Here is an 835000-nt window from a genome sequence, read left to right as displayed (position 1 = left end):
AAATTATTTTTAATGTTTTTACATTACTATTATTATTTCTATTACACTAAAAAGTAATTTTACAAAAGAAAAAAGAATGTATAAACATGTATGAACATATCTCATATATTATATAATTATATATGTTTATGAATTTATATATATTTATGTTTACATATGTTTATACATATTTATACATATTCATGCATGAAAAATTTTTTTACTAAGCGATCCAAAGTTTTAAACAATTAACATTACATATTAGCATTGAAGAATGTATATACGTTTGAACAATATAAATTTAAATATTGGCAGTGCACATCATCATTTTTTATAACTTAACATCAAAGATGAAAATTATAAGAATAAATTAACATAAATCTGTATTAATTTATATTTTAACAAATTGCAAATTACATTTTATTTGGTTGCAAAAAATGCGAGAAAATAGTCAATCTAACGCTTAATACTATCACTGTGTTATCGTATGAATTATTGTTAAACTCATAAGAAAATTATTCATGAATATATTAATATTTAATACTTATTGAACTCTTAAGATACAATTTCTACAATAATAGCTGAACATATATAGTGAAAAAAAGCGAAGAAAGAGACAACGATAAAAAACATACATAAAAAAAACGTATATAAAAAACTATTTTTGAGATTCGATAAATTAAAATCTGCGCAAAATAAGATTATTAAAAATAATTATCACGATAACATTGTGTTTGTAAAAGTGATCACTTTAATCATGATATCATATGTTTCAATAATGTCTTTATCAATATATTATTGCTTTTTTTCAGGTCACGATTTCGCGTACATCACGTGATCATAATTGGCGCTATCGTAGCTGCACTAATAATCGCCATAATCATCGGCCTAAGTGCGTACGCGCGTAACAATACGTCCGATTCACAAGATGAGTTTTTGGTGCCGCCCGATCCAGAAAGCTTCCAACTACCTTCGTGGAGTAAGTTAAGAACTTTCAAACGCGGTGCCGTTTGCGCGGACGGAGCACCATGCGCTGTTATCGGCAAGTATGTACACCAAAGATGTGAATTGTTTATTCACAAGAATAATCAATAATCAAAAATACTCGATAAATACGCTTAATTTCCCTTTTCAGATCAATTCTAGAACGGAACGGATCGGCAGTGGATGCTGCGCTAGCAGCACTAATATGCAACGGGCTCGTGAACATGCAGAGTCTGGGTCTCGGTGGTGGATTTTTGATGACTATTTATCAAAGATCCACACGTCAGACCTTCGTTCTCAATGCAAGGGACCGCGCACCTTTGGCGGCGAATTTTACGATGTACACTGGCAAACCCGCAAATGCATCTAGATTCGGTAAATTTTGACAAATTTTTCGATAAACAACCAATCGTCTTCTCATATGAAAAAAATATTTAATACTACCGGATTTTAATTGACAGGTGCACTGGCAGTCGCCGTACCCGGTGAGCTGGCTGGTTACTGGGAAGCTCATCAACAATTCGGTAAATTACCATGGGCGGATTTATTTAAACCGAGCATCGACCTCTGTGAAAAGGGTTATGTTTTAACATTAGTACAATATGACGGACTTTTATATAATAAGAAGAGCATTTACAATGATCCAACTTTGAGGTATAAACTTACTAAATGTGTAGACAAACCATGCATAATGAATGCTGAAATATTTATGGTGGTATATACGAAATATCCTCTTTAATTTTTTAGAGAACTGTTTGTCGATCCTGCAACTAACGAGTTTCGTAAACCAGGCTCTGTAATTAAACCCCACACACTTTGCGAAACGCTACGGACTGTTGCTAAGAAAAACGCAACCGAATTTTATAACGGTACGATTGGACAACTTCTCGTCGACGATTTACAAGAACAAGGAGGAATAATAACGATGAAAGATCTTAATGAGTACAGGTAACTATATTCAGAAAAGTTTCTTTTTTCTCTAAGTACAGATAATTATACGCTGCATCACAAAGAGAGCTCTTGAATATATGTTCTTCTTACTTTTACCCAGAGTTTCATGGAATCAACCGATACAATCAAATTTTTCGAACGGGTTGGAACTCTTGACTACAGGGTTGCCTGGTAGCGGAGCTCTTCTTTCGTTTATTCTCAACGTCTTCGATGATTACGGCTTCACGCCAGCCAGCATAGCTGACTTTAACGGAACAATCCTCACATATCATAGAATGATAGAGACTTTCAAGTATGCGTTCGCGTTAAGGACGAAGCTGGGTGACGGAACTTTCATCGATATGACCGAGGTAAACATATCGAAAAGGGATCATTCGATCTCTTTTTCTTTTGAATCTTATTGAGTTTGTTATCAATTAATAATTGCACTATTTTAATTCTTTTAAAGATAGTCAAAAACCTGACATCGAAGAACTTCGCGCACTCGATACGAGAGAAAATAGACGATACAAGAACGTGGCAGGATCCACAACATTATGGCTCTCCTGCCTATGCTAATGTCGAAGACCATGGTACCGCGCACGTATCCGTGCTGACGCAGAATGGTGATGCGGTATCGGTTACCAGTACAATCAATTTTTAGTAAGTCTCCACCTAGGCTGGATATTTACAATCGATTCTTACATTTGAGACTATCTTAAGATATCATAAGTCAACCAGAAGGTCGTCTTAGCATTTAAAAAAAATTACTTAAAACAGTCTTAAAATAAGAATGAACGATAAATACCGTTTATAAAATCGCATTGTTTACGGATCGTAAAAATATCCTTTATATGCCTTCTTTTAATCGATTTTGTAGCTTCGGAAGCGGAATAGTCAGCAGAAGAACCGGTATTTTATTAAATAACGCCATGGACGACTTCAGCATTCCGTCGCAGTTCAATTACTTCGGTGTGCCGCCAAGCCCCAACAATTATATCGCGCCCAAAAAACAGCCATTGTCCTCAATGGTACCATCCGTTCTGGTCGATCGGAACGGTGACATCAAAATGGTCATGGGTGCTGCTGGTGGTACGAAAATTACAACGGCAGTATCCCAAGTCAGTAACACCTTAAATATTTAACAACTTGCGCAATTCGGATTTCTATGTAATCCAATTTGAATCTCTATTTAGCGTCATCAGGATCAACAAATCAATAGATGATGTTCACGAATAAAACCTGTATGCTTTTAGGTGACAGCGAAAATACTTTGGATGGGACGGACGGTCAAGGAGGCGGTGGATTCAGCGAGGATACATCACCAGCTATTTCCGCCCAAGGTGTCTTACGAGTATGGGATCCCTAAACAAGTGGTCGATGGTCTGAAACGTTTAGGACACGTCACGGAACGCTACAAACTTCGCGGCAGCGTAGCTTGTGTCGTACTGTATGAAAATTCCACAATTTTCGCGAACGCTGATTATCGCAAAGGTGGCGATGTGTATGGAATCAATTGATTCGCATGCGTGAGTCACCTTCCGGTGATCCAGCCATCATTTTGTAGCACAAACCTTCTGCGAAAGATAATAGACTTTGTTCAAACAATGCCGGATAAAATCTCATGATTATAACACGGATGTATGCGATCAATCTTGTTATTGTTATTGGCGAGATGTTCGTGTTTGAAAGATCGATGTGTCAGTATTATTGTTCAATATAAAACTTTTACACTTTCTCGCTCATTGGTCGCATCTTGTTCTTACATCGCTCTTCCTCCTTCAATAATATCTACATTATTGCGAATTTATCTTTCCTTTAATTTTCGTAATATTGATGAACACAAACCAACACATAAAGGCAATGTGTAACATAAAGGACACGAAAATCAAGGAATTTTTGTTCACAGTTGATATACATGTTTGTACGATTTGAATTCTCAGCACAGTTGTATGACGCTCCATGGACGTGATGCTTATTGAAAATCTCTAGCCTTACTGCGCTATTTATAGGCGTAAAGCCTTGATGTCGATATCACTGCGATTTGTTTTTTGTTTTTAAATTACTTTGGATATGTACCAAATATTTCACTTAGACCCATTTTCACAATATATATATTTCACCGTATTTGTTTAAAGATTAAAAAAAATTGAAGATTATCAACAGATTCATTAATGAAATTCATTCATGAATTTCTCAGTTACCTTTAATCTTTAGGTAATCATATATTGTGAAATCGGGCCTTAAATGTTATCTACATATCTCAATCTCTGTGAAATTCTCTAATAATTGTTCTATAATATTTTTTTAAAATAATCTTGTTAATCAATAAAATCAAATTTTAATAATTGACGTAAAGTGATACATTATTTTGATGACAGCACTTTTTTAGGGGGAAATTATTTTTCATATTCTTAGTATGTCACTGCATGTTTCTCTTTTTTTAATCTTCTTGCTTCAGAGTTTTTTACAACGTCAAGACGACGCTTGGGAAGTGTAAATATAAGGCATTGCATTAGCAATTCCCCTTCTACAGTTCGACAAAACCTGTTTCGTCTGAAGCCGTCCGGGAGGATTCTCTCGATTAGTTAAGAACAGATCGGGAGGGGTTGATTTAATGCCAGCCATCAGGATCAATCGATTAACAGTACTACGTATCCAATTTCCTTTCGTCTGGTCGTCGTCAAATTCGTTCTTCAAATTCGATCGACGGTTTCCTTCACACAGCACTTTTATAAACGCCAAAAATGAGAAGAAGAAAGAAGAAGTTGCATGACCGAACTTTGTCTGCTGACTTAGCGGAGATAACACATTCTATAAGCTATAATTAAATGTCGCCTCACGTCGGCGAAAGGAGTGCACGAAAATACGAGCACGTATTTCGTGCTTATGGTCGAGATAATTCATCGTTCGTATCACAATGTTCGGCCTTGAAAATAAAATGCGCCGTGAAAGAAGGAAGGAACTAATGTTTTAAGTATAAACAATTATAAGCAAACGCGGTATTTAATTATGACATCAACGCGGTGTTATAATATACAGAATCACATGTTATAACATCAAATAAAAAACTAAATAAAAAATTTGAATATAAAACATCTATTTGTAGCATCAATTAACATCGGTGATTTGCTTAAATAAATATTATGTGTATTTCGTCACTGAAGTAAAATATAGATTTTGCAAACATATCAGATTTTCCTGTAAATGATAAGTATTGAATATGATATCATAAAGAATTATATTGTTTATCAATTTTACTACCTTTACGACATTATTCAATGTAGTGCCAACTTATTTAAACACAAGTCGTCAGTGTGATGTCAAAGTGGTTCCAAAATGATTACTATGGCCGGTATTCATACTCGATTATTACATTTAAGATCATCTTAAGTGCAGTCTTAAGACATCATGAATCAAGCAGAAAACCGCATTAGCATCTTAAGATATTACTCAAGATAGTCTTAAAATATGAATATAGACTATGAATATCGGTCTAAAAGTCATTTTTCAGTCACCTCATTTTGATGTTATCAATTTTTTATTATTCTGTTTATATAATGTCAAGGAAAATTTAGATTATTGCTAAATAAAATTCTTATATAAAACAAAGCTATATGGAAAGCTCATGACGAACAAGGCGTGTGATTAAAAAATACAGAATAATTTAATCGAGAGATTTCGTCGGCGAGAGACGCATCTTTTATGCTTCAATAACTTCGACTTGTGTACATTGACATCGTATGACGTAGAAACAAGCTCGATTGATTGCGCGTGTGTTAATACGTGATATCAGTTTTTTTCAACGGCACCGCGCGGTGATATTTATATTCGCTTGGTGAATGTAATAACAAAATATTTCTCAAGTTGTTTATGTCCTCATTACGAGCGTCTCGCCACACCTCCGCAAGGCGGATTGTAAGTAGTCACATCTAGTTTGCAAACGATTAGAATGTGACCTAACACGCGTTTTTCCTATCGATATATAAACATTGATTCTTAAGTATAGCTAACTCGTTTACTTTTATTCTATTCTTTCCTATTCTTTTTATTTTTACAAATGTTTTCAATTTGATACAGGGAGCAATATCATAACTGCGCGATTTCTCAATGTTTTCTCGAAACATTTGACAAGATAAGAAATATATCGTTTTGTATAAAAGAGTTACCTTCAGAAATCTGCACATGGCTAAAAGCAGCACTGTTACATGGCATCAGAGCGCTGGCATCAGAAATACACGCTCTATAGAACTCGCAGAAGGCAATGCACTTGGACGTCGGGTGAGCTTACGTGTTGGAATTTTCTAGGTCGTCTGGAACATATAGATTAGCCACGTAAGTAATAACTATTGAAAGCAACGGGAGTGAAGACCTCGTGTATGAAAAGAACTATCATCGTGAGAGATCTTTCACAATAATTAAATTATACACTGCTTATTTTCAAATACCCAATTACGTTTCTGACGACAACAATGTGTTATTCAACAACTTCTCAAAAATTAATTTATCTACAGGTTTTCGATTTGTATTGTTCGTATAGATAATGTCTATATAGAAGTTATCTGCATTTATCTGTTTATATTTTATATTGATACGCCAGTATAATGAAATATGAAATAATTGATTGAGGATTCAACAAAAGTATCTCCGAGTATCTTAATTGATTATTTTATAATCGCATACAGCGAAATTATATTTTTAAAATATGTATCTCTAATTATACAATATTAATAATTCTGCATTATCCAGATAGCAAAGTGCCTTGTTGTTAGTATGTTACTCGCAAATATATATGTTGCTATCAAAATTATAGCAACTGAATTCATATTTGTTGGCAAGTTAATGCCTTTACGATATGACAATTTTATGCAGTAATTTGGCAACAATTTGCTGACAACTTCAAAATCTTCTTCATCAAAATTGTTGCTCAATCGCGTGCTGTTGCTGTCTATTACTATAACAATCTGTAGGATCACATATTGCCGACAACGCGAAATCTGATGCTGCTCCATTAACTGCTGACAATACATTGTTGTTTGTGTATTGCTAAGATGTCAATATATTCAAAATCGTTGAAGAAAAATATATGGCAAATTGCTAGCATAAAATAAGCAATCATAGATTCGCACTATTTTGCTGACACTCTTGATTGTCTGGGACAATATTCTACAATATAAATATTCTGACCAAATTGCTTAAAATTACACAAATATATGTATACAATACTTTTAAATATATAATTCATTGTCCTTTATCTTTTTTTCATTGAACAATAAAACATTAATGATTTCAAATTAATAAAATGATTAATAGGATATTACAATTGATAAACTAATCAACAATTAAGTTAAAGCTTAGTTGAAATCGCTCTAAAGTTTCTGAAAAATTATGTAAATACTTAATGCTAGTAGATCCATATAAGCTTCAATAACACAGAATCAGCACACATCTGCACAACAATACGGCACGTACCTTTACAATGTTGCCAGGTGGTTCTATCTGCCCAATTATTTTCGTCCTTGAAAACATAACGCTACGCTTGGAGAAATATCTGAGATGCATCATAAACTATTATCTGTAATGTTTTGACGAGCGTTCTATACATAATATTTGTCATAACGTTGCACACCATTGTGCAATTTTGTTCGCCTCTTAATTAGTTTGTTTCCCTTTTCGCAACTGATACAAATAATCGAAATCCACAGGAGTTACATAATTTTGCGAAAAAGCCAGAAATGGAGCTCCTCGATAAGTTATCGATGCCACAAGATCTACGCCGCAAAAGGTTACCGTCTCGACGTATATATACGTAGATATTACGCAGTTGTATAAACAAGTATAAAAGAAGACATTTCCTTTTGTCTTTTTTCCTATGCGAAATTAACAAAGGAAAACATGATACATTAGATTCGCGTTGAATTGTCGTCTGGTCACGTCTGGTTGAGAGAGCATTGCATCGCCATTGGCCGGCAAAGAAACCGGGCCTTATTGCGCCGGCACGGCTTCAGCTACGAACGAAGCACGCATGAGCGGCCCGCGGAACCGGGTCACCGTATATAAACCCAGGTCGGCGAACGCCGCGCGACCAGTAGCGAATCGATCTCCCCGGTCGAGTCATTTCGAGTCGAGCGATACTCTGCATATTCACGTCGCGCCCGCGACTTTCTTTCCGCAACCGTCCCCGAGTACATCGAATCTCGTGAACTATGTCCGAGGCATACGTCGACGAGTACGAACACTTCAACTACGACTACGACAAGCATATCTTCACCTCGCACGGCGGTAAACAGAGGAGCAAACGCGAGGCTGTCGCGCACACGAATCACTTCGACCCGAGCGGCCATTCCAGAAAGATTCTCACCAAGATGATGAACACCGAGCACAACAAACGGCAGACGACGAGCAAGAGCAAGGCGTAAAAGGTTAGATCACCGAGTCGATTTTACTTCAATGCTCGTGCTCGATCGATCGTCGTCGACACGATCCGATGTAATATTTTCTCAATCGCTTTTGTTCTCTCGCGAAAGTGACGTCATTTACCTTCATTTCCTTTATTTCGCAGCAAGATTCGAGTATATTCGTTCACGTCAGTTCATCACTCCGTGAAGACTGCCTAATCATTAAACTGAGTATTTTCCATTTGACGACACTAGACTTTACGTTTTATCGGCTATTATCGAAATACAAAGAGATTGACAGAAAGGCGACATTATGAAGTCAACTGAATGTCATCGTCAATTACCTTGAATATTTTAAATGCGTAGTATCTTAATCGTATTCATGTATGGCAGCATTAAGAATACAAAAATTACAAATGATTTATAATTTTTTTCCGATTAATTTCGCTAAATTAAAATCTGTAAACTTTCTAGACACGATTCTTAATCATTTTTTCCAGTTTTTATATTTTATTATATATATTGTATGTTTGGAGAGATGGATAACAATGAAAAAATCAGAAGCGGTCACGCACATCTTTGATTTTTCGATGGCTCAGTTTCCAAATAGCTTTGCTAGAAACTGAGATATCGAATCAGATATCTCAAACATTTCCATTGCGAATTATCACGAAATGTAAGCGCACCGCCGTATTGCGTCTTATTTCGCTATCGGCGCCGACTATCTTTGTGCGCGATGACTCACACAACGTCACAGTCCACACGCGCATGTTTATTTATCTTTCTCCTGATTGCGTAACGCGTAGTATATGTATTCCCATTTCGCGATATTCCGTGGCAATATTCTTTGAAAATGTCCAAACGACGCTATTGTCTCCTCATTCTTATCGATTCAATTTTTGTTTCAGATTACGGACGTTCCTATTCTCGCGGCCGGCGTCTTCAAGGATCTCATCTCACAGGATTTTCCCACCTAAGGCGACCGGAATAAAAAAATATATATCCTTTTGTTTTTACTATCGAGAATGCATTTAGTCGTAGATTCTTACTCAACGTAAGATTGGCACGATAGTTCGTACCTCATCGTCGTCTTTTATTGTCAAAAACATGCGGCAATCACGTTATTTGTGAGAGTACAAAATAACGTATCTCGCACTTCGCCGCTTTGCGTGAATCTGGAATTCGCATGACATTCTTTTTTTTTTCTTTTTTTCTTGACTAGGATAATATGGTGATACTATATTAATTTTTGCGTGTGCTATTATAATAAATTCGTCGATAAGCTACAATCGATTGAATTTCTGCTGTACGATTATGAAAAATAAAATTTATGTTCTAATAACAATAAGTGAATTGAAATCGTTAATTGAAGTCTCTTGTTATAAACAATTGTGATGCAATACCTTTTGTTATATATGCGTTTTATTTGCATACATTACAATAATCGTTGTTAAAAGGAACAGAGAAAAACTTTGCTATCGGCTCCTTATATCTCTAGCGATACGTATGTATTACGATATATTCCAAAAAAACATATGTATAAAGAAAGCTAAATAATCGAATTAATTCGAAAATGCACGATGTTCTATTAATACCAGATTACTCGAATATTGTGATCGATGATGTATATTATTATTATTGATTTAGAATTGCCGTGATATATTCTTCAATTAGTTCTTCGCACGAGAAAATAATTATCTAGTATTGACATATAAATATTATGATACGATTACATCAAAAGAACTGTGAAATAAAGATAATTTCTAATTAATGAGCGTATACTTTTGCAAATGCGTACTCAGATACCTATATTTTGTCTTTATCTCTCATCCTTTTACTTTATTGGTTTGGTTTGATCCTATTCGTAGTCTATATGTATATACAGTGAGTGCAAAAAATATTCGTACAAGGAAATTTTTTATAAAAATAGTCTTATTTGTAGAATAAACATTAATTAGCATTTTTACAATAAATACATTCTGTTCTAACATAAACAAACGAGCTTCGCATGTATTCCTGATTTTAGAAATTAAATTTCTTGTCTGTACGAATAATTTTTCAAATGATATATTTTCTATAATTAATATATGTACATCTTTCTGGTATATATAATTTTAAGAAACACAGTCTATTTTATTCTTTATAAATAAATTGTTAATTATCCAGCAAGAAATGATCATCAATTAAACATCGAATTGACGTCAAATTGGTATTAAAATCGTATCAATATCGATTCGACATCAATTCGATAATGACTCATTTCTCGCTGAACAATACAATATTATTTATTAAAAATAAAGTTTTTTAAAAAATATTTTTTCTGTATGAATACTTTTTGCACTCATTGTATATTTATTTCTGTGTCATTTTGATACACATGATATTTGACTGAATTCAAACAATTTCGTTTTTGTAATCATTTACATGATAATGTCTTTTTTATAATCCATCCGTAAATCAGATTTATTAACGCCATATATAAATATATATAAGATTATAACGGCGAAAGCATAACAAAAAGAATAACAACATCGGCAGGTAGTTCCGAAATCCGAATTACTTTTTTTGCTGTATATATCGAGCGCAAAAAAGAGTGAACAAAACAGCTTCGAATAAATGATATATCATTTATATTATATATATTATACAAAAAATACAATACTACATAATGTACAAATATAATTTATCGAAAGAATATTAAATAACACGATATTAAATTTTACGAAGGGAGAAGAGAAATATGAGACGCATAAACATAACATGAAATGTAAAGAATTTATAATTATTATTAGAAATGATGAACTTATCTATACTGCATTGCGCATGATGAATCTTATAAATTTATTATTTATAATGTGTTATGTTATAAATTATATATTGTATACAGATAAACGTATAGCATAATACGGAGATAAATATATATGAGGATATATTTATCTCCGTTATGTTATATGTATATTTGCATAATTTTTAATTTATAACATGTAACACATTATAAAATATAAATCATAAATTCATACAAATAGATATATAAAAAGCAGTGTAAACGTAAAGAAGATATTATGCATTTCTGCAGGAATATAATTTTAAATGCAACAGCAAAAATACATAATAAATTTCAATACATTATTTTATTACATTACATTATTTTATTACATTATTTTATTATGTTATTATCAATATCTTTTCTTATTTCAAACGCGCGCGCGTTGAGTGTTATCGACTCAAAGTCGGCAAGTCAAGTCGCTACTATGACTTAGCGAATTAACCTGCACCTTAATATACACAGTATATATACAAATGCAATAATAAATATATGTATGTGTGTGTGGGAGGGGATACATATATACGTATGTCTTCGTTATTGCAAAAAAGACGACGTAGGAAATCGGAAGTTTTCAATTTTTTCTATAATATTTTTTTTTAATAGTCAATTGTAAGAGATATGTTCCTTGTTAAAATATTGCGCATTATTTAATATAAATAACAATAATATATGTATAGATAATGGAGATAGGCTATTCCGTCATTTTCAACTTTAAAATAATACGAAAATTTAAATAGCAAACAATGTATCTTTACAGTGACGTGCTTATAATTACATTATATAATCATGATTGCTTCTTGAGAGCACAAATACAATCTTTAAATTATGTCATCATGCTGTTCAAAAACAAATATTATCGCAAAAAATGGTCGAAAAAGCCCTGCTCTACTTTATATCCAAACTTTTAAACGCTGTACAGTAGGATATCTGATTGATTTAGGTGGCCAAAATTATTTTTGTAATGAATCTAAATATGTCGTTTTACTAATTCATTGTATTTTAAGTTGTAAAAAATACTTTTTTTATATGAAAAAATATAGTTCTTACAATTTTTAACTATTTAATTATAAGTTTAAGCTTAAAATGTAAATATAATAATATCAATTGCAATCATTATCTTGACATACATTGACTCTAAAATTAAATTCAAATAATTGAAACTAGAAATAAACATATGAAGGCTCAAGAAATTCATATTTATTACTAAATACTTTAATAAACTTATATTGGTTATATGACGGAAAACCGCACGATTCCGCGGCTGGTTTTTATGAAATTGCAAAGTAGAAATCTTCATTTTTTTAATCAAATAAAAAAAAATTATTGAGAAATACAGAGAGGTACTATTAATATCATCGAGTTTATTAAAATTGACTTAAGAAAATAACAAAAAATTTGTTCAAAACGCTTTTGCTTAAAGTTGAAATAGTTGAAACAATTTTGATGAATATAATTAAAATATATTTAACCTTTTTATCACAATTCGTAGTTACTCATTTGAAACTATATCCTGAATAAAAAATATTCACTCTTGAAAGGATGCTATGAACGCCGAGGAAAAATACGTCTAATTATTAAAAGGATAGGTTTCGACTGTTGGACTGATCGCTAATTGTTTACGCGTGACGATAAACATTAAGGTGCTTTTACATAACTCGCAAATCGCAAAACATAGTTCGCAGACGCAGAATGAAAATTTGCGTTTATTTTTTTCATTTTATGCAGTGCAGTTTTATTGCTTTTCATCTGTGTGCGTCTTGTGTGTGGTGATTGTTATTCTGCTTCAGCATTTGCGAATTACGATTTGGCCCTCGAAGCTCAAATTGAGCAGGTCTGATGTAGAGGCACCTTTAGATAATCAATTGTTTTCTGACTCTTCAGCTTTCTTAAGTAATATTTATTTTCAACTTGGAGTGAATTTAAAAAAAAATGGATCTTTGCCTAAATCGGCCGCCTAAATCGGACAAGTACTTCACTGTGCATTGCTTTAATTGTGGTGGAATGAGAGTAAAACGCCAGCGAAGATACGCTCCATGAAATTGTATTTTCTTAAAGGAAAAAAATCTCATTTTTGGAGTGAATCTCATCCCAAAAATGAAATCAAGAGTATAAATTTTTGACTCTTTCAATAGTGGTAATGTTTTAACTCTCTTGAAGTGAGATGTCACTCCAAGAAATTTAAACAATAAGCTTATGATAATTGAATATAGTATATATTAATGAGGCATACATCGAATATTATTTTTAAATAACTAAACACACACACACACACACACACATATACACTCACATTACATACATATATAGCATATGTTTTAATGCAACAAAGAAATTCAAGACTAAACGAGTCAACACGGCAGGAGTTACGCAGATTATTAAATTAGAATAATTAATTTTATTCCATTTGATGTATGCCTTCTTTATTCAGAAATTTTGAACGTTTCAATTCTCTTTGAAGCTCTCATCAGTAAATCAATCGTACATTCTTAATCGAAATTTAACAATCAAAATTAAATCACTCATAGATTGCAAAATTGAAATAGATTCTAAATTGTCTAAACATGGTCTGAATAATTCGATGTATCGAGCGTGACTAATGAATAATTTTAAATTGTCAAAGGTCGAGCGATTATAGTTCCATTCGACCTTATATAATTTTAAATTATTCGTTAGATGCGCTTGATACATCGAGTTATACAGATGTTTAGACAGTTTACTTTCAACATATTCACTAAAATTAAGTTGTGCATCGAATTTTAACATCATTCAAAGCTTTATAACAAAGCTTTATGATTCCGTTGAGGTAAGTTGCTCGTTGTGCTTTCAGATAATTTTTAAATTGATAATTAATATTTTAAATCAGAATTCACTTAAATTTTAGCAATTTGCGAGTGACTTAATTTTGACTGATACTTAATTTCGATTAAGAATGTACGATTGTTTTTCTGAGAACTCTAAAGAGAGTTGAAACATTCAAAATTTCTCTTAATAAAAAAAACATACATCAAACGGAATAACGTTAATAATTTGTGCAATCCCTTCCGCGCTAACTCTTATTATGTAGCCTTGAATTTATTTGTTTTTTAAAGATTGAGAATCCTTACAATTTATATTATTTCTTATATATATTTTATTATTAAATTCCATCTTATGAAAAGAATTTCGCAGACATTCATTGATTTTTGGCCGCTAACTTTGATTTCTGTTTTTAAAAATAAATTCAAATCGTTTTAAATATATTCTCTGTCCAACATATATATATATATATATATATATATATATATATATATATATATATATTATTCAATGTTATTGCCTTTTAGTTTTCTAATATGTAAGATGTTCTAGAGATCTTCCATGACAACTATAATAACAGACATCTAAGATTAATTTCAGATAAAAATTACAGATAAAAATATCAAAATCAATAAATAAATTTAAATCGTTATCAATATTTTCTTAGCTCAATATTCGAAATTAATAATTCTGCACACTGATCACTTAATAATTATTAATTGTTATGGCAAATTTAGAATAATTTTATACATGAAAGTCTTGTTTTCTAAAAGAGACAGTATATGAGATAAAACTGTATATATAGTAACAAATCATATAAGATTTATATATCTTATGTCGCTTAATAATAAAATTAATAATTACGTACGTAATGAAAAGTTATATACATTGCACTCGAGTAAAATTTCGTTTTTTATTCGAAATATATCAGAACTATTTTAATATTAAATCCTTAAACATACATTTTCATTTAAAAAAAAATTTTTATTCTATTCTTATACGTTAAATTCTACTCATTCGGTAAATCAAAATTTAAATATTCAATCTCTTAAATAATAAATTATTTCTGTAATTGAATTTTTAAATTATAGCTATTAAATAGTCCGGTTAAAATAAGCAAATAATGCAACGTTGCAATGAGATAATATTACACACAAATATCATTATGTACATATTATCAGACTTGAGATAAATGTGTTCTGCTTTAAGGAACGTTATAGATAATACATGTGTATCAGCGTATAAGGTTATAGATATACATGCGTAAAAATATTTGAAGATATAACAAACAACAAGTTTCTGAAAAATTCAGTTGACAACGGACTAACCAAAGAGAAACTGGAAACCATGAAGCTACTGATCGCTGTACTTTGCTTCGGCTTCGCCGTTCACGCAAATGCAAGTGTGTCTGGTCCAAAGGTCAAAACACCTTTGGGAGGACTGAAAGGCTACTACAAAGTCTCACAAAATGGTAGAAAATACGAGGCATACGAAGGAATCCCTTATGCATTACCACCTATTGGAAAACTACGATTTAAGGTACAAATTAGTGATTAATATTAGGTCGGGGAAAAAGTTTCTTCGTATTTAAAAAAAATTTGCAAAAAGTTTTTCATTTGTTGCAAAATTTTCGTTACAATTATATTATTCGTTAGAGCAAAGTTTTAGCTTTAAGAATCTATTTTTTAAATTGCGGTGTGATAATTTTTATCGGAGTTACGAGCAATCAAAGTTAGAATGCTCCTTTACTTAATTCGCGAATAACTCAGTAACAAAAAATCATAGGAACATTTTTAAAAAATGATTTTGTAGGAAAAGCTTCGAGCTTTCACGATAGGTAGTCGAAAATTTTTGTAAATTTTTTTTTGGACACGTGAGAGATCCTCAAAGTGAAAAGAAAAATTTTCATCTTTTTCAGCTCGCAGTTTTTTTGATGTAAAAATTATCAAATTCACAGAAACTGAAAAAATATAGTAATCTTTCGAAAGTAGAGATTTCAAGCTTTAAAACTCTCTTTTTAAATTGAAATTTCATTTATTTTTGACGAAGATATTGTATATACAATTTTGAATTAAAAAATACGAAGAAACTTTTTCAACATATATATTATAATTAATATCTTTAAAGCTACATTTCTTAAAACAACAATTCTTACGAAAGAAAACGGAAATAAATTTTTACAATAAATATCGATAACACTGTTCGACAAAATTTTGCCTTTTTTCAACGAAAGATGCCGATCACATCAAGTTTTCAAGATAAATCGAGTAATATGAATCAAAAATTTAAAATATAGAAATTCAAAATAATATGGATTCAAAATGGATTAAAATGTGAAAAGCGATATTCGGTCCGACGTATTAGATCCGTCATTTTGAATTTCTATATATTTTAAGTTTTTCAAATTCAGTATCAGTGATCTCTAGAAAATCTAAGATACTTTTGATACAAATCTATCTACTTTCCAGGTCCAATTCGCTAATTTCGATCCACTATTTTACATTTCAGAAAACGTTCATAACTCGAAAAAAAATCGCAGTACAAAATAAAAATTCGTTTTAAAGGTTTTTTTTTTAAATTTGTTCCTTAGAATGGCCCTAATGAAATTGAAAAATAAAATTTCGTTTGAAGAATAAAATTCTCGTTTCCACAAAAAATTAAATATAGCAAAAAAATACTGTTTTTTGCTCATTACTCGATTTTGTTAAAAAATCTGACGTGTTGGGCTTTCGCTGGCGAATTTGGATTTAGCGACTTTAAATCTATTAATGCCTGTTTCCATCAATGTAGATTAACTTTAATCTCGGTTCAACTCTTCATCTTTTTCTAAAGATTAGAAAATTGAATCAAGATTAAAGTTAATCTACAATACGTTGATGGATATGGGCACAAGAAATGCTGGCCTTATTCGCCGCAATTTTTTTATTGGACTGTGTTTAATTAATATAATTAATTTTTAACACAGAAATAAAATTTTCATAAAACTTTCTAGCATAAAAATATTAGCAAAAAATGTTTTAGTTAAAAGTTTTAATTACTCCATTTTCCCTATACAGCCTCCTCGACCAATACCGGCATGGATTGGTGAATTATCGGCTACAAAATTCGGTTCCGCGTGTATTCAATACGATCATAAACCAGAACATCCTCCGGAGAAGGTTGTGGGTGCCGAAGATTGTTTGTATTTAAACGTTTACGTGCCAGTACGGGAAAAAGAAGGAAGTAAACTTCCATTGCCAGTATTATTTTGGATCCATGGCGGAGCGTTCCAATTTGGTAGCGGCATGTTATATAGTGCCAAATATCTAATGGACTCCGATGTTATACTTGTCACTATTAATTATCGGTTGGGACCAATGGGTATGTGATACATTTGCTACTTATAAGATAAATATTTATAAAGAGTTAGCAGCTTGTTATTCAACATGATATTTATTTCCAAACAAAGTTTATCTAATATAAAATATTTTAATACAGACTTAAATAAGACTTCATTTAATTGAAAATTTTAAAATTGGGCAAGCTTGTTTTCGTCTCACTTTATCTCTGCTCTTGATTTCTTAAAAATAATATTAAAAGAATATTAGGTTTCCTGAGCACGGAAGACGAAGTAGTTCCTGGTAACATGGGTTTGAAGGATCAAAGTATGGCACTTCGTTGGGTCTCACAAAACATTGAATGGTTCGGTGGCGATCCGAACAAAATCACTTTGGTCGGATTGAGTGCTGGTGGTGCAAGCGTCCATTATCATTACTTATCGCAAATGAGCGCTGGACTCTTCCAAGGTATTTTATAAGATAATGTAAACATTAATACAAAGATTAAATTGTTTCGTCTACGTTAAATTGCTACGTCGTAATTTTATATAATCTAGGTGGTATATCATTCAGCGGTACAGCATTTGATTGTTGGACGCAAACTGAGAACTCTAAAGAGAAGGCCAAGAAATTGAGCGCTTTAATGGGATGTCCTACAACTAGCTCCAGAGATATGATACGTTGCTTGAGACATCGTCCATCTCGTGCGATGGTTCAGGCTACGAGTGAATTTATGGTGAGACTCATTTCTTTCTTTTATTGTTTTGAAACAAGAATACAATCCTCGGATATAAAAAGAAGAAATCTGATTGATTCTATGATTTTAGTCGTTCTTCTACAATCCCTTTAGTCCTTATGGTCCGGTAGTTGAGAAATTTGGTGACGAAGCACCCTTTATCGACAGAACACCCGTTGAAATCATTAACAGTGGAGATGTCCAGGATATACCCTGGGTGACGGGAGTAACGAGCGAGGAAGGTCTCTATCCCGTAGCTGGTAAGATAACGTGCAGAAGAATAAGAAAACTCTTCTACCTAAACGATACGTAGTTATTTATAAATATTAATTTATCGTAGAGTTTATCTCTGATGATGAAAGTCTGAAACAGTTGAACGACAATTGGGATATTCTTGGACCGAATTTTCTTGATTTTAACTACACCATTCCTAAAGAGAAACATGTCGAGATTGCTCGTCTCATTAAGGAACATTATTTTGGTACAAAATCGATAGACCGGCAAAGTGTGAAAGAACTAATACAAATGGCGAGTGATCGCTTTTTCGTAGTCGATGGCGAAAAGGCTGCGCGAATGCAAGCCAAAGTAAATCAGAATCCAGTTTGGTTTCATTATTTTAACTACAGAGGAGAACAAAGTTTAAGCGATGATTTTAGCGGTACCACTGTGAATTATGGTACGTTTATAAAATATCAATACTCAATATAGACATATATATATATATATGTGTGTGTGTGTGTGTGTGTGTGTATATATATAAATATATACATACACACTAAGAGTAAATAGTTTAATTAACTTACTATTTATTTATCATCTTTTAGGAGTTTCCCACGGCGATGATTCATTCTACGTACTAGATACTAACTGGCTTAATCCGACAACAACACAAAGAGATCGTGATATGCAGAAACACTTAATCGACTTTTGGGTATTGTTCGCTACAGAAGGGTAAGCACAAATATGTATTAGCACAAGTATATATACATATATATATTACATATAATATTGAAACTCACACAATGCAAAAATACTAATTCTCCGAATTTTTTCAGAATTCCGAAAGTAGGCAATGTGGAATGGTTAAAATTAGATCCTTCAAAACAAGAACTTCACTATTTGCATATAGCAGGTCCTGATAAAATTAACATGGACAGCAATGCTAATCTTGGAGAAAAAGAATTTTGGAATTCGATTGATTTCAATGAAAATGTATTAAAGCACACAGCTGGAATCAATAAAGATGAGCTTTAAGAAATATTGTAAGAACATTATAAAAGACAAATGTCTTGTCTAAAGTGAATTGCATTTGTTTTAATTTAACATTAATCGGATTTATATAGAAATTTACGTTAAGTTCTTATATAAATTTAGATTGAGAAATATATTTTCCAGATCCATTCTTGGAATGCCAACGTTTTGTGAACCTTGCAGTTCACTTCATCAGGGCAAGAATGAATCTAGACATGGAGGAAACCCGCGAAATGCATAATCTTTATATAGAAAGCACACATGGAAGTCTCAAGAATATTATAGTTCATTTCTTTAAGTTAGCAACAAAGAAAAATATATTTTTAAACTCGTGGAACAACTTATATATAATTTTTTGTATAAATAATAAAAAAGGCTAAAATTTCTTATACCTTACTCTGTTTAATTTGTTTACCTCTTATTGATATGGTAGATTATTGAAATATCTTCTTCTTTGTGAGAAAATTAATATTTAATACTGATGATTAGTTTAATTCCGCTATCCGCTTATTACCTTCTTCTTGCCTTATGTATGCGGATGCGCGCATGTGTATGATATGTATTTCTAATGTATATGTGCGCATTCTCTTTTATTTAACTATATTATCTTTTTATTGCTAGTAATGACTATTAGCGCATCACATTTGCACGTATACTATTCTTTCTCTCATTTTCTTTTCACTTTCTTATAGCTATGAAACTACAGATTTCAGATTTTATACAACAGTAATATAAAGATTATTATTTTTTCATATTATTAGGTGTTGGAATTAATTCGTAGCGTTTTACAAGTGATGGGAAGTACTTTCATTAATGTATTTTTTAATGCTCATGTGAAATAAATAACATTCTTTCATTAAAAAACGCTACGAATTAATTCCAACACCTAATACTATTATTCTTATGATCTTTAATCCGCAAGATCTTTATAGGACTATTAAGCAGAAAATTTTTAAAACTTAATTGTTCTGCAGTCAACTTGCCTGTGTTTATGCTTCTTTTATTTGAGTTAGCTTATTTTTCTTACTATTTTTTCCATTGTTACATCATCAACACACATATCGTGACTTAAACATTATAATTATACATGGCTCGTTTAATATTGTATTTCTCAGGATCAGTATATTCTGTTCTCGGTATACTGAAGCTCTTTTAAATTCTTTTCGATGGAGATAGATACTGCTATATTATATCGTCAAAAGATTTCAAATTCTTAATCATCGAAGAATTCTCTATATATAGTTTTAACAAAATATTCAAAATATTTTAGGATTATTTTTTGAGCAGTTTTTATTGTTAATTTCTTCAACATACAGTCAGATATTCCTTAGTGACTTAGGCTGTTTTATACCTCTTCAAAGTAATCTGTTTCTATTATATTTAGAGGTACATAATCTTTCTCTTAGCGACAATAAATTTTGTTTCTATGTTTTAGATCTGACTTTATAAAATATATGTTTCACATATTTGCTCTGAAGATTACGCGAATTATCAATTTGTCTATTAAAATGTTATATTACTCTAGAAGTAGTTTGCGCAAATTTTTTGTTTCAATATTACTCCACTTTGAATTCTAGCTCTGATACATTAAGTACTTTTTCTTATTTTTTTTCTGCTGTTTTAAGTAATTGAGCTCATTGTTTAATATAACATTTCGTGTCTACCATTTGTTAGAATTGCTTATAATTAGTTTCGTTTAATTGGTTTCATTATTGAAGTTCGTAGCAATGTGAATGTAAAAAAAAATACTATTAGTTCTTCTTGAAAACAATTGCAATATTTTTATTGCAATGCCATCTTAAATAAAATAAGAAATTTGCATTGATACAAATTGATTAGAATAAAATTATACAATTTAATACTTTTTATACTTATATACGCAAGTTTTATGAGCAACTTACTGAGTGTAATCTTATCGAGTAGTCTCGCGCCTACATGTACAATATAATTAACATGTATAAATAAAATTATATATAATGATAAATACATTAAACGTAGCACGCACATCAATTAAGTAGTCATGTTTGTATCTCTAATAAAAAAATATAAACGACTTAAACCAAGAATTATATTAATAGTAATAAAAGTAATAAAAATAATATTTTTACATTAGTAAACATTTGTAAGAAGGTAAGTAATAAAAATTTTTACATTATTAAATATTTGTTAGAAGAAAAATAATAAAAATATTTTGACATTATTAAACATTTGTTAAAAGGGTTCAAATTGCAGATTCAAGTTAATCCTTCATCTTTACTAGCTTTAAAAAATTCAAATTATTATTACATATATTTCTGCTCAGTATTTATATTATAAATTTGCTCAAGTAGTCTTCCACTATATGTATAAAATATATCTAGAAAATAGATGAAAAATAGATGAACTGTAACACAGATAAACTGTACATGTATACAGGGTTGGCCATATTCGACGGAAAGATGTTTTTTTTTCAATCATGGGAAACGTCGTTACTCGATCTAACATCTCTGTCAAAAGTTATAGTGTTTGCCAGATCTTTCCGTCGAATATGGACAACCCTGTATATGTATGCGATAATGGACTGATATAGGATATCTTATCTCGTTCGTAAACAAAATAAAAGTTGCAAGTGTATGAAGTTACATATGCAATATTTTTAGACGTGAAACTTCACTTCTCGTTCATATTTATTTCAAGATGAATTGTTAATTCATTTTTATCTTAAAAGAAATTTCTTTTGTATTTCTACGTATTTTGTACGAGTGAATAAAATTCATAAATAAAACGTCCATCTTCTTAGACATAAATTATTTAATATTTTTGTCACTTTTTAAAAACACAATAATTATTGATTAATCTAACTAAAATAAATATGTAACATAATATGAGATAATTACATGCACAAGTATATGTTATAGAGTTATTAAATGTATTAAATGTTATTAAGTTTGATAAATGTCTTCTAATGATTATTTAATTTATGCATATGCGTATATGCAGATACCAAATGCGTATATGCGTCTTTATTCAAGGATATAAGAAGCAACTGGTATTAAAGAATGCCAGTTCGCGGTAATCTTAACAAGGTGCAACAGGCTATATGAGAACTATTATGTTGTTGAAGTTACTACTGATTCTACTTGCCTTTGACTGCATTATTTATGCGAATACAGATGAGTCTACTCCAAGAGTTAGAACACCTTTGGGAGGACTGAAAGGTTACTACAAAACCTCGCAAGATGGGAGAAAATACGAAGCTTATGAAGGAATTCCTTACGCTTTGCCACCTGTTGGGAAATTACGATTTAAAGTACATAATCGAATTAATCATAAATATCTTTAAAGTTACACTAAGAAAAATTTCTGATTGAATTGAAAATAAACGAATCAGAAAATTTTGATTATATTAATCAAAATTCTAGTTATTTCAACTACAATTATAATAGATTCGATTAGAAAATTTTGATTTATTTATTTTCAATTCAATCCAGAATTCCAATTAATGTAACCAAACTCTTCTTTTAGTATACATTTTTCGAAATGATATGTACTTCTAATATGATAAGATGAAAATGAATTCTTGCAATTGACAATAATTTATTACAAATACCTTGTTAATTACTTTCCTTTGTTTAGAAACTAAATTTCCATAAAAATTTTCTCACTTAAAAATATTGACAAAAAATGTTTTAAGTTAAGAATTTCTTCTTATTTTTCTTGCGCAGCCCCCTCGGCCAATACCAGCATGGATTGGTGAACTATCAGCTACAAAATTAAGTGCTGTATGTATTCAATATGATCAAGTACCAGAACATCCTCCGGAGAAAGTTGTAGGTGCCGAAGATTGTTTGTATTTAAATGTTTACGTGCCGGTACGAGAAAAAGAAGGAAATAAAATCCCAATACCGGTAATATTTTGGATCCATGGCGGAGCATTCCAATGTGGTAGCGGTATATTGTATGGACCCAAATATCTAATGGATCATGATGTTATGCTTGTCACTATTAACTATCGATTGGGACCTATGGGTATTTAATATCAACATTACGTACTGATATTAAAATTATTAGCATATTAGTAAAAATAATATTTATTACTTTTAAAATGTTAAAGTTTATTTGTTCAATTTGGCCAATTTTAAAACAAATGTGCAAACTTATATATTATTGTGCGTTTCCTAATTTAATTCTAAATTGAAAATCATTTTTTTTTAATATTAGGTTTTCTCAGTACAGAAGATGAAATAGTTCCTGGTAACATGGGTCTAAAAGACCAAAATATGGCACTTCGTTGGGTATCACAAAATATCGAATGGTTTGGTGGCGACCCTAAAAAAGTGACATTGGTCGGTTTGAATGCAGGTGGTGCAAGCGTACATTATCATTACTTATCGCAAATGAGCGCTGGACTCTTCCAAAGTAACTTTATAAGATAATGTAAAAATTAATATAAAGATAAAAAATCGTTTTATCTATATTATATTAAACTGCTACGTCATAATTTTATATAATCTAGATGGTATATCGTTCAGCGGTACAGCATTTGATTGTTGGACGCAAACTGAGAACTCTAAAGAGAAGGCCAAGAAATTGAGCGCTTTAATGGGATGTCCTACAATTAGCTCCAGAGATATGATACGTTGCTTGAGATATCGTCCAGCTCATGCAATTGTACAAACTACAAGTGAATTTATGGTAAAATTCTTCTTTCTTTTATTGCCTTGATAAAAAAAACAAATGCAATCCTCGGATAAAGAAAAGAAAGTTATGATCAATCTTATGATTTTAGCCATTCTTTTCTAATCCCTTCACTCCTTTCGGGCCGGTAGCTGAGAAATTTAGCGGTGAAGCACTTTTCATTGATAGAACGCCCATTGAGATTATCAATAACGGAGACATCCAAGATATACCTTGGGTTACAGGAGTAACGAGTGAAGAAGGCCTTTATCCTGTGGCTGGTAAAATAATGCGCATAATAACACATAGATATTTACGATAAATATATAACTTATTGCAGAGTTTATTGCTGATGATCAAAATCTGAAGCAGTTGAATGATAATTGGGATATTCTTGGGCCAGATTATCTTGATTTTAATTATACTATCCCGAGGGAGAAGCATATCGAGATTACTCGGCTTGTTAAGAAACATTATTTTGGTACAAAACCAATCAATCGACAAAGTACGAAAGAACTGATACAAATGTCAGGTGATCGCTTCTTCATCGTAGATAGCGAGAAAGCTGCACGAATGCAGGCCAAAGTAAATAAGAATCCAGTTTGGTATCATTACTTTACTTACAGAGGTGCGCAAAGCTTAAGCAATGCTTACAGCGTGAATTATGGTAAGCCTATGAAATATTAATGTTCAAGAAAATTTACAATAGAGATACACATACTTCTATTTAAAAAAATGTTTAATTAAAAAAAAATTATTTATTCGTTTTATCAGGCGTCTCACATGGCGACGACGTAGTCTATGTGTTAAATACTTCCTGGGTAGATCCACTTACAACACAAAAAGATCGCGATATGCAAAAGCATTTAATCGACTTTTGGATATTGTTTGCCACAGACGGGTAAGAAAGAAATACTTATACATATTGCATATGGTATTGAACATAAATTCATACAATACTAATTCTTCCAATGTTTGTCAGAATTCCAAAGATAGCTAATGTGGAATGGCCCAGATTAGATCCTTCAAAAAAAGAACTCCATTATTTGCATATAGCTGGTCCTGATAAGATTAACATGGACAGCAATTCTAACTTTGGAGAAAAAGAATTTTGGAATTCGATTAATTTTAAGGAAAATATATTGAAGCACTCAAGAATCGATAAAGATGAATTTTAAATAACAATGAAATAAAAAATAAACGTATTTTCTAAATTAAAGCTTTGTTCAAAGATAATGTTTAGTTTTATACATACATAAATTTATTTTATACTACTATAATTTATATTAAGTTTCTCTTTATTTCAAACATTATAGAAATAATTATCAATTAATTTCTTGTGCAAATAAAAAATGTAATGCCTAAAACTTATTGCATAGCTTATAAATTCGCATTACCAAGAATATCAAATCTTAATCCCTATTTTAATGTGATAATCAGTAGAATTAATGTTTAATGTTCCCATTTTCTGAATTATGTATAATAAAATATTTATTAAACTATTATACATAACAAATTATTTTAAAATTATAAAATATGAGTATATGTATATTTATATTTAGATACAGAGAATGAGAAGGAATTTATTATTAATGGAATTATTAATAATAAATTCTTTTTCATATTTTTTCATATTTTCTTAATGAAGCATTTCTAATAAATATTAGAAATTTTTCATTAGAAAAAATTAATCAAATACAATTCACGCTGACTGAAATAAGTGTATTATCCATGTAGTGTTTTATTAAAATATTATAAAATTAAAGAAGATACAAGTGTATTTTAACATTAAATCTAACAAACTCTTGTATTTTATTATATAAAATAATATTGAATAGTGAATTATAAATAAATCTTCTCAATAAAACAGCGTATGCTATAATAATTTCTAAAAATGCTTAAAATAAAGGAAGATAAAAGAGAATAGAGATAATCGATATATAATCAATAAAACTATAAATATAGCGTTATGTATAAGTAAAATATGCCATTTAAAAAAAAAATTAAAATATTCACAGTCTTTTATGTGGAATCAGTTGTACTATTTCTATAAGTATGGGTAATTCAAATCTGCTAAAATTTTTGTTTTAAAATTTAATTCTTTGTGATGCTTTGAGATATCGAAAATTTTACGAAATCAAGATTTTGTGAAATCAAGATCAAGATCGATAGTTTAGAATCAGAACTTATATTAATAAATAGCATACTTATTTAAAAGTTTCATAAATATTATAATATAAGTTCTAAAATATTGCATCTAATTTTTATTTACTAAAGATATGACAATATGTAACAGTAGAGTTAGTTTCTTTAATTAGTAACCAAAATATGCATACTAAATCCGATATTCACAGTCAGTTTTTATTTCAAGATTTAGGTAATGTCTTAAAATGCAACTCTGTGATTGGTTTATTACATCTTAAGACTGTACCTAAGTAGTCTTAAATACAAGAATCGATTATGAATATTGATCTTGAGTACTAATGTGTCAACTTATATTTGACGAAATCTGTTTCTTGTCTTAAGATACCAGTCAGGATAAATTCTATATCTTGTACCGTAACAGTTTTCGGTGCTTTAGCAAGAAACTTTTTTGCGTTTGGCAAATCTTCTTTACGAGATAAAATCATCGCTCTTTCGGGCCATTTAGTCGGTGGACGTAATAGAGTTTTTCCTCCACAAGACGATACTATATCTATAAGAATACAAATACGAATATTTGTATACTAGAATATTAAAATATAAATATTTTATATAAATTGATATAAAAATATTTCTATATTACCTTTTAATTCTTTTATAGGCGGTGGCCCGACGTTCGGCGTCAATACAACGATATAACCATCTAGCATTTTTTTCTCCCTAGCTTTATCAAGACTCTCCCTCAATTTGAAATCATATCTGGTTTCGGCTTCGGGATCTTTTAATATATGCTTTTCCCAATCTATAAACTCTTTCTTAGTTTTACTTTCTGTTAACCAATCGATCGCCACTATGGGTACACTTTTTGCCAACGCGCATAAAAATTTGTATGTTCGACGAACTTTGTCAGTAACTAAAACGGTGCACTGTGCCGGATCTTCCACTTTACTTCCACCTGTAAAATAAAAATTGTCAACAAATAATAAAATAGCTGTTAATACTATTGCGAAGAAATCCATTCATTTAAATATAATTTATTTAAATTTATACTCACCTAATGTTTTAACAATCTCACTATAATTTTCCATTACACCCGTTATACCCGTAAATAAAACTTTATGTTTCATTGCGGATGATATGGAATTATTTAGAATCGACATACTCCTGCGCGTTCTAGAAGGCGTCAAAATAAGAGATGTAGTTTCCGTGCTTGTATTTAGACTTGAAGCGCTCTCGTCAGTTAATCTACGAGTATTTTGATTCGACTCCATCTTCTTTCTTGCTGTTCTCGATCGTGAAGATCTAGAAGTGTCACTTTCAGTACCGCTTTGGCTACTTTCACCAGTTATGTTTTCTGTGGAAGTATCAATAAGTGAACTTGTAAAATTTTTAATACGAGAAGGTTTCTTAAATATTTCTTCCTTTCTTTTTATTGAGACTTGTGACAGCGAAGAGATGGAACTTTTAGCAGATCTTTTACGTGTTTTTGGTACAACATTGTCAAGTTGCGTATTATCAGAGTCTTCTATCTCAGATGATAAACTACTCTCAGTTAAAACAGAATCTGTTTCAGTATCTGAATTTTGTTGTTTCTTGCTTCTAGTTCTCAATTCTCTTTTAAATATTTTTGTCTTACTACCTTCTCTGATTGATAAATTCTTATTCCGTGTATTACTCGGAGCTTTTGCCATAATGCTTTCAATTTCTTGCGATCCATCATCTGAGAGGTTCTTAAGGCTCTTTAAGGGACTAAGTATAATTTTCGGAACTTTGCTGAGTTGTTGATTCGTCTGTATTTCTGTTTTTTTGGTTGGCTTATTTTTCTTACTATTTTCACTTGCAGTTACATCATTGACATGGGTCATGACTTGATTATCATAAATTGTCTGCTTGATTCGTTTAACATTGGATCTCTCAGGATAAACATTTCCATCTGTTCTCATATTTAAAGAGATCTCTTGAGTTTCTTCCAACGTAATTTTAGATATTGCTTTATTATCTTCGGAAGACTTTATATTTTCAGAGATACTTTCATGTGATCTTATTTTAGCAACATGTTCAAGGATATTCGGGGATTGCCTATCGATTGTTTTCACGGCATTTCTGCGACTGCGTATAGAAACTGGACATTCCTCAGCGACAGTTTTACGTTTTTTCGAGGTAGTTTGTTCTATCACATCTTTGTTTTTTTCTACCACATTTAGAGGTGTCTTTCTTTTACCGATAATAGATTTTGTTTCTGACTCTGTGGATCTGGTTGTTTCATAGTTGGTTGCTTCTATACTTTTTAAAGTTTCTTTTTGAAGATCATGTGGACTCTTGTCATTTTGTTTACTGGACTGTCGTGTTATTCTTGTACTGATCCACGAATTTTTCGATTCGTCATCCGTATTCTGCTTTGGATCTTCTGACATATTTGGTGAAACGCGTGAACTTTCCTTGTTTCTTTTCTTCTGACGTTTCGGATAATTATGTTTATTACTTAATATTCTATCTGCAATTTGTTGGAATCGTTTATACGTGGATTCGCTGGAATCATCAGATTCATCAGAAATGTCCACTAGACCTGCTATTTTGTCAGTCATTAGATTGTCATGAACAAGATTTGACTGACTATCAATGGATGACTTATTGTGTTTGCCAGAGTTTTCAATATCCTGTTTACGTAATGATTTTCCTTTCAAGGATGTACTTTCTTTTCTTTTACTTCTTGCGGTATTTCGTTTAGATTTTGTGCTACACACAGTTGACGTCGACGATGCAGAAGGACTCGCTGGATTTGAAAGTGTTCCTGATATTCTAACAGCTGGTAAGCGTGTTAGAATGTCATCGTCACTCTCATACGATGTATCCAATATTTGCGCACGTTGTCCATCATTTTCTGATGGGCAAGGTATGCAAATTGATGTTTTCTCTTCTGCAGCATCGACTTTCAATTTGGTTTGATCACTTTCTAAGACTTGTTTCCTCGTTTTCGACGCGGGTTCATCATCATATTTCATCAATTTTGAACTTCGAAGACTTCTTTTGTTATTCTTTCTTGAGATGATTTTATTTTTGTCATTATCGTTTAATGTTTTCGTTATTGAATCAGATTTGTGTTTTGTCTTGGCGATTCTTTTTTTTCTCTTGTTAGATTCTACATTATCATCCATGGCTTTTTCATTACTTGCTTTAGATGTCCGGGAAAAATCAGTGTCTTGATCAGGAGTTATATCCTTCACAGAGTCTGGGAACTCTTGTGTATCTTTTAAAATATTTCGCTTTCGTTTTGTAGTAATAGTAGAAAAATAAATATCTGAATTTTGAGATTCAGTCTCTGCCTTATTTACATTATTTGTATTTACTTCACTATCCAGTAAATTATGTGAACGTTGATCACGGGATGCATGCTGTTTCTTTTCTATTTGTTTTTGTGGCACGTTACATGTATCTCCGTCATCATCGTTGGCTTTATTAATAGAGTCATCACTTTGAGATGATTCCAAAATCTTTTCCAAATATTGCGTCGACATATGCGGTGACTCGTGAATGCTATTCATATCGTTATTTACATCATCAAACATTTCATTGAGTTTTTCTTCGAGAGTGTCATTTAAATTTACTTGAGAGGAGCCTTTTTCACGAGTGGAAATTCCCTTTCCTTTATTTTCAATTTCACCGATTACTTGTGTAGGCGCTAGCTCATAATCTATATCTTCACAATCAAGATTTTCTGTTGTGCGATAATCAACTGATTCTGTATTAATAATTCGCTTGTTTGCATTACTTCGATTATTTTTCGGGGTCAAGTCTATTGAATTACTCGGAGAAGTTTCACGTGATAAAATGACTTGAGTAGGCGCTACATCATCAATATCTGGCACAGATGTACTTCTTTGATTATCATTGTTGTTTATAATTTGTGTTGGCATATCACTAAATTTAGCTTCATTAATTTTATTAGAGTTTTGTGATTGATCAATTGACGAATTCGATGTATTATTAGTTACAGGATTGTTCAATTGCGTTTGTACATCAAACAAATCTTCAGATTCGATGCTCGTGCCAGGGTCATTTCTATCATTTATAACTTCATCAGATGGTTTATTTAAAGTTCTTAATTTACGCTCCTTTTCAGCAAGTTCTGCAATGTTTTCTTGGATGTCTGTTTCCGAAACATCGTTAGTTTGTTCTGAGCGAGGCTTTCCACACTTCTTTTTGGAATCTTTGGACATTATTACTGCATCTTTCTCATCAGTTTCAGAATCATCCGACATTAAAGCTTCAAATTTGTGACTAACGCATTGAGTAGGAGCTTCGAAAATATCTTCATCGTTTTCTTCATCATTTATCATGTTTTGCACATGTTCGACGTTACTATTCTTTTTCAATGACACTTTTGCAAGTGATTTCGGAGTAGACGCATTAGATGCTTGCACTTCTTGCTCATCAATACCCTCGCTAAAGATCTCTAATAAACCTGATGACTCAAGCAAATAAGCACTCTGGTTTAACGATGAAGGAAGTTTACCTTCAACTCTTGGTGAAGATAAATTCAAATACTTATGATTTCTGGATCTGGATCTCGGTGACTTTATAATATCCTCGTGATTTATCCCGTCCTTAGTAGTACTTGCTATATCGTTTCTATCTTTTTCCTTATTTGCTCGATCATTACTAATCTCATTTGCCATACCATCTGTTTCGAATTGAGTTTCCATATCGGATATGTTTTTATTCTGCTCGCCTCTTGCAATGCTATTTTCAAGTTGAGTTTCCAAATCAGATATATTTTTCGCAATATAGTTATCATCAAACTTTTGTGTCTCTAAATCGTGAATACTGCGCCCGATTTTAGCTAAATTTTTCTCTTGACTGTTACCCTTATCGATTTCATGCTCAGAATTCTGAGCATCGCTGCTATCTTCATCAATGTTGTCAGTATCAGCTTGTGTTTCCATAGTATGAATATCCGTCGTAAACTTCTTCGCCGTTACATTTCGAATACTAATATTATCCTTTTCCATTTCATTAATATTGTCTAGACAATTCTGAATTTCTATATCGTGGATATCTGTTACAGATTTACCAGCTGTTTTATCGCAAATATTTAGTTTTGGCAGCTGCTTGCCATTTTTAGCATTCGTTTTAACATGCTTGGATATATCAATAAGATCACCTTGTGTTTCCATATCATAAATGGAATTTAATGTCGTTTTACATCCTTCATCAAACTTTTGCGTCTCTGCTTCATATATACTAACTTGATTCTCGCTAACAATAATATCAGACGTGTGCAATGCAATACTTAGCGAGTCATTGCTCTCATTTTTGGAAGTATTCTTTTTATTAATACTTGGAGATGGACTTTGTTGCGGAACTCGCGGTCGTCGAAAGACATTGCGAGTCTCATCATCTTTCTGAGTTCCAAAAATAATAGATCCATCGTTGTCCACACTGGATGAATTATTCTGCAAATGAATATATTCCTAATTTTAGTTCAATTAACACCAATATTATACAATCAATAGGAAATAAATATTATAGTAATAAATGCTAATAATGCTAATAAATGCTAATTAATAATAAATATACAGGGTTGGCCATATTCGACGGAAAGATGTTTTTTTTTTCAATCATGGGAAAGAGATGTTAGATCGAGTAACGACGTTTCCCATGATTGAAAAAAAAAACATCTTTTCGTCGAATATGGCCAATCCTGTACATGCCCGTAACAAATTATATATTATATATGCTAATCGCGAGTAAAGCACTTACGAGTGATGAATCTGGCGTATTAGGAATTATTATATTCGCAGTTTTCTGTCGCGATGGTGCAGGTGTTTCTGGTATTACTTCGTCATTAGCTGGACAGTTTATATGATAAGTTGCACGTACTCCTCCGAATTCAATAACACTTCCATCCTTAAGTTCATACGAACGATTGGGTCGTAGTATTAACTATAAAAATAAGAAAAAATTCTATTAATTCAGTTTAAAAAAATATCACAATGTTTCTGTCGCGTCATTTTAAATAAATCATTAAGATATTTATATGTGTATACGCATGTGTCACATATGTAGTTTATTAAAAATAATTCTTTCTCTATCAATTAGTTATATGTCTACATATGCAATGTGAGATTATATGACATAGCTCGCATATTAAAATGATGAAATAATTCAAAGTTTCATCGATATAGTTATTAACAATTAAGATATATAGTGATTACATTATTAAGCTTTGTTTTGTTGAGAGATTTTAGATCACAAATCCAGGTTGATCCTCGACCGCTAGCTTCAATTTCTGCATGTAGTTTTGACACAGTCTGAAAAAATATTACAAACTTTTGTTAGTATTTGGTATCAAAAATGCTTGTTCATTACTATTTTACTATGTACAAAAAAAATAAAAAAAAGGTGATTCAATCTATCATAATCAAAACCAATAGAGGTTTATAATATCAAGGATATAATAATATCAAGGAAAAAACTGAACATTTTATTCAAATTATATTCAAGCTTTATTTGGATATAATATTATACATCAATTTGTAGCAAGTTCTTATAAAATTGAAGGAATATTTTTCAAGTTATAAAAAAAACTAATTTATAAAAATTATCCTCAACTAATTTCTTATAAAAATAATAAAAAATATGCTGAAACTTACCTCATTTCGAATAACAATGTTGCAGATATCAAGTCTACCAATTTTTGTAATTCCTGTTTTAATCTGGTAGTCAGTGGAATTAATGCTTAACGTTCCAACCTAAATTTTTTAATAAAATATATAACTTTTATTAAATCGTTATGCATTAAGTATTATTTATAAAATAAAATATTAGAAAATATCAAATATTAAGACATAAAAAAGATTTAAGATTTAAGATAACGAATATAATATTATAAATTCATTATAATAAAATACAATCAAGTATAATCTCTCTCTCTCTTTCTCCCCTCCCCCCTTTCTCCTGTCTTTCTCTCTCTTCAACTTTACATTTTACTATTAAAAAACATATTTGACTATACTTAACCTGTACTGATTCTTCCTCCGTTAATGCATGTGAGTCAGTAAATAAATTATCTTCATCCTCATAAACTTGCGTAGCTGAGAAATCCATTGTTATTAACAATAAAAATTAATTTTTCAAGTAATTAATGTTTAATCACATCGGCAAGACTTCTCCGTATAAACCTTCACCAATTCACTTTCACCATTTAAATAATTACACAAACAATGTATAAGCAAGCAAATATTCCATAAATATTCACTTTATAATAATAACACTTAACAAAAAAATAATACAAAATGTTACACAAATTTCACATATTTCTAAATATTCGACGCAATTGACAAACTGCGACCAATTGCGACTGCGGCTTTACTGCCTAGACAATTGCGGCTTTTGCCGCCAAAGCGTTAATAATAACAAGATAAGAGAGAAACTTATGCCCAGTTCAGATTAAAAGCGTCAGCAGCGGAGCAGCCAATCAATGAGGTGATATTCACAATGGCGTAAAAAATATCGCCTTGCTGATTGGTTGCTGATTTCCGCTGCTTGTTGCTTACTGTGTCCAATTTGAACCTGAACTAGAGGCTTATTCTTTTTGGCACTTTTTGGCTGAATTTTGCATTAGTTCATCTTTTTTCTTTTCTCTTCAGGAAGAAAAGACCTTCCATCAAGTAGTGAAAGCAGCTACCAATCTGCGAGGCGATACAGGCATTGGCGTAAAAAATATTTTTTAGTGCAAAAAGTGCAAGCAACGCGAACAGACCTGAAATGTCATGTTTATGACATGTGTCATGTGTTATGTGTGTCAAAACAGTAGCAGTGTCAACTTACATCTGACAAAATCAATGTTACCAACGTTAATTTGGCTATATTTTTAAATATAGATATTGTAAATGAGATATTGTAAATTTTTTAATTTTTAAATATAGATATTGTAAATGATATTTTTTAATGTAATATTAATTTTTTTTATAAAAAAAAAGGATAACTACAATTTATAAATTAAAAATATATTAGAGAAAATTAATTGAATCTAGTATGTATTAAATTAATATGGTGCTTGAAATACAGTATGTATAGTTATTTTACGAATAAAATAGTATTCTAAATAAAATGAGATAAAATATTGGCTTTTGTTATATCTACAAAATTATAAACAAAGATTTTCATAATTTCTTCCTTTTTTTCTATCTCTCTTCTCTCTCTCTCTCTCTCTCTCTCTCTCTCTCCCCCTCTCCCCCTCTCTCTCTCTTTCTCTCTCTCTCTCTCTCGTATTTTTTTTTGCACATGTTGTGTTATTATTCATTCATACACTCATACAGTTATGTACACATTTAGTTTATTAACAAACTGTGTTCGAACTGTAAATTATTTATGTCAATGCGATATTATTCATTCTCGTAACGACGTAAAATAGTTCGCAATTAAAATGCGCTTTGAAAAATCATTTAAAATGATTTAAAATATTTTCCCGCAGAAGCTTTTGAGGTTAAAACGTGAAGAATGTTATTAAAAAGATCGAGCACTCGTTCATGGCTGATTTCAGGATAATTTCGGATTACTTGAACTATCGTTAATTGATCTAAAGAGTTGATTTCAAGCTTCATCACGAATCAATTATAAATCATTAACTCTTTATGATTACTGAAATGATGAATATTGAAAGTGAATATTGAAAGAATGCTGATTGAATGACCTATATTATAAAAGGATAAGGTGCTCATGTTATCATTTATAAATATTTTCACGAAATCTTAATATCTGCTATAACTTTGGCTAAGTATGAAGCATAGTTCTCAGGCAGAATTAATAGTATGAAGCTGCACACATGTTTGCTATACATCTCCTTGTTACTTTTGCTCTGCATTTCTCATGGGTCAAGCAATAATCACTTTAACTTAAACAGCTCTGAAGAACATGACAATAGTGATTGTAATACAAAATTTTCACTGCATGAAACATCTGTCTCTTCAAACTCCTGTCATGATGCTCATGATGAAGAAGTTCAAGTTACCTTCTCTTCTAGTATAGTCGAAAATGAGTATATAATCAAATTTAATGGTTATTATAAAGCACATGCACGAGAGAATTATATAAGAGCCGTGTTAAATTCGTCTAATATTAAGAACTGGAAAATCATACCGCATAACAATGCAGTATCCATATATCCTAGTGATTTTGATATTGTATGTTTACAAGAAACAGATAAATACAAAGGACTCAGAGCTTTAAATAATCATCCACTTATAAAGACTGTGTCATCGCAGAGACTTATACATAGAACTTTAAAATTTATCAATACAACATCAAATGATTCTGATGTCTTAGAATATGGAAACTTCGAAAGAAGAATCAATGTAAGTTTGCAAATTTTGAAATGTATAAAAATAAGATAACTATGTGCGTCTAAATTTTTTATATTAAATCATATATCTAATGTTGTTAAGGAAAAACTTAATTTCAGAATGTTCAGTCTGGACAATCGACAAATCGACATACATCTCGAAAGTTATTAAGAGCTATACCGAAGCAAATTACTTATATGCTCGAAGCTGATGTATTATGGAAAATGGGCATTACTGGAAAAGATATAAAAGTAGCGATATTTGACACTGGACTTGCTGCTAGTCATCCACATTTCAAAAATATCAAAGAAAGAATAAATTGGACGAATGAGAACACTAGGGAGGATGGCCTAGGCCACGGGACATTTGTAGCTGGTGTTATTGCGTCATCCTCAAAAGACTGTTTTGGTTTTGCTCCAGACGCAGATCTTTATATTTTCCGTGTTTTTACAAACGATCAGGTACCTCTGTCCTTCATGCTTCTTTCCTATTTGTAATTTTACACTTAAATTTGACTTAAAAGAATTTGTATCTGAAACATAATAGGTGTCTTATACCTCGTGGTTCTTGGATGCATTCAATCATGCTATACTTCGCAAGATAACAGTGTTAAATCTGAGCATTGGTAGTCCAGATTTTATGGATCAACCATTTGTCGATAAAGTATGGGAGGTTACAGCTAATGGTATTATTATGGTATCGGCAATTGGCAATGACGGACCTTTATATGGGTATATAAAATAATTTTGTTAGAATTTATTTAAAATTTCATATATATATATATATATATATATATATATATATATATAAAATCAAAATCTGAAATCGCTTCTCTATCTTCAAAGTAATCAGTTTCATCAAGATTTAGATTTCAGTTATTTTGTATTTAAGTTTGAGTTATGTTTTTTCGATTTCTTATGTATTTAGAAAAACTATGAGTATGATTAATTTGTATATCACATTTTATTTGCACAGCACTTTAAGTAATCCTGCCGATCAAATGGATGTAATTGGTGTAGGAGGTATCAATTGGGATGATCAAATAGCAAGGTTTTCTTCGCGCGGTATGACTACTTGGGAATTGCCTTATGGATATGGTAGAATCAAACCTGACCTAGTCACATATGGATCAGGAGTAAGAGTATCTGCTTTACAGAGCGGATGTAGAAGTCTTTCTGGTACCTCTGTTGCTAGTCCTGTTGTTGCTGGTGCAGTTGCGTTATTAGCTAGTGCATTTATAGAAATAAATGGATCTAAAACTAATAAAGAAAAGGTAATTACGATTTTTTATACTTATGCATCAATACAAATATCATTGAATATTGTGCAGAGAGTGAATATTGTAAAAAACTAATTTCTATTGCATTTTGTGTTTATATATAATAAATAATAATAAATATTTTTAAGGTAACACCGGCAAGTATGAAACAAGCGTTAATAAATTCAGCCCGTCGCTTACCTGGAATTAGTATGTTTGAACAAGGTGCAGGAAAATTAGATCTTTTGCGGGCATTTCATTTTTTACAGTCATATATTCCTATCGTTACACTTCATCCAAGGTAAGTTTTTCTTTATAAATAATGAGAAAACATTACTATACGATAATGTAATTTTTTTTGTTTTTTATTTGCTATTGATATTTGTTTAATTAATTAATTCTGTTGATTCACTAATTATAAATATTATTTATACACATATAATGCTATAATAATCGCGTATATTAAATGATAAAATAATCAGATAAAATAAATAGGCAATATCGATAAAGTTTTGATTACACAATGCAATAATCAGTTTTTTGCTTTTGTTAACTAGCTACATAGATTTGACGGAATGTCAGTATATGTGGCCGTACTGTACTCAAGCTATATATCATACTGGTATGCCAACAATAGTCAATGTAACTATAATAAATGGTTTGGGTGTGGCTGGAAATATAGTAAATCTTACCTGGCATCCATATACTGGTACCGGCAATGGTGAACATATTGATGTGGCGATAACATATAGTGATGTCTTGTGGCCATGGTCTGGCTGGTTAGCAGTCGCTATAACAGTCCCTTTAACGTCTCACGACTGGCAGGGCATTGCTCAAGGTTTAAATATTAATTTCATTTTTATGGTAAATTGATATTTATTAATAGCAGATTGCATTTCTATACAGGTTATATTTCACTCACGGTTGAGAGCGATGGCGCAGGTAAATCACGGCAATCAACTGTAATGCTCCCATTGCAGGCAAAAATTATACCTACACCTCCTAGACAGTGAGTAAAATTAATATTTTTGAACGTGATGTACCGAAAAATATATTCGCAAGGATATTTAATAAATTATCTATATCTCTTATTATCTCTTCAGTAAACGTATCTTGTGGGATCAGTACCATAATTTGCGATATCCACCCGGATATTTCCCTAGAGATGATTTACGCGTAAAAAACAACCCTCTCGACTGGAACGGAGATCATATACATACTAATTTTAAAGACATGTATCAACATTTACGTAATACCGGATATTATCTTGAAGTGCTTGGTCATCCATTTACTTGTTTTGATGCGAGAAATTATGGAACTCTGCTTATTGTAGATACAGAGGAGGAATTTTTTCCTGAAGAAGTATACATTTGTGTTTTATAAGATTATGTACTTTCTATGTGCTCATTTATATGCTGACGTGAAATGGTTTCAATTGCAGGTGACAAAATTAAAACGAGATGTGGAAGAGAATGGTCTATCAGTAATTGTATTTGCAGACTGGTACAATGTAGCAGTCATGCGAGAAATTAAGTTTTACGATCAGAATACTCATCGATGGTGGATACCTGAAACCGGAGGTGCCAATATTCCAGCGATAAACGATCTACTTTATCCTAATTGGGGTGTGGCATTTAGCGACGAAGTACGAAACGGTCAATTCACCCTTGGCCAGCACGCACCAGTCATATTTGCGTCTGGCACTACATTAACCAGGTAAAATATTTTGTACGTAGAAAAACTAGTTTAGATTATATACAGCACATTTTTTTATATTTATTCAGATTTCCAAAGGATGGAATCGTTTTGTATGCAGATTTATATGATCAGGGTCAAGAACTTCTGGAAAAAAAATCAGGAATATCTACACTTGTACCAATACTCGGACTTTTACAAGTGACGAATGAGAATGATGTTGAAGTGGCATTTAATGTTAAATTTCATAATGAAATACAAGCAGATCAAAATGGTGAAAAAAATGTCAAAGATCAGACGAGTACGTCCGGTAGACTCGTTGTTTATGGAGATTCAAATTGTATTGATGACAGTCATTTACAAAAATGTATGTATTACAAAAAAAATATTAATAACAAAATATTGTAAATACTGATAAATATTTTACCTTAGAAATCATTAAAAATTTTCTATTTCTTGAAACACTCTGAATTGTACAATTTCATTGGATATTATTTATTGAAATAATATTATTATTCATATTTAGCCTGTTTTTGGATGCTCGACGCTATTTTAGAATATACAACAACAGGGTACGTACCTACTGTTTTTATGGATGAAAATCAGAAAAAGCACAAGACTGTTAAAACGACCAGTAATATAGAGATTGGAGAATTACCATATCGAATGAAGGAAAATCATTTTAGTCGTCATAGTAAAGTATTAATAACTAACGAACCAGCAGGTAGTTTTAGATCTCTTCCGTTATGTACCACTCCTATCTATGCCGTTCCTGTACCAGTCAATGAATCTGTGCCAATGTAAGTAATTTCACATGCATATATAAATATTATTTCAATTCCAGATACATTTTATAAATTTGTTCAATTTTTTTCTTGTTCCTATATCTGAAAAGTAAATGCTAGAAGAAAATATTTTTAAATTGTATTCCACTTACTTTATAATTGTAGCTGAAAGAATAAAAAATTAGAGGCTACAACTAAAAATAGATCGCTCTTATTTAATCTTTAGACAGCTGGAATTTTTTTTAAATAGTGATTCTTTTTTCTCAAAAATTTTGCTAAATGACATACACATAGCGCAAAATTTCGAGATTTGTACAGAGCCACAAAAGTGGCTTTTCCGACCGAGAACATATGATCAAATATAAAAAAATGTTTATTTTTTTAAAAATAGTGTATTTTGAGGGTGTGTTTTTGGAATCGCTGATTTCAATTCTAAGCATAGATTTATAAAATTTCGAGTCTTAAACGCAATATTAACAATGAATATAAACGTATAGACTCAGAACTTTCCTTTAGCATTACCCAGAGCTAACGACGTGGACGTAGAAAGTTTGTAGCTCCTTTTTGATTGTTTTTTTGGTTTTTGAATTTTTTATTTTTTTTTTACTTTTTTCTTATTTTATAATTTTTATTTTTTAATACATACACACATATATGTTTAATACATTTAATAAAAGTAGTAGTATTTTACAATAAGATTGGAATCAAGATCGTTTATGTTAAATAACATTACTTTAAATACGAAACGCTACTACGGTCTGAGTGTTGAGATGTTAAACTAATATATATATATTCATATAAATGAATTAATTTCAGAAATGATAATTATGTGCCGATATAGTTGTCGGACTTTCAACGCAATCAATCTGAAATATTAATAATCCCCTCAAATTTCCCAAATTAATCTTAAAAAACTGTAATAAATTTATTGCGAAAAATATTTTTTAAGATTAATTTGAGAAATTTGGGGGTATACCAAAAACCACTTTTGTAGCTCGAGTTTGAATTAAAATATTACTACTTTAAGTACGAAAAGTCACTTTTGTAGCTCGAGTTTGAATTAAAATACTACTACTTTAAATACGAAGCGCTACTAGTATAGTATTTTAATTCAAACTCGAGCTACAAAAGTGGCTTTCCCAGCAGTCTAAAGGTTCAAGTATTCAAGCAGATTATACTATACTTATTCTATCATTACTAATTATTTCTAGATTTTTGCGAATATCTTGAATATTTTTTTTTTAATTTTTTTCACAGAGAACTTTACAGATCTCAGAAGATGGTTTCTGTAGGAAATACTATGAGCGCAGCAAATTCAGTAATGCAAGATACGGACACTTTTTGGCTTAAGCGACGAGTTGGTGGTGCTGGTATCTCTACATTGCAACATCTCGACACTGATATTACGGCTTATGACGCGAAAGAAATTCAAGAAGAATATGTGATTGTACACCAATGGAGTTACGTAATAGTGATAGTTATTATAGTGACAGTTGTCGTGTATTTGTGCAGTTATTTGGGATTGAACAGATATTCGCGCAGGAAACGTGCTATACTGAGAATATTTGGAGCTATTCGAGCATTAGTTGTGCGTAGGATACCTATACAAATGTAATTTGATAACTTTGCAAGAATTATGTATTGTATTTGAAACACACATAGTCAATATAATTTTTTTAAATAATTGGAATATATATTTCAAGAATATAATTCCAAGAAATTTGTATACAAATTAGACTATGTGCCTTTAAAACATACAACGTGAATTTGTAGATTATGTAAATTATTTTGATATAAAAAAATTACACATAATTACAAAAAACGTTATTTATTGGCTTTCTTAAACTAATGAGATAACAAATAATATTAAATTGTACTTCGCTTATTATATATATTTTAAAGCTTTAATCCCCTCCCCCCCCCTCTTCTAATCAGTATTCGCTCTGCAACTTTCTTAACTGATAGTTATGTATTTCATATTAATGTATCTATTTAACGTTAGCATAATAGAACAGTTTTTTTTTCATTTTAAAGAACAAAACATTTGAAGAATAACATTATGTAAATGAAAATATGTAAAGTCATGAAAAATATTTGTTATAAAAAATTTTTCAAAACGTAATTGAGAAAATGTCCGGATTCATTGAATTCGCAAATACTGATTCGAACTAAATCACAAAATTATAATGTAAATCGTTTTTTACATTTTCTTTCTAAGAACATATTAACTGCTTTATATATACATTAATTATAAAATGGATTATAAGTAACCCAGTGCGCTCTGTCTTGTTTTGTTGCAGATTTATGAGTAGTAAAAATGCTTTTGAAAACTTCCGACGCTTTGGGATCTTTCGCAACGCTGTAATCACTTTTAGCTTTTTTATAAGCAGGATCATCGGCCTCCTTATGATTATTGTTCAATTTAGGAATTGTTTTATCCTCCTTTTTCATCTTTTTCTTCGACACTTCATCCGTCTTCTTTTCTTCTGTTGAGACATCATCCTCTAATTTCTTCTTCTTTGACTTCTTTTGACTAGTTTTTCTAAGCACCGCTCGCTTCATCATGAGGTCCACGTCGTCTCCTTCTGCGTTTAATATGACTATGTCCGTCTCTTCAAATGGTTGCTGACATTTGTGACACGACTGTGAAATTTAATTAACAATGTAAATAATAGAAAGGACATGTAAGAATCGGTTATATAAAGATCGCACAAATAATAAGTTAAAAAAGTTAAGATATAACATTCGACTATAATTAAATTAAATTGTGCAATTTAATATTTTCTTGTCGTAAAACTTTCAGTATTTATTATTTATTTTCGTTATATAATTGAATATTTTTACTTACTGTACTCTTTACTTCTTTGAGGGCACGTTCACTCATTACACAGCCGCATGACCATAAGAAACAGAATTTATATTTTCCATTCATTTCCAAACCAATGACTGGACAAATAAATGGACTTTTGCCTCCATCGTTGTAACGGTCTCCTTTCTCAGCTTTATCACCATCAAATGCTGGATTTGGTGTTAAATTGAGATTCCTTACATCCTTCAAGTTCTTAATATGTACTGCAGATTCTGGAAGGGTATTTCGATCCAAAAGACCTTCCAATACAGCTTCTTTACTGTACAGGCGACCTAAGCCACAACTCACGATCGGTGATTGCAGTGGTAATTGCCGTATTGTACAGTGCTTCCATTTAAAAGCTAATTCTGCTTCTTTGTCTTTCTGTTAATAGATATATACACATACATTTAGATATGTAACATGAATAATAATATATAGAAAATAAATAATTAGACATTTCCTTTTAAAGTAACTTACATTGAAAATAATTTAAAGAGATTATGAAGAGAATAAAATCAGCTCGAGATTGCAGAATAAAAGAATAAAAAACCGAGAGTAATATTGTATGAGGTTTTTTTTTATTGAACAAGAACTTTTCTTGTCGTTTCGATAAATATTAAATACATTAAAAAAAACAAACCTATTGAAAGCAATGATTCTTAAACCTGTTCTATAATATGCTTTTTGTTTCCTGTTTCTTGTCTTTTGTTATTTTTTACATCTCATCTTTTTGCTTCTTATCCGGTTTTTTTTGTTTTATATCGCCCGAGATAAAAATTAACAACTTCGAAAGAAACAAGAAATACGTAGCAAAAAATACAATTGTTGATAAAACGGTTGCAAAGGAAGAAAAAGGCAAAAGGTAAAAACAAGAAACAGAAAACAAAGAGCACATTATAGAATAGGTTTGTTCGTGTCCCATGTTCCGATATGCTCCTACCATAGATCCTTTTAGAAAGATTTCTCTCTGATCCTATTCACTCCAACGCGCGCGCGCGCGCGCGCGCGTTGGAGTGAATAGAAGCTATGATAGGAGTATATTGAAACATGTTGAGCAAGCGACGCGAACGAATCTTTAATATTCAAGATTCTGACAGAAATTTCAATAGAAAAAAATCGAACTTCTCTAAGCGAGATTATTATTAGACTTTCCAAATTACCTGTTCCGGTTTCCTTTTCACCCTTACAAGCTCGTCTCTGCGAGGAATAGTGCCACCATCGCAACCCATGACGACGCTTCACAAATATTTCAATATATTATGTAAATACTTTCCTCTTCCTCTCTCGATTCCAACGAAAGACAAGAATGGATAAGAATAGGATGAATGGAATACTCTAAAACACAACAGAGTATTACGAAGCGACGCGATCGTAAGAACAGATCGTAAAGAAATGGCGGCGTACTAACGCGTCATCGTCATCACACGCAACGACAGTGCTGCCAATCGCTCTCTTAAAATCACTTTCTTGTATGCCGTCAGCTGACGGCACGGCGTTGCGGGTTGCGGGGCCGCGGCGGCTTTAGTTGTCGGGCGGGTCGCAGGGCAGCAGCACGCAATCTGTCATCACGTGAGCGGTCACAATGGTCTCTGATGGTCCTGTCGTCGGCGAACAGCGTCGTCCAGCCTGCGAGATCCTCTGAAGTCTCCTCGGTGGAAAGCCGACCTGGCGACCGACCGTGCAACATCAACGACGATAACGACGAGGAGGAGGCTTAACTATCTCCCGCTGGTACGTGGCTGGTGGTTACATTCATCTCGACGAGACGCACGCGCGGACACGCGCCTGCCGATCTCGTTCCCGAGGCGAAATGTCACGGATTAATCGACGTCATCGAAAACGATCCGCAAAGATTCTCGGCGCGCGATTCCCCGCGTATAATTCTCGATTCCGATTCGCGTCGTACATTCATGCTTTTCCGCGCCCGCCGCCAACGCATCGCGCGTTATCGATCCCTTTGAGAGAACGGCTCGAGGTCCGCCGACGCCATTGGATTGGTGACGATGGCTGTTTTTCTTTCTCTCCCGTCACGGGATTCATTCGTGTGTTTCTCCAAAGATCTCGTTTAGAAATCTCGTCCAAGGACACGCCGTTCTTTGACACCACTACCCGTCGCGGATAGTTTCCTTTTTTTTTTCTGTCTCTCTGTCTCTCTTTCGTTCTTAATTCTCTCGATATTGATCGGCTGTACCGCGGACCGTTCGTACGTACAGTCACGTGGAAAAGACGCCTAATTACATAACAAGCGGACGCTCCTGCCACACCCCCTTCCGTGCGGCTATCCGCAAATTCCCGCGAATTTAATTCAGACGAAAGACTTCCATCCGACGATCGCTCGGGTCGTCTATGGGTCGTCTTTCCTCGGCTCTCTACCTCGACCACTATCTGCTGTGCAAATGCAAGCGACGCAGATGTGCATCCGATTCGATGCATGACAGGATGGCAGCAGGTGGTTGTCTGGAATAAATCAACCCTTTACATTTATCGAAATTGTAAAATGATTAGTTATATTTATTGCACGCAACACTTAAAAGTGATATAAAAAGGCGATTTTTGAGAGTAAAATTATTTTTTATAATATTTAATATATCATACTTTAATGTATACTTAGCTTTGTTCTTTATTTTTCTTAATTTATTTTTTTTCTTTTCCTCAGGAAAAAAAGAGAAAAGATGACTCGTGCAAAAAGTTTAATTAAAAGGAACAGGTCTCTTATCTAATTTTTCATGAAAAACAAGCAATTAAGTAATTACATGTAAACACTTAAAAAAAATTTTTTTGTAATTTGTTTATATTTGGAAACAAGGTCATTTAAGAATTTTAAATTAACTGATGTCACAATGTTACTATTTCAGGTTTATTAGAACTTCAGTAGCAAAACACACTCATTCATGATGACGGAATATTGGCTGATTTCCGCGCCGGGAGACAAAACCTGTCAGCAGACATGGGAAACTATGAACAATTTAACATCCAAACAGCACTCTCTATCAGTGAACTACAAATTTCACATCCCGGATCTGAAGGTTGGAACGTTGGATCAATTGGTTGGTTTGTCGGACGACCTAGGCAAACTTGATGGATACGTGGAGCAAGTAACGCGCAAAGTGGCGACGTATTTGGGTGAGGTTCTGGAGGACCAGAGGGACAAGCTACACGAGAATCTGATGGCCAACAATAGTAAGTAGTAGAAATACCTCGTTATCTTTTGGGCCTTTATATTCTTTCGACAATATTTTCCATATGATGGAGGATCAATTTATTTATCCAGGGGTCCAAACCGTTATCTGCATTTATATTCTTCTATTCCATTAATTATATATTTATCTTGATTATTAAACAATATTCAATCTAATTAATAATGTATGAAAGACTATCAATTCCATTTGTGAGTAAATATTATGAAATATTACACATTCATTATTTTAATAGTTTAAACTTATATTTTCTCTATCTCGATAGAGAATAGAAAACAGTATATACGCTATATTAAAAAATACGAATTTATAGAATATTGCAATCCGCACTGTCCAATACTGTTTGGATAAGTGTGCATTGCGTATGTCATCTGTGATTTGATCAAATGGAACATAGAAGCAATTTTACGGATTATTATTGTTATAAAGTATTTTGGACCCTTGCCAACAGGTATCGATCGATTGTCTATGCATCATTTTCTTATAACGCTCAAACTTAGAATACAGTCTGTTGATAATTAACGCACCAATGAATACCATACACGACACGAAACATGCACACTACTTCGAGTTACCTTTTTTATCAATGATCTTTGATATATATCAGTTATAATTACTCCAGATTTTACTTGATTTTTTGGAGATAATAATAAGTTTATATTTAGAGAAGTATAATCCCTATTTTTCCCCATAATGCCCCATGTAATTTGATAGAATGAAATAACAATTTTGTCTGTGTGCATAGTCAGTACGTACAAAAAATGATATGTTGCATAATGTTAGAACATTTTGCATGTTTTAATAGTTTAACTAGGTGAATACAGACAAAATTTTCCTGTAGTATATATATGTATTAACATATATATACATATATGATGCATATCATAAATTGAAAATAATTGTTTTAAATCTTTTTTATATTATCTATTTATATATAATATAAAATAATTACATAATTAAAGTAAAATGATCTGCAATATATTTTTTAAAATAATGAATACTAATATATATTTTAATGTACTTATATATTTAATTATAAGCTACTTATGTATGTGATATGCTTCATATATTAGTACATAGTTGATATATTCGTAGAATGCTTATTTATGTGTTTGGTTGTTTTCGTTTATTATCTATGACAATCTTATTTCTAAATTTGTGATGTTGCTTGGCTTACCTTTTATTTAACTTTGACCACATTAACCCTGTTTCCCCACCCTTTTTATTATTTTATTAATAAATGCCCGTATATATGCACTACGCAAAGTTTGTATTAAGGTATAAAGGAAAAAAAGATGCGTCTCGAGACACGAATAATATATAAGATCACACATAAAAGACAAACGAAATAAAATATGGACAGATCTGTGGAATTACTAGACCACCACGCGTGTCAAATAAAATTTTCCGCAGGACGCAAGAAGTTGCTTGGGTTACTGTGGTCACCAAGCTCTAATTAGCCACTACAAGATTTCATTTTCCTTGGTTCTGTCATCAGTCCTTCTTTCATATTACTATCTGTTTGCGATGCACCATATAATATATAATTTCAAGTCTCGATGACTTCTTTACTTTCCAGTATATACATTTTATGAATATTATCGATTATATTTTCTCGAATATTCCTTTTGTTGCTTAGTTTTTCTACTTCGTCTTTTCTACTTTATTTTCGCATTATATTGGAGTATTTAACGTTTAATAAGGTGATTAATACGAGAAATCATATTTTATATTTTATGTATATTAAACCAGAAATTTATGTATTTTTAATTCTTTTCTGAACACGTTTAAATTAATATATAGAAATTATGATTGTTCATACAAAGGAGAAAGCTTTCGATCGTATACATGATGTAATTTACACATGAATTTGTAATTAAATTTTAAATATTATAGAAGAGTATTCAAAGTGATGCATTAAATTGTTTTGTAATGTTATTATTGAACATTGTATCATTATGATCACTTTAGAAAAGACTGCTACTTTTATTTTTATATATTAGGTGTTGGAATTAATTCGTAGCGTTTTACAAGTGATGGGAAGTACTTTCATTAATGTATTTTTTAATGCTCATGTGAAATAAATAACATTCTTTCATTAAAAACGCTACGAATTAATTCCAACACCTAATATATTTTAGTATCAATCGAATTTGACGAGTTGATATTAAATTACCAACTGAAGTCAACAGTTTAAATCTGAATTTCGTCACTCGAATTGATTAAAGTAAGATGATCGGCGCTAAATACTCCACACTTTCTTCTCTTGAGTTATTTTTCATTCAGTTTCGTCAGCATTGTCGTTAGGCATTTGCGTAGGAGACAATAATAGTTGAGCAAGACAATAAAAAAGATCGCGTGGAGATTGGGACTGGGCTGTAATGGATAGGTCAAACATCAATGGATGGGGAGAGCTCGAGCCCCGAAGGGGGTCCGGACACCCCGCCAAACACTCCTGTTACACCATCACACAAGACTACGATGGAGCATCACAGGCAGTGGAGGGAATTGGACAAGTCCGAACCAGAGCCGGCCGCCTGTTTAGGTCAGCATCATCACCAACATCATCATCACCATCATCACCATAGCTCCCATAAACATCACCATGATGGTCATTTCTCCGCGTTTGAAAAGAAGCTATCGTACGATCTTCAGAGCATCTGTGATGTCAAAACTCAGACCAACAGCTATACCTCGTCGATATATTCATGCTACCATGCCCATTGGTGCATTGCTTCTGTACCCTCGACGCCACGTTCTAGTCCCACTCCCGCGAGTCCGACCCTCTCTTCCCTCTCATCGAACTGTAGCAGCGAAGGAGAGCTTGGGTGGCAGCAGCCGTTACGTCCGCGGACCATCACCGAGAAAGATCGATCTACCCGCAAATCGGTTGGAGGTGATGATGACGACGACGACGACGATGACGATGCGGACCAAAACAACGACCAAGACCAAGACCATAGTGGCAATTTGCCGAATCCAGGTACCCATCCTGCCACTGGCCAGCCGATACGAGATCCTTTTCCTTTTTGTCCTTCTCCTTCTTGATACATAGCTGCAAAGCTTTGTTCATCCTGTGCACCACGTGTCTCGATCTAGCGACTGAATCATTATCATGTTTTCTTGAGAAGTAAATGCAGAAAAATTGAAAAAATGGAGAGAGATTGTCAGATTAGAGATATCTATTATAATTTACAGGATGGTAAAAATACATTTGAAAAAGTCTGGAAATAAAATAGACAGAGAAAACAAACTATTTATTTTAGTCAAATTCTATCATATAGTAAATACAATGCAAGTGCATTTGTAGTCTAGTTATAATATTTCTTTAAATGTCAACTTTGCGTTTTACATATTTCTATATACATATTGTTCTATATACATATTGTAAAATTTTTATGAAAATATCTTTCTAATTTGCTCATTTTAATAAGAAGGAATTATGCAAGCGCACTTGTAGTCTAGTTATTTCTTTAAATGTCAACTTTGCGTTTTATATATTGGGTCATCTAAAAAGTATCCGCGGTACTTTGTCACTAGATATATGACCATCAACACACATCTAGTGACAAAAAACCGCGGATACTTTTTAGATGACTCAATATCTCTATATACATACATATTGCAAAATTTTTATGAAAATATCTTTCTAATTTGCTCATTTTAATAAGGAGGAACTATTTATTGCTGATTTATTTTAATATTATTATAAAATTACTATCTTAATTGCGTAATATATTTTGATTATATAAATAAAAATAATTAATATATAAAAAAAACGTTATAATCTTTTAATAGCAAGGAAGCGGCAAAAATATATGACAATCTCTCTTTTGATAAATATATTTAAAATGAAAGCAATACATCTTTTTTGAGGTTATAATAAAAGACATTTTCTAATTGAATTTATTTAATGAATAATTAATAAACCGGAAGCTATTAAAAGGAAAATTCATCATTCCGTAGCACATCCTAATTATGATGTGTGAGTGTGCATATCTTTTTTTCACAATTGATTTTCTTCAAGAAATTCTGCTGATATATCTTTGGTTTTTGGCTCGTTTGTCTTCACTCTTCCTTCCTCTATATTGGTTATGTATAATTATATTACAATTTTACATAACCGTTATATTAACGTATAAAAGCTCGATATCCCATTTTTGGTGGATCGATTTGTATATTGTATATATCTAATTATCCATCAGATAATTTAGCTTTTTCTCCTAATTTTGCTCTTTTTTATTTTTCTACAGCTTTCGTATATCGCTTTTGTTGTCATAAATTATAGCAACTTTTATTAATAATATATATAAAATAAAATATATATTTATATACATATGCTATCATTTATGCTTGATTTCGTTTAAGCGTATATACATATATATATATATATATATATATATATATATATATATATATATAGGATACAACTGAAATAAATCTAGGAAAGTAAACGACACAAAAAGGAGAAATGATGAGAGAAATATTACTTGACACTTAAATATATCCAGAAATCTTACACATTTTTATTCTACTCCAATCATTTCATCCTAAATTATATTTTTGTTCTCTCCCCCCCCCCCCTCTCTCTCTTTCTAATATCAATCTTTAATTCCCACTTCAATAATTATAATTTTAGTAAAAGAATCACATTGTAAGCACAGACGATAATACATATACAAAACAATGGTAGATAGCACAGATCACAGCACTAGCACAACAATAGCATTAGTAGGAACTAACAAATATTTATCGATCGGTACATGAATTTATAGCTAATATTACTTTGCATGATTATTGAAATAAAACTTAATAAGAAACAAATGCGCTTTATAGTTTTCGTATATAATTTTTATGCTCTTACATAGTATAAGAACTACAGGAACCATATCATATATACTATATATCTATTTAATTTAAGACAATGTACTATTACGTATATTATCATTTTATACATTTAATCAATTATCACAAATCGCTTCTTTTATTTCGGCTATTTCGTTTATTTTATTATATTGCATTACATTGCACATTAATTTGCGATGGCTAATCATATATGTTAGTAATAAAAGTCTACATATATACCTGTGAGGAAATGTGCAGAGAAAGGTATATTAATTTATACTGTTAAAATATTTTCGAAATTTTCAAAAAATTTCATGACTTAGATATTATTATATTTAATATATGCTTTTTTTTCTCAAACGTATATGAACATCTTTTTTTAATGCAAATGTATATACGCATTATATATACTATAATTTATTTAAATTGATTGAATATGTATGAACAAAAACGTAACTTTATTCAAGAATATATAAGAAAATAATGCAGATAATTACGAAAAAGAATAAATTATATAATTAATCATATTTTCTATAAAATTAATATACATAAATGCATACATGTGCATGTGTAATGAGGATTTATCTTGTCTGATTAAATCAACGCACAAATTTTTGTGTACATAATTACAATGTAGTTAATAAGATAAATAAGTGATAAATGCAAAAGAAAATACGATTTTTCAAGATCTGCATGTACAAATATATACAAATATAAAAGTTATTGATTGCAGAGATTATTAATTAAAAATTTTATTATTATATAGCTACAATTTATCTTTATTATATATTTCTTCATTATAAATATCGTACATAAAGATAAAATTTTGTGTAAATAATATCAAATAATTATATCTTTGTAAAAAAATTTCTTATATATAAATAAATATAAAGTTTGTTCATGGATTTGGTTATTGTGAATTGCATGATGTACTCTGTGTATGTCCTGCTTCTTTCTTGTAATGCTAATGATGAATAAGCAGCATTGTAAAATCAAGAAATTGCTTGTGTGAAAATCATTTTTCCTTTTTTTCATTATTTTGAATATTCTTTTAATATTATTTTAAATAATGTTTGAATTTATTTATAACAACAAAATACATGTCAAGCATTTGTATATGTTAATAATATATGCAGAGCTTAAGAAATACATCAATATTGAATTTCTTAAAAATTTTACATTTACTATTCCTGTAGAGCTTACACTTGGTATTGATTATGCGCTGAAGAATGTAGAAATATTTTCTAAAGCTCTGACTATGAAATTGCTTATCAAGATTTATTGTCTCAAAACAATTGGATTAATATTTAAAATTCACTAGGTGATCTGCCATCATATATAACTCGATTCCAGTGGGACATGGCTAAATACCCCATCAAACAATCTTTGAGGAACATTGCGGATATTATCAGTAAACAAGTGGGACAGATTGATGCTGATTTAAAAACTAAATCCACGATATATAACAATTTGAAAGGCAGCTTACAAAATTTAGAAAAGAAACAGACGTAAGTTTGATACATTATGATTTGAATGCAATCGACAATTATATAAATGTCATTTTTTATGTAATTTTTTATCTGCATCAGGGGGAGTTTATTAACACGAAATTTAGCAGACTTAGTAAAAAAAGAACACTTTATTCTGGACAGCGAATATTTAACTACTTTGCTTGTCATTGTACCGAAGTGAGTAAATACATTTAGTTTTCTTTTGACACCTATACTAAAGTTGTTATAAAGTTATCATATATTGGATCATTGAATTAAATAAACTGGCATCTATGTGTATCTCATGTTTTTAGATCCAACTTTCAGGAATGGTACAGTTGTTATGAAAAATTGACAGATATGATTGTACCACGCAGTACACAACTCATTACTCAGGATTCTGAATACGGATTATTCACGGTCACTTTATTTAAAAAAGTAATGGATGAGTTTAAACTGCACGCTCGTGAAAAGAAGTTTATTGTGCGAGATTTTACATATAATGAAGAGGAATTAGCAGCAGGTTTGTTTTAATATTTGTTTTAATATTGAAATCTTTTATAATTTGCATGGGATTGCAGTAATACTTTAGAAATCAACACAAATTTGATATATTAAATCTTTAAAAGCTAAGCTATGTATAAAGAATAAAATTTATTATAACAATTACATCTTATTATAGGAAAGAATGAAATTACAAAGTTGGTAACCGATAAAAAGAAGCAATTTGGACCACTTGTCCGTTGGTTGAAAGTGAATTTTAGTGAATGTTTTTGTGCTTGGATTCATGTTAAAGCTTTGCGTGTATTCGTTGAATCCGTTCTTAGGTACTGTACATATTAATATATTTTATCGAAAAAAAAAAACAAAAAATACGGTGTTATATTAATGTCATATATTGTAATATGTATGATTTATAGATATGGCTTACCTGTCAATTTCCAAGCAATATTATTGCATCCGCATAAGAAATGCGCGAGGAGATTACGTGACGCTTTGAATCAGCTTTATGCTCATTTAGATTCATCTGCTACCGCTTCAACAGCGCACAATCAAGATGTAAGTAAAGATGTAATTACTATACTATTAGGTGTTGGAATTAATTCGTAGCGTTTTTAATGAAAGAATGTTATTTCACATGAGCATTAAAAAATACATTAATGAAAGTACTTCCCATCACTTGTAAAACGCTACGAATTAATTCCAACACCTAATATATTATTAAAAGTAGATTAATATTTAATTATAATTTTGAAACTTTATTCCTCATCATTTTTGTAAATAAATATTACTCTTTTGAATCAATTTTTTAAAATATTTATTATATACGAGAAATATATACAAGCTCAAAGAATATATGTTTCTTCATGCAGAAAATATTTATATTTATATGATATTTTAATTTGAATAGAATGTGGATATACCAGGACTAGGTTTTGGCCAAAATGATTACTTCCCTTATGTCTATTACAAAATCAACGTGGATATGGTTGATAGTAAGGTCTAATTTGCGTTTTTCTCCTGAACATCATACTTCCTTTTATTTATCCAGATGATATAATTCTATTACATCAGGAATCTAGTGGCAGGTGCGTACAAGTTTCTCACTTGTATTAATATGTAAAAAGAATACTGCATTTCCAGAAAACTTCTTTCGATTTTTCCGTAGCTGTTACGTTTAATAATTACGAATCGCGTAATTTGCTACAATTGGAGAAAATTGTCACATAGCCTTTTTCAGAAATAGTTATTTTTTTAAATTGATGAAATTAGAATGATGTATAAACTGTAATATTGCTCGGAACTGTGCATAAGAGTTTGTGCATTCCTTTATACATATTGTCCCCAAGAGCCCCAAGTATTAAACATAAATCAATTGAAGTTATAGATGATAATAAGGATTCTCAGGCAAATACCATCAATTGTATGCTTTCGACTTGTATGTCTTCTTGATATACTTGGAAACAGCACAACATGTTTTACACGCGTTTTATCGCGACATAAAAATGTATAGCGTTTCTAAGTAGAATTGCCACAATGCAATCTTATTATCCATTAATCTGTTATATATAAAAGTAAAGAGCTGATCTTTTCATTAATGTGTAAAAGATCAAGACTTATGAAGAAAATATATAGACACACATCTTGTTATATTATGTAAAAAGCATTCACACCAAGTGTGTCATGTGAATATTTAACAAATTGTTAATCACAGTTTAGAAAAAATGGATATCTTATTGTTGAATATTAAGAGAAGTTTCATGTCGTGTATTCTTATAGTATATTTTATTGCTTCAAACAAATTTATAAACTACAAAAATACGTTTCATCGCGCGCAATATTTGCAGATTATATTATGTATTGTCTGTAATTGTCATATTATCATGAAAGTATATATAGGAATTTTAATATATCGCATGAACCATTCAATTAAAATACATATATTATATATATACATATTATGATCATCGTTCAGCCTAAATATTTTAACAGATTGAAGGTTTTTTATCCTAACAACAAATTTATCGAAAAAATGACTAATAAAAACATTTTTTCAAATCTCTAATTTGAGTTGCAAGAAAATAATCGTTTTTTTTTAATATTATCGAATATAAATTTATTATCAACTGTAATTCAAAATGCAAGCTATATTTTTTAAATCAATTGTTCCATTTGTAAATTAAATTTAGTTGTTTTTGAGTTAGCACCGTAACAAACTGCACAAAATAAGTCTTCTTTGTGAATACATTGGGTTAGGGAAAGTCCCTTTACAAGTTGGTAAAAAAAATCTTTCTCCATCAATATCTTCGTTAAATGAAATTTAAAAAAAGAATTTCAAAGCTTTAAATCTCTACTTTCGAATGATTATTATATTTTTTTAATTTATGTGAATTTTGTAATTTTTATATATAGAAAACGAATTGAAAAAAATGAAAAATTTTCTTTTCATTTTGTAGGTCTGTAGCGTGCCCAAAAAATTTGAGCAAATTTTTGAGTGAAAGCTTGAAGCTTTTCTTTAAAAAATCGTTTTTAAAAAATGTTTCTACGATTTTTTTGTTCCTGAGTTACTCGCGGATTAAATAAAAAGGAACATTCTGACTTTATTGCTTGTAATTCCGTTAAAAATCATCGTATCACAATTAAAAATACAGATTTTTAAAACTGAATCGTTCCTCTATCAAGCGGTCTAATTTAAAAAAAATAGAATATATGGATTGCTAAAAATTTTTACCAACTTGTAAAGCCTTTTTCCTAACTCAATATTATGTTATTATTATAGACATATATCATAAAGATATATTTTCTGAAGAATAATTTCATGTTGTTAAAACAAGCTTAGTTTCTCACATTGATCATAATGTAAATTGCTTGTACATAAGAAAAATCCGTGTATAAAGTCGAAGGTTTCATATTATATATTGAGTTGCAAGATTTTTGTAAAATGCAGACCAATGTACAATGTTTTAATTAAGCATAAATCACACTAGCGGAAATCGATGACAATACTGATTAAATGTTGTCTGCTCCATAAGTCTACATAAAGAAGCCTGACATATAATGAAAAAGGAGAACTGATATATGTACATTGGCAGTTCAATTATGTAGATACATTTAAAGAAATGATAATACAGTCAATTGACTTTTACGAATTGTATAGGTAAATGTAATTGTGTAGATAATAAATATTAAGTTTACTTGTCAAGCATCTTTTGTTTATACGCTCGTTACTAAATCTCCAACTATATAATACCAATCTAATCCTTTTATCACTCCTTTAATTTTTTGCTTTAATTTTTTGATCATGTACGCATACGTTTGTAATTAGATTAAACGGAATTGCAACTCTACGCTTAAATGCTTATACTATCTAATTATGATGCAACAAAATACATGTCCTAATAAAACGTTTTATAGGATGTGAAAGGTAAAGTACATAGAATTACAACAGTATATATATATATATATATGTATGTATATATATATATATATATATATATATATATATATATACATATATAAAAACATAATTTCATGTAATGTTTTTATAAAGACTTATTAGTGATTATAAAAGTTATCGTAAAATAAATTGGTTTTTTGTATAATAGTCCTATCATACAATATAAAGATTTGTACCTATGTAGAATATATAAGAATTTTATAAAGGCTTTTATTAAAATCTTGTATATATTTAATCTTAGATTAGATACTATATAGTTATAATTATATGTATAGATATGATTGCTTCGTTCCACTTTGCAAACAGAAACTTTATTTCTTTACAGTCACATTGCTGCTCTCAATTAAGTTCTGAAAATTATTTCTCTTATCATTGTTCGCTAATATGTATTTAGAAAAAGTATCTCCATATTATTTGTATGCATAAATGATTCCTAATAACGAATATTACCTTCAATTTAAAAATATCCTGCTCCCAATTTCCACAGCCAATAAGTTTCACTGCCTCTAGTAACACATTTATTATTTTATGAACATTTTGTTTGAACACGACTAATACGTCAGCTGCATGAACATTATCTTCGCATTCTTTCCAGCAATCGTAATCAGTCGCCATAGCTATAGCTGCGTATAAAAGACCTGCTTCTTTCGCTAGGATTACCTAATTCGGACCAAAATATAAACATTATAAGATATATATATATATACATATATATATCTTATTTGTATAAGTTTATCGCAGTATTTAAACCTCTGGGCATATAGTCATGTTGACTAAATGTCCACCCCAAAGACGCAGAGCGTTACTTTCTGCTTTAGATGAAAAGCGCGGTCCTTCAATAGTTATTACTGTTCCACCCTTCCTTATGTTATATCCCAATTTTTTTGCTGCTTGCAATAAGATTTCCGATGTTCGCGGATCAAATGCAGGCTCCATCGGCATATGGCATACTCCTATAATTTTAAATGAAGGCAACATATTTTAAAAATTATGCTTATAGAAAAAGAGATATATGATATATTTACCGTTATACTTGATAGACGTTCCATCATAGAATGTACCCTTCCTGGAAATAGTTCTATCTATGAAGCTATCAGGCACGACTAATTGTCCCCTACCAATAGACTCTGTTAACGATCCACATGCAGTAGATGCCAATATATGGGTACAGTCAGCAAGTCGCAATGCTTCTATGTTAGCACGGTAATTAACTCCAGTAGGACTGAACACATGTCCTGCACCATGTCTATATTGAATCAAGACAAGAAAATATTTTTAATGAACAAAACATAAATCAAACATTGTTAAATAAACAGAAACATTTATTTTTGTAGTTAAAGGCAAAATATTAAAGTACAAGCCTAAATTGTAGGCTTTAGAAATAGTTATAAGAGTTAAGAAATTTATAAAGAATTCTACCTGGCTAATAGCACTATATCTACCCCATCAATGCATCCATGATAGAGATCACTGGACGGATATCCGAAATCATTCTTTGCATTCTCGCGATTTGTGATACTGCTGCAATTGAATGTTTTACTTAAGCTATCACCCAGACCCGAGCCACATATTATTCCCACCTAAAAAATATAAAAAATATCAATAATAATTCTATATACATTTAGATTAGAATTACACTTTTATTATATTTTTACTAGAATTACACTTTAATATACATTTTCATGTACTTGTATATTAATTACTATATATATTATATTATATATCAAATTTAGAAATATATAACGTGTAATACAGGTTATAGGAATCAACGCTGGTTATCAATTAGTACTACATGTTATATATTTCTAAATTTGTTCAATTAAAGGAGTCTAAGATAAACTTATTAGTTTAGTGTTATTTTGTAATATATATATCATTTATGCAAAAAATGTTCTTGCCATAATACGTCAATTTTAACAACATAATGTAATATATCACAGATATCTGTTTCGAGTGATTTTCAAAATTAACTGCTTATAATATTTTCGAGGTTAGTCGATACAAATAATTAAAAATGTATGACATGCGAATTAAGAATTCAGAAATTCTCCTTCAAGTGATGTCAACGTATTTCTATAAAGTATGTGATTAAAATTAAAATTCTCTTACCTTCATTTTATTTGTCATAATGTAAGATATTCGATTTATTATCTTGAACTTGCAGTCACTTGAGTATAAAGAGAATAATGAATATGACCGCGTGACCGTTAAAGATAATTATCGTGATAATGTGCTACTTATAACCTCTCTTTCCTGTAAAAATACACCGTTTGTATGTAAAAATACACCGCGATGATAAATTATCTCTAATAAGAATTATGTAATTGTAGTATACCATTTATACATATTAAATTATCTTCTTGATATATGTTTCTGATGGTTCATATTTCTCAATTGTAAAGGAAAATAAACGGAAAAAAACTTCATCTATGACAGTAGAAAAAAATAATTATAATACGATAAATGTTTACTTTTTAATTTTTTCCTTTTTTTACGTGAGATAAAAATTTATCTTACACAAATAAACTTTTATCTCTTTTGGAATATATTTTTATACCTGCCTATAACATATACCTATAACAATATTTATTGTGTCGGCTGATCGAATATTTCGTCACCTTCTTTCTCATATTTTCCTTTTGTTATTTCGCTTTTCCATTTCCTACCATATTCCATATCATATTAATTTACATTTTATGAATTTATAATATATATTGATATATATCTAAATTCTATTCCATACAATATTTCAGAAGTATTTCAAGAGTATTTCATTGAAACATTTCTTCATAAAATATTTTTATAATATAAATATTTTTTTTCCAGGAAGTCAGAGTTTTTAAATATATTTTTTTTCTTACAAATATTTATACAATATTTTAAAAATATTTTATTGAAATATTTCAAAAAATGGTCATTCACATGAGTATTTTATGCTATTTAAACTAGAATCAAATTCGGAATTTGCCAAATGAATCGACCGTTCTCACACGGAGCCACGTGTTACTCCATGTGCCCGTTAAGCGCTTAAGTTCGCTTGTAAGTAGCGCCATCTGGTCGGCGTGAACTCACCTACGTGAACTACGTTGTCGTTGATTGAACCCGTCAGTGAATCAGCTGATCGCCTCGCATTACGTGGAAGAGAATCAGCTGTGCGCAACATGGACATGGACGAGCTGGCGAGCGAAGATCTCGAAATACCGCCCGCTAAATACGAATGTGAGTATCAACGTGGGTTTTTTCTTAACATTATCGTTTCTTTCGCTCTTTTCTCAAACGAAAATATTTCATTTGTCGCCATGTACTTTGACGCGTCTTCGCACGCGACAAATTCTAACCTCGTAATCGCGACTGATGCAAAGCTTCCGTAATATGACGCAAATACCTCGCAGCCACAGTTTTAAAAATAATCACGAAAAAAATTCATGTTTTCTGTTACAGATTTGGATCACACCGCGGATGTACAGTAAGTATTGCATTCAGTTGTAGCGGTTGACCGATTAATTTTGAAGGTTACTTCGCCGGCTAACCTAAAAAAGCGCGCGCGCAATTATGTGGAAATCGATAGACGTTTAAAAGCTTATTTGTGATGGAGATTGATTCGGCAATGTGTAAATTACCGATTATATTTTCAGATTGCATGCATGGGGCGATACCATGGACGAGGCTTTCGAGCAATGCGCGATGGCCATGTTCGGCTACATGACGGATCTCGAGCGCGTGCAGGTCACACAGGTGCATCACATCGAGGCCGAAGGTGACGACATGGAGAGTTTACTCTTCCATTTTCTTGACGAGCTGCTCTTCATGTTTAGTGCTGAGCCGTATATAGTCGCCAAGGTATAATTTCTTTGTTGCAACATTTCTTTGTCAACATAGATACTCTCTCTCTCTTGCTAGATAATTTACCGTTACAGCAATAACAGTACTATCCAACTTTTGATAATACGTTTAGGTATAGGTTTACATATAATGTCACAGAAATATAATTGTATGATTCGTATATGAATTTTGTATTCTATATGAAATATTTAAGACTCTCTTTACTATTACTTACGTATTAAAAATAATTCCTTAATATTTTATTCTTTGTTTGGATTTATAAGTAATATTACTATGTATTAATTAATTCATACAATTATGACATGTTTTATTTGCACGAATTTGAAATTATCATCGAATAGTCCTTTCGGTTGGACCGCGAAGGTCGTGAAACTTACCGCGTCCACATCCAAAGCCAAAGGTGAAAATCTCTCCGCACGTCTGTCACCAGAAAGTCAAGATTACCGAATTCGACCGAGAAGGATTTAAAATCAAGGCAACCGCGTACGGCGAGGAGTTCACAATTGGCAAACACACGCAAGGTGCAGAGGTAAAGGCCATCACATATTCAGCAATGCAGATCAACGATCGCCCGCGGGTGGAGCGGCCCGAAATCTTCGTGATCGTCGATATATGATATTACCCTCGTCCGTCGATCGCACTGCACACATACCTCAACGATATTTTGCTGCACAATTTTCTGGTAATGCTCTAACAACAGCGAAAAAGTAGTGGGGAAATGGGGGGGGGATTACTTAGCTTGAACGGGTGGTGCATGGAAAAAGTAGGGGAAAGTAGCCGAAGGGCAAGAAAGGAAACCGTATACCTCCCATACGGTCTACATAGGAGCGATCCTTTTGTACTTGCCCCGTAGGGTTCAAATAAATACGTTACGAAGAATGCACCGAACTCCCCTTCTTCTTGGCTCGACTTGATTCAGGCGTGTACTAAGTTAGTCCCGAACTCTCGGCAAAACGCAATAAAAAGAGCCAAGAGATTAGCCGTTTGTTATCAAGAAATGCGTGCGAGTTTTTATCGTTATCGATGTTACATGTATTTTTTTTTTACTTATTTAACATTGTTATTTACAAAATGTAATCAATACGATAGAGTCCCTCTATTCCAGTTGCCTTTAAATTATGGTTCTCTTTTAGCTTTCTCACTACACATTTCTCTCGCAATGATCATGCGGGAAAGCGAGAAAAATGTACAAGATACCATTGGTATCATGTAAATTGATTACACACACAATAATCTGCATCATTAAAGTAAAGCCCATTTTTACCAATTTAAACTAACATTTTAACACGTTTTATAATATTAATGTTTATAATATATATATTTGTCGATTAATGTTTATCGCACGTACACTGTACGTACAATTGTATGTTTCAGCTATCAGCGGTAAAATGAAAAAAATTGATTAATTTTAAATGTAGGTCACAGCTTTCTATTGATATTTATAAAAAGGTATAGTATCGTGTTAACGCTATTTCTTTGATATTACACACGTTTCAAATTTATGTATAATCATCCAATAGTTATATAGAATTATATTCTATTTTATATGCATATGAGAGTGTGTATTGTGACATAAACTAATTGAAAAAAATTGAACCGAGCTATTCTCATCTTTTGAGAAAATAATGTCTAAAAAATATAATATCCATTATTTGTACGAAACTGCAGTTTTCCAATGAAAAGTATCCTGTAGCATCTATTTGACGCGATTGCATTGTATTGTATTGTATTGTACATATACTTGATACGAGACGGCGATCGAGGAATCTGAATTGTGATAAGAGGGACCGTCGGTGATGAAATTGAAATAAAAAAAAGTGCGACTTTTTGCCAATGATAATTTTGTTCCTGTCGTCCATCGATTTTCTCGTAGAGTTTTCGACATTCTCGGGTCGGGAGAGGGCCCTGCTCGCCTTCCGTCCCGCTACATCCCTGCAGCTGAATGCCCCTCCATTCGCGAAGGAAGGGACGATCGTACGGCGGAGTTTCGGGTAAGACAGGCAAGAAACGAGGGGCATCAGTTGCCCGGCAGGATCGTCGAGTCGAAGGCAGTCGAAGGCGCGTGTGTATACGTAAGCGCTTGCACGATCGTTGTCAAATTAATACGTCACTAAATTGCATAATTCGCGAGTGCTGCCTGCGTAACGTCGTGTCCATAACGCGTTGCCCCTCCGTCCCCCCTGGATCCTCTGCCGTGAGGAAGCCCGGATTAAAGGGACCCGGTATCCGTCGGCGTTTACAGAGAGAGAAAGGGACGGGAAAAAGGGAGGAGGGGGGGAGGAGAGGGAGAGAAAGAAGGAAAACGAGAAGACATTCACTTTGTTCTGTTCGCCAACACCCCCGAGCATGGCGGACCGGTATGGTAATAGTGCGCTCCGGAAACGCGGGAATGCTTGCGAGAGTGCTGAAAGTGGATAACCGGTGCCGCGACGTCGTTATCGAAGACGAGGAGACGAGCGGTTGCGAGGATATTCCGCAGTAAATAGCCGTTCTCGTCACTCGACTCAGGCGATCCTTCGACCGTGGTGGAGCAGCCGGAGTAAAAGTTTTGGCGGGTAAACCAGGTGAAGGCGCGCAACGATCGCCGACGCTCATCGTCGGCCGAGACGGGTTTTCCTAGCTGAGGATTCTCGAGAATCTCGAGGAAACGCGATGACGCGATGACGCGATGACGCGCGTGAAACGGCATGGGACGCGTTCATAATCGCGATAATAGCCAGTCGACATTATCGAGTGGTTATCGCGCGCGTCGCATTCGTTAGAGGGTATTTTATTAGTAGGCTCGCTCGCTGGGATCCGCGTGTTGTGCAAATGTCGTGATATCATCTGAAAGAGGCTCGGTCATATCGGGTGAACGCGACTGAACGCGACACGAAGCCTAACGAAGCTGGTGGCGACCAGCGACGACGGTTTTGGCGCGCGTATTTCAGCTGTCGCGTGCGACCGGCAGATGGCCGGTACGCCGGCTCACGGACGACACCGACACGCCGACACGCCGCCGTGCGACACGCACACGAAGAGATCGACCATTGCCGTTACCGCTACGGCGAGGGTGCCGCCGCGCCGTTCGCTCGGAAGCGCGCGCACTTATGAAAGGCGGCGAGGAACGACGCGTTGTCATCGCGTGAAACGCGAACGATCAACGAACGCGTCCCGAATCTTCTCGCTCCGCAAAAGTGCCTTCCGCCCGTCCGAGCCTGCCCGAATTCAATCGTCAATCGTCACGAGTGTCGTGCTGCTGAGGACGTTTGAGTTTCTTCGAGAGAGCTAGCTGCCCTAATTCCGGTAAGTCTACGCCTCGCGTCAGGTCGCTTTAAAGTGTCACCTGTCGAACGTCGATTGAGACAGCGAGCGAACGAGCGAGAGAAAGAGAGAGAGAGAGAGAGGGAGGGAGAGATTTCCATTGGTTACGAAACTCATCGTTTTTTACGACGTAATCTTCCGTGGACGCTTCACGCGCGAGAGATGCAACGAGAGTGCACCAACATCACGATATTATCCGGCACCAACGTAGCGCGACTCGTTCACGCATACACATTCGGAAGCGTCATCCTCTTCCCTTTCTCTCTGTCTCTCTCGCGCTCGTTGACTCGTACGCACGTTTAACGGCCTGCGACGCATGCGTGCCGCGCTTTTCCGCGGTCGGGTCGTATCACATCGCATCGCACACACACCGCATACACGCGCCGTCGGCGGCGGCGGCGGCGGCGGCGGCGGTGCCGCGCGACAGCCGACACGAGGCGAGGCGACGCGACGCGACGCGACGCGACGGTGCCGACGTGTGGTCTCGCATACACCAGCAGCATATACACCGACACCGACACACAGCTGTGAGCTGGTGGCGCGGAGGGTACAGCCAGTACACCACCTCGCGACTCGCGAGGCGAGAGAGAGACTCTCCCTCCCTCCCTCTCGTAGCATTCGCGAATACGCACGGACACGCGGCTGGTTCTCTCTCTCTCTCGTTCCCTCTCTTGGCATCTCGCGAGCACCGGCGCACGCGGCACACTCTGTCCGCTTCTCGTTACCCGAATCGGCCAGTCGTGCCAGCGCGCCACGGTGCCCGCAGTCCGGGATCCCCGTCCATACATTTGGTCGAAGCAGTCGAAGGAAGGAGCGAAGTAACGAACCGACCGATCGTCCGGATCTTCTTGTTTGGCGTGCCGGCCTCGTACGTACATACGTACACGCGCGACGCAACGAGACACGTATAAAGAGGGAAAAGAGAAAGAGAGATAGAAGGTTCGTTTCTCCTTGCTCGCTTCGCCGGCCTCCTAGTCGGCCTGAGTCGAGTCGAGCCGAGCCGAGCATGCCGAGGCGGGGCTCGCTCTAAGGTTCGAGCCACGCTGTATTCCAGACAGTGAAAAACACCCGTGACGTTCTCGATCCAGCGTATTGTTCTGGAACGACGAGCGTCCCTTCCGTCGCGTCGTGCGAGAAATCGCCTGGTTCGTCTTTGCCTGGCTACCTGCTGCCTACTTGGACCCGCCTGTGCGTAGCGTAATCGTGGCGGTGTGGTGGCGGCAGATCGAATCGCGCAGAAAATGGACACCGTTCTCTAGCAGCAGCAGCAGAAGCAGCAGCAACACGAACACGCTCGTAGAAACGAGCGACCTCGAAAGAAAAAGAGCGACGTATGCCAGGGCCGAGTAAGAGAGAGAAATCGCGCAAAGTACGGCGAGAGTATGTAAAGCCGCAACGATTACAGCCACGTCGAGGGAACGGAGGGAAAGGGTGAGAACGGGCGATAATCCGAGATATACATCTCGAGGCGGTACAGGCCGACGAGGAAGGGCTCGCTCCGTCTCCGTCTCCGTCTCCGTCTGTCGTCGTCGTCGTCGTCGTCGTTCTCCTCCTCCTCGAGGAGGCCCCGCACGTTCGTTCCGTCCGGCGGACGATTTTGCCGTTAGCCACGGTGTTCCTCTGTGCCATATCCCTCTCGAAACTCGAGTGCCGGGATCACCGGGATCACCGGGATCGAAAGAGACCACCCGGACTGGGGGATGCCCGGCTCCAACCGTCCTGCGACGGCTGCGACACGCGCCACACGCGCCACACGCGCCGCGAGCCGTGTGCTGGCCTGCTGCTGAATCTTCTCCCGGAAGAGAGCGCGGGTCTCCGTCTCAAAATACTGTGCGGCGCGGCGCAGCGCAGCGCACACATTCGCGAGCAGCCAAGTAAGTAGCAAAAAACCGGGAGCGAGCCGTGAGAGGAGGAGGGACGGAAACGCTACGCTGGCGAGAGCCGAGAGAGAGAGAGAGAGAGAGAGAGAGAGAGAGAGAGAGAGAGAGAGAGAGAGAGAGAGAGAGATAGCGGACGGACCTCCGCATTACCTCTTCGCGCCGATCGCGCCGACTTTTGCTACTTCCGTCTCTCTTTCTCGCCCGAGATCGCGACGCGTGTCGTCATCAGCGACGGTGGCTGTTGACGACGACTTCCTAATGAGAAACGCAGTTTTTACGCGCCAACAGGTCAGCACCCGGGTCGATTATACGTTTGCCCTTCCTCGATTCGCCTACCGCCCTCGCCGCGCCGGTAGAATGCCGCGAGTTTCGCGATTCGGCCAGGATGCGTCGAGAGAGCATCTTCGGGGAAATGTCTCCAGAGCAGCGGCTGATCGCTCCCTTACATGACGTGCCGGGTAATGTACCTTACTAGGGACACACCGGTGGTGTCGTCTCGGCTCTTTAAACGAGTTCGCCGCGACACGACGGTCTTACGTATCGCAAGTAACTCATGTATACGTGTGCTCGTGTCCGCGTGTGCGAACACGCGTATCTCTCACCGGTGACGCGTCGAACCGGCTTGTATGTGCGTGCGTGCGTGCGTGCGTATCGTGCGTACGTAAAGGAGTGGGCGAGCGCGTCGATGTGCACGAGGCCGTGACTTCGATTCTCATTATTTACCAGCGACACGGCACGAGATCGAGTCCCTCGAGATTCCGCGAACGCAGAATTCTCAATTGACGTAAGGGTGGCGCGAAGAGGAAAACGAACAATCGGTCGCGTGAATGAAGGTAGCTCGGAGGCTCCTAACATTTGCTTGCATTCTGCACTCGGGTTTTTCCTTCCTCATTTTTTACTTTTTCTCGACGCCTAAATATGTTTCTCGAACGGCGAAAAGACGAAACGGACAGACCTCAATTCTCAAAAACGTGCAGCGAAAATGATCATCGAGGCGCACGATATTTGACAATTCCACCAATAGAAAGGCATCGCTTCCCTCCGCTCGTGCGCCATTGGTCGTTATCGCACGATAGCACTTTTCCTGGGGTCTCGCTCTTTCGAGAAGGAATCGAGAATTCTCTGACAATCGACGACGCGAGAACGCCGGCGGCAACGTGTGGCCTTCGATCGATGTTAACAGCTGATTGCGCGCTATGTCGGGCTAGAACTGTGGCACCACACTCGCCAGGTTTTGATAAGAGAAGCCAGAGACTCGAAATAAAAAGAACGTATCTGGAGTGCTATCGCTCTATTTCAACATTCAAAAGCTTACTGCTGTACTGTTTACTTAATTGGTCAGTTAATTCTAAGACTGCATACATTTTTGTAGACGTGGATTATTTTGCGTTTTTCAGACTCCCATATATCTATAACACATAATTTAATAATAAAAAAAAAACAAATGTATCTATGTTTCTCAACACTTCTTTTTTCAAGATAAAATAATTGCAAATAATTATAAAATCAAAATTTATGCTTGTCAACCGTAAACTTAAAGTCGCTAAATCGTCAAGTACAAACATTGAAACAAAAAATTCCCAAGAAGCTGGCGGCTTCCAATTTTCATTGGATATCACGAGTCCCCGTGTGTGCAGCCCTAGGATTAAAGAAAAAGGAGATTAAGGACAGCTTTAATTGATTAGAAAGAATTTGTTGTTAACATGTAGAACAAAATTAGATCAGGAGCAGCGGAATATAATTGAAAATTGTGCTGTAAGCAATTCTGCCGGTTGAATCAATCATTGATTAAATTAATCGAGATCTGGTCGAAGTCATCCTAAAGGGAGATAGCTAGGCTGGTGTTGTAGAGCTCGCGACCTAAGACCTTTACGAGCGGAAGAACGAAATGAAGGGGCAGGGAAACGGAGAGGGAGAGAGAGATAGATAGATAGATAGAGAGGGCCGGTCTCGTCACATCTGGCCGCCTGAAGCCTCGTGCACACGAGACACATTGCGCATTCGTTTGCATTTTCGTACAAGCCACAGCGCACGTCTCGTGGACGCCCGCCGCCGCCACCGTCGTGGTAGTGGATGGCGGCGGCGTTTCCTGTCTTCGATGCACTGGAGACCCGGCGTTAGTGCCCACATCGTCCTCGGTTGCGAACATACGGAGCAAAGTCGTGAAATTACTCTGCCGGCGCCTATTAGTAACCTCCGAGCTTTTAACCTCCTCGTATTTAATCTTCGAGTAAGTAATCGTGTAGACTTTGTCGTGTTCTTTGTTAAACGTGAACACGTTTCCGAGATCGATGTTGGTGCAACGCATTGTCGATTCTACCAACTTTCGTCAACGTAACTCTACGCCGAGGTTGACTTGACGGGCCATCCCCGTGAGCGACCAATCAATGGACAGGAAAGCAAAAATTTCAACCTTCGCGTCGAGATAAAAATGTATGGACAAATAGTTCGATGATATTGTTGCGTGATTAAAAAAACAATCGTTTTTTTAATCGATACATCACTTTTACATCGAATGCAGCTGCCGATGTGCTGTGCGATGCTTTGTACTTTGGTTTCGAGATAACCGCTGGCCAATCAATGACTCCGCGTCGTACATTGCTCCCAACCTTCCAAGCACAAATCGTGACGCTATTGGTCTCGAGAAATCCTAGTAGCTCTTGCTAGTAATTGATTGTGTATCCGGCAGAAGACTCGAACTGGAGTTGCTCCAACTTTTATCGACGCTAACATCGATTCTAAATTTTTTCTCTCAATTTATCTGTTTGCTAACGAAATTGAATCAACATCCTTATATAAAGTTGTTGAATGATTTTTAAAAAAAGTTTTATATAGTTCAACATTTTTTATCAAAGTTATCTAGTATTTATATAAAATTATATAAATAATAAAATAGAACATCACATCGAAAGCTTAATCGATCTATCCGAAGAGAAACAGATTAAACAATTAATTTGTATTGATTTATTTACTCCAAAACATTATCAAAATTTTCTGTAATCGCTTTGAATAAATCACAAGCACAGGATGAAGGGATATTTTCGAGAGACGCGAGCACTATCTCTTTAAATCACACCCGGAACGATCAGCTTGTCTCGGAATGCTTGTTCTTTTTTTCTAAAATTCCCCGGGCCGAGCTCACCATGGGTCCGTTCGGAGTGTTCAGACGCATACCAAGCGTTTGCTACATGGAGCCCTTAAGTTAGCTTATTCGATTTAAATCATCTTGCAATATAATACTCTCAACTTGCTTCTTTTATATACATTTCATTACTTTTAGATATCTCCATATCTTTTCTTTGATAATATTTTGATTAAATGTAACAATTAAATAATAAAATATAAAATATGCAAATAAAAATAATAATTTACACTTTCTTCTCGAATTCGATATAAGAATAAGAAATATTTTCTTAGAAATTAATTTTTTATTTCTTCCGCAGAATAACTAACAGGAGCAAAGAATTATTTATGTAATGTATTGAGTCTCATATTTATTACATTTTCCAAATTCATCGAGTTCAGTTCTCTTGATTATATAACAATTATTGATGAAGAAGAATATAAGCAGCACAATTATGCTTATTGTGCTTAATGAATATCGCGCAGTCGAGTTTGCTGGAAATGTGGCTTGAGAATCGCTGTTGTTAGAAAGAGAAGCAAACATACTTATTTGTATTCAGTAAAGAGTCGTACACGTGACTACGATATATTTGTTCGGTGCAGATTCAGTGCAGATAAACGAATCTAAAGTCTATGCCAAATTATATGTTGTGATTGTTGTGACCAAGTGAAGAAACTGGTATTAATCTTAATATTAAAATCACACGTATCTTTATCATGTTCCAACTTGCGTAGACGAACATTGCATTTTGCAAGATGTACCGATGCGACATTTACGTGATGTTTATACTGACGCAAACGTACTTACGCGAGAAATGACTTTCGAGAATGTAATCTTCTTATTTATAGCTTCTGATGGATATAAACGGCGTCACGTGTGGTCGGCTTCAGTTGACATACGACAAACTAATCTGTAAGCACGGAAAAAGTACTATTTCGCATCAACATTTCTACTTCAATCTTCCAAGTTATCTGTATCTGGATCGGTTGGCGAATTCGATTGGATTCACTCAGTTTGCATTGGTGCACATTAAAGCTGTCGTCCACAAATTGACGCAAAAATGTGTATTCAATTTAATATAAATTAAACCACATTTTATTGTGCTATTAATTAAAATCGGTATTTTATAACTCGAAATATTTGCATTTGACTTTTATCCAGATTAAATTAGTATACGATGACTTTAATATACACTAGTGCGTCCAATCGAATTCGCTATATCTCTACCATCGTAAAGTAAATGCGCGCGAATCTTTCTTATTTTTAGACAGGCAAAAAATAATTGCATAGCTGGCAGGAATTGAAGACATCGAATCTTATTATCGACGATTATACGACTTTGGACTTATCAATAAAATACTTGAATAATGATGAGACAATTCTTTTGTGTCTTTTAAAAGATAACGACGAGCGATCAGCTGATATTCTGAACACTGAGAAATAATCCGGGATCAGAGATTGTATTCTCGAAAATATCGCATACAAGAATGTACTATAATATACGTGTTTTATAGATTTCCTAGTATTTTCACTTGCGATATTTTTCGAGAATAAAACCTTGGAATCGATAATTCCGACAAGTTTTTCGACGCTATAAACAGATAAAAACACGTGTGATTTTATTATACATTTATCTCACATTTAAATATCCAAATAAGATAAGACTTTTCTTCTCTTCTTTTCTTTCTACTGATATGCTCAGTTTCATTTCTATTCAATTTCTCCTTTCGCTCTCGAAATTTGATACATACGTGTAAGTCGGATTTCTTCAAGTTCAATTTCATTTATTAGTTCCTCCAGTTCTATTTTATTGAATCCTCTCCTCGCTTTTCAAGTTCCATGTACATTTAACGGAGTTATTTCGTTCTTTGTCGCGTTTCTCTTCGGAACGCGAGCGAGAATCGAATTTTCTTCAACACCATCGTTCCTTGCTCCTCGCAGCCACTTTCATTGGACTCGAGTCTCGTGTGCGTCCGACCTAAAGCCGCGCAATCCGATCGCGCCTTCCGTCAAAGACAGAGAGAGAAAGAGAGAGATGCTAATATCGCACACGTAGCATTGCCTGACTGCGGTGCTCGCGTCGCCCTTATTATTTCCGTTATGTGGTGTATCGCGCGCGCGCGCGCGTGTGTATATACAACGCACGACTTTTACACGCGCGGTGTGCGGACAGGTCACCCATCCATCGTCGACGCGGCGTGTCTTTTTTTTTTGTCCCCTCTTCTCATGCGAGAACTGAAAAACCTTGGGATTTAAAAATGACACTCACCGCCGCAATCGCACGTGTAACGCGCCGAGTCACACGCGCGCGCGGCGAGCAGCAGCGGTTAACGGCCGAAAATGCAGAGCGTGCTTAGAAATAGGTCCGTGCGCCGCCGTCATTTCCTCGATCCTTTCCTCGTGTGCCGAATGGCCGGTCGTGTTCGCGTACCGGTGTAACGACACGACCGCGGGGCCGCGAGTTTCGTTGCTTCGATCGCGCGAATCGTGCGGCAGGAAACTTGTCGCGTACCGGGATTAGCTTACTGTGATCTCGTCGAAATGCCCAATCGCGTCAATCTGTTGCATCTCGCGTCGTTGAGGGTATATTACATCGGTATATCGTTTCCTGCTTGTTATATGTATCTTTTGAATTTTATTTTTTTAGTTTTATAGATGTTTGGAAGATTGATATTATGGCGTTTCAGACAGCATGATTATTTATTAGGAAGTAAATAATTAGCGCGTGGCTTCGTACAGTTTAACAGTTGTATAGTTTTATGTATGTATAATTATTTCAGACACAATCACGTTACCAGGATGCCTCGGGTAAGGAGACAAGTGATCCTGGAGGATCCAGCCAGGCCAGTTACTCCAGACATGGTGGAAACAAAGTTGTGTAAGTCACTTGCAGGAAAAATATTACAAATCTTATATTATTTTGTCACTGTTAAGCTCACTCGAATAAAATCTTTCTACAGTAAAGTCTGAGTTTCTGGATGATGGTTCTTTGGACGAAATTCAACCTCCAAAAGTGGCAGAAGAAACACCAAGCCCTCATTTACAGGATCACCAATACGGACAAACGCCTTGTTACCAAATAACGAGAAAACCCACACAACCACCACCAAGAGCTGAGGTAAAATGATTGATGAGTGATGATGATAAATTGATACTGAGGTAAAATTTCTATAGTATCTCAGATTTTTTTATAGTAATTTGACATATTAAAATATTTATGTTGATTTACGCAAAGGTATTTAATTGGCACTTGTCTAATCAAGTTACAATTTCCTTTTCTTTTTGGCAGATATCAGTTCAAGCGGTAAAAAGAAGACTGAATTTGGAGGTAGGGACAACTGGTCCCAGCCAATCTGCCTTCAAAACACCCAGAGGTAAACGTAGAAGATCTGGCTCGAATTCTTTAGCTGGTCATACACCCACCAAAAGTAAATGTCTCTTCTGCTTTATAATCTTTCTCTTATTTTTTTGCATGTTATTCAAGAAAGGAATCGTTTATTTCATTGCAGGTAAAACTGTAGAAAGGACACGGTATGACACATCTTTGAGTTTGCTCACAAAAAAATTTATTCACTTAGTTGAAAGCAGTCAGGATGGTGTGGTGGACTTAAATGTAGCGTCAGAAAAGCTGGAGGTACAAAAACGTCGTATATACGATATTACTAATGTTTTAGAGGGCATTGGTATTTTAGAGAAGAAAAGTAAAAACAATATCCAGTGGAAGTAAGTTATCTGCTAAGATACATGTACATCTCTCTTACACTTTACCATCCATATCTATATATATAACGGAGATTATATTCGAAACTAATTGCTTGTTACAGAGGCGGTCAGTTACCGAACAATCGGAACGATATCGCTAATCTCAGATGGGAGGTCGCGGATTTGGAAGCTAAGGAAAACACTTTGGATCGATTGATTCACGGTGCTGATAAAAATCTTCGCGAGCTCTGCGCGGATAGACAATACGCTTATGTGACGTATCATGATTTACGTTCAGTCTCAATGTACAAAGACCAAGTTATTATGGCTGTGAAAGCCCCGCCGGAAGCTACCCTCCATGTCCCACAACCAATCAATAACTTTGGTCAACAAAAGGTAAAATATCCATAAAGTTTGATATTTTATATGTATCATTTGCATTTCAATTGCTCTCCAACGTCTAGAGAAAAATATTTTATATTTGATAAAAAAAAAATATATATATATATTTATTATGTGTTTTATATTTCACTTGTATTAATGTTTTTAGCTTCAAATGCACATGAGATCGGAACACGGCGAGATAGATGTGTTTCTGTGTCCTGAAGATTCCACAGTCAAAACATCTTATCCTGGGTATGCGACAACGCAATCTGTGCCTCAATCAAAAGAATCCGATATACCTTGTTTGCCTCCTGAATTGTTGGCTAATCGAGAAAGCGACATGCGAATCGAGCCAGTACCTTCCGATGAGAGTTTCATAAATACTCGTCTGTGTACCCCCGTAACTACAGTTACCAGTATAACAAGCATGAAGGATGCATTCTTATGCGAATCCGATGATTATGGACCAATGGGCGGTGGCAAATTCCAACTCCAAACAGAGGACCAAATCAGCTCAGGTAAGATTAGAGAGAAATAATGCTTGTTTAGTTTGCTTTCTTTCTTTCTTGAAAAAGCTTCTTTCACATTTTATATTAATGCTCGATTTATAAATAATAAAAATTCTGAAATTGTGAAGGAAAATAAGTAGGGAAAAATATTTATTTTTTGAGCTATTTTCAATAAATTATTAATATCCTTTGTTTATCTTTACCTATAATCTTGTAGAACAATTTATATTTAGTATTTATTTTATTTACACGAGGAAATTATTTGTCTCATTCTTAATTTTATAAATTAAGTTTTTTCTATCATTTATAATTATATATTTTAAAAATCCGGAATATTATCATATCGTGTAACATTATTGATAATATTATTAAATTATAAATTGAAATGCATATTTAAATACGTTATATCAGTTTAAATATATCATTAAGAAATTTAAATACGTAATAAAACAAATAAAAATGAAATTACAGAAATAAAAAATTAAAAAAATTTTTCATATAATTCTATTATTGAATATATCAATATATTTTGTCGCAAAATCTAATGTGTTATTTTGTAAATATGTAATATTTTATTTCTTTTTATTTCAAATATATACATTTCTAATATTAAATATCAGTTCGACAGAAATATCAATATTTATGCAACGCTCATAGAATTCACAACTGATATTCTATTTTCTTACGTAATTATATTGAATTATGGTGTCATAAATTGAGCGAGAAATTCTCTTTGCACTATGCGTTAAAATAAATTACTTTTTTAATATGTTCTTTGCATTTTTGATTGATAGAATATGTTAAAGATTTCTCGATTTCTCGATTAATAAATAGCTTTTTATCATATATATTGTTTTCACAAGAAATTTGAGATATAAATTATACATGCGTTTATTAATGCAGAATAACAGAGAAAGAAGTTTCCAATACTTTATTTCAATATAATATAATACGAGAAAAAAAGATCTTTATTTCTCGCTTTTCGTATTTATAATTCAATATTTCTGTTGATATTTTAATATACATTGCTGTATATTGTTGCGTATCTGTACGTTTCTTTTTCATTTAATTCTTACTTGTAAACTGTATTTTATTTCTGCAAAGTTTCTAACGCTTCATTTAGTTTAATGCTTTATGCCTTGTACATACATAATTGTATCTTTTTTTTAAATAAAATATTTTTAATCTTTTTTTTGTCTCTATCTTACTAAATTCCGACTTAAGCGTTCTTTTCATAGCGAAAGTTTTTGCAAAATAGATATTAGTGTATGAAATAATTGTCTTGCAAAATTTTATATTACATCCTCATTTGAAAAGAACGTTTTAATTATATATTTTGAAAAGAACGTGTTGCATGTATTACAATTTAATAATCACTTGTGGACACAAATATTATTCAAAAGAAAGGTAGAGGTTGAATATTTACATATAACTTAATAGCATATTACCTTTCTTTTGAATATTTCACTGCCTTTTCACCAATGGATGATGACCGTACCCTGATGGAGCTCTGGCTGTGACTTGTGTGTTGAAATTATCAAAATCACATCACAGGCAGAGTTCTAGTTAGGTAACGGTTTCAAACAGCAAAGCTCGTGTCGTGCAAAGGTACGTTCATCTATACTAACTACATTGGCTTCTATTATGTTTTATACGATGTTGTTACGTTAATATTATCACATGATACATGGATGCAAGATACACTTTTCATACAAAAAATTTTTTCATTATAACTATCTCTGAAAATTCTTCAAAGGAAACATATATGTAATTTGGAAATCAATATGATCGACTCGAATTTTGCAGCACTACTTTATTTTGATTCCACAAATACCAATTTTCTTAGATAATTAAACGATCTATTAGAAACATTGTTGAAACTAACAATATGCAGTAATTGTACTCTTTAACCGCTTTGTAACTGATTGCGAACTTTTTAAATTAAATAAAGTATTTATATGGTGCATTACAAGAAAACTATATATATAAACTATATATATAAATAAATTATATATTCTACATTACTGACATATAATTCTTAATTTAATTAATAATATAATTAGGAACTCGTCTTTTTCTGATACGTGATTCATTTAAAAATTATACAAGAATGTCATATTTAAATATTGAATCTTTGTGTGTGTGTGTGTGTGTATGTGTGTGTGTGTGTATATTAAAAGCTTTCAGAATTATTCTCTTAAATAATTATTTGCAAACGATCTAATGTAAATAATGCTGGATTTGATATAGCAAGTTCGTCATTCCTCTTACTTTTGTTGCAGATCTGAGTATTCTCGATTTTGGAGAACAACTACTGACTTTGGAACCACCTCTCTCCGAAAACGACTACTCGTTCTCGTTAGGCACCGAGGAAGGTCTTTCGGATCTTTTCGATTTTAAATTCTAGGAATATCATCGCTTATTGCACGGGCGTTCGTGTCTTTTTGGGTTGTTACTCAAACAAATGGAACTGTTTCGTCAGTTTTACAATGCGCCTTCGCGTTACATAGTGATGATAGTTGGCAGTTTCGTTCCGCGCGTCGATCTTCGCGAAAAATTGCAAACATACAGACATTTTTATTTATTTATTGTTTCTTCAAGCACACCATTTTATATCTGGAATTTACTTTCCGTACTTTTTTTGTACTTAAAAGTACAAGAAGGCTTAAAAGAATAGCAACAAAATAGTCGAGGCATGCATAGGCAATTTCATAAATTGTATCCTGTTGAAATCAAAGATATATCACATGGAATTATATTTTTCGGTAACAGGATTTTTTACACCGTCTGTTATTGTATGCTCCACATAAAAACTATAAAGGAATGTTATTGATCTGTCGGCACTAAAATATTTTAATATTTTACGTCTTTTTTGTACTCATGTTTCATTCTGAAATATTTCGTGGTTATACTATTTTAATTTCTTATTGCGGACCATAAACTCTCAGTGTGAAAGAGCCGAACCGCCGAGGCACAGGATAAACATATCACAATATTGTTAATGTGTGCTTCCGGCTTGAAATGGTCTGCGTTGATCACGTTTGCGGAATGGATTGCAAAAATATTAGACAAAGAGACAGAAGAGAAATGAAAAAGAGGAAGAGTGTGTGTAAACGTATGTATGTATGTGCGCGCGCGCGCGTGTTTTGTGCGTGTGCGTGCGTGCGTGCGTGCGTGCGTGCGTGCGTGCGTGCGTGCGTGTGTGTGTGTGTGTGCGTGCGTGCGCGCGCGCGTGCGTATATGACAGAGAAAGGAAGAAGAAAAAAATTGAAAAGCGAAGGCGCTTTTTCGTGCAATCTGTAATAATATTGTAAATTGTGCTAAGAGATAGGAGAGAGAATGTATTTGGGAATTCAGAGAGAGGACAGACTGTACTCGTGTCGGACAACGATCTAATTACTTTTCGTAGTTGTCCAATTGTAAAATGAATAAGGCGGTTAAAATCATCGAATTCTTTCTGATATAAAGTCTTGTTTAATGAAGAAAGGAAGAGGGAGAAAGACGAGATTGCGAGGATTACTTCGTGCGCGCGAAAAATGACTGTGTGCATATTATTGAGACTCGGATGATTTTTTTTTTAATTATATGCGACCTAGAGTCCGTCGTCCTTTCTTCGGACGTTATGTTTTTTTTTAACGGTTACATGTTGCCTTGTTAATAAATCGTTCGACAATATAATAGTCTGATTTCGCGTGCTTTTGTAACTCCAACCGATCGAATGGCAAATCAAGATAAATAAATGTTTTCCGTTTTGAATATATTATTTTATTTCTCGTTATTCAGTGGAAGGGAAAATTAAACGATGAATAGTAATCGTTTTATAACAATAATTATATTATTAACCGATTATAGGAGTCATACGCTTTGATCAACTTTTTATTGAATTTCACGAAGATGAACGTAAATAAAGTCAAAACGTACACATGTACAGTGGTGAAAAAATGAATGAAAGATCTTAGACTATATTTAAATGCGTATTTAATTCCAATTCGCAACGATCATATTGTCTAAGATCCTAAGATTTAAGACGTAGTACTGTTCTGAACTTGATGACGGGATTTTTTTTTTTTAAAGATAGTTTCTTGCCGGTGAACACTTTAATACTGTCGAGTAACGCGGTGCTGGAATTGTTTTATTGAGCGAGATTCGTGTAGAGATACCTCTTCTTGTTCCTCGAGATCTCAAGGATACACTGAAAAAAATTGTCTGGAAGTCCCTCAAGGATGTACCCTAACGTACAACTTAGTGTACGTCCAAAGCCATAGTGCCTACAAAATAATCATACCCTTCTGCAATTGTAAATACTTTACAAAACAATTATACAAGTGTAAGCTCGCATCATAAATGTGTGTATGTATGTGTACATTATATACACCTCACATATATGCACATACACACGCACACAGACACACACACAAACACATACACACACACAACACACGTATATGTATATACATATATGTGTATGTGTGTACGAAATATAACAAATAAATAGACGCTGCGAACATTTCGTTATATGTAATTATCATAAAAATACGGATTAGTTACTTTTAATGTTATTAATATTATTAATTATTAAACAAAATGTTAGTTTATAATTTCATTCATTATATACGTACGTATATATACACATATATACATGTACATGTATGTGTACATGTAGTGTGTATTTTACACTTATAGCGAAGGGATGTTGTGCAGGATAACGAAATTGCCTGTTGCATTAAAAACATATTAAACACAATTTGAAAAATATTAATTATATATTAATTAATTATATATTAATTAATTATATATTAATTATATATTAATTTACGAATAATTAATTTATTTTACATTTCTTTATGATCTGTTCGATGATTCCTCTAGACTCTATTTTTTTTTCAATTCAGGATATATACACACGAAGGAAGAGATTTAACATTTTTTGAAATCATTTTTCAAAATATCTCAAAGTCGATATATTATATTATATTGTTACAGAATGAAAATAATCATAAATGAACATGAAGAGAAGATTCCTTGATATGACTTTTTTAATCAACGTCGCAATTGTATTACTTTGCACAATATTCGTCGCGCTCCTACTCGCGATAACCGGGAGGAATTGTATTAATCCTGTTTTCATTTTCCATTTACACTAGCCGAGCGCTTTTTTTATATGGCTACGAGAAGATGAGAGGATGAATTTGAAAAGAGTATATATGTGTTGTTTTCAAAATGTGTGCGTGTGTGAGAAAGAGAGAGAGAGAGAGAGAGAGAGAGAAATGCATGAGTGAAAGAAAGATTATTAGTTCGCCATCGTGAGTAGTGTAGATTTTGCGACAACGTTTACGTATACGCGCTTCTTTCGATCGGTATATTTGAGAGACTGTCTGAAATGGATGGCAAACACGATTAAACACTGATTGATCATCGTAAAGAGAAGAAACAAATTGGGAAGCTAAAAAAGAAAACAAAAGAAGAATCGAATGATGCATCATTATGACGAATGAACATTTTGTCACGTTTTAATGAGTCTGGCCCGTTAAAAGAACACCGCAGAGAAGAAAGTTGCAAAATATAATCTTATGTAACATCGTACAGAAACGTGCATTATTATCCCATTCGCACAATTCCTGTTGGCTAATTTAATCCACGTGGATATAATATTGTGTCCAACTTTTGTACCCGATTTCATCTCCGTCACAAATCTTCCATCTAGCCAGGTATTCTTTCTCCAAATATCTCTTAACCTTCTCATCTTTGAAAGTGAAAGGAATAACAATACGGTCAAATGGATTTTTCCATCATCCCTGCCTTGGCCAGTTGTCTGCCTCCTCGTTACTTAGTTCAAAGACTCATAGGATGATAATACTATCTTCCTTTAGTTTATTTAGCGTTTGCCAAACTAGAAAAGATTTAATAATTCAAAGTATGTTATATGTAGGATTAAAAATGTAGAATTGAAATTTTAAATATTTTTATAATTGTTTGTAGAATTAGTTCGTCTTTATTCTTGAGTTTCACCTTCGACGAAATCTTATTTTTAAAGCTGAAATGTCAATTTATTACATCTATAATTCGTACTGGTACAGCTAAATAATTTCCAACTTCAATTTATTTTGATTTTGGACCACGAAGCTTCTATTATTGATTTATTATTGATTATTCATATTGTACAAGTCTTTCGAAACTTACAATAAATGGAGCTGTCGATAGCTCCGGTTCGCTAGTAGGGGAGGAAGGGTCGGCGCATTAAAAAATACAAATACAAATTTGTAAAAAAAGGAAGGAAACGGGAAGGGAAGATCGAATAGACTTACTGTAGAATGGAAAGTAATAAAAATAATTCCCGTCCGTGAAATATTAGAGTAATCGTTAAAATAACGTTGACATTCAGTACGTTGAAACGAAGCTCTCTTTAATCATAATCGTTCTCCTAAAAGACGAGTATTATTGTACAAAGTACTAGTATTAAGTATGCGTAGTACGCAAATTACGTTATTAATTTGCATACTACGCACGCAATTTGGGGTAGGTACAATGTTAAATGTGTCATTATTTTGCGTACAGTGACAAACTTGATATACTATACGTTGTATGGTTGTGCCGTGTTGTAATCATGACAATTTATATAGAAATTACATACAATTATATTAACGCGTTATTAGCTTTAGAAAGATGTATGTGAAGGTGTGTGCAAAGAGGAATTATATCTACAAAATTTTTCAATCGGCCATAAAATTATCCATTGACTCGTTTCTGTGCCTCAACTTCGGGATGTTCACAGATATCTTTACATATCATCAATTAATATTTCAGATAAAAATTATTAAATTAGAAAAGGAAATTTAGGAGAAATAGTTTCTTGGGAGAGAGACAATTCTTTTGAGAATATTATTTTGCCTAATATTGCTATATTCAAAATCATTATTATCTGCTTATTAATAAAGAGAAAACTGGAAAATACTTTAAAATTATCAAAATTATTATATTTTAAGTTAGACAATTGTTTATTGTAATATTTGAATTTATGGAATATATATCTTTATGACAGAAATAAAGAAATGCTTTAAATATATATTGAAATAGAAGTTATGAAATATTTAAAAACTCGCGATTAAAACAAGGTTTTTTAATTCAAGTAATGTAGTTCGATAATATAAGAGAAATTTTTAGAAAAAGAAAAATTAGAAATGACAATAATAACAAGATATTTAAGATGCTGAGAATAAAAAAAATTATAAAAAGAGAGAAAGATGTTAAATTATCTATTACACGAGTATAATTCTCTAGAAATGCTTACACTTATTGAAAAGATCGAAATGATTATTATGCAGATTTTAGATTCCTTTTTTACATGATTTTTAATGAATGAAATCGATTTAAAAATAAATGATATTGCTCTTGGAATATATCAGTCAAAATTGTTTATAAATAAAGAGTATCTATGTAATATGTATCCTTGAAAATGAATAACGTTTATCCGAAACATTCGTTTTAATTGATGATAAATAAATATTACTTTAATCAGCGATGAAGATGAATGTTATATGTTACCTTCGCTTAACGTAGCACGCTTTTAGCTATTTTATCTAAAGGATTAATTAGAATTACAATATTATATACATAAAAGAGATGCGCGTTGCGTTGGCACAGCAAAGATGTGTGCCCGGACTGCCATCCAGCGCTCATCAGGAATTTTTTTACGATTAATTAATAATTACTTGATTTATGATACGATTAAATATGAATGACATATTTAAGTTTTTTTGAACTTGTTTTCGTTGTGCTCTTTCAACAGCTGCATGCCAATTAAGAAAAATATGTGTCTATTTCAAAGAACATTTAGTAATTGTACATTAAAATTTTTTTCACGCTAATTCTATTCCGTCTGAATTTCTTTCGTGTACAAAAACAGCATAAAAATGTATTTGAAGTATTCAATAAAGTTCTATAATTTTAATGAATAAAAGCCTTTCTTTTCGCCGAAATAGGATTAACTTAAAACAAAATTAAAAATTAAGCTTGCGAATTTTTTGTACGGATATCACACATATATGTGTACAAATAAATCAATTTTACTTTCTAAAAATGTCTTTGTATATTTAAACAGTGCAAGTTGTATATTTGATTAATTAAATAATACACGTTTTTTTCGTGTATTGTTCCACGTGACAATTCTCGATTTATTAAAGGGAACATTTTGACACGGTGTTTAGACATGATGTAAAATAAATGATTTAAGTTTTAATCGGTTTTATCTTTATTCCAAGTATGAATAAAAAGACATTAATTAATTATCTACATGTATTATCGGCTTTCCTCGCAGCACCGCCCACTGTCAGGTCAGTATTTATTAAACGGTTGGCAGTCCCGGCTTCAATGGAATGTTGCGATTATATTATCTAATTAATGCGAGCGATATAGTCTATGGCTATCGCGTCACGTAATTATACTGTTGTCGTTCGTGCCTCATATCGTTACATTCGTCGCATTATATTCACGCGTTCCTTTCTCTCCTATCGCAATATACGAAATAATTATCTAAAATTATAAAGCCGCCCGATTTTATATTGTATTTACTAATAACAATGTTGCTCTCTCGCATTTGCGCAAGCTAAATGTATATTGCATCTTTATTTTAATTCTTTAAACTAGCTGATTAAAATTCTGTACATTGATTCTCTCAACTTGGTTTCCGCTGGTCCTAATTATATGTTGCTTTCGGAAACATATTTTTCTTGACAGTTATATCAAACGATTGCTGTGATATTTTATCAATTTCTGCTGTTGACGCTAATAGAGAATTCAAATTCTTTCAATTATAATTTTGTTAAAAAAAAATATTCGTATACATTGAAACGTTTATATTTTTTTATAAATCATTTCAAATCTATACTTATATATATATATATATATATATATATATATTTCCAAATATACTATATATATATATATTTCCAAATATACTATATATATATATATATATATATATATATATATATATTTCCAAAAATTGGACATAAAATTTTTATAGTCCTGTTGTGTGTATAGAAAATTATAACTATCTTGTAATAAAATTAAATAGAAGATAGATGAAAAAGATATAAAGTCGACAATTAAAATACAATTTCATCACAGGCTACCACTTCACGTTTCTCTATGCTGGTGTGTGTGTGTGTGTGTGTGTGTGTGTGTGTGTGTGTGTGTGTGTGTTAAAGGAAAAAAATCTCCTTTACTTTTATTTTTAATACTTTCGCAACCGATAATTTTTTCTAAAATTGGAAGCCGAATGTATAGGTATGTGTTTTCAAAAAAATTAATCGAACACTTTTAGCATTTAATATTTTTAATTAAATGTTTAGATAACACAGAAGAATAAAATTAAGAATTAACTAAACATTTTTTGACATAAAATATAATTTAATTTTTTGTATGATATTTTAAAAATTACCTTTTCATTTAATTTTAAGATTAAAATTAACTACGTTTAAGTTCATTAAAAAAAAAGTATACATTTAAAGTTAAAATACAAAAAAACATATTACTATGTTAACGCTAACTAGTTATAAATTTTGAAAAGTCGTAGTAAGTCAGCGGTTGCAAATGTATCAATATGACATGATTAATACATTCATTATATCACGTTGGATTTTGAAAATTTACAAAATATACTATATCTGCGTCGCCTACTTAAATTGCTTCAAAATAATAAATGCTCCATTATATAATTTCAGATCACGCATGTTACTTAAGTGATATAACTTTTTATTCAATAATAATGAGGTAATTTGTTCCAGTAAAATAAAATTTATGGTTTATCACGTAAATTATTGTTTGCCACATATAACGCTGATAGTAAATGTATTAAACAGTTGTCTGAATACAATATTTTTCTGTGTAATTTATCGATGTGTTCAATTCCACTATAAATTCCAAATGAATGACTTGATGTTAATATGAATCTAGCAGTTTCTCACGATTTATATTATAAAATGGCTGACGCAAGTACGAGAAGCTTATAAATGCTTCTAGTCTATTCATAATTAGAAATTCATCTTCTTTCGTACTTATGACACAGGGCTAGCTTTAAAAGCACGATAAAGTCAGTTTTAAACAGAGCGTTATTTTTATGTACATTGTTCGTATATGCAAATGGTATTCTAACATTACATTTGTATACATATGTAAATTTATACGCTTCCCCAGTCCCTTTCAATTTAGAAATATTAATGTATAACAATTCTTTTCTACTGTCATATATCTCGTGTTAAGGTACCTAGTTCGGATGTTTCTATTACACAAACATCGTTATATTTTATAAAAGGCTTGCCAGCCAGGATCGATCGAACGGGGGCATGGCAAAAATTTATTTAAGGAAAGACAGACTTTTACAAAGTCAGCGCATAAATCTAATTAGCTGCCTCTTTTTATTTAACACATTCGTTCTCGATGTAGCAGACTATAATACGAGTAGTCTATGCGAATTAAAAACGAATATGTGTTGCGTAAATGCACATGTATATATGTGCACATATATGTATATGCATACATGATATTAAAAAATTAGACCGACAAACTTTAGCAAAGTATGAATGATTTTAAGTGAAATATTTTTTTGTCAATATTTTTTGTCGAAAAAACATATTATTAATAATGTTTATTCCTTAATGTCTCTTATGTTTCCTCAAAAAATTTACCGGTTTAAAATTTTAACATCTTATATACATGTATGTACACATATATATATATGTACGTACGTACGTATGTACGTATGTATGTATATGTATATGTGCAGCAATGAAAATGCAATATGTATAATATCAATGTATCACTGCTGCCCGCGTGACGAGTAGCATAACGAATGAATCTTCTTGTTTAAAATGATCTCAACGATAAAAAACAGTTCTATATGTATTTACACGACTTCTCCTCTTGCTTACACAGCACGCAGTTACCATCATATATGCGGCTATCTACATCGAGCCCTATGGTCGAACGCGAAAGCACTTGAACAACGTTTCATTATACCCTGATCTTTTAACGTCCAACATTCAATGACAATCGATGAAAATCGGTAAGGTGTCTACTGTACTGTTCGCTCGAGGCGTGTTAGAATTTACGCGGCAGTGTTGGTTAACGAGCGATGAGAAAATAGCGCATGAAACGGCAGAAAGTACCTTTCGAACACGTACGAAATTGTATTTGCGTTGTTCTGATTATGGTATGTTAAACTTAACTTTAACGTTTGTTAAATAAGAGTTTTTCAAATTGATACATTCCTTGATACAGATATAAATTATTATAAAAAAAAATGAATTCATTAAAAATGAATTATTTATAAGCGTATAGATGGATCAAGACTGCGCTGATTGCGCGAACATGATTAAATCTCATCACAGAATAATTTCACACATGTTGAAAGTGCATTTTCTGCCGTTTTAATAATCTAAAAACTTCTCAAGACGCTCATCATTAGAGGCACTCTGTCCGCGATTGAGCTGTCAAGTAAATGCGCTCGTGTAATCGTATCGCAGTCGTTATTATAATGCTAGCAGAATCAGTTTACGCCATTATCTATAATTTTGCACACCGGTTCCTTTCGCCAGAGTTTCTTCGAGGATCGCGTCATCATGCTAATAGCAGAGGTATAAAACATTTAAATAACTACGAATTAAACATACAAATATAACACGTCTAAATTTAAATTAATTAAAATTAATTATATATACGACAAGATCAGTACTATGACTTTTCTCAAACAATACTTGGACAATTCATAAACGTCTTCTTCTTCTTCTTCTTTTTCTTACATTAGGCCTTTGGCCTGTTGTAATATCTCTCTCATATGTTTGTGATGCGCACGTTGATTATTTAAATTGCCATAAACATATGGGACCTACAGTTTTAATGCCGGTTCCGAACGGAATTTTTACGAGCGGAAAACCGGTATTTTTCGAGAAGTGTTTTTCTAGGCAAGGACACTCTCGGGAGGTTGCCGGCTTTTTCTGAGAGCAGACACGTAAATATTTTCTACCGGGTTTCTACCGGGATTGAATCCGGGATTTCTGGCATAAATCAGTACGTTGTCATGCCATGCTCACGCTCTACTTATACACATCGTATGCAATTAATATTACATTAACAAAAATATAAAATTTAAATTAATTTTTTAAATGGATTAAAAAATAGAATAAAAATAATAAATTTAAAATTTATAGATACTTAATATGACATTTCGTTAAGTTTTCAAATAGCGAAAATAGCTGAGAAAAACTTTGCAAGTCTCTTGCTTGAATTTACTATAGATATATCACCTAGCAAATTACTGATACAATCGTAAATATATATATATATGTACCTATATAATTATGTATGTTTCATTCTTTTACCAATTTTTTTTTGCCGCAACTTTATGTAACTTTATGTAAATTTTTGCACTATCATAGGATTTTTAACTAATGTATATTCCTCGAAGAAACTATATACTGTTGCCGTTATATATGCCCGTGAGAGCTAAGTTATTGATAAACATACTCTCGTTCGTATTCCCCGCCATTACCAGTACTCACAGCACGGCAATAAGTGCACAACGATATTCAAATTAGTCTTACTTAGATCTCTCTCTTTCTCTTTCTTTTTCTCGTCCCTTCTATACTTCGTTCCATTCTATTGAATATCTTAAACAAAACGCATAAATGAGGCACTTGCCCGAATCTATACCGGCCATATTAACACTCCGTTCCTGTTATAGATCAAGATCTGCCAACAATTAATACACGGAAGGCACGCCTCGTCTTTCGCGCGAATGCTTAAATGTCTCTACAGAGTGTTTTTCGTTTTATCTTGCATCAGTCTAAGCACCTAACAGGCCACTGCTACGAACACAGTCCTCATATGGTATCACATTACATTACTACAATTCAATCTTCGTCGTCGTTGTTGTCGGCATATGCTTTCCCTTACATTTGACTTTTTCTATTATTATCGAGACAAAAAAAAAAAGAAAAAGACTTCAAATTGAATCCTATACAGAATGATTCCACGGTAATTGCGAGCGTGGAATCGCGCGACGGACGATACTTGGCAAAGCTTGAAAATACTATAAAAAAGTAGATCCTGGGCTTATCACGAGACTATTCGCCGTCGACACTTACGTGTCGCTACGTGATCACGATAGTATTTTCCGACGTAACTTTCAGCCACGTGTTCATTATGAAGCTACGGGAAAAGGGGAAGAGGGGTTTCGCTGCACGTAGTACCATATCCATAATAATTCCCGGCTCTTCTTCGTAATGTTGCAGAAGATACATACAGTTTCTCACTTTCAGCACTGCTAAATCTCAAGTGCACAAATCTCATGCTAGATGTTATACTCATAATTAAATCATAAACAGAGTCGCTTCGTCCGCTGATACGAAAGTACTGTCACTCTCGCGGCGCTTCGTGAGTAAGTCCTCGTCGAAAACACACCGAGTTCGTATCGTCGCGTTTACGATAGTTCCTGTCCCTAAGCAGGAAATTGTCGTCCTCCCTGCTGTATTGGGCCATGGATTGAGATCGTGGTGGCGGACTATGCGCGGCCATGTACGTGACCATGTTGTTGAAGTTTGGCAGGAATTGCGGATTAAAGAGCGATAGGATTTTCTCGTTAAGTTCACGGGGACTTCGGGTGGGCACCATATAATGATCCCTCGCGTTGCTCGTCACACCGTGCCGATCAAATAGATCATTTTCGATGGTAGGATGTCGCCCACAGAGATCGTCAAAACTATTTGCACTGTCGCTGCCGCCGGATTCTTCGCACGTCGGCGCGTTCATCAATGTCGTCTCAACGCACTCAGACTCGGACTGATGGTACTGACTACATCTCTGGGTCGCTGCTGATCGTTGCTGCGTATCGTAACCATCGAAGTATTCGAGTGTGCAGACTTCATCATTCCCGATACTCTCGTAATGATCCTCATAGCGATCCTCGTCCGGCTTATGGGTGTTGTTAGTATGATCCGTGGCGATACCGGTGGTGAGGCTTGTGGGCGTCGTTCCGTCGTCGTCCTCGTCGTCGTCGCCGTCCTCGTCGTTGCGCTCATCCGATTCCGCGAGGTCGGAGGAAGAGGAGGTGGAAGATGCGCCAGAACCCGTGGGGTCCTGTGGCAAGCCTCAAACGGCTCTGTGTCGCCTTCTGTATCATATATACGTTTTCTTCACCTTTTGTACTGGCTTGTTTTCCGCGGACGAATTCGCGTTCTTGCCATTTGGATTCTTGGGCGGCACATTCAGCACGAGATTGATGGACTTGTTGTTGAATCCAGGCGACTCCGAGCTCTCTGTTAGTCGATTGAGTTGTTGTCGTTGCTCGGAGGGTTCTGGGTATGAAGACCCGCGTAATCTCTGAGAGAACCAGAAACCAAAGGCGAAACCAGCCACCAGAGAACAGAAACAGGTCCCTATTAGTGCACCCGTTAATGTTTGGGCCGAATATACTACCGGTGTTACGGTCACGCCTGTAATCAGAATGCAGCAAATTGAAGAACACTAAATATTAGGATTGTCTTTTGCGAAAACTGCTCGCGCGTTTTGTCTCTAGTGTTCGGAATGGAAGGGAAAAATTAAAACGAATAAAAAAAATGAACAATAGTACAAACAATAAAAACATAATTGATCTTTGTTCACCCATAAAACATCACCCATATAATGTGACAGAATGTTTCGTTAGAAGCATTTTTGATAATATAATCAAGAAAGATGTTTTATATCAAAAAGATCATGATCCTACATATTTAAATGCTGAATAAAATTTCTTTATACAATTGCTTCGTTTTCAAGAAAATCGATATGAAAAATCGGAAAATATACCTATATAATAGTTAATATAAGTAAGTGGTGTTATTAAAAAATTTCAATTAAACAGTTTTTAACTACATTGCAACATAAATGGTTCAACGTGTTTTTCATAGTTGCTATATAAAATTAATTGCATTTAAAACAATAAAACAATCAAATAGAAAATAATTACGACTGTCGAATAACGCTTTTGTAAAACCATATTTTTATATTAAAACCATATTTTTATTTTAGTAAATAGAGAAAAAGAGAGAAGAACAGAGAATCATAATTAAAACAAATTAATCGATAACGTAAAAATTATGTAATCTTAAAATAGAAAAGGTAATGTTTTATTTTTTCAAACCTTGTTTTTTTTCTTTAAAAAAAAAACAAAGCTACACATAAAGGAAAAGAAAAATGATTGATATTTCTTTCCTCAGTTATACTATCAATAACGGATCATTCTGTTAGCATACCGATAAGACATTAGTTAAAAATACAAACATAAAAATAAACAAAGTACCATGAGAGGAGAATCAGTTAAAGTGGGATCGTATATTATGAGAGGGATTTTCGAACACTGTAGATAACTGAACTATATTAGTGTGATGTGATGATGTTGGTTACCTTGAGGCTCATTAGCCCTTGGCTGTGTACGACCATACTGATTTTCTCGATCCAATTCGATGATGATTTCATTCTCCCCATCGGGTTCTTCGCGTCCAATTTCGCGCGCCACCGCTGGTTGGACGGACTTCGTTACCTCTGGAGTAACATTTACCAATATGATGATAGACGACAGATGATTACGTATAAAATGATTTCACATAGTTATTACAGCGTACATTAGATACCATGTATACCTTTATACATTTATAGATTTAGATTTGGAGATTACATTTATGATAAAGAAACTTTATAGATGGTTACGCAAACGGCGATTATTAATTTCTATTCTACCCGTTCATTTTGCTACTATTACTACTAGGGTGCAGTCCACTTGACATTATAAATGTCAATGTTTGAAACTTTTGATTGATCAATTGGAAGAAAGAATTTTACTAACTGACCAAAAAATGTTTCGAAGCATTTGTAGCATCAAGTGGACCGTAGCCCTAGACATGACATTTATACATTCGTACACCATGACTGTGAAGTGAAATATTTAAAATTTATTTTTTTCTGGATTAATTTAATTGTTGCTTTTTAACTTTTCATGTGAAATATTTGCAATTTCTAAACTTCAATTTCAAATACAATTTCAAACAGTTCGAAGTCATGATGTACATTAACCATCATTAATATCTGATGCGCCCGACCTGGAAACGCTGCGAAAATATACATAACACCTAGCGTACGCATGAATAGATATGTATACCATGAAATAGCTGACCATGAGCTGTGTAGCCGTGCGAGCAGTATTCTTAGCATAGTTGAACATGCGAAAAATATTACTTAATTGTTTCAGATCTGACACATGTATAGCGTCCATATACTTTTGAAATTTTTTTTCAAATTTTATATAGGTATTTTGGATATTATTATAAACATTTATACTTTCTTTATTCCTTTATGATAAACATTATCTTCCAATAAAATTCTTTTTCAATCCTTTTTTTCGATTTTTTAAATAAAATTACATCAATTAAGTAAAATCAAAACAAGAAAAAGTCAGATTTGAAGCAGTTTGATGTTTGCTAAGACAGTTAGATAGTTATAAAAAGTTGCCCCAAAACATTTATTGTCCATGTATTCTTTAGCAGTGTATTAGACGAAAAAGCGTGCCCACAAAAAAATAATCACATATCTTGATTGTTATTAGGTTACACATATTAGGTTTTAGATGAGTTGTCTCTTTTCTATTTTTTATGTTTTAAAATAGCTATACGTATATTCAAGCTTAAAGAAAGAGGAAGTGTGAACAAAGTGGAGGAAGCGTAATTAAAATAAATACACTTAGTAGAAGAGTTTTTAAGAAAGTTTTGTTTCAAAAAGATTGCCTATTTTTTTCAATTTTCTATTTAAGTTTTTAATTTCCTATTTTATAATTTTCCGATCTTCCTTTCGCAGAATGAGTATTGCATGCTGAGGGACAAAATTAATTGTTCGCGTTGAAAGTACAAGATTAAATAGACTACGATATATCAAAAGTTGCATAAAAAACCTTTCGAAAAAAATCTCGAAACTTTGTAAAATCCGTACGTTAAATTCGTACATAACGTATAAAAAGCACAATCTTATTACTTGTTCGATACCAATTATCAAAAATAAATTCGAGTAAATTGCGTGCTCTCGAAATATTCAAACAAAAGTAGATACATCTGAATTTCAAGTTCGAAAAATTTATATTATTCGAACCAATTTGTATAACTTTGCATTCGTCATAGCAAAAGAAAGTTAAAATAAAAAATAAAATGGAAAAGAGAATCAAGTCATAAAATTATTAAACAAGCGATCAGAGATAGCGGTGTACCACAATATATCATACATATATTCACACATTTCCGGGAATAATCCCGATTACAATTACAACATAGTCTACATATCAAAGACAGTACCTGGCTCGTGCCCGCAGCTTCTGTGTCTACCGGTCGGGATATCTTGAAACAGTGTCTTGTCGGCATCGTTGTCGTGGAGTTTCGTTAGTACCGCCACGCAGAGATTCGCAGTCGCATCCCAGGCGCAATGAGGATCTTGTAAGGCGACACAAGATCTGCAAGTAGCCGCAGCAGGTGAGTCACAATGATGTAAGGGAACTGCGCGGATCTCAGAGTCCGCAAACACCACTAGTTTACTTGCTTCGCCAGCTAAATGAACTACCAAAAGATCTTTGACCGCTTGACCTGCAATAAAGAATTACATATCACGATATAAAATAATGTGAAACATGTTATGTGTTTCAAAATCGCACAAAATATGTTTTAATTTTAGTTTTTTTTTGTTTGTGTAAAAAATAAATAAATAAATAAAGTGTTAATAAATAAAAGTATATGAAAATAAATTTTTAAAAAGTTATAGATACCTTCGATTATTATTTATTTTCTAAAAAATTTCAATCTATTTATTAACGCCAAATATCCAATCAATAAAGAGATAATAGATTCGATCACACAAATAAGAAAGTTATTTAAAGAATATGAAAAAGCGTGACATTTCCAAATATCACTTCATTAAAATGTTATTATTAAATACTTCGCGTACTATATATATATATATATATATATATCATGAAAACGGATACTGTGTTATTTACCGTGATGATATGATTTATCTCTTTAAATTTTTACTGGAAATAACGCAACATATACACGTAAGAAATATGGTATGCGCAAAGCTTCTTAGAAACTTTTTAAAGAAGCATCGAATTTCTTATTCAATCTCAAGTCGTCTTTTCGTTTGACTATGTTCTACATTCTCATCATATGAAAAGATTGTACCGAAACCGAACGCGCTGGAAATTCAAACAAATTTAGATAGTTTGCGTTGCAATTGATCTATTCAAATTGGCAACGTCAAAATTTTTCTCTCCGTTTGCATTTTTCATCCTAAGGATTTAAATACTAAATATCTTGAAAAGCTCGTAAAATTATGCAGTAACGCACTTTGCATTAATGCGAATTCGATCGCATTGTATGATTAATTCCTGTTTACTTTTCACAATATTGTATACTTACTTACTCAATCGTGTACAATATTTTATGTAACTTCAGTATAAATATAATTATGCAACATAAAAATATGATATTCATAGATAAATATATATAATAGATTAACCAAAAGTAAAAAAAATTGTTTTAACTTGCAAAATAATACAATTACAAAATTTACACAGTAAATTTACTTACCAAATTTTAACACTTGGACGTCACTGACAATAACTTGACCAACATTGTCGTATGATTCTGGTGCACGTGTGTTAAGTGCTTTCAAAACGCGGCCATCATCTGTATGCAACAAATAAATCTCGTTAATCTCCCAGAAATATAAATTATCATTATTACAAATATTACATATATATATATATATCATTTATAATAATTATATTATTATTATTAATAATAATATAATAGATTGACCATTATTATAAATATAATAATGATATACAATTGCGAATTAATATAATAATTAATATATTACAATATTTATATTATTATAAATAATTAAATAATTATACCTGTTCCAATATAGAGTATATCGTAAGCTTTACCATCCAAAGCCTTTACTTGAGGATCTACCGCAACTTTGGTAAATCTATAACTATAAATGTTAAAATTCCATGTGTTAATGTTTTTTTATACAAAGCTATTAATACTATTAAAAATATGTAATTGCAACAACAGCTTTAAAAATAACTTTCGATTGAAAATTTAATAAAGTTCAAAGTAAAATTTATGTTAAAAGAATTCTCTCTATTTTTTTGCACATGTGTAATATGTATAACAATGCATGTATATCTTTGTATACATTTGATATTAAAAAATATACGTTAAAAATTGAGAAGCTATAATAAATGATTAATTTAATATTTTTAAGAAATATCTATTTAAAATTGACAAAAAGATTCGTAGTTTAAATATGTTGCACCAAAACGTGTTTAGGTATAAAGATATTATATACATAAGACAATGAGAATATATTACAATATATTAAAACTATATTAATAAAAATATGTCAAAAATATTAATCAATCAAGTTACTTACTTAAAACTGGTTTTAGTTATCACAGGTAATGAAAAGTAAGATTGCACAGCGTCATCCATGAGGGGGTGTGCCTTGACGAAATTAACAGTAATGTCCGGAAGTGTTCTGGAATCGTTAACGCAGGCACCGGGTCTGGGTTCAGGTACCTTTTCCTGAAGTACTCGCAGCCAGTTGCTGTTTATAGTCTCTTGCTCTTTGAAAGCACCCTGGAAGACCTCGAGAATGTTGTCCATAGAGAATGCACAAATAGCTGAGCCGCCAATGGAGTTCACTGGGGTCGTGAAAACTCCATACACCAAACGCGCAGACTTCCCCGCGTATCGACCATCCGTAACATCGCTCGTTGACTCTAAATATGACAAATTATTCGAAATTATTTCGAAATCATTTTCGTCTTATAGATGGTAAGTGCAGACGCCGTTCTGAACATTTTTCTATGGAAATATTTCATTACTTGCATAGAATGATAAGAAAAAAAATGGATCGTATAAAAAATATATAAAATATGCATTATAACAAAATAATTCACAAAATTTAGTCAAAAAGTAAGAATTATTTTTTTAGACAAACCATTTTTTAATCATCTAATTAAAATTAACGATATTATCTGCAATTTACTGGATTTAAATTCACGATTCAAAAAATTGTTCAAGTATGTATTTAACATCGACGATTTTACATCGATATTTAATTTCGTGTTACTCAGTTTAATTTTTGCGTTCTACGTCGTACTTAAATCAAATATCTCCTTTTGAAAATTACCGAATTAATTAAATAATTAAAAGATTTAAATTTTAATGTTTTCAATTTCAATAACAATTTTGTCTGTTATCAATTTCTTTCACATTTTTGACACTTCATGCTTTGATATTAATAAACATGTCTCATCATTAGTCTTAGTTCCGCGATTATTATACAAAGTTCGAACAATCAGAGAAGCAGCCAGTGATTTCGCGGCACCTCTCAGACATCTGGAGACGCGCCAACTTCGCGAATCCAACATAGGGATTTCAATTCGATATGCGGCGACAATATTCTACGAGAATAGAGTGCTTCTCTCGTTCGTTCTCCATTCCTACTGGTTTCTAAACGCGATAGTGCACCGCTATTGTACTTCACACTCGAGATTAGTCCATTTCGCTGTACGATAGATAGCTAGAGTGACTTATCCGATTTCATTGTACGTGTAGGAATGGACGAGAAATAAAGAAATCGATAAATGTGACAAAAAATATCATATAAATATAAAAAAACATTTAAAAATATTAAATATACGAATGTTCTTATTATAATGCTGTTAAAAACAAATATTTATATTTTTATTATTGTAAAAGAATATGATTCCCTGTGCTTTAATAATAATAATGAATCTCTCTAATATTTACATTTGCAAAGAATGTTATAATTTCTTTTCTTATATAAAAATTTTGCGTAATTAAATGTTAGAATGCAACTATTACTTTAACACAATATTATTCTTATTACATTAATAGGATATGTGTATAATGTGTAATATTTGTAGAAATGTGTAATATTTGTAAGCAACATTCTTTGCTTTTTCCCATTCACGCAAATACAAATATTAGAAATATTATAATATGTATGTCAACTATAAGCAAGAAAGCATATAATTGTATTGCATCTTTAAGTTTGGATAAGCTTACAAATATCTGAAATACATAGTGGTTTCGTATTTGACAAAATTAAAAAAAAGTGGAATTTCGAGATACATCGAGATAATAAAATATATTTTAAAAAAATATAAATATTTTAAATAAAAGTTTTTCAGAAAAGAAATGTGATAAATTTTTATATAACATGTTTTTATAAGATAAGTCATCAATATTTTTATAAATAGGGAAAATGATAATATTTTTTAATGTAATTTTATTCTCTCTCTCCCAGCCATTTTGCATGTAAAAGCAACATTATTTTGCATATTAAGGGATAAAGTCATAAAAAAAAATCAATAGTTTGTGAGATATTTCATATTTTATTCTGAGATATTTCGATATAAAAATATGAAATATTTTTTAAAATATTCATTTTTTTATGACTATTTTAATATTACTATGCGCAAGATAATAACAAATATATATATCAATTTATCTAAAAAGTATATATAATTACATTTTAAAAAGTATACAATTTGCAACATGTGATATAGTATATTGTAAATTAGACTACGTATTAAATAAATTGCATAAAATATTAACTTTTATAGAATGGAAAGCCATTAATAGTGGCGCTAAAACAGTATTATATTTTGAGGCAAAGAATATAATAAATTATTATAAATTAATATAATAAAATCTTATTAAGAAAAAAAAACGGTAAAATTTAAAAAATTGATCCTGCCATCCTCTAAAGGCTGAATCCAACTACACTCTTTCTACGGATCTCTTTAAAAGAGCAACTTTTAAACTCTTTAAAATTGCATTTTCTTTCTTACAGTATTTCGTAGAACGGGAAAGTATATCGGGCGGAAATCGCAGAAAACTGAAAAAGTAGAGGAACAGTATATGCACTAAGTGGGAACTAACGCGGTGCAGAATCGAAGAGGCTCTTTTACGAGGACCTTTTAGAAGCGTGCGAGAGCCCTCGTTTGAAACTACTCGAGCGTAGTCACGATCGAAGCCGCGAAAGGACCGCGCATATGCATACTCACGTATTTCGTTGAAATAGAAGGGGTACTCTCCTGGTACCGAACAGTTGAGCCTCGCTTTCAGGAAACTCGTCCATCTGTCGCTAAATGCGTGTGGCCCGCCTTTATCGTGCTGACAGACTCTTCCAACTCGTGAGTAGACTGACTATATAACGTGAATCAAACTTGTGAGGCGATCAATCAATATTTTACATTTTTCTATATTTCTGTATTTTTATAAACGGATGTGTTATTTTCTAGATATTATATAAGAGATCTTTTTTATTCAAAACATCCAACGCAAGAATTACAGTACGGAATTTGTTTAATCTTGACGAGTTAAAAATAAAAAGACGTGTGTGTACGGGACACAATTCAAATCGTTTCCTTTATAAATCTCTAAATTTTAATAATTTTTTTCAAAAAACAATCAAAAATAAATTCAAAATAATTAACAAAATTTATTCAGGATTAAGAAATATCGAATAAAAAATCCTCACCTTTCCGCAATTCATGTATTCTACGGCTGTTTCACGATAGAAGAAGAATACATAATCTTGATATGCGAATGTGCTGACAAAGTTTGGACCTAAAATAATGAAATTGCATCGAGTTCCATTATTGAATTTATTCTATAGAATGTGATATTTTACAATATAATTTTTTCACCTTGATATTTAATGATTAACAAAAATAAAATTATTTTGTTTGTTAGCGATAAGATCAGGCTAAATATTACAGGTAATAACTTATTTCTTATGAATTTACATAATTTATATGATAATGTATACATTTACATAATTTATAATATAATTTCTTATAATTATATATTATAATTTGTATTATAAATTCATATTTCAATAAATTTATCCGATATTTACATAAAGTGATGCTTTAAAATCAAATTGTTGGTTTGGTAATTTGAATCGTTACTGTGTGATAGAAATTTCTTCTCGTCTTATTTAAAGATGATATCATAATTATCTTTAATTATATCATTAATTATAATTAATCTTGAAATTAATCTTCTCGTATTATTGCACTCGTGTCTATTAAAATATCAGATAATGAAAGAAGCAAATCTAAAAAATTATGTAATTATCATAGAAATGAAATTATTTTATCTCTGTTTTGATATAAGTTGTAGATCTACTTTCCTATCTCATAAATTTATTTAGCAAATTCTACAGAAGCTGTATAAAAAATCTGTGTAAATAAATACGCGCATATTGAAATTAATTAAATGCTAGATATTTTTCGAATTATAGAATCGAATATTGTATTATAGATATATATATAATATTGTTTGCGCAAATCGAATAAACTTATAAATAAAATTGCGAGAAATCGTGGACACCACATCAACGCCACATGAATTTCTCATCGTAATGTCTAGGAGCTTACCATTCAACTGATTGAGATCCGAGCGTTCGGTGCGAATTTTGTCTCTGTGAATCAGCGGCTCTCCGCCAGAGAAGTCAGCCACCGTCGCTGCGTATAACTGTCCCTCTGAAACATGCATAAACGTTTCCGTCAGTCAGTCGCACCTTCCACATTTGCAAGCTAAACGAGCACCATCAGGTCGATGGTTGTACAGCGACTCTCAGGGTTAATTCATCCTCCTACTAACGCGTCTCTCGGAAATTGCCCGTTGAATTTACGTCGGTGGTACTATCCGTAAGATTCATATGTGTGCACGCACTGGCATGACACTCTATGGCATGACCGAACTTTCGCTTCCCGCTATCAAAATCCTCGAAGGACCAACGCGCGACGGAAGGCCTTGGTGTCCCTAAACGATGCCATATCTTGAATCAACGCAGGTGATTATACGAACTCATTCCGCCAGTCACTCCCACATTCATGACTTTTCTATATTAATTTCGACACAAATGCTCTATGTTAGTTATACGTGAATTATTAAAAAAAATAAGTTAACAATTTACAAATTTCGTGCCAATAAATTGTCTAATTTTAATTAATACAACATCGATTTGTTCTGTTCTTCAATATACTCTTTCTTTCGTAATTCTTCAATAGAAAATAGCAATGTAAGACCTGGTAGTTTCAGAGCTTAAAGAGTTGAGCCTTAGAATTGTATTGTAAGACTTGAATTGACAAAGGTGAACAGTATTTTGAAATGGAGAATTAAATGAAGAATTATTTTCTTTCTTTTCGTAATAAGTTTTTGATGAAAACATTTCATGATTTATGTATATATATATAATATTCTTACTCTATTATTGTATGTAAAATATATTCATGATGGTCATCTCTAAATTGTTCCATTAATTTCGCACATAAATATTAATTTTTTAATTAGATAAATGACAAAGACACGAAAATAGAATGAATAAATTAGAAAGTTGAAGATAATTAATGAAAAATGTTCAACGAAAAACAACAATGCACTTAATAAAAATGGATCCAAAAAGGTATATAATATAATATAATAATTATAAGGAATGATTAAAATACGTCATGCGACATAAATTCAATAGAAATAACTATCTCGCATGAGCGTAACATGTAAGATTAAAGTAATGTATGAAAGATTGGCGTGTGTAAGTCACATTAAAAATCATATATTCCACATACACTTTCCACAAATGTGTAGATTACTTCAATAATTGCTATAATATAATAAAATGAAGAGGTAAAAATAGTTACTATTAATACGTTAATAGCTAATATTAATAGTACATGGTATTTACGAAGATTAAGTATAATGTATTGTAACATATTTTATTTTGTGAGTTCAGTTTGTAATTAGTCAATTTTTATGCTATTTAGAAATAAAAAGAAAGAAAAAAAATCAGGAAAGGAAGTTACGTGATTAACAATATAACGATTGTGGCGAAAAAATTTGATACATTTAAGTGTAATTACTCTTTCTTTCATTTGATTACATAAATGAAGAAAGAACCTGTCATTATCTACGTTTATTTATTTTATTTGTATATAATTAGTTTATATTGCACTGAGTACTTTCTTGGTATTTGCTTCTTCATTGAAATTTGACTATCATAACATTCACAACTCAAAGAGAAAATAATAGGTGTGGTATCGTGCGAACAAAGTAGGTTCCGTAAGGGAATTTAAACACAAAAGGTTGGTATAGAGGGAAGAAGGTAGATGATGTTAAAACGAGAGAAGAATATACATACATTTTAGGACATATATAATCCCCAAAGAGTACAAGAGAAACCTTAGTTCTATTAATATTACATTAATACAAAAGACGGTTTCGTCTTAAAATATTTGTCAAATAAAGGTGAAAGAGAAATTGCGTAATTTTAATATAATTTTTTAGCATTTGAAAACTTTATTCTGATTTTAATAATGTTTTTTCATCTATAATACAAAATAGTTTCAATTTCTTTTTAAAAATTAGGTAAACACAACTAATTTTTTATATTATTCTAGTATTTTAAGACAAAAAATAATGATCTATAAATTAAAAAGTTCGTAAAAATAGAAGGGGAATCAGGAAATTATTAATAATCTGATAAATATATTATTCGTATGATTTGTTCATCATAATTGAAATCTGAGATGATAATTTTCAGAAGCATTATATGTGTATATTATTAGGTGTTGGAATTAATTCGTAGCGTTTTTAAATGAAAGAATGTTATTTATTTCACATGAGCATTAAAAAATACATTAATGAAAGTACTTCCCATCACTTGTAAAACGCTACGAATTAATTCCAACACCTAATATAATTCATGTTAGATGAGTAATATTTTCCTGTTAAAATAATTGAATCATAATTGCTCAAATTTAACAGAAAGTGCAAATATAAAATAGAATGGGTTTAAAATACCGTTAAAATTATATTTTATCAAAGATATATATGTATGTTTTCATTAGCACTGTAGACACAGAATCAGCCAAAATAAATGCAATACATACAATGAAAATAATAAATATATTGAACTATAAATTGTAAAAAATAAAATTAATATGTAATATGTAATTACTATTTATATAAATCATCCTATTTAATAAATTAGAATAATTTACTAACAATAAGTAAATTCACAAATATTGCATTCGAATTATTGGATTACAATACAAATTATTTACTACAGTTAATGTTAAAATAAGTATGACATCTTGTATGAAAAAATAATTGTGTAAAAAATAATTGTGAAAATATAAATGAAAATGTTGGTAGATGGTAAAATTTAAAATAATAATTAATAAGAATTATTTAGTATTACTTTTCACATTACATCTCTAAATTGCCTTATGCAAAAAAAGAGTGAGGATGCATCATATATGTAAACATAAGTAAAGAATTAATTTTTACACATACTTGTATCCTCATATTAGCATAAACGAGAAGATCAAGAACTCTAGAACTGACATTCGCATGCAATTTTGAAGTGGTGTTGTAAAACCAATTCCGTGTTGAGGAGCTTATTTTCTACGGATATGGAACGGCTTGGAATAACTTTGCATAGTTTTCAAACACATTTCTTTCCCTCTAAAGTATGGATTTAACTCTCTCTTATTCTCGCTGTCATTCTCAAAATCATAAATTTCTTCTTGCTGTTCTATGGAAGGAACTTTGAGACACGATGTTTACGGTCCCGCCAAACTTAGGCAGCTCAGCCTCGAGAGTATATCTTGTAAAACAACAAGAACAGTAAAAGCAATAGATTTAATGCAAAAAATGTTTCGTATTGAATATCAGTAAAATTTTAACAAGAAATCGAAGAAAACTTTCTACAATTTGATGACACTAGATCGAAGCGATATTTATGTTTACGCAACAATAAATCTGCTCGATTTCTGCCGTCAATCTCTCTGTCATAATATTGTATGTACTCGGTAGATCTATTCGATTTCTATCACCGATATGCTTTCATGTTGTGTCTGCAGGTTTGCCAGCAACATAATGCGGATACAATTCATGTCAATCTGTTGTAATATACTGGTACCAAACTACTAACATATTGTTATCTAGATATTATCTAGGTATACCATAGATAATAAGAAAATAAATATAAATATATAGAAATTAATCTGCTAATCCAAACTATATGCATTTGCTAATATCCAATAATATATAATTATTTAATTATAGTATCTTCACTAATATCTTATATTTTAATAATGCCTAACGAGTTCGATTGTACGCATTAGTGCACACTAGTGCTATATTAAAACAGTTGTGCACTGATTTAATGCAAGAGTAAAAGCCTCTAAAAGGAAAGCCTCTAAAAGAAAAGCCCCTAATATGAAATAGCGGCGTTTCTGCTAAACTAATGAACGCTATCTATTGTTTCCATCATGAATTTGTTGCTCTTGGATTGAAAATTATTTAGTAGAAAAATTTATTATTAGATCATGCCTGTAGATCATTGTAAAACAAGATTTTAGAATTTGGATGTCTTCAAGTTTCATTGAAATGAGCATTTAAATCTTGTTTATTATTTAATAAATAAATATTTGGCAATAAATTCTTCATGTAGTAATAGAGTAAGGTCATACCAATAGAAAAATACGGGATATGTTGAATTGTTTAATTACAGAAGTTAAATTTGACGATTGTAAATCATTCAGCCTAGACGATTGTAAAACATGAGGCATGAAAATCATAATATGAGATATCCAGGGTATTCCTAATATGAAATAACCCATGCTCTTATGTTATAGTGAAAATCGTTGCTAAAGTATAAATGTTATTGTACAATAATAAAAAAGACAACCGGAATGAACGTGCGATGCTTGATTTACTATCTTGACAACTATCTGAAAACGAGTTCTGGATATAATCTATCGTATGCTCATTTTTCGCGCACGCTGGCTGTGTTTGTATTTTAGAAACATTAAATAAAATTTTTTAATTGCATTACTGATATACCTTGCGTTTTACTATCGATTTCTCGGGGCATCTTATATTAGGAGCACAATTTTTTGATTTTGCGATTTGTTCACTTTTTACATTTCTTTAATTAAAAAAAAAAAAAAATGGAATTTGAATTAAATTTTATGTAACGTTATCTTAAAGCTTATTAAATTCCCTTAAAAAATGATCTATTATTTTTTTCAATTCTGCCTATAGCCATCTAGCATTTACCCAAATGAACTCGGTATCTCATAATAATAGGAGCCTCTCCTCTATAAAGTAATTAAGTTTCTATCTTGAAACTTTTATTTCCAAACACACAATATGCACGTGTATGGAAATAAATTGTTCAATTTTGTTAGAGAATTTTTATTCAAAGAAAAGCTCGTCATCTAGAAAATAATCTTGTACGCGAACAATTTTTCTCAGCGTCGGGCGCAATCGGTCGCAAAACCCCGGAAAAATCCATGGATTTTGATCGCTATATGCGTTTGCCCAGAGTACATAATACGCCGGTATACACAACGGGTATCCACAGTGCAACTGCATTTCCTTTCCGTGTTCTCGTAAAGGAGATCCTCGAAGGATTCGCCACCGCGGCTCCTCGCGGGGCTCCCATATTTCACGTTCAAAAAGCACGATGGGATTTGAGGCCGGCCAACGTATGCGCGCGATAAGTGTATATAGCGGCCGGATAGTCATATATAACGGGGGCGAGGCAGACGTTAGACTTAGGGGGATGAACGTGCCCGTTGCAGGCTACAAATCTACGGTGAGCCTGTGGCAACGCCGAAGCTCGCGAATATCGTGTGCCACGCGCGTAATACCTGCGGGAAAGAGACTTGGCTACGTACGCGCGAGCAACCCCGTCCTCAGCATCCCTCCGCTCCGCTCCGCTCCGCTCGCATCTCAGCGACACGTAACGCGCTGAGATCTGGGGCTGCCTGCGTACGCGCTGTACTTAGGAGTGATTTAATGCACCGTTGCGTCGCCGACGCATTACGCTGGCTGCTGTCGTCTCTGCGAAAACTTAACGAAAGTTTCGGCAGATAGCTACGGGTCGCTGTTGAAAGCGGAATTCAGAATAAAGCCGCTAACAAAGCATAATACATTGTAACATGGGAATAAAAAGGATTTCGAACACTAAGCGGTTTTGAGTAACGATATCTTTTGTGAATTTTCATTGAAGAATTGCCATTTTTCGAATAAAAGTTATGCTATATAAGGTTATTCAGGAAAAAATTATTATGCATCGTACTGAAGAGAAGAAAGTCTAAGTAAACATTGGTCGGAAGTTCAACCGTTTCTGAGATATAAACAGTTTTCTATGGTATCATAACTGACTATTGGCTTCTACGTGTCGTATGCGACGTGAAGATTTATCTCAGTGTTTATAAATCGCGTTTTCTGAATGTTCTGATTCAATTTACATATACACTTTATGGTGAAAAATATAACGGGATGAGAAAAATGAATTAAATATATTAAATCGAAATAATATTATCTGTAATTATATGTATAATAATATAAATTGTATGAATGAACGTATACTGATTGTGGCTACTATGTGGAAACATTCACTCTGATCTGACTCTACAAAAATAAATGTTGAGGGTTTCGCTGTGTGCAGGAATAAAGCTCCTGAAAGGATTTTGTAAGATGACGAAATTCCTCAACGTGCAAGGAAGAACGGTATCTCGCTCGAAGTGGAAGCAATATAAGCACGTACAGTGTCAGTACAAAGAGGCTATTGGTAAAGCTAAGAGACGAAATTTTCAGAGAAGATCTTCGAAATGGCAAGACTCTGTCAGATCACCTCAAAATCAACGAATACGGTGATAGAACGCATTCTGTATTTCCCGCGAGAGAATATATATATCTTCTAAGAGGAAAGCCATGAATCATCTTACGAATCGTATTTTAGATCCTAAAAGAAATAAACCAAATTCGTGAAAATTGTCGAAAAATACAGAAAAAAGTGTTCGCATGTTTAAATTAAAGTAATGCACATAAATTATTTTAACGCACAAAAAACATTTTTAAAAAATATCTGTAATGTTGATTATTTTTCTAGTACAAAAATATATCAATCAATTGCGGAATAAGTTTATCAAACTAGCGAGAATGTATGAGAAATTAAAAAGTTTCATAATATTATAAAAATTAATGTATATATTTAAAAAAAAGATAAAGAAGCACCTGTTCTAAAATGTTTTTCTGTTCACAAAATTCCAAACAATGAATTTTCAACTTGTTTAAACTTTAATCTATTGAAAACGTTCCACAATTCATCTACATGTTGTAGATAATGAAAAGAAAACAAGCTATACACTTCTGTTTTCGCAAACTATTCCACTTCTTAAATTCAACGAGGTGGCCGTTTACATTTTTAAAAATTTCAATATAAAAATCTGGAAGCCTTTGTACACACTTACCAAAATAAAATAATACAAGATATACGAATATTTATAATTAACACAATTTATAATTAACAAAAATTTATATTATTGTTTTACTTATGTATGTACCTTATTATAATACGAATAAGATCTAAAATAATATAATAGATATTAAATAAATTATATAGTATGTGTGCGTACACATTTACGCTTTAATTATTTATATCGCTCCATTATATTTTACTTCCGTTATATTGTCCTTCCCTCTATTTGTACCTCATTAATACACAACATGTAATTAAATATGGAAAGCGATCCATATTTAGGAATAAAAAAATACAAATTTAAATGTTACAAAATAATTGTGTAATTAATAATTAAATACAGCTAATAAAGCAGGAATCGGCTGATAATTAATGTAGTAATTGCAACTCTTTGTATCTTATATTGCAATCGTATTTTTAAGAACAAAGTCACTATATAACAAAGTTGCTGGGAGTATATAGAAAGATATAAAAATATGAGAAAAATTAAAGAGAAAGAGTATGAACTTTTGATAAACTTTTAATAAACTTATATATAACAAAAATGTGACAATCGATTTTTTTATTTTATAATTATACTAAATTGCAAGATCATATTAGTGATATAAAAATATCGTCAAATATTTGATTACGTTAATGCTTTTTAACAGATAAGATTTGAGATAAAAAAAAAGATTTTTTTATCAACGGAAGATACTTCTTGTAGTCAAAAATAAAAAATGACATGAATATATTATTTTTCTTAATATTGTATTTTATTAATAATATTATCTTTTATTAATTTTTTTTTTATTTTACAATACTATTTTTCAATATTTTTCACTATATTATTTATCTTAAAGAACGATTTTTATTTAGAACTTTTAAATAAATACATAAAAGGAGATATGAAAAATTGATCCGCATATTTTCAATTTCTTTTTTGTAATTTCAATTATTTTATTAAAAATTAAATGTATCAAAGATAATATCTTTTACAATTTAAATGTGCCCAATAGACATGCCATTTACACATAGAAATTTCAAACATGTTTGTAAAACGACTTCATTGAAGCAAGGTATCGTTTGCTTTGCCAGAGTATTGATTTACCGTTGCACTTTGGCGAACATACGACGCGCGCACGTGCCTCGTAATCAGCAAATTATAACGTTCAACGTATGAAACTGCACGTTATACATCATACAAGTAAAAAGTTTCTCGAGCAAATAGATAGAATATATTTTTATCAAATTACATATCAAACTTATTTTCTCACAGCATTAATATCACAATATTAATGTTGTTATTTACAATCTACGTTATTGTTATTTGTAAAGTTGAATGTATTTTTCTATCATCGTATTAGCATAATTGTACATTGTACATAACTAAATACCTATTCTTAACAGAAAAATTAATTGACACGTAATAAATAACGTGTATGTTATATTTATATGTTTATACAATATAAATGATATATAACAAAAATAATAAAATACTGTGATGTACGCGATATAATAAAATAATGAAATAATAAAATAATAAAATATATGTGACGTAGCGTAAAACATTTCTCGCTACTGTTTTGTTATCTAACATTGTCTAGGATAATAAAATTGAAATTAATTTTGCAGGTTTTGAAGGTGCAATAGTAGTTGTAGTAGAATTCGCACTAATCTGACAGATATAAAACATCTCTGAATAATTCCAGAATCATTAATTCATTTCTTTAATGATTCTTTAACACGTGTGAAGTCCATTCATCTTTAACCCTTAACTGGGGCAGTGAGAACATACTGCGTAACTAGAGCACACGGTTTTCATGAACCGATCTCCCTTCTCATGCTAAAGATAGCAAATATATTAAAAGTAAGTTCACTGCAGAATAAAGAATTTCTGAAGAAACTCTTTAAGAGAAACAAATATTTCAAACAAGCAAACGGCTAAATCCATTGAATAAAAAACACAGTTATAGTGCTTTAGCTTCAAGATTCTCTTTGAAAAAGAGGGATTGTGCGGATTCATATCACTGGTTAAAGAATAATTATTTGAAAAATAAAATAACTTTTTCTTCAGAGAATTTTCAAAGAAGAACTCAGTTAAAAAAAAATTACTCTCTTCAGTACAAAATAAGACTGAATTATAATAATGATAGAGAAAACACGTAAAGAAATAATAAACTCTGTAAATTAGATATGGAAACTAAATATGAAAAAAACCTGTATGATAATCGTGCTCTTTTTTATCCCGCAGGGGGATGAAAAAGGGAATAATTTTTACGAATCATCTGTCATAATTGTTTACGCAAATTTAACAAATTTGCTGCGCGGGACGCAATCCTGCGTGTATCTCAATTCTGTGCGGAATACACAAGGACTCGTGATATTCGCGTTGAGCTTCTCGTTCTCACAAGCTACTTCACTCGTTGTAGAGCGGTCGAATCTCTCAAGTGGCACTTACTGTCGTCAAAGCCACGTGTCGCCCGTCAAATCTGGTATGTAGTGCACAGCATATGTTTCACAATGTAATAAAAATGTCCTCGATAAATATTTTCCACAGGCGGAAACGATTTTCGGAGCTGCATAGAGTGGCATGGACTTCACGTAAAAATATTTCGATAACACTGCTATCACAATGATCGCGCCGACGTTTTCGTCTGCGAGAAAATCTATTCTTTGGGATATTACTTAAATTCATCCAAGAATAAAATAAATATTTTGAAAAAGTATAAATTTCTGTATATCAAAGCTTCGAAACTTCATTTTCCGGAGTTCGTTCAATATTTAAAGAAAATAGAATTCTATTCAAATTAAGATTTGAAAAAATATTGATTTTATGTATGATATATTTCTCATCAATTCGATTGATCTCGTCATACAAGTGTTAAGTACATTATTCGTATTGCTATAAAAGAAGAAACTTACCGGCAAAAACCGCTGTGCTATTGTGCCGCGGATCGTAAGGACAGAGTCCTAAACCATCCATGTCGCTCTGTTTCACGTACGCTCCATCCTGAAATACAAACAAGAAGTATTGAATTATAACATTTTTGCATATCATATACAATACCTAAAAATGTACAATTTTTAACAACTTTTTAAACCAATTTTTTTCATGTAAAAAGTACAATTCAAACGTAATTTGAGGTCGTCAAGATAAATGAATCACTGTAGACATGAAGAGTATCACAATTGCAAAAAAAAAAAAAATGAAATTTAATGTCAGTCACGCTATTTCCCGGAAACATGAGACGCGAGGAACAGCTCGAAACTTCCTATCAGGAAATTGATTTTTCTTACGCAACATAGCTTCCTATGGAAATATTCATTCGCATTTATTCGTCTGTAAATGTGCTCTATGTGCGTCTAATGTGTATATAAGTAGGCAGTGGTACAGTATCAATATGTTAATAATGTAATAACTAATTCCAATCATAATTATTGCGCGCGTATTTTTTTAACTTATACATTAACAGATAATCGAAATATTACAATATAATTTATCTCGCTGTATCAGTCAGACTTTTGACCGTTCGGTGAAATGACAATCGACATGATAATAAAATAATTATATCCAATCAATTATGCGTGACCTATATGTTTTATCGAACAATGGCCATGCAATGATTACGATTGATTGACAATTTTAATACTTTTTTCCCTCCTACTGGTATTTCTTAATTGTTGTACGTGTGAGCTTAATTGTTGCGTAATGAAAAATTTAATTTCGATCAAATATGAGCTCGCAACAGTCAATTTATAAATGTACTTGTTAATTTCAATACTTGTTTAAAGAAACGAATATTTAATAATAAAATTAACAATATAACAAACTAATCAGATTTGTTATAGAATAACACAATCACCCCTTAATTACTCACAGGACCAGGATTGACACTCTCTTCATTTATTGTTGCCGCAGGTGTAATACGTTGTTTAATATTATTTTCATACATGTTCGATATTGATTTTAGTGTATATGACGAACTCTTCGTTCACAGAGTGAAAATATCGATATCGTGATTTACCGCGAATATAATAATATTTCTCTCTTTGATTGATGTATCAATTTATGTTTACCATATTCGTCGTACGCAATATATTTTGGATATCATCTTTCTGCTATGACAAATGTCGAAGCATTACAATGATGCGTCGTCCTTATTCAATCCTGCAAATCCTAGTTACGTAACGATTCGGGAACTACGATTGTTTCCGATCTAGAGATAGAGTAATAGTGATGGAGTAATAGAATTATTAACGTCGCCGTATCGATACAAAAAAGCCCGAAATCTCGTATTCGTCGTTCGTACTTGTCTCGCCGTACTGGCACCGTGATTGAGTTTGCTCGCGACCTACAGGTTTTACGAACGGTTCGTATCTAGAGCGAAATTTGTGGTACGATAAACTGACTCAATAGAAGATTGGAAAGCGAGTAGGACATGCCAGGGATCTACGCGTTGGTTGTTTGGCTTCTTTTATTTTGTCCGCTGTCTAATTTTTTCTTTTATAGAGCATGGAACAGAAATAAAACGTCGCATGTGTTTAATCGTTGGAAAAGTCTAAAATCAATCTTTTCAGAAATAATTCTCAAAAACAATTTTTTTGATTAACACATACATTTTGATAATTTTAAATTTATGAAAAAATTTATTGTTATAATTTTAAGTTTGTCTGATAAAAAACATTTATCTGATAAAAAAAGTCACGATATACTTTATGTACGACTACTATATGTAAATTGTTATTATATGATAAAACAATTTCAAAATGGATTTAAAACTAAAAGACAATCAATAGATTTAACACTGAAAGACCAAGAAAATTTATAAGCATATAATTTATTTAATCTCGTTTTTAAATAGTAATCAATTTCTTATTTAATAATTTTTTGTAGATATAATAAATTCTGCTAAATTAATAAAAATCAATAACAGATTCTAACAAATAATTTTATATCTTAAATAATGATATTGCATTATTACTTAAATAAAGCATTGTTCGTGATCGATTAAAACCGTTGAAGATAAATCAAGAAAGAGAAGAGCTAGTTATATAAATTTGTAGAAAAATTATTTGGAAGATTATGTATGTTACTTATCTTGGAAGTAACTTTCTATTCTCCCCATGAAATTAGAACAGAAATATTTCTAATATATCGTATTTGCTAAACTACATCAGAATCGTTTTTCGTAAAAAGATATACAATATTAGATTGAAAATTCTGCAATTGTCCGATAAAGGATAAGTTCTGTACACGTTTCGCGGTATGAATGCCTGTCATTGAACTGTAATGACATCGTTTCGAGTCGTTGTTCATTGTACTGTATTCGCCGTATTCGCAAACGTGTACAGACATTGAAAAAAAAAAAAAATATCGGTAAATCCGCTTGGTGCAGCGTAAGACAATTAAAAAAGTTGCAAGCGAGACCACTGCGGCCGGCCGCAGTAATATACCGAATACGCGAACAGTGTCGCAACTCGTGCATGCATGCAACAATGCATGTAAAGAAATTGAAACGTGGCAGGGCTATTCGACACAAACGGCTATTCGATGCACTACAGCCCGCAGTTGGGTATTTCGAGACGCTGGTTGAGTCTCACGTACTTTCTAGGATCCTTTAGATTTCTTTCGTTCGTTTCTTCTCGAATCTTTTCTTCTTTCTAGTCTCCTTCTTTTTCTTTCTGTTCTCCTTGCCTGCCACGTATCCTCGTTTCATCTATTCTCATCTACTAGCAAGCGGTATCGTAACAAGGCCAAGAGAGAGATAAACAGAGGCGCGCAATAACGACTATTTTCAATCCATATACTTTTTCTAGTTTATTTAATATCATTTAAAATTAATTTCCGCAATAGATTAGTTTTTCTAAAACTTCATCAATATATACAATAAAAAATTAATGTAGACGATATTGGTATTTATTCATATACCATTAAAACTTGACAATTTATTTATCGAATGTCATCTTCTCTATCAGACAAATAATTATTTGCAAACAGATAAAAATAGCAACAAACTAAGTTCCTGCATCATAGTCTTGCGTATATATATATATATATTAATTATTTTTTTAGATTGAAAAATTTTCCAATTTATTTTTAATTATTTATAGAATAAAATTTATATTCGCGCGTATATACATATATATATTTTTTTTTTATTAAAAATAATCTTTCACACAAATTTGTCAAAATCTTTTACGCTCTTAATATAATACCTCATAAATGTATAACAATATATTTGTTTTCGGTGTTTTAATACCAAAGTTTACCGCGAAATAATTCAAGGCATTGCTGTAAATTTTGCGAGAAAACAATTGCGAGGCGCCACAGGAGACAATAACGAAGACGTAGGCGTGTTCACACTTAAAATATATGATAACAGCCTGATTTGTAGCATGTAAGAAAGTTTCATTATAAGTTATTTCGTACCATCCTTCTTCGAATATGCGACAATCACTAATACACAGTATAACCCTAATATAAATACAGAATATAAAAACGGACATTCAATTAAAAGTCCCATTTTTATAGTTGAAAAAAAATTGTGCTTTTTGCAAAGCGATAGATTCATTTACCATCAATTTAAATTCAATTTTAAAATCTTATTACAGAATGCAGAATTAAATATTAGTAAATTGTTTTATTGTTATTAACTTACAATTTATTATAATAATATATCGATATTATCTGATATCTATATTAAATTACAGTGCAGCTGTTAGTACAGACAAATACTATCAAAGGTAGGAATACTGAATGTGACAGGATTATTCTGCACATATGAACATGCACATAACGCGCTCTAATCTCATTCGATGGAGCTATAACCGCCTATAAGTAGATGTAATTACAGCGTTCAATGAAATTTAATTATAACTTAATCTCTTAAAAATTGATGTTACATGAATCATCATTTTGTTTGTAGCACTTTTAATTAGTTGCAATAATAAAATGAATATAAATTAATTCCTAAAGACTCCTTAATGATACAAAATGGTTGGATATAACAGGGCAACCGGAGTCAAGCACGGTAATTCTTGTGTAAACCAATATGGTTAACAAAACAACTTTAATAATAATTAATCCACTTACATATATCGGTTCACTTTTGAGCCATCCTCAGAGACAATATGATGTTGTAATTACAAAAATCCTTTGTTACATTAAGATTAAATTTTTAAAGACTCAGTTTTGGTTTTGATGTCCGTCTGGACTATAATTAATATTAGAATTTTTTCCTCTTCTTTTCTTTTTTTCTTTGCGATTTAAGTGTATTAAAAGTTATTCATTAATTTCAACACATAATTGACACTGATTCGCTGTATGGTCAAAAATTTTTGACTAAACCAATAAAATTTAAGTTTGCGATATGGATTTTTATTTTAGTAAGCTACCTTCTATTATTTTACAATAAATTGTTTTTGCTCCCCCCCCCCCCAACAAATTTAGCTTTTAATAATTTTAATACATTTTAGATTTTTATTAGAGCTCGTTTTATATATTATAATTTTCGTTAATAAATGAAGATGGCTCACTGAAATGAATCAGAGTGTAAAAAAATTTTTTGTAATTACAACATCATATTGTCTCTGAGGATGGCTCAAAAGTGAGCCGAAACATGTAAGCGAATTAATTATTATTAAAGTTGTTTTGTTAACCGTATTGGTTTGCACAAGAATTACCGTGCTTGATTCATATTGCCCTGTTATATCCAATCATTTTGAATGAAATGAATAATCTATTATCTTTCCCTTTGTATGATATCTTCATAGTTACATGTATATTTGATATAATCTAAAAAAAAAATTTACAATAATTAAATATCTATTCTTTTAATTTTTGTAAAAAGTGCTAACTTTTTAATTATATCCCGTTTCACGAGCTAAAATCAAACAAATTAAATGTGCTTCTTATCGTAATATGCAAGAAAGATGTACATTTTCGCGGTGTGCGTATATAATCTGACGATATAATCATACTCATTAATTACTTGCTGGTTTACACGATGAGATTTTCCGTTGTAAATTTCGTGAGATATTGCTGTAATTGCGAAACACCGCGGGGAACGACCGCGAGTTTCATCTTCGCACATTCGGCCTGTCGCGATATAATTTGCACAAAGTTCGAAAACTTTCGAGTGTAAACTGCACGGTCCTCGCCTCCCACCGACATTGTTTCGCAACGATCACGACACAATGCCATGCGCTCCTGCGTGACAATGTACCGTTCACCGTCCCATCGCTCGGATTATCGCAATCGTAGTGGAAGTTATGTGCTGCACGTTTAATACATCGATATAGGTGTAAATAGGCGAACCAGTAAGCAAACAGAGAGATAACTGGGTTTATGCATGTGTTATCTTTATTTTGGTTTATCCTTTACATATTTATTCGTTCATTTATGTAATCGCTGATACATATCTTAATATACACATAAATAAAAAAAAAGTTTATTTTATTTCATTTTATTTGCGAGAAAATTATGTTTAAAAATCAGAAAATTAGTGCTGTTTGCCTCCTTTAAAATTGAATAATAATTTTTAATTTGTAATTTGCAATTTATTTACAGACATGTGCATACTGCAGTTCAATGAAAACAAATTTATCTGTTTTAGATAAAAAAATTTTGCTTTATAAAAAAAAAAATAAAAGGTTACCCATAGAAATTTAGTTTTATTAAAGAGAATTAAATATATAATTATAAAAATTTTGTTTTCACATATTTTTACATCAATCTTTCTTTCTCTTTTTTTAATATAAAGGTGTATGTTTATATTATATATGGATACATAATTATATTAGGTGTTGGAATTAATTCGTAGCGTTTTACAAGTGATGGGAAGTACTTTCATTAATGTATTTTTTAATGCTCATGTGAAATAAATAACATTCTTTCATTAAAAAACGCTACGAATTAATTCCAACACCTAATACAATACAATTATGTGAGTGGAAATTATTGAAGAACAAATGGTATTTTATAAATAAAAATAGGAAATGTCTTGACATAAAAAATATTTTGTAAATAAGAGATACTTATATAAATACTTCTGTATTTGTAAAATATTTTTATACTAAAAATTTTCTGTTTCTGTTTCTGTTCACAGAATTTATTCTTCAATGATTTATTTTCATTGCAGTCTCGATTAAAATTTACTCGTGTTGTACGTGCATAAATGGTTCAATCGCGATATTAAAATACATCCCGTAGATGTTTATAAAGGTCGTTCTTAATTGAACAATTTATAAGTCAATGAGATCAGCGAAGGATGAGTCGATGTGCCGTTGAGACAGACAGCAAACAACTGCATCTCGTATCTGCTAGATACGAAACTTGCTTTTGTACAAGTAGTGAATTCCGACGTGAAATGAGAATTGCGGAGTACTGCCTGAGATAATTTTGCGCTTCACCTCCGTACGTGTATACACTTGCGGCATAATTCGCATCAAGTGAGAAAATTCGAATATATCGTATATCGCGATTCGCGTCTGCTTCCGACATCGTTCTCACGACGATCAGAGTAACGACATTTCGAAATAACATTTGTTCCCAATTAATAATGACAGCTTACGATTAATAATGGTTGGCTTTCGAAAATGCATCATAATGATAAACGAGAGTAAAAAATCATTTCATATTAATTTTAATAAATATACACACATACACATAATAAGAGATTTTTTATTAAATTCTTGATCACTATGTTGAAAGTATATTTGTCAGGAGATATATATTCTCAATATCTTAATTATTAGATATAGAAAGATATAACCTATATAAACAATATATTTTTGATCGTTTATTTCAGTATGCCTGTATTAATATGAAAAGTATAACTTTTATATACATATACAATAATGTTATTTAAATCTTGTAAAAATTTCACACCAATTAACGACGTCATGCATTAATTCTTGAAGAGGGATCTTTTCATTTCATTTAAGTTTTTATATTTAATCTTAACAAAGTTTGTCGTTTATCTCGACACTGACATTACAATAAAATTGTAAATATTTTTTTTATGTTGAGTTATAATTCGATTAATAATTATGATATTATTTTTAAAGAAAGAAGAGGATAGTCTCTATAATTCGTAGTGACAAGAGAAAAGCTGATTTTACAGCACGATCTCCAACAGCGTTCCAGCATTGTTTTGAGGATGATCAAAGTGACAATGTTACCATATATAAAGCGTTACTGTCAGATTGCAACTTGTTAATAATGGTGAATCAAGTACCGTCGTATTGAGACGTCGCAGTCACGCGACGCCAAATTATACGCCGAGAAAGAACGATGACAATGCAGCGTGATTTAAACGGTACAGTGGAAACGTATTCACATTGTTTGGCTCCTGCTGTGATCTAGTAAGCATTATTAATCTGCTTGTATCCACAATAATGTTTCACGCTGCATTGAGGTAACAAAAATTAACTATGCTACGCTTCATGCGAATATTTTACTTAAAGCTTATTTAAAACAATTTTAATTCTTTAATGCGTTGTGTTTTCTTCATATTTTATTATTATTATTAACTTCAAAAATACTTTTTTCTACATAATGATAAATATATAATGAAAAATTGAACCAAACGAGCTAAAAAATACTATAAGGTAAGATGGTACAATTTTAAATATGATACAATTTCGAATGAAATAAAATTTGAATTCAATTTTTGAGTTTTAGTTTTCATTGTGTGGAAAGTTCTGAAAATCTACCAAACAAGAAAAAATCGAACTTGAATTCGAAAACTGGATTTAAATTTTATTTCGTTCAGAATTGTACCATATTCAAAATTTTATTACTTTATTTTAATAAAATAAATGTAAACAATTCTTGCCGATATTTATTTAAAAATATTGCGGCAATTAATTGTGATCATAATAATATGTATCAGATATTTAGATTCTAAATATATCAGAATAGCAATAGTGTGCATTTTGTAAAAATATTGCTAGCAAATAAGAGTTTAACAATGATAGATTAATATAAAATATCTGTCATATTTGCTAAATAAAGTTGAAATAAAATTGCAGTTTCGGAGCAATTTCTATTAAACAAAGAGTAGTTAGTATTGGCTTTAGTAACGCTTTTCTATTTAAAAAAAAGTTTTTCAATTTCTCTTTTAAAAAGTTATATTGATAACTTTATATAAAACAAAAACTTTATAAAACCGCAAATTTTTTGCTATTCCATTTGTCAATAATATGAAAGAACACGCTATATCTATATTCGTTAAAAAATATTTCATAAAAAGATCTTTTTAAACGTGTGCTAATCGAAATTTAATTAAAAAAAAGCTTATGCTGCATTTGCTGTTTTATTGTCTCCTGGATAATTCAAAAGCTTCAACAAACAAAGCACATCTGTAAGAGAGTCGCGGAGTGAGAATGTGAATTTTCCTAGAGCTTCGTACAGTAAGCCGAATTTCATAAATCCTTCATATAACGATAATGCCTTCGCGAAATTAATATTTTATACGCTTTTATAATGTTTACATATGGAATTTGATTACAAATTTCCTGCAATGTTAGTTATCTACAAATTCTGTTGGCTATAATTTCAAACAGATTTTCCTTTGATAATAAATTTGAAAAATCTCGATAAAGCCCTTATATTATAAGTAATTAAATATTTACGTTTCGAAGATATAATAAAGTACAAAATCTTACTTATTTAACAAAATTTTTGAAGTTATTCCTATAAATAAACAATTTTTAATTTACATGCACTTCACATGTTAATATACGAGTTCAATTGTTTTATCCGCATCTGAAAGAATTTTCTCTCTCTCTCTCTCTCTCTCTAAAACGCTCTAAAGAAGAGAACTCAGATTGAAAGAGACTTGAGGAACACAAGAAAAATAAATTCGTGAAAAAGGAAAGAGAATCAGCAGAAATGTGCAAGAAAATGGAAGAGAATCCTGGATAGTGTCGTGAGACGAGAAAAAGAAGAGAGAAAGAGAGCAAAAGACTAAGATATCTACACCGGGAAGCAGAAAAGGAAGTATTATTGGAAGAGTTGAAACATCAGTAAAAGTATCCAAGAGAAATAAATAATTCAATAGATTAAGAAAAAAACTATTTACACCTAGACATAATATAAAGAATGCCCTCTCACTATAAAGTGTACTTTACATAAATTACAAATTCTTTTGTAAATTCTCGATAAAGAGACTCGATACTTCTTGAGTAGAAAAAAAACACCGAGGAAGATTATTTTTCAAAAATAGGCTGATTTATTGCACATAATCTTCAGTATTGGAATATCGAATACGTCATACATCGGTATAACACATGCGGGCTCTAAAAAAATGAGAATTATTAGCACCAAGAAAAAAATTGCTTCCAGATGCCGTAGGTCTTAGGTGTCTTGATTCTTTAGAGAAGTAAGAAAAAGGAAAAGCTTGAACGATAACGAGCGGAGCACAACCATCAGCCGATCGCGGCTCTTTTCGTCCAGTACAGGAGAGAACCACCACTGAAATGGCTGACTAAAAGCTAAAAGCCGGACAGACGAAAGCGAGAAAAGAGAACGGGAGGAATCGCGAATGTATTTCTCGTGGGAGGTAAGAGACAGATAGGTGGATGGGCCACGATAGAATGAGTCGAACATTGCGGGAATCCGAAGAGAGGAAGTGGAGAAGCCAAAGAAAGAGAGAGAGAGAGAAAGAGAGAGGAGAGTAGACAGGAGAGGGAATAGACGATGGTGAGGAAGTTTTTCCGACATGAGATTTACGCCAAAGGTCCGCGAGCACCACAAATACGTAACGTATATATGCCATGACCGTTCTACACACCGGGACTGTTTTCGTTTGAACGAGAACCAGATTTTCTTCTCTCCGTCCACCATCCGCGCCTCGCTCGCGTCTAGCAATTTCTTCTCATAGGAGAGACGAAATGCAGGCGTGGCCGGAGAATAAATCGCTAAATCTCGTCCGGCTATTTTCTACTACCATCGTGTTGTTGTTGCTGGCGCTTCTTCTTAGTTCATGGAACAAGCGCAGACTTTACGTCGACCCTTGGTATCATCTTTCGATGTGATATTCAAAATTTGAACGAATCTAAAAGTAGAAGCTCGAGTGGCAAGATATAAGGGATCATCTTTCACGCGAATATCATCTAGCTAGGATATAGAACCAAGAGACTCAAGATTTTCAAAATTGAGGCTTATTCAAGTATCTGGAGCATAAATCCATTCGTGTGAAAGTAATCTTACATTTTAAATAAATAATGATTAAATAAAAGAATATAATGTGCGTTAATAACGAATTAACTAAGGAAAATTATAAAATTGTTCAAATATAACCGTAATTTTATACATACTTTTAGATTAGAGTTCAATATTTTTGGTCGATAAAACGCCATAATATTCTCGAACAACTTGCATACGAAGGATATTATGCAGAATAAGTTATCCTACCAAGTAGTTTTGAATACATAAAGTTTAAAATGTAACGTTCCATGTTATCTAGTAAGCTATATACGCAACTAACTTTTCAAAATATTATGGATTATCCTATTTTTGCATATATAGATAAAAATTTTAATATATAGGTAATATTCAGTTACATAAATAAACAGATATCTCGATATCAACAGTATTATAACAGCATTAAAAATATTTGCACACTAAAAAATTAACTATTATTGTTTTTTGATAATATTTTATTCATATTTAAAAAACCTAGTATTCTCTTTCTCTCCCCCTCTCTCTTGCAACTTATTTTATATTAATATTAATACTTTATTTTCACTGAAAATAAGTGAAACATAAAATTTTCAAAAATTAGAAAATATTAAATAACTTCAAATTAAAATAATTATAATATAATAATTTTTTCAAAAGTTCCAATTTTGCAGTTATGATATTTTTATTAAAATTATCAATAATCGTGTTTCGTGTCCCTTATCAAATTTTATGTATAATAGACTTTAAATTTTATATTTTATGTGATAAAATCTTTATGCGATTAAAGAAGCATGTTTATAATGATTATTTTAAGCTATAACGAGAACGCTAATGTTCGAGAATATATTTTCTAAAACAAGCTTGGCTTAATGAGATTAGAATAAAAGTGGCTTTGCATCCAGTTTTAAACAGCATTGCTTAAAAAGTATATTTTAAATAAAATTTAATTTCTCATCGAGGTGAATCTAATTTTTCAAAATGAGAAACGTTTATTGTTTTTATATATTTTTAATAAATAGGTTATATGCTCAATTTCTATGTTTTGCTTGAAGGCACACGGAGAAAAACAGCGATGAATCTGAGAATTATCTTAATGATCGAACTTCTCTAAGATTTCTCAAATGAACTCGAGAGAAAGTACATCACACATGTAAACTTAGGCATTTCTCTTTCTTAGATAAATGTTAATGATAAGTTACTGTAACTCGGAACTCTTGTAACGGGTATTATCGATCGTTCATCGCGAATTTTCATGCGCGATATCTTAATGCGATTTTCTTCACTCCCCTTGAAAAGTTACACGTACGTTTACTTCTGCTGATACGGAGTAATTCAATCAAGAGATATTTCGAGATGTCATTTCCAACGACGACTTCATTACTATAATTAAAGAAGGATTTTGATATTTTCTACATACATAAAGATATATATATATATATATACATATATATATATATATATATATCTTTATATATGTAAAAAAATTCTCTCTCTCCCTCTCTTTCCTTTCCCCTATTTTTTCTAATTAATTTCATAAATTTTAATAGGAGGTGTAATATAAACATTACAATCCAATAAATGTAGTAAAATTTTCCTATTTTTTCTAATTAATTTGATAAATTTTAATAGGAGGTGCATAAACATTACAATCCAATAAATGTAGTAAAATTATATATGTATTATATATTATAAAATTATATATTAATGCTATAATACAATTCAATTTTTTTGATTGTGTGAAAGTATAAAAAAGACATGTTTCTGTCATAATAGCTCTTATAACAGGTACAATCATTCAATTTTCAGTCGCGCAAAAATCCTATCAGAATTAATAAAAAAGTTACTGCACCGCGAAGCGAGAAATCGAATATCGGCGATCGACCAGCCGTGATCGGATATTATTCCGAATCGTGAGATATCGGCACATGAGAACGATCGGCGAGTAATCTCGGCGCGAATTACACGCATCTGCAGCGGTCGTCGTGCATCGTGAGGTCCAGCGAATGCGACAAGACACAAATGCCAATATATCTGCGGCGGACAGTACATCACAATGGTGGTCAGAGAGCGTGCGGGCCGCTTCCGTTCTCCTTCCGATATCGTTATTTCACGATCAACATGGATTGACGAATACGCACGACGTGTCGATGAATTTTAATCGCGCGCATATCGCACAATGACGTTAACATAAGACTCGTTGGTCGTGAAATTGTTGTTATATTGAAACAGTGAATATATGGTGGGCTCAAACAATAAATCCTAGAAATCCGATAGTAATTATAGCATAGATTATTCCTAATGAGTCAAAGGTTTCTTTTTTTCCTCTTTCATTTATAATAATATGGGAAATTAATCCAAATCCGGGGAGAATTAGAATATGAACTTCTGGGTGATCAAAGAATCAAAATAAGTGTTGGTATAAAATAAGATGATTATATATTACGAATATCTTAACATACAATACACATTCTGTAGACATTTTTCATGTATACATCTAGTTGAAACATATTTTTCTATTTCTCAAAAGCGTAACTTTATTAACGAAGTTAGAAAATTTGAAAATAAAATGCAGAACAGTTGTGATATAATAATGTAAAGCATTCATTTATTAAAAAAAAAATTTATTTTTGAAACATTTAAGACTTAAACATTTTTTGCTTTTAAATAAATTAATTCAAAGTTTCCATCGTTTATTTGAAGTAATTATTATCTCTTAAGATATCTATCACAGTAAGTGTAAAACCTTTTTTAATCTTTTAAAAATAAGACAATTATAATTCTTATATTTATTTTATGTTTGTATTTCTTTTCACTGTTACACATTATTCACTGCTACATACAGTTATATTTTTCTATTTTCAAATTTTTTACTTTAGTATGATTTATATCCTTAAAATATTTGTTTATTTCATTACTTTGTAAGCTAACTAACAATCCCTTTGAGAATTGTTAGTTTACAACACTCAAATTGTTATGAAACGCTTCGGCAGATGATGCAAGTAAAATATTTGAGAGAAATTTGTTTAGACATTGTTATTTTACGTTCTGTATTTGACCAACAATTTTGACGAATTGCCCACTTCACACAGCAAATCGAAAACCAACACATCGAATGACTCTTTTTTTTTAAATTTGAAGTATCACTTATCACCTACATATGTATATATATATATATATATATATATATATATATATAGAGAGAGAGAGAGAGAGAGAGAGAGAGAGTTGTGCAATAAAATCTAGAATCGTAATATCAGCTATATGGTTCGATGGTTCAAAGCGGATTATGGCAATCATTGATTTTGGCTAAACCAACAATATCATATACACTTTTTTAATTGTTGAGTACTCAGTCAAAAATGCATGAAATAATTGGAATATAAGTACTCAAAATTTTCATTTTTATTTATTTGAAAATATCACGTGTAATTTTATTTCGTTCTTTTATGTTTTAAAATATACATATATAAGAAAAATCTTTACATCGTAATATATATACGATAGTCATAAAAGGAAGAATTCTTCCACATATAAGGAAGTAAAGTGGTATGGTTTAATAAGTAATAAATCTATTCCTTCCGCAATAAAAACTAAATCTCTCAACTGAAGGATTCTATAAATGTCCTTTTAACTATAGTTTCTATGACCAACTCCAAGACAATTTTTCTCTGCTGGAAATGTGAAGGAGATTATTTATTGCACTTCCATTTTCTTACATATCTTGAAATTAAAATTCTATTCAAGTGAAATCCATTTAAAATTAAAGAAAAATATCAATTTGTCATTCATTTCCTTCGAAAGCATTTTTAGTTAATATCAAACATTTTCTTTGGATAATTTACGTTTAGTATTAAATAAATTACTGTAAATTATATACTTTGTTGCAATTATTGTTACTATAGTACAGTATGTATAAAGATATCATATATCCGTATTTTCATACATAGTCGTCTCACTACTCAAACACGTGTAACGAAAAATGGGGTGGAGTTTTTGCTGTTTTTAGTGATATCCGATAGCACTTAGTAATTGGCTTCTTGCCGAGGTGATTATATAAAAAAGGGAAAAAGGAAAAAGAAACCGTGACGATCTTGAGTGTGTATGTGCGTGCGCGATCACGTATAGTGCCGGTAACCAATAAGATTGAAGAAATCGAAAGATCAACCGGTACATTAACAAAAGGTACTTTCGTGATAAAGTATTTAGCATGGGTTTGTAGGTTGCGGACGCGATAGAGCGTTTAGCCACTGGGTTGCAGCTTAGGTGCAACGCGGCGATGTGCACGAGCATGTTTACGGTGGGTGTCGGTGAGGGAGGAACGGAAGGGCGAACACCCTTCCGCGATTCCCCGCACTCGGACCACGGGGGTGCCTTGGGTTGAGTTAGGTACGTACCGTGATAGCTAGTTCACCCTGGCTACGCTCCAAAACATCGTGCTGCACGCCCCGTATCTCTGGCGTCTCCTACGAGCGGCTTGGCGCGCGGAGAGACGCGTTATTGCCTCGTGCGGCACTTATACCCCCCAGCTCTGTGTAACTCCTACTCTATCCGGCGTTACATCCGCCCTGTCCTTCCTGCAGAAATTTACCTACGCGAGGAATCGATCGTCATCGCCCGTATCAGCCGCGATACGATAAGCGAAATACCTACGGAAGGTTGTGGCTGATGAATGAAAGACGAGAAGAGAGTACAGTCGAACGTCAAGAAGTAGATCTGAACGACCTAAATCACGCGAGATACGATAGTAAGTTTTCAGCATGTATTTCGTTCGAAGCTGTCTTGTACTCCTTTTAGCTGAGAAGAAAATTATCTATTATAGTGCAGGATAATAATTCACATATATATTCTCCTCTTATAATTAAAGCGAAAATATATGTATAACGCTAATGGCATTGTTTGTCAAATGTGATTATAGCTATTTAATAATTTAGACTCATGATCCTCGTTTAATAGAAATTCCGCAGAAATTACTCTCCAGACACATGCCGTATACTGACGTTTATCTCCGGCCATGCAATCCTTATTACAATATGTTTTGAAGTTATATCGTATCTCCAGCATTTATAGATAAATGAAAATATAAACAACAACAAACAAGCAATATTAATTAATACAATTTTTCTTTCTCATTGCCAATGGATTGTCATTCAATTTTACGCATATCTGATATCATTTTATCCATATTTGGAGTATATATTTATTTATATACTGCAATAAATTTGTTTTAAATACTGCAAAAGAGATAGCAATGAAAACTTGAAAAAATTAAACTTTTTCGACACAGTCAGAGTGTACTAAATTTATACTTTTCAATTGTAAATGATGAAGATTAAATTGAGACTGGACTTATCGATAATTTTTTACACATAAATAAGTCAAAGCAAAAAGTGAGATAAAAGTGAACAAAACATCGTTAAATGATAAAGCGTTGCTGTGCAGCTGACCTGAAATAAACTTTAATAAATCTTTAATTTGAGAGATGACTGTAAATAACATTAAATTAGAAAGTTGTAATAAACCGTGATCTTTTCTTTTTAAAAAGTTTTGTAAAAGAAAAATTTATTACAGAAGTTCGTCAAGAAACCTATATCTAAGGGCAAGTTTTAAACAAACTGTGTAATCTAAATATTTGTTCAAAATAACGAAGTCGTGATTTCGATCAAACCGATGTAAAAAAATTAAATTGTAAAAATGTAATAATTTATATGAGACGGTCTTTCCACAAATTTATTTTAACTTTTATATGCAGAATATGCAATATTTTTGCTTTTGTAAATTATCACAGAAAATATAATAGGAAATATTTATCATCTATCGCGCGGTGATAATAATTTCTTTCATTAAATTTCATTTGGTCTGAACATAGAATCATTTGCAAATAATCGAATGACTCTAATAGTCGACATAATCAGTAAACATACTCAAATTGGTAAATAAAATTTATTCAACGATTCATAGAAGAGTAATTGCCATGGCATGCAGTTTATGTAATAACACGCGATATCGCTTCGCTTTAACACGCTATTACATAAGTCCTTTACACCTTCAAATATTACAAATTTAAATTTTTAGATATGCATATAAATCTTGATATTCGCGAAATTAATTTATTTATTAGGTGTATCTATAATCGCTTATATATTGCATCACGCGTAATATTGTTCTTCGATATATCTTTATTGCAAAGTAAATCTAATCGTAAATAAATAGAGAAAAGATAAACGTTGCAATTTTTTCCATTATATTTGCTATAGATGAATATTGATAATACTGTATATTTAGTGATACATGATTTGTTTATTTTAGACTGCGTGTATGTATATATATATATATATATATATACTTCGGGAATTTTCGTATTGGAACCATATCATATGATAGATTAAAAATCGTTCGCGAAGTATCAGTTATGTCACTGTTAAAGGACTGTCGAACTGTATATACTGCTACAAACCAGTTCGTTTCGTACGATGCGAAATTTTGTTTCCATCGTTGGTCAATTGATCACGTATGCGCGACCAAATCAAACGCATTGTAACTAGGACGCCACGTGCATCGGCCGAGACCGCACGAATAAATTGTAATTATACAGGCCGCATTGCTACGCATCGAATTCGCCGCAATGAAAAACAGTCATATTTGTTCCCAACTTAATAAATATTGATCGCGCGTACTTCCATACCGCTGCAGTTTCACGCCATTCATTCTTTCTTTTTTTTTTTATTTTCAGAAAGTACAATCGCAGCGGTTGTATATTAACGAAGAAAATGTTACGGGAACGAGTATTTTCTCATCATTGAATTCTCAAAGCAATACGTCGCGTCGGCCGGATTCATCGATAGTTATAATTAAACACATCCGACAATCTTATAAAATAATCGTGACTTATTCACACAAATAAATTGCAATTATCCGATTGTAGGTCATCGTCCGATAATCTGGTAGCAAGTCACAAAATAGTTTATCGTAGAACTAACAAGTATATTTAAATTTTGTAAAAATTTTACAAAGATAAATGACATGCATTTCATCATACAATACAAGAACAAAATATTTTATAATATAAATGACATAAAAAATATATTTTTACACAATATTCTATAAATGTAATTTGTGTGAAACAAACAATCGTTTTGAAAAGAATTCGTATTCAATGTATCGCTCAAAATCAAACAATAGATTTTTGGAATCTATTACATACTTGCTGATAATTGCCCATGCTCGACTGAACGTATTGTGTCTGCATGTACTGCATATACCGCAATTGTATGCATTTGCATTTTATTAACTTGACTCGCAACTCAGTGCGTTTCATTCAACGTATGAAGTTCAATATCTGATAACAGAAAGTTTTTGTATATTAAGTTTCCTCTTTCGATATACGCTAAATGAAATGCCATTGTACGCAAGTTCTCTAATTCTATTTAACTAATTTTATTTTCGGCTACAAAATCAGTTTGATGTTATCTTTCGATAGATTTATGAAAGTCATTTACACATGAATCACAAACAGATGCAAATTCATATACATACTACTCTCGGCGGGTCAATATTTGTAAAAGCCTATCTGCCACAATCCGATCGATGGTATACATAAATAACAATATATACTGAACGGATTCGCGCATCGATCGTGGATTCGCGATCGCGATTACGCGCAATTAACGCGTGACAATGAGAAATGTACGTTATACGCGTTTCCAAATTAGTAGATATCGATCGTTCCTTCAACGAACACCTCGATGAATAACGCACATGTGACTACGCAAGCGACTAGTTCATAAATATTTAATATTTGGATTGATACTACGACCAATTCGATGGATCGATAGTATACATAATTAAGTGAGTACGCAGCTACTCGACAAAATTGTATCGATGAAATCGCGCGAATAAATCACGGTTTATCCGCTTACGGCACCTCCTGGTATTATTATCACATTTTGCAAAAATTGAATATTTTTATATTAATTAGTTAGCCGCATTTATTTACGTATTTGGAGCAGACAAACACACAGCTTAGCACATGTAATAATTGATTGGATGTGAAATAATCGAGAATAATTCGTATAGAGTATCAACAAGTTCTGAGACTAATTAAAGGTTTATACCAATTTTCATTTTGATATAAAGATTAATTTTTTTTTAATATTAGACAATAAAAGAATGTCATTAGAAAACAATTAAATTATTCATTTTATATAATTTATAATGATTTTTGATAATTTCAATGTTCAATTATGTTTTTAATGTAATAAATTTAAAAAATACAATATAATCTTAATCAAAAAGATAATTGTAGAATTAAAATTTGTTTAGAACATAATTTCTTTCTAAATATCGCAAAATTTATAAAGATTTAAATTCTGTTTTTTTTTTAAATCTTTCGGAATCAGATATTGAGATCTAAACTGTCACTTATAGAATTTAGTGAACAGAAAGCGTTTTAAAAATTTGATATTCTGCTGCGTTTTAACTTTTTAATGTTGAGCAGTTAATATTTTAGACTGACGGTTTCGCAACAATGCTCTGCGGAGCCCCGAGGCGCTGTAGGATTCCCTTGTGGGCTTAAATAGTACAAAACAGAAAAAACATTATTTTTGAAACACGTAACGACAGTCACTATTTAGAGTAAATTAAATGTAAAACTAAATAAGAGAACCGTAATATACCGTTGAAATAAACCATACAAAAAAAATGTTTGTGAAAAAAGACCTCGTAAACAAAATAATTAAAAAATTAATAGATAGATTCTACAAGCTTTTTTTAATTAGAAAATAATATTTTAAAGTGAAAATTTCTTTATAACACATTTTATTTCGATTTATGCGCTTGATAATTCACTCGATTGGTTTCCTTTTTGTTTTCAAAGTAATATTAATATTTAGTAAATCCAATTAAATTTAAATATTCAAACACTGTATTAACAATGCGCGTAGATTCTCATAGCACGATTAGTGACGAGCTATCTGTCACAATGTTTAGAAAATCGACCGGATTTGATCAACAACAGAGATTATGTTGCATTGAAATGCGCGCACACGCACGAACTAATAACATCATTTCATGTCCTTTATGCACAACTATAAATTATTGAATAAATGAGATTTGTCATAAATAAAATTGAAAGATTTTAGACTGCTATAATAGCTAATTGAGGACAACACGACACGCAACGATCAATTATTACAAAATAATATAAAATAAATTTTGAAATATGCGAAAAAATTACATATGCATAAAAATGAATAATATAATAATAAACAACTGAATAATTCAGAGACGTGACGATACGTAAAAGAGAATAATTATATAAAATAAAAAAAAAGGATCATTATTGTTATCATCGCCATCATTTTCCATTCTATCAGCATTAAAAATTTAAAAGCAATCTAATCAATATTGACGTAAATTCTGATGTAATCCTTTCTTAATATAAGAAATGTTAAACATATTACTAGATATATTTCGGACATCATGATCAAATCAGACTCGAGATATTTCTCAAGACCGAAGGGATCTCCTTCGAGGCGGAAGCAGCCTCGGCAAGACGGTGAATTCAGCCGAAATTCCATTGGGAACTGGCGGCCGATCTTCCTGTGTATGCGACGAAACCTATTCTCGCAAGGAAGGAAGACAAAAGAAGGAAGAGGCACAATGAGCCGATTAATTATTCCAATTAACCACCACTGTCCTCAACGAATCTTTATTTAACCGTTAATTCATTCACAAGGCGCTTTCTTACACGTGTACATATACACGAGGCACAATGCCGTAATGTAAAGCGGTACATGTTCCTGGGAACCCGCGTGCCATACGTACAATGATAGATGTTCCTAGGTAGAACCCGCGGGAGGCGAAAATAACTGTCCGCAGGCGAATGAACTGGTCGGAAGACGCCTGCTGGATTATTCATTAAATGCAAATTTTAACTTGTCTTACTCAAGATAATGTCACAAAATTATAGAAGCTCACTCAGAAATTTGTGGTAGAGAAAAATCTAATAAAGTTTTAATTAATAATACTTCGTATGTACGTCCCTTCAGGGAACGTAACTAGTAGAATTTAAAAGAATGTTTTCTGTTGTTGTTGCAAATAACGTTGTACACTGACCATCATTTCGTGATGTGTTAATGAAAAAAAATTGTGATTACTTCGTCGTGGATATGTGCAATTGTATCTTTAATCAATGAAAAATGTCGCTCGCACATGATGAAATTCATGTCTAGCTAATAAAATACAATAAAGTTAATAAAAGCTTTTTATAATTTATTATATTTCATTACTAAGATTTCCTATGGTAATAAAGTATAATACTAAATTACAAAAAGGCTTCATTAAATATTGTAGTTTTATTAGTCAGAAATATATTTTATTTGAGTTATATTTTATATTAAATTTTGTGCAATATATATATATATATATATATATATATATATATATATATCTGTGTTTGCCGCATATTAAACTTTATTTTTATTGCATATGAATTTTAATCGAATCAACATGACAGGTAATGTAAAAATTATTTATAACATTTTTTTTTTAATATTTGACCGCAACTAGAGACATCATATTTTGCAACAAAATTATGCAATCGTTTTTAATTTCAAAATATTTGAATGTTTTCAAACTTGCAAAACTAAAAATTGAATTTTTAAAGTTACTAAGATTATATTTACCTAAAGAAAATTTAATATAATTTAATATTATTTAACTTCAAAGCAGTTGTATCTATAAATATAAAAAGAGTATCTGACATAACTTACTAAAATCTTCTGAGATTTTCAAACCACGTAATCTAACTGAAAATTTTCGAATACTCTTGTGCATCTCTAATATAATTTTAGATGAGCTTGCCGTGACTTTGATTCAACTACTTCACGTGTCTCGATGCCGAAAATTAATAAACGGCGGTTTGCGTGAATACACTCCTTTGTTCATCCATGGAACTTTGTATAATCTAGTCATATATCCGGTGAAAAAGCTTCATGGAGTGCCTACGTGCGCCTGACGAGACGTTCGTGCGGTTCAATGGAGCTTACAGACACGCACATATCTTCAGTATAAACGACGTATGCAACGTATATGGAACATGTACAAGACGTATGTAGGACGTACACAACTTACGCGCACAAGCGTAATTTGCACAAATGGATGCCTTTTGTGCGCATGACTGTAAATATGCGAAATTACTCAGGCAATTGTCCGGCGGATTGCACCTTTCGCAACAATTTCGATGGTAGTTGTATAATACCAAAGACCAGATTGTTTCGCGAATTCGTAACATTATTTCGCACTATGCTCTAAATTTAGGTAATCGTCATCTAACAGAAATTAATGATTGCGAACACAAATTAATTCTTAATGCGTTTCCTTTAAATTCAAACACACACACATGCCATGTGTATATATATATATATATATAGAGTTATTTTTATGTCTTAATATAAAAAATGTTCAATTAAATATTTTAAAAATACGAAATCTACAATATAAAATTATTAACTTATCAAAATATTTTCAAATTCTAAACAAACGCTATATGAAATGCAAAGTATATGTGTTCTCTGTTTACGACTATTTTTAAACTTTATATTCTACATATATAAATAATATATTTACACATATGCAATACATTTTTTAAAAATAAATATGATATAAATTATATAAAATATAAAATTGGTAAATAATCATCAAAGGAGATCTTGTATTAATATACATACAGCAAATAATAAATTTCAAATATTACACTGAAAGTAAAATTATTATTAAAATATTGAATTAATAATAAATGACACAAAGTCACGAATATTAATGTTAACAATACATAGAATAATATTTGCATTTATATATTTATTTTTATAAAAAATAAATATACCATATTTCACGTATGTATGTCCCTACATATAAAGAGACATATTATGAATTAAAAATTCAGTATATTATAATTAGAAATAAATATTTAAATCTCGAATTGGGGCGTCATATCATTATTATTATTAACTTGGAGGTGTTAACGAGATTACATAAATCTTATTTTTTGTTTCATTTGTAAAACATGTTTGCATCTAATCTAAATATCTTTTGAGATATTAAAATTTATATGTGTATGAACATGTGAATCATGCGTTAAACTCTCATTTATGCAATATCCATCATTGAACAAAGCATCAAAATAAGCTGTCAATACGTTATAAGACGTCAGCTTGCGTATTAAAACAATTACCTAGTTATTTCCTCCATATCGAGAGATCATCTTTTTAAGCAAAAATATGCGATGCAGTTTTTAATTGTAACATTTATCCGCATACTTCGAAGTTGCAATATGATTTGTTCAGCCGCCACTACACGGGGTGTGTTTTGTTGCCGCATTCTATGCATGTAACGTTGTTTGCTGTCATATACGTTACACGAACTACCTTGACTCTTTCATTGTTCGTTTTCTGTGACAAATCCTTAATTCATGTTATTTTCAACGCGCGTTTTGTATGTAATATTAATGTGAATTATTCGTGGACATTCATCTGCATTTAATACATATTTCTCTTTTTCCTAATTTTAAATCTACAGCTAATGATAGAAACAGCAATAAATAATATTATCGATATCCATGCCCAAAGTATGTTTTTGTACCGATTTTTAGAACGTGCCGAGAAATACTTATGATTTATCAGCATATGAAATTTTTTTCAAATTGATACAACCAATTATTTCGAAATTAAATATTATAAGATAAATGAATATCCTAAAATAATAATAGTAGACTATTGCAATAAAGAGAAATAAAATTAAAAATAATCTTTTCAGTTTTTAATTTAGCAGAATAAGCCCATTGATAAAGCAAGGTAATCACGTAATATAATAATATATCTATTAACAAAGCTAATATTTTATATTTTCTATCGTACAATATTACTTCTTTTTACATTTCGTAAAATGTCTGTACTGTTTTCAATGACTATAGTTTATAAGTTTCATGAACAATTCTATTATCTTCATTTAGAGAGATAATATTTATTACATTCATAAAATCTCTCTTTCTCTTTCTCTTTTTTAGATATAATTTCTACTTACAAAAACTACAATATTTGTAAAAATTAGTATTTTATTAAATTACTTATAATTTCTTTTTCTAATAATTTCATCGTTAAAATATTAATTAAAGATACTAAATATAAATTTAATATTCCTTAACTATAAAGATTAATGAATAAATATATAAAATATCTATGTCATATATATATATATATACGGAGGACTGTACATTACATATTCTTTGGTTAAGATGGTATCAATTTTTAGTTATTGTTAGTAAAATTTTTTTAAATTGCAAACGATTGAAAAGAGAAGGCTTTTTGAAAAGTAAACTTCAAAGATGCAAATAACATCTTATTTCCTTCATTAATTTCAAATGAACTATGTACATTGGCTTCTTATTTAAGGATGATGTTACGAAAATATTTGATAATAAAAATTATTAGTTTGCATAAAGTAATAATCTCGATGTTTTTATTAAAAGAGATCAATCCCAAATTAATCAAAGAATCCATAAATAAAAGGTGATTCTTTAAGTGTCAGATATTTGATATATATAGGTCACAACTTTATACTTTCAAAAGACGTTATCATTGCAACATTAGAGTATTATACAGCAGCAGTACACAACATGTATTCTACTGGTTAGCGAGTGGTGTGGAATGCGGAATGAAAATGTTGAATGCTGTGAGCGATTGAGTATCTTACTCGCGTATATGTGGTTCTCATTTTCACAAAACGAAAAACGGGAGGAAGGACGGATATATCAGAGCGGCTTACTGTCACTCGTCATGCGGCATGTACTTCATTCAAATAACTGACATACGTCAAGCTGTTGGTCGCTTTTACAGAAACGTCGGCGGACTCTGCCGAATAAACAGCGAAATTATAAAAAAAGGACCATGTCTAGTCCAATACTATGATGTTAAGCGATTATCGATGGCGCAATATTCCGTGATATCTGTCATGCATTATGCATTACTCATAATTTATAGACATGAATTATACCTAAACAATCCCATCTTTTAGTTGTAGATCCCCTGAAGTATAAAATAAATTTCAAATTGTCTTAGTAAAAATTTCATAAATCAATTCTGCTTTCTTCAATTTTGTCTCAATAAAAGTTTAATAAATTATATAATTTTTAATATAAATCATAGAATATTCTAAAATCATATTAAATGTTTTTTAATTTTTAATTTTTTGATCAATTTAAAACTAATTTTTTCTGATAAAAATCAACATCATTATAAATTTTTTTAACTTTCAAATAATATATTCCTGTAACTAATTCTTAAATTAAAAATTTATTTATTTATAAATCATTTACAATTTAACAAAAATCTGGAATACGGTTCAGTTTCTGAGAAAATCTTCATTTTCAATCAATTACAATTTAAAAGCTGTTATTTCTTTTTGCAACGTTTTTTTCTTTTTTTAAAGAAGTATCAATTCCAAATTGATCGAAGAGAGATTCTACAAATAAAAGATGGCATACGATAGGTCTGGGACACCTCATATAAGCTATCAACTATGATTTCTATTGAAGTTCCCACGAACGCTGCTCGCCTCGTCATCGAGTAATAACGCGTCATAGAAAGAATTCGGCATGGCTCATTATATTCGCTGACTATCAATAAATATGACATAACCTGATTTGCGACGAAACACGAGTCACGGACAAATTCAATACACGATGTTCACGACATTAAGACGCATCTTGACCTTCAGACTACACATTACGGAAACTTGACCTCTTGGAAAGAATCAAAAATATTGTGCTACTATTGATATATCATGTCTAGGTAACAGTTTCCCAAGTTACATGTTTGTAATCTTTTAAAAATTTAATTGTTTTGTGAGACGTAAAAAAAATTTATACGATACTTAATTTTGATGCCAATGAAAGCAATCAAATTTTTCATGTGCTAATTCAATTTCTATTTACGATAATTACATTTTATAAATAAAATTATTTCCAAATTCTAATGCGTAATATTCTTAGATCAAAGTATATTTTTTCCACTTTTATCGCTTATATACACGTGTTCTTTGATTTTTATACATCGTGACAATTACAATATAAAAGATTTTATCGTTTTAATTTTGATAACATATGCAAATACTAGCTTTTTCTTTGAAGAATATTGTAATATTCATGCTCATGATCAACATAGTGCTTTGGTACAGATCAAAGGATTTAAATGCAATCGAAATAAATGTAACGCTATAGGCGCTCGCGTTTCATTCCCTTTTAGCGAACGAAAGCTGCGTGTCACAAGTCTAAAGATTCACATTAAAGACTGAATAAATCAGCGACACGGGTCTCGTCCCGATTACGCGAGATAACTCGTTTGTTCTTCGTTCGTTTCACTTTTTAGCGGATTAGTAGTTATTAAAAGAGCACGGATCGTGTCGCACGAACCAGCGGACTCCCGGCTTTTACTCGTTATACTAATTACTTCGCCGGAGCGAGTTACAGCAGTCGCTTTGAATTATCTCATCGCACGATAAAGGGTAATAGTCGAGAGACGAAAAAGAGAATGTGCCTTGGCTAAAGCTGCTTGCGACGGTAATGGGATCGATATTTTTAACGACTACGCGAATGAACATTGATTTATCGTTATCGAATATAGGTAGCAGTTAAAGTTTCGTCGGATAAAATACGAAAGATTCATCAAGATAGCCTTGTATACGTATCAACGATAAAATAAAATCGTTACGAAAAAACAGACTATCAATATAACTTTCTTTTCATAAAAAAATAACTATAAACACTATAGGCGTTGCTGCACGATTTGCTTCATAAAGTATATTTCTCATTTTTAAATATATTTGAGGTTTGATCTTTTTCATTGAAACAAGAAACGATATGATAACTGTTGCAAATATCATAAATCACACATAACGAACGACGATATATTTACAAAGCATTTAGATCGATGAAGTTAGGATGATTTGCGATTTATATCTCGAGTATGTGTCTGTTTACGATTACTGGTGAACGATCGTAGCTTGAATCACCTGTCATTTGCCATCTCCAATTAATTATGCTCGCTTATACGCAGAATAATTGACGTTATGTCACATGATTAAGATGAGACTTTTCCGCTGTCAATATATTTGACAATATATTTATAAGAAAATATTATATTATTTGAAAAAGATAGGAAATGTTCATTATTATTATTTTTCGTATATATAATGTATACGAATAGTTCGATACAAGCATGATTGATTATGGCTGCTGTATATGGAGCCTTGAAATTGACATGCGACAAGTCGGTTACAGATATACAACGGCGGAACATAAACGTACGCTGTGATAGAATACAGACAATCTTACGCTGACAAATCGTAAAGAAATATAGAGTTTAACTTATATGTGCTCATAAATATATCTTCAGATGAAGAATAGTTAAAAAAAGATTACAATATATTGTAATAAATCAAGATTCGTTATAAGTAACAAATACTTCGACAATTTGTTGGCCATTTTAAATTTTATTAATAATAAATTATTAATAATAAATGTATAAGAAACTCCAGATTAAGTAATCTATGAGAAAATATAAACTCTATTTCGAAATTGTTACTCAATATTTTAAAATAATACAAAAAGGAAACGTTTAAATTTACTAAAAATTAAAAAAAAAATCAACAAGACAAATATTCGCTAGCAAAATTTAGTACGACTACTGGAATCGTAAATACCTTTTTTTTTTATCGAACATGCGGAACATCGAGAAATATCAAAATCAAAATGTTTGGAACATATATACCGACAACAACTGACATATGGGAAGTGATGTTACTACGTCTGAATAAACTGTGACGAAAATACGAGACGAGATTTGTTAGCTCGATTCCACGAGATAGTAAAATAGACGAACTGAATACCGTAGGAAACAGGTATTATATGTATGTACCTTCCCCAACTTGTATGTTCGGAAAAGAGAATGCGATTAACTCAAATTTAATTAAATAGAAGAGGAAATATGGTTTTGTGCTCTCACGATGTTTCACGAGCAAAATGAGCGGAGACGTTAAAACCATGAATAATAAGACGGTAGAACATTAGCAATCTACTATATTATATTGTCTAATACAAGCAAAAAGGGAAAGATATACTTAAATTATTTATTTCAATGGTTCCCTCGAGATTCCTATCTCACAAACACAAATTGCAATTATATTAATAGAGAATTTTCGATTGGAAAACATCCATTTTCCATTTATCTGTATAATATGTAAGCGTATATGTTATGTGTAAAACTATGTAAAACAACGGAAAGTTTTACCACATACAATTTCCATTTTTTAAAAATATATTTTTTTTAAACAGTTTAAAAATAAACTTGGAAATAACATATAGGTACACTTTATGATATATCATTCATATATATTTCAAGCAGGGCAAACACTTCAGTATTACATGAAAGTTGGAATGAATATGGGATTTAAATTTTCATCTTCAATTTCAAAATTTATGGAATTTCCTAAATATTTTTATACTATAGACTATATGTATAACTATATATCTCATATACAATTTTTTTGAAAATCTATCATTTTTTTTTATTAAAAAAAGAGGAATCTTCATTGCCAAATGTGCAAAAATCTTCGCATCATATATGATTATAAACATTGCATATGATTGTAAAAATACTCAATTAAAGATTATTTTCAGTTTCGAAACTAATTCGGACATTCAAAATAAGCGGTGCGTTTGACACATAGTACAAGAAATTCCTTTTTAAAGATTATTTAATATTATTTTAAATTATATCTATCTGAAATAATTCTAGAAACATTTCAATCATTACATTTTCTACTATTACACATTACTTATATCACAAAAAAATACTAAGAGAAGAAAAATGAAAAGATCGAAAAGTACAGCTCTCTAACTAGCTCATGGAAGGTAGTTATATTTTCGCACTTGAAGTAAAACTTTTGAAATGTTTGGATCGATGCACTAAAGTATCACATGTATGTTTATATGGGAAGTGTAGGCGTGAATGTTTCCTTGGCCGAATATCAAAAATTGTGTAAAATTATGTTAGAAAATATGGCAAGAACATGAGAAACTTCAAATTTGCATTAAATGCATTCATATACGTAATAGGACAAAGTTTAAATAAAAGAGCACGTCGTCACTCCAGAAATAATATTGAAAGCGTGAAATAACGACCGACATATATTTGGATCGTTTCATATCGGTTCTATATGTTCGTCATGAATACTTCGAGATCAATACAATTCCTTTAGACGTTCTTAATTGAAAATTCATTTCAATTCATTTTCGCGTCAATTTTATCTATTGTTGAAATATTCCATTTTTAGTATCATTTTATGATCAATATAGCATTTATAATTGGGAATATTATTTTATTTAAATAACTTATTTTTGTTACTATCTCATTGTCAAAATTGTGTTATTAATTTGCCATTGTTTTCAGATATACTTTATGTAAAAATATTTAATACGTTCAAAATTGAAAATTATGATTTTCTTATTAAAATTTAATAATTTTCATATTTAAATAAACATTCTTTAAAAAAATAATATTGTAGTTCGCAAGAGATCTCTTGATTAACTTGAATTTCATTGCAAATGTTAATCTTTTTACAGAGAACTTATTTGTATTTCTCGAAAACAATTTTCGATATTTTTTTCAAAATATCTAATAAAATAAAGAAACGCTTTAAATTAAATTTCCTTATATTACAGTTACATAGCTTTTGACGATAAAATTAGAAAAAAACTTCAGTTCCAAAACGTACTATTTAAGAAGTATGTTTAAATGTAGGCATTTCAGTTCTTTTAAGTATTGGAAAAATTATTATATCAAATGAAATATCGGCCAAAATTCACCACGACTACAACAGCGAATAGTTTGAAAGCTTCGCAACGGAAATGCTCGAGCATCGAATTTCAGTTCAGAAAAATGGAAAACCATTAAGTCCAAATGGTTATTCGATAAGATTTATTATTATGGGTATCAATCGAAATTGTATGGCATCAAAATCTCATGATACGATATTTATTTTTTCGGCAACGTCCATTATTGGATTACATTAATTTTCACATTGCACGCGTTTTCATGATGTAATATGCATTTACGCATGAATTGTTTACGGAAAATTCTAAGGAATATTTACGGTTAGTATAAAATTATTAAGCAAATTCGGTCGGAAGGAATCCGATAAATGCCAAGTCAGCATGAATCTGCGATACTCTGTGCTTATTCGCTTAGAAATTCAGGTTGAACGCGGTCCTCGTACAATTTGATTCCAATCAATATTCTCTGCACAAACTGTCTATTAAGTCTTACAGTATCCAGGATCGTTAGAGAATACAGCTCGGGTAAAACGGTATATTTTTAATTTATAATCTATCTAATTTCATCAAGATATTGTAGCGTTAAAATGGACCATACATTCTCTCTCTCTCTCTCTCTCTCTCTCTCTCTCTCTCTCTCTCTCTTTATACATTGTAACAATCCTTAAAACATTAAGTTATATATTAAACTAATGTATTTACTTCGTAAAGCATGCTATTTGTTCCATTTTAATGTCTCGCGAGATCATCACTTTCGAAGTATACCGCACTTGAAAAAAAGTATATTAATTTCGCTTAAGGAAAGCTTTACAATTAGTAGTGTTGTATTTTTTGAAAAGTTACTATTTGTAGAAAGAAGAACCAGAAAACTTTAGAAAATACAAAAAAAAAGCAAAAGTGGTTGGTTGAAATTTAAATTTGTGGGACGTGAAATTGGATACGTGATAACGTGAGTTTTCAACATGAATACACTTCACAAAAAAAGTTACTTTGTTTCCAACGTATATTTCCACCTGCATTTCAAGCTTTTGACAGATACGTATAAACTACGCGTATTTGTTCCAATGTCGATTCCCGCGCAAGATCTTTTTTTTATCTGTTGCGTTTGATTTCCTCTGAAACATGATAGGTCTTGTCGTAAATTTATTGATTAAAAGAAAAATATTATACTGCAAGAATTATGTATTCAATAATGCAAAAAAAGTATTTTTATATCATACTTTAATGATTTCTTAATAAATTAAAAATTAATATATAAGAAATATTTTTATTAAATTCATCGCTTATCATAATTTTTAAAACTACTAGATATTTTCTTGGCTTTGAGCTTTTTAAAACTTAGTCAAAATTCATAAAATAAAACAAATTAAACATTTAGAAATAACATTTAGAAAAAACTATTTCTGTTTAATTTTTTAATATCTTCAATATTTTTCTCAAGCATATTTGAGCATTTTATTAAATTTTTGTCAATTAAAAAATCAATAGCAAGTATCGAAAGCTTTGTCACAAAAACGATGTTCTAGTTGAGCAGAAATTTTTCGTGCATTTATTTAGAGATTTATTATTTTGAGATTTTTGTTGCTGTAATAGTTTGCAGTAAGTTTGCTAAATTTCCTAGTATTGCAAGTAATTTAATGTATCTATAACGTATTTATACGTGTACATAAAACACAGCTACGACATAAGAACAAATATGAAGTTCAGCGGAGCGATTCCATTCGCGAGTATCGAGCGAAAATATCTCGTTGGACACTTTCGTTGGGTGAGCTTATCTACGGGGCATCGCCGGCATAAAAATACATGCGATGTCGCGGTTCTTGATGATGAGGAAGCAGCTTATCGTGGCGTACGTGCGCAACGGCGAGAACGAAGCGGGTATAACATGTGATAGTGCAGTACTTGCCCGATTTTTCGCGCGAATGTACATCACCGAGTACTTGCATCAACGACACCGTGGAGAGCGCGGGAAAAGGAGGAGATACGGAAGATGAAAAAGGACTACGGTGTAAGGAAATGTAGGATGTAAGTGGCGCATCAACGTGCGGATAATTTAGCAAGCGCATGTTAAATTTCAGAACAGGGTACTGTCGTTGCACAAGTGCATCAAAGCAGCTCAAGTGAAATAGGTCATGTACGAAGTCATATACGAAGACAGAAAAAAAGATCATTAGATTTAACAACTAATATTATTAAAAAATAGCTGAAACATTCTGTAAAAGAGGCAATAATCAAATTTTGTAATTTTTTAAAATATTTAAATATAAATAGAAACAAAAAATATACGAAATTTGCTAATTTAATTTCATTTTTTCCACTCATTTTATAGAACATTTGAAATATATGTATTTTATCAATGACTTTCATTTGCTAAATTCGAAAAAAAGATCATCACTATTCGTAAATCAAGGTAAAATTAAATAAAAAATAAAAAAGATATATGCAAATTTGAATTAATCTACGAAGCTTTCGGTGAATTTGCAGAAACGTAGAGAGCAATGATTAAAAAGATAAAGAATTAATGTAGAACATGAAATGAACAAAAAGTAAGATTAAATATTAAAATCGTTTGTAAACAACTAAATAATTCATTATTGAGTACATTCAATTATTTATTACAAACTAGTAATAAATTCGTATGTTTTTATACACACACACACAAAGCTGCAAATAAAACATATTAATTAAACAGTTAAATAATGTCATTTGTGACTACAATATTACAATTAGCTACAAGATAATTTGTAATTATCATAGAAGGCGAAAAAAAGAGATTATAAAATAGATTTCTTTTTTAATTCTAATTGTGAGATGAATATAATTATGGAGTAAACTTTGAAGAAAGATCATTATTTATTGCAGCTTTCTAATTGAGTACATTATAATTGATTCTATTCAATTTCAAAATTAATAGTGTATGTAAAGATCATATAAAATCAAATAAAGATAAAATTATTTGCTTCAGGAACTTTGTCTTTAATTATTAATTCATAATTAATAATAAAAAATTATTACTATCCACTAATAAATCGAATAGACTTTCGGTTCAAAACTTAAGAGAGAATGAGAACTATCAAATAAGTGTATCTTAGTGTTTCCTATTTGGGAATCAACTTGTATAATCATTCAATTTCTTTGCACACAATTTATATACGATACAAAAAAAATTTTACGTCAACGGCAGTACAGAATTAAGCTGGAATAACGAAGCGTTTATCTAAAAATATCGATTCGTCACACAGTATAAAATATATCCAATGTGTAGGAAGATAAAAATATTCTACCAAGTTAAATACAATAGTCTGTGTTTTCCACTGTTTGAACATTATTAAGTTTAGATATATTTGAAATTCAAATTTAAAGAAAGAAGATATTAATAGAAAAATACATTTATATGAAAAAACTTTGAGCATAAATAATAAAAATAATTATTTCTCTCGATGTAAGAAAAATAGAGTTTTTACCTTTTTAAATTAATAACGTGGAATTTAATACCCTTATTTGCCTTTAAAAGAAAAACTTACATTAACTTCCCTTTTACATATAAAATCAAACAATATTAAATAGTAAATATTATTTTAAACTTTCATATCTTTTTAAAAAATTCAGAACCATGTACCGTGTCTTTATTTTTGCAAGCAACTATATAAATTATTTTGTCCTCGTATATTGATGAAATTTTACATTGCGTGCCATGCGCATATTTCAAAGAGTATCGAAGGGAAAAGAATTTAGACAGAGTAATATGAAAAAAGTATACGTAAAAAATACAAAAAAAGAAAGATAAAGAGAGACGGAAAGAGACTAAACTGCCGTGTCTCGTCCGGAATGGCGTGGGACGAATGAATTCCGGTGGAACACAAAGACAAGCGGTAGCAAGAGCATAGCGCGGGAAACGAAAGAAATTCTAAAGGACTGCCACGGAAATAGATGCTTTGGGAATAGAGTATTAAAGGCGTACCGAGAGAGCGCTTTAGTACGGGAGGACGAGAGGAGGAGGTGTGACCATGAAGGTTGAAAACGAGGCGGAAGGAAGAAGATGGACCAAAAGAGACGACTCTTACATTCGGATGCCATATCAGACCGCGTGACTCGAATAGAAGTCACGGGTCAAATTTTCTCAACTGGACGTGAGAATTAGGCGGAAAACGACAATTGAGATCCGTTCTACTCACTACTCTATCACGAGACCTTCAGATTTCGTCAAGAGACATCAGTACGGTTATTTTTAGAACAGATTGAAAGCTTAAAAAGAATTTCGTATGACGTTCAAATTGGATGCTTACGACGTTACGTGAGACAATCAGTTACTTTTACATATTTTTTTTTAACAAATTCAATCAATAGATAATACACTTTATATATTTAGAAGAAAACTTATCTAACACGTTATATATCCAATATTATAACAAAAACTATGTAAAACTGTATTGAAATATTGTTCAAAATGTTATAAAAGTTTTATAATAATATTTATTCATTCACATAGTGGAATATTTTTCATTATCTTTATTCTTGCTGTTATATTTTATTGAATAAAATTTTCCTTATTCAGTTGCTTATGATTTCATAATGAAAAAGAATTACGGAGATATATTTTTTATATCATCAAATTTCTTTTTTAAATGTTCTTAAAATTAATGCTATGGTGAATTTTATCGAGGAATCTCGACGAACTTTGAATTCATTTTTCATTACGTCACGATTTTGCTGTATAGTCTCATTGTCGTTCCATAATAGAATGCCATGAAATGAGGCGGCTAGAATTGGAAATTTATTCGATTACTGTGAGATATTAGCTTTGTTCGAATTCAGGTCGAAATCGTGGAACGTATATATCCGTTGTGAGTAAAAATTGAGCTATCCATCGACTCCACAAAGTGCGTCGATTGGATATGCTTCGTGGCATAAAAGATTCATGTTACTGCGGATAGGTACACAAACTTGCTTTATAAAGATTAAAAAGAAAACCGTTACAATATTGTGCGCGAGAAGTTTGTTGCACCAGCAAATTTTTCATTAACACAACAATCTTTTCCTTAGGGATATACAAACAATAGATTATCTCGCTGTAATTGCCAATTTATTATGATTGCCCTACAAACTTTTGCTATTTCATTCAAATCTTCTTTAAAAATTTATTTATTTTTATTTTCGTCATCTTTCACACATTATTCTTCTTCTCCCGTCACTTTTTTCCATCGATTGTAACATGATTTATTTGATATATATCGATATTTGAATATTAAAATTATAATCCAAATGTGTTTCATTTAATCGAGTCGACATTTACCTATACAATCAATTTATTTACAATTCACTTCGTATTGTTTCATTTTGTTATCTCGCCGAATGAAAAATATATTTGCAATTAATCCATTATTTCTCCAAGTTTTACTGTTATTCTCACTTATACATTGCAATAAATTGTTTCATCGACATTTATAAAACGTTTTTCATTTCTGAGATTTAATTTATATAATTTTAATTGATATTTATTAATTTTAATTGATATAATTAAATACAGATTAACATCGTAAATTGTAAACACTAAGAAAAAATTATTTTTCCATTGTTGTTACAATATTAACTCGACTGTGTTGATTAGAGCGAGTAGTGAGATAATGGTTACCATAAAAAAATCAATTCTTGGTTAGTACCGCAAAAAAATAATGTTACGGTCGTAAAATAATGTTATTCTTATGTAGAGTTTGTAAAGAATCAGAGCGCGCTTTGTTCTTGGCTTAATTAGTAGTTCATAATTTTTACTCCTCATAGTATTAAATATCTTCCAGAAGTATTACAAGAATGTTAAAGACGTCATGATATTTCCAAATCATATCGTATATTTTAGTATAATTCTGTTTGCGTGTAACTTTAAAACACACACTCTGTTTCAAATATTCCATTATTAAGTTGTTTTATACAACTTAATAATGGAATATTTTTTATACAAATAAATAATTATTTATTATCTCCGCAATGCCTGTAAATACACGGTTTAAATCTTCCGAATATTTACAAAAGAAATTTTTTACAGCTATTTATTAATAAATTTTTAACGTAACAGATTGTCTCTTGTATTCTCTATTTAATGTTACACAAAGAGTTCTCGATTAATTGTACTAATGAATAATTAGAAAAATGTCAAAAGAGTAAAAAATAATTTCGACAGCGTAACAAATTTTTCGTTATTATTTATTTAGCATTATATTACCATTTGTTAGAAATCAATAACCACGTATTTTCACAAATAATACGTTCGTACAAAACAGTCTGTTACTCGTTGAAAAAAGAAGAATATAAAAATATGCGTCAAAGATGTAAAATATCTTTAGAAAATTTTATTTATGAGGAAAATAGATTTCAAAATTAATATCAGTTGCATAAAATTATCACGCTACTAAAATTATAAATTTGTTTTTACTAATTTGTCTCTATCAAAATATGAATGATCATACTGTATTTAAAAGATTAAAATAATTTTGATATTTTATGTAACTTACTGAGCAATTCAAATAATTTTTTCATTATTCCTAAATGTCAAAATGTTCTTGTTTATATTATCGTAATGCTCTATTGGATGATTTATATACGTCAAGATAACTAAAATAAAAACTTAAAGTTGATAAAAATTTATCAACTTTAAACATACTGTAACTTAATCGGTAAAAATGAAGTAGATTGAATCTCAGTATTTGAACACCAATCTTCGTAATCGCATATCATAATCTCAAATCTTCCATCTGTAATCTGTTGCACGTTTAATAAACTACGAGTGATAAAATTGCATATTTGAAGTTTTTGTGAAATATTTTTTACTCTAAAATAACGCGTATTTTATTCTATGCGAATAAATAGCAATTATTGATCAATAAATATAAAAGCCTATGGTAGTTTATATTTCAAAAATTATTTTTACTAGATGTGAATCTTCAATAAATTGTAAAAAAATGGCCAAGTGAAAAACGCATCTGTATATGTCGCGTAGAGAATAGCAATAGCGACGAAAAAGTAGAACAGTAAAATCCTCCATCTGCAAAGCGAGTTTTGTTGCGAGTATCACGCTATTTTTTCCACGTATCTTGCATCGTATTGATCGTTGCAATTGTAAACAGCGCGATCTTGCATCGTCACGTTCAATCAAATCGTGCGTTGAAATTTATTTTTGGCGAAATTTTCGGTTTCTTCTTTTTTTTTTCTCCTCTCTCAAAAGTTCTCGTGACGTAAATCTTGCGTGTTTACTGAAAACTTCCGGCGAAAAGCAGACCTACTTTGCGTATGATTTATTCGCCATCGTGCACATGGTTGCAGCGGATGAGTTTTTAATGGCGCATAATACGGAAGTAAAAATTGCTGGCTTTCGTGGACGGGAATTAGACCTCGCGTGAGAGAAGTGAGAAGACGGCGCATCAGTTTTCCATCACGAATCGAGGGGTATTATGTTGGAAAATAAATTCCCTTTCGCTCAGGAAGTAGAATGATAAGGTATCGTGATATCCTAAGGAGACGCTAGTTACTTCCACGAAGACTCGTCGATACGTCTTCCTGAGAACTTTAGAAGTTCCACTGGTTGATTACCCCGGAAGATCTCGGTAACATTCGAATCTCATACTACGTATGTCACTGCCATGTACACGATAGACTCGCTTTCGATACTAATCTTCGTATCCGTTACTCACATTTAACATGGATGTAAACATCTAATCCTAATTATCTGTTTCCTTGTAAGAAATTCGCACATTATTTTGATTTAAATAACCACAATTATCAAAAGTGTATATAAATAGATCATCAAAGAAGAAATAGTGATATTCAAACAAAGCAGCATTTTATAATTATTTTTTATGTTTTAATCATATTTGTACGTTATACATAGCGATTTCATTTTTTAAAACTCAATATTAATAACGATCTTTACACATTTTTATATGTATGAATACAACGTTTATTCATGAATATTTTCATATTAGAATATTTATATCTTTTTGTATTTACGGTCTTGTAACAGCAGTGAAACAGCAGTGCTTTATCTCAGCATGTATAGAGTATGTATATATTTTGAGTCTTCGAAGTTTTAATAATTAGTACTTGACAATTGAAATACTTTTATATATTCGTTTATAATAGATAGATGCCATATAATTTGTCTGCTTTTCATTTATTTTACGTCATAATTCGCTCGCATAAAGCAAAAATTCAACCATAAATGAATGCATCCGAACAAAGATATATCCTCGTCGTCTTGATGCCAGTTACCGAGTTTCTCTGCACCTGCAGCAATCCCGTCATCTGTTTGAGATCGGAAGAAAGGAAGAGAAAGAGAGCAGGAGAGAAAGGGAAAGGAGAAAAGGAGGAAAAAGATATACGAGCAGATAAATCACGCCCTCGTGCCACTTTTTCTTTTTTTTTTTCTTCCTTTTGCAATATCCACCGCCCACCTTGGTCGTCGTTCCACCATGACGATGCGTTTCCACGACGTGCCATTATTAAGACGCAGGGCGCCGCGACGCGACGTCTTGCTGCGTTCGCTCTACATATATAAGCACCGCTTTCAAGAGCGCCGCATCAAAAACTTATTCGATCGGTAATTTTAATTATATCCAGCGAAAAGCACTCACCCGCCAAACTCGCTAATTATTTCCTTTTTTCGATTTCTCGTTTATACGCCATGAATTAACTACGACCACTAACTGCCACGGGAAATCTTTGCCTTCCAAGTTGAATGAATCCGAACGAAACAAATCAAACTTCACAATCAAAATTGTGATTTAAAAAACATTCTTACAATACTTTCAGAGAGAAAGAAATAATTTTATAAATCGCTTTTAACGCTTTTACTCGCGTATTTTGTGCGATGAAAATTGTTCAACAAGTTGTTGTTTCAACCAATATTAGAAATGTCTGACGCGTTCTTCAGAAGTTTGAGTATCTTCAATAAAAAAATAGTTAAGGAAAGAACACTGATAGTACGATATCAAGCCGATCATTCATGTTTACATAGAGAAATAAATCCAAGAAAAAACAAGTGGAAACATGATACAAACTATCTAAATGATTCTAATAATTATTATTACTACTACGCACTTACATTACATCATTACGTAATTAATGACAATTACGGATATGATACTAAATGGGCGAAAATGATTATCGGAATAAAGTATAATGAAAAGTCTATGTATAACTTCAAATTTATCTAAGACAAAAAATAATTACTATTATTAATTTCAATATTCTAAAAATAAATTACGAGAGAGAGAGAGAGAGAGAGATATTGTTTAGGACAAATTTTGTTGTCTAAAAGAAAAAATGTTAATGCACAGAAAAATTGTAAAACATCTTTGAAAAAAAAAAACATTTTTTATTTTAGAATAGTTAGCGCATTTTCCAGATTTGAATATTATTGCAGATTGTTACGGAATATTAACACAAATTGTATTTTGGTGAAAAGCAATTTCAAGCCATTAATGAATCAAAGACGCGCGAGATAAAATGGGTAACATTAGAATAAAAAGAAATTCTAGAGAGACTTTATAAATTACTGCCAGAGCGAATAATTGAGGTACTTGAGAACAAGGGAAAAAATTATTAAAGAATAGAGTTTCCGCATTTTCTCTTTTATACTTTTGATAATTTTTCTACTGTATTATTTCTGTCCTTTCAATGTATAAATTCCTTTTATTTAAATGTATACACTTCAACTGTGCAAAGTGTAATGTATGTACATATATATGCGCTTTCCTTTTTTGCCTCAAATTTTACATCTCACTTGTCTGTCATATTTAAAAAAATATATTTATTTAAGAAACTAGAAGCTGATATGTTATCTTTTTATGAAAGAATTATTAATTTTTGAAATATATTTTTGTTCACTTACACACAGTAGCTATTCTGTTCTTCTTTTCTTCTTTTGTATTATATCATAACTTTGCGAAGTAATCCTTATTACTTAACTGTACACAATGTCTACCAAATTTAACTGATCGACAAAATAAAGTATCATGAAACGTAACTATTAGTTATTGCCACGTTACGATATTTTGCAACTCGATATAAAGGTTCCTAGTCTGGCACGTATGCACAACGAAAGCGTTATGTAATTTGAAAGCCATGCGCCGGAATTGCATGAAACTTTCAGGAAATGTTAGCAATACCGTTACGGATATAACGATGCCATTGCGGTAACCCTGGGGCGTCTCATTCCCGTATATATTCTACAAACACGAAGGGTTAAATGTGGTTTACCAATTGCGCGGTTAAATTCCTGGATACGTTTTCGAATCTCTCTGAGAAAATTACCTGTCGAAGTCAATCGTTCGTTCTTCTACACATTAACAGATTCGTTCGCAATATCGCTTGATTTTATACGATACGTTATACGCTTCATATTTTTCTCGATTCACTTGACAGGCGAAAGAGTGTCGACGTCGAAAAGTATACAAGGGTCATTAATTGCATGTCAATATTTCATTTTAAATCTAGAGCATAAAATAAATTTTTTATATCGTATTGTACCATATAGATTATTTTATTCTTTAATTTGTGACAAACAATAGAAAATGTTCGAAGCGTTTCGCTATCGATAAAAAGTAAATATTCTATGTGATACAAAAATTATTCGATTATTTTTTATTATTAATAGTATAATAAAAAAAGATTATGAATGTGCGTATGTGTGTGTATGTGTGCGCGTGAAATAGTATAAATCTTTTCTTAAAGCGACATTTTCAAATGACAAGTTCGAAAATTGACATATCTCTTATATTTTAATTGAAATATCTCATTTATATTTACATGCTTTCTAAATACATTGTACTATACAATCTATTCATTCATTTCTTTTCACTATCCATAAAAATGTGAACAAAAACACAATATTTTATTAAAAAAAAATATAATCTTCATACTTTAGAAAAAGTTTATTTAACTTTATACCTTTAACAACTTCAATAACTTTCTATTTTTCCAATAGAATCTTTTTTACTCGTACTTTGATAAATCATCTACTGCAATGCACTTGATTCTGATTAATGATGTACAAAATTTATGTAATCAAAAGTTATTCAAAACGGCTATACTATTAACCATTACCCAATTTAAAAATTATTTTCTTTAAAATCAAAACTTGCATAAGAAATCATTACAATATATACAAAGCATAGAGAGAATTATATTTTCGTCTTGACACCTCTCTCAATTTATTCATTAAAGTTTCGACAATTAAGAGTCAACCTGTGTGTTTTGAAACTTATGAGCTTACCTTGATGGTGAATTGTCTGCAGAGCGGTTTGTAGGCGTTTGTACCGCAAACGAGAAAGCGATCAGGGCCTTGCCTGCCGAACACTCGCACATAGTTCTGGCACTCGTCGTCGCTGCGGCCCTTCAAGTAACAAAGCTCGCGATGTGCCACAGTGCTGGACCATTGCAATCTCTGAAACAGGTAAGATCGAGCAAACATTACTACCTCGGGTCCTGGCTGACTTTGCGTCACGTATACCGCAAAGTACGCAAGTTTGTATAACAAAAGCCGATTAGAGGTCAGCCCAAGATTAATACTCTTGCATGAAAATTGAGTCTTAACGGATCTCAATCCCCTTGCTTTCAATAAGAGAGAAGGAGACACCGATTCGGAGAATATCACCACTATCTCATGCTTTCGCGCGAGGCAGAGACTCGTTTTAATAATTCCCCCGTATCGCATTAATTTTGCGAGTTACGCGCTTCGTTCGGCAGATTTAGAGCCGGATCTGCGAAAAATGTAAAGTCGTCTTAACGTTAAAGTCGACTTTAAGGTATAATTTATATCGCGTGAGCTGTACGTGTTAGAGAATTAAATGTAATGCGACGTTAAATCTTTTTGAATTCTCGCAATCTCGGTGGAATAAATGAGTAGCGTCGCGAATGGTTGAGTTTTAATCCGATGACAACATTCTCGTGATAATAACGATATACTTGGGAGGCTCTTTGTCATCGATTACTATTCCGACTAAGAGAATAATATATTGTATTATTGATCCTTGCATTGATACAGAGATGAATAATAAATCCGTCTAAAACGGTAAGGCAGTTATATTTCTGAGATTCAATCTGTATCATTTCAATCATATATTTTCATTTTATATACGAATACATTCTTAGATAGAATAAATGAAATTTATAAACACTTTGTACAATAAACTATGATTATATTCGAAAAGATAAAGAGCTTGAGATAATCGGATTTTTGGATTTTAGTTGAATTGTAAAACAAATGTTAGTAGATATAAAATTTTGTATGTGCTCTCTCAGATAAAATTCAAATTTTAAAGAAAATAAATACACAAATTCTTGAGATTAATTTAACGATTACATATGTTTCTAAACAGTAATATATCTATACAGTATGACCTCGATATATATACTTTTCTCACATTTTATATTAATTTAATTTATTCTTATGATTTTTGAAATTTTCTTTATTAGTAAATAATTTTCGAATATATTTACATATTATACTTGTTTATTAGTAAAACATTTTTAAATATATTTAGATATTGCTTTATTAAAAAGAACATTTTTAGAGCAGTCGTCTTTCTATATTAACTTAATTAGTAACTCTTGCAGAAAATTTAGGAAAAGATTATACCATGATATTATCTAATTTGGTTTTAATTTTTGGTCTGCAATTCTTGCTTGTTTGTTCATATTATCCATCAAGAAAAATAATTTATTAACTTTTTCATATATTAATTCTAGCAACTCTGTGTCAAATATCTTATTATTAGTATATTGATTTATTTTCAATGGTTTCTATCGTTGAATAGACCAGAGACTCTAGGCTTAGATATAAGCTTATTCATTTTAATCAGTAGTTGATCCATCTTATCATGTAATTCAATAATTTTCTTAGATATTAATTTTTGTAGCTTTTTTTTTGTATGTCAGGTATCTTAGTACACTTGGTTGTTTTTAATGATTTCTGTCGTTGAATAGATGGATCAGAAACTCTAGTAGACATAAGCTTATCTTCTTCTTCAGATCCATAACATTTGATGAGGGTTGTTTACCATCAACCTTATCTTTAATCAGTTGATGCATCTTGACATGTAATTCAACAACTTTCTCATGTAATACTTTTTATAGCTCTTCTTGTGTGTTAGGTATCTCAGTATGCTCAGTTTTCATCGTTTCTGTCGTTGAGAAAATAAACCAGGAATTCTGGTAGGTCTATTTTCTTCTTCAGACCTGTAAGAAACATCTGATGAAAGTTGTCCACTATCAGTCATCATGTCTTTAATCAATTGATTTATAATACAATAGGAACCTGTGATTTATATAGATGAATTACTTCCTGATAATGTTATGATATATTATAATTAAATATATACGTAGGGACTGAAAATATTGCTACACACCAGAATATAAACGATAACACAACTCCCAAAATGCTGATTTAATTATTGTAGAATAATTAATAACTAGTAAAATAAATTTATTACATCGATCTGAATAAATATATGGAATACTTTTAAAACAATTATGTTTTATTGTTGCGTTTCTTAATTAATATTATATGTATAATATATTTCTGTGCGATTTAGTTACGTCGAGCTATGAGTATCGGTTTCAGATACGTTATGCAGATTTTTCTGTTTCTAACAAAATGATACACTATTTACGGCTATGAGATATTTCTAACGAATCTTTAAGTTGTTACCAGGGCAACCATCAAATATAGATAGCTAGTGCACGGGCTATTCAATTACAAAAGTAATGGAACATTTATGTAACTGAATTAAGCCTGGAACACCAACTATCAGTAACGCTTCATTATATACGTTAGAAAAAAATATATTTATTTGATAAATAATTAATTTCAAGTACTACATACATATACAATCGATTTTAAAGAAAAATTCATTGACATCGGATGAGACAAATTGATTTAAAATTTAATTATTGTATTACTATCATAATGTGTATTACTGTGTAACTTTTTGCACGTAAAAAATTAGACTGAAAAAAATTAATATGCATTAATACACAGCAAAAAATATACTTAATCAACTTACTTAAAATTAAATAAAAATTATATATAAGGATATCATTGTAATAAAACATAAACTTTCTTTGTCTCTTACAAACGCATAGAATGTTGACCAATAAAAACAAATAATTTTGATTTAACCAACTAAACAATCACTAATACAAATAATTATTAATTTTCTGTATAAAAAATATTTAATTAACGTGTAAATTATTTTCGCGCAACCATTATGTGAAGAGCGCAGATTATTTAACAGAAAAGAAAAATGTGACAGTAGATATGATTCGGGAAAGAATAGAAAATAGAGCACTGAATTATTTAAAGGAAAGAATCAATGGGAAAAGCTAGGTTATACACAATTCTAATTATATATTATATATTATTCAGTTTAAAAAATCAAATGTTGCTTATCGTGACTCTCGGTCTCCTTGTTTAAACTGACCGTTTCATGGTCTCAAGCCAACGTTGAGAGACACGGAGTGTACGCGAAACAACAAGAAGGTGAGGATTGGCGAGAAGGTAAAATAGGTAGGGAAGGTAGGTTACGACAGGAGCTACAGCTGCATACTGCCGAGCAGAAATCCTTGAACAAGCTATATTCAGCTCCTTCGCCAGCGCTACGTTATATCTTTACGACGTCTCATGGTCGACCGGGAAATTCCAGTTTCCTCGATAATTTCGGCTGGTCACGCCTCAACGAAACGTGCACGTTTAAGCCGCGTATTCTCACAAAGAATTTCCTCCCGTCGATGCTTCTTTTTTAGAAAGTGAACTTCCCGCTGACCTATCTTTACTTTATCTCTCGATTGATAAGTTATATTAACGGAAATGCATTTTTCACATAGCCGGAATATCTAAGAGGCATATTGCCGATGATGTTCGAAGGATTTTTAATGTTCATGAGATTACTTTGAAAACATTCTAGTTTTTTTTAAATATTTCATTTCAAATATCTTTCCAATTATCATTCCAATTATCGATGATTTAATTTTATCATATTGTATATATGATTTTTTTTATGCCAATGGATTGTGATAGATTTTATCGAATATAACGAATTAGATAGTAATTCGAAGCGATAGCTCGATCAGGAAATTGGGTAACGAGGGTACATTTAGCACGATAGAGAAATCGAATTATGATCCGGGGAGGCAAATTATCTTCGAACGCTTGCCGTTATTCAAATGGATAAAATCCTAAATCTAATTTCGCTTAATCAATAAAATTCCTAAAATAACGAAATACGTAAATAAAATAAGATAAATTATTATTTTCTTTTTTTATCATTTCTATATACATAATAGTTCTAAAAGATCAAAAATAACAATATGAAATATGTACATTAAAGATAAACCAAAATATCTGTTTCTGTAAATAAGAAATTGTAAAAAAGTACAATAAAAGGTATAATTCTTCATAAAAAATAGAACAAAAAATATTTTTATGTAAAATCATATTTAAAAAAATAATTTTGAAACATTAATAATATATTGATGGTTTTTTAAGCTTGAATATCTAAATGTTAACAAAATTATTTGTTATACATCAAATTTCAATAGCAATAATCAAAATGTAAACAAAGAAATATAAAACAATTCACAATAGAAAATAGTTGTTTTATGAAATTATTTTTGTTTCATATTTTTACTTTAAATCTTTAAAGGCTTTTGCTTTGAATTTTGTTCTAAAACAGAATTGAATTCAATTTTATTTTTACGACGTTTTAGACTATAATCAACTGAAAAAATGTTTGGAATTGTGTGGAAGGAATGCAATTTTTTGAATAGAAATGTTTCAGTAAACATACGTTTGAAATGATTCAAAAAATTGTTGCTAAAAAACGTTATACATATCGAGCTACTGTCGTGTGATTACACTTTATGTCATAATCTCTTTTTGCAAATATCGAAAATCCATCAATTAACTTTTCTCGAACCATCGTACCAATATCAAGATAAATTGAGTGTCCAATACTGCCGTTGCTTTTTAAAGAATCGACTAATTCGCAACATAAATTAATCGCCATCCGCTATGCGATTCTTAATTAATTTCTAGATCCTAATGATTTCTTGCCGCAGCACCCGGTAACGCGGCAAAGGAACCAATTAAGAAGCCGAACGGTATTTCGGGTACGGATGTGATTTAGGGAACAGCCGCGTGATGTATTCCGCTTTTTGTCCTAATTAGAATACGTCTCTGCGAATCATCCGGCCGTCGCCGTCGACGTCAGTTTTAGGACTACGGTGCGAGCGGAAGCAGAAACAGCACGGCGAGTTACAACCGACTGAAAACTTTCAACCGCAAAATCGCCCTGCATATTCATCGAGTAATATGATTTCGCCCGTTTCGAGCCTGCCAGTGGTGGCCGATTTTACGCTTTAACCCGCGAATAAATTCGACTTCGGGACATCATACCGGTACGGCGCGGCGGCGCAATGCGGTGCCGTGAGAACTTCCCATATAATTTTTTCTTCTCTTTGTTCATGGACTTGATTCGGATATTCCGAACTGGATCCTGTCAGTGTAACTTTCAGACGAGGAGATGGCGAAGAAGTTGCGGGAAAAGGGAAGAGATCTAACGGGGAAGTCTGCTTATCCGGGAATAAACGGAAAGGAGAGATTCGCGAGTCTCCTTTATATTCGTTTTTCTACAGAATTAAGTAAGCCGCTTTTTGCAATCAATCAAAGTTTCTTTTCAAGCCGAGAAGTTTTAATTAAAACGTATGATGTTAGACAAATTAAAGTGTCTGACATATACATTTTATAATAGTCCCGCTAATCCTGCATCGGAATTTTATTAACTATTTTTGACCGAAACATATATGAATCTGTCGTCTGATTTATTTTGCTCGCGGATTGATATCTTGGAGTAATGCGCAAGATGTGACAAGTATTAACCTGTATCAAGTTATTCAAGATTATTTCAAGTCGATATGTGGTATTAACTAAACCGTCCCTTTTTAGATTCTATATAATTAAACAATGAAATCAATTTATAATCAAATAAGAAATATAATTTCAAGTAAAAGCTACTGGAAACATATATTTTATACAAACTGTAGTATATTCTGTTATTTCAGATAGATATTAATATATGAGAGATAATTAATATTAAAGAGATTTCATATTAAAGATTATTGAATGTAAATTTAAAATTATAGCTTAAAACTCGTTTGTTAATATGTCAATAGGTCTAGAAGTATATATAGACTTTTTTTTGTTGTTTTTCGAACGAAATCCTAGAATATATTACCAGCGTCCTTGTAGATTGTGTGAAAAACATTTATAGTCAGGTAATCCGAAAGTTTTTAGCGAAGCACAATTTAAACATCCTTTTAAGCCGAAATACCAAGAAATGAGATAGGGGGTAATTCAAGGGTATTGTGCCAAGGAAGTATGGCCAAGTGTCGTGAAACATTTGTACTTCCACAGTAAGTAGAATATACGTGTTTCCAACTGCAATCTGTTTTATACGGTCAAAGCTGCGAATAAATTTGACTATATAGACATCAGTCGTAGGCATTTCGTAAAAACTTTTTTGCGGCACGCCAACAAGTTGCTTTGCCTCCTCAACTTTGATAAAAGAAATGACACTTCGATAACTATCAAATGCAGTCATACAAGAGCAAAATGTACATATTTGTTAGTATAAAATTTTATGTATATCTCAGCAAAAAATTAATATTTTTAAATTCATTTTTTAAATACAATAGTGTTTAAAATGTAAACTTTTGGTTCGCAGCAAATTAAATTGTCAAAATAAATTTATTAACAGCATAATTGCACGCTAAAAATACGCTACATTTTCCGATCCCATCGAGCCTGGCGTCCCTTCTTAAATCATATTTAACTGTCATTGTCGATCGATTTAATACTGTTATTATAATCTGAGACAAACGCAGGCAAATGTGTTGAATAATGAATAACAAGAAACGAATAATAAATTATATAGCACGTGACGTCCGATAATACATCATTCCATGCGCCGCGTCGCGTCGGAGTAACTTACATTTGTTCCGTTTGAATTACATTACAAAGTTTGGAATTTATAGACACCGCTAATGCTCGCGAGTCCTCACCACTGACCGCCCTTTTCCGACATATTGCGCTTTATTTATAACTTCGCTGGCCATCATTAGTATGTATAAATTTACATGTAATAAAATTCAAGTAACAATTTCTAGTTTAATTATCACACATTATACATTTATGTCTTTTTACTACACACATATATCAAATATCTAGGTACATGACGAAAGAATTTTAAATAATGATATATAATTGATCAAGAAAATATTCTAAAAATTCAATATACAATTTTATAAAAGTAACACGAAAAGTCATAAAATCATTGCATATCTCTAAAACTAAACAAACGTAGTTGATTTTTAATTAAAATCTCTAGAATGACATTCAGAAAATTTAATAATTAATTTGTTAATTTATTAATAGAAAATACGTCGTTTTTAGAATAAAAGTATAATAAAATGATTTAAACTTTAAAGTAATAATTTTCATATTTCATAAAAAATTTTCAATTTCTTCCTTTCTCAAATAATAAATTATCAGTTATTAAATAATTCCTAATATTAACCTGAAACTTTTAAAAAGTAAAAACAATAAACAGCTTAATTAAAATCCTCCTGTGTCAAATTTGTTTCTAATTCAGTTCTTTGTCGTGACCTCTTGATGATGATCACGCGCAAATGGTAATTTCAATAACGGATTTTTAAACGTTGTCCATTAACCCGCACACCATTACTACCTCCGTTGCTATTGTGCCCAGAATGAAGTCAGACAAGTGTAATTTCGCAGACTGGGATGCCGAGCTGCGTCAGCCGACTCTCTTTTCAATTTTCCGCCGTGCCGGCGGCGGAGACGGTTTTGCTTTAACCCGCGGATTAACCGGCGAGCGGTTGTCGTTTGCCGTACAGTAGCGAGTATATATTGCACGAGTTGGTATTTAATCTAATAACGCGGTTGAAACAGAGCACTCTTGGTCTTTTCTTACTGTGTGCCGCACCTTCGAGATATTCTTGTTCTGCAAGACAAAGAATCGCGCTGCACTTTTCTATTTTTGTACCCGACTAGAAATGCAGTCTCTCATAGTATTACATTTCCATTTTATAATAAATTTTTGTCAGTATATATTGTATGTATCATACATTGTCAATTCTTTTGTAAAATTTTATTCGGAAAATATATCTATTAAAAATATTTAATCAAAAAATATACTATTGTAAGATAGTTAAATAGTTACTGTTTCTAAATATATGTAATTAAAAACCCCGATATACACACGTATAAGTAAAGACAATATTATTCATAATAAAGTTTCATTATAAAACCAGCTTTGAAAATCGCTTTTATTACAATTAAATAATGCAGAAAATTTATTAAAACATCTATATCGCTTTCTATTTTTTATTACTTTCATTAAAGTCCAATATTAGACGCAGTTTTATGAGCACTTTATATTATAAATCTTTTGTATTATAGGTAATTACTACTTGCCAATTATTTGCCTTTTGTTTTACAATATTATTATTAATATACGTACATAAAGCCTGAACAGTATTCGCTTACAAAAACTACAATATAATCGTAAGCACACAATTAATATCTCTTTTTATCTCTTCATATTTAACTTTTTTAAAATTATCATCGTCACTTGTCATTTAAATAACGTATAAGTTTTTTGCATTTTTCGAATATTCTTCTAAGGATGTTTTAATAATAGTTGTAAAATAATTTATAGACACTGGTTACCATACGGCAGTTTCTATGTTAATTTTATTATTATTTACATTATTAGTCGTCAAGAAAATTCTTTGTCAATTTAAAAATTCATGACACTTTTTTTCTATTTCATATACAGAACTTTTTTATGTAAAATGATTGGAAATGTTCTTTGAATCATAGAGAGAGCTTCCATAGACAATTTTCAATTTTTAGAAGGTTTTTCTTTGTGAAAATGTCAAAGGGAGTCCAGCTTCTATCAAATGTGTTATTCTATACAACGACTCATTCGCGCAACGACGATGGTGTTCCTTGACAATTGATTTTCTTCTGAAGGAGGACCAAAAAACAATTCACTTTTTTCAATGTTCCAGACTAGCGAAAGACGTCAGCTGGTGGGTGACACCTTTCACCCGATGGTTAAATTTGCTATGGTCATCACGCGTCTTGCCATGAAAGTTTTTCCAGTGTTCGACAAGTTTCCGCCCTATAGTTTCGATTAAACTTTCCTAATTCTAACGTAAGACTAGACTCCTACAGGAGCAAACTTGGGCACACGAAAATAACGATATGAAACGTTTGAACTTGTTGAAACTGATTGTACACATCGTCGTTCAACATATAAAAGAGAGACAAAAGTTTGATCTTTATGATATTACCACAATGCGTAAAGTTTAGCTACTGATAAATCATAATCACAGCATTTTTTCGTTTTTAGATTAAAAGACAGATAAATTTAATAATATTGAAAAAAATAAATTTAAATCGAACAATATATTTTAACATTAAATTTTATAATTAGTATAAAATTCTATTATTATGTCAAATAATATTTTTATTATATTAGATATGTAAATTATATTTTATTAATAATTCAATTTCAGAGAGAGAGAGTAGACATATAGATATCTAAACATATAATTGGAATAAGTATTCATGTTACAGATTTTTTTATAAATTGTTTACAAACTTAGAATAATTTCAGAACGTAATTGTAATAATAACATTACAGTTGTATTTAAAATGTGATGTGAGTATTGTACCAGAAATTTATTATTTTTTGCGATAACTTACAGCTACATTTTTATCATCATCATGTTATAGAATGTGTTACAACTTGAATAAAAAATTTCAATATTTAATAAAATGCAAAATATTCTTGGCTCTAGTGATCGTAAAAAAATTTTGATCCTTTATTTGATTATTTTTGAAGTATTAATGAATTGCGTGGCGGCGTTGTAATAGCTCCTACATGTATTATATAAACAGAACGAGAATTATATCGAGCAGTAACAGTAACAATATTTATAGTTGGAAATAAAGTTGTAATTTATGTTATAATGCGAACGAAATGTTTTTCAATATTAGTGAATACAAAGAAAATACATAAAATTCGAATAGTAACGCGGACAATTAATATTGAAATATTGCATAGAAAGATCTTTTTTGCATAAATATTAGATATTCATTATTTTAGATGTTGTTATGTAATATATTTGCCCTAAATAAATTTTAAATATAAAATGGAATTTTTTATAGAATATAGAATCAACAAAAATTAACTTTTTTGTTCTTAATATTAAAGTAAAACCAATAGGTATTAAAAAAATCACAAAATAAATTTAATTTCAGATTTATATTATAATATTTATTATGTTTAAACAGAGTTATTAGTTAGACTTGAATGAATTAATACAATTAATGAAGATTTAATTTATATAATATAAGAGTATATAATCTTCCTCTCGATTTAATTTACAATCAGTATTAATTTCATTAATTTAAGATTTTCTCTCGTCCCTTCTCTCTCTCTCTCTCTCTCTCTCTCTCTTCCCCCCCCTCTCCCCCTCTCTCTGTACTATATTATGCTTTTACAAAATTCTGGTACCATTCCTGAATACAATACAAAATACAACAAGCACACATTATGGCTCAGTGTAATACGCTAAACCGTATACGGCAGAAACAGCATGAGCCAGAATATGCACATATGCAATTGAGTGTGCAAGCGAACAACAGAATGTGGATACAATCCACCAGTATAGGAAAAGAGACTCCCTTTTTCTAATTTAATCTCTACTCGCGAGTAGCCGATAAAACAGACCGATTTTTCAATTTCACGAAAGGAATCGAATTCGTGACTGCTACGCGAAGTAGAGCTGCGCTACATTTTCCGAGCAAACGTGCGTTTTTCTTCTAGAAATCCATAATTGGATTGGCTAGGTTATCGAAGAATACGCGCACCAATGTTATTACTAAAAGTCAGAGAAATTAACAATTATTGTTATTTATTTTTTATTTAAAAAAACATTAAATTCACAAACATTGTAACAAAACAGTTTCTAGTAAATCCTTTCTATGATGGTTTGATATATAATTTATTACTAAAATTTTTTTATAAGAAATAAAACATTAATTTTATTATTAATTTTATTATATATTAATTAATAATACTTATTAGAAATATTTATACAACTTTTAAAACTATCGATGTAAAATAATAATAATTGAGTTACCATGACATTCCGTTTAGTAAATTTAAATATGGTTTCCATTTAAATATTTCCTGAATGAATTTTTGTTTAGCATACATGGCAGTTTTGCAAAATAATAAAAAATATAATTCAAAAATTTTACAAACAAATAATATTATAGACAATATTTTCTGTCTGGTTTATTATATGCACAATAAACTTTTGTGAATTGTGTATCGATAGGCAGAGAGCTGTGAGAGAATTCATTATTTTATCATGTATTATTAAATATAAAAAAAAATTTCACTTGTGTATATTTGTTGTAACAAATTTACAAGAGTACTCAATTATTAATAAAATATTTTAAAGTTTTATAATTCTAAAAAAAATTTCACTATTTTTTTTGGCGTATAAATGTCAGAAAAAACAGATATTTTATTATGTCTTATATGCGTCATTTCTTTAATATTATCGAAGTGATATCTTACTTTTTATGAAAGATTAAACTTTTTAATGCCCAAGGTATACGCCAGAGGCAACCCTTTAGTAGTGAGACTCCGACAAGATTAACTGAAAGACATTTCCCTTCATAAGTACCTAAAAACCTTACAGGAAGATACAGAGGCAGAGTATGTCTGTACTCATATTTTTGAAAAAGAAAAAATAAAAAGAGCGAGAGACAAAGCACATATGTGCCAAGTGCGACGTTGGCTTACGTGCAGTACCATGTTTTTCGTAATACATTACAAAGATATTTTTTAAAAATATCTCACGCATGTGTGTTATATATAAATAATAGTTATTACAGTCTTATCGATTTCATATTTGAAAAGAAATCTATTCTTGTTTTTATTTAAGTAAAACTGGAGTAATTGCATATACAATATCCGTTTTCTGTTTCCCTTACATTTATATTAATTTTATATTAATTTTGGAAAAAATAGAGTGCAGCAAATTAACAATTTATTTTCCTTAAAATATAAAAATCTAACAGTAAACAAGTTGAAATAGACGCTATTTTAAGTTTGAGGAATGATCCGAAGAAGTTTAAACGGTGCTATAAAATTAATGACAGATAAAATTATGTTATATCATTTACATTAATCGAATTAACGAAATTCTCTCGAACAAGAATTTCGAATAAACATGGCACGGCATAAATAGCGTCCAGAAAAGTGTTTTAGATGTTTTAAACCGTTCTTATTTCGAAGCAAGCGGTGCGGTGTTTGGAGTGCGACACTTGAGACTCGTTATTTCACATTGCGTTGCGCCATCATCGCGCGCGCGAGCTGACATGAGATGCTTGAGAGTACGCGAGAGAGTACACTCTTACGCTCGTATTCGTGCTCGCTTGATATCTCCCTAACGAACGTTTAAACTACATACACACATATATACACATGTACGAACATACACGTATACTATTCCGGCATATCTTGCATCCGGAAAATGAGCGTAGCTGGTTGCATCGACTGACTGACTTACTGACATACACATGTAGACACGTGCAATTAGATGCACATCGACATATTGGTGCTTTTTTTAGTCTTCGGATTAATCGACTGTTGGAATGCTCTGAAAGTATCGGATGTCGTTTTCATCACAGATTTTCTAGTGTATTTGTTTTCAATAAGAATATTAATGCATCTATCTTGTCAAATAACTGACAACTGAAAAATAAAAAAAATTTTGTCAAATCAAGTCGATGGAAAATAAAATTGTATCCTTCAATTTCAAGATGATAAATAGGAAAGTATAGTTTTTACATAAATATATTATATATAATATTAAAAATTGAAAAAGAAAAGACAATGTCATGGACAATAATGTTTTTAGATATTTCTACAAAAAAAATTATCTCCAAGTTGATTGAGAAAGAAATATCAGTTTTGAAACACTGTGTAGCGTGCAGAGCAAAGTTAATACTCTTACGACGTGTGCATAGTCGAGTAATCCGGCCTTTATGAATGACGCAGGTGTCGTCTTGCGGCGCTGCACAATGTGCGATCATAAAGGGAGTACTCTTCTGCCTGATGGATCTTTCGAAATTTCAGTATCTTGAAAACGAGTACCTCGAGGGCTCTCGCGCTCTGGTACATCGCGTGTTTCTTTATTGTCGACGTTGATTTTCAAGCTCTATTCAACAGTCGGATTGGGGTTACAATGGGCCAAATCTCTTAGGAGAGCGATATTGTGTTGAGAATTTGCTGGCATACATTTTCCTCTCTAATTTTCTATTTTACATTACATCGTTAGTTTCATTTCACATTGTAGTGTTTAGAATGCGAATATCATTTGTACTCAATGACGAAACTCTGCATTAATGTGTTTTGCTACAATTCTTTGGATATTAATAACAAAAATGAGACTAATATGATTCTGCGCGCTTCTAGTTCGATCTCTACAAATTACAAATGATATATTTGATATAAACATAGATAAATAATTCCAAACTAAAAATCTAAATTTTATAAAGGAGAATAAGAAAATACGATGTATCGTTTTCTATAAGCAATACACAGCAAATAAAAAAGGTAATAAAATTGGCTACTATTTTATCGTAATGATTAAAAAAGACCAATTTAAAGACAAGATATTAAAACTCCAAAGATATGTGGACGACTATATTTTTAAATAATGTCGGTACGATCGTACAAATTCCTTTTCCAGGACGTTCCAACGTGAGATATACCGCAGCCGTCCCGTCGTCTCGACTTGAAAAAGGTGCATGTGCGTATTATCCCCATACCGCGGTTTTCCCTTAACAGTAGACATAGTGGCGCCTTTACCAGCCATTATTTTCTACGTAGCTAGGAAAAGGTAGGAGCTTTTGCAGTGCTCACAATAGAGTTAACACGCGGCGGAAAGGTCCCTCAAATAACACTTTGAAAACAACCTTTCTATCGTATCTGTGCTTTCAGCGAACAGCGGCTGCGTATTTGTGCGCGTCATTGGGTAATATTTGTACACGACGAACGTTCGTTGACACTACATCCCCGAAACTTTTCTCACTTATACGTATACACGTAAAGAATAGAATATTTGTTTGGCCAAATATTTCATGGATATACATATACACAGGCATTCATGTACAGTAATTTGATCTTGCAAAAAATATACAATTATAATATTTAATGCAAAATATCGAAATTTTATAAAATATGACATTTATGCGTTTATTAACTCTTATTTCAAGTGAATGACACAACCGATACAGACTAAAATATAGTAACAAAAATATCAAGAATATGAGAAAAAAATACGTTTATACGAAACTTTGTTTATAAAGACATCAAAAGTATGTAACAAAAATGCGAGCTTAAAATAAAGAAACAATGGTACAAATTTTTCAATTTGGAAACTGGATGTATTTTCTAAAGTACGAATAAAAAAGTTATAAAAATATTTGGTTCTGTATCTATTTATGACTTTCTTTTTATACAAAAATTATTAATAATTATTGTAATTTATGTTATGAAATAATTTAATAATCAGTGTAGAATTTGATTTATTTTATATAAAAATTATATTGAAACGATTTTTTTCATTGTATGTGTGTACAATCATCGACCAAAAATATATCGAGGGCGTATAAATAATAGCAACTTCAAATTGCAAATTTAAATATAATATAAATCGTTCATATACAATATAAATAATTTCGCTATAAATAACAGTATTGCGCAATCGTTTATTTATCTTTTTTAATATATAATAAAATTTATATTATTATGTTTTTATGAACATTTTTCTTCTTTTCTAAAAGAGAAAATATTCTGAAAGAGAAAAAATTTCAAGATTAACGGTTTCGAAAATTAATTTGACAATAATGAAATTCCGTTATATATCTATGTAGCAGGAATATATTAACATAGGTCACGTACATACACTCTAATTCGACCCTAACAAGATCTCGCCTATTGAGGCCAACATTCCAAAAATTCCTCAAAGTCCAACTAAAGAATTCGATGCCGCTACAAGGCAAAATTAAATTTTAAGCACCCCAACAACCCGATACCGATAGCACAACGGATCCGTTGATTCGCGCAACATATACGTTACATATACGAGGTCTGCATAACAAAAGACGATCCAACGTTACGAAAGAAGACACTTTAGCGCAACTTTCGAGCGTCACCATGTAACGGAGGTGTCCCTTCTTTCTCTCTTGCTCTCTTCTTCTTTTCCACCTATCTCTCTCTCTGTCTCTCTCATGTTAATATCTGTTTGAGCACGCCACGCCTCGTCCTACCGGTGCATCACACCCCCGAAGAGAAGGGATTGCTCCGCACGTACCTATTATCTACCCTTTCTCTTCTCATGAGTAGACACAGAGGCGCCTTTACCGGGACACAATTTTGTGTATAGGAGGAAAAGGCTGCTGCTGACTAATGGCGCGCACTAATTGTGCCGCCTGCAGCACACGAAGGTGCAGGAAAGCCCATAGTTACAAGCCGCTATGAAGTAATACGAAGCAGACAAGAGATGCACGTGCATATAAGAGTACGTGTATGTGCCATACTATTGTGTACATGGGGAAAAGGGTAAGAGAGGGAGAATTGTTGAAGGCAGCCCGATGAAGGGGCGGGGGAGGATGACAGAGGAAGTTCCTAGCTGCTAGAAAGCCCCGAGTGCACTTATACACGGAAAAGAAAAGACCGAAGGGAAGGGATATTGCCGGCAGCCGCGATAAATAGATTAAACTTGCCCCCGGACTCCCTCTTTTGATAGTGCGTTAAGCGGAAATATATGGATGGCACGCGACCGGTACCGGTACCATGACAATAAGTCGACACCGGTACAATGCCGACAATGCAATTCATCGTGCCAGACTTTTTAACATTATATCATAAAGGTCGGTCTAACCGTAATTCAATTTTCACGTAATTTAATTAGCTATAGTCTAAGGTGCATGCAATCCCAATCAATTAAATATGCAATGATAAAATAAAATCTTTCTTATGATCACAAAACAATAATTATTATGTTCTGAAATCATTGATATTGTTGTAATGTAATTTGTCTTTTCTTGAAATATTGTGAAAAGAATTTTCTTTTTGCTCGATTGTACATGTGATATATTTGATACAATGAAATTAATATATAAACTAGATCTTAAACTAGACGTGCCTTTATATGCATATATTAATAACGTTTACTACATCGTATTATTCAGACTGCTAACACTAAAATAACTTCGAAATCTCAGGTCTGATTGATGACAAGCGACCTTCGTTTCGTGCTATCTCTATGATAATGATAGCATGCGAATGAATCATGATGAATAACTTATTTCCGGGAACATTCGAATAGATAGTAATTTTTAATGCAACAGCAAATATGGTGAGCTTTGACAGCAATTAAAATAAATTAATATGTTGAGTAGAGATAATGGCAAATTACGATAACCATTACAGGCAATTATGAGTTTCAATTTAATTGTTAAAAGACGATGCTCTACATAGTCTACATTTCAATGCCAAATATTTATGTTCAAACATTAAGAGAAATACATAATTTATACAATCCGTTAATGCATATTTATTTGATAATCTGATGATAATATATGAACTTCTGTATTGTATGAACACAGCTAATATGAATACACAGCTAAATATATAACGTATGTGACGCTAATAAATGTAATGTATATTTTACATTATTGTATAAACGTATTTTCAACTATTTGCAAAACATAATTCATTTAATTTTTTACGGACGATAACCTATAATTAGCGATCGGTTGCAAACAACTGTAAAGTAATTATTATCAATTATATCTGAAAATAAAATATTACTATAATAATGTATTAAAAATAATGTGTATAGATTAATTTGTGAGCGTATACTTATATTAAAAATATTTTGAATTACGTAATTTATATGTGAAAAATGTGTGTATTTTCAAAATATTTATATAATTATTTCGGAATTTATGATATTATTATATTTGTTATTTCTCGATACTTCTCTACAAATGGTTTCCGAATATATTGTTGTAATATTTTGTCTTATATTGACAATGTCAAATTTATCAAAATTAATTTTTATTCAATTAGGTTTTATGCTACAATAACGTTAGTATTGATTAAATTAATAGATGTATCGAACTATTGTATTATTGGATTAAAAATATACATTGGTATTACTATTTATAGAAGCAGTCTATTAAGTCTAATTAAATAATAAATAATTGGCAAAATATCACATTTTTAAAAACTTTGTCAACAGTACAATTTTAAATTTTATTAAAATGTGTTTGTGTAATATTTCGATTTAACAAAAATATGCAATATTAAACTTGTTGATAAATATACGAAGAGATAAAATTGAAATAGTTTTAATTTCACAATTGCTGTCAGGTGACAGAAAAAATATTTATTAAATAAATCTCATTTTAAACATAAAATAAAATAACTTTTAACACGAAAGTCCATTCCGATACCATTCATTATACTATCATATAACTTGTTTTCATAAAAGAATTGTTTTTGGCTATAATTTGTATATAAAAAAATTATTTGATATAAATTTGATTTTATATAATTGCTATTTATCTATTCCAAGATTTATATATATATATATATATAAGGAATTTAGAACTATTATCATTTTAATATTTTCTGTGTATAAGAGATTTAAATTCATAGTAATTTTTAAAATAAATATTTAGAGAGAGAGAGAGAGAGAGAGAGAGAGAGAGAGAGAGAGAGAGAGAGAAGAGAGCTTGAATTTCAAATATGTAATATACAATAAAATATTAGTCGCTCTTCAGTAAGAATATTCATATTATGTTATGTATCATTTTTTTGGAATAAATTCTGTTCCATCATAATATTAATATTTGTCGAAATATCCATTGTCATACCATGAAAATTTAAAAAAATTATTGACTCTGTATCATGTATAAAGGGATAATGCAAAAATTGTAATATGTTATAATATTATACGTTTCAATATTTCTTTCGTTCCTACTTATTCACAAAATAATTTCGGCATAATTTGAAGTAAAAAGTTCTTAATTTTGAAATTCTTGATTCTCGGAAAAATTTGAACTATCTATTTTATTTATTGTCATATAAATACATTTTTATTTGCTTGGCGATATCATATTTTTAATATTCTACGTAAAAACGTTCACTGATGTGAATCCTTTCACATATCTTTAGATTATTCTGTATTGCTGCCTCCGGCAATCCTACGGCGATGCGACGATCCTTTGCCAGCGATTTCGTCGAGGGTAACTCCTGCCTTTCTCGCGAATCGATCTTTTTGGTCAGAATAGAGTCCCAATGAGGCGTAGGAATGAAAGGATGTCATGGAAGAAAGGAAGTCAAGAAAAGAGTGAATAATATGAAAGAGAGACAAAAACTTTAATGTAGCGTATCGAAAAGAAAAAAAGGAAAGGAAGAAAGACAAGAACGATCGTATTATCTCCCTACGAGAGAGAAATCGATATATTCAAGATGTATTCAAGAACAGCGATAAAAAAAAAGCAAGGAAACGGATAGTAAGTAGAGCTGAATTAAGATGGAGGCAGAAGAGAAAAAGGGCGGACCAAACGACTTCGATTGTGAGAAATAAGCTCGTAGAAAGAAAGAGAACACATATACGCACAAAGAAGTACGGCGAAGACAGACATTTCTTCTTGCTTCTCGCTTTGGAAGGAAAGACCGAGGTCGTAACATTATCGCGACGGTATTAACTCGAATCGAGCTTCTGTTAGGTCGAACCGCAATCAGCTGCAACGAGCAGAGTCGACGAGATCCCGGGGGAGAAAGCGGAAAAGGGCACAGTGAAACGTAAGACATCGGCCGGGGCGTCGCCCGACCCGGTAAAATGGAAGTGATCGCGTATGAGAGTTTCCTCCAAGTCGAATTCGAGCAAATGATCCTATCTCCATAGTTGGCCGGAATATCGAGGGGTCCGGTTTCTTGATGTTTTCATCCGCGCGCGAGAAAACCAACAGTTCTGCTCGTTTCGTTACGCCAAATTGTATTTCAACGTAATGCGGCGTTTGCGGAGTACTTGGGGTGGACGGCTCTGGCTAAGATATTACGCTTTTTCCAGAACGTTAAACTTTCCCGATCAGTTTCTCAGTAAACCGAAACCTTTCGGAACCAGATCAAATTTTCTCGCACGACCTTCCAATACAGTTATACTGTTTCGAATCGCTGGGCTAATATAACCGCACATATTTTCGATAATTAAAAATAAAAAGTATAAAAGATAAAAAATTAATTTATTATATTTGAACAATTTTTATAATTTTTGGCTAAATTTAAAGATTTTTTTTTTTATATTAAGCTCGATAGAATTTTATTAGTTTCTTATATAAAATATTAATATTATCATATAGCAAAATTGAGCATTTAGCAAAGTTTGTTAAATGTCTCACAAAAAGATACGAATTAATACTATTTAGCAATATTAACTTAATATAAATTCAGGAAATGTAGATCAGACTGAATTGAATAAAGTTTCTCGAACTTTACATAGAAAAGGGATTTGATAGTAGCAGAATTTTCGTTGACGCAGCAGATTTTTCTTGTAGATATGCAGACACAAGAACGTGCTTCAGACAGGAAGAGACGGAGAGGATTGTAAGGGACCGAGTGAATTGTAGTCATTCTCGTAATTTGTTCAAAATCAAATAAAATATTTTTAAAATATTCATGTATGAGTAAATATGTTTATTGGCGCTGAAAAATATATGTAATTACGTTGCCTTTAAATACATAAGATGCTCAGAATAGATACGCGTAATTATTTCTTCTTGTTAGTCGTAAATAAAAATTCACATTTCACTTTGATACAGATAACAATTTAACTTATTGTATTATATTTGTAAATACGTTTTCTGTAACTGCTATTAATTAATTATTTTCACTATTTCGACTAAACATTTAATAAAAATTTAATAAAAATTTTTACTATCTTAATTTTAATTTGTCTCTCTCTTTCTCTTCCTTGTCAATGATATTTAATGAATTTTATTTAGTATTGAATTTTTATTATTACATAAAGTCGAAGAACCAAAAGATTAAGCTTTAAGACTAAACTAAAGGTTTATCAGTGTCAAATTGAAAATATATGATTCAGATACATACTAAATAAATATATTCTGTTAATAAAAAATTCAAGAATAATTCTATTAAGATAATTTCTGAGTGGTACAAAATCTTTACAAAATAGGAAGGATTAGAATGAATATATTGCCAATTCTATTCCAATCAGGAAAGTGTTATCAAGGTGTTATAAAGTTTTGCAGGACTTCAATTTCAATTCTCCAAACTTTAAAATTAAAATCAAGGTTTCCATCTCGTTCCTGATAATTCAAGAAGATTTTGACTCCCACGATTCGACATCAGATTCTCAACTTTTTTATTTTTCTCAATTACTTGTACTTTCCAAGAATAAATGCGAAGAAAATATATGGTTCGCTCACTTTTGCACCACCTACCGGGTGATTTAACTCCGCTACGAGTTGCAAGAAGCTGCGAACGAAATTAACGGTCGATCATTTGGATTTTTCCGCGTAAATTATGTTCTAGAACGTATACGCGAAACTCCCGCAAATCGCTCTTGGATTATGAAAATGGAAATTTCGCGAGCGATTTATCTCAGACCGGAAGCCGGCGAGCCGATGCTTGTATATGTTACGACCTGGTGTCGGCCACAGTGTTTCCTGAAAGTTCGATTTGTACGAAACGCGTCCAACTTTGGCCCGTTTCTTGTTGAATTTTTTTTGATTCGGCTATGGGAATCGCGCAATTTATAATCTGTGGAAACTTCGCCGAAAGTCGGTCGCGATCTGAGAAGTGCTTGCGCAAGTTTATATCCTAAGGGGCATTTTTTATGATATTCCACTCGGAATTTAATGCGGTACTTTCTCTTAAATACCGCGTATTTCAATAAACATCGAAATTGTCGACATATACATAATAAAGTTCATATATCAATATACGTTCGTAATTATGTTATTAATATTTGCTAAAATTAATCAAGGTAGTATAAACTAATTATAGTATATATAAATAATTTATTTTTATATGCCTGTTTTAAAAGAAAACTGTAACAGTCAGACCAAGATTGTGAATATTATTAGCCCATCAACTCACTAGCAGTGCTGTGTATAAAGTTTTTTTATATTCATACTAAAAAAAAAAACGTAAATAATATTTATTAAAATAATTTGCAAGAAATCACTTAGCTGAATACATTCTTAAAAGTTTAACAGCGTCTACATATATGCGTCTGCATATTAACAGCGTTAAAAAAAAGATTCTCGAGATGGAATCTACGTCATTTTACGGCGAAATATTCTTTGAAAATCAGCTCGCGCGAAAAATATCATCCCGCAATATTTTTTGAGCTGCAGTTCCTCTGATGAAAAGAAGAGAAACGCGTTAGCGTATTCCCGTCGGAAGGAATTAAAGTTAGCATAAAAGTGAGTCATACGCATTTTAACGTGCCGTACGACAAATTTTTTCATTTCTTTGGTTTCCCTAACAATCTATCAAGGGACAATTTTTAGTTAAAAAATGTAATTTATATATACATATGTATAATACTGTGTTCATAATTTCTTAAAGAGAGAGAGAGAGAGAGAGAGAGAGAGAGAGAGAGAGAAAGATTGCAAGAATTATATAAGACATTATCAATAATATTATTCCTTAAAAATACTATGGAAATATTTATGTATAAAACAATTAAAAAAACATTTTAAAAAATAAGAATTGTTGCTACAAGTTCTTTCATCTATTAAGTGTAAATTAATGATCGTTAATTTCTTGAAAAATTTGAAAAATTTTAAAAACATTCTGAGTTAAAAACTTTCATAAATCTCTTAAGATTCAAAATCATTAATTTCTGTCTCTAATAACGTATGAAATATTCGTTACATCATCTAGTAAGTTGAGTGAATATATCAAATAATTTTAATCGTCCAACTAAAAATTAGTCAAAGGTACTTAAGCGGTCTACAACGGAAATTATTCTATTGAATAGAGTATGAATTTGAAAAAAAAAATTCATCGTCTTCTCGAAGCTGCAGTAAATCTCTCTCTCTCTCTCTCTCTCTCTCTCTCTCTCTCTCTCTTGCCAATCCTTCTCCTTCTTGCTTTTTCTCCCGTAATTTCTAACAAAGATAATTCTACATTTCAACGATGTTTCCAACTATTGTTAAATCTACTTTTCTCTTTCAATTCTTTTTCTCTCGCTTCTTATTCTACAAAAAAAAGTATCAGGTTCGAATTTCTCTGTAATTATCACATGTGGAACATGTGCCTGATTTTTTATATAGAAATCTGCTACACTGAATCTAACTAGTCTAGCGATAACTGTAACCTATTGTTAGAAACAGAATTACTTCCTTGTTATACCATTGTTTAACAATCACATAATACATATATATTGGTAGAAATTATTAAAAATATTTAAAAAAATAAATTCTATTTTGTGACTTATTTGCAAATAATTGGTTTCAGCGCTTTAATTAAGATTTTCTTTAACACTTCCACTTTTTGAATTTAACTTATATTAATTCTTTATTTGACATTACAATATAGAAATAAATTTATATAAGTGCGACAATGCTTTCTTCTCTTCGAAATAATATATATACACATATATATATGTATATACAATAGGAAATTGCGATCGAAATGTGTACGGCGGTAATAATTTATTTCCCAATTAAATCGTGAAATCAATATTTCTATTAAACACTTTGAATTTCAATCACATTTTCACCCAATATGTTGGGTGATTGTTTTAAGCTTTAATATGTAATTTATAGAGTATGTAGACTTTTGTGACTGACTATATAATTATGCAATCGCCAAACACGTAGAATAATGAGACAAAACATATTACATTGACATATTTTCGTTTTTGTATAAAATTCCCTGTAATTCGTATTATTTTTCTAGTCGTATTTATAGAATGCTTTTATTCATTATAAAAACTATTATCGTTACAGTTTTTATAAAAAGTGAATGTGTGCAATTAACAATTTGAATTTTTAAATCGATATCATAAAATAATTCTTATTGCGAAAAATATTACCTCGGCCGGGAGAAATTATGTTTTAGATTTAGATAAAAAAAAATTTTATTACATACAAAAATGAATAAATGTAACATCATAATAGAATCATTTAAATATAAAGATCCTTTTAGTTGGAAGTCATTTAAGTCAATTACGAGAGAGAGAGAGAGAAAGAATTTTTGAAATTTTTAAAGAAATAAAAGTGTAATAAAAGTAGCTTTAGATTTTTACAGTCGGAACATGTTGCTATTATAAACAAACAAGCAATGCATTATATTTTATTCGAAAAGTATATCTCATTGTCAGAAAGAAGTCACACTAGTTGAGTGAAATATCTCCCGCGGGATTTATACAAACTCGGAATTCACTTCACTATAGCCATTGCTGTCTAGGATGTATATGGTTGCATGAAGAACGAAGAAAGGCGTGGCGGAATTATGCCTCGTGCAAGATGATATGCTTCAAATCGAAATACGCACTAGCACCGACATTCAACATTGTTCTTTACTATGAATCGTCAAACAATAGCTGTTTGTGTGTGTGCGTGTTACAAAACCTTGAAATGCGCTCGTGATATACATGTCGATAAAGCTCCCCTCTTCATTGACAGAATACGTATAATATCATTAGTTGCATTTTTAACAATATTAACGTTCGTGACATGATACATGTTTATTAAATATTTAATACCTCGCGGTATTAGAGTAATATATCACTATACTTTATAAGAAGGTCTATTATTATATTTCCGACTTACAGAGCTATATATTTATTATCATAAAATATAGCTTTTTCTAAAAGGAATGTTAAGAGACAATTTGATTTTTAAATTGTAAGTTTGAAAACGTAAAAGATCTTTTTAATAATTATTTTCAAAAACATTTGCAGATAAAATTTTCTTTTGTTCGTTTCGATTATATAGACTTTGTTTTAATATATTTTAAATTCAAGCATTAATTTAAAGGATATCCAGTGATAGAAATTAAAAACTATGCGTATTTTAAATTATGTATAACTATGTTATGTGTGAAAAGTTTGCCATTAAACAATTTGTCCTGTCCCGTAGGAAGTCAACTGTTAAATCTTTCAAGTGCAAGCTCAAACTTTGAGTGTCTTACGGATTACAAAACTAATTTAGTCGTTGTGCTAATAAAAGTGTTCTAGAAGTGCAAGATGAACCTCGCACTTTTAAAAACTTAAATGATTTTATGAAACGGGAAATGTTCCGACTTACAGTTTGTTACCAACGTGACGGTAACTCATCGTCACGAAACTTGTAACTTTTAAATTTTATGAAACAGCCATTAGCTGTAGTAAGCGCCACAGGTGGAACGGATCATTTTAATTCCGTTAAAATTCTCCCATTGCTGGACCGAACGACACTCAATGTAAAAATTGTAATTCCACCTATTGCTCAAACATTTTTCATTAGATTAGTACAAAAGACTCGTCGTTGTTCTATTAAGTTTTGTCTTGGATAAAGTTACTGATTTGAGTTATTTAAGAAGTGGATTGGAAAACTTCTTACTAAATGGAAAAAGTGTATTGAAGGCAATGGCTCTCTCTTTTGATTAAGAAAGATTACTTCGAAACTGTGTGATTCCGTTTTCAACTCTATTCGACAAATACGATAAACCTTTTGCATCAAGCAAATATTTCCGCATGATACGTTTCAAAGTTTCTTATTCTGTTTTTTTTTTTCATTCAGGAAACTGCTCTGACAATGAGTTTTATTTACTTTTGTAGTTTGTATGCTCACTCGTTGCTATTAGTTGGGAAAAAGGAGTTTGGGTGGCCCTCTCAGAAATTTACTGTTACTCCCTAATGTGTTCGCTCTTTTATATGATCTTTCGTGTGACCCCCTCTTAGAAATATGACGTGGCCCCCTGGAAAGTTATATGACCCATGTGGAGAATTAAAGACTATTGGAATTTTTTATGTATGCCTAAATTTGTTTCTGTGTCATTAGAAGAAAACAGATTAAAGATGCAATACTTCGTAGCATTTTCAACTTAAAAGATATAATTATTATGTTTATTAATATGATAATGCCTTTACTGTATTTTTTAAATTTGACATTTTATATTCAAGATAAAGAAATAGGGATATTTATCGGTATATTTATCTATTATTTATTATAGTTTTTTTCTGGAAACTCTGGAAAGAATTTGTTTTATCATTTAATTTATTTAAAACACCGCAACCTATTATTAGAAGTTAATATTTTTTTATTATTAAATTAAAAAATATTGATTAATTTTGAATTAATTAACAGTTTCTAATTGTCAATAAATAAAACGTTCATCTCTTTTGAAATAATTCATATCCTCTTCTACATATACTATTTTGCTTTTTGTATATATTTAAATATTTGATTTTTAGTAACCCATTTTGTACATTTATGAAAAAAAATATATTATTCAACTAGTATAAAAACTACTTTTCAGTGATAATGTCTCCACTATATTTCTCGAAAGTCAATATTTTATAGTGAATTACCGTTTCACCGACCGCATGGAGAGCTATCTAACTTTTTACCTTGAAGCAACCGTACCAACCGTAAAATTTATAGATACGTAAAGAGAACGAGAAAGAAGCCATGCAACGAAGACGAATTTCTTGCACCGCCTATTTCTAAGTAGTTATAGTGTATATGCGCGCCGCGAATTTAATGAGCGACAATACGAATAACGTAGGCAAATTGCGATGGTTACCTAACGAACAAAAAGCCGTCCAATTAATAGTCACAGCGCTGCTACTAACCGACGTGATAGTTACTTTGATTAATTTGAATAACGTCGATATCACTGGGGAAGAACAATTAGCGCGGTTCGGGTACAACTCCGACGATGGCTGACAACTTCTTAATTGTGCACCACGTGGAAATTGCTTTATGTAAACGTCACTTAACATTCCTCTCATCGATGTATGAAGCATCTCGGACTGAGTTTTCTTTCGATTGCGAATCGTGTTTGAAAGTCAATTTTATTTTACAAAGATATCGAGGCACGACTAACTTTCAAGGTAAACGATTGAAAACAGAGAACTTCTCGCAAACTATATTTTCTGAATTATTAATATACAATAAAGCTTCGTTCTTCAGGCGATTTCAAACAGTTTTTACTTCAATCGAATTTAATTTAAAATTAATAAAACATTTAATATTAAAGATTAAAAAGTTATAAATAAGACGCATGAAATTTTTGTGATAAAGAAAAATTGATCTAATATTGATAAAAAGAAAAACCTACAGTCTATAGGAAGTATGGTTAATCTGAAACCTATATAAAACTATTATCCGCAGAAAATCGCAAAAGTTAGAAAGTTTTCAACTTTCAGAACTTTATTTTGAAATGTTAATACATTTTATTTCATTCGTTTCAAATATCATAGTGCCTGATGTAACAGGATAATCCTCTAAGTAAATATAATGAGATTTTATTATATGTTAATATAATATCTAACAGTTTTATATATATATCCTTTTCAAATATACATAACAACGCTATAAATCCACCAATGAAGTTTTAAAAAAATATTTCGTGAATACTTTGATATATCTCAAAAACATTGTAATTATCTTTTACGAGATAATTAAGCAAACATAATAGTTAAAATTAATTTTCTAAAAACATACTTTTGTAGCTTTTCGTGTTGTTTACCAAAATAATACAAATACTTATGCTCGAATATGTTTATTTCTAAAATAGTTTTATATCTATTTCAAAATTAATTAAGAAAAATTTTAAAACGTTCATATCAATTTTAATAAAACGAAGGAAAGAGAGAAAGAGATGTACAGCAATTCCAATAGTGAACTAAATAAAATCTTTTTTATCATAAAATAAATTAAAAGGTATCACTCTAATTACTTTGCATTTACACGCTTCTAATAATAAAAGTATTTCGTTATAAAAAAGATTTTGGAATTAACATTAGTCAGTTATTACACAATTTGAGAGTTATGAAAAAGGTAAAAGAAGAAAAACGGAGAATAGGAAAGTTAATGCATTAACAATCGACATTTTATTTCTCAAATAGAATCTTATTACAAATAAAAAGATTTCAGCAATAAACAATTCTCTTTTAGAATTTGAAAAATAATTACCATTATATACGTATTATATACATACGTAAGATCAGTAATATTAATTATTATTCGGTATCAATTTTCAAAAGCCTCGGAAAATGCAAAATCGATTACGGTCTAACTTCTAAAATTGTTTGTGTCGTGATTACTGTTCTTAATGGGTTAACGGTGTATTCCGCGCGGATGCAAGCGGATCCAGTCACTTCTTACGGTATCCGGGCGCATTTTTTTATCAACGACCATCAAGAGTCCTCGGCAGACGGTACGCTGGTACGAGGGACCAAGTCGAACAGCGAGACCAACAGTTCGACATCGCAATTCGAGCGGGACGATTTGTCGCAGGCTGAAATGCGCACGGATGCTTCGAGCGAGCGAACAATCAGTCCGCTACGCATCTGTCTGTCTCCATTTTCTTCCTACTACCTCTCCGTTCGTCCGTCTCGCCACCCGTAGTGGGATGCGCACGTAGGATATGCCCGTGTGCGGGCATAAAGTACACACGGTCGAGAAGCATGTAGAAGGTAGAGCGGCAAGTTTTTACGCGACCATCCCCGAGTGAATGACCGGTCAGAGCCGCCTCTCACTCTCGGCACTTCGGATCTGCTCTGCGCCGCTGCCTCTCTCATTCTAGTCGATTACGAGAGAAGCGGCGTGAGATACATAAAGAGACAGAAACAGTGGAAGACAGAGAGGAGAATATATGTATATAGAGAGGGGAAGAGATAAAGATAGAAAGAGACTGAGAGTTGGTCGACTTTGCAACGTGGCGCGAGTTGCATTAGGCTGCACATACCAAAAACAGTTTGCGCTAATGGCAGAAACGTTTAACCCTCAGAATATTTGGCATTATAATGATGAATTCGTGAAAGTTGGAAAATGAAGGAAACGTTATCTCGAGAAATCCGAGAAAAGAAAGAAGTGCAGGAAAAATAGTTTCGGATTTGATGTCTGTCCGCAATTTTTCAGGAGAAAAAAAAATATTTTGAAACGTAAAACACACAAATAATACCTTTCAAATTACAATTTCAAACATCTGTCTCATTCATCCTAAGATAATTATTAAATGATCTTAGAAACTATTCGTAATGTATACTCTTGACAGATTTACAGATTTATTTAATACATCTTTAAAAAGATTAAAAAATTATCTATTATCATTGCATTATATATTTTATCAAAATATCATCACAATTATTCAAAAAACTAAAATATTTCATTCGAATCGTTTGTAACAATCATTTTTTACAATTCATGCGGACAAATTTAAAAATTATTAATACGAGTGATTGTTACAAGAGTATAGGAAATCTATATTTTGTGACTGAAAGATATTACAATTACAACTTCTCTCGTAAAATTATATATCAGTGTACAATAGCGTCGTCACTAGGTGTCAACAGGATATTTTCTATATTCAGATGCCGAGTACCCCGTTATTCAAGTTCATACTCGGGTAACCGAAGTCACGAGCTCGATTTAATCGATTTTCGATATATTTGATATCGTCACGCTCCGTGGTTCCTGAGGTCATTTTACGTTGATATGTTACATTGTTGGCATGGTAAGCTCATATAAATAATCAACGCGTACCTAAATTGATTTACTGTGCGTAACAGCGAGAATGACCACGCGGTGCTCGGATATTTCCTCGGATATACAAATAATCGGATATCTAAACAATACATAGTGTATATAACATTACATAAGCTGTATATACACGATTTATTTTGTGTGCGTTTTAAAGTGTGCGTAATGAAAAGTTATTGCCACGCTATGTTTAAAAAAATTAATTGTTTAATTTCATTCGATTCTGTCCGACCTCACACACATATCACATTACGTATAACATATATATTAATATTATCACAACAAACATTTCGTTATCAGAAAGAAATATATATGTTTTAATTATTTTTCATATTTTTAAATGATTCTTCAGCGCACGAAAACATCACATTTTATATTTGCATAGAATTATTATAGAATTATTAATAAAAGATCGTGAATATTTAATTTAATATACGTACAAGAATAATCGTTTAGTCTGTTAAATGTCTTTTTAATATCTTTTCAATAAATTCCATATTTTTTCAAGCATTAATTAATATTACTAATAAAAATATTAATAATGGTCGTAACTGATTAACTAAAAATAACTTAAAAATAAAAAAATTATTTTTAATATCTAATTATGCATTTAAATGAATATTAGTATTAGAGATATTCGATATTAGGAATTCACATTTTGTACTATTAAAGTGTCATGAATGTACTACGCAAATGAGAAATTTTTGACATTTTTTTATACTCTCGGTAAAACTGCATGTGCGATTATGCGAGAAAAAACTCGACGGTATCCATTTCGACGTGCCTGAAAAAGATCGTGCAAATAGCGAGAATTTCCAAAACATTTATTGTTTTGTCGCGGACTTTTTTTTAACGTGACGCATAAATACAAGAATCGCGCGGAAGATTCATTTTTGTGGAGAAATAAAATGTCAGCGGAAACATTATTGCCGCTTTCACAGAAATATGCTAAATAACACAGCTCGGGTGTTATTACACGTACTGTTCTCACTTCTCCATTGTTTATTCCATAAGATTATTTTCATACGGTATCTTCATTATATTCTCTTGGTTTTATAATACATTATTTTATTTTTATTTTCATACCATGCAATAATGCAAAGACAGTTATTTAAGAGTTTTTAATCCTGAGAAAATATAATATAATCATTGCTAAATTTTTTGTATCACGGTATACATTTGGGCCTTTTCTGAAATACAAAATTAAAATAAACAGTGAAATTTTAAATATGCAACTTTCGCAAAATATTGCAAAATACTTTCGTTCTAAACGTTAGAATATTTTTCATGGTTGTCAATATATTGGTATGACTTTATTGAAACAAAATAGATAGATATTTGAAAAATCTAAGTATCGCGTCGAAATATATAAAAAATATATATATTTTCAATAAACCGTCGTCAGGTTTTCACAACAAAAAAACATATATACGATAAATATATATTTTAAATTAAAAAACTGACATTATATATATTATAATAGTAATAAAGAAAATTAGAGTAAATTCAAAAATAAATAAATTAAAAAAAAAAATTAAATTAAATTAAAAAATAAATTAAATTAAAATTAAATAAATTTTTTAAATACTTTCTAAGTTACAATACTTGTATAGCTATAGAACAATAGATCATACATCTATTACTATTTTTTAAAAGTTAAAAAATAAAATATATAGATTGCAAAGTAAATGTAGAAAATGATATATGTATGTATATATATATATATATATCTGTCAAATGCTGTTATCACTATAAAATATTACTTTCAATTAAACTTTCAATTAATAAGTAACAAAAAAGCTTTCAGTACGATAAATACTGGATCTTTTCCGACTTTTAGCTATAAAATAATATTTAAAATATTTTTTATTCAAAATGCAGCTATTAAATCGTTAAAAATAAGTATACTGTACTGCTACATGTTTTTAATTATCTACATATTATTAAAAAAAAAAAAAAATCTCTAGATGTAAGTACATTTTTATGACATTTTTCCTTAGATATGTTATTCCAATTTTTACTAGTATTGGTGTTCACGTTCACAGCTGAACGATTCAATAGATATTGGGTTATTCCAATTCACAATTGCAGCCATTGCAATTTCGCTTCAAATCGTTCGCACTAATACATCGAAATTTTCATCTACAATAATAATTCTAGCAAAGAATACGAAAAATGTACGCAGTTCCCCGCGCCCCGCGTTATCGGTTCATCTCAATTCTTTCAATTTTCTCCCTTTTCATTTGAGTATCGATCCTGTATGCTTTTAAATGTAGTTATCCTTATAAAAAAACATTTTACTTGTGTTCCTTATTGTAAAATTTAACGCGCATACGTAACATATTCCGGATTATGGAACAAATAAAAATCAGCATATCATCGAACGTATCGCGAATAAGACATCGTATTGATTCGAGGAGTGAAGCTGCGCCGGAGTGTTAGCTACCGGACATAAATTATGCACTATCAGTGGAGCCGATAAGTATTAGTTTAGTTTGAAATTTGTTAGCTGAGTCGAGCATTCGAGGGTAACGGCTTTCACAGTCACGAGCGGGGAAAAAAAGTACGGCGAAGTTAGATGAATCATGAATAAATTTACGCGTCGAACCTTTATTCCGAAATGATCCAAGTTTCTTTATAGTATATACTTCCGTCGCTACGCGGTAATACCAGAACTTATATCGCGGCAGAACATAAATTACTGGTACACGTAAATTAAGTGTGCCAGTGTCCTTTTGACTAAAATTTACATTCGCCATATTAAATATTGTCACAGAAACAAATTGCTTGTCGCGGAATCTATCCGTTGGCAAGGTATCTCCTGCTCTGCCACTTTTGCAATATGAGAAAATAACTCTTATTTTTGCGTGTGCATTCGATACTTTTACGCTTATTACGATTATTAAGTGTCATTCGTATCAAATTCGGTACAAATTAATTCATCACTTCAATTTATCGTTTGTTTGCATAATTATCAGACTATTTGATTATTAACGTTTAGGATAATAACCTTTCCAACAGTAATTAGTAAAAACAAAGATTAGCAGAAATTAATGACGAATAATCATTGTGTTCATTTTCTCGTTTCGATCGAGCACCAATGTGTCGTAACAAGATATATTGTATTTCGAATGGAATCGCGTGTATTATCAACAGAATAGGTACATAAATTCTGTACTAAAAGTCGTATCTTTGGCACAAGTCTCTTTGAAAGAGATCGAATCTTCTATTATCTCGTGTTATCGTAGACAGAAATAACACTCGTTCGTTCGAGCTGGCGCAGCCAGCACTCAAGCGACTGAACTTACGACGCCAGTCGGGAGCGGCTGCAGACTCAATTAGCCTCGCGGAAAACTTTCATGGAGGGATTACGATGTCAACAACGTCTTTCTTGCGCGAATGACGTTCCGCGCGTCGGGCAAAATTGTTGTTTATCGAAATGGCAGTCTTCCAAGCGCGGCATGCCGTCACGCTTTTGAAATCACGTCAAATACTTGACTATTTAACTCCAGTTTACTGTATTCTCTGCCATGAGTATTTATCTTCATTTCAATTTTCATTATTCGACCTCTAAAAGCAAACTATTTCTCGAACGTACAGTTTCGAAGAGTTTTATTTTGAAATATTTAAAAAATTTGCAAAAAATCCACGATAAATTCGTAATTTACATAAAGAGGTAGGTGGTTTAGTGGTGACCCTAAATAAAAGAACACTGATAGATGTTGATAAGAAAAGTTAAATGAACAAAAGATCAGACGATTTAATAAGAGTTTGCAATCAACATATCTGTAATGTACATTTATCTGAAACGTGAAACCCAATACATCGAATGGATCCTGTTTTGTATAAAAAAAAAGTGATTACAGTTTCGATGACCGCGATATTATATACGCGATTGTATCAAACAACATATCGCTATGTATATAATATTTTAGCTTTGCACTATTTATTTATCTTTTTTTTTATAGAATCCTGAATATTCATCAAAAGCGTATGTGCAAAAATGTAGACGTTAATTTAAATAGCACACCGTTTCAATAAACATTTCAATAACAAATGGTAAGATTCTGTGACAACTTTTGCAGAAATTATAATTACTTTCAAATAGCAAACGATGATTAAAATCGTAATTTAATTAGTAATTACGATTCTGATAAAGCGCTCAACCATAATGGAGAGCACACATTTCATCCAGATTCCTTTCTTCATATTGACGCAGTTGTAACTATAATTTAATATTCTCTAATTGATTTTTAATTATGCACGACTGATTAACATATTGTGCACGCAGACAATACTGACATGAGGATATATCGTATATTCCGCGTATATCTTGTTATTATGCAAATTTCTCTCATAACAATTTAATGTTGAATTTTACGTTCCCTTTTCAATTTACAATAAATTGGTTTGTCGATGTAATGCTCGATATATCATTATCTTTTATTCAAATTTTTTACGCTTACTATAACCGTAAACGAAGCTGTCAGCATTTCTATACTGAAAATATGCGCAAATGAATGCGAATGGAAAGAGTAGATTCAGCGGTATCGTTCACATTTTCGCAGGGATATCTCACATAAATCACAATACAATTTGTCTGATTTCATTTATCGATATTACGTTATCGAGAAATTGACAATTAATCTATTCTCGTTTCTATAAACAGATTATGTATTTTTTAAAATACATAATTTTATTTTTAAAGAGAATTTATTTTGAAAAGAAAAATTTGTCGTTTTCTCTTTTTTTTCTTTCATTTATAAATAATTTATTATCACGTCAACTATACAGGAGTTATCAGATAAATTCTGGTTCAAAGAAGAAGTAATTTCTCACAAAAAAAAAAAACAAATACGAAATATGGAATAAGTTTTTGTAATTGGCTTATTATCGATATATATATATATTCGATAAAAGTGTACATTTATTTATATATTTATAAGAATAAACCATCAGTTTGAAAGTGATCAAAGTCTCAGAAATAGCAGCCCAACAAATCTTCCATTTACTCGTTATGAGAATCAAATCGTTTATATCTCCCGAAAAAAAGATTATTCGAAAAAACGATGAGATTTGACCGGAAACACTTTTTTTCGTCCAAAAGTAGCTAAACTAGCATCGATCCGATGTCATGATATCGATCAAGTTTCACACAGCTTCTTTTCCGCTACTTTCCATTACCTCTAAATCCTTCAAATCGAAATCGATCGCGACGGTCGGCCGCGATACGGCGCAAGCTTTAAGGACAAGCTGGAGCATGGTGACTTTTACGATTCTATTCTAGGCGTGGGTGTTATTGGCCGAAGGGCTGTCTCAGATCGATCTCCTCTCGCTCTCCTACGTTACGCCGCGCCGTCTCGCAAAGCCGCTACCAAGATTCTCCATCATTCGCACTAACCCCCTTCTATACTTTTCTGCGGTTTCTCCTGAGTACCTATTCCTATGTAGTTTTGCGAGTTACCAAGATATCGCTTTGTGACTTTTGACCTACTGTCTTGAGAAATACTCTATATACATATGTATATAAATAGTATCCGTCGAACTATAATAATAGGTAGACATGATAATCGCGAAAGAGATTTCCGAAATATAATAACACGACGGAAAAAGAATGAAGGAAACGTGATGCTGTTAATACGAGATGTAATCTTTCTGTCAGACTTTCAATTTAAATCATTCTTTTTGTCGTGCTTTAGATATTGGAAACGGTTATATTAGCGTTGTACTCACCTGGTCGGCGATCTCCGTTAGGTCGTGCAGACTTATGTTGTAAATGGCGTTCCTGCAAAACGAAACGAGAGCGTTAAATCCTACCCATAAATCGTCCCTGTAATCTCTGTGCTTCGTGCGTCTCCGTGTCGACAACTCGGATTGAAACGTGAGTAAGCATCGGCAATTATGAGTAAAACAGCAAAAATGACGCACAAAGAACGCGATATATTTAAAAGATAAATTGTGGACGTTCATTCAACGAATATAAAAACCGTTTTCAGGTGACTTCTAAATCTTGCATGTGCAGAAGAAATAGAAGTGCGAAACATAAATCAGGCGGAAAAACTGCAAAGACAAAATTGGAACCGTGAAAAGACCCATGCTATGTATCTCGGATGTAATTGATTTTACGAGTTCGGAACGTTGCGCTGACTGTTGGTGGAGAGTACGAGCGGAAAAAAATTAAATTATTTTTTGATTCATATCAAATTTCCATTAGCCAATGTATTTGTATCAGATCCCACAAAGAGATACGCTATTGATCTCCACCACTTTAATAGCGTGACTGGACCAAATTGATAAAATAATGTTAGGTAATATAAGTGTTTTTGTATGTATACACGCACAACTATAATGCACAATAATGGCAAAACGATAATCGCCTCTCTTTAAAATACGAAATAAATTTTTGAACGTGAACTATCTTTCTCTTTGTACTCTCTATCGATCGAATCGCTTGCGGATAACAAGATGTCTCAAATCCATTTTCCCTCTACAAGTTCTTTGATCAATTTGGAACAGGCATTTCTTAATAAAAAAGTTAAAAGATTGACAATAGCCAAGTTACAATAAGCAACCGAAAATAAAAATCTTTTTGAAAATTAAATGTCACGGATTAAAAAAAACGTAATAAAATCGTTCTGCATTTAATTTAATTTTAAATAATCTTTAATAGAATTTTACTTTCAAACTTACTCAACAAAATGAATAGTGTTAAAAATAAATAATTTTTTTAAGTATTATTTTATTAAATCATTACTAAATTGAAACTGGAGAGTTAAGAAATTCATAGTTCAAGAGTGGTCTGATACATGCGGTATGCTGCAAGCTGCCTTTGGCCTTTGAATACAAATGAATAGTGCGCGTCGCCGCATAAACCGCATCTCTGTTTGCTACTAATATGCGTGATGCTGCGTCACCCGCTGCTGATGCGTAATCGAATGAATGACTCGACCCGTCGGCCACTTGGGGCTCGTGGCACCAATGAGCAGAGTCTAGCCGATGACTATCTCATTTATGTAAGCCCCCACGAGTAGCACGTGGGGACGACACGACGAAGAATCGAATTATGTAACAATTACCTGGCACCAATCAGGATAGAGGTTGTCGCACGTTCCAAGAGTTTGAAGTGCTCCACATGGCTTTCATTTCCTAGAAACCGCTGGCCAATCACCTCACCTGTAACAAAAAAAAAAAGACGTTTCGATTAGCTTCAGAATTATGATTCTTCCAACAAAGAAGAAAAAAATGATATTCTTATAATTTCAAAATTATAATAATCGTGTAATCTATGGTTGCACGAAAAGAATGATTTCGCTGAAGTATCTAAAAAGTTTAGCTGAATACCGATTTGAAAATAAATTTTGTTGAATTATGAAAATAATTAATTATGTAGGACACTCAAACTAATTGTTAGAATATCAACATTTTTTGCAGCGTTGCTTGTCATGCTTGAATTTCCTACATAATTATTTTTGATCGTCCAATAAAATTATTTTCAGGTTTCTATTTTTCAGATATCTACTTAAATTTTTAAATACTTCAGCAAAATCGTTCTCTCTCCGTATGATAAGCATTAGAGAAAATGTGATTAACTACATAAAATATTTCCTGAAAAACGTTTAAAAATTGTTTTTTATTGATTTCTCTTTATAATGTAACAAAAATATACACTAAATGAAAAAAAAAATATATATATATACCTAATAAATAAGAAAATTAAATCTAAATAGTAAATAACATTCTTAGTATAAGTATGGATTTCGTATAAATTATTTGCAGAAAATGTTTTCCGTGAATCAATCAATCATGCATCTGAATCATAATACGCGTCGGATTTCGCGCATCATGCTACAATCTTCCTATTACATTCTCACGTCCGCGAATGAACCATTCGCGTATACATTATTCGCACGTGCACAACTTTACATGCACATATTAATCGATAATGTACAGATTGTTCTAAAACTTTAACCATATTCCGTTCGTAGATCTGTAAATTAATTTTAAGGTACGTGATTATTTTTCTCTTTAACTCGATCATCATTGTCGCAAATTTTTAAAATTTTCAGCATCAGATATTCATTGTACAACTCATCTCAAAATTATAAATCTAATTCCATTTAAAATTAAATAAAGTTAAAGAGCTTCACTGTTTGCTTCTTTAAGGTTTATTTTCAGAAAAGCTTGATTCTCGACTGCTTAAGCTAAAAAGCTACTCTGGCGTCTTTTTTTAATCCCTTTGCTCGGGTCGAGTCTAAACTAATCAAATGATCCGGTAGAGTAGATAAAAGATAGCTGAATAAGTCAGGGACACTCCGTGGAATCCACGACGGTATCCGCAGCGGGACCGCGATATAACGACGACGCATCGACTGCATCTCATCGAAGAACTTGTTACGATAAGCGAAGGGGGTTAGAGAGGGACGTAACAAGTATGCAAAGAAGATATCCAGGAAGTACGTGTAAAAGACTGAAAGGTAGAGCGTCTCTTAGCCTTTAGTTGACGATAAAGCGCCGCGCCTACTTTGTGGCAACAGCAGCGGCGGCGGCGGCGGCGGCTCTTCACTCGATTCTCCACCCCCATCTCTCCATCCCTCTTTCTCTCTCTTTCTCATTGCAAACTACCATCTGACACTCCACATCGTTTCACAACCCTTTCTTTCCTATCTACCTATCTACGACCATCGTATCCGAACCCTTTCACACGCAGTCGACAGAGCGTTTCTTCTTCTATATATATATATATATATATTCCGCGTTATGTTTTTTCACTTACGTATGCGACCACATTATGGCATGTACTGGGAATAGGGAAGAAATATAAGAAAGAGAAAAGTAGGAGCGAAAAATTCTCTGATCTTTTCTCTGTACCAATACAACTTCGAGGATTCTTGAAGAAAATTCTTTATGAAATCTCTCTGTTTTTTATTTTGAAATATTACTTTTATGCATTTGTTTCTCCGTGTAGTGCAATTATAACTGTCGTCTCATTAAGAGCAAAATAAAAACAGTTAAAAAAATTATTAAAAAGAGTTACTTTCTTACAAAGATGATTATGCAAATCAAATTTAATTTTTGAAGGAAAATAAGAAAAATTGAATAGCATAATAGAAATTTATAATATATAATAATAAGCAATATACATATTCATATATATTTTCATATATATTCATAATTTATTATTTTTTGTGGTTTTGTTTTTTAATTAATTCATGACGATATCTTTGTGCAAAATGCATCCAATAAACGTTAAAAATAAGCGTAATAAAATTTCGATATGCATGAAATGCGAAATGTAACGGTATATATTCATGAATGAGACGAAAGAGGTGAAGTTCAAATAGCATTCGGAATCGCTATAGCAAAGGCTTAAAGTCCGTATCATCGACTACGTGAGATCGCGCGGATGAGTTTTCCGATACGTTAATCGGGTCGGATAGCATTCTCGTTCGACACTGATCTGCTCTCTATATTCGTAAGAGCGGAAGCAGACTGTCGTCGAGATCTATAAGAGCTCAAGAATAATCCTACTTGCAATGCATATGACCGTCACCGGTAGAAGAAGTAGCTATTTTTTCTGCATAGCCTGACGCAATGCATTTCACTTTACAATAGTAATTTAAAAAAATCACGAACCGTAAGCAAAGAAATTCTTCGAATTCCAATCGGCTTTTTGCGATCGATGGCTTAGGAGAATTTTTATTTTCAGATCAAATTTATTGTTTGTCCTCGAGGGAAAAAAATTTATATGTACAGAAAAATATGATCTTTTAATAAAAATTCGCTTCACTTGTTTTAAATATACGATATTTGAATATATCACGACATATGTTCATCAAAAATTATTTTGTTCGATAAAGCTTCTATATAAATTATATAGGTGTATTATACTGACAGAAAGGATTGGCTGCAGCAAATTAGATGGTAAAATATAGCATAACATTTTTAATTGGCTGCAGCAGTCAATTTTTGATTGCATTAGCCTATCCGCAGTGTCAGTATAGGATTTCGATAGGCTAACACAACCAAAAATTATCGAGAAATGTCATGAATATCATCACAGTAACAAAATAGAAACGTTTTCTCTATATACTTGTATATTTGCCGAGCTTTAAAGCATTCGCGTTACTTTTTGCGTTTTTAGCGGTCAATTTGTATTAATTCCAATAGGACGCATTTTATAAATCAATTTTCCACAGAGATGCAGTACATCTGAAACGTTTATACACCCATATATGGAACAGCGAGCGGATTTATGTGATTGAATTTCAAAGCTATCAGTCAACCAATAATTTCTTTATCATTCATTGGATTCCATCGATTTTCAATTTCTTTTATCGAAAAGATAATTTTTGTGCAATTTGTGTTACGTACATGTACACATGTTAGTTAAAATTTGTAATTAGTGCTACATAATTAATAAAATTTAATAAAAATAATTTCTATATAAAAAATTAATATAATTGTTTTTTCATTACAAATTTGACATCTATGTCTTATAGAATTTTATACTTCTTAAAACATTTATGGTTTACTTTAGATTCTCTAATAAGAATTTCTCACGCGTAATAGTCTGTTAGGAATAGATAAAAATACATATAAACTTATTGGAAATGCGTTAACCTTTTTATCTTTGCAAAGAAAATTTAGAAAATATCTAACTATCAGGAAATATTTTCATCATAAATTAAATTCTAATAATGACTAGAAACGAATCGAGTAATTATTTGCGCATACATAACATCTTATAAGCGAAATAAAGCGAGCAGAATCAATTCTGAAATTATTAATTAAAAAATAAAGAAAAATAAAGGAAAGATAAAGGAAGAGAAAAAAAGGAAAAATAAAGAAAATTTAAATTCTAATTATTTTTATAATTTATAAGATAATTACTTATTTTATATATTTTTTATGATATTAATAAAATCATTGCATGAACAATTTTGATTTTATAAGAAAATATGTATAATGTTATTTTACAATATACTCGAGATTCACTAAAATCACTAAACAATCATTGCGATGTTTGTCGTTAACCGCTTACTTATGCTGGCATTTGTGATTAATATAGTCATCTGAGTTGTTCAGTTCTAAGATTGCTTCCATAAATACAATTCCTTAACGATAAGACAATGTAATTCTACCCATCATTCAACCCCGATTATTATCAAATAAAATTCAAGAAAACCTTATAAACTTATTTGCAAGGCGAATATACTTTCCTTTACGTTAGTATACGTTACCTTAATTTCGACAGCGTTGTTCTTTACAATCTCGTGATGCATATGGATATAGTTCCTAGATACGATTGCACTTTACCTACTACATACATATGCATAGATGTACATATATTGTAATCATGGTTTATAACGGAGGGTGAGTTCGGCACGCGCCAGCTCTTACGATGTAATTTCTTATTCCCGAGCATCGTCACCGCCTCTCATCAGCACGCGACTGATACAGATAAGGATCGATCTTTGCCTCAAAAATATACAAAATGTCTTAGGATTACCAAAAGCACTTTCAACTACTCATAAATTACACACAGATTTTTAAATTATATATATATTGCTCTTATTAATCTGTAAAGCGATAGTGAAAATTATCCTATACTGCTACATCACAGAATATAATTATAATAAATCGTAAAAATGGATAATATGTAACAATCAATAATATGTTGAAAGTTTTTTCAAAACTTGGATTCATGTACAGTACAAATTTAGAATCAATGCTCATTAAATATGTTGAAAATAGCCAATATCTCTTTTCCAACAATTTCAATAGGTTCTCCAATAATTATTAAAAAATTGTAGAGATTTATCGATGTCTTTAAATATAATTGGTATAAAATATGAAATAGACTACGGTCAGTAGTTCTGTAACACCCTGTGTATCGTGTACAGATAACATGAAGACCCGATGGTGGCATGGATAAACGAAATTGACTCCTCGACGAGTCGAGTCGTTTTCGAAACGTATATTGATATCGGCTCGTGGCTTACGAATCCCGGCCCGCATTGACTCGAATCAATTTCCTTGGCTAGTCGATGCTTATCGACAACCCTGCTTCCTCTATCAATGTTTGGTCGGTGATCGATCGAGCTACGTTCCGATTTCGTTTAATTTTCATCACGTGACAGTGGATCTCCATTGCTGAAAGCAGTACATGCGATCGCAAGACTTCGATTTACGGTTCACTGTCGAGCAATTTTAGATCGGTAATTAAAATCAGTGATCGGCAATCGATCGTTAAACAAAGCTACCTTTAGAAGTCACCTCTGTGCAATGTTCTTCATATCTTTTCAAGAAAAGGTAATATTGTTATTGCATTTGCAATTTAGGTCAATATAAAAAATCCGAGAATTGTGATACAATCGAAAAGATAACTTTTTTTCAAAACAAGTATTAAGAATTGGAATTGACATATTTTTTTTTAAATAAAAAGAATTTTTAAAATTAATATTTCAATATCGTCTCGTATAAGTCACATAATTGACTACTAATGATACACATCACTAATAAGACAAATCTGACAATGTACGATTCAAAATTCAGGAATTTTTTAATTATACAATATATACTCAAACTTAGAAAAAGATATAAGTTTTCCAATTGTCAATTGTCTGATAAAAATAAAACTTGATTTTGTAGTTAAAGATCGAGACATGCGTGCAAATGGGAACACAAATGCGATAGGACAGTCGTGAGTCGATTCCAATTGTTGGACACGAGGTCGATCTGTTTCGAACACAATTCTACGACGTGCATCGTTACTTCTAACATTGTACGAAAAGTTTCGTTGGATCACAGTTACTTTGGTTACTTTGTACATCCATGTTTTCTCGTTCTCCCTCTCCTTTTCTTTTTCTTCTCAAGCTATACTTCCTTTTCTTTTTCTTTTCAAGCTATACTTCCTTTTCTTTTTCTTCTCAAGCTATACTTTCCTGAAGATGTTTTAAATTTGGAAAAATAATAAACAATAATTTATATTTTACTATACAGTACGTCCAAAATTATTTTATCTCTCACAATAAATCTTCGAATATACTGAATATACTAAACGTGCATGCTAAAGAAATTTCATGTGTTTAATAGAAAATCATCAATAGAATTTTCGACGCAATAAAATAAAATAATAAAATAATAAAATAATAACGAAAAGACAAAAAGCAAAATCAGGAATCAAGCTTAATGTAATTTATATTCAAGTCGAATGCATACAAATTGTGTGCGTACGCGTGTATACAATTCGACATGTCTCATACGTAGGTAACGGGCCTTTATTTGCGCTGTAATTTTACTTTAATAATATAGCTCCACATAATTTCGCCGTGTTATTTCACTTAAGCCACTAAATACAAAATATATACCTACTCCCACGGACATTTGCATTTATATTGGCTTATTATACGCGCGGCCGGCATTACTCAGCCAACCACCACCTGCACCATTGCCACCTCTATCGTACGGTTATTCTACTTGGCACATTTTTACGCAATCGATACCTTCTTAACGGCAAAGAGCTTAACGCTGATCGAATAATGGATGTAATTTATTTCGTGTGATCTAAAGCAGTTACCATGAGAACGAATTCTTTGCTGTTTTTCTAGTATATAGTTATAATTCGATGCTGAATTGCATCGATATGAAATAAGAAACTTTAGATGTCACACGCGAAGCTAAAATATTCTGACACCACATAAAGGATTGACCACAGAGTAACTAAAATATTCTACTTTTCACTTAGTTTTTAATAAATTAAGCATTTATATATTATAGTTGTTAGTAAGAAAGTTTAATAAGGAAAAACACAATGCAATTAAAAATAAGGAAAACTTATTTAACTTGTAAACTAATATTTTAATTTGAAAGTTTAACTCTTCCAAGACTTCTCTCTTATATAAATAAAATTATATAATAAAATTTATGAAATGTGTTGCGTCTCTCTCTCTTTCCTTCTCTCGAATATTAAAAATATTTTATAATTTAGAAACATGTTTGTTTTTTATTCTAATAATGTGCATCTTTATTAATAACTACATTTCCGATTTTTTATATGCATATAGGTTTATGTACATGTTTAACATTTCAGATTTATTGTCATACTTTTTTTCTCTTTACAGATTCTGTAATTAATTTAAAGTTTTCTTATAAAAATATGAGAAAATATAATAATAAGCTTTAAGTTATGAATAATTAAAAATGAGACTTCCACGACAATAAGTGAGAACTAAACATAAAATCATTTTTTTTTTTTCAAAAAGATCTTGAAGAAATTTAGATTTCCAAGATTATAAATATATTTAATGTCAAAAGTCGAAAATCTCAATAAACGATAACCTCTCTCGACATTTTTGCTGAAGAAAGATCGATTCAAAACTGTTTAAAGTATCCATAGGTGAAAGGTAATCTGTTAACTCTAGGTCACTTTATGTATAGACGTAAATGTCATTCTTAGCACAAGAAAACGTAAAAAAAAAAAAAATGAAAATGAAAATGAAAATGAAAATAAATATTTTCAGCTTATAATTGTTTAGAGAAAACTAAAATTTTCTTAAGTTCTGAGAGATTTTTTTAATTCCAATGTCTTTTTCTTTATATTACTATATTTTCTTCATAATTCCAAATCGAAGAAGAAGATTGCAAGATTGCATTCATTTGATGCAACTTAGCTTCAGAATCATTGTTATGTATGCACGTGTAATAATCATTACTGTATACAAAATAATATTAAATAAAATATAATAATATAAAATATATACGTATATATAAATCATTACTCTATATATATATATATGTTAAAACTTTTTAATTTTTATCATCCTTCTATCAATCTACTATACATGCTTTATAGTTTTCAAACGTTCGTATCAAGTCTGGTTCAACGGAAATCTCAGCCAAACTCGAGCTACCCTTCGACTGTAGCTCGATTGTCGGCGACGCGCGACGGTCGGACGTGCAGTGCCTATCTACCGATCTATCACTGTGGTAATTAAGTCAAACAAAGGCAAGCGTGACGATCGATTCGACCGTGCAGCCAGCGACAAAATGTCACGTCGCCGTTCTCTCTCGCTTCGTGCGCACGTCGGATAAAACAACCTCGCTCGATATTACTGAGGTTAAATATCGCGAGACGGTCGCGCCATGGCAAGAAGAGCATCGGCGCCTATCTTAGCTCCTACTACCGCTAATACTCTTAAGATAAATTTTACATCAGCAGCCCGACCAACGCTATGCGCCGAAGACTTTAATCTTCTGTCTGAGTTTCTATCTTTACGTAAATATTATGCAAGTAGATAAGCACCTCTCTAAGAGAAACGATAGAAGAAATGAACTTTCCACATAAAACAAACATAGCGAAGTGTGCATCATCGAAATTCTAGATGATTCAAATTTCGAAATGATATCACAATGGAGAAACTTGTATTCCTAAGATAAGGAAAATTTATTAGGCACTAATTTTAAAATCCAATCTATTTTTAAACGCTTATATATAGTTTTCCAAATTAATCTTTGCATGACCCAATCGTTATTGTTTTCGCATCATTAAACGTCCGACATTATTTCAGCCGTCCTCCTATAGAAGAGCACAATTAGAACTGGCAAATGAGTATAGACAGTTATGGAATCGGTCAAAAGCATACTCAAGATGGAAAAGCAGTAGCATTGTATATTTTCGATGAGTGTAAAAAGAAGGGATCATTTATTTACTGTACACTCTTCGAACAATAAGGTACATTCTTATTTTGTCTATCATACGTTGCAAACTACTCAAAACTAGCAATAAAAAAAGATCGTTTAACGATTTAACTCGTGAAGAGTAGTACTACATTTGAACATTTTGGAAAAACAAATAAAGAAATTTCTCATTCTGTAATAAAATTTCATTGTAAATTGTTTTTAGCTGCATTTAAAAACGCGACCAATCAAAAACTCCGGTTAAAAGCAATCACTTCCTCATAAATCGCACGTACAATTATGTCAGCATTCACTGATTAGATGTCCACTCAATCACATCGCAATTGGACATGCTTTGAACCGCAATGTAAAAACCATCGAAGAAAATAATTGCCAGTGTCGTTATTGCTTAACTTTTCATAAACTTTCACGTTGTTATAGCAGCTTTAAAATTATCTTGTACAATATATCGATAAATTTTAATTTAAAATATTTAAAATTATCGATATACAAGATAATTTTAAATGCTATAACAACGTAAAAGTCGCAATATTATCGTCAGATTTCGTGAAATTCTGTACATGGAATTATAAAAATATGAATACAATCTCTCTAATCGGTGTATCTTATAGTATACAATAGTAATTGAATGTTGAGATCTGAAGCGAACACACTGTGTATCTTTCCCCAAGAAGATATCTTCTGAATTATTAAAGAATAAGCGTTCGCATTATCCATTATATCGGAAAAATATCGGAGCTTCGCAGCGACTCAATACATTCATCGACGTTATTGTATTACATAGTAACGCCTATATTCAGCAGATTTATGGAGAAGATTCGAGTAAATAAACATGATAAACATGATAGTGATATCTTGATGACTTAAAATTCAATATGTGGATATGCATGAAACAAAATTAAGTATCTAATATTTATTAATTCGTGTAGCTTATTTAAACGCAATAATTCCAATAACGCAGTTATATTCTCTAAAAAATATTTAAGTAGTTATAAAAGTAAAATTTAATGTATGTTTTCCTAGTTAATAAAAAAAAAAATTGTTAACGTATTGAATACAATCGGATATAAAATAACGCTTGAGAATGAAATCTTTTTTTCCCTATCGATAGTAAAAGAAAATTAGCGTAATATTATAGTAATGCTCTAAATATATTATAGTTATTATAAGATTATTATACACGTAATATTCTGAATATAAAAAATACAAAAACGAAAGAATAATACATCGTCTACATGAAATACTGATTAACTCGGGACCGGCTTCTGTAGCTTTCGGAAGTGCGTTATATAACTTGACATCCGGCAGTAATATATCCAGAGATAACGAAATTCTGGTTAGAATATATAAACATTCTTCACGGAAACAAAAAGAAGAAAGAAATACTTTTAGGCAAAGAATAGATAATTAGCTTTTATATCATCATAAGCAGACACTATAGAAATGTTGGTGAATAGAATATATCGCACTAATACAGTAAATACGAAAGATTAGTGTTTATTACAATTTCCCTCGCGATTAACTCACGAGACGAATCTCGCACGTACGATTTATGTTAAATATTATTTGTCTAACGGAAATATAATTTGTCAGTCGCGAAACGTGATGAATCGCAAAAGAGCTTTAAAGAATTTCATTTTCTCACTGTTGTAAAATTCAACGGCTCACGAAATACATGGAAATTGAATTGAAATTACATAACGAGGGTGATATCGGAATATGTAGCACATTCGTGAGATGAAAAGTGAATAAGAGTAATTGGGAAATCTGTTATAAATTTGGTCTTAATCTCTGGGAAAGAGCATGTATCCATTAAAGAGGGTTGACGGTGCAGTGGTATGTTTCTCCGTCGGAAGTGGAGTTTCATATTTCATCTTAAGCGTCTCTCACTAAGCACGACTGTCTCCTCGGACAATCTTTCATAGCCGCCGCGTAAACGAGACTGATTTTCTCCATGACTAGATTTACTATGCATTTAACGCGCAATGCTAGAAGACTTTGTAAAGCGGATATTTTTTTTTTTTATAACTGCGTAGACTGTTACGTAACTATATTCGTATTCAATAAAATTATAAAAATTTTAATAAAAAAATAACAGAATGACAGTTGATATGCAATGATATTCAGATTTTTCACATTTTTTTTCATTTTTTTTTTTCAAGTAATCATGATGCGTGTTTACATTGAAAAATGGTTTATCTTCATGGGTATACATATTTAAAAAAAAGATTGCATTGACGTAATTAATTTTGCATGCATGGATTCAATAAATCGCTCGTTATTTATGAATCACAATTGTAAATAATAAATATAATAAATTTTAGTTAAAATATTTTTCCAATAACTTTTGTTATTTCTTCGAAAAGAGAAATTGAAATTTATCTTTTCTATATCTGATATATTAATTCTGATTAACACAATTTCATTTCATAATATTCAAGAATCAAAAAAGAATTACAATTATTAATGGTATAATAGAAATTACATGGATTGTCCATTACGCAACATGTTTTAAATCTTCGTTTAATTTAAATATTATTTAGGATAATATTCTCATAATGCAAAGAAATAAAAAAACAATGCACATTTTTAAATTTAATGAACTAATATATTACATTTAAATACATTTTTTATCGCGTAAATTTTTAAAACAATCTAAATATCAATTCAAATGTCAAAATGCATGTGATTTTATGTGCTTATAAAATACGCGAATAATTTCGCAGTATAATTTTGCAACTCAAATATATCTACCTATTATTCAGAGATAATGTATGTATTGATATTAACAATAAAAGGAAGAAAGAGAAGACAGTTCTCCTAAAAATAAACGAATAGACTCTATTATACAATCTCGTTTTTTTTCCCTTTCTCTCTCGCTATTCCTATTTCGTACACATGGTCTTGTTTCCAATAAAGGGACGATATATTTACTGCAACGCAATACGATTGATGTTAAATATTGACAAGAAATTGTCGATTTTTGGCACCAACATCAATCACGTTTCACGTAAAACATTTATTCAGTCACCTAGATCAATGCTTGAAATAATCAAATTGCGGTTGAAAATTCAGTAGATTAAGGAAATTAAAAAAACAAAAGAAGTAACTTTAACGATCTTCGGAAAAGAGGAACATGGCGCCGGCTTGGTTCGGGAGATATAGTTGAAGAATTTCTTCGAAAAATCGGTTCAGCAATCGATGTCGTCGATTTCTCGCGTATATCGGAGGTAAATAAACCACGCGAGTACGGAACGCCTCGATTCAACATGAAATATCGAGACTTATCTTTCATCAGCAGTGAACCATAGAAATGAGAAAGCACTGCTCTCGCCGCGGGAAACCGCTTAAAATCGCTCGAGGCGGAGGTAAAGAGAGAACGGGAGGGTACAAAAACGTACCCCGCAAGGAATTGCGAGATGGTGGTTAAAGGATTGCCGCGCACCGACAACTTCGACAAAATGTGTGGTACGCTTCCTCCCTCCCTTCCTCCCCCCCCCCCTCACTGCTCTATGACAAAAACGCGAGAAGATATGTACATTGCTCGTGCATGAATGGTCGAACTTATCAAAATGCTATTAAGAATTTTTATATGTATCTAGCTTCTGACTACGAAAAAGTAAATGTTTTTAAAAAGTGAAGAAATCATAATCTTCGCATATATTATATAATAGTAAACTCGCAAGAAGCGACATTCGAAGAATTACAACAATGAAAAAGTATCCATTATTTACGAATTTATAAAATTAACAATACGCGTAGCTATTCTTTATTACTCTATGTAATATTAAATGACGTTTAAAGAATCACAATTTATATAAAAAAAAACTTTTCACTTCGTTTGAATCGATACGTGATGTGTGTCATTATAATAATAGATTAATTCAAAAAAAGAAGTTCATAAATCGTAAGAGGTCCTTTTATATTGAGTTTGTACGTTTTGGATGTTACGTTTTCATAAATAAAAAATGGACCCTTCCAAAACTAAAGATTTTAAATTGTAAGAGATACTTTGAAGTCGTTGTCTCTCAGACCTTTTTTCACAGGATGTGAACGTATTTTTTTACGTATTTATCAATACAAGGTTATAAAGTCATAACGTTCTTTGTGACAATCTTTTTGCGAAATATGTTATCAAGCATGGAGGCGACTTTGACGCAATATTATTATGATTATGCGTAATAACGATGTAAAAATGTGTTTTGCATCCGCGACTGAGCGTCTCTTCAGTCGTAATAATCTTCTCGGAGGCTACACATGTATTCTCTTCTGCGTTATTTTTACGTTCGCGTGACGTTTTGTGAATTATATACCTGCGACTTGTTAAATTCGTGTTAATGCTGAATAAACTCGACGTCATAAAATGTATGCTCTCGTACACTCGCGAACCTAAGTAAATTCAGCCTTGTTTATACCCGCTTTAGGAAATTTTATGAAATTATGCGCTGCTAGTCCGACTGGCACGCACGCGGAGCATATTTTCCGCATCGCGTTCGAATGCTCCGCGACGAGACGTAATAATTCCGTATAAATGTACATAATCCCTCGCCCTCGTATATAGTTCTCTAGCGAGGCTATTTTCTCCATTAGAAAAGTATAACGAATCCATTATCTCGAGTACACTCGTAATACAAGGTAAAGCGATGGATGAACAAAGTACGATAAACGATGATTGTTCGCGGAGACTCAACGTCTCGAAATTAATTGAAGAAGCTGTGGTTAAACGAATATTAAATCATTCCAGATTCCGTAGATGAGAAAAAAACCGATTCACACTGTCGTATACAGAATCTTTCTAGTGACGTCTGTATACGTAGCATTGAAATACGAAGTTTCCTTTGTATAGGTTCTCGGTTTTCGATGCGCGCTGCGGATCCAACTTTTATCAACAAGAAGCACGAAATAGAAAGGAAAAAAAAAATGCAGACAGCGGATAAACCTGAGAAGAACAGTAGCTGTTCCGCGATACGCGGAGGAGGCTTCTTGCGATCGTAACGAAAACGACAACGTTCTCTGTTATCGCGTTTAAATGGGTTACGCTCATTGGAAGCCGAAATCGGGAGTCCTGGCCCTAAACCCTGGCGCAGCCTCCGTTTTCTCTTATCGGCATTCGCCTGCTTTGTCGCGAGCTTTTGTCCGCCGGAAGCATTGTGCGCGGCCGGTGACGTGCCGTATTCAACTACGTATTACAAAAACCACCCCCAATCCGGTGTGCGCGCGACTCACGTTTGTTTTATTTCTCTTTCAATTTTACCGATCTGTAAACCAAACTTTGCCCGTATAAGTTGGCGGAGAAGAAAAACCAGGTAGCGAGAATATCGTATGTACATATGTAACATGTGTGCGTGCGTGCGTGTGTGTATGTATGAGAAAGTATGCAAACGTGCCGATATGCTTCTCTCTTTCGTTGGCATATCGTGTTGCGCTACGAGATTTGCATCGTTGAAAATACGCAAACGACAGCACGCGTGTGCTAGAAACTGGTTTCTAATTAACACGTGGAGAACGAGACAAATTGGTTTTACGTCGAGTCTGCATCTGGATTTTCGGAGATCCAACACTTGTAAATTTGTTTCTTTTTTTTCGCAGTACTCACACATATTCACGTTCAAACAAGGCTCAAATAACGATTACATGCAAGTACGATTGGAAAATAATTTTTATTACACAATATATGCAACACATTTAATTACATTCGTACGTGTTATAATTATAGTAAATTATTAATATTTTCGATAGTACTTCAGTTATCGAAATAAATCTATCATTTTTATTTTTTAGAGATTTCGCAACATTCTCAAAAATCTCTCATGTAACGACTCATATATCTCTCCCTTTACTTTTTCCCTTTCTTGTTATTATTTTGTTGTGTCTCTCATGTATATGTCAACAAGCAGAAGTTTAGCTTTCGGTGAGGCCAATAAACATGATGGATATCAGCAATTCATCGAAGAATAAAAATAATGTGTTTCAGCCTCGGTAGTTCTCTTAATAGCCCATATGCCGCTAGATTGTTATTTATACTGCGGAAAACTAACCTGCGGCTATGCGGCATTCCACTGTATAAACGACCAACTGAATTCTGTCCAACATAAATGACGCGTTGAGTTAATATCTGCAAGTATACGAGTACGCACCTCCACACCGTATTCACATTATTTATGCATATTTCCATAGTGCTGTGCATGTATGCATGTACGATGTATACGATGCAACTGTTATTCCGCGGTAATAATCGCTCCCATCTAAATGTGCGCAGTATGCCCGCTTTCCATGAAATTAAAAATCGAAACGCTATGCGGTAGCTGGCTGAATGCAAAAAAGGATCAGAGTGATTTCTCCCGAAAGACAGGTCGTAGAAATTCATTTCACTCTCGATCGTATCGTCCCCGATTGGTCGATGTATGCATGACTAATTTCCTCCTCTTCGATATAGCGCGGACAATCGCGATTCTCGAGTGCAAAACGTAAAACAAGAAGTAACTCGATGGAATTCGTGCCCGTCCCGTTGCGGCAAGTTGTTTAATTTAAAGCGAGCTCGTGTCGCCCGAGAGCGGGATTAACATTCCGATCTGTAGTCGCTTTTGTACACTATAACACTTTATACTGACGTGTCAATTATATGGCAAAATTGCGGTTTACAATTTTGATCGACAAGACAAAATTGACCTGCTTTGAAAGTTGATATATTTCAAAGTATTAACGAGACGTATTTTTCCGAGGAAGGCAGTTTAATGAATATTAACTTCAATGCGTTTTGCTTGATAAAATTTTAATTCATTAAATTTCATAAGTGCATTTTATGTATCGATTGCGTTAATCGTTTATATACTTCAATTTTAAATTACTTTATTAGAATAAGCAATAATTTCAAAAATTTAATATTGATCAATCAACTGTACGTTTAAACTTAAAAATATAATGTTAAAAATTTTAACAATTAATTTGTTAAGGGAGAAAGAAAGAATGATACATGTGTAAACGAGAGAGAAATTATTAATTTTTTTTTATATAAACACATACCTACTTCAGCAAGCAATTATTTTTCTCCCTCGAAACAAATTTTTCTACATAAAAAAATATTATTTTATTTAACGTAATACACGTGTACATGTAACGTATTTTATGATATTTCCGATAATTAATTCTCTTTTCCGACAGTCAATTTCATAAGTTGTAACTGTATTGCGTGATACTACAATATTTATATCTTGTCGCTCGTAGAAACAATTGCAACCATTTGAATTAATTTATGCAATCGCAGAATTCAACGCGACAATTCTTTATGAACGTGAACATATGCTCGTACAAAATGAAAGTTCTTTTTTCATTAGGTTATTCATGCACTCTGGTTAGCGTGAATGAAAATGTGCATGACGCTAAAGCTGGCGGAATATTCATGTTCTAATGCCCTAGAGATTTCCATTTCTATTATTACGCCCTTAAGTTCACTTCGATCCGCTATTTGTCGACTCTTTATAAGCGAGGATGAAGCATGAATTGCGGCAACAAGCTTCGCGTATTTGCATCTCATTAGCGTGTGCGGAGAAATTTCCGTGCGGCTTCGTGATATAGCGGAAAGAAAGAAAACTACGACGGTAAACTACGCCGGCGAAATTACTCATGTCGTCCATCGCCATCAGCAGTAGGCCGTGTAACTTTAAAGTCGAGGGCAAGTTTGCGACCAACTCGGCATATTATGCGATACATATATAGACACATACCACGGAAACGATCAAATAGTTCTTCGTTTAACATCGACTATAATCATAGGATATTTCCACGCTTGACGGAACAACATTTACGTGATTCATTGAGCCTGGAGGGGTAATATATCGACGAGTGGCCACTGGTATGCTGATGGAGTCCGTGGCATCGTCATCGATTGCGGTTACACTCGACGAACACGTTCAGGTATAACGACCTGGTGTACGTTGTGTACGTTGTCCTCGTATTTCATCAGCATTAAAGAGCCAGCGTCTTTGTTGACCCATATTCTTACCACACACATTTACCACGAAACAAAACCCCTTCATTTCTTCAAGTTTCATTTCTTCCCGATCGCTCATTAGGAAAGTAATACTCAGTTAAAACTATTATAAATAAGGAATATCTGGTTTCTTTCAAGATTCATTTGTTTAATACAATAAGAATGAGAAATTCTTGATAGAAATTACAAGTCACGATAAAGTTTCGTCAGCTGTTAAGAACACATTTTTTAGATCATTATTCATCTTCAGCTCCGCTCTTCTAAAATCGATAATGGTGGACTTACAAATAATCCTCGACAGGAAATTTTATCATAATTTATACTCGTTAATATAAAAAATTTTATTCATAATGAAAAACTATGGGTTTTTACACAGATTTTATTAATTTCCAATCTACTACGAGTAAATTTTTAGATTAACAGAAATGTAACAAAAATTTCGTTGTTTTTCTTGGAATTTTATTTATTCAATTCTTCCCTTTGTATATATAATTTATTGATATGTAAATATATTTTAAATTTTATCAAAATGATTAAATACGAGAAATTCCTGCATTCAGTCAAAGCGGATCTTAGTGCTTAAATATTTCTGTGAATTGTGTGAATTTATATTATACATATCTGATTCTACAAACTGAGAAAGCGCCGAAATCGTTTAAGGTCTTGAAACGTAATCACGATGACGCAGAACCAGGGTAGTAACATCGCTTATTAAATTGACAAGCAATTTAATCATTTTTGATATTAATAAGTATTTTTTTTTTCGAGAAAAATTTGTACTTTTCAAGAAAGATTTTAAAAAATTCAACAACAGGGAACATGTTTTAGAAATGCACGCTACGTGGATATGCAAAGAAAGAAAGTCACGTGTACTAGGGTTAGTAGCGTAAAATAAAAGGCATCGTTTTCCTCTCTGTAACGTGCACATGGACACATATCTCGTGCACATTTCTTGGCACGAGAAGTACTGCAATAAAATCCTTCGGGGCCCATCGTCCGGCGGAGGACAGTTTCAACGACGACGGATCCCTGAGCGCGCCGAACGAACGAAAGAACGCGGGAAATCGATGGAAGTGAACGAAAAACGTGACGAGAAAAGACGAGACGGCAGGCAAAGCGATCGTGAATGGCCCGCAGGGATATCGTGAGCGCGCGAGTCGATGCGAAATTGCGAAGCGACGCGACGGAAGGGCAGGTAGGACGGTAGGTAGGTAGGTAGGGACATATACGACGATGAGGAGAGCGTGGCGTGGCGAAAGGGTGGTGATGATGGTGGTGATGGTGGTGATGGTGAATCGAAGAAGACGAAGAGGGAAGTTCGGTGAATCATCGGGTCACGCGACTATAAGGCGAACCCCCTTCCTCCCCTTCCCACCCCTTCCCATCCCTTCGCGCCCACGCGCACCGGTACCAACCGGTGCCACTCTCCCTTAACCTAACCTACCCTAACCCAATGCAAAGACGGAAACCTCGAGCAACTCTTCTTTTCCTCTTCCTCTTCCTCTTCTTCTCCCGGACTACTCCGTGTTCCTTTGCTTCTATCTTTACTTCTCACTCTCTGTCTTTATCGCTTCACGTTTTTGGTTCATTCCTTTTCGTGTCTCGCTCTCATTTTTTCTCTTTTTTTTCCCCCCTCGAGTCCGTTATCCGTCTCTTATTACTCTTCCTTTTCTTCCCCATTATATCACCGTCAGTCTCCACGTAGCGTTCCGCTCGTATCCCTACGATATATACTACTAGTCGGCGCGGCGCGGCGACGGCAGTCCGGTAGGCGGCATAATCGATCTTGCGTGGCGATATATACTGGTCGTTCTTTGTGCTCCACGATATGCTCATCCGCGCACAGAACGAGCTCGCGAGAAACGTGACACGTGATCGTATATAATGGCCGGAAACTGGTGATGGGCACGACTAATTACTTTCACGTTCGGCTTTCTCTGTCTCTCTCTCTCTCTCTCTCTCTATTTCTCGCTTTCAGCCTGTCGGCTACGTAACCGCGATTGCGCGCTAATTTCTATCGTCTCTGAGGCAATAAGGAGAAGTGGTGCAAGATAAGACTACAGATTTGAGTGAAATTTACGGTCAGACCAGTTCCAGAGATAACGTCGTAGACGTCTCTAATTCTCAAATTATAAATAATTAAAAAGACTTGGAATGAATATAATGTAGATATTTGGTGTACTACATATAAAAATCTGTTACAATCACTCATTCTTCCTCTACTTTCATTTTAAATGACGCAAATTCTCTGATAAATTTCGAATTAAAGTTTCTTGCAAAAATATCGCGGCACCAGCATTCCGAATTGAAAACTGCTGAAAAAGAGAAACTCTCTCCGTGAATTACACTTTATTTTTTAATTAATTTTAACTGAAGTTCACTTTAATATGATTTCAAGTTAAGGCTTAGTTGCTGAGGGATATAATGTTAAAAATTTCAAAGTTGCGATGAATAATTATCTCTCTCGACTGTCACCAAGAAAAATTAATTATAAATTGTTCAGAATATTTCTGGTGAACATCACGTTTAAAAATACAAGTCGAAAAATTAATTGAAATATTCAAAAGACGTTTTTACATATCACGACACCTTTCAGATGTCTTTATATTCTTTTGACATTTGTGGCATCTACTACGTTGCACGAAGGTATTCGTGCGATATAAAATTAGTGTCATAATGGAATAAATGACTATAACAATACATCCAACTTTTGCAGACAAAGCTGACACAGTGACAAATAGACAAAACATTCGCGCCGTTTTCTCTTTTATTTCTTAACTTACGTCATGTTAAGCATCTGACATTCCCTTCCTTTTCTGTTTTTATTTCCATTAAGATGTAAATTGTAAATAACAAAGAGGAGGATAAAATAGTTTTTCCTCTTCTTTAAATTTAACACACATTTCATAATATATTAAGTATGGGATAATGATACGTAAGATTAATCCTTAAAGAAATATATAGACTATTGTTTCATATCATTTTCATTTATTAAGAAATTGGAAAAGATATTTCCGTCTTCTTTTATTTAACTTTGCTATAGAATGTTTAATTTGTTTTGTTATAGTTTTCGAACAATCTTCTTTTGATCTGTTTCATAATATTATCGATACTTGTTACGTACTTATGGTTCGTAATAATAAGTTTCTCAACGTAATAATCGTTGACATATTCGAGGAATTTTGTCATAAAATTGTTTTCGATACGAAATTGGAAACTTATGCAAATGCGAGACTAAATAATATGACGAAACAGCAGATGATGTATCATCGAGATTTACACATCTGTGTGTCTCCTTGGTTCCCAGCTATCGCTTCACATGACGCGCTAACTATGATTTATAACCACCGAGTTATGTACAGAAACTGTTTCGCCCAGACATCCAGTTTGGACCGTATTAAGAACCTTATGCACTATAAATCAGTATTTCGGAATAGCAGGTTTTGATTAACATTCAATCAAGTAGAGTGCTTCAATATACCGAGTTCGCGTTGCAAAGCGTAGAAAATTTGACTTATTATAGTATTTAGGTAAAAACTATTCGAGAGAAAGTATCGCACATAAAAGTAGTACGACATAAAAGATAGTCTCGCGTATTCTAACATTTCTCAATGTGTCGAATTTGTTATAAAAGAAATTTATAACAAATAGAATATGCAGATATAACATCAAGAGCTGCAATATATTTTGAAACGGACTTGTCGAAAACATTACTAATTATTACGAAGAAAGAATACGTCAAATGAAATGTTGTATGTTATTATCATTCGGAATTGCATCGTGTATGCCATTAAAATTATTTTTGCTATTAATATTTTCCCGCGTGTGTACGCTTTGTCGCGATATTTATATCTTTTTTAATATAAATTATAAATTTCGCGCGCGCATATGCGTGAATATAATATGCGTGTGTAAATTATATAAACAACAAATATAATATTTTCTGCTTTGAAATTTTAATATACACAAAAGTAGGAAATACTATCAAATTGTCAATAAATAATTTCTGAAAACGGTAAACAATAATTATTATTCGACGTAATATAATTATACGTGTGTTCTAATATCAAAATAATTTTGATGTGTAAAATTTAAAGATTATCTACGAAAAAAAAACACGATGAAAAATATAAACAGCTGCATGAAAATAAATAAATCTGTCGCAGTACCTCGAGAGAAAGAATTATAAATCAAACGCCTAATATGAAAACGAAAAAAAAAAAAAAGAATGCAAGAAATGAATCTTACGGGAAGTATCATATAGATAATACGTAAATAATACGTATTATCTACGTAGATTACAAGAATAATTGACATAGTTCACATACCGACAGCATAACGTGAAACTATTGTTGTTTGAACGCAGTTGCCCAATGTCGGTGTTGGTTCTTTGTATATCCATGAGAACTCATCACAACTTCTTTATACGATGAATATACTACTTGGAATCGCTTATATCAAATTGCAAGTGCGTACAGCAACGAAAAAGAGAAGGCAGGATGGAGTGCACATGCGTATTATATGCGTACGTATGGAGAGAGAAAAAAATATGCGGATAGACTTCCTCGGTACGGGGAGAGAAGAACAAAAGGTTGAGGGAGGCGGGGTTGTTCAGAATAAATAAAAAAAAAAAAAAAAGAAAAGTCGAGAGACGGAAGGAGACGGGGAAGCGGCTCGTGCGGCTTCTGCAACGTCGGCAGCATCGCGTTGTCACGAATCGTGTTGTTCTCCATGTATATACGTACACGTTGCATCCAGCACCCGATGCTGCGTGCACGTGTAAACACGTACACGTCGTCGCGGCCACAGTGGTGCATCGTGCGGAATGCAAAGTAAGACACTCGGTGATCGCGCGCAACGTGAGCTGCAGCCTACCTGTAAAGGAAGGTACTGTAAAGGAAAGTTGCGGGCGCCCGCTTCATCTACGTGATTTTTCGCACCGCCGCGATGTTCTAAAATTCACAGACGAAAAAGAAAAGATGTTTGGTACGCCGAGCGCTTCCGACAATTTATTATTTTTGCACGAAAAGATTTCGTTAAATCTACGGAATTTACCTAATAAAACTATGGAAGCTAAAAACAAAGGGAAAAAAAAAAGAAGAAGTGAGGTTGGTACGTTCAACGCGGTGGAGATTATTTATTATTTTTGTACACTTAGATCTCTCCGATTTCTCTGGAAATAAATTTTTCCTTTTCGAAGAAATCAAATCAGTAACTTCATTTAAAATAGAATTTAATAGAAAAATGGCAAACTCCTTTTCCATTAACCTAATAAAATTTACGGAAGACCAGAAAAGAAGATGTCGGCGCATGTTGAGCACTGCGCCGACAGTTCGCTATTCCTGCACGCAAGGATTTCGTTAATAACGTACTACGTCTTCGTAGAAGAGAAATTTTAAAGGAATACATCACTTTGAAATAGCAAGAATGAAAGTAATTTTTTACATAAAATACATAGCGCAGTGTAGATAAGTAATAACTGGAACATTTTCCTATTTGAATAAGCACTTATATGTTTTAAAACATAAAAAAAATATGTATATGCGTAAACTTCATAAACATCTTAATTGTTTATACAATTACGAAAATTACACGATTATTTTAAATAATTGAAGTTACATTGTTAAAAGTGATTACATAAATTAAATATCATAAAACCTAATAGAAACCTAATAAACAGTTTCTTCATCATGAATAATACATTTTTTTATGCGTACTAAAATTTAATAAAATGATAGAATTATTCATTTGTTTTATATTTAAACAACATTGTCATGTTAAATAAAAAAAAAATTATTTTGTTTATCTTCCAATTTTATTCAAAATAATATACTGCCTTAATGCTACCTAATGTTTCAAAAATTGAACATTGCTAACAAATTTGTATATAGAGCGGACATAAAATTCCTATTTAATTCCTATCGTAAAATTCCATTATCAAATAACACTATGGCATGCAATGTGTTAATATTCGCCCTTTTACGCAACCAATTCAGACGAGTAAATATAGAGTTCTCGATTCTCTGCAAAAAGCCAAATAGATATACATTTTTGTATAATATGTAATTGTAAATATTAACTTTGCAGAAACTCTCTTTCGTCTAATATTTACAAAACGATATAAATGATTAAAAAATCAGTAACATTGTGTAAATCTTTGTACAGAATATTTAAGTATGTATGAAACGAATTTGATAATTGATATAAAAGCTTATTTAGATGAAAGATTATTTAGTTTTAGAAATAGTATTTTATAAATGTATCTTTTATCAATATTTTCAATTTTTTTGAAACTTATTTTCCAAAATATGAAATATCTTTTATTTAATTCTTAGCTTCAGATAATGTTATACGCGATTTTCATACGAGAGAAATAAAACTTGGAATCAGATGACACATTTTACACGAAATATGATATGAATACGAATCTCTGTATCGTTCCAGTAAAGTAATATCGGATGTGTATCACGTACAAAGTCTTCAACCTAGTTGCGAAAACGCATGATAAGATTTGTTAAAGATAAAATGACTAAAATGCGCTCATTTCACAAATGACCCATCTGTCACTTGTTAGATGTAACACTTTCAAATGATCTACTTATGTCATTCTGAGCTGATTGAGGGTTATTTAGCAAAATTGTGGATGACAATCAGTAAATACGACGATACTTTCGTAGGATAAATCGATTGATGTAAAGAAAACGCATTGATGCAACATTAAAAAAATAAAATTGCACAATGCTATTTTATCGTACCAAGAAGAAAGTTATTTATCGAGTCATTTGTTGATTTTACTCGTTATTTTACATGACAGCATTGAAGTAAAGATGAATAACAAACGCTTTTAAATATTCTTTTTCTTGATCTCTCAGCAAATGTGACATTAAACTGAAAATTTTTAATAATCATTTTTCAAAAAGATAAAGAATGATATATCTTATATAGGGGAAAAGAAACAAGGAATTTATACAAAATTTAGATCAAAGTAACGTGTTTCAACCTGAAATTTTCGATTGATTAGAAAATCGGCGTACAGATGTAATAAATGTTCGCACTAATAGCTCATAATTAGATTGAAGTTTTAATCGGTTCGTGTAATCGGGAAAAATTGTATGATTTCACCGCATATAAAGCACATGTATCGCACGGGTATCGATCGTTAAAGCACGAGTAACGCTAATTGCATTATTTTCCAACAAGAAATAAGCGCATTGATAAGAATCAAATGATTCCGAGCGACCTGGAAAGACCGAATCGTATCGCGACGCGGCTAGGCTTCCGCCATGACGGACCGCGATAAATTACAAGCAATCAAGAAATAAGATTCTCCTAATGCAATTTTTTTCGACGCAAGTTATTTGCAAGTACTCTATCCGTGTCTGTCTGACTACGACGAACCGGGCAGAGTCCCAATAATTACGCTCAGCATTCTGCTATTTTTCATTCTTGTCTCTCTCTATCTCTCTTTCTTCATCTTGCTGATTGCCGTGTGGCCTTCGCGCATTTTCCCTGTTCACGTGCACTCGCGTCAGCGTTAATAGAAGAATGCAATGATCGAACTAACGAGAGGGAAATGAACGTTTCCGCGAGAGAGGAACGAAGAAAAATAGATATCTGGCGCGAGAAAATTGCGACAGGTATTACATATAGCAACGAAGAAGAGAATACGAAATGACGTATTGGTAAGAATTGAGCGCATTTTTCCAAAGTGACAAATGCACCTGATTATCGTCCCGGTACGGTGAGCATCGATCGCTCGCGAGATCTACGCGATACCCTGTCATAGTCGAAGCGTGCCATCCAGGTGACGGATTGATCACTATTCGACCTGCCGTAATCGTGAGCATTCGAGCGAATATCCGAAGACTACCTGACAGCTGACGTTTCCCAATGTCTTACTATTCTACTCTTCTGTGTGTGTGTGTGTACATAATGTACATAATGCATATAATGCATATGTAATTCAAACAAATGTAATACAATACTCCGTTGAACATAATCCTATGTATTTACCGCTATCTCGTTACAACGTTCGGCAAAAACACGTTGGAACAACTCCAATGAAGTAATATTAACAAAAATCCATACAATCGCAAAAAACATGCAATATGCATTATGTCTAATAGGTCGTTTTTTATTTAAATCTTCTTCATTAATCTTCTTCATTTGAAATTGATTTTTTCTTAATACACACAAATCTTTTTATTAGCAATTCTATAATAATGTTACAGATTCATCTGCTCAAGTTTTATATATAATATTGTATATATAAAAAATTTTGTAATGACATCTATGAAAGTGGCGATGATACACTTCGACTTTCGAGCTATCAAACTTTCATATAATCTTCAATTATTATTCATGCTTTAATTCAATTTGGCTCTAATAATTCATATCTAGTAAATTTTTTATTTAATACAATTACATTCAATACGATATAATTTTTCATCAAAGAAAAAAGGTGAATGTTAAACATATAGTAATATATTTTATCATACTGTTTATTTCAAAGATATCATGTATGTATGGTAATTTGTTTATCATGGCATTAAGTGTAATATATGAATATGCAAAGAATATGAAGATGCCGAAAGCTTCCAGAGAAATATTGAAATATATGTCTAAAAAACTTACTTACAAATTTGAATTATAATTTAAAATAGAGAATTTGTGCATAACCTTTTTTCTCTTTGTCAATGCATATGTGTTGCACCATTTTTAATAAAAAAAATGTCAAAAGCAAAATATTTGTTCACCGAGCAAGATACAAATATTCATTTCCAAATCAATTAAGTTCCAAACATTAAGTTCAAGCTAAATCTACTGCAAGTATATAACCACCAACTGTATATTTAAAAAATAATCATTCGAACGCTTGTTAAATGTGCAGCGTCGTAAATTTACCGCATAATCTTACGTTATAACCTCCAGCAAAACCTAGCCTTTCCATCGTAGTAAGCTCGGCATTAGTCGCCGTCGGAATGAGTCAACAACCCTGATAGCAGCTAAAAAGATCGTGCCAAGTACGAGTGCAAAACAACATTTACTTCTACCGAAATATAACCGCGAAAAATCGTATTCATTCAAATATGCAATAAATCTATCTGGAGAAGCATTTTTAATGCTATCTTTATCCTCAATAACAAAAAAGTAATTAACAGTTGCTTATATTTATATTATATATTACAAATATATTTATATTTAAATATATTTCCACAGATCCACAAAATGTAAGATCCACATAATAAAAAGAATGTCATAAATATCACAAACTTTCTTTTAATAATTTTTCATATTCTAACGTTCACTGAATCCGAATGAATTCATTTACAGAAAGTGACAAATAGCAAGGCTAATATATCAGGATCAAATTAAGGATATATATGGACGCGCATTAGAATTTCGTAGTCACGGAAATGAGGTCCCTGTCGTGAAATCCAAGAGATATACGATCCAAATATGATAATGGTCACGCTCGCGAAGTGTCGATCGTAGGTCCATTTATCACGTCGACATACAGCCGCGGGGATAAAACGTCTTTACGGATCAAGGTGACTTCTGTACGAAATGCACGCGATAACTCCTACCGACTTCATAATGAAAGGCTCGCCTTAACCTTGGATAGATCATGGTTAAACGAACACATGTTAAAGGTAAGTCATTGTAAGTTTGCACACCCAAGTATAAAAGACAAGCACAAACTTGACGTATATAAAGAATGAAAGGAAGAGAATATGTGTGAAGATTAAAATAGTTTCCACAACCAAATGTACTGTCCTAATATTTTAATATTTGCTGATTTAAAGATTTAAGAAAAGATATCACATTTATTTTCTTCAACATATTTTCCATATATCTTTATACGCAATCATTTCTCAAAGTTTATAAATAATTATATCGCGTAAAAGTTTTCTTGCATGAAATTAACTACTGAAGTTACAGTAACACTTATCGCATTCTTTCATATTGTTTTAATCTTTCAGTAAAGAAATTAGAGTAAAGAAATCGCTCGAAACAGCGAGTCAACTTTTCGTGGTAACTGTTTAAGGTTCTCCGCTGCACGATATAACCTTGCTTTGCATTATACACACACATTCATAAACAAGAAGAACGAAACGAAGAAAGGAAATGCTAAAAAACCGCTGACATGTTATAATTCAGGGTGTGGAGCGGTGCGATCGATCGTTATAAACTGTTAATTCGCGTGTTGCTGTACACGTCATACAGTTTACCTATGCATGCTATTTGCCCCATGTGTCATACATCACCCCTTGGTAAAACCCTTGCGCTAGCAAGAATGAACAATTTTCGGTGACCTTGGAGATCTACTTCAGCGATCCACGAATTTATCTTATCGCGAATGTTGCAAGAACCTATTTGCGTATTCAACGTTACGATAAATACATATATGCGCTTTTTGACAAATGTAGCCGTTTAATTGGCTGTCTATCGGCAATAGATGTAATTCCCCAAATGCATTTAGGTACCCAACCGTAAATGAACGGGCTAACCAGAGTAATATGTTATGACCACAGCGTTCGAGCGACTATGCAAGCATTTCAAGCGTGGATTTCATGCGTGTATCAATGAAACACAACATCAGTATCACAATGCAATGACTAATGCAGCGCTTAATGTGTTAATCGACTAACAGCACATTATTATTACTACAATGTTTAGGCATAGAATGCTTCTAAGATGTTTAATCGAATTATATTGATGAAAAATATGATACGCAAACGTATAGATTTATAAATTTTTTTGTCACTAAATAATCGTTTAAAACTGCTTATTCTATTGCTATTCAGTTCTAAATAAATAAGCGTTATTACATATATTTTACTATTAGAGCAATACAGCAAATGTTTATACGCTTGACATCTTGTTTGGATATTCGAGATATTCCACTTTTAATGTTTGTAATTCAAAAACAGCGCGGATCTATGTACATTTGTGTTATATTTTTTCATCAATGCGATTAGTAGAGTACACTAGTAATTTATTTGTTGAAATATTTTACAGATAAATAAGTATTCAGAATTAATCTTTTTAAAGCATTCCTGTACCATCCTTTCTAGAAGGATATAAATCTCATATTTATCACAAAAAATCGTATAAGCGTTAAGGAAAGATCGGAGAATTTGATTTTCTGTGTAAAAATATTTAACGGTAAGTTCACAAAATTGTAGAAGTTTCTGCAGAAATGGGGAAACCCTATTTTATAATATCTTCTGCGATTGCTTGTCGTAGTTATCCTTAAAACCTATACTGGTTACATGATACTTGCGCACGAATAATATAACGTGATCCGTTTAATACCAAAGTCAGTTGGTTTAGAGCTTAAGATAGCGAAATCCACTGAAATAACATATCCTGTTAAAATGATACGTATAGAATATCTTGAAATTGCCAACGCTATAGAAACTTTTAAACCAATTTAGAGTTTGAAATCTCCCAGTCTAATTTTTTTTTCGATTTTTATTCAAACTTGCAATATGTTCGCTATATAAAATAGTATTATATTTTAATATATAATTAAAATGTATACACATATATTTAATATATTCATTAAAACATGTATTATTACTGTTAAACACATGTATGTAACACATGTATGTATAAAATATGCATACTAATTAAACATAAAATTATTTATAACAACAAAAAAAATAGAAACAGTGTAGTAGTATTCGCGTATATAATTCTTTTTAATTCGACAAGCTTAAAAGTTTTGCTCAACATCTGATTATTTTGTTGGAACACTTCTATATCTCTGTGTGTGTGTGTGTGTTTGTGTGTGTGTGTGTGTGGAGATTATAAATATCAAGAGATAAAACAAAAGATTTTTATAAGAGAGATTCTTACGAGTAATAATAAATAAAAAAATTTTCATTCTAAAGACATTTTTAATAAATAAATATCTCATCAGATATTTCATAAATAGTTTTCTAGATAGTTCTATCTTTAAAATTGTATATCATTTCATCAGATATATCGTATTATGGAACTTACGCGACTCGCGCAATCTCCGACAAAATTTACGTTATACGTATATCGATCAATAACCACACTTACACACACAAACTATCACTGCGATTAGCGAGATTAGTTTAGGTCGATGCGGCGTACACAGGCGTAATTAGAATGAACATTTCTATTTGCAGATATATTACAACTGATTATTAAATGAATATGGAAGACATATAAAAATATACCTGTTCATATTATAATGCATAAATAAATGAATAATATTCATAACTGAATTATTCAAAACATGACATCCGCTTGAATATTATATATTTTTATCATTTATTCGAATATTATATACAACAATTATGTGTATCTCAATAAAATTCTATATTAAATATTTATTGTAAATCATCTGATAAAATCAAGTCCAAGTTTAATAAAGTTAAATAAAACTTTCATTATAATTCGCACTTAAATCGCTATGAATTTTTATATCTTTTTTTTTATAGGAGGTACCGATAAGTACATGAATTAAAGTTTCATTAAAGATTGGATTTCAATACATTATCCCGATATAACATTTTATTAATAGCGTGATTCATTTTTTTTTAAGGAAAAAAGTATTAACGATAATGAGTGATACCAAATGAGCTTGAATATGCAAAATACATTATCCACATTTAATTTCAAGGGGAATAAAATTAAATTTCTTGAAATTACCTAACACACCTGCGAACAAAAGTTGGCAGTATGCATAATACGCGTCACTGATGAACTGTTTAATATTTATGTTTTCACATTTTTTACAAATATAATATACCAAGTAAGTAAAAAAGAATAATCAAATACTAATTACCCACGACCACTTTAGAATACACAATGCGTTAACTACATTAAGTCTACATTAAATGCATCAGTCACGTAAAATTAAGAAACGAAATTAATTAATCTTCGCTAATCTAGTGCATCTGTGAATGAAAATTTCATATACGGAGATAATATGAGAAGCATTTCTCTGGTAAACTGTCATCTTCCTTTAATGTTCCCGCATCATAAGTAGGACAAATTCCGGAAAAAACTTAGTAGAGACGCAATCTAAAAGAAAATGTCGCCACCACAACGACAAAACATCCATGACTCCTAACTCGGCGGAGGCGAAACTCATACAACCTATAAGCTTTCCCTCGGCAAAAGCCACTCATCTGGCGGCGCCAGGGTGACTCGGTCCGCTTGAAGTGGTCGAGGGAACGAAACGTTGGTGGACACGTTGCGGCGAGAAGGTTGGCCTGAATTATGAAAATAATATATGCGGGCCGAGTCAGGTGGAAATTAAAATGCCACAGTCGCCAGATTAAGAGTAACACATAGCGTGGGAGCCGAGAGAGCGCGTAAGAGAAAGAAATAAGGGAGGGCAGGAGGAAGGGGGATTCGTTTCCCCCTTTAAGCTTAGCACAGACGAGGTATGAGCTAAAAGTAACGTTGGAATCGAATGCATTTTAAGCGATGTTATTTTCTACGCTGCGTTGTATTTAGTTTCTTTTCTTTTCTTTTTTTAATCGTTACATTTAATTCTTTTATTTGCATTATAAAAAAAAATCTGGCTATTCCAATATATAAAATGTATAGAAGAGTACAGTGTAAAAATAAAGTAAGTCCATATTCGTATCTGAGAGAAGTTATATCTGTATTTTTTCGACTTATGAAAAAATGTGATTTACCTAGCTAAAAAAAAAGAAAAAAAAAAAAGAAAAAAAAAAGAAATCCGAACTTTCTGAAATATGCATTCAATTACGATTCGTTTCTATTTTTTGTCCGCTTTTGATCTTAGTCGAACTTTAAACTCGAAAATTTGAAAAGTCGTTACCGTCCTACTTCCAAAGATATCTCGTTTCTTGAAGTATCATTAAACATAATTCGCAAAACACCCATATTTACTGTCTATCAATTACTGCAGTTCTACATGCTCTATCTATAGCAACGTACTCAACATCTGTAATTAACTCAGAAGCTATAGTTTTAATTAGATTTGAAAATGATGAGATATTTACATTAACATCGTGTCATGAGCAAATAGCAATTACCGCGATATGACGCACAGAGGATATGTATAAAAAGTTTTGCGAATAATCCGCGTATATATAGTACGTATAATCGCAATAAACCTCTCCTTAGACTCTCCGAGGAAACTTGTTCGAACGTAAACCGCTCCAGATTCGGAGCAGTCCCCGCACTAGTCCGCGTAGATAGGAGCACGTCGGAGTTGGCTGCCCAGGCAGCCGAGGGCGTCGTAAGGAAACGGCCACAAATAAGGGACGGCGGATAAGGACAGACAAGCGAGCGGTGCGGCGCGGCGCGGCGCGGCGCGGCGCGGCGCGGAGCGGCGCGGAGCAGGCCGGGACGGAGAGAGGCGACGAGAGGCGACGAGAGAGAGTGGATCTCGCACGCGAACTCGCGTGATCCGCATTGACGCCACGCTCTCGCTCTCAGAGAGAGAGAGAGAGAGAGAGAGAGAGAGAGAGAGAGAGAGAGAGAGTGCACGCACACAGACCTGTGATCTACCTCTCGCCGCACCGTCTCTGCCGTCTCGCGGCGCGCACAACACAACTATACGCCGACTACGCCGACTACGCGGCGCACTCCGGAGAGCCAGACGTGCCATACGAGAAATCCCCTCACGTGTAATATAGTAATAACGCGTGGCGAAGCTTTATCGCGCCCGCTCCCCCCTCCCCCTCCCCCATCCTCCATGCCGGCTCCTCTATTTATTATTCACCGCGTGTCCACGCACACACGCACGCACGCGCTCGTGCGCTGCATAGCTCGCCTACTTGCTCACTCGCGCACGGTGGTAATGTGAGCGAGGGTCGTCTCCTCTGCCTTCTTCTCCTGGGATGGAAGGTCGGCCATGGAGGAGCGTCCCGAGTCCCGAGGCAATGGCCCTACGGAGCGATTTTCTGCCGACTCTTGCGGTAGCTCCGACGATCGTTTGCGCGCGCGCGCGCGCGCGCGTGTAAGTAGAGAGTGTAAGCAGAGAGCAGCAGAGAGCACTCGGCGTCTCAAAGCCGAGCAGAATCCAAAAGTTGGATCGTTTTAAAGGGATTTAAAAGTTACGCGCTCGGGCTCTTTTATTTGTATAAGGCAAGTTTAATGTTTCGAATCGCCAAGAAACGCTCCACTAACGCGCTCGCGTACTTGCAAATATCGCGTATGTATATTATACGCTCTTCCCCGACGGAACTTCGCACGTCGATTCGACTAGAGAGTTTGGATACTTTCTCTGCTGTACATATTCTTACATAAGTTGTACCCATATTCTTACTTAAGTATTACGCAAGCGTCGTTTATACGATGGTAATAGTTTATATATATATATATATATATATATATATATATATATATATATATAGAGGACTTGGGCGCGGTATTCGACATTGTACATGTATACTTTAAGAGAACTGAGAGATGATGAGCAATAATTTGGCAAGCAATAATCATCACACACTTAATTATGACTAATAAAAAATATGTCAATTTCGATTTGTTCGAAAACATGTAAATAATTTTCACGTACCTATTTATGTGGCGTATTCGAAACGTGTAGACACTCACCGAAATTGTACAAATTACGATGCAGAATCGATTACGGAACGACCTCGCGACAGCCACCGATAATTGATTCATCCTGGCAATCGTCCGTCACTTTAGGCGGTATTCCCAATAAAAATTTACGTTTGTTAGCACTCTTAATGGGCAAAATTCGCGATTAATTGCGAAGCGATCGCGCCATATTGCGCTACTGCGTGTTCCAAATTGAAGTTGTCCGTATTTCTATCGAAACTGTCATGGCGCGGGCGATCAGCTGCAACGTCAGAGCATTTCACGATATCAAGATATTTCAAAGTACAAACTAGAATTTGTGATAAGAATTGGATGCTTTCTACATGCTTTTTGATTCATTAACCATGACTAACGATATTTTATATATAAATTCATATATTGTAATATAGGATTATTTAAATAATATATATATATGCACCAATATGAAATTTGAATATATCCGATCTATTTGCGTCTCTTAATTTATATATTATATATATATATATATATTCAAAACTTTATAAAGTATAAGTATTACCCAAACAAAGCATCACGTTAATCATTGTTAGCGTGTTAAAAAGCATGCGAGAAGTATTCAACTCTCATCGCGGATTCCATATAATAATCGCTTATATAAACGTAAGTCATCTATATACAGTATAATAGTACATATAGCAATCAACTATATGAACCAAACTCTTTATTAAATTTGCTAAACTGGCTTCGGAAATTGACCAACAATTCCGTTCTCCACAGCTTCTTGACCGCTTCTGCAGTTACGAATTCGACTATTGCTCTCTAGGAGTTGATCAGCAATGAGAACTACCTACCGCAATTTGTGGGTGCTAACGGCAGGCAAAATCCGCCTGCTGGACTCGAGAAGTTGATCGACTACGAGACAGTCTCACCATCACTGACCAATGGCAGAATTCATCTGCTCGCTTCCGGAGTATGATCGGTGGCACGATCCATATTCCGCCTCCTTTGGGGTCAGCCAGAGGCAAAATCTATGCTTCGCCAGTCTCTAGAGGCTGACCGGTAACGACCTCTGATATCCTCAGGTCGATATAGCGATTCTCTGTGATCTGTGCCTGACATCGCTGTTGAGCGGCATCGAGTCCACCGAGTCTCGACTTCGACCGGTGAGGAAGTACAACGTAGAAAAGGTTCTATTCACAATCTGAATGGACTCATTCCTAAATGCGATTTGATTTGCAAAAAAAAACCCCAATAATCTTCGCTGATTATTATTTCGCATTAAATAAATACTCATTTCTTTTTAAAATTGTACAAAATAGAACGAGACACTTTAATAATAATTTAGCGAAAATCTTTCTGTCAACTATCGATAAATGATGTGTGATAAATTATTACTGTATTCTATTAATATTGCTGTTAACTGTTGTGTTATTCGTATTTATAATTTACATTTATTAACATATATTTATCTATCATTATTTTCTCATATAATAATATTAATCGCAAACTATGTGAAACACTATGGTTATTATTACACACATTGTAGTATTATTAATAAATAATATTATTAATTAATAAAGAGAGATGGATAATATATGAATATTAAATAATAATTAATGGTATTATTAATCAAAGATTATTAGGCAAAACTGATTTTAAGCACATTTAGGAAAACCTATTATCGATTTTAGCTTCAACATCTGAGTTTCTAACTGATTAGAATGCGAAATTGTTACAGAGTTTAAACACTCGAACACAGAACTGCGTTGTATATTAACAATAAGTTGACTAGATTATGCATGCATCGATTTTTCGAATGTAATTATATTGAAGACTTATGAATCACGCAAATAATAGTTCACTTAGTAACGCCTTAAATATAATAGATCTTAAAGGTCAATGGAATTCAAAGATTGAAAATACGTTGAAGGTTATGATATATCGCTTTCATGAATGGCATTTACTTTATCTATTTCGATTCACCGTCTGATAATTCCACGAGTTCAGAATTACGACTTGATATAATTAGAAGTGGGAATTTTATCGCAGTAATTTACCATCATTTACGCTGAGAATATTCCGCGTTTTACGTCAACAATTTATCCTTATTTATGTTAGATCCGGATGTAAATACAGGTTATTCCGGGTTATTCTGCTTCGCGGTATTCACCGTATTAATTCATTAGACCATATAACCATAATATAAAGAATTTTAATTAAACTACGATTGCTTTACATTCTCTAAGGTCTTAAGCTAATACCAGAGTCATTAAATATATAATTCTTGTTGATCTTGTACTTGATAAATTACGTTCCTTTTCTAAGACGTTCACTCTGACACATAAAATCTGACACATAAAATGTATTTAAGAAGAAAAACTAAAACGCGGTATTTGTTTTTCTATTTTGCTAAAGAATGTAAAAAAAATTTCTACTCTATTCTTTATTATTTCTGATAAATATGTCTCAAGTTGTCTTATGAATAAATCTAAATTTAACATTCGGAGAAAAGATCTCCGATAAAATAGACAGGAAGGTTTCAAATACGATATCTAGATTCGCATTCCAGTAGAAAACAATAACAAGTTATAAATATTTAAATTTAATTTGTCATTTATTCACATTTTGTCGTAGATTTTATTTTATTTTATTTAAAAATAGAAATCTTTCGCCTTTATTTTAAAAGAATTAACACATACAAGAATAATGTGTCGTTTCTTTATTTTCGGTCTTAATAATATCTATAAATAATTAATATTTGAGAGATAAATATAATATTATAAATTTATGACTTTAGAAATTGGATTCCAAATTGTTTCGTTCCCTGCTTGCGTAGTCACGTAACAAATAGTAGGAGAGTAAGAAGTGGCAAACTATAGAGAGACATGAGTGCCGGATATAACATAAATAAAGATAAACTATACAGAAGTTCTATATGTTTTAGAGTAAATAACTATTTTATCTATTCAATATAATCTTCATATATTTAATCAAATATTAATTTGTAATGTTAAAATATAAAAAACAATGTAGAAATTTAAAGTTTAATAATCAATTTTAAAACAAAATGAATTTTAGCGTACGAAAAATAAAATGACATTGCATAATATATGTATGTATATATTATATATTAAATTAAAAACATGTGCAAAAAATATTAAACTTTCTAATGCAGACAGTTAAAATACATGTCAAGTTTGAAACTGTTGTAAAAATAACTCTTTCTAAAATTAATGGATAAACTTTTCCCATATATTAAAATATAACACATTAAAATATATGCGTTAGATTTGTATATGAACAGAGTTTAAAAATTGTAATTAATATGTACTGAAATTAATCATAGTTTGCGAAACCTATTAAACATCAAGCAGTAATAGAGACGAGAAACATCAATAGCGATCTACAAATACGAATTTGTAATTGTATTTTCGATCATGAATCGAAAATAACTTATTATTATTATCAGTCATAAACACACCGATTTTGTAAATGTCATTCGAAATTATGGATTGAATTTTACATTTAGTACGTGAAAAGTGTACATACGATGTTCACACGCGCATATTTGTGCGACTACAAATCAAGGCTTTGATCGCAGTTGTAACAGGAACTGTAATTTCGCTTTCGTATCGGTGATTTGTCTTCGCCTTACATCAGCAATAATGGCTGTGTGTTAGGACTTGTGCCATTTCAGGCGTTTCCAGGCGCGGTATCTGGATGAATTTGTGTGTATTACATATGCACACGCATTGTATGCGAGTATTTGCGAGCGATTTGTGATTTGTGCAAGTTGTCATAGATACTTTGAAGAAATCAGGCAATAAGAAAAGTCGTACATATAAATTAAATATTTATTAAACAATATTTTATCCTATTAAACATATTGTTTTAGTAAATTAATTTTTTTTCACAAAACATTAATACATATATTTAAACAATAAAAGCTTCGTTATATATTATACATGTTAAACAAATGTTAACTCTTATATTTGAAGAATATTTTCATTAAAGCCTATAAATTTTAGCAAATTTAGATATTTGTAAATTTGTAAAGAAATATATAATAACAAAATACATTCACAGTCATAATTGTAGATAAATATTTTGAAAGTTAGTAATACATTCACAGTCATAATTGCAGTTAAATTTTTTAAAAGTTAGTAATTTATCAATATGAAATTGAAATAAATTAAATATTTTATAATTTCGCATTTTTAGTATATATTTTATCATTTGTACAACGTGTAACTTATTATGCATTCTGTAAATATTATATTTTCTCACCTATTATATATAACTTTACTTATTACTATTCAAGTTACTAGTTAAGTTGTATCTCTAGTGTACAGAATCTAACAATATATCCGTCTAATATATCATTACCAACATCCATCTTTTCTGAGAACAAGCATAAATGTTATTATTCGCCATTATTTACCTAGATGCACTTTCCTGACATCGTGGCATGCAGGTATATTAATTACAAACCATCCTGTCCACCGCAAGTCTAAGTTGTAGGTCCTCTAATGTTCATCTAAATATGGCTCCACTTTCGGAGAGACACACGGCATCGATGAATAAGAGAGAAACAGCAGTGTAGATTGAATGTAACAATATTCAATACGCGGTCATTGCGCAAATTCATAGGGAAACCGATATAACATTGACGCAAAGTATAACAGCACGCATACACGTGCGCACACGACAAGCACGTCGAATGAAACGTCTCCATGGTGAAACACGAAGGAAGAGAGCTTGGCAGACGGCCAGACGCGAGAAAACCGAGCACGCGCTGGTCTCCATACCTCAACGAGGTGGGCGTATGCTAAAATTGAAAGAAAAGGAGCGCCAGAGCGATTCGCGTCAGTCTGATTGGAGTCTGTTCTGGGACGCGTTTCTGGCTCGCATTCGAAATTCGCGTAATCGCTCCGTCCGTCTCCCGGCGTACGTGCGGAGGGAGGAATCGTGACATTCCTGTCATGGCGCCGGAATAACGACGTCTGTCTCTGTTATCCTCCACGAATATTTTCCCCGAGCACCGTTGAGGATCGTTTATTTTAGGAATCCGCGCAATAATAACCGTAATGTACTCCGTACTTGCGTATTTGATCCCCGACTCTCTAAGTAAGGGATGTCCCAAAGTTGACGGATGTTTCTATTCTAGTTTCTATTCTATGCATTAGTGAATTTATTTATTATGAAATCTCATCTTTTATTAAGCTTTATTTGCTCATTCTCTATTTGTAAAAATCTAATATTAACTTCATTGAAAATAAAAAAACATTCACAAAAGTAGCACGTCACTTTTCATAATTTACTATATATATTTTAATATATTTGTAATCGATTGGTTAACAAAAATTAAAAATAATATCGTAAAAATACATTTTTTTTAAAGAACAATTAATTTCAGATCTACTAAGAAATATATAATAAAAATATATCAGACGTATAGAAATATAATTCTATGTTTGAATATCCCACATTTTAGCCGGATTTCCTGACATGTATTATTCGATGCCTGCAACTGAGATCGACGAGTTTTCCATTCCTTCCTAGCCAATGCTCGATACTAATTTCCTATGGGATTAAAAGATTCCCTTCTTTATTGTAAGAACAATAACGTAAAAATCTTAAATAAAAATTTCAAATTGTTCGATATATGGGGCTATCCATCGAAAATAGAGAGATATGTATAAAATGTTAATGTAATTAAAAATTTCCGATAAAAAAATCCTGCAATTCCTATATAGGAATAATCACATGTGTATACATGCGTGTACGTCGAAATTCAATACTGTCATTGCGAATAGGCTAACCAAAATTTAGTTGGTGCAATCAATTAAAAATGCTATGCCATATTTAGTTCATTTTTTTTTTCAGTGTACATATGTGATTGTTCCTACATAGGAATTGCAGAATTTTTTTATCGGAAATTTGTAATTACATTAACATTTTACACATACTCTCTATTTTCTATGGATAGCCCCATGTCGCACAACTTGAAATTTTTATTTTGCTGCAGCCAATTAAAAGTGCTATTTTACCATCTAATTTGCTGCAGCAGCCAATCTTTTCTTTCAGTGTGTGATTTTGAATTTTATCATCATTATTTCGTGCATCAAAATTTTAAATTGCTTGAATGTCGGACAGATCCAAATCTAACAATTTAAGAAATCATAAGAAAGCGGCTGCACGTGAAAACGATAGAAAACATGAATAAATAGAACAGAACAGCGTGTGGAAAATTCAGAATGACCTAGTTTCTAATCTAGTCAATAACAGCAAATTTAACTTCGTTACCGGAAGTAAACCGCTTGAGTCGTAGTTTTCATTTTAAAAATCCGCCGATAATTACAACTTTTGTTAATTAATATTGTTGATTTCATATGTATACACATACATACAGATTTTCTCTCCACATTTTATTTAATGTCGTCTCATTCTCGTGTGAGTCGTACGGATCGTACTCGCGTAATAATTTCTAGAACAAACTCTACTTCTTCAGCTGTATACTTAGCTCACTGTGTCGTGAGTTTAATAGAAACTGTAAATATACGGGTTACATTACTTTTTATCACAACGAATATCACTACATAATGCACATGGTAAGCGTGTATTATATGATTAAGAACGGTTTCAACGGGCGAGCTAGCACTTATTATAAAGGTTGTTAACTAAAGCCATTATTACTCAAGCATGCGAACGCGCACGTGGGCTGGTAAATTTGTTGATAAAATCCAAATCATTCGACTAACAGTGTAATTGACATTTGGTACGTTCGAGCGCGCGTATCCTTAAAATCCGAAAACGCGAGAACAAAAAGAAATAATTTTCAGATAGCGGTGGTTATTTAAGTAGCGAAATAATGAGATATCGAAAACCGATATTCAATTATCGCCCGCTTAAAACTGATAAGCCCAGCTCTCATGATTTCCGAATACAGACAAGAGTGCACATTTTCTTCCGTCAATGCTCTCTGAGTAAAAACACACTATTCTAATACAATTATAGTTTAACCAGATCAAATTATAATGAGATTATTCCGAGAATTTTAAAACTTGGTACGGTCACTTTTTATTTCCTTTTTTTTTTCGACATAAAGTAAAAGTGAGATTTAAATTCCTTAAATACTCGACTCCCCCTAACCCCTAACTCGTAAAAAATGTCACTCCAATACAATTTGCCGCTTATATTTCCATAATTATTCATTTTATCAGAAATTTTATAAAATCATCTCTAGTAGTAATGAAAAATAAACTTCATCCTATTAAATTATAGAGAAATTAAGAATAGGCAAAAAATATATTTTATTTTTATATAAAAAATTTAATGGAATTGTCATTTTGATACTGATTATGAATTTGATATAAAAGCAGTTTGACTATACTTGACATATTTTGTCTCAAGTTGAAAAAGGAATGCGGACAAGTTTCAAAATTTCCAAGAACGTTTCAATTATTTTCTATTATTTATTAAATTATTTGTCTTAAAATGTAATATTACATTTTGAGATATAAGTTTGATGTTTGGTGTTAAAACAACATACTTGTCAAAATTGTAGAATACAAACGTGAAGTTTTAATGCTTTCATCTATATTCGTACTTTTACTTGAAAAGGAAATATGGACGTACGTACTGTACAAATGTAATAGTAAAAAAAGATATAAGCGACAAATATTAAACGTCATACAAAAGTATAAAAAATTTTTGTAAATTTCAGAAATGGATCTGACAAATTGTAATATAAACACATGTGCAAAATACAATTTATTGAAAAAATGCACATATAAATATATTGTTAAATCGATGTATGTCTATACCATTTATATTTTTTCTGAATTATACAAAAAATACATTGATATAAATGGTATACAGGATATATCAATTTCTCGGATTTCTTTTCATTCTCGGATTGGTCAGCTAACATAAAATTTATTTTCTCTATTGTTAGAGAAAATTTTACTCAGTGCTATCTTTTCTATCTTTTCTAATTTTTTGAAATTTAGTTAATAAAATTCTCTTAAATTTACAAACTTTTATGATTTATGAAACGTTCATATTATCATTTTTCCAAAAAAAATTTAACAGATTTGCAAATAAATTTGCAAATAAATCAAAGAAGATCAAAGAAATGGTAAATTAAGATAAAACCCGATGTAATTAAAAATAGGATATTCCTTTCGTTTCTATTTTATTCACCTTTATCGCTACATATCTGTCATTTAATTACTATTTTTTTATGCAAAAGTATAGATAAAATGTCACGTACAGGTAAAAAAGAAACGATGCCATCATTTTACTTCACGTTACACATCGGTAATAAACGCTAGTTGACAGCGGTACATCCCATAGCGTCGCGGCGGTAAAATATCAAGTCGTCGTATTTCGTTTCAGTTTGTCAGTCGGTGAAAAGTTAAATCCGGAGAGACAGAAACATCGCGGCCATGTATCCGTCGGGCGCAATATCTCGGATAATACAAATATCTTACTTAAAGGAATGAAATCAGCGACCCGATCATAGAAGATCGGATTCTATCGGAACATCGTTGCTGCTTTGCATTTGAATCCAGTTAAGAGTCGCATAGTCCGGTCGTTCGCCCAAGTGGTACCTGCGGATACCGGCGAATCTCGTAAGGATGTATTTTGCTGACGAAGGTAGGTCCTGCGCGCCCTCACAATATTTGTTTTTATCGAATGAAATGCTTATCGTACCTTTGCGTGCCTCAAAAGCAATGTATAACCGCCTACTCGCATACATAAAGACGAAGAACTGCATGTTCCCCCACGTTCCGCCTTCGCAGCCACCCTTGTCGCCGTCTATCGCGATGCTGAAAAAAAAATACCTTTTTCGTCGCCCCCACGCACGACAGATTGCTTTATACTAAATTTCATCAATCGCCTCTCTTAAAGGACTTTATTCGCTTGGGCAGGAGCAATAATATTTACGCCACGCAAAAACAGTTACACGTCATATGACGCTATGTAGGAACTTATAATCAAATAATATTCGAACAATTGCGAAATGATCAGTGATAATTTCATGGAACTGTACTGTAATATGATCAACCGAAATATACACGGAAAGAATGATTTTGCTGAAATATTTAAAAATTTATCTAGATATAGATTATAATTTTGTTGTAGGAATCATGTATGATGAGCAATATATACAAAAAGTTTTGATATTCTAGTAATTAGTTTAAGTATCCTAGTGTACATAATTATTTTGAGTCTAACAAAGTTATTTTCACATTTGTATCTAATTAAATTCTAAATATTTTAGCAAAACGGTACTTTATGCGAATTATACACTAGTTTATTACGAGATATAGAATGTGACTATCGGATTTTAGTTTTTTTTAAATATACAAATTTCTAATATCAATATATTGTGTATGTTCACACATTAATCTGCAGTAAAGTCCGATATTCTATAACATAATAAAGCAGAAATAAAAAAAGGATAAGACTTTTACTATGATAATGTTTTATTTTAGATAAAAGTTGCGAAAAGTGCTTCCAAAATAATTCTCCTCCTTCTTAATAACTTTTAAATAATATTTTGTTACAAACATAAAACTTAGTTATGAATAGTGAGCTATAATTAATTTATAGCTCGTAACATGCTCGACCGGGTAATAGCCGTTTTCACGTAGACTTTCTCGCAACAAATCCTTTTATCGTGCCATATTTCACTTCATAGTTTAATTGTAAAAGTACTTTATTAAAGATTGTTCAGCGTAAACAATAAATATTAAATGTTACTTTTGAGTGACAAGGAAAAATTATTCCTTTACAATAAGTTATAAAAATTATCATTAATATTTGTAATAAAATATCTTCAATCTTTTAATTAAAAAATTGAATAAAATTTTAATTCAATATTTAAAAAAACTTTAACTTTAGCATGTTCCTTTTATAAAATGTTATAAAATCGATGTACGACGCGAGAAATGTGAAAAATCGAAAAGATAAAAAGAAGCGCGCCCTATAGAAGGTTAATAGATGAGAAAACGCAGTAAACAAAGTTCGTTGCTGCTATTTGAATTCGATAGTTATCCGACAACAAATAGCATGTCGGGTTTCTTTCCTCTCGTAGTATGGTTGTTTTATTTCTACGGAACAGCAGGTGCCGAGAGAAAGCGCACTTTTTTTGCCTAAGTTGCTAAACCAAAACTGAACTAACTACTAACTTTTCCGCCGTCAAGCAGTTGCAAGGAATTAACGTCGCCCCCTCCAAACTGCGCTCGATAACAATGAGGAAAGAGAACAGGATGAGAAAAAAACAATGGAAACTAAAAAATCACGTAGCCTAGTTAAGAAACGCCCATTCAGTACAAAAGCTCGACAAGAATCCACACGAGCAGCCGCTTTATTTTCCTTCCATTACTTTGAAGTTTTAGAATCCCTTCAACATCTATGCACCTAATTTATTATGTGAAAAACAAAAATTTTTTTTAAAATAATTAAAGTTTTCACGTTTAAACACAACAAAAACAAAATAAACTCATAAATAGTTTGCCTTTCGCTCCTTTTTCTTTTTATTATTTGCATAAGAACTTTCTACATTCTCACGCGATATATTAAATTTCTACGAAATTCTATCATTTTTACTTTTATTTTCATAATAGAACCGTTGAATAACTTTTACTGGTTAACTAGAAAGTTAACTAGTTTCGTCTTGCAACAAATGTAATCGCATTTAATATTAGATTTACCTTGTATTTACAATTAGTGCTTTGTACTTTAAGGAAGTTCTTAAGGAGCTTAAACCCGACATTTAAAAACATTCGTTTCGTATTATTGAAAATGTTTAATTTTACTTGTATAAACTTTATAATTATGTATATCATTAACAGTATTATCATAAGAAAATTATTATTAGGTGTTGGAATTAATTCGTAGCGTTTTTAATGAAAGAATGTTATTTATTTCACATGAGCATTAAAAAATACATTAATGAAAGTACTTCCCATCACTTGTAAAACGCTACGAATTAATTCCAACACCTAATAAAAAATCTATTTATTAAGAATTAGAATTAGTTATTACTTCAACTAATTTTTAAATGTTAAAATTAACTAGTTAGATATTAACGATAGAGCTATTTTCTAAGTCATTCTCTTATAATTTCATACAATTATCAAAAGATCATATATTACTTTGATATAAAGAATTATATTTATTTCGCACATACAAATATTATTTACTGTGTATGTAACATAACTCAAAACAAATAGTTGATATATTCATTGGTACACATCTGTATGTTATTTAAAAACGATATCGCGTATTGATATTTATTTTTGTTTGTATACTACCCAGGATTCGGAAAAGTAACTGAACGATTGTAGAAAGCAATGTGGCTACAAATTTTTCTGTTACTCGAGCCGATTAGTCTGAAGGAACCAACGGCGGCCTTTCCGATGGAAGCCGCGAAGGAAACGTGCGGAAAAAGAGGAGAAGGAAATGGATAGGAAACGGACGGTTCGCGGCAACCACCAAGGAATTTTATTCTGGCCGCGTTTAACATCAGCCTCCCGACATTTCGGTCGAAACCGTGACTGGGAGTTTAATAGCAGCCCCCATTGTAACGCCTTAACCCCTTGCTGCTCATATACAGTTATACAGCGCGAGCTAAAACGCGGTAATGCCTATAAATTTAGACGGCTTTATCGTGCAAAAGGCGAAAATCCGCAGGATCACCCGGTGTATATTTGTGTCTGGCGGCTGAATACGCCTCGGTCGGTTTATTGCGTCCGCGGTGATACTAGTGTACAGTTTAACTCAACTAACGGTGTTATCATACTAAAAAATAATAAAATCAGCAAAAAAAAAGGTACAACCGCAAATATTTTTATATAAGTTATCGACCAAAACTTTAGAAACATATATAAAAAATTATGATGATAAATGATTTTAAAAAAATAATCATTTATTAGGAAAATATCTGTTAAAAATCATAATAATTATCGATTGTTAAATAGGGTACATTCAACAATTAAGAATTATTATGCCTTTATTGGATATTCTTCTTAATTATATATTCTTAAGGATGGATTATTTTTAATACCTTATTAAACGCTCGTATGTAATAAATTACATGCGTAATACATTATTCTACAAGACAGAATATATATTCAATTTTATTATATGCATAAACAATCCTATACAGTAAATCCTAGAATGGATCGTGTGTATCCTAAGGAACTTAGCTGTATCCGCTTATATGATAATCCATGATTAACAGTGAGTGCGCATGCAATTTATCTTTAGTTACAGTAATTCTTCCAGTACTTATCATCAACGTCACTTCTGTTATTCGTATTTAAATTTATATTTATATAGACAACAATTACAATTTTAATTGTTAAAAACAATACTTATTAAAATTCATGAATGAATAACATTTAAATCGATACAATAACGTAACCATTTTAAAGGAACGAGATATAACAGTCAAGGAACAGAAAGAGAAAATTGTGTGAAGATTAAAAAGAAATAGTCAAGAGAAATGCGATAATGCGCACCCGTCTGTTTGTTGGATGACATTCTACCTTATAAATGGCTACGTGCAATCGCCTTGCAAATTCCAATACTTTGTCTCCGCCACAAGTGCCAGCTACGTAAGTAACAAGTTGTTTCAAGCGTGTCGACACTTTTGCACTTCGTTGTAAACTTTGCTCAGAAAAGTAACAAGAAGATCTCTGAAAGTGATGCATAGCTTCCAGACGGCAGCAATAATAATTATTGATGACATAATGAAAGTTTCATGAATTGTAAACGAGGCAAGTAGCGCATCTCGACTATCTATTGTATATACTCGCGGCTCCGGTAAGTCATGGCTCAGATAAGATACAACAGGCCAAATCTCGGCTTGCTCGACGTTCTTTCTCAAATTGTTCGCACATATAACGACAAGCCATACAATCGAGTCGATCACGAGCTACCAGTATTGTCTATTCAAAAGTTCCTTTACAGACTCAGCAGAGCGTTGACTGCCATTACTGACCGAGTTAACCGAAGCTGGGGAACTCTTCGGGTTTATTGCATCGCGACGCGGGAAGTGCCGTCTCGGATAGTTTTGGTTCAGAAGTTCGACAATTTGCGAAATCACTTTTTGTTTCGAAATTGATGTTCGGCACCAGACTCATGAATTCTCTACAAAGGTAGCGCATAATTAAATTTCTCCCGAATGTATACCGAGTCCCGCAAGTTTCCCGCAACTCTTTTTTATCCGCGGTTTCTTTGATCAAGTCGAAGTAGATTTTTCTTTAAAGGAAATAATTCTCACAAGTTAAATTGCTGCTGCAAATATCCATATTTCATCCTTTATTTAATTTGAAAAAAGAGTGAACTACGTTTCGGTCAAATTTTATAAAGTTATGGAATAGAGCTGTATCACGAGTCAATAGATAGAAAGAATTTTAAGTAATTTTGAACATACTTTATATTAAATTCAAACAAAACGAACTTGAGACAATGCGCGTATGAACGCGTATAAAATTCAATTATTTATGTTCATTTTGAAAATTTTAACAAAAGATTCTAACATTTAAATCTTAATAAATTATACCTTATAATTGCATAAAAAATTATTTGGTTTTTATAGTTTTTATTCTAATTTCCGTAACAAGAATACCTATTTCAATATTATTTATGATTTTAGCCATACGCATCAATAATATCCCAAAAATGCTCCTTTATTTTTATTATTATCGATAATTACATTTATTTATGTCACCAACAAATGATTAATTTTAAGGATTCTCTATTGTAACTAGATATATAAAAATGTATTCGAATACAGAATTCTAACTAAAGGACACGATTCTGCGGCGTTCCGCTTTATTATAGCGGAACAATTTAATAATCTTGTATCTCGAGCTGTCTTCAGTGACCTCAAATAGCTTCAGATGCACACTTTTTCTATGTTTAACGATACATCGACAGTCCAAAAATAAGCAGAGACACAATCAATTATATTATATTTACAGTTCACGATAAATAAATAATATTAATACATTCATTATAATACAAACTCAGAATCTATTATTTATGTTAACTTTCAAACATTCTTGATTTTCTCATTTTATATATATATGTGTGTGTATGTGTGTGCGTGTGTGAGTGCGCACAATTGTAAGCTCGCGCGAAAATTTATTTATTCGATAGATATTCATTCAAACATTATACCGTGAAATTGGACTAATTTAATCTCTCGTATAAAGAAAATGGAAAAGGAAAAAAGGAAATATATGCAGCCCTGCATCTAATTCGTAAAAAACGATAGTGAGGCTGACAGGGTTCGTTTGGCAACCTGGAGCGAAACGAATGACCGCACGGAGTGGAACGATGTTACGGAAGGACCTCTTTCAAGAAGAAAAGAAAGAAGCGGAAAAACCAGACTATAAAAGAAAAGACGATGTCCCGAAGATGAGGAGAGAGGGGAAGTGCGGAATGAAACGATCTAATGAAAAGTCACCTGACTCGTATCGTACGATACGATCGTCTATCTCTAACCTGACTATACTAGATGCGGTACAATGCAACACGCGGACTTTACATTTATTATTTTACTGGTAAAAACGATAGTACATCTAATAGTCAACTTTCAGTGAAGATTTATCCAGTAATCACGCGAATATATGCGTATATTAGCAACTAAATCGTTAAATAATTTACAATTAGTTTTTTGACTGAGCGCGAAATATGTTCCGCTATTTCGCACATTATACACAATGCTGCGACATTTTTATTTCATTTTTAGAACAAAGGTTTGGCTCAGTCTAGAAATTGTCTGCTTGTTTGCAGAACAGTGCTTTTTAACGTAGAAACATTCTCTGCATCTATTTTAGGTATAACGCAGCAGAAAATAAAAATGCAAAAGTTGAAAAATACAAATGTAGTGGATGTTGCGATGCATACATATGTAAACATGTATCTTTTCAGATATGTATATATGTATATATTGTTTCCTGAGATTCGTACATAACTTCACAGCTGCGAGTGTCCAGTGGTTGTGAAAAGTGGACACTAGAATAGTACGCAGTAATTTTTAGTTTCAATTATTCCTCTCCATCAGGAAAATTCAGAAGCTCCCGTTCATTCCTGTTGAAACTGGAGTATTGTAATACTTTTTACATAATTTATAATTGTATAAAAACACGTGTACGAACTATTCCATTTTCATTAAAAAATACTATTAATGGCAGATGTTTGCACAAGTTAAAAATGCTTTTCTTTAATAAAAGTTATAAATTAAATTTTTTGTAAAAATTGCAATTTTTCAAATTTTCATGAAATTATCTTGTTAATTATCTAACGTGTAAATATTTTATTAAAGTAAAATTTACTTGAGACAAAAAGAAAAGTCTGTTTTGTGCTTTCGTGGCCTTGTTAAAAAAAAGTGATGCTTCATTTTCTTTTAATAAGAAAAAATCAATTTCAAATTTCCTAAAAGTTTTATCATTAATAGTCTAAAAAAAAAGTAAACCGAATATATATGTGTAAAATTGTTATCATTAATACTTAGATTAGTGCTTAATAATTAAATGCTTATTGTTAGTTACATATAATAATTAAATGAAATAAACTCTTTAGTCAATGTCAACCCATATACACGTGTATGAGAAAACTAAACGTTGAAATTTTACAAATAGATATGCAATTGTTTCACATGGCGATTGTTCAGTGCATTCATTCGCGTACGTATGGGTGTGTACACGTCATACAGTTGGATTGTAGGTGCTTCTCTTTGCAAAGATCGCTGATCCAACAAAGTCCAATAGAAATCACTCACGAGGAAAGGGTAACGGCGAAAAGGGGGTCGGTGCAAGTGGTTCCGGTCGAAATTGGCGGTTCGACTCGGCCGATCTTGCCAAAGCCCCATTTAATAATCCCGACAGAGAGAACGAACGAGGGAAAGGAGAGAAGGTAGGAGGCAGGTCGGAATATATGGAAACACGGGTAAAGTTCAGTTAGCTCACTTTATCCGTTACCAAAGGTACGGAGACTGTAGATCAATAACGCAGTTTGGGGAGATTCGCTGACGACCGTTTCCTGCCGCAACTTATGAAGACACGAGGAGAGGCGATGCCATCGCAAGGACGAATCGAGGTCGGAAATCATACCAGCACCAGACGTTGTCGGTCCCGATAAGATGGACGATGTCCGGGAGAAGAATTTCATCGATAACACATTGTTTTCGGAACTACGAACGGATGGACAGACGAAGCAAATATATTGTTCACCAAAGCGATTCTCTCCAACTGTCATTTCGAGAGAACACGAAAAATTGTTCAAAATTATAGGATTTCTAGGAAATTCCTTTTTTACTTATTAATACCTACGTGCATTTGCATAGATTATATTATATTGTATATGAATACATCTTTTTGAAACATAGTTAAACAAGTGGCACTTCTACTTCAAATTATATGGAATTATATGGAAATTTATTCCGTCATTAGATTTTCAAATGTATTTTTACATGTTAAATTGTTAACATAAAAATTACACGAGTTTCAAATATTTTAAGTAAAATATGGAAAAATATGTTGCATATTTTTTAATTTTATTTAAGTTTAAAATAATAATTATTAAATAAATTTATGTTGTCAATAGATCTGTCTGTTGATAATTCAATTGATAATTCATTAATCGCTTATTCAAATTATATAATAAAATCATCTATTTTACATACACACGTATATATGTGCAGAATATATATTATCGTGTGGTATAGAACGATAGATTTATATTACAATAGAACTATGCAACACCATAGAAAGCAGCTGAAAATTATGGCTAGATATCTGTGTAAAGATTATGAAAGCCGTTAATAAATTTGAATCCAAAAACGCGAGAATAAAGAAATATACGTACATGCGTGCTTTTTTTATAAATGTTTTCCCAATACATTTTTCATTGAAAATCCCACTGTTAAGTCAGACGGTGAAAGAGATGACTAACAACCTCATGAATCATGATATCATTCCAAGTCATTATTGAAGAAGTATTAATAACATTAGAAGGCTATATATCTTCTAAAATTTAAAATTCAAACCATTATATAATTATTTATATAATTATTTAATATTTGAACATGTCAAAGTTTAGACAAAAATTATTATTCATTGCAGAAAAGTTATATATGTATACTATTTATAAAAAGAAAAATTTTCATGTAAAAAATAAATCGTAGATTATTATGAATCATTGATTCTGTTGAACAGCAAACTGCGAAAGAATACAAGATTCATTTACTCCAACATATTAAAATCGATCTTGCATTTGCTTCAAGAGCTTAACTTTGGTATAATTACCAAAGTCTTCGAGGCTGCATACGAGAATAGGATTCGCATTTACCTTCAGCAATCCTACGTTGCTTCACAGGTTCAATGAACGCTGGATCAAATACTAAAGTCACGAAGTCGAAATCTGTTCATTACGCTTTCTCTGCTACCAACTGTGCTCTGTTTCTCTCTGACTATTTAAAGAGCAATGAGGGCGAATGTATGTCGCAGGATGAAGCTAAATGATTACTGCACATTAGCGATTATACATCGGAGGAGTGAAAGAGGGAGAGAGGGAGAGAGGGAGAGAGAGAGAGAGAGAGATTCATGTGGGATGACGTTAAGTATGTAACACTCCGAGATCCCGAGATATGCTGCGCGATAGATGCCATGCATTCTTCTGTTCCCTCTTGTTCACCATCGCCGCACCAATACCAACCGGTGATTATTCTCGCCAGGGAGCACGTATGCACGGCGCTGCCCGTGTAGGGCAACGACGCGCGATGTAGAGAATACCGGAGAAAATGAGATGAACGGAGGACCATGAGGACAGAATGAAATAGTGGCTGAGAGAGTCGAGAGCGGAATGAGCGTACGCTCGCGATGGCCGGCAGCGGAGGGAAAGCACGGAATGTGTGTGTGTGTGTGTGTGTGTGTGAGTGTGTAAGAAGGATATTCAGACCTTTAATACACGAGGTCCAGGGCGAGTCAGGTGTTGGTTACGAGGTCCTAAAATCTCGAATCCGCTCGACATCCGAAAACTAATGAAGCATTCAACGTAAGAGCGGACCAAGTCACGTAATTTGTAAAGTTCCTCTTTCTATTCCTCCATTTCATGTTTAGAACGTATTTTAGGAATTATGAACCATTCATGTGATAGAACCTCTGTCAACAAAAATTATGTGATTACATACAGAATTGAGGCGTTCAAAATATGTATATTTTAATTTATAAACAAGATAAAGAAGAAAAATCCTTGTGATATAAAAATATATAAATCAAGATACATACATTAAAAATGTGAATACGTGTAAGTTCGTGCTTACGTAAAAAAAGAAATCCCTTTTGTTTCCTAAACATTAATTAAATTACATATACAACGTATCTTACGATTTAATCTTACGATTTAATTACGATCGTAATTTTATCCAATAAATTCGATCACTACTTACGACGACTAAAAAATTTTTATTGGAAAAGTTATCAGTAATTTCAGAATCGTAAAAGATTGAAAGAGATTAATTGAGACCTGAGCCTTTCAGCGAAAAGTGCAGATGAAAAAAAATCATATTAATTAAATGTAAAATCATTTATACACGACGAGAAATTATTGTATCAATTTGCAAAGCTTCTTTTCAAAAGAGGGAAACGAAAGATGGAGAGGAAGGGGGTATGCTATCGTAGAGAAGAGTCAGATAGTGAGAAAATAAAGAGAGGAGAGTGGTGTCGAGTTGCGAGCGCGGGTGTGTCGTGTGTGGTAGAGTGCAAGGAGCGCGCTGACTCGGACTAATAGGCTAACAGGCTAATGTCGGCTCGTTTTGCCCTCTGATCTTCGCTCGAGCGCTCGCAATTATCGGAGTCAACTGGTACGAGTTGACCCACCGGTGGCTTTTTACGGCCGTAGCATCCCATTCATGAAATCGTGAGCCGCGTCTACCGTCGGAATGCACGCTGGAACGCTGGAACGCGCGCAGAGCGACGCTACATTTTCTACGCTCCCGCTTCTCACGCGTCCTGCTGCGAATTTTCCGAGACGATATACGTGGCAGAAACCTCCCCAATGGTTTCGTGCATTCCACGATTCCCCAGCCGTGATATTAAACTGAGGGACAATGAGCCTACGTGCTTCCTATAAAGATTCCTAATTTTACGCGCTCAGGTAACCGCTGCTCCCAAAGTTCATTTTCGACTTTCCAAATTTTGGGCCAATAAGTCGTAACAAGTAAATATATAACTATTTTTAGTTATTTTTATCTTATAGATAAGTTTTGAATGATTGAATAAAATATTATATTTTTTTTATGTGTAAGATATTAAAGTCAAACTTACGCTAAGCATACAAGAAAAAAGATGCTAATTCTAATATGGAACAAGTAAGATATTTTGAATTGCAAAATGAAACCAATTTAATGTTGTAGAAAGCATTTATAAAATAAATATTCACGGGAGAATTAATATTTATTAATAATGCATAGCAGCTGGCTTCAATCAAAAATTAACTAATTGTAAATAAAATATTTATACGTTATACATAAAAGAGATACATCGTAAAAATCCTCTACACGACTTTAATTTGATTGATTCGTTAATTGCTTAATTAATTCGAGTTCTACTTTATAGTTATACGTGTATCAAAGGGTGCGTATTACATTAGACAATAAAGAAGTGTAATTATCCCGTAGTTAAGTTTCTATCGATTAAAAAGTCGGCGCAATCAAATACGAGCGGCCTTCACCTTTGTCTTCCTAAGTTAAACTTTAGTCGTGTTCAGCCAATTAACTTAGATGTAAGCTACGTATAATAGTAGAAAGCTTACACCATATAACGTAGTTGTGCAAAAGACTGGAAGGAGCGAACCTTGTGTTGCCCAAACTTCTAGTTACATTCAGAATCACAAGACGGGAAACGTTTCTGTATTCAAATAGCGTCTTACGGTTTATCCATGGAAAAGTTATCGCGCGAGGTATACGCGCGGGGCTTGAAAAGAGTTTATCGAAAGTCGAAGCAATTTAGAAGGCCGATACACAGGTCGCAACCGATACAGATAAATCTTATTCCTCTGGTCGCCTGCCCTTCCCGTCGAACTTTCTCCCGAGTGATTAATTTAACCGTGTATCGGATTAAACTTTCGCTGCGAACCGTTTTATTATCGTTTCGCGGAAAGACCTAAATAGATAAAATCGAGATTACATTGTCCGTATATCCGCATTTTCTGATAAATGCAATAATTCGCATTACAACCTGTGTATTACCCTCCAATTTGTGTGATATGGATATACTGATAGAAATGTTTTGCAATACAGACAGCTAATATTCAGGATTAGTATAATCGACACGAAATTTAATGATTGAATCGTTTTTACGTAAGTAATATGACAAATTAAAATAGAGGCCACAAAAAACACTTAAAACAGTTGTACACTAATAATAAGAGGAGAAATGAATTTTTCCTTTAAAAATGATCATTGAAAAATAATCGACTTCTCTTATGTATGCAAATTTGATAACGTTCGAAAATTAATTCGGTATTACGAATTTCGTGCCGATATCTGTTTAATATCAGCGAATGAAGCACTGATCCTTTTTAATCTGTTCTTGTCACATATTGTTTCGATATAATTTGCTCTTACGTAATTTTCCGCAAATAAAATGTAAAAACACGCAGAGCAAAAAGTCGATTCTCAAATTTAGTTCAAATCATCAAATTTGCATTCACAAGAGTAACCTATATTTTCAAAGAGAAAAATTAATGAGTTGCTTTTCTTCCCTAGGTATGTTATGTTTAAAATTGTGCGTATTCTAAACTCTTTCCTTATATTCATAGAACAATTTGACATACTTTCGCCATAGAATTTTGAGACACTCTATATATAACGTAAGCAAATGTATGATAATCTGCCCCTAGAGAAAGTTTGCCTTCTTTCCAAACTGCTATCCATCCTGTTTACCTGTTTCACGAACAAATTGCTGCGCTTAGATTAATCTTTATCGGAGCGGAGACTTTATCGGGGTTGAGTGGATTCACCAACACTCAATGCTTAAACAACAATTCTCTGAAACTTGAATATTCGCGAATACATCCCATTATGTTGATATTGATTTCTAATTACGTGGCTTCATCGCCTCATTTCTACCGTTTGCTAACTCTAGAATGAACCTGCAAATTAAACATTGAGCACTGAAAATCGTAATAAAACCAACAAAGATTCTTGTTTCAATACAGACGCAGCACGCGAAATGTAGATAATAATATACGTACAATAAGCAATTATAAAAGATACAGAGAACGTTTTCCTTTCTTCTAAAGCGTTATTCTTTCTGCTCATGCTATTTCACAAACTGCTATCTGATAATTCTTTACCGGAATAGATACGATAAATATAGATTTATAATAGATTTTTAAGAAGAAAATTTTTTTACATTGTCATTATAAATTTCTTTCCAAATAAGAAGTAATATCCTAAAATTTAAATATTCACACGAATATCCTGCAACGTTGACATTAATTTTCTTCTTTAACGATCTTCAAAATCTTTGTCACTTGTTACCCCCTGGATTCCGTCGCAAATTAAACATAGACAATTGCAACGACAAATAGCGTAGTACTTCTCCCAAGAGATTCTCGCTTTAATCTCTGCTGTTTAGAATCTCGTTACTTTGTTCCCTGCTCACGTTGCGTCCAACCGACCAACCAATTTAAGCAAGCCGATTATCCTTCAGCACATGTACAATCTCTTTCGTATAAAGGAGCGCGATCTCATTCGCGGCACTGTTATGGTTGCGTAATGACGGCATGAATTTTCTTCGACAACATTGCGGTTTTCACCGCTTACAATCTCGATGCTTTCAATTCCAGTAAGCACACTGTTATTCCAAGATACATTCTCTTTTATAAACGATGGCAAACGTAAAGAAAAAGATAAATTCTGTTACAAGAGATATTAAGAAAATTGCGTTCCAATAAGAAAGAACGCAAGAGATTGAGGATGCCATTGGCGATGTTTTAATCAGTTTTGGAAATAGTTCTCTATGTGGAGAATACAAGAATAATCAAATCATCATTTTAATCGTCATTTCGCTGAAAATGCTATTAAACGGTCTGTGATACGAGAGAAGAGAATAATTCAATCAGCTATTATGGGATTATTTAATTTTGTCGTTTACAGAACTTTAACGAAAGTGCAATCGAAAGGGCAATCGAAGATGCGTCTGGATGAATGGATGGAACAAAACACTCGAGGGCTTTACGAGGTTGTTATCAACCCATAAGCACGCGAATATACCTTTTAGCTCGTTCACTTTGTGTTGTTTTCCCTCTACATTTACTCGGCGTACTAAAAAGCACTGGAATAACAATACTCGCCCGGCCGAACGTAATGTAATTTTTCTTTTTACAGTGCAGTACAGTTCCGCTTTGCATTGCACGCTTCATGTTAATTAGAGAATTGTGACTGCAAAGCACGATTTGCTGCTTGTCGCTTGAATTATGTTTTATATACACTCTGCGCTGCGATAAATATGTAAAGAACGCTTACGCTGCCTCTCTCGCTTGTGTATCGACGATGTAGATACACAAACCTATCAAACTAGGTAGAAACATAAAGTTATGATTATCAACAATATGGTGAAGAGCACTCTAATTCGTTGCATCTTATAAACTTAAACGCGCTGCGCTAATATTTGCCAGTCGTACGATGCAAAATAAATTAGATCTAGAAGAGGTTTAATTTTTCATGACAACTACAGCCAATTGAACTCGTAAAAATTATACATGTAATTTGATTTGATCAACGTAATGTAATTTTTTTTTTCTCTCAAACATGTCATAAAATTAACGTTTTAATTTCACTTTTTCATTTTTCATTTGGTCACAATAAACGAATTACGATGAAAGACGCCAACATCTAATATTTACGTCCTTTTTCATTTAAAAGAATCACCGCTCGTTGCGCTCTTATCATACGCTCGTAAATTTCTGAGAAAAGATCGGTCTCGTCGGCAAATCGCTATCCTCCCTGCGCTCCAATTTTGTAAGATGGTCGTCGCGTCGGGAATGAAAAGACCTTGTCAAGAGAAGAAGCCAAGTGGTTACCAACAAGACGACAAAGCACTCGAGTATTCTGTGAGGCTGATACCAGCCTGCAACTATGCAGATGCGTGTCAACCAATCTTTTTAACGTTACATCTTTTGGATACTTAAAAATGTTCTATTACTCTCCTGAATACAATTCGCAACTTATCTTGAACTTTGACAAATTACGATATAAGAGATATAAAAAAAAACCCCCTTTTTCTTCAAAATAGATTTTTTATTTTATATAGACTTGGCGACGAAATTTCGTTAGCGTAAGATCAACAATCTTTTGAACCAAATATAATTACAATTTCAAATAAACTTTGTTGAAATAAAATTAAATCTATTTAGCTTAAAATCCTTCAATTTTAATGCTATTATTATTGAACAAATCGTAGAGATCATAATATTCATAATGTCTAAGTTCGAATCTAATAAAGATAGTCTTTCTCAGAGCTTATCCAAATTAATCAAATTAATTAATTCTACATTTATCATCTGAAAACTTATAGTTGATGTCAAAATCACATTAAATTGTTCCACTCATATACTACTTAATCTTTCATGTATGTTACATTATCTCAATCACTGTTATTACAAGATAATAAATCCAAAGTTTATTCCAAAGTTTATATCTATTTGTCCATGTTTTACTTTATCAAAATATGTATAATGCGAAAGTTGAAGTTCAACACAAGTTTAACTTCGATAATAAATGGCTCTACTGCTATCTTATATTAAAATATAAATCGATGAGATAGAAACCACGCGAGACAAAATTTTTATTCTTTCATCATATTGTAGCTAAGAAAGTTTTGAATAAATTTAACTTCTACGATAAATAGTTGATTCCTTCTGTTGTTTCTTCTTATCTGTGCTTCTAGCACACACTTAAAAAAAAAAGATATAATGCTTTACTTCTGAGATTCTTTGTACAACAAAGAATTCTCCAGGTAATACATTCGATAACGTTTTTCGAAATTTGATAACATTAAATAATTCTATCGATGTGATCCCCGTGCAATTTTTCTCATATGTCGCATGGGAAAAATTTGCGTATAAAAATGGTTACGACAGTCGTTTTACGGACAGCGAGGGAAAACTTACGTTTGCTTGTTGTATCACAAAAGGCTGAATTCTGAAATGGTATAAGTAGCGAATATCTTTGTTTATTACCATCATCCGTCACGGGAAATGAATTCAGTACGGACGTTTTACATCCTAATTCGTTAGTCGCGTCGCGTAGGCGATGCGTACGTAACAAAGACGTAAATTCACGCATATTCGCCAATGTGAAGAACGTCTTGCCGAGAGAAGAGATCTATCTCCGAGAGCGCGTTCAACCGTAGATCGAACTGCGCAGAAACGACAACGTAAGGTCGTCGTAAGGAAGAAGAAGTCGCAGGGGAAGCGCACGATGAGAGAGCTAAGGAGAAGCGCCGTCGCTATAAGGAACGATAGAGGGAAGAAGGATGCGATAGGGCGCGATAGGGCGCGATAGGGAGAGAACGGCGGATAGAAAGGACGCGGGGCGGGGAAAGGGGCGGAAGGTGCTGGGGGAGTAGGTTCGGCGTTGAATTATGCTGCGTATGCAAAGTGCCAGCTATCTCGGGGCGATAAGGGAGACACGCGAGTCGCGCATATCTTGGTGGAAATAAGCAACGACACTTTGCGAGCGCTGCGACGCGGCTCAAGAAAGGAGGAACGTAGGTAACGGTCTCGCGCGTCCGCGAACAGGGCCGCTCCGGATATTTGCATAATATTTATGCAACCTCGTCGCGCCGCGCCACGCCGGTCGGGCGGTAGCCGGCAGGGCGCCGCTGCCATGCCAGCCTGCTTCTGTTTCCCGCAAGTTCGCAAGCTGCAAGAAAAGAAAAAGAAAGAAAAAGCGAAGAGGGAGAAAGGGGGAGATCTTTCGCGCGCGGTATCCGGCAATCCACTTCACGCTCGCGAATCCACTTCGCACTTCGGAGCGGAACTTTGCGGTACACCGCGAGCGTGAGATACATCAGCTCTGGAATCACGACTTTGTATTTGCGATCGATACCCGAGATAAGCGACATATATAGCAGGGTGGAACGAGGAAGGGTGGAGGAACAGGAGGAGACAAATGAGCGAGTTGGCAACGCGTTGCGACGCGGCCGGGGGCTGGTCTAACTCTCTGGTCGGTGACTCCGAGATTGCGAATTCGAGCTTTGGCATCGAATTCAATTTTGCTGCGTACAACCGCGGGCTGCACATTAACCAAGTAATATTCTATAGATTAGCATGACCGCAACGGGAGTAATTACTTGAACAGTTGGCAATGATTCCCTTTGGCTTTTCAGAGGAATTAAGGCGCATAGACCGGCAATGTGCGACTGATGAAGATTACTGCCGTCTACTTGTCTCCGTCAAGTTTTCCATGTACGATGAGTAAAAAAAGTAATTGTATAGTCTATCTTTTTTTAAGATTTTGTACAAAATCTTAAAAAATATCATAATGTGCATTGTTCTTTGATATACGAATGAAATGTATTCTGATATATAAAAACAGTATCATTAGTATCATTAGTAGGAACAATACTGCAATAATATTTTATTGCGTACAAGATTATTTAGAAAATGTATGTAAATCGAAATGTGTGCGTATAAATCTTTTTTTAATCATCATATAACATGTACAAAAATATTCTAAAATAAGTCACTAGCCTTTCATTAATCTTTCACTTCTTTTCAAAATCATCTATCTGAGGTGATTTCATCTCCGATAGATGTATATTCGTGTTTGCCAATTTTCGATGGCGTGTTTGAAAATTCGCTGATACATATAGAAAAAAGAGATTTCTTTTTACACGTTTTACATTTATCAGCAACGCTGTTTTATTTTGACCTCGAACTATCTCTGTGCAAACCTTTAATAAAATCAACAATTGTTCATACGTGAAATATTTGATTAACACCAGAACTTCGCCGATAGTATCCCGCCAGAACTACGGGAGGTGTCAATTTGATAATTTCCTATCCTTGTTTTCGACCAATAAAAAGTTATTTTGATATTATTTTTATCGTTAAAATTATTTTTGTATTATATTAACACATTTTTTTTTCGTCATTCTATACTGCACATCTAATACAAAAAAAATTGGTAAAATAGCAAATTAGTAAAATAGCACCTGCAGTTCTAGTGTAAAAAAAGTAACGATTAATATATATATATTGTGACTTATATCAACACGAATGTTAAATAAAAAACATGTCGTATGTGAGAATTTAAGTCTAGCGATATTCCTATAAAAACACTCTAATAAAAATAATACGGAAGAGTTAAAAGTATTCATTTCGCACGGAAAATTTAATCATCCTTAAACTAATGCAACAAGCAACGTAATGTAACTAGTAAACTTCTGGGAAATTGTATAAGTTAAGAAAGTGTATCAAATTAATTAGAGAGAAAGAGCTAACACGATTAATTAAATTCTGATCTTTTATCTTCAAATCTCTTAATTGCCATATCTATAAATGAGCAGAATAAGTAAGAAACAGATATATTTTATTATTATACAAATATATAGATATTAGAGAATAGCTTTTAAAAGTTATGAAATATTATTGAAAGTAAGAATTTCAAATTTAAATTAAAACAAAAGAGAGAGAGAGAGAGAGAGAGAGAGAGAGAGAGAGAGACAGTCGAGGGAAGGTAGAAAAAAAAGAAGAGGACCATATTGCCACCCATTGTCCATTATATCTCTGAGAGCATAATATGATATATTAGATTTCGGAAAGTTTACTCATTAACGCGATGCGTCAGAAAACATTGTATTTTATGAAGCAGTGGAAGAGGTACAGTTGATGGAAACGTAACTATGGGATTTGTACTGCAAAATATCAAGCAATGCGGCAGAAATACTATGTGCGTTCGAACGTTTCGTGTTTCTCGCGAGATAATTAAAACCATCTCACGTATACGTATCATTCGTGGTGGTAAATTATACCGAGAATAGATCGATCTTAATTACCACGACAACTAGCTATTTTTGCACTAGATCATTACTACCGCATCGTCTTATGGCGCACGCCATAGGAAAAGAAAATGATTTGATTCACAAATTAGAGGATATTTTTAGATTTCATTAATTATGGCAGTTTTCTATTATTAAAAAAAAAATACAATATATTTATATATAAAGCAAAAAATGCAAAACTTGTAATTAGATGCTAACCCGATACAGAGAATATGAATATATGCTGTGTCAAAGCATGAGAAGATTTAGATTTTTTAAATAATAATGTCAAACACGAGAAACCGTCTTTATGTGCCGTGACAAAGATGGTGTTAATTTAAAACTACTATAAAGATATACTACTATTCGCAGAAAATATCCAAGGTTATCAAAGTTACATCTTCTGCGTGTGTGTCACGCTACATGAAACATAGGAGAAAACTGCTAAGTGCCTAAAATGACGTCATCTACATGCCCGTCCCAATGTACTCCTCCTCTGATGAATGAATACACGAATACATGCCAAGCAAAACTTCCTGGTCTTCCTAGCCTTGTCGCTGGTATTAACGGAGGCTATGTCGGATCCTTGAGCAATTTAATGCCTATCCACGACACAGAAGAATTTCGTGATGAAGGCGAATATTATTAAAGTGACTCGACACGATGAGACAAAAGCGGAAATGCCTAGAAATTTAGAAATTTAACATGTATCAGATGGCACGATTCTGTCCTGACAAGTGGAACGAAACTAACGCAATAAATAAAATTGCTTTTATTAATAAATATTAATTTGTACGTATTATTATTGTTTTCAGATACGTATGATCATGTAAAATGAGATAATAACAGTCTGATGATGACATCAATTCATTTTCACGCACAGTCCGGTTTATAATCAACTTATCGAACGTAAGCTTTTGAAATTTTATCTATCAAATTATTTTACCGTTTGTGTAAAACGTTATAGTAAAAATATACATTATACGTAATAAATAAATATTCTTTTTTTATATTGTACAAGTAAGGAAATGTAGTTAGAATAGCGCTTTAAAAAAAGTAAAGTACATTTCTTTCCTCTAATGGCAAACTTATGGTATTAGCCAAAAAAAAAAAAAAAAAAAAAAAAAAAATGATCGACATTGAAACCAAACGAGAATCTACGAATGGTGATACATATTGTATTGATTTTGTGAAAAAAGAAAATAAATTCATAGAAATTAATATTTATTTAACACGTTAAAGGATTAGTGTGAACGAGGCTTTACAGCTCGGGTCGCTGCGCATCGCACCACGGTGGTACAGGAGGAATATATGTATACCTTCGGAGCTGCGGACAAGTTGCAGCAGCAAGTGCAACCTGCTGCGTCGGGCTAGATGATTTACAACGACGACCGACCGGTGGCCACGACCGGAAGAGAAGCGCGGACCGCGAGAGCAATGCACCTCCCTGGCTCGAACCGCGTTGCGTCGCGCTACGCCGCGATGCGCCACCTTGTAGTTGTACCGCTCGCATTCGCTCGCATTCGCTCGCGTAAGTGCGATACGTACAATAGGAGGAAACGCCGCGCCGAGGAGCAAATTAGACGTACGTGAGGAAGCTCCCGCGCCCACGGTTAATTAATACGAGACGCTTCGAGCTGCTCCGCCGTTCTTTCGCTCACCAACACCGCGTCTCCAACGCCGTTGGGAAGAGAGAAAGAAAAAAAAAATATATATATATATTCTCTCTTTTTCTTTTATATATATATTTGCACGTGTTTGAAACTTGACTGTCGGCTAATTTGCGTTTCTTCCTTATCATAAATACAATATACAATTAGATTTTTGTCGAGAAGAATGTAGCCTTATTTAATTGCAATTTAACTCACAACTTATAACCGTGTAATTTATATCTTGCAGCTTTCTGAGTCAAATTATTCAAATTCGTTCGTTTACGCGCACATAAAAAGTAAAATTATTATTGCACGTATATAAATGTATATATAATTTGATAGCAATCATTTTTACTATTCATAGGCATTCTACATGATTACGATCAATTTATGTTATACATTTATGTCGAATATTAATTGGAAGAGATTCAGTTATCTAAAGTTCTTCAATTTTTTTAATAATAATATATATTTCCTGTAAATTAAAGCTTAAAATCCTTTAGCTGTAGCATATTTTTATTTACATTCTCTTTTATTATATGTATGCAGTAACACTGTATCAATATTTATGAACAAAAATATTACGTATTAAAATTTGTAATCCTTGTCATTGTGTTTTGTTTAATTACATGATAAAAGCAACAAAAATAAAATGCTAATAAATATTTATTATAACTTATTAATTCAATATTTTTTTTATTTTTTCAAACATAAGCTATAAAAAAATTCTACTAAAATAAAATTCTAATACAATTTATTATTTATGTAACGTAAGAGATGAAAATGTAAATTTTCTTAATTATCAAATTTCACGCGATTAGTATAAAAAAATCAAAGCCAGCGAATTCTTCCGTTGTAAGACATGGATGATGGATTTATTTACTCTGGAAAAAGGCTTGCAAGAAAAATGAATTTTCTTGTGCAAGAGGTCATATCTTCGAGAAAGTAACATTCTGGACGGAAGCGTTTACCGACATTTACATAAGATTAATGATGTTCGGCGTTATGTACAAAATATTAAAATATAGAGTACTGAAGTGATAGAGTTCTTGTCGCAAAATTAAATCAATACAACGCACATCTAGCACACTCGTTCAATTTGTCTTACAGTTTTATACTATACCATTATAATAACATTATAATAATTTTATGTTTACTTAAACATATTTCAATATTTAAACGTACATTAAAAACAGATAAAAAATTTAAAAGATTATATAAATATATATGCAATATGACTGTATATAACCAGCGTGAGCACCACAGGCATATGAGAGAAGTCACGAGCAATAGAACTGAGGATGAGGATTTATAAATTTAATAAGTTTAGTAAAAATTAATATTATACGTTATAATTATACTATCTTTTTATCAGGGTTGATAAAAATCATGTTTTAAACGTGTTTTAAACAGTTTAAAACATGCTTAATCGAAGTTTTTAATATGTTTTAAATATGTATTTTTTATAGTACTATTTAAAGTATATTTGAAACATTAAAAACATATTTAAGAAGAAACACAATATGTTTTATTCTTAAAAAAAAAACATTAGTCTTTCCCAACCCTGCTTTTTATCCTAACCACATTGGAATATTATTTAATTAATGTGAGAAAAACATATTTTCGTACGTTAACAACAGATGCAGCCATACGTGTAGCTATATTGGTTTATAGATATCAATTTTATGGCTTTGTGATAGCAAATTGATACTACTTCCGCGCAGTTACGTTCCAAATGAATATAATATCAATATCGGCAATTATATAGTCATCAAGTGCGTAGATTATGGCTAGCTTAAGGGGTTAACGGAAATTGCTTGGCTCTTTTTACGTGGACTGATTTTATCTCATCGTCTCACAGCACGACCGGATAAACCGGATTGAGCCTTCGATATCGACGCGTCCGGCGCGATACAATTCAACGCCGAGTCGAACCGAGTCAAGTCGCATCGTATCGTAGCGGTTGAAATCGGTTTAGCGTTGTAGACGGGAAAACAAGCGTCCTCGATTCGACGGATTCTTCTTCCGCCGCTATAGCAATTTCCGGCTTATCGTCGTTCGCCTACCATCAGCAAAACGAGCGAACACTCAGCGAGTTACACGGAGTGTCTCGTAAATCGTGTCATAAATGACGGACAGATGATTGCTTGTAATAAAAAAGCGAACAGAATGTAACTTATTGTTCGATTGAAATAAAAACAAATACTTTCTCTTAATCGATCGTGTAGTTTTTAAGAAAAAAATTTAGATATGAAAGTAAGAGTAAGTATGTATACTAGTAAAATCGTATAATATTAGAATTTCTTTATATGTAGATCTGTTTTAATATACCGATATCGATCATTAATTTGTATGTTCTTTTATAAATTAACAAAATGTAAAAAAGTAAATAACTGATATAATAATGCTGACATCGAAAGAACTTGCGACAGCATTTCACAGCGAATTATTATAAATAAGAATTATGTGTGATTAATTACTACATATGTCATATATGTATATTATATTATAATAAAAAAAATCCGCGGAATGTCTTCTTATATAAAGCAATTTCCTGCGAGAATTACATAATCAGAAAAGTTTGTTCCGTCGTATTATTTATTTTTCTACAAAAAGTTATCCCCTCGCAGATGCGTGTCAGTTGTACCACGACTTACCAGACATTTCGTAGATGTGTACGGTTACGTATATGCGACTAGTATTCGTATGGAGATAAAAGACAGACCGTACATTCGTCGTACCGTGTTACGCTGCGCACCGTGACAAATGTAACGCAAATTGTGGTACATTAGTGTAAATGAATGCGGACGAGTCGGTGGTATGCAAAGTGAGCTGCCTACCCGAACTATATGTATATATATATATACATATATATATGTATATACATAAATGGGTAGGTATACATATGTATGTATGTGTGCTCTTACTTTATATTTTGTGTACGTATTGTATTATATATCTAAAATATAAAGACATAAATCAAGCATACATACATATATACGTACGTGTGTGTATGTGTGTGTGCTTAGTACATATGTCTATGTATTCGCGATCTCGCGCGGTAATATAAAATTGAATTCGGTGGATACGTATCCCTAGAACTCACGATGAGAGATAGGAAGAGAACGAAGATGGGAAACGCGAAAGAAAAAAAAAAGGACTCGAGCGGAAAACGTTTTTCCTCCGCCTTGACGCCGCGAGTGGCCGTTTCGCGGCGAAGCGATTTATCAAAAATTGTTTCTAGACCGAGCGTTTCATTTCCGGGATAGGTCACGCGTGAAAGTTTACCGAGTTCGCGATGGCGGGCGATCCGTTGATTCGCATTAAAAGTTGAGTCCGCTACTTCATCCTCCTTACTTTTCTCATTTTTTCGTTCCCTCGTAAAATTTATTCCAGACGATACCGGTGATTCGCGGCGATTGTTGCGTCGCAACACCGATTTGTTAGCTTCGTCGTTCGATTTTTTCCGTGTCATTTGTCTTCATCGCAACAACGGCAATCGCCGTTAACATTTCCATAACGGTTGTCCCCTCACGCGAGAATAGTCTTTTTGATTAAGCGCGATATTTCCCGGTTCTTTCACGCCATATGAAATGATCTCCCTCATTAAATTCTGCACAATATCCCCGCTGGTACTTCATTTCGATTATTACGCTATTATCACGAAAAAAGCCCTCGCCCCTTCGCGGTATCCTCTTATATTCCGTTTCCTCCGGTTCTCTTACCATGAGATTACATTCCCAAGCGTATTTAACTTTGTCCCGCCTCAGACCTCTTTCCATTTTGTCCGCGACGGAAAACACGACAGAGAAAACACGCGGAGGCAAACTCTCGAGAGTTTCGTTCATTTGTTCATTTCGTCGACATTCGTATGTATTCTGGCGATCTGTTATGTATAATACATCGTTTCAAGTTATTGATGTTATTTCGTTAAAAAAAAAAAAAAATACTTTTTACATCAAAGTAAGAAAGATTAATTTTATATTTGGAAAAAAAATTTGTCTTCCTTTCTCATTCCTCCTCTTTATTTATTATGTTATTAATATATAACAATTTTCCGTTTTGAGGATAGTACGAGTCCTAAGATAATAGCCAATGTGCCATTTGAATAAATGGCGATTAAATAAATGGCGATTGATAATTAGATGTCCCTTTGCCTTTTTATGCTTTTGTATATTTAATAAATTAATTATGCAATAAATACATACATATATTCTTTAGAATAACCGTATACATATGAATATTATACATCAAATATGACAAAAAACACCATCACTTCGATCAAAGTTAAATGTTTCAAACAACACGATATAAATTCTTTATTAAATAAATTTATTTCAGATATGATTGAAACTTAATATTATTTGAAATCATCGGCGTTCTCTGTCATATTTAATTATGTAATGCTAATTATTTATATTCCATTCAATACATGGATAAAATGATAGATCTTTTAAAGATTCTATCTTTTATCTCTCATATTTTCAGAATCAGGTACCTATTCACCTTTCCATTTCAGCCATTTGTAAATTTGCACACGATAGACGTATAGATTCTAGCGATGCGACGTATAGAAAAAGCGATCGTTCACGAAACGAGCTTTATCCCTCGGGATATTCAGATAAGCAATACTTTGCATGATTCCGGTAAGAGCGATCTATAATCCGGGGTGAAAGGCGGCCTCCCGTCTAGGAAGAACAGTGAAGTGATCGAAATTAAACCAGTCACGTGGAAAAAGGCGCCGTCTCCAAGGCTCAAAAGGCGAAGAAGAGGAGAAAAACGTCGACACGTCGAGCATAGGACAATCGATACTCGGCCGCGTTTCGACGTCAGCGACGTCGCGGTGCTCGAATCCACGACTTTCTTCCCTACAGCCTTCTTCTTCTCTCCTTTCTCTCCTCGTTCCCTTTTCACCTTCGCTACCTAGCCTCCTTCTCTTCTCTTATTATTCCATTTCATTCCACTCCACGTCGTAGCTGCTCTCGTAATGTCGGGGGCTCCTTCTCACGTGCCTTACGTACGTACGTACGTACACTGCGTAAGTAAGAAGTTTCCACGTGTATAAACCAACGATCTTATAAATACGACGATCGTAAAGTCGGTGCCGACGAAAGTGACGCGGAACGGCGGAACGGCGGAACGACGGAACGCCTCCGTCGACGTCGGCTCATAAACTTTCAGCGCTCGCAATCGCACGCCAGCGAAATATGAGAATACCGACGGCCTGGTTATATACCTCTCCAAAATGCTTCGGCAGAGAAAAATATATATGTCTTTTTTAAATACATACTATAAGTACATATTTAACATATATATATACACACTTAAATCGGAGTAATATCACGAAAAGCATTTGTTGATATTAAATTTAATTGCATATCGTTTAGCTCTTAAAATCTAAATTTATAGTATAGAATATATATTTGCAAAATGAATCCAGTGACGCTAGAATGCAAATAACAAAATCGTAATAATTGTAAAGGAGGAAAATAGAAGCAGTTTTTCTTCAAACTCGCGTGCATTACCATTCACGGCCCTGTATTGTATTACTAATGATTTCGACTTCTCAAATATCCCACGATAAAAGCGTTATACATATACTGGACTTCATGTTGCTGGATGCTAAAAGCTAAAAGCAAGCTTTACAAAAAAGATTAAGGAGTAGCAAAAAATAATGTGTGTGCACGATACAATCCACACACTAACTCTCTTTGTTCAAGCACAATATTTCACTTCTGCACATACGTATTTTAACATGATTCTGTATGAGTTTCGCGTATAGTTGTACTAAAAATATTTACATTAACGAGACATAATCTTTTTGTAAAATTATGCAACGATTATACCCTCCACGAACATATATTAACAAATCAGAATACTATCCTTTCAATGTATGCAATGTAGTTACATCACAAGCAATCAAAACTTGAACTATACCTCAGAGAACTTATATCAATTCTTGACTGCTAAGATATTACTGTTACAAAGTTATTGTAGAACGCATTACCTCAACTCTAGCATAAACGTGTTAAGACGTGTTAAACGGCTTTCTGTCTTATGAAGATTAGTGTAAAATTAACAGAAATAAAGATGTAGTTAAAAAAGCACTATTATTTAGCAAAATTATAACAAATAAAATGTTTTTTTTTTTTTCTAAAAAAAACTCATTTCCATTTAAGAGACAAGTGGAAAAATATTCTCCACAATAACGCTCTTTTCCATCCTTTTTACTTTCTATTTCTCTGGTAAAAAGAGAAATAAAAATTTATGAATGTATACAAACATTACAAATATTAAAAAAAAAAAATATTGCATAAAAAAATACCTATAAATACCCAAAATGTCTGTTTTAAAGATAGTTTGAGAGAAAGCTGGTTCGCGGCTACTAGACAATATACTATACACCTGCAATATAAATAAAACACATACCCATGCATACGCAAACACATGTAGTGGCATTAGTAGCCTGATGTTTAAAGATGCGGGTGTTTCCTTCCCCCGCGAGTTTTAAAAAGGGACTCTCTCACGGGGCGCCGGCACGTTACTCGGCTGTAGTCTCGTAATTGCCATCCCACGTCGGGCGAAAAACGGGAAGTAGTATGCACGAGTAATATGGAGAACTGCTTTGCGGAAGAAGAGAGAGAGAGAGAGAGAGAGAAGCAACCTCTTGCCCTAGGAAGTAGCGGCAAAGGTGTTACCCGCTGCTGGCTCGTCATGGTGCACGATTACGCTCGTTGTCGTTCCTCGCATAGCGGAGTCAGCGGAGACCCGACTACGCCCGACACTCCCGACGCACACAGCCAGATGTAAGTAAGCTCATTAGAAACGCAACCCGCATTTGCCATTTTCCACGAGCAACGTTATCCCGAAATATTTTCGTGCGCTCTTATACGCTACCTCAACCACCTGATTTCTGCAGTTCACAAACGGTATCACAAAAAGATGTGACGCAGCCTATACCGTATTATTTTTTCATCGTCAATTTTTCAAGATTATTGAAAAAAATATTCGTACAGTACAATATCGATTAATTAAAATAATTTTAAAATATTTATACATTTCTAAACCTTCATGAAGATAATTAATAAATAATGGACAGTAAGATTATACTCAAATGCTACTTTATACAGAATTACGTCCAAAAAAGTACAAGAAGCTTATCTAAAATATAACATCTCATTTTATACTGGATTAAAAACCTGAGTGCGCAAACGAACCGAGCTCTATATATGTATATATGTGCGTGTGTGCGTGTGTGTGTGTGTGTGTGTGTGTGTGTGTGTGTATGTGGCAGTCCTTATCGAAAAAAGTGTCGCTTCTTTGCACGGGATTGTGTGGACATATATCTAGCTGGAATATGAGCCGAATACAAGCGGACTGTCTGCTTTTCACTTTGAATTCTCATCCCCTTCTTTAACCTAGTAATTTTAATATTGCACGTAGCGTTGATTCCGCGCCGAAAATGCAAACGAGTTGTCCCGCAAAATGCGAATTGCCATCACAAACTGAAAATCTTGCCGCAAGAAGTAAGCATGTCATTATTGCGGGAGAAACGAGAAATATGTAAAAAAAAAAAAAAACCGAGAGTTGTAAAAAATTCTAGTCATTGCAAAATTTATTTCCTGCACGGCGCACTTTAACAATTGTAAATAAAATAAAATTAAAGTTTAAAAAACCCAATATAAGTTAAAGTAAACAAAGATTGCAAGATTTTATTTCCAAATTCCTAAAGTAAATTTTTACACACCACACACACACACACACACACACATACAAATGTTAAAATATTTTCGCATTTGCAAAACAAACACGTAACATTTATAGAAAATTACTGCGATAGCAGATCAATAAACATGCCGTGCAATTGTAAGCAAGGCGAGATCAGGTAACGATATTTTCATTTAAATTTGGATTATAATACATTCATATATTTAGCTGTAATTTTAACTGCAAATGGAATATATTTTTTATGCAATATTAAAAAAAATCTATGATTTATTATTTTCTCTCTTTTATCAAATCTACCTCAATCTCCGCTTTAAATTATTATATAAAAAATATTGTGCGCCACAAAATATCGTTCTTTTGTAACAAAAAAAATACCAAAAATATCACAAACAGTAACGTAATCCGAATCCCAAGTGTACACGTAGTAACGGAAATAGTTATTGAAATGCAAATATTTGCTGAAATGTATTTTTCAATGTATAAGTTTCATACTTGCTTTGTACCACATGTAGCTAATATTCGCGTTAGATATTAGATACATAATATTTAAACGCTGCAGCACTTTTCCAGCTTTAAAGCAAATAGAATAGTTTTGAAAAAATATGAAATTATATTTTTGAAAAATACTAAAGAGAAAGAATAAAAGATAGAAAGAATGTAAAATATATTAATAGAGTTCAAAAAATTATATTTTTATTTACGTATACAATATACATATATGTATTGTATACATATATATGCTTATGTAAATCTTAATTGGTGTTGTATTTTTATCAAAGAGAAACTTTTAATCCTTTGCGGCACAGCGTCTCACACCTTTTTAACCTTAGTTTAGTTTTTCAGTTTCGAACATATTACTACAATGACAAGAACTTTATCAGTGTTTACAACATCAATTATTATAAAAAAAATCGTGGAAACATTCCTATTGCACATCCAATGTGGCGGATAAAAAAATTAATAATTTCTTGATTTTAATGAAATTTGTTACTCGGGGTCGCTGATTACGAATCTGATCTCATATTTTTAAAATTCAAGATGGCGGACAAAAAATTAAAAAATTAGTTCTGGAGCTGTAAAATGGGATCAAGTAGGCTTATTGCAAATTTAAAATCAAAATTAAAAAATTGAAATTAAAATTAAAATTAAAATTACTCGATTACCCCATTTTACAGTCCAAAACTAAATTTTTAATTGTCTGATATTAATTACTGAGCTCTGGTATTAATTACTGAGCTCTACGGGTAGTATTCTAAAATCTGCAAGTTTTGAAATGGTCTCATCGCTCAACGCTGTATTTCGACACGAATTGCGAAAATCATAAATTACACTGAAAAGCGTTCTGTCCTAGAAAGCCTAATATCCACTTATCACCGCTCATCATTACGTTCGTTGTCATATCCGGTACCAATGATGCGCCGCGCCGGTGGCTCTATGAGAGCACGCACAAATGCGTGCCGAATGCTCTCGGTTTAGAAATACATATCTATAGATATATGTATGTTTTTTTCCCTCGTTAAACTGACCGTATATATATATATGTATTCTGTTCAAGCTGTTAAAAATTCTATAACGTTTAGCATACGTATATAGACAAGCTTTCGTATATATTTAGCCGTCAGTGTTCCAATTTTCGGCTGCCGCTATCTATCGTTCGCAAGCCACCTATCCCTTTGTCATCGACTCTTTTATTAAATTTGAAGCCGTCCGACATGTTAACATTTATTTATGGGCTAACGGATGCCGATAAACATGAAAATTAATGATCGCGCGATGACAAGCTTTTGATACTGGGAAAATTTTTGCATAATCATTTAACGCACCGTTCAATTCATTTCGTGATAAATGAAAAAGATAATAATCACGTCGCGATTTCAAACTTTTATTGTGTCGTTAATATATGTTGGCAATTTCGAAAGCTATTAACAGCATATTTTATACATTAGGCCAATAATAACTCATGTCTTGGTCGAAATAAAATTTTCCTTTTTATTTGCGTTATAAAAATCCTTGTTACACTCCGTTCGAAGTTGCATTGTTATCGCGACGAAAAATAGGGAATATTTTTCTAATTAATTTGTTTACCGAGCGCACCGTTTTACCTACATGCTCCATTATTAGTTTAATATTTCGCAAAATAATAAAGCCAGAGATTTTTATTCGTCGGAGAGAATTAAATAATACGGATATATAAAATGTACGAGCGTTATACTGTCGTAACGGGGCGGGCGTTCGCGCAACATCAGCGTGCGGCAGCGTGCGGCAGCGAGCCATAACTCATGAAACGGCTATCGCTCGGTTTCCAGGGAACCGTAGATCACCGGCATCGAGTTAAAATTCAACGACGCGACGCGGAGGGATGTGAAATTTTCGCGCGCGACAATTTTACACCGGCGAAAAATGAACGAAACGGATTCGTCCATCGCATCGTCCCGTTCGACAGTACGATACCCATGACCAAGACAACATGCATGACTCGTGTGCGCGACAATAAATCAGTTATTTCCCTCGTCTTCTCCATCATTCCACCGCATCACTGCACCGCGACGAACGCGACGGCGTTCTTTTCACCGCGCTGAGAAACGAACCTAATATCACACGAAGGCGTTCATATAATCTGGAAAATTCATACGTGGGTATCGCTCGTTATCGACGTACATTTCGAAAGAGCCCTTCTATCTATCCAAAGCCAGCTTTACACAGGCACATATGTACACACGTGCCTGGGCTATGTGTACATACGTACATACGTGCATACGTACATACATACATACATATACCGCCGCCGCGCCGGTGTACTGCGTTTGTCTCGTTTATCTCTTTTATTTCATATTGGTATATCTCGGGAAAGCGATGTCCCGCAGCTATATCGCCGTTCGCAAGTACCAGGGCGTGCAGCATCTGCAATTTTCTATACGACGACGACGTACACACCTGCACATTTTTCTCCGCGGCAATGTTGCGTGCGCGCGTGCGCAGTTTATACTCCCTCGGCTTCGTCTCTTTTCGATATCGGATGTTTATGTGACAGCGAGGCGAATTAAACGTTCAAGCGTCGCTGCACATTCTCACGTGGTATTCATTTCTTTGTTTCAATATCAGATACTGGCAGGATTTGCTAAATTGAAAAAAGTAAGCGGCTCCAATTATGTTTCTAAATGTAGTTTCTTTTTTAAGTGCGTTTCCTGCATGTATCCTTTACGAGACACTCGCGTAAAATTCCTGCCAAATGTGCTGACATATTTATCATATTTGCAAATTTCTTAATCAACTTAAAGTTCAATCTTCTTTTAGATTAAAAGATAAAACAAATTGTCGATGTATTAATTTCCTATTTTGGTGCAAGTCAATATATTTAGATGTCTTCTAGTATATCAATCTGTACGTTACAAACGTGTTCGATTCAAATTTAAATAAATAATTTATTGTCAATTTCCATTCCTGAAGTTGAAATAGATTCGATATCAAAAATTTATTCTTTAACGTTAGGAGAGCTCTTTTTTGTCCTTTTAATCCTTTACAATTTCGGTACAGCTGATCGACAATACCATTAATAAAAATCGATTTCAAATTGTCTTAGACAATTAATAAATCCGTAGATAAAAAGTTTCTTCACCTTAGGTCTGAAACATAGCTTGTGTAATTGTCACTTATCTCCTCATTTGTAAATTCTATCACGGAGGCGAAATTGTACGTGGGAGGAAAGGGAACAAAACAGAGTAATTACCGACGTTACCCCCATCTCGTTTTCAGGACACACGGGATTAACTGCGGATATATACCATACACGCAAATATTCCGAGAATTCGCGGCTATCTGCGCCATTTCCCTCTCTCCGTATCATTCGAATGAAATGTCCATGCGATATCGGTCAGGTTGTGGATTTATCGCCGCTTAAATGCTTATCGATAGTTAGCTTTTGTTTTGCACGCTTGAAAACTTGCTATTCTCGCGATGCTAACGACAATCTGACACAACGAATTAACGAATTGACGCCTGTCAACGATGTATGTAGGTAACTAAACTTACGATATCTCGTTTATCCGATTTATTTGAGATATCTGTACACATACATATATATATATATATATAGATCGATCTTCGTGCGTCTTTACTCATAACTTTACTCATACAACCGCAACGATTCGAACGTTATGTATCCGTTTGCTTTTCTTGCGACAGCTTCGTAAACGAACGACAGATTACGCACCTGCAACCATATATACCTATATATCTGATAGCCGAAGTTGTATGACTTTGATAAACATGTTATAACGGCAGCCAAGTGTACATATCGCGTTTTCGCTGTAGTCCTATTTCGATCTTTCGTTCGATCGAATTCTTCTAAAATTAGATTTTTTTTTCAAAAGGTAATCTTTCAACAAACTAAAATGTTAATATAAAAATTTGTTTTCATCAGGTCATAAATAGCACACGTTTTAAAAAAAATTTAGATTTCAGATTAAATCTTTGGAAGTTATATTGCATAACAATACTATTCAGAACACAAAAGTTTGGTAAATATTTTATATGCAAGATAGATACACAAAAAATGAAAACCAGTTTTATAGTCTGTTAGATTTTCGTATATGTATATATTATATATATATAATGTATTACATGCACACGTATGTAACTAGCAGTTAAAATGTCGTACTCTTTTTTTTTTAATCCATTCTCTAAATTATATTTCTTCAGACCGAAGACCTTTCAATTATATAAGCAATAATTTTAATGTTATACAGTTTCCTTAAAATTACCAGACACGTACAATGTAAAATTTATAATACCGACGGAATACCGGTCGGTGGTATTTTCCATAAGAAAATGACGGAAACGTATTCATAAAAAAATACGTTGCCTAACGTAGAATAAAAACTATCGAATCGTTAATTTCACCTTCGCTTGTGCCACACGAGAGTGTGCTTCCTCATGTATGCGGGTACTTTCTCCGCTCAATTTATACTCTCGATGTATATCCCTCACCTTATATCACTATGCGAGCAATTTCCTAACGCTATCGACCACCGAACTGCGAATGTCAGACTTGGTACTAAATATATCCAGTTGTTATTAATTACGGTCTTCACAAAATCCGTAACCAGGCCACCTGGTTTATCGCATTACAGAATCGCCTCTAATAGCAAACGCAATGTAATCTGATAATAAAATACAACGTTAAGTAAATTAACAAATAATTCATCCATAAAAATCCGCTCACTGAATACTTTCACATGATTGTAAGAATTAAATAAAAATCTAATTTAGTTGATAATTCGCAATGGAATTCCAAACAAAAGTTTACATAATTTAACGTGTCGATTAAGATGGAAAAATTTTTTTCATGAGAATTACATTTGTACAGATGAAATGTTTTTTGTATTCGTGCATTTCCGAAATTTCTGTCGTTAAGATTCAAGTCTAAATAACATTAAGACAATTGTTCTTAACATTGTTCTTAAAGTATACGAAGTATTAAAAGCATTATTAGGCAAATCGTATTCTCCTTGTTTCAAATAAGTTTCTAAATTATTAAAAGATATTTTTTTTTTAATAAGCGAAAATATGAAACTCAATTATAATCTGGAAAGCAAGAATGATACTTATTACTGAACACTTTCGACTTCTCTTCCAATACGCTAATCGAGCGGACATTACACAGGCGTTCCGTACAGTGCAGCGTATGCGGATCAGAAATCGACACGACCTGGGAGACCCTACGATACGATGCGGTGCAGTGCGATGCGGTGAGGTGCGGTGCGGGGCACTGATCGGTTGGATGAACGTCGGTCGCGAGGACGAAAGGGGCGTCGTCCTCGCGAGACGATCAATCACCTCGAAAGCATTCTTCTCTTCCTTCTTTTACTACACACCTCTCGCTCCGTTGAAATCGCTCGTCAGCCGCAGGACTATTGGCTGAACGAACGAGAATCCACTCGACAACCTCATGCTGGTAGCATAGCGACGGTTATCCGCTACTAGAAGAGAAAATATCCTTAACCGTATAGCTATTGATCATTATAGTTTACTCATTGTGTGCTTGAATCTACGAGAATCTAATTAGCAGGGCGCTATTATCTGCTTTTGTGTTATTTTCTTGAAATAACATAAAAGCGAGAGATTGATTTTTCTACAATTTTTCTAGATTTGTAAATCCAATATTATATTTCGTAATTTGATTTTATATTAGCTTTTTGGACTGAACGACATTTATAATCTTATATCGTGCGAGCATGTTGAACTACTTGGTTTTAAAATAATTAGGACAAGTTCAAAAATATAATATTTTAGGAAAAGTTCACATTCCGATTTATATCTCATTAATATTTGGAATGTAGATATAAAACTTATTACATTAAAAATTAAAAGCACATTTTCAAAACAGGAATTTATAATATCTTTTAATTTTATACGAATTAAGAATGAAAAACAATAATTTCTGTATTATGTATATTATTTCTAAAAGTATGTAAATTATTATCATAACCTCACAGGAATGAGGATTCTTCAAATAGCTAATAAACCGTACAATTTATGGTCTTCACAATCCTGTTAAAAAAAGGTACTGGAATGCTTTAACGAAGATTTCTCATCGTTCACAATTTTCCGGAAACAAGCGATATAAATGTCGCTATTGACAATAAAGTGTGACAACTTTTACTAATAGTTTCGGGGATCAACCAACGTTGGGCAACGTATTTTGGAACTTATTGTACTTCGTTTTATCTTCGTTTCGAAGATTTTCTTTGATAAGTACGCTTTGATAAGTACAAACTTCTTCTTTAGAAATATTTAATGGAATGCTATTATTTGTCGTATCTTTCTCAGTCTCAACATTCCCCTCGTGGTATTTAAATCTCTAAATTGAGTTCATGTTAAAGTTAGGTCATTTGAAACGAAGTCAAAGGCAAGACTTCTTAGCTGTCTAGAGTTTGAAAGCGTATTCCACCAAACAGTTTAATTTGCACGTGACGTTTATTAATTAAATTAAACTTTAAAATAAGTATCTTTAAAATTTAACGATATCCGTTCGATTGTCAACTGATAATTGAAAATTCGAATATACATATACATATATCGATGTATATATCGAAAAGAGAACTTTCCAAGAAAATTAACATCGTATATATGGACATAACTTTTATGAAACCAGTTGTTGAAACAAATTTTATCATGCTGCAACTTTTTCAAAAAATATTACAAATGTCATTCTAATATTTTTCTCTAAGATTAATCACTGAATTACAATTCCCATTGAATATCTATTTTAAAATAGTATTTTCTAATCTCTTCCATCGTTGTATAGACAATGATAATATTTATCGACATAGAACATTATTGAAATCATTCGAAAGCTCGCAAGAGAGATAATCTGTTCAAATACATGCGATAAGATAAATTTTAAATAGTAAAAGAATTGTAAAAAGTTTTTATTATTATAGAAGATTTATATTATATTGTCAACATCTCGCGATAAATGAAAAATTTTTTTATCGTATTGTGTAAAATTTATATCGTGATTTATGCATGTCAAAAAGCTTTTATTCCGAGAAAGATTATATATATATGTATATATATATATGTAATAATTGTATAATAACAAACAAATAAAAAATTTTAACTTTACTTTTAAATTTAAAATTAATTTTAATATTAATTTAATTTTACACTATAAAATTTAGCATGTTTTATAAAAACGTTTTGTGCCTTCCTTTACTGTAATATCAAAAATTGAAAGCAATAATTTTTTGCAAACAATAACATATTTAAAATAATATATTTTACATTTATCTTATATTTATAATGCTATTAAAATAAAATCCGTTGTAATACTATTTAATATAAAAAATAAAGTTGTCGATTTTTCACATTTTAATTTATAGCTTTAATTTGCCTTTTATTTTCGGTTTATATAAAAGATTATCTCAATGTTCTTGCTCAAGAAAAGTTAACTTTCAATTAGTGAGACAAATTGTCCACAAAGAGTTGCCAATTTGTTTCCAAATATATTGCATATACAATAATTGTTACATTTTGTTTATTATCGTTGTAATACTTGTGCTAGCAGTTAAAACACGTGTTGTTTGCGATATTAAAAACTTTAAAAACGCAACAAAGAAAGTACGAAAAAAAGAGAGGAGAAGAGTGAGGAGAAAATCTCTAATTTCCATCCTTTATATTTATCTCAACTAGTTATTGTTCGTCATTCGAGCGCGACGCAAAATTTGTACACAGAGCTTTCGAGGCAAAGAGAAATATTTTCTTTGTGACGGTCAGCGAACGTGCCGCTTCGCTGATATTTGTCGAATACATATACGGTTGAGTTCGCATACATATCAAAACGCGAGAATAGAATAGTTCGCGTTTGATCTCGCAGAGAGTTCTCATTTATTTCCGACGTAAGGGTATTTGCGTGAATGTAAATCTCCTACCGTCCAGATATACCTTTAGCGTACGCTACTAAATGGGATACCTACCTCTAATGCAGAATTAAGTTACTCCCTAGTTACAGATGCAGTTTCCTCATATCGCTTCCGGACCTAAATCAACTTCATAATTACATATAAAATAATCTGGTGTCAACCTATATAATTTTCGATTTCATCAAAATTTAAAATTGTCAGAATCAAAACGTACATAAGAATCGAATCTTTCTTCCACAGATGTAATATGAAATATATAATATATCAAAATCATTAAATGCACGTCTTTAATTACAGCTTCCTGAATCAACTTTTGAGATAATTTTTTTCCTCAACAAAAGCAAGAAATAGAAAACAATGGAAAAGTCATTTATCGTACTTTTTAAATTTATAATAACGTATATCTTTAAAAAAATTGTCAAAAATGAAAACTCTGCTAAAATGAAGATTACATGAAGCAATTTAAAGAATATGATAATGTTATTAATTTTCTTTTCTTGAAGCTTGAATTATTATAAGCCTTTATTTATTATTTTCAATTGTTGATTATTTTGTAGATGTTATTAAGAACATTTTCGTTAACAACAATATAAATTCGAAATCAACAGAAAAATTTCAAAATGTAGTCTTATATCAGTTTGTTTCCAAATAACACAAATAAACTATTTAAAATCTAATATTCACTAATCTAGTATTCACTTTTTTGTTTACTTTTTTTGTTTACACTTTGATTGAATTAGCGTAATCTGTTTGAAATAAGCTCTGAAGAATTCCTTTCCGATAGTCAACACAAAATTCTATACAAATATATCTTTTGGCTGCTAATAGCTCCATTAGAATACTATAGTATACAAAAGTTATTTCGATTTCATTTTGAATTTATATAGATTAGAAAAAGATTACTTTTTAAATCTGAAAAAGAGCTCTCAGTTTGGTGTGACATAAAAGTGAAATGTTTTAGGACTCTCAGGAATATTTTTAGAACGTAAACAGGAACAGAAATTTATTTCATAAGTCAGGAATAAGAAAAGAATCCTTTTTGAACTTTCTGTGCTATCTGGGTTGCTATTCAGTCGCTATCAATCGGTATCAATTGCTTATTTCAACTTTGAAAAACATCATGAAAAAATCTTGGAGAAAACACTACACTATTTTATAATCTGTTGGCTAAACTTAAAAATTTTATAAATGAAAAAATTTTGCACTTTATTGCAGATAAAGCGAATGCACGACAAAATAGCAGGACTTATTTACAAGCTCCTTTTTATCAAACAAATCCAGCATGTATAAAATATTCTTCTCCATTACGCTAAAAAATATTTTAAAATAAAATAAACTTGTTCTAACTAATCAAAAGTAAAAAAAAATACAATAGTAAAAGTTTTAATATTATTATAAAAAATTTCGTTAAATTAATCAATAAACTCTTGAATTAAACAAGCAATTATAAGTTTGTAATAAATCATTTTGCAAAATATAATTTACATATAATATTACAAGTTATATGTGCAATTATTATATCAACTTTTTTATCCTTTATGTATATACGTATAATGTTTAGCATTCAAATTGAAATGAAATTATTAAATGAATATGAACTACAGATTTAACTGCGATGATTTCATAAAATATTTAGACTTACAATCAGTAGATTACTAATTCGATGATGTTTCATGCTTAAAAACAAGCTTGAATAAACTATTTATTTTTATCATAAAGATTATCTTCTTTATTTTTCTTTATTTATCTCTCTATTTATATTATAAAAACAATAAATAAAGAAAAAAGAGATGACGCCTTAAAAAAATGTTTTCTTAAGATTATTTTTGTTACGGTATTGCATGAATTTCTAAGTACATACACTTCCAAATGTGTTTTTAAAATACGACTGGATTAGTAAGGCAACAGTTAACGGAATATGTTGTTAGCAGATATGACGTTAGAATAGTATGTAACATGTTTTAGCAACTCATTGGCATCTTTCATTGAAATAGTGATGACGTACTAAGATCAATATGAACGTAGCAGCAGCGATAATATTGTACATTACGGATTGAAAATGGAAACGTTTGAAATCTGAAAATTTGGAAATTTTCTTATCACGAAAGATAAGATTAACCGTATAAAAAAATTTTTCAAAAATACAAATAAATATTAAATAATGATAAATACACAAATATAATAGACTATTATACCGAAACTTAATGAAAAACGTTACATATATTTTTTATAATGATAAATTAAATATATATGTATATAAGAGAGAAAGAAATATGTTTATAGAGTGAATTAATAACAATTAATATTATTGCATTTAAAAAGAAACAATGTTTAAATGTAACGCAATTCAATTTAATAAAAATTCCAGAACTCATTACGCTCGCAAAATGAATTCGACGTGATAATAAAAAAAAAAAAATCGGCGACGATGGACAATAAAAATTTACATTTCCGTTGCTAATTTGACCAAGCGATTTAGCTCAATTCAGCAGAAATAAATTTTACTGTGCGCTACCACACTTTGAGGAATAAAATTGCATTAACCGTCGGTAGCGAATCGCCAACGGCATGCCCGACGAGGATACGTTATACCCGAGCTATCGTTTACGGTACATTTACGCTACTTAGCGAACTTCCAATTCGAAGTCGAAGCCCGAATCCTATATCCTACATCCTATATCCACATCGAACGCCAGAAGAATAATTCAAGCTTCGACGATCGAGGTGCAGAGAGGCGAAGGGATGGCTCTTCTTAGTGCACGCAAACTTAACGCACACAGTGTGCAGTGCACAGAACACACATCGGACTCGAATGCAGACACTGCCGTTGTTGACGCGGTCTCGGAGCTTAACAAAGTTCTTCCGAGTCCTAACGAGCTTACTCTTGGCGAGAACCAGTCGAGTATATGGCTTCCGTCTCTCCTTCCGTAGCAAATGGTTAACCTACATACCCTGCCTCGAGATTACTTACATTCCAATCGAACGTAGTTAGACGCGACTTGCCATACTCGAAGACACCCTCACGCATGCCCTATCATGGATTTATAACAGGCTTAATATACATTTCAATGTCTTTTACATGTAGTAATGACATCTTAATATCCCGCTGATGTAAAATATATTCAGATTTAGGCATTTCCATTGCGAATCAAATACGATATTAAGCACTAATACCAAGCTAACTGCCAGTATATTACATATTTGTTTCTTTTAATATTTTAATTGAATAAACGATCTCGATAATATCCGAGATCGTCCGACCGCAGTTTGTACGGCTCTAAAAATAATTCTTAGGTCAGGATATTCCTGACATTTGTGACGCGAAGGGTACACTACGGGAAAGCGCTCAATTTCATCTCGAACGAGTCTGGCTGACTAACTACGTATGTATGTATGTAACCCCCGTTCCTCGCTGCCCTACCGTAATTGAATACTCAATAGGATTTACCAAAGCGGACCGCGCGGCGCCGTGCCGCGGCGTGGCGCGGCGTGGGCGAGCCGATCGACAGGACACACGCCAATATTTGATCCGCGTCAAAAGCTTCGAGGCGGATCCACCACCGACACGGCGAATTTCCAACGGTCGTTAACCCCCGCGCTGATCGCGCTGTCTCGCCGCCGCAGCGGCGTGTGATCCTCTCCCTCTCTACCTTCCGCTCGGGTAAACTTCCGAAAAGCCGTCATCCCCGATTTGACGGAAATTATCGATTGTATCTTTGTTTACGATAAAAAGTGACGCGTGCGACCTATGGCTATGAAAACCTATGGCGACAATCTCTGTACATGTATGAAGCTTTTTTTCGACGAATAAATTTTTAAGTGACAGATTTGATTTCGTCCAAAAATGAGCATAGTTAAAAAAAAAAAAAAGTTGTTTCTTCTAAATTTTAAAATTAAGTTTTTCATCTTGGTAAAACGTAAGAATATATCATATACGTTCAGAAATATTTTGTACGTCTCACCTGCACGTCTCGCCGAAACGTGCCGAAACCTGCATTTAGGCACGTTCTTCCTTTGCTCGTCCTTCGCTCATCCAAGTCCAACGCTACCCCCCCGCGTGTGTCTGTGTTTAGCCTAACCATTCTACTCGTTTTGGAGAACGTTCGTCGCGCCACACAACCAAATCCACAGGTGCGGTTGCTTTAGGGTGCTCACATCGTGCGGAAGTGCCTTTGAATGAATAGAGCGACCGTCGACAGCGCGTGAATGCACCGTAGGAGACACGTATGAAAGTCACCGACTATCCGGTACAGAATGCGACCTCTCGGAGGGACAGAATAACCCGGGTCGTCGCGATCCAGAAGACGAGACAAACCATTTCCCGTCGCCGCGCTACCGTTCTCACGATTCTTCCACCTTCCTCTTACGAATTCCTTATACGAATGAGAATTAAGCCGTGGTTTAACCAGCACGTTGAAGATTGCCCAAGAGATAAACGGCTGGATAGCCGAGTGGATAGGGCTCTTATCTGTGTTATCCTTCTTTAAGTTCACTCTAACCAATTTTTTTTTTTCGCTCACTCGAGAAAGACTCGGAAGAAGACGCCTACTTCGAATAAATTTCAAAACTTTCTACGTGACTTTCTCGCGAATTTGGATTAAAACTATTTTAATATAATATGCACTTGCAGATAATTTTGTGTAGAATATAAAAGATAATTGGATTTCTTTCCATATTGTTTTAAATGTATCTTTTTAAAAAATAAAAATTATGTAAAAATGAGAAAAGTTCCGAGATTAGCTCGAAATTTGCGGACGTACCCGACTTAAAATCAATTGTTCCGCAACAGAAAGTTGAAATTAATTGTCACATTGATTTCTTAATATTTATTATTAATGTTAATACATGATAAAATCTCTATTAAATAAAAATATTGTTAAAATCTGCTTGAAATGAGAGAAGAAAAGAATGATAAAGTTCATTTTTATTTTTATTAAAAGAAAAATGATTCGACATTGATAAGACGAGAAGAGGCTGACAAATTTTTACCTACAGCATAACGATGGAATCATTATGTTGCTTTTTTAGCGGAAAGGAAAGTGATCGCCTGCCATAGGTAATGGTGCGCGATAAATTCGCGGTTGGTTAGCCCGTAAAGTGTGACTATATCGACGCTTCGATTGATTAATTAGATTAATTTTAATTGAACGCCTATGTATATTCTGAAAGGCTGGCTACCGTCAATTTAGTAACTCGATAAATCTATAAAATAGCGTGGCGAAAGTGTGGCTACATTTTATTAAATTCCGTCTCGCAAAAGGTCGCCGTGTGGCATCACGTCGAGCCAAATTTAGTAATGGATCATTATTGAGTTTTGCAGCAAAGATATGGATATTCAAATTTAAGTAATTGCTTTTGCCGGCGCGTCTACCATACTTATTATCATTTCGTGATAATAAAAAAACGTTAACGTATAAATGTAAGTACTTGAGACACTTCTATCATTTCCCCTACATTAGCAACAAAAGTTTTCTACAAATTTATTTCTATATGAATTAAAAGTAATGAAATGATAAATATGTTTTCTCATTCGGTATAATTTTTTAATCAGAAATGCTATAATTTAAGCAAACATTCTTAATCTTTCTAAAATTGGAGCAATAAATTAGTTAAATAGCACTTAATTCTAAGTTTCCAATTCAATTTGCTGTGACAAAGATAATAAATTAACGAGATTACCTTGTGGTAAATATTGAAACTAACGATAAGTAACTGCAGAAATATATTATCTAATTGTCAAGATCGATATTTTTCTATTATAAGATATAGAAAATTCAAGTGCTTTAAATGCGTACGTAAAAATATTTTATATTCCCATCAATTTTATATTCCATCCTCTGAAACTTGTATTTAACAAAAATTCCTCTTCCTTTCAAAAAAATGAAAATTAAAGAATGGAATACATAAATCTACATATTTCTGAGAAATGTAAAAAAGCAAAAAGAGAGAACTTACAACGAACCATTTAACGATAGATGGAATCTGAATGGAAATGGAAATATAAATTGGTTGTTTGCACTTGACTAAAACAATATAATAGACGAATATTCTTGTTTAAATATTACTCACGATGTTTGAGGTGCAGTCTAGGAATGGGATCCTGTGGCCAAGCCACATTTTGCGCGGCAAAGCTGATCAGAGCCAAAATCCGCAGCGACGCGCTCATCCTGGAAACAAATGGCCCTGCAGGATGTCCGACAAATCAACGGTAACTTTCAAGCCTCATCATCGCTGCCACTGATCGTCATTCCTGCAATCATATAAGAGCGACTGTAATTCTGCTGTACATATATCACAAAGTTTCTAAAGTTCACACTAGTTAGAGTAGTAAAGTCATGTTGTTACATAGTTTATATGCATTATTTTATAATGCAAAATATTTCAACGTTTCTTAATCTATTGAAAACCACGATTGTGATGTAAAGATTTTAAGACAACTATTTTTATTTTCTATAAATTTTACATTATTAAATACAATATTAAACTCATAATAATTAACGATCCGATATTTGGAAAAATTGAATGCTAAACAATTTAAAGAAAAATTCAATTTAAATTTTCTTTCAGAAATATACCATTGGTTGTTGCTTGCAATTTTTTTGAAAATTAAAATATTTTAATAACTTAATTTTGCTTTCTTGGTTTTCAAAGTCGAAAGTTGTGTTCTTCTTTACATCACAATTATTGTCTATTGACATTGTCGCGCAAACGCTCTAGAATCAAAGAGAATATATCATTGAGAAAATTGGTTTCGGTCGCATATGCACGATATTCCGCATATATACTCCAAATTGAACGCATGTATTCTTTATGGCACGAAGAAAGCAGAACATAAGAAACGAGTTTAATGCCCGCTTTTTAAGCAGAACTTATATATGCATATCTTCTTGTAGAAGAAAACTACTTGGAATAAATAAGGGAAAGTACGAGCAAGGATAAAAGGCTAACGAAGAAACGGGAGACGACCACCGACTGCAACGACTACGATGAAGAAGACGACGATGTTATGCATTATGCAGAGAGGTCGCTAGCTCGAGTTTCTATTTGTCCTGGGGCTGTATACTGCCGTCTACTATCTTGATACTATGTTCAAGATTAAACGTAGTATCGAATATGTATATTTGCATTTATATAATATAAGTACATAACAGTGAATAACAGTTTATAATAATTAATGAAATGATAAATATATATTTTGTTAGTCAGTACAAGTTTTATAACAAGAGACGCTTTAAGCTCTAAGCTCTCTCGTCTCTCGACGGTTTTGGTGCTAAAAAAATTATAAATGTATATGTACATGTAAGGTGTTCATAAAAATGCAATCAAGCAATATGTGTCTAATGCTTTCTCAATCTATTCAGTCAATAATAAATCTGTTTAAGAAAAATTGATTTCAACATACTTTTTATAATTAGATCAACAATATATAAAAACGTCAATTTTCATTTATTTACTATTAGCAAGAGAATAATATCAAATTACATTAAATTTAAAATTGATGAAAAATCGATAGAACAGCTAAATATGAATTAGCTATACAATTATATATGGATTTATACACAGCCTTACATAAACCTTACTTTTTCCGTCGAATAATACATATCGCTAAAGCAACGTTTTATTATTTTTATCAATTAATAATGATTCGAATTTTCTGAACAGCTTGTACATCCTTCAGCCTTTATCCAAAGCGTAAATATCCAAAGCGAAATTATCATTCTATACTGCGCGCGCGGCGCTCATTTTTCTCCGACAAGTTTAGCAAAGTAAATGGAAACAAGATTCTAATATCCAACCACCGTGCCAGTTAAACCTCAATTTGCTCGCACGGATTTGTAAGTGGTGGTAACGTCAATCGAAATCGACATAACAACAATTACATTGTGTTGTTAAAGTATTAATTAATCTCGGCTGTGTAATCAGTTGCATTCCAATGCGGCAATGAGCCGCATTGTTACTCGACATCTGGTAGACGATCATAAATTCATGATTATTTCGCAGCGACAGCTGCGCGCCCGCGCGATCTAATAAAATCAGATCGTGAATCATGTTCGAGCGGAAACGAAAGAAGAATGTTTCGCTGCGGATCCGCCGTGTTTGCCATGATGTTTGCGAGAGCAAGAACACGCGCCTCGCTAGGCGTGGCTCGCCCTACTTTCGAGAGATACGAGGGACGAGTTGCAGATCGAGAGTCACTTCCCTTGCAGCGTCTCTCGTCGCAACGGTAACGGTCGCTTTCCGATTCCACGAGTGGCACCGAGTGTGCCGTGCACCGAAAATGAGAGACTTTCTCTCTTACATTAGACGACACTCCATCGCGCGTTTACAAACAACGGGAAAGCTCGCCACTCAATCGTCGGATGCTCTCTCGATGCGGGAAAAGACATCTAATTTTCAACGTCCCATATACGAGGATCGTGGAAACACAGAAAGACGACCACGTGATTACAACTCTAATTTCGGAACGAGAGATTATCATATCAGTCGTGGCGCAGAGACAGCGCTCTCAGAATACGAATTTGCTTAATTTGTGGGTTATATAAATATTTCAGGTGATAGATGAAATAACGATAGAAGTACGATATGCTTCTCGTTTCGAAAAACTAAAAGAAAAAAACAATGACATTTAAGTTTTTCTTGTTAACGTGACATTTTTAGAAATATTTTTATATCATTGAAATTTTAGTTTTATGTATGCAGACTGTGATAGTGATTGAAATAGAACCGAGAATAATTAAGTGTCACAGTCAAAGACTTATTTATTATTATATGCAAATAAAGTATCTATAGATGTTCTTTTCTCTCTCAATATTATTTTTATAGGAGAACCAAAATTTGTAAGTACATCTATAGTTAGTGCATCTATTTGTATATAAACATGCTTTCAACAATAAAAATGTTAATTTAATATTCAATTATTCGACACATATACATATTTGTATACATATACGTATATTGTTAATTAAACATATCTATAATTAACTCAATAATATATATATATATGTACCTATATATATTAATATAAATAAATATAAATATTGCATACGTATAATATATTTAGGAATTTGTGTCATTATTGAGGAAATGTAACTGCTTATATTTCCTAAAATATATAAATTATTTTAAATTATTTAACTATTATCATTTTATACTTATATCTTTGAGTGCAATATAATTTCAAGTAACTCTCGGATACATGATAAACATATCGAACTTCAGTAAGTAGACAATTAGCGTAAACAGTCTCGAGGTATTACAAACATCAGAATATAACTACCAGTTCAGTTAAACGTTTATAGATTAATTTCGCAATTCTCGATTTATAATAATTTCACATTCTGAGCTCAATCGTATGAGCTCAATCAATTCTATTTATTTTTCTATCAATTATCCGAAATGATACACAAAATAGAAGCAAAAGTGGAGTTGGAGAATCTTTTAAATATTCATCATGACATATCGTGAATACATCATAAACGGGAAAATGTCAAATTAGTTCGATTTTTAGAACAAAACAAAAATAAATAAATAAACTAAAAGCACCGTTAAAGATTTACGGTAACACTTGAAAAAACTAAACAAAAAACACGCCTTGAAAACGAGTGAGGGATGCAAAACGAAGAGGAACGACAAGGAAAAGCAAGCAGGCACAGGGCGTAACCTCTCGTGAGTAAAACTTTGACCAACACGCTGCGGGAAAGGGAGAATGTGAGCTCTGCAACTGCTGCTGCTGCTGCTGCTGCTGCTGCTGCTGCTGCTGCTGCTATTGCTGCTCTGCTGCTACAGCGGGAGCACGGTCTAATTATCCATGCGCTTTGTGCGTGTACACTGGCTCCAACAAGAGCAACGGCAATGGCACAAATGGCGGTACGAGCGTGATTGCTCGGACCATGTAGATAGTTCTAGCGCGATTGCTCTCCGTTCAACGAGCCGGTTATCAAAGTAAAAACAGCGTGTTCGCTAAGCCACTCGCCTTCGTCTTGTGTGTACTATACGCGATTTCCAACTAAAATCCTAACTGAAAATTCGAATACGTTTATCCGTCGGTTTATTTATTTGTTTATTGGTGCAACAAAAGCACCAGTACGTACACTCGTCATCGACTATTCCCTTCAACAGAATACTCGAAACCATCGTACTCAAACAACGACATTTCTCATCGAAAATTGAAATAGCTTTTAATTTCATTTCAATTTGTGAAAGTAATATTTACAACAGAAAACATCCGTATAATCGTAATATAAAATTTCTATTTTTAAACATTTCATGTTAATGTTAAATTTATATTTAGCTTATATCATAGAAATTTACTTAACGATTTTGAAAAATCGTTTTACATACAAAATTTGTATTATTTATTACCTATATATATAAAATCATTTAAGATGGTAAAAAAAAATAGAGTATCATATAATATATAATACTTGAAAAAAATACTCAAAAAATGATTAAAAATATATAACTTTAAATTCAGATAAAATAAATTGCAAAAAAATGATTTATTATGATACTCATTTAATTTAGATTAACATTTTTCTAAAAAAAAAAAAACTATTATATAATTTATAAATTAATAATAAATTAATAAATATCGTTTATAAATTAACAAAACTATCGAAAATTTAACAGTGTTTGAATTATTTTCAATTAAGGAAAAATCAAGAGAAAAATAGATTCTGAATTATTTCTAGATAATTAAATCGTATTCTTTAATTAATTTTAGATATATTTTGCGAAATATTTAAAATATTAAATGCATTAAATGCATTAAAAATTACTTTGTTTTTAATAAAAAGAAAAATTTTATGCTGCTCTCTCTCTCTCTCTCTCTCTCTCTCTAAAAATCTTTATTTTTACTCGGATATTTTCTTTTCCATCTCATTTTTGGCATATCTTTATCTTCTTATCTGTTTTTATCTCATAATCCCGATCTATGTCGCTACCTAGTCTAGTCCTCTCAATTTTTTACTTCATGTGAATTTTCACGTTCAAAGAAATTGCTACTTCTGATTTGGATGAGTCTCGGAAAAGTGAAAAAGTTTCTTTTCATTTCCGTATTCCACCTTAAAAAGGCAGAGAAACATTAAAGTTACTAACAGATAAGGAAAATGACCAAAACATATGATGTCGAATGCAGATAATAATCTATATAAAATTAATTCTCATATGATTAAAATTTAAAGATTCAGTTAAATTCTGTTAAATTCTATTGGTATTCCAATAAATGCAAAAACAGTTGTTAAATTGTTTCAACGTAACAATAGAATATGATTTTTTTAAATATCCAAGAAATAGATTCTTTTATAAATGTGTGTGCAAACAAATAAATAAAACACATATATTATAGTTATAAAAAATGTGACAACTATTTCAAGTCTTTCAAAAATTGTATAATCTAAAATATAATATATATCTTCAATTTTTCATCTATATTTTTTCTTCACTATTTTATTGTATCTTTTTTCCTTTCATTTTTTTAAAGAAAATAATCCCACAGATATTTTATTAAAATTTAAGCCGAAAATTTAAAATTTTAAAAATTTAACATATAAAAACAGAAGTGTATAAAATAGATATTAAAATGATAATATATTTTAAATAATTTCAGATAAAAAAATCTATTAACAATAAGCGATATCATTTAGAGAACCTTCTCTATCACAAGAAAAACAAGTTTTTTGCAGAGGTGTTTTAACGGTGGCTTTGTTGGCTAAATTCCAAGCAACTGTGAGAAGTTATTTAACTTCTAATATCTTCCTCCCTCTTTTATGGAAATTTGCTACTTTAATTTATAGATAACATCACTTGAAACGTAAAAATGTTGTTAATGTATACGGATAATTAATTCAGTTCACATTATTAATAATATTTATTCAGTTATTGAACGCCAAAAATTTGAAGCCTGCTAAGTAATTATTACCGCTAAAATTTTCGCTAAAAAGAGAGGATAGCTTCGAAATTTATCGAAGAATACACAACTCTGTTAATAAGTACAGTATACTCATACTTTACGAACTTATCCTGATTAAACTTCAAGTTAAATTTCAACGGAAGTAAAGCCGATTCGAAATTAATTGAAAGCTATAGTTTTATAATCTGTTTACAGTAATAAATCTCAGTAAAAAACACTAAGTAATATTCACTATAACGTAATAATTATCCCATATTATAATATAACAATTATTCTATTCATTCATTTTTCCTTTAAATGAAATTATGGAAGAACACATTGTTGTTATCAATGCTTACTTTTACAGACAGATTCTTGCGTATTTATAAATCTTATTTCGTATTCCAATCTCTCTATTCCGTAGATGCTGACTGCAGCCTCTACAACTGTCAAAGTCGACGATAGAAACCGATATCCTTAGTCATTGTGCATTTTGTATGCTTGGATGTGCACAAGTTCGAACTCGGTATCGATCCAGCCCGTTTGCTTCGTGACTACGGTAAGGAAGCCACAGTTAACTTATCACTTATCCTTTTAAATTACATTCTCATTCCACTTACAAGTTCTCCGTTTCTATCATAGCGTTCGATCATGCAATGATAACGAATCGTAGAAATCAAGTTCTATAGATTAGACACTTTTATCTTCTATCTATATTTACTAAAATGGAGTAAAGATATTACAGTTATTATTTTCCTGCTTAAAGTTAACACGTTAACATCTATAAGGGAGAATGGAAAATGCTAAATGCGCGCGTGTATTAAATACACATAATTGAACTGTATATTATAATTATATATGCTTACATGTCTAAATTATATATTTACCATGAGATAACAATGACATTTACAAGCAAATATTTTAAATTTTGTAGCACAGACGAAAGATTCTTTATACAAAAAGTAAGATAAACTTCCGTTTCATTCTTTTACGTTAAAATCAACACGTTTCATTTAAAAATATTCACTTTCTTTTTGATTACATAATTCATTTTTTGTTTTTAGCTAAGGAATAACATTTGTAATGCTGCTTGATTTAGCTTTGCTTGATCATTCCCATCCAAACCCCTTTCGAACGTACAGATTGTAAAACGAAGGAAAAACGGTAGAAAACGACAAGAAAAGAGAGAGAGAAAAGAGTAGTGTAGGAGGAGATAAGTCTAGCAGTTGAAAGACGCCAAAAAGGAGTAAAAGGTATCCGCGACAGAACGGATGAATGAGACTACCAGTGGTCTTTGAGCTAGCAGGTAGGCAATGATTAATAAGTAACGTCGATCTCGTTCAAAGTGCGGCACGCCAGAGAAGCTCAGGGCGGCACCCTACGGTTTCTCGCAGTAACAACCGCGTGCAAATAGAATATTTTGCGAAATAAATGAGTCGTGATTATTCTGAGAAAACGGCAAATCTAAGACAGCGAACGGAGTTCTCGTAAATAATATTACGTATCTTAATTAAGGTACTAGGAAATATGCATCTGTAAAAAAATCAGTTTATGTATTAATGAGTTGTTTGTTTTCAATTTAAAAGAAGATAAATGTTTAGCAAAAAGTTTTTTATCTACTTAGAGTGACGTAATATTGACTTCGCCATGTCAGTTATTTTATCCGCAAAAAGAAGCAAATAAAAAATATACATCTCGCTCGAAATGCAGAAACAAGAATCTAAAATTAATCGCTAATTTAGTATCTTGAGATAAAATTATTTTAAAAATATATCATTCTTTTAAATAAGCAATTAATTCAATGTTTTAAATTTTATGTATAAGTATTTACTAATCGAAAAATATTTAAATACCAGGAATTTCGAGCAATTATGTTTTTTTTTTCATTTTGATCTACGTGATATTATAATGTTTAATAAATGCTAATTTTCATCGGTGATAAAATAATTTTTCGACACCTTGGAACAATTAAATAATAGCTAATCGACATAACGTTAATCTCTCCCATTATGATTATAACGTTTATGCTAAACAGATTGAACAATTAAATCAAGATTAGAATAATTGACTAGTATCTATAATAAATAGTATTAAATTTAATACCACGTGGGTTTTTCTCGATAAATAACGTAAACAATTAACTCAGTAGAAAAAATTCTATTAATACGATAGAGAAAGGAAAACAAATTTACTATCTATTGTATGTTAACGTAAAGAAATTTGGGTTAGATTCTAAACTCGACGCATTTTGGTCGTTCGCATGAAATGTTGAGTTCTTCGTTTCATTGCAATATTGTTTACGCTTCACAGATATTTGATTTCTCCATTTCAAATATCTTCTGGACTTTGAAATCCAGGTTCATGGCAATCCTGAGTAACATAAAGTTTATCGTACGTTCAACTTCTTGCAGAAACGCCACATTTGATATAAAGTTTCTAAACTAGAACTGACAAACTGCAAAGAATATCTGGAAATCGGTGATTTAATACTCGAAAAAGTTTAAGTGCATTCTCAGATTTACGTATTACAAATAATTTTTGTAGTTGAAGAAACCTGTATCGATTGACACGATTGGTTTTCACGCGACCTTACAACAACAGGTTTAGATAGTAGGTGTTGCGTCGAGGTGTGCTTCGAAATCGTAGGATTAGAGAGTCACAGGGGCGTCGTAATGCCACGTTAGCAGGAGCAAGTGCAATGGCAACTTGGTCCAGTGGTGAAGTCAGGAATGCCAGTTGAAGGAGGAGTGGTTCGTGAGCGTGGCGGGCGATTTAAAGCAACTCACCGTGCCAGAGCCAACTCCACTCAAGTGAATGAATATTCAGAAGCGTGCGAGAACTGTGGGGAACGTGGTCTTGGTGCCTCGGGTGACCTCTCGTGGAAACGGCCAGGTGAAATGGTCCAAATCACGGGGAATATTCAGATTTCGCCCTTGCCACTACGCGAATTACTCCTATTACGTATACGTGTGTGATCACGACCGCGGCCGTGATCACACGCGCGAACAAGTTATGTCAGTAGGAAAATCGCGGAGTTTGCTAGATAAGTATTCGCGAGAGTGCGGATTTATCCGCTTGGAGAAAGCGGTTGTTATCCTTACGCATGCATATGTAAAAAGTTATAATAATTAATAATTTCAGCTCTCCTACGTATTCCATTCATTGTCTTCTATTCACTAGACTTCCTATTCATTAAATTTTAGAAACACCATTCGTTATTGAATTATTAAGAAAACGTAAATGTAGACGATTACAAAAGTACCCCCGACATGTAACACAAGTTGAGAAGAAAGTCTTGAGAAGAAAGCCTTGAAAAAATAACGTTTCTCTGCATTAACACACACACTTTTTGCTTTGAAAATCTTTTCTCGATCAATGCTTTTAAGAATATTAGTTTACGTTTAAATGCATCACTTTCATTTATATAACAATCGATATATTTATATCTACTTTCGTTTATATACATAATTTATAATGCACCAATCTCAGAGAATAATCGCACGATTATGTATGTTATATTAAAGTTTGGAAACTGTAACTATAATTATAATAACAGAGATCAGGTTTACTTATTCTAACAAGAGGAGAGAAGATAGCGTGCTATACTTTTCAGATGAAATCGTAAACCGAGCGGAATCGCTTCTAGATACCTTCTTTTATAATAGTAAATATTGCGAACCACTCTTCGCGATAATTTTGCCCAGCTCCAAATATATATATATATGTATGTATGTATGTACGTACGTATGTATGTATGTATAATACATATTACGCAGCTGCAGGCGGATATTCCCTCGGCACCTGCAAGCGACATTTCCGACGATCTCGCCGCGAGAATCGGAGTCGTTACCGCCGCTCAAATAATCCTCCGTGTGCGTCCGTGGGCGTTTTACAGCCCTCGTCGTTTTCGCTCATCGTTAGGGCGCAATAGAGGCGCCAAGCATAGCTGCAGGTTACAACGGACGTTGCAACTCGAACCGTAAGAGCTCAGATTGCAAAGCTACGGTTAGTTAGAACGGAGCGGAATACGATGGAACGCCTGTCTATATTTGCAAAACAGTTCTCTCCGTCTTACATTGTGTGCTAGGCTCAATCTCTTCCTTCCTCTGTGTAGAAAAGCGTTCGAGCTTATACGGTGCATGGACTTTATAGAGATTCGCGTATACGATACTCTCCATTGAATCTCCTAGCTCGATAAAGCATTGCAATATCATTAACAATGGTAACAACAGCGTATTATTATCATCACATAGTCTACACATTATTATCGAGTAATTTGCAAACTTTCAAACAATTCAAAGTAAGATGGCGTATATAAGAGCCCACGATGATGGTACGGTAAAATTTACTTCTAATTGTGTTATATTTGCACAAATATTTTATCACCATCAGCTAATAAAATTATTCCAAATATTATTTATACCAGTAAGAAGAGAAAGAGAGAAGAAGAGAGTGACGCCATTAAAACCAGATGATATTGCGCATGCAATAAAAATGAGTAGACACGCAGATGGAGCGCGGAAAAAAACCAGAGGTACCAAAATTTTGTCCAGGGCGAACTGTACACCAGGGAAATAGCCAGATATAATGGGCGAATGATAATTTAGTGCGCGCGACTGAATGAATGAGAATGGTGACGGAAAAAATGTTCTCTCTTTTTGAAATTGAGAGACGTGCAAATTTCAGTTAACCATCCGACAAAAGTCATCGAATCGTCTCTCATCCGTAAAACGCGCTTCCGATATCAATGACGTACAAACGCGCCTCATATCGCGAGTAATTCGCGAAAGTGAGTGCTGGTGAGCGCTTCGTGAGATAGACGTAACGCTCTTGATTTTTCGCCCCGCGGGATTAGCTCGATTCATCGGCACGGAAGCACCGCACAAGAATACCGCGCGTTCACGAAGAGCCACACGAGAGCGTCGGAGAGAACGAACTCTATATGGCAGAGGTCCATTTGCGGACCGCCGGTAATTTCCTCGGGGAAGAATCCCGGCTGTATACCGAACGGGAGCGTCGTTCGCTCGCGCGATTTCACCGTATTTCAGAGTTGGCCACGCAATGCCGACTCACGCGTATAATCGGCGCGATTAATAAAGTCCGCTTGGTTAACTGTAAAATAGCACGAATCGCGCAAAGAAGAAAAGAAATAGTCGTCGTGAATAAAGACAAAGTGGAAAACGAGAAAGACCGCGTGTTCATAGCAATACCATTTACAGAGTGGCACTGGCACTGTGCACGCGTTCTGATGGTGACCGCGATGGTACACCGTTAGCAAACTCCCTCAGCTAACAAACAAGCCGCGCGTACGAATGTACAAGATATCCTGATATCTTATACGAAAGGACGAGAGTTCTTTCAACTTGAATCTTCGAATCACGAAAAGTATCAAATTATTTGAAAATTATTTCTGATCCATATAAGAAATATCTGATCCTTGAGAATTTTAAATCTTCTAAATATTTTCAAGTAATAATCATCATGTTACTTGAAATTGTATTCCTATCAAATTTCAGTTAATGTTTTTGAACATCCTATATGTATGACTACACACTTGATCTCGTAAGCTTTTAAAAAATAAACAAAAAAAAGATTTCTCGAGTAGCCCCTGCGTACGATGTAATATACGCTCGCAGATATCAGATTTCATTTTGCCGTTGCTATTACTGCAGCTCGTACGTGAGGTCCATATTTTTTCGTTCACCTGACCGCAATTAACATTAGCATAGAAATTGGTGTGCGTAGCTGTCAGTAGAACATGCTCGTAAATTTGACAAATTCTTGATGACAACTTTCGATATGTGAAATTATTTAACCCTATCTTAATTGATTAAAAAGTCTTTCATTTATTCTTTCATTTTAGAATCATCTACTAGAATTAAAATAAGAAGACAAATAAATGATCAATTAAATACTAATATAACGAATTAATAATGTCACATTTATATGTCACATTTTTAAATCAATATTATTGCATAAATTATTATAAGATTTTTCAATATATGCTCTTTGATATTTGATGTACAATAATTTAAATGTTAAATTCTGCTTGCTCCAACATGTTTATGAATATATTATGTTTTTAATAATGTTAAAAAGATTTATAACCATCGATATCTCTCGATTCACCTATCCATTCACGTCACATCAGTGTGACATCAACACAAATTTGGAAATTCTGATATATACATGGTGCCAATATATTTCGCAAAAATCTAATGTACTTTTAGCGTTACTTGCAGAAATCTAACATTATAGAGTAATAGTCATATGTGAGAACGATATACATATATTGAGAATCCATAATCGCAAGAGACGTAATGTAACTACAGAATCGATTAAAATATGTTATTAAACGTTCGAAATCTAATAGATATAATTTTAATGCTTATTTTAAGATTTAAAAATTGAAATAAATTCTTGCGCGCGCACACACACACACACACACACACATACACACGCATTGAAAAATAATGACTTTGTTTCAACAAACTTCGTTTTTGTAACGTACGTGCTAGATACATGAATTTTAAATAAACGACAATGTGTATAAAATCTCTTTTATATTTCATAAAAATTATTTTCATATACATTAAACACGTATCAATTACAAAATTGCTAAAATTTATTTTTAAAAATTGATTTAATTTTCTTTTAAATTATAATTTTTAATATTCGGTTTAATCGATTTTAAAAATTAAAACGAGTATATGTATAAAAGAAATGATGTCTCTCTCTTAAATTATTGAATCTAACAACATACTTCGATCAGATTCGTTCCGGATACTGGAAGCATGTTCCTTGTTAGTCAATTCGCCGAGTAGTGCCTATACCAATGGCGTCGATCGAACGATAATACGATTGAACCACTATAGAAGCACATCGGTGAAGCACTCGAATTTCTGCGTTTCCACGAAAGCACGAGATGCAGTTCTATCCCGGTATATTTCTTCTCGCCATGGAAGAAAGCTATCGAGATCGCGCGGTGCTGGCGTCCCTTCATCGTCTTGCGACCTCAGTCTCTCTTTACACTCTTCCCTCGAGCCATCGTCACGGCCTCGCGCTCTCCGTACATTACGGCATTACGCTACAGAATTCATCTTATTGCGTCGAGATACATCTGATGGCGACAGATCGATATATCTCGTTCTCGGTGAGAACTCGCAATCCAATAAAGGAATGGCGAGAAAATTGCAATCGGCATTGCCATGAAATAAATGGATAGAGAAGTGGTTACATACGGAGATAAAGGAGAGAGGAAGAGAACGTACCATCAACATTACATACGTATCTCAAATGCTGCCAGAGAAATTTACAAAATCGTATATATTAGCGTCAACCGCAAAAACATACAATTTTTAAAAACCTTCCTAGAAACTCAAACGTCTTAATTCTTTACAGCTAGTAAAATGTCTACTTAATGGGTTAAAATTTATTACTAAAGATTTGTTAAATTATTATTATTTTACTAAAACAATTTTCACTCGGAAAATCATGTACCGTTTTTATTTTCTTTTTACATCGCATCGTAATGTTGTTCAACATGATGCAGTTATAAAAAACTAATTTATTTAAAGTATACATTCGATCAGTCGCCTATGAAAATCTGTCTTTCAATGTATGTACGAAAAAAATAACTTTCATCTTTCTTCCTTGAATAAGTAAAAAGAATAATTCAGCTTTTGATTTTCAAAGTTTTTCTCGTTTTGTAAAAAAACTATTTTTCCAAGAATTTTCACTAACAATAAAAAAATCTAGCAATTTTTTTACATATCCGCTCAACTCATAAAAAATTATGAGTCATTAAAATTCAATACAACTTTTTGTTGCGAAAAATTTAAAAATATTAAAAAAGAAATTTAATAGAAACCATACTAGATTAATTCATAAACCATTTTTAAGAATAAACGACGGTAATATGTATAATAAATGATGAATGACTTTTAATGAGTCATTTGTCTAAGTATAATAATATCGTAGATATTCAACCTACAATGACCATGGCACAATAAACTATTATAGAAATTATGGAACTTTGATTAAGATGCATGCAAATTTACTATGGCGCGTTTATCCCTATCATACAAAAGCGCTGATATACGTTCATTGAGCGAGACTTCATTTCTTGAGCCTCCCTGCATCAATGGTATTTATGTGCGATAATTAAGCGCGTATGCTATGCTTATACTTGCGCCTTGTTTTATTCATACCGTAATGAAGCTTAAGAACACAACAGACTCTACTTAACAGACTCTCGGTAATGCGATCAAGTAGAGTGGAAAAAGACATGAATGAGTTTATGATACTTTTCACGAAATCTCTGATGATAGGTATAACGTATTGCAGATTGAAATAATTTTTTTGATATTATATTTCAATATTATGCGTAAATTATTTCGTAATAATCGCTTTATCTTATTTAGTTAATGCAATTCGTAGAAAAATTTTATTGTATGCTTTTTCTGCATAGTATTTCTAACAATTCTGATGAACATTTACATTTTGTCTCTTACAAATTACGTGGTGTTTCTCTTGTTTTAATGTAATTTTATATTAATTTTACTACTTTTTATACAATTAAAATTTTACATTGCTGCAAACATTTACGAGTATTAAAAACAACATATATTTACACATAAATAGATTAAAAAATTATATTTTTAAAATTAAATTTTGCATCAATTACCAGTTTAAGTGGGATTATGACTCTATCTTAACATTTCTTATACATTCTTTTATATTTATTGTATAAAGCATGATCTAAAAAGTCAAAATCATTATTCTTAGAACGATACAAAGTGATATGTCGTAAATTTTTTCCGCGATAAAATAAAGATATCATACAACGATCACTCCATTTTCTTGGACATTAATATACAATTTCCTAAAATGGTGTCCCAGTATTAGTTTTTTAGCTGTACTTCATGAGTCCATTACAGAGTTACATAAGTTGTATTGTACATGTCGCGTAATGCAGTCGTACAGTGTATGACTATTTACAGAGTAAATATTACTATACAGCTAATTATAATGTATGATTTCATATAAATTACATAGCTAAATGGCAGAACAACTTTGTATGTTAACAAAACATTGGTTCGATAAAAACGCTTCACGAAAGAATCATTTTTTGAATGACAATAATTAATTTAAATGTTAACATGAATGTCCTATGTATGATCGATATTAATTCTAATAGAATTAATAGAAAATTAAATATTATTTTTAATTTAAAAATACCATTTTAATTTAAATTTGTTTTTAACAATATCTGGAGAAAAGTTATACTCTCTCAATATAAGAAAACTACAAAAAACGGAAGGATTATTCCTTCTTAATTTCTTCGAAAAGAAGACATTTTTAAATATGTAACAAATAAAAATTGTATGCTAACAAAACCCAATATGTACTTCTTTCTCTCTTTCTCAATAACCTAAAACCATAGAAACATGTGAACCATAGAAAAACAAAAAAAAAATATATATATATATATATATATATATACATATATTATTTCAGATCTATCCCTTTATCAGAAAACCATTGCTACAAGAGATAACTTCTATATCCACACACATTCGTATGAAACGGGGTTTGATCATTCGATACATTGTCAGAGAACATTGTCGTATCATTGTCCAATACAGACGTGAGATGTCTAGTTCGAAGTGCCTTACACTCACGATCACTATCAATCGATCGGTAATGCATAGCATCGCGCGCGACGGAAGCACAAGCGAAGACGACATTGAGGTACATGGTACACGCTCGTCGTCATCATCGTCGGCGTCGTCCTTGTCGTCGTCAACGTCGCTGTCGTCAACGTCGTTATCGTCAACGTCGCGTTGCAATGCGCTACACGTTGAGCCCCCGTAGCTACGGGGCAATCGAATTTTCATCGCCGCGAAGGTGAACTCTGAATATTCATACGGTCGAATTCCCGGTACCTTGCACACGTCTCTCTCTCTCTCTCTCTCTCTCTCTCTCCCCTCTTCCCTGCCCTTGATACGATCGGGATTCGTGGTGCGTCATCCTGTACGTAGGTTACATGCCTGCAGGATAATCGCCGACTCGCGCCACCGCCGGTTCCTTCCCATCCAACTGAATTTAAACTGATGCACGCTCGAGGGTGTATGATCGTTCGGGTTGCAACGAGACAAATCGAATATTTGGAGAGAAGGAAAAAAATCACATTTCCAAACGACAGATTGTCTCGAACCAGAGATAACTTTCATCGTGAACGGTCGATTGCACGAGACGATATTAACTACACTATACTGAAGAAAACCACAAATCGATCTTGCTTTTGATTACTGCAAATATGCACAGATAGAGACTATCGTTTCTATTTCAAAATCGAATTGCAATATTTTAAATGACTCTTTAAATTTAATAAAATAATAGGTACATCATATAAAAATACATTACCAAATATACTAACAAATAATGTGAAAAATATGGACAAAGAAATATATCCTCAAAAATTTGAGTTAAAGGAAAGAAAGCCAAAACGATAAATGAGGAATTAATACAAATGTCAAAATGTTGAAAAGAATATAATACATATTAAAAAATTTCATTTCAACATTCGTTGAAAATTTATACTAAAATAATATGATTGATAAAATTTTTATTTTAATTCTATTAAAATAAGCCTTTATCTATTTGTTATATTTTACTCTATTATTAATAGCTAGTATATCGAATATCATAACACAATCGATCGTGTATTGTAATTGAAATCTATTAACCAGACGTGTACTAAATATTGGACGATAATTCATCATGTATTGTTAAATAGCGGCGATGATAGTGTTCTCCAGTAATTCCGTATTAAGTAATTTATCTGCGAAGACTTAGTACTTTGACTATAAGCACAATTTGATAGTATAAAATTAATAATTATATATATACGTGATGCAAATTTATCAAAATATTCAAAATTTTTTTTTAGTATTAATAAACGAAGCAAACAATAGGTTACCTATAAATATTGCAAGCTTTTTATATCATTTTTCTCCCATCATTAGCGATAAACACAATTAATAATAGACTAGAGGTTAAGATTAATCAGATGACTCACTTATTAATATCAATGACATACTTATTAATATCGATAGATATTAATAGTCAACATTAAACATATGCTACAAAGAATTACAAATACTAATTTATATGTATTGATATTATATATATATATAATCGCATATACTAATAAATTTGAAATATTTGTAATATTCTCCAATAATGGTTAATATAAAAATATTGATTTTGCAAACAATTATAAAATTTATGTATTATATTAATATCATTATGTATTAATATCAACAATTAAAATCATTAGTAGATGCGGCTAATATGTGGAGCTACACATATAATAAGAGACGATCTGATCGCACATCTGACCTTAAAGGGTTCTGTTGAAGGTAAGAGTGAGAGGACTCGCACACATATACACATTCACAAAGGAGCACACGCGCGCAACAATCAGCCGCTTCGTAATGCATGGCGCTTCATATATGCGGTCGTACTTGTAGCACGATATACACGCAGCCGTTAAATCGAGGGAATGAGAAAAAAAAACGAATGCTAGGAGAGGGGAAAGAGAAAGAGAGCAGAAAAGAACAAGAGAGCGAAAGCGAGATTGAGGGAGAGGAAGGGGAAAGGAAGGGAGAGGAGAGGGAGAAAAAGAGAGATGGAGGAAGGGGGAATAGAACGAATACAAGCGGATGGAGGGTTTATTTTAGGGCGAGTCGAATGTGCAAGGAATAGAGGGTAGCTCTAACAGCTGGTATGAATACAGGGTATGCTTTGTAAAAAGCAGAATATCAGTAGTAAATCTATTACGATTGCGATTTGAAATTCAATTATTATTTTTTTAGTAGTAATTTCTCAATAACTTAATTTTGTAATTAAACTTTAATTTTGTAATTAAAAGTCTCGAATTAAATCAGCTTTTTAAAATAATAATTTATGCAAAATTAATTTAAAAAGAAAGAAAGTTGTTTACTGAAATTTCCATTTATTCATATAATGTTACTTATTACCCACAATCTAAATTTTTGCTGCAACATAATTTTATCTCAAAATTGTTTAAAATATATCTTTGGTATCAAATCTCATTATACGAAATTCTATAATATGAAGGATATTAGATCCAAAATTTTCTTCTATATATAGTTTTCTTCTCTTTGAATGTTCGCTCAAATAAATATTTAATTTTATCTCATGTCATTATTTTTAATTTTACTGAAATCACATGTCGCAAATGTGAATACATTTACATAAATACATAATATCATTCTGATTCTTTCATCTAGATATTGTTATCGATAACAGCCCAGACATTTCAATCTGTAGAAAGATAAAGAATTGACGTACACATTGGACGCTTGCCAAAATCGAAGTCAATATCGTTGACCTAACAATCACTAAAGCGATCGACTAGAACACGATGACAAAATCATAGATGTTTTTACCTATATCTATATGAATGTATTCCAAACAAGTGCAACATATCTAAATTTTTCATGTCACTCATAAGTAAGTGGAAATGCCTATGTTTATCTAAAAACAATCGATAACTGATATAAATAAAATCAAAGCTAATTATAATTTAACAATAATTCATACTATTAACTATTGCAATATGCATATGTAATTTGATTTAATTAAATACAATAATAAATTAAATATAATAAATACATAAATATATTTAATACAATATATGTATGTGTGTACTATATACGAGTATAAGTATATCGTATTGTATATAATACGTATAGTATAATATATTAATTGTAATTATAATACTTTTTCAAAGAGAAATTTTATTATAGGAAATAAGAAATAAATATTAAAATAAAAAATCTAAATGTAATACACTTTATAAACATAGTTTCATATGACGAGAATAAAAGCATTCTTGATTCCAAGTATACAAAATGGTTTGTTACAAAATTGCACAAAATTGCATGTTGGATAGTCTGAGAAATAATTAATGAAGATAATTTATCTTTATAAGAAGCATTTAACGTACTATCTTTCCTTGAGTGCACAGTTTAATTTAACCTTCAGTTTTCTAATCTAATTTTATATACACTTTCTAAATGGAATTCATGTCAGTTCTAGTTCTATCAAAGTTAATTTTAAACAAAGTAACACCTGTAATATTTTAATGCAAAACTTTACTTATAATCACTTAAAGTATAAATTACAGAGACAAAAAGAAGTATTCTAGCACGTAGTTAAAAAATTATACAATTTATCGAAAATGTTTGTGGATTATTAAACCTTTTAATGAAGAGAAAGCCAGAGATTAAAGTTTAAAAATTTAAACACTTGGAACAAAATTTAAATATTTAGAACAAAGATTGGTCCATCTATTTTTTTACGAATTTATATCGATGTTCATTTCCAGAAATAAAAATATGATCAATCATATATATAATAGTATGAGACTTAAATGGAGTACGTGAGAGACATTCGGTTAAAGGCACCATGATATATGGTAGACTTTCATCATTTTGTCTAGAACTTAGTAGAACTGTGTACTTCACACCGGCACGTTTATATCAGGTTGTAAACTGGTTGTAACGAGTGCAGCTTATTTGCGTTAGTATTGCACCGCATCGACTATGAGCTTAAGAACCACCGGACCGCGATATCGGAATTTAGTCAATCAAGGTAGTTCATTTTAGAAAATTTATCATTTACATCGTTTACCTGATAATAATTTGAAGTAAAGTAGAGCATATGTAAACGTATGAATTGAACACTAAAGGTCATAATACAGACTCTTGCATAAAGCATAATGCGTAGTGCATAAAGGAATCAATCAATCGAAATTCTTTTCCATGGAATGGGAGGAAAGGAAAGATTCTGATTAGTTGATTCGCTTAAGCATTATGCGTTGTGCAAAAGTCTGTGCTGTAATGCGGTCATAACGGTTCTACATCGATGTAAAATAATGAATTTAATCTTCTTTTCCGTGATTAAAATGCAAATTTTTATTTTTCGAATTTAATTTAATTTTACAAAGCAATATATTTTGTGATTTTACACTTTTTTAAATTATCTTTTTCGATATTTCCAAAATCGTTCTTATTTTTAAATAAAACTTATTTTTAAATAAATAATTATTATTTACGCCTTCCACCAATCATTAAAACAAATTTACTAGACATAGCTTATTAATGAGAAAAATTGTTATTTATATTTGTTTAAATTTATTTTTCCAATATATAATTTCTATGTCATGTTACTTTGTTTTGATTTTTCAAAATAAATTATTTCGACTACAAAATCTAATATTAAAAAATTATTTTTTACTGTAAACTTTTTTAACGCGAGTTTCCATCCAGTGTGACGATCTAGGTTTGATTATAGATACTATTTAATCATATATATATGTATATCTCTCTAAAAATTAGCAGAAAAAAAATCAATTCCCTTAAAATTATTATTCTATTTATAGACGAGAGAAAACAAAAAAAGAGAAAATCAAAGAGGGGAAAAATTTAATTAATCAAGAGTAACGCTAATTAAAAGGGCGCAACCTATCTTTAATGCATAACTTAATAACTGCTTCTACAAAGATTCTAAAAGGAATCTTTTATAATCCCTATTTTAGCATGTAAAACGATATTTTAATTATTTCTCATTCATCTTATTATTTTGCGCATAAAAGTATTAAAATAAGACGATAAAAAATAAATTTTTTACAAAATATTTATAATTGATCTTATTTCTCAATTGTACTTATCACTTCCGTAAAATGTATGATAAAACGTGTATTTTATCTCTCTTTAAAATTAGACATTCTTCCGATATTTATGTTATCTATGTTATCAATGTACATCAATACAATCTTCAATATGTTTCGAGCTGTTATCAGTATAATCTAATCCAGCCGAACCTCTGACTATTACCGAGCATACAACACACTGCTGCGTTGCATTGGATCATTTACCGCGGATACACACTGTAGTCACGTCGGTGCGCGAAGAGCATATCTCTCGAAGCGGCGACCCGCGGCTAAAAGACCGGAAACGACCGTATAGCGACCGCAAGTACGTCTAACGGTTCTCTCCCTCTCCGTCTCGTCTTCTTTCATCCGCGAGTTCACGCTTGCAATTCTCCATTGCCTCTCGCTCTCTCTCGAGCGCGTTGCGCGAGCGTAACCGCTTCATCTCCACGCTTCGTCTAATCCGCCTGTTGTCCCACGGATGTTTTTCATCTTACGACAATCGCAATCGCGAAGCAAACTCGCCAAGTTACTTCGAGAAGAGTGCGCACTGAAGAAAAGCCCTTATTAAAATTAAATTTTTAACTTTTATTTTTAGCACCAGCGAAGGACAAGTACATTTGAAGACAGTCTTTTAAATTCGAAGTTAATAAAGCGAAGTGGTACAGCTTAAAAGAAGGATGCGATGAAAAGATGAATTTTCCATGAGATATAGGCTTTAAAGAATGTAGTAACTTAATAATATGTACAGAAAGAACATCTCTCTACCTCAAAGTTAGCAAGCCAACTTTTACCGATTCTTTGATGAACAAAAATCGATCTTTTCTTACAAGACTAATACTTAAAGACTAATACTTAAATACTTTTTAAATTATAAGTGGTTGAAAAAGTGAAAGTTTTCTCTCCTTCTTGAGAATTAAGTTTTAAAAGAACAAGGAAATATCTACACTAAACTTTAATAATGCACAGATTTTAAGGTAAAAACAAATTCTAAAAAATAAACTAAAAATTTGACTTACAAAATGTTTCACTTTGAAAAACACGTAACCATTAACAATTTTTCTCAATAATTTCGCGAAAACAAAATTTATAAAAGTAAAAAATATACATAATATCCAACACAACTATAGTTTTATACAAAATAAAAATCTAAATTTTTTTTAGAAAAATTAATTAAGATTAGATAAAATTATTCGTCTGTAAAAATAACTTTCTCATCTTAAGAAAATTTCGTGATAAATTTTCCAAGTCCTGGAAAAAATAACATTACAAAAGACAAGATAAAAATGAGAAATATGTTTAGAATGTGTTTAGAATATGTTTAGAATATGTGAGAAACATGTGCAGAATTATTTAGATTTATCTACAATGAAAGTCACAGAGACAATACACAATATTGTTCATTTTTATTTTACATTTATTTTTTTTATGATTCATGAAAGCTTCGAGAGAGAGAGAGAGAGAGAGAGAGAGAGATGCATGTTGTAAATATCACTGAATAATATTATAACGATGCACCATCAACTTAAATGATAAACGATTCATCAAATAGTGCCGACATTAGCGAAAATTCATATCATGCCACAGAAACTGATATATGTAAGTATATCGCAAGCTCAGACGCAACTCTCTGACGTAAACATGTTAAAGTAGGTGTCCGGGTAATAACCAGCATACACGTAACTTCGTCGTGGCGTTTAGGGAAACTTCCCTGAGATCAGCGCACTATACGTTCATATAGACAATCTTGTCTAAACAGACGGACGTAAATTATCGGTTTATACAGATTATATCCAAGCGCTGCAAAGTCATACATAATGTTGAAAGTGCAAAATATAATTTCATTCCGAAAAAGATACCGTCTTTCACATGTCTTTAGCTTTTCAGGAATGTACTTGTTAAATTTTTTTCAATAATCAATCTTCAATAATATAGAAGAAAAATAATCTAAATGTCAAGCATAAGTTAAAATATAATATTTAATTAAAATGTTAATATATTCTTGTAAACTGTACGAAATGTAATAACATAAATATTACATTCATGATCGGTAGAATACATAGAAAATCTTATTATAAGTCAAATTAAATTATCGCAATTAAGAAATTCAAAATATATAACAAAAATTTATACAAAATAATTCAAAGAATTAAATTAATTATGCATACATTTATTTGCATATTTCTATTTTCCTAAAAACAAACTGCATATACTATATGATAGTTTGGGGAAACATATTCCCACGAACTTATCATCTGTCGAGCTCTCTGAGACTCTCGATATGCTATCGATCCTTCTCGTCAATAGCTATTAATTTTTTTTCTCACTGAAGTGAATGGGTATACGATTTCTGAATGAAAAATGAGTCCTTTCATTTATATTAAGATATTATTTAGTCTTACTTTGACTTCCGAAAACATTTCTCAATGCCATTTTTAAAATTGAATTACTATCGTCTATCAATTCTTTAATAATATTAAATGTTTTAAGAACAATAAAACGTCATGGGAATTTGTCTTTTAAAAATAGAGATCTATAGAGAATAGTAATATTTCTCGATTAAAATTATTTTTAATCTTAACTCATTAAGGTCGATTTTTCGATAAAAAAAATAGGTCAACTGTGGGAAAATAGGCCAAATTTGGATCAAAATCGACTACCCCCCTCCCCCTCCCCCTGCCTAAACGATCAACTCCAGGATGAACATTTTTGGCAAATAGATTCTTTAAGGGCATAGTAACTTGCTATTAAAAGGATTTTAAATTTGGAGAAAAAAAATTTGAAAAAATCTTATTAATCCTTAATGAGTTAATATTATTCTTATAATATTTGATTCGACCATTTCACTAAGATTACATGGACTGAAAATGAAAAAAATCTATCAATAATAACAAAATCATTAAAATAACATTCCCTTTTACTTACACCTTAGCATATACATATATTTTAATAACTTTTAATATTTATACAGGAACAAATTTCAATAATAAATACATATTTCAATAATAAAAAAAGTTATTCAATATACGTGTAATGTTTGAAATATTCCTGTCAAATATTGATGTCAAATATCTCGTGTAGTCAAATATCGTAGAAGCAGATTAATATTATCTAGAATATCTGAAAATAATAAAAAGAGAAAAAAAGGGTCACAATATCTCGATATTGTGCATTACGCACATGGATACATGTCGATGGAGGAGAAACACGGGGCAAAAGAGCATCGTGACTGCCCCACGTTACACAATGCAGGTTCGGCTGGACGAGAGACAGTGGAAAGCATCGACGCGGTCCTGAGCATAGTCGATTTCAAGGCTAACCATTCGCTCGTGTACAGTCCGCAACATAAATGCTACATAACTAGTTTTTACCATCGGCAGTTTGCCACGTTACATTAAGGAACACGACATTCGTGTTCAAGTATCACGATCAGCTCTCTACTCGTCCGTCGACGTAGACGAGATGTCCAGAAAACGTAGAACCATAAACAGAAAAACTAGACCTATCACGTATCGTATATATAAAGCGGAGTTAACACGGAGAAGAATAAATTTCGCCGAGTTTAAATTTCACGAGGCTTTAATTGCACGATAAAGAACCTTACGTCAAATCGTGTGTCATCACGTCACGTTGTTTCTGCACAAAGTGCATAACGTGCTTACGAAAAATGCACATCGCGCAGTTATTTCCCGTCCTTTCAGCACGCAGCAAGGTGTCGAAATGAGCATGTCGTTTATGAGCAGCGGCTTGAAAGATTAGCGAATTTTCCGTGCCAGCGGATACAAAGGAAGGGATTTGCACCACCCCCGCACTCATCCCCGTAGGCTACTTCCTCGTCCTGAGCGGCCACCCCCATGAGTACGCGCCTATATGTATAAACACGTACACATGCACATGCACGCGTAGAGGAGGCGCTACATAAACATTCTCGTCCCTGCTTTCGTCGTGCAATCTATGCGCGCCTGCATTCTACGCGATAAAAGCGCGTCTTCCCTCCGCAGAAGCGCAGTGACGCGTTTCGCACCTGTTGGAATGCGAGAGAGCTGCCGGCTGTGCGCAAGGTGGTTGGAGGAAAAGTTTAACGTTCGACGGAGCCTCCGTGCATAGCTGGTAGCGCCTGGTTAAACCCGTTGTTTTGTACTTAGGTATAGATATTCTATATTCTCACACCGATTCGCGGTATGGCTATAAGCAGTATAAGCGCGCGCAGATTGCACTTGCTGGAGTATCAAGCGCGATGACACCCATACTTGTACAATTTTTCCCCTATTATAGTTGTGACAATATCTCATAGTTATATAGCAATTATATTTCTATACAATTTGCAAATAGAGTTTAAACGTTTCTTATTTTTCTTATTATTGAATTATATTCTACATTTTTTTAAAATTTCCTTCTTTTAACACACAGCATGGAAATTATTGCATTCAATTATTTATTTATTTTTTTACTTTTCAATAAACAAGAGTCAGACAACAAAGTTCCAATTCCGAGACCTCCATCCAAAAGACCTCACGTATGTTGTTAAACATGTATAATTAAATGTAAATCGCAATTTCAAATTGATGATAATCATACATAACTCCTATACGATCTCCTCTACATATATGTGTATAAACCCTTCTCTATATGTAATTTACGAATCCCGTTCGCGTATCCCGGAAGTGTATCTCCATACATCAGTGCCTAGGAATATACGTACACATAACCGAAAATACGAGAGCGGAATAACTCAGTGAAGGAATCACGGCTTGCGTAAGGATTTTATGCAAGTCCCATTCACGTCGTGTGCGATGTCGTGAAACTTCATGGAACGAATGCAGTAGCCAATTACGCGTAATAAAGCAACGTGAAAGTCGACGACTTTTCTGCGCACGTTTAAATCCTTCTTGGTATCCATAGTATATTATAATGGAATTAAACCATGAGACAAGCTAGACGAAATTTCAGTTTTTCCAAAAGCCGGCTACTCAACATTTTATTCCCATTTATTTTCCCATTTATTCTTCATTACATGTATTCTTATTAATGAAATACCTTGGGTGCATTTTACATTTTACATTTATAAAAATTATGTCAAGTATTCCAATGTAATATTATGATAAAAGATTTTTTTAACTAACGTTGAAATAATTTTTAACAATATACATATATGGAACAACGGTTCTGTTAAAGCAAAACTTACTTGAAATTTACTGAAAAATTTTTAAAGTAATTTTATTATTCATTTCTCCTGAAGCTGAATTTACCAAAAATATTTTCTTATTTTTAATTGTTCGAGAACTATCTCGACGTTATCACTAAATCGATTAAATGATCAAAAAATTATCAATGAAAAAATAGTGTGCTCTACATATGATATTTCATCAAATGGACATTTCTATTATACAAATGTGTTTATAAATAGTTACATAGGAATATTTTTAAAACACACGGAGAAATTTAATAATCTATTTTAATGAACAACAATTAAAATTAATCACTGCTAAGAGTCACTGAAAGCATAAATATGCATGACACGATATGTACCATCTCTTATCACATTCTCACATAGTTGTCATGAAAAAGCATGATGCTTTTTCGCAGTATAAAATATGTGTGCTTCATTTTACAATCCTTTAATATTTAGTATTTGTTTTCAATATTTATCAATTATTTCAAATCAGTCTTTGTAATAGTAAACAAATCGTCATGTAATATTTATTGTTAAAAGCGTGATTAATAGAAACGCTGTACATGTATAAATTTCTATATAGATAAATAATTACGAGATATTGTAATATAACGCTTATGTGCACCAAATTATAATAAGGAATATGTATAATATCTTTCTCTTTTTCTTATAATTATCAGACATTTTTAATAAATCTAATAATTCTTTGAAAAATTTAAAATCAACGAAATTTTTCCCAAAGCGAAAATGTTAAAAAAGATCGTCGTTTGCCTAAGTTTTAAGCATTAAGTTTTCAAGAGGTACAATTAACTACTCAAATTACAGATATATTCAACTAAAGTCCGTTTGAAATTCACATACGTTTATTTATCCGTACTTTGAAAACTTAGCAATCGAAAAATCTCTTCAAATAAAATCTGCTTATGATTCATCTTTACGTACTCATATTTTTGAAGCTGAATATTTAAAAACCCTTTTTAACTAATTGAGATTTAAAACGCATCAGTCTTTCAACATTAAAAAAATTAACTTCAAATCGAAAAAAATTCACAGATAAAAGGCAGCACGGTAAATATTTAAAGGACGTGCCATATATCGAATGTGTTTTTATCATTACACGTGGATTGCATTCCTAGCGCGCATAAGTCGCAAAACGAGCCCTGGACTATACCTGTGCAAATGTAAGCGCACCACGTACCTCGTTATAGCTTTCAAGCACGCGGTATGCGGTTCACCGCGTACGTCATAATTTCATACTCGCCTATATACATCTATATATCATGCAATTACGTACGAGCAACCTGTATGCTGCCGATAATCACTCAGTCAGTCACGGGTTTGTAATAAATTCATGCTTAAATTATTATTTCATATTTTCGTACGCTCGTTGCGTGATAAGAAAAAGCACCGAAATATACAGAATGTTATGCGACTTAATATAAGAGCACAGACACCAGATCAGACACTAAATTATCTGGAGTAATGAAAATCTGGAATTAAAATTAACGCTAAATACGAACAATAAAAAAAAATTGTCTTAAAAAGAGAAATTTGAGCTCTTCAAAGATTTCAGACCATATTTACAAGATTACCGTTGCAACTCGCAAAGTCTACAAGAAGTCTTTTCAAGTGTGATTTCCTAGCCAATATAGAAGCGATTATCTCTCAGCAAAAATACTGAGACAAGATATTATTTACCGAGTTTTCTATAATTTTAAGCATTTTTTTAAGTATTTTTATAATTGACTTGTTATTTAAAATTCAAATTAAAGTCAGCTTATGCGCTAGACTTCAGCGCTAGAATTACAGTTCGTAAATTATCACAGATTTCTTGTTCAAAAAACTCATCCAATAGCAAATGTAAAAAAAAAAAAACAAACCGATCTCCCAAAGAATTTGCGAAGAAAAAAATACAAGACGGGCTTAGAGAATAAATGAATTTACTCTTTGTATTACACCGGGATTTCTCGTCCGGAGTGTACCTGGCCCACGCCGGTTTCTTACTCCTTGAGAGGTAATAATCTCCCCTGTCCTCCCCTTCTTCTACCTTCACACTCGTTCGTTCTGGCAACCGACGACAGAGCCAGTAATGGTTGTACTTATTCGTTCGTAAGATCATTCGAAGGTAAGTCGCAAAAGAAAAAAAAAGTGATACTGTGCTATAATGGAAATTCTAATCAAATACGAGCACGACTCAAACAATAGCATTGCGTTACTGCATCGTCTTTCGAATCAATCGATCGCTGTCTTATATTCCTTTCTGTCTATTAACCCCTTTATTAACTTTGACTTTACTTTATTATTTCCAAGATACTAAAGTAGATAGTAAAAATGTATCAAACAAATACATACTATTCAAGATAACAAAAACTTTCAACATTTTCAAGAATTTCCAGTAATTCCAAATAATTTAAACAATTGAGAATCGTTCAAAAAACTTTAAATAAATTTTTGTTCATTGCTAGAGCCAAAAAAATTACGTGATTCATAAATATTCACGTTATTAACGTGAATCATAAATATTGAATATAAACATGAAGACAGGCAGTGGTGCAGTAAAAAATTCTTAATGTTCGCTTTTGAATATTAGATATAGATATTATATGATGGAAAAATTAGAACATGCAATTTCAGAATAATTCAACGAGATATAGAAAATGCATTTCTTATAAAAAGAAAGAATTAAAAACAAATACACTTGAGAAAATATCGATATCAATTCCCGTGCATTAGATAAGTATAATTAATTCTCCTGACCACAATCGTGATAACAGATTCGAAAGAAGGAAATATAGATCATAACGGAAATAGTAATTAGATACATATCAACAAAGATAGTGCTGTGCGAAGTGTCAAGTGAAAGAAAGAAATCGACATCTTGTTCGGGTATCGACACCGGAATTTCAAGCACGAGATTCCATTTTTGAAAGTGGAAATATGACGTAAGCAGTAACCTCATTGATGAAAATGAAATCGGCAAAACGATAAAACAGATGACCACGTATCAAAGACGCAGACTAAAAATAAAAGTAATTGCTCTAGCCTATAATAATTGATGTCAATCACACTTATTTAAATGGCATGACATTTATGTTTAAATAAATGACTATCCAATCGGTTTTGTTAAAACGATCACTTAAATCGAAAGATATTTCATATTCATTTATGTAAATTTGAGCAGGTTAAAAAAATCAAACATGTCGAAATATTTATTTTCTTCTCTCTTTTTTTAAGTGTATATCAAATAGAGAAAGTAGAATTTCAAAAATATATCTCGTATTATACACCACATTTCGCATGCTGTAACGAAAATACGAGCTGCAGCATAATATAATATTATTAAAATATATTATACCAATTACTATCAATTTTTATAAAATTAAATACTGAAATACCGTTACATTTCAGTTTTACAATAAAATGTTTTAAAGAGAAATATATTTTCCTATAATACATATACTACAATTTTATTTACAATTTAAGCCCAAAAACATATAGTGTTTTGCTCAAAATATTCATGTAAACTTAAATATATATTTATCATTAAATAAATATCAAATTATATATTTATTTAATATTATTTAAATACTGCTATTATTATAAATATTATTAATATTATTTAAATACTATGCACATTTTCGTTTCTTTTTTCAATATTTAAACAACTTAGCTCTTTTAGCAAAAGTATCATATAATGGTAAATAAATGGCAAGTTTTCCGTTTGTCAATCATTCAATAATGCCAAGGAAATCAAGAAACGAATCATGAAACGTGGCGCTTGGTTGGCACCAATGTGTTCCTATTCACCATTCTATAAATACCTGATTGGCTCCGTTCCGAGTCGTCTGCTTTTCTTCTTTCTTCCATCAACGATGTGTTGATCGAAAAAAACAAAATAAAACTTTACTGTTTTGTTTAAGTTAACAGGGTTGGCATTATTTTACCCATTCCAAAAAAATCCAAGGGTTTTTCTGGATTTTACCCACTTAAAAAAAACCCGAAATTTATGGGTTTTATTGAGATTTTATATAAAAAAAATAAATTTTTTAATCAGTAATATAAAAGGAATGTATATAAATATTGAATGGATATAGGTATATTAAATTAACTAGACTGATATAATGTTAATATATTATATCAATTTTAATATATACAGGGTGTACAAAAAGTCGGATCCCTTAAATATCTCGAAAAGTACACATTTTCAAGAAAAATGTTTCAGAAAAAAATTTAAAAGTAGGGTTTAAAAATATCAACTAATCACATTCGTCTGACCTTAGCGACGTCACCCAATATCAAACGGATATGATCATAGATTTTTTTAAATCCTACAACTTTTTGTCTGAAATATTTTTCTCAAAAATGCTTATTTTTCAAAATATTTAAGGAGTCTGGGACTTTTTATACACCCTATATATAGCCGTTTTACTTTTTAATAGCATAAAAGAAATTTAGTCTAATGTAAAATTCTTGAAAAATAACTATCTCAAAAAAATTACGATTTTTAATAATGAATTAAAATTATGTCGTAATATAATAATATTTCCATGAATTAAAATTATGTCAAGGCATAATAGAAATTCCGAATTTTTATTATGTCGGGACATAAATTTAATTAATTATTAAAAATCGTAATTTTTTTGAGATAGTTATTTTTCAAGAATTTTACATTAGACTAAATTTCTTTTACTTATTAAAAAATAAAATGACTGCCATAGTTTTCTGCTGTTAAAAAATAAAACGGCTTTATTCGATACTGATAATATTAAAAACATAAATTTTATGCAACGACTTAAAATTATTTCGCGACATAATTTCACGAATTAAAATTATGTCGGGACATAATAGAAATTTGTAATTATTATTACGTCATAACATAATAAAAATTCGGAATTTCTATTATGCCTTGACATAATTTTAATTCATGGAAATATTATGTCACGACATAATTGTAATTCATTATTAAAAATCGTAATTTTTTTAAGACACTCTTGTCTTTGTCATTGATTAGAAGTTTTTTTTTCATTATTTATAATATTAAAAAAAATTCTGTTTATAGATTTTTTTTTAAACAATCTTCAACTGACAAAATTTTTCAAATTTTTGAAAAAATGTGCATAGTATCCTATATTCACAACCTTGACAATCATTTATTTAATGTTTGCACAATTTATGTAATATTTTTATTTTCTAGATTAGTATTTTTTATTTTCTATTAGTATTAAAATGTTAACATTTCTTATTTTCTATTTGTTGAGTTTTCATTATAAAGAAGTATTTTTTTTTATATTTGAAAAATTTATCACTATAACATTTTTACAATTTATTTATAATTAATTATTTATTTGAATATGTAATTAAATAATGATAAATACAACGTAAACTAAATATTACATGAAAAAAATATCAAATAATCAATTTTATTTTAAAAAATTATTTTATTTTAAAAAATCCCTAAAAAACCTCCAAAAAAAACCTCCAATAAAACCCAATAAAACTCAGTGGGTTGAGTTTTCTTAAAAAAGCCCGGGTTTTTTTTTCCAACCCTGTTTAAGTAGTTCATAATTCGAAAGGGGAAAAATTTCGACGATGCAAAGTTTGTATTTTTCATTAATGACCATACACGAACCGCTTTCTCTTTCATGAACGCCGTAATCCGCTATAATTACACGAATCTCACACGCTGGAGTTACAATCAGCTGTATTATCAGCGATATTCGCGTTGACTCATTAACTAAACATTTTAATTTTGAGAATTAAAACGCTGCAAAGAAATTCATTCTGTTTGTGCTATTTTCAATTAAAATTGAAAACTAATTAAACTTAGTCCCAAAGTCATTTCATTAATAGGAATAACCATCATTAATTTCAATATATTTTGCTAATTAAAATAAAGCTTCGTAATTTAAAAACTTTAAATTAATAATTTTAAAACAAATCGGAAAATGATAAATCTTTTGTACTAAATTACTGTTTAAAAAAATTCCAGGATATTGTCTATTAATATCATAAAATTATTATTATATTATTATTATATATCTTTTGTACAAAGATATAATTGTATTTTCTGATCAAGTAAATAATACATATTAGGCGCTAAAAGCATTAAGTCAAGCAAAATCCGAAATTAAGTGAATTGGGAAATAGCGTGATCGCATTTGAACTTTAAACACGTACGGAATTAAAATATTAATGTTGCGAAATTACATTATCCACCTTCATAGGCAATGTTATAATAAATATTGTATTATCTTTTCTCTGAATATTTGTCGTGAATATATAATGGCACAGGAAGCAACAATAATAATGTGAATTATCCATACAATAATTTGTTTATATCTCACAAATAACACAATAATTAACAATTTTGAAATATTTAAAAGTTTTATTTTAGTTTATCACGCTATGTAATTATGTATTATATTTTCATATGAATTCTCATAAGTTAATTTAGACTTATGCAACTTACTTTCAATAGTTACTCACTATTAATAGCGATACAGCATATAATAATAAAATAAATATTAATTCTATAAAATTTACAATATCTTGTACTCAAAGAATATTCTTTATTAATAATTATAAAGATATTAGAATCTAAAATGCAATTAAAGCTTTTTACAAATATGCAATAATGCAATATGATTAGCAAATTATTAATTTGTAGTTTTTAAATATGTCAAATAAGATGCATAAACAGCAAATTAAATATTTCGTTAAATCTCTCGAAAAATACGTTAATGAAAGAAATTAAATAACGCGTGTTTTTCCTTTATTTGCTAGATTTTGTATATAATCGCGTGAATTCGTTTACTTATGGAGTGACGCAATGTTACTCGGACTATTTGCAAGGCAATGTACCTAGCATTCTGCCAACACTACGCTCCAACCTGCAGTTTACTGGTGCAAATGTTAGAGACAAGACAATCCCGACCTATTTTCTTGACATTCTAGATTTTCTTTACGGTGCAACAGTACGGTCGTTTCTTAACATTTAAACATAAAATCGATACCTGAACTGTATTCGCGTGAACCAGTGTCAATATTCCTCTTCACAAAAATACTATTCCATCCTATTTAAAATAAACATTTTCTAATTTTTAGTACCTACATTCATTTAAATATTTTTTCAATATTTATATTACAATTTAGTATTTTTAACGTTAATATAATTGTAAAAAATGAGACTTATTATGTATATCTACATATGACATAGAAAATTATTATTGAAAGTATTATAGAGAAAGCTTTTAGAAGGTAGAAATATTAATAATCGATATAAAGTAAAATAAATAAATAAATATCAATTGAAATTTCGAGTAATATTGACAACAAATACTATATTGACAATAAAGTAAAACATAATCGCACGAAAAATTATAAATTATTGAGTGATAAGCATATCATGTTTGTATTAATGAAGATTATTAACAAGTCGAATGAGATACACAACACTACATTTTGAATAATATACTTAGCCGGAAATCGTAGGAAGAACGATAATTGGTAGAGCGCAGAAAATAATATCGCGAGCTTAACGTCCGTTCTTGCGAAAAAGATTGAGAAAAAGAAGATGAAAGAGAAAAGAGAGAATTTATGTGTTGAGAAAATACATAAACCTAAATTCCATGTGACTATCACAAGTATTTTAGATGCTCTGCTTCATTCGACAGAGAAACTGCAAAAAATACTTTCGGATGGAGTGCACATTTCCATAAACGCAATCAAGCATATCATTTTTATTTTCTCTCTTTCACAAAAATAAATAGACGTTTATTGACAGTCACACATTTTTGTGCATTTGACAGTTCACTTTTAATATATTAAATTTCAAATAAAAAATTATTAATATTTCTAGTTACACATAGTGATTTTATTCTTATTTATAATAGCATTCTTTAAAAATTATAATAAATTAACAACTAATCATAAACATAAGTTAGCTAAATTATAAATTACTTATAATACACTTGCGTCATATTATAAAATTTATTGTAATTGTTTGGAATAATTTCCATTTAATTAATAATTCGAGTTTATTAAGTTTTTGATTATTTAATATATACAATTTTCAAACAAATGAAACACTATACAAATAATTATAAACAAATCTAAGTAACATAACTCGATAAATTGAAGATATGTAAAATTTGCAAAATTACATTTCAAATTTATTTATTATATACTTTTAAAAGGTATGACTGCAAACGAAAAGAATAGAAAATGAATTTTTTTATTTCAAGTCTAACAAAGATTGTTTCTTAAAAATATTGTACTTTTTAAATAATTTTAATTGTAAACTAAATTATTATGATATCCATTACAAACAAAATATTAACACTTAATTTGATGAAAGCTTAATTTGTTAAAAGTAGGATGCCAAGTTCAACAAGTTTCACACAACAGTCTATCGTATAACAAATTTCTTTGACAAAGTCCTTGAAATTATATTGCGAGCTTAGAGTATTCCCTCTTGTCCCATCGACTTGCTTTTGCGCTTTGAAATATCAAGAAGATGCTCATTTACATTATTTGTCCCCTTTCTATAATTGAAAACAAATTTTCATTTGTATTGATTTTATTTTAATCAATTCAATTTTTAATTCAATTGATTCAATCTTCAATAATATCCAATTCTTTCTGATATTTAAACATAGATAAAGATTTTAATATAACATGTAATTTTAAAATAAATACATAATCTTAATTACTCGTTAAATTATTCATAAAACTGGGTATTTCAAACACTACTACTCGTATTGATTAATTCATATATGATTGGTATACATCGTTATAGCGAGCGGGCTTTTTGCGATATATGTATCTGCATTATGATTATCTTATTTACAGATAAAAATATAAATGTCATATTTTTGTCACAATCTTGTATACAGATACATAATTTTATACAGATAAAAATATGAATGCAATATTATAATATTTCTGGAACTAATTGTATAATTATGAAAGAAATAAAATTCAGAGAAATAAGATTAAAAATTAATAAATCTCTCTAAACACTTTTCAGACTAGCCATTACTAAAAAAAATAGCTGACTAAATTTTCTCACACGCCATAAGAAAAGAAATAAACTACTGACTACAAATTTCCAACATCTTTGCTTATTCACAAACATAAATGTATCAAAAATTAACTCGAAGTCGAGCACACTAAGAGTTTAAACGTTCACAGCTTTAGACATGGTAAGTGCATCACTACTATTTAAGCATCTCCAAGAAACGTGTATTACAGATAAACGTCTTCCTGTGATGTTTTGCACTGGGTTGTAAAGTTATTACAAATTCAACGGAATATCATGAAATGCTTGGGCACGATTCTTCGTACCATAGGCAGCTTATTTCCACATTAGTTGAAAGTCGGTAATTTGTTATTTATTTGATTAAACATCAAACGTAATCTGAATACATGATGAATACATGAAGAATAATTCGGCTTTGAAAGAAACAATGAAAACTTATTATAGATAGTACTCCGGTCTGCGCAGAATCGATTCTTATATCCATCATTGGTCTTTATCCGAACTTTGAAAGCAGATACCGCCTAATTAGCTATTGTTGTAACTGGCACTAATGAGATATTTCATAGTTTATGTATTAAAAATCAAGCTCATCCTATCTTGAAATTTTTACATCAATTATCTCCTCTACGATAATAAAATAAAGAAAATTTTCCATCGTTTGTGATAATACTCTACTAACAAAATAACGCTACACTATATACCAAAACTCGATCCTCCAATATCCGTCCCAAGATAATAAATATAACGAATAAATATCTGTGTAGAGCAAACAGCACTATTGGATATTTCAAAATATATATTAAATAAAAATAATAAAGTACCGATTTTCTGAGATATCTTTTATCGTTTATTTTAATGTAATTGCTGCACCAACATTTTAAAATTTGACCACTTTTATTTTAATCTACAATAATATTAAATAAAATCTCACAATCGATCCTAGAAAAAAATTAAAAATATACTTTATCTTTGAATAATTGAAGAGCTTCCTGCAAAAAAGTTGCAATCATAATTTTGATAAAAAGTGTTTTAATAGAAAAACGCTACTTGTGCATTGATTACATCATGTTTTTTTATTTCCTGTAAAATTAAAAAAATATTGGATATAATGTTTTTTCTCAAAGAGCCCTTCAATTATATAATCTATTACACATGCGTATACAGGTATGCACACGGAAGTACAATTAATTTGGTATGTTAAGTTAAAATTATTATCTTTTACATTTTTCTAGAATAATATCGAACTAAATGTACAAAAAGAGCAGTATTTTTTTATATCTATAAAATATTTTGGAACAATTTCCGTAAAGATTTAATAATAAACATAAATGCAACAGTGAATTTTTCCTGCACTGATGGTTTTTTTCTTTTTGTTATAATAAACTTAATCATGTTTTATCAAAATTATTCTTCAATAGTTATCATAATATCACTCCAAGAAATAGAAAAAAATAAGTAGATGTTTATTAAAAAATGTTTGTGTTTTTGGAAAAAGATTTTCCGAGAATTATCTGATTTTTCAGACCTTTGATCAAATTTCTACGTAAATTAAAATAATTTTAATGACAACTTTAAAGTAAATTTAATTAGGTAAACTTTTTATTTCTTTCTTTTTGTATGCTCGTACAGTAAAAGAGAAAAAGTAAAATTAGTCGTTTTAAATGTCAACTTTGAAAAAAATTTTTAATAAGATAAATATGTTAATTTTTATATAGCATAAAATATTCAATCTTTTATTTATAAAAGAAACAATAAAAATATAAAATCTGTCATAAATACCTATAATATTAAAAAGAGTTGTTTAAAAATTAAGGAAATATTATTTCAAATAAAACGAAATTTGTCTAAAATGAAATTCTACAAAATATTTAAAAATGTAAAAATGTTAACAAATTCTAAGGCGTCTTTAAAGCGTCTTGTCTTCGTACTCATAATATAAAAGTAAAGTTTTCAAAAAAGCGATTTCGACAAAAACATTATGACCAAATTACCTGAGTTTTTCGGACGAAGGACAGTTACCTGCAAACTTTCAGTTTTTCTAAGTAGATAGTCTCGATGGGAATGCAACGGTCGATCGTAGGACCTAATGTGCAGGACGGAAATTTAGAAAGTCATAGCGAGTCGTGTGCATATGGCCGACTGGCTACTCAACACGATTCTATACGCTCGAAACCGGTTCCAAGCTTTTCGCCGGAGGGGCCCCGTGACTCGAACGTAACGACGCATGTTCGAGAACGATAAGCTGGTGGTCACGGCGTGGCTGCTCTCTCGTGGCACGCTCGTGACGCGACGCAAGAAAACTTCATAAACCATTTCGAACAAGCGCATTCGCCCCACAGTATTCGTTAACTAAACGTCTTCATTCATTACATTCCTACGTATCGCGTCTACGTATGGCGTCGAAATATTTATCACAATTATCGACATCTCGATGATAATAAATATTTCGATATTTAATCGTATACAAGGTGTCTTGAAATAGACATAGGATTGTGCGGCAAGACTTCTTCAGAAATTTCAAGTCGAATTTTCACAAATATCGAACAATTATTCGTTTTCTTTATCTACGCATTCTCAAGACTTTATAAAGTGAGAAAAAGAAAAAAAGAAAACAAATTTGTTATTCAAAAGTTCTCTTTCTTTTACTGAAATTTAGTTTTTTAATTTTAATAAAATTTCTAATAATCTTATTGCATAATTTAATACACTTTGCTAAAAAAATAACAGAGAATTCAACGAAGAACGTAACCCGAAAATATTCGCACAGATGTGACAGTTATAAAAATAGTTTTTATCGATTACATGTGTATTAATAAAGAAAAGTTCACAAAGCTATATTGTTTACTTTTTAAAGCTTCGTTTTCACGATACATATTTAATTCATTAAATACTTATTTATCGATATCTTTTCTTGTTCAACGATAAACTAATCAAAAATTTACTATAGATTTTTATAATAGTTGTTATATTAAATTGTTATGTTAAGATTGATTCCCTTATTTAAAAAAATTTATCGCTCAGTTAACTGCAATTTTTATTTTTAACAATAAATGTCAAATTATTTCATTTTTCTTCACTTTTTGCGAAAAATATTGTTTTGAAAGAACTGCAACTTCTCGTACGAATTATGTACCAAATCATGCAATTTCATAATCTTTACTTTCTATGCGTTCTCCGAGTTCAAAAAGATAGAGACTTATTCACCTACGTGTTAAAATCACCATTACTCCGGATTTTGAATCGATGCGGAAACTTCGCTCTAAACGTCAACTTCTTTCAACCTGACTCGACTTTTATCGTATATACTGGCGTCGCTCGCAAAAGCCTACAACGTCACCCACGTTGAACTTTTGTTTGACAAATTGCTCTTGTCGGAACAACGATTGCAATCGATGGGCGCGACGGTGAAAAAAAGAAGAGAAGGAAAACGAAAAATGACACTCAAAATAAAAAAAAAGCGGGAATATGTGGACGCGATATCGGATGTCGTTGTTGCGTGTATTTATTTATGACAAAGGAAACTAGGGACAACGAGGGTAAACGTTGCCGCATCGAGTGACACAGCATCGCGCACGTTGCTTTCAACGTTACCAGAATTCCTAATTGAGAGAGACAACAAGCCCCACGTTCAGATCCTTAGAACAATTTCCACCAAATTTCGATTACCTTAATCGGCGATTAATTCAAAAGATAAAATTGCATACAGCAAGATTTTTAGCTACATCATCCGCCGTCCATGATATTCAATTTTCTTTCAAGTGTGTCAAATAAAAGAATTAATAATTCCATGTTAAAATTGTACAGTCACGAAATTAATAGTGCGCCAGTATATCGATTTCTTCAAACTGTTTTCCAAGTGTTTAAAATTGTGATTCCACGCTCTCATTACGGTTACTGGTAATTTCACATTTAGTTTAAATGTAAATATAAATTATCAGTGCCATAATGAATGTGCAAAACTATAATTTTTATCACCTGGAAAATAGTTTTAAAAAATCATCGATATAATGTGCGATTAATTAGTGACTATAACATACACGTATTTATAAAAAACATAATTTAACGAATGTATCCTTACAAATAATAGCTTTGAAGTTACAGTCACGATGCTAGATGCATTTTCATGTAACGCATGAAATATAATTCAGGAATTTGTGAGAAGAAAGAAAATAGAGATAAATATATATATTTTTTTTTTCAAGAAGGGAGTATAGATAAAAAGTGTAACTGAGAAAAACAGACTTGTGAGTACTTATTGATTCAAGTTCTATGCTGTCAAGAATTATATGAAAGTAATAAGTTATATGTATACATTTAAATTCGAAACAGAAAGAGATATGCGATATACTTGAAAAATTCTATAAGATTTAGCGTATAATTAAAAAAAATAAATTTATATAATGTATTCTTGTTTCTTTTATGAAATAATTTTGTAATAAAATAATTTTTTGAGAAAGAAAAAAATTAACTTTATATACCTACATACAGCGTTATATGCCATATATCACAATATGTCATGTTGTCACGAATGTTGATCCTACAGATTTTTTGTTCCATAACTCGCTCGAAACTATCTTAAATGATAGATTCTCTGACAAATTCATAGTCAAGCTTTAACAAAAATACCAAGGGAACTCATACACACATATTATTTATTGCAACTTTCTGTTAATATTTATTTTTTGTTTATAACTCGAAAAATATCGCTACCTCAATATCTTTATGTAATAAAAAGTCGAATCCACAGAGAATCTACAGAAAAGTACATATTGTACGCTAATGGTAATTACTTGTTTCAAGTGTATTTAAAAAATTCATATATTCGCAAATCTACCATAAATTTATTAAATTTATTCAATCAGTAAGTTTAATATTTCAATCAAGATTATTAAAACAAATTCAATTTGCTTATAATATGATTGTTTCTTTGATCGATTTTATAATATTCTTCAACAGAAAATAAATTCTTGTTTTAAATACATATTAGTGAGTTCTTCTAAAATTTATAATAAATATATTTTATAATTATTATCAAGAAAATATTCTTTGTTAAGGATAATATTATTTAAAACAATAAATTGAATAATTACTTTTCTTAACAGTAGAATAATTTTTCTGTGTATGTGGCATTAAAATGTAAACATTTAGAGGATTATTTTGAATCTAAAGTATTTAATAAAATAATAATTGCTAGCGTAAAAAATAATTGAATGTCAACGTAATGCTGAGACATAAAGGCAAATTTAACGACACCAATTTGAAAAGGATCCTAATAAACAACAGTAATGTCATCTCCCCTTGTAAACAAGTTTTACAACATAAGTATAGCTCGAAACGAAAGGTCACATTGAAATATGAAAGTCAGAACAAAATTATAACGAGAGAAGAGAATGTAAGTTGCGCGCCAAGACTTGTTTAAAAACTGGGTAATTCTAAACTTGTCGCGTCGCGCCTGTACTTTCCACCCTGTGTCGCTGTTTCCCGCCTGTCGCCTACAAAATCGCGTACAATGTCCGTTTCATTACACAATCTTTGCAAACAACCGCTCTTTTTGAAATAGATTGTTTTCGATACACTTTTCGCGTCAAACGGAAGCAAAATTTTCATCCTTTCGTCTCATTTGACCGTCAATGTTGTCAAATTTTAAATATGGCGGAAGTCATTCGTTAAACGCACAAAATACAGAGAGCAAATATAAATAAATAAGCACCGTTTGTATTCCATTTAAAGCTGAGTCGGGTGGTAAATCGTGCGGTATCGCGGCAGGATCGAGTATTCCTATTGAATAATGAAGAACAAACTTACCGAGAAGACAGAGCCAATCGGATGGTCGACGAATGCGCGTCGAGTTACACCGAGTGTCCTCACCAGTCCTCACCACTGAGCGAGTAATCGGAGTAATCGTCCGCCACAAAAGTTTCCGAAGAAACGCTCTTTCCGGCCGCGACAGGGTCCAAGTTTTCGAGTGGTGCGGCGAAGGAGTTCGTCGAGAGAAAGAGAAAGAGAAAGAGAGAGAGCGAGAGAGAGAAAGAGAAAGAGAAAGAGAGTGATTGTAAACTGGAATGCGAGGGACCGTCGAACGAGAGGGAAGAAACCGATGCTTGGCACAATAAAGTGTAACACTAGAACACCACTCCGCCTTTACCGAACGCGTCACTGCGTCACTTTCGATAACGTCCGGTAACTGCCAGTAACTGCCGCGCGTCACTTGCTGCGTTTCACAACAATCCGGCGCGGCGCCGTTTTAATGATGACGCGAAATAAAAGTAAGAGAAAAGAAAAGAGAAACCGTGAGCCACGCGGACGCGTCGCACACGCAGAGTCTTCGACCGCGGTGTGAAAAAACACGTACGGGACGGAACGTAACACGAATCACACGCCGCTCCAGTCGCAACTGCCCGCTGCCGCCAACGACCGAACTCACCGAACTCTACCACTCTGCCTCACCAATCCCCCCCCCCCTCCCTCCACTTGCCACTACGTCACCGCTCGCCGCGCCGCGCCGCGCCGGCAAACCTGCGCACTACGTCTGCGCCTGCGCCATCATCCTCCCTCCTTTCCTCCTGCCACGTTGCGTCGCGTCGTGTATCACCGCTACGCGGGATTCAAATTCACCTTGTTTATTATCGTGACCATTCTCACTATTCTTTACCAAGGACGATTTTGAAAAATCAACGTTTGAATAATTTCCGCACTTTCAGAAATAATAATTTTTCGTACTCTAACGATTTTTGTTCGTATTATTTCACGTCTACAACAATTGTATTATATGTTATTATACTGTGTTATTTAACGTTACCGTGCGATCGTTATTGTGATCATTTCTACTTTTTAGATTAATATTATATCTCTTGTGTAAAAGATAGAATATTCTAAATTTTTGTTTCTTTAATATTATGTTTTTAATTTATACTTTTGATTTCTCATCCACTTTCTTTATTTTCATAGCAATCTACTATTCGCTTGATAAATACGTTGGTACTTTTAATATTAAGTACATATTCGGGTAAAGAAAGAAAAGTAAAGATTCTGAGTGTAAAAAGTGCAAACAGACGTAATATCTCCAAAATATCAATGATAATCGATATAATTTTTTCTTTTATAGCTAATATAAAATACGTAACAAAGTTTGATTAACTTAATTGGTGATTAATTCGATTAAAGCGAGTATATAGCAAAATTTCCAACTGTATTATTCTTAATCTAATAATCTTACCTTTTGCGTGTCAAAATGTAAAAGCAAGGAAAAAATCTAATTAAAAAAAAAACGGAAATTAATTTAAAATGTAAATTTTCTCTTGAAATTTCACATATAACGGGACATTAAAGAGATGCCGTTAATCGAGTAACGAGACAATAATGTAATTAATTAACATTGACCGATCATTTATAGTACCGAGAAGTAATTGGTCACGCTCGTACGTTATCGTGTAATTCAAACAATTTGACCGAATATAAATCAAACATTTAATATCGCCGCGCCCTGATAGCAGCGTGTATATCGTAATCCTTGATATCGCATTAAAAACGCGACAACAGTCGTATTACGCGACCGTGTGTCTACAAATGCGCGTGTTAAGTATCGCAACATGCGTACATTATACGAGAGCGAGTTTCCCGTTAATTTGTAATTTGAGACAAATATGGCCCGACACGTCATTTGCGTATCGGTGAAGCACTGCGTCTGCTCCGGATCGTTGATCTGCCATAAAAGAGACCCTCATGAGCGGTTACTTTAATCGCAGCGGTTACTTTAATCAATTTAAGGACCGATTCTACCAACGTCAGTTAACGTGTCTATCCATATATTTATCTCTGTTATTATATCATTATATATGTTATATTACAGTCGCGATACTACCAGATGTAAAAAAAATTTTTTAATGAACTTTAAATGCTGACGAAAATTAACCGATTGATATAATAAACTACAAAAGCAACAAAAAAAAAAGCTTTTATCGCGTATGAGATGCGACACGTATGGAACTTTTTTCCCAGATTTTTTGTGCGAGCGAAACTTTTTTTATCCTCGAAATTTACAGTGATAATTCCGCTTCCGCGACGGAAGTGCGTTACGAGACAAAGCGATGACGCGTGTAACATGTACACGTATAATGTTAAACGATATAACGTGGTTATATCGTGCGTGCATGTTCTCTTTCGCCACGAGTTATTTCAGACCGTAATAGATGCCTATGTACGCGCGCGCGAGCGTGTATTTGTATGTGAACATACGCTGCTATATGTAAAAAGTATATGCAGGGGACCGAGTCTAGACAATGAACAGCAGCATGTGGCAAAGAGCAAGACTCTGGTTGCAGACTAAGTATATACTACTTGTATGGCTACGGGCGTCATGATAATGGCCAAATTTCGCTCCTTATAATCCTGTTTTTTTATTAATTCTATCATATATCGCGATCTTGCCGCGTCTTATTACGTCGATATTTCATAAAAAAAAAAAAAAAAATGCGATACTACAATTTTTATAAAGTTTTAACATTACATTCCTTATTCTTTTTCTCATAATCTCTGAAAAAAATCTTTTTTATTTTAGAACCTCTAATGCGAAGAATGTCTCAAAGAGAAGTTGAAAAAGTGAGAAAATATCGTCTGATTATTCGTTTTAAATCTGAATCTATTAGGTACTTTCCATTTAATGACACAAGTCGACACAAACGTCGTTTCTCTTTGTATTTTATAAATAACAAAGACACTATTCTTGCGTCGATTTGTGTCACCAAATAGAAAGTCACCCATTATGGACTGTAATATATAATACATTACCGCGTCAGAGTCTCGCGATTAGTGACCTTTCTTTTCATTTTTTTTTATTATCTGAGATTTTATAAATTTTTGAATTTTCAAACCACGCTTCGATTTTCGTTTATTTACTCACATAATCTATAATGATTATGCATCGTTTATCGTCATTAAAATTCAGCGCGTACATTATTATATCCGCTTGCATTATTATTTATCCGAGAAAAAGCTTACGATAAAATAAATATAAAATATTTCTGAAGCGTCGTTACTCTGTCTCGTTATTTGCGTCAACCGATCCACCTGTCTCATGTTTGTTTCTACGTTTTGTTTTTTGTTTCTCCGAACAGCTGATCTCGCAGATATATTAAGTATACGTATACGTTAGCTTGTGTCCAATTCTCATATTTCATATAATTTACAAAGATCCATCCACTTCCAATCGTTCATAACATTAAAGCTGAAAGCGTTGATCCCTCGACAATTTTGGTGACAATTTTGTTGACAAATCAACTTGAAAATGTTTGATCCTGAATTGAAAGAAAGTGCAATTAATTTGGGATGCATGCGATAACGAAAAAGATGGCCTCTTCCTTGAAGCGATCAAGTTTATTCCTTGGAGATACAGCATAGCCACTCGAGCGCGAGCTGCCGTGTAACCTGTTTTCATTTTTATCGTCGGCATCAGGTTTCAGCGCAGGTGAGTCGCGAAGGTGCCGGTCGGAGTGGTGAACCAGCCTATATACACGGCACAATGTTTTCTTCTTCGTTGCAGAAATGTATTGACCTTCGAAAGTAATATAAAGTAGCGCATTGGTGACAGTCTACGCGCAGACATGCATTATATTGAAAAAAAAAAGAAAGAACGATAGAAACAAATCGGGACGATATGTTTAAATCTGCAACGTTCGGACATTCTACGTAAGCAATGCAATTTACTCGAATCGTATTACGGTTTTGATTGTTACAAAATTATCTTAACGATATATATTCGCTAAAGAAAATTGTAACAAAATATCTTTCGTGATTCGAATTTTGCCACATCGCGGTGATTGTGTAAATAACCTTGTTTAATTAATATACATGAATATACTTCATATTTGAATATTGCTCTAAATTATTTCTCAATTACCATAATATACATTTAATTTGCAAAATTTCTACCGTAGACATAATCATCCCCCTAGGTCATTATCATTGGTTAAATAAAACACGTTGGATTGATAATATGTGCTTAAACATGTAATTTACATCATAATTATACATTGTGTTAACGTTTTCCACAGGATTAGTAAAGTACTGCGCGATGATAGTACGCCCAAGTCAAGTGCGATGGAAGTATAAAACTCTAAAATGACCCTTTTTATTCGGGTAATATTTATATCTAGCGGTGTTTCTACGCTTTCTACGCGTTCTTATACAAAGAAACAAATGTCATTATTTTTTTATTTCCCTAATTATGTTCTAATGCGCTAAATAAACGATTCCGATGTTTGTTCGAGAACAAGCTTTCCTGCTCTTTCTTTCATTTCCTCTCAAACGTACGCGTTTATAATAAAGCTTCTCGCATTCATCTATATATAGATTTGCTCTTTCACAATGCCTCTCCCTTACTTTTACCTTCAACAATCACAGCTATAATCTTCGCTATCAAAACGTATTTTTGTCCTTAAACGGATTCTCCCCTTTGTAAGTACATTAGACACGACCGAAGAGAACATCGAATACGTAATGTTGCTTTATTTTCTTTATTACTTAGTTTATACGCTATTATGTACAGTTACGAATATCAACGCATCGTGAATCCGCGATACTCGCTTGAAGCATCGAGAGTACCAGGTTCTTTCTGGATGGACGACGCGATCATGAAAGACGATAGTACTGTTCAAAACCGGTCGATCATTTGCGAGCGCGTGGAGGAGAGGGACAGCGAAGAAACGCGAGCAAAAGTAAGAGAGAAAGGGAGAGAGGAAAAGAAGAGAGAGGGAAAGATATAGTTTATCCTAAAACTTAAGAGAAAAAAAACAGGAGGAGAGAATTCAAGTATCTCGAAATCGATGCGTATTATACAAATCTCTCCGATGAACAACAACGATCCTTATTGCAAGTTTTATCTCTTAGCCCTCTAAATCAATCACTGAAACAGAGATCGCGAATAAAAATAGCGATCAACAGCGACAGTTATATAAAAATCGGTTGGGAGTAAAAAAAAAATAAAAACTGATGCACAATGGCGCTTAATAACGAGGTATGGAGTACACTTTGAATAATATAAATTGAGACATGATAACAGGAACTAGGGTACACAAGACCGGCTCTAAGTTTTTTGCCGCTTCACAAACAATTTTCTACTATTTTTATCTGCCTTCATTTCCTTCATTTATACTTTTCCTAATAATATTTCTGTAGACTTTTATCGATAACTATACATTGCACTAATGGCTGCAGATTTTGGTAAAGGTTTACCAAAACACATAATCGAAATACTGCATTGAAAGTTTGTCGCCTCTGACTACAGAATGTTGAATAATTGGAAAAAAAATGAATATATTATGTTTGATAAAAAATCTAGAACAATGTTTTTAGTACAAAGATTGCCGTGCAAAGATTGCCGTTTTATTATTTCTCTATATTCGATGTTTTCGATAGTTAATCGCTTTTTAAAATTTTCTTAAATCAAAGACCACTTCAAAATAAATCATTATTTTAACCATTTATTTTATATTCGACATTATTTATTTTCATTCCTGCAATTTAATTCGGAAAAAGTCTACAACAAAGTACGATGACTTATAACTCGAAAAAATTAACATTTTTATATTTTCATTAAATCAGAAATCAATATCTAAATTTCACAAGAAACACGTTCACTTTTTACATCTACTTTTCAAATTTTGATTATTGCAAGTGTATCTTATGGACTTGCTTTACTAATTTCTACAGCCGGCCCTGTTAATGTATATGTATATGTTCCGTGCAAAACGAGATTTGGACAATACAAATAGAATGGTGATCTTAAAGCATTGACTTATTGGCACCTTGTACATCATTATGTTATCACATATTAAATTATCACATGTGATAATATAATTGTCGGTCCGCCATACAATAGATTTAATAGAGTTTTCATATTAAATAAATTGGATTCAGAATTCGACGACTATATTTAACGTTAATATATGCGATATAAGGGTATTGTCGCTCGTGAAAATGAAATCTGGAGACATTCAAGTAAGAATTTGATGAATATATAATGAAAATAAGTCTGTGTAAAGTATTATACATGATATACCTATATTAATTTCTATTAATTTCGAGGAATGCTTCGAGTGATATTTATGAGATTTTATGTATGTAAGTAGGCTACACAACATTTTATTGTAATAAACTGATAATAAATAGTGCCATTATTTTTTCGACAATAGAGAGAAAATATTCTGCTCAACTTACATAAATGACAATCCTAACACGCATGTTAAGAGGATGTATACAATATCCGCTTTTGATGCATTATTTTTTTAATAATAGATTTTTTAGCCAATTTCCTTAGCAAATATGTTGAAATATTAAACTATTTTCAAATTAATAAACGATTACAGATCGATATTTTATTTTAAATTCTCAATACCAAGAAATGTTCAAAAATATCATTTAGATCTCTAAATATAAAAGTATTAACATTATAATTTATAATTAAAAGTAAAATATCAATAACAAAGTCTTATGTTTAAAATATATAGTATTCTTAAAAAATTATTGCTTCACATTTTTCGATTTAATAAATGTGCTTAATAAGTTGATATAGGCCCATTGTAACAAAAATGTAATAAGAGTTGTGATATTTATGAATTTAAGAATTAATAAAGACTTAATTTGAATCTTACTTGCTAAGATTCTAAAATTTTTCTTAGTATCACAGCGTACATGTTTTGTTCTGTTTTATAATGTGCATTATTTGACGTATGAATTTCTTATTTCTTACGTATTTTGTAGCTCATAATTAATTTTCTATGAGAATAAAATTCTCCAATTCTTTTTTAATTTTCCAATAGGTGAAAAAGAATAAACTCTAAAGCCAAAAAAATGATCTTTACTGAAATGTCTTTCGATAAATTTGTAACGCTTAATACTTATCATTCAATATTAATAAAATCACTAATCTCTCTTGCTTGAATGTCCCCATCATCAGATCTATTACAGATATCTAAATCACCGTGTAAATTGAACAAAGCTTTGTTGTAAAAAAAGGATGCCGTGTGAAGCATAGCAAAATCTTGCTTTTACGTAACTAGGTTGCATTATTTTCTTTTCTTCGTATGTCTGTCGCGTTTTGTTATTTTTTCGCTTGTAACGTTTCCAACAAGTTACGAGGACATTGTGGCACAAGTAGCCTGAACGGTAAAAACCGACTTACACTTACGATGTATCACTTCCTATCTTAGTAAGTAAAATCGATCGTCTTAAAACTTTTTTCATTTCGCGAACATTGACATGGCAATATTCGATAAACAATTTTGACAGGTAAAAAGTATCAACAATTTATAGAATGCTTTAAAAAGTAGCAAAATTGCTTTACGCAAAAGAGTGCATCTCACGATTATCTACGCAATTGGCATTCCACGCAAACGCCTCATACTGTCGCATACATCGATAAAGAAAAAATCGTTTAGTGTATTGTATTTACATTACCGAGATATAAAAATACTAATGAGAAACGTATCTTTATAGACGAGGTCCTCATGCATTTTCTCACTTTCTTAGAAATTAATTAATTCATAGTCAAGTTTGGCAGTAATATTGTCCCTAGCTATTTGCATTCTTATTGTTGACAAATTTTTTATCCTATTCAGCTTCCGACAAACACATTCTTGCGGGACGCACTGCGTGCTCATTATTATAGTTTCTTGTTTCAGTTTGCTAATTCCAAACTGTGCAATGACCATTGCATGCTAAAATCTTTATTAACTTGGAAGATCTCCAATTCTTCTCTTTCAGGTCTTTATCGTGAGTACAAGAACAAATGCCCTCATTACTGTTACAACTATCATCACCATTGGCATCGGGAATACCAATCATTCGCAAAAGTATGCAATTTGAATTTTCTCGCTGAACCAGATTTGCTTGAATCAAAAAAAAAAAAAAAATTTCGGCCGTGAATTTAAATAGTGTGTGTGTATTTTACGAGATCGTACGCTTTTCGCGAATGAGAGGCAGTTTCTTCTTACGATACATGTGCTTTTTACAGCTAAGAGATTAAAAATTTTAATGGAATAAAAAAGTCAATAAGATATTAATTTTTTAATAAATTGAGAAAAAGTAGATGTTCAGCGAGATATCTCTTCACAACATGCTATCAACGTTCGTCACACTTCCCGAGGCAAAGAAATGTTTCGACAACCACACACGGGAACCATTGGATATCCTAATTTTAAGGAGGATAATAAAAATAATAATACTCGACACATTTGTCGCAACAACGTTCTGTATCCTATTTTGCAAAAACAGCTCTTAATATCCACGCAAACACGTGTGCATTTGAGTGTGTATATATATGTAGATAAGAATATTCAATATGCACAAGTATGTATACTCTCGCGATTCTAGAAATATAATAAATTTTATAAAGGTATGTCGCGTATATATTCGCCTCTGTGTACAGTTTCTCACTAGCGCGATTACAGCCCGAACTGGTTTATCGCGGGCGTACGGAACTGCGTGATTGTTTTACGTAAAATACGTATATATACGTGGAAGAAAGAATGGCGTGAAACACGTGATGTGTTGTCGAGAGTTCCACGTTTCATTAACACTTTGTCTCCAAAGTCGCTCTCCTAACTTTGTCAGAACATTCGACATCCGGTTTCTCTTTGACTTCTGAATAACTACTACCAGAGCCTTCGGCCGATGATGTATGCGACGTATGCGGTCCGACTTCTTCTAAGGACAATATCTCTGTACCAGTAGGCGAGTAGCTCACGGTAGTCGCTTCACTTGTTGGGGACGTTACGCAGCTGTCTCCTACACTCCTACTACGCAGAGTATACCGAGGCTTTTGGAACTGTTGTATATTTAAAGACAAACTGGCCTGTATCGACGTTTTTTCCGAATTCTTCGAAGGGTTGTTCTCGGTTTGTTTCTCAGTTTGTACATCGACATGAGACGGACTTCTGGAGCGTGGAACGTGAAGCGGACTCTCTGGATCTGCTGCTAAATCAGACGACAAAATTTTTGAGCTTGCAGCTAATCTACTTGCGCAAGGAGAATACTTGGGCAAATTTATCGTGATTTTGTCAGCGCCTACTGATAGAGATGATCGGCCAAATTTTTTCAATGGACTGCAAGCAGATTTTTTCTTTTTTAACTGCTTTGCGTCATTACAGGAATCTAAGCTTTCAACAGAATCGTTCTTCTTCTCCTGTTCTTTGCATTTATCAAGATTTCTCTTTATTTTACTCGTACATGTACAATTCCAAGGAAACTTCTTCGTGAGTTCTGTAGTTTTTGTGTGTGTTGTATCGGGCCTTTTGAACTTTGTAATATTATCTACAATTGAGATTTTATTATAATAACGTTGCCTACTGTCTTTATTACTGTTAACCGAGTCCATCGCCGACTCTGTACAATTGTACTTAAATCGAGATCCAGGAGACTTTTTTTCTGTAGGCTGAGTAAGAGTACCTCTGCAATCAGTAATATCCTTTTTAATGTCACCAGAAACATTAGAAAATGATGCAACCGATTTCTCTCCAATCGCACATTGTCGACAATCCTCCACAAGGATATCAATTAAAGTCGTGTGAGTTCTTCGACTATCTGTCTTTTTCTGATTTTGACCAAATGAATTCTTTAAGCTTCTATGAACAATATTTTTTTGAGCAAAGGGATTTTTCAAATTTTTTGGTAGATAGGTATGTTTCTTGGCGACCTTTCCAGTATGGTTCAATTGAAAATTGTGACAATCAGTCACTTTTTCAGTGGTGGTGCTTTTACTCTGGTCTTTGTCTTTTGTGCACGTAGAAGAATCTTTCTGTTTAGAATTCTTATTCTCCGATCTCACACTAGATTTTTTCGAATTACCTTCGACATTTGGATACTCGTCTTTGGAACGCGTTTTCTTGAATGAATCTGAATAATAAGTTTCCTGATTTACAGTCTGCTGCTGATCGCAAAAGAAGAATACATCATCTACAGAGGCGAAAGATGATTCTTCATCACAGGGAAGGACAGGTGTCTTCTCCCCTGTGGGAGGCGACTGCTAGACAAGCTTCTCCGTTGGTGAGCTTGTCGAAATGGAACTGATGGTATTAGAATTGTTGGAAACGGTACGTCCTTGACTGTTCGCATGCATATGGCCCCCTCCCTGTCCTCCCTGACTCTGGGAGAGGCTGAGTCGCCGTCAGTTTATCAATTCCACGCTTACAAATTGTTTCAGTCGTTCGAGGTATTGATTGTATAACTCTACATCATTGTGCCCAGCACCCTGAAAAATACCCAAGATTATTATTATATATATCATATTATATATATATCATATTTATAATGGAATATACATTGGATATTTAATCCATCACAGTGCTTATATTATATTTTATATTTAAAAATTTTCATACGTAGCAGTCTTTAATTTAAGTATAAAAAAAATACAAACAAAACGCGTAAATAATAACGCGACATAATAATATGAGTAAAAAAAGGTCAAGAAAGTATTAAATTTAATGATATAATGATATAATATTAATTATTTTATAATACCTCAACCCATAATGGTTCCACTGCTCGTGGACATCTTTCGTAAATAGCCAGACCATGGCTAAAGTTTATAACTTCGTCTTCGGTACCGTGAATGACCAGTACAGGAGACGTTACTTTCGGCACTTTATCTATGCTGTAAAGAAATATAGAAAAATTACATTTATCACAATGTCAATATACAAAGTAATTTTTATATTAAACCTCGTTAAGTTCTATTTTTTTTTCTATCAATCTTATATATTTTTGAAAATTTGTTTATATATTTTTATTTATTATTTTATTTTATTTGATATTTTATTATTTTCTTTTTCTGAAATTTATTTACAAGCATATTAAAATTATTTTAGATAAAAAATTAAAATTTATGATCGCTATGTTAGCCGGGTATAGAATCTTCTTTTTCTACAAACAAATCATATCTAAAATAATTGGCATGAAAGCATAAATTTTTAATAATTTTTATACATGTAAAATATGTCTATATAATTACATAAATCAATATATTGAGAAACAAAAAATATTATAAAAAATATTGGCTTGAAATTTAATCAAAAAATTAATTTTAAAAATAAAATTTTTTTATTCAGAATTATATTGCTTGAAAAATTTCAATCCTATGTCTTTTTAGTCAAAAACTTTTATATATATATATATATATATATATAAAATTGTTTCATTTGAAGAGTTATTTATTATACTGTCGACATAAATTTGATAAATACAATTAAATTCGTACTATTTATTTCCTACATTTTTCTGCAACTTATTATATCTCTGCACTTTAACTATTTCAATTTAGAATGGCTTTGCGTAAGAAGTTATTTTCATTTTACGCATACATTATTATCTAATAAGAATATATACAAATAGAAAATAATAGGAAAGCAAACTAATAAGAGAAATGGCAAAGTATATGAAGATAGAATAAATAATGTCGAATGACTAGTATGACATTCAAATATATATAATCAGAATTTTTTATTTTCCATTCAGCACAAGTATTTTTTGAAATGTTGCAACGCAATGCAGTATTTTTATGCCTCACTCTATACTAATAGCTAAATGTCACATGTATTTTGTAAACACAACAGTGAGTGAAGAAGAAAGTATTATTCACAATTGTTCAAGGTATTAAAATTTTGATAAATAAAAAATAAAAACTGGACTGAAATTTATAAAAGGCTGAAAACACGATTTATAATTATCTTCCATAAATTCAAATATTTTAGTACTGCAACAAGTTAAAATAAGAATGGAAATGTGTTGAAAACAAAGGCTTGTTGGCCTTGCGTACCTAATTATGATGTGAAACATGTGAATAGCTTGTTGTGGAATAATAAATGTATTATACTTGGTGAATTCATAAAACATTTGCAAATTAGTGTTAAAAATATTGAAATTAGTAAAATACACTAAAGTAAATGCTCGTTAGATATCACAATGGCAGATTACCAAGATCATTTTGAAAAAACTTTTAATAACAAAATATCAAGATTGCAATAGACACATTACTAGATATCATAAAAAAAATCAGTACGAAACTGATTAGAGAGAGACGCATTATGACAAGAATGCAAGTTGTAAATGTAGGTTTCATTTACATAAATATAAATCCATGTGACACAAATGTACATTTGTCTACTGCACACTTGTATAGCTTCTCAACATGATAATAATTTTATTCTAAAAAAAAAAAAAATATTTTTGTATTAAACTATTATTGATTTTCTACTAATCACTGTGAATTTCTAATACACACTTATTAACTGTTTTAATCTGTAGGTTACAATATGGAAAACAATTTCTAGATATATTAAAAGATAAGAAATAATTTTTGATTTAAAAAAGGATAAGAAATATATGTTGATTTGGAACTTGCGTGCTTCCTGTGATGAAAACGTGTTTTGGCCAAGGAGGACATTTCCTGCTTACCTGGTGAAAGCATCAAAGAACCAAGTTCTTTTGGTTTTCGGGAAAGCAACCCGCATCCCGGACATGAGCGGTGAGTGCAGCACTACCGCGCCGACCTCGTATCTCGCAGCAAGATCGACTGTGGGAACAGTGCCGATACTTTGTCCGTAGAGTATTATGTTCTCCGGACTGATGCCGTAACGTGTACGTAGGGCATGCCACGCGGCGTCGATATCCGCGTAGAGGTTTTTCTCGGACGGCTTGCCACCCGATACCCCGTAGCCCGAGTAATCGTAGCTGAATATATTGCAGTTTATGCGCGAGCCGAGCCCAAGGTAGAAACTCGACATCTGGCCGAGATCGACAGCATTCCCGTGCGAAAAGAGAATGGTGAAACGCGCGGTCGCCGAGCAACGTACGAATAGGCATGCTATGCGGTTGCCGCGCGACGTCCTCGCATAGAAACCTTCCACCGACTCCTTCTCGCGTTCGGTATACTGCCACTCTGCGCGTTCCGACAGAGAAATGGAGAACTTGGAGCCCTCGTCCTCGACAAACGTGTACGTGGGCTCGGGCGGCAGGAAGGCTAATTTGTCTGCGATTCTGGACGGGCAGGGCGGACAACAGAACAGGCAACACAGTTCACTCAGACTTAACCCGTTCATCGTGTAGTGCAAAGCGCACCGGATGAACCACACACTAAACGCGGCGGCCGCGCCGTCTCTCTTCTCTTTTGTCACCCCCTGTTATCTCCCTCTGGCGAAGCTTCGGCATGGAGCTCCCCAGCGATCCGCTCTCCAGCGTCCTGGACTCAATCAAATTGAATCAAATCGGAATCGCTAGATCCGGCGGAGAGGCACGTCGTCGTCGAAGCGCGAGATCGAAACGGAAATCTCGATTTCTCATCACCCTAATGAATCACTCGCGGCGTCATTTGTTATCGGTAACGTAACGAGAATCGCTCATGAATGCTCACAATGATTCAGCCATGACGGCTCGTGGCGAAACAGACGGACCATTTTTCTCCCACCTCCTTGCCTCGTTCTTTCTTTCGCCTCTTCTTTTTTTGCCAACACCGTGTCCCCACTCACTTCACGTTGCGTACTTTCATTGTGCAAGGTGAGACAAAGCGCGAGACAGAGACGAGGGCCGCAATCCACTTTGCTCGCGTCACATTCCTATTCGACAACTCGAACTGCTCGGACTGCCCCGACTACTCGAAGTGGCTCGGCTCGGAGTTCGGACTTTCGGAGTCGGAGTCGGAGCAGCTCGGTACTCGGTACCACCGAAACCGAAGCTTCACCGATCACCGATACTTCTCTTCTCTTGGCGCTTGTCGCCGTTGTCGTTGTCGTTGTCGTTGTCGTTGACGTAGTCGGGTGTCAGACGATGACAGTCGATCAACTCCGATCAACTCCGACCAGCCCCGACGTGCCCTTTCTTTTTTAATCGCGTTTACATTCAACTACACTCGTCAACTCGCTCATGTTGTATCGAGATTCATCTGGGATTATATTCTCGAAAAATATATCGCTATATTCACGAAAATATACGAAAATATTACATAATATACGTCACATATACTATATTATAGCAAAGAGAAAGGGTGCTTTCCAAATGACACAGCATATCATTCTATCTTCTTTCTTATCATTCAGAGAACAAAGATAGAATGATATATATGTTACCTGGTATCACCAAATGGAAAGCGCCCGATATTTTTCAAGAATAAGGCATTTGTGTGCATCAAACTTTTTTCTTTTTTATATAGCCATCGATTAACCGACCAATCACGGGACGAGACACAGCAACGTGTCCATGATGTTAGAAATCAGCCCTCGAAAATCTCGAATGAAGAAAGAATTGACCAATCGCGGTTTATTTATGTTTCCGAATTATTCAAATTTCATTTGTTAATTCTTTCTCTGGCCAAAATTTTGAACTCTAACATCGTGGAATACAGTCTTAAGACGCCATAAAACTAGAGAACTATATTAGCATTTTAAAATATTATATAAACGAAATAAGAATAAACTGTACGGCTTTTTCCAAAGCTGTGTTCTCACGAGTAACGTTAACTTTTTATTGTTTGCTATTGCTAAATATTTTAGAATTATAAAACACATGTCAATTAAAAGTTAATCTACAATGCGCTCTTTACTTTTTATTTCTTAATTTTTAATATTTTTTACCATTTGTTTTTTTGCCTCTTATTCTTTTTCTGTTTCCGTTTTCTCTATCATTCAAGATAAAAGTTGACAAACTTTCGAAAGACACAAGAAACATTTATGATAAGATAACCTGTACAGCACAGATCATTTCAGCAATATTGATACAATACATTTGCAAATATTGCAGCAATGTTGTGATTCATTATGCATTGTAGCAGAAAGAAACCTGAGAGAGATCGTACCGGCCTTTTTTCTGTTACTGAAATCACACGTACACTACATCCATTTTCAGTTCGGGAATTACGTGACTACATACATTTTCTGACACCATATCGATAAAATCATATCGTCGAAAGTAGACGTGGTTCGTTTCTGTACTAAATTCTCAGGATATAAGCCGTGCCGATTATCCATAGGAAGGATAGTTTAATGGGTTCTTGAACGAAAAAATTTTAATTTTTGTTGAATTTTAACAAACGGAATTGAAAATTCAAACAAGTTAATTTAGTGAATTTTGTCTTATATAATATAATATTGGATCATCTAAAAAGTATCCGCGGTACTTTGTCACTAGATATATAACCATCAACACACATCTTAGACCCAATATTTATTTTATAATATCTTATAAAATTACGAAGTTTTGTTTCTTTATGCAAATTTTTATTCATAAAATATAATGTTTCGTATTATATTTGGCATTCTTCGCGATAAGATTTCAAAAAGTAATGCAAAGAAGAGTGGCACGCAATACGGCTACCTGCCTATACGAGCCTCGATAAGGGAATGACTGCGCAGTAACTACGTGTAAACGTGACGCGTCGCCTCGTGCCATCTTGTACCATTCTTCCCCTCTCCCCAAGGTCGCGCGCCAACCTTCTATTGAAATATTAACGCATATTACGAAGTAAGTAAAATAATATATTCTTAAATTCTTTACATTTTTAATGCTTTCGGATTATATTAATAGGCTTTGTTGCACATGGTTTTTGCTTTACTTCTTAGATTCATTACGCACATTCACAGCTCATGAATATCTCAGTTTGTGTTACAACAAGTGATTATTAGTTTGTAATAACTCAGAAAAAAATATATATATATTATCAGGTCATTTAAAAAGTATTCGCGGTTTTTTGTTCAATTTTTGAATGAAAAAAACCACGGATACTTTTTAAATGACCCAATATACATATACATGTATACATGGACATATTTTGTATATATATATATATATAATTTTATAATATAATTATATAATATTTTTCCTGGGAACTTTATGTTATACAAAATCCGCGCAGTGTACGCAGTATTATTAATAAAAGATTGACGCCTTGCTGTCTTTGTTTTTTTTTTTAATTATTGAATTCATTCACATCTTATTCTAAAAATAAAAGAGTTATTTAGTATTCATTATTTTAAATAATTACACTTCTGATTTATTTCTTTTAATATTTTAAATCAGTTTCCGGAAACTGATATTTTATATTTTTTATTTTAAACAAGATGTATCATTTTTTTTTATCGATTCCAGCGATTTTATATTTTAAATAAGTTTCTGGAACTTATTTTATACTTTTTATTTTAACTAATTCGTAACAGTTATTTTACGGAGCCATTATGAACATTATACGTAAGTTTAAAGAATTTCTGAAACACAGAATAATTTGCAGTAATAATAGTGTTTTAATTAATTTATTAACTAAAAAATTAAGTAATCATTAACAGATGTTTAGTACTTTTAGTCAAAGCTGAAATTGTTTTACAAATTTGGATATATCTTTATATAAAGAAATACATAGAATATTTGATCAACTTTTATTTAAGTGTAAATCATTAAAAAGAATAATAAATATTGAGACATGTTGAAATATCAAAAACCCCCACACGAATAATTATTAATTACGTTTAAAAGAACCACGCAAATAATATAAGATTGAACAAGTGCCAGAGATGGCACAAAGCAAAGTACGAAATGTACGACGGTATCCGTTTGTCAAAATCATGTAAAATACGAATAATTGAATAAACCATGAATATTTTTTTCATACGTGACAGTTGGATATCCGAATGGCAAACAGCGGAAGGGGAAGGGGAGCGTCAAACGTGCCGCGCGGCAAGGTGGTTGACCACGTCATCACTTCGGCATTCGCTTGGCGACATTGGAGGGAGACGACAATGATATGAGTCGCTCCGAAAATTAAAGTCACGAAAATTAAAAGATATCAATAAACGCGAATTGATCAATATTCATAATTTGCAACTGGTACTTGTCCTCTTTAATGGTTATGAATAATAGCACGTTGAAGGCTTTGTATAACTCTCAATTTTCGGATCGAAAGCGTACAATGCATGAATTTAAATTTATTGAATTATCGAATGGTACAATTAAAATAATAAATATTTTATTCTTTTAAAATACATATTTTAAATAAAATTGTTTTAAATATGACCAACCTGACTAAAAAGACTTATTTAAAATAAAAGATATAAAATAAGACTTTATATTACATGAAATAAAATAAAATCCAATTAATATTTCATCACTATTTCATCACGAATTAATGAAATAATTTCTCAATAATTTATCAATTTTTCTCAAAACTTAGCTGCAGTTTAGATTTGGTCGGTGGCGGGTGTCATTTAATTATATCGTAATATATATACATTGAAAAACATATATTTGACATTTATTTTATAATTTAAAATATTTCGTATCAACTAATACGCTGATAAAAGGCAAAAGGTAAAAAGTGCTTTTTAACTTATAATGTCCTTTTTTTGACAAAATTGCTCACATGAAGTGTTTCTGACATTCCATTATATCTCAATTTTTATTATATCTCACTCTCTGATAATTTACAATTAAATAAAGATTAATTAAATAAAGATTCAAAAGTAACAAGAAGCCATAAGGCATTAATCTTTCTTTTATTAAAAATGTATGTACACTGCACGGATTTTATGTAATATAAAGTTATTACAAACTAACAATTACTAATTGTAACACAATTGAAACGTAAGATATTCATGTGTTGTGTATGTGCGTAATGAATCTAAGAAACAGAGCAAAAATCGTGTGCAACAAAACCTATTAATTGGAGAATATTAAAAATCTAAAGCATTTAAGAATATATTATTTTACTTACTTCGTATATGCGTTAATATTTTGATAGAAGATTGGCGCGCGACCTTGGGGAGGGGAGGAGAATGGCACGGGATGGCACGGGGTGGCACGGGGTGGCACGGGGTGGCACGGGGTGACGCGTCATGTTTACGCGTAGTTACCGCGCAGTCATTCCCTTACCGAAGCCCGTACAGACTAACCGCGTGTCGCGTGCCGCTCTTCTTCACGTTTCTTTTTGAAATGTAATCGCGATAAATCGTGCTAAATAATATGAAATATTGTATTTTACTGAACATTAAAAGCATACAATTATATTACTAGCTCGCACGACTAATTAATCATAAAAGAATTGAGACGACAATCATATATCACGTAACAAATATTGGGTTGGCAAGGAAGTAATTGCGTGTTTTTTAGCTCAAAATTGTATACAATATCTTCGTCAATAATGAATAAAATTTAAATTTAAAAAAAGAGTTTTAAAACTTGAAATCTCTACTTTTAAAAGCTACTACATTTTTTAAATTTATATGAGTTTGGTAATTTTTACATACCAAAAACTACGAACTGAAAAAGACGGATAATTTTCTTCTCACTTTGTGGGTTTGTAACCCTTTTCACTTTGTGCCCAAAACAAATTTGAGAAAATTTTCGACTACCTATCGTGAAAGCTTGATACTTTCCCTACAAAATCATTTTTTTGAAATATTCCTACAATTTTTGATTACTGAGTTATCGCGGATTAAATAAAAGAATCATTTTGACTTTAATTACTCATAAATCCGTTAAAAATTGTTGTATCGCAATTTAAAAAAGAGATTCTTAAAGCTGAAACGTTACTCTACTTTACTCTTACTCTCAAAATATATTTATATTGGTTGGTAAGAAAGTAATTGCGGTTTTTACTGATAGATGTCTTTTAAAAAAACACAATTACTTTTGCAATCCTATATTTCATTTATTTAGAATCAAAACGCGATAGAAAAATATAATTTATTACTATTTCGCGATAATTACGGACGACAATTTTTGTTTAATGTAACATTTTTGTTTCGCTTGAGTATAACTCGATTATTCTTCGAACAGTATCACGCGAGTCAAAAAAAGCTACGTTAATATAAATACTCTCATGCAAATAATGTTGATCGAAATAGCAACCTATCATGGGTATTGTAAACGTGGAGTGCCGCAGTGTCGCGCGAAAGATTTTTATAAATGAATAGTCCGCGCGCGTTTATAGTGTATTACACGAGTGTTTTACGAGGGTGTCCTGTGCGAGAGGATGTCAACCCGATTCTGAGAGGAGGAGGAGGTCTGGAAGAGACATCGGGCACCGGCGGAGCAACCTTGCGGTAAATATTTTTTGCTCTTGTAAAATCAATATCTTTCTTCTATTTATTCTTGAGTCGTTTTACAATGATTTAAAAATCATAATTAGAAAAAGGATTATTTTAAAATTATTTTGAAATTTCATATACGAATTATTAAGATCTGTTTTCAAAAATGTATAATTATTTTATAAATGTCTAACTCAATGATAAATTAAAAAATTCGATGCTTATAAAAATTATATATTTTGAAAATTATATGATTATTTTAAGAGAACTTTGCGTTTTTTAAAAATATTGTTTGTATTCTTTCTGGTTTGTTATAATTTGAATTTTATATTTTTTTGTTACAGAATCATCGTAGCGACGTTGCAGATGTAACTCCGCTGTTGCGCGTCGGGTTGGTGAGTGACGAATTAATGTTTTTATTGAGGTAACGGATGTGTGGTAATTTTATTAATATATTATATATCTATAAATGCATATGTGCATTAATTTAATAAAAATATACGTAAATATATGTAAAGCATTCCATACATTCGTTGTCTTAAAATGGATAAGTTAGAACAGATTAGGATAAACTTAATCCTAGATGCCTTCTTATTATTGAATATATTGTGCATGTACTGTTAAATTTATAGTCACGTTACACCCAGTTTGAATTATTTCTATATGTCGCCATTGTTTTTACATAATATCTCGTTAATTTAACTACAATAGAGTAAAACTATTTAACTTAGGAAGATTATTTAATTTAGCTCAAATTTTGTTTACTAGTTGCAAATTTATACGTTAATGTGAACGCTTTGATACGAAATAACTTAAGCTCGGTATGATAATTCAAATTTAGAAATATAATAAAAAATAGGTTGTTTCGATGGTCGTGTTTTATACAATATTAAAGTAATTCGGAAAAAACTATTTTACATATAATTATATAAAATTATATACAATTTTATAAATTACAAAAATACAATTATATAAAATTATGTATAATTTTATATAATTATATATAAAATATTTTTTCTCGGGAATATATGCATCTTGAGCCATTTAGAAATAAAAATAAAAAAGAATAAAATATTCGTTTTTAAATATATGAAATACATAAAATTAAAAAATATAAAGTTTATATAAAATAATAATTAGAATTAATGAAATCATCTATATGAATATCATAATGAAAAAGCGTTTGTTACAGTGTAACAAACAAATATTGTTTTATTAATTTTCTTATCTTTCCTATTCCCAAATATTTATTCAGGATTAAGTTTTATATAAGTTGGTGCAGAAAAGCAATATCTACATATACATCCTATATATATAATGTGTACTTCAAAATGTGTTTTTTAAAAAATTTCTTCTATTGTTTTACAACTTATTTGTTATTGTATATATGTTATTGATGAAATAACAACGAAAATTTTTATGTAACGCATATAATTTATTGATCTCGCTTTTTTATAAAAGACATTTTATGGTTATTAATTATTATTGTTTATTTCAATGCACTGACTTTAGCCTGATCTTTTATAATTTATCCATATGTAGTAACTGGATTTTATACCAGTTGAAGTAGTAACATGATGTAAGATCCAAAATATACATTTTATCAAGAAATAGAAGAATTTTATCTCATAATTATTTTAAAATCGCCTTCAGAATTTTGTATAACTTAAAATACTTAATATTAAAATAATAAATTGTACAAAAATGATTCTGATAATTTACAAAATATAAAGAGATATATTTTTGATGCAAGGAAAAATTATTCCTTTTGGAGCTTACATCATTCATCTGAATTTCTCATCTTCGCATGCAATGAGATGAGATTTAACAACGAATTGTCCGAATCGTTAAAAATACGTGGGCCTTGAATTTTATCGGATATGATAATCGATTTAGTCATTTTCAGTTCATTTTTAAATTAAAGTTTTGTTCTTCATATTGTAATATTTATATTAAGAAATTTAATCTATAAGTTTTATAATATTCGAAACCAATATTTGAAATCAAAACATTGATGACTTAAAACTTTTTTTTATTTAGATTTATTTTTAGTCCTAATATTTATATTTTTTATATAAACGCGAATAAAAAATAAACGCGACATTTATTTGTAATATTAATAGAATTATTATTATTATTATTGATAATTATTCATATTAATACCTATAAGTCAATTTTATTAATATTATGGCCTCTTCGCGACGCGTTCGTGTTTCGCGCATCGTACAAAAACGTAAAATCTATTATTGCCAATGATGTTAATCGGCAGTAAAAAGGAGTATTTCTTTTTATTGATTTCTGGCAAATGAAGCCAGAATGTTGGCCAGGAGCAACGAAAGGTGAGTTCAATCTGGCCAGAAGAAAGAAGAGTATCTAAGAGTATACGAAGTAGGTTGATGTGTATCAATTTAAGTTTTTAAAAGGAACACACTAAGAAAAAAAATTTATTTAACGAACTAAACACATTTAGTTGTTTGCAGATTTGATTATTTTATTAAATTTTATTTAATCGAATTTAAACATAGTCTACTTAATGAACTGTTCAATATTAAGCAGACTATATGGTATATGGTTAAATTCAATTAAATAAAATTTGTTAAATTAATCAAATTTGCAAACAACTACAAGTGTGTTAGTTAATTGAACAAATTTTTTTTTCAGTGTAAAAAGATAAACTTAATATTCGGGAGGGTAACTTGCTCGCAAATTGCGATTTTATATTTTTTTGAAATGTGCTTATATATTTAAAATACAAAAATAATCAATAAACAACAGAGCTAATGAGAGTCAGTGCGGATAATCAAGCGCAAGTTTTGTTGATTTTTTTAATCTGCAAAACTTGCGTTTGATTATGCGTGTTGTTAAATGTATTAATGACTTTTCATCGCGATATTGTTAAATTTTATGCCAATAAAACTGCCAATAAAACAGTCACAAAGAGAGAAAGCTGCAATAATAAGCAAAAAATAAAAACACAGGAAACAAAAAGTATTCATTGTAGACAAGTTATAGTTTATATTCTAAAAATATAGGTGTTTAAATGGAGTAATTATTCTGCAAGAGAACAACATTATATTATAGAAATTTTAATAATTAGAAAAACTGGTAGATCACTAATTAGCCTAAAGAGTGGGCTTTGAAATAAATTTGTACAATTTATTGTTCAGTACAATAATATAAGCCAAAAATTTATTTTAATTAGTACGCAATACAGAGAGCATAATTAATAACTTAGCATTATTTCATTTTACTTCTCTTACGGCATACATATTGTATATGTATTACGTTATACATATACATATGTTACATATTTATCATCTCAGAAGATAACAGACAGTACAATTAGTTTATTGACACTAATCAAAAATTTATAAATATAATTAGACTTTAGATTTGTATTTATCTATGAACAAATATTTACACAAACAAAATTTACATACAGTTTCTTCATTCACATTTAAATATTAATATCAAAAGTAAAAAATAACGTTACATACATCCAAATGTTTGTTGATAAAACGCAAAAAATGAAGATTAATACAAAAATTATATTATTATAATTGCAACTAAATCCTAGCTTTATTCCAAATCAATAATAGCTACACAATATGCATTGACATTTCCTACTGATCATTTATCGATGATAAATATAAGATTTACATAATATGCTATGTAGTTATTATAAATAAGATTTTATTATATAAAATAAAAATATTTTCTCTTCATTCTGACATACATAGGCTGCGTTCAATAAAAAAAACAGCTTTGCAACTGTTGTAAAATTCTTGAATATGATTGATTTATACATTTAAATCCAATGAGGAAACTAAGGGCAAAACTAATCATATTAAAGAATTTTATAACAGTTGAAAAACTGCTTTTTTTCCTGAACGCAACCTTTATCTTATAAAAAAAAAGCATTATAAAAAAAACGCACCTTATATTCATTATTTCAACCTTGTAAATCACTCATAATATCAAGATTTATATATACCTAATAATACACCATTAGTTACAACATCTGAAAGACTGCTAGTTGAATCAGCTGGGATATATGGATCACAATGAAAAGTCAAGACTGGATGATGTCCCAAAGTATTTGGATGATTATGCACTGAATTGTCTGCAGCTTTATGTATTCTTGAAAAGTTAAAAAATGACAAAATTAATTGCTATTAAACTTTACTATATTACAATATTTATAAAAATTTCAATAAAATATTTTCAAACATTAAATTTTACTCTGTTAATATATATTTAATAATATTAATATATATTTAATGTATATTTAATAACTATTATTCTGATAAATATAAAATAACTTAAATAAAATTAAATTATTTTGTTATAAACTCTCTATAAATAAAAAACATAATATATTCATTTTTCTTCTCTATAAATTTAATCCACTTGAATAAATACCTATGATGGAACGTAGCTTCTTGGCTTTCTATACCCAGAAAATTGAGAACTTGTTGTTTTGTTGCTAATAGACTTAGCATTTTTTGTATATATAATTCCAAAGCAGCTCGTCGTTGTTCCAATATTTTCGGTTGCGAGTTTCTTACTCTCTTTGGTGGAAATGGTGCAATATCTGAATTATCCTTCTTCAACTGAGAAAGAATTTTAAAAAGGCTTAAATTCTCTTATACAATACATTGTTATTCAATAAACACAAGATGTATTAAAAACATATTTTATAAAAATATTGTAATAAAAGAAATATTAATACAGGAAAAAAGGAAAAAAAGGATAATTATAAAATTTATTGTTTAGCTACAACACTTATAAAATCAATAAAATTAGGAATAATTACTCAGTAAATCCCCTCCCCTTCCCCCCTACACTACAAATTAATATGGAATTAGGTTTATTCAACACGTTTTTGCACAAAATGAATCTGGCAAAAAAATGTCGCTCTCCTTCGCAAATCAAGATATTGATTATTAAAGTCGACAGATATTCAGGTTAGGAAATTTGTCATATCGATGACATAAATTTTATAAACATAAATTCGCTTTAAAAAAAAAACAAATTTTCTGCCTCAAAAACAAATTCGTTTCTAAATAATTGTTTTTACAGTAGAAAATTTGTTTTTAAAGTAAAGAATTGGTTTTTAAAACAGAGAATTTGTGTAATTAAAGCAGAAAAATTATTTTCAGTCTCATTTACATGTTTTTATGCCTCGAACAGATTTCCTAACCTGAATAGTCGTCAACTTTAACAATTAATATCTTGATTTGCAGGACAGAGCGACACTTATTTTTTGCTAAATTCATTCATTTTGTGCACAAATTTTGTCCAATATATCTAACTTTATTGATTTTTGAGATGTTACAGCTAAATTGTAATTACTAAAAAAGTAGATCATGAATTTTTTTACATCAATTATTAATAATTAACATCTCTGCAATGTACCTTGCGATGTAACGCACTAAATTCGCTGTATCTTCTCTCGATGAAATGTCGAGTGCCAGTCTTTGACTCCAAAACTTCGATACAGTAAACATAATAAGATTTGCCATGTGACACGTCAGCTAAACGGTAACCGTTAATAAAAGCTTCGTACATTGCATCGCTAATAATTTCCGGAAATAATAATATTTTATATAAAATGTTTGTATGTACAACCAGAGAGATCTCTGGTACAACAAATTTACATAAGGTTAGAAATTGAATCTAGTGATCTCTAGTTTGAGAGAAACCTGAGATGATACTATGATAGAGACCATGCCGGCCTTTTTCTTGTTACCATCGAAATTGCCCATACACTATCGCCAGTATATCCATTTTCGATTTGGGAACTACGTACTACATCCATTTTTGATTCTGTTGATAATACAGAGAATTTAGTAACAGCTAAAAAGCCGGCAGCAGGTACCACTTATCTTTCGTTTCTCTCGAAGGAATCAAAACGAATCAAAGGATCAAAACGATGATTGAAACGTATATTATTCAAGTTATTAAACTTGAATAAATTTATATTCACCCATACACAAATTTACCCAGTGTCAGCTCTTATAGGCATTTCTTAAATTTGATACAAAAGAATTAAATTACAAAATATTTTTATATTAAATAATAATAATTTAACAAATAAAATACTTGACATGTTATATCATAACAGTTCCTCAAATTTGTGGATATTTTTTTGCCACAGATCTCTTTTTTTACTAACATTTTAAAAATCCATATCGTTTATCAAGCAATGATTTTTGCGAACAAAATCAATAATTATTTCATCAATCACATTCAGTGATTCCATAATATATTGGGTCATCTAAGAAGTATCCGCGGTTTTTTGTCACTAGATGTGTGTTGATGGTCATATATCTAGTGACAAAGTACCGCAGATACTTTTTAGATGACCCAATATATTCATATATCCATACACAAATGTGTTCGAAGGTTATGTTTCATCTAATCGTAATCGGAAAAGATGGGAAAAGATTGACCATCTTCTATTCCGACTATCTTCGATAGCCGACTTGCGATAATTTTATTCGACAACCGCCAATCCAATGCGCATGTGTACGACACCCAACTCCGATATACGACTGATTGTAGACCAAGCTTTACGCGTGAAGTTGGCTATTTGACAAAAGCCGATCGCGCGGGAAACAACGCCGCTTGCCTATTTCGAATGCGTTTACATCTCATTTGCGAAATATGGTGGATAGGAGATGAGACAGCGGAACGGATCGGCTCTCAAACGAGTGGCATTGCGATAAATATGGTAATTAAAACCTATGTAAAACTTATATCTAATCATTTTTCGATATTTATACTAATGCGTAACTATTGAGTATTTTCCATTTGACAACGCAAGTCGACACAGTCGTTCTATCCTTCTTGAGGTTCAGAGAGTGACAAAGATAGAACGACACTCATGTCGACTTGTGTCATCAAATGGAAAGCATCCAGATTTCGGTATTCATCGCCGTGAATAATTAACAATAAGATTTTCCTATCAATGTACAGTATAAAAATAATGATCATCATAAAAGACGAACAGACTATGTTGTAATATATGCTCACCTGCTTTCATGATAATTATTATTTCCATATCTCGAGCATCAGATATATCTGATGTTCGAAATATGAAAGATTCATGCGATGCCAAGAATGACAAGCGTAGCAACGTCGCGTCATTCGCGCCGCTCTTGGCTTGACGCATGAAATTAACCACGCAAAAACGAGAATCTTTTGCCACCTTAATTACACTTCCTTTATAGATTGTGATAGACATGAGATGGACATAAGACGGACCGATCCTGAGACGAGTGACATCGTGATCAAATGGTAATTGGAACTTATATTGTACCTGTATCTACCCTGATAAAAATAAAAATCAAAACGTAAGTTGAATGTAATGAGAGAGTAACAAAAGCATAAACGAAACTTTTAGGAAGCGAAAATTGAAACATCAAAATGTAAAAGAATGCTTCTTTTATATTTTATTGTTCCAATTTTCGTTTTCTAGAATTTTCGTTTACGCTTCTGTTACTCTTCCATTACATCCGATTTACGCTCCGATTTTTATTTTCAGGGCGTCGTTTATTATGCACTTATGTCCATTTTCACCAATGTAGATTAACTTTAATCTCGGTTCAACTTGCTCTTCGTCTTTTTCTAGTTCTAAAGATTAGAAAAAGACGAAGAATAAGTTGAACAGAGATTAAAGTTAATCTATTTTGATGGAAATAGGTATTAATTCGTGCAATTATAGATTCAATATTTACTAAATATTGAATCGGAGAGAGAGATCACGCGAGAGATGAAATCACTTTGACACATTAATTGCATTTATATTTATTTGCAGAATGCGACAAATACACGATCGGTTTCGAATGAAAAGTGTCGATGACTTATTGAATTAGTAAGCAAAATTTATATTAATTTTATATCTAATTCTTAATATTTAACAATCGTGTAATCTAGATTCGGCATTAATAATTCAGCGAATAATTTGAACATGTATTGTACAGCTGAAGCGCTATCATGTCGCTTTTGACACGTAAAGTTGAACACCTAAAAACTTTCGCTATCTAAGTTAGGTGCATTCAAATGTTCAAATTTCATTTGTAAAATATCGCGAGTATCGACAAATTTCCTCCATTCTTATTTTTCTGTTGTCGCAATACAAACGATGTATCACATGTAATTAATATCGAGATTACACAAAGTACGATATGGTCACATAATATTCAGTAATTATTTGCGACTATACTTAATTTTAACAAATGATTTCTTTCAATTTAATAGATGTTGTCTACACATTGCAAGGCAAACAAAGAAAAGAGAAGAAAAGTAGAGAAGCAGGCTTGACAACTCTGTGCAGGAAGAGGAGAAGGTTTAGGAAAATTATTATCGGACGTTGATGGAGCAACTTTACGGTGAGCAAGTTTACTTTTGCAATAAAAATTAGTCCTATCTTATCAGGTTGTTTTATTTCGATGATTAAAAATAATAATTAAAGAAAAAGAATCTAAAATATTATGAAAGTTTATTTTTATGGAGACAATTTTGAAAATATAAATAAAAAATTATTGAAAAATTTAATGTACATGTATAGAAGTTATTTTTTTATTTATTGATTATTTTGAATGCTATTTTAATGGATTTTATGTTTGTATTATATTACAACAGAATCATCGTAACTACGCTAACTACTACGGTAACTACTGATAACTCCACTGCTATGCATCGGTCGGTGAGTGACAAAAACTTTATTAATGAGGTGATGAATCTGTGAAAAATGTAGTAAACAACTATCGTATCGACATTATTATATTAGAAATGAATATAACGTTTCATGGATCCGTTATCTTAAAATGGATGAGCTGCAAAAAATTATACATATTTAATCTTGAATTTTTCTATCGCTATTTGTCAACTTGATGTGTATTGTATTTGAAGTAATGTATTTGTATTCATACAAATATACATATAAAGAAAGAAAACGAAATAGAATTTAATGCTAATTCACTTAGTTAATATTAAATTAAATACAATTAAAAGGAACAAAATAAGAATTTGAATACTTGATATTTTTAATTTTATTGAATTATTAATTGTTTTACATATTCGAAATGATTCAATTTTTTAATTTCAAAGAATATTGAATTAAAGTTTCTTTCTTCACGAACAATACAAATAAGAAAAAATATTTACACTTTGAGTTGAATTTGAACAAAAATAAGTTTCATGAATGTAAGAAAAAATAAATTATTGAAATAATTAGTTTTTAAATTATAATTGATAAAATAAATAATGAAGAAATAAGAAAAAAATAAAGTTTTATATAAAATATTGCGAATTTTAAAAGTTTTCACAGATTTCTTTTAAAAAAAATTAATATAGGATATTGAATATATGTGACATAAAAATAGAGAACTATATTGTGATATATATAGTAAATATTATATAGTAAATCTATATAGCTATATAGCAAAACTTAAATGAGTTAGGCATATATTTTCTTTAATTTCATCCCAAATATTTATCCAAGATTAAATATGCTATAAATTGGTGCAAAAAAATATGTACATTTAAAAATATTTTTTGAATGTGTATAAATAAAAAAATTGTCCTATACAAGAAAAAAAACAATATTGTATAACGATTGATTAAACTTAACTTTTATACATATAATTTATACATATAATGCGATATAACATAACTATAAAATAAATAATTCTTGAACACTTACAGCATCAATTTTAACATAATTTATAGCCTATTCATTTGGCTAATAATTTATAGCTTATTCATTTAATTGACAAAATAAATTTATAACAAATAAAACAAAATAATTGATATAAGATCCTGTAAGTTATTTGTCGCGGAATGTTTTAAATTATATTAACATTTCCATAAAAATTTTTCTATAAAAAACTTAGTTAACTTATATTTAATACATATTACAACTAGATACAATAACGATATAAAAGCAACTAATAAGATAAAGAGATAAGTCACAATGTAGAATTTTTTTACGTCGTTATATTTAATTGAATATACAAGGTGTTTGGAAAATAATGATAAGTCTTTCGCATAGAAGCAGGATGGACTAAACTGAGAAGAAAAGTCTATCTTTTTGCAATTCTCGCAATAATTAATACGATATTAATTGCTAAAAATTGCCGAAAATTGATCTTCGATAATTTTTTACTCAAATACTTCCAACAAAAAAAAAGCTGTAAAGTATAAAAATTGTTTATTTTCTTTTCATACAGCTCTAAGAATTTTTTCAGAATTTTTTAATATTATATTTTCTCATGTTGGTAAAAATAAGAAAATGCAGTACTGAAAAGTTGATAAAAATTCTGAAAAGAATTCTTAAATGATAAATAAATTCTTTATGATAAGAAAATAAACAATTTTTGTCTCTTGCAATTTTTCTGTAAAGTTGATAGTAAAAAATTATAAAATTTGAGTAAAAAATTATTGAAGACTAATTTTCAACAATTTTTAGCAATTAATATTTTATTAACTATCAATAATACTTATTAGCTAAAAATCGTAAAATGGTAGAAGTAGTTTTTTTCTTTAGTCCATTCTGCCTCTATGCGAAAGATTTATTATTACTTTCCAAACCATCCTGTATACAAAGATAATAAGATAAAAACGTTTAGGCCAAAATTGGATCATCTTCATTTATCACAGATGACATAGTGAATTATTCTTATTTGACAATGTTAAACAAGATTCACTGTGTTACACTGTATCATCTGTGTCTCTTATTGGAGACCATTTAAAATAATTGGAATAGTCACGGCACTGCATTAAAACTATTATTGGTTAAATATTGACATGATAAGATAACCATTAATGGCCCAACATTGTTTTTCACGTTTGGCCAGTATAGTTATCTATTATCGGGCTGAAGTTATCATAGTATTTCCATTAGTGAGTCAGTCATGATTACCATTATCGCGCTAATATAAGTCATCTGGTAATCAATCTTGGACCAGTATCGGATCAATAGTAAAATCCTATATGGGAATGTACAAATTTGTTTATTTGCTTAATTTTCTTTATATTTTCCTATATTTTTTCGTATATGTACGAACAGTACAAGATTGAAAAGATTCCATTTAAATGTTAATCGCGTAATTGAATCTCTAATTTTCGAATTTATCGCTCGATTAGATTTGATATCCCACTAAATTAATAAAAAATCAGTTTCTTTAATAAATCGCGTATCGCGTCGCGGATTAAATTAAAGATTTTTTTTTTTAAGTTAGAATATACGAATAGGTAGAAAAATGAATAGGACAAAATATAAACAAGTAAGAATATAGATTGAAATACGGATAGATCGATAGGATTAGGTAAGAATTCAGTCAGGTAGAGACATAATAATTTAGTAAAATTAGAAAGATTGTATTACAGACAAAATAATAAAGTTCACAGGCAAAAAAACAGGCCACTAAATTTTAGCACAAATTTATAATTTTTTCGAATAGTGATAACTCAATGAAAAATCACATCAAGATGAACCAAAGCTCAAATTAAAATTTGAACATTCTTCTTGATAACCATGGGGATCACATTTGATTTACACAAAATATAATACAAAATAATGGCCGTTGAAGGCGAACATTCAAAGAGAGAGGAAATTTTTTTTTTAAATGTTATACGCTTAGGGAAATTGATTGCATGGTACAAAATGAGTCTTTAAGTTCATTCCAAACAAATCCATATTTTGAACATTTTTCTACAATTTTTTTTACTAATTGTAAGTTATATCGTTTTAAAGAAAGTGTTACAAAATAAATAACTTTTTCTCATAAATTCAGTATAACTCAAAAACAAATTATGTAGGAAACTTTATTAGAAAGGAAATTAAATTATGAAATTCTAATTTTAGCTTTTCAATTTCGTGTAAATGCGTGCGTGTATATATGCATGCGTGTGTATATATATATGCATGCGATTGTTGATATTTATCGTACAGACGCGATAACTCTTTCCAGATCTGTGTCGCCGATAATTGGTGCAAATAATTCCTCAGCCAATTCTCGAGAGCAACATCCGGTGAGAATAGGTAGGACAAATAGAATCTTCGCCAGTTTATTCTCTCGATCGTCTTGCTGTTGGAGATGTTGTATTAGAGTTTTCACAGCGTAATTTCTCGCTTGTGACATTATGTGGACACCGTTTGTAGTATTATTGGCGATTTCTGCAATTTAAATCACACTTTCAATGTAATCGCATTTTTATCAGTGAGAAAGCATATTTTATTTGTATACTATCGAAAAGTTATATGACTTTCTTGCATATACATATATAATATATGTACTGTTTAACTTTTATTTACCTGGACGACACAACGCAAACGTGTCTAAAACACACAATTCGACATCGTCAAGTTGTAATTTTTCGATTGCAGCGCGTGTTGCAATTATGCAGGCTAAAACACTATCGTTACTCGTTGCACTTTGTCCTCGTATGTTCATTAAATCAACCGGCCACGTAGCTGCGCGTAAAACAAAAAGAGCAGACCATCCCCGACGAAGAATCTTGTTTTGGTCTTCTACATTCAGTATCGAAAAATCTCGATGACGACGTGCATTCCGAATAGCTGCCAGAAATATTTGCGCGGATATTTCGTACTGTATAGCCGTGCCTGCGTGCAATATAAAATCCAATTAATTTCTCGTAAGAAATATATATCACAACATTATTTGCATTACTCCACAAATCTGAATTTTCTTTGAAACTGTGGAAATGGATTTAAAAAAAAATTAGACTTATATTTTATTAGAAATATAGCACGCGCGCGCACACACATACACACACATACACAGAGGTTAGATACTTGATAAATTCTGTCTAAAGTCGGGTAATTTAAATATTCTATAAGGAAATAAAATTACCGGGTGATATAATCCTCCTCGGCTGTACATAGCGCGTCGTGACAGGAAAGAAAATATTCTCTCTAGTTTCAGATTCGTGTAACGTCTTCATCATTAGAGTATTATTCAGTGTGGGATTCTTGAAAGGCAAATATATCTCGGAATTATTAAAACGTGCACAAAAAGATGTTGAAGGATCAACTCTAGGCTTCCAGGTGCTGTTAGAATTATGTGGATTTGAGAGCGAATTGTTTCGAGCACGTGGCCCTCTTTCTTCCTGCACCGCTGTGAAAATATATGCTTTAAAAATTTAACAGTATCTTATAAAGAAAAGTCAAGAAAGCTTCTACTTCTTATTTATCATTAATTTTTATAATTGGTTTTGAGAAGAATAAAATAATTTTTTCTTGAAGATGACCAATTACTCCAACAATAATTAAATATTTGTTAAATATTCATATATCATAAAATTTAAATAAGCTTTGCTTAAATTAGCTTGTAAATATTGTATCTTTTTTGAAAATTGAAAAATTTTGTGAAGTTTCTATACTTCTTATTGTGTTACATTTTTATTTTACATTTACGTTTTTGTTATAATCAATGTGAAACGATGTGTGGTAATTGAAGAATTCCAGTAGGCTTTGGTTCTTCGATCACAGGATAAGGTTTGTGTATTTAAGAGCTGACGACCGGAGTTGACACTCAATATCATTTCTCGTGACACATTATGGCAATGGCTACTACTAAATTATTTACTGGATTATCCATGAAAGATAGTTATCGCAATTTGTTACATATATCTATCCTTATAACAGATTTAATCTTTCTTAGTTTCTTCTCAAATTTTTAGATCTTTGATTTATTTAACACTATATTTGTCACTATTATTGCATTAAAAAAATATATATATAAGACAAACATCAAATTAACATAAATTGTCCACATTACGGTTCTGCTGTCAATTAACTTTTCTGAATATCGTTAAGGATGAAGGCACGTGTCTAGCACACGCCATTATTTGCATCTCGTTGAGTTTGTTAGCACCTTGCTATGTTTACTTGTTGGCGATGATTTTATATTCGCCCTTACGATATAAGATTTTATAAAAAATACATATCGATTCAATTTAATACAACATTATTCGGAATGAGAATAAATGATTCAATTTAAAATTAAATTTATTTGATTATACAAAAAAGTTACAATTATAATTTTTAGAAGAAAGTTTATTATAAATTAAATTATGCACAAACAACATTGCAAACAATTGATAATGTATCTTGATCTTTATGCAAACGTAAAATACATCAACAATGAGCAATTGTTTTATGTTAATTTGCTAATTATTGCAAAAAGGTTATATCTTATCAATGACTTTGATTTTTATATAATTAAAGTTATTTTAATATTTATGTACTTTCTAGGAAAAATTTTTTTAAATATTGAGTTACTTAGATAATGAATCAAGTTTTCGTTTTAAAATTAACAGTAATTATTGCGAAAAAGTTAAACCTTATCAATGACTTTGATTTTTACGTATAATTAAAGTCGTTATAATCACGTACAATCTTGGAATTACGTAAAACTTAATGTAATCGGAAATAAAAATTCAATCTCAAAAAAACTAAAAGAGTCCGCCACGTAAAGTGTGCGTGACTCAGGATTATATTGACTTTAATTGTATGTAAAAATCAAAGTCATTGATTAGGTTTAATCTTTTCGCAATAATTACTGTTAATTTTAAAACGAAAATTTGATTCATTATCCAAATATCTAAAAGAAATTTCTTTGTAAATATATTTAATATATTTTACCTACCCGTTGTATTCATGCCAACGGAGAAACATTTCTTTAGACGGCAATGTGGACACCAATTCCGTCTAGCTTTGTCAATGGTGCAGGATCCATTACTATCTAAAGAATTATAAGTCCGATTATTGATATGATATTTAAGCAGCATATTATTCCTAGCATTATTTTTTTGATATTGAGTGATCTGGCACGTTCTTATATTTTACTACTTTTGTGTAAACGTTTAAATGTGTACGAACTTGTACAAGTGAACAGAGCACCGCGACGCACAGATCTCTTAAAGAAACACGAGCAACCATCACAGCAATAAACACCGTAATGTTTCCCGTATGATCGATCACCACACACTTTACAGGACACTGGTGTAGGTAGAGTTCTTCCTATTGCGAGAAATGTTAATATCGTTTGTCAGTTAAGAATTTTATTAAGATTACTTTTGAAAATTACAATTAATTACAATTAATTTTATTACGAGAAAATTATTTGTACTTTTTAAGACAGTTCATATTACGCACAATCATACCATTGAAATATGTGTTATTTGCGATTGAATAAATTAAAATAGATATTTACCCATTTTTTTTTTATTTTAATGCAATACGTTCAGGTTCACACAAATCGGGCAAGTTTTTGTAATTCGAATATGAATCGTGCGATAATATCCGAGTAATGATCAAGGTGATCGTGTCCGACCGAGCCCGCGAATGAAAGCAAACTCTGTCAGGACGTGGAACTCACCCCTGTTTGAGGGAGACTTAACTCATTGGTGGTGGAAATGGACGGACGTAAGTTGGATTTGTCCGACATGTCACTTCAAATGTCAAAACGCGAAAGCATAATATTTGCGATAGACTGATCGAGAGTGACATCATTGTTCGATCGTAAAATTATTCCAGAATAGAGAAACCACATTTAACTCTTTTCAATCAATTATTCAATAATTTAAATTTAAGAATTTTTTTGTAGAAGTAAAATTGCAATCTTTTTATTAGAAAAGATTTTATTTTCTTGGTTTACAATATTGTTTGATGGTTGGAATATACATGAAAATATGCTAAATGAAACTTTTTACAGTTTAATTTCTTATCCCCCCCCCCTCTCGCGTATATTTATTATAAAAATTATTTTGAATTTTACTCAACAGAAAAGTTTTAACTTCTTTTATTTATCAGCAATACAATTAAAAAGATAGAATTAAACAATACTATAGGAAAGCATCTGATTTTACAAATATCATGTTTATTGTTATCATATAAGATACTTTATATCAACATCAATTACGTATTATATAATAATTTATTTGTCCATATAAAAAAATGTAGGTACATATATAAAGGATATGTACCTATATGTATATATACCTTCAAATTATCCTATAATGCTACATATTATTGCGGGAATTTTAATACTAAAAAAAGTGCGACGTGATTGATTTATCTTTTGTTCAACATTAAGTTTTTATTATTTTATACTATATTATTTTAAATAGGATCTCTCTTTAGCTCGGAAAAAGAAACGCAACTTCTCTGTTGTGTTTAAGTGTTTAAGTGAGTAAATTATTTATTGCGCATTGCAAAAGTAGTGTTACAGAGGAACTATACACAAAAATTCATTTTTCATTAACGTTAGCTAAATATATTCGTCAAGAAACCGTGACAATAGTTTCGAGTCAATAAATTATAAGAATGTTTCAGACTTTTCCTAGTTATTTTTCGAAGTGAATCATTATTATATTCGTGCAGGGATTACAGCTAAATCTGATAATATTGTATTCGTGCCTCGAGAAATTAACTTCATCCTCTGTAATTAAAATTTTGCATTTTTTTTTATTTTGTTTATTTCTTACAATTAATTTTATGCTTATTATGTTTGTCAATAGAATATTTCATGTAAAATTCAACACATATTTCAAGCAATCACGGAGAATTATAAGTAAATGTTCTAATCCAGTATAGTAGTAAAGCAATGAAGAGTCGTCGAGGCCGAAAAAGTTTATCTATTTCTAATATTGCAATAGTTTATTATGGAGATTATTTACAATTAAGTACTCTGGTTGCGCAGGCATTTGCTGTGTAACAAAAAATCGTGAGATATAATTGGCATAAATATTATTTTAACACTTACAATAAATAACGAAAAGATATCTTTCTCTTTTATATTCGGGAAGTGACTTTTATATTCGAAATATTACTATTTGATTAGAAAATTGAAAAGTAATATGATGCTTCATTGCTCTTTGAATGCAAAAATCATATTTCTATTTGTTGCACACTAGCCTTGCCAAATCATCATTTTTATTAAGTATCTTTGCGCTTTTGTCAAACCAGGAAGCACTTTTGCACTAATTGTATTATAATTCAGCTATTTACATGTATCGGATATTCAAACGCAAAAAATGCGTAGTTAAATATGGAAATGTGCTGCTTTTCATATTAATATTTTATACTTTTGTTCCATTTTCTCGTAATTCCAATTATTACTGTTAAATTAGCAAAGTAATTTTCAATACGCGTCGTCTTTCATAACTTTTTTATAATCCCTGTCATTGACTAGAGATCCAATTTCCCTCCTATTTATTAACGACACGTTTAAAATCAAAATTTTTAAGATATAATATATGTAATGATATTTTTCTCTTCTCAGATAATTTTATTACACATTAAAATGTTCATGCATAAATTTTTGTATAAAGTAATCACTTTCTTGAAAACTTACGTATTTTCTTGAAAAATAATATTCTTTTCTTGGATTCATAATATTTTAATTTTTATCACCATTTTTCTTTGAATTTCAAAACAATTTGCACGTCACTGACTAGTCCCATGTTGCAGAAGAATTCTTCTTCCACTTGTCAAAGAAGTGTCTTAATTTCGTTATTCTCTCTTGTTTTTTTCCCAGATAATCGGATTAAAATTCAATCACAATCTTCAATTCTAATATATCTCCTTCATTATTAGAAACTTACGATCTTTAAGTTTCTCGACAAATTCTTGACTAATCCATACTGCGGAAAAAATTTTCATTTTTCAACGCGTCTGAATCTATTTTCGAGACAATTCTAATGAATAAATGTCAATTACTAAACAATTACGAAGACGCGAGTAATTTTGCCGCTGTAGTGACATGATGTTGATGATGATAGGGTGCTTCCTGGGTGCCATAATAACTCTGTTGCTGATGTTCGCTAGTGACAGTTAATTGATGAGGATGTTGATAATAAGATGAGTACGGTTGACCAACGACGCCATCACAACTCCGCGGTTCCGTTTTCACAGCAGGTACATTTCCAGTCGCCAAGAGAGAGGTATGTCCGAGGTAAACAGGTCTATCAGTCGATGTTGATGAGCCCGATGACTTTGGCACCTCGATCTGATGTTGTTGTTGTTGTTGCTGCTGCTGTTGTTGATTGTTCTTCAAGTCTGTAGAAAAATATTTGTGACATTAAAAATAGATCGATGTATGTATATTATAAATAATAAAGTAATCAGAAAAACTTAAATATTTTATAAAATGCAAGGAAAATGATATTTTTATTGATATGTAATAAGTGTATTGATATGTACTAAATTTAAAACTAAAAAATATATTTTTTAAATTGTGAGTAATGAATTATAAAAAATTAATTATTACTAATTATCATGTTTTTAGTTTATGCATTAAAACAGAAGTTTATTTTGGAGTTTATATTTTTATACTTTATACATACATTTCTCTACCAAACTACCACGCAAGAGAAAAAAATATTTAACATTTATCAACCTGTAGAAGGTGAGGATGTAGTCGAGGCAGTGGTTTCATGATCCCCCTGAGATGATCTAGCATTCTGTTCTGGAGTCTTCTTCGGTTTTCTTTTCCTTGTTTGTATACCATCCTTTCGCATGGCTAGCGGCCTATTGACTCCGTGTAATTTGAAGTATAATCCACAAGCGTTGCACACTGGCTCACCCTCATTGTTACGCCTCCACAAGGTGGTGGTGCGAGTGCCGCAGTTTGTGCAGCACAGCCCGAGTCGCCTCGTTGCGGTCTGAAATTCCGACATCTGTCCCATTTGTAACACACGTCAAGACGACTCAAGTACAAATGCAATTATGTGAATAAACAGGGTATTCTTAGAAGAATCGAACAGATCTCTCTTTTAAAAGATGTTCCATTAATGATAAGAATATGACGCAACTTTATATATAAAAATATCTCTATACTTGAACAATGTACTCTATAAACTAGTAACATTTTTATGCTAAAAATTATTGTTAAAGATCAGAGATTCTTTTCGCGGGTATAGCATACGAAAGACATGACTCTTCACAAAATGAGTACTCATACGTAGACAATCTTTTGTGGATGAACTTACCAGGCGTTTTGAGGGCTTGATGAGCGGTCTATTCATGCCGTTCATCTTATGATAAAGTCCGCATGCATTGCAAAGATAATGACCGGTGCCATCTCTCCGCCAGAGCGGCGTCGATATCGCGCCGCAATTTACGCATTCGCGACCCTCGCCAAATTGGAAATCCATTGCGGTATCTGTAATCAGTTTCGTATTTGGTTGATTAATTAACGTACAGTTAATTAATTTAATGTTTATTGTAACTTATACAACAGAGGACAAAACTGATCAGTTAAAATTTGGAAAAATCTCATAAAGAGATTCCAACAATACACATTTGATTGAAAACAATTTTAAAGCACTAATAATAAGTCGCGAAAAATAAGATATTTTTATTTTATTTTGACGATATTAATCGCAACCTTTTGCCGAGTTTCTCTTTTATTTTTAATGCTAATTCTACTCGTTTTCGCGTGAAAATCCGAAATTGGTTTTATCCGCGCCCCTCGAACTGATGAGATAAGCCCGTTCTTTACATTTTATCGAAACGTCTCGAGGACGCCCGTAGCTGGATTTACAGTTAAACGTTAAAAGGCAAAGCATAGCAGAGAATGCGCGACGGACTGTTCCCGATTCTCCAGAGGAAGCATCCGCCCGCGCTGGCTCTCTGAACCGATTCTCCGTCGCTACGCTGTAAAACACTTGACCGCGGGATCGACCCGGCTCACTTCAAAGGCACCGCTATCACTTATCCATCGCACATGGCCCGCCGCGTGCATGGCGGTAAATAGCATCCGCGAAGGAAAGTAGCTTCTTTCTCTTCGTCTCAGCATAGCATTTTTCTTTCGAGCGGTGCTGTCACGAAATTAGCGTTAATCACCAAGTTAAATATTTCTTTTCACGCGCGTTAATACGATTTTATTGTCGGATATTGATAAAAGATTCATACAGGCTATGATATGTCTGCCAATAACATCCAGCTAGAAAATCTTATAAAGTTAAACGAGAGACAATTTTGTCAAGCGCTATTATTGCGCATGATTTTTGTTTTCACTTAGAAAGTTTTGACTGGAAAGCTCTTGTTTCTCGGCCATCGAGATGACATGAAAATAAAAGGTTTACCTCCGAAATGAGGGTTTAAGTCACACTAAACCGTATACGCTTGAAAATTCCACGAGTACTCCCTCACGAACTCCATTCGTGATATCGTCTGTGGTTTCGATAAACTAATCGGCACCATAGGAAATTGCATGCCTACATATCTTATCGCCGCGGCATGCGGGTAGTTCCCATAACTTTTGTTTGTTTATCATTGCGACTTCACGCGTGATGCACGCCAACGAAAAGCGATATAAGCACCTCCATTTTCACGCGCCGTCGCGAGCAAATTTTAAGTATAGCAGGGAAAGATAATGAAATTCAGCTACATTAGTGATATTTTTACGTCAGAGCGAGTAAAGATAGCGCAACACTTATAACATTATTTAATACAATCATACTGATATAGTAAGTTATCAATATTTATCTACTTAGTATCTCTTAATCGAAGAAAATAATTTCTTAATATTGATTCAATATTGATTATATTTCTTAAGATGACCGATAAGCTTTCTAATAGCTTTTCTCATTCGATTTTAGAAATCGAAATCAGTATTGATATTATTTAATTCCATCATAATTTATTTATTTAACGTGCACGTAAGTTATAATTATTATCATGATATCTACTGAAAAGCTAACGTCAAAAAACTTTTACTTTTGCTGCATCGTGTGCAAATTAAATTTGTTTACGGAGACCAGAGATTAGTAGATTCACAGCAGACCCATAGCAGACATGTGGAGAAGCACATTTATAATGAGAAAAAAATCGCATGTACATGTACGAACCATAAGGTGATGCACGTTGAAAACCGGTGCCGTCGTAAGCGCGCCACGAGGACATCATCGCGACGTTCTGCGCATAGAACGGTGCAGCCGCGGCTGCTGCGAGAGTCGAGTGAGGATGCGCCGCGTGCGGATGTCCCGCATGCGGATGACCGGGTCCAGGATGCGGTCCCATCGCCGCCGCCGCGGTACCGCTCGTATGTCCGGCGAGCGCGTGATGCGCCGCATACGTCTCCACCCCATGCTGCCAGGATGCCGTCTTTTCCCTTCAAAGGATCAAGGATGTTTTTTTGACAAGGATGTTTAATAATTTAACTAACTCACGTGTCAGTGATTTCAAGCATACGCGCGATTGACGCACGTATGATTTTCAAATATACCACCGTACCATGCGGGCGAGGGTGAAGTAGGGAAGGAATGATATTGCGCCGCCGTGGCTGCAGATGGAATCGCTGGTCTAGACGATGGAACGTAGACAGGCGCCTGGAGTTGCTGCCCGTGTTGCTGCTGTTGCTGCTGGGACTGCTGCTGGTAATCGGAACTTGCGCCGTACCCGCCACTTCCGCCCCCGTGGAACATCCTCCTCGAGAGCTACCACCGTGGCATCTGTCAAAAATTGAGATATCGAAAGTTATTAACTCTCCATCTTCTATCTCAAGAACATTTTAATTTGCATTCCTTTGAAATACATGAATATTGTTTTAGTAGTCAATTTTTAATAGTCACAATTAATTGCGGTTCGCGTATTTCAATAATCCGTAAATTATAATTATAATTAATCATCTTTATAATAAGACAGCTATGATGCGAAAATCCCTTTAATTTTAAAAAGGTAAAGGTAAAGGTCTCTTTAGTGTTATTGTTGATGCCGACAATATAAAATATAAGTGCAAAAGCACAAAATACGGCGGCACAATATACTTTGCTAAAGGATAGCCGCCGGCAATCTCATTTTGCTACCATGGAAAGATATATCGTTACGCTGGTAATATGGCAATAATACATCCTGCAGCAGATAATGTTAATGATCCCTTTAGAGCCGATAACCGGCCATGCATATTGAGATCCCGCCAAGCGTCATGTAAGACGACGAGCTAATGCGACATAGGCCGCCCATGAGACCAAGGTTGATCATGAATAAATGCCAAATCCTCTCATGGTCGCCGTCGGGCCTTTCTTCTGTCTGCCTATGTAAAGGAACGATTTTGTGGTCGTGGATCAGGAAACTATAAGTTTCGACTTACTTGAGCGAGTAGTGTCTTTTAAACTTTGAATAAATTTTATGACAGGCAATAAGAACATTGACCGAAAGGATATTTAATTTTATTCAGTTTTATCATGTGCTATAAAATATTTTTTAGCTCTGTTTATGTTATTAATATAAATATACGATTTTAACCGTAATATTTGTTGAATTTAATTGAATGTAAATATATGTATAGAGAGATATCTTATTATCACTACGAGACGATATAAGTTAATTCCATTTTTTCTAATTTCTCATATTATTGCGGCATGCGGGTAGTTCTCAACTTTTATTTGTCATTATCTTTGTTTGTCATGTTGCATAATCGAGATGATCGAACGAATATAATGACAAATACTTGTAATAATTGATAATTATGAATTGAAAGTAATTTCCGCGTGCATGTTGCGCAATTTTATAATATTATGCAATGTAGATTTCGCAACGATATTTACTGATACTGATGCTATTGCGGCACGTCAAGAATTTATTTCACAGTATTGTTAAGAACGAAAATAGTAGGTACGTAGTCCGATACATTGATATCTCTTGCACACCGCATTCATTTTGGTATGTGAATCCTGTAACCGCCCACACGTTTCATTGTTAGGATACGCATCTCCTTAAGAATATGTGCAGCCTCACCATATCTATGCAACCCATTTGAGTGTGATGCATAGAATATGATGCGTTTTGCATTGCAAAATTTAGAAAAAATGGATATTATCAGCTAAAGGTATGAATTGTATGATATATCTATGAATATTGACTTCTCTTGTTTTGGCAAAAACGAACGCTTATTTATTATGTCCACTTCATTTCATTTTACATATTTATTCTTCAATATTTTTGTTTATTTATTATTATTATTATTTTCTTTTAATTAAAATTATATATATGAATTGTTAATACCTCAAAGGAAATAATATTAATCAATAATAATAATATTCAATGAAAATTAAGGATATATAATTTGATATATAATTTTTGCAACATTTGGTTGAATACAAATATTGATAATTCGAATGAACAAAAGTATTGGCAAAATTTAAGCATTCCTAAACACAAGATAAGCCAGGCAATAGGGTAATAGGTATTGAATTCTCGCAAGTCTTGCCACCCACAGTCATTCCATTGTCTCGGATATGCATTTTCCAAGCGATCGTAATACCGCCATGGTTGGCATATATTCTACGAGTCGGCCCTCCTCGACGGATTCAGGTATCAGCCTCCGAAAGGTGGACAGATAAAATATAGCTTGTACGAAAAAAGAGAGATATACTTGAAATATATTCGCGCAAAAGAAAGGATAAATTTTTTATTTGTACAATAAAAAGAATTATATTCGCGTATCTACTATCTAAAACTTTCAGAGTGAATCTCATTCTAAAAAGTGAAATCTCACTCTTAAACATCAATTTTTACTCTTTAAAGTGAAATTCCATTCCAAAAAATTTAGAGAGAGTATATCTCTTATCCGATTTATTATTGCGATAAAGTGCGAAATACGCTGCAACAATTTAATCATTGAAATTCAAAATGTAAGCAATAAGGGAATATTTGTTCATAGAATATATTTAATAGTTATTTAACAATATGTTGAATATTTCATGGAAAAAAATCGCACAGCGACAACGACCTTGGTGATTATTTTTGCGTAGACGCGGCGTGGCAGTTGCGTGATGAGGTGGTTGCGTATGTACACAAGGTCGCCGTCATTTGCTATCATTCGCACAGCGATACTTGAGCAGGCAGGCTGCGACGAGAATTACTCTGCGTTACGAAACATATTCTATGAACAATTAATGATTAACACAGTTAACTAGCTTTCTTTAATTCATAAGTATAAGACGTCTACTTGTAAACAGATATTTTATTGTATTTATACAAAGTATCAAAGATTTTGAACGCATCATAAATTTTTCCTATTATTTTCCCAGTTTAAAATCGCCGGGCAACGCACGAATTGTGCGAGTGATACAAAATGTGAATAATAATTTAGATTGAATAATTCATGAAGATTCGCCGTGTACTCTCTAAATCTTTTAAAGTGAAATCTCACGTCAAAAGACTTGAAAATTGAGTCAATCTTTGAAAAAGAGTGAAAATATTTAGAAAAAGAATGGGACATTTTCACTCCTTCGAATATATTATAAAGTGTTGCGTGCGATCATATTAACAATCCTTTCTCAGGAGTGCCATACAAAGTGTCGCGCGATCATAATTAATCGTTTATTATGAAAGTGCAAGGAATTGTGAGAAAAAGAAGAGACAATGGAAAGACAATGGAGCAATAACGAGTGAATAATTTACTTGCATCATTTATCCGTTTATTTTTGGACGTTTATTTAAATGATTTAAATAAGAATTAGAATTGAAGAAAATGAATATATGATTTATGACATTTTACAAGAGATTGTTCGTCAAATCCGTTTAGCGCGCAAAGTTAAACGCGTCGAGAGTAGGGAGTTCATGAGGATACGACGAGAGGAGTCGGAGGAGAGAAAACGGAGAGAAAGAAATGCGCAGGTCTCAAAGAGGGGATTTCGCCGCATGTACCTTGGCGGGGATCAAATGATAGTCTACGCGTCGGAGAAAGAGAGGTGCTGTTCAACGAATAAAGACATTGCGAGAGAAAGAGAGAGGCATGGAGACGCGCAGACGCGTCTCCACCTTCATCGCTTGGCTCCGACCGTTGAATCGGAGATACCGATAGCGGCCATCGCGGTCACAAATATACCCCGTGTAGGCGGGACCAAACTTTTCGTCGCATGTGTATGGTTGTATAAGCGAACTCGTGTGCCGATGAAATGCGCAAGTGAACATATGTACGATCGCGTTGTACGATCTGCCGTACAGCGAAGTGAGTTCCGATCAATCGGGTCAGACTAAATTTTGGTTGTTGTAAATGAAAATCTATCTCTTGTAATATAAAAAGAAAGGCAAATGTTATACAATTTTTATGAATTTGTTTGGGCTAAAAATTATTTATTTACACTTAATTTGTTTGTTTTCTTATATATTAATATTACACGCAGAAGATGAAATTCGATTAAGATTTTTAAAAAAAGGTTAACTTCTTTTTAAGTTGTAGTTTCGAATTATAATTCTTTTCGAATCAAATTAATGTGTTTATAATTTGAATTAATTTCTAATATGAGATTTAATGAGATTTAATGTGAAAATAAAATATTCTTTCTTTTTTAAAGCAGAAATAATTTTAGACTAACGGAATTAAGATTGTAATGAATTATGAAGATAATTTTTCACAGAAAAGAGTAGATGTTATACATTATATTTGATCAGCACTAATATCGAGAAACAATTCATTAAATTATACTATCCTTGACGTCGGAGAGAGATAAAATCAATCGGAATATTATATAGTGGCAATTCAATTTTTTACATAAATTATAGAATTGTAGTATATTAATTTGTACTTATGATAAGAGAAACATGTAAGAAATCTATAAGTAAAATTGATCTGTATATATTAATACTTACAACTGCTTACAATTATGTTGATAACATCGCATTGGCTTGATATAACTCTATTATTTTTTTAAATTATAGTTTTGTATAAAGTTTTTAAAAACCAAATCTTCATAGCTCAATACAAATAAAAAAAATCTTACAATTTAAAACAAAATCGATCTTTTAATATTTACTCTTTTGTAGTGTACTTTTTAAATTATTATAATTTAAAATTAAGTGACGTTTAGAGAATTATAATTTATTAATTCATAATTATCGGAAAAAGTCATTATTCTTTCTTTCATAATTGATTTATTAAATTATGTGTAAATGTCACAGATCATTCTTTTGACGAGTATAAATGTATCTTATCAACTTGTATCAGTAACTGTCAAAAGCACAGATACATTATAAAATGATACATAAACCATAATCTTTCATCAGCGCTCGAACGGATCTGACTGTACAATCTGCTATTTTAGCTATTTGAATTTTTTCTAGCCACTGTATATGTATATTACATGCAATATTGACTTTTAATTGGTATTAATGATGTTACATTGCTTGACGAAGCATAACAAGTGGCAACACAGCTTATCTCAATTTGCGATAGAAAAACACGTATATCACGCAGGAACTATAACGACAGTAATAAAATTAGCATACTACTTATCTACATCAGAGGCATTTTGATACCACTTGACAATATGTTGGGGAAAAGTGTACAATCTTACAAATGTGCCAAAATTAATTTATTCTTGTATTTCAACGATAACAGATAAAACATAAACGAATTCCATTATCGACAAATTGAAAATATTGAAACTATTTGTGCTCATTATTGCAATAATTTACTGCACGCTATTATATAATAGTATTGATAAAACATTCCTTATATATCGACCTATAAACATTGCCTACACGTTACACAATACATTTAAAGAGTTCAGGGTACGTATTGTGAAATTATTCGGAATATGGTTTTCGATCGCGCGAAATATTCAATTATTTCCTAGATTTCTATTGTATTTTCTAGAAATAACGGAATAAATTTGTTCCACGATAGGTATCCTAGAGCATGTATTATGGAATTGTTTAGAATGGATTCCGATCGCAATTATTTTATTTTCTTTACACTCTAAATTTCTTGCAGTGAACTCTCACTCCAAGAAAGTGAAAATACAATCACACCCTTCATTTTTTGAAAAGAGTGACAATTTTCATTCCTTTTAGAGTGAATTTTTACTTCAAAGGAATGAAATTTCACTTAAAAAAAAAAAAAAAAAAATCAAATTTCTCTTCGTTGAAGTAAAAATTGACTCTAAAAGGAATGAAAACTGTCACTCTTTTTTAAGAAGTGAAATATTCTCATTTTTTTTCAAGGGTGGTTGTATTTTCACTCTCTTGGAGTAAAATTTTACTGCAAGAAATTTAGAGTGTAGGAAACAATAGAAATCTAAGGATTAATTGAACAATTTTATATATTTTTATTTTATGAAACTATTCTGAATAGAATCCATTCTGAATAGTTTCATAATACGTTCTTTGATATTTTATTGGAAACATTACATAAATAATATGATTCGCGGATCGATATCTAATGAATTTTTTTTTTAATCACTGTCGCAATTCTCATCTATAATGATATAAAAACTAAGGTTTTCAAGATATCGATCTTCCGTTGGACATTTTATTATTCACTAAATTACGCAGCATGATCGGTGTGAAAAGCCACAGGCATATGTGAAATCACGCGATGAAAATTAATTTATTTTGCGCATTGCATGATCCTTCTTTGAACGCTTTCATCCGTGTTGTGATGTTAATATGTTAATATGTTAAAAAATATATCCGAGTCAATCAAAATAATAGTGAAATAAATGTGCATAAAGTAAAATAAAGAGCTTACAATTTAATTTATTTATTTTTAGCTTACTAATTTATTTTCTATAGAAGGAAGTGACATTCTTTCTGGATAGAAAGGACAAAAAATTTCTTGAGAGTTTTATCCATTAAAAATTCTTAAGGTAATCGAACAAGTGTTTAAAAGTTATGCATTCAACGTACAACACTATTTACAGCGCTATTATTGCAGTAAAAATAGACAGGCTCTCTCTTTCTCTCTTTTTTCTCTCTTTCTCTCGCAGCTGTATTTAAGAATATATTTAAATTTCTCGCAGATGAAGATGCGATTGCGCGAATTTGTTATGTACACATGCGACGGTCCGCAGTATGTACGCACGCACACGCACATTTATTATGTCGATATAATAGCTTCGTAATTATATCGGTTGCGAATATTACGGCACTCCCGTATTATTGCTATGATTAACATGATTATGATTTATGATGTTAGATTAGCATTAATGAGTAATAATCCTGTTCACGACTTATAAATTAAACGTCATTTTAATTTATAAAGTGGTTACAAGTTACCAAATGCGAATGCTTTGCCAATGTTATTTTCCCACGATAAAATTCAGTGTACTATTCATTAATGTAAACTGCACATTTATATGGTGATACGATTACATTTATATGACATTTATTGCTGATTATTGTCTTAACTCATCTGTCTCTTTTTAGTAATACTATTCATTAGAAACACATAAGTGAAATCGAAGAGATTTAGAGTATCTATTTACATATTTTGCGAAAAATTGTTCATAGCGCGAACAGATGGCGCAAATGCAAATAAAATAATTTACATGAATTCTAAGAATTCTCAGTATCATAATAATCTTGTAATAAATTATCAAAAATACCCTTTCGATATTAAGTTATTAAATAGACACTGAAGTAAACATTGAAAATTAAGTAAATGCAACTTATTTACATAAAATTTGATGATATATATATATATGCTAAAATAATGATAGGACATTAATTTTTCTATTTGATATACGTGTATCATTCGGATGAAGGATCAAAGTTGTTTCTGTATATGTTTATTTGTTGAATGGACATTTTTCATATAACCGGTACTCACGATCATCGTGATGCAAAAAAGCACTCGTGTAATTAAGCTACAAACTCCCCGGCGCGATCGCGGCACTCTACGGGAGCGATCTCTCTCTAGCGAAGCGGAAAATATTGGATTCATGGTATAAGAACTCTAATGGGAACCGGTTGAGAAAATAATCGCGTTTCGATGTTAGGCGGCGGCGGCGGCGGCGCCACATCAACGCGGCGCCGTACTTTTCATGGACCTCAACGGATCACACGGAATTTAGATGAGAGCCTGGCGAGTTGCGACGAATTAGAAGGGTCCGACGCCACCATGTCGATAGCCCAGGTATATATCGGTAATGGACACTGATTAAAGGGATCAAATAGAACGAGAGAGACGTGAAAGGCTTCCAGTTCTTTTACGGTGTGTAGAAGTCGGGTGTTTAATATTCTCTCATATAAAAAGTATGAATATAAAAATATTTGGCATTGCTAGATGATAACACACCATATTATCATAAGAAATTAATAAGTTTCTCAAACACATCGACATAATTCTTTTAGCCAGACAAATAAAGGATCTTCTACATAGAAATCGTAGATAGTAGGGTCTTAAGTCGTAGGAAACTGACCAATTCTAATCGAGTATATTCTAATCTCCTATTTGATTGTGATTGGTTGGTTTCCTACGACTTAAGACTCCACGATCGTCTATGACTTCTATGTAGAGGACCCTTAACTCTTGTACATTAAACTGTAGGTATGTGTGTATTAGATCTTAATAACACTGTTCGACAAAAAGTCATTTTCTTTTTTCTCTGAAGTGCCATACTACGTACCTCGAAGAAGTTTTTGTGCTGAATATGATGCTGTTAGTAGAATTTAGAGTAAATTGAGATGAGATGGATCAAAAATGGCGTTTGTAACTATTTTCAATATTTTTTATGGCAAGACAAAACTTTGTTTCTAAATAAAATCTACGTTCTAAACATACAATTTAAGAGCGTTCAAATGAATTTTTATTCATAATCGATTTATTTTCATTAAGTTATATAATTTGAATTTTAGACTTTTTGTATATAATTATGCAGTTTGACAAAAAAAATTAGTACGGAATAAAGCCTTTAACGATAAAAAAATTACTTTATTTTCGCTTCGAACTGCTATATACCTCAAAGTGCTATATATTCCAAAGATTTTTTCACGCTAAACACGATGCAGATATAGGAATTTCCAGTAGCATATTAGGATTTTTAGTATTGAAATGGAAATGAATTGGAATGATTGAAATTGAAATGGGCTAAACATTCATACAATTTACTGTTGCACTTCAATTTATTAAAAATCTTGATGTACAAATTTGGACGATGGCATCGTGTTCAACGGAAATAAATCTTTGGAGTATGTATGGTGTTTCCATGGTGTTTTAAAAAAAGATTTGTTTGTTAAACTGTGTAATTATACAGAAAGATATTCTAACATAATAATCATTAAATAGCCATAACTTAATAAAAATAAGTCATACAGCCATGAATTAAAATTCATTTGAAAGCTCCCGAATTATATACTTTTAGATACCATAAACTTTATTTAGAAATAAGTTTTTTGTTTTGTTGTAAAATAATTTTGAAAACAATTGAACATTTTTGGTCTATTATGTTCCAATTTACTCAAAATTCTAACATGCTACGCAAATTCTGCCAACGACATTGTGTTCAGCGTGAAAAATCTCTGGAATATACTATATGACACGTTGGAGAGAATTCGAGCGTAATTAATTTAAAAATGTAAATGGCCAAAAATATTTATACACGTGATAAGCAGCTTGCATATCAATGCAATATTATATTTATGCATTCTCGAGGGCGTGTATGCATCATAGGGTGAAGCGTCGGCGGCGCTATTTGTGTATGCTGGCCAGACGTCGCGAGCGTGCGATCGAAGAACTTTAATCCGGCGGCATTCGTGGAAGACGAGTCTCTGACGATTACAACGAAGTACTTTGGTGCATCGGGACTGTTCTCATCCCGAGGACCGGCTGGTGCCGAGGCGCCACGGCGCCGACCGCGTAGAAGGGTTTTCTTGTAGATCCTACACAGTTGCATGCGCACACACTCGCGCGTATCACGCACGTATCACGCACGTCGCACGATGAGATCGTTCTCTTTTTTTTTTCTCAATTCCATGGTGAGGTGACACAGAGGCCCGGTGATGTCTCGAGACTCTCGTCGTGTTTGAGGGACCTTATCTTGCCTCCATGACATTATCGTGGATTATTTGTTACCTTGTGTTATAGGCGTAAATGAATATCTTTAACAATTGCGCACGCAACTCAATTCACGCTCTATTTGTTCGATATATTCTAATTCGGTTCTATATTTCATCTTAATTTTGTCTGAATTTTTATAGCAATTACATAGAGAAATAATTTCATGTAGAAAATAAGAAATATTTTTGTCAATAGTTTTTTTATTTTATAAAAAGTGAGTTGATTCAACTCACTCATTAAGAAAGATTTAAAGCACCGCAATTATTTGTCAACAATATAATATGAGTTTTATTTTTCTACAGATATACGTGATGTACAAAGATGTGAAAATCGCGTGATACGGTTCCATAAGTTTGATGTTCAATAAATAAGTGCTCCTTTGAAGAGATTTCAGTCACGATCTATCGATCGTGCCAGCAAATCGTGCCTGAGATGTCAGGCACGATCGAATAAACATGTCGAAGTTTTTTAAAAGTTTTAATTTTAGTACAAATGTCATATTCTCTAGCAAGAAATATTAAATATAAAAACACTTCACATATATACATATAATATACAAAATACATAAAAAAAGTTTATTTTTTTTACCAAATTTAGAAATATTAATGTCCTTAATTAAGTCTGTTTTTCATAGCTGAATTCATTGTACTTAAAATTACTTGTTTTACATAGAAATCTTTTTTATTATCTATATAAAATTTAACAATAATCAACCTAACAATAATTATATTGTTAATTAAACATTATGTTTCAATGATTCTATTTAACTCGAATCGAACAAAAACAAGTGAAATTTAATTTAATTTGGCTTACAAAAAAATCTTAATTTTTGTAACACATTTCTCAATTATACATAAGAACCTTCAAGTTTTGATTAAAAAATCACAGTCAAGGTAATCTTGTTATTTTTTTCTTTCTCTTAGCATTTCGAAAAAAAGAAGTCCACGATTGTAGAAAGAGTTAGACGATTGAGCAAATAAATTAATTCAGTAGATTATCTTTCAAGCAATTTTTCTGTGGCCAAAAATGAACACGTAGCTAGATGACCAATATTGATATTTTTCGGAAAATATATTAGCCATATTACAATTGATTGAAGTAAATGTATTGCTAAAAATCAGGAAGAATTAAGTTGAAATAAAGTTAACTTAATAATATTTGTGATCCGTAAAAGTTTTTTTTTTTTTTTTTTTTGAAAAAATTTTGTATATATTTTAGAATATATTTTAAGAAGAATATATGTACATTTATAGTGGACTGAAGAAAATTGCAAAACATGAATATTCGAAAATCTTCTGTAAATAAAAAAATTTTACTTTTATAAGATTAGGTATTTATGAAATACACCAAGACGGAAATGTATAAGAAAAGAGATATCGATCTTATCCTATTCAATTAACACAATTCCTGAGAAATTATGTGTGAGACGGTGAAAAATATGCGCATCCGATGCGCTTCAGGACGTTTCGGATCTGCCTTTCGGTAACCTGAGACCGTAGATGCAAACACCAGATAAGATCTTCCGAGGGATTATGGTCCAGTTTCGGCACGCGCCTCTTCTTCTCAAGATCTTATGAGAAATTCGCAACGGTGCAGGTGCTTGCAAAGGCGCGAATATATATATGTATTAAAATAACAGTTTTATTTATATATATATATACATATATATGTATACATACACAAAAAGTATTCATACAGAGAAAATATTTTTTTAAAAATTTATTTTTAGAAATTAAATATTATCCAGCGAGAAATGAGTTATCGAATTGATATCTAATTGATATCAATACGATGATTTCAATACCAATTTGACGTCGATTCAACGTTTAATTGATGATTTCTTGCTGGACAATTAACAATTTATTCATAAAGTATAAAATAGACTGTATATTTCTTAAAATTTTATATACCAAAAAGATGTGTGTTAATTATAGAAAATATATTATATCATCTGACAAATAAGCGAAAATTAAAGTTCCATTATTTGTGGATGCTCAAAAAGTATTTGTACAGTCGAGAAATTTAGTTTATATAATATCAGAAATACATGCGAAGCTCATTTGTATGTGTTAGAATATATTCATTGTATAAAATTGCTAATTAATGTTTATTTTCTACAAATAAAATTTTTTTTATAACATTTTAGTATTCGTACAAAGAAATTTTTTATAAAAAAAGTTTTATTTGTAGAAAATAAACATTAATTAGCAATTTTATACAATGAATACATTCTAACATATACAAATGAGCTTCGCATATATTTCTATGTGTACACACACATATTGCCTATATTCAGAACGCATTTTATTTTATTTATTATTTTTGATAAAAGCGGACTTTGATTTATGAAATTCCATAGTATATGAAACTTAATCTACTTAAGCATTAACATCGTAATAAGCGCATTGAATATGAGCCTTGTAGTACTATATGCATATCTATTTTTTTAAATCTTGCTCTTCTCTGGATATTATATTTTATCATGACAAATGTTTGTCATAGCAATGTTTACATATAGCAATATTTATCTCAATATATATTCAATTGATATACGATTATTTATTTTCTTCCTTCTTATAAAATTCAGAGGAAATTTCATGTTTATGAACAAATATTTCTCGATTGTACAAGCGCTCCTACCACTGGTGGTCTTAAATTTACACCGTGAATGATCTGCTGCGCTTATTAACTTTACATAGTCAAGCGAGTGCGTATAATTAGCTATAAAGTACGTCATATAACTCGCCGTGCGTACGCATTGGACCATGACAACGATCGGCGCACTTATGGTCTAATGTCAATGTTCATTCGACTTAAATGCCTCTGCAAGCTGCTTTCTCCGTCGTTAGTATAAATCTCCTCGTGAAATAAATTTATTTGCGCTTACGTGCGCTACAACGAACACGGACACGTCTTTCTGTAGGTGTAGAAAGGGGGAAAACGACAAAAGAGAGAAAAAGAGAAATAGAGAGAGGAAGAAGAACGAGAATAAAGGAGGACGGGCTTCTCGTAACCTGTGCAGCAAGAATTTCTGCTACTTCGATCCTCTCTACTACCACGTAGAAATATCTGATGTTTCCGCGTGCACGTGTATGTGCATGTGCATCTATTACGCTTCATAGCATATTCGATTCGATTGCACGAATTAATCGACGTGATGAAAGTATGTTAATGTTTAAAGTGTAAAATGTACGTATTCCTAAGTCAAAGAAATCGAAGGCAGACGATAATTGAGACTCGATGTAAATTTCAACATGTCGTAAGCATGGCTCATATCGAGTAATAGAAAATCATTTGTAGATGTTGCTCTTTTATTACTCATGTAAACTCACTAAATGACTTAAATGTCAAAAATAAAAATTTTTATTACTGCGAATCCTTTTTCCAAGATGTCTTTTTTCATCTTTTCTGTAACTTATTTTTTTCCTTTAAACAATTAAAAAGTCGTTCGAACTAGTTGCGAACACTGGCGAATCGTTTCTGATTTACTGCTGCGTATATTTCGCTGAAAATAACAATCTCTTTTATCGCTATTTTTATTATCCGTTGCGCGGAGACACTGGTTGAGAATCTAGCAGTAAATCTGAAATAACGCGCTTGGAAGACGTATGTGCATGTTGTGTAGACGCTCTTTGGGAAAACCATATTTACAGCCAGGGTGGCCGCAAACAAAATATCGCAAAGAAGATAATTCTTGTCACTTCTTCGGTATATAGTTTAACCTCGACGAACTTATTCGGAACACTGACTTTTTCCGACTTGTATAGATCAGTTTTATTTTGCAAAAAATATATAAACAATGCATAATTTATATTGCATAATTTATATTTATATATTTATATATATTTATATTTATATTTATATTTTAATTACAGCAATTAAGTATCAAATTGTTATTCGAATTGAAAAAAATTAAATTCTTTTAGAATAATATTACTCTATATTATCAGTGATTTTTGATTAATTTTGCATTGCGAAAAGATTAATCTACATAAAAATATCTACAAAAACGCTTCAAAGAAAAATATTTCGCCTTTCGCGCGCTGGCGATGTTAAGGAGCAATAAAATCGGAATCACCTTTGGCATCTTAGCGACGGCAACCCGGAGGTAAGACGTAGATACAAAGATTGGCGCCAGGACTTAGGTCGTGTTTCGTTAAGTAATTTGTCGGTCCCGACATTACACGGAACGGACCATCTACCTAGGGAACGACATTTTCGTTCTTCGCTGAGAAGAGCGGCGATGCGAGTGGGACGCGATTTGAGTCATTCGACCGTTATAAATTTCACGTTTCATTAATAAAATCCTGAAACAATGTTTAACTTTCTTTTTCGTGAATCAGAATTAACGAGAATCTCGGAAAAAGGAATAAAGCAGCCAAGAGGAAATGTCGAACATTGTTGCTGATTTTTAACTTTGAACATTCACTGAATAGATATGAAAACGACTAATTAATTAGTAAAAAAAAAAAATAAATCTTTGTAAAACATTTATTATTTAACAGGTTGCATTATAACAGATTGCATCGACTTTGTAGCATTATTGTTACACTATTATAGAAGTAGCGCATATTACTTTATATGTTCACAAAGAAAGTGCAGTCGCATTCCCAGGTATGTACTTCTATCCGATGCCGCATGCCTGGCACGTTATTACCCAATTATTATTCAATGATACGACAATCCGCGGCTATTGCGGGTGCATTACAGGTTTCGTAGAACCAGCTAACCGACGTAAAATTTCGCGCATGGTTGGTACATAAGCCAGAGAACCAAGGAGCAAATGGTCAAGCGAATAAATAGGTAGAAGCTTATTATGAGAAGCTCCGATATCTCTCTCTCTCCCCCCCTCTCTCTCTCTCTCTCTCTCTCGGCCCTTTTCTCCTTACTCGTGCCGTTGTTAGTTACGCGCACCGACTTTTCGCGCGTCCGGAATAAACGAGATCTCAATCGCACAGAATAACGACGCAAAGTTGTAAGCACGGAAACCGGATGAGCTGCGACGAGTAACATATGCATACGTGCGTGCACGCGTACAATGGAAATCGAGCGTCTCGTATGTCCCTTCTCCTTCTCGCTTCGTATCTGTCTAGATTGCTATTGTCTATCTCTTTTCTTAGAGCAACACGTTTTCACGATTCGAATCGCGTTTGGGGTTGCTTAATGATATTCTGTAGATGCATTTCTGCAAAAATGTAAGACACTCGACTTATAATATATTTTATATATTATATATACATGTATAAAATATTTCGTATTTCACTTAGCAACTCTTAATGTTTTAGATAATTTTAAAATGTTTTAAAATATTAGAATATTTAAGAATATTAATATAATTTTAGAATATAATTTTAGAATATTTCGAATATGATTCCCGACGGACAGAAACTGTTGGAATGATCAAATTTTTGACAAATTCAGCATTCACGTAACCTTCTTATGTGAAAATAAGAAGAAAGCCTTCGTTCGAACATTCGTTGACCCGGTTTACCTACCTTATGCCTACTTTATGCCTATTTTATATAAAACATGTACAATTCGCTAACGTTCTCCGAGCGGGTGAGACCCGATTGCAAAAAAAAAGGAAAAGAAAAATGCGAAGAGAGTAGATCGAAAAAAAGAAAACTCCGAGAGGACTTGCTTGGACCGTTCCGGATGCAGGGATACATGGGATTGCGGTCGCCTTTCGTCTTTTCACTGCCACAACTTGATCGCAAATTGAATTTTAATGATCGAGCTTCACGGACAAAAGCCGCTTCACGGACAACGCCCATTAGAAATATAAGTTCACTGTACACTTATCTTCGATAAACAAGATGTTGAGACTAATTACGCGTACTATGTATGATTCTTCTCTTCGCAGATTTTTCGCAATCGAAATTGGCTAATTTAGCAGTCAATCACTTTGAATAGAGCTAGAAATTATTCACAGCAAAGAGCGGAGAAGAAAATATGAAAAAATCATTTGAATCAGAAGAATTAATTAATATCGAACAAAAATCGATCGGAAGGAAGAAAGAATAAGCGAATGGATACCAAATTGTTCATCCGGAAATGATTGTATCTAATTAGGATATATCACTCTCTGTGTTTGTATAATGCGAAATGTCGATGACTCTTAATAAATCGGAACCACCGGCGATTACATGGCATACCTATTAATACATTTAACTAGATCATGAATTATACACCGTTGCGCGTTGCCCAGTCCCTTTTGCATACTGGGCGCGCGAACACGTTCGACGACTTCGTTATCGTAATTTCGAGAGTTTTCCCACGTGATTACTGATATATTTATATGACATATTTATCACGTCGCATGATCCCGCTTTTCGTATTAATCGTTGAAACTCGTAGAACGTTACACGGAAATTGATTCCGCGCGTGAGGACAAACACGACAAACACGACGAAAATGCTAATGTATCCTATTACAGATGGATAAAGACCTCGATGGATCGAGCAAAGTTAAACTGTAACATTATTATGATAAATAATTATAATAATATTGTATTTATAATGGAGATGTTTGTAAGAAATTTGTCGAAAATGTCGAAATTTCGTATTATTCCAGGCGAGTTGTAGGCATTTGAATAAGACGATGCTCGCTCGGATGTATGCGGATACATTACGTCGCGTATATATGTTGCAAAATCCGAAGAAGTAAAATCAAACGCCCGCAGCAAAGAGACATAGGCATGCGCATGTGGGTACTTTGATATAGCACGAGCGCAGTTCTCTAATGCTGCTTAAATATTTATGAATTACACCGTGAATTACGTCGCCTTACAAATTGTCATTTTTACGCGAATCAAGAGCCCGAACCAGGAAGCGCGACCTCTCTCACTCTTTACGTGGTACCCCTTGCTATTCACTCGAATGCTGTGGGGAAGATTTATGCATCCACCCGACATTCACAGCAGCGCAGGTGCGGTACTCGCGAATATAACATAGGTAGTTGCGCGTTGTAAAGACGTACGTGGCTCGTCTCGCGACGAGCGTTAATAGAAATCTAATAACTCTTCGAAACCGCTTTCCGAGATTTCCGTGCCGGGTAACTCACTAAACGGGTAAATCACTAAAAAGGCTGAGCGAATTAAAACGAGATACCACCGATATACATATGGCATACATGTAGTAATTCAGGCACGCCCCGCGGAATCGATTCGACTTGTCGATCCATGCTGCTCGTAGTTTCATTCGCATTCGCGTAAAAATATCGTAACGGGCATGATTTCAGGTCGTCGCCATCATCGTCATCCTTGCCGTTTTCGTTTCTCTCGATTAGTAGGCGTTGGGCTCTTCGCTCGCGATTGAGACGACTGCTTGCCTGACTCCGCTCTGCCTGCTTGCATGTGTCGTTGTCGTCGAGATATGCACGACAGTTGTCCTTTTATTCGGATTATCGTATGCTCTCGCGCTGCGCGAATCGTGGGCGGATGATTCGAGCGTTACAGCTGACGTTCAGGATGTTGAACTCCAAACGTTTCTAAATAAAAATCGAGGGAGTGAAAAAAAAATACAATTGTTGTATAAAATGTATCTTTTTTAAAGCTTCTGAAAAGGATTAAAAATAAATTGTTTTACATCTTTAGTTTCATTTTGAATTCATCGTGAAAAAGATGCTGTTCTTTGATTTTGTAAAAATGACTGAATGGTCATCAGAACGACCGATAAATCAATGTGGCTCGAAGCAATTTTCTGTCGGAGATAGGTATTCCATCGCGATGGGGAACGACTCTCGTTGAAACTTCCGGTTTTAGCGTGGAACATGACTTTCCAATAAGGTCGATGGCGCGGCAGACGGCTGTTACTGGCATCTGCAGTCAGTATATACCTTCGAGACGCCGATTCGAGGCGATACACAGCCTGCCAGGTAAGAGCAGAGTCAGGCTCGTGACGCATCATGCGCGCTTATCTACACGCAATATCTGAACGTCCATCCATGCGGCACCATCCGACACCGACGGGACGAGAATTCGTCGTAGGGCCGATCTCGAAGCCGATTAGATAGCCGGAGAACGCGCGACCGGAAGTGCACTAACACTTTGGTCAAATGGCCGATGTCGATTGACGGTCTCGTAACATCGGATTATTGAAGATTGTTACAATTGGCTGTATTATTTCATAAAGATATATAATGATATATAAAAATCTTAGTAAGATATAAATAAATTGAATATTGAGCTTTTTCAAAAATATTTAAAAAATCGTAAATATTAAAAAAATTTATCTACTCTTGAATAAAAAAGCTTGCTAAAATGAGTAATAGAGTAATAGAGTAATTACAATATATCATTTTATATATCATTTTAGCGATGTAAACGTTCCGTTTGATCTCTCAAAAAAGTCGGGTTCCATTGTCGGTGAATAACAGAGGACCAACCTATCATTAATTCCCCCATCGACGATGCATGCCCTCGAAATAATAGGGAGTATTCGGTTATGGCGTCTATTTCAGACGCCATTGCAGCAATCATTGTAAGGTCCCATAGAAAACACAATTCCCAGCTATTTATGAAATTACCTATTTTAATAAAATTTTTTTATTTTACCTATTAATTAAAATATTTTACTTAATACGTTTATTGAAAATATGTCTAGTCTCGTATCAACTAAAATATAAAATAGATATAAACTTGGAATTATATGACTTAAGATGAGGATTCAATAATTCTCTCTCTCTCTCTCTCTCTCTCACCTATAGATTTAAAAAGTAAAATTTTATTATTCATTTTTGCTACGGAGATTATATTATATTATGATTATACGAATGAATTAAAGATTTTGTAATTTACGATTAGATCTAATATCTTAATATTTTAATTTAATATCTTTATTAAATTAAAATCTGATTTGATTTACTAACAAGAACACATGTTAATCATTATTCTTAAATTATTACTATCGTTATTATTAAATTATATAATAATAATAATATTTAATAATAATATAATAATAATAATATTTTTTTTCCTTAAAAATACTGCATACAAGGACTCTCTCCGGAATTTACATAAATGGGTGCAAAGATTATATAGAATACGTAGAGATGATATAAAATGTCAGTAATTGTGACTTTACTCACATGAATCATTCACGCGTCGTGACGCGATGCAAACTTTAATAAACATAACTAATCAGAGTGGCTGTCTTTCGACGCCGCCATGCGAAACACACCTGTGTATTTTACCGGACGTGTACAAGTATGCGTGCCGCTACCATACGCACTATCGCGATAGCCTGGATTTATTATATGTGGGTTAATATAGCTGACTTGATTGAATGCATCGAGCGAGCGATTCCGTTCAAAAACTTGCACAACATTACATATTAATGCCCAATTATGACAACATCTGACAATATGAAAAGAATGATTTGGTGTACATAAATTGCGATGTGAATGAATATAAAAATAATATTAGTTAATTAATTAATCACAATACTTTTGTTCTTATACATTAAAATTGATTGCTACATTTAAATAGTTACTGTTAAATTCATAGGCAGGTCGTGTCTTTATACCTTTTAACTGTCTCGATCAGTACAAGCTGATCCACTTCGAATCTTCCATTCACAATTTGCCGCTTGACGCAGCGTGTACGATTTGCATGAACTAAAAGCGCCGAAAAAATTGACGATAAAAAACGATATTAAACAGTTTGATGAAATATTATTGCATTTCAAGTTATATCGATCGTATATCTGTTGTGGCTACGGCCCATCGAGAAACAGGGCGAAGCGAGGCTCACGTATGCACACACATCAGGGAACCAAAAACACATGGGAATGAGGGCAAGAACGAGGGTCTCGATCCTCGTAAAAATTCACTTAACTCCATCGAATTATCAGGTCGACATCTCATTCATTAAGCTCCATTTGCACCGAGGGACGACAGTCCTCTCACGTCCCTGTGGCCAGTAAATGCCCTACGTTTTTAATGCACGGATGATATGATTGATGTGTTTGTGAAATATTACAAAAAAAAAAGTTATAAATTGCCCATCGATAAGAGTATCGCAGTATAAAAAGTATATTTGGATCTTTGAGCTTGAGAAATTAAATAAAAGTAAATTTATGTAAGAACAGAGATCCAAAATAAATCAGCATATTAATAAACATATTCTCCAAGAGACATTGTAAAAACTCGAGCGTTTCGAAATAGCAGTAAAGTGAATACGTGACGAGGAATAATGCACAACGCATAGAGTACGTCGTGCAAAGCGTTTTCACGGGCGATAACACGCTCGGTACTTTGCAAGTGAGTAGGACTGAAACGAGGCGCGACACTACGATACACTATATTATTCTCTTAATCCTTGTAGTATCTTAATTATTTAATTTATTAAAGCGCGACGTAATCTCAGCGAACTGGTATTATAATCCTGTGAAACTTTCGCAGTAATATAGTCACGCCTGAATGCGAGCGAGCGAGTCGCTTGTCCAGCGAGGTAGTGCTCGGTTGCGAGAAGTTAATTAGAAAACAAACAGAAAATTAACACGAACCCGGCAGCGGGCGAATCTCTCCGGATGGCCGTTACTCGCGATTTATCGTAACCCGTCGTGGATCTGGTCTCGATGGTGACCGGTTTGCGTACATCGGGGAATTGGTCGCTCGACTTGATCAACGATCGAAAATCGCCGATCCCGAAAGAATCCGTTTCTCTCATGCGATCGATCCACAGGAAAGCCCCAAGAGTGTAAGGAATCCTCAGAGTTTAAAGACAATCACTTTATCCACGGAAATTCAATCCTTATGTGATGATACGGAATACGAGAATATAGAAAAAGTTCTGTTGTTACACTGATATTTGTTACTATATCTTTAAAAAGAGATATGGAGATTATTTTATATTATATATATAAAATTAAGAATTATAATTGGAATAAGTAGAAATCGTTGAAAAGATTATTCTCTTTCCTTTCATGACGTACAACTTAAAAAATTTCATGCTAGATATCTCTGAATGAAACTACTGTGAATGAAACTACCTGCAGTTTCAAATTCTAAGAATTCTACGTTTTATTAGATCCCACTCTACAGATCCGCTCCTGGAAAGCCTGCGTCTCTTCCGCGATGAGGGACAAACCAGTTTCGTCATCGACGATGACGACGAAGGAGAGGAAACTGGCAGAAGAAAACGATCGCGGAAAAGCACGAAGGAATCATGAAATATCGTTCGATCGTGCGGATGTTTAACCCGTTAACGTGGTAGAAGGCGTTAATCGATCGTGCTTTCTTGAGGTTTTTTTCCCGCTCGTCGAGCAGTTTTCTGGAGCAATTTGCGTTAACTGCACGCGCGAGACTCTGCGCAGTTATGTTACTGCACAGGTTTTCAAAAAGATTCGATACTTACGATCCGGCCGCGGACTGCGAAAATCTTCGTCGACCGTTAATCTTGATTTATGATAAGCGCGACCGCGATCTGGTCCACGACCGATCGCGCTGCTATAATTGGATTGTACATTGCAGGATGCGAGACCGATACTACCGGCGCGAGCCGCCGACCGTTTTCCTCCTTTTTGGCTAGACGGAGAAAACGTTTGCAAGCGTTCGGAATAGCAACTACCTGATTTGAAAAAGTAAAAACAGATTTATGATATTACTATTCCAGTTTGAATATTACCATGTTACATTTTTCATCTTTCCTATGGCTTTTTTAACGAGACATATTTGAACGATTGAATTTTCACGATAGTACGTTGAATATTTAACAATGTATTACGCCTCAAAATGTATGTCGAAACATTTGTTAAGTATTTAACGTTTTGTTAAGTATTTAGGTAGCGAATACACCTATCTGCACGACTATGGCTTTTTTAACGAAACATATTTGAACGATTGAATTTTGACGATAGTACATTGAATATTTAACAATGTATTACGCCTCAAAATGTATGTCGAAACATTTGTTAAGTATTTAACGTTTTGTTAAGTATTTAGGCAGCGAATACACCTATCTGCACGACTTTAACAAGCGTGTTTAAAGTGCTGCGTTGTACTTTAGTTGCAGATCATTAATATACTATAATTATGGATTTGCTATCACAAACAGAATTGCTACACAGATAAGAAATTGATAAATGACCGTTATATTAAACAAAATTAATTGTCTAGGACTACATATAGCAATTAATGTGTCGTATTACACTCGTATGTATTGATATGTCTATTCGATCATTTACCATTGTTCGTGTATCGATTGAAGTAAACGATTCCAGATTTACGATATATAGAAGGCATTCAACATTCTTATCTGCATACCGTACGTCTGCATATCATATTAACATCATTAGCATATCATATAACATTATCGTATTTCTTACTATTCTGTAAATACATATTAAGAAATGTGATGCCGCTTCTGTAAAAACCCAGAAACCGTTTTCAGAGGGATTTTCTTTTTCCCTTCCTTTCCACTGATATCCAATGAATATATGAAATCGAGTCCACCCACTGCTGTTTTCTTTTCTTCTTTTTCCATATTACAATTCCGCGATTCGTTATCGTCATTAATAGATTACAAGCTCCGTTCGTGAGTAGAACGAGTAAATCTTAATTAAGTGTCAACCCCGCTGTTTGCGACAAACAGAGAAAATTAAGCGATCGAGTCCGTTAGTCAATGCATAATGCATACATACGCGTATGATTCGAGGGAAAGAGAAGTAGAGACCGGTCGAGACCGTACCGATCCGCCAGCGGATCGATTTGGGAATGATTCGGAAGGCGCCAAGAGTGCCAAGAGTTGACTTTCGCCAACGTTCATTTTGACAACCGATCGACGATATTAAAGCAACACAGATGTATATAGGCGCGTTGCATCCTGTAACGTAGTATCGAATATTTAACCGAATAATCAGATCGTGAAGCGCGCATACGCGCGCATCTCGTACAGTGCCGGAACCGGTCCCGAACCGGTGCGTGTGCCGGGAAAGTAATCCTCCTGCTTAATTAGGACGAACGATTTTTGCCCAGGGCCTTCTCCGAGAGATTTTCGCGATATACAAATTTTCTTTAAAGAACAACAAGCGAAAGATACTCTAACTAAAATTTCTGAACCGAAATATGAATGTGTAGACTTAAAAAGAGTCATTACATATTATATTAAAATATACTTATACTAATATTTTTTTACAATATATCGTTCCTATTTTTATAGTACTTTTTGCGTAAGTGGTTATAACGAATTTACACGTTACTAGCTGTATATACCGGTACCAGCTAGTAGTAGTCGTACCAGTTAGTAGCTAGGTCGCCGCCGAGGCTTACTCGATACGAAGCCTGCGAAAATGTTTAACGATATTAAGCAAGCGCAAAAGTAATCGCGTCTTCTGTTCTAAGTAACGGCAAAGATTTCGCCGTTTTTCACCGTGGCGTTACTCGTTATTCGCGGTATTTACTTTGCCGAGACGTATTTATAACGCACGCTCGCGATAAGTAGTTTTTCCTTTTTTTTTTCCTACCATTTCCCAACGACGATCTAAACCGGTCAAGCACCAGATCGGCAGCGACCGCGGCATAAATCGCGGATATGGCGAGTAAGAAGATCCGCGGACGGCGCGCGACGATACTTTTCCCTTTATCATCCAATTAACGATAAGGCTCCATTACGTTTATTCGCCCCGGCGGACGATTATTATTGCGTCCCGACCAGGACGTTACGATTATTGTGCCTGGTAGATACGACCGTGATTTTATCGGCCAGTTCGTACGATATCCGCGCAAGCTAATCTGCAAAGTAGTTAAACCGTCCGATTCGCGACTTTGATAAGACCGCCTTGCACCCTCCCCTCTCTCTCTCTTTTTCTCTTTTTTAATTATTGCGCGATAACTTCATCTTGATCGGCGGACACGCGTTGCGCTCGTAAGAACGGAGCATAAGCTACTTGTTTAAACGAGAGATGTAAGGTTAGCTACGGAGAAAAACGCAAAAGATAGCCGATTGGAATACACGAGATACATGAGAAAAATAGAGTTTAGTTATTTTCGTTAATAATGAGTAGAGAGATTCATGTGTTGGAGGAGATTGAGCACGGCGCGGCTGTGCATTCGCTACTAACATATCCTGCTGCGCGTGCATCTCGATGCATTTTCCTTGGCTGACACGCGCGCACGATTAACACACTATATTTGCTACGCGGCAGAAATAATTGCGGTCGCTTCAAGCGATCGTTCGTAATAAGCGGTTGGTCGACTTACATCCCGATGGAGATTAATTACATCACGGTGAACAACAGTTGATGTATTGAAACAAATTGACATATAATCATGACCTTGTGACAATTTTCATAATTATAGCGATTATATGGAAAATGCACCTCTTCGAGTTTAACGCAGCGCATTTAATGGCACGTTATTTTCAATCGATTCAAAAGTTTCTTCGCTTTCATTCATATCAAGAAACGATTAGATATCTTTACATGAGTAATAACACCTTACACGAGTAATAACTTTCATGAAGAAGAGTTTTCTCTCTCTCTCTCTCTCTCTCTCTCTCTCTCTCCCCTATAAGCCGTCGCATTTTTTTTATTCACTCGTACGTACTTAATAGTCAATAAATAGTTTCGTTCATTGGCTTGCACAAAAATAAATTTTCTCATAACAACTTGCAACTTCTTGCAACTGACGATTGCCGCAGTGCTTTATTCCATCGTGTATTCCCGGGATATTGAGCTACTGGAGGAAGCTCTAGTAGACCGCATGCAGAGAGTCTGCGTCTCGCTTGAATGCATTCGATTGCAGTCAATGCAGTCAATGCAGTCGCTGCAACAGCGGTGGTGGTGGCGGCGGCGGCGGCGGCGGCAGTGGCTGCTGCGAGACACCTCTCGACCGTATAACGTTGCATCGCGCGCATTGGATAGCGTGTCGATTTTTAACGAATCAAACCGCGCGCACGTTCGTCTCGTTGCAAACGATTTTACCGTTAATCGGCTTATGCAATCGGCGCGATATATCGAAGCCGAACACGCGAATGCGCGTGCCGCGCCTCGAAAATTTCCAAAGCTGCGAATTGTTTGGAAATCACACAAACCAATAAACGCGTACTCGTAAATCATGATACATTACCAATTACAAAATCTATACAAGTGATAAATTTTTAGTTGAGGTAATACACGGAATGTGTGAAAATTATATCAGCGGCAAGAAAAAGATAAGCGTAACGCGACTACATCTTCTGGATCGTGAAATAATTAAATTAAATGTTAAAGCGAAGTATTTTAAATATTAAACACATTGACGCATATAAATTTTACGCAATCCAAAGGAAATGTACGCTCTCTTTCTCTCTCTTTCTCTCTCTTTCTCTGGCATCTGGATTACGCGTGCGGAATCGGATAAGAGCGGATCGTTGCGTCGGAAAGATACATAAAACGAAAAAAATTGCAAATTTCGAATTTCGATACATTCGCCACAGCGGAGCTTTCCGATTGCATGCTCGTTGCGCGACATTCCCGCCGACGGAGATGCATTAAAACGAGATGGGAATTCAAGAGTTTTATTGAGATTTAATGGAGTTATCGGATATGGAGTTCTCTTCTGTCCCTCTTGCCTTCTCTCTTTCTCTCTTTCTATTCACGGTGTTGAGACGAGACTGCTCATGCGTGCGAATTTATGGCTCACGCTGATGACTTACCCTTGGTCGCTGTGAGAATCCGCCTGAGGGTGAGCCAGACACGATCGTAACTATCGGCCGATCGTGAGCCGATCACGCAGGTAATATTGTATGCGGCGATACAATTTAACTTTTCGATGCGCGATCGCATGGGCGCCGCTGCCTATATGAAGTTCACGCAATGAGAATCTTGCATTTTGCTTTGTCCCTGAGCATTGAAAATATTATTTATTACAAGCATTGACAAGTTTCTCATTATAAATTAAGCATGAATCACTTTTTCTGCAAATTAATTATTACTTGAACACATAGCTAATCAAAATTTACTTTTTTAAATAAGAATTTATTCTATATTTTTGTTTTAATAACTTCGGTTTTTATTTGACAAGAAATATAGAAGGATTCGTAAGGCTTTTAAAAGAAATTTTCATGACGCTTGTGTAGCTTTTCAAGGAAAATCCTGAATCGACTAATTAACGTGAAATTATGCCTGCGGGCACAAAACTATCGCTGGTATCCGTCGACACGAAAATAAGTCGTAATTAGTCAACGTCACGCGTGATCGATCGCGAATTAATGCAAGTCGATGGAGACACGTAAAATATTTTCCAGGTGTAACTCTTGTCTTTATTATGCACGAAGGATCATATAATTATTCCATCATTTCGTTTTCTTTAGCGATCAATAATCTTAGACATCTATGAAATATCGAATAATTTTTTTGTAGTGGTTTTGATACTAAAGACAAATAAGCGCGATAACTTAAAAAATAAAAAACGATGCCTAGTATAATACAGATGTAGATACGAATTAATGGACAGAAATGTATAGTACACGCATCTTGACCAACTGTCAATATCGTTGTAATATTTATACGATAAATACGAAGCGATATTAAATGCAAATTCATACGGAAGGAGTCGAGACTTCCTCGACAGTCAACTCGACAATGTTGGATCGAACGTCGACGTATCGCCGATATAATGAATGTTGGCATTATGAGGCGAGTACGCATTGCGCTCATCTGCGTGCTCGTGATATCGTCGGAATGCGGGCTGATACATACTCTATCGTATCGTAAATTCTATTGGAGAGCTGCCGTAGAATTCAGAACACCGTCGGCAGCCCTTTACCATCGCGTTCTTCGCAATGCGTGATTCTTCGAAAGCGGCAGCTTCCTAATTATACGAACAATCTAGTATATAAATATATTTTAATCTTCCCGATATATTTTAATCCGGGATCTGTCATCGGGTAGACGTGCAACGAATAAAATATTTTTTTAAATATTTAAAATTGAATTTTTAAAGGAAAAATTTATTCTACATTTTTTCAAGACATTTTTTATTCCAAATCATCTCTTTTTCGGTTGTACTGTAAATTATGCTCCACTTTACACGTAAAAGTATCATTTACTTTAATTACAGAGTCAATCGCGAGCAACGAGAGACATCTCTGCGAATTATCGGGAGAAACCGCGGCTCGCGCAATTAGCGACTCGCAATAATTTAAGCGGCTTCAATTAATGCATCTGTGCACCGACGAGGAGCGCGCACCGCTGAGTTTTGCAGATAGGCGAGCGAAGCAAAGTTTCTTTAACGTGTTCTTCCCAGGCCAGTAATTAACACCATGATACCTAGTTGGTTGTACTGTTCGTCAATTCGTTAAAGTGGTTATATTTTTATTTCTTTGTGATTTTCTTCGTGAAATTTTTCCGACTTACAAAACGGATAAACCGATCGTATCGACAAATGTTTCTAAAGGAGACTAAAACACGAACGATTCAAATATAGAGTGGAAAAGCCTACTTTTCTAAACAAGAGTACGCATATTCAGTATGCTGTGCAGTATGCGTGCAGTATGCGTGCAGTTGTTGCAACCTGGGAATAGATGAAGGAACGGTCGCGAAAAGAGCGCGACGGTGCTTAATCTCATCGAAATAACGATAATAGCCAACGCGTACGTTACATATCTTATCCCCCTCGATGTGGAAACAGTTATATCCTCGCGGGATGAACGACGGCTCCTGCGGATTTATGGAAGTGGACGGTGTGGCGGCGCGAAGTAAAATGCAAGCACGGCTGCATATATACATATGCATATATACATATATATATGTACGTACGTGCATATATTTGCTCATCGTACGCTGCCTGGCTCACCTTCCTTCTCAGTGAGAAGGAGGTGTTTGCATTGGCCTAGTGCCGAGGCGCGTTCGCAAGGCGAAATTAATTACCCCGTCCTCCGACGTAACGGGTCTTCGGCCGATCCTGAGAGAGAAAGAAAAAGGTTGAGAGAGAGAGAGAGAGAGGCCCGGTCGCACTGCATCCGATACGATTTTATCAGATTTTATTGCGGATTTACAGTTGCCGGAAAACAGCGGGGCTGCGCTTGCCTTCGAACGAGTCGGGATTAGCCGCGGTAATCGGCCATAAATCTGACGTATGACACCCAGTGCTGGTCCCGGGTGTCGATCCACATGTGGAATCGCGATCGAATTGCGAGTCGAGATCGAGTTGTTTGAAAGAAAACCTCGTAAACTCACATCTCGCTCGTTCTCCGCCCATTTGCGAGCTGTCTTCCGATCGTCTCGTATAAACGCCCATATAAATCATTCAGAATGAGCATTTTGTAGATAATACAATGTGATGAGATTTAAAAGAATTTGCACAGGAATCTGGTCAATAATTAATTTTCAATCAATTAATTATTTTAATAATACTTAAATTTCTAAAAAAAAATGAGATCTTGGGTATCTCAGAAGAATTTCTAATACTACTAAATAAATCTAGATTTATAATTAATAGGTAATTAATTAATGACTTTAATAAAACTTTATCGAAAGATGTAAATCTAGATGATCGATGTTAAAATGTCAAAGTGAGGACATTGATAACTCGATAACATCATATCACATCGTTAACATTCTTAGCAGTATATCATCGTCTGCAATTATACGGAGCGAGATACTTTTTAATTCGCTCTATGCAATATACGTAACTGTAGCAACGTATCATTCGCATCTGTATCAAATTATTTACATGAGTACACGTAGTGATGCAGGAGCAGCTCTTCGGAGAGGATTCCGCGTGTATAAAAGTGGTGCGTATTAACTCGGCCTTTTCCACCTTGATCTTGACAATTCGTGCGACTAATTGGCAATACTTCGATCGTTCTCGCTCGCATTTAATCTCGGCAAGTAGCATCTCTCAAGTGCGAGCTCTCGCAGTCTCACATAATTATGCATGCTTGCATGCTGCGGTAATAAAGGCGAGATTGGGAGGGATTCATCGATTTCGATCAGACTGTCTCCTGAAAGATATCCAATTCACTAAACTATTTTTTTTGTTATACATTTAGTGATATATTCTACCCCACATACACACACACACACACACACACACACACACACACACACACACGCGCGCGCGCGCGCGCGCGCATGCTTTGCTGGATGTTTGGCAAAGACCAGCTCCAATACGAAATAAATTCTCTCACTCACACATTCGTTCTTTCTTTCACTAAATCTCATATTCGGAAAGCGTGCATGCATACACGCACACACGTGGGCATCTTGACTTCCAGCGAGCTGGCCGACCGTCGAAGGTGTTGTTATAATTTACGATTATGCCGACTACACAGCGTGCGAAGAAATAGCGGCTAACCGAACAACTCGCGCCACACGGACAAATGACCCGCGGACACCGAAGAAACACCAGACGTTTGTCCGCCCTGCTAACGACATCGTCCTCGAGGTCGATGGAAGGCGGAGGCGTGTTAAAAGGTCCGATCCTCTCGGTTAAAGTGATAATTAATTTCACGAGTTAATGGCGATGTGTATATCGTCCTTCGGGACGTTCGCTTTTTAATGGATTTTACTTGAATTTGAAGAAATCAGCAACTTGGTAGAGACTGTCCTGATGGGAACATAAAATTTTAATAGATTTCCTCGTGATCGAAAGTGATGAGCAGTGTCGAGGTCAATGTTATTGCTCGATACGTTTATTTCAGAGATCATTTAATAGTAGGAAATTGAAATCCTGACTTGTTCCTTTTAAATGTTGCGTCTTTGTAGGATCTATAAAATGATATAATTAATAACTTGTTGAGACGAATATACATATATGGTCTCATTTAATACTCACATAAACTCATTACTCTTCCAAATTTTATTCGTCTACTTAAAATAAATGGCACGTATATTACATTGCAAATGACACTAGTAATGGTCATTACTGATGATACTCGCAGTCCAATATATGATGATAGACTGACATATAACATAAATGAAAATAAGTAGAAGTCATTACAAGACCTCGAAAAACAGGTATTCGACAGATCTTTTGAACATGTAGATTCATGCTAAGATTAAAATATCAAATTAGACTTTAGGAATCGAATATAAACGTAACGAACTATGTGTATAATATAATAGACGTTAGAGAGCTTCTAAAAATGACACGCCTATTATGTTTAAAGAAAAAAAAACAAGGCGAAGAAGACTAAAATATTTTCTTATGCTGCTAGTGGACAGTTGGCACGACATACGTCGACAGTTATAACGTGAAGGGCCGTTTGCGGGATCGTTTAGATGAGTCTCCTTAAATAACGATCATAGGTCTGTAACTAACGTAGATGTGAGAAAACGAGATACGGGAAAGAGACAAATATAAGTATATCTTGAAAATTTTTCACTTCAAGTAAATGTTTGTAATTACGAAAAAACCGAATGCATACGATCGTATATTTATGTTCCAGCGCAGAGATGTGCGATTAGTACACATTATGATATGTATCCCAGATAAATATTAAAGCACTACACAGCTACTTAGCTGTAGAACGAGTGACAGGAAATCATAACGTGGATTCTACTTTATAGATGGAAACCAGTCTATTGTAGAGTTTTAAAGCTACGATATTATAATTAGCAGAGTAAAAAAAGGAGATAGGAAGTTCTTATCATAACTATAAGGAAGAAAAAAAAATACTTTTAATTATCGAGAATTATTTATATTCAGTTTATACATACCCACGTCATTCATTTACATTTCACATTCAGTTTGCGATATTAAGTAATAATTCGTGGCATAAACCATTTATATATATAATAAGGTTTTATCGATGTTAAACATAATGGAATCAACACTGTATCCTGATAGGTCAATAAAAATTGATAACTTCTAATTAATGTGATATTTCAATTCGTGCGCAAAATTGACTCGTTAGAGAGTATTTAAAAGCAAAATTGGCGGCGGCCAAGTGAAGCGGATATTTTGGCGACTTGAAATATCAAGTCTCAATAGCTTGGCAGATGAGCACTGCTCCGTTCTGCTCGTAACTCTCGTCGTTACGAGCGTACACACGCGTGTAACTACAACTCACGTGTCTCGCAAGTTACGTATAATCACTTACAAAGAGAAACAAGCTTGTCCTTAGGCATACCGGGTGTCACCGGCGTCCGGCGAGCGCGCGGCATCGGAGAAGATGGGTGCGGCCAAGCTTTGAGCGTTTAGAGAACGTCTGCCGGTCATTGCCCAGCGAAGGCGCGTTAAATTAATGCCGCTGCGGCTCCGAGCTCGTTTTAATTTATCCGGGCAAGGCGCGAAAAACGGAGAAAAAGAAATGAGGTAAGAGGGCGAAAACTTCTCTCGATCGTCGATGTCGGAAACGGTTTTCTTCGGAAACCAGCCGCTCTCGCGAGCCAATTTTTCTTTCTACGTTTTCGTGCTTATATCCGTTTGTAATATTTTGACTGTTCAAACTTGTCTTCAAATACATATCTCTTCTCGGTTAATTCAAAAAACATCTTTTTCAAATCTTTCATTTCTGGTTCTGGGAAATTAGCATAAATATGTCATACTTGAGTAAAAATAAAAATTTGTTTTTTTGTCTAAATTAAAAAAATTGTGGTTTTTTTTTTAAGGTAATCGATAATTTATTTTTCTGGAATCAAAGTGTACAAATTTACGAACGATTCGAAAATTTGTATAAATAATGACACTAGACCTTATACTATTCCACGAGTTTTTTCGACGTTCATTGACATGATCCACTCGGCCGATTCGATTCTGAGCCTCTCACGAATTTTATGTCGCTAATACGGTACGTACAGGGCGAAACCAGTTTGTCGGCGCTTTCGAGCGCCTCCAAGGCGGCGACGTCGGATGTTGAGGACAGCGGACAAGATCCCGGAAAGCGTCCCTCGGACCGGATCAAAGGGAACTGCCGGATGAAGACGAAGAGGGTGCGCAGCGGCGCGAGCGAGAGGGCGAGAGACGATCGCGTGAAAAAGGAGAAGAGAGGATTAACGGACAGCTCCCTGAAAATTACATCGTCTGCTAATGAGACGTCGTAGCCCGATTGGGTCCGACTCGAAAGTCGAAGGAGTGAGACCGACTGATCGGAGAAACTGAGAAGGCTCGACGACGCGACTTCGCTTCGAATAGTATGAACGAAGGCTCGTCCACTTCGTCTTGAGTGCAGGTGTGCGCTTAATCCTTTCGTCGACAGTCTGCAGTTCGATCTTTTCATTATTTTTACTCTATTTGTTAAATAGCAAGCGCGAGCTAAATTGCCATGGTACCGGTTTTTAATGCGCCAACACGCCTGTGAATTTACTTCAATTATTATTGTTTCTTCGAAGGTATTATTTCATTAGGAAAAAACGTTTGGTCGTTTTATACATTTGCTTCATTATTACGGAATCGTTACTTTATTAACACTTTTACTACTTTTACTACTTTATTTTAATGACAACCGTAACAGCTGTGCATTTTAAAATACTTTCAAACTTTTTCGATTGATTAACTATTTTTGATTGATAAACTTTATTGTTTATGGACTTAAATTAAAATAGCGCGAATTTTATTCGTGACAAATTAAGATTATCTCTTATGTAAGCATGTGTGATGTGATCTTAAATGCGCGAGATGATCGTTATTGATCTTATCGATCATGCCGGTCAGACAGCGTATCATTATTGCAGAAAATCACTGTAATTTCTTATCGATTCATCAAATCATTAATGGTCATTTCATGATCTCCGGTAAATAAAAATGCAATGTTCAGTAAAGCATCGTGTTGAAAGCGAACGCGAATTAATCTCATTTTAATTCACATATAATTCCCATATATCTACATTCGTTTTTCATATAAAAAATGTAAAATACGAATGTCAATACGGCGTAAAAAAAGAAAACTGTAAAAATCAATGCAAGATTTTATTTATCTCGATTTCTTCATTATATTTAATTAAAAAATTATGTTTATAAAATAATAAATATGGCACGTTGCACGAAATGGACATAAAAAAAAAAAATAAAAAAAAATTGGACATAGAATACATATTTGCGGGATTTATGCTTTATAAGATGATATAGAAAATATCAATATTTACAACTCATAAGCGCATAAAAATCGACTGTAGCTAAAAGTTTGCAAAGTTTCGCAAAGATATTCGCTGTCTCTTTCTTCATCAGCCGAACTAACAATTCGATTATCCTCAATTTATTCGATACTTCCCTATGTCGCTACGTGATCGTTAGAATTGGCGTTTAAATCCTTTCGCGCGTAACACGATGCGAACGCATAGTACTTGAATTCCTATCTTGTGTGCGTATCTTCACACTGGTTCGCAATTTTATTTGCCATTCTCGAGTTTCGGGAGCAAGCAATCGCAGATCGAGGAGATCGGGACGTCGACGATACTCACGAACCTGATCTTGTGATAACTTCTTCCGCTACCGGATTGCTTCTTGCGTGAGCGAGAAGAAATGCAACTCGTGACCCCTTCTTCGTAGCCTCAAGAAAACCGGACAATATAATCCAGATTGTATTTAGAGCGACCGTGGGCGAAGCGATGTGTATATGCACGTGTGTATGTGCACGTTCTATGCGTATATGGATATAATGCAGTTCCGATCTCTAGGAAGTTAACACCTCTTTTTTAAGATTTAATATAATTGATAAAACTCTGATCGCGCGCGCCTTCTTCTCCAAAGAATTCTAGCGTTTTTGATGCGAAAAGAGTTATGGCGATTAAAGAGAAATACGAAGTGTTTCACATTTTCGTTATGCTTGGTTTCATTGTAACAATAATTTTACATTAATTATTTATTATCACTTAGCACATTGAAAACAATTGTTGAAACTCTCGAAATATCCTGAGTTCTACTTTCGACTTTACAATAAAGACATACTTATGTAGGTATATCAACGTGCGCCAATGTTATTATGAATCGCATCAAGCCGCGTATCGAGAACTGGTCTTGGGTTCATTGTTCCACTTTTGGCTTTCAGATTGCAGATATTTTTGATATTTTATTTCATAGCTCGTTTAATACTAAATTTTACGCAATTGAAAAGAAATGAAGAAATGAAATAATCGAGATATGGACGTGCATATCTACTATGTGATAAAATTAACAGAGAATGATAATAATAATCTGAGACATCAAATATTGTATAACCCGCGTAATCACCGGATATACCATCATATATGGATATAAATTTCATTTTACTTTCGATCAAAATAAAATGAAATAAATGAAAATTTTTTCTCTATTGCTAAAAAATTCAAGTAATTTTTTTTCTACTATTTTAATATGCAAATGATGCTCATTATCGCAATAATGTACTGATAAACAAAATTACCGCGATAATCGCGATATGATAGTCATATATATTGTATATTATCACCTACGGACAAACATCTTGTTTTGATATTTTACAATTGAGATATTTTACGTCTAATTTGTTGTTCGTAAGTTCCTCAATAGAGGTTAGTTACACAAGTCTCACACTAATTTGTGCATTGAAATCTAAATTAATTTTAATATTGAATCGCCCATGATGTTATTTTGCACGTATAACATTTATTATGAATATAATATTAACTAACGAGATCATGATTTTATATTTAATTTATTAATAGTTGAACTTTTTTTTTCGATAATCGATTTTTATTTAATCGTGTTCCGTGTGTGCTCTCAATATTCTACACGAGAGTGAAAAGGCGAGCACTTTCACCGAAAAATCTCCAAAATTCGCGCCTCTCTTATATAATGACATCGAATCGAGTCAACACGCCTACCTAAATTCGAAGGAACGGAGGCGACGTGGTATCCCGCGTTCATAACGGTTTTATATATTCTCCTCTCGGTCATCCTGGTACGCTCGAAATCCGCATTTGAAGATTAAGAACGAGCAGTACGCTTTGAGATCCTTTACCCGATACCCTCATGGATGTCACTTAAATTTTGATTTTTTTCGCAATAGCCACGCGAATGCGCCGACGGTGAATTTCGGTCTGCGCTTATTTCCTACGTAGCGTGCCGAATCTTTCGGAATGCAGTTCGACATGTGACAGAAAGCGGATTTGATCCTACAGGATTGGATCTTGCGTACGAAGACTGAGTCAAAGAACGACTCTTGGACATTGTGGGCGGTAAGTATTATTTACGGGTACTTGGAGAGAAAGAGATGGCTGTTTAATTTTTTTCACACTAATCAAATTCATAATTGATGTAATTGTCAATAACATTACGTAGTTTTTATAAGATGTAGAAACTAATTAATAAGTCATTTGAATGTAAGTTACCATTGATTTTTCCCACATTTTTTTCAGGTACGAGTTATTTTTTAAGGTATTTTCTACCGTCGTTATTATTTCGAGATTTCCGAAAGGATTCGAAAGATAGCTCCATCTTTTTCCGAGACATGCTTAAATTCGGTACGCGTATCCATAGGTATATAAAGTTGCATAGCGTGTCGTAATGCAACACGTTGGTTTTACGAACGCGCTGCCAACGGGCACTTCTGCCATGCTAAAGCGATCCGGTGTAGCGACGCATGAAGGCAATGGCGCTTATTTAAGGCTCGCAGCACGTGGGTAAGGGAGCATTGAAAGTACTCGCTGTCGAGTATCTAAGTGGTTTATGGATTTGCGGCGACGCCAAGTGCCTCGCTATCGAGGATAAATGCGAGAGTGTGGATGGTATGATTATCCTAAAGGTTACGTGATTGCGCGATCGTCGCCGTTATAGTTGTTTCTTTTCTACTGGATGATAGTGAATAATTCGTAATTTTATTAAATGTTGACTCTATTAGAAAAACCAATTTTGTATTTTATATTTTACATTGAAAGAAAAACATTTTACGTTGAGTTGTCAATACACTGTTCTGTTTAATATAATGCATCGCGTTTGTTCGAAAGAAAAATTTGACTAAATATTTTATGTCATAATATTATTGATATATCAAATGAAAAATATTTGGATAATGCAATGCGCATACAGTTGTAAGGAAGGAAAGAGAAAAGAAAAATTGAAAAGGTTCTCGACGATTGGATCACGACATCAGGGTCTTCAAGCTAGGTTTTCTGTTGGGAATGAGATGAGATGCCGGGCGACAACTAATTAGGCCTAAAAAGCCAACGATCCCTCTCATAGTTGTGCCGTCTTGTATCCACCTACACACAATCGTGTACCTACACATCACTGTGCGTTCATGTGTATAGATGAATAATCGAATGTACGCATCCTCGAAGATGTGTAAAGATGCCACTTTAGATTCGGTGCAAGTGTGGTTCCCTTCTTTCAGTGAAAAAAAAGACTAGCACTTATATTGAAGCGCTTTACTTCAAAGCGATTTATGAAAAGTGAGAGATGTTTGATAACAACTGCATTCGACCTCACGATAGTAACGTTGAATATTTGATAATTAAAATTAAGAGATGGGCCGATGATTGAAGTGTATTTTTATCTTAATAGATTGTTTTTAGAGTATTTAAAAATTAACAATTTAAAAGCACTCTTTACGGGGGTTGTTCATGATGCCGTATGAGCTTTTAGTTACCTAGAATAAAAGTGAAATACAGGCAGAAGGTGGCCGGTCTCATCGTCGGAAAGATTAGGGACGACTGTTCCAGGCGGATGTGAAGTAATCGCCAAAGAGCACCCGGTAGAGCGATAACCTATCGTAAAGTAGCTGATAATAGTATATTCTGGTCTTGCGCAGCAAACTCGACCAAGTAATTTTTAAATGACGCCATTTGCAAGCTAAATCACAACGTATAATTTCCGCTGATCATGTTATTCGCATGTTAACGATGTCAATAGTTAAGTTACTCTATAAATTAACAAATTTGCTACACATTAGTGAAGATAAATTAACTTTTAAATTTTATCGCGCGTTTTATTATTGAATGACACTTTTACAAAAAAAAAAAACAAAGTTTTATTAATAATTGGAACAAAGGTTATTACCTTGATATTATCGACGAAAAAAATATGTTATTCACATATACGGTTTTGGCATATTGCCATTTTATCAATACTATATGACTAATAATATTTTGTTGATAAAATACACTGTATTAACAAAAGTTAAAATAAAATATCTTATGCATATTTATACATATATTATATAACTACAGCATTTGTACCAATTCTAAAACGTCAATATTAGCCTTATTTCTGATAAATGTTAATAAACATTTAATTATTTATTATCGTTCGACTCGAATGAAACGGTGTAAAGTGAAGAAAGGGTGAAAAGTGGAGTTCCACCCGCATGTCACAACACTTGTCGAGCGTTGGCAAGGCGTACGAGCGTGGCTTTGCGATAAAAGACAAGTCCGATACCGAAAGCGAGTGGTGTACTGACGTATCACGATGTAGCGACAGGCATTGTTCCATGAGAAGCCTACGCGGTCCTGCTTTACGAGCGACTGATAGTTGTATGTCCACGTGGGCACCTTCTTGTCCCGGAAAAGTTTATCAGACATTTTAAGTTTTACAGTTTTTTTCTTCTTAAACAAAGAAAGTACATTTGTCAATATTATGGAAAATATTATGGAAGTCGTATATATATTCAATGTCTAAAACTTAGATTAGATATATCTGAGTATATATATATATACATGTATATTAGAGATAAAATATATTATAATGGTGTTAAAATAGCATTAAACTCTATCAAAACTAATGTGTTTATCTAGAAATATAATGATGAATTTTGTTACAGTAAAGTGCACTGTAAAGTGCAATGAATGATCTCATTGTTATTCGAGTCTTCTTTTGAAACACAGCGCGTTATACACACAAACAGAATGATGTTAAGAATTCAATGATAACTTCATGAATACGTATCGCGGCACATCGAAATATGCCGGCACCGCCATTCTTCCACTATGAGTTTTTATCTAAACAGCTATTTCCCGCACTGCGATATTGCTTATGCGTGTGTTAACCGGCTACAATAGCTGACTAATTATCTATCTCAAAATGTGCGTAATTTTAATGGAGCTTATATTAGCTTGTCGACCGAGAGAGTGAAAATAGATTTTGCGTCCTTATTCAACAAAAAGTTATGTATTAATACTTCTTTATAAGCACAAATACCTTCAAAATTCACATGTTAATATTAAGAGAGCTGTAGTATTATTAATTATATCGAAAAAAATTCTAAAAATTATGTGTAATAGATATTTATTTGAAAAACGTACACATATATATATATAAGAAGAATTTTCTCGGTTTATATTTAAACTATGATATTGCCATTTAAATGATTGAAAATTTGTAAAGAAGAAAAAAATTTTACAAAGATTCAGCAATTGACTTCAAAGAGAATGATTGCCGTGTGAAATAAATTTTAATATAATGTCGGAGGTTAATAGTAGATAAAAAAAAAAGAAATAAAAACTATTCATTCAGGTAACGGAACATCCAGACAGCGCAATGGCGGTCCTGGAGAATATCTCGTGCAACAGATGCTGGATTATTGACGATGTCTGGCACGGCATCTTGATACATAAATCGATATATTTATAACCGCTAGAATTTCATCAGCTATGTATGTAGATCTGTTTAAATGTAAGATTCATAAAATGTGTTTATTTATAAATTATATTATGTTCATATTCATATATTATTAATTGAAAGTTAACCATATGGTTGCGAAAATTAAATTATTTACACAAGTTTCAGTTAAATTAGATAATATTTATTATTTAAAATCATAAAAAAGTAAAACTTATAATGACGAATATTTATAATATTAAATTAATGAAACAACATATTGTAATATTTGCAATCAAATCAATTTTTAATGTAAATATGTGAGGAATATTTTTTTAAATAACAATTTATTAGATTCTACTATTTTATATCATGTACATTTTAATTGTATTTCGAATTTTATGTTCTATGCAGCAAGCTAAGAATTGAAATACAGAAGAATCGTGCTCAGACAAAGGCACTGTTTCCAATTTTGTTTCAGATAACAAAAGGGGATTAGATAACAAACTATGACGGTTATAGCTCGTGACTGTCGTTTACATTAGATGTGGTTGTAATGTCATGCTATGTAGTAAAATGTTTCATATTATTTTCGATTGTAATAATCGTTAACTGATAATACGATAGGTTCGTGAAGTAATTCGCGATTTATCGACAGCAATCGTGCTCTTCCGAAAAATGTAACGAACTATTTCTAGAACTTATCTAGAACATGTGATGAAACTGCGATTATTGCAACGATAAATTTTTAACATCGTTTTTTTTTACAAGCACATATACTTACAGTTCAGCGTTAAAATTTTGATACGTTTTGAACATTATTTAACTCGATATAATTATTTTTTTAAAAAGTTTGAACTTTTTATTTTTTTTTCTGGATGCATGATGCAACTAAACTTGACAAATACATCATAGTTTTAATGCAAAGTTTATGATAATTTATGTACTAATTTATGTAATATTTTATTTATATCTCAATAATATTATATTTTAAGAGCGTACTTAAGCTTTACTCTTAAAAAAAATAAATAAATAAATTTGCTTAAATTTGCGTTGTATGGAAAAATATCTACAGCAAGATTTACTAATTTTTTTGAGTTTATATTGTATATTTTACTAATCAGGGGATAAATAAAAAAAAACCACTAATCTTAGAAAATTATTTGCATCTATATATCAATTAAATATTAGCCTTTCTTTTTGGCACTTCTCTCCTCCTCGGAATAATTAACAGTAATGAGTCAAATTAATTGATATCGGTCGGCAGCTAACATTGAATAGCTCTTACAGTTACAAGAGCTGTTCGATACTGCCGATACACTGTTAATTATCATCGTCTTTTTATCAGCGAAGTTTTATCACGTGACTCATAACATTCGTCATGTATAATAACAATTTTCAACTGGATAATAAAAATCACGACACTGATTATGACCGATATTCCAGTTCCTTTGAGCCTAGAGAAATCTAGAAGCTGATAGTAGTATTTTTTTATTGAAATATCGGTCCTATTGTATATGAATATCCAAAGACACACTCATTAACGTTACAAAAATTATCAGTGTTGTATAATAATATAATAATAATAATACCGATTAAAATAGAAATACATATACATTTAATTAAATTATGTGATTGATTTATATAAATTAGCTTTTTATTGAAAACATTAAAAAAGTGAAATTTGAAATAGCTGACAACGATACGATTATGAATGATATCTAAAAAAAACAGAAAAAATAAAGAAAATTCAAATGTTTATAATTTCCCCTTTTTGATCGATATCAATTTCACAATTAGTGTCATATATTCAATAGCGATCTGAGTATTGTGCTGGATACGAAAATTTATAAACGCGCAAACAAAGATTGTGCGTTTCTATATATTAGCTATCCTCACCGTTATCATCTCTAATTAATGTTAATATACGGAAATGGTTGATAAGAAGCCGCATATCTATATAATAAATATACTATCATCGCGATGCAATGTACATCCTGATAAGCACAACGCTTCGCGCAATGGTCATTCTTATCAGGTTACTCTCTCAAATAGCAGCAGTCGCAATAAAGTCCATTCGTTAAAATCACTATTTTTGTTTTGAATTGTTCTAATTATTTCTACTCAGATGTGTAATCAAACTTATGCTTGTAATGTCGACTCGATGACATTTAAAACTTCGACCTACGCGTGAAAACACAGGCTCTATTAAATCACGGAGTTAATTTTATAGAATGATCAATTGGCTTGCTTGTACAAAAATAATTATATTAATAATTATATTAATTAATATAATTTAAGAATATAATATATATATATATATATATATGTGTATAAAATAATATATATATTGTCATAATATAATATAATATATGTAATTATATATATATATGTGTGTGTGTGTGTGTGTGTGTGTGTGTGTGTGTGTGTGTGTGTGTGTGTGTGTGTGTGTGTGCGCGATATATATATATATATATATATATATGAATGTGAATTGCTATTTTTAAATAACGCGTAGCAATAATAACGTGATAATATTTTGTTTTAACATGTAAACATTTTGCTTTAATTTCAGCATTAGCAAAACAGAAATTTCTAACAAAATATTAAAATTTGCGTAATAAAAAATGTTTCATTTGTACAATGGATAGAATTATCATACTCACATGTTATCAGTTAACGAGTGACCTCATCCTGTCGAAATTTCATATGGTCAAAAAGCCTTCGTAGCAGAAACATATAATTCTCTCTATATAGTTTTCTTTTCAACACTCTGTGTCTAATTAATAATTACGCATGGCAACGTTCTATATTTCACTCTTTTTTTTCCTTGTGTCAGTTAAATAATTAGTCGTCTTTTGTAGAGAAAGGTATTTGTCAACGATATTAATTATTAAAATCTTTCATAAAATTATAATCACTTTATCTCATATTGCTCGAAAATTTATTCACGATTTCCGTCGGAACAAGCACTTGCGAAATACTTTACCAGACTATCAATTGGTTTGATTAATAACGATTTTCCACTAATTACTAAGCACTAACTGCTTGCAACTTGTCTCTGGATCGATGACAAAAAGGCGCAAAATTTCAAAGAAATCGTCACTGTTGCGATGACATGCACATATATTGTCTGTACAATCACATATATTGTCTTCTATCTATCGAATTTCGAGATCATTATAAGTTGCAAAAAAATTTTTTCTTGGATTCTCTTTCGCATAATGGAGTTTTTGCTCCACACAGCGCATGAAAACTCCGTCGAATCTTTACCTAAAAATTCGTCTTCGATATTCAAAACCAATTCGAGAATTTATATGAATTTAATTTTTTTTTTTGTAAGTATGATAGTTCTCTTGAAAATAATCAGAATATTTATTTTCACAAATCACTTTTTAAAACAAAATTCAAATCGAAGAATTTTTATAAAATATATGGAATTGCTTTCATTTCTATCTTCAAAGTAAGTAGTAATTTAGAGTTCTGTTGAAACATCAGTTACACAAATAGTTACACTGTATTTTACTGATAATTATTTTGCAACAATTAGTATACTATTTTAGTATACTACATTTTAGATATTGTATCTCTTTTGTAATCTCCAAACTATTTTCATATTGTTTTATTCAAGCATCTTGTCAATTCTAAAGAATATCCGTTACCGTCTATCAACATACTCATCACAAAATTAGCTTCGAAACTACACTTTCCTCACAGTATCAAGGCATATTGTCACTTTTATTCATCCCTAATTCCTCGACAATATATATAATTGCAATTTCAGAATAAAGTTTAATAACTCCAAGATCGATCTGATTCAATTCAAATTAGATCGGTCTGTCATCTAGTTGGTTTTCTTTGATCTTCACCGCAAACGACCCACGATATTTATCGCATTTGCACTCGCGTTGTTGTTTGTATATATAAAGTTGTTTATATATATATATATATAAAGTAACACAGGACTGCCTCCAATACGTGGTGCAGCCGGTGACTGCGTCTCTGAAACTGTCCTGGACAGTCACCTCTCCCGTTGGTGACGCAGGATGAGGAGAAGCCGCGGTGCGGGAGGTAACAGCTACGCCGTCGAGTGGAATCTCTCGGTTTCTACCAGGAAGGGATGGGAGCGTGGAAAGTGAGGGGTGAGGAACATGAAGACAAGCATAGCCGGGGAGGGACTGTTGGATCGTTAGTGGCCGGACTAGGCGGTTCTTCTGATCCGATCGCTGTGACTTTCAGAGGCGGAGCGAATAACGCCCACATGAGGAAACCGCGACCCGGGTGTTTCAGGAGGCGGCAACTACACATCTACATCCACCTGGATCGATTTTCATAAAATTTTTTTCACCCATCCTTTCTTTCTTTCTTTTCGCCTCTGTCTGCATTTTCTTCTCGATCTTTGGCGTTCTTTGTTTCTCTCTTTCTTTCTCTTTCTCTTTCGTCGACGATCGGCGTTAGCGTCTCCTTTCCACCTTGTCGCGCCTATAATGTCCGACCAGATCAGACGTGGATAAGAAGGCACGCCGGATCGTTCCTCACGGATATCTTTGGATATCCGCACCGCCTTGAGTCTGACTTATGGACTACCTCGGTACACCGTCTGAGATTTCTTGGCTCGCTCGCTCCTTGAGCTTTTTCTACGCGAATTATTTCATACTGTGTATGCTCCGCTCAGCCATGATCCGATATAATTCTTATTATTAACGGAATATATTTTATTCTCGATTATAGATTCAATTTGTGATCTCAGATAGATTAGATTTTTATAAAATAAATTAGGCTTGAAATACGTACATACATAGATATATTTCTATCCATGTTCTAAAATTATTTAATAATGTAAATTTTTTAATCCTAATTTTTCTTTTTCCAAATATATTTAAGTATTTCATTTCTGCGTGTATAGACTTCTTCAAAATTTCTTCTTCAATTTGCCATAACAGAATAAGATAGGATTTTAAATTTATTTTAAAGAATTATTTTAACGAAGATATGCTCATTAAGTTTTGAATGTTGAACATATTTTGTAAATATTTCTTTGTAAACAATAAGATAGGAAACAAGACCGTTTATATTAAATAACATTACAATCCGAAGCGCCACTACGGTCTAAGTATTAAGATGTTGAACTAACATATATATTATTCAAACGAATGAATTAATTTCAGAAATAATAATTACGTGTCGATATGGTTGTCGACATTAACGCAATTAATCTGAAATGTAATAATCCCCCCAAAATTCCAATCAATAAGTTTATTACAGTTTTTTAAGATTAATTTGGGGAATTTTGGGGGGATTATTACATTTCAGATTAATTGCGTTAATGTCGACAACCATATCGATACGTAATTATTATTTCTGAAATTAATTCATTCGTTTGAATAATATATATATTAGTTCAACATCTTAATACTTAGACCGTAGTAGCGCTTCGGATTGTAATGTTATTTCTTTGTAAATATTTCTTCGTAAATATTTCTTTAGTATCACAAATAATTAAAAATTCTTATAAATTATTAAGTTAGTAACAATGCAGTAAAAGATTTATATTTAAAAAACGTATGCTTTACGCGTTATTGGAAATTATAATCGCGATATTACAATTTTTTTATTTAAATATGTAAATCTGTATAAATATAACATAATAATTACATTATAAATCTTTGAAATTTTATTATTTTAATTAATGGTTAACTTTTGGTCAGCTGTCGTCAATATCGATATAATATATCAAATAATATTGATAATCTGACTTGGAGGAGAAATCAAAGATTACTGATTAATCAGTCTCGTCATTACTCAGAGATCTCGGTGAGAAATACGATCGTTGCTTTACTTGGTTAATTGGAACTGCAAGGTTAATTGCTGTTCGATTAGGCCGTGATTACTCGCATTTATCGCCGTTACTTATAATAAATCAGCCTCTTGGTTGCAGATAATTGTGTATGCGGACTTTATGGACGCAATCCTTGGTAACTTTGCTTAACTACTAACATGCAACTAGCATTTTTTGTTCCGTATCTTAGCTGCGAATGCAATTATTTATGAATTTCTTTGAATTAATACGAATTAAAAAAAATTAACGAATATAGAACGCATCCCTGAAAAAATTCTACAATAGAAATAAGATAATAACATAACTTGTCAAAAAATTAATTCTATTTTTATCGAAAATACGTACATAAAAATTTCTTAAAAATATTCGGCAAACATACAATTTAGTTAAGAAATTATAAAATGTAAAATAGATTTTACTATATATATAAGGAAATTCTTTTATATGTTAAATAAATTGTATGTGTTAAACACGATTAATTTGCTAAATATTAAACACAGACGATTACGGACATCTCAACATGATGTACTGCTTATTAAGAATATATTATGTATTTTTTACATTATGAAATTACAAATTGCAATCATAACTTTTAATATGCAATTCGTAAACTGAAAGCGTGCTCAGAGATATAGACATTATCCATTTTATAACTCAGAGAATTGATTTGTAATAAAAATTAGCATTCCTACATGTATGTAATATTTATATAATATTCTTTTATCATGCATTATAAAATTATTGCATCATTGCTACGTAAATTTAGACAATTAACCATGATTTTAGATAGTAAAAGATTTCTGTTGATAACAATTAATTTTTTTTGCTAATTACTTTTAATTCAGCTTGATACTAATCCGTTAAATACATTTTAACATCTCGCTCGAGTTTCTAATAAAAAAAGCGTCAAAACTGATAATGTATAATAGTATTATGTACCTACTTTGATGTAAACGTGTACAATTTCCATATGAAAACAGATTAAATTACTGAAAGATTATATCTTGTCATACATCAACTGTACAATTTGAAATTCAAGAAGCGCAATTGCACATCATTATCGTAGATGAGCTCTATCAAGATATGCGCATGTCATACAAAACAATGCATTCAAGACTTGAAAAGACTACTCTTGTCTGCACTATTACCTCTCGCATTAATCAACCATGTGACGGTAAATTCTTTGTGTAATTATAATAATCACCGCGCATAAAGTATAAGAGCTGTAGATTTCAATAATTATTATTCATCATCAATTATAAAAACGTACTGCATACGAATCTAATTATCAATTTTGCTCATTTTTTGAAAGCAGTAATGGAATATCGATAAAATACGAGATAATCGATCTTTTCGTAGTTATCAGATTTTCAATAATTTTTTGTAATTTTTAAAAATAAAGTTAATGTACATTCATTTAGCTTTAATTTTCGTCATAAGCTGTTCATTGCAGAGAACATTGTGAATTCGGTTCTACATACCCCATGCTACATACCCCATAAAATAGCAAATCACATAATTATGACGACAGTTTAATGGAAATGCTCGATAAATAACGTGCTCGCTGCCCTTTGTCCTAATGGAACTGACGACATGAGAGTGATTGCTCTACACATACGTTATTTGGAAAAGGTAACATAAAACTAGAGTATGCGTCATCTCTCTCAGTAGGGGGCTGCTGGGAAAGAAACTGAAATAGCGTGCCAGGTATAAAAACCTCTATTGTAAGTTGATACTTATCATAATACCAGTAGCTCGTATCCACAAAGGAAACTGACTTTTTCCATATCTTTTTTCTCCCCATTTTGAAAAGGATTTTCTACTTTGAGATTAGATAGCTTATATCTAAAAAAATAATGTAACTTACAAAATTCAAACACAAATATCCTTTTTAAATATTTAGGAATTAGTTACATTTGTGATATGATTTCGAGATTTTACAAATTAAATTGCACTAATTTTTTTTCCTCTTCTAATAATTTGAATTTTTGATAGATTTTTAATACATTACTAACAAAATAAACAAACATATATATAGCTTTAAATTCTTAAAATAATAATATATAAAAGAATGAGATATCTATGAAATAAGATATAAATTACGATTTAATCAATAAATTATAAAAGAAAAGTCCGAACGAGCCAACATCAGGTAATTGTGTGTACAAAGTACACATATATTAATAAAATCAAGTTTGAGACAGGTTTGAACTCTAAATTTGAATTCACTTCAGTACAGTGCTGACAAGTTAACAAAAAATATAATAATTTTGCTTTACAATAAAATTGTCAAAATGAATAAATATGGACCGTTGTTGGATCAGAAAGCATCGTAAGAAAATAACAAAAAATCATATAAAAGATAGTAAAAAATGCGCGTATATAACAGTTAGAAAGAACTTTAAATTTTTAAGTACACGAACAAATATTTATACCTGTGTGAAAATATCTCTTTAAAAGTGAAAGTAATGGTTCCTTTTTTTTCGATATATGGATGATATGAATGATGGATGATTCAAGAATTCCAAAAATAATATTCCATAGCAGAATTCATTTTTGTTACTGCAGACACTATCTGTAATGGAGCTGTTTTGTACTGGCGTCCAAGAGTTTATATTTTATCTCGACACGATCTCGGCTACCAATTACGAGACACCAATACGATCGTCTTCCCATAATCCCGTAGATCTTAGTCACATCACTTTAGAGATTAAAATACCAACGATACACTAAAGTACTAGATAATACTTAAGTAGAATAGCATTGGCGATTCGTTCGAGGTTAAAGCTCATGTCTAGAAATGCATTTTCGGTCAGACGAGGAATGCGAATGGAATCAATGTAAGAGAATGCGTCGCCTTTGTCAAGGTTCAGTCTGAGTCGTAGATTGAATTAACGAACGGCACTCTAATCATGAATTTCTTTTTCGTGTGAAAATTATGTCAAATCTTTAAAGACGAATTTAGCAATTTTTATTTAAGTATAAGCCATAATTCTTACATGTACAAATTCTAATTCATATACAGTTTCTTAATATTTTAAGAAATTTAATATTTCGTACTGCTAACACTTAAATTAAACTGACGCTAGTAAGTAAATTACTATTCTAAAATTAAATTTATTTAATTCTTGACTCAATAACATCTCACACGATTTACTTTTTATTATGAATTTATTACACAGGATAAATTTTTTAGTGAAAGTGAAATATTATAATTTTATTTGCTTCTTTTATTTTCCTGCGATATTATATTTGCTTTTTTGTTTTATTTTACATTAATGTTTTATTGATAAAACTTGAACACAGCTAATATCTCGATATTTTGTCAAGGAATTCGGGAAATTTTACGCAATCAGTTACGCGATGATGGTTCTTTCATGATAACGAAGCTACATCTAATGGAGTTGTTTCCTAAGTCGTCTTCCAGATTTTTATATTATCTGAACACGATCTTGGCTACCAATTGTCGCGTCGATACGATCTATACAAAACCCTTTGAGCAGTAACGCACCCACAATCTCGTGATTCTGTTCAAACGAAACTGCTACGAAATGTTATCGATTCTTTTTATTTGCCAAGTAGTTTCACAATATACATTTTATTTTCTTTCTTAGCTAATTCAAAGTATGTTGTAAAACACATGTTTACTTAATTAACCAATAATGAAATTGTCTGTACCAATAATTTATAATATATACACGGAGAGAATTTTGTCTTAGAGTTTATTCTGAAAATATGGTAGTTTTGGGACATCATATTTCGAAGAATTTTATGCAAATTTCTCATATTCATTAATAAAATTACAATAAAATATAAAATAAGTTTGATTAACTTTTACTGAAGTAAATGGTAAAAACTTTAAATTATTGTATTATACCACAACATATTTTCAAGGTGAATTTTAAAAGATAATTCTTTGCTTCTCTGTACTAAAATTTAAAATATGAATGAGAAAAGGATGAAAAAGAATGCAGCCTTATAGTAATTTGCATCAACAGAATATGAATATTTTCTTCGATACTAAAGAATTTATAGTAAAAATTGGAGCATGTGGCAAATATAATATGTAACAGTGAGATTTATTTTTCGTATTTTATTGATAACATGCAATTCCAGAATCGTGATATTAACCGAAGTGCGTATGCGCCGTTTATAATCGCTGGTATGTAAGAGTTTTAATAAATTGACCATACATAATCTTTTTCCACGACAATCAAAATACCTAACGCTCAGTTAAAGGATTCTCTCGTACTCTTTAAATGCTGTCAACACTCGATATTACATCTTAGGCGCAATTATTGGGTAATTCACGAATGTATGCCTTCGCGATTTATTCACTCGTAAACCTTTTATTGGGTTGTGAATTCAATGTTCAACTACTGAAATATTTATATCATATTTTCTCATTCAATCGACATACAGTAACAATCACGTACTCCAACATTTTACTTGATTGATGTCATCAATTCTAAATGTTGCCAAGTGAATCGGTAACATTAAATGTAGTATTTTCCTTTCGATTTTATAAGCACTCCCCCCCCCCATGTTATGGATTTCTTTTTTTTTTTAAATTAATGGATATATTGTGCTTTTTAGATACAAAATGTTTCTATAAATCCTTATTGTTAAAACAATGTTTTAATATTTATGTTTACGCAAAAAGCATTATTCCTTTTCTTTATTCATTTTATATTATATTTTAAAATTGCACAGCAAAATATTCTCGTCATATATTTTGGAAGATTTTCTTTCAACATAAGTGCTCTTTAGAGAGTGGTAGTTATAGTGGGTGCGCAATTTAAAATAGCGATACAGAATTTTTCGTAACATTTTTTTGTAGCTAAATATTAACTCTTGTCATTCAGGTAAAAAATAAAATGTATGTCCTCTCGACAAGTTAGTGTCTTTCCTCACAATAAGCCGACGATGTCTTCCCATGTCCTCCGAAGATCCCTGTCTCGTAACGCGCACTATAAAATTCATAAAATATCACTAATTTATGTCCCGGGCGGAATGTGCAGGAGCGTCCAGACGCTGGTTCCATCATGGCGGTACCATAAACGGGGCGATCAGGTATGTACTGAGACGCAGTCAGGGTGTTCTTTCGTGGAGAACGTTCGTTTCGATTTCTTTCTCGTTGTGAATGCGTGAAAGGGACAAAGAAAGAGAAAGAGAGAGAGAGAGAGAGAGAGAGAGAGAGAGAGAGAGAGAGAACCAGCAGAACGGGGAGGGCAAGAGGGTGTGAGTGCACTTTCCATGCACTCACACCCCTTTGACCATTCGTCGTCCATTAGCGACCTCGACTTGGAATGCAATTCCCGGCAGGAGGTGAGAGGGAGGCTAAATGGCTGGAAGAGAAAGAGAATAAAGTGCCGGGAGTTGAAACTGAAGGCTTTGGAAAGAAGGAATAAGGAAAGACTGAGTATCTGAAACGAAAAGAAAAGAGGAAAAGAAAGGTTGATAGAGAAAATTAAGGGAAAGGAACGTTGCTAAATGTACAAAGAAAGGAAGAACTGTATGAAGAAAAAGAGAGAGAAAGATGGTTCATTTCATATTGTAATTTAAAATTATGAGGATTAGCAAGCACATAGATAAATCTAACAATAAGTCTCTAGTTTTGAAAATTTAAACTTATATGAGATATCTTGTTTAAAAATTTAGTATTTTACTAGTTACTATCACTTCACTTACTTAAAAATGAAAGCATTCGCGTAACAGCGAATTACAAAATTAAATATATAAAAAAATTATAAATGATAGAAACAGAGAAGACGAAGGTCGGAAAGAAAGAGATAGCGTAGCAAAAGGATTATTAGGAGGGGAGAGAGGTGAGCGAGATGGAAGTAGATTCAGAAGAAGGCTGTCACCAGTCTTCTCTTGCGTCGAAGGGGTCCCGCCGCGGAACAAAAATTATCTTCCCTGACAAGAGCGGGCAACTGCTTCCAGGAAAAGGCGATCCTTGTGTTGGTCATCCCGTAGCACGCATTAGCGCCGTCGTCCAGCCAGTTTTGTTTTTCCGAGTTTTATTCTTGTTCGTTTGCCGTCTTTTTCTCTTTCCCTCTCTCTCTTTCTCTCTTTCTTTCCTTCACGTTTCTTTTTCCCATCTCTCGTTCGCCACGGGCCACCGGATTGTCGGCGCCAATTAAGACTCGTTCTTTAACTCCTTCGACGCGTCGCGTTGTCTCAAACTAACAGCATTGTAGCGATACTCACGGTAGCTCCCAAAAGAATTTTACTTGCAGTGGAATTTTTTTGCTGTATTTTCGAAATTAGGTAAAACATCGAAGAAAAATAGCATTAAAAAAGACACAATCAAAGGACTTTTTATTAATGACCTATTTAAAATGTTGACTTATTTAAAAGGTTTGCCTAAAAATATGCAAATTTTTATAAAAGAGAAAGATCCGTTCTATAAATTGCCATTTTTAATTGTATATGTTTTATCAATTCCTGGATTTTTTGCTACCAGCACAGTATCTTTGTTTTATTTATAAATCGTACAGTATTAAGCTTCATCCATTAAACCGATTGCATTTTTATTGCTGGTTGATCACTTTTGTTATAAAACACACGTCTGTCGACGTTAATTAGGATCAATCGATTAGTCGAAAGCGTTGTAATGCTTGCATTATCTTATGGGGATGTTGGGATAAAATATGACCGGTGCAGCTCACCATTAAGTAACAGAAGAGATAGGTGTGGCGCCGATCAGAAAATTGAAGGGTGCAGCTTGACCAGGGATGGTCGCCCTTCTTTGCACCCACTACTTCCATCGCTTTCGTTTCATTGTTGCTCCGAATTATTAAAAATTTCATCAATAATATAACAGTATTACTAATCATCATGCATGACACATATCCACGATAATTCAATTTTTATCATTACGTATAAATAAATAATAAATAAATAAAGCGAGAGAGAAAGACAGAATATTAAATTAAATATTTTGGATTAGAAAAATATATAATAATATTTAAAATATTAGAGGTAGTTATGTGTGTGTTACAATGTTTATTTTTAAAAATCAAAATATCGACAAGATATATCTATAATAAAATTATATATGTTATATTTATTATAGATATTATTATTATAGAAAAAATTTTATAACTATTTTCAATATCATCATTCAAGTTATATGATGGATACCGAATATAGTGAGAATTTTTGTATGAGAAAAAATAATTGTCCAATATTACGTTTTTCAAACAATAAAACCTCACCGTAAATATATTTTATTGTTTTCCATTTTCAAAAAGATTATTTATTGGCTATAACACATAGTTTATTTTTTTTAATTTATAGATTGTACGCCTTTGATGTTAGGCCTTTCACCTGTGCAAACCGGCTGCATAATGACATATCAACTCACATGCATTAAGCATTAACGTAATTTACATATTGACATCCGTACGTTACATATAGTGAATGTCCTTCTCTTGTACACAATAAATCTTACGTCCTGCGCATGTTATGCTTGTACGATACAATATAAATATCAATGCCGATTTTTATGAGTTATACTCGTAAAAATTTATGTTTAATCTATTCGCAATAAATTTAATTTATGTACAAATTAATTTTTTTACTTAATTACTAAATTCTTTTACTAAATTCTCGGAGTAATAGAAGATTAAAAATTCCGCATAGAAGTTGGAAACATTGGAAAAAAATTAGTCTCCACTTCAAAAATCTGAAATACTTAATAACAATCCAAAACTTGTCGATTAATATTAATTAGCATTATAATATTGCCACTCTTTTTTTCTAATTATCTAATTGCGAAAGTGCATATTCAATATCAAGTTTAGTATTTTCTTTATACCAAAGAACACATTTCTTCACTGCATAGCTTCTGTCAATCGATTGAGATACAGCAAATTAAAAACGCTTTTGCGGCAGCTGCACTTTCGTACCGCTTTACATCGCTTAGAGAGTCTCGCGATTCTTGCGAATCCATTCTGTAATTGGTAGAGATCTTCCATCCAATCTAATCGCCAGCAGTATTCGTCGGCGTTCGTCTTCTCGCTTCCTGGAAACCGGGCTGCGCGCGCGTTGTGTTGGCGAACGCGACTGCATGCAAGGGGAACGTGGGTGCAGAATCGACCGTAGGTCCTGGTAATAGCCTTGTGGGCGAACGAGTCACTGAAAGTTGAAAAAGAAAAAACTTGGTGGACGACGCGGTTTCAGAGTGACGGAAAGAGGCGAAAAGATAGGAAAATAAAGTGCGGAATAAAGCAACATATAAAAAGAAGATGATTCTCGACGAAGTTCATCGGGATGCACATCGATGGGCAGCTAGATCGCGAAACGCAGACGAGAGTCCTGCTAATGTTAGCAAGAATATTACAGAAGGATAAGATTTCAAAAATTCTTAGAGAAACTTTAAAAATATTAATGTCGAGAACGTTTGAAAATTGACATCAACTTTTGTATCAAATATTATATATTATGATATTCTAATATTTATATTTGAATATTTATATTTGCAAGTTGTTAGTTAATTCTGTTCTTCCTTTGATACTTAAAGGTCAGAAAAAATCTTTAACATCTGACAAAATTAATTTTTTTAAATGTCTTTTTTATCGTCATGTTTTAAATTCATAATTTCTCTCTCTCTCTTTTCCTCTGTTTTTAAGGATATTTTTCTCGAGATGTTCCTATTTCTTGCAACATCTTGGAATCTGCATCACTACAACTGTGTATGCTTGTGTCTTTGTCGTCACTCTGTTATCGCGGGTGTGCGTATTACTATCAACCACATTCGGATGAGAGTGGTCTTATCATTGCACCAGAGTATCGCCCGTTGGAAGTTAATGAATGCATCATCAAGTTTATCGAGAAATGTGCATACAGAGCGATAGTAGCGGTTTAATTTACAAAAAGTGCAGTGCAAGCGACTCTTACAAACGATAAACATGCAGCAGATCACATTTTGGCGGGCACGGTGCGATTAAATGTTCTCGAACGATCGAATGGTGCAAGCTTGATTATTAAAAACCATTTTTCGTGCAACAAGCATCTCTCGAAACTGTACCTTGCAATAAAAGATAGTAAAATAATTAAGCGTATCTAATGATAATGATTGCAATTTATATTTAGTCAGCAATAATATATTTTAGCGATATGATGTATAAGTTTACAATTCGTTATAGTCGAATGTTGTCAGTGGATGAATGGTGCTAAAAACGATATGATAGTCAGGCTAATTTATTATTATGGGAGGAAATATGAATCAATTAACTTTGTGGAAGTGTTTGTGAGTATTACATATTTCGTATAAAAAAATATAAGAGCTTTGATACATTTATAATTATCGTCTAGTATAACGTTACTGTCTCTATAATTACTGTGTCTCGATAAAATATCTGTTTCGTAATGTATATGACTGTATTTATCATTCATGATAATTGTACATGAAGTTCAATGTAATTTACATAATATTGTATATTAAACAGCCAACATTAATATTTAATAAATGTTTAAAAATATTTAAAACATTGGAATATTATGAAATCCTCTCATCTCTGTACCGACAAGCAGAATATTTCGTTACAACCATTCTATATTGCGTATTCAATTATGAATACGTTATGCTATCCTTGAACATCCCTAAAGTCAACTTGAGTATAGATCATATTAGTGGCAGCCATTCGCGACATTGCCGCGGAGTTCGCCGACGGAATGGCGGCTTGTACAGCCGACTTATGCCTGTATAAACGCTTCGTTCTCATAATAATTTTACAAAAATACGCTGTATAAAATTTTAATGACAATTAGAAATGCATATTGTTATTATAATTGCCTGTTAAACTTTATAGAATTATTTTAGAGTAAAAAAAAAATTTTTATAATTTTGATAATTTACTTTGTTTCATATTGCTTTTTGTCCGTTTCTTGATGAAATTAAATTTATCAAATTTTAATTGTTTTTAAAAGTTTTGATGCTCTATTAAAAATTTTTTTTAAGTAATCCTACCTATAGAATTTCTAAATAAATCAATGGATATCTTATACTCTTTGTATAAATTCCGTTATTTATTGTAATTTTATTTGAGAACTGATTTTTCTCTCTATATACATATATTTCTCTAAATATATTCTATCTTTTTAATGAGGATTTTCATTAAAAAGGAAGTGTAATATCAATGTTTGCGCTATTACATATAGTTATTTTATATTTAAAATTTTGAACGAAAAACATCAAAGAATTGTTGTAACAATCGAAGCATTTACGGAAAATGATTTAAAAAATATTTTCGAGAAAGCTACATTGATATTAACTTCTTGCTTAAATAATCGATTAAAACCGAACTTACAATGGATTATTTGTTAGTTTAATAGGTCGAAAGAAATTTTTAGCATCAATAGCTGTGTAGTTCGAAAGAAGACATAAAAATAGCCTAATGTATCAACGACGAATACCAAAAAAGATATTTGTTTATTCATAGAATCATAAAAATCGACACTTGCAATCATAATGTAGCAAATCGTATTTATTTTTTTAAAATGAAGAAAAAAGAAGAAAGTACTTTTTCTTTAAGAAGAAAATCACTTTTCGACATAGAGCTGCGTGTTTGACCATGCACAGTTCAACAATCGCGCTGATAACATGATAATTATAGAAAAGTTCGTATTGAATAAATTAAAACAATAATAGTACGATAAAAAGCATAAAATGACGAGTCTCCTGAACTTATCGTTACTTATTATTAGACTGTTACTTAATTCGAAATTACCGTAAGGAAAGTTTTCTTAGTCACAGATATAATACGTTTGTAATAAGAATTTATAATGATTTATATAATGATAATAACATTATAAAAGAATAATAAAATGTAATAGAAAACATCATTTAAAAATATAATAATTAATTGATTATGATTTTAGGACATGAATAATAAATTCAAGAAAAAACAAAATGATCTTTATTATTTATAATAATATTATAATATTTAAACAATATTAAAGAAGTTTCCAATTAAATATTGTAATTACACGTAAATTGCCATTTCTGCATTCCTGCTCTCTCATTTTAGATCGTGTGTGTCGCATTCACATATACAAATATCTATATGTGTAGACTAACAGCGTGTTTTGGACTAAACTACAATCAAACATCGTAGATTACTATCCAGGTACAAGATGCTCTCTCAACATCAAAATGTTGGCGCCATTCTTATACACGCGAATCTGCATACATACATACAAATTACATTCTTCCACACGTAAAGATTTTATATGCACGTCCTCTTTAGGAAATCGCAATAGATGATAGTTTTAAGAAAGGTACAAAATGAAAGGGAGGAGGGACATGTTTATCAATTGTAAAAACAAAGTCAAAAATTAATTGTTGATTTACTTGCCTCTACTATTTTTTAAGAAAATTGTCCATTACAGAGTACAAAACTGCTATACAATTAAAACAATATCATTGATCTTCTTGGCAATAGCTCTTTCAATTCACTTATATTTTATTTCTTTTTCTTATCTTCTTTTTGATAAAATAATTTATTTAAGGATTATATCATATCTTTAAAAATATACTGACTACTTTTAATTGAATGGATTCCATTATATAAATATACGTTTTCCGTTTTGCACTTTGCTGCGCGTGACTTGGCGCAAGAAATGAGCGTATCTCTTGACTGACGATATTAGGATAGAATCAAAAAGATAGATCAAAAATATTATTATTTTGCAATATTCTCGGTCGATGCATACGCAATATATATATATATAATGCATTTGTTATTGAAAGAATTATTGAGAAATCATATTTTTCACCTGTAGCATAGAAACATCCTGTGAATAAATATCTAATATATTTCCAGATGAATGATTGACGTGCTTGCTTTACATTATATAGATATGTATATTCCTGTATTTATCCGTAAATAATATTAACATTTTAAAATGTTACATTTACCCATGGCTTGTTCTATTTCAAATGTATGAAGTTAACAGTTTATCACACTATAAACAAAATATGCAATTTTACTCTTTTATTTATTTCATCTTACGAAGCACATGAATGTTTTCTTTAATTTTCATTTTCCTATATTTTACGCTTTGATACTAAATTTTGTCAACATTTTCCTAGATTTCAAGATCTCTGTTCATATGGAATTTAATAAGTCTATCTTATGATGATGATTTCACATTACTATTATTTGTAATGTTTGATTGCCCAATAGAAATTTTTGGAAATCTATTCAAATAATGAATAAGTAAGGAAGAAATTTTTGGGATTAGATGTTCGAAGTACAGGAGGTATTAACTTAGTTCGTTGACTGTTGTCATCGCAAAGTGTCTGAGAATGCAATTCACAATCAATATCGTACTACCAGCATCGAGATATTTTAGCTTCGATCGGCAGTATCTCATCGGTACATTAAGTCCGTCATGATTCACATTTCATCGTGCATTTCTTGAAAGGTCTTATCCGCATCGACATTGTAGGTATGCAATGATTTACCGTTTAGCAATAGTACCATTAAATTATTGCCGTTACGAAATGACACTATTATAAATGAATAAATAAAATAAGAAAACTAATAAAAGTTTATTTCACAAAATTGAAACATTAATTTCTATAGTTGTATCGTATTCCGTTTAAACTGTCAAATCTTTTTAAATCTTAATAAAAAAGATGGAATATATTCTCTTATCTTTGATGTCCTAAAAAAAAACTCATTGTATTTAAAGAAATACTGATTTTAAATTAGATGAAATATGCATTTTTATTAATAATCAAGAGAACATTTCGAGATATCTAATATTTAAATTATCATCCAACGCAATTTGAATTCTAACAATATGTAACTTCTTAACAATATCCAAGTGTTAAACTTTGAATAGATTGAAGACTTCGATAATTATAACAAAAAGCGATTAATGTAATTTCATATTCAAGAAACGTATAATCTACGATCACATGATGATAAATATATATTGAACTGAAACAATTACGTCTTATAAGTTACATCCTGTATTTCCGAAAAATAACCATTTCTACCGTCCTATCGATTATTATCAGTGATTTTTGTAATTCAATCGTCATCATACTTTATCGATTCATCCTTGACGATATTCTCATCCTTGAGATATTCTTGTTTCATTGTATACCTTGATGAGCGTTTATTTCTAATAAATATGTTTTCGCCCACCAAGCGAATGTCTGCCGCCGCATCTATCTAATCTTGCTCTTTACTACGTTGATAAAGATTTTTCCTATTCAGCCGGTAGTATTTTCATGGAATTTTTAACATCGCAAAAGCCACTGCAGTTATATCTCTCTAATGAAACCTATATAAAAATCGTGTTAGATTGATTATTTTCTTTGAACGGTTTTTATTAAAATATTAGAAATCTTATTTTCAAAATTACTTCATCACCCACTTAATCTCATCTTCGTATAAATCACGAGTGAATAAAATAAAATTCACTTGTACTCCAATCAGTATCGAATCCATCCTAGACTACGAGGAATATCTTTTTCTCGCTCGCGAATCGCCGTCGACAATAAATCGTCATCTCCCACCCGATTCACTTCACTGAATTTCGTGGAACCTCATGGCGCACAACGAAATACTAAAAACGATAAATTACAATCTAAAAATGCTTGCTGAGGGAACCGGTGGTGCAGGAGGGAGACAACAGAGAGAACCCTTCTTCCCAAAGAAGGACAGAACGAAAGAAGCTCGATCGAACGGCAGAGAGGTGCTTTCGATGAATCGACAACGGGGAAGGGATTCTCGAGGGCGGCGCCACGTTTGCGCCACGGTATAAAGAGCCACGGAGGGGAATAAAAAGGTGGAAAAAAGGAGCTCGGTGAGAGTGGCTAACATGGAATAGCCCTTAGCCGGTACGATAGCCGCTCTTTAGGCTGATGGACTTTTGCCCCCCTTTTCCCCCCTTTTCCCTTTTATCCCCTCATGACGCCACTCTCGTTCTCTTCGCCTGTCACCTCTTGCCTGTGGTCCAGCTTTCTACCTTCATCGCATTCTCTCTCTTTCTCTGTATTTCCTTCCTCCGCTTGTATCTGCTCTCTTTCCTATTTGCATTTCGCGATCTTTGCTGTGCCTTTGTGTATAAATATACATATATGTGTATATACATATATATGTGTTATAAATATACATTACAAGAATATTGGGTTTTGTTTAATATAATCCGCGTTATCAAATTCTATGCGTATACATACTAAATATAAAATACGTACTAAATATTTTTCAGTAATTACATTACTTAAAAAAATTTAGTAAATCTATCTATAACATATTTATTATAAATAAATAGTACTAATAAATAGTAAAATCATAATTTCTTATTATAATTAAAGAATGAGGAATATAAAATTTTTTTATTGGTAATCAATACATGTTACTTGAAATAAATGGATTATCTTGGTATTTGATAGAAAAAAAGAGATACACCAGAGTATAGTTTGATAAACGACAATGATTCTACGCATTTTATTACTCATACTTATTTATTATATAAATAATTTGCTCAACATTAATTAATTTAATTAGTTTTTCTTGATATGTTATAAATTACGCATCACTGAATAGATGATTACTCATAATTAAATAAGCGTTATCTTTGCGAGAACTCTTCGACAAATGCTAAGACATGATGAATTACTATATAAACAGTAAGATATTCGTGAGAATTGTATATATATTGTTTTCATTTTATCATGCCATATAATTACGAGCAACATACATTATTGCATTTTTAAATCAGTGATGTTAATAGTGTTTGTTATAAAAAAAGAGATAATAAAAATTCATTGGAAAATTAAGAATTTACTGTTATCTCTACATTTGTAATTTATGAATCAAGTATGATATTTTATTTACTTATAATTTTGTGTAACTTGTAATTTTGTGATGCAATAAGATGTATAATTATATTTATGTATAATGTAAATACTGTTCTACAAAGGAATCTGGATCTCGTCCTAAGGGATATTAAACTTTTATCATTCTTTAAAAAACAATTAACAAAATATATCTAGTACGTGTATTTACGTTATATATTACTCTTTGGAGAGAAAATTAAAATATACATCTATACATGCACATATATCTAGATATACATATTTCTTTGGATTATGTGGCATAAAACGTATATGTACAAAATTAGGCAGACATCATATCATACATTAAATATAAATCGCAGATAAGTATATTAATTATTTGAGGTACTTTATATGTCACACTGCCTAAAAATTTATATTAGAATTGTCTTGTATGTCACATTATCTGATATTAAAATTATAGAAAAAACGTATTTGTCAAAAATCAAAAGGAGATTTTTATTGTGTATTAGAAAATAGAAAACTAATTTAAAAAATTAAAAGTGAATTTTACGCTAAATTTTAAAACAATTTAAAACATTTTAAAACTATTTATTTTTATTTTTGTATGTATAAACACACATAATCTTCTTTTCTTTATTTTCTCCGGTTTTTCTGGTAGGGAGCGCATCAGTTCAGGCATTGCGACATAGTCTACAATGTCGGTAACGCAGCTTCAAAGAAGAAATCGTAACAAAAAGCGTTACCGATATTGTATCGATTCTAAGAAACATTCGATTATTTTGCAAAAATCGACACGACAAAAAGCGCAAAAAGATAAACGAACAGGTTATAAATGCATCGGTTACAATGTGCTTTTGCATTCCCAAAAGTCGAAATAGATAATTAGGAATTAATACTAATGATAAATATAAATAAGCGATAGGAACACAGTTTAAAAAATCATTTTCTAATTCAAAAAATTCGCAATAATTACTCAAGTAATACAATTATGTTTAATAAACATTAAAAATTATATATAAACTGAAAAATAAATGTTAAAAAGATAAGTTTTTTAAACTATTTAATAAACGTTATAAAAATGTTTAATAAGATGTTTGGAACGTCTATTAAATATTTTTTTATTAGTTTAAAATATCGTTTTTTATATGAGATATTTCAATGGCTTAATAATTAACGTTAATAATGCCTATATATATTATATGTATACATATATATATATGGTATATTATAAACATATATGATATACATAATAATTATATATATATTTAACGTTTTTATAACAAATATTTCAATTAAACATTTTTTAAACGTAAATTGTTTAATTACTTGAGTACTGATATCGGAGTGACTCCTTTGATTCGTATTAATGTGGTGTATTTAGCACGTATTAAACTTCAGCGTTTTATGTATTAATTAAATTAATGAAGATCAGATGTTTCTCTCTCTCTTCAATACTAAATTTCTGAGTAAATACATTTTTAATGTACATTGTTAGAAATGTTTGTGAATTTACAGTATCCTTATAATAAAAATGTGCAACGTATTAGGTAGTAAAAAGAAATCCATTATTTTTCCAATAGATGGCTTTAGTAATCTGTATCTCGCGTTGCAAGATTACTAATAAATTTACAAACTATAACATTTTGTTGTAATATCACAATATTAATAGAAATTTGTTGTGAATTTACAAAACTGGCGTGCTGTACATGCATATTAGAGATTTGCATATACTTTACCACAAAATGTTATTGTTATTTCTCAATATAACTGTTTAAATTTACAGTACATTTTTGTTGGATACAAATTTCTAACACTTGGATAGAAATTTCTTATAGTGTACACGCTATTTTTTTTTTGTACAGAATAATTCTATCTGTTTGTAATTAATACAATCACTTTTTCAATGATAATCAACATATTTCGATGTCAAAACCAATAATAAAGTCAATGCATGTTCACTACAGCTACGGTCGGCAAGTACAGAATTTCTACAAACTCTACGGAACAAAAATGATATTCACGATTTCTCCGTATGGGCAGCCGTAGTTGACGTTATAACCGACGCGATGTCGCTGGTGGATTGACTAGTGATTGGTTCTAGTGGTGGCACGCTAAAATAAAAAGAGAATAGTATTAAAGTGTAATAAATAATTATTACATAATAAGATTTCTAACTTTTTTAATTTAAAATGATTCTACTATTTATTTATTTGAATATATTTAAAAAATTAAATTTTAACAATAAAATATGTAATATTATAATCTAGCAATAATATTTTTAATTTGTATCATTTTATATTATTTTTATATTATTTTTACATCTTAATTTTTATAAAAATTTATATTGTGTAAAAAGTATCTCAAAACTTGCAATTATTTTCATTCCTGAGTTTTTCGCTGAATTTTGAGTTCGTAATTTTTTTAAACAAAACTAAAGTTATAAATGCCTGTACTGAGATACTACATAAATAAATTAACTTTATTTTTCTTTTTTGTTCAAAGTTTCTTCGACTTAATTTTAATTTTTTTTTTTAATAATTGATTTATTAATAGAATTACCGATAACATGCTGCATAATAATGTCGAAATATGTGCAAATCTTCTGCATTATAAATAAAGTGATTCGTGACTTACGTAAGAGTAGTTTGGCGATTCAACACGGCGGCGGTAGGTATTGCGAGAGGCGAGTGTGCATGTCCTAATTGTGTTCCAGTTGGTGTACCTACAGGAAGACAATGTTCTTCGACCCCTCCACCACCCCCACCCCCGCTTGCGTATATATTCAACTGCAACGAGTCCACTGCAATATCAATAAAAAGATCAATATCGATCACAATTACTTTGCTCATCATATTTCACGTGCTCGTCATGTTTTTACATTACTCTTAACTTCTTTTAACAAAAACGATACCTATATGTGTATAAATTGTATTTCAAGAAGATGTATGCATTATTCATGATATTACTCTATGATATGTCTAAATTTGCGTATTTCTAATAATACATTTGTTTACATATCTTCATTTATTTTCATTAATTATAGATACGCATTGATACTTAAATTATAAAGATTTAACGATCAGCTGATAGCTTTTTATCACGAATGAATATTCGAGATCTCAAATATTCATCGAATAATCCATACGATTATTAATCGACTTTAATCTTTATTTTGCCGTTTACTTAAAAAGTGCTCCAAGGTTGTAACGTGATTTTGAAGAAAGATAACTGTATATAATTCGAATAAAATTTTTTGAATTTTCTTTACTTTCATCTATTTTTTATATCTTCAGCTTTGCAAAGAAGAATTTTGACTATATGCGACAACGATGCCCGATTCGTTAAGTCAAAAGAAACACAATAGTTTAATTGTAAATGAAAAATATTGAAATCTCGGATGCGCAATTGCAAATTTTTTAGTCGATCGCAAGTTTTCTAGAATTTTACATGTGCATTAGTTATTTCGATCAATTTGTTAATTTTATCATGATCTCACAGAAAGTGAGAAAATATCGACGTATCGAAGCTAACGTCCTATACCTCTCTCCCGTATATCTCACGTGCGTGTTTTGAGTTAATCTCCCATCGACGAGTATATGTTAGTCGCTATCGGAATACATCCCGAGCTTTGACCAATCCGAGGCACTATCAGTTGTTGTGTGCTCTCATCGGAGCTTCCCCGACCCCTCTTCATGTACTTACACATGTACATTGTATGCAATCGTGTGTTTAGTCGGCCATCATGATTGTCGATGGACGTGGACGGGAATTATTGACTGATCGTTCCATGAAGAATATTTGTACGCGGAAAAACCGATTAGTTATTATTTACACGGCGATAGCAGTGGTAAAAATAATTTTTAGCTCCAAATTTAAACTGCACTTGATAATATATGTTTTAAATAATAATTCTAATAATAAAATGATTTATAAAATGATATATTTTTAGCGATTATATAACTGCTTAAGTAATAAGATATTAAAAATAATTTTTATAATAGTTTTGTTATTATATCATAATTGTTTTAAAATTATTCGCTGATTTTAAATTCTCATTAACATCTAATTATTAATACTCTTGTAAAGATTATTAGCATCAAAAATTATTAAATTGGTTATCAATTTAATAAGTGTGATGTTATTACTCTGGTTCTGTGTTCATGCGTTTCGAGACCGAAAAAGATTTCGGCGCGGTTCGCAGAATCAAATATGTATATATAAATTCACACAGAAATATAATATTTAAGCACCAAGATCCGCTTTGACCGAATATAGGAATTTCTCTTATTTAATTATATAATAGTTTTGCATACAAATATATATTCCTGAAAGAGGAAATCTTATTCACTCCTATCTGTAGGTACACCTAATCAATTGCCTAACTAATGTTCGTGAAAAATGAGAATACAAGATATTATTGTCTATTGAAAAATTTTGACGGAGAGAAAAATGTGAAGATGATATCACGTACAATTGTTAAAATGTAAACTAATAGAAGATATTAGTAAAAAATAAACTATATATAATGGACTTGCTCACCGAAGACTCACCAAGTAGACTGGACTTGATATCGGTCTTGTGGAGACCACTAGGACCGGGTAAATTTCCAGTGATGTTCGAGTGGTTCTTCGGTTTCCTCTTCCGAGTCTGTATTCCTTCCTTTTTCATACTTAAAGGCCTATTTACCTGTTTGTTATAATCAATCTGATTATATTTCTATGTGAAAAGTTCCTAAAAATTATTTATTTTTAATATTCTCCAACTGGTTAAAGCATAAAATCGCTCAATTGACTTTTATATTATAACTAATAAAAATGAAAAAGGCTAGAGAGGACAGTCATTGTTTCGATTAAGGTACGAACGGTACAGTCACGCATTGATCTCTGTTTTAATTAAATTTGTTGTTACGATCGTTTGCACAGATTCGCGCGATAATCTGTGCTCCTCTTCAACATCGAGACGGGGTCGTCTCATGTGTGTAAAAACAATCAAGTTGTCGTTATCGCCGTTAGCAATCATAAAAAAGCTGATAACAACGCGCTGACCAGTTCGCAGTAAGATTAATGTTAATTAAAAAAATTTCTCTACTGCTTTCTTGATGTTTTTATATCGCGCAAGAATGGAAACATTATTGTAGTAATTCTCAGAACATTACTCGGAAACACCATCGATAAGAAAAAGAAATTTTACTCTTTGTATTACTTTTAACTACATTTTTAATAATGATTAAGAATTAAATAATTAAAAAGTTCATAGTGAGTTTTTTTGCTACATGATTGTTACTCATATCTTTTAATTACGCTGTTATTATTTGATTTTACAATATTTGTAAATAAAAATAAATAGAATTGATTGAAAATTTTCCATTCAAACGAGGTACGAATGAAAAGCATTTAATGTACATAATTTTGTTATATGATTTCGAAACTTACGTTATGTAACTTATAATAAAGGCCACACGCATTGCAGACTGGCTCACCATTATTGTTTCGTCTCCAAAGAGTTGTGTTGCTTGTCCTACAATTTGCACATTGTACCCCTGCTCTTCGTACATTAGTCTGTAACATAAAAAAACATTTCATATCAACACATAAACACATATCAATGACAAAGTAATGTAGTGCACATAAATAAATTTATTATGTGTAAGATATTAAATTACAGAAGTTAAGTTATATATTTCGCGAATAATGTACTATTTTCTGTTTCTTCTTTTTCTCTCTCTCTCTCTTTCTCTTTTGCTTATATTTGATAATTTAAAAAAATTAAAATATATTTTGTTAGCTTAAAAAGGACTCGCGAGAGAATTCGTCGCTCTCGATGACGACATAAAATGTTGCGTTGCCGTCAAGAAACAGGGAGTATTTGAAGAATCGAGACAACGAAATGGGAGTGCTCAGAGCAAGAAAAATAGAGCAAACAACCGCCGACAAGTCCCGTAGTGATTATTTGCTCGAGATAACGTTCCTCTTCCCTCTGTCTTTAGCAGCGGTAGAAGGAAACGGTGAAGAGAGGCAGAGGGCGCGAGAATGTTACTTAATATCGAAGCTACATACGCTTCATGGGTGAGAAATTTATCAGGGTAAATATCAGTGGCCTCATTTTAGCAGTGGTCAAACGGATTTCGGCAATTAAATATTTGAATGTGAGAGCAGCAAACAGTATTTAATCTTCCTTTCACCCTTTTCAATATGTACAATATTGTTCAGTAGATTCAAAATGTTGTATGTTAAAAATGATTAGAAAAGAGGAAGAGAAAAATAAAGATTCAGTTATGGATAATTCGAGAGTCGTTTTTAAAAAAATAGCATTTAAATTCCAATTTTAATTACACGCACATTTATAACTTCATGAATATTTCTTAATTTTTTTATATTTTTGTAATATGGTTTATAATAGTTTCTAATAGTTTCTAGTATAAATTGTAATATAAATTATACTTCAATTAATAATTTGAATAATATAATGTACAAATTGCATTCTTCATTTAGTTTAATTATTCGGACTCTCGAAATCTATATAAAAATTAATATTTGAAAAATTAGATTACAATATACTACAGTTAGATTACAGTAATCACATGATTCGCACAGTGTTTACCGGTGCAACCGATTGCTTCGGTTTGGTGCATCGCATAGGTGGTCTATTGACGCCATTCATCTTATTGTAGAGCCCACAAGCATTGCAAAGATAGTGACCAGTGCCATCTCTTCTCCATAATGGTGTCATGCTGGCCGCGCAATTAACACATTCTTTGGGTTCAGTTGTTATGACTCCATCGAATCCCTCCTCAGCACTGGAAAGCGGAAGGGTAGTCCATCCAGGAGATGGTCCATTTCCGCTCGCGGAAACGCTGTATCCACCGCTACAGTTGGGATAGAGCTGCACGTTAGCAGTATCGTTAACGGAAATCGTAGCGATGCCTGGATAACTCTGGACATACTCCAAGGGGGGAGTACTGCCACCTGACCAATAAGGATCACCTGAGGAAGGTTTCACATATTGATATGACGTCGGTCCTGTGCTGTATAGAGTCACTTGGGAATTTGGTGAACCGGGCTGTTCGTAGTGTAAGGGAACCGCTCGGGTGGCGGTCAAGGATGATGCCAACGTGGGATCGCTCTTCATGTATGCGCTGCTAGATGATTCTACCTATTAAATGCGAAATAAATTTTCTCGGTTTCAAAATTAAGAAATTTAGCCAATAAAAATTTTTATAAATTTTTAAGTAAAAGGATGATTAAAATACAAATAAATAAATAAAAAAAGTAACAATATTTAAAGTAAAATAATTGAAACGATATATAAAATATATTATTCAAATAACTGACCGCGTTTTCTCACCTCGGTAACTCTCGAGCCAAGTTGCGCTGCTGGTGGATATGCCAAGATCACAGGTTCTGGCTTGGTGTAACTATACGTTGGCGTCTGTTGAAAAGTTTCGCCAACAGATAAATACTGTGTGTATTGAACGGGTTGTGTGGGTGGAATAGTGACTGTTTCCAGCGTGGTGTACGTATTAGAAGCTTTGATGGTTTCCGCAGCAGCCACAGCTTCGGCGTCATACTTGACAACGCCGTCGGCATAACTCGTTGCTACGAGCTGTTGCTGACTGGCACGTATACCATCGATTGGCGGTGAATATGGTGCGGGTGATCCAAGATGGACTGTAGATCCTGATTGCGTAACGATCGAGGCGTCGCCGTAATCTTCCGTCGTGGTCAGAACTGGCGATGTTTGATACCTTCCTCCGTTTGGTCCAGAGACTTGATGATTTTCGGGAGGACTGAATCTTTGGTGGCCTGCCTGCTGAGTTCGTCGATGGTCCGGTACTTGTACGGTGATCACATGATTCTCTCTTCGGACTTCGTCGGAGTAAGCATATATTCGATCTACTTCCAATCTTTCTGGCGCAGGCGTTTCGTATCTTCACGCGAAGAAGTAATAGAATAGAATTTTATTCATTTCAGCATATTTACAAGCCAAGAAGAGGACTTGATTTACAATTTTTCCTTAACTTATTTATTTATTCATACTTTTCGTTTGCCTCTCGTTTGTTTATTCTTTTCCTATAACTCTATTTATCCTACATTACTTAACTACTCTTTTGAAATCTTATCCTCACAGCCTTATTACACAATCTTTGTTTATTTTCTATCTTAATTTACTAATCTTAACTCGGCATATACTCATCTACATTACTTCCCTTTTATTTTGCTTAAGCCTAAACTTCTAATATCATTCTTTTCCTCAACATTTCTTTCTGATATCGCTATTCTTTAACTTTTATCTTTCCTCTTCTTTCTTCTTTTTTTCTCTCTAATTTTTTCTCCTTTCTAATTTTTAAAATTTTCTTAACACTTTTCCTTTTGTTTTGCCTACATCTACTCTCCATAATTTCCTTAATATCCCCTCTTTATCTACTCCTAACTTCTCAAATCTTCCGCTCATCTTTTTATATTCTTTCACATAATGCTCTATATTATCTACGTCTGTGTCACAAAAAACACACCTTTCCTCTTCCTCTCTTGACCAATATTTTCTAAATTTCATTAACAAAGAAGTAATATTTATCTATAGGTATTTTCTCGATCAGCTTTAAGTTTGTCACTCTTTCTATTATTCTTACCTGGGCGGTTCTTTAACCGTAAGTGTGATGGTAGCATCGGAGGCCTCAGAAACTTCAACTTGAACTTCTTGTCCGCTAGTAGCATAAACGACACGTTGCTGATCCGTCGGTCGTTGCTGGTTCTCAGTATGGGAAATCTGCACGTAATGCTGCGTTTGTTGCTGTTCCTCTTGGAAATTACGCTGTTGAACTTGTTCATGTTGCTCATTTCTATGTTGAAGTCCCTGATGAAGACTCCCACTAATCGAATTCGAATCTGGAGATTCCGGATCAACTTCGGCAATTCCCTCAGTTATATGACCAGCGGTTGTAATCGTTCTCACATGTCTTCTAGTCGTTATTACGCTTTGAGGACTTCTAGTTGTCTGATCTTCATTTCCAGAAACTTGTGAATTATCGTCCGCACGATGATTATCCCATTCCATCTTGATTTCTTGCTTTACCAATGTCTCTTTCATCACGTCCTGAATAAAACGCAAGTTCCACTTTAGGAACAACATATAATTGAATATTTAATTCCATGACAAACATCTTAATCGCGTCAGCGATTTCATCGACATTTCCGATGAGATGTCTTTATTTTTCATTTTATTAAATCTCTCTCTCTCTTTCTCTCTCTTTCTCTTTCTCTCTCTTCGTGGGAGAAATATTATAATTCTATTATTATTCTTTGTACTAGGAATAATTAAAAAATATCTTATCTTTAATAGACATATTACGTTATTTATTACGGATATAATTTATCGAAAAGATAAATGCAAAAATCTTTTTCCTAACTTTTTCTGAATAGCATAATATAAATGTTAATGTCAGACAACGACACGTGCGAAAACTCGCGCGCAAAGACATCAGAATAATGTTATCGTCGTGATAACAAAACGGTACAAGTAAAGTCATATGTCGGATTTTTAACCGGATAACAGATGAGATCGATGTCTAGGTCGACAATCCCGCAGAAACTTTTACTCTCATCGATAACTTTCGTTCTAGAGAAAATATACCGTTGTAGATGATTTGCTATTAATTAATTATTAAAGGAACCGCTGACATTTAATATGTTCTTTATTTTTTGATTTTGTAAAATCAAATTTATTTTTTTAAGAGAAAAAAAATTTTAGATAATGGATATATATGATAAAATTACAAAATATTATAACAAAAATCGATTTTTTTCCTTCCATGAAAAAATCAAAGAGATTCTGAAAGTAGATATTAAGAAAGCATACCCGTGTCTCGGTACTGACTTACTTCGATATTGTCGCGATCTAAACAAAGCGACGTAAACAAGGGGCAATCATACTCCATTTCCTGTTCTTGAACAGTCGCGACCGCGGATTTAGTTGATGAAATTTCAAATTGTTTAAAACGAGATTGAAAGTGAAGAAAATATTAAAATAAACAATAATGTGCAGTATCCAAATCGAAATAATTATTGTTATGTGTGTGGTTTATTTGCACCTCCAAGCCATATGCGAAATATGACAAAAAATATTGTGGCAGCATTTGAAGCCCATTTTCATGTGATGTATATATCGAATTTGTGGTACGTGTCAGAAATGGTGTGCGGTTATTGTTATCGTTGTTTGCTCGGATGGGAAAATGAATCCTATAAAAATAAATTTGTTGCACCGACAATTTGGCTATGATGTACCGAACATGTACCGAACACGAATTATGCTATTTTTGCACAATAAAATTGAATCTGGTTTCCGATACAGTATTCGTACAGTACTCGAAAAAAGTAGAATCGCGCTTATGTAACTTATGTGGAACGCTTATGTAGAATAATTCCGTAGTTCCGGCATGAGAATTTTCGACTGTGTCTACAGAAGACATACCGGAGGAAAAACAATCAAAATTATCTACTTCTACTTCAAGTGACATATTTTCTGAGTTCGAATCCGAATTTGTTGCAATAGTGAATTGGGCTATAAAGTGCCGCATTTTGTACAAGTAAATTTTAGTGATATTGTTCGTGAATTTATCAAAAAGTGCAGCAGAAATAATTGCATTGCGTTTGAAGCAATGGAATTTAGTTGCTGATGAAAATAACGAGACTTCGTAAACGCGACATCACAATTAAATTCGACAAATATTTCTATTTACACGAAGAAAAGAACTTGGCCTGTTATAATGATGTTGATGCATTGTTTAGAGGGAGAGAGAGAAAATTAACATTGATGATTTAATATTGATTATATCTCTAAATAAGTTTCTAAATCAAGTAATAATCTGTTCGTCAAAAGTTAATCAATCAACAGGATGAAGACTAACGGTCCTGCGAACCCTATTAGTCATTCTTTCAGGGGATTCCTCGAGGCACGCGACACGAAATTGTTTCAGCTCGCAGGTAAGAATACATGGGTCAACAAGTTTAGTGAAGAGAGGTGGAGGAGAGGGAAAGGACCGGGGACACACCTCGTCCGTCTCGGGAAAAAATGCGAGAGGTACTGTTTGTCCTGCGTCATACTTCCGTTCAGCAATGTCAAGTTTCGACTTCCGGCGAGAGCACGCGATGGCTCTCTTTCTTTGGCAAAGACCTCCGCAACTTCCGCTATATCTCATCGACGATGATCTCGTAATCTGTACTTCGATCGTTGATTCTGTCGCGAACGTTAAATCGAATCGTAATGCGACGATGATGGTGATGGTAGCAGTGAATTGAATAAAAAAAGTTTATTATAACAAATTTAAGTAAAATAATCGGAAAAATTATTTATCATGCGATGACAATTTCATTTCTATCATGATTGAAATTAATAAGCGTTTCTCTTCAATCTTGAATAAAACATTGAATGTTGAAGAAAATACAGTGGCATGTGGAATCGTATCATTATTTTAAAGATTAAAGATGTCGAAAATATCTAATGATTTATTAAGAGATGTATAGTTTTCGTAATTAATCGATAAAAAATTATTTTAGATTTCAATCTCAGTAAACGGAGTCTCTCGTAAATTTATTTTATAATGAATAAACTTTTAAATAACGTTTTGAATAACTCCCAGCATTGTTAATATAATATATTTATTAACGTCAATTTTAATGATGCAAATATATCGCGCGTAGTTTTATTTAAAAAACCTTAAAATATCTTTAATTAAGACATTGAATCATTCAGTATACTCTATATTTTTCTATGTCTCTTCCGGATTTCATTTGCGCAAAATAATCGGTCCTTGGTACCTCATTCGCTGTATGTCGCATTTGATCTTTACGTCGGATTTTTTATGTTGTCGCAGTCTGCAATCCCGACGCACCAAATATACACTCTGGTCCCTGAGACTGATACACTTGAATAGATAGCACTAAACAGAGAGTATATGCACTCGGAAATATTTGCGGGATCGGTGATGAGAATGTTTGGAAAAAAGAGAGAGACGCTTCGCCGGCGGGAAGCGCCTTGCAACTGACGATGGAAAGAGAGATGATTCGCCTTGGTGTCCCACAAAGAGATGGAAGGAAAGAGGTGGAATTGTAGCTACGTCGGTAAGTTTCTACTTGACTTCAGACGAGGCAATGCATTCTTCTTGCGGTGCTTTCGTTAACGAGCAGTGAGCAGAGAACAGTAACAAAGTATGTGTATGTATGTATGAGAAAGAAAGAGAGGAAAGCTATATGGAGAACATGCAGCAACAATTTAGATGGACACCAACACCACTGAGAGCGACCGATTGGGCGGACCCTCGCGTCTCATTGGTCAGTCGATTGCGAGATTCTCTACGGCTATTCTCACATGCTGTTATTGCCGCAAGAATCGATCATGCTTCTCGTCTTTCGAGCAATACGATGCAAAAATCTGGTATAAGATTTTCTACATTTTATTTACACCTGCAATTCAGTTCAGTTTTGTCTTTTCTTTTCTGCCGACATTACACTTATCTATCTTTAAATGTGACAAAGATATATCTAAAAATGAACGAATTTATTCTTTCAATAATGAAATTAAAAATCTTCCCATTAATAATAGTTTACCATAAAATACCATAAACTTAAAACGTGGTTTTCCCAGAATAATATTTTTGATATTTTTGATATTTTCTATTTTTATAGTTCGGTAAACATTTTTTACGCAACCGTTCGTTAGTTATATAAATACCATTAAATACGATAGTAAAATCCAACGAGACTGTTCATAATTCTGTCCAGCCGGATTGGACGAATTATACATAGTATGGTCTGAGGAAAAAAAGGTCGCAGAGGGAGTTCGTTTGTTTGCTTAGTGATAAATGCGATGAAACGACGACAAGAGATAGCGAGGGACGACGAGGGAAACATGTCCACGAGATCTTGTCGTCATCGTCGGCCATCGTTGCTAATGCCTTGCATCGCCATTTTGTAGCGGCAATAGCTTAATCGTAGGGGGATGATGATTCATCCGTATACACTGGCTAGTTGGAAAAGGGATTGTTGGCAGATTTGTAATATTATCTCATTTTAATACAACAGAAAATAGGAATGGAAAATATTTATTTCGGAATTATAAAATTTACCGTTTAATAATACAGATGACGTTCATAATGTCTCTAATTTTTAATAAGTATATTCCAATGATATTCACGTATACCTACATCAATTAGGTACGTAAATTGTCCGAAATCCAATAAATTATTCTTTTAATTATTTTTTAAGCAATTTGTGAAATTGCCTAACAAAAGTGAAACTTGTCATCTGTGATAAGTTTCTAATGTTGGACATTAAATTTTTTTGTAACTAATTTTAAAGTGACAATTTTTACAGGATATATACGATAAATCAATATTTTAAAATAATCAGAAATAAAAAGAAGCACATATGGATATTTCTGGACATTTTTATTGTAAAAAACAAAAAAGTTTTCTACAAAAAATTATCAAACTTCCACATAAGCTTTTAGTGGCTTTTCCAGATCGTTGGATCAAGCGAAACCCCATCCCCTAATCATCCCTCATCTCATTCTTTTGCATTTTTTCTTCTCTAGAAGTATAAAAGGATACTCTACTAAGATATTGAACATAAATATTTTACACAACTGAATTGTGCAACCACCATTGATACTACAACGAATAATATACTTCAGTGCAACGTAAAGTGGAATATTTTTCCGATATTTTGTGTATCACTAAAGGTGCTTATGTGAAAGTTTGATAATTTTTCGTAAAAGAATTTTTTAGATCTTCTTTACAATAAAAGTATTCAGAAATATGTATCTATATTCATTTTTATTTTTCGTTATTTCAAATACCGAGATATTATTCATCGTATACACCTTATAATAAGGTATACAAACAGAAAAACAATTTTCAGGTCTTTTTTTATTATATAATGCTGTATAAAAGATAGATAATAGATCAAAATTACATTATAATAATTGTTTAGATGACTAGTTATTACAATGATAATATTGACATGACTTGTATAAAATAAATGCGAAAGTATCTGAAAGCGAACTGAATAACGATTAAAGAAATAGATAATTTTGGGCATAATGGTAATACGTCAGTTATTATTCAATCACAGAAAAATAAATAATTGCAATTATATCATAGGAAAAGCATACGGAAGAGTCATCTTAAGATAATGACTATTGCTTGCGTCATCGTGCACCTGATTCATTTCTGTAAATGGAATGTCATCGGCAATGGAAACCGTAACAATTTTTGATAATTAAAAAGGTTAGTCTATCATATATAATTAAATATTTCAAATAATATATTCCCTAAATCAATTAATAATGCAAGTTTGACAAGAGGCAATTGAGATAAAGGGACACATTTGCTATAAATTTATCAATTTGCACGATCGATACGAGCGAGAGGATTGATTTAAAACAAACAATTTAAAAAGAAAACAAATATATATTTTCGAGCCGAACCTTTGAACGCATGAAATTGTCCGGAATGGCGTACGTGACGCTGGATATTTCTACCTGCGATCGTAACGATACCAACCTAAGTGTGTTCGCTCGATAGAAATCAAGAGCACATTCACACGCACACACAGGTTTCCTCTTGACACAATATTTCGCTGATAAGAGCTATTATGAGCCACGACAAAAGAAAAAGAGATTATACGCAATTGCAACACACTAAAAGTTTGGTAGGACAAGTCATAGCTCTGTTTTAAAATAATTTTTTCGTTAAATTAATACATTGATGAGATATTTCTCATATAGAATAAGAAAATGACACAATAGGAAAGAAATTTCGAAACTTATGCTATTTATTATATAATTATATAACACAAAAATATATGAATAAGTAAATATAAAGTTAAGAATTTCATATTGATGCAGTAATTATGTTTGTCTATATTTATAATCATTATTTGAATATAAATTTAAAATAATGAAATTTGATTTTATGACTTTATTAAAAATTATTAAATATAGCAGTATTATGATATAACACAATAGAAGGAATTTTATAATAAAGTTCTAATAAATAAATGGATAAATTTACATTTCTTTCTCTATTAAAGAAGATTAATGATATTTATTTTCTCCCTCCCTTTTTTTCGTATTTTTTAATTCTTGTGTAGTCTCTTTTCTGTTTGTATGACACATTTATTAATTTAGTAAAGTTATTACTAGTAAAAGTTACCGTCTCCCATAAAATATCGATTACAAAAATAGATATAATAAGTTTCCAACGGAATCATAAAAATCAATTCCTTTTTTTTTCTAAGACCTTTTTTTTCTAAGACCTTTTCTAAGACCTCCTGTTTCGACAAAGTAACAATTTCATAGAAACTTGAAAGTGTATCGCATGTAGATTAGTTTACATAGTACAATTACGTTAAACTACCTGCATACAGAGCTTTAATGGACGAAGTTTGGTGATTGTTCAATTTTATAATCATGTTATGTCGCAGAGTAAGCAAACAGTACTCGACAAACAAGACGTAACTGCGACGCATGATGTATAATGCACGAAAGATTTTTCAGCGACGCACAATCAAATTCTGACAAACGTTAATATGAGTAAAACTGTTTCTTTAAAAGAAATAAAAAACTGTGTTACAAAACACTTAAGCTATTGAGTAAGCGTTGAGTTCAAATACCTAAGACATTCTTCAAGTATAAGATAACGATTCGGTATTGTACATAAATCATTTTTTGTACATAACATATTTCTAACATTTTATTTCTTGTACAGTGTTTTGTATTTGACAGCATTAAATAAATATAGATTAAAAATAACTATTTCTTTGTGTAAAAACTTTTTTGCATATCACGCATTTCGTGCATTCTCTTTAATTGATTTTTGTTAAGGCACAGCCTAATTATTTTATAAAAAAAAGTTCGTGGCTATATGTATATATATATAATAATAATTATGATAAATCTTTGTTCATAATAGTTATGGATAAGACGAACAAGACATAGAAGAATTAGAAGGTAAGAGATTGAAGATGCAAGATTACCTGAACGAAGATACTAGGACCGATACACAAAGCGTCACGTTGTACATCGGCGATGGGGAGGCGCTTGTGGTACCGCCACGCTGTCAAAATAAACGGCACTATCGCGATTTATCTCGTTTCCCATGATAATAAGAGATAAAACTGCATCCTTACATTAGCTAGTATATCAGCTAAAATGATAATTTCAGTCGTCGGATTCGCCAGGAGCGCGTAGGGCCGCTCCTACTCTCTTGAGTCGCGCCGATCTATGGATTTCCCCGAATAAATCTCTTCGGGGATTCACAAAAATGAGCTAGTAAGCTTATTTTAACCCGAAGTGCATTGTGTGAGATCGGTTATCACAAATAAGTATAACTCAAAAAAAATACAGCGGAAAATATCGTTTGATTTCGTGTTTATCTTATGACTACCTAAAAGAAATTCTGAAGTGTTATCTAACGAAAGTGTGAGCAATTCTTGAAATAAATTGTTCGCAGATTTTCATCTGAGAAAGCTATTTGATGTGTATGAGGGGAAAATTTACAGATTTACGATCAAAGTGAGTAATTCATGAAGCACACAAATGTGAATGGGTATTTAGTCTCATAAAAAAGAACGCGGAAAATTGTCAGCAATTCTGCAAGTGATGACATAAATGAAATATGTGCGCGTTGAGAATTGTTGCATTATGCTTGGAAATTAATACGTCACGAATTTTCGTATTTTTCCAAGGCAAACACGATGGAAATAAAAATCGAGCAAGCAAAGAGGATTTACGTCACTAAACGGGGCGCGAATACGTCGAGGCCATTTTCTTTATCAGCCATGTAGGAGTCCCTTATCATCATACACGAAAAAAAATACAGGTGTGTGTAGATGCGTGATTGACGTACGTGTGTGTAAATCCGTATCACTGGGAATCTACGCGAAAATGATGTCTTATTTACGCCTGTTGACATCATGCAGTTCAAAGTATACTGATATATATGGTGTCGTAAAATTATCGAATGTTCTTTTCAGTATAACTTTTCTGATCTATATAGAGGTTTTTTGTATTAATGAAGATATCGATATTCTTACTGCTTTCCAATTTTAATTGTTGCATATTGCTATAATTAAATTTAAATTAAAATTTTATTAAAATTGAAAAAATAGATTCTTTTCAATTAAGTGTTTAAAGAATTATACGATTTTAGCTTGAAATGATAGTTTAGCATTGTACTGTTCTTTTACAATAACAGATTAAAGAAATTTCTCAAGACGCAACACAACAGATAATGATAGCGCTAAGTTCTTAGATCTTATTGAATACTAAGAAGTCAATAAAACTTTATTGCAATTTGTCATCGTTTTGTAATCAAGTATAGTGCACGCTCGTGCACTAAAATGGCGAACATAGAAGTCCTTTATGGTATGTGTTTAAATGACTCGACGGTGATGTCTCACGTCCACAAGGCGTGCAAAGATGAAGAAGGTTTTACAGCGCAATTACTGAAATTTACAACGAGACAGAACTGTCTCAATTTTAACGTCGACGGGATTAACATCGCGCTACAACCGCGTTGTGCAAATACAAGTTTCATGTTCATTGTTTTCGTTGCAAATATAGTGCGCCCGTTTGTCGTAATATATCCGAAAAATAGATTCTAGAGAACGAAGATATTTACAATACTTACAATGACTTCAACAACATTTCAACAAATAAAATAGTTTGAAAAAATATTTTTAAAATGTCGGAATTATTATTATTATCTAAAAATCATCTATCCTCAAACAGAAAAAATGAGATACGTAATAACGATACGATTATAGTGATGTTTGCATTTCTGCAATGTATAATGACGAGATCGAAATTTTTTATTTCAATATTTGTATATCCAACATTCGACCTGTACGAATGGAACATCACAAGACCTTGAAAAAATGATTTATATCGCATTCGGAACCAAAACTCGTGACACTTTTTCCAAACTATCTTTGATGATAACGAATTTTTACAAGAGATTTCATTAGTAAAATCCATTATAATATTATATAATATATACTGTTAGAAATGTAACCACGAGTTTCCTTTACATGTAAATGAAGCTCATGGTTATGAACGAAATTAAAAGTAATGAATAATTTAACTGAAAATTAAGTTACAGTAGTTACTTAAATGTAATAAACATATAAATTAAATTTTATAAATTTTCAAATACATTATAAATATATTTATGAAAAATACATTAAATTTCATGTACATGTACACAAATATATATTATATACTTTTCAGTTATAAATACATTAAATTTAATGTAATATCATAAAATTAAGGTCAAATTGTGTAACTTAAAAAAGTATATTAAATTTCATGAAATTTTTAACAATGCTTTGTATATTATGTGTTCATTCTTATTATAAATAATTCAAATTTACACAATATTATATTAAGTCTAGATGAAAATACGTGAAATATTTCTCAAATTAATTTCAAGTGAATTTCTTAAAGCTTTTTGATAAAGTTTTAATTTCGTGCTTAGTGATTCCTTATTCAATAGTACGAATTAGGAAAACGCTAGAAAATTACAGAGAGAATTTTATCAAATAAATATTTTACGCGTAAGTACTTCACATTTGCCAAAAGATAAGAGAAGAGACAGATCGTAAGATAGTGTTGAACTTTTAAAGTTTAAAGTATTTTCTTCTGGTTACCGTTTTTGACTGATCAAAAAATGTTTAACTGTTCAAATAAGCAAGAAAGTGAAGAATCCTGATTGTCACTATTTTCTTATATATTTCACGTGATGCGTGAATGATGCGGTATTTTTTAAAGATAAACTTTGTTTTACTTCCGAATAAATCGATACAATAATCGAGGGAAGACGTCGCCGCCGACGGTGACGGCGTGATGAAAGTCAACCGCAATGCGAGGACCAATAATTAACGTACACGACAAACAGTATTATCGTTATTGCCTGATATTATTCCCATTATCTTATATGTACGGCGGCTATGTGCTTAATGATTAATAAAATATTATCTGCGCTCAGAGTATATCTCTTTCTTCCTGGCGACAAATAGTTTCGTGCCAGACACCGCGAGAAGCACCGATGCCGATGTCGCGCAATCTGTGATCTACAGGTGAATATAAACCTAAAGTCTATCGTATTCGAAAATAGAACATATCGCGAACGTAATTCGAAAAAAAGACATGCGCAAAATAAAAAGACTATTCTATGGATATGTGTGAAGCTGACTTTAGTGGCTTTCGAGACATGTTATGGTTGATGTAAATTTGAAAAATTCTCCTAAATATTTGCAGCCCGAAATTTAAGGGAAATAAAGTTAGAAGTCAATGAATATATACCGAGCATGTGATATCGTGAGTGGTAATTGGAAAAAAAAATTAGACAATATCTGAAACAGTAGGTGCGACAAAAATATAATATAAATATAGAAACATAAGTGCAAAATGGAAATATGAGAAATTAAATGAATAATATGTGGAATTTCATAAAGAAAGTGCACATCTTGAACATGCACATCTTTAGCTTAGTAAGAAGGTCCGACCATCGAAATCTTCCGTCGTGAGTACGTACCGTCGGAATAACAACATTATCGATTAATATTTATATCGACGATATTTTTGCAACCGAGCAATTTAGACACCGTCCCATTTGGGATGTGCCTCGCTCATCGTAAACCAGACACAGGTGAATTAATTAAACATTAAAATAATTAATATGCTGTAAGTGAGAATGCTCAAAGATCTGCAAATATTCCCGATCGCACTTGTATATGTTGAATATATTATGTGTAACTTAATGAGCTCATATGCAATTTCAACGATTCGTGATGGTAATATTGTTCGCACCGGGCGCACATGCGATGCGTTGTTGAATGGTAAAACAGATGAATCGACATAACACCAAGGTGAACCACCGAGACTTTGAGGAAGAGAAAAATGAGAGAAAATCTGCGAGAGAGAGAGAGGGGGGGAGGGAGAGGGAGGGAGAGAGAGAGAGAGAGTGAGAGAAAGAGGAAAAAAAAGAAAGACGGATGAATCGAATCGGTAAGGACTGTGTCTAGATTTCGACGACGAGATCGATGAGGAGGAGGAAGCGGGCCGCGTACAAAACACAAGTGTCGGAACGGGCCGAACATAAAACACAAGTGTTCCTTTCGTGTACGGCGTTACTGGCGTTACGGATGTTCGCTTTCGTTTGGCTCCTTCTCGCATGTGTTTCTTTCTCTCTCTTTTAATAAGTGATAAAATCGCGTTAGACGATCCGCTGCTCCTGATTTAATAGCCTGAATCCCCATAAGTGTTTCTACGTATATATATATATTTTGCTTGCATGTATCAAAAATGAAATTATAAAGTACGAACCTTGAACTTTATTAGGCTTTAATGTCTTTTTTAAATATATTTCAATAACATTTGTTGCAGTCATTTTTATATTGAAACTGTTAAATTGTGTTGAATTATGATGGTAATGTATATCTATGTATAATTCTATGATATTAAATTTATATTAATATTAATTAAAAAACTTTTTTACATCATAAAGTTAATGATCGCTTAAAATATTAAACCCTTTCATTTATTACAGATACACGTGAGAGAAGACTGTCGCTAAAAAAATATTAACTATTTCATTTATCTAATGATTAATTTTAATCATTAATATGTCGTAATTTGAATTATTCCCAAATCATCTATTAATTATATAAATAAAAATTTATTTAACATTGAGGTCATGATTTGTTTACTAACTCGCTGTAAACCCGGCATTGCATTGCCGGTTTCTGACAACGGACGAAATCGATATACGGCCGAAAGGTCGCGAACGGAACGATAAGGGGTTTTAACTTACAAATCAAACGGAAGAGAAAGATGAGGCAGAAGAACGTCGAAGAAGAGAGCGGCTACGTGGAGAACTTTCCTCTTGGACTCTACTCTGTACTCGACGCTCCACGACGTGCTCCGACGTTCTTGGAGCTCGCTCCTCGTCGTTACTGCGTCTACGAGTGAGTTTGTGAGCGAGACACGCATGCGGCGCGCGCTTGACACAGGTGCGCTTCCACGAGGAGAGCGAGGAGGCCTGCTACTCTTCGCCGTCGTGCTCGTCGTCGAGTTGGAACTGCCGCCTGGTAGCGCGAGATCAAAGCTTCGATTTTATCCGAGAGCCGTCAAATATTAACTGATGACGATTAGAAAGCGACTGCTGCCGTCGCGCCGTGTCGTAGTGTGTCGGAATCCTTTCTGCGGACGCCATATTGGTACCGGTGCGGTACCGGTGCGGTGCTCGTCGCCTCTTTCGCTCTTCTACTGTGGTGGTAAGTTGCGAAAATAAAATAAAGATGGCAAATAATTTTTTTTTTTAACAATCGAGATAAATAGTCGATTAAAACAACGAAAATTTTAAAAATTGTATTTATGTAATTATCTATTTACGAATTGAGTAGAACACCTCTAATTTCTTAAGAGCAATATATTGTATTTTAAAGAAGTCCAAATCCGTATCATGTAAACAAAATAAGTTTTATTAGAAAAATTATAACTTAATTGTGTATTTTTTATAACTAAATCTGAACGTTATTATAGAATTCGAAGTCACAGTCGATTTATAATATATTACTTTTTATACTTCATATGTGCTATTTCGCATGTTTTTCGTATCAATGATATGTCTCATTTATTATTCTTCTCTTTATATTTGTTTTTTTTACATTTCGCGCAGATTATAGCTCGACCTAATTATCTTTTTATGTCCATATAATTCATCAAAGCAATTACACGATTGCCTCAATATAGATATGTCAATAAAAGTCGCTTTAGAAAGATTTAGTGTGAAATCTCTCTCAATGAATTTTTTATGAAAATTGTATAACGAGAAATAATTAAGTAAAGGAAAATGCTAATATTTGAATTAAAACATAGAACAATCTCCTAGAACAGAAAGTTTAAATATTTATCATGTTATGAAAAATCTTCGGCTTATTCATAATTTATTACTTTTATCCCAGGTTATATTTTCGTGGAGCTCCTTGACGAGGGATCGGTTTACCTTACCGTGTACACACACACAGGCATATACCTATCACAGTTATCATTTTGTTAGAAGGAGGGGAATGAAGCTTGAAGTCGGAGGGTTATAGTCATGGTTACAGAGCACACACTAGGGTACCACTGATAAGAGAATCAGGTGAGACATCGTTTTAATAAGGCAACGATCCAACGAGCATTATTGTCCCAGAAGCAACAGCGTAATGGAGATTCATGATGCATATAAGAGATATGTTGTATGATTGTTTTTAAGTTAACACAATTACAAATTATTTAATCAACAAAACCCTCCGGTAAAAATAAGTAATATATATTGAGATTTAAAGTTCATTTTTCATTAAATATTAAATTTATATTTAATGTTTAACGAAATAAATTATGTAATATTAATTTATATAATTTAAATAATGTAGAATTTATTTCATTTTTATTCGCAATGCTAATAAAAAAATGATATGTATTTTTTAATTACAACAACGTGAATGTTGTAACAAAATACTATAGTAAAACCAGTAAAAATCCGTATCTTTATTTATATAGATACGGATCATTGCGATTTTTATTGTATTTTGAATTAGTTAAGGATGGCTCAATAATAGAACAGAAACGTGCAGTTGTCAAATTCCGTGACTTGACATTCATGTCATTGTAATTAAAATATATCATTTTTCATTAGCATTGCGTATTCCATGTTGAGGTCCACTGCCCTTTTTTTTAAATTAAAAATGAAACGAATAAACAACTTTATAATTTTAAACAATATCTAATTATTCTCTCTAAAACTTTGGTGAATTCTAATGTCGACTACGCCATTGCAAACAAGAGAGGGTATATGTAGCGACAAAGATTAGCCGAGACATTGCATTATCGTCGAAAATACACAAGGATGAACTTTCTTTCGGCCGTTCACTGACTCCTCGTCTATCATCAACTGTATGTTTTTGTGAATATTATGGAGGACCTATATTAAACGTATATTTGTATGTGTAATTTAAATAATCTATTTCGATAATTCTAAAAAAAACATCATCTTTTAAATAACGCAATGAATGCATTATTTATGAAAAAAATGTAAATTGTACGCTTCATGTACATGTTACATGATTACATACCTAAAAACAGTAATGCGCATTGGATCAATCTTTTGCAATTTATTATAGAATGCACATAGAATATTATACTTTTCTTGTTATAATTTACGTTATAATTTTTAATTGTATTATGTTATAATTTTTCTGATAATTTAAGTCAGAGCCTTTCAACTCGCGCACAAAACGAATTTTTGTCGCACGGTGCACGAGTTGAAAAGCTCTTATTTAAGTTTTTAAAAATAATTAACTTACCTTCAGATTTAAGATAAGACACATAATTATATAAATTATAAATTAAAAAAATAAATGTTCGTTTAAAATATCCCATTTTATTTAGAAATAATCTAATATCTCAATACACAATATTCTAAAAGTATATTATGCGAAACATATTGACGTAAATACTTGCTAAAACTCGTTATTATAAAAAGACAAAAATATGTCATAATTATTGAATATATTTATTCGCATAACCGTCAGATATGTTTACTCATATAATATACACCATTGTTGCTATATATTTATTATTTAATTGTATTATATTACATTATTGTTATCATTTTTATCGCTCTCGCGATAAAACGATATATTTTATGTTATACCTATTAAGAATATTATATATCCGTTCGATTAAAATATCCTTGCTTTTATGTAGTTTTATGCTGGAATAAGAACACTTACATATAATCTTATATATAATTTTACATATAAGAAAATTCCCATATACATATATATACAAATACAACAATATCATTCGTAATTTGGTCTTACTGTCTTAATTGAAATAGGATTTGTTAATAAAATCTTCTTTGGTAAAAAAAAAGAGAAAAAATTAATAAAAATAACATAAAATAAAGAAAAAAATTATTTTTTTACAAAGAAAAAAAATCTGTTTTCCTTTAGGAACTACTCTTTCTAAAGGAAAAGCTTCGATTTTCCGAAAAATTCTAAAATTCTAAAACATTCTAAAACTCTTATTTACAATAGCACTGCTTTCATATTTTCACACATTTTTAAAAGATGTATAACTTTTAATTTTGCGTATCACAATGCGTGCAGGAAAGTAAGATCAGCGAGATTGTGTGTCTCGCTGGTTAAAAAAATAAAAAGTGGGAATCGAACCCAGGTCTTTTGCTTGACAGGCACTTAATTACTTAGCTACGATTTTTTATTTATTGCCTGCCTTAACAATCCGACATCTTTCCAGACTGTGTTTAGGATGATATCGACACAACCGTAGATCTCTCGAGGTGACCATTGTCCAGCATAATTTTAGATCCGGCTGGACTAGTCGACGGACTGCCTAGAGTGACGATATGTGGCGAAGTGAGTTGATGATGATCAGGTGATTGGCCAGCTGAGACCATTCCAGGTGAGCGCGTTGCGCAAGGTGGAGATGGACATTCGATCTTTGGTGAATGGGTCTCTAGCAATTGGTGTTGTTGTTGCTGTTGCTGTGAAGTGATCAGATCGTAATACACAGGCTGATAGGGCACTAGCCTACCCGAAGACTGAGAACTACCGTAAAGATTACTTGAATATGTCATTTGCGATACGCCGGTATGAGCCATCCTCAAATCATTGTAGGTATCTACATTAACAACAAAATAATTTTTTTATAAGATTATGATATGAGTACATGTACAGTTTCATGTACAAAATTAATGTGATAAAATAAGCGAGCATATTTTATCTGGATAAGTGTTTCGCAAAAACTTTGTAAAAGAGAATTCAAGGCAGAAAAAATCTGATTAGTAAAAAATAAAAAACTGTACAACTTCTAAGTTTTTTAATAATCGAATGTTAATTAATATTACTTAATTAATAGAAATGTATGTATATACCTGGTTCAAGCTTGACGCTATTATTATTATTATTATTATTGTTTGTGCATTGCGCGACATTGCCAGAAAGAGGCGTATCGCTGCTTTTCATTCCACCCTTAGGCTTCCGTTTGCGCGTTTGAATGCTGTCTTTCTTCATAGTCGACGGCCTGTTGACGCCATGCAACTTGAAGTAAAGACCGCAGGCATTGCACACCGGTTCACCCTGTGCGTTACGACGCCATAGAGACGTCATCGTAGTTTCACAGTTGCTGCAAGAGAGACCAACGCGTCTCGTGGCAGACTAAAAAGATATAAAATTGTTATTTATACGTTATTACCTTCAGCAAAAAAGAACAAAAAATGAATAGGAATTTCGTAGCCGAGAGTCTGTTAAAGTCGTGTAATGATGGATTGTATTGCTCTTAAGAGATATACGATTATATTACAGGATTGTGAATACGAAACGTAAGAATCAATTTAATATTATGAATGATGATGAAAATATACACAAAATATGAAAAAGGTTTGTGATATAAATTTCGGAGGAAGCTAATATATCATATAAGGGTATTATCGGAAAAAATGTTTTAATATTTGAATCTTTAAGAAAAAAAACTTATGATTGTATATGTCGGATCAATCGCTTTCCCCATTGAGTCATTAAATTACGTTTTGATGCGAACTCGGGAAAGGATCAGGTTAAATTACCGTAATTATAGAAAGTTTTCTGTGCAAGGTACCGTAGAGATCGCGGAGCAGAAAAGTAAGCCACCCTCGGTCACGGAGATCACGTGAGCCTGGAAAAACTCAACAGACACAAAGAATCATTCCGTGTGATCGGAAATTGAAAGATAAAACGTACTTTACAACAGGCTGCACGTGATTTCGGGAAGGAGAGTGCTCGTACAATGGGTATAGTGGCACCTACGACTCAAATTGTTTTCTACTAGATATGCGCCACCGATGACGAAAACAGTCAAGGATGACTGTCTTCATCTCGATAATCAATAGACATTTAGTATTATGATGAATGAATTCAAAGAAAGCGTGATGTTAACGCGTAAAAATATGGGAATAAAAAAATTAAAAGGGAAAGTAGTCGGGACAGGGAGAAAATTGTCGATCCTTGACCAAAAGCAGTTTTCTAGCACTAAACTTTAATATATTTAATTTAATCGCAATATTATATTAATTTATATCATATTTATTACTGATTTTTTTGTCAAATCTTCATTTATTTATATCTACACAGTTTTTACGATACTTGATTAAAATAACATCACTTTTAAAAGTGTTAATAGTACAAACTCTACTGCTCCTCAGCCGCAATAACGAATCGACGATAATGATGATGAATTGAAGAAATATACGGTAAGAGTAATGATGAACTATGGAACAAGGAGTCCTAATGATAAGAATGGATAAAGAAAGAGAGACATCAAGACAAAATTGTTACAATTGTTACAATTGTTATTATTAGAACAAAAGAAAGGAAAAAAACAGACAGAGAGAGAGAGATAGAGAGAGAGAGAGAGAGAGAGAGAGAGAGAGAGAGAAAGAGACAGAGAGAGAGAGACAGAGAGAATGTTGACTTGGGAGGATGACACCTACCAAACGACGGCTCGATTTCTCCTCGAGGGCGCGACGGGTGCCACTATACCCACAGAAGTCTTTGTAGAAATTGCCCTGGTCCGCCACTGAAACAGACATGAGGCCATACGTTAGGGGTGCTTTTTTCCTGCGTGTATTAAATATACACGATGATACATCGAGTAAGAGGCGAGTTTGGCATCGCAAGGTGCCAGGAGAATTCATTTTGTCACGGTCAGAGATGCGATTACTGAACATCTCTCGGACTTACAAAAGGGCAGAACATCACGGGCGAATTTCCACATAGGCTCCTGGACAGTAACGAGAATGAGCGAGAAAGTATTCTATTGTTTATCTCTCTCTGTCTCTTTCTCTCTTATATCCCTTTCGAATGTACAGTTGCGTGCAGTATAATTCGTGAAATCAACGGTTTGCAAAATCAACCGTTTGTATCAGATTCGTCCAGTTCATGTTTTTTAATGTTTAAAAAAAAAACACTCTAATCCTTTTCTACAAATTTTATAAATAATAGCAATGAAAGTTAAACGACAAAACATAAAATACAGAGTCCCGACGTAGTAGCACTACACAGAGTCTTCAATTTTCTGAATATCGCAAATGACTTTGCCAAACCGTTTCATTCCCGAATCATGATGATGATCAACATCGCGATGGAGTTGTCGTGAAGCCTTCCTTACCAAGCGACGTGGTTGTTTAACTAATGGACGATTCATTCCGTTCATCTTATGGTAGAGACCGCATGCGTTGCAGAGGTAATGCCCGGTACCATCTCTACGCCATAAGGGTGTGGAAATCGCGCCGCAATTCACGCACTCACGGCCCTCCGTAAAGTACTCTGCTTCGATGTTGTGCACTGTGTTTCATTCACACTGAATTTCTTAGAAAGATTAGACAGGTGCATCGCACGCAATAAATATGCACACATATATAACAGCATTTATGTCAACGTTCTACTTTTCTAAAATAATTAAATAATATAATTTAATCACCTGAAGTGAAAGATATTGGCTGTGAATGTGCTATTTGTGATTTTAAAAGCATAATGTATCGTCGACTGTTAATAATATCAATTCATTTAGAAAGATTAGATTAACGCAAATGTCAACATCTACATTTTTATTTTCATACTTGTATGCAGTAAATAATAACGGTTATAATATCACCAAGTAGCTAAAACAATTATGCAATTGCAGTTAAGTACTTCATACCTGGTTACTCCATCTTACGTATCCTAACTACATAATTACTGAACTCATAAATAGATATATTTTGTGTGTGTGTGTGTGTGTGTGTGTGTGTGTGTGTGTATGTGTGTGTGTAATATTAATAAAAAAAAATTAATAATTTAATGGAACATATTATAGCATTAATTTGATTAAAAATAAGTATAATCAACTAAATAAAAAATTTGCCTTTACAAATAAAAATAAGAAATGTTCGAAAAAATGTATTATAAGCCTTCTCTTTGATTACATCTTTCTTTATTGAAAAAAAATTTATTTACTTTCCAAACTTTTACTACTTCCATTTCCTGTACAACAAATTTTTTTTCCCTTAAAAAAAGCAAAATGCGATATAGAATAAAATATAAAGATGCATTCTTTTCTTTTCCCTTTCGTTACATAAATCTTCTTTTTTATCAGAAAAATAAATTGCATAACATTCATGCGTGCTTCCGGTATAAAATGATACGAATTAACGATGCATTCGCGCGACCAGGTAAAAGGCACAGAACTATACATGTGTCTTTGACGGGAGCAACCATATCTACAGTGGCCTCTTTTTACGTGACCACTCGGAAACAATTGTTTCGTTAGTTCGCAACATTCCCCCACTTCCATTACGTGACTATGAATATGCATAGTTTCTCAGACCGAGCGCAACGTAGAACATAAACATATTCTAGCATACGTGAAATGTTCATTACAAAAATTTATCTACTTTTATTTTTTCCTCGACAAACAGAAAAGTGAGAATAAATTAATAAGACAATTATTTGTTATAATAAAAATAAGAATAATAATTATTATTATATTAAGAAAAAGAGATACAAGAATTTAAATTAATTTCTGTAATTTTGTAACATCTACAAAAGAATTTTCGTAAATAAAAATACATAATTACTCTCTGACAGTTTGGTATTTAAAGTTAATAAGCTATTAAGATCTTAACTTTTTAAAATTATATTACGAAAAATACTACAAAGAAAGAAATATCTTGCGACATTTATGTTTTAAAATAAATTATACTTTTATTGTATGTAATTGTTAAATATATAGTGAATTTATAAATAATATTCTTGAGGCTTCCACGGGTGCTTTCTATATAAAGATTATGCGTTTCGTGGATTTCCTCCGTATCCAGATTCATTCTTGAAATGCCAAATAAATCTTACAATGTTAATAACTATGCATAATTTCATAAGTTGTAACAGAGTATTAAGAGTGAATATGAAAATCTCGGGCAATGAAATGAAGAGCACATACGAAAAGGAGAAGGAAGGATGCAGGAAACGCAAAAGCGTCGAGGGAAGGATGGAAACGGACATGGCGTTATCAGAATTTCCGGCGTTTACTGATAATAACGCGAACCAACCTAATAGCCACGTGCGTATGTGCTACGTTAAAAAGCTCATTGCTTGTACGTATAGAATTGTGCTTATATAACAAAATTATTAATTAAAATTACTAAGCAAAAATTATATTATCCATTTAATCAAAGATTAAGATAAAATTTTCTTGAATTGGCGCTAGAAATTATTATACTTAGATCACATCATTGCTAAATGGCACTCAAAACGCTAATCCAGGTAAAATCGCGCGCTTATCCTTTCTAGGGACTAAGCGAACGCGTCACTTGACGACGGAGAAAAATAAGAGAATTCGTCTCGAGTTACTCAGTGAAAAAAAAAGAGAAGAAAAGCAAAACGGAGAAGGAGAGAACGAAGAAAGGTCGGCGTACGCGAGCAGCACATCCGGCAGAAATGCGACTGGGAAGCAATCGGATATTGTATGTAGGTAAGCAAGAAGCTGCTGATGCCATCCGAGTCCTACGAACTCTCTCAAAGCACATCACATATGTATATGGATGGGTCGAGTTGCGTTCTCGCGCCTTCGTGACGCCACCTTGACCCACAAATAGTGGACTATTAATCGTCAGTTTATTACTGTTTATTACTGCGAGAAATTACAAGCCAAAAGGAAATAGTAGGCGATGATGCCATTTTCTATGCAACGGCACTATATTATAATTATAATTTCATTGTATGTATAAATATCATTTAGAATGTCAGTGAAAATTATTTTTACGCACATATTTTATACTATTTTATACATTTAAGGAAAAAAATGAATGTTTCTTTCCTTCGTGTTTTTCTGGATCAAAATATAAATCAAAATTAAGATCGAGATATCTTATTGCTCGAATCGTTTCATGGTGTCCATAACGCGATACGTAGTTTTCGAAGTAGAGAAGCGTCCGTAACTAGATATGAAAGGACGCAGGGGGAAGAGTCAGGGAATTAAAATGCAGATATTGAGTTACCGAACTGACGACGAGGACGAAGAGGTCAGAGGACACGAGAATCTTCTAAGGGCGAAATCAGACTGGGAAGCAATCGGATATTATGTAAGCAAGAAGTAGCTGATGTAGCTAGGTATCCTGTATAGAGGCCTCACTACGTTAGAGGTACGTACAAGGGTTTACGTTGCACTTTCGCATCCGAACGACGCCGTTGCATTCCGACCTTCGTGACACTTTATCCTCGAGTATACATCGCGAAAAAGAAAACTGTAAATCGCGACGATATTAAACAAAAAAAAAAAAGAATAGAAAAAATAACGAAGGTAGTAAATGTATAGGAAAAAGTAATAAAAGTAACACTAACATAACGCACGTTTTTTTTATATCGCAGATTAAATAATAAATCAAATTATGGCACGTTATTTCTTGTAGTATTCCAGCGAACTTAATTTCACAGTTAGACGCTTATACCTCGGCGCGATAATAACTATGTTATCGTCGCATTAACATTCTTGTTCACCTGTGCTTTTGTTTCCTTTGACTGCTCTAATCTGCCCTCGGCTTTGCAATACTTATCATTTCATAGAGAAAGCTCAACAATTATATGGCGTGCAGCATATAATATTTGCATGACCATTCGTGTCAGATGTGCAAGTATTACGCGCATTACAATTAGCATTATTTGTGACTCCGACTTTTCTATCTTTTTCAATCAATTATTATAAAATGTGTTTAAAAGCTAAAGATTAAAAATTAATTTTCTATCGCTAATTTTCTAAATTAGTATTCAGTCATCAATGTTTATACGTATAATTTCGTTTTAAGTAGAAATTAGTGGTAAATAAGATCTGCATCAATTTTGAATAAAATAGCCAAAATATATAAAAAAAGTGAGTTGTGGGCGTATGATCTAGTACTGATCTAGAAGAAAGTTTTTGGATCAACCGGATTAATTTAGGGATGGCCACGTGCGCGATCCTTCAGGATGATGCACGGCTCTTACGGTACTCTTGCATCGATATACATATACGATGTATACGAAAGTATATACCGAGAGAAATAGAGTTCTCCTATAGGTAGGAGGAGATAGATGTCTGGCACGGTTAAACTTAAATCACAGCCAGCATGATGAACTCGCGGATGAAACACTCGAGGTCGCGGTATGTTAAAAGGAGCGTCTCGTTGCCGGTCTGCTAGAACGAAGTCCGGATGGTGTGGCATGTGTAACCGCAAGCTTTAGCCCCTGAAGAACCACTTAAACTCTCTAAAACTTTCCCTCTCCGGCTGATACATCCTTCAGAAATGCATTCTTTCCCTTTCTATTTTTTTCTCTTGATAATATCTCAATTATTTTAATTTTTATTACACATATCTAATTATAATATGGCTAAAAAATAATAATATAGGGTAATCTAAAAGTCGAAATACAAAATAGCGTTTCGAGCGTCTTAAGCAGAAAAAAAGCAGAAGGAAAAAGGTTTGAAAAAACGATTATATATAACGATTATTTATATAAAATATGCCATTAAAAACGCGAAATATTCGGTTAATTTTTTTACACGATATTTAATATAAGCGGTATGAGAACTTTTCAAAATGCTCGAAATATTTCTTCGCAATTTTTAAATTTATTAAAAGAAAAAAATCCAATTAAAATTATAATGGAAAACGCTCCAAAAATTAATGCAGATATTTGTAGTGGAAAAAATATTTAATGGAGACCGTCTTAAGATTCGACAAGATATTTTTTCAACTTCAATTCATTGCTTTCTCAGCATGACGAACTTTTATGTCAGACGGATAAAGAAGTCCGGTCGACCTCCGTGAACCTTGAGGAGGCACATTTATCTTGGTGTCATTATTAGTATCTAAAATAAATGATCGAGACGCGTTGGTTTAACGTTCAATGTACTTGTTATCAATGGAGTGAGTCTTTATTGCCGAAAATGTGGACAGAAGAAAGAGAGCAAGTTGGGGGCGCAGGAGGTGAAGCGCATCGCAAGTAACGAGTTGCGTGCCATATCAACTTCGGTCGTGAACTTGAACTTGCATAAGAATTAAAATTAATTGCAGACGACACCGAGGAGGTATTTAAAAAAAGTTTTATGTCTTAATCCACTTATCGAGCTTATCCTCTACGTGACATGCCTCACGAACGTGATATTACATTGCCATAAATCTTCGATCGACTTAAGAACATTGTGATTTTAATTTACATCAGATATATCCTTCTCTCCGGTTGTACTATTTAGTGGATATCTTATGATGTCGTATTTTCGAAAATAGCTGTATACTGATAAACTTCTCGAACTTGCTTTCAATTGTAATTCAACTGATGTTTACGATTTCGCATAATCTCAAAGTATATCGGTTAAACGAAAAACTACAAAATTCCGCTGAAAGATTACAACATTTAATTATCCCGAAAAAAACTTATATGATTTAGGATTATGTAGACTTTCATTCCTAAGTCGAATATGATATGAGTTAGACCGCGTTTTATTACTGGCTAGTATTCGATTAGATACCTGTATGTGTGTTAACACCTGAAAATTATCGTAAATTGACGCGCATCTGTTAGATACAGCCCTATCGTTTCCTCTATATCGCGCGATACAACTAGATTAGACCTAAGCATTCATGTAACCTAGGTCATGGTCATATCAATGCCTTCTTCGATAGTCGTGGCGAAAACAGGTGTCGCCTACCTACCGTGTATGATGACATAAAGATACATTAGGACGACTCTTTCACGGCTATGAAGCCCGAAATCGTAGACGATAAAGAATTCGAAATGGCGACGGGAATCGGCTTCTAGGAAGCGAAAGAATGCTTCACGGTAATTACTGCGGTGAATCATCGCTTTCGAGAAAATAGCAGGTACATTCTTCTAAAATGTCCCAAATAAATATTTCCAAAAAAATACCTAAGTTTTTAGGATGAAAGATCGAAATAAAGTTTTTGTATTTTTTTTTTTTTTTTAATTAAGATGAATTAATATAAACGAATTGCAAAATTATTGCAAAATAAGAATTATATATTTATGTAAAATAATAAATAATTATTTCCTCTCTTTAATGAAAATGTGTTGGATCCTGTATAATGCATAACTTAAATTAGCGAGATCGTAAAGAGTATTATAAAATGCGTATGACCGATTGTGTGTTGGAAAAGAGTTCATTGGTATTTATTAGTTAATCTGCTCCCGACAGGCCAATAAAACATAACAAAACCGCGAATTCATATCGCGGATTCTCGTTTACAAAGTCGACATGTCAGTGGTCAGCAGGCAGTGACCCATACGAAAGATAAATTTTTTAGTCTCTCCCGATAACGATGGAAATTCATAAGATACGCACCATCTATCCTATCGATCATCCAATATTCATTTAACAGCACTCGTAAATAGTTATGCTGGCTAAAAAAGTCGCACAAGAAATATTGCTCCCTGGGATGCTGTCGAGTAAGGGGATCCTGAAACACGATCTTTGAGTGGTTTTGCTGGAACAGCCCTAATTTAGTACCGTGAACGAATTAGTCACAACTATGCGATTATCCGTGTCACCCAAGCCGATCTCGCCTCCATACCGAATTTTCCACGTCTAAGCGAAGCATCGAATCCTTTTCTCAGTTATTTATGACCACTGTAATGCGATCAGTGCGACAGCTTAAATTACTGCCAATTCATCATTCGCGGAGAAGCAATACTTCGCTGTCCGGAATCGTACAAATTATTTAAAAAATCCTATAGAATGGATTTTGGTTAAAGAACAACATCTTTATATCGTCCGAGAAATCTACAACCGACGGTTGTAGAAAATAATTCCTCAATTGCGAGTGAGAAAATAATAATATAAAAATAGAATTTTCCTTTTCCCTCTTATCTTTTTAATCGATCGTGTAATTTTTGGAAAGAGCGAATTTGACATGTTACATCAAGTATGGAATTCGAGATGAGTCCGAAGGAGCATGTATGTCTACACGCAACACGCCCACCGATCACGATTGACGATATCCATGTCGCTGCACGTCGATGCAACGCGGGATGCCACCTCGTGTCGTTTAGCGCCGGCGCTCATTTATTCCTGTACAATCGCAGATGCGCGCGACGAAAAATCGTCGTATCAAAGGACACCGCCCACTTCAGAAACGTACGATAGGCGCGCCGACGCATGCGACCAGAGGAGTCTCTGGTTCCTCAAGGACCTCCTCGAATGAGGGTTGCTTACAGATCAGTCACTTCCAACTGCCTGTATCCATGTTACCCTGCACTTTGCGGTTTCATATTTCGAACTGCTATATGAGTTTAGAAATTAGTGGAAAAAAATGTCGAATTGGACATTGGAAAAATAAAGAAGAAGAATTTTAATTAATGAAGCTCCACTCCCCACAAAGTACCCATCGTGTTATTCAAAATCAGAGAATACATGCTATTTATGTTCAGAAACGCACATAAATAAACTTTGTAAGCAATGATCGATAAATATTAGTAAACACGCACATTTTCAAAAGTGTATCAACTCTATGAATAATATTAAATTGCCAACAAAATGTCTTCGATCTAAAAAAAAATTTTAATTTTTCTAAAGCTTTATAAACACTAAATTAATATCTTACACGATAGAAAATAAAGATTCCAATTGAACATTATCAAAGTGTTGAAGCTGCACGTGAATAAATCTCAAAATACTGAAGTCGTGATAATTAATAAATTACGAAGAATGTTTTTCATTAAATTCTACAGATCAAATAAAATGGCCAACACACGTTCATGTTATCGCAACGATATTCGTCGATTTTTGCCGGATTTTATTGACGGAGACACGAATCCTGCGATTTGACAATCTAAATCGTGAGAATATACGGCGATCACTACTAATATCGATGCGACGAATTTCAGAAGCTGACCAATTATAAAAGAATTTATTATCATCAGATATATTTAATAAGAATTTTTCATGTTTTCTTTCAGTAACAGCATTAAAATGAAAAGAATGAAATTATCAACTTGTATGTATACGATGACATTTTTTAAATGCGTAGTATGTTGCATAGTATGTTTCTTATTAACTCTTTTAATGACTGATCTTGATAATCAATTATAATTATCTCTTTAATTATAATATATTTGCAAGAAAGTCAATTTTTTACTTTTAAAATTATAATAAATAGAGTAGTTTTTTTTCATAAACATGCATTTTTATTGAGAAGAAAGAGCCTTAATAATTTTCATTTATTTCTGTTTCTAAGGATTAAGCATTAAAGAATTTATTTTTATAATTTAACTCTAATTTTTAATTATACTGAATTCCACTCAATAATAGAAATAACACTATTCTACATCGTTTGATTAATGAAAAAAATACTTACTTGCAGTTAAACTTGCGGCAGCACTGATTTGCGTCGGTGCTGTTGCTGGATTAACAGTCTGCCGTCTCGACGGTGTGCCATATTGCGTCGTTAAAGCGTCGGTCGTAGGTGATGCATACGTCCAAGAAGCTTCTACGGCGGAGACAGCGGCGTTCCCAGTGGTATTCTGTTGAGAGGACGAATACGGTGGACTGTAACCACGGAAATTCGACCGAGTGCCGAAAGGTGTTTGCGAAAACGCCGGTAGAGATTGATGTGACACCGTGCTCGAAGATTTGCTACCGTAATCTTCAGGCATGGACAGCCCGCTCAGACCTGTAACTGTCAACGAAAATATATTATGAAAAAGAAACTTCAGAATTTACGAACTTCATCCTTTTAGGAATTCACAGTTTTTGCGCAGATTAAAACATCATGTTTAAGAAACATTCTAAAAGCTTCTTGATTCACGACATTATTCATTAACATTATTATTCACGAACGTTATAAACGTCATCCATCTTATACGTGCGCGTCAGAAACTTATCTAGACGAACCGACGCGACGTAAGCATTACCTGATGATTAATTATTTTTATGGCCGATACCTACCCTGAGCATTCCAAAGTTGAGACGACGGTGTCATTTCAGTGGGGCTGCTCGTCATGTAAGGAAGGGTATAGGTTCCTCCGGTTCCAGCCACAGTACCCATCGCACCCACGCCACTCATCGGTCGATATAACGAAGAACTATAACAGCAAAACTTACATATATATATATATATATATATTGGAACGTAGAAAATGATGCTCCATATTATTTGATTAGTCTAATAAAATATCATTTCTCTAGCAACGTTAATAGAGTAATATAAATCGTTTATTCAGAGAGAGAGAGAGAGAGAGAGAGAGAGTTTGTTTAAGAAAACAAAAACATATATGAACTGACTTGATATATTTGTAGCATCATCATTTCGCTTGAAAAAGCTTATCATAAAATCTTGTAACTGTTCATGCCCGATACATCTTATATATACGATATTAGAGTAGTGACAAAATTAATAATAATTGAAATTGTGACAAAATTGCATCTTTCTCTTCGGCATTGCTGCTTCTTTCGCACCGTGATGTTTATGTTAAATTCAGGTAATGATATTTAAAGATAATTGAGTTGTTTTCGCAATTTAAGAGTGAAACTGAATATATACATATAATTATTAACTCTTTCGCTGCAGGAAATTTCTGTGCAAAGGCGCACTGCAGGTGGTAGACACTCGGCAGTGACCGACGCTGTAGATGGCCACACATCTTGCCAGCATATATTTTTCAGAAAACATAGTAGTTGAAACACTGAATTGTTTTACTTTACTATTTCAACGAAGAAAATATTTTGATCGATTCTTATTTTTTATACAAGTTAATATAAACATTAAACATAAAAACGTTGACAAAATAAATGTTGAAAGCTTAGAATGAAATATATCTATCCATAGAAAGCAACGTTCAGTCCAATGTCATAGGCATATAAAATCACCGAACTCAATTAGGTGTCCGTTAGACGCTAATAGTAATGAAAAGGTTATAAATAAAAACAGCGTGAATCGCGATTCGTGTGCTTCGTATTTCACTCATAGATCACGTTTCGCGAATAACGCGAATACGCCCCTACCCATGGGATATGTAGATCACGAGTGGCGGAGTGTATCTCGTGAATCGATCGTTCGGATCAATCGTTCGACCCTAGAGAATTACTCTTATTTTTATTACAGATCACATATACTTGACTCTAGATCGCGTACACTTATAAATCAATCACAAACTTATAATCTATTGACATTTTTTAAACTTCGTGCTAACATTGAAAAGAGACGAATTCTAAACAGAAAAGTATAAAGATAAAAAATAAATAATTAACACGAAGAATATTTAATTACTATACGGTTGTAATAAGAAAAAAGGCATAAAGAATTCCCCACTTATGCAACTAATTCATGTAAACATATCGTTGTAACCGATAACAGGACTATCGTATTATTATCACGCATAACATTATACATACATTGGAAAAATTCACTGTTCCGTGTCGGAAAGACCGGAAAGTAACCGTCGCGGGAGAGCGGAAACCGTGGTTTGAGTCATATAATGCGGGCGCAGGCGCGTGCCCGAACCAAAGAACGGAAGAAAACACCCCTTCGGCCTCCCTTCGTGTCTCCTACTTGTACGGATGACCCTCATCATATGAAAGTCCGGAACGACATGGCTACTCCATTACCATTGCCATTACCATTACGAGTTGTTTATACCTGGTTTCGGCTCGACGGCCACTTGAGGAGCGCAGCAGGATTCTACCTGAACTTGAACCTGAATAGAATAACATAACGAGTCTCTAGACATTTGGCATGACGAGCGAATTATGTGTCTCCACTTAAGCATTTTTTACAGTAACACCTACTTCGGCGAGGAATGCTCTTCGAGATAATAAATCTTCTGGATGTCATTTTTCGAGAGATTTTTTAAAAATTCCGATTGTTACGGTAGCCAAGGATAACAACCGTGTACGAATAGAAATCGGTAATATTTATTTGTGATTCCACGAAAATTATAACAATTACCTATATTTATACATTGAGAAACGTTTTTCATTTACATTTCCCACGAAAATAATTAGAAAAATTATTTTTTATCCGTTTTTTTTTTTTTGCCTTTTGATTATGTAGCATGCAATTACATATTTTGAAATACGATTATTCATAATCGTTATTGATTTTAATATAAATTAATCTATTTGGAAAAAAAAAAAAAAAACAAAAATGAAGGTAGACTCCTTCTTTTGTCTAACGATAAATCTTTTTCTGGCAGAGAGTCTTTTATTTATACGTACAATAATGCGCAAAAAGCCGTCGGTGCGCTTTGTCGTGCATGCCACGCGCGCATCGCGCACGTGCATTTTATCTCCGAGCGTATTAACGTGTCCCAAACAAGGTAAAGAAGCGACCGGCGTAAAACAAACTAAAGCATCGCTGTACGCTCGCAGTGATGTCAATACGGATGCGGCCTTGAGCAGTCGCGCGGTGGCCCGGGCACGTTTCTGCGTACCGGTACGTGTCCGGAGATACCTTTGCGATCGCTCTCGCGATGTCGACGATTACCGCCGAGATACTTCTCACGTGGTAGCCTCCAAACTCACCGCCGCGCCGATCGACGAAGAAAGATAGGAACACCGATAAGCGCGTGCAATTTCCTCAAAAATTAAACGTAAAGCGAGATTTGCGATATGTGTCATTTGTGATATGTTAAATGTTAGAATCGAGATACAGAGGGCAAAGATATATAATGAAATTATTCGAAATATTTGAAATATGACATATATTGATAAAATTTAATAATATAAATCGAATGTATTTCATACGTATATATAATATATCATGTGACGCACACATAGCTTAAATTGTAAAAAGAAAATTTTAGAGAAATACAAACTTTATTTAAATATTGGCATGTAATATACATCTAGCAATGTTCTTGTGTGAACAGAATTTATTAATTAATTTAATTCTTCATGTTAATTTTCTATTATAACTTGGTATTCTGTATTGTACACGGATACTTATAACATGCATGTTATTCGCACGTGAATGCTAGACGAAAACCGCGACTCGCATGCAAAAACGCATATTCAGCATATTACTCTTGATTGCCAGAAGAGTTGTGACGAATATAAAATTTGCAGGCTAACAGTGAACTCGACACCCAATGTGGCCCGACCTTTCAGGAAATTTGCTTAGACGATTTATATTTACATAATGTTAAGGTAGGTTATGATACGAAACGATATTGATATCGACGACGATGAAAATGAAAATATTTTTAACGATACAAAAGAAGACAGACATACATTTCTGAATAAATTGCAAAATGAAGGAAGGAGGGTAAAAAATAATTTGTAAATAGAATTTAAATTTTTTTTTTCAATCAGCACACAACAAATTTTCTTCTAGTAACATTCCATAAAAAAGTAATTTCCGTAAAAAAAGTAATAAAATTTTCAAGTCGATTGTATCGAAGAAAAAAAATTCTTATGTCGAAAAATAAAATTTATCCTTATTTGCATTTCCGATCGCAAGTAGGAGTTGGACTCGCGATAAACTCTCTCTCGCGTGCATTTTACATCGGTAATGTAAATACCGGTGGATGAGAGTCGTCTAACGGTTTCGATTGTCTTAGGATATGTCGTACGTCTGACACGAGCTCGGCGGGCACGAGGATGCGTCTTAAGTGCATCGGTTAAGTGCGATGGAACGTCCGATGCAATACGAGTGCATCAGGAGTGAGACCGTTCTCCAGTGAAACTGGTTGCTCGTATCCTGGATGGTTGGCTGTGTCCATCACCAGGTGCAATCGGGCACTTTGTAAACCACTAATACGAGAGGAAATGGTATTAAATGGGCACGCGCTGCGTGCAATTGCACACCCGGTGCAACGATGCGCACGATCCGTCTCGCTAATGCGTTTCGCAATGTAAACGACCGATGGTGGCGAGCTGGAAGGCGACCTTCCTTCGACAAACCATGAAAGGTTGCAGAAAAATAGCGAAAAAATACACAATGCGTCCCAAGTTCTACATTCAAATATTGATTAAGTCCTAAATAAATAAAATTACAATTCTGAACTCTCTGAAAAATATAACGTATAGTTTATAAAAGATTAGAAAAAAAAAAAATTAAAATATTTATTATAGTAACGAAATTTTGAAATTTTTCATATATTCTAATTATTCAGAGCACCAATTAATGTAATATTAAAAATAAATATTCTAAACACATTGAAAGAGATAAACAAAGAATACAATAAATTTATATTTGTTCATCCTATGAACAAATGAAGAGAGTGTTTCCTGTGGCCTATAGTTTGCTCTTGACAAACACGAATGTTCAATGACGTAACATCATTCCTAAGAGGAATCGAGGGCGATTTTATGGTCAGTGCGTGGATGTATGTGTACGCGCATGTTCTATGCGTAACGGTTGCACGAGAAGCTCAATAGCAGATCTCGGGTTTCTTCTAAGAATCCCCGTCGTACTTTTAATTATTACCGCCGCGCACCGCACCGCCTGTAGTAATCTCGAACTCTTCCTCCTACAACTCTTCCTTCAAGTATAATAACCGATAATTATTTAGATAATCCATAAAAAAATGTTAATGAAATCGGTTCAGATAAGAAGTTCTAATATTAACGACAAATAACAAATGCGAATTATGACATAATTTGATAACATGTTTTATACTTATGCGGATGTATAGAAATTATTCAACATTAAAGTGGATGATAATATGAGTATTTTCATGAATTAATTTCAGTGTTTTTTTCATTGTTTTTCATTCAACGTTCGATGGGGAATTCCAGATTAACTTGTCGGAATTACAATGCGTGTATGCGTGACAAGTTTATTTAATAAACAAAAGATAATCGACATAATACGCATACTATTTGCCACCGGAGAAAGACGAGGGTTCCGCACGGTTGGTGAGGAGTGCGAATTTTGCGAAATCCAATATAGCGAGTTTAATGTCAACGGGGTTATAGCCCTGCTGCCGTAGGACTATCTGAATCCACCGAGCTGATAAGACGCTTCTCACGATGGCTCGCGGAAGAAGGCGGGGTAAACGTAAAGATGAGAATGATAAGCTTACTGATCAAGTACATATTTATATATGCGTTACTCAAAGATAAAAAATGCATTTATATTTACGTTGAATGGATATCAATGCAGAAGTCGATAGCAAACTCTAGAATTTTTTCGATACTATGAAATTAGATTTCAAAATAACTGAATACATGATTAAAGAATATTCTTACATCACGGCTGAATAGTATGAATACAACATTTTTTCATACTTTTCCATAATTTTGAAAAGCATCACAATCTTAAAATTTCTTACGCTCGAATGATATTATGTCTAATTCTTAAAACTTAATTTTGGAAATCACTAAAGTCTCAATATCAAAATTGTAAATTAATTCTCTTATTTTTCTTTTCTATCTGCGCAATAATAGATTTCTAGGAAATTATGATTATAGGAAATATTAGAATTTTAATATAACGAAAAGGTCTGTGCTATTTCAAGAATCATGTAACACGGTAGATATCTTGTATGACGAAAGATAAGAAGGGCACCATTTCTTATTTGCTTAGCCGCATTGAGATTGTTTAAGATATCATCGCTGATCTTTTTATACGGTCAGGGTTGACAGAGCGCAAGATCAAATCGTGTTAGTATACGAGTATAATGTTTACAGATGCGATACAAACGCGAATAGAGAACTGCATTTTTGAAAAGTACGCGCGCGCAAGATCAATGTAAAAGACACATATTAAATATATTGTACATTAAGATAAAAGTTATTTTTCTTTAAACGGCACATCTCTATCTGGTTGCGATTTAAATATATTATCAAATAAATTAATAATTGTGAAGTACAATAAAAGTACAATAAGTAAAAGGCTGAATATATATATTAATATAAATATCGGTAAATCAAGAGAATCACATTTCAGATTAAGATTTAGATATTCAAGTGCCAATTAAATGTTAATTAATATCGATATTATAAAAAACTACAATATTTCGTTCACGCTGCATTTATTTGGTTGCTATTGTCGCTACTTACTTTATTTTTATTTGGCAAGATAAAGCCTGAGTTTTTAAAGAAAATACATTTAATCGATGGATCCAAAAAAGAAGAATATACATATAATTAAAGTGGTTAATTACGTATCAATACATTCATGATTATAAACAAAATAAATAACATTGCAATAAAAAAATATAATTCAATAATTAAAAATTATTAAAACGGCTTTTTCAATTAATAACTTTTATTATAATAATAATCAAACTTAAGTGATTGAATAGCAGCGTTATAAATTCAACTATGAACTATCCAATATAATATTCCTTTATTCAAATTATGCCAATAGTCTGAATCTTAATTTCAAAACTGAAATTCGTTAATTTTGAGAAAGAGAGAGAGAGAGAGAGAGAGAGAGAGAGAGAGAGAGAGAACTGGTAGATAAAAAAATGTTACATCGTATATCTCTACGTATAGATATATACGTGTATATATCTCTAAATGTAATATCATGTTATAACAATATTAAAGATTAATTAGATTAACTATAAGTAAACAAAAAATATATTTAACAAGAGGTTAAAAAATATATATATTGCTAATGAATTTAATAAATTAATTTTGTCATAACGTTATCGATTTATCAGAAGAACTACAAAAGTTTTATATTGACTTTTGCATTGGTTCTACGCAAGTATGATGAATACATATATATATAATTGTAATTATTCATTATTTGCAATTATTTTCTTAATACATAGCAATATATTTGTATTATTATCGATTCTTTCACATTTATAATTCACATAATTTCTATACAATCTTTAAATTCTGCGTAATATATACAATTTTTATCAAAATATAATTAATTGCACATTATGATAAAAAATAAACAGCATACACCAAGCATCATTCCAGAAAATATAAAAATATCAATCATGAAACGAATCAACAAATGACCAAAGCACACCATTCATAAAATAAATTTTTCGTTAGAAAAAGACTCACTGCATCTTAGCGGGCGTAAACTGGGTGATAAGCTTCGATATCTTCTCCTCTTCCTCCTCTTATGTTCGTTTTCGTTTTGTCATACAACGTAAAGAAGGCAAAGAAAAAAAAAACAGAGAAAAAAGAAAAGAGAGCCAGAGAGCGTCCCGTATCTGTCACCGGGCAGACAAGAACTGAGCGGAATATAATCTAACAGAGTGCACGAAACGTCGAGCCGAATGGAGTTGGAGGACCTCGAAGGTGGTCAGGATTTCCCCTTCTGCAAGAATCCCTTCCCCACTCGAAGAGACCCTCCTGCGATGACGGACAATTATCCCCACTTGTTATTTTCTACATATTTTCCCCTCCTCCAGATATCACCGGCGCGATCACATTTCGCAGTGCACCCCAACTTTGCCTTCTCTGACTGAGTCTGTCACGAGAGATCCCCACCATCGTTATCGACCACTTAAGACGCCCCACTGTTTCACGTTCTCCGCCGATTACGCCTCGTGGAGAATACTTACTTTCGTCCTGTCTCAAGAGACTGCCGTCATAGACTAAAAACGCAACATTTTTTTTTTATCCAACAGTTCTCTCTCTCTCTCTCTCTCGCTCTCTCTCTCTCTCTCTCTCTCTCAAAATTTCAGTATTGAAATACTAAGATCCGGACTATTTGCATAATTTCGATTTGAATAACGTATTATGTACTGAAATATTACATGGACAATTCATAGAAGTTTTTTTTTGTTCATTTTTTAAAAATTATTAAAAATTAGTTATTATCACCCAAAATGAATCACTATAGCTATCTGTTTTTCTTGAGTTGACATAAATTTATAAAACATAAGCACTCTATTCGTATTTTTGTTTTCTCATATTTGATAATAATTGCTACTCACTCACTATTGGTACTATTCCACAGGTACTCATTACTTAAATTGTCGTTAAATTTGTCGTTTTTAAGTTTCAGATAGATGTGAAACTAAAAGAAAATATAACTTTTGACGACTACAAATACTTGTTGCACATTTCAGGAATAGGTTTTGCTTTGCATTTGTAAATTTTCATCTATTTTTTCATCATCTGAATGAATATGTTTATCTTTTTGCTTTCTCAAGAACATCTAAATAATAATGCATTGCTATCTTATATATTAGGCTGTCCAAAGATAAACCAAAATAAGAATATAAATGTTATTTTTTTAATTTAATAAGTAGCCTTAACTACTTTGAAAATTTTATAAAAAGTTTGATTATTATTTTAACACTTCAAAGATTATTTTTGTCACTTTTTTCGTCGAAAAATCGTTACTATTTCCTCTTTTTTGCCAATACCTGAATAATAATGCGCTGGGTATTTAGAGTTTTATAATAAATATTACGATTAGACGAAGATAATTATTTTGAATGACAAATTAGTGCTTGTCAGGATACTACGTGTAAAGCGAAATCTACTACGTGTCACTTCCGCCGGCAAACTCGCATCGAAAGACTACCGCTCGTGGCGGAGAAAAACAAATGTTGAAATCGTCTTTAGGTGTAGACAGCTGCATATTGCACGTGCCTCGTGATACTTTCGAATCAGAACAATATACATACATAAATATATATATAATATATATATAATTATTTTAAATAGAAAAATTGTAGTAGTTATAAAATTGCGTAAAATATTTAATATTTATTGAAACTTTTAATTTTATATTATAGTTTGTTTTACAAAACTATTAATTATACATTCTAAAAAAATTAAGTTTTATGATATCACAATTCAAAAATTTAAAAAAAATATATATGAATGATGTTATAATAAAGAGAATTCATAACAGAAAATTAAACGATACGAGTTTGTTCTCAAAACGAAGAGTTTTGTTCTGTGTCATTTCGCAGTGTATGTGGATATATTTATGAACTGTCAGCTTTACAAATTTTGCATCATCATCAATGATTACGATTTACATGTTTATATAATAGATTTTTTAATTACTTAAATTATACGTATAAAATATTATTATATAATTGAAGTGTGAGAAAGAGGAAAAGATAAAAAGAGAAAATTTTAATTATTTTCTCACTATATCCGTCATTATGTTATTTTTTAATGTTTTATTATATTAACTAATGAACTCGTTATCATAATGTAATTAATTCTCTATTTTTTAAGATTGCTGCGTGCAGTATCATATAAGATATATTATAAGATATTTTAGACAATAATAATTATGACAGTCAAGAGACTAGTATTATCTGCTATCACTTCTTTTGATGATCTATTAACGACAAATAATTTTTATGTGCAGAATATAATTGAAACAAATTTACGTAACTATCAGATGATTGCATAACAGAACAATTTTTTTGCATTGGCGCAATCTCTCGCGTCATCCAAAAAAAAGCAACAAAAGAAAAACGGATCACGATCTGCACTCGAACTTTTGCTATCAAATTTAAAAGGTCGCGATCCGTGCACGTGTACAGTGCGTGAATTAAGAAATACGAATTATTTTTTTTTCTCTTTTTCTCACCCTCCTCTCTCTCTCTCTCTCTCTCTCTCTCTCTCTCCCTTTCTCTCTATAGTTATTCTCGATTACATTCGACATAAACGATAAAAGTAAGCGTGATTATCCGATTGCTCTTTTTTCATAGAATTGCGAAGTGACAATCAATGGGAATCTATCAGTAAGTTGCATTCATCAGTCAATAAAATCTTATCGGATGCAGATCCGGGATAAGACCAGTTACATTGACGGATAAAATCATGGATAAAATAAAATGGCAGTATTATAACTGATGTATCGAAGAAAATTATTAATCGTGTTCATTGCAATTAATTAATAACATCTTCCTCAAAAATAATTTGTTCTTTTCTTTTTTTTGAATTTTTATTGAATCGCGAATTTTTATTTGCCAAAGGTGCGATACTTCCTTTATACATTCCCATTTATTGTCACGTAATAAAGATAAATCCAACAGTTATTGTGCGCACAAATGCGCGCATCAAATCAAATGAATCAACATAGAATCATGGATATGACGCATGATGCCTTTGATGCGAGTTTTGCAATGCGAGCAATCTGTCTCGTTCCCTTTCCCAGAATCAGAGGGTAGCAAACAATACGATCCAATGCGTGGATCATTTCGATCGGTGAATGAACCCTTATCGTCAGCAAGTATCGAATATGAAGAGAAAAGCGCTAAGAGCAAAAGTCGCGCGAAATCCGAGTAAAATTATCCCTCATTCGTTATTTAATTCAATTACCATTAATCTCACGGCATTATTATTATTTAAATGCCGGCATCTTATAGTTTTATCTTTGTATTAATTATTATCATAAAAAAAAAAGAGAAAAATATTAAAATATAGACTAATTGCTGAAACTGAAACAACTGGTAGACGATCAAAGACTGAGAAAAATTGATATTATCGAGAGAGAAAGAGAATCATGATGAAGAGAGACGACTTTAGGATCTTTAGTACCTAAATTCATAGGCTCGTGCCCGAGATAAATCAACAAACATAGCAATGAGGGTGGGGACAATCTTCGCTTTCATACGGTTGTTAGCATAGGGTCAGGCAGTCTTCCGACGGTTGCGCTTTGTTTCGGGCTGTATATTAAGTATCGCCTACGCATACAAACCTGCGTGAAGCGGAATAGCTCTTAAAGCTTGCGAGTAAATATTTTTGCGCACAGGAAAGGACCGTACGTTTGCATGGATGCAACAGTCTGGGCATACGTCTTGGATAATCTTTTGATCGTACCGCACTTTCGATAAAAATTATGTTTTAACATAAATATTTTTATATCGTTGACAAACCGAACAACACACCGAACATTATAAGCTAACTGGTTCAATTTATTAATCCTCAACTGACCCTTATTCCCTTATCAAAATAAATCACAGTTTTTAAACATCCGGTATGAAGCCAATATTATTTTTGTTTTCCTGACTGTGAATCAAATATTATAATTTTAATTTTATTCTTCTTTCGTATCGTATCAAAGCATGTATCGTATTACATTTTATATTTCACAGACGGTAACTGAATGAATTCTCGGTAAACGATGAACTTTGAGTGAACAATTTTCTATGCGACATAACCGCAGATCTCGGAAAAAAAAAAAAATATAATAATGTAATTTAACATTACATCGCGATTGATTTTTTAAACTGATCTTCTAACAATAAAGCGCCAATAGCACATCTCTATAACGCCGCTTTGAAAGACACGTCGAAAATATTTCGCGTTCAGCACTAGTTTATTCACTGATTTATTTTATTCTCAGCACTAAAACAATTTCGCCCTTAAAAACAAGAATTTTATCTAAAGACGAGGGAAGAAATATAGCTTCGGCAATAACGGGAACTAGATCCTCAATACATTCTCAAGTGAATTCCGTTCACATCAAACACATTTGTCCGTGTGGTGCGACGATAATGATAACGATAACGATTACTAACCTGGAGAGCGGACCACTGGGCGAATGCGGCGCGGAGGGACCTTGATCGTGTTGGTCCTGATGGTGATGAGGAGTACCAGCGGCGTGATGCGTGTAGATCGAGTCAATATACAGCTGATCGGATACACGCTCGGCTTCCTGCAATCCGTGATTGGTTTGCACCGACGGTGGTGGTTGCATAGCCGTAAGATGCGTAAAAGATTGCAATGGTCTGCCCTGATCAGTGGGACTGTAACCAGTCTCCTGGGCTTGGCGATGTGGCGATGAGAGACCCTGATCATCGTGCGGACTATGGCTGGAGGTCGGAGAGCCACCGACGGTCCTCACTGATGGAGAAGCACCGCCAGTCGGGGGAGCTCCTCCGCCACCGCGAATTTGATGTTGCAAATAAGGTTCCTCGGACAACACATCCTCCAGGTGATGCGACGTATGATGATGATGATGATGATGATGATTGCTGCCATTACTAGATGTAGTATTTGACGAAGAGAGATTCGAGAAGAGTACACCTAAATAATCATTCCGTGCACCTCTCATGGCCGCGGTGATGCTGCTCACCCCTCGATCCACATCCTCGTCAGTTTCTTGATGATGTTGCTGCGGATCTTCTAGATGACGGTGAGCGACGGCTGATAGAGAGGTATGCTGATGCACCTCGGATAAATGATGATGATGCGACTGCTGTTGTTGATGGTGATGATGGTCCGTTGTGGTTGGTGAGAGTGTCTCGGTTCCGTAACGATGCATCGTGGAGTGAGGCATGTGACTGCCGGCGCGGCGTCCCTCCGGCGCAATGGAGGCCTCTGTCGGGTGCCGGTTATCCCCTCCCTCAGGAACCGGGACCTCTCTCGCCCCAAGCTGAACATACTGTTGCGTCTGTTGGTGATGGTGTTGCGACGGCTGCTGCTGCTGCTGCTGCTGCTGCTGCTGCTGCTGCTGCTGCTGCTGCTGCTGCTGCTGCTGTTGACGATGATGATGGTGTGCGTCGTGCTGTTGTTGATGATGTGATTGGTGGGGCGACTGAGAAACCTGTTGCTGCGGCTGCTGCTCCTCCCCCATATCACCGCCCCCGAAACTTTAGGGGTTAAAAACAAATAGGAAAGACTTTTTTTTATCAACTAACAGGCAAATATAAAATTCAATAATTTTGATTAATAGTTTTCATCTATCGATACATTTTAATGTATGTGGTAATATTTCTTGTAGAGGTTCGATTAATGGTAATTTAATTGTTAAATAATAATGTTATTCTTATAATTTTGAAAATACCTTTCTATTACATTTTTCATATCGTTTCAATATCGTTAGGAATCGTAATAATAAAAATATCATTCCAGAATAAATCTAGAAAAATATAAAGGAAAGAAAAGTAAACTTCACACAAACTGTAAACAGTTCTATCCGTTTCGAAACGTAATATATAAAGGAATACAAAACTCGGTAATTAAATGACATCGTTTTTTAAACTAACATTTTATACAAAACATTCGTGATCAGGATATTTGCCCTAAGTCACTCACCTTTCATGAATTATGTGCGTAGGATGATAGTCGAGCTCGTGAAGGGTATAAGCAGTATTTGGATCCTCATTGGCATGATCGTCGGTAGCAGCGGCGACGGCGGCGACCGCAATAGCGACTGCTTCGGCACCGGTTGGCTCAACCATGGCGCCATTTTCCATTTCCGGCTGTCCCGCCTCCAGCACGCCCACACCGCTGTCCTCCTCTTCAGTCTCCTCAGTCGCCACAAATGCCAGCTGTTGCTGATGTTGCTGCTGCTGGTGTTGCTCCTGCTGCTGGCCGACTTCGTGTCCGATGACGTCCTCGCTCTTTATCGCCGTCGCCGCCACTGCTTTGTCCCCCTCCTCCTGCTTAACAATTGCCTCCCTAGTGGACTGCGACGTTGGTTCCGTGGCCCCGACATATCCGATCAAGACTATATAACCGTCAAACGAATTATTGGATATCTCATCTGATAGATTACCAATGTATTTATATCTGAAAAATCCCAGCTAAGCGCATTCTAAGTCTGTACTTTTCAAAAAAGTCCTAAAATAACATTAATTAAGTTTTCACCTTAGAGGGTTAGAGTTGAAGAGGATCAGAATACAAGAACTGATCAACCACAATCGAGCATTTCTCTCTCATTCGGTTAAAAGGAAAATATTCGATTGTGACTAGTCCATTCCCACACTCCGACCCAATTCTAACGCTCGGTAGAAAAACTCAGTCATTGAAATTATCAACAATGAAGATTTTGGTACTATTTTTTATCTTAAATTTATATAAATTACATAGATAAATTATCACGAATACAGGATATTAATATTTCACATTTAATTGTCACAACTTTTGCAGGCATTTTATTAAGGATATCTCAAAATTTTACGAAGATTATATCGTTGCTATTTTATTAAAAAAACGTATTTATTAAAAAAATATATATATTACATATAAATTGATTATTTTACAGTAATAAGCAAGTATGATAACAAGTTGTATAATCATTTTATATAAAATTCCGTAGATTCCCAAATACATTTACGTATACATATAGTATTAGGTGTTGGAATTAATTCGTAGCGTTTTTTAATGAAAGAAAAGAAAGTTATTTATTTCACATGAGCATTAAAAAATACATTAATGAAAGTACTTCCCATCACTTGTAAAACGCTACGAATTAATTCCAACACCTAATATATAAACACATATTTCTTCATGTGTAAAAGACAAACGATAAACAGTATGTTGTTTAAAAAAAAAATGTATTTGTTGGCATCGCATTATCTAGCATTACGAAATCTTCTCCAAAAGAAATATATTCCTGTTCTCTTTTATTTCTCAGCGCATAATTATGATCCTATATGTCTAATTTATTATCACGGCTCTTTTTTGTGGAAAAAATAATATTAAGTGATGAAAAAAGAGAAAGATAATATATTTTTCTCAATATTTTTCTTAAAAAATCTATTTCTATCTATTAAATTAATCGAAAACTTTGTTGAATTAAAATTAAAGTCCCGGTTATATATGATACTTAGTAAATTTGTAAAATATTAATTATAAATTTATGTAACACGTAAAACAAAAAATTCTTAATTTAACTGACCAGCTGAAATGAATTGATTATTTCGGTTGCATGTCCGTTCTACTTTATAACGTTAATAACCGTGATCGCATAACCATGCAATAAAAAGCGCAGGAGTGTTGAAATCGATTGAGATTCGACAGAGGCGTAGGGTACATCACACCACGTGATGACACCGAGAAACTGTTGCTAGCCGGTGCGTTACAAAAATAACCACGTGCTCTTATCTACGCGTCGTTAGTAGTGGCACACGCACTCACGCACGGATGGACACTGCGGCAAGTAAAAAGAAGCGAGAATGAGAGAGTGATAGAGGAAGAAAGAGAAACGAAGCTAATAAGAGTAAAGAAACGAGGAGAATGATTTCCCGAGCTGTTCTTTCTCTCTCTCTCTCTCTCTCTCTTGGGACGATAAAAATATTATTTTTTATCGACGAGGGGTTCGCATATCATGTTAGGACCAACCATCATATACCAACCAGAATCTAGCAATTCTAATCTTGAATATTTATTTAGTTAAATCTTATAATGTGTCAATTCTCGAAAGTTCTTTATATGCAACAAATAATTGAAACGAAACGCGGTGTACTGCGTGTACGTTCTTGCGCTCTTAATAGACCATCGTCTGACCTCGAACGATGTAATATGGGTCGATCGTGACGATTTGATGCGTAACTCGATTGTCCACGCGGCCGCTGAGTAATCGGTCGTATGAACGTGCGACGCACGAGGGAAAACCTCAGGAATGTCACGTGCGTCCCGTAAAATCAATCTAACTCGTGAAACATTGTTCATCCGACAAAGTTCAAATATCATTACGCATCTATGACTGTGTATTCATATTTCTATATTAAAAAAGAAAGAGCGAGAAAGTTTTGTTTAAAACTGTAGCCCAAACTACATTATCACGAATCAACAAGTATTTTGGCGCAATATGGAAATTCTTATAACTTTGTCTGAGGCTTTTATCTGAGGCTTGTTACTTTTTCATCCGAAAAATAATTAAAATTAAAAATAATTAGTAAATCGCAACATGTAAAGTTATCGTAATTTTATTCATCTGTATTCACTTTTTCTGACATAGTTTTCATATTACGTGAAGTATGTATTAATAATTTATATATTATTTATATATTAATTAGTTTAAATATTAACATGTAAAATCTGAAGAATTTTATATACATATATACGCGTTATCTTTATATGAATCCGAGTGATAAAGTATCTTTCGCTCGAGGAACGCATGGATTCGATTTAGTGATCTTATTGAAGCTACCGTAATAACCTGCATCATCCCTGAAGGCGGTATATCGACCGTTTAACATTGAATCGACCTTATTGACATTACCTAATCGAATTGGAAAGGTCAGGCTCATTGGATTATCGCTGCCGTTCGGCGAATCCTATTAAAAAACATATTTTTGCACAAAAGGTCCAAGTACAGTTTGCTTTGACCAACCTCTGAAATAATGTAAATAAAATGTACGTACAAGGTAGTCTGACGCGTTGCCGATAATACTGCCTGGCAAAGATTACTCTTTTAACATCAATCAAAAAACAACATGCGATTATAAGAATTGTATTTAATTAATTTTACATTTTTAAATAAATTGTAAATTCAATTTCACATTATTTCCTCATTTAGTAAATTTATGTATTCTACATATAATTACTTTAAAGAGACAAAATATTTTTTCTAAGAAAAAAAAACAAATTATTCCTTTAAGAAGTAATTCAAAATTTTATTTTATTCAAATAATTTTATTTCATTCATACCAATTAATAATTAATTAATAGTTATTTATTTATAGTAATAGTTATTTTCATTATTTTTTTTAATAAATAAGAATTTTATTTAACAAGAATGCAAAATAAAATATATGCTGTAATGACGCAACAAAATAACTACGCAAGTATAAGAATTTTGTAAGAACTTTGAATAAAAAACTTTAAAAAATTATCGGAAAGGAATTAATCGCCTCTGTCGTATTATCTACAATGAGAAGATGCAGAACTGCAACCCCGATTAATCATTCAATGAAAAAAATATACATATGTATGGACATTATATGGTTGCAGCGAAGATCTTTTTTCGTTACAATACAAATGATCGACACGAACGACAAAAAATTGCGCGCAATCAATATCTTTATAAGTAAGTAATATTATTCGAATATCATTCTCTTTTATATCAAATTAATACGTTACTTTTAGTTTCATAATTAATACATTTTGTTCTCTTTTTCTTTTTATAAGTTCCTCAACTTTCAGATATCATAAAAATAGAAACATTCCGTAGATTACTCTTTATAATTAATATTTTATAAGATCCATTTATTTTTAATATTAATTATTGCTCTATCTCACTTTTTTACGTTTATTTCGAATAAATCTGTATTTTTCGAATTATTGATTGCGAAAACGCAAAGTGCGCGCAAGTGCGTAGCTTTTGAAATTATTAATAGCATGAGAATAGATAATAGAGCGTTTATTATCCTTCGAGATATACACGAGAATTAATGATACCGCTTTCCTGAACGGTAGCGAGTTTCAGAATCATTGGATGAGCGGAAGAGGTTTTGTACATCGAGGCCAGAGGTTGCTCTTATCTTTCAGACCCCCACAAAAACAGTCTCTGTTATCCGCAATATGAACGAACATGGTACGTATATATATATCGATGCGATTTACGACGAGATTTTCAAAGATTGAATAGCCTCTTTATCTCTATCTTTCGAGCCCTGATCTTTCTCTTTTTATTTCCCTTCTTCTTCATTTTCTATTTGACAAAACTCGTAATTTATAATACGATAAATTTAAATAAATGATTTATTCAAATAAGAATTATAATGGAAATATGTGGCGTGGGTACACATTTTAACTTACTATTAAAGAAAAAAAAAAGAAAGAACAAGATAAAAATTTAAGAGCAGTATATATTATATAAATAGAGAAATCATTTTTATATATTTTATAATTTTGATTTTTTTTACCCACATTAAAATTTCACAAGACAAAATTAAGATGTTTCTACAAGGCGTTGGAAGAACAGGGACTGCATTGTGAATAGGTAAGATGAGGTCAGGCAAAGTGGTCGTTGAATAGGCTAGATGGGTGCGTTCTACCTATTTCCGATAAGAAAAAAAAGGCCAGGTGTTTTTGCGTATATCGTTCATGAGGGTGACATATTCTCGGCACATCGTTCGTAAAATTACAATTTATAATCTGCAATCGACATATTTGCACGCAAAGAATGCAAAAAATGATTCACAGTGATTGAGTCACCTGCGTTTATTCGAAAAGGCACGTATAAAAAAAATAATAAAGAGAAATGTATCATCGCATGACGATTATTATATATTAAATAATATGTATTAAATAATAATCTTTTTATAAAATTTTTTATAAAAAATCCATATCTTAAAGTGGAGCTAAAGCATTCTGTATAATATTATCTTTAATAACAATATTATTGTGTTTTAAATTTATTTTTAAAAATAATGTTTTATCTCTCTTTTACTTGAATGATTTTATTCGCAATGAATCAAAGATGAATCGTCATATTTGAAACTGCTTACTTTGCTGTATTCGCCAAGTAAGTGTCGTCACAGTGTCTACCGCTGAAGCTGCACTAACGATTGCACGGAAAGAATGGTTTTGTCGAAGTATCTACAAATATTGGCTAAATACAGATTTAAAAATAATTTTGTTGGACCATCAAAATAATTACGTAGATTTCAAAAATAGTGAATAATGCTGCAAAAAAATTTTGACAAACATTTTTAGCAACCAGATTGAGTATTCTATATAATTATTTTGATGACTTAACAAAGATTTATATATAGCTTAAATTTCAACAAAATCATCTTTTTCGAGTGTGAGAAGTGTGCTAATGCAGATTAGGCTATAACTATGCGACTCTTAAAGATAGAAAGTCCGCAATCGCGGTGTGTACTCCGCTCATCGTACTACGCACGCTTATGATAACTGCTGGCAGTAGAAATAGAAGATAATGTAATCGCTGTATAATCATACGTAACTCATTCATCCCGTAGCCCAAGATAGACTTAATCTGCTTAATGTTACGTTTACTCGTATCATTAGCAATTTTGTGTTAATTTTTGGCTCTCATAGAATATCTATATCAAGTATACAATTTTAAATGATTTAAAAGTAAAGAAACGATAAATCTAATTTATTAAATTTTTTATGACAGCTAATTGATTGTAAAAAATTTGTTATATCATCAAAAGCATTATACTTTAAATGGTACAAGAATTTTAAAGCTTTATTAATATTTACATTATAAATTTTCATAGTCTTTCCCTTTTTGCCTAATTTTCTAAAAAAAGTTTTTACTTGAATATATATTTTCGGAAAAGACACACACATATTTTTTTTATCATTTATGTGAGAGATTTCCTATATAGAAATAGGAACGGACGGACTCTTATAAACTTAGGATAATCTGTATGCCAGCATAAATAAATACGCAAACATTTTATTTCCGTTGATGTTTTTTGTTGATTTTTGAGAGCCAGATATATATATATATATATATATATATATATATAGAGAGAGAGAGAGAGAGAGAGAGAGAGAATAAAATAGAAAATATCATACATGTATATAATGTACTTTCTATTTTACTTTCTTAGTGTGCATATTAGCAATGTAAAATAAAATATTTCCTCTATATAACATTTTTTGTAAATAAAAAAATTACAATTAAAATAAGAAATTTATAAGAGAAAGTACAGTGAATTGAATAAAATTTTTTATTAATTTATCCATTTTGGAAGAAAACATCGTGCATAATTTAATTTTTACATTAGATAGAAAGTATACATGTCAATTACATAATTTTAATAAAGGAGGATTGATGTTTATGTAAAGGTCGTATAAACATGATGATTGGTCAATGCAAAACCACAAATAGATCGTGATAAATCATTCACGTTTTGTGATCACAACGACACCTCGGTATCTTAACGCGGAGCAGTACAAAACTACTACCTCAACCCGATAAAACGTGATAAGGCCGATAAGGTGATACGAGACGGCACGCGACCACGATACGTGTTTCACACTTGCACGTGCAGACAGTGCGAAAGAAAAGAAGAAACTACTTAAGACATTTTAGCATTACCGCGCCGATTATTGTCATTATATTTACATTTTTATCGAATGTACAATACGATAATATCCTCTATCATAATAGGTATAAAGAGGTCAAAATTATCATTCAAATAAACTATGATTTTACGATAAACTCTTTACGTAAAACATTATTCTGTATATAATCAAATTTAAAAATACAAAACTTCAATCAATATTAATATATCAAATAGAATTGATAGCAATCTAACCACCACTGTACGATAAGCAATAATTCATTCAAAACTTTTCTGATACTTACGAAGGTTGAACAGTTCTTATTTTTAAACAATTCCTATCTTTCTCTCCTGAGTTTAGAAATATGCATTCGATTAATTATTAATATACGATATACCACAGACAATTAAATCATCCCATCTATAATATGAAAAATATTCTCAAATTATGTTCGTCTCGATGTTTAATTTCCATAATATTTTCGTGACATCTTGCGACATTGATATACAAATGGAAAGAAAATGGGACTAACCCAATTAGCAACTGCCAGACGAACAATAAGCTTTATCATGCAGTGTCTGCGCACAAAGAAGACGATGGTCGATGACGTGGAAAATAAGACAAGAGAGACGACATCACGCCAATGGAAATTTCGCTGCAGTTTCGAAGATTGCACAGTACGACAAAAAGGAAGACAAACAATTGCACTCTATTCTCCACCATACTAACTTAAAGGCCTTTGAACTTTCTCTCTCTCTCTCTCTCTCTCTCTCTCTCTCTCTCTCTCTCTCTCTAAATGTATATATATATATATTTTCTTCTTTGATTAATTACTATGGATTTAAATAAAAAAAAATATAACTAAACAAAAAACATTAAATTGGGTTTTTTAAATTTTTAAAACATCTTCATGATGAGAAGTTAATGAGTTCTTCAGTTGATCAATAATTTGATTTCAATATAATATTATCAAACGTTTGAGGAATAAAAGAACAAATATATTTAAAAGAAAATTAATCTGTCCTGAAAATAATCGTATAAACGTTTCTAAGAAAACAAATAAAACGCAAATTGTCAAATCGTATATTAATTATACTTTTCATAGAGAATCGAATTTCGGTTAGTTTGCCAAATTCATTAATAATTCGAAATACTCGTTAAAACGTGAAACACAAAATTTTGCTAATAAACCTGCTGAATATACAAGTGTCAGCTGTTAACTACCTGACACAGGCATCAGATTCACACTAACAAGCTTGAACGCACTTGCTACGCAGAAATAATGCGGTATGCATTAATATTATCTCGAAATTTTAACAATATGTTAATTTTAAGATCATTATTACTAAAACTTGACATTAAAGTACTATATTAAAAAATATATTTGCATACGTATTATGCTTATATTTTACGTTATCAATAAATTGATGATTTATTATATAATTATATTAATAATTTTTATATTTTTAATAAAAATTGAATCGTGAATTGCTAATAATCTTATTTCGATATAGATTAGAAAGTTTGATTAGCGTCGAAGAAGATCTAAATGAAATTCCTACTTTCGAAATACTAAATCATGTATCGTTTCGAAATTATTGGGTAATAAAACGAAGGAAAGGTTATATATCAACTGGGGAACATCAGCAAACTACGACAGACGCAACATGTTCGTTTCGTTTTCTGTTCCCCGAAATCCACTCGTACTTTTTCTGATGTCAAAAGGATTAACCGTTCTCACATGAAAAAGTTGCTTGACAGTCGTAGTTCAATCTTATATGCACTTTAAACTATAATTTGTATTGATTATTTTTCGGAGTTTGCACATTATCTTAATCTTACGCGATTTATTTATTCCACGTAACGGTAGAAGATAGTAATTATAAATTATTATTCTATCATAATATCTGTACAAATGTTAATTTTTTAAATAATACTTAGAATGTATTTTGTATTATACTTTGAATTTTTCGCGCATTTAAAGATACGTTTCGTCAGTTGTTCTAATTTTTTTGCTCTTTCTATTAAAATTTTGATTGTTATATTAATTTACAAGATTTACAGATATCAACCGGATCATAAAAACTTTCCTTCTTCTTGCGCTATTCTTTCATCATATTACAATAATAAAGTACGCGTGTAATTGATATCGGAAGTACCGCGTGCAAAATACAGTGTGATTATTTTATTCTAATAATGAGTACGCATGATCGTATTTAATTACATTTTCATAAATATGGTACAAGTGCAATTAAGAAATCAGAAGCGATAAAAATGATGAAAAAGAAAATGTCTGGAAAGCAGCAGTGAAGCAATCATATTGTAGAATGAATAAATTACTATTTTTATCTTATCTATTTAAACAATTAATCGTTTATAATTATTGCATGGGAACAAAATTTCAAATCTGTTATCTTGAAATGGATGGGCTAATACAGATTACCATAAATATCTTATTAATAAACCACACGTCAATAATCATATTTATTCTTATAATAAGTAAATCAGTTTTATTCTAAAATGTTTCTCACACCATCTTAATTTAATGGCATTAAGTTTTATGAAAACAATCGCTCTATTTTTCACAATCAACTGAATATTTCCTCGATTAATTTTCTGATTAAAATGATGTTTATTAAACTATCTGTAATTATTAAACTATTTGTATTTCATGAATATAAAACATTATTCCGATTGAGTGAGTACGATCTCAACTAATACGTTTTTGTGACACGAGATTCACGTAACATATCGGATCTTAGTATATCGATCAGCAGATACTCGTTCACAGTCAAAATTAACAGTTTACGACCGATAAATCGTTTCGTTTCAGTTTAAGGAAAGCTTGCGAGGGAGACGAAGAAAAAGAGAGATACATATACGTAACAGTTGCAAGAGCGGGAGTGAGAGCGGGTCGGGAAAGGGTCACTAACCCCTATTTATCTCGAAGACTCTACTCTCTTTTATCTTTGCCTTTATTATAAACAACTTCGAGTCTGTTGATTTATAGACTACTTCTCGCTCTATTTAGTCTAATAAGTACCAATAACGAATGGCTGAAATTTATTTGCGAGTTCCCGCATATTGCTACAAAGAAGCTGTTTGGTTTCTTGAAGCAAATCTTTTTAATTTCTTTATACCATAGATATATCATATTTTCAGGAAGGATTTAATAGCGTACAGTTTTTTCTAAAAAATATATCTAGATAGCTATCCTGTTTCTTTCGATAAAAAATTAAGCTCATTGTCAATCTAAAATTAAGTGTTGCCTGCGCTACTTACACATGCATATATATATGCATTCAAAGTATATTCGTTCCAATTTTATAATTTATCTGTAAAATAACAAATAGGTTAACAAATAGGTTAACAAATTAATAACATCGTAAGCTTGAAGCAAACGTAAATATTTGCACAAAAGTAAAGTTTTTGCGTTGCACTGTTCTGTATTTAAAAGATTGAGTATGTAATTGTTACGTACTCAATTTATATAAAAAAAAAATAATGTTTATCTCGACATATCTCAAAATGACTTGTTTTGAGCGTTTTTAATGTGACTAGGTCTGAGTGAACCTGATTCATGTTTCTAACAGACATGGTCTTAAAGAACTATGCGAGTCCTCTACTCGTGAGTCCTCTTGTATGTACAATCCGATGCAGGACATTTCGACGAAGGAAGGTAAGTAAATATTAGAGAGCGGCGTGCGGAAAAGACGTAGAGCGGTTAAGTTATTAGCGATGTCTTAAAGAAAGAAACAATGTCGACCAGGTGAGAGAGAAGGTGCCATAAATGAAGCCGGAAACGGAGTGTCGACCGAGACGAGCCAGAATATTTACCATTTCCTCATAGGCTGGACATTTTTTACTTAATTGTCCTCGCGCGCCGTCATGCCTACGCTATTTGTTTTCCCTTGGCTTGTGAATGAACATAAAAATTTTATAAAATGAAATCTGTACTGAATCTCAATATTTTTGCTTAATAAAAAAAAAAAGATATTGGATATACATAAAAATAAAGTATAAACATAAAGTATGTTAAATAAAAAAATATATATCGATATACAGAAACGTTGATTAAAATTAAACCTCGTGCAAATTGTCCTGAACTTTGACACATTTCTGAGTTTCCAAAATTTTTTTCGCAATAATAAAGCCTTTTTTATAATTATAAATTTTTATGTCTATAATAGCCCGTATTTCATAAATATAAAAATGCATTTGAATCTTTTATGTGGACACACACTCGTTGTAGCATTTTGGGGATTTGTCGACAGGTTTCTTTCTGTCGTCTTCTCGTGATAAGTTTCAGCCGTCACGAGCCGCGAAACAACGAAACACAGACAGCGTGGCGTAATGCGAGAAGGGCACGATCACGCATAACGGGGCGTTTAAGTATCCATGGCTCCTTTACACCGGCACCTTTTGGCCTCTTTTTTCTCTCTAGAATTGCCGCACACAATTTATATATATATATATATATATATATAGGGGCGCCATTTCGTAAATGATCTTTCGAGAAAAATTATTATCGACGAACTATACTCCAGCGTATAAATACGCTTTGCGATGTTCGATGCACCAAGAAATTCACTGATGTAAATTTCTGAAATTTTTAATACGTGTAAATGTTTGATTTAACTTTTACAAAAATTGCTCCTAACGATAACGAGGCGCATTTTAATGTTAATTGTTTGCAGCTTATTACCACTTATGATATCGTCACGTTAAATTGTAATTATTATTAAAAATGCCTTTTAATGTCGTATAAATCTAAAGATAAATGTCAAAGTTGTTATCTAGCAAGGATTTATGTTCTTTAGACTTCTCGATTAAGATTCCTTCGAAGAACTCATCTAAGTGTTTTTGAATTGATGAATAATGTGAAAAGAATCTCGAACCTTAAAGTATTCTTTCCACAGTATGCAATATTTCCGTAACGCCTGTAAGAATCTGACGCACTTAGAGGTACTCGAGTTTTTGGTCGCTAGTGGTTTATCTGTCATGTTCGATGAGGGTGACGAAAACTTAACAGCTTGCTTAGGAGTATATTAGATTTCTAATAGTGTACCAACCAATTCCGCGTTATCGCAACTTTTAGAAACACGCGATGAATATCTCGAGTACTTGCCGCTTCTAGATTTTTATAGACTGTGAAACATGCCATATAAACATTTTCATGCTATTCATCATGTTTCTCTTTGATCGTGTTTATGTCTTTTTGCATTTAGTATTCTAATAAATTCTAATAAGTTTTATTTAAATGACATTAAAGGAAAAAAAAAACAAAAATATCAAATTAAAATCAAAGAAAATAAATGTATGTTGTACATACATCGAAGTTAGAGTTATGAAAAAAATCACGACAAATATTGTCCCGGAATGTTTATTCCGCTTATTGAAATGATCGAGCTTGATTGTTGCCTTGAAATATGATACGCCGTGCCGCAGTTACTAATTTCTAACTCTCAACAGAGGTGACACGAAAAGTCATTGAACCCGATCTCATGAATTTACTACGAATATAAGAATTATCGAGCTTGAGAAAGGTCAATTTATTGATATTTTGTAAGTCGTGTGTAACTCCATTTACGAAATGGTTATGTTACATGAGTGAAAGAAGGAACGAAGAGCGAGATGGTGATAAAGATGGAAGGATCGGTTTCGGAGTAAAAAAAAAGCAGTAAATCAGTCATAGAAGGTCGTAGGTCGCGAGCGGTGCTCTACTATATTCATAACCACTGCCTAATGGAGTATTAGATCCGAGGGACTTTCAAAATCCCAAAATCCGAAGATTACAACTGGAAACCCTTATTAGCTCAGTCTGATATTATTTTATGCCACTTTACGATTTCGTGAGCGTCTTTGGGTATCAACCATTGCTAAGGAAATACTTAATGGTTTCTATTATAAAAAATGTATTGTGTTTTAAAGATAATTATATTTATATACTATGATATTTGTACATGTATGTTTGTATAAATATATTAGGTGTTGGAATTAATTCGTAGCGTTTTACAAGTGATGGGAAGTACTTTCATTAATGTATTTTTTAATGCTCATGTGAAATAAATAACATTCTTTCATTAAAAAACGCTACGAATTAATTCCAACACCTAATATTATATATATGTACACAAAAAAAAATATATATATACACACAATATATAAACACAATACATTTTTTATAATAGAAACCATTAAGTATTTCCTTAGCAATGGTTGATACCCAAAGACTCTCACGAAATATATATATATATATATATATATAGAGAGAGAGAGAGAGAGAGAGAGAGAGAGAGAGAGAGAGAGAGAGAGAAAGAGAGTTTCTTTTCAATAATAAAATTTCTTAATTTTTTATCTTAATTTTGTTTAATGTTAAAGTTTTCAAAAATAATGTAACAAATAATGTAAAAATAAAGTGTTTCAAAACGTAAATGCTGAAATGAATGAATAAAATGTAGATTAATTTAACATGTTATAAGTGTTAATTTTATTAGAAAAATATGCTTCCATGCTTCGTTTACAAATTGTGAAAAAAAAATATAATATCGTTTACAAATGATATTATATTATTTTGTATTTATTTTCTTACAATATTTGTTTTAACATATTTATATTATCTTATGTCAAATTAATCTAATTTGAATGTACTTGGAACATGCAATTTATATTAAATTCCATATTTTTTTCAAGAATGTATGTTTTTTGACACGATATGACGAAGATGGAGATCCTATCCACACAAAAACACAAATATATACCGAAAATTCCAAACCATTTTGAGACTCAGCTAGAGAAACATTTTTTGTAACATCTGATATTTTTGTTCATAGTAAAAGAAGATTAACGCACCTTTTAAAGATAATTTTTTAAAAATTCTGTAAGAGGATTATACAAATATTTTCCTTATTTTAAATGTACTCCAACTCGCTACAAAGACAATGTGAAAAAAAAAGATTCATATTAAATACATAATTATATTTAAATAATTATAATATATGATTAACTATTGTTTATAATAAAAAAAACCTATTAATAATTAATTCAGTTTTAAAGCGCTAGATACTTTAACAAATAAAAATTCTCTTGTCTCTTCAATTTTACTCAAAATGATGTCAAAGTATTAGGTCGTGTGCGAATTATAGGACAAAAGAACATAGTAGATAGAGGGACAATAAATCAGTACAGAGGCAAAGGGGAGCAAGAGAAGGAGACGCATAGAGAGGAAATATTTGCGTTGCAAGCAGTCGGGCAGGTTTACGGTACTTGCTGGCTTGCCAGCAGCTCTGACGTCACATCCTGCGTGGGCGGACATCCGGTTTCACTGCCGGACTCCTGCCCCAAAGCGATAACAAAATCTACTTTAAAAAAAAAAGAAGAGAGAATAAGAGAAATGAAAGGGGAGGGAAGAAAAAAAAATATCACATTGTCGTGATCCATTTTCCAATGATACCTTAAAGTCAGTACTAACCATTACTTAAAAAAAATACCAAAATAATTAAAATTTACAGGACGTAAATAGGAATACAGTCAGTCGAGTAAGAGCGTGGTCGAGTTAATTTATAAAAAACTGTTGCATCGTTTTCATGTTATTAGTCTTGAGATAGGTTCGAATAGTTTCGTACGATATATCTAAACCTTTCTGCTTCAATTTTGTTTGTCCTTAATGCAGTCCTTGTTAAGCCAGGATTCCGTGTTAAAACAGATCACTATTTTTTTATCGTCTTTTTTTGTCCACTTTGCATATCGAGCCACGTTCCGGTAAATCATCGACATTTTTTGTCACATTATATCGCACCCACTTCTGTACGAATGATTTCGACTTTTTCATATATTTAGCAGCCGCTAATTGTGACATTTTTGGGCCTTTCGAGTGAGTGCAGAGGATCACAACGTGTATTTGGTACTCATGGCGCTTAATGTGATTCTTTTAAGAAAGTTCAATGATAACTGAATCTTCCTTGATAGTGTATCAAGGATAAAGATGCCTTCTATGGATTCAGGGCGATAGATAGATTTAGGGCGATATCTTTTATTAGCTTTGAGTAAGACCGTCCACTTTCTTACTTGACTTACTGTATATATTGAGTTGGGAAAAAAGTTTCTTCGCTTTTTTTTAAATTTAAAATTGTATATACAATATCTTCGTCAAAAATGCACGAAATTTAAATTAAAAAAAAAAAAAGTTTTAAAGCTTGAAATCTCTACTTTCGAAAGATTATTATATTTTTTGAGTTCCTGTGAGTTTAATAATTTTTACATTTTAAAAACAACTAGCTGAAAAAGATGAAAAATTTTCTTTTCATTTTGGAGGTTTCTCACGTACTCAAAAAAAATTTACGAAAATTTTCGTCTACTTATCGTAAAAGCTTGAAGCTTTCTCTACAAAATCATTTTTTAAAAATGTTCCTAAGATTTTTTTTTCTTGAGTTATTCTCGAGTTAAGTAAAGGAGCATTCTGACTTTGATTGCTCATAATTCCGATAAAAATCATCATACCACAATTTAAAAAACAGATTCTTAAATTCGCGACAAATGAAAAACTTTTGCAAAACATTTTTTTTAAATACGAAGAAACTTTTTCCCTGAACTTATATATATTTAAAATTATATATATATATATATATATATATATATATATATATATATAGAAGTTTGTATGTTATAATGTGACATGATTTAATAATAATAGTAGAGTCTTCTTCGTGGGAAGTTCGCGAAGACACTCCCACGATCGCAACCGGAAATGGCGCATTTATTTATCAAACATGTCCGTACTTTGCGCGTTACGCATTTCTGGTCAAACGAGTCTAACCGCCTTGCTGGGCCGTACTGGGCATTACTTACTCATTGCTTTTCATGCAGGAAAAAGCACGAAAACAACAATTAGGGTCTGTGTTATCATCGGGATAACGTCGTCCCCATTGCTCTGGACGTGCCTTCCGCGTCAAAATGTTCGATAAACCCCGCGACGCGACGGATGGATTCCACTGGCAGATAATCCCACATTTTATGGCCGCGTATTTATTGCAAATCCATTTGTATGATTCAGCTCATTTTTTGTCATTAAAAAACTGGAATGGCAATGGTATCTCAATTTTCAAATTCAATTATTTGTAAAAAAACATAAGGAAAATGTAAAGAAAAATCGGTTTGATGTTTATTACTAAAGTCATTATTTTAAAATTAATGTTGTAAATTGAATTAAAGCTCGACTATCTCGAAGCACCATTGATTGTATGACATCAGATTAATTGTTATGTATATACAGCTTTATTTTTCAGTTTTCTCTTTAAAATATAATAATTTTATTATTCTGAAAACCTGTAAAATATATGATAAACTCAGATATGTCACAGTTTTTTTAGAAATAATTTCTAAAATAATGCATGATGTTTGAAAACCGAAAAATCTATTATTATTTCAGGAATTATTTTACATTTCTATGTGACACATATCAGACGCCTGTCTCAGTTTGCCTCATATTTTATAGGTTTTAGGATTAGACGAAATTATTATATTTTTAAAAATAAACTAAACAATAATAAAGCGTAGCTTTATTGTGTGGTTGTATGATATCAGATTAATTGCACGTAGTAATTAAACTGATATCATACAACTTCACAACATGGTAAGCTTCAAGATAAGCGAAATCTTAAAGCTAGAAATATGTTAGGTATTTCTAGTAAGTATATATTAATTATTACATACATGCCTGTTGTCAAGCTTAAAAAACCTTTCGTATTCAGAATAAAAGAAGAAGTGATTAGATCTGTATATATTTTAACCTGTATCTTGGTAGAGATTGCAAATCTCTCACTAAAAGGCATATAAGAATTAGTTAGAATGTAAGGAATGTAAGGAATAAAAGGATCAGACAAGGATTTTAGGAAGAAATGATTTTTCTGGAAAATCGATTGTTCCGCATTTGTAACACATATATTACGAAGACCTAAATCGCGGCGACTCATCGGTCGGTCATCTTTCTCTCTCTCTCTCTCTCTCACTTTTCTCTCATTCTTTTTTGCTCTTTCAAGAAAGGACGATGACAAATATTTGTCCCGTTATTATATAATGGAGGTACTTTGTTGCGCAGGATTAAGATTTTATGAGGCCTCTCCACAAGAAAGGGAATGTGAGTCTATTGGTCGTAAAACACAAATGGAAATCTCAGCGAGAGACTTATAAAATCTGCATTATTCGCAACTGTATATTATAACTACAAATGCTTTTATTTCTCTTAATTTTTTTAATGAAGAATACGAAATTATATGTGTGGTGTGTGTGTGTGTGTAATATATAAAAAACACAACATATAAAAAAATATTAGCATAATATTATGATCGATAATTTTGTATCGACACAGAATATGAATCAATAAATTATATTAATTCAGTCTAGTAATTTATAGCTTCACTACAATGATATATCTGAAATGCTCTCGAATCACGCTTTATTTATGCTAATATATATTTATGTTTATATATATATATATATATATATATATATATATATATATAAACGTTTAATTTAACGATATCTATATATATTAAAGATAATCTATATATATAGACCATTAATCGTTAAATTAAACATATATTTCATTATAAAAAAACATGTAATATATCAAACTAATTTTTTCTAAAGATGTAATATCGGGTCTATACTTGAAAAACTGCACATATCACGTGGCGTTGTTCGTATCATGAGTCATAGATGGCATTAGTTCGCAGAACAGCAATGCATCATGTATGTACGACATGCATGATGACGTTGCATTCGCGCGATATATATGCGCGAGTGCGATGCCGCACGGGACCGCACTGAGAAGTATATTGCATAAATGCAGTTGCACGCCACAGTGGCGAGTGCGGAGTGACCAACGGTAGTTAATCATCTGAAAGACTTGTAAGGAATTATTTTTTTCAGAGATATAATTTTCGGAGACATCAAGCAGCATTGAGATTTTTTTAATTTATTTGTGATTACAGTCTGCTGACGAAATTTATGGCATTTAAACATTTGCAAAATTTTACATAATCTTATAATAAGATAGAAAATAATACGTGGTATTAATTATACATATAGTACATTAATTACGCTCGTTCCATCGCACATCAAACATTTAATACGCCGTATATTTTTTTATTTGCGGTATTAATTCAATGATTATTGAAATATTTGCATCATTTATAAATCAATATGTAAAGTCAGATATATTATCGCTATTAATATTATAAACTAACTCGAAAATACAATTGTCGTTGATTATGTCAAAAAATTTTTCCTAGTTAACGTGCTAACGTGCTTCTAGCGCAACGAATTGAAAATCGTAATGTTGACGTAAAGGTAGAAGAGCATGAAGACCGGGCGCTTATTTTCCTGTTGGAACGATCCGTATTTCTCGCATTAATTATTGCTCCAAGTCGATCGCCTTTACTCCGGTATTACACGCGGAACAATTGCGAGTCACGACATTTCCTTATGGAACCCATAAAATATTGCACGGCAGTTTGTTATAATACCTCGTATGCTTTCCTGCGTCCTTCTCCTTCGATTTACCGTCACCTTCATTCTCCCTGCATATCAGCGATTCTCATTTCATCTCTTTGACTGGCTTTAATCATGTTAAATTAGAAAAATTTATAGTATTCTTTCTCTTCAAATAAATTAGCATAAATTTCTCTCTTCAATTAATGTAACTGTAATCAATTATGTTATATAAGATACACACATAAAAAAAAAACATTGCTTTTATCTACAAAGTATATATACACAACATTACTCTGTAAAATTAAAACTTGCTTTTTAACGATCAAGCAGATTTCTGAATAGTAATCAATGTTACTTAAAAACACAAGTTCTGAAAATGTGTTTGTGTAATCTCACAAATTTGTCGCCATTTATTACGAAACGCATCAATAATAGAGACGTTTCCAATGACTGATTAATGATTCCGAACAACAGCTCGATTTACATTGAAACGATTGTTGACAGGCAATTGTTTTGACAGGCTGTCTGGCACATGCCAGATAACCATATGCCGAACATTGGGGGCGTTTTCGGGCGTTTTGAATCCTGAGGGACGTGATACAAAGAATTCTATCCTAATAATAAATATATATAATAATAAATATATATTATATGTATACATAGCCAAGAATATTCTGAAGGAATCATCGTTATAAAGTATCTCTCTTTTGGGATCAAGATATGTATGTTTCAGTCGAAAAAAAGGATTGTTTTAATTATCATTTAGTAAAAACATAAATATTTTTAAAAGATATACTTTAAGACTTTAAAAGATGTGTTTTTATGTATGGTTCATCTGTTATATAAATACCTAAATATTCAAATGTATATTATACTGTAAATATTTACAACAAAAAAATGTTTTTCTATCAGGAAAAAAATATAATTACATATAATATACAAATTATATTAATATTTTATATACGAATATTATTCATATTAATGTATTAAAAATAAAACATTTTACTTTCTTTAATAATTAAATTTTCAAGGAACCTACTAAATGTGTAAAAACTAAAAATTAAGTTGTTTTTAAATTATCATAGCACAAACTTTCTATATTTCGCAAAAACGACGGCAACCTATGAAATCCTTCTGGCGGGGCGATGCAATCCACATACTCATTAGCATGAACTGCGAGCAACGTTCATAAAGTGGGCCGGCTCGACGACGAGGTATGTTTTACGCACGATAAAACCCGCATAGGGCGCATTCGCATTCTCTGGTGCGACGCTACGCGATGCGGCATTTCCGCTTCGGTACGTATGGGAAAGTAACCGTCTTTTCACCTCTTATCACCGTCGCGACCCCACGGAGGGCGGACGACGCGACGCGGGCTGCTCAGCTGTCTACCCCTCGAAGAAAGCCACGTTTGAAGAGGATTCAGTCGTACAACCCCCACAATCCAGGTGCAGGAATAAACCGTCGAGCCATCGGGGCAATCATCTTTTAACGATAGATAAGATAAATATGTATATAAGTTTATTTCCAAAAATCTTTAGCGATTTCTTCCCGAAGATCTCCTCGTTCCTTAAGAATCTTTTTCCGAATATCGTTTCTAACATTAAATACAAAATATAAAATATTGTTATATTATATATTGGGTCATTTAAAAAGTATCCGCGATTTTTTCATTCAAAAATTGAACAAAAAGCCGTAGATACTTTTAAAATGACCTAATATATAAGTCGATAATTAAACACGTATAGTACGATTGAAAGATATATATCTATTAATCTCCGGGGGGGAGGGGGGGGGGAATCATATAGTTTAGTTTATTCCAACATATGAATTTGCTTTAATGATGAAGAATTTAAATTATAAATTCTGTAGACGCATAATCTCGATTCTTTACGAATTCTTACGTAGTGCGGCAAACGTTATCGTTATATTGACCCGATTAGAATGTTTTATAAAGTCATTATTGCCAAGAGCGAAGCAAGGGAGAAAAAGAATCATATCATTGATATCATGGAACGTGAGAGAGTACGAGCCTTCATCGCGCCAAGATGGAGAGAAGGGGTGTTAACAATGCAGAAGTTTATCTCCGCGTCCTTGGCTAATCTCTGCCGCAAGAGATTACCCTATCAACAACGTGAGTTATACTACGCTCCGTACTACTCGACACGCGCGATTATCATTCTAACGTAAGGACCATATCACTGCTAAAATGAATAAGAAAGTTCAACATCCTTACGATGCCCAATACGATCTCGTTATCTCTGATTCTTTAGCATCTTCATAGACTCGCACTTTTGTGTAATTCATAAGTTGTATGTAAAAATACATGGCTTTCATATATAATGAATTAACGATACATGTATGGTTTTTTTAATAATAACTTTTATTTCTATCAAATTAAATTTTGACAATTAATTTTTACAGGAGAGAGTCCATTTTTTTTTAATCTTGCAACTTTTTCTTCTGTAAGATGTGTTCGTTAGAATTCATTATTTCATTTGCCTCAAAATATGGTACTGTTTCAGTGCCACTACAATCGTTTCTCTGCCCTGTAAAGGTGAATTTGAAATACGTTTCCGAAATCATTAAGAGAATTTCAATTTAATTTCAAATTGATTCTATTTAAACACACAAAACTTTTTACATATGTAAATTTACACAAAAATACTGCAGATTATAAAATTATTAACTCATGACAATCTGAATGTTTTTTCAGTAAGAAAAGGAATAATGACGTAATCTCAATTGAAATGTCAGGCAACGTCGAGAGAATGTATGGATATGACAAGCTCATCTAATTCTTTACATGCAACATACTCTTTTTTTTCCGTTCTCTCTTTTTACTTTTTATATGTGCATGTTTATGCCTATAGAGACGCATAAACATAAATGTCTGCATGCATTTGTAGGAATCATAAATGCGTGGCGATGCGTTACATCGAGGCCGCACTGCGAAGCGCTATCGCGCGCAACGACCGCCAGGCGATACCTTATCTGAACTAGTTGCAAGCCAACAGTGACTCTCAACAAACTTATTAGTAACTTCTCTTTTTCTTTCTACGAATTGCACAAGTCCTTTTGCGAGTTGTACGACGACATAAAACGATGATATACAACTTTTGTAAAAATTTTCAAAATTTTAGCTTTAACAAGTTATTTTTAAATTTAGAATTTGTTAGGAAGAGGGTATTCGAGCTTTATCAATAAAGTACCACACGATATTTTATATTTCAAAAAATTCCGAGAAAGAAATATGATAGTACTTTTAAGAACGCAGTATTGATATATATAATACTTCTTTCTATATATATATGGTATGTATATTTAATACATAGATTTAAATACATGAATCTGTTCATCGGGTACAAGTCATATGAGAAAAGTATGATTAGTCACGATGTCGGAATGTCTAAATTAGAAATGATCAACTATGAAACTTCCGGAAAAGGGTAGAGAGATTGATTGCAAGAAGTGACGTTTACTCATGGATACACACGCGATCCATAGATAAACAGAGCGTATGGATCAGTATGGAGAATCGTGTCGGGTGTCGGAACCCGTTCAGATTCTTATCTGAATAATAATAATCCACATGCGTCTCATTAGGCTCGCTGTCGTCTTATGCCTTTTAAAATCGATTAGTAGTGAAACTTTTCATTCGACGAACTAATGTGTCATTTTGATTGCGGTAAAATTATAGAGAATCCCTAAAAACTCTCCCAGTTTTTTGCATAGAAATTATTCAACAAGTTGAATACAATTCCTTATTCAGGAAAATCACATATAGTGATTTTTATTTATTATTATCTTGATAATTAAACCAAGTAAAAAAATTAAATATTTGTAGAAATATCTGTGTGCAAAAGTATGAATTTCTCCGAGATACGAGTTTCCCTGATATAAGAATGTTTCTTACATGTGATATATCAGACAGCTGACATGAGCAAAAATCAGATGGTTGACAAAATTTAAAGCCTTAACTCATTTGCATTTATAAACGTGATATATATACAACGTCGACAATCTATATGCAGAAAATGCACTATCTATCTTTGTAAAAATAACAATTATAGCCATCCAACATTCTGACTTTATTTTTCAATTCGTACACCGCGTGATATGTGGAAAATCACAATATATAATGCTACACACTCCTAATATACTGCTCATTGAGATAAAAGAAATATGAATGCTATATTTCCTTCTCCCCTAGTCAAAATAAATGTTAAATTAAACGAAGGCCATCATCATCACGTGGACGTCGCCAAAAGTAAATTTAGGATTATTTCTTACGGCTGAAAGACTCCTGCTTCTGGAAAACTAATATCACAGAAGGATTTTTTTGCACATGAATGAAGAATATATACATCAATATTTGAGAATGTTTTTTTCGGGAGAATTTCCAATAATTAGGATTACATCGGAAGGAAATATACGCACGTTCCGCTATTGACAGCTCCAGGATACACCCTGCGCGAAATCGTGCACGTCGATCGGGTGTTCATAATACCCCTAACTCAAGTCAGGTTTCGTCAGGCACCGGTATATCGTGAGATAAGTCCTATCGCTCGCGGCTGGTACACCGGGGCCCGATAGATAGCCACCCACCATTTCGCGCGGCACGCCACCAAGATAAAACCCAGTGCACAAGCCAGATATCGTCGACGTTTAGTCGTTCTCTGTGTGTGCATTATCACGCACTCGGCATTTCGTGAAATCAGTCACCGCGAGAGTTGCAGACGATACAGTACGCCGTACACATTAGATCGCCTAATAAAAGTGTTTTCTTCTTCTTCTTCTTCTCTCCTACTCTATGGTTTACCTGGAGAATTCGGAGAATTCGGAAACCCGTCGCGGAAGTCTGCCTTTTCGAGGAGGCTGACTTCCGGTCGAAAATGAAGACGCGATCTCGAAGAGGAAGAAAACGCATAGGAAGAGACGCATAGTGGCATGATGTATACAATGCTCGAGCGTGCTCGAGCGATTGCGAAAGCAAGAAACGTGTCTCTGAATTGTGTCACCGGTTTGCTTCCCGGTGAAATTGCCATGTTTGTGAAACCGCGATTTGCACGTGTGGATTATTGTTAAGATGGTGCAAAAAGTTTCTCTCTCCTTCTCTCTTTCTATCTAATAAATCTCAATCAAAATGATATATAATTTTTTAATGAATTCTAATTTTCCAACTGGAACATCCAATTCTTCGATATCCGATAAAGATACGTTTTCGTTATTAATATAGTTAATATTATCGCTATCAGTTAGATATAAAGAAAAAAAAATACAGTATTGCAGCGGAAATGAATCGGCGGAAATCATGCCGCGTTGAAGGAAGTGGTTCGCTAAGCTAAACATATCTGCCGGACGAAATATTTTCGCTAAAGATCAAATAGACATGATTTCTTTCCTGCGCTATCATCTGTGTTACGAAATAGCTAGCTTATCATCATTCGTAATGATAATTAAAGCAATATTATTTTGCCGTTGCATGAGAAATAAATAACATGCGTAAATAAGATATTCACTGCCATGAGCGCGATGAAAAATATTTAAATTAAATTAATTAAAAATTATTTTTCAATTTTGAAATTGGAAGAAATAAAATAATCACGTTCTATTAATTAATGACATTTTGGTCACGTGAAAACGGTGTTAATTATCATTTTCATTGCTACTTAATTTGGAACCAGATTAATACCCAATTTTTTCACTTCCAGATAAATTGCGGACCTTAGAGGAGATTCCTCCAGGAGATTCTCTCCATTGAGAGATATCTCTTGGGTAAAGTTATCTAGAAATGAAGAAATTGGGCATTATAGATTTCATTGTTTACATTGTTTATTCGCATGTGATTTCGTTGATTTGTCGCGTTAAATGTTTACTAAATATTCTACTGTTAAACATTCGATTATGGGTGTGTAAGTGTTGAATGTATCTGTATAATAACTTTGAGAAGACGTTAGATTAGATATACATTTCGCATTTAGAGTCATAATTTTTAATATGAATTATTTTGTATATTGAATCCTAAATAGGATTTACATGAGAAATGTCATAGGACAAAGAAACAATTAAATTTTTAGTGAATTTAGAATGTAGTATCAAATGCTATTTTGAAATAATCATACGATATTAGTATTCCATGTTACTTTCCGGTGACACCCGGTATACTGACTTATGCATAGCCCACCTCACGGTCGTTGTATCGTTAAATGCGACGGCCTAAGACGTTTTGTACTTGCACGAACTCTGCACGCAGAGCCGTTTCAGGAAACTTGAAAACAATGCCTACTGCAGGCCCTAAATGACGTAACAGCGACTACTTGCGGTACGAAACAACTTCGTCGCGACACACAAGCCTTTCGATACTCTCTTTCTCTCTCTCTCTCTCTCTCTCTCTCTCTCTCTCTCTCTCTCTCTCTGTTTGTCTCTCTCCACTAATAAAATTCCTATACATTTTCAACTTTTTTTAATTATGGCATATTGAATAAGAAACCAAATTTCTCGAGTTACATCATTATATGCACACCTTTTAGCACTCAGCATAGATCTTTTATCAGATACCGCTAAGATCTAGAAATAAAAAATAAAGTTACATAATTTTTATTTTTCACAAACATTTTATTATTTTAAAAGTGATTTTATTATTTTAAAAGTGATTTTATTATAATAATATTGCGCTTTGGTTAAAATGTGTGTGTGTGTGTGTGTATGTGTGTGTGTGTGTATGCGAGAGTGAACATGTACCGTATAATTTAAACAATTTTCACAATTTTTGAAACATTATTTCCTTTACATCTCATTCGCTTTTTTACTGATTTCAAAATTTTTTCATTTCTTTTTACCTTCTCTATAGTTTTCTAGAGACCCTTTACGGTATCGATGTATAGCGATGCACCGGTTAAAGAACCCTGCTGTGTAAAAAATATTTTCAACTTAGCTACGAACTATATCGACTATTCTATTAACCTATATTTTGATTATTAATTTCTAGGTAAAATTGAAAAGCTTATTTATCTTAAATCTATATTTACAATAAATGAAAATTATAAGTGAACCTAATTGTTAAGCTTTTCATAACTTAAACTTTCATATTTATGAATAATTATGAAACGGTTCAGAAATGATAGAAATGAATTCTTCAATTCTTAATATAATCGAGAAAATTATAAAATCGAACATTCTATTATAAAAATGGAACAATCTATATTATTTTTATACTATTTAGGAAATGAAAATCATTATTAAAATATATAAAATAGAGCATTATTAAAATACAAAATAAAAAAATAAACGTGCATGAATTATTCCTAATTCGCTATTCATTGTCGATGGTTTAACTATATTAGCTGTCTTTACATAACGAGCAACATTGAATTTCCATATGGTAAATCGATTCCTTGAACTAAATGACACGACTGGCAATTCTGAAAAAGCTGTCAAAATATCAATTAATTTTTTACAAAATGTCAAAATTCCTTCTATATTCCTTTCTGTAAAATTGTTATTTTATCGAATGAGTGATAGTTCCATTTTTTTTGAACTTTAAAATATGCAAGTTTATTATACATATACAAAGGAATTATAAAATAAATAGAAATTTTTAATTAAACTTTATACTTGACAATGTCAATAATTCAGAGTTTAAAATTCGGTTTAAAATTCATTCCTTTAAAGCTACTGTCTAGACAGGGCAATTAAGAAATACATACTTCCACAAAAAAATCTCGATAATCTTCCGAAACTAATGCAAAGATTAGCTTTCCTTTAATGCTTTCTTTGAAAAGAACTTCTAACAGTTTTATTGTGTCTGAAAGTGGCTTCTTATTGTGACTAGGTTTATGAGAAAATTTTTTCTTTTCAAAAAAGTAGACATTTAGTCTTGGGTGAAGAGTGCAGCATTTATCTTTTTGTCTCCATTATGACGGGACAACAGCTACCTATTATTGTCGTTTTTCCCGATACAAGTGCAACAGTGTGTCATAGAAAGATGGCAAAACAAGCATAATTCACGCGATAAGGGACGAGTTTAAAAATAAGGTCGGAAGAGAGACATGACATAGTAACTACGGATAAAAGCATTTTGGTGAGGAGGTACGCATGACAATATTTATAATTTTTTTTTAAAGCTACTTACAAAATGACATTAATGCCATTTAAAATATAGTATAATTTAAAAATTAATATATATCATGAACCAATTGCAAATTTTTAACGATACTACACAACGATATTGAAGAAAATTAAATATAAAATAAATATAAATATAAAGTAAATATAAGATAAATGTTAAATCTTATAAAAATAAGGACTGATTTAAACACAATATGTTTATTGAACGTTAATTATCATCATCTCGAACAATTTCATAAAATTAGATTTATAAAAATTCGACTTGGTTAAACATTAATATATTGTAATTATAAATTGTAATATACATAATTTGTAATATATTTGCAACAAAATCATATATAAACAACTTGTGAAATGCTTGCCAATGGAGATGGAAACGATCAACATAAAAGTTGTAAAGGCAGGAAAATTTAAACGAAGGCGGAGCTAAATAGTAGGAAGAACTTTATTCCTCGTAACGAGCCATTCACCTTCCACCATAGCGGCCATTTTGGAGCATCCGTAGTATACAATTCTTCTTTTCATAAACTTATTTTTCTGTCATCTAATTTATCAATCGATCTGCTAGATCTTGCTTTGATGATTATAACAATACTAATTTCAATAACACAAATGATTTTACTCGCAATCATATAGGAGAGTTTTATAAACATAACAATATACTGTATAATTAAATTAATATTTACAACTGTAATTTAATTTAATGTAAATGTTAATTAACAAAAGTTTTATTAGTTTTACTGTTGTAATTATTACTCAAATCCTATATATTATGTATTTTAAGATTCATGGACAAAATTGAATTCAAATAATGTCAAAACTGTCAAGATGCTATCGATTAGATTAAATTGTTATTGTTATAGAGCAGTACCAACAATTATAACGTGAAAATAAGGATCTTTTAATACGTAGAGACAGAAAAAGCATGAAATTCGAATAAATGACATGGTTGTTGTTGTGTACTATGACCATGACGTAAGATTGCAGTCTTGGTTGTATAAAACCGATAACGTAGATGGACTTGGAACCATCATAGTTTGTAGAGCATTTATGGAAAGCATAAATTATACATTGAAATCTTTACAGTTAAAAAATTATGTTAGATTATTTCATAAAAAAAAACTTCTCAATTTTCCTTATTAATATCTCTGTCTCTTATAAATATTATGAAAAATATGTTAACGCATATCATTTATACGACAATTATGAGAAATATGTTACATTGTCCACTCTATATGATATAAAATACATTACATATGATGCAAAATTGTAAGTGTTACTAGACCGGAGGAGGCGATAAAAATGATAAAGACCAATAACACAAGCGCATATTTCAACTGGGTTAATGATGTTGTTTAACTAAAGAGAAATTTTATTGTTAATAAAAAATTATCACAGCACAAGAAGATTATAGTTACTTATGTTAAAAATAATGATGTATTTATTAATAACCAAATCAGTTGTTCAGTTTATCTGAAGATTAAAAATCCGCTTATGTCTACTCTTCTATCACATTTTTATTGGGTAAATAATTCTTGATATAACGAGCCTTCCACCGTATCGACCATAATTACTATTTGTAGTGGCTAATTTTTTATAGAATTTGATTAAGTGCAGAAAATTGTGAATGTTTATAGTATGTGGTTATTAATAAATAAACATCATAAATAATTTCTTTAATACACCGAAAACATTTCGATTTTATATCGAAGATTCCAAGATACATTACATTTATAAATTTTAATAATGATATTCTGCGTTGTCGCGATTCTTTAATTTAATAAAGATTTTTAAAAAATATTTTTTTCAAATTTAACCTATAAATTAATATTTTACCCAAATTTAATCCTATATTTTATCAAATGTACAAACGGATCTGCATCGCGAGAGTTGAGATCAACAGGACAAATGTTGTGCGACACGAAGATCATAAATTCACTCAGGATTGAGATATGAATAGTTGCTGAGACGAAGAATGCACTATCGCTTATCAAGCAATGTTAATTATAATTCGTGCAATCGACACAAAGGTTATAACTTCAATATACAGCTTGAATCATATAACTCGATCAGCCCATTATTCCCTTTACCCTTTGACCCAATGAAACAATTTAATTTTTATCACTTCAGATAATATCCAGAACATTTTACAATTAATTTTCTAGTATATTTTTAATCAATTATTTTATTTTCGAAATTTAGCGTTTGGTTGCAATTTTCTTGAATAGAAATGATCAGAAAAATTAAATTATACAGTTTACTTTGTATGTGCGCCAATGTATTCGACGAACGAAGGCGATGTAGCAGAGGATGACGGCAACGACTACTATTGATACGATGGCGATGATTTAATGTACATCGGTTTACGTGAACCATGACTTTTGTGCGGCATCGTGACCTCGCCACGTTGAACCCGACGCAGGCACAAGTACCCGACTGTACAGCAAATCCAGGCCTTCAACGAACTTATTGGTAGACAACAAGAACGATCGCGTCTTTGAATTTTTCTAATATCTATTCATAAATAATTTTTGGAAAAAAACCCACCTCTCTTCAAATTCAAACTTAAACTTGGATCATTTGAACAATAAATAGTGGAATGAGGAGTTATGTAATAATATAATTGGTCTTTGAAAAATTACTAGCCATTTAAAGTTTATGAGTTTCTAATTAGAGAGCAATTTTTGCGCTTACTCGTCTTTTGCTATGAAATGACCGTACATTTCCTTTTTTACTTAACCAATAGAAAACTTAACGCGATGTAAATTTTGTCCGCATAACGTAAACATGAATATCAAATTATTATTAAATCGAATATATCATAAACAAATGGCTATATAATTTATAGTATAAAAATTAAAATTTATTACAAAAAATAATGGAAATTTACAAGAAATGTTTTTTTATAAAACCTTTATCTCATGAAAACTAAAAACATCTCGCATGGACGACTTGACATTTTGCACTTTCGTCGTATTTACGTAAAACTAGTTATGAAATAAACGTACGAAATCGTCTGACTCGACACGATAAGATCTATCGAACTTTACCTTCTTTATATAAAATATATTTCGTTATCTTGGCATGTTTGAATGTTTTCAGGGTCGTTGCGTGGCGCAAAATCGACCTATATGAAAAATTGTTTTAATAATTATTGAATTTTTAACAAAAATATAAATTCTAAGTAAACTAATATAAAAGTGCAAGTTACGAAACAAAATAGGAAGTTTATTGACGAAGAAAGGATCGTCAACGTTCCTGTAGTTTTGTCAGCTCGATAGGGACCAAACAAACGGGTGTCATAGTTTATCTTATTACATTGTGGTATTAAAAGCAAACGGTCCATTTGTATAGACGCATATATGATTCATATAGGATCCCGATACAGCAACGCAATCAAAGTGTAATAATATTTCGTTCATTGATATTTGAATTGTTTCCAATACGTGTACATATGCTTGGATTCTAGAATTCCGTACGATGTTCTACATAAGAATTATTGCGACTCGATATCACGTACATAATAATTCTACAAGAGCTAATTTTGAAAAATTTTAAATTTGCTTTCTCATATACATATTTCGATATGTATAAAAGTGATTACAGAAATAGTTTCTTCATACTCATGTTATTTTTATATGTATATCAATCATATGAAAAATCAATAGTTTGTTTATTCTTCTACCATTTTTACGTATCTATTTCTTTAAATCAAAAAGTATGATAATCGATAGGTACATCATAAATAAGAAATAAATTTTTTTGAATCAAAAAAGCAATCGAAGGTGGCGTTTCGTCTCTAAATGACACGCGCTGGAGTGACTCAGGAGACATGTGACGCAGCGAGCAAGTGTTTAAATAGAAATAATGGCGACCCTGACGATCGAACCGATAAAATTCAACTGTTCGAGGGAATAGTCAAAGTGACCGTTACAGGTGCTAGCGATGCGTTTGTATTAGCAGAATAGGATAATAGAACGACTCCTAATGGTATCGTCAGCGAAATACTACCTGCCAGAAAAATGACGATACAACTTTCTATTTTTTTTGTAAGCAAGCTATGACAATAAATCAAGTGATGTTTTTAAAGCACTTTATATATATATATATATATATATATATATATATATATATAATGTAAAACTTCAGTTATTATGCATTTCATAGGAGTTATTCATAGGAGGCCGTTACGTTAATTTTTACGGTCTACATAATGTAGACCGTATTTTTTATATGTAATAATTACGTACAAATATTTATGGAAAAGTACTGATATATATAACGGCCTCCTATGAATAACTCCTATGAAACGCATAATAACTGAAGTTTTGCATCTTTTAAAGTTATAATCAGTAGCATCAAGATACTCAAAAGCTGTGGCTTGTTATCTTTATTAATAATTATTATGCGGTATTGATATATAATTGATATATAATTGATTGCCGTAGTGTAATATCTACGTAATATAATTATCTACCACAAACCGCAAATAAATGCAGTTGATCATAAACGGTCATTACGTTCGCACAGGTGATGACGAGAAAACCTCAACAACTATTATCGTAAATTAAATTAGTAGAAGATATGATTAGATTAATAATTATCATAAATAATAATAAATTCTGTATCAAACTAAGTTTACGAATACAATTTTATAATTGCATTATTTGTCAAAAAATATATAATATCTTCAAAAGTCCAGTTTCTCAAGACCGATTTAAGAACGGACTTACTTCTTTTTAACTCAATTCATAATTGTAGCGAAGTTAAACTAGTTAATATATATTTTGTATTTATTGTAATAAAATGAATTTGTTGATGAATAAATATAAAAGAATCAATTACGGCGATTTCTCTCAAGAATATTATTCAAAAATAGTTGAAGAGAAATTTATGAGAGATGCAACTTGTTGTTTTTATATTTTTGCAAGTATGAAGCAATTAAATAACGCGCTTCTTAATCCTAGATTACTATCTCGAATTAAGTGAAATCTTTATATTACTCTCAAATAATACTTATGATACTTGAATCAGTAGCCACGCATACGTAATTCAGAATATAAAATTCTCAAGAAACGTGACTTGTGCAAATGTTAATATTGTGCTCAAATTAAGGTATATGACTGTTAAAATTAAGCGCTTTTGTTTAGTGCCAAACTTTTTATTTCCCCAAGATAACAACCTATAAGATCCAAAAAAACATTCATTACATATGCGCAATTATACATTTGTAATTAGTTCCAAAATAACAATCGCGGAATTACATGTTACAATTGTTGTCATTCATTACTTATAGCATAACGTCGAAAGATGTCGGAAGGAAATTCGCGACGGATGCGACGAAGCTGAATGCAACTGATGGCTGTATCAGCCAGCAGTATGCATATACCGGTGGGCGTTATCGCAAAACCAGGGGCAGCGTTATCACTCTGATATCCAACATATATACATCCTTCACGACCGGCCCCTGGCCTCCAGTGACTCGCGGACCACCGGCTCAGTTGAGCGCTTTAGTGACACTGTGTACATGCTCTCTTTTCTTCATCTCGGAGCACGTTCGGAGATGCTTGCCTGCGAATCACAAGCTGATCGATCGATCGATCACGCGCCGTCAAGCGTCGCCAAACAGCTCAAGATTGATTTAAAAAGAGAGAGAGAGAGAGAGAGAAAGAAAGAGAGAGAATCCTTTTTTCTCAACTACCCTCCCTGAGCACGCGAGATCGCGAAAGGTGAAAGTGGTACTCACCGTATTCGCGGTGCCGGTACTTGGCCACAGGTTTGCCATCGTCGTCGCTCCTCCTCTTCATCTCGTAATTATTATCTCGTTTTTCTTGAGATCACTTGGTGCTTATCCTTCGTTGAGTTCCCGCTTCTTGTCCGTCTGACAGCTGCTTGTCAATCTGGAATTGGCACTATAAGCTAGAGACTTTGGCACTTTATTCTCGACTGCGAGGATGACTGCGACTACGACATTCTCACCTACGGAGGATTCACGCGTTCTTTATCCTTTCGTTGTCGCGCACGGAAGATGTAGAGAAGAGCGACTGAGAGATGCTGTGTGTACACCGCGATCGGCGACTAGACGAAAATTAAGATCCGGACTTTTGCTGGCTGTACGAGAACTCGCGCCACTGCTCTATGATCGGGAGCGAGGCTCATGTATATTATGTACATAGAGCAAACGAAGCAAGAGGAGGAAAAGAGATGGAATGAAAGGTAGAGGAACAGAGCTAGAGAAAAGGCGGTAAAACAAAAGGGGAAAAGAAACAGAAGGAGAATAAACGAGAGAGACGGAAAATGAACGAGCAATTGCGGTCTTAGCGGATGGCCGAAGCGATCCGAGTTTGCTAGCGAGCTGCCCGAGCTAAGTGAACGAAGGCGAGACGAAGATACCGCGAGAACGAATGCACAGAGACAAGGAAAGATGAAGAGGGGAGTGAATAAGTCGAAGAGTAGGACGAGACGAAAACGAGAGCAAGAAGGAGAGGAAAAGAGAGCGAGAGAGAGAAGGAATAGGGTAAAATAGAACAGAGAGAAAGAGAGAGAGAGAGAGAGAGAGAATGACCAATTCGAACTGTGATCGCAAGCGGAGTGGTGATTCGAGAGGGGAGAGTCGGTCTCGGTGCCTACTGCTTCATGCGGTGGTAGGAGCAGCGCGAATCATGCTGGGGAAAAGTATGGGAGTAGTAAAATCGCCACGCGGCGTGGCACGGTGTGGTTATTATCGCGCGAGTTCTATACCCATCTACGCGCGACGTTTTCTTATCAGTGCGAGAGGAGGGCTGGCTAGTGACCACCTCCTACCCCTTCCTTCTTCTTTTCAGACGCGAGGCATTGAGGCCGACTTTTGTGCATTACTTCGCGCTACATACATACATACATGTATACATGTATACATTCGTTAGAATTTTTTTATATATATACACATACGGGAATGTTATTTTAATTTATTGTGTTCTTATACATTATCCATGCGTTTACTATACTTTTTGGATTAACTGTCGCAATCAATCCAAGTATTGTTGTAATCACACTATTTGCTGAATTTTCTTATTTTATTATTAAAGCAAATTTTGAAGCATAAGTTTTAAATCCGAGTAGATAGAAAAAAATATATTGTATAAAAAGATATTTCTATGAAATAAAACTTTAATTACAGTTTAACTACATTAAATTTTATTAAATCTTACTTCAACATTTTTTGAAGATATGTATTAGCTTCTGTGTACATACTATATTATTAGTATAATTTTTTTATATAAATCTTTATCTTATTCTAGCTCTCTGAAAACATTTTGCCTCCAAGAATTTTCTAAATAATAAAACAAAATTAAAAGAATATTATATACATAGCAAAGGTCTATAGTACATAAAGAAAGGGAAGAGTGTTTACAGGATCGGCAAAGCTAAAGCGTAAGCAAACGGCTTGGCGACTGTTTCGAGAGTGCCAGGTTACAGATACTCGGCTGTCAAGGACAAGCCTGTCCATTCATTCGTCCGTTCTTATGATCGATCATTCGTTCATTCATTTATTCGCCAATTGATTATTACTAGCCTACATGTTATTTTTTTATATACACAAGTATTAATTTTATCAAGACATTTTAGATATTTTACTTCGAACTAACAACAAATTTGCTATTAAATGCAGTAAGCGCGTATCTAAAACCTCTAAATCAAATGGTGACTGTAATAAATGTCAAAATTCATTCCTGACTATATGCAAGTATAATATGATAATCCCCCAAGACTTTTACTCAGCATATCTGATAGTACTATATGCTATATTACTAAACGATACAACGTTAGTTATCGTGTTTTACATTACTCGTATTTTCTTATTCGATTAGAAGCGTCAAATCAATGTTCTAATTGCTATAGATAGTATAACATTCATATCATAACGAATAATTGATTACGTAATAAAATGTGATAAATGTTCACTCACCAGAGTCGTTGTATACTAAATACGCTCACAGTTATATACTGGAAAAAATAATAAATAATTATATATTTAAATAATTAATAAATAATTTTCACTTACAAATAAATAATTTTTAACTCACCAACTAATTGCAGTATGCTTCGCTCGTTGCAGAATCCGTTTTAACATCTCTATCATTCGTAACAGTTCTATCGAGAACATAATGAATTACCGTGATTATATGTATAACTCTGGTAAAAAATGATTGGTTCTAACGACACATACAGACATGTGTGTACTTGCACAGCATCTTTCGAGGGAATTATATGACATTGCGTGGATAAAATATCTATACGATGTCTATATATATCGCAACGTTCCTTAGATGCGGTGTTTTGTTTATTATATATAATAAAATATTAAGTATTTTAATTAACTCAATTAATCTGTGGGAAATTTATTGTACAAATAATATTATCATATATAAAATCTGTATTTATATTGCGCTGCATTAGTATATACAATCGCATTTTTACCGACGTGATACACCATAACAAGGTATGGTCGCACGGAGTTCACTTGACGAAACTGTCTCTCATTCGACAATCGTATTGTCACACATCGTATTATTGCGTTATATCGTATTCACTGACAAATATTCCATCAGTCGCTGTAGGTACTCGCGATAATAATGATCTCTTTTAACAACATTACATTTAATGAAAAGTTCTTATATAATTCTCTTGAAAGATAATAAAAAGAACATAAGCATTATTTTCGCGTCGCTATGTGTTAAAATCTGTACTTACAACTGTATTAATTCCAAACCAATATTAGAATCAACGTCGACGAAATCGTAGCGATGGTGGACACTTGAGCAATTGATACATTCGGGAGATCATTCATATTATTTTAATCAACACTTCCGTCACGAACTCATGCTGATTGTGCACTTTTAATGGATAAAATTTGCGAAGCGATAATCTCACATCATGTGTTTCGAATCGCTACTTTCAAATGAGAATTATATGCTCTCTTTCTCTTAATAAATTATGATAATTAATTAATGATGCTTCATTTGACCAGTTTTTATAAATATTTAAGCAAATACGTAAAAATAGGAAATTAAATGTAAAAAAAGAGACAGAATTTTTTTCTCACTTAAACTTCAAATTGGCACATCTATTCTATTTATTCTATCTAAATAATTGTAACGACATTATTAGAGAAATGTATCAAAAAATTTATCGAATAGAATATTATATATAATATAACAAATGATTCGTATAATTATAGTAATCAGTATATCTTAGCAAATACTAATTAACAATGATATACTATTAGTCATAATTTTCCATACAATATGTATAGTAACAACTAATATATGTTATATAATTGTTATATTACAAGTTATTGAGTTATATTATCGAACAGAAAATTATAACTAACAGTTTTGTTATTGCTAGTATTTGCTGAAATTAATCAATATATTATATTATTAATGCAATAAAAATTAGTAACAATATTTCCAATTTCTTCACATTGATCATTGCAGAGATAAACTTTTTGTCCTAATCTTATCATAAATAATATGAATAGTTCAAAATATTTACTTTTAAAGTAGTATTTTTAAAGTGAATACAACACTAAAAGAATCTTGATTTATTTGCTAAATGATCATATATTTCACATGCATACTATATAAACACAGTTCATCATAAGCTTTTAGTGATTTTTGCACTAATTGCTTATTGTTTTCTTCAGGAAATGAACTCGCAACTGCATGCTCTAACTTCAAGACTCAATCCATTCGACCAAAGAAGCACATAATGTACCTGTATATAAATATCTTTTTTTATACTCTAAAGAATAAACGATCAGAGATGTTTTCACAAATGCTGATCTTGTTCAACAATACACAATTTTATTCTGTCGTATCTTACAATAAAAATGTATACAAACAGATTAAAGAGTAAGAAACTGTGAATCTCTCCGCACGTGCGAATGCATCAAATCGGGGATTGTATATTGTATTTCTATTTATCTTTTTCTTATCTACACAAACAAATTTTACATCATCATCGAAATAACTAACAAAAATGTGCGTTGTAATAAGTTTTGCCAACAATTTTTATGAATATTACACATGTTTACAATTTACAGCGTTGCATCTATATGTAAATCAAGTCAATACAAATATTACTCTCTAATCATTATTTTAATTGTGGCACATAACATATCGTCTTTTTTTCATATATGCATATTTACAATAATTTTTTTCAACAATAGTTAATGGAGTAAAAGTTTAAATATATGAACACGAAAGTTCACGAACCATTTGTTATTTCGTAAATTTTCAACGTGAGACCTATATCAATTAATGGGTACATTCAGCAATAAAATAAATCTTTTTAAATGGTTTGTATGATAAATGCATTGCATTTATAACTAAGAAAATTATTACTCAAATAAATGCTATTACATACGATTTATGATAAAACCATATATATTTTATATATTTATCATAAATAGAAAATCAAAAAAACTGATCATATGTTCAGAAAATGACACCAGAAAAATGACCCTTTTTTTTAAAGATTTCACTACTTTGTAAATATATTTCTACATCTTTGATTATGCGATTTATGTTTATAAAAATGTTAGTAATTTAATGAAATTAATAAAATAAAAATTAATAAATAAAAATTGAATTATTTTTTAAAGTTTCAATTACACAAATAAACTTTTTTTTAACGTTTTACAATTTAATTCAAAATTAAATTGTATTAATAACAAATTAACACCTTTGTTTTTAGCAATTGTTCAAAATGAATATAAAAAATACGAATTTTGTCATGCTAAGTACGATATTACAACATTTCATTTGCAAAAATATATTTAAATTTTATGATGGAAAAAGTATCTAACAAAAGTTATGTAATCTTACGAATATCTTAATGTTTTATAGACAGATTATTAGATAGAAATAAAAAAAAAACAGACGGTATATTAAAACGAGAAATCCAGTCTGGAATCTGTATAGATCATTTAATCAAATTAACACGATCGTTGATAACAAAAATTGTATTTTTAACGAAACGATATGTTCTGATAACCATTAAAATCAGAAAGGAGTCGATATGATATTGTAGATTCTAAGATTACACGACTGTTCGACTGCACGTAAAGCGTGTAACATATAATCCCCCGATTTCCTTTGGATCCGCATTTTGAAAATTGCATAGCCGCATATCGTTCTTAACCAATGATTAGGCCACAACCTAATCTAAATTGCTGCTTGCTGTGATTGATCATACCACTGAGCGCGAATGAGAATGGCAACGGTTGTAATCTCTTTTCTAAGACTGCTCCTACTGTCCAAGTCGTATCTACGCTACCTATAATATACCAAAAATTAAATAAAGATTATAAAATTAGATAAAATTATAACATTTTTGAGATAATTGTGAATACATACCTTTAAACACTAAATCTGCTTTAGGTAAATCGACTTGATAAGCAATTGTTGCTGTCGATTCTTGCATTCGTGCATTAATTTCTAACTCCACGCCTACTTGTAATTGTTGACTAGCTCTTTGATGGAAACAAAGGTGACAAGCAGATGGACCTTGGAAAATAATTATTTAAAAATTAAAAAGTCATATAAGAGTATCAGAATAATTTATACTACTATTATTACTTACTAATGCTACCGCTGAATGTAGAGTCACCATTCGTATATCTCCCTGCAGCAGATAGTAATGCAATTTGTCCACCTGGCAAGCCAGGTCCACGTTGGTATGCAAGCTCACCGCCTAATGCAAGCGATGGTGTTAAACTTTGAAGATAATGTAAAACAAGAACACCTAAAAATATGTTCATAATATTAACACAGATTACATATATATATTTTATAACACAGATGTTTTCCATATTATCATCTTACCAGAACCATTAAGAACGTCTGGATTGCCTAGTGTTAAAGAACAAGTATATGCATCCCCTCGATAATCAGCTGTCATTTGTACAGCAGTAAATTTATTTCTTTGCACTTGCGCTGCCAATTTTCCTTTGAGTCTTGAACCAAATTGATGAAGAATGTTGGCATTAAGATTTCCACTTGGGTCAATATCACCCAATAATATAGGATATGCTTCTGTAGGTGAAATTTGTTTTGTGCCAACATAAGTTGCACCAAATCTGAATAAAAGGATCCAGGTTTATGTTATATAGTACACATATAAATAAATATATATATGTTTATGTTATATTGTATTATAGAGCATATCGATATTAACAAAGCAGATATTTTCGTCCATGCTGGACATTTACCTGTAACCAGATTGTATTACAGAACTCATGTTAATAGTATGTGAAATATGGAAATGGTTACTCAATCCCTTATTGACTACTAATTTTGCTCCTTCAAAATTTATAGGAAATATATCTGGAAATATAAAATATAAATTTTTTTGTCCTACGTAACACAAGTACACAGAAAGCATAAATTTTAATTTAGAATATTGGAAAATATTTATCAGAAAGTATAATATAAATTATAAGAAAAAATATAATGAGTTTATTAAGGAAAATGTGAAAAATCATATATTAATTATTGGTCGCCAAGGAAATAATCTATTAGAAAGTTTTCTGTGATAAACTGGAAAAACACGAGAAGCAATCCGAAGAGAAAGCAGGGAGTACTCGAGAATCGTGACATGTAAGCCTTTGACAAGATACCTTTACACTTTTTGTGCAAATCCTCGATGGTACCCGGGTTCTCAATCTGACTGGACGCTTCGGTAGGCGCGTAAATATCCGTTGACGGATCCGGTTTCCCTAAATTCGGCACTAGTTCGGGACCCGGTGGCGGAGGTGGCGGTGGAGGAGGTGCGGAGGCAGCCATCGCGTTTCCCATTATTACAGTCTTGTTAATACAAGATTATTGAATCTGTCGCGTGAAGATTGCTTTTAATGCCTTTCGTCGAATCGTTCGACCGGATAAGTCGTGCTGAATGTTTCAATGTGTATTTACACGAGAAAACCAGGCCGGATCACTCTTTACGGGTTATACGGTACGGCGTGTTTCGTCGCCATTTGTAAAAGATAACCACAAAATTTCTATGATGAACGTGCTCGGCTCGGCGCGAGTGTAACGCAGGGATACCAATGCACGAAAAGAATTTTCACGGAATTACAGGTCTGTTCAAGTCATTTCTCGCCCAGCAAATGAACATGATTGGTTCTGTTATTTACAGATCCAACCAATCATATTCAATCGCTCAGTGAGTAAGCTAGCAACTTTGTTCGGTTTAAACGCGTACAATTATAGGTCTGTTCGCGTTGCATGAAATCTTCAAATATTTTTTCACTTAAAATAAGATAGACATATATTGTATTTTTCTTAAAAAGAGAGAACGCGAAAATACTGAGTGCAAAAAGTGCAAGCAACGCAAACAGATCTTTATATCAACTTTATGCTTTCTAGGAAACACTATGGTTCAGCAGAAAAAGCAGCTTTGCAATTATTGTAAAATTCTGTAATATGATTGATCTCTTTCCTTTAGTTTTTCAGTGGTTTCAGATTTAAATGTATAAACCATTTCTGTGGCTAAACTAGTGTACACTTTTTGTAACTTCAAGTAAGATAGATGTATATGTTTGATAATTCGTCGAAAGCGAGAAAGAAAGTTCTAGTGCAGTCCAGTGCAAGAACAGAAAACAGTTAACAGACCATATGTTGCAGCTATATATGTCGTTATTAAAGATAAGGTTATTAAACTGATCATTACATTCCATCGAGTGTATGGAGTGGGGGGACAGTACGCAACAGTAGAATTATCGTGATTCGCGGGGATTCGAAAAACAAATAACTTGGCCTACAGCCTATATAGCTAGTGTGTAAAGTGCGTTATCGAACGAAGTTCATCCGTCGTCTCGCGAATGAAAAGTAATATTTTGTGAGGAAGGAACAGACGTATGTGAAGAAAGAGAGACGCTAATCTTTTGGCTGTCATTATTCTGGAATGTAAGTATATGCTATATATACTTGATTTTACACACATCTCATATATATATATATATATATATATATATATATATATATATATATAAAACGCATATTACGACGCACTGAATATGGCGTTTTGTTTCATTATCAGATACGCGTTTAGATTCATATCATACTTTTATGTACTTTTATCAAAATGAAATCACGCTCGATTTCTTGAATGATAAGCATGCACACATGCATGCTGCTATGCTTGCTTTGATGCATGTAGTCTGATAAATAATTATGAAATTAGCAATTATTTCTTTTGATTAATGCATGCAAGGAAATAAGCTATGAAGTAATCCATAATAAATATAAAAATTATATGCAGCATGCAACGCTCAATGTATGAACGAATTCTAGCATACATCAAGGCAGGCATGATTGTATGCATGCTCATATCATTCAAGAAATCGAGCATCGTGTGAGTCCATCTTTACTTTCATGAAACATCAATAGAATAGTATATTAGGATTGATAAAATATACACAAAGAATTGCCAACAATTGAAGCAGCATTTGGGCATGTACATGTTTTAAAAAAATTTGATAAGTGTTGCACATTGCTAAATTATATTGCAGTGTAATACTTTTCTGAAATTTTAGATAAAAAACATATGGATTGCTGTTTTACCAATCAATATGAGAACTCTCAAATTAGAGAGACATTCCCAAATGTCTCTAGTCCAGAAATGTTTGATAGTGATACCGAAAGTGATACATATAAGAAAAACGTTGAGGCATTAACCGACGACAATAGTACATTGTCAGTGATTCCTCCTCAAGAACCTACTCAGGCTGAATTGATTGCAAAATCAGATAGTTATATGCTGGTTAGAATTAATAAGTTTTTGAGTGGTGTCCCACCTCCGCCAAGACATACGACATGCCAAAGCGATTGTTCTGATTTTCTACGACACATTTATGAAAATCGTCGATTGTTTTATATTGGATGCCCATTATCCAATGGAAATTCAGAAACTACGGAAAGCACAAAGCCCCAGCAGCAGAGACCCATAGAAACTAACAATAAGAATATTTCAATTTCGTATCAATGTGCAAAAGGTACTCCGAGGAATTTGACTAATGCTTTTGATGCTTGTGATTTGTCAGCTGATAGTGCCGAAGATACAAAATTAGGCATAAACAATAGTGATTGCGATAATTTTAATGTACAATATAATGTTCCTAAGGAGATAAACAATTCAGTTAATACGATTAAAGAAACAGTTACAGTTCTACCAGGTGTAGACAAAAAGTCAGATTTATCTCAGGAACATTCTCCTCTTCTTTATCATACGATTGGTGAAGAAGAGGCTAAAGCTTTAACGTGGCCTCAGGCTTATTCTCACAAGTTCCATGGCATATAGTAAGTTCAATTTATTACAGCTTTTAATTTCTAACCATAAAGTATAATTCTTTTAATGCTTTTTTTTTTTAAATTTCAGTTATAACAGAAGCAGAACTGTAGAGGAGTTTGAGAATTTAACAGTTAAATTGTGTGAAAGATACATAGGAGCTGAGACACAATCTACTTGTAACGTATGGTTTTCCAAACAACCACCGGGAAGTGCGAGGAAGCGAAGTTTATTGATGAAACACAGAAATGGTCAAAGTCCAGAGAAGAGATTGACGCATTTAACCAAAAGGCGTAGAACTTTCTGTAGCGCTAACTTGAAAGGATTGGGACTAATCACTGATAAAAGGCAGTTAATGATACCAATTAAGTATGTATCTCATTAAAAAAATATGATAATTAATAGAGTATAATTATATATATGTATTTTTTTATAATAGGAAACTTACACATAAAAAAGGAAAAAGTCCTAGAAGTAAAAGTCTACGTGGTAAAAGTCCAAGAGGTAAGAGTCCTCGAGGTAAAAGTCCAAGAAGTTCAGCAAAGAAGAAAGTAGTTCGGAGACTAATGCTAGATGAGTCAAGTCCATGTAAATCAAAATTAGAAACTTCGAAACGTGCATTATTTCAAAGTCCCCCATCAGATCATGCTGGACCTAGCAAATTAGTAGGTACAAATAATACGGATACTCAAAAAATTAAACGCGTTTTATTTTCAACACCAAAAAAGAACGAATCTGAAGATGCGAAACAAACCTCTTCAAAAGAAGAAAGTAGAAAAAGAAAATGTGAGGAAGAATTGCAAGGGCCACGATTGAAATGGGCGAAAAGCTTATCATTTGATTGCATGCACGAAATAAGAAATACGTCAAAGGTTACGTGGGATAGACATTCGTCGAGCAGTATTCTTTCGAAAAATGAAACGTCTGTCAATCAAGGAAAGAACGAACTAAGCGATACTCATAGAAAGGTTTGTATCGTTAATTTTTTTTTATGCTCTATATATATTTGTTTTATTATGCTCTATATCTATATATATATATAAAATATATATTTGATAGATATAATTTTCTTGTTTATTTCTAGAAATTACTTTGGGCAGTTGCGGAAGCCCTACGAAGCAAAGGCATTGGCATGAGTCATCCGAAATTCAAACAATACGCTGCAAATTTGGCACGCACAATCAAAAAATTTATGCCCGATCTTGAAAATAGAAATATTCCACGAAAACCTGGAAGTACAAGCGATCGTATGTTAAAACTAGCCAAACATCACGTACTGTTTCTTATCGATACTAGGCCAATAAATTGACAGTACTCATTAGTACAATTAGTAAAATTCAGGAAGTTGTGAATGAAAGATTTAATCTTTCGCAAACACAGGACATTATTAAAATGACCAAATATATGGGTGCTTATACCTTTAGCCGACGTGTGTTTACACTATGATTTTTATATAACTTAATAATATAAGATAAAATGTGTTACGGTAATGAGGTAAGATTTAAAAATTGGGATGTGTATATTGTTACACCCGCATACAGGGTATTGAACATTTTTTATCGCATAAATAAAAATGTGTTTTTAATATATAAGCACAGTTTTATTAGCTTTAAAATAGTTATATTTCACAACTTATAAATAATTAATAAAAGGCGTTTTTCTGAAGTAAAACGCAATTTGCAATAACTTTACGAGTTAATGCAGTATACATACATCAATCGTATCTAACATATATTTGTATTTAAGACAGTGAAGGACAAGTAAAAAAATAAAGACTAATCGCGCCATAATCGCGATACCTCGTTTTCATTCCGAGTTTCCGTGACCGACCCTGGCGATAACTTCATCTAAGATTTTTGCAAGTTCTTTATTTTCCTTAGATTTTTGCTCCACAAGTTCGGCGAGCGAATTGCTTTTAAGTTCTGCTTTCCTTATCATTGCATGCAATTTGACTGTTTCCGCTTCATTCTGTTTTCGTATTCCATCCAATTCTAGATTAGCCCTAAAATATAATAATATGATATTAAAATATATCACGATATCTCTTATTTCGAGAAATATTGTATGACATATTATATATATGTCTATATTAATAGTGTACTTTTCTAGTTGAGCCATTGCATGTTCCTTGAGTTGATCGTATCGCGTTTCCAATGTTTTTATGGTTTCTACATTCTCCTGGATACTTTCTTTTAGTACAGTTTCATTATTTTTATACACTGATACAACTCCTTTAAGTCTTTCATACTTTTGATGTACATCGTTGAATGCTGCTTCCGTATTAGTTAGATGATGGTTTGCTGCTTGCAATTCTTCTTGCAATTTTATCTTGTCTTGTTCGAAGCTTGTACGATCTCTTTCTCGTTCTGTGAGTAATCTGCTAATCGATTTTTCGTATTCTTCCACAACAACCCTAAATCAATTGTTCTCATATTTTATTTAATTTAAATTAATTTATTTTGAGTAAATTATTTATTTAATCTAAATGGATTTGTTTTGAATAAATTACTTACGTCATTTGGGTTTTGGTTTTTATTTCTTGTGACATTTGTGCCTGTAGTTTATTAATTTTTTCCTGAAAGATTGCTTTCTGTCTTTCCAATTCTACTTCGTGTTCCTTTTTCTGTTTCTCCAATTCTTCTTCCAATTGTAATACCGTCGTTCTTACAAGTTCAAGTTCTTTACTCATATCTATATGATCAATAAGTGGTGCGTCTGATTTAGGCTCTTCTACTGGTTGCTCCTGAATAAATTTTGCTTTTAATACTTGTCTCATGATCAAAATTTAATATAAAGTAGGTACTTTATATGGTAATTAAAGATGCAGATAGTAGTTTTACACTTACATTTTTTTCTTGAACTTCCTCTGACTTTTGGACTGTTGCATTAGGAAGAGGACTATAAAAAAGCAGCCTGTCTATAGCTGCTATGGCAGGATTACGTTTTGGTGTACCAACATCAGGAAGTGGCGATTCATTTTTGTCATTTTTCTCTTCGTTTATTGTGGCATTTCCTTGAGGCAACATGCTGATATTTGATACCAATGGGTCAAACTTAACATACAAAGATTCGGTTCTAAGGCGATTTGTATGGGTAGGATTATTACTTCGTGCTAACAAAAAATCAAATGTCGAGGGATCTTGGAAAACTGAAAAAACAATAGTATTCATATATGTAATTAATAAATCTCAATAATAAAATTACGAAAAAGAGTTTTCAATAACTTACATTCAGGTGTTGCACTGACAAATTGATCTGTCTCTTCCGTAAATTCAAGTGAAGGATTAAGTAGCTCATTAGTAACTTTTTCCACTGTAGATTTTAATTCTTCAAAATGTCCATTGATCAATGACAATGTAGTACTTTGTCTTTGAGGTTTAAATTCCTCGTATTGTTCTTCATCTGGTGCAAAGTTGATATCTATCTCTTGTAAAGTAAGTGTACGATCGAGAATTTCAATAGATGTGTCTTTTTTACTATCACTCGTCGTAGGTGCACTTTCCACGATACATTTTTCCTTTTCTATAATTACAGTTTCTGATGAATTATTTTGTTTTTCTATAATATGGGTCTCATTACATATGGCAATTTCTTCTTCAGATAATTTCTGTACTCCATTCAAAACTACGCTATTTTCTACCTCTAAATCTTTTTTATCGACACTTGTCTGTAAGTTTTCTTCAACTTCTGATGTTTTTGGTTCTATAATACTGATATTATTTGGTAATAGTATGTTATCTTCCTTATCTGATACAATATCTAATTCAGACAACTCTTGCTCCTTGATAATTTCGTTCGTTTCAGTTTGAGTAATAGAATTATTTACAATTACTTGCGATGATACACACAATTTTTGATCAAAATTGTCGGAAGGTGACAATACAGTTGACGTATCCTGTTTAAACTCTGATAAAGTTTGTATACTCGTTTCTTTCGTTTTACTACTGTCAGTATGTTCTAATGGTGAAGATATATTGGATATACTAGATAACGAAAGATCCGCATATTGCGCTAACGGGGATATGGACGGAACAGAAATTTCGGTAGGACACGACTGTGGATCTTCTAAGGATAGTGTTTCGGCGTTGCAATCGTTTTTTACTGTCTGTTCTTCATTAAGCGCGATCACATCGAAAGTTGTATTATTGGATGAAATAATAGTTGTTATATCCAACTGATTATCATTCACATTACTTGTTGGCAGTGAATCCTTTATAAGATTACTCACAATGTTGCACGTTTCAATCTCAGTTACTGTAGCACTTTCCTGTAACGGAATATGCTTATCAATCGATTCTTCTACTTGTAGTACGTATTCTTCCGCAGGAGGATATGAAGTCACAAATTGTGAATCTTGAACGGGAAGTGTGTTATTAGATGATCCCAAAATATGCGTTTGATTCAAAGGCGTTGTCTTGCATAATTGAGAACTTGTCTCAATCGCCGTTTCATTATCGGCGTTGTCTAAGAAATCTTCGTTAAGGGAACAATCTCTTGTGGGAAACGGTACCTCGTCTACGGCCGATGTAAACGTCTGATCTTGACTGAGATCCTGACTGTCGTGTTCACTTCCTAAATGGATGTCTGCACACGCGAGGATCAAATCCTCTACACCGGGTATGTTGGAGTTCACATATGATGTGTCCGCTACGTTATCAGGAGTTTCGGGTGTCGAATCGGTACATATGCCGCTACTGCTTTTGATACTGAGAGTACTGCTGAGACTATGGAAACTGCTGGCCGACGAAAGACTCTCCGGAGCCAAGAGATTTTCCGTGACCGATCCTACATCAGCAAACTCGCGAGCAAAATGAACCTTGACCTCATGCTCTGCTGTCTTTGGGAGAGTCAAGGGAGTATCGTTGCCGCTCTGAAAATAAAAAAAATGCGTTAAGATATTTTACGAGAATACCATATCTCTTTCTTTTCTTTCAGATTTAAATGAAGCGTCAACACATAATGGGCGATTTATGAGAATTCTTTAATGTATAACAGAAATGTTTCATGTCCGTCGGATATCTTTTAGTGAAAAAACTTTCCTCGCGATTTTTACTTGTCATAAAGATTTATGAACAATCACGTCAATCTATGCCAAGGAAAGTTTGACAGAAAACGCCTTCGAAAGCGTATACAACGCAATATACCATCAGCGTGGGCGAAGGAGACGTTCTTGGGCTTGTGGCACGATGCAAAAGTTTATGGATATACTCCATATTACGCCAATCGCAACCAATCTGTAATCTGCGAAATATCAACGCTTACTGACTAAGTCAGACTTCGCTAAGTCAGCTGACAATCCGAGATCTGACGATTTTCGTAAAAGAAATTGCGTAATCGCTTCACGCCTCGCTCAGGCTAATTATAAGACATTGAGAGAGAAAGGCTTTAGTAGTGCCAGTTCCGCTCGCTTTTGCAAGACGACAACTACGGAAATATAATCTGTCTCAATAACACTACAGTTTGCTCTATACCGAGCAAAGAGAAGCTGAAAGTCGTGGATATTTGTTAACTTACAGCAAAATGTGCATCGATATAGCGATATCGATTTAAGGCGTGCGGCAGTTCAATACGGAAGAACATGGAGTTACCACAAAAAAAATTAGAAGACTACAAGAATGTCTTCCCAAAAAAATCGTAATAGTGAAGTGAAGAAATGTAATAGATGCATAGATTCGCTAGAAAGAACATTCACTCAATTACTATTCCGCATTAGCTATATATTCATAATTAAATTTAATATTATATATACTACTGTGAAAATAGGTAGGAAGGATATTGTTCATTTTTTTGTATTTTATAATGAGAAAAACAACGAACATTCTAACTCTCTCTGATTGAGAAATAATACTTTCAAACACGCGATTGTATTTCACGCGATAACTAACCAACTCATTGTCAGTTTCTGCACGTATTATAAAATGATGAGACGTTAAAGAAAATAATAATTAAATGTTTTATTAAACGCATGACAAAATTACCTTTAAAAGAAGATTTCCCATGACTTTTCGAAGAATCTTCACTTTTAATTGTCATTAACGTATAACATGATCCCATATTTATACGCGGGTTCAAAGAACCCTATAATAAAACGATTTCACTTCCCCTTCTATGTTTTTACCCTTAACATGATTTTATCCTCTGCCAAACAAATATTATGCCGTGCACGAATAATTTTGAAATTAATACAAATAATCTTTGTTATTCTGAATTTTTTTCTATGCTTTCGACACAATGCACAGTATTCGATCTGTTTTTACGATTCTATTTCTTAACTGAATATCAATATTTTTTATGATCTTTCTTTCTTGTTCAGGCTCATGACTCATTATAAAACATAGCACAACTAATCATTATCCTTGAAAAAAAAAAATATTTACTAACATCATTTATTTTCAGAAAATAGAAAACGGGGATTGCATCAATAGACAGAACGTAAAAACAACATGAATCTAATTTTCTGGAAAAGAAATAAAAAACATCAAGTATATAAAGTAAAAAAATGAAAATTTAATTTATTACGAGATACGAGTGTTTTGCGATCCTTATTCGGAGATCCTTGTTCGGCGTGTTCTTGACATCATCGAGATTGCAACGCAACCGTCGGAATGACTCATTCTCACTTGACCGCGCTGACAGAGACTTCATCACTATCTCAGGGTGTGTCTCTCTCTCATCCCTCTGAGATAAGCAACCCTCTCTTCTTAATGTGTATTTAAACGCGGCACTTGACACTTTAATGCGAGCGATGATGTTTCTAAATTTAGGTAAAACGCACAGAGCATACATAAGAAGAAATTGCACGAGGAGGAACACGTATTTGTTATCATATTTACATTGCGTTATTAATACTGAGTTGAACATTGACCCTTGGAAAAAGAAACAAACAATTTGAAAAACATCAATTAACAGAGAAATATTATCAAATGATTGTACCGATGATAAAAAAATAATTACATATGTAAAAAAATCATGGAGAGGTAAATTTATGTAATATCTGTCTAAAGTCAATTAATAGAAGAGAGTGCTCCATTAAAAGAGCGATCATTAAAAAAGAAATTAAGAAAAAGAGAGCAAGTGATAAAAGAAATAAATAAACAAATGTCAATCGAGTTTCTTTTCTAATCGATCGAAGTACACGACACCTATCGTTGTGACATATTTTTGAGGTCGTGCATTGGAGTATATACGATGCGAAGATATTCTTATCTTCTTATATTGAACGTTCGTTCCAAGGAAAAAGAAAAAAGGAAGATGTTCCGCGCGAAAGAGGACCCAAAATTAGGGCCTGGTGGCGGGAGATGAACAGCAGATATCTTTAGTCGAAATTCTAATATTAGCCCAGCGCGTTCCTAGTCGATACTCCAGACGTCCACTGCCACCACTACTAGTACCTATCGCTACTACTACCACCAACACTACTGCCACCGTAATCGTCAGATTGACACACTCGGCAGCACGACGCATTGTACATTGTACGTGCATGTGCACGCGCGAGGTGAGACGAGACGAGACGAGACGAGACGAGGCGAGGCGAGAAGTCGTCCTCAAGAGGAAGAGACTGAGGGAAAGAATAAGACAACAGGGAATCGCCTTACCTTTTACAAACTAAATAAGAAATCCTCGGCGTCAGGGAGAGTGCTTCACACAACGTTGTCGCACGTCAACCGGACCTTCGGCAAAAGCTGTACCGCGGATAACATCGCCTCCACCATGCCACGATGATGCGTACTAACACTAGCTGCACCGAGCCATACCGTCCAGCCGCGCACACGCCGTACGGACATTATGCCGCAAAGATCACCAACTATGGAAGTGGTGGGAACAGGATTCTCGACCATCGAGCCGCGTAAGAGTCGCACAATCGGTGGACGGTGTGGCGCTATCTGGAGCGATGGGAATACACTTGGTAACGGAGCGTCGCGAGATAAGAGAGATAAGTATAGCTAGAGAGCCAGCCATAAGCCATTCCACTCCATTCCACTCCAGGCGAAACTTCCAAGAGGAAGGACATCAGTACGAGGAGCAGCGGTGAGACGATTCGTCATTCGATGAAAATGAAAATATCTTTTACATCGCCAATCAATATCTGTAATATAGTCGCAATGTTAACGCATGTGCGAATAGATAAATAATTACAATATTCATGTTCATCCATACAATCGTTATTCATATAATAAATCGTCACTCGTGACGTAGAATTAAAGATACGGGGTAACGAGATAAAGTATTGCTCTGCGCCGTAAATAATTCCATTTATATCACATGATGTAGAAAAATATGAAAATCTATCAAATGAAAATATTTGTACAGAGGAAATGGAGAAATTTAATAATATTCTAAAAAGAAATGAATGGAATATTTTTGATGAAGAAATTATTGAATATTCATATTCAAGCCTGTTTATACAAGATTTCATCCACAACTCCTAATTCTCAATTAATCGATTCTTAATCAATTTTGATTTCAAAATATAATATTTCAATTATCTTTTTGTAGCGGATGTATTGGAAGATTCAGCGTTAAAACTCGAATCGAAACGAACAAATCCGCGTTCTTCATGTGTGTCAAAGAAATGCTCCCGCGTGGCGGGAAGCAAAACTTATTTTTGTTTCAAGGTACTTCTGGAGATACGAAGTTTATTTATAGAAATACATTCTCTCCGGTCTGACTGTCAGCCGCGTAAATGGAGAAGGAAGCGCGAAGAAGGATTTACAAAGAGAACATGCGAACGATAAGAGCGGGCGGTGCAAGATCGGTCGTCGTCGTTTCCTGAAAGCGTACTATTAATCTCACGCAAACGAACGTGAGAAAAGTATCATCTCGTGAAAGTGCATATATTCCCATCACGCTTTTCTCATCGTCGGAATAATTTTTTCTTCTTAAGCATAGGAAAAAAAAAACAAAGAAAAACAGTGCAAAAATGATAAAATATTCGATAACAGTACCTTTCGTCGAGAAGGATGAATTGGCGAAGAATTGTGGAGAGTCGCGGTTATTTCTTTCAGTACGATTCTTGTGCCTTCGCGAACAGATCCTCTTGGGCTCGACATTCTCAGGCTCTTTCTCTTCAATGCAACGAATATTTATCTTGATTTCCTGGTGCGAAATATCGTAGATAATGCCACTTTTATTTTAATCAAAAATATATTTGAACAAACACACAAGAATATTTAAACGTTTTCTTCTACATGTATATTGTGTGTGTGTTCCTATTACAGTAAATAGACGAAGACAATATAGGGAATATATTGTACATATATTTTTATTAAATTTACTTAAAAAAATGTAATCTATTTTTTTATGAAAAAACCTGATTCTTTTGAAGTTTTGAAAAAAAATCATTATTTGCGATGTCGACCAATCTCCGATTAACTTTATCAATTATTTTTACATTATTTCTTTAAGAATAATATACGAATAAATCTATTAATCTTAAATTAATTAGTAGAATTATATTTAACATGTCGGAAAAAGTTAAGAACAAATTGTATAGAGATTTTGTCATAAGCGATTCTACCGATCGATTTGTGTCCATTTCTAATTTCTATCAATTTTAATAGTAAATTGAACCGAGGTTAAAGTTAATCTACATTGGTGAAAATGAACATTAACGGAAATCATCACCCTATGATTTCGAGAATACGATGAGACGACAATGTCTTACAAGCCGGGTCTACAATGAGTCGGTAGTCTTACAAGTTGGCTGCTGGCCAATTTTCTACCAATTCACCGATTTCGATCAATCCACCGACCATCCATCTTTCAGACTCGCTTCCGATTCACTGACTCAGTGTAGATCCAGGCTTGGAATTTCGTTAACAGAATTAAAAATCTTCTCCGTTCCTCTACCCTTTCGAAAAATCAGTTCATCGGAAAAGATCACATGCAAAAAAGAATGAAGATTTGACTTACAGAAAATTGAAACACTCGAGATCGGCAAAGCTCTTGTACTTTCACTCTCTAGACTTGCTTGGAGAACAAAGAAAGTTCTCTTTACACGCAGAAGCGTGTTTACACTGATACTTCTGTCACTTGAGATGTCACCGGCACAAGCGATAGCAAGCGATAGTGACGAATGTGGCAATTGCAATACCGGTAATCCGACAAACACCTCGACCACGTAAATTCCTAATGTATGCATTCAACTTTCACATCAACCGTCAACATCAACCAGTTCCGTCCAGTTACAAGTCTGCACAAGTCTGCGACGCGAGCAAGCTGAAGCAAGCGAGCGAATTCGTTGCGCGTTTCACGATCCTTTGACTAACGGCTGTAAGCAAGCCGTTTGATAAACTTGAATGTGAATACACTGACGAATCAGAGTGCACCGTTGCGTTTAACTAGCCGACACACCGCGGCGCCACTTGTAACAGTTTCGAGTTTCCGTCGCAATCGGTAAGGTAGTACTATCGAACGTGATCGAATCGATCCGCGATACTAATCGATCATCGTTCAAGTTGAATTTGAAATCAAAAACCTGCGGATCCGTTCCCGCCAATCGCATCTGTTGCGCCGCGCACCCGTATCAATCAATAGCGCTATCATGTTCGTTTTCACTTGTCTATAGATTAATTTTAATCTCAATTTAACTCACTTTTTACCTTTTTTCGATTCTAAAAGTTAGAAATAAAGAATAAAGAGTGAATTGAACCGAGATTAAAATTAATTACTAAAAATGGACATTAGTCGTGCTTAACTGAATTCTCTCTTTGACTCGTTGGCATCTAAATTTATTATTTAAATCGAGGAATATACAAAAAGGATGATCATTCGAAGATTGTTTTATCTGCTGTGAATCTGTGATCGTTTGCGAAACGCTGTACTTGTAGTATTTTCTCATACAATTATATCGCCACGATGAATTCATTTTGTTATTAAATGACTGAAATCATTTGAATGGAACAAATTTTTTTACAATAATGTAAGTTTGCAAAATATTTATTGTCAAACTCATCATACAAATATGTATAAACTGCCACGTTATTACATGCCAGGCAGTGCAAATTCACCACAAAATTTTAATGCTTACTCATTAAAGGTTATTAGTCTTTTTTTTTATTTTAATTAATCGTCATATACTTAATCCATGCACTCATCCCTCACCATTCATTCTCAATTTAAGGATATAAAGATATTGTTTTTAATAGACTTTCATAATATATTGTACATAATAAAAAACGCATTCATTCGGCCAGGTAACGCACCGCCGTAATACATTGTATTACAATAAAGCGAGTTATATAAAAGAATACTATTCACAATGCTCTCTTTCGAAAAACAGGTAAACATTATTTAAGGACACTTGTTGTAGGCAGTTAGTATTTTTCTTCTTACATTCATAAAGTTTATAAAATAGCAAAGACAAAAAGAGTCTAATCTATTAATGTAAGACTAAAATTTTATTGTATTGAGCACAATCACAGAAAGTAGTCCACATATGGCTGCTATTTAAAATGAATTGGTAAATGTACTTTGAGAGGCATTTATAAACAATGCGAGCCATAAAGCACGCTTTTTCAAGTGTCTATAATAAAATAAGTGATGTTGAATTAATTGTGTTATTTTATATATGATCATTTGAAAAATGTTTGATATCTTGTACAGAGTTTTATTGCTATTTCGAAAGTGCAATCGTTCAGTACCAAAGATGCGATTAGGAAGCATCGTATTATTTACAATAACGTGTCAATAATATTATCAGCATTTCCCCAAATCTGCACGTACTTTTTTCAAAATAACTCATGTTTCTATCTGAATTATCGTACTGTAATTCGCAACTATATAGTAAATATGTATAACACTTTACCATATATAATGTATATGCGAAGAGATTGTAAATATTTAGTTATGTATAAGGATGTAATTGTGGTGTAGGGCATGTTGATAACGGAGAACTTTTTTGATTACTAGACGGCGGAGTTAAAAGACCACTCTCATTTGGGCTTTGTCTACCAGGTTCAACATTTGTATCCGAATCGTTCACATAACCACTCGGGATTTCTCCAGCTAATCGTTGCTGCGCCTTTTCTAACATATTCAAATCGACCACATGAGTCTGTATGCGATGTGATTCGTCTACAACAATATTAGGTACAGTGGCCTTTAGTCCGGATCCAGAGTGTGATTCTACAAGCGTAATCGTAGATCTTAAAAGAGACTGGGAGTCCTCTTCCGCGACGGTAGTAGCAAATGCTGTAAGCCATTTGACACAAGGAGCAAGCTGTTCCCATGACAATCGGGATACTCTCAATGCGCATTCTCTTCCTTGAGTATGATAAATTGCTGCTGCAGCTATGTGACTATATGGAAACTTTAAACAACCTTCGTCCAAAGTCGCCAGATCTAATAATTGAGCTGCTTGAGAATATTGCAATCCACCATACTGTGGATATATGAAAGTGTTTGGTTTAGTTGAGTCGCCTGATTCAATCTGCATGTAAATATTGAGCCATCCTGGAGCAGTTATCGGGGACAGATTCCATCCAAGTCCTTTCAAGATCATTAACTCTTTTCCCAAAATTTCTTCTTCTGTGCAGGCTCCATCGGTGACATATGCAAATTCCGCGATTTTAGGTGGATATATTTCTTCAACCTGCAAAATTATTTTTCATTTTTTAATTTTTAATTTACCTTGTGTTACATTGATATTTTGAGATTGCAAAAATAAAAACATAATAAAATTTTATTTTACTCCTTTTTCTCAACTATCATATATATGTACATAAATTGTAAATAAAACAAAAGTAACAAAATTTACGAACCTTAGAAGCAATAAAAAGACAAGTTATTCCTATAAGTTGCAACTGGTTTTTAGGTACGTCGTGATGAATAGACAAATATCTGTCTATGTAGTCCATAGCGAGATAATAAGTCTCTCTATGTAATTTATACACCTCACAGACTTCAATCAACCAATCTAATAAAATGGCTCTCATTCGTGGCTGTAATGTTGGGTGCCTCTGGAACATTTCTGGATCCCTTTGAATTAGAGTTTTCTGGTCCCCAAGGCACATGAGAGACCATACTTGGGAGCCATCGGCCCATGGTAGAGACGGAAGTGGACTAGGTCTAATGGATGTGCTATTGGAGGCTGAAGGCGTTAAGAAACAAGTTGCACTTCTTAATTCAGACCATGTTGCAGGCTCTTGCTGTTCTTTTAACGGAGATGTCTGATGTTGGGGAGTACATGCAGCATCTACTGATGGCGTGGTATTGCAAGATTCCGTGTACGAGACATGAGACAGCGTAGGTACTTTACTAGGTGGGTATATGTTTTCTGAATCTTCTGAGAGTTCTGTCGTACGTCTCTTGCGTTTCAAAGATTGGGCTTTGCCTCCTTGCAAATAAGTTTGTGCCTTCTTTTCCTGCAAACTAAATATAGAGGAAAGATTCAGTTCTCTCTATGCAACGTTCTTCCATATCATCTACCTCTATCAATTCAATTTATATAAAATAGACGGTGTAAATAAATCTTTCAAGATATTATTATTTTTTGTGATATACAAAAAGGTTGAACAGTTATCAAATAATTTATGGAGCTAATATAGTGTTAATTTGCAAATTTAAAATGCAAATAACGCTATCTAAACGACTAAAAGATAACAAATTATTACATCGCTGAGGGAAAGTTGCTAAAATCTCAGGAAAGAAAGTAACTAAGGAAAAAGGTTATAGGCGTGAAGTTTAAGTATGGATAGAAAAAATACATTTTTGATCGAGCAATGGATAGGCATTGAATCGATTTCATTGTAAACTAAATGATTTGGAGACCACAAAAGAGAGATATAGCTGAATTTTAACATGAAATGGAATATCGATCACTCACCTGCTCTGTGGCATTTTGCCGCCGGATTGCCAACGCGTAAGGAAAATATTTGGAGCCGGAAAAAATTTTTTCCAAGTGTACACGATAACGGAGACTCTTGGAACGAGCGTGCGATGAATTTTTTCAATCCAGGCGCAACAATTTCCTTAGGAAAATGACGAAAAGTGGAGGAGCGCGCGAAGTCTATACGCACCCGATCGCCATAATGCACGTTCTCTTGGCCGTCTTTGATTCACCGTATCGACTTACGATTTTCGTTCGGAGTCGATTTCGGTAGTCGGAAAATTCATTAATCTCGCCTCTGAACTATTTTGCAGCGTGTGCAAGTCGCGAATCGATGATATTCCGAGAAAAATAGAGGACGTGGATCTGGAAGCGCGGGAGAGCAGCGCGCGAAACGACGACCAACCGGACCAACCCCTGTACGCCCCGTAACGCCCTCTATATGCGCCACATAACCTCAAAGGGGCAAATTTTGGAAATATTGGTAGTAAATTTCACGCACGATACCGTCAGAATACCTCGACTCCTGAATCTTTATCCCTTTCGCGCGTCAGTTTTGATTTATCTGTCGACCGAAAGGCGACTCCACGATGAACGTTCTTCCGCAAGGTATACCTGCGTTCAGCCAGCTCGCTTGGGCTAAATCAGGCCAAATGTCGCTTAGTGCTTAGTACAGCGATCGACGTCAATGACGCAGGCTCCTAGGGACGGACGCAAGTCCAGAGAGTTTCGTGAACCATAAACGAAGTCCTGTATACGCAGTAAGCGAAGGCCCGTCACAGCTACGCGTCGCGCACGCGTCTCCTCGGCTGGTTGTTGCCGCTCTCGTCACGCGGATATCACCCTGATTTGCACTGACTTCGCCGTCGGAACGGAGCAAATGTGAACACCCTCGCGTGTAGATTAACTTATTACGGTTGTTCGCTCGCGGCAGATGACGGAAGACGCGAACGCGAACGCGTTTCTGCCGTGACGCGGAACGGAGTGAACTGCCGCCTGCAAATTGGCGTTTCGCGGGAACGCCGACGGCCGAAGCGATGGGCGCCACGCCGCGCTGCTATCCTCGTCACCGATTGGTCGAGGCGCGCGGCACAGCTGGCGCTCAGCTGATCCGCCGTACGCACACCTATTCGCGTACAAGTCAGTGCAAGTGTGCAGTGGTGTGCGGAGCAACACACGACGATTGCATCGCAGTCACCGCGGGAAATGTGCGCGCGTAAATCGCCATACATAAATCGGCGCGGTCGGCGCGGCGCGACGCGGGCTTTTCCTACTTCCGTAGGCCGTAGGCAGATCAAACGAGAAACTTGTGTCTTGCCACGTATCCAACGCGCCATTAGTGCCATTACCTGCTTGCGCGATATTCCATTATTACTGCGAGAATATCGAGAATATCAAGGTGGTTTTTCTCTCTTTTTCCGTACACATTAATCGAATTATCACGCGCCTACGACATTGATAATATATACCTCACGTGTTATACGATCAACAATATAGAAAAGATTGAAGATATTTTTCTTTTTAAATAGATGCGCAATAATTAAATGTCTATAAAATAGTGAGATATTTCAAAAGCAGTCAAAATTAAATACACAGAATACAAAATGAATAGTAACATTGAGTATCAATATTATAATTTTCCACTCAGTAATATAAATGTAATAATATGAAATAACACGTGTACGTACAATGTTATAATATTAATGGTAAGATTACGTGTCGGATTGTGTTTCGCAGAATTATATACTTTGATTCCAATATGTGTATATTGTATCGTCGTATCATGATTTCAAGATTCAACTTTTTATTTTAATAAATATATATTAATTACTAATAAGAGAAACACAATACTCTGTGTGTGTGTGTGTGTGTGTGTGTGTGTATTCAGAAGTTACTTGTCTTTCGTAGATTGACACAGATGTATAAATTGAAAGAAATATTTGTAAGGAGAAATACGTCGTGTTATAAACAAAGTCATAATTTATTCGCGAAAGTAACGCTTTCTCTTTATCGTTTATTATAATTTGTCAAGATGCGAATTTATTATCTATTATTCCTTAACGTATCTTAAATTATTTATTAATCCTTAAGACAAGATACTTTTGAATTTAGCGCGCTATGATATCTGCTGTTTTACCTACAGGTGCTTTAGATTTTCAAAAAGCGATCGCAATACGGCGCACTTGTGATTGAGTCGTCTCGCGAGAAATCTAGTCGTCTAGATTTCAAGTTGTTTAAGTTGCTCCAAGTTGCTCCGATAATGCACTTGGAACGTACACACGCAAGTCTTATATTAGTGTGCGTATAATCTACACGCATCTATATATGTATTACACGGAGAATAGCGGAGACACCGATGATGAGAGGAGCGGAACATGATAGAATTGACGTGACTTTTCGCAATTTTACTTTTAGGAGAATATCTTCTTCTTTTTATTCTTATATTGAACAAGCAATAACACGTCAGACGCAATATACGCGCGATGGTTAATTAAAATTAATTTAACATTTAATTTAAAGCAGTAAAGATACACGTCATGTTATTGTCTTTGAGATTGCATAGCATTTTCTCATAATCTTTATATTTCCTAATAATAAGTAAATAATAAAAAAAAATATTTTTTACACTAGACACTTTTTCTATAATGGTTCGCCTATGAAAATCGCGTATGAAAAGTTTTACCGCTATTTGATAACGAAAGAAATTCTTGACGCGATGCGATTGAATTCATGCGTTGTGTAAAAAAAAAGTAAAAAAAAATATAACGCAGCTAGCAAATATTGAGTTTACGACAAAGGGAAACTGGACAATCAACTGACAAAGAAGAAAATCTGGGGAATCGAATGGATGGAGCTCGGGTGACGCGAGGCGTCCATGCGAGTTGCACGGCCCTGGTTTTCTGGAAATCGTCAGCGGTCCGGAGTCCGGGGCCATTAAACGCGTTATATGAGTGTCTTGCAATTTGATCCTGCGGCGCTCACTGCTCAGCTCAGTTCGGTCAGGTTCGTCAGGTTCGGTGGACGGTGCAGTGCCCCGATCAGATTGGAGAGTAATTTACGCGAATTCCTGGGCATCCGGGTCTCTGACGTCTCTGTCCTGTCCGACGGTCCAGATCTCCTGGGTTCCTTCCCACGCCCGATGCCACCGTTGTCTCTCCGCTCCCGTTGTCGCGCAGCATCCGACACACACTCGTCTGACTCGTCGAGCCGACGGTCGACGGTCGACAGTCGACGGTCGACGGTCAGGAAGACGGTGTTCACAGTGTGCGCGCACACAGCATTGTCTTGCCGATTCTTTGGTAAGTAAATCAGAGTAAATGAGACGTATTGCGTCAACGTGTGGTCGTGATCATCATTGCGATCGTTAATTCATGAATATCGTGATCGACGGCACGAACGCTGACCTAATCCCGATCGTAAGTGCGATGAGTGCGATGAATGCAAATGTCAACGAGTGGATGGTGTCGGTGAATTCGTAAAAGAACAAAATCTTGTTTCCGTTAATCACGAATTTGTATATAGCTTGATTACATGAACACATGCTCTATTTACTGAAATCTTGAAATAATTTCTACATTCTTGTGCATATAACATTAAGTATTATAATATTCTATGAAATATCAAAAATTCTAAAAGCACTTTACTATGTTTATTATTGTGATTTGGAGATTAGAAATAACACTAAAGAGATGCTATATTTTTGCAGAGTAAATAAATGCAAGTTTTTGAGTAATGCAGGGCATGATGCCAGTTAAGACAAAATCACGTGTTACTGAAAATATGGGGGTCACAGGTGGACTGGTAGATGCTCGTGCCAAACAAGTTTTAAGAGAAGCTGTAGATGCAGTTGTTAATAGCTTTGCAAAACATAGTCAAGGTTATGGCAGAGGTATATTATAAAGAAATTTCTTTCTTATTATTAACTTAATTTTATAATTGTTTGACTACTTTTAATTTTGTATACTTTTGTATACATATAATATATATATATATTTTTTATGTATATACAGTAAATGTCGTAGAAGCATTGCAAGAATTTTGGCAGATGAAACAAGCTAGAGGAACAGAATTGAGAAATGGTGCATTAGTTATTTATGAATCTGTTCCTGGTGCCAATCCACCTTACGTTTGTTATGTAACACTTCCTGGAGGATCGTGTTTCGGGAGTTTTCAAAACTGTCCCACAAAGGCGGAAGCACGTAGATCGGCTGCAAAAATTGCATTGATGAATTCTGTATTCAATGAACATCCATCGCGAAAGATTACTGATGATTTTATTGAAAAAGCTGTCGCAGAGGCAAGAGCTAGTTTTGCCAAACCTTCAGCAACATCCAACGGAGTTGGTAGCCAAGCACAAGTAAATAAAATATTATTGATTACATTAAATTAAGTTATTTATTACATTAAATTAGGAACAATTAAATGCATATGCTTTCAGGGAAGCGGAGATGAGAAAGAAGATCCAAATACAGGTATAGGTGCGTTCCGTTTTATGTTGGAATGCAATCGTGGAAGAACAATGTTGGAATTCCAAGAGTTAATGACAGTCTTTCAATTGCTTCATTGGAATGGCTCTTTAAAAGCCATGAGAGAGAGGCAGTGCAGCAGGCAGGAAGTAGTCGCGCATTATAGTCATCGGGCATTAGACGACGATATGCGTAGCCAAATGGCATTAGACTGGGTTGCTAGAGAACACGAAAGTGGTGGTGGGATCGTGGCAATGGAATTGGCTTTAGCTGAGCGTGAACTTGAAACTGCGCGATTAGCGGGACGAGAACTTAGATTTCCAAAAGAGAAGAAAGATATACTAATGCTCGCACATGCGCAGGTTTGTCCGCAGTGAATTCTAACGTGAATGTCATTAAAATAAATAATGTACAAGACTGGTCTTTTGCAAGGAATAAGTTTTAAAAAAAAAAAGACAAAAAATTATTTTTTTTTAGATTATTTTATAAAGACCGTTTTACTTAATTCTTTTTAGGGCTTAACTTTATGGCAATGAAAACAACTTCCGTCCTTTTTATAAAGCGTATCTTTTCATAGAGCTTTTTTTTTATAAAGCATTTCTGGTGATAATAGATCTTAAATGGGATATTTTGATTATATAGAAATACTAAGTATATATAAATATCATTATTAAGCATCATAAAGATATACTGTGTGCACACAATATAGAATACTCGCATTTTTATATATTACATTTTACTTGTATGTGTATATATTTTGGGACGCAAGGCTTGTCTTCCATTATCTATATTTCGTAAGATTTCTGCTTAATCATCAGAGTACAATTCAAGATCGACAGATATAATTTCACAATGTATTTGGAATTGAAAAAGGGTATGAAATGTGTGTGTGCACGCGCGCGTGTGATATTCACAATAATAACTATAAACTATAAATTAACAGCATTTTTAAGATAAAATTTTAAGATAACGATCATACAAATATATATATATATATATATATATATATATATATAATGATGTAATTCATATTTATAATTTATAAGAACGCTGGGAATATAAATTTTATAAACAACTTACATTATGAGATATAAACAAAAACAAACTATTAGTATACCATGATATCCATTGGGTGAAAAGGTTTTTTACCGAATATTTTGCAAATTGGACACTTGCTTTTATATCGATATATCACGCTTGTTTGAAGATATACTCTGAAGAAATATATCATTTTAATACTCATTCATATTGCTGTTATAAATTAGTATGTTTTATATATGCCAATTTGAAAATGAATATATCATTTTCAGTTGAATAGGATACAATTTATAATTGTTTTATAAATAGTTTATTATTATTAAATATATAATGATACATCTTTTTAATGAATTTATTACAACATACCAATAAAATCGAACCCATGTATCCTTCCTATTCAGTAGTACTAAGGTTTTTTCAATACATTATCCATTTTCTCCGTTGCTGTCTCTGTAGTTTCTTCTTGCATGGGATGAGCCAATACTTTATCTATAATTCCAAACTCTTTAGCTTGTGTTGGACTCATAAAATTATCTCTCTCCATACTCTTTGCTGCAATATGATTTTTATAAAAGAAATTTTATAAAGCCTAGATGTGATATGACAGGCATACCTATTTCTTCTAAATTTTGTCCAGTATGTTTCACATATAATTCATTGATCTGTTGTTTCAATTTCAGGATTTCTGTAGCTTGTATCTGAATATCTGTAGCTTGTCCTTGTACACCTCCTGATGGTTGATGTATCATGATTCTAGCATTTGGTAAAGAATGACGCATACCTTTGGTTCCAGCTGCTAAAAGTAGACTTGCCATAGAACATGCTTGACCCACACACCATGTAGAAATAGGTGGAAGAACATATTGCATAGTGTCATATATTCCAAGTCCTGCTGTTACACTCCCACCAGGTGAATTAATATATAAGTGAATCGGATTTTTACTGCTTTCCGACTGAAGAAAAAGAAGTTGAGCAATTACTGCAGAAGCTACAACATCTGTGACCTATAAAGATGATGGACTTCATTTCTTTATAAAATTATAAATTAATGTGTAAATAATAATAATAATAAAGTTGTGCATCGTACTGGACCCATAAGACAAATAATTCTTTCTTTCAGGAGACGCGAATAAATGTCATATGCACGTTCACCACGTCCACTTTGTTCCACTACAATTGGAACAAAGTTTAAATATCTACTGCTTACTTTGTTTCCATAAGCCTGTTAAAGAAAGAAAAAAAAGAAAGCTGATTTAATTTGTCAATTTTCATAAAAAGATTATTTCAAAAGAATCATTTTTTGCATTGGATATATTTTTATATTTATAAAATACTCACCGTAATCTGTAGTAACCTGTGTATTTTTTGCAACATTATGACAGAATGGTAGCACAATAATTATTTAGAAAGGAATGTTTCCCAATAAGAGAATTCACGTAATGAGATATAAGGGTAATTACAATATCTCTGTGTAAAGACAAATGACTTATTACGCTATAAGAAATATAAAAACTGCATATCAAATACAACCTATATTCCAAACATACACTAATAGAGGTACTCAATAAATTCTAAGAGATATTCGTTAAGAGATCGTTAGGAGATCGTACAAAAGTGTAAGAGAAAAAACTCTTTCATGCCTACTAATTTGCTTCTTGTTATCAGATATAAATTACTATTTGTTTCGTACAGGTTATGTATTTTACATTTCTTAAAATGCTCTCCTTCTCTCTTAATCGTATCAGAAAAAAACCTGAGAAGTGAGAAGGATTATTCAAGCTAAATTGAGAACATATTGCACCACCAGCGCACTCTTCAGATGCCTCTTATCACTGTGTAACAGTTGGCATGAACCAATTGGAGAGCCAGTAACCTTTTGGTGACACCACAGAGTAAAAAGAAGGAGATCTAACTCAAGCGGTCGGTCCTAAAAAAAATGGGCTCAAAACACGGTGTCGCTGTATGTTCCATGATGAAAATCGTAAATAAGGATCGGTTTCACCAATCGATCAAGCTTAATCGTGATTAAAGGCTTAAACACAAAAGGCACCAGCAATAGGCACAGGCAACAGAGAATAACGAATCGTCCAATCAGAGCTCTGATGTATAAGTTTGATATTATATCTCAAAGCTCTGATTGGACAGCTCGTTATTCCCTGTTTCCCGTGCCTGTTGCTTGTTGTGTTTAAGCCTTAACTGTCAACTGCAATTGGTCGATTTTATTGGATGTGTGTGATGGTCATATATCTAGTGACAAAGTACCGCGGATACTTTTTAGATGACCCAATATTAAACAGCAAACGCGATTGGTCAATCAACGGCCGATTAAGCTAATTGGCGTTGGTGAAACTGGCCTTAAGTGAATACCAGTGAATACGTTTTGTAGTTAACATTCACTTCTTCAGATGGCAGTAGTGCGCGGGGCATTTTACAGTTACAAGAAAAAGGCCTTCATGTCCTCTCTTAGGTTCCTCTCTGTTCAGTACATCTATGTACATCTATACATACATATTGCATCATTCCTTATCTCATTCTCTGATACCATAATTTTTATGTTGGAACACTTAAAAATTTCTAATAAAGATGATTCGTAATTGTGATACACTATCTTTTACAAATAACTACAGGTTTCTGTTAATTTTTTCTTCTTTTAATATTTTCTTTTTAATGTATTAATTTTCTTTTTAAAAAGTAGCATAATTACACTATATACAGAATCAGGATTAAAAAATTTTGTGTTATCATTTTTTATTATTTTCTTTTTCTTCAAGTATCAATTTTTTTTTCTTTTTCAGAAATAGATATATTTCATATAGGGGAAGGTGGAATAAGAAACATAGAAACATACGTCTAAAGTTAAAAACAGTGACAAAAGTTACATGTCCTATTCCACTTCAAGTATATAATTCTAGAGTGAAATTGTTTCAGTCTAGATGTAAAATACGGAAGGGAAATCGTACTACGGCAAAAATTTCAAAATATTCTATTTTAGAAAGCAAAAATACACAGCAGGATATGTGTCATAAAATTCTAAGTACAGATATTGGGCTTACAGGATATTATAGAAACGTTAATTTAGATAGTGTTATTCCTGCTTTGTCACCAATAATAACATTGTTCAAGAACCGACATAATAAATACAATTATTTTGATAAATTGAAATGTATAATAGATAAAGACAGGAAACAGTATCCATCCTTAAAATTCAAGCATCAAATTCATGTTCATTCATTACAATCTTTCTTTGGTTTGATAGTATACGAAAATGTTCCTCTTGAATTATTTGGCACCTTAAAAAATCAAAAGGTCGTAAAGAAGACAATATCTCATCTCTTAAAGACAGTTCCAAATAAAATATTAATAACGAGTGCTTTCAAAAGAACTGTACGAAAAACAATTGCCACTGGGGCATCGCTAGTTTTGGAACTATTATTCAGGAAGTTGGATGTATGTTTGAAAGTTTAAAAAATTTATAGAAAATTTTGATCTTGTTAAGACTATTGTCATTTTTTTTATCAATTTCATAAAATTTTCCAATATTTTCTACATTATTTTCTTTTCTAGATTTCCAAAATTAATTGGTTACATTCAGTTGATGATGCAACAATACAATGGATAATTATACTGAAGCTATTACATTGGTTTTTTGCACAATATGTCATAAAGATTTTACATAAATATGTGGTCTTGATAGCAATTAGAAAGCAATGGGTTTACATCACAAAAGATGATTGGTGCAATATGCAAAATGATTATATAAAAGAAAAAGAGAAATCTGGTAGTCTTGTGCCATATATGACATCAAATAAGAAACGAATTACTGGAACATATAAATTTATTCCAAGTTCTTCTGGTTTGAGACCATTATATATGACAAAGTACATAAAAATCTGTTTAACATTCCTTCAATGTTGTTCCCTCATGCTATAAATAAATTTAAATATTAATAAAGTATTTTGTATGTGTATGTTGTGTGTGTATGTATGTGTATGTGTATACATATATATTGGGTCATCTAAAAAGTATCCGCGTTTTTTTGTCACTAGATGTGTTGATGGTCATATATCTAGTGACAAAGTACCGCGGAAGTACCTTTTTAGATGATCCTATATATATATATATATATATATATATATATATATTTGCAATTTTAGGCATGATACTAAAGTAAAGTATGATGAAATTGACGTTATTTTAAGATTTCTTCAACAATTATATATCACGTACTTTAGTGAAAATGGGATCCCAACTGTAGCAGGATGCAAACATGCAATTCGTAATTTTTTAACACCAAGATCTGAGAATCATTTATATTTTGTTCAATGTGACATTAGAGATGCATTTGGTTCGATATTACAAGGTATAATTTATTGTTTATCACATTTAATATATTTGTTATCAAGTATTTTATTAATCTGTTTTAGAAAAATTATATGATATTATTCATATGTATTGTCGAGAATTAGAGGGGTATATTGCTGTACAACTTTGTACTCTAAACAAACCTAAGAAAAAGCGAAATAAGATATACAAATATACAGTGCAGATTATATCTAATCATCTGAAAAAATTAATATCCAAACATATAGATCCAAGCATAGAAAAACCCAAATTAGTTAAAAAAATATGGGTCACTTCTAAGCTGTATGAATTAATATTTCAACAAAAGGTAAAACAAATATACATGAAAGTTGCAATTAATATTAAATAATATTTTTATCGTAGATCAAATTAAATGGTCAAATACGTTCGATAAAAGCTGGTGTACCACAAGGTTTATCAGTATCTTCGATTTTATCTGATATATATTATCAACACATGATTAAAGAAATATTCTCTGAATATACGAACAATGGTCTTTTAGTTAAATATGTTGATGATATGTTATATTTTACTGAAAATGAACATCATGCAGCAAAGTAATTTCAGTAATCTTGTTTATATTATTGACATGTATGCGCGCGTGCATGTACGCATGCACAAAATAAATTGTAAAATCTTATATATCAATTTTTATAGGTTTCTGGAAATAATTAGGAATGGCATACCTGAGTATGGTGTAAAATTCAATCCAGATAAAACACGAACAAACGTAGGAATGCCTTATGCATCCGTAGAAATAAAATTTTTAGGGTGGAAAGTACCAATGTTTAATGTCGGATCCCATAAAATGTTATAATTGTGTGTTGTCAGTATTTATTCTAAACTTTCCTTAGTTAAAACATATTGCAATCGTTTATATTTTACATGTTATTACACTTTAAGTTTAAGTACGCAATATCAGCTTACGAACAGTTAATTTTTCGTTAATTTTTTGTTAATTTTTCGCTGATCGCAACATTGTAAAATATGACACTGACGTACGTACAATCTTGAAAGAGAATAAATAAATATTAAAAATAAAAATTGCGTTGCTCAATTACTCATTTATAAATTATCATTATAATGATTCTTTCCTGATTTGATTTTTTTTTCTATGAATCATGTGCGCCTCGTGTATTATACGTATAATTAATTAGAACTTTCGTGTAAAATTATTTTAAAATCACCTAAAAGACCATTTTAAACCTTTAGTTTTATATATATAATATATATATATATATATATATATATATATATATATATGTTATGTGTGAGTATTTGTATATATGTATATATATATATTATATATACATATATATATATATATATATATATAAAATCGAAGGTTTAAAACAGTTTTTAGATGATTTTAAGATAATATTCTTATATATTATATGTATATATGTAATTAGAATATGTCTTACCGTAGAGAAAGTATCCATGGATATGACAAACATTTTTCCTGCCGTTAATACACAAGGTTCTCGTGTCTTCATTAGCATAAAAATTAAAATTTTCCTTGTTCGAGCCGAAGTTTGATACCATGCTATATTCATTCTGCAAACAAAATACTATATTTTGTATTATTTTTAGAACATATTGAAAGTTAATTTTTGATTAATAGAATTTTTGTTTTTTTTATTTAGTTTGAAAATAAGTACAAATGGATTTTGATCATTTTATTAAATAAGTTTTATCAAGGATTTCACCAAATTTATTATAAAATTTTTTATATTGCTTTATAAGTTTGCTTTTATAATATATATATATATATATATATATATATATATATATATATTATTAATATGTTAGATGTGTGTTCTATAAAAGTACATTTAAGATTTTCTAAAATACAAAACTGAATTTATACATACAAACTAGTATGAATATATGTGCTATGGTCGATTAGACGTTGCGCTTGAAAACTCTCGAAAAATAGATGCACCAACAATGCGCATGAAAATGTTATTTGCCTTAAAAACTCTTCTGGTTTGTCCATATTTGAAACTGCCTGAGAAGATTTAACGTTGTAATTATAAAAGAACAAGTAATATTTTGATTTTAAATCTTTTTATAATTAACATTATTAAATTAGTTATTAATACTTTTATTTTTTAATAACATTAAAATGAATCTTGAAGTAATGATCAAGCAGTTAATTTTATATATTAATAATTCATTAATATGTAAATTATAATTCATTACTTATATTAATTCATGCAATAACATTATTATAAGACGAATGATTAAGTTGACGTACCGTAACACCTGTCATACTTATAATAAGCATATTGAAACCTGCTACTACAAGGAACATTTGGCTAAATACTGCTTCAATGAGACTGGCAAATCTTTATGCGAATTAAAACATATTTTAATTAAATCATATTCATATATGTGTATTTATATACGTTATATAATTATATGAGTACAATAAATATACAATTTGCTTGAGTATATATAATATATACATTAATGTATAGTAATTGTATATAAATTCAATATAAATAATAATTTATTATATAAAAATAAATAACTGTATGTATAGATATATATGTGATAATAAAATAAATTACATAATATCTATTGTAATAATAATATATATTCTCTATATCACAGCACCTTAAAGCTCTTTTGTGTGCATGAATGCTGCTTACAATATTTTCATACGGCTTATCCTCTTTTATAGATGGATTAAAATTTATTTCTAGATTATCCTCTTTTACTATATTTTCCAGTTGTTGCCTGATGCAATTGATATACAAGTTTTTAAACTATTTCCCAGATAGCAAAGCGTGTCTCAGCAAAATCGCACAAATCTGTGATTGCTTATGATGCTGGCAACTTGCCGTAGATTTGTCTTCAATGAATTCGAATATACCGACATTATAACAACATGCAGACAACAATGTGTATAAGTATTGCCAACAGTTTTTTATTTAATAGCAAGATACCTGTGTCAATGTTATCTTGCGTTGTCGGCAATATGACAGCATTGTACGATGCTGCATATTGTTATGGCAACATGATGGCAATAGTATGAATTTTGATGATGATTTTTGATTTTAAAGTTGTCAACAAATTGCTACCCAATGTTATCATATCGTGAAGGCATCAAGTTGCTAACAAATGAGGATTTAGTTGCTGCAATTCTAGTAGCAACACATACTTAGCAAGCAACATGCCAGACACATTGCTATCTGGGTTATTAATATAAACTCTCAACTGATTAAATATGTTTTAAAAATCATGTGAACAAAATGAGTATGTTATAAGATTATCTTACCCAATAATCATAAATAGTCCGCAAACATGCTGTACTACTATTACATACATTGTATCTGCTGCAATGGCTATGCTTACACAAATGACAGCGGTAGTGTATCCGTGAATTAAGATTGGTAAGTAGTATTTTTCCATATCGATAAAATAATACTCAACTTGATGTAATAATAATCGAGTTGTATCATTTGAAGAAGAATCCAGTAATAACGATTGCAATGGTATTGACATAAATAACATCAATGCAGAATAAAAAGCACCTAAAGATTCAAGTATTCTTAATCTTTTTCATCAGCCTTTATTCTTAATTTCTGTTACAAAATAAAAGTCATTGATTTAAATTCTTACTATAAAACTTAAAATATATTTTACTGTAATAAAAAAATAACATATGATGCGTATAATACATATTACTGTTACTGTAATATAATCATTATAAAAAAATAATTTTTTAGAAGGAATTTAAAAAATCTTTCATAGGATTTTTTTCTTTATAGCACGCATCATGTTATGCTTACTCGCGTATATGATCGTAAATGTTCGTCCATTTTGTGCGTAATTATTAAGAATCTTGATTTGTGAAGATGTTATTAATAGTTGCCAATCGTATTGTATTTGGTCAAAAAGTGCTCTTATCTGTAATTAAATTTTATCTTAAAGAAGATTAAGAAGATTTTAAATTAAGATTATAATAGTAATAGGCTCAATAAATTTAAAAAACAGAAAGACAAAGGACTACGAATCTAATTTAAGTTACTTGTACAATTAGATAATTATTATACAATAATTTAGCAATTAGAAATTACAAGTTTTAGCTATAATAAAAATTTTTAATTTAAAAAACAGAAAGACAATGAGCTACGAGCCTAAAACAATCATTATAAAATAAAAATTTTTAAACCGTTAATAAATAAAACAGGTCATCTAGTTAAAATATAAACTTTAATTTGCTGGTAACAATAAAACAAAACAAACGTTTCGATCTCTGTTGGATTATCAATGTAAAACAAAAACAGTGGAAATATTACATACGTTTATTTTATTTTGTTTGTTAGCAGCAAATTAAAGTTTATATTTTAACTAAATGACATGTTTTATTTATTAGCGGTTTAAAAATTTTTATTTTATAACGATTGTTTTAGGCTCGTAGCTCATTGTCTTTCTGTTTTTTAAATAAAAAATTTTTATTATAGCTAAAACTTGTAATTTCTAATTGCTAAATTATTGTATAATAATTATCTAATTGTACAAGTAACTTAAATTAGCTCTTTCTCGTATATTTCATAAATTTTAAAAAGAGTCAAATGCCCCTGCAAGCATGTATGTCGAAAATATTTTAGAACTTAAATATATATCGCAACGTGTTTACATACCTCTGTTGCTTTTAATACGCAAGTGATTAATTTTACTCCACATCCTACATCGACTACCAATGGTGAAAGAGAATCGATGAACAAATCGATGTTATCAATAGAGAATAAACCACATATCTATGCTTGAACCGTGAAATTATAAATACGAAGCATATACATAGCATTTAAATATTGTATATTAAATTATATACAATATATAATATATGAAATATAATGGAATATAGAATAAATATAGTCATATTCAATAAATAATTTTTCCCAGACAACGTTACAAAATGCGGACATAAAATGTTTTGAAGATGTTGACACATCATATTTACAAGACGTCTTTCGAGATGTTTTATGTCCGTATTTTGGACATAATGTTGGCTGGGTTTATTTCTATAAAGAAGATTGATAAAATTCTCTTTATTACTCTTAACAAATAGTCGTTGAGTTTACGATACAATCATATAATTGTATATCGTAAATTTAACCGTGTTGCATTGTCATACCTTGGCGATAAATTGCGTGCCAGCTAAAGACACTATAATGATAATAATAGCATTGCTACTTCTGTTCGTTTGATATGGCCATTGTCCAACACACGACAGGAGGATTTTATTGATCCTGTAATTCCGTCCTTCGAAGAACTGCATTTCACGCTTATCAATAGAATTGTAGAAGAAGAATATGTTCAGAGAGAACTGCAGGGAGCTTTCATCATTTCATCTTTTCACATGCACCAATTGCCTTTAATAATTCTCTCTGTGAGCGTTCGTCCAGCACCATCGTAAAATTATTTTAATTGCTCGCTTATAGTCGCCGTTTAATCGTCAAGACTATCGACAACTACACAAGCTTCATGTCTCTTCAGTCTAAGCTTTTACTTTGAAATACTTCCCATCGTTTCACGTGACCTCAACATTTCTACGAGTATAACAGATCGAATATCATATCTTTTAATTACAAGATATGGCATTCGATTTTATTATCCTTAAATACATTTTCGTCTGTAACAATTTTTTTCTTTCACTTAATACAATGAAAATTCCGTATTTCTTTATGTTCTCGAAATTGCTTCTTTAAACTTTTTGAAATGTTTTAATTTATTCTAAGTAAAGAATTGAAAAATTTAAGATGATTTATAACATGCTCTCTCTCTCTCTCTCTCTCTCTCTCTCTCTCTCTCTCTCTCTCTCTGTATGTAGGTGTTTATATTAAATATATTAGAAAGAAATATCAAGACAGAAAATATCTTTATACAAAAGATAGTAAATTTTATATAATGTTCTTATAATATAAAAATATTATGAAAATTTTATTACATATATTCTTAGTCTGTTTACAATTAAATTATAATTTTTTGTTCTTAAAGTTAAAGGAGACATATGTTTGATATTTAGCGAAAGAAGAGAAGTTTCAGTTCAATAATAAAGAGATAGCACAAACTTAATTATTATACTCCAACTGTATAAACAAGATTAAAACGTTATGATTAATTGTATTAAATTTGCATTAACTCATGTCAACACGCGAAAATTATCACGTTCAAGATATAATCCATTCGAATCAGATGGAAGAATCATGATCGAAAAAACTATCATAATTCTTCCACCACCATGATTCGAATTATGCAGTTTAAAAATGATGGAAACGGAATAGGATATTCTCTTGTTCATCTCATTCATCTGTTAGCTGTTATGTATCTAAGGTCTTTCTAGACACGCGCACTTTTGCAAATGTCCCGTACATTTTAAATGTCACACCATTAATTTATATAATATTTATATTTTTATTATTTTTTATTTCACGTGACAGGGACGAAAAAGAAGCGTTTCGTCGTTATTATGCGAATTCCGCGACTTATACCTTGAACGTGACACGTATCATGCGAAGAAGTTTCGCGCGTTATGATGTAAGTATAGCGCAAGTTTAATACAATTAACCATGATGATGTTTTAATCTCGTTTATACAAAAATATTATATATTTTATATCTCATACATATAATATATATAATATATTGAATTGAATATGCAGAAGCACTTTGATACTTCTACTGAAGACGATTTTTCATCGGATCTTGATCTACCAAATCCAAAGTAATATTTGCTTTTAATCATGATCCATTTATATCTTATAAAAACTGTATCATTATTGATTTTGTATCTTCCAAGAGTAACACAATCTTATCGAAAATTGAGACTTGCTTGTCAATTATCAAAAAACGAAAAAAACGATCAATCAAATCTCAAATTATCATCAACATCATTACATCAAGATCCAGTTAATAGTCGATTTACCGAAACAAAATTATGTAAGTGATGTAAGTGTTAATAAAATCTAAATATACAAGTTTTAAATATTTCATAAAAGAGGACAAAAAAAAGATAAAATGATATTTAATAAAAATGTTTTGTATAAAACAATTTTGACAAAATTATTCAAACTTGTTATTATATATTTTTTACATTCATATTATTTTGTGGAGATAAATTTTAGTTACTGGAGAAGTCGACCACGCACAACATAGTATCTCAAATATTGAATCTTCTGCATCATATGTCTGTTTAAAAAGATATGAGGTAAAGATATGAGGCATAATACGAAGTAATTATAAATTATAGAATACTGTGGATTAATCTTTTTTATATCAAAAGTATGTTGATATTACATTGTCATTTGTAATTGTCAGTTAAAATCTAATTTTAATCATCTAGGATGTAATATATTTTTAATGCATTTAAATTTATAAAAATCCAACGTTTAGCGTCTTATAAAGAAATTCTGAGTTAGTATAAATTTATTCTCTGATATTAATAAAGATGTGAATTTAAAGATACATTATTATTTTTGGTGGACGAATATTTTGCGTAGCCACAAGGGGTAACTGTCAAAGAAAAGCATTCGAGTGATGGTGAAAAATTTGAACGGGAAAATAAATTTAACGAAAAAATTTGGTAATGTGAAAAGTTAAACCAATTATATATTTTTATTCATAGTTGCTTAATGTTTTAAGGCACAAGTTTTAATATTATATTTATGACCTATCTTGTTGATAACAGGAAGCAAAGCAGTACACCACGGATTGTAAGGGCTATTCGACAGAACAGCAAGAAACGTAAGTTCTCAATCAGAAATGATAATGGAATCGACATCGAATCGACATCGATTCGATGTCGAAAGCATTAAATCGATGTCGATCGACGTCGATTCGATGTCGATTCCATTATTATTTCTGACTGGGTAATTAGCTAGATTTCTTTAGAGATCAATTTAGAAAGGGAGAGGGAGAGGGGAGAGAGAGAGAGAGAGAGAGAAAGAGATGAAATTTGTAAATCTATCTAGAAGTAAATTGATTGATAAATCATTATATCCTATGTACAGGCAACAGTAAAAGCAGCGTTATTGTGCTTTATCATGGTAGATTTAATGTTCCTCCATCATCTTCTTCAAATGCTTTAGTGCAATTTCCGAAATCCAATCAAATAGTAAAAACTTCGCACGTTGCATCGAAATCGGAAATTATAAATTCTCCGTCACCTAATAAGTAAGTATAAATGAATAATATCAACATACAGTGGAAAAGATTTTTTTTTTTTTTAATTTTGATTAAAAAACAGACGAAAATATTTAATTATAATGTAAGTTAATTTTATTCGAAAAATATGTTGAAAAAGGGCAAAAATCATAGAGACTCCGGAAACTCTGTCTCCGAGATATTCACTACGTCGACGAAAAAATACTTCCAAAAGATATCATATATCAAGGCAACAGCCTTTTTTGAATGTAAACATTTATCACGCAAATCGAGTAGAGCGATTTGTATCTCCGCTACAAAATAAGTGGACAACATTTAAAAGGCAGATAAAAATAAATTCCAAGTACAAGGATTTGGAGTGCACAGCCAAGCTTTCCCAAGATCCTGCCAGGCTGCAATCAAAAACACTTACTTGTGATATCAACGAACACTCAATAAATCAAAGATCACGTAAATGTATTACACGAGAAAAAACTCAGAAAAAGGAATACTCGCTCATTGAAGTCGGCACTTCGAAACCTATGGACTGTCATTTAGAGTAAATAATTTGGAAAGTAGATAAATAACAGAATCAGATAGTGAAAATAATATATAATACGACTTTGTAGGAAAGCAGAGAATACAAAAGGTAGAAAGCAATCAGCATCTTGTTCAAATCTAGGCTTGCCGATGAAGCAGATAGAAATTTATCCCAAAAAAACGAGCATTAAATCAACATTCATCGTGAATGAAGGGAACGAAACGAATAGTCGTAATCGTGTGTTTCCGTTCCAAGCTACACCCAGTGGTAACCTCAAAATTATTCCGAATCAGGTAAGAAAGATTTCGTTTTAACAAATGTTATAATGAAACCGCTTCAGAAATATCGGTCTCGAAACAGACATAGCATAGTCGTTCTAGGTTGTATTCGAGTCAAAGAAGTTCAGCGTTTTAGCTGCTGATCCGCGACGCACTAAAATCGACGTCAAGGCTGAGCTTAATCGATCGGGTAACAACATTGGCACATCCGTTTTCGACTCTCCGAATCAAACAAAATATATCGATCTCCCGCTTGGTATCACGCCGTCGACAATTGATCAGTTACAGGTGAAAAAACTTAAACTCTTCATTTACTAGTTGTATTGTTTCAACATCATCTAAAACAGAACTGGGATTTAGCTGCACATTTCGACCGATTTCAGTTTGTGGTTCCTAACTCCCCTTATTGCCTCACTTCATCAATCCGCGTGCAGGAGTCTAAATGCTGATCCCTAAATGCCTGATTGGCATTTAGGCTGCGCGCGGGTTGGTGGCAGAAATTGAAGTGAGGCAGTGAGGGGCAGGAACCAAGCTGAAAATCGGCCGAAATGTGTAAATCCTAGCTCTGATTTAAAATATTACTTGGTACAGGCACAGAAAAAATTACCGTATATCGAAGGAAATTATAGATCACGGACGCAATCAAGTACAAAGTTTTATTCATCAGAAATGGAACAAAACCATTCAGTACAATCAACATCTCATCAACTTCCTCCAATGAATGAAATACCACTCGCTTCGTTAGTTTTCTTAAATTTGACAATTGCAAAAATTATTAAATTAAGAACACATTCATACTCATACAGCACAGATCAATTTAGCAATATTACAGTAACATAAAGTAACACAGCAAGTGGGTATATATATATATATATATATATATATATATATATATATATATATATATATATGGGCTGTGTATGGATATAACAATTTTAAAAATTAAGGTTTTTTTTTATTCTAACACTAACTAACTATTTTCCTTCTTGGAAAACAGATTGGGATTTACAAATGAACAACCAATTGATTGGAATAATATAATTCTTCCAGAAAAGAGTGATTTGTATCAAGAATTAGCTATACGCATCACGAACTATAAGTAAGAAAAAAAAGAGGGAGAGAATTTTAAATAAAATTCTTAAATGAAGTTCTCTTTCTATCACATTGCAAATGTTGAATGTTTCAAATAAATAACTTTAATTTGATAAATTTCATTTAATAGAGATCAATTTAAATTGTATATGGTTTATTAGCACAGTTTAAAAATTTAAATTGTATTAAAATAAATATTTTTTTATTTGTTCCATCAAGGAATGCTGACTGTGTTATTCGAATTGATCACGATGAATTTCACTGCCATCTCCTTGTTCTGCAAAGTTACAGCACATTTTTCGATGAAAAAAATTGCAAGAATATTGATTTATCTGGCGTAAGATCTAAATTGCATTTAATATAGATAGACCTCACATAAAAAACATTTTTTTTTAATTGGCTTAAATTTTGGAAAATTTTTATATCAAAGCATTTTTATATAAATATCTTCATATTAAAATAAAAGGTAATAAAATTAGCTTAAAATTCTAAAAATATAATTTGTTATATGTACAAAATGTAGAGTAGTGTGACTTCCAAGGCCTTTTCTATTATTTATGATTGGATGATAAGTCCAATCAACGAAAGTTGTCAGCTTTTACGAAGAGATAATATATTAGAAATTTTCATGGCTGCACAGTATCTGGGTATAAAAGGTACGAATTTATCTCGTATTTTAAATTTTTAATGTAAAATAGAATACATTTTTGTTCTTTAAATAAAAAGAAATTTAACTAAAAAACGTTGCGTAATGTAAAAAATATAATAAAACGGATTTCTCATTAAAAACATATATATTGTATTTCATAAAGAATTAGAAGAGCAATGTTGGGCATTCATTGACAATGATGAGCTCTTCTCCGAGGATACTGCTTTCTTACTATATTTAGATGCAAAGAAAATCGGAAATACTGCAGTAATGGAACTGATGGTGCCGAGAATTATGAAATTTTTCTTGATGCTTGTTAGCACAAAAGATTTTTTAGAATTGTCAGTGGACGAATTATGCTTACTATTGAAATCTAATTATATTTGCGTTAATAGGTATAATCGATGTTTATAGTATAATCGTCATCAAATATATTTTAAATATTTGATGACTTTTTGCCAAATATATTTTATATATAAGAAAATTTTATAAGAGACATATATATATACAATCCAATTGTTTTTAAAATGTTGAATTTTTAAATTTTATTTCTTAATGAGAAAATGATTTATTAAAAAAAGTTACATAATAGATGATATAAATTTTATAATAATAAATAATATATCAAACATCTTTTTTCGTCTTGTAGCGAAATGGAAGTTTTAATGTCTGCCGTAAGATGGTTAATGTATGATTGGAATGAAAGAAAGCGGTATATGCTAGAAGTACTTAAATGTGTTAGATTTGGACTTATAGCTCCATGGCAATTAGTAGATGTCAAAAGAAATCCTGAAAATCCTGAATTTATAGAATTGATGTCTTATCCTGAAGTACAAAAAATGGTGGATGATGGTCTCGCGTATGAATTATATTTTTAATTTCAAAAGTTTTAATTATCAATTCATGTATAAAATGTGAAATTAATATACAATTAAACTATATATAATTAATATGGAAATTTACAGGTTTGTTATTATAAAATATTGGTATGGTAATCAAACTGAAGATTACTATCACTGGATTGATTTACTTGGACTTAGCGAACCAACTAATCGTAACTGGGCAGGAGAAGACAAAGTAATTTATTAATTAGACAAGTATCATATTTCGTTTAATATGTATATCATCTACACTATTCTTTGATAGTTGTTTTTTACAAATTATATTTAAAATAGCTAACAATATAAAACAATTTATTATTTGTGTTAATGTATTTCTTGCTTCAGAACTATGTTACGTATCGCGAATTTCTGTTATATCTTGAAGAGTATCAAAAAACAAACATCTCGGAACTAAAAACAAGAAAGATTCAGACAAAACCTATCCCTCCTAATTCTCCTCCTAAAGATAGCTCACTATTATCTCTAGAGAGAATACGTGCAGATTGCAATAAAAATCGTTGCATAGATTCACATCTTTTAGGTATAAATTATTACAAATGTATTAATAATAATGTTACATATAAAATAAATAACTAATGATATTACTATAAAGTTTGTAACTGATAACAGCAAATATCTACAATTTTGCAATTGTAGATATTTTTTTATATTTTTATAAAAAAATTCTTAGGACACAAGTCCTTTTTCTCTTAAACATTTAATAATTTAAAAATTTATATAAATTTATAATACTATTTGATACTTTCATCGAGATATATTTATTCTATGCTTATTTTTAGAACAATATAACACAATGCAAACTCAAGAACCAAAAAAATATGTATCAAAAATTACAACTTCATCGGGCATGGTAATACCACCTGAAATTCTAACTAATTGTCTCAGCAATATGGGTAAAAATAATATGAGAGCGGTGAGAAAGAGCTTTAAAATATGACTATTTACTGACTAATTAAAAGTAATAAAATTGATGACTATTTAATTTTAAATTATAAATCTAAAAAATTCTACCATAAATAAAGACATTTGTTAATACATATAAATCAATGTTTATAATTACTGGTTATATAATTTTGCAAATCAATTCTTATATGAAAAGAATATTTAATAGATATTTTTACTTAAAGAAATAATAAGAATGTCAATATACTTACAGTAATTTATAATTAAGTATCTTTATATATATTGGAGTAATACTGTATCATTTTTATAGAACAAAACGCAGTACGATGGAAATAAAAATAATAAACCTATCATTCGTGATATGAAATATTGCGAGGCAAGTGAATTATCCAGAAAATCTTTGGATTTTTTAAAGAATACAAAATCTATGTATGAACATCATCAGCATGAGATTCCGACGGTATAAATGTTTCTCTGGATCTTGTAAAAATATAAGAAATATAAAGAAATTTAAGGAATAATGAAACAAAAACATAAAAAGTAAAAGAGAAAAAAATTAGAATTTTATCTTTCATTAAAAAATTTTGGTAATGATATATGCGAAATATATACAATATACAATATGAAATATATACAATATACAATGATGACACAGTTTCAGAATATTTTAAAATGTTTCTTATAAGAAACATTTTAAAATATTCTGCAGTATTGCAGCAACGAACCTATGTAATAAGCTAACGTAGTTACTTTTCATCATTTTGATGTCAAAATGACAAATAACATTTGTTCGCTATTGAGTTGTAACGTTATTGCAATGTCCAAAAATGTTTCTTGCTTACTAAGGTACAGGTGCATTGAACGTGATACATTAAGTATTTGAGGAGTAATTCAAAGACTTGTGCTTTATTTTTATTCTTGAGTCTTTCATTACGTTCAGTATTTTACATATTGTACTTTACTGTTATTGCGTGCGACAAAAGTGGAGTGACTAATATGCATGTAATATTTGTTTAATGTAATATATAGAGGAATATATAGATGGAAAAATGCAATAGAAGATATAATAAGTAATAAAGTGCTATAATTGTAATTACATACAAAATGACTTTTTGCAAAATGACTTTATTTTGCAACAGTATATATATATATATGTATGTTTAAATTACATGTAAAATGTTTATAGGTAATTGATAAACCAAGGTACGAAGATCGACAAGAAAAAAATTACAATCGCAAGCATTGGGAACAAAATGTTATATTTCCCATAAAAAAACAGAATAAAATAATGAAAAAATCAAGATGTATGGAAGATCATGTCGATTCAGCTAAATCTGAAGAAGAAGCAGCTACTATGATACAAGCTACGTATAGAGGATATAAAGTTAGAAGAAAATTTGACGAAGTTAGTAAATATTTTAATTAATTATCACGATTTGTATATTGAAGTATAGAAGGAAAAAATTTCTTTAGATATTCTTATTGTTAGATAATAATTTCTTTCATAAATATAAATAAAAGTAATAATAATAAATTATATTAATTATTCTAGATTTAAAATAATTATATATATATATATATATACATATATATATATATATAAAGATGGTAATATTTGATTAAATTATGTCATTAAAGTTTGTATGAATTGCAAAAACAAATATATCAACTTGCATTAATTTTTAAGAGATATTTGTGTTTTTATATTCTTTTTATTCTTTCTTTTTTTAAATTTCATTGAAGAAATATTTTATTATATTATACATAAAAGTTTGAAATAATTATTATAATAATAGTTAATAATATATTTTGTAATATTATAGATTAAGAAATCGTCTTTGGAAGAAAAACAAAATGCTCAAAAAGTGGCTGAGCTGTTGTCTATGTCGACGAGTCAATGTGGATGGTCACTTAAAAAATCATTACATCCAGTTAACGTATCCAACAATATTACAAATCATACAAAAAATACACTACATTATATGTGAAGAAAATGCAATTTAGTTGCAATTTAGATGAAATGTAATAAATGTTTAGTAATAAATATATATACAGAAATAATTGTCTCTCTCTTCCTCTCTCTCTGTAAAAAGATAGTGTGTGTATGATGTGTATGTATATATATATATACACATATATGATAAACCATTAATGATGAACAATACCTTACAAAATATAACAAGTACATTTGATAACACCCTAACAAACGAGAATGGATTAAAATGGATTGCAATTTTTTTCTATCCGCATGCACATTTTATATAAATAGCGAATACTTTTTTTGGATTTAATTGGATTCAATTGGATGCAATTGGATTGAAAAACTGCATTTCCTATTCAAAATTTTGAATTAAGCAGTATTCACAATGTAAGAAAAAGCTAATTTATTATTTTTAGATTGAAAGGCATAGAGATATGCAATTCCTATAAATGAATAAAAATGCATTCAGGGTTAAAAAGCATTTTAACATTCATAAATCCATATTTCTGAAAATCTGAATTCATTTCAATTCATTTCAATCCATTTTCGTTTGCTTGGACATCGTCAACAAAAGTCAATATTCATAGCTTGATCTTGCAGAAGAACGTTTTAAATATGATATTGAAATGCTGTATGGGCGTATGGCCATTTAATTTATTGTTGTACGGAATCTTAAGATGGTATATACTTGTATATATAACCAGAATTGTGATTTCGAATACAACATTGGACCGAACGGACTATAAATATCGAATAATGATATATATATATATATATAAATGTTTAAAATACTTTTGAAATGATTAATTATAAAAGCTAGTAACATTTTAGAAGATCGGAACGGAATAAGTTTGGATGTCGCGCGGAATCTTGCGTACGATACATCATGCAGCGCGAGATATTACGCCAATAAAGACAGAGCGCTAAAGTCAACTCAATTTGTCCTTACACAGTGAATAATTGAAGCTTCTACGAACAAAGCGGTCAAGAATGTGTAAAGAGATACAAATTCATATTTTAACGATACAAGAAATATTATGATTCTAGATCGTTCCATTTATTGCGTAACTTCTGTGTATCGAATTTTCCAAGTTCCGAGAACAATCTGGAATAACAACGTTATAAAATAACGTGTCAGCAGCAATTCGGCACAGTTTAATACCGACCATCACGTAAATTACGTGTAAATTTGCGCGTTTTGACTGTTAAATAACATTTTACGAAGTAGACAATTTAATTCTTCTTCCATTATGGATAGACCAATAGTGACTGTGAAACAAGGAAAACTGCAAGGAATTTTTGAAGAAAATGTTCTTGGTTCTCGTTATCTCTCTTTCAAAGGCATACCCTTCGCTGCTCCTCCCATACATGAATTGAGATTTAAGGTAAACTTATTTATCGAATTTAAATAATTTCTAATTTATTTTTATTTATTGTATCCTCTGGTGAAAAAATTTCGCTGAAATTATTCTACGTTTTGAAACATTTCAGCGAAATTGTTGAAAATTGCTGAAATTTCATTGAAAGTGAATTTTTCAGCTAACATACTGAAAAATCGTTAAAATTGAACTGAAATTTGAAATTTCTCTAAAATTTTTGCTGAAATTTTGCTCAAAAGTGTTCCAAAACGTGGAATAATTTCAGCGAAATTTTTTCACCAGGGTTCCGTTAAAAAATATTTAATTATATATATATATTCTAATGCATTTTACAATTATTCTGCTTGCTAACAAAATAATAAGTTAATTGATTTTATAATTATCTTGTAATTATTGCGATATAAACTGTCATCATTTGATATCAATAGTATTTTACTATTAATTCAAAATTAGGATCCCCAGCCTCCTGCTCGTTGGGAAGGTATTCGAGATGCTTCTAAAAATGCTGGCGATATTTGTGCACAGTTGAATGAATCAACTGGAGAGGTCATTGGCAACGAAGATTGTCTTTATCTTAATATTTACATACCGGACGATATTTATCAGAAAATTGCAAATCCAGTTATGGTTTATATTCATGGTGGGGGTTATCTTTGGGGTTCTGGTAATGATACTAACGTACGACCTGATTATCTTCTAGCAAAAGGTGTCATTTTAGTGGCCATAAGCTATAGACTTGGTGCTTTTGGTAAGATTTGTAAGAGATTTCCAAGAGAACCTATCTCTTGAAATATAAAAATTTTTTATCATATATCTATAAAAGATACAGAGCAGAGTATGCACGTCTAACGAGATACACATCGAAATATTTTATTTTGTAAGGTTTTTTGAATGTTGGTCATGAATTAGCAAGCGGAAATCAAGGTATGAAAGATCAAATTGCCGCATTAAAATGGATCAAAGAAAATATCGAGGTTTTTGGCGGTGATTCAAATAATGTTACTGTTTTTGGTGTCAGTGCAGGTAGTACTTCTACGCATTTCTTAACGTTATCACCGTTATCTAAAGGTATAATAATATATATATTTCGTTAAAAAATGAAATATTTCGCACATATCAACACATTTCACGCATACACGCATGCATACCTCTCTAGGTCTCTTCCACAAAGCTATTCTTCAGAGTGGTGTAGTTACATGTGATTGGGCAATGATAAAAAACGAACCACAAGCCAATTCTTTTAAACTTGCATCTAAACTTGGTAACAATTCTAAAAATCCTAAAACGGTTGTTGAGTTTCTCAAAACAAAATCCTTTGCTGAAATCGTCCAAGCGCAATATACGGTTCTCACTCCAGAGGTGAGAATTATATTTTTTATATATTTCTTTTTTATTTTGTGTCCAAGAATTAAATTATTCTAATGCATCGATAAAATGTAAAAATTTATTAATTTTAAATGTGATAAATATTCAGATCAGGGAACCCTCCCCCCCCATGATCTTGACTTTGATATATATTGTTAAGATCAAGGTTATTGGGAGGGAGAGGGGATCCCCTGATCTGGAGATTTACACAAATGTTACGGACAACACTGTTATTGTTAACTATTATTAATTCAAGACGAATGTTTCGCAGAAAGCGCGCACTCTTTTTATTCCATTTGGACCTACAATCGATGATAAAGCAAAAACACCTTTTCTTCCATGTCCCATCTCTCAGTTACTTGACGAAGGCAATAATGTACCAATTATGATTGGTTCTACTTCTGATGAATATATCTTTTTCCTTAGAAGTAATAAAATTAACATATTAATAAATTTATTTATACTAAATATCTTATGTCATGTAATATATATTATATAAGATATATTATAGATATTTTATATATATATATATATAATTTTCAATAGCTTTGCATTCTTTTAAATTCATAGATCGTTATCTGTTAATAGATACCAGCGAAGAAACTTTGAAGACAATGTATACGGATCTACCACTATACATAAAAAATTTTACAAACTCGCAAAACTCCCTAAAAATAACGCAATTAACTAAACGAGTTAAAGAAAAATATTTTAATAATAAATCTGAATTCACTGTAGAGAGTATCCCATCTATTATACGATTTCTAAGTGATCTGCATTTTAATATTCCTATTGAAGATTTCGTGGATATGCGAAGGAAAAGGAAGCAAGCACCGACTTATATGTACAAATTTTCCTACATCGGCGATCAGATGACTCTAACGAAACTTTTGGGAAATAAATTGACTGGTATATGAGTTACTAAATTTATAAAACTCTTGATTGAAAGCTACTTTTGTCTACTTACTTTATAATTTTAATATAATTTTTCAGGAGTTTCTCATACTGACGATATGTCATATCTTTTTTATCAACCTCCTTGTAAAGCTAATGATCCCGCTCCGCCGGCAGTAAATACAAGAGATCGAAAAATATTAGAAATTCTTACAACAATGTGGACCAATTTTGCAAAGAAAGGGTAACTATCATAAGTTTTGTAACATATATACGGATATTGTTAGAAAAGATGATAATAATAAAGTAAGATAAAAATATTTTTTTGTTTTTAGACATCCTACACCTGTCTTAGATCAGTATGTAACTACTAGTTGGATACCAGCAACAGCAAATGTTTTTAACTATTTGGATATCGATGATGATCTTCAACTATTAACCATCACTAATTATGATAATACATTGGCCAAAGAGGTGGAGTTATAAAAATTTTGCAAACATAGTATACTAACCAGTGCGAAATTTCCCAAGTTATAAGTCTTTAAAATATACGTATAACATAAAAAAAATTTAATAAATTGTTCAACTAACTGAACACATTTAGTTTATTTGCAGATTTGATTAAGTCAACAAATTGTATTTTATTGAATTTATATATGTTCCGTAATTTGCTTAACATTGAAGTTGAACAGTTTATTAAGCAGATTACGGTTGAATTCAATCAAATAAAATTTGTTGAATTAATCAAATCTGCAAACATTAAATGTGTTTAGTTAAAACAAAACATTTTTTTTCAGTTTACATTTTAATATTTGAGCACACATAGCACAATATGTATACATAAGCGCGCGAGATTTTATATATATAATATAAATATCAAATTTATATAAATACCAAATATAGATATTATTATGTATACAATATATATATATATATATACATATATTTTTTTTTGGTATATTATATATAATTTAGTATATTTATATAAATAAAAAAACATTTGTATGTACATATTAATATAATCTGTGTAAATGTAGATATCTTTTATTTATCTACATAACTTATAGTATTAATACAGATGTTGCTTGTCTCATTATTACAATACAATTGCGGGAATATGTTCGTACAACTATATAATCACAAATTCAAAGTATACTTATGTATTTTGTCAACAAATAAAATGCTAAATATAATATCAATTATTCACGCTTATTCAATTATGAACATATATAGTTTTTAAAATTGTTTTTGTTAATATACGTATATAATAATGCATACTGCGAATATTTATAAAACTGAAAAATAACAAAAAATATATTTCAATATTGCAAAGGTATTTCTTTTAACTTGTGGATGCAATTATAATTAGCGTTTAAATAAAAAAACATTAAAACGTAGATTATTTTTTAATACAAAAATTTAGTATTAAATTAACTTTTTCGTAAACGTGATCAATAAAAATTACATAAATTATTTGGATAAATTCCATACAAATAATTACTCATTTTAATAACTGTATACTTTTTCTATCAAATCAGTATGATTTAGATTAATATCGTTGATAAAACAATTTAAATTTATTTTTTAATTAGAAATGATAAGCAAGAATTTTTACTTGAACTGTATTTAATGAATTATATATCACGCCTTTATATGTATCTAGAGTACAATCTTTCTACATATGTATAATTTCTTGCAAACAATATATTTCTGTGGCGGACCGATACAATAGCTAGACGCTATCTCACAAAAACAATAGCACTTAGCGCATTATAATTAATTCATTCGCATTAGACTTGACATCTTTTTTACTAGAAGCTCCTTCGTGCTTCGAACTCCTCTGGACCTATACATATATTTTACTTAAAAGTGATATGACGTTCTACTTAATTCACAATTTATATATTATATCCAATATGTATTATAAAAGTTGACTTTAGTTGTTCCAGAATGCAAAAGCTTTTTGTATTCTTTCTTTGTGTGGCTTTTCTGTAATTATAGTAGCAGGATACGAGCGCTGCGCTATCGAAATTTGTGAATTATTTGAATTTGATCTTTCACTTTCTTTTTCGAATATTCTGGCCGTACGATTTACATTTCCGGTTGAAAAAAATTTGTTGCAATTGTATCTGCTTAATATCCTTGCGTCCGTATTCTTGTCAATAACTGCAAAATTGTAAGATTTTAATAATACCATCTTATTTTTTGTCCATGATAAATAATTGTAAGTATTATAAGCAAAATTAATTACATACACACACCTTTCCGCACAGGATTAGTTTCACACGAAGCTTTAATCATGTCACTCTTTGTAGCTACCTTGTCATTGTCCGTAATAATTTCCATGTCGCAAGGAAGGGTTTTCTTGCCTTGTACTAAACTTGCTAAGATTCCTACTGTTGAACTTGATCGATTTTCTTCTTCTTTCAATGTCCGTTTACTTTCTCGGTTGTAAATCTCAAGATCTAGTTCTTCTTTGATAGTGGACACTATTCCAAGTTCATCTACTTGTAATGAAGAACTTACCAGGCTTGAACTGCAATCACTTATTCCAGAATCGCGTGAATCGCCTCGAAACACTCTACGCAATGACTGCGATTTTAAAGTCATCTGTTGTTCTATCTCATTATCAGAAAGTTTATCGATTAATTCTTTATCACTTTCCTTATTTTCTCTTGCTATCGAAATTTCTAGATGCTCCGTGATATTTTGTGAAATATCCTCTACCTTTGGTATTAATTCGGTATCTAATTCTTGAATCTCTTTTTCAGTATTCATCTGTTTTGAAAAATCACTCAAACTACTCTCTTCCTCCATCGATGTTTTTTGTATTGCCATATTTACTTCCGTCACACACGTGAAATGCAATTTTGTTAATGATTCCTCTTCGGCAGAGTTTTCTCCCATGCTTGTTTCAATACGTTCCGTATCTTTACTATTGATAGCAGTATGGATTGATTTAATTTCGTCAGAGTATTGCATTTCGGTGCTATCAAATCGTTGTTCAATTGTAGATGACTCTGCCGTTATTGCGGGACTACGTCTACTATGCGCCGAAAGAATTGCCATTCTTCCTAATGCGCGAATGGCATTTCCTGTTTTCTGTTAAAATAAACAGCACACATGCACACTGAAGACTTAAACACATGCTAAGATTATTTAAAAAAACAAAGTCTAAACTAGAAAAAATAAAATGATTAGATTAATTAAGAAAATTTAGCAATTAATAATATATCATAATTAAATAGCAGTTCAGTTTTTTATTGATTTTTTATTTTAACATTTTTAATAGCATGAAACGTTTTGCTGTCCCAAGCATTTTTTTTTGTTCAAAAGTAATATTCATCTATTTCAAAATTTTGTCATGCATTCCTTTTTACTTTCAAAACAATTATAATATAATTTTTAACAAAGTCTTGATACATACCTGCCACTTTCTCCGTATGATAAATTTTTTTAGTTTTTCTGTCGGCAAGACTATTCTGCTCATAGCCATAGTATGTTGTGCCATCCATGGATGTTTTAAGCACTGCGTGGCTGACATTCGTAATCTGTGCCAAGAAATACACAATAAAAAAGATTTAAGTTTATATGTGATTAGATTGTAAATAGTTTTCTAAAATAAGAAAGATATAAAAACTTACTCTTTTCGTTTAATAAGTAAACCGCTGATAAAATTCTTAGCGTCATTTGAAATGGCATCGAAAGCATCGTCGTCTAAATCATAATCCGCTCGTGTTATGTTAGCGAAAGTCTCGGCATCATTGTCTCCCATGAAAGGCGACAAGCCAGTTAATCTATGCATCATAATCACTCACAATAAATTTATATATTAGTTAAAAATAATTACTTGAAAATGTAATTAGTATACGTACAGAACATAACAAATAACACCGACACTCCACATATCTGATTCAGTACCGATGGGTTCGTAACTTATAATTTCCGGTGGAATAAATTCCGGTGTGCCAAAAAGTACTCTGATTGGTGTATCAGACTTTAAAGTCTGAGCCAATCCAAAATCAATTAATTTAATTTGATGAGAAGTTCGCGTACGGCACATTATATTTTCCGGCTGTATAAAACGAACAGAAGCATACGTACATTTTATTAGTTAGTTATTAACTATAATAATAAACTATTATCCATCACAAGAAATGTACTTTCAAATCTAGATGAACGATTTTATTTTGATGCATATACTCGACTCCCTGACAAATCTGTCTCATAAAAAGAATGCTGTCCTTTTCGGTTAAAGTAAAGTCGTCGGCTACTACTCTTTCGAACAATTCTCCACCTGAAATACTAAAAAAGATTTTTAATATTATAGTATTATTAAAAGTTAATATAATAATTAATCTAAAGAACATTATTAGATGTATTTACTATTCTGTGATCAGCACTGTTTCACGAGATTTTTCGTAAGCAGCAGCTAGTAGCAGAAGCTTAGGATGCCTTAATGCGTTCATAATTTTAATTTCTTCGCGGACTTGTTCGCGGTCTTTCGCTTTGATCGTTTTGACAAATTTGGCAGCAAAATTCATGCCAGTCGGTCGTTCGATGACTTTTCTAACTACACCATATCGGCCTTTTCCTAGTTCTTCGAGAACGTCGTATTTTTCGCCAAAAAATTTGCCCTCTTCCGGTACTACCAAACGAGCTTCAAAGCTTGGTTCAAATTCGTCTTGTAAAAAGTAAGACGATCATTTTATAACAATTATAATTAAATTTTTAATTCACATTTTTTTAAAGAGGATAATGTTTTAAATACTTTCTTAAAAAACAGATAAAATAAAATATTGGAGTACCTTCTTCCTCTTGAAACATTGTTTCTTCTTGTTTTGGAATTCTAACAGGATCAGACTCCATGCCAGGATCACTGAGTCCGTGAATATTTTCAGCTCGGATACGGAAATAGTAACTCTCACCCGGTATCACGGAATTCCTTCCAGTTGTTGCTACTGTGTGACTCAGCGAATGACTAGACTCGGTGATTACTGTCCACGTGCTTTCACCAACGCGTTTTACTTCCACAGTATATCCGATCACGGGGCGACCTCCGTCGTACGGTGGTAATCGCCAAACGATTGTGGTCTCACCAGCGTTGAAGTTTACACTCGGTTTATCCGTGAGTGGCTCGGGTGGACCTGAGTAGAAATTAAAATTTTCCTTTAACGAAAATGATACGTTTAAACACTATTTTCATTCATGTGAATTGCACCGAAAGTCACTTTTATAATTGTTTTATGGCACGCGCTATTATCTTATCGGCAATTCGTGCGATTAATTTAAATTTTATCGTAATAATGTTGCAGATATCAAACACAGAGTCGAAATGATCCCGCGTGTTTTAAAAGAATTTGAACGTCATTACATTAAGTTATTACATTAAGATACGCTGCGACACGTACATTCTTTCTCGTGATCATACGTCTTTTGATGCTTAGGCAGTTGTACGATAGTTCAAGAAAAGGGAAAAAGAGGTGGAATGATGCTAGTAGAGGAAGCGCTGAAAAGAGGAATTATTATTGCGCGGTATGTCACGTGAGATTGTCGTCTGCCTTGTACGCAAGAAAAGAAACTGGATTGTGCAACACGCATTTACGCACATGGAACAATGGATGACGTTTCGTTTATGAGCATGTGGAACAGTCCAATCGTAAAAAAAACGTTTCTATTGAGTATCGTTGATCCTCTCTGTGTTGATGCTCTCTCCGTATGTGTAATTAAACTTAATTAAGTCAAGGTCGAGTTGTATAACGTCGAGTCATAGTCTATTAGCTATTAGTACCATGAATTTTTGTGTATGAGAGTGTTTCGTGAAAGCAAACGATATAAACGGATAGTTTACCTTCCACAGCTAAGCTAAAGAATCTTCGATCTTTGCCTAATGAATTTTCCACTGAGACTTCGTATTTTCCAACGTGATCGTATGTTACATCGTCCAGTATCAAGTAAGATATACCGTTCCTGCTGACTATTTCAATTTTTTCGCTTCGTTGCAATTCTCGATTCTTAAATTAAAATAAAAATATTTTATGTATGTTATGTATTAATATATGTCAGAGAGCTAGGCACTAATTATTTGAGAATTAATATAACATAAATAAAGTTGATTCACGCCAACTGTTGTATGACGAGAAGCAAATGACACGATTGCTCTACGTATTTCGATTGGCTTTCCCAAAGTTTAAACATCTGCCACATTCTGGTGGAAATTTTTATGTGGAGATATTGTAAGAAATATTATTTAGATATAATTCCCGAGGCAAATGATAAGCAAACGACCATTCTGAATGATTAATTTCTGTGTAAAGATAGTTCCCAGATAACATGCATGTTGCATAAGATATCTAAAAGATATCTTTTAGACATAAGACATCTAAAACTTTTTATGCAACATAAATGTTATCTGGGTTCATGTTTATCTGCGCTGTGATATAACTCAAATTTAAATTAGACGTCATAGTATTATTATATTATATCGATGTAATTTATATTATACGTTAATCATGAAAGAAGTATAGAAATTCTCTCTCACTGAGAATAATAATTTTTTTTAAATTTATTTGTAAAATGTATTTGTTAAATTAAAATGGATATTTCTCTCTTGACACTAGTCGATAAAATTTGTATTAGAAGCAAAAGAAATGAACCTACCACTTGAAGCCACTTGACTGTCGGTTCGGGATATCCTTGATAAGTTACTTCGAGTAGTACTCTGCTTCCTCTAAATACGCTAGTGTCAGTTGGTTCTTTAATTATTGTAGCTTTTATCAATTCTCGAAGACGCGATTCCACAGATTCTTTTTTTGGTATGGAGTCAATATTCTGATGAAAAACTTGTTCCGTTTTCTTTGGCAATAAATTTATGAAAGTATCAGTTATATCTTCTTTGTTTAATGAAGATGATAATCTTTGATCTTTGGAAAATCCTAAATTATTGTCTAAATTTTCCTTTATAATTCTTTGTATCGACAAATCTTCCGCAAATCGTGATTTTTTGACATTTGACGTATTATTAGAAATGCGTTTTCTTATTGACAAAGACGAAATATGTTTGGTATACGATGCAGTACATCGAGGAAACGAAGATGATTTAATACGCGTTAGCGATTTTTCATAATGTCGCCGATATTTTAATGACGATAGTTTTGCAATTTTTTCCGTCATGCTTATAAGATTAGTGTTTGTTGATGATAGTTTGGTTTGTGCATGAGATTGAATATTTTTAGATTTCGTCACAGAGTCATTGAAATTGCATAACAGATTTTGTAATTGTAGCTTGGCAATGCAACTGATGGACGGACCCTTCCCGTTCAAGGAAGCTATACATCGAACTTCGCCTGTATCACGTAATGATATGTCACGTATTCTTAAGATGCTGACATTACCATCTTTTTCAATCTTTAAATACAGAAATGATTACAATTAACAACAATTACAGCTTAAAAAATTAAAATCTACATTTTATTAATAATAAAATGTGTGCATATATATGTGTGTGTATGTGTGTGTGTGTCTGTGTGTATTTTTACGTACTTTACATTTTGCATTTTCTCGAGCATCTTTTCCATTAATTGTCCAAACAATTTCTATAGGTTTTCTACACTGCGTTCTGACACAGAAACAAGCGGTAGTGCCTTTAGCAGCAACAACTGGTAACGGAGTTTTTGTAAATTGGAGCGCTGGCTTGAAAACATCTTTGTAATCTGTTTTAAAACGTTAGAAGATGTAAAGCGATAGTATTAAATAAAAGGACAATCTAATAACAATATTAAAATTAAAATAATTTAAGAATAAATCAGACCTTGAACAGCAAAAAGACTACTGCACGACGCAATACCAAAATCGTTTCGTACAATACAGGTATATTCACCGGCATCCGCTGGACGAACCTCAGCTATTCTGAGAGCAACACCTCCATCTTCATATATAATATATTTATAATAATCACTATCAGGTAATTCGCGACCATCCTTGGACCAAGTAATCATGAAAGGAGGTGTACCTGAAACAATATGGAGAGAGATTATATTTTAAAAGATTTACTTTGTTTAAAAAAATTTACTTAACTTAGCTAAACATAAATTTAAAGAATAATTTAAGTACCTGTGATCCCAGCTTGAAATTCGTGACAATAATTCTCCATGACAATTGATTCTTTGGGCAATGATTGCAAAAATTGCGGTGCATTTTTATCCGCGATAGACAAATCGTAAGAACTTAATACAGTTACCTGTGAATAATCATATATTTTAAATTAAAAGAAGATTTAAAGAAATGATGACAAATTGTTATGACAACTTGTATTGGATTTTCACCTGACAACTATTTCTCGTTGATCCAAGAATATTGGTTGCTACACAGGTGTATTCACCCGCATCACTAGCTTTTATTTTTGATATTTCAATTCTGGCAGTTGTGCCATCAAAATATCTTTTTACTCTGGAAGATCGTTCTAACGGTCGTCCATTTCTAGACATAAATTATATTTTAATAATGTTTTATTGTAGATTTCTCAGTCAATAAAATTTCTTTATTTTTACCTGTACCACGTTGATATTACGTTCGGCGTTCCTCTTATGCGACATTCTAATTGTAAACGACTGTTTATTCTACTGGTAGTCGGAAGAAGACTTCGATCGAACGTAGGATATGTTCTAGGTGAGGCACTTCTAGTTCTGATAGTTCGACTTATTGATTCGTATCGATCTATTTATAATTAATTTTATAGAATGAGAATATTTGTAAGATAGAAAGAGAAAGTACCTCTCGTTATTTACACATAAGGTGTCTCATTTGAATTTTGGACGCAACTTTTATCTCCCCAAATATTTATTATTCCAAAAAATGTTTCAAGAATTATCAAAGTTACTTTGTTTCGAGAAGGACATCTTTCAATGATTACAGATCCTCTATCTGAAAGATGTTCTTTCAGTGATTCAGATATTTTTGCTTGAAACATTTCTTGGAATAACAAATAATTTGGGAAATAATTGGATTCAAAGTTTCAAATAGGACACGTTGAATACGTACTTATTACTTCAAGACGAGCACTGGCCTCAATTCGACCAAAATCGTTTTCTGCTGTTACTCTGTAGAGAGCGGCATCTTCTCGCATTACATCGATGATTTCAAGTATCTTAATATCGTCTCGTTCTTTGATGGAGATTCTCGTGCTCGGTGTTACAATGGTACCATTTTTGTCCCATCTTATCCAGGGTGCAGGATGACCGACTATGGCACATTGGAAACGCACAGTTTCGCCTTCTTGAACTAGACGATTATGCGGCACTGCATAAAATTTCGGTGGGGAAACCTTCGGCTTCTTTGATATGTCGCTTCGCGGCAGAACTTGCGGCGATCTAAATTCACGTCCGTCTAAAAATAATCTTTATTATTTTTGACATTATCGTTATTTAATTATTTTATTTCTTTTTCTTAAACTTTATCCTCTTTTTTACAAAATTAAGTCTTTTATTTTATTTTAGACTTACGTGGAACTGCTGGTGACAAGCTTCTGACGGGTGTCGATCGCGGTGTTGATCTCGGAGTCGATCCTGCTGACAGCAGACCCATTGGCCTCATCAGTCTCTGGCTCAGTATATTTTCTTTTCCCTCGGGAACTACGGTATACATTAATTTAAATCCTTATAACTTCAGAAAATTTTTACATTAAGGTCTTCCACAGGTACATACATATTATTAAGAATATATATTTCATGTAATTATGATAAATTCGACGTTTAATTATCAGTCACGTTGTTTCGTAATCTTTGAAAATATAACCGAAAATATAACAATTAACAAATAGGAATTAGTAATTTAAAGAGATATTCACAACTTGCACCACGATCTTTATTTGTGTGAATCTTTATATATATATATATCTTTCAACAGTCATATGTAAATTACCATCTACAACTAAACAGGCCGATGTATATGCTTTTCCAAGATCGTTGTAAGCCACACACGTGTATTCTCCTTCATCTTCAGGATAGACATGTTGGATATTTAATCGTGCTGTTTCACCATCGAATTCAGTAGCAAAATCGCCAACCATAGTTATAATCTGATAAAAAGTATTTTAAATGTTATGTTAATTTAATAGCTATGTATATGCGACATTACTAAGCATTTCAATCTCTTATTACTTTGCCTCCACGTTCCCAACGAATCAAAGGTGGTTCTGGTGTGGCGTAAACCTTACACTCCAAGGAGACAGCGTCGCCGTCGCAACACCGAAGATCTCGCAATTCTCTCTTTATAATCGGCAGAGTCAATACCTTTCTATAGAATTTAATGTTTTATTAATGGAACGAAGTAAATAGAAACGTCATTAAGCTGTCGTAATAGCTTACCCGTGAAGAGATTTCTGCGTTTGTTCCTCTTTGCCTTGTCCTGGAATCGAAAATGAAATAAATTTATATAATGTAAAGCAAATTTTGTTTATGTTTCGAAATTTACCTTTGGCATAGATTTGCAAGGAAATTATAGCTTTAGCTTCCCCATGGCAGTTGCGAGCTATTACGGAATATGTTCCAGTAAAGTCGAGCTTAGCGTAAGGTATTTCCAACCGATATTGTGGCCCTGCACCTACCAGCCGGAAATGAGGTGCGTCCTTATAGTAATTAGGCTAAAACAGAATTCATATGATAAAAAAATATGATAAAAAAATTAGAACCTGAGCATTTAAGATTATAAATACTGCAAGCAAATCTAATTGAATCGAATCATGTTCATTCATTTCGTATCATGTTTACTGTTTCTTATCAATGTTTGTTCCGTTCTTCTTTATTTCATACACGTGAATTTCATTGTTGACCGTAACATACTCGGCCACAAGTGCGATTTTAAATTGTTGAGGCATAAAGAAGTGATTAAAAAAATCTTTAATTAAATAATGTGAAAACAATTTGGATATTAATATATTTGGATGTTTGCAATGATAATATCATTTAATTTGACAGCATTTAATTTATGATACCATAATAAAAAGCAAGGATACATCAATTTGAATGACAAGTTGATTTAACGTGTCCTCAATCGTGATCACTTGTGCGTAATTGTATTATGCTCATGTCAGATAACTTTAATTTACAATCTCCAATGTATAGTATGACGCAGGTTTGGATCGTTTGGATATCTTCTAGTGAATGTATTCAGATCGCTTCTGTGTTGTATTGACAGACTAGTTTTTACGCAAGACGGGGTTAAAACTCAACGTGTGATGTTGAAGACAATGAAGACAATAAAAAGAGAGAAAGAGAGAGAGAGAGAGAGAGAGAGAGAGAGAGAGAGAGAGAGAAATATGTCTTCGTCATGGTTCTAGTCCATATAGGGAGCGAAAGTTGAACAGATGTTCTGGTTAAATATACTATACATATGAGTACCAACGTATATTCTTGTTCCTCGTTATATATTTTCATTTTAATGATTTAATATATTTCAACAATGTTTAGATACATGAGAGAGCTACGATCTTTAATTTTTGAATTCTAGTCATATTTTACACCTATCACATTTATTTATCTGCGCTAAAATTTATGAGGAGGATATTTTCCGATTACAAAAAATAGATGTTATAAATTCTTCTCTAGTCTAAAAGACTCTTGAACTTTCTCATATAGTATATATTATACATAATATTATATATATATTTACCATAGAATTATTTATATATATATAATTGCATACAATAAAACGAAATATAGAATAAAATTAAACTTTTAATTTCAAATTAAATTATATTTATAATAAATTTTAAGAGTTAAACAACTATGTTTAAAATCGTACATTATTTATTGAATGTACATTATATTTGTAATTATATCTGGTAATTTACAATTTGCGTATCCGTAAATAAAAAACAAATTAGCTTGATTTAGAGTTTAGGATTTTGATTTTTTCTTTTAGCTCTAATTATAAATAATTACATATATAATTCGCAAAGTTTTATGCAAGAGTGGAGACTATTTCTAGGGTAATTTTTGATGTTGAGTCTGAATTTGTTATTAAAATATTTTCTTTAAGTTCAATTTTCGAGATATGAGAAAATATTTTTCTTCTTAATGTTACATAATAAAGTTTTATTGAAATTGAAAAATAACTTAAAAGTGTTTAATGTTTAATTTTTGTTTTTTTATGGCTTTGGATTGATTTCACGTATTAAAATTTATCAATGATCGCTTAGCAACACGTTCAATTTTAGCCGTTCCAACATTCCTGATGGAAATATTTACTTTGCTCATCACTTATTGCATCCAAATTATTTGAAGAGGAATTCTCTAAATTCTGGAATCTCACTCTAAAGAATGAAAATTTTGAGCCAGTTTTGAAAAAACGTGGCTTAATTTTTAATTTTTAAGAGTGCGATTTTTCACTTTTTAAAATATTAGATTTACTCTAAAACTTTTAGAGAGAATACTATATTTTAAGAATTGACATGCTGTATCTTAAAAGACGTGCTATATCTTAAAATTAACATGATATATTTAAAAAAAATTTAACTTAATGAAATTTTTCTGACAGATTTGAACTTAACGCCCTATGTTAAAAAAATGGTTTAGTTTTCTTTTACTAAAAAATTATTAAAAATTTGTAAATTAGTGTTATTTAAATTAATAATTTGATGTCATACTTACACTATTGTATTTCACATTGAATTAAATCTAATTTTGTTGGTGAATATAATATATAGAATAATTAAATAAAAATTTGTCTGTTGATTGCTAAAAATTGTGAATTTGATAAAAACAGATTAAGAGTATGTGTTTCATAAATTAAATCGAAATATTCACGTTTTGCACAGAACGATGGTTTCATGTCATACTTATAGCGATCAAAAATTGAAGCGGTTATTCGTTTGCTAAAGTTACACGATGACTAAAGTTTGGTGCTTGTATTACAGTACCGATTCATCGGCGAAAGAAGGCCGAGTTGGTCTTGACGACAAGTGGGGATACTATTCTGTGCGTATTTTACGGATATGCACGTTTTCTTTTTGGTCAGTGCACGTTTTGTTTCCTATCTTGGATTCATATATTATTATAATAATATATGTATAATAAATCTCCTTCTAAATGCGATATATGTATATTAAGTCTTATTCCTTCGTCTGTATTAAAAAATGTAATATGACGTAATGTGTTACCATATAAGAAACTATTCAATGTCAATGCCATCGACGTATATAATGTCTTGCCTGCTTATGGCTGCAATACGTTCTCTGTTACGTTCTGATATGTAGTCATTTTTTCGTAGCTACCTTGACCCATAAAACAAGTCACATACAGATCAAGTCAGCATTAGACAGATCATTTCACCATTGTTTATTTTTTTATAATTGTCTATAATTTTTAATTAAAATATTAAGATTGAGTTAATTTTTAATTAACCTAAATACATATTGAAAGTTTCTTATAAGATCAGTTTTCTCCATTTTTTAAATTTTATGCTCCTTTAGTTGATACATCACATTGGTATTTGAAAAGAAGCAAAGTCTCGTAAATGAAATAAGTTGGAAAACTAGGAAAATATTTGTAATAGTTTACCTTAAGAAAGTCACGCAGCCATATTACTTCCGGTTTAGGATCTCCGACCACTTCACAAAGAATGATAACCATATCTCCCTCGATTGCTTCAGTTGATAAAGGTTTGGTGACAAAAAGAGGTTCCTTTGAATACCTTGAAAAGTAGAACAATTTCATTTATAACTTTATGTTGGTAAGATAAGTTATAATGATTGAACGCCAAAATAAATCATAATGATTGAACTTACGGTATATCTGGACTCGTAATATTAGCTTCGTTAATGAACGATTGATCCTCGATCGCGGCCATGACAGCTACCCTGGTGGATGTCTCTGCTTGACCGACTACATTTGTTGCGGTACAACTATAAACTCCTGCGTCTCGCGTAGTAACATTAGCCAAAGAAAATTGGACGGTACCGTCGTGGCTTAATGTCATTACCGCTCTTCTATTGGGTCGTAAGCGAATACCATCGCGATGCCTACGCGAAAAATGCAATCATAAAATGAAAAAAAAGTATTTATTCTGAACCATGTTATCATAAATGTAAGTATCGTTAATTGTAATTATCGCTCACCAAACGACACCAACACACGGATAAGCTTCAAGTTGCGCCGACATTCGTAATTCCCCGCCTGATTGAATCGTATAAGCTACGTTGAGATCACGAAGAAATTCCGGTGCGATGTAGGCCCGAATTCCTTTGTCCACCACGAGAGTACATCGACAAGAAACTGAGCCGTTTAGATTCCTCGCTGTCACCATATAACATCCAGAATCCTCAAGAGCAGACTGAATTATTTCCAGAGTATGAAAATTTGAGTCATCATTCCAAAAGATGTGGCGGTCTAAAGAAAGGAACATTCAACGAAACATCAATATAGGAAATTTCATGTTAGACAATGAATTAATTACCATCTTGAGAGATTTCCGTTCCATCTTTATACCAAACAATTTCTGGAACGGGATGTCCGATAACTTGACAAGTAAGCCTTACCGGATAAGTTGTTTGCACTCGCCTGTCCCGTATTCTCATGGTGAATTGCGGCGGTCTATCTTCCGATTCGATGCTCAAACTTTTAATAGAATTATATTATATTACTACCAGTTTTGTTGTATTAAGATAATACCTTGTTTTACCTCGTTTTAAGTTTAGCATCAGCCTCAATAATTCTTGGATCGGTAACAACGAGAATTCTAGCGAACGATGACACTTTACCGATTCTATTGTTCGCCTCGCAAACGTATCTTCCAGAATCATCCTCTTTAACATTTGAAATTGCTAAAGAATATTTAGAACCATCATAACATATCGCAAATCTGGTATCATTGTACGGATTAATTTCTGTTGTTTCGCGATACCATCGTACTTCCATTTTGGAATCACCGCGAATCTAAGGAATATTGAAATTATCATATAAAATAAGATATGTACAATGTATATGTATGTAAGGGACATTAGTTAAAAATATAGTAAAATATTATACTTTTATAGGTACATAAAAGTATAATATTTTACTATATTTTTACAATATTTTATTATATTTTACTATATTTTACATAAACTTGCCTCACATTCCAATTTTACCGATGTTCCTTCGAGAGTTTTTAATTGACCCGGTAAAATTTTTGTGAATTCTGGAAGATCGGTACTTTCGATAACCAACACTGAATTCTTCATCGTAACTGGTTCGCCCCATCCGTAACGATTTCGCGGTGTTACGCGAAATTTGTATTCTCCACCTGATCGCAAATTGAATGCGTCGAATGCGTTGATTGGCGTAATTCCCAACTGACAAGATTAAATTACATTTGATTTATGAAAAAAACAAATTAAAAAATATATATTGCTAAATTAAAAATATTATTTTCTTTTTGTGTCTCACCTCTGCCCATCGTGCACCTCCGTCACCTCCTAACAGCCAAGCTTCGACTTTATAAGCGACCACCGGTGCAGGTCCTCTTCTTTCTGCTTTACCCCAACTCAATGAGAGCCAGCTTTTTCCACCATCAATAACAACTGGTTCACTACTGATCGGACCGGGCACGTCTGAAAATTATAAAATATATAAATATAGAATTATTTATATACTTAATTGATATTGTTAAACTTATAAAAACTTTTTTATAAAAATTTGTATATTATAGGAATAACTTTCATGTATTGGCTAACCTCGATGTCCATACAAATATTTCAAAAAGTCAGTGATTAAACAATTCTTGGTCCATGAACGTCTTAAGCGCGAAATAGTGATATCTTCATTTTCGACATTAATAGTCATTCCATGATTATGTGACATTATTTTTATTTTATTTTTATTGTATTTATTTTAGCGATATATACATATTTTTTAATGCTTGTAAATCAAACGCGATATTAAAGAAAGAAATTTTAATATTATAAAGAAAATGAAAGAAACATATTTAACATATTATTATCATGCTATAAAAATATTAGAAGAGTAATAAATTTTAAAGAGTGATAAATTTTGCGGCAATTTAGTATTTATTAAAAGATATTGGTGAAACAAATAAATAATTTTTCACTTTGCGATATACTTTTTCTCAGCACAATATATCGTGATAAAATTAAAAATTTTGTAAAGTAGAGTGTATGAAGTGATACGCATTCGGACGATGACTGAATTTTGAATTTGTAGAATTCATGAAATGCTGATGGAAGATGAGTAAGAAGGTAAACTAAAATAACCCGTCTCAAAATGTTCCTCGAATGAAGGAAACTTGAATATTCTCTTGTCGTGTTTATTTTATGTTACAACTACAAGACTTGGAGAATGTGCTAATTCTGAATTCATTTAAGACTATCGGCTCACTTATTCTAAAGATTACAGATTTACGTATATTTAAGAAAATCTTTGATCAGCATATTAATTCGATGAATAGTCAAATGAAATATTGATATCAGTTTGCGTGATTGTTTAATTCAGGCGTCAACTGGCGTTTAGCCATTAAAATTTAAGCCAAGCATACGATGTTGCAGTTGGTGTAGATTGTCATTCTAATTTTAATATATTCTACAATATCGTGACATCTTAGTTGAAATTTATTACTATATCTATTTTATTCATGCAAGTAATATACACTACAAAATCTCACTATTTTTCTCGCATTTTCTTTTAGCTAATATTACACACACCCACCCAACCCCCCCCCCTCACACACACAGACATAACATAAAAAACCACTTACTTCTTACGTAAGACATGTCATTGTTGTATTCTTCTGTGTCACGCTCAGTAACAGAATTCCAATCTGATAATGGAGTCAATGATCTAGCACGTTGCTTTATCTATTTGAATAAGGTATTAATTATATGTGTTCCTTTTTAGAGTTCAATTAAATTTATAAAGATTCTCACCTTGATCGAGAAGAAACTTCTGTCACAGCCATATCTATTTTTAATTAAAATGCAATAGGTACCTTCATCAGAAGGTACGACTCTTTTTAATGTTAATCTGACGTAATCATCAATACTTTCCTTATACGATCTCGGTCCATCCGTAATGTCTGTTAATCCCTTCATCCATATTACTAAAATAGTGAAAAAAAAGGTAGGCGAAGAATAAAAAAAGAAAAGAACTAAAGAAAAATATAAACTTTAATTCTAATTGATATTCGCGGATCTAGTGGACCTCTGGATATTGTCTTCAATTACGTTGTGAAAAATTGTTTATTTTTCGTAATCTGTTACATAATTTAAATTACATAATGTTATTTCTCGAATTTTGATCTTCAATGAAAAAAAAAAATCGTTCAGTTATGTTAAGCAAAGATACATTGATTTAAAGTACACTGGAGCCATGAATACCAATCAAGGAAATTCTGAAGCAAATTTCTGATAAATACGATTAATTTGAGAGAATATGAGAAATTAAGAGAGAGTTGTTTTATCGAAGTCTTACTTCGAGGCTTTGGAATACCGCTAACTCGGAAGGATATACTAATGTCTTCGCCAACGATTACATCGATCGATTTCTTGGAAGGTCTCGAGACAAATATCGCAGGTTTTCCCCCGTGCTCTCCAGCGCTCGATGATATTACATCCACTGTCGCGCTTGTATCCATTTGTCCATAAGCGTTAATTGCTCTACAAACGTATGTATCCTTTTCTGGCTCTGTCGCGTCAGGCGCAATTAAGGTATAAAGTCCACGTTCTACAAAAGTTCTTGCTTTTGGTATTGTAATTGGCTCCTTTCGATCGCCGCGTAACCACTTCACTTCCGGAGATGGTATACCTACAATAGATTAAGAAGAACTTCATAATTCGATATAATTATTCTTTTGATGTTTTATTTACCTTTGAGTTCTACTTCACGACCGATAGATCCGTCAGTAAGCATACTATAATCCTTTGGTAAGTTGGAGAATCGTGATCTTCGTACGAATTTCGATCTAATTTCGTCGCTTAACCGTGAATTGTTTATGGATCGCCAATCTAAAATTGTGTTATTATGTAATATTTAAAGGCATTGATAATAACTAATAACATATAATTTCAATCACCTTCAATATTAACAGTATGGGATATTTCTTCAGTATGTAACTCGTTTGTTGCGCGACACGTATATTGTCCATTATCAGTGACATCAGGATCTGTTATTTCCAATCGATAGACATCATCATCGAGATAGCTCTGTTTGTAACGTTCACCTTGAAGAATCATTCCGTCTTTTAGCCAGGAAATCATAGGAACCGGATGTGCTCGTACACAACATTCCAGGATCAGTTTACGATCAGAATATCGATAAGTATCTATAAGAAAAAGTGCTTTAAAAAACTGGTATAAATTAATACATGTAATAAAACGTGTATACTTGTGCATATATACCTTTAATTGATTTTACAAAAGTTGGAGGTGAATGTATAGGTTTGTGATCGGAGTAAACTTTCAAAATAGATTCGGTAGTCGAAGTGCCATTTATATTTTCAGCTACGCATGTGTATATTCCAGCATCTTCAGGAAGCGCATCTTGTAATTCTAAATAAGCCATACCATTTTCGAATCGCATTTTATAACGATTGTCAAATGCATTTAGCTTTTGATCATCTTTAGTCCAATAGATGCATGGTTCTGGATTACCAAGAACGGTGCAAGTCAGCCTTATCCTCATACCAACTTCTACGATTCTGTTCGTCAATCTTGTACAAAACGATGGTTTCTTTGGTTTAGCCCACTGAAGAATCTGTAATGTTAAATTTTAAGTTTTAAATTTTAAGATTTTTCTTTATTTCAATTGTTAAAAGCGGTAATTTAATATTAAATAACTACCTCATTTTCACGAAGATCAGTGAAGCTAGATGGTTCAGACATACAAGTATTGAAATTGATACGTGAGATAGCATTCGCTTTTGTACGTCGGAGAGATTGCATGCGCGTACTAGGTACAATAGTGGCATCGCTATCCTCAGTTGAATAATCTTCGTATTTCAGCAGATTGATCGATCTCACGCGAATCATGCGATTTTCTCTTTTTCTGCGCCTTCTATACAAAGATCTCGTATCGAAATAATATTTATCCATGGAAGGACTATGTAATTTATAATCCCAATAATTGTCGAATCTTTTCCCCAGTGATGTTAAAGAATCTCTCCAACTGTATGATTTGGAAGCGCTCGAAAGCGTTGGCATATCAGAATTAAACCGAAAAATATGTTGTCGAGAATAATCAACATTGAAAAACATTGACGTCGATTTGTCTGGCTTGTATGTGTCTTCCAACATATTCCTAAGAAAACGATCAGATTCATTTTCGCGTTTTCTAGACCATTCATTTTCTCTTATTTGCTCTTTTTTTCTCTGTCTATTTCTAAATCTCTCTTCTTCTTGTCTTTTTCGTAATCTTTGTTCTTCTTCCCAAAATAATCTAGCAGTCTCATCTCTCCTAATTTCTTTTTCCATTCGGTGTAACCTTTTATTAATATCTCTCTCCTGATAATCATTTTCTTCTTTCTGTACTCTACGTTCACCACTTTTATTAACGCGTTCTTCTCTCATATGTAACCAATTTTCATTGCTTTGCGGTTTTCTCTGTTCCCATTCCTCTTCCTTTTTCAATCTTTCCTCTTTAATATCCAATATGCTCTTTTCTTGTTGTTTTCGAAGTATTTTCTCATTGTTTTGTTCTTTTTTATTTTCCATTTGTAAACACAAATTTTTATCTTTTCTTAATTCTTGGATGTCATCGTTTTTTACTTTTTCTTTCTGATTTTGTTTTATTTGTATTATTTGATTGTGTCCTTGATCTTCAATTATTTCTTTATATTTTCTTTCAAATTTGTTTATATCATTTTCTTTCTTTATATCATTTGTATATTTATGTTGTGTTTGCTGTATTATTTCTTCTGTCTCAACAATTTCATCTTCCTTTTTTTCTATTGATTTCTCTATTATCCTTTTTATTTCTTTACTTTCTATTTTATCTGTTTCCTGCGTGGCTAGATTCCTATCCTTTTCTACATTTTTCTTAGTATTTACTTGTTCATCTTGTGCTATTTTCATTTCTTCAAGCTTGGTTGTCTCTTTTTGTTTTTCATCCTCTTTCTTCGATATTTTTATTTCATCCTTTTTCCCTTCTGCTTCTTGTTTTATTATCTCTCCTTTTTTACTAGCATCATCTTTTTTCTCTTTTAGTTTTTCAGCCTTTTCACTTTTTATTTCTTTACTGTCTTCTTCCTTTACTTTTACTATCATCTCCTCGTTCAACTCTTTTTCTTCTTTTTTTATTTCTTCCACTTGTTCCTTTTGTTTTGATTTTTTAATCTTTTTTTCTTTCTTTCCTAACTCTTCAATCTGTAGATCTTCTTTTTTTTCGGTTTTTTCTTCTATCATTATTTCTGTTATCTCTTTTTTCTTCTGTTCTTGCTCTTTTAATTTTTCTTTTTTCTTTTCGAACTCTTCAATCTTTTGATTTTTTGTTTTATCGTTTTCTTCTTCTTTTGTCTTTTCCACTATCTCTTCTTTCTTCTGTTCTTCTTGTTTTGCTACTTCTTTTATTTTTTCCGTTATATTTTGATGTTCTGATTGTTCATGTTTTTCTACTTTTATTTTCTCTTGTGTAGATTCTTTTTTTGCGCTGATTTTTTCTTTTTCTTTTTTTATTTCTTCAACTTTTTCGTTTTTAATCTTTTCGTCTTCTTCCTCCTTTACTTTTTCTTTTGTTTCCTGTTGTTTATGTTTAATTTTTTTCTTTTCTTTTTCTTCCTTTTGTTCTTTTTCTTTTTTTACATTAACGTTTTCTTCTTTTTTTTGAACATCGTCATTTTGATTTTGTGCAGTACCTTTTACATCTGTAAGATCTTCCTGCTCCTTTTTTAATTCTTCTTCTTTGAGAATTTTTTGCTCTATATTTTTCTTTATTTCTTTGATTTCTGTTTCGTTGTCACACTCGTTCTTTTCTTTTTGTTTTATTTCAACTTCTTCAATTTTTACAGATTCCTGTTTCTTTTGTTGCGCTTTATCAATTTCTTTTCCTTTTTCTTGATTTTTTTCTTCTTCTCCTTTAACTTTATCTTTTTCCGCATGTTCGATCGGTTTTAATTTTTCAATATTTTTTGTATTTTTCTGTTGTTCCCTTTTTTCAATTTTGCTTGCATCTTCCTTTTCTTTCGATTCTTGCTCTATTTTCCTTTCTATATTTTCAGATTCTTTTGTTATTTTATTTTCCGCTTTTTCTTTAATGCTGTGATCTGCTTCAGTTTTCGTATATTCATCTACTTTTTTCGTCTCTTGTATAGTTTCTTGCTTCTTTCGTTCGTTTTCTACTTCCTCTTTTTCTATCTTTTCTTTGTTTCTTTGTTCACTTTTTCTTTCTCTCATTTCTTCAGCATTTATAAATTTTTCACATTCCTCAATTTCGTTTTTCACATTTTTGACTGTACTCATTTCTTCTTGCTGATTTTTAATTTCTTTCATTTTTTCAGTTTCTTTATGCCTTTTAAAGTCGTCAGTTTCTTCTACTTTTTCACATTCTTGCTTTAACTTTTTATCTTTTATACTCTTTTCACTTTGCTCTGTTTCCTCGTTTAATTCAATTTTCTTGCTTTCCTGTCCTTCATTTATTTTTTGTATTTTTTGAATTAAGTTCTCTTCCTCTTGTTTCTCATTTTTATTTTCTATTTGATTAACTTTTTCTTCATGTGTTAACTTCGTTAATTTTTCATCATCTATTTCTTTCTTCTGTTCTATTTTTTCTGGTTTCTTCGTATCTTCTTTATCTTTCGTATCATTGGTTACTACAGAGTCTATATCTTTTATCAACTTAATTTCTTCTATTTCTTCTTTCATTGTTTCTTTTTTAATTTTATTGTCTTTTTCGACAGCTGTTTCAATTTCAGATGTTTTATTTTTTTCCTTTATAGATTTCTTTTGAAGAGCTATTTTGTATTTATCTATTAATGAAATCGTTTCTTGCAAAGACTGATCAGATATAATATTTATCGCAGTTAGCAGTTTAAAAATTGGTTTCTCAAGAATCATTAATCCATCTAGTATTGTTTCTTCACACCATAACGTTTTTGTTGCTTCTATTGATTCTTGTAATTCGAGTAGACATGGTATCAAACTTTTCGAAAGACCACCAAAGTTTGTATGTTGCGATTCCACCAACGGTTTATCAGCTGACTGTTCTCGCATTACAGCTATAGATTTTTCTAATCTCTGAAGAGCATTAATCATTGAATTAGAAGCATTTGGTTTTTCTTGTATCTGTATAATACATTGTTTAATATTCTCTAAAGATTTTGTCAACATTCCAAGTGCTTCGTATTCAATATAAATTTCAACGATTGACACCTGTTGTTGTTTTAATTTATTTTCGATGGATTCAATTGAGTTGTTAATATCTGAAATATTATTTATTATTTTCATTGATAATTCTAAAAGCTTTTTATTTTGTTGCATAGATACAATTGTTTCGAGCACGTTTAACATTAGTTCTAATGGTCTTTCTAAATAATTTAAACATACGCTTGACAATGTTTTTATAGTCTCAATAGAGCATTTTAATTCGGTTAATGGTGTAATCAGAGTGGCGGATATCGTAGTATCAATTTCTATTGTATCTGATTGTTTGGACACTGCTTTATCAACAATTTCTTCCTTAAGAAATAAAATGCATTTCTCAAAATTGGAAAGAGACTCGATAAAAGCATCAATACTATCTCTGTCTTCAACAGTACCTAAATTAAATTTATTTTTTAGTATCACTAAGTTCTCTTGTACATTAATAAGTGGTATTTCCATCGTCTTGAGAGTTTCAATTTTGATAGAATCACCTTCTATACGTGATATTGCGAATTTAATACTTTTCATTAATTTTATTAATTTTTCAATAATTGACCAGTCTGGTATTAAAGTTCTTGTTTGCTCTTTCAGAATTATAGTTTCAGGTTCTATTATGCTGCATTGTCGAATATCAGCAATTGATCTTTCTATTTCATGCAGAGGAGTTGCTAAACATTCCGTAATCCAGTTGTTTGCATCTTCTGACATCAATTCAATATCCGGCGATATCACTCGTGTTTCTAAAACAGATATAGCACGTTGAAGATCAAATAGAGGTTCAACTAGTGCATTTAATATGACATCATTCTTCGGTTGATTCGTTGATGTTTCAACTAGTATATTATCCTCTATTACAGCAATAGAATGACGCAATTCTTCAAGTGGTTCTATTAAAGGACGAAGAATAAATTCATTTTTATCATCGATGGCAAATGAATGTTCATTAGCACGTTCAATAGTCATTTGTTCTTCAATAATTATTGCAGCTGCATGTTTTAATTCCGATAGAGGTTGTATTATTGTTTCCATCAATGAAATATTTTCTTTTTCCGACAAAGAACACGTTGTATCATATGGCTGGACTGTTTTCTGTTCTTCAACAATCAACGCTAGGCATTCTCGTAATTCAATTAATGGTTTTGCTAATGTTTTCAACGTAGAGGTTTCATCTTCGGTCATCGATGTTACAATTTCAACTGGGGATTCGATCGTTCCTTGATCGATCACTATTGGACGCGTAATTCTTGAAGAAGATTCATCGATTACATCTGCCCATGTACTTAAAGACGAAACATCTTCAGAAATAGTGTCTGCCGCAGGTTCTATAATAATCTGCTGATAATTACACATTGCTATACGTTCCGTCAGATTATGAAGAGTTTCAGCAAAAGTGTTCAATGCCGAAATATTTTGTTGTTGTTCAAGTTCATTTAAAAAATCTGGTGCAACTGCGGTTACTTGCTGAATGGATGCGATAGAAGCTTTCAAATCCACTAAAGGCTGCGCGATTGATTTCAGTAAAGATTCAGTTTCTACTTTCGATGTAATTTGACTTCCTGCTTCTAATACCACGTGTTCTTGTACAATAGCAATAGACTTTTGTACTTCCTCAAGAATAGGTTGTAGAGCAAGTTTTTCTAGATTTACAAAAGATGATTCAGTTATTAGAGGGTGTGTATCGTGTTCAATAATATGCTCCTTTTGCACCGTTGCGACAAAAGATTTTTCAAGTTGTTGCAAGGGACTAACAAGACTGCTTAACACAGTAATTGGTTTCCTTATTTCTGTAACATTAAAAATCTCAGATTCTTGCATTTTAGTTTCTTCAATAGTTAGAATCTGTTCCTGTAATAACCGCAAAGGTGCAATAATATTTTCAATAAGATGTGTATCTATTTTATTGGTCTGTTTTAATTCTATATTCGTTGTAAAAGCTTTGATAATTCTCGGCCGTTTAATAATAACGGAACAACATTTTTTGAATTCTTCAATAGATTTCTCGAATGCTTGCAACGCGGATGCATTCTCGATTTCTACAATCTGTTGACCAGCGTTTTCTATTGCACTCAATTGTTGCAGAACTACCATCGACGTTCTTAAATTGCTAAGTGATCCAACAAAGTTTTTCAATGTTACTAAATCATCTGTATTCATATCCACAAGTACATCTTGAATTGTTGTCAATTGATCTAGAATTATTGTCACGGATTTATTCAAGTTATCCAATATCGGTTTGATTGACAATTGTTGCAAAGCAAGAACAGTTTCTTCATAAGATGCAGTTAAGAATGATTGCTGTAATTCTTGCAATGGTTGTACCATACATTCTAAAGTAACAGCTTTCGTTGATTCTTTTGTTTCCAATGTTTGGGATACTTGATCTTCGAGTTTTAGTATTGCACTTTGCAGCTCTGCAATTGGAATAGTCATCATTTTCAGTAGAGAAGTTTCAGTAATTGCTTGCTTTTCAATATCTTGTTTAGTTATAGCCATCAGTTGACTCGCTATTTCTTCTATTGAGTTTGCAAACGATAATATAATTGATACTTTCTCAGTTTCAGTACTTTTTTCAGTATGATCAACAATTTCTTCGACTGTTGTTAACGGTAATTTCAGATTTTCTAAAGCTTCAGTCAATGTTTTTAACATAGGAACATCATTCAAGATTGGTTGCTCCTGAACTAAAATAATCGAGTTTCTCAGTTCTTCTAGCACAAGTTTTAAATTTGCACTTGCCAATAAATTTTGACTTTCATCAAGTTCTTCCTCCTTCATGACTGCAGTTTCCTGCGTATGTATAATTAATAATTGTTTCAATTTTTCTAAAGAATCTACCACTGTACGTAACTGAGCGATCTCTTTTTTCTGTTCTGGCACTTCTAATAATCCAGCTTTATAAATATTATGGTTTTCAATTTGAGAAAGTGTTTCTTGTAAAATATGAATTGAATCAATAGTCTTATGTAAAACTTTTGGATCCAACTCTTTTTGTTTAATAATTTTTAACGGTGGCACAGATTCCATTTTCATTTGACTAATAATAGATATAAATCTTTCTCCATATTGAACTACCGATTTAACAAGATTTTGCAAAATCGTGATCTGTTCAATATTTGATAATTTTGCTTCTTCCTGGATAAATTGAATAATTGTTGAATCAGATTGAATGCAAGCAATCGACATTCTCAAGTCTTTTAATGGTTCCATGATAGCTTGTACTAAAAATGACTTAGACGTTTCACTCGAATTGGTTTCAGCTACAGCATTAAGTTCCATTTGTTCTTGAACTGTAGCAATTGATATTTGTAATTCTTCCAAAACTTTTACAGATAATTTCAGTAATGTCACTGTATTTTTTTTAATACCTTCGGTAACTTTAGATGACAATGCAAGTTGTAAATTTAGTAACTGTTCCGTTAAATCCGAAAACTTAATTGTTTTCTTATTGGAAGATTCTAAAATTCCAATTTCTCCAATTTCATTAAATGATTTACACAATGTTTGAAGAGAAGAGATAATCGCTTTTAAAGTTTCATCTTTTATTTGTTCTTCCTGAATTATACTGTTATCAGATACTTGAGTTAATTCTAACTTTTGTTGATCAATCGTTGCAAAGTTGTGTTCTTCAATTTTTTCTAAAGGTCCTGCTATTGATTTTATCATCTTTATATTTTCAGGAAGTAATTCTTCGATTTGACTGGACTCTAAAGATGTTAATGCTTGCTGCGGCGTCTCTACCTTGTTTGCTACTAGGTCTGCACCTTGTTTTATTGAATCATCTATTTCTTCAGTAAGTATTTTATTTGCTTTTGCTTCGACGAGTTTTAAATTATCAATGGCTTTTAACTCGATCATGTCCGTAGAAGGCAAATCAGACTCTAAAAGTAAAGTCTTATCACATTTTACCTGTTCCTGAGATTCCATTATAGCTTCTATGAGTTCTTCAAGGGGTTGCGCAGTTGTTTCTTCAATAGCTTTTGCTTCTTCCTTTATTTTCGATATTTCCATTTCTCTTTCGTCAGCAATATTAACACATTTTGATATTTGTATTTCATTTAGAGATTTAATGGTATCATTAATACATGATATTAAGGTTTTCGGAATTGCAGATAGTTCTTCATCTTTATCAATATATTTGTCTTTATCGATTGTTTGATATATAGATGCTAATACATTTTCAAGAGCATCTAAAGATTTAGAGATAAGTGGTAAAGACGCCATAATGCTCTCCTTTAATTCTGGTTTTACTCCTTTATGAGTCAAGAAAATGACCGTGTTGACAGCTTGTTCGAAATCAATAAGAATATTTTCCATATGAGAGAATTTATTATCTAATAATATACTGATAGATGAGGAAGGTATTACTGTCTTAATAGAAATATTTGTAGCTTGTAGATCGTTAAGAATTTGTATTAAGGCTGTTAATTCTTGTATTTTCCGCTTATTTTCTTCAGATTTTGAAATCAGAGATTCTTGTTTAGCAGATTTCACAAAATCAATCAATTCTTTTAACGGCTGTATTAAATTACTTATTGTAGAATTAAATTTTATTATATCATTTGTCAATTTTCGGTTTTCATTTTCTTTCTGATCTTCTTTGCTTTTTCTTATATCCGCTAGATCATTTTTTGATTGTTCAACGGAGATTACTGCTTCTAGATTTTCTAAAATTGGTATTTGTGCTATCGTAGATGTATTTTCAATTTCAGATTGAACATTAACTTCTTGAATTATTGCTTTAAATGACGGTATTTCCGTAATCGTCATTACACTCTCAATTTCTTCTTGTGATACCTCAATAACTTCATCAACGACACTTTCTACTTTCGTAATAATCACGCTTACTTTTTGTTCAACTATTTTTTCTATGACATCAATAGAATCTTTCACGTGATCTAAAACATCTATAACGGCAGAAAAAGTCTCTATGATCGGTGCTCCTTCAGAAGCACCTTCTTGAACAAGTCCTATTCTGTGAGTCGATAGGGAAGAACTTAATTCTAAAATAGAGTCGGCTAGTTCTTGAAGCTGAACTATTAAATTATACGAAATTGCTGAAGGTATTTTCTCCACATTTTCTTTCAGAACGTTTAATGCCGACAGAAGTTGATTAGTCGGATAAAGAAAGCCTTCTACAATAGCTTCTTCATCAATTAATTTACTACCAACTTGATTGAATTGCGTTTGTGCAAAAAAGATTTGTTTTTGTAATGCTTCCAAACATTTGGATACTATTCCATATGTACTTTTATCGGCGTGTTCTTCTAAAGTTATTATAGCGTTATCTAAGCGATTTAATGTGCCGGTAAGTCGATGCTGAAGAGAAATATTGCTACTACTAGATCGGCGCGAATAATCTGTCTTTCCAACTTGTTTTTGTACTTGTAGAATAGCAGAATTGAGCAATGTCAAGGATTCATTAAATAAGAAAGGTTCTTCCATATTTGCAGTTATTTCAACAGTGTGACAAACTTGTTTTCTCAAACCATCGACCGCTCGCAGAATAACGCTTCTCCTCTCGTCTAATAAAGAAGCTTCAGGAACTAAACTTCTTCGACTGCTCTGTACCATTGAAAGACAACTATGAAATTCTAATAGGGGTTCAAGAAGATTTCGTAATTCAAGAATTAATGGTTCTCGCCGTTCTAATACGTCTACTTTTTGAATAGTAGTCTTAATATCTTCTAAAAGAGCAGCGATAGGTTTTCCTAAAATATTTGCTACGTCAGTTTCGAGAGTTTCTTCCGCAGCTTTTTCTAGATCGCTCATACGTTCTAAAATATTTTCCAATGGTTTTGAGATGTCCCAGAGATATTCCAAAATTTTTCGTCTTAACGATATTTTTTGAATTACAATTGGAATTTCCATTTTTATTTCTTCTACCACGCATAGAAGGAACTCAAATTTCTTTTCTATATCTCCATCTTTACTGATAAAATTTTTTATCTGTCTTATCACGTTGTTTTCTATTATATTCAACAACGGAGTAAACCGATTTAGTATCGTGAGTTCTGAAACATCGTGTTCGTGCGGTTTAGAAAGAAGATTTCGTATATTTGTCAATGGCTGTATTAAGTTAGTCAGCATCAAAGTTGTCTGATTAAGTTTTTCTTCGAATAAATCAGTTTTTTCACCATAAACAATCATTACGCGTACTGTGGAAATAGTCCTTCTTAACTCTTCGATGGAATTAGCTAATTTTGATTGGGAAATTGTAGTAGATTGTGTTGTTGATTCTTCGAAATCATCTAATATATTAGTTATTTCCAATTGTAGTTTTTCTAAAGTTTCTGACAAGATCATAATTAATTTGCTTGCACCCTCTTCACTTTCCTGTTTTTCGTTTTTTATGATTTGTAAGACGACATCACTAGAATTGTTTTTTGTTATAGCTTGCTCAGTAAGTAATGAAGTAGATTCGGCTTCAAATGGCGTTGAAGCAACTTCTGTAAGAGTACCTGGAATTGTTTCTCGAGAAGCTGTAATAGTTTCTTCTTCTATTTCTTCCGTTTCGTTAAATGCTTTAGTATTTTGTTTAAATTCTTGCTGATGAAGAATATCTTTGACTGAAAGCGATATTTGATTTTTAATTTGTTCGATGATATCTATTATCGACCGTAGAGATTCTTCTTCCGCATGTTCGTGAAGAACATCCATGATAGTTTGTAAAAGATATTTCATAGGATAATCCAATTTTTTTAAAATTGAAAGATCTTCTGGTTCATGATATGTAGAAATTGCATTTTTAAGCCTCAGTAACGGTTCTCGAAGATCAATCAATGCATCTATCAAACTGTCATCACTTGGTGATTCAGAATATGACGTTTGAATAGCAATTTGACTCACATTTCTTTTCAATTCTTGGATTGTTGAGCTCAATGCAGATTTCATTTCATCTTCATATTCCTTTGTATCATCTTCAGATGTAACGGATAACCAATTTTTAATAGGATCTAAAGAACGATCTATTTGACTAGCCAAATTGGATTTCGAATAACTTCTTTCTTCTTTATTTTCTTTTTGAGATTGTGTAGTACTTTCTTCTTGACACTTTTCCTTTGATATTTCTTTCGCTATAAGAACTGTATCCTTTTCTATATCTTCCAACAATTCCAACATAGGTACTATTAATTCGATCGAAGAACTGTTCTCAATTACATTGTGAACTATCTCTTTCAATATACTGATGGGATTTATCAAATCATTAAGAACTTGTTCTTCTTGTGGTTCGTGCTTTTCCGTTAATAAATCTGTCTGTAGATTTAACAACGATTCACTTAGTTTGCTAATTTCTTGAATTATTTCATTATCAACTGGATTTTTTAAGTTAGCGATTGTAACAGCCGAAGAACCAATTGTCTGACGTAATGCCTCAATATTTGTAATTAAATGACACGAAGTTATATACTTTTCTTGCTTTTCTAAAACGGATGATAGAGCAAAGTGCACATTGCTTAAACTTTGATCAATATTTAGATTCTTTAACATATTTTGAATGATTTCTGTCTCCGATAATTGTTTCACTAATTCTGATATTTGTTTGTCGGTATCTTCCAATATTTTGAGAATTGATTCTGTTTGAGAAATTACCTCGTGGTTTTCAAATTTTTTCAGTATGGTGATAACAACACTTTTTAATTTTACAATGGCAAAATTTATTTCTTGTATCATCGAAAGTTCGCTAGAAGTACATTCCTGTGATAAAATTAATTGAAGATCCAATAAGGGCTCTCTAAATTCCATTAAACTGTTTAATGTTTCATTCTCTTTCAACATCATTGCAGAGTGTGCTGTGTGAGATACGCAATCTCTCAATTCCGTTAAACATGCAACAAGACTCGATGCTGTCACAACTTGTTGTGGACTGCTAGATCCATTCATCGTAAGTTTCGAAGGTTCAATACAATCTAAAATTCTATTAAATGTTGATTGAATATTGATTAATGACTCTGTAATTTCTTCAGATATATTTTGAGACACATCGGAGATTGATTTTAGCGATGATAATTCTTTTGTTCTAGGAATGTTACAAATGGGATCGCGAAATTTTTTTAAAATTGTAAGCGTCGGTTGTAAAGATAATAATCCGAAATTTTCAATAACATGTGACAATTGAGTGATAAATGGTTCGAGAATTTCGCAAATGATTTCTATATGTTCTGTTGGTGTAATTTCATTAATTTCTTGTAATAATGCACGCAGAGGTATTTCCAGATTAGTCAAGGTTTCAATGTCCGCACTTACTCTTCTTGAATCTTCTAATAATTGACATATGTCGTCAATCTGCTTATGAATATTTAAAAATTGTGATGTATCAAATAGTTTTTCACATAAAAGCTTCAAAGAGTTGCGTAGAGCTATTCTTGACTCAAAAAGAGTATCTTGTGTCGATTCTTGATTCTCTTCTGAGACATGGCTGCTGATTTCCTTTACATTTTTAAAATTATCTAACAATTTTTCTTTAGTAAATAATTCTTTTATTGCTTCGGTACCGTTTCTGTTATCTATTTCTATTTTTTCAATTGGTTCCGTAAATTGATGTTTTATCTTCATATCAACTTTATCTTCCGATTCACTTCTCTCACGCTCGTAATCACCGGAGCCGGAATATTTTTCAGAATTATTTTTGTCCTTCTGTTGCTTCTTTTTTCGTTGCTTTTTTTTAGGAACACCGATCATTGAATCAAAAGAGGAATCACCACCGATACCATCGTCTAGACTGGAACCAGTTGATCTTCCTGCGCTCAAGCTGCGTTTTCTGTTATCTATTATTCCATGTTCCAATGTCATCTGTTTCAGGACAAGACTCTCTGTGATGGAGAGATGTGCAGAGGATAAGGCGTCCGCAAAAGTGTCGCTGTCATCCTGCTTCAAAGATGAAAGCGGAGACAACGGCGGCTCGTCTTTCTGTGCGCTATGAAAGCTTTCAGATTCTATGCGTTGGCTTTTTTCGCTTTTCGATAATGATAAACTCATTGATTTTTTCCTAGGTGGTCTATTAGGAACTTTTTCGTCTTCATCCGCATTATATCGAGCTGATCTTTTCAAGGAACTTCGGGAATCGCGCTCAGGTGATGAAAGGGCACGCGTCATATCATCCATAATGGAGACATCTTCGAAATCAGCTTCTGTTCGTAAATCATCATTGTCTTCCGCGCTAACAAAATAATCAGGAGATACATCGATTACTACAGCTTCCATTAACAAATTACTGGTCGTAGATGTTTCTTTGACAAATCTCATTGGTGGTAACTCAATCACATTGTGTTCTATACAAAAAAATGTAGCTTTTTAGCGTATAATACTATTATATTTTGAATCAACAAAAATTAAATCAATCTTTTTACCTGTAACATGCTCAGATAGCTGATCGGCGTACATTTCAACAATCTGTAGTGCCTCTTCCTCAGTAAGATCAGGTGTTTCGTACAGACTGACTGATACTTCTTTGCCATCAAAGCTAAAAGATACCTCGCCCCGCTCATCCAAAGTAACGGAATGATCCGTTTGCGGTGTGTCATACAATTGAGACGTTCGCTCTTCATGTATCGTTGACAACGACAAGTTTCTCGCTAATTCATGATCATTTGATGACTGGATTTCTTTTGTATCTTTTTTATCTGTAAAGTTAAATAAAGTTACATATAAAGCTCGCTTAGAATATCAACGTAAAAGTAAAAACAGAATTGTTAAAAAAAATTTTTTATACTTTTCATATAGACGGAGCATTATCATATAAGTGATAGTAATTAAAAATTATTATGTGCAACAGGTAAATACTACCTTCGAATCCTAGTAAAGATGCGGAACTACTGACTGTTCCCATGCAATTGATAGCTTCACAAGTATATATTCCTAAGCAGCAAGTACCATCTTGTCCGGAAATAATTCGGTGTATATCACCGGGTTTGAGTTCAACATTGTCTTTGTACCATTTTAAAACTGGCTGTGGAACGCCGATAACTTTGCACTCTAAATTTACAGCGCCTTCTTCTGATAAGATCGCGCGTAGATTCTCGAGAAATTTTGGTTTTTTGTAATGCTTAGGAATAATTAGTTTCAAAAAACAAGAAGTGACACTATGACCGAAATCATTTGCCGCTACGCACTTCCACTCAGCCTAAAGAAATGCGAAAAAAAAACATTTTTAATTGTTTTTATATCACAGCAAATATGATTATATTATATATGTCATGCATACTCACTTGATCAATAAATTCGAGATTTCGCACTTCAAAATGGCATTTGCCAAGATTCTCTTTTGCTATCTGATATTTGTCAGATTCGTCCATTATTGCATCATCTCTGTACCAAGAAAGAATTGGTTCCGGTGCTATGCTTACTAAAGAAAAAAGTATCTTTATCAGTGTGATGTAAAACTGCGTGAGATAGGATAACAATTATTCAACAACTTATTAATTAAAAAAAGAAACAGGAAATATGAATACCTTGTACTGTAAAGCGAAAATTTTCATTTATTTTTGCTTCACAACTTCTGAGGCCTTTTATAAACTTTGGTGGTTGATTAGTGCTCAAAAGTTGGAAACGTTCTTCTTCGTTTAATTGATTCTGTATATCTTCGATAGTTAATTCTGCGATACTCTTAGCTTCGCCCATGCAATTTTTCGCGATACAGCAATAAGAACCTAAATATTTTTAAATAAATCTATAACTTAAATAGAGACTAGGAAAAAAACAATATATAATAAATTTAACGTAATTACCTAATGAATTAGTCCCGGTTAATTGATAAACGTCTCCTGGTTTAAGTTCTTGACCGTCTTTAAACCATCTCAGCAATGGCGTTGGGAAACCTACAACTTTGCATTCGAATGAGACAAGACCTTCTTCCGTCAAGATTGCTTTCAGATTCTCCATAAAGCGGGGTTTCCTGTAGTTTCTTGGTACTTTATAGAAAATAAGATAAATGTTGATCGGATAATTATATTTTTTGTTATAAATTAGTTTGCCTATTATCATAATACGTACTAGACATTGCTACATAGCAACTCGTAAATTGCTTTATATTGTCTTCGCTGGTAACGACGCATTTCCATTCACCCTCGTCCATGGCTTCTACTTGTTTTATTTCAATTGAATATCCTCCTATGCCATCCTCCATTATATGATACTTTTCGCTAGGCTCAATGCGGCCTTCTTTATTGTACCAGGCGATCGCTTTCGGCCAGGGTGGTACTTGAACTATCATTGTTGATAATGTTTCATTTATTGGTATGAGATAAATATTAATAAAAACAGAAAGAATTATTATTAATTAATTTACCACGACAAGATAGTACTATAGTGTCTCCAATCCGACAACATTCATCTTGAAGTATCTGCTTAAATATCGGAAGAGGTCCGGATGGTGCCAAAGCATCTGCCGGTTTCAATGAACCTTCTCGGCTTCCTCTTCCAACTACGTGAACCTGAGATAAAATAACGTATCTACATTTAATGAAATTGATGATAAAAAATATAAGAGAATCGACAATTGTTACAATTGTTACTGCGTAATCGTAATAGTGAACGCATTTACTTTTGAGGAAGAATAGGCCGTTCCCATGCAATTGACCGCCTCACATGTATAAACACCGAGAGATGTTGGATCATCGGGATTAGCAGTCAAAGCAAAAACATCACCGGCTTTGATTTCCTTATTGTCTTTAAACCATCTCAATACTGGCGTAGGCACACCGATTACTTTACATTCCAACGACACGGTACCTGTCTCAGTGAGCAGCGCGCGGAGTTCTTCAACAAATTCTGGCTTTTTGTAAGCCTTGGGAACTAAAAATTTATTAGATTTATCAAAATTAGTTATTAATTATCTAAAGCGAGTACAGTTAAAAATGTCGTTTAAATAGAACGAGTGATCGATTACCAATGACGGTGAGAGTAGATGTACATGAGGATCTTCCACTACGATTCTCTGCCATACAAGTCCAGCATCCTTGATCGTCAACTGTGACTGGGGCGACATCAACACAATGAAAATTTCCTTCATGAACGAGAGAGAATCTAGGTCCATTGTGAATAGGCGAAGCATCTTTATACCAAATTATCTGAAATTAGTGAATCTAATTTAAATGTAATATAAAAAAAAATCTTATTATTTTATTGTAATATCTCATATACGAATATATAAATACGTTTTGTAACACACAGTACGCTATAATATATTAGGCTATTTTGCACGTATAGCGGAAGAGGCATGCGAAGAAATGTTGGAGTATATATCCCCTGGCATAGTATGCGGGCATGCGTAATAATAGTATTAATACGACGCACAAGAACGCGTAACCAGCTTCCTCTACTCTTCGTTTTTCGTCGCGAGTTCAGGTCATGGACCTCTCGGTCCATCTTAATTCGCTTTTCCCGTTTCATCTGATACTAGGATAGAAGGAAGAGACATGTCTGACAATAAGTCACTGCTAGCATCATCAGGGTTCCAACTTTCCGGGTTGATCGTAATACTTAACTATGTATCATCCATTTATATGTTAAGCAGGGACGTATCTTACGTGATGTTATGGACATGAGTAAGTTGCCAAATAGAATTTTCTTTTCTTGTTAATGTACAAACTATTTAATTAAATTAATATTCTAATAAAACGTCTTCAAACAAATAAATTGTCTTCTGTTAGTATAAAGTAAAATTATCTCTATGTAGTAAATTATACCTTCAAAGTAGTTGAACTTCGAATTTCTACAAGAAATCTAGTTCGAGTGCCGACTTTTACCGCGAGATCGCTCAATCTTCTCAAGAAGACAGGAGGATCGTCCTCTTCGTAACTTGGTTCACTGATGCTCAAATCAAATTTCTTTAAAGCTCCTTTATCGTTTTCTTGTCCGAGTCTCGTTGCTACGAGAGAATAATAACCAGTGTCATTTTTACGCGATTGCTTCAAGGTCAATTGAACGATATTGCCTCGCATTGATAATTGATAACGATCTGATGAAATTGGTAATCCATCTCGTATTCTGCAAATTTGATAAATTAAATAATATTAATTTATCACGAGAGTAACAAATTAAATTAGAGTAAATTTAAATGAAAAAAAAATTGCTATAATCTTCATTTGTCCAAAATATCTGTCTATTATTTTGCTGTGTTCTCCATATACGTGTTTTACATCTACACTACATAAAAATATATTGGCCCGACATATTTCGGTCAACAGGATGATCTAGAGTCTTGGCATTGCTCTACTGCCCTATTTTTGTCACCTTTTTCACAATGTGAAGAGCTTGTTTAAAATCAAGAAGAAAGTTGTCTACATCTAACAAAGCAATCTTTCACTTGTTTCATTTATAAATAAATTATCATGTTGTGTAAAAAATAGTAGAAATGTAGAATGATCCTAAAAATATCATATACCAATGTATTAGACATTGCAACTTGATGCAATTGCATGCATCTGACGTGAGAGCTCACGCGATATGACGCGACATTGCCCTTCAGTATAATTTAATTTCTATTATTCACTTTATATATTAAATGTATATAATCTTATATACATAATATTTAAATATTTAATTAAATATTAAATAATATTAGGTTTGTTAAATAATTCAAGCGTCAACATGGTTGATATATACAAAACGTTTAAGAATATGAATGATATTATATAGCTCTGAGAAACTATATAATTGTTTTTAGAAATTAATACATTAAATTAAATCAACTTTTTTATTTTCCTACCGATATTCCGATCCATCGGAGGAGGATCCGGTAATAACGTTCTTTTTACCGTTAGTGCATTTACAGCAATCGCTTCCCATGATGACGAACCAAAATAAAAGAAGCAATTTCTTGTTTTATATCAGAATGCACCATTGATGAGATAACAGCCATAAATTGCCCACATTCTTTTACAGACACACAACATTTCAAGTTTGAGATTTAGCTTTAGAAATTCTTCAATATCACTTCTCTTTTTATTTTTCACATATCTAAAAATGTTTTCAGAACATCAACAATGATTTGCCACCTACTTCAATTTCTAGTATTGATCTGTCATGTATAATCTTTCTTCATGACACTGCAAGCACCGCGTGAGCGATAAAATTAGCAGAATACACATTGGTCGATCGAATTCTGACAGCGCGGTGGCGCTCTGCAAATTCGTTTTATTGAGTCATCGATATACGTCTCAAATTTATCAAGAATATCAACACATTCATTTAATTTTAATTGTATATTATCAAATAAAGTGACAACTTGTTTTTTAATGTGTAAATCTTAATTTTCCTTCAATTTTCCATGTCATTATATCTTTTAGTTTATTTCTTTTTATTTTTAAGTTTACAAGATCATAGATTTTTGAGTCTTTTAAAAGATTTTTATTCAAAGATAGAATCCACGACAGGGAAACGAATCCTCTTATCTATTTTTAACTCATGATTTAACTTAATTATTCGTATTTAAGATTGTTTGAAACAAATATACAAGGAAACGACAATTAACCGAGCTCTAAATTAGAGTTTCAACAATTTGGATTTAATTGAGTCCATGTAAACACCTTTTTAAACTTTTGATAAGTAAGAGACGCATACCGATGTACTCAAATCGAATGATTTAAAACTCTTTCTTAGGGATTTGTCGGTCGTCGCGACGCTCTTTCAGCGTTAGACTGATAGCGAAATGCCAACGTTAAACTGTCCTCTCCCAATTTTCCACCTCCATCAACGAGTTAGTTGATATAGTTTCGAGGAACTCTATGCAACAGACTATTTCATATAGAAGCTAGTAAGAGCCAACCGAGGATAGCTGGACCGAGCGAGAGCATCGGGCATCTTTCATATTTCCATGAAAATTTTGGTCGCGGTCAAAATTAGCTTATGTATAGTAATATTTATTGCAGAAGGAACATATGTCGCAAAAATCAAAATTTTCTTAATTCATTCGTATTACCATTATGATATTGCGTTTGCATTACTACGAAAATATTCTAAGTCAAAGAATATATGGGATATACGGTTTCGCATTAAGAATTCGATAAACATCACGATTATATTATGAAATCATTGCATAAATGCACCGCAGATAATCTCAAGTTATGCGAAATATTTTACTTTTTTAAATCTTTTCATGGAATTTGTTACATAAAATAAGAAGTAGCAAATGTGTAGTAATGATTTGTGATCTACATCACACATACATGATCTGTATCTTTTTCTTAATGCTAATTTGATTTTCTTAAAACGCTGAATACATATATATGCATATATATCGGAAAATAGTTGATAATGACAATTATTATTATAACATTTAGTTTCTGATCTTATTCAAGATGTAAAAATAAAAATATATGATATGTTCTTAAAATATATTTCGGAATAGCTTAAATCGGAACATGATATCCTTTTATAAATTATGAAAAAATCTTTACAAGCATAAACTGTTACAATAGCATATTGTTTACTTTCTTTGATTCTTATTGATGTTTAAACGTCAAAAGTACAGACATATATGTTGCTTACATTCCTAGCATTGGCAAAGTGATCTATGCAGGAATATTGAGTGAAGCTACATGAGGCAAGTGTAATTCGGTTCTCCGAAATTAAGTGCGCGACAGCTCAAAATAACTCGCGTTTGATCCTTGGCACGTCCCAAGGTTCTATGTAAAATTAAGGCCAATGTATGAGAGTGAATGATAATGTGAAAACGAAACATTATTTCCAAATTAAAAAGTTACACTACAATAGAAACGAGTACACATACAAAAAAGCTGTTAGCATTTTAGTCTAGTATAAACTTACAGTTCGAATCGTAAGTCATCATAATTTTCGGATAAAGCCAATTTCAGTTCGATAATAATATCTTCACCTACATATCCTTGAACTGATACGATCTGATCTTCTTCGATCCATTCTGGTGGCCCTTTATTTTTCAACGTATCTGCATACATTTATATAGCACGGTAATTAATTACATTTTTGCATTTTTACAATATAAAAAAGTTTATTATTAATTTTAATATTGAAGACTTTTATTAAAGAACTATTCTTTATCAATATACGATGACGGGAGGAAATTTCCTATTGAAAAACTTCGAGACTCATGTGCTTTGCAAAATTATTACAGGAATGATAGTAGTACGCTTATGCAAAATAATTTTATACAATACACACCTCCAAGGAATGTCTCTACAGACGTCCAAAGGACAATCTACGTCCTAAGGATGTTCCCCGGACGTTCCTCGGATAAAATATGCTGTGTGAAATAGCATATAAATATAGACGACTATGTAAAAGCATGATAAAGCACAAAACAAAAAAATTTAAGACAATAAACCGAAAAACTATCAAATGTATCAAAGTCTCAAAAATCTTATATTTTTCTTCGAAAGATTGCTTCTTCTAATAAATTTTACAACCTGAAATATACTTCATATTTTGATTAAATGCGCTTATACATACTCAGATTGCAACATTATAAATAAAAATGTTCATCTAGCAGAAATTTTGGCAAACAACACTATTGATCTTTACATTAAATTATAATTTTGTGAAGACATTAATTATAAATTATTAAGCATATTTTGTAAAACCAAACATTTTTTATATTTTTACTCATTTAATATGTATAATGTATATGAGTTTTATATGAGTTTTATAGCTGTAAAATACCGCAATATATACAAGACTATACTTCATATATACAAGACTAAAATTGATGACTATCAAAGACAAAGTTTAGCGACGTCATTCAATAATTACAAGAATTAAAAGAATATATACAAGTAGAGATAGTAATAAATTTTGAATAATAAATATTTTTCATACTAGTTGTACAAGTTTTTGTTATCTTTTTACATTAACTTCTCTTTTATTAATTCTTAAGCTAAGTCATCATTTAATATCATTAAGTCATCATTTCTATTTTACGCATTTTATCTATACGTTGACACTTACACGATTCATATATCTTTTCCCTATTATAATATTTTATTTATATGTCGTATAAATAAATAATTGACACACTATCATTTTTTTCATTGCAAACATATAAGACACACAAACATATAAGACATAAAAATTAAAAATTCGGCACCTTCCGTCATGTTGTCAATAAATCAACTGCATCGATCAAGATATCGTCTTGATTCATCATTGCCGGTTATACCGGCTATACCGGCAAACTTGCTATAGCAATTTAATCGTACATCTTACCTGTTAAGGTCATCTCAATAGATGTTATGTAGAAACGATCTTTCCGTATATTGACATTACGTGCAGAGATCCGAGATGCGTACGCGTATATTACTCGAGAAGACCTGCACCGTCTTCCGCCACCACCGTCACCAACTTGTTTCTGTCTCGATCCTATATTAATACAGCACACTCTATGCTACGATGTCTGACGGTAGGAGGCCCTGCTCCGTTCTAAAATCGTCTCGATGCCACACTCTCAGCTTTGTCGTTTTAACGAAAGAAGCACATGCGCCGTTTGAAATCTCCGTATCTTCTTTCCATAATATCTAGTTGTCGCTGATGTAATTGCTAGTAACGTTCATAATTCTTAATTTCATAATTTTTTTTCTTTTTGTTTTCTTGTTTTATATCTCATTTACATATACTTCAAAATTGCAATTGAATAATTAAGTAATTAATTAAATTTTACAGAATAGCAAAAAAAAACATTACTCGTATTGTATGGAAGCTAGATATAGCGAAAGTCACTACTACATGTATTTAAATAAGTATATAAAACGTAGATAATTTTAGAATAATATCGCGTACGTATAATAATAATAATAATAATAATATACATAACATATTAATATAATATGAAATAATGGAGCATGTAATAATAATATTTTAATATAGTGTGAAAACATATATAATTTATTAGGAGTACAGAATTAACATTCATTATAAATAACAGTTAACAGTAACAAGTTTCGATTAAGACATATATGTACTATAAAGTAATTTATGATTTAATATGTATGTAATACTATTTCACTTTAGTGTATAATAAATTATATCTCTTTTGTTAAATTATTATATCGATTAAAATATTTTAAATTATTTAGAATATTTTAATCAATAAATGAGATGTATGACGTATATGTGATTATCTTGTTACGTCGGACAATTAATATTTCTTGGTAGATCGCTTCCAACGACGTGGCATCCACCCATGTATTTCTTCCTGTACTTTTCGATATAGAAGAAGCACGATAAACGGAATCGCCAAAGTTTCTTTTTTAAAGAAATAAATATACATTGCAGCTATTAGTAATGTCAAGTCAGTTATATAGCTTACGGTCGATCTGACTGTTCTTTTAGCTTCTAAAGCTAACTTTCCGTTTGCTTGATTAAAATAGCTTTCTCGTGCATTCTCCTTAGTTTCTTCGATTTCTTTTTTCATTGCTCGATGCTTACTATTCTCGAGTGCTTTTTGCAATTTCTCAACCTTCGATTCTATTGGTACTGTCGTTCCAAATCTTTCTCTAGAACTTGATCTTGATGAGGAGCGCGAGGAAGGTCTAGAAGATATTTTAGATCGAAAATCATGCTCGTTCAATTCATTTTTTGTTAAAGGTCGATTATTTCTTTCCTTAGAAGGTGTACGATTTCTGGTCTTCGAAGATGATCTTGAAGAAGCACTTCCTATTCTTTCACTTCTTCTCGCAGCTGGAGATTGGTCCCTGGAGTTTGGTCTACTTTTACGCTTCATCGTAGTCATCGTATTTCTCGTTGGAGTCGTACCTCTAGAACCAACGCTTTCTCTTCTAGAATGCGGTGTTTGACTATCTTTTTTTTCTTCATTGATTTCATTCTTATTTTTAATTTTTAATTTCAATTTCTTATCCTGCTCTTGTTTGTCTGTTAATTTTGGCGCATGTTTTTCTTGCACTCGATACTTTTGATCTTGATCTTCAGAAAATGAAGATCTCCGAGAGCTAGCTGCGCTACCGTGTCGTGAATGACTCGAGTATTCTCGAACTATCTCAGTATATTGATTTATAACAGCCATTTTAGCTTCTACTTCGGCTGCCTCTTCTTCAGGTGTCATGGATCGCAATTTCGATTGCATTCTTCGACTTTTTGCTGCTTCTGCCGCAGATATAATACTATCCGTATCTGATTCTGACATTGTAGGAGTCTTTAGAGTCTCGGACACAATAGAAAGATTCAAAATTTTGTCGTTGGTATCCATATTTATCTTTTCTATATCTTCTTGTTGATACGATTGCGATAATGTCTTTCTAATTGGTTTTTCTGGAGGAATCGATCTACCAAAATTGTTCTGAGGAATTGTCATTTCGTCTTTGGGCTTTTTTAGAATTGACTTGGGCATCACATTATTAGATGACGCGGAAGTAACCGTTTTAATGGGTGAAAGAGATGAAATCTCACAAATTGGTAATCCGTCATACGAAATCTGTAGTTCCGGTTCAACGTGTGGAATTGGTTTTCCCCTAGGATGATAAGTATCTTCTTCATCGATAATTTGTCTTGCCAGGATCCTTGATTTTAATAATTTCAAATCCTCGCTGTCTGCACTACTGATCTCTTCTGATGACTCTTCGGAAGTCTCAATGCTAATATTTTCCTCCTCCTCTGTTTCCTTTGTTTGAGCCAGTGATTGAGATTCTACTTTATCCACAGTAATGGATGATGGAATTATCATCTTCTCTTCATTATACATTTGTATCGACTCCTCTTGTTGCACCTCTTTTAGTAACGGTACAGTCGTTTCATGCCATCTACGCAGACGTTCCACGGATTCGACTTTGTTGGTCTTTTCCCAAGGATCTGCCATTGTCACTTCAGAGGGAAGATTTGGATCTGATCTAGCTTCAACATCCAATAACAAAACTGGCGAAAGAAGTTTTAATGTTTTTGATGCCGCATCTGTTTGTCCTTCGCTTAATCTTCGACGATTTTTTTTGGCTTGCCAGGAAGTGATTAAATTTTGCGTAGTAGTACCAGAATTGGATAAGCGTCTTCGAAGCGATGATTTCTGAACAGATTCGACATCTAATAGTGTCGATTTGGTTTGTTTCTCAACTTGCGTCTTTTGTTTGGCAGTTTCGGATGCCTCTTCAGCAGCAACTGCGCGATAAAAGCGTTCCATAGCTCGTTCGTGAAGAAGTTCAGTAGAGCTAACCGCTTCTCGCATTATTTCCACCATTTGATGCTGCGCGCTAAATAATTCTGGAAGAGATAATGATATTGGTGGTGGTATGAGATCGTCCTCATTTTCTATTAACTCAATCATATTCCGTTTATCATCTAAAACAGTGATAATAAAATTAACATTTACAAGACAATTCTTATTTTTCAAAAATATTTTAATAAAAAGATTTCACTCGTACTTACTTATACTGCTTTTAACTCGAATTTCTGTAGAATTCTCCATGCTGATTATATCTTGTGTTTCATCTTCTGGATATAGAACTAGCATAAATTCCGAGCTACCGTGTAATGCGTTCTCATCATGCTCTTGTAGTATTCTCTGAGATTGCAAATTATCCAATGGTAATAAATCGTTTACAACGGTCTGTTTTTTTGGAATTGAATTTGATGATGATAAAAATTGATGGTTTGCTGTAGTACGATTCTCCTCATTTCGATGTTCTTGAATTCTTGGCACGTTGAGTGGAGAGAGACTCCTTTCTTTGATTATAAAATGTGACGTGATATTGTCTTCGATAATTGGAGGAGAGATTTGCATGGTTGGTATTGGTTTTAATGTCATTGTTGTTTCTTCTTTTTTAATAACATCTTGCTACATTCAAAAACAAATATATTATTATATAATATCTTCTTTTTTTTAATCTAGAATTTATTTATAGCCTTTTTTTACACTTGATTATTTCTTACCTTGTCTTTCGCATTTGTCGCAATATTTGATCGATTGGTATGACTTCCAAGAAAAACTTGTTGCTTCGTGGAATTGTGCTCTCTTGATCTGATTGGAGGAATCGGAGGTTCTTCTTTTTCCAAAGTATCCAGTGCAAATGTTACTTTACTATCGGCTCTGGACGGTCTATCCAATGTAGAAGTTGGCATTGCGAGTCGTTGGACCGAAGCTGATCGTTCGTCGTACTTAAAACGACCATTATTTTCGTCGTCTCGGATTTTAGCTTCTTCTCTCGTTAGACTTCTTGTTCTTTGCGCTGGCGTAGTGAAACTCACCTCTCGTTTATCGCCACGAGATCTGCTGATCTCTCGATGACTTTGCGATTTTTCATTTAAAGACGGTATTACGATTCTACAACGTAAAATTATGAATTTATCGTTGCGTAACTAAATGTATGCTAAATTTAAATATTTATCGATAATATAAAGTACCTTCGTTTAATGTCTGGAATGAAGATAACATCGCTTTCTTCACTCGGATCGCTAACTCCGTAAGGATTCTCAGCTTTCACACGAAATTTGTATTCAGAACCTTCGATCAATTCAGTTAATGTTGCAGTTGTGCATCTGCTTGTAACTGCTTTAAGCCATACCTCCCAGCCAATCTAAAACATCATTGCCAAGTTTCTGAAAATTTTTACATATGGAAATAATAATTTCAATTACGTACTCTGTAGTACTCGACAATATAAGTTCCAATTTTACATCCGCCGTCATCTTCTGGTTCCTTCCACGACAACGTCACCGATCTACCTAGCGTCATTGCAACAGCTACTTTACCAGGAGCAGCGGGTCGATCTGTTGATAAAATCGATAATTCAAAAAAATATGTAATTTATCAAATTTATGACACTTTAAAATCTTAGTGTTTAAATTAATGTAATATCACCTGTTACAGTGACTAGAAAAGACGCAGTATCTTCGCTTAATTTGTTTGTGACTTTAACAGTGTATTCTCCTCGATCACTTCGTTTGGCATCTGGTATTCTCAGTACCGATTCACCATCCATCACTTCAAATATATGTCTAGTATCTTTGGATATCAGTTCTCCGTCGTGGTACCAGGTGACAAAAGGCATTGGTCTACCTGCTAAAGATACTTTCAGTCTAATAGTCTCATCTTGCTCGAAAAGCAAACCATCCTCATATTGACGTGGCAATCGTATCCGTGGAGGTGCTAAGACAAGACAAATAATTCAGCAATTTATCGACATTATAAAAAATAATGTTTATTTGCTTTAATCGAATATAGGTCTTCTTATTTAAAATTTGAATCACATATTTATGTATTTTTTATTTTGATAATTTACCTTCGAGAATTAATTTAGCTTTGGTAGCAACATGACCTGCTCGATTGGTGGCGGTACATTTAATTTCACCCTCATCATTAAGCGCGGTCTGATGAATCAAGAGAACACTCTTTCCATTCTCCGTAATAATTCTGGTGCGTCTACTACTAAAGATCTCGAAACCGTCCTTAAACCATGAGATTTTTGGCAATGGTGTACCAGAGAAGTGTATGACAAATTCAGTCTATATTAGAAAATTAAGTTTCGAATGCATTAAGTTTTATATGATTGAACGTGCAATAATTCTTTACGTACTTGTTCGTTTTCGAGTGCAATCGTATCTTTAAGCTCTAGGTCGAAATGAGGAGCGCAAGCGACAGTGGCCCTTTGTAAAGTAACCGTGAGTGGTTCAGAGACCTCGCTTGGTTGTGAAAGTCCAAGTGCATTTTGTGCTCTAACTCGAAATTGGTAACGCCATCCTGGCTCAAGACCACTGAGAGTTAGTTCTGGAAAAGCACAAAGATCGGAGGTGCTTCGTATCCAATGAGGAGAGCCTAGTCGCCGATGTTCGATCAAGTATCCGACGATCGCCGATCCACCGTTACTGGGTGATCTCTCCCATCGTATTGCAACAACATCTGGCTGCGTTTCGTTCGTACCCGATATCAAGATAGGTCTGCCTGGTGGGGCCGGAAGACCTATACCAAATTTCTTCAGTTCTTTTAAGTTTTCATAAAATTAATAATTAATCTACTTTGTAATAACTATGCATTTAATAATATTTTTTTTATTTGAAACTAGAAAGAGACAAGCAAATACAATATTAATGTTAAGAAATATATTCTTGCTAGAACTATATTATATTCATGTATGTATATAGAAGCAGATGATTTTCAACATCGGTACGTAAGTATCGCTCCCAAAATAAAATGCGTCGCGTTTGGCAGTACAGTAGAGTACTGAACCGGCGCATTATCCGTAGATTAAGTATTTGAGATATCTTGATTCCGCATAATGTTCATTGATTATGTGTTAAAAATGGACATCATACAATATTATAATAATTAATGGAGTAGACCGAAAAGCAATCTAAATCGTTTCTAAACTAAAATTAGTAACAGTCTAATTTTAGATGCTATTTCGCTGTCGAAATTAATTGAACGTAATTGCATGTGATTAATAACAATTTTTGTAATCTTTTATAGCTTAAGTTTGTATCAGTAGCAATAGGAAAACGAACTAAATGAAAAAAATAGGTATCGATAACATTTATAATAAAAAAATAATCAATCTTGACAGAATACAATGTAGTTATAATAATGTAATTATTATGTAAATTACAAATTGTACGACACATATTAGAAAATAATTTATTATTAATTTTCACTACTATTAAGTGTAATTATAATATAAAAAAAGATAATTTATATATATTTAAGAAAATGGATAAAGATTATATCTTTCGGAAGTAATAAAAACATTTATTACTTTTAAAACTACGTAAATAATTATTTTGTTGTTATAAACGTTATAACAAGAAAGATAGGAAAAAAAGAGAACAAGGAAAAATTTTTATGCTGATGTATTTCAAAATATAACATTTATTGCATTAAGTCAGATAGCGATTTCTTCTTTTTTAACTGACATAGTAATTTATTCTTGACTCTCAATAATGAATTTTCAAAATTATTAAGAATCATGGCATTAAAAGGCTATAATGGCATTAAAAAACAATAGACTAATTTACCTGGATTATCCCAACGCGTTTTCTTCGAGCTGGTGCCAACGGAGATACTTCTTGAATAATCTTTCGTGGTAGCGTTGCCCATTATCGTGTTTCCTCTTCCTCCTCCTTGTCAAGCTTTGCTCGACGATTACCCCGTTAATTTTCCAATCGTTCTCACATATCAAAATGTCAAAAGTATCACATTTACAGTACTATCTAAAGAATGATCAAAGAGCAAAATGATGCTGATGATGCCCAACTTGGGTGAAAGAGGGGTAGAAAGAGAGAGAGAGAGAGAGAGAGAGAGAGAGAGAGAGAGAGAGAGAGAGAGAGAGACAGAGAAAGAGAGAGGAAAAGAGATAGAAAGAGAAAAGAAAAGAAATGGCCAAAAAGAGTGAGAGAAAGATAGCAAGTATGCTTGATATAGCACGAGGCTCGATGGAGCACTGGCGAACTTCCCCGTGGTCGACGACTGTAGCGACGCCAAATCTCTTCAGCTTTTCTCGACATCTATCTTTGTCTCACTGGTGTTTATACTTTGTGCATATTTCTGTATATACATATTTCTATCAATATATATCTTCATAATAATTAAAAATGTATCGTTTTTGATTACATTATTGGATTAAAAGTTTGATCAGAAAGAAGTGTTATGTAATGCTTGACGTGTAAGATATTTATGTTAAAATTTGTATTCAAAGTTTATATAATTATTGTGCGTAATGTATTGCATATTATATTGATATTAATCTCTTTTATTAACGTAGCCTTATTCTCTTCATTCTTCCTTTGAATTTTATAATGAGATTATATAATGCTATACATTGGGAATAAATACGTAAATTTACACAAAAAAATATCAATGTCTTCCTCAATGATTGCAATATCAATGTCTTCCATCAATGATTGCATAAATTGCAAATTATTAAAGAATAAAAAGTGTTGTAAACTATTTACTTAAAGGTAACATACCATACAGTTACCTAAATAATCAGATAGTTTAAAATAAACTTGTCTCTTGTCATTTAAATTGCTATAAATTTTTTATTTTTTTTATTTTTTTAGAGTAATTATTTTGAAGAACTTTTATAAAAAATTAATTTAGAATATCGTAATCTGAACTGTATGCAATCATAATTTTTCCTTACACACATGTTTCTTTTTTTGTTGTATTTTTTAATATATTACTACATTAAACATATTGATTAGTAATATATTAACTAATAAATTTTTGAATTATTTGCATTTACATTATTAAAGATAATTCATTCAATATATTTTGTAATTAAATTATTATATAACATACTTATATTATTAGTATCATACTATGAATGTTCGAAAATTTTTCTTTTTGAAATAATTCAGATTTCTATTTGTCGAAATAACTATCGAATTCTTTCAAATATTCCTATTGTACTAGAAATAAAAGCATTCTGCTTGTAAATAATTAAATTTGCATAATTATAAAGTGATTTGCGATAGCTATTAATTCTATATATGTCCAAGAATCATGTAAAACCTTTATGGGATAGATATCTTTACGTTATTTCTCTGTAATTTCCGTTATTCCTTACTTAAAATATTTCTGCACATTTCTGCTCCAGGAAGATAAGGAGTCGAAAAATGCAGTTCCAGAGAGATAGAGAGATGAAAGGAAGGGAAGAGCCATGCATAAAGGAAGGGGAACACACGGTTAATCGGTGCCAAAGTACCGTTGTATCTGAATGGACCAGAGATGGCTTTCGGTTTTCCTGCAGCCTCCATTGCAGCTATAGCTTCGCACTACATTTATCGTGCATTGTGTTCGTACACATTTCATTTCATATAAATACACGTGCATACATGTACACGCATGTAAAAATTTTTCTTCTGTCACTAACGCGGAGCACGTGCGACAAACTCAAGTTAATGAGGCACGACAGTTTGCTTGTTGCTCACGTGGACATACAGATATAACGTCTGGAGTTGAAACAGCTGCTCACTGATACTTCACATTTTCGCGATGTATACCAAGTATATATTACATCGTGTACTATATAATGTTTCTTTATAATACTTTTCAAGTGTTTTCGAATTTTTCGATATGGTTCAGCGTGGACATCGTTATATTAAACTGGTGAGTACTATTTTATATATAATATATATTATATATATGTACTGATTATAATTATAATTAAAACGTTAATGTATATAAAACATTAAATCTAAAAAAATATGTTTAGAAAATTTTATTTTATTATTTAAAACTTACTGTCTAATTATATATTAAGATGATTCTTTTTAACAAATAGTTATGGAGATGTCAATGAAAAACTTGAAAGCAGCGAATATTCTAGAGGATTTAGAATCAAAGCTTGCATATATCCCAGGCGGTCGTGATCACGACGGACGACCTTTAATAGTAATAAATGTTCCACCAGAATTTGATTCAGCAACGAAGTCAAAATTAGAGTTTCTCATTTTATATTTTATATCAATTTTCAGGTATAGAATATTTTTGATATCTCATTAATTGATATATACACACTTAAAAAAAAAAATATATATATATATATATATATTAAATTTATACATATAAGTGATTTAATATTTATTGATGATTAATTACATAGCGACGAGACGAAGGAAAATGGATTGGTTCTAATTGTAGACGCGCGTCATAGTGCATGGCGCGTAACTAGATCTTGTATTAGACTTTCTACGAATCTTATAGGATCTAAAGTCATTTCTGTGATCGTGATACGACCGGATGGTTTTTGGGATAAACGTGTCGACAGTTGTACCAAATCGCACAAAGAAGGCGAAGTGAGTAAATCAATTTAATAAAAATATATTACAACAATAATGACATTAAACTGATATGTAAATAACACAACCAATTGTAAGAAAAATGTCTTTTCGATTTAGGTTAAATTAAAAAAAATATATTAATTGTGCGTATTATTATTGTATAAAGGCGTAATAACTTTGATTTTCTTTTATTTTTGTCAATTGTTTTAGCCACTGTACGTTACTCTAACGAGGCTGCATGTGTACATCGATTTTTCTCAATTACCGTACGAATTAGCAGGTAACAAGGCGTATAATCACGTCGAATGGATTAAGAAGCGTATGGTAAATTAAACATTTTTATTCACGTATAAATGCAAATGATAATAAATGATATAATTAAATGCAAATGATATGTTAATTTCTTAGCTTAGCTTGATATTTATTTTTTCTTAGAAAATAGAAGATTATTCAAAAGATGCATTAGAGCTTGTATCGAAGATGACAAATTTACATCAAAGATTGAATACTTTTGATGGTATTCGTATAATGCAATCGGATGACGTAGAGTCTTACTGGGTAAAGGGCATAGAATTGTTATCAACGGCACGTCATATACTTCAATCAGGTTTATACATTTTTATCTATTAGATTTTTTTTTACGAGATTAAAAATATATTATATAAATATTAAAAGAAATAAATAAAAAAATTGTATGTAGTTTGTAACTGATATGCTAATAAAAATTTAATAATTTATTTTAAGCAATGGCGTCTCTTATATAAAAATAATGGAAAAAGTTAAATTTTACTTATTTAGGTAGGAATCTAGTAAGTTCCATGAGTAGAGAGTCCTCTAAGGATATTTTGGATACAATTAAAGGAATTCATAAGCTACTCGATTCTATCGAATTAAAACAGGTCATTTAATCACATTTACGATTGGCATATTCAAATTTATTTTATATGTACTTAGTACAATGTTTTAATACAATGTTATTCTATCGTTTGCAGATGGACATTGAAAATTCGTGGACAGAAATGGAACGAAATCTGGATACTGCCAGAGTAATCGAAAATCTGGAACAGGGTGTATCAAGCGTTACTGACTGGATCTTGGGTCCAGCAGACGTAATGCTGAACTCCTGTTGTCAGGTTGGCTTTGACGTTTCTTCATCCGAGGAGCTCCGAAGGCAACACGAAAAAATTGAGCTTCAATGCCGGGTAAATGAGTAAAACTTTATAATTTTCATTTTGTTTTAAAAATTTATTTCGTTTTAAAAAGTATTACATGGGATATAATTCTGTGTTTACAGGAGACTTACGGGCGATATGCAGAACTGCTTCATAAAATTGATAGTCTACCTAAAAGTAAACTACCAGAAGATTTAAAATCTCAAAGAGATTTCATGGACTTTGTTTGTCGTAGCTTCGCTTCACGACTCGAAAGACGTAGAAATGTATTAATCACTTCGCAAAGATTCTTTAGACTTGTTTCTGAGGTAGAAATCAAATCATTTTTATCGACCTAGTTATTAGCAATTGAAAGTGATTTTTTTTGCTATTTATTATTACAGTACTTCGATAAGACGAGTGAAGTATTTGAACAATTAGTCATGGGCAATAGGAATTACAACTTCTCTCAAGCAAGCATTAAACTCTTAACTTTGGAAAAAAGTCAAACGATTTTAGGTAAAGATGACTTAGTTATTAATATTTGTTCAGTTTCATGTTTAAATAATTTTTCAGATAGTTTAGAACGCGAGCTTGTAAAAGAAGGTGAAAAATTGTCGGACATTCTCTCTATGCCTGTAAAGGATGCACTTGGTCGAGAAGTTCATGTCAATTACGATGAAGATATCGTCAATGTCAAAGATATACTAGATGCGACAAATGCCAGAAAGAATATATTTAATGATAGTGTAGAATTACAAAAGCTGTCACTGAAACAGATAGCTTTGATATACATGTACGAGAGCGATGCCGAACAAGTACGGACTAAGATATAATACAAAAATGTTTTAATGCGTGCAAAAGAATATAATAAATCTATATGTCTATTGTACCTTCCAGGCTGTTAAGTGGTTAAATGATTTATTCAATGTTTTACTTCGAAATCACATGGAAGTTGGTTGTAATGTCAAGGAAATACAATTGCAAAAAGAGGAACACCAATCTTTTCAGGAAACAGCAAAAGTAATTTTACAGCGCGATTACTGTTACAAATTATTTTAATAAGATAAAACAAAATAATAGAATTGTTCTGTTTTACTTTCTGTAGAATTGTCAAGCACATAAATATAATGAGATAAATATTTATAGGGAACTTACGAATATGGTGGTCAATTGGTGAATGGAGCACGTGTGCTGAGATTATCTTGCAGAATATCTTTAGAGGGTAATGCTAATCTATCTTCAAAATTACGACATGCTTGGCGACAGTTCCGATCTGTTAGTCAGGAACAATTAACCAGGCTACGAGTATGCGCTGTTTTTCATAGAAACGTCGAAGATGTATGAACGTAAATTAATATAATTCAATATGTAAATTCAAAAGTTGCTTAAGTATTTTATTCTTTTAGTATTTTAGATTAAAAGAATTATTATTTTATGCATTATCTATACTATATATATTGTCTCTGTCTTTTCTATATTTTAAATGAATTTATTTAAAGCATTGTATCGGATTACAAAATTTGGCGGAAACAGTGACGGCCCTGTATCATTCTGCAAAAGATGAAGATGCAGCGGCAAAAGCACGCATCAAAGAAAGTATAAGAGATATCCTTGATAATCGAGAGAAACTTTTATTGGAAGTTGGTCGGATGGTAAGATTGGGTCGTCTCCTTAAGACGAGATTGAAGGAACCTCTTCATAATCAATCGTAAGTATAATAAAGAATCCGCATTAACATAATTACTAATAAACTTTTACATTAATTTGAAGATATTATTATACGCCTCAGAGATTGGTATGATTTAAATTACACAATTACGCAAAAAAATAGCCGTTAAAAAAATGAAAATTATAAAGTAAAAATAATTCTATAAAAATATTTTGATAATAACATAAATCAAAATAAGAAATGTTTAAAATTCCTCTTTTCTATTTTTATAAAATATAATTCGATAATAAATAAAATATAATAATTAAATATAGTGTAATATATACTTGGTGTGTGAAACGCTTGTGTGTTTACCGGAGACAGTGTATGTCAGTCTATGGCTGGCTCTCGTCGAGATAGCTTCTATAATTTAGAAACGGTGCATGTAAGTGAACTGCAAGATAACTGACATTTCATAACGCTTGATTCAACTTAAATACAGATTATTTTTTATTCTATATATATATATAGTGTTTTTTTATTAGTTTGTGTTTAATCCATGTAGTAAACATCACATGAAATTTCTTCATAAAAATATTATTTAGCAATTTTCTTCTAAATCTGCACTTTATAATACTATTGTTTTACAAATTTTATTGATACTTTTAACATTGAATAATCACATTCTAAAAAATTGTTACAATATTCATAAATAATAAAATATCATGGTCCATACTTGTTTGGCTTCGTTCCACGGTGACGTCGTAACTTAAAACTCAACTGGTAACGCGAATCTCGTTTCAATAATATTTTGGTGAACTAGTTTGCATCAAGAAGAATCATCTACCATATTGCACACATCACGAAGATTATTTTTGGTACATTTATCTTAATAATAAAAAAAAGAACTGTATAAAAAAATCATAATGTTCAGAAACTTAGATTAAACATTTTTTCAATAAATCTATCTTTAATATTCTTAAAATTTAATATAGAAATGAATTATGGCGCTTCGTAAAGCAAACGTGAGCTACGAAATTAGAACTTTGTCCCAAATTGCAGAGACCATGTGATGCCGCAATGTACTGTCAATGCACTGTCAACTATTAATTATGTAACTGATCTAACATTTTCTTATGTCGTATTTTTAATTCAACTTGTACTTTTAATTTAATTATTTTCTGATGACAAACTAATCCTATGAAGAAAATCATCTGGAAAAAAACCAATATTGAAACGATATGAATACGATTTGACAAAGTCGTATCAATATATTTAATGTTTCTTTTATTATTATTCTACACACAATTATAATGAAAGTAATATTAATATAAAAGTAATATTAATATAAAATAACAAAAAGTAATAATATCATACAGCTTACGAAATTCACTAACAAATGGATACTAAGTAATATTCAAAAATTTCTAAACTCCAGAATAAAAACATTTATTTATAAAGTATTAATTTGACCAACAAATTCGCTTTTCTAGGATGTCTAAAGTTGAGGATGCTTCGATCTTTGGTGATAATTTGACAGCAGTCGAAGCTATCTCGGCGAAATTAGCAGAAGTTACGCGTCTCGCAGAAAAACTGGATGCGAGACTATGTGAAGCTGGAGCTAAAACTCGACCGATGTCTATTCCTGCCGTTGTGACGTCCTCTGCTTCGTCCTTGCTCTCGATATCTGCTATGTCGCCATCAAACGAGTCCATGCATACGGCTTCTAACACGACTACGTTGACGTCGAATATGACAACTTCAGCCGTGTCTATAATTGCTGAAATGCAACCAATAACTTCGGAAACTGTAACTACAAAAATTAAATCTGATGTAATTAAATCTATTACTCCTACGGTGGAAAAATTTGATGACAGTTCATTTCATATTCGTTCGCAATCTATGGAGAATGTCGAAATATCAAATAAAGATTTTAATTCTAAGGTATATTAATATGTTTTAATATTGATTTATAAATATTTTTCTTTTCCTTTTCTCTCTTAGAAAAATATTTTAAAACATTTTAAAAATATTTTCATCTTTTTTTATTTTTATAGGAACTTACCGAAAATTCTCGTAGCGAAAGTGCAATAGGAGAATACAATGTGGAGGGTTATACAACAGCAACTGAATGTTCAACAACTCCACCTCCACGTTCGAGAAGTGAATCTTTCGTAACATCGCCGGAATGCGAAGATCTTTCTATCATTGCACCTGTGATGACACATTCTGGTTCCACTTGGTATTTATATGAATTTTAATTACTTTTAGTTATCAAATAAAATTATGAATATCAATTAAAATCAATAAAATGCATCCATTTTTAATATATTGCAACAAAATCTTTCATCAACTCAGAAAATTGCAAACATTTAAAGGTGGACCATGGAAAAGCCTAAACTAATAACTACAATTGCACCTCTTACTTCTTCTTCGATTAATGAAAATCAGAAATTTCCTGAAACAACATCAAATATTTCAACTATCAGCGAAGTAAACCCAACAGTACGAATGAAAACAATGGATAAAATTACTAATGTATGTTATATAATTCAGTTAGTAAAGGAAACAATTTATATTATATTATATATATATATATATATATATAAAACAATAACAATAATTATATTAGGAATCTCAAATTTTAAACAATACAAAAAGATAAATATAGTAGGCTAATGAGAGTCAACAATGACAAACGGTGCAATGCTTCATGTTCCGTGATGATTAACAACGCTACATCTTTGTCAATTTGCGAGTGACTTAAACATTATGGACATGTGAGCTAATTATACTTTGTATCATTCTTGCTGAGGAGGACTCCAAAGAGAATTAAAATGTAAATCGAAATAAAGAAGACATCAATCCAATACCTGATTATTGATTGTTCACTAAATAATTGTGCCGTTTATTATTGCTAACTCTCATTAGCCTACTATATTTATCTTTTTTTTTGTATTGTTTATATATAAAACATATGTATACTTTTTAAAGCCCTTTACTTCAATTACTTCAATTTTCATTTAATATTGTATCAAGCAGCGTAATTATTACACTTTTAAAGTATTACAAGTTATAAATTGTTTGCGTAGGAAAAGTCAAACAAAATTATAAAAGAAGTTACCGAAACAACCGTTTTGCGTGTTTTGCACGACATTCGATTAGGCGTAGCCTCTTATAAAGTGATATCAAATACTGTGCAAGATCATCGACAATATATCGACGTGAAAGATATTCAAAATGTAGAAGGTGTGCTAGAAGCAGAATCGCGCGAAAAATCGGATGACATTCACCATCATCTCGATTTATCTTCGTTCAGTTAGTATTTTATAATTTTTATAATTTTAATGATTCTTTGTACACTATAGTATTAGGTGTTGGAATTAATTCGTAGCGTTTTACAAGTGATGGGAAGTACTTTCATTAATGTATTTTTTAATGCTCATGTGAAATAAATAACATTCTTTCATTAAAAAACGCTACGAATTAATTCCAACATCTAATATAATAATACATTTATATAATATTATTTATAGTAATAAAAAATAATGAACTCTTATTATTATATTCACTCTTTTATAACTAAATTCTTTTTAACAGAAGAACCTAAAAATTATACTGGCAAAAGTTCGAAAAAAATGCAATCGAATCAAAATATTGCAACGAAAATTCGAGAACATGTGTTGAATGAAAATACATGCTCTAACTTAAGAGAATATGAGGATATACCGTTGCCTTCGCAAAATCTTTTACGACATCATGAGGATAGCGAAATTAAAATATCATCGATGAAGAAAAATGATAATTTAGAAGATGAAGATTTTCTTGAAAAGACAAGAAAGGTGAGTTTGCAAGTGTAATTTTGGTGACGAAGCTACTATCTTCGATCGATGTTTGATCGACCTTTTTTCTTTCAAATTCTTTGTTTGTTACATTTTAATGTGCTAGCCATTTGGTATGTGTTTAGAACAATTCTTATTCATTTAAATTTGTAAGTTTTGTTTTCCTTTATTATTGCATTAAATATAACAATGATTGTCTATCTAATTCTTACAACCAAAAATTATTTGCAGCTTTGATGAAGACAAATTTTATATAAAGAATTTGATGAAAACAAATATTACCAGCAAATATAGATCTTACGATTTTGCTTGATTAAAGAAAAAGATGTTTATACATATGGATATGTTTCATGTTGAAAATATCACATGTATTATATAGAATCGGCAACATTAAAAGAATTAAGAATTGTTAACTGCGTATTTGTTATGCTTTGCTGTCTGTAACTTTATTGCAAATAAAACTTTAATATAATATTATATAATATCGACACCTGAGCCGTAGAAGCTATATCGAGAAAAACATGAAGGAAGGTTTATGTCAAGAAATGAATGAAAAGCGGTTTATTTCATGCGAGGTATAAAGACCGCAATATTTTCTTCTCATAAATTTTATAGTGGTATGACGGAGAAACGAACGGGAATCGTCTTGATTTTTAATCCTATTTCTCACACTTATTTATTCATCTATTATTTAATTTTCCGTAACTAAATTTGTGCAATTTATGAGTAGTAAATATTGCGCTATATAAACACTTCTTTAATTTCATGCGACTTGAATCGTTCTCGCTTTCTCGATATAAACCGTACTTCGTATGCGTTTCAACATAGACCGATCTTCACGCCTCATGAAATAGACCGTTTTTCATTAATTTCTTGGCATAGACCTTTCATGTTTTTTTTTTTTTCGATATAGCACTTTCTACGGCTCAGGCGTTGATATGCTGTCGTGGATTTTTAGTATGTATCGCATGACGCATTTGTTATTTGTGTAAATAAAAGATGTTTAAAAGAAAATTGTGTGTGATAATTCTTAACATAATAAAATTTAATTAAAAATATATTGGATAATCATATATTACACTTAAAGACTTTTTTTCATTTACAATCGACGATTTCACTTTCGAAGCTGTTGCCCTGCGCAACTCTGCTCTGTAGAGCGTGTTCGACGAACGCAACGAAGGTGAGCGGGAGGCAGCCGGCCGGAGGCTAACCCGGCTAACCGGAGTGCGGACTGGCCGGAGGCCGTACTGCTCTCTGTCGGTTCAGTCTTGGTTCGGCTGGTTACTGCAACCGATCGGTTGGTGACGTGATACACTCGTGACATGTGTCACGCAAGTGTTACTGCCGTTGTTGTCGTCATTCTTACGATTTCTAACAATACCGCTTAAACGCGAATCGAATTTAGGTGATTGTTATATCGTGCCAAGTAAAAATTATACTAAACAATATTTCATATTAAAAAAAATATAACTTGTATTATACATCAAATTAAAATGTCAAAAACCATCTGCTTATTAAGAGAGACGAAATAAAGCAAAGTTTTTCCCGTCTTTTTAATTTAAAAATTTACTACATAAGAAAACAAAAGCTTAATTTAAATTATAAAAAATAAAAAAAGAATTTATAATTATGCATTAAATATAGAAATGCGCAAATTTATATATTATAATTGCGGGTTATATATATATTTGTTAATAGGAAAATTTCTTTAAGATATAAAGAGTCGATCAAATTATTTGCAAATAATTGAACGGTCCTCTGATGTAACGGGAAAAATCATAAACTTACTTAATAAAGAAACATATAAAAAATTTTTTGTAATATTGATTGATATTTTTATCGGATCATCTTCGGTTACATATGATTTTCACCGTACGTTACTTGTTGAAAGTTACCAGTCAGTCCGGTTTTATTCTACCATTTGTTCGTCTCTGTAGATGACGTCATCGTACACACAAAGATATCTACATAAAGTATTAATATGTTATATCAAAAAGAGAAAACACAGATATTACTGTACGCAACATACATTTTTAATTGATCGTGACTGTAAATTAACAAATTGTTATTCCTTTTCATGTAGAAGAAATAACCTAACTTCGATAAAAAAATTGTATTCCTTTTATATTTTTAATTTAAGAAATTAGTGCAAATTAAAGAGATAAGATAACATTGAAAAATATTAAGTTGCGAAAAAACTTTTGTCAGTTAAATATCTTTGAGTTGTCTATTTGTATTACAGACACAATCATCTTCAGTTTTACATTCACGAAATTTTCGTACTAGCATCTTTGGCAAAGTGCCAAAAATAAAGTCAATTAGAAAAGACAATTTGAAAGAGCCAACTCGAAAACATGTTCATATATTTTTTATCTGTAAAATCTTTGAGAATATCTATGAGCTAAATGTTTATTGTCGCGTTTTAGATCGACGTACGTCATTGTAATATATTTAGCACCAGGCATTGAAATCACTGTGTATGTTCGGCCCAAACGTATCGGTATAACGTCGCGTAACACTATTTTAATTTTCAGCAGCTATATTGTCAACTATTGCTTAATTTGTAGCATATATAAATATCGAGTGAGTATTTTATGACATAATTATGTCGCGAATATAATTTTGCTAACACAGATCTGAAACGTTTTGATTATCACATAAAAGATAAAATTAACAATGATGGTGGATGGTCCTGATTCGATGGCACACGTGCATCCTGAAAGATCTGTTGAGACAAATTCCGAAATTGTCATGCAAAGAGATGAGGATACGCCACAACAAATCATCTCTCCAACTACTACTATAAGTACCATTGCTGTGCAAAGTGGAGAAACGCGTGTAGTAATCGCTTTACTTCAAGTAAGAAACATGTATTGCATTTTAATCTATATAATAATAATTTATATTTTTTATTGTTATTGATTTGTTCTGTCAACGCAACTTATTTTATTTTATTTTATTTTATTTAGAAGTTTTGGAAAACATTACTTGAAAATCTTTGTGAAAATAAAATATTAGATATGAATTATTTCATTAAAATAATTCTTAGTAAAGAATAATTTTTCATTGCAATTTCATATATGACACTATGGTGTAGGTATTTCGGGATTCGGTTGCTTCAGTCTATAGCTATTTCCGAATCCTCTCGAAACCGTAAGCGTTTTAGGTATCTACTGAGCAAAACGAGTCTCCCGAAACTCTACGAAGGATAAATTTAACCACTAGGTACAGTAACTCCCATTACACACCACCATGATCAGATAAACCCATCTTATGTACGTTACGTTGGATTCCAAAGTATTTAGAAACATGATCGCACAATGCAAGTTACATTTTAAGTGTTTTATTATAATAATTATAAATTTAAATTTTTATTACCTCAAATTTTTATCATAAGTGAAAAAGGCCGGAAAATAAAACAAATATTTTTTAATGCTTAAAATTAAATATATATCTAATTTCATGCAGTTTGAAAGAAGAAAAAACTATGTATGTATATAAATTTTTATCCTAATATAAATTATTAATTTAAATCATAATAAACTAATATAACAGATTCTTCAAAATTAATTTATAAATAGATTGAATAATCGATAAACTCGTATCGAAGTAAGAGAGATCTCTCGTAGCATGGATCTGCACACTCTCGTATAATCTAACAAACCGGTATTATATACACACATGCACACGCACACACACACACGCGCGCGCGTGTATACGAGATGAGTCGAGGCAGCTTGGGCTGGCCCGGCTCAGTGGCGGACGAGTGACATGATTTTTCCTTTTACCGTATCTTTTCATCTATAATAGTCTATATCATATATATCTACAATCTAACAATAGTACTTCGTCTGAAACAAGAAAGAAAATGTTCAAAGATTCTTAGCACGCATAAACATATTTTTACAATGCAACTACTAACATTGTCAAGCATGAGAATTTATTTAGTACTATTGCATGTTGTGATATCAGATAATTTGAATAATTTCCAACAAATAACACTTAAGAAATTGAAACAATTAATATAATTAATATAATTATTTTTATTATTGATGTATAATCTTTTCTACTTTTATTCTAATCTGTAAATTACAAATGTCATTTTTTTCTTATAATACAATATAATATATTTCTCAAGTTTTTAACAAATACATTGAGTATTTGCTAATTTTATCAGTTATTTCGATATCTTTAAAAAGGTAATCATAAAATAATATATCTCTTTTCGCTAGCATATCTTAAAAAAAAAAAAATAATTTCATCGCTCAAGTAGCGATCTACATAGAGAGATATACACCAGAAGAGAGAATTGGTCAATCCAAACGTAGTTATTCGGCAGTATGCCAAAGATGAAAATGGAAACATACCTTGCTCCTTTCTGCAGCCCAACCTCACGAGGTTGATGAACTCTGGAGGGCCGATTTCTGTCTATACTCGTTTTTTGCTTTCTATCTTTTCTTTTTAATAATGTTAGAGGAAAAAGATCTCTCTTCTGAATATGATTTTCAACATTACATATGTGGCTGTTAGATAATTCCAAAATTTATTTGAGAGTTAAAATAATCTTTATATTGCATAAGCAAGCGAACATTTTTTTTAGATTTTTTTTGCTATTTGTTATACTTTACAATTATTTAAAATAATGAATACAATATTCTAGTAATTGCGAAAATGATCATTCAATGGAGAATGAGAATATTTAATAATATTCAATTTATCTATGCCATGTCGTTTATACTGTCGAAAGATTCGGAAGATATCTGATGGTTTATCATTATACATCGCTTTATTATCGTTTCTGTTCAGAGCGGCGAATGGCTGAAGCTGAAAATACTCGAGCTACAACCAGAATTAACGAAACTTGGTGCTTCCGTAAAAGAAGCCATGGAACTTTCGAACGCACACGATCAAGTGTTACTCCGATTACAGGTAAAGTTAAACGTTTTTATTTATCAAAATAAATTTCAAATTGTGTAAAAGTTTATATTAAATATTATTAAATAGAAGTGCTTAAGATCTCCATTAATTAAAACTTTGCCATAATCAGAATAAACAAAGCCCGGTAGAAGAATTATTGCGACAAGCTGATCAATTAATCACGACCCAGAGACCAAGAGCAGAAGTATACACTGCCATGGCGGAGACATTAGGTCAGGCATGGCGCGATATAAATCAACTTTTAGAACGTCGTAAGAAAATACTTGACCGAAACGTACTATTTCAATGGTACAGCAAAGTATAATTAATTAATCATATATTCGTACTTTTCAATTAATTATTTAACAAAATAGATTTAATTTTTTATAGTCGCGCGGCAGAATGTAGAGAACGTATGGAGGCGTTGGAAATGGCATGTAACAACACGTTATTACCGATCGAAATAGAAGCAGTAAAAAGTTTTTTATCGAAGATTCAGGATCTTCGCAAAGATATGTTGGAAGGATTGATGGGTGCATTGAGGGAGGGTAAAACATTGCTGGATGAACTTAAGGAATTGGTAAACGAAGGCACTTTAGATTCTAGGTCGGATACGATTAAAGATGAAGCTAATCATGGTATGTCAAATGTCTATTCAATACCAATTAATTATTTGTTTATATTTAGCTAGATCGCTGTCATAAAATTAAAATTTTTATGATAAAGAAATATCGTATTTTATTAGCCGTATTACGAGTTGAAAAATGGCTGGAAGAACTACATGATAGAAGGCGGTTGATCGAGACAACTTTTCGTAGCAGAAAAACTCAATTGGAGCAATGTCTTGCTCTCGCGTTACTCGCGACCGATCTTCGTAATCTCGAAGAAATTCTCAATGACAGAATGGCTGCATTAGAGGGCAGTTGCAATCAATTGGGAGATTCTGTATCTAATGTAGAACTGCTTCTTTTTGAATTAAAAAAGTTGCAAGTCGAAGCAAAGGTATCCGAATAGAAATCAATTCGACTAATATCTCGTCAAATATAATTAAATATATTTTATTGTCCTGTGTAATCTTCGCTCTTTTAAAAGAAAAATTCATTGCTTTTTAGGAGTTTCAAGATAAAGCTATTAAAATAACTAAATCGACCGAACGATTAGTGTCATCGGGACACTTTGCAGGCGAACAAGCGACCGAGCAGGCGTTTGCGATTCTTAGCACTGCTACCGATTATATTAATGATTTAGACCAATATAACATGTTGTTGGATAGAACAATGGCTTTTTTTGATTTGGCACAATCAGTAAATGTTTCTAACTTTCTAATTATCTATAATGGACTAATCAGTGAAATAATGTTTTATAATTTAATGAGTATATTTAAACTTGATTACTAATATTAGTCAATGCATTAGGCTATCACAAAACTGGACCAGTTAGAAATTCAATTAATAACAACGGAATATCCTCCACGACTCACACGTCTTCATGCACAAATAGTGGCTATGATAGAAGACATAATTTCAAAGCCATTGTCAGAAGGATATGCATTATTAGACATCACAGGAAGAGAAGCATCTGGTGCCGAGGTTAGATCAATCGAATAATTAATTATATTTACTATTACGCGAGTTAAGTTATCAATGAAAGGATTATATGCTGATATAAGATGGCTATATCGCATTAATATATAACAGGGTATTAAAAAGATACCATTTAGCACTCTTATAAGATAGATAGTACAGATATCGAATAAAAAATCTTAGTGAATATAGATCGGAAACTCAGCCGTTTCTAAGCATAAACAATTATTATAACAGACATATTGGCTTCTACATGTTATATAGTACGTGAAGATTTATCTCAGTATTTACAAACCGCATTCTGAATGTTCCTATTTAATTTCCATATATTGCTTTATAATTAAAAATTTCTCCGAGAATCAATAAGTTAATATCAACCAACTATTACGATTAGATATTATGGGAGATCACTTTATTGAATCTGTAATTCTCCCAAATAGGCTATTGGTGCTGTTTATCTCAATTTTTCTCTTTTTACATATGCAATACGTAGAAAAGACAATAAGCCAGTTATCATACTAATAAAATTGTTTAAATATCTCAAAAACGATTGAGCTTTTGATTTATGTTCACTAAGACTTTTTACTTAGTATAATGTATTATCTACCACATATAAAGGCTGAAAGTTTTTTTGAACGTTCTATATAAATATTACTAATTTTATAAATCATATGTTTATTAATTTTTTATTGTATATTTTTTATATTGTATATTATTGTCGCAATCTTTGTTATTTGTTATGATATTTTATTTATAGATAGAATAATATAATGGTTGAGTAATATACACTAACATCATATATATATATATATATATATATATATATATATATGTATATATTGTATGTGTGTGTGTGTGTGTGTGTGTGTGTGTGTGTGTGTGTGTGTGTATGTATATCATGTTTGTTACAGGGTATAAGAAATGCTGTAGAAAAATTGGAAAATCGCAAATTTTCTTTGATGGAACGATGTACAGCTCATAAGGAAGAAAATTTAGAGATTTCGAGAATACTAACTACATTTTTAGATAAGCATAATACCTTACAAGTTTGGCTAACTGATATTGTTAAAGCCTTTCTTCAAAAGCATCAAAATATGGGCAGCGATTTGGCAATGGCGTGTGATTTTCATCAAACTCATTGCCAATTACTAGCCGAATTGGAAAATAAAAGTGAAGAGGTAGATCATTTAGAGTTGGAAATTCTTCCAATTATAGAACGCCTGGACGAGATGCAGAAATACGAATTACAATTAAAAATAAAAAATCTTGAAGACGAATGGACAAAAACAAAGATTACAATAGTAAAAAGAATTAAATTGAGTACCCTTTATATACAGTTCTATGAAATTGTGAACGAACTGACTTATGAAATGGATTTTATCGATAACGAATTGAAAAAGCATGAAGATGTGTTAGATGAGGCTAGGTTTAATGAAATAGAAGAAAGATGGAAATCTTTTGAGTCTCTTTACAAAAAACTTGATAATCATGCAAAGATATTTCTCAATGAAATAAACAACGTAAGTAATTCTTTAATTTTATAATTTTAATAAGAGAATTTAATAAATTAAAATAATCCGTTAAAGAGCTCAGAATACAAGCAAAATATTCTTCGCTATTTTTATAAATTACTAAACATTATATTTAATTAATCAAAATACAAACGTTTCGACTTTACATCCGGTCATTTTCGATGTTACAACTACCGTCTACATTAAAATAATGACATACTAAAAATTTTAGAAAAGTCTAACGCTTATAATATAAAAATCTCAATTCTGAAGCAATAACGCGTGCAATCCGAAAATTGTATTTTGATTAGTTAAATATAATGTTTAGTAATTTATAAAAATAGCGAAAAATATCTTGCTTGTGCTCTGAGCCCTTTAACGGATTATTTTAATTTATTTAATTGAGCATTGAATTACTTTTTAGAGAATTTAATGTTTAGAATTTATTATATAATATACTCGTATTATATAAGAAAGATATATCCATATTCTTTCAAAAATTGTATCGATATTCTTTCTTGGTAGATTGATGATTTGTATCTCAACGTATCGCAAGCTTGTGTGTGTGTTCAAACTCTTTTAGAAAAGTTTGCCAATCGGCAACTGATTACAACAGAATGGAGGAAAAAATGGCAGATTACTGTCCAAGTAATAAGACAAAGGCGAATGGAATGTGAGCAAAAAGTAGAAGAAAGTAAAGAGGTGTGTTTTCTAATTTACATTGTCAGCATTTTGTTTACTATACCTTTTTATCTTAGATTTAATTTATTTGTGGGAGTCAGTTTTTAATTTATTCTTATTTATTTATTTATTTAAAATAAGACTAGAAAGAAAATTCGATAGTAAAGTGCTCATAAAAATGCCATTTATTATCTCTTTTACTAATTTTTATTATTATTGATTTATTCTATTGTAGACATTAGCGTGGATAACAAAATTTGAGATGACGTTGTATCCAGTAATAACAACACGATCTTCTAGAATAACTGATATTTTGGATAATTTACAAGATGTAAGAATTCGGATTTCATCTAAATTAAACAAAGCTTTTCATGAATTGAATACCAAAATCAAAAGCATTCAAATATTTGTCGAAACAGGTAATCAAAACATATTTATGTAAAAATTCACAAAGATAAATGAACTTTCGAAATTTAAAACAAAATACACAAAAAAGAATAGTGAGAGTCAACGTGGAAAATAATCCACAAAATGCTAATAAAAAATGCTAATGAAAAAAAATTTTAATAATAACGTGAACGTTAAGTCGCGGGAAAAAATAAGTGTATATTTCGATTTCATTATTGATCCTCAGCTAACAAAATACTACAATAGAAATCGCATCTTTATTTGTATAGAATCGATATGCATACTGCTGTGGCCCACAAATGCAAGAAAGTCTCTAATCTTTTAAAAACGTTGCCGAATACTGTCAAACAATTGGCAGTAACTGTGTGTGTATCTTGCTGAAATGCAAAGAACAATTTTTGCAACGTATTTCAAAAATAAAATCAAAACAAATCATTAAAAGAAACGATTAGCCATTAGATTAGAGCCATTATACCTTCACTGTAACAAACTGCGATGTAACATTCATGTCCTTATAACTAAAATATATCATTCTTTGATTAGCATTGCACATTATTTTCCACGCTGACTTCCATCGCCCTCCTTTTTGTATATCATATTTGTATCATGTTGCATTTAAGAAGTCATATTTAATTAAAATAATTAATTTAATTAGGTGAAGCTAAAGCAACCGAGCAAATTTTAGAAAAACTCGTGCAAATGCGTGAAAAAGTGAACACTATCATCAAAGATTACGATATATTATTAGAATCTTTAATTTTTATCTTTAAAAATCTTGAGGAGGTAAGACAGATTTTAAATGCAATACAACATCATTTAATTTATACATATACCTTGAAATATGTAAATTATTCTTCAATCGTTATTTTTAAGATTGAGCGTAAAATTGAGGAAGCAAAACAAGAAGTTGAACACGCCTCAAGTTTTACGAAGTTGATTGATGTGGATGGTTCTTTAAATAAACTTAATATATTAAAAACGTTTATTACGGAATCTTTACTACAAATTCGTACAAAATCTGAAGAAATAATAGACAACATTAGACTACAGGAACCGCTAGAATCAGCAACACAAGACATTGAGAAACTGAACCGCACGATAGATTCTGTGCGTGTTAAATTTGAGTTATTCCAAACCGAAACGTCAAACCGTCTCGAAGAACATCGGCATCTGTGTATTTTTAAAGAAGATATCGAAAAAATTAATTACGATCTACGTGAATTAAACGAACAGCTAAAAAATATGGATGGAAGAATTGGTGACAATTTATCAGTTTTGAAAGTGACGTTAACTGCTTTTGAACAGTTTGAGCAAACAATAATGGTAAATTACATTATTACAGTAATTTTGCGATTATGAGGAAATTATAAAAATTTAATATTCAAATATTTGTTACTAGATTTTAGACAAAAGAATTGAAACTTTTGTAAAAAAAACAGAAGAGACAATTGTTCCATTAACTCCACAAGTGACGGATGAAATTTTATCTCTGCGCAACAGATGGGATCATCTGAGGAAACATGTTAGAGATACCAAAAAGAGAATGCATTTAAGTAATGATTATTTCATACTCTTAGAAGAAGCCAAACAATGGTTTAGGGAAGGTAACAAACTTTTGGTGATTATTGCGCGTAAAGCAACAGCCGTAAAAGTGCCTGAAGAAGCTATTGATTTACTGCAAGAGATTGATGCTTACATAAAGCCAGGTGAAGATCAACAGGAAAAGAGAATTGAGAAGTTGAAACAATTATCGACAATAGTTTTCGGTAAAAGTGGCATCATATTTAAGAAAAAGTATACGTTAAACGAATAAAATAAATACAGAAAATGATTTGTTTGCAACATATGTTTTAGGTACAGACAGACTTCCGCAATTTAACGAAGTGATAGTAGAGAATCGGCAAATGCTAGATTCATTCGCAGTTATTTCTTCCGAGTTGCGTACTCTGAGTCAAAATTTACAGAATGCTGAAGATCTCCGAGAGAAGCTGCAAATCGAGAAGTTAGAAGCTGATAAAAAATTACAAGCTGTAAAAATAGAAATGGCCGCGATGGAAGCTGCAAAGATAGAAGCGGAAAACGCAAAAAAACTTGCGGAACAACTTGCGGCTGAGACTTTAGACAAAGCTGCGATAGAGGCAAAAAAATTAAAAGAGGAACATGCACGAAAAATTGTTCCTTCCATCTCTCATTCCGTCTCCGCTCAAACTGACGAGACCATAGTTGAAGAAACAATTCATAAAACTTCTGCTGTAACAACGAAAGAAATTCATATTCTTCAAAAGGTATTTTAAAGATAGATTTAAATTATTGATGTTATAACTGTAAAATTTATACTTATAATTATTATAGATGGAAATCGAGAAAGATGTTCCAATTATTCAAAAAGAAGCTAGCCCATCTAGAAAGCTTTTATCTGAAGAGATATGTGACAAATTACAAGAATATGCTAAAGAAACACAAATAAACAAAATTGTTTCATTAGCTCCAGAATTCACAGTTCCTTTGAATGATGCAACAGTTCAAGAAGGCAAAGAATTCAGTTTTGAATGTCATCTAATTGGTCAGCCGATACCAGAAATAGTATGGTACAAGGATGGAATATCGATTTTAAATAATCCAGACTATTTAACAACTTATACAAACGGCGTTTGTACTTTAAAAATAGAAGAAACGTTTACTGAGGATTCTGCCAAATACACTTGTCGTGCGTTTAATATTCATGGCTCTGTCGAAACATCGGCTACTCTCACTGTTAAAGGTAACTTGATTTTACGCGAATTTTATTAATTACTAGTACATGCATCAATACTTAATTGTTTATGTTAAAAACTTTTAATGTAGAAATTATCACGGAAGAACAACCAAATGTTCCTGTTTTCGTGAAAGAATTGCAGCCTTCTTTTGCGATGGAAGGGTGCTCTCATAAATTAGAATGCACTGTTAAAGGAAATCCTCTACCGACAGTACAATGGTACAAAAATGATATCAACATCGATAATTCTCCGGACTATATTATCACTTTTAATAATGGAGGAGCTGTTCTAAAGTTTGATGAAATTTTCTTGGAAGACAAAGCTTCGTATACTTGTAAAGCAGCAAATCAATGGGGACAATCATCTACTACTGCCTATTTGGACGTGAAACGTAAGTTCTTATAATAATAACATTGGTAATGACGCACTAAAAAAATGTATTTTCTTTTTATTTACATGAATATTAATTTTAGCCGCGCAAATTTCTATGAAGAAACCATATTTTGTGGTACCGTTATCAAATGCTATGGTCAGGGCAGGTCAAAAAGTGAAACTAGAATGCGAAGCTAATGGAGATCCAATTCCTAAATTAATCTGGACTCACGATGAAAAATTAATTGAAGAAAACAAATATCATAAAGTAAGATAAGCGATGATGTTTTAAGATATTTAATATAATATAATTATTTGCGTGTTTATTCAGATTCAAACAGACGGTACTCGAACAAGCTTGATCATCACGGAAGCTTTTCCGAAGGATGCCGGATCATACACGGTGATTGCCAATAATGAAATCGGGAAAGATACAACATCTTGTATTGTTTCTGTGAAAGGACGTTGGCTTCATGAAACCAGCGAATCCGAGCTTGTTTGCAGAGATATAGAACTAATAGTTCCAAAATTTCAGTTACCTTTGCAAAATCTTGAAATTCAAGAAGGACAATCAGCTAGGCTAGACTGCGTGATTGTAGGCCAACCTGAACCGGAGGTAAATTATTTATATCTAAATCTTTCATCTTATAATTTACATTTTTATCATTTTTTTTTAATTTTGTAACTTTCTAGGTAATTTGGTACCATGATGAACGGCCCGTAAAAGAATCGTCAGACTTCCAATTACTCTTTCAAGGTGATCGGTGTTCGTTAGTTATTCATGAAGCTTTTTTGGATGACGCTGGTATATATAAAGTAGTTGCTATTAATTCCGCTGGCGAAGCTTCTAGTCAGTGTACATTAACAATTATGCGTACGTATCTTATACGTATTATATCTTTTTAATAAAAAATTTATTATTTCATACATAATATTTTTCCTTGCATTTGTAGCGACATCTCATGTCTCAAAGGAACAGGAAGAAACTCTTGCCAGCGGTTTTGCTCCAAAATTCATTAAACTTCCGACGGATTTGTTGGTGGCTGAAAGTGAAAATGCAATTTTCGAATGTGTCGTAATTGGAGAACCTAAACCTGATTTAAGATGGTATTCGGATAATGGAGAAATGATTCATAACGAAAGGATTTTGGTGCGTATTTGTATATTAGACACAGATTGCATTTTATTTAACGTTTACTTAAATCCGTGACTATAATATACTTATCAAATTGCCATAATATATTAGATAGGAGAAAGGAAGGATGGAACAGCCTTTTTAGAAATTTCATCAACGGTACCGAAAGATAAGGGCAATTATGTAGCAAAAGCTATAAATACACACGGTGAGGCCAAAGCTTTTGCCAGATTAGTTGTGAAATCGCTTGGTGATTTTAAAAGAAACGAAGAATTTATCCAAATGGAAGAAAAATTGATTCAGCCAACATTCAAAGAAACATTTCAGGACAGGAAAATACTCGAAGGAGTTTCAACCAAATTCGAGTGCATCGTCATTGGTAAACCTTCTCCTAAGGTAGGTAATTTAATTTTACCTACGCAGTATAAATTTTTTCATATACCTTTTATGTTTTTGCGTGTAATGAAACAAATCATTATATCCTTTTTAAAAGACAGCTACACTGAAATCCTAATAGGAATGAAAAAATTAGTAGACTTAAAACTTTTGTTAACTGTAAAATTTGTATATATAAACATAACGATAACATCATTTTACTCATTTTTGATAAAATAAGCTTTATAATAAAAATTTACATTACATAAAAAAAGAGAGCCAAATATTATAATTTGTAATATTAAGAATAATGCAATTTTTTTATTTGATCCTAATAAGTAATAAAATATACGTAGTAGATTCTCTAGGCGCTCTCTACTATATTTATATTGTAATAAAATAGTATATAATAAATAATAAAATAAGTAATAAATTATAATAATATCAAACATTATTGAGAAGAAAACTTAATAGAATATTAAAACTTATATTCTATTAAAATATTATATTATATTATATGTGTTTGTTTTGTAAAATCATCTCAAGCATTATCTAATTAATTATAAACAAGATGACTTGATTTGTGATTTTTGAAAGTTTTAAAATTTGCATTGGTCACGTAAACAACGTCTAGATAAAGTTGGCAGGCCTGTCAGAACAGGGCGAAAGTAATTTTGTGCCCGACGAGTTATATTTAAACGCGAACAATATACTTCATGTGAAAAGCTCGATTGCAGTCGTGCCGCGGAGCATAAGATGGAACTTTCGATGCGGTGCGAAGCACCGTGGATTTATCACAGAGGTACTTCGTTAATACCTTTCTCGTCTTCTCAAAATTGTCGGATATAACGGAAACACAGGCACTCATATATTTTCTCTTGATACACATGTATACGTGTCCATTGCTTTATTTTTAATGGATTAATTAACAGATTTTATTACTCAAATAACTTTTTTTTCACAGATTCAGTGGTTGTTTAACGAGCGGCCGGTTCATGGGAAAGATTTTCTAGTTTCCGTTAGTGGAGATCGACAAGTTTTAACAATTCCTGTAGTCAGAAATGCACACGTCGGTACTATCTCTTGCGTAGCAGAGAACGCGGCTGGTAGAGCGATTTGTAGTGCTAAAGTCGAAATTGGTAAGCTAATATTATACACATATTTTTACTTTGTATTTTATTTGCTCTTTTTATTAACGACTTGTTTTATAATATTATGATGATATAAATTTTTATTTTTAAGTCTTTTATTTCCTTTCGTAAAATACTGAAAATAATATTAGAAAATGCAACGGTGTCACAAGTTATTAATACTCGCGTTACCCAGTCCAATGTGGCTCATTCAAAATTCCCAGTCAACGATAGATAAAATAGCCATTTAATGAGAGAATCGAACAAAGATACATATGAACATACTAATTGCGTATTTTGATATATAATAACTTCACTTATGTTTTGAATGAAATGCTGTCATTGTTGAATATGATTCATATTATGTTTATATGTTGCATTTATAGCATGACCTGAATATATATATATATATATATACACACACAACATGAACTTCTCTCTCTCTCTCTCTCTCATATATGCGCACAAAAAACATTAAATTTAAATATTGTAGTACAAAAATCGATAAAAGTTCTAAAATCATATTTTTCACAAAAAATTTTAAAAGTATTTCACAGACGAGTCATTTTCTTCTCTTCAGTCATTCTTCTCCCCTCCTCTCTCTCTCTCTCTCTCTCTCTCTCTCTCCCTCTCTTCTTTCATTTTATACAGAAACCATGTTATTTTTATCGAATAATCGACGCAGTCTGGTCTCCTGAAAAATACAAATAATACATTTTCGTAACGGTATCAATCTCGTTCATATTTTGTTTTAATAATTTTCGATACATGCGCTTATCATTTTTATAATTATAAAATTGTCGATACAAAAATTAATCTAGTTAAAAATAAATATTTGAATATATCAGTTTATATCAATATAGAATTAGAATATTTCATTCAACCATTTATTATACAAAATAATCAAAAAATAAAAAAGATTTTTAAAAATCAAATAATATATGGTCTTAGAATTTCTTATTTATATCTAATAAATAAATAAATAAAAAAAACATTAAGATACAAGTACAAAAAAGTCTAAAATGATTTTGCATGTTAAATATCGAATATAATATACAGGTGTATTATTAAAGTATAGAATGACAACGATAAATTAGGTCTTGGGTTATATATTGCAGCCGAGTGCTCGAATCACCTATTACTAGGTGAACGATACTATTTCTGTCGTAGATCGGAGGCAAAGTATTTCGTTACTTCGCTGGGAGCATTTCAACCGCGCGGTTGGTACGCTCCAGTACTCTTTTAATTTCTTTATATATCATATATTTACAAAGAGTGCATATTATGTTAATTAAAATAAAATATAATTTCATATAATTACGTGAAAATTCTCACATAATATGTAATTTTTTTTTATTTATATATATTTGATAAATTTGACAATCATACCTACATAAATCAGATAGAATAACTGCAGAAACACTGAAATGAATTATAATTATAATAATATTGATATTAATGCTGGTTTATAAAAAAATTAATCGTCTTTTTTAGTTTAGAGAAATAAATAAAATGTATTGTTTTTTATTTTTTAATAATTATAAATTTAATATGGACTGTGCATATTTCTCAAAGTGTGTTTCATTGTTAGCCATACATCAAAATAATGTAATCGTTTTATTGGTATAACTAGATTATCTTCCAGATAGTGGATCGGTGAAACCGGATGCAAGTGAAGTAAAAAAAGTGTTCGAGTTAGTTTCGTATTCTCCCACGGGCATAATGCATCCTGCAAGCAGTAGCGATAAACACTTTTTAAGTGAGAAAACATATCACGAAGGTGGTGGTGAGAGCCAGGTACTGACCAAAATGTCGTCGACTGTTACACATTCTTCAACAACGTCCATGAAAAAGGAATTCTTATCGTCAACTATGACTTCCACTTTATCACAATCTGGACACGAACCTACCAGCGTTTGTACGAAAACAACTATGCAAAGTTCTCAACAGTCCACCTCAGAAAATGGAGCACCACCTGTCGTTCAGGTAAATATATTTAATACGTTTATTTTATGTATTATATAGCTTTTATGTGTGAAAGGAATAACTTTTATTTGCTTTATTTTTACACCAATAAAGCGATTTATTAAGATCGTATAATGTAAATACACAACAAGTAAGAGACAAAGCCTGTACTGTCAAAAAGGTATTATAGATCTTAAGTGCTTAATAATATTTCCATGTGAATTTATATACTATGTATATAATCATTTGAATCGCCAAATTGATTTTTCAGGCTTAGAGAATTTTTACATCAAATATTGATCACATATAAATATTGTATCGCTCAATGAAAAATATTATTTTCTAGTCTCACAAAATCGAGGAGTATGAAAAAATCATACAAAAACAACCTGGCGAGATAGAACAAAAAAAGACCGTTCTCGTGTGCGAAGAAACGGAAGGTGCAAAACATGATGTTAAAACAAATCAAATTCAAAGACCGTCTAGGAAATTGATAGCACCAAGATTCATTTCACCGATTACAGGAATAATTGTCGACCAAGGAACTGATGTAGTTCTTGAAGGTACCATTGATGGTAAGTGCGCTTCGCATTACATATATTTAAATCATATAATTTATATTTGAAAAATATTGAAAAAAAAAACTGGAATTTTTTCAATGTATTTATGATTATCTTTTTCATCGTTTTGAATGTTTTCATCGTTTTTAATCTATTTTAGGTTTTCCACAGCCAACGATTCTGTGGTCAAAGAACGGTCAAGAGTTGACATTAAAAGATAATATAAAAATTAGTTATGCTCACAATCATGTAAAATTGGAACTGAAAAATGTCAATGCAAAAGATGCTGGACGATATACCTGTACAGTGAGCAATGACGTTGGAACTGCTAATAGCACAGCTGACTTGGTTGTTAAAAGTAAGTGGCTGTGCGAGAGCGCACCGCGCGGAAAAAGGTTCGAGTGAGAAAACGGTACAAGGTTGATATGATGCACGACAGTGAAGAGAACTCCGTTTCATTTAATTTAACAAAAGAATTTCTTTAATGTATTCAGTTACAAAGTCAAAAGATATAATTAATTAAAGATTAGATTAACAGAATATTAAATGCGGTCACCCTTTCCAAATTGAGCTTGGAAATGCGGTGATGGAAAATCTCGGCGATTTTCCTCGAAGCTTCTCGAAAGTTTCGGTTTATAGCGATTTCACTAAACGGTTAGCACGGCGATTTTTCTCGGCACTTCTTGAAAGATTCGATTTATAGCGATTTCACTAAACGGTTAGCACGGCGATTTTACGAAGCGAGATTATGACTCTAAGAACTCTAAGAACTTTTTGGAAGTAAGAACTCTGAGAAGTCTAAGAATTCTAAGCGGTGTAGACGGTATAAGCGGTGTAGACTATTTCCGCAATCTGCGCAATCTGCCTTTAGAACCGGCGAGATCGAAGCATTTATTACTTCCGGTCCGGGCTTTCTTCTTGGGAGAAATCCAATTAAATTTTGCCACAATCGTAATTATCACGTGGCATTGGTTGTACAAAATTGATTGGCGCTTTCGATTCTTTTCTAGCGACGTTCAACGTAACAGTCATGCGCGACAGAAAATCCGTACGCGGGATTGGTGACAGCGCGTGACGTATTCGTCGGAGCGCGGCGCTCGCGTGCGCGAATCGAATTGTTCTAGAACTTTCGATGGTCCGTTGTCGGTGCCTGTTTGCGTGTACCGAATTGTTTTGAAAGACTACAGAACAATGAATCTCTGACTTTGATGAGGCTTAAAGTCAGGCTCGAGATGAAATCACGAGCTCGCCTTGTGCGTGCGTTCAATAACAATTACTGTCGGTCGACCGAAGGAATTCTTACCTTTTTTTTTGAATTACCGATCTCAAACATCCCGCCCGCCTCGTCATCTCCGTGACGATATATGTATAAGGTTACGCATGGAGATTACAAAAAAAACAGTAAACGCGAAAATAAAACAAGCGATACAATGCAATGAATTCGTGGAAGAACTTGAGCCGTAAACGAGAGTTATCTGATAAATAACATTGACGAAATGATTCACGAAAGTACACGCGATCAATTCAAGCTCTTCTTTACATCTGATGCACTGGAGTGCGAGATAAACGCGTTAGCCTCGTCTGGCAATAAAACTAATTTGATCAAAGGACGAGTTAATTCAGATGAGGCGGTTTTGATTGTGACCACCCGCACTACGCCGTCGTCTCCAGGATGTAGCTGCGTGATTCGCGCCAGAGGCCACTTATTTGGTGGTGAGAGCTCGGAGCGAATGATGCATAGCGATCCAAGGCGTGGTGGCAAAGCGTCCTTGGTCCATTTCGGTCTGGTAGCCAGAGTGTGTAAGTACTCGCGTGACCATCTCTGCCAGAAGTGGTCTCGCATTCGCTGAATAAGTTGCCACCTGGAAAGAAAATTTTCCCTCTTGTCCGACAAGGACGGCTCAGGAATGGCCAGCAGTGGTGCTCCAATGAGCAGGTGACCCGGTGTCAGAGCCGTGAGGTCGTCGGAGTCGTCCGAAAGTGCATACATGGGCCTTGAGTTCAGGCATGCTTCCACTTGTGCGAGCAGGGTGCTCATTTCCTCGAAGGTGAGCCTGGTTTCGCCGATGGTTCGGCGCAGGTGATACTTAGCCGATTTCACGGCTGCCTCCCAGAGACCACCAAAATGAGGTGCCGAAGGAGGATTGAAATGCCACTGGATCCCCTCCGATGTAGCTACGTGTGCGATCTTTTGTCCTTCTGCCGAGGAGGCTCGAAGCATTTCTCGAAGTTGCCGATCGGCGCCCAAAAAATTGGTGCCGCAATCCGAATAAATGTCTGAGCACAGTCCTCGGCGAGATGTGAATCGACGGAGAGCAGCCAGGAAGGCGTCGGTGGTGTACGCTGAAACAGCCTCGAGATGAACGGCCTTGGAGCTAAAACAAACAAATACGGCGATGAACGCTTTGTGAGCGCTGTGCCCACGCCCTTTGCTCGTCCTGATGAAAATAGGCCCGGCGTAGTCGATGCCCACGTGAAGAAATGGTCGCGCTGGCGTCACTCTTCCTGGAGGAAGGTTTCCCATCTTTGGTTGCGGAGTGGCAGCCCTCCACCGTGTGCATGTCACGCACTGATGCAGCCATCGCTTGACCACCGCTCGGCCTTGTGGAATCCAGAACCGGAGGCGTAGCAATCCCAGGGTCATCTGGACTCCTCCGTGGAGAGTACGGCGATGGTAGGCTTCCACCAGCAGGCGAGTGAGCCATGACCCTGGAGGCACGATGATCGGATGTCGCTCGTCGAACGACAGCGCTGCGTGCTTGAGACGCCCTCCAACTCGCAGAATTCCGTGCTCGTCCATGCACGGGCTGAGGGTTCGCAGATGGCTGGATCTGGCAAGGTCGCGCTTGTCTTCGAGAGCTGCTCTCTCCTCTTGGTAATGCCGTGACTGCGCTATGCGTATCCACCTGATGAGCGCCGCGTCGAGTTCAGCTGGGAGAAGCGCCGACCCGTTGTGCTGACCGTTCACAGAGCCGACCGCGCGACCGCGGTGACGCCAACGCACGCACCAGGAAGTCGCTCTGAGCAGCTGGTGAAGCGACGAGAATCTGAGCAGTTCTTCCGGCTCGAGGTTGCTCCTGACGACTGCTGCGAGTGTTGCGGCCCGCCGCTCTGGTACGTCCTTGATGGGCTCGAGGTTGACGCTTGGCCATAGCGACGAATTCCCGCTCAACCAGGCGGGGCCCGTCCACCATAAGGAATGGCTGAGGAGCTCACTTGGTGTCAGACCCCGAGAGGCGCAGTCGGCAGGGTTGTCCTTGCCCGGGACGTGACGCCATTGAGCCTCTGGAAGCTGCTGCTGGATTCGTGTCACCCTGTTGGCCACGTACGTTTTCCAGCGCGAGGCATGACCTCGAATCCAGTGGAGCGTGACCTTGGAGTCGGACCACAGGATCACTGGCGTTGTCGCCAGGTTTAGCACAGAGCGCGTGTGCACGAGCACGCTTGTAAGCAAGGCGGCGGCGCAGAGTTCGAGTCGCGGGAGAGAAACGAGCTTGATCGGCGCGACCTTGCTTTTGGCGGTCAACAACAGAGTCTTCGTTTGGTTGTTTGCGGTGATACGGAGGTACACCACGGCGGCGTAACCTCTTTCGGACGCGTCCGCGAAGCCGTGCAGTTCGAGTTGAGAGCTCGTGTCGCCGGTGCCGAGCCAGCGGCCGACTCTGATCTTCTCAAGCAGTGGAAGTCCTTCCCAGAGCTGCTTCCACTTTCCAGCGATGGTTGACGGCAATGGTGTGTCCCACTCTAGCTGCTGTAGCCAGGCCGATTGAATCAAAATTTTAGCTTGAATGGTTACTGGAGCCAGCCATCCGAGCGGGTCGAAGAGTCGAGCGGTCTCCGACAGCAGACTTCTCTTGGTGAACGTGACGACGGTGCGAGGAGGGACGGAGAAGGCGAATTCGTCTCTAGTTGGATACCAGCGCAATCCCAGCGTGGAGTGGTTCTCTAGGTCCCACGACCGCGAGTCTCTGGTGAGACAGTACTCAGGCGGAATGTCGCGAAGAAGTTCCTGACAGTTGGCGGCCCACTTTCGGAGAGGGAACCCGCCCGCCATGCAGAGGTTGCGTAGCTCGACTTGGAGCGCGATAGCGTCGTCTTTATCGTGCGCTCCGGTTACGATATCGTCGACGTAGCAGTCGTGTCGTAAAGCACTCGCGCCTCGAGGGAAACGCGGTCCGTCGTCATCGGCGAGCTGACGCAGCGTGCGAATGGCGAGAAATGGCGCGCAAGCGAGACCGTAAGTGACAGTTTTTAATGTGAACTCGCGTACAGGCTCATCAACGCGGTGTCGCCACAGGATGCACTGATGTCTATGGTCGTCGGGATGCACAAGAATTTGCCGATACATCTTCTCGATGTCGGCCACTAGCGCGTATCGGTGCCATCGCCACCGCAAAAGCACGTTCGCGAGGGGTGGCAGCAGGTTAGCCCCAACTAATAGATGCGTATTGAGCGACTCACCAGACCTTGTACGCTGCGATCCGTTGAAGACGACTCTGAGCTTAGTCGTGGTGCTGGACTCACGAAGGACACCGTGATGCGGAAGGTAGCACCGATCTTCGCTGGAATTCGGAGGTTCTCGCGCCAATTCCATGTGCCCTTGGTCCTCGTAGTCCTTCAGGAAGGCTCGGTAGAGATCGCCGAATCGTGCGTCTCTCTCGCAGCGTCGCTCCATGGCGACTAAAAGTCGTTGCGCAGGTCTTCGCGTCTCAACTAGCGTCGTCGGCGGAGATGCAAAAGGTAGTCGCACTATGTATCTTCCTTCGGCAGTGCGTTGGTGCAGCAGCGCGAAGATGTCCTCGCATTGCTGCTCCTTTGGCGTGAGAGCGACGGGAGCGGGCACTTCTCGCTCCTGCTCCCAGAAGCGGTGCACAAGGTCGGCCAACTCGTGATCTGCTGTGCACTGAAGCGAGTGGCGTTGTGCTGAGTTGTTTACTCGGTCGCAACCTCCCGATAAGATCCAGCCGAGCAGCGTCTTTTGAGCGATAGGCGCTTGGGGGCCTCCCTTGCGGAGACCATCCTGGAGAATGATTGAGCATACTTCCGCTCCAAAAAGCAACTCAATAGCGTCGTTTGCTGTGTAGTCGGGATCAGCCAGTTGGAGCCCCTTTAGATGTGGCCACTCAGTTCTGATCCTTGCGTGAGAGCCTTGATAAAGCGACAGACGTGGCAGAACAAAGGCTCCGACGGTGAAGTCGGTCCCTGTTGTTAATGAGGTCACCTTGAGTGTCACCTTTCCCCTGCTGGGCCCGGAGCTTTTGCCGCTGATGCCGATGACCTCGATTGAGGATCGAGAGCGTGGCAAGCGTAGGCGTTGGACCAGAGCCTCGGAAATTAGAGAAATTTCCGAACCTTGATCGATGAGCACGCGTGTGGTGTGCTGATTGCCGTGACGATCAGCGATGGAAACTCGCGCCGTTGCGAGCAAAATGGCCTTGTGGTTGTTGTCGCGTCGCACCGCAGACAGTGAGCTGACTTCTTGAGGTTTCGGTGAAGCGTACGCGTCGTGTAACATGGAGTGGTGACGAGACTTGCACGTAGCACACGTCTTCGTCGAATGGCACTTCGCGAAAGCATGAGAGCCGAGACAGTTAAAGCACAGCCTGTGAGTTTCGGCGACGGCCTTGCGGTCGGCCGCGGATTTCTTCTTGAATTCTTCACACGCCATCACGTGGTGCTTACTCTTGCATAGAACGCATTGAGAAGACTCGGTGTGTTTCTTGACGTGATGCGACTTGGCGGATCGCGACGGGTTGTCGGAGACCTTGAGCGATTGTGGTTTGGCGGCTGTGAGAGTAAGTGCTCGTTGGTTTATGAAGTTCATTAGCTCTTTAAGAGTGGGCATGTCGCTCGAGGCGCGTGAGAGTGACTCCCACTCCAGGCGAGTTCTTGGATCGAAGAGCTCGACGGCAAGATGAGTTAGTAGATCGAAGCCATGAGAGTTGATAGGCCTATCAATGTTCTCCTGGCCGTTGACTACCCTGGTCAAGACGTTGAAAACGCGGTTGAGCTCCTCCGCACTTTCGCTCTTCATCTTAGCCACGGCGGTAAACTTGGAGAAATTGGAGCGAGATAACTCTCTCTTATTTTCATACCGCTCGCTTAGCAGCTCCCATGCGCGTGGATAGTTGTCTTCGGTCATCGCTAATGGTTGAATCAGTTCCTTGGCAGGACCCTCCAGACAAGTTTTCAGGTAATGAAATTTTTCGATTGCGGAGAGTGATGAATTGCTGCCAACAATGGATTGGAAGAGGTCTCGGAATGTAGGCCAGTCTTCGAACGCGCCAGAGAAAGAACTAATCTTGAGGCGAGGCAGCGACGGTTTTCCGGAAGACTCATTACCTTCTGTTTTGGAAGCTGAGCTCGGTTCCTTCACCTTGAGTTTCCGAACATGGTTGAGAAGGAGACTTCGTTGCGTGATGTACGTCACTCTCGCTGAGTGAGCGACTCTGGTCGAGTTGTATTCGCTCTCCGCGAATGCATCTTCAAGATGCTCTATGATGAGTTCATGCTGAGCCTCAAATTTCGCCCACAATCCATCCAGAAGACCGACGACTGTCTCGGCGGCTTCCAGCGTAATGTTCGCTGCGCCGAGCTCCTCCAGATCTGATACTGACTGAGCCATGCGATGGCGAAGGTCGCTTTGCTTCGTCAGCAAATTCTGCAGTTTCTTACCCATCACTCACTCTTTCTTTTCAGCACTAGCAAACTGAACGCGATGCACTCGACACTGCGGATGCCGGCGAGCATCCGGCTCGAAGGACCAGAAAATGTGCGAGAGCGCACCGCGCGGAAAAAGGTTCGAGTGAGAAAACGGTACAAGGTTGATATGATGCACGACAGTGAAGAGAACTCCGTTTCATTTAATTTAACAAAAGAATTTCTTTAATGTATTCAGTTACAAAGTCAAAAGATATAATTAATTAAAGATCAGATTAACAGAATATTAAATGCGGTCACCTTTTCCAAATTGAGCTTGGAAATGCGGTGATGGAAAATCTCGGCGATTTTCCTCGAAGCTTCTCGAAAGTTTCGGTTTATAGCGATTTCACTAAACGGTTAGCACGGCGATTTTTCTCGGCACTTCTTGAAAGATTCGATTTATAGCGATTTCACTAAACGGTTAGCACGGCGATTTTACGAAGCGAGATTATGACTCTAAGAACTCTAAGAACTTTTTTGGAAGTAAGAACTCTGAGAAGTCTAAGAATTCTAAGCGGTGTAGACGGTATAAGCGGTGTAGACTATTTCCGCAATCTGCGCAATCTGCCTTTAGAACCGGCGAGATCGAAGCATTTATTACTTCCGGTCCGGGCTTTCTTCTTGGGAGAAATCCAATTAAATTTTGCCACAATCGTAATTATCACGTGGCATTGGTTGTACAAAATTGATTGGCGCTTTCGATTCTTTTCTAGCGACGTTCAACGTAACAGTCATGCGCGACAGAAAATCCGTACGCGGGATTGGTGACAGCGCGTGACGTATTCGTCGGAGCGCGGCGCTCGCGTGCGCGAATCGAATTGTTCTAGAACTTTCGATGGTCCGTTGTCGGTGCCTGTTTGCGTGTACCGAATTGTTTTGAAAGACTACAGAACAATGAATCTCTGACTTTGATGAGGCTTAAAGTCAGGCTCGAGATGAAATCACGAGCTCGCCTTGTGCGTGCGTTCAATAACAATTACTGTCGGTCGACCGAAGGAATTCTTACCTTTTTTTTTGAATTACCGATCTCAAACAGTGGCATACATATATAAATTAATCAAGGAAGATTGTACATAAATTTTATACAATGTATATTTTATACAATGTATGTATTCACTGTATAATTTTAGAAACAATATTTCCCCCGGTTTTCGGCAAGCGCCTCAAAGCTCAAGTAATAAAAAAAGGAGATCGTGTTATTATGGAAGTAGAAATTACTGGTATTCCTGAGCCAATAGTTAATTGGTATAAAAACGATATTCTAATTAATGAACAACCACAAAAATTAAAAATTACTCAACAAGGAAATTGTTACACGTTGATTATAGACAAGGGTATATATTTTTATTCATAAATTCTCATCATATGATTGAATAAGTTTTTATTAACGGTTCTCTCACTTTATAATTAATAATTATTAAATATTTTAAGAATTTATTTTGTTAATCTGTTGTATTACATATAAAACAGCTAAAGAAGAAGATGCCGGCAAATACATGGTAAGAGCAACGAATGCCGGTGGCGAGGCACAGAGTATCGCTGATATCGCGGTCTTCGAACCAAAGCCTGATACTATGGTCGAAGTACATAAAACTGTCATTTATGAAAATATCCAGGATAAAAATGTCATCCAGGTAACTTATCTTTAATATAAGCAAGCTATAATATTTCTATTATGATAATATAAATGGAATAAAATTTAATGTTCTGAAATCAGTAGTATTTATTGTTTCTAAACACTTCTAAAATTATTATATTATATTATATTTACACTTAGTCCGAAGCGAAAAAGGAAGAGATATCATCAGGTACTTTAATAAGCGAACAGATACCAACAACAGCGTTAGTTAAATTGCCCAAGCCTGTTACGATATCGAGTACAATTGATACTATGCAAAAGATCGAACCAGAAGCAAAGACTAGTAAATCGGAAACGATTTCATCTACAATCGAATCCCATGAAACCGAAACGAAGTCAGAACAGAAGTTCCATATGAAACTTGAACATAAAACTCCATCTATTGTGGAGTCTAAACCTCGAATCGAGCAAACGATCGCAACAAAGAAAATCGACCGTGACAAGGAAAATGTTACGAAGCCATTAATAAAAACAGAGGAAAAATCAACGATTAACAACGAAAACATAGAAACTTCTACGATTGTAAAAAAAGATGCGTTGAGTTTCTTCGAGTCCATTACGAAGGAAAGTGAGATAATGCCAAAAGGGCCAAAGGAAATGATTAAGTTAACAGAAGAAGGGCTTCAAGGAGCGAAAGTTGGAAAATTAACAAAGAATTATGAGCAAGCAACTATTTATCAGGAAACAAAGAAACCAGAGGTAAGATCGTCAGACTTGCAAACAATGAAGAAGACCGCTCAGGATATTTTTACCAAATTAGAACAAGGATCATCATCTCGTGGAGTGGAAAATAAGCTATTTGAATTTCCATATGAGAGTTCTAAGTTGCCCTCAATGGAAGTAAAAAAAACTGTAGAGGAAAAGACATTTGTCGATTCGTCCATTTCGCAACTACAAAATCAGACGGAGAATTTTAAAATGATGATGAAAAGTTTTGATCTTGTGCCGGAACCACCTCCCGAGATATGCTACATGCCAAAACCAGAAGAGAAAAAGAAACGACCTGATGTATTTGTTAAGGCAAAACAGCTTCAAGAATCTTTTGATAAAACATTATCTCCAATAGATGCTCCAATCGGAGGCGTAAAGATCTTTCCTACGTCTACTTCAAAAGTAACAGAACCTGTCAAAGCTGCGGAACCTGTTCTCGCAGTTATAATACCACCGCCCTTTGAGAAGAAAGAAACATTTGAAGAAACATGCATACGAAAGAAAGATGCATATGAGAAGAAGGAAAGCAAATACTTTAAAGAAGAAAAGATGGAACCATGGAGATACGCTTCAACGTCTGTATTGAGAAGTAGTTCTCCTATTAGACCGTGGTCATCATCATCGGATGTGGAAACTAAATCGCACGTGTCTACAGATCTATCAGAATATAGATGTCATTCAGCTGCTTCTAGTCAGCAAGAAATTTTGAGATCTACATCGCCGAAACCATCTGCAGATGCATTGGCAATGGAAAAATCCTGGGCGAAAAAATATGTAGAATCAAATAGAAAATCATGGCCACCACAAACTAAACCTATTCAAAAATATGAATGGAATGTTCCTATTGAAGAATACAAAAGCTCTTCGAAAGACTTTCAGCAGAAAATTGAGGAAACACCGGAAGGCATAATAAAGAAAATTAGTACGGAATCGTCTGCCAATGTACAGAAACAGTCATGGTGTACCAAAGAAGAGTTCACTGAAAAAATAATAGAAGCATCTCCGCCTACGAAATTAGGTCCGATAATCTATAATGCCGAGACAATTAAAGTCGATCATACTGTAAATACTATGCAAGAGAAAGCTTTGTTTGAAAAATACATTACTGAATGTGACATGAAAAAATCTGAAACGACACAAAAATCTGAAGATTTCAGCTCGAAACGTTGGACAGAAGACAAAGAGTTGAAAGCACCTAGTTTGGTAAAGAGAGTCGAACCAGCTACCAAATCACTTCCGACACCACATCTTATGAAGACAGAAATAGACTCTGTCACTATCAAGCCAGGATCTCCTCCGGAAATTGGATATATATCACCATCTTTTATAAAAGAAAAAACTAGATTGGAGCATACCACGACAGTAGAAGAAAGAGTAGAGGAACCACCTATACTTCCACCAAAAGATGTACACATTACACCACCGTCTGTTCCAGCCAAAAAACCTGTCAAACTCTCGACACCACTTCCGTCAAAATTTGTTAAAGGTTCCTTTAGTCATGAAAGTGATTACGAGTCCGATTTTGATAGTCGTCCAAAAGCAAAATGGAGACCTTACGAGAGCGACAACGAAGAACCACATTATCGAAGAGTTAAAGCACCTGTTCCGAAACAGTCGACGAGGCCAAGATCTACCGAACCCGAGCCACTTCCACCTTCCAAATTTGAGACTCCTGCACAATTTACAGGATCATCACTCGTTACCACAGAATCTTCCGAAAAGGCAGCAAAAAAAATAATATTTAAACGACATGAAAGAGAAGTCAAACAACAACAACAGCAAAACTTAATTCCTCTGAAACCTGGTTCTCCACCAATTTACGTACAGCCAAGTACAAAGAGTTTGATGCCAAAATCTCCTGTCAAAAAACCGGAATCACCAAAGTTTAAAACAAAAGTTTTTCAACAAGAAAGTGGTTATATGGCAGATACTGATGAGCCATTTCAACAGAAGGCTTCATCTGTGACTACGCAAAAATTTCTTGGAAAACACGATGGACTTTCAACAATAGTTCACACTGAGAGCCGTACTACTGAGAGTAGAACGAAATCCTTTGAAAGTAGTTACAAAACTGATCATTTGCAAAAAGAAGAATCTTCCTTTGTCTTGCCATCTATTTGTAGTGCACAAGCGACACCCAAAGCTGTTCAACAACAACGTAGCTCGTTGGAAAAGAGCTACGAATCAGCAACTGACAGCAGTAGTCTGCGCAGATTCGAATCCATGAAGGTTCGAGATTTGATGCGTGTCCGTGTGCCATTTCAAATGTTATTTTTTAATGCTTGCTTAGGAAATCAATAATTAATAAATATCATGAAATATTTCGTAGATTTAACAGATTGTATAATATTAATAAATGTGTGTATGCCATTTGTGCTTTTTGTAGCGCTATGTATAAGTGCATTAAATCAGAAGTCTTAAAAAAATATTATTTGCAGGAAACGGGATATTCCCTAAACCAATTACATAGAAAATTGGTACCAGCAGAAAAAATTCTGTCGATTTCTCCGAGTCCTTCGAAATTAGTGAAGGGTGACTTCCGCGAGAGCGACTACGAGAGTGATGATGGTAGAATATTGTCGTGCCATACAGTTAGCTCCACGAAATTTAATGTTGCCGATTCAGGTATTACTTATTAAAATTAACATTTAAATTGAAATACTTTATTAATCAATGTATAAAATTATATGACTTGTATCATTAAACCGTTAATTAAACAATTTATTAGTGTTTTATATATATATATAATACTAATAAATTGTTTAATTAACGGTATATATATATATATATATATATATATATATATATATAATATATCTGGAGACACAGTATATTAACATAAATAATTATATATAGATATATATTTATTTATGTTAGAATATAATATATTACAATACAATTCATTCTGTTATAAATATAAGTGATACAGAAAGAATGATATGAAAGACAACATATTTTTGACAATATATTGAACAAATATATATGACCACTGTTTTATAGTCACAATTAGACCACTGCTTTATAATCCGAATTACATTATAATTTTATGTATTTTAAATAGAAAATAATTAGAAGCTAAATCCTTAACAAACAAATGTTTAATTTTTATTTTTCAATTAATAATGTATAGTTTTTTGCTTTATCCATGCATAAGTTTTCTTATCTAACTTATCTTGCATGCTATTTCTTTCAATTAGAAGTGATTATTAAGTTTCGTCTCTTTTATAATCGCCACAGCTTATTTTTACATAGTGAATTTATTTCTTATGGAGCATGCCTTCCACTATCTAGTTATAACCGGTTTCATCATCGTTTCAAGATCGAGAAAAGTCCGACATATCATCAATATTTAATTTATGAAAGTAACATGAAAAATATATCAAGACCGAAATTCATTAAATTTTATTTTCTTGCTTTAATAAGATCTGTTCGACGTGTGAAACCGGCCGCTACTATTCTATCTTCCTTTGTTACTATGCTCTTTTCTCGAGCGGTCAGAAAAGGTTTGAAGAAGATCACACGGACAAACTTTTCATATAGGAAAACCAATGGAACCAAGTTCGTCTCACAAACAACATACAGTAATCGTACCAACAAAACCGAAAACGGTTCTCTTACCCGGCTCTCCACCAGAAATCGCGTATGCACCACCTCAGCCGCAACGACAATTTTACGAGGCACATACAAGCATGCCATTTACCAATGCGATGGGCACAGAGACAAAGAAAACCGTAAGGATGGACGAATCAACGGAGAATTCTAGAAGGGTTGTTACTGTTGAGCAAACAAGTCGCGTCATCAAGTTTGGCGACACAAATACCACAACTGTCCAAAAACAGCAAAAAGCTAATTATTATGTGCCTAAACCGAAAAAATTTGTACAAGGACAATTTCGAGAATCTGATTACGAGAGCGATGTAGATTCAAGCAGAATTCGACCTAAATGGGCTCCAGCAGATAGTGACACGGAGGATCCATATTATCGAAAAGTTCAACCACCCACAGGAAGAAGTGCAAGATCTTCGAGTGCACCGATATACAATGTATCACCGATGGAATTTGACACTAGTTTTTCGTCACTGACGCAGATTCGCAGAGGAGATATAGATAAAAAGATTAATTTCCAAAAATATCAGCAACATACAACTTCCGAAAAGGTCGATAATATTTTACAGCCTGGTACACCACCTGAATATGGATTCATCTCGAAAAGCGACGTAAAAAAAGCAGCAAGCCGTAAGAGCAATATCAATGCTACATAACATTTTTACATTATGTTTGTAATAGATGTATAGACATATTTTTTTTGCGACAAAATGATAAACAATGGTAGATAAATTAGTAATTACATTCACAACTATATCGCTTTACATCTTTGTCGGTCATTTGTTCTTTATTTGACTAATTATTAATTTCTTTTTCTTGTTTTACACATATATAGAAATAGTGCTTGTGCATAAATAATGTTTGTTTTCTTTTTATTTGAAAAATAGGTAAATGAATTCTTTCTTGTTTTGTACAAAATATAAAGTTCTGAAATTTTCGCAGACATTGCGTCACGTCACATGAATGATATGACGAGCAGCTTCAAATCAAAAACCGAAAAATTTGTAAGTGATATCCAATCAGATTTGAAACAGGGTAAATCGATTTTGAAGCATACTAATGACTCCAAAATAACTGATAGTGATGAGCCAAGAACTTATAGAGAAGAATCGCGAGTCTCTGAACATGGTAATACTAATAATATTACTTTTCTTAATTTCTAATTAAAAAGATATATTTGACTCATAATTGTGACTCGTAATTTGTATGTCCATATATTAAACATGTATTATAAATAATATAATATAATATAAAAATAATTAATATAAAAATATAACACATGTACACACATTTACATACTTGTAAATTACAATCTCACTATCGTAAAGTATAAAATAGATCGTGTATATATATATATATGAAGAAGTCCATAAATAAAGTACATTAGCGTAATATAAGCGTGTAATGTTCATTGACGCAAACAGGAACAAAACAAATTGATCCGGATACTGGACTCGTATATTTCAAGTACGATTTTGGCTACGAATTTGGTATCATTTTACCTGGCGAAGGTAAAAAGACGGTTGAAAGCAGCAAGAAGATAATTCAAGGACAGAAACGTTCCAGTGACATAGAAGTGCCTATAATCCATGAGTTTACTGAAAAGAAAACAAATGGTTTTATGAAAAAAGGCACATTTTTGAACCGCCAGAACAAGATAGGAAATAAATTCGAAAACTCAAAGACTGTTAAATGGGAGCCAACATCGGAAAGCGACTTTTCTGAAGCTGAAGATATGAAAAATCTCAATAAGAAACAATCGAAGGGAGCTAGTATAGAAAGTTCGATGGCGCTTCCAAGTCTCGTCATACCTAGTTCTGTATCATCATCAAGATGGGATCATACAACACCCAGTCCGCTTTCTCTTAGTCCAAGTCTGCCAAGCCTCTCTCCAAGACAGAGTAGCGCTACTGGACCACCTAGTAATGTGGATTCTGCAGGTACATACCTGCCGTCGAGAACATGTGTTGACGTTATTCAATTTTCTTGCTTTGCTTCAATCGTTATATTATTGTAATGAAATTCTTATTAAATAATCTCTTGTTATACTTTTGAATAGCTATAGTTTCTATTGTAATTTGCATTAAAACTGCTTCGTTGCTTTTTGCGTACTCGGATTTTTCTCGAGATTTCTCTAACGAATTTACAACATCAAAAAATTTAGGAAATAAATAATAATCAATAATAATAATTAAGTGTAATAAGCCTTTCATGATACATTGTTAAATATTACTTTAAAACTAAATGCTACTTACTTTCATGCGTGCTAACATATTATTTATTTAGATTTTAGGTTTTAACAATTTATGTCACTTGCTATTGTACAATTATACTAAATTACGCATTAATCACTTTGCCACGTCTATATTCTTTTATTGCTACATACTGTTAGTAAATATTAATATTATTTTTCCAATAAGTTTTATAAAAAAAATTGTATAGGTTCACCTTGGCCGCTTAGCAACGGCGTGTCATCGATTACAGAAGTAATTCAACCTTATATCGAAGTTTTACCGAAGAAGGCTCCTACATTCATTACGGTAATATAGTTAAATTAATAACATTAATAATGTTAAAGGCTTTTTATTAATTTTAAAATAATTCTAATCAAGAATGTTACAAAGAAATGTTGATCATTATTACAGCCACTGAAAGATATTGCGGTAATAAGCGGACAACCAGCTAGATTCGAATGTATTGTTCAAGCAGAACCACAACCCAATATTCTATGGTCAAAAGACAATAGAATCGTAGAAAATTCTAAGAGTCACGAAGTTCAATACAGAAACGGCATTTGTCGTCTTACCATAATGAGAGCTTTACCCGGTACGGTACAAGTGTATATATATATATATAATATTTATGTTTGCTATTTAATCTTTTAATTGTATTAATTTATTTTTGCATAAATTTTTACAAAATTATTTGCTTAAAATTATTTGAATGAAATAATTATATTCAAATATAAAGAAGAAAATAATAATTCTCTGTCAGATAATTATGCATTTTTCTTACGTAGAGGATGCCGGGACTTATGCATGTACGGCAACGAATAGTTTAGGTTCCATCATAACTTCTGCCAACTTGGAAGTTCCAGGTAATAGACGTTCTATATATGCCCCTATTTCGTAAAAATCTGATGAAGAAAGGAATCAACAATCGAATGGAATAAATACAAAGGTGGTGGAATATTTAATTTTCAATTTCGATGATACCGATTTTCATATTGTATCGTATTATTACTTAACCAGGTCACAAACTAATATGGTGAAGGAAATAATGACATATAATGCTCGACATTGTATTCCCTATGCGAGAAAAAATCCAAATTTTTTAATGCAGATAAGCGAATAATTCGATTTCAAACTGCTTTTCCTACGTATCTTGCTTTTTATCAGGAATAAACGAAAATTTTTATTATAATATAAATAAATAAATATATATGGTGCTACTAATATAATGTGCTAAAATATAATAGGGCAAAAATGGATTAGCTTTGTTTCAATGATGCAATTTCATTTTTATTGCATTTTATTCAAATATTTGAATTAATATTTTGGTGAAAGCTAGTCAAATCAAACTAGTCAATAATTAATTAATAAATAGTGAAAGAAATAAAAATGCAAAAATTGCCTCATCAAATAGCATATAAAATATTTTAATAGTATCATGAACAAATTAAGAAAAGTTTTTTTTGTATACTTTACTTGTTTACGTATTATCTGTTTACAAGTATATTGTGACTTGTTATTAAAATATTGTATTATATTTTTAATTTTTCTTTACGCATGTTAATTATTTTTTTGTCAAGATTGTTACAAATTAGAATTATAAGATTTGTTGTCAGAATTAGCTTTACAAAAAGTAATGATGAAAAATAACATTTGACAAAATAGGAAATAAATGCAACTTATTGTTTTAATACAAAGATTAATATCATTTTTAAATTATTCTATTTATATATCATAATATATATAATATTGTTGGAATTATCGCTATCGGATTATTTAAAAATATGATAAGAGAAAGTTATTTATTATTAAATAGTAAATAAATAAAATAAGAGCGTTTCGATCGTTCTAGATGTGACTCTTTATTTTATAATTTTTACAAATTTTTATGTTAATTATTTTTGCTTAAAATACAACAAGTTAATATTTTATATCTAAACGGAATATGAGATATCTATTACGAGGCATGTACGGGGCTATGCTACAAATCGCTATTTTATTAGCTCCTTGCGTTCACAGAAGAAATAATATTTAAAATTTATATTTAGTATGTGTAATTCAAAAAATATAGTCACAAAAAATGGCATTTTTTGTAAAATTTCATGAAACGCATCAACGTTTTATAAGTCACGTAAATGACTGTTATTAAATGATCGAAGATAATTTAAAAGTACGATATTTTAATATATTTTCTCATCGCAAGGGGTTAACTTTTATTTATTAATCTTGCTCTTCAGGAATTGACAATAATATTTATATACTATGTAAATAAACGTATGCTTTCTCTACAATCTAAACTTGGGTAAACTTGGTTTAATAAATTATTTCACATTCTTGCCTATATCATCTTCCTTTTTTATTCTGCCTCTATAATTGCCTTCTTTTTAGTTTATAAGATATTATAAAGCATTGGCAATTTAATGATGAACGGAAATATAAGGTAAGATAATTATTTATAAAATAATGTTAGCATGTCATATAAACGTATTAGAATGTCATATATTATTGTATTTTGTTTTTCTGTAAATAACATTAGTTTATAAACAAATGTTTTTTTTTCAATTATTTTGAAGGATAGTTTCCCATAGATTTTTGAATGACAAAAACAATGCCGCAAATTAAATTTTACTAGCATGTCAGGTTTCTAAAATTGACATTTAATATACAAAAAATAGATTTTTTTGTGATATTTGATATTTTTTCGTAAAAAAGATTAACATTATCTTGAAATTCTGATCAGAAGTCATGTATATTGTCTATCCTCTATATACTTAATGCATTTCTTTTATGTCAATATTTTACTACTTAGCCATATTATAAATAGATTTAAATACTAAGTTTTCTAAGATAGCAAATTTTCCTCGTATGAAGATGAATTCAATCATACTTATAAAGTGCCTAGTTTGTGATTATCAATACATAGTGTAATTTATAGATTCCGTTAATGTATATGTATATGCATATATACACACACACACACACACACACACATATACATACATATATATGCATATATATATATATATATACACAAGAAGCGTCATTTTAATTGCCCACCTCAAATATCTCGAAAAAATGTATTAAAAAAATATATATTTCAGATAAAAAGAGATCTTTATTATTGTAAAAAAAATTTGTTATCTTAGAAAAGCCCTGCATTTAAATCTTTTATAATATAGAAAAAATATGATATTAAAATAAAAGAAAATGCATTTTATAGAGAGTGAATAACACATTTATGACTTTAAATTTCAAGATAACGTTAACTTTTCTTATAAAACAACGTCAAATAAATCACTTTTTAGCAGAGTTGGAAAGTAATACGTTACTAGTAACGCTGTTACTTTTTTCGTTATATTTTTTCAATAATGATCATTATATTTTTGTAATAACAATAACAATTCAATCGTTATTTTTATCGTTACTTTAATTTTTACTGGATGGGTTGGATTTGATATTGTTGGCGTTAAAAGATGTTTCGCTTTCATGTCCTTAGAAGTGTACTTCTAATTACCCAATAACGAGTTGGTAACGAATTATTTTTAACAAAAAGTAACTAACGGTAACATATTATTTTTTTTCAAGATAACGTTCCTCTGCTTTTCGGACACTAAACTATAATTATCTTGAAAAATCTGATGTGCTGGAACTTTTTGGTTTGTAGCATCGTTTTCAGCAAAAATCTGTAAAAAATATCTAGTTCAATTCAAAATCATTTTTTATGGTAAACTAGTGTCTTCTAGTGGTAAACTAATGTAATCTTTCACAAATAGCAAAAATCTGATAAAAATTTAATTTTAAATAAATTGCAATATTTATTATAGAAATTTATTTGTAAAAACAAATTTTCTTATTTTTTGCGAGAAATATTCTATAATATGTAGCATCGTTTGTAGTAAAGATAGTTAGACAAGTATAATAAATTCTTTAACAACCGTTATTAAATACATATCAATATTTTTTGATTAAATTTAAACATTCTTTAAAAAATTTGAATTATATATACTAATATATTAATATATGCTAACTATAATTTTATATTGTAGATAATACTTTTAAAGTTACTTCAGACATATTTATAATTAAAAAAAAAAAGATTTCTTATAACTAAAACTCTTAAAAGATTATATTAGCTCACACATAAACAACATCTTGATATTATAAAATTCGATTTATTTCTTACATAAAGAACAGAGATGATCTAGTATGAAAATAGATAGTAAAGTAATCTTGTGGAATGTGGAGGAAAATGTGAGTTGGCAATCCAAAAATATACAGAAGAAACACAAACGACCTTATATATATAGAGAGTGTTAATCCATTTTCTTCGCATGATTCGATCAAATAGTAAGAATTTAAATTATTACGAAATTTTTCAAATATAGTATCGCTATTTAATTCTAGATAAGTACCTCATATTGCATCAATATGATCATAAGAAATGCATATTCGAATGAATTTTCGCAGAATTTGTCAAAATACAAGCTTTAAAAGCTTTATTCTTATCGCAAAACAAATATGTTAAATCTACTTTGATAAATTGAAAACAACCATATGAATCCTTTTATATTTTCGGATTGACTGCAGATTATATATAGTTACATCGATCATTTAATGTAATTTATCAAGTTTTATTATCAAACTATCATAAAATTATATGACAGTTTCGTAGAAGGAAACAATTGCAAAAGCGCGGGAAAAGAATTTGATACAATACACATAACAGATTAGAATGATCAGATATGAATTAAATATTATCTGCACGAAAAACGGAATTAACATGGGTGGTTAATGAGTATATAAATTCTCATTATATACTCATAAAATGCACGATGAAAAAAACGGTGAGTACTTAATATTTGAAAGGATTTGATAAAATAATATCTAATATATAATCTTACATGTAAAATTATAAATATGACGCATATATATATATATATTCATGGATGAAAAACTATACTATCAGTTTTATGAAACAAAGCGATTTAGATTATTTCAACTTAAAGAAATTAACAAGTCTATGCAATTTTCAGTTTTATCGTTTCTTAACAATGACTGTTTATTGTCGCCATCTAAAGATATTAGAATATAACATAAATAACGATAATAACATTTGAATAACATATATATATATATATATATATATATGTATGTGTGTGTATATTCGTGATGCTCTTAGCAGTACGTGATACGCTACGTTCGGATTCGGTACATGAATCACAAAATCATAATGCAAAGATTCTCTCATCATGTCGATCGAGATTATTTCACAAAATCTCAAAATAGATGTGTCGCTATGCGGCACTTTGGAAACGCGATGATTCACGCGTGACCCGCCATCTTCTTCAAGATTACACTGATGTTCTTGGCGCGAAAGTGCGGGATGATACTTACTTCCTTTCTATGTACACATTAACATTCGTTTTTTATTAATATTAATGATGAAACGTCCAGAAAACTGATGCACATTGATTGCGATATAAAGTATATGTTATACTTTAAAGATACGTATCGTTAATGCGTAAAAATTATATGAGAATACCGAATAGCATACAAGTATTATTAATCAGTGCGTGTTTCGCTCCGATTCGTCGATGAAACGTTAATGATTAGATGGAATTATTGCTCATTGCTTATAAATAGAAGACTACAATTATTTGTAGTTTGTATCCAAGTGTATAAAATATCTACAAAATCTTTAGTAAAAAAAATTTTTTCAAAGTTTCCTGGATAATATTAAAAATATCCCAAAGACAGAATTCACATCGTTATGAGAAGATCTCCCACGTTGTTGATGTACGTGCATATGTTTTTAGAATATGGTGTGTAGCGACACTAGTTCGAATTTACATGCGCAGGCAATGTGCTCTTGCAGAGTCGCAATCAGAGCCTGATCGTGTGGCTAAACTTGGCTGAGGCTACGTACATACAACGAGAATGATTTCTACCGCCAAATTCCATCAAGAAAGAAAGAATAAACGTATTGAATAAACTGAGACGGAAACTAGAGAGAAAGAGGGGGGAAAGAGAGAGAGAGAGAGAGAACAACAAGATTGCGTAAATCTTGAAACATACATACAATATGTACGTCATAAATAAAAAAAAATAATAATACTGAGAAGAAGAAGAATTTTAAAATTTGTACATATTGCATTTGACAAAGAAGCGCAAAGAATAAAGAGACGCGAAAAAAAGAAAAGAAAAAAGAATGCTCTTATTGTGCGCATTCAAGTTTGAGAATCTAGAATATTTCATTTTACAGAGAGGAACAACGAAAGAGAGATGTGAGGGCAATAATGTGGAGATGCGTGGGTGGCTGTCAGAGAGCATAAGAACGCTGCGTGAGACTTTACTACTGCTTTACTGCTCTATTCGATAAAATGTATAAAGTAACTACCAATAAAAAGCGAGCAAATTTTTGCTTTCTATATTTTATATTTTTCTAATGTAAGACAATCCTTTCTTCAATATTAATCAGCGGCTATCAGAAAAATAAATAATAGCATGTGTAATTTGTGAAATAAAAATTAAAAAGCAAGAAAAATGGTACAATGTATTTATCACATATCATATGATATTTACATATTGAATAATTCTTTTCTCTCCCCTTCCGTTTTCATTTCTGTACATCATAAAACATAAAAAATTGTTGAATCTTTTTGAATATTTCGAGTTGATTCGTATACACCCTATATTCCTCTTATTCCTCCTAAGCAACTTCCACACGTATTGAACGTTGGAGCGTTCAAACGTCCCCACCCTGGAGGCGTCATCATGCGACACCCTCACCATCTTCTTATGCTTTAGCCGAGCGTCAAGTCGTAACCCGTCCAATTCGCATTCGACCGACGTCTTGGTTTAAAGAATCACGGGGACAAGACTTTTGACGATGACTTGATTCTGCCGACTGATTGAACTGAGCCGCGGTTATCAGCAAAACTGCGCGTTTTGCAGAGTAAAGCGAGATAAGTGCGAGTGATTTGCTTCAAATTCGTCGTTGTGCATCAAGAGTTTGTTTGTTAAATCTCAGGTGACCAAACACAACGTTGAGAGAGAAGAAAGGATATCTTTTCAGATATTCCTCAGATTAATTAGCAGTTTACTACTAATAAGTCATATAGTTGGCCACAATTTTGTCATCCGACTCACGACTCACGATTATTGAATTTTTCGATCCAAGATGAAGCGACAACAATTTCAAGAATCGCAGACGCAACAACAGCAGCAACAAGCTATCGTGCAAGAACAACAACAACAACAACAGTACATTCAGCAACGAACGGAAAGACAAGTCACGCGACAACAGATCACCAGTCAGCAGAGAGGTCAGTTGTGATAATTAAAAAATCACGAAATAATATTCTTGAGCAACAACTTATTGAATATGAAGAATTTAAAACAAGAAGCATGGAACAAAAAATTTATCTTGACAAATTCAAGATTTATTGCATATTAATAAATTTATAAAGTTACATTTCACAATTTATAAAATTGCATATTAATAAATTTATGAAGTTACATTTCACAATTTAATTGCTCTAGATACATATTGTGAATTCTTGTAGTTAGCGATGAATATTTTCACGATGTTTACTTTTTTTAATTTTTTATACCGAAAGAGACGCGAAAATAAATTCAATCTAGTTTTAATATATTTCTTCTGGTGGATATCCCGTCAACGAATACGTGTTCTATTTCTGTGCAAGGAGCACCGTCCGTGCGAGAGCTCTAAAGATAGTTCTCCACACTTTAGACATGTTTCAAAAATTCTTTCACGTGTGCTGTTGAAGAAATACGGTATCACTTTACGTATCGTATCAAGATAAAAACTGCTTGTGCTTTACAATTTTCTTTTATTAATAATTTACTTTGAAAATATCAATTCTAACGAGTGGAAAGTTTCCCTGTTGTTTCAAAGACAAAGAGTTTTTATATTTAAAGAGTTTTTATATACTATACTGCCAAGGTTAATCTTATTATACATCACATTTAATTTATTTATTTGAAAAGAGGTGTCACATATGTTTGCAATGTTTAATCATTATGAAGATAAAATTCATTAATTATTTTATCTTTGTTTAAGAATTATTATTCCTTCCTCTTAGAAATAAAAAAATGTTTGCTTTTATAAAGTAAAATAAAATAAAATAAAACAAATTATAAAATAAAAGTTAATTTGAAATCATTTCCTTAGAATAATGATCTGTATTAATAAAAAATGATTTGTATTTTAGAACGTATTACGCTAAATGTTCTAATAAACGTAATATTGAGAAAATTGTTCCAAATTTACTTTAAAAATGTTTACTTGTGTCTATTTAATTTATTTCAAAGTTTTATGAAAACTAGACACAATATTAAATTTCAAAAAAACAAGATATAAGTTATTTGTTACATTTATAAGTTATTTGTAATTATTTAATTATCTATAATATCCAAAAAAGTAAAATAGAAGATTATATTTATCTAATATTTTTAAAATTTTTGTTTTTCTTTATAATAATTAATAGTAATATTTTAGCTTTTTACGAAAACAATACAAATCATTTTGTAGAAAAAAAACTTTAATTTTGGAAACTCTTTTAGAAATTTGAAGAATATGACGTATGCATTTAAAATATTCTGTATTGTACATTTGATATTTCGTAAATAAATTTTTTAATATATAAAATTGTATTTACATTTCTGTTATCTAAAATAGCTTCACTGAAGCGCGTTTGCCAACTGCGTTATATGTTGAAGAATTGAAAAATATGAACATGTTATAGAGAGTGCTATAGCTGCCAAATAACACTGACAGATATATAAATCTTACTTACATCGATGTGCATCGAAACGTGTTGGATTATATTACAGGCGTAAAACTAAAAGACAATGAAGTACAGTAAGCTACTCCGTTACGCTAGTAGCTAAAGCATCTTTCACGAAGACTTTCGCAAAGGAAGAATTAATATTTAATATTGAAAAATCTCTTTAGAAATTTTTGCAAATAATAAATTATAATAATTATTATATTAATAATTGTTATATAAAATATAATTATTGCTTAAAAATTTTAAGCAATAATTATATCTTATATAACAATATTTGTAAATATTTCTAATAGAATATTATATATATATATATATATACACACACACAATATAAATGTATTATATACATGTAACAATAAACGCTAAAATTGAATGCAGTAAAGTATATTATATAATTTGTTTTTATAAATGTATTTATTTTATTATGCAAAATTTTTGTAAAAGTTAGCTAATTGTTCTCTGATATTTACCACAAATTTAATAGAACTTAAATAGAACTTTAGAAACAGCTGATTCTAGTATATGTCTTGACATCAGTCAAGCTCGGTCATCGATCAAAAAGAACGATGACGAGAGAATGGTAAAAAATAAGTTAAAAAGGAAAGAATAAGAAAAAAGGAAGCAAGATGATGATTTAAATTAAAAAATTCAATATATGGATATAAAATATACAAATCTTACACAAAATGTACGCAGATATGAAACGAAGAGAAATGTTGGACCCGGTTTTATTTTGGTCAGTGACTGCTTTTGCGTAACGGAAAACGCGATTGGTCCATGGACGGCGTAGACGCATCGCGTCGCGACTCGTCGCGGTGCGCAGCGCTGAGTAAAGATAGTTGTGCCTAAAATGGCTCATGGTAACGTGATCCCTATCCAAATGCAAAAATACAATCCTGTGCTTGTAGCAGCATGTTACGTCTTTCGTCCCCTCCGTAACTCGCAAATCGTGAAATAAATGATGCTAAATGTCGCGATATCACATACAATGAGAGAGAGAAATGATTATAATTTATAATTAGATAATTTACAATTAATTCACAGACTTAATAAATTAATTAAAAAATCTATCTATATATACCAAATTTCATATTCAAATATGGAATATAAAATATGAAATATAAATGTAGTATTTTATATATACAAAACAATCAATCATTGGCTCAATCATAGTCTTTGTCTTTTGCACATAGACTGAATTATTAAATCTTATTTCTGAAATAAAGAAAATAACCTATAGAAATATTTGTAAACATTATAAACATTTCAATTAATATCCTTATCTTTTATATTATATTATTATATTAAAATCCATCCTTTTATATTTTTTGTCATCATATAGATTTTATTTATAGCTACCAATTATCTTCTAAAACTTATTCGTTTATTACTCGAGCAAAACTGTATATGATCACATTTAAATCACTATGTGTGTACATCTTTCTTCCTCGTATAACTTCTGTCGTACTTTCCAATTAGGGTAGAACGAATCGAGGAAACGAACCGTTCACAAGCTGTTATTTTCCTGTCGCCGTTACGCGCGATGACGATGCCGCATTTTTTCATCAAATTATATCTACATCGAGACGCATCGTAATTTAAACCAATTTACTCATTAGCCTGAGAACGAACCATTGCGAAAATATATGGAAGTTTATAATCCTTCCATTGGGGAGGGGGAATTGAATTCCTGATAAAATAGATTAATTTTTTTATGTTTAATATTATTTACATTCTAATTATACATATAGAAAGAAATTAATTTTCATTTATTTCTTTTATTTCTGCAGTTCAAGGAGAGGTCGTTATGCAAACGACGCCAACGGTACCAGTGTAAGTATTACAACATTCATCAATTATAGTATTGTATATATTGTTGTAGCTATAAGAGAAATATAGCTACAACAATATCAATAATATTTTTAACATGATCTCATTAAATTATTATTGACAGATTTACGGGTAAACCCGGGGATCCCTCACCACCGATTTTCGAGCGAATCTTTAAAAATGCAAGATTCGCGCAAGGAGGTAACGCGATTTTTGAAGGTTGTGTTCGAGGTAATCCGAGACCATCAGTTTCTTGGACACACAAAGGGACACCACTGCTAGAATCACGAAAGATTCGAATGTCTTATAATGAACATTCTGGAATTGTCACACTCCAAATTAATCAAATCGGTCCGGGGGACGAGGGCGAGTACACATGCAGTGCAAAAAACCAATATGGTAGAGATTCTTTTCTATGGTTTCCACTTAGAATACATATTCTTTAAACATTCTGTTCTTCTATTGGAATCAACGTTAGAACACAAAACAAATGGAAAAAGAATATTACATATTTCCTCTACTTTTCAGGCGAAGCTATTTGCTCAGTTTACATACAGCCAGAAGGATTTGGTCCTCCAGCGCAAACAGATAGTTATAAAAAAGAATTTTCGCAAAGTTTTCAGACTAGTGACCAGAAAATGCAAAGTGGAAGTCAAATCTTTCAACAACGTAGTTATCAACAAACAACCGATAAACGAAGTTACGTTAATGGCACAACTACAAGCATTGAAGATTTTAAGGTATTACAGCTAAACATTTGATATACTGCTTTGATAAAATAACAATATAAGAAATATTAAAAGTAATATTACTTACTTTTTAAATTGCGCAGGTTGATACTTTTGAATACAGATTGTTGCGCGAATTGGAGTTCCGTGAATCAATTACTCGCCGTTTTGCGAATGAATCCGATTTGCAAATTTCTACGATAGTTGATCGTAACCTGGGCCCGGTCGCACCTCCACAAATTACTCAGAAACCGAGAAACTCGAAGATCGTTGAAGGATCGGACGCTGTCTTTACCGCAAAGATAACTGGCAATCCGAAACCAAGAGTAAGTTGAAGTTGCAAAGAACTGAAATATCAAAGAAATTTACAATACATTTTGCTCTTCAATATATATAGTATACAAGTATATAATTGTTTTTATACTTATTTTCTCTAAGGCGTATTTCTACGTTATCTGCTATCATTAAACGAGATATTTAATTGTTAATAAAATACCTAACGTATAATTATTAACTTAGTATATGCTAAATTGTTGTAGTTAACATGGTTCAAAAATGGTCAGAGAATTCGAGATTCTCAACGACTAGAGACGAGCTACTCAAATCAGCAGGCTACTTTACGAATTCGAGTCGCTCTGCCAGAAGACAGCGGTCATTATACATTATTGTCTGAGAATCCTCAAGGTTGTACTGTTAGCTCCGCTTATCTAGCAATTGAATCCAGCGATCAAGTAGATCAAGTTCCGTATCAAGCGCATCAAAGGGAATTTATTAAGACTCAACAAATAGATTTAACCAATGAATCTGTTGACTCTAGTAAGGTTCTGCCACCGAATTTCGTTCGTACCATCACAGATAAGGAAGCTACCGAAGGCAAAATGACGCGGTACATTTTGACTTGTTTTATTTTTAGTATCTTTCCAAACTTTTCTATCGCTCTTAAATATCATTTTCGAAGAGTAGTGTTTATAATATTAACATGAGATATTAACAAACAACATATATTTCAGATTCGACTGTCGCGTAACTGGCCGTCCATATCCTGAAGTCACTTGGTATATAAATGGCCAACAAGTCGCCAATGACATGACTCATAAAATCCTTGTGAATGAATCTGGTAACAATTCATTAATGATTACGAATGTGAACCGCGCCGACGCTGGCGTAGTAACGTGCATTGCGCGGAATAAAGCCGGCGAAACTTCTTGTCAATGCAATTTAAGCGTTATTGAAAAAGAACAGGTAGTTGCGCCGAAATTTGTCGAACGTTTTGTTACAACGGGAGTAAAGGAAGGAGAATCTGTGATCTTTATGGCACGTGCAGTCGGCACGCCTATTCCACGAATCACGTGGCAAAAAGTATAATAATTTATTCGAATTTTATCTGCTTATATAATCACAATTTCCCTGACACCAAAAATTTTTGCAGGATGGCGTACCGATAACGCCTAGTCCCGAAATACGTATATCGAGTGATGGTAATGGAGCTTCGACTTTAGACATCCCAAGCGCCAAATTTTCAGATGCAGCCTGGTACCAGTGTACAGCGCAAAATGTAGCCGGCTCCACCGCAACTCGAGCACGGCTCTTTGTAGAGACGCCAAAAGGAATGACCCCGGAACCAAGACGCCTGAATTTACCCCGACCAACGAAAGTCATCGAACCAGAGTGAGTTGATGACTTCTCAAGTGTTCATCAAATTAGCAAATTAACATTGATCTTTCCATGTTTTATTTTATATCCCCATTGAAGCGCAGATAAAATGTAGAGTCAAAACTTTATACTATTCATAAAATTAACTTTTATTTTCTTTAGCAAAAAGTCTATTAACTTTTAGTGAGATAGACTCAATAATAAATATTTGTGAGATAAACAAAAACTGAACAATAAATATTTGCAGACCAGCGCCTGGCCCCGAAGTGATTTACCTGAGACATGTGGAACGCGCGAAACCTTATTTGCCGCCTTCTGAAGAAGACAAAATTTATCCCCCGCCACGTTTCATTATACCGCTAAAGGACGTTCATCAAATCGAAGGTGGACGAATTCACTTCGAGGCCAGAATCGAACCGGTGGGCGACCCCACTATGAGGGTGGAGTGGTATGTCAACGGCAGAACACTTGATGCAAGTGAGTAAAAAACTTTTACATTTAATTTTTTTATTCAACAAAGCGTTATCGAGTCAACCGATTTGTATTGACGCATGTATCTTTCACAGGTTCTCGGGCGACTTCCGTCTTTCGCTTCGGTTTTATTTCACTCGATCTCATTAGCATCGTTCTTCAAGATAGCGGCGAGTATTTATGCCGCGTTGTAAGCTCGACCGGAATTGCCGATTCTCGAGCCACCCTCAGTGTAACCCGTGAGTAAAGAATATTTTATAGATTTGTCTTGCGACAAATTATTATCTTTGCGCACTATATTCTACAATTATAAATTATTTCTTTTTTTCAGCACGTGCTACGATTGAACAAGCAAGCCAACATCCCGACAGCCTTCAATACATTCAGCAGCTCGAGGATTACAGCAAGTATCAAAGACAGGAGAGCGTGGAGGAGACCTCTTCACAGCGGCCGGTTTTCATCCGCCCGCTCCAGGATCTTGGTGAGCTACAGGAAGGTCGTAACGCCCATTTTGAGGCGCAATTGACACCTGTTAGCGATCCTACCATGAAAGTGGAGTGGTACAAGGATGGAAAACCAATCACAGCGAGTGAGTATTAATATATTAAAAAAAAAAAAAACAATTTTAATAGTTTAAAAAAAATATTATGAAAAAAACTATAATTAACCATTTATTAGGCTCAAGAATTACTAGCATCTTCAACTTCGGATACGTCTCACTCAATATAATGCACCTACGGGCTGAAGATGCAGGTTCTTATACTGTCAGAGCTGTGAACCGCTTGGGAGAGGCCATCAGCTCCGCGACTCTTCGTGTCTTTGGTGAGTCTTATTTTTGTTACGGATAATTATTCTCAAACAAACGTTTCTCAAATAATTTTTTTTTCAATATTCTCGAATATTGATATCTTAATTATTATGTAGCGCGAACAAGCGTAACAACAGATTTGGGTATTCCCGAACAACTGAGATACATAGAGGCTGCCGAGGAATTGGAAGCATATCAACAGGCGATGCACCAAAAGTATGTGCAGGAACAGCCTGAACCGAGTAGCCCACCGGAATTTAAATCGCCTATTAAGGATCAAAGCGGCATACGAGAAGGTGGATTCGCTCATTTTGAAGCGCGTCTCGAACCAATCGGTGATGCCAATCTCCGTGTTGAGTGGCTGAAAGATGGACGACCTGTAGAAGCTAGTGAGTAATACATAATTCTTTTCATCGAAAATATATATCATATATTTGTATTCACGGAATATTTTCGGGATTAGGTTCTCGAATTACAACTTTTTTCAATTTCGGTTACGTGGCATTGACCATCAAATACGTAACGATACACGATGTTGGTGTGTATACTTGCCGAGCCTACAACAGAGCCGGTGAGGCTCACACTACCGCTCAATTAAGTGTGATCAGCAAAAATGATGTTATTTATGACAGCCAGCATCCTACTGGTCTCCAAAAAATTCAATCTCTCGAAGATTCGAGTAGATATTCGCGACAGGTTCAAGAAGAAACGCAGATTACACAAGCACCACGATTTTTGGGTAATCTTAAAGGTACTAATAAGATCGTAGAAGGTCAACGGGCGCATTTTGAGGCACGCGTTGAACCTCAAAGTGATCTAAGTATGAAGATCGAATGGTACCACAACGGCAAACCTATTACTGCCGCTAATAGAATCCAAACGTATCACGATTTCGGATACGTTTCCATTGATATTCTTCAAGTTCGTCCTGAAGACGCTGGTACATACACCGTTGTAGCTAAAAATTCCCGTGGAGAAGCTCGTTTATCTGCCACCATGACCATAGAAAGTAAGATTTTATTATCTTATTTATGCAGCATTGAAACAATTTGCAAAGAACTAAACAATTATTGAGCTTTGTTGATTCTTCGTTTTAGCGCGTTCCAGCATAGATACCAGCAGCATGCATCGCGGAACTTATGAAAAAACTCAACGTTTAGAAGAATCCAAATTTATTGAGCCGCAGTATCATATCGAAGAGATCTCTAAATCAAAACCAATTTTTATCCAGCCATTGAGTGATCCTAAGCCAGTTAGCGAGGGCAAAAATATTCACTTGGAGTGTCGTTTGGAACCGATGGGCGATCCTACAATGAGAGTTGAATGGTTCCAAAACGGACGTCCGGTCACAGTTGGTTCTAGATTCAGAACTTATTACGATTTCGGATTTGTCGCACTCGATATAGTACACACTACCGTTTACGATTCTGGCGAATATACAGTCAGAGCTACTAATCATCTGGGTACCGCGCATACTTCTGCTTGCGTCAGAATTATCGGAAGGTCTGACATCGTTACTGAAACACAAAATGAACAATCACTTGAGCAGATACAAATGTTGGAAGATGCATCAAGGTTTGCTTTTATTTATCGCTTCGTAATTCATATATCTTTCCATGATTATTTGTCTTATTTATTATTTCATTTGTGTATAGATATCATAAAACTCAACACGAAGATGTCACGGTGATGCAAGCACCTCAATTCACTCGACCTTTACACAATATTGAGACGGTAGAATTGACCAATGTCCATCTCGAATGTCGCCTTCAACCAATTGGTGATGTTACTATGAAAGTCGATTGGTTCGTTAATGGTCGACCGGTCAAAACTGGTCACCGATTCAGACCATCTTACGAATTTGATTATGTGGCTCTAGATATTCTCGGCGTTTATCCTGAAGATTCTGGTGTATATACCTGTCAAGCTAGAAATCAGCTCGGTGAAGCAATTACTTCGTGTTCTGTAAGAGTGCACGCCAAGAAAGATTTACTTCTAGAGTCTCAACATCCCGAAGGACTGGAAAGAATACAATATTTGGAGGATGCGTCACGATACAAAAGGCATGAATTAGTAGATGAAGTCGTTACTATAAAGCCGAAATTTATTACGAAACCAAAAAACCAAGAAAATCTTCGAGAAGGACAACATGCACATTTCGAGTGCAAATTGGAGCCGGTAACGGATTCGAATTTAAAAGTCGAGTGGTTTAAAAATGGTCATCCAGTAACGATAGGTAATTTATGGTTTCTTTTGTAATAGTAACATACATACGCAAACGAATCATATATTATCTAATTACATTTTTTTTTTCTCAAATCTAAATATTTAGTTCACATCCATAAAATTATATTTAATCTTATGCAAATCAATTTGCAGGGCACCGCTTTCGTCCAATTCATGATTTTGGTTATGTTGCATTGGACGTAATTGATCTGATTGCCGAGGATTCTGGAACATACACTTGTCGTGCTGTTAATCTGGTAGGAAGTGACGAAGTACTCTGTACTTTAATGTGTCGCTCGAGTGCACAAATATTAACGGACACGCAAAATGAGCTTGGACTTGAACAGATTCATTATCTTGAGGATAAATCCAAATATCAAAGACAAGAAGTTATTGAAGAAACTACCACTCAGGCGCCTATTTTCACAACTTCATTAAATAATGTCGAGATAAAAGAAGGCCAGCGAGCACATTTTGAATGTAGATTAATTCCAGTATCCGACGCAACAATGAAAATCGAATGGTTCCATAATAATAAACCAGTAAAAGCAGGCTCGAGATTCATTGAAACAAACAATTTTGGTTTCGTTGCTCTCGATATTATGTACGCGTACCCCGAAGATTCTGGGACATATACTTGCAGAGCTAAAAATATTATTGGTGAAGCTATCACTTCTGCAACCGCTATCGTTCACTGTAAGATTCGTCACTTAAAGATTTATTCGATAATTTCTTCCAGTATCAATAGCATTAATTTTTACTATTTTTTATCCATAGCTAAAAAGTCAATCTACACAGAGACTCAGAGCGAAGAAACTCTTCAACGTCTTCGCTCGTTGGAGGACACGTCTCGTTATCAACGTAAAGCTACAACCGAGGAAATTATTACGCAAGCTCCTGTATTTACGATGCCGATAAAAGATCTGCGTGTTGCTGAGAATCAGGCAGCACACTTCGAAGCACGTGTTATTCCAGTTGGAGATCCTAAACTCAAAGTAGAATGGCTACGTAATGGAGTTCCTATTTCAGCCTGTAAGCCTAATATTTTGTGAATTGATAATTTATGTAACATGAAAGTATATTAGAATTATTTTTTAAATATTTTTTTAACAATTTTTAACTTTTCAAAAGCAAATCGAGTAACGACCATGCACGATTTTGGATATGTCGCTTTAAATATGAAGTATGTCAATCCCGAAGATTCAGGCACTTATACGTGTCGTGCTACAAATGAACTTGGAGAAGCAGTTACTTCAGCAACATTGTTCGTTCAATGTAAGTATATCATGTTAATTTAACGCACAACTCAGGTATATATTTACACAACCTGCTAACTAATTTTAAGATAATCGATAATATTTATTTTTTGTAAATTTGATAGATTATCCCGATATTAATTAACATTATTAACATTTACTTTAATTATATCGTTAAACTGAAATGATGTTTGAAATTTTATACCGATTTGCCACGTAACTGTTAATATTACATTTAAAAAAAAATTTTATTCTTACTTTATTGATTTGATGTATTATTAAACTTATTTGTTTGTTACTATTTACAAATAAGTATTGCGTATTTACTCGATATATTACGAGTCTACTGAAAACTTTAATTGTTTCATGGAATACATTCAACATGTATGATTTCTTTGGACGATTCGTACAATGCACTATGTTAAAAATTCTTACAAAATGCAGCCAAGGCAGCATTGCAGTTCGAATCACAACATGAGGGCGCTTTATCGAAACTTCAAGCCCTGGAGGATACTACGAAATATCAACGTCGTGAGGAGGAGGAGATTGTGGTAAAAGATAAGCCATCCTTTACGGTACAACTGAACGGACCTACCAGTTTAGTCGAAGGACAAAGCGCACATTATGAGTGTCGCATAGAACCTTACCCTGATCCCAACATGAAAGTGGAATGGTTTCATAATGGCAAACCATTATCCACTGGTCACAGATACAGAACTACTTGTGATTTTGGATTCGCATCGTTGGATGTATTGACCGTATATGCCGAAGATTCGGGCACTTATGCTTGTCAGGCCACTAATAAATTGGGATCGGCGAAGAGCTCGATTAATCTTGACGTGAAGTGTGAGTAATACACGAGGACATTTGCATGATAACGTAGTCGATTTTATTGTGTATGTAGCATGTGTGCAGCATTTTTTTTAATTGTTAACTTTAATTTACACATTATATTTTATTCTTCTTTATTTTATGACAATTTAAGTTTTCTCTTTCTTATATCTCTTTGCATTAATTTGAATAAAAATCTCTTTCTAGCTCGAGCATCAATTATTCATGACACGCAACACGAGAGTGCATTGAAAAAAATACAATATCTTGAAGATGATTCAAGGTATAAACGAGTAATCGAAGAAGATACGATCATCGCTGAGAAGCCCACTTTCGGACGACCATTGAAAAATATTGAGCATCTTCCAGAAGGCAAAAACGCTCATCTCGAAGCTACACTGACTCCCGTGAATGATCCGACAATGGTTGTCGAATGGTTTAGAAATGGACGTCCCATACCTCAAGGGCATAAATTTAAAACAACCTACGATTTTGGATACGTCGCTCTCGATATTCTCTATGCTTATCCTGAAGATTCTGGTACCTATATGTGCAAAGCAAGAAACGCTGTAGGCGAAGCGATCACTACTTGTGTGATCAGCGTGGATTGTAAGTAATATTTTATGTTTATACTATAATATATTCTCATAACTATATTTAGTATGATCACCGTATTCATTAAATAATGTTCTTTTTTCATGGACTTTCAAAACAAACGAAAGAATACGAGATAAAGCGAGATAATTTTTCATATGTTTACTTTGCAAATTTACAAGTGCAAATGAAATTTTATATAACTTGTTATTTACAATGCTTTTAATTATTAAAAGTGTGTATATATATATATGTATATATATATATATATATATATATATATATATATATGACTTACCAATTATTTTGATTTAAATAGCAAAACAAGGCTTATGTCTCGATACATTGGATGCACAACGATTGCAAAAAATTCGAGAGCTGGAAACTGTCGAAATTAAAGAAGAAATCGAAAAAGAGGTTATTCATCAGAAACCTGTATTTTTGACACCGTTGAACAACCTGGATCACCTCAAGGAAGGCGAACACGCTCATTTAGAATGTCGTGTGGAGCCAATTAACGACCCGAACTTAAAAATCGAATGGTATACTCAATATTCAATACATACCATACACACACACACACACACACACAAAACGATATAATAATGACTTTAATAAAATGCTGAATAAGTCCTTGATTGAATTCTCTTTAATTTCATAGGTTTGTTAATGGAGTTGCGATTAAAACTGGTCATCGCTTCCGTACAACACATGATTTTGGTTATGTCGCTCTTGATATTCTTTATACCTATCCTGAAGATTCCGGTACTTATATGTGTAAAGCAACCAACCTAGTTGGCGAAGCCGTTAATACTTGTACTATCAAAGTCAGCTGTAAGTATTTACAATATCATGCTACATGTTAAATCGAGATATTCATTCATGTTAGTTTTGTGCTAATTGTTCTACGTAATTGTCAGCAAAAAATACACTCTATCCGAAGTCTAATTTTTCACCGATGAAGAACTCGACAAAACGTTCATATAAACAGCGATAAAATTTATGAACAAAAAAAGATCATTTGTCAAATGGATAATGACAACACCTCTATAAAGAAGATTTTCTTTAAAGTCTATAAACTCTTGCAAATTCAAACAAGTGTCTTGCAAACATTATAAAAATATTATACTTTAAAAATCATTAACCATATTATGATATTTCAAGAAACATCGATTCTAACTCTTTGGATCAAGATTGATCGTAAAATCAAATTTATTTTATTTAAAACAGTAAGCACAAGAACAAAATAATTATAATTTCTTTTTTTATCATAGCACGACGGAGTATTCTTTTGGATACCCAACATCCGGATGGTTTAGAAAAGATTCGAGAATTAGAGTCTCAGGGTCATCCTGCACGATTAGAAATTGAGGAACCGCCAGTAACATTACCGAGATTTGTCTCTGAGCTTAGGGTAAATAATAATAATAATAGTATGAATAATAATAATCATGAGAATGATAAAAAAGCAACTTATATAAATTACTGATACCTGTTATTGTGGCAAATATATAAAGCTCAATAAATAAAGGGAAGGGAATGAATACGAAAAATTTTTTTAGGGTACAACTGAAGTATATGAGGGGCAAACAGCTCACTTCGAGTGTCAAGTAGAGCCTCTGCATGACGCAAATCTAAGAATCGAATTCTTTCACAATGGTAAACCATTACCATCGGCAGCGCGTTTTCATGTAACTTTCGATTTTGGATATGTAGCTTTGGACATTGGTCATGCCGTACCCGAAGATGCAGGACAATACTCTGTACGAGCAATTAACGCGTTAGGACAATGCGTATCATCAATCGAGCTTAAAGTAATCCCAAGAGATAACATTATTCTGGATTCTCAACGGCCGGAGGGAATGGACAAAATCAGGGAGCTCGAAGCCCAACAACCATGGAAGAGACCCGAGATTCCAGAGCCTCAAACTCGACAGCGACCAGTCTTCACACAACCATTGCAAAATATCGATAATATTACTGAAGGTCACACTGCGCATTTCGAATGCAGACTCATACCAGTAGGTGATCCTATGCTCAAAGTGGAATGGTTTAGAAACGAAGTGCCTCTTGAGACAAGTAAGAATTCCTAGACAAAAGTTGAATATTAAAACGCAAAATATTAGTATAATTCTATAATATTGCGACAATACAATTCTCGCATGAAATAAATTTTCACTGTAATTTTTTTAGGTTCGCGAATCACAAAAGTGCATGACTTTGGATATGTATCTCTGGATATTGCTCATGTACGTGACAAAGATGAAGGAGTTTACATGTGTCGCGCGTCTAATCCGTTGGGCGAAGCGGTCACCACAGCTTCAATGAAGATCAAAAGTAAATGTTTTTTTTTCTCTATTTAATTAAAGCTATCAAAATTGATTTTTTAACGAGTAATCTTTAGTACGATTAATTATTTAATCTATTTAATAAATTATTCTCATATTAACACGAATAGCTAAGGCGAACATCCAGTTAGATACTCAGCATCCAGAGGCGCAACGTAGAATCGCTCAATTAGAAGCCAAGGAAGCCGGACGACCCGAGGAACCGGAAAAAGTGTTTGATAAACCGATTTTCACGCAATTGTTAACTGGACCAACGGAACTTTGGGAAGGACAAATGGCTAGATACGAATGCAGAGTCGTTCCTGTTGGCGACGCAAGTTTAAGATTCGAATGGTACATGAACGGAGTTGAATTAAAAATGGGTAAGATATAAGTTCTTTAGCGTTAAGTATGTAACATTAACACAGATATGTAATATTAACAAATTCATTGTGCATTGAAAATTAGGGTCACGTTTTCACGTAAATCATGACTTTGGGTACGTAACATTGGACATTCTAAAAGTTATCCCTGAAGACTCTGGAGTTTATACTTGCAAAGCGATTAACAATGCAGGAGAGGCAATATCATCGATCTCTTTGAAAGTAAAAGCGCGTTCAGCCATCGATTCCGACAGCATACAAACGGATGCGTGGCAGAAGATTCAATTGAAAGAAGCAGAAATGAATAAAGTGCCAGAAATGTTTGTCGATACAACTCCGCAGCAGGCACCAGTTTTCACCAAACATCTCGAAAGTTTTGATAAATTGACAGAAGGTCAACGTGTCTATTTAGAAGCTCAGGTGGAACCGCGGGCGGATCCTAATTTGAGAGTGGAATGGTTTAAGAACGGTATAACTCTCCAAACTGGAACGAGGCTTCGTAGTACGTTTGATTTCGGTCTAGTAACACTATCGATCAACGGGCTTAGACCCGATGATTCCGCAATTTATACATGCAAAGCAACTAATCTTTTGGGAGAAGCAGTGTCAACTTGTAGTTTGAAAATTGCCGATCGTCATTGGTTATTGGGAGATACTTTGCATCCTGATGCTCTATCGAAAATCGATGCTTTGGAACAGCCTCAGAGAATCTCTACTGATCAACCAGAGCCTACTTACGAAGAACCAGTTTTTATCACTCATTTAAATAATGTAGAATGCATCGAAGGTGATAACGCTCACTTCGAATGCAATGTAGAACCGTCGAAAGATCCAACAATGAAGATTGAATGGTTTTTAAACAATAAATCTTTGCCGACTGGTGCGAGATTTAAAAGCACTTATGATTTTGGTTACGTGGCTATGGACTTGACTCACGCTTACGAAGAAGATTCTGGAGTTATTACTGTTAAAGCTACAAATTCAAAAGGAAGTGCACAGACATCTGGTACTTTAAAATGTACTAGTAAGCAAAATATTTATCTTCAAACGCAACATCCACAAGGAGAAGTCGGACTTGAGAAAGTAAAAGAAGCCGAAGATGCTTATCTATCAAAATACAGGAGACCAGAAGAAGTTCCTGAACATGAATATCCTAAGCCGATCTGGACGGTGCCTCTCGGGCCTGAATTTAAATTGGGAGAAGCTGAACCATTACATCTAGAGGGACAAGTTGAGCCAAAGGATGATCCTAATTTAAAGATTGAGTGGTACTTTAACGGAAAACCTTTAGAACATGGTTCACGCTTTAAAATGACTAGCGATTTTGGATTTGTCACTTTGGACTTAACGGACGTTTATGAGCGTGACTCTGGTATTTACACTTGTAAAGCCTATAACAAAGCAGGCGAAGCTTTCACTTCAACGACGGTTTATTGTTCTACAAAGGAAAATATCATCGAAAAGTCGCAGCATCCCAAAGGCAAAGAAGGTCTCGAAGCAATTCAAGATCTGGAGGAATCTTTGAAACGGCAAGAAGGAGCCCCTCTAGGAGAAGAAGAAGGTCAACCACCAATGTTTACATCGCAATTCGAGAATTTGACTAATCTCTCGGAAGGAGAGATCGCTCACTTTGAAGCATCTCTCATCCCTACTGGTGATCAAACTATGGTAGTTGAATGGTTCTACAATGGCAAATCTTTAGAAGCTAGTCATCGCACGAGAACCGTTTATGCTTTCGGCATGGTTGTTCTCGAAGTTCTCGGTACTAAAATAGAAGATTCGGGTACTTATACTTGTAGAGCCACCAACAAATGGGGTAAAGCAGAAATCAGCGTGCAATTAGAATGCATCGACAAGTCCAAGGGACAAAAACCTAAATTTACAACGCAAATTCAATCTTTGGAAGGTTTAAAGGATGGCCAATCAGCTCACTTTGAATGTACTCTAATCCCAGTAGGTGATCCTCATATGAAAGTCGAGTGGTTCCACAATGGAAAACCTCTACGGCATTCATCACGTTTTAAGATGGTCTCTGATTTCGGCTTTGTAGTTATGGATATTGCCGGTGTGATGTCTCACGACAGCGGAGAATATGTTTGCAAAGCTAGCAATAAATACGGCGAAGATTATACAAAAGCTACGATCAAGTGCTTTGGCAAGAGCGGAGTTTACTTAGATTCTCTACAGCCGGATTCGCTTGCTAGAATTCGAGAACTCGAAAGTTATACGGGAGAACAAACAACTACATCTACGACTCCTATCGCTGAACCACCGAAATTTATTACGCAGATCGTGGACATAACAAAACTGGTAGAAGGGCAGTCCGCACACTTCGAGGCTAGGCTGACCCCAGTGAACGATCCCGATTTGAAAGTCGAGTGGTATTACAATAGCAAGAAACTTCCTCATGGTCATCGATATCGCACCTTCCATGACTTTGGTATCGTTATCCTAGATATACTTTATTGTTACGAAGAGAATTCTGGAGTTTACGAATGCAGGGCCGTCAATAAATATGGTGAAGATTCTACGAGAGCAACGCTCAAATGCTTCTCCAAAGCTAATCTTGTTTTGGAATCGCAACTTCCAAAGGGCATGGAAGGCGGCCTAGAAAAAATACAAAATCTCGAAGACTCAATGATACGTACGAAAGATGAAAAAATTGTAGAAGAACGAGGCAAAGCTCCTATGTTCACTGTACCTTTGAGTAATGTCGATGGTCTACGAGAGGGAGAAAGTGCGCATTTCGAGGCACGAGTAATTCCTACGGACGATCCAAAATTAAAGGTAAATTAAATTTCATTTAATTTTAATCTGTATATCATATAAATATGTATACGTTTTATTGGATATATTGTTCTTTTTGATACAGGTCGAATGGTTTTGGAATGGTAAACCATTGCGAACAGGATCTCGCTTCCGCACTTTTTGCGATTTTGGTTTCGTCATTTTGGAAATTTCTCCTATCTACCCTGAAGACTCTGGCGAATATAGTTGTAGAGCAACAAATGACTACGGTGAGGCCGTGACAACGTGCACAATGAAGTGTACGGGCAAACGCAGTATTATTTTGGAATCTCAGTTACCCAAAGGTATGGAGAGTACAATTGATAAGATTGCCGAGTTGGAAGGTCTTGGAGCTGTTTCGGGTCAGATCAGTCCCGAGGACGATACTGGTAGACCGCCAGAATTTATCACGACTCCTTCTGACTTAACTTTGACTGAAAATTCTCTTGCTCACTTCGAATGCCGACTACAGCCAATTAACGATTCTAGTATGAGAGTCGAATGGTTCCACAATGGCAAACCTCTTCTCGCTGGTAGTAGAGTCAAAACGATTCATGACTTTGGTTTCGTCATTCTAGAAGTTGCAAATTGCTATCAACGTGATTCTGGCTTATATACTTGTAAAGCCACCAATCGTCATGGTGAAGCCACAGTATCATGCAAGCTTCAAGTTCGCGGACGTCAAGGTATCATTCTGGAGCCTCAATTACCGAATAATTTTAAAACCGGTACAGAAAGCATTCAAAAACTGGAAGAGTCTCTATATAAGAAAGATGAGATTTTGGCAGAGGAAGAAACGCCGAATCCACCGAAATTCATTGTCGAACTTAAAGATATTGAAGTTGAAGAAGCTGGATCGAGTCACTTCGACTGTAGAGTCGAGCCTGTGGGTGATCCTACTATGCGTATTGATTGGTTCCACAATGGACGACCCTTCGCGACAGGTTCTCGTGTCCATCAAATTAATGATTTTGGATTTATATCATTGGATATGTCGTATACATATGCACGAGATAGCGGTGAATATGTCTGCAGAGCTACCAACAAGTGGGGTTCTGCTACTACCAAGGCTACCATTACTTGTAAATGTAAGTTGCATATTTCGATCTTAAAAATATAGATATATCTTAACTATTATAGTATAAAACAGAAATAATTTTTTGTTTCATTCTCTCTTATAGCCAAAAAAACGATAGATTTTGATTCTCAATTACCAATGGGAATGAGTGGTGAAAAGCTAAAAGAACTGGAACGAGGACCGGTCTCTCAAGCTCCTGCGGAAGAAGCACCGCAACAACCGCCTCATTTCATTACGCAAATCCAATCGACAACTGTCGACGAGGGTGAACCAGTCAGATTCGAATGCCGCGTAGAGCCCAAAGAGGACCCGAATTTACACATCGAGTGGTACAGAAATAGCAAATTAATACCTGCTGGGCACAGATATAGAACGGTTTACGATATGGGATTTGTATCTATGGATATCTTATATGTTTATCCCGAGGATTCCGGTGAATATGTTTGCAAAGCCATCAACAACCTTGGAGAAGATACCACTCGAGCTGCTGTATCTTGCAAGAGTATGTTATCTTTTAATCTTTTACCAGTTTTCCATTGTTCAAGCTAAATTAGTTGTATCAAAGAGGATTTATCAAATAAATATTTTTTTTTACAGAATTACCAAACATTATTCTACAAAATCAAGTACCAAAAGGTATGAAAAAATCCGAGGCCTTGATGCAGATGGAAGCGACAATTAAAAAATATACTTCGGAAATACATTTAACCGAAGACGATCTATATGATGCGGATAAAAAACAACCGCCTCGTTTCGTCACACAGATTCAAGATCAGACCGATCTTGTTGAAATGAATAGTACCAAATTCGAATGCCAATTGGCACCTGTGGGTGATCCAAATATGAAAGTCGAATGGTTCTTTAACGGGAAACCATTACCTCATAAGAATCGATTTACGCCTATTTATGATTTTGGCTATGTAGCAATGAACTTTGGTTGGGTTTATCCAGAAGACAGTGGCGAGTATTTATGCAGAGCTACGAACCTTTATGGAATGGACGAAACCAGAGCTATAATCAAAACTGCGGGAAAACCAGGAATTATCTATGAGTCTCAACTTCCAAAAGGCATGAAAAGCATCGAGAAAATCAGAGAAATGGAAGCGGCGTGGCAAATGTAAGATATTTTAAACTTCATTTATTGTGTATCTAAAAGAAAAATAATTTCTTTGACTGAATAAAATTACTAAGACACAAAATTTATTTCCATTTTATATGTATCTTGAGATATTGTTTCCAAGAAAAAAGACTTTCCAAAAGAAAAAAAATTGTTTTCTTCAAGTATTTATTTGTCCATATTATGACGAAAAATTATCGCGACAATATGAAATGATAATATGTATTATTTAAAATATCAAACGCACCTTATAGAGTACCCGAAGAGGAAGGTGAACAAGAAAAAGTACGTTCGGCACCTATTTTCGTGAGCAAACCGGAACCGGTAATCGTTGAAGAAGGCGATTGGTCTAGATTCTGTTGTCGAGTCACTGGTTACCCAAGACCTCGAGTTATGTGGATAATCAATGGACATACGGTAGTCAACGTAAGTTTCAAAATATCACTTGCAATACATTAAATGATGTCGATTCTTCTGGCCAAAATTCATACATAATGTAATTACATTAAATTCCTCTTTTTCACGCAGGGATCGCGCTATAAATTAACGTACGACGGCATGTATCATCTGGATATACCAAAGACTAGACAGTACGATCATGGAAAAGTTGAAGTGATTGCAAGGAGCTCCGTTGGCGAAGCACGTACAGAAACAACTCTAACGGTGAAGCAACGAAGCGACGATTATCGCGGTGTATTGAAAAATTCACCAAGGCGTAAGTTTTCACTCCTATCATATAAATATATGACCATGACTTCTTCGTGCCTTACAATGAAATAAAGTATATTTTTATAGAACAATAGGATTGTATAAGCAAAAGAAATATGAATATAAAAATTGTAAATTAAATTAATTATTAAATTTAATTAATTATTAACTTTCTACAACTTTCTTAAAAAGTACGAAGAATTTATGCGCAGTAATAATTTGAATGGATTACAACAATACAGATATATCACACGTGAAAATGAAAAGAAAAAACGGTTGTAAACCTCCAATAACGATTCGCGAAAGGCGAGCGTAGATTGGAAAATATCGAGCAACCGAAACACAGTACATTTTTATATCGATACGACACATGCATTCGAATACAGAGAACACTCTAAACTATTCGAACATAAATGATTCCTTCTTTCCTACTTTCCACATTTGGCACTCCAAAGCCACAAAAACCATCTCAAATCCGACAGCTTCTTCTGCTTCTCCTTCTTCTTCGTCATGGTTGGAAATATCAACGGGAATATTAGAGCATCTTAGGTCAAAGGTATCGTATCTCTCACATTCAGGTATGAAAAAAATAATCGTCGGAAAAACATTAATATTGTCTTATATTTTATTAATGTTTTTTTTTCTTTTAAATACGATCATATATTATTGCGCTGGAGAATACGGCGGGTTTATTGCTCATTAATGTGTTACTTCATTCAATCTTTTTTTATTTCTTATGTTTATAATTAACTCTTAATCTGTATTTAAGATATTTATTTAAGATAAATATACTGAAGAACCCGCCCCGATGACCTTAATCTTGACATACGTAGTCAAAGTCATGACCCTAAAAATGATCTCCAACAGGTTTAGCCATCGTTCGTTATTCGTTAAAAAGTTTTTAACAGAAAAAGTTCTGCTATAAAACAAAAATTTTCTGCTTTAAAAACAAAAATTTTCTTTGAAAACATTATTTTCTTATATAAATTTTGCTTTTAAAGTAGAAAATTTGTGATTTTGTAAAAACGTTTTATTCAAAGTAAAGCACTATCTCACCTTCCTCCCTATAAAGATGTTTTTTGAGATGAAGGTGGATCTTATTTCGCGTAGAAAGTCGAACTTCCCCAGGCAAGAAAGAAGAGATGGGGTGGACCATTTACCTTATTTAATATTTATTCTTATTCATTGCATTATAGGCACCCTTTTTGTTCCCTTACTGTTATATAAAATAATTCATGTCAGGTATCGTTTGTAGAAAATGCAAATATCGAGCAGATTCCGTATCTCTCATCAATATTGCGCAATCAATATATAATTTGATCTTAATTACTATCATGTGTTTAATTTGCTGTTTTTCTTGCTTTTTTGTTTATCCTTTCCTTTTTTTTTTATTTTTGGATATGCGTTTTCTATATTATCCTATATTATTTATCTCATCCTTTAATGCCTCGCACGAAAAGTAGCGAGCGGTTGTATATTAAAACTAATTCGTCGAAAAAAAATGAAATTCGACGATTTACGTAAAATTACTTAGTTAATCAAACGAAAGAACTTCGTGATTCAGTAGAATATTTGTTCTCTTTAAATTGAAAGAAAACCTTCTCATAATACGAAGGAGAGCACGTATATAAGAAACAAATAATTTAATCTAACAATATTTTTGATAATATGTGAAAGCAAAACAATTTCAGATATGTGTTAACCATGCGAATTTTCCATATCCAGCTCGATTCCTATTATCTGTCATCTAGGTGTCGTCGATATGTGTTGTATCGTCGTTCACGTACTGTGTCTTAGGTATCGTGGTTTTCGATTAGATATATTTATTTCTTGATTAAGAGAAACGCAATGTTGCTTTAGTGAGGTTTCTGAATCTGATCTTGTAGTAAATTATAATGCAAATGATTCATTACATATTCAAGGGAAAATGTATGCAAATGCTATATAATACCTGTAAAAATGCCTCACTGAGAGACGCTGTATTCGCTAATTAAGAATCTAAAATTAAACCATGATATGTCCATACGCGTTCTTCTTTATGAGAAATATGAAATGTACGAAATACGAGGGCACATAGATATCATGTATTGTTTCTTTAGCCTGGTACGATTATGGACTAACACAGTACCAGACCGAGCGGCAAAACACAGAATTGGAGCGTGTGTTCGACGAACGTCATCAAAGTGTTTCCCAAGGAATCGAAATTGCCACAGAACATCTTGGCCCTAAAGTTATTAAAGAACCTGAAACTGAGTGGCAGAAATCCGTCAAGAGCAAGAAAAATGAAGATTATTATAACAAGTTGATGAATCTTGAAGAGGAACAAGTGCTCAAAGAGACCAGATTAAGAGAAACTTCGCATCAATTTGCTATTCCTGGCGATAAAGTCGTTGCACATTCCTTAGCAAAAGGAATGGCTCAAAAGTATGAAGAAAGTTTGTAAGTATATTATAACAAGTATTTGATAATATTGGCAACTTATTATATATCTATATTTAAATATTTAGTGATAATATTTGATGACTTATTATTACTAGAGAGGAACAAGAACCGCAACAAGAACCTATACAACCACCTCCGAAATATGTAAAAAAACCATTTATTACCGAAGTGGATATAGATACAGAACGCGTTAAAGCCACTGGAAAATATCCTCCGGAACCGTCTGAATCTACAGTTCATGGTCGCGAAGTTCATGTTGCAAAACAAAAACAAACACAAAAAGAAGTCAAGGGTGACGTAGAAATAACGAGAAAAATTACAGCAACGGAGACAACAGAAGTAGAACATAAAGCGAAAACACAAGAACGCGTGGTGCAAGGTCAAGTCAAACCTGCCAAACCCCCTATTTTTACGAAGAAGATTCAACCTTGTAGAGCATTTGAGCAAGAACAAGCCAAATTTGAAGTTGAATTTGATGGCGATCCACTACCAACTATCAAATGGTACCGCGAAGATTTTCCTATACAAAATTCAGCTGATCTTCAAATTTATACCTTCAGCACCAAATCGGTATTAATTATCAGACAAGTTTTTATGGAAGACTCTGGTGTCTTTTCCGTCATCGCTGAGAATAGAGGAGGAAAAGCCAAATGTAGTGCCAATTTAGTGGTAGAGGAACGCAGAAGGCAGCCTGGACGAGGTGGCACGGTACCACCCAGTTTCTTATCCACAATCCAATCCGCTTCTGTTGCTACCGGACAACTCGCTAGATTCGACGCCAAAATTACCGGCACTAAACCTTTGGATGTTTATTGGCTCAAGGTAAAATAAGTAAAATACATTTATGTATGTGCTATAAATTTGCCGATTTGATTGATGATTTTATACATAGCGCACAGTGAATAGAAAATTTAAATTAATTTACGTTTGAATCTTTTTTATTACAGAACAGCAAAAAGATAATAGCGGACATTCGTTATAAAACTTTGGAAGAAGACAATACTTATACACTTCTGATTCTCGAGACAGTACCAGAGGACATTGGCAAATATGAATGTGTTGCGATTAACAGTGCTGGAGAAGCGCGTTGCGAAGCGGAATGTACTGTTCGCGGACCTCAATCTCCAACAAAGGTCGCAAAACCTACAACGCCAACAGTAGAAAAAGCGCCAACTGTTTTAGAGCCATTAAGAGATCAAACCATTAAGGAAGGAACTTCAGTCGCTTTCGCTTGTAGAATCGCAGGAAAGCCCATTCCTATTATACAGTGGAAGAAAGCTGATAAGGTATGTATAATGAAATAATAGCTACAATAAAATAACTGTGATACAATGAATTTTTCAAATAATTTTATTCGCGAATGCTTACATTATTTGTGTAGATAATCAAACCGTCGAAGTATTTTCAAATGCAAAAAGAAGGCGATTTCTGTACCCTGAGGATTTCTGAAGCCTTTCCCGAAGACGAAGGTGTTTATAAATGTATTGCTAAAAACCCTGCTGGTGAGATCACAACGTCTGCCAATCTCAGAGTTCTCGGTAAGACAAAAATTTAAATTCAATATTTTTAAAAATGTTTTATCAACGGCATAAAATATAATAAATATTAAAAAATAAAAAGTTCAAATTCGAACTTTCTAAATTTTTTATTAACGACATTGACGCACCACTTTTCTCCACTTTCAATTAGCGCCCGATACAACTGATGTCCTGGCAAAATTGACTCCTTTGAAGGATCAAATAGTGATAGAGGGACAACCAGCTCAATTTAAAACTCAAGTGAGTCCGGCAAAACCTAAACCAACGATTCAGTGGTATCGAGAGGGTGCCTTGATCCCACAATCACCAGACTTCCAGGTAAATATTTTGCCATTGTTCTTCCATAAAGCATCGAAGGGGATTTCATGTTTAAACGTGATATTCAGGAAAGATGGCACATATCATTTTCAGATGATTCATGAAGGGAACAATGCGGTGCTGTTGATAGCAACTACCTACGAGGAGGATACTGGCACCTTCACTTGCCGCGCTACAACTTCAGCCGGTACCGTAGAAACATCTGCCAAACTCATCGTCAAAAGTAAGAATTGAATAAAAGATATAGAATCGATTGCTAACATGACACACGATTGTTCTTATATTATACTCCAACAACTGCCGGAGACAAATACTCGAGACAGTAGCATGACAAATCAATTAACAAATTAATAATATTAGTGAATTGTTTGTTAAATCTTGGAAAAGGTTATATTCTAACTTTTTTAGTTTGTTGTACTTCTTGTTGTACATTGATTAAATCGGTAATAATCTCGTGGGAATTATAGATTATCATAGTTTTCGAAATGTCAAAAGAATTAGCTTTTCAATGGCGCATGATACAGCAAAATAGATATAAAACGGATATTGAATAAAATGATCATTGAATTAAGAAATTTTTACAATATCGCAATTGATCATTGCTAATGTATTGTACATTAATTTCCGTCTAATGTGTTTATTGCGACTAACGTCTTTACATCGTCTCAAAGTCTTACAACGTCTCCGCGCAGCACGATTCGCCGTAAATATCCACCCGTATTTTTACTTTTGTGCTTTATTGTTGCCTTCCTTGAAAGAACGTAACTTACCGACCTTGCTAGAGTTCTCAACTTTTATCTCAAACAGATCTCCTGTAATTAAAAATGACGTGCGCGCCCGGGGAGTTTGTGTACTAACTATCATATTTTGAGAATAGTTGAGCGAGTGAAACGAGAAATACTTAATAACAATAAGTTATTAAGGAACATGTTCAGATTGCATTATAAAACTACAAATTTCGCGCGCAAAAATTATCTTAAGACATATCACTTAAGTAAGAAAGTCACGAAAGTAATGCTGAAATTAAAGTGCTGTAAAAGCAAAATTAAAATAAAAATCGAAACTGTAATGTAATCAGTCAGGATAAGTGCGATCATTTTTTAAGATTAGTGCAATGTAGATGATTGGTAGAGCGAAACGTCGTTCCACTTGTATTGCCAATATTTTGATTTGCTTCTTACGATAAAAATAAGCAGTTCGCAGCTTTTTCGCAAAAAATACTATAACTTTGTAAATAGACTCAAAATTTGAAATTTTGCGCGATATTAATCAGTATGGATAAAAAAGAAAAATAGCAATGCAATTGCGTTGAATATACATAACTCGTTTACTCGTTCGCTGTATAATTTTGATGTTCATTATAAAAAGTATATCGTAAAAAAAATATATATATTTACATACACATATTACACAATTTTCTCATTATATATGTACGCCCATATTTTACGATTATATATGTTATATGTATATATATATATATATATATATATATATACATATTCATTTATTAAAGAATTTACAGAGTAGAATGACATATAAAAATATCGTCCAACGTCCTACTAATCAATTATTTATTATTGTACAATGAAAGTCGCAATAAAACCAAATGTTCTAAATATGTCCAAGTCTCGTTTGTTGTCGTTTCGACAATCATCGCCTCAATTATTAATATGTCTCAATTATTAATCTCTATCGTCAATGATTTTAACGTGAATGATTTTAACGTGATCCTCAATAGAAAAATTTTTGAAGCGATTGTAAATTCCAATTCAATATGATGTAAAACATATGTAAAATTTATATAATTATTAATGAAACATATTTTTATAAATCTCGCGCTATGCGTAAATTAATTATCTAAATTGTTACATTCAATATTTTTGTAATAAAAAAGAATCATAATGTAAAAAATATTTACGGTTGGAGGAAGGAAGATGTATAATAAAAAATATTTTGTTATTTGGACTCTTAGATGTCGCGTACGAGAGATAAAATATATAACACGTGTTTAACATCCCGGAAAAAAATGTTTCATATATAATTATAAAAATATACAAAATTATATATAATTATGTTAAAATCTGACATATTTTATATACAATTATATATAATTATATATAAAATATGTTCATATATATAACATTTTTCCCCGGAATTTTAAGAAATAAATAGTTTACATCGAAAGGAAAGTTTCACAATAGGACAAAAATTTCCAATTTATTCTTGAAATATTACCAAAGCACTATACTCATATACAGTAATTAATATATAATGTATGTATATATATATATATATATATATATATGTATATATATATATACATATATATAATAATAATAATTTATATTAACTTTTTCGTGCAAAAAAACATTTCAAGTGAAAATCAGATGCAAGTGCCGTGTGCACATCAAGCAAAGCCCTTTTCGTAAGTTATTTTTGAGCATGTGATGTGTATTATATTACCTGGCTATATTTGGTCGCTGGCTCAGAGCTTCGCAAAGATTCATCGACTACGATGCTTTAGATTGTGCTTATAAAATCTATTTTTAAAAAACAGGTATATAATCTATTATTAGTCTACTTCTTTTTAAATGTTTAAAATTTTAAATGTTTTAGCTTTTTTACTATTACTTAATAAAATTAAAAATTTGTAATAATTTATTATACATTATATTATATTATACATTATATTATAATAGTAAATTTTATGTACATCTTAAAATGCATCACGTGCTCGCAGAGGTATGCTTCCAGAAACTTTAAACGGTAAATATATTTCAGCGTATTACACATGTATTGCTAATATCTTATTACACAAACTTATATACATATATATGTATTACATTATATACATATATATGTATTACATTATATACATATATATGTATACATATATATGTATATATATATATATATATACACGTATATTTTTGAAATTTTACATAAATAGTTTTAAATAATTTAATCTTTTGCGATCAGCGTTAAGTCATTATATATAGGTATTTATTCAGATATTGAAATAGATAGGAATATTAAATATCAAATCAAACAAATATATTTCAGAAAATTTTAATTTTCATTTTTAACTATCTTGAATTTATTTGAAAATGAAGAGATATTCTAAAAACTGCACGGTCTATTCTTCGTACCCTGAACATGATTCACAGACAATGTGCATTAAAAAAATACATGTGATTCTCAAAAAATTTTGAACGACCTTGAAGATGGAACGACAGTAGAACTTTTCAAGAGAACAAATGGACATCTGACTCATCAAGAAGAAATTCTTTTCTGTGGTCCACATTTATCCTATTTTTGATTCTAAATCGCCACCTACATTTGATGCTTCGTCAGCACAGTAATTTCGAAGAAAACTGGCCGAGGTAGTTGACTATTTTGGCCTCGTCTCGAGCCAGCTGCTAGTGATTCAGTCATGCCAGGAATAATACGGAGAAGAGCGTGTCAGCGTACTCTACAAAACGAGTAAAAATTATTTTTAGTAAATCAGCAACTTCAAGATATATATACTGATAGATTACATTGTAAATGTTCAATACAACAAATTATTAATGGTGCCTATTACAATGCGATCGTATTTATTGTTAATGCAATCGAAATATTTCATGAAAAAAATATAAATCATAATAGACTAAATTCTTCCACAATTTTGTAATAGAATTCTATTCAATAATTATCGAAATAAAAATTAAGCTTGATCATCAAAAGAAAATCCTTTGTTATTCATTTAAAGTTTTTCGATCTATCTGTAAGAAATAGAGCATTTATTTACAATTAAATATGATATGTAGCAATTTATATGTATTAATTTAATAATTATATAATGTAATAATTATATAACTTTTTGAAAAATATGTACACTAAAAATAAGATGTTAATTTTAACTTAAAGGCACATAATGGATTTTCTGAGACATGCAAAAATATTAAAATTAATATTTTTGTATTAATTTTACATGTCTCAGAAAGTCTACTATACGATTATAAGTTAAAATTACACTTTTATTTTTTACAGTGTATATAAAATGTAATTTTCTTTTAAATTAATATAAGTTTATTAAACAATAAAAATAGTCAACGTACTTAAATATACACATGCGCGCGCATCTATATATGTATATATATATATATATATATATATATATATATATACATATAAGGTGTGTATGTATAAAAACATATAATCATAAAACTTATAGGATAAGATATATAGAAGTAAAAGTGAATATGTATCTATGTCTATCTCTTTTTTTATTTTGAAAATTCATTTTACAATTCGCCTAATAAACTATGTCATCGTGCAGAAAGTATAAGTAGATCCTTGTCCTTATATTTACTCACTTATCTACGACTGCATTCACTCATTTATAAGTATAGTTTTTCGAATTTCTGATTATAATATTAAACTATAGATTGATAGCTTTTCCAAGATGAAATATCATAGCTTTTGCAGTAATCTATAATTAAATAATGATTGCATTTCATACACATTTTAACTAAATGGCTAAGAAAGATATGAATAAGAAAGTGCTTTTTTGTTTGTATATTTTGGCATTAAAAAACAGATTATATGAACACAAAATACTAAATATTTTTTAGCATATGAGATATTTGCTTGACACAACTATATGCACATGTACTGTTGAACAGTTCACTGCACGATGTATACAAATATTTTTAATGTATCACTTCACAAAAACAAAATGGATTATCCAGTTCGAATATAACTTCAATTAATCATATAAAGGAAAGAAATTTATAGAGATAACGAACGTTAAAAAATGTACTTGTCGACGCTCTTTTTCTTTCAAATATCATTTTTTATTCACTTCACTGAACAATCACTGTGATGTCACTATAAGAAGGGGAACGACGATTTTGCCAAGATTTTCTTCGTTCCTTCGTCTTCGACTTCCAACTGATTACTATTACGACTAGATGTAGCATGAAATAGGGACGTGTGTCTTATACGTCAAGGATCCCCACCGAGTTACTCCGCGGGAGACTACTTTAGAGAAACTCATGAGCAACGCGAACTCTGGCCACTGCAAGCGAACGCTTTGACTCGCGCGATTATATTTATTAAAATATCCATTATTCGTAACTCCTTGAAATATATCTTCCAAAATATTTCCTCGTATATAGCGTATAGATTAAAAAAATAATATCGCTGCACACATCATCATAAACGTCAAAATAGTATTGTATTTTATTACATTTCGGAGAAAAAATTCCTACGTATAGTCAAATCACAAAAGACAAATTCTTTAAACTATTTAAAAATAACTTAAAGAATTTTGTAGATCCATGCGTTTTATATTTTTTGCTGTAGACATTTTATAACATTTAAGTTCTACATACAATTGTTAACACGTTTGACTGTGACTTTCGTCGTTACTAAACTTTATTTCCTAATATTATTATTCTGCTTATTATTATTATGCTAAGTAACTTTCATATAAATCTATGTATACACAAATATGTAAGTGTGTGTGTGTATGTGTGTTAATTTTAATGTTCTTTGTTAACAAAATTAATTAAAAAATTTATGCTCTTCTACAATTGCTTGTTTCATTAATAGTTATCACTGTCACAAAACAATGAATATTTTTATTGTCGATGATATCTATTCATAAAAAGGCCCTAAAAAATAGATATTCAGTTGAATACAATCTTTTACAAATCATATATTACATATTAATAATTCACTTTTCCAAGGTTGGCAAAAAGCTTTGATTTCTTTGCCTTGAAAGTTAATTCAGTCAAAATTTATTCCTTGTTATTCAGCGTTTACAAAATATTTATATAACTAATTTTACATGTTAAAGAATTGATAAATTATCGTGAATTTATAAATAGATTTTTTCTTAATTTTCACACACACATACACACACACACACACACACCCTCCCCCCCCACACACACACACATATACACACACACATTTAATATCATGATACATCATAATGTAAATAAAGCTTTCTTTTAATTTAACTTTAACATATACGATATGAAACAAATAGTAAAAAAACATTTATATCTATTTAAAACAATTTTGCATAACTTGCAGAGAGAAAAGAAGCCCATTACGCGGTTCCCACAGAGAGGGGTGCCAGTGTTGAAATAGATGTGAAATCTCATCAAGATTTGAAGGAAAATGTAATTCTGAGATCTTTACCTCTCGACAAAAATGATTTACCATTTGAAATACAACTTCAACCTGGTGATGAATCGTTGCCTTGGCGAAGAGGACGCGTTCTACCTCGAACTTATGATTCACTTCCATGGCGGAAAGTACAAACAACATCAAGAGATTCTTCATTGGACAAGCTTCAAGCTTTCGAGAGTCAAATAAAACCATGGACCGAGGAAGAAGTAATTTTGAAAAAAACTCCCAAAGTTACCAAGGATATAACGACAGAAAGGTTAGAAGAAGTTCAGTTAAAACCGACGAAGACTGAGAAAAAAGATATCCACGGATTTAATATAGAACTAATTAAGTTGAAATCCGTGCCTAAAGAGGCAACAGATAAAATTATAATAACCGAAGAATATGCTAGCGACAATATTATGACTGAACTTTATAAGGAGCAAGAGGATAATACTCTGTTAAAAACATCGCGTCGTTTAGATGAAACTTTGTCGAAAAAAGAGAAGCAGGAGAAATCAAGATCATGGACGGAGGAACAAATTGTTTTAAAGAAAACAAAACCAAAGACAAAAATAACTTCTGAATTGGATGAAGAAAAAATAAATTTTCTTGAACAAGAGGACACTTCTTTGCTTACAATTGTAAAAGATGCAGAAATGCAAAAATTAAAAAAAGAAAAGCTTATCACAGAGAACGTAGAACAATTCAAGCCTTGGACGGAGGAAAAAATCGCTTTGAAAAAGGCAAAACCGGAAAGAAAAGAAATACCCAAGGAAATCCTCAAAACTGTTTCATTGAAACCTTTGCAAATAGTAAAGAAAGACCTCGTGGAAGCAACGTTAGATAAGGCAGATCTAAAACCAATTTCAAAAGAAGAAGTTGAAGCAATTTCAACGATTACACGAATTGATGTCAGTACAGACAAAAAAGAGAGAAGAGCAAGCAAAGACGTGGATAAAATCATAGATAAGGAAGATGAAACAAAACCATGGACAGAAGAAAAAATTATTTTGAAAAAATCTAAACCTATTCAAAAAGAAATTGAAAAAGAGATGATAGAAACAGTAAAATTAAAGTCATCTAAGTTTATTAAACCAATATCTCCAAAACCAGATTTGGAAAAAATAAATTTAAAACCTGTCATAAAAGAAAAGGAAAATACAAGAGAAATCGATAAAACTGCTGAATACGTTGAACAAGAAGATATTACATTACTTCAAGTTTCAACTGAGATATACGATGATATTAAATTAAAACCAGATGCAAGGAAAAAGTTAGTACGAGAAGAAAAACATATCGACGAAGATATTACGTCATATAAAGAGAAAGAAGATACTACTTTGCTTAAAGTTACGTCAAAGCATGAAACCAACATTCATAAAAAGATAAAAAAGCAAGAGGACATGCCACAAGAAAAGCCACAGTCAACGACATGGATGGAAGAAAAAATAATCTTAAAAAGAACAAAACCGGAGCAAAAAGAAATATATAAAGAAACTCTTGAGGAAGTATCATTAAAGCCAACATCAAGGTTATATAAAGTAATATTAAAGAAAGAATCAGTAGAGAAAGTAGATTTAAAACACATCAAAATAGAAAGTACAGATTTGACTGGAATCGTACAGCAAGAAAACATACCATATCACGAAGAAGAAGATAAAATAATTATAGAAATGGACAAAGATGTTGAGTCTACTAAAAAAGTGAGCAGTGAGAAAAAATCTAAAATACCATATACGGAAAAGGAAGATACTACGATCCTCGACATCGATACAACTGATAATATAATTAAAAAATCTAAAAAAGAAGAGGTAAAAATGCCATGGGTTAGAGGTAAAAAAGCAAGAGACAAAAAAGAAGTTGAGGAAATAAGAACATCTCAAATAATTAAACCTGAAGTTAAATTGGAAGAAGATAAACCGACAGAAATTTCCGAAGCTCCATGGCGCCGTAAATCAAAATCGTTAATTCAAAAAAAGATTTCAGAAACTGAAACTGATAAAACAAAAGTTGACATTAAAGAAATATCTGAAGCAACATGGCAAAAATCTGAAAAAAGTAAAACAACAAAATCTATTACACAAAAAGCTCAAATTGAAGATTTCACATCTGTTGTACTGAAACCGGCAAAAAGGCATGAAAAACTTGAAGAGCAAAAAATACAAGAAATTACATTACATCCAGTAAAACAATTACCTAAAGAAAAAGAAGTGTCAGAAGATCTTACGCATACACCGATGACAAAGGAAACATCCAAACTAGAAGTTTCATCTGAAAAAATCGATGAAATGAATAGAGACATATTTACAAAGAAAATAGACGTACCATGGAGACGTGCAAAGAAATTAACACAAATTGAGCAGAAACCTGAAGATTTACAATTAAAACCTATTAAGAAAATAATAAAACCAGAGGAAGCACAACCTGAGGAAGTTATATTGAAACATGTCAGAAAACTTCCTAAAGAGGAAGAATCAAAAGATGAAATCACATTGAAATCAATGCAAAAAGAAAAAGTTGAAGAGAAACCGGAACAGATCCGATTAAAGCCAGTGAAAAAAATGGACAAACCCGAAGAGCCGACACCAGAGCAAATTGTATTGAAACCTGTTAGAAAATTTCCTAAAGATGAAGAATCAAAAGAAATTACATTGAAACCAGTACAAAAGGAAAAAGTTGAAGAGAAACCAGAGCAGATCCAATTGAAACCAGTGAAAAAGATAGAAAAACCCGAAGAGCCAAAACCAGAACAAATTGTGTTGAAACCTGTTAGAAAACTTCCTAAAGAGGAAGAAACAAAGGAAGAAATTACTTTGAAACCAGTGGAAAAGGAAAAAGTTGAAGAAAAACCGGAGAAGATCCGATTCAAGCCAGTGAAAAAGATAGAAAAACCCGAAGAGCCGAAACCAGAACAAATTGTGTTGAAACCTGTTAGAAAACTTCCTAAAGAGGAAGAAACAAAGGAAGAAATTACTTTGAAACCAGTGGAAAAAGAAAAAGTTGAAGAAAAACCGGAGGAGATCCGATTAAAGCCAGTGAAAAAGATAGAAAAACCTGAAGAGCCGAAACCAGAGCAAATTGTGTTGAAACCTGTTAGAAAACTTCCTAAAGAGGAAGAAACAAAGGAAGAAATTATTTTGAAACCAGTAGAAAAGGAAAAAGTTGAAGAAAAACTGGAGGAGATCCGATTGAAGCCAGTGAAAAAGATAGAAAAACCTGAAGAGCCGAAACCAGAACAAATTGTGTTGAAACCTGTTAGAAAACTTCCTAAAGAGGAAGAAACAAAAGAAGAAATTACTTTGAAACCAGTGGAAAAGGAAAAAGTTGAAGAAAAACCGGAGGAGATCCAATTAAAGCCAGTGAAAAAGATAGAAAAACCTGAAGAGCCGAAACCAGAACAAATTGTGTTGAAACCTGTTAGAAAACTTCCTAAAGAGGAAGAAACAAAGGAAGAAATTACTTTGAAACCAGTGGAAAAGGAAAAAGTTGAAGAAAAACCGGAGAAGATCCGATTCAAGCCAGTGAAAAAGATAGAAAAACCCGAAGAGCCGAAACCAGAACAAATTGTGTTGAAACCTGTTAGAAAACTTCCTAAAGAGGAAGAAACAAAAGAAGAAATTACTTTGAAACCAGTGGAAAAGAAAAAAGTTGAAGAAAAACTGGAGGAGATCCGATTAAAGCCAGTGAAAAAGATAGAAAAACCAGAAGAGCCGAAACCAGAACAAATTGTGTTGAAACCTGTTAGAAAATTTCCTAAAGAGGAAGAAACAAAGGAAGAAATTATTTTGAAACCAATGGAAAAAGAAAAAGTTGAAGAAAAACCAGAGGAAATCCGATTGAAGCCAGTGAAAAAGATAGAAAAACCCGAAGAGCCGAAACCAGAACAAATTGTGTTGAAACCTGTTAGAAAACTTCCTAAAGAGGAAGAAACAAAGGAAGAAATTACTTTGAAACCAGTGGAAAAAGAAAAAGTTGAAGAAAAACCAGAGGAAATCCGATTGAAGCCAGTGAAAAAGATAGAAAAACCCGAAGAGCCGAAACCAGAACAAATTGTGTTGAAACCTGTTAGAAAACTTCCTAAAGAGGAAGAAACAAAGGAAGAAATTACTTTGAAACCAGTGGAAAAGGAAAAAGTTGAAGAAAAACCGGAGGAGATCCGATTAAAACCAGTGAAGAAGATAGAAAAACCCGAAGAGCCGAAACCAGAACAAATTGTGTTGAAACCTGTTAGAAAACTTCCTAAAGAGGAAGAAACAAAGGAAGAAATTACTTTGAAACCAGTGGAAAAGGAAAAAGTTGAAGAAAAACCGGAGGAGATCCGATTAAAACCAGTGAAGAAGATAGAAAAACCCGTAGAGCCGAAACCAGAACAAATTGTGTTGAAACCTGTTAGAAAACTTCCTAAAGAGGAAGAAACAGAGGAAGAAATTATTTTGAAACCAGTGGAAAAAGAAAAAGTTGAAGAAAAACCGGAGGAAATCCGATTGAAGCCAGTGAAAAAGATAGAAAAACCAGAAGAGCCGAAACCAGAACAAATTGTGTTGAAACCTGTTAGAAAATTTCCTAAAGAGGAAGAAACAAAGGAAGAAATTATTTTGAAACCAATGGAAAAAGAAAAAGTTGAAGAAAAACCAGAGGAAATCCGATTGAAGCCAGTGAAAAAGATAGAAAAACCCGAAGAGCCGAAACCAGAACAAATTGTGTTGAAACCTGTTAGAAAACTTCCTAAAGAGGAAGAAACAAAGGAAGAAATTACTTTGAAACCAGTGGAAAAAGAAAAAGTTGAAGAAAAACCAGAGGAAATCCGATTGAAGCCAGTGAAAAAGATAGAAAAACCCGAAGAGCCGAAACCAGAACAAATTGTGTTGAAACCTGTTAGAAAACTTCCTAAAGAGGAAGAAACAAAGGAAGAAATTACTTTGAAACCAGTGGAAAAGGAAAAAGTTGGAGAAAAACCGGAAGAGATCCGATTGAAGCCAGTGAAAAAGCTGGACAAACCCGAAGAGCCAAAACCAGAGCAAATTGTGTTGAAACCTGTTAAAAAGCTCACCAAAGAAGAAATATCAAAGGAAGAAATTACTTTGAAACCAGTGGAAAAAGAAGAACCCAAAGATATAAAGTTACAACCAGTATCTGAAATGCTAACTGAAATTAAAGAGGAAAAACCCAAAGGTGAAGAGTTAACAGAGATAATCGAAACTCCTTGGCGACGTAAACGAACAAAGAAAGTCGTTGATTTTAAGGATGAAGTAATAATAGTGCCTATTGATCAAGAAGAATCTGTTATAGACGTTTATGAAGAAAAAGAGGCAATGATAATTACAACTAAAGATACTCAAGATCTATTTGAACGAAAGATAGAAACTATGCCATCATTTAAAGAAGATAAGGTAACAGACGAAATTATTACAAGTGAAGTTTCGTGGAGAAAGAAGAAACAAATACATTTAAAGACAGAAGAAGAGAAAGAAATGGTTATGTTAAAACCCATTGGAGAAGTGGAAAAATTAAACCTAAAACAACCCGAAGGACATATATTAGATTTTATAGAAAATGAAAAATTACCCGAAGAGATGTATGAGGAAGATAAAGTTTTCGAATTAAAATCTGTAAAGCTTGAGGAGCAAATAGCAGAAATTTTAGAAGAGAAAGATGAAATCATTACTGAATCAGTTGTAACAAAATCTAAGGTAAAAGAAAAAGTGCCTGAAAAAATCTCTTCTAATATTGTCGAAGAAGAAGCTGCCAAGTTACAAATTAAAACAGATGTCACACTTGTAGAAGATCGTAAGAGAAAACATAGACAACGTACTCAGGTCGATATATCAATTACAGATAAAGACAAAACGATAGCTCCAAGATTTATTCAAAAATTACAACCTGTTATCGCTGAGTTGAAAAAAACTGCCAAATTTACATGTACTGTTATAGGAAATCCATTGCCTGAAATTTCTTGGTATAAAAATGAACAAGAACTCCATGCGAGCGAAAAGTATACTATGACTATATTTGAGACAACGGTAACCTTAGAAATCACAAACGTCAAAGAAGAAGATGCTGGAATGTATTCTTGTAGGGCATCTAATCCAGCTGGCGTGGCAACATCCACTGTCAACCTTGTAATATTCGGTAATAATATTATATATTAATTGTTTAATTTTTACAATTTGGATTTATGTTAACATTTACTTAGTTGTTTGATATTTTTACTTGTTCTATTACATTTCTTTTATGTATACAGGAATATTATAAGATATATAATTCTTATAATCTTTTTGTAAAATTAGATAAGCACATTCTTTACTACAAATACTTCATATATATATATATATATATATATATATTTTTTTTAATAACACTTTTAAATATATCAATAATTTTTAAAATAAGAAGTAACATCCATTTATAAATATAAATAAATTAATAATGATTTATGGGATAACTAATATAAAGTAGATGTACGACATACGGTAATTATAAATATTAAATATCATATATTTTCAAAAATGCAAAATATTTATCCTTTCAGAAAAAGAAGAAGAAGGCATAGCACCGCATTTTTCAACGCCAATTAAACCGTTAATGATTGAAGAGCATACACCTGCTTTATTAGAATGCATTGTAACTGGTATGCCAATACCTGAAGTAAAATGGTATCGTGACGAAAAAGAAGTAAAACCAAATGAAAGAACAGAGTTGAGTTTCAACCCAACTACTGGAGAAGCTAAATTGAAAATTTTAAAACCAATCCCCGAAGATGAAACAATTTATCGTGTTCGTGCTATAAATAAATATGGCCGCGCTGAATGCAGAGCTAATTTAGTGATCAGTAACATCGTTAAAGTGAGCAAACCAATTGTTCTCAGAGCACCGCGAATTACACGACCTTTGTCCGCTTTAATAATTGAGCGCGGAAAGTCTCTGAAACTTCTAGCTGATTTTGACGGCGTACCGAAACCAGAAGTCAAGTGGTTCCGCAATGGTATTGAAATTACACCGACCAACAAATGCAAAATAGACATTTATGAAAGTACAACCGAATTAAATATAATAGAAGTAACAAACAAAGATAGCGGCAAGTATGAGATAAGAGTTCAGAATGAAGTCGGTGAAGCGAGAAGCTCGAGTTCTGTTACTGTTAAAGAACGCAAAGACACTATAAGCGAAGTAAAAGCACCAATGTTTGTGGAACCTATTCAGCCTCAAATTGTTGCAGAAGGAGAAGTTGTTATCATGGAAACACGAGTGGAATCATATCCAGCAGCATCTTTTCAGTGGTTCCATGAAAGCAAACCTCTTGAGGTACTTTTTCCAATTTCTGTGCTTGTTTAAAATAAACCTTTAATGCTTGCGTGTAACGATATATCATCCAAAATTTTATCAAATTAATAAAAGATATAATTTGTTGCAGTCGACACCACAAGTAAGAATTGTGACTCAAGAAAATCGATCGATCTTAATGGTGAAAGAAGTCACATCAGAATTTGCTGGTAATTACACATGTCGTGCTGAAAATGTCGGTGGTTCGGTTACTTGTACAGCCACCGTTAATTTGATGGAAATAACATGGGAAGAAGCAATTGAATTAGTCTCACCGACATTCGTAAAGAGACTATCACCTGTGAAAGTTATGGACGGTGAGAGTGTTAATTTAACCTGCGTCGTTGAAGGGAAACCAACGCCCAGAGTGGAATGGTATCACAATGACATGCCAATTAAAGAAGGAAAAGAAATTACAATTATTCAGGATATGGAGGGTGTCTGTAGTTTAGCTATTACCGAAGTATTCCCGGAAGATGCTGGAGAATATACCTGTCGTGCTGTAAATCCTGTTGGCGAAGCTGTTTGCATGTCAACGCTCATTGTTGAAGGTATATTATTCGACGCAAGCAGCTATGATTTTAAATGGTTGTCTATTTTACAAAATTTACTTTTTTAGCGTACGAGTATGTGCCGGATTCTGAAATTGCATCTTCAATAGTCGCGACATCTCTTACCACAGGACAGAGTGGATCAGAAGAAGATCTTCTATCTCCGAAAGTAAATACAAAATTTAACATATCCAACAATATATCCTATAGAATTATACTTGGTGTAATATTAAATATTAAAATTGATTTTGACTTTAGGAAACTCCTATTTTTGACACTGATATAGAAGAATCTGTACCAGAGATAATTAAGAAGCTTCCTCAATTAATTCCTACTAAAGATGGGGAATTAACTAGGTATGTTTAATACATTAAACAAATGATAATTGTATCAAATACAAATTAATATGTACATCTGATAAAAAAGTTTACATATAATTATATATATATATATATATATATATATATATATATATATATATGTACACATACAAATATACATAATTATATACAAAAATCTATACATATATATTTTCTTTCTAGTGTATAATCTCTGCATGTGTATATGTTATGGGAAATTTGATTAATTCGGGCATGATGCTTTAATAAAGCAGACATTATCCATAACAGCATAACAGCTTTTTAAGCTTTCATGAATATTATCTTCAAAGATACCAAAAGGTTTGCGGGTTGTTGCCGTGTTTTTATCCATTGTTAATGACAATGTTTCGTGAACTTTATCGTTCACTTTATCAAGGCAAAGAGCGCATTAATACTTCTTGCCCTGACCCAGTGCGTTCCTCACCCTGATGAAGTGAACAAGGTTCACAAAACGTTGGCATTAGCAACAGATAAATACACGGCATCCGCAAATCTTCTAGGATAATATCTTTTCAGATATTATCCATGTTGGCAAGCCGTTATGTATAAATCCTGAATTAATTATCACAAAAAATGTAACTGCGTTAACATTATAGTTACCAAAAAAAAGTAACGCAGTTACCAATAAAGTTACCAAAAAAATAACTTGTAACTGTAACTTCGTTACAATTAACGAGTTACTTCCATTCCCTGTTTATAATTACATACATTTATATTTTATTATACATAAATTTTTTTATCACGCACACATATATGTTATGTATATATGTGTTCACTATGTGACTGCTATTTTTGTTACACATACAGATTGGAAGTAAAGGTGAAAGGCAAACCAAAACCGAAAGGAAAATGGTATAAAGAAGGAGTAGAAATAGTCTCATCGCAAGAATTCCAAATTGAGGAATTTGAAGATGGTACATCAGTATTAACAATCGCCGAAACTTTCCCCGATGACACTGGTGAGATCATATTTGAAGCTTACAATCCACTCGGTGTATCAACTACAACTACGTATTTATCAGTAGAAGGTAATATCATTTTCTCTACAAATCTCAAAGGCTTTACTAAATCTGGTTAAGTATTAAGTTATATTCTTTTCAGCCGCGCTCTTCAATCGAAGAAGCTCTGTAGCATCCTAATAAAAAGCCATTCATTATCCTATGTTCCTTACATCAATTACAACAAACACTTACAACATCCTTGACTTACATTGTCTTATTTTTTAAATATTTCAAGCAAATTTACTAATCTCTTTGATCTTGCCCAAATTCTTCTATCTAAATGCTAATAAGATAGAAAGGATTTGATATATATTCGTCATATGTTTCTTATAATCGTTTTATCGATTAGGTATACTCGGAACAAAAGAATACAGAAAACCGGAATGGGTCACACAGATGGAAGAAATGCAGGAGGCTTTAAAAGGTAAGAAACTCATGTAAAACTCATGTAAAACTCATGTTTTTTATCTGAACATGCTCAATTGCATGCCGCATGATGCAGAGTGCAATTTCTCAAGAGATAGTCCGAATAACATTGTGCATTAAGAAACACACTAGAAACACTGAGTGAGCTCAAAAAAAACTTAACTGTGACCAGCGATTTTTCAACAAAAACCTTTACCACAATTATGCCAAATTACTTCTTGTGATGACAAAGATGAAACTTCAAAAGAATATTTTTTGTTGACAAAATATTCAGATTCTATGGATACTGATCAAAAAATAATATTGCGATACAATATTCTTAGCAAGTAGATGTTTCTTATAAAGAACAACCTTCAATAATATTTGATTCAGTAAGGCAATTACAAAAGAAGAAACAAGATAATGAACCTAAAACATAAGTATTTTTCATATATAACGTTATCAGAGAATAAAAGAAATCCACCTGTCAATCTTATACTTAGTAAGGTAATAAAACATGATTATGCTATCGAATACATTATGAGTACTACATTCTACTTGATGCTTGCAACGCTCATGGAATCATTTCATTCTTGTTATTTATCAAACGTTAAAGAACAAATAAAACTCGCGAGTGTCGTAAGTGCCAAATGAAACGCATCTTATGTCGTCATTTACTAACTGAACTGAAACACATGATGTAAGAATATCAAGTGTGACAATCTTGGGGATACGTAATGAATGACCAATCAGGAATTGACTCCAAATTCTGTAAGCCAATATAAAACCGCTATTAGAAATTCGTCACCTCAGAAATTAGCCCCAAATTACATTTAGCCGCCATTATGCGCAATAACACGCTTTGTAATCATTCCTGCAATAAAGTATGAAAAATATAAAAAAATAACGAAAATTAAACGTGTCATTATTAAACGTGTCAAAACAATTATCTCCTATCAAAAAAGAAGATACCATATATAATGTTCAAAAAAAAATTATCGGTAAATCGCTTTGCAATTATCCTTTAGTAATAAAGATATGTTTTAAAAAATGATTCGTATAATGATTCGATATTTAAGGAAAAGATCTCGATATTGATAAAATGCAGAAAAAAAAATCATTATCAATTTTTATGAGTTCCTATCGTCAAAGTGTAGAAAAAAATTTACGAATAGTTCCACTCTGGTAAACAAATAAATTCTCCAGAGATCCAAAAATCACTGTTCTATTTACTATTAATAAAAAAAAAACCAAAATGCCAAATATGTAAGATCAAAACAAACTCAACACAAAGATATTTAAAAACTACATTCCCGAATAATTTGCAATTCAGTTGACTTCATTTATGACTGATAAAAGAAAAAATATCAAATATATATATATATATATCCTAAGTCTAAGATTCCTATTTCAAAATACTCCAAAGGGACAACTCAAGAATCATGAATCCGCTGATATTTCCATTAGAGTTAAGAGAAATTGATCTGGAATCTTTTCAACAATTAAATACAGCAGATAGTCATCAAGAAGAATTATAAAATGTTGCTATTTGAAAGTTAATGCGACGGAAATTTTGGATTAGCGTATAATACAGCTGCATTTTTTCAAAGATGAAAGAAGCACGATGTCAAGTAGAATTTGTTTTAAGACTAACGATAGAGACGCATCATTTAGAAGTAATAGGTATGATTTTTCATTTGTGTTTATCTAATTAGACTACTGACAAGACGAAATTAATTCAGATAATCTTGGCATTAAACACAGAATTTGGTAAGAAACTAATTAATTCAATGTATTTTTATTGTGAATTTTTCATAATTGCATTTCATAACATTTCAGCTACACAAGCTGTTCCACGATTTATCAAAGAAATAACGGATGTTTATACAAAAGAGGGAGATATCGCTTTGTTTGAATGTACTTATTCTGGTAATCCCAAACCAGGTAATTATATACACATCGCAAAGATGTTTAAATTTAGTTATAAAGTTATTTTAATTAATTATTTCTTTAATTTATAGATGTTGTTTGGTATAAGAATGATAAGCTTATAATGAATACGAACAATGTAAAAGTACGTATATTTGATAAAGAAAACAGAACTACTCTAACAATTAAGCAAACTACCAAAGAAGACGATGCCACGTATGTTTGCAAAGCTACCAATGAAATTGGTATGATAGTAACAAAAGCCAAACTTCATATCGATACTATCAGCGAATCACGCTGGTTAATGCCGGGCGATATCAAAGAAGAAGAAAAATTAGATATAAAGCTTAAAAAACAAGAAGAGAGACCGCATAGAAAGAAAAAAATTGAGTTAAAGAAAGCGAAAGAAATTAAGGAGAAAGTAAAAACTGAACGTCTCAAAATTGAAAAAGAAGAAATCTGTGAAGAGAAACTTATTCCGAAGGAACAGATAGAAGAAAAGTCAGTAATCTTCCATTTCATTTTGTTCAGTATATTCCAAAATCTTTAATTTGTTCCATTTTTTTAAATTATAATTTTTGCTTGTATTTACAGAAGAACTATCGATGTTGAAGAGACTCAACTATTAGAAACTACAGAGTTTATAGAAGATAAACCCGAAGAGGTATTATAAGATGTTCAGTTTTTATAGTTACATCTCTTTCACAAACTATTATTTATCTTGCATTTATATTTTAGGTTTCTAGAGCTCGAAGAATAGTACCGATCCAAGAACCAATTGTAACTGAAGCAATAGCTTCTTTAAAGAAAATTGACGATCAAAAACTACAAGAACATATACCTAAATTTGAAGAACGTGCCAAACAAATTGTCGAAGAGCAAGAAAGTGTTGTCGTGTCAGAAATCACGAGTGAAGATATTGCTCCTGATTTCACTATCGAAACAAAACTTGATCATGCTCAAGTTACCTCGGAAACTTTACAGCAAGTTGCAGTTTCTGAAGCACATGTAGAAAGTTTGCAAGAAACGAAACGTATAGAGACAAAACAAAAAAAGATAAAGAAAATAAAAGCTGAAAAAATTAAAGAAGATATTACTGTAAAAGAGATTGTGGAGCGACAAAAAGAAAACATAGCTCGGGAAGTCGATGAAATAATGGAGGTACTTGATGCGACAGAATTTGGTCCGGGAGAATCTCCTCTTCGAGAACTCGCGACAATTGGCTACTTGGTTCGACAAGGTGTTTCCGTAAACGAAATTAACGAATGCCTTTACAAGACTGAGATTTTTCCTGCTCTAAAGACCCCCGATGCTCAAAATGCTTTGGTTCAATTGGTGGAAAGAAAAGGCCACGGTCCTTTAATCACCCAAGTACTTACCGAGGAGACGACAACTGACGAAAGTTTCGTTGCAGCGACAGTCGGTTTTCGTGCTTTTATGAAAATGGTTGAACTTCAGCATGCAACTGTAGAAGAAGTCATTATACACTTTGCTCCAGAAGATTTCAAACCACGTGCTTGGGAAGTTACAGAAATTTCCGAGGTACAGATATGACATCCAAATATTATATGAATTTTTAATAATTATTAGAAAAAATACTGTATCTTACTCTCTATTTTCTGCTCTGTATTTTTCTTAATAAAATATATGTTATAATATTTCCAAAAATAATAATTTTTTTTTCGTTTCTTTTCTCAGATTGATACTGAGCAACATGCTATGGAAAGAGTAGATATCGTTCGCAAAATGGAAGTTCATTTTATGGGTAAGCCAAATTGTAGACTTTGTAATTTATTTATATAGATATACTTTATTTATTACGTACGTATATAAGATTTGGATTTATTTGAATATTTCTTCGATATTTCTTCGATATTTTCGTTATGTACATTGTTTTTTTTCGTATAAAGAATAAGTCATACTAAATTTTTAGATAGAATAAGTATTTTTTATTGCAGAGAGGAAGGACGAAAGGAAAGCTACTCACATACAGGATATTCGAGAAATTAAAGGTTTGAAATAATAAATATTGACGTATCTATTAGATATTTATTTATATAACTTACCAACTTAAGGAATTGATTTTTCGCTATAATAAATATGCTATTACTATTATTTGATTATATTTTATAATTAGAACAATTAACGCTACATCACATTTGTATTTTTAATTTGTATTTGTAATTTTAATTAATTTAATTCAGAATGGATACAAGTCTCCATTTATATATATCTAGTATCTTATATAAAAAAGCAATGCTTTTAAATCTCTCTTTATGTTATAATAATTTTGCAGAAATTATTTAATTTTTAATTAAAAAATATTTTTTATATTTTAAAAATATCTTTTTATTTATACATAAAAATATTAACACAGAGAAAAACAATACTAAGACAGGATGTTCATAGCTGTAACAGTCACTGTTTTATTATGTTTTCAGATGTATGAAGCTTTACTTGATCGAATAATAGCTGTGCAATTTTTTCGCTTACGCCGCTATGCTTTCCACACGCGACAAATCCTATTTCCTTTTCTAATACAATATACAATATTGTCGTTTTAATCAGCTACTTTTCATATCAGCTTCGAAATCAATGCTTCACGACTCGATGCTCATTTGCGCTGCACTGATTGTGCCTTCAAATGTAAGTTCTACCGATACCTTGCTCAACAGAAAATAATATGAGACATAAAAATGTAGCATGCTTATAAAATTAATAATGTTACAGTCTACTAAATTTACAATAAATTTTACACGTTTCTGAAAATCCAAACACTTGTTACTTGTTTGTTTATTGAGCACGTTCTTATCGTAATCAAATACACGCTCTATAGTCATGGAATAAAGTATGCAAGATATAAAATGTGTGCGTGAATGCGCGCGTGTATGCGTGCGTGCCTGCGTGCGCCTCTGTGTGTGTGTGTGTGTGTGTGTGTGTGTGTGTGTGTGTGTGTGTGTGTGTGTGTGTGAACGCAAGAAAATAAAGACATCACGCAACACTCACGTCTGACACAAAATTCTCACATACTTTCCACAGAATACGAGGACACACGGCAGGCACACACAACATTGCGTAAACGCAAAGATAAAAAACCAAGAGATCAAATTGAAGAAACAACACAAGATAGGGAAGAGGGGGTTCAATCTATAAAAATCGAGGAAGTCGAGGAGATTGATAAAGAAAGAAAAAAGGAAGAAATCGAAGAAGAGATTATTGAACTCGAACGGGATTCAAAGGGCAGATTGATTCGTAAACAAAAACAAAAAGAGATGGAAAAACAAATAAACACAGAAGAGGAAGAAGAAATTATTAAAAAAATTAGAAAGACATTAATACCAAAAAGATCAAACATTGGTAGAGATGAGATACAACTGGAAGAGATAGAAGAATTTGAAGTAACAAAAGATCAATTACTGCCGTCTATGGTTTTAAATGTATCTAGTCAACGAAATCAAGTGATACCATTAGATCGTACAATCGAACAAGCACCTGGCAAACCCGAATCAGAGAAAGCTAAATACACATTAGATACTGTTATCGCGCTAACAGAACAAATGACATCAGTACACGAAAAAGAAATTGATCAAGTGACAAGTACCAAACCTATCGAACGTAAAGCGTCAATATCAATCTCATCGATAGAACCATATTCTACCACGGAAACTACTGCACATATATCTACTGATGAATTTTCTGGATCTTTCAAAGCTACTTCTTATGAAGCAACACCTTCTGTAATAACGAAAGAAAGTCTTGTCATCAGCGAAACACTGACTCACGATGAAAGTGTGTCAAATCTAACTTTAACTACACCAGAAACAAGTCGAAAAGCAGATGTGCAGGTTACTGTGCAAGAAGCTACAACTATTAGAGAGACCATAGTTAATCAAAGCGAAATACCGACCGAAGATTTTATAACACCTTTAAGCGTTAAAGCAGAAGATATTGTCTTACCACAAATATCACTTTCGATTTATGAAATACAAGAAGGTTTGGTTGAAAATAAATTGGAACCTATGAAAACAGTATTTACAAAACCTCGCGTTAACATCAATGCAATAGAACCGTTGATGGTAGAAGAAATTCATTCTGAGGATAAACCAGGAAAATATTATCCAGAGTTAATAGTACCTACTGAAGTCGCTACCAAATCGATAATTTCGCAACGACAACGCGTTACCGAAGAAATGAATGCACCTGAAAAAGAAGGAGCATACATTCCAGGTAGATTACCACCAAGTCAAACGGCTCAAATTGAAATTTCTTATGAAAATGAAACAGCTATTATTCGTCATGATCTCGTACAGGAGCGTGAAGGCGAATATATTCCTGAGCGAAAAGTAGATTCTTTCGAAGTTACTCCAAATATCACTCTTTTAGAAGGAGTCACGATATCAATGATCGATACTCAACAAAAAGAAGATGATTTGACAATCGAAGAGAGTAAACAAGTCACAGCTGACTTGAATGTCGTTGAAATTATGTCAGCTGTGACGGTAGAAACGATGACATCTGAAAAAGAACAAGATTATCATCCTGAAGAAAAGCCTACTACTAAACTAGCCGTTACATCGATTTCCCCATTGGAGATTGGTTCTGTAACAGACACAATTGTTCAAGAATCTGAAGGAACTTATAGTGTCGATGAGAAACCGTTCGAAATATTGGCGGAAACATCAATCAGACCGGAGGAACACATATTGATATCTCAAGTTCAAACCGCAGACTATCCCGCGGATTTGAAAGATATACTCAAGTATGTCACAGAGAGCGGTATTGTATCCATTCAATTAACCGAAGCGAAAACTGTCCTTGAAACGCTCATTCATGATCGAGAGACTAGCATGAAGGAAGATGTTAAACCGGAAATTCATACGATCGAGACCATCTACGATGCTATCAGAGGTATTGAAATATCACAAACAACTTTTGGAGAAAAAGAAGCCGAATTGAAAATTTTTGAAATGCCTGAATCACATCGCGGAAAAACGGTACCTACTCATCCAATGATCTCACTTGAAGTTCAGGAAACCCAACCTGAAAATAATTTAGGTAAAGTCATGAAAGAAGCCGTATCAACTGCTATAGCTCAAATTGAAACAGTCAGTCTGCAAGAAACAATTGTTGATGAGACTGTTGCAGCAGAAGATGTAGCTCCGACGAGGAAAGATAAGGCTCCTGAAACAATGACCGCCGTTATTTCAATGAATCAGATTGAGAGCTTGCACACTACAATGATTGTAGCGGATGAAAAAGAAACTGAATATCTTGATATAACCGATGTTAAAAGTGCGTTTGCAAATACTGAATATATGACGCAAGTAGCTCCTATATATGAACAAGTAAGAACAGAATCACCGACCGAAGAGTACCTAGCGGTAGACAAACCTGTGAGTGGAAAAGCATATCCATCTCATATTCCTATAGAAACTATCAGTATCGTTATGCAAGAAACCGCAGAAAAGGAAGATGTTTATAAAATAGACATAAAACCCGAAGAAAAGATGGCGAACATTAAACTCACAGACACGAGGCCTGGTGCCAGCGTTCTAGAAATAATTCCACATGATCTCGAGAATATCTACACGCCAGATACTGGACCACAGACTTATACGGTTGAATCGTCCATAACTGGTCATACCGTCGCGTCAAAGGCAGAGATCTTAGTGGAACAAAGTGCTGGAAAAATAAGCAGTGATCTACCAAAATCAGGTAAAGCAATAGTACAACAAGAAGCTCTGGAAGAATTGATAGTAACAGAAACAAATGTCGGCGAAGTAGAACGAACCAGGGATGAGGATGCGAGTCCTGTTAAACAAAATGCCGCACTTCAAGTATGCGCTCAATCTGAAAATTTGACCATCACTGAAGTAACTACCGTATTGAAGGAAGAAGAATTATTAATGAAAAAATTACCAGACAAACAAAGGGTTGTATTAGATATAACTGAGGGCCATGAAATTGCTGAAACACAAGAGATGATTCTTGCAAGCAATATAAGTGCATTGAAAGAAGAAAAACCACATCAAGAAAGTGTCAATCAACTGCAAAGCGGATTAGATGTTGTACAACAAATGGAAATATCAGTATCTGAGAAAGAATCTCCTTTAGAAACGGATGTAAAACCTGATATTAAAAAAGTTGGTATTACTTTTCAAGAAGGAGAAAGTCTGACAATTGAAATTACGCATCCTGAAGACAAAGAAGATATACTTGGTGAAAAACAGACGCCAAAAACAGCCGAAGCTACAATAGACGTAATAACACAAAATATAGCCTCGACATTTGAGATTATTAGTGGTGTCGTTCCAACTGAATTATCTACCAAACCTATCCAAGATGCACGTCCTAAAGCGACATTATTACCATTTGAAATAGCCGTTGCTGAAGAAGTGCAAACAAGAGAAACTGAAAAACCTTTTCCTCATATGTTGGTACCAGAGAAAAAAGCTAATTTTGAATTTGTAATGGGTGAAGTTCTTGTTGTTTCTTCTGTAACAACGGGTGACAAAGAAAGCATGCTTGCAGAAATGGAAAAACCACAATCAAAATCTGCTACTTTCGATATTCCTACTTATACTGTGGCAGAAGCTGCTGAAATAACCGCAACTGACAACATTAGCGAATTAATACGCGAAGAAACAATCTCCGCAATGGCTACGACCGAACATATAACTCATCATAGTATCGTTACATCCGAAATGTCAACCGGTGACTCAGAAGAGCGTATGCTTGATTTCGTCAAACCAGATAAAAAAAGAGTAGATATATCGTTTGAAGAAGAAACAAGCATAACAGTCACTGAAACAATTGCGTCTGATAAGGAGCGAGAATATTTGAAGAAACCGGATATTCCAGGTGAAAAAATTAACACCAGCTTTGACGCTCATAAAATTGCCGAACTTACTGAGGTTACACCAGCCATTTATCCAGGAGACCTCAATGTGAAAACACCAGAGACAGCAGCAGCAAAAGAGGAACGTTTGCCGTTTGAGAGTATCGTTCAAAGCGAAACTATTGCAACAGAAACAGAAATAGAATTTCAAGATAAACAAACCAAAACCGACACTGCTCGAATATCCGTCGACGAGATTATCAGTGCTACTATGTCTACTGAGATTTTAGGTGAAAAGGAAGATATTCTTCAAATTCCCAAAAAACCTACAGAGAAAAAAGCCGAGATTCAATTTGCCGGACATATTATTGCTGAAAAAAGCGAAATCACTCCAAATTCTAGCACTGGAGAATTGATGGAGACAAAACCGACTTCTATTTCAGCCACATTCTCGAATATTCCGTTAGAGGCAATAGTAGCAATGGAAACTCAGCCAACAGAAATGGAGACTATACTCAAGAAAGATAAAATACCATCGATGGTTCAAGCTGATCTTTCCATGATGATGGAACAAAGTGTAGAGGTATCTTCGGTAATTTTAGAGGATAAAGAAACAGAATATAAGCCTAAGGAAATACCAAAAACAAAAACAGCAGAGAAAGCTCTAATCGAAACTCATGGCGTCGCCGAAACAACAATACAAATCGCTAATATTAGCACTGGTGAAATTGCTACTGGCGAAGCACCACTGGTTGCCGTCGCAATTCCAGATCACATAGTGTTTAATCCACTAGTAGAATCACAGCTTGTTATTCAAGAAGGAGAAGAGCAATTTATGCCAGCATTAATGCCGGAAAATAAAATTGTAAACATCGATATGGAAGAAGGTAAAGTCATCGCGAGTATAAAACATATAACACCAGCAGATAAAGAATCGACATATATCGTCGAGGAACAACCGCGTCAATACGCTGCTTCATTCGACATCGATGCTACTCACAGTATAGCAGAAACGACCGCGGTAGCTATTGAACATTCTGTAGGAAAAGTAACCATCAAAAAGCCAGACGTTAAAACCGTATCACCTACACATGAAGTATATCAAAGTCTTTTAGTAACTGAAGACATGATTCAAGATCAAGAGAAACCCTTCAAAGACAAATTCACGCCAGAAATACACAAAATAGAATTATCTGTCGAAGAAGGTAAGCGCGTTACCTCTGTGACGGAAATTAAAATAGCTGACAAAGAAGCTCCCCTTGAAACATTACAAGAAGATAAATCTCGCTTAGCACTCTCGGTTATTGTTCCTGGTCACGAAGTCGCTGAGAGATCTGAAATAATTACCAGTTCAAGTACAGGTGAAATGAACGAAGTTACAGTACCAACAAAAGTAACCGCGCTAATTGGTCAAAAACCGTTTGAGACAGTACAATTCTCCGAACAAACCTTAGTGGAGAAAGAAATAGATAGGATTCAGAAAACACCATTAACAAAAACAAAAGCGCATGTTATTTTAGATGAAAATAGATTCGTTGCTATTACAGAATCTATTAATGCTCAAGATATTGAAGAGGAATTTGCTACAAAGAAACTTCGTCTTGAAGCGGCAAATCTTTTAATGGAAGGTAAAGAAGTAGCTGAACGAACGGAAATTAATTTACGCGAAGAACTCGGAGAATTACCTTCAGCAATGAAACCGATTGTATGTGAAGCACATAAAACACAATCTACTTTGGAAGGTATTGACGTCAGTGAAATGGTTCCTCAAGAGCAAGGTGCAATATTCATTGATAAATTCAAACCCGATAAGCGTAGCGCCGAGATTAGTTTCGTCGAAGGGAAAAGTATTACCGTAGATCATATCTTAACACAAGACAAAGAAGAAACAATGAATATTCCGAAATACGAAGAGAGTATGGCAAGAGTAAAATTAGCAAAACTTGGTATGGATATTGCTCAAAAGGCTCAAATATTTATCGAACAAAATACTGGACCGATTAAACCTTTCGAAAAGATACAAGCTGAAGCTCACATAAAACAAGACACATTTCAACCTATTATAGTTCATGAAGTTCCAAGTGCGGAAAGCGAACGTACTTTCGATAAGTATCCGAAGATAATATTCAGTACAGCTATGCCAACATTCGAAGAAGGTCATGGTATATTTATTACGGAGATAACATCTGCCGAAATCGAAGCATCACTGGAAGAGAAGAGACATGAAATATCGCGAACAGCTGTCGATACTATTGTTACTGAGCACGATATGATAGAGACCACAATGGTAGAATCGCGAGTAGACGTACCTGAACAACCTTCAGATTATATTTCAACACCTCAAATTGCCACATCAGCGCGAGACACGTTTGAAAGCATTATTGTTAACGAGAATATTGTTGAAGAAAGCGAGAAAACTTTTGATGATCTTTTTAAACCTACGACACAAAAAGTGAATATTGATATAACGGAGTTAAAGCCGTTACAAATTTCAGAAACAATTATCGAAGACAAGGAAGGAATGTTGAATATTGTTTCAAAGCGAACTGAAGTCAAAGCTACATCAGATTTCGATTTATTCCAAACTGTTGAAGGTTCTTTCGTAGAAAGTATACAAAATACTCGAGAACTTCAAGAAGAAAAACCACTTTCCTCTCAAGCAATTATGATTCAGACCACGGTAGAATCAATAGTAAAGTCAGAAACAACACCAGCCGAAAGAGAAGACATCTTTGAATGCAAATTCCAACCCGAAGGGCAGAAAGGCAAACCACAATTCGAAAGTCTTACAACGGTTGTAATTACTGAAACAGCTTCTAATGAAATCGAAGATATCTTACCTGAAGCCGTTACACCAAAACAACATCAGGCACAATTAAAATTGACAGGCAGAGAAACCGCGGAAATCCTTCAAGTAGTAACAGCGAATACAACCGAAGATTTTACAAAATCTACTAAATTATATGAACAAAGAGGTAAACCAGGACTCGAAGAATTGTCATCCATAACTGTTTCCGAAATTATTTCCAATGAAGTTGAAAATCTTTTAGCTAGTAAAGTTATTCCAAAAGATAGCAAGGCTGATTTCAATATTTCTGGTAGAGAAGTCGCTGAAACAATTGAAGTAACAACATTATCTGAGACCAATGAATTTGCTATAGGAGGACCTGAGGAACAGAAAGGCAACCAACAAATCAATGAGTTAATTCCACTGACTATTTCACAAGTAATTTCTAATGAGGCTGAAGAAACATTAGTTAGTGCTGAGCTTCCTACGGGGAAAACAGCACAATCAAATTTGTTTGGTAGAGATATCGCGGAAACAACACTAGTTTTAACAATGACTAATGCCGAAGAACTTATTCCTAAAAAAGAAACTGAAAAACAAAAAGGTAAACCCAGTCTCGAAGAATTCATGCCATTAATAATTTCACAAACAGAATCTCAAGAAACTGAAAATGTTCTTGATAGTCTCAACATACCAACTGAAAGAACGGCGCAAACAAGTTTATATGGCAGAGACATAGCAGAAACTACAGAAATAACAACTGCGTTAAGTCTAAATAAATTTGTTGAACTTCAAAAGCCCGAGATACAAAAGGGAAAACCAAATCTCGAAGAATTATTATCCTTAAATATAACGCAAACTGTATCCAGTGAAGCGGAAGCTTTATTGCCTAGTCCGGAAATGCCTACGGAAAAAATGGCGCAAACTAATTTATCTGGTAGAGATGTAGCTGAAACTAGTCAAGTTTTAACAATGATGAGCACAGAGGAACTTTCAAATCAAGTATCACCTGACGAACGTAAAGGGAAAGTACAAGTAGAAGAATTATCGTCCTTGACTATATCTCAAATATTATCTCATGAAACCGAAGAAACTTTCGAGAGTTCCATTGCACCTAACAGACTCACTGCGATGCCTATGATGTCTGGTAGAGAAATTGCCGAGACTTCTCAGGTGCTTACTGTCACAAATGCTGAAGAACTTTCGAGACCTAAAAGTCCAACAAAACAGAAAGGTAAACCACAACTAGACGAACTTTCTTCACTTTTGGTTTCTCAAGTAATATCTACAGAGATAGAAGCACAACTGCCAAGTTTAGAAAAATTAGAAGAGAAAACAGCCATACCATGTTTCTTAGGTAGAGAAATAGCTCAGAAAATCGAAATTATAACCGCTGCAACTGTAGAACAAATACCTGAATTGAAGGAAAAAAATGATCAAAAAGGAAAACCAAGCATTGAAGAAATGAGTTCTGTTACTGTGTCTGAAGTAATTTCTACTGATACAGAACAAGAATTACTGAGACCAGAGATTCCAAAACAGCAAAAAGCTCTCCCAAAACTACCCGGCATAGAAGTCGCGGAGATATCAGAAGTTTTGACAGTGAGTAACGTTGAAGAGCTTGCAAGATCACAAATTCCCGAAGAACAGATAGGTAAACCAAACTTAGAAGAACTAATGTCATTGTCGATCTTTGAAGTATCTTATAATGAAGCAGAAAAAGAATTACTTGCACCAGATGAACCAACTAAACAAATAGCCGAAAAAACTATGCTAGGCATGCGCGTTGCCGAGAAATCGCAAGTGTTTGCGTCGTTGACAACGGAGGAGATGGCAGAGTCAGCTAAACCTCTGATAAAAAAGTTAACACCAGAACAAATACCTTTTGAGAGTATACAAAAAATTGAGTCAATTGTTCATGAAAGCGAAAGTTCATTTCTTCCCGATAAAAAGATACCAAGTACCACAGCCGAGGTTTCATTCGGCGTTTCTGAAGGTGTCGAAATTATTCAAGTAACCGCAACAGAGAAGGAAACAAAGGAGATTGTTAAAAGCCTAGAAGAAGCAACTAAACAGATAGCTGAAGAAAGAATGCAGAGTATTTACGTTGCAGAAAAGTCTCAGGTAATTACATCATCAACAACAGAAGAGATGATGGCATTTATTAAGCCAGAGATAAAGAAAATAATACCCGAACAAATACCGTATGTAAGCATACAGCAAATTGAATCAATTCCCCACGAAAGCGAGCATTCGCTTCTTCCTGATAAGAAGACACCAAGTAAAAAAGCTGATATTTTATTCCGCGTTTCCGAAGGCATCGAAGTTTTCCAAGTAACTGCTACGGAGAAAGAAGCAAAAGAAGTAATAAAAAGTTTGGAAGAAGCAAATCAACAAATAGCCGAGCAGAGCGTGTTGAGCATGGGCATTGCAGAACAGTCACAAGTAATTACATCGTCAACAACAGAGAACATGATTGAGTCCGTTAAACCGGAAATAAAGAAAATAATACCAGAACAAATACCGTTTGAAAGTATACAACAAACTGAATCGATTTCTCACGAAAGAGAAAGTTCGATTGTTTCTGAAAAAGATATAGCTACTGCAACGGCCGATATTACATTTCGCGTTTCTGAAGGCGTCGAAGTTATTCAGGTAACCGCTACGGAAGAGGAAACGAAAAACATTATAGAAAATTTGGAAAAAGCAACGAAACAGATAGCTGAACAAACGATACCGACTATGCGTGTTGCAGAACAATCTCAAACTATTACTTCATCAACAACAAAAGAAATGGTAGAATCTACAAAACCTGAGATAAAGAGAATAATACCGGAACAAATACCGTTTGAAAGTATACAACTGGTTGAATCAATTCCTCATGAAAGTGAACGTTCACTTTTCATAGATAAGAAAGTACCAACTACAATGGCTGACGTTTCATTCCGCGTTTCCGAAGGAGTCGAAGTTATTCAAATAACAGCTACTGAAAAAGAAACAAAAGAAATAGTAAAAAAAGAAGAAGCAATTAAACAGACAGCAGAGCAAAATATACTGGGCATACGCGTTGCAGAACAGTCTCAAGTAATTGCGTCGTCAACAACGGAAGAAATTATAGAATTTGATAAACCTGAAATAAAGACAATAATACCGAAACAAATACCATTTGAAAGCATACAGCAGTCCGAGTCAATCCCTAATGAAAGTGAGCACACGCTTCTCCCTGATAAGAAGATACCAAGTACAAAAGCCGATGTTTCATTCCGTGTTTCCGAAGGCGTCGAAATTATTCAAGTAACTGCTACGGAGGAGGAAACAAAAGAAGTTGTAAAAAGTGTGAAACAAGTAACTAAACAAGTAGCGGAGCAAGATATGTTAAGCATGTCCGTTGCTGAAAAAACTCAAGTAGTTACATCATCGACAACGGAGGAAATTAAAGAATCTTCAAAGCCTGATGTAAAGAAAATTATTCCAGAACAAATACCGTTCGAAAGTATACTACAAACCGAATCAATTCTTCATGAAAGAGAAAGTTTGCTTTTCCCCGATAAGAAAACGCCAAGTACAAAAGCCGATATTTCATTCGCCGTTTCTGAAGGCGTTAAAGTTATTCAAGTAACCGCTACGGAAGAGGAAACGAAGGATGTTGCTAAAAGTGTAGAAGAAGCAACTAAACAAGTAGCCGAACAGAGCATGTTAAGTATGCCCGTTGCTCAAAAATCTCAAGTAATTACATCATCAGAAACAGAAGAAATTATAGTGTCTGCCAAACCTGAAGAAAAGAAAGTCATTCCAGAGCAAATACCATTCGAGAGCATACAACAGATTGAAGCAATTCCTCATGAAAGAGAACGTTTGCTTCTCCCCGATGAAAAGACACCAAGTACAAAAGCCGATGTTTCATTCCGAGTTTCTGAAGGAGTCGAAGTTATCCAAGTAACCACTACGGAGAAGGAAACTAAAGAAATCGTAAAAGGCTTGGAAGAAACAAAACAAGTAGCCGAGCAGAGCATGCTGAGTATGCCAGTTGCTCAAAAATCTCAAATGATTGCATCCTCAACAACAGAAGAAATGATGGAATCTATTAAACCTGAAACGAAAAGAATAATTCCGGAACAGATACCATTTGAGAGTATACAACAAATTGAATCAATTCCTCATGAAAGCGAACGCTCGCTTCTTCCGGATAGAGAAACATCAATCGCAACGGCCGATATTACATTCCGCGTTTCCGAAGGCATCAAAGTTATACAAATAACCGCTACAGAAAAGGAAATAAAAGAAGTTGTAAAAGAAGAAACAACTAAACAAAAAGCTGATCAGAGTATGTTAGGTATGTTCGTTGTAGAACAATCTCAAGTAGTTACATCATCAACAACAGAAGAGATGAAAGAGCCTGTTAAACCAGAGATAAAGAAGATAATACCCGAACAAATACCGTTTGAAAGTATACAACAAATCGAATCAATTACTCATGAAAGAGAAAGTTTGCTTCTCCCCGATAAGAAAACGCCAAGTACAAAGGCCGATGTTTCATTCCGTGTTTCCGAAGGTGTCGAAGTTATTCAAGTAACATCCACGGAGAAAGAAATAAAAGAAGTTGCAAAAAGTGTAGAAGAAGCAACTAAACAAGTAGCCGAGCAGAGCTTGTTAAGTATGTCTGTTGCTGAAAAAACCCAAGTGGTTCCATCATCAACAACGGAGGAAATTAGAGAATCTTCAAAGCCTGAGGTAAAGAAAATTATTCCAGAACAAATACCGTTCGAAAGTATACTACAAACCGAATCAATTCTTCATGAAAGAGAAAGTTTGCTTCTCCCCGATAAGAAAACGCCAAGTACAAAGGCCGATATTTCATTCCGCGTTTCTGAAGGCGTTAAAGTTATTCAAGTAACCGCTACGGAAGAGGAAACGAAGGATGTTGCTGAAAGTGTAGAAGAAGCAACTAAACAAGTAGCAGAACAGAGCATGTTAAGTATGCCCGTTGCTCAAAAATCTCAAGTAATTATATCATCAGAAACAGAGGAAATTATAGTGTCTGCCAAACCTGAGGAAAAGAAAATCATTCCAGAACAAATACCGTTCGAGAGTGTACTACAAACCGAATCAATTCTTCATGAAAAAGAAAGTTCGCTTCTTTTCGATAAGAAAACACCAATTACAAAAGCTGATGTTTCATTCCGTTTTTCTGAAGGAGTCGAAGTTATCCAAGTAACCGCTACGGAGGATGAAACAAAAGAAGTTGTAAAAAGTGTGGAAGAAGCAATTAAACAAGTAGCCGAACAAAGCATGTTAAGTATGTCCGTTGCTGAAAAAATCCAGGTGGTTTCGTCATCAACAACAGAAGAAATTAAAGAATCTTCAAAGACTGAAGTAAAGAAAATTATTCCAGAACAAATACCGTTCGAAAGTATACTACAAACCGAATCAATTCTTCATGAAAGAGAAAGTTTGCTTCTCCCCGATAAGAAAACGCCAAGTACAAAAGCCGATATTTTATTCGCCGTTTCTGAAGGCGTTAAAGTTATTCAAGTAACCGCTACGGAAGAGGAAACGAAGGATGTTGCTAAAAGTGTAGAAGAAGCAACTAAACAAGTAGCCGAACAGAGCATGTTAAGTATGCCCGTTGCTCAAAAATCTCAAGTAATTACATCATCAGAAACAGAAGAAATTATAGTGTCTGCCAAACCTGAAGAAAAGAAAGTCATTCCAGAGCAAATACCATTCGAGAGCATACAACAGATTGAAGCAATTCCTCATGAAAGAGAACGTTTGCTTCTCCCAGATGAAAAGACACCAAGTACAAAAGCCGATGTTTCATTCCGAGTTTCTGAAGGAGTCGAAGTTATCCAAGTAACCACTACGGAGAAGGAAACTAAAGAAATCGTAAAAGGTTTGGAAGAAACAACTAAACAAGTAGCCGAGCAGAGCATGCTGAGTATGCCAGTTGCTCAAAAATCTCAAGTAATTATATCATCAGAAACAGAGGAAATTATAGTATCTGCCAAGCCTGAGGAGAAGAAAATCATTCCAGAACAAATACCGTTCGAGAGTGTACTACAAACCGAATCAATTCTTCATGAAAGAGAAAGTTTGCTTCTCCCTGAAAAGAAAACGCCAAGTTCAAAGGCTGATGTTTCATTCCGCGTTTCTGAAGGCGTCAAAGTTATTCAAGTAACCGCTACGGAAGAGGAAACAAAGGATGTTGTAAAAAGTGTAAAAGAAGCAACTAAACAAGTAGCCGAACAAAATATGTTAAGTATGCCCGTTGCTCAAAAATCTCAAGTAATTACATCATCAGAAACAGAGGAAATTATAGTATCTGCCAAACCTGAGGAAAAGAAAATCATTCCAGAACAAATACCATTTGAAGGCATACAACAAATTGAATCAATTTCTCACGAAAGCGAACATTTATTTGTTCCTGACAAAGAAATGACAAGCGCAACAGCTGATGTGTCATTCCGCATTTCCGAAGGAGTCGAAGTTATCCAAGTAATCGCTACGGAGGAAGAAATAAAAGAAGACGTAAAAAGTTTGGAAGAAATAACTAAACAAATAGCCGATCAAAGCATGTTAAGCATGGCAGTTGCTGAAAAATCTCATGTGATTGCATCATCATCAACGAAGGAAATGATGGAATTCGTTAAACCTGATGTAAAGAAAATAACAGCAGAACAAATACCATTTGAGAGTGTACAACAAATAGAAACGATTCCTCATGAAAGTGAACGTTCTATTATCGTTGAAAAAGTGGTAGCAAGTGCTTCAGCCGAAGTTTCATTTCGCATTTCCGAAGGTGTTGAAGTTACCCAAATAACTCCTACAGAGAAAGAAGCAAAAGAAGTTGTCAAAGGTCTCGCTAAGGAAGAAATCGCGCAAGCGGATATAATTGAACGAAAAGTTGCTCTAAAAACTGAAATTCATCCGGAAAATGTAGTATCGGAATTCAGTGTTCCAAAACCAGACAGTAAAACAGCTCATGATGTAAAAGATGAAAAACAAAGTATAATTGTTACTGAATTGCAACACATTACTGAAATTGAATCAAATCTGTCCGAACCCGTAATTCCAATAATACCAAAAATAGCAAGCACATCTTTTGAAGCCGACTACTTAGAAAAAATTTTAGGTAAGTATTATACATATAGAAAGGTAACATGATAGATTGCATTGATAATTCACATGCGACATTTGAAGAAATTCGATTCGGTTAAACAATGATCGTAATATTTAATAAATCAAACAAATTATGTAGGCACTTAATGCAAATATTTAACAAACTAATGTTCGATTCAACATTACGATCTTGTTATAGATTATTTCGGTAAGTACAGAACTCATAAAATACAGAATTATAATTTACTGACATTTAGATAAGAATATATATTACCTTATACATATACTAGTCAACTAGCAGCTGATTTCACCATGCTTCATACCCAACATTCAAGTAATAAATTATAATAAAAAATTTGTCAATACATTGACTGCGTCCAACGGACTCAATAGTTGAGTCCGCTGAACGCAGCCATTATTTGCGTCTAATATATTATTAAACATTATAAATATAATACTAATACAACAACAAAATTCAAATAATGGCAGACCAACAAAACATTTTACATACAACAATTTAATCATATACCACACTTTTTCTGTGTACATTTCAGAAACTACAGAAGCATCAGAGCAACAACATCATATCACAGTCACACAACACACCACAATACACGAAACAAAACAACCAACAAATGAATCTGATACTGAAGTAATTGAAGAATATACCACAAAATTTAAAACCGGCACTAAAGAAAATGAAATGGCAGCGATTAAAACAAAGAAAACTATAATTCGTACAAAGAAACCAAAAACTAAATCAGAAGAAGAAAAAATTGTAGTAATTGAAGAAGAAATAGAAGACATAGAACCACAAGTACCACCTATACCAAAAAAACAATTTATGCACATCGAAGAAGTAACAGGAGAAATAGAAGTAGAAGAAATAGTACCAACAAAAATTGAAGAATTAGAAGAAGGCACTCAAAATCAAGAAGAAATAAAACCAGTAGTACAAAATCGAGAAATAGCAGTTATAGAAGAAAAACAATTATTAATAAGTGCACCTATAGATAAACCAAAAGAAAAAATCGTTTCTCCTGTACTATATTCTAAATTCAAACCCTTTGAACAGGAAGAAATAAAGAAACAAATAACAGTGACTGAAGAGGTAATCGAAGGAAAGGAACCAAAAAAGATAATTAAAAAGAAAATCATTAAACGTAAAGGAAAGAAACAGCAGGTAACAGAAGAAACAACAATAGAGGAAAAAGGACAAATACCTGTAACAACAATTACAGAAGGTCCAGTAGAAGAAGTCATTCAAGAATCTGATCTATCACTAGTACCTTCTGAATTCACAGAACCCCTTGAAAAGGAAGAGGTAAAAGAGGAAGTAACAGTAACTGAAATAGTGGAGGAGAAGAAACCCCAGAAAATAATTAAGAAAAAAATTATCAAACGTAAAGGACAGAAACAGCAAGTGATCGAAGAAATAACTATAGAAGAAGAAGGACGATTACCTATAACTACAGTTACAGAGAGACCAGTGGAGGAAATCATTGAAGAAATTATTCTTCCTACATCACATGTAGAATTCATCAAGCCCATTGAAGATGAAGAAACAAGGGAGCAAGTAACAGTGACTGAAGAAGTAATCGAAGGAAAAAAACCGAAAAAGACCACTAAAAACAAAATAATTAAACGCAAAAGGCAGAAAGAACAAGTGTCAGAAGAAACAACTATAAAGGAAAAGAGACAATTACCTGTAACAACAGTTATAGAAAGTCCAGTAGAAGAAATTGCCGAAGAAACTGTATTCCTTTTGCCACAGGCTGAATTTGCAAAGCTCCTTGAAGAGGAGGAAATAAGAGAGACGGAGCTAGTTATAGTGATTGAAAAATTAATTGAAGGAAAAGAACCGAAAAAAATCACTAAAAAGAAAGTTATTAAACGTAAAGGACAGGAACAAGTGACAGAAGAGATAACAATAGAGGAAAAGGGACAACTACCTATAACAACAATTACGGAAGGTATGGTAAAAGAAATTGTCGCAGAAATCATTCCTTCACTACAACCTGAATTCGCTAAGCCTCTTGAAGAGGAGGAAGACAAGGAGCAAGTAACAGTAACTAAAGAAGTAATCGAAGAAAAGAAGCCGAAAAGAATCACTAAAAACAAAATAATTAAACATAAAGGACAGAAGGAGCAGGTAACGGAAGAAACAACTACAGAGGAACAGAAACAACTACCTGTGACAATAGTTACGGAAGATACAGTAGAAGAAATTGTATTTACTCCCACTCAACCTGAATTCGCCAAACATGATGAAGAAGAAGAAATACGAGAGCAAGTAACTGAAGAAGCAATCGAAGGAAAGAAGCCGAAAAAAATCACTAAAAAGAAAATTATTAAACGCAAAGGACAAAAACAACAGGTAACGGAAGAAACAACTATACAGGAACAGGAACAACTACCTGTAACAACAGTCATGGAAAGTCCAGTAGAAGAAGTTGTTGAAGAAATTGTACTTCCTCTATTACAATCCCAATTCGCTAAGCCCTTTGAAGAAGAAGACATAAAGGAGCAAGTAACAGTAACTGAAGAAATAATTGAGGGTGAAAAACCGAAAAAGATTACTACGAAGAAAATTATTAAACGTAAAGGACAGAAACAGCAAGTGACAGAAGAGACAACTATAGAGGAAAAGGGTCAACTACCTGTAACAACAGTCATGGAAAGTCCAGTAGAAGAAGTTGTTGAAGAAACTGTACTTCCTCTATTACAATCCGAATTCGCTAAGCCCTTTGAAGAAGAAGACATAAAGGAGCAAGTAATAGTAACTGAAGAAATAATTGAGAGTGAAAAACCGAAAAAGATTACTACGAAGAAAATTATTAAACGTAAAGGACAGAAACAGCAAGTGACAGAAGAGACAACCATAGAGAAAAAGGATCAACTACCTGTAACAACAGTCATGGAAAGTCCAGTAGAAGAAGTTGTTGAAGAAACTGTACTTCCTCTATTACAATCCGAATTCGCTAAGCCCTTTGAAGAAGAAGACATAAAGGAGCAAGTAACAGTAACTGAAGAAATAATTGAGGGTGAAAAACCGAAAAAGATTACTACGAAGAAAATTATTAAACGTAAAGGACAGAAACAGCAAGTGACAGAAGAGACAACCATAGAGGAAAAGGGTCATCTACCTGTAACAACAGTCATGGAAAGTCCAGTAGAAGAAGTTGTTGAAGAAACTGTACTTCCTCTATTACAATCCGAATTCGCTAAGCCCTTTGAAGAAGAAGACATAAAGGAGCAAGTAACAGTAACTGAAGAAATAATTGAGGGTGAAAAACCGAAAAAGATTACTACGAAGAAAATTATTAAACGTAAAGGACAGAAACAGCAAGTAACAGAAGAGACAACTATAGAGGAAAAGGGTCAACTACCTGTAACAACAGTCATGGAAAGTCCAGTAGAAGAAGTTGTTGAAGAAACTGTACTTCCTCTATTACAATCCGAATTCGCTAAGCCCTTTGAAGAAGAAGACATAAAGGAGCAAGTAATAGTAACTGAAGAAATAATTGAGAGTGAAAAACCGAAAAAGATTACTACGAAGAAAATTATTAAACGTAAAGGACAGAAACAGCAAGTAACAGAAGAGACAACTATAGAGGAAAAGGGTCAACTACCTGTAACAACAGTCATGGAAAGTCCAGTAGAAGAAGTTGTTGAAGAAACTGTACTTCCTCTATTACAATCCGAATTCGCTAAGCCCTTTGAAGAAGAAGACATAAAGGAGCAAGTAATAGTAACTGAAGAAATAATTGAGAGTGAAAAACCGAAAAAGATTACTACGAAGAAAATTATTAAACGTAAAGGACAGAAACAGCAAGTGACAGAAGAGACAACCATAGAGGAAAAGGATCAACTACCTGTAACAACAGTCATGGAAAGTCCAGTAGAAGAAGTTGTTGAAGAAACTGTACTTCCTCTATTACAATCCGAATTCGCTAAGCCCTTTGAAGAAGAAGACATAAAGGAGCAAGTAACAGTAACTGAAGAAATAATTGAGGGTGAAAAACCGAAAAAGGTTACTACGAAGAAAATCATTAAACGTAAAGGACAGAAACAGCAAGTGACAGAAGAGACAACCATAGAGGAAAAGGGTCAACTACCTGTAACAACAGTCATGGAAAGTCCAGTAGAAGAAGTTGTTGAAGAAACTGTACTTCCTCTATTACAATCCGAATTCGCTAAGCCCTTTGAAGAAGAAGACATAAAGGAGCAAGTAACAGTAACTGAAGAAATAATTGAGGGTGAAAAACCGAAAAAGATTACTACGAAGAAAATTATTAAACGTAAAGGACAGAAACAGCAAGTGACAGAAGAGACAACCATAAAGGAAAAGGGTCAATTACCTGTAACAACAGTCATGGAAAGTCCAGTAGAAGAAGTTGTTGAAGAAACTGTACTTCCTCTATTACAATCCGAATTCGCTAAGCCCTTTGAAGAAGAAGACATAAAGGAGCAAGTAACAGTAACTGAAGAAATAATTGAGGGTGAACAACCGAAAAAGATTATTACGAAGAAAATTATTAAACGTAAAAGACAGAAACAGCAGGAAACAACTGTAGAGGAACAAGGACAATTATCTGTAACAACAATTACAGAAGGTCCATTAGAAGAAATCGTTGAGGAAACTGAATATTCTATGCCACAATCCGAATTCGCCAAGCCCTTTGAAGAAGAAGACATAAGAGAGCAAGTAACAATAACTGAAGAAATAATTGAGGGTGAAAAACCGAAAAAGATTACTACAAAGAAAATTATTAAACAGAAAGGACAGAAACAGCAGGTAACACAAGAAACAACTATAGAGGAACAAGGACAACTACCTGTAACAACAATTACAGAAGGTCCATTAGAAGAAATCGTAGAGAAAACTGTTCTTTCACTATCTCATCCCAAATTTGTAAAACCTTGTGAAAAGGAAGAAGTAAGGGAGGAAACAAAAGTAACTGAAATAGACGTTGGAAAGAAAAAACCGAAAAAAATCATTAAAAAGCAAATTATTAAACGTAAAGGACAAGTGATTGAAGAAATAACTGTAGAAGAAAATGATAAGTCACCCGTAACATCAATTACGGTTGGCCCAATCGAAGAAATTGTTGAAGAAACTTTATTACCTTTACAACCTGATTTCGTCAAAATTGAAGAAGAAAATATAAAAAGAGATACATTAATTGAAAAGCCAATAAAAGGAGAAAAACCAAAGAAGATTAAAAAGAAAATTATTAAACAAGGAAGTACCAAAGGAATAATTATAAGTAATGAGGACAAAGAGGAACAGGGGGCAAAAGTTACAAATCTTCACGCAGACACTACACCTGAAATACACATTAAATACGATGAAATGATAAAATCTAAAATCAGTAAAAAGACTTCGGAAGGTAAGTTTCGTTTTTACTTTTAGCGTTTACTAATTCTTGCGTCCTACTAAAACATACATCTCTCCTCTGCAATTCATTTTATATACACAATGAATAGACATCTTATTAAAATTGAAAGAAAGGAAAGATAAAACAACTATCAATTATTGTCTGATAATATACTTGTCTGAAGATACTAATATTATACATAAAAATATTAATATTATTAAATCACGTATTAAAACACAATTATCAGTTAAGAAAATTTTTAGTAATCTTTTTTTTAATCTGATTTCTTACCTTTGTTTTTTAGGTACCAGAGAAGAAGGGCTGTATCAGGTAAGCTAGAGAGAATATAAAAAACTTGCTCTATATAAAAATTTGCTTTAGTATATTATAATATATTTCGTATTCTCATCATATTTTTACAGGAAAAAGAATCAATTTACGATATACCTGAAGAAATTATAGAAGAAGTTGTAACAAAAGAAATAGAGTTTCAAAAAGCTCAACTCCTTATACATAAAGAAGAATCGGTAGAAATTACAAAAATAGATCTCAAGGAACCACCAATAGAAAAAAAGAAAATATCTATCATAGAAGAGAACGAGAATATTGAAAAACCGATACAGAAAGACATTAAGACAAAAAAAGTACCAAAGAAAAAGGATGAACGTGTCAAGGTAATCGAGGAAATAAAATCAGAGGAAATTGTTGAAATGCCATCCAAAAAAATAATTAAGAAAAAGGAACATATAATAGACACTGCTGACGTTCTTGAGGGAGCCGTAGAAGAAATCCAAACGGACATGCCAAAGAAAGAAAAGGCTAAAACTATCGTGGAAGACAGAAAAGAAATTGTTACAGTTACAAAAATAGATACACAGCAATCAATTGTTAAAGTACCTGAGGAGAAAATTGATCAAAAACCAATTGAAGATACTCAAATAATTGCTAAAGAAAAAATAGTCGAACTTATCGAAACACCAATAGAAAAGAAAATAAAGAGAAAAAAGGAAAAATCTCATGAAGATAATGTGCTACAAGAAATTGTTGAAGAAATTGTTTTAGATAAACCAGAAATAGAACAAGCTCAAACTATATTCACTCCTAGAGAAAGTATCGAAGTTGTGCAAATCTTAACTGAATCCTCCATTACTAAATTCACAGAAGTTGAAGCTATACCAAGAGAAGCTGCGATACATGAAATTAAAAAAGAAGAAAGCCCAATAAAGACAATTTTACGGGAAGAAACAAACACGATTCCTGTGCAGGAACAAATTACTATCGAAATTACTAAAGAAATACAGGACAAAAAACCAAAAGAAGAAGAAATAAAATTGACTATTATAACAAAAGAAGGAATTGAAGTTACTGAGGCAATTCCGGACACTTCTACTGAGGATCTTCTTGAAATAATAAAACCAGTGAAAGAAACGATACTGCCAGTGAAAGAAGAGGAACCACAAGTTGATATAAAAGAAGTTACTGTGAAGAAAGCACCGAAAAGGATTAAATCAGTACATACAAGTAAACAACAAGTTAAAGAAGAAATTGTTGAAGATATTACATTAGAAAAACCAACACAAGAAAAAGCGGGAGAAATAATAATTGCAAATGAGGAAATAGAAACTACGGAAATTATTTCCGAAATCATAGCCAATGAAATTGATAAAAATAAAACACAAGAAGAGCAAATTATGCCAGAAAAGATAGATGATAGTGTAAAAGCTATAGAAATAAAGGAAGACCGACCAGAGGAAGCAGTAGAGGATATAAAAATGAAAAAGCCCAAAAAGGAAAAGGCTAAAAAGGATGTGCTTTTACAAGAAAGTATTGAAATTTCAGAAGTAACAACAGAAATAGTACCTAAAGAATTCATCACAGAAAAAACATTTGCTGAAGAGGAAGCAGAATCAAGTGTTACACCAATAGAAATTATTGAAATTACTAAAGTTGATCTAGCTGTAGCAGATGGTGAAATAACAAAAAAGAAAAAAACAAAACTTAGAAAGACTGACATTAAAGAAGAAAAAGAAAGAGAAATAGTTCCTATCGAAATAAAAGAGATCACTCCAGAAAAAAAACAGGAAGAAGAAATAGTAGAAAAAGTAACATCCAGCCAACCTAAATTAGAACAAATAAAAATAGAGAAAGTTGCATTAGAAACTACAGAAGTGACAGAAATAATTCCAGAAGTTAAAATGGAAGATACTTTAAAGGAGAAAAAACCCGAAGATGAATTGAAGGAAATAAAAACAATACACCCCGAAAAAATAAAGGAATTTGAAAAACTAAAAGAAGAAATTACGTCTACTGCAGAAGAAAAACCAATGGAGCTTAAACCTATCGAGAAAATAAAAGAAAAGAAAGTTATAAAGAAAAAGAAGAAAAAAATCGTCAAGAAAGATGATATAGAGGAATGGATAGAACCTGAGTATGAAAGACCTGTATTAGAACCAATGCCTGAAAAAATTCAATGGGAGCCATTAAAAAAGAAGAAAGAAAAGAAAATATTGCCTGAATCTGTGCAAAAATTAGTTCCACAGAAAATTGAAAGAAAAGAAATCAAACCTACAAAATTAAAATATATTGAACCAATGCAAGAAACAGTCCAATTTGGCACGATTAAATTGAAAAAAGTACCAATTGTTAAGAAAAAAGAAATAATTGAACCAATATTTCCTAAAATCATGTTACGAAGTAGAGTTACATTTATCGATGACTATCCGGCACAATTACAAATACCAAAAGTTACGTATATAGAAAAAAATCCAATACAAGTTGGCATTTTATCTAGAAATACAGAAGAAGCATTACAAGTTATAAAGAAGAAATACAAAAAACCTAAAGTCTTAGAGAAAGATTTGATTGAATTAGAGAAATTAGATAAAGAGTTTGAAGAACTAAAAAAGGTTCCTTTAGAACAAGTAGAAGATAAATCTATTTATGAACGGACACCCAAAAAGTTACAGGAAACGTTCGAAGAACCACAAAAGCTCATTATTGGAAAAGGTGAAATAAAACAAGAAGATAAAATTATACCGGAAGAGATCAAACTAAAGAAAATACCGATAAAGAAATTAGAACAAGTAACAGAAAATAAAGAAGCACCTAAAATAAAAGAATCCATAGACGATACGCCTCTAGAAAAAGAACAACAACCTCAAAAAGTATTCACATTTGATGAATTCAAACCAATAAAATTTGATAAGCCAGAAATTGAAAAATATATACCTGAAGAATTCGAAATAACCAAAAAACCAGAAACTGAACCTGACTCGAAGTCATATAAACCATTTAAGAGAAAAAAACCTGAACAAGATATGGAGCAAATTCCTTTAATAAAGGGTATACCAAAACCACAGGAACCTGAAGAAGAACCCGAGATCAATTTCCGAATACCAACTTCAGAAAAACCCGAAGATGAACCTGAAACAATAATTTTAAAAGGCTGGACAAAAACTAAACCCGAAGAAGAAAGCACAGAAGAACAGCCAACTAAGGAAAAAGACATTATACCAACAACGCCCAAAAACATTACTGATGACTTTACAGTAAAACAGAAGAAAAAACAGAAAAAGATCAAAGAGAAAGAAATAAAACCACAGGACAGTAGTGAAGATACTATGTTAAAAAATATTCCTGAAGAAAAGCAAGAGATACCAACAGAAGAATTAATTGTAAAAAGAAAGAAGTCAGAACCAAAAGAACAGCAAGGTGAATTAGATATTTCTCAAGAAGTGTTATTAAAAAAACCAAAGCAGTTTGCTGAAGACAAAATAGAAGCTGAAATATCAATTACAAAACCGATTATTAAGGAGAAGAAAGAAGATGCCAAAGAAATCATTGAAGAAATTACAGTAAAGAAAAAACCAAAGAAAAAGTCCATAACCGATGACCTTGCTGCTGAAATAGTTGTAAAAGAACCCGGTCCAAAAGAGAAAGAACAAATGCCGGAAGAAATCTCTGAAAAAATAGTACTAAAGAAACCAAAAGAAGAATCTGTCAAGGAGGAAGTCACTGACGAAGTAACGATTGAAAAATTAATTATTGAAAAAAGAAAAGAAGAAACTGAGGAAGTTACATTTAAAAAGAAACCAAAGAAAAAACCCGTTACAGACGAATCTGCTGCAGAAATAACTGTAAAGAAACCCATTCCAAAAGAGGAAGAGCAATTGCCGGAAGAAATCTCTGAAAAAGTGTTACTAAAGAAACCAAAACAAGAAATTCTCAAGGAAGAAATCGCAAATGAAGTGACACTTAAGAAACCTATTGTCGAAGAAAGAAAAGAAGATGTAAAAGAAGTCACTGAAGAAATCACTGAAGAAGTTACGTTGAAAAAGAAACCAAAGAAAAAGCCTGTTACAGAGGAATCTGCTGCTGAAATAACTGTAAAGAAACTCGTTCCAAAAGAGGAAGAGCAAATGCCGGAAGAAATCTCTGAAAAAGTGGTACTAAAGAAACCAAAACAAGAAATTCTCAAGGAAGAAATCGCAGATGAAGTGATTATTAAGAAACCGGTTATTGAAGAAGAAAAAGAAGATGTAAAAGAAGTCACAGAAGAAGTTACGTTGAAAACGAAACCAAAGAAGAAGCCCGTTACAGAAGAACCTGCTGCTGAAATAACTGTAAAGAAACTCGTTCCAAAAGAGGAAGAGCAAATGCCGGAAGAAATCTCTGAAAAAGTGGTACTAAAGAAACCAAAACAAGAAATTCTCAAGGAAGAAATCGCAGATGAAGTGATTATTAAGAAACCGGTTATTGAAGAAGAAAAAGAAGATGTAAAAGAAGTCACAGAAGAAGTTACGTTGAAAAAGAAACCAAAGAAGAAGCCCGTTACAGAAGAACCTGCTGCTGAAATAACTGTAAAGAAACCCGTTCCAAAAGAGGAAGAGCAAATGCCGGAAGAAATCTCTGAAAAAGTGATACTAAAGAAACCAAAACAAGAAATTCTCAAGGAAGAAATCGCAGATGAAGTGATTATTAAGAAACCGGTTATTGAAGAAGAAAAAGAAGATATAAATGAAATCACTGAAGAAGTTACGTTGAAAAAGAAACCAAAGAAGAAGCCTGTTAAAGAGGAACCTGCTGCTGAAATAACTGTAAAGAAACCCGTTCCAAAAGAGGAAGAGCAAATGCCGGAAGAAATCTCTAAAAAAGTGGTACTAAAGAAACCAAAACGAGAAATTCTCAAAGAAGAACTCGCAGATGAAGTGACGATTAAGAAACCAGTTATTGAAGAAAGAGAAGAAGATGTAAAAGAAGTCACAAAAGAAGTTACGTTGAAAAAGAAACCAAAGAAGAAGCCCGTTACAGAGGAACCTGCTGCTGAAATAACTGTAAAGAAACCCGTTCTAAAAGAGGAAGAGCAAATGCCGGAAGAAATCTCTGAAAAAGTGGTACTAAAGAAACCAAAACAAGAAATTCTCAAAGAAGAACTCGCAGATGAAGTGACGATTAAGAAACCAGTTATTGAAGAAAGAGAAGAAGATGTAAAAGAAGTCACAGAAGAAGTTACGTTAAAAAAGAAACCAAAGAAAATGCCCGTTACAGAGGAATCTGCTGCTGAAATAACTATAAAGAAACCTGTTCCAAAAGAGAAAGAGCAAATGCCGGAAGAAATCTCTGAAAAAGTGGTACTAAAGAAACCAAAACAAGAAATTCTCAAGGAAGATCTCGCAGATGAAGTGACGATTAAGAAACCAGTTATCGAAGACAGAAAAGAAGATGTAAAAGAAATCACCGAAGAAGTTACGTTGAAAAAGAAACCAAAGAAGAAGCCCGTTACAGAGGAACCTGCTGCTGAAATAACTGTAAAGAAACCCATTCCAAAAGAGGAAGAGCAAATGCCGGAAGAAATCTCTGAAAAAGTGATACTAAAGAAACCAAAACAAGAAAGTCTCAAGGAAGAACTCGCAGATGAAGTGACGATTAAGAAACCAGTTACTGAAGAAAGAAAAGAAGATATAAAAGAAATCACTGAAGAAGTTACATTGAAAAAGAAACCAAAGAAGAAGCCTATTACAGAGGAACTTGCGGCTGAAATAACTGTAAAGAAACCCGTTTTAAAAAAGGAAGAGCAAATGCCAGAAGAAATCTCTGAAAAAATAATATTAAGAAAACCAAAAGAAAAATCTCTCAAAGAAGAAGTTGCCGACGAAGTGACAATTAAGAAACTAATTGTCGAAGAAAGAAAAGAAGATGTAGTTGAAGAAATTACTTTAAAACCTAAGTCAAGAAAAAAGATGTTCGAAACAGAAGAAATGTCGGAAGTAACTATTGTGAAACCTGTAAAAGATAAGAAAGTAGATGAAGAAATTGCAGAAACATCTGCAGATATATTATTAAGAGAAAAAGAATCAGTACCAGAAATTGAAGATGTAATTACAAAGGAATTAACTATTCGGAAAATCGAGATTATAGAACAACCTGAAGAAGTAATTGAAGAATTTACTTTGAAACGCAAACCACCGAAAAAGGCTCCGAAACCAATTGAAGAAATTTATGAAGATGTTACTTTACGTAAATTACGACCAAAGAAAAAGTCTAGATCGGATATCAGAGAAGTTACTGAAGTAGAGAATGTAACATTTAGACCACGTTCTACAAAAAGAAAAGAGGATGTAGAACAAGAATTTAAAATCTCGTTAAATACATATGAAGAAGAAGATATTTCTATGTCCGGTAAAGTACGTCTAAAATCAAAAAGACGGCCGCTTACATATTCTGAAGAGACTGGAGAGGAAACAATCAAAATCATTCAAGAAATAGAAGATTATCCGATTATCGAAGAAGTCATCAATGAATCGGAAGAAGAAGGGAAAGAAGAATACAGTATCGAAGAGCTTGATATTGACGAAATGAATATACCGCTAAGACGAAAGAAAAAGAAACAAAAAACTCCATATACTGTAGAAGAAATTGAAGATGATGTTAAATTGCAATTGAATCGTGATAGAAAATACTCATACGAGGAAGCCGATACTGAATCTTTGGCACTGAAGTTGAAAAGCAAGAGACGTATTTCCACTTTCGAAGAAGGTTTGCAGATGGCACACATTCATGCTTTATTAGCACTTACAATTAAATTAATAGAATATGCTTTCACTTATAATAGTAATTAATGTACTTTAATAATTATTTTGACCCTTGTGAGAATGAGTATCTATGCTTTATTCTTGTGCTTTACTTTTCCTTTCCTTCGCCTAATTGCTATATTATCTTAAAAAAATTTTTTTTGCCTATTATCCTCAAGTTTTTTGCTACGTATGAAAAGCTGCGTATGAAAAGCATATCGGTATTTACATATTGTAATTATATCTTTTAATGTAATAAAAATAACTAAAGATTTATTTACATAATTAATATAAAAAAATCCTATGTTCAGATTAAAATAGTACAGATTCATAAGCAAACAGAGTCTCTGCTTATATAAAAGCTATATCCGCCTAAAAAACTCTTCGCTATGTTATGATTGTAATTATAAGTTTCATTCATTTTATTTTAATATTTATTATTAATATATATATTGCAGAAGAAGCTTCTCTCAGTATTACTAAAGAAGAGGAAATATCCGAAGAAGGTTCGCTTAATGATATTTATTTACATTAATGTAAAATATAATATTTTTTGTTACATTCTATTTTCAATAACCTGTTAATGCCTTTCAGTGGAGGAACTTGAATATGTTGTTCGGGAAGGTGATACAATGTTTTCAATTTGTTCTTATATTGCTGAAACAGAAGAAGCTATTAATTTAGTAGAAGGAGAAAAAATTTATATTATCGGTAAGATCTCTACTCTTCATAAAATGTTACCACCAACACACACACACACACACGCGCGCGCGCGCGCGCGCACACATTTACTTTACTAATACATATATATATATATATATACGAGGTATTTCATTTTAATTAACATATTAATATATCGAGAATGAGACGTGGGATCGAAAAGAATTTCAAACTAAAGTTATGTGACTCCTGATGAAAAAATTTCCCTAAAATTTCACGTTTTGGAGCACTTTTCGGCAAAATTTCAACTTTTCAGAAAAATTTCAGTTTAATTTCGACGATTTTTAGCTGAAAAATTCATTTTCAGCAAAATTTCAGTAAAATTTCAGAGAAATTTCAGCAAAATTTCAAAAAAAATTCAGAGAAACTTCAGTTCAATTTCAACGTCTTTTCAGTATGTTAGCTCAAAAATTCATTTTTAGTGAAATTTTAGTGAATTTTCGGCAATTTCGCTCAAATGTTCCAAAACATGGAATAATTTTACCGAAATTTTTTCACCAGAAACATCGAAGGGGACATAAGACGATATCATTGGTTTAACCATGGGCGGCATTGGTCAGGATCAGTAAAAAAAAAAAAAAAAATTCTCTAATGCTCATTTCCACCAATGTAGAGTAACTTTAATCTCGGTTCAGCTTACTCTTCGTCTTTTTCTAATCTTTAGATTTATAAAAAGATGAAGAGTAAGTTGAGCCGAGATTAAAGTTAATCTACATAGGTAGAAACGAGTCTAAACGTCTAAACGTCTTATCGATAATTGTCGCTATCGTTACTTAGCGATAGTCAATGGCAAGACAATCCTGGAAGAAAGTACGGCTCTCATTGGCTATCGTTAATTAACGAGAGCAACAATTGTCGATAAAACGTTTAGAAAATTCCGCAGGATAAGGTCACTTTAAATTTTTTAAATAGAACCTCCCTTTTTCATTATATATTTTTGTATCTTATTTCGAGAGCTTTTTAAAGCATTCTAATAAAATATTTATTCATAAAGTACTTTACGAGTTATAAGGTTAAAGTTATAAAGAGAGTTATAAATACCGTCGACATTAGTATTATTCAAGGTATCTGTTTGAAAGATTTTAGCTTTCGGTTAAATATCTTGAGTAATGCTAATGCCGACATTGTAATATTTCTAACTTTATAACTTGGAAAGTGCTTTACAAAAAATATTTTATTATAACTTTTTGAAAAGCTCTCAAGGTAAGCCACAAGAATATGTAATGAAAAATTGGAAGTTCCACTTAAAAAATTCAAAGTGATCTTGCTTTGACCTTGGCAACGCCACTCAAGGTCAAACCAATTATGTATTATCTCATGTCCCTCTCGATGTCACATAACTTTTGTCTGAAACTTTTCTCAATCTCATATCTCATTCTCGAGATATATTAGTGTATCAGTTAAAATAAAACACCCTGTACTAATATATATATATATAAATATTATATATAAATATACACGTACACAATTGATAAAACAACTCTAATTAATATTTACTTTCCACAGATCATATTAATCAGGATTGGTGGTTTGTAAAGAAACACTTGACCGAAGAAAAAGGTTGGGTACCGGCGCAATATTTATTGGATGAAGCACGTTACACTGTTTACTTGCAACGAAAATTGCATGAAAAGATTGACAAATTGCCAATCTTTGAGAGTAAGTAATTTATTTACAAAATTGATAAATTTGGTAAAACAATGCGATACAGTTTATTAATCATATCGCATTACTTTCATAATACGCACTTGCAATTTGACTTGAAATTTGACATAAACTTTTAAAATATTCATATCATATATTTAATCTTTTTTAGAGCCTGCCCCCGGAGAAAAAGCCTCAGCACCAAGATTTATTGAAAAATTACAACCAATTCATACATTAGATGGTTACACCGTGCAATTCGAATGTCAAGTAGAAGGCATACCAAGACCACAAATAACCTGGTTCCGCCAGACTGCTATTATCAAACCATCTACTGATTTTCAAATATATTATGACGAGGATAACGTTGCTACCTTGATAATCAAGGAAGTCTTTCCCGAAGATGCCGGCACTTTTACCTGCGTTGCGAAAAATGCTGCAGGATTTGCGTCCAGTACTACTGAGCTTATTGTCGAAGCTCCTTTGTCAGATCACGGATCAGATGTTACTGGTCTCTCGAGAAAAAGTCTTTCGAGGTACGTATTTCTTATTCTCTTGGACAAATTACTTTGATTAAAATCATCGATTATTTTTTTTAGTATATATTATAATTGAATATTAGCTATGTACACTTTAATAGAGAAAGGTCACTGTTGATACTGACTTTGTTTTTGGACAATATTTCTTAAACAAAAACTAAAATAAAAGCTTTAGAAACATAAATACGAACTAGAATATCTTCTATTAAATAATACCTATAGCAGTTTTTACAATATTGCTTACAATTTTACAAAAATTATTTTTGATAAGATAAGCAAAAATTCTGACAAAAAAATGACACAGAAGGCAGTAATATAGTAATAGTAATAAATAGGTCACATATTTTTATTCTTTTTCTTTCACAGAAGTTATCTGTACGAAGCACTTACAACTGAATGTATATAAGATTTTTTAGAATCTTTTTACTACGATGTAAAATATTTTTTGTTAATTTACATGCATATTTTGCTATTCTGCAAAATGCAAACATATAACGCACAATTTATTTTTTAAAGGTTTTCCCATAAATACGATTGTCTTCAGCTTCAATAGGATTATCTGGCACTATGGCTATATTGCAAATTTATACTGCCAACGAAAAAAATTTACACATAGTTTACGTTACATGCACTATAGATTTTTAGTCATTGCAGTCAATTCTGGAATACCTTCTATAACGTAACACTATGAAGATTAAGTTAGTTTATGGTCGGCGGCCTTATAGGTGTGCTGATTTACGCTGCACCCTGATTTTATATTTAAAATCATATTATAGGAAAAATAAAAAAGAAAGAACATAAATCAAATTTAAGAAATAATTTAGGAAATTACAAATATATATATATATATATATATAAAACGATGTAATAAATAATATAATCACTATTATTTAAACGATGCAATTTGCAAAAAAAATCATAAGAATTTTATTTTTGCATTTGTAGAATTTGATTTTAGTTGATTTTATATAGAAACAAAGGAACACAAGCCACAAACATATTAATTATGAGTTTTTACTTTAATTATCTAAATTAAATAGATCATGTTTTTATCAATATTAATAACAATGAAATTAATTTATAATAGAGGAGGGGGCATTTTCTTAGGAGGCCTGTCAGTATCGGCGACTTTCCTCTATTATAATTACAATTTACGAAACAAGCACAGTATTAATTATACACATCTAATAAATACTGTGTTTGTGTTTAACAAACCTGATAATTTTTATAATTATAACTTTTATGTTATATTGTATTACATTATATTTGGTTTTTTAATTACATAATCATTAACCATTATTACTATTAAATTGTTTAGAGAATCATCTTTAGCCGATATATTAGAGGGTATACCACCTACATTTTCCCGAAAGCCGAAAGCGAAATATGTGAATGAAGGTGACGATGTGATATTAGAATGTCGATTGGTCGCTGTACCGGAACCAGAAATAACATGGCATCACAAAGACATACCAGTAATTAGTCAACAGAACGTTATTGTTGCAACTGAAAGTGACATGCATATGTACTGCAGTGTCGTAAACTTCACTAAAATTCAAAAGAAGCAGGAGGGAAGATACAAGATTATTGCTAAAAACAGAGAGGGCGAGGCTACTATCGATATTCCTGTAAAGGTTGGTCGACAACATATATTTGTAAATTCATTTTTATATTACATAATATAATTAATACATCTTCTGATGGATCAGGTAAAAACTGGAAAGAGCGAACCACCTGAAATTTTAGAACCGTTACAATCCTATATAGTTAAAGAAGGTGAGACTGTTGTCTTATCGACTCAAATAGTCGGTAATCCATCACCGAAAATAACATGGTACAAAAACGGGAAACCATTAAAGGGCTCGCAATTAAAGCAAGACGGACATGTTAACATATTAAATTTGATCCAACCTCAATTAGCAGATAGTGGGGAATATTCGGTTACAGCTATCAATGATATGGGCAAAGCTGAGACTCGGGCTACATTGACTGTTGAGAGTAAGAGCAATTACCTCTTCGCATTGCGACATTTCAATATTTCGTTTTAAGGCACATAAGAAACGTAAGCAACAAGAAATGAACAATAAACAAATCAATATTTTGTATTTGCTACTGCTGATCTTATCATCTTACATTCCTATTATGATTACTTATATTTTCTTATTGCTTTACGTTTCTAGTGTGCCACAGCTGTCGCGCACACTTTTCATAACAAGAAAGGAAGCACAGAATTTTACATAACGCATAATACATAATGCATAAGAAAATGAATCAATCAAAGTCCTTAATTTCCTTCCTTTCTATGAAATAAGAGAATTAAATCATCTAATTAGATGATTTTCTTATGCTTTATACATCCTATGCTTTGAGAGCGAGCTTGGCAAATCAGACAGCTCACTGATCTACTGTGCTAGAGATTCTCAGTAGAACCAAAATATTTTTATATGTTCGTATCTCTCACAAAAGGAAGCAACCCCACCAAGAGTATTTTTGCTAAGAACACTTCTTTAACAAAATTTTGTTATTCCAAATCGACGTTAAACTATAAGTTCCATATGACTGTGTACAACCAGCGTACCACAGACATATGACAAAATTAAGTCATTACGCTCGGCCATGAGCAATAGGACTAAGAAGATTATAACTTTATGCAAATATCTGTGCTTTGCAAACCTTAAGACGTACCGTAAGAATTAATTCATATCTACAATAGATGTTTTAGGCTTTAAGTCATAAGCTTAAGCCAAAATTGACCTGCAATTATTATACAATCGAATACGAGGAGAATAATTGACTGTGATTCGTCCATTTCTTAAATGGCTTAAGGCTTAAAAATCTATTATAGATCCGAGTCAATTACAATCAAAAATTGTCAAAAATGTAAGATTATTCTTTTTAAACTTTCAACTCTGATTTTTACGGTAAGTCTCATGGTTATGGTGACGGAAAATGTGCCCTTTTCGTGCTATGTTCGCTTTTTCGTTATATTAATTCATTCACCTTTTCGACAATTGGCATTTGCTACCAGCTAATAGACGCAAATGAAATATAAACTGAAAGAAACTAAATTGCGTTTTATTTTAATGTCTTCTTAGGCAATAAAATATGTCAACTTGTTGTCGGATGCTATTTTACAAAGCGCTTCTTTACTAATATGCTTTCAGTTAACTCCATATCACAAGTCAACATTAATTTTCAACATTGTATAAACGACAAGTGTGTCTCGTTTGTTAAGGGTATGATACGTATTTATTATTGCTATGCTGCTAATTGTTTAATACAATTATAATTTTGCATATAAAATGGATTCTTTATTGTAATGTTATATTTAATATTTTTTTGTTATATTTATGAAATTCAGAAGTACCAAGTGGCGCTCCAGAACCACCATTATTCACCAAACGTTTCCAAGAAGTAATTGTTCCGGAAAAAGATACTTTTAAGTTAGTTGCCAAAGTTACTGGTAATCCCGTTCCCGAAGTTACTTGGCTTAGAAACAACAAACCGCTTGATAAATCGGTCAATATCATAGAAAGTTATGATGGTGAGAACATCCTACTTGAAATTAAAAATGCAGACTCTGAAGTCGATGCTGGAGATTATAAATGCGTCGCTAGTAATTCAGTCGGAAAAGCTTCTCATGGTGCAAAAGTCACAGTAGATGTTGCTAAAGTTTTTTTCACAAGGAATTTGCAAAATGAAATCATAGTCAACGAATACAAAACTCTAGAATTAAGCTGTGAAACATCCCATACTGTTTCTACGATGTGGTGGCACAATGATAAAGAAATTAGCGGGATGGATCATCGCGAGATAATTCAAGAAGGACGTCTACACAAGTTACTTATTAAGAAGAGTGGTCTTTCCGACGCAGGAACATACAAATGTACTGTCAAGAACCAAATGACGTTTAGCAATGTTATCGTTAAGGCTACCAAGCCAGAATTCGTCAGGAAATTGCAAGATTTTGAGGTAAAAGAACGCGATGTGGCGATTTTAGAGGTTGAGATTACATCCCAAACGGCCGATGTCACATGGCGAAAAGATGATGAATTATTAACACCAAGCAAAGGAAAACTAGAATTTATGAAAGATGGTACCGTAAGAAAACTTTTCATCAGAAATACATCGGTTCACGACGAAGGCGAATACACATGCGCTCTTCTAGATCAAGAGTGTACAGCAGAAGTTACAGTTGTCGAATTACCACCAGAGATCATTATCAAAATGCAAGATATAACTATAGCTACAGGAGAGAAAGCGACTTTCGACATAGAATTAACAAAAGGTGACGCTCTGGTACGCTGGTTCAAAGACGGGCAAGAATTGCAATTTTCTGAGCATGTGCGATTGTCAATCGATGGCAAAAGACAAAAATTGAAAATTTATGACACTGAAGTAGAAGATGCAGGAATCTATTCCTGTCAAGTTGGTGATCAAACTTCGTCAGCCAGATTGACAGTCGAAGAATCCGAAGTAGATTTTATTAAAAAATTACCAGATATTACTTTAGTACCTCTCAATATTGATGCAACTTTTCTTATCGAATTATCACGTGCCGATGTACCGGTAACATGGTTAAAGTAAGTTAAATTTTATCAAGATAAAAAAATATATTTAAAAAAGTTAATTTCTTTGACAATTATGAATAAAATTAAAACAAATATGTATAGTATATATAATATATGTATATATAATATTCTTGAGACTTCCACGGGTGCTTTCTGTATGAAGATTATGCGTTTCGCGGATTTTCTCCGTGTCCAGATCCATTCTTGGAATACTTGGGATACTGTATCAAGCTATTCCTCGTCCTGATGAAGTGGACCTGCAAAGTTCACAAAACGTTGGTATTCCAAGAATGGATCTAAACATGGAAGAAACCCGCGAAACGCATAATCTTCATGTATATATATATTAGGTGTTGGAATTAATTCGTAGCGTTTTTAATGAAAGAATGTTATTTATTTCACATGAGCATTAAAAAATACATTAATGAAAGTACTTCCCATCACTTGTAAAACGCTACGAATTAATTCCAACACCTAATAGTATATATAAACTTTATATTGTATATATAATAATAATTGTATATATAAACTTATGTGAAATTTGTATAGGAAAAATGAAATGATCGATTGTGCACAATCGTCGAAATATAATGTTATCGACGAAGGAAATATTAAAAAGCTCATTGTTAAAAAATGCACGACCGAAGATATCGCTGAATATACTGCTGCAGTTGCCAATGTGAAAACGTCATCGAGATTAAAAATCGAAGGTAAATTTTATAAGATTGCGTACTATATTTTCTTTAAGCATATAAATAACTTAAAATAACTTAAAATAAGTCTTGTGTGCCCAAAATAGATGGGTGTGCGTGTGTGCGTGCGTGAGGTATTTTCAATGGTATTATGGCAAATTCGATTAAAGGCACTGGTGCATATGAAGCTGTTGTACACTGATTTAATTTGAGTGTAAAAGTAAAATGTAAATATTTCGAATTATAAAATACATTTTACCTAACAGCACAATAAAGTATTGAGTATTTCACGATTTCTATATTTATAATAAACATAAATATTTATGTCAAATGATGTGTACATGATGATTTTAATATGCACTAGTGCGTACTGAGAGTGTCCAATCGAATTCGCTATTAATCTTCGTTCTCTTCTTTATTAGTCTATAATAATTTGGATATTATTTCATTTATATGCGTTTCTCTTATTGCAGTTATTGAAACATCGCCTAAAATTCATCCTGATACGCTTAAAAAATACAAAACAATGAAAGGCGATGACATTGATATTGTTGTCAAATTCGCGGCTAAGCCAATTCCAATTGATGAGTGGATCGTCAATGGCCGTATTCTTAAAAAATCTAAACGAATTATTCCATCCATTGATGAATGTTCAGCCGTCTTAATAATCAGAGACGTACAAGAGAAAGATTGTGGTGATTATACTCTAAAATTAACTAATCCACATGGAGAGGATAGTATAGAAATCAACGTCATTGTTGTGCGTAAGTATTTACATATTTACATATATCTTGTACATATATTACGTATTTATATGTATATATCGATATAATAATCTAAATAATTTTCGGAAGGAAATCTCGATTTCATTAAAAATAAATATAATAATGAAAAATATATATATATATGTACACATTACAGAGGTACCCGGTGCACCAGGAATTCCGGAACCTCTTGAAATAACCGATGATAGCATTACTCTTCATTGGAAGAAACCAGATTCAGATGGACACTCCTCGATCATAGAATACATTTTAGAATATCGAGAAAAGACAGAAACTTTGTAAGTAATATAAAATTTTGTGGACTTGTTAAAGAAAAAAACAAAAAATCTAAACATCTAATTTAATTTTAAGATGGAGCAGAATCACGGAGACAATAATTGAAACTACATATAAATTAACCAACTTAATCTCCGACAAGGAATATACCTTCCGTGTAACAGCTGTTAACGAAGCTGGACCAGGGGAAGCATCGCTGAATACGCCATATCTAAGAATTTCCAAGTTATCAGCGTCTGAGCCACCGACCGTTCTTGAAGCACTTAAAAGTATCGTCATTGGATTAGAAGAGACCGTCACACTTTCTTGCGTAATTGGTGGTGTACCAACACCTCGTATTACATGGTAATTTTTCATTATTTCATTTTTTATCTAATTGCGACAGCTAAATATGTCAATTGCTGCATTCGAGATATATTGTAAAAATTATTTTCTAGGTTGAAAGATGGCAAGGCTTTCGAAGATAGTGATATTACATACGAAAACCATTTAGCTAAATATACTATTCGAAAAACTACTGAGACATCTTCAGCCACATTTACGGTTAAAGCTCAAAATGATGCAGGAATGGCGGAAACATCATGTCAATTAAAAATTCAAGAATCTCCAAAGATCACTTGCGATGAAAATTTAAGAAAGCAGAGACTAACAGTGGGCGATAAATGGAAAGCTGAGATTCATTTTAGTGGTTTTCCAAAACCGGAAGTAACGTGGACGATAAATAACAAAACAATAATTGATAAGCGCATTTCCATTGAGACTAAGGAAAATACATCTATTATTATGATTTCTTCGCTTGTTAGAAATGACACAGCTATCTATACAGTGAAAGCATCGAATGAAGCCGGTAGCTCATCAATGGAATGTCATCTTCGTGTTATAGGTTGATAACTTTTCATATTGGTCAAACAATGATGAAAATTTTAAAGTAAATTTAAAATTAATGATGTGAATATTTATTACGTATTGCAGATAAACCAAGTAAACCCCAGGGACCAGTTATCGCGAAAGAAATTAGACAAGATCGCGTCACCATAGAATGGCGACCGCCGATCGATGATGGTGGTGTTGAACTGGAAAGATATACCATTGAGAAGTGCGAAATGAATAAGAAAGCTTGGACAAAAGTAGGTGATGTTGACAAAGAAGTTGAGAATTTCTGTGTGCAGAAATTGCAGCAAGATGTCGACTACCTATTCAGAATAGTTGCTAGAAACTCGGTCGGATCCTCAGATCCTTTGGAATCCGAACCAATTCGAACAAGAACATCATTCGGTAAAAAAAGATTATGTTTTTTTTTGTATATTAAATATTAAAAAAGAATGTTAAGAAAATTAAATATAACTTTATAAAATATTTAAATATATATATATTTTATTGGTTGATAATTAGAAATACCGGGTCCACCGAGAGGACCACTCGAAGTTTTTGGAATGACGAAAACATCATTCACATTAAAATGGGAACCACCAAAGAATGATGGCGGGACTCCTATTATAGAATACATTATCGAAATGAAGGAGACATCTAAGAAAACTTGGCAAAGAGTTAGTACTCACATTATTTATACACTAAGCCACTCATTGTCCGCACTAAAACAATCATTTCTTTATCTTTAATGCTTTCTTAGATTGCGAGTACAAAGGGGGAAGTCACTAATGTTACTGTATCCGATTTAAAATTGGACACATCGTACAATTTCCGAATAATAGCTAAAAATAACGTTGGTACTGGTCCTCCATATACAGCAGAAGAAGTGATTACAACCGGTAAACAACCGAGTAAGTTTTTTTACTAATTATTTTTTAAACGTTTTATCATATTACTGATTTTCAATTATTATTAATCTCCCAATATAACTAGTCTAATAATAAATACGATCGCTTTTGCTTTTGCTTAGAATTAATAAAGCTTACAGAAAACAGCATATACGCGCTACTAGGCATATTTCCATCAACCAAAACTATCGCTATTAAGAGTAAGTTTCTTATTTTTGTTCTTTATGTCCTGTTCTTGAATTGTATTTTATCTTTGCATTTTCTATTAACAAATTTGATTAGACGCATTAGTACGTATTGGTGTATATTAAATCAGAAGACACCTTAGTGTCTCGGCGCTAAGCATAGCGATATAATTTACCATATTATATACTGATCTAATCTGAAAGTAAAAATGAAATGCAAATATCTCGAATAATGAAATGCCCAATACATATTTTACAAAGTAACACAATAAAGTGTACAAAAATTTGCCATTTAATATATAAATATTTATATTACATTTTTACATTTCGACTTTTACACATCGATTTATGTACCACGGCTATGCGTACTAATGCACCCAATCAATTTCGCTAATAGTAAAACATAATTGAATTCTAATATAGCAAGACATATATATATATATATTGAGCAAATAATAATTTAAATTTTCTTTAGCACCACCTTCGTGCCCGCTAAACGTTCGAGCAACAAATGTCACTAGCAAAAGCGTCACTCTCAGTTGGTCACCACCAACTACAACAGGAGGATCAGAATTGACAGGTGATAATATAAAATATAAACTTTTATAAAATATAAACTTTTATAAAATGAATTTTCCATTTCGATATTGATTTAATATATATTATTTTTTTCTCACTATAGGTTATGTAATCGAGAAGAGACCATTAATCGGAAAAGGCGCCAGGTGGTCAAAAGTTGTCACTTTGGATGCTACAACACACCAATATTGTATAGAGAACCTAAAAGAAAGCGAATTCCTCTTTAGAATCTTTGCTGAAAATAGTTTAGGTCTTAGCATACCTACTAATTCCGAGCCGATCACGCTAAAAACTCATGCTAGTAAGCTAATTTATATATATATATATATATATAATATACAATATGATGTTGTATATATACTATATAGATACTATTATCAAATTATCGTATACACCTAATAGTAAAGTAACAATTTATACATTTATTTATGCTTTTTGAATTATTTGTAGATGTTCCATCACCACCTACTGCTCCGTTAGAGATGAGACAGATTGCAGCGAATACAATGGTAATCGAATGGGGTAGACCCGAATCAGACGGCGGTGCATCTCTCGAGGGTTACAAAATTGCTATTAGAGACGCGAAGAAAACTATGTGGATGGAAGTGGGAAGAGTTAGCGCGGACATACAAAAATTGAACATTAGAGATCTGCAAGAGAATCACGAATATCTCATAAGAATCTTCGCACGAAATGAGATCGGATTTAGCGATCATTTGGAATCGGAAGAACCCTTTAAGATCGTACCGACATCAGGTACAACTCTGTCATTATTTTTATTTCTATCTTTTTCTACTTGATATTATTTATTTTTTTAAATAATAATAAGTTTTTAAACAATAAAATCGATTAGAAAATCTTCAAAAACAATAAGCAAGGATCGAAGTCAAAATAAGTTTTTGTATTTAAATAATACTCCTAATAGTACAAAACATTTTCAGGATGAATACGTCCTGAATATTTTGGGACATATGTGTTTAGAATCTTATACTAACAAAGATGAAAATTTCAGAATGTTCTGAGACCTATATAAATAAGCGTTCTAAAAATGTTTTAAATAGCAATTAACATTCTAATCTGAAATCCTAAAGATGTCTGTCATAATTTTGAGGATTTATTTTTGGGTTTTTCTGATATTCTAGAATTGCCGATAGATGGCATCGTTTCTTGCATGTAAAATTTAATCAAACTCTCGATAACCAAAGTCTATATAATGGACAAACGAATCATAATTATTTGTATATGACTTTCGCATGCGCTTAATGCAAGACACGAATGTATTTTTATACCATTGAAGTTAATGAATATAATATTTTGCGAAACATTTCAATTTGCAAATTCAGCACACTATCCAAAAGACATTCGGAGGGGAGGGGGGGGGGATGTCCCTTATAAATATGTGCCGTATGGGTAAGAATAGAATTGTCCCAAAGATTACAGATGGATGTCTTCAAGACTATCGATTTCTATATCCTGTGGATGAATGTAGAACATAATGAAGCGATTATTCGATCCACAGGACGTCTTCTGGACTAGAACAAAACATCCCTACTCCTAGAAATCTATGTGAATTTTTACAATTACCAGTTCAAGCAAACTGCGTGCGAATACTTATTGATCTTAAAACAGTCTTAAAACTGAAGTAATTAGAACTGAAGTAATTAGAACTCCTGAAACTGAAGTAGGTAATACCACGATTAAATTGACAAATAATTTAATAATTCTGATACTAATGAGCAATCTTTAAAATACTGTAAACATCGCATGTCAATTTAATTGTGATATTAATTATTTTAGTTTCAGTTTTAGAATTGTTTTAAAATCGTCAAATATTATGGGCGCGCACAGTTTGCTTGAACTGGAAATTATAAAAACTCACACAGTTATTAAAGCCAACACCCGCTTTGACCGGGGTACGGCTTCTTTTCTTATTGTTATTCTTATAATTATCTTTTCATTATACAATATTCATCCTTCAAACTTAAACTTAAAACTTTAATCATTAAATCTGTTCCTTTGGCAGAACTATCGTGCGTGGAACTAATTGCAGAGGCTATGGACAAAGGTGAGACCGCATCAATCAGCTTTAGTACGGAAAACACAAGTTCATGGTTAAGAGAACATAATATGGATGCCGATATACATTCATACGCGAGAGCAAGATTACTTAGGAAAGATGAGTACTTTTTCCGTATTTGGCACTATGCTAAAAAGTTGTTTGAATAAGCATTTGTTATACACGTGTAATACACGTGTTACACACGTTTTGAACATTTCTATTATTATTGTAGAGTGTCGGATATATAATTGATTCTTTTCCGCGATTGCAATTTTATTTTTTCATCGAATGTTGTATTATATATTATGTCAATGTATTTAATCAATATGCATGAGTCTAACTCTTGAAATAATATATCGGCGATAGAGACATCAATTGTTCCTTTCTAAAATCGATTTGCGTATAATGATTATATATATATATGTCAAAACCAATTTACGTAAGACTGGATGGTGTTTACCGAGTGTTAATCTAGTTAGGGTAAAGTGATTTTCTTTTTGACGCTTTTATTAAAGCGCTCAGGAAATGTACTTTATTGTACGAATGATTTACTTTTTATTCTAGTTTCGTGTTTTGAAATATTGTAAATTACGCTCTCGTGCAGTTTTATAAATTTGATTTCCTGCCACTAATCGCACATTGTGTGATGCGCATCGTTAAAGTATTATGTATTTACTAGCTGGTAATGACAAGCATTATACTTGGAAAATTCTTCGAAATTTTCAAATATGCGGCATTCTACATCTATTATGTATCTGTTTAGCGATGTGACGATGTAATGTTCGTTTCTATTTGTTTCTATTTCTTTGGCGAAGCCAAAGTATACGATTACCTTAGTATATATTCTCCAAGTATATATTGATTGTTTCTTGTTATTATTATCCGCGATTAATTCAATTTTAATTAACATTATTAATGATATCGATACATCAAATTAACAAAATGAAGAAATATCACGCGTGTTTGGTAAGTGAGACGTAAAATATAGGTGCAATCATGAATTATTATCAACCAACGACGCGTCGTATATTTCGTATTATTTATGCAAAATTATATAATATTGTAAAATATTTTATTTATCGATTAATTAAATTATTACAAATCAATACCACAATATTTATTACCTAATAAATTTATAATAGCATCACTTAGGATTTGCTCAGCATAATTAAAAGTAGCCGAGTAATTAAATTAAATATTATATTAATTATAGTTATATTATTTATAAGTAAGATCCTTTTCGCTATTTATAGCCACATTTGCATAATTAAATATCAGCACAAGATTTTACATATTATATTCCACACATATATCATATCTCAATAAAAAAATTAATTTATCATTCACTTACCCAATATGTAACAGCAGAGTTATACATCTGCCACGTAACGCTACTACACATACAGCGCATTTGATTCTGTAACATAAAATAACAAATATAAATTTCAAATTAAAACAATACTCCATAGAATCAACATTTCAAAAGATAATTCTTATATGTATTAAATTTTTAATACACCTTTCAATCAGATATTTACCAATAATTAATTTTTCCGAACAAAAATTTTGACAAAATATATTTATTAAATTTTAGATTTTATTAACTTTTTAATTAAATTATACGTTTCTCTTTCATTAATTATTCGCAACTTATTGAGATAAAAAATAAATGGAGAACTATTAATTTTATAGATAAAAAATCCCGGTAAAAAATTTGTCATGCATAATAATATGTATAATAATATATAATAATACATAACATACAAACATATACAAATTTGAATATTTATTATGAATATTTATACATATACAAATATGTATAAATATTCATAAACATACATAATTGTATTTGAAATATTTATACGTAAGTGTACATACATCATTCTTTCTTATTTGTAAAATTACTTTTTAGTAATAGAAATAATAATAATGTGAAAATATAAAAAATATTTAAAAAGATAATTTTCGCTCTAATTCTTTTCGAAAAAATCAAGTTTAGAGAAATGTAAAACAAATGCTCATATATAATTATATATAAAATTATACATAATTGGTGTGTGAATAAACAATTTTTTTTATATTTCTCCAAATTTAATTTTTTCTACAACAATACCAAAATTATCTCTTTAATTGTTTTCGCATCATTATTATTATTTTTATTAAAAAGTAATTTTACAAAAGAAAGAGGGATGTATGAACGTGTGAATTTTTTACTGGATATTATATCTCAAGATGGCTACGCAAAGATTAATTATTAAATATTAATTATCTGACATAATTCTTTAAATCTCATTCATTTTGAGGTAATCGGATCCATGAAGTTCCATATTCTTTTTTAATATACGGATCCATGAAGTTCCATATTCTTTTTTAATATAATTATAATATAATATGCATATATTGATATAATGTATTTAATACATTTTTTTATAGATTCATTTTTTCATTAATAAAGTTTTTTGTTGTTCAACTCACCGTAACATTGCAATAAATAGCAGAGTTATCAGAATTACACAACTAACAATAGATACAATGATCCTGTAGTGTACAAACATATAAAGAGTCAAAATAATGATACAAAAGAAAATTCTCTCTGTCTCTCTCTCTCTCTCTCTCTCTCTCTCTCTCTCTCTCTCTCTCTCTCGCATATAGTTTTTTAATCGTCTTTCAATTAATTAAATATCTATTAAAACCTATACAGCACCGATTGTTACGCAAAATTTTTAAAAATGTTTCAATCTTTCACATTTCAATCGTATGCAACGAAAAGATTCTGCAGTATATCATATGAAATATTGCAACATTGAAGGAGTCTGCAATAAGTGCCACATGAAATATTTCAACACCCAGTGAGAAATGATAATAGAATCGATATCGAATCGACGTCGATCAAATTTGATGATTTCGATATCGAATCAAAATTATCAGTTCTCACTAGGCAGGAATGTTTCTAAAATCTATCTATATATTGATAAATAGAAAACATATCTCCAAACAGAACAAAAAATCATCATGACATTAAAATGGCTCCAAAATATTTACTAAAAGTAATTTTTTAATCATTTTAGTCACTTTCAATCTATCTAATTCTATCTAATTATGTGTCTTGCATTATGAAATACTTGGCTAAATTGTATTTATTTCGTATCCGTTTTTTTATTAAAAGGAATGTAATGTTCGATACCTTTTTTATGCACTTGGCGTATATTTTTTCTTTCCTTAAAGAAGTTTTTTTTTTAGAGATTTCACTGTTTTTTTGTAAAGTTTTGAAAACATAATGTCATCGACGCCCGACGTCGCTCGAAGTCGCCCGAAATCGCCCGGAGTCGCCCGGAGTGCCTCGGAGTTGCTCGGCGTCGCCTCGGTCGCCCGGAGTTATTAGAGATTATTAAAGTTCTATATTAACAAAAATAGCGTATTCTTTAATCTGGGAGTCGATTGTGTATGTTCGAAATGAAGTGAAAATAGATCCGTTCGCGTGGCTCGCACTTTTTGCACTCGGCATATTTTCTTTGTCTCTTTTCAACGCCAAATATATCTATCTCATTTTAAGTGCAAAAATATTTGGGGATTTCATGCAACGCGAACAGACCTAATTACAAAAGTGAATAAAAGTTACTAGGTATTGACCAATTAAGGGCCAGTTATTCCACCTTTTGGTTAATTTTTGGTTAAATTTTATCTGTGAGGTAAATCCGCGCATGTGATTGGGTAATCTTATTACTTGCCCAACAGGTGAAATTTAAAAAATGAAACAACTCTAAATTATAAAAATTCTAGTGAATTTGTTCACTTTTGTAGAACTGTTTGTTCCCTTTTTTTTAGATTAATGCTTTCACATGCAGCGTAACTTGCATCAGCCAATCAAATCGTCTTAACTAGAATACTGCATAATGATACAATTTGATACGATTTGATTGCTTGACGCAAGTTACGCTTATGCAAGTTCCGCTGCATATGAAAACAGCTTAAGTTTCCTCCAAGATTAGAGTTGAGTCAGAATACAAGAACTGACCAATTACAATCGAGCATTTCTTTCTCATGACTATAAAATGGAAATACTCGACTGTGACTAGTCAATTCCTACACTCCGACTTAACCACAGTATAAGTATCTACAATATGTACAGACACTAAACGGAAAGAGACATCCTTCTTTAGAAGAGCTTCTTCTAAAGAAGGATGTCTCTTTCCGTTAATAAACAATTCTAGAACTTTCTAAAATTTTTGACTCAGATATATAAATAATGGTAAAATATATGATAGGATAAATAACAACACATAATGTCACGACAAAATTCTAACTGTGTAAAAGAAATACTCGAGATTCATCGTTTGGTTTTTTTGCTGTAAAACAGGTAATGATTCTATAAACAATTCTAATTCTTTATATTCCGACTAGAAGATTTTAATATATACAATTTTATTTAGAATCTGGAAATTCTTGTTCTACACTTTTCTTGATATGACAATTGACGTTGTAACATTACTGTATGAAGCATCTTCACATATAAAAGAACATGTTTATTTAATTACAACTCTTGACTGTTGAATTTAATGTCAACTAGATGTACGCTGCGTTTTAAGAATATTATTGAATTACTGAAGATGGTCAGATTGTGGCCGAAACGTTTAATGTTTTAATTAATGTAATAATAATTAAATATCACAAACTATAACTTGTGCTGTGGTTTTTTATGCTCTTATTTTTTATATGTGTTAATATTAGAACCACGTTAGTTTCAAGATATATAGATTAGGTTAGCTGAATCTTCTTCCTATAAAATATAATTAATAAAATTAAGTTTTATTAAGAAATTAAATCAAATTTTTTCGGAGACGCTATATTGTGTAGATTGTTATATTTGTATACGATAAAGTATTCTTGTATATATTGGGTCATCTAAAAAATATCCGCGGTTTTTTGTCACTAGATGTGTGTTGATGGTCATATATCTAGTGACAAAGTACCGCGGATACTTTTTAAATGACCCATATAATTATTCAATTACAATTTTCATATAGTATTCAATCAATTATTATTTTTAATTTACCTATTACTGTTTAATATTAATATTATTATTAATGTGAATATTATCTTTATACAATATAATGAGTTCATTAATATTATATTATTATATAATTCTGATTTAAAATATACTGGCGATAAACAATTTTCATGACACAACCGAATTATGTTTTTTTTTTTTAGAAAAATCAGTCTAGCTTTATAAAAACTCAAATTTATAAGCGCCAATCCAATCCAACCAACATGGCAACGAGTCATGTGATCTGGAACTCACTACATCAAAGATGCTGACGCTCAGTGTTCATATTGTATGTACTTATACTGTGACCCAACTCTAATAAAGTGAAAACTTAAGTCGGTATTCATATAGTCGGATCTTATATTTAAATATCACGAACCAATCAAAGAGTATTAACTGCCTTACTAAAACATTACTTAAGACAATCTTAAGGACACAAAATTTCTGTAACAATTTTAAGGACACAAAATTTCTGTAACAGTAACCTTAAGGCGTGAACCTTAATCTGATGTACAAAAATTTTGTGTGCGGCAGCCCTAATGGACTTATGGTTTCTGCACAATGAACGCTTGCCACACAGCAAAATATTGTAAGACGCGTCCATTGTGCAGAAGCCATAAGGCTTACTGCTTGCTGCCACTTAAAGCAAGGTTGTGGTCCAAGCATAAGAGGTCTCTAGTCTAGATAAGTCGTAGCACGCAAATATGCATTCACATTTGTATTCATGATAGCCAATCAGAAGCGTCAAGCGTGCGTTTGCCGAATGCATTTTGGGCTTTAGAAAATATGTGCTGATATTGCTGATGTATGTATGCGCAATAGCACCTTGGGCAGTTGGCTTCTTCCACCATTGTCCACCAGTTCTACTTTCCACCATGGATAGAACTTGTAAAATGGCGTCTCACTGAGACATTCCTGTATTTGTGCGTTTGTTACGGATCATTATTGATTGCGATCATTGTAATCATTTGGATCATTGGAATTGCTCTGTGTAGTGATTTTATGTTTCATCTATTAATTATTTACTAAAGTTTCATTATGGGGTAAGTAAATTAAAACAAAAACTTAATTTAATATTGCATTAGCAACAGAGAGAAATTTGATCTCGATTCGATGAAAGAATGGAGAAAAATGAATATATTCTCTTTCTATCACGAAAAATTGTTTTACCAAGATATTTATTTCGACACATAATTGCAGCACATCAGATTTAGAAGATCCTGAGTGTAAACGAGAATCTTTAGGATTAGATTCTGATGCAGATGGAGTAATTGATCAAAGAAAGAAAAAAAAAAGAAAACATAAGCATCATAAGCATAAAAAGGAAAAATTAATTGAAAGAGACGATGAACGATTGGATAAACAAGAAAGGTAATGGATATTTTTTAGTTGGACATAGTGTAACGTGAATTATTTCATTTTTGTTTAATGTTTGCAAACAACAAAGATTTAATGATTCACTATGTTACACTACGTTCTTTCTAGAAAACATCCAATATAACTAAGCGATGCATTGATTAAAATTATAATTATAATTATAATTATATCTTTTTGTAGACGAAAACACAAAAAACACAAAAGACAGAAAAGAGATAGAAATATGGAAAATGGTACTATGGAGGAGAAAATAAACTCTAATGTAGTGCATAAAGAAATTGGTATGAATGGAAAAACAAAGACTTCTATATTAGAAGTTGTCTCTACAGAAGAAAGTGAAGATGAAAAATTAATAGATCTTGATTCTGATGAAGTGGATTGTACAATCATAGAAGATGATATTGATCTCGAAGAATTAATGAAACAAAAGGTACATAAACATTTTTATGCTTAATTAGAATAATTCTAGATTATGATGTGCACGCACGCACGCTTATACACACATACACACACACACACACACACACACACACACACATATATATATATATATATACTATTACATACATATTTATAGTATGTGCACAATATAGAGTAGTTCTTAATTATGTAAAAATATTATGCAGAATTCTAATCCAAAACATAAGAAAATATGAATATAGACATATCATTTAAATCTTTTTATGTTATAATATAGACACATATCATTTAGATCTTTTTATGTTATAATAAATTTAAAAAATATACTTGTCCTTTTCCACTATAAAATATGCTATATTATGTTATAATATGTGTGACCAGATATTTATGAATATATATGTGTGTATAATTTTAAAATACAATACATCATAGCGTATACATTTGATGCGTAATCTAGTGGTAATGAAATATTTTCCATGGATATTTGTACTTACTGTAAATGCATTGTATAATGTGTAGGAACGATTGCAAGCATGTTTAGTACAATATCTCTCGGATGAATCTGAAAAGGGTGAAGATAAAGAGTTACAAGAAGAGGAAGAAGAAGAAACAAAAACAATGACAGAAACGCCTGATGTAATACTTGTGGAAGATGATAGTGATACTAATGATATACTACCGAAGAAACGAGGTAGAAGTAAATCAGGCAGTAGAGAACGTAAGAAAGTGATAAAAACCGAAAGACGTGTTATAGTTGATATGACTAGAGACAGAAAAATTCGTGAACAGCATAAAGATAAGAAAAGAGATTTTGACAGAAAAAGAGATGAGAAAATCCGCTCTAAAGAAGAAGGAAAAAGAGAAGAAATTCGAAGAGATGACAGATCTTCGCGAAAAACTAGTGAAAGGCAAAAAGAAGAAACGAGAAAAGACGAATCCAACAGAAAAGTTGGTGACGATGATCAGCAGAGACGTAAGGATCTATCAAGAAGGGATGAGACATGGAAAAAAGAATCAGACAGACGGTAAGTGGGGAAAATTATTATTATTGTTATTACTACTATTCATTTTGTTCTACTACATTTTGTTCGTTATTTAATGTAATGTATCTTAAAAAATATGTTAAAATAGTATTATATTAACAATTGATGTATATAGAGAAGAAAATCGAAAACGAGAGCAATCTTCCCATCATAGTTCAAAAACTAATAACGAAACAAAAAGTTCAGATAACAAAAGTCGCGACAGATTGGCAAGTCGCGAACGTCAAAACAGCCGAGATCGTCACATTAGTCACGATCGACGCAGTCGTGATAGATTATCTAGCAGAGAGCCTCGTCGTCATGCTAGTCGCGATAAAAGGGATAGCAAAAGCAAAGATCGGTATGGAAATAGAGATCGACATGATGGTAGTCGTGATCGACGAGACATTCGTTACCACGATCATCGAATCGAAGATCGATCTCGCAGTACTGCAAGAAGATCACGTAGCCCTACTCGAAACAGATCAGAAAGAGAACGAAATGATCGATATAAAAGATCCAGATCTCCTTCTCGAAGTCGTAGAGATCGAGACAAACAAGTCAGAGATCATGTTAGAGATCGTGAGAAGGATAGAGACAGAAATAGCAAGCGAGAACGTAATGATAAGTATAAGGATTCTTTATCGGAAGGTCTTAAAGTAGAACATTCAGATAGTTCGAGTGAAGAGGACATCAAAGATATCGATATCGAAGAAGAAGAGGATGAAGAAGCTATTATAGAACGTCGACGAAAACAAAGAGAAGAATTGCTCAAAGTAAATAATATCATACATATGTCCGTTAAATACATGTTACTTGATTATTGATCATAATCACAATGCATATCTTTTTCTCTCTACAGAGATTAAGTGGACCAAATGAAGATTCAAATATGTCTGCCGACATTAATGTTGGTTCTCCAGAAAGCCAATCTAATATATCACAAAAATCTATAGATATACCATCTAATAATAATGAATCCGTTTTGGAAAGCCATACTCCACCACTGCCCACAGAAAAACTAGAGTCTCCGCCTCCAGCCAAAAAAAGAAAGTCTAGATTTGAGGATACACCACTTAATGAGCCTGATAAAACTGGGAATATCAAAATGTCTGAAAGGTTTAAACAAGAAGAAAAGCAAACTTCAAAAAAATCGAATGAATGGGACATGTTCGCAGAAGCAGATAATATTGGTGATTTTAATGTATGTTCTATTTTATTTGACTTTTCTCTTTATTAATATGTTTATTTTGTTCTTTGCTCTCTAAATCTTATTATCTTTTATCTTTAATTTCTTATTATCCAGAGTCCTACGCTTGAAGGAAAACGTCAAGGAGGACCAGACAATCCTAGTTTGACAGATAATTGGGACGATGCCGAAGGATATTATCGGTTAGTTACATATTCTTTGTCCTACATCATTGTTTTAATTTAAAAACTAATGATCAGCTTGAAAACTAATAATAACGATATAATTTATTTCTCAGAGTGCGTGTTGGAGAAACGTTAGATGCACGATACGTAGTCTATGGATATACAGGTCAAGGAGTATTTAGTAATGTAGTAAGAGCAAGAGACAGTGCTAGAGGAAATTTGGACGTAGCTGTAAAGATTATAAGGAACAATGAAATAATGTAAGTTTAATACATTTTCGATTTTAAGTCGATTGCAGTATATAATATTGTTTTCACTCTTACAGGCACAGAACTGGTTTAAAGGAGCTAGAAATTCTTAGAAAGCTGAATGACGCTGATCCGGAAGATAGATTTCATTGCTTGCGTTTATTTAGACATTTTTTTCACAAAAATCATTTATGTATGGTTTTCGAACCTTTAGCTATGAATTTAAGAGAGGTATATACATATTTTTATTCGTATAAAATTTATAATATCTAGAACGATTAAATCGTGATAATTGTGTTTGTTGGGCAGGTTTTAAAGAAATATGGTAAAGACGTTGGCTTACACGTTAAAGCGGTAAGATCGTATACGCAACAACTTTTTCTAGCACTAAAGTTATTAAAACGTGCAAATATTCTGCATGCTGACATCAAACCGGATAATATTCTAGTCAGTGAAAGCAAACTAGTGCTGAAACTCTGTGATTTTGGCTCCGCATCACACGCCCACGAAAATGAAATAACACCATATTTAGTTTCAAGATTTTATCGTGCACCTGAAATTAGTAAGTACTTTACTTTGTACTTTACAAAATCTAATTATTGCTATTCGATCTTGCATATATGTACATATATTACCAAAAATATGTATATATGTATACAGAGTATTTGAGAGTATATATTAAATGTAACAATTGTTCATGGGTAGATAAAGTGGACTAAACTGAATCGCGCGCGAAAAGTCCTCTACTATAATATTTTGCAATTTTCACATTATGGACTATTATGTACGACTTGATTTTATGAAATTGACCACTCACAGTCATTCTATTCTTCAAAAGAACAACTATGATTAGTCAGTTTCATAACATCGATGTTATTAGCTTCAGCGTAAATCGAGTGTAAACGTAGTCAGTTATTGAGATATTAATTTTTAAAGATCGCTGAGTGTATATCTGCCCGGCGATCATATTGCCAAACGCAAACATGCGGCATGATACGACTGCCTTTGATAATCATGGGCAACCACTATAGCATAGGCTGTGTTCCAAAATTTACTATTAGTACTGAATACCTATAGTGCATTAACGTAAACTGTAGTAATTTTCAGCGTCAGCAATTAATTTTGGAACATAGCCTATGCAAACGTCTAGTGCAGAGAGATGTTTTCTTTTGCCATTCATGCGTTGCCAAGATCGTTTGTAGTAAATCATGGCAGAATTAATTTTGTTTAATTCCGTCGTAGTAGTAAACATGATGGAAGTTTCTTCCATTATGGTCCTATTTCTTCACACGCCTGTATTTAGCGGTAGGTCGTGCTATTTCGTTAGCGATCTTTACTAATTAATATCTCGGTAATTACTGCGAAAATTACAAAATGGTAGAGGATTTTTCGATTAATATTAATATTATTTATAAACGCAATTTTGTTCCATGTTCCATTCATACGCGAAAGCAATGTCGTATATTACCATGATTGTTTCCAATATATGCAGATATAAAACATGTAATATCTTTTTAATTAACGATGTACATTAGCATTGTTAATTTTCGACTATGTTACATTCTATCGATATCTCTATTTATATCTCGACTATGTTACATTCTATTAATGATTTATATCTCGCAATGCTTGATTGGCAATCTTAGTAAACTACGTACAACGATTTCGCAAGTATTAGCTTCGACTTCATTTTGCACTAAACTGAAATAAACAGTTTAATGAAAATCGTAAGATGTGTATGCGCTTTCTTATCTATGTACGCATATGTATAATTACAAATATTTTGCAATAAAAATACTTGGCTAATTGAATGCTATCATAACATATATTATTTCACTGAAAATCGAAAAAAATTTATGATATACGTGTATTATAAATTGATTTGAACTGAATTTTCGATATTGAAAAAATGAAATTGTATCTGGAATTGAATGTGTAGAATAGAAAATAATATCGTTATTTTCTAGTTCTTGGTATACCATATGATTTTGGTATTGACATGTGGTCTGTGGGATGTACCATATATGAATTATACACGGGAAAAATAATGTTTTCGGGGAAAACGAATAATCAAATGTTAAAGTACTTCATGGATCTGAAGGGCAAAATGCCAAACAAGCTAATTAGAAAAGGATCATTCAAGGATCAGCATTTTGACAGCAACTGCAATTTTCTATATCATGAAGTTGATAAAGTTACTGAACGGGTGAGTCTATTTTATTATTTTTCATGATAAAATCTTAAATTGCCATGATAAAGTCTTAAATCTTAAGTCGCGCAACGCAGCACTGTAAATAATATTACTTTATGCGCGGAATGTGGAAACAGAAGAAATACAACGTATCAGTTGACAACGCTGTACCGTAATGTTCTTTATATTTATTTATGGAAATAAATATTTGTCGTATGTGCAGTATTTACTGATTAGTATGTTTTTCAGGAAAAAATCGTTGTAATGTCGACGTTACCAGCCACTCGAGATCTCGGCGCAGAACTCGGTGGAAATTCTTTACCACCGGAACAAAATCGTAAAGTCGGACAACTGAAGGATTTGCTGGAACGAACATTGATGTTGGATGCAGGGAAGAGAATCACTGTGAATCATGCTCTGGCGCATCCCTTTATACAAGAAAAGATATAGGTAACCCTGTCCGGGGTCCTTTAGCTTCGAAAAATTCACTGACGTAACTTTGTAAAATTATACCGTTAACAATCCTTTCTATTAATGTTAAACGTCATTTGATAGAAGCGCGATATGTCTCTCTCTTTCTTTCTCTCTCTCTCTCTCTCTCTCTCTCTCTCTCTGTCTCATTCTTGTTTCTCCTTCTCCAAATACTCTTGTTTTTACATATAAAATATCCGTATTTTTTATTTTTTTTTTCTTTTTTGTTTAGCAGGAAGAGGCGGTGCAAAAAAAAATGTGAGCGTTTTGCAACAGAGGGAAAATATAGTTGTAATGTTGCACAAAACCGTACGCCATGAGCAATACTGTATGAATCCGAAGGTATTATTTAATTGCGTGTAATTCTTGTCAGATGGATAGAGTATAATATTTTTATACTCGATGTAATAATTGTGAATACAATAATAATGTGAATAAATTCCACCATTATATATAGATAGTATCTCTAATATAGATTAGTCTGTGTTGTAACACGTATCTGGAAATAATTCGAGTTATAGATACCAATTTTCCTGTTTAAAACTTGTCGATTTCCATAGTTACGTTATTTAGAAAAAAAATGAAATTAAAAAACGACGACCGCCTCTTTCAGCATAAACTGGTACCAGTTTCCTTTTTTCAATTCTCCTGATCTGGAGAGCAAGACGTCCTTACGAATAGCATCTTTCGTGAAATGATTATAGATCATGCGTCCTTGTGAAATTGTACGTTACGTATTCTCACTAAGCGAGAGAAAGGTTCGTATATATAAAGAACTGTAAGTCCCTTGGATGGATCACATATTGTTCGATCCATTTTAGAGTATCCCATCAGCGAGCATACGTGCATATACAGCATTAGAAGCCTTAGTGGCAAAGAAATCTGTTTTAATTGGAAGATATAAATTGTATAGTGAATAGGTCAGTTATATTGAAATAAAACAACACATGCTTAATACAATGAGAAGAATGACCTGCATTTTGTCTTTTCAATCTTAAATCATGTGAGTGAATATGTCAGTCCAAGTATTATAACATTCTTATAATATTTTTCTCTCTTTTTCTAATTCTCTCTGCTTCTGTTTTTTCTTTATTTTTATCTTTAAAATTTAAAGAGCGAGATTCCACATTAAATATTTAATGGATCTTGCTTTATTGTAATGATAATACAATATAATAGACATACAAGCACACACACACGCGCACACACACACACACACACACACACATGCGCGCGCGCGCATACAAAGAATACTATCTTATATTTTTATAATATGACATATATAATCAAACATATTTATATTGCTAAATAGAGATAAAAAAATATATATTTGCTGCATCACGATGCAAAATTTTAAGATAAAGGCGGTCATCAAGGTGTTATATTCAAAATAATTATTATTAAAACGTTACTTGTTGCAATCTGTGTTAAGTAAGAATCTTATTGCTGCAAGTACAACACTTGGATTTCTGATTTTTTTATACTTCTTTACAATTTCTTATAAAATTGCTAATTCGAAAATTTAGTTATTTGAAATTAGAACTGAATATCGATGCTGTTGTGAATGGTTCACGGTGTGATCTTGAATGTGACAAGATTATACGAGACTGCTTATGTTTCAGATGTGTCTTCGATTCAAACATCGTTAAGTGCGACTGGACCTTTCAAGGGCCTTTAGCGCCGATCCCGTTACAAGGTATTCATGGGGGATTGCCTGGGATATTTAGCGCAACTACTTTTCAATATATATTCAGAACCGTTTAATTCTGAAGCCCTACGAACATAATTTAAGTCTTGAAAATGTCTAATGAACTTTTCATGACAATATAGGATTTTATTTGAGGCGAAATATAATAGCATTTCGATCAAGTTTCCTAAATCTCATAAATAATTGCACGTTTAACGTTTGAATATTTTACATTTTTTTAAATAAATAAAGATAGTCAATACGCAATATGTACACGTGTTTTAGTATTTTTGTTTCAAGAAAAGACAATGTAATAAAATATCGATAAAATCAAATGATGAAAACAGAAACAAATATATGTTCAATAAATATTACGATATTAAATGAAGAAAAAAATCAGCAAATATGAATTTCACGCAGTAATTGAAACATGATTAAAATAATACGATTATTTTTTTAGGAGTAAAAATAGAAATAGTTTAATAAAAAATTCTGATTTTTTTCTTAATCATCTTCAATTCATAGTTGACAATGTACATTCAGATATTCAGAAACATATGGCTACAAGGTCTAGAATATTGTGACTAAATATATTCCACTTCTAAATGTTGACCTGAATAGTATTTCTCTAATATAAAGATTTTTCACAGATATTAATGAATATATGTGCATCGTCGACTGAGCATGATTCTAAGAAAAGTCGAAACATTCAATTAAACTTTTTACATTTTTACTTCTAAACAATAATTATTTTAATCGCGCTTTCATTATCGTGCTAAACTCATATTTACCGTTCTTTTTTCTTCAAGAAATATGTTTTATGGGAATGTTTCAATACAGAAGTAAAAATATACTATGAAACTATAATTAAAGAGAATATATGTATCGTTCTAATTGGCAATTTGGTAATGTTTCACTTGTAGCCCTCCCTGTGAGGAGGGGAGGCAATGGAAGAGGTGATGAAAACAATTGATGAGGAGGAAAGGAAAAATGCGATGTACTTGCGCCTACTGTCGTGTCTACTGCGTAAAAGTACATGCACTGTCACTAAACAGTTCAACAAGGTTTATAGAAGGTTTAACTAGATTTATATCCGCGCGCTAAGGTTTCTCTTAAAGTTGCTTGAGATTACAATGGAGGACTCGTAAGTATGTATACAGGTAAAGTACACGATTATGAAATTTTCACGTGACATTTATTATGTATATAAACTATACATTTATACTTTTTTCTTTCAAAAATTATTTTAATTGAAAACTAAACTGTTCAGTTCTAAAAATTAAAATTTTATATAATATTAATATTTACGATTTTTTTGAGTTTTTAGATATTTAAAGATCACATTCGATGAAAATAAAAAAGCAGATGCTATAAATACATTATTTTCGAAAACCATTTCGCTCTTTTTCTGTTCCTTTCATTTCCTTTTTTCCTCTCTTTTTCTCTTTCACATATACATGTACACACACTCTCTCATTCATTCACTGACTCACTTTCACATTATTTTTTAAATACTCAGAAAATATGTAGAAATATTTTAATGTAAATAAAATCTAATAAATTTATAAGTATATTTATTCTTTTTATAATAATATTTTTTTTCTCGATTTTAGAAAGTATATCTTTGCTTGGAAGCAGAAGGTTCATGATATAAGAAGATCTCTGTATCAAGTAACAAGCTATATATCATTTTATTGAAAAATATACAAAATACAGAAAATTAACAATGATTCTATCATACATTAATACATTCCCCGAATTTTTCTCAAGAATCATTTTATTATGTTATTACATATATATAATAATTGTACACACATACACACAATATATCACGAAATAAGAACAATAAAAGTAATACTATTTTAAGTTTCTTAAAAAATACTATATTATTTTTATATAATTAATAAGCAATTTGTTATTTTTTTCATCTATATAACAATGTATCAATAGTAGATCTAGTTGATTGCATATCACAAGTGAATAAATTCAATTTATTTCTTAAAATACACTGTGCAATTTAAATGTTTTAAAGAAATTAATAATTTCATTGATATTTTCAAAATATAAAAATCACAACAATATATGTTTTATATATAATCACCTAATTTGAATTTATATTTTTTTCTTTTAGGTAATATTTGCATTATTTTTAGTGCCTAAATCGTAAAAACAATGATTTTTCTTCATCTTCCACATGAAGCTTTTATGCTTCTTAATCTCGTACTGGATAATACTGGATTAATATTTTGGAAAGTTGTTGAGCTAATTCCATCGATGATGCGCACAATGTTCTTCTGCTCATCACGTCAAATGGGCCTCCTTTTAACGCGTAAAAACAAAATGAATTAGTTTTGCGTTATTTTGGAATTTATTTCCATCTTATACCGTACTTTTTATTTGACTGTGATTGATACATAATGTTTGTAATTGTTTACCAGCTGGATCTATTGACACACCGCCAGCTTCTCGAACAATAAGATCTCCGGCTGCAACATCCCACGCATGTATACCAAATTCAATAGAAGCGTCAACGCCACCAAGAGCCACCATGCACATATTCAGAGCTGCTGCACCAAACGATCGTATTCTGTAGGATAAGTAAATAAATAAATTTCTTTGCACATACAAAATTAGAAATTGTATCCTATAAATGTGTCTTACCCGTGTACATGTGGTAAAAGGAGCGTTATATTTTGTAGGACTATTTTCAATTTTTCTGGATCTCTACTAGTTCCCGTTTCTAGCATTACTAATGCCTTATGCAATTCTGGAGTAATGACAGTTAATTAAATTTAACAGAATAATTAGAATGACTGTCGAATTATATATTAAAAATATTGATTTATTGTATATATTGGAATTTTTGTATTAAAATTTAAATAGTTGCATGTAGTGATATGAAAAAGATTTTCAAAATTTGAAACAAATGCAGGATCATCTTTTTGATGCTACGTATAGTACCGTAAGATATATATATTTCAATTTACTCTTTCAATTTACTAATCATTTGAAAATGTTCGTTTTAATAATTATTCACACTACATATAATCGAGTTTATGATTAAAGTATTAACAAAACATTTTAATAAATATTTTGAGCGAGTATATAAACTCTTAACTATAAAGATCTATCGGAAGGATATTATATGTATAATCCTTTCGATATATATGTATACTTTATTTCTAAATGAAAAATATTAGGGAAATTACCCTTTTCATTGGATACATGAATCGGGGCGCCATTGAGAAAAGCGCCCTGACCTTTGCGAGCGGTGAAAAGTTGCTCCAAAATTGGATTATATACTATTCCTATTTCCGTTATTTTATTAATAAGCAGCGCAACTGAGATGCATATATATGGTAAACCGTGAACGAAATTCATCGTGCCATCGATAGGATCGATTATCCATGTTGGAGCATTCGTTAATTCTATTTTTTGTCCTGAGGAAGTGCTTTCTTCGCCAATAAACCTATTATAAAATACATATGTTTATTTTAGAACGGATAAGAAAGTAGATAACAAAAAATTACATCCTCGCTCGAGCTTTAATAGCTTTAGCTGTTGAAACAATTGAACAAATTGAATTTGCATTTTTTTCAAAAGTATTTTCAAGATATTTTTGCTATTATAAAATATTTCTTACGTATATTGCGTTATGTTTTTGTCTGCTCACCTGTGGTCAGGATATCTGGATGATATTCCATCAATTAAAAGTTTTTCAACTTTTTGATCCCACTCCGTAACCAAGTCAACATCGCACGATTTTGTAAGTACATCTTTATGTTGATAAATTTTTTCCCTGACAATCTGTAGATAAAATATATAAAGCATAATTAAATCTTTTAATTTTTTACATAGACGGTGCGGCGGTATCGAGGGAAAGTTAGATACTTCAGTAAGTAATGTAATTAATTTATTATCTTTAAAGTCAAATAACTATCAGAGTTACTTGTAAACAAGTATGCCATTGCTACGAAAAACGTAATTATGATAAGAACAAAAGTATAGTTTATTTTCCTGCGTCTTTATGTCTCGAATTTGTATTCTCCCATATTCCCTTTTTTGCATACTATTTCAAGAATCGTCATGCGCGCTATCATTTTACGTCTTTCATACTTATGATACTTGGAGCCATTCCGACCAACTCCGATTAACTTGATTGACAAAATCACTTAAAATAATTCGTCTCTAATATACAGTTAATCTTTCTTTGATGTATGTATTAATAAATATAATTCTATTAATTAATTTGATGATTTTATTCATATAACTTAATAAAATAGTGCTGATTAAGTTAATCGGAGTTGGTTAAGGAATGACCTTTATACTATCTATGCCGTGCAGATAACATATAAACAATCTCGTGGATTTACAGATTTTTCATGATATAAGTGCATTTTATAGATATTAAAATCATGGAGATTATGCTATGATGAAATTAAATTCTACCATATATTCCTCAGGCGAATCGAATATTGTTGTGCGAGTATCGCGGCAATTAAAAAGATTGCAGAATACAGATACGCTGCAGTAAAAAAAAATATCCTAATGTTCGATAAATTTTATCGGCAAATTACATTTTTGTTAGAAATCAGAGATACTATGCACAACTAATCATTTAACTGATCGACTTACCGAACCAGCTTGCTTTACAAGTCTCAAAATCTCTGTATAATATTCGTCGACATTCGACATAATTTATGTGGTGTAAAAAAAAACACTACCGAAAATTTTTTTCACGCACTACAAATAACTCCAGTAAGTAATTCACTTAAATTTATTTTCGTTCTCGTTATCACCGATCGGACGATCGTTGTCTATCGCAGCTACCGCTGCCTGCCACTGAATGTGACTGAATAAGTACGTATAAGTACGTTCTACACTAAGTTGCACCTGTCGACCGTCGACGACCATCGACCATCGACGACTGTAGAGTTCGTCGGGTCGACATCTTTTGATGGCTTCGTTTCGTACAGCTTCGTACTTGGTCATGTAGTCGGTGTATGTACATACATTACACACACTGATACACATTATACGGATTATACCTACCTATTGGTTTTCCATCACACCAATCGATTCTCGCCAATCCTCGCACTATTGTATGCACAGATAAGAGATGTGTGTGCGTGCACGAACGTTACAATATATATATACAAAAGAATATTTGAATATATATATATATATATAAATTCAAATATTAATTACTTCTTTTTTTACATGAAGGAAGGATGGGTAAAAAATATACTCTTCAGCGTTTAACAGAACAATCATAATTATATCCATACATATATATATATGTATATAATATATACACACACACACCATACATAATATGCTTGTGTATAGTTATTATATGGTTACATTTTATATACATTCTATATACATATATATATATATATATTTCTGTCTTTTATGTCTTTTATGTCGCTTGTATTTTATATCTACATACAATACACATGTACATTTACTATTCCACCTAAAATTGTTTTGTTCCACAAGGAATGATATGTATGTTACGTAACTCCTAATAAGGAGCACGAGGCAACTTTCGTTCATAAGTACAATTCGTATATCAGATATTTTAATCACATATTCTTTAAATAGCCATAAGAAAAAACAGCTCGTCTTCACTTCAATCTGATCCAAGAATATACATATTATTGAACAAAATACAGTAAAAGTGATAGAGAGCCATCCCGTGCATATGCGTACACATAAGCAGTTTTAATATGTTTATATACATATATATTGTATTATACACATACATATGCGCATATATACACACGTACCCAGATAGCTGTAGAAAACAGATTTTTTTAACGACGCTACACACTATGTCAACAAAATAACAATAGAATTAGATGTACATAATACTGTTGACAGACTGCTAGTCTAGAAAAAACATAATAGAATCTGCAAGCGTCAGATAATGTCGGCAGGATCTGCTCAGTTTCTGTCAACAATTTGCCTTCACATTATACCGACAGGCGATGTTAACAAAATACAAGCCTAATGCGGACGCAGTTGATGACAGATTGCCGTCATTTTCTGTTCGAATCTGCAGACAATCTATTACAAAATTGCAGACATTTTGCTATCTAGGTATGTGTACACACACACACACACACACACACATACACACACACACCGCGCGCGCGCATACATACATACATACATATTAAATAGCAGAAAGCAAAATTTCTTTTTCGCATCATAATAATGATGCATCGGCAAATATGCACTATGTATTACATTTATTCATTAAATAACAGTTGTTAGCAATGGTGCAACCAGCGTTCTGCTATCGTGCTGTTTATTACAATTTACCTGTTTTGAACGTTTTCTGTCTTTGCAATTAATTTCAAACTTAACGTTGGACTTAACAAAAAAAGGACACTTAGGCTACTTGCTGACGATTTACATAGCTTATGTATTAGAATATGTATCGTAGTCGTAGCGATTCCTTGAGGAGAACGATCAATAATTTAATTAATTATATTAACAATATTCCTTCGATATGTCCCTTTGATCTATTCAAAAGGAAAATATGGAAAATAAAGAGACATACCCAAAGAATAATTTTCATTTTGACTCACTTGAAAATCTTGAATGATAACATTAGAGTGACGATATCAGATTGATTCGATCCGACAAAAGAACGATAATTTTATACATTTTGTAGTTGTACGCTCGTAAATTGTTAAATTGATGACTGAATATACGATAAGATACTGAAAAGTACGCGTCTCTGATATCGTGCAAATACATATACATACATACACACACACACACACACACATATATATATATATATATATATATATATATATATATATACTGGCTTCAATGTGCAATCTATTACTTTTTATATTATAATATATAAAATTTCTTCGAAATCGTGCGATATATGCTTCCAATATTCAGCAAATGATCGATACGAAAAATTCTTTCAAGATACTTTCATTTTCCTATAATAGAAGAAATATGTATTTTAAACACATGGTCTTAATTCAAATAGAAGTTGAATAACAGTTTCATCGGCCAATGTTGACGTGTCTCCGATATTCCTATCGCCTGCTGCAATTTTTCTCAACATACGTCTCATAATCTTGCCAGATCTTGTTTTCGGTAGAGTTGGAGCATGTTGGATGACATCCGGTTGAGCAAATGGGCCAATTCTTTCGCGCACTATTCAAATTATATTAATATATTAAATAGCGCATATTAGTTATGTGTTAAGTAAAAAATAGTATTAAATACTCAAATCGATTAATTTACGATTACCTTTCTTTTTAAGCTCGACTTGCAATTTTTCGTCGAATGTCATCCCTGCGTTCGGAGTTATGAAACAATATAGACATTGACCTTTAACAGGATGCGATTTACTGACTACTGCAGCTTCAGCTACCGAAGAATGTTCCGCCAACACACTTTCCACTTCAGCCGTTGACATTAAATGACCGGAAACGTTCAACATATCGTCGATACGACCAGTTACCCACAGATACCCATCTGTGTCGCGTCTTGCTCCTAAAATCGTTAATTGAAACAAAGATTAGATTTACATCATTTTCGTGTTATTCCATCATTTATTGCAATCGATCGAAATTAAGTTAAATGAATTTGCAAAAATTAAATTTTAATTTATAAAGACGAAAAAAGACAGACTTCCTATATATATATATATATATATATATATATATATATATATATATATATAATATTATATATATATAAATGATCGTAAAATCTCAAGTCGTAAGGAACAAACGCGTAACTGTGATTGGTCAATTCCTTACGCCTTCAGACTTTACGATTATTATATATGATTCCTATTGTAGACCTTGCATTACATTACGGCTTGAACCTTGAACTCTCATCTGAATTAGGCTACAAACCTAATCTGTCGTGTTTCACTATTAGACAGTTGACTTTGATAGGTCCTGAATACACACCTGATTTGAATCCTGATCAAAATTATCAGAATGTAATTAAATCAAGAGATGTACGCGTTCACGAAATACGCAAAGCAACAGTTCAATTCATTCCTCAATGATAAGTGACATACAAATTTCGAATAATATAAAATGGCACTTCGAAAAATCAAAGCTCGTCAGATATTTGATAGCAGGGGCGAACCGACTTTGGAAGTCGATGTTATCACCGATATCGGCTTATTCAGATCATCGGTACCTTCTACCGTGTTACCTAATCCAAATCAGGCGCGCGAGATTCGAGATGAGAACATGATGGCTTATCGTGGTCGCTCAGTATTTAAAGTTGTCGATATCATCAACAATGTAATTGCTCCTCAATTGATAAAATCAAGGCTAGAAGCTTGTCAACAAACAGAAATAGACGAATTGCTAAACAAGTTGGATGGTACAAAAAATAAGTCGAGACTTGGAGTTAACGCTATCCTCGGAGTCTCCGTAGCCTGCTGCAAAGCCGGTGCTGCTAAAAAAGGTCTACCGGTTTACAGGTCACTAATATTTATTCTATTCCTTACCTTATAACTTATGACTAAATTAATTCATTCTACAAAGAAAATAACTTAAATGAAAATAAACTTATATGTATATTTATTTTCGGCTACATTTCTTTTACATTTTTAGATATATTGCTGAATTGGCAGAAAACAATAAATTATGCATACCTGTACCGAGTTTTAGTATGATCAATGGAGGACGATATGCTGGCAATAATTTATCGTATCAAGAATTTATGATATTACCCGTAGGTTAGGGCATGCGTACATGCATGATAAAATCGAATATTCGATTTAATCGTTAAACGTCAAAATATTCGGCTAATTTTTTTTTTTTATATTTTACATATGTGATGTATATTAGGTGCTGAGAATTTTGCCGATGCCGTAAAAATGGCTACCGAAATATATCGAATACTAGAGAAAAAAATCATTGATGCTAAACAAATACAAGGGCCGCTTCTGATTAACGACAATGGAGCCTTCGCTCCTGATTTGGAAAACGACGAGGCCGCTTTGACCTTTTTAGACGCGTCCATCAGAGACGCAGGTTACGAAGGAAAAATTAAAATAGCGCTGGACGTCGCAGCAAGCGCTTTTTATAAAGAAGGTTTCGCTATATTCAAAAGAAAATTCTCCTTTTAAATACAATTATCTTACGACCACGTCCTAAAGAAAGTTCATGTTTACATTCACATAGGAAAATACGACTTAGCGTTCAAAACGAAGGATTCCGATCCCACTAATTACTTGGAAGCAGAGGCTTTAAGGGACCAGTATCTAAAATATCTCTCGAAATTCCCAGCGATCCTCTCAATCAAAGATCCTTTCGATCAAGAAGATTGGAACGATTGGTTAATGATTGCTCATCAAGGAATTCAAGTAGTCAGCGATGATCTCACAGCAATGAATATCGATAGAATCGAAGAAGCAATGAATAGAAATATAGCAAACTGTCTCGTCCTGAGAATATCACAGATCGGCACTGTGACAGAGGTTATTAATTGCGCGAGAATGGCGATAATCAACAATTGGAGTTATATCATGAGTGCGAGTCACGGTGAGACAGAAGACAATTTTATCGCAGATTTGGCGATTGGACTTTCCGCTGATCAATTCAAAGCTGGAGCACCTTGCAGGTATTAGGATGCGAGCAATTATAACATTGAGAATGAGTGAGAGTAAGGATAAGAAAAGGGAGAGACAGAGGGGGGGGAGAGAGAGAGAGAGAGAAGTGTTCCGAGTTTAAAATTAATTTTAAATCAAATACCAACATTCCTCTAGCGAGAATTGTGATACTTAAAAATCATATTCATTTAACGCTATGATAATTGCAGGGGTGAAAGAATGAGCAAATATAATCAAATATTGAGGATTGAAGAGGAACTTGGTAAAGATGCCAAATACGTCGGAACAAAATATCAAAATCCTTTAATGAAATAATCTTGCGGATAGTTGCGTGCCATTAACTAAAATATGAAGGAGAAAGCAGAAAGATAACGCTTACCATCCCCCGTACAATAAAATCCATTGAATCGATCAAAGTATGTATTTTGAAAACGTTGGTGATTTCCATAGAGAGTCCGCATCATACCCGGCCATGGTCGACGGAAAACGAGGTATCCCTCTCCTTCGCCTTCAATTACACGACCATCTTCGTCAAGAAGCTCCGGCAAAACTCCGAAGAAAGGAAACGTCTAGACATATATCGTTTCATATATCAGAAATAAATTATTTATTATAAGGAATTATTAACGAAAAAATTCTTTACCGCAGAGCCTGGCTTCATAGGTGTAGCACCTGGTAACGGTGTAATCACATGACCACCAGTTTCCGTTTGCCAAAACGTGTCTGCTATACTGCACTTACCGTGGCCAACGAGATTATAAAACCAAAGCCAAGCCTCGGTATTGATCGGTTCACCGACTGAACCGAGGACCTAAAACGCGTATAAGCATGTATAGGCTCTCTGTATATGTTAAGCATTTATTTCCTTTTCTTTTTTTACTGATGAGTAAGTACTGATGAGTGAGATGTACCTTAAGCGTGGATAAACTGTGCTTCTTCACAAGCTCATCACCAAACTTCATTAGTGATCTAATGGCCGTTGGTGCCGTATAAAATTGTGTGACCTTGTACTTATCGATGATAGACCAATATCGATCATTTTCTGGATAGAAGGGTGTACCTTCAAACTATAAACCATGAGATGTAGACCGAGGGAATAAAAAGTCAAGAATGATCTACATAAGAAAAACGCATACGTACTATAACGGATGTTGCGCCATTCGCCAATGGACCGTAAACTACGTAAGTATGTCCTGTGATCCAGCCACAATCGGCGGTACACCAATAAATATCACCTGGATGATAGTCGAAAACATATTTGAAAGTTGTTGCCGCATAGATCAGATATCCCGCGGTAGTATGGAGAACGCCCTTTGGTTTTCCAGTAGAACCGCTACGTGATTATGAAAAACAAGAGTCCTTTCAGTGAGAACAAATTAGAAGAGCTATGAGTGTTGGAGAAAAACTCTGTTACTCTATCTTTTTATTTGTAATAAAATATTTGTAATAAATGTGTATTCCTCGGTATAGGTATGACAGAATGAATATACGAAGGAAAGGACGCAGTATGCGTACCTCGTATAAAGGATAAAAAGTGAATCTTCGGCGGCCATCCAAACTGGATAACAGCTCGCTTCCGCATCCTCCATCTCATCATGCCACCAAACGTCTCGATCATCATCCCAAGAAACATTTGCGACATCCATGGCTGTACCGTTGCTAGTGCCATTCATTCCCTTCATCTTACCCTGTGGATTGTTGAGTCTTCTCAGATGCGCAACGACAATGCAGCTTTCAAGTTGATGGCCATGCTTCTTGGCCTTTGCCGCAGCTTCGTCGCAGATATTTTTCAACAGAAGTAATTTCTCGCCTCTCCACACACCATCTGTAGTAATGAGAACCTTGGCCTTAGAATCGAGGATACGTTCCGCCAACGAATCAGACGAATATCCTGCAAACTGTGAGATTGTATATATTATTCTTTTTTTCCTCTTTTATTCATTGCGACATTTATGTTTATATCATCTCATCGATATATATTTGTACTTACCACCACGCTGTGAATCGCCCCTATCCTCGTGCAAGCCAGCATGGCAATCGGTAGCTCCAAGATCATCGGCATATAAATCACCACTTTATCTCCCACAGAGACACCCTTCGATTTTAGAACATTCGCAAACCTACATGTCTCTTCAAGCAACTTTCTATACGTCAGTCGCGAATAATCTTCCGGATCATTTCCTTCCCTGACAACACAATGGATAGTAAAATATCGATGAAATTCATTCAATTCGAGAGAATGTGAAAAGTATCAATATTCTCGCAAGCAACGAATCGTGCAGCATAACTCAAAGAAAACGGCAAGGATATTCACATCCCGCACTTGTGTGCAATAGAGTAAGTCAACTAAAGTCATTCATTTTTTTCCATTTTAATTTATCTTACATCTACGTAAAAGATCTCGAGCGACTACGAGAAGCTTGGAAACGTTCTCGGATCGTATTTCAACAGAGAGAGAGAGAGAGAGAGAGAGAGAGAGAGAGAGAGAGAGAGATTGCGCATATATTTTAAAAAGGCTCTTTTACGTCTATATAAGCATAATGTTATATGCTAATGTACCAAGAATTATCATAGAACGGAATATACATTACATAAAGTCAAAACCTGAGTCTAATTACGACATTGCGAATCGTGCAAATAATTAGAAAAGAATTAAATAAATCGACCGATGAAATGAGATACTTTACGATGACATATATCGGTCACCACTGATTGTGAACAAAACACCTAGCTTTATTATTCCTTAATGAGATGATTGTGCGTGACTTTTTTCATAACTGTATAGCAATAACCGTATCAGTATAGACAATCGGTGGTAGACAAAAAGCGTAATACATTCAACAATGATAATACTTGTGAAGACGAAATGTATTATTTAATTGGTAATAATACATTTAATTCGTTTGTAATTCGTTTACATATTTATTATTTAACGACATTGCAGTATCAATCGCGCGTCTTCTAATTTCCCATTCATTTAAATTTGCAATTAATCTCGTGCATGATACTATCCTTGAATGATGTATTATCCTTTAGTAAAATGAAGCGCGTCTGACCTTCATCTCTCAATCTCAATCTCCTCTCTAAAGGAGAATGGCTGAATGGTGTTTCATTTATATATATGTGTAGGTACGCGTATGATTAATATATATAATATATATGAACCGTTTTGTTACTTTGCATTTTACAATATTTTCATCAGTTTCGTCTTGATGCTCTCTTCAACGATCAGTCGAGTGAGCGAATGAACGGAGATTCGAGAAATTTTTAAAGTTTTTAAAGTTTTTGCATCATCGGATTTACGCTCGAATACTTGGGCTTCGCAAGATATGAAAAAAAAAACAAAAAAAAGAAAAAAAAACTTGAAACTTTGCTCGAATATCTCCAAGAGCCTTACAAGAAATAAAATGTTCACTGTGAATCGCGTGAGAGAATCGTGCTGTCGCACGTTCACGCGCTCGGCGGCTCGACGGAGCTGACGCAACGAATGACGCGATCGCGCGCGATGCCTCGCCGACCAATGAAAGCGCAGGTATAAGCCATGTGTCGAATTTTTCGATATCATTTCACGACATGATTGCGCGACCGAACAATTTCAATTCGTCACATGCTCTCGACAAAATTGCATCATCGTTCAGATCATTCCATAAACTAAAGAATATTCTAAAAGCTTGAATTCTCCAAAATGTTAATAGGATGTTATGCTATACAACATATTCTCAATGGTAATCGATGATGAACGGCTGAACGACCGATACGGCGCGTAAGACATAGGAAGGCCGGAAATGAAATATGTATGAAGCGTGATATCGCGAAACTCACGATCATATTCTTCACTCATGTCTCGCGCGTCTTTTGCACATATATAATACCATGACATGTATACTAAATTTCTCTTTCTAGATATTTCTCGCGAGACAAGTTATTATTATTAATTCGCTGTTAAAACTGTTAAAGTGACGAACAAAACTGTTGCATTTCAATGATCCATAACAGAAACGATAACGCGAGATGGAGATCGATTATATTAGCTACAATGAAATATATCATTTTGCGTAAGCGATGCAAGCTCAACGTGTCCGAATGACTTGCATTTACTATTGGAGAATATATAATATTTTTGCATGGAAATGAACCGCGCGCGATCAGAATACTACGATTGAATTTGTTAATTTGATCAACATACTCTTAACTATCCACATCTTACCAATAAAATGCTATTTTGTCACCATTTCCACTCTTTACATTTTTATCGAGTAGATTGAAGCTTATATTTGTCGACGCTCCCTCCATCCACTTTATGAAAATGTCACCTTTGCTCAGATCGAAGTTGTACGAAAAAAACTTGTCTTCGATCGCTGGCGTTTCCCAATAAAATTGTTTGGCGATTTCACCCCAGAATTGCACCGGCTCCTTTATAGATCTAGATAAAAAACAAAGCAAATTCATGTCAATTCGAACTATATCAAATGATTTCTCTCGCTATTTTTTCGCGAAAACAATCCATAATTATTATACATTTATAATTTACAATTATTATTTATAATAAATTAAAAACATATAAACGTTAAATAATAATTATGGACCGTTTTTAATTATATTTATTGGTTATATACCCATAATTTATCTCGAATTTCCTTTAATAAAGTTTTAACATCATTATTGTAACAAGAGCTGAAAGATTCGTGTTTAACAAATCGATCTACTTCTCTTTTCTTACGTAATGCATTCTTCATTCCACTTTATTTACAAATTTATGCACGTTCGGTATGCCCGCGAATTGCACATATTATTGTCGTATTTCCGCATTAATTGAACGAGTTCGTAGTCTTCTCCGAGAAAATATATTACGGATAAAGTACGAGTGAAATATTATATAATCTATACTCGAAGCAGCAGAGGCTATAGCTATTACAGTTAAATATACATAAATCTTGTAAACAAAAAAATCATCATTTCAAGAATTCGCTTGGATCGTTTGCCAATTAGGAATTGCAGTGAATAATTACGATGTAATCGGAACTAAAAAAGCGTAGGGAGAAAATATCAAGATAGAGAAAGAGTAATTCCATTCTGCATTTTTAGCTGCATTTCTAGCAGTCCACGAAGGAGCGCTCCTTCCTCCATTCCCTTGGAGAGAAATTCGTCCCACCCTTAACGAGATCGATCGATATCGCGCAGATCGCGCTTCTATTTATGCCGTTTACAGCAGCTGATTGTTCCGATGAAAATTAACATCTCACACAATTGAAACACTATCTCTGATTCATCTAACATTCGATTCAATTCTGTAATAACTAGATCTATAATCCGTTCACAAGTAAATATCTTCTTTAAAATCTCGCATCGATCCGTTTCGTTTTTTTTTCTTTTACCGTTATATTGATTCCAATCTGAGTAACAATAAGCTAAAAAATTATCAACATCTTTAACACAGCTCTTTATCACTTATTCTATCGCTATTCTTTTTACCTGCTGCAACATATACTATACAATCGCGTCAGCAAACGTGCAGTAATGTTTTTCGTATCTCGACAGGTAGGTAGGTTCGCGGCTGTTCGCGGCTATCGCCGAATATTATACTTTCTAAATTAAACGATACGCGATGACTCTTTCTCCCATATTTATACGTACGTACGACATTAAATTTAAATTCGTTCATATATCTACTCACTTTTCGTGCATTCGCTTATATTGTTCCATGCTAGCGCAGTGCGCCTCTCTCGCGAGCTCCGAATTGGGGTGGTACATTTTCTCCGCCATGTTTCACTTCTTTCTTTTTCTTTCACTCTTTGATCTTTCTCTCGTTTTCGCGTACGAAAACCTCGTTCAAACTACTTATCGAGATTGGAAGGAGATGTCTGTAAAAATAAAAAGGCCGTAATATTCGTAATATTCGTATAGTGTGTACAGAACACACTGGTGCAACGAGTCGACTGTTGGTCTACTAAGCTCCACTAAGCCCGCTTTCCACCACTTTACCGGCCTGACCGATAAATCTCGACTGAAACGCGCGCGCAACACGGTCGACGCACCTATAGCGCTGTGCGCTGTGCGACGTGCGACGTACGATGTGCGACGACCCGGACCGGGGCAGACCAGGGCAGATCGGAGCGAACGGTGAGCACTGAGCAATGAGCAATGATGTAAGAACAGGTGAGAGAGCACTAGAGCAGTCACGATGATGAACGGCTCGCTGGATGAGTATCCGATTTATACATTCCTACACATCACTTTCTCATATTTTCCATTTGATATATTCTCTTTCACTGTTGTGATTAATTGCTTTCTTTTTTTCATCCCTAATTCATGTCCCTAATGCCGTAATAAACGTAGCCACCTTTGAATTTATCAATTTATTATACCTACCAGTCGAATCGTAATAAGTCTCGCTTTCGCAAATCTTAACGCTATCCTACGTAAATAATTACTATTTGTCTCATTCCTGCAGAAACTTAAATTTTAAGTTGAGAATGCTTCAGAGCAGCTAAGGATAAATTGACTGAGAGTTTTGTGTAAATTACGTTATTGCTAATCACGATCAACGATATCTTTGACTTTTCAATATTTCATGTCTCATGAGCAACTACACGATGTTTATAGTCGTTTTTGATTAATACGTAAGGTTCGATTATTTACCGCTTATTTGAATTACGATTAAATTTACACGCACGCACGCGCACACACACACGCACACACACACACACACACTTCAATCGAAAGAAACAATTTTATTAATTGACCAATTAAAAAATACTTCGAAGCATTTGTAGTATCAAGTGAATTTCGAAATGAAGAAAACAAAATTTACGAATCATATTTGAATAATTCGGCCACTTTGACGAATTTTGTCATTGGTCTACTTTTCACTGGGAAATATAATGGCTCCTGCACAGTGCACACAGAATGCGGCAACGCTTGTTCCGCGGCGGAAGTTGTCACACTAATCAATAATTCTATGTTTTTAAGTCGGCCTCACCATGCAAAACAATGCAAAACTTCTAGAAATAATGTAATATTACTTCCGCTGCGCGACAAAAGTTAAATTGAATTCAACTTTTATCGCGCGGTGGAAATTATATATCTAAAGGTGCCTTTTCATCCGCAGCAAAAATGTCACCTGATGCCAATTTTTCATAATTGTTTCCACTGTTTTTGCTGCGCATGAAAAGGAATAACGGCAACAATACATTAAAGTTTAACCTCAAATATGTGTCTTTTATTTGCTTAGCTCGAAAATCAATGATGAAAAACTTAAAAAGCTAAAAACTTGTGATTATATAGCAACTGTTAGTGCAGTTACAATTTGGCAGTGACAACTATCATTTCAGGTAATTATTTAGAATTTAGAATATCCCCATCACTTTAAATCTTAATATAAATGTATACTCATTGTATGTATTTATTAATATAATTAATAAATGTATTCAATTTTTATATTTTTTGCAAATATTGCAGACTTTCTCGAATTCTTTGTTGCTCATTGTTCGTTCAGTTGAACTTCAATGAGATGTGGTAAAATGTATTTTGCGTCGGAAGTGCGTCATCTCATGTAAAATTTTTGACCAATACGAATTGTTGCCGCAGCATGCTGCGTATGAAAAGTCAGCTTATTATTTTCGAGTAAGCGAAACGATGATTGGCTATCGCACCACTTCCTGCATGGCAAACGTTCGTTGCCGCGTTCTGTGTGCAGGAGCCATAATTATGGCTTGACTGTGATTAGTCAATTATTACAGATTACGCATACGGCATACGGTTACAGCCAATATAAACACTCCCTTAAGATATCTTTTCGTGCATCGCTCATCGCTTGCTTTTAAGCAATAAAGAGGTGACTGACAATTCACCAATGATATTGTAATTTAACGACTGATTTATCTAAACAGGTATCTTTATTGTCTGCCTCTGATTGATTTATAAAAAATTTATTTTGCAACCGTTGAAAATTTTCTTCTCATTATTTGAATTATACTTTTAGATCTAGAAGAATGGTCCTATCTCAGCAGACAATCATAAAACGGTTACAAAATTAGTGTGAAGTAGTTTTTGCTAAACGCAGCTATTGGACGCGTTCAAGCCGGACAAAGCAGCTTATCTATTCGCCGAGCAATTAAACATGATTGGTTGGATCTAGAGTCCCTAACAGGGACTCTAGTTGGATCCACAGGTAAGAACATCAATCATACTCATTTGCTCGGCAAGTATGTTAGCCGCTTTGTCGACTTGAACTTGAACTCGTTCATTGTCCATCTTCAATTGTCTTCTCTAGCAGTCTCTAGCCTGTATTATGTATAAATAACGAAGAACGTATATTTTGTATCAATTATCTCTGTCATGTTATCGTAAAAGTATTGTAAAAGACATAACTTGTATAAACATTTCGATAATAATGTCGTTAGAATAAACGTTGCAATAATATTTAATACTTTTTAAACATGTATTATCAGTTTTGTGATGGTGAAGAGGAAGTTGAGCCAAGAGTTATACCGAAACCTATGACCAAACACGATGTAAGTTACTTTTTCAAACGGTTGTTTGTATTGTCACTTTGTTTATTTTACATATGATAAATATAAAAATATTAGAGAAATAATTTGGATAATTTTTAGTGCTTCGTAGTGCCGACTGTGCCAGAAATATCTTTAATCTTTGAAAAACCAACAGCGAGAGATCCAAAGAATCGGAGTATCGATACTACCGATTCGTTGCCAGCGACAGTATCAGTAAAACCTATACGAATCTCTGACAATACTGTGAAAGTTAGCAACCCTACGTCGCCGATTTCACACAATTCTGACTCTTACGCCACATGGAAGGAACAGAATTATTCTAGAGAGACTAATTCTACAAGTACAACGCATATTTCACCATTATATAAAAATACTTGTAGCTATGATTATGCTGTGCCAGGTACAAGTTTACAAAATGCTTCTATTCAAAAGCTACAAGAGCAAACAAAAATTAATGATAAGCAAGAAACATTGCAAAATGCTAGTAAAAATGAAAGAATGTATGAGAAAAGTGTAAAATTTACATGTTCTGATACAGGAGATTCCTATCATCTCAAAAGTCAGACTGATCTATTATCTTCGGATAAGAGAACCTCATCTTCTGATTCTTTACAAAGCGCACAGCTGAACATAGCTGATCATACTATGAGAACATCTAACAATACTATTCCAGATACATTGAAAAAACCTGAATATTTTCAGACTCCACACGCTGGATGTCAGCAATTTCATGTACCTAACTACTCAAATTACAATATAGACAATAATGAAACGGTAAAAACCTTATTGCAGCTTGTAAATAGTCAAAATCAACAGATAAAAAATTTACAACTCCAAATAGATAGACTAATAAGAATGCAGGAAGAAAATTTCAGGACCAAACCGACATGCTTATGTTCACAACCTCTTGCAAATCAAGTATTTAGGTATCCAATAAATTGTTACGACCCAGCTCTTACTTCTTCTCTTGTACAATCTCAGAATCAAAGTATAAAGAAAAATGTAGCCTCACAGAATACATCTGTTGTGGAGAAGCAAGATTTAGAAAATTTCAGTGAAAATAATAAGTTAGAAACAGCATTGTTAGAACAGCAATCAAAAAAGGCTTTTATGGAACAAAAGGTTTCGATCGGTGTTATGACAAGTTTTGAGTTTACTGTACAAAATAATCCTTTTCCAATAGACTCTGAAATATGTGACAAAACGGAAGCTCACAGAGAAAGTAACAGTATTAATAGTAGGGCAAATACTGTAAATACTATTAATATACACGATACAACAGAGCCTGTTAATAGATATAAGAATACATTTACGCGTAAGTCTGGACCAGCAGCGCAATTGGAGAACATAGTCGAGGATTCTGAAAGTTATTTATCTTCTAGCCAACAGCAAAGTAGTAATTTCAACGCGAGTTCTTCCGTGAAAGAATCGTCGAAATTGCGTCAACATCTTTCTACTGATTTAAATCGAGAGGAAACGCACAAAGGAGCATATATAGGGAAAGATAATAATGTATATGAACGAGCATCAAATGCAAGAAAAACGTCAAATACATCTATGAACGTAGATTGTAGTCCTATTGGAAGTGCAAATTGCAGTGAAGCGCTTGTTAAGCAAACAAACGATTATGTTACGATAGATGGGAAAAAATGTACCTACAAGACAAATATTAATCAACATTCCTTGCATAACGTCCATTTACCAGCAACAGATTACTATCACAGCCATAGAAATAAGGAATACGCGCGCAATGCTAATGTCAGACAAATTAAAGATATAGGTGATGATAGCATGATTCTGAGTGGAGGTGATCTTAAAATACTCGAAAGACCTCCACCAACTCCAGAACCAAGTATTCACGTTGAGATGCAGGAATATGTAAGTGACGATGAAAGTGACAAGTTAAAGCATACTTCGAAAATAGGTTGGACTTTTTACAACAATGTTTTGGGGCAAGTTAATGAAATTTTACAAAATTCTGGTGTTATAACCGATGAAGATCTGAATCACGTTAAAACACCATGTGTTGAACAAGAAAATGATAGAGAAACTAAATCGGCATTGAACACTGTTAAAGCAGCCACTTTGGAACAACTTCGGAGACTTGGGATCAGTTTAACTGAAAATAATGAGCACAGAGAGTCCAATGATAACAAGACGTATGTATCTCTGTATTAATTTTTATTTAGATACATAATTAAACTTATGCATTTAAATCTGTGAATTATTTTTAAAAAATTTTAAGTAAGATTTGAAAGATGAATAATTTTGCAAGTTGTTATTAAGATGAAAATAATGAGATTGGAAACAAGATCATTTATGTTAAATAACATTATTTTAAATACGAAGCGCCACTACAGTCTGAATGTAAGATGTTGAACTGTATTATATATATATTCATATAAATGAATTAATTTCAGAAATGATAATTGCGTACCGATATGGTTATCGGATTCAACGCAATCAATCTGAAATATTAATAATCCCCCCAAATTTCTCAAATTAATCTTAAAAAACTAATAAATTTATTACGAAAAATAATAGTTCAACATCTTAACATTCAGACCGTAGGGGCGCTTCGTATTTAAAGTAATGAAAATAATGCCTAATATAAATACAGAGTAAACCGCTAATATGATAAGCTCTGTATGTACAGGATATTATTGTTACTTTACGATACATAAAAAAGATTTATGACTGTTTTTTTTTTGTTCATTTACTTACTCGTTATATTATCATGTATATAATGATGAAAAGGCTCATAATTAATCTTTTCAAGGTTAGACTTTGATTCATCTTTTTATCCCCGTTTGGATCATCAAGCAAATATGACGCATGCCACTAGTGCTGTAAACGAAACAAATACAAGTATACATATGAAGGCGCTGGCATTAAAATATTTAAGTGATGAACAACTGACAGATATAGCGTGGCATAAACAAGAATCATCTTCATTGAAACACCTCATGCTCAGCAATATGCAAGGAACAAATATGTCGTTAGCTACAATGCGTTATTTAGAAAGATATCAACTTCTCCCAGGAAAGAATAACGCTCAAGCAGAGAGTAAGTATCAAGCGATGAATGATACGAAATACTAACTTAAATATAATTATGCAACAAAATTCGTGTGTCAAAGTAATCAAATTATTTGTTATAAATTTGTCTCACGCTATTTATATTATTATCTATATCAGCAATACTTGTATAATGTTAATTTATATTTATTTATTTTCCAGATATTGATCAAGCATATGACAAAGTCTCATCTAAATATGATTTTAAACCGGCGGCTACAAATAATAATCCTGCCCTACGTCGATTCCCTTTTGTACAAACATCTGGAACCACTTGTCCTAGTAGAATATTAGATCTTTCAGCTTTAAAGCGACAACCAAAATTATTATAAATTCTAAATACATATATACTACAAGAAAATTAATATAAACAATTTTTATTATACACCATATTTTTTTTTAAATTTTATTAATAAAAACCCGATAATTGAAGTATGACTTAGCAAAGACTCGAACCCTTTTTATACAGGACTGAAATCTCACTTAGTACAGATTCGAACCATACTTTGCATAAAGGTCTGCATTTTTTTCTTTTCTTATACAACGGAAACTTTTGTATTTTATGATTCAAAAGTACAATTAGTATGTGAATGTCGCATTATTTATATATATCGTTGATGTATTGTGCCAAGCTAATCAACAGCAACCAATAGTCTGGTCGGAATTGGATCGCGTAGTATATACATACATCCACACTATTCCACACTTCAATCCATATCGTTGTAGTCGATCCGCTCACTCGGAGAGCCACATTGGATGTACATACGTTTATCTTTGCTACGTCATCTTTTTATTGAAAATCTGTGAAAATCTTACAAAAATAGTAAAGAGCAGCGACTATATTAGCTTTAAGGTAATTATGTTTGATACTTTTAATTGGTATAAAATTATGTTACTTGATGAAAACATTCAGATATTGCGATCATATCATAATACTGAAATGGACCATTTGCATTTCAGATGATTACCGATGTACAATTGGCAATATTCTGCAACATCCTAGGAGTTGCGCTATTTTTCTTAGTATTCATCTTCCACTATATAAATGCGAATTACACGAAATGAAGAATGGAGAACTGTGTCATGCGAAAAAGTCTGCTTAATGTAATCTAACCTATATACGTTATTGCATCAATTGCGATTTGTATGATCTGTCACATTTAATCCAATAAAGTATCCAATATGTTATTTTATAACTTGAAAATGTCATTTCATTAATCAGATAATAGATAAAAATTATTCAATTTTTTTCAGATAATAGATAAAAATTATTCAATTTTTTTCTCGTATAATCATTTCTGGGAAATAACTTTCATTTACAATGTTATCTTTTCTTTTTTATATCTCCTTTTTAAGTATCAAAATACAAATAAGACATTAAAATATAAAAAATGTTACGCAAATATACATATGTGACTTTAAAGCAATATGTGATGGAATATTTGCGGTGTAAACAACGTTGCAAACTCATTAATCAGTTTTAATTATTGCTTTGTGATAGGTATACTTGGAACTATACTATTTTTCATATCGTTCAGATTATTTTATTTCAAGTTGAACACTTAAATTAAGGAAAATTGAAATATAATCGTAAATTTTAACTCACTTCAAAATCAGTGCTTCAAACAGTTTATTTTATTAATTTAATACACATGAATTGCATTAGAATCATTTTTTAATGTAATTTTTCAAATTTATTAAAAATTTAAAATTTTGTCTGAATTATTATTTAAAATTAAATTGTATGAAGTATCTTTTGTAAAAATAACAAACAAATATACCAAGTAGTATATATGGAAAAAAAGTGGGAGTGCAGATCCCACCTTTTAGTGTCAAGATAATCGTACACACACTGGGTAGGGAACCGCTATATAATATAGACATTGAAATAATACTCGAGCGTCTTGTGAATGTGAATTCATTTGTGTCACATTTCACGTTCTTAAGTTTGACAGCTACTTGAGTTTAATGTTATTAATAATCATGAATTGTGTGTTAATTAATAATTTAAATACTTGCCGTTTGCATATTGAAATAAAACGATTTTACTGCAGTTAAAACGTGCATATTTTAAAAATGAAGCATTTTACTCTGTGATATTTTATAGATGCAATCTCGTAGAATAGCAACAATATCATGTAAAAGTGTTTATTTACACTTGTGTGTGTTATCTCTAATGAATATCTTACGCATATATATAAATTTGAAAAGAAAGTGCTTTTTCTATCATCTTTATCCCCAAAATCCACAAGTATCCTCATCAGTTAATAGTAATAAAAATTTCGAATGGGTGATGCGCACATTTTCGGGCAAGTCGACGGAATGCTATTTTTCTTATTTTCTTATATAATTACTATCTATGGATTTCGTCTTCAAGAAGCTCTGGATACTGCTGGATGCCTGACGCTATGTAGAAACGTAAGTTAAAAAAAACATTAAAACTATAAATATATAAATATATGGAATTTTTATTTCACATATAGTTTCGATTATTTGTCATAGATTCATTCGTAATATGTATTGTTCATTATCTGTAATTTTCATTGTTCCTTAATTTTCAATAATAAATTAGTTTTGGAGGGGACAAATGCACTATATTGATATAAATAATAAAAAAACCACCACGTATATATAATAATTTTATATCGGAAAGATGATGTTATAGACGGCAAAACTGTCTCTGTGACACGACAATGTATCGTCATTAGATAAAATAACAATATGAAATTCACAATTGTCGAATAAATATAAGCTGTTGAATGAAATATACTGGCCTATCTTTTTTTTTAATGTACTGAAAAAATGTATATAATATTTAATTGTAATATTTAACTCACGAGCAAGCCCTTTAAAAACTTTTCTTTAAAAACTGAGGAAACAAGAGTTCAATTTTCTTGTAGCCTATAGGCTTTTTAGTCTCTTTTAGAAGAATTTATATCGAGCTACATATCGGCCGAATAAATACATTGAATCATTTTGACACTTGTGTCAATATCATTGAAAAGTAGATGACAAGTACTTGATCATCCTTATGATTTGGCTGTAAAAGCGATATTCGCATAGAAAACTTGTCATTTTTACGACGTTTAAATGATCGTTTTTTTGTTTAAAAAAAAAAAACAAAAAAATTTCTTTTAATGCGCGCAACATAACATTAAAAATTGCGACAATGACAATAATGTATTCCAAAAGTTCAATTCGCAATTCGCGTTATAATATTTTCAAAAATTTTTATTAAACTTGCAGGTTTTAAGTAGCTTCAAGTTTAAATAGATTGTAAATATATAACTGTATCGAGAGAGAAAAATAAAGCGGCAGACAGTATAGACTGCATAATGCATCGAGTTGTTTTAAAGTTGTTTATCTTCTTTTTCGCATTTCCTTTGCACTTGGAAAGTCATGCTTACAAACTAAACTATAAAACTTCTTAACGGACAGTCCAAACATTTCTTTTCTACAATTTAATGATAAAGTATAATTGCAGTTACGTATCATACGAGTCAGTTATTATGACAAACGTGAGAAATTTAAATAACGATATTTTTTATGCATATCAGTTTCACACGTTTTTCTTTCTGTTAATTTCTTTCTGTACATAGATATTCACGATTTTATATATATATATATATATATATATATATATATACACACATATGTGCGTACGTGCGTGTAATGCGCGCGCGCGCGCACGCACGCACGCACACACACACACACACACACACACACACACACACACACACACACACACACACACACACACCACCGATCATGCCAAAGAATTTGTATTCAATTTGTTACATATATATGAGCCTCGCTCATCAAGTTTTCAGTGTGTAGTTATATGTATAATATAATATGTCCTATACGTATATATAACCGTACGCACACAACAGCGAAAAGAAATAATTTTAACGTGGATAATGCATTAGTTTATCGAACGTAATATATCTAGGTGAGATAACGAAGCAATCCACATATGCACGTGTAACTTGCAATGACCTTGCGTCAGTGCGTCAGGTAATCGTCAAACTTTTATTACCGTCCTATATTATCATCGGCGAGTATGCATACACATAGATTACACATTACTTACCGCCGAAATCGAATTCGAATCAATGCAATGCGCTTGCATTATGAAACTAATTAAGTTGTATGTCTATGACACAGTGTTCCGATGATCGCATATTATAATTATCTGCTACTTGTTCAATAATATACATCATATGTCCAAACAATTTACAGAGGTATACTATATATATGCAATACATATATATATATATATAAGTACATACCTTACACAAGATATATATATATATATATATATATATATATACATATACATCGAAAATACAATTAATTTTAATTGAGTGTCGAGCGCAACGAGACAGACACATTTGTAATTAATTGCATTATATTACAATTTTCTAATATTTATTTATATTGATAAAATTTTGTTATGCTCGTTACACTCGCATAATTAATTTGTTTCAGGAATCGTGCCGAAATCGTTGTTCGCAACCTATTGGCGAGTTTGAGCGTAAGTTATAAGCCGTGCAAAAGAATTGCAAACATATAAAGAAAACGTTTCGTATGAATATCATATGTATATATATTAAAATCATTTTACGATAGCTTATCCAAGAATAAATGAGAAAGCTGACGCAAATATCACTTTACACTGCAGAGGAATGAATACGCTAATAATTAAACATCCTCCTGGAAGCTATATTATTCAACAAAGTGTTTCCGTCGACACTTGGGGTCCAACCATAGTGGTAAATACTGCTTTTAATTTTAATCGGTTCAGCCATTTGTTATCACAATTTAAGCGTCAACAAGTTTTTTCCTCGACGTGATCGAAAATCGACGAAAGGAATAGAAAGAGAATTAGAGAAAATGTAACGAATGTAATGATTTTTAAACGATTTAGTTTAGATGTATTACATATGTCGATCGGAATATTTCAAACATCATGAAAGAGCTCGAGCAAGACAACATACGATGGTGTTCATAGATTCGTTCAATTATTTCTTTATGTTCGCGTTCGTGTTTTTCACACAATAGGAATAGAATCAAAGAAAAATCTATTTTTCAAACGAGAACATTACTTTGATTCTCATACTCTTCATATTAGGTATACATATGTTTTGTCAATCGATTGATTAAGAAAACGATCGAGTTCTCTTGGTTACATTTAAAATAAATGTTAATGCACTTTTTGTCTATCTTTATACAAGATAAATTTCTTCCATAGAGCAATGGCGGATTATCGACCTTTTCAAATTTGACACCAGGTGCATTTTATCGTTATCGTTTACACAGAATAACACAACGTGGCTTCTCATTAGCTGAAACGTCGGATTGGTTTTCAACTTACGCAGGTATCGAATTGAAATCTTTTATTTTGGAAGTTCTCAACCATATTCTTTCTTGCCGCATATAATCGCATAGATTAACACATCGTGTAAAAAAATTTTATATATATACATATATATATATATATATATATATACATACACTTATATATTCGAAATAATATTAAGCTTGCTTTTCCTGCATCATTTTATCTATCATTAAGAATTAATTAAGATTAATATTTGCAGTTGATTATCAACCAAACCAAGTTGAGTACATTTCAGTTGTGAAAATTGAAGAAGAAAGTAATAATGTGTGTGAATTACGAACTGAAATTGTTTTTCAACCTGTTGAAGGTAACATTTTTATATTATTATTAGTTATGTATACAGCATTGTGATTATATTTTTTTAGACCAGAGCTGTAACTATAATATATTATCTTGGTCAGGAGAACATGATTTGATCAATTTTTATTTAAAAAAGGTAAGAGAGAGAGAGAGAGAGAGAGAGAGAGAGATTTTACGTTAGTTTAAATTTATCTCAATTTTAACAATAAAATTACTAATATTGTTCAGTCATCAGTTGTTATATTTATATATATTTCTTCAGTCTTTAGATTTTCGCTTTTCTCTTAGACACTTACGATACAATCAGAATATTACTATATCGATCCGATCGTGTAACGATAACTTTTCGAAAGCCAGTAATGCAACAATGTTTACTTTTATCACACCATCGTGTCTACAAATTCATCATAATTTAAGCATCTGCGGTAAGTTAATAAAATAATTTTGTCGAGTACATTTTGAGTTTTTTCTTCAAAGTTAAATTGTTTCAAATGCATAATAATGTCTTTCTCGATTTTTGTAGCACCTGAAAAGGTAAAAGGTTTACAGATGGAATATATTCGAAAGCGAAGTGAAGAATCATATGACGTTGCAATTAATTGGAATAAACCTTTTCTACAACCGGATAATTACACGTTACAATTTAACTCGCTTCAATTTGAACCACGTTTACTAGTTGTACCCGGGGTCAGTGTTATCATAACAAACGATTCCTTTAATTAAAAACGTTTCTTATAAAAAGAAAAAAACGCAATTTTTGCTTTTTCTACAGGATGCAATCAAAGCTCTTTTCTCAAACGTCGATGTAAGATTGCGGTATGAGATCAATATTGTAGCAGAATCAATGGGCGGTGTAAGTTTACCATCGACTATATCCGGGAATATCGACGAAGCTTCAGGTAAGCATGTAAACATGATAATCATTTCAATCGTCACATGAATAAAATTGGTATTCAGATAAGACATGTGCGACATAATAGTTGCAGAGCTATCTTATCGCGAGATTATTGTAGCGTTATCAACACTAGTGATTGTTGTGGCGATATTTGGAATAATTTATATGCAACATTGGAACAAGAGGGAGGAGAAGAATAAACAAACTAATACGGAATATATGCATTTTGAGGTAAGCTCAGCAATAAACCAGTAATATATTTATACATATGATGCGGCCAATTGTAAGATATACTACCTGTAGTTGACTTTTGTCGTATAATCACTTTTCAATCTCAAATATATGGTAATCGGCCTCATTTCTTTTTCGATAAAATATCGAATGTATACGACATAATAGACATCTTATTAATCGTGTTTGCGATCGCGATCGATCAAAAAGCCACGTTTCTACCAACAAGTTAATAATTTTATAAGATTTATATATGTTTTGTTAATAATAATTCTTTCGTTGGATATTATTGTGAAATTTGTTTTATTTATTGAAATAAAATTTTTCTATTATCTTAAATCCAAAGCGATTATATAAAACGGATTTTACAATTAATATTTTACTAATTTTTCGCTTACAGGGTTCTATGGATTCCCTAAAGAAACTTTTAAATCAGGATTATGCAGCAGAGAATAGCGACACTCTTTTACCTCATAATAAATTTCTACTTGCTCCACAACGGCTAAAACTTAAAGGTATATTAGGCAGTGGAGCATACGGCATCGTTAGACTTGCCTCGTTGCAAGATGAATTTGGCGCTATCGCAGACGTAGCTGTTAAAATGATGAAAGGTAAAAAGGTTGATAAAATAAGACCAAATAAAAAATCTATTTATATCTATTAAATATAATACATACTCAAGAGAAAATTACATTCAAATGAGTATACATATAGTGATCGTACTGGAGAAAATGTAAAGAGGAACAATTTTATTCCGTATACTTATACATACAGATGATCCAACAGTAGACGATATAAAAAATTTTTATCGAGAGATTTCAATGATGAAGTCCGCTGGTCAACATCCAAACATAGTGTCTTTAATTGGATATTGTACTTTGTATAATAAACCTTTATTAGTAGTGGAATATTGTAGCAAAGGTGATTTACAAACATATTTAAGAACGGTGAGCTACATCCAAAAGTATAATATATGTATATGATGTTATGTGTGTAACTTGAAAAATGCATTAGTTTTGTTTTAAATGGTAAATGTCATACTTTAATTGTTTCAACCATTTCATTAAGTTTTGTTTTTAGATTTGGCAGAATATAGTGAACGCCATATTCGAATGTAGGACTCACTTAAAATCTAATGTGGTGTCTTTTGCCAATAAGAACACAGATCAAGGTAATATGTACATATATGTTTATTTCGTGATATGTGTGTGTGTGCGCGCGCGCACACAATGTTCTCATTAAATGTTAAACAAGGATGAAATGATGCACGCGAGTGTTGCGAATGTTAAATGGAATACACTCACTGTGTGTTACATATTTATGTTTACATATTGTTATATGCACTATGTGATAATAACTTCAAATGTTCAAACGAAATATTTTTCTATTATGCAGAAAAATGTGTCTGCAACTATCAGAATACGCATACGATCGCTAATCGCTTATATGATATTCAACGAGGTAAATCACACAGATGTACAATCGAATATATGTACATATATAATATAGGCATATGACATAATTATTCCGTTTTTCCAGATGTGACTAAATATATAGAAAATATTACTTCTGCCGATTTATTGAACTTTGCTAGACAAGTAGCTACAGGAATGGTAAGTCATGTCAATATATTAATAATTACTATATTGAGTTTGTATTTTAAAATTAATACGACCATTTTCTTAATTCTATTGTTTCATTATATAAATCAGAATACGATGGATATTATGTCCAGGAATTTTTATCTTCTAATCGGATAGTACATCGTGATTTGGCTGCTCGTAATGTATTAGTGCGATCAGATAGAGTGGTGAAAATTTCGGATTTTGGTCTCAGCCGGGATATCTATCAAGAGAATGTTTATCGAAAGAAAGGAAATGGTAAATTGCCTTTAAAATGGATGGCACTCGAGGCTTTAACGCATCAAATATATACTACTTATAGTGACGTGTATGCATTATCTTTTAAATTATATAAATACATTACACTATCTATTTGATTGTTGATAATGAAATTTTGGATTATAGATGGGCTTTTGGAATTTTATTGTGGGAAATTGTTACTTTAGGTGCCACACCTTATCCTGATACTCCCACAAATAAAATTTTACAATTCCTCAAATCCGGATGTCGAATGGAGAGACCACCAAATTGTAGTCGAGAACTGTATGTATATTCTAATGCGGCATTCCTTTAACAGATTTCTAATTTTCATGAATATAAATAACTAGTGCCAAGTTAAATTCTGTTAATTTCCCTAATTTCCTATAAATTTCCAGTTTTATGCCTACTCTCTTTTTTAAAAAAAATTTTTTTCAGGTATAGCATAATGTATTCATGTTGGAATATAAGACCACAAAGTAGACCCACTTTTACTGAATTAAAACAAAACTTGGATAAATTGCTTAGCAATTATTCAGAAAATAAATATTTGAGTTTGTGCGATGTTCTGTATGAATCAGCTGACGAATGTAATGAACCAAAGTCGATTAATGCATAGTTAAAATGTATAGCACAACTATATTAAGTATAGCTCATTAAATTTTAACATGACAATTTTAACAATTTTTACTATGACCAAAATTTATTTCCTAATTATTATACATACTATAATAATTTAATTATGTGATGTATAATATAGTCAATCACTCAAATTAAGATGAATTGCGTCATCCAAATGTTATAGCACAAAATGCATAAAACATAATATAGCTGCTTATACGTAACGTATGTCTAGGTCAGTAGGCATCCAGCATAAAATTGCTATATTGATTTATATAACGCTTTTAATTAATTTAAATAGTCTTATGCTAGGAACATATGCAGCTGTTATTTTGCCTTAATTTATTATCTTCCACACAACCAATAAATTACATTTCAATAAAATTACATAAACAACGTATTATAAAAAGTACCCCATTTATTGCTTTTACTTACGTATACTGAGATATTATTTCTGGAAACTGTGCAACATAATTATATTTTTTTTCAAATTTCTGAGTTTTTGTACAATTAGATTTAAGAGGTAAAATATTCATTATGTTTGTCGTAAGTTCTACAGGCCTAAGTGAACCAAAAAAATCTGTTACCGGTACTTTATCTGGATCCCTTCTAAACAAATCTTTTCTTACACCCACTGTTGATAGACAATAATCTCTCGGACATACTTTCAACTAGAAAATATTAATCTCGATTAATCGATATGATAAGAGAAGAACTTACATTTAGCATTACAATAAGATACTTACAAATTCACCTAATGTTTTGGTGCTAGATGGTTCTACTTTTTCCAAAAAATTTAATGCATAATAAGTGTATCGATCTATAATGTAAACACCAATGGCTGGATCTACATGATGCTACAAATATGACATATTAGAGTAGATTGATAGCTATAATATACTTAAAAAATGCTTTTTACTTACAGAAAGTGAATCTTCTCCCACTAAACTAGAAGCAACTGCTAATATGTTTGGAGAATAAAATTTCTCATACATGGAACTTGCTTGACAAGTGTCAACTACAAATAAAATTTCGTGGTATCTCCGTTTTTGCCACATTTGTTCTAATGCATCACCTAATTCTTGACTGGTGATTTCTTCAGAATCTTGAAACTTTAAAAATCCATTACCACCATGGCCAGTTAAATAAATTAAAATGTTTGAACCTTCGTCTGTTAATAGCTTTTTCGATCTTGGGGTTCCCTGAGCTAAGCGTCCAGTCAGTAACCTTACAAAATTTTCTACAGTTACTTCATAACCTCTATAATCGACTTCTACATCATCGCCATAAACGTTAATATGCTGTTTAATGTTGTTAAAAACAGTCGCTGGTCTAGGATTTCTAGGATTGCATGCCATATCGTCGGCTATCATCAGAATGATTTGCGAATCTGGTATTCCTAAACGTTTGACACTTCGATAAATAGATAAAACATTAGCAACATGTCGATAGTTGAACCAAAAACGTGATGTATCGACCAAAACAGCCCAATTATTGGAATGTTCAGTTTTCACAAAGTTATCCGCTACCTATAATAATAAATAAAAGGCTAATGTAATAAATAAGGAAATTAGACTTTAAAAGGGTAAATCGAACAATGAAATGCAGAAGACGCATACCTCCCACATATGGCACGACATTAAAAAAGAAATCAATATCGTTGTACAATATGCCAAATGCATTTTCATCTTCAATATAGTTACAAATTTTTGTATATAGGAATATAGGATTAGGTTAGTTTAATTACACATTAACTAAAGTGTTAGCCGTAAACCAGATATCGCACTCGCACCATCGCCTAGGCACTCGAATCTTTCTCGTATCTTGGAACATTAATTTGATTTTAAATTTATTACACTAATTTATTACACTATGACATTAATTTAATTATTCTTCAGTTTACCCCACACACTTCAAAAATCAATAAATTTAGGAACTAACTTTAAATTATGACGCGTTTCTGCATGAAACGAAAGAATCTGGCAGAAATAAATATCGCTCTGCTTCATGAAAGTCCACGGACCGAGATATTAATCTATCTAAAGTTGACGAATATTCAGGTTAGGAAATCAGTCACAGATCACAACCATGATGTACAGGCTTAAACACAATATGCACAGGCAATAGGCACAGGCAACAGGGAATAACAAGTCATCTAATCAGAGCTCTGGGATATAATATCGAATTTACACACCAGAGCTGTGATTGGACGGCTCGTTATTCCCTTATGCTTATTGTGTTTAAACCTTAAAGGGCTGCGCACAATGAAAGGAATAGGGAACAAGAATTTCAATCTATCAGAAACTGTGTATTCCACAATACAGAATTTCTGATAGATTTCTTATACTCGTATTCGTAGTCAGGCCTTATATTTAAGACTTCCTTAAATTTATCTTTAGATACTCTATGAATTATTTCATTGGCTGCTGAGCATTTAGATAAATTTAAAGAAATCTTAAGTACAAGGTCTGACTATGAAATACGGGCATTATTCTCTGCTTCCGCTTTTCTGCTTTCCGCTTTTCCGTCAAGATGTGAATCCGGCCTAAGACGGTCTTGAATATAAGAACCGACTATGAATACCGTCACTTGTCTTCTTACATCATGCCTCAGTCTAACCTAAAGACATTGGCTATGTTCAGCAGAATGTTTAATTTGCAACTGTTGGAAGTTTTCTTCGTGCTGATTGGATTATATTTTTAGATCTAGAAGAATGGTCCTACCACAGCAGACAATCATAAAACGGTTGCTAAACGCAGCCATAAAGAATAAACTGCTCAATCATATCTAATGGCGAATTCGATTGGACGCTCTCAGTGCGCATTGGTGGCACATTAAAGTTGTATACTGATTTAATTTGAGTATAAAAGGGAAAAGCAAACATTTAGAATTATAAAATACATATTTTACCTAATAGTACAATAAAATGTATTGAGTATTTCAGGATTTAATCGATTTCTATGTTTATGTATAAATATTATGTCATCTAAAAACCGCGGATACTTTTTAGATGACCCAATATATCTACGTTATTTTATGTACGACGGCTTTAATGTGCACCAGTGCGCACTGAGAACGTCGAATTCGCTATAAGTAATATTTATACTGTGCATGCATGAAAAATGTATTGGATATAAATTTTTATATAGTGTTTGATAGATTTTTCTTCAATAGATGCCAATGCATGTCATTGTATCTTAATAATCTTCAATTTTTTATATAAGGAATTGTTTATTATATAAGAATATATTGTAAGAATATATTATATAATAAAAGAATATACATATAGAAGACTTATTAAATAGAATTTTTTATTATTATCGACACAAATAGCCATTATTTTTATTATGCAACAGAAAATTACACATACAAAATATATATATAAAACTAGACTTTCAATTCTTCAAATGAGATATAGATACTTGAATAAATGAATTTAATTAAATGAATAATAGATTTCGATAAGAAAATAAAGATTAAATATAGATTTAAAACTGAAATTTTTAAGGGATAATGCTTATAATTGATAATGATTATAATCAATCACCACGTATATAATAATTTATTTAAACATTTATACATCTATAATATATATCCACAATTTTGAAAACAAATATGAGTTTAAATATTATACAGGTATAAAACTGTGTATAAAGTTATAGAAATACATATAATTACACATAGTGTTTGAAAATAGATTGATGAAATATTTGATTGAAGCAATGATATTCTTCTTAAAAATTTAAAAACTGAAATGTCATATTTTATAAATATTTCGAGAAATGAACGATTTTTGAAACAGTTAGATTTTTATCTTTTATTTTATTAAAAAATAAGATATTTGTGAAAAGTGTATATATATTATTTATATTTATATTAAAATTTATATATTTGTATTAATGCTAATCAATAACACAATAATATATTTAGCTTTTCCAACTATGAAGATTCATTATAATCTTAAAAATATATAATAAAATTTGAAAACTTTGGAATTTACGAATATTTTATTAGATTTATATTTGAAAAAAATCATCTTAGTGTTCTCTGAAAAGAACATTGTTGTTTTTAGCATACATAATATGTGCCAATGACCAAATGCATCTCACACAATTTCCGCGCGCGCGCGTGTGTGTGTGTGTGTGTGTGTGTACATCCTGATATATATAAGACATATAAAACACACACAACACATATATACACACAGATACAGGGTATCCTATTTTAATGAAAATAGTAAAATATCAAAACGAAGCAATTGACAAAAACAAAATTGATAAAAATAATGATTAAAGCTGTGCAGTCTGAAGAGGATAAAATAATAGTAAAATCAATTTTCGAAAAAAATCAATTTTTTTAAATCATATAAAAATTATTGCAATTTTTTAAAATAGAGTATGATTTCTCTACATAATAATGATTTTTCTAATTATTATAAATATGAAAATATAATATTAAAGTTATCAAAAAACAATACTTTATGTTTATGAGATATTTTATACTTTATTTTGGCAAATCTTTACATAAATTATAAAATATTTCTTAAGAATAATGATGTGATTAATTGATGAGGAGGAAATATATAGTAGCTCTTCAAAAAAGTTATGTAATTGTATTATATATTATAAATTGCACAATTTTTTTGAAAAACTACATATTTTCTTTATATACCGATATATCTCATTAGTCTGTGCGTAAAAGTATTAAGATACAGTTTAAAAAAATTAAACTTATGAGATATTTTATATTTTATGTAAAACATAAAATATTTTTTAAACTGTAGGTACATACTTTAATACTTTTATATATATATATATATATGTGCGCACGCACGCGCGCGCGCGCACACACACACACACAGAATAATTAAAGGAATTGTATCATGTAAAAAGTAATATAATTCCATTTTTTTAAATAATAACTTTCATACAAAAGATAAAAAATTGATTTTTTTCGAAAATTAATATTATCTTTACTTGTTCCACTTTAAATCATCATATAACTTTTGTCCAAAATTTGGTTTTTTTCTATATATTTTTCATATTTTTCGGAATATTTGTTTGAGACAATTAAAATGAGACATCCTGTATATCTTATATGTATGCATATGATATATAATTATACATACATCTTTTTATAAATTTATTTATCTATATTTTTATAAGTTAATTAATTTGCTATTGCCTAGATAAATCATTTTAAAACTTAGGACATAGAAAATAATAGATTATTCTGTTTGTGACATCTCTCGTAGATATACATGGAAGTTTGTATTAGTACGCGTTATAGGTAATCGTTTTACTTGCGTTCCAACTTGTATGCATAAATTATGTCGTAATACACGACTCGCTCTAACTTGTAATGCGTATTCCTAGCCATAAGCAGAATCGCAATCGTACTATCTTAAGCTGGAGCACATTTTTTTGGCTTCTCATTATTTATCTACATTACGGTACTCGCGTAATGACCGATTTCGACTTGATCTGACTTTATCTCGATATTTTCACAGATAACTTTACATACATAACATACATATATAGTTTTTTAAGTAATGGGCTACCATCAGTATTGGGAATGAAAATATATAGATATGTATGTGTGTATGTGCTATGTTATTTTAATTAACAGCCATAAATTTTAATATCTTATATACATGAATGTGTCTTTCCCATTATTTATAAAAAGAGACGATAAATGCGTTATATCTTCTATCCTTCGTTATATATAAATAAATATACATACGATGTGCATGCTCTAAATAACATACTTATGAGAAATGATCAACAATTTCAAATATGTAGTGACATGACGACGTTTTAACCGATTATAATTGACGAAGTCTTGCAAAAATGATAAGATGATGTGGTGTACACGTATATTGGAGGCTAAGAATGATTTGATCCTTTTATTCGTGCGCGCGCGTGAGTACTTTATATAATGAATGATTATGATTTGAAATGTAATAAAACATGATATTACGTTCGAATTTATGCAGTAGTTTCATTCTCATAAAAGGATAAAAGATTTTATATTCTCTCACTTTATTAATCTCGTGCATTATGTAGCCATAAGATGTATCCATCATACATATATATAGGATATAAATTAACAGCACTGAAATTTGAAATAACTGTCAACTGATAATCAAATAATTTTTGCTATATAACTGATATTTTCTCATTTTTTGACTGTTTTCAAACATTTTAATTATTTTCATCATTTAATTCTGAGAATAAGTTAATTTCTTATTTCTTCTTTTTTTCATCGTTTCTAGTAAATGATTAGAGATTACTTGTTGACTTTCATTCCCAACAGATTTATGTTTACATCATAAGCTTTTGAGTAAAACAATCGATTGATAGAGTATGAAATCGGATTTGTTCATAAAATTAAAATAAATTAAGTACAATTATTATTACATAAATACTATCTATCTATAAACGCTAGGACGGAAGCATTTGGACGATCGATAATGCTTAAGTCGATATAAATGTATGTTGTATCGATAAATGGGCTAATGTAGTAAAGCATCATTAAATTAAAGATAAGAAACGATAAAGAAATAATATAGACAATCTTTAGACAATCCATACATTTACATTGCATTTACATGTATACAGGGTGGCCGGTAAAAACTGTAACAACGTTTAAGACTAGATTCTTGAGAGCATTTTGAGACGGAAATCTTAATATTAAAATGTTGAGGCTATAAATTTTCATATTATTTTAAAGTTGAAACTGACTGAATAATTCCTTCCTATCCTTAATTCCAAAATGATAGTATTCTCTATATTTAAATCACTGGTCAATTCTAAGTATCCTACTGAGTACACTGAAAAAAAAACTTACTGCATTTTATTAAATATTTGTTTAAATATTAACGAAATATTTACTAAATGTAAACATATATTTATTTAATTTAAATACAACTTTTTAATTTTAAATGAATGTTTATTTACTGTAAGTAAATATTTTGTTAGTGCTATTGAAACAAATACTTAATAAAATTCAGTAATTTTTTTTCCGTAATCAATGAAATTATTCAAAAAGAAATTATTGAAAAAGAAAGAAAGTTAAGCATTAATTAAAACCGATATTTGCACATCATTTTTAATATCATATACATTGAATATACATTAAAGCAAGATTAGTTAGGTTAGAGATTTCACGTTTCATTGATTTTTTGGTTGACTTTCACTGTGAATAACATACTCAGAATTGATATCAGTGATTATCCTAATTCAGATTTAGAAAACATGTAAGTATTGCGTATGTAACTATTAAAATTATAATATGGTAATATAGAAATTAAAATTATTTAATTTCTAAGGATATTTCATTATATACGACATAATCATCTTCGATCATCCATTCGCTGTGTCAATAATCTTTCATCGCACAGAATCAAATAATAAATACTGATTTATATCAAATTACTTGTCTATCTAATAATATGCGACTTTTGAGAGACATTGCCGCGCTTTGCACTAATCTTACATTCTTAAGAATTACGTTTCCCCAAATATTACGTTATAACACAATGCCATTCGATGCTAAACGTAATAGCTGTAGCTTTCTTGAGATCGAAAATTTTATATAATATATCAACCAATCTCTCTCTCTCTCTCTCTCTTTCTCTCTCTCTCTCTCTCTCTCTCTCTCTCCCTTCCTCTCTTCCCTCTCTCTCTCAATCAGTTTGAATGCTAAAGAATATAAATGTGCATTTTTTAGAGTAACTTTAATGGTACCTCATTTAAGTCAGTGCGAGAGGGGGGAGGGAGAAGGAGAAGACAAAGAAAGACAGAAGTACATAATATGAAAGTTGTGAATAATGCAGAAAATTGAAAGCATTGTTCATTTAATAACAATTATAAAATCGCACTGAATTACAATATGATAATATATTTTATAATTTATGTGCCTGCTATTTTCCTGTTTTATAATAATGATCAAAATCATATTCTTCCGATTATCTTATTTTTATTTTATCGAAATATTCATTAATGAGAAACACGCTATTATTTTATTTATGTCATGAATTTACTATTGACATATTCATATAACATAATGTAATATATGTATATACTTGCATATACATATGTATATATATTTATACAGGAATACATATATGTATGTATATATATTTCATGTTTAGGATCATTATGATTAAATGGTCGATTTAAACATGTTGATTTAAAAATTTATTTTTTTTATAACGAAAGTTTAATCAGTACTAACATTATTACTTGCAATTTCTAATACTTTATTGCTAAATATTTCAAAATAATGAAGGCATTATTCAAAGATACATAACGTAACGATAAACACTGCACTTAAAAAATGAAAAAGGTTCTATTTATTTTTTTACTCACACTGTCGAATGTGAATTTTTCAAAAGTCATTAATTTGTAATGTAATTATACATATAGAAAGTGCATTATTTAAATTTTTGTTAAAAAATTGTATGCGAATTTATCTTGATGAAAATTTTGGTATTGCTATTACTAATATATAGGGTGTTTTATTTTAATTTTCTCAGACAAATATTTCGAAAAATATGGAAGAAAAAAAACGTTTCGTACAAAAGTTTTATAACTTTAAGGGAAGCATAAAACAGTGTCATTTTTTATTTGACCTTGGAAGTCTTGGATTGCATTGTCAAAGTCAAAGCAAGTTTATTTTGAATTTTTCAAACGGAACCCTTTTATTGCATATTACATATTTTTATAGTTTATCTTGAAAGCTTTTCAAAACACTATAACGAAACTTTTTTTAATTAAATATTTTACGAGATATTAGTTGACAAAATTCATGTACTGCCGATATTAGCATTACCCAAGGTGTCCGACCAATGGCTAAAACTCTTGAATGTTGTTTAGGGTGACTTTAATAATATTATATTTATCAAGATGAAGACTATTGGAAACTATTCCATTTTATTTCCTTTTATAATGTTAAAAAGGAGTTTCACTGTAGTGTTTTGAAAAATTCTCGAGATAAGCTACAAGAATATGTAAATAATAAAATTTAGAGGGGTTCCATTCAAAAAATTCGAAGTGATCTTGCTCTGACTTTGACAACACCTGCACCCAAATCACATCAATGATATCATCATCTGTCCTCTTCAATGTAATATAACTTCATAAAACTTAAATACGAAACATTATTTTTTTATATCTTCCGTATTTTTCGAAATATTTGCTTGGAAAAATTTAAATGAAATACCCTATATAATGCTGTTCGCTCTGATTTATTAAACGTATCTCGTAGCATCTTAGGAATATTATCACACGCGTTCTATGGTCATTTATATTATTTTTCGTATGAGACTATATTGAGATTATGTTAAATTATATATAACACACTATACACGCCCGGATACATATGTGTGCATGTATGCACATACACACGCGTATACACTGCAAATTATATTCTCAGTCTATATCTATTGTTAGTTCGAAAGAATCAAATATATTTTAATCAATAGAAAATGAATTAACATTGCATTTTATAATTATTGATATGTTGATATGTGATCGTACGCAATTTTAAGAAGATTGATCATTTAATTTACGCACGGAACAATGCGACATCTTTTATATCATATTTTTTCTGAGAAAAAAATAATGAATGATTCTTCGCTAGATAAATTATACAATATGCATATATATTATATATTTTACACACACACACACACACACACACACACACACATACACATACACACACACAGTTATTTATAAATTTGGGAACGTTTGCGATTTTCTCGCATTTCACATAATCTTAAATATCTCAATCGAAAAGAAAAATCGTAAAATTTTTAAAAATGCTTTTTAACTCTTTCCTTATCATACTCGCGTCCGCGAGTAAGCTTTCTCTGTATCGAGGACGCCGCCGCAAGTGCCCACTTTAAAGATAGAGTGACATATGTTTACGTCTAGCTGTAATGTGCGTCACCTACAGTTTATAGTCGACTTGCCCGAGCTCACCATATTAATTATAAAATAAGATCGCTAGTATCCACAGCTCGTTACGTGGATGCCGACTAAAGTCGGTGTTAATATTGAAAGGATTAAAAAAGAAAAATAAAGCTTCAAACTGGTGTTTGAATTTTGTTCTTATGATATTTTGTTCCTAAATTACACAAAATTGAAAATGGAAATTGAAAATTTTTTTTTAATTGAAATTTTTTTTTCAATATTTATTTTTTTTTAAACGGTCTACTCGGATGGAACATCATTAAAGAAAATTTAACAAACATTTTAAAGTAGACTTTCTGAGCTTTAAAATGCTTTTTGAAAAAAATTGTTACGTTGATTCACAAAGATATCGAATTTTTTATTATACTAAATTTTATTATGTAAAAATGTATTACCTTTTCTACACACACACACACACACACACACACACATTTTAAATAATGTTTTTGACTTTGAACTAAAAGGTTTACAGAAAAAAGACATAGGGAAAAATATTTATTATAATGTTCTTGATTCGTACATATGTTACATATTTTTCAAAATATTTTAAAAACTTTTTTTTATTTAATTTTATGAAATATGTTGACCATCGAAAAAAATTTTTTAAAAGTTTTGAAAAAATTTATGCGAATCAAGTACATACATTATAAATATTTCTTTCCTTTTATTTTTTTTTTCTAAAAATTTTTCAGTTTCGAAGTAAAAACCATTTGAGAAAAATTATATTTTTGAACAAAAGGACCTCACAGAAAACAGACGGAAAATGGATTTCGGCTAATTTGGTTGAATATGTAATATATTGTAGTTCTGATCGTCCCAATCAAAAGTCTCCATGGGCAGGAAGTAAAATAATGAACAGTTTTTGAGTTATTGTACATCAAACTTTACCAAAATCACTGTTTTGGTATTACAAATTCAGCCAAATTAGCTGGGACCCATTTTCCGTATGTTTTGTGCGGGGTCCTTTACACAATGAAAAATTCGATATCTTTGCGAAAAAGCATCGTAGCAATTTTTATCAAAAGGCATTTTAAAGCTTAGAAAATCTATTTTAAAATGCTTGTCCGTTAAATTTTGTTCGATGATGTTCCAGCCAAGTAGTGCATTTCAAAAAATATCGAAAAAAATATCAGTTCCGATTTTATGTAATTTAAAAACAAAAATAATAAAATCAAAGAGACGAAATTGAAATGCCAGTTTGAAGCTCTATTTTTCTTTTTTTAAATGCTTTTGAACCCTCTCTGCGATTTTTTTTTCATCAAAACTTAAATTTTTGTAAAATACGAGAAAATCGCAAACGGTTCTGAATTTATAAATAGTTTTATGTGTACATACATATATACACACATATATATATATATATATATATATATATATATCAGCGGAAACCTTAAAAATAAAAATAAATACATTATTTACGTTAAATAAATACATTGTTTATGTTAAATAAAAACTGATATTCTAACTGCTTTCTAAATGCTTGAGCATTTTTTGAGAATACCGAGTACTTTTATTCAAGTATTTTGATATGACTCTTTCCTTACCATTTTGCTCTTACAATTAGTTAAAATAACTAGAAGTGATTTTGTGCTAAACTATCCTTTGTTATGAGTTAAGCCTCATAAAAATTCTTCTAATCTATTTGTCGGAAGAAATAACGCATTACGTATTAGTATCGATTTTTTAAATTCACGTTTTGCCATTTCTTCAGGCCGTTGTGAGCATGAGCACCTATTAAATTTTTATTAATATATTAAAGGGATGCTGATGTCGTCTATGATGTAATACCAACATCATACATTTCGTACTTTTCATTTTCTTCGTTTTTCTTATATAAGATCCTCCAGAATAAAAGAAAATGTGCAAGTAGTTGTAGTAAAATACAAACTGTATGAAAAACAAAAAATGTTGTAAATTATATTGTATATTTTCTTTATCATGTAGGTTATTCTTCACATGATATAAGCATTAAATAAAATCCAAGTGTATATATATATTATATATATATATATATATATATATTATATCTAAACAAGAAGTAATTTCTACTACATTTTAATAATGTAAAGAATATAGTGAGATCTTCAAATTACATGAATTTGAAGCTTACAAGAAGTAAAATGGAAAAGTACGATCTAAGTGTACATAACTTTCCAGACAGCATAAAATACTAAAAGATAACGAAATGTTGTCTTCGACAAATCGAAAAGATGTCTAAAAGATGACGGAAATATATCGTTTTTAGTTTGTTTTTTCAACAAGACGAAAAGATGTTTATAAGATATCTTTTAGTTTTGTCAAAAGAACAATTTAAAAAGAACATCTTTTTGTCATCTTTCTGGTTGTTTTGAGTGTCTTTTCGACAAAGTGAAAAATCAATTAAAAGATATCTTTTCATATTATCGAAAAAATAACATAAAGAAGATATCTTTCCACTAGTTTGATACTTTTCATCACTCACCGAGCAGTATATAAGATTGCTATCAGACAGACGCGATAGAGTTTAACTTCTCTTGTTTGAAAACTATACAGAATAGAATAAAAGATGCAGACATTATGAGAAATTTTTCTCATAATGTCTGCGTCTTCTAATGAACACTAATGAAATATTTTTTGGAAGCGAGTCCTCAAAGTAGGGGACTATAAAAGATAATGGCTCTTGCACACAGGATATGGTAAACAATGCAGGACCCATAAATAAGATATATATTGACAGTCATACAATTTCGTCTAGTTTTGTGTAAAAATTAATTCAGGCATCTGATATTATTAAATGTGCCAAAATACAAAAACTAAAAGAAATCTTAAAAATGATTAAAAGATATCTACAGAAGTCATCTTTTAGTTATCATATGGATAAAAAGCTGTAAAAATGACTAGCAGTATGACATCTATTTAGTCATCTTTTCGTCGATTACTATATTCTTTCACTAAAAGACATCTTTATAACAATTTAGTCATCTTTTAGACAACTCTGTGCTCTCTGAGCTAGTATTCATGCGATATATAAGATATAATAGCAAAAAATGTACGTAATGTTTTACTCAATGTATGTAATATACTTTTACTTAGACCCAGTCCCACAATTATCACGATTAACTTTTAACCGAGGTTCAATTCATCCTTGAATTGGAAAGAGATGAGGGATAAGTTAAATCTCGTTTAAGTGTTAACCATGAATTGTAGAACTGAGCCTTAATATACTGTTTTATTTAATGCATGTAACGTTTTATTTAACATATTGTTATGATTTATTTAGAATTAAGAATTTGTTTTATCATATCAATCGACAGTCACTCCAGCATCCCCTTAAGGGAATCCTAAAGCTGTCTATTTTATCGACTAAACATAATAATTTTTCTGTCGTCTTTTTTCTTCTTTACAAATTTGAAAATCTTTTTCTAGAATTAAAGTATACGCATTAATACATGTGAGCTCGAGTTTATACGGAGAACGGAAAATTTTTTAAAGTTGAGATCTTCCTTATCATTTCTTAGTACACAATATGGTATAGAGCTGTCAATATCGTAATATAATAATATATAATTATAATTATAATGTATAACGTATAATTTGCTTGAATAAAAGTTTTATAATTTATACTTATGAAATTATAGTTTACAGACAATAGTTTATACGAACAAATAATATCGAGTTTTCACAATTAGACCATTTCGATACGAAAATGCGTTACGAAAATTTATATATGTGTAAGTGTGCATGAGATATTGATGTAGTATGTAAGTGATATATTAATGACATGTAAATTGCATATATGTAAATCCTATTAAGTCGATAAAACAGACGATTTTAGGATCCACTTAAATTTCTAAACTAAAGAATCAAATCGCGTTACTATCTGTCAACTTCTCGTCGCTTTTTAAACTATGAAAACGCTAAAGCTACAAGAACGGTACAGAATGGAGGCGTAAATCTCCATAAGGAGATTTGGCGTAATCATCACTCACTTTTGTATCTTCGTCTGCCAGATCAACACCATAGTTGCTCGAAGTGTTGTCCTCCTCTGTAAAAAGATGAAATATTTGGCGAATTTCAAATTCCTTTCTTCTTATTGCTTTAATATTCATAAGGTTAATTAACTTTCAACTACATCAGTGGATCTTTTATATAAAAAAAATGTTTTAATTAATTAATTAATTGGTATTTCTGTATGGTTGACATAGGATTTAGAATTGCAGCTAAATTCATTTTTTTTTTACGAATTTAACCTGACATTATAAAGATTGGGTCATAATGACCTGAGACATTTTTAAACATCTGTCTCTTGTTACATACATGTTGGGTTTCAACTTTCAGTAGCTAGAGTATTTCTGTTTATTTTAGATAAAAAGTTTAGTTCAGACTAACTATATTTTATATATATATATATATATATATATATATATATATGAAACTACTATTCCTACTAATAATAAAATTAATATTTTTACTATTTTGTAATGCTGACATTTTTACTAAATCTTTTTAATAAAAGAGCACTTTGAGAAGAAACAGAAATGACGGATCATTTTAAAAAAAGTTGAGAGTATACTATTCTATGACGATGTCATTCGATGAGCATGTCTCAAAATACTTTCAATTTCATCCATTAAAATAATTGTACTTTTGAGATTAAATGTTGACATATTTTTTTTCTTAAAGTTTACGATCTCCTCTTTCTAAGATATTTAACTTTGTTTTTTGATTTTTTTTTTCGCAAAGATATGATTTTCTAAACACTCTTTTTTTACACTTTTCTTCTTTACAAAATTTTTGTTTGCGTTCAGTAGAGAAAATTAATCAATTAACGCTTAATAGGTAATTCTTTTAATACGATTGGTTCTTACCTTTTAGTTTCTCATTGGATCTAAATGTAGGAAACAATCCTGTTAAAGTACTAGTTGATTAGCAGTAAAGCGCTAATTGATTAGTTTTCTTTGCTGAACGCAGCCATTGTGATCAAAATTTTTTTTGCTTACAGATTTGAATTTTATATTTATTGGTTTTATTTTATTGGTTTGGCATTTTGTTAAACAAAAAAAAATTAATTAAAATCCATTGAAATTTGTGAGAGATACAGCGAAAAAAAACCTCGGGTCTAAAATACAAATAATGTAGATTAGGATGAGTTTTGTAGTTGAGGATTAATAATACATTCGGGCCAATAATGATTTATGATTAATCGGAATTGCTTGCATTTTTGTTAAAACTGTTGCTTATTGCGCCAGGAAAGGAATAAATGATAGGAATTGCTAGGAAGAGAAAATGTAATTATTAAGTTATGTAGGTATACAATCTCTCTCTCTCTCTTATTCGGACACGAAAACGATTTTCTTGAAATTGCTTGAGAAGTGATTATTTCACGGGCATGCCTAGCTTTGTCCAATTTTGTAGAAATATGCCATTCTTTAATCAATCAATACAATAGTCGATTAGATGTTTACATGTTTTCAAATCTGTGATTGAATTAAAATTGACAATATTAAGTTATGTATACGATGTATTATGAAGCGATATTATTTACATAGTAAATTATTTTATTACAATTGCTCTTTTATTCTGAAATTATAAAATTAATGTAATGTAATATAGGAAATTGATTTTTATATCAATTATAGGAAATCATAGTAAGTAAATTGTAAATAATTGTTTCATAAAATGAATTATTCTCATAAAACGGAATTAAAAGTAATTGAAAAGTGAAATGAAAATAGAATTATCTCTTTTTTTTATACAACATGCAGCAGATTTCTTCATGATGTACACACAAATCACACAATCTGACAGAAGGCCGTGGAGAGACGATGAAAAGCCATGAGTGACAATATTAGATGAAATTTATTATTTATTAATTTATTATTTATATTTTCTTTCGATGATTAAACATATTATCTAAAGTATTATAGGAGATGCGATAGCCATTGAATTTTAGAAATTTACCTCTCTATATTCCCTCTTCTCTATGTTTTATGTCACGATCGAATGCGTTTAACAGGCAGTATACCTATGTAGGCAGTAGGTATGTATATCGTACGTGATTCGTGCGTAAGCAACACAAATTCCATGCTGAATGATTGTAACTAGAGCGAATTATATATATAACTCGGCGTTTGCGATGCGAGTAATGTGACTCATTCACTTCACAGAGAAAGATATACAATATAAAATAAATACGGCTATAGACTACAACGCTATGTACGGCGCATATAATAAATAAGATTTTTGACTTTTTAAGTTTTTAAGACACACATCGCGTTGTCCGAAAAATATCCGAAAAATATCCAAAATGTTCCACTGATCCGACATTTTACAATTACAATTAATTTGTCTATATTTCATTATCATTGAATTGCTCTGCCTTATCGACATTGAAATTATATTGAGGTCAAATTTCTCTATCTGGCAATACTCCATGTTCTTTAACAATTCATTTACAAATTCAAATATCTCGACAGTTTGCCAAACCGTAGCAGTTTCGTTACGTGCGTGACATTAACACAAAATTTGGTTAATATAATTATTAACTCACCAATATAAAAGGGAGCCGTGTCGTAAGCGTTACAAGGGCCCGCGTGCCGTGTTTCAAGAACGAAACCAGTAACACAGGCGTCCTTGATAATGTGACACCAGCTGGGATAGGTGATGTTGTTTGTCGCACATAACATGGTCATCGATGGATCTCGATCTCGATCTCGATCTCTGTCACGATGCGCCCTATTCCGGATGCGCTCCCGCTTCCGGGGGCAACGATACATACAGGTCACGCAACGTGGTCGTCCAGACTTCATTTCGGATAAACAAGTTTGGCCCTCTCTACAGCGTATCTTGGTACAATCTGCGCTTTCTGTCAAAATCAAATAACTTGAAAATTACTTTGATTTTTTTTAACAGAGAAAATTTATCAGTTTACAAGCACCTTGAAAGCATCGTTACCGTGTGTTTTACAACTATTGATTTAATCAGGGTATCAATCATAAAACTTTTCCAAGGATGAAAAGTGAAAAGTGAAAAATTTCTCCATTAACTTCAATGGTTAAAATTTTCACTTTTCACTTTCCATTCTAGGGATAAAGTTTCATGATAGATACCCAGAATAAGTGCGTTAGGATCGATCGCAGCAAATAGCCATTAAACGGTCGCTAATACAATATATTTACTGCTCCCATATTAAAGTAATCATTCTGCATACTTTTTTTTGTTAAATCGTATTATAGATATATGATATTACTTAAAATTAATTGATTGATTTTCAATATATTCCTTCTATAAATTATAATATCTTTTATAATACAAAAGATAACTATTATATATTTTTCGTCCTATATCCGTATGTTGAAAAAAAATACATCTTTTTAAATAATTGCGCAAATAATTGTGTTTGGCTAATTTTATCCTCTTTAATCTGTGTTTGTAATTCTGTAATTTCGAAATTGTGTGACAGAAATATGCAGAGAGAATACAAAAGACTGGAAGTGCGTTCGTTCTCGCTTAAGTTTTATCCTATCTTCCTTCTGCATAAAGATAAAAAGAGTGATAAAGATAAAATAAAGCTTACAATGCGTGAACAGCAAAAGCGAACGCACTCTAAATCAATCGTTAAGATTTAGTCTATCTTTGTCACTTGGCAATTTCGTGACATTGACCCATTCGCAAACGCGATTTCTATCGTGATAAAATGATACGACGTATGATACTACTTATTTTTAGGCTAATGGCTACTTTTAACGTAAGTATTAATTAATAATAAATTGACAACACTCATATTGACTTTAACTCACTCTGATCTTCGCACACGCGAACGTAGATTTTAATATAAAAGAAGAAAAGTAATGCAATTATATAGCGCTATATATATAAAAGAATCATTGGTTATTCAGTCCAACGTAGCATTGACATAACATTGTCAACGCTTGAATTGCACCACACAATTTAAATGTAATCGTCGTTGGGTTAGGTTACACTCATCATGCATGCTATATGATATGATATGATAATATAGTATTACTTCATCAAAAATCGCGCGCAACCTATTTTTTTTCTCACTCTAAATTTTATATTAAATTAAAGACACATTTATGCATATATTTATACACACTAAAGAGCAATTCAGATCAATATCGAACAGTTTCGTTTTATTATATACAAGTATAGTCTCTTCCAATAGATAACTTTTATTAGCATTAGAACACACATACATTTTTCCAATTTGGATTTACACGTGGAGCTGTAGATTTTTTGTGACTTTTCATAAGTAATCATAATTAATTACAAATAATTTTACTTTTATAGTAACAACCCTCCCTCGAAAAAAGTCAGATTTACTTTGAATCGTGATTAAGTTCATTTAGGTCTGCGATTCTAATGTTAAGCATAACATAATTGTGTATTCAAACTGGAACAATAAAACTATTGAAAGATAGAATAAGAGAAATTTTACGCTTTTAACATTTGCTTTTGAACTTCTTTAAAGAGAAAAGATTTTTTGGTATTATATATCTTTTTCTCTAATCTGATAATTACATTAAGACCTAGATGATAATTGACAGCGTTATGATAAAAAACATGTTTCATATTTATTATAACATTATCCTATCAACTATCATCCAAGTGCAGGAGACATACGATAAGACTGCAAATGTTGGTATTGTAATGTTATTATGAGTTATGTATGAAGTAGATAGATACAATTAAAAATATATTTCATTCTTTCTCTGTGTAACTTGTTGTAATTGCGCTCGTAATGGTAACAGTTTTGCACATATATATATATATGTGTGTGTGTGTGTGTGTGTGTGTGTGTGTAACGTTTTTTTACGTTTTTAACGGTATAATCTAATATCATAGAAACGATATTTACCCTTCTCGATAAAAATTTTATTCTTCTATGCCATTATCCACTTCCGTCTCTGTCAGCAGGCATAATTTGCCATGCGACAACCGGATAATTCTCATCGCACCGCATCATTTGCCGTCAGCGTGGCATATAAAAACCACGCGCGTCAAGTATTGACGGATGAGAAATGATGTCAATACGTGTACGAATCCTCCATTGCATTGGCGAGTCGAAAAAATAAGCAAATTACTTAATGCCTTCAGTGACAAGAATAAACGACCGCACAATGAGAAATCTTTAAGAGTATGAGATATTGTGGAACTACAAGGGGAAAACGAAGGAAAAGATAGGAGGTGGCGAGAAGATGTGACGAGATTCGAGAAAAGTTGGTATACGTTCCGTGCGCATAGATATTGCCGTATGTATATTTACAGACGCGTGCACTTTCGCGCCTCGGATCCTCGAATCGGAGAAAGACGATTATTTGCATCGCGACACCTCGTCGCTAAACCGGCTGTTTTATTTACTTATTTACTTCTTCCTCGCACACACGTACTACGTATACCATGTTGATCCTCTGAACCGTGCGATGATCGTTAGCTTTTCTTTTTATTTTTTTTCATTCGCATGAGAATTCGTTTTCATGAGCCAAGGAAAAGAGATTGTCAATATATATTATAGATTGCTATGGAGAACTCAAGTTTCAAGTGTATGTACAGATTGAAAATATCACTGACAATGAGGTAGGAATAATGTACTCTTGTGCCGCTAAAGAAAGAAATAATAATTATTTCGTGTGTGTGTGTGTGTGTGTGTGTGTGTGTGTGTGTGTATAAGTAGAAAATAAACAATTTTGCACACAGTAGAAATTCGAGTAGTTTACAATTCATTTTGATCTTAATTAGTAGTTATGCTATACATTTAATATGGATTAATCGACTTTGACTCGTCACTTTCGTCAGCTAATTTCGTATAGAACATTGTACTCTGAGTACTTATTTTCCGAATAATTAATGGACAATTTATTCAAGTTTTTTTAATTCGGTATAAATAGTTTTACTTTGTGATCATTTATATTTTAACATGAATATATTATATGTTGTATCCGAAAGAAAAGAAAAAAGAAGCATGTATATATAAAACTATATTATAAAGTAAGTATACAAAAAAATATTATATAAGCTGGAAATGTATACATATATGTATATACTTGAAAGTTAGAAATCTATTAAAGAAATGTTAAACTCTATAATATAAATACAATTCCATACGATATTCGAATTTGAGAAATCATACAATTCTATCTGAGTGTCAGAATTAAGGCAAGGCAACTAAAGTGATTTCTATTTCTCACACGATAAGACACCAAAAACTCATCTATAATCCAAAATTTCGCTATCAACAATCAAACGCAACGTCCTTTTATTTGACAAATATTCTTTTGATAGATATCCTAACTGAGGATAATTAAAATGAAACTTTCATCATTGTTTATTTCGTAGTATTAGTACATTACGAGCACTCAAGTTATAATAGAAGCAACTTATCGCCTCATAGTTTTTTATTATTAAATGTACAATCATTTATAATATTTACAAATCTTTTCCTCAGTACACTTGCAACATGTCAACATGTCAAACATGTGGCAATTGCAGAATTGTCTAATGACCATGTAACTATTATATAATATGCGTAAAGCGATGGTGATTATGATATTAAGTTCGAAACAAGTGTTATTTATTGTTAGATAAAATAACAAATAACGCATATCGAATCGTAATTCTTCATTATAGATGATACCAAAGCAATTGTTTACAAAAAAGAACAAATGCAATTGAAAATACAACGAAAATGTTAAAAAGAGTTTAGTACTTGAGCAAATGCATATATGTACAATACGTGTGGTACTTAAGAAAAGTAGCACGACATTGATGGTCGCCGTTGGCGCATGAGTATCGTCCGCGGAATCGTTTTGTTGTCACGACGATATGTAAAGTATAGTCACGACGTGCATATAGTTTGCAAACCAGCAAAGGTTTCTTTCGTGGATTGTTTACAGTATCGAGCATCATGACTACGACATCGCTATGGGGATAGATGTAGAAACTTAAGTGGCGCGAGGTGAAAAACATAATGAGTGGGAGCGAGATGCGTTAAGAGGTAAAGGATCGGTGGCCTGGTGGGGTGGCACCATGGCGCGCTGGCGAGAGAGCTGATTCGCAATGTAGAGGTATTCAGCTGGAGGCATGCAGCGGTGAATGTCGATGTTGAGACGTGAACACGTGGATGTTGATATGGTTGTGAGAAGAAGGAAGGAAACAGTAGAGCAAGACGAAACGATATCGGTCCATCGACCAATGAGAAGAGAGAAAGAAAAACAGAGAGAGAGAGAGAGAGAGAGAGAGAGAGAGAGAGAGAAAGGAAGACGGTAGAATCTTGTGCCAGAGTCTAATAAAAAAAGACCAACTTGGCACGGACAGCGCGGTGCTTGGCACTGGCCAGACGTCCGTGGCCTCGCCAAGCTGTACCGTGTCAGTGTATGGCGTTATACTGAATACTGTTACCGGGGACCGTGTCCATGCAGACTCGTGGAGGGCTGCTGCGGTTTCTTGTACAAACTTTACTCGCCCTGCTCCGCCTTACTCTCCCCTTTTTTTCCTTTTATTTTGATACTTTTCTGTCTCGTCTTCTCTTTTTCATCTTCTGTTCCTTCTTTCTCTTCTTCGTTTTTTTTTACTCTCTTCGATTTGCATTTGCCGCTTCTTGTCTTCGTTACTTCTCCATCGTTCTAACAACACGATTCTCTTCGGTTCTTCGATCCTCGACGTTCTTCTTCTCTCTCTTCCTTTTATTTTTGAGCTCTAGAAAGAACTCGTATGGTACGTTTCATACAGTCCATATACATAGGTGCTCCAAGATACATAGGTACTCCACTTTATTTGTGTCTAACGCAGACTCTTCTTTATCTCATTTTTGAACTAATATAAACTGATCTTGATAACCTTACGGTCGTGCAACTCACCTGTTTCCAGAAGATGAAGGAGAATTTTTTGAAAGATAAGAAAGAGGGAGAAAAGGAGGAGAGAGAGAGAGAGAGAGAACATTTTGCAGTTGGAAACTTATAAACAAGAGCGTTACTCAATCCCGCGTTTGCTTTTTGATAGATAGATTTTCCTTTAATTTTATTAATATACCGAATGATAGAAATAATTTTTCGAAAAGTCGAGAGTGAAATAAAGCAGAGCACTTGAAAATTAAATTTAATAAATCGTTTGCAAAGAAACCAACTTTCACTTTTATAGAAAATAACAATAACAATGCCAACCAACAGGATGTATAATGTTAAACAAAATTGCTAAACAATTGCTAAAAATATAAAGGCATCTCCAGACAATATGGCCACACCTACACACCTAACTTCGCACACATTCATTAAACATTGATCTACATTCAATATAATTACGTCACGTACATATATACGTGTATGATATTTGCTCATGGTTGCATATCGTATGGAGGCGCCTTTAAACGAATGCATTTTGTTTGTCTCTAGTTAAATAATGCACTTTGAATGCTAAGTTTTTTTTAACATATAAATTGACGATGAAAAAATGCTTTTTGACATCTTGTAAAGTAGCTTATAATATGATACATTGAAGACATGTCATTGTTTCAAAAATGAAGACTACTATCTTCAAAAAATGAAATTTTACACAAAATGCATTTAAAAGTGTTTAAGTCGTTAAATAACGAAGGCTAAACTATTTAATAGTTTCTTGGATATATAGAGTGTATTCCCGGAAATTTGAGAATAATAATATTTAATAATGGCTGCGTTCAGCACAACACAACAGTTTGCAATCGTTTTATGATTGTCTGCTGAGATAGGATCATTCTTCCAGATCTAAAAGTATAATCCAAGTACAAAGAAAACTTCCAAAAGTTGCAAAATAAACGTTCTGCTGAACGCAGCTAATAATAACATTGCCGCTGTATGCACACTATCACATGGACAGATTTTTAATCAATATTTTTGATTAGTCAAACTTTAAACGTTTATACTTAAAAAATTACTTTGCGAAAAAAATTATACTTATACTTTTATTACTTAATTTTTCATAAAGTTCCACGTTGCAATAATATTATCCTCAAATTTCGGGACATGCTGTTTATGAAATCGGCATTCATAAGATAATTTTACAGATATTTTTTTTTACAAATCTAATTTTACGTTTAAATTTTAAAAAATTTTTTAATTCAAGATTTTTTAAATTTATTAAAAGATAAAACTGAATATTAATGTAATAGAATGTTATTGAGAAAAAGAATAAAGGTATATAATATTTAAATACATGTTATTTTATAATAATTTCGTAATGATTTTGCAAAGAAATTACCGTGCAAATAAATAAAAGTACAAAAGAACTATTGAATGACTATGCATTGAAAGCATTTTATCAAGTGTTTATGATAATAAAATTTTAATACAGATCAAAAAGGCAGTTAAAATTCAAATTTGAAATATAATCTTATAACTATTAATGTTTTGACGACGGAAAAGACATCTTTTATTATTTTGCTTTATATTGTATTTTTTTGAGATTCTAAAAACAGAGTATACGTTAGGCATGCTTGATGTAATCGTCTTGCGAGACGTCATGTAATGAAAAAGCAGAACCTCCATCACGAGCCTTCTAAGAATATCCTGCATAATTACTTTCACATAATATTGTATAAACAATATTTGTTAAATCTTTATACATGGCATCTCATCTATGCAATACTAGTGTATAACATCTTTACAATTAACAAATCTCTTCAGAGCTTTCACAGTTTTCCACTAGTTATATAAACTGATCTAATTTCACGATTGCATTTCTTATGAAATAATAATCGATTCGAACTTTCATTCTCTGTAGGGAATCCTAATCGATATATGCCGAATTCTTATAGTTGAGTTATTTTTAGTTCAATCGGGGAGTGCGAGAAACAAAGAGTGCGAGAGCACGAAGATAAGTGCGAAAATGTAAGAGATCGTGTCTTGGATTTTCATATGTATAAATTGCGTAAGCATATTATATACGTTTAATGCGTATATGTAGAAATATATAGCATAAATATATAGTAAATATATATAAAAGTAAGTGCGTGCATTAGTTAAACTTAGTTAGTTAATTAGTTCGTTAAATGATCAGAAGGACGATACGAGAACATGTAACGAATTAACGAATTAATTTTTATCCGTGCTTCAAAGTTAATTTTATGAGAGAAATTAATAAATCTTCTTAGAATGTCTTAATTGCGTGTCTATGATATAATGAGCGCTATTTGAAATAATCAAAGCGCCAGGTGGTTGTGTGGATCGCGTGATATTCCTTGAAAGATGCCTGATATGATCTCCTGGAAAAGAATCTGTCAATCTGATTGATAATCAGCAATCGTGTCGTGTTCCAAGTTGAGGGTTCATAGCAGTTTCGATCGACGGGAATGAACAAAAAATTATGCTTTTTATTTCTCGTTTTTTCCTTCCACTTTTTTAAATAATTTTTTCTCTTTCGCAACCCAACGGATCGCATCCCGGTCGATGAACTTCCTGGAACGATCTTGGAATTGCCTTCTGATGTTTTTTTATTTTTACATCTCTTTTCTCTTCGTCTTGTGATAGAAAACATTCATGAGAAACACGACAGCATAGGTCATACCTTACAGTTATCCATTTTCTATCGCTCAATTATGGATTTTACAAAGTGATCATTAATTTTGAAACAATCTTAGAGTCATGAAAATTTTAAATAATTATTTAAGAATGTCTTCTGAGTGAGATGTGAATAAAAAGTAAATAGATTTCAGATCATACAAGTTAATATCATAATATAGTAATAATTGAATAGTTAGATTAAAGATTAGAATCGATGGTATTGATACATTCATTCAAGTGAGCGAAGTCTTTTGATCGTTAAATTGTGCCTCCAATAGTCATTAAGAGATACAATTTGCCATGTTAAAAGCTAGGGCAAGCGAAGACAAGCTTTAAAAAAAATTCTATCTATTGCACAACAGTTTGGACTCCTTGGTGATTGGTATTGTAACGCATGATCGATAAAATTTTTCCGATTACAATTTTTAAGTATTTGTATTATTATTTGTATTGTATATTTTATTTTATTTTATTGTTATGGAGATCTTGTACGCACGCACGCACAATTGAACTGCATATTCTATATCATTTCAGGATTGAATTTGTGGTTATTCTTTCTTTCCTTTTAAGTTAATAATTAAGTTATTTGTGTTTACAAATGTTTAGATAAAAAATATTTTATTAAAAGTGTGAAAAACTTGTGTTGCATCAATAAGTGTAGCCTATTTCTTTGTACGTAAAATTTACGTTTCAACAACATTATTGTATCCTTCAATATTGATTGTGTTCTAGGGTTAAAGTTAAAAAATATTGTAAAGAAAATTATTGAAAGAACGAATATTAATAATTATAAAATATATAGGATATCAATTTAAAGATATCAATTTAAAAAACATGATATTTGCAAACTTTAATTTAATAATAGTACACATTTTGAAAATGTATAAGGGGAAACAAAAACAATATGGTTTATTGAATATGACGCTAAAGATTTCCTGTTTTATTATTTTCATAGATTTCTCATTTAAAGACATTGTGTTTTGGCTGCTGTAAATGGAATAGATACTTGTGAGATTTCGTCGACATTGCGCAAAACATAAAATAATAATACATATTCCGATGTAAAGTAGCAGCCAATTGACTATTCATTTATTTATCAATAAAACTAATTCTTTTTTGCTTCTATTTTTATTTTCATTAATCATTCTTTTATAATCACCTACATGTGTTTCTATGTTATAAGTTGTAGGTATCATCTTTGTCAAATTATAACAGTTGTGGAGCGTTTTTATCATTTTATCACTAAAAATTTTGTTAATTATTTTACGTTGAAACATAAATAATTCAAATTAATAAATAGTTCATCTGCAATATTCTTGATATTTTACAAAATATTGCACATCAATTAGGTATTTATTCAAAACAATTAAAAAGTTGTTTTCGTGTATATCTGACTATTATAATTTTAGAACAATTAAAAATGGTGCGCGCATAGTTGTCACAACTTTGCAATAGATTTTTTTTTATGTTATTCTCTATGACTTTCAAAAAACTTTATAAATGTTTCGAAGAAGGATAAATTTGGGTGTGCGTGCATGCGTGCGTGCGTGCGTGCGTGCGTGCGTGAGAGAGAGAGAGAGAGAGAGAGAGAAACTTACGTTTGCAATGACCCTTATAAGCGACGGGAATGGCGCGACCTGCGCGGCAAGCGGCGAGTCGCAGGTGGCAGGCACTCTTGTAGGTGTTTCCGTCGGCTCCACAGACGGGGCGTGCGCCGGCGACCTGATGCGGGAGTGCTTGGGAGCACCTGCGAGCGCACCTCACACAGTGAGGACTTAGGTTCTGATCCAGCAGACAGCTCCGACCTTGGCCGCATCGAACTCGTGCGCACGAACCTGCTCGACACTTTGCACGTTATTACGCACAGTCGTAAACTGCCTCCGTGATAGACGCATTGGTTTTCTTTATTTTTATTCATACAATTAGTTACCAGCCATTTGGTTTCTACCGATAATTACGTGCTCTCGTTCACTTAGCTGTGTCCTGTTTCCTGTTCGTTTAATTATATGACTCAAGTCACTTAATTAATTTAAAATAATCTCAAGAGGTCTAGAGTGTTAAATTTAAATTATTCAGTACCTATAATTTATTCTCTCTCTCTCTCTTGGCTTTATGGCATGTTAATTGTTTGCATCTTTCACTGTCAAGCTCATCCTAAACTTTATATTACTTTATTTACGTTATTACATTATAGCATTATATAACATTAAATTTTTAAATGCAAGCAACTTGAGACATATAAAAAAAGAAACTGTTAAAAAACTGCACAAGAGAGACTTTAAACGATATTTAATACTAAAATATTTGGTATTGTTATGTCGATGTATCGATCGCAAATTTTCTATTTTTACATCAACATTTTGGTATTTTACAAAATGAAAATATTCTTTTCTTACACGTGCGATCATTAAATTACGATAATTAAATATGAAATAATTATCATATCGATAAATGGTCACCGGATATTTTCTTTAATTTTATTGCCCTGTGATACACATTCTTAACATTAATATAATTGTCATTTCTGCGAAAGGAATAACATCAACGAATAATGTCATTAAATATTTGGTAATTTCAAAAAAAAAGGAAGCAAAATATTTTTACAAAAAAATACAGAGACAATCACTTGATTTATACATACTTACTTTGGCAGTGGCCGTTGTAGGCAACCGCGAGTTCATGACTGCCCTTCTTGCAAGCTCGCTTTTTGAGTCTGCAAAGACTTTTATAACTTTTGCCGTCCGTTCCGCAGACCGGTCCACCACCACGCGGTGCTTTACACTCTGGACTACACACGCACCTCGGTCTTCCTCTACGTACTATGCACTTTTTTCCTTCTTCGCACCTCACTTCCGTACAACTCTCTGTATCGAATAAAAACGATTCATATCTGTGCACATTTACTTATAACGATTATGTTTGAGATAACGTGATTGTTACTAGTCAAGTGCACAGAATTGAGAAAGAACTTTTGCTTTTTTTCTTTTAGTAACTGAAATTACGCACATTACACACATGTACGCAGAAAGAGAGAATGTAATATTTTAGATAAAATTACAAATGAGAGTAAAACTACTTTTAGATTATTATTGTTCGATTGAAGATGAAGAGTAATATAATTTATATTTGTATACCTCGACAAGGGCGACACTGCACACCTCCACCAAGAACTCTCCAAAAGAAGAGACTTCCACTATCCAGATCCTCATCAGAATAAGCAGTCGCTGCTGCTGCATTAGATGCGCAACAATTTTCTCTCGTGATACTTTGCGATAAAAGTTCCTTACACCGTCCGTTACTGATAGACGACCAACATATACCACCTAACACAGATTGATCTAAATAAAATATATGTAAGATTCAAATTTTTTTTTTATGAAATAAAGAAATGGTGGAAATACTACTATAATAAGATTTTAAAGATTATCATATATACGTACGAATATATTTTATAATAAACAAAGTGTACAACTCTACACACACACACACACACGCGCGCGCGCGCGCGCGTGTGCGCGCGTGCGTTTTAATGAAAATTATTCATTTATTAAAAAAAAGTATAAATCTTGAAGGTACTTAATAATGTCGAATTGTCCTTTATTTCTTTAGCTTTTGACTATCATGCCATCTCAAAATTGTGAGTCGTGCATTGTACTCAATATATAAATATATGTCTGTGGATATGTCTCAAATTGAGCGAATAGATTGTTTATACAATTGTGTTTTCTGATGTTAGCTACATCAGTGGTACATCAAAAAGAAACATCTTATAGGTTTTTTAATTAAAATTATATGTAAAAGAATAACACATCAGTTTATGTGATTAGTAATAGAGAAAGTTGAAAGTGATGTGAAATTGTCATAAAATAGGACAAATAAATATATATTGAAATATTTGTCTATAAAGAAAATATGCTTTTATACAATTATTTTTATACTTACACAGCACATGTGCATTACTTCACTATTAAATCTGTAGTTTCAAATTTAACCTAATTAATTTAAGTCGCCACTGCTTCTATTCAATCGTTAGTTTAGACTAAAACAATGATTTTTTGAAATTATATGATGTTAATTTGACACTATATAGCATCATGATTTCCAAGTTTATAATTTAAATAAAAACTTGGCTAAAATCGTTGTTTATTCAAGATGATATGAAGTAACTGAGAAACTCTTCATTTCATGATTAATAAATGTGTATATTTTCTTTTCACATTGAACGATCCCATTTGTTTACTTTTCAGTTCTCGGGAATGTCAAGTGAATTGTGTCAACTATAATACTCGCCACAAAATACAACAGTAGTATGACATGGATTTGTAGCTTCGCTGCAAATTGAGGCTAAAGTAGACACACACACACTCTTTCTCTCTCTCTCTCTCTCTCTCTCTCTCTCTTTCTTTCTCTCGTAAAACTTTTTCAATTTCTTTTCCTATATATTATTATTTTGTTCGAAAATAGTTGCGCTATTGATTTATATATTACAAGCTAGGGGACAATTTTAAAAGTTTGTATAACGAAGCAGAGCTTCAATAATTCTAAAAAAAAGCAAATGATTCCTTTTATTGGTAAATATTTATAAAAATAAAGTGTAGATATGATAATTTTATTAAAATTAGATATAATAATATATCATTAATTTAACACACATAAAATTGATATATGTATCTATTTGAGAATGATAATAACGCACATTCGAAACTTGACTCATTTATACTACTGACTTAATCAAATATGTGCCAATACGCCTGGTGACAATCATGTACGTAATTATATGATATATTTGTATGATTAAACTATGCAATTGTAAAGGAAAGTTACCAATACTAATATAGGCTTCCTAAAGAAACACTCTCTGTTTTTCGGAAATTAAATATTGCTCCTTATTAATATTGATAAAAACATGATCTGTTTAGATAATTAAAGAAATAAAAATTCATAATTCATATATTATGTTTAATTGTGCTAACTTATTTCTATATAAACTCTACAGCTAAAAACGAATTCTACACATGCGAAAATAAAATTCTTACAATTTTTTTTTTGCAAATTGTGTAGTTTCAATAATAGTGCAGGCTATATTATTGATAATATTACATATTTGTGGTTTCCTAAATCAGTTTTATTAATATTTTTCCTTTCTTATTTTTTTCATAACACATTTTCATATAAAAAATATAATATTTTTAAATATAAAATATTGGTTTTAAATATAAAATATTGGAGTAAACAGGCATACCTATCTGTAAAACAAACAAGCTAACTTAATCTTTACAGCATTGCGTTATATAGATATATGTATAGTGTCACAAATAGAAGTCATCTATTGAAGATGAAAGCAATTGTGTATTTATATAAAAAAAAAGCTTAAAAAGAAAAAAGAAACTGCGCGATGTATGCCTACATCTTGCAAAATAATATAAAATAGTATAAAATATGTATATAAATTAACAAAAAATATTTTATATCGAAGTGAAAAGTTTCTAGAAAGTCTTATTATATAAAATATATTCACTTGTAGGTATTTTGTGTAGATGACTTCTTTGAAAGAAAAAGAATAGGAATATGTGTGGTATTACTTACTGCTTATTGTGTCAATTTTGAAGCCCATTTTGATAGATTTTTACCCATTTTATTCCTTTTTGCTTATCTTACGAAAAAAGTTAATTATTGCAAAATTATAAACAATATTATAAACATTACTATGTTATTTGATAGAAGACACTTTCTAGTCGGTATTTATTTTTTTAAGTTTTATCTTTAGCTATAGTTTAAGAAATATTATCCAAAAGAGTGGTGATCTTCCTTTGTCTTGCATAGAGAAATCAGATAATTATTTCTATTATTTATTTCTATTATTTGTCATTCGTTTATTATGTCGCCTTTCTATCTCCATTAGTAATTATATATTGATAAAATTATAATTTATTTGATATTTTCGCATTTTCTCAACGATGGTTTTGCTACATAGCTATTTATTTATATTGTGGTGTTTCAGAAGTGCTTTCACGCATACACACACGTTGCACAAATGTTCTTTTCTTGATTAATTCACTAACACTGGAAATATATTAATGCGAAATCGCTGTTGCCGATTATTTATCAACTAATTGACGAAACGAATTGTCATTAGGAAGAGACGACGAAATCATTACTATTACCTTGTTATGAAACGAAAAGGAAAGTTTGACAAATACGAAACATTAATTTCTTCATTCGATATAATGCGATGGGGTGAGATATGGAGAAAAGAAGAGAAGAAAGAAGACGAGAGAGGAAAGAAAAGGAAAAGAAAAAAAGAGGACAGAGGAGAGATGAGATAGAAGAGGCGAGAGAGAGAAAGAGAGAGGGATGAGAAAAAGGGAAGAGAAAAGGAGAAAGGAGAATTGAGGAAGAGAGAGGGAAGGGAAGCATGATGGGAAGCTGAACGGCACAGTTCGGCGTGTCTAGACCGCGACGTAGCTACCGTTTGGCCCAGTTACACCCTTCTTTCTCTCCTCTACTCGTTCTTTTTAAACCTCACTCGTTTCTCATCGAGTTTTCTCACTCTTTATCTTTTTATAGCTAGTATCACCATTACCATCACCCATCACCATCACTACTTCACCACTATCTCCATCATCATCACCACCACCGTAATCATCACCATCATTGCCACCATTACTGCCACTATCACTGCTACCATCACCGTCACCACCATCTTCACTTCCTCCACCTCTACCACTACTATCGTTATTACTATCATCACTACCACCAGCACCAATCCGTCATCATCGTTATTCTATACAACATAAAGAATATTGTATAGAATAATGATGATTGGAATATATTCGCAACAAGTTATTAGCCGCAGTGATCATCTAGAGAATTTGTTACATATTTATAAAGAACAAGCTCACTTGTTCGTGCAGATAACAAGTTTCATAACTTCCAAATTCTTCTCTTTTAGCTTTTTTTATTTACAACTCACTATGATTACATCACAGCTAAAATTATAATCTCTCCTTGCATACAATATAATGTCGTCTTTTCATTGTGACATGTCTCAATCACAATTTTCAATCTTTTGTGATTTTTATTTTTATAAAAAGCAATTGAATTCAAGTTAAAATATGTAGTAAACGTTAATCTAATAAAAATTAATTGAATGAATATTTCCTTTTTTTTTATGGTACGATTTTATGCTTTAAATATTTAATTATCTATATAAAATATAGACGCACGTGCGTGTATATTTCATTGAATATAATATTAAACATTTCTTTTGCAAAAAAATGTTGCAAAATGTTTACTGAATATCAAATCTTAAAATTTTGTTTTTTCATTATTTAAAGATACTTGAATGAATTGTTAATCAAAATCCCTTTGTATTGTGTTCAGTACTTTGTATTGTGATTTATGTACATATATATCTGATTGTAAAATGAGGATCACTTAAAGCAGATGGATCAAATAAGCTTTTAAGTATTTTACTACAAATTATTTTATTTAAAATAACGATAATTAAAGTTGCACTTTTTCTCTTGGTATCATTAATTCCGATTTACGTTGATTCGGTTTGTGATAAATTCTTTCTTTCGTTCAATATGTATATTTGAATGTGTAAAAATAAAATCGTTTTCATTTCTCATTCATGAAGTGAATGAAATTTTTTACATTTTGTATTTAAATTTCATCAACATAATCACCAGTGGTGTATATCACGGATTCTATTGAAGTAAATGGAGAAAGAATCAGGAACGCTGTTTTTTATTCCTTGATTTTGTAGACTTTATCATCACTGCATTATAATTTTTAACCATATTTGAGTAGCAAGTATGAGAATAAGAAATATTATATTTGATATTTTATTTTATGACGAGTACAAATATATGGTGTAGGACTTTAAGACGTTTTCATATGGAATTATCAAATATGTTATAACTTTAGATTTTCAGTTTTAAAGATTAGATTCTTTTTTAATAGAGATTTGTGTGTGTGTGTGTGTGTGTGTGTGTGTGTGTGTGTAAACTATCTAACAGATAGACTCTACAGGCATGTTGGCATGCAAGATACAACCTGTCAATTAAAATGCCTAGTCGTTCTCGATATGTTTACTGTGCCAGCCTTTATGCACACGTACAGTCATTTTTTCAACTACTTGAAAATTCATATATGAGGATTTATATATTAATTCTGTTTTATTGGACTATGGAAACAATATCTCTATCTCGAATAATAAGGCTTCAAAGAAATAAATCAAGAGAGTAAAAAATGCAAGTCAATGTAAGCCGACACATTGGATGATGATATTTCGGCTTACATTGGCTTGCATTTAAAACTTATATTGATTTGCAGGTAAAATGCTTGTGTATATTATTAATAATAACTGACAATTACAAATGTTATAATCACAATTAAAGTCATCTTCAGTGTTAGAAACATACGACATGTAATTTTGCAATTATTAACCGAAAATTTCAAAACCTATTATATTATACCAAATATATTCAAGAATATGTTTATTACAATAAAGTGATAAAAATCATTGTATATCTGATGATACAAATGACAAACACATAATCTTTTCTGTTTGTCATGAATCTTGTACATAAACTTTAATCGTCTTAAGCTGTTCCGGTATATACTGACAAAACAACACTGAACGTCGCAAGATCGTGCGGCAGCAGGTGGTAAAAAGATCGGTGCTTGCTGAAGCAAGTGCTGGGCAGGTATTCGCGACGTGCCGTAGGGGAGACGAGTTCTTGCCCGAACAAGACGGGCACGCGGTTAGTCATCAAGGCTCTGAGATTGTCCCCGTACACGGCAACTCGACCGGTTGACCAAAACCACAAGATTCCCCTTTTGTTTTTTTCTTTCTCTTCCTCCACCACTTCCGATCCTTGAGTTTTCTAGCAATTCCGAAAAGTACACTAGAAAATGTGTGTCACCCGTGACGTCATCTGTCAAGTATATATATATATATATATATATACTATAAATAGTCATTTTGACGCTGTCGCTCAAAATCCGTGATTGGTAGCGAAAACACGATGAATAAAAGCGAGATTAGTTAGATAGTTCTAAATCGTTAATTTTCTGTAGTTTGCAAACTACTTGTACATTATGTCCTCATGGAAATCCACTGGGGTGTACAAGTTGTACTTTCTGATACAGATCTGTTTAAAGTGTTATGAACAACGATAGAATTTTTTTTCGAACGAATGTTTGACATCACGCTTACGAAAGATGGATACAATTAACAAAATGTTATTCGCTTTCTCTCTAATTTTACAGCTTGTCGATAATAAAATTTTACATCGTCTTCAAACATTACATTATAAAAATAAATAAATCTTTCGAATTTCAATCGTAAACGCATTTTATTTTATTATACATTTCACGCTTTATCGCCATCAATTAGACTCGAAACGAGATCAATCACATTTGATTCGTAGACATTCGAGGATGTCTGGTCTGCATCGAATGAAGCGAATTAGTGTTATTGATGTGTTATTGTGGTGTATCGTGCGCGACAATATCTTACAGGTTTTTTTAAATACTAACTTTCTTCATATGGAATATGAAGCCAACCGCACGCGCACGCGCGCATAACTCAAGTGTTTTATCACGGGCTTACCATCTCCCAAGACTGCTGCTGCGCCTTCGGTCATGTTCGTCGAACTGTTTTTACCATGTTCTACCCATGCCAACGGATACGGATCCGAGGTGCTAATCCGATGCATCTATACACGCCCAGCTAATAGAACCAGTTTTATGCGTACTGGTATATATTTTCGAAAAATATTGCTTTTCCTCTTTCCTTTTTTCCTCTTTCCTCTTTCTCTCACGTGGTATTCATTTTTATTTATTACGTCATCTCCTCTTTTCAAAATCGAGACATATCATATATACAGTATGTCTAACAATAATAAGAATAATATAATACATGTATTGTATGATATTTCATTTCTCCATGTATATTTATCTGTACATTACAGATTTTATCGTATAAAGAACCTTTGTTTGTTTAATACATGTGTTTAATATATGTGTCAAATATTACAATATTTGTATCGACAGGATAAGATTGAATATATCCTGGTTAAAAGATGTGATAGTGAATTGTTTTGTTAAACAAGTTAGTCTAGATACAACTGATCTGTTTCTTGTTTTCGCACATTGAAATCTTTCTTATTATTTTGTATTTCTTTTTTTTTTATTTCTATGAAAATCTGCATGTGCGCAGATTCTGATCTACAAATCGCAATATTTCTCAAATGATTTCTCTATCACGTGCGAGCCCTTCCTTCCTCTTTCACGTCCTTCACAGGACCCACTGGGCACTGAGTCTCCCATCCCCGTCCTTCTTTCACTCGGTGGCATCGTCCGCGCGTCTAGAGGCTGAAGCGCCTCTCGTTGATGCGGAGCACTGACCCGCAAACTGGTTCCTCCATTACACCAGGCTTTCTTTCCCCTCCCCCTTTTCTCTCACTTCATCTTTTCTTCTTTCTCTCTGTCTCTCCCCGCTTCGTATATACCTTCCCCTTCCACCTTTATTTCTTCTTTCTCTTCTCTTTCGTGTGCGCGCGTGCGTGCATGCATGCATGCTGCATCTCTTCCTCTCTCTCTCTCTTTCTCTTTACGTTTCAACGTGTCCCTTTTACTTAGCTTCTCCGCATCCATATCAGACTCGGCAAAGCCTCTTCCCCTTCTCTGCAGAATGATCGGCCTCCAAGAGTCAAAGATTCGGCAAGAGAGCGCTAAAACAGACAGCGCTGTATCGTCTGTAGTTTTTAAGCAATTTTTTTTTTTAATCAATCTGCTAAATTTATCATTCTCGATGATTTTTCTCAACTTATTTCCAAAATTGCTTTATGCGACTTATCATATTGTGTGTTGAGACCAAATCGCAAAGCAATCTAGTTAATAGAAATGAAAAGTGAGATTTAAAACTAAGCTAAAAGCTCAACACTTAATGCGCGCTTTCGAACTTTGGAAAGAGAAGACTGCTTAAAATTATCTTCCTTTACTAATTTATCATTTATAAATCCTTTTGTAAAAATTTGTTTGTGGGCGTTATCAAGTTTTAAAGCTTCGCATCTCATTGTCAGTTGTCTGTGCTTGCGGTATAAAGTGTAAACGGTATCGTCATAGGTATAAACATTAATTTGCACTCTATCACCTATCGAAAAGCAATCGATCGAATTTTATGCCTTTCTACTGAATAATCAACCATGTCAATAGGACTAATTTAATTGGCGATCACCATGATTGTCGACATTGTGACTGACATACAGATTTAAGTCAGTGTAGAAAACAAACACATGCAGTATATTAGATTTGTCAGGATGCATTAGTACGTACTTTAAAACACTAGATTTATATCGAAACAGAAAGCCGAACAAAAACGACAAAAGTTATTGCTGTAGAAAATCGAATATCATTGGTGTATCCTATCTAGCGTCTTATGTTTCTTCTCTTGATTGTAAAAAATAAAATAAAAAAGATTGTATCGCATATATTGAACTAATGTGAAGTAAGACAGTGCATTATTAAATTTGTGTAAAATTGCGATATGCAAGTATGCATTTTGTTTTACTCGATTCATGAATTGTCCACTACATCGCAAAGTAATAAATTGACGAATACGTAACAGCTAGACCTTGATACCCGCAACGGCAAAATTACAAATTGTATACTAACTAAAATATTACAATATTGTAAATTGTTCATGATAAAAGCAGTTATGTTACATTCAACGATACATTTATCTCTATAGTTTATCAAGAGAAGCTCTTTTTCAATTTAATTTTTAATTAAATTAAATCATGTTTTCAGCTAATGATAAAGCAAATTTACCTGAATTAAAAATCTTGATAGAATTAGGACGTTGAAAATTTACTAGAGAAAATTTCTATATTATACTGTCATCTTTTATACAATACAAGCAATTTGACTGAACTGGTTTCAATTTTTATCTCTGATCTGAATTTGCTACTTGCGAATTAAATTGACTCATTGTTTCAATTTGATTATATTCTAGTTTACCAATCGTAGGTGAGAATGTGTGCTGATACATTTTTATTTAATGACTCATCATGTTTAATATTTTTATTATTATGGACTTATTGCGACTGTTATAATAGAAGAATATAACCGATAATATTACTAGAACGAAAAGCATTGCATTGCTGCGGAAGATAGATATGAAGAAATACTATCAACTTTTTGCGTAACTATAAATTATATAATTTGTATTTAATCGTTTTATTAATTTTGTCGAATTTGCATTTAATTTCTTTACACTGAGGATGACTTAATAATAAGGTCGAAACGTATGTTTTAAAAATCTGAAATCATAAAAATCTGGCTTGTAGCCCCCCTTTCTTGTTATTTATTGTTTATTATTATTGAACCATTATAAGATTATTTTTATTATCTTTTATTATCTATATATTTATTATCTATATATTAAAGATACAGAGAGAATATTTTTATTTTTTTTTTATTTTTACTAACATATGTAAAAGAAAAAAGTGAGAGGAGGATGGGAGGAGGGGAGGGAAAGAGAGAGAGAGAGAGAGAGAGAGAGAGACTCGTGTATTCGATTACAGAAGAATGTAATGGACCTTTTCAAAGTTTTACGTGACAAAAAGTAACCAATAAAATTGTAAAGCATTCAACATACATCAAGTAACAATATCGTTATTAATCATATTAAAATTTACAATAAAATTCGAATTAAAGCTTTCTTATTAATTTGCAAAGTAGCAAAGTTGTCGATGTAAATACTATCAAAAGAAGCACTTACCTGTGGTTGAATGGATTTGGAGCAGTAGTCCGATTAATGATACCAAGAGGAAGGTTCTATACGGGGATACCGTGATATCCTGCCGCAAGGCCGTCATCTCAGGCGGCCCGCGCCAGGTGCTCTTCCGACGTGCCGCTATCCCTGCGGTGAATCTCACCTCAGCTTTCTTAACTTCCGCCTTCGTTCCCGCCAGGTCTGCAACGTGCCGACTTCGTGCTTCACATTTCATCTGCCTGTGCCGATTCTTATCCAATTCGGATCTTCGTTTTCACCATTTAAACTGTAGCGGAAGATCGTGAGTTACGTCTCAATATCAGTTCACTATTTTCTCTGATTGTTCACGAAATTTATGTCATAGATTTTGTTTTCTGTATCGGATGCGTATTTTTATCAAAACATATCTATATTGGAATGTTTGAAAGTGGAAATGATCTTTTCCAGTCAAATTTGAAACGATTTTTGTACTTGAATAAGAACTAAATTTTATCTCATGTTGTCACCATAATGTTATACATGTTTTATATTGTATTATATTATGAATACAAAAGTTAATACTTAAATAGAATTTATTTTTTTAAATAGACGCGCTCTCTATAAAAATTAAAATAAATTATGATACGTGTCACTTTATATCGCGACTCATGTTAAATAAATACCATCTTTTTACATGTTACATGTATTTTTTCTAAATTAGTTATCATTTTTTTGTTTTCGATCGATATTTTTTATCTTAAATTGAAAAATTTGATGCTACTATTCTTTTTTGTATATCTCTCTCGTGACTATCTAACAAAGACGAGTTTTGTATTAGTTATTTAGATTTTACATATGCTTATGTTTTTAGCACACAATATCGTTATATAGTGTTGATTTAAGTTGAAATATTTATATTGAATACTTTGATCTATATTGATCGACATCCATAAGTTTTTTGTTGTTTATTAAAACGTCACAAAACTTTGTGACCTCTGTTTTCTTGCAAATTTTTTGTTATTTCAATCATATATTTTATTTGTATGAATAATAACGAGATTTTTCGGATGATTTATTTATAATTATTTCTATGTCAGATTTCAACTAAATATATCTCATAAGAATCACATAAGATTTTCTATGCGATTCTTGAATTATGATGATTACGTATCGGAAGGATATCCACGAGGACATGTGAATACGGATCGATTCAAACACCTGTGGATGGTTGAAAGTTTCGCGTTAAGCGTAATGACGGTATCGTTTGTGTATTATATTTGCTCATAGTTTTTTTTGCAAATATTCATTTTCTTGTTTGATTCATCAATCGAAACACGACACTTGAAACCACCAGTCGCAAATTATCGCGACACGTGGTGTACGCGCGCTTTACAAAACAAAATGCACATTGCACAAGCAGCGATTTTCAAGGATTCTTGGACGCCTTTCACGCTCGACAGTTTCTTATTTTGCAGTCAATTTCATACATTTTCCGAGAATACACACGGATAGATTTTGTACAATTTACCTCAGCATCCTCAGCGTCGATAGATATTGTTTTTTCTTAGCTATCCACGATTTTTGATGCTTAGATTTACGACATAACTGTCGATTTTCCACGAGTTTACTTCGCGGCCCGATGTCTAAATTTATCAATCAATACTAAGCACGCGAAAGATTGTTGGACAGACTAAGAGAAATAGTAGATAGTTGGTAGTCGGTAGCCAGAAACAGCAGCAGCAGCAGCAGCAGCAGCAGCACAAAGCGAAACGTTTCGCTGTATGCCGAGCGAAGCTCTGCAAAAGCAGTCTGCACACGCGGCCGCGCTGTGTTGTATCATCCCCACTTCTCTTCTTCGAGCGTACGATTGCGGCGATGACGATAGTGGCGATGGTAGTGGTGGTGGCGGTGGCGGCGGCGGCGGCGGTAGTGGTAGTGGTGGCGGTGGCGATGGTGGTGGTGATGACGGTGGTGGCGGTGGCGGTGATGGTGGTGGTGGTGGTGGTGATGGTGGTGGTGGTGATGATGGTGGTGGTAGTGGTGGTGGTAGTGGTGGTGGTGATGATGATGATGGTGGTGATGGTGGTGGTGATGGTGATGGTGGTGGTGGTGATGATGGTGGTGGTGGTGGTGGTGATGGTGGTGGCGGTGGTGATGGTGGCGGTAGCGGTGGCGGTGGCACCGGCGGTGGCGGTGGCGGTGGCGGCGGCGGTGGTAGCTATGGCGGAGACGGTGGTGGCTGTGGCGGAGGCGGTGGCGACGATAGTAATGGCGATCATGACAGCGGAGACTCTATCTACATGCCTGCACTTCTTGTATGCATATACGTTTCCTTCTACTGCAGCTCCTCTATCTTTTCTTCCTTCTTTTTTAACTTTTCTCTTTTCTCATCATTCTCTTTCTTCTTGTCGTCATTCTATTTCCACCATTTACTATACTATTTACATTTATCTTTTTACATCCGCATATTCTCCATGTTCCATTTTGCCTAGGACAATCACAATCTAGTCGCCTCTTCCTGTATAGCTGTTCATATTTCTTTTTGTTTTTGTGTTCTGCACATGAAATATTTATTATAACATTTATAGTAAAAAATTTTCTAATTTCATCGATTGTATGTACGAAAAGAAGTACTTGTTCTACATATCTATATGTACGGATGTATGGGGGATACTACTACTACATAATATGTATGGGGAACTACACATACTAAATTTACAATAATCTAACTTTGATATCTTGTTATTATGCAATATTTCTAAACAATTATTTCATTTTTTACAAAATAATTGCAATATCTGAGTTGAATTAAGTCTGTCGTTTTATTCATAACATTTATTTCAGTGAAAATCTTTTTTCGATTTTTGGTTTTACTATTATATTTAAATTTTATTTCAAAAGATATAGTTTAATTGATATTTTTTTATGGTAAAGGAATTAATGCTTTCTTGATAGATTTTATTCATTAATTTTATTTTAAGAACAACTTTTAGTCGCGTAGATAAATTTTTATTTTTATTTATTTTACAAGCAGCATTTGTTCACTTAAGACCAAAGTTGGCAACGTTAAAAAAATAACGTGTTACCATTACAATTACTTTTTGTTGAAAGTAACTCGTTACCTTTACTAATTATTAATTACTCATTTTAGAAAATAGCGCGTTACCGTTATCATTACTTGAAAAAGTAACGAATCATTACTTTTCGGGAAATTGTTAAGTTAGCTCCCTCACATACGATGTTGATAAAATTAGACTTATTCGATGCACAAAAAAATCGACCGATTCTGATAGGAACAATCGTTGGGAGCTTCCACAATTATCAAATTTAAATTAAAAATTGTTTTTAAACTTCAATATTATTATTAAAAATATATTTCAAGATTCACTTCCAGTACTGAAAATCCGTAGTATATATGTAATGTGAATTACAGATTTTTCAACACTGAGAGAGATAATAATTACCGGAATGCAGTCTAAAACATAAATATTTTTTAAAAAATAAAAATGAGAAAGAATAAATATTTTATAATTATATTTATTGCAAATAATATTATTATACATAATATAATGTTAGATTGTAAATGTTATTTATAAACTTACACAAGTATTTAAAATATTTTAAATATTTCGTTCATTTGTTATAACAACAACACAATCTATAATAATGTTTTTTATATAAGTAATATAACAGTAATTGTTGTATTATACAATTGTTATATTATACAACTATATAATTGTTCTATTATTATAATATTATTATTCTTTGATCTATCGATTTTTCGATTATTTAGTCAGTTATCTGTGTATTGCTTTACCAAGATACTTAATGGAACCTACTGATTTTTTGTGATTAATGTAAATTATTATACATTTAGTGATTCATATATTTGTTAAAGAATTAATTACATTTGAAGAGAGTTAGAATGGATTAGATCGAAATGTGTTTGCGCTCAATTTAGGAGTTCCTGAGTGCTTATTTAAATCTCGCGAAGAAACAAAATTCTTTCGATATAATAATATTATTTAAATAGATCTGTATTGTAAATAAACGCTGTTCTTTTATATACTTAAATATGTAAAAATTTTTAATTAATAAATAACAAGTAATTATTGAAATTGTAAAAATAGCAGTTTAAACAGAATACGTTTGTAGCACTGTAAGGCGATTTCACAATATATTACTTAAAGATTAAAGGTAATCAAGAAATTCATGAATGAATTTTATGAATGAATTGATGAATCTGTTGGTAACCTTAAATCTAATAAGCTATACTATGTGTTTGTGAAAACGGCCTAAGTATGGTGCATTAGTTGATTTTGGTTAAAGGTAAATATGAAACGATTTGGAACGAGTGAACCTAGTTTGTATATGATTTGATTTAAGACATGTACCTACTGTGCAATGATAGACATGATTTATTGTTCTTTGACGAGATGTAAGGTAGACGGATAATTAGTAGCAGGATAATTAGTGCGTGAGAGGAGGAGGGGAGTGTGTGTGTGTGTGTGTGTGTGTGTGTGTGTGTGTGTGTGTGTGTGTGTGTGTGTGTGTGTGTGTGTGAGAGAGAGAGAGAGAGAGAGAGAGAGAGTGTGGAAAGGAAGAATAAAATAGTGAAAAGAGGAGGATATGCAAGAAATGTAGTAATAGAAGAATTACTAGTAAAGCGTTACTAGAATAAAATAAATAAAATAAAAGAAAAACTCAAAGTTTTCCTTCTCTTTCGTACTCTTTTATTACTTCTATACTCTTAATTACTTTTAATTGCGTTCCGCGAAAAGGCAAAAAAAAAATGACCATTTGATTTTGGAAAACTTGCACGATCCATTCGGAGTTATTTGACCATCACGCAATCTGAATTTTCTTCAATGAACGTCTGTTAGACTGAATTGCTGTTTGTTTATCACGGATGTCTTTTGCGTACGTTTTACATCTCTCTTTTATTTCTCTCCGTCTATTATCCTAAGAACTATAAACATATATTATGCTGCAAATGTTTATTAAATTTTTTCAAGGCGCTCTGATCACGTTCGTTGCAATTTTCTCGCAATAATTGAACTTGCTGATCACAACGATCACACACACAACACACAAGAATTAAAATCGTTTATTATATCCAACTGAAAGAAGTTATAAGTTATCGATAATGAATTGACTTAATAGATCGAGTTTATCGAAAGTAGTCTGAAAGTATGACAAAACAAATACTTTTACGCAAGCGAAAGCAGAATAACTCAAAATGGGACAGAACAAATGTACGGTATAAATGTGTGTTTGTGCGGATATCGTTGATTTGAAGAACAATTAAAAAATATATTAGTTAATATATAGCACGAATTGTGAAATTTAAATTGTTTTAAGTGAATCGTGAAATTGTCAGTATGGTCCCCCCTGAAATAATTGCATATCGTGGGATTTTATTTTTAATATTTCGAAATGAACAAAAATCTGATACAAGATGTCAAGAGATAAATATAATACATCATGAAATACTTAGTAGTCTATGATTTCTTTCTATTCGAATTTCTTCGCTATTGTTACAAATCCTGTCTTTCAAGGATATCCTTGAAAAACTTTTATTTTCAATGATGAGTTTGAATAAAATTTTATCATATGCAACTTGTCATTTTATACAACAGGAAATTAATATTGTATTAATATCGTTAATGCGATGAAGAAACATGTCATTTTCTTCTATTGATATTCTATATCACAAAAATCGGTATATGCAACTTTTTTTACAGAATATTAAAATTGAAAAATTTATGCAAAATTCAAACTTTTAAAGGTTGCCATTTTTTAAACGTTATTTTATTTTTTTAATTTTAGTACGGAACTATAATCACATTCTTGTGAATTAAAAAAAGATTTGGATTATTTGTTTCAGATAACTACGACTGATGCAATAATGATGTAGCAGGCATTTTATAACACGATGACTATTAATTCTAAAAAGTAACTTTAAAATAAATGGGATCTCTAGATTAGAATACTCCCTTAAATATTACTATATATATTTACATACATCAGTGCCATGCAAATTGATTCTTCATCGAAAATATTATTAGTTTCTATACAAGGTACATGATTGATCGTTGTGTGTCTAGGCACATTCGATTGTAGCTTATAGATAAGTGACTATGGATGTTTATGCATATATGTGCATGCGCGATCCTCTGCACGCTAAATTGACAGCACATAATCGGTGAAACTGCGTTAGGACTTGTCAGTAACCTAAAGGGAACATTATGCTACTGTCAATAATGTTGAGTAATTATGTATTCTCTGGAAGGTTTGCGACAATTGAAAATGTGACGATATCATAGATCATCATTCTGTCAACTTAAGTGCGGACAGAATGCAGCATAAATTATACTGGTAAAAGTTTGGTTTATCATGATAAATATGTATTTTATTCATTATATACACGCACGTATGCACACATAATAAACATAATTTGAGAATTTAACTTCGCAATTCTTGCTTTCTCTCGCGCGCGCGTGTGGGTGGATGATGGGTCTGCGCGCGCTTACAAAGAAGTAATTAAGTAAGTAAAGTGATAAATGAGAATAACGGTTTATCTTCTCCAATATGTCACAATATGCTTTCTCATTGTTTTTATCCCTCCTTCCATTCTTCCTTTAGCGTTTATTACAATATGAATTGCTTGAAGAAATTCTCTTGAAGTTTGTTCGCGAATATGGATACAAATTCGATGGATTTACCCGCGTTTATTCACATCTTTTATCATTCACATTAAGCTGCATATATAAGTGTAGTAAGAAAGAAGTGTGTAATCTGGTCTGATCATAAGAATCAAAACAAGTCTAAAAAAAAAAAATTGGTGAGCAACAATTATGAAATTTATGTGTTGTGTGCGCGCATGTATTATACGAGGGTTAGTCTAAAAGTAAGTCTTTATTTTAAGAAAAACAGAAAGACAAAGAGTTAAAAAACCTGAACAAATTTATTTTAACTTATTACACTTTGGTTGTTTTTATTGTAAATTTGTTTTTTCCTATGCATTTGCTGTGTCGTGAAAAAGGTTTTTCCAGAAAAAATGTCGATTTTTTGAAAAATAATCAAAGTGTGATAAGTTAAAACAAAATTCTTTCAGACTTTTTAACTTTTGTTTTTCTCTTTTTCCTAAAGCAGAAAAATTTACTTTTGGATTAATTATTAACTTTCGTATATGTACATATGCCATGCGTATGTGAATGTTGTAATAATATTTATCGTAGCTATAGAATTTTATACAACCTATAAGAAAGAATATCGAATATATGTATTCTTGTATTTGAAATACATATGTTTTTTTTTTAAACCTTTATCTACATTTAGGCCAATAGATAGGACAATCAAAACCACAAAAAAAGTGACGTTGAGACGAAACCACAAACAACAATCATAATTTTAGAATAGAAGCACGTCGGCAAAAGTGTATCAATAGTTTGTCTTCATCCTTGGCTATATGTACATCAAAGCCTGTAAATTTCTAGTAAATACGTTTCATACTATTATTATTTGTCTTCTTCCTCTTCTCATAGTGAGTCTTTCCCTTAGAAGTAGCATCCGTTGTAAAAGTATTCGCTGACTGCGGTCAGCGAGCGAAACGACTGAATATATCGTTGTTTTGCCATGTCTGCCGACAGTCTAGACTTACCGAGTCCTCGAGTCCGACCATTCGACGTCACCGAATGAAACTGACTTTTAGGACAGTGTGAAACGTCCACGAAACGTCGTGTTTTGTGACCGGCAAGCAGGTAGACAAATTCGAATTGATTATTTCTCTGCAGACTTTACCAGTCATTCATTTTATGCAAAATTCCATGCACATTCAACGTTTATGCACGGCTGATAATTGATACATTGATAGTTGGTAGATATATGCATGCGGGTAAAATTTAGACTTGTATTACAAAATATTCCAAACTTTTTTATTTTTGGACTATTCATTACGTTATATATTAAAAAATTTTTTTACTTAATGTTTATTTTTCTCGTAGATTTTACACATTTTCTCAAATAACTTTATCGTCGATAATTTGCTCTAGACAGAGAAGCGAATAGAAGAATAAGAAGTATGACAGGAGGAAAAAACATTAAAAGAAAAGACCTTAAGATATCTCGCAAAGACGGCATATGCTTTCCAGCTGCATCCGCGACACACCTGCCTCTTTCATTCTATGCTATGTCTGGATAGACTTTTCAAGAAGCCTAATCACGTTTTTTGCGCCATTTTTCATCAATTATTTTTGCACATTCAAACGTCTCTACATTTCATAAAAATACCTTTACATTTCTTTCTCTTTAACTCTTACTATTCTTGTTACTATAACTATTACTACTACTGCTGCTACTACTACTGCTGCTGCTGCTGCCGCTGCTGCTGCTGCTGCTGCTGCTACTACTATTACTATACTAGTACTACTACTGTTACTACCATTACTTTTTTACTTTTAATAAAGCAATCTATTAGTCTACGAGTATTTTAACATTACACTAAATATTTAAATATATCCTATGCATAACTTCAATTGAATTTGTATTGATGATTAATTACTACTTTATTCAATTCAAGATTTGCTCAATCAAAACTATTACTAAAATTTAATTAAATCAAGATTAAAATTTTTAAAGCATGATACAATATTTTTGCTTATATGAATACCTATAATATTATAGTATAGTATTTTAATAATCTTTTTTTCTATGTATAAAAAATTTTTTAATATTTTTTTAAAACGGTTTTTCATTTATTTTCATCTTATAATAACTTATATGTATACAGAGTGTCCTAAAATAATTCACCAAATATTTCATGGGCAGGTAGAGCAGACTAAACTGAATCGAAAAGCCCTGTATCATTTTGCAATTTTTGCTATAGTTAATAAGATATTAATTATTAAAAATTGCCGAAAATTGGTCGTCAATAATTTTTTATTTATATACTATCAACTTTGCAAAAAAACTCTAAGAGACAGAAATTATTTATTTTCTTCTTATAGAACTCTAAGAATTTTTTCAGAATATTCTCATGTTGGTAAAAATAAGACAATGCAGTACTAAAAAATTGATAAAAAATTCTGAAAAACTTTCCATAAAAAGAAAATAAATTTTTGTTTCTTGTTGTTTCTCTATAAAGTTAATAGTACTTGAAGAAAAAGTTATTGAAAATCAATATTCGGTGATTTTTATCTGTGATTGATATTTTATCAATTATTGAAAAAATTGCAAAATGGTAAAGAACTTTTCGACTCAGTTTGACTCAGTCCACTCTATCCTGCGAGAGTTTTGTTATTACTTATCAAACACCCTGTACAATACACGCGCGCGCGCGTGTGTGTGTGTGTGTGTGTACATATAAAATTTTAAGAAGACTCTAGACAAAGTGTCATTTGTTACTTTGGTGTAGATACTAGATGCGCATGGTTATGCAATGGTCAGATATTTTCCACCATTGACAATGGTACTTGCATAAGCTATGGATTCTTGGCCGAAGAGGGCAAGAGACGAACAGAGAAATGGGTCCTCTCGGCTCGGAGATTCTGAATAGTAATGATTATAGTAAATTGCTCTTGCTTGGCTTGGGGTGCCTAATAGCCACTCAGTGGGGTTGTTGAAACCGCTCGCCCCTTCGTTCAACCTTTGATGCCCCCGCCCGAGTCAACCCTTCAAAACTTGATTGTTTCTACCCTGTCCGCAGCGCGGATGGAACTCTGTAGTTCGTTCTTCTTGGATTTTCTCGATATGTCTTATCGACATGCATATTTCTCTTCCCACGATGCGTCCAACGCAGCAAGTCTTTCAAATTTTTTATTTCTCTTTTATTTCTTGTATATTTGATGTGACATATTATATAAAATTGTCCTTATTTGTAAGAAAAAGAAATTTTTATTTTATTGTTATAATTTTGTTAGCTTTCAGCTAATACCTCGCGTGCGATTGTTGAAAACTTCAAGATTCGTCTATTATTAACGAAGAGAACCATTAAGGAATCAATACTTATAATATTACACGCTTCTGCAAGTGCATCCGTACGCCGCTAGTTGATTGCATGTGTACAAATAATTATATCCATTAATACGATATATAAGTTAATAAAAAGCATTCAAATATCAGCAAAAGCAATATGAATGATTGAGATGGAAGCTTCGTAAAGATAATTTTTTTTCACATCTATGAAGAAGAGGAAAAACGAAGAATGAAATAATGTTGAAAGAACTTGATATTGAAGTTAAAGAATGTATAGATAGAACGTACCATTCGCCTGCTACGTAAATATTACAGAACTAGCAGGTCAACACATGCCATACAACTACTCAAGAATAAAAGACTGGATATGCGGGAGTAAAAGACAAAGTTATAGTGCGTTGTCTTTCGCTGAAAAAGGAAAGAGAGAAAGAGGAAAGGAAAACAGGGAAAGAAAAAGAAAAAGGAGAAGAGGGGGAAAGGAAGAAGTGAAGTCAGAGAGAAAGAGAAAGAATGAGAGAGAAAGAGGGGGGGGGGGACAAAATAAGGGAGAACGTGCCAGCAAGGACTATGCGGCCCATGCTATACGTCCATTCATCCACGTTCACTGTAACCACCTGTGCAACCCGACAGTCCAGCTCTAACGATGTACGTAGGTACTCTTCTATGGTATTCTCTACAATAGATAATATCCACAAGATGCTTCTTTCCAAACATAAGCGCAATAGTCTAAATAATAGTTATTATATATGAAAATCGATGAAAATTAATGATACTGTGCTTAGAAAATATCAAATATGTATATGAGCTTTTATACATATTTTTATCCCATCAGGCTGTCATGATACTATATAATAAGAGATGAATTTTTAAAGATTTTTTTTTTAAATTTAATATTGATTATTGAAAACTATTGCATTTTGTGTATAGCATATATACATATAATATATATATGAAATCTTTAAAAATGTATGCTATATTATTGTATAATCAATATTAATCGATAATAAAAATGAAATAGACAACATTTTAAAGAAATAAATTCTTAAGAATTATGGTTTTATTTAGAAATCTCAGAAATAACATTGAATAGTCAAATTATGTACTGTAACTTATAATATATTAAATTTGATTAGTATTTATTATTAGTATTTGTGTAATACATATACTTTAAAATGCAATTATTTATATCTTACAATTTTTTTTAGTAATATTAAATATTATTATGATTGTGTGCAATTATTGATACATATCATACATATATCATACATATATTTTTTAATTAGATGGTACATTATTATATGTGATCTTAAATTCTTCCATATTGAAAAGTTGTTTGTATATAATAAATAATTGAATTCATTAAGAAACGAAATTTTATTTTTAATTTTTTAAATAGAATAAAGTGCCAAATTAAATATTACTTGCAAAAATTAACTAAGTTGGTTATAAATGATTGAAAACCAAGTTGCTTTTATTTTATAGAATTATGATCGTGCATACATACGGAGAAACTTGTATGAGGGATATATTTTCCAAGTTTCATGCATAGCACTATAGAAAAACATTCAGTATGAGTTGTATGACAATAGATTTTTTTCTCTCTTTATCTTTCTTTCTTCTTTTTCTGCTTCTTTTTCTTCTTCTCTTCTTCCTCCTTCTCTTTCTCTTTCCTCTTTTTCTCTCGACCAGTGGACGAAAATGTTCAGCACCCTAGTGGTCAATTTCCCACTCAGACGGAATCATTAGTCTACTGCTACAGTAGAATACACTCGCATTTTCTCGCACGACGAGAAAAGTACACTTACATGAGCAGAATCAAGCGTACTTGCGATCAACAACTGGAAAATATCTATCTAAGACATAATTTTTAGTTGTCATGAAAGGTCTGTCTATTAATATCACAATAATTTGTAGTTAACAAGTATGTATACTACTTGAAGAAACAGATTGAACAAAATTATTAATCATTGCTTTAGAAATAAATGTTAAGAATTTCAATTATATAACTCTTAAAAAATTATTTGACAATCTGACTTTTTTATAAGAATACATGATATGAAGCATAATGTATGTTTAATGCGAGCATGCAAGCGAATGTCCATTTAAATATAAGGCTCACGTGGCGATATAGCCGAGAAAGAATTTAAACTTTTCAAGAAAGAAGCGGGAAGCGATAAAGAAAGAAACATGCAGAATGACGGAAAAAAAGCGCAATGACGAGACAGAAAAAAGATTGGGTCATTTAAATCGACATACTGAGACATCAATCACGGTTACTATTGAATAATTAATTATTACTGTCTAATTGTAAGACTATATTTAATTATTACTGTCTAATTGTGTAAGTCATAATGGCTATGTTTACACCGCTTAGTCCGCGGTCTACACCTCAAATTCGACCTAAGTTATTTAGGCCCCATGCTGTACTTGGTTGACGATGACCCGATCTAGCTTTAGATCAGATCTCGTTTTTAAGCGGTCTGACTTAAAATAGGTCGTCTGCTTTCTCGATGAAAACACGCGAGATTTGTACGAAACATGAGATGACTAGGTAATTCGGATCAGCGTGGACTAAATATGACCCTGTCAATTTTTAAGTTTCAGTATAAACGGTTGGTAACTAGACCTACTTTGGGTCACGATATAGGTCGAGTCGATATCAGATCGCTAGGTGTAAACGTAGCCAATAACTGTTCAAGTACCATGAGAAGAACAACCATTGAACCGTTCAAGTTCTCCATGCAAACTGGTTTCACGTCTCATTCCATTCGTAAGTATACATAGTTGATTTTAGACGTTGTAAATGTCCAGAATAGAAAGTAGGCATACTACCCATACTTTCTTTTTCTCTCTCTCTTATTCTTTCCATTTTTTTCTCTTCCTTTTATTTATATTCCTCGCAAAACCGATACGATTTCATTTCTTATCTAGCTTTAACAAGCTGGATTGAGTTTTATCTACAAAAGAATATTCTCTTCACACTAATTTATTATTATTAATTTATTTATCTATATGGCTATTTATATTTTTTTATTTAATTGTGTGTGTTTGAATTCAGCTATTAGAATAAATGTTACGTTGTGTTTCATACTTATATACAGAATGAGTCATTTTAAGTGATACACTAAAATATCTCGAAAAATATAATAAATACTTTGAAAAATGTTTTAGAATAACAAAAGTTGCTCAGTTACAAAGAGGGAAAGAAAATGATGACCTTGATTGACCTTAATGAGATGACCAGGTCAAGGTCACATCGATTTTTTTAAATGGCATACCCTATTTTTTATTCCAGAATCTAATAACTGGTCTCAAGAGTTTTTCAAAACTGTAATAAAGTCATTTTTTTATAAATACCTTTCGAGTTATAAGGCTTGAAAGTTACAATAAAAGTTACGCCGGCCATTAGCATTACGCAAGATATCCGACCGGCTAAAACTTCTTCCTTTTGAATATTAGGTGTTGGAATTAATTCGTAGCGTTTTACAAGTGATGGGAAGTACTTTCATTAATGTATTTTTTAATGCTCATGTGAAATAAATAACATTCTTTCATTAAAAAACGCTACGAATTAATTCCAACACCTAATATTATTCAGGATCATATCCTAGATAACATTCGTTAAGATTAAGGATTATTGGAGATTGTTTCTCTTATTTTTATTTTTGCATTGAAAATTCATTTTTATTTAAAAATGAAAATAAGAGACACAATCTCTAATGACTTTGATCTTAACGAATGTTATCCAGGACAACTTTTCCTGAACAACATTTAAGAGGTTTTAGCCATCGATCAGACATTTTACGTAATGCTATAAAATCGTAATGCTATAATGTCGGTATTGTAACTTTCAAGCCTTATAACTTGAAAGGTATTTATAAAAAAATGACCCCACGCACGCACGCACACATGTATGTATATATAACACTCCATATATGTTTATGTATATACATATAAATACGTATAGGTATATATAAGACACAACATAACATTTATTCTAGTGTACGAGACTGAATTCAATATAATAAAATTATATATACAATATTCGATATATATATATATGCAATATTCGATATACATATAATATTCGATATAATGGAAGCATATTGTGATTGCGTAATTGATGGGACAAGAAAAATGATACTTATTAATAACATATTTATAATTTGCGCAAGAAAATATATAAAAATAAATTGATATTATTATATCAAAATCATCAAACTGCAAAAATATCGATATACGATGTGTGTGTGTGCGTGTGTGTGTGTGTGTGTGTGTGTGTGTGTGTATGCGCGCGCATGTGTATATTAGATTTTGTAGCTTAAGAAATAAGTGAAACATTGAAAACAACTTTAAAGTAGCAAGAATGAAATAGTGTCGGACGTTACTATTTTAGAAAATAATGTAGTGAATATATTATTTTCTGATATATTCCTGAAAGTGAAGTTAATTCAAAAACCTAACCAGAGTTTAAAACGTGGAGAATGCTCTGTGATATTGCAGGATATCCGATTGGTGAGCGAGAGAGATCGAAAAGAGAGGAGAGTAAGAATAGAAGAAGGGGGCGGAAGGGAAGGAGGGGAAGGGAGGGGGAGGAGAGAGAGAGAGAGAGAGATGCAGCTATGTCACGTAACTCGCTTTCCCAATGGTGTGTACATGGCGTTACATCGAGGATGACGACGAGTGGTGGTCACGTGTAAGTACGTACAATCGTGTACAGTACGTACGATCGTGCGTACGCGAGATTACACACGCAGCGATGTGCCGCATTCATGTAGTCCCGTCTAGACGGTCGTCAGACGTATTATTAGGTTCGCGTAACTCTGCGCTACATAGCTATCGTATTACCTATGTTATGCGTGCTGTTTGCGCGCAAGTACATACATGCGCGGCAAGTGTGGCGCAACGGCTATATATATATATATATATATATATATGCACACACTCACACACTCACACATACGCCGATTGATTTTGGCTTCAGCTGATGTAACCGTCGCTAATTACGCGATTGATTCTGTAAATCGATTTGACGCGTCGCTTTCGACTGCTATACATATAGGATGCCCTGTTTCTATCGATGTAACATAAATAAACTTTAATGTCAGTTCAATTTACTCTTCATCTTTTTTTAATATTTAGAACTAGATAAAGATGAAGAGTTAGTTGACCCGATTAAAATTAAATTAAATTATTTGGTAGAAATAGGCATAAGTCATATAATATTCTTGTTTGCAGATATGTGCAATTTTAATTGATAAATTTCCGATTTTCCAATTTTTTCGCATTAAAAACACAAATTGAAACTGTGTAAAACATAAGATTTTAGAGCATAAGATACTTATTAGATTTTTAAAATTTGTCGAGCATTTTGATGTCTTTGTCTAATTTAAATAATGATAGATTTTAATCATTCTTCCTTTTCTTTATTGCATCTTCTAATTCAATAATTAATAAACTCATCTTAAATTAATTTACTCAATTTATTAATTTAAGGAATTTTCCTAATCGGGTGGATGTTCACGATATCAATATTTCTATAAATATCATATATGTAATTTATAATTTTACCGAATTTACATAATATAAATATATATAATATGAATATATATAATTAATATAATTTAATTCGATATTTATACTTTGCGTTTGTGCAAACATATACATGCACGGAAAAAAAGGACGAGAAATTGTTTTGTAATCTCGAAGAATATAAATATGAATGATAAAATTGATTTGCGATGATACAATGAAGCATCTTCATATCGCTTTTATGAGATAAAATTATAAAATAACAGAATCTCTTTCTCTCTCTCTCTCTGAAGACATAAACTGTTTATAAGTAATAAGAGTTATAAATATATATATGGCAATTAATGTGTAATAATGTAACGACTATTTAAATAATTAGCAGAAATAATATCAGAAAGGAAATAATTCTATTAAATTATGAAATATTATATTAATATTTAATAATAACTAAAATATTGGAGAGTTTTTAAATACATGAATTTTACATACATTAGAATTATATTAAAATTAAATATAGATTGCGAATGACAAAGTAATGGCTATTGGGAATTAGTATACAAAGTGCAGGACAGATATGACTGTCAACAATATATCACATATCTAACTTTTAATTAGGAAGAATTACAATATACATGTTTATTACATAATATTTATACATTTACAAAATACACAATTAGTGAAGTAAAATTGATAACAATATTTATTGAGTGTGCTTTTTAGTTTTTTTTATTCTATTATTTTCTTGATACCGTTATTCACGTTGTGCTCTACGTGCTCTTCGTCCTACTGCGACCACCTACGCTATATTCTTGTTTCTGACGAGTCAGAAGCGCTTGTATCGGAGAAGACGTATCTCGTCTTCTTGGAACTCATCTCATTCAATGGCACAAAACTATTTATAGAACTTGGGTTTGTGATGTGCTGAATGAACAGATCATCCATGCATTACGAACATTTCTATGAGTAACAATCGCGTTTTTGCATTCTCAGTAGGACTATTTCATCCATTGATTATTACAAGTACGATATACATATGTATATTATATCTATTAAAATATTCAAAAAATACTTTGCTGTCTGAAAAAAATTGCAAAATCAATATTAATTATAAATGTATTGTATTTTAGAACGTGTTTAATGATTTTAGATTTTTTAACGTATATAGAGATATCTATTGAATGTAAACATTTTTAGTTTCATTATAAAAGATAATCAGTTTATTATTGAAAATTATATCATATACATGGTATACTTATGTAGGTCTTTAAACGCGTTTATAGAACATTGTATAATTGCATATGGTTATGCCTTGAGATGGTATCAATGTCTATAATATCGATATATGGATCTTATATCATACATGTTATGTCTCTTGATAGACCAAGACACAACTAACTAACATTTGATTTGAATTACTCGGGACTTTAATACGATATCGATCGAGTTCTCATATGTCTGACGTGACAGTTATATAAGAATTTCCTAAGTGAAAAAAGACAGTATAATATGATTAGGGATGCAATGGATATTTGATAATTATCCGGTATTCCGAATCGCTCTTTTTACAATTCGACCGAATTCTGGCCGAAATATAATTTGACTATTGCCGGATTGCGAAAAGTCGTTTTCCACAAATAAATAATGTTGCGTTCTGTTATTCATTGCAAGTACTGAAAATTTCAAGTGAACTACATATTTTTAATAACTCGCAGTAAAAAACAAAACATAGATTTTGATAGTCACCAACTAATCACTTATGTGATTTTCTGTAATTGGCTAGAATAATTCTTTTTGCTCTGAATCACGATCAGTTGACGCTTTTCTTCAATGTAGGCTCTTCAGTCGGTATTCAATGTACTCATATAAATGCCTGTACGATTCTCTTCTATTTTGGTTAACAAAAAAATGATTATATTATATAAGATCTAAATTTGAAATATCTTGCTCGTTTTTTTTTCAAAGTACTATTTAGTTTTACTAGACTATCTCGTAAGATATTTAACTTTAAGTAAATTTAATAGAGGTATTGTTAATATTAATGGAATTTATGGAATAGGTTTTTATTAAATTTATTGATATATCATAATTGATAATTTAAATAATTAACTATATTAAAAATCAATAAAATAAAATATTGAAAAACCGTTTAGTAAATATTAGTTCTTAAAATACTTATAACATACTTATAATAGTTTATATATAAAGAAATTTTTTTTATTATGAAAAATAATTAGATAATAAATTTTCAATTTTTTAATCTCTTTATGCACAATTATCCGATAACCGGTTATCCGATCTGAAATCATTATCCAAATCATGAAATCATTATTACATTCTTAATAGTGATATTAAAAGATAGCTTACATGTAGATAGCTATTTATTAATAAAAAATTAAAGTATAAAAAATTAAAGCATAGATAATAGTATAAAAGATTTTGAAACACTGTTTTTTAATCCTAATACGGGCCAATATGATGGAATATAGACCAGTCTACAAAACAGGAAGATCCACTTGTCATAGATTGGGTGGCCCTTTCGTAGGCATATAATATGATCTTGTGGGAGTAATCTATGTGACGGATTAGTCAGTCGTATAACCTATTTACTAATATTTTTGTGACGTGTCTTTAGTAATAGCGGACACGTGCACGCGTCCTTCCCGCGAGGTAGTTGAACTCGGCATACATTGTATATATATGTGGAACTCGTGCACATCTCTCTCTCTCTCTCTCTCTCTCTCTCTCTCTCTCTCTCTCTCTCTCTCTCTCTCACTTTCACTCTAAATACACTACTATCAAGTATACAATATACGTATGTAACATATTGTATATGTATATGTATACGTGTGTATTAGAGAGAAATTGCCAAATATATCGTGTCATTACAACTTAATTATTATAGAATAATATAATAGTTGAGACTAAAGTTTCGAGCATTTGTTTTTCTATTGCTAACTAACGCGAACACACGGCCCACGCATGCTCTTTGATAATAGAGACATACATAAATTCATGCGGTATACTGCAAAGCGTATCCTGCACTGTCTACTGACTGCTACTTCATGCGTGCGTCCGCATTCCTAGCCCGTGCAATTACGTGGTACAAACCACGTAAAGGTACCCACATGTACATACATATGTATGCGAGCATACACGTATTACGGTTGTCTATTAGAATGCGCTTAGTGGATAAATGATAACAATGGATTATTACTCAGCCAAAACTGAAACCTTTGTTGTTTCTGTCGATGCTATACTCGACATCCAACTTGTCAAATGGTATCATCATGTTTTCATTTTTAACTTTTCGAATCTAACTAAATTTTTTATCAATATTAATCTCGTATAATCGAGTATAATATACTAGTATTCAATGTGTACATACTTTGAATGCAATAATTCTGCCATACGTCGTTTTCGTTATTATTGATATCTCTTATCGTATGAAAAATATCATTTACTCTCAAGTTAATAATGATTTTATCTAATTGTAAAAAATGGTAGTTGTCCCAATATTAATTTTTTCTTTTACAATTTACGTCTTTTTATTGCTATTATACAATACATACTTTTCTACATTACATAAAACTTGGGTGTGTAGTTTCGAAAAGCCTATACTTATAATCTTCGATTTGTCTTAAATTAAATTTTTTTTATTGTATTTTTGCATATGTATATATATATATATATATATATATATATATATATATATAGTATATATATATATAAAACAGAATTTGGTGAAAGAACACACACTAAGTGAAAAATGGATCTGATTGACAATATTGTCGATCAATTGTTTCGGAAAACTAGGAAAAAAATGATAACACAATCAGATTTTAAGTGGATTCTGATCTTTTCCTCTTTCAGCATCAGTGAGAGATGCATTAGGATCAGATGAGATCTATCCACTATACTAGTCCACTATACTAAGAGCCGAAAAATGGCTGATAGGCAGCAAATTGCCATTTGTTAGCACTGATTTGCTCTGACATTACTGCTGCGTCTAGACACTCAATGTTTAGATCCGCCACGATTCTCTTTTACTATACCTATTCGGTACGATATGTTTTTAATAACTCTTCTCTCGCTTTTATGCTTTTAATACTTTTTTTTTTGCATTTATACAAGAAATATCTCAAAAATATTTATACATTATATATTGGGTTCGGGAAAAAATCCTTTTACAAGTTGGTAAAAAGACTTTTTAACTCATATATTTTATTTTTAAAAAATTGGCAATTACTCCATTTGATAGAGCAACGTTTCAGCTTTAAGAATCTGCATTTTTAATTGCGATATGATGATTTTTAACGGAGTTACGAGCAATAAAGTCAGAGTGTTCCTTTTTACTTAATCCGCGAGTAATTCAGGAAAAAATGGTAGAAACATTTTTAAAAAACGATTTTGTAGGGAAAGCTACAAGTTTTCACGATAAATAGTCGAAAATTTATACAAATTTTTTTTGGGCACGTGAGAGATAAAGTGAAAAGAAAATTTTTCATTTTTCAGCTCGTAGTTTTCTATATGTAAAAATTACAAAATTCATATAAAATTCAAAAAATATAGTAACTGTTCAAAAGTAGAGATTTCGAACTCTAAAATCTTTTTTTTTAACTTAAATTTTGATTATTTGTAACAAAGACATTGATGGGGAAAAGTTTTTTTTACCAACTTGTAAAGGGACTTTTTCTAACCCAATATTATTAGAAAAAAAATTGGTAGTTAAAAACATATACAACTGCTGGATTTTATTATCTTTTATTTATAATATATAAACGATTTGAAAATTTTGATTGGCTACAGATCTGTGAAAAATTTATTTAAAAATTAGAAATTTCGTCAGGTTATAAGGGACAAAGTTTCCGATTCATTTTTTTTCATAGAGAAAAATATCGAATTTATTTTTCTGAAATAAAATTATCGATACGAAAAATCATTCAAAACACTCGATTTGTACGTTCTGTACTCTCTTTTACTCCGATTTAGTAATTTAAATTTGAAACACTATAAAGCATAATAATTTAAATTTGAAATACTGTATAAAGCATAATATATATATAAGCATAGTATATGTTTACCGTCTCGCCATGATTTTATTCCCGCGCTCGCAAATACATAATTAAAATGCGCGAGGAGAGTCTTGTAAATAACCATGTTAATTATTGTTAGTCTCGCCAATTTCCTGTCTTCTTGTTTGTCTGTGCGCCTTTTTTTCATTTGTCCTTTCGTTTTTCTTTTCTTTACTTATAATGTAATGCTTCTTTTTTTCTTATTTGTTTGCAAATGTAGTTACAAAAATTTTTGTAACTCATATATACACTCTTAAGCTTGTATCATCAAAAATTGGAGATAGACGTTAAAATAAAAATTTTATATAAATTACAACGGGACGTAAGTAAACATCAAACATAAAAGGGAATAATATCTTGAAATCGGAAGTTCTTCATTGTGAGGAGAAATTTACATCATCCATCCGATAGACTTCTAATATTGGTGCTTTATCTATATGATCATATATCGGAACTGTTAAGACAATGTCCAAAAAAAAGAACATAAGACGTTTTGAGTACGTCTTTATGCATTGCGAAGTCTGAAAATCTTCAGGACGCATTTTGTCTTATGTTCGCATTTTATAATTCATAGAATAATTCCGGTATATATATATATATATATATATATATTAGGTGTTGGAATTAATTCGTAGCGTTTTACAAGTGATGGGAAGTACTTTCATTAATGTCTTTTTTATGCTCAGGGAAAATAAATAACATTCTTTCATTAAAAACGCTACGATTAAATTCCAACACCTACTATACAGGGTGGGCCTCTATTGGTTACTTTTTTGAATTTCCGTCGTACAGCAACAACCGAACGTCTACCGGAACCCGAAATGTTGACAGTTTTATTAGTCATCCCTGCCGCGGCAAACGAAACAACATGTTTTCTCTTGAGAGCGTTTTGGGAAATTTAAAAACTTATTTTCAAAGTCAGTGCTGTGTGCCGAAACTGGACGAATTTTTGAAAAGAAATATGTCGTGAGAGCGCACCACCGAGGAGCTATACGCAAATTGGTGAAAATCGTGGAAATGATGTTAGTGGATAAGCTTATATTACGACCTGTTTTGAGTGAAATTGGCGCCGAGGTAGTCCAAATGTCATTAATAATTGGGTGACCGAATGGGGCATACTGTAAGGCCAGGAAGGAGCCACATGAAACGAAATCGTTTTTCATTCTTGACGCGGATACTTTTAGCTTCACAACAAAAAAAATTAATAAAAAATATCAATGTATGCTCATTTGATCGCATTTTTAAAAACGTACCAATAGATGGCCCACCCTGTATATACTGCACCTAATTTAATAACATAAACTTAATTCATGAAATATTATTTAACGATACGTTTAAGATAAATGAGCTATACAAACTCACAGTAAAAACTTTGTACTGTCTATTACCATGGGAAAAAAATATAAGAAATATCTGAAATATTGATTTTTCATATTAAAAAGAAATTTCTGAAATCTTGCATTTTTGCCGTATATATCTCATATAGGGATGAGATATACAATTAGGTGGAATGTAAATGGCTCATGAAAAATTTACAAATAATTCTTAGAAATAAGACGTAAAATAACTTATAAAATATATTTACAAAATTTGAAAGAATAGGAATGATAAATGCAATTTATACATATATGAATTAGTATAAACTTATTATATAACCTAGATAGTAATTATAATCTTTTGTGTTGTAATATGAAATACATGTTCCATGTAATGTATTTATAATATTTAATGCACATATATACACGCACGCACGCACGCACGCACGCACACTGAATCCAGTTTGCGCAGCACTTTGTGCGCTTTAAACTTTAGGAATAAATCCCGCTTAAAATGCCATATCTATATCTCAAACAGGTACACTGAGAGAAAAGTATATCGTTTTGTGACTATAATTGTATGGTAAAAATAATTATGGTTAGGAGCATCATTTTTATTATTATTGCTATAATGCTTGTTATATAATAACAATAATCTTATATAATTCTATCAACCCGTACAAAAATTGTACTATAAATTATTATAATTTCAAATATTAATATAGTAAAATATGAAAATACGTATGATAAATAAAGTAACCATTTTTATGTGATAATTGCAATCATTGCAATTATAATGAATATAACCATTTCTTCTCTTCGCTTACTATTTACATGTGGTAACAATGTATAACTAAAAAATATATTTTAAAAAATGGAAAAATCTACATTTTCAAATAGTGTGTGTAGCTATATTAATAGCACATTTGATTGTACTTCTAACTACAAATTTAATTGGTCAAATTTACTATACGTATTATAAAAATTAAAAAGAAAATTGTAAAAATAATTATTTGCATTAAATGTTTGATAATATTATATACGGAAAAAATTAATTTGGTTGAATTAACTGAAATTGTGGTGGAAAATGAACGATCCAGAATTCTAATTAAGTTTACAAGATTTCTGATAAATCTATCAGAATTCTGGTTGTGTGAAATAACCAATTCCTAATCTACCAGAATTCTGTTTGAAATAACCAGAATCTAATCTTCTATCAATCTAAATTTAACCAGAAATCTAGTAAACTTAACTACAATTCTGGATCATTTTCCACAATTCCAGTTAAATCAACCAAATATTTTTTTTCGTATAGCAATAGTATATTTGACCACATTTACATAAATAATAATTTAACATTTTCCTTAAAAACAAACTACAGGAATAAGAATTATATCACAGTCAAAGCTGATCACACATGCTCAAAAATAAAACACGCAACACTCAGATCGCAGCGAGACGAAACACGCCCGCCACGGTCGGACGATCTCTCGAGACTGAGGACAATCGCTTTGTCATTTTCCTAACTATATTAATAAATACCAGCGTATTATTTCGTTTCCATGTAATCTGCTCAAATATTAATAATATTAAACTGGCAGCAGAGGCATGAAATTAAGAATGATTACAGTAGGAAGTATAAGTAATGTTGGCAATGTTTCTCTCGATCACAAGCATGCATTTAGCTCAGCGTAAATGTATTAGGCTACCATTCTAAGGATCGTAGGTTCTCAAATCTTACCGACGACGCGATGCGTTATTTTAATAATTAGTTGTAGTTAATAAGATAGAATATAGTATGCAAAACAGTAAATAATAAATTGAAATGGAAAAATAAAAAGTAATAACAAACAAATATTTTTTTCGTTAAGATATAACATTTTTTTATTTCATAAAAAAGGATTGTTTGGTCACAATTACTAAATTATTTCGTAATTTATTTGTTTAAAACAATTAATAATTTGGTTATATTTATCATATGATTTCGTAATAACCATCTTTGCTACCAATTTCTAAATCTTGGTAGTAATAGATGTATAATTCTACGTACTTTTAATTATGTTTTTGTTATAATAACATTTTACAGTATAATTTATTATGCAAATACGATTTATGTGTAAGATAACTATACAATATAGTTGAATGAATATATATTATGGTTCGTGATCATAATTCAGTGTTCAGGTTACTATAATTCATATGTGCATATCAAAACAATTATACATTTATGGTTGTCTCAAAAAATGACTATAAATTATAGTTAAATTATGGTTATTCCAACCATTTCTTTTTCTCAATGCAGGATGTACATGACATCAAGCTGAACAAAAAAGATGAGAGCTAAACACTTGTATTTTACTATATTCCATTCTTTACTACACCCTTTACACTTACATATCACCAAATAATCATTAAGCCTTTTGCAATCCCTATAGTAATTATATTTTATATAGATTAATGATATATATACACACACACACACACACACACACACACACACATATAATTTTATTAACAGTAAAAAACTGAAATAATAATACTAATATAACATAAAGGCATATAACAGAGTGATTGCGTGCAAATTATTAGCTACTTCTGTTTTTTCTGACTTCTGCGGCGCTTAAGTGCCGAAGTTACTCTATTATCCTATTGTTCTCAGGATAGTATTTCATGGCATATACGAATCTCTATTGTTGTCGATTTGTTGAAGAATAATCGAAATGTTGACGGTATATTTATAATATGTCGAGGAATAGGTACACGAGATATGTACGAGAAGCTTTTTATCTCTAAAAGAAAAATGCCGCAAATTTACCTTCAATCAAATCGTTATAAGTATATGTTCATTATTATCCCTCATGCATTTTACCTCGTGCTAATATGAGAAAAATATTTACGATATAGAAAAAGTCCTCCTATATTAGTGTGTAACTGATTAAAATGTCATTTTCATTAGAAATTTACAAATTAGTACGTTAAATTTAGAGGTACTACATACGATACAGGATTAAGAGCGCATACCATAAATAAAATGTCGCGCATCGATTATAAAGAAAAGTGTATCATACACTTCTTAATGTATATATGAATAATATGAATTAAAGAACAGACTTAGAAGTTAATTAATATGTGAGAAATAATTGTTATGATTTAAAAGAATTAATAAATTTTTATCTCGCGAGAAATCTTTCATTGAGATTTAGTCGCGTTGAGTTTTCCGCTTATGTATAAAGATTAATTTGGCTGATCGAGACAAAATTTAATGAAATCTACATACAATATCCATTTTGGTAAAAACCGCCGTGACGCTAGTTTTCTTTATAACGATCAAATGTATAACAATAGTTTGACATTTTTTTCGAGATGTCTTTTTTTGTCCTTTCGTCCTGTCGCGCTGCAATTCAACATTTTATAAGCTCCATAAAAAATCGCGTACGACCCAAGGCGGAAAAAATAGTATAGTATTTATTGAATCTGAACGGGATCAGCAAATGGACACTATTAGTTTCAGATATATGTACCAAATAACACATAAAATTGATTTTTTATCATGAGAGATGAGAAATCGACTAGGGATTTGAATCAACGATGTTTTTGAAGCATAACATAATACTTATTTAAAATGATATTTGAGTTCTTTTCGAATGTTTCATATTTAAATTATCATTCTATCATTACCTATATATAAATATGATGAATCAAAAACTAAATGGAAAACATTCTTTTAGTAAATATATGTATGTTTGTTAAATGATGAATGTGTGGGGAAGGTAGTCAAATGATTATTGTTCGGGCAAAAAGAATCACCATTATTTTTATTCATATAAAAAAAAAAAATATTATAGATAAATATTATACATAAATATTGAATTTAATTCTCCGTCGACAATGTGAAATTTTCGCCCTTCGTTCGCAACCTGGATCTTCAAGATTCAGTGCAAATTTTCATATTGTTCTGGAATATATAAAAATCTACTATAAAAAATTGTTATGTATCTGTGAAAACTTTAACAAAGTTTTTTTACTATCATAGAAATTAGATTGTATTATATTTTACTTATTTTTCAGATTTAAATTCATTTATCAAAATTTACAATTAAAAAATCGACTGTGTCTTTAAAGTCTAACATTGCCAGTGCAGGCTTAAGTATAAATTTCAGTAATAAATATTTTTCGCGGTAGAAATTTCAAATCAATTATCAAGTTAATTATCAATAATACTACATAATATTTAACAAATATATGGAAAATGAGATAGAAAATCTTCTCTTAACTTCTCTTGATGTAGATTTAAATGTGACCCTACATGCATCAATTGCACTGCGATTTTGCATTTTGTTACAAAATTATTTTTCTTAATCCCAAATTATTATTTTAAAAAGTTTTTGATATTTATCATTCGGGACAGTAAACAATAATAAATTTTCCTTTTTTAATTTGAAAACTAAATTTGATCTCTTTCATAATATGCGACTAGACAGCTTTATTGAATTAGTTTATTGCTGTAAATTAATTCATTTGTTAAAAAGTTAATCTAATATTTCTTTATAACGTTTTTGTGCTTTTCGCCAAACTGCCTGTTTCTTCTCCGTATTGGAATCTAACTCGACGTTAGGAACGTCCGTTCTCTTCGATCCAAGACCAACTTTGTTGTGATTGCAGGTAATAAGTAGCTACAACAGAAATAGCAATTTTTTTTTATTACAACATATCTGATTTTCCAGATATTAAGTAAAAAATGTAAAATTGTATAGCTTGAATAGTTTTCGTAAATTCTTAAAGATGTAATTGCCAATATAAAAATCATATTTTAAGTCCATCATATTTTTACACTTTTTCGGAAAATCTATGATAAACTAAATATGTGTTGTGAATTTGTTATGTAATATATGTATAATTCTTTGGCTGTATTTGAGCCAATTTTTTTAAATAAGACAATGATTGTAGAGCACATAAAATATAACTCCACTATACTTGATACGATCTTACGAGTTGCCTAGGAACGAAAAAGTTCATATCTGATTTTTTTCTCATTGATGATAGCACATAATGATGTATCTGTTAAACTGTTTAGATAATACACACATACATGTATTACAGTTCACTCTTCATTTTTCTTTTTTTTTGTTTTGCTTTGTTTCAGGCTGTGTTTCAAAATTTATTGCCAGAAATATATAGTACGTTACGTGTACTATAAATTTTCAGCACGGTATAGTGATTTCTAGGATACAGCTTTAAATGAAAAAAGAGAATTTGTAAAGATTTGCATTTAGCTCAGTGAACAATCGTTAATTAGAAAATATGTATCCATTTATTTTAGTTTTCTAATTTTTTGAATATTAATTAGCTACTAACAACTCATCGCAAACATAGATATAGATATAATCGACACTTTGTTTTTGATTATCAATTTTCGAGTAAAGATGTTTCTTAAATACTTACATCATTTGAATCAAAGCTATTTCAAAACTGATAAACAAGACAATTATTGGTTTTATGATTTTAGCGATAATGATCGATATTTGGAATGAGAGAGAGAGAGAGAGAGAGAGAGAGAGAGATGGAAAAACTCTATAGTAAACTATATCGAAGAGGCGAACAGTATAAAATATTCATTAAACAACGTCTCGTCGGATACCATCGTTGACTTACTAAATTATTTTCTCCAATCGCAACACTACGCGCACAATCCAGATTTCGTAGATTCATTAGAAGAGGGAAGTTAAAATAGTTTAGCAATAATAGCCAGTACTGCAGATCCATAAATTATAATCCACAGACTCTATTTACATATGTACAACAAAATGAAGATAAAAATAAAATTATTTATTAAATTGAGAGAATATATTTTTTTTTATTTTCCTTAGATTTATTAAATGTTGCATGAATTAACAGAATAATTTTTACAAATAGACTTCAAGAAATGATGCGCATAAAATTAGAATTTTTAATTTAGCAAAAAATTGCAAATTTCTCAATTGGATGGTGTAGATACTATGTCGCTATTACATGAATGGATACAATCTTATTTAGCGCGAAGAGAAAATTATTAAAAAGATAGAAAATAAGCAATGATTTACATCAACCGACTGAATATATTCAAGCGAAGGTAATATGTTGTGATTACCAATTAGATAGTGTAGATAATATGTTATGACATCTGTCACGTTCCTACATTTTTCATTCTTCTCTCTCTTTCTTAATTCATCGTTCAAGTCCAGACATGTTCAATATGCAAAAACATGAAACTTAAATTTTGATTGCATAGTCAAACAATCGATACATCAGGACAATGTGTTAAGTTTGTGAGAAAATGTATGTGAATATTAAAGTACAAAATATTGTAAACATTTGTTAGAGGATTTCGTACACGATAAGAGATTTTATGTTTAAAGAAAGAACAGTATAACTATACGATTAATGTAATATTACTATATAGTTGACATTTAGTGGAGAAACTTTTGATTACGCTTAATAGAAAGGAAGGAAATTCCTGGGTCGAGAACCCAGACACCACTGTAGTCGATTGTGCGAACAAAACAGTGCCGAAGTACAATAACATATTAGGAATTCGCGGGTTCTCTGAGACACAGTGGTAGGGTGCCAGACGGTCTGTGCCAGTTCGAAAGTTTGTCCCGGTTTACCCGTCTGGCATACCGGGAAGCGACGTGGATGCACGTGCGCTGCACCTTGACAGCTTGAATATGGGTTCTAGCATCCGTGCTGGACAGCGCATATTGGATTCGAAACTTTGCTCGTTTACAACGCTGTCTGGCACTGTCGACCATCGACCGTCGATCGCCGACGACGCCGACGACGACTCGTTGCTACCACCACCACTATCGTCATCCTCGTCATCGTCATCGTCATCGTCGTCATCATCATCATCACTACCATCACACCATCGCTATCACTTCCTCTTCCTCTCTCTCTCTCTCTCTCTCTCTCTCTCTCTCTCTCTCTCTCTCTTTCTCCTGCCCCTCTGCCAATGTCATCACCATTAAATACACGTTGACTGCATCATATACATTCTCTCTCTTTTCTAATCCTTTCCCCTCTTTGTCACCCTATTTACGACACTCGAGATGTTTTTATACAAGATGTATGTCCAAATATGAGTCCAGTAAATTCCATTGAGAAAATTTCATTTCAAGTCATTAGGAGAAAATATCTTGCGAGTTTTAGACGTAAAGATTACAAAGCAACTGAAATGTGTCGAATTATATTTAATCTAAATAAATTAACTATTATATTATCAAGCATTATACATCGCATCGTTGAAAATTCTGTTTAAGTGAGACATGCGAAAGAATAAAAGAATGGATGTACCAAATATATACATTTTTTACATCTACTAATGCATCCTACCTATCTTTCGATTGGAAACAGATTCACAATAACGGAATAGTAATTCGAAAATAATTAAAAGCGAGTACATGGAGAAAATACAGAAGAAAAAACATTTGCACAAATAAATATAAATACAAACCAAGTGCATTATAAAGATTATAAAGTTTACGGATACCGATCGCCCACGCGTGCCTGTGTCTGTGTAGTGGTCTGTAGGCACCACACGTTCCAACTGCCCGCGCGAGCGAACCTCCTGCGATAATCCTGTGATGGATGCCTCTAGATGGTCAGTAAGCCCTACCGGCCAGACTGTTCGATGTATATCGGTATGTTTACCCAGACGGAAGCTGTCTGGTAGTGATAGGGCAACCAATGTCTCTGATACGATACGTACGTGGTTCGACTTGACTATTAATAAAATGTATGCGTGTAAAACAGTAATCAATTGTAAAAGCAAATTGGTCATTACTCGGTAATAAAAGATCGTTTTGTCGATGGAATGATGTGGGCGCAATTACTTTATACTTTTGTGTTTCTGCGTTTAGAATATCATAAAAAAATGTGGTTGTTATACGAAATGTGGTTGCAATTAATTGAGAAGAAAAAATAACGTACATACATGTTTATAAATTTAAGAAAAACGTAAAAATCTTGTAAAAAATAAGTACATGCAAAATTGAATACATTCTCACGTCGTACATTACGTCGCGTTGCATCGCGTCGCGTCGCGTCTGATCCGATAATGTTCATTGTATACTATATATGGTTTATGTTGATCGAAACGTATGCATTGAACATTATCGGTGCGCTGTAATTAATAAATCTCTTATTGCGTGTACATATTTGTATGTCGATACTGGGCGATTATTCGACCAACGTTTGTGTTGTATGAGCATATACACACATCTCGTCTGGACCAATCGACCGCTTCTGACTGAATTGTATATTCTCCTAGCTAACTAACGTTACAGAGACAACCGCCGACATACAAACAAGCGTATACGTGTACGGATGCGTATGGCAATGCCGACTGTTAAACTGATACATGCATGCATACGTGCAGCATCATTCGTATGTGCATAGAATTATGCACTCGCATCCACTTCCTCCTGACTGAGTTCTGATTAATTTCGTTTCCTCCCTCTCTTCCCCCCCTCTCCTCCTCTCCCCTCTTTATCTCTCTCTTTTCGAAATATTGAAATTTGTATACTAAATCTAAGTAAGTTTTCACATTTTACAGTCATCTTAAAAAGTCATCTTATACAAATATCTTTATTTTATTTAATATGTACATCGAAAAGTACATTGGAAAATTCACACGTACACGCATGCGCGCATACGACGCACACTTACAAACAGAGAAAAATGTTTAAAATAACAGGAAGAATAGAGATAAAGAAAAAGAACACGTTAATCTATATTTATTGTATGCAATTAGCCAACAAAAAGATGTTTAAGCTGCGCGATGTAGTGTTGAATTTATTTATGATTGCAAATTCCCACCTGTTGCCCCTTCCGCCTCTCTTCTAAACATATTATTGCTACAAAGTTTTCTCTTCTCTCTTTCTTCCGTTTCTATTTGTACTCTTTGAACTTTTCTTTCTTTCTTTACCTAATTTTATTTCTTTCTCTTAATCCGAGAACAGGTATCTCATTTTTTTTACGTAAACGATCACGTGGGGTGTTTTTTTACATCCCAGTTAAAAGTTATTGTTATTAACTATGTATTGTTTATTAGCAATTTATTTTATAATTTATTCTAAGAACATTATATAAGAACATTTAATCAATATTTTTTGTAAAAGTTAAAGAGAAACCAAGAAAATATTAAACAAATGGAAAAAGCACGTTAAATAGCTTGTTATGACAGTGTTGACAAAAAAGAAAGATATCAATTAATAATATAGAATTCTATATGGCGCGTTTTTTATGGAATTGTATATTTAAAGATTCGTAAGAATAGTTATTAAAAAAAATAATAAAATATATTTTGTAAAATCCATTTTATAACAACTTAAAACAAGACTAAATCGCTCATATAAAGTCATTTATATTGTGTTGATTTCTCATAATCATTAAAAATGATTTATTTTTATCACATATGTGGAATATAATAACAGTTTATTATTATATTTATAATAAATTATTATAATTTAATAGAAAATTAAAGTAAGAAAGGGCAATAGGACGCGTAGGTAATTTTTACGCAAATTAATACAAAATTATGATACAATAATATTTATTGATTAACGCGCTTATATGTTTCGGCTCACTTTTGAGCCCTCTTCAGAGAGCCGAAACATATAAGTGCGTTAATCAATAAATATTATTATATCATAATTATGTATTAATTTGCGCAAAAATTACCGCGCCTGTGATTCCCTTCCTTACCTTAATTTTCTTTTGATAGTAAGGAGTCTTAATCAATCAATTTATAATTTAATAGTTATTATTATTTATTATATTAAAAAAACAAAGTTTATCACAATATATACATACGAAGTATATATTATATTACAAACATAAAGTACTTTTGAATAAAAATAATAATAATAAAATTTTTTAAAATAAATTTTATATATTATTTTATATAAACTTCTTATATAAATTTTATATATTAGGTGTTGGAATTAATTCGTAGCGTTTTACAAGTGATGGGAAGTGCTTTCATTAATGTATTTTTTAATGCTCATGTGAAATAAATAACATTCTTTCATTAAAAACGCTACGAATTAATTCCAACACCTAATAAATAAAAAAAATATCATTAATCTTTTAAAATATTTTTTACTTATATTTGAACTTTTTATTACGTAAACAGTCACGTGGAGAGTATTCTATACCTCCTAGAGGATTTCATTAAACTATTACTACGTATGTGCGTATCGATATAACTTTGCTTTCTGTTGTATAGATTATATTCCGGAAACTTTAACTGAAAGGTAGGTATAAATTCCCGGTCAGTAAAGAAAGCTACTGTAATATGAGCTTTGTTTTTCCGACGCTGGGATATAAAAAACACTCCACGTACCTGTCCTCGGGTTAAAGTACCACAAAAGGAGGATGTTAAAAAGAGGCCAACTTTTGCCCATAAAGGTGTAAGTAAAAGGAACAGCATTTTTTATAGATTTTGATTTCCTGAATATGATAAAATTATTAAAAAGTTCTTTGTACTCACACTCAATCGATTTTTGTTTAGCATATTATTATTTGTTTAACAATATTCGAAATATCATGCAAGATAATATGGAAAGTATTAGAAAGTGCTGACACACGAATAAACAATTTTAAAATCGAATTGTAAAATCTAAATGCTTAAGCCGATTTGTAAATATAACGTCTCCATAATTAAAATAAATAATTGTATTACACTTTTTTAAAATGAATTTTAGGAAGTGATCCAAATTAGATTGAAACAAAATGTGTAGAATTTGGCTATTGATATATTATGTAAATCAAAAGTTGCATTAGAATGTAAACAATCAATTTGTTTGTCTTCCGCTAACCGATTCGTGCATTGCGATAGACGTGCGTGCACGCGATATTTAATACTGTTTTCGTGTCGTCACCCATGCAAATAAAAGGATACAAGGAATAAATAACGGGGAAAAAAATAAGAAAGAACGAAAGATGGATAGCAACAAGTTATCATGTAAAGTAGTTATATAAAAGGAGAAGGCATCAACATCTGCGATTGTTTTTATTTGTTTGCCCTTATCTTGTTTTCATCAGTAACGCATTTAAAACATTCTCTCTTCTATTGGGATTATAGTGGATTTTATATCAATTGTAATATGTAAGTACAGACATAAATATTTATCCGTCATTTGTTAATAAATACATAAATCATATTCATTTCTAGCCGAATTATCGATACATAATCGAAAGAAGATATTGCATTTTTTCATGATATCATTGCATATGCTTTTGTTGCATTATGTAATATCGAAAAAACAACTCTCTTTGCATTTTAAATACATATAACGCCCAGGGCAGAGATACGATATTTTTAAGTCAATTTCTTATAAAACGAACTCTTCTTTCTTTTTCTTTTTCTTTCTTGATACCATTACTTGTTTTTGTCGGAAAGGAAAGATACAGTGGCTAAATAGATACGTAATTATTGGAAGAAAATAAACAGAGTAATAAGAGGTGAATGGCAACAAGTTTTCGTGAATAAATCCGTACGAAATGATAGTCGATTTGTGTAAAACTATGTTGTTTTTGCGCGAGCGCAGACACGGTACTCTTTCAAAACTTCTTTTTTTTTCTTCTTTTTTATTAATGCTGGACATTTCGCTAGAAAAGTTAGATATGTTGTACGCTCGTAACACAAATAATTCAAGTTTAATGTTTATTTCAAATAATTGAAATTGAATGTATTAAGTCAATTGACTGATTCTGTTTTATTTAATACAAACTTAATAATTTGCTAAATTGTTTTTTTTTAAATCTCCTAACCAATAAAGTTTATGATCGCATTATCGTAGCGTTTTGTGCGTGCGTGCGTGTCATCATACATTACGTTTATATTTGCATTGATATACATTAACAATTTGTGTTTTGCAATAAAATTAGAGAAAATATCTCTTTTACAAATATACATACTTTATAGAAATATACACGAAGAGTTGTATCTTATTATCTTAATCAGCAATTCGAAATTATTTATAGCGTCAAACAATTTTTTTTTCTTCTGAAAATTGTAAACCGCAAACAGATGTAATATGGAAATGGATGCAAACCGTAAAAGGAATCAGTGTACTCGCAGTGCACTCCATCCGTAAAATAACTTACGGTAATCGATATTCAGTCAAGTCTATAAAATAAAGTTGCAGTTTGCGATTACTTTGCGATCGGTATGTTCGCTATAAATGTAGCTTGTATAATAATGTTTGTGTATATGAAATATTACTTAATAAAATAAGAAATGCTTTAATCTTTCAAATACTTTAACATCTTTTAATCAATCATCTATCACCTTTTTTAGTTGATGTATTTAATGGAGTTTCGTTATCGATTTTATTACGATCAAATTATCGTGACAAGCAACATTAAATCTATAAATGTTTTTACATTTCACTTGAGCGAGATGATAAAGAAATTGTAATTCACGGTGATTCGAATAAACTAGCACCCGGTAAAGCACTTAGATAAATGAATCCGTCGAGATTTTAGTCGTTAAAGTATAGTACGGCTTTGCGTACGTAGATCACACAGCCAGCACTTCTGCGACGGTTTTATATCTCACAGTTTACTAGCAATCGTCATTCGCAGACTTTACAATGTCTGGTTTACGGGCTTTCAACGAAGCGTATCATCCCAAAGAGAGTGTTTTCCTTCCGTATTTTGTACCAGTATTCTTCTCTGTTTCTATCGTTTACGATATAGGTCATATCATTGTGAAACGCACTCAAAGGAGGTGTAGGTATAGGTATTACGTGGCTGCAATTCTGTGAGAGCGGTATGCGTTAAGAGAAAGGGTGTAAGAAACGTTAAAAAAAAAAAAAACGAATTCAACACGTGAAATAGCTATGACAGCAAACGAGATACACGGATATGATATCGGTGAATGAGGACAGATCTTGAAAATTTGTTTCAACGAACCAGTTTTTGTAAGGTATTAAGACTTGCAATTATCAAATATTTCCAGTTTGTGCATTTAGCGTCTTTAGCTAAAGATACACAAGCTGCTAGATTTATTTTAGATTAATATAATCGAGCCTTTTATTTTGTGCTTTACATGATTTATGTGCGTGCGTGCATGCGTGCGTGCGGACGTGTGTGTACATCTATATAACTATTTTGTATCTCTCTAAATCGTGTTTTGATATTTATTTAAAAAAAAAACTATATTATACATAGAAAATACAACCTCGGATTCTAGCTTCACTGACTTTTTTTTATTTTATACGGACAAAAAGTATAAGCGACTCTGTATTTAGCGGAAATAACGATTAGAGCGACAGACAAATTTGACAAAAAAAGTAGATGGAGGAGGAGACTGCTAGGACAATAGGACGAACACATGGATACTTAAGCGACAGTGAACACAAGTACAGAGAAAATACACAAGGTGGGAAAGAAGGAGAGGGAGGGAGGGAGAAGGGAGGAGGGAGGGAGTGAGAGAGAGAGAGAAAGAGAGAGAGAGAGAGAGAGAGAGAGAGAGAGAGAGAGAGAGAGAAAGAGAGAGAGAGAGAGAGAGAGAGAGAGAGAGAGCGAGCGCCAATCTCCCCTTATTCCGCCCTTTAATCCTTTTACGCGCATGGGCATCACCGCCGACTATATTCCGACGTATCTCGGCGTAACCTGGTATATGCAATGAGGC

At 32.4% G+C, this 835000-nt stretch overlaps 44 protein-coding genes, 9 long non-coding RNA genes and 2 pseudogenes across 118 annotated transcripts in view; 27 read left to right on the top strand and 28 right to left on the bottom strand.

The window, feature by feature from the left end:
- The window catches only part of LOC105153835 (scoloptoxin SSD14), a 9405-nt gene extending 5160 nt beyond the window's left edge, over positions 1-4245 (top strand). For both annotated transcript variants that reach the window (XM_011068933.2, XM_011068932.2), the window contains 8 exons: positions 792-1025; positions 1115-1338; positions 1425-1617; positions 1711-1911; positions 2015-2264; positions 2363-2556; positions 2774-3014; positions 3150-4245. In XM_011068933.2, coding sequence (XP_011067235.2) covers positions 792-1025; positions 1115-1338; positions 1425-1617; positions 1711-1911; positions 2015-2264; positions 2363-2556; positions 2774-3014; positions 3150-3413 — 1801 coding nt within the window. In that variant the 3' untranslated portion in view covers positions 3414-4245. The remainder of the gene's footprint in view (positions 1-791; positions 1026-1114; positions 1339-1424; positions 1618-1710; positions 1912-2014; positions 2265-2362; positions 2557-2773; positions 3015-3149) is intronic.
- LOC105153832 (phytanoyl-CoA dioxygenase, peroxisomal) overlaps positions 1-7836 on the bottom strand; it is a 46907-nt gene extending 39071 nt beyond the window's left edge. The window contains exons 1-2 of the mRNA XM_011068919.2: positions 7366-7836; positions 6063-6206 (exon numbers count right to left, since the gene is read on the bottom strand). The gene's annotated coding sequence lies outside the window, so the exon portion shown is untranslated. The remainder of the gene's footprint in view (positions 1-6062; positions 6207-7365) is intronic.
- Positions 7837-7965: 129 nt separating this feature from the next.
- Positions 7966-9639, top strand: LOC105153836 (nuclear protein 1). Its single transcript, XM_011068934.2, has 2 exons — positions 7966-8315; positions 9200-9639. The coding sequence occupies exon 1, from the start codon at positions 8100-8102 to the stop codon at positions 8310-8312; it is 213 nt and encodes a 70-aa protein (XP_011067236.1). The 5' UTR covers positions 7966-8099; the 3' UTR covers positions 8313-8315; positions 9200-9639.
- Positions 9640-12896: 3257 nt separating this feature from the next.
- LOC105153830 (carboxylic ester hydrolase) lies at positions 12897-19609 on the top strand. Of its 5 annotated transcripts, none has more exons than XM_087411757.1 (10): positions 12897-13224; positions 15227-15453; positions 16971-17274; positions 17502-17699; positions 17789-17967; positions 18059-18227; positions 18308-18643; positions 18792-18918; positions 19023-19229; positions 19363-19609. In XM_087411757.1, exons 1-9 carry the CDS (start codon positions 13152-13154, stop codon positions 19219-19221), a joined length of 1812 nt encoding a protein of 603 aa, XP_087267883.1. In that variant the 5' UTR covers positions 12897-13151; the 3' UTR covers positions 19222-19229; positions 19363-19609. The 5 variants fall into 5 exon arrangements, with proteins under 5 accessions (XP_087267883.1, XP_087267886.1, XP_087267885.1 ...); XM_087411760.1 differs by having other exon boundaries at positions 12932-12949; XM_087411759.1 differs by having other exon boundaries at positions 12990-13008.
- Positions 19610-22238: 2629 nt separating this feature from the next.
- Positions 22239-26750, top strand: LOC105153829 (venom carboxylesterase-6). 2 transcript variants are annotated; one of them, XM_087411763.1, is made up of 8 exons: positions 22239-22507; positions 22923-23226; positions 23419-23616; positions 23714-23892; positions 23987-24155; positions 24215-24541; positions 24649-24775; positions 26678-26750. In XM_087411763.1, the coding sequence occupies exons 1-8, from the start codon at positions 22298-22300 to the stop codon at positions 26721-26723; spliced, it is 1560 nt and encodes a 519-aa protein (XP_087267889.1). In that variant the 5' UTR covers positions 22239-22297; the 3' UTR covers positions 26724-26750. The 2 variants fall into 2 exon arrangements, with proteins under 2 accessions (XP_087267889.1, XP_011067217.2); XM_011068915.2 differs by lacking the exon at positions 26678-26750 and adding an exon at positions 24857-25241.
- Positions 25594-33429, bottom strand: mu2 (mutator 2). Its single transcript, XM_011068913.2, has 7 exons — positions 33037-33429; positions 32670-32768; positions 32232-32327; positions 31777-31959; positions 27071-31469; positions 26660-26971; positions 25594-26569 (listed from the first exon to the last, which is right to left on the bottom strand). Exons 1-7 carry the CDS (start codon positions 33121-33123, stop codon positions 26355-26357), a joined length of 5391 nt encoding a protein of 1796 aa, XP_011067215.1. The 5' UTR covers positions 33124-33429; the 3' UTR covers positions 25594-26354.
- An 834-nt stretch (positions 33430-34263) lies between these two features.
- S1P (membrane-bound transcription factor site-1 protease) lies at positions 34264-40986 on the top strand. Its single transcript, XM_011068911.2, has 12 exons — positions 34264-35372; positions 35480-35821; positions 35907-36091; positions 36336-36633; positions 36768-36919; positions 37176-37456; positions 37525-37627; positions 37722-37980; positions 38060-38334; positions 38403-38680; positions 38840-39113; positions 40356-40986. Exons 1-12 carry the CDS (start codon positions 34830-34832, stop codon positions 40711-40713), a joined length of 3348 nt encoding a protein of 1115 aa, XP_011067213.1. The 5' UTR covers positions 34264-34829; the 3' UTR covers positions 40714-40986.
- Positions 40911-43499, bottom strand: LOC105153827 (replication termination factor 2). 2 transcript variants are annotated; one of them, XM_087411764.1, is made up of 4 exons: positions 43358-43499; positions 43110-43284; positions 41947-42330; positions 40911-41741 (listed from the first exon to the last, which is right to left on the bottom strand). In XM_087411764.1, exons 2-4 carry the CDS (start codon positions 43176-43178, stop codon positions 41343-41345), a joined length of 852 nt encoding a protein of 283 aa, XP_087267890.1. In that variant the 5' UTR covers positions 43179-43284; positions 43358-43499; the 3' UTR covers positions 40911-41342. The 2 variants fall into 2 exon arrangements, with proteins under 2 accessions (XP_087267890.1, XP_011067214.1); XM_011068912.2 differs by having other exon boundaries at positions 43110-43470.
- A 43-nt stretch (positions 43500-43542) lies between these two features.
- Vha44 (V-type proton ATPase subunit Vha44) lies at positions 43543-55187 on the top strand. Of its 3 annotated transcripts, none has more exons than XM_087411761.1 (9): positions 43543-43680; positions 44805-45129; positions 47536-48129; positions 51313-51499; positions 51581-51679; positions 51796-52004; positions 52164-52308; positions 52402-52540; positions 52893-55187. In XM_087411761.1, exons 2-9 carry the CDS (start codon positions 44841-44843, stop codon positions 52986-52988), a joined length of 1758 nt encoding a protein of 585 aa, XP_087267887.1. In that variant the 5' UTR covers positions 43543-43680; positions 44805-44840; the 3' UTR covers positions 52989-55187. The 3 variants fall into 3 exon arrangements, with proteins under 3 accessions (XP_087267887.1, XP_011067212.1, XP_087267888.1); XM_087411762.1 differs by lacking the exon at positions 43543-43680 and adding an exon at positions 44161-44694; XM_011068910.2 differs by lacking the exon at positions 47536-48129.
- Positions 55188-55509: 322 nt separating this feature from the next.
- On the bottom strand, positions 55510-58610 carry LOC105153820 (S-methyl-5'-thioadenosine phosphorylase). 2 transcript variants are annotated; one of them, XM_011068907.2, is made up of 7 exons: positions 58512-58610; positions 57549-57692; positions 56859-57019; positions 56465-56685; positions 56190-56392; positions 55890-56099; positions 55510-55789 (listed from the first exon to the last, which is right to left on the bottom strand). In XM_011068907.2, exons 2-7 carry the CDS (start codon positions 57564-57566, stop codon positions 55751-55753), a joined length of 852 nt encoding a protein of 283 aa, XP_011067209.1. In that variant the 5' UTR covers positions 57567-57692; positions 58512-58610; the 3' UTR covers positions 55510-55750. The 2 variants fall into 2 exon arrangements, with proteins under 2 accessions (XP_011067209.1, XP_011067208.1); XM_011068906.2 differs by lacking the exon at positions 58512-58610 and adding an exon at positions 57775-57868.
- Positions 58544-61122, top strand: Archease (protein archease). Its single transcript, XM_011068908.2, has 4 exons — positions 58544-58658; positions 58881-58905; positions 59075-59279; positions 59713-61122. Exons 1-4 carry the CDS (start codon positions 58601-58603, stop codon positions 59896-59898), a joined length of 474 nt encoding a protein of 157 aa, XP_011067210.1. The 5' UTR covers positions 58544-58600; the 3' UTR covers positions 59899-61122.
- A 1106-nt stretch (positions 61123-62228) lies between these two features.
- LOC105153819 (E2F transcription factor 1) lies at positions 62229-77773 on the top strand. 7 transcript variants are annotated; one of them, XM_011068901.2, is made up of 8 exons: positions 62229-62567; positions 70370-70467; positions 70550-70707; positions 70879-71017; positions 71099-71312; positions 71414-71687; positions 71842-72193; positions 74467-77773. In XM_011068901.2, the coding sequence occupies exons 2-8, from the start codon at positions 70389-70391 to the stop codon at positions 74589-74591; spliced, it is 1341 nt and encodes a 446-aa protein (XP_011067203.2). In that variant the 5' UTR covers positions 62229-62567; positions 70370-70388; the 3' UTR covers positions 74592-77773. The 7 variants fall into 7 exon arrangements, with proteins under 7 accessions (XP_011067203.2, XP_011067200.2, XP_011067202.2 ...); XM_011068898.2 differs by lacking the exon at positions 62229-62567 and adding an exon at positions 63053-64016; XM_011068900.2 differs by lacking the exon at positions 62229-62567 and adding an exon at positions 64333-64459.
- A 3727-nt stretch (positions 77774-81500) lies between these two features.
- Positions 81501-86178, bottom strand: LOC147907738 (uncharacterized). Its single transcript, XM_087411930.1, has one exon. The coding sequence runs from the start codon at positions 85988-85990 to the stop codon at positions 85598-85600; it is 393 nt and encodes a 130-aa protein (XP_087268056.1). The 5' UTR covers positions 85991-86178; the 3' UTR covers positions 81501-85597.
- Positions 86179-86322: 144 nt separating this feature from the next.
- LOC105153818 (semaphorin-1A) lies at positions 86323-306086 on the bottom strand. Of its 2 annotated transcripts, XM_011068895.2 has the most exons (15): positions 305443-306086; positions 264858-265038; positions 181747-181843; positions 180404-180455; positions 145964-146134; positions 105551-105638; positions 95745-95849; positions 94841-94929; positions 94365-94506; positions 91697-92045; positions 91170-91252; positions 90841-90939; positions 89554-89838; positions 87623-87760; positions 86323-86673 (listed from the first exon to the last, which is right to left on the bottom strand). In XM_011068895.2, exons 2-15 carry the CDS (start codon positions 264952-264954, stop codon positions 86357-86359), a joined length of 2112 nt encoding a protein of 703 aa, XP_011067197.1. In that variant the 5' UTR covers positions 264955-265038; positions 305443-306086; the 3' UTR covers positions 86323-86356. The 2 variants fall into 2 exon arrangements, with proteins under 2 accessions (XP_011067197.1, XP_011067198.1); XM_011068896.2 differs by lacking the exon at positions 87623-87760.
- Positions 306087-315284: 9198 nt separating this feature from the next.
- LOC105153817 (alpha/beta hydrolase domain-containing protein 17B) lies at positions 315285-319607 on the bottom strand. Its single transcript, XM_011068894.2, has 3 exons — positions 318085-319607; positions 316153-316285; positions 315285-315880 (listed from the first exon to the last, which is right to left on the bottom strand). The coding sequence occupies exons 1-3, from the start codon at positions 318726-318728 to the stop codon at positions 315797-315799; spliced, it is 861 nt and encodes a 286-aa protein (XP_011067196.1). The 5' UTR covers positions 318729-319607; the 3' UTR covers positions 315285-315796.
- Positions 319608-322967: 3360 nt separating this feature from the next.
- LOC147907737 (uncharacterized) lies at positions 322968-328126 on the top strand. The gene is made up of 2 exons (XR_015546907.1): positions 322968-324710; positions 325040-328126. It is a non-coding gene; the product is annotated as an uncharacterized LOC147907737 (long non-coding RNA).
- Positions 327851-330398, bottom strand: LOC105153816 (sorting nexin-24). Its single transcript, XM_011068892.2, has 3 exons — positions 330114-330398; positions 329118-329308; positions 327851-328835 (listed from the first exon to the last, which is right to left on the bottom strand). Exons 1-3 carry the CDS (start codon positions 330264-330266, stop codon positions 328673-328675), a joined length of 507 nt encoding a protein of 168 aa, XP_011067194.1. The 5' UTR covers positions 330267-330398; the 3' UTR covers positions 327851-328672.
- A 149-nt stretch (positions 330399-330547) lies between these two features.
- LOC105153813 (uncharacterized) lies at positions 330548-334500 on the top strand. Its single transcript, XR_847137.2, has 5 exons — positions 330548-331431; positions 331931-331997; positions 332518-332574; positions 332961-333091; positions 333345-334500. It is a non-coding gene; the product is annotated as an uncharacterized LOC105153813 (long non-coding RNA).
- Positions 334501-335051: 551 nt separating this feature from the next.
- On the bottom strand, positions 335052-340177 carry Hr83 (nuclear hormone receptor 83). Its single transcript, XM_087412037.1, has 6 exons — positions 340109-340177; positions 339610-339760; positions 339377-339472; positions 337580-337843; positions 337021-337329; positions 335052-336882 (listed from the first exon to the last, which is right to left on the bottom strand). The coding sequence occupies exons 1-6, from the start codon at positions 340175-340177 to the stop codon at positions 336647-336649; spliced, it is 1125 nt and encodes a 374-aa protein (XP_087268163.1). The 3' UTR covers positions 335052-336646.
- On the bottom strand, positions 339772-387970 carry LOC105153815 (uncharacterized). 3 transcript variants are annotated; one of them, XM_087411858.1, is made up of 7 exons: positions 387610-387970; positions 386599-387093; positions 345970-346187; positions 345585-345847; positions 343722-343894; positions 343130-343409; positions 339772-342789 (listed from the first exon to the last, which is right to left on the bottom strand). In XM_087411858.1, the coding sequence occupies exons 3-7, from the start codon at positions 346158-346160 to the stop codon at positions 342458-342460; spliced, it is 1239 nt and encodes a 412-aa protein (XP_087267984.1). In that variant the 5' UTR covers positions 346161-346187; positions 386599-387093; positions 387610-387970; the 3' UTR covers positions 339772-342457. The 3 variants fall into 3 exon arrangements, with proteins under 3 accessions (XP_087267984.1, XP_011067191.1, XP_011067193.1); XM_011068889.2 differs by having other exon boundaries at positions 386599-387969; XM_011068891.2 differs by having other exon boundaries at positions 343130-343394; positions 386599-387969.
- A 16247-nt stretch (positions 387971-404217) lies between these two features.
- LOC105153810 (uncharacterized) lies at positions 404218-425562 on the bottom strand. 4 transcript variants are annotated; one of them, XM_011068885.2, is made up of 8 exons: positions 425471-425562; positions 413231-413694; positions 411946-412528; positions 411193-411753; positions 410034-410159; positions 409152-409287; positions 407236-407401; positions 404218-406712 (listed from the first exon to the last, which is right to left on the bottom strand). In XM_011068885.2, the coding sequence occupies exons 2-8, from the start codon at positions 413686-413688 to the stop codon at positions 406619-406621; spliced, it is 2124 nt and encodes a 707-aa protein (XP_011067187.1). In that variant the 5' UTR covers positions 413689-413694; positions 425471-425562; the 3' UTR covers positions 404218-406618. The 4 variants fall into 4 exon arrangements, with proteins under 4 accessions (XP_011067187.1, XP_087268258.1, XP_011067186.1 ...); XM_087412132.1 differs by lacking the exon at positions 425471-425562 and adding an exon at positions 416415-416980 and having other exon boundaries at positions 411202-411753; XM_011068884.2 differs by lacking the exon at positions 425471-425562 and adding an exon at positions 416415-416977.
- Positions 417307-429047, top strand: LOC105153811 (uncharacterized). 6 transcript variants are annotated; one of them, XR_015547019.1, is made up of 5 exons: positions 417307-421170; positions 421344-425086; positions 425207-425933; positions 426624-426802; positions 428962-429047. It is a non-coding gene; the product is annotated as an uncharacterized LOC105153811 (long non-coding RNA). The 6 variants fall into 6 exon arrangements; XR_015547018.1 differs by having other exon boundaries at positions 419485-421477; positions 421853-425086; XR_847135.2 differs by lacking the exon at positions 428962-429047 and adding an exon at positions 427487-428586 and having other exon boundaries at positions 419710-425086.
- Positions 428064-486354, bottom strand: LOC105153867 (uncharacterized). Of its 4 annotated transcripts, XM_087412128.1 has the most exons (9): positions 485944-486354; positions 485711-485864; positions 453661-454075; positions 452142-453215; positions 440674-440810; positions 440084-440404; positions 431869-432044; positions 429599-429881; positions 428064-429345 (listed from the first exon to the last, which is right to left on the bottom strand). In XM_087412128.1, the coding sequence occupies exons 2-9, from the start codon at positions 485769-485771 to the stop codon at positions 428969-428971; spliced, it is 2844 nt and encodes a 947-aa protein (XP_087268254.1). In that variant the 5' UTR covers positions 485772-485864; positions 485944-486354; the 3' UTR covers positions 428064-428968. The 4 variants fall into 4 exon arrangements, with proteins under 4 accessions (XP_087268254.1, XP_087268256.1, XP_087268255.1 ...); XM_087412130.1 differs by lacking the exon at positions 431869-432044 and adding an exon at positions 431192-431277 and having other exon boundaries at positions 485711-486354; XM_087412129.1 differs by having other exon boundaries at positions 440084-440398; positions 485711-486354.
- Positions 486355-489792: 3438 nt separating this feature from the next.
- LOC105153809 (Translocase of outer membrane 40) lies at positions 489793-493061 on the bottom strand. Its single transcript, XM_011068880.2, has 6 exons — positions 492629-493061; positions 492221-492335; positions 491835-492088; positions 491593-491754; positions 491367-491516; positions 489793-491286 (listed from the first exon to the last, which is right to left on the bottom strand). The coding sequence occupies exons 1-6, from the start codon at positions 492804-492806 to the stop codon at positions 491147-491149; spliced, it is 999 nt and encodes a 332-aa protein (XP_011067182.1). The 5' UTR covers positions 492807-493061; the 3' UTR covers positions 489793-491146.
- A 436-nt stretch (positions 493062-493497) lies between these two features.
- On the top strand, positions 493498-497087 carry mi (cyclin E-interacting protein minus). Of its 2 annotated transcripts, none has more exons than XM_011068879.2 (5): positions 493498-493916; positions 494546-495308; positions 495388-495666; positions 495737-496265; positions 496382-497087. In XM_011068879.2, the coding sequence occupies exons 2-5, from the start codon at positions 494557-494559 to the stop codon at positions 496604-496606; spliced, it is 1785 nt and encodes a 594-aa protein (XP_011067181.1). In that variant the 5' UTR covers positions 493498-493916; positions 494546-494556; the 3' UTR covers positions 496607-497087. The 2 variants fall into 2 exon arrangements, with proteins under 2 accessions (XP_011067181.1, XP_087268260.1); XM_087412134.1 differs by lacking the exon at positions 493498-493916 and adding an exon at positions 494016-494462.
- Positions 496876-505513, bottom strand: tacc (transforming acidic coiled-coil protein). Of its 6 annotated transcripts, XM_087412126.1 has the most exons (8): positions 502252-502283; positions 502131-502163; positions 501817-502051; positions 498526-500167; positions 498144-498445; positions 497811-498040; positions 497399-497710; positions 496876-497299 (listed from the first exon to the last, which is right to left on the bottom strand). In XM_087412126.1, exons 1-8 carry the CDS (start codon positions 502266-502268, stop codon positions 497104-497106), a joined length of 2967 nt encoding a protein of 988 aa, XP_087268252.1. In that variant the 5' UTR covers positions 502269-502283; the 3' UTR covers positions 496876-497103. The 6 variants fall into 6 exon arrangements, with proteins under 6 accessions (XP_087268252.1, XP_011067178.2, XP_011067176.2 ...); XM_011068876.2 differs by lacking the exons at positions 501817-502051; positions 502131-502163; positions 502252-502283 and adding exons at positions 504243-504393; positions 505210-505513; XM_011068874.2 differs by lacking the exons at positions 502131-502163; positions 502252-502283 and adding an exon at positions 502689-502793.
- LOC105153807 (uncharacterized) lies at positions 500809-501803 on the top strand. The gene is made up of 2 exons (XR_847134.2): positions 500809-501060; positions 501694-501803. It is a non-coding gene; the product is annotated as an uncharacterized LOC105153807 (long non-coding RNA).
- A 706-nt stretch (positions 505514-506219) lies between the features above and the next one.
- On the bottom strand, positions 506220-510221 carry CycE (cyclin E). The gene is made up of 3 exons (XM_011068873.2): positions 509123-510221; positions 508059-508668; positions 506220-507889 (listed from the first exon to the last, which is right to left on the bottom strand). Exons 1-3 carry the CDS (start codon positions 509134-509136, stop codon positions 507143-507145), a joined length of 1371 nt encoding a protein of 456 aa, XP_011067175.1. The 5' UTR covers positions 509137-510221; the 3' UTR covers positions 506220-507142.
- Positions 510222-512044: 1823 nt separating this feature from the next.
- lft (Limb expression 1 family member lowfat) lies at positions 512045-514806 on the top strand. Its single transcript, XM_011068872.2, has 4 exons — positions 512045-512424; positions 512832-513014; positions 513136-513482; positions 513564-514806. Exons 2-4 carry the CDS (start codon positions 512858-512860, stop codon positions 513966-513968), a joined length of 909 nt encoding a protein of 302 aa, XP_011067174.1. The 5' UTR covers positions 512045-512424; positions 512832-512857; the 3' UTR covers positions 513969-514806.
- On the bottom strand, positions 514140-516451 carry ClpP (Caseinolytic protease proteolytic subunit). Of its 3 annotated transcripts, none has more exons than XM_011068870.2 (5): positions 515968-516451; positions 515717-515851; positions 515243-515633; positions 514996-515181; positions 514140-514805 (listed from the first exon to the last, which is right to left on the bottom strand). In XM_011068870.2, exons 1-4 carry the CDS (start codon positions 516001-516003, stop codon positions 515036-515038), a joined length of 708 nt encoding a protein of 235 aa, XP_011067172.2. In that variant the 5' UTR covers positions 516004-516451; the 3' UTR covers positions 514140-514805; positions 514996-515035. The 3 variants fall into 3 exon arrangements, with proteins under 3 accessions (XP_011067172.2, XP_011067170.2, XP_011067169.2); XM_011068868.2 differs by lacking the exon at positions 514140-514805 and having other exon boundaries at positions 514917-515181; positions 515968-516096; positions 516177-516449; XM_011068867.2 differs by lacking the exon at positions 514140-514805 and having other exon boundaries at positions 514917-515181; positions 515968-516449.
- A 633-nt stretch (positions 516452-517084) lies between these two features.
- Positions 517085-520035, top strand: Tert (telomerase reverse transcriptase). Of its 2 annotated transcripts, none has more exons than XM_087412234.1 (7): positions 517085-517256; positions 517425-518076; positions 518194-518507; positions 518829-518989; positions 519054-519298; positions 519355-519548; positions 519649-520035. In XM_087412234.1, exons 1-7 carry the CDS (start codon positions 517213-517215, stop codon positions 519806-519808), a joined length of 1770 nt encoding a protein of 589 aa, XP_087268360.1. In that variant the 5' UTR covers positions 517085-517212; the 3' UTR covers positions 519809-520035. The 2 variants fall into 2 exon arrangements, with proteins under 2 accessions (XP_087268360.1, XP_011067168.1); XM_011068866.2 differs by having other exon boundaries at positions 518784-518989.
- On the bottom strand, positions 519809-525681 carry LOC147907736 (odorant receptor 9a-like). 2 transcript variants are annotated; one of them, XM_087412236.1, is made up of 9 exons: positions 524141-525681; positions 523647-523763; positions 522792-522909; positions 522278-522533; positions 521614-521736; positions 521252-521342; positions 520866-521002; positions 520416-520548; positions 519809-520000 (listed from the first exon to the last, which is right to left on the bottom strand). In XM_087412236.1, the coding sequence occupies exons 1-9, from the start codon at positions 524282-524284 to the stop codon at positions 519947-519949; spliced, it is 1173 nt and encodes a 390-aa protein (XP_087268362.1). In that variant the 5' UTR covers positions 524285-525681; the 3' UTR covers positions 519809-519946. The 2 variants fall into 2 exon arrangements, with proteins under 2 accessions (XP_087268362.1, XP_087268363.1); XM_087412237.1 differs by lacking the exon at positions 519809-520000 and having other exon boundaries at positions 520475-520562.
- LOC105153800 (uncharacterized) lies at positions 524319-534378 on the top strand. Its single transcript, XM_011068865.2, has 23 exons — positions 524319-524334; positions 524509-524561; positions 525668-525729; positions 525805-525944; positions 526130-526212; positions 526505-526587; positions 526693-526748; positions 527015-527177; positions 527308-527706; positions 527777-527981; positions 528069-528254; positions 528558-528706; positions 528964-529065; positions 529278-529395; positions 529582-529714; positions 529871-530102; positions 530357-530566; positions 530673-530784; positions 530934-531129; positions 531389-531522; positions 531823-531972; positions 532699-532917; positions 533336-534378. The coding sequence occupies exons 1-23, from the start codon at positions 524319-524321 to the stop codon at positions 533498-533500; spliced, it is 3366 nt and encodes a 1121-aa protein (XP_011067167.2). The 3' UTR covers positions 533501-534378.
- A 253-nt stretch (positions 534379-534631) lies between these two features.
- On the top strand, positions 534632-538022 carry LOC105153799 (esterase E4). 2 transcript variants are annotated; one of them, XM_011068864.2, is made up of 8 exons: positions 534632-534878; positions 535326-535620; positions 535755-535940; positions 536029-536231; positions 536509-536665; positions 536826-537146; positions 537231-537375; positions 537467-538022. In XM_011068864.2, exons 1-8 carry the CDS (start codon positions 534744-534746, stop codon positions 537615-537617), a joined length of 1593 nt encoding a protein of 530 aa, XP_011067166.1. In that variant the 5' UTR covers positions 534632-534743; the 3' UTR covers positions 537618-538022. The 2 variants fall into 2 exon arrangements, with proteins under 2 accessions (XP_011067166.1, XP_087268361.1); XM_087412235.1 differs by having other exon boundaries at positions 537443-537526.
- Positions 538023-538159: 137 nt separating this feature from the next.
- Positions 538160-576817, bottom strand: LOC105153866 (uncharacterized). 4 transcript variants are annotated; one of them, XM_087412232.1, is made up of 47 exons: positions 576649-576795; positions 575236-575374; positions 572154-572454; positions 571355-571535; positions 571010-571260; positions 570755-570899; positions 570460-570672; positions 570195-570377; positions 569919-570116; positions 569676-569812; positions 569254-569590; positions 568818-569090; positions 555958-568739; positions 555517-555871; positions 555192-555440; positions 554986-555123; positions 554591-554923; positions 554047-554219; positions 553878-553977; positions 552554-552717; positions 552238-552459; positions 551808-552061; positions 551583-551743; positions 551245-551515; positions 550915-551148; positions 550688-550820; positions 547602-547770; positions 547496-547535; positions 547289-547424; positions 547050-547206; positions 546632-546760; positions 546171-546515; positions 545681-545846; positions 545456-545609; positions 545244-545370; positions 544942-545142; positions 544674-544843; positions 543792-544538; positions 542983-543145; positions 541940-542278; positions 541518-541815; positions 541295-541436; positions 541007-541206; positions 540776-540928; positions 540559-540682; positions 539393-540233; positions 538160-539297 (listed from the first exon to the last, which is right to left on the bottom strand). In XM_087412232.1, exons 1-47 carry the CDS (start codon positions 576659-576661, stop codon positions 539068-539070), a joined length of 22971 nt encoding a protein of 7656 aa, XP_087268358.1. In that variant the 5' UTR covers positions 576662-576795; the 3' UTR covers positions 538160-539067. The 4 variants fall into 4 exon arrangements, with proteins under 4 accessions (XP_087268358.1, XP_087268356.1, XP_087268357.1 ...); XM_087412231.1 differs by having other exon boundaries at positions 539193-539297; positions 539451-540233; positions 576649-576817; XM_087412230.1 differs by lacking the exons at positions 575236-575374; positions 576649-576795 and adding an exon at positions 573176-573270.
- A 477-nt stretch (positions 576818-577294) lies between these two features.
- LOC105153798 (myomesin and myosin binding protein) lies at positions 577295-583804 on the bottom strand. The gene is made up of 9 exons (XM_011068863.2): positions 583390-583804; positions 581958-582340; positions 581664-581886; positions 581243-581530; positions 581024-581151; positions 580786-580958; positions 580315-580705; positions 579811-580219; positions 577295-579723 (listed from the first exon to the last, which is right to left on the bottom strand). Exons 1-9 carry the CDS (start codon positions 583469-583471, stop codon positions 577577-577579), a joined length of 4224 nt encoding a protein of 1407 aa, XP_011067165.2. The 5' UTR covers positions 583472-583804; the 3' UTR covers positions 577295-577576.
- A 1855-nt stretch (positions 583805-585659) lies between these two features.
- On the top strand, positions 585660-718876 carry sls (sallimus). Of its 3 annotated transcripts, XM_087412214.1 has the most exons (124): positions 585660-585852; positions 585981-586173; positions 586369-586482; positions 586594-586765; positions 586957-587057; positions 587151-587360; positions 587453-587638; positions 587714-588127; positions 588210-588332; positions 588459-588650; positions 588812-589020; positions 590454-590904; positions 591018-591202; positions 591339-591498; positions 592053-592278; positions 592561-592802; positions 597609-597731; positions 597850-598028; positions 598110-598357; positions 598465-598721; positions 598832-599023; positions 599135-599308; positions 600214-600822; positions 601339-601515; positions 601730-601913; positions 602558-602685; positions 602776-603225; positions 603302-603668; positions 603757-604187; positions 604255-604663; positions 604747-605049; positions 605132-605298; positions 605362-605646; positions 605724-605904; positions 605984-606180; positions 606277-606561; positions 607505-607679; positions 609316-609656; positions 609982-610210; positions 610356-610553; positions 618028-618231; positions 618368-618531; positions 618675-621476; positions 621686-621872; positions 622788-623483; positions 623796-623981; positions 624278-624793; positions 625296-625393; positions 625499-625679; positions 625873-625950; positions 635688-635730; positions 635852-636126; positions 636256-636467; positions 636560-636781; positions 636995-637341; positions 637466-637814; positions 637885-638123; positions 638356-638585; positions 638675-638818; positions 638911-639168; positions 639258-639401; positions 639504-639776; positions 639851-640396; positions 640485-640962; positions 641043-641623; positions 641767-642309; positions 642391-642645; positions 642745-642888; positions 643314-643715; positions 643908-644309; positions 644614-644836; positions 644956-645128; positions 645569-645708; positions 645857-646373; positions 646488-646631; positions 646753-647004; positions 647090-649791; positions 649877-650879; positions 650973-651371; positions 651467-651986; positions 652241-652412; positions 652515-652701; positions 654794-655133; positions 655232-655958; positions 656084-656422; positions 656518-656674; positions 656826-656992; positions 657086-657215; positions 663080-669289; positions 669690-670462; positions 670572-671031; positions 671100-671200; positions 671290-671387; positions 672219-672439; positions 672762-672836; positions 674657-674761; positions 674839-675247; positions 675341-675410; positions 675485-676288; positions 676445-676511; positions 676705-676758; positions 677786-691504; positions 692046-696884; positions 697177-697202; positions 697295-703907; positions 704401-704448; positions 704537-704653; positions 706169-706321; positions 706479-706842; positions 708164-708479; positions 708555-708843; positions 710207-711428; positions 711966-712126; positions 712582-712872; positions 713030-713171; positions 713245-713514; positions 713607-714052; positions 714142-714444; positions 714562-714716; positions 714800-714950; positions 715608-715712; positions 715815-716012; positions 716162-716467; positions 717735-718876. In XM_087412214.1, exons 1-124 carry the CDS (start codon positions 585662-585664, stop codon positions 717935-717937), a joined length of 69033 nt encoding a protein of 23010 aa, XP_087268340.1. In that variant the 5' UTR covers positions 585660-585661; the 3' UTR covers positions 717938-718876. The 3 variants fall into 3 exon arrangements, with proteins under 3 accessions (XP_087268340.1, XP_087268339.1, XP_011067162.2); XM_011068860.2 differs by lacking the exons at positions 585660-585852; positions 585981-586173; positions 586369-586482; ... (45 more) ...; positions 625499-625679; positions 625873-625950 and adding an exon at positions 632100-632409; XM_087412213.1 differs by lacking the exons at positions 635688-635730; positions 635852-636126; positions 636256-636467; ... (69 more) ...; positions 716162-716467; positions 717735-718876 and having other exon boundaries at positions 587714-587828; positions 587886-588127; positions 625873-627425.
- Positions 590231-591114, bottom strand: LOC147907735 (uncharacterized). Of its 2 annotated transcripts, none has more exons than XR_015547046.1 (2): positions 591026-591114; positions 590231-590773 (listed from the first exon to the last, which is right to left on the bottom strand). It is a non-coding gene; the product is annotated as an uncharacterized LOC147907735 (long non-coding RNA). The 2 variants fall into 2 exon arrangements; XR_015547045.1 differs by having other exon boundaries at positions 590231-590740.
- Positions 610649-616346, bottom strand: LOC147907734 (uncharacterized). The gene has a single exon (XM_087412215.1). The coding sequence runs from the start codon at positions 616335-616337 to the stop codon at positions 611715-611717; it is 4623 nt and encodes a 1540-aa protein (XP_087268341.1). The 5' UTR covers positions 616338-616346; the 3' UTR covers positions 610649-611714.
- LOC147907731 (uncharacterized) lies at positions 628735-721182 on the bottom strand. 2 transcript variants are annotated; one of them, XR_015547044.1, is made up of 5 exons: positions 720955-721182; positions 719122-719187; positions 660330-660464; positions 636544-636802; positions 628735-628767 (listed from the first exon to the last, which is right to left on the bottom strand). It is a non-coding gene; the product is annotated as an uncharacterized LOC147907731 (long non-coding RNA). The 2 variants fall into 2 exon arrangements; XR_015547043.1 differs by lacking the exons at positions 628735-628767; positions 636544-636802 and having other exon boundaries at positions 660046-660464.
- On the top strand, positions 672843-674189 carry LOC147907733 (uncharacterized; annotated as a pseudogene).
- Positions 673731-674526, top strand: LOC147907732 (uncharacterized; annotated as a pseudogene).
- Positions 721183-721290: 108 nt separating the features above from the next.
- LOC147907730 (uncharacterized) lies at positions 721291-722448 on the top strand. The gene is made up of 2 exons (XR_015547047.1): positions 721291-722127; positions 722201-722448. It is a non-coding gene; the product is annotated as an uncharacterized LOC147907730 (long non-coding RNA).
- Positions 722449-723471: 1023 nt separating this feature from the next.
- Positions 723472-734244, top strand: Prp4k (Pre-mRNA processing factor 4 kinase). 9 transcript variants are annotated; one of them, XM_087412223.1, is made up of 18 exons: positions 723472-723860; positions 724018-724188; positions 724375-724624; positions 725134-725639; positions 725773-726412; positions 726499-726840; positions 726943-727028; positions 727124-727270; positions 727336-727489; positions 727568-727820; positions 729226-729464; positions 729699-729899; positions 730153-730262; positions 730534-730923; positions 731543-731616; positions 732531-732767; positions 733221-733936; positions 734046-734244. In XM_087412223.1, the coding sequence occupies exons 1-12, from the start codon at positions 723856-723858 to the stop codon at positions 729897-729899; spliced, it is 2994 nt and encodes a 997-aa protein (XP_087268349.1). In that variant the 5' UTR covers positions 723472-723855; the 3' UTR covers positions 730153-730262; positions 730534-730923; positions 731543-731616; positions 732531-732767; positions 733221-733936; positions 734046-734244. The 9 variants fall into 9 exon arrangements, with proteins under 9 accessions (XP_087268349.1, XP_087268345.1, XP_087268343.1 ...); XM_087412219.1 differs by having other exon boundaries at positions 730156-730923; XM_087412217.1 differs by having other exon boundaries at positions 730153-730923.
- LOC105153791 (inositol monophosphatase 1) lies at positions 733275-736570 on the bottom strand. Its single transcript, XM_011068851.2, has 6 exons — positions 736243-736570; positions 735281-735414; positions 734817-735076; positions 734269-734374; positions 734043-734194; positions 733275-733926 (listed from the first exon to the last, which is right to left on the bottom strand). Exons 1-6 carry the CDS (start codon positions 736300-736302, stop codon positions 733820-733822), a joined length of 819 nt encoding a protein of 272 aa, XP_011067153.1. The 5' UTR covers positions 736303-736570; the 3' UTR covers positions 733275-733819.
- A 294-nt stretch (positions 736571-736864) lies between these two features.
- On the bottom strand, positions 736865-747319 carry AcCoAS (acetyl coenzyme A synthase). Its single transcript, XM_011068848.2, has 10 exons — positions 746901-747319; positions 745434-745649; positions 743217-743412; positions 742742-743124; positions 742367-742559; positions 742138-742293; positions 741870-742037; positions 741606-741795; positions 738895-739140; positions 736865-738798 (listed from the first exon to the last, which is right to left on the bottom strand). Exons 1-10 carry the CDS (start codon positions 746987-746989, stop codon positions 738602-738604), a joined length of 2034 nt encoding a protein of 677 aa, XP_011067150.1. The 5' UTR covers positions 746990-747319; the 3' UTR covers positions 736865-738601.
- On the top strand, positions 739482-741541 carry LOC105153788 (alpha-enolase). The gene is made up of 5 exons (XM_011068847.2): positions 739482-740092; positions 740226-740350; positions 740463-740708; positions 740799-741237; positions 741436-741541. Exons 1-5 carry the CDS (start codon positions 739698-739700, stop codon positions 741539-741541), a joined length of 1311 nt encoding a protein of 436 aa, XP_011067149.1. The 5' UTR covers positions 739482-739697.
- A 1131-nt stretch (positions 747320-748450) lies between the features above and the next one.
- On the top strand, positions 748451-753248 carry LOC105153790 (uncharacterized). 4 transcript variants are annotated; one of them, XM_087412225.1, is made up of 8 exons: positions 748451-748557; positions 748685-748849; positions 748966-749115; positions 749208-749396; positions 749677-749739; positions 749839-751898; positions 752519-752805; positions 752979-753248. In XM_087412225.1, the coding sequence occupies exons 5-8, from the start codon at positions 749725-749727 to the stop codon at positions 753146-753148; spliced, it is 2532 nt and encodes an 843-aa protein (XP_087268351.1). In that variant the 5' UTR covers positions 748451-748557; positions 748685-748849; positions 748966-749115; positions 749208-749396; positions 749677-749724; the 3' UTR covers positions 753149-753248. The 4 variants fall into 4 exon arrangements, with proteins under 4 accessions (XP_087268351.1, XP_087268350.1, XP_011067152.2 ...); XM_087412224.1 differs by having other exon boundaries at positions 748685-749115; XM_011068850.2 differs by lacking the exons at positions 748451-748557; positions 748685-748849; positions 748966-749115; positions 749208-749396 and having other exon boundaries at positions 749403-749739.
- Positions 753249-753509: 261 nt separating this feature from the next.
- On the top strand, positions 753510-754012 carry LOC105153787 (dolichyl-diphosphooligosaccharide--protein glycosyltransferase subunit 4). Its single transcript, XM_011068846.2, has 2 exons — positions 753510-753669; positions 753777-754012. The coding sequence occupies exon 2, from the start codon at positions 753777-753779 to the stop codon at positions 753879-753881; it is 105 nt and encodes a 34-aa protein (XP_011067148.1). The 5' UTR covers positions 753510-753669; the 3' UTR covers positions 753882-754012.
- Positions 754013-754145: 133 nt separating this feature from the next.
- On the top strand, positions 754146-762556 carry LOC105153861 (tyrosine protein kinase receptor torso). 2 transcript variants are annotated; one of them, XM_087412227.1, is made up of 18 exons: positions 754146-755234; positions 757308-757353; positions 757449-757591; positions 758071-758197; positions 758420-758527; positions 758586-758656; positions 758783-758945; positions 759044-759207; positions 759293-759419; positions 759501-759646; positions 760047-760257; positions 760421-760593; positions 760727-760817; positions 761042-761107; positions 761186-761259; positions 761382-761596; positions 761674-761811; positions 761965-762556. In XM_087412227.1, the coding sequence occupies exons 1-18, from the start codon at positions 755103-755105 to the stop codon at positions 762143-762145; spliced, it is 2376 nt and encodes a 791-aa protein (XP_087268353.1). In that variant the 5' UTR covers positions 754146-755102; the 3' UTR covers positions 762146-762556. The 2 variants fall into 2 exon arrangements, with proteins under 2 accessions (XP_087268353.1, XP_087268354.1); XM_087412228.1 differs by lacking the exons at positions 761674-761811; positions 761965-762556 and having other exon boundaries at positions 761359-761524.
- On the bottom strand, positions 762475-764265 carry LOC105153786 (Phosphatidylinositol glycan anchor biosynthesis class K). Of its 2 annotated transcripts, XM_011068844.2 has the most exons (5): positions 764089-764265; positions 763767-763970; positions 763071-763676; positions 762894-763004; positions 762475-762818 (listed from the first exon to the last, which is right to left on the bottom strand). In XM_011068844.2, the coding sequence occupies exons 2-5, from the start codon at positions 763833-763835 to the stop codon at positions 762579-762581; spliced, it is 1026 nt and encodes a 341-aa protein (XP_011067146.1). In that variant the 5' UTR covers positions 763836-763970; positions 764089-764265; the 3' UTR covers positions 762475-762578. The 2 variants fall into 2 exon arrangements, with proteins under 2 accessions (XP_011067146.1, XP_011067145.1); XM_011068843.2 differs by having other exon boundaries at positions 763767-764265.
- Positions 764266-775395: 11130 nt separating this feature from the next.
- Positions 775396-801094, bottom strand: LOC105153860 (follistatin-A). Its single transcript, XM_011068980.2, has 7 exons — positions 800956-801094; positions 799455-799734; positions 789793-789981; positions 789304-789522; positions 788257-788493; positions 778657-778971; positions 775396-776151 (listed from the first exon to the last, which is right to left on the bottom strand). The coding sequence occupies exons 2-7, from the start codon at positions 799681-799683 to the stop codon at positions 776030-776032; spliced, it is 1311 nt and encodes a 436-aa protein (XP_011067282.2). The 5' UTR covers positions 799684-799734; positions 800956-801094; the 3' UTR covers positions 775396-776029.
- On the bottom strand, positions 794230-799063 carry LOC147907729 (uncharacterized). Its single transcript, XR_015546884.1, has 2 exons — positions 796281-799063; positions 794230-795552 (listed from the first exon to the last, which is right to left on the bottom strand). It is a non-coding gene; the product is annotated as an uncharacterized LOC147907729 (long non-coding RNA).
- Positions 801095-825117: 24023 nt separating the features above from the next.
- Positions 825118-835000, bottom strand: part of LOC105153779 (angiogenic factor with G patch and FHA domains 1) — a 14236-nt gene continuing 4353 nt past the window's right edge. For 3 of the 5 annotated variants that reach the window (XM_011068821.2, XM_011068825.2, XM_011068822.2), the window contains one exon: positions 825118-825995. In XM_011068821.2, coding sequence (XP_011067123.1) covers positions 825852-825995 — 144 coding nt within the window. In that variant the 3' untranslated portion in view covers positions 825118-825851. Of the gene's footprint in view, positions 825996-828844; positions 829081-835000 lie in introns of those variants that run through there. The other 2 variants (XR_847130.2, XM_087412115.1) reach the window with 2 other exon arrangements.
- On the top strand, positions 830234-833216 carry LOC147907728 (uncharacterized). The gene is made up of 2 exons (XR_015547009.1): positions 830234-832468; positions 832535-833216. It is a non-coding gene; the product is annotated as an uncharacterized LOC147907728 (long non-coding RNA).

This window comes from Acromyrmex echinatior, chromosome 12, assembly GCF_024713525.1.
Source record: "Acromyrmex echinatior isolate Ae372 chromosome 12, ASM2471352v2, whole genome shotgun sequence".
In the NCBI taxonomy this organism is placed as follows: Eukaryota; Metazoa; Arthropoda; class Insecta; order Hymenoptera; family Formicidae; genus Acromyrmex; species Acromyrmex echinatior.
Note: the sequence above shows the minus strand (reverse complement) of the source record. Positions and strands in the feature narration are given on the sequence as shown.

Bases quoted from the DNA above. Each gene is read 5' to 3' on its own strand.
- mu2 (XM_011068913.2), bottom strand. From the start codon at position 33,123: ATGGATTTCTCAGCTACGCAAGTTTATGAGGATGAAGATAATTTATTT. The intron at 31,960-32,231 runs GTAATCACTATA...TTATTTTTATAG, and splicing joins ACAAAACAAAGCTTAATAAT to TTAATACTACGACCCAATCG. The intron at 31,470-31,776 runs GTAAGTGCTTTA...ATTCATTTGCAG, and splicing joins ATACGCCAGATTCATCACTC to AATAATTCATCCAGTGTGGA.
- CycE (XM_011068873.2), bottom strand. The intron at 507,890-508,058 runs GTTCGTAAATTT...ATAATTTTGCAG, and splicing joins GTCTTTTTATTGCTTCTAAG to GTTGAAGAAATATATCCACC.
- Vha44 (XM_087411761.1), top strand. From the start codon at position 44,841: ATGATGACGGAATATTGGCTGATTTCCGCGCCGGGAGACAAAACCTGT. The intron at 51,500-51,580 runs GTAAGTTTGATA...TATCTGCATCAG, and splicing joins AATTTAGAAAAGAAACAGAC to GGGGAGTTTATTAACACGAA. The intron at 52,005-52,163 runs GTTTGTTTTAAT...ATCTTATTATAG, and splicing joins TGAAGAGGAATTAGCAGCAG to GAAAGAATGAAATTACAAAG.
- LOC105153787 (XM_011068846.2), top strand. From the start codon at position 753,777: ATGATTACCGATGTACAATTGGCAATATTCTGCAACATCCTAGGAGTT.
- LOC105153800 (XM_011068865.2), top strand. The intron at 524,562-525,667 runs GTATAACAGATC...TTGAATATGCAG, and splicing joins TGACCTCAACATTTCTACGA to AAGCACTTTGATACTTCTAC. The intron at 532,918-533,335 runs GTTAGTAAATAT...GTAATATTATAG, and splicing joins TTAGAAGAAAATTTGACGAA to ATTAAGAAATCGTCTTTGGA.
- ClpP (XM_011068870.2), bottom strand. From the start codon at position 516,003: ATGTTGCAAAAAATACACAGGTTACTACAGATTACG. The intron at 515,852-515,967 runs GTGAGTATTTTA...TTTCTTTAACAG, and splicing joins ACAGGTTACTACAGATTACG to GCTTATGGAAACAAAGTAAG. The intron at 515,182-515,242 runs GTATGCCTGTCA...ATCATATTGCAG, and splicing joins ACAAAATTTAGAAGAAATAG to CAAAGAGTATGGAGAGAGAT.
- LOC105153819 (XM_011068898.2), top strand. From the start codon at position 63,919: ATGCCAGGGCCGAGTAAGAGAGAGAAATCGCGCAAAGTACGGCGAGAG. The intron at 64,017-70,369 runs GTGAGAACGGGC...TAATTATTTCAG, and splicing joins CGAGGGAACGGAGGGAAAGG to ACACAATCACGTTACCAGGA. The intron at 71,018-71,098 runs GTAAATGTCTCT...ATTTCATTGCAG, and splicing joins TGGTCATACACCCACCAAAA to GTAAAACTGTAGAAAGGACA.
- tacc (XM_011068874.2), bottom strand. From the start codon at position 502,768: ATGTACAATGCGTCGTGCTGCCGAGTGTGTCAATCTGACGATTACGGT. The intron at 498,446-498,525 runs GTAAGTTATTGA...TTGTTTTTTCAG, and splicing joins TGTCAGTGCAACACCTGAAT to TTTTCCAAGATCCCTCGACA. The intron at 497,300-497,398 runs GTACACTATTAA...ATTATATTTTAG, and splicing joins GCAATGGCTCAACTAGAAAA to GGCTAATCTAGAATTGGATG.
- S1P (XM_011068911.2), top strand. From the start codon at position 34,830: ATGAAGCTGCACACATGTTTGCTATACATCTCCTTGTTACTTTTGCTC. The intron at 35,373-35,479 runs GTAAGTTTGCAA...ACTTAATTTCAG, and splicing joins ACTTCGAAAGAAGAATCAAT to AATGTTCAGTCTGGACAATC. The intron at 38,335-38,402 runs GTAAAATATTTT...ATATTTATTCAG, and splicing joins TCTGGCACTACATTAACCAG to ATTTCCAAAGGATGGAATCG.
- AcCoAS (XM_011068848.2), bottom strand. From the start codon at position 746,989: ATGGCGGAGAAAATGTACCACCCCAATTCGGAGCTCGCGAGAGAGGCG. The intron at 743,413-745,433 runs GTAAGATGTGGA...TTGTGTTGTCAG, and splicing joins GACAAAATAGCATTTTATTG to GGAAGGAAATGATCCGGAAG. The intron at 742,038-742,137 runs GTACATCTCACT...TACGCGTTTTAG, and splicing joins ACAGTTTATCCACGCTTAAG to GTCCTCGGTTCAGTCGGTGA.
- LOC105153820 (XM_011068907.2), bottom strand. The intron at 56,393-56,464 runs GTAAATATATCA...TTAAAATTATAG, and splicing joins AACGTCTATCAAGTATAACG to GAGTATGCCATATGCCGATG. The intron at 55,790-55,889 runs GTAATATTCGTT...AATAATTTTCAG, and splicing joins AGGATATTTTTAAATTGAAG to AACTTAATTGAGAGCAGCAA.
- LOC105153827 (XM_087411764.1), bottom strand. From the start codon at position 43,178: ATGGGTTGCGATGGTGGCACTATTCCTCGCAGAGACGAGCTTGTAAGG. The intron at 42,331-43,109 runs GTAATTTGGAAA...ATCTATTAACAG, and splicing joins TGAAAAGGAAACCGGAACAG to AAAGACAAAGAAGCAGAATT. The intron at 41,742-41,946 runs GTAAGTAAAAAT...TAAATTTCACAG, and splicing joins TCAAAGAAGTAAAGAGTACA to TCGTGTCACAAATGTCAGCA.
- Prp4k (XM_011068852.2), top strand. The intron at 724,625-725,133 runs GTACATAAACAT...TATAATGTGTAG, and splicing joins AAGAATTAATGAAACAAAAG to GAACGATTGCAAGCATGTTT. The intron at 727,490-727,567 runs GTATATACATAT...TTTGTTGGGCAG, and splicing joins TAGCTATGAATTTAAGAGAG to GTTTTAAAGAAATATGGTAA.
- LOC105153829 (XM_011068915.2), top strand. From the start codon at position 22,298: ATGAGAACTATTATGTTGTTGAAGTTACTACTGATTCTACTTGCCTTT. The intron at 24,156-24,214 runs GTAAAATAATGC...AACTTATTGCAG, and splicing joins AGGCCTTTATCCTGTGGCTG to AGTTTATTGCTGATGATCAA. The intron at 24,776-24,856 runs GTAAGAAAGAAA...AATGTTTGTCAG, and splicing joins ATATTGTTTGCCACAGACGG to AATTCCAAAGATAGCTAATG.
- lft (XM_011068872.2), top strand. From the start codon at position 512,858: ATGCAGGGCATGATGCCAGTTAAGACAAAATCACGTGTTACTGAAAAT. The intron at 513,015-513,135 runs GTATATTATAAA...ATGTATATACAG, and splicing joins TAGTCAAGGTTATGGCAGAG to TAAATGTCGTAGAAGCATTG. The intron at 513,483-513,563 runs GTAAATAAAATA...ATATGCTTTCAG, and splicing joins GAGTTGGTAGCCAAGCACAA to GGAAGCGGAGATGAGAAAGA.
- LOC105153836 (XM_011068934.2), top strand. From the start codon at position 8,100: ATGTCCGAGGCATACGTCGACGAGTACGAACACTTCAACTACGACTAC.
- LOC105153867 (XM_087412128.1), bottom strand. From the start codon at position 485,771: ATGAAGAGGAGGAGCGACGACGATGGCAAACCTGTGGCCAAGTACCGG. The intron at 453,216-453,660 runs GTGAGTGACTTA...TAACCCCTAAAG, and splicing joins ACGCACATAATTCATGAAAG to TTTCGGGGGCGGTGATATGG. The intron at 432,045-440,083 runs GTAAGTATTTTT...AATGAAACACAG, and splicing joins TGCCGCAAGTTTAACTGCAA to TGCACAACATCGAAGCAGAG.
- LOC105153799 (XM_011068864.2), top strand. From the start codon at position 534,744: ATGGATAGACCAATAGTGACTGTGAAACAAGGAAAACTGCAAGGAATT. The intron at 535,621-535,754 runs GTAAGATTTGTA...TTATTTTGTAAG, and splicing joins CTATAGACTTGGTGCTTTTG to GTTTTTTGAATGTTGGTCAT. The intron at 537,147-537,230 runs GTATATGAGTTA...ATAATTTTTCAG, and splicing joins TTTGGGAAATAAATTGACTG to GAGTTTCTCATACTGACGAT.
- LOC105153810 (XM_011068884.2), bottom strand. From the start codon at position 416,435: ATGCGACATACAGCGAATGAG. The intron at 413,695-416,414 runs GTACCAAGGACC...CGTTTTATTCAG, and splicing joins TGCGACATACAGCGAATGAG to GACGTGATGAAAGAGACATT. The intron at 406,713-407,235 runs GTAAGTCACGAA...TTTTTATTTTAG, and splicing joins AATCGCCAAACTACTCTTAC to CGTGCCACCACTAGAACCAA.
- LOC105153816 (XM_011068892.2), bottom strand. From the start codon at position 330,266: ATGTACGAAGCTTTTATTAACGGTTACCGTTTAGCTGACGTGTCACAT. The intron at 329,309-330,113 runs GTACATTGCAGA...ATTCTTTCTCAG, and splicing joins TTAGTGCGTTACATCGCAAG to TTGAAGAAGGATAATTCAGA. The intron at 328,836-329,117 runs GTATTTATTCAA...TAACTTTTCAAG, and splicing joins GAAGCTACGTTCCATCATAG to AATACATAAAGCTGCAGACA.
- LOC105153818 (XM_011068895.2), bottom strand. From the start codon at position 264,954: ATGAGCGCGTCGCTGCGGATTTTGGCTCTGATCAGCTTTGCCGCGCAA. The intron at 94,930-95,744 runs GTAAGCTCCTAG...TCATTATTTTAG, and splicing joins GGATCTCAATCAGTTGAATG to GTCCAAACTTTGTCAGCACA. The intron at 92,046-94,364 runs GTGAGTATGCAT...TGTCATATTTAG, and splicing joins CTTCTATTTCAACGAAATAC to AGTCAACGAGCGATGTTACG.
- Tert (XM_011068866.2), top strand. From the start codon at position 517,213: ATGATTCGTAATTGTGATACACTATCTTTTACAAATAACTACAG. The intron at 518,077-518,193 runs GTATGTTTGAAA...TTTCTTTTCTAG, and splicing joins TATTATTCAGGAAGTTGGAT to ATTTCCAAAATTAATTGGTT. The intron at 518,508-518,783 runs GTACATAAAAAT...TTGCAATTTTAG, and splicing joins AGACCATTATATATGACAAA to GCATGATACTAAAGTAAAGT.
- Hr83 (XM_087412037.1), bottom strand. From the start codon at position 340,177: ATGTCGGACAAATCCAACTTACGTCCGTCCATTTCCACCACCAATGAG. The intron at 339,473-339,609 runs GTTCGTACACAT...ATAATTCTTTAG, and splicing joins TGCTCTGTTCACTTGTACAA to ATAGTAATGGATCCTGCACC. The intron at 336,883-337,020 runs GTAAATAAAAGT...TTTAAATTGCAG, and splicing joins GTTTGCGTTGTGTCGTCCAG to AAATCGCCAATAATACTACA.
- LOC147907734 (XM_087412215.1), bottom strand. From the start codon at position 616,337: ATGACCGAAGACAACTATCCACGCGCATGGGAGCTGCTAAGCGAGCGG.
- LOC105153866 (XM_087412232.1), bottom strand. The intron at 569,813-569,918 runs GTATTCATATTT...TTTTTTCTTTAG, and splicing joins TTTTCGCTTTACAGTACAAG to TAAGCATAGCACCGGAACCA. The intron at 541,816-541,939 runs GTACTCCAATAT...ACTTTTTACAAG, and splicing joins AATGTTTCAAGAGGAAGAAG to ACGAATTTGAACCAAGCTTT.
- LOC105153815 (XM_087411858.1), bottom strand. From the start codon at position 346,160: ATGTTCCACGGGGGCGGAAGTGGCGGGTACGGCGCAAGTTCCGATTAC. The intron at 345,848-345,969 runs GTACGGTGGTAT...GATCCTTTGAAG, and splicing joins ACTTCACCCTCGCCCGCATG to GGAAAAGACGGCATCCTGGC. The intron at 343,410-343,721 runs GTAAGTTCATCC...CAAATGGGACAG, and splicing joins TCAAGCCCTCAAAACGCCTG to ATGTCGGAATTTCAGACCGC.
- Archease (XM_011068908.2), top strand. From the start codon at position 58,601: ATGGACATGGACGAGCTGGCGAGCGAAGATCTCGAAATACCGCCCGCT. The intron at 58,659-58,880 runs GTGAGTATCAAC...TTTCTGTTACAG, and splicing joins ACCGCCCGCTAAATACGAAT to ATTTGGATCACACCGCGGAT. The intron at 58,906-59,074 runs GTAAGTATTGCA...TTATATTTTCAG, and splicing joins GATCACACCGCGGATGTACA to ATTGCATGCATGGGGCGATA.
- LOC105153788 (XM_011068847.2), top strand. From the start codon at position 739,698: ATGGCACTTCGAAAAATCAAAGCTCGTCAGATATTTGATAGCAGGGGC. The intron at 740,351-740,462 runs GTTAGGGCATGC...GATGTATATTAG, and splicing joins ATTTATGATATTACCCGTAG to GTGCTGAGAATTTTGCCGAT. The intron at 741,238-741,435 runs GTATTAGGATGC...TGATAATTGCAG, and splicing joins AAAGCTGGAGCACCTTGCAG to GGGTGAAAGAATGAGCAAAT.
- LOC105153791 (XM_011068851.2), bottom strand. From the start codon at position 736,302: ATGTCGAATGTCGACGAATATTATACAGAGATTTTGAGACTTGTAAAG. The intron at 734,195-734,268 runs GTAAGACACATT...CTTATCCTACAG, and splicing joins CTTTTACCACATGTACACGG to AATACGATCGTTTGGTGCAG. The intron at 733,927-734,042 runs GTAAACAATTAC...ACGCGTTAAAAG, and splicing joins TGTGTCAATAGATCCAGCTG to GAGGCCCATTTGACGTGATG.
- LOC105153830 (XM_087411757.1), top strand. From the start codon at position 13,152: ATGAAATTGTATTTTCTTAAAGGAAAAAAATCTCATTTTTGGAGTGAA. The intron at 13,225-15,226 runs GTATAAATTTTT...TGAAAAATTCAG, and splicing joins TCCCAAAAATGAAATCAAGA to TTGACAACGGACTAACCAAA. The intron at 17,275-17,501 runs GTATGTGATACA...AAAGAATATTAG, and splicing joins TTATCGGTTGGGACCAATGG to GTTTCCTGAGCACGGAAGAC.
- LOC147907736 (XM_087412236.1), bottom strand. From the start codon at position 524,284: ATGCAGTTCTTCGAAGGACGGAATTACAGGATCAATAAAATCCTCCTG. The intron at 522,534-522,791 runs GTAAGCATAACA...TTGAATCTTTAG, and splicing joins ATTTACGATCATATACGCGA to GTGCTTTTTATTCTGCATTG. The intron at 520,549-520,865 runs GTATGTATAAAT...TTTTGTTTGCAG, and splicing joins ACATATATTCATACTAGTTT to AATGAATATAGCATGGTATC.
- LOC105153790 (XM_011068850.2), top strand. From the start codon at position 749,665: ATGTATTATCAGTTTTGTGATGGTGAAGAGGAAGTTGAGCCAAGAGTT. The intron at 749,740-749,838 runs GTAAGTTACTTT...GATAATTTTTAG, and splicing joins AACCTATGACCAAACACGAT to TGCTTCGTAGTGCCGACTGT. The intron at 752,806-752,978 runs GTAAGTATCAAG...TTTATTTTCCAG, and splicing joins GAATAACGCTCAAGCAGAGA to ATATTGATCAAGCATATGAC.
- LOC105153817 (XM_011068894.2), bottom strand. From the start codon at position 318,728: ATGAACGGGTTAAGTCTGAGTGAACTGTGTTGCCTGTTCTGTTGTCCG. The intron at 316,286-318,084 runs GTAAGCAGGAAA...ATTTCTTTACAG, and splicing joins TTCTTTGATGCTTTCACCAG to CATAGATAAAGTGCCGAAAG. The intron at 315,881-316,152 runs GTATTATAAAAT...GGTATTTTTCAG, and splicing joins TGGAACCATTATGGGTTGAG to GGTGCTGGGCACAATGATGT.
- LOC105153809 (XM_011068880.2), bottom strand. From the start codon at position 492,806: ATGGGAAACGCGATGGCTGCCTCCGCACCTCCTCCACCGCCACCTCCG. The intron at 492,336-492,628 runs GTATCTTGTCAA...TTATATTTCCAG, and splicing joins TTTGCACAAAAAGTGTAAAG to ATATATTTCCTATAAATTTT. The intron at 491,287-491,366 runs GTATGTATTCAC...GGTATATTATAG, and splicing joins AGCAGATTTAGTGTTTAAAG to GTAGCGTAGATACGACTTGG.
- LOC105153786 (XM_011068843.2), bottom strand. From the start codon at position 763,835: ATGAAAATGCATTTGGCATATTGTACAACGATATTGATTTCTTTTTTA. The intron at 763,005-763,070 runs GTAAGTAAAAAG...TCATATTTGTAG, and splicing joins TGGGAGAAGATTCACTTTCT to CATCATGTAGATCCAGCCAT. The intron at 762,819-762,893 runs GTAAGTATCTTA...AATATTTTCTAG, and splicing joins CCAAAACATTAGGTGAATTT to TTGAAAGTATGTCCGAGAGA.
- mi (XM_011068879.2), top strand. From the start codon at position 494,557: ATGGATTGCTGTTTTACCAATCAATATGAGAACTCTCAAATTAGAGAG. The intron at 495,309-495,387 runs GTAAGTTCAATT...TTTAAATTTCAG, and splicing joins CACAAGTTCCATGGCATATA to TTATAACAGAAGCAGAACTG. The intron at 496,266-496,381 runs GTTTGTATCGTT...GTTTATTTCTAG, and splicing joins TAAGCGATACTCATAGAAAG to AAATTACTTTGGGCAGTTGC.
- LOC105153860 (XM_011068980.2), bottom strand. From the start codon at position 799,683: ATGAAATGTGAAGCACGAAGTCGGCACGTTGCAGACCTGGCGGGAACG. The intron at 789,982-799,454 runs GTAAGTGCTTCT...AATCTGTGTTAG, and splicing joins CCAAATCCATTCAACCACAG to GTGGTATATGTTGGTCGTCT. The intron at 776,152-778,656 runs GTGAGTTAATAA...ATCTTTTTACAG, and splicing joins CACGGCTCCCTTTTATATTG to AGGAGGACAACACTTCGAGC.
- LOC105153861 (XM_087412227.1), top strand. From the start codon at position 755,103: ATGGGTGATGCGCACATTTTCGGGCAAGTCGACGGAATGCTATTTTTC. The intron at 758,528-758,585 runs GTAACATTTTTA...ATATTTTTTTAG, and splicing joins TGTTTTTCAACCTGTTGAAG to ACCAGAGCTGTAACTATAAT. The intron at 760,258-760,420 runs GTAAAAAGGTTG...TTATACATACAG, and splicing joins AGCTGTTAAAATGATGAAAG to ATGATCCAACAGTAGACGAT.
- LOC147907738 (XM_087411930.1), bottom strand. From the start codon at position 85,990: ATGAACGCGCCGACGTGCGAAGAATCCGGCGGCAGCGACAGTGCAAAT.
- LOC105153798 (XM_011068863.2), bottom strand. From the start codon at position 583,471: ATGGGCAACGCTACCACGAAAGATTATTCAAGAAGTATCTCCGTTGGC. The intron at 581,887-581,957 runs GTACGTAAAGAA...TTTCTAATATAG, and splicing joins TTGCACTCGAAAACGAACAA to ACTGAATTTGTCATACACTT. The intron at 581,152-581,242 runs GTGATATTACAT...TTTTATCAACAG, and splicing joins TTTTCTAGTCACTGTAACAG to ATCGACCCGCTGCTCCTGGT.
- sls (XM_087412214.1), top strand. From the start codon at position 585,662: ATGGAGATGTCAATGAAAAACTTGAAAGCAGCGAATATTCTAGAGGAT. The intron at 592,279-592,560 runs GTTAGTATTTTA...TCTTTTTAACAG, and splicing joins TCTCGATTTATCTTCGTTCA to AAGAACCTAAAAATTATACT. The intron at 651,372-651,466 runs GTATGTTATCTT...TTTTTTTTACAG, and splicing joins AGCTGCTGTATCTTGCAAGA to AATTACCAAACATTATTCTA.